This window comes from Rattus norvegicus, chromosome 18, assembly GCF_036323735.1.
Source record: "Rattus norvegicus strain BN/NHsdMcwi chromosome 18, GRCr8, whole genome shotgun sequence".
NCBI lineage: Eukaryota > Metazoa > Chordata > Mammalia > Rodentia > Muridae > Rattus > Rattus norvegicus.
The window spans coordinates 43,095,208-44,248,640 of NC_086036.1; the positions used below are offsets into that span (position 1 = coordinate 43,095,208).

Below are 1,153,433 nucleotides of genomic sequence, written 5' to 3' on the forward strand. Positions count from 1 at the left end.
GTCAAATCTTTGTCTGATTAGCCACTTTGCTGCCACTCGATTACATGTCACTTTCAAAGATGGCTGCTTCCTTCTACAACCTAACTTTACCTTCATTGTTAGGGATTAAAAGTGTGTATTAAGGGCGTGTCTGTATGCCAGGCAGATCATACTGTAATCCAAACTGTGTCTGCATTTCAGCCAGATCACATAACTTAGAAGGTCTTCGGATGTGATCTCTGCCAGAGCAGCCGTGTTGCTGCATTAAAATTTCTTTACAATTAGAACAACTTCTGTGACATTCCTTAATGTTTTTGACCCCCTAAATAACACTACTCCCTGTTCCACTGGTGAATAGCAATGTTACCCAGATGGGTCATGCATGATATGGCCTGAGTTGTGGAACAAGTGAAAGAGAACTCTCTCATGGCCCATTTGCAAATAAAAAGAACTTAGAGCAGACACAATGAGAGGTCTAAAGCTTGGAATGTATCAGATCTGACCTTTAGACATAGTTCCTTTACTTTCTAATTTATGCAGCTTTTTATTTATATCATAAAACCTCCTGGCCTGCCTGTAAACATATATTAAACAGTATTTGATATTCCAATGAAGGCCTCTCCATTCTCAATAATACCAGCACACTAACAATAGTAATAAATAATAACTAATAAGTAATAATAATAACAATAGGACCTACATCTCCCTAGCACATATGAAATAGAAAGGTACTTGATACACTGATAATGATACAAGTTGGAACCACAGGATGCAGAGTGGGAACATCACCATGTAGTTTTAATAAGCAGTCTTATCACTGGATTCTGGTCACAGATATTTCTAGATGTGTTACTAGAGTCCAGAGCTGGATGGGTTCCTCATTTTCAAGATGGGCAAGGGATTAGACAGGTTTACAAATAGAACAGATTTTTCTTTTCATTTAATCTGCAAAGGTGCCACTTCCAGATCAAAGGACAGGATGACACACATGAAAAAGTTACATCAGATGAGAGTAGAGTTAGAGAAAAGCATCTCAATAACTTCACAGGTGTTCCGTTGCTTAAAACACTTGTAGTTTCCTTGCTCACCCACCATGGTGCAGAATTCACAATCTTACACTCAGCGATTTGGCACTCATGAGATCCAGTTGAGGAAGGAACATGAAAAACACAGTGAGGACAGAATCCTTAATATTCCCAGAAACTCTTTTTGAGGCTCAAGGTAAGTGGTGACAGCAAAATCCTTTCTTCCTTGAAAAATTCAAGCCGAAAGATATTTTGAAGTTTTTAAAATGACTGCATGAGCAGTGAACATCAGCATTGTTTCCCCATAATAGGAAAACATACCGAGCAGGTTAGATGCAATTTTGTGTTGAGAACTAGGGAATTTGAGATGAGCGAATGGGGAGTATTTAGCAGGGAAAGTAGCAAAGAGAAAGGGACCTACACGCTTCAGCATCAATTCTGACCCTGCTGAGGCTTTCCAGGCAGAGGAGGGTGGCAGTCCTAGATGACAGCTGTTCCTGCACGTGAATGACCACATGAAGAGTGTTATTATGTCACTCTTATGTTCGTCTTATGTGGGTGACATTGTTTTCTTCACGAACAGAGGGAGGAAAGTGAATAGTCTTTGATGGATTTAGAGAAAGGAGAAAGAGAATTTGACCTGATTTGACATCAGTTGGTAAAATGTTGGTTCAAAGACCATTAATTACACCCATTTTGTGAGCACTACTTAGAGGGTTTTAAGTATTGGTTTCCTAATTACATTAGGCCTTACAGACTTTGATGACAGTATTTAGTTGTGAGTTCTTTTCACCCCACTAGTAACCTAATAAAACAACAAAGATAATGAGAATTTCCCCCTCCCTCCCCCCTCTCTCCCTCTCTGTAGTTCAATTACTACTATATTTTCCTAGGTCCTTGTAGTATTAAAAAATGAAGATGTGAATAGAGAATTGCTATAATTTAAAAGGAATTAGGTGGAATTTACACAACCCAAATCCTTATGTCTAAATTTAGAGCTCAGTAGTAAATATTTATTATGTACTAAATGTTACATGAAAGTGGGCCAATTAACACAAGACTTTGTAACACAAGGCCTTTGGAAACGAAGGTCGGAAGGTATCCTTTCAGATTCATGCAGCTACACTCTGATGCTCCATTTCATTTAACTGTCTGCATGGGGTCTGCTGATTTAGGGATTCATGTAATTTTTTTTAATTGGAATCACATCCATCTTCATTTCCTCTAATGGCTTTCTGTTCCCAACTACTAATTTGATACTAGTTTAGAGTGATTTGCTATTTCTTTCTTTTCCTCATTTGTATAAAGTTCTGTTTTTGCTCCGATTAAAGGGAAATTTTTATGGCTTTAAATGACATGGGTTGCTTCCACTTTCTTTTTCTGTTGAAACTGTGGATATATTTATCATAAAACTCATATCAATCATTGATCACTTCCCATGTGCTGTAGGAGAGACAGTGCTGAGCCCTTATCTTACCTCCATTCATCATCCCACTGACCTTGACTGTGCTATTATGATTGTTCTCATTTTATAGATACAGGAAAGAGCTATGTTAACTTGCAGAACTAGGATTCATTCTGCCACCATCCCTGCCTCCGGGCTAATCTCTAATGTTGAGAAGCTTTCGGTTTCAGTTCTTTCTGCTTCCTGGGTACACATGATCTTTGAAAGGGACACAAAGCTAAGGATTGAACCCAGTGTCTCCAATGTGTTAAGTAAGCACCCCAGGACTGAACCGTATAGAGACCACACCCCAGTCCACGTTTTGGGTTTTTGCTTCAAATACTAATTATATGATTCTGAGCAGTGTTTTGTTGAATGTGAAGTCCCCTGAAACTCCAGCATCACATCTGTATCCTTTTGGTTGATATTTCCATGGCAATGGAGGAAGCATCTCAAACATCACTGGTCAAGACAGAACTGCTGCTTCCTAAGGCTCCATAGTGAATTTCTGTCAGTCTTTCTCCTCCCTGTCAATATCTTAGTATTCCTCCTAGTTCCTCAAAGCAAACTCATTGGACTTTTATAATTACCCCCTTCTCTCTCAGATCCATGGCCAATCAGACAGTCAGTACTACCAGCTTTCCTTGTACAATATAGTTCAAATATCTCTTCTTTTACTCATATCCACATTACCATTTAATATAGGATTTCTTCGTGTTTTCCCAGTTTAAGACAGGAGGCTTCATATACATTTCAGTTCTATTTCTGTCCCTCAAATATGTCAATACAACAATAATAGAGATGTTCTAAAATGATAATTACATTATAAATTTACCCCCACTGTGGCTTTCTGTGATACTTAGGATAGGTCGGAATCTCTCATTCATCATGTTCCTTTCTGTGTTACTCTTATCATCCAGATCTTAGGCTCAGCAGCAATCCTTAGTGACATTGTCACTCATAATTCAATGACAAGCAAATCCCCACATGACCTGTAAAAGCTGGGTCCCTTGATAATTGCTTACATATTTTTGATTTTTTTCTGCAATATGGATTCCACGGAACAAGCATTGACAAGGCAGGACATTTTTGTTGTCTCTTTTCATTCAGCACATGTGCTTCTTGAGAACAGACAAGATAGCAACAGAAAAAGATAACAAAATTATTTTTAAAGACTTATCCCATATGTGATAATGCCAACCTGTAATTCCTGCACTTGGGAAACAGAGGCCAGGTGATGGTGAATTTTAGGTCAGCCTGGATTACAGAAAAACTTTGTCTTGTAGAACAAGTAACAAAGAACCCAAACAAACTTTTTATATGGCACGGAACTTGAGGAACAAAGAGCTAAAATCTTAGATAAGGTCATTTCCTTTTGTGTTCAGGTGTGCTGAAGAATAGGCAAATGTGACTAGATATCCTGTCCCATGATAGGAAGAGGCAGAGAAAGGCTCCCCAGTATGGTCTTTTGTTCAGATTCTCCTTGGACTTTCCCACTCCATCCTCTGAGTTTGGAGCCAGTCCTCTCTGAAATTCAGATCTTTAAGGCAGGATCCTGTGCCTTTCTGTGAAGAAGAGTGATTCTAAATTTTGGGACTTACCTTGAAGAAAAAAAATGTTGTGGTTCTCAGGGGAGAAAGAGGACAGACAGTCACGGCAGAAGAGACTTTGTTTCAGGAGTGTTTCTAATGTCTGCCAGCTGATGAGCCTTTGTATGCCAAGTTTTCATGCTTTGGGAAATAATGACCTGATTTCCAGGACCAGCTTGCTTATTTCTATACTCCAGTACCATACACATGTTAATAAATATAACAAAAATTTATATTTCAAAACATAATCTCTTAACCAGCATTGCCAATTTGAAACATATTTGTTTTCATGCTTTGTTAACAATACGTTTCTAGGCTCAGTTGGGAAGGTGGTTATCTGGGACACATAAAGCCAATGCTGATCTTAGGTATATTAACCACGCATAGTGGTGCATACTTGTAATTCTAGCACTCTGGAGGTATAGGATATAAAGAGGTAAATTTCTGGAAGAGAAATTGCTGGAACAAATGCAAACCACATTTTAGATTTTATTGATATTGTGGAATTTACTTCTAAAAATATAATATTTACCAACAATAGATGAAACTTTCTGTCCTTCTATTTCCTTGACCTGAGTGGATATTTTAAAGTTTTCCCTACTTTTGCTAATCCCCAAAGTGAAACATGGTTTTTTCGTATTCTCTAAATCTGCAATCATTCATTACTGTGGGCTAGAACACAGTTTCAGAATTTAATGCAACCATCTTCCTTTTTTCTATGAATTGCCCTTTACCTCTTTTTATTAACTAATTCTTTTTTTCTCTACTTCTTTTCCCATGGTCTTATAGGCTCATGTGTTTGAATACTAAAATCCTATTTGAACCAGTTTGAGAAGGATTAGGAAGTGTGACCTTATTGGAGGAGTGTGCTACTGTCAGTGGGCACTGAGTTTTCAGAAGACTTCTACCATCCTTAGTTCATTCTCTGCTTTCTATTTGAGGTTGGAGATAAGAGCTCTCACCTGTTCCTGCTGCCATGACTTTTGCTCTAGCATTTTGGACTGTAACCCTCTAGAACTGTAAGCCCAATTAAATATTTTATTTTAAGAATTTCTCTGGTCATGAGATTTTATCATTGTGAAAGAAAAATAGTTAATGTACATGCCATCAAAGATTAAGGTTCATTGGTGTGTGTGTGTGTGTGTGTGTGTGTGTGTGTGTGTGTGTGTGTATCATTTTCAGGTTATGAGAACTCTAATTCTGTTCTCACTGCATAGAAAATTCCACTTTCTTAAGTTAACAGGGAAATTGATTTAATTTTTTTCTGTGCTTCTGTAATAAGGACCCAATTCTATGATTTTAGTTTAGTTTTTCTATTTTATTCCTGTTATTTACCTTTTAAAATCATTGTATTTATTCTTTGTAAGTTTCACATCATACACTCCAATCATACTTATCTCTCCATTTCTTTGTATCTACCCTCTGATCTTGTAACCCCCCCAAGAAAAAACCCAAAACCAAACGCAAAAAAAACCTAAAGCATATAAAATATACCATCATGAAAGCTATAGTGTATCACAGTGCATCCCATAGTATATCCTTTTCTCTATACATTGTTACTTGCAAATGCTTATTGTAATGAATCATTGGTCTAGTTCAAAGCCCCTGGTTTCTTTTACACAATCAATACTGGTTTTGCATTGGGGCTCCTCTTGGGTATCCTGTTGTTGGCCTGTGTCATGGAAATCCTGCAGCTTTGAATATGAAGGATTGGTTCCTTCACATACTCCAGAAATTTACAGATGAGTTAGATTTTCTGGTGGATCAACTGAAGCCCTGGTTTTAGTCCTAGGTGGTAGCTGACTTGGTCAGCCCACCAACTCTTCTGGGCAAATTCTCCAGACCTGCTTTAACAAGCTCACCCAATGCTGCAGCCAGCAGAGGGCAGGGTCAGCTCTCTTGCTCTCATGCCATCAGGACTGGCTTACCTACACCCATACAGTACCAAAGCCAGCTCTTCTGTGCTGCCCAGGTAAGGTTCAGAGCGTGCTCTCCTTAGTGCTGCTGTGGGAAGGGCAGGGTCAGCTCTCCAGCTCTTATGACCTCAGGGACAGCTCTCCCAACTACCACAGATGGATGGGGCCAGGGGCAATGGGCCAGATGAAGAAGACACACTTTTGTGCCTATGCTACTTCACGTCAAATGAGTGGTAGAACCAGTTATCTTGTGCTCTAATTCTCATGGCTGGCCCACCTGCAACCACACCACCAGGACCAGTTCCACTGTGCTGCCCAGGTGAGATGCAAGACCTTCTCTCCTGAGTCCTGCAGCCAGTGAGAGGCAGGGAAAACTCTGCACAACCCTTGGACAGCAACATGATTCCAGAAGGTAATCCAGACTAGGTTTTTTGTTTTGTTTTGTTTTTTTCCAACATATGGCCTCTGGTGATAAGCCAGGAGCATCATTGACACAGACTCCTGATGATGCATGGTCATGGACCATGGTCATGGACCCAAACATGGCTTGCAGTGGCAGCATAGGCTGAGACTTCACCATGATCTCAGGTGGTGGGGCAGGCTCCTCACTATAGGCTATTCATCTTCATCTTTGTTTCTCCAGTTCCATCTCTCTTCCTAACACTCAAATTCACATGCTTACTCTCCCATGTGTGTACCACATACTTGCTCATTGTAGTGTTTAGCACTATGGGTGCTCCCCATGTCTGTTGGGTCTTTGGACATCCTCTTTTGTGCATGACACATGGCAAGGCAGTGAGCAGGACTCTGGATGTCTTCCTAGTCCTATGCTGCATTGCATAATGACAGACAGAACATTGAGTGTCTTCTCCCCACCTGTGCCAAGTAACATAGTGGCAGACAGGTCTCTGGGAGTCCTCTTGTTCAAGTTTTAAAGTAGCAAGTTCTTGGGATAGAGGTAAAGTTGGATAGTGCTTGTTAAGCATGCATGACACTCTGGGTCAAAAACCCAGTACTATATCAACCAGACGTGGTAGCCCACTTCTTTATTCTTACAAGCTTGGAAATAAAGGTAGGAGTATTGAAAGTTCAGGATCATCTTGACAACATACTTATTTGAGACTAGCCTGAGACATATGAGACCTTGTGTCAAGAATAAGTATTATATATTTTCATGAATTCACAAATAAGTAATTAAGAGAGAATCTTGAAAAATGACATTTTTCTAAAAGTTAAATAAGGTAGATCTGAGATTAGCTCAGGTAGTAATTGGGAAAGACAAATAAAATCTACCTTGAAGATGAGACTGGCTAGAATCAGGCATAAGAATACTAAGACAATTTGACTAGCACTGTTCCAAAGAAGTGAAAGTAACACAGTGAGCTTCAAAACTGGATAATCAAAAACTCAGGTGACAGCAAATGCTGGCGAGGATGTGGAGAAAGAGAAACACTCCTCCATTGTTGGTGGGATTGCAGACTGGTACAACAATTCTGGAAATCAGTCTTGAGGTTCCTCAGGAAATTGGACATTGAAGTACCTGAGGACCCAGCTATACCTCTCTTGGGCATATACCCAAAAGATGCCCCAACATATAAAAAAGACACGTGCTCCACTATGTTCATAGCAGCCTTATTTATAATAGCCAGAAGCTGGAAAGAACCCAGATGCCCTTCAACAGAGGAATGGATACAGAAAATGTGGTACATCTACACAATGGAATATTACTCAGCTATCAAAAACAATGACTTTATGAAATTCATAGGCAAATGGATGGAACTGGAAAATATCATCCTGAGTGAGCTAACCCAATCACAGAAAAACACACATGGTGTGCACTCATTGATAAGTGGATATTAGCCCAAATGCTTGAATTACCCTAGATGCATAGAACACATGAAAATCAAGAAGGATGACCAAAATGCAAATGCTTCACTCCTTCTTTAAAAGGGGAGCAAGAATACCCTTGGGAGGGAATAGGGAGGCAAAGTTTAGAACAGAGGCAGAAGGAACACCCACTCAGAGCCTGCCCCACGTGTGACCCATACATATACAGCCACCAAACTAGATAAGATGGATGAAGCAAAGAAGTGTAGGCCGACAGCAACTGGATGTAGATCTTTCCTGAGAGACACAGCCAGAATACAGCAAATACATAGGTGAAAGCCATCATTAAGCCACTGAACTGAGAACGGGACCCCTGTTGAAGGAATCTTAGAAATGACTGAAAGAACTTGAAGGGGCTTGAGACCCCATATGAGCAACTATGCCCACCAAACCAGAGCTTCCAGGGACTAAGCCACTACCCAAAGACTATACATGGACTGGCCCTGGGCTCCAACCACACAGGTAGCAATGAATAGCCTAGTAAGAGCACCAGTGGAAGGGGACGCCCTTGGTCCTGCCAAGACTGAATCCCCAGTGACCATGATTGTTTGGGGGAGGGCGGTAATGGGGGGAGGATGGAGAGGGGAACACCCATAGAGAAGGGGAGGGGCAGGGGCTAGGGGGATGTTGGCCCAGAAACCGGGAAAGGGAATAACAATCGAAATGTAAATAAGAAATACCCAAGTTAATAAAGATGAAAAAAATCAACTGAAATAAATAAATAATAAATCAGGAAAAAAAACTGGATAATAAGTGTTAAAAGTATGGAACAAGTCACAAAGTGTACTTATTAATTTATTTTCTCAAATTCTAGTTATCTTCAAATGTATACAAAACATCAAGCTTTTAAAGGTATGACCTTGATTTAAGAAAAATAAAAAAGACAAGACATTGATACTGAGCTATCAATGTCTTAAGTTAAAGTGCCACTATCAGAGTGCATAGTAAGAAAATGCACCTACAATTGTGGAGCTGTTCTGTGTTGTATAAGACTGGTGCTTCAGACATATGTGGGTGCTTTTCTAATGAATGACTTGTAAACTTGAATCAGAAATATGCAAGTCTTCTTTTCCCAAGCTCTGTGACTTTGTAAATTGCTTAACCTTTCTGACTGTAGAGTGTTGGAGGCCCTGCATTCAGTGATGTTTACATGGGAGCTTGAAGTCGCTATAGCAGATGCTAGCTGCCTGATGGGAAATGCAGATGCAACACACCAGGCTGCTTTTGTCCTCGCTAGCATTATTTTCAGAGGATATGGTAGGATACAACTTTTTAGTAATACACACTGGTTTCAAGGAGTTATTGGGGAAGTAAAACTAATTTAATAACTATTAAGTAACTCTGTTAATAACCTGATTCAACTAAATGCATTGCCTTTAGCCTGATGACTGTCTCTGAATACTCCTTTAAAGGTGAAAACTTAAATGCTATTGAGTTCTATAGAAGGCAGACCTGACATATACAATTGTCCATCATTGTCCTTTGGATAATTTCAGAACTATTTTATTTACTTTCATAGAATAGATATCTTATAGATGATGTTTGAATGTTGAATTTAAAATAGTGAGTGATTAAAATATGGCCTAGTTTCTGTAATTTGTGCATGTACGTATGCACGCCTAAGAACTCAGAAAAGTGACATAGTGTTTTCCAAATATAAATTTAATTCAGTTTAGATTTCACTTTAGTAGTCTATGACCTACAGAATGCCATTTATTTATGATGTAAACATTTTGAGTCCTATTTCTAAGTATTTACTTACTTGATTGTAAATATACCAGTCTAAACTGAATGCCATCTCCAGGGAGAGGAGAATACCATCCAGTGTAGCGAGAATATATTGTGTATTGGATGGATGCATCACCTGTCAGTTAGAAAGTTTATAGCCTATGACTCAGAAATTAAGGTGCAGTGTTTAGGAGAGAGAAAGGATTCTGGGGTAGAGCCAGGTGGGAGATATGCCAGGAAGATGTGATGAGACAGATGCATGGTACCTGAGTACTGGTAACCAGCTACTTTGCAGAATGTAGGCTAGAATAAGGTGGATATTTTTCTTATATCTAGTCAGAGATTTTGAGTCTGGGTCTTATTTCTAGGAGCATGGGGCTGGGAAGAACCAGGGCCTAACTTCAACAGACCAGTCTGATAGACGTTGAATTCAGAGTCAGGAGGCCTAGATTCTAGTCTCTCAGTGATCTTTGTAAGAGGATGGGCATGGAAAGTCATTCTAAGTAGAGATTTGTCTATTTCATTGCCTTCTAATGGGATTTAATGGAATCAATAGGTTAGAAGTGGTTTTCATGAGTTATAATGATAGTGTGGATTGAATGAGAAATTCCCACCCACACCATATATTTGAGTATTTGAAATCTTCATCCCCAAGGGATGGTGCTGTTTGGGTTGCAGGGGAGGGTGGCTTTAGAAGTTTAAGCCCTTCTGGAGGAAGTATGTCATGTGGCGGTGGGCTCTGAAGATTGACATCATTGCCCTGCTTCTCTCCATCTCTGCTTCCTGTGTGTGTGTGTGTGTGGGAGAAACATGATCTCCCTAGAACTATAAGCTAAAATAAACATTTTTTTCCAACGTCACTTTTGGTCATATATTTTATCACAATGTCTTAGTTAGGGTTTTACTGCTGTGAACAGACACCATGACCAAGGCAACTCTTATAAGGACAACATTTAATTGGGGCTGGCTTAGAGGTTCAGAGGTTCAGTCCATTATCATCAAGGCGGGAGCATGGCAGCGTCCAGGCAGGCATGATGCAGGAGCTGAGAGTTCTATATCATCATAGAACTGAAGGCTGCTAGTGGATGACTGACTCCTAGGCAGCTGGGATAAGGTTCTTAAGCCCATACCCAGAGTGGCACACCTACTCCAATAAGACCACAGTGCCACTCCTTAGGCCAAACATATTCAAACCATCATACCACCACCACCACCACCACCACCACCACCACCACCACCACCACCACCACCACCACAACAACAACAACAACAACAACAACAACAAAATAATAAAAGATTTTTCTTCCAAGAAGTTATAGTGTGCTGACATGATCTCTCCAGATTTTGTCCACTAGAGTAAAAACCCTTAATAAGTAGTAAAATCAAGGTTTTTTTCCCCCCTCTTTTGCTAAATCTTTGACTGTGCTTGGTTTTGTGTTGTATCTTGAACTTTAGACAGACTCATACTTTGGTGTAGACAGGCAACATCAGTTACCACTGATGAAAGGAAAGAGGCCCAGGAAAGGCCAACCAAGAAGTGGCTATACTTCAGGAGTCAGCAGGAAAGCAGATGTTAATGATATTGACAGATCTCTAATTAGTCAGGTGACAGAGTTGGCTGTATAATCTTCACCCACTTACTTTGATGAAATGCCACAGTGTTCTTATTAAACACAAGTAACATTTGCTTTGATCTTGGCAGTGGGTAAAGAGTCAGATTTTGAATTAAAATGAGGACTTTGTGAAGATCACACTCACCTTAGGATCCCGATGCTTAGAAATAAAATTTGATTTCATTAAGTTTGGCCTATTTAAAGTTAATTTGACTTAATACTGAAAATCATTACTAGATTTTAATTTGATATTTACAATCAATGGTAAATAATTAAGAAGAACAATGGTCCATTTACTTAACAGCGGTGTTAAAGTCCTTGAACACATCCTACTGGGAATCAGGAAGCAGGGAAATCCAAAAGGATGGCTTGTTTCCGTGAGATTGAAAGCCACAGGGTTTTTGCTGTTGTGTATGTGTTCTGATATTGGAGAGAATATGAAAATTCAACCTTTTACCTAATTTGCTTGTCATAAAGAGACATATTAGGCATTACATTAGTGCCCTTCGTTTTTATAGCTTCCCAGAAAAGGATGCTGCTTAAGTGAGTGAAATGTTATAAGAATATTTCACATTTCCCATACTCGCTGATCCTTCAGTTAAATTCTCATTTAATTTAATTTGAATTTAAATTCAAAAAAGGGAATCCATCTTCTGAATTATTATAGAGCTGTAGTATATTATATTATCTAATATATTATAAACCATAATATAAAAATGTGATACCATTTGTAACCAAATTTTACATCAGCAGTGTAAAACTACTTTGTACATCATAATGACTCTTTTTTTTCTTTTTTTTTATTTATTTATTTTTTTTATTAACTTGAGTATTTCTTATATACATTTCAAGTGTTATTCCCTTTCCCGGTTTCCGGGCAAAATCCCCCTCCCCCCTCCCCTTCCTTATGGGTGTTCCCCTCCCCACCCTCCCCCCATTGCCGCCCTCCCCCCATAGTCTAGTTCACTGGGGGTTCAGTCTTAGCAGGACCCAGGGCTTCCCCTTCCACTGGTGCTCTTACTAGGATATTCATTGCTACCTATGGGGTCAGAGTCCAGTGTCTCTTTTATGAATGGAAAAATACACGAAAAATATATTAGGACATTCTAAAATTATTACACAAACATTTGTAGCAAACTTATTAACACTTCTTAAAATTTTTTAGGAAGGATCTCACTAAGTAGCTCTTGGCTGATCTGCAATTCACTGCATATATCAGATTGGCCTTGAACTCATAGAAAGCCACTGCCTGTTAGGACACAGGTCTGCACTTTTTATGCCCAGCCCAACACATTTTAAAAAAATACCCATTTCTAAAAATATAATAATCTATACATTTTCATTATACACACTTTCAAATACTATACTTTATATATCAGGTACTATAGAACATTCTAGGAATCTAAGGAAAAGTAGTTAAAATTATTCTACATTCTTATTTACATAAGGTAATAAATACTATAACCAGTTGCAACTTCTAAGTAGGGCTGTGAAGGGAAGGAAATAAGCAGAGAAATGGATTATTGGCAGGCAGAGAACTACTTTTCTACTTCATTTTACAGACAAAGGTGTAGAAACAGAAAGTAGTTAACCACATGTTGATGGTCCCTGGCCAGCTGTGATTAACCCAGGATATCAGAACTAAAGCATATGTTACATTACAATATGACGACACTAAAACAATACTCACTGAACACTTTCTTAGTGAATAGTAGGAACAAAATATTTATTCAGGGAATTTATTTTTGTCAAGTTTCATGTTATTATTTAGAAAAACCCATTATTCCTGTGTGCTCATATCAAGAACACAGAAAGAAGAACTCAGAAACAACCCTGTTGTGAGAGTTTGATAGTTACCAGAGTATCCTTCACAAACAGTCACAAAAGCACTAAATATTAAGCAAATAGTGCTGAACAGTTAATTATTCACACAGGGAGAAATAAAAACAGACCCCAAACTGAAATCATATGAAATGACCAGTACCCAACGTTTAAAGGGCATTGTCGCTTGTCTGCAGCTGTGATCAACTGTCTCGACATGAGCAACTCAGGGAAGGATAGTTATGGTAACTTAATTCATAGTTACAGTCCATCATGGTTGGGAAGTCTAGGTGGCAGGGGCATCAAGCAGCTCTGAAGTCAGGGAGAAGTGGACAGGGAGTGTGCTTAGCTCTCTTTCTTCTTCAAAAATAAAGGTTTAATTTTCATGAGAATTTTTCCAAGAGTAGTATATTTATATGTATTTAACATATATAAATATATGAATATTTAAAATATTTGTTATGTTAATATAATTTGTATTGTTTTATATATTTAATATATACATAAATATTTAAGTGAGTACTATATTTATATCACATCTATCCCTCTATGTCCTGTTTTGAATTTTTCTTTTAACTCCCTACTCACTCTCAAATTCCTGACTTTTTCAATTATATGTAGATATATGTGTGTATGTGTATATGCGTCTCTGCCTCTGTCTCTGTCTTTGTCTCATTGTGTGTGTGTGTGTGTGTGTGTGTGTGTGTGTGTGTGTGTGTGTGTGTAGATGCATGGCTATATCTACAACCCACTGAGTCCATTTAGATTTACTCATATGTACATGTGTTTAGAGCTGACCACTTGGGACTGGAGAACCTACCTGGGGACTCATCCATAAAGAAGACTGATTTGCCTTCTCTCAGCACTGATTGCCTATAATTTTTCATCAAGGAGGGGAGCCTTGTGAGATTTTCCCCTATCCAACTTGGCATGCCAATTGGGGTTCTGTTTAGACAGACATATATTTCTGAGATTTCATGGGTACAGCTTCCCTGCTATAAACAGAAGACACACTCCCTCAGGAGATGTTCATGTTCTCTGGCTGTTAGCAATCTTTCAAGCCCACTTTCTATAAACCTAGCTGAGTTATAATTGTAGTGGTCGTGTTATAAATGTATTAATTACGGCCTCTGCTTCGGACCCTGCAGCCACCGCGATGTTGGTGCCAAGAAGAACAGGACTGTCATCTATGAACTCCTTTTTAAGGAAGGGGTGATGGTTGCCAAAAAAAGGTGTCCACATGCCCAGACAGCCCTAGCTGGCAGACAAGAACGTGCCCAACCTTCACGTCATGGAGGCCATGCAGTCTCTCAAGTCTTGAGGCTACGTGAAGGAGCAGTTTGCTTGGAGACATTTCTACTGGTACCTCACAAATGAGGGCATCCAGTTTCTCCAGGATTACCTACACCTACCTCCGGAGATCGTGCCTGCCACCCTGCACCGCAGTCGTCCCGAGACCGGCAGGCCTTGGCCCAAATGTCCAGATGGTGAGAGACCTGCAAGATTCACAAGAGGGGAAGCAGACAGAGACACCGACAGAAGGAGTTCTGTGCCCCCTGGAGCTGACAAGAAAGCTGAGGCTGGGGCTGGCTCAGCAACGGAATTCCAGTTTAGAGGGGCTTCGGTCATGGATATGGTCAGCCACCTCAGTGAAGTTGGAGATTATGTTGTGTTGAATAAACTTTAAAGAAAAACTTGAAAAAAAATAAATGCATTAATTAGATCTGAACACCCCATGGTCACCTGTTCTCAGTTTGGCCTGTTATACCTTTCCACAAAGGCCTTTATCTGCTGCAAAAAGTTAATTTGAGGGGTGAGAGCCCAAGTTATGTGAAGGTACAACGAAAAGTATTAATAATATCATTCGAAATTAGACTGACTTAGGAAAGAGGCAGAGGTAGGTTCTCCTCTATGACCTCACCAGTCACAGGTAGTTGGTTATGTTTAGAGTACCAGTCATAAATCTCACCTTGCTGAGGAGGCTTTACGGTCAATGAAAGAGCTACTTGCTACCAGTAAGGTGAAGGTGCCACTATTGTACAGTTGCCGATTGATGTCTTGCCAGGGTGGTCATTGGTGTGGTTCATTGGCTTTGTGTTAGGTACCTATGTCAACTTAACACAAATGAGTCATTTAGGAAGAGGGATTCTCAGTTTAGAAAATGTCTCCATAAGATTGGCCCAAGTTTGTGAGTCATTTTCTTAAGAAGTGTTTGATGTGGGAAGGCCTAGATCCCTGAGGGGTATCATCCCTGGTCCGGTGCTCCAGAGATTTATAAGAAAAGAGGCCGAGCCAAATATAAGGCACAAGTCACTAAGAAATATTCTTTCATGGCTTCTGATTCAGTTCCAGATTCTAAGATCCTGACTCTGGGATCCGGTGCTCCAGAGATTTATAAGAAAAGAGGCCGAGCCAAATATAAGATTCTAAGATCCTGACTCTGGGTCCGGTGCTCCAGAGATTTATAAGAAAAGAGGCCGAGCCAAATATAAGGCACAAGCCACTAAGAAATATACTTTCCTGGCCTCTGATTCAGTTCCAGATTCTAAGATCCTGACTACCCTGACTTCCCTCAGTGATAGAGTACGAACTGACAGCTACTAACTAAAATAAACCTTTCCCCCAAGTTGCTTTGGTCATGGTGTTTTGTTATAGGAGTAGAAACCCTAGGGCAGTATTCATAGCTGAATAGACCTATTGATTATCTTTCTCCTTAAGCAGCATCCACAGTATCTTTAGATCCTGTGAAACTAGTCCTTTAGGAGGTGGCTTCTTGGTCAGTTCTACTTCGATTCTTTTAAGTTCTGTTAAAAGTGTGTGATGTCTTCAGTGATAGCATCTGCATCTTCTGGGAGCCAATTAAGGACAATAGCAACAACATAAGTTGTTTGGGGTCTTTTTGAGGCTTACCATGCTTGGCACTGGGGATTTTGTTACATAATCTATGGTTCTTGGATGGGACATTAATATTCCTCAACTCTCGAGGCATAACTCCATTTAAACCATCTGTATGTATGTGAGTGTGTGTGTGTGTGTGTGTGTGTGTGTGTGTGTGTGTGAATATATATTCAAGTATGTTATATATGTATTTTTAAGTAAAAATAATACATTTCTCCATGGCTTTTTCAAAGGACCTCAGTGTTAGTTATCCTTTCTTTTGGATCTTCCCTCTATATTACCACCCCTTTCCCTCCCCAGTTATAACCCTCTACATATTTTTGCAATTTCCTTTACTGGTTCCTGTGGTAACTCTAAGTAACCACATCTCTAGCTCTCATCTAAATATCCACAGCCAGAGAAATAAGAAAAACCAAGTTGCATTTGCCTTTCTGGGTCTGAGTGACTCCACTCAGCATAATACTTTCCAATTTCATCACTTATCTGTGTGGGATGGCTTTTCCTGTGTGTCAATTTAACTACATCTAGAATTAACTAAAACTCAAATTGCTAGGCATATTGGTGAGGGATCTTTTTTCTTAATTTGGCAAGACCCATTTCTAATCTGGGTCTTTGAGGAGAGAAGATCCACCTTTAATCTGGCCACAACATTTGTTGGAAGACTATATAGAGAACCTGGAAGAAGGAAGCTTGGTCTCTCTGTTTGCCTGTTTTTCCTTTCTCTAGCAGGTACATTCCTTTTCTAAGATTAGAACTTGCTGTTTTTGAGATTCAGAGTATACTAAAGACCAGATGAAACATCCAGCCTCCTGGACTGGATAGCTTCTGGATTCTTGAAACTTTCAACAGAAGACAGTCATTGTTGGACTAGCTGGACCACAGCCTGTAAGCCATTCTAATATATCCCCCCCCTCTCTCTGTATGCATGTATGTATGTATTTGTTCCTCACTAACGCATTGTACGTTTTATGATTTCATTTTTCTTAACAACTGAATACATTATGTATCATTGTGTATCTGCATCACGTTTTCATTACCCATTCATCAGTTGAGAAACATTCAGGTTTTCCCCACTTCCTAGCTATTATGAAAAGAACAGCAGTGACCATGGCCGAGCAAGTATCTATTGAGTCCGTGGGGTGCATGTGGCAGAGGGGTACAGCTAGTCATGTCCCTTGCTTACTGTTAACATTCTGAGTGTTCTTCAGAGTGGCTGCACTAGTGTGCAATTCTAGCAACAGTGACTGAGGATTCTAATGTCCCAACATATTCACCAGTATTTTGTTTTTACCAGTTATATTCTTGATCTTTCTTAGGAAAGATATTATCTTTGACAAAGAGGGATGAGAAAAGTAAGTGTCTACATATAGAATGTCTTTAGACTGATGTCTATTACCCTGCAGAAAAATCAGCTTCAAATGTAATGACGACACTAATGTAGAACCATATCCTGAAAGTTCTAGAAGAAAGCATAGGCAGTACCCTATTAAGATATAGGTGCAAGAAACGACCTTCTGAGTTAGAGTTAATCTAGTTGTTCACTCAGAAGCTCAGCTCAATAATTGACAAATCAGACCTTACGAAGTGAAAAGACTCTATACAGCAAAAGTAATGTCCAATCAGGTAAAGCAGAAGCCCACAGAATTGGAAAGAGCCTGCTAGCTATAGAGAATTCATTTTTAGACTACTAAAAAAACTCATAAAACAAAGAATCAAGAAAACCAATAAACTAATTAAAATGGGCCATGAATCCATGCAAAAGGAAAGAAAAGAAAAAAAAAACCCAAAACAGAGTACCTTGAGATTTCATCTCATTTCCTTTTTTACTTAATGTAGGATCCAAGCTCTGGTTATCGAACGTGAATGTATCTTTCTTCCTCAATCAACTTTTTAAAGATATTTCCTAGACACCCAGTCGCTCATCTCCCAGGTTCTCATCAACTTCACAGTTTTTCACAAGAATAAATGCCAATTCAAGTGTCAATATTTTATGGAAAAATGTTGGTAACTTTACCTTTAATGGAGTAACACAGGTCTCTTAAGTTATGAGGCCATTCCCCAAATGGTGAATGAATATATATATATATATATATATATACATACATATACATATATGCATATACATATACATTATATATACACACACATATATATATACATATATACACACACACACACACACACACACACACACACACACACACACATACATTGTAGCTGTTTTTAGACATACCAGACGAGGATTGTGAGCCATCATGTGGTTGCAAGGAATTGAACTCAGGACCTTTGGAAGAGTAGTCAGTACTCTTATCCACTGAGCATCTTTCTAGCCCCTGGATCAAGAGATTTTATGTTTATTTATTTATTTGTTTATTTTGTTACACATATGACTATGTGTATTTGTGTATGTATGTGTGTGTGTGTGTGTGTGTGTGTGTTTGTGCACTCTTGTGTGCCATGGGAGGTACACTTTGCAGAAATCAGTTCTCTCTATCCATCACGAGTCCCAATGAGCAAACACATTTTGTAAGGCTTAGTGACCAGTACTTTTATCCACCAAGTCATATCTTGGGCCGTGGATCAATGATTTCAAAAAAACAAGTTATAGACTGGTATTTAATATTTATAATACTTACAAGTGAATTAAGACATTAAGAATCTAAAATTGGTAAACAATTTCACAAATACAGGAAATGTGAAGAGTACACCCTGAGGAAATGGTGACAGGTTGGTGTAACTAAACCTGCTTAACTTCACAACTCAGAGAAATGAAAACTGAAGTCACAGAGAAATAGATTCTTTTTTTTTCTCTTTTTATTTATCTTTATTAACTTGAGTATAACTTATTTACATTTCGATTATTGTTCCCCTTCCCTGTTTCCGAGCCAACATCCCCCTAACCCACCCCTCCCCTTCTATATGGGCTTCCCCTACCCATCCTCCCCCCATTACCGCCCTCCCCCCAACAATCACGTTCACTGGGGGTTCAGTCTTAGCAGGACCAAGGGTTTCCCCTTCCACTGGTGCTCTTACTAGGCTATTCATTGCTACCTATGTGGTTGGAGACCAGGGTCAGTCCATGTATAGTCTTTGGGTACTGGCTCAGTCCCCTGAAGCTCTGGTTGGTTGGCATTGTTGTTCACATGAGGTCTCGAGCCCCTTCAAGCTCTTCCAGACCTTTCTCTGATTCCTTCAACGGGGTCCCAATCTCAGTTCAGTGGTTTGCTGCTGGCATTCACCTCTGTATTTGCTGTATTCTGGGTTTGTCTCTCAGGAGAGATCTATATCCAGGCCCTGTCAGCCTGCACTTCTTTGCTTAATCCATCTTATCTAATTGGGTGGCTGTATATGTATGGGCCACATGTGAGGAAGGATCTGAATGGAGAAATAGATTATTAACCATCACATTGAAAACAAATATGGCAGCATTAAGATATTAGGATTGGACAAGCCACAGAGAAACTAACTTATTGAGATACATTGTTCTACCCATCAGAATAAGCTCGGAAGTATTTTAGAAAGCCATTTGGTGTTATCTTGTAAGACTGACCAAGCATCGAAAACAACAGCAGTTAGACATACAGCCTGATTTTGCAGGGACTTGGAAGCAACAGTCAGACCTTCAGGTTCATTTATGCCAGGGAAGGTCTTCTATCTTCAACATCAGATGAATTCTGGCTCTGAGTGGCATGGGCAGAGGGTAATTTATTATAATTCCTTTGGCACATATGTATCTATATGGATCTTATATAACATTGTATTTCATAATGGGACATTAGAAACAAATCCCATCAATGAAATATCAGGATGGGAGAGATGCTGCAGAAGTGAGGAGACCTCAGATCAAATCCTGTTAATACATGAACTCTCAGAACCCCTACAAGCTAGATAGGTGGTGGAGACAGGAAGATCCCTAGAAGCTTTTAGGCTGGGCCCCTTGCCTGGTATATGCAGGGGCAAACATTGGAAAGATCTTCTAAGGATCCACAAATACCACTCTTGGGAATATACCCCAAGGATGCCCCAACATACCACAGGGGGACATGTGCCACTATGTGCCCCTTAACGGTCTTATTTGTGATAGCCAGAAGCTGTAAACAACCCAGATGTCCCACAACAGAAGACTGGATACAGAACATGTAGTTCATTTACACAATGGAATACTACTCAGCTATTAAGAATGAGGACATTCTGAGTTTTGTAGGCAAATGGATGGAACTAGAAAATTTCATCCTGAGTGAGGTAACTCAGACCCAAAAGGACATGCATGGTATGTTCTTACTAATAAGTGGATATTAGACAAAAAATTAAAACATACAGAAACCCAAGATACTGTCCAAGGAATTCAAAAAGGTCAACAAGCTGAAGGGCCCAAGTGAAGATACCTCAGTCCTGCTTGGGAGGGAGAAGAAATCAACCACTACGGTGGAGGGAAAAGGGTGAGGGTGGAGGGAGAGGGGAACATGATCTTGTATTGGGTGAGGGAAAAGGACCGAAGGGTCAGCAGAGAGAATGGAAAGAGGTGACCTCAGGAGGAAGGAGGTTGAAAAGGCCCTCTAGAATGTACCAGAGAACTGGGAAGTGAGAGACCCTTAGGACTGACTCAAAGGGGGGAGGTAGATGAAAGGCCATACAGTGGGGAGAGGGAACTTATTGAATTCACCTCCAGCAGAAAAACAAGTGAGGGGTGGGGTTGGTTGGTATCCCACAGCCAAAGCTCTGACCCATAATTCTTCCTGTCTGAAAGAAATGCACGGATGGAAATGGCGAAGAGCCTGAGGAAAAAAAGGTCCAGTGACAGGCCCAAAGTGGGTTCCAGCTCAAGGGGAGGCCCTGACACTATTACTGGAGCTACAGGGCATTCACAAACAGGTACCTACCATGACTGCTCTCTAAAAGACCCTACAGGCAGCAGAATGGGTCAGATGCAGATGTGTGCACCCAACCTATGAACAGAAGCTGCACCCTGTGGTTATATTAGAGAAAGCTGGAGGAAGCTGAGGAGGAAAGCAACCCTTTAGGGGGACCAGCAGTCTTAATTAACCTGGATTGATGAGATCTCTTAGACACTGGATCACCAACCAGGCAGCATATACCAGCTGAGATGAGGCCTCTAACACATATACAGCAGAGGACTCCCAGGTCTGGGTTCAGTCAGAGAAGTGCACCTAACCCTCAAGAGACTGGAGGCCTCTGGATGTTTAGAGGTCTGGTAGGGCGGGTGGGGTGGGGACATCCTTGCGGAGATAAGATGTGGGGGATGTGCGGTGGGGGGAGGTATGGGATGTGGAATGATCAGAGGGTGGAATAGGAGGGGAATAAAATCTGGAGTGTAAAAACAAACAAACAGACAAACAAACAAACAAAGAAAAAAGAAAAAAAATTAGCTCCAAAAAGTTAGAAGTTGGAAGCTAACATCCTGTTGTCCTCTGACACCCACACGTGCACACACAAAAGTACACAAACACACATATCACACACATATCACACACATATACATCATACATACTCACAATAGGAAAGAAAAAATGACTAAATTAGAGTTATTTGTAAATGGCTAGTCACAGATGCCAATATGAAAATGAGTCTACCTTTATTCAAATCTATATTCAGATGAAAAAATCTTTCTTTTTATAAATTTTAGTTATTCTTTGTTTATACAAGCACTCATCTAGACCATAATAGGTATGTGTTGTTAAAAGCCAGTAAACTGTTCACATTATTTTCCTAGATAGGCATAGTTTTACTTGGAATTTTTCGGATGCTAATATGATCAAGAGATTTAGGAAAAATGTTGAAAGTTACAATTGTAGCACTACACACAGACATGGGCAACAGATGGAGAAACACCCCTTTACTCTTTCTTTTTTACTATGCCACATGTATTACTCAGTTGGGTAAAATTCATGTCTTTTGAAGTAACTACTAAAGCATTTATACAAGGCACCATGAATAAAAAAACCTTAAACCAAAAGGCTACGCTTTCTCAAACGTTACACATTACACTAAAAGCCATACAGCCATCAATTAAGTGTCCTCAAACTAAAAAAAATATTTTGGAGAAAAACCCTTGTATTGCATTTACAGTAAAAGAGTTAGAGATGTGCTTTTGTGATTCGTGCTTATTAAGTAAGGTACAAGCTGAAGACAGTGCATTTTTGGATAGAATTCTAAAGACCATGACTTTTCCCCAAATATCTTCGAAGTACTGCAATTACATGAGAATGTTACTGAAATGTGATTGTGGCAGTTTTAGATTTCACATAATATTGGACTTGTAGCTTTGATATTCAAGTTTTTTTTCCATTTCTAGTGATGAAGGGGCAGCCAAATGTTTGTTCAGAAATGATTCCAACTAGGCTGTAGGTCATGGCTCTGCCTCCAAGGCTAACACCCCCTTTATCTGAAAAGGGAAGTCTGGCAAAACAATCATGTTCTCCAAGCTGCTAAGGGTTCCAAGCCCTATGCTACTCACTGTCTACTTGGAGAGACCATGTTTATTTCTCAGAGCAAAAAGAATATAAGATGCACACATGGTAAGACATAACAGAGACATAACTAGCTAATTGTTAGCATAAACCAAGGGTAGATTGACCATAGTTCCCAGTCACATGTGATATCACATTGAAAAGGAAGGGCGTGGCACCACTGCTTATCAAAATGCTATGATGACATAAATCAGGGTAAGAGGATCCATAGAAGAATGAAGTCAAGCAGGGCTCCAAGGCTCAAGGATGAGAGATAAAAATGCACGATAGAACTTTAAACAAGACAAAATCTGACAGGACTTTTCAGATTTTGTTTTGCATATAAAAACTTGACTGCTCTGCTCCCAGACCCTGTGAGAGAGAGACCCAACCGCCTGGTCAGGTGGGCACTCCTGAGGCTGCAGAGTGGAAGAGACCACCAACACTGCTCACCCCTGCCCACATCCCTGGCCCAAGAGGAAACTGTATAAGGCCTCTGGGCTCCCGTGGGGGAGGGCCCAGGAGCGGCAGGACCCCTGCCTGAGACACCGCCGGAACCTGAGGGAAACAGACCGGATAAACAGTTCTCTGCACCCAAATCCCGTGGGAGGGAGAGCTAAACCTTCAGAGAGGCAGACAAGCCTGGGAAACCAGAAGAGACTGCTCTCTGTACATACATCTCGGACGCCAGAGGAAAACACCAAAGGCCATCTGGAACCCTGGTGCACTGAAGCTCCCGGAAGGGGCGGCACAGGTATTCCTGGTTGCTGCCACCGCAGAGAGCCCGTGGGCAGCACCCCACGAGCGAACTTGAGCCTCGGGACCACAGGTAAGACCAACTTTTCTGCTGCAAGAAAGCTGCCTGGTGAACTCAAGACACAGGCCCACAGGAACAGCTGAAGACCTGTAGAGAGGAAAAACTACACGCCCGAAAGCAGAACACTCTGTCCCCATAACTGACTGAAAGAGAGGAAAACAGGTCTACAGCACTCCTGACACACAGGCTTATAGGACAGTCTAGCCACTGTCAGAAATAGCAGAACAAAGTAACACTAGAGATAATCTGATGGCGAGAGGCAAGCGCAGGAACCCAAGCAACAGAAACCAAGACTACTTGGCATCATCGGAGCCCAATTCTCCCACCAAAACAAACATGGAATATCCAAACACACCAGAAAAGCAAGATCTAGTTTCAAAATCATATTTGATCATGATGCTGGAGGACTTCAAGAAAGACGTGAAGAACACCCTTAGGGAAACACAGGAAAACATTAATAAACAAGTAGAAGCCTACAGAGAGGAATCCCAAAAATCCCTGAAAGAATTCCAGGAAAACACAATCAAACAGTTGAAGGAATTAAAAATGGAAATAGAAGCAATCAAGAAAGAACACATGGAAACAACCCTGGATATAGAAAACCAAAAGAAGAGACAAGGAGCTGTAGATACAAGCTTCACCAACAGAATACAAGAGATGGAAGAGAGAATCTCAGGAGCAGAAGATTCCATAGAAATCATTGACACAACTGTCAAAGATAATGTAAAGCGGAAAAAGCTACTGGTCCAAAACATACAGGAAATCCAGGACTCAATGAGAAGATCAAACCTAAGGATAATAGGTATAGAAGGGAGTGAAGACTCCCAGCTCAAAGGACCACTAAATATCTTCAACAAAATCATAGAAGAAAACTTCCCTAATCTAAAAAAAGAAATACCCATAGGCATACAAGAAGCCTACAGAACTCCAAATAGATTGGACCAGAAAAGAAACACCTCCCGTCAATAATAGTCAAAATACCAAACGCACAAAATAAAGAAAGAATATTAAAAGCAGTAAGGGAAAAAGATCAAGTAACATATAAAGGCAGACCTATCAGAGTCACACCAGACTTCTCGCCAGAAACTATGAAGGCCAGAAGATCCTGGACTGATGTCATACAGACCCTAAGAGAACACAAATGCCAGCCCAGTTTACTGTATCCTGCAAAACTCTCAATTAACATAGATGGAGAAACCAAGATATTCCATGACAAAACCAAATTTACACAATATCTTTCTACAAATCCAGCACTACAAAGGATAATAAATGGTAAAGCCCAACATAAGGAGGCAAGCTATAACCTAGAAGAAGCAAGAAACTAATCGTCTTGGCAACAAAACAAAGAGAATGAAAGCACACAAACATAACCTCACATCCAAATATGAATATAACGGGAAGCAATAATCACTATTCCTTAATATCTCTCAACATCAATGGCCTCAATTCCCCAATAAAAAGACATAGATTAACAAACTGGATACGCAACGAGGACCCTGCATTCTGCTGCCTACAGGAAACACACCTCAGAGACAAAGACAGACATTACCTCAGAGTGAAAGGCTGGAAAACAACTTTCCAAGCAAATGGTCAGAAGAAGCAAGCTTGAGTAGCCATTCTAATATCAAATAAAATCAATTTTCAATTAAAAGTCATCAAAAAAGATAAGGAAGGACACTTCATATTCATCAAAGGAAAAATCCACCAAGATGAACTCTCAATCCTAAATATCTATGCCCCAAATACAAGGGCACCTACATATGTAAAAGAAACCTTACTAAAGCTCAAAACACACATTGCACCTCACACAATAATAGTGGGAGATTTCAACACCCCACTCTCATCAATGGACAGATCATGGAAACAGAAATTAAACAGAGATGTAGACAGACTAAGAGAAGTCATGAGCCAAATGGACTTAACGGATATTTATGGAACATTCTATCCTAAAGCAAAAGGATATACCTTCTTCTCAGCTCCTCATGGTACTTTCTCCAAAATTGACCATATAATTGGTCAAAAAACGGGCCTCAACAGGTACAGAAAGATAGAAATAATCCCATGCGTGCTATCGGACCACCACGGCCTAAAACTGGTCTTCAATAACAATAAGGGAAGAATGCCCACATATACGTGGAAATTGAACAATGCTCTACTCAATGATAACCTGGTCAAGGAAGAAATAAAGAAAGAAATTAAAAACTTTTTAGAATTTAATGAAAATGAAGGTACAACATACCCAAACTTATGGGACACAATGAAAGCTGTGCTAAGAGGAAAACTCATAGCGCTGAGTGCCTGCAGAAAGAAACAGGAAAGAGCATATGTCAGCAGCTTGACAGCACACCTAAAAGCTCTAGAACAAAAAGAAGCAAATACACCCAGGAGGAGTAGAAGGCAGGAAATAATCAAACTCAGAGCTGAAATCAACCAAGTAGAAACAAAAAGGACCATAGAAAGAATCAACAGAACCAAAAGTTGGTTCTTTGAGAAAATCAACAAGATAGATAAACCCTTAGCCAGACTAACGAGAGGACACAGAGAGTGCATCCAAATTAACAAAATCAGAAATGAAAAGGGAGACATAACAACAGATTCATAGAAAATTCAAAAAATCATCAGATCTTACTATAAAAACCTATATTCAACAAAACTTGAAAATCTTCAGGAAATGGACAATTTCCTAGACAGATACCAGGTACCGAAGTTAAATCAGGAACAGATAAACCAGTTAAACAACCCCATAACTCCTAAGGAAATAGAAGCAGTCATTAAAGGTCTCCCAACCAAAAAGAGCCCAGGTCCAGACGGGTTTAGTGCAGAATTCTACCAAACCTTCAGAGAAGACCTCATACCAATATTATCCAAACTATTCCACAAAATTGAAACAGATGGATCACTACCGAATACCTTCTACGAAGCCACAATTACTCTTATACCTAAACCACACAAAGACACAACAAAGAAAGAGAACTTCAGACCAATTTCCCTTATGAATATCGACGCAAAAATACTCAACAAAATTCTGGCAAACCGAATCCAAGAGCACATCAAAACAATCATCCACCATGACCAAGTAGGCTTCATCCCAGCCATGCAGGGATGGTTTAATATACGGAAAACCATCAACGTGATCCATTATATAAACAAACTGAAAGAACAAAACCACATGATCATTTCATTAGACGCTGAGAAAGCATTTGACAAAATTCAACACCCCTTCATGATAAAAGTCCTGGAAAGAATAGGAATTCAAGGCCCATACCTGAACATAGTAAAAGCCATATACAGCAAACCAGTTGCTAACATTAAACTAAATGGAGAGAAACTCGAAGCAATCCCACTAAAATCAGGGACTAGACAAGGCTGCCCACTCTCTCCCTACTTATTCAATATAGTTCTTGAAGTTCTAGCCAGAGCAATCAGACAACAAAAGGAGGTCAAGGGGATACAGATCGGAAAAGAAGAAGTCATAATATCACTGTTTGCAGATGATATGATAGTATATTTAAGTGATCCCAAAAGTTCCACCAGAGAACTACTAAAGCGGATAAACAACTTCAGCAAAGTGGCTGGGTATAAAATTAACTCAAATAAATCAGTAGCCTTCCTCTACACAAAAGAAAAACAAGCCGAGAAAGAAATTAGGGAAACGACACCCTTCATAATAGACCCAAATAATATAAAGTACCTCGGTGTGACTTTAACCAAGCAAGTAAAAGATCTGTACAATAAGAACTTCAAGACACTGAAGAAGGATATTGAAGAAGACCTCAGAAGATTGAAAGACCTCCCATGCTCATGGATTGGCAGGATTAATATAGTAAAAATGGCCATTTTACCAAAAGTAATCTAGAGATTCAATGCAATCCCCATCAAAATACCAATCCAATTCTTCAAAGAGTTAGACAGAACAATTTGCAAATTCATCTGGAATAACAAAAAACCCAGGACAGCTAAAGCTATCCTCAACAATAAAAGGACTTCAGGGGGAATCACTATCCCTGAACTCAAGCAGTATTACAGAGCAATAGTGATAAAAACTGCATGGTATTGGTACAGAGACAGACAGATAGACCAATGGAATAGAATTGAAGACCCAGAAATGAACTCACACACCTATGGTCACTTGATTTTTGACAAAGGAGCCAAAACCATCCAATGGAAAAAAGATAGCATTTTCAGCAAATGGTGCTGGTTCAACTGGAGGGCAACATGTAGAAGAATGCAGATCGATCCAATCTTATCACCCTGTACAAAGCTTAAGTCCAAGTGGATCAAGGACCTCCACATCAAACCAGACACACTCAAACTAATAGAAGAAAAACTAGGGAAGCATCTGGAACACATGGGCACTGGAAAAAATTTCCTAAACAAAACACCAATGGCTTATGCTCTAAGATCAAGAATTGACAAATGGGATTTCATAAAACTGCAAAGCTTCTGTAAGGCAAAGGACACTGTGGTTAGGACAAAACGGCAACCAACAGATTGGGAAAAGATCTTTACCAATCCTACAACAGATAGAGGCCTTATATCCAAAATATACAAAGAACTGAAGAAGTTAGACCGCAGGGAAACAAATAACCCTATTGAAAAATGGGGTTCAGAGCTAAACAAAGAATTCCCAGCTGAGGAATGCCGAATGGCTGAGAAACACCTAAAGAAATGTTCAACATCTTTAGTCATAAGGGAAATACAAATCAAAACAACCATGAGATTTCACCTCACACCAGTGAGATTGGCTAAGATCAAAAACTCAGGGGACAACAGATGCTGGCGAGGATGTGGAGGAAGAGGAACACTCCTCCATTGTTGGTGGGATTGCAAACTGGTACAACCATTCTGGAAATCAGTCTGGAGGTTCCTCAGAAAATTGGACATTGAAGTGCCTGAGGATCCAGCTATACCTCTCTTGGGCATATACCCAAAAGATGCCCCAACATATAAAAAAGACATGTGCTCCACTATGTTCATTGCAGCCTTATTTATAATAGCCAGAAGCTGGAAAGAACCCAGATGCCCTTCAACAGAGGAATGGATACAGAAAATGTGGTACATCTACACAATGGAATATTACTCAGCTATCAAACACAACGACTTTATGAAATTCGTAGGCAAATGGTTGGAACTGGAAAACATCATCCTGAGTGAGCTAACCCAATCACAGAAAGACATACATGGTATGCAATCATTGATAAGTGGCTATTAGCCCAAATGCTTGAATTACCCTAGATGCCTAGAACAAATGAAACTCAAGACGGATGATCAAAATGTGAATGCTTCACTCCTTCTTTAAAAGGGGAACAAGAATACCCTTGGCAGGGAAGAGAGAGGCAAAGATTAAAACAGAGACTGAAGGAACACCCATTCAGAGTCTGCCCCACATGTCGCCCATACATATATAGCCACCCAATTAGACAAGATGGATGAAGCAAAGAAGTGCAGACCGACAGGAGCCGGATGTAGATCGCTCCTGAGAGACACAGCCAGAATACAGCAAATACAGAGGCGAATGCCAGCAGCAAACCACTGAACTGAGAATAGGACCCCTGTTGAAGGAATCAGAGAAAGAACTGGAAGAGCTTGAAGGGGCTCGAGACCCCATATGTACAACAATGCCAAGCAACCAGAGCTTCCAGGGACTAAGCCCCTACCCAAAGACTATACATGGACTGACCCTGGACTCTGACCTCATAGGTAGCAATGCATATCCTAGTAAGAGGACCAGTGGAAGGGGAAGCCCTGGGTCCTGCTAAGACTGAACCCCCAGTGAACTAGACTGGTGGGGGGAGGGTGGCAATGGGGGGAGGGTTGGGAGGGGAACATCCATAAGGAAGGGGAGGGGGGAGGGGGATGTTTGCCCGGATACCGGGAAAGGGAATAACACTCGAAATGTATATAAGAAATACTCAAGTTAATAAAAAAAAAAACTTGACTGAAAGCATAGACATCAGTAGATGTCCTTTAGTGTCATGCAGTGAATCTGAAATCCTTGGCATGGAATGAGGTCCCTGTACCCCTTTAAAAAATTGACTGCAAGCAGTTCTAATACAAAGAAAACTGTCAAATTTAAATAGGGGTTGGATAGGCAGAGACACGGTTAAGTAGGTAAAGGACTTTGCAGCCAAAACTGGTGCTGTGATTTGATCTCCAGAGTGTATGTGGTAGATAGACAGAACTCGTGCCATAAGTTATCTCCTGTGTCACATACCATGGTCCACATATTCTCACCTTCACATTCAAATACATAAATGTAAAATAATTGGCACAGTTGGATCATCAGAGCTCTCAGTTCTTTTATATTAATAGAGTCTTGATCTAAGAAGTAATCAATACCTTTACCAAATATGTCATAGCGCACAAATAATAAAGTCCTGCTCAGAGGATGCTGGGAGGTATGTAAGTTTATACAGTGGAGTGTACTACAGGTAAAGGAGATAACATCAATTAATTGTCATGCTTTCTTTCGTTGATTAAATCCTGTATTGTTTCCAAGGTTTCCGTTGAACTTAATATGATTGAAAACATGATGTTGAATGTCCTTCTATATTGGGTTTTTTTATTATTATTATGACAGACAAGTCATTTAACAACTTAAGCCTATGTTTTCCCCTCACTTCTGTTAATGGGATAGACCCATTTCCTCCCCTCTTTCTTTTCAGTGGGAGAAATTCCTTTGAAAAACCACAACCGATAGAAGTTTACACTTAAAAACTTAAATCTTTGCAGAAGCAAAAGAAATATATGTAACTGAATTTGGTATTACTTTAAGTTCTCTAGAAATAACCTCTTTCTTGCATTCCAGTCTATTTAGTTGCTCCTGAGTTTTCGTATATTATGTTTTCTATATTTGAATATATAGTCACTTTTTGGAAAATTCTGTGTTGTTCTCTTATCTCTTAACTTCTGAATGTCTTAATAGAAGATGATTCAACAGTGTGGGGTGCTGCTCAGGGGATATCTTCTCTGAGCAACACAGACCATTGGGAATTTACTACTAGGCAGTCTCCTGCATCTCACGGTCTGGACTGGTGACTGCATTGGTTGAGATATAGATTGTCTGACACTGTTGTATTGTACTTGTCCTGATGTAGGCAAGTGTTCCATAAAGCTGTCTCCAGCCTCCTTAGCCTTTGATACCCTGGTGTCCTTTCTGTTAGAGACAGCCAACTCGTGGAGTGTTTTAGATTCAAACCATCCAGAAACTACATTGAAGTTGGGATTTGTGTGTACATTATCTTAGGAAGCACTATGCAAAGAAATTGATAAAGAGTTAGGATATGGGTAATGGTCAAGTGGAGCAAGGGTCCAACATCAGGAAAGTCCATCTCAGTCCATCTTTGCCGGATTTCAGAATTCTGCATCTATACCCCTGAATTTTTGGTTTATGCCATAGAAGTATTCTTTTATTTCTCCATTACTTATTCATTGTGTGTGAGGCAGGGGTTAGGGGAGGATGGTTAGTCATAAAATCCTTTGCATTTGTAGAATCTGTAGATGACTAGTGACCTTCTATAGGAGCCCAAGACTCAGTATCAGTAGAATGTCAGAAGCTAGGGTATAGATGCCAAGGGCTAATGAGACATCACAAGATTTATGCTCTGGCCGTCAGATTTCATGATGCTTCATTTTGTGTTAAATTTTTGTGAACTTCAAAGTTTTTTTCAAAATCTTAATTGTACGTACTTTCCCCAGAAAAATTTCCAAGAAGGTCAATGTGACAAGTTTTAATCCCTGCTGCCAACATATCCTAAGTCCCAAACTTATTCTTACAAATTCCCCTCTCTAATCTTGATTTTAAAGTCACCCTTACCTTGTACTTCTCTGTCTGCTGTTCAGTTAATAATCTGATGGAGAGATGTGGACCACTGTTTAAGGATTGCTCTAAGAGTTCATATTTAGGAAAATTGTTAGGATATATATGGTTAATTTCTACGAATGACATTCGCACAGATATCCAGGATATGCTATTGTCAAGAGACACAATCATTTTATGATTTTAACCCTGAGAAAGGAAATATTTTTTTCTTCTTCAGGATAAAAGGTATCGATTGTAACCTACAAACTAGTGTCTTATTTTCTGAAGAGATGACAGAGTCCTTTATTCTGTTTTCTCTGATGTTTACAGTTAAAGTAACCACCAGAGCTTTCACCCCTAGCACTGTTCCTAAGAAGCCTAGTGCCACACCTTGCTCTGTGTTACTGGTTCCAGGTTTTAGAATACAGCCCTTATAGGATTTTCAATGCTATGGGATCATACCACAGCCCTACCCCCAACCCCCTCACCACCACACACATGCTATTTATTGCCCTCAGGACTAGTGTCCTGTAGACTTTCTCAAGCAGTCAACTAATATTTTGGGTGTACAATGCTTGGTGTTAAATGTCAACCTGACATAACTTAAAATTAGCCAATATGAGGGACTCAGTTGAGGGAGTGTCTTAACTGGCTTACGTGCTAGAGAAGATACATTCTAGGTGAAGGCAGGAACTTCTGTTGGCAGCACAGACAAAAATCACACACACATGCACAAAGATTACTCTCTTTTTACTCTTGTGGCCTTTCCTCTCAAAACCAAGTTAATTTAGCCTCTTGCTGTGGTTGATTCCTTCTTTGGTGTTAAAAAGCCTGGAATTTCCAGGTTTCCAAGATGGACAGAAGGCCAGAGACTCTCCAGGAAACCCTCATCTCTTCCACACCAGATTAGAAATATCGAGGCATCCACCCTTTTAGATTGAGCAACTACTGTGTTATCAGCCTCTCTATTGTAAACAAGTCATTGTGGGGCTACTCCTGATGTGGAGGGACACAGCCTCAAAGACTGCATGATTGCTAGGGTCTTAGCCCCTGAGATTTATAGGAAACAGCTTTGTTACTATTTCAGTGACTTCGTAAAAGCTGATTTAACAAATCCATATATATGAAATGTGAATTTATATATTCACTTGTATTCTTCTAGCAAACCCTGACTAATACAGGGAGATTTCATATTTCTGCTGCACACATGTATCCACTTTCTAAGCCTTATTCTCTCTTCTCCTATTCCGTGCCAAGTCAAGCCCCGTATTTCCACATCACTTCACTTGGATCATTGTTTTTTACAACTGAAAGGCCAAGAACCATTAAAGAAACGTCAAATCCAGTTCAGAGAGCCTTTTCTCGGAAGTTAAGCCCTCAGTCAGAACATTTTATCCTCATATCAGCATATTTTCCCTCAAGATTCATGGCAGTGAACACTCTCTGAGTTTGTAGTATTATGAAATGATCAGGTTCTAAAGGCGGTTTGTTATAGTGGGTTAGCTCCTTCTCATATGGGCCATCTTTACAAGGAAAGGTTGACTATATTCTTGATGGGCCAAAAGGGTTTTTATTGCATCCACCACATATTCATATCTCCAACCACTAGTTCCCATTACTACCCTACTAGGGGGCAAACACAATAGTAAAAGACAAGGAGATTGTAATTTCCTTTTTTGGCCTTTTCCTTAGTCACAGTTTGTGCTTGCCTTGGATGCATATTAGATGCCTTCTTAAGTCCACCTTTTTCTCTAAGTTGATAATGAGATAATTATAAAGACTCATTTTCTATATCAGTGTTACTTAGCAACACTCACATGATTTCAAAATCTCCACAGGTCCTCTTTCTCTGATGTCTCCCAAATACTAAACATTTTATTTACCAAAGTCAGTACATTCCCTTCTAGCTCTTTAACTTCTTGTTAACCACAAATGTTCAGCTCATTGTAACATGACCAGAACCTGTCATGGCTTGCCTGTTCACATACCACTAGGATGTGATATTTACTCCTTTCTGTCCTGCATGCAGTTTCAGATATAAGACCCATTCACAGCCTCTCACACGAAGAACTGCTTCATATATCAACTGTCTTAGTTTTCCCGGAAGTGGACCTCAAGCCAAAGGTTGTACCATAAGTGATTTATTAAGATAGCACTCCTAGGAGAGAGCAATAAGGGAGCAGAATAGTTCTACTGAAGGAGGAGATGAAATAGCCTATAGTTTTCTGGTGATGCTACAGGCTTAGATGATCCTATGGGTCATGGAAATTTCCTCTGGGAATTTGTCACCAGAAACTCTTCTGCTGACTAGAATTGTTGTGTCTTAATGTCTCTAAAGGAACTGTACAGGTCCAGGCACCCTTGCCTCATCATAGATGCAATTCACTGAAGAAGAAAGGGCCACAGACAGCTGCAAAGTACACAGCACATGGAGACTGGGCACAGTGGAATGAGACTGAGAGTATGGGGTGCGGCCTCAAGTGCACCCAGAATGGGGCAGCAGTCAGTGTAACAGAGTAGTAGTGTTCCTGAGCAAGGTGCCTTTGGATTTTGCCAAACCAAACTGGCTGTGCCAGGATTTCTTTACCCTTATGTTCAACCCTGAGTTTACAAAGAAACAAGAATTAGACATCACCATTTCCCAACAAAAGCTTTGCCCTTGTTGTATTTCTCTCTTCTTTACCACATAACCAAATAGGCTCATTTCTTTTTAGAAACCAGTCCCACTATTATCCCATACCATAGAAAGGACCTGTGACCAAAATTTCCCATGGCATAATGCTGTACTTTCAAGATGTCCACCCTTGTATTTAAAACTAATTTCCCTTTCAGGAAACCCCATCTCTAGAAAAAACAAATCCTAAATGCTTATCTCATCCAGATACCTCACATTAACCTAAAATATTTTCTTTTCAAATTCAAGCCAAGTGATGACTTTTCTGAACTTACTGAATATCAGTGCAATATGAAGCAATAATGATATTGGTGAAAAAGTTAGTTTTGCTTGGGACACAGGTGAAATGAACAAAACACTGCTTTTCAAATTAATAAAGTGATCCATGTCGGGCACATTATCATAGTATTGCAGAACATTCTCAATGTGTCTGAGATACGTAGCATTCTTATAAATTTTTCCACACTGTGCATAGTTTCTCTTTCTTGTCCAATCAGGCAGAAAGATTGCCTCTCATTTGCCCACCATCTTCTGTGTGCCTCCAGAATCTCTCCCTAACTCTCCATCCCTACCCAGGTTTCACTTAATTTTCATAGAGCTAAGAGAACATATAGACATGTCAGGTGAGACCACCCTCATTTAAAAACATTGTATTGACAGCACTTTATTAAGATTTTGTGGCTCAATATCTGAGCTTTGTATACATGTATGGTTTGTCCATGTAGTGCAACACACACACACACACACACACGCACACACACACACACCCAGCCAGCACTGAGAGAGAGAGAGAGAGAGAGAGAGAGAGAGAGAGAGAGAGAGAGAGAGATGTGTTAGCTTGGGCCAACTTAATTTATTTTAGATACTCTTTAAAAAGTTTATTATGGGGCTGGAAAGATGGTTCAGTGGTTAAGAGCACTGACAGCTCTTCCAGAGGTCCTTAGTTCAATTCCCTGCAACCACGGGGTGACTCACAACCATCTGTAATGAGATCTGATGCCCTCTTCCTGGTGTGTCTGTAGATAGCTACAGTGTACTCATAGACAATAAATAAATAAATCTTAAAAGATTATTATGTTAAAGTTATCAGAAGTAGAATCCTTTACAAGAGAAACAGTTCTGTTCCCAAGATAATAATGTTATCAAGATTTCTTCATGTTTTACATATTGAAAGGAAAATCCTAGCACTTACCAGGGACATTTTAATGAAAAGATATGTGAGTTCTTTCTTATGGCTCAAAGGTTTCTATGTACTATGAAAAATAAGCTTGGGCAGAGAATTAGGGAATATGAAAGTTACCAGAAATAAGAAGCCATGTTCACATTCACAGGCCACATGTGAAGTTCATTGACTACATGAGGTCTATAGCTTTCAATTAACCAAAGCACACTGGTGCTTCATTGCACGGCTTTGTGACTGGGAAGCTGCTTTTTCTCAGAGATCTCATTGGAAAGATACTTTCAAATCACTAGTAAGATGAACCTTGCCAAAGTTTTATCAGGTTCCATCTAGTTTTCTTCCCCATTCATGTGGGAGAAACTATTCTTTTTACACTTATTTGGTTCTCCCGACTCCTGTGCACATTTAGGTAATACATAGAAAAGAAAATGTTTAGATAGTTCTATGTCTGTAGGAGTCATGGCAGTGGGTGCTGACTGGTAAAGCTGAGGTCTCTTTAAAGATGTCTCTCTCTCTCTCTCTCTCTCTCTCTGTGTGTGTGTGTGAGAGAGAGAGAGAGAGAGAGAGAGAGAGAGAGAGAGAGAGAGAGAGAGAGAAAGAGAAAGAGAGAGATTTCTGGATCGTAGGTAACAATGCTTCATGGTAGTCTCACTTCATTGGTAGCAGGAATGCCTTTAAGAGGAGTGCCTTGGAGTTCTGGCAAGTTCTCACCAATTTTTGATATTTCTGTTGGATGGTTGGTCATGGTTGTCAGGAAACCTTTTTGTGCAGGGAATCGGATCAGTCCCTTCTCTCCTTCCTTCTTTTGTGCTTCTCATCTTTGCTTCTACCTGTGAGCCTGACCAGCTGAAGAAGAGATTTTTTTCCCCACTTGGCCCTTCAACTATTTAAAGATGTCAATGATGTCTTTGCTACAAAGAATTAAAAAATCCAAGACACCAATGAAGGATGCTCCCACGGACCCCTCATCATTTGCTTCTGACATGCCAGCTCATCTTAATCTGTTCTGCAGGTTTGGAGATTAGGCCCTAGAGAGAAGGTGACACGAAGCACAATTTCCCTTTATGTTTTTTCTGGCCAATTATATATGGGATTGAAAGCACAGGGTCAGAAGAATATTGATGTTTCTAGGGAGGCTTTCATGGCTCAGCCCAAAGGCTTGAAAAACAAAGCATGTTTTAATGAGAGATCCGAGCATTTACTATAAGAGATGTTTAAGTCTGGCAGTCTACATTTCTAACAACATGGACATTAAAGCATTTATTTTGGTTGTATTTCAGAATGAAGGGCTGGTTTACCCTTATTTGTTTTTGAAAGTGTACAGGCTTAGGAAATGCTTTTGTCTTCACAGAAGGATCCATGCAGAGATGAAGTACCTACCTGACAGGAAGCAGATTAGTAGAAGTCCATCCCTTTGCAACTTTTGTTTGCTGTAAGGGATCAGCAAAAGCAGATGCATTCCAGGTCCCACCTTCACGCTGAGACCTGAAGGCATTACATGTGAAGGAGACAGCACAACAACACAAGCTTAATGGTGCATCTCTGAGTAAAGTTGAGTAGTGAGTCACAGACCTCAGTCTGCGGAGAGTGGGCTGAGCTGGAGAGGCTGCTGTGAGCAAGTAGGAAATGCTGTAGCATCAGGGATGGTTAGATACACCCTCTGTGAATGACATATATCATTCACTTCACCTAAACTGCAATCCCTCCTGTCTCTTGTCAGATGCATACAGACTAAGGGACAACTCACAAGGTCTTTAAGTGACATCCTTAAGACTTCCTTCAACATCCCACACATAGCATCCCCATCCACAACTACATTTTTCTTCCTCCTTCAATCTATGTTCTCTTTCTTATGTTGCTTCTGTAATTTTCCACTGTGGAGTGCTTAACTCTGTCTTTTTTCTCCCTTCAAGTTTCTTGTTGAGAAACAAGTTTCTATTAGAAGGGGAAGACGATTTAGTTCTTCTAAAGTGATCGGATCAATTTGCTTCATTAGCACAATCACAGGACATGTGTGTAGAGGAAATGACCACCTCTATGGCTGATGATGCACAATCTTGGAAAGCTTTCAGAATTGTGTTTTAGGAGTGAAGCCAGGAGTCCATTATTTTAGCTTTAGTCAGGTATTTTTGGCAAAAAAAAGTTTCCTGAAGTTCACATTGTCTGAAGGAATAAGTCAGGAAGATATCTCTACATCGTCAGCCTGGGTGTGCTTTGCTGGGTGCTGAGGAATAGCCTCTCTTTCATACAGGCCAGTGGCTGTAGCCACAATTATCAGTGGAATACATCCTTTCATCTCTGCACTATTGTTCCAAGATTTTTACTTAATATATTTAAAAGGATTGGTTTCTTTTTGGTTCCATGATGTAAATGGTTAACACTGTGGACTTTAAAAGACTTATTTGTACTCTATGTGTATAAGTGTTTGCCTGCCTGTGTGTATGTGCATTGTATGTGGGCCTGCTGTCCACAGAGGTCTGAAGATGACATTAGATCCTTTCAGACAATTATGAGCCACCATGTGGATGCTGGAAAATAAACTGAATTCTTTTCAACAGCAGCAAGTTGTTGAACTTGCCCTTTGCTCCTGGGCCCACCTCGCCAGCACCAGGTTCAAGCTTTTTAGATCTGTCACTCTCGGGTATACTCTTAGTTCTCTGCTTGAACTGCAGGTCCCACTTTGACCATTTCCCAGACCAGAACCAACTAAACTTTCACTGCTTGGGTTTCTTCAACCTAGAGGAATTTTATTTGGGCAAGTAGAAAAATAAATAAATACAATTAAAACTCCATCATTTTACAATTTTATAATAAGAAAAGTATTTGTTATAGTGGTAATTAGAAATGGAGAGAGGCTCTGGGTGGTAAAAGCAAGTAGACATCCGCTGTGCAATGTTGCTTAATCTTAGAAATGGAAGAAACAGAGGGAGTTTGAAAAGGAGATTGTAGTCTCTGGACATAATCTCTCTTGTTGTAAGTGCATCCCCAGAGCACTAGCTTGTCACAGACACATGGGAAGGAAAAACTCAGCTTGTAAGGACTTTCCAGACTTCACATTTGTAACCTGGACAGCCCTTCTCTCTGGCTCAGGAGGAAGAGGAGATGGACTCAAGCCTGCCAAGATAGTAAAAGCCTTTTCGGGACTGTGATCTGTTAGATAAACAGTTTTCCTTCTGTTCCCCATCCCATAAATTACATGCTGACTCTGACTTATTTTTGTGTGTATCTCAGAATATAAAATCTTTTATTAACCTCAAAGTAATGAGGCCTATTCATCTAATTGATCACCTTTCCACAGGGCAAACACCAGAACATTCAGGTAAGGAAAGGCTGGCAGAACTGAGAGAGGAGGCCCTGGGTTGATTTTATCAGCTAAACACCATTTCATTTACATTTACAAGCAACATCTGCATTGTGATTAAAACCCTAAAATATTAGTAGAAGAACTGATAATTGTTATTTTAAACTCTGGTGTCTAAGAGTACCTTGAATATTTTTGCCCTAAGATAGATAGATGATAGGTAGTTAGGGAGATAGTTAGATGGATAACGAGAGACAGACAGATGATAGATGATTGTTAGATAACAGAAGACAGACAGATGATAGATAGATAGATAGATAGATAGATAGATAGATAGATAGGTAGATAGATAGTAGGCAGACAATAGAGGATAAAGAAATAGGCAAACAGATGATAGATTTTTACTACATATCTCAAAAAATAGGAGGGTGAAACATTTCAGATTTATGCTTTAACCAAGGCATTGCTGTATGAAGCACAGAATGGGTCGGCTGGCTTCCTTCACATTAGAATATGAGTGTTCCCATCCATACATGTCAGATCTTTGGAACTTTCACTTATTCTTGGCCTTAAGAAGATGCTGTTTCATACAGCTTCATAAATCACACGGGAAAATACAGTCAAGCAAAAGGCTTGCATTATGGACTCATTCAATTAGACATTCTGGAGGGCATGATTGCTTTAGGCCTGAAAGTGGAACAGCATCTCAGTAGAAATTAAAAACATAAAGGAATGTGTTCAGGTAATTGCTTATTAAATTTTCAAACCCCAATGACAATAACAAGTTTAAATTGATTGCTCAATATGTTTAAACTACATGATGTGGAATATATAACCAGGCTGCACCGGCGAGGCCTAGAGTAAACCTTATTGAATAGTTAAGTACAGCAATATCTTCCTGCCTCTGGGACTTGGAAAGAATTCAATAAGGCTGGCTGGGATAGTGCAAATTAAATTGTTACTAGCGAGAACAACTCTTTCTAGTTTGTAGTGACCCTAGTTCACAGGGTATCGAATCAGCTTTTGGCTTCAGTAATAGGAAGCAAAAAGTACTGTTCCTGCTTCTGGAGTACAGCGGTATGAGTTGGGAATTTCCCTCAGGAATCTGCCTGGTTTCCCACTTGGTCAACTCACAACTCATGCGTGCCTTGGAAACCAACCCCAGCTTCATTGTGTAATGAAGTTTTCTGGTCTTTGAAAGCCTAATCAGGCACAGGTATTGCCTTCAGGAGAGCTGCAAGATATTATCAGAATTTCTTCCATAAATATTCCACTTAGTTGAAATTTAAGAAATTCTTATGTTGTCTAAAATGCAAGATGTTTTATTTAACTAGAACTTTTAAACATAAAACTCTCCATTTTAAATCATGGATTCGATCAGTGTGCTCTGTAGTCTGTAAGTGATGGAGAGAGTTTAATAACTGAATTTTTAATTTTCACTTTTCTAAGAATGTTAGAAATTAATCGGTCAGAAAATCTCTTACATTGCTTCTCACTGTGCCTGTTCATGTCTTACGCTGTTTAATAGTGTATGGACTTGTGATCTGAAGACTTTTCATCAAATATGTAAACAATGTACTTCAGTACCTATTCACTTGAATCTAGAACATAAAGATGGGAAGTTAAAAATGCATTCGTATCAGCTCTTAAAAAATGCATTCACATCAGCTCTTAAAAATGCATTCATATCAGCTCTTAAAAATGCATTCATATCAGCTCTTAAAAACAAGAGCTGGTAAATATGAAATCTGTGTTCCCAAAGCATTGCTTCCCTTGGTTAACATGGGACTTAGTACTATAGAGTTTTCTCTCTCATTTTTATACCCAGGAGAAGTGGAGATTGAGCTGTGATATATAGGGAAGGCTGCCCTGTATACAGTCTCTGTGATGGGGAAGTTTATTGCACACTCCCAGAGACTCTTAAAACCTGAGCAGTGAAAACACACCACAGGGGAAAAGGAATGAGGGCTGGCCTGGAGAACAGTGATTAGGAGGAAGGGACAATAGAAAAGAAACAACTGGTTCAAATAGGAGACCTGCCCTACATACTAAGCTTTTGAAGGATTTTAAATCAAAACTGTATTTGTTATAGTCTTCTTTTATAACTTCGAATCCTGGCTATAATAAGATACAAGTGAAATTTATACACGTGAAGTTCATAATTTTCTTTACTGTTTGTCATGCAGACTTTTAGGAGTGTTAAACAATAATCAGTGATTTAATTAGGCCTTTATTTGCCCACATGCCCCCTCTCTGGAAGTCGCACATCATAACCTTTATGTATTGGTTAGACGATCTTATTGTGCAGCAGCAATAAACAACTTCCAAAAATAAGCCATGAAGTCACAAAGGTTTGTTTCCTTCTGGGGCATAGGTCAGCTGGTACTCTGCACTGGGAGCCATGCTATTCACACAGCATCTATCTGGACCTTGTTAGTGGACTGCACTCTGAGTCTGTAAGGTGTAGACTTTCCCCAAACCTACCTTTAATAATGCTTTTCAAATGCTCCCCACCTTTCACGTCTACTGTCCAAAGAGATGGGAGATGGTAAATAGGACAAGGCTATGTGGACCTTTTTAGAAATAGTTCTTTGGGATGACTCCAATCTCCATTGTCTAGATACCAGCAGTCTAGATCAGTAGTGTCAGGAAACCAAACATAAATCAGCAGTGGTGGCAAGATCCAGAAGAAACAGCCAGGACTCCACCAAATTGGCACAAATAAACAAGAGCCAGCTGGGACACCAGGAGAAGTTTTCTGCCATGCCCCTCTCCATGAGGTGACGATCAGTGAAGAGTCAAAAATGTGAGACCAACAAAGTGGTGCAAGGATAGCTATGCAAGTGCTACATTGCTTTCCATTGAGTCCTCATTTATGTTCTCTCCAAACATCACATGTCCTGCCACAGGTCTTGCCTCAATGACACAAGCAGAAACTTTCACTTAATGCCTCTTAAAACGAAGCAAGCAAGCAAGCAAATGAACAAAAGCACCTCTTTTCATGCTTCACTGGCCATAGCTCATATATGATCATGTCAAAATAACAGAGATATATTGAGTTGCATGTAGTATTCTTATAGGTCAGAAATATTTGACGGTGAGTAGAATTAACTATCACAGCTGATATGTTACTAAAGGCACTGGGGAAGAATTTCAGCTTTTGAACGGCTTATGACTTTGACTGATGAAAGAAACATATATGAAAACAATAATATGGCAAAGTCAGTAAAATTGAAACATCTCAAAGAAATCCCCAGGAAGAATTGATACAATGAGGTGACTAATGATTTGAACCCACTATGACCGTCCTACTTAATAGTTAGTTGCATGGCAATGTCCATGAGAAACTTACTCACATGGGTGACTCAGGTTTTTCAGGTTTTTCATTCCAAAGAGTGGAGTGACCAATTAATGCTTTCCAAGTAGTTATTCAGTCACATGTATGCAAAATCATATGTGAAACATTCTTAAACAGTAATGTTTTATTAATGAGAGCAAACTATTGATTCATAGAGTTATCACAAAGGATCTTGGGTGACAACAATTTCCAGACTAAGGTGAGTTGACCGTATTTAGCAAATGAGAATTGAGAAGAAAATGAAGAGAGTCTAAGAGCTGCACTGTGATTATAGAGGGGCGGTTGATAAAGAAGAAAACCTGGTGGTGTTATCAGGGGGTTATGGAAAATTTTTCTTTTAGGGCAAGCCAGATCCCATGGAAAATTTTACACATGACGTTTCAAATTGGCGTATAGGAAATCAACTTAACAGAAGTGTGTGTGTGTGAAGCATTGGGAAAGTGACAGTATAGAGAGGGAGCTGTCTGTATAACAAGAGGAAATGGTAGGAGAAAGAACAGCAGATCTAGAAGATGCTTTACCTAATAGGAAAGCATAGAGTCTATTTAACTGTGGTTAACTGGTTGTAAAGAAATTACGAGAAATGCTGACGAGAAAAATACTAGAGCTATCTAGTATTTTATGCTTCAATACTTAAACACAACATGGCATGCTAAAGTTGCCCGGTTACTGTAACTTAATTTCCAATCCTCAGTTGATATTTCACAGCCCCACATAGTGCCCAGATGCAGCTCTCCTTGTACCTTGATGCTATTCTAAAAGTCAGAAGGAGCTTATTAAATCATGTTGACTTGTCTATTCCTTGGAGGAAATACTGAGTAAGTGGCCATTCAATAAATATAACAAAAGCTATGAATGAATTAAAAACTAGTGTATCCAGTGAAGCCTATCAGTTAGGAGTGAAGAGCCAATGTGAATGGAATTTACAGCAGCGTTTACTCCATGCTTATAAACATAACAATAACCGGTCTCACTGGTAGGTAGATGACCTATGGCTGCTGCCAACAACTGTATTTAAAGCTGCTTTCAATTAGAAAGTTGAAGTTTCAATGTGAAGTTTAAACATGGATTTATAGAACATTTTAATGGCAGACCTGTGTAGTCGCAGGATGGCCTTCAACTAAATTATGGATTAACTTAGGGAATGAAATGTTCTAGAGTCTGCTTTGGCCAGCAGTGGACTGAAGACAAAGTCTAGGCACTATGCTTCTAGAAAACTCGTGATGGTTGAATTGTTGAGCATCTAAGTGAACATGAAAGAAGAGGTACACATTTTTGAAGCCTCATACCTATAACAAAAAGAAGACTCTGGTTTGAGGGTTGTGTTGAACACACTATTTAAGAGCCCCAAACAGATTTTCTTGGTGAGAGAAACAAGTTGACATCTCTCTGTTTGATTTCTCTTTGATAAAGGAAGCTCTCTTCAGATATTTTCTTGCTTTGTAGCTGACAAACTGAAGGCCGGTTTGCTAACTCTTCTGTTAAGATTAGCATAAGTAGTCACAGAAAACAGTCTGATATTCCTACGAAGGGTGAGAGTATATACATAATCAATGATCCGCATGGATTGAAGAATATCTAAGTGTGTCTGAAATCATAAGCCCTTCAGCTGGAGAACAGTGGATAATTCTTTAGCATTTACTCGATTTCTGAATGTTTCTGCTTCCTAAGCTTCTGTCATTATTTTCCTTTTTCTTATAAATGCAGTTTTTTTTTATTCTCCATTGAACATTAGAGGTTGGTTGCTTTCTTCTCTCTGATGTATGATCTGGAAAAACAATGATGGTTAGTGTTCTGTCACCTCCCAGACTCCTAGAGTAGTATAGTTTTCTGTTCTTTAAAAATGAAGAGTTCCTTCTCAATGACCTAACCCTGCTTGGATTTCTCTCTCCTGTTCATTCTGTCTTCAAAATCAGGGCTGTCTTCTCTGATAGGTTCCTCATGTTCTCATAGGCACATATTTAAATTTCCAACATACTTCAGGCTCTGGCTTCTATATCCAATTTAAATGAGTGAGCTGCTGTAATTTTTGTGATCTTAAGCTCATTCATTTAGTATAGTCTGTCTTTTTCAGAGTACCTGGGGTAACATGCCTTGACTTCATGGGAACATTCTCGGTCGATCAACACTACCAGTTTAATTGTTTATTGCTAATATAGTCATTTCTCTTTCTCATTCTCTCTCCCTCCCCACTCCCCTCCCTCTTTCTGTTCTTCTCCCACTTTCTCCTCCCTCGCCTTCTCCCTGTTCCTTCCCCCACCCCTGGAGTCTCTCAGAAGAGCATCATACAATCAGGTGACCTTGTAACTCTCATTCTTTTGTGTCAACTCTTCAAGTGCTGGGGTTCTAGGATATGCTGCAATGTCCAGTTTATAGGGAACTGAGGACTTCACGCACCCTAGGCAAGTCCAATACCAATCGAACTGCATCCAAATTCCCTTTATCTTTTAAATGGTGGCACGATATAAGCAAGCATACACATGGGAATACATCGACAGAATACGTGAATATGTGCAGAAAATGAGTAATGTTCTTGAATCATTTAAATACGCAGAGTAGTGACGTGCTGTCATTTTCCAGGTGTGAATGGAAACTTATAGGTTATTAGCCATACTTTGGCTAACACCATTTTTTGGTTTAGCTTTCAGCCAAGCATTGAGCCTAGGCATATTTTTTCTAGTTCTTCAATAGGAAGAAGGACACTTATGGTCCCTACTGTCTGTCTTGCTTCAAGATTTTGTATGGCCAGAATACTTTCTCTCTCTTTTCTTTCTTTCTTTGCTTCTTTCTCTCTTTGCTTCTTTCTTTCTTTCTTTCTTTCTTTCTTTCTTTCTTTCTTTCTTTTTCTGAAATTAAACTATAATTACATCATTTCCCCTTTCTTTTCCTCCCTTCAATCCCCCCATATATCCTTTCTTGTTTCTTTTCAAATTCATGAACTTGTTCATTGTTACCTGCACACCCACATATACAAGTATATATACATATACACACAAACATGCATACAAAATATGTATATATACATATATATGTAATAATATACACATGTGCATGATTAATTGGATTTCTAATATTTAAACCATAACTAAGAAGCCAATGTGGTATAAACCTGTAATTCCATCCACTTGAGAGGATGAGTCAGGTGGATCAAAAGTCAAAGGCAGTCCAGGCGATTTAGTGAGATCTTTTCTCATCCTAAAATGTAAGAAGCAGGGCACATAGTTCAATGATACAGAACTAGATAGTCATGTTCAAGGCCCTAGGTCCAGTCCCCATAAATCGAAAAACAAAGAAAATAAAAACCAACAATATAAAGTAAAGGACAAAATGTATGACTCCAAGAATATTTCAATGGATGGGTAGAGTCAATGGAGGAGTGCAGAGAACGGCCGGAGCTAAGTTTTCCAGGAGAGTGAATAAATGACTCCATAGCAGTCCCAGACTCCAACTTCATTTTCCAGTTCACAGCAGAGAGCAGATTAACCATTGAATCATTCAGTGTTTTCATTATATTATTTGAATGTTAACTACATGTTGCATACCAGATTCATCTGGATATAATGTCTATGTTGTATATGTATATGTAGTACATGTCTATGATATATATGATTATGTATATATGTATACTCAACTAGAGATACACATATAGGTATCAATGAAGTCTCTGTGAGAAAGTAATAGTGCCCATGTCAATGTTCTCCTCATTACTGAGACCCTTCCCTTCATCAACCGAGAAAAGAAAAAGTTAGAAATATATTAAACAAAGTGGGGTATTGCTGTAGTCCTAATGAACTGTCATTTTAGGATAAAATCCAGGGGAGAGTTTGTTTCTTCTACCTATATGTGTGGCATATTCTGTCAATATTTTTGTTTCTTTTGGTTATACTTCTCCTTCTCCTTCTCCTCTTTCTCTTCCTCCTTCTTCTCCCAGAACCATTCTTACAAGTGAAATGTGAAATTTTGGTCCCAATGTGTACAGCAATTGCACAAATATTCTCTGACATCCATCATTCCTAAGAGAAATAACTTTGACAAATACTTGAGCATGAAAACCAATTACAGTGGAAAATGCTTAGTGCAATGGTTGCTTTTGTCTGGATTCCTCCTGGGTCTACATTATGGGTGCAGAAGCAGGGGAGCTTCACAGAACATTCACAGTTAACTTATGTCTTCTTTGCTTATTGCGAAAAATGTTTTCTCAACAGAGAACAAACCTTAAGATGTGGGCCAAAATAAATACCATAAGTATTCCTTAAGCAAAACTAAATTGTATACTGTGGCCTTGTACTTTGGTCTTGATTGGCTTTATTCTTTTCTGACACAACAACAGAAGTCTCCTGTCTGCAAACAGGCTGAGAAGGATGACCAGACCTGCTACACACAGCAGGATCTGGTGAAGGTGCAAGGAGGAGACTTAAGGCAGGGTAGAGAGTAACCCCACTTGCCTGAAGCCTCATGGATGTCAGGTTAGGATAGCATTTCCCAACCTCTTACCAAGATAATTCTGGTCCACAGAGTTCCATCACTGTTCATTACTGTCCGTCATATGATATCATACCAGAAAGCAACCCTGTCCTAAGCAGAGAGGCCTTTTCCCCACAGTCGTCTATGAGATATTATATGGCCCATTTGTTTCTGTCACTCAGAAATGAAAGCATAATTTTCATATCTGCACAGGGAAAAGGGATAGTTAGACTTCCCAATGAATAAAAGGAAGTTTGTTCTCCAGAAGTCCCAGTGACCTATAGTTTCAAGATGGCAGTATATGGTTAAATTAGCTTTAGTTCCAGTTAAAAGCAGAATGAGAAAACTTCCCACCAGGAGTCCCAAAAACTCTCAATTGCCATCCAAGGGTTTCTCATTGCAGGCAGCAGCAGGAGGGTCACCCCATGCCAGGCCTTCCATGAGGAGATGGCTGTCAGAAACAAAGGAGGAAAAAATAGAAACTCTGTTGCCTTTTTGAACAGTATACAGATATTGCTCTTTAGTCTATGTTTGGCTTCCATGATCTAAAGAATCTGTTTTTAAAACTATTATGCATTCTAAAATGTATTTCCATTAGTTTTATTTGAAAAGCTCCACACTCTAGGTTTCATATAAATTTCTGGCTACAGTAGGCAGAGGGCTGAAAATACCTGTTCTGTATCCTGACTGGCCCCATCTGTCCAAGCTTGGCAGGTCGGATGCCATGCTTCTGCTTTGTTATGACCCCACAGGAGGGGGCGATTTGAGAATGGCAGACAGGAGCTGACCACATAGACCACATCCAGCCCTTGCAGTTCTAAGTCACTATTTGTTTACTTCTTCTCACTGTTCATGGTTGTTCTTTTCTCTGTCTGGCAAGAAGAAACTATTTCTTCCGTCTGTCTGTTTGGGACCATTAGAATGTGAAATCCGACTCCCCCAAGGAGGGACCAGACACAGCAGACGGTGTGAACTGTAAGCCCCACCGCAGGCTTAGACAGAATGAGATCAAGTATCGTTGACATATGGTGGGAGGATTTTCTGGTCCTGATATTAGAAGTGTTAGCAAGGGGGTGTGTGGGGGCTGGAAAGAGGAGAAGGATGCAGGAAGGAGGTTTTTTGGTTACAGATAATTTGCTATTTGTGTATCTGAGCTTCAAATTTTCTTTTATGAAATACATTAAAAAGAATATGGCATTTGATTAAGATCCAACGGACAAGGGAAAAAACACGGTCAGAAATTATGATGGCAATTCTGTTGTGTGTTTTAGAACTTAGAAAGTGACAAATGAAGAAAAGAAAACCAGACTGATTAGCTAGAAGAATGAGCAGGGTGGATGGCATGGTCTGCCACTGTGCACCAGGGACTGGGAGGAGACTGACTGAGTAGACATTAGCAACTCTAAGGAGTGGATTTGAAGATGCTGAAAGCCACACGATGTTCACATGATCACTTAGGACTCAATGAGGCACAAAGAGACAGACAGCAAATACCAGTACAGCCACATCAGGACAGAGCCTACAGTGGCTCATTCTACTGAGTGAGTGTGCCTGCACAATTGTCAAGGAATCTCTAAGACGTTACAGAGCACATCCAGCTCCCCCTGTCTCTCCCCAGCTCTGTGCACATGAGAAAATGCACATACACACACACAGACACACATAGACACACACACACACACACACACACACACACACACACACACACACGCACATACCTTTTTTGTTGTGGTTTGGTTTTTTGATTATATTCTAGAAAGAAATACACAAAAAGTAAAGATTTAAGATTTAGGTTCCCCTACTGAAGGAATCAGAGAAAGAACTGGAAGAGCTTGAAGGGGCTCGATACCCCAAAAGTACAACAATGCCAAGCAACCAGAGCTTCCAGGGACTAAGCCACTACCTAAAGACTATACATGGACTGACCCTGGACTCTGACCCCATAGGTAGCAATGAATATCCTAGTAAGATCACCAGTGGAAGGGGAAGCCCTGGGTCCTGCTAAGACTGAACCCCCAGTGAACTAGTCTATGGGGGGAGGGCGGCAATGGGGGGAGGGTTGGGAGGGGAACACCCATAAGGGAGGGGAGGGGGGAGGGGGATGTTTGCCCGGAAACCGGGAAAGGGAATAACACTCGAAATGTATATAAGAAATACTCAAGTTAATAAAAAAAAGATTTAGGTTCCCCGTACCCCACACCTAAGTTTTCCACAAAATTCTTAACACATGTAGAGATAATGAGGTAAAACTATAAATCTGCAAACCCATTTTACAAAATAATTGCACATGAATAGATATCAACAGTTTTCTAAATCCAAGTATCTCACTGAAACTTATAAGAAGTAGTTATTAGAATACACGTGGTGAGTCACAATCACTCATGTGTCCAAGCAAGGCAGCGAATGACTACTAATAGTGTGTTATAGATAACTTTTCTCAAGCTAGTCCCATGGTTTCTGTTGATGACAGTAGTAAATCTTTCCTACTGTTTCCAGTTCTATAGAATTTTTAGCCTTTAATTAAACTAGCTTTATTCTCTCCCAATTTTTATGTTTATGATAAACATACATATTTCCTCCTTTCAGGGTGGGTATTAGGACCCAATAGTTTTAAACTTAAATTGAGGCTTTAAAATCAATTTCTTTGTCTATTTTTATAAACTCTACTGACTTTATGCCTTCTTTCATCAAAATCACTATATTAGTAAGGAAACAGGATCATCTTTCAGTATAACACAACCTCAAGATGACAATTAGATCATTTTCTAGGTTTGACCCTTTCAAGGGTCACGGTTGGTATGGTGCTCACGAGTGCTATTTAAGAGATTTAATAGCCAATTCAGCAAAAGTTCCAACCAGTCAGAACTAAAAACCACCCACTAATGTTGAAGCTGTTGGGTCGCTGATGTAGCAGGTACTAACCGTGAGCTGCGACAATGACTGTGGTATACCAGCCTCTTGAAGAGGCCCTGGCTAGTCAGCCAGGTCACTCAGATATGTGGCTATTTCTCAATCAGTCTCCTTGCATTATTTCAAAATTGAGGTGACCTTGTATACATGTCATCCTTAAGTATATCTCTTAAGATCTTTTCTTTCCTTGGCTGAATTTTGGAACAATAGCAACACAGCATCATTTGGAACTTCTTAGATAGACATAATCTGGGCCCTGCCCCCAACCCACAAAACCAGGGTTCATTTTTACAGAATCTCCTGGTGAGATCTGTGTAATTTTAGTTTAAGAAAGTAGGGTAGCACCTACATCTGTCTCGTCAAGGGGTAGATAGGAGTTTCATTAGAAGTGTTTAGGTCAGACCACAGATTAAAAAGCCCTTTAGAAATATACGAGACTAGGTTTGTCTTAGAAGAAACTACTTTGATCAGTTTGCAGGAGGACTCAGGTAGTTACAGCATCCTTTAGAACATCACTTGGTGACCATTTTATCCCTATAAGGTAAAGAGTAATTTCCATCTCCACCTGTTGTAATCAGAGCAAGTGTATATATTTTTCTCATTACAAATGGGTAGAAACTCATGGAAGATACCTATTAGGAAAGCTGACCACCTAACAGACAGGACACTTATGAAGAGACATTTACATGTTGTGGTTTATGCCAATTTTTACAACCACAAAAGCGAAAGAAATACATTGAAATCTGCTACTGTTTTAGTCTGATAGTTTCAGTAATGATGAAGGGTTTCTTTTACAATGAATATCTGACCTATGTCACACTTTCATCATAGGTCATTCATTCATTCTTCACTCATTAATTTAATATTTCATTCAGTACATGCATGTCTGCTACCATTAGCATGACTGGCAGGAGGGATCTAATTCAATGCCTCCAGTAAAGTCTGTTCTCTGCTGCCTTCCACTCTCAGGAAGAAAATGTGACCAATCCCTTATCTGTTCAAGCTGAAAGTGCAGGCAATACAAATTATAGCACAATATGTATGTATATATTCTTTAATAACAGAGAAACAATTATGTATTAGAGTGAAATTCCTACATAGCATAGATTTTGTCCTGTTTACCCAAGCATGCTCTGTCAGCTTCCTGAGATGAGATACAGAGACAATCTGCCCAGCATGCTGTCGGCCACACTCTATTCTTCTCAGGAACCTTCCACTGTCTGTAGGCGAAGAAAAAAAGGAATGTGTTTTTGCCAACACTAAGGAATCAACCAGCAAAACAAGTCACCTTAGATGTGAATTTCTGAGGCTCTGCAAACAGTGTATGGTCCCCAAAGAGGGAGCTGTCTTGCACTTGCAGATGGTGTCTAACGCTCTGAACTCCATGCAGGCATGCATTCTGCACACTTTTATTGGCAGTTTGCAGTGTGGGCTGAATTTTGAGAAATTCAGTAAAGTCAATTGAGAACTGCTTTTTACTCTCATGGTTTTAGAGCAGAGTACTTCTATTAAAACTTCAATGCACTATATTGTAATTAAACCTTTGTTTCTCTTTATTTCATCAACAAGGTTACAAATCTGAGAGTAAAGATACCTTTACCAAGGATGCCTATCCAAGTTAGTTCTCCAAGTTGGAGTTCCAAAGACCATATCTTTTATACAAATACAGTTGTTATTAGTGACTATGAACTAGTCGAAGATACCTAAAGCCACTACTTGATCTCAGCATATTAATTCACACTGACAACATTTTCTCATATGTAGTGTGGATCTGAAGATACAAAAATCCATCAGTAATCCAGATAAAAGAAAATCCAGCAATTCTATTGTCGAAGATGGGTAAGGGGTGTGAAAGGCGACAGAGTCATGTGACAAATTCCGGTAATCAGACTCTGCAGACCAGATCAGGGTGCAGATCTGAATTTACTGTGCAGTGTATAAACTTATATACAGTGTTTGAGCTAAGTCCAAGCTCCTAAATGCTCGGCCAGTTGTATCTCACCACACTGTTAAACTGGCCCAATGAAAGCCCTGACTGATGAGGTAATCAGAAGGAGGTGGAGGTGGGGGTGTGTGAACATCATCATCTGTTAGGACTTTTGTGAAGATAAGGGAAACAACCACCTCCCTGACTGTGGTTGCTTTTTGCTGTCTCATCAGTATTCCAGACAGGAGCCATCTTAGATTTAATGCCATGAACAGCAGCATGTCAGGACTCTGAGGAGTCATAGGAGCCTGTGGCACCTCGCTCTCCATCCCACTTTTTCTTTCACAAGGTTGACCTCTACATCCCTCATACTGTATTTTCTTGAGGAACAACTAATTTTCTTTCTTATTTATAAAATGACACCCAAATACCAAAAATTCCTATAAAATGACTATGTGATGAACTCACCCAGCCTTCCTCTTTTGTCGTCTCCCGGCATTACATTCTGTTATGATTACACTGGTTGCAATAACAGTTGTGGAACGTTACTTTAACTGCTATTTACTGAGGCCACTGAAGCTATCTGTACATATACAATGAATCCTTAGAATATCTGTAAGGGTTTCCTATATAAATAAGCTCCTGTTTTGCATATGCTTGGAGAATATTGGCACATTCCCAGATACTCTTAAAGAACAGAACTAGGATTCAACTTCTTTGTTGTGGCTGGGTAAGGAACAGTGGGCTCAGCTTTACTCAAAATAATATGGACTTTTAGCCTGCCAGTTTTCCTATCACTTAATTTTCTAGATGGAATATAAAAACTGTAGCCTATTCTTTTCTTCCTATGAGCATAGTTCAAGACATACATACAGAAATGTACAGAATGAAAGGCTATGTGTTTGTGGAAGTAGACTTATCTCAGAAGTCTAGATTTTGTTTTAAATATTCAGATGCTGTAAATGCCAGTTATGTGAAACAGGCTGAACATAGGACCAGAGGGGTTGGGGGTGCATTTTCAGTGCCAGTACTACTCTGTCCATTACTCACTTGTCACTTAGAAACAAATTAGTTCCTTTGTGGGCCTCAGTAGGAATATAGTAAAATGCATCTGAACATGCATTATAAATGTTAATGGCCTATACATCCTAGGACTTTTGCTAAGTTTTTCATGACAGGTAATGTGAATATATATATATATATATATCACACACACATTTATATATATATATATATATATATATATATGTAATGATTCTCTGCAAGCACACTAAGCATCCATTGCAAACTTGCAAAGTTGGTGTAGAAATAAGAGCATCTCCTTCACTTTACCCTCAGTCAGCAGCCCACTCAAACTCGTGCTGATTTTAATCTCTCAGTTCCCCCAGTGTTCTTCGTCTGTACACTCAGTGGCTGCTTCAACCTGTGACCTTTTTTACATAGACTCCAGCATCTTAGGTAACACCCTCCTAACCACTTCTTTCACATTATCTAGGTTCACATTGTAGCCAGAGTGGGATTTTTTCCGAAGGTAAGTGCTGAGATTATCCTTCCTTAATCACCACATAAGATGTCTGAAGGACATGCTGTCACCTTTGAGCTCTGCAGGGCATTTTCCTTATCCGAGATGCTCTACTCTCCCTTGACTCCTTCATGGTCCCTTATGCCTCATCCTTGAAAAGGCTGCACTTCTCATCATAAACCTGTAGCTGTGTGTTCTTCTGGCCTGGAAGATTCTTCTTGCCCTCCTTTGTTGGTTAACTCTCCCATCATGAATCCCTACTTCAAAGTTCTCTCTTGGTCTCAGAGTTGCATCTTAACTTTTTATTCTTTGCTGCACAGCTCCACATCTCTGTATGGGAGTTTTGGCATCTAGTTGAGGCTTTTCGCTTACCTTTGCATTTTCTCACAAAGGTGACTAACTGCTTAAATAAATGCTACTTGGCTAACTGAATGTAGAAATGAATGTAATGGATGTATGCTCCTATTTCACAACAGTCTTTTGATACGTTAACAAAGAAAAGACATAAGTGTAAATAAATACCGAAACTTTAATAATGAAACAGCTATAGGTGACATTTATTTCATATTTACTAAGTTTATAGCATTGTGACAAATATGCCCTTCAGAGCTATCTTAATCTCAGACATAGATATTTTTATGTAACACATTTATTACTGACTAGTATCTTGGCCTTTTTTCTGTTGTTATAACAAAGTGTTAGAAGTTAAATTTTATATATAAAAAGGTGGTCTACTTAGCTTACAGCTTCAGAAGCTGGAAAGCCAATGTCCACATACACATGAAGGTTGTGATGCCAACACACAGAAACTCTGTGTGCCAAACAAGCCATGACTCAAGTGTGCTGTTCTTCAAGCTGCTGGCAACTTCAAGGGCCTCCAGGATGTCAAACTGGGACAAGCTGATTAACAGCTGCCAGAGATTACAGCTGAGAGACAAATGTCTATGCTCAACCTCAACATTGTGGAAGCTTAAAGAATAATGATGTGACACTTGGTGACTTTTCTATAATCCTCCTGAAGGTCTGGCTGTCTTCATGAAAAACCTCTTCTATGGAAGTTCACAGCTGGAAATACCTCTATTTAAGGGCCATCTTCATTAAACAATGGGCCTTTAAAGTTATGTACTGTGCAAACATGAAGAGGGCCTCTTAGGCAAGGTTTTAGGTACCAGATTATCCGAAGGGATTTGTGCAGGGGCAGTTTAATCTTAATGAAGAATAAAAAGATCTTCCTATGCCAGAATATACAAAAGGCTCAACGTCTTCCCACACCTGTAGTTTAGCAGGTGCAGTGAAGCGAATGAGCATAAGTGTACCCTGGGCATGAACTCAGTGGACAAAGAAGTTAATAAATATGTTTCCCAACTCAGATTGAGAAAGCTGTTTTTTTTTCTTTTGAGCAGAGACTGTTCTGACTTTCTTATGTGGGGGAAGTCATCTCCTACTTCTAATAAAGCTTAAAGCCCTAGCCCCAATAAACTATCAACACCACTAGATTTTACGAAAGCAGCAATACAAAGGCTGTTTTCTGACATCTGAATCACACAGCACTTGGAATGTTTCCTAAGTTTAATTTTGCAGTTTGACAGTTGCTAATGTTTCTGGTTACACCCAGCATGGACTCTCTAGGGAACCTGGCTTTTCTTCAGCCTGTGTTTATCTGAATGAACTTTCCTACTTAGTACTCACATCTTTGTCTTTTCTTCCTTTGGTCAGCTCATTAACCTGGGATGGTGCAGAGCCCAGTGATGGAGAAAAAACAAGGAGTAGAAGAAGATGCTTAGACCAGTGATCAAGCAATAAGCAACATTTGTTCTTCCTTGGCTTTAACTACCTTTCAATACCATGCTGTGAGGCAGGTATCAAAGTTATTTGATGTAGAGTTGGGGAAGCTGGGGAACGGGGTGGAAGGCGTCTCCTCCTGACCTGTTATTTCCATCTTGGTCTTAGAATCGTTTCTGAGCCAGGTCAACCTAGGCTTAGAACAAGGACCAGTGCTGCACCTTCTATAAGCCTTGTTCCGGTGCCTGTTTCAAAAGAAGTATCCATGTATGGTAAGTAATAGAGACCTGTACCAGGAGATTGAAGACGATGAATCATATGAGTCATAACTAAAGCTCACAGTTGTTTTTAAACCAGTTCTCAGCTTTATTAATTACCATTACTTCTATACTCACAGTGCATTACTTCCTTTTTTACACTATAGTCATTCCCCTCATGACCCTACGTGGCGATGACTCACTGCTATAATACAGTGCTAGGCTACAGGTGGGAAGAACTGGCTCTAAGGCCAGCTCGCATGCCCTAGATAGTTTCACCGAGCCTCATATTAATCACACTTACATCTCAACAACTTAAGAATCTTGAACGTTTAATACTGACTTGTCCTTTGTCAATTGATACTCATTCTGTTCATAGATGATGTTGTCGAAGATGTATATGTGCATGTGTATATGTATACTGTGTGTGTGCCCCCTAGAACTTGAGTTACAGATGGTTATAGGTTGATACCTGGGTGCTGGGAATCAAATGTGTTGTCCTCTGAAAAGAACAAGTGTTCTAGTCACTGAGCCATCTTTCCTTCTATCCTCAAACTCTAATTTTTTAAGACTTAATTCCTATTTCAGATTGATTTTTAAGTCTGATTGTTCAGCTGTTCCACAGACACAGACTTTTCTTTTTCCAACAACTTATCTTATCCATTCTCCTAGAACCTTTTTACTTACAGCACATTATTTCCCTGTTCATACAGTGGTTATTCACCTTCATGGCTATATATGGTAATGATACAGTGCTATGGTACATTGCTAGGCTACAGGTGGCAAAAACTGGCTCTAAGGCCAGGTCACATACCCTGGATGATTTCATGAAGCCTTATGCCTACAGCCTGCTCACTTATAAAGTAGCAGCATTGGTCATTCAAACCTCTGGAACCTCCCAGCACTAACATTTTATAGGCTTCAGGAAAGAAAACATTTAGTGAGCATTTTCACCTTACAAAGTGGAGTACAAGTCCTTCACATGCTTAATCTTTTAATCCATATAACAAACCTGTGGGGTTGGTATTGTTGCTCCCATTTTTAATTAATGAGCAAGTATGCTCAAAGGGATTATGCTGGCTGCCCTGTAGCATAGAACTAAATAGTTCTGGGCTTTGATCTAAATAAAAGACAGTTGAAGCATTATGCTTTCTAGAAAACCTCACTTGATCTTTTAGTCTGGCCTGAATTCCCAACCCAATGTTATAATAGCATTTAGTTCATTACATTGGAGTTAACCATATACAGTCTGATAGTCTTTCCTAACAATACACTTTCCTCTGGTAAAATGACCATATCTTTCTTCATATTTATAACATCAAAATTCATGAGTGATTCACGGGAGACATATCGAAGTTTTTAACCTGAACTAAGCTCATTATATCTTACTCTAAATTATTTTTATTGAGATGAATATTCCACTTCCACAGAACCTGGCTATTCTAGTCATCAAGTACTTTCAGCGTCTCCTATATTGATATGATTCTTTAGGAAAATACGTGATGCCCGGTTGATTGTTCTTCCTTTTCTGAAGCCAACATCTTCTCTGGGTACTTTTTCTATTGGGCTCCTTCACTCCACTCCTCTCATTTTCTCTACAAGTTATCTGAAACATGCTTGGATATTATATTAAGTTATTTCAGTAAGAAGCAATCTTGCTCTGAGAAAGCAGACAAATTTGGCTCCCAGAATCCCCTTCCCCAGTAAGCATTTCATGCCTGTGGCTATCTTTGCTGCAGCCATGGTGTTAGTGTAAAATTGTTAACTTGGAAGAAGAGAGTCACCTGGGAGATAGGCCTCAGGGCCTGGGTTAGGGAATTAGCTTTATTGTATTAATTGATGTGGGAGGACTTATATTAACTGTGCTTAGGAACATTCCCGGACAGAGGAAACTGGATTGTATACAGTGAGGAAAACAAGCTGAGCTTTAGGATTCATGTACCCTCGGTTCATTTTATGACAGTTGATTAATGTGACCAGATGCTTGCTGTCTTGGCTTCTCCACTGTGATGTTTCATGAACTGTCAACTATAGCACCAACCCTTTCTCCCTTAAGTTGCCTCTGTCAAGTATTTTATCACCACACAGGTAGCCAAGATGGCTCCATCTGATGTTACACCTCCTTCCTGGCATTCTCCATGTGCTTGCTTTTCTTACAGAAAAGAAGCAAACTGTGATGTCTGGCTCTTTGATGCAGGTCCAGTGGACAATTGTAAAGGTTGTGTGTGGGAGTGGAGCTTCAGCTGCATTTCTATGTTTTTTTTCCCTCTACTTAAAGACGGAAGCTTCGCAGAAAGAGAGACTGGCCTTCAAGACAGATAAGATGTCCTAGCTTTGGCTGCATACACAAGCTGAAAGACCACACTGCTGTTTTGCTGACTTCCAAACAATAAAAGCACTGTTCTACAGATTACCTTTCTACAGAGTATTTTAAGTAGCAGTTACTGGAAAAAAAGAAATACTGGTAGACTTTTATAATTTGAAGAAAATAAGCCCGAGGCCATCTTAAATGCTGTCGTGCACAGGGCCTTTACTTGTCAGATCGCTGCCTGATGAGAAGTCTTTCTCAGTTTTTCTAGGTTCGTTATGAAGAAGTTAATCACATTTGTGAACAAATGCCCAGCCTTTAACCAGAAGTGTCACCTCACGGAACTCTTTTGTGGTTGTTTGTTTATAATTAGTCTGAATTTTAATCCTCACATGGAAGGGATATTTTCACACAACAGAATGTGCTGGTGCAGAGGACAATCTTACCCTCCCTCACTCCTCAGTACAGACAACTACACTCATGGGGAATCTAGAACAGTTTTTCTCTCTGAAAAAAGGGAGCATGGAGAACCTGACCTTGCTTCCTGTGCCTCTTTAGTATAGAAATGACTTGAATGATGAGCAACGTGGTTTTGCCAGAAACTAAGTTCTTGGTTAATGAATTTTCATGGAGTTTCACAGCATAGAAGGATGTAGTGTTTTATAAAGGACTAAGAGTTGAATTAAACGATCTACAGCCTCCTTTTAGCCATAGGCTTTGATAAGTCCAAACTCCTAGGCACAAGTCCTTCAACCCCAGCTAAATAAAGCATGGACAAGTGTACAATTACTATTCTAATATTGGCCAAACTCTATTTGCTTGATAGCAGTAGGGCCTTTGTTCACTGATATCAGCAATAGCGAGGTGGATAAGGAAGAAGAACTAGATACTGAAGAGATACATCGCCAGTGATCAGATATGGTCATTTGCATTTGATAATGATTTTTATTTATTTTAATATTTTAGAATATATGTAATAATTAGTCCTTTTAAAGAGATTTGGTACTGAAGGAAGAAACAACTAATATTTTATTTTTATGTTTCTAGTTTCTAATTATTATCTGTAGTAATAATAGCTCCACCAAATAATAGAGAACACTTTATTTAAAGAATGTCATTCCAAATCCAACAATTTGTCATGGATTACTCATTTGCTCTTTTAACAAGATATTTTATTGGCTTTTGTATGACTCACTTTTGTTTTAATTAGTTTTTTTTTGGTTTGTTTAGAAATATCGGGGGTTCAACACTGCTTAGAGCCAATAATGTGACATTTTATCCAATTTAAAACAAACATAGTGAAAGATAAATCTTTAAATATTAGAGTTATATTAGGGATATAGGTCAGTCTTTCTTTTTTTTATTGCTTTTTTTTTATTACTTTTTCTTAACTTGAGTATTTCTTATTTACATTTCGAGTGTTATTCCCTTTCCTGTTTTACAGGACAACATCACCCAACCCCTCCTCCCCCCTTCTTTATGGGTGTTCCCCTCCCTGTCCTCCCCCCCCATTGCTACCCTCCCCCTAACAATCACGTTCACTGGGGGTTCAGTCTTAGCCGGACCAAGGGCTTCCCCTTACACTGGTGATCTTACTAGGATATTCAATGCTACCTATGACCCTCAGAGTCCAGGGTCAGTCCATGTCTTTAGGTAGTGGCTTAGTCCCTGGAAGCTCTGGTTGCTTGGCATTGTTGTTCATATGGGGTCTCGAGCCTCTTCAAGCTTTCCAGTTCTTTCTCTGATTCCTTCAGCAGGGGTCCTGTTCTCAGTTCAGTGGTTTGCTGCTGACATTTGCTTCTGTATTTGCTGTATTCTGACTGTGTCTCTCAGGAGAGATCTACATCCGGCTCCTGTCTGCCTGCACTTCTTTGCTTCATCCATCTTGTCTAATTGGGTGGCTGTATATGTATGGGCCACATGTGGGGCAGGCTCTGAATGGGTGTTCCTTCAGTCTCTGTTTTAATCTTTGCCTCTCTATTCCATGCCAAGGGTATTCTTGTTCCCCTTTTAAAGAAGGAGTGAAGCATTCACATTTTGATCATCCGTCTTGAGTTTCATTTGTTCTAGGCATCTAGGGTAATTCAAGCATTTTGGCTAATAGCCACTTATCAATGTAGCTCAGTCTTTCAAATTGATCAAAAAATGCAAACTGGTGTGGTAAGGTCTATGAACAATACTATGCGTTTATGTACCTGAAAGCAAGGTATCATTCTGGGTTCCCTTCCAATAGTAACTTCTATCATGGGCCCAACACACTCTGGAAAATAAGGTACCATCCACATGGATAATTCCTTTCTTATGTTTGGACTCCTCTGTACCATTTATATCCCTGGACATCCCAAATTCCACTGTTCCAGTTGTTATCTCACCAATGTCCAGCAACATGGTCACAGCTCATGTATGAATCAGAGAAAGAATTTATTTTTAACTAGTCAGTCCCTATATTGAAAGTTTTATTTTATGTCAGAGATTCTAGCAATGGCCTTTTGTATAATTAGTTGCCTCATCACTCAGCACTAATGGGGCAGATTTGAGACCACAGAGAGGTTGTTTATAAGAAATATTTTCTCCCTAGGTCCTTTATCAAAAAGCTATCTTTCCGGTTGGGGTTATTGTGAGGGTAATCTCTTCTCAGTTCTTTCATAGGAAAGAAAATATTAAATGTAATGAGAGAGAACCACCTTGAGTTTTAACAACATTGGCTTCTTTGAAAACGTTCCTTGTGTTATTGGAAAGGAGACAGAGAGGAGGGTGAGGTGAGGATAGAAGAATGCAAATAAAGATGTTCTCCTAATTCTTTTTTAAAAATGTACAATAAATTAATACAGTAGCATAGTGACTGGAAATTGTGTGTAACTGAGCTGAGTGAAGTCTTTGCTAGTCCCACTGAACAAGGCAGCCCTCAATTTCCCATGAGTCCCCTTGCCTGCTTTCTTTCAAATCAGATTCATCTTATTCCTAGAGGCCGCTGTTTATAATGAAGTGGAAACAACCTTCTGAAGCTGATTACTTAAATCAAGCTCAAGTTCTTTAGGTCTTTTCCGTGATTCCCCTTTGATAGTAAATATAATCAGAACTTCAAAGGGTAGCCTAGGGAAGAGAGAAAATTATCTGGGAATGTGTGCGGTGTAAACCAGGGAAGTCACCAGACATCAGTCAATTAAGGTTGAGATACAAAACAAAGGAATCAAAATCTCTTCCTCCTGTGTCTGGTTCTCAAATAAACATACACCTCTCTCTTTAAAAATCTAGACTTTGAAATGTCCTAGCTATGAAATGAGAGTTTTATTTCACAGCACTTCTGCTGCCTGCTTTGCTATTGCTAATCTTTACAGTGATGGCCTTTTCTTAACTCCCATGTGCCTCATGTCAATGGTCCCTTAAAATCCCCCTGGTCTTTCTTTTACTAGTGAGGAAGATTCCACCTTTCTTCTCAGGGAATGTCTGCTTCCCTCAAGATTACTGTCCCTGCAGATGGCTGTCCCTTGGCCTTAAGGGACTGTGTCACATTTTTGCTCTCCTTACTTTAGCTTAAAATCTCTTCATGTGCCCTGGCTCATGGGTAAGTAAATATGTACTATCTGATATTTTTTTTCTTTTCTTTTTTTTTCCTGAGCTGGGGACCGAACCCAGGGCCTTGCGCTTGCTAGGCAAGTGCTCTACCACTGAGGTAAATCCCCAACCCATATCTGATATTCTTGCACTACTCAGAACTCAACTTTCTCTATGGTCTAGCTCTTTTCATGCTGAATGGTGTAGCTCAGGACTTCGCCTGAAAGACACACTAGCGATGCCTTACCTTCTCCTTTGTGATATTGTTCTGAACATCTATAGAACTTGGAATCCCCATCTCTTGACATTTCTTTATATATGTAGCTGTGTTTGTGCCTGGCTATGGTACGAAGTGGCCCTCAGCATTACTTTTGTTTCTCTTTACTTGGGACTTACATTTGGCACTTCAGGACCCCCCAAACAGTCGATTGCTTATGTGCTTCTGCATAGACCTAGTATAGTTCATATGGAGTTTTTCTTCTACAGGCTTTGTGAATAGTAGTCACTATCATGCATTTTGCATGCCCTTTTGATCGATGTGTTTACAAGTGTGCTCATCTTCTGTCTCTATTCTGCAACTATGGCTTTACTTTTTATAATTTGATGAGGAAATCATGTCAGAATGTCAACCAGCACACTGTTTCCTGCATTGAGAAAAGAAAAAAGAAGGAGAAAAAGAAGGAGGAGGAGCAAGAGGGGGGGGGGGAGGAGAAAAATGCAGTGTCAGTGGTAGCATGCAGCTTTAATCCCAGAACTTAAGATGTAGAGTCTGACTGGTCTTTGAGTTTGAAGCCAACTTGGTCTACAGGACAAATTCCAGGACAGTTAAGGCTACACAGAGAAACCCTATCTTGAACCCCTCTGCCTCCAGCCACCAAAGCCAATCAACCTGAGTGAGAATGAAACACAACTAGCATATTTCTGCCTAATGTTGGAATAGTATCAGAGAGCACTAACACCCATCTCAGGGCCTGTAGTTTATGCAGCAGCACAGTGTATACTTCGTTGTCATTTTTATGGGAGATGCTTTTTCCTAGCTAAAGATCCACTTGCATTTTAGGGGCATGAAAGCCCGGTTTTCTTTTCTTCACTAGTCTCAGTAATGCAATATTCCCAGGTCTACGACTCTATAGTAATAACTGAGATTCATAATATTGGTGATGTCCCAGAAATTGCACACAAGCTCTCCCAATAAGAAGTATCTTCTGACATGTGAAATAGGTGCCAGAAGTAAATGTTATTAGGACCAAATTCCATGATGGCATGAAAACAGAAAAATCAAAGTGGATTTTATTTAGTTGTATTTGGTTGTTTTCTATCTGGTGCCTTAAGTCATCTCTAAATAGAATTACTAAATGTAACATCTGCACTGAACATGTGCAGGTTTTTCTTCTCATTATGCAAACAATACAATATAGCAACTATTAACACAGCATCTCCACTAGGTATCATGATGAATCAAGGAATGATCTGAAGTAGATCTGGTGAGGTGGTTCAGCCAGCTTAATCACAAGTCTGAAGCACTGAGTTGGGTCCATAGAACCCTCACAGTTAAGGTGAGGGAATGTGCTTCACAGAGTTGTCTTTTGACCTCCATGTGAGGTCATAAGAATACATCCCCTTATCACCTTATACACATGTTGTATAATAAAATAAACTTCATGAGAGGATGTACAAATTCTAAATCAGTTTATGTAACTGAGTGGCTTGAAGATTGGGGATTTGGGAATCTATGGAGTTCCTGAAATTGTTGACCTTCAGATAGCAAGGGACAACTCCCAGCACAATGGTTTGTATTAATGAATTCATATATTCTTTTCCTTCTCTTTCACATATATTATCACTTACATAGTTGTGATATCTTAAAACTCAATATGAGTTTGTGATCTCAGTTTTAGTTTGCAAACTATAGAGACAGGTGGAATTTATCACTATTGCAAACATGTCGGAATAAAAACAATAACAACAACAAAAACAAGTTAGGAGTGACTTAGTCTTAAGATAAATCTATTCAACATCTAAAGTGATTAAGGAAAAAGAGTAGACTTTGTGTTCTGTGGCTACGTTCATGGAAACTAAAATATGTAGATTTATCTACAGCAGTTTGAAATCTGTCTGCTCCTTGCTTTTAATATCTTGCCATCTTAAGCTTTGTAACAAGTAACAATATGACAGAAATTTGTATATGTCTGAGCATGCATTCAGACATATCAAATTCAATTCATTATTCTGTGCTAAATAAAATTATGGGAGAATTATTCTCCAGTTTACTTTACTGTAAAACATGAAAGCCTAGTAATGTATTAAGCATAAAAATGCATTATTATGGACTGCTATTAAATTTATCATCTAAGTGAGCCCAGCTCTCTCCTGTGACAAGTCAGACCAGCAATTCTGCTTTTGGATGTGCACTGTTGTTTGAAGGAGATGAAATGGATTTTTTTTTATGTGATGTTTTCGTCTGAGTGCTCATTTCTTTCTGTCCTGACATCGTGTAAGTCATAGTAAGAGTACTATCACAGTAAGATGCCGGAGACTAATTTGGGTTGCTAGCAGAAGTCATTTTGTATAATTCTCAAATTATCTAATATTTGAACTGAAAATACCATGTCAAGTCTCTGGATACAAATGACCTACTTTCTCTACCGTTGCCTTTGTGTTTCTAACCCTGCTAGCATGGATGACTGACTCTAAAGGAAAACCACAGATCTTCTAGGCTAGATGTGAGTGAAGAATTCTCCTGTTCTCTACCCTCATTCTTACAACAGTAGATCACACACCTGTCAGCTCGAGGGTGCCCAGCGCAGACCCTGAAACATTCATGCCAGGATAGAAGCATATAGAGGCTACTATTTCTTCCTTTAAAGTCAGGTACCACCCTGAGTGTGGCTGATCACAGAAGCCAAGGAACCCTGGTCCTGGCTGGTACTTGGACGTGACATCATTCTCATTCTTTAGCACTGTTATTCATCTGTATGCTGATGTCTGCTGATACCATTTCCTCTCTCAATCCGTCTGAAGTCACTGCCCAGTTATTGGTTTTTTTTCCTTAGCTACTGTATCTGATTATTTTCTTCCAAACATTACTAGGGTGTTTTATTTTATTTGCTTATTATGTGTCTCTTTCTGGATAAGGTGAACTTGATGAGGTCTTTGTGTTAAGGTGCAGAGACTATCTTGATGCCTGGCACACATTAGATGTTAGCTGATAACCTTGAGAGACTGAGGAGCCATGAGTACTTTCTTTGTCCACGAGTGAGATTGTTCTTCTGGTAGCTGGGTGTTTTAGGAAGAGTTTCAGATGAGTTAGCATGCCTGAAGAAAATAGTGAATGTTTTGAAAATTCTTTTTTATTATGTGTATTATATGATTCAATAGTAGGATCTTCATCTTTTGTGGTTTCAACATATAATACTGACTGAGAAATTAGCTTCAGCTGTGTCTCTGAACTCCTCAAAGCCACACGCTTAATTCTTTAGTGTTCATGATATGATTACTTCTTTTGGAGTACATTCTTTTCACCTCTCTCTAAAATATGACACATGTAAGGCCAATGTCTTACATGTTCTAGCATTGTTAAAGTGTCTGGACGAATCACAAGCCAGAGCTGTTAAGTGCATTACATGAGAATGGACCTTTAAGGGAGGGGAATGCTTGTTGATTGTGGTCTTAGTGATTGAAAATATTCAAAGATCATACAGGAAGGAACAATCAACTCAAAAATTTAAAAAGTATAATTTTGTGATTTCAGATAAAAAATTTTAACTGATTTTGTTACTTCTTATTTTCAGGAAACACTATTGACATCAAATGTTTAGGGGTAAGCAAATCACTGTATGTTATCAGGTATTTTCACAGGTTCTTTAGAACCCTTAACTAAGTGACCTCAAATGAGATTTGGCCTCTGTTATGTCTGACTTACTTCACAGTAGTACTTTGTAAAATAAGGAATAAGAGAAGCTTTGAGCTTTGAAAACTACCAAATAGTTCAAGGTGGAATCCAGGTTGCATCAAAGTAGACTTTTAAGCTCCTTTCAAGCTGGAACACTGAGTGCTAGCATTGCTAACTTATCAGAAGGTACAGAAACATAGCGGTCAAATGTTTGTGATACTTTCCACACTGAGCTGAAGGGTTAATTCAATTACAAGATGCTCTGTGTGCTCGTGCAAAAGTGAGAAATTGACTCTAAAATGTGTGCATAATTCTAAGGACAGAGAATTTGCAAAGTTGCAAAGCATTTTTGAAAAGGAGTAATTGAGAAAAAAAGTTGAAAAGTAATGTTTCTTTAATTCAATATCATAAAGTCATGGTTATCAAGGAGTTGTGCCAACATATTAATAAAGGATGACCCAGATAAATGAATTAGAATATAGAATTCAGAAAGGGACCTACATTCAGCAAGTATGTTTTTAATGAATGCAACAGACAAAAATCAAGTGTTCAAGAAAAGCCTTTTTCACAAAGGATGCTGGTCCCACTAGCCAAAAATAAGGAGTTGTAGCCCTTCATGATCACTACATAGAATAATTTGGTATGAATCATAGGCCTAAAACAAAAGGTGATAATCATATATTAGATAACATATAATTACATAAAATTATATTTAAAAGGTGAAAGTTATAAAAAATAGAGAAATATCATTTAAAATTTTGTGGGGACAATGTTTCTTTAAGCAAATAATAACAAATCTAAGAGAAAAAATGGTGTTTTGAAATCCATTAGAATATAAATGTTTTACCCATCAAAATAATGAAGTGGCAACCTACATACTTAAAGAATGTATTTGTAGAACATACTGCTCTGAAAATGATTGATGTTATGATTAAAACACGTAAACAAAACAAAAGGACAACTGACTTAAAAAAATAAACAAGATGAAATATTTGAATACATACATTACCAAGAAGTGTGGCCAGATATTTAAAATGATATAAAAAGATCAATCTTTGTTAATCTTCAGGGATATTTCAAACCATAATGAAACAATTAAAATTAAAAAGGCGGATTATTTGGACAATATAGGACAAAGAAAAGTGGAATCTCATGTGTTTTTGGTGAGTGAAAATTTACAACAAAGCTCTGTCAAATGGCCGGATAGCATTTTCTTTCCTAAACTATCTCTTCTTGAGTATTTTCCCCAGAGAATGAAAGCTCATCTCCACGAAACAATTGCTCTTAGGATATTTGAGCAACTTTATTCAACACAACCTGATGTTGTTAACAGCCCAGTGGCTTATCACAGGGGTCTGGATAGGCAAGCCTGGCTTATTTATCTGAGAAGACATGGATCAGCAAATGAGAAGAGCGCATTATTGATAGAGAGGGGGAAAATGTCTGAGTTTCACACTTATTGTGATAAGAGAACGCCTAACATAAAATAGGGATGCTACATCATTTCATTTGTGTAGAGCTTTGTTAAAAACCATGCCAATATCAGTGAAGAAAGAGTTGGAGTCGTGACTGCCTCTGCTACTGACACAGAGGGCAAACGTGAGGTTGTCCAGGACTTGGACTCTAGGAGAAATTGTGAGGAAATATTTTCAGGTGACAGTAACATTCTCTTTTGAAAGAAACCATGTTTTACTTATGAGTATGCATTTCTTAAAACTAAAGAAATAATCAGCATATAATTATCAGCATGCAGTGGAAAACCTTATGTGAAACAAATGATCTTTATAAAACATATGAGTTTATATTTTCTGAAGAATAGCTTGCTATAGCACTGCATACTTCTAGCTGGGCTCCATGGAGCAGTAGGTGAGCCCCAGTGCATCTGTGTGTCCTTTGATAGTCTCACATTTTATAAAGGAGAATCCAGAATGTTTAGTTACTTAAGGGAACTCTGATTTCTCTGGCCTCTCAAACAAACGTTAAGAAACTGAGTGTATAATTCTCTTCTAGATAAATAGAATGCTTTGTGACTTAATTATAAACATGAAAGATATTTTATATTGAAATTTATTAAAATGATTTTCCCTACATGTTTTAGGATTTTTAAAAGGTGTAATTCTAATGATTTACAAACCAATACTTGATGAGTACACATTACAATATACTCCCTGATATAAATTACAATGGCTGTGCTATGAGTACATATACCTGGGAATGTGCTTCATGACTTTTGTGTTAAAAATTATTAAAGCTTCACTTAGTATTTGGTAAAGATTAATAGAAAGGAGTTCCAAGTGCTAATAGCTGTTAAAGAACATGATTCTTCCAATTGAAGAATACTAGATTTCCGACAATTCTTCATTAAGCTTACTTACATGCTGGTTTCTATCTCTAAATGACAGTTTGCTGCCTACTTACACTAGGATCAGCTCCACTTAAAATTCAAAGATAGGGCAAAATGTATGTGGCATGTTTTAGTTAAAACAAAACATACAACTAGAGGTGGGAATACTTAGTAACTAATGAAATAATTATTCTTCCTGCATTTTATGAAATAGGTACTCTTAATATTTCAAAGAAATTAAGTAAGCAAGGAAAAATGTATCTATGTCCATTACTGAAAATGGTTACAAGTTTGAAGTATCTTATTCTAGAAAAATATGTATAATCAGGTATGGTTAATGTCCAAACATGCATTGCCTTTTTGTCTGCCTGGCTTTGGGTACCCACTTCAGACAGTATCTAGATAAATTTTGATGCTGATGTTCTATGGTGAGGAGACATAGCCAGATGTATATTGCCTTCGATAAAGGGCCAAATCAGGCAGACTTCATATTCCATTTCCTATTGCATTAAAACTACGGCCATGACTTTCAGTGGAGTACCATATTTGATCTTAATAATAACATGTTCTTTAAGGTCAGTTTTAGCTATGGCTACAAAATGTTGTGAAACCAAACATGGTCTGATTGAGTTCAATTTTCATTTGACTTTCAAAAAGGAATACTTTTTAAATCATGCCAAAACGCATCATTTGTTATTCTTTCTGTCCCCAAAGTTGAGCTCTTAGGAAACTCCAGTTGCCTTTGCAGAGCTGATGCATGGGCCAGTTTTGGTTGACGGTCACCTACAGTGGAATAGTTGAGTAAAATTCAGGCACAGAATTCTGTTGAGAGGGAAAGGCGAGTCCTTAGGCAGTGTGAATTCACAATGGGCCCCGAGTTTTCAAAAGTGTTAATACTCCTGGTGCCTTGCCTTTTAAGATGCTTTTAAAAATTGAATTATTCAACTTTAAACATTAGAATTGTTTGCTTATAATAGCAAATAATGCTATTATCTTTTCTAACCTTCCATGTGAGATCACATGACTTATTTCTTTATGACTCACTGCTCCCTTTCCCAGAATTGAAGGACATCTATGGTCCTTGTCATAGTTTCAGTGCACAGAAATGTGTTAAAAAGCAGTATGGAAAATATGGCCCAAGTAGACATAGGAAACCATTTGTACACAGTATATGCAGAGATAAATGATATCAGCCCGCAGGTACCCCTCCTGCTTCTCATGTCAATGGGAGTTCTGATCCAGACTCAGCAGCACATAGACTGAGGGCTGTGAAATTTGTCAACATCATTCCTCATGGGAAAACTGCACTGTTTGTCTATTAAATAAGTATGGGTCTATCATAGGAACAGCTTGGGCTGGCAACCGGAACTCCTTGGAAATAAGTAGTCATCAGAAGGGGATAGTTTATTTTTGACTGCAGTTATTTTGTATTTTTAGTAGGGTCACAGTACATTTTCAAAGTTCTCCGAATAAGACAGCTGAGATTCTTATGGAGTTTTTGTTGTTTTTAAATACCTCTTTTTATTTTAGATTAATGGACAGTTTTATAGTCTACACAGGGCAGTTCGAAGGGATCTCTGGTATGTGTGTGTTTGGCAGCTGTGTTATGGAGAAAAAAGTGAGCATTGCTTGATTAAACTGGACTGCTGTCATGAAACTTATGAATCAGCTGTAATCCAGTTATCACTACAAAATTAGTCATGTTCATTGGCTGTTTCCTCTAACCTATCTTACTGGAGATATTTTAATGCAATTGACTTTTATGTTTTTCTAGCTATAGAAAAATGCTACCCAGATTCCACCTAGAAAAAAAGTCTAACTGTGCCCTACCCCTTCATTCTTGCTTATTCTCATCCTTCTAAATGTGTCATGGAATGGAATGGGGAGATGGCCTAGCTACTGCTTGTGGTCCACACCTATCTGGGTAATCACTTTGTTCTTACTGACATGGTATTATTGTTAGTGTTTATATCTTAAACCACTAGAGATTTACGGTCAAGACAAAAACTAGTTTAGATGATTTAAATGGCAGAAAAACTTGCAGTTACTGTCCTAATAAGGCAAAAGAGATTGAAAGTGACTTTGGTAAAAACGAGCCTTAGACTTCATCGAGGTTGTTGATTCGTTAGAGGAGCGAGAAAGACAGAGGGGAGTAAAGGACAGCACTTGGGTTTCTCTACTGGATGCCCTTCTAGGTCTCAGGACTGGGGAGCCAGGTGGCTTGAAGGGTAGTTAAGAAACAGAGTTCTTGTGTGTCCGACGTTTTAGGATCATGTAAAACATACATACTTTCTTCAAGAGTGGAGTTTGATTTTCAAAAGAGATTTGTTTGAAAGACATTACTAAAAATACAAAACAGGTTAGGTCATTGAATTTCATTTCTCTCTCTCTCTCTCTCTCTCTCTCTATATATATATATATATATATATATATATACATACATACATATATATATGCTCACATAAAAACATATACACTATACATATAAATATATTTCATATCTACACATATATGTATATGTGAAAAATATGAATGTATAGTTTATTCTTTCCTTTGTTTATCAACAGACATATATACTGAGGGATGTGGAGAGTAAAGGATAGGGAGGGTGAGGTGTGAACAGGAACTAGGTTCCTCCCAGATTATGAGAGGAGAGCCATAGTCCAGTTGTTGAGACATCAGCTCTCTAATCTCTGTTCTGCCAAATATTTACTGCACAGCTTTGAATAATTTGAGATTTCAGGGTTTGTTTTATCTTTAAATCCATGCTGTGCTGTTACTCTCTAAATTCTTCTGGCTGTATTTTCTGATTACAGAAGGGAGGAAAGTGCAGGCTAAATGGGAAAGGCTAATCAAATAGGATACAGGCCAAGAACCCCTGAGCTCAACCCCCATCACGTGGTTCTCATCCCTTCAATGGAAGAACCAAAATATAAGAGTGAAATCATAATTTTGAATCACAAATGGGTTAAGCATGGCAGGCGCCTGGAGTTGGAGTGATTGGGATGATGGTACTGGAGACAGAAGTTGAGAGCAGGGCAGGCAGTAATTGCCTGATTTATTATTTTGCTTACATAAAGTAACTCGAGAGTCCTTGCAGTGATTCAGTCCCTTGAGGTGACATAGGTAACCTTGTAGATGGAAAGAAAATACCTTATAATATTCATCCTTTATTTTCTATTCTTTACAATACAACCCTGTTCCAAGTCACCTTTTCTTCATGTGATTTGCAAGAGCATAATTCTGCTTTAGTGAAGATTAGAAAAAAAAGATATTCTTACTTTTGGGCTGTGAGGAGAAAGAATAGCTAGCACAAAATAGCTTAAATGAGCTAGAAGTGTCCTGAGATTTTTGAATCCATTGTGGAACGTGGTTAGCACACCAGCTGTGGCCTGTCTTCCTTCTCTAATAGGGCATACTACTCGCAGGGCACTCCCACTCCTACACTGCCCCACTCACCCCCACTCCCTGGGCAGAATTTAGTTTCAGACAGCTAGCTCAAACAGAAGTTGACCTATGTAGTGTTTATAGTAGTCATCACATGCTTGCTAAAATGTCTGGATTCTATTAATAAAAGTAAAAAGAAGATAAAGATAGTAAAGACAACTGGCAGTTTCTGTCATGAATCAAATCCCAGTCCTCCAAAATATTCAGGGAGGGCTAAGTGCTTTAAAACTTTACTGCAGCCACTGTGTACGTATATCTTACCAATTAAGCATAATTCTAATTCTTAGTTTGGGTTTTTTAAAATATCATTTTTTCTAAGGATATAATTTTTAAGTCAAAATGAGCAATTAATTTAAAGAAAACAACTAAAGGAAGACCTAGTCTTTATAAGCAGAAACGCCTTTTGCCATTTGTTAAAATATTTAAAAATAATTGGTTCCCAGCATTCATTGATGTATGCCTAAGAGTTTTACATGGCTAATTCTGTGTTTAACTTTTAATGTTCATGTTTTGTAAATCCTAATTCTTCCCACTGAGAGGGTTGCCTTGCAGTCTGGTTATCAGCATCAAGCTCTCTTTTCCTAAACAAAATTTTAGGAACAAAATATTAATCGCTTCTAAGTTAAGGTGTTTATTAATTTCCTAGACAATAGCCACACTTCCTGCAGTGACAGAAAGAGACAATGGCTCTCCCACACACTAGCTGTGCCCACTCTTGCTTAATTGTCTGGTGACTCATGCCCATAAATACATATGAAAGGGTTATGAAAAAAATGACTATTATAGTTGTCCGGCTGTTGTTAATGTAACACCAAATGCCTTAACTGTAAGCATTAAAGATGTTTTATCTGCCCATGTTGCTGAATTGCCTTTGATATACATTTTTTGATATTAAAATTCGTTTTCTATGAAATCACATTGCTTTCAGGGGTTTTGCCTAAGAGGTTTTGACATGGATTGTTCTGTGTCTAATTGTGTTCCTCTGAGTTTTGGTGAGAGGCTTCTGCAGCACAGCATTTCATGCATTCCCTGCACTTTTATGGCCTATGATGCAGTGCTGACTATGAAGCTGTATAGAAGAAACTTATCTTGGTTTTCTATGTTACTCCCTTGATACTGGAATATTGGATACTTGAAATTGGAATCCTGGATACTTGAAACCTTAACTTGCAAGTCAAGGAAGTTAAAGAAAGAACTAATAAAACGAAGAAGATACATATGACAAGGTCCCAGCAAGAGTCTCTAGATTTCAGGCACGGTGAGCACCATTTTTCTAGCAATTGTCTTGTTATTGGCTCTTGTGTCCTGCTAGTTTATTGGGAAAGTTGATAACACATCAAGATGGCCAAACTCCCTTCTCCTTGAACTAACACAGAGACCTCATTCTGAAAGATGATCTTCCTTTGATTGCCATCTTCTACCTAGGATTTTCCCAGCAGGCTGTGGCTCTAATCCTAAATATGTGTGCTGCCTTGTTCAGCCTTGGCTTGTATTATAGCTATTGTAATGGTATAAGTTTCTTTATGCCATAAAAATTCTAAATCCACGTCAGAAAGATAGAATGTGTAGCCTAAGAAAAGTGAATTTGTTCCCCAATCTATTGAAAGATACGCGCAGGGGTAATTCATAGCACTCCTAAAGTGTTGATAGAAAAAGTGATAGCAACCGTTGCTATATTCTCTTGGAACCTGATTTCAAATGGACTCACCTGATTCCAGCTAATTGCATGGGAACAAAGAGAGAGCAAGGCAGCGAGGAGAAAAAATTCTTATCAGTTGTGGTAACCACTTTAAGCAAGGAAATGCAATTTCCTGATTGACAGGAAAGAGCCGGTGTAAATCTAGGTGGTGTATTATTATATATCTCTGCCAAAGAAATGTGGTTTAGCAATCTAGCTGCTGATAACCTGATCATGGCTCCAGCAGTGTCACTGACTCAGAAGGCTCTCTTTGTTCGCAAGTCAAGAAGCTTTGAGAAAGTTAAACTTGCTTCAACTAGTATATGTTTTCTGGTTGAAAATATTTGAGATAGTAGCCATTTTTTTTCCTGGATGCTATCTTAACAGAAGGGAATGTGCTGGGTGGGAGAAAAATGATAAACCCTATTCACCACTGAGTTAAGGGAAAACACTGATCTAGGTTCCGAAAGAAGGATTTCAGAATAGATGCATTTATCACCGAGGAGGCTGCAATGTGTGATGGGAGATCTCAGTTTTGTCACTGCAGGTGTTGGTGCCTGGTTGCTTTTCTCTCCTGTGTTACAGTTGAAAATACACCTCTCTAAATGTCCTTTTCTGTTTGTTTCAGTTGCTTTGACCAGTCTCTGAAGTGTATTGTGAAGATTAAATGGAACACTTCCAGTGAGATCCTTCACGGTAGGCCTTAGAAAATGCTGCCTAGTTACCAAGCACACTTCCCAAATCATGGCATGTGTGTGGTTGTGGCAGTTGGACTTTTATATCTGGCATAATCAGTTATACAACAAACATAATTGGCCATTTGAAATGCAAAGATGCTTGCTTCTAGGGAGAATGTAGAGATTTTTATTTTGAAAGAATTGAGGGAGTGCAATTGCCAGCCCTGATGTATCCAGATTATTTTCTGAAGAAGTCATATGAATGTCATTGCTGTACACAAAACATGCTGGACATCAAAATATCTCCACCCATTCAGTTGGGGATAAGGATGCTGAAAAACCACTGGGCCTTCTTAGACTATCTGTAATATATATATATATATATATATATATATATATATATATTCATTTCAATAGTGTTTGGCTTTGTTCTAAAATATTATTATATACATTTATATATACACACATACATGTGCGCGCGCACACACACACACATATATATATGCATTTGCACTTGATTATTTATTATCATGATGTATATATTGATATTTCTGTGTTTCTAAAAATGACTTTAAACATTTCCTAAATTCAACTCCACTACCTTCTCTCACTGTATTTTAGCATGCTAGTAGATAAGCACTGTTCTTTACAGTCGCTTCCCTAGAATTCTAACCAAGTGCACAGTTGATGCCATCATCATTTCTTGTTCATCTTGTTATTTATATTTCATTTTTTGTTGTTTGTTGTCTATTTTTTCATCTCATCTATGTAACTTGAGAGAGAGTGAGCATAATGATTGATATATGTGTGTATGTTTTATTTTCATCAATGATATTGCACTACAAATCTTATTCTCTGACCAATTTTTTGACTTAATGTAATGTTTTGAACATATATTCTTATTCATAAGTAAAGCTCCTTCACTGTTTAACTGACATATGGGATGCCATATTGTATACATCAATCTCTTCTCAATTTGCTTCTCACTACTCTAGTGAATACCTGAGAAAATCAGCTGCTGATAAAAGGGAAGGTTTGTTTTGTCTCAAGGTTTGTGAGATTTCAGTTCATAGCTGGTGTCGATGCTTATGGTCCTGTGACAAGATAGCACATTATAAGACAGGAAGGGTTGATGGAGGGAGTTTGTTCCCCTTGATATGGGAGCCAGAAAGAGAGCAAGAGAAGATGATATAGTCTAAAGATCCCTCAAAAGTGCATTTTCCCTATCGACTTGAAGACTTCCCACTAGCTCACACTATTTATTTCTACCACATTCCATTTGGGATGAGGTGAGGATTCAGTCCTTGTTACCTGGGCTATTGGGTGTTCACTGTGGCAAGCATAGCAGCCTACATTCGTTAAAACCCAGAAGCAAAAGCGTTACAGTGCTAAGAACATTCTCTCCCCTTTTCTTCAGGAGGAGAATGGGAGAATATGCAGTAGAGAGAGACACAGTTGTACCAGGTTTCACTAAACTGATTCTCAGTGCAGTTTCACCAGTTTGGCCTTTGACAGAATACAGAAATTGTTGGTCTGCATTTCTGCCTCACCTCTGAGACTCCTGGCCACCAACAGCAGAACAGCAAATTTAGAATAGAGTCCCAGTCTGTGTTCTTTTGGATGAGAAACAATCTGTTCAGGTGCTATGGTTCTCCTACTCATGTGTACCCCAACACTGCTGGAGACTGTTGTTGTGGTTTGGTCAAATGCTTGTATTATGTTAATTGCAGGAGAATCTGCATGTAAGAGGGTGAGGGTCCTAACTGCCTGTTGGTAAATAAAGTTGTCAGCAGCCAATAGTTGGGCAGGGAGACAGAGGTGGGACTTTTAGGATTCCTGGGCAAGGAACAGAGAGAGGAGGAAGAAGATAGCCACCAGGCCAGGAAAGGAGTTGCTGCCATATCTGAGATATGCAGGACTGCCAACATGTAAGAACTGGGGACTGTGGCCCAGAGAGCTGTAGGTCTAGGTCAGGGCAGCAAGATGGTATATAGGTTTTAGTCATTAGTTATGATTATTGGAAAGTACATCAGTCATGTGGAGATTAGGAAGTAGCCCAATCATTCAGCTGTTTGAGGCATATTAAAATATAAGTCTCTCTCTCTCTCTCTCTCTCTCTCTCTCTCTCTCTCTCTCTGTGTGTGTGTGTGTGTGTGTGTGTGTGTGTGTGTGTGTGTGTCTTTCATTCGAGAATCCAGAACACTGTGGCAGGTAGCGAGAAATTCCAGTGGTGCCAGCCGATTTATGTAGAGCTGATTAGGTCCAACAACTGGCTGTGAGGAATTGGGAACAGGGTCCTTCAGTGTGCACTGAGCCCGAAACAGGGTGGAATCTAGCTTAGCTCCTAGTGGGTGTCAATTGTATGAACAGACTGGAAGAGGGGCCTTCTACTGGGATATCTAGATGTGGCTCTTTACGACAAAGACCTCCTCCAATGATTATCCTTGATGAAGGAGATGGTCCTTGTTTGTCCAACATGTTTTATTCATGATGATTGAGCATGCATACATTTTACTCAGGGTGATCCATAGATTAATACCTTTTGCAGGAAGGGATGCCCAGGAGAGGAAACTCATTGGCTAAACACTCGGGGCCTATCTAGATACCTCATTAGCATGGAGAGCTCTAGGTTTTTATGCTATATGACTGGTTGTCCAGGTCTTCTTAGTGGGGTGTGCTGGTCACATGTTCCAGGACAGGTTGTCTGGCTGGGAGTTGATTATAACCTATCATTTTCAACTATGAGATTTTAACAGGGTTTTCAAATCTGTTTTGACATTACCAGTTCAGTCTAGTGGCACTGTTCCACTATCCCCAGAAGAAATCTTCATTAAAACCCCTTTTACATTAAAACCTCCTTTACTTTCTGTTTTGGGTAACTGATGGGACAAAGGAAGGTGTGGCCAGTTGACTTTACAATTCTGTTAGAAAAGCACAGACATAGCCATTACTAAATTACTGTAAGCTTTTGTGGTTCCTGGCAACCCAAGTTGATATAAAAATGATATAAAATATTCTCAGAATACAAAACCAATAACATTGAATCTGAGATACAATGTACCAGAAAAGTACTTTTTAAAATTTTATCTTTGAAAATTGCAAACTTTGATATTTATCATTATATAATAACAGTACACTCGAAAGAGAATTTTAGAGACAATTGATCCAAATAAAGGATGATTTCTCCAACTTTGTAAGCAGTTCCAAAAATGGTGTTGTTGTTTTAAGCAAAACCAAACCATTCTGTGAATTCACCAGGTACTTTGAGGGGAAAATGCATGTCCTTTTACTCAATTATTACCAACATAATTAATGCTGTTTTGCTTTTGTGTGTGACTATAATTGCATTGTTACCTGAGTAAAATTAGAGTTCTGTATTCATTTGCATTGGAGATTTGGAATCTGAGATTTCAGGAGGGAATTACAAATGACATCAAAGTAGGGCATGTGGCTTGAGTAAGAATATGGCAGTTTCTAGCTCCTCTTCTGCTTTCAATGTCTTTTCATCTCCATGACACGTTACAGATATCTGGCCTTCATTCTACATCCTTGCCAACTTCTTCTGAACATGTAGAATCCATCTCTCTCCACACCACGAGGCTAAAGCTGCCTTCTTCAAACAAGGTCAGTTCATTTCTAAGCATAAAAGTGTTTCTAAAGCATTCTATTTTTAAAATCTATTACATTTTTATTTTAAGATTAATAGTGTCTTCTATTCTAAAATAGGTATCACATAAGTTTTTTGGTTCTTTCTTATTGAGGGTCTTTTTCTTCATGTTGTCTGCCCATTTACTTTGCTCGTCCTACTTCAGTATTTCTGTGGTGTCTCCCTCCTTTTATTTTCAAACATTTAAGGTACTCAGGGAAGAGGTTTTGGTTATCAGCTTTGTAAAATCTATAGGCTTAAGGGGAACGCTGGACCCCACAGCTTTGGTAGTTGTTATGGTTTGGATGTGGTTTTGACTTTGTCCACATAAGTTCATATTTTGGAAACTTGATTCATGGTGAGGCAGTGTTGAAAGTAGCATGGAACCTTTGTGAGACTGGTCTAGTGGGATGTCATTAGGTCAATAGGAATATGTCCTTTAAAACATTCAAGGTCCTTACTATACATGATACATTCTTTTGTACAAACAAAGCTCTTGGCTCTGATGTTTTCCAGCTTCATAATCTTTCCTCAGTGTCTTAGTCACTTGTATATTTTGACTTTCATACTAGAGGTATATAAACAGCTTTTACTTTATAAAGTTATCCAACTTTAGAAATTTTGTTCCACTGCCAATTTCTGAAATAAACTCCATGCCTCATTTTCTGTTTTTAGTAGTAATGTAACAGAAAGTAGAGTTCTATAATCCAAAATGGCAGCTGCTTTCTTACAAAAATAACCCAACCTATCTCATTCTTTTCTATGAGATGTCTTAAGTAATGAAATAAAACACAGCAATTCAATTGTTTTCCACAATATATCTCATTAATGATCTGAAGAATCAAAGTTTCAGCTGAGACAGAAATGGCACCATGTTGATGCAAAGGCTGACCCTTGTTACTTCTGGGTTCTGTACTTGCGTATACCTTTACTAAAAATTATGTGTAGCCCCATAGTCACTTTTCCTGTTGCAGTCACTCATGGACACATGCAGAATGAGGACTAGTTTGAGTTTCCTCACACATTTCTGCAGATCATTCAAGGCAACGATCTCTTATTTTGAACATTTATGTTATAACTAAATGTTCTTTGTGATCTATTTACTGGCACAGTCTTTGTGTTTTCCTTAGGGATTTCAGTGTATGAAATGGCCTTTATATACAATGTTGAGTGTTATGTAGTGGTCCTAAGCTCACCAAGACTGTGAGCTACCTTGTGGAGGAAATTACTTATGTTAGATAAGGTCTGTGCAATGGCTATAAGTGGAGAAAACCACAAAAAGCAGGGTGGGCCCACAGAGATGGCTCCATATATATGAGTGTCTGCTCCTATTCTTAATAACCTGAGTTCAGTCCCTGGGACCCACATGGTAGATATAGAAAATTCCTAAAAGTTGTCTTCTAACCTCCACACATGTACCATTGTGTCTCTTGTCCCTCACCCCAAGCAAAGTAAAGAAACAAGCAATAATTAAATGCTGAACATTAAAAGAAACAAAAAACCTAACAGGATTATATGCTGATCTGTTGAAAGATATGCTGTAAGCACGGACAAGAAGGCTACTAATCTTGTATTTCTCAGAAACAAGGTTTCAGTATTTTCTGATTCAGCATCTTAGGTAACTTTGTAGAATGTGGTTACTACAGATAGCAAGAATTGATTATATTCTCTAATATATGCCAAATACTTCATAAATATGGGAAGAGGTAATTGTTTGCCCCACTTCTTCCATTAGTAGAAGGTATCATTTGAAGCAAGGGAGTAGGAAATTGAAGGCATACCTCTTTTTAAGTATGTGTGTGTGTGTGTGTGTGTGTGTGTGTGTGTGTGTGTGTGTGTGAAAGAGAGAGAGAGAGAGAGAGAGAGAGAGAGAGAGAGAGGATGCTCTTGCCACAGTGTGCAAGTTGAGTGAGATAATAGCTTTCTAGATGTGGTTCTCAACTTCCACCTCTGTGTTGATCAGGGGGTGTCTCTTGTCCACTGTGTGCTCTGTGTTCCATGCCAGTTGGCTCATGAACTTCCTGGAAGTTTTCTTATTCTTGCTTCTCTTCTCACTGAAGGCATGCTAGAGTCATGTATATATTTCAAACTTCATCCAGCTTTTCATTAGAGTTCCCCGTTTCTGAACTCAGATAATCAGTCTTGAATGACAAACACTTTTACTCACTGAGACATCTTCCAACCCTACCTTGGTTTTTGAGACAGGGTTTCTCATTAGTTCCCAGAACTCACCAATTAGCCTAGTCTGGCTGGCCAATGAGCCCTAGGGAACCTTCTATCTTTGTTTCTGTAGCGGTGGTTAGGTTATACCTGTCTGCCTCCACACCCATCTTTTTAAGTTCGGGTTCTGAGGGGTTGCATTTAAGTCAGGATGCTTGCACAGCAGGTTCTTTGCCTCCTGAGCTGTTTCTCTAGCCCAGTCACCACTGTCTTAACAGTCAAATGTAGTGGTGACAACTGAGAAAACAGGTAATGCACTAAATAATCTGTAACTTATGATAGACCAAGAACTTAACTGGAATTAGCAAGGAAAAAGAAGGGGACAATGGGAGCCTGGAGAAAGAGTAGAGAGGAGGAGAAGAGGAGGGTTTAGTGGAATACGTAGTGAGCCAGTACAGAGGGGGTACAGGAATACAGTTCTATTAATATTTAGAGCCTTGACTGGTCAGACTTAATCAAACACATTCTTGCCTCCACGATGTTTTGGTTTCCAAGAAGCCCCCAGCAATGGAGCAAAGATAACATAGCTTATGTCAAGTTAAGCCCATTAAATCTATCCTACTTTGAAGTTCTCTCATACAGTTTCTATTATAACTCCCTAATAAAGTATTTTAGTTCAGACTCTGTTTCCATCCTTCATATATGCTGAAACTTTCCAGCAACATGCCAGGAAAACAGAAACCTTGGACAATGAGATGCAGAGAGATGGTGGTGGTGGTGGAACTTGACATGGGTGTAGAGGGGCTAAGGTATAGGTGTCTGAATTATCTCTTGACTTTATAGGAAAAGAAAGGACCCATTGAATAAGGACAAGAAGGTACATTTAGGAGAACATGAAGAAGTTAAGTCAACGTGTAAAGTCCTGGGACAATAGCTAGTTGGAATTTTTCTCTTATGTTTTCTTTTCTGAACAACAGCAGTGATATTGGACCAGGAGCTTTAGACCATTGAGAGCTTTCTGTGGGCCTGGAGGAAAATGAGTTAATTTTATATGTGGCCGTATTTGCTTGCTAAGAACAGAAGAGTCTTGGCTCGCCTCTTGCCCACTCCTCCCCCACTCTTTTTCAATCCAACCTTTATCCTATTATATCATTTTGACAATGGAAGCATTGGAGTGTGAAACAGGCCTGTGTAAGGGTGGTCTCCTTTCATAGCACTGTACCCTTGAACCTAAATGGTTTCTATTAAGTTGAACTTGTGGTGTCGGCACCATCTGAAATAAAGGGCCATTGTGATTGTTCAGGTGTGTGAGACTCTTACTTACAGAGAGATTGGCATAACAACTTTTTCATTAATAATTACCTTTCATACAATGGAATGAATGTGGAAAATAATACTTTATGTTCTCTGAATTCTAACATAATGTTGAGAATTAAGATAGGTAGAATGGCCTTGAAAATGTTCATTCTGAGACATTACTAAAGGGGTGAGAGGACTTTACTAGATGAGAGCCTGTTAAACATTTATGCATTCTGTAAGGGGTCTTTGTCCTGCAAAGGCAGGCATTCTGAAGGCTCAGTGAACCACTTTCTACTAAAGAGAATGGGGTCTTAGAGTTAGTTAAGGGTTTCAAAGCCCAGGGCTTTCAAAGCTTCAGGGGTGAAGTGAGGAGCTGGGAGAAATTGAACAGCTCTAACCTTTCAACTTTTAGTTTTTGTGGATATGAATGACATCTAGACTCTCCCCATATGTTTTGTTTCTTTTCTCACCTACTGTTTTCTGAGGCTTGATAAGAAAATGGTCACTTAATATCAGAGTGTTCAACTGATTGTTGATCTTCAAGATTTATTCATATGCAACTTGCAGACTTCTGTGCTTGTCAGCTTGGTGGGAAGTGTTTATGAATGTCTCAAAACTAGTTAACAGTTGGTTAAGGTTTCAAATGGCAATAGCAGGTGTAAGACCAATCCCTCTGCAAGGAAGACAGTGATGTGTCATGTGAGAGGAATGGACCAGAGCACCAACCATGGTTGGTTTATAAATGAAATTAGTAAGGACACAGTGTCTGGAATTGGAGTTCATCAGGAACTCTTTCTTGACCCAATACCTAATACAAAGATAGCAGCTACCATTCTATTTTCAAGTGCCAACTAATTCCTAGAAAGAATGACAGCTGTAAGTATTATTTGAACACACATATCTGGTTTATTTTTTCACTACAGGATGAAAGTTTGTCATATATGATATCAGATATCAGGTGTTAATGACATCCCGCTGTATTAAAAAACACTGTCATTTTCTTTTTGAGAGTTATGAGCTACAATTATTTCTCATAAGGAGCAGTTCCTCAGCGTCTAATTCACTGAGTGTTCTCTTAATTTGCAATTTTGTTTTCTTGATCAGAAGTTATTTTCCAAATGAATCTACTTGAAATGTCACTTTTTTCCCAACCTAGCTACCCAGCTCTTGATAAAAAGTTATTGATGGGTTCTTAAACAGAAAAATAAGAACGAGTAATATGGCTCCAATATCCATGATTGGGTAAAAATCCACTCAGTTCCCAAGAGACCAAGTGTGAAGAAGTTGTAGGAGCTCTGAAAGGCATGACCTCAACCACTAACTTCACTGTCATCGTACAGAGGAATGGAAGGTGTTCTTTTTTGACTGCTGAGGTTTTGTTTGTTTGGCTTTTTTTTTTTTTTTTGCTTTTTTTGTTTGTTTGTTTGAAATTCTGTGTAGATTTAAGCTAGATTTGCTATTGTTTCTTTTTCTTTTTGTAAGAGTAGAATACAGGTACACACACACACACACACACACACACACACACACACACACACACGATTCCAAATAAATGAGTTTCCTGTAACTTTTGTTCTTATTTAACAGGGTTTTTATTCCAACTCCAATATTTGTTTTTAGTCTAATTGGCATATTTAGATACTCATGCCAAGAACATTTTAGTAAGTATTCTTTTGCATGATAAAATTCATTGCAGTTTTACTCTGTTTTGGAGAACTTCTCATTTGCTCAGAAAACTGCCTAGAAATGGGTGATCAATGTTCCTGTCTTAATGAGTATTCTAGGAAGTAAATATAAAATTAAAACTCAATTGTTTGAAACCTTTCCCCTTTCGGAAGTAGTTTTCAGTTTGCCCCTATATAGCTATGCTTCACCCTGAACACTTGAGTTTACAGAATTTTGTTTTCCCTGAGGCATGAAAGTGAGAGTAAGATGACACAGTTGGAAAATTCCTGTCTACCACCACATGATCTAAAAAATAAGCAGCTCTTTAAAAGAACAAATCAACAATTAGAGTAAGATAGATACTAAAACATTTCTTCTTGAGTAGGAACCACAGGGCCTCAGCATGTCTCCATCTCTTGTCTTCCTGCTGTCACTTCCCAAGACTGTCTTGGTAAAGCAAGAGTGTGATGCAGGTAAGGCTTGGTGAAAAATGTCAATTTTTGTTGGCTGCATTTCACAGGAATAAATCCATGAGACCATTCACAGAAAAATATCTGATAGCATCCTATGTGAAAATGAGGCTCACTGTCATGTATACACACACGTTGAATAAAACCTGCACCCACTAGCTTACCTTTCTACTTTGCCTTCCTCTAAGTAAACACAATGGGGACACGGCAGTCTCATTTTTCTCCCCACTCTTCACATGTTGTAAACTTATATTCTCATGGACATGGAGCTGCCTCCCTGGAAAGCCTGCAATCTGCACATTTCATCCTGGGGTGCTAAGAAGGCGATGCTTTAGTGTAATGTTGCCAGCTGTAGAGGAATCAAGTCAATAGCATCCTTTGTTCACGTAACACCCTTGGAAAGATTGGAAAGATTGTTTTTGCTTTTGAAAGAAAACCCACTTATAAAATTAGGCAATAACAACAACAAAACTCAAGCATAGTATGCAGTTAGCACCTTCACTGTTTTTGTGGAAAATAATCGGTTGTATTCAGCTTTAACAAAACAAGAGTTCAAGATTCAAAGCAGAGTAGATAACGACCTGTTAATGCTACTAAGGTCTTTGTACAAGTACTATGCATGGGACAGACATTCTGGGATCTTCTTGTTCATAGTACTCACCAAGAATATATAATCTTTTAAAATCTGCAGTGCTTTTTAAAATATTTTGATGAATGATCATTTTAACTTGCCACACGCTTAAGTCTTACACAAAAGCCTCAAAGCAGAGACCATTTCAAGTCAAAAAAGCATATAGTCTCACTGTCTCTTGTGTTTCTTACATTGTCTGTGAAAGTTATTTTTAAGTACTTAAATATGAATGTGAACATCACCCAAACACCAGCCAACTCAAACATAATCAAACACAGGGAAGGAGGCCGCAGTGATCTCCACCCCAGTTCCAATTGACTGCTCTCTGTTGCTTTTCTATTTTTGGTAGTTACTGCTGAATTTTAAATAGCTGCATTCACACTGAACTTTATTTTCCTATCATTTAAAATTTAGCCTGGTATGATTAACTTGTTGCCTCACAAGGTCCAGAATGCCTGTTTTAGGTGGGCATTTCATCCACTGTGCTCAATGTGATTTCATCACTTACTTATTCAGTCACTGATTTGTCTCTAGCATGGTAGCTATGGATGTGATCACACTATGTCATACTGTTTTTAGTATACTATTTTATTAATGCTTTGAGAATTTCATCAATGTATTTTGATCATATTCATCGTCCAACTCCTCCCACTAACTCCTCCCACTTCCAATCCTACCTCTTCACTCCTCAATAGGACTCATGTCCATTTATTTGATATTATATTTAACAATAGCCCTCTGGCAGATCTTCCTGGTTGCTGCCCCCACGGAGAGCTCATAAGCAACACCCCGTGAGCAAACTTGAGCCTCGGGACCACAGGTAAGACAAACCTTCCTGCTCCAAGCGACCTGCCTGGTGAACTCAAGACACAGACTCTGATAGTGCCATATTGCCTTGGGTTTTGTTGATTGTATTGTCCTTTAGTCATCTGATTTTAATCCCGATGGCAGCAAGGATTGTTGAGTGAACCATGGGCCAAATAATGGAGATCAGGATACCCAACTCTGCTGGCTGTGCCTCAGGCAGACCCCACTTTTCAGGGTGCCATCTAGTAGGACCCAAGTGTCATGGTGGGAATATCTGACTGGATGGGATTGGTGGAGCAGAGTTCCGTGATAGCTAGTGTTGGCATCCTCCAGAAGGTTTCCATGGAGAAGCAGTATGCTCTTGTGGTCCCTCAAGGTTGCTCCAGACCAAAGAGCAAACCCAGACAATAGAGCTCAGGGGACTGCATACAGTTCACCGCTGCAGGTTGTCCCAGATGGACCAACTGGGATGAAGGGCGGTTCTGACTAGGATGAGATTGGTCGGACAGAGTTCCAAGCTGATTAGTTTTAGGTCACCTCAAGGATTCTGTGGGGAAGCAGGACACTTTTGGTGTACAGCAAGTGTCCTTCAGATGAAAGAGGTAGACAATAGGGCTCAGGTGTCCAAATGCAACTCACTATTGTCGGGAGTTTTAAAATATTATTTATTTTTTTCACATGTGTGCATGCTTGTATGTTCCGTGTGCATTCAGGAGGCTACAGAGGCCAGAAGAGGGCATTAAATTATTGGAGCTGGTGGGGCAGATCTTTTTGTGCTCCCATGTGGGTGCTGGAAACTTCCGGGTCCTCTGCAAGAGTAATGATTGCTCTTAACTCTTTAGGCATCTCTACCCTATCAAAGGGTTTCTAAATATTTCTATAAAACCCGATCGGTATGTTTGCTGAGTGTGTTACTGGCTACAGTTCCTTTTAATTGTTAACCTGACAATGTAGAAATACCTGGAAAGAGAGTCTCATTGAGGAATTATTTTAGATCAGGCATTCTTGTAAGCATGTGGATATTACCTACATTTGGTCTGGACTGTATACATGTAAAGTAAAGGCCCTAAGCATGCAAACACTCATTCTCTTTGCTCTTGGCTATGTCCAATGTTGACTTCCTCTTATAGGTGGACCGTAGCCTATAATTGTAAGCCTAATAAACACAAACTCTCTCTCTATCTGCTCTTGTCGGCATATTTTATCACAGCAACAGAAATGAAGCTAGGATAATACTATAATACCCTTGTCTGATGAGGCAATTCTATCTCATCTCTGTTGTTGATGATAATACTTGCAGGAAGTTTGAGATCCCGTTCTAATTTTGCCTTATTAATTCTTTTTATTTTCTATTTAGTTTTATGATAGTGATCCTTCATATGTGTTTATGCACATATATGAGGTTATTTACCATCTTATTTTGAAATAGGAATATGCTGAACTTATCCTAATTGACTAGTGAATGATAGCATAGTTTGTACACATGCATAGTTAAGACAAGTGTCATGGAGCAATGTTTCTGTCAATTATGGGGTACATGCCTGGGTCCCATACAACCCTGAGGGGTACTAATTCGTATTTGTGTGAGTGCCTTTTAGATGTCCTTGAAATAGCAAACCCACCAAGCAGCATATATTTCTGAAATTATTTGTCACTAAGTGGTGCATCATTTCTTTTTTGTAAGAAAGGTGATTAGCAAATTAGGTGGTTTATTTGTGTGGATGTGGGTAAAGAGCCCTTGGGAGAATGCTTAACCACTTAAGAAAAGGGTTCATCTGTGATGAGGTGAGTCATGGCAGATGGTGGCAGGATTGCCTGTCAGGCTTTGTTTTATTGAAAACCATTTTATGTTATTTTGATGTTTGAGCCATGTTAAAACAAAGTAGTAAAAAGCATTGCATTTAAAATAGCAACCACATTGGTTATACAGGAACTGGAATTTGATTTAGTTCTGAACAGTTTGGAGCTGGCTCCATAGTCTGGTTCCTACGCACACATCTTAATGATGGGTTCTCTGGAAATACCATCCATTTTAAGAGCTCGTTCTCCATCAGGAAATCATCAGTGACCACTCTCCACTCACTCTCCACTAAACTCAGTTGTTTCCTCCTGTAGTTTTCTTAACCTCATGGGCTTATGAATCCAATGCAGATTATGTATGTTCTGTGAGGAAATACTAAACGTGAATCATCGTCCCCGTGACTCTGCAGACTCCTTATGCATTTCCAGCCAGTGTCCATTTTCAACTTGGCTCTAGTCTTGTTAACAACCAATAGAATGGATTAGGTGTAGCTCTCAAAAACAAAGTTAGCTCTGTGATGACCCACAGCTGTTTTTAAAATATCTTTCATTTAGAAGAAGGTGGTATATCAGTATTAGGAACACTGAACTTTAGTATTCCAAAATAAACAATAAGGATCATCAAGGATTTACCTGCTAGCTTTATATCTGGAATTACATTTTCTTTCTATGGGAAATAAGGAATCTCACTGGGAGTGAAGATAGATTAAATAAGAATGGGATTTCATCTATGCCATCAAGAATCTTACAATGAATTTAAAGGCAGATATCTTATTTACTTCAAACAATTTAGTAAATATGCTTACTTATCTAAAAATAATATCATTATTCAGAAAAGTATAATATCATCATACTTTTATGAATGGTATAAATAGACATACACGGTCACATTTAATGATTTGGCTTTATATCACTTTCCTTTGTATATTAACTATTACTGAGATAATTCTAAGGTGTTGGGTTGAGTGGTACCCATGCTCAGGGAGGGATATAATACCTTGGGCATCATATGGTCAAAGATGGAGACGCCAAAATGTATGTTTCTAGCCTATTTTCATATTTTTAAAAGACATGGCTATAAATTATTCAATTGTCATTACAATAAATATCCAAACAAATTTATAGGATCTTACCTTATGCTACTTAGTAAAATAAATGGTTATGAGATAAGAAGACAAGGCATGATTTTTAAACATCTTAGTGCCTAATGGTGAGCTAAGAATAGAATGAAATGATTTCTCCAAGTGACTGAAAATCTGTGTGAGTGCTTGGCTCTTGTTTGCTTGGCACACTGATAATTGATTTTACCCAGTGAACTCTTCATGCCTCTAGTGAGTGTAAGATCAATGGAACAATGCCAAACCTTCATTACAAAGACTGTCTTTTTTCTCAATGGCAACAAAAAAGAAGGAGGCATGGTAGTGTTTTTCTTTTGACGTTGAACTGAATTAAAAGAGACTATTCGGAAGGGAATGGACATGAGGTGAAGCTTGGCTAAGGAGTAGCCTTTATGCCTATGATACCTAAGGCATGTTGAATTTTGTAGTTGCAGGTTTCCAGACCTGCTCATGGCCTGCAAGAGGCTCAAGCAAGACCAGTCTTTGTGCCTTAGCAAAACTTCACTGCTGTCAGGAACAACAAAACAATAGCTGAGCTGTCCAAAGAAGAACAAAGGATGCACAGTTTTGAAAAAAGACTGTGGTCTCATATTGATTCAGTGTCCTTCATAATTCCACTGTGGCTTTGATCGAGGCCAGTGACTTGAACACAGAATGGTGCTATTACTCAGACTCTTTGGGTTTCTCCTTAAAGTTGAAGACCTGGAAACCATACCACTACATTAAAAGACCAAGAAGAATCACATCCATTTTCTGAATGAAGTCCTTTGGTTGGAAGCATCATTTCTTTGTGGTGTGTTAGATGTTATGATATGATTCTAGCTGTGGCTTATTGAAGAGGTAAATATCTATTACATATATATATGTGTATATATATATGGTTAAATTCAGTAAACAAGTAAGTTATTTAAGTGGGATTGGGGAATGTGGTGTTTGTGTGTGTGTGTGTGTGTGTGTGTGTGTGTAGTGTTGTGAATGCAGGCATGTACATGCTACATGTATAGAGGTCAGGGAACAGTTTTCAGGAATTGGTTCTCATCTTCCACTTAGCCATGTGGCAGGGTCTTTCTTGATTTTTCTTTCTGCCATTTCATCAAGCACTCCAAGTGGGGTGACTGGAGCTTGTGTTGAGCCCCTTGCTTCTGCCTGCTTCCCTATCTTACCTTATAAATACCTGGATTACTTGTACTAGTTGCATCATAGAGCAACCCGTCATTCTAATCCAGGGTGAATTCCTATGCTGTACTTATGGTGGTACATATGACCCACTCTCTCACCCTCCTCTCAATACATACTTAATCTTCACCTCATTCTTTTAAACAGTCTACAACTGTGAAACACATATACTTGTGCAAAATTTAACTTGACACATCTATAGTTTAATCTTAAAAGTAAAGCCAGGAGACAATAGTTACAATTCTTTAACCATGTGGGTATTAATTACAGAAGCAATTCTGTGAATGTATTGGCATACATTCCTTTGTTATCGATCTACTCTTACTAGTGGAGAATATGATTAATGTAAGTTTTCAGGAGCATCTTTGCCATACAGTATGCTATTTTAGTTAATCTATGACATTGTAACTTTTATTTGCTGATGCATAACATATTTTTATTGTTAATATTAAATTACAATGTAATGGGTTCTTGTCATTTTTCATTTGTTCATGAGACCATTTTCTTTCATTTTAAAATTAATTCCATGTCTTCCTCTTTGGATTGTTTCTTGTTTCTCTGCCCATACTTTTTCAGAAAGATTTTTTTAATTTTTTATATTGGTTATTTTATTTCTTTACATTTCAAATGTTATCCCCATTCCCAGTTTCCCCTCTGCAAACTCCCTATCCCATTCTACCTCCCCACTACTTCTATGAGAGAGCTCATTCACCCACTCACCCACTCCCACCTCACCACCCTAGCATTTCCCCATGTTGGGGCATCAAGTCGCCACAGAACCAAGGACCTCCCTTCCCATTGATACCAGATAAGGCAATCTTCTGCTACATAAGTTGCTGGAGCCATAGATTTCTCCATGTGTACTCTTTAATTGGTGGTTTAGTCCCTGTGAGCTCTGAGGGCTCTGGTTGTTTGATAATGTTGTTCTTCCTATGGGATTACAAACCCCTTCAGCACCTTCAGTCCTTCCCCTAACTCCTCCATTGTGGTCCTCTTGTTCAGTTCAATGGTTGGCTGTGAGCATCCACATCGGTATTGGTCAGGCTCTGGTAGAGCCTCTCAGGAGGCAGCTATATCAGGCTCCTATCAGCAAGCACTTCATGGCATCAGCAACAGTGACTGGGTTTAGTGTCTCCGTATGGGATGGATCACAGGTGTGGCAATCTCTGAATGGTTTTTCCTTCAGTCGCTTCTCCACTCTTTGTCCCAGAATTTTTAAGGTTTTCGAATATTATGTATATATGTATCTATGTATATATACACATACATACATGAATACATACATACATATATACATACATACATACAAACATACATCTAGTAGTTTTTTACCACATAGTAGAATAGATATGAGAGTGAAAGCGGAATTCTAGATGTACATAAGTTTTACAAAAACTCACTTTTTTGTCTTTTCTTCCATCTGACTTTATTACTGGCCTTCCAATTCCAGAACCCCTAAAGATCACTGTCCTTACAGCTAAGGTGACATTCAACTTTTATCACTTTCTCATTTGGTAAATCCAGCCCTGTGGTAACCGTCTCGGATATGGATGTGATGATGTCCTTGTGTGTTGTTGTGGTGATCTCACTTGTCAAGTCCACACTGGATCCTAGAGGCACGAGGAACATGTCAAGTGCTAAAATGAGGAGAGTCTCTCTAAAGTCTCAGAAATGACTTGCTTGCATGGGTGTTGCATTGTCTCCGCATCCAGGATTCCTTGAAAATGGGTGCCACATAAAATAGTTCAGTTTCTGCAAGATGAGAGGGATGAGCTCTCCTTGATTTACAATAAGAAAAATGTGTCTGTCTTCTGGGAAAGGAGCCCTGAGAAATGAATTTTGGAGGAATGGAGTTTTAACAATAAGTTCATTATATAATCAGAAGAAGGGGTTTTTTGAGAGCATTTTGTCTGTCTATTCTGTTATTTCAGCAAAGGCTGTCCTGACACATTTTTCCAAGCTGTCTTTTGGATATACCTATGATTCTAAGTGAAGGGAAGCAAATGGTTTCTTTTGGTAGGTCATTTCATTTAACTTGAACATTCCTCTTTTTATATCCTTTAGAATTCGGTGTAAGGCAATGAATAATAAAAATCTCGGCAAATGAAACTCTCCCAAATTATATGCGTGGAAAAATTCACAGTTAACCAGAGAAAATGAGTATTTAATATTTTGTTGCAGCGAGTCATTTAAATGAGAAAGTCAAATTCAGTTTTGGTTCCTGTGAAAAGAAAATGCTAAGGAGAAAAGCAGGGTGAAAAATGGTAATTTCGGTGGGAAAAATATAAAAAGGGAAGTCCAAACACTAAACCAGACTGTGAAGAAGTAAATGTGATAGTTAGAATCACCACACTGTTACATGTGCACTGTTACATGTGCTGACAAATATCTGTAATTTCTAGTATATCCATGTAGACAGGTGGCAAACATAACTTATATGATATAGAGACAGACAATGAAGGCCCTTACCTCTCAGACCATCTGTGATCATCCGTACCTTACTCTTAGCCCAGACTTTTCTCAGATATTTATTTTGATTCTACCACAAACTTGTGAGTGGGTCAGGGCAGAATACAATTATGACTTTTTAAAGGAGGTTAATTAACTAGCTCAAGGTTAAATAGCTTGTCAGTGAAGACTCATATTAGAAACCTTATGATTCTGAAATTAATTCAGGGTTTTATTGTAATTTTATTGTTGCTGTCCTAACCCTCATCCAATGAGGAGGAAACTGAGAAAACAGTTAAATGAAATAATGACCAGAGAGTTATTATTTCGCTTTATTGCACTATCAACACAATAAATGGGCAGATCATAGGACTGGCTTCTACTGTTGGAGGAAGTGTATAAGGAGAGGCTAGGACTTGCATAGATTGTATCGGTCAGCTTAGAGAATGCCATTATCCTATATGAATTTTGTTGTCACAAGCTCTACAGATTCTCAGAGTGTCTGCTTACTTCTAGTCAGTGGCTTTCTTTGTTGGAGCATTTGATGTTCTTAACATGTATTTTCATATTGTTGTACATTTTAATCACTAACATAGAAATGTGAGAGAGATGTTAAATGGTCACTCTGCTGCATATCTGAGGATAAAGCATTATAATTTTCATCTAGGAAGAATTTTTTAAACCACATAAAAATCATATGAGATAAATTTGAAAAAATAGCATTTTCATACTACAGTATAATCAAGAGACATTTAAACAAATGACAATTGATTTAGAAAACCATTTTTTTGTGGTGGGTATAATGAGAACATGAAAAACATCATAGATGTTTAACAACAATATTGTCGCAAACTGGTTACCTGATTTAGGTGAATGAGTGAAGCTTGTGTAAAACAGCCACTGACAAACACCCCATTCTCCACTCTTACTGTGGAAAGCATCTCCGAAAGGCTTTTGTCACAGTGTTCCTCTTCCTTAAGTATCACTTTGGTTTTTCTTACTCATAACAAATAAGAAGGAAGAGGAGGATGAGGAGGAGGAGGGGAGGGAGGAGGAGAGGGAGGAGGAGGAGGAGGAAGGGAGGAGGAAGTTGAATGAAAGACCGCTTCGGCCATCCTTTTAATCCTGACCATTGCATGCCCTGGGTTTAACTGTGTGATAGAGCACGAAGTGGCATTCACTCACTACCTGGCCACTTGGTGCTCATTTCACACTTCCACCAGAAAGACTCTGAAGAACACACATCCACGAACGAGCACATGGCTGCTCTCAGCAGTGGGTTGACTCTTCCTTATTATTTAGAACTTGTTCTTTGAATTTCTTCATTTTTCAATTTAAGCTTGAATGCCATCTCTCAAACATGACAGTTTGCTTGGGCATAAATCCTAATGCTTTCCTTTGTTACTAACTGCACTGAAGCACCTAAGGTACCAGGCAAGTGAAAGTTTCACTTCACATTTCCATCCAAAACTTAAAGTCACTTCTAGAACAAGGTTCTAAAGTAGCTTTTACTTAGCTTTCTAAGGACATTTATATAAATGAACATAAAAATTACCATGAGCCAAACGAATTCCTCTTGAGAGAGGCAAAATTACCTGGGGATTACTTTGTAGATTCTACACTCGGGCTGTTCAGCTTACCCTGTAACAAATTGTGACACTTTCCACAAGTTGCTTAATCACGTTAAACTTCAATTACCTCAGCTATAAAATGGGGATTATAGTAGGAACTCCCTCAATGAGCTGTTGTGAGAACTGAATGGGTTGTAAGGCAGTTAGTAGTGGTCTAGGCACATGTTATGCATTTAGTTAATGTTAATTATTATTTGTTTGAAGGTTTAAAGAATCTTAGCATAGCATGGCATGGTATGGCCCTGACTGTATTCATGCTCTCGTTCACCGGTTGCAAAGTCACACATTCCAAGTCTAAAACTGACATTGAACAAGGGCCACTTTCATACACCAGAGGGATGAATAACCCTAATGGATGACGTCTCACAATTAAAGCAGCACATCCCATGCAAATCTCTTCCATCAAAAAAAATGCTGAAGCCTAATCATTTTGATTATTTTTTAATAGCAATGTGCAGTTCTGCATTTATTGCCTGATGGAACTCCTGAAATGCATTGTTTAACTCCAAAGGAGCCCTGGGTGCTGAATAGGAACTATAAACCTGATCTCAACAGATTGAAAACAAGATGTGACAAGCAGTTTGACACTGGCCCTCCACTAATTTCCGCTCCTTGCAAAGAGGCACATCTAAATGGAAATAGCTCTGGAGAATGGATCATCACTATGGTTGGGGCCATGTCAGTCCACACATAAAACTGCAGTAAAGGGGAAAATAAGCAGCCATTGATTTCCTGGCAGCCCACCATCACCAAAGGCTGGGGAAAGTGGCCAATATGGGACACCAGCTGCTCTCTGCTGGAATTTCTTTGTGGAGGGCATAAGGAGTGAGAGAAAGCTACCAAAAGCTGAGTATATAAAAGGACACACACACACACACACACACACACACACACACACACACAGACACACACACACACACACACACGCACCCCAGGATAGAAGATGTGGTGTTGAGTGCTGAGATACTCCATTCTCCAAACTAAGCATGCTGCTTTAGCAGAAAATGGAGGAGGTGGGAGGGAAGCTTCAACAAATCTGACCTTTATTTATGCAACACGTTGGGAACGTTTCCAACGGGAATTTCTCATGCTCTTTCCCTCTCTCTGAATTCTGTTGGTGGTGAGACCCTGTTTTCTTTAAACTGCTCTGATCTAATAAGTATTTGCTTCAAAACTGGAACAAATACGCAGTGTGATTGTGAGCCCTCATTTACATAATTGCATTATGACAGCAATTTGGGGAGGATAATAAATGGAGATTATTGTGATGTTTGTTGGCTGTGATGCACAAAATACTCCCAGATTTCTTTCTGAGTACCCCTCTGACAGTTTTGCTGAGTAAATAAGACTTAAAATTCCTTTCAAGTTTGGGTAGTGGGCAGTCATTCTTTGTTTCTGACTGGGCCATTGTGAGCAATGTGTCTGACAGTGGAATCAAATATTCACAAGATCATCCAAGACAGCATGGAACACTCTTTCAGGTTTGGCAGAGTTGCTTCTCCGTGAATGTTAGCTACAAATACTGCTGTAGAAAGAGGTTGAGCAGGATTAAAACACTATTTTTTTTTCCGTTTTCCCAAAACAGCATTGGTTATTGGCCTAAAAATTTGTTGGAAAATATTAAATTTTAACGTGTCATAATTGAAAAAATAAATGCATGTCACTAAAGAAATTAGATGATCTTTAAGTAGATACCTTATAAAAGCATATCCCAGCCCTATTAGCTTTACTTCTTCCTCTCCATTTCTATATTTGTAAGTGTATACAGATAACTTACTTAAAATATTTGACCAGTGAAAGTAAGAACATTGTAGTTTAAACATGTATTTGTGTAACTTAAACGTAGAGTTGTCTAGCATAAGAAAGTGGCCTAAGTAAATGTTCTATAAATCCTTTTATTTTGCTGCTGTTAATTTTTTTTAATGTATGTGAGTGTACATACAGATTCACAGACAGCAGAAGGAGAGAGTCAGTGGGCCTGGTTTGGATTTTTGAAAACCTCCAGGTCTAGCCCCAGTAAGACACTTTCTCCAACAAAGCCACGCCTAATCCAACAAGTAGATATCTCCTAATTCTTTAAAATAGTGCCACTCCCCTAATTCTTTAAAATCTCTTAATTCTTTAAAATAATGTCAGCCATAATGTGACTAAACATTCAAATATATCATCCTATGGGGGCCTATTCTTACTCAAACAACCACATTCCTCTCTTTGGGCCGATTAGGCCTATAGACATATTATAATGCAAAATGCATTCAGTCCAGTTTCAAAAGTCCCCATCTTCTGTCATAGTTTCAACACTGTTCAAAAGCCCAAAGTCTAAAGTCTTGTCTGATACTCAAGGCAATCTCTTAACTGTAACCAATGGTAAAAATCAAGGTTAGAAAAAAAAAACAGAACAGATCACATACTTTTAAAATAAAATGACACAAATATACACTACTGTCAAAGAGGAAGGAAAGGAAGTACAGTGAGGAAATACTGGACCAAAGCAAGACTAAAAATTTGCAGAGCAAACTCCAAATTCTGTATTTCTGTGTCTGACGTCAGAAGACTATTCAGATTTCCAATTCCTTTTGGCTTTGTTGACTGTAACATACTTCATTCACTTGGGCTGGTTCCACACATGATCTGTGGCTTCCCTTGTCAGGTTTCCTACAGTTCTGGTCTCTCTAACATCTTCGGGTCTTCAATACAGTCCAATAAGTCCTTACCTTAACAGCGTCATGAAATAGTAGCTGGCCTCAGCTGCCTTCCTTAGTCTTGGGTGGAGACAATCCTTTTCTTGTATCCTTGACTCTAAAGTCAGAACTACATGACCAAAACTACCAAGTTCTGCTTACTGGGGCCAGAACTCGTCCCTTGGTTCAATTACATCTCCATTAGCTTTCTGTTCTTGACAGTGTCCTTCACTGGTTAAACTTTTCCTTAATTCTTTTGCATGAATTGAAAGCTTAGCTGGGTGGGGTCTTGTCCTGAGGTCACTATTTGCTTTATTCCATTTAGCATTGAGCTTTTCTTTAAACATTTTATCTCCTTGAGCACCAGACTTGACTCCATTACACGTTTAATGCTCATTTTCTCCTCAAAATTTGTACATTTTATATTTTTTCCTTGCTCAGCCTACTCCTTTTCATTATAGTTCTCCATAAGAGTAAACACTAATAACCATACAACTGAGTCAATGCTACGGTGTCGTGAAATCTGCTCTGCCAACACCATTATTCCAAAACTCTTGAATTTTAACTCAAGGGACTTTTTGGAGAAGGGCAGAAAGCAGCCACATTATTTTCTGAAATATTTAGAGAACAATTTGGGGCCACCTACTAATATTCTTCTCTGAAACCTTCTGACCTGGACCATATAATTGATCATAACACCTCTCTCTTCCACATTACTACTCATACGGTCCATTAAGCTCCATTTAATGCCTTCAACACCTTTTCCTATTTCAAAGTCCCAAAGTCCACCTTCCTCAAGAAGCAGCATGGTCAGCCTGTCACAGCAATAGTCCATTCCCTGGTACCAACTTCTGCCTTGGTCTGTGTTCCATTGCTGTGAAGAGACAACATGGCCATAGCAACTTTTATAAAGGAAAGCATTTAGTTTTTGACTTCTTAAACTTTCAGAGTTTTGTTTTTGTTTATTTTTTCCCATTGTTATCATGGTGGGGTACATGAAAGAATACAGGGAAATAAAGTGCGAGAGAAGTAGGAAAGAGTTCTATATCCAGATTTGCAGGCAGTGGGAAGGGAGAATATTTGAGTAATAGCTAGACTTTTGAAAACCTCAGTGTCCATTCCCAGTGAAACATTTTCTCCAATAATGCCACACCTACTCCAGCAAAGCACAAACTCTCATTCCTTTCAAATAATGCCACTTCCTAGTGACCAACCATTCAAATATATGAGCCTAGAGGGCCATGCTTATTTAAAACATCACATTGGTTTTTGACATCTTACATGTTAGCGATGGACTATTTTCTTCACAAATAAGCCTTACCTCTGACAGTTAATTTCATTCTATATTTAGAAAGTAGTCAGGGCACTTCTCTTTTAAAAATTCATAATTTCAAAGTTCCTCAAGATCATGCTTGTTTTCTTATGTAATTTATGCATTAGAGTGATTTATGCCAATGAGTGAGAAGTCTCTCTGGAAATACCTCTAGCACGATCATATAATTCCTTCTTTCTGTCAGATAACTATATTGGTCTCTCATCAATTCTCTAACCCTGTCTTTGAAGTCTTTGTTTTATAATATGGCTACAAGTGGTCCAGGGGTGGGGTTTGTCTTCCATTACGAGTTTTGGCAGACCTGAGCTAGGTAAGCTGTACTTCATGATGTAGGGAAACCATACATTCTGGGAAAAAATGCAGTCTGCTATTGGCTCCCATATTCAGAATATGGAATAGTACTTCAAGGGTAGTACTGAATCATAGAAACCACAGGTTTTAGCTGGTAAGCAGAGATTATATTTGAGCAAATTATACTCTAGCCTAAACAAAATCAAAGCTATCATTTTGTAGTTCTTGAATCATTATACTGTGAATTCTTGTCATTATAATTCTAGTTCTTTACATTATTCTGCTTAAGATCCTCTATGTTTAAGATTAATGTACAGCTTTAGCCTATAGAATATATAATCCACTTAGGAATTCCAATTTTAAGATATTCAAAGACCCTTAGGTTGCACAGAGCAGAAATGTGTGGTTTGTGCTTAACATGTACAAGAAGGAATTAAACAAATCTCATCAATATCCATGGAAAATAAAGTCAGCATCATCCATCCTCATCAGAAATGAACCAATAATGTAATTACCGCACACTTAATGATAAATTCCAAAACTATAGGTGTTGTTTGCCAATTTTCTCAAGAACAACTCCAAATCCACACTTAGCCTACGTTTTTTTTTTTACAGTTCCTATATATATGGTTATTTCACTCTACTGGAAAGTTTTCTTTCAGTATTACCTTTATGTATGTAGGACTCCAGGGCAAGGACTATGTCACACGATTTTGGTTTCAAGTATCATTTCTCTATCTTCATTGCTCATAGAAGTTTGCTCACATAGAAATATAAGATGACAGTTACTTTGTAAGTTCAGGTGCTTATAATATCATTCCATTGTCTTCTGACTTCACTGTTTCTGTAAAGAAATACGACACTTTATTATTAAAAGAATCCTTAATGCTTTTCTAATACTGATACTTTAAAGATTGACTCACTCATGCTGCTAGAAGTTATTCTAGGGTCTAGTTGGCTCTGTGGAGTCATAGAATTTCCTGAATGTGAGAGTAAATCTGACTAGAGTCAGAGAGCTTGGGATATTATCAGCAGATATTCTTGTAAAAAGATAATTTTTGCTACATTCATTCACAGTTTTTCTAGGAGTTAAACTTTACAAATTTTAAATGCCGTAATATCTTTGTCATTCCTCTTGATTTCTCAAGACATTTCAGACTTTCAGCTCTTCAGTCTTTATTCTGAACAGTATATTATGATAATCTTCCAATATCATGATACCCCTTTTAACCACATCTAGTTTACTTGTTAAACTAAATTCATTATGTTTTCAAAAGTTATTTCCAAAGGTTTAAACTTCATTGCTTTTTATTTAAATTTTTTTAGAAATTCTATATAAGAACTATATCTATATCATTCTTATCTTTTAACCCCTTAATCTCTCCCATGTTCCCCTTACCTGTAACTAATTTTTTAAAACCTTATTTTTAGTGGTAGTTCTTAAATGCATTAACCTTCCCTTGAACCCACTACCTACCAGAGTTAGTTGGAAAGCATATGGGGAAAGTGGACCTTTTAGAAAAGTTCTTTGAAGCAATGCTTATATGTGTTACCTAGAAATCAGCAATTCAATTCTCAGGTTAGCAGCAGCAGCTCAATCTACTCTCAAATACTTCACGGATACCACAGCAGTCCAGTTTGGTAGAGATGGGTTAGCAGCAACAGTGGGTGGTTTCAAGACCTAGCAGAGACTGCCAGGCCTCAGCCTCAGCAGGAGTCAGCAGGAGGGACCAGGAGGATTGCCAGGAGAAGTCTCCCAGTGAAGCAAAGATCAGCACAAGCATTGTCCAGCTAGCTCTCTAAGCAAGGCTTGCTCAATCCTCGTCACTTCCATCAAGTCCTATATATACCGTCCAAACATCATGTGTCCTCCATGGATCTAGCCTCAATATGTGTGTCTATCTGTCTCAATTGACATCACTCTGCCAGTTCATGGGAGTAGCAAGAAGCTGCAGACATCACCAGAAGATGTTGGTGAATTTCTCTCTATGAAGCCCCAACAACTATGCAAAGTGAGGTGGGCCAATACATGCATGGTGTTAGCAAAGAATTCTTCATCTCTTGTCTTTTCACATCCTTGCTTTTGCAGAGCTTTCTTTCGCCTGTGTCTGCTTTTGTGAAACTTTCTTCCACTAGTCTGCCTTAGTCTTTTACCTGTGTCCACTTCAGGAAAACACTCCTTCATGTGTTTGCCCCAGCAAAGCACCATCCAACTGACTTTCCAAAGTACCCTTAAGTTTCCACTTAGACTACCAAAATTTATAACTTTTTCTTTTAAAATTATTATTGCTATACATGTATATACCTCCTCATACACATACCCACATATGCCCTGACACATACATACAATCTACTGAGTTCATTACTGATGCTCATATGTACATGTACAAACATCATTTTTTTCTCCATCAGAAGAATAAATTATTTTAACACCTAGCAGCTAATTCTTCAATTTAGAGTTATATGTGGGTTTGTTTTTAACTGCTATTTTTTCCTGGGCTTTTCATTTTCATGTGTGTTTTTGACGTCTCTTGCTACCCACTTTTATTTTTAAATTATATAGAGAAGTAACTTGAGCAATAAGCAATGTCATCTACTATAAAAGTGATTCTATTGTTTTGTTTCTGTGAGTTACATACAAATCTCATGTTCAGGGATTATCCTAATCAAATGAATATTTGTTAAAGACTAGAGTCAGTTAACTTGAGCAAGTGACTGTGTTACTTACACCTACCTGTCTAATGTAGGTTTAATTTCATGTCTGTGAGAAAGAATTTTCTTCTTATTCCTTTTAATTAGTAATTTTTTGCCCTTAGTGGTACTTGACACAACTGTCTTACTTCTTGGCCCTTTATAGCTGTAGTTATAAAAATTGCCATCTAGCATTTTGTTGTATCTCGGAACCAGGGTGAGAGATAACCTTGAAATAACAGTATATGCCATTGGCTGAAATTCTACCTTGTAGCTGGCCAATAATTGTTTGAATTCTTGGCAGCTTTCTCAAACCTTAATGAAGTTATAATTGGTGTCCCCTGCTTCTTTTGAGGTAGAGTCTCATCATATAAAGTAGAATGGCCTTGAACTTGCAGTTCTCAAGCTTCTGCCTCCTACATAGTAGAATTACAGGCATGGTGCCACGATGCCTGGTATACCCAACTTTTACAGTTGCCCACATTGGAAAAGTCATATAATTTTTTAGGGAGTTGAGGAAGAAAGATATAATTCCAAAGGAAATGGTCCATGGACAAAGTTGTGTGAGGAAATTTCTGAGACCTTGTCAGAAAACTCCAAGTAAACAACATGAGAGTCTTGTAATCTCTGTTCCTCCATAACGTGGGTTGTCCTTGGCATGTGCTTGCATGCCCCTCCCAGGTGTAGCAGTTAGGAGTGAGTTTACTTCAGATTATTTATTACAACTGGCTCTTATATTTCTATGGAAAAACATGTTTTTGCCACGTGTGGCTTGTTCTTTTCATTTGTATGCTTTTACTTAAGTGACTCTTCTTAATCCTTGTAATATACATTGTCTGATGTTCTAAATCAGTGGTTCTTAATCTGTGTGTTGAGACCCTCTTAGGGTCTTATATCAGATATCTTATATATCATATATTTATATTACATTGTATGGCAGAGCAAAAGTGCAGTTGTGAAGTAGCAAAAAACACTTTTATGCTTGGACATCATAACAATATGATGAACTGTATTAAAGGGTCACAGTATTAGGAAGGTAGAGAACCACTGCTCTAAATAAAATTGGCTATTGTATGAGCCTTTAGTAATTTTTAGCCCTGCTCTCCCAGGACAGCAATGGGAACAGTAAACATCTCCATTTCATAAAAACAAAGTATTGTCACTAATTCTGATTTTAGTAATACTGTTGCTTATATGCTACTAAATCATTTCTCATTTTTTAAAAATTTTACTCATCACCATTACACTTCAATTTGAATAACTATATTAGAAAAGATTTTACTAACAGCCGTACAAAATACTACTATTGGCAATATTTATCAAAACAGAAAAACTACAAACAATTCAGTTATTATAGTCAGATAAACAAATGATCTATTTCCATAATATAATATTGTAAACAAACCAAAATGACAACACTAACATTACACACATCAAAAAGTCGACTTAAAATATGAGTAGACAATTGATTCAGTGGGCAAAGGGACTTGTCACGAAAACTGACGACCATAGTTTATTCTTGAGACCCACATGTTTGAAGCAAAGAACTGTCTCCTGCTAGACAAGTACACTGTGGTGTGCGTGGGTACATGTGTGTGTGTGTGTGTGTGTATGTGTGTGTGTGTAAGTGTGTGCAACTTGCACACTCACACACATGCATGCATGGACACACACATGCACACACATGCATATATGCATGCATCTACACATGTACACATGCGTATACACATACATAAACACACATGTACATGCACATACTGCAAAAATAAATGAATATTTAAGAAATAAGTTATAAGAGACAGGTATGACAGGAGACCCCAAAAGTTGTCAAGAGGCAGAGACCTCTTACTCTCTGCTACCATGTCATTAGCATGGGATCATTCAGAAAGTGCAAGGGAAATATGATGTGCTATCATGGAACAAGACAAATACAACCTATTGCTCTCTTGGAACTAAGGCAAATATACCTACCCAACTATGTTAACTAGGATTTAGTTTGTAGAGTAAAATCTCTCAAAACTAGCATTAAATAAGTCTGTCCTTTCACCTCACAAGTATCTACAGTATGTCCTGTCATATTAGGAACTCAATTATAAACCTCACTCTAAAATAAATGTAAAAAGTATCCTTTATTGTAAAAATGACCTCTTCATCATACTTGAAATTATATTTTTATGAATTCAGTGCAGTGTACTTGCTACCCAAAGCTCAGCTAATTTGCTAGTTGGGACTGAATCCATGAGCACCTCCATGTCCTCCACATTAGTGCTCAGTCACCGTCATTTGTCTTCCATTAGTTCTCGTCTTAGTCTTCCCTGAATTTCCTTTAGGCATCTGAGACTGTAGTTTTATTATTAGTTATTTTCCAACAGTTCTGTAGAATGGATACCATAATGAAATAGCTGAAATACTATTTAATTATTGTCATTCACATTGAAATTAAACTTTATTTAAAATTTCAGGAGGCTTGACCTCTTAAATGTGAGATTTTAAGTTCAATTCATAAATGAATGAAATTAAATAAACAGGAACAGCAAAATGGCCCAACAGTTACAGGGGCTCGCCTCAGTCATAAGAATGCAGTTTGTACAGACACCGCCGGACCCTGAAGGAAACAGACCGGATAAACAGTTCTCTGCACCCAAATCCCGTGGGAGGGAGAGCTAAACCTTCAGAGAGGCAGACAGGCCTGGGAAACCAGAAGAGACTGCTCCCTGCACACACATCTCGGACGCCAGAGGAAAAAGCCAAAGACCATCTGGAACCCTGGTGCACTGAAGCTCCCGGAAGGGGCAGCACAGGTCTTCCTGGTTGCTGCCGCTGCAGAGAGCCCCTGGGCAGCACCCCACGAGCGAACTTGAGCCTCGGGACCACAGGTAAGACCAAATATTCTGCTGCAAGAAAGCTGCCTGGTGAGCTTGGGACACACGGAAGCAGAATTTCTCTAGAACCGGGCACGTTCTGTGTTTACCGGAAGTCCCACACCCGCGGATCCCGGCCCGCAGCAGCTCTCTGCTCCCAGACCCGGTGAGAGAGAGACCCAACCGCCTGGTCAGGTGGGCACTCCTGAGGCTGCAGAGCGGAAGAGACCACCAACACTGCTCACCTCTGCCCACATCCCTGGCCCAAGAGGAAACTGTATAAGGCCTCTGGGCTCCCGTGGGGGAGGGCCCAGGAGCGGCAGGACCCCTGCCGGAGACACCGCCGGACCCTGAAGGAAACAGACCGGATAAACAGTTCTCTGCACCCAAATCCCGTGGGAGGGAGAGCTAAACCTTCAGAGAGGCAGACAGGCCTGGGAAACCAGAAGAGACTGCTCCCTGCACACACATCTCGGAAGCCAGAGGAAAAAGCCAAAGACCATCTGGAACCCTGGTGCACTGAAGCTCCCGGAAGGGGCGGCACAGGTCTTCCTGGTTGCTGCCGCTGCAGAGAGCCCCTGGACAGCACCCCACGAGCAAACCTGAGCCTCGGGACCACAGGTAAGACCAAATTTTCTGCTGCAAGAAAGCTGCCTGGTGAACTCAAGACACAGGCCCACAGGAACAGCTGAAGACCTGTAGAGAGGAAAAACTACACGCCCGAAAGCAGAAAACTCTGTCCCCATAACTGACTGAAAGAGAGGAAAACAGGTATACAGCACTCCTGACACACAGGCTTATAGGACAGTCTAGCCACTGTCAGAAATAGCAGAACAAAGTAACACTAGAGATAATCTGATGGCGAGAGGCAAGCGCAGGAACCCAAGCAACAGAAACCAAGACTACATGCCATCATCGGAGCCCAATTCTCCCACCAAAACAAACATGGAATATCCAAACACACCAGAAAAGCAAGATCTAGTTTCAAAATCATATTTGATCATGATGCTGGAGGACTTCAGGAAAGACCTGAACACACTTAGGGAAGCACAGGAAAACATTAATAAACAAGTAAAAGCCTACAGAGAGGAATCGCAAAAATCCCTGAAAGAATTCCAGGAAAACACAGTCAAACAGTTGAAGGAATTAAAAATGGAAATAGAAGCAATCAAGAAAGAACACATGGAAACAACCCTGGATATAGAAAACCAAAAGAAGAGACAAGGAGCTGTAGATACAAGCTTCACCAACAGAATACAAGAGATGGAAGAGAGAATCTCAGGAGCAGAAGATTCCATAGAAATCATTGACTCAACTGTCAAAGATAATGTAAAGCGGAAAAAGCTACTGGTCCAAAACATACAGGAAATCCAGGACTCAATGAGAAGATCAAACCTAAGGATAATAGGTATAGAAGAGAGTGAAGACTCCCAGCTCAAAGGACCAGTAAATATCTTCAACAAAATCATAGAAGAAAACTTCCCTAACCTAAAAAAAGAGATACCCATAGACATACAGGAAGCCTACAGAACTCCAAATAGATTGGACCAGAAAAGAAACACCTCCCGTCACATAATTGTCAAAACACCAAACGCACAAAATAAAGAAAGAATATTAAAAGCAGTAAGGGAAAAAGGTCAAGTAACATATAAAGGGAGACCTATCAGAATCACACCAGACTTCTCGCCAGAAACTATGAAGGCCAGAAGATCCTGGACTGATGTTATACAGACCCTAAGAGAACACAAATGCCAGCCCAGATTACTGTATCCAGCAAAACTCTCAATTAACATTGATGGAGAAACCAAGATATTCCATGACAAAACCAAATTTACACAATATCTTTCTACAAATCCAGCACTACAAAGGATAATAAATGGTAAAGCCCAACATAAGGAGGCAAGCTATACCCTAGAAGAAGCAAGAAACTAATCGTCTTGGCAACAAAACAAAGAGAATGAAAGCACACAAACATAACCTCACATCAAATATGAATATAACGGGAAGCAATAATCACTATTCCTTAATATCTCTCAATATCAATGGCCTCAACTCCCCAATAAAAAGACATAGATTAACAAACTGGATACGCAACGAGGACCCTGCATTCTGCTGCCTACAGGAAACACACCTCAGAGACAAAGACAGACACTACCTCAGAGTGAAAGGCTGGAAAACAACTTTCCAAGCAAATGGTCAGAAGAAGCAAGCTGGAGTAGCCATTCTAATATCAAATAAAATCAATTTCCAACTAAAAGTCATCAAAAAAGATAAGGAAGGACACTTCATATTCATCAAAGGAAAAATCCACCAAGATGAACTCTGAATCCTAAATATCTATGCCCCAAATACAAGGGCACCTACATACGTAAAAGAAACCTTACTAAAGCTCAAAACACACATTGCACCTCACACAATAATAGTGGGAGATTTCAACACCCCACTCTCATCAATGGACAGATCATGGAAACAGAAATTAAACAGTGATGTAGACAGACTAAGAGAAGTCATGAGCCAAATGGACTTAACGGATATTTATAGAACATTCTATCCTAAAGCAAAAGGATATACCTTCTTCTCAGCTCCTCATGGTACTTTCTCCAAAATTGACCATATAATTGGTCAAAAAACGGGCCTCAACAGGTACAGAAAGATAGAAATAATCCCATGCGTGCTATCGGACCACCACGGCCTAAAACTGGTCTTCAATAACAATAAGGGAAGAATGCCCACATATACGTGGAAATTGAACAATGCTCTACTCAATGATAACCTGGTCAAGGAAGAAATAAAGAAAGAAATTAAAAACTTTTTAGAATTTAATGAAAATGAAGATACAACATACTCAAACTTATGGGACACAATGAAAGGTGTGCTAAGAGGAAAACTCATAGCGCTGAGTGCCTGCAGAAAGAAACAGGAAAGAGCATATGTCAGCAGCTTGACAGCACACCTAAAAGCTCTAGAACAAAAAGAAGCAAATACACCCAGGAGGAGTAGAAGGCAGGAAATAATCAAACTCAGAGCTGAAATCAACCAAGTAGAAACAAAAAGGACCATAGAAAGAATCAACAGAACCAAAAGTTGGTTCTTTGAGAAAATCAACAAGATAGATAAACCCTTAGCCAGACTAACGAGAGGACACAGAGAGTGTGTCCAAATTAACAAAATCAGAAATGAAAAGGGAGACATAACTACAGATTCGGAGGAAATTCAAAAAATCATCAGATCTTACTATAAAAACCTATATTCAACAAAATTTGAAAATCTTCAGGAAATGGACAATTTCCTAGACAGATACCAGGTATCGAAGTTAAATCAGGAACAGATAAACCAGTTAAACAACCCCATAACTCCTAAGGAAATAGAAGCAGTCATTAAAGGTCTCCCAACCAAAAAGAGCCCAGGTCCAGACGGGTTTAGTGCAGAATTCTATCAAACCTTCATAGAAGACCTCATACCAATATTATCCAAACTATTCCACAAAATTGAAACAGATGGAGCCCTACCGAATTCCTTCTACGAAGCCACAATTACTCTTATACCTAAACCACACAAAGACACAACAAAGAAAGAGAACTTCAGACCAATTTCCCTTATGAATATCGACGCAAAAATACTCAATAAAATTCTGGCAAACCGAATTCAAGAGCACATCAAAACAATCATCCACCATGATCAAGTAGGCTTCATCCCAGGCATGCAGGGATGGTTTAATATACGGAAAACCATCAACGTGATCCATTATATAAACAAACTGAAAGAACAGAACCACATGATCATTTCATTAGATGCTGAGAAAGCATTTGACAAAATTCAACACCCCTTCATGATAAAAGTCCTGGAAAGAATAGGAATTCAAGGCCCATACCTAAACATAGTAAAAGCCATATACAGCAAACCAGTTGCTAACATTAAACTAAACGGAGAGAAACTTGAAGCAATCCCACTAAAATCAGGGACTAGACAAGGCTGCCCACTCTCTCCCTACTTATTCAATATAGTTCTTGAAGTTCTAGCCAGAGCAATCAGACAACAAAAGGAGATCAAAGGGATACAGATCGGAAAAGAAGAGGTCAAAATATCACTATTTGCAGATGACATGATAGTATATTTAAGTGATCCCAAAAGTTCCACCAGAGAACTACTAAAGCTGATAAACAACTTCAGCAAAGTGGCTGGGTATAAAATTAACTCAAATAAATCAGTTGCCTTCCTCTATACAAAAGAGAAACAAGCCGAGAAAGAAATTAGGGAAACGACACCCTTCATAATAGACCCAAATAATATAAAGTACCTCGGTGTGACTTTAACCAAGCAAGTAAAAGATCTGTACAATAAGAACTTCAAGACACTGAGGAAAGAAATTGAAGAAGACCTCAGAAGATGGAAAGATCTCCCATGCTCATGGATTGGCAGGATTAATATGGTAAAAATGGCCATTTTACCAAAAGCAATCTACAGATTCAATGCAATCCCCATCAAAATACCAATCCAATTCTTCAAAGAGTTAGACAGAACAATTTGCAAATTCATCTGGAATAACAAAAAACCCAGGATAGCTAAAGCTATCCTCAACAATAAAAGGACTTCAGGGGGAATCACTATCCCTGAACTCAAGCAGTATTACAGAGCAATAGTGATAAAAACTGCATGGTATTGATACAGAGACAGACAGATAGACCAATGGAATAGAATTGAAGACCCAGAAATGAACCCACACACCTATGGTCACTTGATTTTTGACAAAGGAGCCAAAACCATCCAATGGAAAAAAGATAGTATTTTCAGCAAATGGTGCTGGTTCAACTGGAGGGCAACATGTAGAAGAATGCAGATCGATCCATCCTTATCACCCTGTACAAAGCTTAAGTCCAAGTGGATCAAGGACCTCCACATCAAACCAGACACACTCAAACTAATAGAAGAAAAACTAGGGAAGCATCTGGAACACATGGGCACTGGAAAAAATTTCCTGAACAAAACACCAATGGCTTATGCTCTAAGATCAAGAATCGACAAATGGGATCTCATAAAACTGCAAAGCTTCTGTAAGGCAAAGGACACTGTGGTTAGGACAAAACGGCAACCAACAGATTGGGAATAGATCTTTACCAATCCTACAACAGATAGAGGCCTTATTTCCAAAATATACAAAGAACTCAAGAAGTTAGACCGCAGGGAAACAAATAACCCTATTAAAAAATGGGGTTCAGAGCTAAACAAAGAATTCACAGCTGAGGAATGCCGAATGGCTGAGAAACACCTAAAGAAATGTTCAACATCTTTAGTCATAAGGGAAATGCAAATCAAAACAACCCTGAGATTTCACCTCACACCAGTGCGATTGGCTAAGATCAAAAACTCAGGTGACAGCAGATGCTGGCGAGGATGTGGAGAAAGAGGAACACTCCTCCATTGTTGGTGGGATTGCAGACTGGTAAAACCATTCTGGAAATCAGTCTGGAGGTTCCTCAGAAAATTGGACATTGAACTGCCTGATGATCCAGCTATACCTCTCTTGGGCATATACCCAAAAGATGCCTCAACATATAAAAGAGACACGTGCTCCACTATGTTCATCGCAGCCTTATTTATAATAGCCAGAAGCTGGAAAGAACCCAGATGCCCTTCAACAGAGGAATGGATACAGAAAATGTGGTACATCTACACAATGGAATATTACTCAGCTATCAAAAACAACGAGTTTATGAAATTCGTAGGCAAATGGTTGGAACTGGAAAATATCATCCTGAGTGAGCTAACCCAATCACAGAAAGACATACATGGTATGCACTCATTGATAAGTGGCTATTAGCCCAAATGCTTGAATTACCCTAGATCCCTAGAACAAACGAAACTCAAGAGGGATGATCAAAATGTGAATGCTTCACTCCTTCTTTAAATGAGGAAAAAGAATACCCTTGGCAGGGAAGGGAGAGGCAAAGATTAAAACAAAGACTGAAGGAACACCCATTCAGAGCCTGCCCCACATGTGGCCCATACATATACAGCCACCCAATTAGACAAGATGGATGAAGCAAAGAAGTGCAGACCGACAGGAGCCGGATGTAGATCGCTCCTGAGAGACACAGCCAGAATACAGCAAATATAGAGGCGAATGCCAGCAGCAAACCACTGAACTGAGAATAGGTCCCCTATTGAAGGAATCAGAGAAAGAACTGGAAGAGCTTGAAGGGGCCCGAGACCCCAAAAGTACAACAATGCCAAGCAACCAGAGCTTCCAGGGACTAAGCCACTACCTAAAGACTATACATGGACTGACCCTGGACTCTGACCCCATAGGTAGCAATGAATATCCTAGTAAGAGCACCAGTGGAAGGGGAAGCCCTGGGTCCTGCTAAGACTGAACCCACAGTGAACTAGTCTATGGGGGGAGGGCGGCAATGGGGGGAGGGTTGGGAGGGGAACACCCATAAGGAAGGGGAGGGGGGAGGGGGATGTTTGCCCGGAAACCGGGAAAGGGAATAACACTCGAAATGTATATAAGAAATACTCAAGTTAATAAAAAAAAAAAAAAAAGAATGCAGTTTGTCCCCTTAGATACACTTAATATATGCATTTTGGTTTCAACTTATATTTATAAAATTAGAACATCCTGCTCATGTTAATTGCACTGTGTGTTTCTGTGTGTGTTGTTACCACTGTGGGTGAATGTACCCAAGCTAACATCCAAAGGGGCTAAAGCAGATTAAGTACAAGGTAAACATCCTGATGTCATTGGCACAAAAGTTAATTTGAAAGCAAGAAACGGACTTGTGTGATTGGCTCAGAGAACCTAAACAAAAGGAAACTATGCACTATGTCAGCAATGTCATCCTTACTCATGCTACAGTCTTCACGGTGCAAATAAACTGGGGCTCTGAGTCATTCCTTAAAAGACACATGGAAATCGTTGTCCAGTGTAACAAAAGCCCCAAAGTCTCACATAGTGATTGGATCCCCTATTTTGGCAGACAGCATTGTGGAATATGATTTCTTGGGTGGAATTATGGTGGTCATGTACTTATCCATGTGGTTCTCTTTGACAGTAATATCAGGAGTCATGAGAATTAGCAGAAACTAAGGTTTCTGTGCTTTTTGATTTGCTCAAGAGCAATGATCTTTTGAATTATTACTTCATTAATTTATTTATGTGTATACTTATATTGGCATGCACTTATCATTGGCATGTTGAAAAGAAGAAATATAAAGTGTACATTAATAGAAATCATTTAGTTATACTTAAAATTTAATTCCAAGAAATATAAAATTGAACTTAATCATTAGAAGCCTCTAGAATTTTCTAGACTGGTCGCCTTAAAACCCAAGAAGGTCTACTTTGTTCTCTTTGGGTCATTTGGAGTCAAACAATGATGATAACTAGGGTTGGAGCTTAACCTCAACCTCTAGATGTGGGCTTCAGTCCATTTCCGAAGAGTGAAATTATATCCATTTAGGATCGTAAAACAATAGCAAAATCCCAGTGTAAAACTGGGAGAGAATGACAACTTGAAGAGTTAGAAAAGAAAAATTTTTTAAAGATTATTGTGTTCATTTGTGGCTTATTCTTTTTACAATTGCTCATGAGGAAAGCCAAAAATGGCAATTATGCTAGGAGTCTTGGTGTAGTAAAATTCTAGACCAGTCCCCACCATCCATGGTGAGTATAATCATTAATTATCCCCATACATTGCATTCTTTCCAGAGTGCCCTTTTCAGAGACTTCAAAACTATGCATTGTTTTTTCTTCAAATTTCTCACAGTTAGGACATATTTAGCTTATTTTCTTATTTTCCAGTTGAGGTAAGTGAAATAGAAACCTTATCCCTTCAAACCCAGAGTGGGTACAGCAGGAGTGCCAGCATGCTCTAGTTAAATACTAAGGACACAGTGGCCTTGTGGCATTTTCAGTGAAGAAAAATTGGTCAAATTTCATCAGGTCAGAATAAACTCTTCTCTCCTAAGGCAGATGTTTTGGGGATTGGGATTGTTTTTAAAGTCCTTTTGCCCCTGACATCTACTACTCCTTGGTTTAGGATCTCCCCAAGGATACCAAACCTGAGCATGTTTCATTCATTTAAATAAATGGAGTAATGTTTGCATAGAACATGTGTCCTTTCTACATACTTTACTTGGTGGGCCATTTGCTTTTTCTTCTTTTCTTTTCTATTCTGTTTGATTTTTTGTGAAGGAAGGGCTCTGTGTTCCCAAGGCTCATCTCCTACTCATATGTTCGAGCAACAACCAGTTCCTCCTAAGTGATGGGACTTTGGACCTTACAATATCTAATATAATCTAGATACCATGAAATAATTATCGTACTGTATTGCTAAAGAATAATGAGGAAAAAGTAGTTTGTGTGTGTTCAATTGTCATCTCCTAATTCAGCAACCTGGTAGATGTAGAGATTTTAAACATGTCTTGCCCTCCAGATTCCCAGAGATGGAACAACGGCTTTGTTAAGAGCAAATTTACGTAGCGTAGCTTCTTCCATATTACTATTGTGATACCAGTTTATCCATGAAAATCACTAAACATTTGGTTGATTAGACCCCGAGAATAATTAGAATGAGACTTAAGTTTGCAGCAGCACTAATGCATCTGTCAGTGTTTCTTTATGCTTGAAAAAAATATTTTCATCCATAATCAAGAAATAAATCAATAATTATAATTCCCATTCATTTTTAAATACTGAAGTAATCAACAAATTGTATAATAAGTGTCACCTTTCCAGATAGTCATTGTAAAATATTTAACATGTGGATTAAAATTTTATACCTCATAGAAAAATCGTACAGTTCATAGTTTGTGGTCTAGTTCACTGTTTTAAAATTTAAAGACAAGAACCAGGATGGTTTCAGAGGATTGCACACTCGATTCAGTTCCAAGACACGGTTTTCCTCTTTGGTGCTAATAATTTTATTTAGAATCAGCTGCTGGAATTTGAGACGATGGAGTTGTCTAAGGTTTTGAAAAACTCACTGTAGCCAAAAAGTCTGCAGGTGAGCGACCTTTGATTTGTTGCAAAGTCATCCTCCAGAACACATGTCTACTGGAGTCCAAAATAGATACTGCATCAATACTGAGAAGAGGAATTGTCCCAATTATGTAAAAATTAGACCAATGAATTATTATCAGAAAGACTCCTTATCATTATAGTGTATGCATAGCTAGGTCGGGGTGATAATTGTAAGGCGAAAAGGCTTTGGTTGGTTTGCTCATGTTTGTAAATTGTTTAGATGTGACATGAGCTCTCTGAGTGTTAGCATTCAGATCTATGAATTCGGAAAGAGGTGACCACTGAGTCTCACACTCTGTGGCAGTAGTCATGTAGCCAGGGATAATTTGTTCAGTATGAGAAGCACCATAGTCATAGAGTCATAGTCCCAAAAGAAGTACAAAATAGGTGTCTGCAAACATCCCAAATTTTTCACCACAGAACTGGAATTTTACCTGGAAAATTACTATGTAGTCAATATGCTGGTGTTCTTTTACTCTTTGTCTCAGCCTACTTTGCAAATGAAAAGAATATAGATACATATTCTATATAGTTATATGCACACAAAATGTCCAATAAATAACCAAGCAAAGAGCTGAGACAGCCAGAACACCAAGAAAAAGGTTTATTTTAGAAAAGAAACAACGAAAATCCGCCACAAAAACAAAACAAACAAATAAAGCAGGTCAATAGCTCATTCTAATCTTCATAAGCCCTAGAAATGGAAAGCTCTGTGATTGTGAGGAGTGAGCACAAGGCATCAGAACCGACGTCTAGAATGCACTTGTATGTTGCGTGCACCAACTCTGTATCTTTTAATTGTGTTTCTCAAATGTGTGCGTGCCGGAACATTTGCCCCATAAGAAAACATAATCTGTTTCCTATTTTTCTTCTTGAGATATATTTAAATAGCAGGTTCATATCTTGTAACCTCTAATCAGAAGGGAATTAAGCTGCTTTGTCTATCCACATTCTTTTCTGGGCATTTTACACATAAGGTTGAAAGCTGTACATGTAAAATATTTTTTTATTGGAAAAGATGTCCCGTTTTGATTGCTGTACATGGGCAGTCATAGTCCCAAGAGAAGTGTGCTGACCTGGATGTATAATTTGTCTCCTATGCCCTAAATAGACTCGAAACATTCATAATTCAAACCTGATTAGATAGAATCCTCCAACTGTTTTCCATAACACTTCCTCAGAGAAAACTTCTGAATATGTCTTTTTCCACAACAATTCAATTCTAGGTCCTTATTATACACAACACGAATCCATTAATAATTCCTCTTAATTTCCAAAGTTAACTCACACCCTTTCCTCATGATACCCTATTGAAACAAGACAAACAATTGATTTTTCCAATGTCTTTTCTAATTCTGTCAACATAAGAATAATTTGGGTCCAAACACAACCTATGCGTTTTCAGAATTTGATTTTTATTTGTCTTTTAAAAAGATGTTAAACTTACATTTCTCTTTGTAAATGAAGACACACAATTTAAGTTACAATGGGGGGAGACAGCACAAACATATGGTATTTATGCTCTAGTTGCTCTGCCACCCAATTAAAAGCATACTCTACATTCTTCTAAACAAAAGGTTTGTAGGGTAGTTTTGCAAAATATGTTTTTACTCTATTAAACTTCATCTATTAAACTTAAAGACAAATAAGAAGTAAAAGGAAATTAACAGTAACGACAAAATTAACCTGCAATCTTGGCTAGAATATGCTAATTGCATGGTCATGTTCTTTTATACACTATGTTAATAGAGCAAAATCAAGACATCCACTTTTGGCAGATAATCCCAGTTAGTTAGATTTTAATTAAAGGCTTCAATATCCTATGCAAGTGGAAAGCTAAATCTTCTGGTCTGTCAGTGAGTGGTGTCCTTCAGCATTTGCCTTTCTTTTTGCCCCTCTCTGTGTGTCTCATTGGTTAAGTCATGAGCACAGCAGGTACCATTAAAGTGACAGTTCTCATATGCTTGTGGAGTAGCATGTCTTATATAACGGACTTTTCTGAGTATCTGATGAGAGTGAGGTGTGCAGATATGAATCACTGCACAGGAATTTGAGGAGTTCATATATTATGCTCCAGTGCAGTAGGGAGCCCAGCATCAGTTATGGTGTCTTGGTGAGCATCCAGCATCTCATGTCATAGTTCTGCTTAGATAAGTGAAAGGACTCATTTATGCAAATAGGGTCATATTTTTCTCTACTTGAGATAATGTTTCTTTAGCACAGATTTTCCTGAAACTCATCATGTTTCTTCAAACTATCGAATCTTCTCCTGCCTCAGATTCATGGACACAGTGGTTACAAGTTAAGACACCATGTCCAGTTAATGTATTCTTTTTTCCATTTTATTAAATTGGGTATTTCTTATTTACATTTCAAATGCTATTCCCTTTCCCGGTTTCCAGGCCAACATACCCAAACCGCTTCCCCTTCCCTTAAATATGGGTGTTCCCCTCCCCATCCTCCCCCCATTACTGCCCTCCCCCAACAATCCTGTTCACTGGGGGTCCAGCCTTGGTGGGACCAAGGGCTTCCCCTTCCACTGGTGCCTCTGTATTCGTTTAACTATGGAAGAATGCCCAAGGAAGAAGTTACTAGGAATAACTTATTGTTATTTAGAACATTTTCCATTTAAAATATAAATTATTTTGGAATGGCTTTAAAACACATTTTATTCAAAGCATGGGGTGGGGGGGGGATCACCTGCACTTAATTTGGTTTTGTTCCTTGACAGTTTTATATATTTATATAATAAATCTTAGTTGTTTTAAAACAATCTCCCCTCCCTTTCCCACTAAAACTTTTTTTTCCTAATAGGCCCTTTCTAATCTTCAAGTTGTGTGTGTGTGTGTGTGTGTGTGTGTGTGTGTGTGTGTGTGTGTAAGAACCCCACAGTCACTCTTAACATTTTGATGAGTTAAATGTCTTTGCATTAATTACAATAGAGACATCTGTGAACAAGATAGAGAGCAGCACTAATCTATGGATATAAACACAAACATTTAAAAGGCATTTTCACAACATAGCTGCTTAGTAAAAAAAAGAGGAGGAGGAGGAGGAGAAAGAGAAGCGGAGGAGAAGCATTCCCTTTGTATCCACTGACTTCATAGTTATGGTGATCTTGACCAGGTTTACAGTACCAGGTATATTTCTTCTTTGGAGCAGTTTTGAAATCCAGTCAGAAACTAGCAGGTTACCTCCATAACTGTCATGCTATTATTGCACGAGACTACATGCTGTGCCTGGCAGTTGACATATTTTCCTGATTCTGCACAACCTACATGACTTTGTAAATTTTGAATATTATCAGGACTTTGTCTCCCCCAAGAACATAAAGTCAACAGGGATCACAAAACAAAATCACAACCAAGCATGAAGTTAGCGTTGTGAAATACAAATACTCTTTACCTTCTCACTAAAATCCCAGAGATTTCCCAGAATGCCTGGTATGTAACGACGAGTTAGTTATGAGAGAAGGAAAACCTCATGCTGTAAATGAAGAAGTGTTCAACTTGTACCTAGGTAAACACACCATTGGTTTTCATTTCACTTACTTTGAATCCAAAGTTTTCAAATGTGTCATAAGAAGTGGAAACCACTCTTGTGTACAGAAAAATACATAATTATTCTGTATTTCTGACACTATTTCAGTGTATATGCCAGCTCTTTTTGGAACAGTTCTTTTTACTTAAAACCTGTACCCAGCTACAGTGAAATTGATATGCATGAGTCTTTGGTCTTTTCCTGGTACCCTTTTTCCCCTGTAGCTATAGCTATCAGAATCAGTATACTACATATATTTCTAAAATATTTTTATGACAGTGTACGAGAAACTGTTCTGCCCTTCTCTCATTTAGAAGAATAAACAGAAACACAGAACAATTAAGATGGTAAATTGAGTCAAGGCAGCATTGGGGGCTTAAAGCCAGAGTTCCTAAGCCAGATCTTAAACCCTTCACTACCTCTATTATGTATAACACAAAATGAATTAATTATGTGAATTTATCTAAATATCCTTCCTCCAAAGCTCTTTTCCCACCTTGTTTGCCTAAGGTCTTACTATAAATGATGATAAAGATTGTCTCTGAAAGCTACAAGATCTGATTTCCCTATAATCACTAATTGCCACAGACAGCTAACTTTGTACAAATCTGAAACCAGTTTTGTTAGACTCTTCTGTTGCTTTCCCTTACAAGGTTCTTCTCATCTCAATACCTGAAGATGAACGAGGATTTACCAAAGAGCTAACTAAATGTTAGTTGGTAAGGAGAACATTTTAGAAGGTAAGTGAGTTCAGAGCTGAGTTCAATTCAACAATTCCTCAGTTCACTCGCTTTTATTCATGAGTACAAAGATTTTTTATAATACAATGTAAAATCAATTTATTCATCTTTTTTCTACAATACAATGAGTATAGTAGAATACAAAATAATAAAAAAAATAAAACAACTCATTATCACACCATCTACATACTTTCCAAGACCCTTTCCCAGCTTTTTCAATAGAGGCATATGTATGTATGTATGTATGTATGTATGTATGTATGTATGTATGTATGTATGTATGTATGTATTTATATTAATCATTCCATCTCAAATGATGTCTCCCTTCTCGGTTATCTCTCCAAAAATCCCCATCCCATTTCTGCCCTCTCCCACTTTCTCTTTGCCTCTGTGACAGTGCTCCCTCACCCAACAACCTGCTCCCACCCCACGCCTCCAGCATCCCCCTACACTGGGGCATCAAATCTCCATAGGACCTAGGGCCTCCTGTCTCATTGATGAAAAGGCCATCCTCTGCTACATATGTGTCTGGAGCCATGGATCCCTCCCTGTTTTGACATTGTGGGTTTTGTTGACCCTTAGAACAATTCCAATTATATTTTATTAAAAAACACCTTCCGTTTCTGTTGTTATATTTCCCTTTTCATTTCTTGTTTTGTTACTTTGGATACTGTCTCTGTGCCCACTGTTTAGTCTGGCTAAGGGTTTATCTATCTTGTTGATTTTCTCAAAGAATCAGCTCCTGGTTTTGTTGATTCTTTGTATAGTTCTTTTTGTTTCTACTTGGTTGATTTCAGCCCTGAGTTTGAAATGACTCCGAGATTCCATCTCATAGAAGGCAGAATGGCTAAGATCAAAAATTCAGGTGACAGCAGATGGTGGCGGGATGTGAAAAAGAGGAATACTCCTCCATTGTTGGTGAGATTGTAAGCTGGTACAACAACTCTGGAAATCAGTCTGGTGGTTCCTCAGACAATTGGGCATAGTAAAATACCTAAGAATCCAACTATACCACTCTTGGGCATATACCCAAAAGATAGATGCTCCAATATATAACAAAGACACATGCTCCACTATGTTCATAGCCTTATTTATAATAGCCAGAAGCTCAAAAAAAGCCAGATGCCCTTCAGCAGAGGAATGAACACAGAAAATGTGGTACATCTACACAATGGAGTACTACTCAGCTATTAAAAACAATGGCTTCATGAAATTCTTAGGCAAATGGATGGAATTAGAAAATATAATCCTGAGTGAGGTAACCCAATCACAAAAGCACACATATAGTATACATTCACTGATAAGTGGATATTAGTCCAAAAGCTTTGAACAACCAAGATACAATCCTCAGACCACATGAAGCTCAAGAAGAAGAACAACCAGAGTGTGGATGCTTTAGTCCTTCTTAGAACGGGGAGCAAAAAGTACTCACAGAAGGAAATATGGAGACAAAGGGTGGAGCAGAGACTGAAAGAAGGGCCATTCAGAGACAGCCTCTCCTGGGGATCCAACTCATATACAGCCACCAAATCCAGACATTATTGCAGATATCAAGAAGTGTGTGCTGACAAGAGCCTGTTATAGCTGTCTCCTTTGAGGCTCTGCCAGAGCCTGACAAATAGAGAGGCAGATACTTGCAACCAACCATTAAACTGGGAATGGGTTCCCCAAGAGAGAAGTTAGAGAAAGGACTGAAGGAGCTGAAGGAGTTTGCCACCCCATAAGAGAAACAACAATATCAACCGACCAGAGTCCCCAGAGCTCCCAGGGACTAAACCACCATCCCAAGAGTACACAGGAATGGGCCTATGGCTCTAGCTGAATATGTAGCAGAGGATGGCTTTGTCAAGCATCAATGGGAGGAGAGACCCTTGGTTCTGTCAAGGTTTGATACCCCAGTATAGGGGAATGTCAAGGTGGGGAGGTGGGAGGGAGTGGGTGGTGTGTGGAGGAAAGCACCCTTATACAAGTAGGGGTTGGGGAAACAGGATAGCGGGTTTCTGGAGGGGAAACCGGGAAGGGGGATAACATTTAAAATGTTAATAAAAATATCCAATAAAAGGGAAAAAAGAACAAAAAGAGAAGTAGAAAAAAACCAAATTTGACTTAAACACAGACATGGTTCACTACTCAAAGAAAAAAATCCAACTCATTTGGAAGTCCATTTTTAATAGAATTAGGCAAATTTCTCAGGCCATGGGCCTAAAATACCATATACTTGATTGCAGAAAACTACAGAACTCTACACATTTGAATTTCAAGGACCTTTCCCACTGGAAGGATCTCCAGAATAATCTTTCCTTGCTTCTTCCTTGGCTCTTGACAGTTGCCAACACTTCATTGAGTACTGCTTGCTGACAGATAAATAGAGTAGCAATCTCTGCCTCTACTAGGGCATCTAACAATGATATACTATAACCCATAATCTGTAATAAACCCTTTGTTCCCCCAGTAACTTTTGGTCATGGTGTTCTTCACAGCAACAAAAAGCAAAGTAGACCATGAGAATGGGAGATAGAAAATTAAGGTGAAATAAAGTTATTGGAGCGGCCTCTGGTGTAAGGTAGCAGCATATCTTTACCAGAAGATTTAAGAGGGGTGCAATAAAGCTATGAGATGAAATAAAAAAGAGGGCCACCTACATGGCAGAGAGACAACCTGCCGAGCCCTCCATCTCTAACGTCCAGTGTTCAGAGGTCTGTGGAATACACTGCAGTTGTTTAGCCATCTAGTGTGGGAGACCTTGTTAGAGCAGAGCCAGATAAGGTGAGATTGCTAAAAAAGAAGGGCCAGAAGCCAGTCATGGTGGTGCACCTCTGTAACCTTAGCCTTCAGGAGGCTGAAGAAGAAGGTTGTGAGCTAGCCTGGGAAACATAGAAGGACCATCTTAAAAAGACTTTTTAAAGGTCTCTAGACAGGTCCTGATATTCAGACATCTCTCAGTGACATCCATCCCCAGTCTCTACCTTCTCTTTCTACACTGGTTTCTGTACTTATAGTCCTTGAAATTCCCACCATTATTAGAATAATTCACCTCCTCTTAGTTTCATTTAAATAGTTTTTAATTCCCACAGCTCTCAAGTGCTTTAGTATGCTGACAAAATACGGACTTAATATCTTAATTTGTCACAGGCCTTAATTTTGGCATGATGTTTTAATATCTGTTAGGATTATCGCCCTTTAAGGGTCTTCTTAAAATTGCTTTAGACTGTTTTTTTCATTTGTTCAGGTGTGAATGTGATGACAGTTATCCTGTTATTTAACTACAAACACATTTTACACACACATCGTTTTTGAATGAATTGGTAATTTTATATTGTTCCTACCCAAGAACACATGTCTTTGTGTTTGTCCAACTGTCATTTTTGGTATATTTTCCAGATTTCCTTATATGACTTACACATTGTTCTGTTTATTCTGTCAATTGTTTTCTTAGCACCTTCCCAAATATGACTTCTGCTTCTAGCATGTGTGTGCATCATTCTTACCTATGAATCTAAAACATTTAACAATGCCTGTTATTTCTAATATTTTATGTGTTTGGATGGTTAGAGAGACATTTTCATCATCTCATGCTTCTTGTCCTCCAATGAGTGTCTATTGTTTTAGGATTTTCCATTGTTAATTTGTACTGGGGAGTGGCAAGAGACTTCTTAGGGGAGTAACACTCTTTGGTACTGGTTCTTTTCATCAGAACAGAAATGCATATGATGTGTTAGCTGGAAGACTGGCCAAGGACTATTAGCAAGACACAAATTAAAAGCATCCCAGTACCTCTTTTGGGGATAGGTCTGCTGCTACCACTGTACATAGACCACAGAGCTTGCACCACCAGAACCATTAGGACTTAACCCAGCACTGAATAGCTAGCTTGCTGTCCTTGCCTGCACACCATTAGTTTGAGTGTTCATTCTCCTTGCTTGTGTTGCAAGACCAAGTCAAGTTTAAGTGTCTGCCTTCTCCTTTAAGTGTTCTTCTAACTTTGTCATAGTTAGAACTTATGGCGGGGCTGGGGGTGGAGGTGGAGGGGGTGAGGAGCTCTATATCAGCTGGTGCTTGGAAAAAACCAGCAGTTGCCTATCCCCTTTGTACTTCCAGAACAGGAATATATCAGGATACATCTGTGCTGTAAAAGAGGTTACCTCCCATGTCTCCCTGCACTTTCATCCTTTTAATTCTTCTGCTTCTTAGTTTGTTAACGGTATTAGCTTATTCACTGCAACATTTAAACACACTCACATAAACTTGTTTGATCATGTTCATTCTATTCCCCTCTTAGCACCCCAAATCTCCCTTGTATTCCTAAACAGCATTCTTTGCATATTTTTCTCCTCAAATGGTACATTTGAAAGAGAAAATATGTCATACTTATCTTTTGATGTTTGACCTATTTTTATTAACATTGTGATCTCCAGTTCTATCTCTTTTCCCAAGACACCATCATCAAGTTCTTTTTATGGCTAGCACACCATTGTGTTCATATATTGCATGTTTTATTCATCCATCTATTGACAGGCATCTAGGCTGAGTTCATAACTTACTGTGACTAGCCTTGCAATAAAAAAATAAAAAAAGAGAATGCAGCTGTCACTCTGTATACTGACTTGGGTTCTTCTGAGCACAGCCCTAGGAGTTGAAGCTGAACCACAGTATATAGCTCTAATTTTAGTCTTCTTGAGGGGTCTCTATAGCAATTTCCATGTTACTCTACAGATTTGTATTATCATCATTAGTTCTTCCTTGTCAGGCTATACCCTCTCCAGCATTTGTTTTTCTTGTTTATTTTTTTTATTGTTGTTGTTTTCAGGTTTTTTTTGTTTGTTTGTTTTTGTTTTTCTGATGATAGCCATGACTTGGGTGTGATGGAATCTCAATATGGTTTTGTTTGCATTTCCATGGTGGCCGAAGATATGCTAAGTATTTCTTTCTTCCCCAAGACTGTTATGGGCTTTTGCTTTTGCTTTTTTTTTTTTTTTTTTTTTTTTTTTTTTTTTGAGAACCATCCGCTAAATTAATATACCCATGTAGTTATCGAATTACTTCTTTTGGTATTAACTTTTTTGAGATTTTTTTTTCTATTTCTGGATGTCACTCCTCTGTTGGATAAAAAATTGGCAGAGGTTTTCTTGGAATCTTCTCAGAAGTGTCTTACCCTTGTGGTGTTTTCCCACAATTTATCCAGTAGTTTTAAACTTTCACATCTTGCATTAAGTAAGATGTTTACTCCATCTTGAATTGACTTTTGTGTGAAGTGACAGAGAAGGGATGTAGGTTTAGTCTCCAAAAACGGATATCTAGTTTTCTGTGCAACATTTGTTAAAAGGCTTTATTTTCTCAATGCATTATTTGATTACCTTTATTAAAATTTCTATTACTGACTTCAGTACAGTAACTTTGGGCTCTTATCATGAAAAAATAATGCTACATTCAAGTGAAATCTATATTTATAGTAGGAGACTTGAGAATTTTGTGCAGCATTTCTCTAAATCACAAATACATTTAAAATTTCACAATCGGCACTTGCTTTGAATGTCTGTTTTCATTTGATTTATTACTAGTCTATATATTACATTAACAGAATTCCTATTAGTGGTGAAAAAATACTTCTGCAATGGACTTCTTACGATTGCATTCATCTCTTTGCATGATTCTCTTTTCTTTTTTCCTTCTTGACAATGTATATTAGACATTATTATTCACTGATGAAACTGGTCAGCAGACATCCATGGGACATGTGCTCTATGCAGATTTTGCTGCTTTCTTGGCATGTGCTAGTGTCAGAATTATATTTTATAGTAGATCGTTAAGAGCTTTTGCTGACATACCACTTATTTAGAAGTGGGGATTTACTGATGCTTTACTGGTTAGTTATAATTTACTGTTAGGGAAAGTAATTTAAACGTTAGGATATTTATCAAAAACTTTTAAATAGCTTCATCATGATTCTTTTACTCTGAGTGATTTCCATGGATTTTATTTTTAATAAAAAATTAGATTTTTTAATGCTGGGTTGATTAGTGGGTGAACTTCTGACTTCCTCTTTCTTACAGAATTCAGTGATTTTTTCTGTAGGTAATTTTAAGGTCAACTTCTTGATTTAGATTGTTACTCAATTAATTATAACTTGTGTGGTTTAGTTACTTGTTTCCTTCTGGGATATAGCTTTAACAATACTATGAATGTAGGCTTAATTGATTTCTAGAAAATTTGTAGTTCACTTTGAATTTTTCAGTTTGAAGTTATTTTAAATATATTTTCACAAAATGCTTCATTTTACTTTCTGTCATTTTTTATAATGATGAATAAATATGAATCTTTTGACTTCTTGAGATATATGAAACACATCTAGTCAGAATTTTGGTCAAGTGAGATAAATAAAATATTTTATGAATATTAGAGTTAGAATGGAAATGTAACTTCTTTTTGGGAGACATAATGTTTTATCAGAATGCTAACAAGTGCATCTTAATAAAATATTAGTTTAAAATATTATAAATATACATATTATATAATATACATATTGATATACATTTAACATGCATAATGTACATTTAATCAGTATGTTTATAAAGTTACAACTTTATTGGTTTGTTCATGAATTTCTTTTCACCCTTCATTCTATTAATTGATAGTCTTAATAATTTTTCTGTGTTTTCCCATATTTCATTATTGATATTGCTTTATTGTTTGCTATATAAAGAATTAGTAGAGATATAATCTCACTTTATGTTCTCCTTTTTGTTTATACCTTTGGTAATATATATTATTATTTCTTTAAAATCAATATCACCATTTCCTTATATGTCTTGGTTCACTCCTTTATTTCAAATCTTTCTTACCATTTTGTTTGATTAACTATATTTTATATAGTGCAAAATATACATTTTAAAAGAAATTTGAATATTTTCTATTGTTGGAATATTTTATACTACTTTGTCTTCCCTTTTACATGACTGCCCTTTAGCATATTAATGTTAGTATATATGAACATTTACAAATACTTATTCATCAAAATTTTATTTCCGTGTAAATTAGTCCTCACATATATTCTTTTATTTATTGTTTTCAACCTAATTTTCTTATTTGTCTCTTCCTCTCTTCTTTTACCCACTGTCTTTCCACCTGTATTAGTTTTGAAGAGAACAGTCAATCATGGTGGGGAAAATATGGCAGCAGTAGGAAGCAGCTGCTCATTCGCATCCTATAGAGAAGACAAGTCGGGAGAGAAAAGAGTAAATAAGTGATTGCATTCAGATCATATCCTAGTTTACCCATAAGTTCATAGTATAGTGCCTCTCACGTTCTGCCTTTCCTGCTTAGTTAATCCTCTGTCACGTGCCCTCACAGCCTTGTGCAGTTGCCTAGGTAATTTTAAATATAACCACATTGACAATACTAACTCTCACAGCACCTGTATTTACTAACTCAGTATAGTAGTCTTTTAGGAATATATTTTCTACATTGTATGAACTGGGTATTGGAACAGGTCCTTACTTGAAAGACTTCTACCATTGACAGAGACCCTAGCTCACGTGCCTCTTTTGTTAAGAGTGCATTTGTTAAATTTGAATATCATAGTGCATAGAGTCAGCGCCTTTTATCTTCATGGTGGAACTGACATTGTTGCCACAGAGATGTTTGGGCTATTTTGTTAGATTAGCATCCCCCTGCTTCTCCCAATCTATTGCCCACTGCCAATGGAACAAAAGTCAGAATATTTTTTAATTTAATTATGTATATTTAGTTTTTAGATTATTAATTTGATTACTTTCCTCCTCCCACATAGCCCTCCCCCTTCTCCCTCAGATTAATGGCTTTTAAAACCACTATCTATTTGATGCATATATATATTTGTCTAAATATTCTGTATATATTTCATGTATTTCATATATATTTCATATATTTTATGTGTGTGTGTGTGTGTGTGTGTGTGTGTGTGTGTGTGTGTGTGTTTTCAAGACTAACCATTGGGCAGTAGATAACTAATTGTGCTCTTCCCTGACATCTCCCCCTCTCAGATTTGCTAAATTCCCTATCGTTCTTTGTGTAGAGTAGATGCCTCATGGGCTTTTCTTTATTCAGTTTGGAATGTTCTTTTGATACCATCTTTGTTCAGCTCATACTGGGTACTCACATTGGTGACACTATGTGGTGTAGCTTCTGATATAACTAGGAGTCACAATCTCACAGTAAACTCCCGATCCTGGTTCTTAAACATCTTTCTTCCCTATAGGAAACATGTAGGACCTTATGCTCAGAGATAAGTACCAGGGAAACAAGGAATATTAAACATGTAGGGCTGTCCCTTTGAGGCGAGAGATGCTTTCTGTCCAGAAGGCTGGGAACAGACATGGTTAATAGCCTGGTGATCTTTGTGCTACCTGTTAGGCCACATTGGATTCCCCACCCCCCCAATTGACAAATCCTTATGCTGAGCTCATATTCTTAGTTAATTTATAGAACCTACCATCATGAAAGATGTCACTTGTACTTTACAAAGCATTTCATGTAATCATGTCTTAAGCTTTGCTGTTGTGCATGTGAAGATATGTGAATTATCACCAGGAAACTTTTCCTCCCAAATTTTGATGTGCTTAAATATGCCTAAAATATGATACTCAAGGTCAGACTCTTAAAGTTCAAACCAACACCAGCTACTGAGTCATGTTGAACCAAGCTACATTCTTGCCTACCACAGATCAACACTCTGCTGGCTGGTAGTACATGCAAAGACCACAAACTCTCCCCTTTTCCACAGTGTCCCATTGTCTTTTGCCCTCTAAAAACATCTAGAACTCAAATGTTTAAAACTCAAACAAGGATATGTTTTGTAAATTGTGTGAAATTTATTTCTCCTATTACTTTCAATGTTTTTAGTAACTTTGGATAATTTCTGTAACTTTCTTTTTACTTTATCTTTATGCATATTAATTTTTCCATCTCCATTTACCTCCATTTTCACTAATGATGTCCTTGTGTTACTGATCCCCTTCATTTGGTCTATTTCTATCACTTTCCTATTCTATTCACTCGTTGGGGAGAGGCTAATTTGGAATAAACCAGGGAGAAGTAGATCTTAATTGGTTCGAGTTCTTCAACATCAATGCCACAGTGCTTTGGCTGTCTATGTCAAATGCTTTCACTTTTCAAAGTGGAAATCTGAAGAATTTACCTGGCTGAGCCAAAGGCATACACTTTATTTAAAGGGCATTTTATTTAGATCCCTTTTTAAAGCAATGTTCAGAAACAGTGTACAATGAAAGAAATCAAACCACTTACTTCAGTGTGTATTTACTATTTTTTTACAGCTAACACGGAGGGCGAATGACTTTCTATTTCAAGAGAAAGTCAGAAAACTAGGCCAGAAACATAGTCAGAAAACACATTTCTTTCTCATAACAGAGGCATTCACCTCTGATGAAAGGTTTTCAAAATTTAGATAAAGTCTCTTTTTATTCCCAAACTCTCCTATTTGCACCATAAACAAAAATGTATACATTTGTGACTCATCTTAATTTATCAACTAAAGGGGAATTAAGAAGATTACTCAAATATAGCACTGGTTCTATCCTTTATGGGAAAATAAAATATATACTATTTGGCCAGCGCAAATGATAGTCTACAGTTTTTGTTCTGTTAAAGTTATAACGATGTATATGTGGTGAAGTAGGAGGTTGTATTAGGATATTGATTTGTTAAGGCCCCATGAAATGTTTATTATTAATATGGGATGAAAAACTCCAAAGATGTACTAGCCTTCTGTCTATGACAGCCTGCGCAGCTGGAATTCTCATGTATCACTCACTATTTCTTTACCTTTTGACTGGTCTTGATTAGTATTTATCTAGTTTTTTGTATTAATGATGGCAATTGTTCTGACAAAAACTAAGTCAAGGCATCCCACCCTGAGCATCTGATGCCTCTGTTTCCTAACCAGATCACATTTCTTTCTGGCTAAATGCTACTTGCTGTCTGTTTTCCGCTGTGCTTCATTTCCCTCAAGGCTATTTTAAGTTCACCAAGACCAGAGGCTCAAAATATTAGCCCTGTGTCTGTTGTTTCCCAGTGCACTACAGTGCCTCTTATCAGGAATTTTTTAAACACTGTCAAATACCTGCTGAAAGAAAAGCCAGCTTAGCCCCTTTAGTCCCCTCAGCTTTGGCCTTTTCTGGCTGTACAATGATGAAGCATTGAGTCAGTTGTCACCAGAATGTTGTTAAATGGATAAAATCCTGTGCTCAGCGTTGACACTTGTACAGTAGAGAGTCTTCCTTAAAGGAGCTAAATTGAAGCATCCCTACCCCTCGCCCAAAAGCAAGAAACTAAACAAATAAATAGGAAGACTTTTCTCACTAAAATATGCTCTGTGATCCAAAGACAAAGTCTTTCATAGGGTAAACAATTGTTCCCATCCCCTTTGGGCTGTAAGAATGTTCCTTGGAATAGATTTTTATTTTTTACAGCTTACTTTTAATTTTGAAATGCTTTATATTGCTAACTTATCCATCCCATTTTTGACTCTTCATCTGATTAATAAGGAACCTTGTTGGGATTTGCCTGAATTATGAATAAAGGGCACATCCTATTTGTCATCCTAAAGTTTATCTTCTGTTGGGTTAAAAAAATCCACTCAAGATTGGTTCCAAAAATTTGGCTTTACTTTCTTGGAATTAATAATTCATAGATTTTATCGCATTTGGGGCATTTCCTTAAGTCCATTATACCTCTATTTCTGTACAGTCAGTAAATTTTGTAGCTCTTAAAATCCATGAAATGAAATGTAGGTTTGAGAAGCCATAATACTATCAATACATTAATATTTATGTAGCTCTTTTCATGACAAACATTCTGAAATGCTCTCTGGTAAAAGAAAGTGAAATAGAACATGAAGAGAAAGCCTATGATTACAAGACAAAAGGTCACTTTCAAAGACAAATGAAACGCAATATGTGTAGCAAAGTGATTGACCAGCTCATACCCAAGATAGCATGTCTGGCACAGGGAAATAGAGTTACAGGAGCAGCCTCTCAAAAACGGCCAAGTGTTTTAATTAACTAGTCATGTTTGGCACATTCATTGCCTTTATTCAGAAAACACAGGATTTGATAGTAAACTTACCAGAGTTTTGGCCCATAACCATTTTCACAACTGAATTAATATGATTTTGTAGTTCTAGACATAACAAGGGTTAAACAAGCTGATAAAATACACGCATGATGACCATTTAATTTCTTGAGGGATACTATTTTCTTCAAACCTAATGGGCACAATAGGTGATATAAATTATGCAAATTTATTTTTGCGATGGGGTCATTCATGAATGAATGGTATCTTTGGAGGGAAAATGATCTTCTGTGTAAACCTGCTGCTTCTCTTAGCATGGGTCTCTGCCTAACTTGTCCTTTAGAGTTGATGCCTTTAGAGAAAGATATTTTTACTTGAAAACATTTTTAGTTCTAATTGCAGTAGAAGTGATGAGAAGGCATAAAGAGTGAGATTATAGCAGAAGGCACTGGGGAAGTATAACATCACCATGGGAGGCAGAAATGGAAGTTTCTAGAAGGTCATCTAATCCAGAAAACCCTGAAATACTCTTGTTAGAACATTTTAGCGAACCGCAATTCTTCAGCAACTAGGAAAGCATTTAATATTTCCCAGGTGTGACTCTGTTACTTCACCAAAGCAGTCTAATGAGAGACTGCTGCTTGTTGACACTGTTCCCCCTCCCAATGCCCCAAGTCCAAGTCCAGATCTGAGAGGCCTGGACAAAAAGCTGAACATGCACTATTTGTCTTAACCACACTCATTCATCTTACAAGAAAGGAACATAAATGAGAAAGAACCCAAAATTATTCACATACTTTATGATTCTGTCATATTACACAGAGGATTTTTTTCTGGTATAATTGCACATTGCAGCAATAAAAACTACTGACTTAATTCATATTTTCTCTCTTCCCCTCCATCTCCCCCTTTTCTGCCCATCCCCCTTCTGCCCCCTCACCCTCCCCTCTCTCTCCTAAGTGTAAGATTGTTTGTATATACAAGTCCTACTTTTCTGACTTAAATAAGGTTTGGCTCTCCACATGGTGTCCCTGCTGTGGTTTTATTGGTAGGTCAGTTTACTGGTTCTTCGAAGCTCCATATATTCCATGGTGCAGCAGCCCAGCTCTTGAGTCCTCTGACATTCCAGGTTCTTGTCCTTACCCACAGGCCATGCGCTTGAATGGCTTATACTGCTTTCCTCAACTCATGCATGCCAGATTTTTTCTCCATATTTAAAATCTAATTGAGGCATTGACTTTTCTAGAGATACAATTATAATACCCCTGCCTGCCTAAGAGTCTGAGTTCTTCCCTCTCTTCAGGGATCTTCACACGACTCATTCTCTGTTACCACTCAACTACTTGTAGAGCCAGCCAAGTCTCAAACTAGAGCAGCCACTTCAGTTAACTCATTTTTGCATTCTGAGCACCTGCCAGAGTTTGTGGCGATTTTTAAGAGCACAAAGGATATCTAAATACATAAATGATACCAGTAGGCAAAGAGTTCAATTTCACATAGTTTCTGCTCAGAAAAACTCATGGTACTTAGAGTGTCTTGCAGGAGATCCTCACAAAAATCCTTACCTGGAACTAATGTCAACAAAGCCCTCTGTCTGGCAGCTCAAAGTTGAATGAATTTCAGTCTCTGCTCTGTTAGAATTTACATTAGAGCCATTAGATAATCCCACAAGCTCTCTGAGAATTAAATTAACAAGGGGAACAAAACAAACAGAAGGCAAGTTTACGAAGTCAACCCAGAGGCTTCAATTTTGCTAGAAGGCCTGCTAATGACTTCTTCAGTGTTACCAATCTTGTTCTTGTTTTGTTTTGGTTTTGTTTTGGCGTTTTACAATTCTTGTTTATGGTTCCAGAATGCAGGTAAGATTACTTTCCAGGTGGTTTTGTCTTTCATCGTAATTAGATGCTTCATAGATTAACATCTCTTTCTTCTCAAATGCATTGCTTACTGACTTACACATTTTCCAAGCAAGTGTTTTTCAAACACAGCTTAGATTCCTGGTGCAAGTCTTTTTTTGTTGGTAGTATAGACATGATTATCTGAGGCTTTTCTTTATTTTTTTATTGGATGTTTTCTTTCTTTACACTTCAAATGTTATCCCTTTCACAGATTCCCCTCCAGAAACCTCCCATCCCATCCTGGCCCCATCATCCATGAGGGTGGTCCCCCACTCAACCACCCACTCACTCTAGCCTCACCGCCTTGGCATTCCCCTACACTGGGACATTAAGCCTTCATAGGACCAAGGGCCTCCTCCCGCATTGATGCCTGTACCATCCTCTGCTACATATGTGGTTGGAGCCACAGGTCACTCCATGTGTACTCCTTGGTTGGTGGTTTAGTCCCTGGGAGCTCTAGAAGGTTGATATTGTTCTTCTTATGGGATTGCAAAAAAAAGGACCTCAGTTCTTTCTCTAACTCCTCCATTGGGGATCCTGTTCTCAGACCAATGATTGGCTCCCAGCATCCACCTCTGTATTTGTCAGGCTCTGGCAGAGCCTCTCAGGAGACAGCTATATCAGGCTTCTCTCACCATGCACCTCTCAGCATCCCCAACAGTGACTGGGTTTGGTGACTGCATGTGGGATGGATCCCCATGTATGGCAGTCCCTGGATGGCCTTTCCTTCAGATTCTGCTTCATATTTTGTATCCATGTTTTCTACTGTATTTTGCTACCCCTTCTAAGAAGTACTGAAGCATGGACACTTTTGGCTTTCTTCTTATTGAGATTCATATGGACTATGAGTTGCACCTTGGGAATTGTGAGCTTTTGGGTAAATATCCATTTATCAGTGAGTACATATGTATGTGTTTTGTGATTGGGTTACCTCACTCAGGATATTTTCTAGTTCCATCCATTTGCCTAAGAATTTCATGAACTCATTGTTTTTAATAGCTGAGTAATACTCCATTGTATAAAGGTACCATATTTTCTGTATCCATACCACTGATGAAGGACATCTGGGTTCTTTCCAGTTTCTGAGATTATAAATAAGGCTGCGATAAATAGTGGAGCATGTGTTTTTGTTGGAGCATCTTTTGGGTATATGCCCAGGAGTAGTATAGCTGGTTCCTCAAGTAGTACTAGGAACTGATTTCCAGAATGGTTGTACCAGCTTGCAATTCCACCAAAAATGGAGGAGTGCTGCTCATTGTTCACATCCTGCTGAGCATCTGTTTGTCACCTGAGTTTTTTTCTAACTTTATTAAATTGGGTATTACTTATTTACATTTCAAATGTTATACCCTTTCCCGGTTTCCAGGCCAACATCCCACTAACCCCTCCCCCTCACCTTCTATTTGGGTGTTCCCCTCCCCATCCTCCCGCCCCCATTACTGCCCTCCCCCCAACAATCACATTCACTAGGGGTTCAGTCTTGGCAGGACCAAGGGCTTCCCCTTCCACTGGTGCCCTTACTAGGCTACTCATTGCTACCTATGAGGATGGAGCCCAGGGTCAGTCATGTATAGTCTTTGGGTAGTGGTTTAGTCCCTGGAAGCTCTGGTTGGTTGGCATTATTGTTTATATGGGGTCTCAAGCCCCTTCAAGCTCTTTCAGTACTTTCTTTGAATCCTTCAATGGGGGTCCGGTTCTCAGTTCAGTGCTTTGCTGCTGGCATTCACCTATGTATTTTCCATATTCTGGCTGTGTCACTCAGGAGAGATCTACATCCAGTTCCTGTCAGCGTGCACTTCTTTGCTGCTCTAATGGGTGTTCCTTCTGCCTCTGTTCTAAACTTTTCGTCCCTACGCCCTCCCAAGGGTATTCTTGTTCCCCATTTAAAGAAGGAGTGAAGCATTCGCATTCTCGTCATCCTTCTTGAGTTTCATGTGTTCTGTGCATCTAGGATAATTTGAGCATTTGGGCTAATATCCTCTTATCAATGAGTGCATACCATGTGTGTTTTTCTGTGTTTGGGCTACCTCACTCAGGATGATATTTTCCAGTTCCATTCATCTGCCTATGAATTTCATAAAGTCATTGTTTTTGATAGCTGATAATATTCCATTGTGTAGATGTACCACATTTTCTGTATCCATTCCTCTGTTGAAGGGCATCTGGGTTCTTTCCAGCTTCTGGCTATTTTAAACAAGGCTGCTATGAACATAGTGGAGCATGTGTCTTTGTTATATGTTGGGACATCTTTTGGGTATATGCCCAAGAGAGGTATAGCTGGGTCTTCAGGTAGTGCAATGTCCAATTTTCTGAGGAACCTCCAGACTGATTTCCAGAATGGTTGTACCAGTCTTCAATCCCACCAACAATGGAGGAGTGTTCCACTTTCTCTACATTCTTGCTAGCATTTGTTATCACATGAGTTTTTGATCTTAGCCATTCTCACTGGTGTGAGGTGAAATCTCAGGGTTGTTTTGGTTTGCATTTCCCTTATGACTAAAGGTGTTTGTTGAACATTTCTTTAGGTGTTTCTCAGCCATTCAGCATTCCTCAGCTGTGAATTCTTTGTTTAGCTCTGAACCTCATTTTGTAATAGTGTTATTTGTCTCCTTGCAGTCTAACTTCATGAGTTCTTTGTATATTTTGGATATAAGCCCTCTATCAGTTGCAGGATAGGTAAAGATCTTTTGCCAATCTGTTGGTGGCTGTTTTGTCCTAATGACAGTGTCCTTTGCTTACAGAAGCTTTGTAGCTTTATGAGATCCCATTTGTCGATTCTTGATTGTAGAGCGTAAGCCATTGGCGGTTTTTTTCCGGAAAATTTCACTAGTGTCCATGTGTTCAAGACTCTTCGCCACTTTTTTTTTCTAATAGTTTGAGTGTGTCTGGTTTGATGTCGAGGTACTTGATCCACTTGCACTTAAGCTTTGTACAGGATGATAAGAATGGATCGATCTGCATTCTTCTGCATGCTGACCTCCAGTTGAACCAGCACCATTTGCTGAAAATGCTATCTTTTTTCCATTGGATGGTTTTGGCTCCTTTGTCAAAAATCAAGTGACCATAGGTGTGTGGGTTCATTTCTGGGTCTTCAATTCTATTACACTGGTCTATCTGCCTGTCTTTGTACCAATACCATTTTATTACTATTGCTCTGTAATACTGCTTGAGTTCAGGGATCGTGATTCCCCCTGAAGTCCTTTTATTGTTGAGGATAGTTTTAGCTATCCTGGGTTTTTTGTTATTCCAGATGAATTTGCAAATTCTTCTGTCTAACTCTCTGAAGAATTGGATTGGAATTTTGATGTGGATTGCATTGAATCTGTAGATTGCTTTTGGTACAATGGCCATTTTTACTATATTTATCCTGCCAATCCATGAACATGGGAGATCTTTCCATCTTCTGAGAACTTCTTCAGTTTCTTTCTTCAGAGGCTTGAAGTTCTTATCACACAGATCTTTCACTTGCTTGGCTATAGTCACACCGAGGTATTTTATATTATTTGGGACTATTATGAAGGGCGTTGTTTCCCTAATTTCTTTCTCGGCTTGTTTCTCTTTTGTGTAGAGGAAAGCTACTGATTTATTTGAGTTAATTTTATAGTCAGCCACTTAGTTGAAGGTGTTTATCAGGTTTAGTAGTTCTCTGGTAGAACTTTTGGGATCACTTAAATACACTATCATATCATCTGCAAATAGTGATATTTTGACTTCTTTTTTTTTCCAATCTGTATTCCTTTGATCTCCTTTTGTTTTCTGATTGCTCTGGCTAGGACTTTGAGAACTATATTGACTAGGTAGGGAGAGAGGGCAGCCTTGTCTAGTCCCTGATTTTAGTGGGATTGCTTTAAGTTACTCTCCATTTAGCTTAATATTGTTTACTGGTTTGCTGCATATATTGCTTTTACTATAAACATGCGTGGGCTTTGAATACCTGATCTTTCCAGGACTTTTATCATCAAGGGGCATTGAATTTTTTCAAATGCTTTCCGATTATCTCATTAGATGATCATGTGTTTTTTTTTTCCTTTGAGTTTCTTTATATAGTGAAATTGTTCATGGATTTACATGTATTCAATCATTCCTGTTCCCTGGGATGAAGCCTGCTTGAACATGATGGATGATCTTTTTGATGTGTTCTTGAATTTAGTTTGTGAGAATTTTATTGAGTATTTTTGTGTTGATATTCATAAATGAAATTTGTCTGATGTTCTCTTTCTTTGTAGGCTCTTTATGTGGTTAAGTATAAGCCTAATAGTGGCTTCATAGAACGAATTGCATAGTGTTCCCTCTGTTTCTTTTTATTGCAATAGTTCTGAGAGTATTGATATTAGGTCTTCTTTGAAAGACTGATAAAATTCTGCACTAAACCCATCTGTTCTTGGGCTTTTTTTTTTTTTTTTTTTTGATTTGGAGACTTTTAATGATGGTGTCTACTTCTTTCCGGGTTATGGGACTGTTTAGATGGTTTATCTGATCCCGATTTAACTTTGGTACCCAGTGTCTATCCAGAAAACTGTCTGTTTCCTCCAGATTTTCCAGTTTTGTTGAGTATAGTTTTTTTGTATTAGGATCTGAAAAAATTTTGAATTTTCTAAGTTTCTGTTGTCATGTCTCCCTTTTTATTTCTGATTTTATTAATTTGGATAAGGTTTCTGTGCTCCCTGGTTAGTCTGGCTAAGTGTTTATCTATCTTGTTGATTTTTTTTTCAAAGAAACAGTTCCTGGTTTTGTTGATTCTTTATATAGTTCTTTTTGATTCTACTGGGTTTCAACGCTGAGTTTAATTATTTCTTGCCATCTACTCCTCTGAGGTATATTTGCTTTTTTGTTTGTTTGTTCTAGAACTCTCAGGTGTGTTGTTATGCCACAAGTGTATGCTCTCTCCAGTGTCTTCTTGGAGGCACTCAGAGCTATGCATTTTCCTCTTAGCACTGCTTGTATTGTATCCCTGTTTGGTTATGATGTGTCAACACTTTCATTAAATACCAGGAAGTCTTTTCTTTCTTTCTTTCTTTCTTTCTTTCTTTCTTTCTTTCTTTCTTTCTTTCTTTCTTTCTCTCTCTCTCTCTCCCTTCCTTCCTTCCTTCCTTCCTTCCTTCCTTCCTTCCTTCCTTCCTTCCTTCCTCCTTCCTACCTTTCTTTCTTTACCAACTTAAAGGTGAGTAGAGCGTTGTTCAGCTTCCATGTTTGTATATGTGGGCTTTCTGAGTTTTTTGTTGTTATTGAAGACCACCCCTAATCTGTGGTGATCTGATAGATACAAGGGATTATTTCAATCTTCTTGTATCTGTTCAGGCCTTCTTTCTGACCAAGTATATGGTCAATTTTTGTGAAGGTACCATGATGTGCTGAAAGGAAGGTATATTCTTTTGTTTTAGGATGAAATGTTTTATATATATATATATATATATATATATATATATATATATATATATATGTATATATATATATGTGTGTGTGTGTGTGTGTGTGTGTGTGTGTGTGTGTGTTAAATCCATTTGGTTCATAACTTCTGTTAGTTTCACTGTATCTCTGTTTCCATTATCTGTCCATTGACGAGGGTGGGGTGTTGAAGTCTCCCATTATTATTGTGTGAGATATAATGTGTGCTTTGCACTTTAGTAAAGTTTCTTTTATGAATGTGGGTTTTCTTGCATTTGGAGCATAGATATTCAGAATTGACAGTTCATCTTGGTAGATTCTTCCTTTGATGAATATAAACTGTCATTCCTTGTCTTTTTTGATAAATTTTGGTTGAAAGTCAATTTTATTCAATATTAGAATGGCTACTCCACCTTATTTCTGGGGACCATTTGCTTGCAAAAATATTTTCCAGCCTTTTACTCTGAGGTAGTGTCTGTCTTTGTCACTGAGGTGTGGTCTTTATATACAGCAAAACTCTGGGTCCTGTTTACATATCCAGTCTATGACTTTTTTGGGGGAATTGAATACATTGATGTTGAGAGATATTAGGGAACAATGATTTTTATTTCTTGTTACTCTTGTTGTTAGAGGTGGAATTATGTTTGTTTGGTTATCTTCCTTTGGGCGTATTTAATTTCTTAATTTCTTGTTTTTTTCTAGGGTGTAGTTTCCCTCCTTTTGTTGAAGTTTTCTACCTATTATCCTTTATAGGGCTGCATTTGTGAAAAGATATTGTGCAAGTTTGGTTTTGTCATATTATATCTTGCTTTCTCCAAATTGGGAATTTTGCTGGGTATTGCATTTGTTTTCTCTTAGGGTCTGTATGACATCTGCCCAGGATCTTCTGGCTTTCATAGTCTCTGTTGAGAAGTCTGGTGTAATTCAGATAGGTTTGCCTTTATATGTTACTTGCCCCTTTTTCCTTACTGCTTTAATATTCTTTCTTTGTTTTCTGTATTTGTTGTTTAAATTATGTGATGGAACAACTTTCTTTTCTGGTTCAATCCATTTGAACTTCTGTATGTCTCTTGTATGTTCATGAGCATCTTTCTTTAGCTTAGTAAAGTTTTCTTCTATAATTTTGTTGAAGATATTTACTGTCCCTTAAATTGGGAATCTTTTCTCTCTTTTATACCTATTATTCTTAGGTTTGGTCTTCTCATTGTGTCCTGTTTTTTTCTGGATGTTTTGGGTTAGGAGCTTTTTGCATTTTGGATTTACTTTTAATGTTGTGTTAATGTTTTCTATGGTATCTTCTGCCCCTGAGATTTCTCTTCTATATCTTGTATTATGTTGGTGATGTTTGCATCTATGACTCCTGGTCTCTTTCCTTGTTTTTTATTTCCAGTGTTGTCTCCCTTTGTGATTGTTTCTTTATTGTTTCTATTTCCATTTTTAGATCTTAGATGGGTTTGTTCAATTCCTTCACCTGTTTGATTGTGTTTTCCTGTAATTCTTTAAAGGAATTTTGTGTTTTCTCTTTAAGGGTTTCTGCTTGTTTACCTGTATTGTCCTGTATTTCTTTTTTTTTTTTTTTCTTTTCTTTTTTATTAACTTGAGTATTTCTTATATACATTTCGAGTGTTATTCCCTTTCCCGGTTTCCGGGCAAACATCCCCCTCCCCCCTCCCCTTCCTTTTGGGTGTTCCCCTCCCAACCCTCCCCCCATTGCCGCCCTCCCCCCATAGACTAGTTCACTGGGGGTTCAGTCTTAGCAGGACCCAGGGCTTCCCCTTCCACTGGTGCTCTTACTAGGATATTCATTGCTACCTATGGGGTCAGAGTCCAGGGTCAGTCCATGTATAGTCTTTAGATAGTGGCTTAGTCCCTGGAAGCTCTGGTTGCTTGGCATTGTTGTACTTTTGGGGTCTCGAGCCCCTTCAAGCTGTCCTGTATTTCTTTAAGGGAGTTCTTTATGTCCTTCCTAAAGTCTTCTATCATCATCATGAGATGTAATCTTAAATCTACATATTGCTTTTCTGGTGTGTTTGGGTATCAGGACTTGCTGTAGTGGGAGAACTGGTCTCTGATGATGCCAAATAGCCTTTGTTTATATTGATTATGTTCTTCTGTTTGCCTCTTGTCATCTGGTTATCTCTAGTGTTAACCTTCCCTTGCTGTCTCTGTAGTCTATCCCTCCTGTGATCTTGTCTATGTCAGAACTCCTCAGGGTCTAACTGTCCCTGTGATGCTATGATTCTGGGATCTTGGGATCCTGAGATCTTGATTGTGTCCACGTTCTCCTGGAAGTCACACTTCCTCTGTGATCCTGCAATCCTGTGATCCTGGGTGTTTCAGAGCACCTCTGATCCTGGGCTTGTTAAAGCCCCTGGAAGTCTGCCTTCTTCTGGGTGTTGTGGTACTTGGTACAGAGCCAGTGCCCAAGGTCTGCTTAGGGCACTGGTTCAGAATTGAAGAAACCCAGGCCCCCTGGCTGGGTGAGGGTTCCTGCATCCCTGTATCCCAGGGGTCACAGTGTTGGAGTAGTTGTTGTGGGCCTGGGTGTGGAGCCAGTGCCTATTGTCTGCTCAGTGCACTGGTTCAGACCGGAAGAGCTATCACAGGCTTTTATAAATGCATCATTGTCCCTTGACCTTAGATAGAAAATGGACTGAGCATGGACTGAGCGCTTGAGCTAATGATATTTGTACATAATCTGCATTAATACCTATTACAGTAGATTCATGGCTGTTTGGCTTGTTTGAGACAGGGTCTCTCTGTATAGCCCACACTGGGTTGCTGTGCTTGGCTCACTGTTGTATCTCCAGATTTCTTGCATTCTAATGGTCTGGAATGCCTACAGAAAGACAGGGAACAAAAGTTTCTAGAACCCGAGGTAATCGTAATTTCTGACTGAAAATAATACATCTCCTGTTCTCTCCCTTCTGTTTCCCTCCCTTCCTCATGCTCCTCTATCCTTCTTGCTTTTAACATTTTATTCTATTTTTCTTTCCTTTTTAAAGTATACAGATTTTGGACAAAAGATTTACAAAAACATTTCAATGCTTTAGAAAGGTAGATTCTATATTAAATGTTTCCTTGTGATGAAATAACAGTGTCTTACTTGAGATGTACTTCTCAGTAAATATGTGTTCAAAATTTACTATATGCAGAATACTCAGTAGTGAGGGAATATGAAGGTGAAAAGAAAAAGTAAAAACAATGTTTGGGAGATTGCTGAATAACATATGAAAAACAAGTATTTATCATCAAAGTCTTCCCCCTCCTCTCTTACCTTTCTAAAACATGTTGAAATACTGAAGGCTGAATGATTTTTTTTATGTGCAGATAGGAATGTGGCATGTGGTTAATACTAGGCTAGCATATTAAAGATTGAAGAAAAAAACATATCAACCCTTCCCAAACTTAGATGTTATGCCTGCTTTTTTAATCCACCCTCCATTGAAATTGGTTTATAAATACTAATGCTGCTTACTGCAGGCGGTCTTATCCAGTTGATGCCTAAGAATGAAGCTTGCACTTTCTTTTTTAATCTTTCTAAGGCATAATTGTAAGTCACTTCGCACTATACTTAAAAGGGATGCTTTCTAGAAATTTGATTTATTATCTGCTGGAATGGGGCTGACTGGTTGCTTTCTGTGGCTTTTCACATATTTGAGCTGTAATTCTGTCTGCAGCATAGAAGCTGCCCCGTCTCCAGGCTTCTTATGTGCAGTAAGCTCTCTCTGCAGTAAGACCCTCTGCTTTGGTATGACTTCTCACCCAATTCTTCTCAGAGCATGCACAGCCCAGCAATCGGCACTTAGTCTTCTGAATATACTTTTCATTTAAAAACAACAATTTTTTCCATTGGTTAGCAGCTTGGCAAAAAGTTTCTGGTCACTGAATGGTCACCTTGTGTTTCAGAAAGGCTGTTCATTCAGAACACATATATCGAGGTGTGTACACTAACAATATTCTTAATAATGTAAAAATCTTACTTGGTTTAAACCTGATCATCACATGTTATTCTTGCATTAATTTTTTGTGGAAGGACTTTTTTTTAGGGATTCTTGAATTTAATTGTCTTTATGCAGTTAAATAGCAGGTGAAAAAAAGACACACACACACACACTTAAATGGAAACTCTTTTTTTCTTTTTTCTTTTCAATCTTTATTAACTTGGATATTTCTTATTTACATTTCGATTGTTATTCCCTTTCCCGGTTTCCGGGCCAACATCTTCCTAACCCCTCAGACTCCCCTTCTCTATGGGTGTTCCCCTCCCCATCCTCCCCCCATTACTGCCCTCCCCCAATAATTACATTCTCTGGGGGTTCAGTCTTGGCAGGAACAAGGGATTCCCCTTCCACTGGTGCCCTTACTAGACTATTCATTGCTACCTATGAGGTTAGAGCCCAGGGTCAGTCCATGTATAGTCTTTGGGTAGTGGTTTAGTCCCTGGAAGCTCTGGTTGATTGTCATTGTTGTTCATATGGGGTCTCAAGCCCCTTCAAGCTCTTTCAGTCCTTTCTCTGAATCCTTCAACAGAGGTCCTGTTCTCAGTTCACTGGTTTAATGATGGCATTCGCCTATGTATTTGCTGTATTCTGGCTGTGTCTCTCAGGACAGATCTACATCTGGTTCCTGTCAGCCTGCACTTCTTTGCTTCATCAATCTTATCTAGTTTGGTGGCTGTATATGTATGGGCCACATGTGGGGCAGGCTCTGAATGGGTGTTCCTTCTGTCTCTGTTTTAATCTTTGCCTCTCTATTCCCTGCCAAGGGTATTCTTGTTCCCCCTTTTAAAGAAGGAGTGAAGCATTCACATTTTGATCATCTGTCTTGAGTTTCATGTGTCTGTGCATCTAGGGTAATTCGAGCATTTGGGCTAATAGCCACTTATCAATGAGTACATACCATGTGTGTTTTTCTGTGATTGGGTTACCTCACTCAGGATGTTTAGCTCTGAACCCCATTTTGTAATAGGGTTATTTGTCTCCTTGCAGTCTAACTTCATGAGTTCTTTGTATATTTTGGATATAAGCCCTCTATCAGTTGTAGGATTGGTAAAGATCTTTTCCCAATCTGTTGGTTGCTGTTTTGTCCTAGTGACAGTGTCCTTTGCCTTACAGAAGCTTCGCAGTTTTATGAGAGCCCTTTTGTCGATTCTTCATCTTAGAGCATAAGCCATCGGTTCAGGAAATTTTTTCCAGTGCCCATGTGTTCGAGATTCTTCCCCACTTTTTCTTCTATTAATTTGAGTGTATCTGGTTTGATGTGGAATGGAAGGACTTTTAATACCCCCTTTTTCATGATGACACCAGTTTATCCTGCAGGATGCCATCAGAAACAGTCCTTTGAGGCTCTGTGGTGTATTTACTGTAATGATTCCTTCACTGGTTCAGTTTAACAGAGAGAGATTCATTCCTTCTCATAGGCTCTGACTAGGAAAAAGTTTCCCTTTCTTTGCTAAAGCAATTGCTATATCTTTATCTTGAAAAAACAGTAAATTATATAACTATTCATGCTGCTCTGCCCCTGCTGACTGATCACAACCTGGTGACAGATTTGAGCTCTCTGTGTGTGCCTTGGATTTTCCTGCATAAATTGTTCTGTGTTCATCATCCTGGTTCCAAGCCATGTTTTATTACCCTTAATATTTCATTGCTTTAAATTTCATCCCAACTAAAAACATATTTTATTTTTCTACTCTGTGTTAGTTTATGAGATAAAATGCCTTAAATTATTCCTGGAACAAGGTAGTAGTCTCTCTCTCTCTCTCTCTCTCTCTCTCTCTCTCTCTCTCTCTCATATTAAGATAAGAAGTATTCATTAAACATTAAATTGAAAAGAACTTATAGAATGTTAGTGAGGTAGCGTGTAAAAATGGGATGGGATGGGGAAATGAGAAAAAGAGAAATGAGAAAACTTCAGTAGAAAACCAGATTTGTTAGGTATTTAACATGGAGGGCAAACCACTGAGAAACTCATTTGGATAGCTTGACTGGTTTGTAGAAAGCATGGAAACTTACAGTAAATAGAAATCCATGTAGGGAATGGACTAAAGTTGAGCCACAAGGATGGAGCATGTATTTTTCCACCTTTGTCTTTATTAATCTTTTTTTTTATTAACTTGAGTATTTCTTATATACATTTCGAGTGTTATTCCCTTTCCCCGTTTCCGGGCAAACATCCCCCTAATCCCTCCCCCTCCCCTTCTTTATGGGTGTTCCCCTCCCCATCCTCCCCCCATTGCCGCCCTCCCCCCAACAATCTAGTTCACTGGGGGTTCAGTCTTAGCAGGACCCAGGGCTTCCCCTTCCACTGGTGCTCTTACTAGAATATTCATTGCTACCTATGAGGTCAGAGTCCACAGTCAGTCCATGTATAGTCTTTAGGTAGTGGCTTAGTCCCTGGAAGCTCTGGTTGCTTGGCATTGTTGTACATATGGGGTCTCGAGCCCCTTCAAGCTCTTCCAGTTCTTTCTCTGATTCCTTCAACGGGGGTCCTTTTCTCAGTTCAGTGGTTTGCTGCTGGCATTCGCCTCTGTGTTTGCTGTATTCTGGCTGTGTCTCTCAGGAGCGATCTACATCTGGCTCCTGTCGGGTTGCACTTCTTTGCTTCATCCATCTTGTCTAATTGGATGACTGTATATGTATGGGTCACATGTGGGGCAGGCTCTGATTGGGTGTTCTTTCTGTATCTGCTTTAATCTTTGCCTCTCTATTCCCTACCAAGGGTATTCTTGTTCCCCTTTTAAAGAAGGAGTGAAGCATTCACATTTTGATCATCCGCCTTGAGTTTCGTTTGTTCTAGGCATCTAGGGTAATTCAAGCATTTGGGCTAATAGCCACTTATCAATGAGTACATACCATGTGTGTTTTTCTGTGATTGGGTTACCTCACTCAGGATGATATTTTCCAGTTCCAACCATTTGCCTATGAATTTCATAAAGTCATTGTTTTTGATAGTTGAGTAATATTCATTGTGTAGATTACCACATTTTCTGTATCCATTCCTCTGTTGAAGGACATCTGGGTTCATTCCGGCTTCTGGCTATTATAAATAAGGCTGCTCTGAACATAGCAGAGCATGTGTTCTTGTTACATGTTGGAGCATCTTTTGGGTTCAGGAGTGTATAGCTAGGTTCTCAGGTAGTACTATATCCAATTATCTGAGGAACCTCCAGACTGATTTCCAGAGTGGTTGTACCAGCAAACAATCCCACGAACAATAGAGGAGTGTTCCTCTTTCTCTATACCCTTGCTAGCATCTTCTGTCACCTGAGTTTTTGATCTTAGCCATTCTGAGTGATGTGAGGTAGAATCTCAGGATTGTTTTGATTTGCATTTCCCTGATGACTAAGGATGTTGAAATTTCTTTAGGTATGTCTCAGCCATTTGATATTACTCAGCTGAGAATTCTTTGTTTAGCTCTGTACACCATTTTTTAAATGGAGTTATTTGATTCTCTGGAGTCTAACTTCTTGAGTTCTTTGTATATATTGGATATTAGCTCTCTATCAAATGTAGGACTGGTAAAGACCTTTTCCAAATCTGTTGGTTGCCATTTTGTCCTAGTGATATTGTCTTTTGCCTTATAAGAGCTTTGCAATTTTATGTGGTCCCATTTGTTGATTCTGGATCATGGAGCATAAGCCATAGGTGTTCTGTTCAGGAAAATTTCCCCTGTGCCTATGTGTTCAAGGCTCTTCCCTACTTTCTCTTCTATTAGTTTCAGTGTGTCTGGTTTTATGTGAAGGTCCTTGATCCACTTGGACTTGAGCTTTGTACAAGGAGATAAGAGTGGATTGATTTACATTCTACATGCTGACCTCCAGTTGATACAGCAACATTTGTTGAAAACGCTGTCTTTTCCACTGGATGGATTTAGCTCCTTTGTCAAAGATTAAGTGTGTCAAAGACCATAGGTGTGTGGGTTCATTTCTGGGTCTTTAATTCTACTCCCCTGATCTATCTGCCTGTATCTGTACGAATATCATGCAGTTTTTATCACTATTGTTCTGTAATACAGCTTGAGGTCAGGGATGGAGATTCCCCTAGTTCTTTTACTTCCAAGATAATGTTAACCTGTCACTTGCTCTGCAACTGTTTGTCATAATGTCCTTGGTCAAGACAAATGGGTTTTCTCTTAGAATCTTGTCTTTATACAGCAAAGGAAACCAGATGCACCATAACTCATTTGTGCATTCAGAAAGAATTTTATTAAACCTGGCTATCTTTGCAAATTCAAAAGCATATTTTAGACCTTGGTCTATTTATCTTTGGTACATATTGTTAACAGGGAAATTAGGTTCCTCTCCTTAGGTTCTTAGTCTAGATAATAAAATAACTTAAGAATGGATCCAGAACACAAGAACAAGGGCAATTTTCATAGAGTTTAAGAAAAAACAACAACAACAACAACAACAAAACCGACAGAGCAGGCAAGCTGTGAACTTTAGTAACTATGTATAAGAGGGAGAGGGCACGAGGAAGAGAGGAAACATGCATTTTTAGAGTTAGGCATGGTGACTAGGCAGGTGGTCACATGGGAAAGAGAGATAGCTTGAGAAATTTAAAGAACAAATCCAAAACCCAAACAACAACAAAAACCACCAACCGAACAAAAAACCCCGAAGTGCCAAATGAACCATACATTGGCTCTGGCCAGCATCTAAAGGAAAGAGACAAAAGCAAAGGGAAAAGTCATGCCTTTCTGAATCAGAACTGAGGAAGAAGAACAGAGGGTACAGAGAGCCAAGATGGCTCCCTACTATTGCAGTGAGGGCAGGGAGGTGGTCTTTTAGCTAGGTCATTGACACTCTCAGCTAGAGAAACTTATGTATTGGGTAGTTTGGTTTGTTAGCCTCTACCCAAGGCCACAGGTTAGCTGCATTCTTCTGACGAAAACCAACTCTCTTTTCTTTAAGGGCTCTCAATGTAACATTCCCTTCTTTGAGCCTTAATATCATTTAGGAGACCTGTTGAAATTGGGAAGTTTATATAACCCATTTCACAATGAAAATCATGGGATCCAGGCCCACACCATTCACCTAGTCTCGAATAGTGTCTAGACTAACTTTTCTGTTGCTTCCTCACATTCAGTCTCCAGGCAAGTGGCAGTTAAGAGTCACTAGGAAACAGAGGCCTGGGAACCCAGGGCAATCCTGGAGATCCTGCTTCAGTCCCTGACCTGAACTTCCTGTTCATTTTCTATCTCCTGTTCTTACTACAACTACCTGTCATAAAGGCACAGTATTCATTTCCTAAGAGTTAATCTAATCTAATCTAATCAAATCTCATCTATCTAATCAAATTAATCTCCATGTGACAAACAGAACTTTAGATGTGGCACATGTTAAGGGGCTTGGTGATCCAGTTCTGCAGTCATCATATCACTTTTGTTGGTGGGATGCACAGGCAACATCCTTCTGGATGCCCGGCTGTCTTTATTTTAATAGTCTTTGGCTATTAAAATATTATTTTAATAATATTTGCGAATCAAAAGCAAGGAAAATAAAGGTTCTAAACATTTTTTTTCCAGATCCTAAGTTAAACCATCTAAACTTTTCTTTTTAGAATAAAATCAATTAAGCACAAACACACTGGCAGAGCCTAAAACACCTCTGTGGCTTTATATGTTCCTAACAGAAAAAACTGCATCTACAAAGCAAGGTTTTAAATTTGGGTAGAAAACCCATTATTCTTAAAAAACATTATCACATATAAAATAGACCATGCCACTGAGACTGCACAAGTCACCTTCTGGTTGAGAGAAGAAAAATAACAAGAAGGTTGTGAAAGATTTAATTTTTTTCCTCCGGGTTTCTCATTACTATGTAGATAAGACTGATTTCAAAGGATCTATGCTACTGGAGATATGGCTTAATGTTAGAAATTAATGAGGTAAGTTTTTTCAGTATTTAAATCAGCTCTTGGCATTAAGTTAAAAAGGTGCCAAGGCAAATTAGTTATTTTAGACTTTAGGGGTTTCACTTGGCTTTGGTCAGTAGTATATTAGGTAGGGGAGGATCTCGCTGTATTGGAGTATTTAGGGTTTCTTTTCTTCTTTGTACAGATTTTACCATTAAATCAACTCACGGGGCAAATATACAGTATTTTGAGTCACGGTCTCTTCCCTGAGCAAAAGTGGCTGGTCAGATGGTGACTTTGGGAGGAACTAGGTTTGTTTTTGCAGTCACTTTCTCTACTCTTTCTGGAAATCCAGCTGCCCTTGGGGTACACATGTAAACCCATCATACTCTTCTGACTGTGTAATGGCTGTGAAGACAGGCAGGTAAGTGAAAAAGTATGTCTAGTAATTCAATCTGAACTGTCTCCATGTTCTCAGGGAGAGCAAGGAAAACATTATCAGAGCTTAATGGATTAGAAATGCCTCCCTCCTTACAGAAAACTATAGTGTCTTCACAGAAATGTTCCCAGCAAGAACTTGGCAACTAGCAAACAATTAGACATGCAAATCAGGCAATAGAGATGGATGTGCCCTTGCCCAGGCATGGAGACCTGTTCAGGTTGTAATGCATGGATTCAGCATTGTCAGCTTGCACTGGAAAGCTCAGCAACCCAGGCTCTTGGTTAAGTCTGCAGCCATTACTTAGAGGGATGCAGATTCATTTTCAGACTAAGCACTCAGCACTGCCCCCAGCTCACAGCTCTGGAGATGAAAGGTATCATTTATAAAGGGTTCCATTTGCCTTTGAAGGCTCAAATGCCTTTGCTCAGCCCTTCCCCCCAATTTGCTCTGACATCTGTTCGAGACTAAAAGATTATTCAGCTTACAATGAGATCTTGTAAGTACTTGGGCTGCTTTTTGGATGATACACTTTGTTGCCTTTAAAATAAAAGATGATGAGTTTCTTATAAGAGAAAGGAGCACCTTTGACCTCAGACCTTTGCTTTTTGGAAAATACCATTATTTGTCAATTTGTGGTTCTTGATAAGCTTTTTGCTTTATAAGACCTTGGAAAAGTTTTGAAATATAGTTCAGAATTCAATGTACAATTTTATCAGAAAGTGGAGAATATTATATATTTGGAGTGGGGACAGAGCAGAATGTTGACTATTTTGACACACAGCTTTCTTCACTGCCCTGGTGTTTAGTTAAGAACATGAAACACAGAAATTGCTTTGTATTTTTTCAGAGCACACACAAACTTGTGACCAAAAGCCTTCCTGTAGCTGTAGCCCCTTGGTAGGATAAGTTAATACTACATTGAACGCTTTACCCTACGTGAGATGATTGTTTCATAATAAAAGGCATAAATTGTATAAATATTGATTACTGATTCTTCTCAGATGATGTCACTTTCAGTTTTAAAACTTCTGCTCTGACTTTTATCTTTCGAGTACTTGTCTTCATGTGCTTCCTTTCCTTGTCAACCCTCCAGCATTCCACGATGTAACAAAGGTAAAAACACTCTGGACAACCAGAACGGATGAAGCAGAGACTATGAAGTTAACCACAGTTTCTCCCTGTCAATCATAAAGTCCTTTTTATTTGAGATGAAAGGGTGAACATTTGATCTTTGTCCCTGACTTCCTTTTAGAAGGAAGGCACATCATTTACCTGATTTTTAAAAGAAGATCTTGTTACCCTAGCTATCTCCATCTATGGGGCTGTTTGATCACTGGGTTAGAAATTGCTTCTGCTGCAAGACTTTTGGGGGTGTGGGAGAAGGTAAATTAGCTGAGCTTAGGAATTAGACACATGAGAATGAGCAGACACAAGCGCTGTGAAGTTGAGCTAGTTGTTCCCTCAATTATACTCACAAAGCACCCCCATTCCCCCTGGAAAAATTCCAGGAGGCTGTGGATGTGGTGACCCAGTCTTTCAGGCATGGGTCTGGAGAATGTGACATGATTTTGGTTATGTCTATCTGAGAGACCTCCAGTGCTGACCCTGAAGTTATCAAGTGGAGATCAGGAACAAGGCAGCAGAGTCTGTCACCTTTGGACAAAACGAGATTTGTGAAAACAGTTCCTGAGCTCGGTACTTCAACAGAATCAAGTATGAGGAGAGTCAGGGACTAGAATATAGATGCTGCCTAGCAAAATGGATGGCAGTCTGTGAGCAGCAACTCAGCCTGTATGCCTACTTACTCATGCTTTCATTACTATTAAAATGCAGTCCTGGCTTTTTCACTTTGTAAAAATGATTTTGGTCACAATACATCGGAAATAGAATGGGATGAATAGGAGAAGTTCCCTGCTTGTAGCTCCGCTCTGATTCTGGATTTATTATTTTTAAAGTTAGTATATAAAATTCCCTTTGGAAGAATTTCCTAAATTTCAAGCAGCCTCTTTCTTGAGGAATATCTTCTGAAGTTGAACTTAACTACAATGGAAATGTAACATAGAAACACAGTATAAATTAGACTGGTTCTTCTGTGTATCACGTTGTGTGTTCCTATAGCAACCCCTCCAATTTTACTTGCCCTTTATTGACCAGATATATTTTTAGTGACTCCTCACAAGCTCACTGCAGAATAAAAACAATGAAGACAAAAAAGCACATATATAAGTATATGCACACATATTTGAGATCAGGTGGGAATTAAGGCCATTCCTTGCTCTTTTTTCTATCATGAGTTCACTGATTATAGATGTTCCCATGGATCCAAATAGGTGTCATGGATCTATATTTCCTTAAATTAGTGATTATTTTACCAGCAATCTAGGAATTTTACACACAGAGTCAGACACACATTTTTATCCTCAGAAATTGGCTTCTTAGACAAAAGCTAGCCTGGGACTATATATGCTTGCTAAATCCAGGCTATATTTACCCAACCTATGCTTGCAGCTACTGCACTGTCAAGAGAAGCATAAATATTAATGGAGTATCTTTCTCATGAAGGGAATATTCAGGGAGTGCTCTTTATCTGTCAAAGCTGACTCAATCAGCATACACTTTCTGGACAGATCAAATTTTTATAAAGTCACAAATTGACATTTATCTGACAATTTTTATATTTCAATCAAACAGCTTTCTTTATTAGTCCTCTGTATTTTAATACACCATAGGGTTTTCTGTGGAGAAATTAAACATACAATCTCTTCCTTTTCAAGGGAAGTTGAGTTAGGTAGAAAGTGTAGCTCATGATCCCTTCAAGGGTTATTTGGCTGTGAAATGTAAGCACTTGTCTAAGTAAATAGGTAGTACTCCATCACAGAAGCATCTTTTTAACCCTGTCTGTAAAGACAGAAATCACACTTTGAACGGAAATAGTCTGATGTTGCTTATGACAAAGTCGGTTGAAGATGCATGAAGAGATGCTTTAGTCATAGCTAACAAAAATTAGCATGTGATAATGTTACTTCCTCAATTGTTTCTACCAAAGATATATAAAAAGAAATAAACCAGATGCATTTTGTTTCTTGAAAAATTAAATGTAGGCATTTCCAAAAAATAAAAAATGAAATAAGCATGTGCATGTGTGTGCATATTCATGGACACACACACACACACACACACACACACACACACTTGCCAGAGCAAGAAGAAATGATTTTTATTTGTGGCTAACATTTCACTATTAAATGCCAATAAAACTATGAAGTATGAAGTCAGCCATGCTTATGTTTTATTCTGTGGTAGGAGTTCCTGGTTATCAGAGCCACATGTTTTATAAAAGTTACCATGATTAAAATACTAAAATTACCTCATCATCTTTCCAAAATCATTTTCAGTTTTGAAATTATACTTTGATTATAGATTTTCCCCTTGCCATCCTCCTTCCAAGCCTTGCTGTTTATGCCTTCCCAATCACCTTCAAACTCATGACCTTTTTATCTGAAAATAAAGTCTATTTGCTAATGCATATGTATATACATTATATTATATATTCTTAAATATAACCTGTTCATTGGCTTATTGTGAGGCCTCATGGGCTTTCTCCATCTAGTTTGTGATGATCGTTGGTGTCATCCTTATTCAGCTTGTATTTGATCACTAATGTTGGAGACATTTTATGAGTCTAGCTTCTGATCTTAGGAGACACAATCTCGCAGTAAACCACTGGTCCTCGGGCTTTCACAGCCTTCCTACCCCTCTTCCACAATGATGTCTGCACCTAAGGTGCACAGAGTTTTGTAGATGCATACTGGCTTCCACAACTCTGTATTTTGATGTGTGTGTGTGTGTGTGTGTGTGTGTGTGTGTGTGTGTGTGTGTGATGATTTCTATTTGTTGCAAAGAGAAGTTTCCTTGGTGACCACACTGATCTGTACAAAGGCACATTGCTCTTTGGGATATGCTGGTTTACTAAATTGGTGGTTTTAGTTTCTCCTCCAATAACTGATTTCACTAGGTCTGAGTAGTTAGCTAGGTTTCCAGGACTAGGCAAGATCTCTCTTTTGTTGAGTAGATTTAAGTCCAATTTAAGAATGGTTGGTTACCTCCAAGGTATTCAAAACACAAAATACACAAAAGAAAGAAAGACTATTAAAAGCAGTAAGGGAAAAAGGTCATGTAACATATAAAGGCAGACCTATCAGAATTACACCAGACTTCTCACCAGAGATCATGAAAGCCAGAAGATCCTGTACAGATTTCATACAGACCCTAAGAGAACCCAAATGCCAGCCTAGGTTACTATATCCAACAGAACTAGATGGAGAAACCAAGCTATTCTATGACAAAACCAAATTTACACAATATGTTTCTACAAATCCAGCCCTACAAAGGATAATAAATGGTAAAGCCCAACACAAGGAGGCAAGCTACACCCTAGAAAAAGCAAGAAACTAATCATCTTGAAAAAAAAAACAGGGTTGGGGATTTAGCTCAGTGGTAGAGCACTTACCTAGGAAGCGCAAGGCCCTGGGTTCGATCCCCAGCTCTGAAAAAAAGAACCAAAAAAAAAAAAAAAGAAAAAAAAACAAAGAGAAGACAAACACACAAACATAATCTCACATTCAAATATGAATATAACAGGACACAACAATCACTATTCCTTAATATCTCTCAATATGCATGGAATCAATTCCCCAATAAAAAGACACAGATACAAATAAACTGGATACACAACAAGGACCCAGCATTCTGCTGCCTACAGGAAACACATCTCAGAGACAAAGACAGACACTACCTGAGAGTAAAAGGCTGGAAAACAACTTTCCTGGCAAATGGTCTGAAGAAGCAAGCTGGAGTAGCCATTCTAATATCGAAAAAGATGGATTTTCAACCAAAAGTCATCAAAAAAGATAAGGAAGGGCACTTCATATTCATCAAAGAAAAAATCAACCAAGATGAACTCTCAATACAAAATTTCTATGCTCCAAATACAAGGGCACCTACATAAAGCTCAAAGCACACATTACACCTCACACAATAATAGTAGGAGATTTCAACACCCCACTCTCATCAATGGACAGATCAATGAAACAAATTAAACAGAGACATAGACAGACTAAGGGAAGTCATGAACCAAATGGACTTAACAGATATTTATAGAACATTCTATCCTAAAACAAAAGGATATACCTTCTTCTTACCACCTCATGGTACTTTCTCCAAATTTGACCATGTAATCAGTCATAAAACAGACCTCAACAGGTACAGAAAGATAGAAATAATCCCATGCATCCTATCAGAGCACCACGGGCTAAAACTGGTCTTCAATAACAATAAGGAAAGAATGTCCACATATACATGGAAGTTGAACAATGCTCTACTCAATGATAACCTGGTCAAGGAAGAAATAAAGAAATTAATTCTGACTACTCAGAATTTAATGAAAATGAAGGTATAAACCTAATCTTATGGGACACAATGCGAGCTATGCTAAGGGGAAAACTCATAGCCAAGAGTGCTTGCAGAAAGAAATAGGAGAGAGCATATATCAACAGCTTGACAGCACACCTAAAAGCTCTAGTAAAAAGAAAGCAAATATACCCAGAAGGAGGAGAAGACAGGAAATAATCAAACTCAGAGCTGAAATCAACCAAGTAGAAAAAAAAGGACTATACAAAGAATCAACAGAACCAAAAGCTGGTTCTTTTAGAAAATCAACAAGATAGATAGACCCTTTCCCAGACTAATCAGAGGACACAGAGAGTGTGTTCAAATTAACAAAATCACATATGAAAAGGAGCGCATAACTAAAGAATCAGAGGAAATTCAAAAAAAAATCATCAGATCCTAGTACAAAAGCCTATATTCAACAAAACTTGAAAATCTGGAGGAAATGAATAATTTCCTGCACAGATACCAGGCAACAAAGTTAAATGAGGAATAGATAAATGATTTAAACAACCCCATAACTGCTAAATAAATAGAAGCAGTCATTAAAATTCTCCCAACCAAAAAGAGCCCAGGTCCAGATGAGTTCAGTGCAGAATTCTATCAGACTTTCATAGAAGACCTCATACCAATACTATCCAAACTATTTCTCAAAATTGAAACAGGTGGAGCAATACCGAATTCCTTCTATGAAGCCAAAATTACACTTATACATAAACCACACAAGACCCAAAAGAAAGAGAACTTCAGACCAATTTCCCTTATGAATGTTGACGCAAAAATACTCAATAAAGTTCTTGCAAACTGTATCCAAGAGCATATCAAACAATGATCCATCATGATCAAGTAGGCTTCATCCCAGGGATGCAGGGATGGTTTAATATATGGAAAACCATCAACATAATCCACTATATAAACAAGCTGAAAGATAAAAACCACATGATCATTTCATTAGATGCTGAGAAAGCATTTGACAAAATTCAACACCCCTTCATGATAAAAGTCCTGGAAAGAATAGAAATTCAAGACCCATACCTAAACATAGTAAAATCCATATACAGAAAACCAGTAGCTAATATTAAATTAAATGGAGAGAAACGTGAAGCAAACCCACTAAAATCAGGGACTAGACAAGGCTGCCTACTCTCTCCCTACTTATTCAATATAGTTCTCGAAGTCCTAGCCAGAGCAATCAGATAACAAAAGGAGATCAAAGGGATACAGATTGGAAAGGAAGAAGTCAAAATATCACTATTTGCAGAATATATGACGGTCTATTTAAGTTATCCCAAAAGTTCCACCAGAGAACTACTAAACCTGATAAACACTGTCAGCAAAGTGGCTGGTTATAAAATGAACTCAAAGAAATAAGTAGCCTTCCTCTACACAAAAGAGAAACAAGCCAAGAAAGAAATTAGGGAAATGACACCCTTCATAATAGTCCCAAATAATATAAAATACCTTGGTGTGACTTTAACCAAGCAAGTAAAAGATCTGTACAATAAGAACTTCAAGCCTCTTAAGAAATTAATTGAAAAAGATCTCAGAAGATGGAAAGATCTCCCATGTTCATGGATTGGCAGGATTAATATAGTAAAAATGGCCATTTTGCCAAAAGCGATCCACAGATTAAATGCAATCCCCATCAAAATTCTAATCCAATTCTTAAGAGAGTTAGACAGAACAATTTACAAATTCATCTGGAATAACAACAAACCCAGAATAGCCAAAACTATCCTCAAAAATAAAGGACTTCTGGGGGAATCACTATCCCTGAACTCAAGCAGTATTACAGAGCAATAGTGATAAAACTGTATGGTATTGGTACAGAGACAGGCAGGATACCAGTGGAATAGAATTGAAGACCCGGAAATGAGCCCACACACCTATGGTCACTTGATTTTTGACAGAGGAGCCAAAACTATCCAATAGTTTTTCCATAGATAGCATTTTCAGCAAATGGTGCTGGTTCAACGGGAGGTCAGCATGTAGAAGAATGCAGATCGATCCATTCTTATCACCCTGTACAAAGCATAAGTCCAAGTAAATCAAGAACCTCCACATCAAACCAGATACAATAAAACTAATAGAAGAAAAAGTGGGGAAGAGTCTTGAACACATGGGCACTGGAGAAAATTTCCTGAACCAAACACTAATGGCTTATGCTCTAAGATCAAGAATCAAAATATGGGATCTCATAAAACTACAAAGCTTCTGTAAGGCAAAGGACACTGTTGTTAGGACAAAATGGCAACCAACAGATTGGGAAAAGATCTTTACCAATCCTACAACTGATAGAGGGCTTATATCCAAAATATACAAAAAACTCACGAAGTTAGACTTCAGTGAGACAAATAACCCCATTACAAAATGGGGTTCAGAGCTAAAGAAATGATTCACAGCTGAGGAATGCCAAATGGCTGAGAAACACCTAAAGAAATGTTCAACATCTTTAGTCATAAGGGAAATGCAAATCAAAACAACCCTGAGATTCTTCCTCACATCAGTCAGAATGGCTAAAATCAAAAACTCCAGTGACAGCAGATGCTGCCGAGGATGTGGAGAAAAAGGAACACTCCTCCATTGTTGGTGAGATTGCAGACTGGTATAACCATTTTGGAAATCAGTCTGGACGTTCCTCAGAAAATTGGACACTGCACTACCTGGGGACCCAGCCATTCCTCTCTTGCGTATATACCCAAAAGGTGCTCCAACATATAACAAAGACACGTGCTCCACTATGTTCATAGCAGCCTTATTTGTAGTAGCCAGAAGGTGGAAAGTACCCAGATGTCCTTCAACAGAACATTCTTTTCATACAGAAAATGTGGTACATCTATACAATGGAATACTACTCAGCTATCAAAAACAATGATTCTCTGAAATTCATAGGCAAATGGATGGAACTGGAAAATATCATCCTGAGTGAGGTAACCCAATCACAGAAAAACACATATGGTTTGCACTCATTGATAAGTGGATATTAACCCAAATGCTCGAATAACCCTAGATGCACAGAACACGTGAAATTCAAGAAGGATACCAAAATTCGAATGCTTCATTCCTTCTTCAAAAGAGGAAGAAGAATATCCTTGGCAGGGCATAGGGAGGCAAAGTTTAGAACAGAGGCTGAAGGAATGCCCATTCATAGCCTGCCCCACATGTGGCCCATATACATTACAGCCACCAAACCAGACAAGATGGATGAAGCAAAGAAATGCAGGCCGTCAGGAACCGGATTTACATCTCTCCTGAGAGACACAGCCAGAACATGACAAATACATAGGCAAATGCCAGCAGCAAACCACTGAACTGAGAACGGGACCCCCATTGAAGGATTCAGAGAAAGGACTGAAAGAGCTTGAAGGGAATTGAGACCCATATGAACAACAATGCCAACCAACCAGAGCTTCCAGTGACTAAGCCCCTACCCAAAGACTATACATGGGCTCCAACCTCATAGGTAGCAATGAATAACCTAGTAAGAACACCAGTGTAAGGGGAAGCCCTTTGTCCTGCCAAGACTAAACCCCCAGTGAATGGGAATTTTTGGGAGAGGGTGGTAATGGGAGGAGGATATAGAAAGGGAGAGGGAAGTATTAGGGGGATGTTTGCTTGGAAACCAGGAAAAGTAATAACCATTGAAATATAAATAAGAAATACCCAATTTAATAAAGATGGAGAAAAAAAGAAAATCATTTTGCAGTGTATCTTATTTTTTTTGTGTGTGTAATTTTTTTTGAGAAATAAGTATACTTAATTGAAGAGAGAAAGGTTATACTACAGGCAGAAATTGGCCCCCAAAGAGAATAAAAGCCAATAGTGATCTATTTTAGTCCGGTGATCATCTTCTTTTTCTTTTCCTAGTGGATGAGGCTTACGACTGTAACATCCCTGTGTACTAGGAGTGGTAAAATAACTCATGACAAAGCAATTAGACTTTAGAGTTCTTATTGTTTTGTGGACTTGACAGAAACACCAGAATTTGTGTCTTCTCTTTATAACCGAAGGCCATTGAGGACAATATGTGCTACTACACTGCAGATGACACTGCTGAGAAGACCTACAAAGGAAAATGAGAGTTTAGTGGTGACAAGTAAATTAGGTGGACTTCCTAACTACATCACTCAATTCCTGCTTATACTATATTCCAATTTGAAATTTTCATAGATTTTTACAGGAGGTTGTAGAGGGCCGCTGCCACCACAAGATGGCGCTGGCTTCCACTACACCCCACGTGGAAGGCCAGGATGGCTCCCGCCATTACAAGATGGCGCTGGCCTCCGCCGCGCCAGCTGACTTCCTTTCAGGAAGTTAACTGTGTGCGCATGTGCAAGAGTGCCTTCGTGCCAGGTCTTTGCTCACTCCGGGGCGTGCCTATTAAGATCATGGGTAAGCGACCAATCAGGTGTGGATGCGCCGCGCTAGGGTGTATATAAACCGCGCCATGCCGACGCGCGGGGCTTCTCCTTAAGATTAATAAAAGTTTGGTGGCAGCAAGGATCCATATGTCCCCGCGTGTTTTCTTGCCGGCGAGAGGTCGCTTGTGGGACATTTGGTGCCGAGTACCCGGGACAAACGCCTCATCATTGCCGGCGCCAAGGGGGGCCTCCATTCATGGAAAGGATCCAGAAGCTGCAGAATGCGGGTGAGACTCTGAGAGACGATGTTTAGCTTTGATCTGTTCCACCTCACTCCTCTGCTAGATGCGGCGGAAGTCTCTATGATGGTTGTAGCAGCCCTCGGGTTGTTTCTTTTGACCTTTGAGCTTCTAGCTACCATCAGACGGTGTCAGAGGTCGCGTGGGAGCTGCCCAGCTGTAACAGCAAGGCGGAGAGCGTTGGGGGAAGGGCAAGGCGGCCTGTCAGAAACAGGGTTAGATAAGACATTAAAGAGCTCAAGGAAAGATTACAAGAAGTCAGTCCCCTCTGTGGAGGCGAAAGAGTGGGGAAAAAACGCCCCAGGAGAGAAAAAGGGAGGAGATAAAAAGAACACAGTATTTTGGGAGAAAAACTTTGTCTTTGTGCTTGTAAAAGGTGTGATCAGGCTCTATAAGCTTTGCAGAGTCATACTGATTAGTCTTGATAGAGGCAGACCGCCTGAAAATTTATTCAGGAGAATCAAACAAAAGGACATCTCAATGCCCATGCACAGCTTGATGGAGTTAATGTAATTGGGTTGTGAGTAAAAATATTCAGGATTGTGTTTCACTTCCATACCATTGGTGAATGTCAGTCGTGCTGCTCAGATAACATATCTCAGTATCTTACAGGAATTTGGTTTCAACACGTTGATGGACTAGTCCAGGAATTGAGACAATCCATCGTCCATATCGACTCCACTAGAGTGGATAGTCACCGTGAACACCATCTGGTTTTTTCCCTCTTTGTCTATTGTCTGTCCCTGGTGCACCAGGATGTCCCCATGTCTGTCAGTTTATGTCTGTGGTTCTTGCTTCTCGTTGTTTAAATGTTTTATGTTTCATGTTCAATAGAAAAAATGGTAAAAGCTTTATCTGCTGGTCGTTCACACCTTGATTTGGTTTTAACTCGTTTCAAAAAGGAACAAATGAATAAAAAACCGTTTCAATCAGGCCTTTAGAGCCCTGCACCTGTAGCTAGGAACATAGGTCGGCTGGAGAAGCTGCCCAGAAGCTAAGTGTCTGCACAAGCTGATCTTAAAAGCACCAACAGCTTCTCAGCTTCTTTGGTACAAGAGTTGAGAGCTGTTTCTCTTAGAGAAATTCCTGACTTATTATTTGACTCAACAGGTGACAAGGTGCTTCTCTTAAAATCATAGCTAAAAAGGTAAAAATAGTGTTTGGTCTAAATATTAAAGATATGTGTAGCCACTTCAATTTTGTTTCTCATTGGTTTTAAATGTGTAAATATGCTCTACTAGCCTTGGTCATAGATTGTTGGCTTTTTAGTTATTGGATATGGTTAAAAAGGTATAATATTGGTAACAGAAAGTTGACATAAAACTAGTAATTTGGATGGAGTCATTTCTAGACAACATGTGGCATGAGCCAACCCAGGGAAACAGGTCTAAATTGAGATAATATTTTTATGGAATTCTTATCCTAGAAACCAGGCTTCTAAAAGAATTTAGGACAATGTCTCTTTGTTGAGGTACTAGAGACTACGCCATCATGCTTTCATATATAGGAATTGGCAGTCAAACTTTGTACTAGTTTGTTGGAGGTCGAGTTTTGCTTTCCTAGTTGTGGTTTGCCCTGAGGCTGTCTGTATTTTAATGCTAATTCCACTGCCCCAAGGACAGCTGCCTAGTCATGTACTCAGAACTCAGGTGACCTTGTGGTTGTGCTCTGGTGTTACAAGGAGAACTTAAGGATTTGATTAAGGATTGCCAGTGTTACATTGACTAACTCAAACTTATTTGTAATTGAGAAAAAATCAAACAGGTAAAATCAAACAGGTAGAGATTGTTACAAGATTTACGAAGGATTGATGAGGTTATGGAACTTGTGAGAACATTACAGCCAGTTTACTTACTCCAACTGCCATTTCAAGATAGATTTAGAGGATTGATTCTGAGTTTTCATTTCGTGAGCCTGCTTATTATTTTAGAGAGCCCATAGAGTGATATCATTAAGAATGGCTAATAGCCTTATATTATGTAATTTTGTTGCTTCTTCAATGTAAGAAGTTAGAACTTAAATCTTTCAGTGTATATGGAAATTTTTACTACAAACCTTTGCTCTCAAAATGAGCTTTAATATTTGGGGAGTAGCTGTTACACTACTCCAGAAAAGAATGTTTCAAGCTAATTTTAAGCTTCTAAGGATATGTTAATTGGCTAAGTACCTCACCCTACTAGAGGACTTAGGTCTTTGTTATACACATTGGAGATAAAGCTTCAGCTGTGTTAATACAGAATTGTAGACTTGAGTCATGGAAGTATTTTAAAAAGAAACCTGGTAAAACATATCTTATTCCAAACAACAGTTAATTGGTTATTACAAAATACTGATATTTGGCCTATTACATATACAAATTTTTCAGACAAAATTGATAATTTTACTCTTTACATGCTTTTGTATTTACTATAAATTTGTACATGCAACCCATAGGAAATGCGCTTACTGTATTTATAGGTAGTTCATCTAATGAAAAGGCTACATGTATGATTAGATCACTTGTTTATTCTCTTGAGTTTCTGTTCCTTCAACACAGATTATTAAATTCCGTGGTTTAGCCACTGTTTTTAAATCAAGCTTTCAATTCACATACTGATAGCCAGTGTGTGGCTTGTGGTTTACAATTGATTTCAATTAATTAATGCTTTATTAGAGGCAGGTTTTCTACTTGAAATTAGTGAGTGATGATTTCAGTGTGAATTGTCTGACAACTCACTGTCCTTTCAGTGCTCTGGCTCAGACAACTAAACAAAACCATAGACCCAGCTCTTTGAAAATGGTAATGGAGTTAATATGGAAAGAGGAAGACTCCATTCTTTCAATTCTCAGCCTCGCCCTGCCAGTTCAGGGATTTCTAGTACGACTGAATCTGGACAATATTTACAGGTTTTGACATTTGTAATTAATGCTTATGTTTAGGTAAATAAAGTTTGTGAGGTGCTGGAGAGATGGCTTAGTGGTTAAGAACACTAAATACTGTTACTTTTTAGGACATTAAGAACTCAAACTGGATTGCCTAGACTCCTTAACAAGGGAGGGCAATGATACCAGACAGCTTATAGGCCTTACATAAGAACAATTAGTCAAAAAATCTCATTCTTTATATATCCAAAACAATAATGCTGGAGACAATAATTTGGTATACAAGTCAATTTATAAATACAAGTGCTCCGTGTCCTCAATTTAATCCTCAAGGACTTACCTTAATAAATAATATCTTTACTATATCTTAATAAATAAAAAGGGAGAGTTATCCCTGTATGCTAAATAATGCTCCTTTTATTTCAATTTTAAAATTTGTATGCCAAGGAACACTCTGAGTGTTTATGGCACTCTACAACTAGGCATACTTCTGCCTAGGTGAAATAGAGAGATCCACATATTGACATGATCCTGTCCAGATATTTTATATGAGGAAGAGGGAATGTTTGTGTTTTTTCTACAGGATGCTACAAGAGTGTGCCCGCTGTCTGAGTGGCTGGTGAGACTTGCTGATCCTGGTTGCATAAAGATTCAGCTCTCCTGGTTCGGGTCCCTGGAGTCATTCCTCTGCCCTGAGAGGAAGATAGATGATTCCCCTTCACCTTTTGTCATCACAGAGATTTTGGCGTTGCTGCAGTCAGTGTTACCACTGCGTGTGTCCCGTCCCACTATGGCCCTTTCTCTGACCCTCTGTGCACTGCTGCTTCCTGGAGAAGACTGGACTCCAGCCGTTGCTGCCTCCCTCATTTCCCTGGTGACGCTTGCTGCCTTAACTGGTCATTTTACAGACTGTAGCTTCACAGGAATGCCACCTGCATAAAGCTGCTGTGGACTGGGGAACTCTGCCCTGGTTGTACAGATCTCAGAAATGGTTCCATTGTCTGCCGATTGTCCCAGAGAAAAATGGCTGATCCTGAACTGTCCTAGAAAAGACCTTGACACTTTCGCTGCTATTGTAGCAGCCATTACTACTGCAGACATTGTGTCTGCAGTGTCTGGAGTTATCCTCCCCCAATCTATTGTTAGACAAGCACAGTGGGTAAACTTTCTGGAGTAGTTACTAACAATTGGGAATTCTAAATTCTATTATAGGAGCGGCTTGACTACGGCCCTTGGTGGTAACAGCTGAGGTGAACCAGATGAGGTGCCCGCTACTTATCGGGAGTGGCTCTGTTTGGTGCAGCCCTATGCTGTGGATTAGTGTTCATGCTATGGTTGGTTTGCAAACTCAGATCTCAACAGAAACGTGACAAGGCCATTATCACTCAAGCACTTGTGGCCATTGTACTAGGGGCCTCCCCTGGAATTTGGTTATCTATGCTCAGGAATTAGTCGGTATCTGAGTTCTCTGCTCTTGCACCCCATGGATCTGTGGATCCATTGCACTGGGATGAGAGAGACTCAATGATCCTTTGATCAGCCCTTCCACATCGCTGAGGTTTCCTCATTGCACGTGATAGGGTGATCATGATTTGTTATAATATAAATGATTTGTTATAAAATATAAATAATAAGGGGGAGATGTAGAGGGCCGCTGCCACCACAAGATGGCACTGGCTTCCACTGTGCCCCACGTGGAAGGCCAGGATAGCTTCCGCCATTACAAGATGGCGCTGGCCTCCACCGGGCCAGCCGACTTCCTTTCAGGAAGTTAACTGTGTGCGCATGTGCAAGAGTGCCTTCGTGCCAGGTCTTTGCCCACTCCGGGGCGTGCCTATTGAGATCATGGGTAAGCGACCAATCAGGTGTGGATGCACCGCGCTAGGGTGTATATAAACCGCGCCATGCCGACGCGCGGGGCTTCTCCTTAAGATTAATAAAAGTTTGGTTGCAGCAAGGATCCATATGTCCCCGCATGTTTTCTTGCCGGTGAGAGGTCGCGTGTGGGACAGCAGGTAAATGAATGTCATGCTTATTGTCATTGCTGAACTTGTTTCAGTAGAGTCTCACTGGTAACCTAACAAGTCTTGGCTAATATGTGGGATGTTATGACATTTATAAACCACAGGAACAGAGGAAGCAAGGCTCAGGTGAATGACACAAAGGAGCTAAAGCCAAGGCCATACCTCTTCTCCCTATCGTGGAGCTGTAGCTGCTTCTGCTTCTGCTTCTGCTTCTCCTTCTTCCTCTTCCTCTGCTTCCTCCTCCTCCTCCTCCTCCCCCTCCTCCCCCTCCCCCTCCCCCTCCTCCTCCTCCTCCTCCTCCTCCTCCTCCTCCTCCTCCTCCTCCTCCTCCTCCTCCTCCTCCTCTTCTTCTTCTTCTTCTTCTTCTTCTTCTTCTTCTTCTTCTTCTTCTTCTTCTTCTTCTTCTTCTTCTTCTTCTTCTTCCTCTTCTTCTTGCAGGAGATTTTATTTTCCTCAAAATCTATTCTGTGTCTTTCCTGGTGATTTCAACTTCTCTACTTCTGCCTGGTGGTAGCTTGAATGTTGTACATGACAGAGCACCAGTACTCTGTAGCTCTTTCTTGTTAACTATTACTTTAAGAAGCCACTATAAATATCTTTAGTACTTTTAAAAAATGTAATTCTTATAATTGGCTTATATAGTATTGGGTTTTCATTGGGAGATTTTCATAAATATATAACTGGTTTTCTCCCTACCTGTGTCTGCCCTTCATCTTCCTGTCCCTGCCTCACCACTCTACCAATCAGTTCTTAATGAACCCGATGTCCACTTGGCTCTGTTACCTTCCTAATCTCCTTCCTTCATGCCTCTACTTTTCCAGGTACATGGTACGCTTCCTAAATTGCAGGCCTTTACTCTGTCTCTTCACACATTGATATGTATATTTAACAGTTAATGATTAGATTCTTCTATCCCTCCTTACATTGAAGATAGACCCCTTCACTGATCTTTTTGTAGGATCCTGCTTTTACATTTACTCCTGGTTGAACACACAAAATTAAATCTAGGGTCCATATATAAGAGAGAGCATGTAGCATTTGTCTTTCTGTGCTTGGGTTGACTTCCTCATAATTTATTTCTAGTTTCATTCATTTGCAAATTTTATTATTTCATTGTTTCTTAGAGTTGAATATAATTTCACTTTTCACTAGCTTTTTCTCTATTGATGAACATCTCTGCTGATTCCATTTCCTAGTAACTGTAACTACAGTGTCAATAAACATGAATAAGTAACTACTTCTAATAACAATATATGTCAGGAGTTGTTTGAGTATATGCCCAGGAATGGGATACTTCAGTCATATACTACTTCTAGCTTCTAGAGGAATTTGAACTCTTATTTTAACCATGACTGTACTAGTTTATATTCTAATAAAGAGTAAATGAGTGTTCCTTTTCCCCTACATCCTCACCAACAGTTGTTGTCTTTCCTGTTTTATTATTAATATTAATTATTATTATTGTTATTGTTGTTGTTGTTTTTGATTGTCATTATGCCTAGGATGAGATGGAATCTCAGAGTACTTTAAATTTGCATTTTCCTGATGGCTAACAATATTGAACACTTTTAGAAAGTATATGCCAATTGAACTTTTTATTAGAATCCTCTATTGGGAGGCTACTTTGTGACTTGGTTGTTTGTTTGCTTGTTGATGTTTCATGATTTGTTTGTTTAGACACTGATCCTATATTGACTATGTACTTTGTAAGGATTTTTCCATATCATCCTCTGTACTACCTCTCCACTCAATTCACTGCTTCCTTTGCTGTACAGAAACTTTTGAGTATTGTGAGGTCCCATTTGTTAGTTGTTGGTCTTGTTTCCTAAGTGACAGAATCTTGTTTAGAAAGTTCTTCCCCACACCTATCCATATTGTATAGCACCCTCCATGTTTTCTTTTCAGGCAATTTCAAAGTTCAGATCTTACATTGGGATCTCTGATCTGTGAGCTATTTAGACTTGATTTTTGTGCAGAATGACAGAGAAATATCTAGTTTTGTTTTTCAAAAACTACTACTTTCCTTTTCACAAGTTTTGTTAAAGATGATGATATCTTTTCATCAGTATGCATTTTTTGATGTCTTTGTCAAATATCTTATGGTCATATGTAGTGGCTTGAATAATAAATGTCTCCCACAAACTTGGGTAATTGAACACTTAGTTCCCAGTTGATGATGATGTTTGTGGATCTGTTAGGACATGGGGACTTAATGGAGTATGTCATTGAAGGTGACCTTTGAATTTATATTCTTGCTTCACTTCTAATTAACTCTTTCTCTGTTCCTTGGGGGTCAAAATATAATCATTTAACATCATGCTCTCACCAACTGTTTCTATGACTTCATCAGCATTATGGATCCCCTCTGAAACTATAAACCAAAATAATCTATTTGGTCTGTAAGTATCTTTTGGACATGATGTTTATCATAGCAACAGAAAAGTTGCTAAAAACAAACAAAACAAAACAAAAAACCACCATTACTATGGATTTATTATGTGTTCTATCATATTCTAGTCTATTAAAAATAGGCACTTTCTAATCTAGTACTATGGTGTTTCAATTACTATGTCTTAATTACTTTGTATTGCTGTTATGTGACACTTGGACTAAGGTACATTACAGAAAGCAGAGGTTACTTGGGGCTTATAGTTCAGAAGTATAGGAGTCTATACCCATTATAGAGGGGAATATGGCAGGAGGCAGGCAGGAGGCAGGACCCTAGAGCAGTAGCTACGATCTCAACTCCCACTTCACATGCAGAGGGCAGCGAGCACACTAGAAATGACATGAGTCTCTTGAAACCTTAAACTCATCACAAATTATACACCTTCTCTAACATTTCACACCTAATCCCTCCTAAACCATTCTATGAGATGATAAACAAGTATTCAAACATTTAAGCCTGAGGGGCTCATTTTCATTCAAGCAACCACACTATTGCCCTATTAGTGTACAGCTTGAGATTAACCATGGTAATGACTCCATTATTATATTTTTGCTCAGGATTAGTTTGGCACTTCCTGGTCTTTTATGTTTCCGTATGAATTTTAAGACCATTTTCTTCCATTTATGTAAAGAATGACAGCAGGATTTTATTTTGGATTGCATTGTCTCTGTATTTCGCTTTCTTTAATAGTCTTAACCTTATCTGTCATAATATTTCCAGGAAATCCACACAGTATTACCACCATAAATTTCCAGGGAAAAGAATGCTTCTTTTTGTTCAGACTTCTCCCTGTGTCTCCTACGATTGCTCTTTCTAGCACAGGGTCAAATGGTATATTAGCTTTTCTTGGTTCACTTATAGAGCAAGAACTGGTATACAGCATAGCATAGCTAAAGTTTCTCTTGCTGTGATAAACACCCTGACCAAAAGCAACTTGGGGAGGAAAGCGTTTATCTGGCTTATGTTTTTACATCACAGTCCTTCTTCAGATAGAGCCCTGACAGGGACTCAGGGCAGAAGCTGAAGGAGAAGCTGTGGAATTGTGCTGCTTACTGACTTTTCCCTGAGTTTATATCCTTAAGTCATCTAGGACTACATGTTCAGGGACACCACTGCCAACAAAGGGCTGAGCATACCACATCAATCTTTAACCAAGAAAATGCCCCACATGTCCACCAACTAGTCACTCTTAGGAAAGCATTTTATCAAGTAAGGTTCATTCCTCTCTGATAGCTCTAGTTTGTGTCAAATTGACTAAAACAAAAATAACCAGGAACTATCCAGTACACAGGGCAACTGAAAGAAGGTAGCTTAGATGAAAAGACAACAATTAGAATCCAAGATCTATAAGGTGACGAAAATCATAGCAATGTCCTAGAACCAAGCAGAACTTATGTGCTTTCTCATGTCACCAAGGTCATATTTCCTAACCTTCCCATAGCCAACTTTCCTGTTCATGCTGTGTTCTCTGGAGCACATAGAGCATCCATTGAAAATGTTGTCCCACCAGTGTTATGCTCTGCCACACTCATAACAAGATTAACCGATGGACATTAATACTGTCTGCATTTAACAGAGGAAGATGATGAAGGATTACAGAAGGAGATAGTGACACTTTCAAGGTACAGTAATTTAGAGGTAAAATTCTCAAAGTCACCATTTAAAATTCTGTGAGTGAGCAACATTTAGTAGAAGAACAACAGGGTAGACATTGTTTCTTCCCTCAGACTGACAGGCAGCATTAGGTTTATAGTTTACAAGAGAGAATATTATTTTCATAATTATATTAGATCTGCCACAATTCCTAATAACTGGATTATTTATCCACTAAATATTGTTTGCTTCTCCCTTTAAAACTTCAATTCCATGACTCCCAGAGACAATGGGCATAGAATTAAGCATAGAATTAACATTTTTCAACATAAATTTAAATCTTAAGTTTGTAATTATTTCCCAGATGAATTATACCTTAAAATTAACAACATTAAGCATGGTAGTTTTACGAACAAGTACAATTTTACATAATGCATTCTAATGTCTACATGCCCTAAAACCTTATTTAACTTCTTCATTCTTGGAAATAATACATTAAAATGTATTCTGTATGCTCTTTTTCCTTTGGAGAAGTTTTTTTTTTTCCTATAGGCTTCAATATCCACACCCCTGTCTTATCCTTTCAAACAGATTTGGCCTACAGTTAAATTAATTCTACCTAAGACACTTTGCCTGTAGATTCATTCTTTTTGCACTTCAAGTAATCTTATTTTCACATTTAGTTAAACCGCCAATGTCTGAAAATCCCTTAAAGGGTTTTGTTACCTGAAGCATAGAGTAACACAATATTGCTCCATAGCTTTCTTGAACCCAGTTTTGAAATCCTCATCTTTTACACTACAGCAATTAAAGGACAAACCAGAAGTTGCCTAGTTCTCCTCCCCAACATAAACTAGGCTGAGGTAAATTTATGTTAAGGAATGTGTAGATTTTATATGATTATCCCAAGATACATCTGAATTGCTAACAATTTCAGTATCTTAAAACAGAAGTTCGCCTTTGCGGAACATGCAATTTTTTTCACTTTAAGTAAACAATACCTAAACTAGGAGCTGACTCTTAACAGATGATGTAAATGGTAATTGTTGTGAATTTTACTTTTTATTTTAACAGTTGTGGAAGCTCCATTAAAATGTGTAGTAAATAGTAGTATCTCGATATTCTAAAACTCTAGAACTATAAGCTGAACTGATTTAAGTGGCTTATTTGTATGTGTTGAAAAGGAATTCTGGTGTTTCTTCTTTTTTTCTTTTCTTTTCTTTTTTTCGGAGCTGGGGACAGAACCCAGGGCCTTGTGCTCACTAGACAAGTGCTCTACCGCTGAGCTAAATCCCCAACCCCAATTCTGGTGTTTCTTAAACTAAGAACTTGAGGAAGTGCTCTGCCTGAACTAGAAATTTCTATCAAGCATGTGTTTTTCAAGTGTTACTGATGATTTATTGGACAGTTGTGTTTCAATATACAAAACATGTCTCATATAATTGTAAACATGGAAAAATTTAAAGAGTATTAGTAATTCTATGCAGATAAATAATTTCATTACATTCTGATTATAAACTAATAATCACCCATAAATACAGCACATACTCAGTTAAGATTTGATAAATAACATTGTCAAGTCCAGTCACAATTACTATACAAATTTGTTATGTCTCTTTAAAATGTTTCTCTTGCTCATGCCCCACTCCCTTAATCATATACATCATACATGAAACATTCTTAAACTGAATTAAAATAATTAATCATTTTCTCTTTCCTATTTCTAATCCTTCCCATATGCTTTCTACCTTCTTTACTAAAAGCCTGGTGAAATGACTCTTCCTAAGGAATTAAATTCATCAGTCTGTCTGTCTGTCTATCTACCTATCTATCTATCTATCTATCTATCTATCTATCTATCTACCTACCTATCTACCTACCTACCTATCTACCTACCTATCTATCTACCTACCTATCTATCTACCTACCTATCTATCTACCTACCTATCTATCTGACTAAAAGAATGAATAATATTTAATATAGGAAGAACCATATTATTTGAAAAAATACAGGACTCGTATGCATTCCCGTGTACTAGGCAAAGCATTGGGAATAAGTGACACTGTTTCCTACTTCTTCCTTGCTAGCAATGTGGAATTGCTGCTTGAGGGAAGTCCTACCCAGGGTAAATACTTAACCAGCCTAGGGATTGTACTCCTAGAATCTTTCTGGAATTGTCACACAAAATACTTTCAAGGATCTCAAATTTTTGGACTCCCACCCTTTTTCTTTCATCGTACTAGCACGGGAAGTATTTGAACCCAACAAAAATATAATGAAAATGTGAAAATGAAAGAAACATGGCTTTCACTAGATCCTCCTCAACCACGCTGTTTCTTCTTCTTCAAGATTGTATATATTTCTTTGGAAATAAAGAAAGGATATGGGAGGGATTAGAATTACGAAAGAAAAAATTATTGATTAATATTAATTCAGTTTAAGATTTCAAGTAATATTGAAATCTCTGTTTTTTTTGTTTTTGTTTTTGTTTTTTTTTTTTTTTGTTTTTTTTTTGGTTCTTTTTTTCGGAGCTGGGGACCGAACCCAGGGCCTTGCGCTTCCTAGGCAAGCGCTCTACCACTGAGCTAAATCCCCAACCCCAAAATCTCTGTGTTTTTAATGTAACCATATAGGGCATATTGTTTTCATGACAAATGTTGGCTCTCTCTATATTTCCTCTGAGAAGCAGATAAACTGACTCTGTTTGGTTATAATGTGATGATCAGATGTATTTTTACAAATTGGTATATTTCTTAGCATTTTCTTTTCTTTTAAACTGAAGTCATTTGTGTTTATTCCAACCATTTGCCATTGTAAGGTTCATGGCTAGACTGGGCTTTTTCCACATTGCCTTTTTGAATTTTTCTTTTCTTTATATTTTCTTCTCTTTCTCTCTGAACAGCTTTCAGTGGAATACTAGATTTTTCTAAATAGCCATCTTCTCTTAACCAATGCAAGGCTTTTTGTGTTAGATGTAGCATGTTTAAAAACAACCAATTGGATTTCATTAATTCCCTGCTTGGCTGTTTACATTCACTTCATACCAAATCTAGTCCCCAAGTCATTTCAAGTCTATTAGAGAGCATTCTGTTGTCATTGTTTCTTTGTTTGTCTTAGGTATTTTCTAATATAGAAAGCAATTATTCCAGTCATTTTTATATGTTTCAACAGGTATTTCTATGAAACAGTTAATCGACAGAATTGCAGAACTGATAGATTGCCTAGTGTCATATAGTTGCTTCTTTGGGCTAGCATTATATTAACAGATCTTCTAAGGATCTCGATCTCGATCTCTCTCTCTCTCTCTCTCTCTCTCTCTCTCTCTCTCTCTCTCTGTGTGTGTGTGTGTGTGTGTGTGTGTGTGTGTGTGTGTATGTATGAGAGAGACAGAGACAGAAACACAGGACACAGACACAGAGACAGAAAGACACATAGATGAAAGTGAGAAAAAGATAGACACACAGAGAGCTTTTATTAGGGAAATGATAACTCATAATTGTTGATGGTAAAAATCATGGTTTTATAGCTTTAATGTTCTATGTATTTTAAACCATAACTTTAACTTTCTTTTTAAAAAAAATCCTGGTATCATATATATATATATATATATATATATATATATATATATATATATATATATATATATATATATAATAGATAGATTTAGATTTAGATTTTAGGCATTGTGTTACTTATTATGAATATTCCTGACTCCTTTTTAAACTAAGTTAACTCTCAGACAATTTTATAATTAGATATAATGCATTATGTTTATTCATCCCCCTTCTCTCATCTCTTCTTCCTCCTGTTACACCCCCCCCACACACACACTCCACCTTACATGTCTCTTTCCCAGACATTTGGTTCTGTTTTGTGAACCATGGAACTTAATCAGGACCGTCCAAGCAAACAGTGTTTAAGAACTTTCCTTTGGAGCCTGGTGGAGTCAGCAGTGGGTACAATGACTCTGCTTTTCTTTGAATTCATCAGCAGTGCATGTAGGCTAGCCCACCAATGGAGAGTTGAAGGAATGGTATAAATTTATTGTTTAGGACTGAGAACTCAACTGCCAATTATTCTCAGGACCTAATTCTTGTGCTGCATGAGTCTCTGCTGTGACCAATAACTCACTGGAAAGAAAAGGCTTCTCTGCTTGAGGCTGACGATTGACTATGGACTTAGCTGCATCTACTTAGAAAGCAGTTCAACTATATCAGTGTAGCTAAGCAAAGAAATAAGTTCCTCCCCAGAGACTGTGACTTCCCCCACAATGAGTTTTTGGGTAGCTTTATAGTATCAGTTCAGTATCCTTTATTTTGACAGTGAGGGGTTCATCTGAAAGTAAGTTATCTATTTGATATCTCTGTGATAATTTCACTGTATATTTTGATATGTATACTAGAAACCTATTTTTCCCTCTCAAAACAGATTGATTATACTCACAGCCAACCATTGACTTGAGAATGGGGTTCCCAAGGGAAGAGTTAGGGGAAGGACTGAAGGAGCTGAAGGGGTTTGCAACCCCATAGGAAGAACAATAATATCAACCATCTAGACACTGCAGAGCTCCCAGGAACTAAACCATCAACCAAAGAGTACATATGTTAGGACTCATGCCTCCAGCTGCATATGTAGCAGAGGACTGCCTTCTCTGGCATCAAGGGTTGGGGGAGGCTTTTGATCCTGTGTAGGTGCAATGTTCCAGTATAGGGGAATATTGGGACACTGAGGCAGGACTGGGTGGGAGGGGGAAGTAACCTCATAGAAGAAGGGGGAAGGGGCACGGGATGGGCATTGGTGGAAGGTAAACTGAGAAGGGTGTTAACATTTTTTTTTTGGTTCTTTTTTTCGGAGCTGGGGACCGAACCCAGGGCCTTGCGCTTCCTAGGCAAGCGCTCTACCACTGAGCTAAACGGGTGTTAACATTTAAAGTATAAATAAAATAACCAATAAAAACAAAACAAGCAAAACAAACAAAAAACCAAGCCAAACCAAACCAAAAAACAACAATGAAAGGATTGTTTGAGTTATTTCTGAGTGTCATTCTTTTTCATTGGGAATATTAAAAGTAATAGCATCTAATATATATATATATATATATATATATATATATATATATATATATATATATACAAAACACACAACAATCTGTGGTGATATACTGAACAAAATCTGAATCAACAGTTTATAGAAGATATTGGTAAACTTTTCTGTAGAAACCAAAGCAGGTTAGATTTTTTTAATGTCAATTCTGTCTCTGCTGTAATTACTCAACTTTGATGTTTGATGTTGAAGTATAAAAATATCCAGTCAGTATGTAGACAAATGAGTATGACAGTATTCTAGTAAAAGTTTTCTCTTCTTCCAAAAAAAATTTGTTATTATAATATAATTGCATTTTTCCCTTTTCTTTCCTTCCTCCCAGTGCCCTCATATACCCCTCTATATTCTCCTTCAATGTCATGGCCTTCTTTATCATTGTTATTGTATAAGTCTATATCTATACACACATATTCCTAAATACAACCTATTCAGGCCATATAATGTTACTTGTATATATGTTTTCAGGGCTGATTGTTTGGTACTGGACAAGCATCACTGTGCTCTTCCCTGGGAAGAAGCAACTCTCCAGATCCCAGTTTTTCTCAGTTGTCTATAGTTACTTGTGCATGGGTTGAGGTCACATGGGCTTTTCCCTATCCACTTTGTCCTGACATTGATGTCATCCTTATGTGGGCCATCATGTCGGTTGCTACATTATGGATGTAGCTTCTCACATTACTAGAAGACACAATCTTACATCAAACTCACAGATTCTCAGCTCTTAGTTCCTTCCCACCCCATCTCTATCTTCTGCAATGTTCCATCACCCTATGTTTTACAGATGTATCTGCTGGGACTGGGCTCCATAAAACTTCTTTTATTAGAACAGACTATGGGCTAGATTTAGCGTATGGGTGTTAATTTTAGAGCACCTAATATATTGATTTTGTTTTAAAATTTTATTTTGGTCAACATATAATCTTTTAAAAATTGTAAAATATGTAGTGATATTTGACTCATGTAATCACTTTGTAGTGATCATCTCAGGGTAGTTAGTGTATCTAGCACCTTAAAGTTCTCTGTTGCTTTCAGGTTATATTTTAAATCAACACATAAAGCAAAACACAAAATGTATATGAATGTGTCTGGCATTATGTAAAATTTTGATTTACATGTGTATTGTTTTTATGTGTAATTAAATATATCTACCTCTACAAACATTTATCAATCTGTTGATTGAGACTGCTTTGAAGATCAAATGACCTTTCACAGTGGTTGCCTAAGATGATCAGAAAATAGAGATATTAAATTAGGGTTCCTAACAGTAGAAAAATTACAGGTATGAATAATTTTATAGTTAGGGGTCCCACAACATGAGGAACTGTATTAAAGTGTCTCAGCATTAGGATGGTTGAGAACCACTGATTTAGAATGAAAGCATGCAAATTCCTCCATTGTATTTTTTTATTATTTTTGTCCCATACACTTGTCTGGGTTTCAATATGTTCACTCTCATTGGAAGTCATGATTACAGCTATTATAATTTTGTATCAGTCACATTACCTTCTTTTTATGAATCTGACATTGACTTGCACATCTGAGATTAGATTATTGGCTGGATTTTTCTTAATTCTCACTGAAAATATTTGTAATGTTGTAGAAGACTAAGTTCTAGTACTTTGAGGAATTAGGTATATCTGCTAGACTCCTGGGTAGCATAATAAAGAGACCCTCAGTCCATGTGATTAGGATACCAGACTCAGGCTCTCGGGTACAAAATTCAAAATAGAGTGATTTTTTAAAAACTATCAAATGGTAAAAAATCAATTAGTATACCATTACCTCTTTACCCCTAAATGTTATAGGGTGAATAAAAACAATAGTATTGGAGGTGCTGGAGAGATGGTTCAGCAGTTAAAAGCACTGACTGCTCTCCCAGCAACCACAGAGTGGCTCACAACCATCTGTAATGGGATGCTCTCTTCTGGTGTGTCTCAAGACAACATGTATTGAACTCACATACATAAAATAAATACACCTTTAAAAATAATAATTTCACTTTGTACGTTAAGATATGAATGAGGTTATAGATGAAAAGGAAACAAGCAGGAAGGCTAATCAGTATTATATCGCTGACAGAGGAAAACTCGTGGAGGAAAATAAAAATTGAGAAGGGGAATGGGGTTGAGGTTTGGGGATGAGATTAGGCAGTTCTGGCTAATAGAATGAAAAAAAAATTAGTTTAAAAAAATGAGTCATCAAATAACCAAAACCAATCCCCGCTCTCAGAAGCCTGAGGCTGAGGGAACATGCAAATCAGGCCAACTTGTGTTATTGCAGAAAGCCTGACAAAGGGGAAATGGAAACAATAAAGAATGAGGAGAAGAAGTAAAGAATGAAAACCAGAATGGCAGCAAAGGTTGTCAGCGGCCAGGTTTACTGACACCAGGAGTCAAAGGAAAGAACAAGGTAAAGGGAAGACTTTCAGACGGCTCTGCACAATTTGAACATGGTCTCTCCTTGGTGCTGGATCCAGTTTCCAATCTAGTGTTTCCTTTGAAGACCCATACAGACTTATCACTCCCCTGGGAAGTCATTTAGAGGTCAGATGGTTAACTCTCTTCAAGTCCCAGGGCAATATGGTACTGGTCTGCTTAACAATTTTAGTCACACCTCTGGGTGGTCCTTTCCTGGTTAAGTCACAGCTGTCTTTCCCAGGAGTGGCAGACCTCTCAGATCACACTGCAAATGGTGGTCACATTCTTAGGCAGACTTCATGATGTCTGATTTACACTGTGTATGTTTCACCACAGACTGCTGTTGCTCCGTCCAGATCTTCCCCTCACTGACTAGTACTACTCAAGGTCTCTTCCCTGCTCTCTAGAAGTGTTTTGCTGGACAAGTGTAAAAATTATAGTCCCTTGACACTTGCTGTGGGTCATAAGTCAGAGGCATCTGGTATGGCTAAGAACCAACTCTGCAGAGGTTGTTTTAAAAAAAAAATGGCTTCTTATTCTAGTCAAATACTGAGAAGAGGAATTTTTCCAAGGCCTCCTCTACCTCTGGCTATGCTGCTGTCTCAGGTAATGCTTCTCCCTCTCTGTCTGTCTATTGACTCTTTAAAATGCCTGTAACTTCTAGGCCTGGTGGCACATACCTCTAATCCCAGCACTTGGGAGTCAGAGGGAAGCAGATCTCTATGAGTTGGAGGTCAGTTTGGGCTGTGTAGTGAGACCTTGTCTCAAGCAAGCCAGCAAACAAACAAACAAATAAACAAACAAACACACATAATGTTGGAAGTATACTCAAGATTTTCTAAGGCCCACTGTCAGGTCATAAGTTATGCCTCAGACCAAGCTTCCTGCTGCACTGCTCCCCCTATCTGTGAGAAAACATCTTCTAAATGGTGCCAGTTACCCCTGGATGGACTCTAGACTCATGCCCCTGTCCTACTCTGCACCATTGAAGTTGTCACCCACAGCTTCTGATAGCTATCCTCCACTTGAGCCTATCATATTACAGCAGTCTACCATCTTTAAAGACTACTGTGTACTTTGAATGAATCTCAATCCAATTAAATTTTTCAATGCTGTAAAATAATCATATTTTGTTTCAGTATATTAAATGTATCATATATAAAATACATTTATAACAACTGAATACCTATTACCTACCACCTGATCAAATAATACATAATGCCATATGCTAACTCTTCATAATTGTCTCCCCCTGATTCAATATTCCTCTTCCTAAAGATAAGTGCTCTTTCTATTGTGTAACCACTCCTTTATATAGCTTTAAACTTTTATCAATGTATAAAAGAAGCTATAGTTCTAGAAAATATGGCTTTAGTTTACTATTTGCTGTGACCTGAATATTTTGTCTTTCCAAAATTTATGTGTGGAAATATTATCTCCCAAAAATAAAAGTTCTAAAACATGGAAGTCTTGCGAGGCATTTAGCATTATCATTCTGTCTCTGTGCTTTTCCCCCCTCCTCCGCATATGGAGCTCTAAGTACACATGGAAGTCAGTAATTTGTCTCTCAGAAGAGATATCTTACCCAGTTTTCTCCAAGCCAGAAGTCTGTCTTGGACTTTTAACCTCCTGAATTGGGAGAAATGAATTTTATTATTTAATTCGCCTAGTTTATTGTAATTTGCAATAGGATTCTTAGCTCCTTAAATAGGGCTATGTTGGGGAGACACCAAAACATAAGGATTGTATTAAATGGTTACAGCATTAGGAAGGTTGAGAACTACTGATTTTAGAGATTAGGGTTATGAGAGGTGTATTAATTCATATTTGTCTAGAGTATTGAAATGTATTCACATGTCACAGTATAATATATACTTGCTTCAGTCCACACTTATTTTTCCCACTCATATCTTTCCATTTGACTCTTGAATATTTTCTGTATACCTTCTGCATGTGTGGAGACTTACAATAATGTTTGTATATGACTGCACATGTGTTACTTTTCTCAATAGCTATAACTATCTGTATGAAGAGAGGAATAAATTGCTAAATTATCTTTGTCTCAATATTTTGATAAATAACTCATAAACTGGGTGCAGAGACTTGCATTGTTCTAGTAAGACTTGAGAAATGCAAGCGACATTTTCTTCCGTCAATCTTTTAATGTCTTCCACAGTCTACTGGGCACAAAATGGTATTTTTTAAAACAGTTTTACTTTCTGTATCTATTGGTTCTTCATCGAGTAAAATTCATATTCTGTGGATTTCCTCTACCTCATGAACTTTCAATTGAATGATACCTTTTTCTTATAAATTTAAATGTTATTGTCATATTTCCAAGTGTATTGGTTTTTATTCAACTCAAAAATAATCTTTTTCTATTGGGAATGAGTGACCAAACTTTTTATTTCAGTCTTCTTCCACCACCACCCCTCACACGCACAAGCTGAGGACTCAACCCAGGGCTGTGCACTTGCTAGGCAAGCGCTCTACCTCTGAGCTAAATCCCTAACTCCTGTTTTTTTTTTTTTTTAAATTTACTTATATATATTTTTAACCATGCAGCCACTGCCCAGACCCCTCTCCCATAATTCCTCAGCCAATTCTTCCTCTCGCCTGTCGCTGAGAGGACGCCCCCTCCCCGCTAGCTCCCCTCCCTAGCCCTCCTACCCCTGACCTCCAACCCAGCCCTGGGGCCTCAGTCTCTTGAGGATTAGACATGTCTCCTCCCACTAAGGACAGACCAGTCACTCCTCTGCTGCATATTGTCAGGGGCCTCGGACCAGCTCCTGCATGCTGCCTCATTGGCGGCTCAGTGTCTGGGAGCTCCCAGGGGCCCAAGTTTGTTGAGATTGCTGGTCTTCCTATGGGGTTGCCTGCCCTCTCACCCTCTCATCTTCTTCAATCCTTTCCCTAATTCAACCGTAGAGGTCCAAGATTGGGTAGGTGTAAGTATCTGTATCCATCTCAGTCAGCTTCTGGTTAGGATTCTCAGAGGAGCCATGCTAGGCTTCTGTCTGTAAGCACACCGCAGCATCAGTAATAGTATCAGGCCTTGGTGCTCCCTAACCCCATGAGATAGATCCCAGGTTGGGCTGGTCACTGGAGCACCTTTCCTTCAGTTGCTTCCCCAGTTTTGTCCCTGCAGTTCTTTTATTATGCTTCGATTCTGCTTCCCTAGCCCACTGCCATGTTTCTTACCTGTGTAGCCTCACAGTTGCCTGGAGAATGCACAACAGATTATGTCTTAACAGATTTTGACTTTTGGCCTCTGTAAAAGTTTTTGGCTATTTATTTTTCCTTATAGTATTTTCAAAAGTTTCCTTTAAAAAACCTATGATAAAGAATATTTTGAAATAGGATTAAATTTTTACTTATTTGGGTAATGTTGATTTTATTCTTCTGCTTGATGCCTTACATTCTTGTTGCTGTGGACAATGATTACTTTGGCATTTATGTATGTCCGTAACATAGAAATGAAACTGTTGTAAATTGCTATTATATCCAATAATATTCAATTTACCATATTACTGAGAATTATTTCTTTATTGAGTAGTTCATGCTCTCTATACAATTTTAACAAATGCAACTACTGGTAGTTTATGAGTTTGTGTGTTTGTTTTTATCCCTAACTCTCTTATTATGGAGTTAACATAACATTCCTTCACTATTTGTCTCTAAAAATATAATAAAATACAAACTAAAGTGATATATAAACTCCTGTTTCTTTACATTATTCTCCATTTAGAAGTTGAATACAGTTCCTAATTGTTTCACATTGATAAAGATTAAGATGATGGAGATACAAGACCAAGCCATGGATGGGGTGTTGGCTTATTTGTATGGAAGATTCATGTTGCCACAGACCCAAGCTCACTGTTGGAAGGAGCCAGTTCCACTAAGTGCAGTAAAGAGAAGACTGAAACGAGAGATTTAGACAATACCAAGGTGTTGCAGTGTTTCCAGTCATTTTCAGGCACGGAAGCCACTGTTTCACATTGTTTGACTAAGTTAGTGGAAATTTCAGTATTCAACCTTATGCCCAGAAAAAAATCCTACCTAAGTCATTTCTAGGCACATCTGACTCACTTCCTGTTTTCCCATCTTCCTGTGAGATTTCTCCCTTTTTGGTCCCTCTTGCTTTCCACCGGGCTCCTCCTTGGTCTAGGCTTCTCAGCTTACTCTAGTATCCAACCTAAACATATGATCTATTCCAGGAGACCATCTTTTTGACATCACTGCTGAAGATGTATTATTCAGTCGGAAGAATGGTTACCAGAATTGAGTACTCATCTATCTCTGAAGTGAACAAAAAGGGTTACTTAACTTTGCCTATTATTAAATATATATTTTATTTGTATGTTCTTTACTAATTAAATAGCTAGATAATCTTTTTATTCTCCCATGTCTTAGCTTTATTTGCTGTAGCTCTAGTAAAATAACCTGACAAAAGTACAAGGGAGAAAGGATTTATTAGGCTCACACATCCAGGTGGCAGTTAATCATTGCAGTGGAGTCAAAGCAGCAGGAATTTGAAGCAGCTAGTCATGATATATCCACAGTCAAGAGTGGTGAGCAATGACTTAATTCATGTTTGCTAGTACTCAGCTTGTTCATCACAGGTCCATGATAGGGTATCACCACATTCGATGTGGGCCTTCCTGTCAATATTACCTCAAATAAGAAATGGCTTCACAGGCATATACATAGTTTAACCTAGTCTAGACAATTCCCCATTGAAACTCCCTCCCAGACAATTCTTTGTAGGAAGCAGTCCCAGCCATAATGCTGCTCATGTGTCCTGATACTTCCTCCTGAGCCAACAAGGAATCTACTCGCTAGGCTAGACACTGCTGACACTAGATTAGACAATAAGTGAACCAATGAGAAAGAGACAACACACATCTGGCTACTTCAGAGCCAATGTGATACTGGGAGAGGGGTTTGTCCAGTTCCTGTAATAAAAGAGTCTGCTTTTGCCGCTTGTCTGACCCTTGGAGTCTATGCTGTTCCTTCTTATCCCTGCCCACAAAGGTTTTGGTCAGGATCTCAAGCAATAATTCTTCATCCTGTCAAGTTAGCAATCAAAATTAATCACTATACACTATTCAAATAAAAACTCGCAGTGGTTGGATATGATGTTATCAAAAACTCTGAGGATATGGAACCAAGATAAACACTTTGGTAGGAAAGCTTGACCCTGTATTTACTACTATTAAATACTTTCCTATAAAACATTTAACTTGTACATGAATGATCCATTTTATCCTTACAAGTTTCTACCTGTCAGAAGAAATAAGGAATTTTGAAGGTCATTTTTTTGTCACCAAGAATTGCATGCCTATACTCAAAGTTTTGTGCTAAACTAGTTGAAACTACATCTATAACTTAATTCAATTTCCAAGGGACATTAAGTTACAGCAAGGGTTGGATATATCATACTGTCCCTTTAGGTCCTTGTTTACAGGGAGTAGAATGCTTGTTTAAATTTTGTCTGGAAATTGAATCATTTATTTGCGGACATGTTGTAAGCACAAAAACAAGAATAAAACATTACTAGGAAGATATTTTGTTTCCTCCTGGGTTTTCCATAGACATTTTTCATTGTTGGTTTTCTCCGGAAGACTTAGAGAAATGATAAATTTCTTCCCAGACAATTATCCTCCTTAGTTTATGTACAAAAGGCCTAAGCATTTGGGGTAAGTTTTAGGAGTGGTTATTGAGCTCGTGTCTATGAAGAACCCAAGAATCTGGTTTTAAAACCAGACTCCCCTCCTGTCTTTTTTTCTGATAAAAGCATCTCTAAGGAGAAATAATTTGTTTTGGGTAACAGTTTCATTCTACAGTCTATTTTGGCATCTATGTCATGGGAGCAGAAGACTAAAACAACTGGTCACAGTCACGTAGCAGAGAGTGATGAATATATGCCGCTACTGTTTCTCGCCCCCAGGATCCCAGCCAGGTAGTGATGGGTAGAAGGTAGAGGGTAGAGGGGAGGGAATGATTGATGAACCAATTTTAAGATTGGATAGGATAGGATCACCACAGGAAGGTCAACAGAAGTCAACTAATGTGGTCTCTTGGGGGTTCTCAGAGACTAAACCCCCTGCACATATGTAGCAGATGAGCAGCTTGGTCTTCATGTGGTTCCCCAACAACTGGAGCAGTGGTTGTCACTAAATCTGTTGCCTGTCCATGGATCCCATTCTCCTAACTGGGCTAACTTGTCTGGCATCAGTGGGTGAAGATGCACCGCACCCTCAGAGACTTGATGTGCCAAGATGGGGAGATAGCTGGGGTGGGGGGTTTTACCTTCTTAGCAGAGAAGGGGAGGGAGAATTGGGGTATGTGTGTGTGAGGGGAGAACCTGAAGAAGGTGATTGCAGTGATCTGGTTGTAAAATGAATGAATGAATGAATGAACGAATGAATGAATACGGGAAAAGATTATATTTACAATTCTTAATTTAAGCTAAATAAAATCCTGTTTGTATCTTTCCATATATGTTATAATTCCAGTCTGTATCGTTGTCAATAGACATACTTTGTTTTTAAATAAAAAATATAATTAAAAATAAATAGAAAAGGAAAGTCACTTAGGAAAGGGGGAGGGTTGTGGATGGGGGTGGGAGGTGGGAGGAAGCCACTCATTTCTCTGCCACCACAGAATAGCACTCTGCAGTGATGAATGCTCACAGGCCATCTGTGCACCTCAGAGTGGGATTGCACTCCAGTCAGCATTGTCCCGAGGTAAGAGTGAAAGCACTTAGCCAAACAAGAGGTGCTCCTAGAATTGTGGTGGGGATGGGGGCCATGGCTCCTTTTCCAGCTTTTGCTAGGAGGTAAAGGTGCATTGCTTGGGATGGACGGTAATGGTTCATGCTGAATACCTGTGAGCGAGAATGAACTGCTTAGAGGAGATCCCCTGGAAGGAAAATGAAGGCTGTTAAACATGCCTCCTGCAACTTTTGAAGATGGGAATGATGACTAATGCATCAATTAGGTGCACTATCTTCCACTCCCTTTGTACTAAATAGTACTGAACAATTAACTCTCATCAAACTGTATCTGAAATATCTCTAGTGATAAATAGCACTTACTGGAGCCAACATCCTTTTCTGAAAATGGACTTTTTCCCCATTCAAATAAAACTTTTGAAAGTCAAAGTTTCTGGAGATAATAACATGCATTTAAGTAAATAGAAACAAATGTCTACTTTAGAGAATTATTTTCCCTGCATGTACTAGAGTTTTAAAACTTCTTCATAAGTGTACTTAATCTTTGAAAGTTCTTTTTTTTCTTAGAAAATAGGAAAGTGTTAGGCAGCTTAACCATGTAGTAGATGGAATTTTCTAATGTAAATTTAAATGTAGGGCTGAGAAATAGTCTAAATATGAAATACACCAATATTAAACTCCTGTAAAATGTATGAAGATATTGAATCTGGGCTAATTTTTTTTATTGAAGTACGATAAGGCTATATACAAACACTGAAATTCATATTTCTAGTTCATTCCATTGCATAACATAACTAAAGGTACTTTAGGGGAAGAAAGGGTTATTGACTTTCATTTCTCTCTCGTGGTCTGTAATTAAGTGATATCAGGAGAATTCAGGCAGGCTGCTCAGCACTCCAGGGAGTATTAACTCTAGGAAACCCACAGACTAGGAAGTCCGGGAGAATTCACGAAGGAATGCCGCTTGGTGGCTTGCATGCTGATTGAATCTTGGCTACTTTTCTTATACAGCACAGGACCAGGGCCACCATTCCCAGGAAAAGGTGCTGCCCACAGTGAGCTGGGCCCAGCCCTGCGACAGACATTGAAGAACAATCAAGAGGCTCCCACTCCAAGTGCCCACGGGCCACCCTGATCTAGGCAAATCCTCCTGTGGGTTCTCCTCTGAGATGACTCTAAGCTCTATCAAGTTAACTATTAAAGCTAACAGGGACATCAACTATTTCTCACGAGCTGTGCGAGTATATTTTTTTTCTAATTTCTGTAATTAATGAAAAGAAACTCCATATAAGACACTCTGTAAGATGGAATGATTTGACTTAGTAAAGATTTATCTTCACCAAACACTTTTAGTTGAGCTGGGGGGATGGCTCAGTGGTTAAGAGCATTTTCTGCTTTGGCAGAGGATATAGGTTTGATATTCAAAACCCATATGGTACTAACAATTGTCTGTAACTTCAAATCCAGGGCTTCCACCACCTTCTTCTGATTCATGAGAGCACTGCACATGCACATATGCAGTAAAGACACTCACACACATAAAATAAATTTAAAAACTTAAGGTAGTATACAACTTTAATTCCAACACTCAAGAGGCAGAGACAGGCAGATCTCTGTGAGTTCAAGACCAGCCTCATCTGCATAGCAAGGTCTAGGCCAGCCAGTGCTACATAGTGAGACCTTGTCTCAAAGGGGACAAATAGTTTTATAAACCACCTTAGTCTAGCATTATACAAAAATGATTATTGGGCTGGCAAGACGTAAAAGGCACTTGCTCAAAGCCTGAGACTTGATTTCATCCTTTCAGACACTCAAGGTAGAAAGAGAAAACTAACTCACTCTTGCGATCTCCACAAATATGCACAATATGCAAACACACACATACAAATAAATAAAGGTAATAAATTAGTGAAATTAGAAAACAATTCTTAAAAATAAAGAATTTGCATCACTTTAAAAAATCACTATTATTGTTTATAAAAATGTTTAAATTTTGAGGAAAAAGGACTGGATACAGGAAAAATCTTAAGTAATGATAACTATAATTTTTAGTAAGATTATTCTAGAAGGTCCCTTGTTATGAGGCCAATGGTGTGGCTCATTTTCTCTCCCCTCTCCCCCACATTAATTTCCCTGAACACCACAGAACAGCTAAAGGGATTTGTGTTTGCTTACAATTTCAAAAATGATAGAGGCTTCAAAAAATATGTTTATTTTACATTTTGATAAAAGAAAATTTCCAGTCTTTAGATAGCTTCACTTGTAGGGTGAAGTTTCTCTCTACCAATGAGCTGGAATGAACAAGCCCACTGTGACCACAAGTGCAATTTGACAAGCGATAGGCAATGCGTGTTACCTGATACAGCAACAGATTCGTCCCATCAGTTCTGAAAATGTCTGTGAACTGCCAGGAGTTTAAAATATCTCCTTCCTTTTTTTTTCTTTCTTCCTTCCCTCCTTCCTCCATATTCCTACCCCTTTTTTCTTTTCCAATGAAACATTGCACAGATTTCCTGCTGTTTAAACACCGGAAGCCATGCATCAAATTTCATTAAGGATGTCAAATGCTGCTTCATTGTGAATTCAGTGGTACTGCCAAGTGTAATCTCTAGTTCAGTGCGAAGTCCTTCCAAGTGTAACTCTCTCATTCATTGGTGTGTATGTATGTGGGGGCATAATCAAACACATTATCTATAGTGAGTGGATAATTTCTTTGTCCACACATAATACGCCAGAACAGATTCACCACCTGTGTATCTCTACTGACAGAGTTTTATTACAAGTAATTACTCTGGGTGTTCTCTGTATTTGGCTCATATGGGAAAACCTTTGAGGCCAGGCACAGCTCAGTACAGCACCAGCATATCTTCTACAAGCATGTGTGGCCATATCCAGATCAACTACGCCAGAAGAACAAGGTAAGGAACTGATCTTCAAGGCGATGTGAACCTGCTTTTACACAGATCTCATACAGACAACCCCCAAGCTGGAGTTACTTGGAATATTGTGATAATATGCACAGTGTCGAAAGAAAGAAAAAGAGAGAAAGAAAAGGGATTTAGTAATTTCATTACCGTAGATAATTCAGGATTCAGTGGATTTCATGAGTTTTTGTTTTTAATACTGAGCATTCCACTGTATGTTGAAAATCAGTGGCCACTGATGATCTGATGGGGTTTTCCTCTTCATGCTCTAGAGGGAGGATTGCTTAGAGGAAAATTCTCTGGTTAGATTGCCCATGCCATTGGAATGTAGTTTATGTAAATTATTGCTTCCTAGAAGTCTGTTTGCTCTTCTAGTTTAGCTCATATGGCCAGCATTAATGAGATTAAAATTTACTTATATTTAACTCTTCTCACACTGCTCTTCTTTGTTCAGGATTTCTTCAGCACACAGAGGATATGCATATGTGTATGTGTATATGATGTATATGTTGTATATGTTTTATATGTATGTGAATGTGTATGTGCATGTGCAGATATATATATGCATATGTATATGTATACATATATAGAGAGGAAATAGATCTTCTATAGTATATACTATTAAATATCTGAATATTATATCATATATTAAAATTTACACAACGTAATCAATAACATGATGACATTAACAATTAATATAAGTATTATTATATAATATATAATATATATAATATTTAAGATGTAAGATCCAAGGGAGTTTGTTCAGGAATGTGTGTGTGTTTGTGTGTGTCTGTGTCTGTGTGTTCCTAAGACACATTTTATACAGAAACGTGGAGATGGCAGAGTAACATAGAAATTGCCTGGCAGCCTGAGTATTGAGCAGTTTAAGAACAACACTCATTTCTTAGCCATCCTCTTACTTGGGGCATTTTCTTGAGTCATGTTTGGCCATGGGAGCATAGAAGCTGCTTGGGTATGACTGTTTGGGACTAAAGTTCCTTTTCTGGCATCCGTTTGACAAGCATGGTCCTTACATATGTACTTCCTTTGTTCTGAGTGGCAGAGGTCAAGAGTGTGGACTCAGGGTGAGACTGCATTCCTAGCACCAAGTAGATTAATAAGTGAATCTCACGTATATTATGTATAATGACTTAATAATATGAACTGGAGGCTGCAGAGAGAGAAAGCTATTACTGGATGTGGGTTCCTCAGTAAGGCTGGTTTTAGAAGAGACAATGACTGAATTCTCTCCAGATGGTTACAGTTACTGTGTGATTCTTACTTAAAGCTCCTATTCTCTGTTTCAGCAGAGAGAGAATATTTGTTCTATAGATGAAGGGTTTGTTTCAGACCCTGAAATTCAATTGACTTCCCAGCAAACGCCACCGCTGGAGCTGCCCTGGAGTCTCTGTGGGCCTGGTTCAGACACTCATAAGTTGCAGACTGCCAATCTTAGGTTTTGCATTTGTTGTATTTCCCCACGACAGGTTTCAACTCTGCTTTGCTGTCCATACTGCCCCATTCACAGAAGACAAGCAGTTCCAGGTTCTCTGTTAGCCAAACAAAGATGTTTTTAAAAATTACTTTCTGCCCACTCTTGAGAGTCACAGAACATATTTGACAAAAATCTATAGGTACACCACCTGCAGGTTTTCTGTGGTCAGCCAAACAGGGATGCCCGGCAACTGTCAATTTTTCTATCTCACCCTTTGCACTTCCAATGCACACAATCCCTTGGTATCTTGACTTGGATGTGCCTTAATTGTAAGCACTTTGGATTGGCTTCAGAATACTTTCTGACATGTTTTAAAATATGTGATGATAAAGTCTGATTTTAAAAAAAAAATCCTTCGACCATCCAAGAAAATGAAAACGAGATTTAAGGTTAACACCTCCAAGACTCTGCCCTGAGTTTGGAATGTCCTGATGGTCAAGGCTACTATAAATATGGGTGCTTAGGGAAGGAAGTGGCCAAATAAGTGGATAGGTCTGGGTGGCTAGCTTTAGAAATGCAATCTAATGGTTTTTAGCCAGGATGAGGGAATGAAGAAAGGCCAAGGCCTGCCAGAGCCACGCTCCCTAGAGGCCTTTCAAGAAGGATGTTTGCCTTTGAAAACACTTGGTTATTTCAAAGGCCTTATAATTAATTATGAAGAAGAAAATCTAAATCAAATGGAGTATGCTCTCCTGCATTGGGGAATTTTCACTTTCTTCTTGGATGCTCTAAGGAGGCTGTACTGTGTGGGGTGTGCTGGAGCTCTGTATTGGCCTCCTGTAGATAGAGCACTTGCTGCTAAAAAGTATACTCAAACCTCATTCTCCAAGGACCACAGACCTTGTTCAGGCTGGAGCTGTTCCATTTACTTATAGGAGACGGAATGAGTGCCCTAATTGCTGCTTCTCAAGATGGTGAAAAGTGGCATTGAAAAAAAAAGATTTGGGATTAAAGAGCACTGGCTGCTCTTGCAGAGGATTCTGATGCATTTCCCAGCACCAACACTGTAGCCCATTACCATCTGTAACTCCAGTTCCACAGGATCTGACACCTGCCTCTGGCCTTCACATGCACTAAGCATACATGTGTTACACATACATACACGCAAACAAATATCTATACACATAAAATAAAAGCAAATAAATCCTTTAAGCATAGGTGAAAGATAAACTTATACTTTAACCTTTTTCACTCAAAAACAAAACAAACATAACAAAATGAAAAACTCTTTTCTCAACACAAAATTGGTATCATTACACAGAAAAACAGAACAAAAGAAAACAACAGATCAAAAAAAATCTTGTTGTTCCCTGATCTTTATATAGGTTATTAGCATATGGCCTTTATTAAGTCAGATGAAGCAGCCATGAATACAAAGTACCACAAACTGGGAGGACCCCTTCAATGCTAACAGTCTAAAATCAAGGTGCTAGTAGGGTTAATGTCTTCTTAGGTGTCTCTGATGGATGTCTTACTTCTGTGTATGTTTTCTGCATTCTTCATCTTGTACATATATCAGCCATATCAGGTTAGAGTACAACTGTGTGATTCCTTTTAAGTCAGGTTCCTCATAAAACCCTATCTACACATACAGCCTTTTTATGAAAAAAATGAAAGGCTACTTCAAAAAGTTTATTTTAGGGGAGCACACAGGAGGAATATGAAGATACACTTGAAATAATCACACATAGTTCTCCACAATTCATGGAGTGAACAAGAACTATATTTTGTCCGTTTATTATAAACAAATGAAGAAAAAAGTATAGCTTTGTCCTTTATTGCAGTTAATATTCAAATTCCAGAGAGCAGAAAATAAATCCTTTCACTTTTGCTGGCCATCTGTGACAAATCAGGGTTCTGAAGTTTCAAAGAGAACATTTAACTTTGCGTATCACATCGGAAGATGTTAGAATAGAGAAAATATATAACTTATGTGATGGCCAACTGGGGAAAACTATTCCAATATGTGAGTATATAGAAAGATCGGCAAAGCATGCTCATTCTGTTTGTGCTGAATAAATTTATTTATGATTGATTCAGGTTAATTTAATAAATGATAAATGAAACATTATGGTGATTTTCTTGAAATGAAAGTGCTTATAGTAAGCTTAGTATTTTAGATAATTATTAGGGTCCTAGGCTTAGCTTTCATTTTCTTCTTTTCCTTACATGTCTTATCAGAAGTGCAGCTGTCTGCATGATCAATGTAAAAATCTGAGGGATAGGAATTGTTGTAGTTTAGGCAAAAACATATTCATTGCAATTTCTCTGTTCTGTGTATTTTTGTTTTGTTTTAAGAGGCATTGGATTTCAGATCTAAGTTTTACAATATCAAGCCAGTTGCAAAAATAATTACCTTTAGAGCGTGCATCAAAATTTAAAAAAAAATGAGAAGTTAATAAAGATGCTTCAAGGAACATAGATTTTCTGAATTCTAAGGAAAATTATGTGACCAGTGACCTATACATCACATCATACCAACCCCGAAGTGGCCTATCAGAAAAGCTTCGTCTTGAAATGGATGGAAATTAACCAGAGACCCACATCTGGACAATGTGCAGAGAGTGAGAGAGTATTCAGTCATCAAGAAAATGTCTTAATCAAACCTCTCCCCTCATGACCTACGTAGAAGAGAAGGTGGAAAGAGTGTAAGAGTCAGAGGGAATGGGTGAGTCCAAGGAAATACTTTCTTTCATATACAACAGACAGGTGCACATAAGAACTCACAGATACTAGGGCAACACACGTAAGACCTACAAAGGTTAAAACTAGACTGGCTCCCAGCACTGAGGAGGGGAAGCTGATACAGGGTCCTACCCATAATCAATTAGCTACTTGCAATTGATACCCACTAGCAAACGGAAAAATCAGTTTTCTCCAATGGAGTGTCACTGAGCTCTGGAGGATCTGGTTGGCTGATATTGTTGTTCTTCCTATGGGGTTGCAACCCCCTGCAGTTCCTTCATTCCCCTCTCTAACTCCTCCATCGGAGTTACAAGCGTCCTCATCTGTATCAGAAGGGCTCTGGCAGAGCCTCTCAGAAAGCAACCTTACCAGGCTCCTGTCAACAAGCACTTCTTGGCATCAGCAATAGTGACTGAATTTTGTGGCTGCATATGGAATGGATACCAAGGTGGTGCAGTCTCTGAATGACCTTTTCTTCAGTCCCTGCTCCACTCTTTGTTCCTGTATTTCCTCTTGTGAGTATTTTGTTCACCCTTCTACAAGGACTGATATATTCACATTTTGGTCTTCCTTCTTCTTGAGCTTCTCTTCTTTCAACAAACACAAAAAGGATAGCCACACAAACATAATTATACCTCTAACAACAAAAGTAACAGGAAACAGCGATCGCTATTCTTTAATATCTCTTAACATCAATGAACTCAATTTCCCAATAAAATGACATAGACTAACTCACTGGATACATAAACAGGAACCAGCATTTTGCTGCGTACAAGAAAAACAACTCATTGAAAAAGAAAGACCCCACCTCAGAGTAAAATGCTGGAAAAAAATTGCAAGCACACGTTCCCAAGAAACAAGCTGGAGTAGCAGTTCCAATATTGAATAAAATCTACTTTCAACAAAAAGTTATCAAAAAAAGATAAGAAAGGACACATCACACACATCAAAGGAAAAATCTATCAAGATGAAATCTCAATTCTGAAAAACTATGCTCCAAATGCAAGGCCACGCACATTCATAAAAGAAAGTTTACTAAAGCTTAAAGCATACATTGCAACACGTACAATAATACTGGGAGGATTCAATACCACACTCTCGTAAATGGACAGATCAGGGAAACAGAAACTAAAAGGAGACACAGAGAAACTAATGGAAGTCATGAACCAAATGGAATATATATATGTATATATATGTATATATATGTATAAATATGTATATTTGTATTATATATGTATAAATATGTATATATATATTTCATTCTAAAATAAGAGAATATGCCTTCTTCTCAGCACCTCATAGTATCTTCTCCAAAACTAACCATGTAATCAGTCACAAAAGAGGCCTCAACAGATACAAGAAAATTGAAATAATCCATGCATCCTATCATATCACCATGAACTAAAACTAGTCTTTAATAACAACAAAAACAACAGAAAGCTATATACAGATGGAACCTGAACAATTTTCTACTCAATGATAACTTGGTCAGGAAAGAAATAAAGAAAAAAAATTAAAGACTTTCAAGAATTTAATGAAAATGAAGGTACAACATGCCCAAACTTATGGGATATAGTGAAAGCCATGCTAAGAGGAAAACTCAGAACTCTGGGTGCCTCCAAAAAGCAATTGGAGAGAGCATACACTGACAGTTTAATAGCACACCTGAAAGCTCTAGAAGAAAAAGAAGCAAGTAAACCCAAGGGGAGTAGATGGCAGAAAATAATCAAACTCAGAGCTGAAATCAACTAAATAGAAAAAAAATAAAAAGAACTATACAAAGAATCAACAAAACCAGGAGCTGGTTCTTTGAGAAAATCAACAAGATAGATAAACCCTTTGCCAAACTAACCAGAGGGAACAGAGACAGTATCCAAATTAACAAAATCAGAAATGAAAAGGAAGATATAACAATAGAAACTGAGGAAATTAAAAAAATATATCAGATCCTCCTACAAAAGCCTATACTCAACAAAAATGGAAAATCTGGATAAAATGGACAATTTTATAGACAGATAAGAGGTATCAAAGTTAAATCGGAATTAGATAAACCATCTAAACAGTTCTATAACCCCTAAAGAAATAGAAGCAGTCATTAAAAGTCTCCCACACCCATATAGAAGGGGAGAGGAAGGGCTAGGGGGCTGATGGCCAGGAAACCGGGAAAGGGAATAGCATGTGAAATGTAAATAAAAAATAACCAATTTAATAAAAATGGAAGAAAAAAAGTCTCTCAACCAAAGAAAGTCCAGGACCAGATGGGTTTAGTGCAGAAATCTATCACACCTTCAAAGAAGACCTAATACCAATACTCTTCAAACTATTCCACAAAATAGAAAAAGAAGGAGTACTACCCGATTCCTTCTATGAAACCACAATTACACTTATAACTAAACCTCACAAAGACCCAACAAAGAATGAGAACTTCAGACCAATTTCCCTTACGAATAGCGAGACAAAAATACTTAATAAAATTCTCAAAAACTGAATCTAAGAACACAACAAAATGACCGTCCACCATGATCAAGTATGCCTCATTCCAGGGATGTAGGTATGGATCAATATACCGAAAACCATCAATGTAATCCACTACAAAATCAAACTCAAAGAAAAAAAATGATCATTTCATTAGATGTGAGAAAGCATTTGACAAAATTCAATACTTTCATGATAAAAATACTGGAAATATCAGGAATTAGAGCAATTCCACTAAAATTGGGGAATAAACAAGGCTGCCCACTCTCTCCCTACTTTTTCAATATAGTACTCCAAGTCCTAGCCAGAACAATCAGACAACAAAAGGTCAAAGGATACAAATTGGAAGGGGAAAAATCAAACTATCACTATTGGCACATGATATGATAGTATACTTAAGTGATCCCAAAAGTTCCACCAGAGAACTACTAAAGCTGATAAACAACTTCAGCAAAGTGTCTGGTTATAAAATTAACTCAAACAAATCAGTAGCCTTTCTTTATCTCAAAGGATAAATAAGCTGAGAAAGAAATTAGGGAAATGACACCCTTCACAATAGTCCCAAATAATATAAAATATGTTGGTGTGACTTTAACCAAGCAATGAAAGATCTGGATGATAAGAACTTCAAATCTCTGAAGAAAGAAATTGAAGAAGATCTCAGAAGATGGAAAGATCTCCCATGCTCATGAATTGGCAGGATTAATACAGTAAAAATGTCAATTTGATCAATAGAATCTAAAGATTCAATGCAACCTCCATCAAAATTCCTACTCAATTCTGTAGAAAGAGCAATTTGCAAATTCATTTGCAATAACAAAAAACCCAGGATAGCGAAAACTATCCTCAACAATAAAAGAACTTCTGGGGGAATCACCATCCCTGAAATCAAGCAGTATTACAGAGCAATGGTCAGAAAAACTGTATGGTATTGGTACAGAGACAGGCAGGTAGACAAGTGGAATAGAATTGAAGACCGAGAAATGAACCCACACACCTATCGTCACTTGATCTTTGACAAAGGAGCCAAAGACATCCAATGGAAAAAAGATAGCATCTTCAACAAATGGTGCTGGTTCAACTGGAGGTCAGCATGTAGAAGAATGCAAATCAATCCATTCTTATCACCCTGTACAAAGCTTAAGTCCAAGTGGATCAAGGTCCTCCAAATGAAACCAGATACACTCAAACTATTAGAAAAAAAGTGGGGAAGACTCTCTAACACATGGGCACTGGGAAAAATTCCTGAACAAAACACCAATGACTTATGCTCTAAGATAAAGAATGGACAAATGAGACCTCATAAAACTGCAAAGCTTCTGTAAGTCAAAGGACCTTGTCATTAGGACAAAATAGCAACCAACAGATTGGGAAAAGATTTTTACCAATCCTACATCTGATAGAGGGCTAGTATCCAAAATATACAAAGAGCTCAAGAAGTTAGACACCTATCTGGCACAGAGCTAAACAAAAAATTCTCAGCTGAGAAATATCAAATGACCAAGAAGCACCTAAAGAAATGGTAAATATCCTTAGTCATCAGGGAAATGCAAATCAAAACAGCCCTGAGATTCCACCTCATACCATTCAGAATGGCTAAGGTCAAAGACTCCAGTGATAGTAGAAGCTGGCCAGGATGTGGAGAAAGAAGAACACGCCCCCATTGTTTGCGGGAATGCAAATTAGTACAATCACTCTGGAAATCAGTCTGGAGATTCCTCAGAAAATTGGACATTCTACCAGCTGAGGACCCAGCAATACCATTCCTGGGCATATACCCAAAAGATGCTCCAACACAGAGTGAAGACAAATGCTCCATTATGCTCAGAGCAGCCTTATTTATAATAGCCAGAAGCTGGAAAGAACCCAGATGCCTTTAAACAGAGGAATGGATACAGAAAATGTGGTACATTTACCTTAAGTAGTACTACTCACCAATCAAAAACAGTGACTTCATGAAATTCATAGGGAAATGGAATGAACTAGAAAATATCATCCTGAGTGAGGTAATCCAATCACAGAAAAACACACATTGTACTCACTCATTGATAAGTTGATATTAGCCCAAAAGTTCGAATTACACAAGATGTAATCCACAGAGCACAGGAAGCTTAAGAAGAAGGATGACCAAAATTCCGATGCTCCCACTCCTTCTTAAAAGTGTGAACAAAAATAGTCATGGAAGGGGATATGGAGGGAAAGATTAGACCAGAGACTGAAGGAATGGCCATTCAGAGCCTGTCCCACATGTGGCCCATATACACAGTCACCAAAACTAGATAAGATTGATGAAGGGAATTAGAGGAAGGATTGAAGGAGCTGAAGGGGCTTGCAACCCCATAAAAACAACAATGCCAACCAACCAGAGCTTCCAGGACTAAAACACTACCCAAAGACTATACATGGACTGACCCAGGGCTCCAACTGCACATGTAGGAGAGAATAGCCCTTTTGGGCACCAGTGGAAGGGGAAGTGCTTGGTCCTGCCAATGGTTGATTCCCAGAACAGGGGAATGTCGTGGGGGGAGAGCAGTCGGTAAGGGGGTGTGAATGGGGGGAGCACCTTTATGGGGGTGGCAGAGGGGCTAGGGGACTTGTGTACATGAAACTGGGAAAGGGAATAACATGTGAAATGTAAATAAAGAAATATATCCAATTTAAAAAATTAAATAAAAAAAGAATTCAGTCCATGAGTCTGGATGTCTCAGCTGTTAATTATATGCCAGAATCTCAAAGCTTTCAAGCAAGTGAAGGAATAAGCTTGCCAGTGAGAGTGAGGGCAAGTTGGCAAAGAGAGTAAGTACCCTTCTTCCATGTCCTTTTTATAGCCTACTGGCAGATGTGGCCCAGATTAAAGTTGTATTTTCCTGCCTCAGAAGATCTGGATTAAGTGGGCCTTCCCATTTCAAATGTTTTAATTAAGAAAAATGTCCTTTCAGAGGTTTGCCCAGCTATTTAGGATTTAAGCAATTCTAACTGTAGTCAAATTGGCAACTAATCATTGTCATCATAGAGAGATAATAAATTTGGGTGAGTAGAGAGGAGGTAGAGAGGATCTAGAAGAAGTGGGGGACAGGTGTGATCAAGATATATTGTATAACATTTTTAAAATGAAAATTGTAAAAATAAAAGTCTAATAAAATATTTTGAAATACACACAAGGACAAGAAATACAGACTTTCCTATGTATATTGTTACATAATAAATTCTACCACATAAATGATAAGGTCACTGGGCCATTGGGAATGGTATTTTTTATTGATCTTTAGAAGATTCAAACACAAAAGAGTTTTTATGTTTGAAGTATGCTTTCAGACCTCATATCTGTCTTGATAATAAAAATATTTGCATCTGCATTTCTGAAAAATGATATATTTCTCTCATTGCTTTTCCCAAAAGATTTACTTATTTTTATTTTATGTGATTGATTGCCTACATGTGTGCCTCACGAATGTTTTGTGTGCATGGATGCGAGGAGAGGACATCAGATATCATGGAATTAGGAGGTACATATGGTTGTGAGTCTCTATGTTGGTTCTGGTAACTGCCCTCAGCAAAGGTGCAAGTGCTCTTCACTTCTGAGCCACCTCTCCAATCCCATGTCTTTCACCACTTTTAACACCATTCATAGAATTTTAAAAATCATAAGAAAGTAGAAAAAATCAACTCATTGGTAAATAATTGTTTCTACCAATATGTTTTTTAAATAAGGCACTATGCCTGTGTTTTATACTTTATTTTTTTCTTCATCTTTATTAAATTGGGTATTTCTTATTTACATTTCAATTATTATTACCTTTCCCAGTTTCCAGGCAAACATCCCCCTAACCCCTCCCACTCCCCTTCAACATGAGTGTTCCAATTCCATCCTCCCCGCATTACCACCCTCCCCCAAAAATTCCCATTCACTGGGGGTTCAGTCTTGGCAGGATCAAGGGCTTCCCCTTCCACTGGTGCTCTTACTAGGCTATTCGTTGCTACCTATGAGGTTGGAGCCCAGGGTCAGTCCATGCATAGTCTTTGGGTAGTGGCTTAGTCCATGGAAGCTATGGTTGGTTGGCATTGTTGTTCATATGGGGTCTCAAGCCCCTTCAAGCTCTTCCAGTCCTTTCTAAGATTCCTTCAACGGGGGTCCCGTTCTCAGTTCAGTGCTGTGCTGCTGTCATTCGCCTATGTATTTGCCCTTTTCTGGCTGTGTCTCACAGGAGAGATCTCCATCTGGTTCCTGTCAGCCTGCACTTCTTTGCTTCATCCATCTTATCTAGTTTGGTGGCTGTATATGTATGGGCCACATGTGGGGCAGGCTCTGAATGGGTGCTCCTTCAGACTCTGTTCTAAACTTTGCCTCCTTATTCCCTCCCAAAGGTATTCTTGTTCCCCTTTTAAAGAAGGAATGAAGCATTCACATTTTGGTCATCCTTCTTGAGTTTCACGTTTTCTGTGCATCTAGGGTAAGTCGAGCATTTGGGCTAATATACACTTATCAATGAGTACATACCATTCATGTACCATGAGTACATACCATGAGTACATTTCTGTGATTGGGTTACCTCACTCAGGATGATATTTTCCAGTTCCATCCATTTGCCTATGAATAACATAAAGTCATGGTTCTTGATAGCTAAGTAGTATTCCATTGTGTAGACATACCACATTTTCTGTGTCCATTCCTCTGTTAAAGGGCATCTGGGTTCTTTCCAGCTTCTGGCTATTATAAACAAGGCTGCTATGAACATAGTGGAGCATGTGCCTCTGTTATATGTTAGGGCATCTTTTGGGTATATGCCCAGGAATGGTATTACTGGGAACTCAGCTAGTAGGATGTACAGTTTTCTTAGGAACCTCCAAACAGATTTCCAGAATGGTTGTACCAGTCTGCCATTCCACCAGCAATGGAGGAGCGTTCCTCTTTCCTCACATCCTCACCAGCATCTGCTGTCACCAGAGTTTTGGACCTTAGCCATTCTGAATGGTGTGAGGTGGAATCTCAGGGTTGTTTTGATTTGCACTTCCCTAATGACTAAAGATGTTGAACATTTCTTTAGGTGCTTCTCAGCCTTTCGGCATTCCTCAGCTGTGAATTCTTTGTTTAGCTCTGAACCACATTTTTTAATAGGGTTATTTGTCTCCCTGCAGTCTAACTTCATGAGTTCTTTCTATATTTTGGATATGAGTCCTCTCTCAGTTGGAGGATTGGTAAAGATCTTTTCCCAATCTGTTGGTTGCCATTTTATCCTAACAACAGTGTCCTTTGCCTTACAGAATTTTTGTAGTTTTATGAGATACCATTTGTCGATTCTTGATCTTAGAGCACAAGCCATTGGTGGTTTGTTCAGGAAGTTTTCTCCAGTGCCCATGTGTTCAAGATTCTTCCCCAATTTTTCTTCTATTAGTTTGAGTGTATCTGGTTTGATGTGGAGGTCCTTGATCTACTTGGACTTAAGCTTTTACAGGGTGATAAGCATGGATTGATTTGCATTCTTCTACATGCTGACCTCCAGTTGAACCAGCACCATTTGCTGAAAATGTTATCTACCGAAAAACCATCGGATGGTTTTGGCTCCTTTGTCAAAAATCAAGTGACCATAGGTGTCTGGGTTCATTTTTGGGTCTTCAATTCTTTTCCACTTGTCTAACCTGCCTATCTCTGTACAAATACCATGCAGTTTTTATCACTATTGCTCTGTAATACTGCTTGAGTTCAGGGATAGTGATTCCCCCAGAAGTCCTTTTATTGTTGAGGATAGTTTTAGTGATCCTGGGTTTTTTGTTATTCCAGATGAATTTGCAAATTGTTCTGTCTTTATCTATGAAAAATTGAGTCGGAAATTTGATGGGAATTGCATTGAATCTGTAGATCACTTTTGGTAAAATGACCATTTTTACTATATTAATCCTGCCAATCCATGAGCATCAGAGATTTTTCCATCTTCTGAGAACTTCTTCAGTTTCTTTCTTCAGACGCTTGAAGTTCTTATTGTACAGATCTTTCACTTGCTTGGTTAAAGTCACACCGAGGTATTTTATATCATTTGGGACTATTATGAAACGTGTTGTTTCCCTGATTTCTTTCTTGACTTGTTTCTCTTTTGTGTAGAGGAAGGCTACTGATTTGTTTGAGTTAATTTTATACCCAGCCACTTTGCTGAAGGTGTTTATCAGGTCTAGTAGTTCTCTGGTGGAACTTTTGGGATTACTTAAATACACTATCATATCATCTGCAAATAGTGATATTTTGACTTCTTCCTTTCCAATCTGTATCCCTTTGACCTCCTTTTGTTGTCTGATTGTTCTGGCTAGGACTTAGAGAACTATATTGAATAAGTAGGGAGAGAGTGGGCATCCTTGTCTAGTACCTGATTTTAGTGGGATTGCTTCAAGTTTCTCTCCATTTAGTTTAATGTTAGCTACTGGTTTGCTGTATCTGGCTTTTACTAGGTTTTATTATGGGCCTTGAATTCCTTTTATTTCCAGGATTTTTATCATGAAGGGGCGTTTAACTTTGTCAAATGCTTTCTCAGTATCTGATGAAATGATCATGTAGTTTTTATCTTAGGTGTGATCTTCTCATTGTGTCCTTGATTTCCTTTATGTTTTGTGCCAGTAGCTTTTTCTGCTTTACATTATCTTTGACAGTTGTGTCGATGATTTCTATGAAATCTTCTGCTCCTGAGATTCTCTTTTCTATCTCTTGCATTCTGTTGTCGATGCTTGTATCTTTGGCTCCTTGTCTCTTCCTTTGGTTTTCTATATCCACGGTTGTCTCCCTTTGTGCTTCCTTTATTGCTTCTATTTCCATTTTTAATTCCTTCTCCTGTTTGATTGTGTTTTCCTGGAATTCTTTCAGGGATTTTTGTGATTCCTCTCTATAGGCTTCTACTTGTTTATTTATGTTTTCCTGTGTTTCTCTAAGGGAGTTCTTTATGTCTTTCTTAAAGTCCTCCATCATCATGTTCAAATGTGATTTTAAATCTAGATCTTGCTTTTCTGGTGTGTTTGGATATTCAGTGTTTGCTTTGGTGGGAGAATTGGGCTCCGATGATTCCATGTAGTCTTGGTTTCTGTTGCTTGGGTTCCTGTGCTTGCCTCTCGCCATCAGATTATCTCTAGTGTTACTTTGTTCTGCTATTTCTGACAGTGGCTAGACCGTCCTATAGGCCTGTGTGTCAGGAGTGCTGTAGACCTGTTTTCCTGTTTTCTTTCAGCCAGTTATGGGAACAGAGTGTTCTGCTTTCAGGCATGTAGTCTTTCTGTCTACTGGTCTTCCGCTGTTATTGTCAGTGTGTTTCCTGAGTTCACCAGGCAGGTCACTTGGAGCAGAAAGTTGGTCTTACCTCTGGTTTCAGGACTGAAGTCACTCCTTGGAGCCAGGTTTCAGCTCTCCATGAGGGCAGCAACCAGAAGGGCCTGCCCCTCCTTTCCTCGGGTCCCTGTGCATAGGGGGCTCAGATGGCACGAGGCATTTTCCTCTAGAGTCAGAAATATGGGCAGAGAGTAGTCTCCTCTGGCTTCCCAGGTGTGTCTTCCCCTCTTCAGGTTTAGCTCTCCCTCCCATGGGATTTGGGTGTAGGGAGTTGTTTGACCGGGTCCCTTCGGATCAGGATGGTGTCTGGACCAGAGTGATGAGTTCCCCTATTTTCCTGTTCCCAGAGGCCCTATATAGTTTCCACTTGGGCCAGGGATGTTGGCAATGGTGGGCAGTACTGGCGGTCTTCCTGTCCTGCAGTCTCAGGAGTACCTACCTGTCTGGGCAATTAATTCTCTCTCTCATGGGGTTTGGGAGCAGGGAGCTGTGGTCCAGGATCAGAGAAATTTGGGCCCCAGCTAGAAACCACATTTCTACCAATTTTTAGAAATAATAGTTTTAAGAAAAGTAAAACAAAATAACAGTTTCATTTGTGTGTATCTGAGTGTATGCATGTGTGCATGTGTTTGTGTGCATGTGTGTGTGTGTGCGTGTGTGTGTGTGTGTGTGTGTGTGTATTAAAGCCAAAGAAGTAGGCTAGAAAGAGTGTCCAGTATGTCAAGAGGTTATCAACAAGTCTTATGGCCTGAGTTTTATCCCTGGGTCAAACAGATTAACAAATTCTAATCTACATATGCACCACATCCATGACATTCACTAAATAAATACAGTATAGCAAAAGAGTCAGTAAAACATTTTCTTGATAAAAGTCAGTGTGGTGGAGTACACCTCTAGTCTGACACACAAGAACTGAAGCAGGATCATGAATCTGAGGCCAGCCTGGGTTTCACAGAGATGTCATGTTTCAAGGTTACTAAATGAAGACTGAAGTCAGTGTCATTATTGACTCATAGTTTCCTGTTTATTCCTCTTCATAGTCAATTGACCTGGTCCTCTAGCAGTTTAAGGAACTCAGTGTCATTTCAAGCTTTGCTAGGGATTCCCATTTTGTATCCCACGCCATGCACCATAAAGTCACTCGTATATTCTACTTGTCAGTCACATCAGGTTCAGATATTGTGATCTTAGTCACCATTGTGATGACTTTCAGATAGGTGTCTTTTGGAGTTGATTGGGCACTGGGGCCATTTATCACAGAAAGGAGATTTATGTCTGCATAAGAACCACTGCCCAAACCCTTTTGTCTCTAAGAATGTGGAAGATACAGTTCAAGAATATACTGTCAATAAAACAGAAGAAAGGCCCTCTCCAGACCCCAAAGATGCTTTGATTCTAGACTCAGCAGTCATCCATTCATGAGAAATAAAATTCTGTTATTTATAACCCACTAATTTGAGTCTATGATATATGTTATTGTAGTATGAATAGATTTAGAACAAATCACATATATCTTCTCCTCTTTATATAGGAGCATATTCTGCCATTGAACTCCCTCCAGTAAAATTGGTTAGTTTTAGGAAACGTTTAATAGAGAAACCTGTTTTTGATGTAAAATCATCAATAATTTTTAAAACCTTCACATTATTTCTCCGTTGAATCATAATTCAATTTTGTACCTTAACTTGATCAGTACAGGTAATTCAACTACCTCTGTCTTCCATTGTTTGTATGGGTTGTTGCATTGTGTAGAAAGAAGAATGCAGCTTAGGTGGTATTTTACATATTCTAAGGTCGTGATCATTTTAAGCCTTTAATTAGAGGTAACATGGGAAGGGTAAGGTGGAAGGCAATTAAACCAGATGTCTGTGGAATGAGTTTGAAATTTTAGTTTCTACCTTCATTTATCAAAAATCATTAATTAACATCTTTTTTATTCACAAACTTATTTATTCATTACAGGCATTTACATTTCCTTTATTATCTAGTAGGTGAGGTTCTGGAAACATAATGATCAATAAGATGAACACAGATGTTAAATTTATGTGTGCATTTTAAAGCTCATTACAGAGTAAAGGAAGGTATTCTATCAGAAATGAACAGCGATCATCTGTAGGTTCTTCCTACAGAAGAACTGTATTTATATAATAGCCCTTTACAAAAGTTAGCCAGAAAAACGTCTCAAACTCTAAGACCTTTGAACTATTTGCGAATCAGTCATATAAAATATAACCAGAACATTTTGGGCAGAGGAACAAGCATGTGGAAGTAGATGTGATAGTGCACATCATGAAATAAGATCTTGAGGAGCTGGGCAATAATAGTATCTTTTATGATTCTGCCAACGTGATTGGGTTTAGAGATGTCCAGGCATTAGTGAAGCCGACTTTGGAGTTATTCTCACAGGCTTTTTCAGAACATTTTAATTGCACGGAGAAGAACCACCCTGAATGCATACTAAATTCTTGGGCTGAATAAAAATGTAACAAACAAACAAACAAACAAAAACAAACCACAGAAAGCCAGTTTGCTTAATGCCAACATTCATCTCTCCCTGCCCCTTTACTGGGCGAACAATGTGAGCAGCCACCCTGAGAATTGTGATACCTCAGCCTTCCCTGCTATAGTGGCCTGTTCCTTTAAACTATGAGCAGAAATGAGTCTTTTGTTCTCTCATTGCTTTAGATGAAAGTTTGATACACCGAACAAGGAAAGATACTAATTCACTCTTTCAGGTGTTATGAGTAGATTTGTGTAATCTAGTGTTAGCAGGAATGAAATAGGGTCATAAGAGTAGAAATCAGTTGAAGTAGGGATTTTTGAGAATCGCTAGTAAAGAAAGTGAAGAGGAGTTGAAAAAGTGACAGCAATGATTATGAGCAGAGTCTCCATAGAAACAACAAAGGAAGGGACAGAAATTACAAGAGTCACTGCAGGCAGAGCCACAGCTCTGAAGCTGGAAGAGGGCTGGAGTGGAGAAGCCCCAGGAACATCCCAGAGTAAAAGAATATCTCTTAAGTAACAGTATTGAAATACCTGGGGCATACTGTCCTGCCCTGACGGTGGAGCATGGTTGGGTTTCTGTGATCAAAATCCAGGGAGTAGTAGCCCTCTACATCTCTATACAGACCAATTAGGAGTCTGAACAAAGGCTTAGAAGGGAGACTCTTTCTCTGTTGCATAGGTCAAGGTTGGGGTCAATGGGCCTGGCACCTCAAGAACACCATGTAATTAAGCTTTATAGAAATTAAATCTGAGACAGAGATAGTAGATTTCCCATTTCCTCAGAATCTAAAACTTCCTAGTCAATGAGCAGGGATATTTTTCCAAACTGACTTTGAGGAAACACCAGAGGTTAGAGTACTAGAGAATTCCTATGGTTGCAAGTTACTGATTCAGAGACCACCCAGATCTATGTGTTAAAACCCTCAACAAAGTCCTCAAGCCTTGAATAAGCTGTCCAAAAATCATGAGTTGTTTTTTTTTTAATTTCTTGATAGGACAGTGGCTTTTCTGTCTTCCAAACATTGCAGTTCCTCATGTTCTGATGACCTCCAGGCTAAAATTATTTCATTGTTACCCCATAACTGTAATTCTACTAGTGTTATGAATCATTTTGTAAATATTTTTGATTTCAGATAGTCTTAGGCATCCCCTATGAAAGGGTCATTCAACTCCCAAAGTGGTTGTGACTCCCAGGTTGGGAAACCATTGTGATAGGACTTCAGCTTAGATGAAGTTTAGAAGACAGCAACACTGAGATGAAGAAAAACCATTTGTTGGTTCTAGCTATCAAATAGTTTAGAAACACAAACAAGATCTTATGGTGCCAGGAACCTGTTATAAGAAACCAGTGGAATTTTAGGGTGTGATTCCCATGGACCACGTGACAATATTTTATCATGAAGATTATGACCAAATCTAGAAGAACAAATCAACTTTATCTGAGGTTTGTTGCATATTATTCATGTTTCAATTCCCAGAGACTGGCAGCTATCTTACTGCACTGTACTCTTGAGGAAATAACAAAGGGAAAATGCACTGTGGTGGTTTATGGTGTCAAAGTCTTCAATTCTACTAGTTAACAGCGATAGTTACTTCCCATCCATTAATTTAGCCTATGGGTATTTTGTACTTAAAAAAAAAAAAAGGTCTGTTGTCACATTGAATTCTGTCACACAATGGAACAAAGTAATATGCATATGTGTGTATAGAGACAGAGATACACATATTGTTTAAAAACAAAGAAAAATATAACAACAATTTATCAATAGTCCTTAAGCAATGTTATTTTCTTTCCTTGATAAATATACTGCAATTAAATTTCCAACTCTGGACAGTTTTTTCTGATAATGTAGGATCATAGGTGATTTATGGCTATGATTACAATGCATGGTAAAATATTCCTTTTAATTTCGTCAGTGTAATAAACTATTTTTAGAGGTATATATTGAGCCAAAGATGAGGTGTGCTGGCAATGATCTGACAGCTTTCATACATTACTGGATTAATTGCCCAGTAGAGATAGCTTCCAATATAAAGGAGTATTTTCACAGATTTAGAACTGGAGAAAAAGTTCTGAGTTTTGGAGAGTTCGAGCTATCGGCAACCTCAGAATGGAGTTACAGTACTGTGGTGGTTTGAATGAGACTTCATCGATGCGCTCATATATTTGAATATTAGGTCCTTTATTGGTGGAACTGAGGGAATGATTAGAAGGTGTGCCCTTTTTGAAGAATGTATTTCACTGAGATGGATTTGAGGTTTCAAAAACCCACACTGTTCCCAGTTTGTGCCCTGTCTCTCTCTCTGCTTTGTGGTTATTGACTCAGTATGTGAGGTAGCTGGATCTACTGCTCTAATGCTGTGCCTGCCTGTCTGCTCCCATACTCCCTGCCATGGGGTCATGGACCCTAGTCTTAAACTATGATCTCCCAATGAACTCTTTTTTTCTATAAGTTGCCTTGGTCATGGTATCTTATCATAGCAATTAAAAAGTAACTAAGACATAGGTAACACTGGCCCAAAGTACACAAGTGTCACCTTATTAAGTTCTTTCTTTCTCCTCTTAACATCAAATTGCTTTATTTCCATCTGGTTTATAGGTTAAGACATTGATCTTCAGGGCTTCAATAATGTATCCCACAACACTGCAGCAACAGAAGTAGAATCTATATAGTCTGAGCCAAAAGTCATATGTCTATTCCAAAGAAAAATTAGTAAGTTCTCAAAGAGCCCATCAAACAACTTAGGACCATGCTAGAGGCCCAGCTTGCTAAACAGAGGAACAGGTAAAATCACCACCATCTGTCAGCTGCAGGGCTTCAATATAAAGCACAGTGAGCAGATGCCTAGGGTATCTAGCTAATGAAATGCTATGCAGGTTTATAAGATGAGTAATCAGTGCCTGGGTGTTCTGAGTCTGAACCTTGGGTTTTCCATGAATTAAAACTGATGTGCCAGCTATAAAAATGTACTCTCTAGATCTTCAACTATAGAGGGTGCAGTTCATCAAGCATGGCTAGCTACATAATTTACAGGGACATATTTGAAATGGAAATGTAGTGACCTTTGATGAAAGGGTAGAGGAAAAATGTGTTGTTAATATAACTTTACTTTTTTTCCTGTAGTTCCTTTTTGACGTGTCATGGTGATTTTAAAAATAACAGTTAATGCTCTGAGTACATATAAATTAAAATATTAAATGTTTGGTTTAAATCATATCATTAATTTTTATGCTGTGAAATAGTGGCAATAAATATGAGTATTTTACTTATCTGTAGGACCTCTGAGTTACACAGTTCATACTTGAAAGCTTATGCATGCATATGTACACTGTTCTTGCTAGAAAAATTGAAGTGCTACAAATGTAAGTTACAGTTTTTATTACATCCTCACAACATTCTCTTCCTTCTACTTCTTCAAGGAAAAGAAGTGCCAGAGTAGTAGTAGATATTATGTTTTCTATCCAGGGCATTGTTTTCTGTAAAGAAGATTGGTTAATATACCAAAAAAATACAAAGAAAAAAAAACAAAAACAAAAACCAGCAACAACAAGAACAAAAAACGAAGGGGTGAGGTATTTCTTTGCTACTTTCTATTTCCTAAGATCTATTGCCTTCTTTCATGTGTGTGCATATGTGTAGACATTTCACAATAAGAATTTTGTGATTTGGTTATTCCACTGATATATCAAACAAAAGCCATCAGACTGGTGAAATATTATAGTAATTTAAGTTCTAGTTAGCTGTCTCTTTACCACCTCAGTTGTAGCCAAATCAAACTTACCTGACACAGATGAAATGTGGTAGATTTTAGGTGACGTTTACAGTTGGAATGGTACTATCTCTTGAGTGTGGGATAATAATATTTTTGGTAAAGGCTAGATCACTAACCTGTTTGATGTATGCACTATTTTTTTTTCAAATAGAAAAGTATTGGAAACAATTTGTGCAACTAAAAGTAATATTACTTGGCAAGTTTGATCTAGGGTTTTGTTAATACTAGTTCAGTCTTACAATATGGTTCAAGAAATCTCAGATGCGTGATTATGTCTCCAAAATGTATACGACTTAACACCTTAATGACCCCAGGCCTGTTGGGCAAAATGAGCAAAAGGAATCAGGTAGAAGCATTGGTAAGTAGCATATACAGCAAGACATGTACAATGAGAAAAGTAAAATAAGAAAACTCAAAGAATAACACATGAGGGAAAACATATAGTCTAGAAATTTAGATATGATCAGGACTGCTAGCTTGTCTCAGACTTAAGGCAAGAAAGGGTATTATAGAAATTCTAAGCCAATGTGAAATTGTTTGAATGAGAACTCCTTTTAGGATCATATATTTATTTGAACATTTAGTCACCAGGGAGTGGAACTATGTAGAAAGGATTAGGAGGAGTGGCATCTGTCTTTCTCTGTCTCTGTCTTTGTCTCTGTCTCTGTCTCTCCAGATGTCTCTCTATCACCATGCCTATCCTGCCATGATAATGTATGAAATCTCTAAAATTATAAGCAAATCTCCAATTAAATGCTTTCTTTTATAGGTTTTGCCATGGTCGTCGTATCATGTCTCTTTATAGTAATAGAGCAGGAACTAAGATATTAGGATAGAAGATATTCGTCTATTTGCTTAAGTGATTGAGCAAGTACTGGGTACTGTGATGTTATAAGTGTTATTAGGGGTAAATTGCACAGCATGGAGTTTGAGATATTCCTCTATGGGGCATGCAGGCAATGCTGGGCAATAAATACATAAATATGTGATTTTTGAGAAACAATTCTTGGGTTTTTCCTTTTCCTTTTTCTTTTTTAGAAAGTAGCAAGAAAATAATGAACAAACAAACATAAAACCTCCCCAATGAGTCATCCTGTTCCGTGCTATAGGAATACACTGTGTGATACATTGTGTGTGAAAAAAATAATTGCTTGTAGTGATTAATTTCATGTGTCAACTTGCCTGTTGTAGGGAATATTCAGACTGACATGGCATTATTTTAGTTTACCTGTAAAGCTACAATTGGAAGAACTAATTAGCATTCAAATCACAGACCTAGTAAAGATCGCCCTCACAAATGTGAGATGGTGTCTTCCAATTTGTTGAGAGCCTTCACTGAACAGAAATGTCGTGTAATAGTAAATTTGTTCTCTACTTGAGGTCTGGGATATTATTCTCCTTCCTTTATCCACAGATATTTCTGGTTCACAGGGCTTAACAGTTTCAATTAAGACTCACAACCTTCATTACGACATTTACTTTTTTATTGAAATTTAGCCACTTCTTCCTTGGGAAGGATTGTGGAACTATGTGTTTATGTAGGCTACTCTTTAAAAATTAATGTCTTCCTTCCTTTTTTCATTCCTTCCTCCTTTTTCTCTTTTTTTTGTCTTGTCTGTCTGCCTGCCTATTGCGGCGGTAAATAATAAATTAAAATCATGATACCATTGCACACTATCGCCAGCACCATAGGGCCACATGGCATCCATGGAGTATTTTTATCTAGTCCCCAAGGCAGGTCACCACCACACCAGTTCTATACAGAGACCTCCTATCTCATAGCTCTCTTGTTGTGGACTCTGCTCACATTCCCTGCATCTGCCCCCTGTTGTTAGAGTCACAATTCCCAGTAACCCTTTACAATCAAAACTCAATAAGATTGTAATTTATCAATCAGATTTATATCAGTAAATTTTTCCTCCACAAAACGTTCGCACAATAAACTTACAATCCATTGATAATGATATGAGCTGCCCATCTAGATAACACAAATTGTCCTGTAATAATCCATCCCTTATAGGATTTTCATAGCTACCTGTGGCCATTTAAATCCCACACAGATCTGGGTCATCCTTCTCTGTCTCCATCTTGGTTCTTCTTCCTCTTTCCTTCTCTCCTCTCTTCAAAACTCTGTGTCAGCCTTACTTTTTCACTGCTCAATCACAGGCCTTGTCTTAGCTTGTGCGTACCATCACCTGCATATAGATAACAATCACACCTGTCTGTAACTTTCTATAGACAGACAGTCAGACAGACAGACCCACACTTGTATGTTTCCCCATGTAGAAAATTCAAAAATTGATAAATTGAGGTAAGATTATATATATTCTTGAGGAACAACCAATGGCCTTGTCTTGCTTGTAGGCTTAGAAGATTAATAATGGAAAATGGCAGATAAGTAGCCCTCGAATATGGGTAGACATGTGAAGGTAGATACAACATGTAAAGACTTTTGTTAATATCCTATATAATCGAATACATAGAAATATTCTTCACTCTGGACACATTGGGCAACATCAGCTAGTTGAAATTAGTGTTTGCTGTTGACAGGAATGACATCTACAGAAATAGTGCTTGTTTCTGCTCTCCAGTTTTATTCCTAGGTGAAGGAGTGCATTACAACACCATTCCTCAAGATCAATCAGTCTATACTGAATTGAACAGATTGGGTGTTTCCTATATGAAAAAGGCCAGCAGTCATCCTGAGAGAGGAACATTTTTTTGCAAGTATGCATTTGTTTTTTCTGCATGCATAATCAGTCATCATTGCCATCTAGGTTTATTGGTGTTGGGAACCCACATAGTTGTGGGAACCCACACAGGATTGTATTTAATAAAGAATTGGTGTCACACTGAAGGAGGTCCATGGTACAAGAGTTACTAGAAGTATTATGTAATGTGTTGTACAAAGTAACTGGACTTAGAGAAGAATGAAATGACCTCATGAAGATTATGTGCTTACACGAAATGTTTAAAGTATACTGTTGAGCATATGGGGTACTTCTTGTATTAGGAGCATTTAGAGTACTTCGTGTAACAAATATGAAAGATTCTTTGATCCAGAGCGGAAGTGGTTCTATCCACTGTCATTATCAATGACCTGAATGACCATCATTGATCATCATTCTGAATGAAAATGCTTTGGTTTCCCTTCTCTATGACACAGCTCTTTTCTAAGGAGAGGTCCTGATTCTAAATGAAGCAAAATGCATGAAGAGAAAGGGAGAGAGACAGACAGAATCAGAGAAAGACATACAGAGAGACACAGAAACCTGCTAGCTGTGGAACAAAACGAGGGAGCCCATAAGCTACAACCTAAACATTGTCACCAGTATATTCTGTTCTCTGTGTTCAGAGAGCAGCAAGCTAATAGGAAAGCAATTGTACCAGTAAAGGCAACTAGTCTTTATTAGCAGGAGGAAGATGTAAAACTTTTAAGGGGCAGGCAGGAAAATCGTAAAGCCTAGGTGATCCCCTAGCCAACTTCTGATACTCCTTGGCCTTTACATAATCCAGCAAAAGCCAGCTGCTGTGTTCTGAACCAGTTTTTATGTTCTGACAAAGGTCAGAATCTCTGTGGCCTCTCCCAGGAGGTGACAAATCATAGCAGGGATACTTAGTAAGACCTTTTCTAGGGTAACAGGAGTTTGTCGGACAGCTGATGTGAGTTGTACTCTTTTCTGGTGGCAACCTCCTTAGGCCTCATAACAGTCTAGAATGGCTCCATTCAACATCTCTTTCCTATCTCCCCTCTTCACAATCAGACTGACCTCAAGCCTTGATGTTTTTTCAGACTACCAACGTTCTCCCACGGTCTTTCACGAGTAACATTTTTGTATATTTAGTTCACTCAGCATATGTGGTTTTTCTCTTGCCATAACACAACTGTAAATAAAACTTGCTGACCTGCTATTACTATTCAAAGCAAGGAGATGGTCCCTTCAGCCTCTACCAGGTCTTTGAAGTAGAGCTTTTTCTTCATATTGTGGGTATTCAGTGTCCTCAGATGGTGTCTGATAATATACTGCCTTCCATTTTCTACATTTATCCATTTTGTATAATATTCAGGGAGATGTGTAAATCATAAAACATTCTGCATTCAAAATCGACCACTTGTGTAAGGGGTTTGTTGTATTCATGGGAAATTGTTACAGAAAGCAAGGCAAGAAGGGAAGAAAGTCCTTAATTAAAAAGAACCACTGTCATGAGTAAACAGCCACTGTTTTTCTTTAGCTGTAATCCCTTGGCTATAGATCACACAGACTTCATAGAAAAGCAGCTGCTTCACTAATAATCTTTGGCCATGATACAGCCAATTAATTACTCAGTCATCTCATAAAAGTTCCCATGTTGTCCCTTGAATATTCTTTTTCAAGAATTTTTTAGTATTTCAATATGCTAGATTAAAATATAAATTTACAAAAAAGAATCAGTTTTTCTTGCCCTCTTTCTAAAACCCAATTATGTACATAGCATTTGATAACTCCAGATAATATAGTCTGTGGGCCTGCAGAGTGTATTTGTGGTGCTAATTTAAAATTAGCTCAATGCTGTTTTACTATGGTATGAAAAGTGATAGAAAAATTGCTTGTAAATTCTTCATGTGGTGAGACATTTAGACTTCATAAGACTGACCTTCATGAGGTCCAACTCTTCATAAGATTTGGAATCGTGATTTTCTTTTTAAATTCTATGATCTATATGCAAAACCCAAGTTTACACATTTTTAGAGTATTGTAATTGTATTCTTTTTAATAAGATGATGTTTTTATAAGATCACTATCTTAAGTTGTTGAAGAAAATTTTAATCCTGATCCGTGGTTTCTACCCTGCCTTTGATCATTTAATTCCTGGATAAAATACACACCCCTTTTCATTTACAATAATTTTTAATCAGCCTAAAAACTGGGCAAATATGTACCCTTTATGCTATTAGAATCTACTTTCCTATTGATAAGCCCGAGTTATTACTTACTATATTTAATCTGTGCTACTCTCAACTCCAACTGTCCAGCCTGTAGGGCCAAATTTTCATGACTCACCTAGCCCATGACAGCTTTTCTGTTCTGCTCTGGTTTTTATTTTCCCTGTGGTTCTCCTTTGACTCTCCAGGCTTCAGAACCCTAAAACCCACCTATGTCTTTCTGCAAAGCTATTTGCTGTTGGCATCTTTATTCACCATTCAGAAATAAATTGGGCACAAGGCCATATAGGGACACTAGGGTCTACATGCAGACTTTCTCCTTTCTGAGGCAACAAGATCCTGGGGGCCTGCATTTAACATCACAAAATATGCAAAATATCAAATTTCAACATTAGGTAGAGTTTCTGTTGGTATAATGAATAAGATTGACCAAAAGCAACTTGGGGAAGAAAGGCTTGGTTTCAGTTATAGCTTGTACTCTATCATCCAGAGAAGTCAGGGCAAAAACTCAAGGCAGAAACTTAGAGACAGGTACATGCTGAAGAGGCCATGGAGGGATGCTGCTTACTGGTTTGCTCCTCCTTTTTTTTCCACACAGAATGAGCAACCCAAGGGTGACAGGGACCACAGTGAGTTAGGTTCTCTCATATCAATTATCAATCAAGAAAATATAAAACAGGCTTGCCCCAAAACAATCCTAATTGAGGTGGCTTCTTCCAAAATGACTCTAGCTTATGTCATGTTGAAATAAATCTAGTCAGCACTATTATAGAGTCCATGACTTAGAAAATCTAAATGATGCTATTGAAAAGACCTTTGTGGCTTCTGCTCCAAGTGACCCGCCTGGTGGCCTCAGAAAACACAAAGGAAGAAGTTTTCTGGGACAAAACACTTGAGTGTATGCATGTGCCCGGAGCTGAACCACTCCCACAGCTCTCTGTACCCAAATGCCTTGAGGGAGAGAGATATACTCTCAGAAGTGCAGACAATCCTGAGTGCTCAGGAGAGACCCCCACTTCTGCTCACATTCCTGGTTCAAGAGGAACCTGGTACAGCCCTCCTAGAAACCTAGGAGCAGACAGGGGCAGGACACTTTCGGTTTCTGCCTGAGCCCAAAGCTGAAAGTCAGTCTCCTGGAGCACTGACAAACCTGAAAGCAGAGGTAAGACCAATTCTTCTGCTCCAAACACCCTCTCTGGAGGCTTCAGAACACACAAACTCAGGAGTAGCTCTCTGTTCCCTGATCCAGCTGAATAAAAACAGGTCTACAGGAGTGCTGACACATAGGCTTACAGGAAGGTCAAACCACTGTCAGAAACAGCAAGATAAGCTAACACCAGAGGCAACTTGTTGGTGAGGCAAGAGCAGGAATCTAAGCAACAAAATCTAAGACTACTTGGGATCATCAGAGCCCAGTTCTCCCACCAAAGCAAATACTAGATATCCCAAAACATCAGAAAAGTAAGATTTAGATTTAAAATCACATCTCACAATGATGATGGAGGACTTTAAGAAGGACATAAATAACTTCCTTAAAGAAACACAGGACAACCCGGGTAAACAAGGAGAAGCCCTTGAATGAAAAGAAAACATAAAAATCCCTTAAAGAATTACAGGAAAACACAATCAAACAGGTGAAGGAAATGAACAAAACCACTCAGGATTTAAAAATGGAAATAGAAACAATAAAGAAAGCACAAAACAAAGGGAGGCTACCCTGGAGATAGAAAACCTAGAAAAGAGATCAGGAGTCATAGATGCAAGCATCACCATCAGCATACAAGAGATAGAAGAGAGAATCTCAGGGGCAGATGATACCATAGAAAACATTGACACAACTGTCAAAGATAATGTAAAATGCCAAAAGCTCCTAACCCAAAACATTCAGGAAATCCAGGACACAATTAAAATATCAAACCTAAGGATAATAGGTATAGAAGAGAGCAAAAATCCCCATTTAAAGGGCAAGTAAATACCTTCAACAAAATTATAAAAGAAACTTTCCCTAACCTAAAGAAAGATATGACAGTAAACATACAAAAAGCCTACAGAACTCCAAATAGATTGGACCAGAAGAGAAATTCCATCCAATACATAATAGTCAAAACACCAAATGCACAAAACAAAGAAAGAATATTAAAAGCAGTAAGGGAAAAAGGTCAAGTAACTTATAAAGGCAGATCTATAAGAATTACAACAAACTTCTCACCAGAGACTATGAAAGCCAGAAGATTCTGGCAGATGTCAAACAGACTCAAAGAGAACACAAATGCCAGCCCAGGGTACTATATCCAGCAAAACTCTCAATTAACATAGGTGGAGAAACCAAGACATTCCATGACAAAACCAAATATCTTTCTGCAAATCAGCCCTACAAAGGATAATAGATGAAAAACTCCAATAGCAGAAGGGAATACACCCTAGAAAAAGAAGAAAGAAATCTCCTTGCAAGGAAACCAAAAGGAGAGAGAAAAACAAACATAATTTCACCTCTAACAAGAAAAATAACAGGAAACAACAATCCTGATTCCTTAATAGCTCTCAGCAACAATAGACTTAGTTCTCAAATAAAAAGACATAGACTACCAGACTGGATATGTAAAGAGGACCCAGAATATTGCAGCATACAGGAATCACACCTCAGTGACAAAGACAGACACTACCTCAGAGTACAAGGCTGGAAAACAATTTTCCAAGTAAATGATTCCAAGAAAAAAGCTTGCGTAGCAGTTCTAATATTGAATAAAATCGATTTTCAACCAAAAGTTATAAAAAGGATAAGGAAGTACATTTCATATTCATCAAAGGAAAAATCCACCAAGATGAACTCTCAATCCTGAATATCTATGCTCCAAATGCAAGGGCACATACATTCATAAGAGAAACTTTACTAAAGCTCAAAGCACACATTGAACTTCACACAATAATAGTAGGAGATTTCAACACCCCACTCTCATGGAAACAGACACTAACAGAGACATAGAGAAACTAACAGAAGTTATGAACCAAATGGATTTAATAGATATTTATAGAACATTTCATCCTAAAACAAAAGAATATAACTTCTCAGTGCCTCATGATCCCTTCTCCAAAATCGACCATATAGTTGGTCACAAAACAGGCCTCAACAGATACAGGGAGATAGAAATAATCCATGCATCCTATTAGATCACCACGGACTAAGGCTGCTCTTCAATAAAAATAATGACAGAACACCCACATATAGATGGAAGTTGAACAGTACTCTACTCAATGATAAGTTGGTAAAGGAAAAAATAAAGAAAGAAATTAAAGACACTTTAGAATTTAATGAACATGAAGGCACAACATACCCAAACTTATGGGACACAATGAAAGCAGTGCTAAAAGGAAAACGCATAACTCTGAGTGCTTCCAAAAAGAAACAGGAAAGCATACATTTGCAGCTTGAAAGTACACGTAAATCTCTAGAACAAAAAGAAGCAAATACATCCAAGAGGAGTAGAAGGTAGGAAATAATCAAACTTAGGTGTGATATCAACCAAGTATAAACAAAAAGAACTATACAAAGAATCAACAAAACCCAGAGTTGGTTCTTTGAGAAAATCATCAAGATAGAGAAACCTTAGCCAGACTAATCCGAGAACACAGAGAGAATATCCAAATTAAACAAAATCAAAAATGAAAAGGGAGAGATAACAACAGAATCTGAGGAAATTAAAAAAATCATCATACCCTACTAAAAAAGCCTATACTCAACAAAACTGGAAGATTTGGATGCAACAGACAATTTTCGAGACAAATACCAGGTATCAAAGTTTAATCAGGATCAAATAAACCATCTAAACTGTCCCATAACTCCTAAAGAAATAGAAGCAGTTATTAAAAGTCTCACAACCAAAAATACCCAGTACAAGATGGGTTTAGTACAGAATTCTATCAGAATTTCATAGAAGACCTCATACCAATACTGTCCAAATTATTCCACAAAATAGAATCAGACAGAGCACTACCCAAATCCTTCTATAAGCCACATTTATGCTTATAACTAAACCACACAAAGACCCAACAACAAAAGAGAACTTTAGCCCAATTTCCGTTATGAATATCAATGCAAAAATACTCAATAAAATTCTCACAGACTGAATCCAAGAACATAACAAAAGGACCATCCATCACAATCAAGTAGGCTTCACCCCAGGGATGCAGGGATGGTTCAATATACAGAAATCCAGCAATGTAATACACTATGTAAATAAACTCAAAGGAAAAAAAACACATGATCATCTCATTAGATGGTGAGAAAGCATTTGACAAAATTCAATACTCCTTTATGTTAAAAGTATCGGAAAAATCAGGAATGCAAGGCTCATACCTAAACATAATAAGAGTAATATACAGGAACCCAGTTGCCAGCATCAAACTATATGGATAGAAACTTGAAGCAATCCCTCTAAAATCAGGGACTAGACAAGGCTGCCCACTCTCTCCCTACTTATTCAATATAGTACTCGAAGTTCTAGCCATAGCAGTCAGACAACAAAAGGAAGTCAAAGGGATAAAAATTGGAAAGGAAGAAGTCAAACTATCACTATTTGCAGATGATATGATAGTGTATTTAAATGACCCCAAAAGTTCAACCAGAGAAGTACTAAGCCTGATAAACAACTTCAGCAGAGTGGCTAGATATAAAATTAACTCAAACAAATCAGTAGTCTTCCTCTACTCAAAGGATAAATAGGCTGAGAAAGAAATTAGGGAAATGACACCCTTCACAATAGTCACAAATAACATAAATATCACAGTATTATTCTAACCAAGCAAGTGAAAGATCTGTATGACAAGAACTTCAAGTCTCTGAAGTAAGAAATTGAAGATGATCTCAGAAGATGGAAAGACCTCCCACATTCATGGATTGGCAGGATTAATATAGTAAAAATGGCTATTTTGCCAAAAGCAATTGATGGGATTCAATTCCCATCAAAATTCCAACTCAATTCTTCATAGTGTTAGAAAGATGAAATTTGAAATTTCATTTGGAATAAGAAAAAGCCCAGGATAGCGAAAACTATCCTTAACAATAAAAGAACTTCTGGGGGAATCACCATCCTTGACATCAAGCTGTATTACAAAGCAATAGTGATAAAATCTGTATGGTATTGGTACAGCTATTGACACTTAATCTTGACAAAAAGCTAAAATTATCCAGTGGAAAAAAGATAGCATTTTCAACAACGTGCTGGTTCAACTGGAGGTCAGAATGTAGAAGAATGCAAATTGACCCATTCTTATCTCCCTGTACAAAACTCAAGTCCAAGTGGATCAAAGACCTCCACATCAAACCAGATACATTCAAACTAATAGAAGAAAAAGTGGGGAAGAGCCTCGAACACATGGGCCCTGGAGAAAATTTCCCGAACAAAACAGCAACGGCTTATGCTCTAAAATCAAGAATCGACAAATGGGACCTCATAAAACTGCAAAGCTTTTGTAAGGCAAAGGACACTGTCATTAGCAACCTACAGATTGGGAAAAGATCTTTAGCAATCCTACATCTGATAGAGGGCTAATATCCAAAATATACAAAGAACTCAAGAAGTTAGACTCCAGAGAGCCAAATAACCCTATTAAAAATGGGCTACAGAGCTAAACAAAGATTTCTCAGCTGAGGAATATCAAATGGATGAGAAGTACCTAAAGAAATGTTCAACATCCTTAGTCAACAGGGAAATGCAAATCCAAACAGCCCTGAGATTCCATCTCATACCAGTCAGAATGGCTAAGATAAAAAACTCAGGTGACAGTACATTCTGACAAGGATGTGGAGAAAAAAGAACACTTCTCTATTGTTCGTGGGATTGCATACTGGTACAACCACTCTGGAAATCATTCTGGAGGTTCCTCAGAAACTTTGACATAGTACTACATGAGAACCCAGGTATGTCACTCCTGGAAATTTACCCAAAAGATGCTCCACCATAATAAAGATACATGCATGTTCATAACAGCCTTATAACAGCCAACAACTGGAAAGAATCCAGATGCCCTTAAACAGAGGAATGGATACAGAAAACGTGGTACAAGTGCACAATGGAGTACTACTCACCTATCAAAAACAATGACTTCATGAAATTCTTAGGCAAATGGATGGAACTAGACAATATCATCGTGAATGTGGTAACCCAATCACAAAAAACACACATGGTATGCACTCACTAATAAGTGGATATTAACCCATAAGCTCAAATTACACAAAATAAGCATTCAACAGACCACATGAAGCTCAAGAAGAAGTAAGACCAAAGTGTGAATTCTTCAATACTTCTTAAAAGGGGGAACAAAAAATTCACAGGAGGGGATATGGTGCCAAATGTTGGAACAGATATTAAAAGAATGGCCATTCAGACCCTGCCACACCTGGGGTTCCAGCATGTACATATATATACATAGCCACCAAAACTAGACAATATTGATGAAACCAAGAAGTGCATGCTGACATAGCTGTCTGCTGACAGGTTCATCCAGAGTGTGGAAAATACTGAGGTGAATGTTATCAGCAAAGCTTTGAACTGAGAACAGGGTCCTTGTTGGAGGAACTGAAGGGGTTTGTAACCCCATAAGAACATCAATATAAATCAACCATAGTTCTCAAGGACTAAACCGCTACCCATGGACCTGCCCATGGCTCCAGGTGCATATGTAGCAGAGGATGGCCTTGTTGGGAGGAGAAGCCTTTGGTTTTACCAAGGCTGGATACCACAGTGTAGGGGAATGTCAAGGCAGGTAGGCAGGAAGCGGAGTGGTTGGATAGGGGAACACTCTTATAGAAGAGCGGGATGGGGATGGGATATGTGGCTTATGGACTGGAAACTGGGAAAGGGAATAACATTTGAAATGTAAATAAAAAATATCCAATAAAAAATGAAAAAAAGAAAAGACCTATGTGAAATTTGGTGTAAAACCAGCTCATCTTTTTTTAATTCAATGGAAGAGGAGCATGTGTTTTTTAACTAATAGTCAGGTACTACAGACCATTCTGTGAGTCATAAATTGAATAGTATGATTGGAGATAAATTTTTTGAATCCTGATTAAGGATTTAAGTGTTCATCAAATGGGCATGAGTTTAATTGTGTGTGTGTGTGTGTGTGTGTGTGTGTGAGAGAGAGAGAGAGAGAGAAAGAGAGAGAGAGAGAGAGAGAGAGAGAGAGAGAGAGAGAGAGAGAGAGAGAGAGAGAGAGGAGAGGAAAGACTGGGATCTTCTTATGTTGTCCAGGTTGGCATTTAACTCATGATCCTCTTCTGTCAGTCTATCAAGTGGGTGGATCATGGGCATGCACCACTATGATTGGCTCTTGAGACTTTGAATTTAATTTTTCCTGTTAATTATTTAAATGAAAATAGTACTTCTACAGTTCAAACCAAACACTCTTGAACTCTACGAATGACATGCACTGTGTTACAGTTTATATTCAATCTCGAACCAAGGTTTCTACCCCACTTTTTAATCATGCTGTTCCCAGACTTAAAAAAATAAAGCTCACAATCTTTCTATGTATAAGCCTAAATCAGGAGGCAAGCTGGGCAGATATCTACCCTCTAAGCTATTATGTCTATTTGCCTGCCAATAACACTGAGTTATAACTTGTTATGGTCCATCTGGGCTGCTCTTAATGACAGTTGGCCAGCCCATGGCCATGTTTTGACAATCTTTACCCCATGGCATTTTCTCATCTCTCTACCTTCTCCTCTCTTCCTCCTCTTGTGTTGCCCTTCAGACCCTAACCTTGGGAACCACAAACCTCACTTATGCTCTGCCTGGGTATAGGTTGTAGGCATCTTTACGTAACCAATCATTTAAATTAAAAAGCAAGTTCACATTGTAAGATGCAGATTCCCTCGTACCTGTGGGCAACCTTTGGGGCCAATGTTTAGCATCATCACACATAGCAAAGGAGCAAACCTCAACTGCATATTGTATGAAGGGTATAAATGCTTGTCCTGGTTTGACTTCTATACTTCTCTTTATGGAGAGCTCATTCACTCATGTGAACCTTGTTTTCTTACTGGGAACCCTTCTCTAATGTTCACAGTGATTCAAATTGTGCTGCCTGATGTATTTTCCTCTTCAATTTTTAAAAAATGCATATGGTTTATAGAACAGCAGTGTTTGTAGCACTCAAGAGTTTGGTTAGAAATCTCAGTCTCTGCTTAGTAGTCATTGAATAAAATAAAGAGGAGATTCCCATGCCTGATCTCAAAGGCACTCGTCTTCTTTGAGTCTTTTGAAGATTTACCAGTGGTTTCCTTTGACCCTCTGCTAATAGTTTTTTCCTGCCTGGGCTCCTCATGTGCTCAAATGCTTTTTCATGCTGTGCTTCCTAGACCCTCTTCTGTAGCACTTTCTTCCTTCTTTTTATTTTAGCTAAAAATGGGTAATTAGAATAGTTTTGTAGTTTAAACACTCTGATTTACACAGCCTTTTGATTAGTTGTTGCGTGGTGTTCCTTAAATCATGCCTGAACAGATGGCAATGAACAGGAGATCTTTAGAGTTTGGAACACTCAGTTCTCCATGGAATGATTTCTTCAAGCCCTTCCCTTCAAGGATCAGAAAGTTAGACAGAAGAGGAATAAGAAATACTGTAAGAGTCAGAGGTTACAGATGACTACAAGGATAACAGTATCTTCCAAAAATAATAGAACTGATGTACATATGAGCCCATAGAGTCTGTGTCAACACGCAAGACCAGTACAGGTTCAAGCCCAGACAGGAGAGCAAGCACAGAGAAGGGGATGTGGACATGAGGTCTCATCCCTATCTAGGAAACTATTTGCAACTGAAACTCAATAGCAAAGGGGAAGTCAGTTTTCTCCATTGAACCCTTATTGGGTATATCAATATTGGATATACTATAGCAGAAATCCCATGTCCTAGAGTAGTTGGTCAACACAAAATGAACTCAACCATATTTTTATTTCATTTTGTTTAGTTTTGGCTTTTTTGTCTTATTGGTCTTTTGATTGTTCATTTTCATTTTTGTTTTGTGATTTTTGTATTTCCTGCATGTGTATGTGGGCTTCTTGATTTATTAAAATGTTTATGTTTTTTTTAAGACAGAGAGAAATAACATAAATCTGGATAGGGAGGGAGGTGGAGAGAAACAGGAGAGAGAAAATCATGATCAAAATGTATTGTATGAAAATAATTTTCAACAGAAAAGGAAGTGATTTTTAAGATGTTGGTTCTAGATTTGCTTTTGAGAAGGCTGTCCATTTTGTTTACTTCCACCTGCCTCTATAACTACTAATCATTTTTACCACTAAATGTTTCTTTATTATAAATTGTGTCCACCTTATTTGTAAGCACTAGTAGGCTTTGCAATAGCATTTCTTCACTGGTACATGAAAAGTAAAACAATCAAAACATCATCCAACCAGCCAAACAAACAAACAAACAAACAAAATAATCGAGTTTTGGTTAATGTCCTTGAACATCATCATTAGGGACATGAAAAGTTTAGAGAAAACAATGCTTTATTTTCTCTAATAATTTCGAGTAAATTTTCCATCTTACCTAGTGCATTCTCCCTCCCTACTTACTTCAAATGTAACCTCATTTTGAAATGCATTATTTTCTATTTTTCTCAGTGGTAAGGACATGTCTCTTGGTTCTCACACTAACTTACTTCATAGGCTGTCTTCAGGATGTGAGCCTCTTCATGACTGAGCAGTTCACTCAGGAAGTGGTTTTAGAAGATACAATACCAAAACAAATTGGATGACCAATAAAGGCCACAAGTCCACCAGAAATGTGTGCTGTACCTGATTAAGCCAGAAAGAAGGGTATGCAACACAGGCTTTTTTTTTTTAAAAAAAATGTAATTAGGATATCATCCAGGTGCACTTATATCCGTATTGAAGCAAGAAATTTCAAAGAGTGTTTCAACTAGCAGAGACTGTCAGCTTCCTGTACATGAGAAGTGTCAGGTTGAATTCCATTCTCAGCTATGCAAAGGGTTAGCATGTAGTGTGAGTGACACTCAGTGCTGTGTCCTTAACGGCTACCCATTTTGCTACTTGTGAACAGGCCACTAGGATGTCATAATGAGACTGTGACTGGGAAATGAGAGGAAACTGTAGATGCCGGTGGATATTTTGCCTCACCCATAAATACTCAGAACATGGGAAAAGACATGTTATCCAAATTTCTCTTAGCAAAAGATACAAGTTCCTCTTACTTGTTCTTATGCAGCATTAGCATTGTGCCACAGACCCTATTTTTTCCTTCAAGGAATGCAATGGGCTGGAATTTGGAAAGCAAATTCTCATTAGCAATTTGAATGCATACTGACTTTTCTTCAATATAATTAAAGCTACTGTGTTCATTTGCTTTTGAATACCTTACTAAAATTTCTCTTGGGAAAACTACAGATATGTTAGGTATATTACTATAATGGAAATTGGTATAAAACCATAATTACAATAGAATTTTGTTGGAATATTTTTGGCATTGTTTTTATTAGGAGGCAGAATTGTCAGATGCAGGCCCATCAAAGACACATTTCACCTCCATGCTTTGGAAAAATGCTCATGCTATATAATGCATTGCATTCAGTGGCTGAATTTGGTTTTTGGGTGTTTGTTTTGTTTTTGTCCTTGCTGTCCTTCCACCTGTGGCAGAACTACTGAAATGTGTAAGCTTATGTCAGGTATTAAAGGGTATTTGAATGGAAATTAAGCTTCTGTTGTTCCTGGTTACACATGGCAGTCTCCGAAGTTTGGACAGGCTGATTGGATAACGCCAGCTGAAATGGTCACAAATTTTACCAATGAGACAACACACAAATAAAAATGCTGTGTGAAATTAAAAATGTCGGGGACCTTCTGTTAAGAAGTTAGTGGATGTATATTTCTCCAGAGTTTGAAAAATATAGTTCAAATTTGTCATGATTTTTTTCACCGTACTTTATTTTATCTACTTTAAAATTCATGTCTGTTTATTTACATATTCTGGGGAATGGAAAACAGGACATTTTAGTCCTTCATAATTGGGCGATGTTCGCAGTGGATTTCATGTGGAAGGGTACTCTGCAAGAACTGGTCCAACCAATGGCAAAAATAAGGCACTCCCCAAGAGTGGGCTAGAGTGGGTGGTATAGACAGGAAATTGGACCAAGACTTGATTTAGACTTAGAAAAATGGTAGGTGGGAATTCTATCACTGAACCACCAATATAAGCATGCTAGACTTAAAATAAAGCAAAAGGGCTTGGAATCAGCAGAATCAGTCTTACTATGTTCCATACCTTTTTGAGCTGATGTTTCTTGCCTAACAGAATGCTGAGGCTACAATTTCCTATAAAGTGGATCTGTGTATTTATTAGTTGAATTATCTTTATAAAGTTCTAGAATATTGCCTATGTTCATGTTGAGTGGTGACTGTGATTCAGTTCAGTCCGCAAGGAAGAATTGTAGGAAAGGTAATACACATCTCAAGCCATTGGAGAGGAGTGAGTCTAGATACCTAAGTTATTAGAATGTCTTGTATGAAATACTGCCTAGTCCAGCTACATAATTTAGGGATTCAGTACAAAATGCAAATACTGGGCTTCTGGCTCAGAAAACACGTAAGCTTTCAGGATATCTAGCATAAAATTAAACCAAAATTCAAGTATAGGTTCCTGTGTAGTTAGACAGACCACCTATCTGTGAAGCCAGCATTGATGCTGCCAAAGGTTTTCTGACCATTCTCTCTACATACATTCCAGTTCCTCTATAATGGACTCTCCATACAGCAGAGGAATTTACTTTTCCAAGTCAAAGTGTAGACCCTGTGATCCTGTTTTAATCTTAAATTGAAGATAAATTATAAAAAGCAGAGAGAAACTGTACGGCAGAGTGAGCAAGTGAGTGTGCTCCAAAGCTAGAAATCCCTGGCTGTGCTCTATTATTTTGTTCTAGCTGTGAACTTGAGCATATTTTATAAACTCAGTTATCAGTGCTAAAAAATGGATATGGTAATAGGTATAATACACAATAGCCTACACAGAACATTTGGAATAGATTTTGATAGATTCAATTAATAGATATCATCTAGCACATTTTAAACAGAACCATTCTTGAAGATGAACTTGACATGGTCCTTGGGCTCTGCATCCATCATCTGCGCATGTCCACTCTATACAGGCATATTCTGCTGCTCCTCTTTCAAGACTTCTAGGAGCACTGATGATGTTATGTTTTTTTCTAGCACCTAACATATTATCTTGTAGGTTTACTTTTAAAAAATCGCTGTGCTTAGACACTAGAATCATCCTCTTTTGGATAGTTTGACAATAGTGCTGACATTTTAACATGCCTATTTGACCTTTGATACAAATTACAAATCTAAGAAACTGAAGTGTGCTTATTTTTAATTATTTATCTTTTGAATGCTATCTCATTTGATTTAAGCTATCGTGTCCTTGTTGGAACACTGAAAGTTTAAAATAATTGAAATATAGTATTACACAAATTAATAAATTATGCAGATTAAATATTTCTAAAAGATGTACAGAATTCTGTATTTACCCCAATTATGACACAAGCCATTTCAACAAGCAAAGTTCCTTTCTGACTCTTCAGGAAAAAAATAGTAATTAAATTTAGTCTCTCTCTCTTTTTTTATGGTTTTCCTCTTATTGAAAATGGATTCTTTCTCCATATATTATATTCTGAGTACAGCTTCCCCTCCTACTCCTCCAAGTTCCTCCCCACCTCTCTACCTCCCCTTCCAAACAGATCCACTCCATTTTTATCTTTCATTTGAAAAGAACAGACATGTAAGGAATGATAACCAAACATGACAAAATTAATTATAATGAAACAAAAATCACACTGAAATTGGATAAGATAAACTAACAGAAGGAAAGGAACCCTAAGAGAAGGCACAAGAATCAGAGATCCACTCATTCATATACAACGGAGTATCATAAAAATACTAAATGGAAAGCTGTAACATATATGTTGAAGACATGAGGAAGACCTGTGAAGTCCCAGTGCTTGCTGCTTCAGTTCTGTGAGTTCATATGAGCTTTGCTAGGCTACCTTTTAGAAGGCCCTGTTCTCCTGATGTCCTGTATCCCCTATGGTTTTTACACTTTTTTCTGCCTCTTCTTGCATGGTGTTATCTGATCTCTTATGGGAGGGATGTTTCGCTGTGGACCTCTATATTTGTTCCCATCTACTGAAGGTGGAAGCTTCTCTGATGACGGCTGATTGTATTGCACTATGAGTACAACTGATTATCGTTAAGAATAATTTTACTTTTGTTGATAGTTTTGCATACATACATAATGCACACTGATTACTCTCGTCCTTCCTCTTTCATTTTCCTACTTCTATGGTTTACCCATCCACCTTCCCTTCAAATCTCTTTCTCCTATTCCTCATCTTTTTCTTTTTCTTTTTTTTTTCTTTTTGTGACCTAGTGAGTTCAATCCAGATTGTCTGTGTTACTATGAGTTTGGAACTATCCAGAGGTTAGGCTAGGGTACTTAGCATTAAGCATGTAACTGAAGACAATAACTCTTCATTTCCTGGAATCTATCAGTAGCTAAAAATACAGAAGTAACCAGTAGTATCTTATGAGTATTCTTGCCTACCTATGATTGTAGACAGTGTCAATCTAGTCTTGAGTGCTGGCCTACTGCAGGTAACTGTAGTATTTGTTGTGAGTTCATGATTTCAATGTCATTTGTCCTGAGTCTAAAGCAGTACTTCTTAAACTGTGGGTTTCAACTTCAGGAGTTTTTCAGGAGTTTCATACCTGATATCCTGCATATCAGATATTTGCATTAGACTTCATAACAGTACCAAAATTGCAGTTACAATGTAGCAATAAGATGATTTTATGTATGGGGTAAAGACAACCCGAGGAACTGTATTAAAAGGGTTGCAGCATTAGGAAAGTTGAGAATCACTGATTTGGAGGATGACATATCAGGATTCACTCTGTCTTTGACTTTCAAATGCTTCCTGTTCCCTTTTCCACAGTGTTCGCTGAGCGTTAGATGGGGTGATGTAAATATGGTATTTAGGGCTGCACCCTCAGCCATCACTTACTCTTGTTACCATTTCATCATGAGTCTCTGTAGTAACTGCTCTTCACTGAATAGAGAAGGTTCCCTGACTAAAGATGGTGATGTTTTTTTGTTCTATGAATATAACATATTTAGATATTTAGAATGCAGTTTGATGCTGTGTCTAGTTAGTTAATAACATTAGTGAATTCTTTCCTTGGACCTAAAACCACACCAGTTGTGAGTTTTTATCCTGGGTTACAGTTCCAGGCCTGGGTTCCCTCCAATGAAGCAGGCCTCAAGTTCATTCAGAAGGCAGTTGGCTCCTCCCATATTTTTTCTTTTGTTAATGCTGGCCCCTGCCTATTACTTATCTCCAGTTTGCAGTTAAAATACAAGTAAGACGGAAGGTTTGATCAAACAGCACTCAAGAAACAAACTCTTTGGATTTTTATCCACTGAGGATACAGCATTCCTTTAACTTGCCATAACTATCAACTGCATACGTATGGTACATTTTCATCACACATGCATGAACTGGCAGATGATTTTAGCTCTTTTAGTTTCAGTTGATTTTAGCTCTGGGCTCATGAATTAAGCCGCATGGACTTTGTTATCATGGACTTGATGTGCATCTATAGAGGCTGAAACTCAACAGGGAGCCAAAATATTTTAAAAAGAAGACAGACTTTAATGAGTTCTTTTGAGGAATGGAGGAAGGCCTTTAACCAGGAACTGTTAGTATTTAGTTTTTCATATTTTTGTGTTTCTTCGGATCTAGTAGAAAATTTTACTTTAGCAGAGTTAAAATAGAAATAAATGTCTTTAAATCTAATAATGACTTTAGAAAAATCAATACTTTTCATCTCTTGGTAATTTATTTTTCCTTTCCTTCATCATTTAGTTTTTGGATAAAAGAAGTTACTGCATAGTAATATATTTAAAAATGTTTCTCAGTATTAATGAACAGTCATACTTTAAGTGAATCTGGGCAGGATTTGCAGGTGTGCATTTTGGCTGCCTATTTCTTTAAGTGTAGTGAAAGAAAATACTTTGTAAGCCGAGGTTGTGTGTCCTATGAGCAGGTGCAGATGGGAATGGGGTGACAGGATGGCAGTTCTCTTCCATAATACATGTCCTCTGTGGAGTACTTGTTCCTCCACAACAAGGGATTTTGTCGGATTACAAAGCAATAGAAAGGAAAGGAATTTGTACAATAATCAACAGGAAAATGAAAGATACATGTGTTAGAGAAATTTCACTTCTTCCCAGGGTTACTTTTTCTCTCTAGATGTCAAGATGGGTCTCATTCTCAGTGATGTTTGAAAATTAAGATAGAGCAAAGTTGCCTGTTCTTAAACACAAAAGATGATTTTGTGGCTTACCATTTCCATTTGCTAGAATTTAGCACACTGTACTGTTCATGGATTTTTTTTGAATTTTTAAGAATTATGGCAATCCGTGGGGTTTGAAAATTGACTAGTATTCTCTGTGTACTTTCACATTCTCAAAAAAGGAAGAGAAATGGGAAAGGAGAAAGATAACATTTGAAATGAAAATACATAAAATACCCAATAAAAAGAATTTAAAAAGAAAAAAGAAAGAGAAATGCTGTGTTACCAGTGAATCAGCAGTAGTCTTCTAGTAACAATGAGATATTGTGACAAGGTAGGACATATTAAGAGACTAGCAACAGAAGGGAATTCAAACCCCTAACTCTTAGATATAGTTCTTGGAGCAATGCCTTCTATGAAATTATAATGCTATTTACAACTGCATGGATATATTATTTTACAAGCTAAAAAGAAAGTTAATATCAGATAGTATAGTTTTCATCTTCAATGTCCCTCAAGATCATGCATTGGTCTCAAGGTGGAGTTGTTACAAAGTCCTGGAACCTTAGGGAAATCTGACCTAGGTGGAGATGGTTAGCTTTTTGAAGGATGCTATTCTCAGAGGATTCTCAGATTCGATCCAAATTGCACAATTCATTGTCATACCACATTTCTGAGCATGAGATTCTGCCTTGCAATGGGCCCTGCTGGTGGTAAACTGAAGCCTCAATACTGTGAAGTTAAATAATTGTGGCTTTTGTTGTTTGTTTTATTTTAACTCAAGGAAATCAGGGTTTACTTTGGCTAGAATTTGTTGGTGGGAAAGGCAGAAGAGCAATGAAGCTGCTGGCACATCCCCTCCACAGTCAGGAAGTAGACAGAGATGAATAATCTTTCTTCTTCAAGTTGATTTTTCAGAGGCATTGTTTTGTATGGTGATGGAAAGCAGGTTAACACAGCTTGGAATCTGAACCTACATGGATTTTGAACACACATAAAGCTCATCTCACAAAGATAACTAGATGAATAAGGAACCAATTTGAAATTATTCAAAGTAAAATAGTATTATTGCTAAAGATGGTGATGGATTTTAACAAACCATAAATTCCACATTGTGATGGTTCATATTGGCAGCTCAATTCATGAGAACACAAATTACCCATTAGATAAATCTCTGCCCTCACCAATAAGGGATTACCTAACTAGATTAGGTTAGTCTATGAGCATGGCTGTGAAGAAACTTCTTGAAATGGGAAGACCCTATCCTAAATATTGGTGTTACCACACCATGGGCTTGGTCCTCAGTTAAAAAAAGAGTAAACTACCAGAGCACAAGCATTCATTGCCATGTTTCCTGACTGAAGACACAATTTGACCACCTTTTCTTCCACTCCTTCCACTGGGCCTCTTTTACTCTGACAGGATGATCTCCTCAGACTCTAAGCTAAAGTAGAAATCTTTCCCAACCCCTTAAATCACTTCTTGTCAGGTAATTGCTCACCATGACCGAATTAATAAGGAAACTTGGTACTGAAAAAGTATGACTGTTGCTGCAAGAAATCTGACTGTTAGGAGGTGGAGACTTTGAAAGCATTTGTGTAAAGAATGTGGAAGGGCCTGCAGCTGTTAGATAAAAAACCCCAGAGAGCTTTTTTAATCTCCCAACATAATATTTCTATTCATCATTTGGAAATTTCATATGGTGCACCCTGGTCACACTCACTTCCCATTTCTTCCAGGCCTATGGTTCCTGCCCCCTGCTCCCACAATAATAATAAAAAATCTCACTAAGTCCAATTTCTGTTGCCCATATATTCATTAGAACATGGTCAAACTTTCAATAGCCAGCCCTTTAAAGAAAATAGAATCCTTCCCTGCTCTCTATCCCCGAGCTCCATCAGAAGCCATCAACCATGAAGAGCTATACTTCAGCAACTTTATCACGTGTCTTAAGGACTCTTGTCGATAGCTTCAGGTTGGACTCTTTCTTTTTTTGCAGTATGGGCGGGTGTCATAGATTCCTTTGATGTCTCTAATTCTCAGGTATGACTCAGCAATTATCAATATTACTGCAAAATGAGCATTGTTATCTGTGGCAACTGGCAGCAGCATGAATCGTGGACTCCACATAGTTTTTGGTAGTAGCACTGATTGTGGACATCAACATGCCACAAGGCTTTATAGACATCAGCATGGCCTCCAGTAGCAGCCTGGACCATGAATACCAACAGGGCCTTCAGCTTTTGGTGACAAAACAGACCCACGGACCATAGAAGTTTTTGGAGAAAGCTTAATTCAGAAAATGAACTGTTCTTTATCTCAGATGTGTTGCTCACAGTCAGGTATAATCATGTGTGGACTCACACAATGTCACTCCAGGCTGGTGTTCCAGGCCACTGCACACCTTTCTGCTTTCATGCTTACAGTTGGGCTGTTGGGCTGTTTTCTGACCCCCAAATTTTCCTCCCCCTAGCAGGTCTAGTACTGGCACTGGCCTAGCAGGTGGTAACATGCAGACCCAGTGTAGCCTTAGTATCCAGGTGGCCTGAGAATCAGGCCTACTTAGCATTGTCTGCCATGGTCATACTCCTATACCTGCCACATCTCTACTTCCATTTCTTTCTGCCATATACCACTTTGTTCTGCCATGTTTTTTCCTGATTCTGTGAAAACACTTATTAACAGCATCTTCCCCTAAAATCTGACTTCTTGCTGTTGTTTTTCCCGAGATACTTAAAGGCTCTGCTGGTTTATACTCAGCTTTGGTGTCTCCTGTGAGTCTTTCAGAGTTCTTGGAGTGACCAAAGTACTCCTCCAAACCCCCACCAGACTCACACCACCACCAACAACAACAAAGGATGCTAGTGGCCATCACCATCTGGAATCTCTCCCAAAAGCAGAGCTCAATGGATCACTTTGGTAGGGTCTTACAAAAAATTGTTGAGGGTGTTGAATACACTGGTGGCTCGGCTAATGGATTTCAGAGAGGAGGGCTCTACCATTCATGTGATGTTCTGTCAAGGTGTGGTTGCATTCTACCCATATTCTTTTTTTTTCTTTTTCTTTTTTTCTCCATCTTTATTAACTTGAGTATTTCTTATTTATATTTGGATTGTTATTTCCTTTCCAGGTTTCTGGGGCCAACATCCCCCTAACCCCTCCACCTCCCCTTCTCTATGGGTGTTCCCTTCCCTATCCTACCCCCATTACCATCCTCCCCACAACAATCATGTTCATTGGGGGTCCAGCCTTGGCAGGACCAAGGGCTTCCCCTTCAACTGGTGCTCTTACAAGGCTATTCATTGCTACCTATGAGGTTGGAGTGCAGGGTCAGCCCACGTATAGTCTTTGGGTAGTGGCTTAGTCCCTAAAAGCGCTGGTTGGTTGTCATTGTTGTTCATATGGGGTCTCAAGCCCCTTCAAGCTCTTTCAGTCCTTTCTCTGATTCCTTCAATGGGAGTCCCGTTCTCAGTTCAATGGTTTGCTGCTGGCATTCACCTATGTATTTGCTGTATTCTGGCTGTGTCTCTCAGGAGAGATCTACATCCGATTCCTGTCTGCCTGCACTTCTTTGCTTCATCCATCTTATCTAGTTTGGTGGCTGTATATGTATGGGCCACATGTGGGGCAGGTTCTGAATGGCATTCTACCCATATTCTAAGAACCTGAACAAGGATGTATTTAACAGTATGATCTAATTTATTTGGGTGGTAGGAAATTTCAAGACAGATTAGCATTCAGACTGTGGCATGGGTGCTTCTTACCTCTCTTTTTCAGATCTGTTGTTAAAAAAAAGAGTTGAAAGAAAATATAAAAATATGAAGCTTGGAAAGGAAGACTATGCATATGTTTAATATTCAACCAAGACCAGTGATGAAAAAGAGTCTCTCATTGTCGAAGAAACAATGTTGTTGTTCTGTCTTAACAAAGGTACACTGACAGGATAATCCACACTTCTAAGGCTCTGACATGAGAAAAAGCCAATTTATTTGAAAGGAGAGACTGTAATAGGAGTATAGATGGATGTATATGCTTCTTTAAGACAAATGCTCAAGAAAGCTGTGATCCGAGGAATATAAGGAATGTAAGGAATAGCTCAGTCCTTGATAGTAACATCCAAGTGGAAATAATTTAGGAAGTGTGGAAATCTCACAATTATAAGATTGTGGAGTGTTGTTCCATGCATTTAGAGAAAGTGGCTGAGACTGTAATGGGTCGCAGGTTTGATACTCCTTCAAGGGGATTCTGAGAGGTTGCTTTGTAAAGGTATCAAGGTGAAGCCCAGGTTGTAGTGGGAACTGCAGGATATTGGTGATATCAGGATAATAGAATAGCCAGTGAACTATTATTCTTCAAGGATAGAGTAGAATTAGTCCAAGAAAGTGACCATGCACAATAAAGTTAGGAAAGCTAGGGAGTGGGCCTATTCCAATTCCTCCAGAGTCTGAATGATTCTGGTATGACTCCCAGATGAACACAGAGCTGTAGGATTTGGTGTTTGCCCTGCTGGACTCAGTATTGCTTTATCATCCTTACTACAGCACAATTCTTCTGTTCTGGAATAGGAATGCTTACCTTGAGCTGCAGCATGTTAAATATGTGTAATTAGTGGTAAGTTTTACAAGGGCTCACAGTTAAATGTGTATCTTGATTTGAAGAAGAGATGTTGCTTTTTGAGAACTATTAGAACTTTTAAAGACTATGGGGACTTTGAAATTGGGTTGAATGTACTTCTAATTATGATATTGTTTTGGGTGAACAAAAGAAGTAAATCTATGGCTTAAATTTTATGTTTGGGTGTCAGATCAATGGAGATGAACTTGGTGGTCATACTGCCAGCTTGACAAGATCTTGGATCTTCATGACGCAAGACTCTGAGCACCTATGAAGGATAATGTAGATTAGGTTAGCCTCTGGGTTTATCTGAGAAGTCTTTCCAAGATAAGGTTAATTGAAATGGGAAGACTTGGTCTCCCCTGACTACTGCCATGCTTTCTTCATCATAATGGATGGGGCTCCCTGGGGCCATGAACCAGAACAAACCCTTCTTCCTTTAGATATGTTTTTGTTAGGAATTTGGTTAAGGCCATGAAAAGAGTCATTAATAGTCATATGTTTCTATCAGTTTGTCTTTTAAAACAGAAATGGTCTTGTGTTTCAAAATTACATTTCAGTTGGCTCTTCCCACTAATGAGTCAGGGATGTGCTTGTGGTATAATTGGTACTACAGACTTCCGTTTAGACTGGCCGGGTCAAAGACGGAAGACTTTGAATGTATCAAATGGTGTACATTTGCTTATCATGACGTATGTTAGAAGACTTTGAAGTAGTTCTCCTTCCTGTCGTACTCAGTTGTCATATCTAAATGTCATTCAGAAGTCAGACATTGCCAATATTTTATGTCTACATTCATAATCATTTATTTGTCTCTTAGCATCCATTGTCAACCCTGTCATTTTATAAATATGTGGAGATATTTTTGCTTCTAATCTTAAAACAAATGTGATACCAAATAAGTGATATTTAAATTATTTTAAAATTTGTTATATGAGTGGTCGATAGGAAAGTAAAACCTAAAATGTTTACTTCACTTAAAATTCCTTATTTGACTATGGAGCAGAGCTATGAAGGAGGAGATGAGATGTGGTCTTATTGTTTCTCTTTTATCTTCTTTCCCATTCTCCTGTTCTTAAGGACAGTGTAAGAACAAAGGACAAAGGAAATTCTTGCCACTTGTTAACATCTTGGTCCAACCCTTGGTGCAGTTTTGATAGCTTGACAGGAACCTAGAGGAAACCAATTTGTTTAGATGCACATCCACATTACAGTGCCATCCATCTTTGACATCCATAGCAGGTCTCAGAGCTGTACAATGAGTGCTGGCTAGACTTCATCAGATAAAAAGGAGTTGATTTTGCTCTGGGTAGAAGAGCTAGTGTTCAATTCTCATGCATTGGACTACTCATGTTGACAAATAGGCTACAAGCTCAGTGTGCCTTATACCAAAACAGTCTTAGAATTGAGAAGGCAGGGTGAGCTTGAAGGGCTAGGCTACACAGTACACTGTTCATGGATTCAAAGGGCTGAGCAGTCTCCTGCCCCATCTTCCCCCTTCAAGAGCCATGTCAAGAAATAAAGAGATAGAAGGATGATTTGCCTGTAGACTTCCCCCATTTTCTGCACAATACTATCCTCTAATTTATCCCAAAGATGGTCTTCCATTTTCACTAACCCCATGCAATAGTTCTTCTCTGTGGGGCATTAGTGAGAAAGGAGTTATGGTTTTCACTTGATACTCTAATTTCAGACATTTATATGCTTGGTTGACTGAGCCTGGAGTGGAGCACCACCAACTCTCTATGTATTATTATAGAATCATTTTTTAAATTTTGAGATGAATCATAGTTTAGAAGTATTTATCTGTTCTTACCCTTTTTATTCTTCTAATCACGTGCAAATATTCTAGCAGATTTGATAATAAAACAGATGACTAGACATCAGCCTCACAAAACCCTATAATTTACTCATATTCCATGTTTACCTATCTACAGTCTTACAGAGTACCTAGGCATATTTATGCAATGTTAGAGTTTAACATAATTTCTTCCAGAACATGTTCTGCTATAACAGCTGTCTGTGACAGCAGCCTCAAAAATTAGTTAGATTTCTTTTTAGCCTCAGAGTTTTATACTTGACTTAATTTACATGGCTGCCTATGAGTTTATGGAATACTCAATTATTGTTCACAGCTAATGTATAATACTGCATATATCTTATGTGATATTGGGAATCAATTTCTATTTAAATTTGCTTCAAAATTGCATTTAATACTATATGTAAGTCTTTGGTGATGAAGGGAAAGAAGGATGCTGGAACCAAGTAAGTAGGGCCAGAGAAAATAATTTAAACTTTTCCTTATATCTGAAATTATGTACAGCAGTATGATGTAATCAGATAATTATACAAACTGAACCCGCTCCCCATTTTTTTGCAAAAATATTCACTCAAGTTGAAGCCTTGAAATTGGTGACAAAATGAGTTTTTTATCCATCCTTGTGTGTTACTGAGGCTGGCTGCAACTGCATCCCATTTACTCTCCACTTTTAATCTCTATGTTTCTTTTTGTAGTTGAAACTAATCTTACCCAGTGTGTTATGTTATGTTACTTCCAAAACGCAATTCTGAGTACTTTCTAATTAATAGGGAATTGGAGCCATTTTTATTGAATTAACAAGGTTTTCAAGACCTTGCTTTTTAATTTGGCACTCTTTTTTGTCCTCTGCAATTCCTACCAGAACTTAGTGATCTTAGTGTTTGGGCCCAATGTGCGTGGAGTGATGAGTGAAAGCAAAAGATTCCATTCAAAAGACCTAATTCTATAATTGGAGAAAGCAAGATGTTGATGAAATTGAGTAAATGTAATATTCTACCAGCAGTATGAAATAAGCTAATTTGCAGAAGTGTTACAAGGCTGAAGTGTACACCGTGTGGTGTTCGAATTAGCAAGTAGAGCTGGCAAAGAGAGGGAATCACCTTGAGGGTTAGTACTCTGCCGCTCAGAGGAATAGGTAAGTTGGAACCACCCTGGTATCAGTAAATTATTACAATGTTTTATATCATCTGTTCAATCTGACAGTTCATTTGTTCTTATTAAAGGAAGGTTTGACTGACTGACAGAATCCTGAAGTTCAGAGAAAACGAGGCAGCCATGGAGTTGGGTGAACTGCTGTACAAGTCCGAGTACAGTGAGACGGCATCTGGGAACAATGTTAGTCGCCAGTCTGTTTTGTGTAGAAGCCAGGACGTTGTTCTCAACGGCATGACCATTATAATGAATGACTGTATATACAAGGAGACCTGGTAAATGTAGGAGTTGGATGTCACTGTGTTGTAAAAAACCATAGTGTCATAAGGCCATCATTCAAAAAATTCAGCAACGGTGTTGCATTCTTTTCTCTGCATATTGGGGATCATGCCTTTATTGAGGAAGATTGTGGGGTCAATGCTACCCAGATTGGCTCTTATGTTTGTGTTGGGAAGGGCCATGTGATTGGGCGCTGGTGTGCCTTGAAAGACTGCTGCAACATTCTTGACAAATTATTACCTCCAGAAACTGTGATTCCCTCCATTCACTGTCTTCTCCAGCTGTCCAGGACTTTTCTGAGGAAAGCTCCCAGAGCGTACACAGGAACTGATGATCAATATCACCAAAAGCTACTGCCAGAAGTTTCTATAAAGTCTAATGCCTCTTCATCATATCTTTAATTCTTCTGAACTCTAAGATGAACATGGAAATATAGAGAAGTAGGCGACTACAAGAGCTGTCATGGTTCTCACAACCTCTGCTCTCCATTTTGCTGGTTGGATCTTTGGTTTTGTTTGTTTGTTTGTTTGTTTTTAAATAAGAATTTTTCAATCTTTCATGGCTCTGAGCTGTTGTGTTAAAAATTTAAATGGAACCCTTATTATCAGTTCCTGTGAGCCATATCTGCTAGCTCCGGCTGCTACTCCCGGTGGCTGGCTTTTATCCGTGTGGTCCCCTAGGTGGTAGTTACCATGCCTGGCACAGACAGACAGACAGACAGACAGACAGACAGACAGACACAAACACACACACACATCTCATTCTGTGGGCCCTGTTCATTCTCACTCCGAGGGGACAACAGAACCAGATCCGGACGCTCCAACTGCCTCTCAGCCATTTCTTTCACACACTCTACCCTTTAGCCTGTTAAAATCAAAGTTCCAGAAACTTGTAACTTAGCAGTTAGATTTACATGTTAAATTCTCAATCCACAATTCATACCCACAATAAATTCACTGCCAATTGATATAGATATAAACCACCCACCTAGACAAAATTAAATCAATTGAGTTCACCTAAATCTGAACCAACCTTCTTCATAGACTCCATCTTGATCCCCCTTTTTCCTCCTCTCTCCGACCTTACAAAAACTTTATCCCTGCCCCACTCTCTACTGTCCAATCATGTATTGCCTTGACATCAACCTACACTGAGCATTTAAGAATTTAAGAATTTAAGAATTTAAGAAGGTTGGAGAGATTGCTCAGTGATTAAACATGCTGGTTGCTCTTCCAGAGGACCCGGGTTCAAGTTCTAGCGCCCACATGGCCCTACAACTATCTGTAACTCCAGTTCCAGAAGATGTGATGGGTTTTGACTTCCATGGTCACCAGACATACATGTAGTAAAGACAAATATGCAGCCAAAATATCCCTTCACATGAAATAATGACCTGTTTAAAAAAGAATTTTAATAAGAACATCTGTAAGAATAGTCTTTACATACTGGGTTTACACCTAATCTGTCAACAGCCATCATACCATTGTCTGAGGCAGACAGAAAGGTCTGTTGCTGACAGTCCAGTCCTGTGGTCCTGCAGATGGCTCTAACCTGCCTGGCTTTGGCCTACAGAGCAGTGGTACCCTCCCAACATGGCTTCACAGGGCCCCAGTACTACTCACAACCCTGTCCTATCCCACTACACACTGTCCACACAGGTGACACTCCATATTCACTGCTAATATGGGACCAATAGCCACAATTTCTCATACCCTGGGGAAAGTATAACTTCAGAGTCCTAACTTTGGTGGTTAGAACATGAAGAAAAGAGACAGGCTGTGGTGACTTTTACCCATCATCCTAGTGCCTGGGAGGTGGAGGCAGGAGAAGTAAGACCTACATTGTGAGCCCCACTTGCCAGGTTGTGCCACATGAGACCCTGCTTCAGAAAAACAAAAATAAAGTTAGTAAAAGAAAACGATGTGGGGCAGGTGGTATCTTTTGTTGTTTCAGGGTGGCTTTAGTTGTCCTAAAGTAGTTAATAAAATCAAAACAAAAACAACAAAAAGATAGAAGAAATATCTCTTGGAAATCTGTGACTGGATGTTTTTGGTGACTTCCCTTTGGTCACTCTGTAGCCAGTAGCCATTATCTAAGACATTTTTTAACTCTTTACTGGCTTCTAGTGTTAGACTTGAGTTTGTCCTGTTTCTTTCTCTTTAAAAAATTAATTTATTTTATTTATGAGTACACTGTTGCTCTCTTCAGATACACCAGAAGAGGTCATCAGATTCCATTACAGATGGTTGTGAGCCACCATGTGGTTGCTAGGAATTGAACTGAGGACCTGAGAAGAGCAGGTGCTCTTAATGACTGGGCCATCTCTCCAGCCCATGTTTGTCCTGTTTCATTTGCCGCTAATAACACATTTTAATGTCTTCTCACAGTGTACATCTTTCAGCACACTTTAAAGAAGGATGCATAGCAGATAACATTCCTGAGCCCAGTTGTATCTGATGCTCTTCACGTTGCTTCTTCACTCTCACATCGACTGATGCTTTGGCTGCATATGAGCTGTACGTAATTAATTTTCTCCCCAGAACTTTGATACTTTACAATTAATATCAAGAGAGCAGAATGACAGATAACATTATTAAGCCTCAGCTTTGAACTTTGGTTTCTTCGTAAGTAGCCATTTACCCCTCCTATTTCTTGGCAATATTTTAAGCCCTTTTTTTCTGATTGGAATTCCAAAATTACAAAATTTAGATGGCATGAATTTCAATGAATTCAAGCATCTAGCCCTTTAAAGATTAATATTTTGACTTTACAATTTTAAATTAATGTTATGATGTCTTTATTTGTGTATTCTTGTAGTTTCAGAACTTTTTATTAGATTGCCTGATTAACAGATACTTGTGATCCTGTGCAATTCATCTTTAGTGTCTCTTATATCTTTGTTTTCTACTTCCATTTCATGTTTCCCATCTAGGAACGTATTTGAAACTGTATACTTTCACTTACTGTTTTAGCAATCTTATAATTCTCATCAAAGACTGCTACCATTTGATTTTGAGTATCAGTACCTGCTTATATATGTCTTAAAACTGTAAGGAGAAAAAGGCAGTGCAAGGCAAACACAATTAAGCAAGAAGCTGTATTTGTCACCCATATCTTCATGCCTTTTTTCCTCTGAATGTGAGCTGACTCCACTAGATAACCTTTCTTGACTTGTTTACTCCACTACCTAGCATACCATTGTGTGGGTGGTCTATTATACCATCGAGTTGTCAATCTATTCTGAAGGCATGCACACTGATTTTCATTTTTCACTCTATAAACAATGCAAAGCACATTCAATTCCAGAAACAGAACTGTCAGGCTAAAAATCCAAACCAACCAAACAAACAAGCAAACAACAACAGTTTCAGGACTAGAGATGTAGCTCAGTAGACAGCTTACTTAGCATGCTGGAACACTGGAGTTATGTTCCCACCACTACATAAAACTAGATGTGGTAGTGCACACTCGAAACCCCATATTATAGAAACAGAGGCAGGAGAATCAGGTGTTCAAGGTCATCTTCTGTTTTAAGGCTAGACATGAGACATTGTGTTTAAATAAACGAGTAAACAAACAAACAAAAAAAAAACAAAAAAACATGGAGAGATGGATTGTTATATAAGTGCACTTACTGCTCTGCCAGAGGACCTGGGTTTGGTTCCAAATAACCACGACTGCATATATCTTCAGCCTCAGAGGATTCTGCAGGTACCTACACACACACACACACACACACACACACACACACACACACACACACACACACACACTAAAAATAGTTTTCAAAAAATACTTGTAAGGCTAGAGAGATGACTCAGTGGTTAATAGTACTGGCTACTCTTCCACAGGTCCTGAGTTCAATTCCTAGCTACCACATGGTGCCTCAAAACAATCTCTAATGGAATCTGATGTACTTTTTTGGCATGTAGATGCATGTGCAGATGGAGCACTCATATACATAAAATAAATAAATCTTAACAAAAGAAATATACTTTTATTCTAATGTTTTTAGACAATGTAAAGTGATCTCTAAGAGTTACATTGGTATATAGTATATATTATTGCTTCGAATGACATTCTCTGCAATGGTCTATGCTACCTACTACTGTGTTCTTTGATGACATCTACTGTTTAGATTCCTTGCAATCATGTGACTTCTAGCAATTTCATTCTATTTGATCTGTTCTTGAGTGAGAGTAAATAAAAAGTTTTCAAACTATCAACTGGATTAGGGACTTTTCTTTTATTATTATTGTTTTTAAATTTATTCTTCCCTGTGAGTGAAATACCTGTCATATGCCCTGCAGTGGTTTGCATTGTCTCCTGAGAACTTCAGGAGCTATCAACAGGATGATGCTAGAAGATGGGAACTTGAGATGATTAGCCCCTAATGGCTTCTTCTTGTTAATGGAATTAAGTCCTCATACAAGAGGCTTCATGCACAATTAAATAAGTGTTCCCTTCAGCCTTCTGTTATTCGAGAGCAAAATGTTCTTGCAAGATAATTGAATCTGCCAGTGTCTTGCTTTTGGAGTTCCTAGCATCCTGAACTGTATGAAATAGATTTATTTTTTATGAATTTCCTAGTATCAGCTTCTATTAAATATCCATATAAAACCAAGACACTACTTTTACCCACTTTATTTTCCTAGTGTTTTATATTTACTTTTTTCTTACTGTTTTAGGACCTATTTATATAGCACAGAAATTCTGTGGTTCCTTTGCATTGCCCTCTTCTAGATCATAGCATGCTGATATAATGCTTGAAGCATTTTTCAACCTAGGGTTTCCATTTTTTCTTGAATGCTTCAATCTTGTCTGTCATGGCTTCTCTATTGTATATTCTTTTCTTTTATTACCTTTTTTTTACATTACAGTTGTTGCCCACTCCTGGTCCACACTCCATAGTTTCTCATTCCATTACTCCTCCCTGTCACCAAGAGGATGTATCTCCCCAACCTCTGCCAGGTCTCCCCACTCCGTGGGGCCTCAAGTCTCTCAAGGGTTAGGCACATGTTTTTCCACTGATGCCAGACCAGGCAGTCCTCTGTTGTATATGTGTTAGGCACCTTTGGACAAGCTTGTTCATGCTGTCTGGTTGGTGGCTTAGTGTCTGAAAGATCTCAGGGGTCTAGGTTAGTTGAGACTGCTGGTCTTCCTATGGGGTCACCTTCCTCTATTGTGTATTCTTAAAAATATCATCTCTACTTTAAAGCACAGCTCTACCACTGCTACATTCATGAAATTAACCTTCTTTATTTTTTAAGTTTATTGATTGTATGCATGAATTTTTGCCTGTGGGTACGCATGTGTACCACCTGCATGCCTCATGTATAAGAAAGTCAGAAGATGGTATCAGATCTCCTGGAATTGTGGTTCAAGAGGGTATGTGCTCCTATGTAGATATTTAGAATCAAACAAGAGTCGTCTAGCAAATGCTTGTAACTGCTGACCCATCTCCAGCCTACACAAAACTTCTTGATAACTATGATACTCTCAAGGTTTAAGACTGAACAGCCAATTGAATTTATCTTAAGACTGTGTTATTTAAAATGAGAAGGAAATAATCAATTTGGCTTTAAATTTGCTTTCAATGAAATTCCCTATAAGATTTTTAAATATACATTTTTATACCTATCCTATAAACATAGAGGGATTCATTAATGTGCTTATCAGTGACTCAAGAAGCAACTGATTATTAATATGTACTGTGAAGCCTACTTCTTCAAGATTATGTATCTGAGAATCTTATAGAACTACAAAACACAAAGAGCTACAGAAAGCCATAGCTTAGCCTCTTGACCGGAGACAGGTTTCTTGAGTAGCTCTACTTCATGCCTCTATTAACGAAGTCAAGAATAGAAAGATTTCAATGCCAATCTCTTAAGTGTGAGTTACCTGTTCAGCAGTGTGCTAAGCTCTGTATGTACTGCTTCTGTGTTAAAGCTTATATCAGGTCTTTTAATAAGTTCTATTCTCTTACAGGCAAGTTTAAAAGGGAAGCTTTAGGGTATCATATGATCTTTTAGCAGCACACCTACTCAGTGCCTGCCACACTGAGGACAGATGTTGGGTCTTCTTGATTTCACAGCCCTGTGCACATATTGCCTACTTCATGTGACCTCTGGTGTTTGTCACCCTGGCTATAAATCCTCAATATGGGGGTTCAAAAACAAAGCAGCCAGAGTTAAGTCTTTCCATTATAATTAACTCTACTTTATGTTTCAAAGTTTTTAAGATTAAAGAAATTGTTACTAGTTTGTAGGCAATTCAATTTTTTTAATCAATGAGGTTTTAAATGTAAAGTAATTAACAATTCAAGCTCCATAATTCCACCGACCAGGATTCATAATCTGCCTTTGAACTAAGCTGTTACATGACACCAGGCACATTAATTAACCTTTGCATCCTGTATATTTATCTTCTGTGAACTGAAGTTAATAATAGTAGCAGTTTTTAAGACTGTTAGGTGTGTTAAATGAAAGTTACTTTTTCAAAAACAAGGCACTTATTTATTTCCATATCCTATGTAGCTAAAAGAATGCCTATACTTAGTAACTACACATAAAGGTTTATTGAGTAGGCATAGTCAAAACTTATTGTACCATTGTTAATGTTAAATGACACACTGATAATTATATATTCTTATATAATTTTCTTAAAACACAGAATGTAATTTAAGACACAAAAATAAATAATTTTTTTCATGATACAGTCAGTCAAAATAAAATAAAGTAAAATCACCTAGGTAGGATCCTGTGGTATCTTTACTACCACAGCCTTTACTACCTAAATTTGTTATTTAAAATCTTATGGATGACTAATGATACATCACTTTTGAAACAGTTATTTTAAAGCACTTCAACTTCTTAAAATATACTATAGGCCACAGAGTTGAATGTGCTTTTAAGAGAATAACAGGATGGTGGAGCCTTTGATGACTAAATCATGATCTTATAATGATGCTTCCCATGTTTAAATTCAGATAAAGCCTTGATTATATTAGTTTCAAAGATAGAAAAACTATTTATTGCTGACCTGATGACGACCCCAATGACCCCAGGAAAGAGGTAGAACTAAGCCTCAGCGGTGTTTTAGAGTGATCCACGAGGATTCAGCCACTGGAGTATAACTAAGACTCAGTAAATTTTGTTTAAATTAATCATCATCATCATCATCATCATCATCATCATCATCATCATCATCATCATCATCATATCAGAAATGAGAATTCACAAGCATTGTCCATAGTCTTCATGTGGCAGTTCCTTTTATTTTTTTTTCATTTTTTTTTTATTAACTTGAGTATTTCTTATATACATTTCAAGTGTTATTCCCTTTCCCGGCTTCCGGGCAAACATTCCCCTCCCCCCTCCCCTTCCTTATGGGTGTTCCCCTCCCAACCCTCCCCCCATTGCCGCCCTCCCACCATAGTCTAGTTCACTGGGGGTTCAGTCTTAGCAGGACCCAGGGCTTCCCCTTCCACTGGTGCTCTTACTAGGATATTCATTGCTACCTATGGGGTCAGAGTCCAGGGTCAGTCCATGTATAGTATTTAGGTAGTGGCTTAGTCCCTGGAAGCTCTAGTTGCTTGGCATTGTTGTACTTTTGGGGTCTCGAGCCCCTTCAAGCTCTTCCAGTTCTTTCTCTGATTCCTTCAACGGGGGACCTATTCTCAGTTCAGTGGTTTGCTGCTGGCATTCGCCTCTGTATTTGCTGTATTCTGGCTGTGTCTCTCAGGAGCGATCTACATCCGGCTCCTGTCGGTCTGCACTTCTTTGCTTCATCCATCTTGTCTAATTGGGTGGCTGTATATGTATGGGCCACATGTGGGGCAGGCTCTGAATGGGTGTTCCTTCAGTCTCTGTTTTAATCTTTGCCTCTCCCTTCCCTGCCAAGGGTATTCTTTTTCCTCATTTAAAGAAGGACTGAAGCATTCACATTTTGATCATCCGTCTTGAGTTTCGTTTGTTCTGGGGATCTAGGGTAATTCAAGCATTTGAGCTAATAGCCACTTATCAATGAGTGCATACCATGTATGTCTTTCTGTGATGGGTTAGCTCACTCAGGATCATATTTTCCAGTTCCAACCATTTGCCTACGAATTTCATAAACTCGTTGTTTTTGATAGCTGAGTAATATTCCATTGTGTAGATGTACCACATTTTCTGTATCCATTCCTCTGTTGAAGGCATCTGGGTTCTTTCCATTTTCTGGCTATTATAAATAAGGCTGCGATGAACATAGTGGAGCACGTGTCTCTTTTATATGTTGAGGCATCTTTTGGGTATATGCCCAAGAGAGGTATAGCTGGATACTCAGGCAGTTCAATGTCCAATTTTCTGAGGAACCTCCAGACTGATTTCCAGAATGGTTTTACCAGTCTGCAATCCCACCAACAATGGAGGAGTGTTCCTCTTTCTCCACATCCTCGCCAGCATCTGTTGTCACCTGAGTTTTTGATCTTAGCCATTCTCACTGGTGTGAGGTGAAATCTCAGGGTTGTTTTGATTTGCATTTCCCTTATGACTAAAGATGTTGAACATTTCTTTAGGTGTTTCTCAGCCATTCGGCATTCCTCAGCTGTGAATTCTCTGTTTAGCTCTGAACCCCATTTTTTTGGTTCTTTTTTTCGGAGCTGGGGACCGAATCCAGGGCCTTGCGCTTCCTAGGTAAGCGCTTGAACCCCATTTTTTAATAGGGTTATTTGTTTCCCTGCGGTCTAACTTCTTGAGTTCTTTGTATATTTTGGATATAAGGCCTCTATCTGTTGTAGGATTGGTAAAGATCTTTTCCCAATCTGTTGGTTGCCGTTTTGTCCTAACCACAGTGTCCTTTGCCTTACAGAAGCTTTGCAGTTTTATGAGATCCCATTTGTCAATTCTTGATCTTAGAGCATAAGCCATTGGTGTTTTGTTCATGAAATTTTTTCCAGTGCCCATGTGTTCCAGATGCTTCCCTAGTTTTTCTTCTATTAGTTTGAGTGTGTCTGGTTTGATGTGGAAGGTCCTTGATCCACTTGGACTTAAGCTTTGTACAGGGTGATAAGGATGGATCGATCTGCATTCTTCTACATGTTGCCCTCCAGTTGAACCAGCACCATTTGCTGAAAATGCTATCTTTTTTCCATTGGATGGTTTTGGCTCCTTTGTCAAAAATCAAGTGACCATAGGTTGTGGGTTCATTTCTGGGTCTTCAATTCTATTCCATTGTTCTATCTGTCTGTCTCTGTACCAATACCATGCAGTTTTTATCACTATTGCTCTGTAATACTGCTTGAGTTCAGGGATAGTGATTCCCCCTGAAGGGCTTTTATTGTGGAGGATAGCTTTAGCTATCCTGGGTTTTTTGTTATTCCAGATAAATTTGCAAATTGTTCTGTCTAACTCTTTGAAGAAATGGATTGGTATTATGATGGGGATTGCATTGAATCTGTAGATTGCTTTTGGTAAAATGTCCATTTTTACTAAATTAATCCTGCCAATCCATGAGCATGGGAGATCTTTCCATCTTCTGAGGTCTTCTTCAATTTCTTTCCTCAGTGTCTTGAAGTTCTTATTGTACAGATCTTTTACTTGCTTGGTTAAAGTCACACCGAGGTACTTTATATTATTTGGGTCTATTATGAAGGGTGTTGTTTCCCTAATTTCTCTCTCGGCTTGTTTCTCTTTTGTATAGAGGAAGGCAACTGATTTATTTGAGTTAATTTTATACCCAGCCACTTTGCTGAAGTTGTTTATCAGCTTTAGTAGTTCACTGGTGGAACTTTTGGGATCACTTAAATATACTATCATGTCATCTGCAAATAGTGATATTTTGACCTCTTCTTTTCCGATCTGTATCCCCTTGATCTCCTTTTGTTGTCTGATTGCTCTGGCTAGAACTTCAAGAACTATATTGAATAAGTAGGGAGAGAGTGGGCAGCCTTGTCTAGTCCCTGATTTTAGTGGGATTGCTTCAAGTTTCTCTCCATTTAGTTTAATGTTAGCAACTGGTTTGCTGTATATGGCTTTTACTATGTTTAGGTATGGGCCTTGAATTCCTATTCTTTCCAGGAATTTTATCATGAAGGGGTGTTGAATTTTGTCAAATGCTTTCTCAGCATATAATGAAATAATCATGTGGTTCTGTTCTTTCAGTTTGTTTATATAATGGATCACGTTGATGGTTTTCCGTATATTAAACCATCCCTGCATGCCTGGGATGAAGCCTACTTGATCATGGTGGATGATTGTTTTGATGTGCTCTTGAATTCGGTTTGCCAGAATTTTATTGAGTAGTTTTGCGTCGATATTCATAGGGGAAATTGGTCTGAAGTTCTCTTTCTTTGTTGTGTCTTTGTGTGGTTTAGGTATAAGAGTAATTGTGGCTTCGTAGAAGGAATTCGGTAGTGCTCCATATGTTTCAATTTTGTGGAATAGTTTGGATAATATTGGTATGAGGTCTTCTATGAAGGTTTGATAGAATTCTGCACTAAACCCATCTGGACCTGGGCTCTTTTTGGTTGGGAGACCTTTAATGACTGCTTCTATTTCCTTAGGAGTTATGGGGTTGTTTAACTGGTTTATCTGTTCCTGATTTAACTTCGATACCTGGTATCTGTCTAGGAAATTGTCCATTTCCTGAAGATTTTCAAGTTTTGTTGAATATAGGTTTTTATAGTAAGATCTGATGATTTTTTGAATTTCCCCGAATCTGTAGTGATGTCTCCCTTTTCATTTCTGATTTTGTTAATTTGGACACACTCTCTGTGTCCTCTCGTTAGTCTGGCTAAGGGTTTATCTATCTTGTTGATTTTCTCAAAGAACCAACTTTTGGTTCTGTTGATTCTTTCTATGGTCCTTTTTGTTTCTACTTGGTTGATTTCAGCTCTGAGTTTGATTATTTCCTGCCTTCTACTCCTCCTGGGTGTATTTGCTTCTTTTTGTTCTAGAGCTTTTAGGTGTGCTGTCAAGCTGCTGACATATGCTCTTTCCTGTTTCTTTCTGCAGGCACTCAGCGCTATGAGTTTTCCTCTTAGCACAGCTTTCATTGTGTCCCATAAGTTTGGGTATGTTGTATCTTCATTTTCATTAAATTCTAAAAAGTTTTTAATTTCTTTCTTTATTTCTTCCTTGACCAGGTTATCATTGAGTAGAGCATTGTTCAATTTCAACGTATATGTGGGCATTCTTCCCTTATTGTTATTGAAGACCAGTTTTAGGCCGTGGTGGTCCGATAGCACGCATGGGATTATTTCTACCTTTCTGTACCTGTTGAGGCCCGTTTTTTGACCAATTATATGGTCAATTTTGGAGAAAGTACCATGAGGAGCTGAGAAGAAGGTATATCCTTTTGCTTTAGGATAGAATGTTCTATAAATATCCGTTAAGTCCATTTGGCTCATGACTTCTCTTAGTCTGTCGACATCACTGTTTAATTTCTGTTTCCATGATCTGTCCATTGATGAGAGTGGTGTGTTGAAATCTCCCACTATTATTGTGTGAGGTGCAATGGGTGTTTTGAGCTTTAGTAAGGTTTCTTTTACGTATGTAGGTGCCCTTGTATTTGGGGCATAGATATTTAGGATTGAGAGTTCATCTTGGTGGATTTTTCCTTTGATGAATATGAAGTGTCCTTCCTTATCTTTTTTGATGACTTTTAGTTGAAAATTGATTTTATCTGATATTAGAATGGCAACTCCAGCTTGCTTCTTCCGACCATTTGCTTGGAAAGTTGTTTTCCAGCCTTTCACTCTGAGGTAGTGTCTGTCTTTGTGTCTGAGGTGTGTTTCCTGTAGGCAGCAGAATGCAGGGTCCTCGTTGCGTATCCAGTTTGTTAATCTATGTCTTTTTATTGGGTAGTTGAGGCCATTGATATTGAGAGATATTAAGGAATAGTGATTATTGCTTCCCGTTATATTCATATTTGGATATGAGGTTATGTTTGTGTGCTTTCATTCTCTTGTTTTGTTGCCAAGACGATTAGTTTCTTTCTTCTTCTAGGGTATAGCTTGCCTCCTTATGTTGGGCTTTACCATTTATTATCCTTTGTAGTGCTGGATTTGTAGAAAGATATTGTGTAAATTTGGTTTTGTCATGGAATATCTTGGTTTCTCCATCAATGTTAATTGAGAGTTTTGCTGGATACAGTAACCTGGGCTGGCATTTGTGTTCTCTTAGGGTCTGTATGACATCAGTCCAGGATCTTCTGGCCTTCATAGTTTCTGGCGAGAAGTCTGGTGTGATTCTGATAGGTCTCCCTTCATATGTTACTTGACCTTTTTCCCTTACTGCTTTTAATATTCTTTCTTTATTTTGTGCGTTTGGTGTTTTGACAATTATGTGAGGGGAGGTGTTTCTTTTCTGGTCCAATCTATTTGGAGTTCTGTAGGCTTCTTGTATGTCTATGGGTATCTCTTTTTTTAGGTTAGGGAAGTTTTCTTCTATGATTTTGTTGAAGATATTTACTGGTCCTTTGAGCTGGGAGTCTTCACTCTCTTCTATACCTATTATGCTTAGGTTTGATCTTCTCATTGAGTCCTGTATTTCCTGTATGTTTTGGACCAGTAGCTTTTTCCGCTTTACATTATCTTTGACAGTTGAGTCAATGATTTCTATGGAATCTTCTGCTCCTGAGATTCTCTCTTCCATCTCTTGTATTCTGTTGGTGAAGCTTGTATCTACAGCTCCTTGTCTCTTCTTTTGGTTTTCTATATCCAGGGTTGTTTCCATGTGTTCTTTCTTGATTGCTTCTATTTCCATTTTTAATTCCTTCAACTGTTTGATTGTGTTTTCCTGGAATTCTTTCAGGGATTTTTGTGTCTCCTCTCTATAGGCTTCTACTTGTTTATTTATGTTTTCCTGGAATTCTTTCAGGGATTTTTGTGTCTCCTCTCTATGGGCTTCTACTTGTTTATTTATGTTTTCCTGGAATTCTTTCAGGGATTTTTGCGATTCTTTCAGGCATTTTTGCGATTCCTCTCTGTAGGCTTCTACTTGTTCTCTAAGGGAGTTCTTCACGTCTTTCTTGAAGTCCTCCAGCATCATGATCAAAAATGATTTTGAAACTAGATCTTGCTTTTCTGGTGTGTTTGGATATTCCATGTTTGTTTTGATGGGAGAATTGGGCTCCGATGGTGCCATGTAGTCTTGGTTTCTGTTGCTTGGGTTCCTGCGCTTGCCTCTCGCCATCAGATTATCTCTAGTGTTACTTTGTTCTGCTATTTCTGACAGTGGCTAGACTGTCCTATAAGCCTGTGTGTCAGGAGTGCTGTAGACCTGTTTTCCTCTCTTTCAGTCAGTTATGGGGACAGAGTGTTCTGCTTTCGGGCGTGTAGTTTTTCCTCTCTACAGGTCTTCAGCTGTTCCTGTGGGCCTGTGTCTTGAGTTCACCAGGCAGCTTTCTTGCAGCAGAAAAGTTGGTCTTACCTGTGGTCCCGAGGCTCAAGTTCGCTCGTGGGGTGCTGCCCACGGGCTGTCTGCAGCGGCAGCAACCAGGAAGATATGCGCCGCCCCTTCCGGGAGCTTCAGTGCAGCAGGGTTCCAGATGGTCTTTGGCTTTTTCCTCTGGCGTCCGAGATGTGTGTGCAGAGAGCAGTCTCTTCTGGTTTCCCAGGCTTGTCTGCCTCTCTGAAGGTTCAGCTCTCCCTCCCACCGGCAGTTCCTTTTAAATCACTGTTTATGACTTGTTTACTTTCTTTTTCCTAGGGGAAGCATGTTGATGCCACACATATGTTAGGGTATGTCCTGCAACATATACTTCTTTTATTTATTATTTATTCGACAAATCAGGAGAATTTAAGCAACTTGAGATCCTGAGTTAGTTTCAAATTGAAATAAAAAATGATCATCCCTTAGTCATAGACACATAATAAATCATTAGCAAATGTTATAAATGAAAAACATGGTAAAAACAAACCAAAGCCCTTCGAAAGATAAATGCCCTGTCAACTTGTGTGATCTGTAGCAGGAATTCGGCTCTGAGGATTAATCTCTTAAGTCATATTTTTATAGAAAGTCAATCAAATTTGTTTCAAATTAAAGAGAGAGCAAAGTTGTTTTTCTGTGCTAGCGTTTTGGGATTTTCAATATGGATATTTTCTTTCATGTTTACAAACATAAGAAGACATGGCATACTTTCAGCCATGGGGAGTATTTGGGGTATGTGTCTAAGCATGTGTGTGTAACAACCTCACATCAATGGAAGATAAGTTGCATTTGAGATTTAAATTATTGTTTTGTAAGCTGACAAGATGTTTTGACAGACAGTTAGACTGATGCCATTGTGAAGTACTTCTCTCATTGACTTTCCTTTGCTCAATTACTTGAGCCTCACCCAAAACAGGAATCCATCACCTCTAGAGATATGTCAGAAGATGGTAAGATGTAGATTTGTCTTTTTTATCTTTTCCTTCCAAATAAGATTCAGTTGTCACAATGACAGAAGATTTGAGCAAGGCAAAAGCCCCCAGTGAAATGTCAGAACTTCATCATAGTATGCATTTCAATTGACACATTAGCAAGCGTTCATTTGTGCTGAGTTTGACCTTAAACCAACCATTAGATTTCTGGACAGAAATCATGCAAGAACCAATAAAAAATATGGGCTACATAAATTACAAAGAGTATAATTTAAAGATCAGGAGAAGTTCCTTATGTAAGCCATTGTTTTGTCGTCTTTTAAACTTCTGGAAACTTCTCTATTGTGTAACCATGTGACATGAAAACCAAAAAACACACAAGATGAGTGCTGTTTATGGTGACCTTGTTAGGCCAAGCATTCAGAGACTGAGCAGGCCTTGAGAAATGAAGTTTAATTCGGGAAACATAGTCTAAAATCTTTCAGAACCAGGTTTTCCCATTGTCTAATGTGCCCTTGTGTGCGCATAGGGCTTATCCATTTTCTCACTGACTCTCATGTATTCCAAGAAAAAGCTGTTTTTGTTCACACTGGGTTAACTACACACAGAGACAGACAGATAGACAGACAGACAGACACAAGCATGCACACAAAAGCACACAAGCATGCACAAAAACACACAAAAGTGTGCACACACACACACACACCACGCACACACTTCAGCTCAGAATTTTAGTCTAGACTAGTCTAAATGGGGACTTTAGTCCCATTGTCAACTTTGTTTTGGTTGTATAACCAAGTTCTCACTTAGGAGCAACTGGAGTTTGCAGTCAAAATGAGGTGCAGTTTTCAGAGAAAGCCCAGATGCTCCTTAATTCAGTATGAGTCACTGGGACATGTGGAGGTGACTCTAGAGCACACCCTCCTCCTTGTTTGACTCTGAAAGGTAGCAACAGGGAACCTAAGATGAAGAGACTCAATATACTTGGAGCATTTATATTCTTATTATCCTTAAAACATCTAAACTGAGAAGAACTCTCCAAGAGCATGTTACTGAGTGTATCAGCTATATTCCAGGGTGGACCCCATGCCTAAGAGAAGTTATTTAATACTAAATGAACTCCTTGTTTATTTTTTGTGTATATATTGCTTGGTTTGGTAATTTATTTTGTCTTTTTAATTTTTGTGTTCTTTTGGTTTGTATGGTTTGACTTTGATTTGTTATGTTTTTCTAGATTTATGTATTTAATTATTTTTCAGAGAAAGTGAGAATATATGAAATTGGGTAGTTAAGGAATTGATAAGATTCTGGAAGAAAACGAGAAGTTGAATATTGAATGAAAAAATAAATATTTTTAAAGTCTCATATGAAATGGAAAGTAAAATAATTTATCACATAAAAATAAATCTAGACTGAGATAGATTGCTTGAATCTAAATCTAGTACATTAATTTAATTGTAAGAAGAGCATTATAGGTGATGTCTGGAAATAGCTCCACAATGACGATGATGTTATTTTAATATTTATGAGAACTAGTTTTAAACATTTTATTATCCCACTAGGCTATGATGCTCAGGGAATTTTTCTGGGCTAATCTAGACACTCTGACAAAGTGTCACAGTGGTACACCCTATGTGGGTCTCACTGAGATAGTTGCCTGTGGAGACAGAACACTGTTACAAATATTTTTTGTCATCATTGTCATTGTCTTCATTATCATCATTGCTTTCTCACTAAGGGTTTGCTATTATCCTGAGGTCCTACTGATCTCAATAGTAGGTCTGATCTCTCAACCAACTCTTCTAAGCCCAACGATGCTGGGCCCTATGTGCCTCTTCTTGTGTTCCATGGAAGCTGCATTTCACACAGGACCAGTAATGACACAGTGCACAGGAGGATATTGAAGAAACTCAGTTTCAAGCAATTACACTCTAATTTGGCAAGAAAACTTATACCAAAAAATGTACTAACATAAAGACAAGCATATATAAACCACAAAATACATAAAATCCTTTTTTTTGTCCCATAGATTTTATCAAGTAAGACTTAGAGGTATCATATTTAATGGTGTCACAAAAGCAAAGAAGAGGAAGGGTGTATAGGATGTAGAAGATGTGTCCTGTTCCTGGTAGAGATATAGATGCTTGGCTACAGATGGCGTTATTAGAACAAAGACTACTGGGATGTTTCAAATTAACTTCCTTTACATAGCTATTCTCCTCCCCATAGGAAGAGATAAGGACCTTATGTTTTATGAGCAGCATAAATTCTTTTTTATAAATTCTTTTTTATTAGTTATTTATTTACATTTCAAATGTTATCTCCTTCCTGGTCTCCAGTTGATGGTAGTTTTACCTAGAAGAAAGCAAATGTTTCCAAACACAAAACTAATATATCATATAAGCACACATACAAATTTAGAGAAATATGCAAAAGGTAGGAGGATAAAGAAGAATGGATGTTTCAGAGAATTAGTATACAGAAGTCAGAAGAATGATTCACAACCAAGCAAATATGTTTGTGATTAATGCATATCCTGAATAGTTGATGGGATGAAGATGGAGTGGAGCCGTGACTTCTACAGTTGCTTGAATTCTGTGTGAACAATAACACTAGCCATTTGGTATGTTCATTAAGAAACAGAGAATACTGGATCCAAGAAGAAAAGAATCATTTCTCATGTTTAAACTTAATAAGAAGCAAAGAAAATAAGCATGCAGGTCATCGATGAAAGAAGACCTTGTTAAAAATGGGTGAGATTGATTCATTGCTAATGTTAATCAGTTATAGATTTCCATCCTTTAAATGTAGGCAGTGGGAGGCATGTACATATACTGGTATTTTTATATATTTGTTCTTGGCCACCAATGTGCATAACATTATGGCAATCTAAATGAAATTATGTTAGTGTTATTATATTATGTTAGAAATTATGATACTGTTGGTTGAAATGGTCAAATCAATTGTACAGCACAGCTAAAATAATAGTTTTATTATAAATTGAGTAGATTCATTCTTTTTTAAATGAATTTTTAGGTACATCATAGTAAATTTGGCCTGTCAGAGACATAGAGGATGTTGATATTTGCATATAAACGCTTTGAAAAACACTCAAAGAATAAGACAAAGTAAATTGTCTTAAATAATGAGTAAGCCAATTTATATTCTCATTGAACCTGGAAATGTTAGATAGACAAACAAATATCTTTTGGATTTTAGAATGTCTTTTTGATAGAGCTCCACTGTACTTTTGTAAATATCAGGATATATGCGATGTGCGTTTCATAAAATTAGGTCAGTTTGTAGCTGGTGGAATTACTCTGTAGAGAGCATATTGACTAATGGTTTGCTGCCAACGCAACAAAAAATATTCTCTGATAGCATGCCACAGAACTCTGTCCTTGGCACTGTATGCTTAGTTTGTTAATAAATAACTTGGCTAGAAATCTGAGAAACATAGCTTGCAAACTTTAAAAGGAGCACTGTTCTTTCCACTCTAAGAGTGTCCCGTATTAGAACTCCCTCAGAGAAATGCAGGAAAACAAAACAAAACAAACAAAACAAAACAAAACAAAACAAAACAGCAGAAGACTATAGAGAGGAATCACAAAAATCCCTGAAAGAATTCCAGGAAAACACAATCAAACAGTTGAAGGAATTAAAAATGGAAATAGAAGCAATAAAGAAAAAACACAGGGAAACAACTCTGGATATAGAAAACCAAAGGAAGAGACAAGGAGCCGTAGATACAAGCATCACCATCAGGATACAAGAGATAGAAGAGAGAGTCTCAGGAGCAGAAATTTCCATAGAAATCATCAACACAACTGTCAAAGAAAAGGTAAAACAGAAAAAGCTACTGGTCTAAAACATACAGGAAATCCAGGACTCCATAAGAAGATCAAATCTAAGGATAATAGGTAGAGAAGAGAGTGAAGACTCCCAGCTCAAAGGAGCAGTAAATATCTTCAAGAAAATTGTAGAAGAAAACTTTCCTAACCTAAAGAAAGTGATGCCCATAAACATACAAGAAGCCTAAAGAACTCCAAATAGATTGGGCCAGAAAAGAAACTCCTCCCGTCACATAATAGTCAAAACACCAAATGCACAAAATAAAGAAAAAATATTAAAAGCAGTAAGGGAAAAAGGTCAAGTAACTTATGAAGGCAGACCTATCAGAATCACAACAGACTTCTTGTCAGAGACTATGAAAGCCAGAAGACCCTGGACAGATATCATACAGACCCTAAGAACACAAATGCCATCCCAGGTTACTGTATCCTGCAAAACTCTCAACTAACATAGGTGGAGAAACGAAGATATTCCATGACAAAACCAAATTTACACAATATCTTTCTACAAATCCAGCCTTACAAAGGGTAATAAATGGTAAAGCCCAACATAAGGAGGCGAGCTACACCCTAGAAAAAGCAAGAAACTAATTGTCTTGGCAACAAAACAAAGAGAAAAAAAGTACACAAACAAAACGTCACATCCAAATATGAAAATAACAGGAAGCAATAATCACTATTACTTAATATCTCTCAACATCAATGGTCTCAACTCCCCAATAAAAAGACATAGATTAACAAACTGGATAAGCAATGAGGACCCTGCATTCTGCTGCCTACAAGAAACACACTTCAGAGAAAACCTTGGAGTGAAAGGCTGGAAGACAACTTTCCAAGCAAATGGTCAGAAGAAGCAAGCTTGAGTAGCCATTCTAATATCGAATAAAATCAATTTTCAACTAAAAGTCATCAAAAAAGATAAGGAAGGACACTTCATATTCATCAAAGGAAAAATCCACCAAGATGAACTCTCAATCCTAAATATCTATGCTCCAAATACAAGGGTACCTACATACATAAAAGAAGCTTTGCTGAAGCTCAAAACACATATTGTACCTCACAGAATAATAGTAGGAGATTTCAACACCCTACTCTCATCAATGGACAGGTCATGGAAACAGAAATTAAACAGAGACATAGACAGACTAAGAGAAGTCATGAACCAAATGGACTTAACAGATATTTATAGAACATTCTATTCTAAGGCAAAAGGATATACCTTCTTCTCACCACCTCATGGTACTTTCTCCAAAATTGACCATATAATTGGTCATAAAACAGGCCTCAACAGATACAGAAAGATAGAAATAATCCCCTGCGTCCTATCAGACCACAATGGGCTAAAGCTGGTCTTCAATAACAATAAGGAAAGAACGCCCACATATATATGGAAGTTGAACAATGCTCTACTCAATGATAACCTGGTCGAGGAAGAAATAAAGAAAGGAATTAAAGACTTCTTAGAATTTAATGAAAATGAAGGTACAACATACCCAAACTTATGGGACACAATGAAAGCCGTGCTAAGAGGAAAACTCATAGCCCTGAGTGCCTACAGAAAGAAACAGGAGAGCATATATCAGCAGCTTGACAGCATACCTAAAAGCTCTAAAAGAAAAAGAAGCAAATACACACAGGAGGAGTAGAAGGCAGGAAATAATCAAACTCAGAGCTCAAGTCAACCAAGAAGAAACAAAAAGGACCATAGAAAGAATCAAAAGAACCAAAAGTTGGTTCTTTGAGAAAATAAACAAGATAGATAAACCCTTAGCCAGACTAACGCGAGGACACAGAGAGTGTGTCCAAATTAACAAAATCAGAAATGAAAAAGGAGACATAACTACAGAATCAGAGGTAATTCTAAAAATCATCAGTTCCGAGTTCAAATCTTATATTCGACAAAACATGAAAATCTGGAGGAAATGGACAATTTCCTAGACAGATACCAGGTACCAAAGTTAAATCAGGAACAGATAAACCATTTAAACAACCCCATAACTCCTAACAAAATAGAAGCAGTCATTAAAGGTCTCCCAACCAAAAAGAGTCCAGGTTCAGATGGGTTTAGTGCAGAATTCTATCAGACCTTCATAGAAGACCTCATACCAATATTATCCAAACTATTCCACAAAATTGAAACAGATAGAGCACTACCGAATTCCTTCTATGAAGCCACAATTACTCTAATACCTAAACCACACAAAGACCCAACAAAAGAAAGAGAACTTCAGACCAATTTCCCTCATGGATATCGACGCACAAATATTCAATAAAATTATGGCAAACCGAATTCAAGAGCAAATGAAAACAATCATCCACCATGATCAAGTAGGCTTCATCCCAGGCATGCAGGGATGGTTTAATATACGGAAAACCATCAACATGATCCATTATAAAAACAAACTGAAAGAACAAAACCACATGATCATTTCATTAGATGCTGAGAAAGCATTTGACAAAATTCAACACCCATTCATGATAAAATTCCTGGAAAGAATAGGAATTCAAGGCCCATACCTAAACATAGTAAAAGCCATATACTGCAAACCAGTCACGAACATTAAACTAAATGGAGAGAAACAAAAAGCAATCCCACTAAAATCAGGGACTAGACAAGACTGCCCACTCTCTCTCTACTTATTCAATATAGTTCTTGAAGTCCTAGCCAGAGCAATCAGACTACAAATGGAGATCAAGGGTTACAGATTGGAAATGGAGAAGTGCAAATGTCAGTATTTTCAGATGATATGATAGTATATTTAAGCAATCCCAAAAGTTCCACCAGAGAACTTCTAAGGTTGATAAACAACTTCAGCAAAGTGGCCTGGTATAAAATTAACTCAAATAAATCAGTAGCCTCCTATACACAAAAGAGAAACGAACCATGAAAGAAATTATGGAAACAACTCCCTTCATAATAGTCCCAAATAATATAAAATACCTCGGTGTGACATTAACCAAGCAAGTAAAACATCTGTACAATAAGAACTTCAAGTCTCTGAAGAAAGAAATTGAAGAAGACCTCAGAAGATGGAAAGATATCCCATGGTCATGAATTGGCAGGATTAATATTGTAAAAATGGCCATTTTACCAAAAGCGATCTACAGATTCAATGCAATCCCCATCAAAATACCAATCCAATTCTTCAAAGAGTTAGACAGAACAATTTGCAAATACATCTGGAATAACAAAAATCCCAGGATAGCTAAAGCTATCCTCAACAATGAAAGGACTTCAGGGGGAATCACTATCCCTGAACTCAAGCAGTATTACAGAGCAATAGTGATAAAAACTGCATGGTATTGGTACAGAGACAGACAGATAGACCAGTGGAATAGAATGGAAGACCCAGAAATGAACCCACACACCTATGATCACTTGATTTTTGACAAAGGAGCCAAAACCATCCAATGGAAAAAAGAGCATTTTCAGCATATGGTGCTGGTTCAACTGGAGGTCAATATGTAGAAGAATGCAGATCGATCCATGCTTATCACCCTGTACAAAGCTTAAGTCCAAGTGGATCAAGGACCTCCACATCAAACCAGATACACTCAAACTAATAGAAGAAAAACTAGGGAAGCATCTTGAACACATGGGCACTGGAGAAAATTTCTTGAACAAAACACCAATGGCTTATGGTCTAAGATCAAGAATTGATAAATGGGATCTCATAAAACTTCAAAGCTTCTGTAAGGCAAAGGACACTGTGGTTAGGACAAAACGACAACCAACAGATTGAGAAAAGATCTCTATCAATCCTATATCTGATAGAGCGCTTATATCCAAAATATACAAAGAACTCATGAAGTTAGATGGCAGGGTGACAAATAACCCTACTAAAAATGGAGTTCTGAGCTACACAAAGAATTCACTGCTGAGGAATGCTGAATGGCTGAGAAATACCTAAAGAAATGTTCAACATCTTTAGTCATAAGGGAAATGCAAATCAAAACAACCCTGAGATTTCACCTTACACCAGTGAGAATGACTAAGATCAAAAACTCAGGTGACAGCAGATGCTGGCTAGAATGTGGAGAAAGAGGAACACTCCTCCATTGTTGGTGGGATTGCAGACTGGTACAACCATTCTGGAAATCAGTCTGGAGGTTCCTCAAATAATTGGACATTGAACTACCTGAGGACCCAGCCATACCTCTCTTGGGCATATTCCCAAAAGATGCCCCAACATATAACAAAGACACATGCTCCACTATTTTCATTGCAGCCTTATTTATAATAGCCAGAAGCTGGAAAGAACCCAGATGCCCTTCAACAGAGGAATGGATACAGATAATGTGGTACATCTACACAATGGAATACTACTCAGCTATCAAAAACAATGACTTTATGAAATTCATAGGCAAATGGATGGAACTGGAAAATATCATCCTGAGTGAGGTAACCGAACCACAGAAAAACACACATGGTATGCACTCATTAATAAGTGGCTATTAGCCCAAATGCCTGAATTTCCCTCGATGCACAGAACACATGAAACTCAAGAGGGATGACCAAAATGCCAATGCTTCACTCCTTCTTTAAAAGGGGGATCTGAATACCATTGGCAGGGAATAGGGAGGCAAAGTGAGGAACAGAGGCTGAAGGAACACCCCTTCACAGCCTTCCCCACATGTGACCCATACTTATACAGCCACCCAAGTAGATAAGATGGATGAAACAAAGAAGTGCAGACTGACAGGAACCAGATGTAGATCTCTCCTCAGAGACACAGCCAGAATACAGCAAATACATAGGCGATTGCCAGCAGTAAACCACTGAACTGAGAATGGGAACCCCGTTTAAGGAATCAGAGAAAGGACTGGAAGAACTTGAACGGGCTCCCCGTTTAAGGAATCAGAGAAAGGACTGGAAGAACTTGAACGGGCTCGAGACCCGATATGAACAACAATGCCAACCAACCAGAGCTTCCAGGGACTAAGCCACTACCCAAAGACTATACATGGACTGACCCTGGACTCCAACCTCATAGGTAGCAATGTATAGCCTAGTAAGAGAACTAGTGTAAGGGGAAGCCCTTGGTCCTGCCAAGACTGAACCCCCAGTAAATGTGATTGTTGGGGGGAGGACGGTAATAGGGAGAGGATGGGGAACGGATCACCAATGCAGAAGGGGAGGTGGAGGGGTTAGGGTGATGTTGGCCTGGAAACCGGGAAAGTGAATAACAATCAAAATGTAAATAAGAAATACTCAAGGTAATAAAGATTTAAAAATAAAGGAGAAAATACAGTTTGTCAGACATACTTGAATTCAGTTCCAAGCTTTTCCATGTATTCTTGTTAAATGATTTGGTCTTGCACAGTCTCTGTTTTCTAACAAAAGAAAGCAATTGCTTAAACAAATGAACAACCAAAACAAAACAACAAACAAACAAACTCCAGTAAGTCTGACATTCAAAGTATCCAAAGGATCCAATCATAGAGGAAGAGCCACAGGAAATAAATGGCTGCTGTGAAAAGGAGAGTCAGGTTTTATAGGGACGAGCCCCATAGAGAGTTATGAAATCTCAATGGATCAACATTTAATAAATATACAGGTAAGCCATATTAACTGGACTTTGTAGGTAGGTAGGGGTGTGTGTGTGTGTGTGTGTGTGTGTGTGTGTGTGTGTGTGTGTGTGTACGTGTCTAACAATACTAATTAGAGGAGAAGAGGTTGTAGAGGTCATTAGTATGAGAATAAATTAAAGGCCATGGGATAAATTCAGTGTGGAGAAAGGGAGAGTAAAAATGACATAACCACAGTACCCAGGTATAAACTCTAAAAGAATTAAGTTTAAAAAAAGTTTATTTATTTATTAATGTTTTTACTCAGTGAGTATGATATAGAAAATGCTGTATTAGATTTAAAAGTCAAACTGAATTTTAGGTTATGACAAAAATGAAAGATACATTCTTATGACAAAAAATAAGCCTGCTCCCAAAGCACGTGGGAAAGAGAGCTCACTACCCAGACAGGTGGGCACTCCTGAGACTGCAGAGCTGGAGGGACTGCCAATACTTCACACCCTGCCCACATCCCTGGCCCAAGAGGAAACTGTATAGAGCCTCTGGGAACAGGAAGATAGGGGCACTCAAGTGGCAGGTCCCCTGCAGTCCAGACACTGCCAGATTTGAAGGGACCCGGTCAAAAGTTCCCTGCACCCAAATCCTGTGGGAGGGAGAGCTAAACCTTCAGAGGGGCAGACATGCCTGGGAAGCCAGAAGAGACTACACTCTGTCCACATTTCTGACTCTAGAGGAAAACACCTAATGCTATCTGGGAACCCTGTGCATAGGGGCCTGGGGAAAAGGTGGGGCAGGCCCTTCTGGTTGCTGCCCACATGGAGAGCTCAATAGCAGCCCCAAAGGAGCAACATCAGCCCGGGACTAGAGGTAAGACCAAGTTTTCTGCTCCAACTGACCTACCTGCCTGTTGCACTCAGGAAACACGCCCACAGGAACAGCTGAAGACCAGTAGACAGGAAAGACTACACGCCTGAAACCATAACACTGTGTTCCCATAACTGGCTGAAAGAAAACAGGAAAACAGGTCTACACCACTCTTAACACACAGGCCTATAGGAAGGTCTAGCCACTGTTAGAAATAGCAGACCAAGGTAACACCAGAGAGAACCTGATGGCGAGACGCAAGCACAGGAAACCAAGCAACAGTAACCAAGACTACATGGCATCATCGGAGCCCAATTATCCCACCAAAGCAAACACTGAGTATCCAAACACACCAGAAAAGCAAGATCTTGATTGTAAATCACATTTGATCATGATGCTAGAGGACTTCAAGAAAGACATAAAGAACTCCCTTAGAGAAATGGAGGAAAACATAAATAGACAAGAAGAAGCCTATAGAGAGGAATCACAAAAATCTCTGAAAGAATTCCAGGAAAACACAATCAAACAGGAGAAGGAATTAAAAATGGAAATAGAAGCAATAAAGAAAGCACAAAGGGAGACAACCCTCATCATAGAAAACCAAAGGAAAAGATAAGAAGCCATAGATACAAGCGTCACCAACAGAATACAAGAGATAGAAGAGACAATCTCAGGAGCAGAAGATTCCATAGAAATCATCAACACAAATGTCAAAGATAATGTAAAATGGAAAAAGCTACTGGTCCAAAACATACAGGAAATCCAGAACTCAATGAGAAGATCAAACCAAGGATAATAGGTTTAGAAGAGAGTGAAGAGTCCCAGCTCAAAGGTCCAGTAAATTTATTCAACAAAATCGTAGAAGAAAATTTCCCTAACCTAAAGAAAGAGATGCCCATAAACGTACAAGAAGCCTAAAGAACTCTAAGGAGATTGGACCAGAAAAGAAACTCCTCTCATCACATAATAGTCAAAACCTCAAATGCACAAAACAATGAATGAATATTAAAAGCAGTAAGGGAAAAAGATCGAGTAACATATAAAGGCAGACCTATCAGAATTACACCAGGCTTCTCACCCTAGACTATGAAAGCTAGAAGATCCTGGACAGATGTCATACAGACCCTAAGAGAACACAAATGGCAGCACAGGTTACTGTATCCAGCCAAACCCTCAATTAAGATAGATGGAGAAACCAAGATATTCTATCACAAAACCAAACTTACACAATATCTCTCTACAAATCCAGCCCTACAAGGATAATAAATGACAAAGCACAACCTGAGGAGGCAAGCTACACCCTAGAATAAGCAAGAAGCTAATTATCTTGGCAACAAAACAAAGAGAAGAAAAGCACACAAACATAATCTCCCTTTTAAATACGAATATAACAGGAAGCAACACTCACTATTCCTTAATATCTCTCAACATCAATGAACTCAATTCCCCAATAAAAAGACATAGATTAACAAACTGGATATGCAGTGAGGACCCTACATTCTGCTGCCTACAAGAAAAACACCTCAGAGACAAAGCAGAAACTACCTCACAGTGACAGGCTGGAAAACAACTTTCCAAGCAAATTAAAGACTTCTTAGAATTTAATGAAAATGAAGGTACAGCATACCCAAACTAATGGGACACAATGAAAGCCTTGTTAAGAGGAAAACTCATAGCTCTGAGTGTCTGCAGAAAGAAACAGGAGAGAGCATATATCAGCAGCTTGACAGCACACCTAAAAGCTCTAGAACAAAAAGAAGCAAACACACCCAGGAGGAGTAGAAGGCAGGAAATAATCAAACTCAGAGCTGAAGTCAACCACGTAGAAACAAAAAGGACTATACAAAAAATCAACAGAACCAAGAGCTGGTTCTTTGAGAAAATCAACAAGATAGATAAATCCTTAGCCAGACTAAGGAGAGGACACAGAGAGTGTGTCAAAATTAACAAAATCAGAAATGAAAAGGGAGACATAACTACAGAATCAGAGAAAATTCAGAAAATCATCAGATCCTACTACAAAGCCTATATTCAAAAATACTTGAAAATCTGGAGGAAATGGACAATTTCCTAGACAGATACCAAGTACCGATGTTAAATCACAACAGATAAACCATTTAAACAACCCCATAACTCCTAAAGAATTAGAAGTAGTCATTAAAAGTATCCCGACCAAAAAGAGCCCAGGTCCAGATGAGTTCAGTGCAGAATTCTATCAGACCTTCATAGAAGACCTCATATCAATATTATCCAAACTATTCCACAAAATTGAAACAGATGGAGCTCTACCGAATTCCTTCTATGAAGTCACATTACTCTTATACCTAAACCACACAAAGACCCAACAAAGAAAGAGAACTTCAGACTAATTTCCCTTATGAATATCGACACAAAAATACTCAATAAAATTCTTCCAAACCGAATCCAAGAGCACATCAAAACAGTCATTTACCATGATTAAGTAGGCTTCATTCCAGGCATGCAGGGATGGTTTAATATATGAAAAACCATCACCGTAATCCACTATATAAACAAACTGAAAGATAAAAACCACATGATCATTTCATTAGATGCTGTGAAATCATTTGACAAAATTTAACACCGCTTCATGATAAAAACCTGGAAACATCAGGGATTCAAGATCCATACCTAAACATAGTAAAAGCCATATACAGCAAACAGGTAGCTAATATTAAACTAAATGGAGAGAAACTTGAAGCAATCCTACTAAAATCAGGGACTAGACAAGGCAGCCCACTCTCTTCCTGCTTATTCAATATAATTTTTGAAGTAGTAGCCAGAGAAATCAGACAACAAAAGGAGATCAAAGAGATATAGATTGGAAATGGAGAAGTGCAAATGTCAGTATTTTCAGATGATATGATAGTATATTTAAGCAATCCCAAAAGTTCCACCAGAGAACTTCTAAGGTTGATAAACAACTTCAGCAAAGTGGCCTGGTATAAAATTAACTCAAATAAATCAGTAGCCTCCTATACACAAAAGAGAAACGAACCATGAAAGAAATTATGGAAACAACTCCCTTCATAATAGTCCCAAATAATATAAAATACCTCGGTGTGACATTAACCAAGCAAGTAAAACATCTGTATGTTAAGAACTTCAAGTCTCTGAAGAAAGAAATTGAAGAAGACCTCAGAAGATGGAAAGATATCCCATGGTCATGAATTGGCAGGATTAATATTGTAAAAATGGCCATTTTACCAAAAGCAACCTACAGATTCAATGCAATCCCCATCGAAATACCAATCCAATTCTTCAGAGAGTTAGATAGAACAATTTTCAAATTCATCTGGAATAACAAAAAACCCAGGATAGCTAAAGCTATCCTCAACAATGAAAGGACTTCAGGGGGAATCACTATCCCTGAACTCAAGCAGTATTACAGAGCAATAGTGGTAAGAACTGAATGGTATTGGTACAGAGACAGACAGATAGACCAGTGGAATAGAATGGAAGACCCAGAAATGAACCCATAGACCTATCGTCACGATTTTTAATGAAGGAGTCAAATGATCCATGGAAAAAAAGACAGCATTTTCAGCAAATGATGTTGGATCAACTGGAGGTCATAATGTAGAATGCAGATCGATCCGTTCTTATCACTCTGTACAAAACTTAAGTATAAGTGGATCAAGGACCTCCACATCAAACCATATACACTCAAACTAATAGAAGAAAATCTAGGGCAGCATCTTGAACACATGGGCACTGGAAAAATTTTCTGAACAAAACACCAATGGCTTATGCTCTAAGATCAAGAATCGTAAAATGGGATCTCATAAAACTGTAAAGCTTCTGTAAGGCAAAGGACAATGTTTTTAGGACAAATTGACAACCAACGGATTGGGAAAAGATATTTACCAATCCTACAACTGATAGAGGGCTTATATCCAAAATATACAAAGAACTCAAGAAGATAGACTACAGGAAGACAAATAACTCTATTAAAAATAGGGTTCTGAACTAAACAAAGAATTCACAGCTGAGGAATGCCGAATGGCTGAGAAACACCTAAAGAAATGTTCAACATCTTTAGTCATAAGGGAAATGCAAATCAAAACAACCCTGAGATTTCACCTTACACCAGTGAGAATGGCTAAGATTAAAAACTCAGGTGACAGCAAATGCTGGTGAGGATGTGGAGAAAGAGGTTCCTCCATTGTTGGTGGGATTGCAGACTGGTACAACCACTCTGGAAATCAGTCTGGAGGTTCCTCAGAAAATTGGACATTGAACTACCTGAGGACCCAACTATACCTCTCTTGGGCATATACCCAAAAGATGCCCCAACATATAACAAAGACACATGCTCCACTATGTTCATAGCAGCCTCATTTATAATAGCCAAAGCTGAAAACAACCCAGATGCCCTTTAACCAAGGAATGGATACAGAAAATGTTGTACATCTACACAATGGAATATTACTCAGCTATCAAAAACAACGACTTTATGAAATTCATAGGCAAATGGATGGAACTGGAAAATATCATCCTGAGTGAGGTAACCCAATCACAGAAAAACACAAATGGTATGCACTCATTGATAAGTGGCTATTACCCAAAATGCTCGAATTACCCTAGATTCACAGAACACATGAAACTCAGGAAGGATGTCCAAAATGCCAATACCTCACTCCTTCTTTAAAAGGGGAACAAGAATATCCTTGGTAAGGAGTAGGGAGTCAAAGTGTAGAACAGAGGCAGAAGGAACACCCATTCAGAGCCTGTCCCACATGTGGCCCATACATATACAGCCACCAAACTGGGTAAGATGGATGAAGCAAAGAAGTGCAGACCGACAGGAACCAGATGTAGATCTCTCCTCAGAGACACAGCCAGAATACAGCAAATACATAGCGAATGCCAGCAGGAAACCACTGAACTGAGAATGGGACCCTGTTGATGGAATCAGAGAAAGGACTGAAAGAGCTTGAAGGGGTTCGAGACCCCACATGAACAACAATGCCAACCAACCAGAGCTTCCAGGGACTAAGCCACTACCCAATGACTATACATGGACTGACTCTGAGCTCCAACCTCATAGGTAGCAATGAATATCCTAGTAAGAGCACCTGTGCAACGGGAAGCCCTTGGTCCTGCCAAGACTGAACCCCTATTGAACGTGATTGTTGGGGGTAGGGCGGTAATGGGGGGACGATGGGGAGGGGAACACCCATGGAGAAGGGGAGTGGGACCGGTTAGGGAGATTTTGCTCCGAAAAACCTGGAAAGGGAATAACAATTGAAATGTAAATAAGAAACACCCAAGTTAATAAAGATGGGAAAAAAAGGTATGTTTTAAAGTTTAAGTCTAGAAAGTTGATGTTTCAGTTGGCTTTACAAGTATATGTAAGAAATATTCAACTTCAGAATCTGTTTTTTGTTCTGTACCTTGGATGGTTAGCTGACTTCAAGATACTCAAAATCATGAATATTTTTGCAGCATCTCAGAATTACTCCCATCAAACAATGGCTATAATACCCAGACCAAGAAATGTTTATTTTAATATGTGATTTGAGTTCTATCATATCTGTGTAATTCTGTCTGGTATAAACTCTCCACTGACAAAGTCTATCATATCCCCTCAAGGGCGACTAGCATATTGGACTACCGTACCCAGCATAATGTAAGTAGTATCAATGATTACTGAAGAGGTGTTGAGTATGGCTGTGTGAAGAATTATTGAATGACAGCCTTCAGGAAAGGGAATACATATTTTTGTTCTTTGATCTTCACGGGATCTAAAGATGGTGAAAACTTGTGAAAAGAAACAGAGATGACAGACACAATTATGAGTATCCTTATGCTCAAAGCTGTCAATTCGAATCTTGGTTACAGGAGAATGAGTTGTATTGCTAACAAAAGTCCTGGAACTTCTTGTCCAGAGACAGTGATTTGGAAGGCAAAAGACAGAGATGATTGCCAGACTTTTCTTTTCTTTTTTTTTCAACATGAATCTTCTCAGGCCTGAGGAAGTGAAAACACATGAGGGAAAGAACAAGGAAGAAAACAATTGATCAAGTTTGTCTAACAAATTTGGTTCAAAGGGTGAAAGATTTAATACTGCCCCCAGTTTTATTTACTTTTTTATATTTAATTAAGATACAGTTATATCATTTTCCTCCTTCCCTTTTGTTCCTTCAGCTTCTCTCAGGTCCTTTCCATCCAAATACGTCCACGACTCCTCCTCTACTCTTAAATTGATTGCCTCCTTTAAATTGTTGTCATACACACACACACACACACACACACACACACACACACATACACATGCATGCACACACACTCATATGTATAAAAAAATATAAGCACATGTTTGTGATTGGATATTTTGGGAGCTGGCCACTTAATATTGGTAGTTGTGTTTTATGCTCTTTTATTTGTTTCTATTTTCTTTTTTATAAATCTTTGTCATGCATCTAACATTTTCATGCATACATGTGATGAATAATTTAATGCATAGAGTTAACTATGCCACAAGGTACTCATATGCTTAATCAAGCTTCATTTTGGTGAGTCTGTGAGGGTGTTTGGTTGTGAGCAAGATTAATGGTTGAATCTGTAAACTGAAAAGTGAAGATTATCCTCCAACAATATGTGGGCTTTTTCCTATCTTTGAAGAATTTAATTAGCAGTAAAAGTCTGAGTCAGAAAAGACATTTTATTTTTGCTTGAGTTTATTCTGTCTTCAGTCTCAGCTTGAGACAGAAATGTTACTTGTGGTTCTGCTAGTTCTCAGGGTCATGGAGTATGGCTGAACATTTACTTTTGTGGTCCTAGATATCATATTGTACAAACCATTTTATTATAATGTATGGATGGATAGAAGAACAGATAGATGATAGATGAATAGATAGATGATCAATAGGTAAATAGATAAATAGATGATAGAAATAGATGAGAGATGCTAAATACATAGATGACTGATAATAGACAAAAGATAGATGATAGATTAGTAGGTTGATAGGTACACAGATGGTAGAGAGACAGATTTCAGATACTAGATAGATAGACAGAAGATAGATTATAGGTAGACAGATGATAGAATATATATAGGAGACATACAGACAAATACATAGATGATAAAAAGAGAGTAAAAAATCTTTGCCCTCATCTCTGTTTCCCAGAAAAGTCTTTAATGTTATACCACCCTTTTCATGAGTCAGCCTTCTATTTTTTTGGAGTCTATTTGATACCCAAGAAACTTACAATACTTAAAGCAGCTGAGCATGACTACTATATGTCTATGGCCCATGACTGCTTTGTGAAGTGCTTCCTACATTTCTCTCCCAAAGGATCTGATCTCAGAACTTCTACACAGACCCTTAATGATGACTATCCACTGTGAAGAAAAAGGGAACACAGCTGCCCGGGGCTCTGGTTCCTTAAGTCAGACACCCAGAAACTAAAAGTTCATTCCTTTGGATGGCATTGACTGTGTCTGTCTTTTAATTATACTTTTAAATATTATGCAGAATACTAGAATATTAAAAAGTGAGCAAAGAAAAATTGATAATCATACTTACATTTATTGTGGACTGTGTGATAATAATAAATGAAAAAATTGAAAACCTTCATGATCGTAAACAAATAGTAACAGAAAATAATATAGTCCTCATAAAAACCTATGAGTTAGATAATATGCTGCCCTTCTTTTAAAGGAGTCTCAGAGACTTAATATAATCATAGACAGTAAATGCTAAAGCCAAGATTTGACCTCATAAAATCTAACTCCAGGGTCCTTGTGCTTTGCCACATAGAGTTTTATCGTGAGGAAGTCACTCATAAGGGACAGGAGCCTGGGAGATGATTCAGTAAAATGCTCACTGTGGAAGGAAGAGGACCTGCCTTTGGATCATTGCCACTAGTGCTAACAAAGCCCAGTATGCCGGTATGTGCTTCGAATCTTAGAATTAGGCAGGAAGAGGCAGGGGACTCCAGAAGCTGGGTGACCAGCCAGTCTAACAAAATTGGAAACTCCAGGTTTAGTAGTGGAGCATGTCTTAAATACAACGGAGGAAGACACATGATGTCAACTTCTGGCCTCTGCAATATAATACACCTATGTGCTCATTACCTGCACACACATATGCCCTTGTGCACACATTCAGATTGCACATACAAACACTCGAACACAGATGTATATATAGATAATATCTGCTTGCAAGAAAAGAGGTAGTGCATAGGGTTAAGCAATTTAAGAATAAATGCAGTGCATTCAAGCTTCTCAGTGTCATTATTAATCAGGAAAACACAAGTCTTAAAAACGAACTTTTATGTTGTCTGCCAAAATGCCAAGACTAATTGAAAAATAATAATAGCTAGCACTGGCAAGATTGTGGGAAGTTAACAATGTGTGCGTATTATAAATAGAAGAGAGAACCTTTTCTGTGAGAAATTCAGCACTAGCAACCAAATCACAAAATAGATTTTGGTAGTTTAACACTTCTAAGGCATCATCTTATGAATGTATGAAAAACATATTTATGAGTAGCTGCCTCATTATTTTCAGCAGTGAGGTAAATTGGAAATACTCAGGTATTTTCTGGTGGTAATAATAATAAATATTCATAGAAACACTATTGTGCCATTTCCTAGATCTAACTTGCATGGCTTTTATGTTATTTAATTAAAATGGATATTAACCATCAAGACTATAAATAGGTCTACTTATATACAATATAAAACCAGGCTCCTTACAGAGCTCTTTGCTCTAGATCCTAGAGCAAGAACAGAGTGAGTCAGGGGCCAGCCCCTGAAGCTAGTCTTACAGACAGGCCCATTCCCTCAAGTGATTAGAGGACAAGGTGGCTCTTCCACAAAGAAATCCTTTGGATAGATATGCTGAATGAAGAGTCAGTTGTGCTGTGTGCTCTCATTGGACTTTATTGCTTCTAGTAAAGAATTGAAGCTTGATCAACTTGCCACTCATGGCTCTATATTTGTGTATTTGTAGTGACCTAATCTGAGTGTATATACTATTTTCGACCATGTTCTGCTGCTGTAAATACAGCACCACCAACTATGTAACATGCTGACACATTCCTGATTCACAGAAATAGAAGTTGCGGTACTACTGACAGAAAATGGCAGCTCCTCCATCCTGCATTTGTCAACTTCTATTTCTATATACACATAGAAACTATACTGGTAAGGGAGGGGTGACCTACTACCATTGATTCCATCGTGATCACAAGCCTATCTTCTTCCTTTCAGTCACACCCACCTCCCAACACCTCTGCACAATGAAACATCTATTTCCTCTCTATTCTCAGACATGTATCTGGGAACATAGAGAAACCACAGAAGTTATTTTTAAAATTTCCAGAGTTTCTTGTCTTACTTTTTAAAACACATCATCTACATAAAAATTATTTTTTATATTCTGAACATATTCATTATTTTAATAACAAAGTGATAGGTAGGTGTACCCATTAATAATTATGTATTCTGGATTTCAAACTATATATATATTCAATACCAGGACTTAGACCTTTTATTTTATGTGAATCTGTTTGATTGCTCTCATAACCTTAAAGGTTTGTAGTGGTTTGTTTTCCTTTTAAGTGTTTTGGAGATTGTTTTTCTTATTTAACCAGTCACATTTCCCTTTGTTATTGTATTGAGTTTAAATGCCATGAACACGATTTTTTATTGGATTTTTTATTTACATTTCAAATATTATCCCCTTTCCCCTCTTATACCATCCCCCCTGCTTCTATGAGGTTATTCCTGCATCCACACCCCCACCTCCGCACCCACCCCCAACCCCGATATTCCCCTACACTGGGGAATAAAGCCTTGGCAGGACCAAGGGCTTCTCTTCTCATTGGTGCCCAACAAGGCCATCCTCTGTTACACATGCAGTTGTTGGAGCCATGGGTCTGTCCATATGTATTCATTGAGTAGCGGTTTAGTCCCTGGGAGCTCTGGTTGGTTGATATTGTTGTTCTTATGGGGTTGCAAACCCCTTCAGCTCCTTCAATCCTTTCTCCAATGGGGAACCCTGTTCTCAGGTCAATGGTTTGCTGCTAGCATTCACCTCTGTATTTGTCACACTCTGGCTGAGACTCTCAGGAGACAGCTATATCAGGCATTTACCAGCATGCACTTCTTGGCTTCATCAATATTGTATAGGTTTGGTGGCTGTGTATATATGGGTTGGATCCCCAGGTGGGACAGTTTTTTGATGCCCTTTCCTTCAGTCTCTGCTCCAAACGTTGTCTCTGTATTTCGCCCTGTGAATATTTTTGTTCCACCTTCTAAGGAGGACTGAAGCATCCACACTTTGGAAGTCTTTGTTCATGAGCTTCATGTGGTCTGTGGATTGTGTCTTGGGTAATCCAAGCTATTGGGCTAATATCCACTTGTAGGTGAGTGCATACCATTTGTGGTTTTTCTGTGTGTTTGGGTTACCTTACTCAGGATAATATTTTCTAGTTCTACCCATTTGCCTATGAATTTCATGAAGTCATTGTTTTTAATACTTCAGTAGTACTCCATTGTGTAAATTTACCATATTTTCTGTATCCATTCCTCTATTGAGGGACGTGTAGTTCTTTCTAGCTTCTGGCTATTATGAATAAGGCTGCTATGAACATAGTGGAGCATGTGTCCTTGTCATATGTTGGAGCATCTTTTGGGTATATGTCCAAAATGGTTATAGCTGGGTCCTCAGGTATTACTATGTCCAATTTTCTGAGGAACCTCCAGACTGATTTCCAGAGTGGTTGTACCAGTTTGCAATCCCACCAACAATGGAGGAGTGTTCCTCTTTCTCTACATCTTTCCCAGCATCTGTTGCCACCTGCATTTTTGATCTTAGCCATTCTGACTGGTGTGAGGTGGAATCTAGGGTTGTTTTGATTTGTATTTCCCTGATGACTAAGGATGTCAAACATTTCTTTAGGTGCTTCTCAGCTATTCGCTATTCCTCAGCTGAGAATTCTTTGTTTAGCTCTGTAGCCCATTTTTAAATAGTGTTATTTGGCCCTCTAGAGTCTAACTTCTTGAGTTCTTTGTATATAGTGGATATTAGCCCTCAATCAGATGTAGGATTAGTAAAGACCTTTTCCCAATCTACTGGTTGCTGTTTTGTCCTACTGATAGTGTCCTTTGTCTTACAAAAACTTTGCAATTCTATGAAGTTCCATTTGTCCATTCTTGATCTTAGAGCATAAGCCATTGGTTTTCTGTTCAGGAAATTTTCCCCAGTGCCCGTGTGTTAGAGCCTCTTGCTCACTTTTCTTCTATTAGTTTGAGTGTATCTGGTTTAATGTGGAGGTCCTTGATCCACTTGGACAGGGTGATAAGAATGGATCGATCTGTATTCTTTTACATTCTGACCTCCAGTTGAACCAACACCATTTTTTGAAAATGCTTTTTTCCACTGAATGGTTTTAGTTCCTTTGTCAAAAATCAAGTGTCCATAGGGGTGTCTGTTCATTTCTGGGTCTTCAATTCTGTTCCACTGATCTACCTGCCTGTCTCTGTCAATACCATAGAGTTTTGTGTTTTTTTTTTTAAATCACTATTGCTCTGTAATACAGCTTGAGGTCAGGGATGGTGATTTCCCCCAGAAATTCTTTTATTTTTGAGTGTTTTATGTTATTTTAAATGAATTTGCAAATTGCTTCTTTAGTTGCATAACAGAGAACGAATAAATGTGCACATTTCAGCTTCTAGTCTCCCCACCTTCCCTACTCTCATCACCTCATATTATTGGTTAATTTGTTTGTCTTCTTCACTCTACCTTTACTAACGGTTTCCCCTACCATGTGCTATAGCTTGTCTGCACCTTAGATTCCTCATGAAATCAGATTAACAGTGGCAACATAATACAGTTGTTATAAGCTTTTACTTTAATTAAGGTTATTTTCAAACTCACTATTATCCTAATGGTGCCTTCCATATATTAATCAGTGCAGTTAAACCTGGAATGTGATTTATTATTTTAAACAATATGTGTATAAATTAACATGTGCACATTTTCTTTGTTCTTATTTATTTACTCCTAATATTCTCACCTGTATCTCAATATTAGTGTATTACACATTTGAAAATTTTACACATTTATTCTCTCTCTCTTGCTCTCTCTCTCTCTCTCTCTCTCTCTCTCTCTCTCTCTCTCTCTCCTTCTTTGTGTGTGTGTGTGTGTGGGGGTATCCGCGCGCGTGCGCCTAGATGCATACATACAGAAGTCTGTCCTTCCAAAATGTAGATTTCTGGGATCATACTCAGGTAATTAGGATTGGCAGCAAACAAGCTAACTTACTGAGCTTTCTCACTGGCTTTATATCAGGGTATATTTTTGTTTGTTTGTTTGCGTCTTTCAAAAAAGCAGAATATACTATCCCATTAGGTCACAGTTTTTATTAGTATGATATTGTCTTCTCTGAGAAATAAATATTAAACTATATTTATTTTACAATTTTATTCCTTTTATCATGAGTTATTTAAAGTAATATATTTGAGAATCATGTAGGAAATGGAGAACAAAGCTCTTTCATAATAACAAATTAGCAACTTTTCCTCAGTTCCTGTAAATGGAGATGAGCTAATTGTAAAAGAATGCCTGAATTTGAGCACAGAATGGACACATCTCTTGGGATCTTTTTCAAGTTTATGATATAGGAATAAAGTTGTACAGCCTAGCTGTAAGAACCTACCAGATAACATTCCTCATGCACCCGGTTGTTGGCTTTCTTGCTGTATTATTATAGATCAAAATGTATCACACTTTCAACCATCATAACTTAATGACAAATTTAATGACAAAGCAGAAATTCCCAGTGCTGTATTTTGAAATCTGCCTTTATGGACACATCTTTCTTCAGAAACAAATAAATCTTAATATGTTTTATTTATTGCCAAAATAACTTAAAATATTAATATACATAGCAATATATTATTTATTCCTTTAAGAACTTTGTCATTTTACCAGATTGTTTCCTCTGGTATTCTCTTCTCTGCCTCTATAATTGGGATGTCTTTAAAAATTATTGTTTCCAATGAATAAATGAAACCTTTTAAATGTTTAAAAAATGCACTTTAAGTGCAACTATAACTACATTCTACACAAATTCTGCAATGTTTGTAATTTTATTCATGATATAGTATTTTATCATTTCTTCAACTCCATATGTATACAGAGAATCTATTGTTGAATTTTCACATAATTTTGGATTTTGCTGTAGGTTTTGCTCAAATCTGAATTCCCTATTAAGCCATGGTGCTTTACTTGACCTGTGCTACCTGTGACTTCTAAAATAATGTAACTTCTTCAACTGTTAAATATGGAGTTCTATAAATTTCTGTTAGGGGAGGTTGAAATATAAATCCAGTTCAGATTTGTATAGACTCACTTGTTTGTCTACTGAATCTAGCAAACAGTGGGAGGAATGAATTAAGTATCCTAATAAGACTGTAGGTTTCTCTGCATTTTCACTTTGGAGATGTTATGTTAATTATGCTAATTATTTTCATTTTTTGTTTGAGATATTTTCACAAATTAACATTGCAAATTCCTTTTCAATCTCTGGTGGTATTTCTTGTCCTCCTACATGATATGATGGACATTTACAAACCAGCATTATGCAGCTAGTGTTTATATAATACAATGTATTCTATGCTTGATTCTCAGCCAACCTGTATTCTTCTAGATAAATCTTTTCATTTAAAATGAATTTATTTTAAAACCAATAAAACTTCTAGTTTCCTGAAAATGTGTCTCTAACACTTGCCTCATTTATACTTAATACTAAATGATTATATTGTGTGATATTTTTAACTACCTGTGTTTTCTTTTTTAAAGAAACTTGATTTTATTTCTTTTTCTTTGCTCCTCATTTTTAGATGTTTTTAGATTCATTTCATTTTATGCTTATAAATGTGTTACCTGCATGCATGTATGTGCACCATAGGCATGCCTGGTGTTCACTGAAGTCAGAAGAGTGCATTTCATCCCATGGGACTTGAGTTATAGATGATTATAGCCATCTTGTGGGTACTGGAAATTGAATCCTGGTCCTCTGTCAAAACCATGAGTGCTCTTAACCACTGAGTCATCGCTCCCACCTCTGTTCCTTAGTTCCTGATATGCCTGCTATTATGTATTTTATAATATTTCCAGTGCATACATTTTCATAAGCTTATCTTCCAATATTTTTGTTTCATTTTTCCATTTTTAGTGGTTCTTTTTAGAAATTAGCATATACATGTATCAAATGATCATAATGCATCTTGGAATAATATAATACAACTTAAGGTACAATGTAAATATTTCAACCACTTCTTAACCTACCTTTTGTTGGTTTTTGTAGTATACTTGAAACCATGACTTGAAACTTATGATCCTTTTAACATGATCCTATTATTCTCTGGTTTGAAGACTTATTTTACTGCTTTGTGAGTTTGGAGGGTCTGGTAGCTTTATTTTTTAATTCCAACTGGAATATATAGATAAATATTCACGTGTTTTCACTATCATAAGACAATACTGTTTTTGCATGGATTGATTCAAGATTATGAAATGCTGAGTTCCAAGAAGCAGATTTAAAGGAAAGAAATGGATGGTAGTTGGGCTGTGTAGACCTAGGCCAGCAAGGAAAAAGCAAATTTTAGCAGTGACTGAATGAATATCTTTGTACAGAAGAAAATGGTCTGTTTTAGGAATGGGTTACACTGGAATGTGTGTATCATAAGAACCTTTAGTTCATCATGATGTTTAGGAACATAAGAAGAAATGCAACATTTTCTTTGTTCATTCATTTGTTTGTCTTTTTTTTATCTCACAAACCTTATTTGATTCTCAGACCAACTAACACATGCCAGATTTATCATGGTGATGTCACAAACAGACTACTACAGCCATGTTACTGTCCATGGCTCTGGAAGGTGTGGGCTATTAAATATGAGTGTTAATCAGTGTGGATCAACTCTCAACTAGGAGATAATGTTAACAAACCAGAATGCTAGGGCTACAATTAGAGTAGAAAGCACTGTGATGCAATTGTATATCACCATAGGACACGACACTCGGGATGAGGCTATAATAAAGCCATAGCTCAGTGGTCACATAATTAATTGTGCAGGTTAAGTGTAAACATTGCAAGCCGATTCACATTTTCTTTCATATTATCTACCTTTTTCAGTTCTTTTCTGGCAGCTGAGCACAAACTGGCAACTCTGTGCCTGTAGGATAGGAACACTTAGAATGACCAAATATAATGCTTGAAGCCAAACACACTCAATTACTCCATATTTTAAAGCATGAACAATGTAAATAGAAAATCATCAGTGGATAATTCTTGCCTGAACTCCTGCCCCTTTTCCTGTGATCTCCAAAGACCTCCAAAGAATGTCCGTTGATGTAATGCCTTCAATTGGATAAGTCCTCCTTAGTACTGAAAGTAGAAACTATGTCCTTCTCCTATTCCTTTCCACAAACCAACTCTCACACTTAACTTTGCTATTCTTAGTTATCTTTACCAAAACAGAGAGAATGTGATTCGTACTCATGTTTTTCACTGGTCTTAAGAATTCCTAATCTGTTACAATAAGATCTCCTTCTGATGAGACCCAAAGCTATTGAGAAATATCAAGTAAGGGTCTGTTACAGAAGGAGGTAAGTCACCTCTGAATACCAAGGCCAGAAAAACTAGGACAAAGAACTAGCCAGATTCTGCAGCTGTCCTAGAGGCTTTTCAGTGCTGTGAATCAAGTTTATGAAGTAATTACAAACTTGTAAGTAGTTAAGATATATAGCAATGCAGAGTGAACCCCAGTACTCAATAGATAACCATGTTATTAGATGCAATAGATCAACATTGCAGTTAACTGGACTGAGGAAATGGGCACTCTAAGTCATTTCAGAAGAAAAGAAAGGAGTTGCCAAAGGTCAGCATTGTAAATTCCTTAAAGATTGCATCTTGGTTCTCTGCATAGTGATTCATACCTGGAATCCCAGCACTTTTGGTAACATGCAGGGTACTTTCCAGTACTAAAGATACTAGAAGGTAAGGGTGGAGGCTCTGTGTAGAAACCAGCTCAACCTTTCCACAATCGGTGGGCTGTGTGGGTGTTATATAAGTTTTATTTTCTTTCAAAAGCTATTTCAAATGATGGTTCTTAAATGCTTTAACCTCCCTCTTAGCCCATCACCCACCAGAGGTTGTGGAAAATAAAGGATACGGGGGAAATGGACCTATATAGAAATGTTTCTTTGGAGCTACTCCTGTCTGTGCTGTCTAGAAATCTGCAATTCTATTCATAGGTCAGCAGCAGCAGCATAAGCAGCAGCAGCAGCAGCAGCAGCAGCAGCAGCAGCAGCAGCAGCAGCAGCAGCAGCAGCAGCAGCAGCAGCTTGATCCAGTTTCAAACACCTTACAGAAATATTATCAGCCCAGTTCGATAGAGTTAGGTCAGCAGGAGTGGTTGCATGACCTAGCAAGAACAGTCAGGCCTCAGTCTCAGCACCAGTCAGCAGCAGGAGAAATAAGTAGGAATGCCAGGAAAAGTTCTCAGCTGTGTCTCTCTCAGCAAAGCAAAGATCAGCAAAGAGTCAAAACCAACAAGTATTGCACAGCTAGTTCTATAAGTGAGCCTAGCCCTGCCTCTGTCACTACCCATTGAGGACAATTGATACTCCAAACATCATGTATTCTTTCATGACTTTGCTTTAGCAGAACATCCTTTCACTTTATGTCCACTTCAGAAAATGTTCCATTACATATCTGCTTTAGCCTCTGACATGCGTCCACTTCAGGAAAATACTTTTTGGTAATTTCATTTATATCATGTTCATATACATATATATTTTAGGAAGTATCCAATCTATTACATTTCCATACGACTCTTCAAATATTCTATAATTTACACTGTTGCTACCTGTATTCCCCCAACTTCCGCTTCCTAACCTGTCTCACTTGATTCTCCCATTCCAGCCCCTCATCTCTTCATTTTTATCTATTCGATTTATTTTTTTCTAATAGGATCTATGTGTACATTCTAGTCCTTTACTCTATATCTATACTCTGGTTCTATGTATTACAGCTTGGTTGTCATTGTCTTAAGAGCTAATATATAGACATATAGCCGAATACATACAATATTTCTTTTCCTGTGCCCAAGATACCTCGGAATGATTTTTTTCTAGTTCTACCCATTTGCCTGCAGTTTCTATGATGTTATTTTTTAATGGCTGAATAATATTTTATTGTGTAAATGTACCACATTTTCTTGATTCTTGTCAATTTATGGCTATTATGTTGTCGAGGTAGGGGCTTGCTTTGTAGCCCGTGCTGGCTTCAAACTCATGATCATCCTGCCTCAGCCTCCAGAGTACTGGAATTGTAGCCATGTGATACCATATTTAGGTATCAAATAGATATTTATCATCAAGGTTACATTATTTTGCTTTAGCATGATGTGGGGTTTTGTTATTGTTGATGTTTCCTGAGACAAGTTACAAATTACAAATAATCTTGTCTTTGAATATGTAGTAATAAAACTTACATTATTTAAATATTGCATCTTTGTTCTCACCATATACAAGATGTGTATTTAAAGATTATTCTCAGAGCAGCTGAGGTTAACTTAGAGGTGAAACCATCTCTATAATGTTAAACTCTTTATCTTTTAATGCAGTAGTATACATTAAAATGGGATTGTTTGATTTGATTTTCTTCCCAAAATTTCCTGAGATCAGTAAGTAGAATATTCAGACATTCTTATAGACAGAAAGAGGAATTTCCTGACTAGGACCAAGCCAAAACATTATCTCAATTACAATTTTAATACAATACTATTAATAATTTCCATGATATTCTCACCTACACCCTACTGTCAGGAAAGGCCATGTTTTCAAAGCTTGTATGTCTTGTATTATGATCTAGAAAGTAAGAACAATCAAGGGCCTTCTTAACATTCATAGTCTGGTAATTTGTGTGTTTGAGGTCAGAATTTTTTTTCTTTAAATTTGCATCTGCTTTTGGTAATGGCAGCACCTTGGTTTAGTGTATGGAACATGATACTTTCTTTTATAAGATGTGTAAATAACCAGATCAAAATTTTACTTAACTGAAATATAGTTACCTCATTAGCAAATTTAATCTTTTGCTGTAATATAATACACCACCATAATGTAAAAATAAACCAACCACCCAGGGACAAGACATCTGGTCCTTAATCAAATGTATTCTTGTTTAAATGAGAGATCAGTGTAGAGGTGATGGGGGCATGGAGCAGACTTCACTGAAGTGTCTAAACCATAGTAGAAACAAAGATAAGGTATTCTGGATAAACTCCATAAAGGTTACTGCTTAGTCCTTTGTAAATTGTAGTGGGAAAAATCTTGTGTAAAAATTTAGATGGCTGAAGTCTTTGTATTTAAAAGTCCTCTTATCTCCAAATTTCCACAAAAATCCATGCTGCCAATAAGGCCACTCTATTTCTTTTGTTGCATTTTAACATTTATCTTTTGTGGTGGTCTACATTAGGAGACAAATATACAAAGTTGCTGGCAAGTGAGAAGCTCAGCATTCACTATTCAGATTTATTTCTTTATGCATACATGTCTGTTTGTCTCTACAAGATGTACTCCTTATATCACACACACACACACACACACACACACACACACACACACACAGAGAGAGAGAGAGAGAGTTGAGTTAATTACAATTTATCTAAACTTTTGAATTTATCCTAACCTCAGAGTGACGATACATGGAAAATACCGTCATGACATTTTACCACCTAAACCTATATCTTAATTTTTAGCTTTTCAGTATGCAAGGATCTCTCAGAGATGGTGGTGGTTATTGTAGTCATATTGTGTTGGGGTGGCTGGTGTTTTTGCTATTTAATTTTTGAAGGGAAATAAAAGTTGTAACACACTAAATTAAAATCTGCCAAACCTTTAGTATTTCTGAACTTGCAAACCTGGAAGAACATATTTTGTTTCTCTTGATGAGTTGAGAAATATCAACATAAAGACAATGGACTTGCTATTCCATTATTAAACCAATACGTTTGCACATTCTGTTGCCAACCTGTACCCAGACTCCTTTCTTCCCTGTCTTCCCTCTCCTGTTTTCCCTGCCTCTCTCTTTTTTCCTCATCCCTGTCCTTCCTCCCTTTTTCTTTTCCATTCCTACTTAATCACATCCCCAAATTATTGGTTAATAAAAAAATGTCTCTTTTGAGAAATCTAGTAACATCTGAGTAATCTTAGAAATGATAGACATTTGTAGAGTATTTAGAATTTTTTTATCCCTGAAAGAATAAAATCACAATAAGAGCAAAAGAAATATTTGTAAACTCTAATTTTTATATTCTTTAACTTGAAGTTTCTTGCTTATAATCAGATTGTATCTTGCCTTGGTTTTCTCTAGATAATGGTTTCTCCAATGACATTTTGTATTTATGTTCAGAGATCTATTAGGGAGAAAGTTTGAAAAATGGATTGGTTTAAGAATCCAAATACAATGAATGTTGTGCCCAACCTCGACCAGCAAGGAAGACACGACCAGAGGAGATCTTCTTCAAGCAGTTTATTCAGGAACCTTAATACAATCTTCTACTACCCCGGGGAATGCCCTACATCAGCTTAAGTACCCAATGCCAACCAACCCCAACATGCCACGTGGGTCATGCAGACAGGCTGTCACTATGCGGAACCTAGCAGGCCAGGCAGGCATAGCCAAATAAGGACTTGTTTACTACAAGGAGCACTCACCATCAGGAGGGTGGAAGGCGGAAACCAGCACCATCTTTGAGGCGCGGCACGTCGCAGCTCCCTACAGATGAAACCAAATAAAGCTCTGAGAGAAATTAAGAATGTTCCCCACCAGGCCTTCATACTTGTGCCACAACATATAGCACAACTCAGCTACACTGCCAGTGCCAGATGTGGTTCAACCTTGGCACAGGTGCAAATAGTCTCCAGGATTTATGTACAAAACAGCTGCTTAAGAATAGTTGAAGACCCCTGAGATGGACAGAGTAGGGCTATTTAGAATAAGTATAAAACACCTATTCTTTATTTTCATCAGAATGTGCAGAAAGGTAGCAATAAAGAATGCCATATGCAGTTATTTCTCATCCATGGACCACTTTGGTTATCATACAACCTTAAAGTAAAAACAAGAAGGACCAAGACTAAATGTTAATGGGGCAAAAATAATGAAACCAGGGAATAATTTATTATCAAGAATAGCATGTTACCTGGTCCCACAGCAATATCAAATAATTTATAACTTTGTAATTTTAATGAGTGAGCCTAGAGCCCAAAATGGGAGAGTTGACAGGTTTAAAAATAGCAGATGAAGCACGGAAGGTGTCATGCAATTCAGCTTTATAAATGTACAGTCATCTTGGATTTTTCATGAGAAACCTTAATTTCGTAGAGAACTGTTCTTGTCATAGAAGTGAAAATATAACATTTACAACCTATCCTAAATTTGAAAATGAGCTTCACTCGTTAATTGGATGAATAATTTGATTCTTAATAAAGGATGTCTCGCTTTTAACCTTTGCATTTATTGGAGTCACCAAATTTGAGCAACCCAATTTCCTCCATTTTCTACTGCTTTCTTTGTTATTTGCAGACATGTCACCCTGTACGGTAACTTTTCCACGCAAATAGACAGTCCAATTCTCTGGTCTCATTTCCAGGAGGAGAGGCTTCAGCCATTGCAGAAGGTATAAATAGGAAAATAATCAGATGCTTAGGACTTTCCACAATTAACTAAGAACCATAGGAAGTCCAGTGGGAAAAAGATAAATGTGCCTCCTCTATTGACTTGACATCATCGTATTATAAGAGAGAGAGAGAGAGAGAGAGAGAGAGAGAGAGAGAGAGAATGTATGTTGTTTGTGTATGTCATAAGTATGGAAAATATGCAATATTTGTCTTATAAGTGTTATTTCAATTTTTCTTTTTTTATTTTTGCTTTTGTTTTGTTTTGAGACAGAGTCTTTATACAAATCCCTGGAATTCACCATGTAGACCTGACTGACCTCAAACTCATCAAGATCTGCCTGCCTCTGTATCCTTAGTGCTGGGCTGAAAGTGTGTGCCACTATACCTGGCTTCTTTCACAAGTTTGGCCAGGATAACCTATCCTTTACTTGTTTTACTCTGCGATGCTGGGCTTTTGTTGCTGGTGGTGGTTCTGGTGGGGTTTGTTGTTTATTTCAGAATTCCCAACATTTCATTTTTTCTTCAATCTCAGTTTTCATATAACATATGTCTTCCATGTTGTTATGTTTTAAACCATATTTGTGGGTTTTTCGGTTCTTGTTTTTGCCATTTTGCTCATTTTCCTCTTCAGATCCTCCATTCTGTTCCAATCTTATACTTGTCTACATTCTCCATGAAGCCACTATTCACTTCTACAGGTAAATTTTTAATTCTTCAGTCAGCATTTTATCTATTTCAGTGACATTGAACAGAATTCAGTGTCTAAAAGGGTATTATCTTTTAGGATGTTGTATTGCCTTCCCGATTCTCTTCCTTCCTTCCTTCCTTCCTTCCTTCCTTCCTTCCTTCCTCCCTCCCTTCCTCTTCCCTCCTTTCCGTCCTATTTCTCTTTTTCTTTTTTCTTTTTGATTCTGAGTTGTAATATGCATATCTGTTGCTTGGACATCTCTTCCTATTTAATTTGGAGATATTTTTAGTGAGAAATGTATTTTTGGAAACATAATTCCAAATACTATTCCAAAATGAAAACCAGCTAACTATCTGGAGAGATGCCATGATCAAGGCAAGTTATAAAAGAAAAAATTTAATTAGGGGCTTGCCCACAGTTGAGTCTGTGACCATAATAGTGGCGAATATAGCATCAGACTTTCTCCTTTCCAAACAGTTCCACCAATGTCCAATCAAACACTCAAGTAATCTATGGGAGCCAGTCTCATTCATATAATCACAACAATGAATCAAAAATAAATTGATGGCATATGAAGGAATAGCAAATGAACAAAGTAATGGAAGGGGGCTGTGCTTGAAGATTTTATATCAACTTGACATAAGCTAGAGTTATTTGAAAGGAGGGATTTCTCAATTGAGAAAATGCATATGTATTATACATTTACAATACATTATATCTTATACTATAGATCATATTATAACATGTATTATGTATCATATATTATATATTTATTGTAACATACAAACATACATTATATTTTATAATATATATCAGGAATATTATAAAATCATGATATAGGCAGTGCACTATGCACTGTAGGGCATTTTTGTAATTAGTGATTGATAAGGGAGGGCCCAACTCATTCTGAGTGAGTGCCAGTGAGCAATACTCCTCCATGGCCCCTCTATCAACTCCTGCCACCAAGTCACAACCCTGCTTGATTTTCTGTCTTGAATCCCTTCAATGAAAGACTACAATGTAAAAATGTAATCCAAATAACCCCTTTCTCCCCAACTTTCTTTTGGTCATGATGCATTATTACAGCATTAGTAATCCTAATTTGGACAGTGATAGAGAACAAAAAATAAATGTGAAAATGTTAAATATAAGAAATAAAAGAGAACAGAGGAGCCTAGACTTTATGATGGGAAAAGGACAGAGTAAGAGATTAATAAAAGAAGAAATGGAGATTGCCCAATAATAAAAAGAATCATGAGCAAAATCAAGTAACTTCAAAGAAAATATAAATAAAAATGTTAAGAAAAAAACACAAATAAAGTAATGCAGCATGGTGGCAAACACTTTTAGTCCCAGCACTTGAAAGATAGAGGAGGCTGGATCTTGGTGAATTTGAGACCAGCTTGCTTTACATTTTGAATTCCAGGTGCATAAGGTCTGTAGAGTACAACTATGTCTAAAAGAACAAAGGTGTTCCACATGCCTGTCTGATTCCTGGTCACTCGATGAGGATAGGGGAGAGAAGGCCTACAATCTACAGTCAGGCCCACATTATCCTGCTACCCTGAACTGAGCCCCCAGTTACAGCACCTCAGGAATCATATCCCAGGCTCCCAAAACAAGCCCATAAAAGACTATCTCCAAGGCTCTTGGCTGGGGGTTAAGACTACCTCTCAATAAAAACCATTGGCTAAAATTGGCGTCAGTGCCTGTGAGATGGTGTCCAAGGCCTCATATTCCACATAGTGGCCACATTATGGCCCTCAACAGTGTGAGAGGTCCTAATGGAGGATAAGCTGGAGGGGACTTCCCTTGAGCACAGTTCCTGAGGAGGCTGGCCTTTAACATTCCAGTATTACTGCTTTCTGCTGATTCACCCATCTGTTTTTCTGTTGTGTTGTTGTTATTTTATTTTTGTTTTCTGTTTTGCTGTTGTTGTTATTATTGTTATTGTTGAAGACGTTTCCTGGCCCTTCACATTGGGAATCTTTCTCTCTTCTATTCCTATTATTCTTAGGTTTGGTCTTTTAACTGTGTCCTGAATTTCCTGGATGCTTTAGGTTAGGAGCTTTTTGAACTTTTATTTTTTGACTGTTGTGTCCATATCTTCTATGGTATCTTCTATGCCTGGTATTCTCTCTTCCATCTCTTGTATTCTGTTGGTGATGTGTGTGCATATGTAACTCCTGACCTCTTTCCTGGGATTTCTGTTTCTAGGGTTGCTTCCATTTGTGATTTTTTTAATTTTTTCTACTTCCATTTTTCGGTCTTGGACCTCTTTGTTCAATTTTTCACCTGTTGGATTATGTTTTCCTGTATTTTTCTAAGGGATTTATTTGTTTCCTCTTTAAGGGACTCTACCCATTTACCTATGTTTTCCTTTATTTCCTTCAGTGAGTTATGGTTATCCCTCTTAAAAGACCCTATTATCTTCATGAGATAGGATTTTAGGTCAGCATCATGGTTTTCAGATGTGTTGGAAGTATCCAGGGCTTGTTGTGATGAGAGAACTGGGTTCTTATTGTGCCAAAGTATATTGGCTTCTGTTGCTTATGGTCTTGTGCTTGCCTCTCACCATCTGGTTACCTCTGGTGTAAAATGACCTGGGTGACTCTGTCTAGAGCCTTCCTCCTGTGTCCCTGGGTTGCTGCAGGTCTCCTGGGAGACCTGTAGTCCTGGCTGCAACAAATCTCCTGGGAGGCCTTTAGGCTAAAGGGTCTTCAGAGAGGCACACATACATGTTGATGATCCGCCCCAGTGGAAGGCCACTTATCCCTTTCTTTTATGAATAACCTACAAAGGAAAACCTTTTCCCTGGAATGGTGATAGACAAAGAACATTAACTTGAGCTTGCCTTCATTTGCCTCCAATGTCAGCTCAGGGGTTATTTTCGCTTGCTTTTCTATTTTCCCTAGAGAGTAGAAATAAGTGAGAACACTATTTTATTTACGCATTCAAGAACCAATTGTTAAATAAGCTTGGTGTCTCCTTAGGCCTTTGGAAACCAGTGTCTGTGTTTGTTTGTGGGGTGAGCACAGTATAGAAGAAGCAGGTAGGCAAGATGAATTGCTTAGAGACTTTAAACTAGCTCACAGTGAAGTGGTATAGTGGTGGAAGAATGGTGGAAAGGCTACAAGTGCAGGGGCTTGTACAAATGGCTGGCTGGCTGTTGTGAACTAGGTTGATGCTTGACTGAGGAATACTCTGCTGTAGGTGGAAGGTGGGGCCTTGAGACCGAAACTGAAAGCAAAAAGAAGGAGCTTCCAGCTGGAGGAGTCAGTGATAACCCAGGCTACCCAAGGTGTAGCTGCACAGCTTAAACACATAAATATAATTAAAAAGAATAAAATCAAACTAAGATTTGAAAAGAAACTACTGTTTATTAAAAAAATCATTGAGAGTTCATTTGTCCTTCTTCCTACATGTGACCACCCAGTACTTCCCCCTCCTACCATGTGACAACATGAACAAAGGCTCTCACCTGGTACCAAATGCCTTTTTCTTGTACTTCCAGATTTGGGAGAAATAGATTTGTTTTGTTTATAAATGACCATATGTGGTATTTAGTTAGAATATCACAGCAAGACTAAAATACTACTTCCTAAATGCACCAGGATAACTAAGATATTCCTTGCACTTTAATTGAGTTTCCAGTAGACAATAAGAGGAAGGAGTCACCACTTGGTGACAGCTTACACATTCTTGTTTGGGTTTGGACAGAGTCATGCAGCCCATCATTTCCTCACGTGTAAAACATGCAGTTGGTCAACAGTTCAAAGTATAGCTACTTCTCTATCTGGGTTTGGTAAAAGAAACTTTTAAAATGTATTGATTTTCTAGATAACACAGCACACAACAGTTTAGAAGTCTTTTTTTTTTATTCAATAGAAGTGAAAGGAAAGATGGAGAATACTAGATGTCAAGTAGTAAACCAGGAATGAAGGCTGATGTATTTCCTAAATATCAGAATGAGGAACAAGATACCTTAATGGTGGTCAGAATAGCAACTTCACTCAGTTTCACCTTCCCCTTTCCTAGTCTTCTCTTCCAAGATATATATTGTTTTGAAAACCAAAATCTTTTAAGCAAAGTTCTCCCAGAAACCAGTAGCTAGGTTCTAGAAAACAGTAGTCCACCTAAGAGGATAGGAACACAATACTTAAAGAAAACTTTCAACAGATAATTTCATAGGGAATGTTGGAAAGTATTCACACAGACATGAAAATCTAGAAATGCGCGCGCGCGCGCGCACACACACACACACACACACACACACACAGAGTATGCAATCAGGAAGTGAAGAGTAAAGGAGAATTATGGACTTCCTGGTGGAGCCAGGAGACCTATCTCAACACACACACAGAACACCTTTGGCAAAGAAGAAGAATTCACATTTCCAGAAAGGTGGGGAATTTTCTGTTCACCATCTCTGATCACAAGTAGATCCATCACAGCCAAGCAGCTGAAATCCAAATTCAAAAGCACAACAGGAGGTCTGAAACTTGTTTGTCAGGCAATCAGTAGAAGCATTCAACTGATCTAATTGTATTAATACTAACAGTTCATGAATAGAAGAAACAGATTCAACTTCAAAAAAGCTATGGCTTATGAAACAGATGCAGTATCAAAAGTAAAGCTATGCGTTGTTGAAAGAACATTTAAGTCAGTGCATTGTGACAAACAACATAGCCACTGTGTGTGGGAAGCTTGCAAACATTTAAGAGACCATGCCCATTAATTGACACAGGCAGGCGTCCCTTTTAAGTTGATGTGTCACAAGAAGATGTTGATTAATCAAACCAGTTTATCTTTAAATAAAGTCATTAATCAGGATTTTGTTTGCTAACTGTAACAAATGAATTTACAAGAAAGGAGATATTTAAGAATGTGCATCGTGATGGAAAGTAAAGGTACCTTAGTACTTCCCTTTTTACTAGTTGATACAGGTGACAGAAAGCTCAAGATTAGTGACACAGAGAAGTTTCCTATCTGTCTGGGAATAGTGTCTGAAGATCAGACATCGAGGCACTCTCAGATTTGACTAAAATAAAATAAAACTTAAATTAAAATAAATTAAAACACAAATACTAGGTTTTTCTTTCATATTGAAAAGGATACTAGGGTATCCCTTTCAGCACTGACTATACTAAACAAAAATACATATATGCAGTGACACTTTAAGAATTTTGGCTTCTTTAAAAATATAGAAATATAAAAGTATTTTTGGCTAAAGGCACCCAGTCAAACACCTTCCCGCACCCAAATCCTGTGGGAGGGAGAGCTAGACCGTCAGAGGGGCAGACACTACTGGGAAGCCAGAGGAGACTACCCTCTGCCCACATTTCTGATGCCAAAGGTAAACGCCTAGCACCATCTGGGCACCCCTGTGCACAGGGTCCCAAGCAAAGTCAGTGCAAGCCCTTCTGCTTGCTGCCCTCACGGAGTGCTGAAACTCTGATCTGAGAAGCAACTCCAGGCCCAAGACCAGAGGGAAGACTAAATTTTCTGCTCCATGTGACCTTCCAAGTGAACTCAGTACAAACGCCCACAGGAACAACTGAAGACCAGTAGACAGGAAAGACTACACGCCTAAAAGCAGAACACTCTGTTCCCATAACTGGCTGAAAGAAAACAGGAAAAAAGGTCTACAGCACTCTTGACACACAGGCCTATAGGACAGTCTAACCACTGTCAGAAATAGCAGAACAAGATAACACCAGAGACAACCTGATGGCAAGAGGCAAGCACAGGAACCCAAGCAACAGAAACCAAGACTACATGGCATCATTGGAGCCCAATTCTCCCACCAAAGCAAACACGGAATATCCAAACACACCAGAAAAGCAAGATCTTGATTTTAAATCACATTTGATCATGATGCTGGAGGACTTCAAGAAAGACATAAAGAACTCCCTCAGAGAAATGCAGGAAAACATAAATAAACAAGTAGAAGGCTATAGAGAGGAATCACAAAAATCCCTGAAAGAATTACAGGAAAATGCAATCAAACAGGAGAAGGAATTAAAAATGGAAATAGAAGCAATAAAGAAAGCACAAAGGGAGACAACACTGGATATAGAAAACCAAAGGAAGAGACAAGGAGCCGTAGAAACAAGGATCATCAACAGAATACAAGAGATAGAAGAGAGAATCGCATGAGCAGAAGATTTCAGAGAAATCATCGACACAACCGTCAAAGATAATGTAAAACAGAAAAAAGATACTGGCCCAAAACATACAGGAAATCCAGGACAAAATGAGAAGATCAAACCTAAAGATAATAGTTATAGAAAAGAGTGAAGACTCTAAACTCAAAGAACCAGTAAATATCTTCAACAAAATTATAGACGAAAATGTCCCTAACCTAAAGAAAGAGATGCCCATAAATATACAAGAAGCTTATATAACTCCAAATATATTGGACCAGAAAAGAAACTCCTCCCATCAAATAGTACTCAAAACACCAAATGCACAAAATAAAGAAAGAATATTAAAAGCAGTAAGGGAAAAAGGTCAAGTAACTTATGAAGGCAGACCTATCACAATCACACCAGGCTTCTCACCAGACAATATGAAAGCAAGAAGACCCTGGACAGATGTCATACAGACCCTAAGAGAACACAAATGCCAGCCCAGATTACTATATCCAGCAAAGCTCTCAATTAACATAGATGGAGAAACCAAGATATTCCATATCAAAACCAAATTTACACAATATCTTTCTACAAATCCAGCCCTACAAAAGGCAAGCTACATCCTAGAAAAATCAAGAGACTAATCATTTGGCAACAAAACAAAGAGAAGACAAGCACAAACATATAATCTCACATCCAAACACTAATATAACAGGAAGCAACAATCACTAGCCCTTAATATCTCTCAACATCAATGGTCTCAACTCCCAATAAAAGGCACAGATTAACAAACTGGATACACAATGAGGACACAACATTTTGCTACCTACAGGAAACAGACCTCAGAGACAAAGACAGACACTACCTCAGAGTAAAAGGCTGGAAAACAACTTTCCAAGCAAATGGTTGCAAGAAGCAAGTTGGAGTAGCCATTCTAATATCAAATAAAATCAATTTTCAACTAAAAGTCATCAAAAAAGATAAGGAAGGACACTTCATATTCATCAAAGGAAAAATCCACCAAGAAATGAACCCACACACCTACGGTCACTTGATTTTTGACAAAGGAGCCAAAACCATCAAATGGAAAAAAGATAGCATTTTCAGCAAATGGCGCTGGTTCAACTGGAGGTCAACATGTAGAAGAATGCAGATCGATCCATGCTTATCACCCTGTACAAATCTTAAGTCCAAGTGGATCAAGGACCTCCACATCAAACCAGACACACTCAAACTAATAGAAGAAAAACTAGGGAAGCATCTGGAACACATGGGCACTGGAAAAAATTTCCTAAACAAAACACCAATGGCTTACGCTCTAAGATCAAGAATCGACAAATGGGATCTCATAAAACTGCAAAGCTTCTGTAAGGCAAAGGACACTGTGGTTAGGACAAAACGGCAACCAACAGATTGGGAAAAGATCTTTACCAATCCTACAACAGATAGAGGCCTTATATCCAAAATATACAAAGAACTCAAGAAGTTAGACCGCAGGGAAACAAATAACCCTATTAAAAAATGGGGTTCAGAGCTAAACAAAGAATTCACAGCTGAGGAATGCCAAATGGCTGAGAAACACCTAAAGAAATGTTCAACATCTTTAGTCATAAGGGAAATGCAAATCAAAACAACCCTGAGATTTCACCTCACACCAGTGAGAATGGCTATGATCAAAAACTCAGGGGACAACAGATGCTGGCGAGGATGTGGAGAAAGAGGAACACTCCTCCATTGTTGGTGGAATTGCAAACTGGTACAACCATTCTGGAAATCAGTCTGGAGGATCCTCAGAAAATTGGACATTGAACTGCCTGAGGATCCAGCTATATATACCTCTCTTGGGCATATACCCAAAAGATGTCCCAACATATAAAAAAGACACGTGCTCCACTATGTTCATTGCAGCCTTATTTATAATAGCCAGAAACTGGAAAGAACCCAGATGCCCTTCAACAGAGGAATGGATACAGAAAATGTGGTACATCTACACAATGGAATATTACTCAGCTATCAAAAACAACGACTTTATGAAATTCGTAGGCAAATGGTTGGAACTGGAAAATATCATCCTGAGTGAGCTAACCCAATCACAGAAAGACATACATGGTATGCACTCATTGATAAGTGGCTATTAGCCCAAATGCTTGAATTACCCTAGATACCTAGAACAAACGAAACTCAAGACGGATGATCAAAATGTGAAGGCTTCACTCCTTCTTTAAAAGGGGAACAAGAATACCCTTGGCAGGGAAGAGAGAGGCAAAGATTAAAACAGAGACTGAAGGAACACCCATTCAGAGCCTGCCCCACATGTGGCCCATACATATACAGCCACCCAATTAGACAAGATGGATGAAGCAAAGAAGTGCAGACCGACAGGAGCCGGATGTAGATCACTCCTGAGAGCCACAGCCAGAATACAGCAAATACAGAGGCAAATGCCAGCAGCAAACCACTGAACTGAGAATAGGACCCCCGTTGAAGGAATCAGAGAAAGAACTGGAAGATCTTGAAGGGGCTCGAGACCCCATATGTACAACAATGCTAAGCAACCAGAGCTTCCAGGGACTAAGCCACTACCTAAAGACTATACATGGACTGACCCTGGACTCTGACCTCATAGGTAGCAATGAATATCCTAGTAAGAGCACCAGTGGAAGGAGAAGCCCTGGGTCCTGCTAAGACTGAACCCCCAGTGAACTAGACTGGTGGGGGGAGGGCGGCAATGGGGGGAGGGTTGGGAGGGGAACACCCATAAGGAAGGGGAGGGAGGAGGGGGATGTTTGCCCGGATACCGGGAAAGGGAATCACACTCGAAATGTATATAAGAAATACTCAAGTTAATAAAAAAATAATAAATAATAAAAAAATAAAAAATAAAAAAAATAAGGAAGGACACTTCATATTCATCAAAGGAAAAATCCACCAAGATGAACTCTCAATCCTAAATATATATGCTCCAAATACAAGGGCACCTACATACATAAAAGAAACCTTACTAAAGCTCAAAACACACATTGCACCTCACACAATAATAGTAGGAGATTTCAACACCCCACTCTCATCAATGGACAGGACATGGAAACAGAAATTAAACAGAGACATAGACAAAGAGAAGTCATGAACCAAATGAATTTAACAGATATTTATAGAACATTCTATCCTAAAAAAAGGATATACCTTCTTCTCACCACCTCATGGTACTTTCTCCAAAATTGACCATATAATCGGTCATAAAACAGGCCTCAACAGATACAGAAAAATAGAAATAATCCCATGCGTCCTATCAGTCCAGCACAGGCTAAAGCTGGTCTTCAATAACAATAAGGGAAGAATGCCCACATATACATGGAAGTTGAACAACGCTCTACTCAATGATAACCTGGTCAAGGAAGAAATAAAGAAAGAAATTAAAGACTTCTTAGAATTTAATGAAAATGAAGGTACAACATACCCAAACTTATGAGACACAATGAAAGCTGTGCTAAGAGGAAAACTCAGAGCTCTGAGTGCCTGAAGAAAGAAACAGGAGAGAGCACATATCAGCAGCTTGACAGCACACCTAAAAACTCTAGAACATAAAGAAGCAAATACACTCAGGAGGAGTAGAAGGCAGGAAAGAATCAAACTAGGAGCTGAAATCAACCAAGTAGAAACAAAAAGGACTCTACAAAGAATCAACAGAACCAAGAGCTGGTTCTTTGAGAAAATCAACAAGATAGATAAACCCTTAGCCAGACTAATCAGAGGACACGGAGAGTGTGTCGAAATTAATAAAATCAGAAATGAAAACAGAGATATAACAACAGAGCCAGAGGAAATTCAAAATATCATCAGATCCTACTACAAAGCCTATATTCAACAGAACTTGAAAATCTGGAGGAAATGGACAATTTCCTAGACAGATACAAGGTACCCAAGTTAAATCAGGAACAAATAAACCATTTAAACAACCCCATAACTCCTAAAGAAATAGAAGCTGTCATAAAAAGTCTCCCAACCAAAAAGAGCCCAGGTTCAGAAGGTTTCACTGCAGAGTTCTGTCAGTCCTTCATAGAAGACCTCATACCAATACTATCCAAACTATTCCATGAAATTGAAACAGATGGAGTACTACCAAATTCCTTCTATGAAGCCACAATTATTCTTATACCTAAACCACACAAAGACCCAACAAAGAAAGAGAACTTCAGACCAATCTCCCTTCTGAATACTAAAATACCCAAGTTAATAAAGATGGAGAAAAAAAAGAAAGTATTAAGTATTTTTGTTTTAATCCAAGGTGAGTATGAAATAGCTTCAAGCTGATCACAGTAGCTGACTATAATTTGCCTCATGATTTTCAAAGGTATGTTTTCAACAGTTGCCTATATTTTCTGTAATTGTGTGATGCTTGGAATTCTGGGAACTTTTCAGAGGGTGTATAAATGCTGGAGCTATGCTAGGCAGGGTAGTGATTGGTGGTTATTTAGGTTGGTTGGTTATGGTTTGTTTGTAGTTATCCTTGAAGAAGACACAAAAGAAAAGAAAATTAGACACAGATATCTCCCCCCCTCTCTCTGTCTCCTTATTTTGTGATAGGGGGTGAAACCAGGGGGATAAAGAAAAACCCACAAAGTAGCAAAGAACTGGAGCATATGTGCTTCTTATTTAGGATTAAATTTGAGACATGGGAAGAAAAACATAGTCATCTCTGTTTCAGCTCAACTAGTCACTAGGAAAAAGCTTATTTACGAAGCAAGCAGATTTAAAAGAGCGTAGCAAAAGTAAGTGGAGAAGCTTGTATGCTCTTTCCATTTTCCTCACTTATCGGCATAACTTAGATGTTTCTCAAATCTACTGGAATTGGTGAAAATAATAACAAGAGCTAAAACACTGCCAAATATTTAACTAGGATTAAAACAGAGATTCTTTTTTAAAACCTAATTTTCTTTCAGCTGAATACTGACAGAGTAAAAGCACATAGATAATAGAAGTTAATTAACTTCTGGTGTTAGAGTGGGAATTTTGCAGGCACTGGATCAGCCTTATTGCAAGTATTAAGGAGTTTTGATCACTTCAGTGATTGGGGCAGGAACAGGGGCAACTCTCCTTTGAAATCTCTTTTAGTTTTGTGATCTTACATATCACAGACATGTCTGTTGATTGGTAAGGTTTAGAAAAGTCTGGAGCATGGAAAGCATTTGACTGAGGGTCTTTATGCCAAGTAAACACTGACATAACCTATTAAATATGATATAATTAGTGGATGATCAGTTGTGTTCATAAATTACCATTCCAGAAAAATTGTCCTAATTGGACTTTAGCAGAAGAGAAAAACAGTTTTGTAGTGTATTTGTTCTACCAGATTTCACACATATCTATCTCATTTTAAAATTATGCAATTTTTTTTCTAAAATTAATTTAGGTACAAGTTTTAAAAAAGTAAAAGATGGTTTTAATTTAAAGAAAGCTATTGAAACACAATTTACATATTTTACAATATATCCATTTCTGTATATTTATTACTTTGTGAAAGTTGTTATAAAATACGTATAATCTGAAACTTACCCTTTTTAATAACCCCATAATACACACCTTTTGATGCTGTAGATCAAAATCTAGGACTTTTGACATATAAGTATTCTACCAAAGAGCTCTAATTCTGACATTTTTTAAAAAAAATAAGATTTATTTTTAGACAAGCATGTATGTGTGCATGTGTGTGTGTGCACTTGCATGTGTACATATGTTCCCTGTGTTTTTTCAGTATCTTTTGAGGATAGACAAGGAAGACAGTTACTTTCAAACTGGAGTTATAGACTATTGGGCACCATCTAACATGGATGCTATGAACTGCATTCCCATCCTTTGAAAGATTAACAGGTACTCTAAACCACTAAGCCCTATCTTTAATCCTGGTCATTTAAATGTTTATAATTTTTAGTGGCATTAATTATATCCACATCATTGTAAATGTATGGCTACTGACTATTTCCTAGATGTTTTCTACACTCAAACGGGGATTCTATAATCGTTAAGTAATAAATAAATCCACTTTTCTTTCACGTTTAGCTTCTGATGACATTGAACCTCACTTTTGTCAACCTAAAAGTTTTTAAGTGTAATCAAAGAAATTTACTCTTAAATCAATTTGGTTACTTAACTTAGCATGAAGTTTTTTAAGCATCATCTATGTTTTAACATGTCTCAAAAGCTTAGTGTTTTTATGGCTTTTTAATGTAAAATCAAAATAATAAGACAGAAATGACTGCACATTATTATTTATTTATTCATTGGCTGATATATATTTGGGGGTACAGATCTTTTCCAAGTCCCTGCCTTCTGTGGTAATTTTATACTTAGCCTTTTGAAGATCGTCAAGCCCCTTCACCACAGTTGAACCAAACATTAAATTTATTATACTATAATACATAAAACATGGAAAAGTTTAAGCTGAATGAGTATTGGTTTCACTGCATACCAGGTATTTTTCCAAAAGAAGGGAAAGAAACAGAAAGCCATATGTGTTTTGTTTAAGAACATGTTTATGTGTAAAAAACTATTCTTAAAGTGAATTTTAAAAATCTAAGCCTTCTGGTTATATGTAATCACAGTGTTGCTGTAATATTTTACAGAGCATGATCACTAAAATGACTGTCTTTTCAAATATAACATAATATTAATTCTTTGAGAATTTCATAGAGCTTTTTGATCATATTAGCGCCATACTTCTTCCCCTAACTCTTCCAAGATTTACCCTTACCTTCACATCCCCTCCAATTTCATGAACTCTTTCTTTTTTTTGAAATACCACCTAAGCACGACTTGTGTTGTGCATACACTCATAGATGTGGATCATTCACTGTGCAATAGTCATCTCCCAAGTCAATCAACCCTTAGAAATGTCCTCCTTGCTAGAGTGTTGACTACCTTGATCTTGTGTATGTCATATGCTATGAGATCATGAGTGTAGCCACCCCTCCCATCCTAAAAGAGTGTTGGCCTTCTGTTCTCTCTAACTATGCTCTTTCTATGGCATCCACTATGATGATCTCTGAGTGGTTTGTGGTGTGTGTGTGTGTGTGTGTGTGTGTGTGTGTGTGTGTGTGTGTGTGTGTGAACTCTGTTGGAAGTATCAACCTTTCTGTTTTCAAGATATACCATAGAGCCACAGTTGCAGAAGCAAGATGGTACTAGTATAACATATACATTCATCAATGTCATAAATTAAGAACCTAATATAAGTGATTATACCTACAGTTACCTGATATTATCTTAACAAAAATTCCAAAAATATATATTGGAGAATAGTCAGCATCATTAACAAATAGTGCTAGGAAAAGTGGATAGCTATATGTAGTAAAATGAAAGTTGATCCTTCTTTGTCTGCAAATAAATCAATAGCAACTGGATAAAAAATAATCTTAGTGTTAGAATGTAAACTTCCAGAAGATAGAGTAAAGAGTATAAGTCAGGGTATAAGTTCAGGTGAGACTTTCTAAATAGGACCCTTGTCATCTAGGAAACAAGATCAATGTCAGCAAGTAGGACTTTGTGAAAGGAAAAATCTTCTGTACGACAAAAGAAACTATTAATTATAAAAGTTATTAAAGAAGCAGTGCAAAGAATGGGCAAACATTTTTGATTGCCATACTTCTAATAGAATGTTAGTGTCTAGAATATACAAAGAATTAATAACTAAACATCAATAAAACACAACTCAATTTGAAAGTGCGCTATACAGCTGAACAGAAAATTCACAGAAGAAAAAAATAATCACTCAGAATTCTTAGCCATCAAGTAAATACAAATCAAAACTACACTTGCATTTACTTGTTATAGACCAAAAAGGACTGGAGAAAGGAAGTGTAAGTCTGGTCAAAGATGCAATGTGTTTCACAACAATCTGAGTGCTCTACACTTGGTTATTGTTGGAAGAAGACAGAAGAAGGAGGGGAGGAAAAGGAGGAGGAAGAGGAAGAGGAGGAGGAGAAAGAGGAGGAAATAATGCACTGAAGAAAAACAAGGAGGAGGTTGCACATATATCAAACATTTAGCCAAGAGAATTAAAAAAGCTAAAGGAAAAAAACCCATCAAAATAGTTTGCCAAGAGATGTAGACTGTTCTCACTGAGAGCTTCAACTTCTAAGTTGGAATCCAGTGAAAAATAAGTCTTTACGAGTAAGAAATAAATTATCAGCCCTTGAAAATTTGAAAACAAAGACACCAAATATTGATGATGTTGTGGTTAATGGCATGCCTCCATGCTTGTTGATGGACGTGCAAACTGTTGTCACCAATATGGATATAGCATAGTGATTGCTCAAATCCAAGAAATAGCTCTACCATATGGCCCAGATATACTATTCCTAGATGTATATGAAAGTACTCTGCTTCTTTCCAAGAGACATGTGGTCATTCATATCCATGGCTGCTCCATTAACAATAGCTAGGACATGGGAATGATCTAAATGTCCATCTGATGATATATGGAAAGTTAAATGTGTTACCTATACAAAATGTCATGGAGAATGCAATAATGAAATTTGCAGGTTAGTGGATGGAACTGAAGATTGTTATGCTGAATGAGGTAACCCAGACCAGACAGACAAATGATTCATATTCGGACTCAGACGTGGATCTTTGTGTCAAATCTTTAGATTTGTGTGTTTGACTTGGAATACCTATAGAATTAAAAGAAAGATGGAAGGAACAATTGTGGAGCAAGGGAAGAAAGATATTAAAGGAAGCAGTATAATAATAACACATATTATATGTTGTGGAAAAGGAGAGTAATGTTTAGGTTAGTAGGGTAGAGTGAAGGAAAAGGGAGAGGGAGGATGATAACTAACACTAAGGATGTTTGAAAAAGACTTAAAGAAACCTACTATTTTATAGTTATCAAAACACACATTTAACATATTCATAAAAAGACGTTAATTGGAGTTACCCTCCATAATGGTTTTCCCAGAAACCAAACAAAAATTGCAGTGCCAGATGTGGAATATCACCCCAGGTATTGGTTATGGGTATTTTGGAGAGTTCCAGTGCAAAACAGTCTATTTTCACTGTCCTTGGTGACCCACCAGAACATGATAGTGAAGCCCAATTGCTGAAGATAACATGCACTTTGTCAACAACACATAAAGAAATCAAGTTAGTAGTGACCAGAAGCATCTTCTCCAGAGGGATAATGTTCACAGTACTAGAAGGTACCTTGTAGGCGCTGGAGGAAAAATAGGCATTAATTAGCTGTGAACTCTAATGATCATCATCATGGCAAAATATTTCCAAGGGCTAATAATGAGACAGATGATATGAAGGCAACCAAGTGCTTTCTGGTTCGGAATAAGGCTCACCACACAGAAGGCAATACCTACATGGTACTATAAATCTGGCCAAAAACCTGTATTTGGGGAACTCAGGCGCTCCAACAGTGAGTCAGCTAAATGAACATAGCTTCAAACTACTCTCTAAATTAGTATCTCTTCACCTATTGATTAGTGTATGTCTCAGATCTTATCAGAAATGCTCCTTTGTGAAGTGGATTTAGATATATTCTTACCGAGAAACTCATGAAATGGAAGATGCTGACATTCATACTTATTTCTTATAATGGGGCACAATTCTTCCCATTTTGAAATTTTTACTTTCTTTTTTAAGTATTATTATGTCACTCATTTATATCTAATTGAAAAGTAGTGACAATGTACTTTTAATTAATTAATACTCATTGGTTTTACTTTATTAACAATTTTCTTTTTGGAAATCTGTGTGATGTGGGAGAACACTGTTTCTCTATCACTTTAGAGCTAAATGAGGTATCATCAAGCAAAATGTAGAGATCATTTCACTGTCTTTATAGGAATGTCGAACTCAGGGAGTAGTGATCAATAGGAGACTTTAAAAATAATTTTCTCACAGGTATATATTGTCTATATTGTATGCTAAGAATATCCTTCAAAACTCTGTCCCTCCTGCCATCTTTTCTTTATTTTCTTCCCATCCATTAGTCTCTCATGTTTCCCTAGACAATTTTTACTATAATTTAATGTATACTGTAGGTATGTTTTTATATAACTGTATAAAAGTCTATGAGCCACAGATGATAGAAAATACACGTTTATCTTTTAGAGTATGGCTTTATTTACTTGATATCATTGTCTCCATTTGCATTTATTTTTCTACAAGTTACACAATTTCATCCTTCTTCACGTCTGAAAAGACTTCCATACCACATTTTTCTTACCAATGCCTTATTGTTGAAAAGCTAGGCTGCTTCTATACTTTCTCTAGTATGAATATTGATGTATTGAGCACTGGTGTACAAGTCTTCTGATCAGTTGACTTGGAGTTCATTGCTTAAATGTGGAGTGGTATAGTTGAGTCATATGGTAGGTCTATTTCTAAGTTTTTGAGAAATCTCCATACTGGTTTCCCCACAAGCTGGACTACTTTATAGTCTCACCAGTAGTATACAAGAATCTCTCTTTCACATCCTTGGTTTCATTTACTCTGTTTTCTTACTGTCTGACCTTCTGGTTGGAGTAAAATGGCATGGAGTAAAATCTCAGTGAAGTTGCTTTTCCTCTTTCCTAATGGCTAGTGAGATTGAGCATCTTTTCATATGTTTACTGGTTATTTATAATTCGTCTTTGGGAAGTTGTCTGTTCATTTCATTGTCCCTGTTATTGTTTGGATTGTTTGTGTCTATGATGCACACAGTTGTTGCTGTTGCTGTTGTTGTTGCTGTTGTTGTTGTTTGTTGTTGTTGTTCTTTGTAATCTAGGTATTAATCCTCTGTCAGATGTATAGGTGGTGAGGATTTTCTCCAACTGTTTATTCTATCTCTTCCCTCAATAACTGCTCCCTGTGATTCACAGAAGCTTTTTAATTTCCCGAGTTCCTTTAGGTTGGTCTTATTTCCTAAGTGGCGGGATCTTATGCAAAAAAGTCACTTCCTATGTTTATGTATTAAAGTGTTACCCTGTGTTGTTCTCAAGCAATTTCAGTTTTAAATCTGATATCAAGGTCTTTGACTTATTTGGAGTTGCCATGTGTGCAGGGTGAAGAGGAGAAGGGATTCCACATATTAAAGAAGTATGTTGCCAAGCTGGCAAATATCCAAACTTAGGTCTATTTGATTTTGTAGTCCATATTTTCACTATTTCCCATTTTTTGAATAACACCATAACAGTCAAAATATGGAAAAGCATGTCATCATTTCTGAATGTGGTATTTTATTAACGATCACAATTGTCATATGAAGAATGAATCCTGACTGACAGCAGTTACCCTATATGGCACTATTGGATGAATTCTTAGGATGCCATCTGTTTTTATATAAAATGGTTAAGCTATCACAGAATCTGGAATTCTACTTTGTCCAAATATTTTCCCTATGTGATTATATTAAGTACCTATGTGAGAAACCTCTGACATCCATGTCTCTTAAGCAACTTCTATATGTGCTGCACTGCAGTGGTGCTCAACCCATTTAATTTCTTTTCTTGCACAAAGGAAACCATGTAATTAGGTTGATCCTTTTCATTTTCTTCTTCTGATGCCTAATGGATTGGCACTGTATAGAATATAATAGGAAAACATGTAGAATCCAGGAAACAAGGGATGTATAGGCTCATAAATATAGAGGACAGACACATTTGGGGGTGTGTGTACTCTCCTGTTTGCTTTGAGACAGTGTCTTGAATAGGCAAGATGGATAAGAACATACTGGTTCTTGATTTAGATACTGTGCTCTACCAGAAACCTGCAGGGTTTTTGTACGTTAAGGGTACAATTATAATCTCATATAATTTACTAGACATAGTGGTTATTGATAATGTGGAGAGTGACATATCCATTTGAAGGTGGTCTAAGAAGCAGGCATTTCTATGTAAAATAAAGTGAATGTCTATAATACAAATCACTATTTCTCTGTATGATCATAAATTGTTTATTACTAAGTCTTTCCACTTATGTTGAGTAATGAATAAGAGGAAATGGGCTTATCCTGAAACGTTGTGCGCTTTGGACATAAGAACACAATATTTTTGTGCTAAGACATTCCACTGTGAAAGCATGGAGAAAAGAAGGTATCTAAAGATCTTAGTGAATTCCCCTCTGTCTGAGACGGTTCACTTACAGAGCTACTTTGGAATGGCTGCTCTCCAAAATCCATCCAACTCTAAACTACTTGATCTCTAGACCCTTTATATTAAACTTCTGTTCTTTGCCAAGGTTCATCTTAGTTAATCATAATTAAAACATGCAAGATTATTGTCACAGCTGAGTTCAAGCAAGTGTTGGCAGAATTTACTGCAAATCAAGTCAATAAAATGAACAAGCAGCTGAATTCCTTCCCCAATCACCACCCAAACACTTTAGAGAATATTCTTTCTTGGAGAAGTTTAGAATTCCCCGCTATACCCCAGTCAGAAACTGAACTTCTTAAGTCTTTTGAGACTGTTCTAAAGGAAGATTAAGCATTGCTTGTAAAATGCTAGGAAACTTTAAACTACTCTGTAAATATTAAATCATGGCCAAATTAATTGTGGAAATTCCCAGTAAGAAAAAAATCCCAAATAGTTTATTACTATGGGAAAAGCTGACTAATGTTGGCATTGAATAACACACACACACACACACACACACACACACACACACACACACACACTTAGACTTTCTAATGTTTTCCTTCTCTGTCTACATGCACTATGCCTTTTCTAATGTTCCCAATCAGCCCAAGATAATTGAATAATGGTTGAAAAGTCTATGAATGAGGAAAAATGTTTGTAGTCTACCCTGGAGTTATTGTTTGTTTGTTAAAGTACTTCTTTATGGCTGATGCTCAAAATCCTATATCCTACGGTGCTAAGTTATATGGTACTAATGAAAATGAGAATTAATTAATCACACTTTAATATGAATTAAAGATAAAATAAATGCGTAGTTTCATTAGCTAGCATAATGATCTTCCAGTCATTACTGTTTTGTGTGTTGTCTGCTCTAAATGCAGAGGTGGATAGCATTTCTGCCTTGAAGGATTTGCGATTGGGTTGAACAAGGTCATCTGCCCATGTTCAATGCTCTCCATCAGTGGCTCCACTCTCTGTTCTAGGAGACTCAACAATCCTCTAGAGTCCTTGATATAACATGATAGAGTTGATGTTCCACACACAGACTGGAAACCTCATTTCTCCAAGGGATGCTTGTTGCCAGTGTGTCCAAGTGCTCCAGGCTTTGCATCAGTTTTATTCAATGTCTTCCCAGGGGAGCCTGTCTTAGCAATTTGTTTGTTCAGCTTGCTCTTTGTTAGTGCCTCATTTGGGGATTTTGGACGGTGATGGTGAAGGTGCCAGTGGGCCAGATTTTCCCAGGCAGTTTCTAGCTCATGGTTTTACCACACCTGTTCTATTAGCCCTGCCTTATGGAACGCTGCCCACTGAACTCCAACTCAGAATATATGGAGCCAGCGAAGGTTTTACTGCCCTCTGGCAGCCTTGTTGAATGATTTGTTTTATGATGGAGTTCTGGTAAATGACCTCAGAAGTTTCTATGTGAGATGCAGAAACCCAACTCAGTCTCTGGTTCTCAGTCTGCTGTTCGGTGCAGACTTTGCATGCACATGGTCTTGCAAGGCATGATTTTGTTCTAGGAAGGAGTTCTTAGTGGACCATTCACAAATTTAAATTGGGAGCATAGGGCTCATCTGTGTCACCAAGCAGAACCTGGGCATGCTCACTTACAAATAGACTCTCAAAACCTCCTGACACCCTGCAGGTTGCCCATTTTACATACATTGCCTCCTGCCTTCTTTCTATAGGAATTAACTATTATGAAAATCTTATTTTCTTGGAAAAAACTACGGACTGTTTAGTATTTTAAAGTTCAGTGCAACATGCATTCAACAAGTAAAGGAAATTTCTAGAAATCCTGTCAAGCAAATATTTCAGCAACACTTATTACAAAGGAAGCTTATGCCCACCCTTACCAGAAGAGAAGTACAAACATTTGCTTATGCCCTAAGTGATCTTTTTCTTTCTTTTTTAAGTCTTAAAGAGTGTCGAATTAATATCTTTTTCTTAGGTACGAAATCTTAAGCTGCAGCAGCTACATTCTGATAATATCATCAACGATATGATTTTCACCCTTGGGCTTGAATAAAAAAAGCTTAAACTTGATTTAGTCAGTTTTCCTTTCATACAGCTGGAACTTTTTAAAAAGCTGTGCATTAAATATTGCTTAAAAAGTTAACTTCTACTTGCAGAATATAATAACACACTGTGAGTACAGTTCTGCTATATGGAAGATCTAAAGTACATACAGGTGAGGCAGTCAAAGGGCATGCACAATATAGTCCAGGTGGGCAGCGCTGGGAAGAGAACGGTCATGACAAAACACCTTCAGCTACCCCAGCCCAGGACTGCTCATCCATATCCATTCTCAAATGAAACGACATGAGTAAGTTCTTCTTCAGTAAAATCGCTAACACGAAACTCTTACACACACATTCATGCACATGCACAAGCACAAATACACACACACACACACATACACACACACACACACACACACCACTCACGTACACACACTTCTCATGAGAACATCCTCCCTTTTTCTTCAAAATATGGTTTGAATTTCTTTAGAATTAGATGGTAAAAAGTCTTCTCCCTGCCTTTAAACCCTGGTATGACAGCTATTTTAAAAACTTCCTTCCCTTATTAACATATTTAAACACATACAAATACCACCACCATTTCAAAACTAAGAAATTGGATTATGAATACATACCTTGAAGACAGCAATCTCTCAGGTCAATGACACCTGTCAAATAAAGTATAAAGTGTCTGCTTGCTGTTCTGGAGATAGATAGATTTTCTTTCCTATCCTCGACATCAACCTCACATGCTATTTGCTTATTGGTATGAACTTCACTGTCAGAAAAGAAGACGGCATCTGAATATATCCTGTGTATCATCAGTCCATTCTCTCTTGACTCCCAGCATTTTATTAATGGAAGTAGAAAGTACCACCTATGTGAAGACCTAAGAGCCCAAAGAGGAATGTTAGCAGGATAAAACAGTCCTGTTTTCACTTTTGTGTCTGTGGTTGGAATGACATCATTTACCTTGGTGTGACCAGCTTCCTGATTTTATCTTGTCCCAGCTAAACTTATAGTTTCTGGGAAGTGACGATGTTCATTGTCAAGCCAATTTGAGTTCTTTCTATCTTCAGTGAATTGCCTCGAGGCGGTGCTTTAAAATCTTCAGCAATACTAAATCTATTACAGCTTTTGCATTTGTGGCGTGTGTGTGTGTGTGTGTGTGTGTGTGTGTGTGTGTCTGTGTCTGTGTGTGTGTGTGTGTGTGTGTGTGTCTGTGTGTGTTGAAACTTGCCAACAAAATGAGCACTAAAGAATGAATTCCAGTGTCTTTCTCTGTATCCTCTTTCTCATTCAGGATATCACAGTTATCTGCTTCTGTCTTTCTTGTCATATAAATCTCTATGATTTATTTCACAAGAATGTTTGTGTTGTACCCTGGGTTCCCAGATGTTTGAGGATACTCCAGTCTTCCTCAGCTCTCTACCTCCCATTGACCCACACTCGGTGTTGCATTTTGGGTCACAAATGTATACATTTTTAAAGATGGAAAACATGCTGGAAATAATCTTGGTTATTAGAACTTGTTTTTAATTTTTCCATACTCATAAATAATCATGCAGCATAGAAATCTGTATGGCTATACTTTAATGCATAACAAAACATAACATATGTGACGTATGAATTTAAATGGAAATCTTTGCTCCACATGTCTCCATGGAATAAATCACAGTAAGAAACGGACATTTCCCCTAATTACACTGGAACGCCGCCCTCCAGAATCTCAGCTCTGAACCCAGAGGTGAATTGTCTTCCGGCGTCCACAAGACCAACACAGAAAGATATGTTTCAGCGAATTTTACTCCTCTTCAGCCATTGCCATTGTGGAGAGACACAGTAGTGGGAGAGCTGTGGAAGTTATGTTCTGAAACTTGCTGCATTTCCAGGTTCCTTCATCATGATCCAGGCTCCTGGCTCTCTGCTTTGACCCAACGGCAGCATTTTAATTTTTTATGGAGGAGGGGGAGGAAGGCTTACATTTATAATTCTTCTCTTGAAGCAAGGAAAATGGGAACTTAACTGCTTGGATGCCTAATTTAAAGTGACTTGAGCTGGTGGATGTTAATGATGTGTAAAAACCCTAAAGCCAGAGTAGCTTAAAGCTCCTTTTATTGCACAACGAGAGCTTCAGTTACACCTGAGAGCTTCACTATTTCACAGTGGCTATAACTTTACCCCAATTTCTGTTTTATTTATGTCTAAGGTCGATTATGCATTTGATATGATCTCAACTTCTAACGTAAAATAATGTATATACATGGGCACTCGAATCTCAGAGAAACCTTGAAGTGTAATAGATCCTTAACTGCTAGTTTTGCTGGTTGCTGTAAAATAAACATGAGATTTATTTTTAACATTCATTTACACTTTTGCCTCCTGTGTACTAATGAACCTTGATCTTTCTTAACAGGGCTTATTTAGTCATTCTTCCATAATGTTTGTTATCAGGGAGCAGGTTCTGGCTTCTTTTGACATGTAGCACCATAGAGCTCTCACATAGGATGTCATCATGTACATCCAGCTGCTTCCAATCTTGTACGGGTTTAAGTACATGTTTCCACATGCCTTTCTTCTATCTGAACATACTGCATTGCTACATTTTAAGTCTCAGTCTCTGTGTTATAAGCAGTTACAAATCAAGGGTGTGTGTGTGTGTCGGAAGAGGGGGGGTGATGTCAGCACCCCAGATGGTTTGTTAATGAATGAATTCTCCATTTTTTGCTAAGATAATGAAGTTATATTTCAAAGACTCAAAGTTGTGAATATTTGAAATGCTTTCTCAAACTGCTCTTTTTTAACCAAGAGGAATGTGTCCATCTGTTTTTATTTGTTGAATTTTAATCTCCCTTGATAATACTTGAGATGCTATATAAGTTTCTTTCAAAAGCGTTACTATCTAATCTTGGTCTACTGTCTTCTGTGGCAGTAAGGGCACTGCCACAAACTCTATTTCTTTAGTACTCATAGCTGATAACCCTCAAACCTAACCAGAGCAACTCCATGTCTTAGCCATTCCATTTCCTCTGCTCTTGATACACAGCAAGATGCTGGCATTAAATGAGTCTACCGCTAGATTTCAGTTTGCTACTTTGCTATGGTTTGTTTGTCCCTCTCTAGAACTCATATCAGAGTTTAACTACCATTGTGATCATAGGAAAAGGTTGTCCTTTAGTAATTCAGTCACGAAGGCTGAATTCTGATCAATGTGATTTCAGGAGAGTGCTCTTGATAAATGGTAAAATTTTCTTTCTGGGTCTTGTGTACTCACTTGGAGGGTTTCTTCTTTATGCCAGGTAGCATAGCACATCAACCTTCAACACATGACAGGACAGTGCTCCTGGGTTCCCTGGCCTTCAGAACTGAGAGACATCGCAGCTCCTTATCAGCAACTCACTGCTGCCATTTATTTACAGCAGTGAAAAACTGCCTGTGACAACTTATTTTTATATTTTAAAAATTAAAGTTATTTTAATTATTCTAGTTGCTTCTCTTTCTGCCCTTCTCCCACAGTTCCTTATCCCATTCCTTCTTTCCCTTGCCTCTAAGAGGGTGCTCCTCCTCAACCGGGCCTCCCCCTTCTCTAGGATCTCAAGGTTCTTAAGGATTAAGCACATCTTCTTTCACTAAGACCAGACCATGCTACATATGTTTTAGGGCCCTCAGAACAGGCCTTGTATGCTACTGGTTGGTGATTCAGTCTCTGGGAACTCCCTGGGGTCTGGGTTAGTTGAAACTGCTGGTCTTCCTATGGGGTCACTCTCCCTTTCAGCTTCTTCGATCCTTCCCCTAATTCAACCATAGGGGTCTCTGACTTCAGACCAATGGTTGGGTGTAAGTAAGCATCTGCTTCTGTCACAATCAGCAGCTGGTAGGGTCTCTCAGAGGACAACAATACTAGGGTCCTGTCTGTGAGCACATTATAGTTAGTATCAGTAAAATGTCAGGCATTAGTGTGTGCCCTTCTCTCCAACTGCTCCGTGAGATGGATTTCAAGATGGGATGGTCATTAGACCTTTTTTCCTCAGTCTCTTCTCCACTTTTGTCCCTGCAGTTTTTTAAGATAAGAACAATTCTGGGTCAGTAGGTCAGTAACCCCGTCCCTCCTTTTGAGGCCCTGTCTATCTACTGGAGGTGGACTCTGTAAGTTCCCTTTCCCCAATGTTGTACAATTTGGCCAAGATCACCCACAATGAGTCCCGAGAGTGTTTCATCTCCAGGTGTCTGGTCCTCACTCCCTGAGGCTGGTGATTTCCACTTATTCTCTTGGCCTTCTAGGCTTCTCCTGTCCCCGCAACACCCATGTCTGATCCTGTTCACCCTTTCCTCTCCACCTCCCCTCTCCCACCCAGGTTCCTTTCTCCCTCTGATTCCTGTGATTAATTTCTCCCCCCTTCTAAGTTGGGTTGAAACCTCCTCACTTGGGCTTTTCTGCTGGTTATACTTCTTACAGTCTGTAGGTTGTAGCCTAGGTATTCTGTACTTTTTGACTAATATCAACTTATCAGTTAGTACATATCATGCATATTCTTTTGGTTCTGAGTTACCTCACTCAAGATGATATTTTCTAGTTCCATTCATGTGCCTAAAAAATTCATGATGTCCTCATTTTTAATAGCTGAATAGTATTCCATAGTGTAAATAAACCACATTTTCTGTATCTATTCTTCAGTTGAAGGACATCTGGGTTTTTTCCAGCTTCTGGCTATTACAAATAAAACTACTATGAACATGGTGGAGCATGTTTCCTTTTGGTGTGGTGGAGAACCTTTTGGGTATATGCCCAAGAGTGGAATAGCTGAGTCTTCAGGTAGAAAGAACTATTCCAATTTTCTTCAGGAATTGCCAGGTTGATTTCCAGAGTGGTTGTACCAGTTTGCAATCCCATCAGCAGTGGAGGAGTGTCCCTCTTTTTCCACATCCTCACCAGCATATACTGTCACTTGAGTTTATGACCTTAGCCATTCTGATTGGTGTAAAGTGGAATCTCAGGGTCATTTTGATTTGCATTTCCCTGATCACTAAGGACTTTGAACATTTCTTTAAGTGCTTCTCAGCCATTAGAGATTCTTCTGTTGTGAATTCTGTTTGGTTCTGTACCCCATTTTTTAATTGAATTATTTGGGTTTTTGGAAGTTAACTTTTTGAGTCTTTTATATATTTTGAATATTAGTCTTTGGGATATTGGGTTGACAAAACTTTTGTTTCCCAATCTATAGGTTGCTGATTTGTTCTATTGGCTTCGTCTTTTGCTTTTCAGTTTCATGAGGTCCCAGCTGTATTCTTTTATAAATTTTAACCATTTTATTTATTTATATTCCAGTCACTGCCTCCCCTCCTGGTCCCACTTCCCACAGTTACTCATTCCATTCCTTCTCCCCCTTGCCTCCAAAAACTTTAAAATAATAAAACTTTATTCAAAAGTAGCAAAGAACTGTACTAAATATCTCCATATGTCATTGTATTTAAAATACCAAAACCAAACTAAACTACCTATATTTTAAATAAGTGGTATATTTCTTTGTGGTCATTGATTCAGTTTAGAATAGATTTAGGTTTTTAAAAGAGGAGCACTGTAAAGACAGAAATGTATTCATACCTATCCTGCATGCAGTTTCCTCAGGCATTTGCCTCGTAGTAGGTAGTTTTCACAGACGATGAACACATACAAAGATAAGGTTATGAGTTATAAATAAGACTCCAATCACATCTCATAGACCAACCTGTTACCCCTTTCCCTTTTGTTGCTTGGTCTTATCAAGATTAGGTTTACATTTTTCAAATATGTGCTCTCATCTCCTTCCTCATTGCCCTTTGCTCTTCCAATGTGATATGGATCATAAAAATCATTCTGCTTTTTATCTTTTTTTGTTTTACTTTCTGCTTTTCAGTTTGTAGAAGTCTGACTGACCTGAGATTTCCCAGGCTATCATCAGTGACTGTGTGTGTGTCTGTGTGAGTATATGTATGTGCTTCCACATGGGTGTGCAGGGTGTGAATGCGCATGCCCGTGTGTGTCTGTGTGGCTGTGTGTATGCACTTCAGCATGTATATGTGTTCATGTGTGTGCTTGTGTGTGTATGTGAAATCTTGTTTCCTCCACTGATAAATCCTTCATGATTTAAACTTTATTCTTAGAGCTCCTTTGCTCACATTCATCACTGATTTATTTTTCTGTTGCTGACTTTCCCCATTAACATTCTTAACATAACTAATCTTAGTTACGTCCAGTTCCTTGCCTGATATTTTCTGCATTCGTGCTGTGTCCAAGTGTCTGTGAGCGTGGTTCTGATGACTATACCCAGTTGTATTATTTCTTGCCTTTCCCTGTTGTGTGATATTAGTTGTTTGTTTGTTTGTTCGTTTGTTTTGCTATTAATAGTATATATTGTGCCAGTTAATAGGAACAATGGCAGAGAGACTTTCACTTTCAGAGCTGTATTAATTTAGCTAGGACTTGCTGTAGGTATAGGACACCATCTACAAGATCTTATATAGACCACATCTTGAAGTTCTTTGGGGCATCATCTATTTCAGAGTCTGTGTGTGTAAAGTGCTTTATAGGGAAGCTGTCAGGGACAAAGAAAACTGCAGTTCTCTGGACTCCTAAAGGCATGTCATTTATCCATGTACAACCCAAGGTAAACTATAGAAGAATTTCTGGTAGTTTAAGGTCAGCATTCTTCAGGAACTTCTGAAACTGTTTCCCATTTGCCAAAAGGAGTTATTTTACTAACCTCTGGCAGATGTAAGGGGGTGCTTGCCAGCATATCATAGTCAATGGTGGCCTCCAGGATGCCTAAGTCCCTACCCATAAGTACCTGCTACACATTCAGCATCCACACTAGACTCCGGGCCTTTCCCTCCTCTGAACTACTCATCCTCCTTATAACTTAGGTATCTCTTGCTGTTCCTTTTCTGCAAGGCTTTATTCTCTACCCCTTTGTACCTTACTCTTTCCAGTACTTCCTCTGTCATGTCTGTCACAGATGGGCTGGGCCATGCCAAGTCTCTTTCTCTCTGCTCTGGACTCTTCCAGATGTTCCTGGACATTTTCTCTCTCTTATTTACAAAGAAAACATCCTTCCTAATAATTCAGCAGTCATGTCGGCAGTTTCTTTTCTGTGTCCCTTCACATCCAGAAACACTCTGTGATGGTCACTCTTCTGTATGTCTGTCATCCATGGACCGATTTCAATGCTCTGACTGATTTTTTGAAAGTTTAAATAATAAGAGAACTTTATAACTTGGAGTCCAACCTCCTCCTTTGCTTTAGCATTTCCTATCTACTTACTGGAATTCCCTACCTCTGATCATGCACTTTTTTTTTTAAATTGCACAAAAGAGAAAAGAAAGGGTAGAAGCACAGGGTGTTGTATAAATACTCTTACCAGTGGAATAAGGTTTGGCTCTCTTTTTTCTACAAGGAAAACAATGGCAAAGGCCCTTAATTGTATTCTACAATCATTATTTTCTTCTTTCTGTCAGAACCATGAACAATCTGTCCTTGCTTTGAGAACCTTTCAATTAACCCCATGAAAATTTTGGGCTCTCTTAGCACCATCCCTTCTCAGGTGTTCTCACACTTACACTGGTCCACACTCAGTATCCAGAAATTCACCAAACTCACATTTTGGGCTACGTATCCAGAGGTCAGCTTCCAATGAACATTTGTCAATGTTGCTTAAGGCACATGCATCCTCAAGTGTTAGGAATAATGACTTCTCCTGAGTGTTGTTTCTCTAATGAAGCAACAGAAAAACAATTGCCTTTGCAGCTATTGTATTCCTTCATCTTTTTTTTTCTTGTTTGAAAAACCCTTCAATGCCTGGATAGAATCGTAGTGTCTTCTAAGTGCCCTTGTGACATAGGTTCAACTCAATTGTTGACCTTTGAATTTTCTATGCTGAAGAAACTAATTTTTTTCCTGAAATTTCCCACACATCTGATTTTGCTGATTTTGTCCTTATGTTGGTTTAGTCTGATCTTTGGTCATCATCTGCCTTTGCTCTGTGGAGGGCAGAGGCTTACCACATTCAAATCACATTGTTTTTCGCCAAGACACTTTCACTGGAAACTCTGTGTATTTCAAGAATCCATGAAATTACTTTTCTGAAGCAAATAGGTATTGGTGATTTGTACCTAGTACCATTTATCAATTATAGATTGCAAAGTGGTGATTATCATCTTTCATTATAATTTTTTTGATTAATCTATGCAATGTTTCTGGGAGAGAAATATCTCTCATTAATCAGTTGTTTAGCTGGCTATAACTGTTAAAGAAAAGATGGGATAGATGAGAAATTCCTTTCTCTGATATGCTTTTTTAGTAACAACAACAATAGCAAGCAAAATTCAGCTTTCTAACACCCTTTATACTGGAAATACAAACACACACACACACACACACACATACACACAATTTATGCATTTGAATATAAATGTGGATGCATGATTGTTGTAATTCCAACTCCTTGAGAGACTGGGTCAGGAAGATCGAGAATTTGAGTTGAAATTGAGCTACATAATTAGAACCCATCTTCCCCCTCAAAATAACCTTTTAGTATATTCCATTTTTGACAGGATGTGCCATTTTTTATATTGAAATTTTATTTGCTCCTGGTCAGGAGGACTCTGTGTTTACTGGAGCTCACCAAGAAGCATCTCTTTAGACATTATGATGTTATAACTTCTGTACTACCCGTACTTTTCAGATCTGAAATAAATTGTTGCACTAAAATGCCCTATTTGCTTAGTGGAAAATGATTACACACTATAAAACAGATATGAGGGGCTCATTACTTCTGAACTAGCTATTTCTAGACTTTTCAGCAGATGGTACTAAAAATCTATTGAAAAAAAGATGGACAAATAACCCCACTATATGTTTATATTTGCATGTAAATATAATATGTAAGTATATATGTGTTATAAATATAAATTCATGATCTGAGTAAATTTAACTTCTTTAACCTTAAATTTCTCTACGTTTTTCACTTTCGTGGTGAAAAATCCAATAATAAAAATATTCGAGACCCGGTGAGAGAGAGACCCAACCGCCTGGTCAGGTGGGCACTCCTGAGGCTGCAGAGCGGAAGAGACCACCAACACTGCTCACCCCTGCCCACATCCCTGGCCCAAGAGGAAACTGTATAAGGCCTCTGGGCTCCCGTGGGGGAGGGCCCAGGAGCGGCAGGACTTCTGCGCCTGAGACACCGCCGGAACCTGAAAGAAACAGACCGGATAAACAGTTCTCTGCACCCAAATCCCGTGGGAGGGAGAGCTAAACCTTCAGAGAGGCAGACAAGCCTGGGAAACCAGAAGAGACTGCTCCCTGCACACACATCTCGGACGCCAGAGGAAAAAGCCAAAGACCATCTGGAACCCTGGTGCACTGAAGCTCCCGGAAGGGGCGGCACAGGTCTTCCTGGTTGCTGCCGCTGCAGAGAGCCCCTGGGCAGCACCCCACGAGCGAACCGGAGCCTCGGGACCACAGGTAAGACCAAATTTTCTGCTGCAAGAAAGCTGCCTGGTGAACTCAAGACACAGGCCCACAGGAACAGCTGAAGACCTGTAGAGAGGGAAAACTACACGCCCAAAAGCAGAACACTCTGTCGCCATAATAGGCTGAAAGAAAACAGGAAAACAGGTCTACAGCACTCCTGACACACAGGCTTATAGGGCAGTCTAGCCACTGTCAGAAATAGCAGAACAAAGTAACACTAGAGATAATCTGATGGCGAGAGGCAAGCGCAGGAACCCAAGCAACAGAAACCAAGACTACATGCCATCATCGGAGCCCAATTCTCCCACCAAAACAAACATGGAATATCCAAACACACCAGAAAAGCAAGATCTAGTTTCAAAATCATATTTGATCATGATGCTGGAGGACTTCAAGAAAGACATGAACACACTTAGGGAAACACAGGAAATCATTAATAAACAAGTAGAAGCCTACAGAGAGGAATGGCAAAAATCCCTGAAAGAATTCCAGGAAAACACAATCAAACAGACGAAGGAATTAAAAATGGAAATAGAAGCAATCAAGAAAGAACACATGGAAACAACCCTGGATATAGAAAACCAAAAGAAGAGACAAGGAGCTGTAGATACAAGCTTCACCAACAGAATACAAGAGATGGAAGAGAGAATCTCAGGAGCAGAAGATTCCATAGAAATCATTGACTCAACTGTCAAAGATAATGTAAAGCGGAAAAAGCTACTGGTCCAAAACATACAGGAAATCCAGGACTCAATGAGAAGATCAAACCTAAGGATAATAGGTATAGAAGAGAGTGAAGACTCCCAGCTCAAAGGACCAGTAAATATCTTCAACAAAATCATAGAGGAAAACTTCCCTAACCTAAAAAAAGAGATACCCATAGGCATACAAGAAGCCTACAGAACTCCAAATAGATTGGACCAGAAAAGAAACACCTCCCGTCACATAATTGTCAAAACACCAAACGCACAAAATAAAGAATATTAAAAGCAGTAAGGGAAAAAGGTCAAGTAACATATAAAGGGAGACCTATCAGAATCACACCAGACTTCTCGCCAGAAACTATGAAGGCCAGAAGATCCTGGACTGATGTCATACAGACCCTACGAGAACACAAATGCCAGCCCAGGTTACTGTATCCAGCAAAACTCTCAATTAACATTGATGGAGAAACCAAGATATTCCATGACAAAACCAAATTTACACAATATCTTTCTACAAATCCAGCACTACAAAGGATAATAAATGGTAAAGCCCAACATAAGGAGGCAAGCTATACCCTAGAAGAAGCAAGAAACTAATCGTCTTGGCAACAAAACAAAGAGAATGAAAGCACACAAACATAACCTCACATCCAAATATGAATATAAAGGGAAACAATAATCACTATTCCTTAATATCTCTCAATATCAATGGCCTCAACTCCCCAATAAAAAGACATAGATTAACAAACTGGATACGCAACGAGGACCCTGCATTCTGCTGCCTACAGGAAACACACCTCAGAGACAAAGACAGACACTACCTCAGAGTGAAAGGCTGGAAAACAACTTTCCAAGCAAATGGTCAGAAGAAGCAAGCTGGAGTAGCCATTCTAATATCAAATAAAATCAATTTCCAACTAAAAGTCATCAAAAAAGATAAGGAAGGACACTTCATATTCATCAAAGGAAAAATCCACCAAGATGAACTCTGAATCCTAAATATCTATGCCCCAAATACAAGGGCACCTACATACGTAAAAGAAACCTTACTAAAGCTCAAAACACACATTGCACCTCACACAATAATAGTGGGAGATTTCAACACCCCACTCTCATCAATGGACAGATCATGGAAACAGAAATTAAACAGTGATGTCGACAGACTAAGAGAAGTCATGAGCCAAATGGACTTAACGGATATTTATAGAACATTCTATCCTAAAGCAAAAGGATATACCTTCTTCTCAGCTCCTCATGGTACTTTCTCCAAAATTGACCATATAATTGGTCAAAAAACGGGCCTCAACAGGTACAGAAAGATAGAAATAATCCCATGCGTGCTATCGGACCACCACGGCCTAAAACTGGTCTTCAATAACAATAAGGGAAGAATGCCCACATATATGTGGAAATTGAACAATGCTCTACTCAATGATAACCTGGTCAAGGAAGAAATAAAGAAAGAAATTAAAAACTTTTTAGAATTTAATGAAAATGAAGATACAACATACTCAAACTTATGAGACACAATGAAAGCTGTGCTAAGAGGAAAACTCATAGCGCTGAGTGCCTGCAGAAAGAAACAGGAAAGAGCATATGTCAGCAGCTTGACAGCACACCTAAAAGCTCTAGAACAAAAAGAAGCAAATACACCCAGGAGGAGTAGAAGGCAGGAAGTAATCAAACTCAGAGCTGAAATCAACCAAGTAGAAACAAAAAGGACCATAGAAAGAATCAACAGGACCAAAAGTTGGTTCTTTGAGAAAATCAACAAGATAGATAAACCCTTAGCCAGACTAACGAGAGGACACAGAGAGTGCGTCCAAATTAACAAAATCAGAAATGAAAAGGGAGACATAACTACAGATTCAGAGGAAATTCAAAAAATCATCAGATCTTACTATAAAAACCTATATTCAACAAAATTTGAAAATCTGCAGGAAATGGACAATTTCCTAGACAGATACCAGGTATCAAAGTTAAATCAGGAACAGATAAACCAGTTAAACAACCCCATAACTCCTAAGGAAATAGAAGCAGTCATTAAAGGTCTCCCAACCAAAAAGAGCCCAGGTCCAGATGGGTTTAGTGCAGAATTCTATCAAACCTTCATAGAAGACCTCATACCAATATTATCCAAACTATTCCACAAAATTGAAACAGATGGAGCCCTACCGAATTCCTTCTACGAATCTACAATTACTCTTATACCTAAACCACACAAAGACACAACAAAGAAAGAGAACTTCAGACCAATTTCCCTTATGAATATCGACGCAAAAATACTCAATAAAATTCTGGCAAACCGAATTCAAGAGCACATCAAAACAATCATCCACCATGATCAAGTAGGCTTCATCCCAGGCATGCAGGGATGGTTTAATATACGGAAAACCATCAACGTAATCCATTATATAAACAAACTGAAAGAACAGAACCACATGATTATTTCATTATATGCTGAGAAAGCATTTGACAAAATTCAACACCCCTTCATGATAAAAGTCCTGGAAAGAATAGGAATTCAAGGCCCATACCTAAACATAGTAAAAGCCATATACAGCAAACCAGTTGCTAACATTAAACTAAATGGAGAGAAACTTGAAGCAATCCCACTAAAATCAGGGACTAGACAAGGCTGCCCACTCTCTCCCTACTTATTCAATATAGTTCTTGAAGTTCTAGCCAGAGCAATCAGACAACAAAAGGAGATCAAGGGGATACAGATCGGAAAAGAAGAGGTCAAAATATCACTATTTGCAGATGATATGATAGTATATTTAAGTGATCCCAAAAGTTCCACCAGAGAACTACTAAAGCTGATAAACAACTTCAGCAAAGTGGCTGGGTATAAAATTAACTCAAATAAATCAGTTGCCTTCCTCTATACAAAAGAGAAACAAGCCGAGAAAGAAATTAGGGAAACGACACCCTTCATAATAGACCCAAATAATATAAAGTACCTCGGTGTGACTTTAACCAAGCAAGTAAAAGATCTGTACAATAAGAACTTCAAGACACTGAAGAAAGAAATTGAAGAAGACCTCAGAAGATGGAAAGATCTCCCATGCTCATGGATTGGCAGGATTAATATAGTAAAAATGGCCATTTTACCAAAAGCAATCTACAGATTCAATGCAATCCCCATCAAAATACCAATCCAATTCTTCAAAGAGTTAGACAGAACAATTTGCAAATTCATCTGGAATAACAAAAAACCCAGGATAGCTAAAGCTATCCTCAACAATAAAAGGACTTCAGGGGGAATCACTATCCCTGAACTCAAGCAGTATTACAGAGCAATAGTGATAAAAACTGCATGGTATTGGTACAGAGACAGACAGATAGACCAATGGAATAGAATTGAAGACCCAGAAATGAACCCACACACCTATGGTCACTTGATTTTTGACAAAGGAGCCAAAACCATCCAATGGAAAAAAGATAGCATTTTCAGCAAATGGTGCTGGTTCAACTGGAGGGCAACATGTAGAAGAATGCAGATCGATCCATGCTTATCACCCTGTACAAAGCTTAAGTCCAAGTGGATCAAGGACCTCCACATCAAACCAGACACACTCAAACTAATAGAAGAAAAACTAGGGAAGCATCTGGAACACATGGGCACTGGAAAAAATTTCCTGAACAAAATTCCAATGGCTTATGCTCTAAGATCAAGAATTGACAAATGGGATCTCATAAAACTGCAAAGCTTCTGTAAGGCAAAGGACACTGTGGTTAGGACAAAACGGCAACCAACAGATTGGGAAAAGATCTTTACCAACCCTACAACAGATAGAGGCCTTATATCCAAAATATACAAAGAACTCAAGAAGTTAGACCGCAGGGAAACAAATAACCCTATTAAAAAATGGGGTTCAGAGCTAAACAAAGAATTCACAGCTGAGGAATGCCGAATGGCTGAGAAACACCTAAAGAAATGTTCAACATCTTTAGTCATAAGGGAAATGCAAATCAAAACAACCCTGAGATTTCACCTCACACCAGTGCGATTGGCTAAGATCAAAAACTCAGGTGACAGCAGATGCTGGTGAGGTTGTGGAGAAAGAGGAACACTCCTCCATTGTTGGTGGGATTGCAGACTGGTACAACCATTCTGGAAATCAGTCTGGAGGTTCCTCAGAAAATTGGACATTGAACTGCCTGAGGATCCAGCTATACCTCTCTTGGGCATATACCCAAAAGATGCCTCAACATATAAAAGAGACACGTGCTCCACTATGTTCATCGCAGCCTTATTTATAATAGCCAGAAAATGGAAAGAACCCAGATGCCCTTCAACAGAGGAATGGATACAGAAAATGTGGTACATCTACACAATGGAATACTACTCAGCTATCAAAAACAACGAGTTTATGAAATTCGTAGGCAAATGGTTGGAACTGGAAAATATCATCCTGAGTGAACTAACCCACTCACAGAAAGACATACATGGTATGCATTCATTGATAAGTGGCTATTAGCCCAAATGCTTGAATTACCCTAGATCCCTAGAACAAAGGAAACTCAAGACGGATGATCAAAATGTGAATGCTTCACTCCTTCTTTAAATGAGGAAAAAGAATACCCTTGGCAGGGAAGGGAGAGGCAAAGATTAAAACAGAGACTGAAGGAACACCCATTCAGAGCCTGTCCCACATTTGGCCCATACATATACAGCCACCCAATTGGACTAGATGGATGAAGCAAAGAAGTGCAGACCGACAGGAGCCGGATGTAGATCGCTCCTGAGAGACACAGCCAGAATACAGCAAATACAGAGGCGAATGCCAGCAGCAAACCACTGAACTGAGAATAGGTCCCCTATTGAAGGAATCAGAGAAAGAACTGGAAGAGCTTGAAGGGGCTCGAGACCCCAAAAGTACAACAATGCCAAGCAACCAGAGCTTTCAGGGACTAAGCCACTACCTAAAGACTATACATGGACTGACCCTGGACTCTGACCCCATAGGTAGCAATGAATATCCTAGTAAGAGCACCAGTGGAAGGGGAAGCCCTGGGTCCTGCTAAGACTGAACCCCCAGTGAACTAGTCTATGGGGGGAGGGCGGCAATGGTGGGAGGGTTGGGAGGGGAACACCCACAAGGGAGGGGAGGGGGGAGGGGGATGTTTGCCCGGAAACCGGGAAAGGGAATAACACTCAAAATGTATATAAGAAATACTCAAGTTAATAAAATAAATAAATAAATAAATAAATAAATAAATAAATAAATAAATAAATAAATAAATAAAATAAAAAAAATATTCACCTCCCACTATATGGTTATGTTGTTTACCCAAAGTACGTATATTAATGGTCTCAAAATATCAATACTAACAAAATTATAAGGGTGTAATTCGTGGAAATTATTTACCCATTTCTTAGCTATTTGTACTCCTAAGTCACACATCAAAAGAAAACTATGAAGAGGCTTTTCTACATCTTCATTTTTATTGCAAAAAATTTATTGTGCACAGTATTGGATTTTATGTGGACAATTTCTCTCAAGTATGCCGTGCACATTCATCCTATTCAACCTGGTTATTTTACCTTTCTCTCTCTGATCAGCCACTACATTTCCTTCATGCCCTTCCTCTTTCGAGCCATACACACATAAACATATGTAATTTTATGCATCTAGAAAACATTCTTTACTCAACAGTGAGTGAAACATGTAAGTTTTGTCTCTCAGAATCCGCTTTGTCTCTCCTAGCATGTCTCTTACTCTCTGGTTGCATGCAGTATCTAGGAAATTACATTCTTTAGTTTTGAAATGTTCTCCATTTCTAGATTCCCTCATTTATCTGTGTATGGGCTCAGCGCACAGTAGACAAAGAATAACTCGCAGGGATATGTTCTCTCCTTCTAACTGTGGGTTATTTGAATCAAGCCCAGGCCAGATGGGAAGTGCCTTTGCCCGAACAGTCTTGCTAGCCCCACATCTTTGTTCTTTCTGGCTGACTAAAACTCTGTTGTTTATGTATAAAATATTTCTTTATTCATTTATCCGTTATCAGAATATAGTTCTGTTATATGACTTTGTTATTGAGAATAGTGTTGTTATAAACATGGATATGCAGGTACTTTGTGGGATGGAGGTTTACAGTTCTTTGAGTATATATCCAGGAGTTTTCAAGGAACCTTCATAGTTTGCCATACTGGTAAATCAATTTTTATCTCGTGTAGCAGTGCATAAGGGTTCCACCTTCCCTACACCCTTTACTAGCATTTGTTTTTCCCTAAAAAAGTCATTCAAACCTGGAGAGAGGTAGAATCGTAACATACTTTCAGTTAGCATTTCCACAATTATTAAGAATATTCAGCACTTTTACGAACTTTTATTATCCCTCTATCATTCATATTTTGCAAACTGTTCATTTTGTTAGCTTATTTATTGATTGGGAAATGTATTTATTATTTTATATTTTTGGTGTTTAGTTTTTTAGTTCTTTATATAATCTAGATATTAATTCTCTGCCAAATGTTGAACTAGCAAGGTTTTCATGCTACTATATTGTATCTCTTGCCACACAGAAAACTTTATTTCATACAAGCCAATATCAAGTCAGTTCTTTTGATTATTTCTTATTATTTTGGGTTTGTAGAAAATCTTTAGCTTTTGATCTTGGCATGTCTATGAGTTATTTTTCTGTAATGCTGTGACCAAATATCTGACCAAAAAACAACCCCAGGGAGGAAAACTATATTCTGGCTTACAGTTAGAGTCTATCCTTGTTGTGGATGGCATGGCCTAAGAAATGGGAAGCAGCGGCTCGCATTGCCTCTGTAGGCAGGAAGCAGAGAGTAGACAGAAGGTAAGGACAGTTTCGTCTCAAGGATCCCCTAGTCACTCACTTCATCCACATGACTCCATCATCTAAAGGTTTCAGTCCTTTCTAAAGAACACTGTTAGGTAGGGAAGGAGTTTCAAACGCTGTAGGATTATTCCACATTTAAGCCAGACCTTGTTGCAGATAAATAAATACATACAAAAATACATAAATACTAATACATACATACATACATACATACATACATACATACATACATACTCCCAGAGCTGTTGTTCTGTTGCCGCCAGCTCCCATTCTTTGTTCTAGTCTATTGATCAATGTGTCTGGTTTTGTACAAATGCCCTGCAGTTTTGTTACCAGGGCCTGCATTTATGACCTGATGTTAGATATCATGACACTTATAGTTTTGTTCTTTTCCCTGGTTTTGCTACAAAGAATCACTCCTGGTTCCATGTGGATTTTTAGATTTCTTTTTCTGCTAAGAATGCCATTGAAAATTTATTGGAGGTTGCACTAAATTTTTCAATTACTTGTGGTGGTATGGTCATTTTCAATAGATTATTTCCTCTGATTCATGGTTTTGGGACACCTTTGACCATCTACAACATCTTTTTAATGTTTTGCCCCCCCCCCCCCCATTTCTCTGTAGAAATTGTTCACTACCTTGGTTAGGTTTATTCCTAGGTAAGGTGGGTAATCATGATTGTCAACTTGATTAGATCTAGAATAAATTATAAACACACTTCTGCTTGGATATATGAAGACATTTCCAGGAGGGATTAAACGAGGGAGGAAAGTCCTCCACATGTATTAGCATGGTTTGCCAGGAAGCCAAATGTAAAAAGGTCCTAGTAAAGAACCTTGATGTTTGCTTGACTGCTTCCATTCATGAGTACAGACTGCTCTTGCTGCAGCTACCGTCATCCACTGCAACCAGAACCCAGGTTCATCGGCGTTTCTGTGTGGGTTGAAGGCCAAAGGATTTTTAGAAATCCTTTAGCCTCCATCAGCAGATCAGGTCTGGTAAGACTTCAAGCCATGTAGACTTAGCATCTACACAGTTCTCTGCTTCTCTCATGTCCAGTTAACCATTGTTGGAATAAACACTCATATTGTATAAGCCAATATAATAAATCAGTCCGTATGTATGTATGTATGTATGTATGTATGTATATATATATATATATACGTGTGTGTGTTTGAAATATTAACTACAGCTTATATGTATGCAGTATATATATGTCATAGCTAATAGTTCAAATATAATATTGAGAAAGATTGGAGAAAGCAGAAAACACATACATATGTATATGTGTGTGTTTGCACTATTAACTAAAGCATATATTTGCTTATATATGTAGTAGTTAATTGTTCAAATGCTTTATTGAAAAAGAGTAGAGAAAGTAGACAATACTCTCACATACAACTCTGCTGTAGCTAAGAATTCACAACACTATATTGACAAAGAGTGGAGGAAACAGAAAACATATATATATATATATATATATATATATATAATAGAAAGAATATAACAGTTATGTACCTTGAGACAACCCTAATGCACTAGATGTTTTTTGAAGCTATTATGAGTGAAATTATTTTTCTGATTACTTTCTCAGTTTGCTCTCTACTGCTATATAGGAAAGAGCAATTTTGCATGTTGACTTTGTATGTTTCTCTTTTGCTGAAAGTGTTCATAAATGCTAAGATTTTTTGAGTCTTTAGCATCTCTTTTGTAGGATCATATTGTCTGAACATAGTGATACTTTGATGTTTTTCTTTTCTATTATGTTTCTTTTATTTTGGTTTCATGCCATGCTGAGGTAGCTAAGAGTTCAAACTCTATATTGAAAGAGAACATTTTTGTTTGTTTTGTTTTCCAAGACAGGCTTTTTCTGTATAGAAAAACACAGCTCTGGCTGTCCTGTCCTGGAACTCACTCTGTAGACCAGGTTGGGCTCTAATTCAGAGATCAGCTTGCCTCTGACTCCTTAGTGCTGGGATAAAAGGTGTGCCACTCCCCCTACTTTTCTTTTGTTTCTTACTTAGGTCTATGACCATATCAGCCTGAATGTGGCTGATCTTATATCTTTTCTATTTATTATAATGTTGAGAATATGCTTGTCATATATAGCCTTTTATATATGTATATATGTATATATATTCCATTTTATGCTTTTTATTATGAAAGGAAATTAGACGTTTTAAAAAGGCCTTTTCTGTATAAATTGAGATAAAACATTGAAATAAAAGAAATTTTTCACATGCTGTAAAATTGCTAAATTCTAATTTAGTGTCCAGGTATGTAGTTAAACCTAAATATTATTAGAAGATGGCTATATCATACATCTAAATAAAATGAAGGAAGGCATGTAGAGATATCCAAATATCTTATTATAGAATTATCATTTATGATATCTGTGCTGCTATCTAGGTAGGTGTTTTCTGTATTCTTTTTTTTTTTTACACATTTTTTTTTATTAACTTGAGTATTTCTTACATTTCGAGTGTTATTCCCATTCCCGGTTTCCGGACAAAAATCCCCCTCGCCCCTCCCCCCTCCCCTTCCTTATGGGTATTCCCCTCCCAACCCTCCCCCCATTGCCGCCCTCCCCGCAAGAGTCTAGTTCACTGGGGGTTCAGTCTTAGCAGGACCCAGGGCTTCCCCTTCCACTGGTGCTCTTACTAAGCATTGCTACCTATGAGGTCAGAGTCCAGGGTCAGTCCATGTATAGTCTTTAGGTAGTGGCTTAGTCCCTGGAAGCTCTGGTTGCTTGACATTGTTGTACATATGGTGTCTCGAGCCCCTTCAAGCTCTTCCAGTTCTTTCTCTGATTCCTTCAACGGGGGTTCTATTCTCAGTTCACTGGTTTGCTGCTGGCATTCGATTCTGTATTTGCTGTATTCTGGCTGTGTCTCTCAGGAGCGATCTACATCTGGCTCCTGTCGGTCTGCACTTCTTTGCTTCCTCCATCTTGTCTAATTGGGTGGCTGTACATGTATGGGCCACATGTGGGGCAGGTTCTGAATGGGTGTTACTTCAGTCTCTGTTTTAATCTTTGCCTCTCTCTTCCCTGCCAAGGGTATTCTTGTTCCCCTTTTAAAGAAGGCATGAAACATTCACATTTTGATCATCCGTCTTGAGTTTCATTTGTTCTAGGCATCTAGGGTAATTCAAGCATTTGGGCTAATAGCCACTTATCAATGAATGCATACCATGTATGTCTTTCTGTGATTGGGTTAGCTCACTCAGAATGATATTTTCCAGTTCCAACCATTTGCCTACGAATTTCATAAAGCCGTTGTTTTTGATAGCTGAGTAATATTCCATTGTGTAGATGTACCACATTTTCTGTATCCATTCCTATGTTGAAGGGCATCTGGGTTCTCTCCAGCTTCTGGCTATTATAAATAAGGCTGCGATGAACATAGTGGAGCACGTGTCTTTTTTATATGTTGGGGCATCTTTTGGGTATATGCCCAAGAGAGGTATAGCTGGATCCTCAGGCAGTTCAATGTCCAATTTTCTGAGGAACCTCCAGACTGATTTCCAGAATGGTTGTACCAGTCTGCAATCCCACCAACAATGGAGGAGTGTTCCTCTTTCTCCGCATCCTCGCCAGCATCTGCTGTCACCTGAGTTTTTGATCTTAGCCATTCTCACTGGTGTGAGGTGAAATCTCAGGGTTGTTTTGGTTTGCATTTCCCTTATGACTAAAGATGTTGAACCTTTCTTTAGGTGTTTCTCAGCCATTCGGCATTCCTCAGCTGCAAATTCTTTGTTTAGCTCTGAACCCCATTTTGTAGTAGAGTTATTTGTTTCCCTGCGGTCTAACTTCTTGAGTTCTTTCTATATTTTGGATATAAGGCCTCTATCTGTTGTAGGATTGGTAAAGATCTTTTCCCAATCTGTTGGTTGCCGTTTTGTCCTAACCACAGTGTCCTTTGCCTTACAGAAGCTTTGCAGTTTTATGAGATCCCATTTGTTGATTCTTGATCTTAGAGCATAAGCCATTGGTGTTTTGTTCAGGAAATTTTTTCCAGTGCCCATGTGTTCCAGATGCTTCCCTAGTTTTTCTTCTATTAGTTTGAGTGTGTCTGGTTTGATGTGGAGGTCCTTGATCCACTTGGACTTAAGCTTTGTACAGGGTGTTAAGCATGGATCGATCTGCATTCTTCTACATATTGACCTCCAGTTGAACCAGCACCATTTGCTGAAAATGCTATCTTTTTTCCATTTGATGGTTTTGGCTCCTTTGTCAAAAATCAAGTGATCATAGGTGTGTGGGTTCATTTCTGGGTCTTCAATTCTATTCCATTGGTCTATCTGTCTGTCTCTGTACCAATACCATGCAGTTTTTATCACTATTGCTCTGTAATACTGCTTGAGTTCAGGGATAGTGATTCCCCCTGAAGTCCTTTTATTGTTGAGGATAGTTTTAGCTATCCTGGGTTTTTTGTTATTCCAGATGAATTTGCAAATTGTTCTGTCTAACTCTTTGAAGAATTGGATTGGTATTTTGATGGGGATTGCATTGAATCTGTAGATCACTTTTGGTAAAATGGCCATTTTTACTATATTGATCCTGCCAATCCATGAGCATGGGAGATCTTTCCATCTTCTAAGGTCTTCTTCAATTTCTTTAATCAGTGTCTTGAAGTTCTTACTGTACAGATCTTTTACCTGCTTGGTTAAAGTCACACCGAAGTACTTTATATTATTTGGGTCTATTATGAAGGGTGTCGTTTCCCTAATTTCTTTCTCGACTTGTTTCTCTTTTGTGTAGAGGAAGGCTACTGATTTATTTGAGTTAATTTTATACCCAGCCACTTTGCTGAAGTTGTTTATCAGCTTTAGTAGTTCTCTGGTGGAACTTTTGGGATTACTTAAATATACTATGATATCATCTGCAAATAGTGATATTTTGACTTCTTCTTTTCCGATCTGTATCCCCTTGACCTCCTTTTGTTGTCTGATTGCTCTGGCTAGAACTTCAAGAACTATACTGAATAAGTGGGGAGAGAGTGGGCAGCCTGTCTAACCCTGATTTTAGTGGGATTGCTTCAAGTTTCTCTCCATTTTGTTTAATGTTAGCAACTGGTTTGCTGTATATGGCTTTTACTATGTTTAGGTATGGGCCTTGAATTCCTATTCTTTCCAGGACTTTTATCATGAAGGGGTGTTGAATTTTGTCAAATGCTTTCTCAGCATCTAATGAAATGATCATGTGGTTCTGTTCTTTCAGTTTGTTTATATAATGGATCACGTTGATGGTTTTCCATATATTAAACCATCCCTTCATGCCTGGGATGAAGCCTACTTGATCATGGTGGATGATTGTTTTGATGTGCTCTTGAATTCGGTTTGCCATAATTTTGTTGAGTATTTTTGCATTGATATTCATAAGGGAAATTGGTCTGAAGTTCTCTTTCTTTGTTGTGTCTTTGTGTGGTTTAGGTATAAGAGTAATTGTGGCTTCATAGAAGGAATTCGGTAGTGCTCCATCTGTTTCAATTTTGTGGAATATTTTGGATAATATTGGTATGAGGTCTTCTATGAAGGTCTGATAGAATTCTGCACTAAACCTGTCTGGACCTGGGCTCTTTTTGGTTGGGAGACCTTAAATGACTGCTTCTATTTCCTTAGGAGTTATGGGGTTGTTTAACTGGTTTATCTGTTCCTGATTTAACTTCGGTACCTGTTATCTGTCTAGGAAATTGTCCATTTCCTGCAGATTTTCAAATTTTGTTGAGTATAGGCTTTTATAGTAATATCTGATGATTTTTTGAATTTCCTCTGAATCTGTAGTTATGTCTCCCTTTTCATTTCTGATTTTATTAATTTGGACACACTCTCTGTGTCCTCTCGTTAGTCTGGCTAAGGGTATATCTATCTTGCTGATTTTCTCAAAGAACCAACTTTTGGTTCTGTTGATTCTTTTTTTTTTTAAAGATTTATTAATTTATTATATATAAGTACACTGTAGCTGTCCTTAGACACACCAGAAGAGGGCATCAGATCTCTTTACAGATGGTTGTGAGCCACCATGTGGTTGCTGGGGATTGAACTCAGGACCTCTGGAAGAGCAGCCAGTGCTCTTAACCACTGAGCCATCTCTCCAGCCCCTGTTGATTCTTTCTATGGTCCTTTTTGTTTCTACTTGGTAGATCTCAGCTCTGAGTTTGATTATTTCCTGCCTTCTACTTCTCCTGGGTGTATTTGCTTCTTTTTGTTCTAGAGCTTTTAGGTGTGCTGTCAAGCTGCTGACATATGCTCTTTCCTGTTTCTTTCTGCAGGCACTCAGCGCTATGAATTTTCCTCTTAGCACAGCTTTCATTGTGTCCCATAAGTTTGGGTACGTTGTACCTTCATTTTCGTTAAATTCTAAAAAGTTTTTAATTTCTTTCTTTATTTCTTCCTTGACCAGGTTATCATTGAGTAGAGCATTGTTCAATTTCCACGTATATGTATGCATTCTTCCCTTATTGTTATTGAAGACCAGTTTTAGGCTGTGGTGGTCTGATAGCACGCATGGGATTATTTCTATCTTTCTGTACCTGTTGAGGCCCGTTTTTTGACCAATTGTATGGTCAATTTTGGAGAAAGTACCATGAGGAGCTGAGAAGAAGGTATATCCTTTTGGTTTAGGATAGAATGTTCTATAAATATCCGTTAAGTCCATTTGGCTCATGACTTCTCTTAGTCTGTCTACGTCTCTGTTTAATTTCTGTTTCCATGATCTGTCCATTGATGAGAGTGGGGTGTTGAAATCTCCCACTATTATTGTATGAGTTGCAATGTGTGTTTTGAGCTTTAGTAAGGTTTCTTTTACGTACGTAGGTGCCCTTGTATTTGGGGCATAGATATTTAGGATTGAGAGTTCATCTTGGTGGATTTTTCCTTTGATGAATATGAAGTGTCCTTCCTTTTCTTTTTTGATGACTTTTAGTTGAAAATTGATTTTATCTGATATTAGAATGGCAACTCCAGCTTGCTTCTTCCGACCATTTGCTTGGAAAGTTGTTTTCCAGCCTTTCACTCTGAGGTAGTGTCTGTCTTTGTCTCTGAGGTGTGTTTCCTGTAGGCAGCAGAATGCAGGGTCCTCTTTCCGTATCCAGTTTGTTAATATATGTCTCTTTATTGGGGAGTTGAGGCCATTGATGTTGAGAGATATTATGGAATAGTGATTATTGCTTCCTGTCGCACTCATATTTGGATGTGAGGTTATGTTTGTGTGCTTTTCTTCTCTTTGTTTTGTTGCCAAGAGGATTAGTTTCTTGCTTCTTCTACGGTATAGCTTGCCTCCTTATGTTGGGCTTTACCCTTTATTATCCTTTGTAGTGCTGGATTTGTAGAAAGATATTGTGTAAATTTGTTTTTGTCATGGAATATCTTGGTTTCTCCATCTATGTTAATTGAGAGTTTTGCAGGATACAGTAACCTGGGCTGGCATTTGTGTTCTCTTAGGGTCTGTATGACATCTGTCCAGGATCTTCTGGCCTTCATAGTTTCTGGTGAAAAGTCTGGTGTGATTCTGATAGGTCTGCCTTTATATGTTACTTGACCTTTTTCCCTTACTGCTTTTAATATTCTTTCTTTATTTTGTGCGTTTGGTGTTTTGACTATTATGTGACGGGAGGTGTTTCTTTTCTGGTCCAATCTATTTGGAGTTCTTTAGGCTTCTTGTATGCGTATGGGTATCTCTTTTTTTTGGTTAGGGAAGTTTTCTTCTATGATTTTGTTGAAGATATTTACTGGTCCTTTGAGCTGGGAGTCTTCACTCTCTTCTATACCTATTATCCTTAGGTTTGATCTTCTCATTGAGTCCTGGATTTCCTGTATGTTTTGGACCAGTAGCTTTTTCTGCTTTACATTATCTTTGACAGTTGAGTCAATGATTTCTATGGAATCTTCTGCTCCTGAGATTCTCTCTTCCATCTCCTGTATTCTGTTGGTGAAGCTTGTATCTACAGCTCCTTGTCTCTTCTTTTGGTTTTCTATATCCAGGGTTGTTTCCATGTGTTCTTTCTTGATTGCTTCTATTTCCATTTTTAATTCTTTCAACTGTTTGATTGTGTTTTCCTGGAATTCTTTCAGGGATTTTTGTGACTCCTCTCTATGGGCTTCTACTTGTTTAATTATGTTTTCCTGGAATTCTTTCAGGCATTTTTGTGATTCCTCTCTGTAGGCTTCTACTTGTTCTCTAAGGGAGTTCTTCACGTCTTTCTTGAAGTCCTCCAGCATCATGATCAAATATGATTTTGAAACTACATCTTGCTTTTCTGGTGTGTTTGGATATTCCATGTTTTTTTGGTGGGAGAATTGGGCTCCGATGGTGCCATGTAGTCTTGGTTTCTGTTGCTTGGGTTCCTGCGCTTGCCTCTCGCCATCAGATTATCTCTAGTGTTACTTTGTTCTGCTATTTCTGACAGTGGCTAGACTGCCCTATAAGCCTGTGTGTCAGGAGTGCTGTAGACCTGTTTTCCTGTTTTCTTTCAGCCTATTATGGCGACAGAGTGTTCTGCTTTCGGGCGTGTAGTTTTCCCTCTCTACAGGTCTTCAGCTGTTCCTGTGGGCCTGTGTCTTGAGTTCACCAGACAGGTCACTTGCAGCAGAAAAGTTGGTCTTACCTGTGGTCCCGAGGCTCAAGTTTGCTCGCGGGGTGCTGCCCAAGAGCTCTGTGCGGCAGCAGCAACCAAGAAGATCTGTGCCGCCGTTTCCGGGAGCTTCAGTGCACCAGGGTTCCAGATGGCCTTTGGTGTTTTCCTCTGGCGTCCGAGATGTGTATGCAGAGTGCAGTCCTTTCTGGTTTCCCAGGCGTGTCTGCCTCTCTGATGGTTTAGCTCTCTCTCCCATGGGATTTGGGTGCAGAGAACTGTTTATCCGGTCTGTTTCTCTCAGGTTCAGGAGGTGTCTCAGGCAGGGGTCCTGCAGCTCCTGGGCCCTCCCCCACGGGAGCCCAGAGGCCTTATACAGTTTCTTCTTGGGCCAGGGATGTGGGCAGGGGTGGGCAGTGTTGGTGGTCTCTTCCGCTCTGCAGCCTCAGGAGTGCCCACCTGACCAGGCGGTCGGGTCTCTATCCCACGGGTTCTGGGAGCAGAGAGCTCCTGCGGGCCGGGATCCGCGGGTCGTTTTCTGTATTCTTATGATTTCTATTATTCTGTATTCTGTTTCTTTTCCTTTTTTGATAAAACATATTTTGATTTCAAAAATATTTTTTAAGTTTTACATTCTGTTGTTTTATTGGTTTTGACTTAAAGGCACAAGACCCATAAAAATATATGGAAGGGGAGGAAGACATATCCCAAAGATAAGAGGGACTTTACCTTAGGGTTCCAGAAGGTCCTCCCTACGTCAAACTGTGCTTGAGTGCACAGTATTAAACCAATACATTGGGACAGCTGGTCATTTACCATGCAGAAGAAGGATTATTTTATGTTCAGGGCCCAAACAATGAGTTGTATTTTTAAAAAATCAGTTTTATTTTACAGATATATCCATTTCATTGTTTAAATTCTCAGAGCTGTTGCAGATACATTTGCACACACTCCAGGACAACGTGGTAATTACTTTTCCTGCGTGGGAACTTGGACACGTTTTAAAAATGTGGGGCCCACTCCCAGACAGTCTGATTGAGAGGCTGGAAGTACAGACAGGGTTGTTAATACCTTGATTGATCCCTAGCCACAGAAATGACTAGCTGGGTGGTCTTGAGCCACTCAGTCTCTATAGGGTCTGCTCCATTTTTTAAATATTAAAAATATCAAAAAATATAGCTATTACTTACTCCCTGTAGGGAATTGGTTATCGGATCCCAAATGCTCTCCAAGGATATCAGTATCTATAGATGCTACAGTCAAATATAAAAGAAGGAAGTATATGTATATAATGTAGACATACCCGTCTTTAATTTTCCATTACAGAAGTATTTATACTATGTGGCATACTATAAATGCTATATAAATAGTTGTCAGACTGTCTTGTTCAGGGATCAATGACAAACAAAATGGCTAAAATGAGTTCAACGGAGGTGTAATCTTCTGCAATCGGTTGAATCAATGGATTCAGAGTGCACTGTAGAGTAGCTGTCAGAGGTACCTACCTTGGTGCTTCAGTTGGGTAAGGCATGTGCTTAATGTCGACTAACTGCTTTGCCTAAAACAACTTAAATTGTGAATGTTGACTGAACCAAGGTGTTCATTTGTGGGATATAAAACTCAGAGTACGTCTTGCAGTGCCTTTGGACTCTTCTTGTTCATCTCATCTGCAGAGCTTTACTTAGAAGCAAGTGCAGTTCAGACAGAACTCAATAGCAGGGGAAGCTGATCTTCCTCCTCTTTATCTCCCTAATTATTCAGTATTAATCGAATGGGGGAAGAGTTAGTCAGCCAGTCCTACTGTGACTATTGGTAACCTGAGCAGTGACTCTCAGCGGCAAACAAGTCTCTGCAGAGGGTGAGGGAGGGATCACATCTTAACACAAGAGCAGAGACACAAGTTTTATAGCTTGTGCAATCCTCCTTGTATTTTTGTTAACCATTCCCACTGAGATAGTAAGTATATTTTAAACACTTTCAGTTTCTCCTATTTTCTAAGCAATTATTACAGCAGGAGAGGGAGGGTTATTATAAAGGATAGAAAATCACATAAAGTACTCATTATAAGATTCAATGCTATTTTTATAAATTTCATATAAAGGGAATAAACTGGTCAACTCATAATAAGTTCATGCAATCTAAAACACACCTTTTAAATAGTAAAAGCCAAGTATATCAGGAAACAAAATCAAAATATTTACATATAATGAGTTATATAAAGTCTGTATCAAGTCCATGGATATTAGGACAAGATTTAAAATTAGTGATTATGATTCCTGCACATCAGTAGAACAAACTTGTAGCCATATTAGTGGTCTTCGACAATAAGATTTTCTTATTTTCTTGCTTTTCAGCAATAAATTTATGAAGCAGCTTCACACTTGTGATGGCTCTGCAAAACCATTTACAACTGTGGAAAATATATGGTACATTTTAATTGCATTTCATGTGCCTTTTCTTTAGCATGTGAGCTTTATAAGAAGGAAGGTACCCTTTTCTGTTTTGTACTCTGTTCAGTGCCTGCATAGATACTGACACATAGCAGATCATCAGTAAAAGTCGCTGTGATACTCAGTTCCGTAACAATAATAACAAAAATGACTCAGTGCTATAACAACGGTGTTTAGTCCTACAGTGGTTACTTATAGTATCTGAAGTCTCTATGTTTGGATGGCTCATCACTGAAGAGCTTTTGCTGAAATTGTCCATCTTACTGCTATGCATTTGCTTTATCTCATAAGCACAGCCCTATAGTTTCGTTCCAATATGGAAATAGTTTATTTTAATTGGTTTCTAAAGAAAAATGTAGATAATATTAATGTAGAAATAAATTAGATTTTGAATATTTGCTTTCCCCCACAATAGTGTCATTTTTTTATGTTCTGAACACTTAAGCTTCCAGAAAAAAAGCAAAACCAAAAAATCAGAAAACAAAACAAAGCAATAAAACAAAACAATCGCATTTAAAAATCCACACTTTCTCAGATGGCAGAACTTCTGATATCTTTCTATTTGTGGATGACTTTTCAGAAAAATATTGCCTTGCCTCACTGTTTCATCTTCTAAATTATTTCTATAGTGTGCTTTCAGAGCAGAGCGGTATAAACTACCATCTTTGATTCACACAGCCACGGTCCACCTGCTGAGCTAACTTTTGATTATAGTTGGTTGTGGTTGCTTCTCAGACCCAGCCTTGCCTTTGTCAAAATGTTTAGTGATTTTGAGTGAATCCCGTTATCTTCCCACACCTTTGCTATTTACTTCATGAAGTCCAGGGAATGGCATTGAAGAAATCCTGTAGTGTGATGCCTCATACTGGCTCTGACATGTGAATGGAGGAACAGGAAATGGCTTAATAAATGCCATAAGAAACTGCAAATTATTTTTTTCTTGTCTTTGGGCTAAATTGTACTTCATCATCTCTAAAGAGGAGGGTGGAACTTCTTCCTAAAGACATTTAGTCGTTCCTTTACTTAGTTGAAGATCTTACCCAGCAGTCAGGCCTCCAGGATTGTTGAAAGGCTGATATTCCTCGAGTCCAGCAATCCCTTAAGATTGTTTTCTCACTGACTTGTGTTCCACAGACATAGTGCAGGGACCAGGCTGCTATTGAGATAGCCAGGTAATAAGCCTGCTTTTGCTAAAAGATTTATTCCAGCACAAATGGAAACATAGTTGTTCACTATTAGATAACATTTTTATAGGCAAGGTTGAACTCCCTACCTAATTGTTTTGGGAGGCCATTATGTAAGCCCTTGGTAATTAACATTTTCATCCTATTACATACATCCTATCTCTTGTGATCATTTTGGCCTTCAGTTTCTTTCTGTAATAGTCACAAGTTATTTTATTGATGCTTTAGGCTCTCCAGCTCTCTCAGTGATAGAATCATGCTAGAGAATGTCAGCATTAATGGCAGTGAAACAGTCCCATTATTGTACAAAAACAAACAAAAATACCTCAAGGATTCCTCTGTGGCACAATGCTCCTTAAAGTCGGTGACCTATTAAAGTGGCATCCAGCCCTGCAGTTTATGTTAGTACATTTTTTTACCTTCCTGTAGTTGGTAATATTTCCATAAGAAGAAATCAATAATAATCTCTTCTTATCTCACATGCAACACCTGAGAGGCCCATGCTTGGCTGTGTGTGGATTGTGTTGATACCTGTGAGAGCTCTCAGGGTTTGTGGAGGTATACAGAATATATTACACAGCAAAGTTTCTTATGAAAGGCTCCTCGGTGTTGGTATGCGGCACAAAAGGTTTACACAGTGTTGAAAGATCCCCAGGAAATGTGAGTTTCAGTTCAAGATTGTCAGTCCTTACAAAATCAGAAACTGTGACCCTGTACAACCAAATGCTAGAGATGTAAACAAAAACAGAGGCCCAAGGAGAGTTTGACTTAAAGATGCAAATCACTCTGCTTTTGTCCTCTGATTAGGCAAATAATAGCCCCTGGTGTTGACAAGGCCATTCCAGGGACTGATTCCATAAACACAGGCTTATGCACTATTGCACTGTGCAAACGCAAGTTTAGAGAAAAGACACCATATATATCTCTTCCCTCACTCTGCATTTTAATATTAATCAGAGTAAGATGTGAAATTTTTTAAATAAGGTAAATTTTGATGATCTACAGATACAAACAGAACTGGATTTCCTATGCAGGACCAGCAGTAAACACTGGATTAGGAGTTACTAGTACACAACAGAGAAGCCTTTTCCAGTATTTTTCTCCATCATTTCATTCATTTATTTATTTATTTATTTATTTATTTATTTATTTATTTTTGCTAATTTATTTTTAATTCTTTATTGTATAGTTTTTATTTACATTTCAAATGTTATTCCTTTTCCCAGTTCAACATCCATAAAACCCCTATCTCTTCCCCCACCCCCCACTTCCTGACTCCCTGCCCTGACATTCCTCTACACTGGGAGGTCCAGCCTCGGCAGGACCAAGGACTTCTCCTCCCATTGGTGCCCAGGCATACCATCTTCTGCCACATAGGCAGTTGGAGCGATAGGTCAGTCCATGTGTACTCTACTCCCTGGGAGCTCTAGTTGGTTGGTATTATTGTTCTTATGGGGTTGCAAACTCCTTCAGCTCCTTCAATCCTTTCTCTAACTCCCCCTTTGAGGGCCTCATTCTCAGTTCAATGGTTGGCTGCTAGCATTCACCTCTGTATTTGTCACATTCTGGCTGAGCCTCTCAGGAGACAGATATATCAGGCTCCTTTCAGCATGTACTTCTGGACAATAGCAATATTGTCTGGATTTGGTGGCTATATATGATCTGGATCCCCAGGTGGGGCAGTATTTGGATGGCTTTTCACTCAGTCTCTGCTCTAAACTTGGTCTCTGTATTTCCTTCTGTGAATATTTTTGTTCCTGAGTGCATACCGTCGGTTTTTTTTTAAGAGCCCTATCATTTATCAACTAAATTGCAAAAAATAATAATGTCTCCAACACACACACACACACACACACACACACACACACACACACACACACACCCCTTTGGCAATAAGCAAACATAATCTTATCTGTCACTATTTAAAGTATATGTACAAGCTATTCATGAATCATTGTTACTGGACAGACTACTACAAAGCTTGACTTCTAAGGACCATTTTGCTTTGCAAACTATTGTGGTTTTAGATACATTGTGAAGGAAATAATACTTTTCCTGTTAGAGTTATCAGTCAAAACGGTAGTCATGTCCTCTATAGACTAAGTAATTTGAATATTTGGTAATCATTAATGGTGATATTTGGAAAGCTTAGGAGGTTCACACTTGCTGGAGGAAATCTATCACTGGGAGCAGGCTTTGAGTTGAAAAGCTTCATGCCCTTTCCTGTTCATTCTTTGCTCCATGCTTGGGGGTTCATTCTCTCTCTTCATGCTGCAGTGCCTGCTGTCCCTCTGCTATGTCATGGTGTACTCTGATCCCTTTGCTTTGTATAAATTGCCTTGGTCATGGTACTTACTCATAAAGCCAGGAAGGCAACTGATATACTATGTATGTAAATTAACATGTGGATACCCCAATTCAAGAAACCAAAAAAATAGTTAATTTTACAAATGCTACTATGATATCAAAATGATAGTTAACACGCATTGAAAATTGGAGGTGTGGTTTTATTTTATTGTTGTTATAAGATCCTGTGTGATAATGGGAATTCATCATGTTGGACACTGTTTTGTTTTGTTTTGTTTTGTTTTGTTTTGTTTTGTTTTCCGGTCTTTGATTTATAAGCCCCTTTCACTAAAAAGTCTTTTAATGCATGAAGTGCTTTTACAGGTTGGCACTGGGGGCTTGTGGCTATTTCTTATATGATTTTAACAGTGATATATAGTAATGGGATGCCATCTATGCTTGCTAAGCTATGTAATATGGCTTAGCTGTAGCTTTAAGAAAGGGTTCTATGTAAAGAGGCCACCTTCTGTAGCCAGGAAGGAACCCCAGTGGAGCAATAGGGACACCGAATTTCTGTCTACAAGCAGTGCAAGGATGGGGATGGAGGAAAGACTGAGGGAATTGCCAACCAATAATATGCCCAACTTGAGACCCATCTCATGGGTAAGCACCAATCCCTAATACTATTAATGATGCTCTGTTATGCTTGTAGAGAGGGGTCTAGTATGTTTGTCTTTGAGAGGTTGCACCCAGCAGTTGATTCAGACAGATGTAGACACACATACAGCCAATCAGTGGATGGAGCTTGGGGACTCTTATATAAGAATAATGGGAAAGATTGTGGGCCCTGAAGAGGATAGGAAGACTAACTAAGTAGACTAACCTGGACCCTTAGAAGTCTCAGAGACTGAACCCCCAAGCAAAGAGCATATACTGGTTTGACATGGGCCTCCTCTCACGTATGTAGCAGATGTGTATCTTGGTCTTCATGTGGGTCTGGAACAATTGGAGTAGGGGCTGTCCTAAAAGCTGTTGCCTGTCTGTGGGATATGTTCTTTAAGCTTGGATGTCCTGTGTGGCTTCAGTGAAAGATGATGCACCCAGCCCCATGGAAACTTGATGTGCTAGGGTTGGAGACACCCAGTGGGGTGCCCACCTATTCAGAAGAGAAGAGGGGTTGGGGAGGAGCAGACCCTGGGAGGAGGCAGTCAGTAGGGTGTAAAGTGAAGAATATAAAAGAAAGAAAATAAGGAAGGAAGGAAGGAAGATTCTGAGTGTTTTATTTTCCCCACTGAAGAATTTAAACAAAATTCCTGTAGCTGTGGTCAATCAAACACACTGTACTCTAACAGTGGAGTTGCAATTACTCAGTGTGGCACTTAAGAATAACATTAAACATTTTGCATGACTATTGAATGGAAAAGCAACTTTTAAAAAATTGGGCAGTTAGAAAATAATGTTCAGAACATGAATAGCTTCATTAAGAAAGCCTTCCAGAGTCACAGGCCACATTTGACTTAGTTGCTGTGGGATAGACTGAAAAAATAGAAATCATAGTGATGATGAAACACTACTTTTAAATTTTATTACATTGTTTCTTCTTTCACACAGGTTAAATTTCTTAGAAAATACTATTTCTTTGAGGAAAAAGACTTGGTCTGCTTCTAATCACTATTTAAAAATGGGCAAGTGTTTATACATAGCACACTATTTCAGAGTGAACTAAAAACAGAATAGTTCACAAGAACGAGACAGTAACTTCAAAGCCTTTGTTAGATTTCATCCCACTACAAAGTGACAGAATCCTACCAGAGACAGATGAAGACTAAGGGTGTTGCCTTCATATAAAGGAGATACGATTTTCAGTATTCTGAAATGTATATTTGAAGATGGGGTCTATTTCTTAGATAAGATTCACTTTTAATGAAGTTCCCCCAAGGAGTACCCTGTAGAGGAATTTTAATCTAACAACCATGGCTACTCTGTCAGGGGATCCAAAGATATGATTCTGCCAGAATTTGGAGAAGCCCTCGGTTATAGTATCATCTGGCTGAAATACAGACATGCCCTTAGCACACACCTTTAATTTTTAACAGTGACAGTAAAGTTAATTTGTTTCTACAAAATGGAATCATGTTTAAAATGATGTCTACTTAAGGGGAATACAAAGTGATGAATCAGAGTGTGTAGGGAGCTGTGAGGTCCCGCCCCCGGGGATGGTGCCGGTTTCTGCCTTCAGCTCCTTATTTGGCCGTTCCTGCTTGGCCTGGTCGCTTCCACATAGTACAACCAATCCGCTATCCCCACGTGGCTTGCTGAGATTGGCCAGCACTAGCTATTTAAGTGTGGTGCTATCACTGAACATTCTCTTCACTTCAAGTCATTACAAGGACATAGGACATCTCAGTTAGAGCACAGAAGATTGTATCAAGTTTCCCGAGTAAAACTGCTTGAAGAAGATCTTCGCTGGTCGTGTTTTCCTTGCTGGTCGAGGTTGGGCGCCACAAGAGTGAATGACAGAATGGGTCAAAGACAGTATCTGCCCAAGTCACAGAAGAAAAACGCAGGAAAGGTAAGCTATTGAAGAGGAAAGAGAGAAGGAGAGAGAGAGAGAGAGAGAGAGAGAGAGAGAGAGAGAGAGAGAGAGAGAGAGGTCCTTTGTGGTATGGGTTGTATGTGGTATTTTAACCAGGGCAGTTTTACAGAGATAGGTTACAGAAACAATAAGCTTGACACAGATGAGGCAGAGCAAGCCAGAGAATGAGAAAGAGTCAGAAGAGTCCAGAGTTCTAAATTTGCATCCGAAGGCAGCAGCAGGAAACTATCTCTTGTAGGTAGCCAAAAGGAAAGTCAATTGCACATTTGCTAGAGCTTCAAACCCCCACAATGATGCATTCCTCCTACAAGACCACACCTACTCCAACAAGGACACACCTACTAATAGTCTCACTTCCCATGGACCAAGCATATTCAAACCACCACACTGTTCTTGATAATATTGTCTTCTGTTGCTTGGTTCTTTGGTTATTAGGAGTGCACAAAAGTGCCTTTATCTGCAGAAGATAAACATGTAGCAGAAACCATATATATATCCAGAATTGTAAGCAACTGAAAATTTGGAGTTATCCAATCAGTCACATTTTATCCTGTTAATAAATAGATAAATAAATGTATAAACTTAATAAAGTTTATAAATCATTCCTTTCTAAAAATTGTCTAAAGTTGGAAAACTTAGAATTTAAAAGTTAGCAGAAATTCCAGTAATAAACAATCCATCTAGTAGATCGTGTCTGTTCAATTCTTTACAATGATTGATTTATCTTAGGTATAGAGAAAATACTTAATTCATGTTCTGAAGCCTTTTGGCTAACATTATAAATATGACATTTTTATATTTATATGAATAAAATAATAAGGTCTTGGGTATATATTGGATGGCTGTAGGAACAGAGGGAGATGCAATGCTTGATTCCAAGATTTGGGGTTGAATGACTTCAATTGCAATGAAATGCCTTGCCTTTCATAAGGTAGGAAACATTATCAGGGAGCCAATGTTTTTAGTGAAGACTGTAAATTCATGCTTAGACATTTTGACTTTGAGTCACCTTTGTGATAGCCAATAACCATCCAGATTCTGTTTAGACAAGTTTGTAACTCAGAAATGAGGTCCAGAGTTGTTTGTATTGTTATCTTTGGGATAATTTATATCCTATATGTAGAGGTCTACAGCTGTACATACAGTCTTCTATAGGCTAATTTATATCATATATACATATATATTAATTATGAAGAAGAACAAAAAGTAGCACAAAAAAAGACTTTAGTCAAGGACAGAGTTAAAAATATAAATATTTATTAAGCAAGGTAAATGGTTACAAAGTAGATATTGAAGGAGGACAAGGATTAAATAAGTAAGATTAGGGAATGTTATATAATACTTCAACCTTTCACAAATGCCATGTGAAAGTCATTTCATAAAATATTTTAATTACTGGATATAATATTGTATTCAATGAAAATGATGAACAAATAGGAAATAACAAATTTGATCATTGCTCATTATGCATTGGTGTTTAAATCGCACTACATTAACAGAGAAAAATGAAGTAGTCATACAGATTTGGCTGAAAATTTTTCAAAGTTGATCTATCATTTATTTTTTAGCATCTTCACCCTGCTCCTAGAAATACAAAAATATTTGCAACATTAAAGTGAACTAATTTTTCTTTCCTCCAGATGTTAAATATTATTTTGATACACTAAACTATCTCTTTCAATATTTGTCTTTCATAGTGCTAAAGGAGAAAAACAGTTCTTTGCCTCTAATCAAAGTCTTTTACCAAAACAATGTTATACCTAATTTATTTGTGAGCCTGGGCTGACTTTAACTATAGACAGAAATTTATCTACACAGCAACTGGACGTTGACCTTCACATCCTAAAATAAATGTCCTGTAAAACAATTCAATCACGCTATTTTATCTTTAGATCAATACATCAGACAGAACATTCTTAATGTTCAATTCAACAAAAGGGTAGGAAACTAATAAATATTTAGACCATGGTGAGTGGCTAATCTAAGTCACTGAACAGAAGATCAGATATTCAAACCACAAGTTTGTTGTGATCCACTAAAAACTTGAAAATCTACCATTGGAACACACCATTAAAAGCTAATTGAAAAATTCTCAGTAAAGAATTCAACTAGAAAAATGCATGTGTAAATGACAGAAGACATTAAAAATCTAAGCCAAATCTTTGGGCATGAACCTCATGTGCGTGCTATTCCCCAAATTCTGGTTCTATTATTTTAAGTTATTCTTCACTACTACCCAATACCTTTAGCAATAAAATATGAGAATCCTGTATTTATTTGGATAATGCCAACACAACATTCATGTGGTGAATAACTTCAAAATTACTATTTTAAAACTGTAAAAGAAAAGTCTATTCTAACCTGTTTGCTTTACTTTAGGTTTCGTACATTTTGAATATCAAGCCCCATGATCAGTAAAGCTACTAGTTTCTATAAACAAGGCTGTAGTGGCTGCACAGAGAAGCACACAGGATGAACACTTGACACATTGTGGCAGCCCTGTCACTGTCAGTGAAGACACTGCTACAAGAACTGCAATGAGTCCACTTGTGAAAAAATATCTTAGGATGATTTTAAATTAGCTTTGCTTACATTAGATTATGTCTAAGATATAGTCCGAAACAATTGTGAACCTTTGTCATCTTTTTGTCATCCTTTCTGTATCCAAAGGAGTAAACCAGCATAGAGGAAGTCATAGTTCTTAGCATTTATTCATCCTCACAGAGGACCATTATGGGGGTGCAGACACACTACTCCCTCAGCTGTTCTGCTTGCTAAGGGAACATGGAAGCCTTACCTGCTTTCTCTGACACTGGGGAAGGAAAAGTTAATGTGAATTTTCAACTTTCATAACTGCCATTGGTACGTTTAATCTTCAGTTCAATAAACTTACAAATCTGCAGTAAGGGTTTGGAGAAAATAAGGCAAATTATTAACTTTAAAGTTCAAAATCAGTCTTGGTTTCCTTATAGTTTTAAGATCAAGAGAAGTCACAGGCCTGTGAGCTTCAGGGGCTGGCATAAAACTTTCGCTGAAGCACTTGTGAAGCCAAGGCAAAGGAGTCATCAGTTCAAGGGTCATCTGGACAAAATATCAGGACCTTGTCTTAAAGCATGCAAATTGTAACCAAACATAAAAAGTAAAACAACAAACCCAACATGAGCAGCCCACAGAAAATCAAAAGGCAATGGAGAATGGATTATGTTTAAAAGGACAAATGAAAATTATTCACTAATATAAATTCACTAAAAATGGGTGTAGTTCCATTTATTGACATTTGTAGTAACGTTGTCACTATTAATGTAGAATACTCCAGTTTCACACTGTAGATATTTATAATACATAGAAAGATAGGAAAATCTGGTCAGGCTGGTATCACAGATTGCATAAAGGACACATTGTTGGGATCGTGTGGCATTGCAAGGTTACAACCTCAGTCTGGCAACACTACTAGATACTACACTTCTGGTAAGTCTTAAAGCAAAATAAAGTGACTGGTTAGCCCGTATGACTGGTTAGCCCATAAGACTGGTCAGCCCATATGACTAGTTAGCCATGAAATTAAGGAGACTGGGAAATTCAGCATATTATGTGTTAAATGTTAAATATGTCTGGGGGTCTACAGAGATATTTTGGTATTTTTAGTGTGGTATTAATATATCTTCCTCATTCCTTCATGGGTAAAGTGTCTACAACAGTCCTCTAAATGTAATTTCAATGAGATATGAGTAAGATAATACTTATTAAGTATTTAACAATATGCTTTGCTCTTAATAATTGGTGTTTAAATGATAATAATTAAAGTTATTCTTATTATGCTCATTTACACATTCCAGTTATGGATTTATTATAATTCAAGTTCCAGTTTGCTGTTCTTGTGATACTTTGTGCTATTTGGGGACCTAGAAGCCAGTTCGCTACAACTGGCTCAGTATTAGACATTGTCAATAAGCAGGGGGTGGCTGTTCTTGTGCTCAGTTTAGAAAAATACATTGGGTAGTGCCCATCTGATCGACTTTAGGGGCTAGTTGTGCCCCAGGAGAAGCCCCTGGGAGTCATTTTTTTCTTATGGTGACCACATTCTGCCAGAGTTCTGAATTTCTATCTTAGAAAAAGTTCTTGCAGTTTTTAATTTTTCTCACCATCCCTGTGTCCCAAGGTAGTGGTAGAATCCTGTGTTTGTTACTTCAAACCCTTAGATGCTTTAACTCAGTTTAGGAAGTAGCTAGCTTAGAATTCCTTATCTCCAGTTACTCCTGACTTTTCTGTCTCTGGACTAGACACTATCTGATACAACATACAAAATATCTAAAGCCCAGAAAACAAACTTACATAGTTCACACAGTTGATATCTTGTGGTGTTTAGAATTGCAATCAGTTACGATACACACTGTTGCCCATTTACCTCACTAGATTTACTGTCTATCTTTCTCAGTTATAAGAAGCTTATTTTAAATGCAGTTTATTATCAGCCAATAGGGATCACCAGCAAGGAGCCAGGAGGGAGGCAGTGAAGTGCTATTCTCCCAGCTCTCCTGGTAGAGTTGCTGTAGTTTGCTGTTGATAAATGGCTTCAGTGCCCATTGAAGAACTCTAGGGACTCTACTACAGAAGAGAGTTTTCATTTTCTGATAACACTCTATTCTATTTTAAACTAAAAAAGAATGTTTAGCACTGCCTTTTAAAGCAAAAAAAAGAAAGAAAGAAAGAAAAAAAGAAACATTACTGCACTGCTACATATGGTTTTTCAACCCCTTGCCACACCTTTGCAAAATATCTCCTCATTAGATACTCCTTAAATTTCCCTAACTTTATTGCACCATCTGTTGTCTGCAGGGACCTTGACCAAAACAATAATACTCTATACTCTCTGACTTAACTCATAATGCTTCATTGGTAACCAATTATCATGCTAAGTGCAAAGATTTACAGCCAAGTCTTTAACATTCCACCTATTTTTGTTTGGAACTTAATCATCTACATGGGCTAGAGAGATGGCTCCCTGGATGAAGCCCTTTATCTGAAAATCAGTGTTCAGATCCCCAGAACCCTTGCAAAAGACCAGATGGAGTCGTGAGCTTTTGCAATCCTAGCACATCCCTAGAACACGTTGGCAGAGGAATCATGGAAAACTCAGGTCACCAGTTTAGCATTTGCACTGTAAACACCAATAAAGCCCCTGCTTGAAACAGGTGGTGGGACACAGAAACTATCCTGACCTCTGCACACTGGCTGAAGCACAGATTTCTACTCTGACTGTGTATCTGTTTCTATCTGAAATCATCTACAGAAGAAAAATTCACTTAGAAGGTCAGCAAACTATTTTAAATATATAACACTTATTAGGAAAAATTACTATACTTGGTAATGTCTTCTAAACACGATTTCTCTGGGAGCACACGTCTTTAGACTGCTTTTGCCTTTTCTTCTGTAAAATGACCTTTCATTTACCAAAATGCAATGATATGGATGAATGGCAGATGGAGATTTGGGATGCAGGTAAGTGAGTAGGTAGGCAGATATGCTAGTATTACAACATGTGTCAATGTGTATAATAATACGAGAGGAGTTGTACAGGAAAACTCCTTGAAGCTGTATGCATCCAATTTTTAAGGTATGGGTACATCATGTATTTTCACACAACAGTGTACTTTTATAATTAAAAGGTATACTGGGTACACCTAAAATATTAGTAATACCAAAAATTTCACAAAAGTTGTACTAAGTTCTATTTCTAGTAGGAATAAATTAAAATTTCCCCTTTTCTGTTACAATTTTCATCACAGTCTAATGGATAAGAATGTAACATAGTGACAACTTTACACTTATTTCTCTTGTTCACAACAGTCCCTTTTGTAAATTTTCAGAGTTGCATCTTCTTCTGTTGCAATGTTCCTTTTTCTTAAGGTTGGCCTATACAAATGACTTGATTTTTTTCAGTGAATTCAAGTCCTGATGACTCAGGACGTTGTATATTTACTGTCTCCTCTCTATTGGTCTCTTTCTCTTTTCCTTATCATTCAGACTTTCCCTGGGTTTTAATTTTTCCCCTTAGCACCTTTCTTGGCCTTCCTATTGTAAAGGAGGCAGACTATTGACTGAGGAGTTCATCCCGTTCATACATACCATTATCTTGTGACCAACTTGTTATGTGACAAAGCTCCTTCCACATGACAATCATGTTTATCTTTATTTTCTTTCCTTAGTTCCAAGTAGTTTTTAGTATGTAATAGAGGGTTGGAAAATACTACCATACACATATATTAAATTTATAGTAGAAAGTGTATGTAGCACACTTCAATCATAATCATAAAATTTCTAATTTCTTCTTAAACAATATCTTGTGTACCAAATAAGAATATATCAGCTCCTAATCCTACGTGAGCACAAGCAGCAAAAGAGTTATTTCATGGAATTGGCATTGGTCGTGTATCATTTTAATTTAACACTATTTCTGAAAAGGAAACCTCTGATTTTCTTAAGTGTATGGTAGATTGTCATTTTTCATATAATTATATGACTGGATGTATGTGTTCTCAGTTAATATTTATTTACTAAGAAAAGTATAACTACCCATGTATGTTCAATAGTCAAAGAGTAGAAGGAGCTTGAGGACTCTTAAGGAAGAATAGGAGGAAGGACTACAGGCCCCAAAGGGGATAGGAACTGCACAGGAAGAACAACTAATTCAACTAACTTGGACCCTTGGTGCTCTCAAGATAAAAGAAAAGAAAAGAAAAGAAGAGAAGAGGAAAGAACAAAAAAAACTGAGAAATAATGTAAGTTCAACTCATTTCAAAGAGTTGGACAAAAATTTCTTTAAATGTTTTACCTCATAATTGTAGAAACATAAGTAACAGCTGATAAAAATGTAAAAAAAAATCATATTGTACACTGTAACAATATTTGACCACAATAACCAATAGGCCACAGATACATGACACACCATGTAGGCACCATTGTAAAGTAGACAACTAATTCTCTCTCTCTCTCTCTCTCTCTCTCTCTCTCTCTCTCTCTCTCTCTCTCTCTCTCACACACACACACACACACACACACACACACACACACACACACTGGATAATTCTAGTTACACGATATTGCTGAAAAGTCAAATCCCTAGGAGACAGTGCTTTATTCAGACAAAGGAGCAGGGACTGACTACAAGTGGGCAAAGGGAGATGATTTTAGGATGATGGGATGGGAATGTTTTAATAACGTGATGATACTCAGAACTCCATAAATCTGCAAAAAACCACTGAAGGATAAATGTCACTGGGTGACTTTTATAGCAAATAATTTACACCTCAATAAAGTGCTGTGGAAAATCACAGAATCTCTTCCTGGCAAATTTTCTATTAAAGTATAAATTAGCAAAAGTTTCAGAGGATATTTTGGTAAAAGTATATCAAAAACCTTAAGATTATAATTCTCTCTGATGTAGCGCTTGAACATTGGGAGTGTTTTACTAAGGAAATAACATAAATTATAGACGTATCACACTGAAACATAAAAATGTTCATCTAAAAATATTCTTTGTTTTTAATACTCTCAGATTGTTCGTTGGGCTTATATCTATGTGGCACCTTAATCAAGTATGTAAATTTTGGTCTAGAATGAATATTAACTATAATATAAATTGAAATTAACCCAATTAATATTCAGGGGGATATTAGTACAGTGTTAATTCTCTTCGATTGTTGATTTTGCTCTTTTAAGTTCAGGTAGTTCTTTTCTTCTTTCCTATCCACCAACATTACCCAGCTATATGCCTATACCTACAGAGACTATTTTTCCTAGTATATGGTGGAGGTGGACATATAATGAAGCATTAGGTATTGTTGTGGTCACTTGACACACTGAATATTGATCTGCTCTGTTCATACCACTTGCTATCTAGTTTGTTCTTTATCCTTTGGGTTGATGCCTGTGAGCTATTTTAAAACATGTCAATAAATAGATTATAAGTTGTAAAAGAGAAATAAGGTAAATGGACCCTGGACTTGAGATCATTTGCAGAAACTCTGTTAATGTGAAAGAGAAATGAGTTTGGTTTTATCTGAAACACTACTGACTTGGTATTGCTATGTTATTCACAGTAGAAGTTCCTATTCCAGGATAAAATGTGATATTAAATGGCATTTCACCACTAACAATTTAGAACTGAAAAACTAAAGGTTGTAGACAAAGAGACACTTTTACTTCTTGTGCATAGGTGTATTTGAGCTGTCACTGAAATGTCAAACCATATTATCACTAATCATTTACATAGCACTGAAAGCTTGGGTTTAGGATATTTGAGTGTAAAAGTGTACTAGATACAAATAATTAAACAACCCTCAGATGTGTATTTGTACCTGGCATCATATTCTAAATGATAATGTGTTATTTTTCATTATTGCTAAATATTTTTTACTAAAGAATATACTCATCATTGTCATAGTAAGGGTCAAGAATGGAGTCATATGGGGAAATTTCTGAGTTCTTGTAAGGAAACTTCAAGAAATAGAGTCTTGTGATTACATTTTCTTCAAAAATACAGAGTTATTCTTGAACAATGATTCTGTGCCTCTTCCAGGCATAGAGGATAAGAATGAGTTTATATCAGATTACTCATGTGCTTATATACCTCCATGGAAAAGCATGATTGTCACATGCAGTTCATCACCACACACATACACAAATAACCACATGCATCTTGCCCTTGTGATTGGACACTTTATTCATATGACTCCCCTTAACATTCAGAGTATGAATTGTCTGATGCTCTGAATAAACTTTGCTACTTCATAAGACTGTGGTTTATCCATTTTCGAGGTCCTACTGCCACTAGAAGGGTGGCATATTGCGTTGGAGGACTTTAACTTGTATAATCATGAACATGACTCCAGATCTGTTTCCAGAGCACAAAAAGTATTATACATCTATGACCAAGAGGTGCTCAATGTTACAAGGATTTGTGTCTGTTCACATGAAAATAAATATATCTTTGAATCCATGGGATCTAACCGCTGTGTAGCAGCAACTCTACTGTATAGAAATAAACTCCAGATTGATACTATACCGAACAGTAGAAGCTAGCTCGATACAGGATAAATTATCAGAACCTTTGGAGTTACTTTTAAATAGGCCAGTCAAGTCCTATAGATAGAAAACATGATATGGAGAAAATTAAATGCACGTTTTGACCTAAATAGTCCATTCAGGTTTCTACTTAGTTCAACGTTTACATTTTCTGTTATTGTATAAGTCCAGTAAAGTTTAAAGGTACTGGTAACTTCAAATAAAGTGCTTTGAAATTTTATGTTTCTTACTGTTGAAAATCCTATTGCTTATGAAATGTCAGTTCTGCACTAGCTAGATTTATGCCTATCTTACAATAACAGCTATATTGCCGTTAAGTGACTGTGTGAACAAGGGCACCCGTAAAAGGAAGCATTTAAGTTTCTTATTGTTTGAAAAAGTGTGCCCACATGTCCACGCACATTATATAAGTGAGTGTGTTAGCAGGAAGACAGGTATGGTACCGAAGTAGTGGCTGTGACTTTATATATTTGTTGGAGAAAGAGAGAGAGAGAGAGAAAGAGAGAGAGAGAGAGAGAGACAGAGACAGAGACAGAGACAGAGACAGAGACAGAGAGACAAAGAGACCCTGGACCTGATATGGACTTTTGAAGTTGCAAACTAATCCCCACTGACATACCTCCCACAAGGCCACACCTCCAAATCCTTCAGAAAAGTTCCACCATCTGGAAACCAAACATTCCAATAAATGAGCCTATGTGGGCCTTCCCTATTCAAACTATCACACACAGCTTTGTTTACTAAGTATTCCCTGCTACTGTATGCTATTGTTGAAATTCCTTCTGTTTAGCTGCTTCGGATCTGCCAGTGATAATGTTGAATTTCTGTTGTTTGTCGTTATTGTTGTTGTTGCTGGTGCTGCTGTTTTTAGTTTGTTTTTAATCAGACAAAGTGAAATGCTTCAACAGTGAGCTACACTAAGGATGCAGGCTGAACAATATGTATTTGAGGTCTGGGAATTCATGTAGAAGGCGATAACTGACTCCCAAAAGATGTCCTCTTACCTCTGCACATGTACCATGGTCATACTTGTACACATATCAGACATCTCTCCATATACACAACACCACCACTACTGTCCTCATCGTCATCAGAAATAATTTTAAATGTATACATTCATAAAGGAAAACAAGCAAAGCGCTTTGTAGAATCTGGAAGAGTTTCATGTCTTCCCATCCTTCTCAGCACTCGTTGTCATTTATTTTATGAATGACAGCCTTTACAAGTGGGGTAAGGTGGAAACACAACACATCTTACATTTGTAATAAAGCTAATATAATTGTTAGTCTAAAGGCTTTGTGGCCATTTAAAGATTACTCATGACAGCAAATGCAGATTAAATATATTTTTACAAATATATTTTGCATGCTGGTATCACATACTGTGTAGAGAATATTGACCTAAAATACACAGGAACAAAAATGCATAAATTGTGACATAGAAATAATGGAGTTTTTAATATCTGTCTTCTTAATAAATGATTACAATCTTGGTTTATATAAAAGCCACAGCAGTGTCATGACAAATATGCACTGTTACAATTAGAAATGTTGAGTGTTAAAACTCATCCTTTTCATTTTCTACAGATGGGGAATTTGGTTATGTGGAAAGCAATGTTGACAGACTTAGTCCTTTGGAGAGTGTAAGACAGCCTTCTAGAACTAAAGATTGTGACTCAGAAAACTTGTGACTGAGAAATCCTAAAGGTCACAAACTTCATATTCATCCCAGAGTGGAAACACCATATACATAAATGACGTCAGCAGGATCCTCAGAGACAAAGTATAGATACTGAGCATTTACACACCTTTAGGTCCTGTTCATCTCTCTCAAAGCAAAGCTGCCTTCCGGAAGAACATGCATAGCCATAACTGGTGACTTGAAGGTGACAGAGAAAACGGAGAGGGTTGTATACTTTCTTTACCAACCATTATAACTGTCCTTAAGCCAGTGGGAATTGAATGGCTTGGCCCTATTGTACAGAAGGAAACATGTCCTCTTCAACAGTGCTAAGCTTTTCTTTCTTCCTTCTAAAATGTCACATATCTACAGTTATTTCTTTTAGTCCTCTCCCATGCTTAGATGGAATCAGTCAAAATTCACTAGCTGCACTGCGTTGAAGTAAAAATAAAATGTAGGGGCTGGAGAGATGGCTCAGTGGTTAAGAGAGTAAACTATTCTTCCAGAGATCATGAGTTCAATTCCCAGCAACCAAATGTGGCTCACAACCATCTGTAATGGGGATCTGATGCCCTCTTCTGGTGTCTCTGAAGACTGCTACAGTGTACTTATATAAATTAAATAAATAAATCTTTAAAAAAGTAAATAAAATGTAGTTGAAGTTTCAAAGATGCTTGCTTTTGCATGAGTAATGGCAGCAGCCACTTGCCTCAGCAAAACAACAGCAGGTGAAACCTGGTGAATTGCATGCATTTATAGATGACCCTGCAGGATTTATGCTGTGAGGCTGGAGTCTATATGGTGGACACCAGGCTCTGTGTGACTGTGCCATTGAGGTCAGCTGTAGGCAGCTTCCTGGGTTTCTATGTATGGCCCGGAGAGCAGCTGGCAAGTTTCAAGACTAGAGCATTTAAAATAAGTCTGTGTCTGCTACAGTCTAATAATTAGAATGAGAAATGATAGAACTGAATGTTAGATGTCATGGTCTTGACGTTGGGGAAACATTTCCCAAGAAATGATTTTGTGTCAAGTTGTAGTTATTAAAATGAAAATATTTAATTATTTCTGTGGTCTGAATAACAAGTAGAACAAAAAGATCAATGCAATAAAGTTTATAATTTAGATTATGTGACTGTCTCATTGATTAGTACTTTAGCAGAAACGCAGATGGGCTCTGATTAGGGTTATAAATATAGAAATGTATTGATCATCTGAACAAAACTCCTTGAAACGTTCTCTGCAGGAAGTCACTGCATCTTTCAACAGAGAGAGAGAGAGAGAGAGAGAGAGAGAGAGAGAGATGTTGCTTGTCCTTCCAGGCTCCAACTAAGTTTGCAGAGTTGATGTCTCAATAAATTACAGAATTATATTGACCTAATTCTGGACTGTCCATAAACAAAAAAGATTCTGTTGAATAGCATTGGGAGAATGTACAGAACCCTGTTTTGATCCCGGATGGAGGTAAATGCTGTCAAGGTTAAAGAGTCTGAAGCACAGTAGACAGTTGGATGGTATTTACTTGCAGAAGGAGCTGGATTTTTTTAAAGGAAATTGTGAATATTTTTGGCTACAACCATTTCCGGTCCTTTCCTTCACCTCCCCGTGTTTTAAAAGTGTAGCACATGAGTTGATTTGTACCCTCTGACATTCCCATCTGCTTCTCTCCTTCTGTCTTTGTAGTTCTCACATTCATCCTCTAAATTCTGGCAGCATAGTGATCCTGTAGAGACTCAAACCATCACACCAGTCTCTTCCCAGAATTTGAATATTATCTAGGAACTGTGTTCCTTGCTTTTGTTACAGTGTACTCTTTCCTTGTGACACATAAGGAGGCACATCACTTCTCTTAGAAACAAAAAGCACACATGTAATAAAGTGATAATTGAATGAAACATAGAAAATCTAAAAGAAACCCAAGCAAGTCTATATAAAGTGGTCTCCATGGTCTTGAAGGATTTCTGCTATAATATCCTGTACTGGAAAATGTCTCTACAATGTCTTCATAAAAACAAATTCTAAAAACACTGTAAAGACTCAAGTAGACATCACTTAATAAACTTGAAAACTGTCATAGTTGCCAGATCCACCCAGTCTCTGTGGTAACAGGCTCCTCCTCCTGTCTGCTGGTCATTTCATGCTGGTTAAAAGAGAAGTGAGTCCAAAGTAAGCTGGGATAAATAAACGAAATTCATGCTAGTCTGCTCCTGCCTCTCTCTATTTCTATCTCTTCCTTTCCCACACTTCTGTATCTCTTTTTATATGTATATTTGTATGGCGTAGAAGATACACACACACACACACACACACACACGCACGCACGCACGCACGCACGCACATATATGATACTATATGATAGTATGTACCTTTGTTCATTGGCATGTGGAAACCAGAGATTGGCATCAGTGTCTTCTTTCATCACTCTCCACTTCATACACCGAGGCAGGTCCTCTTGCTGAGGCCATAGGAGGACCATGCAGCTTGTGTAATTAGCCTACCTTGCTCTAGGATTCCCTGCCTCCACTTACAGAGTTCTAGGAGAAGAGGCAGGCATGTACGTGGATGCTGAAAACCATATCTTCACTATTCACTCCCACTAAGCCATTTTCCCAGCCTCACAGACATCTCATGATAAACATGAATATTGAACTTTTAATTCTACTATCTACTTTATTTTTCTATATCTTTCTAGAAGAGGGTTTTGGAGGTACTATTTTGAGAGTTATGGGAAGTGAAGATTTTAATTATACAATGAATCTGGAGGAAACATGGAAAATTAAAAGGTTAAGTCAGAAGTTTCACATACGCTTGTGTTCATTGATAAAAACTAATTATTTTGAATGCTTACTACGTGCTTAGGTATATAGCATGTTAGAGGTTACAAACATAGTTTTAGTATCTCAAGAATCATTTCAGTTTGAGACTTTTGAGGTTACCTGTAAAGGATGCATGATGAAATGAAGACCTTCTTGTTCTTTCTTCTACAGCACTGCTACAAGACATTCTCTCTGGAGATGGACAGCAAGTCAGATTCAGGTCAGATTACTTATCAATGTCATGGCAGAGTAAGAACTGAAACTCTAGTTCCTCGCAGCCACCAACACATTTTTAGTGAATTAAAAATACTCAACTACTTACATTGTTACATAAGAGCAAGAAAAGAATATCTAATACTTTTCTTTATGATTAAGTTTGTAGTATCAAAATCATCTCTTTGTATTTTCCATTAAAATGAGATGGAAAGCCCTTCAAAGTACTCAAAGCAAATGAATCTTTCCCATAGAGCAGTGGTTTACTTCAGTCAAATAATTCAATTCCTTCTCATTTGCTTTGTAGCTGAGTTTATTTTCACGAAACGCAAATGAATGGTTTGTATTAGTGATCAATTATTATTTAATTAATTTTTGCTATCATATTCAGGGATTGGAGAAGAGAAAGATTTAATTTTAGTCTCTATGAGCAGTCTGTACAGTATATATCCGGATGTACTTTGGGCAGAAATGATAGCACTGTAAGAGATTTTCTTACTTTGAGTGTGGGGAATGCAAGAACAGAAACTTGAAAAAAATTCCAAAAGGGAGAAAAATGTGCCCAAGCTACCTACCTACCTATTCATCATCAGGAAATCAGAGATTCACTTCTATGAGATATAACAGAAGACACTGAGAATTCTATGGAAGACACTATTCCAAATGAATGATGGACACTGCATTATCTAGTCTTTCTGTGGTACCCTCCTTTCCTTACACTATCCACCTGTCAAACTCTTTTACCCATAGCAGCAGCCTGGTATCAAACTTAGCCATTTCTCACCTGAGTTTTCCAACACTCAGATGCCCTCAGGAACAATCTGTTATCTAAAAATGTGAACCAAGAAGGGTGACTGATTGACTGAAGAGTACAGGAGATAAAAGGAAGTCATATCACCCACTGAATAAGAGAGTGACTTGAGTAGGGATTGCTTCGGAGTACTGCAACACACTTCTTTGGCTAGTCAATGTTCTCATGAACATGAAATCCCATGACTGTCAACACAAAGTCTGAGTTTTGTTTTGTTTTGTTTTTAACACCCGAAGGTACTCAGTTATGAAAAGGCATTCGTTTACCATATATTCAGTTCTTATGTCTAATGGTGAAATCATCTATACCTTGCAGGTGATTTTAATAATAGCATACTGTCCAGGTGTTAATTGATATCAATTTCTGCTGAATTTTTCTTCTATTCTTCATTCTGGTTCTTTTTGTATGTTGTTACCTATTATGTTTGAAATTTTGCTTGATAATGTCATTTGAGCAAGCAAATTTAGAACCCTGTGTAATGTGTGAGCTATTTATAAAATATATAGATATTAAGTAATATAGATTTCAGAAGTTTAATAATAAATGAAAAGTCACTATCAATTTAATAACACTAAGACCATTTTGTGATCTTGTCACATTTCATTCATAACTTACCTACCACAACTAACCACTACTCTGAATTTCATGTTCATCATTCCGTGTGTGTGTGTGTGTGTGTGTGTGTGTGTGTGTGTATGTGTGTGTGTATTTGAATACATACTTAACTGGAGTTCACTGAATTAACTAGACAAGCTTGTCAGGAAGCCTGTGACATCTTCCAGCTTCTAGCTCTGACACACACACACACACACACACACACACACACGCACACGCACACATACACACACATACACACATACACACATACACACACATTCACATATACACCTTTACACATTCACACACACACAGCCTCACACAGACACACATATGTTCACATATACACCTGCACACACTCACATATTCACACACATAAACATACAAACACACACAAATACTCAGAGCATTTACTGATTTATATGAAGAGAAAAACTTTAAGGTCTGTTAAGCATTTTTACTGCCTTCCAATCCATAAAAATGGTATGCCATTCTACCTAAAGCTTTTGCATATCTTTCATATTGTTACTTATCTTAGCTCCATTAATTCTCTCTATCCTTTCATAAGATATTAAAATTTTTTAATCTAATAAAAAGGCATATTTTTCTAATTTATTTTTAATTAATATTAATTTATATTTGTATATTTTGTATATCTAAAATATGACGTATAACTTCCTAGATCTATTTTCTAATTCTGACTTTATCATCACTAAGACATCAGAATCATTGTTTTATTATCTATCCATGAAATACATTATTTTATAGACAAAGTCTTCCTGTAAAACCTAACCTGATCACCAACTTATGGCAATCCTCCTGTCTTAGACTTCCAAGTAATGGGGTTACAGGGGTGAGCTATCATACCTAGTTTAAAATTTTATTCTAGAATTTAATTCCTTTAAGCTATTTTTATTAATGTGTACATGTGTGCATGATATATGTGTGGCCACATGTACTATAGCATGCATGTAGAGGTCAGAGTTCAGCTTTTAGTGTTGGTTCTCACCGTTGTATGGATTCTGGGGATTAAAGTCAGGTTACCAGAAACATGATCTTTATCTGAGAAGCCATCCTACTGATCCTTACTCTATAATTTCATTTGACTATTTTCCAATTCAGTCTTGTAATGTTATTATTTTTTAAAGAAAAATTTCTCTTGAATCTGTTAATGTTTCATAGCTTTATGATATTTTCATTATCTGATTTAAAAAATGGCTGAAGTTATTACCTTCCTTAATTTCTGCTAGGTCTGCTTTAAGTTATGTTTTGTAAGTGGGTTTTTAACATAGCCATATTTTGCTGAACTTAACTTGTGACTAATTTAGGTAAGACTTACTAATGTTTTCTCCAGAAAACATTTGACTTGCTCATTCTGGACCTAGAACTTCTACTGTTTTGAGCCTGAAAGAAAGATGAAAATATTTGCAGTGAGGAAGCCCTTCTGAGTGTTCTCATTTTAGTTCATCATTATGTTGTAATTTTATTGTTGGCTTGGCATACATTTTATCTTTTAGTGATGTTTCATATATGCCAGGAGCTCATCAATATCTTTTAATTCATATTCAACCCTGTCTTAGTTAGGGTCATATTGCTGTGAACAGACACCATGACCAATGTAATTTTTATAAAGGATAACATTTAATTGGGCCTGGCTTGCAGGTTCAGAGGTTCAGTCCATTATCATCAAGGCAGGAGCATGGCAGCATCCAGCTGGTGTAGGAGGAGCTGCGTTCTACATCTTCACCCGAAGGAAGCCAGGAACAGACTAAGCATCCCCAGGCTGCTAGGAGGAGGGTCTCCAAGCTGACCCCCACAGTGACACACTTCCTCCAACAAGGCCACACCTTCTAATAGTGCCACTCTCTGGACCAAGCATATGCAAAACATCACATACCTTGTTTTAATAGCACACTATTGTGCCACATGACTTTATAGATTGAATCCTTATCTCAGGCTTTCAGTGCTGTGAAGAGACACCATGACTAAGGCAATTCTTTAAAGGCAAATATTAACTTGGAACTGACTTACAGGTTTAGAGGTTCAAACCAATATCATCCTGGTGTGAAGCATGGCATGGTGTAGGCAGACTTGGTGCTGGGGGGAGCCAGGAGTTCTATATCTTGATCCAAAGGCAGACAGAAGGAAACTACTCTGCTTCATACTGGGCATAGCTTGAGCATATATATTACTTCAATCTTCACAGTGACATACCTCCACTAACAATGCTACCACATTGCTATGGTACACCTACTCCAATAAGGCCACATTTCCCAATAATAGTGGCACAAGCCATGGGTCAAGCATTCAAATACATGAGTCTATGGGGGACAAAGCTATTCAAACCGTCACAGACCTGAATCCTGGTTAAGGCAATGAGAAAATGAAGAACTGTTAAATCCACAGGCACACATTTACAAGTACTAGGATCAGATACTCAAGGGTCTCTGATAGAGAATCTCCAAAGTCCCCTGCCCAATCTCAGGGAAGCTTGAGGTATTTATTGTATACAGTCTCACAAGGACATGCTGTCATTGCATACAGTTGAACAGGAGGTAGGTTTGTCTTATGTTGGTAGAAGCAATCTCTGGAGGAAAGCAGTTTTGGGGCCAGCAATCACTGTGGGGTGAACGCTATGGTGGATATTTTCTTTATACACTATCAACATCAGTATTTGTGCCACAGTAAGGCACTGCCATCCTGAGACTCACTTCAGGGAGGCTTTCCTGCTCTATGCAAATGAGACATTGGGGTCCTTGACACAGATGTGACCATGTCATCAATACATTTACTGAGGACCTCACTCACTCTTTACATAATTGTAATCAGAAAGTCTTTCAAAATAACTACTTTGCTTTTGTACTACTAGAACCAAGTCTAAAAAGTGTATATTATTGTCTTTGATACCCATTAACTGAATGACATCCTTGAGTATCAAACTACAACTTGTGAGATATGCAATTCTTGAGGATGTGATTTTTCTATATGTGGTCAATGTAAAATAACCTTACATCTTACTTTAAAATAGTGTTAATCAGTTTTATCTATGTGTTTTCACAGTAAAAGAGGGAGGCAACTTTCTTAAAAAATGGCCTTATACTATAATATACTTCTAAGGCAGTGATTCTCAACCTTTCAAATTAAAGGAACTTTAATATAGTTCCTTAAGTTGTGGCAACCCCCAACCATAAAAATTATTTTGTTATTTTATAATTGTCATTTTGATACCATTATGAGGCATAATGTAAATATTTGAAATGCAGGGTATCTGATATGCAACCCCTATGAGAGGATCTTTCTACCCTCCCAGATTGAGAGCTTCGAAGTCAACCCCCTCCATTTATTTGTTTGTTTGTTTGTTTGTTTTTGGTTATTTTATTTACCTACATTTCAAATGTTATCCCCCTTCCTTGTTTCCCTTTGCAAACCGCAAACCCCCTATCCCATCTCCCCTTTCCACTGCTTCTATGAGGGTGCTCTGCCACCTCCTTACCACCCTAGCATTCCTCTATGCTGGGGCATCGAGCCGTCACAAGACCCTCACACTGATGCTAGACAAGGCCATCCTCTGTTACATATGCATCTGGAGCCATGAGTTCCTTCATGCGTGGTTTAGTTGGTGGTTTAGTCCTTGAGAGCTTTGGTGGGTCTGGTTGGTTGATATTGTTGTTCTTCCTATGGGGTTGCAATCCCCTTTGGCTCCTTCTGTCCTTCCCCTAACTCCTCCACTGGGGTCCCCGTGCTCAAACTAATGGTTGCCTGCAAGCATCTGTATTGATATTTGTCAGGCTCTGACAGAGCCTCTCAGGAGACAGTTATATCAGGCTCCTGTCATCAAGCACTTCTTGGCATCAATAATAGAGTCTGGTTTTGGTATCTGCAGATGGGATGAATTCCCAGATGGGGAAGTCTCTGGATGGCAGCGTTTCCTTCAGTCCTTTCTTCACTCTTTTGTCCCTGTATTTTCTTTAGACAGGAGCAATTCTGGGTTAATATTTTTGAGATGAGTGGATGGCCCCATCCGTCAACAAGGGGCCCTGCCTAACCTCTATATATGGTCTCTGCAGGTTCTTCCTCCCCTTTGCTGGGTATTTCAGCTGGTGTCATCCCTGCTGGATCTTGGGAGCCTCTTGCTTTCCTGGCATCTGGGACTTTCTGGTGACTAACGCCAGTTCCCCATCCCCTACTGTTACACACCGCTGTGCAATTTCCTGACCATCCGTACATCTTCCCTGTCTCCCCCAACACTTGATTCTACCAGCTTATCCCGACCCCTCTCCCTCCCAAGTCTCCCCCTCCCTCTACCTCCCAAGTTTATTTTAAGTATTAAGTCCTTCTAAGTAGGACTTAAACATCCACACTTTGGTCTTACTTCTTCTTGAGCTTCATACGATCTGTGCATTGTATAATATAGATATCTATATAGATATCTATATCTATCTATCTATCTATTTAAATTTTGTTAGATAATATGCATGTATTTTTTGCCAGAATTTTTCTTATAATATGAAAGCAGACAGTCTGGAGTGTTTTAGCATTCAAAGAATACTCTTCTTAGTTTAAACCATTTTAAAGCCTTATAAAATTATTTTTTCCTCTTTTCTATTAATTATTTTATTTATTTTGATTTTAAATATTTCACCCTTAATCTCCTCCATTTTGCCAACTACTTGGGAAGTATAATATGCAGTAGAGTAAATGCCATTTTCCCTTGTCATCTGGGATTTCAATTGTCTGGGAAAAATTCTCTCTGATCATTGTTGTATTTTAAGGAAATACAATAAATTATCCAATTAACCTGAAATTCCTGTGAGCAATTCAGTGCATGTTGCATATATATCACCTTTGGATGGAATCTCCACTGCCTCCAAGAATCTGTCTCACAGCCTTGGCAAGCTTTCTTGTGCATCGGTATGGCTGAGCAGGTTCAAGAAGGGATCCCTTGGGATAGCAGCTGAAACCTCAGGGCTGAGTTTGAGAAAAGTGGATACTACTGAAGCTTAGAGTTGACAGATTACTCCTGTACCTAGATATCCCACATGGAAATGTCTATTCATAAAAGAAGAGAGGAAGAGAAGAGGAGAAGATACATTATCTAGAGCACTCAATTTGAGCAGTCAATGAGGATTCTAAAATATGTTTGCTAAATCAATTTCTTTACAACAAGCATGTTACTTGAATTATTCCTTAGATTGTTCTGCCTCTGCCGTTTTCAAGTTTGAGATTTGGGGAATGATTAGAGCATGTTAAGGAACATGTGAGATTTGACTAAGGACAATGTCTACAGCCTCAAATTTTGGTTGGTCGATATATTCTATGTAGTATGAAATCCAGAAGAATAAAGTGGCTATTATGTTTGTCTTAGGGCAAAAGAGAGTGAAATTATGTTAAACCAGACTGTGTAAGTTAAAGAATAAAAATATGTAAGATCTAATTAAATGTAGAAATATTTAAAGCAGAAGATGAACACTCTAACAGTACAACACTGTAAGTGCTTAAAATAATGAAGCATTGTTAAGTACCTGATCTAAGTACATTTTCTAAAGTGTCTAAAAACAGTTTGCTGTGTTCACTCCTTAGAGACTAGAGCTGCTGATTTAATTATTGCTCTTAATATTATGAGAAATGGAGTCATTTTAAGTGAAGGACTGAGTCACCTCATAAAGTCAAATTTTTCATATGAATTAAACTCAACGGTACATCACTTCATTAAGGTTCAATGTAATGAACTGCAATGGACTTCTTTAATCACAAAAATAGCTCTTATGTAGTATCTTCATAAAACTTTAATTATATTTTATATTTTACCTTACTTTTCATAGCAAATACAGATAACATACTTACTCTTTAATATTTTGTTACAGAAAACGGGAAAATTTTAACTTGCAAACACCTACCAGAACAGAAAGGCTATGATGTAGGGCCTCATTTAAAAATATATTATTTTATTCAGTTTGTTTCAACCATGGGTAAAGATATAGAGACCCAACTGTCCAGTGATCTATTATAGATAATCTAATTGCTTAAGTAACTGCAAATTTTAAAAATTTAACATCTTTAGTGTTGCTTATATAATAATAATTTGAACCTAAAATTATGAACAATATAGTCAAATCTATGCTACTTTAACTTGAAAATCACTGTCTTTCCAACTGTGACAGAAAAAAATGTTAGAATGAAGTTGACTGTATAAGTTAAGCTTTCTCAAGATTACTAATTACTGAAAAATTGGCAGCTAATTTTGTTGTGTTCTGCTTTTGTTGTTGTTATTGTTACTTTTTTCCCCCTCCCCTTCTAACCTAGAGATGAAGATGGTGGGTCAGAGCACACAGGAAAAACCTTTATCTCAAATTGAAATATCGAAAGAGTTGGTTGCTCAGAAAGCCTGCAAGCATAAACAGGAGAGAAAACAACCAAACAAGCATATAAGAGAAGAAGAGACGACTCCATGGTTAAGAGCATTCACTGTTCCTCTAGAGTCCTAGCACCCAAGTCAGTCTCCCACAGGTGCCTCTAACTCTAGCTTCAGGAGGTCAGACACCCTCCTCAGTGTTCTACAGGCACCCTCCACTACACCCCACTGCATGGCATGCCCATACACAGAGATAAGAATAAAAATAAAATATTAAAAAATCAAATAATTAAAAAGATAGCTTGATTCAGGGGCTGGAGATTTAGCTCAGTGGTAGAGCGCTTACCTAGGAAGCCCAAGGCCCTGGGTTCGGTCCCCAGCTCCAAAAAAAAAAGAACCAAAAAAAAAACATAGCTTGAAATAAATGTGGGGGAGAATATTTCTGTTAAAATGAAAGGATGTTGATAAGGGTAAAAGGCAAAACCCGCAAAACATTACCTAGGACGGAACTAATTTGTTTTTTTTTTTTTTTTTTTGTTTTTTTTTTTACGACCGCACGCACACACATACACATTGGATACTCTTTTGCAACTACATTTGTCTAGCTGATTCCCAATAGTGCCACCTTTTTTTTTTTTCTTATTTTTTTTTATTAACTTTAGTATTTCTTATATACATTTCTTTTTTTTTTTATTAACTTGAGTATTTCTTATATACATTTCGAGTGTTATTCCCTTTCCCGGTTTCCGGGCAAACATCCCCCTCCCCCCTCCCCTTCCTTATGGGTGTTCCCCTCCCAACCCTCCCCCCATTGCCGCCCTCCCCCCATAGACTAGTTCACTGGGGGTTCAGTCTTAGCAGGACCCAGGGCTTCCCCTTCCACTGGTGCTCTTACTAGGATATTCATTGCTACCTATGGGGTCAGAGTCCAGGGTCAGTCCATGTATAGTCTTTAGGTAGTGGCTTAGTCCCTGGAAGCTCTGGTTGCTTGACATTGTTGTACTTTTGGGGTCTCGAGCCCCTTCAAGCTCTTCCAGTTCTTTCTCTGATTCCTTCAATAGGGGACCTATTCTCAGTTCAGTGGTTTGCTGCTGGCATTCGCCTCCGTATTTGCTGTATTCTGGCTGTGTCTCTCAGGAGCGATTTACATCCGGCTCCTGTCGGTCTGCACTTCTTTGCTTCATCCATCTTGTCTAATTGGGTGGCTGTATATGTATGGGCCACATGTGGGGCAGGCTCTGAATGGGTGTTCCTTCTGTCTCTGTTTTAATCTTTGCCTCTCCCTTCCCTGCCAAGGGTATTCTTTTTCCTCATTTAAAGAAGGAGTGAAGCATTCACATTTTGATCATCCGTCTTGAGTTTCGTTTGTTCTAGGGATCTAGGGTAATTCAAGCATTTGGGCTAATAGCCACTTATCAATGAGTGCATACCATGTATGTCTTTCTGTGATTGGGTTAGCTCACTCAGGATGATATTTTCCAGTTCCAACCATTTGCCTACGAATTTCATAAACTCGTTGTTTTTGATAGCTGAGTAATATTCCATTGTGTAGATGTACCACATTTTCTGTATCCATTCCTCTGTTGAAGGGCATCTGGGTTCTTTCCATTTTCTGGCTATTATAAATAAGGCTGCGATGAACATAGTGGAGCACGTGTCTCTTTTATATGTTGAGGCATCTTTTGGGTATATGCCCAAGAGAGGTATAGCTGGATCCTCAGGCAGTTCAATGTCCAATTTTCTGAGGAACCTCCAGACTGATTTCCAGAATGGTTTTACCAGTCTGCAATCCCACCAACAATGGAGGAGTGTTCCTCTTTCTCCACATCCTCGCCAGCATCTGCTGTCACCTGAGTTTTTGATCTTAGCCAATCGCACTGGTGTGAGGTGAAATCTCAGGGTTGTTTTGATTTGCATTTCCCTTATGACTAAAGATGTTGAACATTTCTTTAGGTGTTTCTCAGCCATTCGGCATTCCTCAGCTGTGAATTCTTTGTTTAGCTCTGAACCCCATTTTTTAATAGGGTTATTTGTTTCCCTGCGGTCTAACTTCTTGAGTTCTTTGTATATTTTGGAAATAAGGCCTCTATCTGTTGTAGGATTGGTAAAGATCTTTTCCCAATCTGTTGGTTGCCGTTTTGTCCTAACCACAGTGTCCTTTGCCTTACAGAAGCTTTGCAGTTTTATGAGATCCCATTTGTCGATTCTTGATCTTAGAGCATAAGCCATTGGTGTTTTGTTCAGGAAATTTTTTCCAGTGCCCATGTGTTCCAGATGCTTCCCTAGTTTTTCTTCTATTAGTTTGAGTGTGTCTGGTTTGATGTGGAGGTCCTTGATCCACTTGGACTTAAGCTTTGTACAGGGTGATAAGCATGGATCGATCTGCATTCTTCTACATGTTGCCCTCCAGTTGAACCAGCACCATTTGCTGAAAATGCTATCTTTTTTCCATTGGATGGTTTTGGCTCCTTTGTCAAAAATCAAGTGACCATAGGTGTGTGGGTTCATTTCTGGGTCTTCAATTCTATTCCATTGGTCTATCTGTCTGTCTCTGTACCAATACCATGCAGTTTTTATCACTATTGCTCTGTAATACTGCTTGAGTTCAGGGATAGTGATTCCCCCTGAAGTCCTTTTATTGTTGAGGATAGCTTTAGCTATCCTGGGTTTTTTGTTATTCCAGATGAATTTGCAAATTGTTCTGTCTAACTCTTTGAAGAATTGGATTGGTATTTTGATGGGGATTGCATTGAATCTGTAGATTGCTTTTGGTAAAATGGCCATTTTTACCATATTAATCCTGCCAATCCATGAGCATGGGAGATCTTTCCATCTTCTGAGGTCTTCTTCAATTTCTTTCCTCAGTGTCTTGAAGTTCTTATTGTACAGATCTTTTACTTGCTTGGTTAAAGTCACACCGAGGTACTTTATATTATTTGGGTCTATTATGAAGGGTGTCGTTTCCCTAATTTCTTTCTCGGCTTGTTTCTCTTTTGTATAGAGGAAGGCAACTGATTTATTTGAGTTAATTTTATACCCAGCCACTTTGCTGAAGTTGTTTATCAGCTTTAGTAGTTCTCTGGTGGAACTTTTGGGATCACTTAAATATACTATCATGTCATCTGCAAATAGTGATATTTTGACCTCTTCTTTTCCGATCTGTATCCCTTTGATCTCCTTTTGTTGTCTGATTGCTCTGGCTAGAACTTCAAGAACTATATTGAATAAGTAGGGAGAGAGTGGGCAGCCTTGTCTAGTCCCTGATTTTAGTGGGATTGCTTCAAGTTTCTCTCCATTTAGTTTAATGTTAGCAACTGGTTTGCTGTATATGGCTTTTACTATGTTTAGGTATGGGCCTTGAATTCCTATTCTTTCCAGGACTTTTATCATGAAGGGGTGTTGAATTTTGTCAAATGCTTTCTCAGCATCTAATGAAATGATCATGTGGTTCTGTTCTTTCAGTTTGTTTATATAATGGATCACGTTGATGGTTTTCCGTATATTAAACCATCCCTGCATGCCTGGGATGAAGCCTACTTGATCATGGTGGATGATTGTTTTGATGTGCTCTTGAATTCGGTTTGCCAGAATTTTATTGAGTATTTTTGCGTCGATATTCATAAGGGAAATTGGTCTGAAGTTCTCTTTCTTTGTTGTGTCTTTGTGTGGTTTAGGTATAAGAGTAATTGTGGCTTCGTAGAAGGAATTCGGTAGGGCTCCATCTGTTTCAATTTTGTGGAATAGTTTGGATAATATTGGTATGAGGTCTTCTATGAAGGTTTGATAGAATTCTGCACTAAACTCGTCTGGACCTGGGCTCTTTTTGGTTGGGAGACCTTTAATGACTGCTTCTATTTCCTTAGGAGTTATGGGGTTGTTTAACTGGTTTATCTGTTCCTGATTTAACTTCGATACCTGGTATCTGTCTAGGAAATTGTCCATTTCCTGAAGATTTTCAAATTTTGTTGAATATAGGTTTTTATAGTAAGATCTGATGATTTTTTGAATTTCCTCTGAATCTGTAGTTATGTCTCCCTTTTCATTTCTGATTTTGTTAATTTGGACACACTCTCTGTGTCCTCTCGTTAGTCTGGCTAAGGGTTTATCTATCTTGTTGATTTTCTCAAAGAACCAACTTTTGGTTCTGTTGATTCTTTCTATGGTCCTTTTTGTTTCTACTTGGTTGATTTCAGCTCTGAGTTTGATTATTTCCTGCCTTCTACTCCTCCTGGGTGTATTTGCTTCTTTTTGTTCTAGAGCTTTTAGGTGTGCTGTCAAGCTGCTGACATATGCTCTTTCCTCTTTCTTTCTGCAGGCACTCAGCGCTATGAGTTTTCCTCTTAGCACAGCTTTCATTGTGTCCCATAAGTTTGAGTATGTTGTATCTTCATTTTCATTAAATTCTAAAAAGTTTTTAATTTCTTTCTTTATTTCTTCCTTGACCAGGTTATCATTGAGTAGAGCATTGTTCAATTTCCACGTATATGTGGGCATTCTTCCCTTATTGTTATTGAAGACCAGTTTTAGGCCGTGGTGGTCCGATAGCACGCATGGGATTATTTCTATCTTTCTGTACCTGTTGAGGCCCGTTTTTTGACCAATTATATGGTCAATTTTGGAGAAAGTACCATGAGGAGCTGAGAAGAAGGTATATCCTTTTGCTTTAGGATAGAATGTTCTATAAATATCCGTTAAGTCCATTTGGCTCATGACTTCTCTTAGTCTGTCTACATCACTGTTTAATTTCTGTTTCCATGATCTGTCCATTGATGAGAGTGGGGTGTTGAAATCTCCCACTATTATTGTGTGAGGTGCAATGTGTGTTTTGAGCTTTAGTAAGGTTTCTTTTACGTATGTAGGTGCCCTTGTATTTGGGGCATAGATATTTAGGATTGAGAGTTCATCTTGGTTGATTTTTCCTTTGATGAATATGAAGTGTCCTTCCTTATCTTTTTTGATGACTTTTAGTTGGAAATTGATTTTATTTGATATTAGAATGGCTACTCCAGCTTGCTTCTTCTGACCATTTGCTTGGAAAGTTGTTTTCCAGCCTTTCACTCTGAGGTAGTGTCTGTCTTTGTCTCTGAGGTGTGTTTCCTGTAGGCAGCAGAATGCATGGTCCTCGTTGCGTATCCAGTTTGTTAATCTATGTCTTTTTATTGGGGAGTTGAGGCCATTGATATTGAGAGATATTAAGGAATAGTGATTATTGCTTCCCGTTATATTCATATTTGATGTGAAGTTATGTTTGTGTGCTTTCATTCTCTTTGTTTTGTTGCCAAGACGATTAGTTTCTTGCTTCTTCTAGGGTATAGCTTGCCTCCTTATGTTGGGCTTTACCATTTATTATCCTTTGTAGTGCTGGATTTGTAGAAAGATATTGTGTAAATTTGGTTTTGTCATGGAATATCTTGGTTTCTCCATCAATGTTAATTGAGAGTTTTGCTGGATACAGTAATCTGGGCTGGCATTTGTGTTCTCTAGGGTCTGTATAACATCAGTCCAGGATCTTCTGGCCTTCATAGTTTCTGGCGAGAAGTCTGGTGTGATTCTGATAGGTCTCCCTTTATATGTTACTTGACCTTTTTCCCTTACTGCTTTTAATATTCTTTCTTTATTTTGTGCATTTGGTGTTTTGACAATTATGTGACGGGAGGTGTTTCTTTTCTGGTCCAATCTATTTGGAGTTCTGTAGGCTTCCTGTATGTCTATGGGTATCTCTTTTTTTAGGTTAGGGAAGTTTTCTTCTATGATTTTGTTGAAGATATTTACTGGTCCTTTGAGCTGGGAGTCTTCACTCTCTTCTATACCTATTATCCTTAGGTTTGATCTTCTCATTGAGTCCTGGATTTCCTGTATGTTTTGGACCAGTAGCTTTTTCCGCTTTACATTATCTTTGACAGTTGAGTCAATGATTTCTATGGAATCTTCTGCTCCTGAGATTCTCTCTTCCATCTCTTGTATTCTGTTGGTGAAGCTTGTATCTACAGCTCCTTGTCTCTTCTTTTGGTTTTCTATATCCAGGGTTGTTTCCATGTGTTCTTTCTTGATTGCTTCTATTTCCATTTTTAATTCCTTCAACTGTTTGATTGTGTTTTCCTGGAATTCTTTCAGGGATTTTTGCGATTCCTCTCTGTAGGCTTTTACTTGTTTATTAATGTTTTCCTGTGCTTCCCTAAGTGTGTTCAGGTCTTTCCTGAAGTCCTCCAGCATCATGATCAAATATGATTTTGAAACTAGATCTTGCTTTTCTGGTGTGTTTGGATATTCCATGTTTGTTTTGGTGGGAGAATTGGGCTCCGATGATGGCATGTAGTCTTGGTTTCTGTTGCTTGGGTTCCTGCGCTTGCCTCTCGCCATCAGATTATCTCTAGTGTTACTTTGTTCTGCTATTTCTGACAGTGGCTAGACTGTCCTATAAGCCTGTGTGTCAGGAGTGCTGTAGACCTGTTTTCCTCTCTTTCAGTCAGTTATGGGGACAGAGTGTTCTGCTTTCGGGCGTGTAGTTTTTCCTCTCTACAGGTCTTCAGCTGTTCCTGTGGGCCTGTGTCTTGAGTTCACCAGGCAGCTTTCTTGCAGCAGAAAATTTGGTCTTACCTGTGGTCCCGAGGCTCAGGTTTGCTCGTGGGGTGCTGTCCAGGGGCTCTCTGCAGCGGCAGCAACCAGGAAGACCTGTGCCGCCCCTTCCGGGAGCTTCAGTGCACCAGGGTTCCAGATGGTCTTTGGCTTTTTCCTCTGGCGTCCGAGATGTGTGTGCAGGGAGCAGTCTTCTGGTTTCCCAGGCCTGTCTGCCTCTCTGAAGGTTTAGCTCTCCCTCCCACGGGATTTGGGTGCAGAGAACTGTTTATCTGGTCTGTTTCCTTCAGGGTCCGGCGGTGTCTCTGGCAGGGGTCCTGCCGCTCCTGGGCCCTCCCCCACGGGAGCCCAGAGGCCTTATACAGTTTCCTCTTGGGCCAGGGATGTGGGCAGGGGTGAGCAGTGTTGGTGGTCTCTTCCGCTCTGCAGCCTCAGGAGTGCCCACCTGACCAGGCGGTTGGGTCTCTCTCTCACCGGGTCTGGGAGCAGAGAGCTGCTGCGGGCCGGGATCCGCGGGTGGAACTAATTTGTTAATAGGAGAGCTTTTTAACCTCTATCAGTAACAGACTCATCCAACATATGTAAGTATGATCTTTCGGTTGTTTTATTGAGGCAAATGAATCTTGTGCATTTTACGATGCAGAAATTCTCACCAATGTCTGTGAAGTGGTTGACTGCAACAGACAAATACAGAGGCAGATGCTCACAGCCAATCATTGAACTGAGAACAGGGTCCTCAATGGAGGGGTTTGAGAAAGGATTGAAGGAGCAGAAGGGGTTTGCAGCCCCATGAGAACAACAATACCAACTAGAGCTCCCAGGGACTAATCCACCATCCAAAGACTAAACATGGAGAGACCCATGGCTCCAGCTGCATATGTAGCAGAGGATGGCCTTGTTAGGCATCAATGGGAGGAGAAGCTCTTTGTCCTGCCAAGGCTCAAAACTCCAGTGTAGGGAGATGTCAGGGTAGGGACGTGTAAGTGAATGGGGGAAGACCCTCATAGAAGCAGGGAGAAGGAGCATGTGATAGGGTGTTTATTGATGGGAAACAGGGAAGGGGGATTACATTTGAAATGTAAATAAAAAATCCAGTAAGAAAAGAACTATTTAAAAAAAAGAAGTTTAGCTGGTGCTGGGACTTATAGTATCCTTACAGGGAAGTGTGAACAAGTATATATATACCATGGTGAACATTTCATTGGTTTTCAACAGCAAATTAGATGTATGCATGACAACTATGACAGGCCACTTTGTGTTTTAAAGCCAAGTTTATTGAGGAGCAATTTATAGACATTAAAACTTGCCTCTTTAAAATGATCCTGTTTGTGACACTATTGACAGATTTTCTTGTGCTCTTGGTTTAATGTTACGTACCTTCTACTTTGTTACTGTGTCTCTTATACATGTCTTGTAAAGGGTACCTTTTTTAGTCTTGTTTTGTTGTCCAAGTCACTTTCTGTCTTTCAAATGGACTTTCATGTGTCTATGTAGCTGGAGAGGAATCCCAGAAATTAGATCAGACTACTTGCCAAAGAAAGTGAACAGAAAATAATACTGGAAAGATAGGGAAGGATTTTAATTCTATGACCACATTATCACACAAAGATCAGAGAACTTAGTCTGCCTTGCGAATTCTTTCCATAAACCATAGGTTTAATGAAGGATAGATTAAGGTAGGAGATGAGAGGAATGCATGGCTAAATCATTTCTTTCAGCTTGTAGGCTGGTTGATCACTTTTTCAATCCTTTTATTGCAAGTTGATTACAGAGAAGTCCACTGGGTATGATGGACAATACAATCAAGACAGCTTCAGTTCCTCTTATGAGCTATTTTTCCTGTTTGGTAAGGTAATTTCAATCCAGTATGATCCAGTTACAAGACTCTATTGTTTTAGAATCCTTTAGACTGACATCTAAAGGTTTAAGAAAATGACTGGCCTCCTTCAGATCTCTTCTTTGGGTTGTGGAATAAACACTGTAAAGGCTGACAGGAAAATATCTTACTTTCTCTATCTGTGTCAACACCCTTGAAAGGAAGGGGATAATGTAGGTTTGAGATCACTATTTCCTCAAAGGGCAACCTTACTTATGTACTAAGCTGAAGAAGAACTCATATTTTAACAGATGAAAGAGAAACACAGAAGTGGTCAGCTTTGATGCTGAACTTAGTTCCTCATCAGGCACCAGCAGGCACAAGTGAACAGTCAATGTTTTATAACAAAAGTTTGGATGGGGTAGTCATTTTAGACCAACTGCTTTTGGGGCAACCATTGATGTGTTTGTATTGCACATTCCTTCTTGCTTTTTGTTTCTTGTTTGTATCACATGTTCCTGGGTCTGACTTTCTTTTCTATGACCTGTTGTCATTGTTCCTGTCATCCTATTTTTATTTCCGTGAAACTCTTACTAATCATACTATTTTTTATTTCCTTTTTTTTGATTGGGTATTTCTTATTTACATTTCTAATGTTATTCCCTTTCCTAGTTTCCTGTCCATCAGCCCACTAACCCCTCCCCTTCCCCTTCTATATGGGTGTTCCACTCTCCATCCAGCCCCCTTACCTCAACTCCCCACAATCCCCTACACTGGGAGTCCAATCTTGGCAGCACCAAGGGCCTCTACTCCCATTGGTGCCCAGCAAGGCCATCCTCTGCTACATGAGCAGTTGGAGCCCAGGGTCAGTCCATGTAGAGTCTTTGGGTAGTAGTTTAGTCCCTGGAAGCTCTGGTTGGTTGACATTGTTGTCCTTATGGGGTTGCAAGTCCTTTCAACTCTTTCAATCCTTCCTCTAATTCCTCCAATAGGGGTCCCATTCTCAGTTCAGTGGTTTGCCGCTAGCATTTGCCTCTGTATTTGACATGTTCTGGCTGTGTCACTCAGGAGAGATTTGTATCCAGTTCCTGTCATATTAATATTTATTTTTATTGGGGTTTTCTAAATAATCTTTAGCTTATCCTACTTCACGTTCAGTGTAACCCACAGAGTCTTCTTTTATTTTTCCCTTTATTTCATTGTTAAACATTCTACTTCTGCATGTTGTAACATCAACCATATTATTCATACATTTGCTTTTAAAAAGAGATTTAAAATAAAAATATAATTTATCTATTTATTTAAATTTTCCCCAAAACTTCCACTATTAATCTTTATATTGTTATATTTTTCTGGTCTCCTAGATTTTCTACTTAAGCAACTTGCTTTCTCTTTCTGATTAATAAACTTTGTTTTGATGTTTCATTTAGGTGTTTGTATTCTTTTAGGGGTATTTTTGATTTTACTTTCTTTTGTGTTTTATACTTTCTGATGATATACCTGTGGTCATCATTAACTTCTTTATATATAATTCACCTCCAGCTTGGATAACCTTTAATATTTTATTTCCTATTTGGTTCTGTTAAGTTAATTAAAATGTACCCAGTATGTACAATTCTTCACAGTTACCCGAAGTATAGTCTGAGTGTATAAGATTTGTGATCTTTATAGTATTGTTCCATTCTAACCTATTATTGTTTTATTCTCTAATAGTCCATTTTTTCTCTAAAATTAATATTCCTATTATTTATATGTTAGATCACTTATCAATGACATAATGTGTTGCTTCTTTCAATAATTCCCCTTCAGTTTTGAAAGTTATAGATAACATCATCATATTTTCTGACTTGCTTTTATACATTCTATTTGCAAATTAACAAACGTTGGACCTCTTCCCTTTGAAGGAAGATTTCAAATCTGATGTCCGAGTTTTCATCTTTGCATATCATTTCAGTTATTTAATTTTCAGGTCCCTGTTAAGTTCTCCATCTGTACATCTAAGTTGATAGTATTTCCACTAGGTTTATGAAGGTTCTCTCTAAATACTAGGAACAATAAGTTTTAAATCTGAGGAGTAAATAGATTGTTCTCAAATTAGTCACAAAGAATCTCTAAGGAAAAACTCTTTGTCCTACCTTCATTTTTTCATAGTTTCACAATATTGTGGGGATGAAGTATCTCATATATCTGAGTTCTCTCTGTCTTTGACTCTCTGTCTCTCTCTCCATACTAATCTTTCTCTGTACTCTTTCATGATATCAGGGCTTGGGAAAACCCCTAGAGAAAAACAAAATTCATACAGACCATATTTACTTCAAAGTACTACCAATACAAACTAAGTGAAAGGTTTAGTAAACTATTCATAGAGCCCGAGAGAGAGGATGTGGTGCAGAATTCAAGGTTGTTTGAAGCTTTGGCAAGACAGGTGAGTCAGGTGAGTGATTGAGTTCATTCCAAATGATAGTCCTCTGGTATGATCCTCAGAAGTTTTTTTTTTTTTTTATTCTATTAAGGATGCAGGCAAGTTCTATAGCCACTTGTTGGGTCTCTGACTAATCTTTCATCACATTTAAAAGTGTGTACATGGATCTGCCTTTAAATTATTAGTTGCTTAGTTTCCAAGTCATTTGTTTCACATTTCAAAATGAAGTAGAAGTGTTCATTTTCTCTGAAATTAAAACATGTCATGGAAATGGCAGATGGCTTACTGGTAAAGGTATTTGCTATGAAGACAGACAACCTGAGTTCAATCACTGGGTTCCACATGATGGAAAAAAAAATCATCACAGGTGTGCACATTCGTGTGTGTACACATATCCATACAAAAAGGCACATTTAAAAGAATGATGCTAGTTTTTAAAAGTGTCTCCAATCTCTAGGCAATAGACAATTGAACACATGTTCAAGTATCTGTGTTTTCACAAGTTCTCAAACCAAATATCAGGGTGATATTACATTAATTTTGATGTTTGGAAGGAAGAAAACTAAAACTAAAAAGGTTATTTAGGAAATATTCAATAAAAGGAGGTTTAGCAACATGTTTAAGGAAAAAATAATGCATTCGTTATCAATAAGGATATCTGAAATGACCTTGGGAAAATAAATGTTAATGGGAAAACTTGAAATAAATCCACTGAGATTAGATACGTGCCATAATTTTCTAAAAATAAGGTATTCTGCTTAGTGAACATTTCATATATATATATATATTTTTTTTATTAACTTGAGTATTTCTTATATGCATTTCGAGTGTTATTCCCTTTCCCGGTTTCCGGGCAAACATCCCCCTCCCCCCTCCCCTTCCTTATGGGTGTTCCCCTCCCAACCCTCCCCCCATTGCTGCCCTCCCCCCAACAGTCTAGTTCACTGGGGGTTCAGTCTTAGCAGGACCCAGGGCTTCCCCTTCCACTGGTGCTCTTACTAGGAAATTCATTGCTACCTATGGGGTCAGAGTGCAGGGTCAGTCCATGTATAGTCTTTAGGTAGTGGCTTAGTCCCTGGAAGCTCTGGTTGCTTGACATTGTTGTACATATGGGGTCTCGAGCCCCTTCAAGCTCTTCCAGTTCTTTCTCTGATTCCTTCAACGGGGGACCTATTCTCAGTTCAGTGGTTTGCTGCTGGCATTCGCCTCTGTATTTGCTGTATTCTGGCTGTGTCACTCAGGAGCGATCTACATCCGGCTCCTGTCGGGCTGCACTTCTTTGCTTCATCCATCTTGTCTAATTGGGTGGCTGTATATGTATGGGCCACATGTAGGGCAGGCTCTGAATGGGTGTTCCTTCAGTCTCTGTTTTAATCTTTGCCTCTCTATTCCCTGCCAAGGGTATTCTTGTTCCCCTTTTAAAGAAGGAGTGAAGCATTCACATTTTGACCATCCGTCTTGAGTTTCGTTTGTTCTAGGGATCTAGGGTAATTCAAGCATTTGGGCTAATAGCCACTTATCAATGAGTGCATACCATGTATGTCTTTCTGTGATTGGGTTAGCTCACTCAGGATGATATTTTCCAGTTCCAACCATTTGCCTACGAATTTCATAAACTCGTTGTTTTTGATAGCTGAGTAATATTCCATTGTGTAGATGTACCACAATTTCTGTATCCATTCCTCTGTTGAAGGGCATCTGGGTTCTTTCCAGTTTCTGGCTATTATAAATAAGGCTGCAATGAACATAGTGGAGCACGTGTCTCTTTTATATGTTGAGGCATCTTTTGGGTATATGCCCAAGAGAGGTATAGCTGGATCCTCAGGCAGTTCAATGTCCAATTTTCTGAGGAACCTCCAGACTGATTTCCAGAATGGTTGTACCAGTTTGCAATCCCACCAACAATGGAGGAGTGTTCCTCTTTCTCCACATCCTCGCCAGCATCTGTTGTCCCCTGAGTTTTTGATCTTAGCCATTCTCACTGGTGTGAGGTGAAATCTCAGGGTTGTTTTGATTTGCATTTCCCTTATGACTAAAGATGTTGAACCTTTCTTTAGGTGTTTCTCAGCCATTCGGCATTCCTCAGCTGCAAATTCTTTGTTTAGCTCTGAACCCCATTTTGTAGTAGAGTTATTTGTTTCCCTGCGGTCTAACTTCTTGAGTTCTTTGTATATTTTGGATATAAGGCCTCTATCTGTTGTAGGATTGGTAAAGATCTTTTCCCAATCTGTTGGTTGCCGTTTTGTCCTAACCACAGTGTCCTTTGCCTTACAGAAGCTTTGCAGTTTTATGAGATCCCATTTGTCGATTCTTGATCTTAGAGCGTAAGCCATTGGTGTTTTGTTCAGGAAATTTTTTCCAGTGCCCATGTGTTGCAGATGCTTCCCTAGTTTTTCTTCTATTAGTTTGAGTCTGTCTGGTTTGATGTGGAGGTCCTTGATCCACTTGGACTTAAGCTTTGTACAGGGTGATAAGCATGGATCGATCTGCATTCTTTTACATGTTGAACTCCAGTTGAACCAGCACCATTTGCTGAAAATGCTATCTTTTTTCCATTGGATGGTTTTAGCTCCTTTGTCAAAAATCAAGTGACCATAGGTGTGTGGGTTCATTTCTGGGTCTTCAATTCTATTCCATTGGTCTATCTGTCTGTCTCTGTACCAATACCATGCAGTTTTTATCACTATTGCTCTGTAATACTGCTTGAGTTCAGGGATAGTGATTCCCCCTGAAGTCCTTTTATTGTTGAGGATAGTTTTAGCTATCTTGGGTTTTTTGTTATTCCAGATGAATTTGCAAATTGTTCTGTCTAACTCTTTGAAGAATTGGATTGGTATTTTGATGGGGATTGCATTGAATCTGTAGATTGCTTTTCGTAAAATGGCCATTTTTACTAAATTAATCCTGCCAATCCATGAGCATGGGAGATCTTTCCATCTTCTGAGGTCTTCTTCAATTTCTTTCCTCAGTGTCTTGAAGTTCTTATTGTACAGACCTTTTACTTGCTTAGTTAAAGTCACACCGAGGTACTTTATATTATTTGGGTCTATTATGAAGGGTGTCGTTTCCCTAATTTCTTTCTCGGCTTGTTTCTCTTTTGTATAGAGGAAGGCAACTGATTTATTTGAGTTAATTTTATACCCAGCCAGTTTGCTGAAGTTGTTTATCAGCTTTAGTAGTTCTCTGGTGGAACTTTTGGGATCACTTAAATATACTATCATGTCATCTGCAAATAGAGATATTTTGACCTCTTCTTTTCCGATCTGTATCCCCTTGATCTCCTTTTGTTGTCTGATTGCTCTGGCTAGAACTTCAAGAACTATATTGAATAAGTAGGGAGAGAGTGGGCAGCCTTGTCTAGTCCCTGATTTTAGTGGGATTGCTTCAAGTTTCTCTCCATTTAGTTTAATGTTAGCAACTGGTTTGCTGTATATGGCTTTTACTATGTTTACGTATGGGCCTTGAATTCCTATTCTTTCCAGGACTTTTATCATGAAGGGGTGTTGAATTTTGTCAAATGCTTTCTTAGCATCTAATGAAATGATCATGTGGTTCTGTTCTTTCAGTTTGTTTATATAATGGATCACGTTGATGGTTTTCCATATATTAAACCATCCCTTCATGCCTGGGATGAAGCCTACTTGATCATGGTGGATGATTGTTTTGATGTGCTCTTGAATTCGGTTTGCCATAATTTTGTTGAGTATTTTTGCGTTGATATTCATAAGGGAAATTGGTCTGAAGTTCTCTTTCTTTGTTGTGTCTTTGTGTGGTTTAGGTATAAGAGTAATTGTGGCTTCGTAGAAGGTATTCGGTAGTGATCCATTTGTTTCAATTTTGTGGAATAGTTTGGATAATATTGGTATGAGGTCTTCCATGAAGGTTTGATAGAATTCTGCACTAAACCTGTCTGGACCTGGGCTCTTTTCATATATATTTTTATGGTAAAACTATTGCAGTTCTAATTCCTCAAGATTTAAAATATTTGAAAAGTTAAATACAAATATTCTATTACTAGATGTGATACATTTATATCCTTCTTTTATTTAGTTTCATATGTTGATGATCTTTTCATTGCTCCAAAGGATTTTACTTTCTTTCAAAACTATTTACTCTAAACCTTTATTCTTAGTATGAAATAAAATATCATGTCATTATTTTTGGCAGCCCTTTATGAAAAGATTAGTTTATGAAGTAATCAACAAAAGGTAAACCTGACATTTAAATAGCCATCTAACTTTTGGCATTATGTATTGTGAACTTCAAAGGAATGAAAAGATTCCACCCATATCCCACCCATGCCCATCCTTTCCCTGTCTCATAGGAGAAGAAAACACCCGGTTGGGTGGCCAGACTTTGCCAATGTCAAATTCCTGTAGACTTCCACACAGGCAAGTTCCAAGTTTCAATGACTTTTTCCAACTGAAAGAATTTCTAAGCAGTTTTGAACACAAGAGAGTCATTTTTGTAATGGAAATATCATTATTATCAACTAAATAGGATCCAGGATGTATTTACCATAGTTTTTGTATGTACTTAAAAAATAAGAATATTGAGATCATGGCATTATGGCCTCTTTAATTGATTTAGGGATGCTTAAAATGTCTTAAAACAGTCTTGCCATTATAATATCAGAGTTAATTATGAGAAAAACAAAATAGTTAACTTTCTCATGATCAATTTTTAGTTTTTTCCTATTTATTTATTTAAGTTCTTTACTTCTTTCTTTCTTTCTTTATTTGTTTAGGATTCATATTTAAAGTCCTAGTGATGCCTCAGATGGGTGTTACAGGAAAAACTCTTTAATTTTTACCTCACTGATTTTGACTGATATACTGCCTCTTTAATTGTAACAAAGGTTATGAAAGGAATATCTATTCATCAAAAGATTCCAAAGAAGCAACATTTCAGGAAGTATGACAAAGTGCATCCTAGGACGTTGAGTCGGGCTCCATGGGATCTCTGCTCATTGCCACACAAGCTGGTCCACATTGGTCTCATTTTTTATCTGTTCTCTTTCTTTCCTGGGTAATTTTACTTCCTTAAAACTTTTTGTCCTTACGAGTAAAAGATGGGTAACTTCTGACCCAGCATAACAGCTTAGCCCAAAACAATTGGCTGATACTTGATTAAAGCAGCATTCCTTGTACTTAATAAATAAAAAGTTCAGTAGGGAAAGGAAATGCAAAAGAAGAAAAGAAAAGAGGGAGAGGAGAGAAGAGAGAGAGAGAGAGAGAGAGAGAGAGAGAGAGGGCTCTCCTCACAATGTGATAACCATATCAGGTACTATTATTACTATTTCAAGCTTTCTTTTAATATTTTATCTTTTAAAATTGATTAGTTTATCTTTACTTGAAATTAAAGAGGTAGAAGATATAGATCTTAAAATTGTTTTAACTCAATGAACACTGTAAGTAAAATTAATTACCTTCTGGGATCTTATTATTTCTATACATTGCATCTAATTTATTTGTCTTCCTACAGTTCCTATGTAGCTCTGGGCTGATTTACTTTTTTAGGTCAGAAATAGAGGAATCATTTCATAATTTCTACTCTTCTCACCTCACAAACTAGAACCTTCAGAAGAATAAGTGAGTAAATTTCTATTTAATGATATAACAGTACATAATTTTTACTATAGTAAATTCATAATCCCCTCTGTATGGTCCATTTTTACCAACTTTTAAAATGGTCATTCCATACAGTGAACTGATGAGGGGTTCAGTGATCATGAATAGTGTTTCTTAAAGTTACATTTAAGTATAAGTTTCTCTAAAACATTCTGTTATACAAGACAGGAGAATGTTTTGAAAGAAGTTGATTACATTTACTCTCAGATCAAACTTTTAGAATTATTTGCTTAACATTATCCCACACAGTACATAATAAACTTCCAGAAGGCAAAAATAATTTTTGGGTCATTTTGTTCTTTGGTATACCAAGAAAAGTTCTCAGTTCAAGACAGGTGTTCAATAAATATTAAATGATATTTTGAGATTTATGCAATGTTCTCTTTTAGGTAAAAATGTCTTGTCATGTGTTTTTGATGTCTCAGGCTCTGTAATAGTTTTATTACTAACATTTTGATTTGATTAAATAGAGCTACCTTTTGGGGTACAAAGACAGTTGTCTCTAACTTCAAGGTGGGCAAGAACATTACTAGAAAAAAGCTTTAATGGGGTGTGTCTCTTGATATTTCTCTACCTGTAAACCTTGGGTTTATTTTGAGCAGGCGTCTTCCAGAATGAATGATGTGCTCTGACATGAGGATGCACATCTTTATGCTTTCAAAAGAATATAAAACTTCTCCAGAGATCATTTTTTTCCATCTTTATTAACTTGAGTATTTCTTACTTACATTTCGATTGTTATTCCCCTTCCGGGTTTCCAGGACAACATCCCCCTAACCCCTCCACTCCCATTCTATATTGGTGTTCCCTTCCCATTCCTCACCACATTACCACCGTCCCCCCAACAATCACGTTCACTTGGGTTTCAGTCTTGGCAGGACCAAAGGAATCCCCTTGCACTGGTGCTCTTACTAGGCTATTCATTGCTACCTATGAAGTTGAAACCCAGGGTCAGTCCATGTATAGTCTTGGAGTAGTGGCTTAGTCCCTGGAGGCTCTGGTTGGTTGGCATTGTTGTTCATATGGGGTCTCGAGCCCCTTCATGCTCTTCCAGGCCTTTCCTGTTCTCAGTTCAGTGGTTTGCTGCTGGCATTCGCCTATGTATTTGCTGTATTCTGGCTGGGTCTCTCAGGAGATACCTACATTCGGTTCCTGTCGGCCTGTACTTCTTTGCTTCATCCATCTTGTCTAATTGGGTGGCTGTATATGTATGGGGCACATGTAGGACAGGTTGTGAATGGGTGTTCCTTCTGCCTCTGTTCTAAACTTTGCCTCCCTATACCCTCCCAAGGGTATTCGTGTTCCCCTTTTAAAGAAGGAGTGAAGCATTCACATTTTGGTCATCCTTCTTGAGTTTCATTAGTTCTGGGCATCTAGGGTACTTTGAGCATTTGGGCTAATAGCCACTAATCAATGAGTGCATACCATGTGTGTTTTTCTGTGATTGGGTTCCCTCACTCAGGATGATATTTTCCATTTCCACCCATTTGCCTAAAAATTTCACAAAGTCATTGTTTTTAATAGTTGAATAATATTCCATTATGTAGATGTACCACATTTTATGTATCCATTTCTCTGTTGAAGGGATCTGGGTTATTTCCAGCTTCTGGATATTATAAATAAAGGAGATATAAACATAGTGGAGCATGTGTCTTTGTAATATGTTGGGGCATCTTTTGGGTATATGCCCAAAAGAGGTATAGCTGGGTCCTCAGGTAGTTCAATGTCCAATTTCCTGATGAGCCTCCAGACTGATTTCCAGAATGATGGTACCAGTCTGCAATCCCACCAACAATGGAGGAGTGTTCTTCTTTCTCCACATCGCCAACAGCATTTGTTGTCACCTGAGTTTTTTATCTTAGCCATTCTCAATGGTGTGAGGTGGAACCTCAGGGTTGTTTTGATTTGCGTGTCCCTTATGACTAAAGATGTTGAACATTTCTTTACGTGTTTCTCAGCCATTCAGCATTCCTCAGCTGTGAATTCTTTGTTTATCTCTGAACCCCATTTTGTAGTAGAGTTATTTGTCTCCCTGCCATCTAACTTCTTGTGTTCTTTGTATATTTTGGATATAAGTCCTCTATCTGTTGTAGGATTGGTAAAGATCTTTTCCCAATCTGTTGGGTGCCATTTTGTCCTGATCACAGTGTCCTTTGCCTTACAGAAGCTTTGCAGTTTTATGAGATCCCATTTGTCGATTCTTGATCTTAGAGCATCAGCCATTGGTGTTTTGTTCAGGAAATTTTTTCCAGTGCCCATGTGTTCCAGATGCTTCCCCAGTTTTTCTTCTATTAGTCTGAGTGTATCTGGTTTGATGTGGAAGTACCTTGATCCACTTGGACTTAAGCTTTGTACAGGGTGATAAGCATGCATCGATCTGCATTCTTCTACATGTTGACCTCCAGTTGAACCAGCACCATTTGCTGAAAATGCTATCTTTTTTCCATTGGATGGTTTTGGCTCCTTTGTCAAAAATCAAGTGACCATAGGTGTGTGGATTCATTTCTGGGTCTTCAATGGTTTATCTGACTGTCTCTGTACCAATACCTTGCAGTTTTTATCACTATTACTCTGTAATACTGCTTGAGTTCAGAGATAGTGATTCCTTCACAATTCCTTTTAATGTTGAAGATAGTTTTAGCTATCCTGGGTTTTTTGTTATTCCAGATGAATTTGCAAATTGTTCTGTCTAACACTTTGAAGAACTGGATTGGTATTTTAATGGGGATTGCATTGAATCTGTAGATCTCTTTTGGTAAAATGGCCATTTTTACTATATTAAACCTGCCAATCCATGAGCATGGGAGATCTTTCCATCTTCTGAGGTCTTCTTCAATTTCTTTCTTCATAGGCTTGAGGTTCTTATCATACATATCTTTTACTGGCTTGGTTAAAGTCACACCAAGGTATTTTATATTATTTGGGACTATTATGAAGGGTGTCGTTTCCCTAATTTCTTTCCTGGATTGTTTCTCTTTTGTGCAGAGGAAGGCTACTGATTTATTTGAGTTAATTTTATACCCAGCCATTTTGCTGAAGTTGTTTATCAGGTTTAGTAGTTCTCTGGTGGAACTTTTGGGATCACTTATATATACTATCATATTGCCTGCAAATAGTGATATTTTGACTTCTTCCTTTCCAATCTGTATCCCCTTGATCTCCTTTTGTTGTCTGATTGCTCTGGCTAGAAATTCAAGAACTATATTGAATAAGTAGGGAGAGATTGGGCAGTCTTGTCTACTCATTGATTATAGTGGGATTGCTTCATATTTTACTCCATTTAGTTTAATATTAGCGACTGGTTTGCTGTATATGTCTTTTACTATGTTTAGGTATGGGTCTTGAATTCCTATTCTTTCCAGGACTTTTATCATGAAGGGGTGTTGAATTTTGTCAAATGATTTCTCAGCATCTAATGAAATGATCATGTGGTTTTGTTCTTTCAGTTTGTTTATATAATGGATCACGTTGATGGTTTTCCGTATATTAAACCATCCCTGCATGCCTGGGATGAAGCCTAGTTATCATGGTGGATGATTGTTTTGATGTGCTCTTGGATTCGGTTTGCCATAAAATTATTGAGTATTTTTGCATTGATATTCATAAGGGAAATTGGTCTGAAGTTCTCTGTCTTTGTTGGATCTTTGTGTGGTTTATGTATTAGAGTAATTTTGGCTTCATAGAAGGAATTCGGTAGTGCTCCATCTGTTTCAATTTTGTTGAATAGTTTGGATAGTATTGGTATGAGGTCTTCTATGAAGGTCTGATAGAATTCTGCACTAAACCCGTCTGGACCTGGGCTCTTTTTGGTTGGGAGAACTTTAATGACTGCTTCTATTTCATTATGAGTTATTGGGTTGTTTCAATGGTTTATCTGTTCCTGATTTTACTTTGGTACCTTGTATCTGTCTAGGAAATTGTCCATTTCCTGCAGATTATCAAGTTTTTTTGAATATAGGCTTTTGTAGTAGGATCTGATGATTTTTTAAATTTCCTCTATTTCTGTAGTTATGTCTCCCGTTTCATTTCTGATTTTGTTAATTTGTACACACTCTCTGTGTCCTTTCGTTTTTGTGGCTAACGGTTTACCTATCTTGTTGATTTTCTCAAAGAACCAATTTTTGTTTCTGTTGATTCTTTCTATGTTCCTTTTTGTTTCTACTTGTTTGATATCAGCTCTGAGTTTGATTATTTCCAGCCTTCTACTCCTCCTGGGTGCATTTGCTTCTTTTTATTCTAGACCTTTTAGGTGTGCTGTCAAGCTGCTGACATATGCTCTCTCCTGTTTCTTTCTGCAGGCACTCAGAGCTGTGAGATTTCCTCTTAGCACAGCTTTCATTGTGTCCCATAAGTTTGGGTATGTTGTACCTTCATTTTCATTAAATTCTAAGAAGTCTTTAATTTCTTTCTTTATTTCTTCCTTGACGAGGTTATCATTGAGTAGAGCATTGTTCCACTTCCATGTATATGTGGTCGTTCTTCCCTTATTGTTATTGAAGACCAGCTTTAACCTGTGATGGTCTGATAGAATGCATGTGAATATTTCTATCTTTCTGTATCTGTTGAGGCCTGTTTTATGACGAATTATATGGTCGATTTTGGAGAAAGTACCATGAGGTGCTGAGAAGAATGTATATCCTTTTGCTTCAGTAGAGAATGTTCTATAAATATCTGTTAAGTCCATTTGGTTCATGACTTCCCTTAGTCTGTCTACGTCTCTTTTTAATTTCTGTTTCCATGACCTGTCCATTGATGAGAGTGTGGTGTTGAAATCTTCTACTATTATTGTATGAGGTACAATGTGTCTTTTGAACTTTAGTAAGGTTTCTTTTATGTATGTAGGTGCCTTGTATTTGGAACATAGTTTTTTAAGATTGAGGGTTCATCTTGGTGGATTTTTCCTTTGATGAATATGAAGTGTCCTTCCTTATGTTTTTTGAGGACTTTTAGTTGAAAATCAATTTTATTCGACATTAGAATGGCTACTCCAGCTTGCTTCTTCCAACCATTTGCTTGGAAAATGGTTTTTCAGGCTTTCAGTCTGAGGTAGTGTCTGTCTTTGTCTCTGAGGTGTGTTTCCTGTAGGCAGCAGAATGCAGGGTTCTCATTGCATATCCAGTTTGTTAGTCTTTGTGTTTTTATTGGGGAGTTGAGGCCATTTATGTTGAGAGATATTAAGGAATAGTGAGTATTGCTTCCTGTTACATTCATATTTGGATGTGAGGTTATGTTTGTGTGCTCTTCTTCTCTTTGTTTTGTTGCCAAGACAATTAGTTTCTTGCTTTTTTCAGTGTGTAGCTTGCCTCCTTATGTTGGGCTTTACCATTCATCATCCTTTGTAGTGTTGGATTTGTAGAAAGATATTTTGTAAATTTGATTTTGTGATGGAATATCTTGGCTTCTCCATCTATGTTAATTGAGAGTTTTGCAGGATACGGTAACCTGGACTGGCATTTGCGTTCTCTTAGGGTCTGTATGACATCTGTTCAGGATCTTCTGGCTTTCATGGTCTCTGGTGAGAAGTCTGGTGTGATTCTGATAGGTCTGCCTTTATATGTTACTTGACCTTTTTCCCTTACTGCTTTTAATATTCTTTCTTTATTTTGTGCATTTGGTGTTTTGACTATTATGTGACAGGAGGTGTTTCTTTTCTGGTCCAATGTTTTTGGAGTTCTGTAGGCTTCTTGTACATTTATGGGCATCTCTTTCTTTAGGTTAGGGAAGTTTTCTTCTATGATTTTGTTGAAGATATTTACTGGTCCTTTGAGCTGGGAGTCATCACTCTCTTCTATACCTATTATCCTTAGGTTTGATCTTCTCATTGAGTCCTGGATTTCCTGTATGTTTTGGGTGCAGTTGCTTTTTCTGTTTTAAATTATCTTTGACAGTTGTGTCGATGATTTCTATGGAATCTTCTGCTCATGAGATTCTCTCTTCTATCTCTTGTATTCTGTTGGTGATGCTTGTATCTATGGCTCCTTGTCTCTTCCTTTGTTTTTCTATATCCAGAGTTGTTTCCCTGTGTCCTTTCTTTATTGCTTCTATTTCCATTTTTAATTCCTTCAAGTGTTTGATTGTGTTTTCCTGGAATTCTTTCGGGGATTTTTGTGATTCCTCTCTAAAGGCTTCTACTTGTTTATTTATGTTTTTCTGCATTTCTCTAAGGGAGTTCTTCATGTCTTTCTTGAAGTCCTCCAGCATCATGATCAAATATGCTTTTAAATCTAGATCTTGCTTTTCTGGTGTGTTTGCATATTCAGTGTTTGCTTTGGTGGGGTAATTGGGCTCCGATGATGCCATGTAGTCTTGGTTTCTGTTGCTTGGTTTCCTGCACTTGCCTTTCGCCATCAGGTTGTCTCTGATGTCACCTTGTTCTGCTATTTCTGACAGTGGCTAGACTGTTCTATAGGGCTGTGTGTCAGGAGTGCTGTAGACCTGTTTTCCTGTTTTCTTTCAGCCATTTATGGGTACAGTGTGTTCTGCTTTCGGTCATGTAGTCTTTCCTGTCTACTGGTCTTCAGCTGTTCCTGTGTGCCTGTGTCCTGATTCCCCCAGTCAGGTCTCTTGGAGCAGAAAAGTTGGTCTTACCTGTGGTTCAGCATCTCCAGTTGCTTGTGGGGGGGGCTGGTTTTGAGCTCCTTGTGAGGGCAGCAACCAGGAGGGCCTGTGCTGTCTTTTCTGGAGCCCTGATGCACGGTGGTCCCAGATGTCATTAGGTGTTTTCCTCTGGAGTCAGAAATGTGGGCAGAGTGTAGTCTCTTCTGGCTTTCCAGGCGTGTCTGCCCCTCTGAAGGTTTAGCTCTCCCTCCCACGGGATTTGGGTGCAGAGAACTGTTTACCGGGTCACTTCAGGTCTGGATGGTGTCTGGACTACAGAGACCCTGCTGCTCAAGTGCCCCTATTTTCCAGTTCCCAGAAGCCCTGTGCAGTTTCCTTTTGGGCCAGGGATGTGGGCAGGGGTGGGCAGTATTGGTGGTCTCTCCCGCTCTGCAGTCTCAGGAGTGCCCACCTGTCTGGGCGTTGAGCTTTCTCTCCCAAGGGGTTTGGGAGCAGTGAGCTGTAGGTGAGGATCAGCAAGCTTCTGGCTCCAGCTAAAAACTGGAAGTGTCTGGTTTCAGAGGAATTTTGCCTCTGTGTGTCCTGAGTCCACCAGGCAGGTCGCTTGAAACAGAAAAGTTGGTCTTACCCGTGATGCCACAGCTCAAGTTGCTCATGGGGTGCTGCTTTTGAGCTCCCCGTCAGGGCGGCAACCAGAAGGGTCTGCGCTGCCTTTTCCTCAAGCCCCAGTCCACCATGTTCCCAGATGGCATTAAGTGTTTTCCTCTGGAGTCAGAAATGTGGGCAGAGTGCAGTCTCTTCTGGCTTCCCAGGCGCGTCTGCCCCTCTGAAGGTTTAGCTCTCCCTCCCATGGGATTTGTGTGCAGAGAACTTTTGACTGGGTCCCTTCAGGTGCAGGCAATGTCTGGAGTGCAGGGGACCTGCTGCTCGAGTCCAGAGATCATTTTTATAGAATGTGACGAATCATGTTCCTAGACTGCTTTATAAATGTATTCCTATTATTTCTACATCCTATACCAACTTTTCTTAACAGTTCCAGAAAAGTTCCCACACTATGCTCAATAGTTTAGATTATACATAATATAATGGTTTCTGCATAGAGCTTGTTACGTTACAAGTCAAATTTTTTATGTCTACTTTATTCTCCTTGTAAGTGAGTTTCAAGTTTCCTCCCTTGGATCTTCCTTCTTGTTTAGCTCCTTTGGGTCAGTGGATTATAACGTTGTACCTGTATTTTATGGCTAATTATCGCTAATTTGTGAGTACACACCCTACATGTCATTTGGGGACTGGGTTACCTCAGTCAGGGTGATATTCTCGAGTTCCATCCATTTGCCTGGAAAATTCATGTTTTCTGTTTTTTAAATCGGATATTTTATGTATTTACATTTCAAATGCTATCTCCTTTCCTGGTTTCCCCTACAGAATCCCCCTTTTGTCCTCACTCCCACTGCGTCTATAAGGGTGCACCCCGGCCTACCCACTCACTGCCATCTCACTGCCCTGGCATTTCCCTACACTGAGGAAATCAAGCCTTCACAGGACCAAGGGCTTCTCCTCCTATTGATGCCCGACAATATCCTCCTCTGCTACATATGCAGCAAGAGCAAGGGTCCCTCAATGAATACTCTGGTGGTGGTTTGCTCTCTCGGAACTCTGGGGAGACTGATTGGTTGATATTGTGGTTCTTCCTATGGGCTTGCAAACCCTTCAACTCCTTCAATGCTTTCTCTAACTCCTCCATTGGGGCTTTTTGCTATCCTGGATTTTTTTGTTATTCTAAATGAATTTGCAAATTGCTCTTTCTAAGTCTATGAAAAATTGAGCTGGAAGTTTGATGGGGATTGTGTTCAATCTGTAGGTGACTTTTGGCAAGATGGTCATTTTTATAATATTAATCCTGACAATCCATGAGCATGGGGAATCTTTCCATCTTCTTTGATCTTCAATTTCTTTTTTTAGAGACTTGGAAGTTCTTGTCATACAGATCCTTCACATGCTTGGTTAGAGTCACACCAAGGTATTTTCTCTCCATTTAGTTTGATGTTGGCCACTGGTTTGCTGTATACTGTTTTTACTATGCTTAGGTATGGGCCTTGAATTTCTGATATTTCCAAGGCTTTTAACCTGAAGGAGTGTTGAATAATTTTGTCAAATGCTTTCTCAACATCTTTTTTAAAATTATTTATTTGTTTATGTTATGAGTACACTATTGCTGTCTTCAGACACACCAGAAAGGGCATCAAACCCCATTACAGATGGTTGTGAGCCACCATGTGGTTGCTGGAAATTGAACTCAGGACCTTGGGAAGAGCAGTCAGTGCTCCTAACCGCTGAGCCATTTCTCCAGCCCGCTTTCTCAACATCTAATGAGATGGTCATGTGTTTTCTTTTCCCATTGAGTTTATTAATTCAGTGGCTTATGTTGATTGATTTCTGTATATTGAACTATTCCTGCATTCCTGGAATGAAGCCTACCTGATCAAGATGGATGATCTTTTTGGTGTATTTTTGGATTTGGTTTGCATGAATTTTATTGATTATTTTTGCATTGATATTCACAAGTGAAATTGGTCTCTTTCTTTGTGAGGTTTAGGTTTGAGCATAATTGTGACTTAATAGAATGAAGTGGATAGTGATCCTTCTGCTTCTATGTTGGGAATAGTTGTGGAAGAGTATTGGTATTAGTTCTTCTTTATAGGTCTGATAGATTTCTTAATTAAAACCATCTGGTTCTGGGCTTCCTTTGGTTTGGAGACTTTTAATGACTGTTTCTATTTCTTTAGGGGTTATCTGACTGTTTAGATGGTTTATCTGCTACTGATTTAACTTTGATACCTGGTACCTGTCTAGGAAATTGTCCATTTCATACAGATTTTCCACTTTTGTTGAGTACAGTCTTTTGTAGTAGGATCTGATAATTTTTTGAATGTCCTCAGTTTCTATTGTTATTTCTCCCTTTTAATTTCTTTATTTTTTTACACTTCAGATTTTATCCCCTCCCATTCTAACCTCTGAGAGAGTTCCACATCGCATACCTTCTCCCCATTCCCTGCAATCCTCCTCCCTCCACAAGGATATCCCCACCTGCCAGACCTCTAAACTCCTGGACCTCCAATACCAATTCTTTTTCATTTCTGATTTTGTAAATTTGGATATTGTCTCTCTGCCCTCTGGTTAGACTAGCTAAGGGTTTATTTATCTTGTTGACTTTCTCAAAGAACCATATACTGGTTTTGTTGATTCTCTGTACAGTTCTTTTTATTTCTATTTATTTGATTAAAGCCCTGAGTTTGATTATTTCCTGCTGTCTACTCCTTTTTGGTGTGTTTACTTCCTTTTGTTCTATAGTTTTCAGGTCTGTTGTCAAGCTACTAGTGTATGCTATCTCCAGGTTCCTTTTGGAGGTACTTAGAGCTATGAGTTTTCCTCTTAGCACTGCTTTCATTGTGCCCCATAAGTTTGGGAATGTTGTGCCTTTAATTTTCATTAAATTCTAAAAAGTCTTTAATGTCTTTTTTCTTTTTTCTTGACCAAGATATTGAGTAGAGCGTTATTCAGCTCTGGGCTTTCTGTTGTTTTTGTTGTTATTGAAGACCAGCCTCAGTCCTTAGTGATCTGATAGAATGCATGGGATTATTTCAAACTTCTTTTATCTGTTGAGGCCTGTTTTGTTATGTTTCAAACTCAGAGTTCATCTGGGTAAATTTTTTTTGATGTGCATGACTTGTCCTTTCTTATCTTTTTTGTTAACTTTTGGTTGAAAGTCAATTCTATTTAATATTAAAATGGCTACTTCAGCTGTTTTCTTGGAACCATTTGCTTGGAAATTTTTTTCTAGGCTTTTACTCTGAGGTGGTATCTGTCTTTGTCACTAAGATCCCTTTCCTCTATGTAGCAAAATGCTGGGTCCTGTTTACATATCCAGTCTGTTAGTCTATGTCTTTTTTTTTAAAGCAGAAATAAAATTTTCTTCAATGTGTTAACATTATGAAGAGGGACAAAAAGATCAGGTGTATCTTCAGTCCACCATTATGGCACAAATATAAGGATTCAGTTAAAATAGAAGGTAAGAGGCTTGCCTAGCAAATCAGTCCTACTCAAACTAGGCTCCTACCTTCATTAACCCTTTATTTCCTCAGTTTCAGACTCTCCTCCAAAGTTTCCCTTTTTTCCCTCATTTAATTTCTTTTTTCCCTCCATCTTTATTAACTTGGGCATTTCTTATTTATATTTCAATTGTTATTGCCTTTCCTGGTTTCCATGCTAACATCCCACTAACCCGTCTCCCTCCCCATCCTCCTCCCATTACCGCCCTCCCCACATCATGTTCACTGGGGGTTCAGTCTTGGCAGGACCAAGGGCTTCCCTTCCACTGGTGCTCTTACTAGGCTATTCATTGCTACCTATGCAATAGGAGCCCAAGGGCAGTCCATGAATAGACTTTGGGTAGTGGCTTAGTCCCTGGAAGTTCTGGTTGGTTGGAATAGTTGTTCATATGGGGACTCAAGCCCCTTCAAGCTCTTTCAGTCCATTCTCTGAATCTTTCAACAGGGATCCTGTTCGCAGTTCAGTGGTTTGCTGCTGGCATTCGTCTATGTATTTGCGGTATTCTGGCTGTCTCTCAGGAGGGATCTACATTCTGTCCCTGTCAGCCTGCACACCTATGCTTCATCTATCTTATCTAGTTTTGGTGGCTGTATATGTCTGGGCCACATGTGGGGCAGGATCTGAATGGACGTTCCTACAGCCTCGCTTCTAAACTTTGCCTCCCTATTCCCGCCCAAGGGTATTCTTGTCCTCCTTTTAAAGAAGGAATGAAGCATTCACATTTTGGCCATCCTTCTTGAGTTTCATGTGTTCTGTATATTTAGGGTAATTTGAGCATTTGGGCTAATAGCCACTTATCAATGGGTGCATACCATGTGTGTTTTTCTGTGATTGGGTTCCCTTACTCAGGATGATATTTTCCAGTTCCATCCATTTGCCTATGTATTTAATAAAGTCATTGTTTTTGATTGCTGAATTATATTCCATTGTGTTGATGTACCATATTTTCTGTATCCGTTCCTCTGTTGAAGGGCATCTGGGTTCTGTCCAGCTTCTGGCTATTATAAATAAGGCTGCTATGAACATAGTGGAGCATGTGTCTTTGTTATATGTTGGGGCATCTTTTGGGTATATGCACAAGAATGGTATAGCTGGGTCCTCAGGTATTGTAATGTCCAATTTTCTGAGGAACCTCCAGACTGATTTCCAGAATGGTTGTACCAGTCTGCAATCCAACCAACCATGGAGGAGTGCTCTTCTTTCTCCACATCCTCAACGGCATTTGCTGTCACCTGAGTTTTTGATCTTAGCCATTCTCACTGGTGTTTTGATTTGCATGTCCTTATGACTAAAGATGTTGAACATTTCTTTAGGTGTTTCTCAGCCATTTAGCATTCCTCAGCAGTGAATTTTTTGTTTATCTCTGAACCCCATTTTTTAATAGGGTTATTTGTCTCCCTGTGGTCTAACTTCTTGTGTTCTTTGTATATTTTGGATATAAGGCCTCTATCTGTTGTAGGACTGGTAAAGATCTTTTCCCAATCTGTTGGGTGCCATTTTGTCCTGATCACAGTGTCCTTTGCCTTACAGAAGCTTTGCAGTTTTATGAGATCCCATTTGTCGATTCTTGATCTTAGAGCATCAGCCATTGGTGTTTTGTTCAGGAAATTTTATCCCGTGCCCATGTGTTTGAGATGCTTCCCCAGTTTTTCTTCTATTAGTTTGAGTGTATCTGGTTTGATGTGGAGGTCCTTGATCCACTTGGACTTAAGCTTTGTACAGGGTGATAAGAATGAATCGATTTGCATTCTTCCACATGCTGACCTCCAGTTGAACCAGCACCATTTTGCTGAAAGTGCTATCTTTTTTCCATTGGATGGTTTTGTCTCCTTTGTCAAAAATCAAGTGAACATAGGTGTGTGGGTTCATTTCTGAGTTTTCAATTTTATTCCACTGGTCTAATTCTCTGTCTCTGTACCAATAACATACAGTTTTTATCACTATTGCTCTGCAATACTGCTTGACTTCAGGGATAGTGACTCTCCTGGAAGACTTTTTATGATTGAGGATAATTTTAGCTATTCTGCGAGTTTTTTTAAATCCAGATTAATTTGGAAATTATTCTGTCTCACTCTTTGAAGAATTGGGTTGAAATTTTGATGGGGATTGCATTGAATCTGTAGATCACTTTTGGTAAAATGGCCACTTTTACTATATTAATCCTGCCAATCCATGAGCATGGGAGATCTTTCCATCTTCTGAGGTCTTCATTTTCTTTCTTCAGAGACTTGAAGTTCTTATCATACAGATATTTCATTTACTTGGTTAAAGTCACACTGAGGTGTTTTATATTATTTGGGACTATTATGAAGGGTGTCATATTACTAATTTCTTTCTCGGCTTCTTTCTTTTCTGTGTAGAGGAATGCTGCTGATTTATTTGAGTTAATTTTATACCCAGCCACTTTGGTGAACGTGGTTATCAGGTTTAGTACTTCTCTAGTGGAACTTTTAGGATCACTTAAATATACAGTCATATCGCCTGCAAATAGTGATATTTTGACTTCTTCCTTTCCAATCTGTATCCTTTTGATCTCCTTTTGTCGTCTGATTGCTCTGGCTAAAACTTCAAGAACTATATTTAATAAGTAGGGAGAGAGTGGGCAGCCTTGTCTAGTCCCTGATTTTAGTAGGATCACTTTAAGTTTCTCTCCATTTAGTTTAATGTTAGCGACTGGTTTGCTGTATATGGCTTTTACTATGTTTTGGTATGGGCCTTTTGTCATGAAGGGGTGTTCAATTTTGTCAAATGCATTCTCATCATCTAATGAAATGATCATCTGGTTTTTATCTTTCAGTTTGTTTATATAGTGGATTACCTTGATGGTTTTCTGTATATTAACCATCCCTGCATCCCTGGAATGAAGCTGCCTTGATCATGGTGGATGATTGTTTTGATGTGCTCTTGGATTCGGTTTGCAAGAATTATATTGAGTAAATTTGTGTCGATATTCATAAGGGAAATTGGTCTGAAATACTCTTTCTTTGTTGGGTCTTTGTTTGGTTTAGGTATAAGAGTAATTGTGGCCTCATAGAAGGAATTCGGTAGTGCTCCATCAGTTTCAATTTTGTGGAATAGTTTAGATAGTATTGGTATGAGGTCTTCTATGAAGGTCTGATAGAATTCTGCACTGAACCCATCTGGACCTGGGCTCTTTTAATGACTGTTTCTGTTTCTTTAGGTGTTATGGGGTTGTTTAAATGGTTTATTTGTTCCTGATTTAACTTCGGTACCTGGTATCTGTTTAGGAAATTGTCTATTTCCTCAAGATTTTCAAGTTTTGTTGAATATAGGCTTTTGTAATATGATCTGATGATATTTTGAATTTCTTCTGATTCTGTAATTAGGACTCCATTTTCATTTATTATTTTTTTTTAATTTGTAAACACTCTATGTGTCCTCTGGTTAATCTGGCTAAGGGTTTATCTATCATGTTGATTTTCTCAAAGAACCAACTTTTGATTTTGTTGATTATTTGTATGGTCCTTTCTGTTTCTACTTGGTTGATTTCAGTCCTGAATTGATTATTTCCTGCAGTTTACTCCTCCTGGGTGTATTTGTTTCTTTTTGTTCTGGCGGTTTTAGGGATGCTGTGAAGCTGTTTACATATGCTTTCTCCTGTTTCTTTCTGCAGGGACTCAGAGCTATGGGTTTTCCTCTTAGCACAGCTTTCATTGTGTCCCATAAGTTTGGGTATGTTGTACCTTCATTTTCATTAAATTCTAAGAAGTCTTTAATTTCTTTCTTAATTTCTTCCTTCACCAGGTTATCATTGAGTAGAGCATTGTTCAACTTCTATGTATATGTGGGCATTCTTTCCTTATTGATTTTGAAGATCAGTTGTAGGCTTTGCTGGTCAGATAGGACACGTTGGATTATTTCTATCTTTCTGTATTTGTTGAGACTTGTTTTATGACCATTTTTCCGGTAAATTTTGGAGAAAATACCATGTGGTGGTGAGAAGAAGGCATATTCTTTTGTTTTAAGGATAGAATGTTCTATTGGTTCATGACTTCTCTTAGTCTGTCTATGTTTCTGTTTAATTTCTGTTTCCATCATCTGTCCATTGAGAGTGGATGTTGAAATCTCCTACTATTATTGTGTGAGGTATAATTTGTGCTTTGAGCTTTAGTAAGGTTTCATTTTTTGTATGTAGGTTCCCTTGTATTTGGAGCATAGATATTTAGGATTGAGAGTTCATTTTTGTGGATTTTTCCTTTGATGAATATGAATTGTCCTTTCTTATCTTTTTTGATGACTTTTGGGTGAAAATCGATTTTATTTGATATTAGAATGGCTACTCCAGCTTGCTTCTTCAGACCATTTGCTTAGAATGTTTTTTTCCAGCCTTTTTCTCTGAGGTAGTGTCTGTCTTTGTCTCTGAGGTGTATTTCTTTTAGGCAGCAAAATGTTGGGTCCTCATTGTGTCTCCAATTTGTTAATCTGTGTCTTTTTTTGGGAAATTGAGTCCATTGATGTTGAGAAATGTTAAAGAATAGTGATTGTTGATTCCTGTTATATTCGTGTTTGGATGTGAGATTATGTTTCTGTTCTTCTCTTTGTTTTCTTGCAAAACAATTAGTTTCTTGCTTTTTCTAGGGTGTAGCTCTGCCCCTTGTATTGGGCTTTATCATTTATTATCCTTTGTAGGGCTGGATTTGTAGAAAGATATTGTTTCAATTTGGTTTTGTCTTGGAATATCTTGGTATCTCCATCTATGCTAATTGAGAGTTTTGCTGGATACAGTAACCTGGGCTGGCATTTGTGTTCTCTTAGGGTCTGTATGACGTCTGTCCAGGATCTTCTGACTTTCATGGTCTCTGGTGAGAAGTCTGGGGTGATAGGTCTGCCTTTATATGTTACTTGACCTTTTCCCTTACTGCTTTTAATATTCTTTCTTTGTTTTGTGCATTTGGTGTTTTGACTACTATGTGATGGGAGGAGTTTCTTTTCTGGTCAAATCTATTTGGAGTTCTATAGGCTTCTTGTATCTTTATGAGCATCTCTTTCTTTACGTTAGGGAAGTTTTCTTCTATGATTTTGTTGAAGATATTTACTGGTCCTTTGAGCTGGGACTCTTCACTCTCTTCTATACCTATTATCCTTAGGTTTGATCTTCTTATTGTGTCCTGAATTTCCTGTATGTTTTGCGCCAATATCTTTTTCTGTTTTACATTATCTTTGACAGTTTTGTCAATGATTTCTATGGAATCTTCTGCTCATGAGATTCTCTCTTCTATCTCTTTTATTCTGTTGGTGATACTCATATCTATGTCTCCTTGTCTCTTCCTTTGGTTTTCTGTATCCAGGGTTGTCTCCCTTTGTGCTTTCTTTATTGCTCCTATTTCCATTTTTAATTCATTCACCTGTTTGATTTTTTTCCTCGAATTCTTTCAGGAATTTTTTATTTTCTCTCTATAGGCTTCTGCTTGTTTATTTGTGTTTTCCTGCATTTCTCTAAGGCAGCCCTTTATGTCTTTCTTAATGTCCTCCATCATCATGATCAAATGAAGTTTTTAATCTAGATCTTGCTTTTCTGGTGTGCTTTAGTATTCAGTGTTTGCTTTTTTGGGGGAATTGGACTCTGATGATGCCATGTGGTCTGGGTTTCTGTTGCTTGGGTTCCTGTGCTTGCCTCTTGCCATCACGTTGTCTCTAGTGTTATGTCTTTCTGCTATTTCTAACAGTGGTTAGACTATCACCTCTGTTTATAAGCCTCTGTGTCAGAAGTGCTGTAGACCTGTTTTCCTGTTCTCTTTCAGCCAGTTATGGGAACAGAGTGTTCTGCTTTCATGCGTGTAGTCGTTCCTGTCTACTGGTCTTCAGGTATTTTGGTGGGCCTGTGTCCTGAGTCCACCTGGCAGGTCACTTGGAGCAGAAAAGTTGGTCTTACCTCTGGACTTGGGCCTGAATTCGCTTCTCAGAGCCTTGTTCCAGCTCTCCATGAGGGTAGCAACCAGAAGGGCCTGCCCTTCCTTCTCTTGGCACCCTGTGCACAGGGGGCCCAGGTAGCGCTAGGCGTTTTCTTCTAGAGTCAGAAATGTGGACAGAGTGTAGTCTCCTCTGGCTTCCCAGGTGTGTCTGCTCCTCTGAATGTCTTGCTCTCCTTCCCATGGGACTTGGGTGCAAGATGCTCTTTGACCGGGTCCCTTCAGATCTTGGTGGTGTCTGGACCACAGCATTGAGTGCCCCATCTTCCTGTTCCCAGAGGCCCTATACAGTTTCCTCTTGGTCCAGGGATGTGGGCAAGGGTGGGCCCTATTTGTGGTCTTGCCTGCCCTGCAGTCTCAGGAGTGCCCACCTGTCTGGGTGATGAGCTCTCTCTCTCCCATGCAGTTTGTGAGCACGGAGCTTGGGCCAGGATCAGCGAGGTTTGTGCCCCAGCAAGAAACCAGAAGTGCCTGGTCCAGGCAGAATTTTGCCTTTGTGTGTCCTGAGTCCACCAGGCAGATCACTTGGGGCTGAAAAGTTGGTCTTACCTCTGGTCTTGGGCCTGGATTCACTCCTCAGAGCCAGGTTTCAGTTTTCTGCGAGGGCAGCAACCAGAAGGGCCTGCCCCACCTTCCCTAGGGACCCTGTGCACAGGGGGCCCAGATGGCACTAGGCATTTTCCTCCAGAGTCAGAAATGTGGGCAGAATGTAGTCTCCTCTGGCTTCCCAGGCATGTCTGCTTCTCTGAAGGTCTAGCTCTCCCTCCCATGGGATTTGGGTGCAGGGAGCTCTTTGATTAGGTCCTGGCAGTTTCTGGACCGCAACATTGAGTGCCCCTATCTTCCTGTTCCCAGAGGCCCTATACAGTTTTCTCTTGGGCCAGGGATGTGGGCAAGAGTGAGCAGTACTGGTGGTCTCTCCTGTCCTGCAGTCTCAGGAGTCCCCACCTGTCTGTGCAGTGAGCTGGCTCTCCCAAGGAGCAGGGAGCTGTGGGCTTGGATCAGGAGGTTAGTCTGTGTCTTTTTATTGGGGAATTGAGTCCATTGATGTTAAAAAATAGTGATCGTTAATTTTGTTGTTAGAAGTGGAAGTGTTTGTGTGGCTATCTTCTTTTGGGTTGACTAAAAGTAGATTACTTTCTTGCTTTTTGCTAGGGTGTAGTTTTTCTCCTTGTGTTGGAGTTTTCCATATATTATCCTTTGTAGGGCTGGATTTGCAGGAAGATGTTTTGTTTTGGGGTAGGAGCTTTTTGCACTTTGCATTTTCTTTGACTGTTGTGTCAATGTTTCCTATGGTATCTTCTACACCTGAGATTGATTCTTCTTTTTCTTGTAGTCTGTTGGTAATGCTTGCATCTATTACTCCTGATGTCTTTCTTAGATTTTCTATTTCCAGGGTTTTCCCCCTTTGTGCTTTCTTTATTGTTTCTATTACTGTTTTTAAATCCTGGATGGTTTTGATCAATTCCTTCACCTGTTTGTATGTGTTTTCCTGTAATTCTTTAAAAGGTTTTTGTGTTTCCATTTTAAGGGCTTCTATTTGTTTCCCTGTATTTTTTAAGGGAGTTATTTATGTCCTTTATAAAATTCTGTATCATGTTCATGAGATGTGATTTTAAATTCAAATCTTGCTTTTCCCATGTGTTTGGGTATCCAGTGTTTGCTTTGGTAGGAGAACTGGGTTCTGATGATGCCAAGTAGTCTTGGTTTCTGTTGCTTAGGTTCCTGCATTTGCCTCTTGCCATCAGGTTGTCTCTGGTGTTAGTTGGTCTTACTCTTTGCTTGGAGCTTGTCCTTCCTGTGGGCCTGTCAGCCTGTAATCTTAGGAATGAGAGCACTCCTGGGAGACCAGTTCTCTCTGTGTGGAATTTGGCTTCAGAGGGCTGTGGGACAGCCTTAGCTCTGGGTTGCAGATGGAGTCCATAAGAATCCTGATCCTGGCTTCTCAGAGGTTCCTGTTCCCTGTGTGCTCCTGTCAGGTCCCTCTTTGGACAGTTATTAGAGTAAAAACGATGGTCTCCCTTGTGGGTTTAGGAGTGACAACACTCCTTGTAGACCAGCTTTCTCCAGGCAGTTTTTGGGTAAAGAAGGCTGTGGGATGGCCTTAGCTCTGGGGCCCAGATGGAGACCATGATTTCTTGTCCTTAATAGCTTAATAGTATTCCACTGTGTAGATGTACCACATTGTCTTTATCCATTCTTCAGTTGAGGGACATATTGAATGGGTTGTTTTCAAATTCTGGTTATTACGAATAAACCTGCTATGAACATAATTGAGCAAGTGTCTTTGTGGAATGATGGTGCATCTTTTGGGTGTATGGCCAGGACTTGTATATGCTGGGTCTTGAGGTAGAACTATTCCAAGTTTTCTGAGAAAATGCCAAATTGATCTCCATAGTGGATGTACAAGTCTGCATTCCCAACAGCAATGAGGAAGTGTTTTCTTTTCAACACATTCTTGACAGCATGTGCTATCTCTTGAGTTTTTGATGTTAGCCATTCTGTTGGTCAAATTTTTAAAGGGACTTTGACTTTATTTAGATGATTATCCTTATCTCATAAACGTTTCACCTTGTATAATAGAATAAAAGAAAAGAAATCATTCCAGTAAAATGGTTTGGCTTAAGATTCAAGAGTGAGACTGTTGGTCTTCTAGATTCCCTTACATATTGTGGGCTGACAGCAGTCACTCTTGTCCCAAACCTTATTCTCCACATGCAGTCCATACAAAGCACTCCTGGTGCTTATTCTCTACAAAGTTCTATGATCATCTTCTGGCTTCCTTTTGGTAAGTAGTGCAAATTTATAGGCAGCCTACTGTGGAAAGTGCAGTCTGTGTCCTGGAGAATATGGATCATACCAGAAGGAACTGAAAAAAATTGGCTCACGAATCTGGTGAGAATGCAGTGAAATAACTAGAGCTTCTTGCATTGATTCTCAGTGAGATTTCTAGCTACCAGCATCATATCACCTATAAGGTTGATAAAAACTATGCTATAGGGGTTGGGGATTTAGCTCAATGGTAGAGCGCTTGCCTAGGAAGTGCAAGGCCCTGGGTTCGGTCCCCAGCTCTGAAAAAAAAGAACAAAAAAAAAAACCAAAACAACAACAACAACAAAAACTATGCTATAATGGTCCCAAGACAGACATGTTGAGTTAGAAGCTATGGAGTGTCACCCAGCAGTACTTGATGTAATAATCCCTTTCAGGGCTTCATAGCCTGCTACAACATGAGAATACAGGGCTTGACATCTTTGTCTTCTTGTTGTAGTATGTTCCAGCTCCTGCTGGGACCATTTGCTTTGTATACATTTCAACAGGCACAACCTGACAATGTACTGTCCCAAACTTGTGTCCCAGTACTTATATCTTTCTAGAGGGAAACCCAAGGAAATTCAAAGCCAAACTGCCACAGAATTCACTCCACATAATGCTTCTAGAATGTGGAGGGCTGGCCCATTCCAAAGTTCCTGTTAATCTTTCATACATGAGCAATAGGAACTAGGAATGTGTTCTTTTCATTTTCTTCTGCTAAGTTCCTCCAATAATGCATTTGTATGGTGTCTTAGAGATTAAGTAGTCAGTAGCCATTAATTCAACCATTCATTTTTTTTTATACAACTAAAGCAGCTTTTAACACATTTAAACTTGTTTATTGTTTCTGTCACTCTTCACAGGTTTGATCTCATCTGAAATATAAAATCAAGTTGCATTTGGGAAACTCACAAATTACACAGTAATTGCTATATAGTTCTAAATCTTTCCCTTTGTTCCCAGGAAATCTTATGCTGAGGAGACAGCTATTTCCTAAGTCCTCATATAAACCTTGGCTATCAAGAGTTTGTTTTGTGTCACTGTGTATTGCTTATTCTAATATTCCAGACAAATATTCAGTTGATACCTGATGTTCATGTTTGACCTTTATGCCATTTAATACATGATTTTTACAAAAAAAATTGTATAATTGTTTAGTGTATCTGAGAGTATATTGGGCATGCCAAGTCATCCTCTATAAGAAGTCCACTCTTGTCTTCCACCTTATGGTTTCTGGGACTTAAACTCAGAACATCAGGCTGGGCATCATTTCCTCACAGAAAATTTTCACTGATCTAATGTGATGTTCAATGATGCTTCAATTATTTCCTCTTATTTCTGATACTTTTAATTTATAAATTTGTTATATATTAGTACAATATATTAACGATATCAATTAATGGGGTTCATTTTGCCTTGCTCACATCCTCATATCCTCTTATCTAGGACACTTCCCCCACTTATCTCTTAACTGCATCTCCAACCACAAATCTTTTCTTAATTTAAAAGTATCCTTTAATTTGTTTCTAATTCTATTTACCGATTCCCAACCCCTGTACAGACCCCATTCTGTACTTCTATACTCTCGAATTATTGGCTTCTATCCATGGAACTACCTTAGTACTTGTCCTTGTCTGAGTTTCACATTGTATAGATGTTCCCTAGCTCCAGCCATGCTGCTGCAGATAACAGGATTTTATTATTTTTATGGTTGGGGAATATTCAGTTGCATAAATATGCTACATTTTCCTTACTTATTCTTCTGCTGAAAGGCATCTAGATTGGTTCCATATTTTGACCATGTTAAATAGTGTTGCAATAAACATGGGAATGGGAGTATATTTTTTGATATAAAAATTTCATCTCCTTTTAGATATATTTCCACTGGTAGGATTTCTGAATTACTTGGTGGTTCTATTTTTAGTTTTTGAGACATTGCCATACATTTTTTACAATGGCTTTATTATTTCACATTCCCACACAATATATCAGAGTTTCTATTGCCCTGTGTCAGCATGTTCCACCAACATTTGTTATTTATTTACTTTTGATAATAATCAGCCTAACTGGGGAAAAATGAAATTGCATTGTGGTTTTGATGTGTATTTCCAACATGATTAGTGAATTTAGCAATTTTTTATGTGTTTGGTGGTTGGTCTAAGATCTTTTTGTATGTCTGTTTTGATTTCTTTAAAACATTTTAATATATTTTGTATTTTTCATTTGTACTTTCATATTCTGGGCTGATTTTTATTTTTCTTACATGTTCACCAATATGTAAGGATGTGCCATTGTAATGCTTCATTTGTAAGTATATTTTCCCATTTTTCTAAGGTGGCTCTCTACCAAGCAATGACTTCTTAGTATGTGTGTTGCCACTTGTCTAATTTTGCTTGTGTTGTTTCTGTTTTTGGAGACCGATCTAAAAAATCTTTGTCTACATCAGTGCCTTCAAATATTTAATAATGTTTGATTTAATACATTCTTAATGTCATGGTGAAGAATTTTTCAATACAAAAGCTTTTAAATTTTGCAATGTATGTATTGCAGATTGTGTTTCAGAGCCTTTTTTACAATGAAAGAATGTTAAATATAAGTAAGTGTTTCACTGAATGTACTGAAATGATTGTATGCTTTAGATAATTTCATTCTGTTGACAGATTTATTAATGTACATGTTTTTCTTAATATATGTATATGGAACATACTCAGAATGCAACCTCTTGAATATTGAGAATTTGTGCATTTATTAGTTAAGAATACACATCTGCAGTTTTATTTTGTTATTAGTATAGCAGTATTTTGGATTTTACTATGAATGTTGTTATCATAAAACAAGTTTAGCATAATTCCTTCCGGTTTACTTTGGTGAACGGTTTGGAAACACTTTGTGTAATTAAATGTTGGGTAGAGGGACAACAGCGATTGCTGAGAGTGTAGGAGCACCTGCCACTCTTTAGGTTCCCCCCTTTTGTATTCTCTTTAATGTGATCCCTTGAACTATATTACAGGCTTGGAAGCTTCACCTTACTGGCTAGCATCCATGGTGCTTGAAGTTTCTATGTGTGCTACTTCAAAAGGAAAGTAATTAACATTCAATTTAGCTGTGAATCTTGGGAGCTACAATAATGACTATGTTGGAGTACTAGTGGCATGAGTTTTGTGGGTGAAATCAACTATTTCTTGGATTTAGAAAGAAGCTCTACAGGATGGATCTCATGCTTGGCACCATAAACTGGGTCCAAAACTCATGGTCAGCTAGGTCATAGTCTGAGGTAAGGACCTTATACCATTAGTTTGCTAAATGGACATAGTATTGAACTGCCTTATAATTTCTTATTTTATTCCTTAGTGTAGAGGAGTTTTAATCTAGAAACATACCTACATTGGTAAGAGATCACACCTAAAGACCTAAGTCTGTATGATCTGGCTGGAATGCAGACATGCCATACTTCTTAATCCCTCTAGAAAAAATACAGACATGCCCTTAGCATTACCTTTAATCCCCCAAAGTATAGATAATGTTAGTTTGTGGAGAAAAACAGCCATGTTTCAAGGTAACATTTAGCTGTGAGGGCAGACAAAATGAAAAGAAATAATAGAAAGATCTGATGGAATGAGTGAGATATAAGGTACACCCAACTCTCAGGAGAACAACACAGGAAAGAAAGGCATTTAAGAAATCAGCAGCAATAGCAGGGGGGAGAGAGAGAGAGAGAGAGAGAGAGAGAGAGAGAGAGAGAGAGAGAGAGAGAGAGAGGAGAGAGAGAGAGAGAGAGAGAGAGAGAGGAGAACGAGGAGGAGGAAGAGAAGGAGGTGGAGGTAGTTTTACTGGGACAGTTTTACAGAGATAGGTTGCAGAAGACAGAATTAGCCAGTGAATGAGAAGGAGACAGAAAATTATAACAGATTGACAGAGTTAGTTTAAAGATTAAGCAGAGAAATTTAGTCAGAAGGTGAGAGAAGCCAGTTTGAATCAGTCAGCGTGGAGAGGAATTTGAGCCAGAGCAACTGCATTAAACAAGCCAGCCAGAGTTCAAAAAGAACTAGAAAGGGTATAAGCTTATTCAGTCATAAGCCTCTGAGAAGACATTTACATGTAGCAAATGAAAGTTACTTTTATACCTTATGTTTATAGGTTAATATATCTTTTGTTCCTAATCAAGAAAGACCTTTTTTTCAAGATGATAGTTGATGTAGAGATCCACAACTGCTTTGCATGCAATGAATAAGCAACTATTAAATGATCAAGTTTAAATAGATAGTAATATCACACTACTTTCCCACAAAGCTATTGTGTTTTCATAGAACAGGAGATGCCAGAGGTGTTAAATGTATGCAAGGGGAGCAGTATTTGCCAGACAGGTAAAAAACAGTCACATACTCAAAGCCACAGTTTCTGGGATCATATGCACAAGGCATGATAAAATCCCAGCATTGATAAAAGAGAGGTTGATGAAGTCCCACCCCTACTTGAAGAGCTATTGGAAATTGATGACCAATGTCTAAAAGCGATTAAATTTTCTTCAGGTATCATGAAAGGTTGCCTGTGGTCCTTAGACAATCTGACTCCCATGAACATATAGGCAGTACTAAATGGACTAAGTGGGTTTTTTTAAATAATACTTGAAATTTGGAGGGTAAAATAATAGAGGATAGCAGAGAAGTTGGAGAGGAGGGGATTGGAGGGGATTTGATCAAACACACATGCATATAGGAAGTCTTAAATAATTAAACAAGGAGCCAGGCAGGGGTTGCACACACCTTTAATCTCACCACTTGAGAGGGAGAGGCAGGAGGATCTCTGTGAGTTTGAGGCCAGCCTGGTCTACAAAATGAGCTCCTGGAAAGCCAAGACTGTAACACAGAGAAACCCTATCTCACAAACCCAATAAACAAACAAAAAATAAATACATAATTAAAATAAAGAGTTCCTCCTTTTGTATAAATTTTTCAGTATTCTAATTCTATAACTCTTCAGAGCAATTTTAAGAGATTTTACATGTCTGGTTTCAGTTACAATGACTATTCCTCATGTTTGGTTTCATTTATTTTGGTCTTCATTGTTTTTTACTTGCTTACCCAAGCTAAAGTTTTATTTATCCTTTCTATCCTGTTTTTTTGATCCTTAGTATTGTTTTGCCTTTGATTTTATTTATGTCTGTTTTTATCATCATTATAAGTTAATTTGTCCCATTCATTTTGCATTTGGTTAGCTATACATTTTCTAAGCCTTTGACATTCTTTCTCAAATTATGTGAGATTTGACTTCAGAAGTATACTATATGATTTTTATGTGGTGTTCAAGTTTACCTCTTCCTTTATATTTAATTATATTTACTTTCTATACTGACATAAACATATCTCTGTTTAGATCTACATATGTTTACCCTTTGCATATATATTGCTATTTTGATACTTTTTCAAATACACAATGAACTTCTTTGTCTCTTTATAAAGAATTTTTCATTTAAAATGATCTTTGCTTTGTATTACCTTCCTGATTTCCGTTTACTTCACTCATCTTTTTCTAGTCCCTTAATATTTGTGTATTTTTCTTTGTCTTGAAGTTTTGACAGTTGAACTATAATGTATTTAATTACAGTGTGTTTTAGCTGAATTTGGCTGGAGTTCTTTGAGTATCTTGAAAATGGGTGTCCATACCTCTTTAAAAATGAGAAATGTGTTTAGTCATTATTTGAAGAAAGAGAGTTTTAAAACCTTTTCTGCCTATTCATCTTCTGGATGCTCACACTTCATATTTTTGGCCTCTCATTGCAGATTCTATTAGGTTTATTCCTTTAATTTTTAATTTCACTGTAAATTCACAGGGCTGGTCTGTAACTATAAGGTTGTAATCATCAAGTATTCTGTAGAAGCTCTTTATTACATTTCTATACTTTGTTGATTAAAGTTACTACTTTGAAAATTATGGTTCGTTTTATTAATTTTTTGTGTTTTCTGCATTCTTTTGCATGTCACCAAGTTTTACTAAGATTTTTATTTTAAGATATATTTGAGACAACTCATAGATTTTCTTTAAATTTGGGTACATAATTAGGGATTCTTTCCCTTTGCATGTTTTAAATTTCATATTTTTTGGTTTCTTAAATGAGTTTTTGCACATCTGTAGTAGTCTATTATCTTCAATTTTATGGAGTGAACTTGGATATTAAAAACAAAGTTAGGTACTAGACCTAAGTAAGACAAGCATCATGTATCTGGGAATGACAATCACTGGCCAATCCCAGACCCATGAGATTTAATATGAACTTTAGTCAATTATGGCTATGAAGGTCCCCACACTGCAGCACACAGGAAAGTGACTCTCTCATATTATTCCTGCAAAATGCAATCACTGTTACGTCCCGACTCAGACATATTAGTCTCTCAGCTTTGAACTGCATCAGAGAATATTTCTAACATTTTTCTGGTAAAACCAAAGTCACTGGCAGGTGCCAGATCTTCTCGGTTCCATGAGATGATTTCCTAATTTGGGACACAGTTCTACATGCTGAGGATGAAGCAAGAGCCCTCCCTGTGCTGGAGAATTGCTGACACTTTCTGTTCCTGGGCTGTAGTTCTCAGAGAGAACAGTGGTAAGCTCCAGTAGCACAAGTCCCTTAGGTGTGACGAGGACTTGCCTCAATCCATGCTTTGGAATACAGACCATGCAACTTGCCATTTACAAAGAAAACAACTTCTGCTTGCCTTTATCTTATACAAAATTCCTTACAGATGCTTCTTAATTATTTCTCTGCTCTGTATTCTTTCTAGATAGCTGTTCATGGAGGTAGTGTAGAAAAGGGGCCACTAGCATCTGAAGACAGAAGAATGCAGCCTTGATCCTGAGAACAGTAAGCTCAGACAACATAATCCATTTCTTGAAAGGATTCCCAACTAAAACACTATAAGAACATGCTGGCAACTGTGGAGAGCATCTCCAGTACCAGCTTGCTCTGCAGTACCCAGGTTACTTATGTGATTTTATGATGCCCTATTCTGTGTATACAGATTGCCTATGCATATTCTTTTACTTAAAGCTATGCTCAATGGTTTTCCCTCCAAATATCCTTTTGTAAAACCCTCCATGCCATGGTATTGTATGCAAATATCTAGTATGTCTGGATTTTATCTGAACATCCTCTATTTGTAATTTTAGCACTTTCAATAGTCCTCTAATTCAACATGCAACTATGCAGCCGCCGTTTTGATTGAAAAGTTTCAACTAGAGTACAGTAGAAAACTGGACACTCATCATGTGCTATCTTGAGATTCTTCTGAGTTATAGCCTTTGTGTAACGTTTGAGAATAAAAGATTTATTTTATTTTATTTCTGGCACTTGATTTACTTACTTGGTAGTGACTGACGGGTTGTTGCTGTCTTAAATGATCTTGGTTAGGCATTATTTACTTACCGTGTAAACAGCACAATGGAAAACAGGTCCTATCTTGCTTTCTTAGCAATCAGTAGATCTTTGTGGAAATTTAACTCAGACTTGGTTGAAATGTGCATATAGAGTTAACTCTTTTTATTATCCACCTGCAATGAGTCAGTAATGTTCAATGACTCCTCTTTTGTCTGTGCTGAAGTCCCACGAAAAAATATCTCTAGTCCTGAGGGTAATGTTACTTCTGAGGCAGTGCTTTCTTTTGTGTTGTGATTTGAGGGGTGATGCTCTGACAAAAACATCTTATGAAATAAATTATTCCTTTGTATGTTCATGTGAGTATTAAAATTTTCATTAAAGATCATTTTCCTTAGCATAAATGTATGACTCCCAGAAAACTAGTTGTCTTGGTGATTTTTCTATTGTTGTGATAACTCACTGTGACCAAAGCCACTTCTTAAGCATATGCTTAATAGGGCTTATGATTCCAGAAGGTTGCAATAAATGATAGCAGCGCAGAGACATGCCAACAGGAACAGCTGAAAAGTCACATCTCTGATAGTAAAGAAGGCAGAGAGCACACTAGGAGTGACACAAGTCTTTTGACCACTAAAAGTTTGTCATCTTTTAGAACAAGGCCACAAGTGCAACACATTCTGAAACACTTCTACCAACTGGTACCATATCTTCAAACACATGAGCCCGTAGGGGCCATATCATTCTAAGCATACTAGTCTAATTTCACAACCAGTAATATTGTGTTACAGGTTTGTTCATACATTAATAGATATCAGTACCCTAAAATGATAGATTAGGTAATTATGTAAAGGAGAACAAAATGAGGAGTATCAGATGTTGTAGTGACTTTACTTAAATATTCAAATGTATTTTAAATGGTGACAAAAAGAGATTTCTTATTTCTTTTACTAAAACCATTATCACCTCCCAAAAGAAAAATTCAGGTCAATCAGCTTTCTAGGTCTATGCTTAGTAGGGTTTCTATATGTTGCTCATTATAAACCACTGGGACAAAGGTTAAATTGTCTTTTCTTCCATTCTCAACCTTTTTCAAAGTTTCAATGTTTTTGACGAAACCCTACATACTTCATACACTTTCCTGCTGTGTTTAAAATAAAGTATAATACTCCAATGGACAACCTCTAATAATCATAAAAACAGTATTTTGAGATCATTTAGATTATAGTCATTTATTTTGTCACTGCCAGGTCTCATGTAGCTACCTCTTCAGCCCTAATTCGTTGGGTATTACAAGTCATGGTTCTGAGTGAGACGTACCACCAATGAAAGCTTTTCAGAGGTGATGTCACTCTAACCCATAGCCACCAGCATCATGTAAAATGGCAGACATGCATCCAGAAAGAAATAGAAAATTAATCCTGTAGAATCTTTAATGGAGAACATTGACAAAGACCTAAAACAAAACAAAGCAAACAGAAACAGAAACCTAAATCCACCCATTGACATTTAGAAGAAAAACATTGTACCATTCATTCAATTTTCTAAAATCCTATTACATTTTGCTTTTTTGGATTGGTTTCCATGGATTATGTATAATAATTTTTGTGTGGTTTACAAGTATTTACCCACTTTGCAAACACAATACTTGATTTGACCATGTTTCTATATGTGATTATGCTGATTTTTCTCTAATTTCTAAAAGTTAGAAGATATTGCGATGAAAATCTGGTTCTTTACATAAGTAGCCTTCTTCTGAGTAATTATGGTTTCGGTTTGAATATTCCCAAAGGTGGAATTACTGAGTTAAATAAGATGAACATATTGTCTTTCACTATGCATTGTTCATTTCAGAACGAACAGCTGTGTTCAATTATATTTGTTTCACCAAAAGCTTACAAACTTTGAATGTTCCTATTTAAGCGAAATCATTTTACTCACTAATGAAAAATATACTATTGTTTTTGTATTTCTTTTATAACTGACAAAATGTACATTTTCCTGGGTTTTATGACTGAAGCTTATCGAAAACATTTGTTCATAATCTTTACTTTATTTGAAATGAAGAGTAATATTTCAATAAATAACTTTTCATAATTATGAGATAAATACTTACACGTACATTTAGTACAAATATTTGCAAAAGACTTCTTTTATCTTAGATTCTTTCATTTGCAGTTAAAGTTAATTAATTTATATATTTGTGTTTTAAACTATCAATATTTTTCCTTAAAGATTCTTTTCTTCCTCAGTTTTAAGGTTTGGAATGCCTCTGAACTAAGTTCCTTATTCATATTTCATTATTGTTTCTTGTCATTTATTGGAACTTTCTTTTTTTCTTGGTTCTTTGGATTTAAATATCATTTACATGCAAATAGTTATGAATTGCATAGGTATTTACCCTGCTTCTACCCAGACTTTCACACATACATTCAGCTACTTATTTTTTATCTTTCCTTGGGATATGTTTTTTTATTTTATGCCCTAAATTTGTTTCTCCCAAAGTAGAGCTATGCTGTACTTTGAACATAGAACTCCATCAATTCCTTCATCTAAAATGAATCATCAATAAATCCTGATTACCCCTCTTACAGAAATGCCACAGGAATGACACAGTGGTGACTCTGCTTTATATTTTACCATCTCAAAATATACAGACAGACAGCAAAGTCAATCCTTATATTTACTTACATTAGATGTCATATTCGTTGGAATAAAATTTTCCCATAACGTCTTATTAAAATTTGAATACAACCTAAGGATCTTACTATGCACTACAAATACCCACAATTCAAGCAAACAATATGCATGTGCACACAGACAGACACACCAGGAAAAAAATGGAAATATATAGGCTGCTCATTTTTTCTACCAGAATGATGAGGCAGAGATTCATTTTTGAAAGTGTACTGGCTTTGGATGTGAATTCTATGACCAGATGTCTATCAAGAACACAGGATATATAAAATAGCAGAAAAGCCAAGGCAATAGAATTTTTATAAAAAGTTTTAGGAGCATCTTCGTTGACAAGAGTAATGATGTATAGTAATCCTACTGAATAGATTAAAAAGTTAATTTTGCAAATTAAAGAGAAGATTTGAAAGTACAGTCTCTCAGCTATCTGGTACTAGGTCTGACTGAAATACCCCAGCATAATCGTATAAAAATAGAGTTAATATTATATTTCCTAGGGCCATATTTACTAGTTGACAAATACCTATGGTTCAAGCAGAGGAAGTTAACTGAGGTGTTTCCTTAACCTCCTATTTGTTTGTTGTTCCCTGTTACCTCTACATCCTCACCAATAATAATGACATACTTTCTGTTTGAGTTTGAGACCATCACAGTAGAGCTTTTAAAGGAACCTGTTGGCATTTGCTCAATTATATCCTATATACATAGTTAAAGGTCCCGGAAATGACATCTCCATAAATCAGTGACTATCATTCTGCTCTGTACACTCCACATGGAACCATGGGAACTGTATGCTCTGGCTGTCTCACCAGGAACTTTGCTCACATCCCCTGTAGCCCAGTAAGATCAAAGCTCTAGAAACTTGTAGTTTACCAATTAGACTTATATGTTAAATTCCCAGTCCACAATACATCCAAAGAATAAATTCACTGCCAATTAACAAAAATAGAAGTAGCTTACCTAGACAATATAAAATTGACCCAGACCACCTGGTTGGAATCATCTTCCTCTGTTCTCTCCATCTTGATTCTCCCTTTCTCAACTCTTCCTGACCCCCTTCCCTTCCTTCTCATACAGTGATAGGCTATGCCTTATCCTGGACCCACCTTGCTGCTTAATAACATCATCCTACACTGCTCTTCGAGTTGATTCATTCTTATGAATAGCATTCTTTATAAACTCTGTCTACCCTGATATTTACAGATTATTACAGACAAAAACACCACAGGATCCCTCTCTTCCTAAGTCCATAAATATTATGAAGTAAATATATGCCAGCCCATATTTTGTTATTCACTGCAAAGTAATTTAGTAGAAAATCTGGTAAGTTGAATGCTATAAGACATAGTTCTTACTTTGAAGAAAATTATACCTGAAATTTATTCCCATCCTGTAATCCTAGCAACCCACATTTTTTCAGTTATATATGCTTTTCCCTTATACTACAGATATTTTATAAAGCAAGATGTTATCTTCTAAGAAATTGTCTACTAACAGAATTTAATAATAGCTCAAATTATACATGTACAGTAAATAGCATTCTTTTGAAGAGAAAGACCAATAGGGTACTCTTAACTGAAATTTAAAACATAGATCTTTAGAGTACACATGAACAAAGTCTAGTCCACAGATATTCCATTCTCTCAAAAGCAGTCATTAATATTTCAGATGACTTTGCATGCATCAAAATACTATCTGAAGAGTGGTCAAAGAAGGGAATAAATCTGATTTAATATGTCATTGAAAATGAACTGATCTCTATTTGGCGAAGGAATATATGCTACATCTAAATAGTTTGTAGGTGAGATAGACATTACTGAATGGAATGAATGCTTAGAAAAATTTCACTATCACTACTGAATCAAAATTATAAGTTGAAGGCATATATTTTGTGGATAGAATAATAGCTAAATACCTCATGCTTTGAAATAAGAAGACATTGAAACATAAGTGAACACGAACACACACACACACGCGCACACACACACACAATTTTTTGTATGACTTTTTCTGGGTTAATGTTAACAAATGTTTGTTTACCTCAAGTACTGATAACAGATCAAAAAATTGACTTTACCCATTTCTAATTTAGTGAATAAGGAGAATAGGTGAGTCAAAAGCAATTTTTCTTATGTTTCATAAGAAAAATATACAATAGAAACTCAGGTAACTCATAGAAGCTTTAACTTATCCTGTATAATTTTTGGCAGCTAGGTATATTAGAATTCTCTTCCTATAATTGTTACCATGAACATAACCATGAAGAGTGAAGTTTGTGAATCTTGTACATTTCAGGTATTTCCTGAGTCTTGTAAAGTTTGTTACCCTCCTAAAGCCATATTTACCACCCTGTAGGAGGGAATCTTAGAATGTCTCAATTCTGTGGAAATAGCTACAGGACACCTCTGGATTTAAATACTAACTATCTTACTTATATTTGTATATGGCTAGGACTTCCTGCTATCTTATGAATTATTAATTCTTTTAGAATGCCAAATAAAGCTACATGACAAGGAGACTTTTGTACTTCCCTAATTCTACATTTTAACTTCAGTATCTTTGACTCACAAGATTATCTCACAAAATTTTCAGGATGTAAAAAATGAAGCTATATATTATAACACACATTTATCATTATTTCTATCAGTTAGGCCCAATTCCCTGAAATATTTATTGCATTTATTGTATTAGATAAATATTATAAAATTTATCCCAGAAGGTAAAATGGTTTGCATTTCTACTCTCAAACATGTGCTTTGAGATATCTACTTCTGATCTTTTATTAGTACATCTTCTGTCTTCAGGTGTATGTTTTTTAAATCTCCAGTCTTGATGGTCATTGAGTCCCAAATTCATAAAACTGAACTATCACCTAAAATGTGTATTGTTTAAGGTATTTTTTGGCGGGGAGGGTGGTCATACATAGAGTACAAAGCTATTCCATGGCTTTGACTGAAGAATCCTCTGTTACTAAATGGTTGTCATGCAGATCTAAGTTGGCAAAAGCCAAGTATATCTGTAAATAGCAGCACACCCATATAATCCCAATATATGCTTCAAATATGAAATATAAGGTTGGAATTAAAACGCAGTAGCTCACTTGAATGTCTAAAAGGCAACAGCTCTTTTACTTCCAAAAATATAATAAGCAGAAGATAAGTTTTCTCTGTGAAGAAAACCCTTGATACAACTGCATATTGAAGGATGTATGAAAACTGTCTTCCCCAGAACCCACCCCATGTCTATCAGGCTACATGTCTTCTATAGTCCAATTTGTTAAGCAGCTGTGTAGCAACATTAGCCTGCAATGAACTGTGTGCTCCCAGCACTTTTCTAGTAGATCCAGAACTTTTTATTTTATTTTATTATTCAGAGGCACACTGTGTACCTGAACAATTTAGGAGAGATTAGAGACATCTGTATTCTAAAGTACTCACCTATGGCATTTCTTTCATGTGCTTCAACAATGACTAATTTAATGAATGAAAAGTATAACTATAATTTGGTATATAATTTAGTTTACTAATTTTATAGCAGTAGACTTCAAACAGATTGCTTGCAACCTAACACTTACAAAATAGTTTGGATACAAAAGCTATCATCAAATTAAATGTACAAGTGAAAAAAATCTAGACAAATGTTGAAAAATAAAATAACAAACTATTCACAAATTTCTCATTTTAAGAACAGTGACTGTGAATATGAGTATTGTTGTACTGTGGAAGCCCTTATGGAGGAACCACAAAAAAATCCCTTAAAGAATTAACGGATAACAGAAACAAACAGGTGAAGGAGTTGAATAAAACCATCCAGGATCTAAAATTGGAAATGAAAACAATAAATAAATCACAGAGGGAAACAACACTGGAGATAGAAAACCTAGGAAAGGGAACAAAAGTTAAAGACACAAGGATTACAAACAGATACACGAGATAGAAAATAGAATCTCAGGTGAAGAAGATATCATAGAAAACACTGACGTAACCTTCAACAAAAATGCAAAAATGCAAAAAACTCCTAACCCAAAAGATCAAGGAAAGCCAGGACACAATGAAAAGATCAAACCTAAGCATAATTGGTATAGCAGAGAGTAAAGATTCCCATCTTAGAGGGCCAGCAAATATCTTCAACAAAATGATAGAAGAAAAGTTTACTAACCTAAAGAATGAGATGCCCACAAACATACAAGAAGTATACAGAACTCTGAATAAATTGGACCAGAAAAGAAATTCCTCCCATCACATAATAGCAAAAATACCAAATACATAAAGCAAAGAATATTAAAAGCAGTAAGGGAAAAAGGTCAAGACCTATCAGAATTACTCCAGACTTCTCACCAGATACTGTGAAAGCCAGTATATCCTGGGCAGATGTCATACAGACCTTAAGAGAGCACAAATGCCAGTACAGGTTACTGTATCCAGCAAAACTCTAAATTAACATAAATGGGAATACCAGGATATTCCATGACAAAACCAAATTTACACAATATCTTTCCACAAATCCAGCCCTACAAAGGATAACAGATGGAAAAACATGGAGGGAAACCACAACATAGAAAAAGCAGGAGACAGGAGACAGATGTAGATCTCTCCTGAGAGACACAGCCAGAATACAGCAAATACAGAGGCAAATGCCAGCAGCAAACCACTGAACTGAGAACTGGACCCCCGTTGAAGGAATCAGAGAAAGAACTGGAAGAGCTTGAAGGGGCTCGAGACCCCTTATGAACAACAATGCCAAGCAACCAGAGCTTCCAGGGACTAAGCCACTACCTAAAGACTATACATGGACTGACCCTGGACTCTGACCTCATAGGTAGCATTGAATATCCTAGTAAGATCACCAGTGGAAGGGGAAGCCCTGGGTCCTGCTAAGACTGAGCCCTGAGTGAACGTGATTGTTGGGGGGAGGGCGACAATGGGGGGAGGATGGGGAGGGGAACACCAATAAAGAAGGGGAGGGGGAGGGGCTAGGGGGATGTTTGCCCGGAAACCGGGAAAGGGAATAACATTTGAAATGTAAATAAGAAATACTCAAGTTAATAAAAAAAAAAAAAAGAAAAGAAAAAAAAAGCAGGAAAGTAATCATCTTTCAACTAACCCAATAAAAGATACCCTCACAAACATAAATCTACCTCTAACAACAAAAATAACAGGAAACAACAATCATTGGCCCCTAATATCTCTCAACATCAATAGAGTCAATTCCCCAATAAAGAGACATAGACTAACATAATGGATACACTAAGAGGACCCAGCATTTTGCTGCATAAAGGAAACACACCTCAGTGATAAAGACAGACACTAGCTCAGATTAAAAGGCTGGAAAACAATTTTCCAAGCAAATGATCTGAAGAAACAAGCTGGAGTAGACATTCTAATATCCAATAAGATCGACTTTCAACCAAAAGTCATCAAAGAAGATAAGGAAGGACACTTCATATTCATCAAAGGAAAAATTCACCAAGATGAACTCTTAGTCCTAAATATCTATGCTCCAAATGCAAAGGCATCTACATTAAAAAAACAAAAAACCTTACTGAAGCTCAAATCACACATTGTACCTTACACAATAATATTGGGAGATTTCAACACTTCACTCTCAGCAATGGACATATCATGGAATCAGAAACTAAACAAAGACACAGAGAAACTAACAGAAGCTATGAACCAAGTGGATTTAACAGATATCTACAGTACATTTCATCTTAAAACAAAAGAATATACCTTCTTCTCAGCACTTCATGGTACCTTCTCCAAAATTCACCATATAATCAGTCACAAAACAAGCCTCAACAGATACAAGAAGATTGAAATAAGCCCATACATTCTATCAGTTCATCACAGACAAAGTCTGGCTCGTCAATAACAAGAAAAACGACAGAAAGCCCACATAAACATGGAAGCTGAACAACACTCTACTAAATGATACCTTGGTCAAGGAAGAAATAATGGAAGACATTGGAGACTTTTTAGAATTTAATGAAAATGAAGGCATAACATAGCGAAACTTATGAGACACAATGAAAGCAGTGATAAGACGAAAACTCATAGCTCTTAGTTCCTTTAAAAAGAAACTGGAGAGAGCATACACTAGCAGCTTGACAGCACACCTAAAAGAACTAAAACAAAAAGAAGCTAATACACCCAAGAGGAGTAGACAGCAGGAAATAATCAAACTCAGGGCTAATTCAACCAAGTAGAAACAAAAAGAACTATCCAAATAATCAATAACACCAAGAGCTGGTTCTTTGAGAAAATCAGCAAGGTAGATAAACCCTTAGCCAGCCTAACCAGAGGCACAGAGAGATTATCCAAATTAACAAAATCAGAAATGAAAAGGGAGACAGAACAACAGAATCTGAGGAAATTAAAAAAATCATCAGGTCCTACTACAAAAACCTATACTCAACAAAACTGGAAAATCTACATTAAATGGACATTTATCTAGATTGATCTGAGCTATCAAAGTTAAATCAGGATCAGATGAACTATCTAAACAGTCCCATAACTCCTAAATGTTTAGAAGCAGTTATTCAATTTTTTTCTAAACCCCCTCCCCAAAGTAGCCCAGGACCAGACGGGTTTAGTGGAGAATTCTACCAAACCTTCATAGAAGATCAAATACCAATGGTGTCCAAACTATTCCACAAAGTATAAACAGAAGGAACCCTACCCAATTTCTTCTATGAAGCCATAAATAAGCCTATACCTAAACCACAAAATAATACAACAAAGAAAGAGAACTTCATACCAATTTTACTTACGAATATTGACACACAAATACTCAATAAAATTCTTGCAAACTGAATTCAAGAACACATCAAAACAATTGTCCACCATGATCAAGTAGGCTTCATGCCAGTGATGTAGATATGGTTCAGTATAAGGACATCTATCAATGTAATCCACTATATAAACAAACTGAAAGAAAAATAAAACATATGATCATCTCCTTAGACACTGAGGAAGTATTTGAACAATTCTACACCCCTTCATTTTAAATGTCATGGAAAGATCAGGAATTCAAGACCCATAGCTAAACATAGTAAATGTAATATACAGCAAAGCAGTAGCCAATATCAAACTAAATGGAGAGAAACTTGAAACAATCCCACTAATATCAGGGACTAGACAAGGCTGCCCACTCTTTCCCTCCCTATTCAATATATTACTCGAAATCCTAGCCAGAGCAACAACAATCAAGTCAAAGGGATACAAATTGGAAATGAAGAAGTCAAAATATCAGTTTTCTGATGATATGATAGTTTACTTAAGTGCTCCAAGAGTTCCACAAGAGAACTACTAAGCCTGATAAACAACTTCAGAAAAGTTGTTGGCTATAAAATTAACTCAAACAAATCAATCCCCTTCCTCTATTCAAAGGATAAACAGGCTGAGGAAAAAATAAGAAAATAACACCCTTCACAATAGTCACAAATAATATAAAATACTTTGGTGTGACTCTAATCATGCAAGTAAAAGATCTATATGACAAGAACTTCAAGTCTCTGAGGAAAGAAATCAACAAAGATCTCAGAAGATGGAAAGATCTAGCATGCTCATGGATTGCCAGGATTAATATAGTAAAAATGGCTATCTTACTGAAAGCTATCTACAGATTCAATGCAATCCCCATCAAAATTCCAACTCAATTCTTCATAGAGTTAGAAAGAGCAACTTGCAAATTCATTTGAAACAACAAACCTTCCAGGATATCAAAAACTATCCTCCACAGTAGAAGAACAATAAAAGGGACTGGAAATTCATCCCTCACTTTAAGCTGTATTACAGAACAATAGTGATAAAAACTGTATGGTATTGCTACAGAAACAGGCAGGTAGATCAATTGAATAGAATCGAAGACCCGGAAACCAACTCACACAGCTATAGTCACTTGATCTTTGACAAAGGAGCTAAAACTACCCAGTGGAAAAACAATAGCATTTTCAACAAATGGTGCTAGTTCAATTGGTGGTTATTATGTAAAAGAAAGCAAATAGATCCATTCTTATTGCCCTATACAAAACTCAAGTCCAAGCGGATCAAGGACCTCCACATAAAACCAGATACACTCAAACTACTAGAAGAAAAGTGGGGAAGAGCCTCTAACATACAAGCACTGCGGAAAATTTCCTGTCAACATTGACAAATATGATTTGTAAGATTGCAAAGGTTCTGTAAGGTGAAGGACACTGTCATTAGGACAAATGGCAACCAACAGATTGGGAAAAGATTGTTCCCAAACCTGTATCCGATATATACAAAGAAGTCATGAATTTAGATTCCAGAGAATCAAATAATTCTATTAAAAATTGGGTACAGAGCTAAACAAAGAATTCTCACCTGAGGTATGTCAAATAATGAGAAGCATCTAAAGAAATGTTCAACATCCTTAGTCATCAGGGAAATGCAAATCAAAACAACCCTGAGATTCCACCTCACAGCAGTCAGAATAGCTAAGATCAAAAACTCAGGTGACAACAGATGCTGGGCAAGGATGTGGAGAAAGAGGAGCACTCTTCCATTTTAGGTGGGATCGCAAGCTGGTACAACCACTCTAGAAATCATTCTGGAGGTTCCTCAGAAAATTGGACATAATACTATCTGAGGACCCAGTTATACCACTCTTAGACATATAAACAAAAGATATTCCTATGTATAACAAGGACACATGCTCCACTATGTTCATAGCAGGCTTATTTAAAATAGGCAGAAACTGGAAATTACCCAGATGTCCCTCAATAGAGGAATGGATATAGAAAAATGTACATTTACACAATGGAGTACTACTCAGCAATCAAAAACAATGACTTCATGAAATTCCAAATGGATGGAACTGGAAAAGATCATCTTGAGTGAGGTCACCCAACCCCCCCCCCCACAAAACACCCGTGTTATGCACTTACTGATAAGTGAATATCAGCCCAAATCCTGGAATCACCCAAGATATAATCCACAGACCACATGAAGCTCAAGAAGTATCATCAAAGTGTGGATGCTTCAGTCCTTCTTAGAAGGGGGAATAAAAATATTCATTGAAGAAGACACAGAGATTGAAGGAATGGCTATTCAGAGACTGCCCCACCTGCAGATCCAGTCCATATACATACAGCCACCAAATCCAGTCACTATTGAGGATGCCAAGAGGTGCATGCTGACAGGAGCCTGATATAGCTGTCTCCTGAGAGGCTCTGCCAGAGCATGACAAATACAGAGGGGAATGCTAACAGCCAACCATTGAACTGAGAACATGGTCCCTATTGGAGGAGTTAGAGTAAGGATTAAAGAAGTTGAAGGGGTTTGCAACCCTGAAAGAAAAACAATACCAATCAACCAGAGCTCCCAGCGACTAAACCATTGTCCAAAGAGTGCACATGGTCAGACCCATGGCTCCAGCTGCATATGCAGCAGAGGATAGCCTTGTGGGGCACCGATGGGAGGAGAAGCCCTTGGTTCTGCCAAGGCTGGACCCCCTAGTGTAGAGAGGAATGTCAGGGCAGGGAGCTAGGAAGGGATGGGTCGATGGCTGGGGGAACACTCTCATGGAAGAAGGGGGAGGGGGAGGTGATATGGGGTTTATTGATGGGAAACTAGGAAAGCAGATAAGATTTGAAATGTAATTATATAAAAAATCCGCTAAAATTATTTTAAATAAAGGAAAGAAAAGAAGGTAACATATAGTGTGGAATAGTTCTAAGATAGGAAGACTGGAGGAGCACTCTGAAATGCTGTCCTTTGCCACGACATGGCTACTGCACTCACTTTAGCCATGGTTTCCTGCACAAAATCATGTCCCTCAACATTCCAGCAAGGACAGAAGAGAGAATCATGAGGCTCCAACCTTGCCATGAAGCTACTGGCAACTGATGCTGGCTGGACAAGGGGGAATCATTTTTCTGTTTGGGGATTGAAGTGATTAAGTTACCTATGTTCCAGTGGGTCCTGGCTCTACACTGAGGTGTATGCAGACAGCACTAACTGGACCTTGTGAGTCACAAAATAATGAAGACAAAGACCAAGATGAGAGAAAGAATCATCAGAATAGGAGGAGATACGACATATGTATGGGGCTGGAGAGATGACTCAGCAGTTAAGAGCACTGACTGTTCTTCCAGAGGTCCTGAATTCAATTCCCAGCAACCACATGGTGGCTCACAACCATCTGTAATGAGATCTGATGCCTTTTGCTGCTGTGTCTGAAAACAGCTACAGTGTACTCATATAAAGTAAATAAATAAATCTTGAAAAAAAGAAAAAAAATAGGGTCTACAAAGACAAGAAGGGTAAGATCATAAGCATGCGGGACTCTCACACAGGGCCTATAAGGTATTTACAAAAGCTGTTTATTCACAAGAAATCAGGATTTGTTGACCTGAAAAAATTAAGTTTTAGACTAACAAATTATGGAATATGGCTCAAGTGAATCTTTAAGTCTTTTAAAGTTCTAATAAAAAGCATATTTTATTTTTTTGTTTTGAAACCGTACAAAAGTATCAACATGACAAACCTATTATTACAAAGTGTAAAGAAAGGAAAGAGTAGAGCATCAAAAATACTCAATACCTTCATATGGAGAACAAGACACTTCTGACTGAATAGAGAGTAACTATAGATGCCTTCTTCTTGGGTTCAGAATCAATGTATTTAAGCTATTTACCTTCTTTGTATTCGTTCACAATTTCAGTGCAATTGCTTTGTTAACATATTAATTGTATAGTTTAGTGAGGTTCACTGATATTTTTGCATATGCATATGGCATGTATAGATTGTATGCATACATACACACACTCTTATAAGCATGCACACACATATACATGCACACACTCACATCCGTTTGTTCTACTTCTCACCCTGTCTGCTACCCCTTAATAATCACACTTCTACTCTCAGGTATACCCTTCTTTTGACTTCCCCTTCCTTTGGAGTTGCATAACATGCAATCCCCGTTCTTTGTTTGGCTTATTTTGCTTAATATTGTTTTTCCCACACATGACAACATTTTATTCACTGTTCACTGTTTTTTTCCCCATTGTATTTAGGTATGTGTATGTAAGGGGCATATGTGTGGCAGTGATGTGCATAGCTTAGAAGACACTTTCTCTTAGGCCATCTGTAAGTGCATTTCGGGGATAAGATACATGTTCCATGCTGAGCAATCTTACTGGCCCCAATGTTTGTATGCTGACAACAAATGGGGTTCATAGATCATATTATTGTTCTCTGTAAATCCAGGGGAATTCCATGAAGTGGTCTACAATGATTGAACTAATTTCCATTTCTACCAATAGTGTGCCAGTCTTCCTATTTCTTCAGCTCACCAACACTTTTTACATTCATCCTTTGTCTTACAATTCATTATTTTGAATTGAATATTTCAGAGTGATTTTGACTTGCATTTTAGTGATGATTAGTGGTATTAAGGATACTTTTTTACCTGCTAAGCGTATATATAATCTTTTGAAAATTATCTGTTTGAAAGATCTATTGTTCATTTTCTCTTTTTATATTTTCAATTTTTTATTGGATAGTTTATGCATTTACATTTCAAATGTTATCCCCATTCTCCATTGGTCCTCTCCCATACTCTCTCCCCCTACTTCTATGAGGATGCTCCCCCTCCAATCTACCCACTCCCACCTCAACACCCTGGCATTCTCCTACATTGGGAAAGAACCTTTACAGGACAAAGGGTTTCTTCTCTTACTGATGCCAGACAATGCCACCCTTTACTTTATATGCATTTAGAGCCATGGGGTCCCTCCATTTGTACTCTTTGGTTGGTGGTTTAGTCTCCAGAAGCTCTGGGGAATCTGGTTGTTCTTCCTATGGGGTTGCAAACCCCTTCAGTTCCTCAGTCATTTCTCTAACTCCTCCACTGGAGTTCCCATGCTCAGTCTGAGGGAAATGCAAATCAAAACAACCCTGAGAGTCCACCTCACATTAGTCAGAATGGCTACGATCAAAAACTCAGGTGACAACAGATGCTGGTGAGGATGTGGAGAAAGAGGAACATTCCTCCATTGTTAGTGGGATTGCAAGCTGGTACAATCACCATGAAAATCCGCCTTGTGGTTCCTCTGAAAATTGGATATAGTGCTACCTGAGGACCCAGCTATACCACTCCTGGGCAAATACCCAAAATATGCTCCAACATGGATATATGTTCCACTATGTTCATAGCAGCCTTATTTATAATAGCCAGAAGCTGGAAAGAACCCAGAGGTCCTTCAACAGAGAAATGGATACAAAAAATCCATTTTTTGGTACATTTACAAAATGGAATAATACTCAGCTATTAAAAACAATGACTTCATGAAATTTTTAGTCAAATGGAAGGAACTAGAAATTATCATCCTGAGTGAGGTAACTCAGTCATGAAAGAACATACATGGTATGCACTCACTGCTAAGTGGATATTAGCCCAAAACCTTGGAATACCCAAGATACAATTCACAGGCCATAGGAAGCTCAAGAAGAGGAAAACCAAAATGTGAATGCATTAGTTCTTCTTAGGAGAGGGAACAAAATAGTCACCTGAGGAAATACAGGGGCAGTGAATGGAGCAGAGACTGAAGGAAAGGCCATCCAAAGACTGTCCCACCTGGGGATCTATCCCATATGCAGTCACCAAACCCAGTCACTATTGCTGATGCCAAGAAGTGCTTGCTGACAGGAACCTAATATAGCTGTCTCCTGAGAGGATCTGCCAGAGCCTTTGACACAGATTAAGATTCCTGCAGCTACCTATTGTCCATTTTAAATAGTATCAAATATTTGGGTTTCTTATATATTCTAGTCATCAAACCCTTGTCAGAGGTCGGCATTATAAATATTTTCCCTCATTCTGCACACAGTCTCTGCATTCTGTTGATTGCTCATTGTGCAAGATCTTTTAATGCAGCCAATTTGTCTAATTATTTTGGCTTTTGTTTTCTGTGCTTTTATGGTTGTATTCTCTTGAAACCTGTCTCATTGTCTTATAATAGTGTCATAGTTTGGTGCCATGTTTAATAAAATAGTGAGATATAGGAGTAGAATTTCATTTTGTTGCACATACATGTCCTTTTTTCTTAACACAAATTTATTGAAAAGATGGCTTTTTATCTATGAGAATTTGGCTATAGATATGTGGGTGTATTGTTGAATTCTCTATTATGATCTATTGGCGTGTGTGTGTTTCATTCTCATGCCATGTTATTTTGCTGTCAAATAGAGTAATACGTTTTCTTTTTCTCATTTTGCTTAGGGTAAAATTAGCATTTTGGCTCTTTTTTGTATGTGTTTGTGGCTCAATGTGAATATTAGAATGTTTTTCCTGAGTAGTTTCATGAAGAATTCTGCATTTTTATAAAGTTTGCACTGGATATGTAATTTATTTTGGCTACTACGAACACTTAATAATAATGTCTCCTATAAGCTATGGAGTAAACAAATCATACATGTGTGTGTACATGTGCATATGTGTTATACATGTGTGTGTATGGCCATTTGTGTACACACTTGCATGTTCATTACCAATTTCTTATATCAATGTTTTAGAATCTTCTTGGTAGACCCATTTTATTTCATTAATCAACTATATACATATGCATAAAATATTTGCAGATGTTATAAATTAGAGTGATTTCTAATTTTTCTTTTTATTTTATTTATATGGCTGTTTTGCCTTCATGTATATTGGTGTACGTACTGTGTGCATACAGTGCCTGAGGAATCCAGAAGAGAGTGATGGATGCCCTGAAGCTGAAGTTACAAATTGTTGTGCTCTGTCACCCAGGTGTTAGGAATTGAGTCTGGTCCTCTGGTGCAGCAGTCAGTTCTTTCATGCTGAGCTATCTCTCCATACCTGAGGTTGATTACATTATCAATTTCAGCAAACTTGGCATTGTTATATAACACTACTGACTTTCACATTTTACTTTTGTATTCTGAAATTTTACTGAGTTCATTTATTTTAATACATGCTCAGCAAGACTTTATGTGAAGAGGGACTAATTAACATTACACTTTTTATTTTGTTTCTCTATTTCCTCTTATTATTTATATGCTACAGCCAGTACTTCACAGACTATGTCTATCAAAGTTGCAAAAGTGGTTTTTTTGGTCTTGCTCTAAGTCTTAGTAAAATTAACTTTTCTCCGTTAAATATAATATTAGTTTTTCACTTTTATCCATGGTATTTATTATCTTGAAGTATATTTCTGGTATGTTTAATTCATTCAATATTTTTCTAGAACAGAAAATGTTACATCTTTAAAAAATATGTTTAGATGTATTTGTGGCATGGTGTGTGTGTGTGTGTGTGTGTGTGTGTGTGTGTGTGTGTGTGTGTGTGTGTACATTAGGTATCTTCCTCTCTTGCTTTTTAAATTACTTTTTTGAAGCAAGGACTCCCACTGTCTATAGCTTATTGAGTTAGACATGGCTTCTTGTCAACAGTAGTTACACACAAACTCCCATTACAGAACTTTCTACTTAGGGGTGGGTATTCAGATTCAGGTACAGTAGTTCATGATTATGAACATGTATTAAAATGATAGAGTCATCTCATCATCTCAGAACATGATCTTGATGCATGCCTTCTCTGTAAACATTCAGAGGGATATATGATTTACCTCACACACTGTTGATACTCGTTTCACATTTATGACTCCATTGACTCATCTCTGCATCTCTGGAATGAATCTAACTTGATCATGGTGAATAGTCTTTTTAATACACTGATGTACTTGCTTTAGCAGTATTATATTTTAGGATAATTAATTTAAGTTCTTCAATTGTGTGGCCTATTCATTTTCTTTCTTCCCTCCATTCCTTTCTCCTTCTCTCCTTCCTACATTTTTCTTTCTTTACTCTCTAGCCTAGACTGTCCTGGATCTCATTACATAGCCCAGGATTTCCTAGAGAATTTGATGTTCCTCCCCTCTTAACCTCCCACTTGCTGATATTACAGAAGTGTATCAGTTAAACATACAACTTTTGAAATTTACTTTTGTGTCTTTCAACTGGCTTGTGTGTCAGGATAATTCTGGCCTCAGAGAATGTATTTGGAGGAATTCCTCCCTCTTTTATATTTTGGAATAACAAAAAGAGAATGGGTGTCAGTTCTTTAAATGTTTTATAGAATTCAGTAGTGGGTACATCTGTTCCTTCATGGAAAGATTTTTATTACTGATTTTTATTACTTGTTATGAGTCTCTTTGTCTTCTCTATTTCTTCATAATCCATTTTCAGTATAAAGTTTATGTATTGAGAAAATTTTCTGTTTCATTCTCATTTCCAAGTGTATTGGGATATAATTTCCATCATAACTCCCAGTGAAGTTTTTAGTTTGTGTTTTATCAGATATAATATTACCTTCCTAATCTCCAATTTCTCTGTATTTCTTAATTTAGGAGTTCAGTTTACTTTCCCCAAAACAGCTTTCTCTGCTGTACATTTTGTGATGTGTTTTTCATCTTTGTTTTATCTATGTCCTCAAATTCTATTATTTATTTATTTATTACCACTTTGGGTTTAGATGATTGTATTTTTTCTAGTATTTTCTAGAAATGTGGATTGTGTTTTCTTCTCTTTTCTTGAAATGCAGGGTATCTATTTGAGATATTTCTAGTCTTCTGATGTGCGTACTGATGTGTCTAACCTTCCTTTACAACACTGCTTCTGCTGTATTCCATAGGATTGTGTATGTACTTATATTTTTCTGTTCCTTTTGTATCAAGAAATGTTTTAATAATATTCTGTGTTCTTCAATGGCCACTAGATTGCTTAAGAGTAAGTGACTTTATTTCCATATATCAGGGTAGTTTTCAAGCATTTTGTTGATGCCGATTTCTAAATGTATTTTGTTCCCCCAAATACTTTAAATTATTTTAATGTGTATTTTTAAACTTTTAAATTGATTCTGTGTGAATTTCACATCATGTACCCCAAGTCCCACTCATCTCTCTGAACCTTCATATCTGTACTCTACCCTTGCAAAAACAGAAACAAGAATTGTGCTGGGCAATCAGTGTTGTGTCCCCACATATTACACAGTGTACCCTTTTGCCCCAAATAGCTTTACTCACAAACCTTCAGTGTAATGAGTCCTTGGTCTGACTTGAGGCCTTTGGTTTCTGCTACTCTGTCAATACTGGATCCTTACCGGGACTTCTTTCAGATATTCTGTTGTGGCACTGTGTCAAGGAGATGCTTCAGCTTTGGATATATAGGAGTAGACCTTCCACATGCTCCAGCAGTTCATAAATGGAGTGGATTAGGGTGGACCAATTCAGAGTCCTGGATCTGGGTCAGGGTAGTAGCTGAGGTGGTCAGCCTACGGGTACTACTACAACCACATTACCAGGGTCAGCTCTCCCACTTTGTTCAAGGAAAGGGCAGAACCAGCTCTCCTGCTCTCAAGCCCTTTAGTGGACTTTGCTGCTCCCACACAACCAGGGCCAGCTATAGTATCTAGGCTAGATATGGGGCCAGCTCTGCTTAGTGTGAAGGCTGGTCAGGGGCCAGATCAGATCAGCACCGTGCTAGGATATTAACCTGGCTATGGATTGCAGCCCAAACCACTGATGTCCAGATGGCCTTTGGTGGTAGCTTGTTTACAGACATCAACAGAAACCCCTGCTGCAGCAGGACCAAGGACCCTGCCATGGCCCTCAACAGCCATCACCATGATCTCAGGTGAATTTTATTTACTCAGATCAAATTCTCTCCCAATAACTTGCTTTGCCCCAGCCCTCAGCACCTCCCCACTCATGCTGGTGTGACCTCTACCCCCATACCCGAATATTAACATGTCAGTAGCAGCCCAGACCAGTGACATTCAGATGGGCTTCGTTGGCAACACAGGCCACCACGTCATCAGCACAGATCCTGGTTGTGGTAGGGCCTCGGACGTAGAAGTGGCTCTTGTTGACAGCCCGGGCCTAGACATCACAATGACCCTTGGTGATTGCACAGGCTGGTCAGATCTGTCTATTCCTCACTGCCAATGTCTAACCTCTCTTCACAGTGTATTAACGGCTCGACTTTGTTTTCTCTCTCATCTCCCCACCGTGTCCTCCCTTGTTCTGACCTCTCCATCACATATTTGTTCATCATAGTGGCATTCTCCACAGGGCCTGGAGTGGGCACCTAGATGTCTCTCTTCAATATGTTTTCAATTTGTGGAATATTATCTTGTGAGAGACATATCATATATTGTGAATAATATTACATGCTCTGGTGAGAAAAAAATGTGAACCTTCATTAGCTGTTCTTAGGCCAAATGTCCTGTCTGTTCGGTTCAGAGGGCAATGCTACACTCTTTTTTTTTTTTTTTTTGCCAATACTCTGGATCTGTATCCATTGCTGAAAGTGAAATGTTACAAGCTGCCAACTGTTATGGCATTGGAGTTTCTCCACTTACATTATTAATACTGGTTAATTATGATTGTTATATGTACTTACTTTCACTATTAGGATAATCTCAATTTGTATAATTATAGTGATTTTCATGCCTTCATTATATAGCCATACCCATTAACGTGCTTCTCCTTTAGCTTAAATAGCTTCCTTCAGCATTTACCATAGAACACGGATGGTGGAGATATTGTCTCTGCCTTTGTTGTGTAAAGTCTTTATCTGCTCATCATTGTCAAAGGATAACTTAGATATTAATTTTGGCTGATAAAATTTTCCTCCAGTACTCTGAAATTCATAGCATTTTTTGACAACGTTTCTGCCAACATGTTGGCTATCAGGCAAACTGGAGTACCTTAAAGTAGTTTGTACTTCTTCTTGATGAGGGTTTCACCCTTTCACCCGTGAGTGTTTAATGATAAGACATCTTAAGTAGATTTAGTTAAACACCAGTGCTAACCTTTGGTTTTCCCCACTAGATGCCTATTTCCTTCTCTAGGTTGGGAAGTTCCTATTAATAGGTCTGATTTTTCACAATTCTAACATTCTCAAATCTTTCTTGACTCCAAATCACTTAAACTTTTGTTCTTTTAACTACTGTTCAATGTTCCCAGAAGGAGTGTTTATGCCTGTTTAGTTTTGTGTCTTTAAGGACACCATTTTTCCTTTTGTTAGATCTGTCCTGCTACCGATGCCTTCCAATCTAACCAGAGGTCATAACTGAGCTTTGTAATTAGAGATCTTCATGCGCTGAAAGATAAATTGAGGCCCACACCAGAGTCAGTGATGATGCAGATAAACTAGGTGACTATACCACTGAGAACCTTGACTTTTCATGGCACTCTAAGCACTAATATGGTGAGAGGTGTGAGGCCTCATAGTTTGGAGCAGGTTGTAAAGACAGACAAAAACTGCCGGAAATTTGGGTTGTGTTAGATTCTTTTAGTCATTACATTATGTAGAGCCTCATTCAGAAGAATTGATGTTCTGCAATTCACATTTGAGGATTTAAGTTGCCCACACTTCAGGTGTGTCTCAGTGTATGGGGTTCTTTTCAGAAATAATTTTGACTTTCAGATATCCTTACACCATTTCTAAATGGAATAATTTGCCCCTTTTATTTTGAGTTTTAAGAATTCTTCTTGCATTCTAAAAATAAATCCACTTGAGCATATAGAACTTGCAAATGTTTTCTCTAAATTTGTGAATATATTTCAAAATGGTATTGACCAATGTACAAATGGTATACTATTGGTTTAAACAATCATCAATGGCTTTTAAATATTGTGAATGAGTTTTAAAAATGAGCTGATTAAGTTAGAAAAAGCATCGTAGAAGGAATTAGTATAAACTATACGTAGGTAAATGTCAGGTGACAAGAAACCGGAAAATGACCATGTCTGACCTAAGATACATGGAACGTGTGTTTCTATCTGCTTTTATGCATGAAGCTTATATTTGTTTTGCATTGATACTCTTAGACACACATATAAAAGTGTTTAGGGTAATCCAATTAAGCATTCAGCCAATCTTCTTCTTTGTTTATAGATACGATGTTGCTCTTTACTGATTTTTGTTTGTTTGTTTGTTTCTAGTGAGATTTGGTTGTTTAGTGCCCTAGAAAATGAGATGACCTTTTCAGAAATAATCATAAAGATTACAGAAACACAATTTAATTTTAAAGATTTCTGCATAAATGCTTCTTTGCTGAAGATGTCAAGTGTTACTTTGTAAATGAATTTTTTTCATGCAGTGAAATCCAGAATCAATAAGGCTCAGAAGATTCCTAACATCTTTTAAGCTGGCAGAGACAAATTGTTGTCAACAAAAAATAAAAGCATAATCTCAGTGTTAAGGGGCCTATGTTTTATATATCTTTCACAAAAGAATCACATCATAAAGTTATCATAAATAATAATGAAATATATGCTACAGTATTTTATCTCACTTTACTTGATCTATTCATTCAATTACCTAAAATCACCTACAATTTAAACCCTTACATATGAGGATAGAAATGTTGATGATTTCTTAAAGTTCATGACTTCATTTGTAGTATTGATATGAAGGAGGTGAAGGCTTTATGTTCTGTGCAATTTTTACACTGCTCGCAACATTACATCCAGTCTTTAAAGTCACTCAGCAAGCAAAAGACATATATCATGGGTTTATGACATTCTTTTTTATTTAGGGAAATTGTGTGTGAATCCTCACAATGTGAATGTAATCAGTATTTTTTTAATTAAAACCATTGGGCTACTTCTCTGCTTAGAGGAAATGGAGGAAGCCACAACAAAATAGCTTATATTTAAGTAGTTCACTTATATACAATTATGAATTGGACTTCTATTCAAGTAAATTGTGTCTTGTATATTCAATAATTGTAAAGTGAGCTATAAATGTGGCTTTAAAATATTGTAACGTTCTTGACATATTTTTTTCTTCTAGCAATAGTACTTGAAATGATATATTCTAAAGCAGCTCTAAATGAAATGAGAAGAAAGTTCAACTCATCACAAAGTCATGGCACATTCATCCTAGATGAAATTAGAGATGGCATGGAAAGAGTCTTTGTAACAAACATGCATTGTAACAAAATAAATAGATGAGACTCCTATACAGACCTTTTCCCTAGAATGTGGCTTTCTTTAACAGAAGGATCTACTTAACATTAATGTGATTTGAATCATCGTCCTTGGAATGCTTTGTGAATATCATTTTTTATCCCAGTCTCATTCTTTTCTCGGTCAAGTCTAGTGCAGAAGAGTAAAATTTCCTTTTGTATTTTGTATTTTGTATTTTGTTTATACCAAGGTTTTCCCTACCAAGTACTGGGTTCACCAAAATAAAGATTACCTGGGATGCTGGCTGAAGCATATTAACTTCAAGTGAATGTCAACATCATTTATGAATCATAATTGCTCATCTTTGAGGCAAAATTATTTAACATAAAGTCAAGCCATATGTGTGGGTTCTTTATAACAGCTTCCCAAGCCTTCAAAACAATCTCATCATTTTAATTAATTTTACATTATTTTTAACAAGGAGATCTGTCCATATCAACCAATGCCAATCTTCTCTTTGAATGTTGATTTTTAAAGAGAAGGGCATTTATACTTCAATGCTACTTGAAATTTGGCTGAATATTACTCAAGCCTGGGAATAAAACTTAAAAGACCTTTTAGAATTTAATGAAATTGAAGGTACAACATACCCAAACTTATGGGACACAATGAAAGCTGTGCTAAGAGGAAAACTCATAGCTCTGGGTGCTTGCAGAAAGAAACAGGAAAGAGCATATGTCACCAGCTTGACAGCACACCTAAAAGCTCTAGAACAAAAAGAAGCAAATACACCCAGGAGGAGTAGAAGGCAGGAAATAATCAAACTCAGAGCTGAAATCAACCAAGTAGAAACAAAAAGGACCATAGAAAGAATAAACAGAACCAAAAGTTGGTTCTTTGAGAAAATCAACAAGATAGATAAAGCCAGACTAACGGGAGGACAGAGAGAGTGTGTCCAAATTAACAAAATTAGAAATGAAAAGGGAGACATAACTACAGATTCAGAGGAATTTCAAAAAATCATCAGATCTTACTTTATAGTCAACAAAACTTGAAAATCTGCAGGAAATGGACAATTTACTAGACAGATACCAGGTACCGAAGTTAACTCAGGAACAGATAAACCAGTTAAACAACCCCATAACTCCTAAGGAAATAGAAGCAGTCATTAAAGGTCTCCCAACCAAAAAGAGCCCAGGTCCAGATGGGTTTAGTGCAGAATACTATCACACATTCATAGAAGGCCTCATACAAATATTATCCAAACTATTCCACAAAATTGAAACAGATGGAGCACTACCGAATTCCTTCTATGAAGCCACAATTACTCTTATACCTAAACCACACAAAGACACAACAAAGAAAGAGAACTTCAGACCAATTTCCCTTATGAATATCGATGGAAAAATACTCAATAAAATTCTGGCAAACCGAATCCAAGAGCACATCAAAACAATCATCCACCATGATCAAGTAGGTTTCATTCCAGGCATGCAGGGATGGTTTAATATCCAGAAAACCATCAATGTGATCCATTATATAAACAAACTGAAAGAACAAAACCACATGATCATTTCATTAGATGCTGAGAAAGCATTTGACAAAATTCAACACCTTTCATGATAAAAGTCCTGGAAAGAATAGGAATTCAAGGCCCATACCTAAACATAGTGAAAGACATATACAACAAACCAGTTGCTAACATTAAACTAAATGGAGAGAAACTTGAAGCAATCCCACTAAAATCAGGGACTAGACAAGGCTGCCCACTCTCTCCCTACTTATTCAATATAGTTCTTGAAGTTCTAGCCAGAGCAATCAGACAACAAAAGGAGGTCAAGGGGATACAGATCGGAAAAGAAGAAGTCAAAACATCACTATTTGCAGATGACATGATAATATATTTAAGTGATCCAAAAAGTTCCACCAGTGAACTACTAAAGCTGATAAACAACTTCAGGAAAGTGGCTGGGTATAAAATTAACTCAAACAAATCAGTAGCCTTCCTCTACACAAAAGAGAAACAAGCCGAGAAAGAAATTAGGGAAACAACACCCTTCATAATAGACCCAAATAATATAAAGTACCTCGGTGTGACTTTAAACCAGCAAGTAAAAGATCTGTACAATAAGAACTTCAAGACTCTGAAGAAAGAAATTGAAGAAGACCTCAGAAGATGGAAAGATCTCCCATGCTCATGGATTGGCAGGATTAATATAGTAAAAATGGCCATTTTACCAAAAGCGATGTACAGATTCAATGCAATCCCCATCAAAATACCAATCCATTTCTTCAAAGAGTAAGACAGAACAATTTGCAAATTCATCTGGAATAACAAAAAACCCAGGATAGCTAAAACTATCCTCAACAATAAAAGGACTTCAGGGAGAATCACTATCCCTGAACTCAAGCAGTATTACAGAGCAATAGTGATAAAAACTGCATGGTATTGGTACAGAGACAGACAGATAGACCAATGGAACAGAATTGAAGACCCAAAAATGAACCCACACACCTATGGACACTTGATTTTTGACAAAGGTGCCAAAACCATCAAATGGAAAAAAGATAGCATTTTCAGCAAATGTTGCTGTTTCAACTGGATGTCAACATGTAGAAGAATGCATATCGATCCATGCTTATCACCCTGTACAAAGCTTAAGTCCAAGTGGATCAAGGACCTCCACATCAAACCAGATACACTCAAACTAATAGAAGAAAAACTAGGGCAGCATCTCGAACACATGGGCACTGGAAAAAATTTCCTGAACAAAACACCAATGGCTTATGCTCTAAGATCAAGAATCGACAAATGGGATCTCATAAAACTGCAAAGCTTCTGTAAGGCAAAGGACACTGTGGCTAGGACAAAACGGCAACCAACAGATTGGGAAAAGATCTTTACCAATCCTACAACAGAGGCCTTATATCCAAAATATACAAAGAACTCAAGAAGTTAGACCGCAGGGAGACAAATGACCCTATTAAAAATGGGGTTCAGAGCTAAACAAAGAATTCACAGCTGAGGAATGTCGAATGGCTGAGGAACACCTAAGGAAATGTTCAACATCTTAAGTCATAAGGGAAATGCAAACCAAAACAACCCTGAGATTTCACTTCACACCAGTGAGAATGGCTAAGATCAAAAACTCAGGAGACAGCAAATGCTGGCGAGGATGTGGAGAAAGAGGAGCACTCCTCCATTGTTGGTGGGATTGCAGACTGGTACAACCATTCTGAAAATCAGTCTGGAGGTTCCTCAGAAAATTGGACATTGACCTGCCTGAGGATCCAGCTATACCTCTCTTGGGCATACACCTAAAAGATGCCCCAACATATAAAAAAGACACATGCTCCACTATGTTCATAGCAGCCTTATTTATAATAGCCAGAAGCTGGAAAGAACCCAGATGCCCTTCAACAGAGGAATGAATACAGAAAATGTGGTACATCTACACAATGGAATATTACTCAGCTATCAAAAACAATGACTTTATGAAATTCGTAGGCAAATGTTTAGAACTGGAAAATATCATCCTGAGTGAGATAACACAATCACAGAAAAACACACATGTTATGCACTCATTGATAAGTGGCTATTAGCCCAAATGCTTGAATTACCCTAGATGCCTAGAACAAATGAAACTCAAGACGGATGATCAAAATGTGAATGCTTCACTCCTTCTTTAAAAGGGGAACAAGAATACCCTTGGCAGGGAATAGAGAGGCAATGATTAAAACAGACACAGAAGGAATACCCATTCAGAGCCTGCGCCACATGTGGCCCATACATATACAGCCATCCAATTAGACAAGATAGATGAAGCAAAATAGTGCAGGCTGACAGGAGCCTGATGTAGATCTTTCCTGAGAGACACAGCCAGAATACAGCAAATACAGAGGCGAATGCCACCAGCAAACCACTGAACTGAGAACAGGACCCCCATTGAAGGAATCAGAGAAAGAACTGGAAGAGCTTGAAGGGGTCCGAGACCCCATATGAACAACAATGCCAAGCAACCAGAGCTTCCAGGGACTAAGTCACTACCTAAAGACTATACATGGACTGACCCTGGACTCTGACCTCATAGGAAGCAATGAATATCCTAGTAAGATCACCAGTGGAAGGGGAAGCCCTGGGTCCTGCTAAGACTGAACCCCCAGTTATCTAGATTGTTGGGGGAGGGGGGCAATGGCGGGAGGATGGGGAAGGGAACACTCATAAAGAAGGGGAGGGGGAAGGATTAGGTGGATGTTTGCACGAAACCGGGAAAGGGAATAACATTCTAAATGTAAATAAGAAATACTCAAATTAATAAAAAAAACTTATAAGCCTTAGTTTCTATGTATTTGGAGTAAGAAGGTAATCATACCCTGAGGAACATTAAGATATCTGTCTGAGGAAATGGAGCCAGACATAGTGAAAGTCCCAATAAAACCCACAGTGGAAGCTCAGGTTCATACCACTATGCTACTGCCACCATTACTTTTCTGTAAGTCTTTAAATTTAAAAGTAATGAAATGCTTCAGATAGAACCCCATGGTTCAGTGTTTTCTGTAGCTTGTCCGATGCCAACTTTCCAATTGCTTTTCTTCCCTCACTCTCAGAAACCATTTTTCATATTGTATACTATTGTGACATCTAGTAGAAAAGAATTTGAGAAATTAATAAAATCATATCAGTTATAGAGTTTAACAAAACCTTCACTGTTTAATCTTTCAAAATTTAAAACATCATAGTCTTTAGCCAACAAATTTTATTCATTGTTTGGGTTTTGGTGATGTTAGTGATGTCTGTTTAGCAGTGAAAATGATTCATTTCTAGTATCAATGATTGCATGTATAAATTAGATCCCCCTAGTTCTATCTTAACAAAAGTAGAGAACATAGGAAGGATTAGTTAAGGAAGAAAGTGGAAGAAGAGAAAGAATGCTTTTTGGTACTACTCACCTCCAGATAATGACAATAAAGGTTTAGAATAGATTTTCCTTTTGTTTTGCTTTTTGGAGAACTTGGAGTGAACTCTTGAGCTCTGTTCTATACTTCACCCAACAGCAGCTAGTGGGCACATTTAGAAAAAATACAGTAAGATTCATAAAGTGTCATTTTACCATTTTTTAAATAAAATGAAACAAACAAAAAACACTGAAGGGATACACCTTAGAATTTCAATGTGTCAACATTTATTTTTATCTAGCAGAGAACAGGCTAAAGACAGTTCATAAACTTAATTTCTGAAGGAGGTGTTCTGAATCATGAAGCTGGAAAGGTTATCAAATGAACGGGAAAACTGAAGTCATGGAAAGTGATTTTAAAGTGTACTTGTCATGGATTCAGTGTTTGCAGTTGCACTTCATGCTAAGGTTTGAAAGAAAATTTTGGTAGACTTCATTATTCAACTGTGTGGTATATATATACAAGTAATCCTAATCACTTACCAGTGGACAAGGCAAGAGTGGCATTTAACAAAGAGCATTTTAAAAATGTAATCATTCCTTCCACGTTAAACAAAGTAAGCTTTTACTGGAAATATTTATTAACATTATGAGGTCTACAGAAGCATAAAGTGGCTAACATGAAGATAGTTTCTAAGCTATCTACATTTTTAGGAATATTTAAAATATCTGTCTATAAAGAGAAAAATGACTGGCACTATACATCCCTTTTCTCAAATATTCTACCATTTTAGGACAGATCTTAGTATAAATTCCTTTACATTCTATATCTTTCTTTATATTTCCATAGAAGTACCAAGGACCCTGTTTCAAACACGTTGAAAGTCCCTCACGATGCTGAAGATACTTTTGTCATTTCAAAGAGGTCTTCATTTATTTCTTAAGAGATAAAATTGATAACCTAAGGATGCAGGCTAAAATACTTTGACTTATGGAGATTAAAAAAGTAATCTAAAGCACTTTTCCTTTTTTTGTATCCCTGAGCTCAGGTTTCACACAGTAACGCAGCTGGTCTTAATTTTCTATGTGTCTCACTCTGGCTTCAAGTTTGGGATAGTTTTTCTGACTTGATCTCTTGGGTGCTGGGATTTCAGGGTGGGCTACCATCCCTAACTGGTTTTTGTTTTGATGTTTTATGTTTTTTTTAATTCTCAAGTATAAATTTATAAACAGCTATCAGAACTTTTCATGTCAGATCATGAATATACATTCTGAAATATCTAGTCAGAGAATTAAGCAAACTTTCATTAAAAGACAGTTATAGGATGTTCTATACCACTTACTGTATCAAATGAGCTGTCATTTGTCGAAAGAAGGGACCAAATGGAGACAGCAGGTCCTCATCACATTCTTTAATTCACATTGGACCATAGATTTACTCTCACCTCTCTGACAAAAGTCATGTTGCTGTGGGGAAGTAGAAGGTGAAATGAATGTCAATTTTCAAAGTTCTGTAAAACACACTTTGAAAAGTAATTATACGAAGAAAAGAAACTGTCTTTTAAGACTCACCCCAATTTAAGTATTGACCTCACTCATTCTCGTTAAAGAAACTCACCCTGAGATACTAAAGCTCATTTTCTGGGGTGGAAGTCATTATGTTTGTTCTAGAATGTTCTCAATCTCTAAGTGAAATACCAACCACTTACTCTGAGAAACTCAAGCGAAGTATGCGATGAATAGAATATACTGCATAATCAGATAGTGTAGGCCTCAGATATCTTTCCATGTGAGTTGCATTAGGTTTCCCAGAGCGTTCTTATTATCTTGGAGAATTACCTTCTTCTCTGTGGCCAATGTATATACGATACCTTTGTATTACTGCATAGAGCTCTGGTTCACATTAAATTCTCTATATAGTTACTGTACCTTTCCTGTTTCCTTGAACTACCGAATTGGCTGTTACTCATACTTCTTTAATATATTCTTGTTTTAATATGCCACTTACTCTTTTTTAAAATTAATTGCTAACTGTACCTTTAATTATAAATTTTGTTCAACTAAATGAGTTTGGAATGCCTTCCATGTCGAAAGTACTGTTCTGTGTAATTTTGGTGTAAAATTACAATGAATTCATGGTATGATCCGCTCAAAGTGATAAAATTTGTAGCACTAGCCATTTGTTGTTCAGAATTAAAACTTGTGCAATTTCATAATATCTAAGTGTCAACAGAAAAATGCCAATGGTAATTAATTATAAGCTCACTCTTATTTTGGTAATTAAACTTTTTTGATTGTTAATTTTTATTTTTTACTTTGAAATGTCTATTGAAATATATTTTAAGTACAATATTTATAATTAGCATGCAGCGCATGGCACTGAAAATATTCATGTCATACATAGTCAGGAAACAAAATTAATAACAGCACAATCCAAAATACTGAGAATATGTGAAAAGAACTCTTCATAGCTGTATATTAAATTTCAGAGAAGCATTTTTCAATTGAGTTTAGAATTTTGCAATTTTTTTGTCTTTGTTCCCCTTTTTTCCCCTCATCTTTATTAACTTGGGTATTTCTTATTTACATTTCAATTGTTATTCCCTTTCCCGGGTTCCAGGCCAACATGCCCCTAAGACCTCTCTCCCCTTCCTCCCCCCATTACCACCCTCCCCACAACAATCACGCTCAATGGGGGTTGTCTTGGCAGGACCAAGGGCTTCCCCTTCCACTGGTGCTTTTACTAGGCTATTCATTGCTAACTATGCGGTTGGAGCCCAGGGTCAGTCAATGTATAGTCTTTGGGTAGTGGCTTCGTCCCTGGAAGCTCTGGTTGGTTGGCATTGTTGTTCATAGAGTGTCTCAAGCCCCTTCAGACTCTTTCAGTCCTTTCTCTGATTCATTCAATAGGGTCCTATTCTCAGTTCAGTGGTTTGCTGCTGGCATCGCCTTTGTATTTGCTGTATTTTGGCTGTGTCTCTCAGGAGAGATCTACATCCGATTCCAGTCAGCCGGTAATTAAACTTTTAACATTGAAATAAATTTGTCTTATGATTTGTTATAGATTAGAAAAAACAAATATACCAATATATTTGATATTGTGAAAAAAACTAATTTTTAATAATTTCCATTGTTAGTTTGATATCAAGATTTTTTTTTTATTTTAAGCTGAGCATGTTATTACTTGCCTTTAATCCCATCATTTGAAAAACATGGGTAGACAGATCTCTGTGAGTTCTGATGCAGCAAGGAATATATAACGAGACCTTTCTCAATAAAACATAGCAGAATTCTAAAGGTGACGGGGTCCAAGATGGCTTAACAGGGAAATTCATTAGCACATTGACATAGACAAAATACATCTTTTGAAGTTTGGGAATCTTCTAGCAGGGGATGTTGAAAGGCAAAATTTCTTGGTTACCTTTCTATTTCTGTGATGACACATTGACCATGGCAACTTATAGCAGAACATGTTTAATAGGGCCTTGGAGTTGATAGGTCCATGACTATGAAGGCAGAGAACATGGCAGTAGGCAGGCAGGTATAAACGATGGGGCAATAGCTGAGAATTTACATCCCAAGACACAAACATTAGGCAAAGAAAGCTAACAAGGTGTGAAAAAGACTTTTGAAACCTCCGAGCACACTACAGTGACACACATCCTCCCTAAAGGCCTTATCATCTTAAACCCAAAGAAGGAAAGTACCATCTGGGTTCCAGAGCTCCATTAAGGGACCAAGCAGTTCAACAATCACATGTACCAGCTGAAATTGTGCACAGGACCTAAGGACATTTGTCCAATTTCCAGACCATGGTTATACATGATGCAGATTCCATCAGAGCACAATTCTGTAAAGCTGATGGAATTTCTTGTTTTATCCTATGGATCCAGACATTCACAATTCCATGAATAGTCAACATTTATACTCAAAGTCCTAGAGAAGGTTTCTTGAACATCCTATGGCTCGGGGATCACAGCTACTAGAGCCATAGCATTGTGTGTCACATGTAGTTGTACTGAGAGAGGTGAGGAAAATATCCATATTCCATACCATAAGACCATGGCAGCTGCTGTCACAGCACCTAGTGCTATCAGAGCCATATCTTATAGAGACCCAGAATACTGAGAAGTAAGTCTCTCTCTAAAACAAAGTCATATAACAGTCTGTATTGACTGCTACAGACTAGACAATGAAGGCCTTCTTGTGGACATTGAACCAAGATGACAGACCCACCTAGGGACTGTGTATTTTGAATACTTCCTTTAAGAAAGTACAGAATACCCATGATACATGACAGAGACCCAAAGAAATTAAACAAAAAGGAAGGCCCACATGAGGATGCTTGAATCACACTTACAAGAGAGGAACAAAATAGCCATAAGAGGCAGAGAGAGGGAGGGAACTCGACAAGAGATTGGAATGTGGGGAGCAGGATCAAGTGTGGGGAGAGACAAGAGAGAGGCCCAGAGGGACAAGGAGAATAAATGGAAATCTGCATCTGCATGGTGTGTGTGTGTGTGTGTGTGTGTGTGTGTGTGTGTGTGTGTGTGTGTTCTCTAGGAAGTCCCAGAGATCTGGAATGGTGGAGGCTCCTAAGAGTCAATGCAGGTGACCTTAACTGAGATGCCTAACAATGGAGACATGGAATATGAAGAGGCTACCTTCTGTAACTATGCAGGACCCCTAGGGAAAAGATCAGGACACCAACCCACCCACAAAACTTTAGACCCAAAATTTGTCCTGTCTAAAAGAAATGCAGTGTCAAAGATGGAGCAGAGACTGGAAGAATGCCCAACCTATGGCCAGCCCAAATTCAAACACACCCCATGTTCAAGGACCAGTCTCAGACATTAATAATGATACTCTGTTGTGCTTGCAGACAGAAGCCTAGTAAAACTGTCCTCTGACAGGCTCTACCCAGCAGCTGACTGAAATAGACACAGATACCCATAGCCAAACATGGACTAAGGATGAAGACACTTATGGAATAGTTGAGGTAAAGATTTCAAGACCCTAAATGGGTTGGTGGTCCTACAGGAAGACCAACAAAGTCAACTAACCTGGACCCCTGGAACCTCTCAGAGACTGAGCCAAAGAACATATACAAGCTGAATTGAGGCTCCTGACTCAATCTCCCTGTAGAGCAACTAAAAATTGGACCACGATTCTTCCTAAAGTCATAGCCTGACGTGGTATATATTCCACAACATGGCTACATTGTTTGGCCACAGTGGGATAGGATATGCCTAATCTGGCAAAGACTTTATTGTACTAGAGTAGGTGGATACCATGTAGTGCCCACCCTCTCAGAGGAGAAGAGGAGGAATATATATATATATATATATATATATATATATATGAAGAAACACAATATATCCTCATTCCCTATCCTCCCATATAAAATCATAAGAACTGAATAATAAAAGCGAAGGCATCAATGTCAGCAAAATGAAATCTCACACTTCCTAAAGAGAATGAAATAATTTTAAAAGTTCTCTAAGAAAACTCAGCAAGTGAGATTGAGAGAACAAACGACGAAGATGAGACATAAATGAGACATTTAACATAGATATAAGCTATCATAATAAGTCAAACAGAATTTTAAGATAAATCTTCAATTAATAGAATGACAAACAATAGATTCTATAACCCAGAATCTTTTTTCTCCTTCCCCCCCTGTTTCACTTCCTCCCTCTCTTCCTCCCTTAGCTCTTTTCCCTCCTCCACTATTTCAATATATACTGCATATTGTAATAATCAATCAAAAACTACTATAGCCAGCTAGAAGAAAGGAGTTCTGTGCATATCATTTGAATTAATACAAACAAAAAAGGGGAGATTTAAAAGAATAAAGAAAATTGATACTGGAATAGTGTTAATTGAACATACATTCATATTGTAGAAGTTGCAGAAGAAAAGTTAAAAACCCACTGAAAACCTGTTTTGTAAACATCCCTGAAAACTTTCAGAATAATGAGTGATATGCACACGCAGACCTAGGAATCTTAAAGAACCCAAACTAAAAATACCTCTCACAAATACATGTCTTAATCAAAATGCCAGAAGCATAGGACTAGGAAGAATCCTAACAGCAAAACTTTCAAGTTACAGATAATTGGGAGTCATCTCCACTTAGCCAACCAAACCCGTAAAGGTCCAAAGTGAATCGGATGGAATATTCAATTGCTGGTGAACAAAGATTGCCAGCCAAAATCCAACACCCAGCAAAAGGATCATTAAAATCTGGAGGAAAAAAATTTAAAAGAGTTTTTCTCAGATAAGAAGCAAGTGCAGGAAATTCTTCAGGTATCTTCCAGATAAGTCCTATGTGAAATACCAAAGAGAAATAAAATGATAACTTTATGGTTTGGATACGAAAGACTTCGCACTGATCTATAGACTTAAATGGGTCTTGAATGCTTTGAAAGTCTGGGAAAGCTTCAAGATGAAAAAGCATTGCTAGAGCAGCTTGATCCCAGTTAATGTTGGAGAAAAAGTGGTTGTGGGCAAAATGGTTGTAATTTCATGACATGCGTGGAAAATGTGAAGACATACAATACACATTTGTTTCAATGGCAAAGCTCTGGAAAGAGAGAAACCTTCAGTACAGTTGTCTGGAAAATATTTTTAGGCAGTGTCCTGGCTCAGTTCTGAAGATACATAGGAACAGCTTCAAACTTAGATCATTGGACCCTGGCTCTATCTTAATCTAGCAGAGAAACTTCGCATCATTTACATGCAACTTGTTTCACCAAAAAGACACACAGTAGACATGAAGAGTAGGCATGTAATAGACAAGTAGGGAAGGACTAATGAGTTTTGCAACAAAGTTCCAGAAAACATTAGATCAGATAGGATGTAGCATTGTAAAGTCTCTATGTGGAGCTCCCAAGTCCTTTGGGTGTGAAGTTATAGGGACCAAGTTTAAAATGTACCAGATCCTTTAATCAGCAGGGAAATGCAAATTAAAACAACCCTGAGATTCCACCTCATACCAGTGAGAATGGTTAAGATCAAAAACTTAGGTGACAGCAAATGCTGGCAAGGATGTGGAGAAAGAGGAATGCTCCTCCATTGTTGGTGGGATTGCAGACTGGTACAACCATTCTGGAAATCAGTCTGGAGGTTCCTCAGAAAAGTGGACATTGAACTACCTGAGGACCCAGCTATACCTCTCTTGGGCATATACCCAAACATGCCCCAACATATAACAAAGACACGTGCCCCACTATGTTCATAGCAGCCTTATTTATAATAGCCAGAAACTGGAAAGAACCCAGATGCCCTTCAACAGAGGAATGGATACAGAAAATGTGGTACATCTACACAATGGAATATTACTCAGCTATCAAAAACAATGACTCTATGAAATTCATAGGCAAATGGATGGAACTAGAGAATATCATCCTGAGTGAGGTAACCCAATCACGGAAAAACACACATGGTATTCGTTCACTAATAAATGGATATTAGCCCCAAACCTCTGAATACCCAAGATACAATCCACAGAGCACATGAAGCTCAAGAAGAAAGATGACCAAAGTGCGAATGCTTCATTCCTTCTTAAAAGGCAGAACAAAAATATTCATAGGAGGGAATATGGAGGCAAAGCTTGGAGCAGAGACTGAGGGAACAGGTTGGATTCAGAGCCTGTCCCTCATGTGGCCCATACATATACAGCCACCAAAACTAGATAAGATTGATAAAGCTAAGAAGTGCATGCTGACAGGAACCAGATATAGATGGCCTCTGAGAGACACAGCCAGAGCATGTCAAATACAGAAGCAAATGCTAGTAGCAAACCACTGACCTGAGATGGGACCCCTCTTAGAGGAATTAGACAAAGGATTGAAAGAGCTGAAGGGGATTGCAAACATATAAGAACAGCAATACCAACCAACCAGAGCTCTCAGGAACTAAACCACTGTCCAAAGTCTATACATGGACTGACCCATTGCTCCAACTGCATATGTAGCAGAGGATGGCCTTGCTGGGCACCAATGGAAGGAGAAGCCCTTGGTCCTGCCAAGGTTAGACCCCCAGTGTAGGGGAATGTAGAGGGGTGGGAAAGGTGGGTAGATGGGGAGGAGAACACCTTTATAGAAGAAGGGGAGGGGGATGGGATAGGGGGCTTATGTCCGGGAAACGGAATGGGAAAACATTTGAAATGTAAATACAAAAAATATCCAATAAAAAATTGAAGGAGAAAAATAAAATGTACCAGAAAATCCAGAATTTTGTAGTCCCAAGAAGTATAAGATAATCACCAAGAAAAGCTAAACACACTTTGTGGAGTTAGCCCAAGAAAGAGGCTGCACATACCACGAGACTATTCAAGTTTGTTTAACCTTAGCAGTTCAGTTGGAAGCCCAAGGTATGAGTTATGATTCTTCGGACTTTCTGTTTTCCCTATTGGTCTTGCTTTAACTTGTCTTTGCTAGGCCTCCATATTTTCCCCTTTAGGAGTGGAAATGTTTATTTTATACATTACATTTTGAAAGTATATTTTAAAAAACCTATAATTTCACAATTAAGAGTCTCTTGTAAGTCTTACATGAGACTCTGGACTTCTGAACAGTGTTTGACTTTTTAAGACTTTGGAAGATGGATTGAATGCATCTTGTTTTACCAAATAGGTTATGTGTCCACAGTCTAAATGCCAAGTTCTGGGAGGGAAATGTTCCAACATATTCAGATGCCCTTACTGGTATTGTTTTAGGAACCTCTGGAAAGTGGCCTAGATGGAAGAAGTGGGTCACCTGGTGGAAGGCTTTACAGTCTTACAGCTTGGTTCAACTTTTTACTTCTTGAGTCACAGAGATGTGAACACAGCTCCATATTCATGTGAGATACTCCCATTAACTGTGAGTCAAAATAAATCTCCTCTCCCACAATGTTCTGAAAGATATCTTCCCAACGTCATGAGTAAATTACTTAGTACAATTAACATCAAGGGGTAGAAAGAAAAGAAAGCCTTAGCATGATAGAAACTATGAAGGAACAAGAACCATATGTCCATTAAAATATAGTTACTAATGAGACAAGGTGATTCCATGAATGTCAATAACAACTTAAGTAATGACTAAATTCACTAACAAAAAGATATAAACTGAATAAATGATAGAAAAAATAGTTTACAAACTGCCTGGAAGTAACTCACTGTACTGTTAAATAAGCAATGAGATTATGGTAAAATGTTGGAAAAAGTTACATACAATTGGAAACAAGTATAGAATTAAATATCAAAAATTTATGAAATATTATTGAATAAGTTCAACTCCTTTAGAGGTAATTGTGACTATATATTCATATTTCATATACAGATTATTTTATTATTTAATGCAATATTTACAAAAATATTTTTCTATAAAGTAACACATTCAAGAGAATTCCAAAACATATAAAACAAATATTGTTAGACCTAAAAGTAAAAGTAGGACCTAATTTGATAGTGGAGGTCTCAGCATTCTAAAATATTCTTTTTTCAATGAATCAATCATCTGCTCCCCCCCACACACATACACACAGAATACTATTCAGGCAAATGAAAACTGTGGTAACTTTCTGTACCACATATAGCACTGGAGTGCATGGCATTGATAGAATAAAGCTGTGTACAAATGTAAGTGCCACATAATCTTGCTAACTTGCAGAAAGAGCATAGTAGTTACCAGAAAGTGAGGAAGACAGTGGGAAGTTAAATGAGGGAACTGATTATTAATGAATTGTTTCTGCTTCTCTTTAGTGCAGTAAAGTAAGTTGGGACAAAAGAGAGATCATGCTTTTCCAGTTCACTAAGAGTATAAAATTTCTGAGTCAACTTGGTGACTCACACCTATAATCCCAGTACTTTGAAGGCTGAAACACAGAACTAAAAGTTCAAGGATACAATATGAGTCCCCATCTCAATAAATGTGCAAGTGCCTATCACATAAATTGAGTATTATTTGAAATACCTATCATATTAATATTAGGAACCCTCATAGATAGCATATATATATATATATATATATATATATATATATATATAGAGAGAGAGAGAGAGAGAGAGAGAGAGAGCTCCTGTGCCGAAAATAAATAAGAGCCTGTGTACACAAATAAAAATTTATTTTGAGATATAAGAAGGGCACTCTTGTCATTCAACCAGTTACCACAGTTACTATTATTGGCAAACAGTCTCAGGAAATGTAATTATTGCTAGTTGTCAGGCATTTTTCTCCAAGCTTCTGTTGAGGTATACTGTGATGGTAACCCAAGGGGAGACATAGATCAATATAATCTCTTTTTCCTGTAACCTGAAAATAAATGTTCTATGATGGTTCTGACTCTCCTACTTTAGTCCTTACTGACTTTTCTCACAAGGTGATAAGCAAGGTCTGTGCAAAGGAGGATTCCCATTAGTTTCAGGTAATTGAAAGTACTGTAAAGAATTAGGTGATACTGTTTATACATCATTGTAAACTAATTGCTTATTGATGGATACGACAGGAATGACTAATTCATGTCTGTACTTATTAGTACCAGTGCAGTGAGTATCTCTGGTTCACTTGGAAAGACAACCTGAAAGCCTTTTTATTATTTCTTCCAACAACTCCCATATTCATTTGTCCCCCCATCAACTTCACTGTGCCTTCTGCTTATGCCTTTGCAGTGATCTGACTTTGGATTCTGCATCTGGTATACTACCACACGGAAAGTTAAGGAAGCCAAGGGTCCCCCAATCACAGCCAGGTGGGTCAAAGACCATATATTCCTCAACTTGCTGAGAGGACTGAGTTGGCCTGAGCCAGGCTGACTCTATAACAGAATTCAAACTAGCAATTCAGGAGACTAGACCTGAGTTTCTGTTTCCAAAACTGTAGAAGTCCAAAACAAGTCAATTCCAGGAAAAACCACCCCTCTGTGACAGCCAAGTAGGAGTTGCTCCACCACTTATCCTGAGTGAAGTAGAGTTATTCAGAAATGTTTGTGAACATCTCCCAAAATTCCCCAGAGCCTTAACCAATCACAAAGGCATTTATAGCCCTGGTGATAGAATCAATCAATTAAAAGAAAGGTAGGTAAATGTCATCCACTCCTACCCTAACAGACTTTAAACTGAGCCTGCAAAGTTCACACCTCTGCCTTCCATTCCTATGAATGGTAGACCTCTGCATGTTGGATTTCTGCAGGAACAAAACATTTTTGTTTGTTGCTATTTGAATCTGAGGTATCATTCTTTGGTGAATGATGGACCCTTCCAATGCATTTTATGATATTCATGATCAACTTTCTGCCTGTCTTGTATGAAGCCTGTCATCACTCCTCATCCATAATCTCCATAATCAATCATTCTTCAAGCCCACACACCATGTATATTTGTTATTTATCCATTGGAATAATCATTGCCTAGTCATTCTCCTTAGTTGGTTGACTTTGACATATTCTCATGGTCTCATCTATAACTTAATGTCCACATGTTATCACTCCTTCATCCTGAAATCTGGAGTTAGAATAAATCTGGTATAATCACAGAATGCTTTCTTTTTCCTTGGCAAAGTTATTTGATTTAGTGTTTCTGCAGGTTTAATTTTCTAGCTAACTAAACCATAAACCTTATGAAAACAGAGGTGGAGTTTTAGGCTTCACTGAGGTAACTCCAGGTTGTATCTCATTGCCTAGAAAATACAGAATACTTAATAAATAAGCATTGGGTATATGAATATGCATTTAATGTATAAATTAAATTTGATGAGTATAACACATAGAGATATAAATCACTGACAACATCATATTTGTTATTCTTATAGGCTTTTATGCTAGTCCCTATTATTATGAAGTATATTAATGTTTCTATCCACACTGCTCATTTCTTTGGAAGAATGCAGGTCCACTTTAGGAATTGATCTATAAACACATAAAAAATAAATATTTAAAGAAATTTCTATTGATTATTTTTAAGGTGTTAGCAATCAAAGTAAAACAAAAATTCATGACTATTCACAGAAATTAGTCTTTTATACTTTGTTCAATGCCTGGCATAAGTGTTTAAATGACTTTCTATCATTTCTCTGGACTTAAGTATACTATTAAGCAATTTAAGGCAGAAGTGGGTGCCTGATTTTGCCACAAATATTCAGTATGCAAATGGTGCACATAAACTGTTATTCAAAGTCAGATGTGTTTTAATTTTTTACAGCATAGTTTGAAAATTGATAGACACTGACAGGAGTTTTCTAGAACGATAGTCTATGTAAAAGACTGTGAGCTTTGCTCCCAGAGCAGATGACCCAGGAAAGATGAAACTAGAAGAATCAGAATGTGAGTGGGAAAATGTGTCCCCACCTTTCTTTGCCACTGCGGGTGACTGACTATCAGTGATTGCTAAGAATTGCATTGCTGATTGTCGGAAATATCTAGGCAGGTACGTAGTAAGGGGATGGTAATATACTAGTATGGGTATCACAAAGGTCATTACACTGCTCCACTCATATTTGGCTACTGGAACATTCCTTTAAGTATAGTGCACTCAGGGATCAAAAGAGTAAAGGCACAAAAGTCAAACCTTTTCACTGCTGCTTTTCTCTGCATTATATAAGCCCCAAATACATATGTAAGAGAGTAGCATTGCCTTGGGGAAAGAGTATTCCTCAAAGGTAAGTTTTGGTTGTCAGATTACAGTTTTCAATTATACCAATCTTTCAAATTCAGCTGAATTCACACAATAACTGAAATGTTCTTCACTTTGAAAAATGAGATTACTGTCTCCCATAGTTTTGTTGGGCTGACAATTTTGGAAATAACTTATTTTGATAATTTAGCTTCAAGTGATTAAAATGATGGTGATTTCAGAAAACAGTGACTTGGACTTAAGCTTCTCTTCTCAGAGTGAACCATCAGCAGGGCCGATTTCATGTGTACTCAAGGAAGGAAGGAAGCTAGCTGTGTACTGTGCTTGCTCTTTGGGTGTGAACATCGTGCTCTATTATCAAGCTATGCTGATCACTCTTCTAGTGCCTGCCTGCTGTCTCCTGTCACTTTTGGCATGAAGACCAGAGGGCTCTTCACCAAAGAAGATGTCTGACGTGTTTACCCACTCAGAGACATTCTGTCCTACCATGATCCTTGAGCAGCTGATGTGAACAGATTGACTCCCTTGGGCTCCGTTTCCAATGTAGCTCCAGGCATGTGTAGTCATTTGGAGACATTGGCAAGAGATCAAAGGCAAGAGAAAACACTAGTGAGACACTACCCACCTATACCCCAACTCCCTTGCAGTGCCAATGTCTCTTTGGCAAGAGCTGTAGCCATTTATAATCACAGTTCCCCAACCTGTCCCTAGTTTTCCTTAGGCTTTTTTATCTCCTTTTCTCCTTTTAGCTATTACTAGCTTCTGGATAGCTCAATTTTATTTTTGAAGTTCATTTTTTTACATGCCTCTACTACTGTATGTTGTTTCATTAAAATCTTCCCAGTGGACCCATCTGATTTAGATTTAATATTATTAGGGTTGACTAATATAATGAAAACATTTGTGTATCAAGTAGTAGAACTACCCCCCCTTCCCACCCTTCTCACATGAAGACTTTTGTCAAATGTCCTTTCTAATTCAGGGAAAATGAAGTCCAGCTTGTCTGCGCTGCTCAGCCATCACTGTGATCTAGCCTGTTTTCCTGCTGAGCAGACAATGTGCAGTAGTGGAGACCAATCTAGGCCCTGGATACTCTGTCTGATTCACTATGTGCTGCCGGCTCTCACCTGGCAGCAGATGACTTCTGGGCAAGGAAGCTCTTTGCTGAGCCCTCAAGTTACCCTCTATACCTGTTAAGGCTTCTAATGGCTCTAATGAGTTTCCCATGCACCAGCTGAAGCCCAACATGCCTTGTTTGCAGTAAGAAAGTGCAGTTGAATCTATCGTTCTTCCCTCTAAAGCACTGTCCATGGTTTCAACTGTATACTTGGGAACAATCTGTATAAAAAGCCTGCAGAGACAACACTTTTGATCTTGGCACTGTGGGGGAAAGTCTGTAGAAGACAAATACTAGAACTTTTTAGCAAACTGTAACTTTTAATTTTGCCTGGCTTAGCATAATAGAAAACTTTGCATAAATCATTGTCTCATTTTGCAAGAGACATGGGTATTTAGCTGGACATGCATGTGTATAGTTCAGAAGACTTTGTCTGATTGACAGCAAGCCGCACTGGCTCATTTTCCAAATCTGAACTATAATAGTCAAAGACTTTATATTTCCTCTGGAACACAAAACTCAGATGGGATGGAATTGGGCTTAGGCATCTATCTGCTTTACCACTCTGGAAAGGTTACTCAGTATTCATTTATATAGTTATTTTCATCTTTATGATAGGGAAAGGGAAAGATGATGTTATATAAGTTGCTAGTCCAATGTGATGAGTATTCAACCAATGTTAGTTTTGTCAAAAATAAATCATATTTTTTATTCCTATTAATTATAGGATGCTCTCCAATTGCTACCTAATCTTAATGAGGTCTTCCCCAGAGAGAGAAGAGCACAATCAGTGGAGACACTTGTGCTAAGACTGGCTTTCTTTTCCCCCAATTGGTTGGTGATGGGAAAAGCTCTTCCTTCTTCTTCATTATGCGTGTTGAATCTGGAATTCAGTTATCTCCTTCACATTCTGTCTTTATTCTAATGTGAATAGAAAGCTTATATTTGTAGGTGAGTCTCTTATGTATCAGTTTTAAGAGGTGGGAGCCTTAAGAAATAATTAGGTCAGGAGGAATCCCATGTCCTTTACTGAGAGTGTTGGTGCCATATGATGGATGGCTGTGGCTCTGTTATGTCTTACGCATGGGATTCCGCCAACATGTTATGACACAGGAAAAGGTTCCCATCAGTTCTAAATTGCTCGATCAAGGATTTCTTAGCCTTTGCAATTGTGAGGCATGTCTATTTCCTTCAGAAATATTCTGATATAGCAGCATCAAATGAACTAATTACTTTATGAGCTATGTAACTATCAACAATGTTTTTCACTTTTTTGTGCCTATGCTTCCTCACCTCTACTTAGGTCTTAATGGTAAATATTATCTACTTCATTGGTCATTAAAGTAATTAAGTATATAATTCTTCATGTTTAAAATAGGGATTATCAACGGAGGAGAGGCCCTTGGTTCTGTCAAGGCTCGATGTCCCAGTGTAGGGGACTGTCAGGGCGGGGAGGGTGGAGGGAGTGGGTGGGTGAGGGAGCAACATCATAGAAGTAGGGTTGGGGGTGGGATAGTGAGTTTCTGGAGGAGAAACTAGGAAATGGGATAACATTCAAAATGTAAATAAAAATGCAATTAAAAAATAAAACAGGGCTTATATAACAAGTGAAAAATTCTAATTTTAACTCTTCAAGATAAAAGTGGTCTAAAGTTATAGTGAATATTAAATAAATAGTAAAATTGTACAAAACCAGACAGCATTTCTAGTAACTGGTTTTATGGCAATTCTTAGATGTTATATAGCACATAAATCTGGGGTCACAATTCCTGACATAAATAAGCAGTCAATAAATGCTATTTCCAATTTTGCCCTTTCAACATCAACTCTGGCTACAAGAAAGCACACATCATTGTGGGCTTTCTACTATGGATGGTTCAATTATTGACTTTTATTTCTCTATTGCTGTCCAACTTCTGGTACTGTTACTATAGGCAAAAATTACTCCTCTACTTGGATTACACTTCTTTGAGAAAATGAATACGATATTTTTCCATTTCTTGACTGTTATTTTAAAAATTAATTGTCTTTTAATATAGTCTCATGAGGCATCCCCAAGATCTTCTCTGAAAGACATACAAGTGTTCTTTGCTCCCTCCCAAAGGTTTCTGACATTTATTGTAGCCTGGATCACTTCCAGTTCATAGTTAGGATTCTATAGACAATTTTAACTTAGAGTTTTAAACACTCCAGATTCAGTGTCTCTTGATAGTACTTGACCAATAACCCACTTGAAGTGATGGTTATTTTAATAAATAATTGGTGGATTTTGTGTGGTCCAAGGGAGAAACTGGCAAAAACTCTTGGTTCTTTAACTGAGTTCGGCCAAACAAGCACTACCTAAGTACAACATCTGACAGTCCCCTTTCCTGTGGAAAACAATGCATCCTAAAAGAGGTTTTAAAGTTACTTAATTATAGTGAATTTGCAAATCTAAAACATCATTAGATTAATTTTACAAATCAAACAAGCACTTCTCCAGTCTTTGCTCGGTGTGAACTTCTTTGGGGTTGAATGTTTTAAAGGTATGGAGCTTTGCGTAGGATTTTACACTTTCCTTATCCATCACATTTTTGTTCACTTAGCCACCACACACACACACACACACACACACACACACACACACACACACACACAGAGCACAGACATAAACCATTTCATTGCTTGTCCTTTCACATGACACATGTCCTATATCTGTATTTTGTCCTCCTGTGTCACAGTATAGTACCCCTTTCTTGTTCTCCTTTTTACATATCATTTATCATTAGTGTAAACATTTACATAAATACACATATAAATTATATCTAGGATTGCATATGAAGGAAAATATAGGTTTTACTTTTCCTTCTGAGATTGGGTGACTTTAAATCATATTGTACATTCTAATTCCACCTATTTTCTTATAAATTTTGGAATTACCTTATTTACACCTTAATACTAATCTTTTTATATATGTATGATATATTTGTTATTTATTCAACGGCTCCTTTTCCTTGCTCCACTAATAAAGCAGCAATAATTGTGGGGTGCAAATGCCTCCATCGTCAAGGATAGAGCTCTCTAAGTGTATATGCCCCAAAATGAAATGGCTAGGGGATTCAATTTTTGTTTTTTTTCAAGAACACCAAACTGATTCACATGATAGATAGATTAATTTACACTCCAATCAGTAGGGAACAATGTTTCCTTGCTCTTCACTTCCTCTCCAATATTTGTTGTCAGATTTTTTTGATGATAGCCATTCTGACTGGGGTGAGGTTATATTTCAAAATAGTTTTAGTTTGCATTTACCTGGTGGTTAAGCATATTAAAAAATACTTACTGTCTATTTATGCTTCTTTTTTGAAAACAATCTAGTCAAACGATAAGTCCATTTGTTGATTAGCAGTTTTGTGCCAATTGTTTTTTTTTTTTTTTTATTAACTTGAGTATTTCTTATATACATTTCGAGTGTTATTCCCTTTCCTGGTTTCCGGGCAAACATCCCCCTCCCCCCTCCCCTTCCTTATGGGTGTTCCCCTCCCAACCCTCCCCCCATTGCCGCCCTCCCCCATAGACTAGTTCACTGGGGGTTCAGTCTTAGCAGGACCCAGGGCTTCCCCTTCCACTGGTGCTCTTACTAGGATATTCATTGCTACCTATGGGGTCATAGTCCAGGGTCAGTCCATGTATAGTCTTTAGGTAGTGGCTTAGTCCCTGGAAGCTCTGGTTGCTTGGCATTGTTGTACTTTTGGGGTCTCGAGCCCCTTCAAGCTCTTTCAGTTCTTTCTCTGATTCCTTCAATAGGGGACCTATTCTCAGTTCAGTGGTTTGCTGCTGGCATTCGCCTCTGTATTTGCTGTATTCTGGCTGTGTCTCTCAGGAGCGATCTACATCCGGCTCCTGTCGGTCTGCACTTCTTTGCTTCATCCATCTTGTCTAATTGGGTGGCTATATATGTATGGGCCACATGTGGGGCAGGCTCTGAATGGGTGTTCCTTCAGTCTCTGTTTTAATCTTTGCCTCTCCCTTCCCTGCCAAGGGTATTCTTTTTCCTCATTTAAAGAAGGAGTGAAGCATTCACATTTTGATCATCCGTCTTGAGTTTCGTTTGTTCTAGGGATCTAGGGTAATTCAAGCATTTGGGCTAATAGCCACTTATCAATGAGTGCATACCATGTATGTCTTTCTGTGATTGGGTTAGCTCACTCAGGATGATATTTTCCAGTTCCAACCATTTGCCTACGAATTTCATAAAGTCGTTGTTTTTGATAGCTGAGTAATATTCCATTGTGTAGATGTACCACATTTTCTGTATCCATTCCTCTGTTGAAGGGCATCTGGGTTCTTTCCATTTTCTGGCTATTATAAATAAGGCTGCGATGAACATAGTGGAGCACGTGTCTCTTTTATATGTTGAGGCATCTTTTGGGTATATGCCCAAGAGAGGTATAGCTGGATCCTCAGGCAGTTCAATGTCCAATTTTCTGAGGAACCTCCAGACTGATTTCCAGAATGGTTTTACCAGTCTGCAATCCCACCAACAATGGAGGAGTGTTCCTCTTTCTCCACATCCTCGCCAGCATCTGCTGTCACCTGAGTTTTTGATCTTAGCCAATCGCACTGGTGTGAGGTGAAATCTCAGGGTTGTTTTGATTTGCATTTCCCTTATGACTAAAGATGTTGAACATTTCTTTAGGTGTTTCTCAGCCATTCGGCATTCCTCAGCTGTGAATTCTTTGTTTAGCTCTGAACCCCATTTTTTAATAGGGTTATTTGTTTCCCTGCGGTCTAACTTCTTGAGTTCTTTGTATATTTTGGATATAAGGCCTCTATCTGTTGTAGGATTGGTAAAGATCTTTTCCCAATCTGTTGGTTGCCGTTTTGTCCTAACCACAGTGTCCTTTGCCTTACAGAAGCTTTGCAGTTTTATGAGATCCCATTTGTTGATTCTTGATCTTAGAGCATAAGCCATTGGTGTTTTGTTCAGGAAATTTTTTCCAGTGCCCATGTGTTCCAGATGCTTCCCTAGTTTTTCTTCTATTAGTTTGAGTGTGTCTGGTTTGATGTGGAGGTCCTTGATCCATTTGGACTTAAGCTTTGTACAGGTTGATAAGCATGGATCGATCTGCATTCTTCTACATGTTGCCCTCCAGTTGAACCAGCACCATTTGCTGAAAATGCTATCTTTTTTCCATTGGATGGTTTTGGCTCCTTTGTCAAAAATCAAGTGACCATAGGTGTGTGGGTTCATTTCTGGGTCTTCAATTCTATTCCATTGGTCTATCTGTCTGTCTCTGTACCAATACCATGCAGTTTTTATCACTATTGCTCTGTAATACTGCTTGAGTTCAGGGATAGTGATTCCCCCTGAAGTCCTTTTATTGTTGAGGATAGCTTTAGCTATCCTGGGTTTTTTGTTATTCCAGATGCATTTGCAAATTGTTCTGTCTAACTCTTTGAAGAATTGGATTGGTATTTTGATGGGGATTGCATTGAATCTGTAGATTGCTTTTGGTAAAATGGCCATTTTTACTATATTAATCCTCCCAATCCATGAGCATGGGAGATCTTTCCATCTTCTGAGGTCTTCTTCAATTTCTTTCCTCAGTGTCTTGAAGTTCTTATTGTACAGATCTTTTACTTGCTTGGTTAAAGTCACACCGAGGTACTTTATATTATTTGGGTCTATTATGAAGGGTGTCGTTTCCCTAATTTCTTTCTCGGCTTGTTTCTCTTTTGTATAGAGGAAGGCAACTGATTTATTTGAGTTAATTTTATACCCAGCCACTTTGCTGAAGTTGTTTATCAGCTTTAGTAGTTCTCTGGTGGAACTTTTGGGATCACTTAAATATACTATCATGTCATCTGCAAATAGTGATATTTTGACCTCTTCTTTTCCGATCTGTATCCCTTTGATCTCCTTTTGTTGTCTGATTGCTCTGGCTAGAACTTCAAGAACTATATTGAATAAGTAGGGAGAGAGTGGGCAGCCTTGTCTAGTCCCTTATTTTAGTGGGATTGCTTCAAGTTTCTCTCCATTTAGTTTAATGTTAGCAACTGGTTTGCTGTATATGGCTTTTACTATGTTTGGGTATGGGCGTTGAATTCCTATTCTTTCCAGGACTTTTATCATGAAGGGGTGTTGAATTTTGTCAAATGCTTTCTCAGCATCTAATGAAATGATCATGTGGTTCTGTTCTTTCAGTTTGTTTATATAATGGATCACGTTGATTGTTTTCCGTATATTAAACCATCCCTGCATGCCTGGGATGAAGCCTACTTGATCATGGTGGATGATTGTTTTGATGTGCTCTTGAATTCGGTTTGCCAGAATTTTATTGAGTATTTTTGCGTCGATATTCATAAGGGAAATTAGTCTGAAGTTCTCTTTCTTTGTTGTGTCTTTGTGTGGTTTAGGTATAAGAGTAATTGTGGCTTCGTAGAAGGAATTCGGTAGTGCTCCATCTGTTTCAATTTTGTGGAATAGTTTGGATAATATTGGTATGAGGTCTTCTATGAACCCTCCCCTTCCTTATGGGTGTTCCCCTCCCAACCCTCCCCCCATTGCCGCCCTCCTCCCATAGACTAGTTCACTGGGGGTTCAGTCTTAGCAGGACCCAGGGCTTCCCCTTCCACTGGTGCTCTTACTAGGATATTCATTGCTACCTATGGGGTCATAGTCCAGGGTCAGTCCATGTATAGTCTTTAGGTAGTGGCTTAGTCCCTGGAAGCTCTGGTTGCTTGGCATTGTTGTACTTTTGGGGTCTCGAGCCCCTTCAAGCTCTTTCAGTTCTTTCTCTGATTCCTTCAATAGGGGACCTATTCTCAGTTCAGTGGTTTGCTGCTGGCATTCGCCTCTGTATTTGCTGTATTCTGGCTGTGTCTCTCAGGAGCGATCTACATCCGGCTCCTGTCGGTCTGCACTTCTTTGCTTCATCCATCTTGTCTAATTGGGTGGCTATATATGTATGGGCCACATGTGGGGCAGGCTCTGAATGGGTGTTCCTTCAGTCTCTGTTTTAATCTTTGCCTCTCCCTTCCCTGCCAAGGGTATTCTTTTTCCTCATTTAAAGAAGGAGTGAAGCATTCACATTTTGATCATCCGTCTTGAGTTTCGTTTGTTCTAGGGATCTAGGGTAATTCAAGCATTTGGGCTAATAGCCACTTATCAATGAGTGCATACCATGTATGTCTTTCTGTGATTGGGTTAGCTCACTCAGGATGATATTTTCCAGTTCCAACCATTTGCCTACGAATTTCATAAAGTCGTTGTTTTTGATAGCTGAGTAATATTCCATTGTGTAGATGTACCACATTTTCTGTATCCATTCCTCTGTTGAAGGGCATCTGGGTTCTTTCCATTTTCTGGCTATTATAAATAAGGCTGCGATGAACATAGTGGAGCACGTGTCTCTTTTATATGTTGAGGCATCTTTTGGGTATATGCCCAAGAGAGGTATAGCTGGATCCTCAGGCAGTTCAATGTCCAATTTTCTGAGGAACCTCCAGACTGATTTCCAGAATGGTTTTACCAGTCTGCAATCCCACCAACAATGGAGGAGTGTTCCTCTTTCTCCACATCCTCGCCAGCATCTGCTGTCACCTGAGTTTTTGATCTTAGCCAATCGCACTGGTGTGAGGTGAAATCTCAGGGTTGTTTTGATTTGCATTTCCCTTATGACTAAAGATGTTGAACATTTCTTTAGGTGTTTCTCAGCCATTCGGCATTCCTCAGCTGTGAATTCTTTGTTTAGCTCTGAACCCCATTTTTTAATAGGGTTATTTGTTTCCCTGCGGTCTAACTTCTTGAGTTCTTTGTATATTTTGGATATAAGGCCTCTATCTGTTGTAGGATTGGTAAAGATCTTTTCCCAATCTTTGGTTGCCGTTTTGTCCTAACCACAGTGTCCTTTGCCTTACAGAAGCTTTGCAGTTTTATGAGATCCCATTTGTCGATTCTTGATCTTAGAGCATAAGCCATTGGTGTTTTGTTCAGGAAATTTTTTTCCAGTGCCCATGTGTTCCAGATGCTTCCCTAGTTTTTCTTCTATTAGTTTGAGTGTGTCTGGTTTGATGTGGAGGTCCTTGATCCATTTGGACTTAAGCTTTGTACAGGGTGATAAGCATGGATCGATCTGCATTCTTCTACATGTTGCCCTCCAGTTGAACCAGCACCATTTGCTGAAAATGCTATCTTTTTTCCATTGGATGGTTTTGGCTCCTTTGTCAAAAATCAAGTGACCATAGGTGTGTGGGTTCATTTCTGGGTCTTCAATTCTATTCCATTGGTCTATCTGTCTGTCTCTGTACCAATACCATGCAGTTTTTATCACTATTGCTCTGTAATACTGCTTGAGTTCAGGGATAGTGATTCCCCCTGAAGTCCTTTTATTGTTGAGGATAGCTTTAGCTATCCTGGGTTTTTTGTTATTCCAGATGCATTTGCAAATTGTTCTGTCTAACTCTTTGAAGAATTGGATTGGTATTTTGATGGGGATTGCATTGAATCTGTAGATTGCTTTTGGTAAAATGGCCATTTTTACTATATTAATCCTGCCAATCCATGAGCATGGGAGATCTTTCCATCTTCTGAGGTCTTCTTCAATTTCTTTCCTCAGTGTCTTGAAGTTCTTATTGTACAGATCTTTTACTTGCTTGGTTAAAGTCACACCGAGGTACTTTATATTATTTGGGTCTATTATGAAGGGTGTCGTTTCCCTAATTTCTTTCTCGGCTTGTTTCTCTTTTGTATAGAGGAAGGCAACTGATTTATTTGAGTTAATTTTATACCCAGCCACTTTGCTGAAGTTGTTTATCAGCTTTAGTAGTTCTCTGGTGGAACTTTTGGGATCACTTAAATATACTATCATGTCATCTGCAAATAGTGATATTTTGACCTCTTTCTTTCCGATCTGTATCCCTTTGATCTCCTTTTGTTGTCTGATTGCTCTGGCTAGAACTTCAAGAACTATATTGAATAAGTAGGGAGAGAGTGGGCAGCCTTGTCTAGTCCCTGATTTTAGTGGGATTGCTTCAAGTTTCTCTCCATTTAGTTTAATGTTAGCAACTGGTTTGCTGTATATGGCTTTTACTATGTTTAGGTATGGGCCTTGAATTCCTATTCTTTCCAGGACTTTTATCATGAAGGGGTGTTGAATTTTGTCAAATGCTTTCTCAGCATCTTATGAAATGATCATGTGGTTCTGTTCTTTCAGTTTGTTTATATAATGGATCACGTTGATTGTTTTCCGTATATTAAACCATCCCTGCATGCCTGGGATGAAGCCTACTTGATCATGGTGGATGATTGTTTTGATGTGCTCTTGAATTCGGTTTGCCAGAATTTTATTGAGTATTTTTGCGTCGATATTCATAAGGGAAATTGGTCTGAAGTTCTCTTTCTTTGTTGTGTCTTTGTGTGGTTTAGGTATAAGAGTAATTGTGGCTTCGTAGAAGGAATTCGGTAGGGCTCCATCTGTTTCAATTTTGTGGAATAGTTTGGATAATATTGGTATGAGGTCTTCTATGAACCCTCCCCTTCCTTATGGGTGTTCCCCTCCCAACCCTCCCCCCATTGCCGCCCTCCCCCCATAGACTAGTTCACTGGGGGTTCAGTCTTAGCAGGACCCAGGGCTTCCCCTTCCACTGGTGCTCTTACTAGGATATTCATTGCTACCTATGGGGTCATAGTCCAGGGTCAGTCCATGTATAGTCTTTAGGTAGTGGCTTAGTCCCTGGAAGCTCTGGTTGCTTGGCATTGTTGTACTTTTGGGGTCTCGAGCCCCTTCAAGCTCTTTCAGTTCTTTCTCTGATTCCTTCAATAGGGGACCTATTCTCAGTTCAGTGGTTTGCTGCTGGCATTCGCCTCCGTATTTGCTGTATTCTGGCTGTGTCTCTCAGGAGCGATCTACATCCGGCTCCTGTCGGTCTGCACTTCTTTGCTTCATCCATTTTGTCTAAAAAGACATAGATTAACAAACTGGATATGCAACGAGGACCCTGCATTCTGCTGCCTACAGGAAACACACCTCAGAGACAAAGACAGACACTACCTCAGAGTGAAAGGCTGGAAAACAACTTTCCAAGCAAATGGTCAGAAGAAGCAAGCTGGAGTAGCCATTCTAATATCAAATAAAATCAATTTTCAATTAAAAGTCATCAAAAAAGATAAGGAAGGACACTTCATATTCATCAAAGGAAAAATCAACCAATATGAACTCTCAATCCTATATATCTATGCCCCAAATACAAGGGCACCTACATACGTAAAAGAAACCTTACTAAAGCTCAAAACACACATTGTACCTCACACAATAATAGTGGGAGATTTCAACCCCCCACTCTCATCAATGGACAGATCATGGAAACAGAAATTAAACAGTGATGTCAACAGACTAAGAGAAGTCATGAGCCAAATGGACTTAACGGATATTTATAGAACATTCTATCCTAAAGCAAAAGGATATCCCTTCTTCTCAGCTCCTCATGGTACTTTCTCCAAAATTGACCATATAGTTGGTCAAAAAACGGGCCTCAACAGGTACAGAAAGATAGAAATAATCCCATGCGTGCTATCGGACCACCACGGCCTAAAACTGGTCTTCAATAACAATAAGGGAAGAATGCCCACATATACGTGGAAATTGAACAATGCTCTACTCAATGATAACCTGGTCAAGGAAGAAATAAAGAAAGAAATTAAAAACTTTTTAGAATTTAATGAAAATGAAGATACAACATACTCAAACTTATGGGACACAATGAAAGCTGTGCTAAGAGGAAAACTCATAGCGCTGAGTGCCTGCAGAAAGAAACAGGAAAGAGCATATGTCAGCAGCTTGACAGCACACCTAAAAGCTCTAGAAGAAAAAGAAGCAAATACACCCAGGAGGAGTAGAAGGCAGGAAATAATCAAACTCAGAGCTGAAATCAACCAAGTAGAAACAAAAAGGACCATAGAAAGAATCAACAGAACCAAAAGTTGGTTCTTTGAGAAAATCAACAAGATAGATAAACCCTTAGCCAGACTAACGAGAGGACACAGAGAGTGCGTCCAAATTAACAAAATCAGAAATGAAAAGGCAGACATAACAACAGATTCAGAGGAAATTCAAAAAATCATCAGATCTTACTATAAAAGCCTATATTCAACAAAATTTGAAAATCTTCAGGAAATGGACAATTTCCTAGACAGATACCAGGTATCGAAGTTAAATCAGGAACAGATAAAGCAGTTAAACAACCCCATAACTCCTAAGGAAATAGAAGCAGTCATTAAAGGTCTCCCAACCAAAAAGAGCCCAGGTCCAGACGGGTTTAGTGCCAATTGTTTTTAATTTCTTCAGTTCTTTGCTATTTCTGGCTCTAACCCATTTGTCTGATGTATAGCTGTTAAGTTGTAGAATGAAACAAGAATGCTCATTTTGATGTAATTCATCAAGTCTTGGTGTTAGTAATTACACATGAGAAAGATGTAAAAACAATAAAAATAGTAAAGACAAAACTCTGTGGTTCTTTACTATATAGTCCCAGATAATTTACTAGAACAACCGTAAACCTAATAAAGACTTATAATAAAATTGAAGGATGCCAAGTAACATAGAAAAATTTTAGTCAACATTTGTATTCTCATAAATATTAGAAAAACATCCAGTTCCAAATGGTTCTAAGGACTTCAGATGATGAATGATTAAAGAAGAAGATAATGACGCTGCAGTTACAATTCCAGTGTAGTGAAACAGCAAATCAAAGAATGATGGAAGTGTCTTGGCTGGCAAATAATGATGTGACAAGGGCTACACTACAAAAATCAATCTTCAGATTCAACACAAAATCTCTAAAAATTATTTTGAAATAATGTGGAGAATACAAATTTCATAGGGGATCACAAAAGATCATAAATCATCAAAGCAATTTTTTTGGTTCTTTTTTTCGGAGCTGGGGGCCGAACCCAGGGCCTTGCGCTTCCCAGGTAAGCGCTCTACCGCTGAGCTAAATCCCCAGCCCCATCAAAGCAATTTTAAGGAGTAAGAACACAGCTAGAAGTCTCACAATATCTGACCTCAAATTATACAGCAATGATAAAGATAACATAATATTGGCTTAGAAACAGAGAGTGGTCAAACAGAAAACAGAACAGAACAGAACAGAACAGAACAGAACAGAACAGAACAGAACAGAACAGAACAGAACAGAACAGAACAGAACAGAACAGAACAGGAGGACCTGGAACTAAAGCAGCAAAGCTACACTCAACTGTACTGGCTGGTTTTGTGCGTCAACTTGACCCAAGCTGGAGTTAGCACAGAGAAAGGAGTCTCCCTTTAGGAAATGCTTCCATGAGATCCATATGTAAGGCATATTCTCAATTAGTGACCAAGGGGGATGGCTCCTTGTAGGTGGTACCATCAGTGGGCTGGTAGTCTTGGGTTCTATAAGAAAGCAAGCCGAGTATGCTAGGGGAAGCAAGACAGTAAGTAACATCTCTCCATGGCCTCTGCATCAGCTCCTGCTTCCTGCCCTGTGTAAGTTTCAATCCTGACCTCCTTTGGTAATAAGCAGCAATGTGAATGTATAAGCTGAAAAAACCCTTTCCTTTCCAACTTGCTTTTTGGTCATGATGTTTGTGCAGGAATAGAAGCCCTGACTAAGACACCTAATTTTTAACAGGCAAAACACACATCAGGAAAAAGATAGCTTATTCAACAGTTAAGGCAAACTGGTTATTTACTCAGAAGAATGAAATTGAATTCATATTTTATTCTGTACAGAAATCAACTAAAAACGAGTCAAAAGCCTTAATTTTAAATCCAAAATGCTGAAACTATTTAATGGACACACATGGACTACTCTTTAAGACACTGGGGTAGGCAATGATTTTGAAAACAAAATTTCAGCATCATAGGAACCAGACTTATGAGAGAACCATGTGAAATCTATGTCTCTGTACAACAACAACAACAACAACAACAATAACAACAACAACAACAACAACAACCAAAAAACAATCCACAAAGTGCATAGACATCTTACTGATGAGAGAAATCTTCACAAGCCACTCGGAAGCCAGCTTTCTCAAGACTTGTGAGGGTAATAGGAGGGCTAAGAGAGCACATGGACAAGCAGAGCCTCTTATGACAGAACATCAGAACAGTATGACAGGGTTTTAATTAGATATATCATCTCACAACTTTTCACAGAGACCCGTGTAAGTGCTTACATTCATAGGACCCCAAAGCTAAGGAGAGCATGCTATTAGATCTCTCCCTGATTCTAAGGGATCTGGGAAGAAACCCCTGCAGAGGGCATCTTGAATCTCATTTAAAGAAAAGTGACGTGGTGGTGTGATCATGATCAGTTTGGTAAAAATATGTTGGAGAGAACAAGAAAAAGAAATCCTTGCTATAAAATATTTTATTAAATAACTGAAAAAATGGAATGAAACACCTGCAGTTTATAAATCAAAGTTTCCATATGGCATATAACATTTGCTAATAAATTCTTCTAAGCACAGAGTTAGAAATAAGCCTTTAAAAATCCCTTTGCTGTGGTGCAATTCCCCTTCAGCCTGGTTTGGGTTTGCTTCATCCTACTGCACGTTATTTCAAACTCTAAGTCAGTAGGTTATAAAACATCACTTTGAAGTTCATTTCAGACTCTTACTAATGATGAACCCACTGCAGAAAATTGCTCACCCTTGAATGGCAGTCATGAATCCAGACAAGTATTCTTTGGAAGCCTTTGCATAAACATTATACTATTTCTCTGACTTGTATGGATTCTTTGGGATGATGGGAGTAGAAATTAGTCAAGGAAAAGGTGGTCGTCATTCACCTGCTCATTTTCAGACACTCTGCTGTCTCCAGTTCTAATTAATAATTCCTCATCTACTCATTATATTTTTTCAGCACTTACCCATCTCTTGGAAGTGACAAAGCATTACTGCAAATACTTATGATCACTTTCTTAGCTATCTTTAAAGACTATTACCTTTAACCCTGAGAAAAACAGAGTTGTGTTTTAAAAGGGTAAACTGTGTTACTAAGTGTCCCCCATGGACAGGACCAAATATCAATAGCAAATTCTTATCATTCTCTACTTTTTATTTCATGCTAATTACAACTGTCTAATGTAAATAGTAGACATGGTGCTATAGAGATGGATTGATTAAAAATGTATTCTATATACACACTGAGAGAGCACAGCTGTTCTCAGAACACAAAGAATGATGATTGTTTAGAGTTCTAAATCTGTGTTGTACAGCCTTTGTTATCTTCGTCTCTGCTTTTAATAATTTCAGCTCTCTGCCCTCTGATGGTGGATTTCTGTTGCTAATTGTTCAAAGGATCTTGGGAGCCATATCCAGGGCAAAAGGAGCATGGAAAGCTTTTATGGAAATAATCACAATTAGAAAATATCAAGTCCACTTTGTCAGTAAACTCAGGAGTCATTCACAGTGGAATAGAATGTCACTTTTAAAAATTAAAATGTCTACAGAGATTTGTGACATTTGGTGTATGAATTTGACTTGGTGGAAAAACTGAATATTTGTGAAACAGGCCTACAGGATGCCAGGTTCCTACTTTCTGAAAAGGCTGAATTTTAGAGAAATTTTAAGAAGATCATGGCAAGGATTTAGAGTTTAATCTGTAAATAATAATTCATGGTAAATGAAGCAGAGGATAATTCAAGCTAAATTGTTCAGAATGTTATGAAATTCATTCAGTCCCGAGAATGACAATTTGTTATCAGCAGAACTAAGATCACATTCAAACCTTGTAGGAAGTAATAACTTGCACTTAGAATGTGATATATGCCTATAAACATGGTATATATCTTAACTATGTATTTAAATATATATGAAGAAAGAGGAATGGGACAGAAGACCAATGTATTGATGTGCTCAATTTGAGAAGACTTAAACAGTTTATTATGGAAAATGTTTTTTATTAATTACTATATTTTTTGTAAAGAATTTTAAAACAGCGAGACAAGTTTCTACATGCTTTCCTCTGCCTGTTATCTTGCCAAATGGCCACAGATTTGTTTCAGTACACAGTTAGCATTTTATTTACAAATAAGCAAATAGAATTTTATTTTTTCATTATTTGTATGAAAATACTACAAAGTACTTAATAAAACTGAAGTTGGCAAAGATGTTTCTCACTGGTTTATATTCTTTTTAAAATTAATCAGCATATTTTTATTAATGAATTTATTTATTTACTTTATATCTGATCATCAAAACTTCCCTTCTGTAGTGTCCTCCCAATACATCACTTTTCCCTTCCCTCCTCTCAGCCACTCTTCTTTTTTTTCTCCTCAGAAAAGGGAGCCCACCAAGGGATATCAACCTGGCATATTAAGTCGCAGTAATACTAGGCACACCATCTTCTACTGAAACTTGATGAGGAAGCTCAGGTATGCAAAACCAGGTAGTGCAGTCAGAGACAGCCTTGCTCTCATTTTAGGAGTCTCACATGAAGACCCAGCTGCACAACTGTTACACATGTGCAGAAGATCTAGGTCCATCCTATGCATGCTCTCTGCTTGGCACTTCAGTCTCCATGAACATCTATGGGCCTAAGTTACTTGATTCTGTAGGTTTTCTTGGGGTATCTTTGACTTTTCTGACCACTTCAATCCTTTTTCCTCCTCTTCCACAAGATTTTCCAAGCTCCACTTCACGTTTGCCTTTGTGTCTCCACATCAGTTTCTATCACTTACTCGGTGAATCCTCTCTGATAACAGTTATACTAGGCTCCTGACAGCAAGTAGAACAGTATCATTAATAGTTTCAGGGGTGGGCTCCAGCTCCTGCCATGGGTCTCATTCTAGGTCAGTCATTGGTTGTCTCCTTCCCTCAAATTCTGCTCCATCATTTATCCCTGGAAACCTTGGAAATAGGACAAATTGTGTGTGGGTCTAAGGTTTTGTTTGTTTGTTTGTTTGTTTTTTTTTTTTTTTTTTTTTTTTTTTTTGCTGGTGGGTATCTCAGTTCCTCTATTGGAAGGATTGCTTAGTTATATAAAGATGGCCAATTTAGGTTCCCCGATTGCTAGGAGTTAGCTCATAGATCCGTGGGAATTTTCATTGACCTAGCTGTCTAGCTCATCCCAGAGACTCCCCCAAACAATCCAGCTATCTCACCCAGTACTCTCTCCCTCCATCGTCCCGCATGTCATCCCTCCTGTTCCCATCCTTATCTCCTTCCCACAGAGCCCCCTTCCTCCAGTCACCCCTATGACGAATATTTCCCTTTCTCAGTGAGATTCAAGTGGCCCCCACTTGGGTCATTTTTGTTACATAGCTTCTTTGAGTCTGTGGCTTGTAGCATGGTTATCCTGTACTTTATAACTAATATCCACTATAAATGAATACATAACGTGTGTTTTTTTCTGGGTCTGAGTTAATTCACGCAGGATGATATTGTCTAGTTTTATCCATTTACCTGCAAATTTAATTACGGCATTGTTTTTAATGGCTGAGTAATACTCCAATGTGTATCACATTTTTAACCATGCTTCAGATGATTAATATCTAGGTTGTTTCCAGTTTCTAGATATTAAAAATAAAGCTGCTAGGAAAATAATTGAGCAAGTGTCCATTTGGTATAGTGGGACATCTTTTGGGCATAAGTACAGGAGTGTTATAGATGAGGTATAACTATTCCTGATTTTCAGAGAAATTGGTAAATTGATTTCCAAAGTGGTTGTGACAGTTTTCAGTTCCACCAACAATAGAGGAAAGTTCCTCTGTGTCCACAACCTTGCTAGCATGAGTTGTCAATTGAGTTTTTGATCTTAGCTATTCTGAGGGGTGTAAGATAGATCCTCAGAGTTGTTTTGATTTGGATTTCCCTGATGACTAGGTGTGTTGGACATTTCTTCAAGTGCTTCTCGGTCTTTAGAGATTCCTCTGTCAATGATTCTGTTTAGATCTGTAGCCTATTTTCCATTGGTTTTTGTTGTTTGTTGATGTCTAATTTCTTGAGTTCTTTATATATTTTGAATATCAACCTTCTGTCAGATGTGAGGTTAGTGAAAATCTTTTGCACCGTGTAGGCTACCATTTTGTCCTTTTGACAGCGTCACTTGCCTTTCAGAAGCTTTTCAGTTTCATGAAGCTCCATTTATTAATTGTTGATATTAGTGCCCAATTGTTGTTAGTATTCTGTTCAGGAAGATGCCTCTTATGCCAATGAATTAGGTTATTCCCCATTTTCTCTTCTACCAGATTTAGTATATCCAGTTTTACGTTGAAAAATTTGATCCACTTGGACTTAAATTTTGTTCAGGGTGATAAATATGGGTACATTAACATTCTTCTACATGTAGACATTCAGTTAGACCAGGATTATCTGTTAAAGATGCTTAGTTCTTTTGATTGTATATTTTAGGCTTCTTTGTCACAAATAAAGTGTCCATAGGTATGTAGATTCACTTCTGGGTCTTCAGTGAAATTTTATTCATCAGCCTGTTTGCTTTTATTTTAATACCATGTTGGTTTTATTGCAATTGCTCAGTAGTATATCTTGAAATCAGGGATGGTTATACCTCCAGAAGTTCTTTTATAGTACAGGATTGTTTTGAAATCCTGAATTTTTTGTTTAACCATTATTCTTTCAAGTTCTGTGAAGAATTGTGTTGGAATTTTAATGGGAATTGTATTGAAACTATGCTTTTGATAGGATGGTCATTTTGTTTATGATGATGCTATTAATCCACGAGCATGGGCTATCTTTCTATCTTCTGATACCCTTTTCAATTTCATTCTTCAAATACTTGAAGTTCCTTTTTTATACAGGTCATTCACTTGCTTAGCTATACCAAGATATTTTATATTATTTGTGTCTATTGGGGAAAGGTATTGTTTTCTAATTCCTTTCTCAGACATTTATCATTTAGATAAAGGGGGGCTACTGATTTTTTTAAAGTTAATTTTATATCCTGCCACTTTACTGAAGATGTTCATCAGCTGTAGCAGTTTCTTGTAGAATTTTTAGGATCATTTATGTATACTATCTTATCATCTGTAAATAGTGAGACTTTGTCTTCATCCTTTCTAATTTGTAGCCCCTTGATATTCTTGAATTGTCTCATTGCACTAGCTAAAACATCATGCCCTATATTAAATAGATACAGAGAAAGTGGGCAGCCTTTTCTTGTCTCTGATTTTGGTCAATTGCTTTAATTTTCTCTCTTTAATCTAATTTTCATTATTGGCTCACTGTATATTACCTTTATCATGTTTAGGTATGTCCCTAAACACACCTGATATCTCCAAGACTTACTAGGAAGATATGTTGAATTTTATCAAAGGCCTTTTCAGTATATAATGAGATGATCATGAGGTTTTCTTCTTACAGTTTGTTTATATGGTAAGTTTACATTGAGGGATTTTCTTATTTTGTACTATCCCTGTATCTCTGGCATAAAACATACTTGTTCATGCTAGCTGATGTTTTATGGTGTATCCTTTGATTCACATTGTGAGTATTTTCCTGAATATTTTGCACCAATATTTATAAGTGAGATTGGTCTGAAATTCACTTTCTTGGTTGTTTGGGTGGTTTAGCTATCAGGGTGACTGTGGCCTTACAAAATGAATTTGGCAGTATTCCTTCTATTTCTATTTTTGTGGAATAACTTGAGGAGTATTGGTACTAGGTCTTCTTTGAAGGTTTGGGAGAATTGTGTACTAAAACCATATAGCCCTGGCCCTTTTTGTTTGTGATCCTTTTAATGACTATCCTTTAATGACTTTGAATGACTATCCTTTATGACTTTAATATCCTTTTAATGACTAATGGACCATATTTCCTTAGGAGTTATAGGTCTATTAAACTGTGTGATCTTGGTTTTGTTTTGGTAAGTGTTATCTATCAAAGAAATTGTTCAGTTTGTTTAGATTTTCTAGGTTTGTGGAGCGTAGGTTTCTGCAGTGAGAAGAAATGATTCTTTGAATTTCATCTGTGTCTGTTGTTATATTCCCCTCATTTATGATTGTGTTAACTTGAATATTTTCTCTTAGTATTTTATTTAGTTTTGCTGAGGGGTTTTCAATCTTGTTGATTTTCTCAAATAACCAACTATTTGTTTCATTGATTCTTTGTATTTCTCTAATTGTTTCCATTTTATTTATTTAGACACGAGTTTGATTTTTTTCTTGCTATCTACTCTTCTTGGGTGTGTTTGCTTCCTTTTGCTCTTGAGCTTCCAGTGTTCCTATTAAGTTGATAGTATAAGATGTTCCTAATTTCCTTCTGAAAGCATTTTGTGCTATGAAGCTTTTAGCCCTGCTTTTGTTGTGTCCTATATGTTTTGGTGTCTTCATTTTCATTAAATTCTAAAAGGCTTTAATTTCTTTCTTTAGTTCTTCCTTGAGTCAGTAGTCATTGAGTAGAGAGTTGTTCTGTTTTCATGAGTTTGTAGGTTCTCTATTGTGAATGTTGCTGAAGTCCAGCTTTAAATTATGGTGGTCTGATAGGACAATGGGTGTTGTTTCAATTTTCTTTTATCTTGTATCAATTTTCTGACCCAATACATGGTCAGTTTTGCAGAATGTGCTATGAGATGATGATAAGAAGGTAGATTATTTTGTTTTTGGATGGAATGTTCTTTAGATATCTATTAGGTCCATTTGAGTGATAATGTCTATTAGTTTCATTATTTTTCTGTTTAATTTCTCTTTGGATGACCTGACCATCGGTGAGAGTGGGGTGTCTCTCCTAATATTAATTTGTGGGGATAAATGTGTAATTTAAGCTTTAGTAGTGTTTCTTTTTACAAATCTGAGTGCCTTTGCATTTGGGGCATAGATATTCAGATGTCATCTTGGTGGGTTTTTTACCCTGAGGAGTATGAAGTTTTCTTTTCCAGTGCTTTTGGTAGAGGAATTTTAATCCAGCATCATAGCTGCTCTGGCAAGGATCACATACAAAATCCTTGTAGGTCTACTTGAGCTGGCTTGAATGATCCACCTTTAATCCCTCTATATGAAATAGACTTACCCTTAACACACAATCTAATCCCAAACCAAGGAGGTAAATTGGGTTGTAAAAAAGAAACAACCATGTTTGAAGTTGATGTTTAATTGAAGGGCAGACAGAATACAGATCAGAGAACAATTTGGAAAAATGAGTCAGTGATAGGATATACCCAACTCTCAGGAGAACAGTTGGGAAAAAGAGACTACTTAAAAGTAGCATGGAGTGAGGATTGGAGGGAAGCTCAGTTCAGTGCAGTTCAGTTTGGTATCGTTCAGTAGAATGAAGTTGAGTTCAGTTGAATTCATGCAGTTTTGTTTACCTCTGTACATTTCTATTCAATTCTTGATGTCAGTATAGATAGTGCAGTTCAGTTCATGGAAATCAGAGGGAAATTTTTCCTAGCTGAGCAGTTCAGTGAGCAGCTGAGAGAAACCAGTTTGAATCAGTCAGCTTGGAGTTTGCTAGCCTGAATAGCTGTGTTGAACCGATCAGCTACAGTACAGAAAGAACAAGAACTTATTCAGCAGTAAGGCTACAAGACAATTATATCTGGTAAATAAAAGCACATTTACGTCTTTTGATTAATTTTGTTTGGAAGTCTACTTTATTGGCTATTAAAATGTCTTCTTCAGCTTGCTCCTTGAGTTGGTATACTTGAAATATCTTTCATCTGCCCTTTACTCTGAGGTAATGTAGATCTTTGATGTTGAGGTGTGTTTCTTGTTGCTTAGAAAAGATGGATCCTATTTTTGGAATCATTCTGATTGTGTTTTTCTATTGAAGAATTGAGTACATTGATGTTGAAAGATATTTAAAAACATGAGATTGTTAATTCTTGTTATTTTGATGTTCTTGTTATTTTGATGTTGATGGTGCCTGTGTGTGTGTGTGTGTGTGTGTGTGTGTGTGTGTGTGTGTGTGTGTGTGTGTGTTGTCTTGTGTTCTGCTGGTGTGAAATTATTTATTTCCTGTGGTTTCCTTGTTTTAATTAGTCTTCTTGTATTTGAGTTTTCCCTCTAGTATCTTTGGTAGAGCTGGATTTGTAGACTGATCATGTTTAAATTTAGTTTGTAATAGAATATCTTGCTTTCTTCACCTACAGTAATTGAAATTTTGCTATGTATAGTAGTCTGGGTGGGCATCTGTGGTCTCTTAGAGACTGCAGGATATCTACCCCCACATTTCTGGCTTTTAAAGTCTTCTTGAGAAGTAATTCTAATTAATAATATGTCTGCATTCATGTTACATGTCCTTTATCCCTTGCAGCTTTTAATATTCTTAGTTCTGAACATTTAGTATTTTTGTGTGATGGGAGGATTTTTCTTTTGTTATTCAATCTATTTGTTATTTTGTAAGCTTCTTGCATGTTTATACACATCTCTTTCTTTAGGTTAGGGAAATTTTCTTCTACAATTTTGTTGAAAATATTTTCTTGGGAGTGTGGGGTGGAGAAATGGCTCAGAAGTTAAGAGCTCCTGCTCTTCCAGACGTACTGAGTTCAGTTTCTCACAACCACAGATTTGCTCACAGCCATCTATACTAGGATCTGATGCCCTCTTCTGGCATGCAGGAATATATGCAGATAGGGCATATACATAAAATGAATGAATGAACAAACAAATAAGAAAATATTTTTTGGATCTTTGAGCTGTAAAAATTCTCTTTCTTCTCTTATTAGTCTTAGGTTTGATCTTTACAGAGTGTCCCAAATTTTCTGGATATTTTATATCAGAAACCTTTTTGATTTAACATCTGTTAAATTGGTTAACACTGTTCTTTGAACAGTGTATCAATTTTTTCTTTGGTATCTTCTATGCCTGAGATTTTCTTTTCAATCTCTTGTACTCTGTTGGTGACACTTGGATCTGCAGTTTCTGTTATCTTACCTTGGTTTTCCATCTCTAGGATTTCCTCAGCTTTTTTTTTCTCTTTATTGACTACATTTCTATTTCCAATTCTTGATCAGTATCATTTATTCCATTCACCTGTTTGTACTTTCTGGTATTTCATTAAAAGATATATTCAATATATTCATTTCCTTTACAAAGGGTCCTATTGTCTTCGTAAGATTGGTCTTAAGGTCATTTTCTTGTGTGTCAGTTGTGTTAGGATAACCAGGACTTGGTATGGTAGGATTGTTGGGCTCTGATGGTTCCATATTGCCATGGCTCTTATTGATTATGTTCTTATACTAGCCATCTGGGTTAGTGTTTATTATAGGTTTAAATACTGATTTCTAAGTTTATCTTTGTTTGATTGGTGTTTCCCCACCATGGCGTCTGAGGCCTGAGTGGTCTGGGTCATAGCGATTAGTGGGTCTTCACGAATAGAAGACTATTTCTCCTGGGGTTTTATGGCCTGTGTGGCCTCTGGGGTTTTGGAGGCTAACCTTGCCTCTGGGTAGTACCAGTGTAGTCTAGGGTCCTCGGTACCACAGTGGCCTGTGGGAAAACATGCAGGGTTGTAGACCTGAAAATGGAATCTAGAGAATAAGGTGCAGGTTAGTGGCTGTTCTGTGTGTTTTAAGAGTTGGAAGACAAGGGCTTTGGGCAGATTCTTTCCTGGTTGTCCCTGGCTGGTGCTGGCGTGCCTCATCAAAAGCAGAACTGTGGCCTAGAAGAAAGAGTGCAGGGGAAAGGGCAAAGTATATAGCTGTTGGGTATTCTTTAAGCAGAATTGGAAAGCAAAGCATTGAGAAGAGTGGTGTCTTACCTGATTGTCTCTAGTATAGGTGGGCCTCCAGAAATGCAGGCAGAATTGTGGGTAGGAAAATGGAGTGCAGTAAACAGAATGAAGCTTTGTAGTTCATATTCTTTTTTTCCTTTCTTTTTTTTTTAATTTATTTAATACTTAATAATAATTCTTTGGTTTCCGGGCAAACATTACCCTCCCCCCTCCCCTTCCTTATGGGTGTTCCCCTCCCAACCCTCCCCGCATTGCCGCCCTCCCCCCAACAGTCTAGTTCACTGGGGGTTCAGTCTTAGCAGGACCCAGGGCTTCCCCTTCCACTGGTGCTCTTACTAGGATATTCATTGCTACCTATGAGGTCAGAGTCCAGGGTCAGTCCATGTATAGTCTTTAGGTAGTGGCTTAGTCCCTGGAAGCTCTGGTTGCTTGGCATTGTTGTACCTATGGGGTCTCGAGCCCCTTCAAGCTCTTCCAGTTCTTTCTCTGATTCCTTCAACGGGGGTCCTATTCTCAGTTCATGGTTTGCTGGTGGCATTCGCCTCTGTATTTGCTGTATTCTGGCTGTGTCTCTCAGGAGCGATCTACGTCCGGCTCCTGTCGGGCTGCACTTCTTTGCTTCATCCATCTTGTCTAATTGGGTGGCTGTATATGTATGGGCCACATGGGGGGCAGGCTCTGAATGGGTGTTCCTTCAGTCTCTGTTTTAATCTTTGCCTCTCTATTCCCTGCCAAGGGTATTCTTGTTCCCCTTTTAAAGAAGGAGTGAAGCATTCACATTTTGATCATCTGTCTTGAGTTTCATTTGTTCTAGGCATCTAGGGTAATTCAAGCATTTGGGCTAATAGCCACTTATCAGTGAGTGCATATCATGTATGTCTTTCTGTGATTGGGTTAGCTCACTCAGGATGATATTTTCCAGTTCCAACCATTTGCCTACGAATTTCATGAAGCCGTTGTTTTTGATAGCTGAGTAATATTCCATTGTGTAGATGTACCACATTTTCTGTATCCATTCCTCAGTTGAAGGGCATCTGGGTTCTTTCCAGCTTCTGGCTATTATAAATAAGGCTGCGATGAACATAGTGGAGCACCTGTCTTTTTTATATGTTGGGGCATCTTTTGGGTATATGCCCAAGAGAGGTATAGCTGGATCCTCAGGCAGTTCAATGTCCAATTTTCTGAGGAACCTCCAGGCTGATTTCCAGAATGGTTGTACCAGTCTGCAATCCCACCAACAATGGAGGAGTGTTCCTCTTTCTCTGCATCCTCGCCAGCATCTGCTGTCACCTGAGTTTTTGATCTTAGCCATTCTCACTGGTGTGAGGTGAAATCTCATGGTTGTTTTGATTTTCATTTCCCTTATGACTAAAGATGTTGAACATTTCTTTTGGTGTTTCTCAGCCATTCGGCATTCCTCAGCTGTGAATTCTTTGTTTAGCTCTGAACCCCATTTTTAATACGGTTATTTGTCTCCCTTCGGTCTAACTTCTTGAGTTCTTTGTATATTTTGGATATAAGGCCTCTATCTGCTGTAGGATTGGTAAAGATCTTTTCCCAATCTGTTGGTTGCCGTTTTGTCCTAACCACAGTGTCATTTGCCTTACAGAAGCTTTGCAGTTTTATGAGATCCCATTTGTCGATTCTTGATCTTAGAGCATAAGCCATTGGTGTTTTGTTCAGGAAATTTTTTCCAGTGCCCATGTGTTCCAGATGCTTCCCTAGTTTTTCTTCTATTAGTTTGAGTGTATCAGGTTTGATGTGGAGGTCCTTGATCCATTTGGACTTAAGCTTTGTACAGGGTGATAAGCATGGATCAATCTACATTCTTCTACATGTTGACCTCCAGTTAAACCAGCACCATTTGCTGAAAATGCTATCTTTTTTCCATTGGATGGTTTTGGCTCCTTTGTCAAAAATCAAGTGACCATAGGTGTGTGGGTTCATTTCTGGGTCTTCAATTCTATTCCATTGGTCTATCTGTCTGTCTCTGTACCAATACCATGCAGTTTTTATCACTATTGCTCTGTAATACTGCTTGAGTTCAGGGATAGTGATTCCCCCTGAAGTCCTTTTATTGTTGAGGATAGTTTTAGCTATCCTGGGTTTTTTGTTATTCCAGATGCATTTGCAAAATGTTCTGTCTAACTCTTTGAAGAATTGGATTGGTATTTTGATGGGGATTGCATTGAATCTGTAGATAGCTTTTGGTAGAATGGCCATTTTTACTATATTAATCCTGCCAATCCATGAGCATAGGAGATCTTTCCATCTTCTGAGGTCTTCTTCAATTTCTTTCTTCAGTGTCTTGAAGTTCTTATTGTACAGATCTTTTACTTGCTTGGTTAAAGTCACACCGAGGTACTGTATATTATTTGGGTCTATTATGAAGGGTGTCGTTTCCCTAATTTCTTTCTCGGCTTGTTTCTCTTTTGTGTAGAGGAAGGCTACTGATTTATTTGAGTTAATTTTATACCCAGCCTCTTTGCTGAAGTTGTTTATCAGCTTTAGTAGTTCTCTGGTGGAACTTTTGGGATCACTTAAATAAACTATCATATCATCTGCAAATAGTGATATTTTGACTTCTTTTCCGATCTGTATCCCCTTGACCTCCTTTTGTTGTCCTATTGCTCTGGCTAGAACTTCAAGAACTATATTGAATAAGTAGGGAGAGAGTGGGCAGCCTTGTTTAGTCCCTGATTTTAGTGAGATTGTTTCAAGTTTCTCTCCATTTAGTTTAATGTTAGCAACTGGTTTGCTGTATATGGCTTTTACTATGTTTAGGTATGGGCCTTGAATTCCTATTCTTTCCAGGACTTTTATCATGAAGGGGTGTTGAATTTTGTCAAATGCTTTCTCAGCATCTAATGAAATGATCATGTGGTTTTGTTCTTTCAGTTTGTTTATATAATGGATCACATTGATGGTTTTCCGTATATTAAACCATCCCTGCATGCCTGGGATCAAGCCTACTTGATCATGGTGGATGATTGTTTTAATGTGCTCTTGGATTCGGTTTGCCAGAATTTTATTGAGTATTTTTGCGTCGATATTCATAAGGGAAATTGGTCTGAAGTTCTCTTTCTTTGTTGGGTCTTTGTGTGATTTAGGTATAAGAGTAATTGTGGCTTCATAGAAGGAATTCGGGAGTGATCCATCTGTTTCAATTTTGTGGAATAGCTTGGATAATATTGGTACGAGGTCTTCTATGAACGTCTGATAGAATTCTGCACTAAACCCGTCTGGACCTGGGCTCTTTTTGGTTGGGAGACCTTTAATGACTGCTTCTATTTCCTTAGGAGTTATGGGGTTGTTTAACTGGTTTATCTGTTCCTGATTTAACTTCGGTACCTTGTATTTGTCTAGGAAATTGTCCATTTCCTGTAGATTTTCAAGTTTTGTTGAATATAGGCTTTTATAGTAAGATCTGATGATTTTTTGAATTTCCTCTGAATCTGTAGTTATGTCTCCCTTTTCATTTCTGATTTTGTTAATTTGGACACACTCTCTGGGTCTTCTCGTTAGTCTGGGTAAGGGTTTATCTATCTTGTTGATTTTCTCAAAGAAATAACTTTTGGTTCTGTTGATTCTTTCTATGGTCCTTTTTGTTTCTACTTGGTTGATTTCAGCTCTGAGTTTGATTATTTCCTGCCTTCTACTCCTCCTGGGTGTATTTGCTTCTTTTTGCTCTAGAGCTTTTAGGTGTGCTGTCAAGCTGCTGACATATGCTCTTTCCTGTTTCTTTCTGCAGGCACACAGCACTATGAGTTTTCCTCTTAGCACAGCTTTCATTGTGTCCCATAAGTTTGGGTATGTTGTACCTTCATTTTCATTAAATTCTAAAAAGTTTTTAATTTCTTTCTTTATTTGTTCCTTGACTAGGTTATCATTGAGTAGAGCATTGTTCAATTTCCACGTATATGTGGGCATTCTTCCCTTATTGTTATTGAAGACCAGTTTTAGGCTGTGGTGGTCTGATAGCACGCATGGGATTATTTCTATCTTTCTGTACCTGTTGGGGCCCGTTTTTTGACCAACTATATGGTCAATTTTGGAGAAAGTACCATGAGGAGCTGAGAAGAAGGTATATCCTTTTGCTTTAGGATAGAATGTTCTATAAATATCCGTTAAGTCCATTTGGCTCATGACTTCTCTTAGTCTGTCTACGTCTCTGTGTAATTTCTGTTTCCATGTTCTGTCCATTGATGCGAGTGGGGTGTTGAAATCTCCCACTATTATTGTGTGAGATGCAATTTGTGTTTTGAGCTTTAGTACGGTTTCTTTTACGTATGTACATGCCCTTGTATTTGGGGCATAGATATTTAGGATTGAGAGTTCATCTTGGTGGATTTTTCCTTTGATGAATATGAAGTGTCGTTCCTTATCTTTTTTGATGACTTTTAATTGAAAATTGATTTTATTTGATGTTAGAATGGCTACTCCAGCTTGCTTCTTCTGACCATTTGCTTGGAAAGTTGTTTTCCAGCCTTTCACTCTGAGGTAGAGTCTGTCTTTGTCTCTGAGGTGTGTTTCCTGTAGGCAGCAGAATGCAGGGTCCTTGTTGCGTATCCAGTTTGTTAATCTATGTCTTTTTATTGGGGAGTTGAGGCCATTGATGTTGAGAGATATTAAGGAATAGTGATTATTGCTTCCTGTTATATTCATATTTGGATGTGAGTTTATGTTTGTGTGCTTTTCTTCTCTTTGTTTTATTGCCAAGACGATTAGTTTCTTGCTTCTTCTAGGGTATACCTTCCCTCCTTATGTTGGGCTTTACCCTTTATTATCCTTTGTAGTGCTGGATTTGTAGAAAGATATTGTGTAAATTTGGTTTTGTCATGGAATATCTTGGTTTCTCCATCTATGTTAATTGAGAGTTTTGCAGGATACAGTTACCTGGGCTATCATTTGTGTTCTCTTAGGGTCTGTATGACATCAGTCCAGGATCTTCTGGCCTTCATAGTTTCTGGCGAGAAGTCCGGTGTGATTCTGATAGGTCTGCCTTTATATGTTACTTGACCTTTTTCCCTTACTGCTTTTAATATTCTTTCTTTATTTTGTGCGTTTGGTGTTTTGACAATTATGTGAGGGGAGGTGTTTCTTTTCTGGTCCAATCTATTTGGAGTTCTGTAGGCTTCTTGTATGCCTATGGGTATCTCTTTTTTTAGGTTAGGGAAGTTTTCTTCTATGATTTTGTTGAAGATATTTACTGGTCCTTTGATCTGGGAGTCTTCACTCTCTTCTATACCTATTATCCTTAGGTTTGATCTTCTCATTGAGTCCTGGATTTCCTGTATGTTTTGGACCAGTAGCTTTTTCTGCTTTACATTATCTTTGACAGTTAAGTCAATGATTTCTATGGAATCTTCTGCTCCCGAGATTCTCTCTTCCATCTCTTGTATTCTGTTGGTGAAGCTTGTATCTACAGCTCCTTGTCTCTTCTTTTGATTTTCTATATCCAGGGTTGTTTCCATGTGTTCTTTCTTGATTGCTTCTATTTCCATTTTTAATTCCTTCAACTGTTTGATTGTGTTTTCCTGGAATTCTTTCAGGGATTTTTGTGTCGCCTCTCTATGGGTTTCTACTTGTTTATTTATGTTTTCCTGGAATTCTTTCAGGCATTTTTTGCGATTCCTCTCTGTAGGCTTCTACTTGTTCTCTAAGGGAGTTCTTCACGTCTTTCTTGAAGTCCTCCAGTATCATGATCAAATATGATTTTGAAACTAGATCTTGTTTTCTGGTGTGTTTGGATATTCCATGTTTATTTTGGTGGGAGAATTGGGCTCCGATGATGCCATGTAGTCTTGGTTTCTGTTGATTGGGTTCCTGTGCTTGCCTCTCGCCATCAGATTATCTCTAGTGTTACTTTGTTCTGCTATTTCTGACAGTGGCTAAACTGTCCTATAAGCCTGTGTGTCAGGAGTGCTGTAGGCCTGTTTTCCTGTTTTCTTTCAGCCACTTATGGGGATAGAGTGTTCTGCTTTCGGGTGTGTAGATTTCCCTCTCTACAGATCTTCAGCTGTTCCTGTGGGCCTGTGTCTTGAGTTCACCAGGCAGGTTACTTGCTGAAGAAAACTTGGTCTTACCTGTGGTCCCGAGGCTCAAGTTTGCTCGCGGGGTGCTGCCCACGAGCTCTCCGCGGTGGCAGCAACCAGGAAGATCTGTGCCGCTCTTTCCGGGAGGTTTCGTGCACTAGGGTTCCAGATGGCGTTTGGTGTTTTCCTCTGGCGTCCGAGATGTGTGTGCAGAGTGCAGTCTCTTCTGGTTTCCCAGGCGTGTCTGCCTCTCTGAAAGTTTAGCTCTCCCTCCCACGGGATTTGGGGTGGAGAGAACTGTTTATCCGGTCTGTTTCCTTCAGGTTCCAGCGGTGTCTCAGGGGCAGGGGTCCTGCCGCTCCTGGGCCCCCTCTACGGGAACCCAGAGGCCTTATACAGTTTCCTCTTGGGCCAGGGATGTGGGCAGGGGTCGGCAGTGTTGGTGGTCTCCTCTGCTCTGCAGCTACAGGAGTGCCCACCTGACCAGGTGGTGAGGTCTCTCTCCCAGGGGGTTTGGGAGCAGAGAGCTGCTGCGGGCCGGGATCCGCGGGTGTGGGACTTCTGGTAAACACAGGAAGTGCCCGGTCCTAGAGGAATTTTGCCTCCGTGTGTCCTGAGTTCACCAGGAAGGTTTCTTGCAGCGGAAAAGTTGGTCTTACCTGTGGTTCCGAGGCTCAAGTTTGCTCGTGGGGTACTGCCTAAGTCCTCTCTGCGGTGGCAGCAACTGGGAAGATCTGCGCCGCTCTTTCCGGGAGCCTTCGTGCACCAGGGTTTCAGATGGTGTTTGGTGTTTTCCTCTGGCATCTGGATGTGTGCAGAGTGCAGTCTATTCTGGTTTCCCAGGCGTGTCTGCCTCTCTGTAGGTTTAGCTCTCCCTCCCACGGGATTTGGGTGCAGAGAACTGTTTATCCTGTCTGTAGTTCATATTCTTATAATGCATAAAGTATCTTCTTAGCCAGAGCTAACAGTGATTGGATTGAGCTAGCTCTCTGTTGCTATGACAAAACAACTTAGATAGACAACTAAAGAAAAGAAGGACAATGTATGTTGGTCCAGCATTTTAGTACTTCAGGGTTTCTAGTATTTGTTCTCTAATTCTTTATTTTAGTTTACACATTGCATGATGGAAGGGCACGATGGAGTAAAAGCTGCTCATTTCATGTCATCAAGAGAAAAGAGGGAGGAGGTAAAAAGGAAAAGAAGAGAGAATGTAATGCTATCTTGGGATGGGAAGAAGAATCAATTTCTATTGAAAATTCTATTTTCTTACTTAAGCATCCTAATCAGACTCAAGAAACAGTCTATCAAATTTAGTTCTTTGCTACAAACAAGGTATACCCTTCAAATGCCATGCTCCAATGATCTACTTCTTCTGTCCTCTTATTGTCTGTTAAGTATTTAACTTGTCAGTCCATTAATTCACTGTTGAAGTAAATGCTTTCATGAGTCAATCTTGCCTCAACAGTGCTGTGCCATGGGAACCAAGTCTCTGACATCTGCAGATAATATGTATCTAATCCATTTTATGTATGGTCTTAAAGCTTGTCTGCATTTGATTTCTTTATGTTCTCTAATTCTTTTCTTTGTTTCTTTTTTTGATATTTTACATTTATATTTCAAATGTTATTCACTTCCCCAGTTTCCCATCCATAAGACCCTATCCCATCCCACATCCCCTTTCTTTTTTTTTTTTCTTTTTTTTTTTTTTATTAACTTGAGTATTTCTTATATACATTTCGAGTGTTATTCCCTTTCCCGGTTTCCGGGCAAACATCCCCCTCCCCCCTCCCCTTCCTTATGGGTGTTCCCCTCCCAACCCTCCCCCCATAGCCGCCCTCCCCCCATAGACTAGTTCACTGGGGGTTCAGTCTTAGCAGGACCCAGGGCTTCCCCTTCCACTGGTGCTCTTACTAGGATATTCATTGCTACCTATGGGGTCATAGTCCAGGGTCAGTCCATGTATAGTCTTTAGGTAGTGGCTTAGTCCCTGGAAGCTCTGGTTGCTTGGCATTGTTGTACTTTTGGGGTCTCGAGCCCCTTCAAGCTCTTCCAGTTCTTTCTCTGATTCCTTCAATAGGGGACCTATTCTCAGTTCAGTGGTTTGCTGCTGGCATTCGCCTCTGTATTTGCTGTATTCTGGCTGTGTCTCTCAGGAGCGATCTACATCCGGCTCCTGTCGGTCTGCACTTCTTTGCTTCATCCATCTTGTCTAATTGGGTGGCTATATATGTATGGGCCACATGTGGGGCAGGCTCTGAATGGGTGTTCCTTCAGTCTCTGTTTTAATCTTTGCCTCTCCCTTCCCTGCCAAGGGTATTCTTTTTCCTCATTTAAAGAAGGAGTGAAGCATTCACATTTTGATCATCCGTCTTGAGTTTCGTTTGTTCTAGGGATCTAGGGTAATTCAAGCATTTGGGCTAATAGCCACTTATCAATGAGTGCATACCATGTATGTCTTTCTGTGATTGGGTTAGCTCACTCAGGATGATATTTTCCAGTTCCAACCATTTGCCTACGAATTTCATAATGTCGTTGTTTTTGATAGCTGAGTAATATTCCATTGTGTAGATGTACCACATTTTCTGTATCCATTCCTCTGTTGAAGGGCATCTGGGTTCTTTCCATTTTCTGGCTATTATAAATGAGGCTGTACCTCCTCATAGAACAACCCACACCTTCTGTCCTAAGCATCCTGATATTCCCCATACACTAGAAGCCTTGGCAGCAAAAGGGCTTCTCCACCCATTGGTGCACAAAAAGTCTATCCTCTGGTACACATGCAGCTAGAGCCATGGATATGTCCATGTGTACTCTTTGGGTAGTGCTTTAGTCTTTGGGAATTGTGGTTGTTTGATACTGTTGTCCTTATGGGGTTGCAAACTCCTTCACCGCCTTCAGCTCCTTCAATCTTTTCTCTAACTCCTCCAATGGGGACCCCATTCTCAGTTCAATGGTTTGCAGCTAGCATTCATACCGCTTTCTTTGTTTCCCATATATTTTGGTATGTTGTATCTTCATTTTCATTAAATTCTAAGGAGTATTTAATTTATTTCTTTATTTCTTCCTTGACCAAATTATCATTGAGTAGAGCGAATTCAACTTCCATGTGTATGTGGGCATTTTTTCATTTTGTTGATATTGAAGACCAACTTTTGTCCCCGGTGATCTGATAGGATGCATGGGATCATTTCAATCATCTTGGATCTGTTGAGGCCTGTTTTGTGACTGATTACATGGTCAATTTTGGAGAAGATACGATGAGGTGCTGAGAAGAATGAATATTCTTTTGTTTTAAGATGCAATGTTCTATAAATATCTGTTAAATCCATTTGTTTCATAAGTTTTGTTATTTTCTCTGTCTCTGTTTAGGTTCTGTTTCCATGATCTGCCCATTGCTGGGATGGGTTATTGAATTCTTCCACTACTTTTTGTGAGATACAATATGTAATTTGAGCTTTAGTAAGGTCTCTTTTATGAATGTAGGTGCCCTTGAATTTAGAGCATAAATATTCAGGATTGTGAGTTCATTTTGGTGGATTTTTCCTTTGAAGAATATGAAGTGTCCTTTGCTTTTTTGATAACTTTTGGCAGAAAGTCAATTTTATTATATATTAGAATGGCTACTATAGCTTACTTCTTTGGACTATTTGCTTAGAAAACTGTTTTAAATCTGAGGACATGTTTCTCTTTGCACTGAGGTTTCCTGTATGCACCAAAATGCTGGGTCTTATTTATAAATCCAGTCTGTTAATCTATGTCTTTTTATTGGGGAATCGAGTCCATTGATGTTAGGAGATATGAAGGAATAGTGTTTGTTGTTTCCTGTTATTTTTGTTGTTAGAGGTAGAATTATGTTCATGTGGATTTCTTCTTTGGAGTTCGTTGCAAGGAGATTACATTCTTGTCTTTTCTAGGTGTTGTTTCCTTTCTTGTGTTGGAGTTTTCTATCTATTACCCTTTGTAGGACTGGATTTGTGGAATGATAATGTATAAATATGGTTTTGTCATGGAATATCTTTGTTTCTCCATCTATGTTGATTGAGAGTTTTCCTGAATGTAGTAGTTGGGCTGGCATTTGTTTTCTCTTTGGTCTGTATAATGTCTGCTTAGGATCTTCTGCCTTTCAAATGTCTGTTGAAAAGTCTGGTGTAATTTTGTAGGTCTACCTTTATATGTTACTCGATATTTTCCCATTACTGCTCTTAATATTCTTTCTCCGTTTTGTGTGTTTTATGTTTTGACTATTATGTGACAGGTGGAATTTCTTTTCTGGTGCAATCTATTTGGACTTTTGTAGGATTCTTGTGTGTTTGTGGGCATCTCTTTCTTTAGGTTAGGGAAGTTTTCTGTAAATTTGTTTAAGATATTTACTTGCCCTTTAAGTTGGGAATCTTCACTCTCTTCTATACCTATTATCCATAGGTTTGATCTTCTCATTGTGTCTTGGATTTCCTGGATGTTTGGGGGTTGGACCTTTTTGCCTTTTACATTATCTTTGATGGTTGTGTCAATGTTTCCTATGGTATCTTCTGCCCCTGAAATTCTTTCTTCTAACTCTTGTATTCTGTTGGTAATGCTTACATCTCTGATTCTTGACCTCTTTCCTAAGTTTTCTATCTCCAAGGTTGTCTTATTTTGTGATTTCTTTATTGTTTCTATTTCCATTTCTAAATCCTGGATAGTGTAGTTAAATTCCTTCATCTGTTTGTGTTTTCCTGTAATTCTTTAAGGGATTTTTGTGTTTCCTCTCTAAGGACTTCTACTTGTTTACCTGTGTTGCCCTCTATTGCTTCAAGGCAGTTATATATGTCCTTCTAAAACTCCTCTATCCCCGTGCCCATGTTACTGAGACTCTTCCCCCCTTTTTCTTCTATTAGTTTGAGTGTATTTGGTTTGATGTGGAGGTCCTTGATCCAGTTGGACTTAAGCTTTGTACAGGGTGATTAGAATGGATCGATCTGCATTCTTCTACATGCTGACCTCCAGTTGATCCAGCACCATTTGTTGAAAATGCTATATTTTTTTCCATTAGATGTTTTAAGCTACCTTTTCAAAGATCAAGTGACCACAGATGTGTGGGTTCATTTCTGGGTCTTCAATTCTATTCTACTGGTCTACCTGCCTGTCTCTGTACCAATACCATACAGTTTTTTTATCACTATTTTTCTGTAATACAGCTTGAGGTCAGGGATGGTGATTTTCACAGAAGTTCTTTTATTGTTGAGTATAGTTTTCACTATCCTGGGTTTTGTGTTATTCCAAATGAATTTGCAAATTGCTCTTTCTAATGCTATGAAAAATTAAGTTGGAATTTTGATGTAGATTGCATTGAATCTGTAGATTGCTTTTGGCAAAATGGCCATTTTTTACTATATTAATCCTGCCAATTCATGAGCATGGGAGGTCTTTCAATCTTCTGAGGTCATCTTCAATTCCTGAACAAAACACCAATGGCTTATGCTATAAGATCAAGAATCAATGAATGAGACATCATAAAACTGCAAAGCTTCTGTAAGGCAAAGGACACTGTCATTAGGACAAAATGTTAATCAACAGATTGGGAAAGGATCTTTGCCATTCCTTCATCTGATAGAGGGCTATTATCTAAAATGTACAAAGAACCCAGGATAATAGACTCCAGAGAGCCAAATAACCCTATTAAAATGGGTAAACAAAGGAATTTCAACTGAGGAATATTGAATGACTGAGAAGCACCTAAAGAAATGTTCAACATCCTTAGTCATTAGGGAAATGCCAATCAAAACAAACCTGAGATTCCACCTCACATCAGTCAGAATGGTTAAGATCAAAAACTCAGATGACAACAGATGCTGGAAAGGATGCGGAGAAAGAGTCAACTCCTCTATTGTTGGTGGGATTGCAAACTGGTACAACCACTCTGGAAAGCAATCTGGAGGTTCCTCAGAAAATTAAACATTCCACTACCTGAGGACCCAGCTATACCTCTCCTGGACATATGCCCAAAAGATGCTCAATCATATAACAAAGACACATGTTCCACTATGTTTATAGCAACCTTATTTATAATATCCAGAAGCTGAATAAAATCCAGAGGTCCTTTAACAGAGGAATGGATACAGAAAATGTGGTCCATGTACACAATGAAGTACTACTCAGCTATCAAAAACAATGACTTCATGAAATTTGTAGGCAAATGTATTGAACTAGAAAATACCATCCTGAGTGAGATAACCCAATCACAGAAAAACACACTTGGTATGTACTTACTGATAATTGGATATTAGCCCAAAGCTTAAATTACCCAAGATATAATCCATGAAACTCGTCAAGAAGTATGACCAATTTGCAGATGCTTCAGTCCTTCTTAAAAGGAGGAACAAAAATATTCATAGGATAGGATAAGGATGCACAGTTTGGAGCAGAGATTGAAGGAATGGCCATTTAGAGACTGCTCCAACATGTGGCCCAACTATATAAACATGTGTATATATATATCAAAACTAGATAAAATTGATGAAGCTAAGAAGTGCATGTTGACAGGAAACAGATATAGATGTCTCCTGAGAGATGCAGCCAGATCATGTCAAATACAGAGTTGAGTGCTAGCATCAAACCATTGAAATGAGAACAGGACTCCTGTTGGAGCAATTTCAGAAAGGATTGAAAGAGTTGATGGGGATTGAAACCCCATGAGAACAACAATGTCAACCAACCAGAGCTCTCAGGGACTAAAGTACTACACAAAGAATTTACATGGACTGACTCATGGCTCCAGCTGCATATGTATCAGAGGATGGCCTTATTGACCTCCAATGGAAGGAGAAGCCCTTGGTCCTGCCAAGTTTGAACCCCCCATGTAGGGGTAGGTCAGGTGGATGGACTGGAAGGTGAGCACTCGTATCAAAGAAGAGGAGGGGGATGGTATAGGGGTCTTATGCCTGAGAAACCAGGAAAGGGAATAACATTTGAAATGTAAATTTAAAAATCCAATAAAAGAACAAAAATCCTCTATCATCGTCATGAGATGTGACTTAAATCCAAATCTTGCTTTCCTGGTGTGTTTGGATATCTAGTATTTGCTTTGGTGGAAGAACTGGATTCTGATGAGGCCTAGTAGTCTTTGCTTCTGTAGATTAGGTTCCTGAGCTTGTCTCTTGCCATCAGTTGTCTTTGGCGTTAGCTTGTCTTACTCTCTCTGACAGTGGCTTGTTCCTCCTGTAAGCCTGTGTGTCAGCACTCCTTTAGAACTGTTTATTTTTCTTGTTGTTGTTGTTTATTTTCAGCCAGATCTGTGCACAGAGAGTTTTGGTACTGGTTTAGATATTGGTGCAGGCAGAAATTGGAAGGGTCCTGTCCCAAATTGCTCCATGGTTCATGTGCTCTGAGTCCTCCAAGTAGGTAGCTCAGAGCACAAGACTTGGTCTTGCCTCTGCTCTCAGGTGTATGTCAGTGTTCCTATATACTGGCCTTCAGCTCTGGGTGCAGGGAGAAATCAGAAGGATCCTGCCCCTGACAGCTCCTAGGTTCCTGTGCCCAGAGGGCACTAGACAGGTTCCTCTTGGGCCAGGAATGTTAGCAGGAGTAGTTTTTTCCTTTGAACTCTCAGGAATACCTGCCCTTCTGAGAGTCCAGCTCTCTTGCCCATGGGATTTGGGTGCAAGCAGTTGTGGGACAGGTTCAGCTCTGGGCACTGGCAGAAATTAGAAGGCTGTGTTTTCTAATTGTATTGCTACAAAGTAAGCTACATATAAATTCATTAACTTATATCGTTTAACATTTATATTTTGTATTAAGATATTAACAGGGTTGGGGATTTAGCACAGTGGTAGAGCGCTTGCCTAGCAAGCACAAGGCCCTGGGTTCGGTCCCCAGATCCGAAAGAAAAAAGAAAAAAAAGATATTAACAAACACCCCTTTATTATAGGTAGCTATTACCTAACAACACTTAAGGTATACACTGTTTCAAAATTTTAAAACCCAAATAAATCTCTACTAGCCAAAAACATAACAGGAAGCATCTAATCTGTTTGGCAATTCTAATACCAAGGAAGTTATTTCATCACAAAATTGTGCTATGTGCCTAGCTAACACCTGACACCTCTAAATTACTAGACCATTTTCCAAAAAAGAAAGAAAAAAATGATGAGAATGTTTAAGCAACTTACTTTTCATAGAAAATGACAAAACTTTAAATGTCAAAAAAAATAAAGCAACAACATTCTTTTTTATACATTTAAAAAAGAAGAAAACAAACATCATATATATTTATTTTTTCCACATTTATTAAATTGGGTATTTCATATTTACATTTCAAACCTTATTCTCTTTCCCAGTTTCCATGCCAACATCCCCCTAACCCCTCCCCCTCTCATTCTGTATGGGTGTTCCCCTCCACATCCTCCCCCCATTACCGCCCTCCCCGCAACAATCACGTTCACTGGGTGTCCAGCTTTGGCAGGACCAAGGGCTTCCCTTCCACTGGTGCCCTTACTAGGCTATTTATTGCTACCTATGTAGTTGGAGCCCAGGGTCAGTCCATGTATATAGTCTTTGGGTAGTGGTTTAGTCCCTGGAAGCTCTGGTTGGTTGGCATTGTTGTTCATATGGGGTATCAAGCCCCTTCAGCTCTTTTAGTCCTTTCTCTGATTCCTTCAACGGGGGTCCCGTACTCAATTCAGTGGTTTGCTGCTGGCATTCGCCTATGTATTTGCCGTATTCTGGCTGTGTCTCTCAGGAGAGACATACATCCGGTTCCTGTCAGCCAAGCAACAACATTCTTAAGTGGTCCCTCAAATGATACAGCAAAAACTTGACAAGATGTGGTTAAAGCAGCAAATAATATAATGCCCTGATTTTAAATGCATTGGACAGGAGCTCCTGGGTTATCAAAATGAGAAATGTTTTACACATAGAAAAGTACCATTGATCACAGATTGATAGATTTGTATTAGTTTCTTTTGGAGTCACTGTGACAACATTTTTTATATAAATGTCATAAGGACAGAAAAGTTTATAGAGAGTTCCAATCGCACTGAGGACATGATGGGACAAAAAAATTCATGGTAGGGTGGGTAAGAAGTCTTGTAAAAGGTGTTTTAAAAGAGGTTAGAGCAGGATATAACCATCCAGGACACTACTTAGTGACCTACTTCCTCCATTCTGTTCCTCATCTCACAGTTTCACCATCTCCCAATAGTGCATCATATTGCAAGTCCATCAGAGTCACTTTGCTGATTTTTGTCTGAACCCTTGTGTTTTCACTATGTCTAGATATAATTTCACAGACATAATCCAAAGTGCCAGCTGTGCACAGAAGTATGCTTTAACTATCACAGACTCCATATTCCAGTTGGAATGGATCTCCTCAGTGAATTATCCATAGCATTATACAAGATCGTATCACTGTTTAGTGTCTCTCTCTCTCTCTCTCTCTCTTTCTCTCTCTCTCTCTCTCTCTCTCTTTCTCTCTCTCTCTCTCTCTCTCTCTCTCTGTGTGTGTGTGTGTGTCTGTGTGTGTGTGTGTGTCTGTGTGTGTGTGTGTGTGTGTTTAAATTCTTACATGCAAATGCTAAGCATATCACTTGCGCAGCATTATTAAGTATAAAATCTGGGCCTTGGAAAGTCAATGCAGCATCTCTTTAAGAAGGGACTATAGAGACAGTATATTAGAGAAAGTGGTTTTTAAACTGAGAGCTGGCATAGTGGAGGCCCTCTGATGACTTCCAGAATCCCAGAATCCCCAAATGAAGTCACCTGTTAAGTTTCATTTTGATGAACACGAACCTCCCCAAACGTTGACAAGTTTACATATATAATTGAATGGTTTATGACCCTTGACTCAACTTTAACATTTTTCAGTGACTTTGTAATTTTTTCACACATCTTTAAAAACTTATAAAACATATATTTCAGGAAATTTATTTTTGTGCATATCTTCTACGTAATTAAACCTGAAGTTCAGCTGTAATATATATTTTAATATTATATACTACCATAAAAATGTTATACATAGCACCATCTGTTGGCTGAGGCATCTTCAACAGATGAAAAATGTTTTATGCATATTAGACTGGAATATCATTAAGAAGTTTGAACAGAAAAGAGGAAAAGATTTTTTATATTGATCAGAAAATGTTAAGGTCTTTATCATTTTCCATATTCCATATGGCAGAGTGAGACTTAAGTGTAACAATTCAGATTATTTATGCTTCTGTTGACAGTATTGGTCAGTATTCTATTGTTGGAAAAAGACACTATAATCATGGCAATTCCTATAAGAGAAAGCATTTAATTGTGGCTTGGTTATAGTTTCGGAAGTTTAGCACATTATCAGCAGGGTCAGGAGCATGGAGGCAAGCAGGATGACATGGTGCTGAAAAGCAGCTGAGATTCCTACATCCAGACTCACTGGCTGCAGGAAGAGAAAGACAATGGACCTGGCTTGAAACCTCACAGTGCACCCCCCAGTGACACATTTTCTTGAAAAGCCATGTCTACTCCAATGATGACACACCTCCAAATCCTTCTCAAATAGTTTCATTTTTTGATGACTATGAATTCAAATATATGAACCTATGGAGGCTCTTATTCAAATTCAACAAATGGAATCTACTCTACATGTTGGCTTTGTAATAATTTAGTGGAATCTTAGTCAACAAGCCATGTTTGATGAAGCTGTTGAACATAGATGAGAATCTAGGACTTTCACTTTTGTAAACCAGCATAATTTCTTAATGCAGTCTAAATACTTATCCTAATAACCACAGTAGCTCTTCAACAACACTTCTTCTTTTGTAGCAGATAGAGACCATCACAGAAAGCCACAATTGGTCAGAGTGCTGAGAGCGACTGACTATGAAGTCTCCAGCCCCTCTAAATACACATAATACACACAAACCTAACCTTTAAGGTTCAAGGAGCAATATGAAATAGGAGACAAAAACACTGTAAAAGCCAGAGAATCACAAAGATTAATGTAAGATTGTTTCTTAAATAAAAGTGTTCCCATGGAATCTCAATAATATGTCTAACTAAACAAGACCTGTACAATGACAACACCATGTGACATGCCAACATGGATGGCGTAAGTTTTGTTAGGTCCCACACGTAGATGATAAGTTAGAGACAACCAATGTCTTCTAAGAAAAGGGGAATTAGTGTTTCCAAGGATTATGCCCACTGACAGATTATCTAATACGATTAGTCAGCCATAGAATCATATACATAAGACCAATATTACATAAAGTCAGCTCTATCTCTATCTGTCTTTATCTCTGTCTCTATCTCTGTCTCTATCTCTATCTCTATCTATATATGTGTGTCTATCTACATATCTATATGTATATTTAATAAATAAGAAGGAATTTATATATTATATATTATATGTTTATATATATGTGTATATGGATATATATATATATATATATATATATATATATATATATATATGAAATTTCAGTTAAACCCTATAACACTTGATTGATTGACTGAATGATTTGAATTATTGACTTTGAGACAAGTTTTTCTATGTAACCCTGGCTGACCTGGATCTTGCTATATAAATCCATCTGGTCTTGAACTCATAGAGATCCACTGGATTCTGTCTCCTAAGTTCTGGGTTAAAAGCATATGCTACCATACCTAGTCCTAGAAATGCTTTTGAAAAGTCAGATTCATCATGCTTTAGGTATATTAGCATCATCTGGAAGAGTTGTAAATAGTGAATTTAGTCATTCTAAATAAAAGAGAATGTCTTAAAAACTTACAAAATGAGGACAATTTTTACTATTTAGTTAGAAAATAAAATTAAACTAAATTATATATTCTTACATATTCCTCTTTTTTAAATTTAGCTCAGTTATATCAATCTACTGCTAGAAATATATAGATATTTTATAAACAAAGAGGCAAATTTTATTTATTTATATTTATTTGTATTTCTTAAAAATTCAACAAGTGAATTTTTTCTTGATGTTTGTCTCATTGTGACCTTATAGATATTTGCCTAGTTAAGATTTTTTGATATTTTTCCCAGGGTTTGTGTCTCTTATGTGTAAGAAACACCTCCAAGCAAAAACCATCAAACAAAGTTAAAGATAATATCTTTTAATATTGGAATTTCTTGATAGACAGTATCAATATATATGTAGATAAAAATTGGTATCTTACGGTTACTATTTCTGTGATGGAACTCAATAACCAAAGCAACTTGGGGAAGAAAGAGGTTTTTCACTAACAGCTTGATATAAACAAAAGCAGCGAGGAAAAAAACTCAATCAGGACAGGAACTTGGAGGCCGGAACTGATGCAGGCACCATGGATGACTGCTGCTTACTTGCTTGCTCCACTAAGCTTGCTCATGTTGCTTTCTTACAGAACCCAGAACCACTAGCTCAGGGATGCCATCACACACAATGGGCTGGGTCCTCCCACAATGATCACTAATTAAGAAAATTCCCTACAGGCTTGCCTATAGCCTGATGTTATGGAAGCATTTTTTTTCCTGTTGATATTCCTTCCTCTTACATAATGTGTCAAGTTGACATAAAACTAAACAGAAAAATTATGATAGTGCAATGCTAGCAATCTTTCTCTGTCTTTAAAATCCTGTTTTACAATAAAAAGACATTCACATAAGCAATGTGTATGGATAGAAAAGTAAAATTTTAATACACAACAAATATTCAAGATAACTTGTAAAGTTGCACAAATAAAGAACATTTTTAGATATGAAGAAACAAGTAAAGGTTTGTGCTTATATCTCTTGGCCCTTTAATTCTTTTCTGTCAACTGCTAAGCTGCAGTCCACTGGCCTCCTTGCTCCTTGCTAGATATTACATGTTGCTTCTTTGATCCCTGGTGTGTTTGCTCGTCACCACATCTCATCCGCATTTCAACATTACTTTATCATCCCATCCATCTTTTAGCTCTCAGATTAGAAATTATACCTGAACTTTCCATTATGACTGAAAAGATCTTCACATATACTCTTCTAAGCTCCACCATGTTAATATCCACTATGTCTATAATATAAATTCTCAAGTTCTTGATAGGCTACCTTTTCTACATAATTCCTTTAAGACAGATCTCAACTATTCCACTTTCTAATGTATAATGCTGGAGAGATTCATCAATAAATCACTATATGCATGGTATCTTTTGTGAGATGCAGAGTCAATTGCTTCCCTTCCAGATTTTAAAATTGTCTTAAGCTGCTTTCATACCAATTTGCATAACTATTGTTTAAGTGTGTTGCAGTCATGGTCGCAGCAACTCCAAACCCTAGCTCAGAGGATTCCATGGTAAACGTTCAGCAAATATCTGTGGATAACTTAGCATTACAACTAATAGTGGCTCCAAGGTATCAGATATAGAAAACTGATTCTCATTTGGCTTCAAATCACCTGGGACACCAGAGGTATTATCAAGTAATCGACCCTCGATATTTTATATTTCTACATGTTTGCATAGATTTCTATCATTAATTTTCCCCTCTGAGGGCCCTTTGTAAATATGTTTAAAATACATGGTTACAGATTTTTCTATTACTATTTATGCTTTAAAGTTTTAATTTGACTCTGGCAGTGAACTTGAATTTAAGTGCCATTAAATTCATTGACACACAATAAGTTTCCTTTTCAATCAGAATATTGTACATTTTTGATTGTCTTTTACATTCTTTTGTATGTTTGTATGTTCTGAAAAAAGTAGTAGTAATTCTAGGAGATTGCATTTAGTAAGGGCATGCGAACAATTTGAACCATATCAGGTAGATTACACTTATTCAGCATTTACTAGACATTCTTCCAAATGCAGGGATAAACCAGTGAAACAGTCAGATCATGCCCCTGCTCTCATGGGGCCTATATACTTTGAGGGGGGTAGAATTGAAGTAAAACAAGGGTTAAAAAGAAACAAAAAGCAAAACATTATTATTTTTCTTTTTTCCGGAGCTGGGGAACAAAACATTATTTTAAAAAGATAATTTACTTCAACTGAAAAATTACATCAGATGACAATATTTAATGAGAGGTAGTAATTTAAATACACTGGCAAGAAAAACAAAAATGTATAAAACAAAAAAAGCAAAACATGAACAATTAAAATGAAAATATTGGGAAGTGACTACTCTGTTTTCTTGAAGCAAGTATATATGGTCTTAGGGATCTTCAAAGCAAAGTCCTGCAACTTCTACCATTGGGGCAGCCTGGAGCTGGAGGTCAGAACCCAGTTTCTCTTCATAGAATGTAGCTCTTGGTAGAGTCTACACACTCATTAAGATCCCAGGAGGACCTGCTGAGCTGATATGGAGAGATTCTGCTGGGAATTTTTTCCGTTTCTCTTTCATGACAAGAATAGTTTTTAAACAAAACATATTGCCTAACATCAGGACACTAAGACCACAGAGACTATTATGTAAGGCAAGTCCATTTCTAAGGCCAACAACCCTGAAGGTGTCGCTTTGAGCAGGAAATACTATAATAGGAAAAAATAGCTTCATTATTTTTGTTCTTTCTCTAGGATAATAACTGTGCTTTTTAACAAAGCTGTTAGTTCTCTCTCTTGGGATATCATTTGCGTTTTGGAGAAGGAATGTGAGCCTGTTGGTCTGGCTAGAAATGTTTGCATATGGTCATCCAATTCCCTGGAGATACTTGTAAGGTTCTGGCCAAGGCTGCTGCTATTGAAAATGATAAATATGTTTTCAGAAACTTAGAGCAATAGAGAGGGAAATAATTCACCTGTAACCTTTCCATAACGTCTGTTTCCTTTGGGGAGTGAGGATTTAGTCTCTTGCTTCATTGGACTAACAATTTTGACTGCTTCATTAAGACCAGTGGGTCAGGACTAGGTTTCCAGCGGGCAAAAGCATGAAAAATGAGTGGACATGGTTATTTTTAAGGGATGCTCTCCAAGTCCTGAGCTTGGAGTTTCTGGGCATAAAAGTTTGGGCAAAGATGTGTTATCTAAAGTAGCATAGTTCTTCTTCCAAACAAAGCAAAACAAAAATGATCCAAAAGCCAATCAATTTATATGTTAGTAGTAATAAGTACAAAGACATGCTTAAAACTTTGTCTATCTGTGTAGTTTTTAACTGAGGGAAGCACCTGTCCATAGAAGCAATGCTATTGCTTTCAATGTTAGCACTTAAACTATATGCATGTTAGTTGGAACTGACTTAGTGAGGGTTGATATAGCTGTGACACCATGACCCAGGCAACTTGAAGAGAAAGAGCTTATTTCAGCTTCCATGTCCTGACAATAGTCCATCATGAAGGAAAACAAGAAGGAATCTCAAGGCAGAAACCTGGTGCCAGGAACAGAAGGAGAAGAAACAGAGTAACACTTATTACTGATTGGCTCCCTCTGCTTATTCAGTCTTATTGCAACCAGGACCACCAGCCCAAGAGGGACACTGCACACAGTGAGATAGGTCTTTCTATATCCCCCACCAATCAAGAAAATATACCACATGCTTGCCAACAAACAGGCCACTCTACTGGAGGCATATTATCAGACGGGGTTTTTTTCTCTCAAAATGGTTCTACCTCATTTCAAGTTGACAAAAGACTAGCCAAGGGAAGAATGCTGTGACAAACACGATCACTAGTATATGTGAAATCTGTGGTGATTTTAGCACACACACTCTATTCTAGCAGGCAAAGCATCAGTCGCTGTCATTGCTGCTACCATTGCCATGGAGATTTTGAGTTTGTGTGCTTTTGGAACTATTTTAACATGTCACTAAATGTCCTCATTATCCTTACAAGAGGTTTTTCCCAGCAGCTATATTTTAGAAATAAGAAACCATGAGAGTTATAAAATTCAAAAAACCCAAAGATCATGTAAAAATTATATATATTGTATCCATGCAATTTTATATATCTCATAAATAGATATTGAACAGATCTGAATCAAAATGTAAGAAAGCATATGCTCTTGCTTAAATTCTTCCAATATGCATGGGCAATCTTAATTCCCTTGTGTAAACAAAAAATACTCAATGCTTAAAGATGGCTTATTTAAGTAACTGAAGCATTTATGGTTCATACTTTCTTTAATTAGAAGGTGTGTATATGTGTATAGGCTTTCCTCACCAGAAAGCCATTACAAGTGGCAGGTTGCCTCTTTCTTTCTCGTGTCCACATAGGCACTCTACCAAGCACAAAGTGTCAATATGTGACATGAAAATTTTGAAACCTTATATTTATAATGCCAAAGTTAACTGGGGGGGCTCTTAAGTGAAAAAGGAACAGAGAGATCAGTTTGACCCTTGGAACTGTCATTCAAATATATGTTCTCTAAACTAAGATGCACTAGATTGGATCCACTGAAGCCTGCACACATAAGTTATTTAGAAGTGAACAAAGTGGTCAGAAGACCCCTCAGGGTGTCTGTGTAAGGATATAGTGTCATAGATTGGTCCAGGACCACATGGAAAATAGGAATTGGAATGATCTAGAGAACAACATCTGGGTGTATGTCTCCAGAGGGCTCTGAGGTGACCACATTAATAAAAATGTACAACACGAAAGTCATGGCTTTGAAACAATTGGCACCAAAGGTCTCTTCCAGATATGTAAATGTATATTTTACTTATATCCTCTATACTTAGAAAGCATTATGGTGTGGGTAAAGAACTTTTCTGTGTGTAGCTAAGCACCAAGCATTTTAGCTGACCATTGAACTATATTTTCATCATTTAATACTGAAAAATTCATTTATTAGTATGAAAGGAAAAGCCAGATACATTTTTATGTGTAGTATATGTATCATAGCTGCATGGATATACTGCAAAATGTATTGGATAAAGGCACTAGATCACAAGGTAAGGAGAACCTAAGACAGCTAAAAGAAATATCTTCATTAGAATATTTTGTGGTGAGGTGTTAAAGCAGGCAACACTGGTGTATTGTGAAGAAAAACAGTTACAGAGACAGGTCACGACATGAGTTCCTTCACCATTAAGCAAGCTAAAAGGAAAAGAATCAGGTTATTTTTGAAAGTCATTGTGAATGAGATTAATGCTTATGGTCCTAGGGAATCAATACTCGGCTGTTTCTACAGCACATCTTGATTTGTAATTCATAAAGTGTTATGAAATGTTATAAATCTCAAGGAATAAAAGCAGTTCATACCCAAAGAAGTTCATGCAGAAGAAGCTAAATTCAGAGCAAAATGACTCTTCCAGGTTTTCCTACTTGCTTTTTCTCCTTCTATTTAGTAACTTGAACTTCAGGGTAAAAAACCACAGTATTTGTCAAAAAAAATTATCACAGAGCATGAAGCCATACTAACTTTCAGATATTAAAAATTTAATTTAGACATTACATAGAACTCAGAAAAGTTTATATTTGATAAGAATTAAAGAATATAAACAGCTGTATTATATAAAAAATGTCTTGAGATTACTACAAACCAATTCCATTTTGGACCTCAATTTAAGACCAAACTGGCCATATGTTGACCATGGTCACTGGTCACCGTGTGAGGAGTGGAGTGTCATTTAATAACACTGGACAGCACAATGTATTAGTGAGCTTTCTGGTTCCTATGACAAAACAATTTAGGGAAAGAATGGTTTCTTTGGATTCACAGGTAGAGAGTACATCCATCATGAGAGGGTAGTCATGGCAGCGTTACTGCACGATGCAGTTGGTTTCACTGCATCCACAGGCATGAAGCCAAGAAAGATGAGCTCTGGTTCTCACCTCCCTTTCTCTTTTTCAGTCAATCAAGGAACCAGTCCCTGGGATGGCACCACCCATTGAGGAATTTGTTTCCATGACTATTTTAAGTTAAAGCAAATTGGAAATGAAATTTAAACCTAAGATAGATGATTTTTAAGAGCTTAATGAAAACTGTTGTCTATATTGACGACTCTTCTCATTCACCTGCTCTGTTTCTTGATGGTATGGTTCATGTTATACCATATTTAAGATGGCAAGTTGGGACCTTGGCATGGAAATGGCAATGACCCCACACCTATTGTCCTCTTAGCTCCATATCCCAAGAGCTGTGAATAGCGATGTATACCACCAAAACAGACCTTAACATTGATATTTTTCAGAAAAAAGCATGTGTTTTCATTTTGACACTTTATTGTATGTGTTTTCATTTTGACACTTTATTGTACTCAGAGCAAATATCATAAATCGTGTGTGTGTGTGTGTGTGTGTGTGTGTGTGTGTGTGTCTGTCTGTGTGTGTGTGTGTATGTCTGCGTTGTGTCTGACATGTGAAAGTGTGGGCAAACATGTACCAGAGCATCAGTGTGGAGGTCGGGAGATAACTTGCAGACTTACTTCTCTCCTTCCACTGTGGACTCCAAGCACTATCCTCAGATCACCAGATTTGCCTGGAAAGTGATTTTACTCACTCAGCTATCTCAGAAGCCTCATTTTTCTTCAGTGTACTACAAATGATTTTCTCTTCACAACAGTAATAGTACAACACACAGTCATCTTTTTAACCAAGCTTAATACACTTTAATGTATGTACATTCTAACTAACTACCTTCCTAATTGCACCCTCCCTAACAAGCATCCTTTGTTCTTCAGCACATATTGCAAAATCTATTTTGTCAACACATGAGATGAGTTTTGAGTACTTAGAGCCTGTACCAACCATAGTGCACTTTTTAATATTTCATTCTCACTTCATACCAACAGTATGCTGACAACTTGAAATTGACCGTAATAGGAATATTTACACCATATAAATGTACAAATACTATGAATGAAACAGATTTGTTTTTGATGGCCAGTTTTCACAAATGTACCGATTTACCATAGGTATTCCTTTTTATTTTCTTGAAGAATAACCTGGTTCATTCTTAGCTCATTCTTTTTCTGTTGAGGAAAGGTGTAGGTTATTATATCTACATTTATTGTAACTTTATAACCATAAAAGATTCATAGTGTCAGATAAGTATACTGAGAGAGGGAGAGAGGTGTAGACTTATTCTAGAAAAGAAACAAGCCTGTTTCTAGAATTTTTGTACTGAATGAAACGATTCTAAAAAATTCAAGGAGAAATATCATTTTAGTATTCATTATATACTTCATATTTTATATCTACTATATATTTAGTATACTCATATATATACATATATATATATACATATACATACATGCACATATTTCCTGTCTCCCTATTCAATGTCTTACTGTCTACAACTGGTAGTGACTCAAATATATGAAACCTTTTTTCATATCTAGCCCTGTAGGTTTGTCCATTGGGGATTACTATTATTCATACCTTATAAACAGTTATGTTAGAGTTATCTCCACACTGTTATTAATGCAAATCAATGATTAAAAATGTTAAATTGTTGTGTGTTCAGCCATTAGTTTTTAGCCCCTTTACTTCAGTGAGCTTCTATTCCACTTTATTCTCTATGGTGTATCAAAGTTATACTCCCTTTTCTCTCTCCTCCTTAATTTAAATAGAATTATGAAATAAGTCAGTAATTCTCACGGGATTGCTTTCCTTTTGCTCCATTATGCATGTCAGAATACTATGATTTATATTTTTCTCTTTAAGTCAAACAACATTAGCTTTTTTTTTTAAAACATCTGGTTGGCATCTGGAAGATCTACTCCATGCACTATTAATCAGACTATCATTGTGAAGTATGGGTAATGAGAGATGTGAATAGAATGTATTTATATGTAGAAAAGTTGCTTCATTGATTTAATACTACTCAGCATCCTGGATTGCCTCAGTTTTCAACACTGTTTAAACACATTGCCAAAGCTTTATTTATTTAGGACTTACATGATATTTTTCTTTCAAAGTGCTGGTGTTCTATGGTAATGGCAACAAGGCAAGTTTGAAAGGGCAACTTTGTCTTTTGTCTTTGGGAATTTTCCTTGAGTACTTTCCTAGGAGCTAAGGAAAATACTGAAGAGCTGCAAAGTTTAAGGTATAAAATATACTGTCTTGCCACCTCTTCTTCCCTATCTAACCTCTGATAGATTGTTTGTGCAAAGGTATGGGATTGTCCAAGAACTGTTTATGCTGTTTCTTTGTTGCTGTCTCTGTCTCTGTCTCTGACCACCCCTCACCCCCCGCACCCTGTCTGTTCTAAGCCTCTGTAAAAATTTTTAAAAGTACATATAGTATCCAGCTTCTGGCTATCATAGATAAAGCTGCTATGAACATAGTTGAGCACATGCCCCTGTGGTATTGTGGGGCATCTTCTGAGTATATGCCCAAAAGATATAGCTAGGTCTTCAAGTGATAATTTCCAATTTTCTGAGGATCTTCCAGATTGATTTCCAGAGCGGTTGCTCCAGTCTGCAATCCCACCAGCAATGGAGGAGTGTTCCTCTTTCTCCACATTCTTGCCAGCATCTGCTGTCACCAGAGTCTTTGATCTTAGCTATTCTGACTAATGGTATAAGGTGGACTCTCAGGGTCATTTTGATTTGCATTTCCCTGATGACTAAAGACTTTGAACATTTCTTTAAGTGTTTCTCACCCATTAGAGATTCCTCTGTTTTAAATTATCTGCTTTGCTGTATACACCATTTTTGATTTCGTTGTTTGGTTTTTTGAAGGTCAGTTTCTTGAGTTTTTTTATATAGTTTGGATATTAGCCCTCTATCAGATGTAGGGTTAATGAAGAATTTTTCCCTATCTGTAGGTTGCTACTTGCCCTATTGACTATGTCCTTTGCCTTAAGAAGCTTTTCAGTTTCATGGGGTCCCATTTATCAATTCTTGATCTTAGAGCCTGAGCCATTGGAGTTCTGTTTAGGAATCCTCTGCCCCCACCCATGCCAATGAGTTCAAGGTTCTTTCTTACTTTCTCTTCTATTAGATTCATTCATTGTATGTTGTTTTATTTTGAGGTCCTTGATTTACTTAGACTTGAGCTTTGTACAAGGTGAAAAATATGGATGCAAACTCATTTTTCTAAATGTAGACTGACAGACTAGCACCATTTACTGAAGATGCTTTCTCTTTTCCACTGTATATTTTTTGTTTCTATGACAAACATCAAGTGTCTGCAAGTATGTGGTTTTATTTCTGGGTTTTCAATTCTATTCCAATGGTCAACCTATCTGTCTATATACCAATACCATGCAGTTTTTATCACTATTGCTCTGTAGTACAGCTTGAGGTCAGGGATGATGATTCCCCTAGAGGTTATTTTATTGTTAAGCCAGAAGATGGAAACAACTCATATGTCACAGGACAGAAGAATGGATACAGAGAATGTGGTTAATTTACACTGTGGAATACTATTCAGCCATTAAGAACAAGGGCATCATTTAACCCTAACCCGAGTGACCATGACCAGTTTCCCTATGTCCATCAGGTGGCATCCAAGGACACGTGTTTGTCCCATGGCATGGCATCATTGATGCTTCATTTTAAATGGACTTGGATAGGACTGGCCATTACAGATGATGACCAAGGTATTCAGTTTCTCTCAGACTTGAGAGAAGAAATGCAAAGGCATGCGATCTGTTTAGCTTTTGTGAATATGATCCCAGAAAACATGCAGCTAAACATGGCAAGGGTTAAGATTTATGATCAACAACTTATGACATCTATAGCAAAAGTTGTTATCATTTATGGTGAAATGAACTCTACTCTAGAAGTCAGCTTTAGGAAATGGGGAAACTTAGGTGTGCAGAGAATCTGGATCACAACCTCGCAGTGGGATGTTATCACAAATATAGAAGATTTCAGCCTTGTTTTCTTCCATGGGACTCTCACTTTTGTACACTGCTACAGAGAAATTGCTGAATTCAGAAAGTTTATGCAAACAGTAAATACTTCTAAGTAAAAACAAAACAAAACAAAACAAAAAGAACAAGGGCATCATGAGTATTGCAGGCAAATGGATGGAACTATAAAATATCTTGAGTGAGGTAACTCAGACCCCAAAGGACATGCATTGTATGTACACACTAATAAGTGGATACTAGCCAAAAAAAAGTACAGAATACCTAGTATAAAATCCACAGAACTCAAGTTTAACAAGCAGAAGGTCCAAAGTGAAGAATCTTCAGTCTCATTTGAGATGGAGAAGAAAACAATCACAGGATGCAGAGGGAGGCTGGGTCCTGGATGGGAGAGGAGAAGAGGAGGAGAAGGGGGAATATGATCAGGCATGGGGGGGGGGCGAAGCAAATCCCTGAGGGTAAAGAGAAGGAATGAAAATATGCAACCTTGGGGGTGGGAGGTAAGGGGACTCTGTAGAATATACCAGAGACCTGGGAGGTAAGAGACTCTCAGGATTCAAAGGGAGGGACATCAGATGCAATGTCCAACGGTGGGGAGGGGGAATTGTGGAATCTTCCTTCAGTAGAAAGACAAGGCATCAAATGAGGAGATAAAGTTGCCCTCCCACTGTCAAAAGCTCTGTTCCATAATTGTTCCTTTCTAAAAGAACTGAAGGGACAAATATGGTGAGGAGATTGAGAGAAAGGAGGTTCAGTGACAGGCCCTACTTGGGATCCATCTCAAGAGGAGACTTCAAAACCTGACACTATTACGGATGCTATGGGCTGCCCTCTGAGGGGTCTAACAAGCAGATGACTGAGACAAATGCAGATACTAACACTGAACCATTGGACTCAAGTCCAGGACCCCTGTGGATATAGGGAAGAAGCTGAGAAAGAGGGAAAACACATAGGAAGACTAGCAGTCTCAACCAAACCAGACCCTGAGATCTCATATGTATATTGACATCCTGCTCTGGCCTTTTTGGGAGAAAGATGTGCCTAACCCTAGAGAGAGTTGAGGTCCCAGGGTGTGAGTAGGTTTTGGGGGGAATCTGTTAGGAGATAGTGGGAAGGTGGAATGGGATGAAGAACTGTGGGAGGGCAGACCGGTAGTGGGGAAAAGATTGGATTGTAAGAAAACAGAAGTAATAATAAAAAAGAATATATATATATATATATATATATATATATATATATATTTAATGTAAGTCATTCTTTAGCGATAAATTGTTTCAACTTAAGAATGAGAGGACAAAATAATACTAAGAAAGTAGGAATGTATGCAAATTCACATAAAGCTAGTGGTCTTTGGTGTTTAAATTATTTGGTAATTAAATTACTTTTATACTTAAAGGCTCATGTGATTCACCTTAGCACTGAAACAGGAGGAACACTTGACTTTAGGCAACATAGCAAGTCTAGAGCCAAACGAAACACAAACATAACTTATAAAAGCATTCTGAAAAGTGAAATGTTAAGCTTAAAATTGAGAAACATAACTAAACTTTGTATCCTAGGTTTCCATAACTTGCTTTTTTCTTGCTTCTCCCTTTGCTTCTTAGTTATTATTTTCCAAGTGGGCAGGTCAATGTGTACATCAATTCAGAAAAAAAGGCACTGTGCCAAATCGATAATATATGCCTCTGCAATTACTAAAACAAGGATTACATGTTAGTTTTATTATTTTTCTAATTTTACCTAAATTATCAGAAAAGTGAGCATAAACTAGAGAGAATCTCTTGCTTCAGTCACACCTATCTCTATCCCTGAGCCCTAATTCCATTTGTGTGTTTGAAATTCTGACTCCAGCGTTGGAGTCAGTGGTAGGCTCTGCTAGCACACTGACCTCATGTCTGAGTCACCAGTGAGCACTGCTTTCTCTGCACCACATCTTACCTTTAAGATAACAAGAGATCAGTCTACTTCTGATAATAGGATGGCTACTGCTGTTTTAGAAATTACTTTAATCCTGGCCCAGGGATTCTACCCACCTTTGCTTATTGTGTTCCTGGATGAAAGGCACACTCACAGCTTTCATATTTACAGTAAGCCCCAAACCACACAATAACTGGGCAGTTACCTACCCTCCATGCTGTTATAATCTACTTTCCTATTGATCACCCCTAGTTATTACTTTATATTTCCTATTTATTTCCTGGTTTCCTAGTGACTTTGCTCCATGAGGCCCAAGATTGTCTTCATGAATATTTCCCTTCAGATTTCCTTTATAGAGGTCTGAAAAGTACCTGGAAAGTTGGCATAGTAGAAGATATTTACTTCTGTGTTGGCTCTGTATACCAGACTCCAGATTAGCTACAAGAGACCTAATGAGCCAAGAGCAAGTCCTAGAAGAAAACACACTGTGTGCTGTGTCTCCTACACATATCTATAACGAAAGAGAGCAGCTGCAGATTCTGCTGAGTGGAAGCGACCGAGCTTCCAAATTTATAACTTTCTATCATTGTTTTAACAATTGAGTTTAGCACTTACGAGGTCACGAAGCAGTTCTGTAGCTAAAGTTGCCCTCTAGTAAAGTAATTTAAACAGGCAGATCTTCTTTATAAGCAAAAATAAGACAGAGTCATGCAAAGGATTTATCTAACAGACTACAAATAAAGAGATATTTGAAGTCACAAAAAAGGCTGAATTTTTCACCATGGCTCTCTAAGTTCCATAGTGGCTCTTTCCCGGTAGTCACCTAGGTCCTTGTGATGCTTGAGATGATGAGCATCTTATTTAGGGTTCTATTGCTGTGATGAAAGACCATGACCAAAGGCAACTTGGGGATCAACAGGTCACCCTGTACACTTCCCTAGGCTAAAAGCAATGCTGCCCCACTTAGGCTCACTTAGCATGCTTTCTTGTAGCATCCAGAACCAGAAGCCCAGAGATGGCCTCACCCAAAATTAGCCAGGATTTCCCTCATCAATCACCAATTAAGAACATGTAGTACAGAGTTGGCTACAGGCCAGTGTTATGGAGGTTTACCAAATATCTGTAGATTGTGTCAAGTTGACATAAATTGACCAGAATAAAAAGCAACAGGGCTGACAATTTTCTTCTGTATTTCGAGAAACATTTTACCCATATATGTATACTTTTGAATATTTATCTTTTTGACTTTTGTTTTTCTGGAAATTTCTCCTTCAAGGATAAAAATATTAAAAAGAAAGTTTAGAAAGGTAAACAACATGAACTTTTGAAATTTGAAGGAAATATCTGCTCCCATTCTACAAGCATTTCAAACTCAGTTATTTTGGGGAAGGAGGGGTCTTTCACCAATTTACTGATTTAATTAACTTCACAAGCATTTAAATTGAGTTAAAAACAAAGACTGAGCCAATAGAGGAGAGAAAGAAGAAAAAAAAAACCTTAAGTATGTTATGTGATTTTTTTATAACAGAAAGTAAATGGAAGTGGCAAGATACAAAAATATTTGGAAGAAATGGAACCGTATCACTATTCTGCCAATCAAAGTTGGGTCAGGCCCATAGATCTGTGAGAGCCACAGAGCAACACACACAGATAAAAACACAATACCAATGCATGAATGCCAGTCCTCTGTGTATCACTTTTGTCACTAGGATCCCAAATCACTTCTGTGACTCAACATCAGATACTCAAATCAAGGGGAGGGGTTGGAAATCATTGCCAAATCCTGCATTCTTGGTCTGAGTTCACCAACATATTCTTGAATTCCCCAGAGAGCTCACTTGGAAATGGAGCTCCACCACTTCTTGATCCTTTGTAGTGAGCGGTGGACAGTCAGGAACTTTTCATTTTATGGGATCTCACAGTCTCCTGGGAGAGGGAAAGACACACCTGCTTGAGTCACACTAAACTACATTGTTTCAAAACCTCTAAATACATAACAGATGTATCAGTGAATTTCATTCTAAGAGGGATTTACTTATAAATTCAGACATTTAACACTCCCCACCCTCAAACTCCCAGTCATGGTTCTGTCCCTTTGCTACAATTATGGCAGAGACCAGGGAAAGTGGCACTATATGTTCCTCGTAGAAATAAATCCAATATATTTTCTACATACTTGTTAGATATGCTCAATAAAACACACTGCACACAGATTTGAAATATGAGGCAGTTTTATACATGGTCATGGAAATACAACCTAGTTAAACATTTCTGATGGCAGAAACACTGAGCAGGTGAGGATCCACTTGCAAATCTTTCCAGAAATTTCAATGGGGACAACTGTATCCTTCAGAGCAGTCTAAAACTCCACTTCTTGAAGGAAATTTCCCTCAACTGATTAGAGGGAAAATTGTCTCACAAAGAAAATCCACCAGTCTTCAGTCCTAAATGTTCTGTAAATGTATTTGGTCATACAAATGTCTAATTTTTCCATCAATTTTTTTCTGTCTGTTCTCTAGGGGTTCTTAAAGTAATTCTTCTGTACCAGTGCTCCTTTTTGAGTCAGCAGGTTTCTTAATCCAAATTATGTAAGCATCATAGAATAGTATGCTGTCAAAAAAAGGCTCACCCTATACAAATACCAACTGTATGGGGAACTTATGAAATTCACAAAAATGGCTTACTTTCCTATTAAAAGATACTTGACAAAAGGTGTTGTGTTACTACCATAGATGCATTACCATTTTCCTATATAGAAAATAGTTATAATGGTAATAAATAAAGAGAAAATAATGTAATTAAAGTGTTAGTGTCAGAGATTTGGCATTTAATGCTAGTTTGCCGCCAATTTGTTTATTATTAAGGGAAATAAACATACATTCAATACCAAGCATTTAACTGTACCAAGCTGAGACTTATTTCTGATGTAAGCAAGACGAATATAAAAATTAGAAACTTTTGGAAATTATTATTAGAATAAGAATCAAAATTGAGTGCCAGAGGATAATTTAAAAGTGCACTAAAGCACATCAGCTCTTAAACAGTCTTATACACCATCAACGTGATCATTCACACATGCGAGGACAGTGGCTTGTTAATGTCTAATGTTCACTATATGTAAACATGCTGTATGCTATATTGAAAAGTATCTAAACAGTAAAAAACATGAAATTTCCATATCTGTAAACTTAAACATTTAATCCTTGGTGTTAGAAGACAAATTATTGTATAATATGGTAAGGTGCAAATGTCCATGACTTTGCAAAGGTTTCTGGGTGCTGGGAGTGTTAGTAGCTAAACATGTGAGTGTCTTAATAAATAATAAATGATAAATAATAAATAAATAAATAATAAATAAATAAATGAGGTTTATGTATTAAGTATGCACATATTCCAGTACTATTGTGATCTTCAACCAAATGCCAGAGGATACAACATAGATGTCATAGGGCATTTATGAAGAAAGATGGCTTGATAAGAACCTGATTTGAGAGTATTCTAAGATGACTCATACTCATTTGTGAGGTCCACTAGCTAGCTGGAGCTGGTTATTACACAAGCTATTGCTAATCTGATTACCTAAACTTTGTAATTAAATAACAGTCCTTTTAAAATAACAGTAAATCCATAGTTTCCTACTTATCTTGGTATTATCTATATTCTTATAACTATCTGCATTTTAAAACTATTCCACAGTAGAGAGACTAGCTAATTTTGGACTATACTCCATCTCTCTATCTCTTCTAGATTCTTTATTATCCATTATAATTTCCTGACATATTAGCCTGGAAGCATTTATACCACGAAAAAAGCAGCGTATATTATTCACAGACATCCTAACCCTACAAGGACAATTGGTTAAGTATTCATAGTACAGACCTGGCCAGGGTATTAGCACAAAAGATGTTTGAAAGAAACAAGCCTGAAAAATGACTAGGAAAAACACAAAACATCTTTAAATTAATAAGCAATTAATGTCCACATAAAAATATGCAAGTAAGTAGAAGAGACAAAAACAGCTGTATGGCATTTCTAGATCTTGGTATATCTAGAAAATGAAAAAAAGTAATATTGATTTTTAAGAAAAATAACTGAAAAAGAAACATATTTCAGAAGGAAATATAACACTTAAAATTAAAATAAAGAATAAAGGGCAATAACATATTCAGTAAAATTGGAGGAAGATTCTTTGAGAGGATGATAGCTGCAAGACTTGAACTACATAGAGTACAGGGCAAGAAAACAAAAAGATACAAAAAGAAAGGCTCATTAATAGCAGCTTGACTACTGCAAAAGAGAAGCTGCCCATGTATTAAGATGATTCTTTTGTTGGAGAAACCACCATGGATCACAGGTCAGAAGCACCTCTCAGTTTTACCTCTATGGTTCTGCATAGTTTGTCAATGAATCTGTAATATATAAACTTCAGAAATGAGGACACAGTCACCTCAATGATATAAGAGTGCTCTCATTATTGAATAGAAACTTAACTATGAATGTACCAGTGAAATATTGCAGTGACTAGAGGCTCACACTACTGAACCTAAAAACCTGAACATAATTCCCAAGACCCACATGTAGGAAGAAGGGAACTGAGTTCTCCAAATCATCCCTTGACTTCTATTGACATGACCTGGCATATGCATGCCCACACATGCACATACACATGCTCATGCACATACACACTATATAAATAAACAATTAAAACCAGTTTTGTTTTAACATCGAAAGTGAAAGAAATGGTTTTATTATTATTTCCCTTATTTACATTCCAAATGTTGACCCCCTTCCTGGTCCCCCTCCATGAGTTCTGCACCCATCCACCTCTCCTTTGCTTCTGAGAGGGTGCTTCGCCAACCCTTCACACACTCATACCTCACCCTGCTAGCATTTCCCTTTCCTGGGGCATCATGTTTCTACAAGATTAAGCACATCCTTTTCCACAGAAGTCAGACCAGGCAGTTCTCTGCTACACATGTAGTGAGGGCCACTGACCAACCCATGTATGGTCTTTGGTTGGTGACTTAGCCTCTGAGGAGTTCTGGTTAATTGATGCTGTTGTTCTTCCTATGAGGTTGCAATCCCCTTCGGCTCCTTCAGTCCCTCCCCTAACTCTTCTTTCTATAGGGGTTCCCGGTCTCAGTCCAATGGTTGGCTGTAAGTATCTGCATCTATCTCAGTTAGCAAGTACAACATGGCATCAGTAATAGTGTTAGGTGTGGTGCCTACACATGGAATGGATCACAAGTTGGACGGTCTCTGGATTGCCTTTCCTTTTATCTCCACTCCATTTTTGTCATTACATTTCCATTTGACAGAGGCAATTTTGGGTCAAGAATTTTGAAGTTATGTGGGTGGCTCCATGTCTCAAATTGGGAGCCCTGTCTATGTAGTGGAGGTGGTTTCTTCTATTTTTCTTTTATTTATTATATTTTTACATTTCTATTTCAAATGTGATCCCTTTGCTGGTTTCCTGTCCATAAACCCCCTATCCCATGACCCCTCCCCCTTCTATGAGAGTGTTATTCCACCCATTTACCCACCCCTTCCTGCCTCCATCCTCCAACATTTCCCTGCACTGGGGGATCCAGCCTTGGCAAGACCAAGGGCTTCTCCTCCCTCTGGTGTCCAACAAGGCCATCGTCTGCTACATATGCAGCTGGAGCCATGGTTTTGTCCATGTGTACTCTTTGAATGATGGTTTAGTCCCTGGGAGCTCTGGTAGATTGGTATTGTTGTTTTTATGAGGTTGCAAGCCCCTTCAGTTCCTTCCATCCTTTCTATAACTCCTCCAAAGGAGACCCCCCTTAGTTCAATAGTTGGCTATGAGCATTCGCCTCTGTATTTGACATATCTGGCAGAGACTCTCAGGAGACAGCTATATCAGACTCCTGTCAGAATGTACTTTTTGGCATCAGCAATATTGTCTGGATTTGGCAGCTCTATGTATAAGAAATGGATCTCTGGGTGGAGCAGTCTCTGGATGGCCTTTCCTTCAGTCTCTGCTCCAAACTTTGCCTCCATATTTCTTCCTATTAATATTTTTGTTCCCCCTTCTAAGAGTGACTGAAGTATCCACACTTTGATTGCCCTTATTCTTGAGCTTCATGTGGTCTGTGGATTGTATCTTGGGCAATCCAAACTTTTGGGCTAATAATCACTTATCAATGAGTACATACCATGTGTGGGGTTTTTGTGTTTGGGTTACCCTCACTCAAGATGATATTTTCTAGTTCCCTCAATTTGCCTAAGAATTTCAGGAAGTCATTGTTTTTAGTAGCTAAGTAATACTATATTATGTACTCTACCACATTTCTGTATCTATTCTTCTGTTGAGGGACATCTGGCTTCTTTCTAGTTTCTGCCTATTATAAATAAGGCTTTGAAAATAATAGAACATGTGTCTTTGGTGTATGTTGAAGCATCTTTTGGGTTATGCCAAGGAGTGGTATAGCTAGATCCTCAGGTAGTACTATGTCCAATTTTCAGACTGATTTTCAGAGTGGTTATACCAGTTTGCCATCCCGCCAAGAAGGGAGAAGTGTTCCTTTTTTCCATATCCTCACCAGCATCTGTTGTCACCTGACTTTTTAATCTTAGCCATTCTGACAGGTGTGAGGTAGAATCTCAGGGTTGCTTTGATTTGCATTTCCCTGATGACTAAAGATGCTGAACATTTATTTAGGTGCTTCTCAGCCATTTGGTATTCCTCAGTTGAGAATTCTTTGTTTAGCTTTGTATTCCATTTTTAATAGGGTTATTTGACTCTCTGGAGTCTAATTTCTTCAGTTCTTTGTATATATTGGCTATTAGCCCTCTACCAGATGTAGGATTGGTAAAGATCTTTTCCCAATCTGTTAGTTGCCATTTTGTCCTAATGACAGTGTCCTTTGCCTTATAGAAGCTTTGCAATTTGTTGAGATCCCATTTGTCGATTCTTGATCTTACAGCATAAACCATTGGTGTTCTGTTCAGAAAATTTTCGCCAGTGCCCATGTGTTTGAGGCTCTTCTCCACCTTTTCTTCTATTAGTTTTATGTGAAGGTCCTTGATACACTTTGACCTGAGCTTTGTAAAGTGTGATAAGTATGGATCAATTTGCATTCTTCTACATGCTAACCTCCAGTCAAACCAGCACCATTTGTTGAAAATGATATCTTTTTTCCATTGTCATAGATCAAATGACCATAGGTGTGTGGGTTCATTTCTGGGTCTTCAGTTCTATTCCATTGATCTACATGCCTGTCTCTGTACCAATACCATACAATTTTTATCACTATTGCTCTGTAATGACAGTTTGAGGTCAGGGATGGTGATTCCCCAGAAATTTCATAGGTTCAGTCTCCCCACTGTTGGGCATTTCAACTAAGATCATCCCCACTGGGTCCTGTGAGCCTCTCACATTCCTGGTAAATGGGGGGAGTTGCTGATGAAAAGGAAGATGGTGCTCCTGCTGATCTGCCCACCATAGAGTCTCAGACAGGAAGGAAGAGGTTGCTCTGTCAGAGAGGAGTAGTCACTCACTACTTTGCTGGGCTGAGTGTTCCAGCTGGGGCAAGTATTGGGGCAGCGGTCTCATCTGGTTACAGCAGACCTCCTGGGAAATAGGTAGGCTGTGGGTTATGGGAGAGCAGCAGAAATGCCTGATCTGCCCAGAGGTGCAGGGGAGTGCAGACTGGAGAAGGTATTCTAATGGATATCAGATATGAACGAGATAATAAAGACTATTGTGGATCAGAATATACCAACAAATGGGAAAATCTTGAAGCGATGAGCAACCTCCTAGTAGCCAACTATCTACCAATACCAAAAACCCACTATGAGAATGTATGGTAGAATATAGGAAACAAACTAACTATATTAAAGGAATTATTAACATTCCAACAAGACATACCTAAGATATTGTTACTTAATATGCTCTTCCAACAATAAAGATGGCTGCCTTCAATCTTGTTTTTGTTTCTAGAATCATCCTATTTCTAAAGCTAGTTAAAGACAACACAGAGAAAAAGTCAACTGCAAGGTAGCAACTGCCAATGGATCTACATCTTGGCCAGCTGTGTTCACTCGCATGATAGAAAGAAGTTATTGAATGGAATTTCAGACCAAGGCTGTTTGTATATATGAAAAGTAGTCATTCTGATATACCAAATTAACTGACCAAAAGATGAAAAAGCACAGGCAATACAATAGAAGAATAAAAAATATATTTTAAAATTTTAGCTGACTGAAACAGATACAGACCCACAAGCAAACACTGGACAGAGCTCAGTGTGCCCCTAACTTGGCTGCCTTGTCTGGTGTCAGTGAGAGATGATGTGCCTAGTCCTGCAGAGACATGATGTGCCAGGATGGGGGTGTCCCAGGTGGGGTCTTCCACCCTCTCAGAGGAGAAATGGGGGGAGGAACTGTGTGATGAGGAGACTGGGAAGGGGGAACTGATTGGGTTGTAAAATGAATAAAGAAAAAACAATTTATAATTTACAAAAAAGTTTCAATGAATTAGACTTTAAAATGAAATTATAAAGTACTCCAAAAGATATTTAAGAAAGATGTAAGCAACCAGAATTTGTTTCATAATCATTAGATTGAGAAAAATAATGGCGTCTAAATATCTGGTTCTTGAAACACTATCTACAATAAAGAAATAGTGGTCTCTTCAATAAAAAGCACCAAGAAACTAGACAAACACATACAGAAAAAGACTGTGGACCCACAGTAACACATTGTAGGTGAAAATTAACTAAAAATACTTGAAGATAGAGCAGAAAAATAAAAAGATACAGAATGTTCAGAAAAAAAGTAGAGAGAGAGAGAAATTTTGCAGTTACCCTGTAGATGTTTATTTGGGACTGACACCAAGCAAAAGCAAAAAAAAAAAAAGAAAAAGAAAAGAAAAAAAAAGAAAAGAAAAGAAGGGCAAACGTAATTTCAATAAGCTGAAAAGCTTCCATATAACAGAGCAATGCAGAGTTAAAAATATTCAACAGGCTTGATGGGATACTCAGCCCAGAATTGTGGTGAGCACCTACAACCCTCACATTTTAGAGAAGAAAATAGCCAGGCTAGATTCTGTACACCAGTGATAGCTGGGAGACCAGTCTGGTTTCCTTGAGGTACTGTCAGACACACACACACACACATACACGCACACACATATGAAGAGAGAGAGAGACACACAGAGAGAGAGAGAGAGAGAGAGAGAGAGAGAGAGAGAGAGAGGGAGGGAGGGAGAGAGAGAGAGGAAGAGAGAGAATGAAGAAATATTTACTAACTACTTATCTAATCATATATTAATAGCTACAATGCAGGAGCAATATGAAACTAGAGATTCCTCTAAAGAAGAATTTGAGATTGAAATAAGAGACTTAACTTATCATTTGTAATCACTACTAAGGTACAATCATGTCATCCTTGTCACTTCACATGGGTCAGAATGGCTGTTACTAAGGCAACAAAGACACTGTGCAGTGAAAAGGGACTCACATAGTAAGATGGAGAATTAATTAATACAATTGTTTTATGAAAACAGTAGAGTGGTTGCCCAAAAGATGAATAGTCAGACCTTATGATCCATCTATCTCTCCCTTAAATTTATATTCCAAGGAAATATTGTCATTTCCTCAAGGTGACCATGGCATTCCAATGTACTGTAGCTTGATAATGATAATGTAAACAATATAAACTATTTTATGATCAAAAGCATAAAGACACAAAAACAAAAGCGATTGTAAAATTTGCTCCAGCATGGACTGAATTGGAAGATGCTATGCTAAGCTAAGAAAGTAAGATAGAGAACGAAAAATGCTATTTAATCTCAACTGTCTGTGGTATCAAGTACAGTTGAATAGGCTAGAAAGTAGAATTGTGATTTTTCAAAATTAGGGGATGGGAGAAGTGGAGTGTTGTCAGTCAAATGTATGAAGTGTTTACTACTACTACTACTACTACTACTACTACTACTACTACTACATAAATAAATAAGTTACAGCTATCATATGCATACCTATGGGCAGTAATGTAAAATACTACAGTAAATGCTGAAAACTTGTTAAGGTAAGTTTTAAATCTCATTAAAGACACAAATTGCAAATGTAAAAGGGATAGAAATGTTAACTAGCTATACTATAGATATCATTTCATAATATATAAGTATATCAATGAATTAACTTCACAATACTTTTACTGGAACTTCACAAACTATTTTGCAAATTTCAAGTAATTTTAATAACAAAATACGTTGTCAATTTTTAGTGATTAAAATATTGAAGAACAAATACACAACTTGGCACAATAATATAATTGGAAGCTGGCAACCACTTTATAATATATAGGGTTTTATTTAGGAGAAAGAAAATAACACACATGTAGAAATTTTCCTATTTGTTCCTTTAATACAAGCACCAAATGAGCACATGGCTACAACAGACTGATATAGACAACATAAGTGATTCTGGAAAGTTTAACATGAGCAGCCATGCCACAAGCAAGAGATCTTTAAAATCATGATACTGCTTGGGTGCTTTCCAAACAAAACAGGTTACAGTATTTCCTGATTTTTACAGAGGTTACACGTCTGGAAAATTCAATATATATTAAATCTTACCCCAGAAGAAATAAAACTTTCCAATCTCTTCTCTTTATATGCAAAGCAGAGTTAAGCTTGAGGCTTATGAAATTAAAGATAGATATCTTTCTATCATAATTGTTAGGGAGAATGCCAAAAATTACACACAGCACAAGTTGTTTCCACTCTGTGGACTGCTGCCGTATCCAAGCCCCTTCTGGGATTAAAGGGTTAAACTAAACAGTGATTCGAACACTTTTGATAACCAACCATGTCTCCAGAGGATCTTCAGAATACCTCCATAAGGGTTTGTAACAAGCGCATAACTGCATCATAGATTGCTAAGTTGGAAACACCTGGTTCTAATTCCCTCTCCTTCCCTCCATTATTGTGTGACTTATGAGTGTTAATTCATGACAGCAGTTGCCTTTTCCGAAATAAGAGACAATGCTATGTGGTGATATTTATTCACACTTATCTATTTTTTATTTGATATAATTATTACATATGAAACAGATGCTACCTCATCATCGCTGCTTTCTTCCCGCCCTTCATTTTTTCTCCTGCATTCAGAGTGACTTACAAATTACTCTTTATATCATCTTTTTTCCCTAAGACTAGTGCAACAAAGGGGAATCATACATTCAAAAAACACTCAAGTTCAGTGTTGATATCAGCAACAATACAGAAAATGAAAGGATATAGTCAATGGCATTTTGTTTCTTAAAAATGCATAGCTGACTCATTGGTGGTTATCTCTTTTTTTTAGATCCAATTGATAAGATATAATTGCCCACTTAAACATACAAAGGTGGTTATCTCTTAAAATTAAAAACGCCATGCACTCCAACCTGAAAACCATCCAGAAAAACTACATCAGCTATCCATGCTATCTGTAGAATATTTTTGCAGAATGAATTTTGAAAATAATGATGATGAAGTTGTGGAGATGGTTTAGTATCTAAGAGCCTGCTACAAATACATAAGGATTTGAGCTCAAATCTCAGCAGCCAGGTAAACAGGTTAAGGTTATAGCTGTGTACACACCTATAACCTTAGTGGTTAGGTAGATGGAGACAGAAGGATTGGCAGAAATTGCTATCAAAAAACATCATTTCAGTGAGAGCTCTTTTTTTTTATTAACTTGAGTATTTCTTATATACAATTCAAATATTATTCCCTTTCCCAGTTTCTGGGGAAACACCCCCCTCTCCCCTCCCCTTCCTTATGGGTGTTCCCCTCCCCATCCTCCCCCGATTGCCGCCCTCCCCCCAACAGTCTAGTTCACTGGGGGTTCAGTCTTAGCAGGACCCAGGGCTTCCCCTTCCACTGGTGCTCTTACTAGGATATTCATTGCTACTTATGAGGTCAGGGTCCAGGGTCAGTCCATGTATAGTCTTTAGGTAGTGGCTTAGTCCCTGGAAGCTCTGGTTTCTTGGCATTGTTGTACATATGCGGTCTCGAGCCCCTTCAAGCTCTTCCAGTTCTTTCTCTGATTCCTTCAACAGGGGTCCTATTCTCAGTTCAGTGGTTTGCTGCTGGCATTGGCCTCTGTATTTGCTGTATTCTGGCTGTGTCTCTCAGGAGCGATCTACATCCGGCTCCTGTCGGCCTGCACTTCTTTGCTTCATCCATCTTGTCTAATTGGTTGGCTGTATATGTATGGGCCACATGTGGGGCAGGCTCTGAATGGGAGTTCCTTCAGTCTCTGTTTTAATCTTTGCCTCTCTATTCCCTGCCAAGGGTGTTCTTGTTCCCCTTTTAAAGAAGGAGTGAAGCATTCACATTTTGATCATCCGTCTTGAGTTTCATTTGTTCTAGGCATCTAGGGTAATTCAAGCATTTGGGCTAATAGCCACTTACCAATGAGTGCATACTATGTGTGTTTTTCTGTGATTGGGTTACCTCACTCAGGATGATATTTTCCAGTTGCAACCATTTGCCTACGAATTTCATAAAGTCATTGTTTTTGATAGCTGAGTAATATTCCATTGTGTAGATGTACCACATTTTCTGTATCCATTCCTCTGTTGAAGGGCATCTGGGTTCTTTCCAGCTTCTGGCTATTATAAATGAGGCTGCTATGAACATAGTGGAGCACGTGTCTTTTTTATATGTTGGGGCATCTTTTGGGTATATGCCCAAGAGAGGTATAGCTGGATCCTCAGGCAGTTCAATGTCCAATTTTCTGAGGAACCTCCAGACTGATTTCCAGAATGGTTGTACCAGTCTGCAACCCCACCACAATGGAGGAGTGTTCCTCTTTCTCCACATCCTCGCAAGCATCTGCTGTTACCTGAGTTTTTGATCTTAGCCATTCTCACTGGTGTGAGGTGAAATCTCAGGGTTGTTTTGATTTGCATTTCCCTTATGACTAAAGTTGTTGAACATTTCTTTAGGTGTTTCTCAGCCATTCAGAATTCCTCAGCTGTGAATTGTTTGTTTAGCTCTGAACCCCATTTTTTAATAGGGTTATTTGTCTCCCTGCTGTCTAACTTCTTGAGTTCTTTGTATATTTTGGATATAAGGCCTCTATCTGTTGTAGGATTGGTAAAGATCTTTTCCCAATCTGTTGGTTGCCGATTTGTCCTAACCACAGTGTCCTTTGCCTTACAGAAGCTTTGCAGTTTTATGAGATCCCATTTGTCAATTCTTGATCTTAGAGCAAAAGCCATTGGTGTTTTGTTCAGGAAATTTTTTCCAGTGCCCATGTGTTCCAGATGCTTCCCTAATTTTTCTTCTATTAGTTTGAGTGTGTCTGGTTTGATGTGGAGGTCCTTGATCCACTTGGACTTAAGCTTTGTACAGGGTGATAAGCATGGATCGATCTGCATTCTTCTACATGTTGACCTCCAGTTGAACCAGCACCATTTGCTGAAAATGCTATTTTTTTCCATTGGATGATTTTGGCTCCTTTGTCAAAAATCAAGTGACCATAGGTGTGTGGGTTCATTTCTGGGTCTTCAATTCTATTCCATTGGTCTATCTGTCTGTCTCTGTACCAATACCATGCAGTTTTTATCACTATTGCTCTGTAATACTGCTTGAGTTCAGGGATAGTGATTTCCCCTGAAGTCCTTTTATTGTTGAGATAGTTTTAGCTATCCTGGGTTTTTTGTTATTCCAGAAAAATTTGCAAATTGTTCTGTGTAACTCTTTGAAGAATTGGATTGGTATTTTGATGGGGATTGCATTGAATCTGTAGATCGCTTTTGGTAAAATGGCCATTTTTACTATATTAATCCTGCCAATCCATGAGCATGGGAGATCTTTCCATCTTCTGAGGTCTTCTTCAATTCCTTTCTTCAGAGTTTTGAAGTTCTTATTGTACAAATATTTTACTTGCTTGGTAAAAGTCACACTGAGGTACTTTATATTATTTGGGTCTATTATGAAGGGTGTCATTTCCCTAATTTCTTTCTCGGGTTGTTTCTCTTTTGTGTAGAGGAAGGCTACTGATTTATTTGAGTTAATTTTATACCCAGCCACTTTGCTGAAGTTGTTTATCAGCTTTAATATTTCTCTGGTGGAACTTTTGGGATCACTTAAATAAACTATCATATCATCTGCAAATAGTGATATTTTGACTTCTTTTCTAATCTGTATCCCCTTGACCTTCTTTTGTTGTCTGATTGCTCTGGCTAGAACTTCAAGAACTATATTTAATAAGTAGGGAGAGAGTGGACAGCCTTGTCTGGTCCCTTATTTTAGTGGGATTGCTTCAAGTTTCTCTCCATTTAGTTTAATGTTAGCAACTGGTTTGCTGTATATCGCTTTTACTATGTTTAGGTATGGGCCTTGAATTCCTATTCTTTCCAGGACTTTTATCATGAAGGAGTGTTGAATTTTGTCAAATGCTTTCTCAGCATCTAATGAAATGATCATGTGGTTTTGTTCTTTCAGTTTGTTTATATAATGGAGCACGTTGATGGTTTTCCGTATATTAAACCATCCCTGCATGCCTGGATGAAGGCTACTTGATCATGGTGGATGATTGTTTTGATGTGCTCTTGGATTCGGTTTGCCAGAATTTTATTGAGTATTTTTGCATCGATATTCATAAGGGAAATTGGTCTGAAGTTCTCTTTCTTTGTTGCGTCTTTGTGTGGTTTAGGTTTGACAGTAATTGTGGCATCATAGAAGGAATTCGGTAGTGCTCCGTCTGTTTCAATTTTGTGGAATAGTTTGGATAATATTGGTATGAGGTCTTCTATGAAGGTTTGATAGAATTCTGCACTAAACCCACCTGGACCTGGGCTCCTTTTGGTTGGGAGACCTTTAATGACTGCTTCTATTTCCTTAGGAGTTATGGGGTTGTTTAACTGGTTTATCTGTTCCTGATTTAACTTCGGTACCTTGTATCTGTCTAGAAAATTGTCCATTTCCTGCAGATTTTCAAGTTTTGTTGAATATAGGCTTTTATAGTAAGATCTGATGATTTTTTGAATTTCCTCTGAATCTGTAGTTATGTCTCCCTTTTCATTTCTGATTTTGTTAATTTGGACACACTCTCTATGTCCTCTCCTTAGTCTGGCTAAGGGTTTATCTATCTTGTTGATTTTCTCAAAGAACCAACTTTTGGTTCTGTTGATTCTTTCTGTAGTCCTTTTTGTTTCTACTTGGTTGATTTCAGCTCTGAGTTTGATTATTTCCTGCCTTCTACTCCTCCTGGGTGTATTTGCTTCTTTTTGTTCTAGAGCTTTTAGGTGTGCTGTCAAGCTGCTGACATATGCTCTTTACTGTTTCTTTCTGCAGGCACTCAGCGCTATGAGTTTTCCTCTTAGCACAGCTTTCATTGTGTCCCATAAGTTTGGGTATGTTTTACCTTCATTTTCAATAAATTCTAAAAACTCTTTAATTTCTTTCCTTATTTCTTCTTGACCAGGTTATCATTGAGTAGAGCATTGTTCAATTTCCACGTATATGTGGGCATTCTTCCCTTATTGTTATTGAAGACCAGTTTTAGGCCGTGGTGGTCCGATAGCACGCATGGGATTATTTCTATCTTTCTGTACATGTTGAGGCCCATTTTTTGACCAATTATATGGTCAATTTTGGAGAAAGTCCCATGAGGAGCTGAGAAGAAGGTATATCCTTTTGCTTTAGGATAGAATGTTCTATAAATATCTGTTAAGTCCATTTGGCTCATGACTTCTCTTAGTTTGTCTACGTCTCTGTGTAATTTCTGTTTCCATGATCTGTCCATTGATGAGAGTGGGGTGTTGAAATCTCCCACTATTATTGTGTGAGGTGCAATGTGTGTTTTGAGCTTTAGTAAGGTTTCTTTTACGTATGTAGGTGCCCTTGTATTTGGGGCATAGATATTTAGGATTGAGAGTTCATCTTGGTGGATTTTTCCTTTGATGAATATGAAGTGTCGTTCCTTATCTTTTTTGATGACTTTTAGTTGAAAATTGATTTTATTTGATATTAGAATGGCTACTCCAGCTTGCTTCTTCTGACCATTTGCTTGGAAAGTTGTTTTCCAGCCTTTCACTCTGAGGTAGTGTCTGTCTTTGTGTCTGAGGTGTGTTTCCTGTAGGCAGCAGAATGCAGGGTCCTCGTTGCGTATCCAGTTTGTTAATCTATGTCTTTTTATTGGGGAGTTGAGGCCATTGATGTTGAGAGATATTAAGGAATAGTGATTATTGCTTCCTGTTATATTCATATTTGGATATGAGATTATGTTTGTGTGCTTTTCTTCTCTTTGTTTTGTTGCCAAGATGATTAGTTTCTTACTTTTTCTAGGGTGTAGCTTGCCTCCTTATGTTGGGCTTTACCATTTATTATCCTTTGTAGTGCTGGATTTGCAGAAAGATATTGTGTAAATTTGGTTTCGTCATGGAATATCTTGGTTCCTCCATCTATGTTAATTGAGAGTTTTGCAGGATACAGTAACCTGGGCTGACATTTGTGTTCTCTTAGGGTCTGTATGACATCAGTCCAGGATCTTTTGACCTTCATAGTTTCTGGTGAAAAGTCTGGTGTGATTCTGATAGGTCTGCCTTTATATGTTACTTGACCTTTTTCCCTTACTGCTTTTAATATTCTTTCTTTATTTTGTGCGTTTGGTGTTAGGCTATTATGTGACAGGAGGTGTTTCTTTGCTGGTCCAATCTATTTGGAGTTCTGTAGGCTTCTTGTATGCCTATGGGTATCTCTTTTTTTAGGTTAGGGAAGTTTTCTTCTATGATTTTGTTGAAGATATTTACTGGTCCATTGATCTGGGAGTCTTCACTCTCTTCTATACCTATTATCCTTAGGTTTGATCTTCTCATTGAGTCCTGGATTTCCTGTATGTTTTGGACCAGTAGCTTTTTCTGCTTTACATTATCTTTGACAGTTGGGTCAATGATTTTTATGGAATCTTCTGCTCCTGAGATTCTCTCTTCCATCACTTGTATTCTGTTGGTGAAGCTAGTATCTACAGCTCCTTGTCTCTTCTTTTGATTTTCTATATCCAGGGTTGTTTCCATGTGTTCTTTCTTGATTGCTTCTATTTCCATTTTTAATTCCTTCAACTGTTTGATTGTGTTTTCCTGGAATTCTTTCAGGGATTTTTGCGATTCCTCTCTGTAGGCTTCTACTTCTTTATTAATGTTTTCCTGTGTCTAAGGGAGTTCTTCACGTCTTTCGTGAAGTCCTCCAGCATCATGATCAAATATGATTTTGAAACTAGATCTTGCTTTTCTGGTGTGTTTGGATCTTCTGTGTTTGCTTTGGTGGGAGAATTGGGCTCCGATGATGCCATGTAGTCTTGGTTTCTGTTGCTTGGGTTCCTGCTCTTGCCTCTCGCCATCAGATTATCTCTAGTGTTACTTTGTTCTTCTATTTCTGATAGTGGCTAGACTGTCCTGTAAGCCTGTGTGTCAGGAGTGTTGTATACCTGTTTTCCTGTTTTCTTTCAGCCAGTTATGGGGACAGAGTGTTCTGCTTTCGGGCATGTAGTTTTTCCTCTCTACAGATCTTCAGCTGTTCCTGTGGGCCTGTGTCTTGAATTCACCAGGCAGGTCACTTGCAGTAGAAAAGTTGGTCTTACCTGTTTCTCAAGTTTGCTTGTGGGGTGCTTCCTACGAGCTCTCCATGGCAGCAGCAACCAGGAAGATCTGGGCCGCCCTTTCCAGGAGCTTCCATGCACCAGGGTTCCAGATGGCATTTGGTGTTTTCCTCTGGCATCAGAGATGTGTGCAGAGTGCAGTCTTCTCTGGTTTCCCAGGCGTGTATGCCTCTCTGAAGGTTTAGCTCTTCCTCCCACGGGATTTGGGTGTTCATCCAGTAGATCCCTTCAGGTTCTGGCGGTGTCTCAGACGCAGAGGTCCTGCTGCTCTTGGGCCCTCCTCCATGGGAACCTGGGCCCTCCTCTATGGGAACCTTTTTTTTTTATCTTAATTAACTTGAGTATTATTTACATTTCGATTGTTATTCTCCTTCCAGGTTTCCCAACCGCCATCTCCATAACCCCTCCCCCTCCCCTCCTATATGGGCTTCCCCTCCCCATCTTGCCCCCATTACCATCCTCCCCCCAAGAATCACATTCACTGGGGGTTTAGTCTTGGCAGGACCAAGGGCTTCCCCTTCCAATGATCCTCTTACTAGGCTATTCATTGCTACTTATGAGTTTGGAGCCCAGGGCCAGTCCATGTATAGTCTTTGTGTAGTGGCTTAGTCCCTGGAAGATCAGGTTGTTTGGCATTGTTGTTCATATGGGGTCTCGAGCCCTTCAAGCTCTTCCAGTCCTTTCTCTGATTCCTTCAACGGGGTCCCATTCTCAGTTCAGTGGTTTGCTGCTGGCATTTCCTATGTATTTGCTGTATTTTGGTCGTGTCTGTCAGGAGATATTTACATCTGGTTCCTGTCGGCCTGCACTTCTTTATTTCATCCATCTTATCTAATTTGGTGGCTGTATATGTATGGGCCACATGTGGGGCAGGCTCTGAATGGGTGTTCCTTCTGCCTCTGTTCTAAACTTTGCCTCCCTACTCCTTCCCAAGTGTATTCTTGTTCCCCTTTTAAAGAAGGAGTGAAGCATTCACATTTTGGTCATCCTTCTTGATTTTCATGTGTTCTAGGCATCTAGGGCAATTCAAGCATTTGGGCTAATAGCCACTTATCAATGAGTACATACCATGTGTGTTTTTCTGTGATTGTGTTACCTTACTCAGGATGATATTTTCCAGTTCCATCCATTTGCCTATGAATTTCATAAAGTCATTGTTTTTGATAGCTGAGTAATATTCCATTGTGTAGATGTACCACATTTTCTGTATTTATTCCTCTGTTGAAGGACATTGTTTTAAAGAAGCAGTTTCCAAATTGTTGGTCATGACTCCTTTGAGGGTCAAACACCACTTTACCAGATGTTGCATATCAGATATTCTGCATATCAGATATTTACATTACAATTCATAACAGTACCAAAATTACAGTCATGAAATAGCAACATAAATAACCTTATTTTTGGGGTCACCACAACATGAAGAACTGTATTAAAGAGTCTCTGTATTAGGAAGGTTGAGAACCATTGTTTTAAAGGAATACAGATAGACAGAAAAAGGCCCCTTATGTCCTCCTCGTGAATGTTCATAAATTCATGAATCTGTGTGTCACGAGCATAAGCACCACAAACCACACACACAGAAACACACACAGATAAATACAAATGCTAATAATAATATCAAGAAAATTGACTATGATAACTATCCAAAATCTCTTGCAAAAATGACATTGATTATTTCAGTGATTGTACATGGAGGTTGTAAATTAATTCTTGAATTTCCCTTTATTGATAGATGCTGCTTTCAAATAGAGCCAGTGGGAAGATAATACTTATACTCCCTTTTTTTCTATCCATTAATAAAGAAATCAAGATTGGGTAAGATTAATGAGATTCCTCTTTAGAAGAGGTAAGATATTTTGTTTGTTGCAACATGGCAAAGTCATTTGTGATTTATAGCATTTCACTTGGTTCTTTTGCATGGGTGCTTATTACAGTTGCACAGCTAAAAGATGTGAGTGCAGCACACATCTTTTATTAGCAAGTTTTTGAATTCTTGTGGGTATAAATTTTAACAGTATTCATTTCAGAAACATTCTAATTATTTCTTTACTCCCTCAATTATTTTAACTAGCATAATGTCCCCTTATATTTTGTAAACTCCTGCATATAAAACATAGTAATCGTATATTAAAAACATATGGCAACATTTATGAGGACATATTCCTGAGCATAACATTATTAGTACTATCAAAATAAGTATTTCTAATGAATATACTATGCCTAATAATAATGCTAGTCTCACCCATCCAAATGCTCTGAGTTTGTTTCTTTATTTTAATAAAAATCTGCTCATCTGATAGAGTAGTGAATAATCTAATTTTCTTGCTTTCAAGGCTTATTTTAAGTAAAGTGTTTAATTTCAAAACATTCTAATTATATTCATTATGTAAGAGCGCCTCAGTCAATAAAAGAAATTACAACCTGTGCCTCAATACAGAAACCATAGATTCACAGATTTTAGAATTGTATTTGAGTAAAGAAGTTTATTGATATGTTTTAAATTAAAGAACAGTTATCATATTTTAATAGATGGAATGATATTACCAATTCTGTGAATGTTCTAATAATTTTTTTTAGAAATTACCAGATTAGTTTTAAATTTATATGGAAATTTAAATACTTTTAATAGCTAAGAATATATTAAAATCAGAAAGGAACATTGATTTCTACATATCAATTATGCTTACATCTAGATAGCTAAAATGTATTATACTGAAGACAGAAAGATAAGTAAATAAACAATATGGGGCATTTAGAAATGTATTTACTTATAAGATACATGGAAATATAAGAGCAGCCATTGCCAATGATGGCTGAGAAGTTCTATGCCACGAACTTCTGCCTCCTCATCCCTCAGCATCCTCTGGATCCCTAGTTTTAAAAATAAAACTATACACAGTGACTCCTTATAGGTAATCCACATATTTTTGTCAAACATTAATACAGTCTAAATGACCGGACTAATTAAATCAATATATTAGTTTGAACATTTCTTAAAAACAGGGTGTTTATATTATTAAAAAAATGCTCAATAGGAAAACATAGTCACAATACTAGAATTTATGTAATACTCTGAAACAAGCAATCAAACAATAGAGTGTGTGAGGATAGCAAAAAACAAGGGGTTGGGGATTTAGCTCAGTGGTAGAGCGCTTGCCTAGGAAGCGCAAGGCCCTGGGTTTGGTCCCCAGCTCCGAAAAAAAGAACCAAAAAAAAAAAAAAAAACAAGCAAGTGGCCTAGAGGATTTCACTATTTGTTACTTTGGTTGCCTCTTAGAGAAGGAATGAACAAGGCAGGGAAACTGTCACTGGATCCATTGTTTATTTCCTTTCCAAATCAGACTACTATATTCTAGTGACAGTATATATTAATAATATTATGTTTTGAATATCCATTCTTTAATATCTAATAAGCAGAAGTTGGCACTTGTGGGAATCCATTTCAAGCAGCTCTAGTTATCACTATTTTGGTAACAGAATTAAAGTTAAACAGTACCATCTGCAGAATATCAGGTTCAAAGGACACAAAGATAAAAATTGCAAACAGCTGCAGGCCACTCTGTCACTTAGTCCATAGACCAGGATGGAGAGGTTGTGCTCATCTACCTCTGAACTGTGATGCTACCCCTAGGTGTCTGGAGGGTGCGTACTTACAAGTAAATTGCAGAAAGTTCATGATGGCAGTTTAAAACCTCCCTGTAAATTAGAGAATTCACCTCCAGATCTGTTATTTCTCTAAACAAACTTCAATAGTCAGTATTAAGAGTTATATTCTGTAAACTGGTAAACTTTAACATTCCTAGAATCTATTGACCAACCTAGTTTTTCAACCATAAAACTCTTTTCATAATTGCAAATGAACTTACCCAAAGTTAAAATATTGACTTATGTGTCAAAGACTGTACAGATGCCATTGAGCTGACCATCCCCATCACTCACAGACTCAGGTTATGCATTGGCATTCAATTTAACCATGGAAGAATTTTGTTTCATTAGGTTCATTTAAAGAGAAAAAAAAGTTTCATTTTTAGGCTTCTAAATCCTGTAAATCTAAGCAGCATTATGTTGTGAGTCTTCTATATGAAACTTCATTTTTCAAGTTCAAAGGATGTAATACTCCACCTCTGTGCATGATAATTCAAACACAGCATGTTTATGTGCACTTTGCAAAATAATCATGTCACCTAACCTGTCACATTAACTGAATATCAGGGCTACCATGAGTCCCCAACTAAACTTTTGCTTTCTTTACCAAAAGACCTACCAAATGGAGGGAGAGAAGGGCAGCAGAGAGGGGGAAGTGGAAGAGGAGGAGGAAGTGGATAAGGATGAGGAAGAGAAGGAAGGTCTGAACTGGAATAGAACTGAAGACCTGAATGTAAAGCCAAATACCTACCGACATGTAATTTTTGACAAAGAGGCCAAAACCATAAAATGGAGAAAAAGGATGAACACAGTGAAAAGGACCATCACACCAAAAGCAATCTACTGATTCAATGCAATTGCCATCAAAATTCCAACCCAATTCTTTATAGACCTCAAGAGAGCAATTCTCAGCTTCATATGGAAAAACAAAATACACAGGAGATCTAGAACAATCCTGAACAATAAAAGCACTTCTGGAGGTATCACCATCCCTGACCTCAAGCTGTACTACAGACTAACAGTAATAAAAACTGCATGGTATTTGTATAAGAATAGTCAGGTTGATCAATGGAATAGCATCAAAGACTGTGAAATAAACCCACACACATATGGGCACTTGATTTTTGACAAAGAAGGCAAAACTATACAATGAATACAAGAAAGCATCTTACAAATGATGCCTGTTTAACTGGATGTCTGCATGTTGAATGCAAGTTGATCTATCTCTATTACACTGTACAAAACTCAAGTCCATGTGAACCAAAAACCTCAATGTAAAACTGGATCCACTAAATCTAACAGAAAGAGGAGAATTGTCTCAAATTTATTGGTATAGGAGACAAAGATCAATGGCTCAGGACCAATATTTCTAAGACCAATATTTGATAAATGGAACCTCATAGAAATGCAAAGCTTCTATAAGTAGAAGGACACTGTCAATAGGACAAAAAAGCAGCATACAGATTGGGAACAGATTTTCACCAGTTCTATATCTGACAAAGGGTTAATATCAAAAAAAAAAATACAATTAACTCAAGAAATTAGACAAGAACCCAAGAAACTCATTTTTCTTTTTACATTAATTATTTTATTTATTTACACTTCAAATGTCCCCTTCTGGGTCTTCCCTCTGCAAACACCTTCCCCATCTCCCTTTGCCTGTAAGAGGGGCACTCACTCACTTACCCATCCACAGCTGCTTCATCCTTCTAGCACATCCCTTAACTGTGGAAAAAAGTCTCTAAGGGATCAAATGAATTTCCTCCCATTGTCTCCAGATAAGACAGTGCTCTGGTGGTTTCTGCCTGTGTTCCGAACTGACCTGAACCAGTCACACAGCTCCCTGTACCCACATTCCATGGGGGAGAGAGCTGGACCCTCAGATGTGCAGACAATCCTGAGAACTCAGAGGAGACAACTACTTTCTGCCCACATTTATCACCCAACAGGATATGGCCTAATGCTATCTGTGCCCTCTGGGCACAGGAAGTTAGGATCAGTCAGGGGCAGGACCTTTCCAGTTTCTGCCTGTGCAGACAGCTGAAAGTCGAGAGCTCCTACACACTTAAGAGCAGAGGTAAAACCAACTCTTTTGTGCCAAGCAACCTGCTTGAAGGCTTCAGGTCACACAAAGCCAGGAGCAGCTCTCTGTTCCAAGATCTGACTGAAAGAAAACAGGTCTACAGGAGGGCTGACACACAGGCTAACAGGAGGGTCAAGCCACTGTCAGAGATAGCAAGACAAACTAACACCAGAGATAACCTGATGGCGAGAGGCAAGCACAGGAACCTAAGCAACAGAAACCAAGACTTCTTGGTATAATCAGAGCCCAGTTCTCCCACCAAAGGAAAAGCAAAATTTAGATTTAAAATCACACTTTCTGATGATGATGGAGGACTTTAAGAAGGACATAAATAACTCCCTTAAAGAAATACAGGACCACACAAGTAACCAAGTAGAAGCCCTTAAAGAGGAAACACAAAAATCCCTTAAAAGATTAGAGAAAACACCATCAAAAAGGTGAAGGAATTGAACAAAACCATCTAGGATTTAAAAGTAGAAATAGAAACAAAAAAGAAAGCACAAAGGGAGACAACCCTGGAGAGAAAAACCCTAGGGAAGAGAACAGGAGTCATAGATACAAGAATCACAAACTGAATCCAAGAGATAGAAGAGAGAATCTCAGGGGTAGAAGATACCATAGAACACATTGACATAACCTTCAAAGATAATGTAAAACACCACAAGCTCCTAGCCCAAAACATGAGGAAATCCAGGACATAATGAGAAGATTAAAGCTAAGGATAATAGGTATAGAAGAGAGTAAAGATTCCCAACTTAAAGGGCCAGTAAATATCTTCAACAACATTATAGAAGAAAACTTCCCTAACCTGAAGAAAGAGATGCCCATAAACATACAGGAAGCCTACAGAATTCCAAATAGATTGTATGAGAAAAATATTCCTCCTGTCACATAATAGTCAAAACACCAAATACACAAAACAAATAAAGAATATAAAAAACAGTAAGGGAAAAAGGTTAAGTAACATACAAGGGAGAACTATAGGAATTACACCAGACTGTTCTCCAGAGATTATGAAAGCCACGAAGATCCTGGCTAGATGTCATACAGACCCTAAGAGAACACAAATGCCAGCCCAGGCTACTATATCCAGCAAAACTCTCAATTAACATAGATGGAGAAACCAAGACATTCTATGACAAAACCAAATTTACATAACATCTTTCCACAAATCCAGCCCTACAAAACTACAGCACAAGGATGGAAACTACACCCTAGAAAAAGCAAGAAAGTATTCCTCTCGCAACAAAGCCAAAATAAGAGAGACACAAAAACATAATGCTACCTCTAACAACAAAAATAACAAGAAACAATTACGGTCCCTAATATCTCTCAAAATCAATAGACTCAGTTCCCCAATAAAAAGACATAGACTAACAGACTGGATACGTAAAGAGGACCCAGCATTTTGATGCATACAGAGAGGAAATACACCTCAGAGACAAAGACCAAAGGCTGGAAAACAACTTTCTAAGCAAATGGTTCGAAGAAACAAGTTGGAGGTGCCATTTTAATATCGAATAAAATTGACTTTCAATCAAAAGTCATCAAAAATGATAAGAAAGGACACAAAGGAAAAATCCATCAAGATGAACTCTCAATCCTAAATATCTAACCTCCAAATGTAAGGGCACTTACATTCATAAAAGAAACCTTACTAAAGCTCAAATCATACATTGCATCTCACACAATAATAGTAGGAGATTTCAACACCCACTCTCATTAATGGACAGATCATGGAAACAGAAACTAAACAGAGACATAGACAGACAAACATAAGTTATGAACCTAATGGACTTAACAGATATTTATATAGAATATTTCATCCTAAAACAAAAGAATATACCTTCTCAGCACTTCATGGTACCTTCTCCAAAATTGACCTTATAATGAGTCACAAAACAAGCCTCAACAGGTAAAAGAAGTTGGAAATAATCTCATGCATTCTATCAGATCACCACAGACTAGGGCTGGTATTCAATAACAACAAAATGACAGAAAGCCCACATATACATGGAAGGTGAACAATGCTCTATTCAACTTGGTAGAGGAAGAAATAAAGAATTTAAAGACTTTTAAGAATTTAATGAAAATGAAGGCCCAATATACCCAAACTTATGGAACAAAATGAAAGCCATGTCAAGAAGAAAACTCATAGCTCTGAGTGCTTCCTAAAAGAAACAGGAGACAGCATACATCAGCAGCTTGACAACACACCTAAAAGCTCTAGAAAAAAGAAGGAAATACATTCAAGAGGAGTAGAAGGCAGGAAATAATCAAACTCGGGGCTGAAATTGACCAAGTAGAAACAAAAAGGGATTATACAAAGAATCAACAAAAGCAGGATCCGTTTCTCTGAGAAAATAAAACCTTAGCCAGACTAATCAGAGAGAACAAAGAGAATAGTCAAAATAACAAAAACGAAATGAAAAAGGAGACATAACAAGAGAAACTGAGGAAATTCACAAAATTGTCAGATCCTACTACAAAAGCCTATATTCAAAAAAATTGGAAAATCTGGAGGATATGGACCTTTCTAGATAAATACCAGATACCAAAGTTAAATCAGGAACAGATAAACCATCAACCCCATAACTCCTTAAAAATAGAAGCAGTTATTAAAAGTCTTCAAACGAAAAAGAACCTAGATGTGTTTAGTGCAAAATTCTCTCACACCTTCATAGAAGACCTAACACCAATACTGTCCAAATGATTCCATGAAATAGAAACAGACAGAGTACTACCCAATTCCTTCTATGGAGCCATAATTGTGCGTATACCTAAACCACACAAAGACCCAACAAAGAAAGAGAACTTCAGACAAATTTCCCTTATGAATATTGACACAAATGTAGTCAATAAAATTCTTGTAAACCAAATCCAAGAACACAACAAAATGATCAACCATCATGGTCAAGTAGGCTTCATCCCAGGGATTCAGAGATGGTTCAATATATGGAAATCCATCAACATAATCCACTATATAAACAAACACACACAAAAAGAAACTGCATGATCATTTCATTAGATGCTGAGAAAGCATTTGACCAAATTCTACACCCCTTCATGATAAAGTCCTGGAAAGATCAAGAATTCAAGGCCTATACCTACACATAGTAAAAACAATACACAACAAATCAGTAGCCAACAATAAACTAAATGGAGGGAAACTTGAAGCAATCCCACTAAAATTAGGGACTAGACAAGGCTGCCCACTCTCTTACTACTTATTCAATATAGTACTCAAAGTCCTAGCCAGAGAAATCAAACAACATCCAAAAAAGAGGTCAAATTGATACAAATTGGAAAAAATCTCAAAATATCACTATTTGCAGATGATATGATAATATACTTAAGTGATCCCAAAAGATCCACCAAAGAACTATTAAGCCTGTTAAACAACTTCAGCAAAGTGGCTGAGTATAAAATTAACTCACTCAAATTAGTAGTCTTCCCCTACTTAAAGGATAAACAGGCTGAAAAAGGAATTTGGGAAATGACTCCTTTCACAATACTCCCAATAACATAAAATACCTTGGTGTGACTCTAACCAAGCAAGTGAAAGATCTGTTTGACAAGAACTTTCAGTCTCTGAAGAAAGAAACTTTCAGTCTCTGAAGAAAGAAAATGAAGATCTCAGAATATGGAAAGACTTCCCATGTTCATGAATTGGCAGGATTAATATAGAAAAATGGCCATTTGGCCAAAAGCAGTCTACAGATTCAATGCAATCCCCATCAAAATTCCAACTCATTTCTTCATAGAGTTAGAAAGAAAAATTTGCAAATTCATTTGGAATATCTAAAAACCCATGATAGTGAAAACTACACTCAACAATAAAAGAACTTCTGGGGGAATCACCATCCCTGACCTTAAGCAATTTACAGAGCAATAGTGATAAAAGCCATATAGTATTGGATCAGAGACAGGCAGGTAGACCAGTGGAATAAAATTGAAGACCCAGAAATAAACCCACACACCTATGGTCAGTTGATCTTTGACAAAGGTGCTAAAACCATTCAATGGAAAAAAAGAGCATTTTCAACAAATGGCGCTGGTTGAACTGAAGTTCAGCATGTAGAAGAATGCAAATCAATCCATTCTTGGCCCTGTACAAGTGTATCAAGGACCTCCACATAAAACCAGATGCACTCAAACTAATAGAAGAAAAAATGGGGGAGAGTCTCGATCACATGAGCACTTAGGAAAATTTCTTTAACAAAACTCCAGTGGCTTATGCTCTGAGATCAAGTATGGACAAATGGGATCTCATAAAATTGCAAAGCTACAATAAGGCAAAGGCCACTGTCATTGGGACAAAACAGCAACCAATAGATTGGGAAAAGATCTTTATCAATCCTACATCTGAGGGTTAATATCCAAAATATACAAAGAACTAAAGAAGTTACATTCCAGAGAGACAAATAACCCTGTTTGAAAATGGTGTACAGAGCTAAACAAAGAATTCTCAACTGAAGAATATCTACTGGCTGAGAAGTACCTGAAGAAATGTTCAACATCCTTAGTCATCAGGGAAATGTAAAGCAAAACAACCCTGAGGCTCCACCTCACACCGGTCAGAATGGATAAGATCAAATACTCATATGACAGTAGACTCTGACTAGAATGTGGAGAAAGAGGAACACTCCTCCATTGTTGGTGGGATTGCAAGCTGGTGCAACCATTCTGTAAATCAGTCTGGAGTTTCCTCAGGAAATTGGACATTGCAGTACCTGAGGATCCATCTATACCTCTCCTGGGCATATACCCAAAAGATGCTACTACATACAACAAATACACATGCTCCATTATCCTCACAGCAGCCTTATTTATAATGGCCAGAAGCTGGAAAGAACCCAGATGTCCCTCAACAGAGGAATGGATACAGAAAATGTGGTAGATCTACAGAATGGAGTACTACTCAGCTATCAAAAACAATAACTTCATGTAGTTCATAGGCAAATGGACTGAACTAGAAAATATCATCCTGAGTGAGGTAACCCAATCACAGATAAACACACCTCGTATGCACTGATAAGTGGGTGTTACCCAAAAAGTTTGAATTTCCATGATACAATCCACAGACCAATGAAGCTCTAGAAAAAAGACTACTAAAGTGTGAATGCTTCACTCCTTTAACTAGGGAACAAAAATATTCATAGGATGTGATATGGAGGCAATATTTGGAGAAGATACTGAAGGAACAGCCATTCATAGCTGTGGCCCATATATATATCTGTGTGTGTATACATATATATATGTGTGTGTATATATATATGTGTATATATATATATATATATATATATATATATATATATATATACAGTCACCAAAACTTGATAAGATTAATGAAGCTAAGAAGTGCATGCTGACAGGAGCCGGATATAAATGTGTCCTGAGAGGTACAGCCAGAGCATGTCAAATACAGAGACGAATGCTAGCAGCAAACTATTGAACTGAGATCAGGATCCAGGTTGGAGGAAATTAGAGGAAGGATTGAAAAAGCTGATGGGACTTTCACCCCCTTAAGAACAATAATGCCAGCCAACCAGAGCTCTCGGGGACTAACCTGCTCCCCAAAGTCTATACATAGACAGACCTATGGCTCCAGCTGCATATTTAGTAGAGGATGACCTTCTTGGGCACCAAGGGAAGGAGAAGCCCTTTGTCCTGCCAAGGTTGGATCCCCCCAGTGTAGAAGAATGTCAGGGGGGCAGGAAGGGGTGGTAGATGGGGATGGGAACACCCTCATAGAAGAAGGGAAGGAGGATGGGATAGGGGGCTTATGTCTGGGAAACCGCAAAAGGGAACAACATTTGAAATGTAAATAAAAAATATCCAATAAAAGAAAAAAAAAAAGACAGTCCTCTGCTATATATGTAGTGGGAGCCATGGACCCACTCAGATGTACTCTTTGGTTTGTGGTTTCCACCCTGGGCACTCTGAAGCCTCTGCTTGGTTGATACTGTTTTTCTTCCTAAGGGGTTGCAATCCCCTTCACCTCCTTCAGCACTTCCCCTAATTCTTCCATGGGGTCCCCATGATCAGTCCAGTTGTTGGCTGTATCTGTTTCTGTCTTTATTGGGTGCTGTTAGAGCCTCTGAGAGGACAGCCATACCAACCGCCTGTGTGCAAGTACTTCTTGGCATCAGCAATTGTTTCTGGTTTGGTCTATGCAGATGGGATGGATCCTCAAGTTGGGAAGTCTCTGGGTGGCTTTTCCTTCAGTCTCTGCTCCATAGTTTGTCCCTGAATTTCCTTAGACAGGAACAATTCTGGGTTAAAGATTTTGAGATGTGTTTGTGGCCCATCCCTCAACTGGGGACCATATCTCTCTACCTGTGGGTGATCTTTTATGGTTCTATTTCCCTGCTGTTGGCTATTTTGGCTAATGTCATCCACACTGGGTCCTGGGAGCCCCTCCACTAGCATGTGGAACTTTCTAATGGTTTCCCCTGTTCACTACCTATTATTTCTATATATTTCTATTTATTCTTTTGGCCCTCTGGACTTCTCTACTGTCTCTTCACATGCCTGATCCTGTTCCCCCTTTTAACGTACCACTCCCCTCTCCCACCTACCTTGCTCCCTCCCTCTGTCTCCCATGATATTTTATTCCCCCATGTAAGTGTGATTGAAGCATTCACACTTTATCCTTCCTTTTTGTTAAGCTTCATATGGTCTATGAGCTATATCATAGGTCTTCTGAACTTTGGGGTTAATATCTACTTACCAGTGAGTACATACCATCTATGACCTTTTGGTTCTGGATTAACTCACTCAGGATAATATTTTCTAGTTCCATCCATTTGCCTGCAAATTCATGAAGTCATCATGTTTAATGGCTATGTAGTATTCCGTTTTATAAATATACTACATTTAAGTATCCAATCTGCTGACAGACATCTGGGTTTTTTCCAGGTTCTGGCTATTATAAATTAGGTTCCTATGAAGATAGTGACCTTCTTATTGATATAGTTTGGCTGAGGGTTTTCCTGTCTTGTTGATTTTCTCAAAGAACCAGCTCTTAGTTTTGTTGATTCTTTGTGTAGTTCTCTTTGTTCCTAATTGATTGATTTCATTCTTGAGTTTGATTATTTCCTGCCATATACTCCTCTTCGGTGTGCTTGAGTCTTTTAGTTCTAGAAATTACAGGTGTGCTCTTAAGTTGTTAGTGTAGGATTTCTGCAATTTCATTACTAAGGCACTTAGTGCTATGAATTTTTGTCTTATAACTGCTTTAATTGTGTCCCAAAAGATATTTTTAATATTTATTTACTATATTTATCTGAATACACTGTTGCTTGCTGTCTTCAGTCACACCAGAATAGGGCATCAGATCCCATTACAGATGATTGTGAGCCACCATGTGGTTGCTGGGAATTGAACTCAGGACTTTTGGAAGAGTAGTTTGCACTCTTAATCACTGAGCTCCAGTCTGTCTCAAGTTTATGCTGGGTCCTCATTTTCATTAAATTCTAGAAAGTCTTTTATTTATTTATTTATTTATTTATTTATTTATTTATTTCCTGATGAAGTTGCCATTGAGTTAAGAGTTGATAATTTTCCATGACTCTATGGGCTTTCTGTTGTTTTTGTTGTTATTAAAGTTCAATTTTGGAGAAGATAACTTGAGGGACTGAGAGGGTATCTTCTTTTGTTTTATGGTGAAATGTTCTATAGATATCTGTTAAATTCATTTGGTTTAAAACTTTCTCTTAGTTTCACTGTGTCGTTGTTTAGTTTCTATTTCCATAATCTGCCCATTGGGGAGCATAAAGTATTGAGGTTTCCCCCTATTATTGTGTGAAGTTCAATGTGTGTTTTGAGTTTTACTAAGGTTTCTTTTACAAATGTGTATGCCCTTGAATTTGGGGTGTAGATGTTCACAACTGAAAGATCATCTTGGTGGATTTTTCCTTTGATGAGTACGAAGTGTCCTTACCTATCTCTTTTGATAACTTTTGGTTGAAAGACAATTTTACTAGATATGAGAATAGCTACTCCAGCTTGTTTCTTGGGACCATTTGCTTGGAAAAAACATTTCTAGCCTTTTACTTTGAGGTAGTGTCTTTCTTTGTCTCTGAGGTGTGTTTCCTGTATGCAGCAAAATGAAGGATCTTATTTATATGTCTAGTCTATCAGCCTATGTCTTTTTATTGGGGAATTGAGTCCATTTATGTTGAGAAAGGAGCTTATTTCACTTTTTATTTTCTTTGACTATTGTGTCAATATTTTCTATGGTATCTTCTATGCCTGAGAGTGTCTCTTCTGTTTCCTATATTCTTTTGGTGATGCTTGCATCTGCAACTCCTGATCTCTTTCCTAGGTTTTCGATTTCCAGGGTTGTTTCCCTTGGTGATTTCTTTATTGTATCTATTTTTACTTTTAGATCCTGGACAATTTTGTTCAATTTCTTTACCTGTTTTATTGTGTTTTCCTGTATTTCTTTAAGGGGTTTGTCTATTTCTTCTTTAAGAACTATTATCTATTTATCTGTCTTCTGTATTCATTAAGGGAGTTATTCGTGTTTTCTGTAAGGTCCTCTATCATCTTCATAAGATGGGATTTTATGTCAGAATCTTTCTTTACATGCATATTGGGGTATCCAGGGCTTGATATTGTAGAAGATCTGAGTGCTGATGATGCCAGGTTGCATTGGTTTCTGTTGCTTATGTTTTGCACTTTCCTCTAGCTATCTTGTTATCTTTCGTGTTACCTGGCTTTGCTATCTCTGAGTGGAGCCTGTCCTTCCTGTGATCCTGTTGTGACTGACTTCCTGTCAGTCAAGCTGTCACTGGGTGTCTGGGGAATGGGAGTCTAGAGCACCTGGTCTGTCCCCACACTCACAGTTGTATACTAGCCAAATAACCCAATTTAAACTTGTGGTACAGTACTAAAGAAAGAATTCTTGATAGAGAACTCTCAAATGGCTAAGAAGCACTTAAAAATGTTCTAACTTCTTAGTCATCAGAGAAATGAGGACGAAAGCAACTCTGAGATTCTCTCTTACACAGGGAAGATTGGCTGAGATAAAAAACTCAAGAGATAGCACATGCTAGAGAGGAAGTGGAGCAAGGGGAATGCTCCTCCACTGCTGGTGAGTGTGCAAACTTGGACCAACCACTTTGAAAATCAATTTGGTGTTTTCTCAGAAAACTGGGAATAATTGTACTTCAAGACCCAGTTATACCACTCATGGCCAAAAGATGTTCCAACATTCCACAAAGACCCTTGCTGAACTATGTGATACCAGAAACTGTAAACAACCTAGATGTTCCTCAATGGATAAAGAAAATGTGGTACAAATGCACAATGGAATATTTAGGTATTAAAAACAAAGACATCATGAGTTTTACAGGCAAACAGAACTTGAGACTAACATTCTAAGAGATAAACCACAGCCAGAAACACATATATGGAATGTACTGAGCCTTACCAACACAGATGTGGGTGATTGCAAAAACTCATTGGACTGAGCACAGGAACCCTAATGGAGGGTTCAGAGAAAGGACTGAAGGAGCTGAAGAGGTTTCCAATCCCTTAGGATGAACAACAATATCAACCAACTGGTCTGGCCCCCACCCTCACCCCGAGCTCCCAGGTACTAAACCACCAACCAAAGATACATTTAGAGGGACCCATTGATCTAGGTATATATGTAGCATCAATTGAGAGGAGAGGCCCTGGGCTCTGTGAGGACTTGATGTCTCAGCATAGGAAAATGATTGGGCAATGGGGCAGGAGTAGGTGGGTGAGTAGGGGGAGCACCTTTGTGGAGAAAGGGGAAGGTGTGTAGAATTATTATTTTTGGGGGGGGGAGGGAAACTGGGAAGGGAGATAACATTTGAAATGTAAATAAATGAAATAACCAATAAAAAATAAGTGGATATTAGTCATAAAGTAAAGGATATGCATGTTACTATCCACAGACCCAAAGAAATTATGTAATAAGGAGAGCCCAAGGAAGGCTACTTGACTCTCAGTCAGAAGGGGAATCAAAATGGTCATGGAGGTGGATGAAGTAAAGGTATTGTTTGGGAGAGTGAATGAGGAGGAGAAGAGGAGGAGGAGGATCTGGTATGGGGAGAGGGTTAGGGGTGAGAAATGCAATTAATGGGGGGTATCATTAGGAGGCAGTAGTCCTTACAAGGGTGAGTAAGTGAGTATGGGAAACAATGTGTTATACTTCACATGACTTGGAAGGAGACAATGTTCAGAGAACATGTGTTGATTCTCACATCCTTTCTTTCAGAATGTAAGTTTGTCCAAGATCACAGCAGTAGGAACTGAAAACAATATTCAGGCACCATAAACCACAGTTTGTATTTTTGATTCCTGAACCAAGTTGTTACCACCCATTCACCAAAAGCTTATGATTTCACACCAATGTTTTTCTAGAGGAATTTGAAATATTTTATAGCTGTTTTGTTTTCTCACTAATATTTAAAATTTTAGATATGATCTCTCCTTGCCTGTTTTAACAAATGCAACTAGAATTTGTGCATTAAACCTAGAAAACCCTGATTCATTCCATGTTGATACTTTTAAAAGAAATTCCTTTGCTTGATCACTGGCCAAATAACTTACTTTTTAATTAAGAATTTTTGTTAACATATAGAATAATGTTTTCACTATGAAATTTCAATGTATACATATCTTATTTTGCTAATATTTGACAACCCTAACTTTCCACCAGTTTTATGTATGCATGAAGCATGCATGTATATGTGCAAATATATATATATTTGTTTTTATTCTTTGTGAGACAATCTAAAATAGAAAATATATATGCATTTTTGTCTAAATATCAATTACCTCTAATTAAGTTAGTTAGATCTCTCCATTAATAATAGAAATCATATGGTCATTCATACAAGAGATATGAATGCCTGGGTGGAAGAGGAAAACAGAGAGAAAAGCACATGTGGGTATACTCCAGATGTTACAGGGTGGTGCTTGTTCAGGAAGCCCATGAGCAGAATACGGAGGTACACAAGGACAACAAAACACCAGGAGCAGAGTTGCTGTGTGCTATCCCCAAAAGATTCACCATTGTTTTGAAAATTCTGGAATCCATTAGTGGGAGTTCACACGGAGAATGCTGTGAATGGATTAGAATTTTCTGCCAGTTATTGCAACACTAATGCAGAAACTTAGATAGGAGGAGGTTTATTGCAGGAGGCAGTTGCAAGGAACACTAAGCTGAACAGGCTGGCAGATGGGCCTGGAGCCAAAGTGTGTAAGATTCAATGGTTGGATAAAGAATGAATAGCATGAGACATATTTTCACAGGGATTGGAGTAATGAACACATTCATTTCCTATTGCTGCTATCATAAATTACTACAAGTTTACTGGCTTAAGATAATATAAATTTCCATGGTTACAGTTCGGAGATGAGTTTGTAGGGCTGTGCTCCTTCTGTGTGCTTTAGAGAGAATTTGTTCATCTGCCTTTCCCTTTGTTAACTGTCATCTGTAAGCATTGCCGTACAGACCCTTTCTTCATTTCCTAATCTAGCTGCACAGCATCTTCAACTCTATTTTCTTCCTTACGTCTGCTTTTGACCTTGCCTCCCCCTATAATCAACATTATTTATTGTAAAGAACTAAAGTATATAATTCAGAATAATCTTTCCATCTCATGATGCTTATCTTAATGACATCTTCAAATACTTCTTGATCCACAGGAAAGTACATTTAGAGACTCCAGAGACCAGCATATGGCATCAAGGGAAGAGTATTATTCTGCCTACCACAGTGAAGCATGTAAGACTGGGTTGTATTTATTCATGTGGAAATTTAAGTTTAGCTAACTCAAGAGGCATATTATAGGGTAAAGTAATAAAAAGTTGCTTATAATCCTAAAATTACTAAAATCATAGCTGAGAGAATATTATACTAACTAATATATTAACTTCAGGATTGTTAGCATTCAAACAAAGTATTCTACTTTGACTATGAAAGAGTAGCTGGTTCTGAACCTACGTCCAACCTATGAAAATCAAGAAAACTTAACACATAAGCAGGATGGTGTTTCTCAAAAGTATATAATGGAAAGACAAAATCTGTGATCATTGGGCACTGGAAATCTTGCAGTTATCACCAATAATTGCTTTGATACAACATCCTAACAATCTAGCAAAGAGGTCTACCAAAGGCCAAGGATGCTGATCTTACTGAATGAAAATATAGAAGAATACGATTCAAAGACATGCACGACAGGATGTGAATAAGTATGTGAGGTCCTTGAAAGCTATGTGAAGGTTCTTTTTCATTAGCTGTCTATAGGACTGGCTATGTAATTGAAGAGTGAGTTTTCTAGGAAGCCAGAGTTCTTTAGAGTTGAGAGCATATATCAATAGCACTAGGAGGCATGGGGGTCCAAGTTCATCCACAGGAAAATCTTTCTTAAGATGTTTGAGGATCCTCCTTAGAAATAAGAAAGATATTCCTAGTCTATGGAGGGGATGATAGATGGTCATAGAAAAGTATAATGTTCGGAGGGACAACTAACACTGAAGGTCTTTTGAAAAGACAAATGGAAAACAACTATTATAGAGGCTTCCTAAAATATAAACAAATAGTAAGGAAAGTTATGTGGGGTCACCATGTAATGAGGAAGACAATGGCAAAACTAGACATCCTTGGTACCCAAGTACAACATCCAGGGCAAGGATTGGCTTACATTTTGTTCAACCATTGAATAAGGGGTCTCATGAACTCCTAAAGATCACAGCTATGGCTAAGGCTATCAGGTGTTGTCCATAGCCCGAGGGTAAAAGCATATAGAGAAACCGAGCTGGTACTTAACTGGATGTGTCTTCTCTATTGATTAGTGTTCATCATGCTGGAAGATGCAATTCATGCTACCAGAGGACAAAATATTCATCAATATTACCAGGTATAAACTCTGAGACCTACAACAGTAATATATCTACAATCTAAGCTGATGCAATGTTGGCATGAGCTTTATGGGAATAGCCAACAACTTTCTAATGGCACTTCAGGCTAATTCCATGAAAAGGAACCTGGTGAAGAACCTGAGAATAAGTAGGTTATGACCCTAAGGGGGAAAAATCTACCTCAAACACTTATTATGCTAAAGGAACATAGCAATAAAATGATTCCTAAATATATCCTAGTATATCATTACAATAATATTTTATATTCATAGATCAACGCCCTAACCAACCCATATCAGAGAATCTTCTTTCAGCTAATGGGAATTAATACGATGTGACATACGACTGATTAATGTGCAAAGAGTGAGAGACTTTGGAGCTCTCAGTCCTAAAGGAGTCCTAAATCAAACGCTTCCATCAAGGCTCAGAGATCTATGTAGAAGTGGAGGTGAAAAGATTGAAAACAACAGAGAGGGTGTCTCACTCCAAGGCAACTGTGTCTCCTAGACACAGCAAGACTAATAAACATATCAATTCACAAAGAACGTGAAAACATGTACAAAATCTGCACTGATGGTCTTCCAGCCCTGAGAGAAGGAAGTGGACACAGGGTCCTACCGCTAACCCAAAAACTATCTAAAATCGATACCAGCTAAATGAGGAGAAAATATCAGTATTCTCCAATAAGGAATAATTGAGTATATCAACCACACTTCTGAGCAGACCCATGCGAAGGAGGAGTTTGTCAGCACAAAGGAACTCAATGACATTTTTGTGTATTTTTTGTTTCCTTTTGCTTTGTTTTGGCTTTTTGTTTTGTTTTGCTCTATTGGTGTATTAATTGTTTTGATTTTTTGATTTTTGTTTGTGTGAGGTTTTTGTATTTTGCTTTTATTGTTCTGTTTTTTTTAAGAAGGAGAAAAACAAACAGAACAAGAAGTTGTGTGACAGAAAGATGAGGATGTTCTGGAAGAAATTGGGGAAGGTGAAGATATGAGAAAATATAATGCATAAAAATGTTAATGAAAATCAAATTATGACAAATTTAGTATTAATTCAAATAAGAATAAAGAAAATAAAGAATAATATGAAAATACACTAAAAATAACAGTACAGTAGATTAAAGTATGTGCATATATCTAAGGCAATGTGACCATTTTATAACTTACATATTAGTAAGAACAAACTACTTAGTACTAAGTAGTAATAGGAACTGATAACTGTAATAAACTAGGAAGCAAAGATAACAGTGAATGTGAGGCTTACAATTTTGCATCAATCATCTCCTTAGGGAAGACTGAACAAAAACCTGATAAACGTAAAGAAGAAAGCATGCGACTATAGAAAAATGTTAATAGTAAATAAAGGAAGTGTTGATACAGTTCACCTTCTGTGTTCCCACCAGACAAAAGGATCAGGAACAGTAAAATTCAAGTAATAAAACACTTAAACATTGGAGAACAGTACAAAAACTAAAACTAAGAATTAATTGATTGAAAACATACATAAAATTGATAAACCCTAACACCATTCATACTAGGGAGGTAGGTAAAATTGCAACCAACCTAGCCTGTGTTTCATCTTGGTGTTAGAGAGATTGCCTACTATTATTCTTAAGGCCTTGAGTTAGACCATGGCCAAAAATGAAAACCAAATCAAAATATACTAAAATAACCATCAATGAGAACTAAGTAATGATTATTCTATATCTGTTAGACATAGGGATGAAATATAAACAAAATTGAAATTTTAATATTGATATTGTCCTTATCCTGGAAAAAAATCATGAGAATTGAGACAAAATAAAATTGATAATATTTGATTAGAAGGCATTTTAGCCTATATACCCTACACTAATTTTCACATGCAGTAATGTGATCTGTGCTTATATCAGCAGCTTGGGTATATATGCTTATAACATGATAGGATCTCAAAAGTATAAATTTGGATCACATATATCTCTGACCATAGCTTTTCCAACCTTGTCTCTTTAAACTTTTGGTGACTGGCAATTGGTCATTGGCAATTTCCTCCATTCCCAATGCACATCCCTCTAATGACACATTCTCTCCTCATCTATTCTTTGTTGGCTTGGATCCTTCCTTTAACTTCCTCTTATAAAGAAGCAGTTATGTCTTTCTGGGTCTGCCTAGATAACCACAGGCATTTTTCCCATCTCAAGATCCTTAGTTTGTTCACATCTGGGAAATAGATTTTTTGCCAGGTTCAATGGAAATAGTTTCATTGTTGCCAGGAATTCAAATGTGGAAATCATTGAAAGAAATCATTTAATAAATTACTATAAACAGAGGACTGGAGAGATGGTATAGTGATTAAGAGTGATTAGTGCTCTTACAGTGAACCCACATTTGGTTCCCAGCACCTAAATTGGGTATTACACAACTCCATGTAATTCCACTTCTAGGGATACTGCCCTCTTTTGTCCTTTTGAAGGTACCTCCAAGAACCTGATGTGCATATGTACACTCATGCACACATTACATACATGAAGGCAAACAGGCATTCATTTAATGAATGAATAAATAAGTAAACCAATAATGCAGATAAAAAGGCCTAGTGGGAATTACACTCATCATTTACTCCTTAGACTGAGAGTAGAGCAGTGCTCAGTGCTCTGTTCAGAATGCAGTCAGGCATCTTATAGGCACGATCAGGGTCTCCTATAAACTTTTTTGGCCTCTTTTTCTTAACAATAAAAGTCACACAAGCATCACTATGTTTTTAAACATTTCTTACTTTCTCCAGAATGTACCACCCATATCAGGTAAAGGGAAAATACCTTGAACTTTCAAATGAAAACATTTTGAGATAGCTAGATAGATAGCTAGATAGACAGACAAATAGTAGATAAATAAATATATAGACAGATAAAATGTTTCCAAATATAATCTACCTTATTAATCACTCTCCTAAACTTGATAGTTTCAGCATAATTCTACTTTTGCAAAAATTTACACCAGGTATTTGACAATTGTATAGAATCAGCAAAATTATTCTAAAGCTCATTGTGCAAATGCAAAAGTCTTATGATAGCCTAAATGTCTAAAATGTAAAAGAATAAGTTTGGATGACACACATTAACATATTTCAGTGCCTAGAGAAAGCTGTAGTAGAAGACTACAGGGTATTTTAAAATGACACACAGAAATACAGGCTTGTGCTCATATGGCCTATTGGTTTTCAAATGGGGCACTAATATGATGGAGAAAAGTAGTTCTATAAACACATGGTGGTAGAAATGCTGGACAATGGTGCAAACCAAAACAAGAGTCAATCAAAACAAAGAACAGACTAAATAGCAATCCACAAGCATGACCATTCTGAAAGATACAGATCTCTTTCTGACCTTGAGAAAGAAAGAATTTTCTAGAAAAACACAAGGATGGAACATTAGAAAGTAAAAGCAGATTTGACTCATCAAAATTATAATCTACTTCAAGTGCCATTTTAAGACAACTAAACAGTAAAGCATGTGTACCGAGTAAATATTTGAAAGCTATATGCTGCACAATGTATTTGTTCTGAGCATAGAGCTTTCTCAATACAGGATACAATGCAATAAACTTACAGTGTTTGAGTTAACAAGCAACAATGGTTGACCGTTTCTCACTTACGTGAGAAATCTTTCAGATCATGTTGTTTTGGAAAATGCAAATTAAAACTGCAGTGAAATCCAGCTTCCTAGTCATTGGAGTAGAAAAAAATTAGAGAAAATACATTGATACATCATTAAAAATGATAGGATTTTGGAGATTTCCTTTTCCTTTCTGATGAACTCCCACTGATAGGCCAATCCACTGAATTTGTCTCCTAGGAGTTTACAAAGATGGTTGTATGCATCTTTTTTATAGTTGATTTACTCACAACACCTTAAGCATGGGATATCCAACTGATGTCAACTTGATGAATGAACTGAACATGAATTTATTTTTCCAGCTATTTAACAAAAAATAGAAGAAACTGATAAAAGATACAAAATATGAATATTTATCAATAGTGTGTTGAAAATAATGGATATAAGGGAGTATATTTTGTATAAATTCTTATACACGAACCCCTAACATGCAATATGATGGATTATTTAGTCAAATAAACCAAGCTAGTAAACTAAAAAATATTACTATCTCAAATATAATTTAAGTATGAACTACAATAAGGAGGAAACCTCCTTAATAATTAGAAATCAAGCAATACTTTAACCAGTCCATGAGTTAAAAATGGACTCAGGAAACAGTATTCTCAGTGGTGTGATAATGAAACCTAACATTCCTAAACTCATGGAATTAAACATGCTGCTTAGAGGAAAATGCATAGGTTTAAGGCTTCAAAGGGAAAAGTTGTCAATCAAGAGTTATGTTTCCACCTTAAGGAGTTTAAGAAAGAGAATGAAGAAAGAGGACGGGAGAAAGGGGGAAGGAGAAAGGTTGGAGGTGATAGAGGAGGAGCAGGCGAGAAGAAGAGGGAGAGGAAGAGCGGAAAGACCCAAATTAATAGAAAAGAAACAAAATAAACAGGGACACAAATCAATAATTTAGAAAACATGAACAAAGCCTTAATTCCAAAGCTGTTCTCTTCCCATAACTCTTTTTCAGGTGAGACACTCATTCAATTTCATCCTGAAAGAACTTTGTATAATCTGCATATGTCTATGGGTCTTCTGTTTTTAGCTTAGAAGTGCTACTGAATTGCATGGTAATTGAACAACTGTTAATCCATCCCTGTGTTCATGACTGTATCTGGCTGAAACGTGTGAACATTCACATGGGAAGATTTTAAGAAGGACAAAAATGGAGAAGAGGCTGAAGGAAAGGCAATCCAAAGACTGGCCTAATCCTCTAGAAAACACCAGAGACCTGGGAGCTGAGAGACTTTCTGGAGGATTCAATTAGGGTGACCTTATCCAACACTGGGAAGAGGGAACTATAAGAGTCCTCCTCCAGCAGATAGACAGAGCATCAAGTTGGGGCATGGAGTTAACAATCCACACTCAAAATTTCTGACCCAGAATTGAGCCTGTCTAAAAACCTGCTGTGAAAAAAAAATCTGTAGAAGACACTGAAGAAAAGGTTGTCCAGTGACTGGCCCAACTTTGGATCCATCTTACTGGGGGAGGGGCACCATGGCATGACACTGTTACTGATGCTATGATGTGCTTATAGACAGGGGCACCATGGCATGACACTGTTACATATGCTATGATGTGCTTATAGACAGGAGCCTAGTATGGCTGTCCTCTGAGAGGTACAACCAGAAGCTGGTTGATACAGTTGCAATATTTAAACCCAACCTATGTACTGCAGTTGGGGAATCCTATGGTTGAATTAGAGGAAGGATCGATGAAGCTGAAGTGGAGGGCAACCCCACAGAAAAACCAGCAGTCTCAACGAACCCAGATCCCTCGACGCTCCCAAACAGTGAGCCACCAATCAGGCGGCAAACACTGGCTGGTATGAGGCTCCTGACAAATATATAGCAGAGGACTGCCTGGTCTAGCTTCAGTGGGAGAAGAGGAGCCTAATTCTGGAGAGACTTGAGACCCCAGAGAAGAGGGAGGCGTGGTTGAGGAGAGCATTGTCTTAGAGGCAAATGGGAGGAGGAATGGCATAAAGAACTGTGGGAGGGGGGATGAGAAAGGGGGCAATGATTTAGGTATATACTTGAAATTTTCTTTCACATCAGAAAATTAACATTAATAACATGAGATAACGTATTACATTTCAAAACCTCTGCAACTGTTTATGTAGTAAGGACTCAAATGTATTCAGTACAGCAGTTCATTGACAGGCCTGTGTCCATTCTTCAATTGTTTATGTCAGCTCCATCATACCAATGTAGATCATTCACAGGCCTTTGAGAATAAGGCTTACATTCCTAGTGTCTGACAGCTACAGGTTTTTGTTGTTGTTTTGCTGTTGTTGTTTTGTTTTGATTTGGTTTTTTTTTTTTTGTAGATGCAATTTGAAGATGATAAATTTCATAGATATAGAGCCAAAATAAAAATAGCAGAGAAACAACCTCAGTAGATAGTACAGCTTGTTCGGTTGGAATGAAGCTCCTTATGCCAAAAAGTCTTCCTAATTCAGCATCACTTTTACCCTTGCACTTCCATTTGCTTGTAAGGTTTTAGTGAATTCCATACAACAACTTTAAGGGCACATGTCTTCTGACTCCACAAGTGCAAGATGCATAGTGTGGGGTGGGACACTTCTAGTGTTTTATATGTATAACTTTAAATATGATTCAATAAATATAAGAAAAATTAATCCATTATCCCAGGAGATTAGTCAGCTAAGGCAGTAATAGTGTTTTCAACTATAATAACAGGAGAATAGTTATAAAGAGCAGAGTCCTCACAGAGGGGAAACACAGAAAGATGGAGAGGGCAAGAGGAGAGATAACTGGCCAGAGAGAAGATAAAGATAGAAATATAGCACAGGTATAAAGCATAGAATAGATACACATGGAAGGTGATAGATAATCCTGTAAATGAATGAAATACTGATATAACATGGAGAGACAAATTTCTTAAATGCCATTGTAACAATTTATATGTCAATAATAGAGATGAACCAAAACCACATTTTTTTACTTTATCTGTACTTAAACACAATATTTAGAATATAACCGCTTGATTGTATTTAAGAAGCCTTAAAAATATTGACTCACTTTCCAATGGAATGATATGATAAATGATTCTAATAAATATCAGAATATATAACCTTAAGCTGCTTAAACTATTAAAATGCAGAGGAATTTGATGATAATATTTTTATAGTGTTCCAGCTTCTAGTTTATACCATTTTAAAATATATTCAGTATAGCAGACAATAGGATCAGTCTTAAATACTGTTATGTGTGAATAATTTTACTCACAGGATGAGTTCAAAGCAACAATCAAAAATGAAAAGGGAGATATAACAACAGAAACCGAGGAAATTAAAAAACATCAGATCCTATTAGAAAAGCTTGTACTCAACAAAACTGGTAAATGTGGATGACATGGACAATTTTTTAGACAGATTCCAGGTACTGAAGTTAAATCAGGTTCAGATAAACCATCTAAACAGTGCCATAAATCCTAAAGAAATAGAAGCAGTTACTAAAAGTCTCCCAACCAAAAAAGCCCAGGACCAGATGGGTTTAGTTCTATCACATCTTCATACAAGACCTAATACCAATACTGTCCAAATTATTCCACAAAATAGAAACAGAAAGAACACTACTAATTCCTTCTACAAAACCAAAATTATGCTTATACCTAAACCACACAAAGACCCAACAAAGGAGAACTTCATACCAATTTCCCTTATGAATATCAATGCAAAAACACTCAATAAAATTCTTGCAAACACAATCCAAGAAAATATCAAAATGATTACCCATCACGATCAAGTCGACTTCATCCCAGGGATATGGGGATGTTTCAATATATGGAAATTCATCAATGTAATCCATTATATAAACAAACTCAAAGAAGAAAACCACATGATCATCTCATTTGATTCTGAGAAAGCATTTGACAAAATTAACACCCCTTCATGTTAAAAGTCTTGGAAATATCAGGAATTCAAGGCCCATACCTAAACATAGTAAAAGCAATATACAGCAAACCAGTAGCCAACATCAAACAAAATGGAGAGAAACTTGAAGAAATCCCACTAAAGTCAGGGATTAGACAAGGCCGCCCATTCTCTCCCTATTATTCAATATAGTACTCAAAATCCTAGCCAGAGCAATCAGACTACAAAAGGAGGTCAAAGGAATACAAATTGGAAAAAAAGAAGTCAAAATATCACTTTTTGCAGATAATATGATAATATACTTAAGTAATATCAGGAATTCCACCAGAAAAATCCTATAGCTGATAAACAACTTCAGCCACTGGATAAAAATTAACTCAAACAAATCAGTAGCCTTCATCTAATTCAAAGGATAAACAGGCTGAGAAAGATATTAGGGAAATGAGACACTTCACAATAGTCACAAATAACATAAATTACCTCAGTGTGACTCTAACCAAGCAAGTGAAAGATCTGTATGACAAGAACTTCAAGTCTCTGAAGAAAGAAATTGAAGATCTCAGAAGATGGAAAGATCTCCCATGCTCATGGATTGGCAGGATTAATATAGTAAAAATGGTCATCTTGCTGAAATCAATCTATAGATTCAATGCAATCAGCTTCAGAATTGCAACTCAATTCTTCATAGAGTTAAAAAGAGCAATTTGCAAATTCATTTGAAATAACAAAAAATCCAGGATAGTGAAAAATACTGCCAACAATTAAAGAACTTCTGTGGGAATCATTGTCCCTGATATCAAGCTGTATAACATAGCAATTTTCACCAGTCAAAATGGCTAAGATCAAAACCTCAGGTGACAACAGATGCTGGCAGGGTTGTGGAGGAAGAGGAACACTCCTCCATTGTTGATGGGATTGCAAGCTAGTACAATCGCTGTGGAAATCAGTCTGATTCGGTCTGGTGGTTTTTCAAAAATTGGACATAGTGCTACCTGAGGACCCAGCTATACCACTCCTGGGCCTATACCCAAAAGATGCTCCAACATATAACAAGGGCACATGCTCCACTATGTTCACAGCAGCCTTTTTATAATATGCAGAAGGTGAATAGAACCCAGATGTCTTTCAACAGAGAAATGGATACATTTACACAATGGAGTAATGCTCAGCTATTAAAAACTATGACTTCATGAAAATTGTAGGTAAATAAATGGATCTAGAAAATTTCATCTTGAGTAATGTAACTCAATCATAAAAGAACACACTAGATATGCACTCACTGTAAAGTGGATATTAGCTCAAAAGTTCAGAATGCCCAAGTTCACAAACCACATGAAATGCAAGAAGAAGGAAGACAAAAGTATGTTTGCTTCATTTCTTTTCTGAAGGGGAAACAAAATACTCATGGGAGGAAATACAAAGTCAAAGAGTGGAGCAGAGTCTGAAAGAAAGGTTAGCCATAGACTGCCCCATCTGGGTATCCAGCCCATATACATTTACCAAACCCAGACATTACCACGGATGCGAAGAATTGCATCCTGATAGAAGCTTGATATAGGTGTCTCCTGAGAGACTCTGCCAGAGACTCACAAATAGAGGTGGGTGGTCACAGCCAACCATTGGACTGAGAATGGGCAATGGAGGAGTTAGGTAAAGGACTGAAGGAACTAAAGGGGTTTGCAGTCCCATAGGAGGAACAACAATAAAAGCCAGCCAGAACCCCAGAACTCCCAGTGACTAAACCACCAACCAAAGAGTACACATGGAATGACCCATGGCTCCAGCTGCACATGTATCAGAGGATGACCTTGTAAGGCATCAATGGGAAGAGAGGCTATTGGCACTGTGAAGGCTTGATGTTCCAGTGTAGTGGAATACCATGGTGGGTAGGCGTGAGGGAGTGGTTGGTTAGGTAGGGGAGCATTCTCATAGAAGCAGGGGGAGTGGGGATGGGATAGGAGATTTCTGAAGGGGAAACCGGAAAAGGGGATAACATTTGAAATGTAAATAAAGAAAATATTGAATAAAAAAAAAGAACCCTAGAGGAGAGCTCATTTTCCCCAGTATCAATAACTAAGACAACTAGCAAGAGAATGCATTTAGGAACACATACAGAATAGTTGAACTGGTTAGTTTTGTGTGTCAACTTGACACAAGCTGAATTTATCACAGAAAAGGAGCCTTAGTTGTGGAAATGCCTTCATGAGGCTCAGCTATAGGGCATTTTCTCAACTGGTGATCAAGGTGGGAGGACCCAGCCCACTGTGGGTGGTGCTGTCCCTGGGCTTGTGGTCTTGAGTTCTATAAGAAAGCAAGCCGAGCAAGCCAGGGGAAGCAAGCCAGTAAGTAACATCCCTCCATGTATCACCTCTGCATCAGCTCCTGCTCCCTGACCTGCTTGAGTTCCAGTCCTGACTTCCTTTGGTGATGAACAGCAATGTGGAAATAAGCTGAATAAACCCTTTTCTCCACTACTTGCTTCTTGGTCATGATGTTTGTGCAGGAATAGAAACCCTGACTAAGAAAATAGTCTAATCTTGCTTCACAGTTTTGCTTATGATTAGAAAAAATTAACATGAGAACAGCCTGCCACTGTAATCTAAAGAGTAAAGGCTTCTAAATTAACATTGTGGCATAAGATTATATTCTATATTGGTTAGTCTCACTGTTTTGTTGTTTGTTTGCTGTTTATTTGCTTTTGAGGAACACACTTTCCCTTTTGTCTTGAAACCTTCACAATATTTAAAACAAAACCTTGTGGTGATTTCACTTGATTTATCTCATGGGTTTCAGATCATACCAGGGGCCCCAAGCATAATGTAAGCAAGTGAGACCATATTCTCTATTTCTGGACAAAAAAAACAAAACAAACAAACCAACCATCAAAAACCTACACTAAAATCATAGAATGGTAAATTATTCCTCCACTATAGGGGAAATGTTATTTTTCCCTGATCACACCCAGTAATGGATATGATAATATATAGATGAGGACTGTCTATGTACTCAGGTTATTAAAAAGAACACTGACAAACTCTACTCTTTCAATTTTAAGCAGAATGCTAAACTCACCTGTTGTTCTACATGTGCTTACATTCTGAACGAGGCAAAGGAAGTTCACATTTTCACTGTTCTTAAAATGTTGATGTTTTTATACGAAACATTTATACAATAGCCTAACAAATCCTACAATGTAAATACATGATTATTTATCTATTACCGTCTTTCATTCTTACATTGTTTTTATTCATACTTTAAGTTTGGGGTCATTATTTTAATTTTATGAAATACATTGAATTACAGACATGAAAGAGATGTGCACTGTGAATTAGAGAAATATCCATGGTGACTTTATTAAGAATCCTCTTTTAAAGAGAATACTTTGAAATTATGCAATGTTGGAAAGTTCTTAGAGTGAAGTAGGAAATGTTCCATTTATGTATTGGTTCAGCTTTTCTCACTCTTACTGTGGCTTATTAACTCTGTAGGTCATGTTGATAATTAGGAGGGACCACTGTATAAAAGAAGTGGAAGGTAGGAAAAGAGAAAAAAGGATAGAAGAGACATGAGAGGCTCGGGGAAGCAAGAACAAGTATAAAGCGAAACGTATGAGAGGCCAGAAAATGAGCATAAAATGCAAAGTAAAAAGACTAAAATTATTACTTAACTCATAATTTTCTGGCTCCATGATGTAACACAAAGGTATCAACTTCTGTGGTGTTCTCAGTCTAGGATTTGACACATGTCTTATGTCTGCCTGATACCAAATCCTAAGCTACAATTATAGATCAATTATGGGTGTTTTGTTTGATTGTTCATTCTCCTAGAACTAAAACAAATCAATGCTAGGAACTAAATTGAGAAGAAGGAGTAAGTAGAGAACAGGAAAAAGAAAATACCACACTAGAGACTCATCCAGATTTCTCATATGTTTTATTATATATTCGCCAGCATCTTACTTATGATGGTTTCTTCTTTGACTTCACCAAAACTCAATCAGGAAGCAGGAAGATTATTCAAGTTTATCTTTGTATTTCACTGTAACAATATTTTAATATTTATGATCACTGTGAAATAAACTCAGGTTAAAGGTGAAATAAACTCAGGTTAAACTCAGGTTGAAGTTCTGTGGCATGTTTTAAAAATAGGGTGTGGTACATTTTGGAGAATTAACTGTGATCTACATGGAACTATTTCTGGTCTTGAGAATGTCTCAAATATTAGGGCTCTAATAGTTGGAAATATTGGGAACATCAGTAAAATAAGTATCAAGGTAAGAATTTTTGTTGCTTTCAGCACTTTTAGGATGCATCTGAAGAATTAGATGAATCTTTGTCTGAAGGACACATGGAAAAACTACCAACATACAGTAATGCCTCACAACAGATGTATATTATCCTTCTCCATAATACTCATGAGAAATAGCAGCAGAGATCATAGTAAATGACTGAGTAAGGGTAGAGACAAATTCAATGATATGTTTTTGCTTTCTATATGTACACATCTACAAAAAGGATTAATTTAAAAGTCAGTTACAGTAAGTGAATTATACGTATGAATAAAAGTATATGTCATAGTAAAAGTTATGTGACTATGACACCTTTCTTTTACACACACACACACACACACACACACACACACAGAGAGAGAGAGAGAGAGAGAGAGAGAGAGAGAGAGAGAGAGAGAGACTAAGGGTTGCATCAAACACAAGCAATGATCTACCAGAACACTTGTGATAAGTGAGAAGTGAACAATGAGTGAGTGGATAGTGCATGAAATGTGGATAGGCTGGAAAAAACGTGACGTGTGTGCCACTAAGAGAGATTGGCATGGGCTAAGGTGGAGAGAGATGCCACTTTCCTACTTCCTACCTATGCAAGTCAAAACACGATTTTTTAATATTATTTAATAATTTCTAAACTTGGCTGACTCCCTATAGATTAAACCACTGAAGATAAACCATGTATCGCTGACTACCATGCCTATTATACTTATACTGATTCCTTGGGGGAATCAGTTGAAAACTTCTTGATATGAAATTATGACAGAACCATTTAAAAGATTTTTGTTTCTAACTTTATTCCAAACATATGCAAACACGGGACCAAGACATGAAACTAAACCCACAGAACTCAACTAAAATACTTAGAAAACACATTTGTCATTGTTAAGTTTGACAACCTCTTAGAGCTATAATTCAAATTTCAAAACAACATACTCAAAGGTAAGGGCAGTTTTTAGATAAGAGGGAAGATCTTGGAGGATATTCTTTGCACTTGTTGAAATAGTAAGTTTATAGGTTTTATTTTCAAACCATATAGACAGGTGATCAAGGTATTAATAGTAGAAAGTGATTTCTTTACAGTACAAAATCTTGTTAAAAGTTATTCTTGCAGTTCCCCAGAGCAATTGACCATTTGGCTTCTACTTTAGTTAAAAAACAACAGCAAAAAATAAGATTTTTTTTGACATGCATTTTCATTGGTATATAAGAACCGTTATTCAATTTTGGCATGCAGGTTATTCTTAATCATTTTAACATAATTGACGTTAATAAAGAGAATATCTATGAAAAAGTTAGTAATTCTTTCTCCCATTTTGTCTCACAATGCCCTTCCTTTCCAGGCAGAGATCAAGTGAAGGTATTTGGTTGTCTGCTGCTAGCAGTTACGGTTCTAAATGGAAAGGTGACTGCTAACTTGACATGAGACTATGTAGCTTTTGCATTCTTTCTGGTAGTAACAACAGTAATAGTAATGTAATTATGCAATCATATAATAAATGTAAATGTGGTATTCTAATATCTAATAATAGGATTTCTTAATATACTATAAAATCAAGTACTCAAAAATTACTAAGGAAATGAGTAAGTCTAAAAATACAGTGATATATATGTATATATATGAATACATAAATATAAATATAAGTATTTTATCTCCTTAATAAATATTGAGTTTTCTGTTTATAAAGAAGGATAGTTACAGCCTGAGAATATATGACTGACTTGATTTTAAAAGTCTTAGTAAACAATAATCAAAAATAGAATATGCTCAATAAGTCTAGCATTATTTGTGTCATGGAAAAATTATTGAAGGTTGTCAATTGCTTCAACTGATTCTTCCCTGGGAAGTGCAAAGATTCTAAATAATATGCTACATCATTGTTTTGTAATTTTTATTTTATATTTATTTCCTCAACTTCAACTCAAGTCCTCTTGAAATATCTAACTTTTGTGAGCAAAGAAGTCTGCAGGCTGAAAGAACTACTTACTTTGAGCACAGTACAGTGTGGTAAGCACATTTATTGTCCAAATCTTACTATAAGACAGAGATAGCGGGGTTATGAGACACATGCATCTTTCTGTTCTATTTTCCCTAATAAGATTAATTTCCATTTTTATGTTGAGTCAATGCTAAGGATATTCCCCAAAAGGAAAAAAAATAAAGACACAAGAAAACCAACAAATCCTTAATGATGATAATCAAGGGAATGATAAAAAACATAAGCAGGCAAAATTAGAGATAAAAGTGAAAAATTATGATTGTCATCTCAGAAATACAATAAGACCATTAGAAATTATTTAAAGTAACTTTGTGTTAACAAATTTGAAAGCCTAGAAAAATGAATAGAATTCTGGACACACAGAGTTTAGAAAGATTCAATTATGAAAGAAAATGTCTGAAAAGGTTAATCACCAGAATAAAATTCAATCAAGAACAAGGAGAAGACCACCATCAAACAATAATCTAAGACCCAGTGCCTTCATAGCCAAAATACCAAAGATTAAGTCTCTTAAGTCATTAAATTGAATAGGAAAGAATTTCTCCAAACAAGTTCTATAAAACTATTGTTACTGTAATATAAAAAGTACATGCAGACACATATGTATAGAACAAAAAGAAAGAAAAACATGAGGAAAAGGAAGAAAAGGAACAGCAAGCCAGTATTCTGGAGGAACACATACAAAAAATCCCTCAACTAAACATGAGCTATGAACCCTATAGATAATACAAAGATTATTCTCTGTGGTCAAGCAGGATTCATCCCATTGATACAAGGATAGCTTAAGGTTTCAAAATTGACAAATAATAGAATATAATCAATAGCACAAAGGGAAAAAGGCAACATGATCTTCACCATACATAGAGAAGAGACATATCATAGAATTCAACATTCTCTCACAATCATTATATTAAACTTCTTATGCACAAAATAAATAAACCACGATATATTAAATTTCCCTTGAAATAAGGCAATAGCAACCTTAAAACTCAATGGGAAAAAGTTGAATGCAGTGTTTACTAACCAGAGAAAGGAGAAGGTCAAAATATGCAGTTAAAGTGTCAATACCTTCCAATGATGCTCTTACTTGGGAGAAAAGAACTCCAAATATTTCTGCTAAAAATATACTTAATTTGAATTCAGTAAATTTTCAGCATACAAAAGGAAGATACAAAAATCTGTCATCACTGATACTTCAAATCGCAAGTTATTTGAAGTAGAAATCAAGGCCATAAGTTAACACATCCACCATGACTATAAAATATGTTTCAATGAATTATAACAACAGAGGTGGAGAGTCCTAAAATTAGTGTTTTGAATCATGGGTAGAAGAAATTGAAGAGGAACTGAACGTTCTCCTGACTCAAGAATCCATATTCTTTAAATGTTTTTACAACACAAAGTGATTGTGGATCTAATGAGATCATTATTAAAATACCAGTGATACTGTTCACAGAAGGAGAAAAATAACTATAAAATTTATATAGGTCATTAGTAGCCAATGCCATCTTTGTCAATACATTAAAACAAGTCATTATACTACTTGCCCCTAAAACAAACTAAAATACTATTCTAGTCAAAGCAATATAGCAAGAGTACAGCACATAGATTCATAGAATGAAGAAGAGAGCCTGAAAATTACCTGCACATCTATAGCCAACTGATAATTTAGTTTTGAGGTAAGTTCTCAGTATGTGGTCAAGACTGATCTGTAATTCTCTGCGTAGCACAGACTAATATTGAACTTGTGTTACTCCTTGTTCAGTCTCAAATCCGGAGACTACAGCAGTGAGCTACCACACGTACTTTGATTTTTAATAAAAGTGTTAAGACCACGAAATGGAGAAAGAAAATGAGTTCAATCTACAAGTATTTGAAAACTTTTTTATTTGTGTTCTTGGAACATATGTGTGTAGTTGGAACAGCTTTTACTAATTCTTCTCCTCCTGATCTTCCTGTCCTTTCTTCCTTCCTTCCTTCCTTCCTTCATACCTTCCTTCCTCTCCTCCTCTCCTCCTCCGTCCCTACCACCCCCTCTCTCTCCAGGCATATGCAGTTGTCTGCATTGCATTTGTTTTTTAAAGAATCATATGGCTATCTTTGTATTTTTCCTTGATTTCTATGGCCTACCATATTGAAAGATTTGAAACACTGGAAATAGCAAGGACTAACCTTATATGACTGGTGTTACTCTTCAGTCTGTACGTCAAAATACCAAATGACAGTTTCATTTGATTAATACAAGTTTTCATTTCTTCCTTGGCTTCCTGTTTTTAAGATTTTACTTATGGGATTTATTTATTTTGCATGTTTTATGCATTTGCATTTCAAATGTTACCCCCTTTCTCCCTCCCATTTCCCCTACCTCTGCTTCTATTGAAGATGCTCCCACTCCCACCCACCCATTCCTACCTCAACAAACTGGCAATGAGACTTCACAGGACCAAGGCCTTCTCCTCCTATTGGTGTCAGACAGTGCTGTCCTCAGCTACATATGCAGTTGGAGCTATGGGTCCTTCCATGTGTACTCTTTGGTTGGGGATTTAGTCCCCAAAAGCTCTGGGGGATCTAGTTGGTTGATATTGTTGCTTTTCCTATGTGGTTGCAAACCCCTTCAGCTACTTCAGTCCTTTGTTTTACTTCTCCATTTGGGTCCCCATGCTCAGTCTGATGGTTAGCTGCAAGCATCCTCATTTGTATCAGTAAGCAGTAAGGCTCTGGCAGAGCCTCTCAAGAGACATCCATATCAGGCTCCTATCAGCAAACACTTCTTGGCATCAGCAATAGTAACTGGTTTACATGACTGCGTATGAGATGTCCAGGTGGGGCAGTCTCTGGATGCCCTTTCCTTTGGTGTCTGCTCCACTTGTTTGTCCCTGTATTTCCTCCTATTAGTATTTTGTTTGCCCTTCTAAGAAGGACTAAAGAAACCATACTTTGGTCTTCTTTCTTCTTGAGCTTTATGTGGCTGTAAATTGTATCTTGGGCGTTCTGAGCTTTGGGGCTAATATCCACTTATCAGGTAGTATATATCATATGTGTCCTTTTGTGTCTGGGTTACCTCACTCAGGATGATATTTTCTAGTTTCATCCATTTGCCTAAGAATTTCAGGAAGACATTGTTTTTAATAGCTGAGTTGGATTCTATTGTATAGATGTACTACATTTCTGTATCCATTCCTCTGTTGAAGGACATCTGGGTTCTTTCCAGTTTCTGGCTATTATAAATAAGACTGGTATGAATATAGTGGAGCATGTGCCCTTGTTATATGTTGAAGCATCTTTTGGGTGTATGCTCAGGATTGGTATATCTGGGTCCTGAGGTCCAATTCTGTGCATGGCTTCATTTTATATGTGTCTATGTCTGTAAACCACATGCATTCAGTACCATGGGAGGAAAGGAAAGGGTGTCATTTCCCCTGAGACTGAGATTAAAGAAGCTGCCATGTGGGTGCTAAAGACCCTGGGTTTTCTAGAAAATTAGCCAGGGTTCATTACTGAGGAATCTTATCTCAAAACCTCATTTTGCATTCTTGCATATCTTACTATTGAAGGAATATTGAGATGTTTTAAAGAATGATCCCCAAGAATATTCTAAACTATGAAGATAATATCTCATGTGTTAGAGTACATGTATATATCTTCAATAAGCTAGTCCTGACATACATTTCATGAGTCCTCTCCCCTCAATGTAAAAGTCACCAGAAGAAAACTACAGAAAGTGACACATGCCCTGTGATGGACTAATAAATTGTTGTTTTGAGCTACAAAGCTTTTATTTGTAGCATATGTCAATTTTCATGTAAATAAGTATACCACACAAGGATACACGGTTCTCAGTAGTCCTAAATACTTAACAATTTGCACTTGCAGGCTATCACAAACTGGGTTTAGCAGAGGTTTTATAATGATGTATTTCCCAGTTGGGGAGGAAGCTGTCTTCAGTATTACTTCATTTATCTACTGAGATTAAGTGAGCCTAATTACTAAGAGATCAATTATCCTCTTTGTTTAAGGAGAAATTTTACTGGAATTATACCCATCGGTTTAGTCGTGCCAGTAAAGCAAACCTTAAGGATACCTTCAGAGAATCAAATAACCCTATTAAAGAGTGGAGTACAGAGCTAAACAAGGAATTCTTAGTTGAGGAATATCAAGTGGCCGAGAAGCACCTAAAGAAATATTCAACATCCTTAGTCATCAGGGAAATGCAAATCAAAACAACTCTGAGATTCTACCTCTCACCAGTCAGAATGGCTAAGATCAAAAACTCAGGTGAAAATAGATGCTGGCAAGGATGAGGGGAAAGAGGAACACTCATTTTGATGGGATTGCAAGTTGGTACAACCACTGTGGAAATCAGTCTGGAAGTCTCTCAGAAAATTGGACATACTACTACTTGAGGACCCAGCTATACCACTCCTTGACATATACCCAAATGATGCTCCAAAATATAACAAGGACACCTGCTCTACTATGTTCATAGCAGCCTTATTTATACTAGCCAGAAGCTGGAAAGACCTTCAGTAGAGGAATGGATACAGAAAATGTGGTATATTTACACAGTGGAGTACTACTCAGTTATTAAAAACAATGATTTCCTGAAATTCTTAGGGAACTAGAAAATATCGTCCTGAGTGAGGTAACCCAGACACAAAAGAACACACATGGTATGCACTTACTGGTAAGTGGGAATTAGCCCAAAAGCTCAGAATACCCAAAATACAATTCACAGACCACATGAAGCTCAAGAACAAGGGAGACCAAAGTGTAAATGCTTCAGTGTTTCTTAGAAGGGGGAATAAAATACTCATGGGACAAAATACAGAGTCAAAGACTGGAGCAGAGGCTGAAGGAAAGGTCAGCCATAGACTGCCCTACCGTGGGATCCATCTCTTATATAGTCACCAAACCCAGACACTATTGCTAATACCATGGAGTGCATGCTGATTCGAGCCTGATATAGCTGTCTGCTTTGAGGTTCCGCCAGAGCATGACAAATACAGAGGCAGATACTTGCAGCCAACCATTGGACTGGGAAAGGGGTCACCAATGAAGGAGGAGTTACAGAAGGGCTGAATGAGGATTTGCAACCCCATAGGAAGAACAACAGTGTCAACCAACCAGAACCCCCACCAAAAGCACCCAGTGACTAAACCACCAACCAATGAGTACACATGGAGGGACCCATGGCTCCAGTTGCATTAGGTAGCGGAGGATGGCCTTGTGGGGCATCAGTGGGAGAAGAGGCCCTTGGTCCTTTGAAGGCTTGATGCCTCAGTGTAGGGGAATGCCAGGGTATGAGGTGGGAGGGAGTAGGTGGTTGGTGCGGAAGCAGTCTCAAGGAAGCAGGTGGAGGAGATAGGGGCTTTCTGGAGGGGAAACAAGGATAGGGGATAAAATTTGAAATGTAAATAAATACAATATCCAATAAAAGAGAAGAAAGTAAAAAAAAGAACATTTCGCATTTATGTTGTGTGTCATTGTATGCAATTCTGGATTATGCCTGTGCTCTAATTTATTGTTGAGTTTTTATAATTAAGCTACTTGTACCTCAATAGTAAGGCCGATAGGCTGGATTGGGAAGGAACTGGAACCCAAGAGCTATGCTCCACCTTTCTTTCCCTAGAACTCACATACTAATTTGTATGGACTCCACAGGCTGTAAATTCCCTGGGTCCACAACAAAAAATCAAGAGGAGTTTCTCCCAGGAATCACTTGTCCCTGGGTGAAATCATTGTTTCACTTCATCAGAAAATAAATGTAGGCCTTAAAGGATGTTCGGTTCATTTTTGCATCTTCTATGGTTGGATTACTTCCTTTCATCTTGTTGTTAATTATTTAATTACATTTTAATGTTCTATCAAATTGCTGTATTAAATAATAAAACATAGAGTGTCTTATAAAAACAAACAAACAAACAAAAAAAGAGTACACATGGTTTTGACCTTGTGATCTGAACAATGCTGAAGTCAGATGCACAGAGGCCATGTTCCAAGTGAGTTAGCTATAGAAACACAGGAGGTGATGATGGTGTTGAAGCAAGAGGAAATAAGTACTGTTAATAACAATACCCCTTGAAACTCTTAGAATTTGATTCTCTCTTTCAATGTCAATTTTTGTACTTTAGAGCCTGTGTATTGTTGTGGGGTACAGGCTAATCAGTATATAAATGAAAGCACAGATAAAACAATCCCAGCTAGCTGTTGAAGTAACAAAGTAGATTAAGGTAGTGGGACAGAATTAGACTTAATGTGATAACCATAAAGTCAATTATATTTCTGACCCATTTTGCTACTCTGTTACTAAGGTAAAGGTGTTTGTCAAAAGCTACTTGGAGGGAATGGGTTTATTTGACTTACACGTCCCCCTTACAATCAATCATAATGGAAAATTAAAGCAGAAAACTGGAGGCAGGGATTATAGCAGAGGCTATGCACAGCATTATTGATTGGCTGCTTCCCATAGCTAGCTCAGCCTATTTCTCATATAAACTAGGACTCCATGCCCAGGGACAGTGCTGCTCACAGTGGAGGGGACTTTTCCTATTCTTATTCAAGAAATGCTCGGGGTTTGTGACACACCACCCACTCTGCTGGAAGCAATTCCTCAAATGATGTTTCTTCTTCCCACCGTCCTATCAAAAGGCCAGACATTAAACCAGAGCAATAGCAAATGAATTAATAATCATTTTTTGAACTAAGCAAAGATTTACCCTGATTTACAATACACTTATTGTCTTCATTATGTCTCTTTAGGTTCTAAGATTCAGTGATTAGCCCAGGAACGTAAGAAACCAATTTTATTACTCTAAACTTAAAACGTTACAGAGATTCATTTCTCTATAAAAATTTAAAATGATACCTTATGAATTATTTTGTTTTAATTACACAGAGTTCTAAATTAGAGACTGGGGTATGGGTTACATACTAATGTGCCTTCAAATTAATTAATACAATCTCAGTGATGAGCTGCTCTTGCAAGATAATTTGTCTATGTTGAGCATTTGACCTTGTAACTATAATTTTATTATAACCATGCTTAAAGACAGTAGGTACCTTATGACTTTTAAGAACATTTTTCTTATTATCAAATAATTTGTATATACGTTAAAAATTAGATATATGTTGATTTTCTTTGAAGGTAAGTCTAATGTTTGAAGGGTTTTCAAATATATTACCATATGTCAAAATGGTAGTTAATCAATTACATTATATTTATAATCAATAGATGATTAGCTATTGATAATGTGTTCAAAGGAATATATGGAATATGAAAATACAGGTATTGTATGAATATGAAATATCCTAAAATATTATATATAGAGACAGGAACAAGAAGGTTGAAAATGGACTAAGGAAGAGCACAAAGGGATGTAAAAGGGAAAAGGAGGATAAAAGAAAGAAACAAAATATAGGTGATATTGAAACAGACTAGAAGCCAAATAATTGAAAGGAAAAAGATGACGGGGGTGTGCAGATTAGTATAAACATAGTATAATCTCACACACACACATACACACACACACACACACACATGTACATACATGCACACATATGTTGTAACAAAATCTATCATTATAAGCTAGCTTAAAATTTTAATTAATTTTCCTTTAAGTCCTTAAATTATCCCATGAAATATTAAAGAAACTATGACAGCAAAATCAGAATTTTGCTAACAATATCTGCAAACAGAAGACGTTGTGCTCATACCTTTATAAATGCAGAAGGAAGGATCTCATGGAATTTAGTGACGTAAAAACAGGTTACCGGCCCCTCTGCAGGATGACTAGAGTGATGAGCTGCTATGTGAGGGAATTCAAAAGCAGCTGAACAAGCAAAGGGTAAAACTGGTGGAGCTCAAAGTGTCTTCAGTTCAAGAACTATATTAAGAAATGTTTTACTATTTTTATTTTAGATGATGGATGTTTTGTATGAATGTATATTTGTTCTATGTGCATTCAGTGCCCTTGAAGGGTAAAAGAGGGTGCCAGATTCCCTGGGAATCGGGTTACAGACAGCAGTGAAACACCATATAGAAATCAAACTTAGGTCCTCCTGAAGAACCATTGTGTCATCTCCCCAGCCCCTTCACAACCTGTTTGAGTTTATTTATCTGAATCTCCCTCTAATAGAGGTTCTCAACCTGTATGTTGTGACTACTTTGGAGGAAAAATAGTTTCTTTCATAGAGATTATATCATAAACCTGCATTTCAGAAATTTTCATTATGAGTCATAACAGTAGCAAAATTCTGTGTATGAAGTAGCAATAAAATAATGTTATGGTTGGGGTCATCACAACACAAAGAGCTGTATTCCAATGTTGTGACACTGGGAAGGTTGAGAACTATTGCTTTAGGGTGTGTGTGTGTGTGTGTGTGTGTGTGTGTGTGTGTGTGTGTGTGACATGAAAAATATTACAGCTAACTACTTTTGTACTATCATTTTCAAGAGAAAATATTGCTACAAATAGTAGCTTGAAGTACACAACATTTCCATCCCTGCTTTTGCTGTTGATTCCAAACCTATGTCCAGGATCAAACAAGATAAAGTCTGAAAGGGAGGAAGAAGAGTGATTAGTGGAGGAAGAAAGAGGGAGAGATTAGGGGAGGAGGAAAAGGATGTGATCATAAAAAAAGGAAAAGGAACACAAGGAACAGGAACTAAGCAGGGGACAGGAAAGGAACAAAAGAGCAGTGTGTTGTGTTCTCCTTGGCTCATTGGCTGAATCTGGGAAGCAGTCTGACTCCCACTTTGCACACGGTGCACATTCCAACTATGCTGAAAATAAGTCATGGATACTTAGCTTCAAACGTTATGGTTTCCACTGTTTCTAGCAGATCATTTTCTACATGTATGCTGCCAGATTAATTTTAAGTAAGGTGCAATGGGAGCGTTACATTACATAGCCTTATACAGTGCTCTTCTGGTAGATTCATTCAGGGTATCCTAACAACAGAAAATACATTGTGCAGAATATCGGGAATACCTGGGCCAACTCTCAGAAAAGGGGAATAAAAGCCCAGAGCTTGGGATAATGAGGCCATATAATAAACTCCCAGAGTAGGAGACACTCAGGTGAACAGATTGTTTTTGACAACTTATCAGCAGCACAATTTCAGTACTTGCCACCTGTTTCTTTACCACCAATCAACTGGACCTCTTCAATATTCCACTTTAACCCAGTATCTGTTTCCATGATCTGCTTTTCCAGTGAACGTCCATTTTCATTATTTGAGCAAGACTTTGGCACTAAGCATCTGTGAAAGTCACTGTGAAGCTGTTCTTGAGTATCTCCACGAGACTAACCATAGATACCGCTTTTCTCCAGGAAGGCCAGGATAGGGTAATCATACAATGAGGACAACCGATGACCCTCCATGTTGACTATGCATATTGTATTTCATGTCCTTTTAGATTTTATAGTGACCACAGTTTTGAAAAGGAATTAAATTATACCTCTTCTTGCCCCTACTTTCAGAGTCTTAAAAAAAGTCTAAGCAGCAATTCATTGGAAATTAAAGACTATGAAGAATAAAAGCTGTAAGAATTTCTTACAGCAACCTCATCATACTCAAAGATGCAAAATCAAAGAAGCAAATCCCTGGACATTTAAATATATTATTGATGAATGTATAAATATATTATCGATATCCTGTATTTCACAAGCTCATCAAATAGGTCCCCAGCCAGCACTTTGCCCCTGTACCTTTTTTTATAGGTCTTAAGTAAGTTAAAATTAATTTAAAAATGGTCACAGAACTAGAAATGAATTTATATTGTACATTAAATGGTTCGTCTATTCTTAGATATTGAATGAGAGAGGCTTTATTAAGAAGTATATTAAGGGAAGCTGCCTCTGATGTGACGAAAGTTTCTGTGAGAAAAGAGAATGCGGAAGAACTCTCCAGAAAGAAGAGCATCCATCTGTAAGGTCCATCTCTGGTTTCCCTCATGGTGGTGAGAATTAATATGGCAATTTCATCCTTAGCACTGACCCAGCTCATTCTCTACTCATATGGCCTTTACTTTCCAAAGAGTGGGTGGCATTTTCTTCACCCCATTGATCCCTTAGCACCACAGCAATGCATTTCCAGTAAGCCATTTATTGGCTTTCTTGAACTTCTGTAGTTTCGGGATAAAAAAGGAATTGCCACCTGGAGATAATATTTCTGAACAGTGATGGGATAGCACGAACTACGAAATTATACTAACAGCGGCTGAACATGGATCCATCTGGAAACTTTAAACAATGCATCTGGCAGTTTGCAGGTAATAATGTGCCACATTTGACAGAAAAGGTTATAAATAGTTCCAATTATCACCAACAAGACACCTGTGAGCTCAGAGCCAGTGCATATAAATTTAGGGGTTATATTGGCTGGTTGTTCTGAAGAAAACACAAAGTCAGCTAGAATTTCAAATTGGAAAATTTCATAAGCACAGAAAGGAGGCAAATGGTTGTGAATAAAACGGATCCTTGGAGGTTGGGGTTAGTTAGATTGCAGGCTAGCCGGCAAATGGTAAGATTTGTGGTGGCATAACTATAGATCATTATTTTCCAGATTCTGCTGGCTTATGCCAATTAATTGTGGTATTATTTGTGATGCTTGCTTTGGCTCTTGCTTTTGTTCTTGTCCCTAGACGAGCTGAAAGATAGCTCGCTGAAAGATAGCTCGTTTCTCTAGTTTTTCTGCACCTCTCCTCAAATTTTTAGATTTGCAACTGCTATAAGCTGTTAGTGTGGCTGAGGATGTTATGACCTTTGTGTCTCTTACAATATGATTGGTCAGATCTGGCCTTTGAAGGGAATCTCCAATCAGTAAGAGCAGAGGGCATTATGGCATGTGTTACCCGCACCCAGATACACATATAAACATGGATGTTTATTATACACAAACATGAGACATTTCCTTAGACGTCCTTATCTGTGTGATGAAATAAGGCAAACCACTAGCTTTCCCAACTTTACAGCAGTACAGCTATTTCATGGAAGTCAGTAGATTTATTTTTAAACTTATTCTGAAATCCCCACATAAAAAGAGAGAAAACACATTTATAGAAAATGTCAACTCAAGTCTAATTTTCTAAAGAGCAGGGATAACTATATTTAATATAGAAATAACCATATTGAGCATAGAAATCCAAACTTCAGCTAAATGGAATTAACTTAATATGATGAGTGCTGGGAGAGAAGGTCCTCCTCATAGCATCTAACTGGAAATAATATTTTCAAAGGAGAAGCTTTTGAATTAATTCAATTTTGATAATATCTCTTGAGCACATAGCATTTCATTGTGTTAGGAAATAGATTCTTTTAATTATGGTTTACTTTCCCTTTTCCTTTTTTAATGCAGCACTTACCCCATGATTTGAATTTTTGTGTATCAAATAGCAAATTCTACAGAGTAGTTATCATTTTCTACAGAACTGAAATCAAATCATTTGAATCTCAGGATATAATTAGGCCAATAAATTGAATTAGGCCACTGAAAAGAATCAGGTGGAAACTATTCAAAATTAATTTTTTCCTAAAATGGACTGTACAAATTGTCTTGTTAGAAGATTTAGGATAGCTACAAGAAAATTGACAAAGTTTAAAAGTAATCTTTAAGAAAACTAAACATTGTTTGGAATTAATCCAAATGCCTTTTCTTTCAAATATTTTTTCAAATTAGCTATGTGATAAAGATCTCCTCAACTAGAATTTTTATATTAAATAATTTCATTTACACGTTGGAACATATATGCTCAAATTAGAACATTTATCATTATAGACTATAATTTTAAAACACCAAAATACCCTGTTAACTAAATACATAAATACGTTTTGGTTGAAGACTATGCAGGGGCGGAGAGTAGTGAAGACATTCCTAATAAACTGATTATTATTTTGCTACCATTAAATTTACATGTTAATTATGATCACCAGTGTAATTAGCATTCCAAGACAACCATGTAGTAACTGAATTTTACAAGTTTTTCCTTTTTATTCAAATTTGCTTTCAGGGAAATAAGGCTGAATAACATATTAAACTATTCCTAATCTATACTGAAACATTTTTTGAGGTTTTAAACTACTATTTTCCCATGAGAAACAAAAGCAACTTGTGAAACATAGCATTGTTTATTCCCCCTACTAATTCAATGTACAGTGACAACACTTTAAAATCGTTTTGTTTCTATATACACACTTATCTATCTATGGTTCTTTCACTGGTGATATAATTATATCAGACTTCACACATGCATCCTTATTCTACTGTGCTTTTTCAAGTGAGCTTTTTGGGAAAGGTAGTGTCTTTGACAATAAGGGGAAATAACTCCCCAAAATTTGAGTTAAATAAAGGAGTTTGAGTTCTCATCTTGATTATTGACAAGATTTTTTTCAAAATTCATGTTCAATAGAGTGAGAGAAATTCAACTTTGTGTCTGGCATCCGTATGTTTCATGTCCCCAGAAAATGACAGATCTTGGGATCACATTGCACTTAGAAGACCTCTCCTAGACATCTGAGTAGATATTATACGAGTTAACTACAAGAAGCCCCAGTTCTTGTGTCTGCCTTCTTAAAGATAAAGATAGATTCCATCTATCTCTCTAAAATATATTATTAATTGTTCAATATGAAATCCTAAATATCTGCAAACACACCTATTAAAGAATGTAGCCCAGCTCCATGCAACTTTTTCACAGCATATTTGCAATTTTTCTATCCTTTATTACTGTCAAATACGAAGTCCTAAAAATCAGGATTTGACTATAATAGGAATCTTTACAGATATTAGATCCAAATGTTTCCTTCTGTTACAAGCTAGCATATTAATCTGATCTTTATGCACTTTTCTTTTGAAGACAACAGAAAGAGTTTGCCTTTGAAGTCTCAGCAGAATGGCATATTTGTGATTAAAATAGCTCGCTTGATTTTGTAAAATGACTAATTTTTATCCTATATCATCGGTCAAAATATATAATTATAAAAAGTATTCTGAGTCAGTAAAAATTATCCATTGATATAATTTCTTTGATCCATCACTGCCCTCTTTAAAATCTGATAGTTCTGGTATCAATTGATCCTTTTAGAAAACTCACTTGCAATTATCTCTGAAATTACACTTTTGGAAAGAAAATGGCTGGTTGAGTGGAATGTCTAAGGGACATATTCCTCAATGTGAATCTGTGCTTCTGGCTTTGAAATATTAAATAGATATTTTGATCATCTAGTATTAGGTTTACCATCTACAAATGAAACAGTGTGATTGTGTTTTAAACTTCACTAAAACTAGACATCATATGCTAACTAGGAAAATTCTCAGTACCTGTAATAGATAACATATTTTTCAGTTCCCATAGACCACACCAAACATTATACAGTATCAGTAATGCTATTTGTTTCCTCGCACAACTAGACAATAAGATCTTATTGTTGGAGTTGCATAATAATGTCACAGAACATGGAGAAATCTAACTTGTACTAAACCAGAGGCTTCATCCCTGTCAGCTAAAGCCTTCACAGTGCCGGGAGCTGCTAAATAGACTACTACACTATTAAAGGAGAAAAGTAATCAATTATCATTCTGATATTGCCATTAACACTGCTATAATAATGTCCTTTTCACATAATATGCCCATTGGCATAATAGTTGATTGAAGGTTATGGGATTAACCAACCACTTTGTTTTGGATTTAAGGCCTATTCCATGAGATAGGCCAAATATATAACACTATCCATGAGGTCAAGAAACTTGCTCGATAGGTCATGGACCCTAATGGGAAAATATTTACTATTATTCTAATAAATACTATTCCAGAATATCCCCCAAACCATAAAACAATACCAAAGTATAACTTCATAAACATGCCTCCTGATAACATATTGCTATTCCAGTAGATGAGTTTATCACTCAAGACTCATCTAAGAAGGTTCTTCTTACAGTAGATGGTAATTAACATAGAAACTTACAGTTGGCCAATGTATAGTGAACAAGAGACTTTGAAATGCTCAGCTCTAACTACGATGTCTATGTTATTTCTTTCTCTTCAGAATGCCAAGGCTCTAAGATCAAGAACTAATAAATGAGACCTCATGAAACTGAAAAGTTTCTGTTAGGCAAAAGACACAGTAAATAGGACAAATAGACAAGCCACAAAGGTATTTAGGTAAAATACCTTTACTAACTCTACATTTGATAGAAGACTAATATCCAAATTACATAAAGAACTCAGAAAACTAACCTCCAAAAAAATCAAACAACCTGGTCAAAAAATGAGGGATACAGCTAAACAAAAAATTTACAGCAGAGGAATCTGGAATAGCTGAAAAACAATTCAAGAAATGTTCAAAGTCCTTATTGACCAGGGAAATGCATATCAAAACAACAGCGAGATTCTACCTTACACCAATCAGAATAGCTAAGATCAAAATCTCAGGTGAGAGCACATGTTGTTGAGAATGTGGAGAAAAAGAAACATTCTTCCATTGTTGGTAGAATTGCAAGCTGGTACAACCACTCTGGAAATCAATCTGGTAGCTCCTCAGAAAATTAGAAATAGATTTACCTGAAGACACGGCTATATCATTCTTGAGCATATACCCAAAGGATATCCCACCATAACACAGGGACATGGGCTCCACTATGTACACTGCGAGCTTTTCTTATAATAGCTGTAAGCTGGAAACAATGTAGATGTCCCACAATGGAAGAATGGATACAGATAATGGGGTTCACTTATACAATGGGATACTATTCAGCCATTAAAAGCTAGGACATTATGTGTTCTGCAGGCAGATACATGGAACTAGAAAATATTATACTGAGTGATGTAACTAAGAACCAAAAGGGCATGAATGGTATGGACTCACTAATAAGTAGATATTAACCAGAAAATGTACAGAATACCTAGGATATCTACAGAACTCATAAAGGTTAACACACAGAAGTACCTAAGTGAGGATGCTTTAATCCCACTTGGGAAGAAGAAGAAAATAATCACTGGAGGCAGAGGGAGAGAGAATCTGGGTGGGAGAGGGGAGGGGAGGCAAAAGGGCAACATGATCAGGTATTGGGAGTGATACTGGAGAAAGGCCCTGAGGGCCAGCAGAATGAATGGAAATATGCAGCCTCAGGAGGTAGAAGTATGGGGAAACCTTCTAGAAAATATAAGAGATCTTAGGAAAAATGCCCAACAGTAGTGAGAGGGAACTCATAGTCTCCACCTCCAGTAGAAAAACAGGGAATCAAGTGGAGGCATGGGATTGCCATTCCACAGTCAATAACTCTGACCCTGAATTGTTCCTGTCCAAAAGAACTGCAGAGGCAAAAATGGAAAAAAGACTGAGGAAAGGAGGTCCAGTGAGAGTCCTAAATTGGGATCCATCTCAAGGGGAGGCTCCGAAGTCTGACACTTACTGATTCTGTGGTATGCTTACAGACAGTAGCTTGGCATGGATGTCCTCTGAGAGGCCCAAAAAGCAGCACTGAAACAGATGCAGATACTTACACCCAACCATGGACTGAAGTCCAAAGACCCCTGTGGTTGAATTAGGGAAAGGCTGAAAGAAGCTGAGGAGTAGGATGATCCCATAGTAAAACCAGCAATATCTCAGGCATTGAACCACTAACCAGGCAGCATACACTAGCTGGTCTGAGGTCCTTGAACGTATACAGCACAGGACTGCCTGGCCTTACATTAGTGGGAGAATATGTGTCTAACCTCAAGAGACTTGAAATCCTAGGACGTGGTGAGGTCTGGAGGAGGAACATCCTCTTGGAGACAGGGGCAAGGATATTGATAAAGATCTTTTCCAAATCTGTGTGTTGCTGTTTTGTCCTATTGACAGTGTCCTTTGACTTACAGAAGTTTTGCAATTTTATGTGGTTCCATTTGTTGATTTTTTTATCTTAAAGCATAAGTCATTGGTGTTCTGTTCATGGAAATTTCCCCTGTGACCATGTGTTTCAGACTCCTCCCAATTCTCTCTTCAATTAGATTCAGTATATCTGGTTTTATGTGGAAGTCTTTGATCCACTTGAGCTTTGTACCAGGAGATAAGAATAGATCAATTTGCATTTTTCTAAGCTGACTGCCAGTCAAACCAGCACCATTTGTTAAAAATGCTGTCTTTTCCCCACTGGATAGTTTTAGCTCCTTTGTCAAATTTCAAGTGCCATAGGTGTGTGGGTTCATTTCTGGGTCTTCAAGTCTATTCCATTGGTCTACCTGCCTACATCTATAAAATACCATGCAATTTTTATCCCTATTGTTTTATAGTACAGCTTGAGGTCAGGGATGGTGATTCTCCCAGAAGTTACTTTACTGTTGAGAATACTTTTTGCTATTCTGGGATTTTGGTTATTATAAAATAATTTGACAATTTCTCTTTCTAACTCTATGAAGAATTGAGTTGTAATTTTGATGGGATTTCGTTGAATCTGTAGATTGCTTTCAGTAAGACATCCATTTTTACTATATTAATCTTGCCAATCCATGAGCATGGGAGATCGTTCTGTCTTCTGAGGACTTCTGTGATTTCTTTCTTCGGGGATTTAAAGTTCTTGTCATATGGATCTTTCACTTGCTTGGTTGGAGTCACACAGATATTTTATATTATTTGTGACTATTATGAATAGTGTTGTTTTCCTAATTTCTTCCTCAGCTCATTTATCCTTTAAGTAGACGAAGTCTGCTAATTTGCTTGAGTTAATTTTATATGAAGCCACTTTGTTGAAGTTGTTCTTCAGTTATAGGAGCTCTTTGGGGTCATTTATAACAAATAGTGATATCTTGACTTTTTCCTTCCCAATTTATATCCCTTTGATCATTTTCTGTGGTCTAATTGCTGTGGCTAGAATTCTGAGTACTGTGTTGAATAGTTAGGGTGAGATTGAGCAGCCTTGCCACTGATTGATTGAGTTTCTCTCCGTTTAGCTTGATGTTGGCTTTTGGTTTGCTGTATATTGCCTTCACTATGTTAGGTATGGACCTTGAATTCCTGAACTCTCCAATACTTTCACCAAGAAGGGGTGTTGTGTTTTGTCAGCAGTTGGAAAGATCTTTATCAACTCTACATTTGATGGAAGGCTAATATCTAAAATATACACAGAACTCAAGAAGTTCGACTCCAGAGAATCAAATAACCTGATTAAAAATGGGATACACACTAAAGAAATGTTCAACATCTTTAGTCATAAGGGAAATGCAAATCAAAACAACCCTGAGATTTCACCTCACACCAGTGAGAATGGCTAAGATCAAAAACTCAGGTGACAACAAATGCTGGCGAGGATGTGGAGAAAGAGGAACACTCCTCCATTGTTGGTGGGATTGCAGACTGGTAAAACCATTCTGGAAATCAGTCTGGAGGTTCCTCAGAACATTAGACATTGAACTACCTGTGGATCCAGCTATACCTCTCTTGGGCATATACCCAAAAGATGCCCCAACATATAAAAAAGACACGTGCTCCACTATGTTCATAGCAGCCTTATTTATAATAGCCAGAAGCTGGAAAGAACCCAGATGCCCTTCAACAGAGGAATGGATGAAGAAAATGTGGTACATCTACACAATGGAATATTATTCAGCTATCAAAAACAATGCCTTTATGAAATTCATAGACAAATGGTTGGAACTGGAAAATATCATCCTGAGTGAGGTAACCCAATCACAGAAAAACACACATGGTATGCACTCATTGATAAGTGGCTATTAGCCCAAATGCTTGAATTACCCTAGATGCCTAGAACACATGAAACTCAAGACAGATGATCAAAATGTGAATGCTTCACTCCTTCTTTAAAAGGGGGAACAAGAATACCCTTGGCAGGGAATAGAGAGGCAAAGATTAAAACAGAGACAGAAGGAACACCCATTCAGAACCTGCCCCACATGTGGCCCATACATATATAGCCACCCAATTAGACAAGATGGATGAAGCAAAGAAGTGCAGGCCGACAGGAGCCAGATGTAAATCGCTCCTGAGAGACACAGCCAGAATACAGCAAATACAGAGGCCAATGCCAGCAGCAAACTACTGAACTGAGAATAGGACCCCCGTTGAAGGAATCAGAGAAAGAACTGGAAGAGCTTGAAGGGGCTCGAGACCCCTTATGAACAACAATGCCAAGCAACTAGAGCTTCCAGGGACTAAGCCACTACCTAAAGACTATACATGGACTGACCCTGGACTCTGACCTCATAAGTAGCAATGAATATTCTAGTAAGATCACCAGTGGAAGGGGAAGCCCTTGGTCCTGCTAAGACTGAACCTCAGTGAATGTGATTGTTGGGGAAAGGGCGGCAATGGGGGGAGGGTGGGGAGAGGAACACCCATAAAGAAGGGGAGGGGGAGGGATTAGGGGGATGTTTGCCCGGAAACCGGGAAAGGGAATAACACTCGAAATGTAAATAAGAAATACTCAAGTTAATAAAAAAATAAAATAGAAAAAAATGGGATACACAGCTAAACAAAGAATTCTCAACTAAGGAATTATGAATGGTTGAGAAGCACTTAAAGAAATATTCAACATACTTAGTCATCAGGCAAATGCAAATCAAAATGACCCTGAGATTACACCTCACACTGGTCAGAATGGGTAAGATCAAAACTCAGGTAACAGCAGATGCTCAAAGGGATGTGAAGGAGAGGAGCACTCCTCTGATGCTGGTGGGATGACAAGCTCGTAAAACCTCTTTGGAAATCAATCTGGCAGTTCCTGAGAAAATTGGAAATAGTTTTACCTGAAGACTCAGCTGTAACCACTACTGGGCATATATCCAAAAGATGCTCCAACATAAACAAGAACATCTGCTCTACAATATTTATAACAGTCTTATTTATAAAAACCAGAGGCTGGAAACAACCCAGGTCCCTCAACAGAAAAATGGATACAGAAAATGTGGTACATTTACACAATGGAGTACTACTCAGCTATTAAAAACAATGACTTCCTGAAATTCTTAGGCAAATGGATGGGACTAGAAAATATCCTGAGATAACCCGGGCACAAAAGAACATACATGATATGCACTTAATGATAAGTGGATATTAACCCAAAAGGTCACAATGACCGTAATACAACCTACAGACCAGAGGAGCTTAGGACGAAGGAAGACCTGAGTGCGGATGCTTCAGTCCTGCATTAAAGGGGGAATAGGATAATCATGGGAGATGGATGGAGGGAGACCGTGAGTGAGAGAAAATGGAAGGAAATAAGGGGGTGGGCAGTATCAGGTAATGGATGGGATGGAAAAGAGTTACAAGGGTCAGGAAGTCGAATAAAAATATGCAGCAATGGGGGATGAGGAGTTGGGGATAACCATTAGAGGGTCCCAGATGCCAGGGAAATGAGGGGCTCCCAGGACCAAACTGGGGTGACGTTAGCCAAAATGCACATAGAAGGGGAGATAGAACATGTAGAACCCTCCTCCAGTAGATAGACATGGCCCCTGGTCGAGGGATGGGGCCACACACCCATCTCAAAGTTTTTAATCCAGAAATATTCTTGTCCATAGGAAGGACAGGGAGAAAAAATGGAACATAGAGTGAAGGACTAGGGGAAGGACTGGAGGAGCAGAGAGGGACTGCAATCCCATAGGAAGAATATTAGCTGGCTAGACTGTCCAGTGCTCCCAGGCAGTTGACCACCAACCAAAGAGTATACAGGGAGGGATCCATGGCTCCAGATACATATGTGGCAGAGAATGGCCTTAACTGACATCAATGGGAGGGAAGCCCTTGGTCCTGTGGAGGTTTGATGACCCAGCAGAGGGGTATGCTGAAGCAGTGGGGAAGCAGAGAGTGGGTGGATAGGTAAACACCCCTAAAAAGTCAAAGGGGAGGGAGGAGAAGGCAGATGTGTTATGGGGGTTTGGTGGAGGGGTAACCAGGAAGTGGGATATCATTTGAGATGTAAACGAATGCGATGATTAATTCTAATAAAAGAAAAAGTTAGATTGAATATGATCAAAATATATACAATTCTTAAATAATAACAACACTATTAAATATTTATGAAAAATTAAATACTTAAGTTGTTTCTGTGTCTGGCTATGGTAGGTGTTGAATCAGAATTAGTACTTTTATTTCTTCTCCTTCATCAAGCACATATTCATCAAATAATGTAACTGAATCTCTGTCATTGTACTAACAATGAGTTATATTGAGAGCTCCATGCCTTCGTAGTCTCCTAAGAAACATGAAAGTGGCATACCACAAAGGTTAAAATATCTAACATTTTCTATATTTTGAGCACAGTTTAGCCTTACTATTTCATTATCATATAATGTTTGTATATTTATATATTTCATATTTATGTATACATATTTGTGAATTATCGTTTTCAACGTTTGAAATTGTTACTTGCAAAAAATTTTCATAGCTGCATAGCAGTTTCCTTCGTGGTTGTTCAGTCACTCATTTGATGCTCTTGAAACTTAGCACTTTCTTAAATTACAATAATAAGTCATAGTGATATGAAACATTCAGTGTATAAAATCACATCTAGGAAGTATAAGAAGTGAAGTGACTGACCCAGCTTGGGTAATCACTACCTACAAATGGCTTTTAACAGCAGTGTGTGAAATTGCAGTGGGATCTGAGAAAACACCTCTGGCTTTACTCATAAGAATGAAGTTGAAACTGCATTTCAAGAGTCTGGGGAGATAGCTGAGAGGTTAAGATCACTTTCTGATCTTGCAAACAATCTTGATTAAAGTTATAGAATTGACATGGCAGTCATATTTACCTCCATTTCCTGAGGATCTGTTGTCCTCTTATGATCCCTACGGGCACCAGACACATTTATGATATACATGTATTCATAGATCTGGTATACTTATAAAAATTAAGATATGAAATATGATTGAAATGGTTTTCTATTGTCAGCCTTTAGAAGAATGTCTTGGAGTAAGTCAGATCCTTCCAATTCTTGACATATTGCGCCAAGGATAATTAGGATTGTTTACTATGAACTTTCATTGAATTGTGGAACAGATACAGGATTACTCTGCAGGTAGTGGATCTCTATAGACAGAGGAAGATATCTACTGAAACTTCTAGAGAAGCATGGAAGCACCAAGACAGAAAGAAGAAGCAAAGGTTTGGAATTAGGCAATGTAAATAACATAAATTTATGAAAATTTGAAAATGAAACCCACCATTTTGCATAGTGAATATATATAAGTTAACATAAATACATTTTTAATCTAGCAAAAATAACAGTGCTTACGGACATGATCAAGAATGCTCACCTAGGCACTTCCGGTTTCCAGCTGGGGCCGAACCTCACTGATCCAGGCCCACAGTTCCCTGCTCCCAAACTCTGTGGGAGACAGAGCTCAGACAGGTGGGAACGCCTGAGACTGCAGGGCAGGAGAGACCACCAATACTCCCCACCCTTGCCCACATCCCTGGCCCAAGAGGAAACTGTATAGGGCCTCTGGGAACGGGAAGATAGGGGCACTCAAGCTGCAGGAACTCTGTGTATCAGACTTTGCCCAGATCTGAAAGGACCTGATCAAATAACTCCCTGCACCCAAATCCCATGGAAGGGAGAGCTAGACCTTCAGAGGGGCAGACATGCCTGGGAAGCCAGAGGAGACTACACTCTGCTCACATTTCTGACTCTAGAGGAAAAGGCCTAGCACCATCTGAGCCCCCTGTGCACAGGGTCCTGAGAGAAGGCGGGGCAGGAACTTCTGATTGCAGCCCTCATGGAGAGCTGAAACCCGGCTCTGAGGAGCGACTTCAAGAGCAGAGGTAAGACCACGTTTTCTGCCCCAAGTGACCTGCCTGGTGGACTCAGGACACAGGCCCATAGGTACAGCTGAAGACCAGTAGACAGAAACGAATAAGTGCCTGAAAGAAGAACATTCTCTTCCCATATCTGGCTGAAAGAAAGCAGGAAAACAGGTCTACAGCACTCCTGACATACAGGCCTATAGAACAATCTAACCATGGTCAGAAATAGCAGAACAAGGTAACACCAGAGACAAAGTGATTTCAAGAGGCAAGCGCAGGAACCTAAGCAACAGAAACCAAGATTAAATGGCATCATCAGAGCCCAATTCTCCCACCAAAGCAAATGCTGAATATCCAAACACACCAGAAAAGCAAGATCTAGTTTCAAAATCATATTTGATCATGATGATGGAGGACTTCAAGAAAGACATAAAGAACTTCCTTAGAGAAATGCAGGAAAGCACAAAAAAACAAGCAGAAGCCTATAGAGAGGAAATGCAATAATCCTTGAAAGAATTACAGGAAAACACAATCAAACAAGTAAAGGAATTAAAAATGGAAATAGAAGCAACAAAGAAAGCACAGAGGGAGACAACCCTGGATATAGAAAACCAAAGTAAGAGACAAGGAGCCAAAAATACAAGCATCACCAACAGAATACAAGAGATAGAAGAGAGAATCTCAGGAGCAGAAGATTCCATAGAAATCATCTACATAGCTGTCAAAGATAATGTAAAACAGAAAAAGCTACTGGCCCAAAACATATAGGAAATCCAGGACACAATGAGACTATCAATCCTAAGGATTATAGGTATAGAAGAGAGTAAAGACTCCCAACTCAAAGGACCAGTAAATATCTTCAACAAAATTATAGAAGAAAACTTCCCTAACCTAAAGAAAGAGATGCCCATAAAAATATAAGAAGTCTATAGAACTCCTAACAGATTGGACCAGAAAAGAAATTCCTCCCATCACATAATAGTCAAAACAACGAATGCACAAAACAAAAAAAGAATATTAAAAGCAGTAAGGGAAAACGGTCAAGTAACATATAAAGGCAGACCTATCAGAATTACACCAGACTTTTCACCAGAGACTATAAAAGCCAGAAGATCCTGGACAGATGTCATACAGACCCTAAGAGAACACAAATGCCAGCCCAGGTTACTGTATCCAGCAAAACTCTCAATTTACATAGATGGAGAAACCAAGATATTCCAGACAATACCAAATTTACACAATATCTTTCTACAAATCTAGCCTTACAAAGGTTAATAAATGGTAAAGCCCAATACAAGGAGGCAAGCTACACACTAGAGAAAGCAAGAGACTAATCGTTTTGCAACAAACCAAAGAGAAGGCAAGCACACAAACGTAACCTCACATCCAAACATGAATATAACAGGAAGCAACAATCACTATACTTTAACATACATCTCTCAACATCAATGGACTCAATTCCCCAATAAAAAGACACAGATTACCAAACTGGATACTCAATGAGGACCCAACATTTTGCTGCCTACAGGAAACAGACCTCAGAGACAAAGACAGACACTACTCAGAGTAAAAGCCAGGAAAAAAAACTTTCCAAGCAAATGGTTGGAAGAAGCAAGTTGGAGTAGCCATTCTAATAACAAATAAAATCGATTTTCAACGAAAAGTCATCAAAAAAGATAAAGAAGGACACTTCATATTCATCAAAGGAAAAAAGCCACCAAGATGAACTCTCAATCCTAAATATTTAGGCTCCAAACACAAGGGCACCTACAAACAAAAAAGAAAACTTACTAAAGCACAAAGCACACATTGCACCTCACACAATAATAGTAGGAGATTTCAACAGCCCACTCTCATCAATGGACAGATCATGGAAACAGAAATTAAACAGAGACATAGACAGACTAAGAGAAGTCATGAAACAAATGGATTTAACAGATATTTATAAAGCATTCTATCCTAAAACAAAAGGATATACCTTCTTCTCATCACCTCATGGTACTTTCTCCAAAATTGACTATATAATCAGTCATAAAGCAGGCCTCAACAGATACAGAAAGATAGAAATAATCCCATGCACCATATCAGACCACCATAGTCTAAAGCTGATCTTCAATACAATAAGGAAAGAACGCACGCATATACATGGAAGTTGAACAATGTGCTTCTCAATGATAATCTGGTCAGGAAGAAGTAAAGGAAGAAATTGGACTTGTTAGAAATTAATGAAAATGAAGATAAAACATACCCAAACATATGGGACACAATGAAAGCTGTGCTAAGAGGAAACCTCATAGCTCTGAGTGCCTGCAGAAAGAAACAGGAGAGAGCATATATAAGCAGCTGGACAGCACACCTAAAAGCTCTAGAACAAAAAGAAGCAAACACACCCATGAGGAGTAGAAGGCAGGAAATAATAAAACTCAGTGCTGAAATCAACCAAGTAGAAACAAAAAGGACTATAAAAAGAATCAAAAGAACCAAAAGCTGGTTCTGTGAGAAAATCAACAAGATAGATAAACTCGTAGCCAGACTAATCAGAAGAAACAGAGAGTGTTTCCAAATTAACAAAATCGGAAATGAAAAGGGAGACATAACAACAGGATCTGAGGAAATTAAAAAAATCTTCAGATCCTACTACAAAAGGCTATATTCAATAAAACTTGAAAACCTGGAGGAAAAGGACAATTTCCTAAACTGATACCAGGTACCAAAGTTAAACCAGCAACAGATAAACCATTTAAACAACCCCATAACTCCTAAAGAAATAGAAGCAATCATTAAAAGTCTCCCACCAAAAACAGCCCAGGTCTAGATGGGTTCAGTGCAGAATTCTATCGGACCTTCTTAGAAGACCTCATACCAATACTATCCAAACTATTCCACAAAATTGAAACAGATGGAGCACTACCGAATTCCTTCTATGAAGCCACAATTACTCTTATACCTAAACCGCACAAAAACCCAACAAGAAAGAGAACTTCAGATCAAGTTCCCTTATGAATGTCAACACAAAGATACTCAATAAAATTCTTGCAAACTGAATCCAAGTGCACATCAAAAGAATCATCTATCATGATCAAGTAGCCTTCATCCCAGGCATGCAGGGATGGGTTAATATATGGAAAAACATCAATGTAATCCATTGTATAAACAAACTGAAAGATAAAAGCCATATGATCATTTCATTAGATGCTGAGAAACATTTGACAAAATTCAACACCCCTTCATGATAAAAGTCCTGGAATGAACAGGAATTCAAGGCCCATACCTAAACATAGTAAAAGCCATATACAGCAAACCAGTTGCTAACATTAAACTAAATGGAGAGAAACATGAAGCAATCCCACTAAAATCAGGGACTAGACAAGGCTGCCCACTCTCTCCCTACTTATTCAATATAGTTCTTGAAGTTCTAGCCAGAGCAATCAGACAACAAAAGGAGGTCAAGGGGATACAGATTGGAAAGGAAGATGTCAAAATATCACTATTCGCAGAATATATGATAGTCTATTTAAGTTATCCCAAAAGTTCCACCAGAGAACTACTAAACCTGATAAACACATTCAGCAAAGTGGCTGGTTATAAAATTAACTCAAAGAAATCAGTAGCCTTCCTCTACACAAAAGAGAAACAAGCCAAGAAAGAAATTAGGGAAATGACACCCTTCATAATAGTCCCAAATAATATAAAATACTTTGTTGTGCCTTTAAGCAAGCTAGTGAAAGATCTGTATGATAAGAACTTCAAGCCTCTGAAGAAAAATTGAGGAAGACCTCAGAAGATGGAAAGATCTTGCACGCTCATGGATTGGCAGGATTAATATAGTAAAAATGGCCATTTTGCCAAAAGTGATCTACAGATTCAATGCAATCCCCATCAAAATGCCAATCCAATTCTTCAAAGAGTTAGACAGAACAATTTGCAAATACATCTGGAATCAAAAAAAACCAGGATAGCAAAAACTATCCTCAACAATAAAAGGGCTTCCGGGGAATCACTATCCCTGAACTCAAGCAGTATTACAGAGCAATATTGATAAAAACTGTATGGTATTGGCAGACAGGCAGATAGAGCAGTGGAATAGAATTGAAGACCAGGAATGAAACCACACACCTATGGTCACTTGATTTTTGATAAAGGAGCCAAAACCATCAAATGGAAAGGACAGCATTTTCACCAAATGGTGCTTTCTCAACTGGAGGTCAGCATGTAGAAGAATGCAGATCAGTCCATTCCTATCACCCTGTACAAAGCTGAAGTCCAAGTAGATCAAGGACCTCCACATCAACAAATACACTCAAACTAATAGAAGAAACAGTAGGGCAGAACCTCGAACACTTGGGCACTAGAGAATATTTCCTGAACAAAACACCAATGGCTTATGCTCTAAGATCAAGAATCGACAAATGGGATCTCATAAAACTGCAAAGCTTGTGTAAGGCAAAGGACACTGTGGTTAGGACAAAATGACAACCAACAGATTGGGAAAAGATCTTTATCCATCCTACAACTGATAGAGGGCTCATATCCAAAATATATCAACAAGTCATGAACTTAGACTGCAGGGAGAAAAATAACCCTTTTAAAAAATAGGGTTCATAGTTACACAAAGAATCCACAGCTGAGGAATGATGAATGGCTGACAAGTACCTAAAGAAAAGTTCAACATCTTTAGTCATAAGGGAAATGCAAATCAAAACAACCCACCTCACACCAGTCAGAATGGCTAAGATCAAATACTCCAGCGGCAGCAGATGCTGGAGAGGATGTGGAGAAAGAGAAATGCTCCTCCATTGTTGGTGGGATTGCAGACTGGTACAACCATTCTGGAAATCAGTCTGGAGGTTCCTCAGAAAATTGGACATAGAAATACCTGAGGACCCAGCTATACCTCTCTTGGTTATAACATATAACCCCAACATATAACAAAGACACATGCTCTACTATGTTCATAGCCACCTTATTTATAATTGCCAGAAGCTAGAAAGAACCCAGATGCCCTTCAACAGGGGAATGGATGAAGAAAATATGGTACATTTGCACAATAGAATACTACTCAGCTATCAAAAACAATGATTTTATGAAATTCATAGGCAAATGGATGGAACGGAAAATATCATCCTGAGTGAGGTAACCCAATCACAGAAAAACACACATGGTATACACTCATTGACAAGTGGATATTAGCCCAAATGCTCAAATTACCCTAAATGCACAGAACACATGAAACTCAAGAAAGACGACCAAAATGCTAATATTTCACTCCTTCTTTAAAAGGGGAACAAGAATACCCTTGGGAGGGAATTGAGGTCAAGGTTTAGAATAGAGGCTGAAGGAATGCCCATTCAAAGCCTGCCCCACATGTAGCCTATACATATACAGTCACCAAATTAGATAAGATGGATGAAATAAAGAAGTGCAGGCTGACAGGAACTGGATATTGATCTCTCCTGAGAGACACAGCCAGAATACGGCAAATACATAGGCGAACGCCAGAAGCAAACCAAGGAACTGAGAAGGAGACCCCATTTGTAGGAATCAGAGAAAGGACTGAAAGACCTTGACGGGGCTTGAGACCCCATATGAGCAACATTGCCAACCTACCAGAGCTTCCAGGGACTAAGCCACTACCAAAAGACTATACATGGACTGACCCTGGGCTCCAATTGCATATGTAGCAATGAATAGCCTAGTAAGAACACCAGTGGAGGGGAAAGCCCTTGGTCCTGTCAAGATTGAACCCCCAGTGAACGGTATTGTTGGGTGGATGGTAGTAATGGGGGGAGGATGGGGAGGGATACACCCATATAGAAGGTGAGGTGGAGGGTTTAGGGGGATGTTGACCTGGAAACCGGGAAAGGGAATAATATTTGAAATGTAAATAAGAAATACCCAATTTAATAAAGATGGAGGGACAAAATTAAAAAAATAAAATTTTAAAATGTTTAATAAAAAAGAATGCTCACGTAGAAACATAAATTTTAAGGAGATTTCTTAACAGATGCCTTCCCAAGTTAGAAAGAACCCCTTCATTTGCAAATTACTTATGATTCCCATTTAGGATACTGTTAATACCTCCAGTTTTATTTCAAAGCTTTGGAGTTTTCTTAATGATAAGACTTTATACAGAGTTTCAACTCATGAAACAGAGCATTTTTCCTCTAAAAAGATGAATTACCCACTTAATTTACTCATTTCTTTTCCTTGCTGTGGAGTGGCTGTGTTCACCCCTGTTAAGACGTGTTTGACTTATCTCTGTTGATTTATGTCACATTCTTTCCCATCTCTGCAAAGCCCTTTCTCCTTCCAGCCTTTCTAATTCATTTGAAGCTATGAAGGTCTGATGCAGGTGAATTGGTCTCCCTGAAGACAGGAGTCTGACATAGATTTTAGAAACTTTGCTATAAAGGTGTATATCAGAAGAGGAGTTGTTAAAAGAACTAGGTGCCTAGAGCATCTCATTTCATGTTACCCGGAGAAGGAGAATTTGTCAGCAGCTATCATACTGATAGGTGAAAATACACTGCCTAGCACATTCACCCGCAATACATTATAGATGCCACTTCCATGAATAATTTAGGTCATATCCCACAGAGTTCATATTATTAGTATTCAATTGAGTAACATGATAATAAATTCAGAAATATTCACTCTGAATATTTAAAAACACAAGAGTTTTAAGGTGTATCCTTTCATAGTGAGATACTGTGTTTGAAGTCATACAAGGCATGGAGAATACTTGAGCTCACTGTGTCCATTTTGTAATTTAATAAAAGGAAGACCTTGAATCATGAGATATTATTAAAGAATTCCACAAGTGTGACAGTAGAAATCAATAGCATTGTAGATCCTTCTTGGATTCTGCAACAGGAAAATACTAACCTAATCTGTTGGAAAGGGGGAAACTACAAATCTTAAGTTTTTTTTTTTTTTTTAAATTCCTACCAAGGTTCAAAGATCCAAGTATCACGCATATGACTTCTCATTTAAGATGAGAAAGGACACTGGCCTCTTAACTCTCTAAAACTCTAAAAATAACATTGACTAGAGGTTGGAAATAAAAGAATAGTTGAGCAATGGTGGGTTATGGTCAATTTTATTTAATATTCATATGCCGAGGAGTCTATAGACTCATGTGGGCTTGCTGCAGTGTATATTAGTAAGTATCTTATCATTGCCCATTTTGTCTTCAACCTAAATTTGAAGTATTTTGTAACTTGCTATGAAAAATTCAAAGCTGAAAAAAAATTTAAGGAAGGCAGTTTCAGGGCAATAACAACTCCTAATATTGAAAACTAAGGGAGAAACTGAATATCTTTGTTTTAGTCTTTCAAAGAGCAAACTATGTCTGATTTATATCAATGTGAAATACATTTCAAATATGAACATAGGAGATTTTCTCTGAAGTCAGAGTCTACTGAAAAAATGGAATGGATACAAGAAGCAACATTTAGAGGTAAATATGTTCAAAGTATATTGCACTAATGTCAGAAAATGCCATGATAAAATCCACCATTTTGCCCAATCAATATACACCAACAATGAGAGTTTTTAAAATTATCATTTAAAGAAATGTTTTAGTTGATTTGAGGGCTATCATTTTAGCCAAAACTAAAAATATTGGGAGCATAGTCATCTTAAAAAGATCTTACAGTACCGTAAATAAAGCTAACTGCATAGTGCATACATATAGACAATTGCTGGTACATTATTCATAGCATGCATACATATATATATATATATATATATATATAAACAATTTAACTATTAGTCTGGTAGTATTCAATAAAATACTGAGATATTGAATACTGACCACAAAATAAAGGCACTTTGTAAAATTTGTGGTCACAAGTCAAGATTTAAGACAGCACATCAGCACTTCCATACTATTAAGACATAAACTCAAAGTTAAGGAACCTAAAGTTACCAGTTTCCCTGGTATGTTTTAGGACCACTTTCTGAAGGTTTTTGTTTATATTTGCAAAGGTGCGACCCAAGCAGGAAAGTGTTTGAAAACAGGAAACTAAGGGTAACAGAATAAATTTTAGAAATGAGTATAGTATATTGAATGATATATGCAAATCTCAATGATCATTTACTTGATCCCCTCTGTCTCAAAGGTACCAGGATGGCTTACCCAGTGTCACTGATAGAGAACAAATGTGAAATCAGAACTTGGTAGCCTGGCTGCAATTCTCTATTATTTACTTCATTTTAAGGTCTATTTTTATCTCCTTCCCTTCATTGTTGAAAAGGCAATTTGACACTAAACTCAGGTTTTACCACTTTAGTCAAGTCTTCTCTGCACCTTGTTGCAAACTGAACCCCATACGTAAATATTAGGATATTTTAGCATTCCATTCTGTCCAATTGACAAATCATCCAGACAGAAATTAAAGAGAAAACTAACGAATCTAACTAATGATATGAATCAAATGGACATAATAAGTATCTACAGAACATTTCACACAAAGAATATACCTTCTTCTCATTATCTCACAGTACCTTCTATACAATTGATGTTATATTCAGTCACAAAGCAAACACCTACTGATACAAAAAGAAAAATAAAACGATGCCTTGTATCTTATCAGACCACCATATTAAAGCTGGACTTCAACAAAAGAGACACCAGAGAACTTGCACACTCATGGAAACAGAACTACTCTTAGTAATCTATGGGTCAGGGAAGAAATCAAGAAAGAAATCCCTGAAAATGAAGACACAACATACCCAAATGTATGGGACACAATGAAAGCAGTGTTAAGAGGAAAGTTCATAGCACCAACTACCTGAAGAAAAATTAGAAAGTTTGCACACCAACATTTAAAAATACATCTGAAATCTTTAGAGGAGAGAGAGAGAGAGAGAGAGAGAGAGAGAGAGAGAGAGAGAGAGAGAGAGAGAGAGAGAGAGAAGCAAACACATACAAGAGGAGTAGATGGCAGAAATAATCAAAATTTGGGCTGAAGTCAATCAATTAGAAAATAACATAAAAATCAATGCAAACATAGCTTATTCTTTGAGAAAATCAACAAGACACACCCTTAGCCAAACTAAGTAAAATATAAAGAGGCATTATCACAATAAAATCAGAATTGAAAAGGGAGACATAACAATAGACAAGAGATTCAAAGAATCATTAGGTTTTCCTTCAAAAGCCTGTACTCAATAAAATTGTAAAATCTAAATGAAATGAATGATTTTCCACCTGCCAAACTTAAGTATATATCAGGTAAACTATCTAAACAGTCATATAACCCCTAAAAAACAGAAGTAGTCATTAAAATTTTCTCAACCCCCTCCCCCCAAAAAAATCCCAGGGCTAGATGATATAAGCACAAAAATATACTAGATGTTCAAAGAGCTAATACCATACCAATACTCCTGAAACTATTCCCCAAAGTAGAAGGAAATTGCCAAACTGATTTATGGGCCATAGTCACCTTCGTACCTAAACCACAAAAAGACTCAAAAAAAAATGAAAATTTCAGACCAATTTTTCTTATGAACATTGATGCAAAAATACTCAATAAAATACTCACAAACAGAATCCAAAACATAGCAAAAACATTCATCATGATCAAGTAGGCTTCATCCCAGGGATATAAGTTTGGTTCAATATGAAAATCCATCAATGTAATTTACCATATGAACAAACTGAAAGAAAACTGTCATGATCATCTTATTAGATGCTGAAAGAACCCTTGACAAAATCCAACACCCCTTCATGTTAATACAGGAATACAAGGTCCATACCCCAACATAATAGAAGTAATATATAGCATGCCAGTAGCCAATGTCAAATTAAATGGAAAGAAAGCAATTACACTGAAATCAGGGAGAAGACAAGGCTGTCCATTCTCTCCTTATGTAGTCAATATAGTACTTCAAGCTTTAGCAGTAAGACAACTAAAGGAGATAAAGGGGATACAAATAGGAAAGGAGGAAGTCAAATTATCACCAATGATGGATGATAGGATAGTATATAGTGACCCCAAAAATTCTACCAGAGAATTCCTTAAATTGAAAAACACCTTCAGCAAACTACCTGGATATAAAAGTAAATAAGGAGTTGGAGAGATGGTTTAGCGCTTAAGAGAACTGACTGCTCTTTCAGAGGTCCTGAGTTCAAATTCTAGCAACCACATGACTCACAACAATCTGTAATGAGATCTGATGCCCTATTCTGGTGTGTCTGAAGACAGCTACAGTGTACTTATATATAATAAATAAATAAATCTTTAAAGTGATAAAAGTAGATAAAAGAAAGATAAATCAGTAGCCCTCCTTTAATAAATGATAAACTGGGTGAGAGAGAAATTATGTAGACAACACTCTTTAGAATAGCCACAAATAATGTAAGATATCTTGGTGTAACTGTCACCAAGCAAGTGAAAGACCTGTATGACAAGAAGTTGAAGCCTCTGACGAAAGAAATTGAGGAAGATATCAGAAGATGGAAACATCCCCCATACCCATGGATCCATAGGATGAACACAGTGAAACATGGCCATCTTACCAAAAGAAATCTAGATTCAATGCAATTCCCATCAAAATTCCAACACAATATTTACAGACATTGTGAGAGCAATACTCAATTTCACAAATAAAGAAACAAAAAATAAACCTTGGAAAAGCTAAAACACTCCAGGACAATAAAATAACTTCTGGGGGTATCACCATGCCTGACCTCAAGCTGTACTTTAAGCAATAGTAATAAAAACTGCATAGTATTAGTATAGCAACAGACAGGTTGATCAGTGAAATAGAATCAAAGACCCTGAAATAAACCCACACACTTATGGACACTAGATTTTGTTTACAAAGAAGTCAAAGCCATAAAATGAAAAAGAAAAAAAAACTTCAATGAGTGGTGCTGGTTCTACAGGGTGTTTTCATGCAAATAGGTCCATATTTATTACACTGCACAAACCTCAAGTTGAAATGGATCAAAGACCTTAACATAAAACGAGATCCACAAAACTTAATAGAACAGAAAGTGGAACATAGCCTTGAACTCTTTGGTACAGGAGACAACTTCTTGAACAGAATTCTGATGGTTCAGGCTCTAAGATCAACAATTAATAAATGTGATCTCATGAAAATGAAAAGCGTCTGTAAGGTAAAAGACACTATCAATAGGACAAAACAGTTGCCTACAGATTTGAAAAGGATCTTCACAAACTCTATATGCAATGGACAGTTAATATCCAAAATTTGTAAGAATGCAAGAAATTAGACAGCAACAATCCAAATACCCCAATTAAAAATGAATGGAACACTACTCAGCTCTTAAAAACGATGACTTCATGACATCCTTAGGCAAATGAATAGAACTAGAAAATATAATCCTGAGTGAGGTAACCCAGTCACAAAAGAACATACATGGTATGCACTCACTGATAAGTGGATATTAGCCCAAAAGCTCAGAATATCCAAGATACAATTCACAGACCATGTGAAGCTCAAGAAGAAGAAAGACCAAAGCGTGAATGCTTCAGTCCTTCTTAGAAAAAGGGAAACATACTCACCGGAGGTAGAGGGTATGAGGGACTTAGAAGGAATAGAGGATGGGGAGGGAGTTAGGGGGTACAGAATCAGGCATGGGAGGAGACAGGGATGATATACAAAGGTCAGGAATTTGAACAGAGGTGTGAAGCAATGGGGGATGGGGAACTGGGGTAGCCACTAGCAAGTGACTCTCAGGACACAACACAGATGAGATTAGCTATAATGCCCCACAAACAGGAGGGAGAACCTGTAGAGACCATATCCAGACATTAGGCAAGGCCCCTAGTTGCTGGTTGGGGGATGGGGTCACACATTCATCTCCATATTTTTAATCCAGAATAGTTCCTGTCTAAAGGAAGTACAGTGACAAAGTATGGAGCAGAGACTGAAAGGAAGGCCATCCAAAGACTTTCCTACCTGGGGATCCATCCCATAAACAGATACCAAACCCAGACACTGTTGCAGATGCCAAGAAGTGCTTGCTACCAGGAGCCAATTATAGCTGTCACCTGAGAGGCTTTTCCAGGGCCTGACAATACAGAGGCAGATACTTGCAGCCAACCAACGTACTGAGAACAGAAACCCAAATGTAGGAGTTAGAGAAAGGACTGAAGGAGCTGAAGGGTTTTGCAACCCCATAGGAAGGACAATATCAACCAACCAGACACTCCAGAGTCCTCAGGGACTAAACCAACAACCAAAGAGTACACATGGAGAGACCCATGGCTCCAGTCACACATGTATCAGAGATGGAAGAGGAGGCCTATGATCCTATGAAGGCTTGATGCCCCAGTGTAGGGGTATCCAGGGCAGGAGACAGGAGTGGGTAAATGGGTAGGAAAGAAGTAGGGGGAGAGAAGGTGGGATAGGGGGTTTCTGGAAGAGAAAACAGAAAGCGGGATAACATTTGAAATGTAAATAAATAGAAGGTCCAATAAAAATTTCAAAGTTAAAAAAATGAGGTACAGAGCTAAACAGAATTCTCAACAGGAATCTTGAAAAGCTGAGAAGCAATTATAGAAATGTTCAACATCAGGGAAATGTAAATCAAAACAATGCTGAGATTGTGTCTTACACAAGTCAGAATGGCCAAGATCAAAACCTCAAGTGATAGACATTGCTGGAGAGGATGTGGAGCAAGGGGAATACATCTCCATTGCTGGTGGGAGTTGACAACCACTTTGTAAATCAGTTTGGCAGGATCTCAGAAAACTGCAAAAATTACCCCAATGCCCAGTCATACTATTCCTGGGCATATTCCCTAAATATGCCACCCAATACCACAGGGACACTTGCTCAACTAGATTCATAGCAGCTTTATTCATAAGAACCAGAAACTGGAAATAACTTAGATGTTCTTCAACTGAAGAATGTATAAAGAAAATGTGGTACATCTACACAATGGCATACTATCCAGCTATTGAAAACAAAGGCATCATGAATTTTGTAGGCAAACAGATGGAACTCAAGACTGTCATCCTGAGTGAGGTAACCCAAAGCCAGCAAGGCACATATGGTAAGTAATCACTTAAAAGTGAACATTAGATATAAAGTGCAGGCCAAGCATGCTATAATCCACAGACCCCCCCAAAAAAAACTGGGAAATAGGGAGGACCCAAGGATGTGTGAATCTCACTCAGAAGAGGAAACTAAATAGTCATCTGAGGTGAATGAAGAGATGGGTAAGGAGGTAATACAGCAACAGGGATGGGAATCAGGTGGGGAGATTTGGGAAGACTATAGCTGTTAGGGAGAATAGAAATTTTCAGGGGCATCTCTCATGACTAGACAGAGGTCCGGGATTGGGAAGATATGGGGTAACCCTAGCTGAGAATCCTACAAGTGGGTGATATGAAGACTGAAGTGGCCATGTCCTGGATCCAGGAAGGACATACAGATGAGGGAAGCAGACATCATTTCACCCACAAACTCTTCAACCCCAAAATATTCTTGCCTACAAGATGTACAGAGATAAGGATTGAGCAGAGACTGAGGGAAGATCCAACCAATAACTGTGCAACTTGAAACTCATCCCATGTGAGACCCAATCTCTGACACTATTAATGATGCCATGTTATGCTTGTAAGATAGGAACTTAGCATAACTAACTCCTGAGAGGATTCATGCAGTTAGCAAATGGAGGCAGATGCAGAGACTCACACCTGAACATCAAGCTGAACCTGGAAAAGCTTGTGGAAGTGTGGCTGACAGAAGTAAACAAGTTGTGCGGGTCGGGGGTCAAGAACACCAGGAGAAAACCCACAGCATCAACTAACCTGGTACTATGCTGGCTCATAGAGCTTGGGCTACCATCCAGAGGTCACTCAAGAGATGGACCTAACCCCTTTACACATTTGTAGCAAGTGTACAACTTGAACTTCATGTGGGCAACCTAACAAGTGGAGTGGATACTGTTTTGTCTCTATTTCCTGCTATTGGATCAACTTCTCTCTACCTTGACAGCCTACTTGGGCCTCAGTGGGAGAGGATATGCCTACTCCTGCTGGGATTAGATATCCCAGATTTGAGTGGTACCCAAGGAGGCAATAGGGGGAGTGACAAGTAAGAGGAAGAGTGTGAAAAGAGAAGGGAGGAGGGGTGTGAACTTGATATAAAATGAATTAAAAGAAAAGGAAATACAAATATTAACATTATCATTCATAACTGTAGTTTTGCAATGACAAAAATAATTTTATTGTTGGGGATCACCATAATGTAAGGAACTGTATTAAAGAGTCACAGCATTAGAAAAGTTGAGAGCCACTGAAAAGGGTGAAATATGACTTAATGAAATATACAATCAATTTCTTTATTAGAATTTAATGCAGTTTAGCAATACTTTTGGATGAATCCCATGTGAGATGCTATTGTAATAAATTCTAAAGTTAGAGGCAGCTATTGCAAGAAAGGTATGAAGATGACATATATATATGTATATATATATATATATATAGATAGATATTGATACACAGACAGATAGTAGATAAATGACAGATAGAAAGATAATAGATAAATGATAGATAGATGATATATATGTATATATATATAGATATATAGATAGATAGACAGATAGATGATAGATAGATAGACAGACAGACAATAGTGTTTGTGTGTTTTAGATACTTCCCTATCTTTAATATACTACAACATATAAAACTAATTTTTATGGTTCAGAACTAATTTTGAAAGTTAACTTTTGCATGAGTACCAAGGGCTGCGTTCCACTTTCCTCTCTGTAATTACCTTTCCAAATATATGGTAGCTTCCTTTGAACCTAGTAAGAATTCACATGCAGCAGCAATAAACATATAATAATAATTCTTTAGCGTTAACATCAAATACATGTAAAAATTCTTCCACAAAGAATTAAGGAAGCCACCATGCTGGGCTAAAACAAACAAAACACTTCAAAAACGTAACTAGAACTCATATAAGATTTGTATGGGAAAATTGAATACTTGCAATTCTTTATTTCTATACTTATTTAGAGTATGACTAGCTTTGAATATCTTTAATTATAAATCATTGACACACACAAGTTAATTCTGTATTAACTCACTTTTAAAGACAACTGGTGAAACTTTACAGTAAGGATTATTTATATATCTATTATCTTTTAAAGTTGCCAATGCAACATGTAGCATCTCTAAAAATACTTCTTAAATTCTGATTTAAAAAAATACTCTTCAAATCAGAGACCCACAGCCAGATATTATATAGAAAGTGAGAGAGTTTTGAATGTTTAGCCTTAAATGTGATATAACCATCAACCTCCCCGCCCCCAACTCAGGACTTAGGGAACCCTGCAGTAGAGGCAGCTGAAGTGTCAGCTCCAATGTAGATGGAGGACACCAAGACACAAGGCCATCAGAATCAAGAGCATCTGTGCACATATAAAACTAACAGAGACTGAGGCATCAGGCACCGGGCCTGCCCAGGTCTGCACCAGATGCTATCCTAGAGCAGAAAGTAGAAGCAATGCCCTATTTATAACCTCCTACAAATAAAATTTTGATTACCTCTGAGGGAGTCTTACTGGGGAAGCACACTACTCTTAAGGGTAAGCTACCTGTTCATCAGTTCATGGCCAACACAAAACAAACCTTATGGCACCTTTGGAAGTTCCCTGTGTCACAATTTCACATTGGGGATTTTATTTTTAAAATAAAATATCTTATTTTATTTATATTTTTCTTCTTTTACCTTACAGGTTTTTTTTTGTTTTTTGTTTGTTTGTTTGTTTTTTTGGGTTTTTTTGTATACAAATAATGGCTTCTAGTTAGGTGTTTATATGGCTTCCTGATTATGGGAAAAAGTAGGTCTCTGGTAGTTGTGTCTTTCTTGGACTCTTTTTACTTTGTTAGTTTTGTTCAATTCTGATGTGCTAGTTTTTGTTTTATCATATCATATGCTAAGATATTATGTCATACCATTATCCCTTAGAAGTATGTTTCTTTCTAAGGAGACAGAAAGAGGATGTATCCAGAAGGGAGGGGAGATAGAGGGGAACTGGAAGGAATACAGGGAAGAGAAAATCAAGATATGTGAGAAAAAAATTATTTTCTATAAAAGGAATACATATTTTTATTATATAATAAAATATATAAGTTTATATCATATATTGATATATATATGTAGTTTAAAAGTTGTTCATAGTACACATCACACTTCTGAACCAAAACCCCAAATATGGATTATTAGGATGAAAGATAGTCTCTTCATTATTCGCAGAGAGAGCAAGAGCCTGAGGAATCCCAATCAACGATGGAAATGTAAAATGTAATTATAAGTATCATCAGAGTAACACATTTCCTGTCAGCATCAGAGTAAGCAAAGCCAACTGGTGAATGAGGAGTGTGTTCCCCGAGTCATCCCCTATGCAGCAAATCCATCAGAAGTCAGCAGTTTGGCAGGTTGTAGCTAGACTATTGACTGTTTCTCCACAGTGTTGATTTTACATGCTGAGGATTTGACCACAGTCATCATACCCACGAGAAAAATCAATACCATATATCCCTTGTCCAAAGTGTATACACATGCACACACACACACACACATACACATGCACACAAATATATATGTATATGTGTAGGTGTATGTTGTATATGTGTGTATATGAATGCATGTAGATATCTATATATGTGTATATGTGTATTTATGTAAATATATATTTAAAATATGTATATATGTATATAAAATAGTCATATATAAATGCATATACAAATTATAATACATATATATATATTAAATCTAGTGAATTATGACTACTTTCTTTTTCCCTCAGATTGGTCAATTTAAATTTTCAAGTCTTTTCTAAGAAATAAGAAAAAAACTTTTATTTTTGTAGATACATTTGATCATATTATTTTGGAGGGGTCTTTTTCAGTTGCATATTTATTCAACTATATTATCTCAGTAAAAAGAGAATAGACCAGAGCACTGTGATATGTGATTTTCTTATCACTTCTCCATGAGTTTCCATATTGAACATTTATACTGGTATCTTTTTACCTACCACAGTGGACTTTGCTGAGATATGCCCATGTCTACTTATAAGCACTATGAATTTTATTTATACCATATAATAGAATATTTAAATGATTCTATATTTTCTATACTAAGTAATTTTCCTTTCAATTCAGCATCTTCAAAATTTGAAAGCCTCATCGGCAAAGCTATCTGATCATGTATTTTTTGCTCATTTATTATTTAGCATACGCAAGAAAGTAAGTTGAGCCCTTCTTTAGTGTTCAGAACTACTTTGTTGTCTAAGAAATACCTCAGAAGAAAAGGAGGACAATTAGGAAGGAAGGGACTTACTTAATTTTTCCTTGCTTTGAATCCTATGAACATAGCTGTATCGAAACCCAAACACAATAAAGGATTTTAAACTGTTCATCACCCAACCAGATCCAGAGATTTAATTGCCATTTCAGAATAGTTACAATTATGAAAAAAACACAAAATATGAGGCTCCCCTTAAAAATTGAAAGTAAAAATGGCTAAATATAAAATATAATAGTATATTTCTACTGAAAAGTAAATAAAATTTTTAATTAAAGAAATTAAAACATCACAGTAGTCTAAAGAAATACAAAGAGAAAAATGCAAACTCAATAGCATTTTAGTCAGTCACATGTATACACTCTATAATCCATCAGTGCTTGCATGACTAAACATTCATAAAGCTAATAAACTGTCACTCATGGGAAGAATAGAAATTGACTCTCCAGCAGCCTCCTCTGTGCCTAGCCATTATGTTCATATTAATTAGCATTTGGTTTGGCAATTTTTGATTTCAATAGATTTTTTTATCCAGTATGTCAATTATTATACATTCAGGATGCTGGCTTTAAGAGCCATTTATCTTTTGTCATTGGTACAACTTCTTGATACATAGGTATACCAAAGCTTATGCATCCTATCTATTAGATATTTTCTCACTTTTAGGTTATGGGTTATGTCTTTTTCTTTTCTTTTTGAGAGTAAGAAGCATATATATATCTTCTGAGTAAATGTAGGTCCTTCTATTTGATATAAAAACTTATATAAATGCATATTCACATAGGACCATAAGAGCTGAATCATGTTGTACAATGTATCATCCTTTTATCTTGAATTAAAAACATAATTACTTCCTTCTTTATTATCTTGAGTCTCTTAGTCAAAAGTTACTGTTTTATTTGTCTGTTTCTAGACAACAGAGTAGTCCTCTTGCTTCATTCTTTCCCCTTCTCTCTCTATCCTTCCATTATCCTTCCCATAATCCTCACCCCTTTCTTCCTTCCTTCTTTCCATTCTCTTCTTTTCTTCCTCTTTCTTCCTTCTTTCCTTCCTTTTTCTTTCTTTCATTCTTTCTCTCTTCATATTTATCTATGATATATATCATCTACCTATATATATATATATGTATATATATATATCATATATCTGTCTGTCTCTTCATCCATCTATATGTCCATTCATCTATCCGTTTATAAGCTATCAATATGCCACTCGAGCCTAGCATCTCAATCCCCACTCCTCTACAATAAATCAACAAGTATAAATCCTCAAAATAATATTACATTTCTAAAAAAATATGACTCCTTATATGAAATCTGAATTTTGTGTGTTCATTTAGTTTAGAATTAGCCTTACAACTAGTAACTGGAAAATAAATTCTTGGTTAATTTCTAGTTGGTCCCAATGTTTAAAATATAATTTTCTCAATTTCAATTAATGAAGCTTATTTAAGAGGAAGCCTTGACTTCTAACTTTCTCAAGTTACCCAGAACTTAGAAAAGTTCCACAGAGCCTCTTCCAAACCACAGAACTCCGGTAGATCTGCTTACTTCATAGAGCAGCAGGGAAAGCTCTTTCCTTTCTTCTTTGTTGTTTCTCAGTGCCTCTGTGGGCAGTTCTCAATGGATATCTGGTATTATTCTTATATGCCAAAATAAATGGCTGGGTCGATTTAGTAATTGGAGTTACTTATTTTTGTAATTAGAAATATTTCTCTTGTATGCATATTGTATCCAGGTTAATGTCCAGTCCCTAAGAAACATTCAGAAAAGAAAAAAGAAAGAACTTAAAAATTAAATTGGGGTCATGCTAGAAGAAGGGGGAGGGAGGGTGGGATAGAGGGCTTGTGGATGGGAAACCAGGGAAGGGAATAACATTTAAAATGTAAATAAACTAATATCCAATAAAAAAGAAAAATTGACTTAGAATGAATTTTAATGAAAATATAATGTCAGTGCTAATTAATTAGTCAACTATTAAGCACCCATGCATATACTATAGAATATCTCTGATGAATCTGTGTGTGTATGCCAAATGCAGGTACTGAAACCTAGTATAGTCTCCTAGTTCCTTTGAAAGTTATTTGGCATCCCCTTCTTATAGGTAGGTCCATATTCATTTAATACTCAATATATTTCAGGCACACTGAAATATAATTGACATAAAGAATGTCCATAATTATTGCACAGCTTGCTCAAAAGGAGTACATGACTAAACACAACAGACACAATTATGAAATTCATTAGGTAGCATTAAATGGTATGTTAGTTGGAAGAAAATGAAAACTGTTATACGAGTATCGCTGAAAAGAGGTATCTATTTTTAAGTATAAATGTTAAATATATTTAATATTACCACATAGCAGGTATTTAAAATATGTGTTATTATTATAATTTTTAATGTATAGGCCATGTTAAATATTTAATTCTTACAAAATTGAATCAGAATGTGGTTTGGTATGAATAACTAAATTTAATTATTTTTCTTTTTGTCATTTACATAAGATATTGCTATCAAGGGAAACTCCTATAAGGTGATGGAATGATAACTCTCAAGAAATCTTTGACCAAATACTGCTCTCAGAAATATCAGAATAGCTTTCTAACTATACAGAAATCATGGGTAGCTTATAATGTAGCATTATTTCCCCAACCAGTAATGTTTAAAATTAGGTGTGAATTGGAAGTCTGGAAAAATAGTCTTCAAACTATAAATCCTTGTGTATGCCTAAGTAGTTCTTCTCACCAAGGACTTTGCTGAGAGATTGCCTGGGCATTGTAGCTGTCAGGAATGTCTGCCACCTTTAAACAAAGATTTGGATTGTATTCACCTGACACATGTTATATTCCAAGTAGGTGAGGATCAGTTCAATTGTATCTGAGTCACTGGAGGTCTCATTAAATGATAAAATTTCCTGACCTTCTCTTTTCCCATGTTGTAGTGAACCAAGGGGGAATTCATAAACACTGGCAAGGGCTTTTCAGTCTAAACGGAGGTGTCATAGGTCATCAGTTTGGATAGCTATTACTATGTGGAGTACAGAAAGCAGGATAGTCTCTGTTTAGTTATTAAATAACAAGGAAATATTTTCTCATATTATTTATATATTATCCTAGTTCATATACCATGAAAATTAGAGGTCTGTATTGTTTAATCAAAAGGCATGAAGACACCCAGTAGCAACCAATAGCCTTAAGTGGATAATAGCCTGACTTCTAGGTGTTTCTAGACGCCAGCATCAGTCTGGAGCCATACTTTAAGAAGCTCTAAGAACAAAAAACTGAGGAACAATCTTTCTGTGTTATGGTGTTTAGTATGTACTGATAGTTTACAACTGAATTTGACTCTATCCTTATTGCATACTTCTCTTGAACACAGAAAGCTTTCCAGATGTCCACCTTTTATACTTAAATCTTTGGAGACAGTGGTTCCCTATCAGACTTCTCGCAAGTTCCTATTGCTAAACATATCACACTTCGGTCACATGACCTAGAAAATAATCAACCTGGAAATTCGTTGAAAGCATGCTGCCTACTGGTCAACATTTCTTCCTATAGGATTGATTCCATACTGTTAGAAAGTGTCAAGAATTGACAAATGGGATCTCATAAAACTACAAAGTTTCTGTAAGGCAAAGGACATTGTTGTTAGGACAAAATGACAACCAACAGATTGGGAAAAGATCTTTACTAATCCTAAAATTGATAGAGGCCTTATATCCAAAATATAACAAGAACTCATGAAGTTAGACTGCAGGGAGACAAATAACCCTATTAAAAATGGGGTTCAGAGCTAAACAAAGAATACACAGTTGAGGAATGCCGAATGGCTGACAAGCACCTAAAGAAATGTTCAACATCTTTAGTCATAAGGGAAATGCAAATCGAAACAACCCTGAGATTCCACCTCACACCAGTAAGAGTGGCTAAGATCAAAAACTCTGGCGACAGCAGATGCTGGCGAGGATGGGGAGAAAGAGGGACACTTCTCCATTGTTGGTGGGATTGCAGATTGGTACAACCATTCTGGAAATCAGTCTGGAGGTTGAACTACCTGAGGACCCAGCTATACCTCTCTTGGGCATATACCCAAAAGATGCCCCAACATATAACAAGATACATGCTCCACTATGTTCATAACAGCCTCATTTATAATAGCCAGAAACTGGAAAGAACCCAGACGCCCTTCAACAGAAGAACGGATACAGAAAATGTGGTATATCTACACAGTGGAATACTACTCAGCTATCAAAAACAATGACTTTATGAAATTCATAGGTAAATGGAGGGAACTGGAAAATATCATCCTGAGTGAGGTAACCCAATCACAGAAAAACACACATGGTATACATTCATTGATAAGTGGATATTAGCCCAAATGCTTGAATTACCCTAAATGCACAGAACACATGAAACTCAAGAAGGATGACCAAAATGTGGATGCTTTACTCCTTCTTTAAAAGGGGAACAAGAATACCCTTGGGAGGGAATAGGGAGGCAAAGTTTAGAAGAGAGTCTGAAGGAACACCCATTCAGAGCCTGCCCCACATGTGGCCCATACATATACAGCCACCAAACTAGATAAGATGGATGAAGCAAAGAAGTGCAGGCTGACAGGAGCTGGATATAGATCTCTCCTGAGGGACACAGCCAGAATATGGCAAATACATAGGTGAATGCCAGTAGCAAACAACTGAACTGAGAACAGGACCCACGTTGAAGGATTCAGAGAAAGGACTAAAAGAGCCTGAAGGGGCTCGAGACCCCATATGAACAACAATGCCAACCAACCAGAGCTTCCAGGGACTAAGCCACTACCTAAAGACTATACATGGACTGACCCTGGACTCCAACTTCATAGGTAGCAATGAATAGCCTAGTAAGAGCACCAGTGGAAGGGAAAGGCTTTGGTCCTGCCAAGACTGAACCCCCAGTGAACGTGATTGCTGGGGGAGGGCAGTAATGGGGGCAGGATGAGGAGGGGAACACCCATATAGAAGGGGGTTTAAGGGAATGTTGACCTGGAAACCAGGAAAGGGAATAACAATTGAAATGTTAATAAGAAATACCCAATTTAATAAATATGGAGAAAAAAATGAAAAGAAAAAAGAAAAAAATAAGACATGGCATCTGAAACTTATGGGGACAATGAATAAAACATGAAACCTGAAACATAAAAAAAAACATAATTAAGTGAAGTTTTGTATATATAAATGCAGTCAAAACAGAATTTAAAAGTCGGAGAATGGGAGATGAGCAGCAAAATACATCTTTTGTACATGAGGTAGATGTTGCTCGCATGAGCTCACTGAAGCTGTGGTTATCTACCCAAGATTTGTACAAAATTGAGAATGTCAATATTGTATTAAAGATCAAAGAAGACACACATGTGGCCTCCCTTCTTCCCAAGATAATGCTGGCAGTTAACAGTTACTGGAGGAAGAGATATCATTTTCTTCAGTCTTGTAGCAACTGGTAAGTTGCTCATGTTACAGTAAAGAACTTCTTGTCCCTACATCTGCAAACAACTATAGTTAAACTCAGTGGCTTACATACCAAAAGATCACATGGAAGTCAGAGCAATATTTATTGAGAAGAAATGGTTCAGCAGGAGGGAGAGGGGATAAGATAGGAGATGGAAGTTAAAAATTAGTTAAATTCATTATACAAGTATGAAACTGTCCCACTATTTAAAGGGGGAGAAAACAAATGAAAATGATCTTTGACATTAGATAGAAGGATATTTTCCCCAGGAAGTTTTTTATTATTCATAGAACACAATGAAATATTCTTGTCAGTGTCTGTTTCTAAAGAAATCAAGGTCAGTTTACCAGAAATTTTTCTTGTAGAACTTAAACAAAGAAAAACAAAAGAGCAAGTCCTCCTAATAACCACTTTAAAGCATATAAAAGACAGTTCTCAAATGACAAACTTTATGCTGAAAGTCTTCGTACATGGTGAAATTTATTTATATCAATCAGAAACACATGAAAATAAATCTATCTGCATTTCATCTAAGTAAGTCATATCAGGTGGGAGGAGAATTTTCCAGCCAATAACACTCAAGAGTTTTTATGAAGGAAAAAACTCTAAACCCATGAATTAAAAGAAAATTATAAAATGCATATTAGTTGTTTCCAGGTAAGATGGCAGGGATCCAGTCCTCCCCAAGACCTGAAGGAAGGTGTCAGAAACAGAATTGTGGACTTTACTCCAATAAGGACTGAGGGAGCTGCTAAAATCCACAAAGGAAGTTAAAGGGTATAAAGAAAGATTGGGAGTGAAAAGGAGGAAGACAAACACAGCTTTTACCCCACAGGTTCCTGGAAGAAAGGTGAAGCTGCAGCTGCTTCCAAAGGGTAAGGTCTGTGAGACATGGGTGATCCCACCATCGTGCAGGCCCCCATGAGCTGCAAGTTAGTTCAGTTGTAGGTGGTGGTGAGACAATGATTCCTCCTAGAGACAGCAGTGGGTGTGATGCCATTCTGTCATGTTATGTGGCTCAGAGGAAGCAGTTTAGGGAATACTGTGAAAGAAAATCCTCTTTCAAAGTGAAATAAACTGGAAGACTGGGATCAGGAAATATGTCATGAGCTATATTTTGTCCTCCCACAGACCCTGGGTAAGAGAAAGTTCAGTGTAGAAATTAGGAGAGCCAAACCCTGGCAATCCCAAGGAATGTTCATGACATAAGGCTTGACGAAGGCAGGAAAATGCATATAGAAAGACAAACTTGCCCTTGTTCATAGGAGCAAATATCCTCACTTGAGAATAACCTTGGCAATTGATTGCCAAGTATGAATATTCATCTCTAACTATGACATCTATGTCACTCCCTCCAATCCTCAAGGAATATCATCAAAGAGGAGATGGAAAGTACTATAGTCACCTGGGGACATTGTGTGGTTTTGCAGAGTACTGTCTTCTTTGATGACTTAGAGTCTGCTGAAGTCTCAGCCAATGAGGCTATATGAACAAGCTCAGGCACTTCAACACACTGTTGTTGGGGAATGGGTAGCATGAAACATTACTAGTCCTTGAGGGTCTAAAGGAAAAATAAGTGTTTTAAAAATACAATTCAAACAGCTCAGGTATATAGTATGCCTTTATTTCTCTATCTTAAATATTTTTTATAGTGCATTGTTGTTTATTATTTATATGTCATTTATATCGAAAATTACTTATACTCATTTAGAAGGCATTGAAACTTTTGAGCTCAGTTTGATTTCTTTATATGTTACCATACTATAATTTGAAAAGTCTCTGAATACCCTAGAAGAATAACCAGAAATTTGGAGAGTCAAAAACAATAGCATACCAAAAATGGATGGCATAAATTTACTTGCAAGGGAAAAAAGAGACACATGGAAAATCATTCCTCTTGTCTTCAAATATGAAAAAGTGAATGCACAAGTGTGATTACGTACATTTTTATTTTTAAATTAGCACTTAGAGTTACTCAAAAGGAAATTATGAATTCAGGGCCTGAGTGAGCTATACAGTGGGACCATGTCTCAAAAAGCAAAGAAAAGAGGAAAGGAATGATAGAGAGGTATAGGGAGGGAATGAAGCGGGGAGAGAAAAGGGAAGAAACAAGCAGGCAGAGAAAGGAATACACTTATTCAAGGCAGCACAAGACAAACAGAAACATAGAAGGAGGTGACACTTCTGTTCTGCATTAAAGTGAGTTTCCTATAACTGCTGCCATTCAGTTTTGAACTGGCTTCCTCTGAAGCACCTCACACTTTATGAAGAAGAGGATGACTTGAGCCAAGAACATCAATGGAGTTTCTATTAATACAGAGATAGGCTGAGAGAGTTTTCATATCAAAGTAAATTTTGATTCTCCTTGATTCTCCTGTCTCTTTTGAGTTCATTTCAAATATCTAAGTTTAGACAACCAGGCCCCCCAAGAAAGCCATGAAAATTCTTTGGTTTAAGGTAGATGATCAAAGAATGATAGCAAGTAATTTTAGCACCTTGTGAAGAGAATTTAAACTTTCTGGAGATGGAAGCCTTGGGCATTTCCTTTTCACAGAGCAAATAAGAAGAAAAGGCACTTTTTTGTAGTCATATTTCTCTACCATCCAGATTTCAGTACATTTATGCTCAATTTGAAGCAAACAGATTTTATTGTATTAATACAATTTTGGAGTATCTAATGGTTTAGAAATATTTTGAATGGATATCTACAGTGACTTTTACACCTCCCATTGCCTGAGCACTAAAAATAATAAAAGGATATGAAATTCATTTTTGTTGTGTTCACTGATTCTCTCCTCCTCCTCATCTTCTAATTTCTGTTGAAGAGTTTCAGAATATAAATAGAAAAGTAGCAGAGCGGGATAAGGAGACAGATGGCGGGGCTGATGACAAAACCCATTTGATCTGTTTGACTGTCACCACACTGGGAGACAGAGAGCTCGGTTAATAGTTGGTCAGCTGGTAAAAAAATGTGAAAAGAACATGATTTGGCAAAAGGTATCTCAGATGGATATAAATATCTGCTAATTGCTTGCTTTAAATGATTTTTGGGGAATCAACTTTTCAGTATATATACTTGATCATACTCAAACCAGCATAAAAACCAGCCAGCATTAAATAAATAACATGAGCCAATATGAGCCTATTTTAGCCTCATCTGCTGATTAGGTTAAAAAGAAAATTCAATTAAAACTTTCTTCATGTCAAATGGTTGTTATCACATAAATAAAAGACATGAGAAACTCATACCTACACAAATAATTCTGAGAATAACAGAACTTCAGAATTGTGATGAGCTAATAATCTGTATTTCACTGGAAAAATGAACCAGGTCCCATGGCACCACTCTAGAGCCTAAGAGTTGGGTCTCACCACAATGTCTTTCTTCATATTATCCAGTCTGTTATCCTACATGGATCCAGCATCCTACAAATGCTAATGTAGAGACATTTACATTGAATCTACATGTTCTGCCAAATATATGTTAAAGACTTTAATTTCTTGAGTTATAATTTAATTTATAGCATTTAGAGAATGTGCCTTATATTATCTGATTAGAGAATACTTTCTAATTATTTAAGAACATGACAAAATATACATTGAAAATCTATTAGAGTTTTGAAAATAAACCAATGAGATCATTTTAAATGGCTTCAAATCACATCCATGTTAGCATTATAAAGACAAAGGAGGGTCAAACTGTGGGTACCGTTTGTTGATGAGATGCCCTATAATTCTCTTCACTGCATGCTTAAGAACATTGGGAATTAGCTGTATTGCTTCTCCTAACAGGTCCAGGACATGACAACATGACATTTGTGAAAAATTGTGTGTGTGTGTTTGTGTGTGTGTGTGTGTGTGTGTGTATGTCCGTGTGTGTGTGTATGTCTGTGTGTGTATGTGTGTGTGTGTGTGAGAGAGAGTGGGGGGAGAATCACAGAGCCTCCTCTTTTATTTTAGTGGTATTCTTGTTAGCAAACCACAGGTTGCTGTGGTTTCCAATGAGCCAGGTCATCTGGGCCAAAGGAAAGGGTCAAAAGGAGAAACTGAGAGAAAGGTGGGGGGAGAAGAGGAAAATGAAAGGAATGGGAAGGAGGAAGAAGAAAAGTGGAACATGGGAAAAAAGAAGAGAAGAAAGGAGAGGAACCCAGAAATTCTAGAAAAATTAAAATCATTTTTAAGGCTTTCCTTCAGAATTATCTAACTTGTACTGCAAAAGATGGCTGTTGAATTTTGAAAAGTACAGCAATCTGAGTTCTTCAGAATATGTGTTGCTTAAAAATAACTTCCTCAACAGTGGTTCAGGTTCTAAAATCAACAATTGATAAGTGGGACCTCATAACACTGAAAATCTTCTGTAAGGCAAAGGACACTGTCAGTAGGACAAAATGGCAAGATAGGGAAAGGAGCTTTACAAGCCCTACAATGAATAGAGGTCTAATAGCCAAAATGCACAAAGAACCCAAGAAGTTAGACTCCAGAAAAACAAATAACTGAATTTAAATTGGGGTACAGATCTAAACGGTGAATTCTCAACTGGGAATCTTGATTGGCTAAGAAGCACCAAAAGGAATGTTTCAACATCCTTATTCACCAGGGAAATGCACATCACAATGATTCTGAGATTCGACTTACTACCAATCAGAATGGCTAAGATCAAAAACTCAGGCAACAGCCAATGCTGGAGAGAATATGGAAAAAGAGGAAAAATCCACCATTGCTGGTTGAACTGCAAATTGGTACTACCACTCTGGAAATCAATTTATTGGTTCCTCAGAAAATTGGAAATAGTTCTATCTGAAGACCCAGCTATGCCACTCCTGGGCATATACCCAGGATGCTCCATCATATAAGAAGGAAATGTGCTCATAGGAGCCTTATTTATAATAGCCAGAAGCTGGAAACAACTCAGATGTCTTACAGTGGAGGAATGCATACAGAAAATGTGGTACATTTACACAATGAAATACTTCTCTGCTATGAAAAATGAGTACATTACAAATTGTTCAGGCAAATGGATGGAACTAGAAAATATCCTGAGTCAGGTAACCTAGACCCAAAAGGACATGCATGTTATATATTCACTAACAAGTGGAAATTAGCCAGAAAGTTCAGAATACCCATAATGCAATTCACAGACCATATGAAGCTTACCCAGAAGGAAGGCCCAAGTGTGGAAACTTCAATTCCACTTAGGGGAGGGGGGACAAAATAATCACATGAGGCAGAGGGACATGTGTGGGAAAGGGGAGGGGAAGGGAAAAAGGAGGCATAATCAGGTAAGATGGGGAAGACATGAAGCCCAGAGGGCAAAGAAAATGAATAGAAATGGACAGCAGTGGGGCAGGTACACAAGAGAGGGGGGACACTAGAAAGTCAGGATCCAATGGGGATGACCCTAGCCAAAATTCCCAACAGTGGGGAGATGGCACCTGAAAAGACCACCTCCAGCAGATAGACATGACCCTCAGTTGAGGCCACCCACCCATCAAAAACCTTTTGACCCAGAATTGTTCCAGTGTAAAGGAAATACAGGAACAAAAATTGGAGACTGAAGGAAAGGACTTTCAGAGTTTGCCCCACTTTGGGATCCATCTCATACATAGACACCAAACCCAGACACTATTGCTCACCAAACCCTGACACCATTGCTGATGCCAACATATGCTTACAGACAGGAGCCTGCCATGGCTGTCCTCTGAGAGGCTGTAACAACAGCTGACTAAGACAGACACTGAGACAGACACAGATATTTACAGCTAACCACTGGACTAAGCCCAGGGACCCCTGTGGAAGAGTTAGGAGAAGGATTGAAGGAGCTGAAGGAGATTGAAACCCTATAGGAAGAACACCAGTATCTGGACCCCTCAGAGCTCCCAGGGACTAAGCCACCAACCACCACAAAGAGCATATATGGGCTGCTCCGTGACCCCAGCTACAAAAGTATCATGGACTGCCTTAGCTGGCATCAGTAGAAGGGGATATACTTGGTCCTCTGGAAGCTTGATGCCCCAGAGAATGGGGGTGCTAGAGGGGTGAGATGAGAGAGGGTGGATGGGTGGAGGAGTACCCTCTAAGAGGTAAAGGGGACAAGGGACGGGGTAGGGTGCACACAAAGTGAGTACTGGGAAGGGGGACAATGTTTGAAATGTTAATTAATTAATTAATTAATTAACAAAAATCAATACTACTGCTCTGCTGTGGAAACGCACATGTATTGGCCTCTGCCACATACTGTGCTTTCATTCACAACTAAAAACTGTTTCAATCTGGACAACATGGAGAGTGTACTTCACTAGGGTGTAAACATCCTTATTCCCTCTAAATAGCTGTCCATTAGGTGTTCTGTTACTAACTACGGCAGCTGTGAAGAATATCTATGTTGTGGGTTGTGAACACCACTTAACTGTTAAGGTCACTTCTTCTTCAGAGGACCCTAGTTTTTTTCTCAGCACCCACAACTTTTCACAAACTCCAGCTCCACAGATTTCTATGCCCTCTTGTGGACTGCACAGGTACTGGACATACAAGCCAAAAAAATTACCCATCCACATAAAATAAGAATGAACAAATGTTTAAATAACTATCCTATCTCAGGGAGTGCAAGCTAATAGAACCCTCCATTAGTGCTATAAGAGAGAAATAGCCACACCGCTATTCATTTGCAAATGACTCAACTAAACCTACATTTATTACTTTGGAAAATAAAGAATAGAACTTGCTTGCTATATTTAGTATCTAATCCATCTCAAAGAATTGTGTAACTAACATGCCACTAGTTCTGTGTTTACAAGAACTAAATTATTTGCATTAAGAAAACATCAAGAGATAAATGTTTATTGATATATTAGTAGGCTTAATCTTATTTATTCTCAACTCACATTTCTCATTATTCCTGTCCAGATATTTCTCACATACCTTCCTTTACCGTAACATTTGATTTTCTTTGAAATTATCCATTGTCATGTGTTTGTCAAGTATAATATAAAGTGAAAATTATTATTGTGTATTGCTCTTAAATGTTTAGATCATTTAATTATTACCTGGTAGAGGGTATGACAGCTTCTTTACATAAAATAATTAGATGGAATGTAAGAAATAAAGTAATTTTGCAATAACACATGCTATATAAATCTTACAGAGTTTATGCTTACTGGGAAGCTATTTTTTAATTGTATTTTTTAATCTTGAATAAGCTATAAAACAGCCAAAAGATAATGTACTGGATATTAGGTACTATCCATGGATGGTCAATTATTAAGTATATCGTTCAATTTATTATCACAACAGTATGCATTTTACAAAGTAGGAACTGGGGGACAGAGTAATCAAATAACATGTTCATATCATGACTTGTAACTAGGATTGAAACTCAATTTTCTACTGCATTAAAAACAACTTTTTAGTGTCTTCACATCAATGTCTATGAAGAATATGTCATCAGCTCACGGTTTAAAAAGAATTTCATTAATAACTTAGTGGAAACATTACAAACATCATATCACTAACTAATATCTTATACTGAGCTTAAGCTGCTTATCAATTTAAAATCAAAATACAAAGAGAATTGTGTGTTTAGAATGTGTTTGAATATTTAATGCCTTTCATTATAGCACATATCATTCATTCATCTCTATAGCTAACCAGCTTTTGCAGGGTTTCCTGGCCTTCTCAGTCCCTTACTAAATGAGATAACCACACAGTATTTTAAAATGCACAAAGTTATTTGAGAAAAGTCTATGTTTAAATAAATTTAATTGATTAAAATTTTACTAGAATAAAACATTAGTGTATTGAGAGCAGGGGTTGGAGAGATAGGAATCAAAACTTTCGGGAAGTAAATGTACAGTCAGATCACAAAAGTAACCTCTATCAATAATGAGCACAAATTAGCAGATAAGCAGAGAAATGGTGAAATTGATAGTTATTTATGATTTCAATGAAGAAAGGAAGCTTATTACAGAAGCTCGGCAGCAAGGGTTGTAATGACCCTGAGAAGAGCATCCCTAACCACAAATTAGGGGGAAGCAAAGCACCTAGGCAGGGAGGCAGCTGTTGGGAGCGCAGCACAATTTCAGCAGTTTCATCGGAAGCTGTCTGCAGGATTTGTCTTTACTTTGAGTGAAGAGTTAAAGGTTAGCTTCAGAGGAAATGCCTGTAACTAGTTTGTCTGACATTATTAACAAGCCCTCGCACAACTAACTGTGGCTCATGATTCCAGCCAGGGGTTCTGAGAGCGTTGGCCAAGCTCTCCCTCCCCTCTCTTCAGACTTCTCTGAAGTTGGTACAACACATTGGTTTTATGGTGAAGAATTGGTATCAGTTAGCTGAACACTAAAAGGCAGGTGACAACAGTGCCACAAACAGGGGAGAAGAGCTTGATGCAAACCAGAAAGGAGGAGAAACGGAAATAAAGGGGAAAAGAAAACCCTTTCTTCACAGTACTCCCGTTCAATTCACTTGATTTTATAGGTTATCGTCATAAAACATAAATTATACTGACCAAGGAATTTTTTATTGAGATTATAAAACAACAGAGTAGTAGTGTAAAAGAAAAATTAAAATTTCAAATTGGTTTATCATAAGATTAGGGAGAAACAAATAATACAAAATGCTAAAACTACTAAAACTCAAATTATTTATGAAGCAAAGTCTTTGAGTTCATAATACTAGAAGTAGAGAAAAAATACAGATTTTAAGTAACAGAAAACATGAAAGACATGGAAATGGCTGATGACCCTACAGAAAGATAACTAGGGAGTATCTGAGGAAAAATAAAGGAGTTTTAGTATTAAGAAGGAGCGTGTGACTTTATTGGGATGAAACAAGGACCCACTGCCATTCAATGGAGGGTTCTCAATGACGGGGAATGGTTTGGAGACATAAACACAATCTGAGTAAGGTACTGATTTTGAACATCTCTTTTTAAAGACATTTAGATATACCTGCAAAGATAAACAAGTCGTTGTCTTGGTGAAAAATGCAGGCTGGACTCTCCAATGGGACTCAAGTAACATAAAAGCTTAGAGCAAGATGGACAGAGTACAGAGGAGAGGATAAACCTGGACAGGTAGGCAGCTATAATGCTGTTCAATAGGTCTGCAGAAGAGCAATCATCGTCATGCATGGAGACTCAACTTACCTCCGTCCTCTTCTTAGTCATCCCTCTGCTAATGGGCAGATCAACATGAGTTTGTGTGGGAAGATGCTGTGGAGATTTCTAAATACACAGGAACAGCGATGCAGGGACTGGAAATTAAAGTGTTAAGGAAGTTGGAGCAGAACGGTTACTAAAGTGTGCCTGCCTTTTGAGAAGGATCAGCAGGCACCACAGTTCTGAGCGTGACCCCAGGCCCACTGAACTCATAACCTAGGAACGGGGTCCAGAAATATTAACATGTCTTTGGAGCAATTCTAATTACAGCATGTTTTTAAACCACATGCTAGTATACATTCCTTAGAAGCAAAGATGAAAATACTCATGGTAGAGTTGGGGATAGTGGTGAGGGCTTCAGTATGAGCCTACAATGCAAAATATCATAGGCATGGCCTCCATGGCCAGGACCATGTTCTAAGTAATGTCCCGAGTCCTACCATCAACGTTTGACTGAGGCTTAAGACCTGCCTGTGATTGATTAAATAAATGAAATGAAACTGGCAATCTTAAAAACAGCTTGCTATGACCAATTAAGTCCAATGGTTCTGTGAAAACCAATGGAAGAAACAGATGGCTTGTGAATTCAGAAACAGGTAAGGCAGGGGTGTATAAAGAGTAACAGAAAGGCCAAACGAACACAGAGCCACACAGGGATTTTTATGGCTGCTGAGGAGACAAAAACCAGCCTTGAAATAGGCCAGCATTGTGAAAGAAGTCCTTGTTACCAGTGTGATGTGGGCCACTGGTTTCCAGTCAGGGGCTTTCCCTGCAAAGGCACAAAACACAAATGCTGTGTGTACAGGAAGAAAACGTTATGACTTTTATTCCTGTTTTACTTTGTCCATTGAAAATGTATTTTTCAAGTGCATGATTTATAAACTGTAAAGTAGTACACAATACAATATATATTTATAAAAAGAATACAGATTTGAAATAAGCATTGGGGCCTATAAATGCATGAATCGAAGACATTTGTTTGTGATGAAATCTACTTGGCGATGAAATGAATAAAACATAGGATTACAGAAGCCGTTTAAATGAAGAGCTGAGACCAAGTAGCTGGGAGAATTATAGTTGCAAAACAGAAGTGTTATTTATGCAGAAAAAGAAAATATTTACCATCTAACCAACATAGTGAGACGGTGGGAAGAATCATGCTTGTCATAGTACATAACTCCAGCAGGGGCACTTCCTGTGAAAGAGAATGTGCACAGCACTCCCTGGAGCTATAAAATGAAGGAATGCTAGGGCGCAGGGCTGTGGGTGGGAGCGTGGGATGAGTAAGCCTCTTGTTGAATTTCTTCTCAGGTAGTCAACCAATGTTGTTTTCATTGAAACATAAAATTGGAAGTACATGACTCCACACGCAGTGATTTTTGTATTTTTCTTTCACAGTCTTAATTTTTGTGTTCCAGCTCTTGTATCAAAATGATGGAAGTTCATTTAAACACCTTTGGTTTTCATTCAGTTTCAGAATGTTAAGTGAAAAAGAAATTAATATTTTACTAACACTACCATTTGCCATAATTTTCACACCTGAATACTTGTCTGTGGAGAATGACATGAAATATTTCTTATTGTGCTGGAGTTGCTAATACTAAGTACTTAAAAAAGAAAAAAATACCAGCAATTCCTTAAAGATATTTTCCCAGTAACAAAAAGCACAGAAATGTTCTTTTACCAAAGTATGACTGATCCATCTCAAGGTCTCATGCTCATCCTTTACAGTGAAGGCAATTGAATTCTATATCGCCCGTCATTGAACACTTTGTTTTATAACCATGCACTTAATCTCATATTGAGTTATAAACATTGTCTTGCTTTTACCATTTTCTGTTTTAAGTTTACACGAACTTATGTACTAGAAACAAAATAAGCAATAAAAACAATGATTGTATCCATCTTTTAAAATATACCTTACTGGAGGAATTGGTTTTCCATTACACTCTCAACGTATAAAGCTTTTTTGACAGACAGGCTGAGGAAGAACTGCATGTATAAACACAAACACACTTGTTTTGATTCACTATTTTAGAAAAACCATTCACAATGGAGATACTTAAATGAACGGGGAGCTTGAATACTTGGGAATACAAGAGGAAAATAGTATTTCAAGTGTTAGTATCCCATATTAACTCAAAATTTTGCAAGGACAACTTTATAAGGCTGAAACTAATAGGATTTTATTGGAGAAAATTTACAGGAAATTTCAGTGGAAAAATAACAACAACATGGTTGGGGTTATCTTTTTAATTACGAATATCGTATGTCAGTTTTGACAGAAGTAGACCTGGGGATTTGAATACCAGGAACTGTCAGTCCCCTGTGACCAAATGGTTTAAGTACTTGCTCTGCTTTAATATTTACACAATGGTTACGTTATGTCTGCTTTTGTAAAGTGGCTACACTCAATCCAGTGGGGAAGCACAGGGTATCTTGAATCCCAGCAGAACTCTAAGCAGATCTTAAACTCAAACACAAACTCTGGTGCCTTTTCGAAAGACCAGCCTAGAGTGTCTGCATTATTTGTCCTCAACTACAGGGCCATGTTACAATCACACAGGAAGGTTTGTAGAAAGTCAGGGCTCGTAGCACACTCAGAGATTTTAGGTTCAATAATAGATTAGATATTTGGTTTCAATTGGAGTGGCTTAGATATTGGTAATATTAAAAAAAAACAGTATTTCAAGTACTTTCGATAGTAATCAAAATCCAATGCCACATTACCCAGTCTTCTTTCAAGAAAAGTCCCAATGTACTCCAGACCCTGACCCAGTTCCTTGGATACATATAATTTATTACATGACATCCATTAATACTTTCAATTACAAATATAGACCTCATATTGTTTTGTGGTGTATATATGCATCTGTCTCTGTCTCTGTCTCTGTCTCTGTCTCTGTCTCTCTCTCTCTCTCTCTGTAGGTACAGTCCACCACCACCCCCTTTTTTCATCTTGTCATCTTGAGATGAGGTTCCTCACTGTCCTGTATCTTATCAAGTGTGTAGGCAGATACCATGTGACAGGCTTTTTCTGGGGGAAATGCAACATACACATACACTTTTACTCATCCCAGAAAGGAACCTAGGAAGACCAAAGAAACGTTTGCACCAATATCCAATATGGCTAAATTACTGGTTTGTTTGGGGTTACTTGCAAGAAACAGGCATAACGAAGCGCAAGGCCCTGGGTTCGGTCCCCAGCTCCGAAAAAAAAAAAGAACCAAAAAAAAAAAAAGAAACAGGCATAACGTAAAAGTAGCGTATCATGGAGCAGCCCAAGGCAACACAGGTAAAGATCCTTCCTCTTTTTCCCTTTTTGGTTCTCCTGAGCTGATCCTTCTTCCTAGAAGTAAGGTTTCCATTTTAAGGAAATGGCTGTGTAGCAGCTGACTAGCAGGTACGCCTGTCTCTGCTTCCCCACTGCTGGGATTACCAGCATGCACCACCACACTTAGCTCTTTTTACATAGGTTCTGTGAGTCAAGCACTATGCCAACTGAACTATTTTTCTAGCTCCAGATGCTTGAATTTTATTTTGTTGTTGTTGATCCCTCATGTCAAATACATCAATTATTCTGACAAATACTGGAGACCACACACTAGCACAAACCTCTTCTACTCTATTAATATAAACCCCGAATTAAATGCTTTAAAGCTAGATCTGGAATCTGAACAAACCTTTCACTCCTGCCATATGCTAGATGTTTTCAGAGTAGGTGGGAAGTCAATACAGTTGTCAGCTTTCATATTACTAAGGCATTTATTTCTGCATTGATTCACAGCAGCAAAGACTGCAGCAGTTGAGTTGGGGAGGTTTCCAGACTAACAGGAATCAGAAGGAATAGAATAAGGAGGAAAACAGCTTACTGCCTGGAATAGCCTCTAGGTGGTCTTTTCTAGAAGAACCCAGCTTGTAGCTTTTATTGCTGCCCTCATCAACAGCTGTCATTGCAGTGATAATGACCTGGTATGGTTCCTGGCAGAACAAGAGCAAGATACTAACACATAACTCAAAAACACAAGTATAATTTTCTCCCTTGCTTTCTCTATCAGGCACACACACACACACACACACACACACACACACACACACACACACACACACATTGCATGCACACAGGAACACACAAACAGATGTGTAAACATATTCTATCTGGTTTTACATATGAGACCCCTCCTCCCACCTCCTATTCCTTTCTCTCTACTGATTTCTGTAGTATGGAAAAATCACCCTAGGTAAAGTTGGGTAGGCACTAACAATACAGTATACTTATTCCAGCCCTTGAATCTATAGTTTTGGTTTTTATTTCCTATGATTTGATTGGTAAATAAACTTACTTCTCAAAGCTATTATCATTGTAACAAGATATGCAGTAATTTTATATGCATTTTATCTTGACATAGCATAATTACAGAGACTATATTATATTCTACTACACTGAAGGTTTTAAAGACAGGGAAAGTGCATGTTTTTAATGTTTTCTTAATACCGTTCCTTCAAATGCTAATTGTATATGGCCATGAACATATTACAGAATATAATCAAATTGACTTTGAGGAAGTGAGATGGGTTTCATCATTCCTGCAACCTATCATAGTTTCTCTTGAGTTGCTTAGAAATGAACCAAGTATTTTCTGTTTGGGCATATGAACCTCAACCTACTCTAATGTATCACTCAGTTGGGACAAAATCCAATTAAATCAGAAGGAAACAAATAGAGGTGACCTGTTATAACAGAATCAGCCCTTTGTAGGGGGATTGTTCTATTAGCTTTTGGATTGGATCTCTGGGGAGAACAGTCAAAAGGACAACAAACACTATATTGGTAGCCTTTGAAATGGATGTCCAGCATAATTGAGGATGCTATACAGTACTTTGGAACAATTAGAATATATCACTTAAAACTAATGTAGACATAGTCTACTCATTAAGATGGAAACATCTTTTCACATCCTCCAGAAAGTCAAATTCCAGAAGGCAAAGTTTGGACAAAGCAAAGTATAGAGACAGAGCAAGGACCGGAAGTATCAGCTTCAGGATATTGATCACAGAATAGGATGGTCTAGGAGCAGCCTTGAAAAGCAGTTAGACTTCATGGCTAATCAGAAGCAGAAAGACAGAAGAACAATAACAAAATAAATGAGTAGCAGAAAGATTGAACATGAAGAAATGAGGTTTGAGAGGTCTGACAGCACAAAGGCAAGCCTGGTTTTCTACTGCCGGAGCCAGTTGGTGCTTGGCAACCACAATGTAACAGGAAAGATCCCTGGGCTGAGGGGAAGTTGAAGAAGCTGCTGTGGGGAGAGGCTAGCATGCTTCCATAAATGTCAGCCTGGAAGCACAGGCCACCCTCCTTCTTCCTGCCAGCATGGGAGCTGTTTCATGCGGAAAACTCTGAGCCTAAGAAAACCACAGAGGTTTGTGGATATGAGTCATTTCAAGAAACTTTGGTTATTTTTTCATCGCTCAGGATGTGAACTAATTGCTTATGAAAGGATAACTTCCTTGGAATTTGAACTCTTTGACTTTATAACTGAAATAAAATTGTGAGATACACTTCTCAAGGCTGCCAGGTCACAGTGAAATCCAGTGTATGGTAAATTCTCTGTGCTATCTTCCTCAGAGAAGTCATGTATGTACTATTTTTTATCAAGTAACAATTTAAACTCCCCCTTTTTTTCTTGGTCATTCCAACACTACTTAATACAAATATTCCTACATCAGAAAACCAAGCACTTTAAGCCCCTGGCAAGAAGGAGGACAGCACACAGAGGCATCCATTCCTTAGTAAGCACAATGATGAGATGCTTGTATCCAGATGTTTATGTGATGGGAGACACAAATTAGAGTGCCAATGGCACTGCATGTGACATTGAATTTGGAGACATTTTACTATCTCAACAGAGGTACTGAAATTTCAATATCCTGAATTTTTTCAACATATCAAATAATGCTCATTTGCCTCTGACAGCAACTTGGACAGAAAGAGTGCAGTGGTTCTGAAAGGAATGTTACTCTGAATCTTACCAGCAGTCAATATCATTAAGAGACATTACTCAGCTAATTCAATCTCTAGCCATAGCTTGTATTAAATGAAAATAACTCTACACAGAGCTGTAAAGCCAGTCATTTCACTACATATCCTTTAGGCATCGAAGTTTAGTGAATTTTTTTTTCTTTTTAAAAAACAGAGTTTGCAACTCCAACAGAATAGCACCTAGAATTGGTAATGTTTATGTGTATAAATACACACACACACACACACACACACCAAATAGACATACACACAAAAGACAGACACATATCCATAGGCACACATGCACATATACACACACAAAACAAAAGCAAAAACCAGATGACAAACATATACTCACTCAATGACAAATATACAACAGAAACAAATATACAACAAGAAATAGACATAGACACATAAGACAGACATGTACATAGGCACACACACACAGACACCCAATGATATAAAGACAAACACACACACACACACACACACACACACACACACACATACAGAAGCATGAACCAAGAGGCACAATTAACTACAATAAGAACCCTAAATGATCAGGTAGAATTCAACTCATACATTATTGTACTTCAATGTTATAATATATTTCAAACTTTTAAGAGAGAAAACAATAGTATAAATAGTGTAAATGTATGAATTTGCACAGAATTACTTTTGAGTAGCTTGATGGACTCTAAATCTCTAAATTCCTGGTCTTGAAGACCTTGAACAGTGATAACAAAAGCAGTCATAATCTTAAGATGCACTATGTGATCCCAGGAGAAAAAACCTTTCCTTTCATGGGATGACCTAAGAGACTACAGAGTTACACACAATACCACAGTATATTGGCATGGCAGCAAATTCATGATATATAAAAAGAGATACAATTGTCATTTCTAGTCCTGGATCAGAGTCCTGGCTTCAGACCTTCCTAACAGCAATGAATGAATTTTTAACTATGGGGTAATATAACAAAAGTGAACAGACAAGAAAATGAATCACAAAATATAAACACAACTATACATATGTTTGCATGCATATGTATTTGCCATATAAGATTCCTGTAAAAGTTGCATAATATTGGTGAATAAAGAAAAGTGTACTTTGTGTGTATTTTAGGTGCTTTCTTTGGCAACCAATTCAGCATGGATGTGGTTTGGCTTGGCTCTTGTCTTATAGATGTCTTACACTGAGAGAAGTTTGTGGTCAGTTTTGGATGTCATTAGGGAAGTGACATGAGCTGTGGATCTGGCCTTCCTATTCTCAGATCTGGTCCATGCTACTGTACAGCCTCAGCCCTGGCATGGGCCACTTTACCTTCTTAATTCTGAGCTTATAAATTTGCAACGAGATGTGATAACTCCAGTCCTTTGAAGGGTAAATGAGCTAAGAGTATTTGACCTGTGCCTTACACCTTAAGAGTTTTGCTTCATAGTAGCAACTCTGAGTGGTTGCTTCAGAGTTCAAAAGCCAAACCCACATGGACATAAAATCTATGGCTATCTAAGGCATATGGGGTTCAAGTAAAACAAAACCTTCTAAACCACAGAGGATGCCTGAGAAAATTCCTCTAACTTCAATCTCAGCATTTTGTATTTTGCTTACTTTGACATAAGGGAATCTCAACAGCAGCATATGTCTTGGGTCAAAACTTCATTTCATCAGTGATCTGGTGTACAGAGAGGATAGCTAATATATACATGACACTGGTGGAACAGATACTAAAAGTTGTGAACTTACTTTAGTTCATTATGTTTTCTTTCTGGATTATAAGAAAAGTACAACATACATTGTGAATTTTAATGATGACCAAACCAGTTTTTGAAGGAGAGTTGGGGTGATAGAGGGTACTTTAAATACTGGACTGCATCTGTAAACTATGGATTTAGAGAGATGCAGATTTGGTGAGGCAATATCAAGTGACCAATGTTCTAGAAAGAGCTGTATGTGCTTGCATGTGTATAGCATTAGGGAAAGAGGACATTCAGGAAGCTGTAACAGTAGCTTGTGAAAGACCGAATTAAGCACTAGTCTAAGACGGCAGCAATGCAAATAATTAGCACGGAACAGATTTAAGGAATATTAAACACAGGAAGTGACATGGCCTAATGAAAATGAGGGAGTAGGAGATGGTGTTTCTTTTAGGAGGAAAGACAATTGAAGTGTTCTATAAGAGAGGATAGGAGTCACAGCAATCTCACATTTGGATTTCTGACTTCCATCAAACATATTTTCTCTTACTTTCTACACTAGGTTCCAAAGTAACACAATGGGGCAGTCAGACAGATTGTGTATAAAACCTATGTAGACAAGCAGTCCATATGACACTGGTAATGTCTGGTCCATACCTCACTACAGAGAAGGAGTTTCTCAACAATAAATATCAGAGACCAAATATTATCATAGCATTGTTTAATTCAAACACAATTGTATCCATGAATAAACCAGGATATCATACCTTTTGAAGGTATCACCATTCAAAATAAAGGAATTTGAAGGTTGAAAATGTAAACATATATGTTACAGTAATGAAGCAATCTAAGTCATTTGTAATCTTATAGTACTTTCTATTCAATAAATGAAATCAAACCAAAGAGCACCCTGCTGTTCAATCTCAAATCATTGCCTTCTTTATATGTTCATGTTCGGAAACTATTTCTCCTAGAAGACCATGACACCAAATCAAAACAGGAAAAGGAAAGTCATTCTTATAAAAGACAAGAATTGGTTAAACAGAAAGTGAGGAAAGAAAAGACTCCTTAAAGTTGGTTAAATCTATGGATGTGTCTATTTGAACTGGAAGTCTGCCTGGAACTGAGGTCTCCTGACTTTTTAGCTACTTTAAGATACTTCATTTTGACCTGAAAATACCAAGCTGTTTACTCTTTTCAACACAAATTCACTAACAATTCCTACGTACAATGAAGCTGAAACCACACAAGGGTTTTAATTTTAGTCAATGAGCCTCTCTACAGATGATAATGAAAAATGTGAATGGGGTGGGGGCTTAAATAGAATTTTAAATAGTTCCTGGTGTTACAGGACAGTACTGAAGATTTCAAAAGTGAGTGGGAGGTGCCCGGGCAAGTTGACTACCTTCTCTGCATGAAGAAAGATGAGCTTATTTTTTTGACTTTTCAATATTAGTTGCTGTTAACCAAATTAGAAAGACTGTAGTAATAGTCTGAACATTTTGCTCTGGTTGGGATATTTTTCTATTCAGCTCTGTTTCTATTGATTTGAGGCATCTCTGTTTTTGTTTGTTTGTTTGATTAACTGGACCAAGGTTCTGTCCTTTGTTCTGTTCCTTGTAAAGAACCAGTCCTGAGCCAATGATTCTTTCTTACAGTGTTTTGTTTGTTTTTGCTTCATTCATTTCAGCTCCAAAGTTATTGTTTTTCTTCCATCCACTAGATTTGGGTTTGGTTATGGCTTTTTTCAAAGTCTTGAGATGTATCATTAAGTCATTTATTTGCGTTATTTGTGATGTTTTAAAGTTAAGTGCTTACAGCTGTAAATTTCTACCTTGGAACTGCTTCTATTTTCATTCATTAATTAAATAATTAATTAACCTTACATCCTGATTGGAACTTCCCCTCCATCTTCTCCTCCCAGTCCCTTCTCACTTCCCCTTTAGCTATACTCCCTTGCCTTTCTCCTCCATAGATATCAACCTGCTTTGCCATGTAAATTATAGTTGTATCCTCTTTTATTGAGTATAGGACAGGCAACCCAGAGGCAGGCAACAGAGACAGTCAGTCTCTTTGCCTACTGTTTGTACTCTCACATGAAGATCAAGATACATATCTGTTATATGTACGTAGGGGGATTATGGTTATCTCATACATGCTGCCTGGTTGGTGGCTCAGTATCTGTGAGCCCCTATATGCCAAGGTTAGTTGATTCAATAGGTTTTCTTGTGGTATCCTTGACCTCTCTGCCTCCTTCAATCCTTCCTCCTCCTCTTCCACAAGATTCTGCACTCTGCCTAATGTTTGGTTGTGGGTCTAAAAACAATGACATCATGAAATTTGCAGGAAAATGGATGGAATTAGAAAAGAGCATCCTGAATGAGGTAACCAAGAACCCAAAAGAATAATTATGGTATGTACTCATTTATAAGTGCATATTAGCCATAAGTACAGGATAGCCATGCTACAATCCACAGACCCAAAAAAGGTAGGGCCCAAGGGAGGATGCTTGAATCTCACTGAGAAGGAGCAATAGACATCTGGGGTTGATGGAGAGAGTACTCTGGGTGCGAGAGGGTTCAGGAAGGGGAATAGAAGAGAAAAAGTGTTGGGAGGAGGTCAAGAGAGAAAAAAATGAGAGAGAGAATTGAAATTGGTCTGGGGATGTCTCTGGAACAAGGTAGGAATCTAGGGCAATGGAAACTCCAAGGTATCTATGAGAGAGATCATAGCTAAGACTCCTAGCAATAGGGAATATGGGACATTAAAAGTCACCTCCTATAACCAGGATACTTCCAATGAAGGGACTTAAATGCCAACTCAGTCACAAAATCTGGATCAATAATTTTTTCTTGCCTATAAGGAGTGCCGAGTAAAAGAGCAGAAAGTGAGGGAATGGCCTGCCAGTGATTCACTTGAGACACATGGCATGAGAGAGAGTCCACCCCTAACCATTAATAATATTATCCTACACATGAAGACTCAAACTGCTTATAATGTGTTTCAGAGTTTTTGTTGTGTTGCATTTTTATTATATTTAAGTATAGAATTCTTATAAATGTATTTAATATCTGAGTTTATTAAATTACTAGAGATTCACTTACTGTTAATGTTAAGCTTTATTTTATTGTGATCACATAGAATACATGTTGTTATTTCAATTTTCAATTTTCTGAATTACCTCTACTCATATGACAGTGGATTGAAGTATATTGGGCCACTATTCCTTTCTGGAATTTACTTGCTTTAAATTGCAGAATTGCAGTTCATGACTTCCCATTTTAAAATTTCTCTGAGTGGCTGACCTAAGTCAGGATGGGATACAAATTTTAATCATCTGAGGAGACTTCAGGAAAATGTCATCATTTTATAATCCAAAAGTATGATCCCTCTGAGGGTCTCCTAGTCTATTCTTAGAATATCTACAAACTGTAGAAGTAATTATTAAAAAATGTCAAACTATTCTTTGAAAATTCATTTAAAAATAGTCATTCCTGTGTTAATTTTAAAAGTTAAAGTATTTTGAAATAAAATTCCAATAATATTTTAAAGATTTGTTACTGTAAAATAAAATGTCAAGGTTTCATTTTGTAAAGAAAATAGAAAAAGGAGGATTCCAAGTTGTCTTAAGGATTAGATGTCAATTAAAAGTTTTAATATGCCAGATGCCACTAATTATTACTAATTGAGAGTGTATCTTATATGCTTCACTCCTTCTTTAAAAGGGGAACAAAATATCCATAGAAGGACATAGGGAGGCAAAGGCTAGGGCAGAGACTGAAGGAACAGCCATTCAGAGCCTGCCCCACATGTGGCCCATATATATATACAGCCACCAAAACTAGGTAAGATGGATGAAGCTAAGAAGTGCATGCTGAAAGGAGCCAGATATAGATCTCTACTGAGAGACACAGCCAGAACATGTCAAATACATAGGTGAATATTAGCAGCAAACTACTGAACTGAGAATGGGACCCCCGTTGGAGGAATTAGAGAAAGGACTGAAAGAGCTGAAGGGACCTGCAACCCCTTAAGAACAACAATGCCAACCAACCAGAGTTTCCACGGACTAAACCACTACCCAAAGACTATGCATGGACTGACCCTGGGTTCCAACTGCATTTGTAGCAGTGAATAGCCTTGTTGGGGCAACAGTGAAAGGGGAAGCCCTTGGTCCTACAAAGGTTGGACCCCCAGTGTAGGGGATTGTTGGGGGGGAGGTAATGGGGCGTGGATGGGGATGGGAACACCCATATAGAAGGGGAGAGGAAGGGGATGGGGGCTTATGGACAGGAAATCGGGAAAGGGAATATCATTTTAAATGTAAATAAGAAATACACAATTTAATAAAAATGGAAAAATAATATCAAAAAAAGAAAATAAAGATTTCACAATGCCACATACAGAGAATATCAATTATATATGTACATATTTTAATTGAATGACAATTAATAAGGGTCTATATAACTTATAAAACTAAGAATTCTCCCAAGGAAGCAAAACTTGCTTTATTTGTAATGTATGTCTGCCACACCAGGACTTCCTACCCGAACTACCTGCTTTTGTCATTAAATATAAGAATCTATAGAAAAGACTATATCATAAGCAACTGAGAAAGAGAAAACAGAAATTGTTTTCATCAGAACTTGTATTCTTTTTTGGCCACTTAACACTGTGTAGGAAAACAATGAATAAAATCAATCAAGAGAAGAGATTTTTTAAATGAAGAATTTATGATTTAAGTCCTCATGATTTCTGTTTTTTGAAATGCTTTCATAAAGTGTCCATAAATGTGTCCTATTTTCTTATTAGCAATTAAACTATTTAGTATTAGATCCCTTCCAGGACAGCATAGTGTTATAATGTCACATCTTTTGTCTGTGTTATAAAGGTTAGTAGGTAGTAGTTGAAAGACAGAAATGGTGAAGAAAAAGTTAGACAGATGTGTCACCTAAATATTCTGATTTCATCATCTTCACACACACAAACACACACACACACACACACACACACACTGCACCATATTGAATACCATGAACATATGTGTGTGTGTGTGTGTGTGTGTGTGTGTGTGTGTGTGTGTGTGTGTGTGTAAATTAAAAATCCAGAAAATAATGGGTTGGCAACTTGACTGAGTTTTGTAATCATGAGAAAACCAACTCCTTCACATTGTCCTCTGACCTCTACACATGTATGTTGATATAATCTCACCTCCATTCACACACAGACACACACACACACAGACACTATACACACTTATAAAATAAACTATTACAAAGGAAAACATTTAATTTGGGGCTGGCTTAACATTTCAGAGGTTCTATTTTCATCTTGCTGGGAAGCATTCCAGCGTGCAGACAGTCTTCATGCTGGAGGAACGCGAGTTCTACTTCTTGATCCACATGATTTTTGGAGATGAAACACTACATTGTGCATATCTTGAGCATGAGAGACCTCAAAGCCTGAACCTACAGTGACATACTCCCCTCTATAAGGCTACATCTACTCCAACAAAGCCATCCCTATAATACTGCCATTCTGTATTCAAACAAATGAGTTTATAGGGGGTAATATCTATATTCAAATCACCAGAGTAAATAAAATTAAAAATAAATAAATCAATAAAAGATAAAAATGTAAGTAAAAGAGAAAAGAAAGAAATATATTTCTTTTGTCTATATGTGTAAGTAAATTATATTCAGATTTAGCAGCAGAATGGATGAGTCATGTTGATTTTGGTATCTTTTCTTATGATGTAGAACACTGTTCATAGGATAGAAGCCCAGTGTAATGGATACATTGATATGTGAAGAATAAGAGGCATGGAAGAAGGTGCCTTTCAGTCTTATTTAATGGAAATGCAACCTTACTTTATGTAGGCAAGTGTGCAGCTAATCTTGAAATCTGGTTCACTCCACAGTATGGGCACTGGTGTAAGCTACTGGAGTGACAGCTAGGCTCAATACTTCAAATCAATGGAAGCATTAAGGATGAGGTCCCACCTCCTCTGCAGAGAAGTTGTCACAGTAGTTCTCTATCAACTTTCTGTTACTAGGTTCCTGCAGCTAATCCATATTAGCCAATATGAGCCCCATTTGAAAATAGCTGGTAGACACAGTGAAGATTGTCAAGTATAATAAGAAATAAGACTTGCAACTTTGTCCTTGCATGATAATGGTACATTATAGAAATAATCAAAACAGATACAATTGTGGATTGATTTATTCCTACTCTCTTTTTCCACTTAAGAGAAATATAACACATAAGTCTACAAGATTGATGTACATAATTGCTTGCATAATAATACATAACTTATTTTTTAATAATTAATGTTGTTTAAGCTTAAGTATGAGTCTATTCTAATATTAAGTATGAGTCTATTCTAATAAGTTATTCTATGAATTCAAGATAGGGGTTCAATGTATTTTTGAATAACATGCTTTCTTCTAAATGATGTATTCCTTCAGAGATAATGAATAATACACTGACAATAGATATGAGATATTGAAAAATAAATCTGTTCCAAAATAGGATATCAGAAAAGCTGTATTTTGTTTTAAATAGATTTGCCATTATTTAAAATGCTGTATGACTTTCATCACTATTTAAACAACTAGTCAGAGTACTGGGAAAAATCAATAGCCATTATAAATATAATTCACTATAATCATAATTCATCAGCAGCTGCTGTTTCCTACCAAACATTTAATCATGAAAATCATGAATATGGTCACATGAAACTATCCTAATGACTGGATGGGAATTGCTCTTTAGGACTTATAAACAAGGAGTAACTAAATATTAAGTCTGAGAACATGCAGTGGCAGAAAAGTAAAAATGTACTCACTGGAATTTTATGGTGATATTTATTATGAGGGCTACTTAACTTTTTGAGTTTTGATATAACTGGTCTCAAATGACACAGTACCTACTTTCCTTTTATAAATTATTTTTCTTTGAGATTATAATGTAAGTATATCATTTTCCCCTTTCCTTCTTACCCTCAAATTCCTCATATACCTCTTCTTTCTCTCTTTCAAACACATGGCCTTTTCTCTCTGTATATGTGTATGTGACTATGCATATTTAAGAATACATATATTTTAACTATATAAATACAACCAGCTCAGTCTGTGTAATGCTAATTGTATATATGTTTTAAATGTTGAACATTTGGCATTGGATAAACAATTTTTGTGCTCTTCCCTAGTGAAGACTCTTTCTCCTAATCTCAGAATTCTTTACTTGTTTGTAATTCTTTAGGGTCAAAGACTCCTACACATTTATCGTAATATGTCCAAAATTTGCAGTCTGGATACATCTATACACAACTGTCACCTAAGGTTCAGGTATCATTGCCAAATAGGTGGGAAATGATGGTAACAGCTAAAGGATCAGAGAGATTTCTGTGAGACTGTCTCATAAGAATGCTAGAAACTACATCCATAAAGTCTTACCAACATGACTGTTTGCTATTGTAATATAATCATTGGCTCAAACATGTGTCAAAAGACATAAATATAAGGCTGAGGGGCTGATAACAGTTTTTAAATGCTTGCCATGTAAGCATGAAGATTGGAATTGCAATTCCCCATATTGAAGTAAAAACCAGGCATGGTCATGGGCACTGTAAATGCAGTGCTGGAGAGACAAGACAGCAAAGTCTTTGGAGTTCACTGGTCATCCAATCATGCATGAATTGGTGATCTTTGGTTTTAGTGTGTGAACCACATGTTTACATACCTACAGATATGAATGAATTCACACTCATAAATAATGATATAAACATATGCATGCATTTTCTACACAGATGTAGTAACAGAAATTCTAACAAAATAGTTTATTAAGATTCTGATGTTTGCAATATAAGTATGAATTTATAACTAATCTTCAGTACGTTACCCTTAGAGCCCTCTGCTTAAGTTTTTATTTATAACTTAATTGTAACACTTTGATTGATATAAATATAAAGAGTTTCGACCATGGAGACTGGATCCATGAACTCAGGAAAAAACGGACTCATTATTAGTTGTTTAATGCAGCTTATAAATAAAGATCAGTTATAATATAGTCTTAAAATGTCCACACTTTCTTTAGAGGCTAAATTTTGTCATTGTGTGTAGGTTAGAATATGGATTCTTCATCAGAATTAAAACTTTGTATCAACTTTAGAATGAGATTTTTTGGCAGAAATTTGCTAATATATTAAGGATATAATACATGATACAGAGATGTCAGCCAAATACTAAGTGGCAGTATTGAAAACTGTTGAAAATGCTGCGTCTAGGAACTCAGGTTTTAAATTCTGCACAGAAAAATATATTACAGTGAACATATCTAGAACCATCAATACATCCGGAAGTAATAAGCACTTGTGAGAGCATCCTTTGTATATGAAGATGCTATTGATCCAACACCAGTAATGCACACACTTGGAGGTGTCAGGCTGAAAGAAATGGTAGAGCTAAGATGATCTGCTTGAACTTCATTACACAATGACTTAAGATGACTTATTTCAAAGGACTGATACCCATAACTCTGGTATACTACCACAACTATACTAGTTATAAGATAAAATACACAAACAACTTCCAATTGTATACCCAACTTAAATTCTAGTATATTATAGAAACAGTTCATTATTTTTTTTTATTTTTATTTTTTTTTATTTTTTTTTGTCTTTTTTTTTTTTTTATTAACTTGAGTATTTCTTATATACATTTCGAGTGTTATTCCCTTTCCCGGTTTCCGGGCAAACATCCCCCTCCCCCCTCCCCTTCCTTATGGGTGTTCCCCTCCCAACCCTCCCCCCATTGCCGCCCTCCCCCCATAGACTAGTTCACTGTGGGTTCAGTCTTAGCAGGACCCAGGGCTTCCCCTTCCACTGGTGCTCTTACTAGGATATTCATTGCTACCTATGGGGTCAGAGTCCAGGGTCAGTCCATGTATAGTCTTTAGGTAGTGGCTTAGTCCCTGGAAGCTCTGGTTGCTTGGCATTGTTGTACTTTTGGGGTCTCGAGCCCCTTCAAGCTCTTCCACTTCTTTCTCTGATTCCTTCAATAGGGGACCTATTCTCAGTTCAGTGGTTTGCTGCTGGCATTCGCCTCTATATTTGCTGTATTCTGGCTGTGTCTCTCAGGAGCGATCTACATCCGGCTCCTGTCGGTCTGCACTTCTTTGCTTCATCCATCTTGTCTAATTGGGTGGCTGTATATGTATGGGCCACATGTGGGGCAGGCTCTGAATGGGTGTTCCTTCAGTCTCTGTTTTAATCTTTGCCTCTCCCTTCCCTGCCAAGGGTATTCTTTTTCCTCATTTAAAGAAGGAGTGAAGCATTCACATTTTGATCATCCGTCTTGAGTTTCGTTTGTTCTAGGGATCTAGGGTAATTCAAGCATTTGGGCTAATAGCCACTTATCAATGAGTGCATACCATGTATGTCTTTCTGTGATTGGGTTAGCTCACTCAGGATGATATTTTCCAGTTCCAACCATTTGCCTACGAATTTCATAAACTCGTTGTTTTTGATAGCTGAGTAATATTCCATTGTGTAGATGTACCACATTTTCTGTATCCATTCCTCTGTTGAAGGGCATCTGGGTTCTTTCCAGCTTCTGGCTATTATAAATAAGGCTGCGATGAACATAGTGGAGCACGTGTCTCTTTTATATGTTGAGGCATCTTTTGGGTATATGCCCAAGAGAGGTATAGCTGGATCATCAGGCAGTTCAATGTCCAATTTTCTGAGGAACCTCCAGACTGATTTCCAGAATGGTTTTACCAGTCTGCAATCCCACCAACAATGGAGGAGTGTTCCTCTTTCTCCACATCCTCGCCAGCATCTGCTGTCACCTGAGTTTTTGATCTTAGCCAATCGCACTGGTGTGAGGTGAAATCTCAGGGTTGTTTTGATTTGCATTTCCCTTATGACTAAAGATGTTGAACATTTCTTTAGGTGTTTCTCAGCCATTCGGCATTCCTCAGCTGTGAATTCTTTGTTTAGCTCTGAACCCCATTTTTTAATAGGGTTATTTGTTTCCCTGCGGTCTAACTTCTTGAGTTCTTTGTATATTTTGGAAATAAGGCCTCTATCTGTTGTAGGATTGGTAAAGATCTTTTCCCAATCTGTTGGTTGCCGTTTTGTCCTAACCACAGTGTCCTTTGCCTTACAGAAGCTTTGCAGTTTTATGAGATCCCATTTGTCGATTCTTGATCTTAGAGCATAAGCCATTGGTGTTTTGTTCAGGAAATTTTTTCCAGTGCCCATGTGTTCCAGATGCTTCCCTAGTTTTTCTTCTATTAGTTTGAGTGTGTCTGGTTTGATGTGGAGGTCCTTGATCCACTTGGACTTAAGCTTTGTACAGGGTGATAAGGATGGATCGATCTGCATTCTTCTACATGTTGCCCTCCAGTTGAACCAGCACCATTTGCTGAAAATGCTATCTTTTTTCCATTGGATGGTTTTGGCTCCTTTGTCAAAAATCAAGTGACCATAGGTGTGTGGGTTCATTTCTGGGTCTTCAATTCTATTCCATTGGTCTATCTGTCTGTCTCTGTACCAATACCATGCAGTTTTTATCACTATTGCTCTGTAATACTGCTTGAGTTCAGGGATAGTGATTCCCCCTGAAGTCCTTTTATTGTTGAGGATAGCTTTAGCTATCCTGGGTTTTTTGTTATTCCAGATGAATTTGCAAATTGTTCTGTCTAACTCTTTGAAGAATTGGATTGGTATTTTGATGGGGATTGCATTGAATCTGTAGATTGCTTTTGGTAAAATGGCCATTTTTACCATATTAATCCTGCCAATCCATGAGCATGGGAGATCTTTCCATCTTCTGAGGTCTTCTTCAATTTCTTTCCTCAGTGTCTTGAAGTTCTTATTGTACAGATCTTTTACTTTCTTGGTTAAAGTCACACCGAGGTACTTTATATTATTTGGGTCTATTATGAAGGGTGTCGTTTCCCTAATTTCTTTCTCGGCTTGTTTCTCTTTTGTATAGAGGAAGGCAACTGATTTATTTGAGTTAATTTTATACCCAGCCACTTTGCTGAAGTTGTTTATCAGCTTTAGTAGTTCTCTGGTGGAACTTTTGGGATCACTTAAATATACTATCATGTCATCTGCAAATAGTGATATTTTGACCTCTTCTTTTCCGATCTGTATCCCTTTGATCTCCTTTTGTTGTCTGATTGCTCTGGCTAGAACTTCAAGAACTATATTGAATAAGTAGGGAGAGAGTGGGCAGCCTTGTCTAGTCCCTGATTTTAGTGGGATTGCTTCGAGTTTCTCTCCATTTAGTTTAATGTTAGCAACTGGTTTGCTGTATATGGCTTTTACTATGTTTAGGTATGGGCCTTGAATTCCTATTCTTTCCAGGACTTTTATCATGAAGGGGTGTTGAATTTTGTCAAATGCTTTCTCAGCATCTAATGAAATGATCATGTGGTTCTGTTCTTTCAGTTTGTTTATATAATGGACCACGTTGATGGTTTTCCGTATATTAAACCATCCCTGCATGCCTGGGATGAAGCCTACTTGATCATGGTGGATGATTGTTTTGATGTGCTCTTGAATTCGGTTTGCCAGAATTTTATTGAGTATTTTTGCGTCGATATTCATAAGGGAAATTGGTCTGAAGTTCTCTTTCTTTGTTGTGTCTTTGTGTGGTTTAGGTATAAGAGTAATTGTGGCTTCATAGAAGGAATTCGGTAGGGCTCCATCTGTTTCAATTTTGTGGAATAGTTTGGATAATATTGGTATGAGGTCTTCTATGAAGGTTTGATAGAATTCTGCACTAAACCCGTCTGGACCTGGGCTCTTTTTGGTTGGGAGACCTTTAATGACTGCTTCTATTTCCTTAGGAGTTATGGGGTTGTTTAACTGGTTTATCTGTTCCTGATTTAACTTCGATAGCTGGTATCTGTCTAGGAAATTGTCCATTTCCTGAAGATTTTCAAATTTTGTTGAATATAGGTTTTTATAGTAAGATCTGATGATTTTTTGAATTTCCTCCGAATCTGTAGTTATGTCTCCCTTTTCATTTCTGATTTTGTTAATTTGGACACACTCTCTGTGTCCTCTCGTTAGTCTGGCTAAGGGTTTATCTATCTTGTTGATTTTCTCAAAGAACCAACTTTTGGTTCTGTTGATTCTTTCTATGGTCCTTTTTGTTTCTACTTGGTTGATTTCAGCTCTGAGTTTGATTATTTCCTGCCTTCTACTCCTCCTGGGTGTATTTGCTTCTTTTTGTTCTAGAGCTTTTAGGTGTGCTGTCAAGCTGCTGACATATGCTCTTTCCTGTTTCTTTCTGCAGGCACTCAGCGCTATGAGTTTTCCTCTTAGCACAGCTTTCATTGTGTCCCATAAGTTTGGGTATGTTGTACCTTCATTTTCATTAAATTCTAAAAAGTCTTTAATTTCTTTCTTTATTTCTTCCTTGACCAGGTTATCATTGAGTAGAGCATTGTTCAATTTCCACGTATATGTGGGCATTCTTCCCTTATTGTTATTGAAGACCAGTTTTAGGCCGTGGTGGTCCGATAGCACGCATGGGATTATTTCTATCTTTCTGTACCTGTTGAGGCCCGTTTTTTGACCAATTATATGGTCAATTTTGGAGAAAGTACCATGAGGAGCTGAGAAGAAGGTATATCCTTTTGCTTTAGGATAGAATGTTCTATAAATATCCGTTAAGTCCATTTGGCTCATGACTTCTCTTAGTCTGTCTACATCACTGTTTAATTTCTGTTTCCATGATCTGTCCATTGATGAGAGTGGGGTGTTGAAATCTCCCACTATTATTGTGTGAGGTGCAATGTGTGTTTTGAGCTTTAGTAAGGTTTCTTTTACATAAGTAGGTGCCCTTGTATTTGGGGCATAGATATTTAGGATTGAGAGTTCATCTTGGTTGATTTTTCCTTTGATGAATATGAAGTGTCCTTCCTTATCTTTTTTGATGACTTTTAGTTGGAAATTGATTTTATTTGATATTAGAATGGCTACTCCAGCTTGCTTCTTCTGACCATTTGCTTGGAAAGTTGTTTTCCAGCCTTTCACTCTGAGGTAGTGTCTGTCTTTGTCTCTGAGGTGTGTTTCCTGTAGGCAGCAGAATGCAGGGTCCTCGTTGCGTATCCAGTTTGTTAATCTATGTCTTTTTATTGGGGAGTTGAGGCCATTGATATTGAGAGATATTAAGGAATAGTGATTATTGCTTCCCGTTATATTCATATTTGATGTGAGGTTATGTTTGTGTGCTTTCATTCTCTTTGTTTTGTTGCCAAGACGATTAGTTTCTTGCTTCTTCTAGGGTATAGCTTGCCTCCTTATGTTGGGCTTTACCATTTATTATCCTTTGTAGTGCTGGATTTGTGGAAAGATATTGTGTAAATTTGGTTTTGTCATGGAATATCTTGGTTTCTCCATCAATGTTAATTGAGAGTTTTCTGGATACAGTAATCTGGGCTGGCATTTGTGTTCTCTTAGGGTCTGTATAACATCAGTCCAGGATCTTCTGGCCTTCATAGTTTCTGGCGAGAAGTCTGGTGTGATTCTGATAGGTCTCCCTTTATATGTTACTTGACCTTTTTCCCTTACTGCTTTTAATATTCTTTCTTTTTTTTTGTGCGTTTGGTGTTTTGACAATTATGTGACGGGAGGTGTTTCTTTTCTGGTCCAATCTATTTGGAGTTCTGTAGGCTTCCTGTATGTCTATGGGTATCTCTTTTTTTAGGTTAGGGAAGTTTTCTTCTATGATTTTGTTGAAGATATTTACTGGTCCTTTGAGCTGGGAGTCTTCACTCTCTTCTATACCTATTATCCTTAGGTTTGATCTTCTCATTGAGTCCTGGATTTCCTGTATGTTTTGGACCAGTAGCTTTTTCCGCTTTACATTATCTTTGACAGTTGAGTCAATGATTTCTATGGAATCTTCTGCTCCTGAGATTCTCTCTTCCATCTCTTGTATTCTGTTGGTGAAGCTTGTATCTACAGCTCCTTGTCTCTTCTTTTGGTTTTCTATATCCAGGGTTGTTTCCATGTGTTCTTTCTTGATTGCTTCTATTTCCATTTTTAATTCCTTCAACTGTTTGATTGTGTTTTCCTGGAATTCTTTCAGGGATTTTTGCGATTCCTCTCTGTAGGCTTTTACTTGTTTATTAATGTTTTCCTGTGCTTCCCTAAGTGTGTTCAGGTCTTTCCTGAAGTCCTCCAGCATCATGATCAAATATGATTTTGAAACTAGATCTTGCTTTTCTGGTGTGTTTGGATATTCCATGTTTGTTTTGGTGGGAGAATTGGGCTCCGATGATGGCATGTAGTCTTGGTTTCTGTTGCTTGGGTTCCTGCGCTTGCCTCTCGCCATCAGATTATTTCTAGTGTTACTTTGTTCTGCTATTTCTGACAGTGGCTAGACTGTCCTATAAGCCTGTGTGTCAGGAGTGCTGTAGACCTGTTTTCCTCTCTTTCAGTCAGTTATGGGGACAGAGTGTTCTGCTTTCGGGCGTGTAGTTTTTCCTCTCTACAGGTCTTCAGCTGTTCCTGTGGGCCTGTGTCTTGAGTTCACCAGGCAGCTTTCTTGCAGTAGAAAATTTGGTCTTACCTGTGGTCCCGAGGCTCAGGTTTGCTCGTGGGGTGCTGTCCAGGGGCTCTCTGCAGCGGCAGCAACCAGGAAGACCTGTGCCGCCCCTTCCGGGAGCTTCAGTGCACCAGGGTTCCAGATGGTCTTTGGCTTTTTCCTCTGGCGTCCGAGATGTGTGTGCAGGGAGCAGTCTCTTCTGGTTTCCCAGGCCTGTCTGCCTCTCTGAAGGTTTAGCTCTCCCTCCCACGGGATTTGGGTGCAGAGAACTGTTTATCCGGTCTGTTTCCTTCAGGGTCAGGCGGTGTCTCCGGCAGGGGTCCTGCCGCTCCTGGGCCCTCCCCCACGGGAGCCCAGAGGCTTTATACAGTTTCCTCTTGGGCCAGGGATGTGGGCAGGGGTGAGCAGTGTTGGTGGTCTCTTCCGCTCTGCAGCCTCAGGAGTGCCCACCTGACCAGGCGGTTGGGTCTCTCTCTCACCGGGTCTTGGAGCAGAGAGCTGCTGCGGGCCGGGATCCGCGGGTGTGGGACTTCCGGTAAACACAGAACGTGCCCGGTTCTAGAGAAATTCTGCTTCCGTGTGTCCCAAGCTCACCAGGCAGCTTTCTTGCAGCAGAAAATTTGGTCTTACCTGTGGTCCCGAGGCTCAAGTTCGCTCGTGGGGTGCTGCCCAGGGGCTCTCTGCAGCGGCAGCAACCAGGAAGACCTGTGCCGCCCCTTCCGGGAGCTTCAGTGCACCAGGGTTCCAGATGGTCTTTGGCTTTTTCCTCTGGCGTCCGAGATGTGTGTGCAGGGAGCAGTCTCTTCTGGTTTCCCAGGCCTGTCTGCCTCTCTGAAGGTTTAGCTCTCCCTCCCACGGGATTTGGGTGCAGAGAACTGTTTATCCGGTCTGTTTCCTTCAGGGTCCGGCGGTGTCTGTGGCAGGGGTCCTGCCGCTCCTGGGCCCTCCCCCACGGGAGCCCAGAGGCTTTATACAGTTTCCTCTTGGGCCAGGGATGTGGGCAGGGGTGAGCAGTGTTGGTGGTCTCTTCCGCTCTGCAGCCTCAGGAGTGCCCACCTGACCAGGCGGTTGGGTCTCTCTCTCACCGGGTCTTGGAGCAGAGAGCTGCTGCGGGCCGGGGAGTTCATTATTTTAAAGTCAAGGGTTTGTCTTATTCGTAGAGTAGTTTACATTTAGACACCTTAAAATGCCATTAACTCAGTTGTAATAAAGATGGGCAGTCAATCAGTTGTTGCATGACCTGTGCAACATATATATATATATATATATATATATATATATATATATATATATTCATATATATATATCCATATATATGGAGAGAGAGAGAGAGAGAGAGAGAGAGAGAGAGAGAGAGAGAGAGAGAGAGAGATTAAGGTCCAATTTAATTAAAAACTTGGTTTTGATGCACAATATGTTGGGTTATTATAGAAATCATCTTGTTGCTATTTCTTTATATAATTCTTACCACATGCCAAAAAAAATCATTAATAGTTTATATAAACAGGAGTCTTGTCCTCATTTTCTTCAGGATAAGCATGGGATAAGCATCATTGACATCTGTGGATTTCATGTCTCTTAGAAACAAGCTATGCTATTATAATTGCTAAAAAGTAATTGTGAATTATTAGCTAACCTATAACTCATAAACCTTGTTCTTTGTCTTGGAGACAAGCTAATATAAGGACTAATTCTAATTTTGCCACCATAAAAATAATAAAACAAAAGCAGCATGTCAAGCCTTACTGGGGCAACATTAGCTGCCCTTGTATTCTATTGAAGACAACTTTCAATTGCTAAGACAAATCTGCACAGTGTTTTACCCATCTTCTCACCAGCATTCTTAGAGAGGGAGATACTCTGACACACATTTGGCTTTCTGTGCCTTGAGAATGGCAAGTTCCTACCACAAAGCACCCACAGTACAGAATCCAACAATTTATATTCTTATAAAACCTCAAGTTAGTATTTCTAAGTTTCCAAAACATGCTTGTTTCAGACAAAATATAAACAAACACTGGTCCTTTGAACCCAGAACTGATATATGCTAAAAAAAATTAGAAGTTTTGTTTGATTGTACCCTCAGAAGAATTTATGAAGGACCTAAATTCTCATTGCTCATTTAACTATATTTCGTAAGCATTCTCTAGCCATCTCCTCCCTGGGCTGCCCCACTCCAGATTGTTTTTCTTGCCAATACCCAGAAAACACCCGGGCGTCTTCATTCTATTCAGGCTTGCTCAAGATGCCACGTATTCTTGAAAACTTTCTTGACCATTTTATTAAAACCTGTCCCCTCACCTTGCTTTTTCTTAAATGCATTTGACATTAATGTACAGGATGTTCTTTTAATGAATCTTGAACCTCTGTGCTCTCTATGGATGCTCTAGTAAATCAGAACCTGAGAAAATCTGTTGCGAAACATCCTATCCATTGTTCTCAGAGTTCTTCATAGCATTAAGAAAAGCCAGGCAATGTGCTGATGATCAAAACAACCCAAGCCTGACACATTTTAGCACAATTCTTTATAGTGTAGCACTTGAGAGGCAGAGGCAGAGGCAGGTTAGTTTCTGTAGGTTAGAGGCCAGTCTAGTCTACATAGTAATTTCTCTTCCATCTGGGATTATACAGTGAGAGTTTATATCAAGAAGAATCAAACAAACGAACAACAACAAATAAAAAAAATGAAAAAAAAAAACCAAACTACCAACTGGGGACTGGTCAATTCAATTAGATTTTCCAATGTCATGATACCTCGAAATCATTACTAGTATTTTATGTCAGAACTATTTACAAAATGGCATTTAGTCCCTTGGAGTAAGCATATTTTGACCAATTAAATTTGCAAAATGTTATTTAACCCTCTATTTAACCCTTTAAATTAATTATATTTTATTGACACATAACTATTTCCTAAATAAGATACAAACAAAAATATAGAAACATTTCAACCAAATTATCTCATAAATATATGTGTTTTTTACTTGTATGTAAATGTATGTATTACCAGTTTTGAAGGTAATAACATTGCTTGATTTGATCTGCTCATTTGCTAGCCTGCAACTTCGGTTATTCTCCGGTAACACATAGAAACCTAGTAGTATTATTTTCTTTATAAGAATTATTTCTTCTATTTTTTATGTAATTATATTTCTTCTATTTTTTATGTAATTATATCATTTTTCCATTTACTTTCTTCTGCAAACCCTTCTATATAATTTTTTTGCTCTCTTTCATGACCCTTTTTCATCAATTGCTCTCTCTCTCTCTCTCTCTCTCCACACACACACACACACACACACACACACACACACACACACACATGTACATGTGTGTGTGTGTTATAATCAAATAAAATATAATAAAATGAAAATAAGACATGAAATTTGGACAAGACAGATAAACAGAAGGAAAGGCGCCCAAGAAAATTCATACACTCAGGAATCCCATAAAACATTAAACTGGAAGTCATAATATTATAACATATAAATATTGAAATATATAGATGCAACCTACTCAAGTCTGTATAATGTTTACATATGTAGGTTTTTAAGGGCTAAAAATTTTGTATTGGATAATTAACTAGAGTGCTGTCTGTCTCCTTGGAAAGACTATCTCTCCTGCTCTCAGCATCTTTTAGTTGCTTGTAATTCTTTGGGTAGGGCAGAGACCTCTTGATCTTGCCCCTATCCATGGTATCATGTCTATTGTTATTGTCCTTTTTCAGTTCATTTTTTGTTGTCCTCTGGCTTCTTTATGAGTGTGGCTTCTACCACTACTAGTAGATACAACATCACAGCAAACTCCTTGATTCCCTGGCTGTTGCAATCTCTCTTCTTCCTCTTGTTCAATGATCCCTGAGCCTTCGGTGAGGAATGTTGTTTTAAATATGTCCTTTGGGACTGGGTTCAACCTCTCCGTATTTGGTTAATTGTGATTTTTTGTTGTACTGTTCTCCATCTGTTTTCTAAAGTAATTTCCTTTCTGAAGGGTAGGGACCATACTTATCTGTGGGTATAAGGACAAATATTTAGTGTTTATTAGGAATATGCTTGTTAAGCAAAGTGGCAGTTGTGGTTTCTCTTCCATAATGCATGACTTTAGTAACACCGAGTAGCTGTCCAGGTGTGCAATACCAGTCATGAATTTTCTCTTGCTGCGTTGGTCTTATGTCCAATTATGGACCGGTGGCTATGGTCGGGATATGTATGCCAGTACTACACTCTTAGGATTATTGTTACCTGCTAATCATTGTTGTTTTTCCTAGCCATCAGAACTGAGTAGGATTGTTGCTTTCTTTCCTCTTTTAGAAGCTTGCATGGCATTTTCTGGTACTTTGAAAGCTACTCCTCAGGGAGAAGGCTTTCAAATCAGTTCTAGTTCAGGGATCTCTGGACTGTTTGAGTGACTGGTATCTTCACAACAGGGACCTATTTCTGCATCCGAAGAAAAACCAAGAACAATAAAAGTAGTGTATAATGTTCTGAGAGTCACTTGGACAACCCTAAACTAAAATTCAAAAGAGGCTTTCTTATTCATAATATGGGCTTTGTTAGATGGTCATTGGCTCTTGGAGAGAGATGGAAAATTTTTATTTAAAAATATATGTGTATAACACACACACACACACAAAGTGGACAGAGGGGAGATGTATTATAGATGATTCCTTGTGATTTTTCCAGATATCCCGTCTTCTTCTTCTGTTTTATCTTCTATCATCTTTCCCATTATACCATTTGTATACTTTAATTATTCTTTCTACTACTCTCCCAAACCTGCATCCAAGCCACGGTCCATACTTACTTTCCTGGTTTCTTCAATTTCTCTAGGGTGTGTTCAGATCTGAAGATTCAAAGCTAGAAGCCTCAGATGAGGGAAATGTGACATTTTGCTTTCTGGCTCTGGGTTACCTCAAACAATATGATCTTTTCTAATTCTGTCCATTTGCAAAGTTTATGATTTTATTTTTTTGAAACCACATATTTTTCCATAGTATTTATGCACCACATTTTAAAATAATCTACTTCCAGTTGAAGGACATTTAGGTTGTATGTTACAATTGTAATAAAATTAAGATTTCCAGTCTCTTCTAAAATCAAATATCTTGTGTTATAAAAATCATTCTGAGGTGTAAGAAACTAGAATCTATAGGAAAGCAATATTTAATAAATGTGATAGCACCATTGCACATGTGAACACATGTACACATGAATACACAGTGGCTAGATCAGCATGCACAAGACCAGCACAAGATCTTAAAATCTAGTATGTGTAAGGAAGGGGCATAGGAAATTCTATCTGTAGCTGTGAAGCTACTGTCAATTGATAATTGCTGTAGGAGACAGAGTCAATAATCTGCAGGGATGTGCAGGCTGTCATAATCCAGCTGCCCAGAGAGCATCTGGTCCTACATCCACACACATACATATAGCATTAAGTAGAGTCAGTGTATTTGCAAAAGCAGAATTGAACTCGAGGGAGATACAGAGATAGGGAGAAGTTAGAAGGGAAGAAATGGAGGCAGATTTGACCAAAACACATTGTATTCATATATACAATTCTCAAACAATAAAATGAGAGTTGGAAAAAGGATCCCTTTATACAGACTATCTTCCTCTTACCTCAATTCAGCATTGTCAAGACCTGTTCTCCTTTGTTTATGCCAGTAAATATAAACCAAATCTTCATATTCTATGAAAATGAACGTTGTTTATTCTCAGAGGTATAAAATAACGACCAATAGGAAGAATGAACAGAAAAGATAAAAAGAATTGTTTGAATTCTTGCTTGAATTGTATGGTACTCACTGGTTTTCCTGAAGGGAGAGACAGAAGAGGACCTGCAGATGACAGAAGTCATGTTCTGGTACCACTTCCTTAGGAGAAATCATGACATCTCCAAAGTCCAGGCTAATTGCCTATAAAGATAAGAAGGAAAGGAGCTGCTCCCAATAGACTATGGTGTTTTTCAAAGTCCAGCAAAGAATATTCAAGAGTATTGGTTTTATATATCCAATGATCATAATTTTATTTTTTTTGTGCTCTAGATTTTCTATACCCAGTCACATTTGACAGTCTACTGCTAGTACAATAAAGCCTGACTTCCAGTATATTAGACCCTTGACCTGGGGTTTGTTTCTTTAAACCTTGTCAAGGAAACTGCCTCAGCTCTATACCATGCTTGAGTTTATAAATGACTGATATAAGCCTGCCATTTTATTTTCATAAGCCTTCCAAAGCAAGTCACTAGAAAACCATTACAGTGCCATGGACTTTTTTTTTTCAATGGAGGATGAAAAACATTAGCTTTTGCTTGGGATCCATTCTATTTTTCAAACACCACAAGAATATTAGTCATTATTTTCTAATTCCCCAGCACATATTTAGATTAATTATAAAATTTTCTGGCTCTCTGCTCCTCCCTGTTCCAGAGTCAGCTGCATCTTCTCTTGCAGTGCCATCCTCATCTCATAGATAAGATGGTGAATGTCGGTGAGAATGGATTTGGCTGTATTGGGCACCTAGTTACCTGGGCTGCCTTCTCTGCATGTGGCAAAGTGAAGATTTTTGCCATCAACGACCCCTTCATTGATCTCAACTATATGGTCTCCATGTTCCAGTATGACTCTGACCATGTCAAATTCAATGGCACAATCAAGGCTGAAAATGGGAAGCTTCTCATCAACGGGAATCCCATCATCATCTAGGAGCGAGATCTTGCTAACATCAAATGTTGTGGTACTGGTATGTTGTGGAGTCTACTGGTATTTTCACCACCATGGAGAGGGCTGGGGCCCACTTGAAGGGTGGGGCCAAAAGGGTCATCATCTCTGCCCCTTAGGCCTATGCCCCCAATGTTTCTGTTGGGTGTGAACCACAAGAAATATGACAACTCACTCAAGATTGTCAACCATGACCACAGCAGTTCATGCCATCACTGCCACTCAGAGGACTATGGATGGCCCCTCTGGAAAGTTGTGGTGCGATGGCCATGGGGCAGCCTAGAACATCATCCCTGCATCCACTCCTGCTGCCAAGGTTGTGGGCAAGGTCATCCCAGAGATGAACAGGAAGCTCATAGGCATGGCCTTCTGTGTTCCTACCTCCAATATATCTCTTGTGGATCTGACATGCCACCTGGAGAAACCTGCCAAGTATGATGACATCAAGAAGGTGGTGAAATAGGCATCTGAGAGCCCAGTAAAGGGCATCCTGGGCTACACTGAGGACCAGATTGTCTCCTGCGACTTCAACAGTAACTCCCACTCTTCCACCTTTGATGCTGGGGCTGACATTGCTCTCAATGACAACTTTGTAAAGCTCATTTTCTGGTATGATGATGAATATGGCTACAGCAACAGGGTGGTGGACCTCATGGCCTACATCGCCTCCAAGGAGTAAGAAACCCTGGACCACTCACCCCAGCCCAGCAAGGATACTGAGAACAAGAGGCATTCAGTTGCTGAGGAGTCTCCATCCCAACTCAGCCACCAACACTGAGCATCTCCCTCATAATATTGATCCCAACACCCATAGCAACAGGAGGGGTCCAGGGAGTCCTGCCTACTCTCTTGAATACCATCAATAAAGTATGTTCCATCCCCCAAAATTTCTTACTTCTATATAACATACTTGATCATATCGATCCCTCATGACCAGCTTTTACCTACCTCTACTCTTGCTGATTATCTGCCATTGATCTTGCAATGTTCTCATGCTGCCACATAAGCCAATGCCTTACTTTCTACTGCAATTCTTTCTACCTAATCTCTCAATAATGGTGGGCTACAAAAACACAAGTTTTACCACCTATCCATAGAGTGTCAATAAGACTTCCAAATATTTTATTTTTGAATCTAATCTCAGAATACTCCTAGGGTCTGTTTTCTTCCATCTCTAAAGTTAACTTGTGTCTCAAAGTCCTCTCATTTATGTCTAGAAATAAGAACATAAAACATACAATGCAGATACAACAATTCCTTTTTACATTGATTTCAGAGAATCACAGAAAAAAACAAAAACAGAAAGTTTAGGGGTTATTGACTTGGATTCTGCCATAGGCCAGAAAGCTTGTCCTCCCCGAGACTGTCTAATGAAGCTCCATACTACATGTGAATCACTCACCCAAAGGATAAAAGGGACCAGGACTCTTATATTAGCTATTATTATTCCTCTATTGACTATGAGAAGACTCATATATTATCTTCCTTACACTGATAAATTCTCCACATAATTCTCAGTATATAGAACAATCTTACAAATGTTCTATACCTTGTGGTCAACAATTCCCTGGTAAAGGAAACAGAAGATGAATAGATAGTTGATAAACAAGTGATATTTTTGTGACAAGAAATAACATACTTGGGGACCCATTTCCTTCCTCAGAACTTTGCTAACCTTGTTCTGTTGTCTCCTGCTATTTTATGTGCTTCTGGAAAGTGTTGAAGATAGTCTGAGATACCTCCCACTCCATAACTCTATTTTATGTTTCTAGATATTTGAAGAAGCAAACTAAATCCCTGTATTCTGAACGGCATTATGTTTTTCCTGAAATGAAATAAGGCTTTTATACTTGCAATTTCTAAGCTCCTTCAGTTTGATTTTAAAATAAATTTACGTAATTCCAGTAATTTTGATGTAAGCCTTACTATAGCAAACAAATTACCATTAAATTAAATTATTTTCTCTCTTGGTAATTTATTGCCTACCTTCAAATTGTTTTTGTTTTGTGTGATCATTGCCATTCACATTAATTATCTTAAGCACTCCCTTTGTTACCTTATAGCTGAAAATCATGCTTATTTCCTGATTTGATGGTTATTTTATTGTTGAGCTTTGAGCATTCTTTATAGATATCAGAATCTAATCTTTCTATGGAATTATCTAAATATGAGTTTGCAAACACTTTCATTCTATACTGATTTTAGTTCATGTTACCATGAACTAGTTAATTTTTATGAAGTAGTACAAGATCTGAATATTCTATTCCGTATTCATTTAAACATTTCAATTGAAAGCTTTAAATGTTCTAAAATACTACAGGAACAAAGGAAATTTCAGGGGCTAGAGAGGTGATTCAGTGGTTAAGAGCCCTTGTAGATCTTGTAGAGGACCTGGGTTGAATTCCCAGCATGCATTTGCTGGCCCATAACCACCCATAGCTCCAATTCTAGGGTATTTGGTGGCTTCTGCAGAAGCTTGTAGGCACCAAACACACAGGTAATATACAAATACATATGCAGGCAAAAATATGGAATAAAATAAATAAACCTACATTAAAGAATAAGGAAACTGCGGGTACAAGATGACTGGAAAATATATAATTTAAAAATTAAAAACTTATTACGCTAGTTGATGGAATTGGGGCTTGAGTTACATTCGGAGAGAAGTGTGTGATTGTTTTATTGAGTTACTTACCTACTCATCTGGAAAGCCGGGGGTTGAGGCTAATATTCATAAGACTTTTCACTAGAAGTCCTTTTAATAAACTAGTTTATTAATTTAAAAGTAATAACCTGAAATAAAAGCCTCCTGTTTGTTTGCAGTCCTCCATCCTACACAGTCCCTAAAAGCCTTTTGGCCATCCAGTGCTCTTACGTTAGTATTTGATGTCCCTCCTGCACAGTATGAATGTGGAACATGGTCCAAAGTCTGGCCACACTTAAGGCCCTTGACCATAACTGTTTTCTTTTGATATTACAGTGAACAAGAGTTGCCAGTTGGTTAATTCTTGGTAAAAGAGAAGCTCTGCTGTGTTATCCAGACTTGGTTTGGACAGGCTACAGAGACCATGTTTTTTGTAATACTTTTCCTACCGGCTGTTGTCCTCAAAAATGAGTTGGTGACTTACTGGTTGTTTTTAGTAGAGTGCATTGGTGTTTAAAACTTCAATCTCTCATGTATGAATTTTAGTCATTAAATTTGTTCACTATCAATATGCCTGTCAGCTTCTGTTCAAAAGTAGATTGCATACTCAAAGAGCATGGTTAAAACAAGTGTCCACATTCTTTGATATACAAATGAATGCAAAAATAGCAAACTGGCAGATGGTAATTTTTAAAGCCCTTGGGATTAAAGAATAACTCTGAAAAGTATTTGTCAAAAGCTACAGTCTTCAGTAGGAAGATTAATTGACCAAGACCAAAACAGTCCTATAATATCATTAAGTAACACGAGAGAGTTTTTTTTTTGTTTTTGTGTGTGTGTGTGTGTGTGTGTGTGTGTGTGTGTTTATTTATTTTCCAGAAATAGCAGAAGTTATCAGTTTGGTTGCTGCTCTTCTGAACTACATTAATAGTAGCTCTCATGTATAAATGTAAGAGGGTAAGTATTATTCCAGAAAATGACTCCAGCAAAATAACTCATGATACAACCTAAGTATTGACTTGGCTTTTGAAGAAAATACTACAGTAAACTTTGGAGACCACACTTCCATGTCCAGTGGGATGTATGACGGAGCTCCAGTCAGCAGGATGTGATCCAGTTTCGTTTCTAAATTAACATTTCAGAATGATGACTAAAGAGAAGAAATCTCAAGAATTCCTGTTTCAACTCCCTGTGCAATTTGCTTTACCATTTGAATTAAATAGAATTTTAACATTGCCATTATTCTTTGAATACTTGACAATGCATGGAATTTTGAAAAGTATTTAACCATAAAGAGTGATGCTTATACTTAATGACATGGAAGGAAAGTCCTTTAATACCTCTTCAATGCACAGTCAAAATAGTTACTAACTAACTCTCAAAATGTGAAAGCAAAGAGTCTGCCTGTCAGGAGAAATTTTCTGATATTACCTATAAGCCCCAAACAGCTGTGATTTTTACCTGGTTATGACTCACGGGTTTTTACTCCATTATTAATAACTAATTACAGTGACTTACTATATATCTTTTGATTCATTGTCTTGCATGTTTTTGATTCTTAATAATCATTGCAGGTAATTTTGTAAAGAATGGATATATTTGGTTTTGCCTCATTTTAGAAACATGGATAAGAATAATTTAATTATTCTGTCACTCACAGCATGTTTTTGTAAAAAATATGTAATTATGCACGAACTATTTTCTCTTTGTAGAGAACTGATTGTTTGATAGTGTGACTGCATTTATACATTATAGGAGTACTTTTATACATTCCTATTATACAGAAGGTTTAGAGGAGATGGATAATTGTAAGAAAACAGGCAGTGGAACAAACAACACAAAATTTAGTGGTACAAGCATTTTTCTTTCTTCAACCATAATCTGATAAAATAATGAAAAGGTATTTGAGATAAGGGACTAGGATTTTCCAAAGCTGTATTTACATTCTATACCTCTTTGATAATCAGAAAGTTAGAGAAGTCAGAAGAACCAAAGAGGAATTTGAAGGAACAGCAGTAGATGGATGGAACTACATTTGATTCTATTATACATGTACATGAAAATTAATCTGAAAATCCCAAGAATTCTAGTCCAGTGTTTATTGCCTGGCTATTAGTCTCCCTAGTTAAAACTTTTGAATATAGAACATTATAGCATTATGCTTTATAAATCTTTTCTCTACTTGCATGGAGATTTGTTTGTTTGTTTGTTTCATTACTAAGTTGTTATGTTTGGAAAGAATACAAAGTAAAATCAGCTTTGAACACTAGATTTTTTTTAAAGCCCAGGAGGCTAAGAATTGATAGAGAAATAGTTTTTGCTATTAATAATTCTGCTGATCATCCTGATAAGAGCTGATGAGGCAAGTTCTCTGTCTTTGAAATGTAAATGATGATAACAGCTTTAAACTAGGCATGAAATGTTTCAATACACAGTAGCATTTTTGGATTTTAGCATACATTTGATGGAAAGCATATGGAACCTAATGTGTTTGCCACATAATGCTTTATCTATACTCTACTCAGTCATAATTATATTTCTATATTTTAACTTCCCTTTGAAATGGAATTTTATTATGCCAATATACTTTTTATTTATTTCCTTCCATGATACTGCCTACTGATACCTTTATTTTAGGTGTATATACTGTGCTCAAAGAGTACATGAGAGTTAGGTCATCTGATTCCCTATTGCTGAAGTTACAAATGGTTATAAGACACCATGTGGGTGCTGGGAATCCAAGCAAGGTCCTTTGGAAGAGCAGCTAATATCCTTAATCACTGACCACCTAACTAACCCTGACCCATACTGATTTTTATTTTCCTTAAATGAAATAGTCCCCAGAGATATTACAAATGTGAGGAACATATGAAAAGTTAGTATGTTTTTCTTAAGGTTAAAGAAGAAAACAACTAACCAGTTATAATATGTTCATTTGGACAATGAGAATACCACAACTGGGCTGATCTTTGCATGGTCTGTCCATTTATAGATACAGGGAATTAGGAAGTCATTTTGAGAGAGAGGATGAGGAATCTGTTCATTGCATATTTTAGTTTATGATTAGTCCTCATTGAGTATTTAGGAACATTTTAAGTTATGAAGCATCCATAATCATGTATTCTGTAACACAGGTAGATGTGTCATAAGCATCTAAATTGAGAATTATAGGAGTCTGTACTAAAAAAATCATGAAAAATATCCAGAAAGTGATTAGACTCCTTTGAATATTTCCTTAATCAAACAGAAGGCAGTTTATTCAGTATTTCTCTAAACTTAGCAAGTATTACTTCATCTGGTACATTACTAAGATTTTGAGTATGTTCTGAAGAGATTTTCTGTTTGAAGTCTTCTGGATACTTCTTGATAGATGAGTCTCGGCATATTATTTTACCCCCTTCCTCTATGTATCCCAGAAGTAGATGGAGAGATTGCAGTAAACATGAGGGAGAAGAAAATAGCTGGTACTATAATGAAGAAATGATAAAGAATATGCAAAAGAGTAGCCCAGTGCACACATGTACTAAACTCTCAAGAATGAAGACTCAGGGCTTCTCTGGGGGATTAGGTAGCTAACATAGATGCTTGAAGGCTTGTTGCTATCTATTCTGCACACCCTCTAGGTCTCATATTTAGGCCATTAAGGCTCCCAACAATTTTATAAATTCCCCATAAACTTTGAGTTAAACCTCCATCTTAGCTTTGTCCCTGTAGCTCTGATAAAATATCTTGACAAAAATAATAAAGAAGAAAATGTTTATTTGGCACACAATTTCCAGTTACCCTCCATCATAATGGAGAAGTCGAAGTACCAGGAAGTTGAAGCAGCTAGCTGTAGTATACCAGTAAAGATTAGAAAACATGGGTTCATGCATTAAAATGAGTTCTCAGTTTACTTCTTCTATGTTAATACAGTTCAGAATCACCTGTTATGGTTGACGTGTTTCCCCACACAACTGGCAGGTCTTCTTTTTAACCATCTAATCTTTCAAAGACAGGCTTATGGGCCACCTAATCCAGGCAAACCATTATTTAGACTTCCTTTCCAGGTGGTTCTAAGTTGTGTCAAGGTAACAATTAAAACTAACAGTTTCAGTAGCTCCCCGACATTTGCTCATTAATATGACCTGAGGAGGTCACAGAAAAGATCATACAAAGACACAAAGGTTCTTTCTTATCCCCCCCCAAAAAAAGAAGTGATTAGGACCAAAAATACAGAAGTCATCCATTGTGTTTGTACTTAACCTTATACAAATTCTGTGTTATCTATCAGAGGTGTTTTTTTGACAGTTTTGAGAGTATCTTTCTTAAGAAAATAATCTCATTGATAAACTCAAGATGGGAGCTGAAAGCAGGAGCCACATGAGTTCAAGGAATGGTCAAGATGAATCTACAGGGCACTTTAGGAAGGGGCCCTTCAGATTGAGGACATTTCCGTTCAGATCCTTAGCAAATGCAAAGAATGTAATATATTAAATAAACAAAACCCAGCTACAATGTGAGTCAGAAATAGGGAATGGAGAGAAGACTACCCAAGCAAAGACCAACTGGTTCAGGGCAGATATTTTAGGACCTTGTCAATACAGCAAAGGGTTTGAATTTTATTCTAAGAATAGTTGGAAGCTACTGGAGAGTTTTAAGTGAAAACAATAAATGGCACTCAGATTAATTATAAAATGCCATGGTATAAAACTAAATTTTGTAGAAAAGATGGTAAGGGCAAGAAAAGTCTAAAGGAGGTAATTTATTAATGAGTTGATCTGATGATACTTAGTCTGGAAGCAAAATAAAAGATACTTTGGGGAACCAAAATACACAGAACAAATTTGGGGATTTTGGGCAATAATACTTAGTAACACATGTGTGGAAAGTGCTAAAGATGAAACAAGCTAATGCCTAGAGGTAGTGACCAAACAATTTAGAGAACAAATGTGCCTATGACATTTTGAGATATAGACAGATATTTACTGAAACGGGTTGGCACACAATGGAGATTTCCTTTCTGGTCATTTAAAATTTGAACCATGTATTGGTTCTCAAAATGAGGCTGTTGAACAAAAAGCAAATAAAATGGTCTAAAACTCAAAACTCAAGGGAAAATTTAGGACTAAAGCGAAGAAACGTCTGTGTGCAGATGATGCTAAAAGAACACAAAACAAATTAAAAAAACCCAAAAGAATAAATCAGTCAAGCTCAGACCAATAAAGAAAAATACATAAGGAAAGGACCCTGGGTAAACAGTAAAGTTCCTTTTCTGAAGGAAAGGTAAAATATCTTTGCATTAAAAAAAAAAGTTGAGTACTGACAATAAACCTGGAAAAAAAAAAGGTGTTCTGTAAATCAATCTGAGTCTCAGTATGATTAGTTTGCCATATAGTTTTTAAAAAAAGTTTTTAAAATCTATCACAAAAAAAGAAAAAATTGTAACTGGTCACTGCAGGTGTGGACAGATGGTCGACTTCACTAGCAGTCAGAAAAACACAAATTATGACAACTGGGTATCATTTTTCATTTGCCATATTGGCAACAGCTAAGAGTATAAAAGTCCTTGCTGATGAGGGTTTATGGAAATGGAGAATGTCATGCATTGCAAACGGCTTAAGAGTTTCACAGAATTCTGAGAAAGAAATCTGGCCCAATTTATTAAAATGAAATTATATATATTTTTGACTTAGTGATTTTTTTATTTTGCATATCTATCTCAAGTGATAAAGAACATTTTTATCACAATGTTTATTACAACATTCCTTCTAGACTGTCAAAATAAAATGAATGTTTACTGTATTGGGACAAAGCATAATATTTTTATAGTCTGGAACATTTTTCAGTTGTAAACACAAAAATATAAAAATTTATACTAACTGCACTGTTACAAAGGAACTTAAAGTCTGTTTAAAATAAAGCATATATATACATATTAGTATATTTGTTTTAAATATACATGATATAATCTAAACTTTCTAAATATGAGAGATCTGAGACAATGATTGGGTAATTATTTTACTGACCTCTATTATTTTATTTGTCAAAATAACCATATTACAGTTATGTTAAAATTAAACATAACTGACTCATTTTAAAGATATAAAATAGTTTCTTTTTAAGGAGACAGATTATACCCACTGAACTGAGATATTCTCAGTCTTGTTTCAGCATAGTTTGCAGATGTCTATGGAGAGATATACAGCTGTTTAAGGTGCTGAGAATGAGTGACTCAGTACTCAGCCCTAAATGCAATACTGGTATAAGTTTAGAATTTTCAAAAACTACTTTAATAAGGGTTCTCATACACCTTCACCTTGACCTCTCTTTATAGCGCATTATCCAAGTACTCAATCACCATCTGTAAGGTCCTACTTATATTCTCTCTAAACATCACGTCTCTCATGTGTCTTTGTCAAGCAAAATAACATGTAAGTTGCCCACAGCAAAAGACAACATTATACTGCATTACCTGACATTTCCAAAACTTTCCACTTCATATCCTCCTTTTGTTTAAAAATCCCTTTACCCTAACATCATCAATCTACATACAATGAAAATAATTATAAGAACCATAAAACTAGAACTTTACATCATATTGTAAATAAACAGACTATCTAGTCTAAAAAAACTCAAATTTCTATTAATATACAATAATTCAAACAAAACAACTTTAAATTCCTATCCATATACAGTAATAAAACCTTTAGTTCCTATCAGTATTCACAATAAGCAAAACAGTCTACTATCCTAGATAACAACAACAATAACACACCAAACAACCAAAACCATTGGCCACAGCTTAAGGGATTGTGAAGACAGTCTTCCTGTAATTGCTTCCTGATGAACTGGGGCAGAGAGTCCCTGTTTGGTACCATAGGTAAAAATTACTTAACCTGAAAAATCTCTCAGTAGTATTTATTGCTCAGTCTCTATGTTGTTCATGCAGTCTCTGTGTTGTCCATCCAGTCTATCTGTGATTGATCTTTTGGGCTAGTACTTTTGAAGTTGGCATGCATGCATATTACAGAGAAATCAGTAACTGTGTCAGTCTATGAAACTGAATCACTCAGGCCTTAGTCTATAAGAGGTTTTCCCTGGTCAGAGCTAATTTTTATAAGTTTGTTGGTAACCATATTTTTTTGTTCTCTATAGATACATAAGCATACTATGTCCCCCATCTTAAAACTATTTCAGGTTTCTATTCTAATGTCAACATATCCTTATAGTATATTGGTTGGCCTAGTTCCTCAGTTTTTTTAAATAACCCAGTATCACTCAACTACTCTTGTTCATTTTTCACCAACAGTAGTAAAAATTTAGAGTTAACAAAGCATTATTTAGTCTTTCCCTAGGGTTTTTGAAAACTCTTCCTTTTTGCTTAAAAGGCATCTCTTTTAGGTATAATTGGCTCTTCATATAACTACTTGTCTTATGTTAGAAGCCTCAAAATTTCATGAGAAACAGTATTCTAATATAAAACTTTAAAGAAATAAATTTCCATCACTTGGCAACACGCCAAAGAAATAATAATAATAAAAACTGTATTACTTGTTCTCTAGACAACCAAATTCCAGTGCCTTCATGTAATAACACTGGGGTAACAAAAGAAATGATGGCTGGTAGATGAATGCTTTGCAGAATTTGGAAAAAATATACACCATACCATTGACACATACTCATGGTTTCAATGGGCATCTGTTTTAAGTTCTAAAATGAGCTTTTCCCAATCTGTTGGTTGCCTTTTTGTCCTAATGACAGTGTCCTTTACCTTCCAGAAGCTATGCAGTTTTATAAGGTTCCATTTGTCGAATCTTGATCTTAGAGCATAAGCCATTGGTGTTTTGTTCAGGAAGTTTTCTCCAGTGCCCATGTGTTTGAGATGCTTCCCCACTTTTTCTTCTATTAGTTTGAGTGCATCTGGTTTTATGTGGAGATCCACTTGGACTTAAGCTTTGTACAGAGTGATAAGAATTGATCAATATGCATTTTTCTACATGCTGACCTCCAGTTGAACCAGGATTATTTGTTGAAAATGCTATTTTTTTAGCAATGGATGGTGTTAGCTCCTTTGTCAAAGATCAAGTGGCCATGGGTGTGTGGATTCATTTCTGGGTCTTCAACTCTCTTCCATTGATCTACTTGCCTGTCTCTGTAACAATACCATACAATTTTTTTCACTATTGCTCTGTAGTACTGCTTGAGGTCAGGGATGGGGATTCCCCCAGAAGTTCTTTTATTTTTGAGAATAGTTTTTGCTATTCTCAAAAGCAACAGAAATAACTGTTATTTCTGTTGTTGTTGTTGTTGTTGTTGTTGTTGTTGTTGTTGTTGTTGTTGTTATTCCAAATGAACTTGCAAATTGTTCTTTCTAATTCTGTGAAGAATTGAGTTGGAATTTTGATGGGGATTGCCTTGAATCTGTCGATTGCTTTTGGTGAAATGGCCATTTTTACTATATTAATCCTACCAATCCATGAGCATGGGAGTTCTTTCCATCTTCTAAGATCTTCTTTAGCTTCGTTCTTCAGAGACTTGAAGTACTTGTCATACAGATCTTTTACTTGATTGGCTAGAGTCATACCGAGGTATTTTATATTTTTTGGGACTATTGTAAAGGGTGTCATTTCCCTAATTTCTTTCTCAGCCTATTTACCCTTTGAGTCAAGGAAGGTTACTGATTTTATTTGAGTTAATTTTATACCCTGTTACTTTGCTGAAATTGTTTATCAGGTTTAGTAGTTCTCTGGTGGAACTTTTGGCATCACTTAAGTATACTATCACATCATCTGGAAATAGTAATATTTTAACTTCTTCCTTTCCAGTTTGTTTCCCTTTGACCTCCCTTTTGTTGTCTGATTGTTCTGTCTAGGACTTTGAGTACTATATTGAATAAGTAGCGAGGGAGTTGGGCAGCCTTGTCTAGTCCCTGATTTTAGTGGGATTGCTTCAAGTTTTTCTCCACTTAGTTTGATGTTGGTTACTGCTTTGCTCTATGTTTCTAGAAGAACTCTCAAATTCTTCAACTCCCCTTCCTGGCCCACCATCCAAATACAGGGACAAAAAGATGGTAAATATGACAAGAGGATATAGAGACCTGTTTAGAAGTATTTCTTTGGGTCTATTCCAATTTCTGTTGTTAGAAATCCAACAATCCAGTTCAAATTGTGTCACTGACCACTAATAATCAGTGGTGTCATGATTAAGTAGAAATAGCCAGGCCTCTGCTGAATCAGCATGAGTCAGTGGGAGAAACTAGAACCAGCCAAAAAGCCAGGGGAAATTCTTTGCTGTGTCTTATCTCAATGAAGTGATGACCAATGAAGCATTGCATGTGTAGCTATTTAAGTACCTGGTCACTGTCAGTTGGGTCCTACTTATACACTCTCCAAATATCATGTAGCCTCTCTTAGGTCAGTTTCAGTAAAACATCACATAAGTCTGCATCACATGACACAACGAGAAATTCCCACTTCACCAAGTCTCAATGAACTTTGCAATAGGGGAAGAGGAAATAATGTAAAGGCAGAAAGATGTGAACAGAAGGAGATGGAGAGGATAGAGTTGGGAGAGTGCTATAAAATTTTGCTTTCTGGACACAGCATGATTATTAATGTTAGCAATCCCTGTAGGCTCTGTCAAATAGTTACCTAGCAACAGCCACCACCAGGTATGAGGCAAGAGTCAGGCATATAAAAAGGACTGTTCAGTTTCTCTCTGTGCCTCCACCTATTCTCCCCCAACCCCCTTCTCCCTCTCCCTCTTCCCTTTCTCTCTCTCTCTCTCTCTCTCTCTCTCTCTCTCTCTCTCTCTCTCGTGTGTGTGTGTGTGTGTGTGTGTGTGTGTGTGTGTGTGTGTGTGTGTGTGTGTAATATCAGCTAATGAAAAGGGGGCCAAGAATTCGAAAAAGAGCAAAGAGTGGTTTATGAAGGGTTTGAAAGGAGGAAATGGAACAGAGAAATGGTGAAATTATATTATTGCCTCAAAAAGATAAAAGAAATATTTATTGTAAATAGATGGAGTGTATAATATATTTCCAGAAAGATCAGAACAGTGCTATGTTTTGCTGAATGGGTGGAATTATTCATATTGCTCTAAAATATATTACAAAGCCAGAGCCATACTGGAGCTTTTCTGCCTATAAATATTCCTAGAATGGGTTTGTCCTCTACTTTGAAGGCCAGTCATTTGTAATTGTCTAGTTTGGTTAGAAAGGTTATTCTGCCCCTGTCTAACCACCCTTTGAAAACATAAAATTAAAAAGTGACAATTATATAATAGGAACTGGTCTGGAAGTAAACCATTTTATCTCGAGGTGGTGATTATAATAATGAAAATAACATGAACTTGGGAATTGAAAGGGCTTCTAGCTGTCATATTGATGCCCTTCACTTTTACAAATAAAAACAGAGAACCAAATTCTTTGAGGTTCTGTTATACTCTACCCTCCAACAAGAGAGTGTAGAAACAAAGACTGTGAAACCTTTCAGGATCAGTCTGCTTCAACCTCTGCATGCTTCCGATCATAGCAGAAAAGTGAATAAGGGCACTTTCCATGTAAGACCGTTTTATCTCGGGTTCTGGTTCTGCTGTCTCTTAGATATGCAAACATGTATAAGTGGTTGAAAGGCTCCATGCCTCTGATTCTTTGTATTTCTGCATAAACAATAATGTAGAATCTAATTCTCACATTGGATGTCCCAGCCCTCATGTTATAGCAGATGTAGTAATTAATAGTCACTGGTAAGTGTGAAAGCTCTGAGTGTTTTTTTCCTGTTACCAACACTTTAGACATATGACATTTACTAATTCTCATAACATTACCATACAAATGCTTAGAAGAACAGTAATGGTACTATCAGCATTTGTGAACACTAAAATGTTTTATTATGGAAAAACCATATGGAGAGTTAAACAGCTAACATGGTCCACAGTCACTAAACCAAACTGGGCAACATAGAAACAAATTTGCTGATATTTACATTTTCTTTTTTTTTTATTAACTTGAGTATTTCTTATATACATTTCAAGTGTTATTCCCTTTCCCGGTTTCCGGGCAAACATCCCCCTCCCCCCTCCCCTTCCTTATGGGTGTTCCCCTCCCAACCCTCCCCCCATTGCCGCCCTCCCCCCATAGTCTAGTTCACTGGGGGTTCAGTCTTAGCAGGACCCAGGGCTTCCCCTTCCACTGGTGCTCTTACTAGGATATTACATTTTCTTAATAAAAAATGATACAAATTTTGTATAGAATACATGTGGCATACTGAATGTATTATTATTAAATACAAAAAAGTCCAAGTAGAGATTTATTGTTCATAACCTTGTGTCCTCAGCCCAACACTCATACATGATTACCTGCATAATTAAGTACTGTTTGCCATGATTAGTTCATATATATATATATGTATATGTATATATTCATATAGTGTGTGTGTGTGTGTGTGTGTGTGTGTGTGTGTGTGTGTGTGTGTGTGTTTACATTCACAATGGAGCAATGGATTTTCTTACAGAGTAAGTCATTTCAGAGTGTTTGGCTATTGCCAGTGCTAATTAATTGTGAACATACTGCTTACATTCCCATAATTTTCTCTGCTTACAAACTAAACCGTTAACAAAGGTTTTGACTATTCCTCCCAGTAATTCATACCTTTCTAGTCTGTCAACCTCCTTGGCACATTCTGGGTTAGCTTCCAGTAGGGATGCATCATTTATAATTTTCTCAAGACTATCTCCTGTCAAATAATTATCTTTGGTCCTATAGTCTGTTTGAAGTAAGAAAGTTCAGGTTTTATGCTGAATTCAGGAAAAGGATCTCTCCTAATAGACATAGGACGAGAGATCCACTATTGAAGAGTCCACAGAAGCTCCAGCCTATAAGTAATCTTCACCTTGGCATCAGAAGAGATCCGAGGTGACACCTTCGCATCATTGGCATCAGAAGAGATCCGAGGTGACTGGTGTTAAATCTGGGAAAACAAAGGCAGATGGACAGTTTGCACCAAATGGTCTTTGGGAAGAGCCACAAAAATACGTTAGTAAGTGAGAGAAAATGAAAATTTATTCAAGATGTAATTTGTAGTCTGAAGTGGACCCAAACAAACAAACAAACAGAAAACAAAAGCACACTACACAGTGAATGCAGTATTATTTGGTGCTCCCTAATCAGTGATTTTCACTATTTGCCTTTAAAAGTCAAGTCCATTTGGTACTAATACCTAGCCTTTACATGCTATCTTCTCCCTGAACTTTTATTAGTTCAGCAGAAGTCTTATAGACTAGAATATTGCAATAAAGTATTTACTAGACCTATTATTCATGTAAAAGACAGCTAGGCAGGGATAGTGCTGACAAGTCAGTTACTCTGAGGAAGTCAGAAACTCTGTCCACCAAGAGGCATGCACTATTGTCACAGGCATGAAATGGATGTCTGCATGAGTCATATTGATATATATATATATATATATATATATATATATATATATATATATATGGGTAATGACTCGGCATGCTAATACTTTGACTAAGAACTCACACTTAAAACTGAATACAGTAAATGGGAGCTATGACCCATACACTTGTGGATGATCTCTGATGAAAAAATTCTTCTTAATATTTCCACAGTTTCTTGGTTGTTTGTACATGAAGCTGCCATTCCCCAAGTCAGCTCTTTCCCGGATGTTAGTGTAAACACTATTGGCAAGAAGAAATGAGAAAGTCAAGACACACATTTCACAGAGCATATTATTTAGTGGTAATCAAGCAAAAGAGATATCAAGAAATAAATAATATGTTTCAAAGAAATTATGAATAATTAATACAAAATAAATTTAGTTATGAGGAATATGGTACTTGAAATGGGATGGTCACATGAAGGTTTCATCTGTGCAGGTAATTTCTAACTTGAGAAAATAGAGGAAGAAAGAAACCATACATATGATGTGCCACATAGAACTGGGCAATGTGGGTAGGAGGAACTTCACTCTAAAGCCCTGAGTAGGACATCTCCTTGTCAAAGAGAATATCTTTATGGAAACTCCAGAGATATATGCGTGATATTCAGTGTCACTGACATGAGGAGTCAGGTGATAGGCTCAGTGCTATGAGAGGAGCTACCAAGTGAGAGACAAGTCTTAGAGGGACCTCAAGTTGTAGGGAAGTCCCAAAAACACCATATAAAGTAGAATGGATGCTTAGCTGACAATTAGCTGGAGCATATGGAAGAATACCACAAAACAAAAAATAAATAAATAAAAACGTGAAGAAACCTAGAAGAACCACACAGGCATTTTGGCAGCTATTCACCATGGAGAAGGAAGAATTTGGAATTTCAAATTAGCCCCGTCAATAACCCATTAACAGGAAACACAGATATCTTTAAGAAAAGGATAAAAATGTTTAAACTATCTGAAATGTAACTTCCATGAACTAAAAAAAAAACACTACAAAGAAATTTGAAATAATATAAAAATACCACATTATTTTAGTTCATAGTCAAGATTTAAAAAAGAGTCAATTGACACTAGACAAAGATAATGCAAATATCTGAATAAAAAGAAAAAGACTTTAAAAACAATTGTCCTAAATATATCAAAGGCATACTGATAGTGTGATTATGATGACATTTAAGGGGACATAAAATAATTCAAATTACATTTTAAAATTAATCAAGTGCAAATCTTGAGGGATAAAATTAAAACAGTGCATAATCTTCAAGTCAGATTGGGATTGCTAAGGAAGTTAAGTCTTTGAAATTAAAAATACATAAAATTATCTAATTGGAGAAACACACAGAGAAAAGAGAGAATTGTGGAGGCTTCCAAACAGAGAAAGGAAGGGCTAGGTCTGACAACAAGTATGTAAATAGGTAAATATTTCAAGTAGTCTTCCTTTGGCAGAAACAGAAAACTATCAGTGAGAAACCTCTGTGGCCTAAGTCCATGGAATATGTTAACATGCACCCAAGAAACTCATTCTAATCTACAGGGCAAATCAGTCCAAAAAAAGTGATAGTGGGCCTATTACATGGTATACTAAATCTACTGGTGTCTATAAACAAATTAGAGAAACCCCAGTTCTGTATAAGGGATTTATACTCTTATCAGAATCATTACCAGGAGAGAGACATAACAGTTTTATCTTTACCGTATTAGAGCCAGTGTACAATTCTCTTTTCAGAAAACATATCCTTAAAAGGAGGATAAAATAAAGAATTCTCAAAGAGTTGGGAAGCAAATTTACCTCTCTTCAGCAGGTTTCTACTACAAGACACGCTAGCTTGTCTGAGCTTAAATACTTCCTTATACAAAGTGTAAATTTAGAAAAAAAAGTACAAATGGTAAACTTGTAGGTAAATGATAAAAGGCATGTAGTTATATAGTTTTCTTAAGTTCTTTAAAAATTCCAAGCTCTGAAAAGGACAGATTATAAATCTGTAGTGTCAGCTTTATAGTCCGTACTATGGTCTCATAGTTGTGATTCATAGAATACCAACAGCACAACATGCAAAGTAGAAGGTTCAGAGAGAAACACATTGTCACTTGTTCGTTAAGAGACAGTATGTACTACAGTGTGTTCTGCACACAGATTGGTCAAAGACATGTATCTTTTTTTTTTTTTAAATAAGCAAAGGCGAGGTTTATTACGGAGATCTATTATGGGGATCTCCGGGTCGACACATATCCTGCGCGGGTCGACACATATCCTGCGCAGGAGACAGAGGTGTCGACCCTGAAGCTCAAAAGTCAGGGGTTTATATAGGGAAGGCTAGGGGGTTTGGCGCGGTTACACACAATTGGCTAATTTCTGGCACGGCTATAAGTGATTGGCTCATTTAAACATGGCAGTGAGATTACAGCACAGCAGGAGAGTACGTATTGACTGGAGTGTACAGGATTTTAGGAGTTAGGGGCGTATCAGGGTTTGAAGGACATCTGGTTAAGGTGTGACTCTGAGTAAGCTGGGGGAGGTCCCTTTCTCCCAGATGGTTTGGGTCAGTCCTGATAACTCGGGCTGGTTACTGCATTCCTTTTCTTTATCTTTATGGTCTGTTAGTCCTAGCGGCAGGGAGGGGCTGCCTGGACTTGCTTTTCACAATCAAAGACATGTATCTTAATTCCCAAAATAGTCCCATGAAATTAGAACGCTATTAACATGACAAAGATTAAAATGAAAATTTTAATAAAATATTGAACTATTCTAAAAAAGGAGAAAGAAAAAAGAAACTATAAAATTGTATCTTTATATACATTAATTGAAAAGACACCAAGTTAATTATATTGAAATATAAGAGGCACTGGATAAAAAAACAAGATGTTAATATTTAGTAACGATAAAATAATAGACCTTGAAGACTATGGCACAGATTGTCTGAATGATAACCAAGATACATCAGTAGCTCAGGAAATTACATCATTACATTTCTATCCAAAAATGCCAGATTTCAAGAAATGAATGATTTTAAGAAATAAATATAAAGAGAAGTTCTGTTATTTTGTTTTTTGACATTGTGACAAATATCTGAAAGTTTAGAAAGAGAAAGGTTTTATCTGGGTTGTGGTTTCTGAGAATTTGATACAAAGTTAGGTGGATTCCTTGCATTGGATCTGAGGCAGAAAAAAAAATAGTTTGAATGGGCTCCACATATCAGAGGTTGCTCAACTCTGAACAGTAAGTAGAAAGGAACCACCAAGGGGCTAACTATTACGCATACCTTTCCAGAATACAACTCAGTGACTAATTTCTGTCATTCTTGCTCTCCCTCCTAAACTTCCATCACTGTCTAAGTTAGGGACATGATCCAGGGAAGGAGCCTTCAATGCCAGCCTGCTGGGGACACATTTCAGTTCAGCTTGCAGAATGTCTCAAAATAAATGAAGCAGAAATTGAAATAATTATGGGAAAGCAAGAATAAACTGCAAATATTGTTTCAAAGAGATTTGAATGTTTTTGATAAGTATTGAAAGAAAAACATACAAAAGGAGTGTTGTAATGAATATCGAAGATTCATGGAGAAAGTTAAATTCCATCTGACACATTTAATTGCATTTGTGTTTGTTTATATACAACTGAAGGGTGAATAAACCATAATGGGATGTTCACTATACATAAATTACAAAATACAAATGGTTGATATACTACAGAACAAAATCTGAGATCAGGGAAAACAGATTAGAAATCACACATAATCAAGTGTCTCTAAGAGCCTTTGTATTTGAAAACAAAAAACTATGTTTATAAAGAATGTGTGGATTAAAGAACTTGCAAAGAAATTTTAAAAAGCAATTAAACTGAATGATTATAAAAACATACTATGTAGACACTTACACTTTTTCTTTTCTTTTCAACTCTTTAATGATTCTTCGTGTATTTAACACCATACACTCCAATCCCACTCATCCCCCATTTCTTCAGGTTCTTTCTCCACCCTTGTACTCTCCTTCCCAATACAAAACAAATGAAGAATAAAAATAAAATATTTTAAAAAATCTCACTGTGAAAGGGGCAGTGTGTCATGGTGTGTCACACAAAGGATATCCTTTTGTCCACATTTTTACTTGAAATTGTTCACTGCAATGAATCCTTGTTTTGATTCAAGGCCTCTGGCTTCTGGTACACGGTCCACACTGGACTTCTCTCAGTCTGTTGTCATGTGCCATGGAGATTCTGCAGCCTTGAATCAGCAGGATGTGCCCCTTCAAGTGCTAAAGCAGTTCAAAGTGGGGTAGATGTTGGGGTGGACCATCTCAAGGCCCAATGCTGGTCATGAGTGGCAACTCTCCTGCTCCAGTGCCACAAGGGCCAGCTCTGCCCACTTAGCCGAGTCTAAGGGCCGGGCCAGTTCTGCCTGCAGCAGTTGGCAAGGGGGCAGACTTGCCGTCTATCTTCTGGGCCAGCTCAATTGTACTGCCCAGACAACTTGTGAAGTCACTCTCAGAAAAAGATAAAAGAGTTAGGTGTTTATATTAGAAAGACTTTTCTCTCATTACTTTTTTTTGGCAAGATGAGGATCAAAAACATTGTGACGTCTTTGTCTGACAAGATTTAAATATAATTTTCGGGTCTGGGCAAGCTGGGAGGTTAATTTGGAGACAAAGCATAGACCAGATACTGCTCACAAATTCCATCCTGTTCATTTTCTGATTCTATATCATCTGAATATATCTGCTTTATTTTGCTTTTACAGCAAACATTGCTGTGCTATCCCACCCACCGTAGACAGCTCTGCGGCCGATCATGCCAGTACAAAATGATTAGCATCCTTACTGCTCTGGCACATGGAGTTCAAAATGTAGCGGAAAGAGACAGATTTTTCTTGGTCTTGTTTTATAAATGGAATATCCAGGACATTTTAAAGATTCTTTATATTGCCTCACATCCCCCAAAACTAGCCCACCCACTGGACCAAGTGTTCAACTAATCCAGGCCAGTCCTTTTCTAAAGAGAGTCAAATCAGGGAAAATATAGGATTTTTGTTGTAATTGGAAAGACTATGTAGACACTGTCTGTTTATGAAAATACACAATTTCCCTTCCTTTTCTTTGTAGCTATATATAGTCATCACGTGCTTAAGTAAGATGTATGATATTTTCTCCCTAGACATCACACAAGTATTTCTGTCATAAACTCACCCTCTCAGAAACGGAAAGATATCTCTTTTTTTTCTCATCAATAATCAGGATGGGGATCTATAAGCTTCTGTCTTTGGAGTGAATTGGAAGGACTTTACTGATGTTGGAACACATCCTTTCAATGACTTTACATAGGCTAAGTATCCCATAGCAAGGGTAGGAACCTGCATGCCTTTTACCCTGTAACATTATGGATGTTCAGTGGGCTTTAACTCATCATTTGTTAGAGATCTTATTTTCTCTAGAAGATTTTTAATATACTCATTGCCTCTTTTGGATTCTGCTGAGCCATGAGACTGCATTGCTATTATACCAGCCTCATAATCTCACAGAAGCATGATCATCTAGTCCCTCTTATGTCACCAAATCATTGTGCACACTGGAGTCTCCAGCTCTATGCAGCTAACAAGAAATATATTTACTTTCTTCTCAGCACAATCCATATGTTAAGTGTTAACCACACAGTTTCCACACCAGTCAAGTAACTATACAGCAGATTGTGACCTGAGGGTTCTCTTATAAGAGCTGCAGATTGCCTTTCCTTCCAGGTTAAGAATGTGTACCTTACATACAAAGAAAAGCAATCCTCAAATGTAATTAAAACACATATATTACCTCACACAAATTCACTGACACACAGAATGAGTTTTAATGGGCATACAAACTCCAAAAAGCCTGTCAAACACCTAAGAAAAGTAATTTCCTGTAATTATTTGATAGTGATCAGGGCCAAGAAAATTTCATGAAATAGCTTCTATTTTCATGATCAATAGGGTAATCTTCTTTGACACATAAAACATAGCTGGGAATAAGTAAAACAAGCCGTGACATATGACATCAGCGATCTATATTTTAAAGTATATGTTTTGTTCTGTCACAGAGCTTCTGTGATGTGGCTACTGTGCATTAATGGTCTGTCCTGAAGAGGGACACCAATTACTTCATGCCAATTTGTGGATGGATCCTCCATGCACATACTGCAATGAGAGACTTTTGAGGTTATGACTTCCTGTGTTGTCGTTCAATGAGACCTAGTATTCTGAGGTCTCAAAGCTGCCCTTGTGAAACTTCTAAGAAAAGTAACTTTTTTATCCTTTATTTGTTGCCTGGAATTATTATTGGTAATGATCCCAAAGTTGGTAGCTGGTAATTAGAATGACAAAGACCCTTGGCTTAAATTAGATGTTGTGGATACAGGCTCAAAGCTGATGGCTAGGGTCCATAGCAAATTTAATGCAGTGGTTAAGAACGTTTAAGCAGGAATGTCTAGAGAATAGATCCAGAAAATGTGGTTCATTTACAACGTGGAACAATTCAGCTTTTAGAACAAGGAAATCATAGGTTTTGCAGGCAAATGGATGGAACTAGAATATATCATCCTGATTGAGGTAACTTAGACCCAAAAGGACATGCATGGTATGTACTCTTTAATAAGTGGATATTATCCAAAAACGCACAGAATACCTAGGATACAATACACAGAACTCATGAAAGTTAACAAGCAGAAAGGCCCAGGTGAGGCTGTTTCAATCCCACTTGGGAGGGAGAAGAAAACAATCACTGGAGGCAGAGGAAAAGATGGAGGTGGGTGGGAGAGCGGAGGGTAGGGGAAAGGGGAACATGATCAGGTAAGCAGAGGGACAGGAGAGAAGCCTGAGGGCTAGCAGGATGAATGGAAATATGCAACCTCAGGGGATGGGAGGTAGGGGTAGCCTCTAGAAAGTACCACAGACCTGGGTAGTGAGAGACCCTCAGGACTCAAAGGGAAGGACTTTAGATGAAATGTTCAACAGCGGGAAGAGGGAACTAGTAGAGTCTAACTCCAGTAGAAAGACAGGGCATCAACTATAGGGATGGGGTTACCATCTGATAGTCAAAAACTCTGCCCCAGAACTGTTCCTATCTAAAAGAACTGCAGGCACAAAAATGGAGACGAGATAGAGGGAAAGGCAGTCAATTGACCAGCCCAACTTGGGATCCATCTCAAGGGAGGCTCAAAGGCCTGACACTATTACTGCTGCTATGGTGTACTTATAGACAGAAGCCTAGCATTATCACAGAGGCCCAACAAGCAGCCAACTGAGACAGATGCAGATACTTACACCCAATCATTGGACAGAAGTTGCAGATTCCTGTGGTTGAATTAGGGAAAGTTTGGAAAGGAGGGCTATCCCATAGAAGACCAGCAATCTCAACAAACCCAAACCACTGATATCTCTCAGACCCTGAGCAGCCAACCGGGCAGCATACATGAGCTGGTTTGAGACCCCTGACACGTACAGAGCACGTGACTGCCTGGTATGACCTCAGTAGGAAAAGATAGGCCTAACCTTGGAATGACTTGAGGACCCAGTGAGTGGGGAGGCCTCCTGGAGGATGGGGGACATCCTCTTGAAGACAGTGGGGAAGAGGAATGGAATAAGAAACTGTGAGAAAGAGAACCAGGATGAATCAAAGACTGGACTGTAAAAGAAATGTAATTAAAAAACTATAGGCAGAGGGATTCTTTTGAAAATTCAGCTTTGGTAAAGCAAATTCGGATCAAGTGTAGACCTTTATTTGCCTTGCATTTTCATTTGGCTTCTCTATGATTAGAGAATTCTCTATGCCATCTCTTTTATTTACAGTTCATTCTGGATACTCGGAACATTTATATAAAAGGTACCTATAAATAATGATGTTATTTTTTACTAAAAATATCAGCAAACCTAAGATAATATATATCAACTGGATTTTACAAGCCATGTTACATTAACATAACTGTATATTAGATATTAATTATTTTTACTTGCTAGAAATTTGCAAAACTCATGATTGACAGTCTTAAATGACATAAATTTCCATGACCTCAGTACACAGATATAGTTTCTCAATGGGAAATGTTTATTTCCACTCAAACATCAATTATCCACAAAATCACAGGTATGTAGGGCAGATGCGTTCATAGAGACAATTGATTTTTCCAGAAAATGATGTTGAGTACCAAACAGTGATTAGTTTACACAGCATTTTGTTTTAGTAAAAAAGCCACCCACCCCAGCAAGCAAAAAAGTATTATCCAAACTCACTTGTTGATGGGAATAGATATTTATGTTATTCACAAGTAGAAGATTCAATGTTTGAAGTTCCTGAAAAATTATTATGTGTATGGATCTTAGAATTTACACCTGTATGGGTGCCTGTGCTCTGTAACAAATATTTTAATCACGTAGCAAAATGTAAGTCTTAGCTTCATTCCCTTTTGCTGTGTAAATCAGGGTTTTAACCAGATAAAAACAACTTGAGGGAGAAAGAGTTGCTTTGACTCACATTCCAGATTACAGTCCAGCACTTTACGGAAATGAGGCCAACATGCATTGTGAAGTGGAAAGTCACATTACAGCCCTAGGCAAGAGAAGAGAACATCGAATTAATGCATAAATGGTTGTTCTAAGTTTGTTTCCTTTACTTTTATTCAGTTCTGATTCTCTGGCTAGAGGATAGTGCCACCTACAGTGAGCAAGTCTTCCCATCTCAAAGTAAGCAAGATAATCTACTATAGACATGGTCTTTCACCAACCTAATTTAGACTTTTGAGACTCTTTTTCCATCCATTTAGGTTGCTGGCCCATAAGCAATATGTTTAAAACTCCGAGAGTTTTTCCAGTAATAAAATATTTCAGCATGTTACTTCTTTATATTAACAGCTAAAAATGTTACATAAGAATGATCATGAAATAACTAATACTAGCCAAGAACGTAGTAGTCACACCTGCTTTTCAAAAGACCTTTTCTCCTTACAAGTGTGTTCTCTCATGTATTTGTACACTCTATCCTGAAAACCAACTTCCCCACTTCCATTTCTGAAAGCATGCAGCTGCATTTTGCTGTATAAAGTGTTTATTGCAAGTGTAGCTTCCAAGATAACTAATTGAAATTTTTAACAATTGCAGGGGCAATCTCACACAAACAGATAAATATTTTAGGTAAACTTAATCAGATGCAATTGACATAAATTTTATATTTGCTATACTTTATTATTTTTAAAGGTTTATTTTATGTGTGCATTTTGTATATGATCAGCTACTTAAGCGAGAGAAGGTTTTGTATGCCCTAGCTGGAATACAAGAGGTTATGATCTGGGAACTGAAGTTGGGCCCTCTGGAAAGACTACTTGTAGAAACGTTGTAATGGATTTTACACTCACATCCAGGTCAGGCAAGTACTATGCCACCGAGCTATAGTCCCCACATCATTTTGTGCTTTGGATACTTATTTTAGGTTTGCCTTACCCTCAAAATCCAGCCATAGACAAGCCTAAATGTGTCTTCCCTTATGCTCAGTAAGACATAGAAACTTCTATTTTTCCAGTGCTCTAAAATAAATATTTTGAATTAAGTGCCTTTTATCTACTTAGGGGAATTTTTTTCTTAACCTGAAATCATGACTAGACAATTTAAGATCTTATTAAATATATAAGAAGGGGAAATAATTGCTGGTGAGGCAAATATCAAATCCCCATAAAACCAGAACATACAAGTTTGCCATTTGGGCCCAGCCACCTACATTTCTTCGTAAGGATTGTGTAATCTTCAAAAGTCCAAGTCCCTTTCCAAGACACAGCTATATTGCCATAGTGAGAGGCTCTGAGGCCCTTTTTTTCTTCCTCTTCCATACTTAGTAAATTCGGTTGTCCTTACTTCACAACAGAGGTGGTCCTCACAGTATGATAGCCAGCAATACTCAGAACTATTACTGCATTAATCGTGAAACTAGAATCAAAGGTTCCCTCCCAGGTCCGCCTCTCAGCAGCTATAGGATGAGTCATCATTTAAATGCTCCAACATATTGATGTCTTCTCACACTGAGGATAGAACACATTGAATCATGTACTCAGCATACAGAAAGTGTCCAGTAAATTAAATAATGACTCTTCTTACAATAATGTGACCAACCTTAGACTGTCTAGGAAGTTTTTTAAAAATTCTTTCCAGTCAGAATCTTGGTTTCAAATTAACTTTTACATGCAAGCAAAAAATAGAAATAAATGTCCATCCTTAAAAAAGTGCCATGCAATTCACTATTTCCACAGAACTGAATTTTAACTCCTTTGCACTAGAAACCTACCTATCTTTATTTTCTCTCATTCCGTTTAACTCCACCGAGATGGAGTGCTGAGAAGTTGAGCTGACTGAAAGAGCTGACTTCCTCATAGGAATGGATTGACTTAGATGTACTCGTATTGTTGCCTTTAGAGAAAAGAAAACTTAGGTGCAGGGGTACTAGGAATGACCTGGTATTAACAGGGAAATATAATGAGGAGAGAAGTTGAAAGGCTGGATGTGGAGGAGAGCAAGCTATTCCAATTAAAGTTAGGAACAGTTTTTCTGTTGAGGTTCATTGGCCTTCCTACACATTCACTTCCACTGTTTACCTTTCATCAGCAGAAGCTCAAATCAGTCAGATTACTGTTGTGCTCATAACACACTGCAGGTCAGATGTTCTCTGTGGCATCATCTCCTACTGTTACAAAATGGAAATAGACATTTATGGAATTTTTATGATTTACCAATATTACTGCTTCCAATTTCTGTAATGCTACTGTATTAACACCTGTAAATGTTTGGCCTTATCCTTCTCATAAAAACACCCTTCAAGGCCTTCCAAAATATGTGGTGTTTATTGAGGTATAACAATGCTACATCTGCTATGATTTCTAATAAATCTGAACTAGGAGTGTTAAATCCAGAATGTCTGTTGTCAGTAGACTGCGCCACCTCTAGTTGGAACAATCATTTTTTTCTCTCGATTACTTCCAAAATCCTCTTAAAAGCATGTGGGTTAGAATGAAAAAAGAAGATGAAAAGAATATTGTTCAGCAATGAAACAATGTTATGCTGAGAGGTTGGCTAAACAAGATGTGTAAATAAGACATTGGTGAAGGTCTGAAGACAGCTTGAGCTTGAGAGTTTTAAGTGTTGCCATGCTATAAACATGGTTTTCCATGAACTTGTGAAAATTTAAATTTATAGCTCAAAATAAAAGTTTTCTTATAAATACAATTGAAAAAGAGTATAGCACACTGCCCCTTTTCAAGGAACATCTACTATGCTGATAATCTTATTTTTTTCTAGTTGCATCTATATTTCCACTGATCTCTGTTAAAAGTGAAGAATCCAGAACATCTTAATGGTGCCATTTTGCTAATACTCAGCAAATCAAGAATCTTTCTCTCATTCCTGTGGGTACTGAAGAAAAGTTTCAGATTAGGAGACTATTACCATAAAGCTAAACTGATACATATATGTGGAGTAAGGCTTTTTCTTTTAAAATATTAGCTACATTTCTTTTCAAAATTGATTTCTATGTATGTGGGCATATGCACACGTGTGTGTGTGTGTGTGTGTGTGTGTGTGTGTGTGTGTTAGGGGAGGTATGCAAATGTGGAAAATAGATGATAACTTTTCAGGAGCTGGTCCTCTACACCCATCTTGGTTTAGAGACTGAGTCTCTATTGCACTGCCTGTCTAGTTGCTTTCAATGATGAGACAGATCCTCCAGTCTCAGCCTCCATCTCAATACAGAATTGTTGGGATTGCAAATGCCTGCTCTGGATTTCTAATTCTTCCGGGGTTCCAGGGATTATACTCAATGTTACTAGGTTTACACAGTGTGCAATTTTTCACAGTATTTTACACAGTCTTTGGCTTCCCAGATACATTTCTTATAAATTATTTTCCTTCATCTTATTTTATGTCTTTACATCAAACACCTATCATTTCTGGCAATTAGTCGTAGGAGAAGTGGTCCTTAGAGTAAATGCTGAAACCATTATTAAGCTGGGACGGAGATTTTTTTAAGCCTATTTTTTTGGCCAAATTTGTTACATTATTTATGTTTCTAGATGCACTTTGGTTTTGCAGATTGCACCATGATTCAGAGAATAGTTGGAGTTTGGTTTGATCTAAAATAGTACTTTCCCATTGAGGCCCCAGTGATGGCCACAAAGTACATCCTACTGGACAAGCAAATGCTTAATGATTTATGTTTAAATTCTTAAATTCTTATCTTAGTTTATGTTCTAGCAAACTTACAACTGGGACCAAGCATTAAAATATATGGGCCTCTGGGGGCCATTCTCATTCAAACTACCATTCATAGTCACTATAAAATTATCAATATTGGCAATACCAACTGTACTGGAAAGACCAAATGTAATTAAAGCTGTACTCTCAATACTAAAAGTAGTCTAAAGCAAGCATGAGAAAATTCAGAAGTGGGACAGACCTCTAAGACCATCATGGTATGTATGCTTAATACCATGGCAGCCCCAACAGCCATTCCATTTGCTTCCCCAGACAAACATCCAGAGGATATCAAATGAAATACATATGTGACATGGAAAGCAGACAGATGAAAAGAGATCAGGTAGAGGTCACAGTAAAGAATATTTTTTATTTTGATCAACAAAAATTCAGTGAGTTATTAGGAGACATAATAATAATAGTAAATAATGCAGCTGAGAATAAAAATCTAAGCAGAGTTTAGAAATAGTATTTTTACTAAAAGTATAAATATTTCCTGTGGGCTAGAAAGATGGATCAGCAGTTATTACATTGGTCATAGAAGAGTGGGGCCAGAGTTAGGTTGCTCAGAACCGTGTAAAAACCAGTTATTTCAGCTACTCGTATCCCCAGAATTAAGAACATAGACAGAAGGACCACACTCAACTTAGGCAATCTGGCTACCCAGACTAACAGGTATCTGTGAGGTTAAGAATCTGTAAAAGATCCTGGTTGGATAAATAAGTAAAATGCAGAATGACTGTAGAAGGCACAGTGTCAACTTGGATCTACATATACACAGGCAGGCACACCAGTGGACATGTACCCCCATGCACAAGTATTTACACACATACAAACACACATTCATGCACATGTCACATATATATGTACAAGACCATATATGTGAAACTAAATTGTCTTAAAGAATCTGTCCTGTCTTATGAGCACAGTGAACCTGCCAGCACTCCGTGAGAACATCCCAGATCATTTAACTCACTTGGAAGAAGATGCTGCAAATTATAGCAGAAAAAGACGTTGCTTGTAGAAGGCACAACAGGAATCTGTTTTAGACCAGTGTCATTTTGACTACCTGCATTTTAGGACTACTTTTCCAAAATCAAAAATAAATGAAATGGATGACTTCTCTTAAATTACTACTCAATTATAGAATGTGTTTTATAAGTTCCCAATAAAATTTAGAAAAATGAAACTGAAAGACAAACAAAATATAAAAGCATAGTTTAAATATTATGTTTGGCGGTGATGAAAAGCTACACTGACCCACTACTATTAATCTCCTAAGTTTTTTCCAGTTCTACACCTAATTTTCCTGTAACTGTTTGCAGATGCTCCTCAGGTCTTTAGTTAGCACCGATTAATTCTGCTGGCACTGTATGAGTCAAGGTCATATAAGTTTTGTAACAGAGTTTTCTTGCATATACAGGAGCCAAATAATCGAAGTCATTTTCATGCCTTAAGACTATATAAGTTTGGTATTCTCAACGCCAAAATGAGGGGCAATGATTGCTCTGTCTTGTAACTTTATCAGTCTAAATGTATTAAGATGCATTGCACGGACCACATGAAACTCAAGAAGGATGTCTAAAACGTGGATGATTCTCTCCTTCTTTAAAAGGGGAACAAAATATCCATAGGAGGGGATAGGAAGGCAAAGTTTTGGGCAGACACTGAAGGAATGGCCATTCAGAATCTGCCCTAAATGTAGCCACCATGTATCTACCAAAACTAGATAAGATGGATGAAGCTAAGAAGTGCCTGCTGACAGGATCCGGATATAGAGCTCTCCTAAGAGACACAGCCAGAACATGTCACAGAGGTGAATGCTAGCAGCAAAATATTGAACTGAGAATGGGACCCCCACTGGAGGAATTAGAGAAAGGACTAAAAGAGCTGAAGGGGCTTGAGACCCCATATGTACAACAATGCCACCAACCAGAACTTCCAGGAACTAAACCACTACCCAAAGACTATACATGGACTGACCCTGGACTCCAACCTCATAGGTAGCAAGGAATAGTCTAGTAAGAGCACCAGTGGAAGGGGAAGCCCTTGGTCCTGGCAAGGCTAGACCTTCAGTGAACGGGATTGTTGTGGGGAGGGCGGTAATGGGGGAGGATGGGGAGGGAACCACCCATATAGAAGGGGAGGGGTAGGAGGAAGGGGTTAGGGGGATGTTGGCCTGGAAACTGGGGAAGGGACTAACACTTGAAATGTAAATAAGAAATACTCAATTTAATAAAGATGGAGAAAAAATATTAATTAATGTTTAAAAAGAGAAGTAATTCAAGTTAATTTGTGGTATAAAAAAGAAAAAAATTATTTATTCATTTATGTGTATGTGTGTTGATATGTTCACTACATGCATGCAACACACATGATCGCCAGTGGAAGGCAATATATTCCCTGAAACTGGAGTTACAGGACACTGTCCGCAGCCTTGTGTGAATGACCAGAGTCATTCTGTTTAACAGCAAGTTCTCTTCCCTCTTAGCCTATCTCTCCAGGCCCACAAGAGGGCATTTTCATCTGTACTTGAAAAAGAAAGAAAGAATGAAAAATTCTTTATCTAATGCAGCAGTTCTCAAACTGTAGGTAGTAAATCCTTTGGGAATCCCATATCAGATATCCTGAATATTAGGCATTTACATTACAATTTATAAGAATAGAAAATTATAGATATGAAGTAGAAATGAAATAATTTTATGGTTAGGGAGTCACCACAACTTGAAGAACTTTATTAAAGGGTCAAAACATTAGGAAAGTGGAGAATAACCACTGACGTAACAGATCTTGCTGCCCTACTTCAAAACAAACAAACAAAAAACCACTTCTTTACCCATGATTCATAGTCATATGAATAAGCATGATGCAAGTGATCACACAGAGTCAGTGATACAGTTTCTCACTTCTTGGACACATCACAAGAAAAACTCCAATTTTTGAAACTGTGCCCTCTATGTCAAGATGACATCAATGTCACGATTGAAGCTTCCTGAGTATTTGAGCATATAGTTGCATGCTATTACATCTAGTAGAAGAGGAAATGAGATATTTGGTTGGCAGACAGCACTCTGCCTCATCGTATCAAAAACTGATATTTGTTTTGACTTTATTATGAGTAACACTAACAACAAAAGTAGTTATAACAAAGTTAGATAAAATAGTCAGTATCTACTGAGGTTCCTCCATATAATTGTGGAAGTGGGTTCTCTCTAATCATGACTTTATTGTAAAATAACATACCTGCATTTTGGTTTTTGTTAAGGATCACTGAAATTACTCTGCAGTTATTCCTCCAGCTCTGTTAGGAACAGGAATTTCTAGGCTGTTATGAACGATCACTGGACTCTAGAGGAAATCTCTCCTGAAAGAATATCTTCCACTATTTTATTCATTCCTGCTGTGACTATGACAAAGGTTTCACAGAATTTTAGACACATGCCCAAAGAAGATACTCCCGTTTGTGTAGCATTTGAAAATTGGAAAAAATAATTATTTGAAATAGGGTTTTTTTCCTCCTCATTGGATGAAAAATACATGAAGAGCACAATCTGCTTATCAAATATTTTGGCAATCTGTGTCCATGAACAGCTTCCAGGACAGAAAAAGGACAAGCAAACTTTCCATTCACCCATCAAGAGTCCATGGGTCTGACAGAAAAATTGTATCATCTAGTTTCCAAAGAAAATATAAGATGTATTCATAAACAAGGTTTTTCTTTTGTTTCATGAAATAAGTTAACAGGTTCTGAAGTATTTTTGACTTATATGAAAAGAATATGTACATATGTATATATACATATACATATATATGATTAATTTGAGATGATATAGAAACTGGCAAAGGAACAGGTATAATGGGCAAGCATAGTTTCTATAGGAATATGTTGTAATTTTATCCTAAGATAGAGCAAAATCCCACAGATACAGTTCTGTCTGCACTAATGTATTGGCCAACAAATGTGAGTAGTTTATGACATGTTTTGATAGCAATCAAGATATATACTACTTAAAAAAGAGAGAAAAGAAGAAAAATGCTAAGCTCACATGGTAGCAATGAAAAATATAACATGATATAAATATCACCTAATTAAGTTAAATAAATTGTATCATGAATACAATTGGACAAAAAAGTTGTTTTAAAAAGTATCTATATGCTGCCTAAGACACTTAATTTAAATATAAAATGAGTAGGTTAAGTGAATGGAAAAAGTAATCTGATAAACTAGTAAAAAATCAATGAAAGTTAGAATGGGCATATCAATATCAAGATATATAGATTTTAGATAAATCAATGTAACTGAAGAAAAAGTGAATATTGTATAGGGTGACAGAAATTCTGAGCTTATCTGATGCTTCATGATAGAGTCATGACACAAAACAAAAGATTGGATCAAACAAAAATATATACAAATATATCCGTGATTATAAACAATTATATGTCCTCTTTGGAAATATATGTACAAGAGCATAAAAAGTGGCTTAAACAAAAAAGTATGCTATTTACACAAGGATTATTTGACAATTATGGTATAATTCATCAACTTGAACAGGGCACATAACCATCTTCAAATATATGTTCTTATTTCCTGCCATAAACTACAATTCAACATATTTAAAAAGCTTGAACCACAGAAGCTGTTTTCTCTAGTAGAATAGAATTAAGCGAGAAATCAGAGTTGCATAACAATCAATATTCTAGTGAATTAATAGTTCCTTCAGGAGAATCAAGGACAATTAGCAAATATGTTGAATGAAATAAATATGAAACTACTTCAAAATTCTTAAATTAGTAAATATTTTGAATAAATTAATATAAAATATTTTAGAACACATGAACTATAGCAGATCAACTTCTCAAGAAGGAGATCATTGTATTAGTTTAATAATCTAAGTTTATGAGTTATTTTGGAGGTGAAATCTCCCTATAATGCCAAGGTTGTTCTGTGTCTTTAGGCATTCCTGTGTCAGCATGTTCAATAGATGGTGAAAAAAGATGAGAAAAATGATGGACAGCTATAATAAAATATAAGCAGGAAGTATAAAACAAATAAAAGATGAAATAGTGAATAAGACTAATTTTCTAATATCAATAAAATTTTTTGAAAGGTTTAAGTAGATTAATCAGAACAAAGGAAAGAAGAGACAATATAACAAAACAGAAAAACAAGAAGACAGACTAAAGAAATTAGTGGAATAGTTCTGGAATGTTCTGGAGAATGGTATGTAGCAAAATTAAACAACTTAGAAAACTTGACAAATTTAAGCTTAATCAAGAAAAAAAACAGTAACTTGATCATAGCTGTATCTGAAATAGTGATTGAATTTGTAGTTAATAACTTTTCCACCAGAAAGGACTCTCAGGGTAGGCTGTTTCGGTGTTGAATTTGAAACAATTCAATTTCATAAAACCTTCCCAGAATACAGAAACATGGGAAAGACTTCAAATACATTTCATGAGATCAGAATTGTATGGATAACAAATAAGGCAAAATAAAACAAGATTAATATCACATACCCACACAGACAAAATAGTCCTTAACAAAATATCAACACATCTAGTCCCTCAAGTAGGTCTTTGAGTACCAAATACATTGTGATCAAGCTGGGCTTTTCCAAAAGACACAGAGAAATTTCAACATGTGAAGATTGACCAATTATACTGATGATATCAACAGACTAGGAAGGAAAAACATCATCTTAGCAATGAAGTATCAGAAAATTCAAATGCATTCATAAAAATTCTCAGCAGACTCTGAAAGAAGAGAACAACTAGATTGATGATATCAAAAGAACAAGGAACAAGTTGAGGTGTTGGTCAGAGGCAGAGCTCTTGTGTGTGAGGGAAGAGATTTCTCCAGTGCTACAAAGAAAAAATATAAAAACAAACAAACAAAAAACATCAAAGCACTGTGGTATACAAAATAATCAGACTCTGAAAGACACACATTTAATGTTTGCTATCATATTGGGATCTAGAAAATAAAATGTACACAAAAGTCAAAGCAGGATTGTATAATGGACACATACGCAAGACAAGGACATCCATGCAAACCACGCACCTTTAACATGGTAGTTGAGATCCCAAACATTATAAAATTAATACAAAAAAGCTTATGAGAAAAGGTACTATACTATCCTCATGAATGTATAATGCATACATAGAATGAATGGACACATTTAGTAAAGTTTAAAAATAAATTACATATTTTCTTTTCTCTGTAACTTTATCTCTTCAGGAAGTAAACCTGGAGTCTTGTGTACAAAATGTCTGCCATTCAGCCATTGTCTAGCCCAAAAGGTTGTACAAGAAGCACAGTCCTATGGAAACGGTTTAGACAATTGGGTTTGCAGAGGCACGTTTTGAAAGTTCAATGTACACCAAATTTTCTTAAAGAACATAAAATATAGTTTATTCTTAAATAATAAACAAAATTGTTGTGTGTAATAATATTTGTATTTCATAGTATACTAAACATAACAAAGATCTTATAGAGAAGGTATTATACTTACATATTGCATCAATTAAGATTCTTGTATTAAAATATAACACCAAATGACAACATATTAGCTATCTGAATAGTCATTTCACAAAAAGATAGTTGCCATGGTAAAAAAAAAAACACATGAAGCATGTTCAAGAAAATATCATAAAGAAAATGTACAGCAAAAACATAATCAAACACATTTTAGAGTGGCTCATACCAAGGAGACAACAAAATTCAGTGCTTATGCAATGAGCACACAATATGTTAGGCCCAAGTTTAGAAAAAAATTGTTATGCTTTCTTAAAATTTACATAAAGTATTTCTGGAAAAAAAATCTACATTCTCATCACTGTCTAAAAGAAGTCAAGATAGAGGAGCACTCAGAGAAAAGAATACTTGGAGCTCATACCAGCTTCACTATCTGGACTGCCAAACCGCGACCTCCCAGAGTTCTGCTAGCTAGCAAATGGTCAGGCATACATAGTGACATACTATAGGCAGACTATGTGACATTCAGACCATGGGAAAGCGTTAGGCAACAAAGAGGAGCAGATACTATCACCTACAGCAAAATGCTCAAATCTCCACGGCATTATGGTGAGTGAAGAAAAAGGGAGAGGAACTAAAGTCTGCAAGATCCCTTGCTAGCATTCTGCAAAGGCAACGCTGTGCTGTCTGATTGCAATGAGCAGATTTCGGGAATGCAGGTAGAAGTAGGACTCTTTGCAAAGAATGGAGAAAACTTTGTAGGGCTGTGAATATATCTGAAATCATCACTCTTGTAGTATGAAAATAATTAAGTGATTTTCAAATCCTACTTACTATATACAGAAAGATTAATATTATTACAAATTAATTATTAATTAAACCTGTGAAAGAGAATCAATGGGGGCATAACAGTCCTAACAGAAATATTTGAAAAGAAAAGAAGTTTATTCAGTGCACTTGTACATAATTCTTACCTATAATTTTATAGTTCTTAATAGATGCTAGGTTTTGCCATTTCACCAATTTCTTAAAAGGTAGATAAACCAGGAATTTTGGTATAACTCAGAACAAGCCAGTTTGAGAAGAATTGGCATAAAATAGAAATTATGAGGTGACAAACTAGGAAAAGCATTGTCTTAGTTAGGATCTCATCACTGTGAACAGACACCATGACCGATGTAAAGACAACATTTAATTGGGGCTGGTTTACAGGTTCATAGCTTCAGTCCATTATCAGTAAGGTGAGAGCATGGCAGCATCCAGGCAGGTATGGTGCAGGAAGAGCTCAAAGCTTTATAGCTTCAACTGAAAGAAGCCAGGAACTGACTGAGCATCCTCAGGCAGCTAGGAGGGTCTCCAAGCCCATCCCCACAGTGACACACTTTTTCCAACAGGGCCACACCTTCTAATAGTGCCACTCCCTGGGACAAGCATATGAAAACCATCACAAGCATCTTTCCTGTGATAATATATCTCACCTGCTATCATGACAGCAACACAATAGTCTAGGAAAAAAAAATCTGTGTCATTTTCTCTTTAGTTGGCTTCTGACGTATCTCTGAAGAAACAGAATATTTGAAGTCTTCCGGAGTCACTTCAGTTTAATGTGAAGAAAACAGGAAAATGAAAATGAGGAGAATGTGAGTTTGTGAAGCTCTCCAAAGTCTCTCTCTCTCTCTCTCTCTCTCTCTCTCTCTCTCTCTCTCTCTCTCTCTCTGGGTTTTTGTCAGATGGGTTTTTTGACTCTTTTGTTTCTTGGCTTTCACACTGCAGAATAACAAACAAAGAAAAATGAAAATCTTATGAGAACATTCATGGGTAATACTTTGTAAAGAGATTGATGCGTTTTATATATCATGAATTGTTCCAAGTCTATTATGAAAATTATAAATAACATCAATCAATGTTTTTTCTCACTAAAATGATTACAAACACTATATTTTGTGTTTTAAATTTGTTTTCTTTTTTAATTTGAGGTGTGATTTTGTGATGCAGCTTTGGCTGAGCTAGAAATCACTATGGAGCTCTGGGCAGGCTTCAAACTCACAGTAATTCTTTCCCCTTAGCCTCTCATGTGCTTAGATTACAGGGTTAAGTCAGCACACCTGGCAAAGCCTGTTAACACAGAAATTATTGTAGCACAATATTTTGAATTTAAATTGAATTTAAAGGTTCGACAGAACACATAATTAGATGAGAATTTAGATAATAATTACACCAAGACCAACAAACATATGCATCATATAAAAGATAACATTGGATAAAATGACAGATTTCTAAAACTTAGTTTTATTAATATACTCATTACTATTTAACATTTTTCTTTGATGCAAAGGTCAAATGTGCATGAAAATAAGTGATTTAAATCTCCCACTTTAATATTTGATTGTCTCTAGTGTCTTGAGGGGGGATTAGGTAAGGTATGAGGTCCCAGGTCTGGGCTGACACTAGTGTTCTGCAGCAACAAAGTAGGTTTCTATAAAAATAAATAAATAAATAAATAAATAAATAAATAAATAAATAAATAAATAAATATTAAATCTTAGGAGGCAGAAAGACTTTAGAGTCAGTATGTAGTGTGGGGTTACCCATCTATTTATTAAACAATTAGAATTCTCACTGCTATTGCACTCCTACATGATTCTATAACTAACTCCAAAACATCCCATTAAAACAGGAGACCTTTAACATCATATGATTTGGAGTCTAGTTGTGGCTTTGCTGGAAGCTTAGGAATGAAGTACTGTCAGGAAGTCGCATGCCTGGAGCACCAACCTCAGTTTGGGGGAGGGTCCTAAGGAAGAGGTGTTTGACAGTAGAGCAAAGGGAGGATGAATGGTCTGGAGTCAGTTGTGGGTCCAAGGTGACAAATCTGTGTTCTTCTGGAGATAGCTCTCTTTGTAGAACAAAGCACAATGTTTAACGCTGCATGAGCTAGTGCCTTTGGGATATCAACCCTATCATTCAGTCCAGATTCCCTTTAGATTATCCCTTGAAGCGTTTCATGACCGTAGTCACTTAACTTTAAGACAGAGCAACATGGCTAAAGCTGCTTGCTCATTGTTCTATTACAATATCATTAGCTCTCTGTTTTCCAACTCCTTCGCTGCCTGAGATTGATTGTCCTGGAATTTTACCCTTGAACTCAGAATTCTGCATGGCTCAGTCTCCTGAATGTTGGATTTAAAGGCATGTTCCATCATACCTGGACCTAAGCTTTTCTTCACTTGCTATGAAGCTTTTAGAACTTTCTCTGTCTAAGGCTGACCTTGAACTCAGAAATTTGCTTACCATTGTCCCATGGGATTAATGGTGTGTACTACCATACCTGAGTCTAAGATGTTCATGGTCACTAATCCTCACCTTATCTACCTACACAGCAACCAGGGCAAACTTTCCTCATAAAATGTAAATAAAGGAATACTAGACACTGAAATAGACTCATCAGGTACTGTGCTAACAGAATGGACCCACGGAGAAGAGCTATGGATATATATGCCCCACTCCCTTACGTTTTAGTCACAAAGAAAACTATAAATATGCACACCCTGCATATTCCACAGTCCATCTCTCCTAGTTCCTTCACCTTGGCTTACATTTTGAGTTGATAAAAATGTGTGTCATTATAGTCCTGGACAAAATGGTACATCTTTATTTTTTTTTACTTTTTCCCTCTCCTCAGAGAGGGATGTAACGTAAATACTGTCCAAGACAAGAATTTAAACAGCCAAATAAAAACTTTCGACTTTCTAACCAGTAGGTCAACACTAAGATAAGAATACATTGTAAGTCATTGTGCATGTATTAAGACTCAAGGAACTTCCAATATTAGCACATAATTGGGATCAGCGAGAGAAATGAGCAAGTGATCTTCCAATCATCACAGAAAATATGTTGTCTATGTCATATATGGGACACGTTTGTCTTTCATGAGATAATAATATGATGGTTAATTTCCTTTGTCTGCCTCATTGCATTTGCACTCTCCATAGGAAAGCAAACTTTAAGTTAGGGAAGGTATTTCCAGAGCACACTGTCTGAAGGTTCCCTGAACATCCAGCCTCAACACAGTGGCTAGGACCTTGTCTAGGATTGTTTTAAAAGATGAGGTAGAGGGGAAGTACTTAGGTTAACGTTGGCCCTTCCTTCTCTCTTGTGCCTGGCCCACCATGAAGTGAGCAGAGGTGTTTTTAAATGCTACTCTGAAATGAAGGCCAGAACCCTCTGAAAGTGCTACCAAAACAAACCTCTGCTCCCTTAGGTTGTTTTGGGATATGTAAAAAAACAATGAAGCTAACTGACTTCAGTCCGGATCAGATCCTTGTCTGCAAATCTGAGAGTCTTCTGAGTGTTAAGAAGACTTTTCAAATACTTTGCATTGAAATTAATTTTTACATTCTCCAGTGCCAAGGATCTATATAGCAAAGTGACAATCCACCTCATTTAAATGTATGGAGTGAAACAATTGGCCCAGTGTGGTGGCATAATCCCAGCAATGAGGAGGCAGAGGCAGGATGATCTGTGTGACTTTGAAATCTGCCTGGTCTACATAGTTAGTTCCAGGATAGCCAAGGTAGGGTAAAGAGACCCTGTCTCCAAAATAAAAGAGACAAACAAAAATATTCAAGTACCATATTATATAAGAAAAGATAAATGATAAGTGTAGAAAGCAACCGGTATTAGCTTAAGATCTTGACTAAAGATATTACTACTTGTGTTCACAATGGAGATTGCATGGGATACCCAAAAAGGAGACATTATATTCATTATAAATTCAGTATAAATTCATGATACAAATTCATGAAACTACCAAAATAAAAATAAATTTTAAAAAATCAACTATTTATAGATATGAGTGCTTCTGTTCAGTTGAATTTCTATAATTTAGGCTTGGAATTGGCCATGTAGGTTGGGATGGGCAAAGTGAGAAGGTTCAAACTTATTTGTTCAATACTTTATTTAAGTTTTTTTAAAATGTCTTCTGTATTGAAGAGTATGAAGGGCAATTTTGAGACATATAAGGGTATTCTGTAGTTTTATGGGGTCAGTGTCTGTCATTCTCTAGATTGTTCTATCACCTGCCATTTCTTGGTGTCCTTTCATAGTAACATGACTGACTGTTTTACATTCCCAAGATGGCAAGCAAAGTTTAAGTTCATCCAAGTACAGTACAACTATTTGTGGCTTTAAATTCCAGTCAATTTTTAGTCACTTCTTTCCCATTCAACAGCAAGCAAACATTCTAGCAAAAATTTTCACGAGAATAATATAATTGGTCAGCTGTGACACTAGATAACCACAGTCAAAGCTATAATGCTACATTTAAAATAAATAGCCACATTAAAATTAAATATCAAGTTTAATTGTTTGTAAGTATCAAAAAGACACATTACAGCTTCTCTCTCTCTCTCTCTCTCTCTCTCTCTCTCTCTCTCTCTCTCTCTCCCTCACGCACACACACACACACACACACACACACACACACACACACATACACATATGCAAATATATGAAAATGAGCATTTGTTTGTACAAATGAATTTTACCAAATTGATTTGGTCTCTTTCATCAATACCATGCACTTTGAAAATGCCATTTCTAGAATTATAAAATAAATAACTTCTCATTAAGACAGTGAAAACTACTGATTCTGCTGAGTGTGTAAAAACAAATAAACTTTTAACAATATTGCAAATGTTCATAGTGCTTCACATGTGCCTATGACTACAGATTAATGTTTTTGATGCCATACTACTATCCAATATTTTAATGAGAAAATGAAGTACGGATAGCCTGAGAAATTTATTCAGGATAATATGTAAGAACTGAAGCCATAATTTGAACCTTGACATTTTTATGCTCATGGCCTATATTCCTGTTTGCTATAACTCCATATTTTAGTTTTGCTTGAACATTTCTCTACTTCAGCTACTAAAGGTACTTTGAAATTATCTGGTATAGTCATGTCCCAATTTTTTAACTCTCCCTTGCTCCTGGAAGTCATAGATATATTATTTATGAAACAATGAATGAGTGAGAGGTGTGTAGAATGTTACTGAGGGGTCACTATAATAGGCCTTTTTCAGACACAGTCATAAAGCATACACATATATAGTATCTGGTATACAGAATATGTCTCTCTCTCTCTCTCTCTCTCTCTCTCTCTCTCTCTTTCTCTCATGTGTGTGTGCGTGCGTGCCTGCGTGCATGTGTGTGTGTGTGTGTGTGTGTGTGTGTGTGTGTGTGTATTAAGGTAAACCTAATTACAACAACATTTCCAACACAAACATCCAAACCTTTCAATATCTCTTTTACCTCACTTTAATAGTGAGACATTTACCTGATACCATTATCTATCCCAATTGTTTATTATAATAAGTAGTTATCATAATAGTTTGCACCTTGTATAATGTTAACCATCACGGTATAATGCTTACATATTCATGTTTTGTTAGTTTTATAGTCTTCATTCATTTCCCAGGTACCTTAAGTTAATACTTTTCCCACATGTTTTGGTGTGATAATATATTAATAGCATAGCTCACTTTTGTTGGCAAAGCATTTATTTAATGCCACAATGATCTGACCTCTTAAAGATTTTATTTTCTATTAAAACCCATTTTATACCATGATCTTATGGATTTTTAACATTTTATAGTAAATATATTTACTATTTCAGTATCCAGCTGGAGAGTTTCATTAATAAATGAGTAAAAATAGGCCACTCCCTCATGTAAGAGAATTCCAAATATATTACATAGTTACTATATTATACTATATCTTCAAGGAGCTAGAACACACTTTTTATCTCTAAAGTGTGTACTACACATAGCACCTTATTTTACTCAATAGTATGGACTAAAAAGAGAAATAGAGTGAAGTGATCCAACAGTAGCTTATGAGTCTGGCGACATAACAATTATGGCTTCAGGTTGGTGATCAAAGTGAACATTAGATGAGCCTCCATGACAATATGTACTCTTGACCAGATGGAGTGGAAATGGACATTTGTCTCTGTGATCTTTGTTCATATGTACAGAAACACAATCAAACTATAAGGAAAACACACAAACAAAGAGAAAAGGCCCAGCTTAGGGATATAGGACAGAATATATGAGCAATATTTCTACAAACTGTTAATCACAAAATCTGATTTGAAAAACCATTATTGGCCAGAGGATCTTATAAAGACAGGATGACCAAATGTAAGATAATTCCTTAAATGAAAGACCTATACAGAAATAGGACTCTGGGCAAATTTAAACACCTAGCTTATTTCTAAAAGAAATTTACAAGAGACAACTTTGAATAAGAAGTGTAACCATGGCACAGATTATCTTCATTTATACCAAGTACATGCTAAACTCAAAATGAAAAAGGTCAAGGGAAAAAAATCAGTTTTTAAAACCCCACATTAGAACTTGGAGAAGGGCAGCATGCAGCATGATCAATTTACAGACAATAATGACTCCCAATTGCAGGTGACTTACAGGAAACTGATTTGTATGTAATTTTAAAATTCACTGAGATATTAAATGATTATGAGGAGGATAAGGCATTTCATGAATATCTATCTTTTAAAGAATGTGCAAGTATTTGAACTATGTGATAGACAAATAAGGTTTGAGAAACCCAAACTTCAAACGTTTCTGGGAAGAGGTGATGACATTATTCAGTGGCAGTTTTCAAGAATCTTTGACTCTTATGGTATCTCCCTGAAGGAGACCTTACAATCAGCTCAGGAGATTTCTCTTCTCCTATTTGAGATATCTTCCTGGATTCTAAGTAGTTTATTCAATTGTGCTCTGGTTTTGCCCCTTCAAAACCTAGAAATTTCTTAAACTACCAAAGATTATTTTTCTCTTTTAAGAGTTAAGTTTTACATTTCTTTGTTCAACAATGAATGAGTTGGATATCTTATTTTATGTCTTTATTAGTCATGATTAGTCTGAAGTAGTTTGACTGATAATAGGAAGCCAATAGGGTCTCTAATGATGAGTCAATAGTCTCATATTTCACCTGGCTGAATTTCTTCCTATGCATTACATTTTTTGTTCCTATCAGCATGAAGATACTGATAACATAAGATGTGCCCAATCTGAACTTCAGTGTTTTCAATGTCTTTTCTTTCCTAACTGGTGTGAATTTCCTGTTGTGAATCCCTTTTCGGCTAAAAACATCAAATACAGCAATCTTTTTCCTAAAGAGAACAATGGTGCCTTGCTACCATCTATGAAAAACTTAACTTCCAATACCATCCTGCTTTTATCTAGTTTCCAGACAATCATAGCTCAATCTGGAAGAAGAGACTCTTGGCAACCATTACAGCCAGATCTCTAAAATGGTCGCTAATCTTCCATCTCCTCTTGACAAATTCTTACAAAGATTTTTTTTTTGCTTAAATATAGCACCCTGAATGCACAGCTGCAGAGGATGTGCAAAACGGCCAAAATTGTACACATTGCAATCTGTGAGGGACTTTGCTTTCTTTTTATATCTGGGGTGTTGTTTCAAACAACCATGTGGATGCTGCCACTGGCACCCTGCCATTTTTCTGGCACATTCATAAAACAATTAGAATGGCAGAGTCTAGGTACTGTTCCCAGAGATGTGAATGTGATGCAATTTTTTTTTCTTTCACTGAAATCTGCCTAAGAGAGGACATGGCAAAAATTCAGGGATCATCCATGAATAATGACAAATACATTTGAGAAGAAATGCTAGAAATTCCTCTGTGTGCCTGTGTTTTCACATAGGAATTATTCTTTAGGGTGGATAGGACCTTAAATATCACATGGGAACCTTGTCACATTCACTCCAGCACAGCATGTAAAGGCATGCCCTCGTTAAGCATAATATTGTGGTGTAAGCTTAAAGGCACCATAGTCCTTAAAGGGCTTGAGAGTTTCCATGACACATTTAGCATATGCTGTAGTAAATATTCATATATCCAACATGTATCATCTCTCTATATATACCAGAAAAGAAGTTACAGTAAATAAATCATGGCTATCCCTGTGCATATGGTGTTTACTTTCAAAAGTAAAGATGTAGTATTCCTTAGCAATGTGACCAAGTTATAAGAGACCCATGAACAGAGTTCAGTTTTTCCTTTTATTCTTCCAAAATACTTAAATTGTTCAGATGATACAAGTCTCAAACAGCTCAAAGTACATCTAAGTTGCTTCCTAAGAAATCATTTGATTGCTGTAGTTGAGCAAATTGGATGGAAGTGTGGGGAGAAATGGAAAGAATGTTTTTGCAGTTAGTTATAGAATCTGCCAAAGAGGAACTTTGCCAATAGAAGTAACTTAAACCTGAGCTTGACACTGACATTTAGGAGTTCCTAGCAGATGTTGCATATGTGTTCTAAGAAGTTGAGCAGAAACATTGGGAAGTACCACCTCTGTGTTCCTCTGATATCATTAATAAAAAGACTTGGTTTAATAAAACATCATTGGTAAACAAATGTGCTGGCAAAACAGAGAGGAGTGCTCCCATCTTAGAGATCCCCAGTGCGCATTAAAATAAAAGGCTTCACAATATAATTGGGCATTAGCTAGACAATAAAAAGGCTAAAAGCAATGAAGTGCACAAAGTACACAAATATGCTTTGTGTTTCAGTAAGATATCCAAAGAATTAAGTAAAATACAAAAAGCTTGGAGAAGAGACAGGCATCTACAAAACTATAGGAAATTCAGAGGAAAAGTGGCAAGAGGGAAGAGAAATGCTTCTCAGGAGGAACAGAATCTGAACTTAAGAATAAGAGAAATGTCAACCTGGCAGTGATGTTGCTACTGGACCACAAAGTTCACATGAACCTAAAAATCATCATATATCTGTTTCACAGTGAGCTATCATTTTGCACAATACTAGGGACAATATGTGAGAACTAGGCATGAATCACAGAAGGTGTCAAACGACCAAAAGTAGAGGCAGATAGATTCAGGACACACAGACGAAAGTTTATCATAGACTTACAGACACAAGCATGTCACAATCAGAAGCAAAAATGTAGCCCTCCTCCACCATGTAGAGAGGGCTCATATCCTAAAGTGACAAAAGAGATGGGGGATGGACCTGGGTTCTTTCAAAATCTATTAATCTTTCAAATGTTAGTTAAGATGTATTCTGGTTATTGTTGACTGGGACAACATGCTCATCTATCATAAGGACTTTGTCCTAAGGTGTTTGGGTGCCGGTCAGAATCACCTGGCAATGAAATGATCAGTTATGACCAAGAAGCATAGTCAAGTTGTAGCTCTAAAGATAAATACTTAAGAAAAGATTGTTTCATTTTTCTTCACTGTTATTGGTAAAGCTGGTAATCTTGACAGAAATGATCCATACATTAGCTCATGATATATGCTTAACAACTAACTGAAATATAATATGGTTATGATGTCCTAACTTCAGGGACTGTAGTTATGCTGTTATCAAAAGTAGGCAACAGGTAATACTTACAAAGAGAGGTTTCCCTCAGAGTGGTACAGAAAAATTGTTCCAATAATCCTGCCTAGAGAGGGGGATTCAACATTCATAAAGTGACTCTTTAATGACTAGGCAATAAATAGCAACAAATCACACTAAAAGTGTTTATAACATACAGTTTTCTAATTGTATACAACGATGTCCTTCTCTTGAGGAAGGAAGGAAGAAAGGTACCCATTCATTTCACTTCCTCAATTATTTTACAAAATTTAGGATGAGGATATCCCTCTTTACTGAAACTGAATACAAAGAAGTCTTTTCTTTTGTACAAGATGGCACAAGCATTCAGGTACATACATTACTTACTAGAAGATATTTTGATTATCACCAATGATATATTTTAATTCATTTCAATCCTAATTCTTAAACAAATTTACAATCAAATCCTTTGGGCTACAACAGAAGTGATGAATATGGGTACAGCCTCCAGATAGTTCACAGGAGGTACAAAGGATGCATATAAGGGAGGAAAGTCCTGTGAAAGGGTCCAATTCTTATAATAAAGATTACAAGGTGCCCTTATCTATTCATTGATGAAACCTTCCAAGTACTATATGTGCAGAAGTGGCAAAGATGTATAGATGCAGACATAGTATATCCTACTATGTCCACAAATGTGTAATGATGGGATTAGACTGGGGCTTAGAGAATGCCTCAGTTTAAAATTCTACCAGTTGGATTTTATTTTTATAGTATTCAGTGACTGCTGGGTGACTATTTGACAGTTAGCAAGACACTTTTGAATACTTAATTGATTGAATTTCATTACCCCAGAAGTACTGTCACTTATTCTAAGATTGGAACACTATTTTCTGCATTCCACTTGGATGTGAGAGGAACTAACAGAAGTGGAATGAGGGAGTGAGGAGTTGTCTCCAGAGATGGTTATAACTAGGTGAAAACAAAGAAAGATAGGAGATATTGAAAATTTGGAAAAAACCTATATTTTTCAATGATAAATTCTTAAGTAAAAAATACTATGAATTGTATAAAAGATGATAGTGTAGAAATGCCTGTAATTATACTTTTTTACTGCAGGACACCTGCACAGAGAGTAAAATCTAGAAATGGAAGTCAGACCATCGTGTGTGTGTGTGTGTGTGTGTGTGTGTGTGTGTGTGTGTGTGTATGCGCTCACGTGCATGCATGGATGTAAAGATTAACAATGACATAAAACTGTAGCTAAATTGTAGCAGCATATCAAACATGTGTCTTTGTCCAAAGAAATTGCATTCATGTTCTTGTGCATGGTGGATTTAAGGGTCCTTCAGTGAAGGAATTCACTGGATCTGGGTTTTGGCACACAGCTGATATAAGGGATCCCCCTGTGTAGGAATTAATTGATTCTGGTTTCCAGTCCTCATTCATGCATGTGAGCTCCTCTAAAAAGCAATACACATGCACATTACTCTCCTTGGTCCATCTATCTCATTTTTGTCATACTGATAATAGCTATAATTTTTATAGATGAGGGAAGCTCACCTGAGAAAATGCCCCACAGACTAGCCTAAGGGGAATATGTGTAGAGTACTTTATTAATGATTGATATGGGCCCATCCATGAAAGACAGTGCTATCCCTCAGGATAAGATGATGTCATTATGTAGCTGAAGGCAGGTACAGGATAGAACAAAGCCTGTCATAGGACGAGAAGGAAAGATGGGTGGGGGAAAAGTTTTAGAGGAGAAGGAGACTGGAGGAGAGAGAGGCAGCCAAGAGAGAACATGGCAGCAGATGTTAAGATTTCTCTCTGCATATCTACAGATTGTTATGACTATTCTTAAGGGGTGGATGAGTACAGGGCTTTGTGTGCCTAGATGAGCAAAATATATCTTATTTAGGTGGGCAATTATATCTTATCAATTGGATCAGAGGTTATTGTGTTGTGTGTTCTTTCATGTGGCAAATTAATTGAGTTCGAGAGAGTGTGTGTTGGTTAGACACACTGGGCCGCCACAGAATTGGGGTACCTGGCATGGTGGCAACCTGCTTTGGGAATTAGATAGGTAGAGAGATTGTTGCCTTTGCTGGCTCAGAGAGTAGCCACTGGCAATGTGATATGGGATGGAGGCTAGCAGCTGAGACACTTTGTTGAATGAGATGAAAATATCCCACAGATGCCATGTGGCCCTACAGTGCCAGATCTAGCATGGGATAAAAGAAAGCATTTTTAGTTTTACCAGAATACCTCAGCAGCCAATTTCGAGTTTTATAAGAAAGAAGGTGGAGCAAGTCACAGGGAGCAAACCAGTAAGCAGCATTTCTCCAGGGCCTTTGCTTCAGTTCTGGCCTCAGATTCCTATCCTGACTTCCCTATGTGATCTGAGAGTTGTAAGTAGAAATAAACCCTTTCCCAGAAAGTTGCTGTTCATCGTGGTGTTTTATTACAATAGAAACCCTAAGTCAGTTTTACTCCAGTAATTTCATTTTGAGCATAAATTCCTTAATAAAGAGAGTCCTAGAAAGGTTTTTATATGCTCTAGAGATCCACAGCATACTGCTTGAACTTTAAGTAATGTTGTGGTTTAAGTAAGACTGGCCCCCATATACACATAGATTTGGTTATCAGGGAGTAACACTACTTGAGAAGAATTAGGAGGCAACAACTTGTTGTAAGATGTTTGCCACTGGGTGTGGATTTAGAGGTTTCAAAAGTCCAAGCCAGACCCAGTTCAGTGGCTCACTCTTCTGGCTACCTTTGGATCTGGATGTAGAGCTCTGAACTACTTCTCTACCACTATGTCTTCTTGCATGCTACTGTGAATACCACCATTAAAATAATGGACTAAAACTCTGAAACTATAAACAAGCTCTAATTAAATGCACCCTTTCATAACAGTTGCATGGTCATGTTTTCTCTTCATAGCAATAGAACATTGACTAAGGCAGACACTGATACCAGGAGGGGGTTATTTATTGATGTGACAGGCACAACTATGCTTCTTGTCAGGAGAATGTGAAATTTCTGACTTTGGATGAGGAAAGCAGTTGAATGCATTAAAAGGGCCTTTGCTGACCATACTAACTGGAGTTTGGAAGACAGTTCTTAGGGTAATTTGAACTATGGGGGCCTACTTCAAGAAGTATAAGAAGAGAAGAGAATATTAGTAATTGGCCTAGAGATCATTCTTGTGATGTTTTGGCAAAAATGTGGTTTCTTCCTATCCTTGTCCAAAAATATATATCTGAGGCTAAACTGAAGATTTTTGATTTAATGGTTTTGGCAGAGGAGATTTCAAGACAGCCAGGTATTGACTCTGCCATGTAGTTATTAGCAGTCATTCTTATATAGATCTATAATAAAAAGGGAGAAACCTGAACAAGGAAAAATATAAAATGTATAGTTTGAAGAAAAAAGAGCACCAGGAAGTATAATGGATTAAACCCAGTACTCAAGGAAATAAAAATTGTAAATAAAATTCTGATCCTAAGTTGAATAAAGGGAGTAGTGATCTCAGGACAAGTATTCATACAACCAAACTTCCGATTTGTAAAAAGAAATTCAATAAAAGCTTAAGCAGTAAGTTTTGTCAAAACTACAAGGCTGATAAAAATGTATTTGAACAAGGGAGTAAATTCAAGATACCACAAGCAGAAAAACTTGGTAGCTGTAGCCACATGATTATTGTTTTAAAGTCAAGGACACAAGAAAGGGGTTGTGAATTTCCTTGCAAAGCTAGAAGGCCATTGTGTGAAGCCATGAAAATGAAGCATAACTTTGTTATAGACCCCCAAAATGCTGAAGATCCCACAGTCATGGATAATTGCCAAGGATAGTTACTAACAGCATGGAACCAGTCCAAAAGAGAGAAGTGTATTGCAGTCAACCAAGATGAATGAGTTGGAGATCTGAAAAGTGATTTGACATTAGACATCAAGATGCAGACTTTGGAGTTTTCTCTGCTGGGTTTTGGTTTTACTATGGTGCAATAGTTCCTCTCAATGCTTCCTATCATCCCTTTTGGAATGATACTACATATTTTGTGCCATTGTATGCTGTAAGTGTGTGATCTTGTTTTTTATTTTTTTTACTTTACCGGGATTTACAGTTAAGAGATTACCATGAGTCTAAAAAGAGACTTTGAACTTTGGACTTTTAGACAGTCTTGAGACAATTTTAGAATATCAGGACTTTTGAAGATGGACTGAATGTATTTTTGCATTATGAGATGGCTACAAGCCTATTGCAGTCAGGAGTAGTTTATGGTGATTTAAATAAGAATGTCCCAATAGGCTCATAGATTTAAATGCTTAGTTATATGATAGCACACTATAAAAAGGATTAAGAGTTGTAGAAAAAGTGGGTGAGTGGGGGAGGTTTAGAGGATTTTAAAAGCCCAAACCAGACCCAGTGGCTCTCTCTTACCAATGCCTGTATATCTGGATATAGAGCTCTTAGCTACTTCTCCAGCACCATGTCTGCCTGGATGCCACCAGGCTTTCTATCACAAAGATAATGGACTAAGCTACTGAAACTATAAGCAAGCCTCAATTAAATGCTTTCTTCTGAAAGAGTTGCCATGGCCATGTTGTCTTATTATACAAATAGAACAATAACTCAGACAAATTACTACTTATACTTCCTTTCATGACCAACCATGTGGAAAAAAGGATGTTTTTAAGTATAGGGGACACAGAGAGAGAGAGAGAGAGAGAGAGAGAGAGAGAGAGAGAGAGAGAGAGAGAGACAGAGAACAAAGAGATAGAAAGAAAGGAAGATAAGTTAGTCACAGGGACTGCCTAATATACAGTTTGCTTCATTCCCTTATTGCTAATATTTAATAAAAGGGCTAAGCTAAAATTGTAACAAAAAAAAAAGATTTTCTCTTCTTCCTCCACACTCCTGTTTACTGATTACAGCTTGTTCCCTTAGGACATAGTAATACTGATTATATTCAGTAAATCTAAAGTTATGTATACTCAAAACCTTTGAAAAACACACATTTTTAATGAATGTCTGAAAGAATATCAGGAAACAAAACTAATTATCCAACTTCCTTGTTTTTAGTCCTTGAAAGTGATTAGACTGCATATTAGTCATCTTTTCAAATGCAAAACAAGGAATAAGAAACCGGTTGTCTCATTTTGAAGACTCATTCATGATAATACCTTTTAATCTTTTTATTACTCTCAAGTACTATATATTTTTAAATATACTTAATATATTTAAAACTCATGGCAAATATCAAATTTATTTTAACTATAAGTAAAAATAAAGAAATCCTTCATAGATGTGCTACTTTCTCTGCATTAAAAATATCAGCTGGTATTACTTTATGCAGAACAAAGTAACACCAGAGATAATCTGATGGCGAGAGGCAAGCTCAGGTACCCAAGCAAAAGAAACCAAGACTACATGGCATCATCGGAACCCAATTCTCCCACCAAAGCAAACACTGAATATCCAAACACACCAGAAAAGCAAGATCTAGATTTAAAATCATATTTGATCATGATGCTAGAGGACTTCAAGAAAGACATGAAGAACTCCCTTAGAGAAATGCAGGAAAACATAAATAAACAAGTAGAAGCCTATAGAGAGGAATCACAAATTCCCTGAAAGAATTCCAGGAAAACACAATCAAACAGTTGAAGGAATTAAAAATGGAAATAAAAGCAATCAAGAAAGAACACAGGGAAACAACCCTGGATATAGAAAACCAAAGGAAGAGACAAGGAGCCGTAGATACAAACATCACCAACAGAATACAAGAGATAGAGGAGCGAATCTCAGGAGCAGAAGATTCCAAAGAAATCATGGACACAACTGTGAAAGATAATGTAAGGCAGAAAATGCTACTGGTCCAAAACATACAGGAAATCCAGGACTCAATGAAAAGATCAAACCTAAGGATAGTAGGTATAGAAGAGAGTGAAGACTCCCAGATAAATGGACCAGTAAATATCTTCAACAAAATCACAGAAGAAAACTTCCCTAACCTAAAGAAAGAGATGCCCATAAACATACAAAAAGCCTACAGAACTTCAAAGAGATTGGATCAAAAAAAAAAAAAAAAAAAAAAAAAAAACTCCTCCCGTCACATAATAGTCAAAACACCAAATGCACAAAACAAAGAAAGAATATTAAAAGCATTAAGGGAAAAAGGTCAAGTAACATATAAAGGCAGACATATCAGAATCACACCAGACTTCTCGCCAGAGACTATGAAAGCCAGGAGGTCCAGGACAGATGTCATACTGACCCTAAGAGAACACAAATGCCAGCCCAGGTTACTGTATCCTGCAAAACTCTCAATTAACATAGGTGGAGAAATCAAGATATTCCATGACAAAACCAAATTTACACAATATCTTTCTACAAATCCAGCACTACAAAGGATAATAAATGGTAAAGCCCAACATAAGGAGGCAAGCTATACCCTCGAAGAAGCAAGAAACTAATCGTCTTGGCAACAAAACAAAGAGAAGAAAAGCACACAAACATAACCTCACATCCAAATATGAATATAACAGGAAGCAATAATCATTATTCCTTAATATCTCTCAACATCAATGGTCTCAACTCCACAATAAAAAGTCATAGATTAACAAACTGGATATGCAATGAGGACCCTGCATTCTGCTGCCTATAGGAAACACAGCTCAGAGACAAAGGTAGACACTACCTCAGAGTAAAAGGCTGGAAAACAACATTCCAAGCAAATGGTTGGAAGAAGCAAGCTGGAGTAGCCATTCTAATATCAAATAAAATCAATTGTCAACTAAAAAATCATCAAAAAAGATAAGGAAGGACACTTCATATTCATCAAAGGAAAAATCCACCAAGATGAACCCTCAATCTTAAAAAACTATGTTCCAAATAAAAGGGCAACTACATATGTAAAAGAAACCTTACTAAAGTTCAAAAGACACATTGCACCTCACACAATAATAGTAGAAGATTTCAACACCCCACTCTCATTAATGGACAGGTCATGGAAACAGAAATTAAACAGAGACATAGACAGACTAAGAGAAGTCGTGAACCAAATGAACTTAACAGATATTTATAGAACATTCTATCCTAAAGCAAAAGGATATACATTCTTCTCCGCACCTCATGGTACTTTCTACAAAATTGACCATGTAATTGCTCATAAAACAGGCCTCATCAGATACAGAAATATAGAAATAATCCCATGCGTGCTATCAGACCACCACAGCCTAAAGCTGGTCTTCAATAAAAATAAGGGAAGAATTCCCACATATACATGGAAGTTGAACAATGCTCTACTCAACGATAACTTGGTCAAGGAAGAAATAAAGAAAGAAATTAAATACTTCTTAGAATTTAATGAAAATGAAGGTACAACATACCCAAACTTATGGGACACAATGAAAGCTGTGCTAAGAGGAAAACACATAGCTCTGAGTGCCTGCAGAAAGAAACAGGAGAGAGCATATGCCACCAGCTTGACAGCACACCTAAAAGCTCTAGAACAAAAAGAAGCAAATACACCCAGGAGGAATAGAAGGCAGGAAATAAACTCAGAGCTGAAATCAACCAAAGTAGAAACAAAAAGGACCATAGATAGAATAAACAGAGCCAAAAGTTGGTTCTTTGAGAAAAATCAACAAGATAGATTAACCCTTAGCCAGACTAACGAGAGGACACAGAGAGTGTGTTCAAATTAACAAAATCAGTAATGAAAAGGGAGACATAACTAGAGAATCAGAGGAAATTCAGAAAATCATCAGATCTTACTATAAAAGCCTATATTCAACAAAACTTGAAAATCAGCAGGAATTGGACAATTTCCTAGACAGATAGCAGGTACTGAAGTTAAGTGAGGAACAGATAAACCATTTAAACAACCCCATAACTCCTAACGAAATAGAAGCAGTCATTAAAGATCTCCCAACCAAAAAGAGCTCAAGTCCAGACGGGTTTAGTGCAGAATTCTATCAGACCTTCATAAAAGACCTCATACCAATACAATCCAAACTATTCCACAAATTTGAGACAGATGGAGCACTACCGAATTCCTTCCATGAAACCACAATTACTCTTATACCTAAATGACACAAAGACCCAACAAAGAAAGAGAACTTCAGACCAATTTCCCTTATGAATATCGACGCAAAAATACTCAATAAAATTCTGGCAAACCGAATCCAAGAGCACATCAAAACATTCATCCACCGTGATCAAGTAGGCTTCATCCCAGGTGTGCAGGGATATTTTAATATAAGGAAAACCATCAACATGATCCATTATATAAACATACTGAAAGAACAAAACCACATGATCATTTCTTTAGATGCTGAGAAAGCATTTGACAAAATTCAACAACCCTTCATGGTAAAATTCCTGGAAAGAATAGGAATTCAACAAACAAAGAGTCAACAAGGAATTCAACAAATTCAAGGCCCATACCTAAACATAGTAAAAGCCATATACAGCAAACCAGTCACTAACATTAAACTAAATGGTGAGAAACTTGAAGAAATCCCACGAAAATCAGGGACTAGACAAGGCTGCCCACTCTCTCCCTACTTATTCAATATAGTTCTTGAAGTTCTAGCCAGAGCAATCAGACAACAAAAGGAGATCAAGTGGATACAGATTGGAAACAAGAAGTCAAAATATCACTATTTGCAGATGATATGACAGTATATTTAAGTGATCCCAAAAGTTCCACCAAAGAACTACCAAAGCTGATAAACAACTTCCGCAAAGTGGCTGGGTATAAAATTAACTCAAATAAATCAATAGCCTTCCTCTACACAAAAGAGAAACAAGCCGAAAAAGAAATTAGGGAAACAACACCCTTCATAATAGACCCAAATAATATAAAGTACCTCGCTGTGACTTTAACCAAGCAAGTAAAAGATGTGTACAATAATAACTTCAAGCCTCTGAAGAAAGAAACTGAAGAAGACCTCTGAAGATGGAAAGATCTCCCATGCTCATGGATTGGCAGGATTAATATAGTAAAAATGGCCATTTTACCAAAAGCGATCTACAGAGTCAATGCAATCCCCATCAAAATACCAATCCAATTCTTCAAAAAGACAGAACAATTTGCAAATTTATCTGGAATAACAAAAAACCCAGGATAGCTAAAACTATCCTCAACAATCAAAGAACTTCAGGGGGAATCACTATCTCTGAACTCAAGCAGTATTACAGAGCAATAGTGATAAAAACTGCATGGTATTGGTACAGAGACAGACAGATAGACCAATGGAATAGAATTGAAGACCCAGAAATTAACCCACATACCTATGGGCACTTGATTTTTGACAAAGGAGCCAAAACCATCCAATGGAAAAAAGAGCATTTTCAGCAAATGGTGCTGGTTCAACTGGAATCAACATGTAGAAGAATGCAGATTGATCCATGCTTATCACCCTGTACAAAGCTTAAGTCCAAATGGATCAAGGACCTCCACATCAAACCAGATACACTCAAACTAATAGAAGATTAGTGGGAAAGCATCTTGAGCACATGGGCACTGGAAAAAATTTCCTGAAGAAAGCACCAATGGCTTATGCTCTAAGATCAAGAATCAACAAATGGGATCTCATAAAGCTGCAAAGCTTCTGTAAGGCAAAGGACACTGTGGTTAGGACAAAACGGCAACCAGTAGATTGGGAAAACATCTTTACCAATCCTACAACACATAGAGGGCTTATATCCAAAATATACAAAGAACTCAAGAAGTTAGACTTCAGGGAGACAAATAACCCTATTAAAAAACGAGGTTCACCCCAGTGAACTAGACTGGCGGGGGGAGGGCGGCAATGGGGGGAGGGGAACACCCATAAGGAAGAGGAGGGGGGAGGGGGATGTTTGCCCGGATACCGGGAAAGGGAATAACACTCGAAATGTATATAAGAAATACTCAAGTTAATAAAAAAAAAAAAGAGGACAACAAAAAAAATTTGGAAATAAAAAAAAAAACTGGGTTCAGAGCTAAACAAAGAATTCACAGCTGAGGAATGCTGAATGGCTGAGAAACACCTAAAGGAATGTTGAACATCTTTAGTCATAAGGAAAATGCAAATCAAAACAACCCTGAGATTTCACCTCACACCAGTGCGATTGGCTAAGATCAAAAACTCAGGTGACAGCAAATGCTGGAGAGGATGTGGAGAAAGAGGAACACTCCTCCATTGTTGGTGGGATTGCAGACTGGTACAACCATTCTGGAAATCAGTCTGGAGGTTCCTCAGAAAATTGGACATTGAAATACCTGAGGACCCAGTTATACCTCTCTTGGGCATATACCCAAAAGACGCCCCAACATATAAAAAAGACATGTGTTCCACTGTGTTCATAGCAGCCTTATTTATAATAGCCAGAAGCTGGAAAGAACCCAGACGCCCTTCAACAGAGGAATGGATAGAGAAATGTGGTACATCTACACAATGAATTTTTAATCAGCTATCAAAAACAATGACTTTATGAAATGCATAGGCAAATGGAGGGAACTGGAAAATATCATCCTGAATGAGGGAACTCAATCACAGAAAAACACACATGATATGTATTCATTGATAAGTGGCTATTATCCCAAATGCTTGAATTACCCTATATGCACAGAATACATGAAACTCAAGACGGATGATCAAAATGGGAATGCTTCACTCCTTCTTTAAAAGGGGAACAAGAATAGCCTTGGCAGGGAATAGGGAGGCAAAGATTAAAACAGAGGCAGAAGGAACACCCATTCAGAACCTGCCCCACATGTGGCCCATACATATATAGCCACCCATTTATACAAGATGGATGAAGCAAGAAGTGCAGGCCGACAGCAACCGGATAAAGATCTCTCTTGAGAGACACAGCTAGAATACACCAAATACAGAGGCGAATGCCAGCAGCAAACCACTGACCTGAGAACAGGACCCCCGTTGAAGGAATCAGAGAAAGGACTGGAAGAGCTTGAAGGGGCTCGAGACCCCATATGAACGACAATGCCAACCAACCAGAGCTTCCAGGGACTAAGCCACTACCCAAAGACTATACATGGACTGACCCTGGGCTCCAACCTCATAGATAGCAATGAATAGCCTAGTAAGGGCACCAGTGGTAGGGGAAGCCCTTGGTCCTGCCATGACTGAACACCTAGTGAAAGTGATTGTTTGGGGGGAGGGCGGTAATGGGGGGAGGTTGGGGAGGGGAACACCAATATAGAAGGGAAGGGGGGAAGGGTTAGGGGGATGTTCGCTTGGAAACCTGGAAAGGGAATAACAATGGAAATGTAAATAAGAAATACTCAAGTTAATAAAGATTAAAAAAAAATGATGTCAAATCAACCTGCAACTCACTCAGTGTTTCCGTCTGAATTGTCTTCAAGGGAAGGGAGACCCAAGATCTGATGAGGACACTGCCAAACCAGGATTTTGCCTGGAATTGTATATTCTATTAGTACTCTAGTAACCAAAAGAATGTTTGTCTTAGTCTGCACTTCCAGATCACTAAGACAGAATACAGATTCCAGTACCACAAATATTCCTCAGCTCATCTCTCTGTGTCATATAGATCTTTGACTCTTTTCTTCGGAGATGGTGTTTTAGAAGCTGTTTGCCTCTGGACTTAGAAGTCCAGTAGCAATGAAAAGAAGGAAATGTTCCCTTTACAGCTCCTTAGCACATCCCATGGGAAGTTTATTCAGTTTACTCTGTATCACTGAAGGAGGGATTCTTACTTTACCTATTATTTGAAATGAAACATTCTTGATGCCTGCAACTTTTTTGTGAGATCATTGTAGCCCATGACCAATGACAAGTTTTGGAGTCTTGGCTTTTACATCTATTCACGGGCAAAACTAGTTCAACTTTTAAAGAAATAGCTTGTGGATATTTCAGGTGGAGGTAGGTGAAAAGTACCTGACCTCATAATTAGTATCAATTTGACATTTTATATCTTTAATTAAAAATGATGTCTATATCTTCATCTTGCCAGGGTCTCCATGTACTCTGTGCCATCAAAACTTCTTCCTCAGCTTAAGAACTTTCTGGGTTTTAAGATGAAAGATGTCTCTCTCCCCAGATCCATCTATTAATTTTTCTCACTCCTTGCTGGAAAAACAGTCTCCATTCAAAAAATAGCAGATCTTCTGGAGTTGGGCATAGAACTGCTTACCCATGGGTTCTGTATTCATACCTATTATTTAATGCCCTTGTTCTTCCTTACAGAAGGGAAATTGTCAGTGACAAATAAATACTTTAGTCCTCTACAGAGAGCTAAAACTTCTCTGCCTGAAAGATTTCCCTGGCATCTGAAACAGATGCATGTGGCTTCTTTGTTCCCAGAGTCTCCCCTGAGAGTATGTTTATCGTCTTTAAAACAAAGAAGCTGCTAGCTGCTGTGCCCATTCTACCACTGGAGCCATAGAGAACAGCACTATAAAATTGCTTACAGACCACAGTATTTTAAGCAACAATTTAAAAGTCTGGTGCCAGCAGCCAGATCCAATTGCTATTAAGCAGCTTAAACAATTCTGCACAGACATGCCCACCTTCCTATTAACCAACAACCATTTCTGGTTCTCTGTGCTTCACTGAAATTGGGGTCTGCCAGGCTAGGCCAACCCAATTTTCTGCCACTTTTCAAGCCTCCAAATTACCAAGTATTATGGATTTTCACTGAAAACGTACCAAACATAGTATAATGTTTTCTTTGAGTCCAGCAGTCCACCATCCATTTGTTGCTTTTTAATGGCCAGAATTTAGATGTGAGCTGCACTTTACCTACAGTGAGGAACATCTCTACTCCTGCTTCCTGCTCATTCCCTAGCCTGTCATGGTCTCTCTTACTCAGGCTGTGACACCGAACACTAACAGAAAAAAATATTTTCTTCTCTCTATTCATTCTTTCAATTTCCCACATTTGGGGGTTTATTTTCAGTCTAATGCATTTCAAGATTTAAAATGTTTGTTGGCTGTAAACTTCAAAGTGCTTTGTAAATCTTACAATAAATATACAATCTGATATCAGGTAACACTTTAGCTTTGTGTTTGTCAAGCCTAAATATGGAATCACATATATTCAGATAATTATACCATTGGCAGAGCTAGTATAACTTTGCTAACTTGGTTAGTGAGGCTCTTTCAATTGTAAAGAGCCATTCAGATCTTGACATGATTGGCATGGTTTCTAACAAGGTCCCTTGCAAAGAGTATTAATTTTCTAAACTTGATTTTTAAGTTCAGCATTGTCTGTGCCAATTAGATGGGAATGATTGCTTATATGGTTGAACTAATACCTTGAATTGAGTTCTTTTCAATCACAGAGTAATTACAAAGGCCAATTTCAACAGACTTTACCAAGAATTCTGTTAATATAAGTATTGAAATGAAAAGCAGTTAGTATGTATTTATTTTTAAATTCTGTAGTTAATTATAAAGCAATAATATTGCTTAATGCAAGCAATATTGCTTAATCTTCTTCTATGAAAAGTATCTCAGGATGTGACAAAACCAAGATGGTTAATAGTACCAAGACTTTAGGGTTGGCAGTATATTGAGAGGTCTTAAAAATCAAATTAATTTTCTACATTGTCTCAAGTATCACACATGTTTTTTGTGTTTTATCAAGGGCAAATACTATAAGAGGGTCAAGTCTTATATAATTGGAGTCAGGTCACTAAGGAAATCTTAATTCCACCTTTTAAAATGTGCAATATGTTTTCCAAATGATTCCTTCAGTGAATATGAAGATTATTCAAAACCTAGACTTTTCAATCTAGTTTCCACAACTGTAATAAAATGCACAGAGAAAGAGAAGAGATATACGTTGGAATTTTAGAAAGAAAATTGTCACTTCTCACTGAGGCAGGGGTGGGTGCCGAATGCATTACTTGGTATTTGCCTTAGAAAATAGCTCTTTAATCAAAAAAGGAAGGGAGAGGAGTCTTGTAATTGCTGAACCTAGAGTCCAGCCTGACATGCATATCTGACCCTCCACAGGTTAATGCACTTCATTTTACAAAGCAGGATTTATTATTGCTAATAAATAAATCATTTCACAAGGAAATGCCCAAAGAAGAAGGTATTCCTTCCTGCCAACTCAGTGTTCTTTTAGCGCGAGCCAAGACTCTGTGCTGAGCATAGCAGCTATGCAAATGCTTCCATTTAACTCGGAGCTCTCAGTGCAGTAGACTGGATCTACTCGGGGCCAAGATACGTATATACTTCGTCTTTCTGGGTTATCACGATTGGGCTAACTGTAAGAGTGAATGAGATTTAATCACGCAGTTTGTTATTTAAAACATCGCAAAGCTTCTTCGTGAAATGCCTGAGTGCTGCAGGCTCTACAAGGTGCATACAGGCAGGAGTCAAGAAACAAATTTTCTCATTAGGGGCATTTGAACAAATTTTATACACTCCTCACAAACCTAAAGTGATTTGAATGGAGCTACTAAACATTTAAAAATATCTCCAGCAGAGATTTCCTATACTACACCCAGAATCTGGCAGTTACCTTCCTTAAATTCTTTGCCTGAAGCAATTTAAAGGATAGTTGGTACCTTTAGTCTGGTTGCTACCATTTTAGAAATAAAAATATCTCACATTCTTACTCCTCAGAAAACCATATATATATACATATATATATGTGTGTGTATATGTTTAGATGCAGATATATATATATAGATAGATAGATGTGTGTGTGTAAAACAATACAGATATAAATAAAATATTAAAAATACAAGGTAATCCACAAGAAAGTAACAAATAGCCAAACTCCTTTAACTCTTATTAAATAATAATCCAATGAACTGAATAGTTTGCACATTTTATATTCTATATTGGTTTTATGTTAAATTTTAATAGTTAATTTTAGAGTAAATATTTTTAACAACGTATCACATATAAACTGAGCATAGTAAAATTCCTCATGCCTGTTTTGCATATTATATGCTCTTGGCATTGAAGTGCAGAATATTGATCTCAAAATAAATGTCAGAATATTGATCCATTGATAATTAAAATGAAATTCATAAGGTATTCCAGAGTCTTACCTTTGAAAGTATCATACATATCAGATTACATGTAGTAGAGCTAATTTAAAATCCTTCGATTGTCTACAAAAGAATACTAGTCACCATCAGCTAAATTGGATGTGTTAAAAGGAGAACTTGAGATGAATTAAATTCAGTACCGTGAACTGATAGATCTCCATGCAGCAGCACAGGGAGGGAGTATTTATGAACAGCAAAGGGAGAAAGTGACATGCTGAAGCATCTTGAGTGGTTAGAGCTAATCAATTTTTTCCCATTGGGCATAGCTTGATGAAGCAGTTTGCTTATGTGGAATGATCAATCAGCAGTCCAAGAGTGCAGACAAAGCAATTGATTTTGAGTTGGTATCATTTCCAAGAGCACGTGCTTCTAGGCTGCAGTTTGTTTACTTGTAACGTGATATCACAAATGACTATGCATGCAGGCAGCTTCAGATCAAGTTTTATGTAGCAGATCAATAATGGAGCAAAACTTGTGTCATTACATTACAGATAGGTGAAGATAAATATAGGTACAGACATAAATAATGTTTTTGACACTGACCTCTTAGTCTTTTGCTTCCTATCCTCTATGGATGAAGTTGCTGTTCCTTAAGAGATATGTACTAATCACACAAGTTTTGCTTTCAGACTAAGTAGGCAGTGATTCTTATTTGGAACAAATCCTGAACCGAGGGAGTACTATGAACGAGAGTCACTGAAGACTGTGATGGCTCGGCAGAGCAGTCGTTATTGTCATCATTATCTTAGGTCATTATCCCAGAAAATAACTCAATTTAGACTTATAAAATCAAACCATGAGGACAGATGCTTTTCAATGCTCAGAATGTCAAAACTAGAATTAATTTTTAAATTAAATTTTAACATATAGCAAAGTATATTGCTAAATGAACAATGATCATTATTGGATAGGCTGAGCTCTCTGATGTGGCCTCATGAAGTTGTTTATGTTCAGAAAATTTTTTATAGAGACAACTGTTTAAAGAAGAGAGGTTTGAGTATTTTTCTGAGTATGACCAACATGAAAACAGGATATTAATATGATTTACAATATTACAGTCCTTACTGTTTAAAACTGATAAAGTGAGAAATCCCTAATCAAAAGGAGATCTGAATATATCATACATGAAGAGATATCAAACAGATGAAAAATGGCCAAATTATGTAGAAAATGGAAGGAAAAATTAATTTTATTTGGGAATTAGAACATAATTTCTATGACTTTCTGTAATGGCCTTAAAAATAATTCAGTCATTTCATGCTGAGTATTTGTGTAGAGATGGTTATAAAAACATCAATCAAATCAAAGTCTACTGAACACTCTCTATGTCCTTTAGTATCAAATACTTGGTCAAGGTTTAAGTTTTTATGTAAAAATAAACAAGTGTTTCTTTTTCACTAGTGTATGAATTTAGTTTTGTATTTAGTATATTGCAACACTACAATATATACCAAAGATTTGTTTAAATAAATTTAAGATATTTTTATCAATAAATATTTGATCTGCACATTTCTTTATATATGTGTATATTTGAAGTTGTATAACTAATCAAGCATAAAGTGTTGTGAGTTGAAAATATTTGAGACTGTGGTACATGCTGCTCTGAAAGACATAATCATTGCTGACATCATCAATACTGGGAATGCTGCCCAGAGAATGAGATTCAATATTAATTATTATTAATTATTGAATATTGACTCTGTACTTTTGATTACCCAAAGCACAGAAGACACGGTCTCTGGCCTGAGGGTTGCAGGAAGCTTAGATTCACTGAGACAGGCTGTAGCGAATGCATAGACAGGAGAGCTGGATTGTGTTCTCTCTGTTCTTTTCCCAGCCATCTTCACAATAATGGAAGTCAACAAGGCAACCATCAGTCCTGTAAAAGATCTTCTGAAAGAGGTACAGTCTTCGCTACTGTTCATTTCCCTCTCATTGCGTCTGGCTTTCTGCCTCTTTACACAAAACAGCCTTTAAGTTGTTTTATTTCAGAAGTGCTGAATTATTAAAATGATCAATGAGATTAACATAAAACAAATAAGCAAGCAGAATTGATAATATTTCTTTCTGGCTGTATTGCTGATAATAATATGCTTAGTTTTTTACATGTATTATTTTATTTAATGAAAAAATATTCTTGAAGATTAAAACCATACAAAAAGTTTGAAATGTCAGAGTAGGATAAAACCCTGGTCCTTTGGTAAAGAGATGTATATTATTTTGCTAACAAACTTGGTTACTCATGAAAAGCCTCTTTTTCTTTTTTACTTAATCTAGAACTCTAAGAATTGTCTCCAAGAATCATTAATAGCATTCCCTCCCTGCTTGTAAAAGAGAAAGCTCAAAATTTTTGGTCAGAAATATTAAAGTCTAAGGACTGGGGTGACTTAAACAAGGAAACAAAAAGAAACATTAAACACGATAAAATGAAGTAAAATCAGACATATCCATTGGAACTCTAAAGCTGAACCAGTTGAATGACACAAACACAAAGAATATCACTGTCCCAGAAAGTTCACAAGGCCCCATCCTAACATGAAAAGCTACAGGTAATGAATGGTCATTGAAAGAGAGAAATTAGATTTCTCTAGAGAAGCTCCGCATAAAAGGTTCTTAGGCATTACACTTAATACATATGATCAACAGTAAATGGACTTAGGGGAGGGGCAATACTACTTAACAAAGGAAAGATCTTGATTTGAAAGAGAGAGAACACATGGCAGAAAATGGAAAGAGAGGGGGATGTATAGAAGTTATGAAAATAAAGTACTCATGTACAAGATTCTACAAAATTGTAAACAAGCATACACTAATAACGTAATAGTGAAATTCCACCCCTTGTCAACTGGCCACCAAATCATGCCTGGTTATATCACATTTAATTGAAAATGTTCACATCTTCCCACAGAATACAATGTGTTGCATGAAGTGTTTATTGCAACTTAAACATGATTATATAGACTCAACAATAATTATCTACTATATTATCTCAGCCATTGCTATATTGCATGATAAATAAATAGAGAAAATAAAGCATACATATCTATATATTGCAATCTTAAAGAACACTCATGGTGACAAAAATCAGGAATTCTAGTCTCATGCCTTAGATGGTATTTATTAGTACTCCCCATCTTTTTTTTTCTGCTCATTCTGTATTTTCTCCTCCCCTAGTTAGGCTTTCAGCAGGGTCTTGATTCCATACTTTTATCCTAGAATAGTCAGTCTTCCTGTAACAGTGTTTGTAGTTTCTACTGACCTTAATTACAAAGCATGGTAACTCTACATGGTTTCCTAAAGATCTTCTGCCCTCCAGATATACTCCTCCTTATTTCTTCTGAGCAGAAACAGCTAATTTTCTTCCTTGTCACATGGATCAATCATCCTAGCTTACACTGTAATAAATGGTTTAGCCTGTTGACTCAACGGCATCCAGAGCCAAACAATGGCCAGGGAAATTCTTAGCTTTAGCTTCCATTTCTTGTGACTCTGGGCAGAAGTCTTCTAGAATGAAGACTTCCAACTACCCAAGGTTGTATGAACAGGGAAGAAATTTTTTTGTTAATGAATCACTACAGGTTATGGTAACCTATACCATTCCCACTTGCAACCTTTGATTCTGAACTTGGGAGTATTGCATATACAAGAAATAGCCCCATATATTGGATGCTGATTCATAACTCACATATCCTTCTGGAGAAACCTCTCTCAGCCTTTTGGGATACATCTATTCAGGAGGATCAGTAATTATAACTTTAAAAGCCCATTCCACCCTTATACACTAACTGCTTCAGGATGGTGGCAATATGACAATATCAGTGAATTCCAGGAGCTTGACACCAAAGCCATATTTATATATATGCAAAGCTATTTCCTTCTTCAGAAGAAATGCTGTATTGAATGCAATGACAATGGATAAAGTATTTTATGTGTCTGATTTTGATATAAATTTATGTAGGGAAGGCAAGACCATAACAGAATAAGTATTTATTATAGCAAGGACACGATTTTTTTCATGATAGAAGTATTCAAAGTAGTCAATCTTTCACCTGGTCATGTGCTCAATCCAGTGAAAGGTATCATAATAAATATCACAGTATTTGTCTCTGTCATTGGTATACTTTAACTCAACTTTGATAATTGGAAGCTAATATTTTAAGCCCATATATAATGAGCATTTCTGCTACCATGACCACTTTGTTCACATATACATTGGAGAATGGCAAGTATGATATAGAAAGAGGTTGGCTTTTATTTACAGAACATACCATGCTATGTTCTCTTCTGTTACTAGATTCTTTCTCTGATGTGGTGATCAAATACACAAGATAAAAGCATCTGTATAATTGACCATTTTGAGAGATACATACACATAGATATTAACCAAATATAGTTTTTAGTAAATGTCCAGTTATACGCCTTTTAAATCTCTGGTCAGCCAAAACATTTCTACATCTTATCAGTCAGTATATTAACACACCAGACAATCTTTCTTTCTACTGCATCATATACTTGTAAGATTAATTTCTACATATTTACCAGACTTCTGATTATATTAATTAGACAACACACATGTTCATTTGTCTTGGAAGCCCAGAATTAGCTATTTCCCCAAATACATTTCTCTGATCTCTCCTTTTACTTGAGATTTTTCACTTGTCTCAAATTCCTGATTTTTTTTTAATATTTCTATTTTGGCTTGAATGAAATTCATTGTAAGGCAATTGTCTAGAACACTTAAGTCTCTCGGCTTAATAACCTACCCTCTCCCCCAAAAGTCCTTTCCTTTCCTTTCTATAACAACAAACATTTAAATGCTCTTCACAACCAAGGGTCACAGTAGATAACTTAATAAACTCTTACTCTTTAAATTCCTTGAGAACTAAATTTGATATCTCTCATAGAATTTCCTCTCAAAAACTTACTACACAAAAGCATTGGTCATTAGGAAACTATTTAAGAGGGTGAATATGTAAACCAAGATGCTTTTAAAACTTGTTTTTAATAAATTTAATTTGTTGTTTCCATTAAACCACAATTAAATATTATGAGCGCAAATGAGATCACTAACACATGTAAGAATCATTTGACATTACCAGCTATAGGAAAGTAATTATTTATATTTGATTTTCACAGCTGTATAAATTTGCATTACTCAAATTCTATATTTGAAAACTACATTTACACATAAATATTCTCATATTTTCTATAATTATCACAATGGAGTGCTTATTTGAACCCACACACAGCTAACCATAAGAAAATAAATTATTTGATACGACTTTGATTTATTGCTTCAGCATCTCAGCAAACCTTTGTTCCCAAATTAGGGGGAGGGAGAAGCAGTTTTCATTAGTAAAAGAGGACTTTGTCAAGGGCAGGGTGTTATTGAATCTCAGAGTCAGGCCATTAAATCTAAATGACTAGGATGGCTATGAATTTGGAGGGTCTTTTCTTCTTTTTAAGTTGAATGAAACAGAGTTTCGTCTCATGGACATTTGCTTTTCTTCTTGGTTTAATAGTTTAAATATCAGGTAATAAGGAATTGATGAAATAGCTGATATTCAATAAAATGACTGAAATTTAAGTCTTGTAATAGAGTAAAAATTAACAAGTAATTAACAAACAAACAAAAAACAAACAACAACAACAACAAAAAAAACAACTGACAGTATAATACATGATAGTTAGAAGACCTAACATCATGTATCATTTTATCCAGGAGGAGAGCAACATAAACAGTCCCTTTACTTCCTCAGTCTGTCTTTCCATTTAACCTCCAAGGGGGGTTGCTTTTGTTCTGCATTCCTGAGCTCTAAAAGTATGAATGATATTCTCATCAAGGCAACTAAAGTGCCACTGCTGTGTAGTACTCTAATGGAATTGCCAGGTTTCATTAATAATGAGAGTGTATCACTTGCAATCAATCAGCTATTCATTGATTAAAATAATGAGGAAATTTAATCTTATAAATATCCTCTAGATAGGTTATAGTCTTCCCCCATTTTTATAATTATTCTACAACCCTCTTAAAATCAGTCATTTTTTTTTCATCTTTTTAGCGAAGAAGATCATTTCTGTCATGTCTTTGTGCCTGTAACGTAATTTAGTCTAATAGACATAGTTTGAATGACTAAAAATGGTTTTGGCCTCTTAAAACTTACTAGATCAGGTGATGATGCCATAACTGGAGCTCGGATATATTTTGCATCACTCAACATATGTGTACATTGAAGAATAAAAGTGAACTACTTTGAAGGTAATATTCATGTGGACAGAGGCAGACACATGTTGAGTTTCAGGTGAATTTCTCCTTTGAAAGCTTCAGTTGACTCCTTAGAATGCCTACACCAGGAGAATGATTGATCTAGTCTACCTGTTTCTCACAACTTCTAGAGATATTAGCTTGCCTTAAATGTTCATCTCTCAAATTAGGAAACAAAAAAAATGTCAAGAATAAAATGCAATGTTGAGAACGCAAAGGACAATTGGTTTGCTATCATCATTATTATTTTGAACAGTGTTTTAAACTTAAAGATTATTGATACTATTCAGAATTTATTTTATAAGTAAAGTTTTATATAGTCTCAATTTCGTTATGCAAAGTGGTAATAATCTTAGAATTCATGTTGACAACATCTATTTACACACAGTGGAAATGATTATCATACAGCTGAGTCATGTTATTTATTGTATTCAGGCAAATTTACATTATAATTTTCAGGCATATTTTACTAACTTTTTGCAATATACTAATAAAAAGATACAAGTAATGTTTACTGATGGTTTCTTAAAATTATACAGAAAATGAACCCACATATCACCCAGTCAGATCAAGAACTAGAACAAACAGCTACCCCCAAAGTACACTTGTATCACTACCAGAAACTGTCATCCAAGAAATACTATCTTAAATCTTAAATATGGGTTTTCTCTATTTTATAAAACACAGTATGCATCTATTGGTTGGTTTTTAATATATCCCTCATGTTCTTTAATCAAAGCAAATTGTTGCCTAAAGCAATAACTGTTCCTTTTAACAATGAACTATAATACCAAATATTCAGTTTGCTTGTCCTCTGAGATAAATACCAATAGTCATAATATAATAAAACATGCCTTTGCACTAAGCACACTCCCAGAACTGGACTCACAGGATCAAGTGACAGTCATATATCGCTGGTAAACATTGCTAATAGTTTTCCAATTTATAATCATACTGATATAAAAATTCTATCTCATCTACAAAGTTGCCAATGCTTGTCATTTTCTGCATTTTTTATCCCACCTTTTCTGGTGGGGGTATGGTAGCACTGTGCAGTGATTTACTTCGCATTTCTATAATGACTACATTAAGGGACTTTTTATTTCCTTTACTGTTTTGTATTCTATGAGTTAGAAAAGATTCAAATGTCTTCCAAACTGATCATTTACATTAGGGACCACACTTTTTTTTTATATATTTCATTTTTTTATTAACTTGAGTATTTCTTATTTACATTTTGAATGTTATTCCCTTTCCTGGTTTCCGGGCAAAAATCCCCCTAATCCCTCCCCCTCCCCTTCTTTATGGGTGTTCTCCTCCCCACCCTCCCCCCATTGCGCCCTCCCCCCAACAATCACGTTCACTGGGGTTCAGTCTTAGCTGCTAGGGACCACACTTTTATTTTGAGATTAAAATTATATGTATAGGAACAAAGCCATTTATGAAAATGACTCCTATAGGCTCTCTGTAGGAGTTTATCATTTCTATCTTTAAACTCTTTTTTTATCTTTATTAACTTGAGTATTTCCTATTTACATTTTGAATGATATTCCCTTTCCCGGTATCCGGGCCAACATCCCCCTAACCCCTCCCCGTTCCCTTCTATATGGGCTTCCCCTCCCCATCCTCCCCCCTATTACCACCCTCCCCCCAACAATTACTTTCACTAGGTGTTCAATCTTGGCAGGACCAAGGGCTTCCCCTTCCACTGGTGCTCTTACTAGGCTATTCATTGCTACCTATGAGGTTGGAGACCAGGTCAGTCCATGTATAGTCTTTGGGTAGTGGCTTAGTCTCTGGAAGCTCTGGTTGGTTGGCATTGTTGTTCATATGGGGTCTCAAGCCCCTTCAAGCTCTTCCAGTCCTTTCTCTGATTCCTTCAATGGGGGTCCCGTTCTCAGTTCAGTGGTTTGCTGCTGGCATTCGCCTATGTATTTGTTGTAATCTGGGTGTGTTTCTCAGGAGAGATCTACATCCAGTTCCTGTCAGCCTGCACTTCTTTGCTTCATCCATCTCATCTAGTTTGGTGGCTGTATATGTATGGGCCACATGTGGGGCCAGCTCTGAATGGGGGGCTTTAAACTCTTATGAAAGGAGATTAGGCTAGAATAATGGATGTTGAGTGGCTATCAAAGAGATGTTTAGTGAAATTGAGAAAATAACATCATGACATCGGTGGTATCTCTACTTTGTGAAATGCTTCTAATATCAAAAATTCCAATTAGAGAGAGTTTAAAAGAAGGAACACTAATCACATCATAATATAGACCATCCAACACAAGGCAAAAGAGGAAGGAATAAAGGAGGAAGAAGGAAGAGGAGGAAGAGGAGGGGGAGGGGAGGAGGTGGAGGGGGAGTGGGGAGAAGAAGGAGGAGAAGGAGCAGGAGGATGAGAAAGAGGAGGAACAGAAGGAGGAGGAGGAGGATGAGGAGGAGGAGGGGGAGGAGGAGGAGGGGGAGGAGGAGGAGAAGCAGAAGCTGACACCATTCCACCAAAATAAAACTATTTGCATTTTTTGCCCATATAGAACTTCTATGAACTAACTGTGAACAGATATTACTTCCTTATCATATGTTTGTATAGGTACCCAAAGTCATTGAGTATATAGTACTCAGAATTTTGAAATAGTAAGGAATTACAGGGAAACACCATAGTTTATTTGGTTTATCTGTTTAAAGAGGTTTAGAAGAGTGTTGACTAATGAGAGAGAAAAAGAAAGAATATGGATTTGAGTGGAAGGGGAGGTAGGATGAAATCCAATTAAGAGTTGGAGGAGGAGAAGGAACTTTAGTCATAATATAAATATCACAATGGTAAAATAGTGAGGGAGGGAGGGAGAGAGAGAGAGAGAGAGAGAGAGAGAGAGAGAGAGAGAGAGAGAGAGAGAGAGAATATAGTAGGTCTCATAAGTCAATTGTGTTATTGATCCCTCTCTGTCCTCTGTTTACCACCCCAAGTTTATGTTCAATAAATAGTGTCTAGATGACTTTTTGGAGCAGAGTTTGCATGTGTTTACCTTATGAATGGGAGGACCTCATCCATAGGAAAAAAATCTAGAGAAATTTCATTCTTTAGGAAAATTGTATTTGTACCAGAAATTAATTACAAATAAATATGAATTACCCAAATTAAGATATAAACTAGGAAGGATTACGTTAAGAAACAATGAAATGGAAGTCATTTTTTGGACCAAGTATTTTGCAAAATTCAAGAGAAAGAATGAGGGGCTGGGGAGATGGCTTTGTTGGTAAAGTCCAGTCCAATAGCATAATGATAGGAATTGGAATCCCCAGTATCCATATGAAAACCAGTGCTGGCATTCAGCTGTAATCCTAGTACAGAGCAAAGGGAATAAATAAAGCTAGGCTCATTCCCTGTGGTTGCTGGTCAGATGGTCCTATTTTTTTAGTAAGCTCTGTGCTTGGAACAAGATCCTGTCTCAAAGCCTAAGACAGAGAGTGAATAATAAAGACACCCAACATCAACCTCTGGACTCTATATGCATGTGCAGAAACATGTGTCCACACAAGCATTTACACACACACACACACACACACACACACACACACTAGAGTTATTAAACCAAAATATATAAAGTACCTTATATATTGAGAACTTAGGACTGAAAGACCTGTATGAGACATAGGTAAGCATGGACAGCAAAGTCAGTCTGGTGATGATGGTTCCATGGACTAATTTCCCAGAGGTTTCCTGCAGTAGTGAGAGCCATGAAAACATCATGTAAATACTAACACTAGATACTCCTCAATCATCTATGATTAATCCCCAGAATTCTCTATGATTAATATAAACAGGCAATGCAAATGTAAATCCTTTAGTCTCATGGTTTTAAAATCTTACTATAAAGCTGTATTACATACCATGTGACTTATAAATGCCTCTCCCCTTTATTGACCTTGTCAAGTATGTTCTTCCCATAGCCATCTTTGGTGTCTCATTACTTCTCTCTGCTGATGAATTTTCTGTTCTGCTCTGTAGAGAGGAATGCCTCTATCCATTTACTTTATGGAGAAATCTAGTTGCCTGGAAGGAAGAGATGAGTTTCCTAGTGATGTGTTTTGGGGCATTGTAGAATGCTGTATTTCTAAGATGGCTGACTTTTAAATTGTTTATCAGTCTCATTTTACATAGTTTCTGCATAAAATGGCCCATTCAAATATATAAATTTATATATTTCATTTTATGGCTGGAAAATAAAGGTCTTTCAGCTTTAAAAACTAACAATTGACAAGATCCGGCTGCATCTTCCCTGCTGAATGGTTTACTAAAAGCATAGTTAAATTAACAAGAACCTTGTCATAATACTTTAATTTATCTTTGGGACAGGATTCATGAGATTTGGCTGGTATTTATTTTTCTTATCCCACTGTTAAATGTATTTTTATTCTATTTAGTCCAGACCAGTTTTAGCTCAGACAGTTCCTTGGATGTGACACAGAACCTCATTTTTTATTCATATGACATCAGTTTTGAGAATCAAATTACAGATCTCATGCAATATTGCACAATACTAGATTTGTTAATTTTCTCAATACATTGCATAAAATGAAAGGACTTTCATGTTCTCTTGGTCTGTGAAGAACTGGAATGAAAGGACACTTGGTGTTATCAAGTAGCAAAATTCATACTCCAATCTCATCTGGGTCCTGGAGACATTATAGCAATTTTGTACTTTCTCAGAAGGGAAAATAAAATGGAGGAACCGAAAAGATAAATTACTTGGGGTCTCAGAGTGATGTCATGTGCAGGTTAGTATTTATTGGGTTATTTGATGTATCTTACTGGTATTCTATACTATACTACTATTATTTATTTTGATCCATATAAATCACCAATATGTGAACATCTATCAACAAGTTCTGCTTTCTCTGCAGATTTTTATGATCAGGTTTTATTCCATTCCTCTTCCTCTCAACTCAGTCTTCCACTTTTTCACTTTTTAAGAAAAAGCTTCTGGGATAATTTATCAGTTGAAGATGTTTTTGAGACTTGGAGACTAATGGGGCAATATTAAGGGGAAAAAATCCTGGTTTCATGACTAAATTTTCCCAACCATGAAATTCAAATATGTTTGTCTGGACACCACACAGATAGCCAGACTCTGAAGCCTCCCAAATAAAATTTCAGTGGGCAGCTTCAGCAGAAAAATAATGATCTGGCAGACACTGCTCTCCATGAGGGGTAAGTTACAGAATCAAGAAGCTAGGATCAGAACTCATTATAGGAACGCTGAGCATTGCCTCAGATAATACCACCCCAGGACCCCAGGTTCCCTGAGGGAAAGAGTCCAAATGAATACATCTGGGACATAATAAGCTGAGCCACATAGATCTCACACCGGAGATAGAAAACAGCAATACTGGAACTGAGCCAGAGGTTACAGAAAGGCATGATCATATCATATAATATGGATGTCCAAGATGAAATATGGATGTGCCCATATGATGAATGGCAGGCAGCCAACACAGAAAACATACCTGCCCTTTGACATTAAGTTCCAGGCATCAGCAATGTGAGACATTTGTATAAAGGGAGGATGATCAGAGCTAGAAAAAATAGTAATTGAAAAATGGACTTTGATGGAAAGGTGAAATGAGTTTAATGGGCCTCAGTTGTCTTTATAAATAAAAGACAAATGGTTATACAGGATTTTGAAGAATTTGTTCACTTAGTCTTTAATATGTAGAAGAGTTCTTGCTTGGCACATGTTTAGTGCTCAATAAATATCTATTAAAGGGATGAATGAATTTAAGGTATAAACATTACTATAAAAACCATTGTTCACGCAGCAGCAAGATATTTTTAGGGTTCCTTTTAGAATAACAATAAATAATCTAAAGATAGAATAATCATATATTGATTTTAGCTCAAGGAAGAGCTAGTATACAGAGAAATGTATACTTCTTGTAGAACTGCACCGTTTTAGATATGGGGCTTTACAGATCTGGGCACAGTCCCAACATTGTTCTAAATTTACAGGCAGAAACAGGAGCTTCATATGTATAAGAAATCATAGATTCTATTGAAAAAACTTTCCAATTCTAAAGGCTGTCCCAAAATCCCACTCATGCTGAAATTTGAATATCTACTTGAAGCTTACTAAGTCATGTTTTGCTACAGATGAGGATTTGTCTGAGCTTAGCCTTGAATAATTTCAGCTGCAAAATTATGCTGTCAATCTTTCTTGATTTTTAAATAGTAAAAGTATTCACCATAGAGCTGCAAATATGGAGGTATGCACTTGATTACAGCTTTTAAGAAGTTATTAGAAATAATGTTTATCTCCTACCTGGGAGGTCAGAAACAAAAGAATAATGCTTATGCCTCACCATTGCTGTGTTTAAATAGTAGTTTATGAAAAAAATTAATACAAAATCTAGCCCTATCAAGGAGGGAAAAGAAAAGGGCAAAAGAAAGAGGAGAAACATGATCATCTTTGGAAGATCATCTACAACTAAAATGAAAAAGGGACTTATCTGAGTGACCAAGATTTCTGAGCATGGAGTATTGTGAAGAATCTACCATGGGTGCATATTTTGTCAGGTTTAAATGGTGTTAGGTGATTCATATTGTTTATTGAGCTCTGGTACACAGAAATAGAGTCTATTTAATGACCACTCTGATTTTCTATCTACCATTGACAACATACAAAATAACAAATAAGTGTTAGGAGATGCAAAATAGAGAACTGCAAACATGTTGTTTACCAACACAAAGGTCATCTGTGCTTCAATACCATTGCTCAGAAACAATCTTCCATGATGAACTATTAGCTTCTAAAACCTGAGGTGATGCTTAAATTCAAAATGAGGTTTCAGTGCAGTCTTTCCCAGAATTGACTGCTCCTTTGTACCAGGCTATTTTCAGGAAGCAGCTCCATGTCACGTGGGATTATTAACTCATTGAGATAATGCAGAGAAACGGAACAAAGAAAGAGTGACATAAAGTATGTCACTGAAAGATGACAAAGAGAAAGGACGCGATGCTGGCTCTGTAGCTTAGTTTTCGTATCCATCCTTGTTCAATGATGGACAGAAGAGCTTCGCATCATGCTGCACTTAATATTCTCCATATCCTTTTCAGAGTTATTAGTGAATTTCTGGGCACATACCTTATGCACACAACCCTTTTCTTGTCTGAGGATTAACTGAAATCACTCTTATTTGTACCTTCTCTTTAAGACTAACTTGAGTGCCTCCTGTTCCTTTACTTTTTAATACAAATTTGTTGCAAAATTCTACTGGCTTCCTCTTTTCCTTCTCATTTCCTAAAGTTAATGCCTATTTCATTTCTTCCATCAAATTACTGCTGATCAATAATCTTGCAATCTCCACTCACATGGGACAATAGCACATATCACAATAATTGTTTGGTCTGTATCTTGTTTGGCATTCTTGTAACCAATTATTTTCCTTATTCCTGAGTTCTCTTCTTTTTCTCATGGTAATCATAGTTGGCAGAAGGTACTGTCCCAGTGACAAGACTGGCAGCTTACCTAGAATCTGTCTGTGCTACAAGCTTAATGCTAATCTTTACAGAAACTAAAGGAATAAATTAAACCTGATTTTTGCTGGGTTTTTTTTTTGGTATCCTTTTCATTTCAATTAATACTACTAATAATCTAGCTGAAAGTACTCTTTGGTTCTTGAGAATGATATTAAAGAACTATGTGTGCTATGGCTGTGCCTTTCTTGGGTCCACTTATAAACATCATAAATAACTTTACCAATGTAATTGCCATTATACAAGACATGATATGAAAAGTTATTGGTGATGTAGAAATCTACTCAATTGTTTTACTGTAAAAGCTCAATAGCTTCCAAACACTTTCTCAGTAAGGTACAGGAAATACAAACCAAAAATAATTAACTGCGATTCAAGACTGCACTTGGTTAGATAAGAACAGACAGGAGCCTAGCATCACTGCAACTGAAAGAGTCACATGCAGATATTTACACCCAACCAATGTAAAGAAGCTGAGGATCCCTGTGGTTGAATTAGGGAGAAGCTGGAAGAAGCTGAGGAGGAGGGAAACCCCATAGGAAGACCAGCAGTCTCAACTAACCTTGACTCCCGAGATCTCTCAGATACTGTGCGACCTACCAGGCAGTATATAGTAGCTGATATGAGGCCCCACCATACGGCAGAAGACTGCTTGATCTGGCCTCAGTGAGAGAAGACGCATGTAATGTTTGAGAGACTTAGGTCCCAGGGAGTGGGGAGGTCTAGAAGGGTCAGAATGATGTATATCCTCTTGGAGTCATGGGAGCAGGAATGGAATGAAGGGCTATTGGAGGATGAAACAGGAGGGGGCTAAAAACTGGACTGTAAAAAAGATTAAAGAAAAATAATAAAAAAGAAGAAGAATACAGTGGAAGGTGAATTAAAAGTATATAGCAAATTTTTCTCATGAAAATAAACTGAAAGACTCTGGATATATGGTAAGGTAATACTATCTCATGTAAAGAACTTTATCTTTGGCCCAAATCTTACTCTTAGGCAGCTTCCTTAGATGTACCTCTTCATATCATTCTATAGTTAGGTCAGTGAATTTTGTCATTATTCTTGGAGAGACATGAACCAATGTATCCTCAGCCCAGATGGGATCAGCCAACAGACATAAGTACATATAAAACCATAATCTAACTTGATGAATCAATGGATCTTAATAGGGTTGCCTACAGGTATAAGGTTGAGGGGCTATATACAGAAGCAGAAATGAATAAAAAGACAGTTGCATCATTCAAAACCTACCTCAGCATATGAAAATAACTCATGGAAGCTGGAAACATAAAGTTCACTCCACAATTTTCAGTTAGCTCAACAGGTAAAGACAGTTTCTTTCTTCCAGGTAGTTTGGATGGAGTCTGCTTTTTATGTGGCTCTCCTGGTCTAACCACATCTAGGAAACTCATCTTGTCTCAGAATCTTGTAGGAATATCTGCTTGTTTCTGTCACATTCAGATAGCTTGACTGGTCTGAAAGTCTCTCTCAGAAGTACTAACTACTCGTGGAGGGAGGGTCTTAGTGAATCTGGTCACTTCCAGTGGCTTCCTGAAATCTTTGAGTTGGTTATGTCCTGAGCTGTAAGGATGTTTCCTGCAAGGCAGAATATTTCACCTCACTTTAGAACATCCTATCTCTTCAAAAGAAGCCATTGGTAAAGAATTGTCACATAACAGCCTGTAAAAGGACAATTAAAACTCAACAATACACTACATAGAGCAATTAATTTTGTTTTTGTGGTCTAGGGACTCTCGAGATAAATGGTTAGACTGTGTCATGACAAAGCTTGGAGTGTCTTCTGAAACAATTTATTTGCAGGGCTAGATCAAGAGGGATGGGATGATGGCTCTGTCCTATCCCTAACTATCATTAGGCCTCTTTTGTATTAATGGCTAGTTGAGGCAAACACAAGAGTAAGGACATCATTAAGCAACAGCAGTTCTTCATCTGTACCAATCAGATTTACAGTAAGACCCATCAAAGAACAAGAAAATTACTCTTTCCCTCTGAGAGACTCCATTATACCTAACACTGAAAACCGCAAATAATCCTTCATATCCAAATAACAATATACTTTCCCTGAATGTTTATAAACCATTAGAAAAAATGTTGTTCCTCTGTATTCTATAGCAATTTCTTTGAACTTCAGTTGAAATTTATATCAGCTGTCCAATACATCATAAATTTCATGTTTTACATTTTAATGTGCTTCACATTTCTTAATGCTAGGCTGAGACCTTTGTATTCTGTCAGAAATAAAGGGGGATGTGGAATCAAAAGAATTGTGTTTACAATCATGTCTTACACGTATGAGTTTTATGAGGGACTTTGAATAATATGTTACCATTTTGAGACTTACTATCTTAATCTATACAATAGCAATAATAATTATATCCCTTAAATAAGTGGCTGTGAGAACTTCCCTATTGATTAGGAAGCCCTTTGAAATCATATATTTTATAGATATTACTTATTATGTGTAGTCATTTCTATACCTAATCAGAGTCTAATATATGAGGCACTCAATAAATGCTTTTGGAATCAAATTAAATCTCAAGCCTTTAAGGTGAAAGAACTGTTTGTTAAAACCTAATTTATAATAGACACTTCATATAGATTGATCTCATTGATAAATGATTTCCAGATGAATATCAACTAATAGGAAATTGTATTAGCAGTAATTCGGAATGTTATGATTTGAACAATAGTATATCTTTATCATTTTTATTTGTAGTTATCATGGTAATAGAATGTAGTCAGGCTTGATAGTATTGCCTTAGGATCTAAGATATGGGAAGAACACATTCAAAATAAATAGACAAATAGAAGGTGAATGAGGAAGAGAGGCATTGGGCACTAGAAAGAACAACAGTGCTATTTCATTTCAGCTCAATATTTATGGCATTTGCACTTGATTTTTTTTTCACATTACTAGAGTGAGTGAATATCCAGAGTAAGAAGGAACTGTTTTGTTTTAGAGAAGTGATGGTCTTAATATGTGATTTCTTTAAATGTGATCAGATCAACTTCTTTGTTCAGTTTGAGGAGAGAAATGGGCTTTTTCCTGTGCATTATTATAACATTCTTCTTCCCTTTTATTCTTATAATATGGTACACACATACACACAGATATATATATATATATATATATGCATGGACACATACACACACACTCATATACAATTTATTTGTACATGATAATGCCTTTATAGAAAAGCAGTAAGAAAAGAACTAAAAGAAAAATATCAAAATTTTACAATGGAAAAAATAAATTTGTTGAGAATTATCAATGGAGGTTTAAAAAATATATCAAAACAGAAATATATATATATATATACTATGTCTCTCTGCTCCCAGGGAAAACCTCCAAGCTTGATGCATGAGTAACTTTCAAAATAACTTTAACTTCAACTGTACTTTGATTTGAAGATATTGAATTCTAGGACATCTCTGGAATACTCTGCCATAAACTATACTTTGACTTTTTATATCTTCATTGCTTATTCATATAATCCCCCTAATATCACACCACAGGACTTATGATTTCCAAAGGTAGTGATACTCTTGGTACTGCTGTTAACATTATTGTGCATATTACAGGCATCAAAAATTAAAGGGAATGCTAAATTTCATTTAGAAAGAGGCAAAATAGTTCATGTAATTGTTTTCAATATTTGGTTAGATATTTGGAGCTTCCTTAGGCCTACATTTCAGGATTAAGTGTTCTATCAAAGATTCTGCTGCTGAGGTTTAAATTTGCTAGTGATAAACTATTGAATCTCCAATGTTAGTAATTTAGTGAGAGAGGACTTTGGCAGATCATCAGATTGTTTTCTTCCTACTCCTATAATCAGAGTCTATATTGGAATATACAATACATTCACAAATGTCCATGAATTTCCCTTAGTTCTGACCTTTTTGCATCAAGAGGCAGCAAAATTTCACTTTCCAATGTTAGTAGAGGAATACAATTAGCAAAAGTATGATTAAGATAATATTTAATGATCTGTGCAGTCACATGCCTAGAGTATGAAGATATCAAAGGCCAGGCAACTGTCATGTAGCTACATCTATCTATGCTGAGAACTGTGACGAGGATGCCACAACGTCAAAACGCAGCTTTAGTTATTAAATATAAAATCATTATATCCTTTAATTTCATCCACAACCAGTTTATTTCCCACATGTAGATGTATTAGTAGGTGGCTATCTTTTCACATATATTCTGTCATGGAAGAATGTTATTCATAAGTTTATTTTAAATTATACAATAATGATGTATGCAGACTTTGAAGTTTTCTTGATCATATTATTTTGATGTAATTCTACAGTAGCTCACATGTTCCAATCTTCCTAACTATTATTATAACAATATGTCAATGAGCAACTTTTGTAAACCTTGTTGAGCATATGTATTAAAGTTTCTATAACATGAAAGCTATAGTTTAATATTTGCATGTATGTATGTTCACTAGTAGATCATCGAACATATGTGAGTGTATCTATATAGCTATGCCAAGATATGATATGTATAAAATGTACAGATAATCATACATGTATATTAAGCTATAGAAAAGTCTACCAAAGTATTTTCTAAAATATATATGTATATGTTCCCCCGAGAAAGAGATAAGTCTAACTCCCTGTAGTATTTCTGACCTGTGGTTATGATGGAAAATGTCACTAACCTTATCATGTCATCAATAATAATTGAAAGAAACTTTTAATAGATGATTATTGAGGTTCCAAAATAAGAATTGTGGGATGCTGCTATTCTAGAAATTCTCAAAATTCCTCAATGATTAGGAAAACCAGTTCCTCTAACTACAATTTAAGTATAGTACCAAAACTCAAGCATAAAACTCTAGTCTTTACTTTTCAGCCATTGGCAGAAATGAGAAGACACTATAAGAAGGAATGAAGGAAATGAGTGGTAAGGATGCATGTCAACAATCCCTTTGGAGATAGGACAATGAAGTAGACATTGGCAGGTAAAATGGGCTTTTCCAGAGAAGATGCCAAATTAGGGAGGGAGAAAAATAATGTCCTTATATTGAAACATTGCAAGTGTTAGGAAAGATGTATTGTGGAACACATGGTCCTATGACAAGGAATCATAAGCCAAGGAACTGCAGTAATTGCTAATGCAGCTATACCATGGGCCTTTTATGTTTAAAATGAAATATAGATTTAGCATAATAAAGAGGCTGCTCTCATCACCCATTAATAAAATAGCCTGAAAATCCAGACAACGTCTTAATGAGTTCCTTTGGGATATGGAAGAGATTCAACATGGCCCTGGCTCTTAATATTCTGTATACTCCGGTGTCTGAGAAGGGGAGGGAGGGAGGGAGGGAGGGAGGGAGAGAGAGAGAGAGAGAGATAATGCACATATATTTAAAATATTGCAAAAAGCTGGATCTTATAAATAAGTACTACAATGGCAAAAAGGGTGAATAGCATTTAAAAGTTCTTTCTTTCTGCCTTAGTGTATGTTAAATTAATTCTTAGAGCATGCAAAGAATGGAATGTGTGTAACTTCTGTGGCCGTGCTATATATGGAAATAGACTGGAAAACAAAACTTTCTTGCTATGAAATATGACAGGAGAGCAACAGGATGGATGTGTTTGTGTTTATGTATCTTCATGTTTATACAAAGCATCTGCCCACTGACAAATCTCTGGGTACATTTGCATAATTAAAAACAGGAACATAATCAGTATGCTGGAACAACAGCAATGAGTAGATATTGTCCATGCATAAAGTACTCTGAATAGTCTCTAGGAATACACATTCCTCGTGAACTTTGCAGACAGCAAGTAAAGCAAACAGTTGAGGCGTATTCAATGTGCTGAAGGTCATAGAATTGAATTTTTGAGAGCTTTGACCATGAATATCTTTTCATACAGGGAATTTTCTTCTAACGATCTCAAAACTCAACATGGTTCTTATGAAAATAAGTGGGGTTTTTTTTCGGTTCTCAGAACAAAACAATACCTTCTAATTGTACCCAGCAACACTCAGAGAGCATAGTTGTTTGGTACTGCTGTTTGTGTGTCATTCATGGCCAGAGAAATTTCAAAGTGCCAGCTGCTACTACAGACAGCTGGAGTCACCTCTATAGTCTCTTAGCTCTTTTCCAGCTATCTTTCTCCCTTTCCTCTCTCTCCACCCTTTAGCTTTCGTCTTTCAGAGAGTCTGGTGGGATACAGTATCTGCCATGTTCTCTTCCTTAACTCCATGCTATTTACTGATGATTCTTTCCGTTCTCTACACTGTACACAATAATAAAATTCTATTATAGCTATCTGACATGTTAAAAGACTTGAACTCCTTAAAGGCTTCATGACTGCTTTCGAACAGAGTTGCTGGTAAGCCTAATGAAAGAATGGCTATTCAAGAGTCAGAAGGGATGAAGTAGCCTCCTCTCTTCTCCATTTACATACCCCATCAAAGGCAGCTTGAAGATTAGCAAGGTTCAGCTATTTCTTAGGTTGATTGAAGTAGTAAGGACTCTTGAAGCAGTGTGGGAAAAAATGAACAATTCTACTTGTTCAATCTCTGTGTGGTTCTTGCTTCATTAATTAACATATAAGGAATTCAAAGAATTTTATGTGGTGGATATAGTGTGCTTGTTATACATTAAAAGCATTGATTTCCCCAAAGAGACATGTTGATCCCTTGTTGGAACTTTTTCCCAAGGGTGTCCTGGAGTTGGAAATATTTATTGAATTTGGACTTTCAGTGTCTGTCCTTATTCTACCTTTCTAATATATATCATACATACTGTATATCCTAACAGTGTTTTAGAGCATTCATAATCCATGACAATACAAACTTTCTTCCCCCAAATGGGCAATATAGCATGATTTTTACAAAGCAAATAAATTAATCTTGTTCTCTTAATAATGTGATTTGAAACTCATTATTTAAAAAAAATCTCATAAAAGCAAAGGAGAGGTGGAAGGGCAGATGTGGGATGTGGGAGTGGGGGTGGGGGTGGTGGAGGGGTAACCAGGAAGTGGGATATCATGGGATGGGGGATTGGTGGAAGGGGGTAACCAAGCAGGGACTGGGCTATCATTTGAGATGTAAGCAAAGGGAATGATTAATAGAAAATTCACATACTTTATCATACCTATAACCTTAATATTTTATGACAAGTTGAAAATACAGAGGAAAGTTGAACAAAATATTAAAAAATATTAACAATATCAAACCCTGAGGTCAGTTATAGGTACATATGACAAAAGTTTTGCCTGATATGTATGAAAAGCTGTGATGACATAAGGGTATTCAGGGTTATAACAAATTGGTGTGTGTAATCAGTGCATATCAGAGGGAAAGGCCAAAATGCTCAGGCTAATTTTAGTGTAGGAACAGAATGTAGGACTCAAGTAATATTTGGAATTAGGGTATTTAGTTACTCTAAATATTTCCTTTTTTGTGAAGAAAAGTAGCTGATTGAACTAAACTGGGTCATGCATAGTGTACTTGCAAGTTCAAACTGCTTTCTTAGGGCTCACTTACACTTTAAATGGTCATTTTATTACATTGCTGCTGTATTTTTACCCCAAATAGTCCCTCTTTTCTTACTCTAGTGTTATACTGAATGGTACTGATCTGCTTTCTGCCCATGACAATATGATCACTCTCTTTACTACATGGGCCAGAATGTTAAGATAACTTAATTTGGAACTCCAGCAAGTCAGATTTTATCTCTTCTCTTTCCCTGTTAGTAAATTCACACAAGTCTTCACGCCCCTGAAAGCAAGAGCTCGTCATAAATTTTAACCAGCAAAACCCAGGTTTTAGCTAATAATTTTCTCTTTGTAAATAAAATGTATTACATACATATCTATTAAGGACCCTTATAACATGAGCACTTCAGCTCTTCTTCATCAAAAATGACAAATTAATAATGCTTTGCTAGTTTAAAAATAGCAAGATGGTCTAATCGATGCTTATGGTAAATATTAATGAATTTCATATTTGTGGGTTTTACAATCATAGACCATAGATTCAAACAATAAGGAGTCAAAACCTGTTGAATGTATTGAGTTTGTACTAAACATATGTAGAATATTTTTACTTATCTTCATTCTATAAGCAACACAAAGAGAAAATGGTATTTTCCATGACATTCATCTTGTTTTTGTATTACAATTGATCTGGAGATGATTTACAGTATTAGGAAGGATATGCAAAGATTATATGCAAACACCACACATTTAGAACAAGGGATTCAGGCATCCTTTAGATTATTTGTGAAGTCCTGGAACCAACCTCCCACCAATACCAAAGGATAACTCTATCTACAGAGGTGTGCCATTGGGAAACCATCAAAAAATAATTGAAATCTCACAACACATTTTCTTTTCTAGTCTATTTTCCTTCCTAATACAATATTCCTATTCACTTGTTCTTCTATGTATAGTTTTTAAGCTATGGGAGTGTTTGAATTAAACTACATAAAATTCTTATATTTTAATTTTTCTCTGCATTAGCTTCCTTAATACATCAGTCTGAAATCCATTATTAGAGATGATTAAAAAAGTTACTTATGCTACATTTTGAGGTTTCTTTAAACCATAAAATGAATAGAAAATTCTACTTCATTCCTTGCATAAAACAGCATGAATTAGAACAGTAATGTAATTGGTGAAGTGACATTTGAGACTGGCCTCTGAAGAACGGCAATTGAGGATCTCAGTGGGACATTAATTCAGTTGAAATTGTTGTGCTCCCTGGTCAGACCCTAACATCCTAATTTTTCTTTGGTGATACAGCATAATACCAGGGAAGTATATGTGCACAATTAAATTTACTTCCTTTAGCAGATGATACAGCACATCTTTTATTCACCTAGGTCAGCCCACATGATTTAAGCAGAAATGCCTTATTAGATAAAGTGGCCCCCATTACTCAATGAATTAATACAAATCTGTTTATCTGAATCTGCAGCTGGCAGTATGAACCCTTCTCTTAGTTCACTGCTAACTCTCTGGAAAAGAAGGTCACATTGTAGAAGGAAGGAAGGAAAAGAGAGAAAGAGAGAGGAGAAAAAAATAATCAATGCAGTTCTTTTTGAACAATGTGGCACACTTTCGAACAACCTGAAAAGGCATTCAACTAGAGACCCAGAGACCCTTCCTCCCAAAGGATGGCTAGGAAATCATCAGGACATCACTGCAAATATTATCTCTTGAATCAAAAATATTACCTCTTGCTATAAAAGCTGCAGCCTGGCAATTTGGGATACACAGACATTTCTATGTATTTTCTCAATTGTCTACTTCAGTCCAACAACCAAAGCATAGTCACAAAGTAAACATGCTTAGACTATACCATAAAATTCCTCTTACATTGGACAGCATTACAGCTGTGTGTTCTTACTGTATATACTAAAGAGTCATTTCTCAGTCCTTTTTTAAGGACCAAGAGCTGAATTTGCTAAATGTATGACTAAGTTCTTATAAGGCAAAATTTCAGGGAGACATTGGGAATCAAGGAAACTAAGCACTTTGTATTAAAACCAGAGAACAGCATAAATAAGGTGGATAAACTGAGTTTTGTTTTGTTTTGTTTTATGAGAACAGAGATTGAATCAAAGGATTCAGGCATCGTGAAGGAGTGCTTTCCCACTGGTCGCTATTTCCAGCCCACATTTTATTTTTGAGATTAAGATATGGCCTCAGTATATTGTCTAGAATTGTCTCGAGTTCATTCTGTAGCTCAGGAAAGTCTTGAAATTGCGGTTCTCCTGCCTTGTCTAGGATTGCAGATTTGCATCAGCAAGCCTATTGATAAACCGGAATTTTTGTAGACTAGCATTAGTCTAAGTTTTCCACTCTCAATGTTGTACCGTGTTTCTCAAAAATACCTTGTAGTGCCAATAAAATTCAAATTTTAGTAAACAAAAAGAAGTAGAACTTAATCAATTTCATTCAGTTCTAACTAGTGAATTTGGAGTCTTTGGAAATTATCAATTCTAAAGCACATAGGATTTCACATGCTACCTGGCAGCATTAGAGGAACTGTGAGAATTAAAACCTCAGCTAGTGGTTCTGGGGAAGTTTATGTGACTATAGAATAAGGGAAGATTCATTTATGAGCAGGAAACATATCAGAGCTTCTCACACTGCTGTGTGTAAACATGAATTTTAACATATCAATTCTGACTCAGAAGATCTTTGGATGCAGCCTGACTTCCTGTATTTCTACTAAATTCTAGATGATGCCAGTGTTGGCAGTCTGGGAACCTTGCTTTAGTGATTAGGCATCTTTGAAAAAAACAATAACAACATCAACTTTTCAAGTGACATCTGGAAACTATAGCAGCTGTCTCTACTGTGCAGTAACTAAGGACGGTTGAGGCTTTGTCTGGGTTTCCTAGTCCTAGAAATCAGCAAAATGACTCAAAAGAAAAAAAAATTAGGAACTGCATTTGGAGCAAGAGTCACCATACCACTCGTACTGGCTTGCATCATTACTGGAAGTCTCTTCCAGGTCTGTGTAGGGAGGAGAATCAACTTAAAGTAATGTTAACATCTTAGATAAATGCCACCAATTTCTAAATAGTTCATAATAGTTGTAAGCAATACAGAAAAATTAAGCAAATGAATTAGTTCATGAAATTCTACTCGCAGTTAAATTAGCCAAACAAATGAATTAGTTAGTAATCTTAAAGAGCTACGTTATTTATTTGGTTATTAAGGCGCTGCGAAAATTTAGATAAACCATAATTGCTTTATGAAGACTATATATTATTACTTGGCTTATCTTTGCTGAATAGGAAACCAACTTGAAAATCAATTGCTTAAAATAATACATATTTAATGTTGCTAGAAGTTAATTAGGATATCTGTGCTGGGTCACCTGGGTCTCTGTGTGAGTGGTATAAATCAGCCTCCCTCAAAGGCCCAAGACCTCAACTGAGGTTTCTCGGTAATTTCAATAGCTGAGATTCCTCTATACAGAGTAGGTAAATTGATTTGGGGTTCATCATATGGCAGTTCTTGAGTTTCCTACAGGAAAAAGTAGGAGGGCACTAGTGTGTTAGTTTATCTGATCCCTGTTGGATCACATCAAAGAAAAACACCAGGCCACACTAACATTCAAGGAGAGGACTTTAAAATTTGTGAGGAGGAGCTTTATCACAGCTAGGAAGCATTTCAACCTACCATAGCTGTGACTCAGGCTATAATTAGTTCCAATCAACCAACCAATAAAATGTGTTTATACTAAAGTCAGGACCTCCAAAGGTCTCAATCAACAATGTCATCAGGATATGATACAGACTCAACCCCTGGGCTGAGTTCTTCTTGATGCAAACATCTGTTAATAGACAATCCAAGCCTCCTCTTTAGCACATATCATGTTGAGATAGAGTCTGAATTGTGATAGCTCCTTCTGTTCAGAAAGAAGAAACCAGAAGAGCACCTGAGAGTCTCGTCTGCAGGGCTCACTTCTGGTTCTCAGGAGTGGCTTCCCAGTACTACGGTTCCATTCAGCTTGGGATTCCGTCAGCAACTTTCTACTTTCCCTGTTGATACACTAAAATGCTGTGTTTACAGCTCATGATTAAAAAGCCATATATACACATATATTTATTCATTATACGTTGCGTGTGTTTTTGTACGATGTCTGCACAGGCATGTATGCCTGTCATGTGGGTGAAGCACCTATAGGACTTCATTCTCTCCTTCCATTATGGCAGCAAGTGACATGTGGAGTTATCTCACATGTCCTATGCACTACTCTGACTTCACTTCTTGCTGGTTCACAATTCAACAGCTCCATAAAACCCCACCCCAATATTAGTGTCACTTTTATTTTTTGCATCTATTGAAAATAGATTTTTTTCTCATGTAATATGTCCTGATTATTGTTTCCCCCTCTACCTCTCCTCCCTACCTGATTCAACCTATTTCTGTCTCTTATTTAAAAAGACTTGCTTCTAATGGATAATAATAAAATATAATAAAATAGGACCAAAAAACTTATACATTGGAATTGGGTAAATCAAAGAAATAAAAGAAAGAACCCAAGAAGGCACAAAAACAGATATAGATTCATTAATTCACACATTCAGAAATCCCATAAAACACTATACGGGAAGCAAATATATATATATATATATATATATATATATATATATATATACACACACACACAAAGGAATTGTACTGTAAAAAGAGAAGAAAGAGATACACAAATAAAATTAAATATAATTAGATTAAAACAAAGCAAATAAGCAAACAAACAAAAACAAAACAAAGAAATGAAAAAAAAAACCAAGAAAATCCCTGGCATGACATTGTGACATAAGAAACTTCCCACAATGCCTTTGAGTTCATTTCTCATTGGGCATGCACCCTACCCTCAAGGATATTTTGTTTCCCCACTGAGACTCCTTCGAAGGAAACTAAATTTTCACTTACAACAGGATATCCGTTGGAGATGGTGTCTGTGCTAGGGATGGAGACATGGGTCCACTTCTTTCAGCTCAAGGTCCCAACTGCTACAGAGCCATTCGGACACTATGTATGCTGCCTCAGTCTCTGTGCACTCGTGTCTTGAACATGTTGACTTCGAGGGCTTTATTTTCTTGGTGTCTTCTATCCCCTCTACTTGCTTCCTCTACCAGTGGTCCCTGAGCTCTAAAAGGAGAAAATTGATGGAGAAATCCAGTTTAAGGCTGAATGTTCCAAGGTCTCGCCATCCTCATAATGTCTAACGTGTGGATCTCTGTATCTGTTTCCATTTCCTGCAGAGGGAGGCGCCTCTGGCAATGACTGAATCACTAATTTATGAGTAGAGTTGACTATCACTAGGATTCATTTTATCAGTTCATCGTTTTATTTCTTTATTTTTTAAGACCAGTTTAATTTGGTTTTACCCTAAGTGCCTGGACTAGACTCTAGTTCTTGGTCACCCAAGCAGTATTGACTCTGGGTTCCATCTTGTGGAGTAGGCTTTAAGTAAAGTCAGATGTTTGATGGCTACAATCATTGCAATAGCATATCTTACAGGGAGAATACCATTGTAGATTGGAGGTTTTGAGCTTTAGCTGTTGTTTACTTTTCTCCTTTGGTAGTGTGCAGAGTGGACTGCCTTCCTGTACAAAAGATGCTAGAACCTAGGGGTACAGGCTGTATGTAGGCACCAGCTATTCTATTCAGTGTTCTGTACATTGTGTAGATGTTGATTCCAGCAATGGGGCTTGCCATCAGTTTGTAGAAAGCTACGTATAGTCTCACCAATAATCTGGGTTGTTTTCGATTCCCACAAGAATCCTTCGTTCAAAAACCCAATTAGAAAATCCAATCACAGTACCAGAAGCTTTAAAGAGATTCAGGCATGGCTCAACATGTGTAAATCAAAAAATGTAACCTACCACATAAGACCAAAACCACATAATCACCTCTTTTGATACAGAAAAGGCCTCTGATAAAATCCAATATCACTTTATGGAAAAAGCCCTGTAGAGATTAGACATAGATAGGAGTACTTCAACATACCGAGGGCACTTTAGCAACCCCATAGCCAACATACTGATTTTCACTAAAATTAGGGACAAGTCAAGGTTGTATACTGTCTCCATACTTATTCAAAAGAGTACTTGAAATCTTAAGTAGAACGGTAAGACAATTGGTGATCACGGGGTTACAATATTGAACAAAAGAATTCAAGCTTTATTTACAGATGATATGTTAGTATATGTAAGTGACCCTAAAAGTTCCACCCAGAAATGCCTACAGCTGATAAACACTTTCAGCAAGGTAGTTAGAGGCAAAATCAACTCCCAGAAGTCAATAGCCCTTTTATAATCTTCATCAGCTACTTGGAAATCCAAGACCAATTTCGATGATGAGATTTATGTTGAGTCCATTTCCTGAAAGCCATATTCTCAGTTCCTTCTCAGGCAGCTTCTTTCCTTTTAGGTCATATGTCAAACTGGAATATAGCCTACCATTAGGATCCTAGAATTTTAATAAAGCAGAATTTCCCAAAGTCTACTCGGGAGATTTAATAGTCACATCTTTCCTTTATTTTTAGTTTTATGCTATATGGAAAACAGAAAGTTCTTTATAAGCGAGGGGGATAAATTTATTAGCCGACCATTTGAATCCTGACATATCTCTAAATTGAGATTGCAAACTAGATAGGTTCTTATATAGACTAAAGCTATTTTTCTTTTTTACCAAATATAGCCATAATTTTCAGTAGCAATTCTTCTAACATTGTCTTTGGAAGGTAAATATGATGGTGTGTACATAGATGTATCAACACTTGAGATTCATGGCTAGCTTGCACTATATAGTGATACCTGGCATGTGTGAAAGCACCCACCCACCCACCCACATAATAAGGGGGACAAAGGAGGGAGAGAGGAGGAGGGGGAGAGGGAGAATGGGAGAGGGAGAAGGAGAGGGAGATGGAGAGGGAGAGGGAGAGGGAGAGGGAGAGGGAGAGGGAAAGGGACATACAATCTGGAGAATTCCCTAACCTAAAAGCTGATGAGGTGACACTCTCTGCCTTTAACTTTTTCATAGAGTACAGTTCTGTCATTTGCTTTTCTGAGCTTTTGCATGAGTTGCTGTTCTTATAATATGCTATAAGTATTTGCATAACAGTTTCCTTTACTTCATTGGGTATTTCCCTTCATTTCCTTCATTTTTTCCTTCATTTGGAAGAACTTCTTTGCTTTGCTAATTTCATCTTCCTTCTTGTTTCAAATACATGGCACACATTTTATTCCTTTCCATGAGTGTCACCCCATTTCTGATACCAATTTATATCTTAGCTTGTGAGTTTTCCTGTATAACCAGTTGCCCTAACATCTAGAAATTGAATTTGTTTACATTTTTTATTTTAAATATGAAAGGTATGGGTTAGGACTTTTTAATGCTCTCTCATTTGAAGTGGTCTATAAACCATGGATTTTTGGGAATTTTTTCATATAATTTATCATTTGGAGATGGGTGTGTTTGTCTATATGTGTGATGACCTCAGAGTTCCTAGTAGCATGAGGTCAAGAGATACCATTTGTTAAAATGTTGTTAAAAGTACTATGCATGAATCTTATCTAATATGTATAAGACTCTGTGTTCAATTCTCAGCACTACAAAATGAAATAAATAAAATTTTAAAAATGCCTGTAACATATTTGCTATGGTCACTTAACAAATTAAGTTCACATGCTGAAGAGAGATGCAAGGAGAGAAACAGATTTCTTTTCCCGTATTTGTCCTTACTTAGGTTTACCATAAATAAATATATATATATATATATATTCTTTGTTTATTAGAATCTACGTGCATAGGGGCTGGAGAGATGGCTCAGTGGTTAAGAGCACTGACTGTTCTTCCAGAGTTCTAGAGTTCAATTCCCAGCAACCACATGGTGGCTCACAACTATTTATAATGGTATTTGATGCTCTCTTCTGGTGTGTTTGACAGTTACAGTGTACTCATATACATAAAATTTTAAAAAAATTAAAAAAAAAAGAATCTAATGTATAAAATGGTCTTAATATGTAATAAGATTTGTATTTTATTAAAGATATGGGTATATACTGCAAAGAATAATAATACAAGTATGAACATATATGTAATGAATATGCTCATTTTTAATATTAACTCAAATTATCCTATTCTCTATAAAAACATGAAGTTCTTATATTCTCTTGTAAATCCTACTTCATTCAATTTCATAGCCATTTATACATGCTTAACTTTTATTTATGGCATTTGTCATAAGACATTTTTAAGATGTGAGTGTAGTTATAATCATACAACTTGTTTATATGTGTACTGTACCACAGGTCAGAGTCTCGGTTTCTGGACTATATGGTCACTGAATGTTCTCCAATGTTTAAAATGCTCTTTTAGGGTCATAATTCATTTAATTAGTGCTATTGAAATGTCCAATTCTCCATGGAAATTTGTTAGGTAGAATGATGATAAATGCAAAATTGAATTTGTTACCTTCATTTTAAAGAATTGATTTTGAGTATTTTAATTTAAATTGCACATTTAAGTCTTTCCAAGTAAAACAAATGGTAATTTTACATAATTGAAATTTTCACCCAAGAAATGTAGGGAATTGCTTCAAAATCTAATTTTTCTTTGAAAGTGCAGTGTTCATATAGCACAAGGGCTGTCCATCACTCTACCAGCACCTGGACTTCTTGAATATAAAGGTATTTTGACAGCATAATTGGAAAGCAGTACTGTGATTTTCATTATCCCATGACCGCTCAAAGCACAATTTTCTTTAATAATAACACTACAAGTAATTCAGAACTTATATAATAAATATGGTCATTTTATTATAATAAAAATCTGGATAATTAAAAGAGTTGAATATGAAAAACATCATCAGAACCTGTACCCAAACCTCAAAACTCTCTTTAGAACACAGTTACTCTTTGTTACCATAAATTTATTCCACAAATAAGCTTTCAAAATTCAAATTATATTTCAGTAGTACTGAGGGCAGCATCGTGGAGGCATCAGATACAACCTTGTCTATGTGGTTTTAGAACAAGGAGATGAACAGGCATGGTGAAAATAATCTCAGTACTGAATGTCTGCAGTCAGATGACCTAGAGGGTGTGTCCTGGGTAGAACAACATTTAAATACCAGCCAGTACTGCAAATGTAGAAAACTTCAAGAAGTAGTTTCTATGTTGAAATCCAGAGAATGAATCTAAACTCATTAAGCTAAGTACGGTAGAGAATAAGAAATCAGGTAGATCATTCAGATAGACAACATGTTCCAAGTTTGAGAATTACTCGTGGTTCCATTTAACATTGTATAAACCACGTACAAACCCATTCTGCCAATATCCTATGCTGCCATCACTGTGAATGGAGGCAACTTGTGGCAATCTTCCCCAGGTAAAACACTCTTGCACACACTAGGCTTTCCCTCTATCATGCTTGCACAAATGCACCAAATATACTAAGATAAGTTTTGCAATTGTCTGTTTATTCCCTTAGGTTCATATCCCTCCAAAGCAAAATCTATGTTTATTTTTGAACCAAAGTCATGCCATGTTATTCAGACTAACCACAGACTTCCAGACACAAATGACTCTTTTATTTTAGCCTCACAGTTAGCTATGACTACAGACATTTAGAACCTCCTTAACTGGGTCTATGCCCCTCTCCTTTTTTTATTGGATATGTTTTTATTTACATTATAAATTTCAAATGCCAAGAAGTGCATACTGACAGGAGCCTGATTAGCTGTCTCCTGAGAGGTTCTGCCAAAGCATGACAAATACAGAGGCAAATGCTCACAGTCAACCATTGAATTGAGAAGGGGGTCCCCATTAGAGGAGTTAGAGAAAGGAAGGAGCTGAGGGGGCTTACAACCCCATAAGAACAACAATACCAACCAACCAGAGCTCCAAGGGACTAAACAGCCATCCAAAGGGTACACGTGGACAGACCCATGGTTCCAGTTGCATATGTAGCAGACAAAGGCTGTATTGGGCACCAATGGGAGGAGAAGCCCTTGGTCCTGCCAAGGCTGGGGCCATGCCCCAGTGTAGGAGAATGTCAGGATGACAAGGCAGGAAGGGATGTGGGGGGAATACCCTTATAGAAGAAGGAGAAAGGGGATGGGATAGGGGGTTGAAATGTAAATAAAAAATATCCAATAAAAAAGTACATTACATGTATCTGTGAATAGATCATGATGTTCAATATCAATAACCCAGGAAGGGATGTGTTCATGAATTTCCTGACTACACTTTCCTCATCTTAAAACCTATTTCTTCCTATAGAAGATGACTACCATCAAAAGCTATGCCTTGGAATCCCAGTGGAGCAATAAGAATGCCAATCCAGTCACAAAACCTTCAACCTCAAATTTTTCCTATCTACACAAAATGCAGGGATGGAGAATGGAGCAGAGACTGAGGGAATGGCCAACCAATAACCATTTGAGACCCATCCCATGGGTAAACACTGATCCGTGACACTATTAATAACACTATTAATGCTTGCAGCCAGGAGTCTAGCATGGCTATCATCTGAGAGTCTCTGCTAGAGGAACGGCAGCAGCATTGATTCAATAACGACTTGGAGTCAGCGGTGGATGTGAGCTGTCAGTTCAAGTGTTCTCTCTTTACCCAAGGATCCTCATCATTTTTCCGTCTTTTCCTTTTTTCCTTCTTCTTTCTTCTCTTCCTTTTCCTTCTTCTGACCAGAGAGCCTGAACCAATGGTCCCCAAAGGCCAAACAGAAGGTCTGTTCCTCGGCCTCCACAGCTTCAGGACCACCTCCTCCATTCCTCATTCCTGAGAACCACATTTTGCTTTGTTTATTATAGAGTGATTAGCTCTGATTAATGGGGAAAGTATATTCCCCAGAAAGAGAGGTTGAAAGTAAAACAAAAGAAGAGACAACACATCAGCTTCAGGGCAACAGAAACCATTAGCACACGTGGAGATCAACAGTCTGGTGATGCTCTGGTGGTGGAAACTGTGGCAAAATGCCCCTTAAACAACCAGGCTGGAATGACTAGGCTCCACTCAGCAGCTAATTCAGATAGATAGATGCAGACACCCACAGCCACAGTGGATGGGATAGATGCAGACACTCACCCACAGTGGATGGGTCTTTCAGAAACTTATGGAAGAAGTGGGGGAAGGATTGTGGAGCCCCAAAGGGAATAGGAACTCCACAGGAATACCAACAGAGTTGATTAACCTGGATCACTCATGGTTCTCAAGTCTAAACCACCAGCCAAAGAGCATACCGCAGCTAGAGTTAGTCCTCCCTGCATATTTGTAGCAGATGTGCAGCTTGGCCTTCATGTGGATCCTGATAAAACTGGAATACGGTCTATCCCAAAAGCTGTTGCTTGTCTATGGGATATGTTCTTCTAGCTTGGCTGCCTTATCTGGCTTCAGTGGGAAAGGATGTGCCTAGCCCTGCAGAGACTTGATGTGCTAGGGTGAGGGGAGGGGTGGGCAAGGCTCTACTCTCAAAAAGAAGGGGGAAAGAATTGTGGAAGAGGGAATCAGGAAGTGGGCAGTGAACAGGATATAAATTGAATGAATAAAAATAAAATAAAATAAAGATTTTTATTGGACATTTTTAAATTTACATTTCAAATGTTACTTCCTTTCCCAGTTTCCCATCTTTAAACCCCCTATCGAGTGCCCCCTCCCGCTGCTTCTATGAGTGTGTTCCCCTACCCAACTACATACCGTTTTCCGCCTCCCCAACCTGGTATTCCCCTACACTGGGGGTCCAGCCTTGGCAGGACCAAGGGCCCAATATGCCATCCTCTGCTACATATGCAGCTGGAGCCATGGGTCTGTCTCTCCAGCTCTATGCCTTTTTAAAATAACTTTCACTTACTCAGAGTACTTAACATAATGGATACTTTATAACTCTTATTAGATAAATGGATGAACAAAAAGACCCTCACAATGTTATTATTATTGTTTATTGCTTGAAACATTTAGCGTTGGCATGGACACTGTTGAGTATATTAAATGCTATTGCTTGCAGTAAGATGTAAAAATAAAGAAAACGTCATCTGAAAAAATATAAAATATTAGAAACCAGTTGTTGATAATGGAATTTTCCAAGGATTTAAAACCAAAAGTAAGAATGAACTGAATACATTGGTATAAATAGAAACTATGTGTGGTTAATCTGACTAAACTTCAGGACATGAATTTTTAAAAACTGACAGAAAATAAACCAGGAATATAGAATAAGTCACTGAGAAATTTGTACTGAATTCTTCTTGGTATTTCCATGTTAGGACCTCCCAGTAGTATGCATTTGGATTTCAACTTTAACAGAGTGCATTCAATTTGTACGTGCAATTAATAGATTCTATGAACACATGTAATAAACATATGCAGTAAATACATACAATAGCTAGAGTGAGGCACAGAACAAAAAGTCCTATGTGCACTCATTTACACAAAAACTCCAAAACAGTGATTACACAGAAGCGAAGAAATTGAGCAAGGCAACCACAGCCTAGTGAACAGGTAATAAATTATAGAAAATAGAAAAATCCCAGTATGTTACTGAACCCACAATGACTAAATTAATGATACTGAACTCGATAGATGATAGAAAGATAGGTAGATGATAGATAGATAGATAGATAGATAGATAGATAGATAGATAGATAGATAGGCAGACAGATAGATAGACAAATGGTAAATATAATGATAATTTGCTAGAAATTGATGGATGGATGGATGGATGGATGGATGGATGGATGGATGGATGGATAGACATACAGTCAGATAAGCAGATAGACAGATAGGGATGCTTTTTAAGAACAGGGATAAAGGGGCAGGAAAGATGGTTCAGTTATTAAGAAAAGCACTAGCTGTTCTTCCAGATTTCCCACATTCAGTTCATAACTCCCACATGTTAATTCACAACCCTCTGTAACTCCAATTTCAGGGAATTTGACACGCCACCCTTATGGCCTCTGAGAGCTCAGGAACACATGGTACTCAGGCATACGTTCAGACGAATTTCTTAGATGCATATAATAAGTAAATAAAATAAACATTTTTGAAAACTGAAAGAGGTTTGACTATTTTTACCACAAGCATGTGATAAATTTCAAGAGACAGATATGCTTAGAACAATTAGAATATTATAGAATATATACATTTATCAAATTTTTGCATGGTGTTTTCTGCATATGTATAGTTTTATGAGTCAGACATGAAATTCACCTTCCTGAGACCTGTGTCATAGTGCCATAAGATGCTACACAGGCTGGTAAACAGGAAGCAAGTAATAGTCCTACCCAGTTGTAATGCATATGAACCAGCGTGGCAGGATATCCTTGAAGGTTCAATAGTGGCACTTACGTATTGGTGGCAACAAATGGTTATTTAAATGGATGCATGAGTTGCTGAAGAGGAGGGAAATCATGTCTTCTACTGTAAAATAATCAACTAACTGGTGGCAGTGAGAAGGTAAACCTGAGAGGAGAACCTAATGTAGTCACTTTCCTAAGACAGCATAAATATCAATATGGATGTTCACAGATGGGTGTGTGTAAATCCTCACACCCATCAAAGAAACTTCTTTGTGGTTGAAGGATACCATTACAGAAGGCCACAATGAGACAAAGTGAGAAAAAGAATTTACCATGTAGTACCATCTCTGATTGATATATTTGTATCTGGGAACAATCTGAAAGAGGAATTTCAAGGATTTTAAGAGCCACAGGACAAGAAACTGTGATGTGTTATTGAGCATATTAACTAAGATAGGGAAGCTATGCTCTTGAAATCTCAAAAGCATAGCTACCTAAAGAAGACCTGAACAGTTCAACATTCATTTACTTCTCAATATTAATGCTTGAATTTTCAAGAAACCCCATTCTTTAAAAAGCTATAAGCAATTAACAATTGCTAAAACAAAAAAAAAGGAGAATTAGTCCCAGACCCGGTGAGAGAGAGACCCAACCGCCTGGTCAGGTGGGCACTCCTGAGGCTGCAGAGCGGAAGAGACCACCAACACTGCTCACCCCTGCCCACATCCCTGGCCCAAGAGGAAACTGTATAAGGCCTCTGGGCTCCCGTGGGGGAGGGCCCAGGAGCGGCAGGACTTCTGCGCCTGAGACACCGCCGGAACCTGAAAGAAACAGACCGGATAAACAGTTCTCTGCACCCAAATCCCGTGGGAGGGAGAGCTAAACCTTCAGAGAGGCAGACAAGCCTGGGAAACCAGAAGAGACTGCTCCCTGCACACACATCTCGGACGCCAGAAGAAAAAGCCAAAGACCATCTGGAACCCTGGTGCACTGAAGCTCCCGGAAGGGGCGGCACAGGTCTCCCTGGTTGCTGCCGCTGCAGAGAGCCCCTGGGCAGCACCCCACGAGCGAACCTGAGCCTCGGGACCACAGGTAAGACCAAATTTTCTGCTGCAAGAAAGCTGCCTGGTGAACTCAAGACACAGGCCCACAGGAACAGCTGAAGACCTGTAGAGAGGAAAAACTACACGCCGGAAAGCAGAACACACTGTCCCCATAACTGACTGAAAGAGAGGAAAACAGGTCTACAGCACTCCTGACACACAGGCTTATAGGTCAGTCTAGCCACTGTCAGAAATAGCAGAACAAAGTAACACTAGAGATAATCTGATGGCGAGAGGCAAGCGCAGGAACCCAAGCAACAGAAACCAAGACTGCATGCCATCATCGGAGCCCAATTCTCCCGCCAAAACAAACATGGAATATCCAAACACACCAGAAAAGCAAGATCTAGTTTCAAAATCATATTTGATCATGATGCTGGAGGACTTCAAGAAAGACATGAACACACTTAGGGAAACACAGGAAATCATTAATAAACAAGTAGAGGCCTACAGAGAGGAATGGCAAAAATCCCTGAAAGAATTCCAGGAAAACACAATCAAACAGATGAAGGAATTAAAAATGGAAATAGAAGCAATCAAGAAAGAACACATGGAAACAACCCTGGATATAGAAAACCAAAAGAAGAGACAAGGAGCTGTAGATACAAGCTTCACCAACAGAATACAAGAGATGGAAGAGAGAATCTCAGGAGCAGAAGATTCCATAGAAATCATTGACTCAACTGTCAAAGATAATGTAAAGCGGAAAAAGCTACTGGTCCAAAACATACAGGAAATCCAGGACTCAATGAGAAGATCAAACCTAAGGATAATAGGTATAGAAGAGAGTGAAGACTCCCAGCTCAAAGGACCAGTAAATATCTTCAACAAAATCATAGAAGAAAACTTCCCTAACCTAAAAAAAGAGATACCCATAGGCATACAAGAAGCCTACAGAACTCCAAATAGATTGGACCAGAAAAGAAACACCTCCCGTCACATAATTGTCAAAACACCAAACGCACAAAATAAAGAAAGAATATTAAAAGCAGTAAGGGAAAAAGGTCAAGTAACATATAAAGGGAGACCTATCAGAATCACACCAGACTTCTCGCCAGAAACTATGAAGGCCAGAAGATCCTGGACTGATGTCATACAGACCCTAAGAGAACACAAATGCCAGCCCAGGTTACTGTATCCAGCAAAACTCTCAATTAACATTGATGGAGAAACCAAGATATTCCATGACAAAACCAAATTTACACAATATCTTTCTACAAATCCAGCACTACAAAGGATAATAAATGGTAAAGCCCAACATAAGGAGGCAAGCTATACCCTAGAAGAAGCAAGAAACTAATCGTCTTGGCAACAAAACAAAGAGAATGAAAGCACACAAACATAACCTCACATCCAAATATGAATATAAAGGGAAACAATAATCACTATTCCTTAATATCTCTCAATATCAATGGCCTCAACTCCCCAATAAAAAGACATAGATTAACAAACTGGATACGCAACGAGGACCCTGCATTCTGCTGCCTACAGGAAACACACCTCAGAGACAAAGACAGACACTACCTCAGAGTGAAAGGCTGGAAAACAACTTTCCAAGCAAATGGTCAGAAGAAGCAAGCTGGAGTAGCCATTCTAATATCAAATAAAATCAATTTCCAACTAAAAGTCATCAAAAAAGATAAGGAAGGACACTTCATATTCATCAAAGGAAAAATCCACCAAGATGAACTCTCAATCCTAAATATCTATGCCCCAAATACAAGGGCACCTACATACGTAAAAGAAACCTTACTAAAGCTCAAAACACACATTGCACCTCACACAATAATAGTGGGAGATTTCAACACCCCACTCTCATCAATGGACAGATCATGGAAACAGAAATTAAACAGTGATGTCGACAGACTAAGAGAAGTCATGAGCCAAATGGACTTAACGGATATTTATAGAACATTCTATCCTAAAGCAAAAGGATATACCTTCTTCTCAGCTCCTCATGGTACTTTCTCCAAAATTGACCATATAATTGGTCAAAAAACGGGCCTCAACAGGTACAGAAAGATAGAAATAATCCCATGCGTGCTATCGGACCACCACGGCCTAAAACTGGTCTTCAATAACAATAAGGGAAGAACGCCCACATATACGTGGAAATTGAACAATGCTCTACTCAATGATAACCTGGTCAAGGAAGAAATAAAGAAAGAAATTAAAAACTTTTTAGAATTTAATGAAAATGAAGATACAACATACTCAAACTTATGGGACACAATGAAAGCTGTGCTAAGAGGAAAACTCATAGCGCTGAGTGCCTGCAGAAAGAAACAGGAAAGAGCATATGTCAGCAGCTTGACAGCACACCTAAAAGCTCTAGAACAAAAAGAAGCAAATACACCCAGGAGGAGTAGAAGGCAGGAAATAATCAAACTCAGAGCTGAAATCAACCAAGTAGAAACAAAAAGGACCATAGAAAGAATCAACAGGACCAAAAGTTGGTTCTTTGAGAAAATCAACAAGATAGATAAACCCTTAGCCAGACTAACGAGAGGACACAGAGAGTGCGTCCAAATTAACAAAATCAGAAATGAAAAGGGAGACATAACTACAGATTCAGAGGAAATTCAAAAAATCATCAGATCTTACTATAAAAACCTATATTCAACAAAATTTGAAAATCTTCAGGAAATGGACAATTTCCTAGACAGATACCAGGTATCAAAGTTAAATCAGGAACAGATAAACCAGTTAAACAACCCCATAACTCCTAAGGAAATAGAAGCAGTCATTAAAGGTCTCCCAACCAAAAAGAGCCCAGGTCCAGATGGGTTTAGTGCAGAATTCTATCAAACCTTCATAGAAGACCTCATACCAATATTATCCAAACTATTCCACAAAATTGAAACAGATGGAGCCCTACCGAATTCCTTCTACGAATCTACAATTACTCTTATACCTAAACCACACAAAGACACAACAAAGAAAGAGAACTTCAGACCAATTTCCCTTATGAATATCGACGCAAAAATACTCAATAAAATTCTGGCAAACCGAATTCAAGAGCACATCAAAACAATCATCCACCATGATCAAGTAGGCTTCATCCCAGGCATGCAGGGATGGTTTAATATACGGAAAACCATCAACGTGATCCATTATATAAACAAACTGAAAGAACAGAACCACATGATCATTTCATTAGATGCTGAGAAAGCATTTGACAAAATTCAACACCCCTTCATGATAAAAGTCCTGGAAAGAATAGGAATTCAAGGCCCATACCTAAACATAGTAAAAGCCATATACAGCAAACCAGTTGCTAACATTAAACTAAATGGAGAGAAACTTGAAGCAATCCCACTAAAATCAGGGACTAGACAAGGCTGCCCACTCTCTCCCTACTTATTCAATATAGTTCTTGAAGTTCTAGCCAGAGCAATCAGACAACAAAAGGAGATCAAAGGGATACAGATCGGAAAAGAAGAGGTCAAAATATCACTATTTGCAGATGATATGATAGTATATTTAAGTGATCCCAAAAGTTCCACCAGAGAACTACTAAAGCTGATAAACAACTTCAGCAAAGTGGCTGGGTATAAAATTAACTCAAATAAATCAGTTGCCTTCCTCTATACAAAAGAGAAACAAGCCGAGAAAGAAATTAGGGAAACGACACCCTTCATAATAGACCCAAATAATATAAAGTACCTCGGAGTGACTTTAACCAAGCAAGTAAAAGATCTGTACAATAAGAACTTCAAGACACTGAAGAAAGAAATTGAAGAAGACCTCAGAAGATGGAAAGATCTCCCATGCTCATGGATTGGCAGGATTAATATAGTAAAAATGGCCATTTTACTAAAAGCAATCTACAGATTCAATGCAATCCCCATCAAAATACCAATCCAATTCTTCAAAGAGTTAGACAGAACAATTTGCAAATTCATCTGGAATAACAAAAAACCCAGGATAGCTAAAGCTATCCTCAACAATAAAAGGACTTCAGGGGGAATCACTATCCCTGAACTCAAGCAGTATTACAGAGCAATAGTGATAAAAACTGCATGGTATTGGTACAGAGACAGACAGATAGACCAATGGAATAGAATTGAAGACCCAGAAATGAACCCACACACCTATGGTCACTTGATTTTTGACAAAGGAGCCAAAACCATCCAATGGAAAAAAGATAGCATTTTCAGCAAATGGTGCTGGTTCAACTGGAGGGCAACATGTAGAAGAATGCAGATCGATCCATGCTTATCACCCTGTACAAAGCTTAAGTCGAAGTGGATCAAGGACCTCCACATCAAACCAGACACACTCAAACTAATAGAAGAAAAACTAGGAAAGCATCTGGAACACATGGGCACTGGAAAAAATTTCCTGAACAAAACACCAATGGCTTATGCTCTAAGATCAAGAATTGACAAATGGGATCTCATAAAACTGCAAAGCTTCTGTAAGGCAAAGGACACTGTGGTTAGGACAAAACGGCAACCAACAGATTGGGAAAAGATCTTTACCAACCCTACAACAGATAGAGGCCTTATATCCAAAATATACAAAGAACTCAAGAAGTTAGACCGCAGGGAAACAAATAACCCTATTTAAAAATGGGGTTCAGAGCTAAACAAAGAATTCACAGCTGAGGAATGCCGAATGGCTGAGAAACACCTAAAGAAATGTTCAACATCTTTAGTCATAAGGGAAATGCAAATCAAAACAACCCTGAGATTTCACCTCACACCAGTGAGAATGGCTAAGATCAAAAACTCAGGTGACAGCAGATGCTGGCGAGGTTGTGGAGAAAGAGGAACACTCCTCCATTGTTGGTGGGATTGCAGACTGGTAAAACCATTCTGGAAATCAGTCTGGAGGTTCCTCAGAAAATTGGACATTGAACTGCCTGAGGATCCAGCTATACCTCTCTTGGGCATATACCCAAAAGATGCCTCAACATATAAAAGAGACACGTGCTCCACTATGTTCATCGCAGCCTTATTTATAATAGCCAGAAAATGGAAAGAACCCAGATGCCCTTCAACAGAGGAATGGATACAGAAAATGTGGTACATCTACACAATGGAATACTACTCAGCTATCAAAAACAACGAGTTTATGAAATTCGTAGGCAAATGGTTGGAACTGGAAAATATCATCCTGAGTGAACTAACCCAATCACAGAAAGACATACATGGTATGCACTCATTGATAAGTGGCTATTAGCCCAAATGCTTGAATTACCCTAGATCCCTAGAACAAACGAAACTCAAGACGGATGATCAAAATGTGAATGCTTCACTCCTTCTTTAAATGAGGAAAAAGAATACCCTTGGCAGGGAAGGGAGAGGCAAAGATTAAAACAGAGACTGAAGGAACACCCATTCAGAGCCTGTCCCACATTTGGCCCATACATATACAGCCACCCAATTGGACTAGATGGATGAAGCAAAGAAGTGCAGACCGACAGGAGCCGGATGTAGATCGCTCCTGAGAGACACAGCCAGAATACAGCAAATACAGAGGCGAATGCCAGCAGCAAACCACTGAACTGAGAATAGGTCCCCTATTGAAGGAATCAGAGAAAGAACTGGAAGAGCTTGAAGGGGCTCGAGACCCCAAAAGTACAACAATGCCAAGCAACCAGAGCTTCCAGGGACTAAGCCACTACCTAAAGACTATACATGGACTGACCCTGGACTCTGACCCCATAGGTAGCAATGAATATCCTAGTAAGAGCACCAATGGAAGGGGAAGCCCTGGGTCCTGCTAAGACTGAACCCCCAGTGAACTAGTCTATGGGGGGAGGGCGGCAATGGTGGGAGGGTTGGGAGGGGAACACCCATAAGGAAGGGGAGGGGGGAGGGGGATGTTTGCCCGGAAACCGGGAAAGGGAATAACACTCGAAATGTATATAAGAAATACTCAAGTTAATAAAAAAAATAAAAAATAAAAAAAAAAAGGAGAATTAACCAGTTTTTCCCTGGGATAAGCCCCCAAGTGATTAGCCCTAGAAACACATTTGCAGGCAACACTGACTCGGCCAGCTTTATCTCTATATATAAATAAATAAATGTGTATATACAAAAATTATATATAATATGTAAAAATTATATTATATATTTATGTACCATATATCATATATTTATTGTGAATAATACATTTTATATATAATATTTACATTATATTGTACATTATATTGAATGCTATATATCATGTGATATATAAACATAACATATTTGTTATATTATACTATTATATATAATTACATATATACAAATATGTAACAACAAAGGTTAAAGTAGAGGGTCCTTTGAAATTGGGAGAGGTGTAAGTTAGCAAAATAGCACAATGCCCTTCTGGGAAACCTCACATGTCTGTTCTCAGCAAAATATCCTCCCACATGTCTGCATCAGCAAAATATCCTCTCATAAGACAGTCTCATAAACATCACATGACACAACCGAGTCTCCAAAGCAATCAGAAATTTCCACATCAAGGTCGCCTCCTCTCACCTTTTCTTGAGGTCTGAGGAGAAACCTCATTTCATCTGGCTCATGTCGCAAGCAACTTTACCCACTGATTTATCCTTCCTGGCCTTTTATTTACTTCCAAACTGTCTATTAAATAATGTCTGGGGGCAAACACATATCTAAAATCTAAAACCACAGATTTTATAACATGTTTAGGTTTGACATAGGTCAATTTTCATTGGAGTTTATTTCTTTTCATAACTTTGAAGACTTGCTTGTTTTATATTTTCTCACTTTACTGTTTCTAAAGGCCCTAAGCCATTTACATACTTTGGTTTCAGTGGCACTCCACAACCTCTGTCCTTCTCGATTCTGGTGGGAGCCTGCGAGCTTGTAACATACATACATAATTCTCTAATGATTTACTGTAATGTCACATGTGTGGTCCGTGGCAAGCATATAAGTAGATAGGTAATACAACCTTTCACTGTGATAATGTATTTGTGTAATATTTTGAAATCTTTAGCAGAGAATTTTTTCACTAGTCTTTCTCTTGTTTTGTTCTGGAAGTGATGATATTTATTAGATAATTAACATTTTATTTGATCATGTCTTTCCATAGTTAAGATTTGTCATTGCCCCAATTTTATAATTTTATTTTATTTAACATATTTTCAGCTTTTAAGTCCCCATTTGTTTGACTTATTATCCCACCTTTCCTTCACTTTCACTTTTTGATGGCTCCATGGCTTCTCTGAGTTTTTAAAATAATAGTAATTGATTCTTGTTTCATTGATTTAACATCTATCCTTTCCCAGAAAACATTAAGGATGATTAATTTGAAGAATAATCAGAATGCTTATATTTGCATGCTGTGATCTCGTTATGTTGATTTTCCTTTCTGTCTGTCTGTATAAATGCTAAAGTGGTTTCAAAAACATTGATTTAAAATTATTTGTGAATTTGATTTTAATTAAAAGCTTTCTTCTGATATCAATTCATAATCGTATACTTACAGTTAAGAGTAGAATAATACTGACTAGATTCCATTATTAAATTATTCTTTTGATAGAAATTGCATGCCCACACTATAATATGTTTCATTTGCCAAGTCATACTCACCAGAAAAGGATGCTGAAGTCTTCTGCCAGAGTTTTAAATCCATTAGGCAGAAAGTTCAGAGTCTATATGAACCCTGTTTAATTCATTTGGAGCTGGGAGATAAATATATCCCAGGTTATCGCCCCAAATATATATATGCATGAATGTAGATATACATATATGCAGGTATATATGCATATTTGAATGTATGTATGTGTATATTGTTAGATATAAGTATTTAATTTCATTCTATGTCTGGATACTCAGTTCTTTAAAAACCACTTATTAAGGAGACTGTACTTTATCCATGCTATAAGTGTGCTGAAAATTAAGCCACAAATACCTGATGTATTTGTCAATATTTTAATCACTGTATAAAATAGTTGGCATAAAACAGTTTATAAAGAAAAATTAATTTTTGCTCATATGATCGAAAGGTTTCAATATGCAGTTCGTTTCCACTGTTGCTTTTATGTTGAGGATGACCCAGACACATCACAGCACAAAAATGGCAAATGAACACTGATCAGCCTAAGACAGGCAAGACACAACGAGAACAAGAGGGCAGAGCCAATCTTTGCCCTGTAAACGTATACACCCAATGACCCCCTTTCTCCAACTAGACTCACACTCCAATAGTATATTCAGCTACAAAGTCACCAGTAGGTAGTGTAATATGCTGATTGCATTAGCATCTCTATCTCTCTGCTCCTCTCTGCTCCATCCATTTACTCTCCAGGTCTGCTGACAATTCAACCTCTGATTCTTCTTCCGGTCACTTCTCTACCTGGCAGATCTCCCTTCCACTCCCTGTCCATCTATTGGCCATCAGATATTTATTGCAGCCAATTAGACAAAATTCTAGATTGCTTTACACAGGTAAGGAAGAAAGAATATTTATAGAATATGAGACCTTTGACGGGCCACAGAAATAACAATACCAATATCCTGCTAGCATTTAGCTCTCAGCCAATGCAGAATTAACAATTAATTATACAGAGACACACCTTCACACAGTGTACCGCATCTCCCCCTGTTAGTCAAGTAAGTGGCTTTTTCTCTACCATCAGTAAACTACTTACAATAAGAACAATTATGAGAACCACCAGGTACAAATTGTATTCACAGCATTCAGGCCATTTGTTTCGGCAAACTTGGAGAAAGTACTCCACATTCTACCTTATCTCGGTGAGTCCAAAGTTTTCTACCTAAATCACTTTCTATTATCATTTAAGCTTTTAGATTTTAGATAAGACATCTTCCTAGACCATAAAGCATTTTAGATCCTAAATAACTTAAGCTTTTATGTATTTATAAACTTACATCATTGTAAGTTTTCTTTTCTGAATCTGGTAACAAGGAAAACTATAAGAATATAACTATCTAAGCTTCAACCCCATCAGAGACCTCAGAAGGATAAATATTACATTAGAAAAGAGGAAGTGCAGAGAAAGTAGCTTCCAAATCTAGAGAAATGACAGAGACTGCTGGCTAACTGGACAGTCACCCAAGGTTCCTCTGAATCCTTAGGGCATACATCTTCAGGCATAAGGCACAACAGATTTATTAGTGAAGCTGGAATTTTGAAGCACAGTCCTCCCTTGACTCTGCAAAGTGGATCAGTTGACTTCTCAGCGTCCTGCTTGTCCACAGTTTGGACAACATCCAGTCAGCATTTGAGGTAGGGGCAGTTTTTTTCTCAGTGGCCATCTTTGCGGCAAATTAAGCAAACACCAGGTGGAGGTTCTTCAGTGCCCATCATCTTCCTCAAAGTAGAATGGAGAAGCTTTCAGGAGCTCACATGTGTCTCTGTCAGAAAAACCTTCTATTATTAATCACATCTGAAATGCCATATTCTGCAAATCTCTGCAGGGCTTGATGACCACCTATCTATCTAACGTATATCTAAATGGACAAACATTACTTGCTTCTAGCTATTCATTTTTGACCTAGTTTTTAAATATATGCAGGAGCCTAAATAAAGCTTATTTGGTAATTAACTAAACTAGTACCTAACATGACCACATGTTTGGTTATTTATAGCTGACTAATTACTAATTACCAACTTGCATTTCTTAATTATCCTAAATAGTTTAAAATAGTAGCTTTAAAAGGACTATACATTACATGTTTAATTAGGCTGAACTACTTACCTTTTCTTTATTGGTGTCTGGTTCTTTTACTCTAAGACATACAAACATGTAAAAGTAATATTATAGGATCATTTCTGCATTAACACATGTATGGAATGTATGGGATGCACAAGTCAGCTAATGATGATTCTCTGCTCTATGTTTGAGCAGGTGAAAGGCATCTGACAATTTTAAAAGTCTCTTTGGACTGCATATCCAAACTGTAATATAAATATCCAACCATGCCATATGATGGCAAGAAATAACAAGTCATGATGACTGGTTAGCCAACAAGATTCATTGGCTACTGCAGAGACATTCATTTCTCAGCCATTCTCTGAGCTATTTCCAAGTAAAGGGATCACCTTTCTTGTTGTTCTTCTGGGTCTCTTCCATGATTTTCAGGAGGTGTCCCCTGGTCAAACATAATCTTAATTAACTTTGCAGAATCCAAAGCGTTTTGCTTCCTGTTGAAATAACAGGAAAATCCTCTTCTCCAGTGCAACACATTTCCTGACTTTCATTCAGAGGTTAACACATTCAGAAAATATATAAGCTGATTTAATTCAGCAATGAATATTTGTAATCCTATCTTAGATCTTAGATAATTAATATAACATAATGGGAACTTTAATATTGAGTTGTTCCTACTATTAGGATAAACAAACAAACAAACAAAGCATTCAAACAAAACTCAAGCAAAGAAATAATAAATTTCTAAGCTCTGGGCCAGCTGTGCTATCAGACGCAGCTGCTGCAAACCCTGTCAGTCATTCTGTGGAATTCAGGAGTTGCCACTCTGCAGTGGTGGGCCTTTAGCAGAAAGAGCTTGCAGGCACCTTGAGCCAAAGAGCTCTGAGTTCTGGCTACCATCAGTTTCCTTCTTTTCTATTGGGAAAAGCCTTATTCCTTTCTCTATATCTATAGCTTGTAATTTAGTATTCCGTCTTTCAGGCCTTTCCTTATCTAAGTCTGCTTTAATTTGATCTTTCTTAGAGAGGATAAGTAAAACTGTGATCATTACTGAACATGTAGTTAATTCCATGATTATAGCAACTGCATCAAACCTATATGGGGTCCAATTGTTCTCTTTCATAGTGTTTTCCATTTTTTTAAATGAAGAATATTGTCTTTTTAATTTTGTTAATTCTCTCCTTCCTTTGGAGATGTCACTTTCTATGCATATCTATTTAACATATATTTGTTTAATTTCTTTCTCCTTCCTTTGGAGATTTGATTCTATTATAGTTAAACTTAACATTTATATTCTATGATTGTATGACTGTCTATAAGTGGTTTCTTTTTCACTCTTTACGCATGTGTGTGTTCGTATGTATGTATGTATGTATGCATAATACATTTACAAATTTTTCATTCTCTCTCCTCCCTTTAGTGAGTTTATCTTGTTTTTAAACTAATATTTCTTTATATGATGGTTTACATTCACTTACTTCCTTTACTGTAGTGTACACACACACATACACACACACACAATTTTTCATTATTGCTCCTTTAGAAACTTTTAATATTTTCAAACTTATTTGTTTCTCTGACTATCTATATTCAATTTCTTTTGTGTGTGTGTATACATTTACATTTTTATTTATTTATTTATTTGTTTTACTGCTCTCAAACCTCATGTTTATCTCTGAATTTAAGCTTCTGTAACTCTGTTTTCTGGAGACTGGTAGTTCCAAGCAAACATTATTGACTCCAGATGTTAGTGACTTCAACTTCTCAGTCATTCTGCTGCTCTGTGAAAGTGCTCTTTTTGCAGAGACAGGTGCTGTACAGGCTAGTGTGTGCTCCTGTGCACCAACACACAGGTACTGTGGCAGTGGACAGGCAGGCTGGCTGGAAGGGTCAGCTGCACTTCTGATCTACATAAGTGCTTACAGTAGTCAGCCTGGAGGACTGTGGTTTGGCTCAGGCAACTGCCCAATGAATCAGCTGCTCAGCCTGCAGCTCAAGTGACTGACTGATGGCCTCAATGTGCAGTGGGAGTTCTTACAGGGACTGAGTCTCTCTATGCTTTGAGTGCCAAACCTCATAAGCTCCATTATCCCATGAGTATCAGTTGGCAGCTACCCTGAAGCCTCCTCTCTTCAGGAGCCACCAGCAGTTCATAGAGCAGTGTGCTACCACTACAGAGTAGATTGTGTTGCTTCCCCGCTACTTCCAAAGCTTCCATGCCTGGCTGCTGTGGTCTGGCTCCTTTGTCCAGAACTTTTAGCCTAATGCCTGAATCTATTGTCCTAAGATTGTATTTCTGCTATATGTTGGTATGACAAATATAGTGGAATAGCTTGTAACTGTCAGCAATATAAATGATGCCACAGAGAATTTTAAATGCTTTTATCCTGAGGAATTTTTCTTGGTGTACCTCCCAGTTACTCTAACCCAACTAATGCTGCCACTAACTCTTACCATCTGACCAGTTCTACCTCTGCTCTACTCTGGTCTGTCTGTTCTCCTCCTTACCCAATGATAAATCTCCTGACCTCATTTCTTCTCCCAGAGCCCCACCCTCTACCAGGGAGATCTTCATTTTACTTCTTGCTCAACTACTGGTCATTATTTCAACCAATCAGATACAATTTTGGATTGCCTTAGGCAGGTGAGGAAGGAACAATATTTACAAAATATAAAACCAGTGATGGTCCAGGAAAATAACAATACCAAGAACCAGCTAGTTTTTAGTTTTCTGCCAGTACAGAATTAATAAATGAATATACAGAGAAACAACTTCACATAATGTACCCCAACATTTTCTTTACATTTTTACCACATATTTTATTACATTTTGAATGCAGATAGTAATGCATCTGGCTTGGCTTTATTCATTTTTCTCAGAACTGTATTGGCTACTAATGATCATCTGAGGTTTTAGCTAAACTTTAAAGAGTTAACAAAGCCCTTTCTATGTTTAATTCTGTCAGGAATAGTGTTGATGTTTCTTTAAAGACTGTGTTGATTATGTAATTTGCTTTAGATCACTAAAATGTTATTTTGAAGTCATGAGGAACAAGTACTTGATATCATTTTGGATTGTAACTTTATAACCCGCCAATTTGGATTAACTTTAGGATGAATATTTTATCTATCAAGACTCAATACTGCTATTTATTTTCTTGCCTTATTATTTTTAACAAAAATATCTTTGGAAAAATATCTCCTTTTTATTGGATATTTTATTTACATTTCAAATGTTATCCCTTTCTCTAAAAAGTATCTCATTCTGTACCCCTGAGCTAGCCTGGGACCTGCTATCCCAAGCTCATCTAGAACTCAGAAAAATCTTCCTATCTCAACCTCAGAGTGCTGATCATAATCATGAGAGAAGGATAGTTAACTTTTCACCCCTCAAATATCAGTTCTTTATACTGAGAACCTTCAAACTATTCCTATTCTCTATTTGGAAAAGATCTTTACCAATCCTAAAACAGATAGAGGCCTTATATCCAAAATATACAAAGAACTCAAGAAGTTAGACCGCAGGGAGACAAATAACCCTATTAAAAATGGGGTTCAGAGCTAAACAAAGAATTCACAGCTGAGGAATGCCGAATGGCTGAGAAACACCGAAAGAAATGTTCAACATCTTTAGTCATAAGGGAATTGCAAATCAAAAAAACCCTGAGATTTCACCTCACACCAGTGAGAATGGCTAAGATCAAAAACTCAGGGGACAGCAGATGCTGGCGAGGATGTGGAGAAAGAGGAACACTCCTCCATTGTTGGTGGGATTGTTGTTTCAGTGGGTACTACATAACTTGGACTACTTAAATATACTCTAAAATGCAGTTAGGGACAGAAGAGTAGATTTCATGTTATATAACCTTTGTAACATCTGTGGTACATAGCAAACAGACAGACATTTCTTTTTTTTTTTTTTATCCAAAGACATCTTTTTTTTTTTGGTTCTTTTTTTCGGAGCTAGGGACCGAACCCAGGGCCTTGCGCTTCCTAGGTAAGCGCTCTACCACTGAGCTAAATCCCCAGCCCCATCTTTTTTTTTTTTAACTTGAGTATTTCTTATATACATTTTGAGTGTTATTCCCTTTCCCGGTTTCCGGGCAAACATCCCCCTAATCCCTCCCTCTCCCCTTCTTTATGGGTGTTCCCCTCCCCATCCTCCGCCCATTGCCGCCCTCCCCCCAACAATCTAGTTCACTGGGGGTTCAGTCTTAGCAGGACCCAGGGCTTCCCCTTCCACTGGTGCTCTTACTAGGATATTCATTGCTACCTATGAGGTCAGAGTCCAGGGTCAGTCCACATCCAAAGTCTGACCCCTTCACTGCTTTGAGGATATGGAACATAGTAGTGCATGCTGGGAAGGGCAGGGGTGAATCTGGTTGTTAGAAGGTACTTCTAGTAATGATGCTCTAACAGTGATAAGCACATGAAGTGAAGCTACTCAGTTCTGTCAATGGTGTGGACATATATCAAAGGCCAAGCCACAACATGTGTCAGTGGGTAGTTGGCCACAGGAAGCAGAGGTACTGTCAATTAAAGGAGATGGAGCTTAGGGTCAAAGGGTATAAGCTCCCTGGTCTCTCAGGTCATGGACATCTTTTCCTTCTTTGCTGATGTCAAGTACTTGTTTCACATAGCCTTGTGTAGGCATGGGTGTTGTTTTCACAATTATATTTCTCAGATTATAAGACTGAACACCCTTGTTGGGATAACCTTTTCTTCACATTGTGTGAAAGTATATCTCTGTATTTCCACTTTAATTCTGGACCTTCAAAGAGCTAAATATTGGGAGGATATTGGTATGGTTATTTCTGTGGCTATTCATCAGTCTTAGATTTATAAATGCTCATCCTTCCTAACCTGCTCAGTCATTTGAAGGTCAGACCACCCTCTAATCTAGAGGCTATCTAGAATAGTATCAGAGCTTGTCTCACTGGTAATTGCTTGTAATAAAGATCTGATAGGCTCCAATATATATTCAAGCTCTAGGTTTCATACTATAAACGGGATAGTTCCATGCCATTTTAATGCTCAGAATACATATTCTTACTGTGTTCCTATTTCTACTAAAGAAAAGATAAAGATACCTGAGATATGCATTTTTTCTTGCTAATACTGTAAGCTAAAGTTAATATAAGTTCCCTGTGTCTATTTTTTCTCAGACCTATGTCACTGCCTAAGATTGTCTCTTTTACTTCTGATTAAAATCCTACTGACTCTTCAACACCAAGACCAAAGGAATCTCTGAAACACTTTACGTATCTCTCTAGGCCAATGACCCTGAACATTCCTTGAATGCCTACAGTATGTTTCTTTCCCTGGTGCCTAATAATTCCTTGTTTACAGAGCTGTCTTTCCCATTAGAATGAGTCTCAAGACCAGAGAAAAAGAGAGAAAGACAGAGACAGAAAGACAGAGAAAGGGAGAGTGAGAGAAGAAAGCAGACATAGGAGAGAGACATATGTGGCATCTCACACACTAGATAGTTGGGTCAAGATAGATGAGCTAGCTTAGAGACTGCCAAGCAAAAGGCCTAAGCTTTAAACTATGTAGAAAACTCGGTGTTGTTATTTATAGTGTGGACAGGTCCACGAAAGTCCTGTTATAGCCCTTGTGCTGGCAAAGAGTTGTAACTATGGAGTCTGAGTGACGTGGACATGAGAGGCTTCTGTCCACAGACATTATAAATTCTCAAGTTGTGGGGCAGTCTCTGTTTCCAAATTGTCATCAATCTGCAGTGTTCTGGATTCTGCTGCCTGAATTAGAACAGTATTAATTCCGTCTCTAAATAAAGCTAGCATGCAAACTCTGAACAGATCCCCTCGCTGAATTTGTGGTGACTGGATCATTTATGGGGGTAGAATGCATAAAGCCTGCACAAATGGGGCTTGCTGGCACTCTACCACTTGTTTATACCCACAATACAGAGCACACCTGAGCAATGGAACCCTGGCCAAAGTTACTGCTGTACTGCTTCCTCTCTGTCATTCCCAGTTCTGATCCAATGGGCCTTATGAGTCCATTCTCTCCCTTGCTTAATCTCAGACCTTCTCTCAGCAACTAGTCTTGAAATGCAGCCATTTTACTGTCAGCTTGGACCGTCTTTGTAGAGGAGGCTGTAGAGGATACTTTAGTTTGATTGGTTTAGTTGACGATTTGGTCTTTTTCTTTATTTTTTTTCCAATTTAAAAGTACTGTTATATGTAAGCGCAAATGTAAACATTAACATTTTGACTGTGGGTGGGAGAAAGGGACTTCTCTGAATGAGTTGTCTGCTTTTAGGACCCTTTTCCCCCACTGGACTGCCTCACCTAGACTCAGTCAGAGAACATTCACTTATTCATGCTACAACTAGATATGTCAAGGCTGTTTGATACCTGTGGGTTGTCTCCCATTTTCTGAAGAGAAAGGAAGATTGTATGAGGGGAAAGGAAAGGTAGAAAAATGATTGGGACAAGAGGATGGAGGGAAAACTGTGCTTGAGATGTAAAATAAATTAATGTTATTTTTATTAATAATTAACACTATATTCTAACCTAAACGGAAGAGTGAAAATGAGAGATTTATCTAAAGTAGGCCTGGAAATGGCACCTAATGCTACATATAGTCTGCTTCTAAATCCAAGGCAAACTCAGTACCTATTTGAAAAGAAGAGAGGCTGAGGAATGAAGACTGGCTGTCTACCCAGTGCAACCAGGGAACACAGCTTTTGTTGTGTAACTAAACACAGTTAGCTTTTGAAAACATTTGTACCGATGACATAAAAATGTATCTTACAACCTGAGAATGTAATGAGTAATGGCTAAAGAGATTATTTAAAACATCCATTTCCTTAAAAATGTCAAGCCATAGTAAGAGCACCAGTGGAAGGGGAAGCCCTTGGTCCTGCCAAGACTGAACCCCCAGTGAACGTGATTGTTGGGGGGAGGGTGGTAATGGGGAGAGGATGGGGAGGGGAACACCCATACAGAAAAGGAGAGGGAGGGATTAGGGGGATGTTGGCCAGGAAACTGGGAAGGGGAATAACAATTGAAATGTAAATAAATACTCAAGTTAATAAAGATGAAAAAAAACTTACAAAAGTTAAAAAAAAAGTCAGGACAATGAAACACTGGGAAACTAGTGGCAATAATATCAGAGTCTTTCCATTATGATCCCGATGCCTCTCCAATAGCGGCTTGCATGGATGCACAAATATAGACTGCTTGGCTACATAATGTATTTCTTGAGAGTCCTTTAGGCCATTTGCCTTCATGGTAAGTGAAATGTTGGTCATTTTTACAGTATTTTTTAAAAGAATTACCATGACTTATTTACACATGCACACACACACACAAATACACATATTATAATATAAATATTAGATATACTATATTGTGTTGTCTATTATTATTTATATACAAAGAAATGTAATATGTATAAATATATCTTTCATTCAGATATCACTATTGTATTCAATGTTACATGAACCCAAATTGTCATGTAACTGTGAATGCTTCATTTTATAAGATCAAAAATATCATCAATTTTGGGAGTAAGAAGATCCAGTTTATTGGAATGTTTTGGCTACCTGGCCTGCTGCTGACAAGCCCTACTCTTTTTACTTTTCTTTTTTTTTTTAATTTTTTAATTTATTTTTACACTCCAGATTTTATTCCCCTCCTGGTCCATCCCCTGAGGTTTCCACATCCCATAGCTTCCACCCCCCCCAATCCTCCCCTCCTGTCTCCACAAGGATGTCTCCACCCCACCCACCCCACGAAGACCTCTAAACTTTCTGGAACCTCCAGTCTCCTTTTACTTTTCTAAATAGAACGTGGAGGCTGCAAAGGAAATGCAATGTTTGTTTAAAAAATACACTTATGGCAGTAAAGTGATGATCAGAAGACCTACTTGCTTATAAATAAAATTAAATCATAAATTAGGTGCTGTTCCCACAGCTTATACATGTAAATCTTCAGGTCTGCCTTTAATGTCACTCCAGCAGTATACATCTATGACACTATCTTTTATTTTACTGGTAATGGTTAAGTAATGACTTTTTGTTTTTTGAAAAAAAAATGGCTTCACAAAGTAGGGGATGAAAATAAAGCAAACTCCCATTTGTCAGACTGTTTCCATTCGTTCACATCTCTCTGCAACATAATCCCTTTGATCTTTCAGGATCTAGCAGAAGATGAAAGTTTCCGTGGTACAGGAGCCAAACTCGAATGGCTGTTTTCAAGCCACACAGGGATTAAGGGAAAATGCTGTCTCTACTCTTTGATTATTTTTGCATATGGGTAAGTTAGAAGCTGACTGTAAAACCTGAAACTTTCCATCAGCACAGTTTACAAAGGAAGCATCCTACAGCTGATTTAGAAGAATAAACATTCACTTTCGGGGTGTTTGAGGAATGACTGAAGGCTGTTTGTGAGGTGTCTCAAACACTCCATTTGCCTTCATTAGCAGCTGCCTGACCAGTGCCAAGGGGAGTCACACAGGCAGTGTGGGTGTGACTAATTCTCTATAGTGGTGGAGATCACCAGATCCAGATAGGCCTCTGAGTTTCAATCCTATGGCATTGAACAATGTATGGGTGCATGTGTAACACATGGAAATTACTTACACTTCAGAAATGAGAACACAGTCAGAAAGGAGACTGAGTCCGTCCTTAAATTAGGCTTCCTACACTGTGTGAGATGAAAATATACATTTGCTGCAACACTAAAATGATCTGAAAATAGATTTTTTTACCTCTGCTCATAAACACAAACTGCTCACATATTTACTCTTGTTTTGGGGGACATGGAATAAAGTAGTAATGATGAATTAGCTGTCAGAGCCTGATAAACAAAATGATTCCAAATGAAATAAAACATCAGAATCAGTACTAAAATTACAACCTGGGGCCAGACTGCTGGTGGGCACCTGTTGCATTAGATGAGAGTTCCGAGCTCAATCCTTGGAACTCACATAAAGGAAGAAGTTGATAAATGACACTACAAAGTTGTCCTCTAATGTTTGTATTGTGTAGGCAAGCACACACACACACACGCATACACACACACACACACACACACACATACAAAATACTGATTACATTTTTTTAAAAAAATATGGAATTAAAAATGACTGCATGATTACATGAGTTTTATAAGTGTCATCTTACTAATTGCTGAAATAAAAAGAAAAGGAGATTCTCATCTGAACATGAGAAAGACAACCGGTTTCTCTGAGAGCAGTGTGACACGAGCTGGGATTTGATGGGTGAGTGGTTACTGATGAGTTTTTAGCACTATACCCTGGCAAGCACACAACCTGAATGACATTTTTCTAGAACTGCAAGAAGAACAGCAGCAGACCTAGACTTCCTCCCATTTTAGGATTATGTATCTCCAAATACTTTTTCTTCTACATTATACCGAGTCTCCTTGATGTGACAAATCTTTGATAAATATATCAGAGGATCACTCGGAGCTTCCTTACGAGTCAAGGTGACCCAGGAACATGCCACTCAAAAGACTAGGCTTCACATTTTAAAAGTTGCATAAACACCTTATCCAAATATTCTACATAAACTACTCACTAAGAGATACTATTCACTAAGTGCCTCTTCAGATGGGCTTCGTACCACCTACTACGTGCTACTGTTAGACATCAGTACGGTGTCTGTCACGTGCTTTTCCTCCATTCTCACTGATTTCCTCATCACTCACACACCTTTTTCAGGATCTTCATACATATCCTACCAGATTTCTTTTACACAATTGTCAGTGTCATCTACAGAATACAATCCAGGCTGCATCATCTTGTCTTCTCCTCCTTAATCCATGCACTTAGTGGTTTTACCATGTTCTAAGAAAACTTCCAGAATTTTTTTTCAGAATCACCCTGGGAGCTCTGGGGGTGAGAGGGAGGTAGTGGTCTGGTATCTAAATTATCATTCACTCCTGTCTCCCAAACAGAGTGTACTTTGAATGAAAGGTAAATTTCTGAGTGTATAAGCCAACAAAGACCCTATCGCAGTGAGTTTTCAGTTAGTACCCACTGTTTTATTGGTCTCTTACTGGAGTCCTGGAGCCTCAAAACCACTGAACACACCATCTCTCTATAGTACAATAGACACATTCAGGACATGATCACCCTCAGGCAGTTACAGGGTAAAAGCAGATCAAATATTCCACTTGGCAGTTGACTGATGGTGTCGCTAACTGCTACTCAAGTGACTTAAGTGTTACCATAAAAGTATATCGGCTTAAATAGGAGGAAGGCAAAACTCTGTGTCACTCTATCCCAGTCATACATTCTCGTTACCATTGAAGAAAGGATTTGCATTTGGCAGACCATGTCACTTACACACTATAAAAGAGAAAATGTTTTGTTCATTCTGGCAGGAACGATATTTTCCCTTTTAGATTTATTTTTTTTCAAATAATTTTCTGATTAAAAAGTTACCCAGGTAAATCATTTTCCTCAGAACTAATGACATTCCCAGGCTAGTAGGCTTCAGTCCAAACTGCTAAACAAAACGTTCTCTGGAATATTACCCTCCAACTGGATGCCAACAGGATCAAACTCTGGCATGCTCCGTCTACATTTTAATAGGTAACACACATTGAAAGTAGAACTGGAAACTGAAATTTCTTTAGATATCTGACCTTTGTTCTCTCTGCAACACACTTAAGGTTAACTTTAATATGCAAAATGTCAACATCCAACTGAATTATAATAATGTTAGGAAGTGACATTTGATAATTAGAAAAAGCAGCACAAAAAGTACCCAGAAGTCAAGTTTGTGCCCTAAGTACATATCAGAAGACCTGAAAACGTCCATTCCCATCTTTCTATTCCATATTTTGCTTTAATTAACCTCACTAAGGTTTTCCTGAAGAAGACATTTACTACTCAACATTGTGCCCCTTTGAATCTCCTGGATGCATCTTAACTTCTTTGTGTAAAAGGAAATAAGTGTCTTTTCCATGTCTTTTATGGCTTCTATCACTTTTGTGTTCATTCAGGCATATTGACTGCCTGCTGTTCTCCAAACAGCAAAACTGAAGTTTGCAAACATGAACCAGCATTCTCTGTTCTTGAGACTTTCATTCTAATGGGAAAGAGGGCTATGTAAACAAGGAATTATAATGCACCACAGAAAGAAGCACACTGTTGGCATGCAAAGGATGTTCACGGACATTGCCAAGAGAGATATGTAAAGGTTTTCAGAGATTTCTTTGGTCTTGGTACTAAAGAGTCAGTAGGATTTAAATCAGAAGAAAGGAGACCATGCTAGTCAGGGACAGAAGTCTGAATCCAAATAGAGAAAGTGAATGTATAATAGCTCTTGCTCACAGAGCTAATTTTTAACTTTTGTTTTCTTTTAACAAAAAGAAAATATACATCTCAGGTATCTTTATATAGCCAAGTGATTTCTGTAGTAGAAATAGGTATACACTAAGACTATGTATTCCAAGCAATAAAATTTCATGGAAGTATGCCGTTTATAGTATGAAACCTAGAGTTTGAGTATATATCAGAGCCTGAACACATAGGCACCATGTAACCCTCAGCAAATTATTCTCAGCTTCAACACTTTGTGAAATGAGTATTTTACTAGCAAACACTTCACATAAGCTATTGTCTAGATTAAATAAAATCCTGTAAAAATATTGGAAAACTCATGGCATAAGGGTACTACCCATAAATGTTATATATAAATGTATAAATTGCACAATCTTTAGGATTTTTAATGAATTCTAATTCACATACAATAAAATTCATAGAATTTAATTGTATGAAAATTTTTGTTGTTGTTGTCATTGATTTTGTTGTTGTTGTTGTTATTGTTTTAGTAAATTTTTAGGCTTCTTGCTGAAATAGCTTCAGTCGAAGTCTAGATATTTATTTCCTTCAAAAAGAATATTTGTTTTAACTCACCTATCTCCTGAGTCTAAATGAACCCAAATATTTATAGAATTGCCTCTGCTCTTGTTCAGATACAAGTTTTTGTATGGACTCACATTCCCTGAGAGAGAGAAGGAGGAAGGGAGGGATGGAGGGAGGGAGGGAGAGAGAGAGAGAGAGAGAGAGAGAGAGAGAGAGAGAGAGAGAGAGAGAGAAGCACTTTAATGAAAAAGGAATTTTCTTTTGTATTCTTCATCATTTACTCTAGCAGATGAACTCTTCTCATCTGGACATATGCAGTGATATCTTAGTGGTTTCCTGTTGGTTTTGGGTGTTATCAAGTACAGACATTTGCAGCTTTGCCATGTGAGGTGTGTTCCATAGTCCTTCATCATAAAAGCATAGGAATAAATAACAAACAGAAGGCACACTGACATCATAGATGTTCTCAACAGCAAATATATTGCCAACAATAAACTAAATGGGGGAAAACTGAGGGGACTTTCTCTAAAATCTAGAATAAGACCAGAGTGCCCACTTTTTCTATTCAAATTTTATACAACACTTGCAATCATAGATAAAACAATAAAACTAAAAAGGAGCTACTGACAGAAAAATTCAAATTATATATGTACAAATATATATGTGCATATGACATGATCCTTTAAAATAATATAAAATTCATTTTTAAAAAGCTACAAATCTGAAAACTCTTTAAAAATAGTAGCAGAATACAAAGTCAGCACACTGAAAGCAATGGCTTTCCAGAATACTAATTCTAACATGACAAGAAAAAAATAATAACCTAGGAGAAATGTATCAGTAACTTAAAATACATAAAAAGAAGCAAAACTAACCAAAGAAATGTAAAATAAAAGCCCTCTACAATGAAAATTTAAATATGCCAAAAATTTATCAAAGATATTAGAATATAAAAAGACCTTGCATGCATGCAGAGCAGCAGAACTGGTATTAGAGAAATTGCTGCTGTATCAGAAATAGTTTATGGCATCAACACAATCCTCATGAAAATGCTACTCTTCACAGACCTAGAGAAAAATTAAAGTTCCCTTAGAAGCAGAAAAAAAAAACATTAAATAGACAAGACAGTCCTTCTAAGGAAGAAAAATGCAGCAGGTACCACAATACCTAATGTCAAACAGAGCTATGGCAACAAAAACAGCATAGGCAGTTGGCACTAGGACAAAATAGGGTACAGAGAAGTGGAATAGAATGGTGGACTCAAATAAACCATCCCAATTGCAGTCAGTTAATTTCTGATGAAGGTGTCACAAAGTATGTTAGAGAAAAGTATTTTCAACAGATGCTGCTGGAAAGACCGAATTTCCTATGTCCTAGAATGACACTAACTCTGTGCTGTTTACTGTGCATAAATATCAGGTTAAAAAACTCCTAAGAACAGAGAAGTGGGGATACATGATATTAAAAAGCTTCTGAACACAAAGCCCCCCCCCCCAAAATCACCAGAGTCAGGAGAGAGCCTTCAGAATGAGGAAATAAAATTGTGCTAATTACACTACTAATGGGATTAATATGCATGGTTTGTAAAGAGTTTAAACCATTAAACACAAATGTCAAATCATCCAGTCAAGAAATAGACTAATGAATTCAAGGAATAATTTTTAAAAGTAGAAAATGAAATAGCCAATAGATATTTGAAAATGTGTCCAATATCCTTAAACGTTCAAATATCTCTGAGAATCTACCTCACTTCATTCAGAAGAACTATTAGAAAACACATGACAACTAGTGTTGAGAATGTGGGGAAAGAAGAACACATTGCAGGTGACCTGGAAGCTTGTGCAGACACTCTATAAATCAATATAGAGGTTCCTCCGAAAACTATTCTTAACCCACTCAGGTATATACTAAGGCAGGATTCTAAGTCAGTGTATCACTGAGACACTAGCACATACATGTTAATTGCTGCACTACCAACATTTGGCAGTAGAATTTAAAACCAACTTTCATTTCATTTATGATGCTTGCTGCTGAATAACCTCACCATGTCTAGTTCATTCTGAGCACTGGTTGACTGATTCAACTGAGTCGTTGTGGCTCAAAACTCCTTTGCCAGCTGGCTGAATCAAACTGGCTTCTCTTGGCTACTCATTGAATTGCTCTTCTTGGAAAAAATGCCTCTGAAGTCCATGAACTGAACCACACAAACTGCACTGACTGCATAAACTGAACAGAACTGAATGAAATTGCATAAACTCTCCTGAACTCTATGGCATTCAACTGAACTACAACAAACTGATCTCACTGCACTGAACTCAACTAAATTCAACTGCACTGCCAGAGTTTAACTGACCTGCATTCACTGAACACTGCCCTCCACCTTGAATCCTTAAGTGCTGTTCTTTTTTTTTAATTGGATTTTCATTATTTAAATTTTAAATGTTATCCCCTATCCTGGTTTCCCATCCATAACCCCCCTATCCCATGACCCCCTCCCCTTCTTCTACAAGGATGCTCCCCCACCCACGGACCCCTTTCTCCTTCCCCATCCTGACATTTCCTTAAAGTGTGGGGTGGGTGTTGAGCCTTGGCAGGACCAAGGGTTTCTCCTCCGATTGGTACCCAACAAGGCCATCCTCTGCTACATAGGCAATTGGAACCATTGGTCTATGGATGAGTACTCTTTGGATAACGGTTTAGTCCCTGAGAGTACTGGTTGATTGTTATTGTTGTTTTTATGGAGTTGCAAAACCCTTCAGCTCCTTCAATCCTTTCTCTAACTCCTTGAATGAGGACCCCATTCTCAGTTCAATGGCGAGCATTCATCTCTGTGTATATAATGCTCTAGCAGAGCCTCTCAGGAGACAGCTATATCAACAGGCACTTCTTGGCTTCATCAATATTGCCTACACTTGGTGGCTGTGTATACATGGGCTGGATCCCCAAGTGAGGCAGGCTCTGAATGACTATTCAGTTCTTCAGTCCTTTAGTTCCCGCTCCAAGCTTTGTCTCTATATCCCCTCCTATGAATGTTTTTGTTCCCCCTATTAAGAAGGACTGAAGTATCTACATTTTGATCAACCATCTTCTTGAGCTTCATGTGGTCTGTGGATTGTAGCTTGGGTAATTCAAGTTTTGGGCTGATATCCACTTATCAGTGAGTGCATACCATATGTGTTTTTTGTGATTGGGTTATTTAATTCAGAATGATATTTTCTAGTTCAATCCATTTACCTATGAATTTCATGAAGTCATTGTTTTTGATGGCTGAGTAGTACTCCACTGTTTAGATGTTCCACATTTGCTTAATCCATTCCTCTGTTGAGGGGCATCTGGGTTCTCTACAGCTTCTGGCTGTTATAAATAAGGCTGTTATGGACTCAGTGGAGCATGTGTCCTATATATATGTTGGAATATCTTTGGGTATATGCTCAGGAATGGTATAGCTGGGTAATGGGGGAGGCTGGGTAGGGGAACACCCATAAAGAAGGGGTGGGGGAGGGATTAGGGGGATGTTTGCCCAGAAACAGGGAAAGGGAGTAACATTCGAAATGTAAATAAGAAATACTCAAGTTAATAAAAAAATGGAAATTCACAAAGAAAAAAAAAAGAATTAGATGAAATGGTCCAGGTTGAGAGTTTGGGTTAGTGCTTGGCATATGATAAGTACAGTGTAGTTATTAGTGTTATCAATCCTCTCATCCTGTTCCTCCTTGATAATAAATGATAATGGTTATTAGGTCAAGATGGAAACAGTTTTCTCAATATGAAATATGAATGGGAGATAGTAGGTGATTATTTTTTCCTTGCATTTCGAGCACTGGCTAGGAACACTTTAGCCAATCAGATGCAAGTACGACTATTAAGTACTTCAGAAGTCAAATAATTCCAGTACTCAGAACTGGCAGTTCAAGCTAGAATTAAGCAACAAAAAGCTAAAATTATAATCTCTTTTATAATAAAGAAGAAATGGTAGAGGCACGATAGCTGGTTACAGAGGACCAGCATATCAGTTGTCCCCAGACAGCAGAAGCCAGAGTGAAGGCAGAAATGCCAAGTTACTATTGAACTCTTGTTTTATCAAGCCTGAGATGCTTTGTCAACTGAGTGAATGTATGAACTGGTAGATGTGGAGGTCATTCCCATCTTACGCAAACCCTCTGAGCATGCTAATTAGGACAGACACATAGACTGTGTTACCTAGCAAATCATCAACTTCCTTTTCAATGAGTCCTTTTGTTCTGCAGAGAATGGAAAATGAATAGTTTTATATTACAGTTTGTAAAACCACTGCGTTACAGATAGCAATTTGGCCAGCTCTCTAATGCATCATCTGTGGAAAGGTATGTGTTCTGTAAAAACAGTGATGTACCAACTAGTCAACTTTTCAAGCGTCTAAATGAGCACACCAATACTTTTAGAACAGTAACTGGCAGTTTACAAGCTTTTATTTATAAAAAATTGCTGAAAGTTAACATAAAAAGCTTTCATATCTGTTTACTTAAGCAAGTCCCTATGGGCTATGAAAATGCAGCCATTAGATGAATTTTAGGCATTGTACTCTTTGAAAGAAAATGCAGTTGAAATAGGATTATGCATGCCCCCAAACTCAGTGAAAACTATTCCTCTAATTACCTTTGCTTCATGCCCGATTTTCATACTTTTATCTAAGACATTAATGCCTCTTCTGTATTGATTACACTAAACGAGCTTTATTCTTAAATATTCTTAGCTTCTCAGCACTTTCTTTTCTCCTTTGCACATTTTACCCTTCCATGTATCCAACATCCATCACATCAAAATTTCTTTGAATGTGACCTTTTAAGATGAGCAACTTTTAAAACGTGACTTTTTTACTCTGGAAACCAGTCTTGGCTCTTTCCAGAACACAGAGGCCTGAACTCTTATCTAACACTTTTCACAACACAATTCTGTGTAAAAGGCAGAAAGCTTTGGCACACTGGTGATGTGATGCTCTATTTTTGATGGACCTGAGTCTGTAAATCATGACAGAGAAGTGTCCACTGACTTTCAAAGGCTGACACTAGTATAATGACACCCATCTACCTCATACATGCTCTAAGACTTTTTATTATTCCAAGTGTATGTCTGCCATTTGTAATGAGACCTGAGGGAACACCTATGGGTAAAATCAGTTGGTCACTCTAATACAAACTTACAAAATGAGAATATTGCATCTGCCGACTGGATAACAGGAACTTTCCACCATATTTGTAGGAGATGCTCAGCTCCATTAGCAGTCAATAGTGCATTGTACTCTAAAGTCAAATCTCCAAAATGGAGACTCATTTTTAGTTCTCAAGAACAAGCATTAATGTAAGGAACAAGACTAAGTTATGCTTACATGTTGAATGTTTGCATTATAAGTAGGCATTTAGAACCTGGGAAGAAGGAGTTTTGACATTTAACTTGATGTGCTTTCCATATATTGTAGTTATTTTAAGGTTTTTGCTGGAAACTTCTTTCTGGGAATCCTTTCATAGTTATTGAACAATGATTTATTTAGTTTTTCTGTGTAAATTAAAGCTTGAGAAATGCTTCTTGCCTATATATTTTTCTATATTAGTGCCAAGTCTTTTTTTTCTCAAAAAAAAGCAGCTCTAAAATATGGGTAATCTTATTTACCAAGTGACTAATGCAGTCATCAATGTGAGCAGAAGTTTCCACATGCTCCTTGCACCCAGGGAACTGCATGGACTGGGGTGTGAGAGGCTCTTTGGGTATTTTTCCTTTCTTTTGTGCAGCCTTTATTGAATTTATAGAAAAGAAATAAATGCTACCAATTTTCCATCTTACCTGATTTCAAATAAAATCCCAATACACTGATGAGTCCTTTGTCACACTATATGATGACAGGCATCACACAAAGGAGATTTTGTTATTCACACAGTGAAAATAAGAAAAAAAATAAGCCATCTTGAAATTGCTTCTAAGCTTCAATTAAGACAGTATCTGTAAAGAACTCTTGGCATTGGAAAATGTTGGCAACTTTCTCCTGCTCAGTGAAGCTGACAAAGATTCTTCCATACTCATTAGACATAAATAAAGAGATAGATAATAAGTCATTAGTTCTGAAGGACTTTGTATAAGTAGTACAGAGCTCGAAGAGGATCAATGCTTAATTCATATTTTAAAGTATAAAAGATATATCATCCCATATATTTTTACTATTTTCTTTGTTTCTAATAGAACATGTCTCATACTCATTATGTCTACACTGTTTTAGCTTTTATACATATATACATGCACATATATGTACATACACATTTTACACACACCATTCCTCCAAGAAGCCACTTGTTATTGTATATGTTCAGCTATACTTCCTGTTAGTGAATAGTTTTCTTCTTAGACATTTCTTGTACTAGAATTCAGCAATTTTTGCATAATCTATACAAAAATCACCTTAACACATAAATATACATAAACTCTGTGGGTTGGGGGGGTTGTGTGAATGGGGATATCTGCCTACATATATTTATTTTAGGAAATATGAGCTATAAGGACATATGCCTACAAATATTCATTTTAGGAAATATAAGTTGTGAGGTTGCCCAATCTGTAATCCATATGATCCTTTCAAGATACCTACTTATATGGTGAATTCAATAAGAAATGTTAAGTGGGACCTTGAGAAATTGTTAAGTGGTTAAGAGCATTGGCTGCTCTTCCAAAGGACCAGGGTTCAATTCCCAGCAGCCACAAGGCAACTCACAACTGTCTCCAACTCCAGTTTCAGAGGATCCAGCACCCTCATATAAAAATATATATAAAGGCAAAGCAGCAATGCACATAAAATTAAAAATATAAAGTTAAATAAAAATAACTAAAAATATGAAAAGTTTAAAAAGTCTTACACCTTGGTTATGAATTTTGAAATCTATCTGAATTTGTACTAATTCTTCCCCATAAAGTACCTACCCCTATTACCCAAGAAAGGTGAGGTCTAGTGAAACATTATGAAAGTAAGTCATCTGGATAATGAAAACTTCTCACAGTCTTGGATCTGATGCCCACATCTTCTTCCTTTCTTTTCTCTCTTTTCCCTATACTATTTCTAAGTTCAGCATGGCTATGTTTATCTCTTTCAGGATAGACTTTCAATGGGATTACAAAATATGTTGGTTAAAATTATGCCATAAAAATTTTCAAGTAGACAATATGGAAAAAAAAGATGTCAGACACACTAGCTGTTAAAAGTGCAAAGCAAAATCATTTCACACCTGTTCCTCTCACCACCTTCAAAAGCACAGCCAGAGCATGACAAATACAGAGATGAATGCTAGCTGCAAATCACTGAATTGAAAGCGGGATCCTCATTGGAGGAAATAGAGAAGGATTGAAAGAGCAGAAGAGGTTTGCAACCCCATAAGAACAACAATGCTAACCTACCAGAACTTCCAGGGACAAAACCACAACCCAAAGAGTACACATGGGGGGCTGGGGATTTAGCTCAGTGGTAGAGCACTTACCTAGGAAGCGCAAGGCCCTGGGTTCGGTCCCCAGCTCCGAAAAAAAGAACCAAAAAAAAAAAAAAAAGAGTACACATGGACAGACCCATGGCTCCAGCTGAATATATAGCGAGCGGAGGATAGCCTTGTTGGGCACCAATGGAAGGAGAAGCCCGTGGTCATGCCAAGGCTGGACACCCCCCACCCAGTGTAGAGGAATGTCGGGGGCCGGGAAGGTAAGATGGATGGGGATGGGGACACCCTTATAGAGGAAGAAGGGACGGGATAGGAAGCTTATGTCTGGGAAACCGGGAAATAGAATAACATTCGAAATATAAATAAAAAATTCCAATAAAAGAAAAAAAGAAGGATCTCTGGAAGCAGCATTGGCAAGAACATGCGGACACTGGGCTCTTGGTACCCTAGGACACAAAAAGGTTACTTCTTTACAATATGTCGGGTTTAAACTTTGTTTTCCCCTTTGGGTTCCTGCTTTCCATCATCATCAATTCACTTTTGTGTTTTGAACTTGAAAATCACTAACACTTTTGACTTCAAATACACAAATAAGAATGCAGAGAAGTGTCATTTTCACCAACTTGCTTTCAGTATTTCTCCTAACGTCGCTCTGTTTGTGCTTCTGGCATTTCTTTTTGAAAATTTTCTCACTGCAAATATTAGCTCCTTTAACTTTCTTAATTTATAAATGTCTACTGAAATCATGTTTGTCCACGGAGAGAGCTCACCCCCACTGTGTTCTTCTGCCGCACCACATTCCTCTTGTTCAACGTTGCTGTCAGTATTTCCGTGCTGTATGCCGATTTCGCTGCTTACCAGTGTTTTCTGACTGGGAGCAGATCAACACGGACCTGGTTGTGCATTTGTATTTCTGTGTATGTTGGTACGTAGCTTCAGGACATTTTGTTAATTAGATTGATAGTATTTGAGAGACTTTTCCCCTTTTATTTAAAGTATTTTTCCTCAAATAATATATCCCAATTATGGTTTCCCTTTCTTTTTTCCTCCTCACCTAGGTCCAGCTATTTTGTCTCTCCTAAGGAGAAAGGCAGGCTGCTAAGGGACAGCAATAAAAGATAAAAAGCAGGATTATTGTTAAAGGGTAAGTATGATGTATCACTGTGTCAACAGTGTCCACTCTGTCTCTATTGCAAACATAGGGAATGTCTTCTAGCTGAGAAGAAACTGCTCTCCTCTCCACCAATGCTGAAATATGGCAAATCCTGGGCTTTCACATCGTAAAAAATACTTAAGTTCTTTATTTTTTCAAAATTACAATGGGAGGAATTTTCCTCTCATAATCATTCTGTGTATAGAGAAATGAAAATACTCTCTCTCTCTCCCCCTTCCTCCCTCCCTCCCTCCCTCCCGCCCTCCCTCCCTCCCGCCCTCTCTCTCTCCCTCCTGAGCTTGTATAAATGCACTGAAGGAAGGGCTGGCTACACTGGGAAACAACAACCCTTTGAGGTAACACTGGACAGTGTCCTCTTTGAAAGCTGAATATCTTGTAATTTGGCTTCCTAACTTAAGATGAAGCAAAGTGAAAACACATACACACACACACACACACACACACACACACACACACACACACACACACACACCAAACTGATAAGCAAAACTGCACCTGTGAGCACTCCTCTGATATAACTGTGAAGGCATGCTTTGATAAGGCATACATTTAATTCACATCTTTTGTATAGAACCATTAAACTTATTCAGCTCATGGTATTATCAAGAAAAGAACCATTTACTAAGGGCTTTTATATTATTATGACTACTAACATGCTATTCCTGATATGTTCTATAGAAGACACGCAGCATTTGAACACTAACAAACATGTGTTAGATGAAAAGTTACTGAAAGCATCTTTTGTAATTAGAAAACCTATTTATAAAAACAAAGTAGAAAATACAATGAGAAAATATTCTGTTATTTCTATATCTGCTCAGCTGATTGTATTGGGGAAAAAAACCCTAATAAAAGATTGCCTTAATTATAATATTCTCTCCTACACATTGTGCTTTTTAATTTCACTTTACCCAAAACACAGCAGTGATAATCTGCCTCCCCTGTGCTTAGTAAGACATGATTTATTTTATGGTAACTTATTTGACAAGGCTGTCGCCTGTCTAGAACCTTCAAAGTATATTGGATGATGAACATTTTCAAATTACATGGTCTGCAATTCCTGGTTCCACTACATTTCCACCCTGCTTTCAGACCCAGTGAACTGCATTTGATGAGGCTGCATTTGGTACAAAATCTTCCTTTGGGTACATAATTGAAACTGTTCTACCAAATCTGTTGTACTTACACAGCATATAGTGTTATCACTCTCTCAGCCACTGAGAAATATCTGATGCTACCATCGATGTTGAGCACTTGGATTAAAGTGACATTTAACTCTCTTCTGGCATAGAGATAACATCAATCTAACTTTTCAGGTAGACTGCATGACCACTGCTTCTAATGTAAATAGTAATAATAATAATAATAATAATAATAATAATAATAATTCAAAGGTATTTTGAATCTGGATTCAAACACAAGTTCATAAAAATGATATTGACCAATGGTCTTTTCATTCTAAAACCAGAGATTTAAGAGACTGACGATGAACACTCGCACCTTGCCAGTCAGGCATAGGGCTCATCTCTCGGGCCCTGTGTTCTGTCAACAGGAACATCTGAAAGCGTTAGTGGGTAGAGACTTGTAGGGCAAAGATACTACATACAGTTTTTTTTCAATCACATCTAAAAATTTTTTCACATGCTTGAAAATTGGTCAATTCCTCTTGCCAGGCGTATGGTAACAGCCGCCAGCTTCTCTGTTTATTGCAATTTTATACCAGAAGAAAACATGCCTCTGGGCCTTCCTCAGAAGTACACATTTACACAGAACAGAAAAATAAGTAGGCAAGGTTTGTTCACTACAAAATTTACAGCATAGCGTTTGCTGGCCTGTGGGAAGGAACATTAGTTTTATCGAGGTTAATGTCAAAGTGCATTTCAGGAAACGTTCACTCTCATGATAAAGTAAGTCCAAACTAAGTGCAAAGAAAACTGGTAAAAGTGGGCCAATCTTTAGGTTACACCTACAAATGGTGCTGAAGAGAGTTTTGAGCAGAGCCCTTTAGGGAAGCTACTGAGTCTCAGACAATCTCTACCTTCTGTCTGTTATCTCCAAATGTGAGAGTGCTGGAGACTCCACAAACAGAAGAATGAGTTGTTTCTAAAAAAAAAAGACAGAAAAGTTTTGTACTTGCACCCAGACATACCAGAACAAAGCATCCCTGCCCTACTCTAATCTAGGATATCAAAAATGTTTCATACTCTTGCTTTCCCAAGTGCAAGAACCAACATTAAAAAAGAGTCTCCATGACACAAACACTTTCAATATGACGAAATGAGAGTATATTTTGACAGCTGTAAACTTTTGCAAAACTTGTACTTGAGAGGAAGTGGTACATTGCCTGATCAGAGAAGGTCACTTCGGGCTCTGGGTTCTGATATTTGTCTAGTCTAGTCTGCATCCTCTCAATGACTCAGTCTGTATATTATTTTTGTTTAAGAATATAGTTCTTGAAGTTCTAGATAATAAAAAAAATGTGAATGCTTCACTCCTTCTCTAAAAGGGGAACAAGAATACCCTTGGCAGGGAAGAGAGAGGCAAAGATTAAAACAGAGACTGAAGGAACTCCCATTCAGAGCCTGCCCCACATGTGGCCCATACATATACAGCCACCCAATTAGACAAGATGGATGAAGCAAAGAAGTGCAGTCCGACAGGAGCCGGATGTAGATCGCTCCTGAGAGACACAGCCAGAATACAGCAAATACAGAGGTGAATGCCAGCAGCAAACCACTGAACTGAGAATAGGACCCCCGTTGAAGGAATCAGAGAAAGAACTGGAAGAGCTTGAAGGGGCTCGAGACCCCATATGTACAACAATGCCAAGCAACCAGAGCTTCCAGGGACTAAGCCACTACCTAAAGTCTATACATGGACTGACCCTGGACTCTGACCCCATAGGTAGCAATGAATATCCTAGTAAGAGCACCAGTGGAAGGGGAAGCCCTGGGTCCTGCTAAGACTGAACCCCCAGTGAACTAGACTGTTGGGGGGAGGGCGGCAATGGGGGGAGGGTTGGGAGGGGAACACCCATAAGGAAGGGGAGGGGGGAGGGGGATGTTTGCCCGGAAACCAAAGAATTATTATTAAGTATTAAATAAATTAAAAAAAAGAATAAAAGAAACAGCAAAAAAAATAAATAAATTATTTGTTTATAAAAAAAAAGAAAAAAAAAGAAAAAAAAGAAAAAAAAAGAAAAAAAAAGAAAAAAAAGAAAAAAAGAAAAAAAAAGAAAAAAAAAGAAAAAAAAAAGAAAAAAAAAAGAATATAGTTCTTGAAGTTCTAGCCAGAGCAATCAGACAACAAAAGGATGTCAAGGGGATACAGATCGGAAAAGAAGAAGTCAAAATATCACTATTTGCAGATGATATGATAGTATATTTAAGTGATCCCAAAAGTTCCACCAGAGAACTACTAAAGCTGATAAACAACTTCAGCAAAGTGGCTGGGTATAAAATTAACTCAAATAAATCAGTTGCCTTCCTCTATACAAAAGAGAAACAAGCCGAGAAAGAAATTAGGGAAACGACACCCTTCATAATAGACCCAAATAATATAAAGTACCTCGGAGTGACTTTAACAAAGCAAGTAAAAGATCTGTACAATAAGAACTTCAAGACACTGAAGAAGGAAATTGAAGAAGACCTCAGAAGATGGAAAGATCTCCCATGCTCATGGATTGGCAGGATTAATATAGTAAAAATGGCCATTTTACCAAAAGCAATCTACAGATTCAATGCAATCCCCATCAAAATACCAATCCAATTCTTCAAAGAGTTAGACAGAACAATTTGCAAATTCATCTGGAATAACAAAAAACCCAGGATAGCTAAAGCTATCCTCAACAATAAAAGGACTTCAGGGGTAATCACTATCCCTGAACTCAAGCAGTATTACAAAGCAATAGTGATAAAAACTGCATGGTATTGGTACAGAGACAGACAGATAGACCAATGGAATAGAATTGAAGACCCAGAAATGAACCCACACACCTATGGTCACTTGATTTTTGACAAAGGAGCCAAAACCATCCAATGGAAAAAAGATAGCATTTTCAGCAAATGGTGCTGGTTCAACTGGAGGGCAACATGTAGAAGAATGCAGATCGATCCATGCTTATCACCCTGTACAAAGCTTAAGTCCCAGTGGATCAAGGACCTCCACATCAAAGCAGACACACTCAAACTAATAGAAGAAAAACTAGGGAAGCATCTGGAACACATGGGCACTAGAAAAAATTTCCTGAACAAAACACCAATGGCTTACGCTCTAAGATCAAGAATTGACAAATGGGATCTCATAAAACTGCAAAGCTTCTGTAAGGCAAAGGACACTGTGGTTAGGACAAAACGGCAACCAACAGATTGGGAAAAGATCTTTACCAATCCTACAACAGATAGAGGCCTTATATCCAAAATATACAAAGAACTCAAGATGTTAGACCACAGGGAAACAAATAACCCTATTAAAAAATGGGGCTCAGAGGTAAACAAAGAATTCACAGCTGAGGAATGCCGAATGGCGGAGAAACACCTAAAGAAATGTTCAACATCTTTAGTCATAAGGGAAATGCAAATCAAAACAACCCTGAGATTTCACCTCACACCAGTGAGAATGGCTAAGATCAAAAACTCAGGGGACAACAGATGCTGGAGAGGATGTGGAGAAAGAGGAACACTCCTCCATTGTTGGTGGGATTGCAAACTGGTACAACCATTCTGGAAATCAGTCTGGAGGATTCTCAGAAAATTGGACATTGAACTGCCTGAGGATCCAGCTATACCTCTCTTGGGCATATACCCAAAAGATGCCCCAACATATAAAAAAGACACGTGCTCCACTATGTTCATTGCAGCCTTATTTATAATAGCCAGAAGCTGGAAAGAACCCAGATGCCCTTCAACAGAGGAATGGATGAAGAAAATGTGGTACATCTACACAATGGAATATTACTCAGCTATCAAAAACAACGACTTTATGAAATTCGTAGGCAAATGGCTGGAACTGGAAAATATCATCCTGAGTGAGCTAACCCAAACACAGAAAGACATCATGGTGTGCACTCACTGATAAGTGGCTATTAGCCCAAATGCTTGAATTACCCTAAATGCCTAGAACAAATGAAACTCAAGACAGATGATCAAAATGTGAATGGTTCACTCCTTCTTTAAAAGGGGAACAAAAATACCCTTGGCAGGGAAGAGAGAGGCAAAGATTAAAACAGAGACTGAAGGAACACCCATTCAAAGTCTGCCCCACATGTGGCCCCTGCATATACAGCCATCCAATTAGACAAGATGGATGAAGTAAAGAAGTGCAGACCGACAGGAGCCGGATGTAGATCGCTCCTGAGAGACACAGCCAGAATACAGCAAATACAGAGGCGAATACCAGCAGCAAACCACTGAACTGAGAATAGGACCCCCGTTGAAGGAATCAGAGAAAGAACTGGAAGAGCTTGAAGGGGCTCGAGACCCCATATGTACAACAATGCCAAGCAACCAGAGCTTCCAGGGACTAAGCCACTACCTAAAGACTATACATGGACTGACCCTGGACTCTGACCTCATAGGTAGCAATGAATATCCTAGTAAGAGCACCAGTGGAAGGGGAAGCCCTGGGTCCTGCTAAGACTGAACCCCCAGTGAACTAGACTGTTGGGGGGAGGGGGACAGTGGGGGGAGGGTGCGGAGGGGAACACCGATAAGAAAGGGGAGGGGGGAGGGGGATGTTTGCCCGGAAACTGGGAAAGGGAATAACACTCGAAATGTATATAAGAAATAAGTTAATAAAAAAAAAAGAAAATAAGATAATTTTTAATTGATCTTTTAAAATTGTATATATGTATAAAATATATTTTACCATCTTAATCTTTTATCATGTGTCTTCTTATGGGATTCTATGCTTACATGTGACTTTTGACAATTGTCTATGACACATGCACAAAAGAACCTAACGTGATAGGTCTTCTAGATTAGAGCATTATGTCTTAATGAGATAATGAAGGGAACTGATGCACAACATTTTTAAACTTTAGTATCTCAAGGAGCACACATGTCATTGTGTGCTTCATTACAACAGACTAAATTGCTATGTTGCCAAGTGCAATTAGTTTAGAATAAAATAAAATACCTTTTTTATTGGTTATTTTAGAATAAAATAAAACACCTTTTCATTGGTTATTTATTTATTTACATTTGAAATGTTATTCCCCTTCACAATTTCCCATTCTCAACACCCCTATCCCATTCCCCCTCCCCCTGCTTCTATGAGGGTTCTCCCCCACCTACCCACTCCCACCTCACCTCTTCTTAGCATTCATCTACACTAGGGCATCAAGCCTCCATAGGACCAAGGGCTTCCCCTCCCATTGGTGCCAGATAATGCAGCTGGAGCCATGGGTCCCTCCTTGTGTACTCTTTGGTTAGTAGTTTAGTCCCTGGGAGCTCTGGGGAGTTTGGTTAGTTAATAGTGTTGGCCTTCCTATGGCGACGCAAACCCCTTCAGCTCCTTCAGTCCTTCTTCTAACTCCTCCATTGGGAACCCTATGCTCAGTCTGATAGTTGGCTGTGAGTCTCCACCTATGTATTGGTCAGGCTCTGGCAGAGGCTCTAAGGGACCTACTATGCCAGACTCCTGTCTAAAATCAGGGACTAGACAAGGTTGCCTACTCTCCTACTCTTTCCTTATCTATTCAACGTAATACTTGAACTCCCAGCCAAAGCAATCAGACAGTATAAGGTCAAAGGATACAAATTGGAAATGAAGAAGTCAAAATATCACTATTTGCAGATGATATGATAATATACTTATGTGACCCCAAAAAATTCCACCAGAGAACTTCTAAACCAGATAAACAAGTTCAGTAAAGTGGTTGGATACAAAATTAACTCAAAAAAAAAAAATCAGTAACCTTCCTCTACTCAAAGAGAAATGGCCCAAGAAAGAAATTAGAGAAATTATATCCTTCACAATAATCACAAATAACATAAAAGATCTTGGTGTGATTCTAACTAAGCAAATGAAAGAACAGCAGAATTAACATAGCAAAATGGTCATCTTACCAAAAGCAATCTACAGATTCAGTGCAATCCCCATCAAAATTCCAACTGAGGTCTTCACAGAGATAGAAAGAGCAACTTTCAAACTCATCTGGAATAACAAAAATATCAGGATAGTGAAAACAATTCTCAACAATAAGAGAACTTGTGGGGGAATCATTATCCCTGACCTCAAGTCCTACTACAAAGCAATAGTGATAAAAAACCACATGGTATTGGTATATAGACAGGCAGGTAGATCAAGGGAATAGAAGTGAAGACCCAGAATTAAACCCTTACACCCTCGGTCACTTGATCTTTGACAAAGAAACCAAAATCATGCAGTAGAAAAAAAGACAGTATATTCAATAAATGCTCCTGGCTCATGTGATGGTTGGCATATAGTACATTTTTATAGCACATACACTGCCAAATATGCTGGACAAAAGTTAAACAAAGTGACTTCAGGATTGTTGCAACCTCCCTCATCACAATCAAAACTAGTTATCAATGTTATAGAACAATAAAAATTCAAAACTTTGATTAATTACAATAAGGCATGAAAATGTAACAAGGGCTCCTTCAACCCACAGGAAAAGAGAGCTAGAAAACCTAGTTATTCTTTTGCCACCAAAAGAGAGGTTAAGGATAAAGGAGTAAGGCAGTACAGTAATAGCCAAAAAAAATCTATAATTGATTCAAAATACAAAAGCTGTTTCTTTCACCTCGTTGCTTTAAGTCTTAATCTGGTGAATACATTTTTTCCACAATATTTTACTTATTCCACGTTCTCAGGTATGACATGACTTCCAATAAAATGGTCCAACAATTAACAGATAGGAATAGCTTCTTAGATTGATGCCCTGAAAGAACTGATGGACTTATAGTATCCAGCATTGTGCACTTATTCAATATTTCATTCAGATAACTTAAAGTAAACTATGCCCACAAAGAAAGCATTGGCACAGTGCCTGTTGAACATTTCCGGGTGTCTCAGCAGCACAGGCATATGCCATCAAGGTAGTTTTCCATCAAGTATACTTTCTAGGGACCTTCAAGAAGGAAACAGAGATTTCTGTATTATTCATATTTCAAATGGAATTATCTTCCAGGTAATTTTCAATAACCTATGGCAATGATTACTATTTCTCTTAGGATACTGTTTTTTTCCTTGAGGGCTAAATTATTTATTTCCTCAATCAAAGTATATTTATTTGCTGCTTTCTTAATTCCACTTTATTAATTCTACTAACTTTGAACACAGGCAAGGGATTTAGAACTTTCAAATATTCCTGATAATGTTTGAAACTTATTGGTACTCAGTTAATTAAGTATTTGGGCTCCTTCAATTTGTCCTCTTGTATAAATTTCACTATTTATTAGTATGAAACTTTCTTTGAGGTTTTTTTTTCAGATTTTGACATGTCTTCTTCAGATTTCTGTCTTGTCTTCTAAAACTTTATACTTTATTAAATATATGTGATGGTTTGTATACGCTTGGCCCATGGAGTGGCACTAGTAGATGTAGGCTTGTTGGAGTCGGTGTGTCACTGTGAGCATGGGCTTTAATACCCTCATCCTAGCTGCCTGGAAGCCAGTCTTCTCCAACAGCCTTCAGATGAAGATGTTGAATTACCAATTCCTCTTGCACCATGCCAGCCTGGATGCTACCAAGTTTTTGCCTTGATGAAAATGGACTGAACCTCTGAACCTGTAAGCCAGCCCCAATTAAATGTCCTTGTAAGAGTTGCCTTTGTCATGGTGTTTGTCCAAAACAGTAAAATTGTAACTAGGACTATATGTATTGTAGTACATATAAAACTACATACATTTGTAATAGCTAATAAACCCAACCAATACATCATGAAATGATAGAGCTTTTGTTTTCTTTGAACAAAGGAAAAGAGTGAGAAAAATTCTTATGTAATAGACACTAGTATCCCTAAGCCATACCAACATTCATACATGAATTTCTAAGGCTTGTGAGTGACATGAGCTGGAGGAAATGAGCCTTGAGTTTGGCCTTCTTTTATTTAATTTCTATGTTTTTGGATGTTTGCCTGAATGTGTATCTGTGAATCACATGACCCTGGAAGCCAGAAAAGGGAGCTGGATACCTTGGGACTGGAAATGTAGATGGTTGTGAGCCACCTTGTGGGTGCTAAAAATTAACCTGAGATTTCTGGAAGAACAGACAGTGCTTAGCCAATGTTAAATCATCTATACAGTGCCTGAATTAAATCTTGAATGGGCAGAGAGATGGTTTGATTGTTAAGGGCACTTACTCCTAAAGAGGACTCAGTTTCTTTAGCAGCACCCTGTTGGGTTCTCAAAACCTATAACTCTGACTGCGAGAATTCTTATGGCCTCCACAGGTGCCTGTAAGCAACACACACAATTAAAAATAAACATCTTTTTAAAAATTCCTTCAGCCTTAGAGGCTCTAAGAAATATGACCATAACCAACTTAGAGATTTCATTTAGCTATATCAAAAGCAGAATGTTATTAGTGCTTTAAAATGTGTCTCCCAGTTGTGGAAAGATCAAAAAAAAAAGACGCTGGTGATAAACAGTCATGGGGATTGTAGACTCTATAGTGTATTAAAATTATAAAGTAGAATTAGTCCTTCATGCTCTGCACATCAGCTCATAAAAATGGTAACACTGCTACTTTGTCATGCCATCATCACTTATAACTGAGCTTAAGTCAGTGACCATGAATTCTCATAAAACTGTAAGGCTCAAATGAGGAAGTATTTCATAGGCGACATCTCATTCTACTACTAGGCAGAAGGTGGGAAAGGTTACCAATAGCCACATTAAAGTGAGGGGATGACTAAGCATTTGTAAAGTAGTGGGGAACATGATTATTTTATTAGAGAGAAGGTGAGGGGTCAGAAATGGAAAATAATAATAATGGTTAAGAAAAACAGGAAGCCATGAAATGGAGAAAGAAGTGTCATGGGGTGTAGATGGGCTATAGAAAGCTGCTACAGATGGCCAACAGAAGCGTGGGAGAGGGATTTTCAGGAACAGACTCACACAGTTGCTACAGAGTCAGAGGATTATAAATCAGATACTGTCTTCCTTTGTTGAGGAAAAACAACATCCATAGAAACATTTCCCTCTTCCTCACATGATATGCTCATTTCACTCTTTCCTATTAGGATGTGCTTCTAAGATTTTTCCAAACACTACATTTTTATTACAACAGAAAGGCTTTCATGACAACTGCATTCATATAACTTTCTGATTAAATACGATTATAAAATGTTAAAATTGACATTATTTGAAAACTATTGTTACACATAGAAAATTTGTCATCATGTATCTACATTTCTTAACTCTAATATTTCATAAGTTTAGCTGCTCCATGAACAATATTTTTAGGCTCAATAAAATCACTTAAGAATAAAGAACAATATAATAAATAAAATTATATCATTTTATCTCATCATGATTATTTACTTAAGAGTCTGGCTTTCTTGTCAGACATGGGTCTATAACATGGTTCAGTGTATAAAATTTTTTATGCCAGCTTGATGACCTGAGTTCAATTCCTAGAACACACCAAATAATCTGGATGTTATAATATGCACTTGTAATTAATTCCAGCACTCATTCCTGTGGCAAGGTGGGAAGTGAGACAGGAGAATTACTCAACTCGTATGCCAGCTAGTCTGGAATAGACAGCACAACAGGAGAAGCAAGAGGCAATTTGTGTGGTTAAGAGGAATATGAGAACTGACTTACCAAACACTGTCCTCAAACCACTACATGTATCGTTGTGTTAGACACACATACTATTGGCTAGAGAATAGATTAGATACATAGATAGATAGATAGATAGATAGATAGATAGATAGATAGATAGATAGATAGACAGACAGACAGATAATAGATAGATGATAGATAGATAGATAGATAGATAGATAGATAGATAGATAGATAATAGACAGACATGTAGTTAATACAAATATGAAGGGAACAAAGGAAGGAAAGAAGGAAGAAAGAAAGGAAAGAAGAGATAGATAGATAGATAGATAGATAGATAGATAGATAGATAGATAGATAGATAGACAGACAGACAGACAGACAGACACGGAGACAGACAGGGAGACAGACAGGGAGACAGAGAGACAATCTGGCAATACTACTGCATTTTTTCCAACTGAATCCATATAAAGTCTCCCATTCTGGTTTCTTCACTGTTGCAAAACCAACTAAGTAAACAATCTTCTGTCCTGCTAAGACAGTGTTATGGAATCCTTTTACTATTACACATACAGTTCATTCTATTCCTGTGACCATATTTTCAGTGATTCTTAAACACTGACATCTAGTACACCCAACAGTTCAAAAAAGGATAAAAATCCCTCCAAAATCGTTTTTGTGTGTTTCATCTGCATGTATTTATTATCTGGTAGGTCTTCGCTAGGCTGTTACCATGCTAACTTGACCTTGAACACATCAGAAACTTTATACCAGTTAGCAAATCAATGAAAATGTGCAAAGTTTCATCGTGCTTGGAGTTTACTGAAGGTACTACAGTTGAAATAGAATATAGCTTGAAGAATAGTTGAAACATTTAAAAATATTCACAATAGAAGAAGACAACAGAATGTTTACACATTCTGCCTCTAGTCTGTGGAAATGTGTTACCGCATTGCAGCTTATAAGGAAAAAACAGGCTCAGAAGATACAGATGGAGAAAAGGAACAAGTGACATATTACTTAAATGATAATTATGAATACTCTTGATATAACAAATCTCAAAGAGGAAAAGTTTTAGATATTCGATTCAGTAAGGATTTTAAAAGTATATTAATCTACAAATGTTTTATATTGAAGAATATTAATTTAAGGTGAATTTTAATGTTTTGCCTATTTTAATGGTCTTTTTAAAAATATTGGCTTATTAAATTATACAGTTCTTCCAATGTGATTAATAGTTTATTATAATTTTCTCAGAAACAATAATTATTAATACCACCAAAATCTTCAGGAAAGACTTGTAAAAAGCCACTCATGCCTCCAAAACAGGTTTTCAATGTGCTTTTTTTAAACTTACCCAAGCGTTTTAATGTGAAGTACTTTCTATATTCTTTCCTTGAAGTGACACACTCACTTCTTTCATTTTTCTGGCCGTGTCTACCAAGACCCAAGTCAAAAGAGCCACCCAGTGCCCACTAGCTCCTTTGTCAAGTCAAACTGCCATCTACAAAAAAGTTCAGCTTGACATTTCAACAAAAAGCACTCCACCCCCTCAGTCAGCTATCACATAAATAAAAGTGTTTTATGTGTACTTCTTATCTCCCTACCCATAGTATTAAAAAGACATGCTCACAAGTTATTTTTAATAAAATAATTAGTAATTGCATTTCATCAATAGCATTCTTGAGCAAAATCAGTACCTTATAATTGAGAGAAAACTGCAGTAAAGAAAATAGAAACCATTGAGGAAAATCAGTACCCCAATTTCACTTCTTATTGACCAAGTCGCTAGTTTCATATCAGCACCATAGATTGCAACCCAATTGAAAGACACAGCATTAGATTAATATAAAAAATAATTTGACCCTTTCACATTTTCTGAATGTGATCATAATTTGAGAACCACTCTTCAAATACTTTCTCTATTTTAGAGAATTCCTCTTTTGTCCTGCTACCAATCAAATGAACTTGTTGCTGTAATGAACTTTTACTGTCCAAGACCTATTAGTCTTTATGCTCTTAAGAGAGGGTGGCTCCTGCAGGAAAGGCATTTTCTGTTCCTTGGGCTCTAACCTGACTGCTGTGCTTCTGAGTATCTTTCACTTTCATAAAAATTTCAGATTTGCCTATTTGCCTAAAAGTGTTCTCGTTACCTTCTAGGGTCTACTTGAAATATTGCAAAATTACTGCCAGCTTCCTTAATCCTTCCACTCTGAACTTGCTATCCTTCTTGGATACATTTATTTTCCTTGAGTACTTTATTCAATACTCTACCTACCTCTGGCAGCCCCTGACAGAAAATAGAACTCACCTCAGATAGTCTGGCTTCTTTTAAGAAAACAATTTGGAAGCTAAAAAGTTCAGAGAAATAGAAAGGCTTACTCATCTCCGAGTTCAATAGCAAGGAAAAAGTTTCAGGAGTAAGTCATAGAGCCTGGACTCCCGTCAGACAGTCAGCAAAGGTCAGCATATGGTTGAACTAAACAGTGTAGAGGAGCATGAAGAAAGGATTTGGCAGACAAAATGGGAAATAACAGAACCTTGCCTTAATCAGATCAGGCTGTCACAACAAATACCACAGGCAGGGTGTCTTAAACAACAGAAATGTATTCTTTCTCAGAGACTGCACTCCTGGACCACAGTTTTAAAAGCATCAGCAGGACTTTTGTCCTGTGACTTTTAAAAGCCTGTTCCCATCATGCAGGTGGCTTCCTTCTCTGATGACTTTGTGAGCTCACATTCCTGGTGTATTTGTGTGTTCGACTGGATTAGAGCCCAATCTAGCGGTCTCATTTAACTCAAAGCACTCTTCAGAGATCCTCTCATTAAATGGACACACTCAGACACTATGGATTAAGGTTTCTATGTTCAAGTTTCGGGTAAAAGTGAACACAAGGCAATGCTCAGTGTAAGTGCATTAGTTGCCTACAATTTTTATTCACAGGTTTGGTTTTGTTTGTTTACAAACAACTATGTGCCCACTTCAGGGTCCACCCTTGATTCCATTCAAGACTCATTTACTACTGATCTTTCCAGATGTCCCTTAAACAGCTGCTAATTTATAAATACCTTACAGTTTGAAATATAGTTGTTAATATTTTTTATTTCACCCCACTTAACACTTATTGATCCTGTGATGGTAATGTTATTGTTTCATAGCAAGTTTCTAATGGAATAAATTATAAAATAGATCTGTAAGTTGTCAAAGACAAAAGAGATTTTAATTGGTGATACTGAGATGCAAAACCTAGAAGTCTAATTTCAGAGCCTGGATTCTAGTCACTAACAATGTAGCTTGACCTCTTAATCATGTCTAACTGCTTCCCAGACCCTAACTCTAACTGCCGATCTAAACCATACTATCATTCTCTTTTCATAGAAAGTTAAGTTGAAAACAGAAACTTCAAAGACACTTCAAAAGTAAACTGTTAGAAAAGGTGGCACACACACATACAGACACACACAGACACATGCATGCACACTCACTATACATATATATATTCACTATATATATACATATATATAGAGAGAGAGTGCGTGTGTGTGTGTGTGTGTGTGTGTGTGTGTGTGTGTGTGTTGTATATAGCAAGCTATACAAATTTATCATCTCATAGTTAGTCTTTCAGGGTTGGTAACCAGGTTATCTATTCAAAGCATCTGCCAGGGTATTGTCTCACCTAGGGTCTGGCTGCCCCTCAATTTAAGATATCTGTAGGACTCGGAACTCCATATTCTTGGTAGGCATGCATAGCCCCCTGTGTTTACTCTCAGAGTCTGCTTATATGTTCAGTTTCGGGCATGGAACTAACTCTTTAAAGCCTCTGGATAAACTGTAATATAGCTCTCTGGAAGCTTAGTAGGAACTTTTTATAGTTAAAGTCATCATTGTCATTAGACAACTACTTGGTACTTTGTCATATAGTGTAACCTAATCAAGAAGGACCTCCTATGATCATAGTCTTGTCTGCACTCAAGGGAGGATATTAGATAGTGAAAAATATTGAGAAAGGGCAAACATTACAATATTCTTAGAATTCTCCCTACAACATGTATTCTATCAGCCACCATATTTTCCTCTTGTTGACTCTGTATCTTGATCTGATTGACCCTATGAATTCCTGAAACTCTTGATTCCTGTAAGCCATTAAATTGATTATTTACTTAGCTCATTAAGTCCCTTTATAAGAAACTTTCTTCCTACTATACCTTTATGTCCTATTAAGATATAAATAGAAAGAAGATCAAATCAGATGGCATTCTTTACAAATGGTCCTGAGGTTTTCTGCCTTAGGACTTCTCTGAGTCCAAGAAAAACAAAACTGTAGTAGGTCCCTGGAGACACTGCCTATGTCACAAGTCCCTTGTGAACAATGCAGATCAAAGGCAAATGTGATCCTTGGGGTAATTTCTTCTAAATCCCGGGCAAACATATCTGACACTGCTCTCAGTATTTTTCAGAGCTCTATCTCAGTTGCTATAGTAGTAACCTACTGAGTATCCATTTGTTTTCCATCTCTGTTCATTCCATCATGGTTAAAGACTCTAGTTTCTAAGAATGAACTATCTGCTTGTCTGTTGGGAAGAGAAATACCAATATGAGGAACCCTGTAAATTGTCAGCTTTTCGCTTACCTCAGGCACCATAAACTAGGATCATTTGCCACAATCCAGGCAGCTGATGCCATGCTCTATGACCATTTCTCATTAGAATTCTGCCTCAGTAGCTGAAGCATAGATATCTGGGACTGAATCGTAAGCTGCTGTAGTTGTAATTGCATGTTACAGGTCTAGAGATCAAGACGATGCTACTCAGCCCTTTTCTCTGACTCTGACGGATCACTATCTCTATATGGTGTATTATACTGCTCTCATACTACCAGATTCAAGGTCAAAGTTTCACATAGCCTATCTTTCTCTTAAGATATTGTGTACAGTGCATTTTATATGTCTACCTGCTTTTATCTGGGGAGGCTTACTCTAATTGTGCATTTAAAAAAAGTAAGTGGCAAAATTTTAGACCTTTTGCTTTGTATTCTTTTAGTCTGAAGATTCATGATTTATGAAACCATAATAGAATGCCTCTGCCTGAACCATGCAATCATAGAAGACACCTTTAAGCAATACAGGGAAAGGTCAAGGCAAAGTCCTGTTGAATATTAAATGCATGCAGAACTTAAAATGCTGTTTCTCTACTCACTGGCACAACTCACACTGGCTCACTGGGGCTATGTTCACAGTGACTCAAACCCTACATTCTCCATGAAGTAGTAAAGCTGACTTATACTTGATATACAAATCAATCAGCTAAACTCACATGTGGATTACCAGCACCATACCATTTTGTGAAGAGACTAGTAGAATATAATAAGGACTTATCATCTAAATATGGAAATGTGGAAGAACAGACTGGTGGACACACACACACACACACACACACACACGCACACCTAATTAGTGTTTTTAAAAAAATAATCAAGGGAAGTGAGCCTCAATGAAATGAAGGTGAGTAAGATTTGTGAAGGTGGGGTTCTGTAGAGGTGGCTCAACAGTTAAGGGGTCCAGAGTTCAGTGTCCAGCATCCACATCAGGTGGTTCACAACCACCTCTGAACCTAGGTCTAGAGGATTCACTGCCCTCTTCTGGCCTCTGAGCATCAAAACACACACACACACACACACACACACACACACACACACACACACACACACACGGGAAGGGGGGGAGAGAGAGAGAGAGAGAGAGAGAGAGAGAGAGAGAGAGAGAGAGAGAGAGAGAGAGAGAGAACTTTAAAAGTATTTAAAAACTGGAGGACATTGGACATTTTAAAAAAAGTCAAAAGCTAAGATTATTGTGATTTGGCTAGTAGTGACGAGAGCTGTGTAGAGAAAGAGTAACCTGGGTAATAACATGACTTCTGGTTTCACAAAATCTTCAAACATCACTTGCCATTTGTCTACATTCCCAAAAGCACGATAAAATAGATTCGATGAAATAATTACCTAAGTTCTTCAAAAAGGTCATTATTTTCAGGATGCAAAATAAAACAGTTGGGCAGAAGTAATCACTTTTCTGGCATCCTTATTTCAAATATTTTTGTAACTTTGCAACAATATCATTCGTTGTTCTTCCAGGAGATATTTTACATGAAGTGAAAAAAAGGGTTATCAAATAACTTCAAAGGAAAAAAACTCTTGCACCCTAAATTTGGTATGAATCCCAAAGGCTTTTATTCTGAACATGCATCTGTACATGGAGAGAAACAGAAGTAAATGATCTCACAATAAGAACACTATTAACTTTAATTCCAGGAGACTAAACACCATCTTATAGAACATAATACCATATGGGGGACAGGTAATAGATAGAGTTGATGCATTTACATCCATGAAGGCAAAATACTCATAATACATAAAATAAAATGTACATTATTTCAGTGATCAATAGAGTATGCAGACTACTCTTATCAACTAGTTGTATGCACTTAAAATGTCCTGATAAATTTAAGATGCAAATTACAACCTTTGAAATATTTTGAAGATAAAAATAAAAACTGTGATTGAAACAAAGCATATTTTACAATGACATGTTTCCCATTTTGATAAAATTATGTAGGAGTTGTTATATTATTTGATCAGATATAACAATCTCATTTTGGAGGAAGTTTTACTTTTTTTCCCTAACTCCTCTTTCTCATTCTTATATTAAAAATAATAAAAAAAAACTAAGGATATTTTCTCTCAGGAAAGCACATTTCAATGACTGCACTTGCTAAGAAGAAATTCTTAGCATTCCATACTGAATTGTAACCAGCTCAAATGTGCACTAGTAGATTCTTACAATTCTCCGTCACTCTCTATGAAGTAGTCCAGCTAAACCACACAGTTGTAGTATGCAAGGTGCTACTGCACTGCAGGGCTTAGAAAGGATTTTCTTATCTTAACAATGTTGCCTTCACTTGCTCTCCTGATTTTGATCCCTGGAATCCCCTTGGGAAAGATTCCAAACACGTTTATTTTTGTCTTCATTTTTTCTTATGAGTTTAAAATAGAATCTTGACTCTGAGAGTTTCTTGTGTATATAATAAAGAGACTTGGAAACATTTCCCTCCAAGGTTGTAGTTGATTTATAATTTTTAAGGGGAGCTTTAAAAAAAAACTTACCTTGATATTATTAAATTCATACCCATTTCTTGTATCTAAAATGAAAAGCATCTGTTGATCTCATTCTTTAGCAATCTTGAGTTATCATATGCAGTCAATTTAATAATTTATAGACATAATTTTGATTCATAGCATATGCATCATAATGCTTTTATATTATAATCAATTACTGAGGCAGTATAAAGGTATCTTATTATTCTTTCAGCTTTCTAAATAATTTCAATTCAACCCACACAAGAAAACATAACACACAGAATGTGAGCTTGACAGCTGAGTTCTGGTTACTTTTGCTTTAGTTGTCAGATTTCTGCATTGTCTCTCTGTCTCAAGATAAATTTTTCTAAAGTGTCAAAAGAGGTTGAGACCCTATACCGTGTTTCAATAAACTGCCTGATACATCTTACTGTGTGGTGAATAACATTACAGCCTGCTCTGGGCTGGAAGACACTGCAATTGGACACAGTGACCTCTTTTACAAAAAGGAAATGAAAACAAGGCCCAGCACATCCTCAGCAGGAAGCCTCTGATGGATTTAGTTATCCAGGGTTATTGCTGTCAACTGGAAATGCCTGGCCGACCTCAATGCAAATCACTGATTCCATTCTTTTAAAAGAAATTAAACAACAACAAGATTTATTCAAGAAAAAAAGCATGTGGAAAGGAAAACTGGAAAATGCACATTCATTTTAAGGCATTTCTTTAGCCATACATACTTGCTTGAATTCTATAACCGTAAAAAAATCATACTATGAAATTCCAAGTAAAAGAAGGTTTTTGATTTGTTCCAGGAAAGGAAAAGATATAATTTTGTAATCTGTGGATTTAAAATCCTAAAATGAGGACTGGAGCTAACTGGAAAAATTAAAATTGTCTACAATTAAATTTTACTTTATTTTTTTGTTGTTGCAGTTTCAGTTTTGAGGAGACCAGATTTTGTTCTATGGTGCTGCTTGGTATTGGGATGACAATTTGTATAGCAGATCGGCTTCATATTGGTCATCCTCCTGCCTGAGATTATAGGACTCTGGAACTACAGCTATCTTAGAGTTTAATACTGATGTTAAACTTTGTGTGCAGGCATAGGAGTTATATCTTCACTTACTGTGTGTATATGTGATTTTTTTCTTTTATGGTTAGAGAAAAGGGTTCAGAAAAAGGCAGATAACAGAGTCACAGACAGTCCCTTCTCTCACTGTTAAAAGTCCTATAAGAAAACCAAGATACACAACCAAAACAGATATGCAGAGTGCCTCAGACCCATGTAGTCTCTGTGGTTGGCAGTTCCCATGAGCCCAGGTTAGCTGATTCAGGGTGTTTCCTGAAGTGTCCTTGCCACCTCTGGTTCCTACATTCCATCTTCCTCGCTTCAGCGCAAACGCCTGAGCTCTGCCTAATGCTTGCCTGTGGATCTCTGCATCCGCCAGCTCTGATGACGTTAATGCTAGGCTCCTGTCTAAGAGGATAGCAGAATAGCATTAGAAATCATTTTATTACCTCTTCCTTCCTTCATTTCTTCCTTCCTCCCTCCTTCCTTCCCTCTCTTCATTTATTCACTCCTTCACTAGTTTGTTTGTTTGTTTTTTAACTTCTGATCATGCTGGGAACTATCCCTAAGTGTCTGGGTTCTCAAGCCTCTGGTTCCTGGCCTTTCAAGTAGTGTCAGGGGTGGGATCCCTCTAGACCAAAACTAGTCATTCGTTGGCCACTTCACCAATTTCAGGGCCACCTTTGCCCCAGCATATCTTGCAGGCAGGCAGGAAAAATTGGAATCCAAAGGTTCTGTGACTGGGTTGATGTCCCAATCCCTCCACTGGAAGTCTGACTTAATTATGGAGATGACTGGTTCAGACTCTTTAAACTCACACTTACTAGGAGTCTTAGCTAGAGTAACCCTTGTAGACTTCATTGATTTTCTATTGCACTGGGTTTTTATCTCATTCGCAAAATACACCCCTCAATTCCCATCACCGGCCCCTTCATTCATTGACAACCCTGCCCGTACCCACCCAGCCTCAGTCATCCACTATCTCTATGTTATTTCCCTTCCTAGGAAGATTCATATGTTCCCAACTTGAGTCATCCTTGTTAATTAAACTCTCCAGGTGTGGATTGTACTTGACTATCCTTTAGTTTACTTATAAGTAGATAGATACATAACATGTTTGCTCTTCTGGGTCTAGATTACGTCACTCAGGATAATTTTTTTCTTGACTGCAAATTTTATGATGTTATTTTTTTAAGAGCTGAGTAATGCTCCCTGGTGCTAAAATGTAGCACATTTTCTTTAACCATCCCTTGCTCAAGGGACATCCAGATGTTTCCAGTTTTTGGCTATTGTGAATCAATCCTCTTATGAACTTACTTGAGCCAGTGTCCTTGTGATAGGATTGTCTTTCGGGATTAGTATAGCTGGGTCTTGATGTAGATATATTTATTTCTGAGAAGCCACCACATTGATTTCAAAAGTGGTTATACAAGTTTTCATTACCAACAGTGGGGAGCATTCCTCTTGTTGCTTATCTTCACCAGCACGAACTATCACTTGTGTTTTTGATCTTAGTCATTCTGACAGGTATAAACCATATTGATTTGCATATCCCTGATAACCATGGACCTGAATATTTGTTTAAGTGCTTCTTGATCATTTGAAATTCTTCTGTTGAGAATTCTTTCTTTAAATTTTTACCACATTCTTTTTAAAAGTTAGTTTATTTGGTTTCTTGATGTCTAGTTTCTGGAATTCTTCAAATGTTTTAGAAATCAACCTTCTGTCAGATGTGGAGTAGATGAATGTTTTTTCCCATTCTAAGGCTACCTTTTTGTCTTATTGAATGGTGTGCTAGACCACTGAGGAGCTTTTCAGTTTTTATGAGGCCTTGCTTATTAATTGTCCATCTTTGTTCCTGCACTATTAGTGTTCTGTTCAGGAAGTTGTTTCTTTTGTAAAGGTGCTCAAGGTGATTTCTCATTTTAATTTCTATTAGAATCAGTGTATTTTATATTGAGTTCTTTGATCCACTTGGACATTAGTTTTGTGAAGGGTGATTTATTGATCTGAATATATTACTATTCTTCTGCATACTAAAATACAGTTTGACCAACACCATTTTTTGAAGATGTTTCTTTTCTTCTACTGTGTAATTCTAGATTTGTTTTCAAAAATCAGGTGTCCATCAATGTGAAGATTTATATATGGAACTTTTATTCAAGTTCATTAATCAAATGTTCTGTTTTTATACAAATACCATGCAGTTTTTATTAGTACAGCTCTTAGTAATGCTTGAAATAAGTGAATAAGATTGATTTTAGCTAGCCAGAGATTTTGGTTTTCTTTTTTTTTCTCCATTTTTATTAAATTGGGTATATCTTATTTACATTTCAATTGTTATTCCCTTTCCCGGTTTCCAGGCCAACATCCCCCTAAACCCCCCAACTACCCTTCTATATTGGTGTTCCCCTCCCTATTCTCCTCCCATTACTGCCCTCCCCCCAACAAACACATTCACTGGGGGTTCACTCTTGGCAGGACGAAGGGCTTCCCCTACCACTGGTGCTCTTACTAGGCTATTCATTGCTACCTATGCAGTTGGAGCCCAGGGGCAGTCCATGTATAGTCTTTGGGTAGTGGCTTAGTCCCTGGAAGCTCTGGTTGTTTGGCTTTGTTGTTCATATGGAGTTTCAAGCCACTTCAAGTTCTTTCAGTCCTTTCTCTGAATTCTTCAACGAGGGTCCCGTTCTCAGTTCAGTGGATTGCTACTGGCATTCGCCTATGTATTTGCTGTATTCCGGCTGTGTCTGTCAGGAGATATCTACATCCGGTTCCTGTCAGCCTGCACTTCTTTGCTTCATCCATCTTATCTAGTTTGGTGGCTGTATATGTATGGACCACATGTGGGGCAGGCTCTGAATGGGTGTTCCTTCAGCCTCTGTTCTAAACATTGCCACCCAATTCCCTCCCAAGGGTATTCTTCATCCCCTTTTAAAAAAGGAATGAAGCATTCACATTTTGGTCATCCTTCTTGAGTTTCATGTGTTCTGTGCATCTAGGGTAATTCAAGAATTTGGGCTAATATCCACTTATCAGTGAGTGCATACCATGTGTGTTTTCCTTTGGTTGTGTTACCTCACTCAGGATGATATTTGCCAGTTTCCTCCATTTGCCTATGGATTTCATAAAGTCATTGTTTTTGATAGCTGAGTAGTATTCCATTGTGTATATGTACCACATTTTCTGTATCCATTCCTCTGTTGAAGGACATCTGGGTTCTTTCCAGCTTCTGGCTATTATAAATAAGGCCGCTATGAACATAGTGGAGCATATGTCTTTGATACTTGTTGGGTATGTTTTGGGTATATGCCAAGGAGAGGTATATCTGGGTCCTTAGGTAATGCAATGTCCAATTTTCTGAGGAACCTGCAGAATGATTTCCAAAATGGTTGTACCAGTCTGCAATCTCACCAAAAATGGAGTAGTGTTGCTCTTTCTCCATATCCTTGCCAGCATCTGTTTTCACCAGAGTTTTTAATCTTAGCCATTCTGAATGGTGTGATGTGGAATCTCAGGGTTGTTTTGATTTGCATTTCCCTTATGACTAAAGATGTTGAACATTTCTTTAGGTGTTTCTCAGCCATTTGGCATTCCTCAGCTGTGAATTCTTTCTTTAGCTCTGAACCCCAATTTTAAATAGGGTTATTTGACTCCCTTCAGTCTGACTTCATGAGTTCTTTGTATATTTTTGATAAAAGCCATCTATCAGTTATAGGATTGGCAAAGATATTTTCCCAATATGTTGGTTGCTGTACTGTCCTAACAAAAGTATCCTTTGCCTTACAGAAGCTTTGTAGTTTATGAGATCCCATTTGACGATTCTTGATCTTAGAGCATAAGCCATTGGTGTTTTGTTCAGGAAATTTTCTCCAGTGCTCATGTGCTCGATATTCTCTCCCACCTTTTCTTCTATTAGCTTGAGTGTATCTGGTTTGATGTGGAGGTCGTTGATCCACTTGGACTTAAGCTTTGTACAGGGTGATAAGAATGGTTCGATCTTCATTCTTCTACATGCTGACCTCCAGTTGAACCAGCACCATTTACTGAAAATGATATCTTTTTTCCATTGAATGGTTTTGGCTCCTTTGTCAAAATCAAGTGACCATAGGTGTGTGGGTTCATTTCTGGGTCTTCAATTCTATTCCACTGGTCTATCTTTCAGTCTATGTACCAATACCATATGGTTTTTATCACTATCACTCTGCATTACTACTTGAGTTCAGGGATATTGATTCCCCAGACGTCCTTTTATAGTTGAGGATAATTTAAGCCATTCTGGTGGGTTTTCTGTTATTCCAGATGAATTTGCAAATTGTTCTGTCAAACTCTATGAAGAATTGTTTTGGAATTTTGATGTGGATTTTATTGAATCTGTTAATCGCTTTTGGTAAAAAGGCCATTTTTACTATATTAATCCTGCCAATCCGTGAGCATGGGAGATTTTTCCATCTTCTCAGGTCTTCTTCAATTTATTTCTTCAGGGGCTTGAAGTTCCTATCATACAGATCTTTCACTTGCTTGGTTAAAGTCACACCCAGGCATTTTATATCATTTGGGACTCTTATGAAGGGTGTCATTTCCCTAATTTCTTTCTTGGCTGTTTTCTTTTTTGTGTAGAGGAAGGTTAGTGATTTATTTGAGTTAATTTTCTACCCAGCCACTTTGCTGAAGGTGTTTATCAGGTTTAGTAGTTCTCTGGTGGAACTTTGGGGATCACTTAAACATACTATCATATCATCTGCAAATAGTGATATTTTGACTTCTTCCTTTCCAATCTGTATCCCTTTGATCTCCTTTTGTTGTCTGATTGCTCTGGCTAGGACTTCGAGAACTGTATTGAATAAGTAGGGAGAGATTGGGCAGCCTTGTCTAGTCCCTGATTTTAGTAGGATTGCTTCAAGTTTCTATCCATTTAGTTTAATATTGTCTTCTGGTTTGCTCTATATGGCTTTTACTATGTTAAGGTATGGGCCTTGAATTCCTTTTTATTCCAGGACTTTTATCATGAAGGGGTGTTGGTCAAATGCTTTCTCAGCATCTAGTGAAATGATCATGTGGTTTTTATCTTTCAGTTTGTTTATGTAGTGGATTACATTGATAGTTTTCCATATATTAAACCATCCCTGCATACCTGGAATGAAGCTTACTTGACCATGATGGGTGATGGTTTTGATGTGCTCTTGGAATCGGTTTGCAAGAATTTTATTGAGTATTTTTGCATCGATAGTCATAAGGGAAATTGGTCTGAAGTTCTCTTTCTTTGTTGGGTCTTTGTGTGGTTAAAGTATAAGAGTAATTGTCACTTCATGGAAGGAATTCGGTAGTGCTCCATCTGTTTCAATTTTGTGGAATAGTTTGGATTGTATTGGTATGAGGTCTTCTATGAAGGTCTGACAGAATTCTGCACTGAACCCATCTGGACCTGAGCTCTTTTTGGTTGGGAGATTTTTAATGACTGCTTCTATTTCTTTAGGAGTTATGGGATGTTTAATTGGTTTATCTGTTCCTGATTTAACTTCGGTATCTGGTATCTGTCTAGGAAATTGTCCATTTCCTCCAGATTTTCAAGTTTTGTTGAATATAGGCTTTTGTAGTATGATCTGATGACTTTTTAAATTTCCTCTGACTCTGTTGTTATGTCTCCCTTTTCATTTCTGATTTTGTCAATTTGAACACACTCTCTGTGTCCTCTGGTTAGTCTGGCTAAGGGTTTATCTATCTTGTTGATCTATCTTTCTCACAGAACAAGCTTTTGGTTCTGTTGATTCTTTCTATGGTCCTTTTTGTTTCTACTTGGTTGATTTCAGCTCTGAGTTTGATTATTTCCTGCCTTCTACTCCTCCTGGGTGTATTTGCTTCTTTTTGTTCTAGAGCTTTTAGGTGTGCTGTCAAGCTGCTACATATGCTCTCTCCTGTTTCTTTCTGCAGGCACTCAGAGCTATGAGTTTTCCTCTCACAGCTTTCATTGTGTCCCATAAGTTTGACCAGGTTATCATTGAGTAGAGCATTGTTCAACTTCCATGTGTATGTGGGCATTCTTTCCTTATTGTTATTGAAGACCAGCTTTAGCCATGATGGTCTGAAAGGACGCATGGGATTATTTCTATCTTTCTGTTGAGGCCTGTTTTATGACCGATTATACGGTCAATTTGGGAGAAAGTACCAAGAGGTGGTGAGAAAAAGGTATATCCTTTTGTCTTAGGATAAAATGTTCTATAAATATCTGTTCAATCCATTTGGTTCATGACTTCTCAGAGTCTCTCTATGTCTCTGTTTAATTTCTGTTTCCATGATCTGTCCACTGATGAGAGTGGGGTGTTGAAGTCTCCTACTATTATTGTGTGAGGTGCAATGTGTGTTTTGAGCTTTAGTAAGGTTTCTTTTACGTTTGTAGGTGCCCTTTTATTTGGGGCATAGATATTTAGGATTGAGAGTTCATCTTGGTGGATTTTTCCTTTGATGAATATGATATATACTTCCTTATTGTTCTTGATGACTTTTAGTTGAAAATCGATTTTATTCAATATTAGAATGGCTACTCCAGCTTTCTTCTTCCGACCATTTGCTTGGAAAGTTGTTTTCTAGTCTTTTACTCTGAGGTAGTGTCTGTCTTTGTCTCTGAGGTGTGTTTCCGGTAGACAACAAAAGCTGGGATCTCATTACTTATCCAGTTTGTTAATCTGTGTCTTTCTTTTGGTAAATTGGGTCCATTGTTGTTGAGAGATATTAAGGAATAGTGATTGTTGTTTCCTGTTATATTCGTATTTGGATGTGAGATTATGTTTGTGTGCTTGTCTTCTCTTTTGTTTTGTTGCAAAACGATTCGTTTCTGGCTTTTTCTAGGGTGTAGCTTGCCTCCTTGTGTTGGGCTTTACCATTTATTATCCTTTGTAGTGCTGGATTTGTAGAAAGATATTGTGTAAATTTGGTTTTGTCATGGAATATCTTGGTTTCTTCATCTATGTTAATTGAGGGTTTTACTGGATACAGTAACCTGGGCTGGCATTTGTGTTCTCTTAGGGTCTGTATGACATCTGTCCAGGATTGTCTGGCTTTCATAGTCTCTGGTGAGAAGTCTAGTGCAATTCTGATCTGCCTTTATATGTTACTTGACCTTTTTCCCTTACTGCTTTTAATATTCTTTCTTTGTTTTGTGCATTTGGTGTTTTGACTATTATGTGACGGGAGGTGTTTCTTTTCTGGTCCAATCTGTTTGGAGTTCTGTAGGCTTCCTGTATGTTTATGGGCATCTCTTTCTTTAGGTTAGGGAAGCTTTCTTCTATGATTTTTTTGGAGATATTTACTGGTCCTTTGAGCTGGGTGTCTTCACTCTCTTCTATACCTATTATCCTTAGGTTTGATCTTCTCATTGTGTCCTGGATTTCCTGTATGTTTTGAACCAGTAGCTTTTTCCGTTTTACATTATCTTTAACAGTTGAGTCGATGATTTCTTTGGAATCTTCTGCTCCTGAAATTCTCTCTTCTATCTCGTGCATTCTGTGATGATGCTTGTATCTACAGCTCTTTGTCTCTTCCTTTGGTTTTCTATATCCAGGGTTGTCTCCCTTTGTTCTTCCTTTATTGCTTCTATTTCCATTTTTAATTCTTTCACCTGTTTGATTGTATTTTCCTGTAATTCTTTCAGGAATTTTTGCATTTCCTCTCTATAGGCTTCTGCTCATTTATTTATGTTTTCTTGCATTTCTCTAAGGGAGATCTTTATGTCTTTCTGGAAGTCCTCCATCATCATGATCAAATGTGATTTTAAATCTAGATTTTTCTTTTCTGGTGTGTTTGGATATTGAGTGTTTGCTTTGGTGGGAGGATTGTCCTCCGATGATGCCATGTAGTGTTGGTTTCTGTTGCTTGGGTTCCTGTGCTTGCCTCTTGCCATCAGGTTTTCTCTGGTGTTACCTTATTCTGCTATTTTTCATAGTGGTTAGACTGTCCTATAGGCCTGTGCGTCAGGAGTGCTGTAGATATGTTTTCCTGTTGTCTTTCAGCCAGTTATGGGAAAAGAGTGTTCTGCTTTCAGGCATGTAGTTATTCCTGTCTACTGGTCTTCAGCTGTTCCTATGGGCATGTATCCTGAGTCCACTAGGCAGGTCACTTGGAGCAGAAAAGTTGGTCTTTCCTCTGGTCTCGGGCTTGAAGTCCCTCCTCTGAGCCGTATTTCAGCTCTCCGTGAGTGCAGCAACCAGAAGGTCCTGCCTAGCCTTCTCTGGGGACCCTGTGCACAGCGGGCCCAGATGGCACTATTTGTTTTCCTCTACAGTCAGAAATGTGGACAGAGAGTATTCTCCTCTGGCTTCCCAGGCGTGTCTGCCCCCTGAAGGTCTAGCTCTCCTTTGCATGGGTCTTGGGTGCAGGGAGCTGTTTGACCAGGTCCTTCAGATCTGGGCGGTGTTTGGACCCCAGCATTGAGTGTCCCTATCTTCTTGTTCCCAGAGGCAGGAACAGTTTCCTCTTGGGCCAGGGATGTGGGCAAGGGTGGGCATTACTGGCCGTCTCTCCTGCCCTGCAAACTCAGGTGTGCCCACCCCTCTGGGTGATGAACTGTCTCTCCCACGGGTTTTGGGAGCAGGGAGCGTGGGCCAGGATTAGTGAGGTTCGGGCCCCAGCTAGTACTTTTTCTTTTAATTAACTAATTTATTTATTTTTATACTCCAGACACCCCCTGACAGTTCTACATCCCATACCTCCTCCCTGTTCCTTCCCACCATGTCTCCCCAACCCAAGCACCCCACCAGACCTCTAAACTACCTGGGGCCTCCAGTCTCTTGAGGGTTAGGTTCATCTTCTCTGACTGAACCCAGACCCGGAAGTCCTTTGCTGGATATGTGTTGGAGCCCTCATCTCAGCAGGTGTATGCTGCCTGTTGGTGATCATTCTCCTCTATTCCAATTATTCTTAGATTTGGTCTTTTCATTGTGTCCTGAATTTTCTGGATGTTTTGGGTTAGGAGTTTTTTATGTTTTGAATTTTCCTTGACCATTGTGTCAAGCTCTTCTACAGTATCTTCTATGCCTGTGATTCTCTCTTCAATCTCTTGTATTCTATTTTTGATACCAACAGATCTGTAATTCCTGTCCTCTTTCCTAGGTTTCCCATTTCCTGGTTTGCCTCCATTTGTGTTTTCTTCATTGTTTCTACTTCCACTTTTCGGTCTTAGATTGCTTTATGCAATTCCTTCACCTGTTTGATTGTGTTTCTCAGTTATTTCGTTCTTATCAAATGCTAAGTACAGTGGATCCTCTGGTATGTCTCAGGATATAGCCTCCAAGATTTTGGTTTTCTTTGTGAAATCAAGCATTGTTCTTTCAAGTCTGTAAAGAATTTTATTAAAATTTTAATGAAGATAGAGTTGAATCAAGATTGCTCTTGATAAGATGACCATTTTTACAATGTTAATCCTAATGATCCATGAGCATGGAAAATCCAACTTTTCCATTTCACTCTTCAAAGATTTTGTTTTTGTTGTTGTTTTTGTGTTGTGGTTGTTAAAGACTTCTTTCAGTTGCTTGGTTACAAAAAAAATATTTTACATGATGTGTGGCTATTGTGAAGATGTTGCCATATCTCTGATTTCTTTTTCTCCTGACTGTTTGTATATAGGATGGCCTCTGATCTTTTTTCAGTTAATCTTGTATCCTGACACTTTTAGAAAGGTGTTTATCAGCCATAGAAATTCCCTGGTAGAATTTTTGGGGTCATTTATATATACTATTATATTACCTGCAAATAATGATACTTTGACTTCTTCCTTTCCATTTTTTCTGATTTGTATCCCCTTGATCTCCTTTAGTTGTGGTATTGCTAGAACTTCATGTGCTACATTGAGTAAATATGGTGAAAGTGGCCATCCTGTTCTTGTTATGAATTTCAGTGGAATTGCTATGGTTTTCTCTTTATTTAATTTGATATTGGCTACATGCTTGCTGTAAATTGCCTTAATTATATTTAAGTATGGTCCTTTTATCCCTGACTTCTCCAAAACACTTATCATGAAGAGTGTGGATTTGGTCAAAGAATTTTTCGTTATCTAATGAGATAAAGGCCATATGAAAAACTATATGAAAACCTCTTACTTTTGAAGTAAAATATATACAACTATACAATGGATTTAAATGCACTCACTAAATAATAGGTATGTCAATACTTCAACTAGACATTTCATGCCACTTTGTAATAATACCTCCAGTGTCAGGCAAGAGAGTCTTTGTTGAATCACTGGACAAAGAAGTCACATGGAAATTTCCAAACATCACAGACTGATAACAATAGTTTTGATTTCTACAACCAGATAGTGACATGTTTCTGCTGAAGATAAATTGCATTTACTTATGTTACCCAACACAGAGAAATCAAGCTGCTGCCAGGTAGAAGTTTCATCCTTACTAATTAACAGTCATTGTATTGGAAGGTATATTCCATGCTATTGAAGGAACTATGTATTCATCAATATCTCTCAGCTATTAATCTTGTAACCTACAATAGCAACCTACCTGGAATGCATATTGGTGCCACTGTGGCACAAATGTGGGAGTGACCAATAACTCTATAATTAGATTTAACATCTGCTATGTGAGATAGGACCGATGCCTAATACTGCTAAAATCATCAAGGATGTTTAAGAATGGATAGGTCATGGACCTAAAGGAAAATCTACTAATATTATTCTGCTAAGGGGACATAGCAATAAAATAACTCCTAATGATATATCTTCAGTCACTCAATCAACTCATATCAGAAAAACTTCTGATAAATGCACATTAATATGGAGCCCAAAAACTGGACCATGTACAGAGGGATGGACTTTGCATTAGTCTGCATTAAATGGGACTTAGTTAAATTCCTATTATTAAGGCTCCGGAATCTATGTGGAATAGGAGCTATGAAGATTGGAAGAGCAATAAATGGTACAGGACTCTAAGAAAACAGTATCTTACACATACACAGACCATTACACAGAGAATCACAAGACTGGCTCAGGTTCAAGACAAATAGACTACTAGCATTGAGATGAGAAATTGGATATGGGCTTATAGTCCTAACCAAAAAGTTATGTGTAGAGTGAAAAGGGATAATCAGTGGAGTGGCACTGGGTATATCAACCACAGTCCACAGCAAGCTCCAAACCTCAGAAAGGTTGGCCAACTCAACACAAAATGGGTGTTCTTTTTCATGGCCCTTTTTGATGGTTTTCTTTTGTTTCAGTACCATTTGTTTTATTGTCTTTGCTTGTTAGTTTTGATTTTCATATGTAGTGAGGGAGATTTACTTTTGTTGCTTTTGTTGTTTTAGAGAGAGAAAATATAAGGTTGAGTGGGAAATAAATGGGAAGCACTTGAGGAGCAGAAAGATATGATCAGAATATATTGCCAGAAAGCTTTAATTAATAATACCAATCAAAATAATTTAAAAAATAAAAATGAAATGTTATGTAACTCAGCTCTAGAGACATATTGCCAGATTAGTGCTGGGTGACAGGCAGGGACCTGCAGCTTTCTTAGGGATCGATCCCCATACACCATTCAAACAGCACTGTCTAGGAGTGTTTGATAATTTAGTGTATATAATTTGTATTCTCACAGTAATGGGAATGTGGTCCATTGTTTCACCTAAAGTTTTATGCTTGCATCAATAAACCATTCATAATAAAACTACTGATGTGGAGTAAGGAAATAACTTAAACTAGAGAATTCTGTGACCAATCTCAGGAACTAAAAGGGCAAACGTTCACTGTGTTCTGCCAGAACTAGTTTCAACCTCTAATAATTTGACAAGAAAAAAATCATTCACCTTCAGTTTTCTTTCTTTCTTTCTTTTCATAGTACATCATGGCATGAAATGTCTTCTACAAACAACATAATGGATTCTCACAGGAGCACTCTAACAAGCCTAAGTGATTTGGATCTAGGGTAGACTATGTAATTTGATTGGACACATTAGTAGAACACAAACACTTCTTCCCTGAATTGGATTGTTAATTTTATAGGCTGACTTGAGGAGAGTTTGCTGTGTGCTTTGTATATACTTTGTACTTCAGGAAAAATTAAACGAGCAAGTTTCATTTCACTGGCATTAGCCAAAGGTCAGACGTCATGCTACTTTTAAGAAGTGAATTGCACACATCCATTTATTCTCACACATCATCCTGTGTTTTGCCAGGGATCCAGAATGATGGCCTTAGGGCATTAGAATTCACATGAAACAAAAAATGAAAGGAGCTAAAATATATGTTTTATGTCGAATCAAAATTGATCAAGACAAATTAGGTAACTCTCCAAATTCCTGTAACAAAATCTGTTTCCACACTTTAGATCATCTTCTGTGTTTCATTAGATGTTTATGAGGTTTGGAGGTGTTTAATCTGCTGCTATTGTACCACTACTGAACACGATGTCTGGCCAGTGGAGGTCTGAGATAAATATCGCTTGTCCCATTTTCATGCCACACTGAGGCAGCTTGTTCTTAGTGTCACTAAGTGACCCCTGTGTTGGGACCTCATGCAACAGTAATTGCCTCAGGAGTTCTAATTGGAAACCAACTACTACTTTTTTTCAATTTCTTTCTTGTCACTGCAGTAAGGTATTCTACCACTTGAATATAACAGTTTAAATTTTCACATCACATCAGCAACTTGCATAGTTTTTCTAGTGACATCTGTGGTGCTGAAGGAATTGAGAGCAAGGTTCTAATCTCTTTCGAGGCTTGGCTGTTCCTGTTATGGAGTGATTCTTGTTTTGTCTAGTGACGTTTACTCCAGTTTGTTGTAAGCATCATCATCTTATCTGTGCACATCTAACTGTATTTTCATATCTATACAATAACAGCTCCCTCTCTCCCCCTTCCCCCTCCCTCCCCCTCCCCCTCTCTGTCTCTGTCTCTCTGTCTCTTTCTGCTCTGTCTCTCTCTGTGTGTCTCTGTCTCTGTCTCTGTCTCTGTCTCTCTCTCTCTCTCTCTCTCTCTCCCTCTCTCTCTCTCTCGTACTGTTTTACTGCTTTCTCTCATTCCCCAGGAAAGAGAAGAATATTTAATAGCATGCAAGCCATAAACTTACAAATAAATACATAAAAGGCATCACAGTCCTCCAAATTGCTACTAATGAGTATTACTAAGGGCTACAACATCCTGGAAGCTTCATCAAGCTGGATTAACTGACAAACCTCAACCCAACTTTTAAGGCCCTGGGCTGATTATCTTTACTTTGTTATGTATATAAAATGAAACCACTTACCTAGTAAACTTTGTTAATGAGCTTCGTAAGAAACAGGGTAAAGAAATTCTAGCTATTTGCTGATAAATATGTTATTCAGAATACCTATCTCAACAAAATAATTTAAAGCAATATGTGGAACATTTCAAAATGTTTTCTTAAATGAAAAATTACTGTGATATGGTAGTAATGGATCACTAGGATTAAAAATTTAAGAACAATGTGCGATTTCTTATTAAATCTCTTTTCAACTGAATGGCACTTGCTGCTCCTACAAAAAAAAAAAAACAAAAAAAAAACAAAAAAACAAAAAACCCCTCAGATTTGTTTGGGGAAAAAATGAGATCAGAAAGAATTGAAATTAGCAATGGTACATTCTAATAAAAACAAGTGAGTTAAGTTCCCAAGCTAGGTCCTCCTCGTGTGATATTAGAAGCTCACAGTCAGGCTGCAATCTTAGCTAGTCTCAGATTTAAGTGTCCTAAATTTGTAGTCACAGACATTAAATGACAGACACAAACATCCCTCCACCCCTTGCCAACATTCTCCTAGTTGTTTAATGAATATTCTCTTCATACAGAATGACCTAATATGGAGCAAGCAGACCATCATGGCAGCATAAAGGAACAACTCAAACAACTGAGGCATGTCTAAGATGTCAGATCCTTCCACATAGAGATAAGAAGTTAAAAATGACTGCTTTGACGTGAAAGAAAACAAAACCTAAATGATATGACCTGCAGGAAATTATACAGCAGAATTATGGTAGTAATAATGAATCCTAAAGACGATGGGAACATTATAGTAATCAAAACTAAGAAATCACTGAATGAATTTAAAAGACATATTAAGGTAAGTATATCTGGATGACTATTCAGACAGGGTTGGTGAGCAGGCAGTATAAATGAGCAAAAAGAGTAAAAGCATATAGCTCTACATAAATGGAATAAAAGCTACTTTGAAATGTCGGATGTAATATTAATCTGAATCCAAGAAAGGAAAGAAGATATAAGAATTGGCTGTTATTTGAAGAATATAATAAAATATCCATAGTTACATATTGAAAATGAATCTCCAAATAAGTAGAAAAAACAGTTTATTCATGTATCATAATTGGATAGCAAAAACAAAAGTTTGGGATCACATTTAAAATGATCTGAGGAAAAAAAAGTAGATTATTTTTGAGAGAAAGACATTGGAAGGAGTATACAATGGTAAATTATTATCTTAAAGTTATAGGAAGAAAGGATCTGAGAATATGTAAGTTTATACCCAGTTGAGCCATCCTTTAAGTATGACAGTAAGATATTACTTTTTAACAAAAAACTGAAATATTTTACAACTTGGAAAAGAAAATGGAAATGATTTATAGTATATTTAAAGAACGAAATGTAAACCCACAAGAGAGTATGACATGTAAAAGACTATGAGAAAGTTAGGTTCAAATGTGGACAAAGGCATTAGAAAATAAAATGAAAATGATAATTTGGGGGGTTTTAATTATTTGTGTCATTGAGGGTTTCTTTTTGTAATTAATTTTTCATAATAAAATATTCTAATATGATTCAAGTGCCTTGGGAATAGGTAGACCAGATAGATCAAGCTATTGATAGCACAGTCTAGTAATATTTAACAGCTTCATGGATAAAGATGCTTCTTCTCAAGAAAAGTTGTCTTTTAAAAGCCTGTTGTGTATACAAAATACCATGAAAGAGGTTCCTGAACAATCTTCCTGATCCTGTTGACTGGCACCAAGGAAGCTATGTCCCCATTTTCACTTAAGACAGCCAAAGTCAAGTAGATATTTACTTTCCCTCAACTGTAATGAGACATGACAGTGAAATACAGCTTAAAACCTAGCAGAATCAGACAATTCCAGCATGGATCTGTTGAGAAGGAGAGCCAAGACTCCCTAATTTGAAGCCAGTCAAACGCAGATCCAATTTCTGGTGATTTGTCGGGATGCAATTTTTTACTCTCAAGACCCTTTTATACTGAAGAAAGTTGCTTTAGCATTTTCTCTCTTATTTGCAGTTTCTCTCTTGCTTCTCCTTATTTACAGTGTCTTTTCTTGGGGACTTACATTTCCAAAGGGTTAAGAGTTCTTGACCATCATAATGGGTTGCATGGCCTCAGGCAATCACTCCTGACCATGAGGTAAAGAGCTAACTGGGAAGGCTACAGGATCTGGAATCCTCAAATTCCACCTCCACTGACAGACTTCTTCCAACAAAGCTGTGTTTTGTAACCCTTCCCAAACAAGTCTACAATCCGGCAACTAGTTGTTCAAACACATCAGCCAATTAAAACCACCATCAATTAAACGTTATATGTGACAGCCTGCTATAAAGCAACATGGAACAAACAAAAATATGTATATAAATGTTTATAAAATAAAAAATTTACTGATAAACTATAAAGAAAATTATTATAAAACAATTCAGTTATATACATATAATTTTACTATTTATTAAAGATGAAATCAAATTCCATTATCAATGAGATGGATTGTTTTACATAAAGTATTAAACCTTGGCTGAGTATTTAATGGTATATGTTGTAAATCATCTTCTGTATTCCTCTTAGTTGATCAATATTTTAAATTTGCAACTGCCAATGCTGAGAATGTCACTATGGATAAAGACATAGTACAAAATGGCACAATTATGTTTAGAATTACCTCAGAAACTGCCTTAATCTCACATCAAAGTTCATTTGACTGTTGGTTTTTGATAACATTTGCACCCTAAGTAGCCATTTTTAAAGACAAATATTCTTACAAATCATAATGCAAAGGCACACTAATTTTGTACACACATGGTTAGGAACTATGGTAGAAAAAAATTGAAAGTCTGTCTTCTATAACAAAATATTATATATCTGTAAGAGCAGAAATGATAAATGTATGGGAAGAACACTGCAATTAATAACATATAAAACTCTCAAATATTAGCTGAGTTTCTTTTAGGCAGATTTCATTGAAGTTGTAAACCTTGAGAGCCTGTACCATGTAAAGCACTTAACACACGTTGTGAGTTTAGAACTGAAGATATGGTGAAGTTACATGATGCAACATGGGGCAGCACTGGCAGAAACAATTGGGTTCATTCGTTGCATACTTGATTTGAATTAAGCTTGGTCACTATATTCAGAAACTTTTTAGTGTTTCCAAACCTTTCTGAAACCTCGTTTTCAGTTAGGATCTGATATTTAGCACAGTGTAAGATCTAGCTGAAGTGATAAGTACATGATTATATGCATGAGACAGAGCAAGACACTCCCTAAAAATATATCTTCACTTGATAATCTGCAAATATAAGGAGAAGGAAAAACATAGATGTACATCAATAAATAAAAGATACAAAATAAAATTATATATTCCAATATTCTAGTTATGGTGTTATATAAAATGCTTTACTGAAAGACAGTTTTAAAATGCATACATGTGCATACTGAACATGAGAATTGTATCCATAAAACCACAAAGCTTAAAAGCAAGAGAGTACAAATATCCTACATACATATTAGTCAAAAGAAATGGATTACATGTACGCAAAAGAGATAAAATGGACTTCCAGGTTATAAATGTATTATGACAAAGAACTTGACTGAGTAACAACATATTTTATATTCACTCTGGGTTATATGTTGAGGGCCAGCTCTGGTTCTTTGTTCCCCTACCTTCGACAGGATTTCCAGGTTCCACACTGGTATGGAAGGGTGAAGCAGAGGCCAGGGTGGGGGTGGGGTATCCAAGATTCAGCTCCAGCTGGGAGTGAGTGCTGGAATGACAGGGAGGAGAGGATCAAAGGGTAGGGAAGAAGATCTTCTCTGTGGTTTTAATAAGACAGCTCTCCTAGAGGATCTTCAGTGAAACATCATATGCACATATACTTTACTAAAACTGGACAAAGGCTATATATGATCCTTGGAGAGTGAGCAGGTGTTTTCAGAGTGAATGGAAAATCATTAGCTGGAGTTTAAAGTTCTGTGAATGCCTCATTTGTATGGAGAGGCATTCTAGGAATCCCAGGTACTTGCTGGGGAGAAGAAATTCAACTTGGATGTCTGCCAAGGACAGTGTGGTCTTCCTCAGTAGAATATTGGAGTCTAAACAAGGGCAGGCACTGCTGGAAAAGGAAGTCCTCCATTTTGCTCAGAGCTAAGAGGAGCTATTCAGACACGACAGACTGTGACCTTAAGTGCCCACCCACTACTGCTTCAGCACCCTAGCATCCCTCTACCCTGGGTCATCTTGTGTTGCCCAATAAGGCAATCCTCTGCTACATATCAAGCTGGAGCCATGGATCTCCCCTGTGTATTTTTTGGTTGTTGGTTTAGTCCATGGGATGGTTGTTATCGTTGGTTAACCTATACCCAACATAAGGTATACAGCCTGAATATGATCTTCTTGGTGTACCTTCACCCTCAAGTTTCTTTCCTTCTTAAAAATACAATGAACTGAAGGTTATGACTCATAAGGCGAGAGGGTTAGATGTCAGTCCGTTTGCATAAGATGAATCGATCTATATGACTTGCTTTTAAATGATGGTTTTCTAAGTGCACTGCACAAAATGTGTGAAGTTATCACCTACCTTAAGGAATTAAAAAGCAATTTTGGGACCTGACACTGATGAAAGGGTTTATGAAGCTGGCTCCGATTGAATTTCATTGTATCATACTAAATAGCATTATCACATTGGAGTGAGAACCAGATAGGATTGGGAATATCAGTGTTCTTGATAACATAAAAAGAGACATACTTTGCTGTTTCAAAGAGTGCTGCCGGGGCTGGGGATTTAGCTCAGTGGTAGAGCGCTTACCTAGGAAGCGCAAGGCCCTGGGTTCGGTCCCCAGCTCCGAAAAAAAGAACCAAAAAAAAAAAGTGCTGCCTAGCAAGCCTATATCCGGTGAGCCATCTATAACTTCCTCAATTTTTACTTATACAAGGTAGAAGGAAAATTATAATAATAAGGTTCAACCTCATGAAATAATTGGAAAAGAACATAGAAATGTTTAAAACTCTCTGGGCTTAGATGGACTGATAAATAGAGGAATATGTTAGAACAGAATGGAATGAAATTTCCAGAAGTTTAGAAGTAGATAGAAGAAGCAGCTTACAGAGGAAACATTTGAGACCGTCCATGTTGACATCTGTATTCTAGCCTTTGGACAGATGAGACAAAAGGTCTCAAATTCACAGAGCTTACTAAGTTATTGTCACTATTCCTAAATGATGAGGTGTAAGATGTTAATAAAAGAAACTTCAGAGAATCAGGTCAAAGACCAAAGATGTTGAAAACATTTGAAAGAGAGATAAAATAGGGGGGAAAAGGTATGCCATTTAATCTGGCAAGGAAAGCCAGGCAGAAATACTTAGTCTGATACTGGACTACCTTTGATGGCCCCAAAAGAGAGCATTGTTAGAGTAGATCAATCACTTCATAGAGAGTAGTTATCGGTAGTTGTTTGCATAGCAATCATATTATAATCAAAAAATAAAGTCAAGAAAAGGCAAATTAAGCATAACTTTTGAAAGAAACATAGCAATGCAAGTTTTTGAGTTGTCTCTCAAGAAAAAAGAAAACACCCACTCTAATGAAAGGCAGTAATTCTTTTTTAAATTTTAATTTAAATTTTTTTTATTTATTCATCTTACATCCCATTCACTGCTACCCTCCAGATCACACCCTACTACAATCCTTCCCCCAACTTCCCTCCCTTCTTCTCCAAGTGGGGAGTCACCTAGGTAACCTCCACCCTGGCACTTCAAATCTCTGCGAGGCCAGACAATGTAGCCCAGCTAGAAGAACATATCCCCATATAGACAACAGCTTTTGGGATAACCACTGTTCAGGTTGTTCTGGACTCACATGAAGACCTAGCTGCACATCTGCTACATATGTGTAGGGAGACCTTGGTCTAGCTCTGTTTTTTTTTTTTTTTCTTTTTTGGTTGGTGGTTGAGTCTCTGAGAGTCCCAAAGGTCCAGCTTAGTTAACTCTGTTGGTGTTCCTATAGAGTTCCTATCCCCTTTGGGGTTTGAAATCCTTCCTGCTTTTCTTTCATAAATGTCCCCAAGCCCCATCCACTGTTTGTCTGTATCTGTCTGAGTCAGCCGCTGTACAGCCTCTCAGAGAACAACTTGCTCCTGTCTGAAAGAATAACAAATGTTCTTAATACACTTAAGGATTGGTGCTTGACCATGGGACGGGTCTCAATTTGGGCCTGTTATTGGTTGACTATTCTACTCAGTCTCTGCACCATTCTCCTTGCCAGCGTTTCTTGTAGACATGATAAATTTTGGGTTGAAAGTTTTGTGGGTGGATTGGTGTCCCTATTACTTCACTGTGGTTGCTGCCTAGCTACAGGAGGTAGCCTCTTCCACTTCTATTTCCCCAGTGCAGTGAGTCACAGGCAAGGTCATCTCACTGATTCTTGGGTGCCTCACTTATCCCAGGTCTCTGCCTCATCCTGGAGATGCCTCTCTCTCCTCACTCCTGTCAGTTTCAGATTTCAATTAATTTTCATGGCCATCTAGCCATTTCTCCTGTTCTTCCCCACACCTGATTCTGAAACCCCCATTTACCTCTTCATATCCCCTACTTTCCATTTCCCTCCCTCCATCTGAAAGGTAGTAATTCTTATTGCCTATGATAAATCTAGACAGAAGCAATTATAAAAGTTACCACTAATCCAATTTGTTAAATTTCTAAGTAAATATTGTGACATTAAAATAACGTAAAACCCCAAAATGTATAAAATTGGTTTGTATGATCTTACAACCTGGAATAGTTAGAAAGAAAATTAATTATTTTCTGTTACTACATATGCCTACTAATACAGTAGCAGGAAAGAAATCATCATATTGAATATGAAGAAGCAAGAGAAATAATAGCATAAAAATGAATGATAAAGATAAAGGCAAATATAAATGCTAGGAATTTACTATATGTGTATATGCTATATAATATATACTAATTACATATAAACATTACATACTATATGGGTTTATTAAAGAGATTATAAGAAAGGATACTATAAATTCAGTTTTAGACTCCTAACAAAGCCAACCAAACAGAAAGGCATATCAAGGATAGACATTCAAAAATTTAAAAAAACAAGGAAATCAATAAAAATAGAGATAAAAATATTGATATCATTTTAAACTTTAACATAGGTATTTGAAAATAATGGTTCCAACTGCATTTTGATAGCTTAATAAATATTGATAGTATTTATAAATCCTCAGGTACCTAATTATATAGCTTCATAGTGCATGAAAGAAAACATCAGTAGTATCTTATGTAAAAATCAACAAAATTATTCTCAAATTCAAATATTTACCATAATTTTTCAATATTTGGAGAAGAATAGATAATAGCTAATAGTGCATAAAACACTGGAACAACACTATTACTGAAGTCAGGCTGGTGGAATAAAGATGACTTAGGAAAATGACTGTACCCTGTCTGTGGTCAGAATTTGCCTAACACACCTTTTTGCTGCCCTTATATTTTAGTTCAACTCTGATAAATCATTCAAAATTAATTTTTGAAAGAGAACAATTATACCATTTCTGTATTTACACTGAAAAAATTTATATTGTGCATAATGCTTTTGCTAGGCTTTAGAAAGCATCATATATATGATATATTAAATATATTTGATATGTTGTAGATCAAATATAATAGAACATATATCATTCTTCTTATACTGTAAATGCTACATTGTACATAATACACATCATATACCATTTATATTATATATACTTTATTATTTATATGTTATGTATTGCATTATACATTATACATGATGTTTCATGTTACATGTTGTATGTTGTATATTATTCCATATGCAATACATCATATAATATAAATTACATGTGTATATATATACAACATTATGACTTTCTCTTCTTCCTTTACTTCTCCATTTCTTTTCTCCTTTTATTTCTTTTGAAAGGATAGTTTCGTCTCTTTTTGTTTTAATTTATTTTTTATTTGATAATTTTTATTTACATTACAAATGAAATTCACTTTCCCAGTTCCCTGTCCATAAGGCCCCTATCCCATCCTCCTCCCCCTTCTTCTACAAGGGTGTTCTCCCTCCATATCCTCCACCCCATTCCAGACTCCCTGCCCTGACATTCCGCTACAAAGGAGAGTCCAGCCTTTGCTGAACCAAGGGCTTCTCCTCCCACTAGTGACAAACAAGGCCTTCCTCTGCATATGTAGCTGGAGCCATGGGACTTCCATATGTAGTCTTTGGGTAGTGGTTTAATCCCTGGGAGCTTAGGTTAGTTGGTGCTGTTGTTCTTATGGGGTCTTCAATCTTTTCTCCTTCAATCTTTTCTCTAATTCCTCCAATAGGAAACTCCATTTGCAGTTTGATGGTTTGTTGGTAGCATTTGCTTCTGTGTGTGTCACACTCTAGCTGAGTCTCTCAGGAGACAGCTATATCAGGCTCCTGTCAGCATGTACTTCTTGGCTTCATCAATATCATCTAGGATTGGTGGCTGTGTATATATGGGCTAGATTCCTAGGTGGAGCAGGCTCTGAATGGCCATTCCTTCAGTCTCTGCCCCAAACTTTGTCTCCATATCTCCTCCTATGAATATTTTTCCCCTTTTTAAGAAGGACTGGAGTAGCCACACTCTTCTTGAGCTTCATGTGGTCTGTGGATTGCATCTTGGGTAATTCTAGTTTTTGGGCTAATATCTACTTATCAGTGAGTGCATATCATGTTTGTTCTTTTGTGATTGGGTTACCTCACTCAGGAAGGTAGTTTCTAGTTCCATCCATTTGCCTATGAATTTCACGAAGTCATTGTTGTTGATAGCTGAGTAGTACTCCATTGTGTAGATGTACCACATTTTCTGTATCCATTCCTCTGTTGAAGGGCATCTGGGTTCTTTCCAGCTCCTGACTATTACAAATAAGGCTGCTATGAATACAGTGGAGTATGTAGCTTTATTATATGTTCGAATATCATTTGGGTATATGCTCAGGAGTGGTATAGCTGGGTCCTCCAGTAGTACAATGTGTAATTTTCTGAAGAACCTCCCAACTTGACTTCCAGAGGTGGCTATACCAGCCTGCAGTCCCACCAACAATGGAGGAGTGTTCCTCTTTCTCCACATCCTTGCCAGCATCTGTTGTCACCTGTGTTTTTGACCTTAGTCATTCTGGCTGGTGTGAGGTGGAAACTCAGGGCTATTTTGATTCGCATTTCCCTGATGACTAAATATTGAACATTTCTTTAGGTACTTCTTAGCCACTCGAGATTCCTCAGCTGAGAATTCCTTCTTTAGCTCTATCCTCCATTTTTAATAGGGTTATTTGGCTTTCTGGAGTCTAATATCATATATATATATATGTATATATATATATATATGATATTAGCCCTCTATCAGATGTAGGATTGGTAAAGACCTTTTCCCAATCTGTTGGTTGCGGTTTTGTCCTATGACACTGTCCTTTGCCTTACAGAAGCTTTGAGGTCCCATTTGTGGATTCTTGATCATAGAGCATAAGCCTTTGGTGTTTTCTTCAGGAAATTTTCCCCAGTGCCCTTGTATTCTGGGCTCTTCCCCACTTTTTTTCTATTAATTTGAGTGTATCTGGTTTAATGTGGACATCTTGATCCACTTGGACTTAAGCTTTGTCCAAGATAGGAATGAATTGATTTGCATTCTTCTACATGCTGACCTCGAGTTGAAACAGCACCATTTGTTGAAAATGCAATCTTTTTCCCATCGAATGGAAAAAGGGAACATAGGTGTGGGCGTTCATTTCTGGGTCTTCAATTCTATTCCATTGATCTACTTACTTGTCTCTGTACTAATACTGTACATTTTTATGACTATTGCTCTGTAATACTGCTTGAGGTCAGGGATGGTAATTCTCCCAGAAGTTCTTTTATTGTTGAGGATAGTTTTCACTACCCTGTGTTTTCTGTTATTCCAAATGGATTTGCAAATTCTTTCTAACTCTCTGAAGAATTGAGTTGGAATTTTGATGGGGATTGCATTGAACCTGTAGATTGCTTTTGGCAAAATGGCCATCTTTACTATATTAATCCTACCAATCCATCAGCATGGGAGGTCTTTCCATCTTCTGAGATCTTCTTCAATTTCTTTCTTCAGAGACTTGAAGTTCTTGTCATACAGATCTTTCACTTGCTTGGTTAGAGTCACACTTAGGTATTTTATGTTATTTGTGACTATTGTGAAGGATGTCTTTTCTCTTATTTCTTTCTCAGCCAGTTTATCCTTTGAGTAGAGGAAGTATTGTTTGAGTTAATTTTTATACCCAGCCTCTTTGCTGAAGTTGTTTATCAGGCTTAGTAGTCTTCTGTTGGAAATTTTGGGGTCACTTAAGTATAATATATCATCTGCAAATAGTGATATTTTGAATTCTTCCTTTCCAATTTGTATCCAAAAGGGTAGTTTTATAATAATATACAAATAATGGGTTTGGCATCATCATCCACAGATTATTATGCTTTTTTCATTTATTTCATTCCACAACTACTTGCTGCACATACCTCTCCCTTTAGCTTGTTCTCTTTCTGTCCCCAGAGAGTTTTCCCCTCTTCTTTTCTAATGTGTGTGTGTGTGTGAGTGTGTGTATTCTTCATATTTTCAACCTCCCTTAACATTTATTTCTCCTGTCTTATAATCTTATTCCCAGTGCACAGTTGCCTAACATTTCACCATCTGTACAGACTTCATTTTTGTTGTCAATTTGTTTGTTGGAGAACATTTATTTTGTTTCTAATTTCTAACCCTTATTGTAATTAAATTCATTTGTAATCTCGGTGTTTCCACCTGTCCACTTTGCTCTAACTAAAGATTCTGAGACTTCTTATATATGAATTAATGCTTAGGCCAATAAATTTGGTTCTGTTTTCCAACCTGCTCTTATCTCAATAATCCAGTTTATTCTAAGTATGACACATGGCTGGATACCTTCCTCTCAGTTTCATGTATCTTTCTTATCCCAGAGTTCAGAATGCATCTCTGGGGCCTGACTATTTTCCAAGAATTCTTGACCAGTTGTCCCACCTTCTACTTTTGCCTCAGCTCTTTGACCATTCAGCCTGTTATTAACAGGTAGTGCTTCTATACAGTACAATAAATTATCTCTTCACCTTATGCTGAATAAGGCAACTATAAGCATGTAAATGCAGTACTCTCTTGGGTCTTCCTATTTTCTTATTTCTTCCCTTCAACCCTTTCTTTCTCTTATTCCTTTCCTTTTCCCCTGCTTTGTTTTTCGTTTTCTTCTCTTTTTTTTATCTCATGGGTATTTTCCCATTAAGTATTTTCTATGTTACACACACACACACACACACACACACACACACACACACACACACATACTCACATATATTTTTGATGAATATTCTGTTTGTTTCTTTCTTCCCTTCAAGAAGCTTTTCACTTGATTATTTTGTTCCTCCTTCTAAGTAGGACTGAAGCATCCACTCTTTGGGTATAACATTTGAAATAATATTTGAAATATAAATAACTAAAATGACCAATAATTTTTTTAAAAAAGTTTAAGAGAAAGTTCAAGCAGTGCTAATATCTGTTTTTCAGAAGTAGCCAATTTGGGAGAAATTTCCTAGTGGCTCAGAATCGTTACTGTTCTTGCATTAGACATGAACCTGGATTCCAGCAACCCCAACAGCCAATATTCTACTTTCAAGGCATTTAAGAACATCTGGCCTCTATGGGCACCAGTCACATAGGTAGTCACATATAGATTCACTCAAATCTCACTCACATAAAATAAAAATTGCTTAAGTGACAGGCTTTCACTACAACTTTTAAGAATGGAAAAGCATATATTTCATATGAAATATTTTGTAAATAATTTTTGTTTTGTTTTATAACTTTTTCATTTTTATTGGTTATTTTATTTATTTAGCTTTCAAATGTTATATCTCTTCTCAGTTTCCTCTTCACAAGTCCCCTATCCTCTCCCCCTGCCTCTATGAGGATGCTCCCCCACCTGTCCACCCACTCCTGCCTCAGTACCCTAGGATTCCCCTGCACTGAAGCATCAGGCCTTCACAGAACCAAAGTGCTCCCCTCCCGGTGAGGTTAGAAAAGGCAATCCTCTGCTACCTAGCCAAGTGGAACCTTGGGTGCCCTATGTGTACTCTTTAGTTGTTGGTTTAGTTCATGGGATATTTAGGTGGTCTGGTTGGTAAATATTTTTAAACAAAAAATTAGATTTTATTGTTTTGAACATTCTTAGTTTAGCTGACTATGTACTATGAGATTTTACATATACTTTTAGTAAATCTTCCTAACACCACCCCACTCTGATCAAAAGATAAAAGTTAATAATTGTCTCTTTATTAAGTTTAGCTATTTCTTTACAGTTATCATGTGACCCGTCCAGCAGGTCCAGTTTTTCAGGGTCCCAAAGAGGCGCTACCTGAGGGTCAAAAGGAGGAGAAAAGAAGGAGACCAAGCAAGGTTCTGTTGTCAAGGTCTTGTTTATTGAGAGGAATGTACAGCATTTAAAGCTCTGAGGCAGGAATTGAAGCTTAGGGTGGGGGAATATTGGGAAGTGCCCAAGGATATAAGGTGAATCACTAAACTGCAATATATCCTCCTTAAACAAAGAGGCAACAGTCTTCCAGGGACATGTTCTTTGAAAAGGTCAAACCCTTCTCAGGAATCTGCTCAGGGACATCCGGTGTTTGCTCAGGCTGAAACATCCTGTGATTGCTCCCGGAATCTTCTTGGAAGAGGCTTTTGTCCAACAATCTCATAATCTTACAGCAGCCACCTTAGGGGTGAGCATCTGTAGCCATACAGCCCAGAGTCACGTAGCCACCTTAAGCTATACAGTCACAAAGCAGCCAGGCCCAAATCCAATAGGGCTCCCTACAATCACGTAGTATACTATTGATAAGCAAAATGAGTCATGGTGAGTGTCATATTCAAATGCCTGAAAGCTGGTTCAATCGAGCATAAAAAAAAAACCCAACCATCCTCAACAGAGATAAATAAAATATGTGGTTGTTTGATTTTCTCCTCAAGAGAATCTTTTGTCATGATATACAATATAAAGCCAGTACTACAACATGCTCTACTGGGTAGAATGACAAGTGGTAGCATCCCCAGAGTCACAGTAGAAGACAGATTTAGTGAATCTTGTGCTATGATGGAGGATTCATGCACCAGGGCTATAGATTTACTTCTGCTAGTTGAAGTAAGAGAGCTTTCATGTGTGAGCTCAGGAGACCTTTCATCAAGTGGCGATAGTAATTGGAACTTGGAAGTCTGCCTCTGATGCACTCACACCTACAGTACCTTGAAGAGGGCAGCACAATCCAATGAAAATCCTAAGCAACAGCAATAGGAGGGTCACTTAGGTTTCTAGACAAGAAAGAAGGAAAGAATAAGAAAGAGAGAGAGAGAGAAAGAGAGAGAGAGAGAGGGAGGGAGAGAGAGGGAGGGAGAGAGAGAGAGAGAGAGAGAGAGAAAATTGGTGTGTCATTGAGAAAACTGTGATTGTATTATTCATACCTTCTCCATCTAAGTGATGTATGATCAAAGGAAAAGACATCAATTTCTATGCCCAGTTATGGCAATTACAAAACAGAAATAATGTGCATAGTTTCTAAACAAGACCTATGCTAAGTCACTCCTTAAATTTTCAATCTATTTTATAATTCAAATGAGATAAAAGTTCTATATATTCATATAAGTGATTCCCACTAAATATATAGAAAACAAAAATCTAGATTACATAATACTGAATATAGACAAAGACGCTATTTTAGCAATGTAGAGGAAAAATTTTAAGACCAAAGAAGCAGTGGCTGACTTCTTTTGTGAATACAAAATAAAAGTCTTAGATGACACATTTCACAAGGTCTCAAAGAACACAAACACATCCAACAAGCCTTGGAACAATTCATTTTGAATGCAAAGATATTTTATATCTTTAACATACTAAAGAAATTTCACTTGTTATCCAACAAAAGGAGAATGCTACCCTCTCATTTCTATAACTACAGAAGGTAGCTCATAATAATAAACAACAATTATCACTAAGGAAGGATTAAAATAGAACTTTATCAGCTCAATAAAGTTCAAAACCCGATTCAAACTTGCAACATTCTAAGGCCAAGTTGAGCATTAAAATGTTTTACTAAAACTATACCAAAACATAGTTGAGTATCAAATTTTTCATAGAGAGAAAAGCAGAGAGAGAGAGAGAGAGAGAGAGAGAGAGAGAGAGAGAGAGAGAGAGAGAGGTGGACAGACAGACAGACAGACAGACAGACAGACAGACAGACATACCAAAGTTCAGAACTGCACCAGAGACCAAAGTCCACCTTGGTGACCAAAGAGTGTCTATAGGGGTTATATTAGGAATATGGATAAGGGGTTCCTTACAGTAGTAGGGATGACTCAAGAGAGCATCTGCATCACCATAAAGCTTACTCTAAGACAGAAGTGATCACTTGTGAGAGCTGCAACCCTGAAGTAAATGCACAAATCAGAGGCAGCTTAACAAGATTCAGAAATTTCTTCTCTGTAGCACTGGCCAGGTCAGAGCCTCTTCTCTTAGTTGTTTACCTCTTTTGGGGGCCTTCTAGAATTCTCCAACTTTCCACATTTGCTGACCTGGAATTTTCTTTTTACCTATCAAGTCTCATAAGCTCCCCCTTCCTCTTATATAGAGTATTTCAATTCAGAGGAAATGGACACAAAAGATACCATTACATATATGTTTAACAAATACAGGACTAGAATATGGATTAAGGTAGGAAAAACTGCCAAGCAAAAGTATTAAACAGAAGAAGATGCCTGGACGACACAGGATATTTTTTGATATGCTTATCCAACTAGAATAAGTTTCCAATCTTATGGGTGGAATCTTAGAGATATTTGAGAGTATGAACAAGATGAATATACAAAGCTCAAATGAATTTCTTGTACTGTCATGTATAATCAGAAAGCTTAATGGTTAAGAAGGCATGGTGTCAAAAAATATAAGCCAAATAACCAATAATATATCCAAATATATTCAAACACTATTTTAAAACAATCAAAAGGCTGTGGATACTGAAAAAGTTTGTAAGATAAAATAAATGCTAGGACACGTGCACACCATGCAATGGTCCTAGATGCAAATGTCCTATGAAGGTATCAGTTTGGTCTCTAAATTAAAGTATAACTTCATTGCAGTCTACAGCCAAAACCCAAATACACTACAGATGAGTGTTTACTTATTTATAGCCCAGGCTGGCTTTAAACTCAGTATCTTCCTGTATCAGTCTACAGGATGATGAATTGTAGAAATAGACCATAAAAATAGGAGATATTATATTACTATTCCTTAGTCCTGGTGTTTGATCTAAGCTCTCTGTCTCTTGTCCCCCTCTCTCTGTCTCTCTATCTTTATGTGTGTATGTGTGTGAACACATGCACATGTGTGTGCTACTCAAGAGACTTCTGTAAAGAAAAATGACATTGTTAAAAATAGTGAAAAGACAGTCTACAGGATTAGTGAAAACATACACAACCTATTTATTTGTCAAGGCATTTGACATCCAGAATATTTTTGAAAAAATTTGGAAAGTTTAACAAAACAAGTAATTATCCTTTTAAAACTATGCAAAGAGCCAATAAACAGTACACATTTCTTCAAAGAAGACATACTAATGGTCAAAGGATTTAGGAAAGATACTCGTTCTGTCTCCTCACAGCGGAAATACGAAGTGTAACAAAATGGAGATATGATCTCACCCCAGTTTAAACAGGCATCACAAAAAATACAAAGAAGATGCTAGAAGTAATGTAGATAGAATTGAACTCATGAATTTTTCATAGGAATTTAAATTAAGACAGGCATTTTTAAAACAGTTGCAGATTCTTCAGATACCTAAATCTACCACATGATTTAACACTTCTACAACTGTGTGTATAGCCAAAGAAGACAATGTCATACCAAAGATGACTTGTGACCCATGATTACTGATTAAAAATTATGAGATACTTCCAAATGGCTAGTTATTATCTAATAAATAGTTATCATCTAAATCTGATGCCTGTTGAAGAGAAGAGAGTAGTTTTGATCTGATCCTGTCCACATGTAGTGAATCAGCACAGTGTACTCCCTATAAAATATAAACAGAGTTAGGCATCCTGACATATGTCTGTAATATTAATTCTGGAGACCTGGAAGCAGAACATCAAAAGTTTGAGGCCACCTTGGCTAAACAGCAAACATAATGGAATATTATAGCTTAATAAAAAATCATAAGAGATAAAATAATATTTCTTTAAACTTGTTGATATATTGATACTATGCAAAGTATGTTGCAAAGTTACTTCATAAGTTCTACTCTAAGATCAAAATTACATATTTTATTTCCCTCTAGAAAAATATTATTTCCAGATGAAAGAAGAAATATTACTTTATCTTAGGATATTGTGCATGTTGGTGAGTAAACCAGTCTAGTGAAAAGACTATAATTAAGGATGATGTAGGACGTTGAGAAAGAAGCATATTAAATTATATAAAGCATATTTAACTAAATCACAGTTCAATCCTTGATTTTAATTATTTAATGACCTTGGTAAAGCATTTGGTTTCTATTTGAGTTTCGGTTTTCATTATCTGAAGGGGAGTGAACTGGCTGGTTTTGTGTGTCAACTTGACACAAACTGGAGTTATCACAGAGAAAGGACTCTCTTGAGAAAATGCCTCCATTAGATCCAGCTGTAAAGCGTTTCTCAACTGGCAATCAAGGGGGAAGGCCCCTTGTGAGTGGTACTATCCCTGGGCTAGTAGTTGTGGGTTCTATAAGAAAGCAAGCTGAGCAAGTAAGAGTCAAGCCAGCATCCTGCATCAGCTCCTACATCCTGACCTGCTTGAGTTCCAGTCTTGACTTCCTTTGGTAATGAACAACAATGTTGAAGTGGAAGCTGAATAAACCCTTTTCTCCTCAACTTACTTCTTGGTCAGGTTTGTGGAGTAATAGAAATTCTGACTAAGACAGGGAGGATACATCTAATGATCCCAAGTAAATCCTAAACTTAGCATTTTAAGATTTTATTCAATTTGAATAATTTATTAATAACAAGTGTGATATTTATGAAGAATCTGTCAAGTCTAAGGTATCTTCTAAGTGATTTATAATCCCAGTACACATCACTTCCATAAGGCACAATTAATAACTTCTTGGAGAGGACCCAAAAGCCTTGCAAGATTGAGCTAGCTTGCAGGATACCTGGTTAATTGACTGACTGAGCTGGCTTGCAGGATACCTGGTTAATTGACTGACTGAGCTAGCTTGCAGGATACCTGGTTTAAAGAAGGAAGAGGAAGAGAAGAAAGAGATGGAGGGAGAGGACGAGCAGGAATGGGGAGGAGGAGGAAGAGGAAGTGATGTAAGAGCAGTTGAAGGACAAAATGGATAGCAAACACCAGGAGATAAAGGGTGTATTGTCAAAGTATTTTTCAATATTGAGAATCATTTGTATAATATCATTTAAAAAATAAATAACAAAAACAAGCAATCCCTACAAAGCTGTCAGGAAGTTAATTGGTTCTGAAACCACTTGCTGAGAAAGGTGCAACTTCGTTCCTTATTTCTGTTTGTTTGGGGCCAAAAAAAAAGGCATGTTGTTCTGTACGGACTTCTGTACTTGGTCGAAAGTCCATTCCTCCCTGTGTGAATTCACTGCCACGTGGTTGCCTTCCATGATGGCTTAACTCACAGGGCATGACTTTTCTTCTTTTCTTTTTCTTCATCTCTACTTCCCTCCTCCAGGAAGCTGCAGAGACTTATAGCTCAATTATCATGAAGTTAGGCGTTATTCTTTTAAGTTTATAACATTGTTGTCAAGTTTAATAATAATAAAAAGTAATTTTGAGAACTTTTTTCTTATGATCATCACTTTAGCCATACCACATTAATGAGAACAACATCTCAGAAAATAGAAATAATGCTTTTTCATTCATCAGGAAAACAAAGCAGCTGAAACACACAGTTTGTGTGGGGCTCAGTAGGAAAATGTACGCACCCCTGGTTTAATTCACACATCCAGTGGGTTTAAACACCTATATATCCTTTCTCAGTTTCACTCTTTCACCTCTTCTCACATTTAGCCATTTACTACTTGACTATGCATTTCTGATAGCTCCAGGATAAATATTTCTTCTCACCTAATTTGCTCTTTCTTGTTGAGTTTCAGGGCACAATGAAGCCAGAAGAAGAGGAAAGGAGAATGATGAAAAATCAAACATAGGTAAGATAAAGGCTCTCAGCTCCTCTCTTATCTCCCCCTCCTTCCTTAGAATAGCAGTTCATTCTGAGGTTTGAGAACACTTATCAGCACAGGGATTTCAGAGTTGAGCCTCCTAACGAGTGTGCTGTTCCTTCACTGACAATATTTAGTAAACACTGTCAGAGAGAGGAATGGCAGGATTCAATGTCCTGTTCTCTTGATTTATTTATTTTCCTTTTCTCTTCCTTGATCAAAGTTTGTGTCTATAGACAGAACTGATAGGATCAATAACATTATTTCTTAAGTTTGGCTTCCTATGAAATACTACCCAATACACAGAGAAAAAAATATAACACATTAAATGCATACATACTTACATATATACACACACGTACATATAGCAAATATTTATATGTGAAACTTTAAAAATCTAGGTGTTTGTCTTCCTTTAATTAAAAAAATGGACACATAATGTAAGATATCAGATATTCAACTCAAAGATATGGATTTGAACTAAAAAAAGATAATTTACTTTATGTAAACTGACAATTTAGTTACAGTCAAAATGACTGTGATGGGCATGTTTAAATGAGGAGAGGATCATTTGTTTTGTATTTCTGCATCATTTGCATCCATCCACTTCTTTGTTAGCAAGATCTCAAATTCAATTGGGTGCAAGTGTTATTCCACTTCTGATTATTATTTCCAACCATGCCTCACATAAATGGCCCAGTAGAAAGATGTAATAAAGCCGTGCCTGATAATACTGAGTCCACTCATGCCATTACAGAAAGCACAGTGTCAGCGCTTTCATTTCCATTATACAACCTATTTGTCCAGACATTATATACACAGCCATAAAAATCTGCTTGGCTGGGAAGTATTAGTTCAATCCTTGAATAAACAATTAGATAAAAACTATAAAATGAGTAAGACAACTGATTAAGAGTGATGTTTAAGCCAACTCTGCCTATGACCTGGCTCAATGTCACTAAATAGGGCTCTTCCTACCACCACAGGAAAAAAAAACCAAAAAACAAAAAACAAAAACAAAAACAAAAACCCCTCCTAAACAGAGACTCTCAGGCAAGACACAAATGTCTGGTCTGGCTATTTGTTTGGTAATTTGCCTGCTTCTTTTATTTAGTTGAGCATTTTCAACAAATAGTGCTGGTTCGACTGGCTGACAGTGTGTAGAAGAATGCAACCAGATCCCCCAAAGATCCCAGGGACTAAACCACCAACCAAAGACTACACCTGGAGGGACCCATGGCTCAAGCTGCATGTGTCACAGAGGATGGCATTGTCTGGGATCAATAGGAGAAGCCTTGTAAAGGCTCAATTTCCCAGGGGAATGCCAAGGTGGAGAGGTGAGAAGGAGTGGGTAAGTAGGAGGGGAACATCCTCATAGAAGCAGGGGAAGGGGAATGGGAGAGGGGAAAACCAGGAAAGGGGATAATATTTGAAATGTAAATACATAAAATATCCAATAAAAAAAGAAACACCAAAATAAAACCAATTATAACAAGGATATAATTTATATTTTCATGATATTTTGAGGTAACCAAAGAAATTTTGACTGAAAACAAGAGACATTGTTGTGACAGACTCCTAAACAAACATAAAGGACTACTCATAAACAAAAGAATAAAATGTTCAAAATTTAAAAAAAAAATAACATGTCACAAAGGAGTTGCCAAACCTAAGAAGATACAAGGAGAGACAAAGTTTAGAACACATTATAAGTAGATGATAGATATCAGTTATTTGGAATAGGATGGAGCCATCTAAATAGAAACCTTTCAATTCTAGAAATACTTTAAGAAATTTAAAACTTTTGTTAACTGAAAAATCTATAGAAAATAAATTAATGATAAGTTGATAAACCCTACTTCTCTTACAGTGGAATTCAAAAAGTTAAGAGAAAATCCCAAAGGGATGCGATAGAAATATTACAAACATTTGAAGTCACTCAAAGAATCCAAGAATGCAGAAGTCAAGTAGAAGAGCAAACAGTAAACACATAAAGGCTATAAGAAAGTGTATCTGTATCATCGGGTATTATTGACCAGCTGCCAAACTGCAGGAAGACAGAGAAGAACTTTGACAACATGTTAGAGGGAAAAAAACTGATCTAGAGATGGTACAAAATCCTGCAAAATTTTAATGATGCAGCATTCTAGAAAAAGTTAGGAAATATGGGGTTTGAGGAAAAATCAGTGAGGGTGAACAGGCAACAAACAGGATATTGAAATATTTTGTATGATACTAAACTAATAAGTCAATCAAATTATACACTGGCCTTTTCCTACAGAAGCACAAGGGGAAAGGTAAACTTTAAACTAAACTTTGATCACTTATAAATCTGACAAACAGAAAGCAAAAACAAACAAAAATCGAGTAATAAACTAATGTAAGACAGTTGTGGTTAGAGAAGAAGTAGACTATGGAAACTGTAATTCTTAAAAATCTTTTCTGTATTCCTTAATTTTGTTATCAATACATTTCAAGGAAGCAAAGCAGATTTTCATAATAAAAGAACGTTAAGAAAAACTTAATAATAAATACTTTACCAAACACTTGAAAAAACCTATTTATTAATGGTAGAGAGAATAGCACCATTGTGATGACTGAGGGTTTAGTAATAGTCAGCTAATATAGAAACTGAAAGGCTTAGGGAGGGTCAGTAAGCATAGGTGACTATAGTCACTTAAAGTAAAGGTCCTATCCCAATGGTAAAAGAGCGCAGACCAACTTTGCAAGAACACATAGCCAATGCCGAAATAAAAGACAATGAGCAACAAAGCTTTCCATGTGATGTTCTGAATGACGCAAACAGACATTTGATATCAGGGAATATAAATGCATATGATAATCCAGTCATTTTAACAGGACAATAGCGTGATTAGACTGGACAGAGGTGTAATGAAGAGAGCTGCTAAGTGAAATACACAAATACAAACTGTAGAAATAAGTATTCCTATGAACGGTTCATTCCCACTGCTTGGCTGAGTTGTTGTGTGCCACAACAAACTGTTCACACTCGACATCATTCTGCTTCTTAAATAATCTCTTTTATTGAGGTAGAATGCCATTCTCTCTCTCTCTCTCATGCTACTTTATTTTCTTTTATTTATTTATTCAATTTATCTTTGCATTTATGTATTTTGTGTGTATGGATACACATACAGAATGAATACACAGATTTATAATGAACTTATTGAAATAAGTTCTTTCCTGCCACATTGTGTGGATCTGTGGGATAGAGCACAGTGCCTCACCCTTTGGGGCAAGCATATTTATTTCTTAGTCATCTTTCCAGCTCTCTCTACTCTCTACTTGGTCAAAACATATACCTTAATGGCAGACTTTGCAACATATAATCATTCATTTATTTCTTTATTTTAGGACCATTAGTCTACCAGACTTTGAGTGCTTTGCTTAATGTTTACTTTTGTTGCTCTTGGTGTTTTCTACTACAAATTCAGCATCTGAGACACTGAAAAAAATACGGAAGAATCGAACACACTTCCCATATTTAAAATAAAATCTTGAAAGAAATAAAATGAGGAATATAAGAAAAACATAGGTGATAGGAAGACTATAGTCACCTTTTTTTCTAATAAAATATCCAAACCAGAGTGAAAATTTCTCCAGAAAATCTGGGCAGAAAGACAGTACCAATCTTCCCAGTAGCAACTAGTTGATAGGCTACAGTAAAAGGGTCCCCATGAGTCCAAGACTGGCCTGGATGACAAGACCCGGTTTCAAACAAAAGTGAGAAAATACTTATTTAATAGTCCCTTTTCCTATTTTCTCTCTCAGAGAATGCATGATTGACATATTTCCATTCAATAATGAGAGAAAAATTTTGTATACAGAGGAAGAAAACACATAATCCCTCTGAAAATAGAAAAAGCAAATGCATTTATTAATTTAGTTTTTATTGCATATATTAATTAATAATTGAATCCAGTATAGAAAAAAATTTGCTTTTTCTTGGATGTGTGGTCATTTCTGTCAAAAAAAAGAAAGAAAAATACTTTGACCGTCAGTCCTCTGTTCTTAATGTGAACTTACACAGGTCAACAACTCCACCAAAGCCATAAACAGAATATGCCCTAATTAAATGAATGAATTATACTTTATCACAAGATTTAAGTAGGAAATAAGCAATTAAATTTCCTAGCAACTGTTTCAGGTTTATGTACACTAAGCCAATTTGAATAGATATAACATTAATTTTTAATAATTTCCAGTTATTTCTAAAAATGAAAAATAAGTAAGTAGTCCTGCACAAATTTTATCTTCAACACAGTAATAGCAGCCCAAAGAGTGTGAGTAGAGTTTGTTCTTTAGTTTGACTATATGGTCAGAAAAAAGGAAATTAGAGCTAGCTCAAAGAGTGTTGATTTGAATGTTGAAATAACCAGACAGTTACTTTGCTGACTTTCTAACTTAGAAAATGTACCAAGCCATAGCTCACAATGTCAGGAGCAACTCTGATCTCTTAACATCACTTTGCATGTTTTATCCACCGATAACTTATTCATGATCGTTCTCCAGTGATGTGACTACACTGAATGATACCTAGTAAGGCTGTAAAGAATAGTAACTGATAAATTGACCAGTGCAAATGTGATAATCAGACATGCAATAAATAAAGCATAGGAGTTTGAGTAAATCACCAGTCCTTGCTCAATTGGCTATGGTCAAAGGGATAAGTCACAGTATAAACCTGTCCAGATTAAAAATCTGTCCAGACTAGAAAGTAATCTATAATGTATCACTTCACTTTAAGATCTGCCCACATACTTGTGACTAGTAATCCAACAATCTCTTTCTCTCTTTTAGGATGAAGGGTATCCTGAACTGATTATGTTGCTGTCTTCCTGCCCATAATAGTAATCTGACTCATCTCCATGTAGCTTATTGTGTTTGTGCTGAGGTCTCAGAAAAGAGAAGTAGTATGTCTGCTGAAAACTACATTAAAAAGTATTTGGGATAAATCCTCTTAGTATTCCAAAGACCATTTGCATGTGTCTCAATCAACAAAGCATTTCCCCGTGAGGCCTAAATGAGTTCATTGAGAGCTTTTCTTACTGTCTTAATTATATGGTACGTTTATAGTGTGTCAATTATATGAACACACAGGTATTTCTGACTCCTAACATGGATAGTTCCTGATAAACTCATTGTAATTTGAAATTGCTTTGAGCAGAAACTGTTATTAAGGCACTGAAACACTAGCACCTTAGTTTGACAACACTGCATACTATGCAGCTAATGGAGCTGAGCTGAGCCATGACTGGTCACGTATTACTATTCCCAGAAGAAGTCAATTTTAAATTTGATGACATTTCTTCTGAGAATTGTGTGTAGAATATGCACCGTTTTAGTAACTCTGTATAACTAGCAAGTTGCTTCAATTCCTTTAACATTATTAATGCAAAATTACAAATCCCAATGCTTATAAATAAGATTTAAAGCATATACTGCAATGCATAACAGAGTTTATCAGGAGGTGTCTCATAGGCCTCCATGAAGTTCAGGAAACAGGCTTCATCCTTCCACGAAGGATGACAGTCTGATTTTGGCATTTCACATTTTAGGGAAGACTGTGTATAGTACCTCAGTGCTCAATTACCTATGAAAAAGTGATGTCAAAAAATTCACAATACATTCTTCCTATTTTCAATTTATAGCCAATGAAGATGATTAGAAAATACTGATAACTATACAACGAATTTCTCTCTCTCTCTCTCTCTCTCTCTCTCTCTCTCTCTCTCTCTCTCTCTCTCTCCTATAGCTATATCACTAAAAAGTAATCTAAGCCTCAGTAGATAATTGACAATCAGAATCACAAACATGGCCTTTGTGAAAATTAATGAATGGAGAAACTAATCCCTAACAAATACAAAGTCATAACCATTGACACACTGTGATTTTATTTCAGGTGAGGTGGAAGACTCAGTCAGCTCACCCTAGGCAGCTGACTGACAGACACCCTTTATAATGAATAGAAAAGACTGGCTTTCTTTGCTATTCCCAAACATTGCCCCAAATACACACAGGTCCCAAACTTTATGCTGCAATTTCATTTTATAAAAATAATTGACTCTAAGGAATTTTAAAGCATTTTCTTAATAGATGAATTCATGCCTTGTAACTCAGCTTGCTTTATTCATCTGCTCGGGCACTCCTTCATACTTTCTAGACAAAACGAAAAGCTACTTGAATTATTCCTACTTAATAAGGTGTCCTACAAATTCTGACTGCCTGCGGCTCTGAGAGAAATAATGAGTAGTGAGGAAATGGGCAGCTTTAAATTACCAGCTATGGACACGTGCTTCCCATTCAAATTCCAAAACTTAAAAAATTCCCAGAAGTGATTTGCTGTGTACATTTTTGTACTCCAATAACCTGACAATTTGTGAAGGATACTTTTCAGAGTATTCTAATTATAAAATGGGTTTGAATCCTATAAAAAGGCACAGGAACAAAGCAGACATAAGCGAAAACAAACGTCATCTCCTTACAAGATTATAATTTTCCGGATCACTAGACTTTCTCAGATAGAATAACTTTTACACACACAGGCTTGGGAGGAAGAATAACTCTCAGATAAAAGAACATCCTTGTGGGCCAGTGAGATTATCCAGCAGGTAAAAACACTTGCTGCTAAGCCTGACTATCTGAGTTCCAGTTCCTACATCCACAGGGTGGAAGCTGGGAAACTTAATTCTACAAGTTGTCTTTTGACATCCAAATAAAACATACATGTCAAGGTACAAAGATCTTATGAATGTGTGTACATGTGCCCAGGTGCATGCATACACACGCACATACACATACAAACACACACACACACACATATACACTCACAAATACATAAATAAATCCCAGAAATTTTTTAATCTTAAAGATATCCATGATCTAACGTTACATCTTTCATAATTGAATAAATTTCAAAATGAATTTACTTTTACAATTTTATATAAGTATGTGTATCCATTTCTGCATATGTCACTATTGTGTGAGTACTCAGAGAGGTCAAAAGAGGATATCTGATCCCCAGGAGTGGATGTAAGCCACCTGACACAGGGGTTGGAACTGAACTCAAGGCATCTGGTAGAGTAGAAAGCCCTTGTAACTACTGAGCCATATCTCTAGCTTTATTAATATTAATAAATCTTAAATAATTCACACAATAGTTCGTGAAATATAAGAGAATTAAAGTTTCAGCACAAATCATAAAGTTCTCCTTTAAAAGGTGTGAAGGAAGAACAAATACATTCTGATTTGTGTGAATTTTTTATAACACTTTGTAAAGATACTGCGTATTCTAATTAGCCAGCAAACCATAAATGTGTCATGCCCTTTAAGATCTTTAAGAGATCATGTTCATAAAGAATTATATTTATTGAAAAGGGTTTAATTATGTTTTAGTTAGGTTATATAGCTAAAAATTTCTATGTATATTATAAGTGTTTTATAGAGGTAGGTAGGTGGATACAGATAGATAGAGAAATAGAGATAGATGATAGACAGATAGTTACATACATACATACATATATACATACATACATAATATATAAATCATACATAGGTACATGGATACACAGATACATAGATATATAGATGAGACAGTAGATAGATGAAAGAGAGAGCTACTGTTGAGGTTTTATTTATGAGATGATTAAGGAGAATCTTCATGTCAGCTCTCTATAAACTGTTCATTAATAAGAGACATATCAAAATGGGGGCAGGTTGGGGATTATAAAATGATGAGCAATGAGGAAAGGTCTCAAATACGCAAGGGAGAGGGATTTGCACTGCTAGTAACATCTCTGGACATGAATGACAGGCTGATTGTAGCAAAGAAGAAAGAGTGGTGGAATTTCTCCACTGCTGCTCTTTTCTCAACAAACATTCTAAAAAGCTGAGTGCTGTTACTATTACAAAATTAAAGCATTTAAACCCCTAAATATGTTGCTAAACTTTTTGTGTGCACACTTGCACACACATAAAAACCAGAGACAGATCTCAACATTTCTATTTATTATTTCCGGATTCCAGATTTATATTTTATGGCAGACTATATTTGATAACAGACTAGTTAAATTAGCTTTCCTATCTGTTATGCTGAAAACATAAACTTTTTGAAAGTGAAATATTCTCACTACCCAATAAGGAAGCCACTTCTCAAAATGTGTAAGAGTAACAAAATGTTTGACATCATAGATAAAGAATTATTACCAATTTTGATTTTGAATCCAACAGAAAAAGGATTATGAAATGTCTAAAACTTTTGGAAAATTACGACTGGTTGTCTGGGATTGGAATCATAGGAATACTATTATTACAAGGTCCAGAGATCTACATGTGGCACTGTTGGGCTGAAGTCACGTGTCAGAAGTTCAGTCTTCTTAGAGTGACATGGACTAGATGGGAGTCAGAAAATAGTAAGTAGTTTGCTTTTATGATGGGTTTTGGATCAAGTCTTCTGAGAAGTTACATGTTTGTATAACCATTAATGACACCATGATGACATCATTGCCTTGTGGCCTATGTTTCATAGACAGTGCACCTCAAAGAGTAGAGGATACCAAATAAGCACAGAAACTTCGAAGCAACCAATGTAGGAATCTGGAAAAATAGGATGGAATTAGAATCAAATCTGGTTCTGCCATGCCTTTAATGGTAAATGTTTAGTCGACCTACCCAAGAAACACTTCCTTCACGCAAATCTCAATACCTGGTCTGAGAATACTGAACTCCTGTCTGTCAACTGATTTCTGTGTTATTGGAGTTAGGAGCTAGTTGTCTGTTGCATACCAGAGACTATAACACACTCAAACCCCTATACAAAATGATATAGCTTTCATGTATATCATACACACTCCCTTGTACTTTACAATATCTTCAGATTAACTTGAAATTCCTGGTACAACTTTAATGTTATATACTTGTTGCTATACAAAATGTTTAGAGAAGAAGACAAAAGTTATCTGTATATATTCAATAAATACAAATGCATTTTCATTAAACAATGTTTATCTATAACTGTTTTTTAAATTCTTTATTAGATATATTTCTTTACTAACATTTCAAATGTTATTCACTTTCCTGATTTCCTGTCCATAAGCCCCCATCTCCTCCACTTCCCCTTCCCCATATGGGTATTTCCCCCATACATCCCCTTACTGCCACCCCTTGGGGGTGGGGAATTAGAGGAAGTATTGAAAGAGTTGAAGGAGCTTGTAACCCCATAAGAACAACAATGCCAACCAACGAGAGCTTCCATGGACTAAACCACCACCGAAAGTCTATACATGACTGACCCAGGGCTCTAACTGCATATGTAGCAGAGAATAGCCTTGTTGGAGTACCAGTAGAAGGGGAAGTCCTTTGTCCTGCCAAGGTTGTATACATGTTTGTATATATGCCAGTATGAGTTTATGCACACGTGTGTACATGGAGGCCAGGAAAGGGTGTTGGGTATCATCTTCCAGCATTGCCCATTCAATTCTCTTAGGCTCATATCTCACTTAGACTGGAAGTCAGCAAGTTCCAGCAATACATTGTTTCCTGATCCTACAAAGATGGGGTTCCAGGCATTTTAAGGTGACCTGAGGCTTGGTACATAGGTCATGGGACCTGAACTCTGGCCCGTATGACTGCTGAGCAGTTCTCTCAACAACTGAGCAATTCTTCCAGCCTCACAAACTTACTTAAAAGTGTTCTGGCCTGAGGTTGAGAAACCCACAGATCACAAAACTGATTATTTATATAAGACATACACTAAATATTCTAGATTATTAGTAATGTTAGACCCGACTAGCATTGTTTATATCACCTTAGCATCTGCAATTATGCTTGTTTGATTGTCCATTCTCTGCTTCCTTCCACTAGAAATAATCACCATGAAAACAGGAATTCGTTCCTCATTTACTGCTGCTTTCTGGGGATTGAGAATGCAGAGTAGGCATTATATTTGTCCAGATGAACAAATGATATAAATTGATATTAATAGGGCACTGGGTCACCATGATTATTATACAACTCTCCTCTTATGGCGAGCTCAAACTTTTCTATTTCATGGTTATAAAAATCACATAAATGGCACTTGTGGAAAAATGACGTTTCTGTTCTTCTCTTCATGTAGGCTAGTAAAGTTAGTTGGGTCCTTCAGTATTTACATTTCTATTTTTTGTTCTTTAAACATCCTCAAATAATATAATACTATTATTATATCCCTTAGAGATCTTCTCTGATACTTCCTAATACCCTCGATATTATACCCTAATACTCTAAATTTAAAAACATGTACTATGTTTTATAAATGATCAACATAAAATTATCTTTTAAAAGAACAACTATACTGGTTACTTATTTTAGGAAAACATTCTTAATTCCTTTTGTTTTTGCTTCTGTGGAATTCAAAGGCTAATTTAAACTCTCTCACGGTAAAGTGTTACTATAATTTGTATTTGCAAAGTCAATGCAAACATGAATACTATCAATGAGGGCATATTTTCAGGTGTGGTGCTAAGCAACAATTCCCTGTAAGATGATCTCCCATAATGCCATAATGAATGGAAACTTGATAGTGTACAAGGAATAAGCTTGTTTTTCTCATGGGAGAGATAAGAAATGCCAAATTATTTGGACATGTTCATGTAGATTGTATACAGAAAGCTAAAACTCAAATTTTAATCTCAGTAATCCCCATATGTGCCTAAAATCTGCTTCCCTTAACTTTCTCAATACCGTGTATATTGGTATTGGTTCTGACTATTATTTCTCTTTAATTCAAACTCTGCTACATATGTTTTCCTTTAACTGGTCTAGATCTTCCACACTGTGATATGGGAAACAAATATGTACTAAATATCAAAGTAACAGTGTGAACCTAAACTATGAAGCAGAAGGAGAAATGACCAGGCAGGAAAATCATGTTGCATGTATAGACATCTTCTTTGTCTCTGTAGTGGAAAAATTGCAAACCACCAAAACCCAAAAAGAAAACAAAAGAATATGTAACCTCAAGTATTCAGCATGTAACCTTATTTGAATATAGGTTTGTCTTAAATGTTGTTAGTTAAGGTAATATGAGATTATAGGGTTGTAATCCAATAAAATGAATGTCGTTAAAAAGGCATAGGGACCAGTAAAAGAAAGGTGATATGAACATAGGATGCTATGTGTTAAGAGAGGTAAAGATAAGATAAATTTGAAGCCAGGGGTTCATCAACAGCAGAAGCTCAGCAGAAGCAGATTCTCCCTAAATTCAGATTCAAGGGAGCACAGGTTCTGCTATACCTGGCTAGCTTTCTGACTCTCTTCCCCCGGAGCTGGATACAAATGAGTTTCTGTTGTTTTTTGCCATCCAGCCAACAGTTCTTTATTATGGAAACCCTGGGAAACTAATACAGTCCAGAATTGCTGTTGGAAGGAAGATCAAACTTCTAACATGAAGAAGACCAACTAAAGGCTTTCTGACAGTTAGGGAGACTTGAGACTCTGCTTACACATATGGTTAACATTTCTGCAGTTGCTCACCAATATTGAATGAGACAAAAAAGAAAGGGTGAAAGAGAGATAAGAGAAGGAAGGAGGGTACAGAAAGGGAAGAAAAGGAAAAGGAAAAGGGAAGAAAAGGAAAAGGAAAAGGAAAAGGGAAGGGAAGGGAAGGGAAGGGAAGGGAAGGGAAGGGAAGGGAAGGGAAGGGAAAAAGAACATCTAGAGTTAGGCATGGATAAGTGCCTCATGAAGCCTTGTCTCTAGAGAGAAGCCGAGAGGCTCCAGTATCTGTTATTTAGATTGGGCACAAATAACAGAAGAATCCTCGTGAATATCATGTTGATTCATTTCAGCACCAGTCTGCAGTTATTGGGTTTTAAAGGAAGTTTGAATTAACCCAATGAAGTAACAAGTGCATGAGACAGTAGAATTAATCACCCCCATTTTCAGTTTAAAAACGTATCAGTGGACTTTTTTTTTACCACCGTAGGCTGTAAATCATACTAACCACACACTGCCTTTCTCAGCCTTTAACTTCAACCACTTTTCTCCCAAGCACAGCATCTAACATTACAGTAATATTTTGCTAAATGTCCTGCAAATTGCACATGTGTGGAGAAACTTGATGGAGTCTGAAAGATAACCAGAAACTTCCAAATCTTAAACAGCCTCAATCAAAGATTCACTACACAGGACTCCTTAAATGTATGAGGCAAAAGGAAGCGTTAAGTTGTAAAGATGACAGGAGAGCAAATGATAATCCAGTCATATATATCTAAAGAAACTCGTATTATGAAACTTATACACAGATTCCAAATACTATATCCGTATTTTATTAAGACACAGATCACACTGAACTATCACTTCTTTTCAGTGATATATAAATATATGGTACCAGATGGTGAATAAGAAAGTACCTTAAGGAACTAGATATGGGGACACATACATGTAAGCAAGAAATCATTCATATGTTCAAGGCTATCCTGAGGGATACTGTCTCAAGAGAAAAACACATGAGAAACATTTTTACACCAGAACAAGATACTTGATGAAGAAGCAGCCTGATCTATTTTTTTAAACAATTTTATTATTTGAAAGTTTTATAAATGTGTATAATATGTTTTGATCAAATTCACTCTTCATTCTCTCTCCTGTAATTACTCTCTAGCTTCCACCCTCAAGCCCCACTTTACTTCTCCCCCCGACTTCATAGGCTCTTTTTCTATAAACCAGTATACCAGGATGTTTATTGGCACAGGATTGTATACCAGAGCAGGTTTTGTCCCTGAGCGTCTCCATACCTGAAGAAAACTAACTTTCCCAAGCATCCATCAATTAAGCATACTCAGTTAAGGGTGAGGTTTTGCAAGCCCCTCCACTATTTATTCTAGGGTTTTGGTAATCTCCATCTTGGGCAGACCTTGAAATGCAGTCAGAACCACTGTGAGTTTGTGTGCATAACCATGCTATCATGTCTGCCAAATTACAGTTTCTCTGCAGATGTTGATGGTCTTTGACTCTCACAGTCCTTTCTGTTCTTCCAAGACAGTCCCTGAGCATTGATGGGAGATTCTGTATAGATATCCTTCTTAGAACTGAGCACTCTACATTCTTATTTTCTGCATGATGAGCTGTAGCAGATCTCAATATTAATAACTTTCTAAGGCAAGAAGACACTTCTCTGATGAACATTAAGAAATGTATTAATCTGTGGATATAATGATAAAAACATAGAAGGGAGTCAAATACTATGACTAATTATCCAATTACTCGTATGAGATTCTTTCCTAGATATCAATGAGGTTTTGGCTCAGTTATTGATACCAAGCACTAGCTAGCTACATATTGTGGAAATGACTTTAAGCACAATCAGGAAGCAGGCTATTCTCATAAAGTTTATGCCATAATTGTATCAGCAGCCCAATTCTGCAATGCCAATCTTTATAATAGCTCCCAGGATTCACAGATAGGTAAGACTGTTGATTGCTTTTCTCTCCTGGGTAGCACACATGGGAACTTCATCCCTATGAAAGCAAGTCAGAAGAAAGAAACTTCCAAGAAAGTAGCAGTTCTACATATCCTATGACACAAACATGTGGTATATTCAGTAAGATGCTCTTCCATCAAGTTCTGGAAGATAACCAAGAGAACTATAATTGCATGTAATTTGGGGTCCTGATAACCTGAAAGAAGGCTTTTATTTGAACGTTTATTATAGTGTTTGAAAGAGGCATATTCTACAATATTCATTATGTGGTAACTTTACTTAAATCACAAGCATACATACATACATGCATACATAACATATATCTATCAGACAATGTATAACTACATCTGATAGATATATATATTTCCCCTTCTGTTGCTCTCTCTTCACACCAATGTTTATATTCTTTGTTATACACAGGCTTCATAGTTTCATGAGATCCCATTTGCCAATCATTGGTCTTTATGCCTGCAGCAAGAGAACCCTAATTTGAATGTCTACTGTTATTTCATTAAGATTGAATATAAGTATGTTTAGCTTGTAGCTATTTGAGTTCAGATTCCTCACTTCACCTGTAATGACTCTAATGGTTATTCTTGCCCATGGTTGAGGTCAGAATACAGAGAATATAGTGCTTTCCATGTGTATGTATCTTTTGATATGTCCTTTTTCACTTGTATTGTTTCTTAAGTATTTATATGCTATTTTTTAATTTTTAGGCATTTAACCTACACAAAGAAATAATATTTACTTCTATAAAATGTTTCAATATCTGCATACCCTGAGCAATAGACATCTAGGCAAAAACTGAAGCATAAAAATTCATAAATTTATTTTTCCTCCCTATTATTTCATAAACCTACTAGTATTCACATGGTGTGGGACCCACCCTAATGATGACAATTCACCCACATTGTCACCCCAAGGCTCTCCTTTCAAGCAAGGGTTAGGTAAATTCAAAGATGCATCACAGAGGAGAAGAAACATCAACACCGCTACCCTAGCAGGACACTTGCAAACTTGATCTAGACAGTACCAGTGTGATTTCCTACCACAAGTCAAATTGCTCTATAGCTCCTTCAAATAAAAGTTGGAACATTTATGTAATACCACTGTCTTTGTTGCTTCATTATGTGTAGGTAGCTTTAATTAACAGTCAAGTATCTAAAACCTATATTTATTTATTCTTTACATAAGTCAATAATTACTTTTATAACCTTTTTGAAACAGAGAATATTTCCAATTTTAATTTTTATTTGAATTTCAGTGTCAATGACCAGAATTTCTTTAAAGTAGTGTTCAAAGTTGGAGGTTACTAGAATTTCTTTTCCATAAATAACGAAGTATATTTGCAAATATAATTTTGAATGACTATCTTTTCTTTCATTAGAAAAGTTGACATTTTATAGGAGTCTGAAAAAGTTATAATTTCTAAATTCCGTATTTCTGCAAAGATGATATCACATAAGCTATGTCATATAATTATACTAAAAGTTAACGATTTTATAACTATAAAAATGATGTTCATAAATGCTTGTTAACTGGACTTTAAAAGATATGTACAAAGGATAGAAATATATATATTAAGCATGAATAGGAGTTAGGTTTTTTTCTTGAATCTTACTGTGTACAACTGATTCTGCAACATGTGATTTTAGCTGTTAAAAATATAGCTGCTATATGTCCATTGTGCTGTGAATTTTGTAGGAAGAAATTAATGGGTCTCTTCGAGTCCTAGAGCACAACGTCCATGTTGTACTGAAGAGCAAGGCGAAGCTCACTGCAACACCTTTGTTCTTAATTAGGTCTTAAATAGGTCTTTCCTCAGTCAGTGTTCAGTTTCAACAGTCAGATGTGCTGGCAGTGCCCTTGATCACAGAATTAAATAGAATTCTTATTTTTCATGTGTTTTCATCCCTTAATATATTTGCTCCAAGAACCTATGAGGAGAAGGGGCTAGTGAGTTATTATCTACATTCTCATTAGTTCTTCTCATAATATGCTGGCATCTACTTATGACAAGCCACATGAAGATATTAGAGATTAAAAAATACATAACTCACATGCCGATGGAAGAAATTTAGTTTCTTTCACAAATATTTAAAACTGTTACTGCACGTAATGCTTTGTTACTAGAACAAATCCATTATCTGTAGCCTAGGACACCCTCGCTATAAGTTTAATTATCATATTTGCTCCAGGGCTATGTTTACAGGTAAATGGAAAACATTTTTACACTACATGTTTACTCATTATAAATTATGCATTTCCTTCTTAACTATTTTTAATGTCTTAAGTTCCTATGTAGAGTAGCATGTTTTGTTATGACATTGTTGTACACACACCATTTACCTTGCTCAGATATGCCCTACTGTCTAGACTTCCTGCACCTTTCTGACTCTTGCTGGTATCACTCTCCATTTCATGCTTTTGTGTTTCAAACAAATGAAAGTCTAGAGTCTGCATGTGAGTCTACTTATAGTAGCACATGGTTAATACAACTGAGAAAAAAGAGGACTGCATGTGAAGGGTATTATGTAGACTTTACAACATATGCTATATGTATATAACATTATATACATATATATAACATAATATATATAACATATAACAACATATATACAATAACATATATTATATACTATGATATAACATGGTATATAATATGTTATTCAGAATACATCTGAGGAAACAGTTATTAGAAGTTAATTAACAAAGATAATCAACTAATATATGGAAAGAGGAAAAGGAGAGTGTATTTGTGTACATTCATTCCAAACTTTCTCCTGTGGCTACTATTCCATCATGTTTTCATCAACAAATCAATTAACTGAAAATTTTAAAAGAAGTCTACAAACCTACCATTTTTTTAGTAACAGGAGGCCAAGGTTGATTTATTTTTTATTGTTATTCTTATATTTATTATTATTATTATTATTATTATTATTATTATTATTATTAGTTAGACTTCCTAGAAAGAAAGTTTTTCACACAGCAATTTTAAAGTTACTGTAGAGCTTATTAAAGACCATCAGAAAATAACAAGAGAGGTGGTTTCTTGGGAATTTACTGTAGCATGGGCAGAAGCACCATTACTAACAAGTTGAGTGCCAAGAGAGAAAGGGTCAGAAGGTTACTTTCTTAATGAAAGTGTTAGAGGTCTTGAGGAGCACTATGACTAAAGGTTGTAGACCCAAGGAAACATGAGTGAAACCCAACTGGTCTTAGTATGTATTCATTTGATTTTCTACTGTTGGTCTTGAGGTGGAAGTTGAGAAGGGGCACCAGACAGAGGCTCCATCAGCTCCTTCCCAAATGCTGTTTTGCAGAGGGAGTAGATTGGCATTCTGGGCTCTTGACTAAAGAAGCTACTGGTCAGCTATCTATTGTCAGACATGCCCTGGTCTTTATTTGTCTATATACTTAATCTCTCAATGAAAATTAATCGAAGTATTATTTCTTAGTTTAAAAGGAGGTGTGCAGTACTGTAAATGGAGAAGGTGAATTTAATATGTGCATGCATATTAGCATGCATTCATTGATAGCTTCTCACTCACTTTATTATCCTCTGTCCTCATGGTAAAATTTCCTAACTTCTTGCAAATTTCCAGTTCTGATTATAGGGCCAGCAGTGCTCAACAACTGGGAAAAGTTTCTATATTTCCTTTTCTTTGGTGGGTTGTTATTTTAAAATTCTTTTATTAAGGCAAATGTTTGGAACTGGAAAATATCATCCTGAGTGAGCTAACCCAATCACAGAAAGACATACATGGTATGCACTCATTGATAAGTGGCTATTAGCCCAAATGCTTGAATTACCCTAGATCCCTAGAACAAACGAAACTCAAAACGGATGATCAAAATGTGAATGCTTCACTCCTTCTTTAAATGAGGAAAAAAAATACCCTTGGCAGGGAAGGGAGAGGCAAAGATTAAAACAGAGACTGAAGGAACACCCATTCAGAGCCTGCCCCACATGTGGCCCATACATATACAGCCACCCAATTAGACAAGATGGATGAAGCAAAGAAGTGCAGACCGACAGGAGCCGGATGTAGATCTCTCCTGAGAGACACAGCCAGAATACAGCAAATACAGAGGTGAATGCCAGCAGCAAACCACTGAACTGAGAATAGGTCCCCTATTGAAGGAATCAGAGAAAGAACTGGAAGAGCTTGAAGGGGCTCGAGACCCCAAAGTACAACAATGCCAAGCAATCAGAGCTTCCAGGGACTAAGCCACTACCTAAAGACTATACATGGACTGACCCTGGACTCTGACCCCATAGGTAGCAATGAATATCCTAGTAAGAGCACCAGTGGAAGGGGAAGCCCTGGGTCCTGCTAAGACTGAACCCCCAGTGAACTAGTCTATGGGGGGAGGGCGGCAATGGGGGGAGGGTTGGGAGGGGAACACCCATAAGGAAGGGGAGGGGGGAGGGGGATGTTTGCCCGGAAACCGGGAAAGGGAATAACACTCGAAATGTATATAAGAAATACTCAAGTTAATAAAAAAAAAAAAAGAAAAAAAAAGAAATAAAAAAAAATTCTTTTATTTTAATTTTTAGCTTTTTTTAATCTTTGGGATTATTGTTTAATTATAATATTTCTCCAGTTCCTTTTCATCCTTTAAACTCTCCCACATTCCAATCCCTACTCTCCTTCAAATCCATGACTTGTTTCTTACTCTCATAATTGCAGGCATATATGCATAGGTATGCATGCCCCCATATGTTCTTATATATAACCTGCTCAGATTGTACATGGCTACCTGGACTATGTTCTCAAGGCTGACTGTTTGGTACTTGGCAACCAATTGGTATGCTCTTCTCTGAGGAATACCACCTCTTTAATTCCCAGCTTTTCTCAGTTGCCTATAGCTCTTTTGGAGGGTTGAAGCCTCGTGGGCTTTTCCCTGTTCTCTTTGATACATTCATTGGTGGCCTACTTGTCCAGCTCACATTTTCTCGGACACATTTGTGAGATTTTGTTACTAGCAGAAGACACGATCTCACAGAAAACTCCCTGACCTTTCTGACTCATCTTAGCCTCTTCCCACTCTTCACCCTGGATGTGAGGTCTTCGTTAGACCTCATATCCATTTTCATTCTAAGCTCCCTTGTGTTGCAAAATTACACGTCATTGTTTTCAAAAGTTTACAATCCATACTTTCATGAGGCTGTTTGATTATTGCTAATGTATGTTAATTTCCTGAAATTAAATGGTCCATAGATGAATATATGTTCAATATAGAGGTAATATAAGATGGATTTTTTTGGTCGATTCTGCTATATGAATGTAAGCTGTAAAAATCCTACAAGCCAAGAGGTATTAAAATATTACTCATTTTGAATATATTTTATCTCATCCATTAATTCACTGTGTTTTTAGTATATGTGATATTAAATATTCTAATGTTGCTGATATATACTGAAGGACTTTGCAGTTTAAAAAGGGCTTCATCTCAATTTCTGCTTCATTCCCCATTCCTGCATTTCTGGTAGTCAGCATAAATTTAAGGTTGAAAGTTTTGTGAGTGGGTTGCTGTCCCTATTCCTGTATTGGGGTTCCTGCCTGGCTGCAGGAGGTAGCTTATTCAGATTCCATATCCCCAGTTCAGGGAGTCACAGCTAAGGATACCCCCACTAATTCTTGGGTGCCTCCCTTATCCCAGGTCTCTGTACCTTCCTGAAGATGCCCTCTACCTTCCCACATCCATCAATTGAAGATTTCCATTCATTCTCATGGCCATTTGGCCATCCCTCCTGTCCTGTCCCAACCTAATCCTGAACCACCCTCATCCTCCTCCTGAATCCCCCTTTGCTCCCAATTCCATCCCTCCATCTTCCTCTTATGATTATTTTATTTCCCCTTCCTAGTGAGATTCAAGCATCCTTGCTTGTGTCTTCCTTCCTGCCTCTTTGGGTCTGTGATGTGTAGCATGTTTATTCTGTATTCAGTGGCTAATGGCTAATATCTATCAGTGAATATATCCCATGCATGTCCTTTTGGGACTAAGTTACCTCACTCAGAATGATATTCTCAAGATCTACGCATTTTTCTGAAAAATTCATGATATCTTTGTTTTGAATAGTAGAAGAGTATTCAATTATGTATTGGTACCATGATTTCTTTATTCATTCTTCAGTCGAGGGGCATCTAGGTTGTTTCCAGTTTACGGGTATGACAAATAAGGCTGCTTGGCAAGTAACTGGAGACCCATCACATGGCAAGCACCAATCCCTGACACTAGTAATGATGTTCTATCATTTCTGGACAAGAGACTAGCATTACTGTCCTCTGAAAGGCTCCACCCAGCAGCTGAGTCAGACAGATGTAGATACCCATGGCAAAACAGTGGATGGAATTTAGGAACACTTATGGAAGAACAGGAAGATGGATTGTGGCCCCTAAGGGGATAAAGATTCCACAGGAAGACCAACAGTCAACTAACCCAGACCCTTGGGGCTCTCAGAGACTGAACTACCAAAGAAAATACAAAGGCTGGACCTAGGCCTCCCTGCTCATATGTAGTGGAAGTGCAGCTTGGTCTTCATGTGGGTCCTGAACAACTGGAGCAGGGCCTACCCCAAAAGCTGTTGCCTCTACATGGAATATAGTCTTCTATCTGGCTGCCTTGTCTGGCTTCAGTGGGAGAAGATGAGCCCAGTCTTGCAGAGATTAGATGTGCTAGAGTAGGGGGCTACCCAGGAGCCCTAACCACTCAGAAGAGAAGGGGAGGGGTGACTGGGGGAGCAGTGAGTGGCATGTAAAATAAATAAGTAAAAAAAATATTTAAACACACACATACAGAAGGCTTCCTCTAAAATACGAGGGCTATTTCTGATAAATATCCTAGGGAAGCAGTAATGCATGAGAAAACATCCCAAGTGTACTACAAGTAAAAATTTATTATATTCCCTAAGGCTTGACATATTATTATGGTAAGTTTTCCATATAAATGAGCTTTCAAAAAGTTAAACTATATAAGATAATTGTTATTCATTAAAACCCTCGAAGATTTTATCTTTATGGTTCTCCAATTACACTATCCCCCAAGACTTACTGATATACATATATATTTACATATATGAATATATGAATTTTTAGTATTTATATATGTGTATAGGAAATGATTCAAGTGTTTTACAATTGAAAGGAAATCATTGTGGTAGTTAAAACATACATTTCTGTAGAAAAATTGGAAAGCGTACCCTATCAATTCACTGGAACCCATCCATTTTTACTAAGTCTTGCACTGCATACCTAGAACCTAATCATTCCCTTGGTTCATTTTGTGGAATTTTGCGTTTTCCAGAAGTCCTTACTGTTAGATTCATATAGCATCTAGGTTCTTTAGTAGTTTCTTTAAGTTATTACAGTGTTCCTAAATTTCTTTCACAGTTTTCAGTTCAAAAACTCATTTCTTTCAAAAACTCATTTCTCTTCATTGCTGTATAATATGTCACGATGATAAAATAGTGAAATTCAATTATTGACTTATTGAAAGGCTTCTTGGCTGCTTCTAGGTTTTGAAACTTAGGATGAAAGCTGCTATAAACATTGATGGGCAAGTTTTTGTTTGAATGACAGGTTATTAATCACTTGACTGAACATCCACTGCTTTACTTAAGGACCTCAGTGACAGAACATGCCGTTTGTAAGAAAATGCCCAACTTGTCTACCAAGATCATTGTGCTGATTCAAGTGAGAATATTATCCCAAAGCCTCATATGCTTAAATCTTGTCCCTAATTGGTATCACTTTTTGAGAAGGCTTAAGAGGTGTGACCTAGTCAGACAAGGTGTGTTGCTGAGGATGGGGCCAGACATCCCCAGTGTTCTCTCTCCCACTGCCTTAGGCTTGTGGATGGGGTGTAAGTTCTGAGGTAGCTCCTATGCCATGACTGGCTGGCTGTTGCCATGTTCCCTGCAATGATGGCTATAGATTCTAACCTTCTGAACCTGTAAGCTGCCTTGGTCATGGTGTTTTATCACAGCAATTGAAAACTAACTAACCAGTCATGGTATCAGCCTTTATTCTCATGGTCAGGGAAGGATATTCTTGTTCTTCTGACTTACCAGAACCTAACATTGTAACCGCTTCCACATAATACTGGGTTTGCAGTATAATCCCCTTGTTGCTTGAATTTGTAGTTCCCTTATTATATGATGTCACACATCCTTACATGCTCACCCTGTTAATGTTTAACTAGCTTTTATGAGTCACGGCTACAATGAAAGACTAAATATTGAATTGTCAAACTACAGATTTGTTTTCCCAAATTCTCTTTTCTTTCTATTTTCCTTTTCTGTTTAAAAAATAACTTTATTTATGAGCACTGTATCTACATCATCCTGGCCCATCCTTCTGTCTGTAAATCTTTCTTTGTTCCCTCCTCTCCCCCCTAAATCTAGGAACTCTTAACTATTATTGTTACATAAAGATGTGCATATAGGTATATATGTGCACACGTAAATATGAAACATAAGTCTGTTTAAATTTGTACATACTCTTACCCACTTTGGAATGAAAAATCTGTATGGGAGCTTTTTACTAGAAATAAAAACCTGATTCTCCTCTCTCGCCAGCCACTGACTATCTGTAGCTCTTCATCTATATCTACGGGTGGGACATTGTATAATTTCATCTTGTTTTCTCCTCCCTTCCATTCATATATCTTTTTGGTAACATACACTTTTGATGAGTATTAACTACTTACATAGCACTGTCTGAATAACCTGGGACCATTTCTCAATACCACAATGTGGAAAATAGTAATGACATTCATTTTCTGAGGTAGCTTATGTTAAATCTTTTTCTATATGTGCAATAATTGTAGAACCACTGTTCTTAACTTTAATTAAATCAGTACAGGTTTAAAAGAACCCATTGTAGTTTTCCTTCTGATCAGGTTTCTATACTGAAAAATCTGTATAGTTGCTTCCCATTTAAGAGAGGTTAACTGCATCCAAGTCAACACATCAATCATATGACACTGGTATTTTGCTCTCAGAATATGATGACTAAAAATGAAGATATAACTGAGGGACATGTAAAATGATGTTCAAAACATCAGTACTGCTCAGTTATCAAAAACAATGACTTCATGAAATTAACAGGCAAATAGATTGAACTAGAAAATATCATCCTGAGTGAGGTAATCCAATCTCAGTAAAACACACATGGTATGCACTCACTGATAAGTGGATATTAGCCCAAAAGCTTGAATTGCCCAAGATACGATCCACAGACCACATGAAGTTCAAGAACGACCAAATTGTGAATGCTTCACTTCTTCTTAAATGGAGAACAAAAATATTCACAGGAGGGGGTATGGAGTCAAAGTTTGGAGCAGAGACTGAAGGAATGGTCATTCAGAGCCTGCCCCACATGGGTACACAACCCATATATATTTACAGTCACTAAAACTAGAAAAGATTGGTGAAGCTAAGAAGTGCATGCTTACAGGAGCCAATATAGCTGTTTCCTGAGAGGCACAGCCAAAGCATGTCAAATACAGAGGCGAATGCTAGCAACAAACCATTGAACTGAGAACAGCATCCCCGTTGGAGGAATTAAAGAAAAGATTGAAAGAGCTGAAGGGGCTTGCAACCCCTTAAGAAGAACAATGTCAACAACCAGAGCTCCCAGGGACTAAACCACTACCAAAAGACTGTGCATGGAAAGACCCATGGCTCCAACTGAATAGCCTTGCTGAGCACCGATGGATGGAAGGAGAAGCCCTTAGTCCTGCCAAGGCTGGAACCCCTAGTGCAGAGGAACCCCTAGTCAGGGGGGGGAGGCAGGGACAGGAAGGGGGTGATTGGGGAGAGGAAAACCCTTATAGAAGAAGGAGAGGGGAATGGGATAGGGGGCTTATGTTCGGGAAACCGGGAAAGGGAATAACATTTGAAATGTAAATAAAAAAATCCAATAAAAAATAAGAAATTACCACATAAAACCTGACAACAAGGATAGGCTCTTACCAAAAGAGTGAATGAGTACATTGTTACACACTCACTCAAACAGTGAAATATTTTTAAATGGCAATGTAAATGAACAAGTTGTTGCTTTAACCAAAAGAATGGATCACCTTGATAACATGATGCTTAAAAGTAGAGTTCAGCACTAAACCCTTGAGCACAAACTACACTGTTCAATAGTGTGCATTTGAAAACAGAGTAAAAGACTGTCTAAAGTAGCTTAAGTCGTGGCCTAGAAGGTTCTTCCAACCCGGCTTCTTGTTTGAGGAGCTGATCATATATTTCTGTTCACTGTGTTAAAAATGTTGAGTTCTGTACTTTTACTCGTGCCTTTTTCTATACATGCATATAAATATTCTAAAAACATATGGACTCTATTAATATTTTAACTGTATTCAGCTTTGACGCTATTTGTACTTTAAATAAAAATTATCATGAGGTTAAAATTACAATTACAAAGGAGTAATTCTGAATTGGAGTACTTTTATAAAATCTATACTGCTAAAACAAAGAAAAAATGTGTGCAACTATATAGTGTACATGAGCAATATGCTCACTTTTTCTTCATATTGATAAATTATTTTCTTGCTTCTTTTTTTTTTTTCCGGAGCTGGGGACCGAACCCAGGGCCTTGCGCTCGCTAGGCAAGCGCTCTACCGCTGAGCTAAATCCCCAAACCCTTTCTTGCTTCTTTTTATCTCTGTAATAATATGTAGGAAGTCTTTCATAATAATTGCTTTTTTGTTTTGTTTTCTTTCTTGTGGATATATTCTAAAGTGCCAGTAACTTATCCTCCTAAACTTACTGAGAGAAATGCAGCACAATTGGAAGACAAAGTATTCAAGCAAGTACATAAACTGTGACTCCAGAATTACCACAGCTGTCACAGGAATCTAGAGCCATTCTTCCTTTTGTATTTTCATATTTTAAGAGATAATTATTTTAAGACTCCATTTCCATCACAAGTTCATTTTAATCTTAGTTTATGAATGACTTCTGTCCTTTTAGTCACTTTCACTGCCTTGTATAGCTCTTCATGCCATTGGCCTCTAAAAGGCAACTGATATGTTCTTCCAGACCCTAGGAAAAAGGAAATAAAGGCAACCATTTGATTTGTTCAACACAAAAAGCAGAAGGAAGAGACCAGGTCAGGAGGTGGAGTCTCAGGCCATCTGGTGATAATTAAACATTAAGAGTTAATGCAAATGAAATGAGGGTAAAGGTCAATTGTACTCATCAGGAAGGATAGCTGCCAACATGTTCCTGTTAATCTAATAACCATTGATCACAGCCACTTAAGTAAAAGGCCTGCTTGAAAGCTCCTTTAATGATGAGTTTAGATTACACTCCAGAGTAAGGGTGCTAACATCTGTATCAATATGCTTCCAAATATTACCAGGACACAAAGTTATAAAAATCAAAGTATTTCTCATGCAACCCTTAAACCACAGGCTAAGCTTTCTAACATCAATTGATATGCTAATTAGTTGTATAGATATTTAAAATATCTATACAACTTTTAAAAATGCACTTAGTCACCAAAAATCTTTGATAAGATTTTCTCCACAGATTTTCTCATTGTACTCATCATATTATACCCAAACAACATTTAGGAATTCATATGTGTGTGCATATACAAACACATCATATTCAGATCTTCTATGATATATGCACTTCTTCAAAGATACATCATTTTTCTGTGGAATCCAGTGAAACAGACCATTAATTAGATCTTCAAAGGCCTCTTATCATCCTTATTGAATATAATTGTTTTGGTATTTAATTATCTGCTTCACCTTTTTTTGAACTTATAATAATAAAGAGGAAGGAGGGACACTGCTGATACAGAATGTCTTATGGTATATTGTGTTGCAATTGTCAGTTTTCTCACATGTAGTATGGTAATTAATTTTCTCAGGTATTTTAAGAATGCTTCCTTTTATCCTACAGAAGAAGAAAATGAAATATAGAAAACTTAAATGGTATATAAATTCACACAGCTGGCAAATAGGCACATCTGATTAACCGTGTACCCTTTGGTATTATAAATATTTGTGAAATAAATGAATACTGGTGAATGAATAAAGTATGATGTGTGTCTTAGTTAAGTTTTCCATTAGTATGAAGAAACCATGACCAAAGCAACTCTTATAAAGGACAACATTTAATTGGGGCTGACTTACAGTTTCAGAGCTTCAGTCCATTATCACCATACCAGGAAGCATGGCAGCATGCATGCAGACTTGGCACTAGAGAAAAAGCTGAGAGTTCCGCATCTTGATCAAAAGGTAGCCAAGAGAAGAGAGACATCCTTAGGCAGCTGAAAGGAAGCTCTTCAAAGTCCATCCCCACAACGACACTTCCTCCAACAAAACCACACCTGCTCTAACAAGGCCAAATCCCTTAGGCCAAGCATATTCAAACCACTACAATATGTATAGCTGAGCATCATAGTAGTAAAATAATAACTCTCTACACAATATTTACCTGAAGTTGCTCAAAGCAGATCGAGATTCTAGAATGTTCTAATGATGCTCAGGTTTGTTTGCTAAATCTGGCTCAGCTTACTCTCAATATCATAAACACATCGACATATTTTGTAGTCTACTTAATGCTTCTAATTGCATGTTTTGCATAAGTTCAGTATTTTTAAAATATTTATGAATATATCAAATCAGATTTAGAAACTCACTGAGAAGCGCCTTGGGCTAAAGCTGAGTAAATTTATGAACAGGGATGAAAGAGCCTATGAGCATTTTGATCCTATAGATGCTGCAAGTGAAACTCGTGACCCAGATACATTAGAAGAACAGAAGTTGCAGGTTTCATCTCTAATGTGATTTATAGAAAAATAGTTAAACAAATTGGTTAGCACAGAACACCACAGAGTGCATTTCAGAAAGCCTTGTCTAACAAGTGAGTAGTATAGAAAACATATGAGGTATGAGTGCCTTCACTTCCAATATCTATGATTTTATGATCCACAGTCACTTTTTCTCCAGCAGTCCAAGAAAATGAATAGAGAAACCAGTAAGTCTCAAGCTTCTGGATGGAAAACACAGATCTATAAGGGTTTTGAAGGTAATACCCTCTACCTATAATTGAGCAAAGACAATATTTATTTCCCTTTGTTTACCTTTTCCACTGCTATGTATTTCAAAAGCAACCCCCCAAAATGTGTGATAATTACAGAGCAATATTTGTTTGTGTGTCTGAATTAATTGGAAACAGTTTGCAGCTTGTCCACTGTAGTGACTCAGAAGAGAGACAGTTTGCTTTTGGTGTAATTTTTATTATATGTTATTGCTGCTGTACAACAGTCTAATCTCTTGACAATACAGGATTACTAAAGTTTTAACACACAGCACTGTTTTGTAAAATGAGAGTTATAATGTAGTGTAAGACAGAGAAACCTTAGAACTAGCACTCACAGCATGTACCTTATAACTAGAAGAAGACCAAAAATATGCCTGCATTCTACTGAAAAGTATTTTATTATCTATTGAGAGATACTTTTTGTGTTAACTGACTGGAAATTCCAATTTCTAAGAATTTTGAGCAGAAAAATTTTTTCAATGACTTTACTCCAAAGCAAGTCTAACATCAATGTTATTTTACCAAATTAAATATCTGTGTCTTTTGATTAGAAAATATGTTATATATTAATATCAATGCACAAAAAGATAGAAAAAACTCATTAGTTTCACCATGGATTTGTCTATTTTTGATGCTATATGATAACTCAATAGGTGATAATTTTTTCTTTTATTACTGAATATTATTTTGAAAGTATGGACTAATTATTGAGAGAGACAGAGAGACAGAAACCGAAATATCAAAAATTTCAAAGATAGAAACAAATAAGTTAGAATTTTTAGAGAAGGAAATTTGTCAGATGAGACAAAAGATCAAATTATGTGAGAAATATGTAATGAAATATGTGGAGATTATTCAGTGTTAGTTTTGAAATGTCTTTCACAGTAAACTACCCAAGGCCAGGTGATATAGTTTTACTATAAATAAAATTAAAAGTATAAGTAATAGCTCATGAAACTTGATTTTCTCCATATATTTTAGCCTGAGAATTCCAGACCTCACTCATTTCCCTTCTCAATGATTAGGAGAAGCAGAAAGACCTTTGTAAATATCTTCCTTAAACAGGATGTAGTACCCCTGATTATGAATCTACTTCACAAATAATCTGTCCTATATATCTACTGTCTAGAAAATATTCAACCCACATTAAATCCTATTTCATGCCTCATTTCTTAAGTACAAGTACAGAATATTTAGGAAACAGAGAAACTCACATAATCATTAAAAAAAAAAAAAAAAAAAAAAACTCCTGGAATTTCCAAAGGTAGAATGTGTCTGCTTTCTTTATAGGATGCTTAAGTTAAAGAACACAAAAAGAGAAATAATGTTGGGAGTACAAAATGTCATACTGATGTGCTGATATAGCATGCACAAATATGGGTACCACCATTATCACACAGACAATTAGAGTTAAAAAAACATATATGAAGTTGGAGCCTGAATCTCGCTGATCTTGGCCCACAGCTCCCTGCTCCCAAACCCCGTGGGAGAGAAAGCTCATCTCCCAGACATGTGGGCATTCCGGAGACTGCAGGGCAGGAGAGACTACCAGTACTCCCCACCTTTGCTGACATCCCTGGCCCAAGAGGAAACTGTATAGGGCCTCCAGGAACAGGAAGATAGGGGCACTCAAGCTGTAGGAGCACAGCAGTCCAGACTGTGCCTGAATCTGAAGGGACCCAGTCAAACAGCTCCCAACACCCAAATCCCGTGGGAGGGAGAGCTAGACCTTCAGAGGGGCAGACATTTCTGGGAAGCCAGAGGAGACTACTCTCTACCCACATTTCTGACTCTAGAGGAAAACGCCTAGCACAATCTGGGCCCCCTGTGCACAGGAACCTGAGAGAAGGCAGGGCAGGTCCTTCTGGTTGCTGCCCTCACAGAGAGCTCAAACACAGACCCAAGGAGCAATTTCACACCCAAGACTAGAAGTAAGACCAACTTTTCTGCTCCAAGTGACCTGCCTGGTGGACTCAGGACACACAAAGGCAAAATTCCTCTGGGACTGGACACTTCTGGTTCTAGCTGGAGCCGGAACCTCGCTGATCCCAGCCCACAGCTCCCTACTCCCAAACCTCGTGGGAGAGACAGCTCATTGACCAGGCAGTTGGGCACTCCTGAGACTGTAAGGCAGGAGAGACCTCTAGTATTTCCCACCCTTGCCCACATCCCTGGCAAAAGAGGAAACTGTATAGGGCCTCTGGGAACAGGAAGATAGGGGCACTCAAGCTGTAGGAGCTCAGCGGTCAAGACTGTGCCCAGATCTGAAGGAACCCAGTCAAACAGCTCCCAACACACAAATCCCATGGGAGGGAGAGCTAAACCTATGAGGGACAGACATGCCAGTGAAGCCAGAGGAGATTACACTCCCCCAAATTTCTGAATCTCATGGAAAACACCTAGTGCCATCTGGGCCCCCAGTGCACATGGACCTGAGAGAAGGTAGGGCAGAGCCTTCTGGTTGCTGCCCTCACGGAAAGCTGAAAGCCAGCCCCGAGGACTGACTTCAGGCCCAAGACCAGAGGTAAGACAAACTTTTCTACTCCAAGTGGACTCACTTGGACTCAGGACACATGCCCACAGGTACAGCTGAAGACCAATAGGAAAAAAAAAAACAACTACATGCATGGAAGCAAAACACTCTGTTCCCATAACTGGCTGAAAGAAAACAGGAAAACAGGTCTACAGCACTCCTAACACACAGGCCTATATGACAGTCTAACCACTGTCAGAAATGGCAGAACAAGGTAACGCCAGAGAAAACCTTATGGCAAGAGGCAATTACAGTAACACAAGCAACAGAAACAAAGACTACATGGCAACATCTGAGCACAACCCTCCCACCAAAGCAAACACTGAATATCCAAACACACCAGAAAACCAAGATCTAGATTTAAAATCACATTTGATCATGATGATGAAGGACTTCAAGAAAGACATAAAGAATTCCCTTAGAGAAATGCAGGAAAACATGAATAAACAAGCAGAAGCCTATAGAGAGGAAACACAAAAATACCTGAAAGAATTACAGGAAAACACAATAAAACAGGTGGTGGAATTAAAAATCGAAATAGAAGCAATAAAGAAAGCACAAAGGGAGACAACCCTGGATATAGAAAAGCAAAGGAAGAGACAAGTAGCCATACATACAAGAATCACCAATAGAATACAAGAGATAGAAGAGTGTATCTCAGGAGCAGAGGATTTCATAGAAATCATTGACACAACTGTCAAAGATAATGGAAAACAGAAAAAGGTACTGGCCCAAAACATACAAAAAATCCAACACACAATAAGAAGATCAAACCTAAGGATAATAGGTATAGAAGAGTGAAGATTCCCAACTCAAAGGACCAGTAAATATCTTCAACAAAATCATAGAAGAAAACTTCCCTAACCTAAAGAAAGAGAAGCCCATAAAGATACAAGAAGCCTACAGAACTCCAAATAGATTGGACCAGAAAAGAAACTCTTCCCATCACATAATAGTCAAAACACAAAATGAACACAACAAAGAAAGAATATTAAAAGCAGTAAGGGAAAAAGGTCAAGTAACATATAAAGACAGACCTATCAGAATTACACCAGACTTCTCACCAGAGACTATGAAAGCCAGAAGATCGTGGACAGATGTCATACAGACCCTAAGAGAAAACAAATGCCAGCCCAGGTTATTGTACCCAGCAAAACTCTCAATTAACATACATGGAGAAACCAAGATATTCCATGACAAAACCAAATTTACACAATACCTTTCTACAAATCCAGCACTACAAAGGATAATAAATGGTAAAGCCGAACAAAAGGAGGCAAGCTACACCCTAGAAAAAGCAAGGAACTAGTCGTCTTGTAACAAAACAAGAGAAGACAATCACACAAATGTAATCTCACCACCAAATACAAATATAGTAGGAAACAACAATCACTATTCCTTAATATCTCTCAACATCAATGGACTCAATTCCCCAATAAAAAGACACAGATTAACAAAGTGGATATGTAATGAGGACCCAGAATTTTGCTGCCTACAGGAAACACACCTCAGAGACACAGACAGACACTACCTCAGAGTAAAAGGCTAGAAAACAACTTTCCAAGCAAATGGTCTGAAGAAGCAAGCTGGAGTAGCTATTCTAATATTGAATAAAATCGATTTCCACCCAAAAGTCATCAAGAAAGATAAGGAAGGACACATCATATTCATCAAAGGAAAATACCACCAAGATGAACTCTCAATACTAAATATGTATGCAACAAATACAAGGGCACCTACATACATAAAAGAAACCTTAATAAAGCTGAAAGCACACATTGCACCTTACACAATAATAGTAGATTTCAACACCCCACTCTCATTAATGGACAGATCATGGAAATAGAAATTAAACAGAGACATAAAGAGACTAAGAGAAGTCATGAACCAAATGGATTTAACAGATATTTATAGAACATTGTATCCTAAAACAAAAGGATATACCTTCTTCTCATCACCTCATGGTACTTTCTCCAAAACTGACCATATAATCGGTCATAAAACAGGCCTCAACAGATTCAGAAAGACAGAAATAATCCCATGCATCCTATCAGACCACCACGGCCTAAAGCTGGTCTTCAATAACAATAAGGAAAGAACACCCACATATACATGGAGGTTGAAGAATGCTCTCCTCCATGATAACCTGGTCAAGGAAGAAGTAAAAAAAGAAATAAAAGACTTCTTAGAATTTAATGAAAATTAAGGTACAAAATGCCCAAACTTATGGGACACAAAGAAAGCTGTGCAAAGAGGAAAACTCATAACTCTGAGTGCCTGCAGAAAGAAACAGGAGAGCATATATTTGAAGCTTGACATAACACCTAAAAGCTCTAGAACAAAAAGAAGCAAATACACCCAGAAGGAGTAGAAGGCAGGAAATAATCAAACTCAGTGCTGAAATCAACCAAGTAGAAGCAAAAAGGACTATACAAAGAATCAACAAAACCAAGCACTGGTTTTTTGAGAAAATCAACATGATACATAAACCCTTTCCCAGACTAACCAGAGGACACAGAGAGTGTGTCCAAATTAACAAAATCAGAAATGAAAAGGGGAAAAATAACAAAATCAGAGGAAATTCAAGAAATCATCATATCCTAATACAAAAGCCTATATTCAACAAAACTTGAAAATATGAAGGAAATGGACAATTTCCAAAACAGATACCAGGTACCAAAGTTGAATCAGGAACAGATAAACCATTTAAACAACCCCATAACTCCTAAAGGAGTAGAAGCAGTCTTGAAAAGTCTCCCAACCAAAAAGAACCAAGGTTCAGATGGGTTCAGTGCAGAATTTATCAGACCTTCATAGAAGACCTCATACCAATACTATCCAAACTATTCCACAATATTGAAACAGACGGAGCACTACCGAATTCCTTTTATGAAGTCACAATTACTCTTATACCTAAACAACACAAAGACCCAACAGAGAAAGAGAACTTCAGACCAGTTTCCCTTATGAATATCTATGCCAAAATACTCAATAAAATTCTTGCAAACCGATTTCAAGAGCACATCAAAACAATCATCCATCATGATCAAGTAGGCTCATTCCAGGGATGCAGGGATGGTTTAATATATGAAAAACCATCAACATAATCCACTATATAAACAAACTGAAAGATAAAAACCACATGATTATTTCATTAGATGCTGAGAAAGCATTTGACAAAATTCAACTCCCCTTCATGATAGAAGTCTTAGAAAGAACCAGAATTCAAGACTCATACATAAATATAGTAAAAGCCATATACTGCAAACCACCAGCTAATATTAAACTAAATGGAGAGAAACTTGAAGCAATCCCACTAAAATCAGGGGCTAGACAAGTCTGCCCACTCTCCCCCTACTCATTCAATATAGTTCCTAAAGTCCTAGCCAGAGCAATCAGAAAACAAAAGGAGATCAAAGGGATACAGATTGGAAAGGAAGAGTCAAAATATCACTATTTGCAGATGATATGATAGTATATTTAAGTGATCACAAATGTACCACCAGAGAACTAGAAACCTGATAAACAACTTCAGCAAAGTGGCTGGGTATAAAATTAACTCAAATAAATCAGTAGCCTTCCTCTACACAAAAGAGAAACAAGCCGAGAAAGAAATTAGGGAAACGACACCCTTCATATAGTCCCAAATAATATAAAAATACCGCAATGTGACTTTTACCTAAGCAAGCAAAAGATCTGTAAGATAAGAACTTCAAGCCCCTGAAGAAAGAAATTGAAGATCTCAGAGGATGGAAAGATCTCCGATGCTCATGGATTGGCATGATTAGTATAGTAAAAATGGTCATTTTACCAAAAGCGATCTACAGATTCAATGTAATCCCCATCAAAATTCCAACCCAATTCTTCATAGAGTTAGACAGAACATTTTGCAAATTCATCTGGAATAACAAAAACCCAGGATAGCTAAAACTGTCGTCAACAATTAAAGGACTTCTTGGGGAAACACTATCATGAACTAAAACAGTATTACAGAGTATTAGTGATAAAAACTGTATGGTATTGGTACAGAGACAGGCAGATAGACCAGTGGAATAGAATTGAAGACCCAGAAATGAACCCACATACCTATGGTAACTTGATTTTTGACAAAGGAGCCAAAACAATCGAATGGAAAAAGATAGGATTTTCAGCAAATTTTGCTGGTTCAATTGGAGGTCAGCATGTAGAAGAATTCAGAACAATCCATTCTTATCATCCTGTACAAAGCTTAAGTCCAAGTGGATCCAGGACCTCCATATCAAACCAGATACACTCAAACTAATAGAAGAAAAAGTGGGGAAGAATCTCAAACACATGGGCACTGGAGATAATTTACTGAACAAAACACCAATGGCTTATGCTCTAAGATCAAGAATCGACAAAGGGATCTCATAAAACTACAAAGCTTCTGTTAGACAAAAGATACTGTTACTAGGAAAAAATGGCAACCAACAGACTGGGAAAAGATATTTACCAATCCTACAACTGGTAGAGGGCTCATATCCAAAATATACAAAGAACTCAAGAAGTTAGATCGCAGGGAGACAAATAACCCTATTAAAAAATGAGGTTCAGAGCTAAACAAAGAATTCACTGCTGAGGAATGCCAAATGGCAGAGAAACACCTAAAGAAATGTTCAACATCTTTAGTCATAAGGGAATTGCCAATCAAAAGAACCCTGAGATTCCACCTCACACCAGTCAGAATGGTTAAGATCAAAAACTCCAGGGATAGCAGATGCTGGAAAGAATGTGGAGAAAGAGGAACACTCCTCCATTGTTGGTGGGATTGCAGACTGGTACAAACATTCTGGAAATCAGTCTGGAGAATCCTCAGAAAATTGGACATTGCACTACCTGAGGATCCAGCTATACCTCTCTTGGGCATATACCCAAAAGATGCTCCAACATATAACAAAGACACATGCTCCACTATGTTCAGAGCAGCCTTATTTATAATAGCCAGAAGCTGAAAAGAACCCAGATGCCCTTCAACAGAGGAATGGATGCAGAAAATGTGGTACATCTACACAATGGAATATTACTCAGCTATCAAAAACAATGACTTTATGAAATTCATAGGCAAATGGATGGAACTGGAAAATATCATCTTGAGTGAGGTAACCCAATCACAGAAAAACACCCATGGTATGCACTCATTGATAAGTGCCTATTAGCCCAAATGCTTGAATTACTCTAAGTGCACAGAACACATGATACTCAAAGATGACCAAAATGTGAATGCTTCACTCCTTCTTTAAAAGGGGAACAAGAATACACTTGGGAGGGGATAGGGAGGCAAAGTTTAGAATAGAGACTGAAGGAACGCCCATTCAGAGCCTGCCCCACATGTGGCCGTACATATACAGCCACCAAACTAGATAAGATGGATGAAGCAAAGAAGTTCAGGCCGACAGGAAAGGGATGTAGATCTCTTCTGGGAGACACAACCAGAATACAGCCAATACATAGGCGAATGCCAGCAGCAAAACACTGAACTGAGATCGGGACCCCCGTTGAAGGATTCAGAAAAAGGACTGAAAGAGCTCAAAAGGGCTGGAGACCTCATATGAACAACATTGGCAAACAACCACATCTTCCAGGGACTAAGCCACTACCCAAAGACTATACAGGGACTGACCCAGGGCTCCAACTGCATAGGTAGCAATGCGTAGCCTAGTAAGAGCACCAGTGGAAGGGTAAGCCCTTGGTCCTGCCAAGACTGAACCACCAGTGAACGGAATTGTTAGGGGGACGGCGATAATGTGAGGAGGATGGGGAGTGGAACACCCATATAGAAGGGGAGTGGCGGGGGTTAGGGAGATGTTGTTCTGCAAACTCGGAAAGGTAATAACAATTGAAATGTAAATAAGAAATACCCAATTTAATAAAGATGGAGAAAAAAAAGGCCATTAAAAAAAAACGTGAGATAGTGTTTTTACCTAGCCCAATCAAAAGATTAGGTATAAAATAGACAGCCCATAATATTATAGAATTATCTTTAGATATTTCCAATGTTTTTGTAGTTTCTAACAAGTTTTTTATTACTTAAGTAAGCAGTATGCATAATATTTTTCTTTTTATTCTATAATTATTTTATCAGTTCTTAAGTCTTGTAATGGGTTGATGGTAACTACATATTCCCCTTTGAATATTTGGGACATTTGTAATAAGAAAACAAATGTTATGGAAAAGGGAATGGCTAAGAAAGTGAAATTGTACTTTTCTAACCCCAACCAATTATCAGGCATTCAAATTATGAAAATCCCTAATCTACAGAACAATAATGTAGTATAAAATTAATATCACCTTGTTACATGTTGATTTTGACACAAAGGATATATTTTAGTAGTGATTTTGCTTTATGTAACCACTGCCTTGTCTCATGGGGAAGTTTTAGGATAAAAAAAAAAGACAGCAACAGAAAAAAAAAGAAAAGAAAAGAAGCAAGTGGGGGAGAGAGATAAGTCCCTCCCTACATTAACTACAGTTAAATTTTCACTTCTTCTAGTATAGAACATTCCCTCAGAGAGTACAGAATAATGTATATGCTAGCATCCAAAGTGGTAACACTTCTGTGAAAGGTGAGAGTTTTCCAATTGATGATCTCAGGGACTTCCCAGAGACATGTCAATCCTAGGCAATCCATCACAGCACTGTTCGTGATATACTTCACCAGATGCTGTTTTTGGTGGCTGTCGCTGCTCTCAGGCACCATTAATTATTGATTTTATTTTTAAATTATGTGTTAAATAAAATTGAGCAGACAAATTTAACTGAACATTTACAAACTATTTAATATACTATACAATATATTGCTTTTCCAACTTCCCTCAGAATTAAGCCTTCTGTTTTTAAAATTAAACACAAGGAAATTAGTCTGTGAAATGGTTCACGAAGCTTGCCTAAGGTATTCTGGCTTCTCCCCTCCTACACAATATATAAGCATATAATCAGTATAGACACAAAAGAAAAACAAGTATAGTCTTGCTTGAAGGTCAGTGTATTTGGGAGAACAAAGTCCAATGTATAAAGGAAGGAAAACAGGCATTGGTGCTTGTGAGAGTGAACCACTGATAAAGGATGATCTGAATTTATCTCTGCCATTAGCAATTGAAGCAAAGGATTCTCACGAACTTCCAAAGACCTTAAAAAGTATTTCTAAATTGCACTGAGAGACTTAAGTAGGAAATATTTATGAATTCTGTGAATCCCCCCACCCCAATTAATTGAAGGCTGATTGGTAAGTTAAACCCTCCTACTTGCAAGTTTATGTCTAAATTAGACTAGTTTCTGAAAGTTCTGGTGTTATCGCACCTAAGGCAACATCAGCAAGTTCTTGCTTCAAAGGTGAAACAAAGCTCACAGTATGTAGGGAGTCATTCTGAGCTATGCAATCACAGGGCGCTCAGCCCTAAGGTGGCTGCTGTAAGATTATGAGATTGTTGGACAAAAGCCTTTCCCAGGAAGATTCAGGGAGCAGTCACAGAATGTTTCAGCCTGAGCAAACACCGGATGTCCCTGAGCAGATTCCTGAGAAGGGTTCGACCTTTTCAAAGAACATGTCCCCGGAAGACTGTTGTCTCTTTGTTTAAGCAGGATATCTTGCAGTTTAGTGATTCACCTTATATCTTTGGGCACTTCCCAGTACTCCCCCACCCTAAGCTTCAGTTCCTGCTTCAATTCCTGCCTCAGAGCTTTAAATGCTGTACATTCCTCTCAATAAACGAGACCTTGACAACAGAACCTTGCTTGGTTTCCTTCTTTTCTCCCCCCCCCCTTGACCCTCAGGTAGCACCTCTTTGGAACCCTGAATAACTGGACCTGCTAGACGGGTCAACAGTAGATACTAGTAGGGAAGTGACAGTGACACAGAAGAGTACACAAAATAAGAGATATCAATGGAGTGCAGAGAGCAGCCTATAAAGGGAAGAGAGGGGCCAATCCTCCTTTCCAGTTGTGCCAAGGACCTTAATTAAACAACAGAAAAATGGGCCAGGCAGTGGTAGCATAGACCTTTAATCCCAGCACACAGGAGGCAGAGGCAGGCTGATTTCTGTGGGTTTGAGGCCAGCCTGGTCTAAAGAGTTTGTTCTAGTACAGCATCTTGCTCCAGGAAAAATGTCTGAAATAAAAAAACCACCAACAACAAATAAACAACCAACCAAAGAAACCCAAAGAGGAAAATCAAGCAAATTCTTAATAACAATAAGGTATCTTTGAAGAAAGATGAGAAAATATGAACCTGTTGACTGAGCCCATAAAACCTTATTAGAAAGAACACCAAGTCCTCTTCCTGCTCCTGTGGAAATACATGCTTGTTCCCCCAAGCCTGTAATAAAGGGATCCCATTCTAATGACTATTCTTAAAGCACTGAGACAACAGACATGTGTAAAACAAAACTGTAACCAATAATTAAGTGAATGGATGGCCCTCAAAGAGAAAGCGCATAGCAGCTGTGGAACTGGTGTCACTACGCAATCTATTTCCAGTGTCCTGGGAAGAGCAAGGCATCCAGTCCTCCTAATGATCTCTTTCATCATGCTGTCTCATCACTGGCATCCAAGACTGCAGGTCCACTGTCTGCTAATGGTGTTTCCTACCACCCAGCAGCAGGCTCCTGCTTCCCCTTGGCATCTTGCTCAGCCCTCATCCTCGCTATTGACAGACTTTCTGAGTTTACTTTTGAAGTCACATGTCCAGATCTTGGCTGGGACTTGTCATATAATCTCAGCCCTCATCCTCGCTATTGACAGACTTTCTGAGTTTACTTTTGAAGTCACATGTCCAGATCTTGGCTGGGACTTGTCATATAATCACAAACTCTGCTGGGACAAGAAATGAAAAACATTAAATATGTTCAAAGAATTTACATCCATGAGGGTGAATAACTCAAGTTATGATCTGGATAAATGGCTAGTTTGTACTAGTAATGCTGCAGCCCTGCACCTCCAAAAGACCAAAGGAAGAGTAACAATGTATTTCAGTCTCATAGTGTTTCTGGAGGGATAAACTAATCAGACAGCTCTTAGTTACTTTTATTTCTACTCTTCATCTTCCAAGCCTCACTCCAAGATCACAAAGGACTGGTGGTATTTTGATATGATAGAAGAGAATCTATGGATATAAACTTCAAATTAGTTGCTGATGAAAGCATATTTTCCCCATCTGCATTTCATTCAGCAGGTAAAAACTGAATTTTTAAATTGAGTTTATTCAAGCTTAAACTAGAGTGGAGCTTGAGAAACTCACAGGGTTTGGTTTTGCTTATAGTGTCTGACACATTCCAAATTCAATTATCTTCAGTTCTTAAAAGTCATATTATGAGTGAAACCTGGGTCTATGTACCACTCTCAAAATGGCAAAAGTATGGTTTAGAATATGAAATTTTATTTTTACTTTATCTCTTAAAGTAAAAACTAAATTGTGACTGCACTTCAGAAGAGATAGATTAGTTCATTTTTATCTTGAATATACATTATTGAAAAGTGGATGGATTTTGTGTGATCTCTTTTCAAAATTTGTACTCATTAATAAAGTTGGACATACTGTATCTTAGGAACAGTTTTGCAGCTGTTGTTGATATAATATTCAGGAGATGCCTTGGTAAATATTTCTGCATCTGGCAAATACCTGTAAAAATTTTTCTCTTATGCACTTAAACTTTTATCTTAGAGATGGACTAAGGTGTTTCAGAGGACCATGGTAACCAAACATTTCATCGCATACTAGTCTAAAGCCATGATTTGAGCATCTCATTACTTGTAAAGTGCTATTTTTCAAATGTGCCTTTTACACAAAACAAGTTGATTATCTGTAGATGACTCTGACTGTAATCAGTGTTAAATGAAAAGAGCAAAATGAAGAACAGTAAAAAGAAATAACTCATCAATTTCTAAAGATGGAGAAAGATGTTGAGTAGTTACCCAACATGGCAGCCTACTCCTGTAAGCCACAACATGAGAGGTAGATTGTGAGCTTAAAGGCAATCTTGACAACACAGCCAGACACTATCTCATTAAAACAAAGCAAAACGAAGAAAACTCACTGATATGCCATCACAAACAGGAAAAGCAACATAGCTACAGTCAAGAGGACACAGAGAATTCTACCATTCAACCATCCATAAAGTGTGGATGCTTCAGTCCTTCTTAGAAGGTAGAATAAAAATACTCACAGGAGGAAATATGGAGACAAAGTGTGGAGCAGACACTGAAGGAAATGCCACCCAGAGACTGCACCACCTGGGGATCCATCCCATATACAGCCACCAAACCCAGAAAATATTGCAGATGCAGAGAAGTGCAGGCTGACAGGACCCTGATATAGCTGTCTTCTGAGAGGGTCTGCTAGAGCCTAACCTCTACAGAGGAGGATGCTCACAGTCAACCATTGAACTGAGAACAGAGTCCCCAATGGAGGAGTTAGAGAAAGGACTGAAGTAGCTGAAGGGGTTTGCAACCCCATAAGGAGAACAACATGTCAACCAACCAGAGCTCCCAGGGACTAAACCACTATCCAAAGTGTACATAGGGATAGACCTGGTTGCATATGTAGCAGAGAAAGGCCATGCCAGGCATCAGTGGGAGAGAAGTCCTTGGTCCTGTCAAGGCTAGATGCTCCAGTATAGGGACAGATCAGGGCTGGGAAGCCGGAGGGAGTGGATGGGTGAGAGGGGAAGCACCCTCATAAAAGCAGGAAGTGGAGGGATACAATAGCATGTTTCTAGGGGGGAAACAAGGAAAGGGAACATTTGGAATGTAAATAAAAAATTTCCAATAAAAGAAAAAAAAGAGCACATAGAGTTTATATTCTGGAGTCGGTGAATTCAAACACAACATGTTGACTATGTCAACCTCTCCATTCTCTTTCTGTCATGAGTAATGCTTACCTCCACACTTTCCGTCACTTATGTAAGCAGCCAGGAAAAAAAGTCCATGTACAAAATGTTGACTTACAAATCTTCTTTTGTATGTGGACAAAATAAATTATATGTGGACTTGGGTCTATCATCAGCATCTGAGTTAACTTAGATAAGATGTATTTGGAAAATAATCTTCCACTTCATCTCTTCTCTTTAGATAAAATTAATACCTATTAGCTTCCTTGCCATGCGTTCTTGATGATAAAAGGAAGCCCTCATTTATTATTGGTAAATTGCATTCTATGCAAGTTATACTCCTACTAGTGCTGTTTATCCTAGCTGTGGATAAACACCATGGCTTCATTTTTAATCACATCCTATGTCATAAACTAGCCTTCTGTCACTACTGAAAACACAATCATACAATATGCGTAAATGGTCATCACACTCTCTGGAAGAGAAAGGAAACACAAATCAAGGAAGGACACTTTTTACAGAGTATGAGCAACAAGAAGAGAAGGAAAGGAAAGGTTCAGTTGCTGAGGTAGGAATTTCCTTATAAGCACTTTGGATGACTTCTTAGCAATGACTGCTAGTACCAAGTGGGCAAACATCGCAGAGATTTAAACTCAGAAAGAGAAAGCTTTATGGATAAGAAGCATTTATCAAGGAAGAACATGTATATTTTGGGGAAATAATAAAGTCAGCTGACCCTGCTAGATTTCTCTGTATATCAGTGTAGGAGAAAGATGTTTTTGCCTTTTACCAGATCATTAAACACAAGAAGATATAAGTTCAGTTGATAAGTGGCTAAGAGAAGAGGTTTCCAGTTTCAGGGACTACATACCCAAGTAATCCTCATGTAAGCTGAATTTTAAGATGTAGGTATTGAGAAAGTGGTCTAAAATAGATTAGAAGCAAATCAGCAAAGGTATTTGAGAACTCCATAGAGAAGAAATGAAGATGCATGGATACCTCAATGAGGCCAAAATTACAACAGACAGGACTAAATGACTGCAAGGACTATAGAAACATGAGAGAACAAATATATAATATACATATACATATACATATACATATACATATACATATACATATATATTGTTATTTACTATGAGTACAATCATTCTATTTTAAAATCTAACAAGCTAGAACATCTTGAAGAATTTGTAATTTGAAAGTCCAAGCTCAGTACAAGTAACAGCCTGGCTTTCCTCCTCTCCAATTCTGTGGCTGCTGCCACTAAGTCCAACAACCACCCTCATTAAGTTAATTTCACCACTGTCTTTATGCAGTATTAACCTTTCATCATGGCATGAATGAAATGCCCATAAAACTCCTAATGCAACAGTGTTCTGAGATGAGACTTTGCAGGGAAATAACTGGAATATGAAGGCTTCCACCACTCTGCCTTACATTGGGCCCAAAAGTACCACTACCAAGAACTATTAACTGCCACCTCTAAAAATATAATCCAATATGAAAGTTTCTCTCTTTAACATGGTTTTCTCAGTGTTTTCATCACAGTTAAAGATGACTAAAAGAAATATACACATACATATACAATACACATATGTATATGTGAATTTGAGCAGTGAGGTATCGTTTCTCCTCATTCCCATGGATCTTATCTCATAAAGCAGTAGAATCAGACTCACTCCAGAATATAGAGTTTTGAAGCTTGGAAACACGGTACTGTTACAACTTATGAAAGTAAGGCAGAAGTAAAGAGGATGTAGTCTTGACAAGGAACTGTCTTCCTGTGAATGGCCCTAAAAGTCAGCAGAATTCTGCTTGGTATGTTTAGGCAACCTGGGAAAAGAGCCCGACAACATTCATCTTAGTTTACTATGTAGCAGTGTGTCCATAGTTCACCTTTAGTGTATAGAAGCAGCTGTGACAAAATATTGGAGATGGTAGCTAGAAAAATATATTTGATTTCTGGTTTCTCAACTGGAGCAATCCACAGCTTGGGGTGTAATGAGATACAGCCTGCAAACCGTGCAAAACAAATGCTCTATTGTGTAGTCACAGCTTATATATCTAAAATCCTCCAGGACTTTCTGGCTGATGATATGGAGAAATAGCATTATTATTTGTTTAAAGTGTTGTATGGCAAAATGTATTTGCTCTAAGAAGTAGGTATAATCTTGACAGTAAAAACTGCTTTTGGGTTGTAATACAGAACTAAAATTTATCTTAAAAGTAGTCTGAGTATTCTGTTCTACTAAAAGTCTATCTATAATGTGACTCGAAAAATTCTTAATGCTTGTACACCTACGCACACACACACACACACACACACACACACACACACAAACACACACCATTGAAATAATATCTTAGAAACAGAGAAAAGGAAATCACTGACATTTGAATTTCATGAGGACAAAATAGTCTGTCATGTGTCACAGATTAGGAAATAATAGCCTAATATACAGAAACAATATACTTTCCTTAAATATTTCTTTTCCATTGTAATGACAACACAATTTTATGTTAGAATGTTTTTCAAAATAAATAGTTAAAACTATACAAGAATAAATAATGCACCTTTACAAATATAACGTACTGTGCGTGGCAGTCTGACCAAGGATGTCCTCACACTCAGGACCCTTCTGCATCTGTTTGTTTTAAGATCATAGGCACACATCATGTAACACTAAATATACTCATATAAAATTAAGATGAGGCACTTATAGACAAATTGTATTGATACTTTTGTGCATACTCCTTATGGATTTAATTCATATGAGATAGAATGTAGAAAAACTGTTAAAATAGTGTTAGCAGTTTTCTCGGCTTTTACTGCTATATTCAATCCTTCATATTGGGTTAGACTACTCATGAATTATATCATTTTTTATTTATTGCTGATCTACTATGTTTTAGAAACTATCTTCAGAATTAGAAAAATGTGGTCAAGATTCCTAGTCTTCCAGAGATTTACATTTAATTTAATTACATTTACATTTAAATGTAATAAATGATATTACGCTCTGTATTTATTTGATTTTAATGTCTATCTCTTTGTTTCTTTCTGTCTCTGTCTCTCTCTGTGTCTCTCTGTCTTCCACTGGGTGTGTGTTTGACTGCAATTAGATGTTTCTGCTACTACTATTGACAGATGGGAGAGAGGAACGAGGGTTGAGGGTACATGTTCTGGGAACCCTAAATCATTCAGTTTGAAGAGCTTTGGTGACTACTCTGCTGAGAAGGGTGACAAAAAAAGATGGATGCAGCAGTAGAAAAGGGTTGGGTTCAGTGCGTTAGGAAGTGAGTTAGGAGCAGGAAGAATCAGCTTTAGAGGAGGATTTTATGAAGTCTTTCTTATCATAGACAATTTGATTTCATACATAGTCTGACAATCACAGATTGGATGATCAAATACCTATGTTGCCTGTGACAATCCTGTGTCCAATGCCTCTGTGTGATAATATTTCATTGTCAAAAGATCTCTAAGTTTAGAATATGTGGCATGGCAACCAAGGCATCCTGAAATCTGTTTTAATAGATTTATGGGAAGCTGTGGCAAAAACCATGGTACAAATGAGATTAAGTGATAACTGAAGTAGAAACAGGTGGACTGAAGGAATCTTGTGTGAATCAGGTTCAAACAAACGAGAGAGCTAATGGGTAATGAAGAGAGTGCTTCTACAAAACAGGGCTTGTCTTGGTATTGATTCCTAATATGCAAGAATGAATAACAATTTTGCTGAACTAGGAGAAAGGAACTGATGAAGAGGGAGTAACAGGAGGTAGAAAAGAATGGAGAAGGCCAGGATGAGGTGGGAGCATGCATGGTGTGAGTGGAGTGTTACTGTCTAATCAGAACAGAAAAAGAAGCCAAACTAAATGGGGAAAATAGGAGAACACACAGATGCAGGCAGGAAGGTGCTGATGGGAGGTAGAATACATAAGGCGGTCATTTGCTTTTCTACGTTTCTATCTGTAAAGATATGTTTTAAGAAAAGTTATTTGATCAGGAAGATTGATGAGACCCTAAGTATGAAAACCTATGGAAATAGAGAGAAAGTGGAGAAGTACAGAAAGATGAGAACCAAGCCATCAAAGCTCACTGAAGTTTAAAAATCATTTCTATGGAAACTTAGTATGTAAATCTATTATTTGTTAGCAAATTCAAAAATTAAAAAGGCAACAAAAGCATCAAAAATATCAATAATCATGAATTGCAAATGACATAACACTAGATTATTTGAAATCATTATCTCTATAGATTCTTGTATTTAAATTTAGGGGAAAAATCCTTGATTGACAAGTAAAATGAAAGCAATATGGGTAAAATTTTGTAGTTTTATTTTTTTTGCAAGAATATGATTGTAATGGAAAAACATGATTAAACCATCCAAGGAAAAGAGTAAATAGGTAGATTATATTTATTGTTCTAATTGGAGACATGGATTTAATGCAATAAAGCATGTTATCTGGGGGAATTCAGGAGCATCAGGAAGAGATGGATGCATAAAAATGTTGAATGGTTCTGTGGGGAAAAACTGCCAAACTTGAGGAACTGAGTTTAATTCCTGGGTTCCATACGGTAGAAGAAGAGAAGATTCTTCAGCAAACCATCTGCTGTCTAATACAGAGGAAGGCGTGGGGCAGCAAAAGAGAAAGAAAAGAAGAGTGAAATAAAAAATTTAAAATTACAGCTATAGAATAATCTCATCTATATGGCTTATTTTTATATTGTTTAGATTAGACTGATAAAGAAATAGAATTAGAGATATATGTGAATCAATCAGGATCTGAAATCATTGATTGGTAGATTACTGAGAGTCACTGGGTTGTACAAGCTAGTAATATGATTTAAATATAAAAATGATTGGGCAAGAAAGAAAAGAAGACAATCTGAAATAGTAAGGGGGAACAAAAGGATATCTCTTCAGCTTTAGAAGTATAAATGTTGATAGAATCCCAGAAAACATAGTACTATTGAGACTTGAGAAGTAAATGTGTTAGGAAAAAGATTAAGTGCTCTTAGACAAATCTATATTATAAACTAATGTCCAGGTCACTAACTATACTATGACATCATCATACAAAATTAATAGTCGACTGTACTGATGGCATCATCATAATCATAATGGATGAAAAGGATCAATTTTATTGAATACATACAAAGTCATTTCATTAGTTAATTCACCAACCATTTGTTGAGTGCCAAACAGGTGTTAGTCATTATGCTAAGTGCTAGAACAAAGGTCAACACCTCCAATATGGTCTCTGGCTTTCCTGAGCTCAAATACAACAGGAAAGAAATTGAACATAGAATGAAGAAGAGAATTCATATCTAAACCACTATGGTTGCCTAAGATTGTTAGAACAAGATAGTGTGCTGTTAGATTGAAAAGGATGGAAGGTATATTATGTCAACAATAGCAATGGTGTACTGACTGATAAAGTACATGCCTGTTGGAAACCCTTTATGGCTATGGCAGTAGTTGAGAGGACTAGTTTAAAGGGTTTAATTTATTTTCCATATTAGTCCCTTATGTTTTACTATTTTTTTTCTTATTTTTTCCTGTACTGACTTTTATAGTATGTTTCAGTACATTAAAATGAAACCATTTTCTCTATTTGCATCATCTTAAATAGTTATAGTTGATTTTTTATACTGTTCTGTTTAGTTAATTAAATATTAAATTAACAGAATACATTTCTTATTGGTCTAGTTTCTGTTCTTCTTGTTTTCTTTTATCTTTGTTAATATATTTACACCACCCACCAACCCAACCCTCCTTACATAATACACAACTACAGAAAGGAATACAGCTAAGACCTATTCTATAAACCCACCATACAAATAGGTTTTCAGAGAGATCTTTCATATTTCAGGGAAGCATTGCTGTAAATAATAAGGAAACAATTTCTTCCATGATTAGTGTAAAAAATAATGGGAATATATCCCCAAAAGTGCCAGCATCACACCATGACTTTCTAAATGTAAGCTGTGTTTAAAGTGACTGGTTCTGAGTGGAAAAGTAAAAGAGAGAGACAGAGAGTCGGAGACAGAGAGAGAAAAAGAAAGAGAGAGTCAGAGACAGAAACAGATACAAAGAGATAAGACACAGACACACAGAGAGACAAATGGGGATTAGAATTCATAAAACTTTTCACAAAGGACATGAATTGTGAATTGTCGTTATTAAGTTATTAATTCATATCCAAATTTTCTGTCTTGACTTTGGAACATTCTTGTTCCTTGTTTTTCACAAGTCATGAAATCAAAGATGAGGACAATGTATGTACAATTTACATCCTAAGTTAATGGGATTCCCACATTTCACAACAATAATCTATTAAAACCTGTGTAAAAAACTTAAGTGCTTCATTAAGCATTGCCATTAATATTTTATTGAAAGAGGCTTTGAAATGTCCTTTCTATCCTTGAGTTCATTAAGGCCCCAGAGAAGTTTCACAGATTCATTATCTTACTTCAGATTAGACCTTTCATCTATGAATCTCAAAGACAGAAATATGAGTCTTAATGTCTTTTGAGGTCAGGGTGCTTTTCCCACCTACAGTTTATGCAAATGACCTTCATTCACTTGACTTTCACCTGCAATTTTTTTCCCGAACTTGTAAGGCTTAAATTCCACATTCCTTTCTCACTGAAGTAGAATGTGAATACAAAGACACACAAATGATAAGCACAATTTTAAGTATGTAATTATAAACCCAACATATCTGCAGAATCTTACCCAGTTCATGAACTGAAACATTACCACCACTGCAATGATCAATGTTTTAGCATGAACAATCTTACCTATCATCTTTCTTCCAAGGTAAATCTCAAACTGTATATCATTCAAATTGCTTCAACCTAGGCATACACTTAAGTCTTAGAGAATGGCATCCTGAAATATTAGACTTAGGCAACCTACTCATTTCTATTTCACACGAGATTATAGAGAGTAACTTCAAATATTAGACACCGCAGATTGCTTCTTAACAGATATAAATAAAAATTGTTATTACTGTATTTCCAAACAGAAATATTCCTAATCACTAGGCAGTTTATCTGTGAGCTCATAATTCTCTTGATCATTTCTGATACACAATTCTAATAAAATTTTGAACACCAGAGAAATACTTAATTTGCATTACAATAGTGCCTATTTAGACTTTTATATGAGTTTGAAGTGTAAAATGACATCATTATTAACACGCAGGTCAGTTCGGAGTTCTTTGGCACATCCTGCGTAAGGGCTATGTTATTCTGAGCTCACCACAGGGCCAACTCACTTATCTCCTCAATTCAGATCCCTTTCTTTATAAATACTTAAACATATCCCCAGGTAGTTTTATATTATACAGTAATATTTCTTTATCTCTAGTTGACATTAGTTAATGTTTCCACTGTCCTCTGAATAAAGGTCAAACAACATAGTTAGAAGCTATGTGTTTGTCTGTTTAACACTATATTTAATTTACACAAATACCTTTTCTTCATCATATTTGTTATTTTATTTTTTGACATTTCAAAAATTATCCCCCCTACCCAGTTTCCCTTCCCCAAGCCTGCTGCTGTCCTCTACCCCCTCCCCTGCCTGTATGAGGATGCTCTCCCACTCACCCACTCCTGACTCAGTGCCCTAGCATTCCCCTACCATGGATTACCGAGACTCCACAGGACCAAGGGGCTCCCCTTCTAGTGATGCCTGACAAGGCAATCCTCTGCTACATATTCAGCTGGAGCCGTGGGTCCCCCCCATGTGTACTCTTTGGTTGGTGGTTTAGTCCCTGGAAGCTTTGGGAGCTCTGTTTGGTTGATGTTGTTGTTCTTCCTGTGGGGTTGCAAACCCCTTTAGCTCCTTTAGCACTTGCCCTAACTTCTCCATTGAGGACCCTGTGCTCATGCCCAATGTTTGGCTGCATGCATCCACATCTATATTGGTCAGGTTCTGGCACAGCATCTCAGAGGACAGCTATATCAGTCTGCTGTCAGCAAGCAATTCTTGGCATCAGCAATAGTGTCTGGGTTTGGTGTCTGCAGATGGGATGGATCCCTAGGTGGGGCAGTCTCTGGATGGCCTTTCTTTCAGTTCCTACTCCACAATTTGTGCCTGCACTTCCTTTTGACAGGAGGAATTCTGGATTCATACTTTTGAGGTGGGTGGGTGGCTCCATTCCTCAACCAGGGGCCGTGCCTATCCACTGGATATGGTTTCTATAGGTTCTATCTCCCCTTTGTTAATACCTCTTTAAAAAATCTTTAAAATGAGAGATGCTCCTGAAAGAGCTGGAATCTTCACATTTGCCTTCTCCCATACAATTGTCAGGACCTCTGCACCTTAAGGTCTACTTTACAATCTCCACATTTGGCGACTTTTCAATAAATATTTATTTCAATAAACTATAAATATTATTGATGATGCATTATACATTGCTGAAACTTAATTCTTTGCTTAAATTTTATATCTGTATCCATATGACTTTTTTAGGAATATGTAATACAGTAAGTGAGTACTCTTTCACTTATCTGTTGTGAAGAAACTTTTCTTTTTCTACTATTTCACTCATTCCTGCATCTATTTCCAATTTCTCTTCCCAGAGAACTACCAAAATAAACATGTGTTTGCTAATTTTTTTTTGTACTCAGAAGAAATTATTTTGGGTAGACTTCAGAAGCATTGTTTTGAGGTTTAGTCAGAATTCTGAATCATTCTTTAGAGTGATTGAATTAACGTCACAAAATTATAATACCCCAGAAGCCTGGTTCCATTTATCCATTAATGTTTTGATTATGCTATTCACTAAACTTTGATATCTCATTTTAAAACTCACCATTATTTAATGATTGGTGTGTGTGTGTGTGTGTGTGTGTGTGTGTGTGTCACAATTTTCTATGAGATAAAACTATTCGTCTTGAAGGGAAGGTCTTTAACATGTGGTATGTTCTGAAGGGCCATTCTTCCCTGCAATAAAGCTCTCTAAGATTAGGAAGTAAAAAGTAAAGGCTTCAGAAAGTTCCTAAAGTGTTTGGATTCATGAGATTCCTCCTTCTCCAAGCATTAATGAACAGTGAGGACTTCTGTGTGATGCTATCAGATAAGCTGAGGTACCTCCAGGACACTCATACTATCTGAGATGCTCTGAAGAAGTAGTCTCCAGCTTGTTGCTCTGCCTGCAAATTGTGTAAAGAGTTCCAGGAACCCAGCTTCTGTGTGAGCTGTTACCCACCCTAAGGAGGCCCTTTCTTGATGCAGCAGTCTGTATTATTTCTGATCCTATAAAAGACCCCTCCCCAATTTTTCTGTAAGTAACTACTATAATCTCCCTGGTTCACCAAGATGGACTTGGTATACTGTCTTAGTTTGCTATCATCAGTTCCCTATATGTAGTGAAAACACATTTGTTCATCAGCTCTCAAAAAAACAGTATTATACAACAACGTTACATTAACAAGTTGATCCAAAATGAACATTTCACAGTCATTTTTAGTCATAAATAGAACTGAAAATAACATGTGCAAATAAATCCCCGGAAATATCTCTGATTAATAGGGAAGTCATCTAGCAATAAATTCCTGAGTTGAACAATGAAAGCTTTGAGATAATTAATAAATGTTTTATAATTGTTTTTTAATTTAATTAATTTTCCTTTAGTTTACAGTTATAAAGTACTAAAAGAGATCAAGAATAAAACCATTTTTATTTAAATTTTTTGAATGCTTAAGATTTTATAAAATAATAAAGTATACTGTAAACACTTATTTCTCATCAGATATTACATATAAAGACAAGTCAAACATTGACTACATTATATTTAATATTTTTGAAAAATGACATTTTACTTGGCAAATACTATTTTTTTTCATGTTATGCAACAAAGCTGGTCTTTCCTCATTCACAGACCATTTTAACTAGTTTATTTTAAATTTTCAAATTTTATTTCCACTGAGTTCTTTTTTCACACCAACATATATTTTGTCATATAAACTGAAAACTAATAAAGAATTAGGATCGTTTTTATATTAACATGTTAATATAATTTGCAGTTTGGAAATATTAATATGATGACAAATACCTAGCCTGACAACAAAATACCTTTTAAAGCCAAGACTTGATTTCTAGACTAAAAAATAAATTACCATGTGTGTTTCCTGAGAATGAAAGGTAGCGCTGGCTCTAACCAATAAGAGCTCTGTCACTTGAAGCAAGTGACACCTAGGAAATCCTCAACTCACCTAGACTCCAAAGGGGTATGGTAGAATACTACAATTAATTAAAATTGTGTTCCAAAGAAAAGTAACAAGAATCCTTGTGAAAGTAGAAGTGAGAAAACATAGTCTATAAGCAACTCTTAGATGAGGGAGCTTTCAACTCAAGATTTTAGGGGTTCTGTATTTGCTGCTTTATATTTTGTTCGTCAAAGTAGACATCCCATAGCAACTACTGGTTAGCTTAGACGGAAGGACATGAGACAGTATTAACTCTTTTTTTTTATTTTATTTTTTTTTATTATTAACTTGAGTATTTCTTATATACATTTCGAGTGTTATTCCCTTTCCCAGTTTCCGGGCAAACATCCCCCTCCCCCCTCCCCCCTCCCCCCTCCCCTTTCTTATCGGTGTTCCCCTCCCCACCGTCCCCCCATTGTCCCCCTCCCCCCAACAGTCTAGTTCACTGGGGGTTCAGTCTTAGCAGGACCCAGGGCTTCCCCTTCCACTGGTGCTCTTACTAGGATATTCATTGCTACCTATGAGGTCAGAGTCCAGGGTCAGTCCATGTATAGTCTTTAGGTAGTGGCTTAGTCCCTGGAAGCTCTGGTTGCTTGGCATTGTTGTACATATGGGGTCTCGAGCCCCTTCAAGCTCTTCCAGTTCTTTCTCTGATTCCTTCAACGGGGGTCCTATTCTCAGTTCAGTGGTTTGCTGCTGGTATTCGCCTCTGTATTTGCTGTATTCTGGCTGTGTCTCTCAGGAGCGATCTACATCCGGCTCCTGTCGGTCTGCACTTCTTTGCTTCATCCATCGACAGTATTAACTCTTACACTCAAATTACAAAAGTAGGGGTAGGGCTTCTCATCCCACTACAAAGTGCTTTTCTGCATGCTAAGGAACACATGAATCACATAATATCTAGTTACCTACAAAAGAACTCAAAGATCATAGAGAAAGGAAGAGCATCGGAAGTCCCACCTGTGAGGAGCTGTTGTCAGTTTTTCTATGTTGATGGAGGAGAAGCTACATTCTTGGGTAGGGAGGTGTAGACATTAGTTGATTATCCAGGTCAGAACAGATGATGCCACACTCGGGCACATAATAGGCAACTTTAATTGGACTTGGTGCATGTTTGAAACAAATTTTTAAATAGCATCTGATGTTGGAAGGAAAATATGAGCTTAAGATGTTTGAAAGTAGGTCATGGATGTGGATGTGTTCAAGATACACTATATACATGTATGATATTTTTAAAGAATGAAAAAATATCCTAAAATTTAGAATAACATCTGTATATTTTCTTTATTGTATTATCTTTTTAACTTTCACATTCCTCATTTGACCTGCTCAAGTTATACAGGCTACTTTACCCTTGAACCTACTGCTAGCATAATATTTGTCTTTTCCCATGAGGCACAAAGTATGTTGTTAAATTGATTTATAAACTACTCAGCCAAATAGATAATTTAATGAATTTTTCCTTAATGATAATGATAGTTTAAAAACACTACTATTGAGAAGCTTACAGATTTGCCTCCTCTGGTCCTGATGGCCATTGCATTGATTGTGATGAACAGATGGTGAGAGGAGAATCGTAAGCTATTTCCCACTGACATTGTACTCTTTTTTTTAAGCTTACCTCAATCTCAAATATCACTTAACCGTATGTTTTTTCTAAATAATACATATTACCAAGCACTCCATCAGCTTAAAAAAATCTTATCAGCAAAATGTAAGCAATCAAGAACAAAATGTTAAAGTATAAGTATGATATAAATTTCCAGTAATCATGTGACAAAATTGCTTAACTTATAGGCAGTGGACTAAATAATAGAAAGAGAAAGAGCATCAAAGATTAAGCCAAAGAAAACAACTGTATAAAGTAGCAAGGTAGATAGTCTAGCTTCTTAAAAAAATTAATACAATCATTATCTGTATAGTTTTACCCTTATAAGAAACAAATAAATCATGTTACTATTATAAAGAAATACCTTTGCTTCAAGTTCATTCAAACTTTGTATAAATCTAGTTTCTAATCACAAGAAAATGCAAAATGAAATGTCTTTTCCTATTGTGTCCTTGGCCTTGTTGAAAGGCTCTGTGTTGCTCCAAGACATAAAAGTTTCATGTCTTATATTGAATATATTAATTTCATGAGTTTTAAATTGACTTTTACCTTAAATGCAATAAGTAATATTAAGAAAATAATTCTATGAGTCACAATTCCTATAAATACTCTTGAAAAGTAAATCCCAATTTAAAGTGTCATTTTTTAAAATACATTTTAAAGTTTTATTATACTAAGAATCAGACATGTCAGATATAGATCAGTGGCATAATTTGAATATATACTTTTATATCTTCTATACATATATGTTTGTACATATATGCTTTTACACATGCAATCAATCACATCCGAAGATACACCTAACTTTCTATTTCCATGTCATACTATCAACTTAATCTAGGCAAACAAATTAAACAGGAAAAGCAAATGTGACAGTAATGTCTTATGAATATTTACTTGATGGTTTAATATATTCTATGTGATGCATGGAGGAATCTAAATTATTTCCAACTTTAATCCTCAGAAGTATTGAAAATTTGATATTTATATTTCATCTATATTTTTATTATGCATGTTCATCCAATGTGGTTCTGCATCCTGATTGTATTTTAATTATTTGCATGTAATTATTTTTAAATCAAAAACTCACAATTACCTTTTATATTTCTTTTTCATTTTTATTTGTTATTTTATTTATTCACATTTCAAATGTTACCCCCCTTCCTACTTTCCCCTCCACAAATCTCCTATCTCCTCCCTCTTCCCCTTCCCCTCGCCTGCCCACTACCTCTATGAGGGTGCTCACTGACCTACCCATTCTTGACTCAGCACAAAAGCATTCCCCCACCCTGTATCATCAAGCATCAACAGCAACAAGGGACTCCCCTCCCAATGATGCCTGATAAAGCCATCCTCTATTACATATCCAGCTGAAGCCATGTGGCCCCTCATGTGTACTCTTTGGTTGGTGGTTTAGTCCCTGGGGGATTTTAGGATTCTGTTTGGATGATATTGTTGTTCTTCCTATGGGGTTGCAAACCCCTTCAGCTCCTACAGTCCTTGTCCTAACTTCTCCATTAGGATCCCCGTACTCAGTCCAATGTTTGGCTGCATGTATTCCCATCTGTATTGGTGAGGCTCTGGCAGAGCCTCTCAGAGGACAGCTATATCAGTCTCCTGTTAGTAAGCACTTTTTTTGCATCAGCAATAGTGTCTGGGCTTGGTGTCTGCAGATGGGATGAATCCCTATGTGAGGCAGTCTCTAGATGGTCTTTCCTTCAGTCTTTGCTCCACTTTTTGTTCCTGCATTTCCTTTTGACAGAAGGAATAGATGAAAAGATCTTCCATGTTCATGAATCAATGGAATAGAATTGAAGACCCAGAAATGAGCCCATACACCTTTGGTCACTTGATCTTTGATTAAGGAGCCAAACACATCCAGTAGAAAAAGGCAGCATTTTCAACAAATGGTGCTGGTTCAATTAGCTCTCAGCATGTAGAAGAGTGCAAATTATCCCATTCTTATCTCCTTGTACAAAGCTCAAGTCCAAGTGGATCAAGGACCTCCACATAAAACCAGATATGATGAATCTAATAGAAGAGAATGTGGAAAAGAACCTTGAACACATGGGCACAGGAAAAATTTTCCCGAATAGAACACCAATGACTTATGCTCTAAGATCAAGAACTGACAAGTGGGACCTCATAAAATTGAAAAGCTTCTGTAAGGCAAAGGACACTTTAAATAGGACAAAAGAGCAATCTATAAATTGGGAAAAGATCCTCATCAACACTACATCCAATAGAAGGTTAGCATCCTGCCTATGAGGTCAGAGTCCAGGGTCAGTCCATGTGTGGTCTTTGGGTAGTGGCTTAGTCCCTGGAAGCTCTGGTTGCTTGGCATTCTTTGGCCTTTTTAACCATCTCATACAAACCAACTACTTATAGTACATACACAAAAACGTTACTGGAATGCTCGGAATAGGACTGGTTTTTTTGTTTGTTTGTTTTTAAAGGTTTTCATTTTTCTCCCATGAGATTATAATGAACATGGTCACACCACAAGTAAAGTCTGAAGTAGGACAGAAAACGCTCTGAATGCTGGGTCGGTCACCTGTTATAATTAAAAATGGCTAATCCCTAACAATATGTACAAAAATATAAAATGTAAATAAAAATACTAAAACATTTTTCCTTTTAAAATGTTTTTAAGGAAAAAAAAAGAAGGTTAGCATCCAAAATATACAAAGGACTCAAGAAGTTAGACTCCAGAGAACCAAATAACCTTTTCTAAAAATGGGGTACAGAGCTAAACAAAGCATTCTCAGCTGAGGAATATCGAATGACCACAAAACAACTAAAGAAATGTTCAACATCCTTAGTCATCAGGGAAATGCCAATCAAAACAGCCCTGAGATTCCACCTCACACCAGTCAGAAAGGCTAAGATCAAAACTCAGGTGACAGCAAATTCTAGCGACGATGTGGAAAAAAAGGAATACTCTTCTGTTACTAGTGGGATTGCAAGCTGGAAAGCAGCTGGCTGTTCCTAGAAAATCAAAATAGTTCTACCTGATGACCCAGCTATACCACTCCTGGATTTATACCCAAAAGATGCTCCAACATATAACAAGGACACATGCTCCACTATATTCATAGCAGCCTTATTTAGTACAGCCAAAGACTGGAAAGAACCCAGATGTCTTTCAACAGAGATACAGAAAACGTGGTACATTTACACAATGAAGTACTTACTACTCAGCTATTAAAAACAATGGCTTCATGAAATTTGCAGGAAAATGGATGGATCTTGTAAATATTGTTCTCAGTGAACTTACCCAATCCCAAAAGAACAGACATGGTTGTACTCACTGATTAGTGGATATTAGCCAAAAGAAAGCTTGGTATACCAATGATACCACTCACATACTACATGCAACCCAAGAAGAAGGGAGACCACACCAAAGTGTGGATGCTACACTCCTACTCAGAAGGGGGATGAAAATGATCTCAGGAAGTAGAGGGAGGGAGGGATGTTGGAGGGAGAGAGGAAGGGAGGAAAAAGGGGGAGCAGTTAGATATAGGATGGGAAGTGTGAGAAGTACAGAAAGTCAGGAATGTGAAAGGAGGTGTGTAGCAATGAGGAAGGAGGAACTTGGTATAGTCACTAGAAAGTCCCAGATACCAGGAACCCAAGAGCTTCGCAGGATCGAACAGGGAGGACATTAGCTTTTTATATTTCTAAGGTGCTATCCTTATCTTAGTCTTTTTACATTGTTGGAGTTTATGTTGAGAATTTCTGTGACTGGATATACATGTATTCTCTCAAATCTGTGGATTTATTGGTTATGAAAGAAGCTTCACTCATGGGTCACCAGCAGAGATTTGGTTCACTTGTTTCCTTGACAGGTTCAGCGGAGATTTGTGGTATTTGAAAGAGAACACATGGTGCTGAATTCTCACCACCTCTCTGGTATTCCTACTTGATGCGGTCTTCCAATCTTCCCATGTCTTCCTCAGTGTTATCCCTGAGCCTTGGCTAAGGAACTTAGTTGTGTTGTAAACATACCAGTCAGAACTGGGTTCCATAATTCTGAATTTGACTAGTTGTTAACTATGGGCAAATTAATAATACTATCATTTTCCCATATAAGATTCAGGTCTTTTTTAAAAATACAGATTATACAATTGAATGACAATTACAAATCTTTGCTCACATTTCTCTGAGCCTTTCCATTCAGGAAAATACTATGGTTAGGTTGATATATCTTCTCTCCATTATTTCAGCTTTTGTGAGGGCATGGTTATGAAAAGTTTAGTGCTTAAATATATGCAATCCTATTATACAAAGTCATTTTAGACGTGTGTTGTAAACACCTAGAGTAATACATTTCAAAGTTTTAGTTCTAAATGAGTACCTCTTTACTGTTTATAGCCCTAAAGCATCAAATTATATTTAAAACAAGGAGATGATTTTACTGTCTTTCTGAATTCATTAAAGATTAAGTTAAAGAAGAAAATTGCATTCTTTTGTGACAGCATTTTCTAAAACATAATTTTACTAACTTCACAGATAAATAAACAATGGCTGTCAATTCTACTTTCAGGATAATTGATCCAAATTATCTATGCCAGATTTACTCTTTGAAAAATGTAAGCTGCAATCAGCCTTTAGAAGTATAACTGATTAAGGATATAAAAGGTTATATGCTGATTCAAATGCTACATATTTAAACCAGACCATGAGTACATCATTTACAAATGAGCAGAGTTTTCCTTTGTGAGTCTCATTCTTCAATTAGAGCAAGAAGAGGGCACTCACTGGGCACTTTTAGTGGCAGTTTTTTGGGGGAGGAAACAAACTCTGTTCTTTTAAGGTCTATCTACAACATACTGGGTGATGGAATAAAGCAATTGAAATGCTGGTGAACACGTCTGACCTTGTGCAATTAAATATAGAACAGTTTTATGCAAACTATAATCCTATTGGATTTTCAAGCAAAGGAAGATCAATGAAGATTGAAAATAGCCAAAGAATATATAATGAGAAGCAGTGATTAGAAGAATGGGTAGAATTTGCATAAGTTAGGGCAGGGAAAGAATGGCTGGCCGTGGGATACATAATTGGCATAAATGGTGCACACTGAGAGATAGGAGAAATATTAAACAGAGAGAGAATGAAAGACTAATAGAATTTGATGTGAACATAATTAGTTCCTTATTTATGTTCCTTTCATTCTGAACATGCATAATCCTGAGAAAAATGGGCATATCTTAGTGTATCTTTGTTTTTGTTTTGTTTTTCCTCTTCAAGAAAAAACTCATAGAAGTTAGAGGAGCATTTTAAATGTCAAGTGATATAACTTTCACAGTACAAGACTGCAGGTTAAAATAATTTGTTAGCATGGGTGTCATTAACAACTACTCCACGAAATCTGTTAGAGGAACAGTAAGAAATTTATCAGGACAAGAAATGAAGTGTAGAAAAATAAAGTGGTTCAGCCATCAGCAAGCAGTGCTTCTGAGACAAGTTGAAGAGAATTCTAAGGTTGGAAAGAACATTCATAGATCATCAATTGCTACTCTCATTGGGGCTCAGGCTTTGTACTATTTAATGCCTTCTGGAAAAAAATGTTTATACCCTTTTCACCAGCTTCTCAAAACACTATCGGTCTCCATTAGTTAGCTCTACTCAAATTGTATTTGACTCTCCAAAACCATTTAAACAGAATGAATATTACCCCAGAAAATGGGAATTTGGAGTTAACTGCATATAAAAAGAATAACACTTAATGGTTATATTTTTATGTCATTTTAGAATCAAACTGGCTACAAAGCAAAGAGATTTGTACTAATAACTATGGTTGTCATACACTGTATTTGATTATAAACATATATGTGATAAGCTTTTTCTATTCAGTGTGATATTCAGTTTATCTAAGTATGCCAAAATGCAGTTGAGGTGACAATAAAAAATATATACCATGTAATTAGGAAACATTTATTGAAACATTTTATTGCTGAAGTCTAAATTTCCGTGTCATATGAGATCCATTCCTAAAGGGTTCCTATCAGATGGTAAATGGGAAAACAATATAATTCTAGAGCCCCAAAGTTCATGAGGCTTTTGGAGTCAAATTTCACAAACATTGCCAATAAAATCTACCACCATTCAAACTCATTATCCAATGAAATGTTGGTTTTAAAGACCAGAACAGCAGAATACTTACATATCTCTATTAATAATCATTAAAGAGGAGATGTGTAAAATAAAAGGTCTTTGTATTCACTCACAAATGAATGGACTTTACAGGTTGAGTAGGAACAACAATCCTATGAATCTCTCTTATGATATACCCTCTCAGAAACAGCATTAAATAACTGACATGAAGAATCGAAGTCATATATGTACACGGTGATCATTTCAATGTCACATATCTTAGTCAGGGTTTACTGCTGTGAACAGACACCATGACCAAGGCAACACATAAAAAAATCACTTAATTCAGGCTGGCTTACAGGTTCAGAGGTTCAGTCTGTTATCATCAAGGCAGAAACATGGCAGCGTCCAGGCAGACATGGTACAGGAGAAGTTGAGAGTTCTACATCTTCATCTGAAGACTGCTAGCAGAGTACTGGCTTCCGGGCAGCTAGGATGAGAGTCTTATACCCCCCCCCCCACACACACACAGTGACACATATTTCAACAGGACCAAACCTTCTAATGGTGCCACTCCCTGGGCTGAGCATAGACAATCCTTCACAGCCTACTGCTCTTTAGCCATCCCTAGAGCTTTCTCATTTTCCTTTAGTCTGAATCCTCGTGAAAGTATACATCAGTGCTTGGGATTTCAGGAATACTCATACAATAACTGATACCTAAGTTGTTGAAAATCAGATATTTAAGCTCAGTTTGGGAACTGTATAAGGGTTTTTTGAGCCTTTATCACACTTCTTTTTTTTTTCTTTTCTTCTGGTTTCTCCTTCTCCTCTCTCACAAGTAATGATTCCTAACAAATATTCAGTATGTCAAGATCTGTGCCAAATGTCTGCTTTTGCAAAATGCCACCAGAGATGTCATTCTTGTGGAGGGCATCATTGCTATCTTATTTTATTTTTTTAAATGTTATCAATGGCCAGTTTTTAGTTCCCATCATACTTGGATTGACAACTGGAACTTCTGACATCCTTTTACACCATTTCTTTCTATACATTTTAGAATATCAATGAGCAGCCAGCACATTCTCTAAAGATGTAACTCACAGCCTTCCTCAAAACCCTCCACTACTTGCCTTGTTGACTTTAGTAGAAGCCAGTGTGACTGCAATGTCGGTCAAAGTTCATGCAGCAACTCCATTCCACCATTTGACCCAATTCTGGTAGTTTCCCACTCTTCTCTCTGCTTCACTCTTTACTCTAAATGCAGCCTCATCAGTGTGGCAGCCATACTCCTGTCAGTATACTTTGAATTAATTTCCTTCATTGCCTTTGCAGAGAGGCTTATGTAACAATATACCACCTCTTCCAGCTTTGCATGCATTCCCGAGTCTTAGACATAAGCTTTCTACTTTTGTCACAGCTCATTTCACCACCTGACATACTTTCTTTCCTTTACCCACTGAAGTAACAGTCTCATAAGGAGAATGGTCTGCTGGTCACTTACTAAACTTACAGAATTTAGAATACTGCTGGAAGAAATGATTAATTATTGAATAAATGTTAAGTAAGTCAACCGCCAACAATATAACATACCTTCTTTGGAAGTGATAATAGAGCTATGTCAGGATTTAAATATATAGTGGCCTAATAGTTTATGATATGCTAAAATTCTATAAACTGTGTAGTGTTAACGTAAATATATCTATAGCACTTACATAGCCATCATACGCTACCCTTCAATTACAAGTTCTTTGCAAAAGGTGTGGAAATTGGTAGCTGCATCCAGTTCCTTTTCATTGTAGTCTTTTATAAATTGCATGATTGTTCTGAAAGCTGTTATTACATTCAGAAATGAAAATGAAGTTCTAAAACTTATAATTTAGTTAAAGCAAAGGTTAGGAGGCTCAGTCATGATGAAAATAATTAAGATACATATTAATTTGCAAACAGGATGGATATTGATAGAATTTTTCTTTACAAAAGTAATCTAATATAGAGGAAATGTTTCAAACAACAACAACAACAACAACAAAGATCTCATGACAACTTTATGCTAAACCCATTTAAACAAACCATTTTATCTACTGTATTCTGAAACAGAGGGACCTGACCTGACCAAAGATATTAAGCATCTTGGACTGTTTGCCCAACTGAATCATTGCTAAATAATTAATAAATTTGAAATAACAAAAGGGACAACAAAAGCAAATTGTGGTATAAATATAAATAAAAATACACATAAAGTTTATTGTGTTAGGAGAGAGGGAGGTGGAGAGAGAGAGAGAGAATATTTTATCTCCACCCAAGAAGCACTTAAGACAATCAATGTAGACCTTCACTGCAATACAAAGTCCTCATCTATGCACTTGTTAATGGGATAAACAAGGTTTTATTAGTGGTAATGAGTTAAGCACTAACAATGATTGATTTGAAGAAAAGCTATGCCAATAATACTATGGGTGGCATTTGCATATCAATTAGAGAAGTCATCTTTTCCTCAATAAGTGGTTTGTTCTTGATGCATAAAACTTTGTTACCCTTTAGAACAATAATACAAGGTGTACTATAAAAATATAAATTTTCCATTTAAGCATATTTATATAAAAGTATGCCTTTAAGAAACTATTTGATGTGTTAAATCAAACAAATTGTCTTGATTCAAAGTAGAATTAAATTAGAATAAAAAACAAATGGCTAGAGGGATGCCTTAACTGTTAAGAGCACTGGATACTCTTGCAGAGGCCAAGGTTCAGTTCCCAGAACTTACCTAGTTGGTCACAGCCATTCAGAATTCCAGTCCCAGAGGATCTCACATCTTTTTTTTATCTCCCACACATACTGAACACATGTGGCACACAAACATATATACAGTGAAACTCCCATACACATAAAATTATAATAAAGGGCAAATAAAAATATTTCTATCAGAATTCTATATGGAAATTAATAGAACTGTTAGTAATAATAACAGAGAAACGAAAACAGCTAAGTTATGCCAAGCACCACTTACAAGTTAGTACACTAAGGGTTTCCCACATCTTTTTCTTTATTTTTTCTTTTTTTTTTCTTTGTTCGGAGCTGGGGACCAAACCCAGGGCCTTGTGCTTGCTAGGCAAGCGCTCTACCACTGAGCTAAATCCCCAACCCCCCCCACACACATCTTTTTCTACTCTGTGTTTGCAAACCTTTTCCCCATGCTCTTCTGTTCCACCTTAGAGATGGGGAAGGTGAGTTTCAGTGCAGTTTAGGCATAGGCATAGAAATAAACACTGGTGGGACAGAGTCAGGTTTCGGTGCTTTGACTTCAGAACCTATGATTTCCATACCTGCCATCTCATACTAACAATCAACTTGGGAAATGACAATTTGAAATAGTTTTCTAGCAGTGACTCTGTATCTTTGTATAAGCAGAAAAATATGAAGAGTGGAGTCTAGGAATTCTTTGGGTCATTTTCTCTGCCCAACATTAATAAATGGCCAGACTAGTACTTTTGACAAATCACCGATTGATGTGACTATAGCAAGCAAAGCTGTCATCTAGCTCCCATATTCTATAGGGAGGCTCTTGGCCAGAGTCCTCGTCCACATTGTTTTGAAACACTGTTAATCATGTACTCCCAACAGAGGTTCAAACCACAGCAAAGTACATTAGACACAATTTCTACAGCTCAGAAGGGTTGGGGAAAATTTATAGGATGGCACCAAGTTCTTTATATTATGTTGTCACCATAGCAAAAGAAAAGCACTTGGGCATTATTTTAACAACTTGACTATACAATGGAAATCTTAAGTATTCTGGCGAAAGCAGAGAGATGGTAATTTTCTAAAGTTAAGATTGCAAATTTGTGTTGCAAATTGGTCTAACATGTCAGTAAATATTATAGAGTGGCTAATTGACCAAGAGACTCTTTGTATGCTCTCATTGGATAAGAAAATGCATTTTAAAAGATCCAGTATTTCTTCATGACATAATCTTTTAATAAATCTGGTATTTGGTAAAAACCAGGAACATATTTTATGTAAGACATGTATATGTGTGTGTGTGTGTGTGTGTGTGTGTGTGTGTGAGAGAGAGAGAGAGAGAGAGAGAGAGTTAGAGAGAGAGAGAGTCACATTTTTATAGGGAAAAGCTGGAGAATTTTCTATAAGATCCAGAAAAAGAAATGCATGTCTTTCTTTATAAATTTTCTTTATTACTGTGTTGAAAGTCTTAGCAAGAGTAATCAGGAAAGAGAAAAAAATGATCTCCACACTGGCAAGAAATAAGTTATTTTTCTTTTAATAATTTTATATATACAAAAATCATAGCTTTCACCTAAAAATGCAGTTTCAATACATAAATAAATTCAGTGAGATACAGCATACAGAATGAGCATGTAAAGAAAATAGCTGCAATTTTAATACCAATAATAAACACAGTATCATAAAGAAAATATGAATTAAATCTATGTGACAATACCTAGAAACAGAATGTTTAATATATTTAACCAAGGAAGTATGTATCTCTATGATAAAAGTTATAAAACACAACTAAAATATAAAATGAATTGAACATAAACTCTGCCATTGAGATTGAAAAAATTAATATGGGTCAAAAGACTTGATCACATAAAGCTACCTATAATGTCAATATTGCACCATCAAAATATCCATTGTTCCTTTACAACTTCAGAAAAATAAATAAATGTCTCAAGGACTTAAATAGACAAAGCAATTCTTTTTTTTTTTTATTAACTTGAGTATTTCTTATATACATTTCGAGTGTTATTCCCTTTCCCGGTTTCCGGGCAAACATCCCCCACCCCCCTCCCCTTCCTTATGGGTGTTCCCCTCCCAACCCTCCCCCCATTGCCGCCCTCCCCCCATAGACTAGTTCACTGGGGGTTCAGTCTTAGCAGGACCCAGGGCTTCCCCTTCCACTGGTGCTCTTACTAGGATATTCATTGCTACCTATGGGGTCAGAGTCCAGGGTCAGTCCATGTATAGTCTTTAGGTAGTGGCTTAGTCCCTGGAAGCTCTGGTTGCTTGGCATTGCTGTACTTTTGGGGTCTCGAGCCCCTTCAAGCTCTTCCAGTTCTTTCTCTGATTCCTTCAATAGGGGACCTATTCTCAGTTCAGTGGTTTGCTGCTGGCATTCGCCTCTGTATTTGCTGTATTCTGGCTGTGTCTCTCAGGAGCGATCTACATCCGGCTCCTGTCGGTCTGCACTTCTTTGCTTCATCCATCTTGTCTAATTGGGTGGCTGTAGACAAAGCAATTCTTAATGATGGTAGAGCTGTAAAGTTCATGAAGGGGAAAATAAAAGATAAAATAAAATCAAGTGCTAATAGGGAAGCAGAAGAAAGTTGATTCATACACACTATTGATGGAATATAAATTAATGCAGCCATTATTAAAAAATGACATGGCAAATTCTTAAAAGGAAAACAAGATGAACAAACAAAATAGAATAGAAAAAAAACCTAAAATTCTACTTGCCATATGATACAACAATTCTACTACCGAGTGCCCAACCAAGGTATAGAAATCATAAAACCAGAGAGATACTTTGAGTGCCCCTCCTTTTTTTCATTGTTATCCACAATAATTGAAATATGAGATCAATACAGATGTTTATTAGTTGAGGAACAGTAAAGAATATATGGATTCTATATACAATAGAGTATTATGTAGTCCTAGAAAGGAATGAAATCCTAAAATTCACAACATAGATGTTGGGTGAAATACAAAGACATCAAAAGCACTTGTTCTCAATCATTTGTGGAAATTAACAAGTCAATCTAATGAAATAGGCTATGGATTAGATAAATTTAAACATACTTTTAAAAAGATTTCTCAAGCCTGCCCCACACGTGACCCCTACATATACAGCCACCAAAGTAGATAAGATGGATGAAGCAAAGAAGTGCAGGCCGACAGGAACCGATGTAGATCTCTCCTGAGAGACACAGCCAGAATACAGCAAATACAGAGGCGAATGCCAGCAGCAAACCACTGAACTGAGAACGGGACCCCCGTTGAAGGAATCAGAGAAAGGACTGAAAGAGCTTGAAGGGGCTTGAGACCCCATATGAACAACAATGCCAAGCAACCAGAGCTTCCAGGGACTAAGCCCCTACCTAAGGACTATACATGGACTGACCCTGTGCTCCAACCTCATAGGTAGCAATGAATAGCCTAGTAAGAGCACCAGTGGAAGGAGAAGCCCTTGGTCCTGCTAAGACTGAACACCCAATGAACGTGACTGTTGCAGGGAGGGGTGGTAATGGGGGGAGGATGGGGAGGGGAAGCCCATATAGAAGGGGAGAGGGAGGGGTTAGAGGGATGTTGGCCCGGAAACCAGGAAGGGGAATAACAATCGAAATGTAAATAAGAAATACTCAAGTTAATAAAGATTAAAAAAAAGGTTTCTCAAACACTTTGGCCCATCTTCTAGCCTACCCCCCAAAGGTAGGGGAGGAAAGATGGTAAATAGGACAAGGGGATATGGATCTGTTTAGAAATAGTTCCTTAGGGCAGTTCCAATCTCTGTCAGGATAGTAGCAGTCCAGGTCAGTAGTGTCAGTATATAAAACATGAATCAGCAGCAGTTGCATTACCCAGCAGAAACCACCAGGTTTCGGCTGAACTGGCAGGAATCAGTGGGAGGTACTAGGACCAGCAGAACACAGGGAGAATTTCTCTGCTGTGCCTCTCTCAATGAAGTGAAGATCAGCAAAGATGAAGACATGAGAGCAACAAAGTGAAGCATTGCAAAGCCAGCTATACAACCACACCATCGCGGTCCACTGAATCCTATTTATACTTTCTCCTAATATCACATGTCCTCCCACGGGTCTTGCCTTAGCAACATACCATATCTTAGCAAAATACCATATAAATTTGTCTGAGCAAAACACCATGTGGGTCTATATCATCTGACATATCCAGAAACTTCCACTTCAGGGGTAGGATAGTGATCAAATGAGACCATGAAAGGTAAGAAAATGGGAAAAGTAGAGAAGTTCAGAAACACACACAAAACAGTGTTTCTTTGCATTTTCCAGTGTGCATTAGGGAGGTTTTGGTTAAAAAAATCTATGACATGTCACTAATTATATGAGTATAAAATGCCAGTTCAAAACTAACTACTGTAGAAAGACATGGAAATACTTACTACACTGGTTTAATTAGTACACATTGTACACTTGTATTGAACTGTCATAAGGTACCCCACAAAGTATACATAATATTGTTTAACTAAAAACAACAAGGACAAGAGGTGAAAGTAAATGGGAGTATGTTTTCACATTCATTACTTTCATAAGTTTTCCTCCCATGTACAGGTTCCCTTTTTATTACTCCTGTTAAAAGGTTTGATTGTGAGTTATATAGAACCATTAGCTTATTTTTGCTTTTGTTACTTGTATTTTTATTGAAATTTTATTTATTACATCTATTTAAATATTTTTCCAGTGTGTATGTAAGTATAGTACATAAATAAAATGCCTATGGAGGTTGGAAGAAAGTGTCAAATCCCCTGGAATTAGAGTTACACGTAGATGTGAGCTGCTATGTGTGTGCTGGGAACCAAACCTAGGTCCATTGCAACAAGTGTGCTTAACTACTGAACCACCCTGTATCTGCTTCTGTAGCTTATCCAGCATGCACCACCACAGCTGGGTATACCACACACAGCATCCTGCCCATGATCATTTTCATAGTATTCTTCATAGCTTCTTCCAGGGGCTTCACTATATGAAGCTCTATGTTTAAATTTTATATTCTGTTGCTTTCTTTCTGTATGCTATAAAAGATGAAGTTCCATCTGTTTTGCATGTGGCTACATGGTTTCCCAGTCATTTAGTGAGCAAACCATCTTTCCTGAATATTCTTGGTACTCTTGTTGAACACTCTTTATATATGTGAAGTTTTGGTTCTATTCAGTTATGGTGTTCTGTGAGTCTGTTTTTATACATGTAGCATATTTTTTGATATTAGCAATTTGATAATTCAATTTCAAATTATAAAATGGAATACTTCTACCACTGTTCTGTTTGAATATGCTTATTTTAGGTATTAGTTTGACACTATCAATGCCTAGACATAGAAAAATGCCACTAAAGTGTTGTTAGAAACTGTACTGAAACCTAAAATCCGTACCTAGTGTATGGAAACTTGGATGCTGTGTTTTCAACATAAATTTAAATTATCTTTTTATTTATTTGTTTTCTTTTGGAAATTACAGCCATCACATTTTAAAAAAAAATTGTGTTCCAGTCATTGCCTGCCCACCCCTGGACATGGACCCCTCTCCCATAGTTTCCCATCCCATTCCTCCTCCCTCTTGCCTTTGAAATGGTGCCCCCACCAGCCTCCTCCTTCCCTGGGGCTTCAAGTCTCTTAAAAATTAAGTGCAACTTCTCCCACTAAGGCTTGACCAGGAAGATCTCTGCTATATTTGGTCCAGGGGCCTTGGACTGGCCCATGTATGCTCCTAGTTGGTGGCTGAGTTTCTGGGAGCTCCCTAGTAAATCAAGGTTCTTGGACTTTCTATGGGGTCACTTTCTCCATAAGCCTCTTCAATCCTTCCCCAAATTCAACCATGTTTTAATTGGTTGGGCCTCTCAGAAGACAGCAATGCCAGGCTGCTGTCTGTAAGCACATCATAGCATCAGTAATAGTGACAGTCCTTGATGCCCTTCCATGAGATGGATTCCGAGTTGGGCCAGCCATTGGACCACCTTTTTTTCAGTCTTTTCTCCATTTTTGTCCCTGCAGTTCTTTCAGGCAGGAACCTTTCTGGGCCAGAAATTATGACTTTGGTTAGTGACCTTGTCTGTCCCTTTGAGCCTGTCTATCTACTGGAGATGGATTCTTCAAGTTTCCTCTCCTCCATCTTGGCAATTTTGGCTAAGGTTGCTCCCATTGAGTCCTTAGAGTCTGTCACATCCCATGTCTCTGGTATTTATAGAGCCCCACCCCCATATCCCACCGTCTAAGCTGCTTATGACTAGAGATTCATTTTTTGGCCCTCTGGGCTTCACTCCTGCCTCCCTACCTGATCCTGATCTCTCTTTCCCCTCTTTCTCTCCTTTCCCACCCAGATCCCTCTGACTGACTCCTGCGATTCTTTCCTTCTGCCTTCTCAGTAGAATTGAAATATCCTCATGTTATACTTCTTATAGTCTGTGGATTGTATCCTGGGTATTCTGTACTTTTTGGCTAACATCTACTTATTAGTGAGTACATACCAGGCATGTCCTTTTGGGTCTGAATTACCTCACTCAGGATGATATTTTCTAGTTGCAACCATTTGCCTAAAAAATTTATGATGTCTTCATTTTAATAGCTAAATAGTATTCCATTGTGTAAATGAAAAACATTTTCTGTACCATCCTTCGTTTGAGGGATATCTGAGTTGGTTCCAGCTTCTGGCTATTGCAAATAAGGCTGCTATGAACATGGTGGAGCTCATGATAATGTGGTCACCATCGTGATATTGTGGCACATCTTTTAGGTATATGCCCAAGCGTGATATAGCTGGGTCTTCAGGTAGAACTGATTCCAATTTTCTGAACAACTGCCAGACTGATTTCCAGAGTGATTGTACCAGCTTACAATGCCACCAGCAATGGAGGAGTGTTCCTTTTTTCCCCATCCTAGCCAGCATGTGCTGTAACTTGTATATTTGATCTTAGCCATTCTGACTGGTGTCAGGTAGAATCTCAGGGTTTTTTGATTTGCATTTCTCTGATGACTAAGGATTTTGAGAATTTCTTTAAGTGTTTCTATGCCATTCAGGATTCTTCTTTTATGAATTCTCTGTACCTCATTTTTAAATTAGATTAGTTGGTTTTTTTGGAGGGTAACTTCTTGAGTTCTTTATATATTTTGGATATTAGCCCTCTAGCAGATGTAGGGTTAAAAAAGATTAATTTTTACCAATCTGTAGGCTGACAATTTGTCCTATTGATGGTGTCTTTTGCCTTACAGAAGCTTTTCAACTTCATTAGCCATTGGTGTTCTATTCAGGAAATTTCCCCCTGTGCCAATGGTTTGAGGCTCTTTGCCACTTTCTCTTCTATTTAATTCTGGTTTTATGTTGAGGTTCTTGATCTACTTGTACTTGATCATTGTGTAGGATGATAATATGGATCTATTTTCATTCTCCTACATACAGACTGCCAATCAGACCAGGCTTTTATTCTCCGCTGTATGTTTTTGGCTTCCTTTTCAAAGATGAAGTGCCCATAGGTACGTAGGTTTATTTCTGGGTCTTTACTACCTGTGGTTTTGATTATTGCAGACTCCTGGGAGGCATGCAGGCTGCAGGTTTGGGTGGCCAGCCATCACATTTTTATATTTAAGGTTTCAGTATAGTTAAAATGATTCCCAAGTAATTTATTATTTCTGGTAGTATTGCAAATCAGATTTTTTCCTTCAACATTGGTAGCATGTCTATATACTGTTCATTGTCATATGGTATTTTTAATCCTTTAAGTTCACTGAATGGTGTAATTTTTATCTTGGCATTCTTCAGACATGCATGTTGTGTTGTTTCTCTAATATTCTGCATAGGCTGGACATGTTTTTTTCTCTTAAGCCATTGCTAGTATTAGGTTTGGAATTTGGAATATGTTGTTATTTCATGTGATTTTTCTGATTAATTTGTTTTCAATTAATTTTTAATTGAAATAGAATTACATTAGTTTCTCCTTTTCCCTTTCATTTCTTAAGGTTTCCCAGCTGCCCTCCTTGAACCACTCCTATGTTCTTCTCACACATTCAACATGATAGCCTCTTTTTATTTCATTGATTTTTGCATACACACATGTATACAGACACACACAACACACACACACAGACACACACAACACACACACACATACATACATACACACAAACACACACCTGAGACATATCCCTAGGAAAGGCTAATTCTCCTTCTCCCAGCAGTCCTTAGTTGCTTGTAGTTTGCTGGGAGTGATGCCCTTGAAACCCTCCTTTATTGATGTTAATATTATGGTTAGAGTTAAGTATGACTGGGTTCATGGAAAATCCCCAGCCAGCTGCAGAAGACTAATACAAATCTGGTGGTCAGGTTGAATAATAATATGATAAAGTTCTGACCTTGCTGAGAAATACATCTGAGGTCAAGATGCCCAATGTGATGACCTGTAACCTTTCTGAAAAACCAACATCCTGCTGACTAATAGATATGACAAACCTGTGACCTTTCTGACATCCAGTTGACATCAGCTGACCACACGAATACTGTGTCCTTGGCTTGTGAAAATATTTCACACCTCCCCCCTCCCTCTGTTACCCCTGTTTTGGTATAAATTCTGCCTTTGGAAAAAATAAAATTGTCACCTTGATCAGACTCTTGTCTTGGCATCCTTCTTCGAGTCTCTTGTCCTCCATTCTCTTCCAGGTACTTTCAGCACCCTTGTTGACAGTAGTGCTTATCTATAAACCTCATGAAATCTTTATCCTACCATGTTATCATATCCACTGATATTACCATAGTCTTTTTACTGCAGCTATTTCCAACAGAGACTGGTTTACAAAAGTCCCTAGTCTTAGGAATCTAATGATCTTTCTGCCACCTTCCTTCTTCCATGATGTTCCCTGATCCACAAGTGAAGGAGCTGAGATGCATATAGATTTGTTGGGGCCTGGACTCTCTACAACCTTACAACCAATTGATCTCTGCCTTATGTACTGTTGTGGCTTTCTTAGCTAACCTCTCTTTGTTGTAAAAAATGACTTCTTTTATGGGGAAATATATACATATATATATCACATGTTGGTGGTGTTTTGTAAGTTTTAGTCTTCTACCACAATTTCAGAAAAGTCATGAGGATAAACATTGTCAAATTTTAATCAATTCTCCTGAAACTGCAGTTTTCACTGTGGTCCTCTCTTTTCATGGAACAGATTTTTAGGATGACTTTTTTTTAGGGAGACAATACATTACTTTGGTTAATATGCCTCCAAGAATTATTCTGTGTACTATAAAAATTCTTTCCTCAGAAAAAGACTTTTATGCCTTACGCTCACATTGTAATGAGGCATTGCAGCCTGCACATACTATTTTCTTCACAGTAAAGCAGGGTTTACAGATTCCAGTAACTACAGTGATTTTCTTTGGAGGTACACAGAAGTAAAATTAGGTTTCAGAGAGAGCATAGATCCAGCAAAAAAATGACATAATTTTCTAAGTCTAAGTAGCCACACCACTGAATGTAAATTTTGGCTTAGCTAATTTTGATGTAATGCTGTATAGTATAAATCATTACATTATCAAATAATATTTGATCATATGTGACTATGCAGCATCATTTGATTAAAAAATTAATTCACATTTGGATAACTCTTCTATTTAGCTAATATTTTATATTGACTGAAAGGAGTGTTTATATGACAGTCATTACCAAGCTATTCGGTAAACAGTGGTTAATATGTGTGCTTTTAAAAGTAAATGCTCTTGATTGGATTGGATTTTCTATTCGCAGACAAACCTTGAGTTGTGTAACCATTAACTTCAGTCTTGATTTTCATCTTCTGTCTTCCATGTCATTTTCTCATTTTTAAGCTTTTCAACCTTATCATGTATTCAATTTTTGGCCATGCCAAGTATGTTCACCAACCATTGTGAGGAGTCTTTATTCAACTTTTAAAATTTTCCAGTCTCCATTTTGCAAATCATATTACTTAACTAGTTTTGCTAATAGAAATCCATATATTCGAATATTTAAATAAAAATTTACATATAAAACCCTTTTTGGGAATATTCAAGAACACACCTCCTCAGTGTGCTTAAATGTGCTTAAATGCTTCCTTAAATGGTCATTTAATGACATTTTGCTAATTCACTTAAAGTGTATTATTAGTTAAATGAACTAAACCCCTTTAATTTGACTTACTACTTGCAATTAGTCAAGAAGAAAATATCTTTCTATTCTGATTCTAATGAAGACTAATCTGAGACCTCAGTAGTGGGGTGGGATTCCTAGGCAGGGTTCTCGGCCTAATGACTACTTTTCCATGGAAATTCTTTGTCCGTGTTCACTAGAAACAGGGAGAGAATAGGGAAGCATCAAAATGGAACCATCTGGAGTTCCAATTGCTCCCAGACTTCATTCAGGCTTCAATCTACAAGTCTTATTTTTGTTCCTTACATTTATGAGCACTATAGTCCAGATGACAGAATGTGCTGCTAAAGCCTCAAGCCCATCAGCTTCCTATTCCCTCTCACATGCCCAGTTATATACTCTGAGAAGAACCTGAAAGACCATACACTAAAACAAGGTCTGGTTTGGCTTTTGATCTCCACAGTCTCCATACTAAACCATAACAACACATCAGAATTCATCAGATCAGATTTCAGCTAGCTTTTTGTTCTTGAGTAATTCTACTTATAAGTATTAAGATGTAATGATTTTTATAAATGTGTGACAGCATTCCCAGAATTTAGGAGACATAATTAAGCCAGTTTAACATGGTTATCATTATGTAGGTACATTGAGATCTATATATCTAAACCACATTATGGAACTTTAGTGATCTTATTTTCCTTGTGTTCTGATATATTTGTTATTATCCTAGAGATCAATTTCTGATTAATCTTTATTATTAATCAACTGTCACTAATTATATTTAAAATAACTACTAAAATATATATTTTAACATATACAATTGTACCGTGAAGGAATAGCTTAGGTAAATGTTTTATTATTTCCTGATTTTTTTTTTTTAGTGATTTGTGCAAGACCTTTTAAGAGATTTCAAAAGGACCATGAAATAGGCGTAATCTTTGTATCATTATTGTATTGTTTTTCACTTTTAATAAACATAGTTGATAACCCAGAATTTTCCTGCACCATTTAAAATATAAAACCTGGAGAAAACTGACAGGGAATGATGTTTGGTAAGTCAGAGTACATTTTAGTCATGAGAATGAGGGTAAAATTATTCATGTGAGTTTCTAGATTCATTTCTGTCAAAATGTGTGACTAATGACTGAAGAATTCACTTCTATGAACAAAAGAAAATCTATATTCCTAGCCAGTTTGTCAAAAGCATGAAGGATCTAACCAGGCAATATTTACAAGAAACCTGCATCACCTCACTTTGCTAATAGTGCAGATGACAGTAACTTTCTGTTTTACTATGAGACTTTTTTCACTAAATTTATTTATTTATTCACTTTACAAACCATTATCAGCTCTTTCCCTCTCTCACAGGACCCCCTCATACAAGTCAAAATTCCCCTTCCCTGTCTTCAAAGACACCCTCTTGTGTGTTCAACACCCCTCCCCCCATGCACACATCAAGAAGCTGCAGGTCAGAGCCCTGGGTCAGTCCATGTATAGTCTTTCCATAGTGGTTTAGTCCCTGGAAGCTCTGGTTGGTTGGCATTGTTGTTCTTATGGGGTTGCAAGCCCCTTCAACTCTCCAACTGCTTAAGTAGCAGAGAATAGCCTTGTTGGGGCACCAGTGGAAGAGGGAGCCCTTGGTCCTGCCAAGGTTGGACCCGTAGTGCAGGAGAATATGAGGTGGGGGGTAAGGTGGATGGAGGAGGGAGAGGAAATGGGAGCTTATAGACAGGAAACTGGGAAAGTGAATCGCATTTGACCTTTTTTCTCTTGTTGCTTTTTAAAATTCTTTTTTGTTATGTATATTTGGTGTTATGATTATTATGTGGCAGGAGGATATTCTCTTCTTCTCCAATCTGTTGGTGAGGGGGAGCCATGGGCAAGACAGTGATAGTCAGGGTACCCTACTCTATTGGCTGTGCCTCAGGGAGAACAGTGTTCAGTGCCACTTTAAGTCAATTATATGAAATTATATGATAGAAAAATATAGAATTAGATCTTCAAAGGTTAGAAAGATAATAAAACCATTCAAAATATTCTATGACCCATGTGTTTATCAGCCACACATTTTCCTAGCAGCACAACTGTGCTGAACTGTGCTAGGAAATCAAAGATAAAACCAGTCATCCAATGATTCATCATGAAGTAACCAAAGTTAGGCAATAAACATACTTTCTAATTTTTTACAGTGTGTCTCCAACTCTCTAAGAGATGTCCTGAACTGGCATATGGTAAAATTGTATCATTTCTCAAGGAAATATATTAGTCTTTTTAAAAAATAGAAATATACATACTAAACATTATATAATTATAGAACTTTTAAAAATGTATAGGTTAATATAATTTATTACATAATATATAAGTAAATATATAATACTTATATTATGCAAGAATATATAATTATGTATAATATATTACATGCTATAAATACATTCTATATGTGAAAATTATTTTGTATAATATGTAATATTATATAATAGTTATATATTTTATATTATATAATAGATTAATGTAATATAATAAATTATAGATATTTAAATATATCATATATCCTTATAGAAAAACTGTTACAAAGAAAAAAGTAATCATCATGCTTGCTCGAGGTCTTATGGGTTTTATAGTCAAGTAGATCCTTTTAACAGTTGATTAAAGAATAATAATTTTTAGAAAAAAGTCCCCCAGGAATATTGACATAGAAAGGACACACTAAAGAGTAAAATGTACACTTTTTACTAGCTAACAGAAACCTGTGTTAACAAACAGGGGTATTGCCATTCTTCAAATCTCAATTCTATTACTTACAAAAGGAAAGTACATTAGAAGTTTTCTATAACTTATTTTACTGTGTTTTAAATTCCTTATTGTTTATGGCAGAGAATTAAAAATATTAGGTAGGTAAACTACCTACAAACAATTATAAGTGGAATTTTTTTCCACTTGACATTATTTCAACTAAGATCAAAGCTTGAATTAAAAATTAAGACCACCTCTTTCTTCTCAACATATTTTCTGTTCTTCTCTTCCCTTCCTTAAGACATTTCTCATATAAATAAAAAGACTCAATATTTTTTAAAAACCTAGACTCTCTCCACATAGGCTTCATTCTTGAAGACTAAAATGGTTACTAGTTTCTAAAGCTCTGACTTCAAGATAACTTATTCACTAAAAACTTAAGTAATATAATATAGAATGTGTGATACACTATATATACACATGTACATATGTATATATTGCATATATACGTATAGTAGAAAGTAAAATAAACATTATATATAAAATTCCTCCACGCCACCCCCTAACCCCCTGCTTAAATATATATTTAAAGAATATAATCTTATAGTATACTAGCTTATTTTATCAATATTTGACAAGCTCATACATGTACATGTATGTGCTATATTCTATAAGTTGATGTCCTTATGCAGGTGAAGGCAGGTACAGGATAGAACAAGCCCTGTAATTGGACAAGAAGGAAGGATGGGCAGGAGAAAAGTTTGAGAGAGGCCGAGAAGACAGGAGCAACGGGAAGGGAGATGAGAGAATGTGGCAGTGGATGTTAAGATTCCTCTCTCACATATTCTGGTTGTTTTGACTATTCTTAAGGGATGGTTGTGTACAGGATTTGGTGTTGTCTAGATTGGCAAATTATATCTTTTCAACTGGATCAAAGGATATTGTATGATGTGTTCTTTCATATGGCGACTTAATTGAGTTCAAGAGAGTATATGGTGGCTGGCTGCACTTGGCCTGCCTCGAAATTGAGATGCGTGTGCCTGGCTTGGTAGAAACTAGCCAAGAGAGCTGTGAGTGAGGGCAGGTCAGCCTGACAGGGTGCCTTGTTGGAATGACTCATGGACAGAAAGGTCAGAGGTCAGAAAGAAAATGGGTGCAGCATGTAGCTGCTGAGAGAAATTAGTGCTAGTTCCAATGGGTCGGAGCCAGAACTATCAAGAGAGTTGAGCTGCCAGAGTATGCACGAAAACCGGTTCCACTGCTTTTTTTATTTTTACCACAACAATATTCTCTACCTCTCTTCCTCTACCTTTCACTTACCTTTACTCAGTCTCCATCAAGCATTACTATCCACACTAGTCTGCATTATTTTCCCAGATTCCTGAATCTTGGCCTTATTTTCTCATTCATTTTGTATAACCAGGACATCTATGCAACACTGAATTGAAACCACTCACTGGACCCTGATAGTGTTACCAGTGTACAACCAAGAACAATGATCCTTCCTCTTACTTAATCTTTCAGAGGAAATCATTGAGTAGTAGGTTGTAGGGCTTCTGATAACCCTTCTGCTCATGCCTGAGTGTCGAATGGCTCATTCTCATGAAGTCTCTATGCAGGCACCCACAATTCTTTCAAGACCGTAATTGCAATGGTCCAAAAGATGGCATTTCTCAGCCTTTCTCTATTTCAGCTCTTAAATTCTTATTGCCTCTTCTTCTTCAATATTCCTTACAGCCTTAGAGAGCATTAATAAACCTTATGTAGATGTCTCATTCAGGGTTGAGTTTGACACTGTATTGATTTAGTCAAACAACAGTATTCAGACCACCACTAGGGTTTAAAGTCCTTTTCTTACCACAGCTGGGATGCCCTTCATGTTACTTCAGTGTACTAACACGCAATCAAATCAGAGAGTCATTGGTTTCCTCCATAACATCAGTACCATTAATATACCGGTGGATACATCATGCCTGGCAGGTTGATCCTTTAACTCATAGAATTTACAGTTGGTTAAACTTTTCTCTTTCACCATCCCCCACAGTACCATCTGAAAATATTAAACCTATGCAGACAAATCACTGGTTGAAAGGTATCCCACACCAATATAATATTTTAATGGAAAAAGATTTCCAAAATTTTATAATATGAGAAGCATTCATTTGTGTTCTTCAAATTTCCTTATTGTCTAGATATCTAGCTTAACGGAAGAAATCAAGATTACAGTGATTTCTCCATTCATTGAAATATGTCGTTTTACTTGAAATATTTAATTACAAAAGTAACTAATCCAAGAGCATTTTCAGATTATTGTGGTATTTTTTACACCACTGAACTTAAAGACCAATAACTTCGTAAAGCTAAAATGTACAAGAATGAACTGAAACCAAGTCAATACACTATTTTTGTTATTGTTTTAACTTGTTTATTTTACAGTTTTGAAAAACTAGTATCTTGTGTTCTCGACTTCAAACATCTTGTAGAAAGTGTAGATTGAATTAGTTACGCAGATCTTCCACATGCACATCCAGTTCAAACATGTTAATATCACCCCTTGTCTCATGAGAATTGTCTGTCAAGATTAAAGTAGCAAGTTCATATTTCAAACATTCATTTTCTACTGTTACCATAGCAATATACTTAAACCTCTCAAACTTCACAGATTTATGGTCTTGTAGTTTTATAATTTCAAATTGTACCTGGACTCAGTTTCTTCAGTCTGAGGGTCAAAAAGTTAAAGTCAAGTTCATGGCTAGCTGTAGAAAAGAATTTGCTTAATTATATTTGTGAAAGCCCAAAAGATCATGTTTGTGATTGTAGACATAAATATTATTAAAGAAGACAAAGTATTTCTTTGCTTATTGAAACAAAGTTAGTGTTTTTTTTTTTATTTTCCCTTAAAACTGGAAGAGAGGGGTTGGGGATTTAGCTCAGTGGTAGAGCGCTTGCCTAACAAGTGCAAGGCCCTGGGTTCGGTCCCCAGCACAGGAAAAAAAAACTGGGAAGAGGTATTTTTTCTGAATGATATGCTAATTTTCTCAGCTTTTCATCCTGGCTTCACTTTGATAATAGAATGTTTTTCCACCTATATCCTAGTGATGTCCGTAACAGAAGTAGAATCATCTAGATTACCTAGATAGTATTTTTATTATAAGAGCAGATTATTAGAGAACTTATATCCCATTCACAGCTTTAACTCTCCTGCATTATGTAATCTATTCACTGGGTTCCAGTATATGGATGTAGATATCTTTTGACTATTACAGCTTCTTAATGGTTTCATATTAACCACAGAGTCCCTTTTATTTTGAATCCTGGCTTTAATCAGTTAGTAATTGAAGGGTTTCTTTTAAGTGTCCATCACTAAGTAAATACGCTGGCTTTAGGGTATTTTTTTCTAACTTTACAAAGGAGCGAGATTTAGTGTTTGCTTTCAAGGAGATGAAATATGCTTAGTAGATGTACTTTGATATTTATTTTCCCGCTTTTATTTTTATTCTTGAATCAGAATTTAAATTTTTTTTTACAGTTTGCCCTAGTTATCATGTTTTCTTTCATTTTATATGGTTTCTGTCACCCAGTCTTGTTCCTGAATATTTGTTCCTTTTTCATAATTCTAAGCATTCTCTCCTTTATTAACATTTATAGTGTGTCCTACAAAGGCTTATGGCTTTCATGTGTACCATTAAAGAACCCTCTGATTCACCAATTAATTACACCTGCCCAATGAATTTGTTTTTCTGTACTTTCTTTTTTTAAAAATGTGCATATGGGCCACAAACATTTTATCTCTTTGATGGTTTCCTGTGTTTGAATACTTGTTACAGCAAGTTGTTCTTTACATATGGCTAAAAGAGTTGGAAACGTACTCTTTTGTCCTAATTCTTTGTTAAAAAGTCCATAAGAGTTTTTTTTCTTCCTATGGGCTTGAAATTCCCTTTAGCTCCTTCAGTCCTTCTGCTAGTTCTTCCATTGGGGTCCCTGTGCTCAGTCGGTTGATTGGGTGTGAGTATCTGCATCTGTATTGGTCAGGTACTGGTAGAACCTCTCAGGGAACAGCCACATCATGCTTCTGTCAGCAAGCTTTTCTTGGTATCGGCAATAGTGTGGAGGTTTGGAGTCTGCAGATGGAATGAATCCCTAGCTGAGGAGGTCTCTGGATGGTCTTTCCTTCAGTCTCTGTTCCATTTTTGTCCCTGTCTTCCTTTGGACAGGAACATTTCTGGGTTAATAATTTTGAGAAGGGTGGGTATCCCCATCCTCAACTGAGGGCCGTGCCTATCTAGGAAGAACTATATCCACTAATTGGACCTCTCAGAGCTCCCAGAGCTAAACCAACAATCAAAGAGTATACATTCATGGAGAGATCCATGTTCTAGATACATAAGTAGCAGAGGATGGTCTTATCTGACATTGGTGGGAGGGGAAGCTCTTAGTCTTGTGGAGGTTTGATGTTCCAGCATAGAGGAATGCTAGAGCAGTCAGGCAGAATTGGATTAGTGGGTGGAGGAGCACCCTCATATAGGCAAAGGAGATGAGATGGGGTAGAGGGTTGATAGGACGGGGGTTTGTGAAGGTGTAGGTAACCAGGAAGGAAGATATCATTTGAAATGTATGAATAAAATGATTAATAAAAAATAAAAAGAAAGAAAAAAGAAAGTCAATAAAGAGAAAAAGAAGAAGTGATGAAGATTTAAGAAGATAGGTATCCTACGAGTTGACTTTTGTTCAATAAAAACAAAACACAAACATCAAAAAAATTAAAAATCTGGAAGACCCCAAAAAGTCAAGTTTTTTTCAAACATTCAAATGTACTGTGGTGGCTTATCTGAGAATGGCAGCAACAGGCTCATGTATTTGAGCACTTGGTTTCCATTTTTAGGAACTCTCTGAGAAAGGTTAAGAGGTATGGCATTGTTGGAGAAGTTGTGTCACTGGGGGCATATTTTGAAGTTTCAAAAGCTCACACCATTTCCAGTTAGTTTTCTCTGCCTTGTACTTTCTGATCAAGATTTGTGCTCTCAGCTATCCCCGATGCCATATCTTTGAAGACCACAATGACTTGACTCTCTGAAATTCTTAGCCCAAATCAACTGGTTTTTGCTTGTTTGTTTGTTTGCTAGGGTTTTTGGGTTTTGTTGTTGTTGCTGCTGTTGTTTTTTGGTTTTTGTTTTTTGTTTTGCATAAGTTTCCTCTGTCACAGTGTTATATCACAACATTAAGAAAATAATTAAGATACATACCTATTATTCAAAACCAAGGGTGTAACTTAAGATTAACTCCATTATTAGATTCACTTGGCTTATGATTTATATCTTTGTGGCTTGGTTGCTTTCTCCCACATATAAATCATAACCACATTATGATTAAATAAAGTTCATTTCAATGCATCAAGATTTGTTTCTGCTCTGCAACCTATACTGGATCTATGACTATTCTATTCAATTCTTGTGACAATCACTCAGGACTAATTCTTGGACAAAATCTATAGCCAAACATTCCCAGAGTATGCCCTATACAGTTAGATGTTTTCACTACTTAATAACATGGTTTCACTTGGCTTTATTATTCACTGGCCTGTTATTATCATCCAGGATGCCACTTGGTATTATCAAACTATACATTTAAAGTCAGTATGACAACTTTTATAGAAATAGGAAGGATAGGAAGACAACTTGCCTTTCCACATGCCCAAGAGGTACTAATTACAACCATCAGAAAATGTGAAAAATATTAAAATCAGCAAATGCAATGTTTAGTAACTAGTTTACTCTCTAATATTTACTTCTTTAATGATTAAGGATTTTGTTAAATGTTAGGTATATCAATTGTGTACCTGGCTTTGACTTTCCTAAAGTTATATTCCAATGTCTTATTCCTACATGAAATCTGGAATTTTATGTTAGGCCTATATAAATTGCCAACAAAACACTCAGTTGGATAAAACATTTTATACTAAGAGTTTAAAATCTTTAGCACATAGTGATAGAACAACATTTTCTAAATTAATGTAAAACTCATGCTTCTGCCAAATCATTTCCAAACAATATTTATGTCCCTAAGCAAATTTTACTGATGAGCCAAATTCCAGCCACAATTAATTTGCATCCTAATGTACTGTTTACTGATGAGATAATTAAAAACTCTAATATAATTTTGCCACCTTAGAACTAAACAAGGCACCAATAAAAAGAGTCAGCAAATTGAACGAACATAGCAAATGCTTACTTTAATAAACTGGCAAGCAAAATGGACAGAAAGAAGTGTTCACTTGAAGATCTAAATTAGGGTATGTTGGCAGAAGAACTTTCACTCTTCTTCACTAGTTTAAATTCCATTTCCACCGAGTCTGTCATATTTAGTTTCTTCAGAAGAGTCAAGAAATATCACATGTTTTAATCTCAGAACAGAGTGACCCAAAAACCCTTCGACATCTGAGCTCATAGACCACTGATGATCTTTCTGAACCTTGCCTTTAAAGAAGAGTCACCTAAGGGAGAAAGAAGTGGGAACTGCACTCACTTTCATGTTGTTTCTTTTGAGCACTAACACAGCAGACATTTGTTGGGAGTGATGCTCTTAAAACCCTCCATTATTGATGTTAATGTTATGGTTAGAGTTAAATATTACTGGGTTTATGGAAAATCCCCAGCCAGCTGCAGAAGACTAATACAAATCTGATGGTCACAGTTGTGACCTTGCTGAGAAATACATCTGACATCAGGATGCCCAATGATATGACCTGTAACTTTTCTGAAAAACCAACATCCTGTCGACATCAGTTGACCACAGGAGTACTGTGTCCTTGGCGTGCATAAATGTTTCCCACTTCCCCCCTTTTTCTGTTACCCCTGTTATGATATAAATTCAGCCTTAGGAAAAAATAAAATTGTCGCCTTGATCAGACTCTTGTCTTGGTGTCCTTCTTCACATCTTTTGTCCGCCATTCTTTTCCAGGTATCCTCTGGACCCTTGTTGACTGTCCTGCAGGATGGAACAACTGGACGGAACAGACATTAAGCATTGGTAGCTTGATCTGGACTAATACACTCTCTGGAACAAATAAATTAATGTTCCACCATGTGATCAAAAGGAAGCACACCACAATGCTTGATATTGCAGAGCTAGTAAGTCATTGAGAAACAGAAACAACATTTTTCTAAACAACTTTTACATCCTGAAACAAAGTGAAAAAAGACAAAAAAATAGGAAGGCAGAAGCTTGACAAAAGGTGTTTTGCATAAAAATACAAGAGAGGATGTATATGACCCATACAGATATGAAGAGCAACAAATGTGTCATCTTGAGGTACATAAGAATTCTTTGATTCTGTACATTCCAGAAGTACCAAAATTAGTACATATGCACAAATGTCATGTGTTACACAAAACATGAGCTCATATATGTATAATATGATTGGAATTATTTTGTGAAATATATGTACATATGATAAATTTTACTATTTGAGATGAAAATATAAAATTAAAAGAATGGTAAAGAGTTTCCAGATGTGTGGTACCTTGTGTGTACAATGTCAGCACCTGGGGGCTGAGGCAGGAAGAGGAATGCTATGAATTTACAATAAGCCAGAGCTACAAGGTGGAATCCAGGCACAGCAGAAACACAGAGTGAGAACCTATCTTAAAAACAGACTAGGAGACCCAACCGCCTGGTCAGGTGGGCACTCCTGAGGCTGCAGAGCAGAAGAGACCACCAACACTGCTCACCCCTGCCCACATCCCTGGCCCAAGAGGAAACTGTATAAGGCCTCTGGGCTCCCGTGGGGGAGGGCCCAGGAGCGACAGGACCCCTGTGCCTGAGACACCACCAGAACCAGAAGGAAACAGACCGGATAAACAGTTCTCTGCACCCAAATCCCGTGGGAGGGAGAGCTGAACCTTCAGAGAGGCAGACAAGCCTGGGAAACCAGAAGAGACTGCTCTCTGCACACACATCTCGGACACCAGAGGAAAAAGCCAAAGACCATCTGGAACCCTGGAGCACTGAAGCTCCCGGAAACGGCGGCACAGGTCTTCCTGGTTGCTGCCGCTGCAGAGAGCCTGTGGGTAGCACCCCACGAGCGAACTTGAGCCTTGGGACCACAGGTAAGACCAACTTTTCTGCTGCAAGAAAGCTGCCTGGTGAACTCAAGACACAGGCCCACAGGAACAGCTGAAGACCTGTAGAGAGGAAAAACCACACGCCGGAAAGCAGAACACTCTGTCCCCATAACTGGCTGAAAGAGAGGAAAACAGGTCTACAGCACTCCTGACACACAGGCTTATAGGACAGTCTAGCCACTGTCAGAAATAGCAGAACAAAGTAACACTAGAGATAATCTGATGGCGAGAGGCAAGCGCAGGAACCCAAGCAACAGAAACCAAGACTACATGGTACCATCGGAGCCCAATTCTCCCATCAAAACAAACATGGAATATCCAAACACACCAGAAAAGCAAGATCTAGTTCCAAAATCATTTTGATCAAAATCATTTGATGCTGGAGGACTTCAAGAAAGACGTGAAGAACTCCCTTAGAGAACAAGTAGAAGCCTACAGAGAGGAATCGCAAAAATGCCTGAAAGAATCGCAAAAATCCCTGAAAGAATTCCAGGAAAACATAAATAAACAAGTAGAAGCCCATAGAGAGGAGACACAAATATCCCTGAAAGAATTCCAGGAAAACATAAATAAACAAGTAGAAGCCCATAGAGAGGAGACACAAAAATCCCTGAAAGAATTCCAGGAAAACACAATCAAACAGTTGAAGGAATTAAAAATGGAAATAGAAGCAATCAAGAAAGAACACATGGAAACAACCCTGGATATAGAAAACCAAAAGAAGAGACAAGGAGCTGTAGATACAAGCTTCACCAACAGAATACAAGAGATGGAAGAGAGAATCTCAGGAGCAGAAGATTCCATAGAAATCATTGATTCAACTGTCAAAGATAATGTAAAGCAGAAAAAGCTACTGGTCCAAAACATACAGGAAATCCAGGACTCAATGTGAAGATCAAACCTAAGGATAATAGGTATAGAAGAGAGTGAAGACTCCCAGATCAAAGGACCAGTAAATATCTTAAACAAAATCATAGAAGAAAACTTCCCTAAGTTAAAAAAGGAGATACCCATAGACATACAAGAAGCCTACAGAACTCCAAATAGATTGGACCAGAAAAGAAACACCTCCCATCACATAATTGTCAAAATACCAAACGCACAAAATAAAGAAAGAATATTAAAAGCAGTAAGGGAAAAAGGTCAAGTAACATATAAAGGGAGACCTATCAGAATCACACCAGACTTCTCGCCAGAAACTATGAAGGCCAAAAGATCCTGGACTGATGTTATACAGACCCTAAGAGAACACAAATGCCAGCCCAGGTTACTGTATCCAGCAAAACTCTCAATTAACATTGATGGAGAAACCAAGATGTTCCATGACAAAACCAAATTTACACAATATCTTTCTACAAATCCAGCACTACAAAGGATAATAAATGGTAAAGCCCAACATAAGGAGGCAAGCTACACCCTAGAAAAAGCAAGAAACTAATCGTCTTGGCAACAAAACAAAGAGAATGAAAGCACACAAACATAACCTCACATCCAAATATGAATATAACAGGAAGAAATAATCACTATTCCTTAATATCTCTCAATATCAATGGCCTCAACTCCCCAATAAAAAGACATAGATTAACAAACTGGATACACAACGAGGACCCTGCATTCTGCTGCCTACAGGAAACACACCTCAGAGACAAAGACAGACACTACCTCAGAGTGAAAGGCTGTAAAACAACTTTCCAAGCAAATGGTCAGAAGAAGCAAGCTGGAGTAGCCATTCTAATATCAAATAAAATCAATTTCCAACTAAAAGTCATCAAAAAAGATAAGGAAGGACACTTCATTTTCATCAAAGGAAAAATCCACCAAGATGAACTCTCAATACTAAATATCTATGCCCCAAATACAAGGGCACCTACATACGTAAAAGAAACCTCACTAAAGCTCAAAGCACACATTGCACCTCACACAATAATAGTGGGAGATTTCAACACACCACTCTCATCAATGGACAGATCATGGAAACAGAAATTAAACAGTGATGTAGACAGACTAAGAGAAGTCATGAGCCAAATGGACTTAACGGATATTTATAGAACATTCTATCCTAAAGCAAAAGGATATACCTTCTTCTCAGCTCCTCATGGTACTTTCTCCAAAATTGACCATATAATTGGTCAAAACACGGGCCTCAACAGGTACAGAAAGATAGAAATAATCCCATGCATGCTATCGGACCACCACGTTCTAAAACTGGTCTTCAATAACAATAAGGGAAGAATGCCCACATATACGTGGAAATTGAACTATGCTCTACTCAATGATAACCTGGTCAAGGAAGAAATAAAGAAAGAAATTAAAAACTTTTTAGAATTTAGTGAAATGAAGATACAACATACCCAAACTTATGGGACACAATGAAAGCTGTGCTAAGAGGAAAACTCATAGCGCTGAGTGCCTGCAGAAAGAAACAGGAAAGAGCATATGTCAGCAGCTTGACAGCACACCTAAAAGCTCTAGAACAAAAAGAAGCAAATACACCCAGGAGGAGTAGAAGGCAGGAAATAATCAAACTCAGAGCTGAAATCAACCAAGTAGAAACAAAAAGGACCATAGAAAGAATCAACAGAACCAAAAGTTGGTTCTTTGAGAAAATCAACAAGATAGATAAACCCTTAGCCAGACTAACGAGAGGACACAGAGAGTGCGTCCAAATTAACAAAATCAGAAATGAAAAGGGAGACATAACTACAGATTCAGAGGAAATTCAAAAAATCATCAGATCTTACTATGAAAACCTATATTCAACAAAACTTGAAAATCTTCAGGAAATGGACAATTTCCTAGACAGATACCAGGTATCGAAGTTAAATCAGGAACAGATAAACCAGTTAAACAACCCCATAACTCCTAAAGAAATAGAAGCAGTCATTAAAGGTCTCCCAACCAAAAAGAGCCCAGGTCCAGACGGGTTTAGTGCAGAATTCTATCAAACCTTCTTAGAAGACCTCATACCAATATTATCCAAACTATTCCACAAAATTGAAACAGATGGAGCACTACCGAATTCCTTCTACGAAGCCACAATTACTCTTATACCTAAACCACACAAAGACACAACAAAGAAAGAGAACTTCAGACCAATTTCCCTTATGAATATCGATGCAAAAATACTCAATAAAATTCTGGCAAACCGAATTCAAGAGCACATCAAAACAATCACTCACCATGATCAAGTAGGCTTCATCCCAGGCATGCAGGGATGGTTTAATATACGGAAAACCATCAACGTGATCCATTATATAAACAAACTGAAAAAACAGAACCACATGATCATTTCATTAGATGCTGAGAAAGCATTTGACAAAATTCAACACCCCTTCATGATAAAAGCCCTGGAAAGAATAGGAATTCAAGGCCCATACCTAAACAGTAAAAGCCATATACAGCAAACCAGTTGCTAACATTAAACTAAATGGAGAGAAACTTGAAGCAATCCCACTAAAATCAGGGACTAGACAAGACTGCCCACTCTCTCCCTACTTATTCAATATAGTTCTTGAAGTTCTAGCCAGAGCAATCAGACAACAAAAGGAGATCAAGGTGATACAGATCGGAAAAGAAGAGGTCAAAATATCACTATTTGCAGATGACATGATAGTATATTTAAGTGATTCCAAAAGTTCCACCAGAGAACTACTAAAGCTGATAAACAACTTCAGCAAAGTGGCTGGGTATAAAATTAACTCAAATAAATCAGTTGCCTTCCTCTATACAAAAGAGAAACAAGCCGAGAAAGAAATTAGGGAAACGACACCCTTCATAATAGACCCAAATAATATAAAGTACCTCGGTGTGACTTTAACCAAGCAAGTAAAAGATCTGTACAATAAGAACTTCAAGACACTGAGGAAAGAAATTGAAGAAGACCTCAGAAGATGGAAAGATCTCCCATGCTCATGGATTGGCAGGATTAATTTAGTAAAAATGGCCATTTTACCAAAAGCAATCTACAGATTCAATGCAATCCCCATCAAAATACCAATCCAATTCTTCAAAGAGTTAGACAGAACAATTTGCAAATTCATCTGGAATAACAAAAAACCCAGGATAGCTAAAGCTATCCTCAACAATAAAAGGACTTCAGGGGGAATCACTATCCCTGAACTCAAGCAGTATTACAGAGCAATAGTGATAAAAACTGCATGGTATTGGTACAGAGACAGACAGATAGACCAATGGAATAGAATTGAAGACTCAGAAATGAACCCACACACCTATGGTCACTTGATTTTTGACAAAGGAGCCAAAACCATCCAATGGAAAAAAGATAGCATTTTCAGCAAATGGTGCTGGTTCAACTGGAAGGCAACATGTAGAAGAATGCAGATCGATCCATCCTTATCACCCTGTACAAAGCTTAAGTCCAAGTGGATCAAGGACCTCCACATCAAACCAGACACACTCAAACTAATAGAAGAAAAACTAGGGAAGCATCTGGAACACATGGGCACTGGAGAAAATTTCCTGAACAGAACACCAATAGCTTATGCTCTAAGATCAAGAATCGACAAATGGGATCTCATAAAACTGCAAAGCTTCTGTAAGGCAAAGGACACTGTGGTTAGGACAAAACGGCAACCAACAGATTGGGAAAAGATCTTTACCAATCCTACAACAGATATAGGCCTTATATCCAAAATATACAAAGAACTCAAGAAGTTAGACCGCAGGGAAACAAATAACCCTATTAAAAAATGGGGTTCAGAGCTAAACAAAGAATTCACAGCTGAGGAATGCCGAATGGCTGAGAAACACCTAAAGAAATGTTCAACATCTTTAGTCATAAGGGAAATGCAAATCAAAACAACCCTGAGATTTCACCTCACACCAGTGAGAATGGCTAAGATCAAAAACTCAGGTGACAGCAGATGCTGGCGAGGATGTGGAGAAAGAGGAACACTCCTCCATTGTTGGTGGGATTGCAGACTGGTAAAACCATTCTGGAAATCAGTCTGGAGGTTCCTCAGAAAATTGGACATTGAACTGCCTGAGGATCCAGCTATACCTCTCTAGGGCATATACCCAAAAGATGCCTCAACATATAAAAGAGACACGTGCTCCACTATGTTCATCGCAGCCTTATTTATAATAGCCAGAAAATGGAAAGAACCCAGATGCCCTTCAACAGAGGAATGGATACAGAAAATGTGGTACATCTACACAATGGAATATTACTCAGCTATCAAAAACAACGAGTTTATGAAATTCGTAGGCAAATGGTTGGAACTGGAAAATATCATCCTGAGTGAGCTAACCCAATCACAGAAAGACATACATGGTATGCACTCATTGATAAGTGGCTATTAGCCCAAATGCTTGAATTACCCTAGATCCCTAGAACAAACGAAACTCAAGACGGATGATCAAAATGTGAATGCTTCACTCCTTCTTTAAATGAGGAAAAAGAATACCCTTGGCAGGGAAGGGAGAGGCAAAGATTAAAACAGAGACTGAAGGAACACCCATTCAGAGCCTGCCCTACAGGTGGCCCATACATATACAGCCACCCAATTGGACAAGATGGATGAAGCAAAGAAGTGCAGACTGACAGGAGCCGGATGTAGATGGCTCCTGGGAGACACAGCCAGAATACAGCAAATACAGAGGCGAATGCCAGCAGCAAACCACTGAACTGAGAATAGGTCCCCCATTGAAGGAATCAGAGAAAGAACTGGAAGAGCTTGAAGGGGCTTGAGACCCCAAAAGTACAACAATGTCAAGCAACCAGAGCTTCCAGGAACTAAGCCACTACCTAAATACTATACATGGACTGACCCTGGGCTCTGACCCCATAGGTAGCAATGAATATCCTAGTAAGAGCACCAGTGGAAGGGGAAGCCCTGGGTCCTGCTAAGACTGAACCCCCAGTGAACTAGACTATGGGGGGAGGGCGGCAATGGGGGGAGGGTTGGGAGGGGGACACCCATAAGGAAGGGGAGGGGGGAGGGGGATGTTTGCCCGGAAACCGGGAAAGGGAATAACACTTGAAATGTATATAAGAAATACTCAAGTCAATAAAAAAATAAAAATAAAAAAAATTAAAAAAAATAATAAAAAAAAGAAATTAGTTGAAAAAGACAATTATTTCTTTAAAAGCGTAATCTGGATAGTAATGGAGTTCAGGGCCTACTTGCAATACTAAACACATGTGAATCATTTAGCACTGACACAGTGCCCTGCCAAGGTTGGACTGAGAGCCAGCTGACTGGAGATAATCTACCTGAAGGCAGTTTGGGCTTTTGTTTTTAAAGAATTCATATGTTGCCTCGTTCATTGATAGCTAATAAAACTACATCCCCAGATGCAAAATGAACTTGAATTATAAATTAAATACTTCAAGCAAACTACTTTTGTGTCTATGGCTCTAAGTAGAGGTAGTTTAGAATGAGATCCAGTTTTTCCCCAGTTACCTCTGTAATATTGGTGATATCAAGGTCGGTCTGATTTGCCATGCCACCACTTTACGTAAGCAACACTGAAAAAGGAAAAAAAACATATAAAAAATAAAAGCATATATATATACATATATATACATATATATATATATTCTAAGTGAAGCAATGCATAACAATTTTGCCTGCATAAGAAAAAGTGTTTCCCTGTGCATAATATACTAGCAGCAGTAACTCTTCCTTGAAATGTATTTAAGAAATACTCAAGTTAATAAAAATAATAATAATAATAAAAAAAACAGACTAGTATTTCTAGCATAATAGCTTCAGGAAAATGTCAAAACTATTCATAAAGGACTTGGTCCTTTGGCAATAGTTTCATATTCTACATGTAATGAATGGATCAATCCAGCAAGAAGCACAACAATGTTTTAAGTAGCCAAATCATGATGTAGATATTTTATCTGTAGTACTGTGTCAACATTATACTTGAACTTTTTCCCAATGGAAAGCCTTTCAAAGCATATAAGGGTCTTAAAAGTTAAATAGAATGAAGGCAACATATGTAAAATTGGAAGTTCTACTGAAAGTCATGCTTTGAGACACATCTGATGTCATCACTCCACCTTCTGCAAAAAATCTTCTTGTATAAAACAAGATCTCTCTGAAGCCCGTTTTTAGTGCAATCAACCTACTGAGGATCTCATATCTCGTTAATCAAAACCAAACATGGTATCAGGCACAGATTATTGAAGAAAAAGGCAGAAGAAAAGAAAAAAACCTGTGTAAGGATCACCTGCAAAGCTTATGAGACCTGTTAGTATGTGGAGCTTGATCTTCTACCATGTTATAATCATGGCAGTTTAGATATGACCCTTCAATATGAGATTGCTGAAAATAATTTGGGGGCATGATGTAAGACATAAATCTGCAAAAACCCTCTACTTATGTCTCCTCTCTAAAACCAAATTCTTGCTTCTTTGATTTAACCTAGTCACATTGACTTCCCCAACTAAGTCAAATATGCTAAAAACAAATATAATTGAGTATGCCAAAAGGATTCAAGAGGATTTAAAGGATTTAATATATATTATTTACTCTGGGTGTTATTGAAGAAAACACACACACACACACACACACACACTCACATGAATGCACAGACACACATATGTATCCAGGAAATTGGTTTTACTCCAGTTCTCTGGAGAAGTGAAAAGAAAGGAAATGCTCTACATTAACGTTGATTCAGAAAGAGTATCTTAGACATCCAAACCTTTGTGAATGTTGTTTAGTTCCTTTTGTGTTCATTTGTCACTCATAGAAAGAAAAAAGGAAACAGAAAGAAGAAAGGAGGGATGGAAAAAAGAACAGGAAGGAAGAGAGGGAGGACCAAGAATACTGAGAGATAGAGGGTGTCTATATGTGGGAAATACAAGAGTACAGCTCAAGGGCAAACACCAGAATAAAATGCTTATGATGTGATGTCTCATGATCAATGAAATACAGTAACCATACCGAACTCAGTTGTATATTTGTGTTCATCAGTATAACATTCAAAATTATTATGTACAATGAATTATACATCTTAAAATTTTAAATTAGAGCAGATAATTATTTTAATAATACATGCTTGAATAACAGGAAGTAAAGAACCTTAAGTGCTCTATGAAAATAACTTTCCTGGGGAGACAAAACACATCTACTCACTCCACACAGGGAAGCCATGGAAGATCAAAGTCCACATTGGTGAAACAATGGGTTTTACTGGGTTACTTACAGAAATGTGGGGGAGAAGTTCTTATTTTAAATGGATATTTTATTTATTTACTTTTCAAAGTTATCCCCTATCCCAGTTTCCTCTCTGGAAATCTATCCCATCTCCCCTCCCCCTGCTTCTATAAGAGTGCTCCCCCACCAATCTACTCACTCCTGCCTCCTTTCCCTGGTATTCCCCTACACTGGGGCATCTAGCCTTCACAGGACCAAGGACCTTTCCTCACATTGATGACCATCAAGGCCCATCCTCTGCTACATATGTGGCTAGAGCCATGGGTTGTTCCCTCTTCTAAGAGGACTGAAACATCCACACTTTGGTCTTCCTCCTTCTTGAGTTTCATATGGTCTGTGAATTGTGTCTTAGGTATTCTGAGATTTTGGCCTAATATTTCCTTATCAGTGATTGGGTTACCTCACTCAGGATGATGTTTTCTAGTTCAATCCATTTGCCTAAGAATTCATCCAGTCATTGTTTTCAATAGCTGAGTGCTACTCCATTGTATAGATGCACCACATTTTCTATACCCATTCCTCGGTTGAAGGACATCTAGGTTGTTTCCAGTTTCTGGCTATTATAAAAAAGGCTGATATGAACATAATGAAGCATGTGTCCTCATTATATGTTGGGGCATCATTTGAGTACATGCCCAGGAATGGTGTAGCTGGGTCCTCAGGTAGTGTTATGTCCAAATGTCTGAGGAATCGCCAGACTGATTTCCAAAGTGGTTGTACCAGCTTGCAATCCCAACATCAATGGAGGAGGGTTCCTCTTACTCCATATCCTCACCAGCTTCTGCTGTCTCCTAAGTTTTTGATCTTAGCCATTCTGACTGGTGTGAGGTGGAATTTCAGGGTTGTTTTGATTTGTGTTTCCCTGATAACTAAGGATGTTGAATATTTCTTTAGGTGAAGGGGTTCTTATAGTAACACAAATGACTCAAAGACACCTACATCTCCAAGGTCGACCCCAGCATGGGTGACAGTCCAGAAATCTGGTATATCGGAGCTCACTGCACAGCCTGCAGGCAGCTCATCTAGTTGTAAACTCTTCTTTCCAGGTGCTTTAGTTACTCTAAATCATTTCCAGGAATCACTGGTGGCTTCTACTTCTACCAGGAAGCTGGGCTTTTCTCACCATCTTCTTTGCAGTCATTCTCCCCTGAGAGACATCTTTGAAGCTCAACTTTCTTTTGTCTGAGAGTGACTCTCAGCAGTTTTTATAGCTTACTCTGAGAGGGAGGCTTAAGGTGAATCTGGCCAGTTTCAGGGATTTCCTGAAACTGTTTTGAGTTGTCACCTTCCTGTTTAAAAAGCTTCACTGCAGGAGGAAATGTTTCAATCTCTTAGGAAACTGTAAAATTACAATAAGGAGTATTATCTTTTGCCCAGAATATTAAAAGTTTTTAGTTGAATGTCTGAAAAATTCTATTAGACTTTATAACATCTTACAATTTTTTTTATTAACTTGAGTATTTCTTATATACATTTCGAGTGTTATTCCCTTTCCCGGTTTCCGGGCAAACATCCCCCTCCCCCCTCCCCTTCCTTATGGGTGTTCCCCTCCCAACCCTTCCCCCATTGCCGCCCTCCCCCCATAGACTAGTTCACTGGGGGTTCAGTCTTAGCAGGACCCAGGGCTTCCCCTTCCACTGGTGCTCTTACTAGGATATTCATTGCTACCTATGATTTTTGAGGAAATAATTAGACCCTAAAAGATTCATTCAGACTTTAAATTTTTGATAATGACTGCACAATCTATGCCTTCCTTGTCCTCTGACTAAGATGCTCTTAACATTCTTAAGCTAGCTAGAATTTTAGATAGGTTTCTAAAACCTGTAAAAGCCTATATCTCTCTATTCCTCCTCTTTCTCTCTTTCCTACCCCTTCCCAGTCCCCCCCCTCTCTCTCGTGTGTGTGTGTGTGTGTGTGTGTGTGTAAAATTCTTTGTCTGTAATCTGAAAATTAGAAGCTATCTCTTTGAAATATATTCATCAAAAGAGATACCGCTTCTGTCTACTACAGTCAATGGGAAAGCAAAAGCCCAATTTTTCTAAGAACCACTAAATACTAGTAGCATAATAGTACTGTCTGGTGTCTATAACTTCCCCCAATACTTTCCAATATCCGCTGAGGTGTTTTAAAGCCTCTATCTCTGGATTTTATGCAGAGTTGAATTCAGTCTTCTCCTCTGGCAATAGTGCTAACAAAATGGATACAATCTAGAATGAGATAATTTCTTGTCCATTTATATCTACAATGTTCAAATGGGTTTTTTCCTCTTATACCATTTCTTTTAGGAATTTATAGAATCTGCACATGTTTAAAACATCACACATTCTGAAAATAATTTAACACTGAGAAGCTTTGTTCTACAAATGCAGATTCCCCAAACATTGCTTTTTCTCTTTCCCCCTTTCCATCTATTATTGTGTTGATTTGAGCACTCTTGGCCCTGTGAGAAGCAACACTCATAGGAGGTGTGGCCTTGTTGGGGGAGGTATACCCTTGTTAGTGGAAGTGATCATTCTGGAGGCAGAGCTTTGAAGTCTTATATAAATGCTCAAGTCTGGCTTTTGTGATCCAGAACCTTCCTCTGGATGCCTGCAGAAGATAGTCTCTTGACTCACTTCAGATCAAGATGTAGAGTTCTTGTCTCCTCAAGCACCATGTTTGCCTGCATGTTGTCATCCTTCCCACCATGATGAGGTTGGACTGAACCTCTGAAACTATAAGCTAGCTCCAATTAAACAATTGCCTTTATAAGAGTTGCCTTGGTCATGGTGTCTCTTTACAGCAATGAAACCCTGACCAAGACAATATCTATTAACTTAGATGTAAGTTCCTTGAGACATGAGCTCAATTCTTAATTTAGACAATCAAATGACATGGAATGAAGGAATGCTGAATGGTATCAGAGTTATCCTTTCAGCTCAAAATCTTTGCATGAGGTAAGAAAGAAATGAGATCCACGTGATTTTCTTTTCATGTTCAAACAACACAAAAGTCCAGAAAGGCTTATAAATCCAGAGAGAAGAAAAGCCTTCCTTCTTTCTTTGCTTCTCTCATTAAATTCTTTCCTTTATAATCTGCTATTTGAGTTAGGACTACATGAACAAATTATCAAAACAAACCAGATGAAATTAATGTTATAATTAAAATATATTCCAATGTTAATAAGCTGAACAGTACCAAGCAAAAGCTAATGTTCTTTGGTAATTAAGGAACGCTGAGCTATAGAATTTTATCTCTATGGTTAAATTTAATGTCCTTAAATACAAACAGCTCTTAACCTGAATCTGTTTACAAAATGCATTTTCTTAAAAATCACCCCCCTCTTCTCCCTCCTCAGAAAGAAGTGGTAATATTTGGTCTGTTTATATCTCAGTATGTTCTTCTTCATTTAATACATTCTGTGATTCAAATATTTTCCTATTTAATTTTGGTACCATGTATTTTTCAAAACTAGATATAGTAAGTTTAATGTAGTCATATTTTTTACTATATAAAACACTCTTTGATCAGCAAAAAGCAATATGGAAAGAAGAATAGCTGTCAAGTTTGAAACACTGACATGCTGATTACAGAACAGTGTTTATTTTGGGAAAGCGAATGCTCAGCTTTTCATAGGTATGTTACTTTTGCAAGAGCCTTTCCTGTTCTGCAGTGAAAAAAATGTCTCCCCAAAGAAGACTTTAATCTAATTCCTTTCTTGCATACTCCCAAATAAAAAGGCAATTAGAAATGGGTAGTGTCTGTGTCTAGGTAGACAAAGAATAGCACTGTTAGGGTGTTAAAAATGACTATGCAGATTTTTGAGGATATCATATTCACAGGAGTTAAGCAAACAGAAGACTAGTACATATATTCAACTATAAACTGTGAGGATGGCTGTAAGTGAAAAGAAAATTTTCTGGAACTTCAATTTCCACTGCTCTTCTGATGACCAGAATTGTATACTGCCAATGGGTCCATTGGGCTTGGTTCTCAAAGCCACATACTCAGTATAATTCCTTTTGACAAATGTACTCAATAACACATACCTAACAAGGGTCACAAATACATTTTCAAAGAGTCCACTTCCAAAGGATTCTAAAGCTTTGATTGTAGGATTCTTAAACATACAACCAAGGCAGTGAGTGTGGATGATGACTTTTTTTTTCCAGATTTCATCAAGTCAGTGGCATTCTTTTAACTATTCAGAAAGCTCTTATGAACATATTCTTTTTATCAGGTGGCTGCACTGGCATCACAATGAATGGAAGAAGTCTCTGCCTTGGCTGGACCACAGGTTCACAATGAAGACAGACGTTGGACTAATACACAGTACATTGAACAGTTTGGGACCCAAAGAGCAAGGTAATACTTTGGTAGACTCCAGTAAATTGAGACAATTGAAATTTTATCACAAGGAGCAAATGTAGAAATCTTACCAGAATTCTGTACAAGAGAAATTCTGCCTGAAGTTATGATCAATCTCTATTCCTGCTGTTCTGCTACAATGGAGGCAACATAGCAGTTTTCAAAAAAAATCGGACATTCTCCCAACATCCTCAGTATATAGACTATTGCACACAGCAGCAATTTTTACTTTCTTTTCTGTCTAAGATTGACTTGGATTCATTCCTGGGAATTCTATTGTCCTTCTGATCTTTCTTCCTTCACTTTTCTATCTCTAATTTTCTGCACTCTGTTGTATCGATTCAGGTTTATCATCTTTTTGCTACTCTACAGATTTATAAATTGTGTACTGTATCGTATCTGCAATTAACTTTAAATTTCAACATTCAAAACTGACTTCAACATGAAGTTACATCAATATCTCTACTCTTATTCCAAGCCAATAACATAAAATTTTACTCTACAATAATGTTGACCATATGTAAACTCTTTCTCTCTTATATAAACTCTTTCTCTTTAATTTTAAAACTGTTTAATATATAATTTTATTACCATATAATTTTAAGGAATAAATCAGTAAAAGCATGTGGGGAAGAGGATTTCCTACTTCACATATACAACTAGAACTCTTCATGGGTTCTAAGGCAGTACCAATGTACTTTCATATTATGTTAGGTATAGAGAAAAAGGTAGAGAGAAAAGAAAAAAGGCATTACATAGAAAATTCATCTAATATTGGCTTCAACATGTATAATTATGTGCCATTTAAGTAGCAACTAAACATTTCTATTTTCAGTTGTTGTGTCTAAAATTGTATCAGTCTTTCACTTAACATATAAATAATGAGGAAGCAAAAGTGACAACGTTTATGAATAAAATTCTCAGTCAGTCACTGTCTGGCATAAAGCAGAGAAAAATCAGTTAATCCCAGTTCATTGTCATTACATAAAAAGTAACATTATGTAAAACCATAACATCTATTCTAGCAAGCTCTCAGGACATAACATTCAAAGGAGTTACTGAGAAAGGCTCTATGAATGCTAATGGTTCTATTCAGGACAACTTTCAGCCAGCTAGTAACCAAATAAGCTCTGTTAAATGATATTGGAAATTTTTTAAATATTTATTTTTATTTTAATTACATGTATATATGAGTGTGTATGAGTCTCTCTGTGTGTATGTGTGTGTTTGTGTGTGTGAGAGAGAGAGAGAGAGAGGAGGAGAGAGAGAGAGAGAGGGAGAAATGGAGAGAGAGAGTATGTGAGTATATTCATGAGTATAGATATCCTTAGGTACCAGAAGAGGATATTAGACACCCTGAAGCCAAAGTTACAGGAGTATCTGATGATGTGGGTGCTGGAAATTGAACTTTGGTTCAAGAGCACCAAGTGTTATTAACTGCTTGAGTCATATCTTAAGGCCTGGAAGAAATTTTTAAACTGAAAGACTTACCTTGACACATCAAAGACATAACTAAATTTTGTAAAAGCTACAACTAATTATGGGATAATTTGTGCAAATAAATATATAGATTGCATATTAGTATTGTTTTAAGAATTATTTTATGATAAATATAAATAACTAAGCTTTAAGCAGAAGTAGTAAACATTTAAACACATCAGTTATACATTTAGCTACTATGTGAGAAAGTAGACATCCAAATAATATTCAACTGGTCAGATGTGATGAGTGATGTAAAAGGAAGGGTTTCATTTAACTGAACTTAAAATGGAGATGGCAGAGGATAAATTAGCATATAATGAGTGATGAAATATGCTATTTAAGATGCTTGAACACCACTGAGGAAAATCTCAATTCATGATTCGTTCCATGTATGAATGAGAATCAATCATTTACAGTATTTACCAAGATTTTATAAAACAAACCACATTCCAGTCTTTGAAAGCCATCAAAGAGGCAGAGAGTTTATAGGATGAAGGTTATTTTTATATCTGAAGTTACTTATTATAAAAAAATCATTTAGCTGTCTAGCAAGAGGGATTTTCATTTTATTTAATTTATTAGATGACCTTATGATATGAAAATACAGTTATCCTGCATATATGCTTCTAATCTGTTCATAGCCATCTGTTGGGTTCCTCTTTTCTACTAAAGATACATAATCACTTGGCAGATAATGCAATATAAATGAAAACTTTAATATATGAGGAATATAAAAAATTTAAATTTCCTTGAGTTAATGATATATTCTACTTTCTATAAAAAGAAAAATAAATAAGATTTTTGGTATTTATAAATAGTCAAGTATATCTACTATATATATACTGCCATATATATCTACTATAAGGTGACTTAGAGATGCCCCAGAGAAGCAGTATCCTGTGCTTTGTTTACAAGATCAGATACTAAGGAGGAAATTGATATGCAAGCCAAATCCTTTTGAGCTTTTCCTTGGGCTTGATTATTGCACTGAAGTGTAACTAGAGTTTGCTTCAAACATTGATGTAAAATGCCCAATTTTAAGAATAAACAAAAATCAGTGTCCAAGATGTATTGTAGCCTGCTACCACATGAAATGAACTGGAACTATATAAACATGAAAAAACAAACAGAGATTTATATTCTGAAGATCAGATGGCGCTGAAAATATGGGCACCGTCTGGTGATACTCATTGCAAATGAGAATCCATTCATTCTGACCAAAGACTAAAGAGGGAAAATGAAAAAATGTATTCAGATTATAACAGAGGCTTCAATGGCCAATGGACATTCAGGTAAACTCAACTAGTAAACAACAACAACTAGTAAAGCTTTGGTAAGATAACTTAGCAGAGGAAAATTTAGCATATCATCTAATGCTATGATTTAGCAAAATTTAGTCAGGGACTACCTCATAAAGAATAACAGAAGGTTATATGTTCAAAAGAGACACTCACTCAAAGTAAATGGTCTTCTATAAAGTTAACTATAAAGTTAACTTCTATAAAGTTAAGAGATGTTTGTCAATGTTCAATGATTTGGGTTTGATTTTAACTGCCGTGCACCTTGAGTTTAGCCCAGCATACCATGCAAAAGCACTATAAGAGGAACAACAATCTATCCCACTGCCATTTGTCACAGCAATTATTACTGTGAGCTGGTGTTCAGTGGTGACTGAGAAATGAAGTTGAATGGCATCTGAGCAGAGTTCACCCTCACCAAAAAGAGATCCAGAGAAGAAGTACTGGGGATAGAAAACTTAAAAGATTGTGTCCAAATATTGCATGGATGTAAAGGATTTTTTTCAATGGGAGGATAGCATGTTCAGATTGGTTTTTAAGAAAAATTTAATTAAAAATAATGTTGTGGTGAACCAAGGTCGGAAATACTCAATTGTGGATTGTGGCTGCCAAAACTTGTAAGGTAGAGCAATTGCAAAGAAGCAATAGACCAGGAAAGAGGACCGGCCTAGGGAGCATTTTTTCTCCCCAGGAGTATGAAACAGTGATCTGCAGAGTTAGGAAAGGTGTGATGGAAAAGAAAGGCATATGTTGTATCACATAATAAAATGCACTAGGGAAAAACAGAGTCATCAATATGAATGGGTATTACATTAAGGAAATAAATCAGTGATCTTAGCTTGGAGTAGCTTAGCCAAGAGTAAGCCAAAGTGTAAATTTTCTACTTTCCCCCCTTGTGTCTTCTGTCTGTGCTGTCTATGGTTCCTGGACTCTCTGTAATATTTGTTGTCTGAGACTCCTTATGTGTCCCTGTGCCTGCCTGAATGCTACCTGTCTGTGTGCCCCTGTGTTCGTGTTCCTAACAAAAGGCTTTTGTTCTGCATTTATTGGACATCACAGAAAGCATCACATGGGGAAGGGATGAAGGGTGCACTAGAGAAATCTTTAACAGAATTTTAATAGAGAGTGAACTTTACTAACTCCAACTGACCCAAATGGACCAAGTAATTAACGCTGCTATCAAGCAATATCTATATGCTGCTTTCAAAGTTTATAATAGATATTTGCTTTATAAGGTTGCTTTCAACCTGTTTTTTGTTTTCAGAATTTAACACCAAATCATGCATACATGTGCAGAGAGAGAGAGAGAGAGAGAGAGAGAGAGAGAGAGAGAGAGAGAGAGGAATGCATGTAAGTTTGGTTGGAACATATATCTCTTAAAAACAACTTAAATAAACAGACCTAGTATACTGTAGGATAATGGTCTTAAGGATTCTTGATATATATTATTAACTCTAGCTGTTACATCAGCAAAAGATCTAAGCTCTTAGAATGTAAGAAACACTTTAGCAATAATATACCACTATCTCTAACAACAGGAGTTCCATTCATGGGACCCAAAAGATGGGAGAAAATAGACTCATGTAAATTTTCTCTGGCTTCCATAGATCACACAAAGTAAATCTTTTAAAAATAAATAGTGGAGGGGTTGGGGATTTAGCTCAGTGGTAGAGCGCTTGCCTAAGAAGCGCAAGGCCCTGGGTTCGGTCCCCAGCTCCGAAAAAAAGAACAAAATAAATAAATAAATAAATAAATAAATAAATAGTGGAAACAATGCAGAAAATGAAATAAACCTACCCTCCTGGAATTATTGCTACACTGAGAGTAATATTTGAAAACTTGAGAATGTCGAGGTATACATAGACAAAGTTATAATTCATGCTGTCCTTCTAAATAGAATGAGAGAACTCGGTGCTAGTACAGTGATAAGTCCTATTAGCTTACAGTGTAATTGTGGTAAAAATTTATACAGGTAGTGATGGGTAGTATAAAATGCACTGTCTTTTTTATACATCTTCAATAATATATCAATTAAGTGGTTATATAGCAAGGGGCTTTGCCTCTTACGAAAAGCTGCTTTTATCCCCCACATTGAGATGACTAGGCAAGACTTCCAGAATGTGAAGGCACTGTCAGGAGTCCTTTTTCCTAGGAGATTATCTGCAAACACAAAAAAGGATCTGTATCTACAGAGCACAAATGAACAGCGACAACTAGATCTGAGGTCTAACAAGCTCAGAGTCAAGTTATACATATAGAATGCAGTCTACAAATTAGGGACATAGACTTAGAGAAAACAGTATCTGTGTATTTTGTTGAGGGAAATTTGTTTTCAAATCAAGAAAGAATAGGCTTCCTGGAGACAGTATCTCAGAGCTGGTGTTTTCTTGCCTACTGATGAATCTTTGAGTTACTTGTTACTGCTCTCACGGATGACCCTGTAAATTAGGGGCTCGAAAGAACTGAACTCTCTAAAACACAGAGAGCAGACAGAGCTTTCAGAGCAGTTCACTTCTGCTCTAAAAGGATCTTTTGGGTAAGTTGAACTAGGGTCAAGGGATAAATTCAGGGGTAATTTTGTACTGGTGGTTATTGGCAATCTCCTTGCTAACTGTTACTTTGTTCTGTGTATACTTGTCTATATAGGTGCTATGGGTTTTCTCTTGTCCAGTTTACAAATTCAAGTGTTCAAAGAGAGGAACTAGAAATCAACTCTCTCTGTGGTCTGGAAAGAGATATACCACTCATCAGTATTTTATTGGCCAGTATAGCTAAATACAAGGAGCACGAAACTGAGGCTTCATAATGGGAGGTATCCCAAAGCACCATGATCTTTTTCAACCAAGCAGTGTTTAGATTTATTTAGACATTTCTTTAACAATAATAGATAAATGTCTTTATATGTATCAATACTTTTCACAAATTTATTATTCTTTTGGGGATGAAAATATTGATTTCTTTGATCAGCCATCACTATACTCCCATCTATCCATGCCTTAAGTATATGTGTGTTCTTTTCAGATGAAGAAGGGGTGAATTTTAGAAAAAAGTCTACCAAATATTATTAAAGAGTTAGAAATTTCTGAAGAGATCTACCAGTTGTCCAGTTGAATTAGTATTCCCCCAAGAAGTCCCAATGGGCTGAGGAGCTGTGCATCTGGCTTCATTTGCAGCATTGTCCCCAACATATTTGCCAACTTTAGTGAAGCTGACCAAGGAGCTCATGTCTGCTGAAGCCATTCAATCGCATTACTTTGGTAATTGTATTAGAATATTTAAGCAAACAGAGCAAGCAACTTGGTGTTTTGATAGATCGGGCTGCATAAATAAAAGGTTTTATTCGAAGTGGCAAATTTGTTTCCAGATTTTCTTTAGAGTTGGCAGTTAGCATATGACCCTCTGCTATTGTATTTTAGGATCTGCACTCTGCATTTTCTAAATGCACTTGAAGTCTTAAATCAGGAAACAACAAATTCTTTGCCAAGAATTTCTTCTTTAGCAGAATCAGCGAATCCACCTCTTTCAAGTAGCAGGACGCGGCCTCTCCTGGTCCTGTTTTTATTATTCTACTCTAATGAACTGATTCCAAATTTGCAAAATGTGAGTTCCGTGCTTTCAGTTGTAGACGCTGAGATTTGTAACCCTAAACTCATGCCAGGGATTCTGTTTTGCTATCAGCAAATGCGGGCAGGCAGACACATTTGCAAATTCTTCAAGTTTTTCCAAGCCAATCTGCTAGAAGAATGAGAATCATCATTACGGGGACTTAGCCTGCAATTTATGTGCCATGCCACAGAAATCTCCTTATTTATTCTGATTGAAGGCAATCACAGTTCTGTTTAATATTTGGAGTTGGTGGAAGTGAGCCAAACCTAGACTAAATGTGGAGGACAGAAAGTCAGGCACCAGGGAGGCTTCAGGGCAAATGTCTGTGTCTGCCGGTTAAGCAAATCCTCCACAAGTATTCACAACCTAAAACTTCATTCTACCCAGCTGAGTGAGCTTTCTCTTAATCCAGTGTAGGAAGCAAAGTTTATTCGACACTTTCAAAATAATAGTGTGGCCAGATTATAAAATTGTAATGGGGCAAGGAATACTTTCCATGTTTTTTTGTCTTCAATTCCATATTCCTTATTCCTAGAAACTAAAGAATCTGCTCTCCTCTGAATGAAGTTAGGGAATTTTTATAAATGGATATAAATTAGTGATTTATATTTATATTTATTTTTTATTTATTTATATTTATTTTTATTTTATTTATATTTATCAAAACAGATTTGTTTTCTAACAGTATATTGATTAAGTCTGTCAAAAATTATAAATATTTAATAATTTTCTTTATTTGATTCAAATTTTGGCAAAATCAGATGGTCATACCTTTGACTTATTTAACATCACTTTAAATAATGTTATGATGACATAAGAATGTATCTAGAATTTCATGTTATTAGTGGAGGCTACCGCAAACCTGACATACTAACGCCCTTGAACAAATTGGTACTTAGCACAAATAATGATACTTAGTTGAGGATATTATGAATAAAGAAAAATTTCATCCTCATATAATCTACATATGTACATGCTATCATTTGATCTTGTAGTTTATATAAATATTATTTTTCTTTAGAAAGCTATGTCCTTTAATATGGACACAAATGCCTCTGCAATAAAGGCAGCTCTCTCTTGTCAAGAATCGGGGAAAATACTGAAAAGATATAGCCAGAGAGAGACCCTTGGCTAGTGAATTTGTCAGAATTGGAGATACGTTAGTTGAGAAAATATTTTCATAGGGACCTTTAAAATTCTTGTCTTTTTATTACCTTGTATATTTGAAAGTTGTCCCTTGTGTTCTGGGTAAATGATTTCAAAAAGGCATCTAGTGACGTAAATTGTCTTGTTTACATTTGACAGAGTCAACAAAAAATAGAATAAATTTATTACAACTTCTTCCCTTTTTTACATATATTTCCTTTACTTTATACATTGTAATTAAGCATTAGGTATAAGATATCAGATACCACACTCTCTATGTAATATTTCTTATTTTAACTGAAACCATCTTGCTTACCAACCAACTACAGCTATTTTAAGAATCATACAATTTAACCCCACACTACCTATGCTGAGCTTGTTTGGAGAACATTGTGACATGCATGCTTTGATAAAAATTCAATTCTTTGAATGTGTAATTGAGGAGTAATAACAGAAAATGCCAGAGGTTTGTATTCTGTATCCCTGATAGCCTTTTAATAACCACTGACTGAAACTACCTTTAACTTTTCACCTCGACAGGGTAGAAGACACTGGGCACTATCCTTGACTCCAAAGAGACTAAATTTCTGTAGAGTTTAAAATTTTTGAAACGTGGTCTTGTCATCTAATGACTCAGATACTCATGATCTGGAAGGATCAGCTTCATAAAAGATAATATTCAAAGGATTCTAGTCAGATAATACTACTAAAGAGGAGCTCCCAGGTCAGGAAGCCTAAGGCAAAGTTGAATTCTGTAACTGTTTTAAAAATAAGAAAAAGTACACCACACACACACACACACACACACACCACAACCACCACCACCACCACCACCACCACCACTACAACAACAGCAAACAAAAGAAATTGCTTAAGGATCTAGAAAGCAAAGAAACACTTTCCAAATTCATAAAAAGAATGACAGTATGGTAGGATTTTTAAAGTTAGCTCTTATGCTCTAAGATTGTCAGGAGTGAGTATGCATGCTTTACAGTAGTATGAGACACAGAAGTATGATCACTGTGCTGGTTCTCATACCTTCTCTTTCTCCTTCATTGCTTAAGCAACCAGTCTATTCATCAGACTTGAGAACTGACAACTACCATTTTCACAGACTAACATACATCCTAACTGCATTCTAAATATTTGTCTTTATACCCACAGGAAGTCCATCATTAAAGAAATTTCTCTTTGCAACAGACTATTATAGGAAACCAGGATCCATCAAAATAATACAGAGCTGTGGAGATATCTGTATTTATGTATATATTAATATATATATTATATATATAGATATATAGATATATATATTATTACTGCCATACCTAAGGCTCAGAGATCTTTGTGGGAAAAGGGGTAAAATGAGCCAATCAGGGAGTTTGCTCTGAGATCATGTCTACTAGTACAATCAAAAGTTATACCCTTAAAGTCTTGCCAACATGAGTGACTAACCATAAGCTTAACTGGCTGACATCATTAGACCTGTTAAAGTGAATGGGAAACGTCTACAAGGCCTCACCATATATAAAGAACTACATGTAACTAAGCAGTGCTTACAGTGGGAGAAATAGTCATCTCTAAGGGAAAGTCACCACTTAGTTATCCAATACCAATAATCAACCACAAAAGCATGCATGCAAGTGATATTATACAGATGAAGCAGGCTATACCCACATAACTATAGATATGTAAACAATATTTAATGAAAAAAGGTGTCATGAATTTGATAGAGAGCAAAGACATATATGGAAGGGTTGAGGAGAGTAATGTGAGGAGGTATATGATTTAATTATTCTATTACTTTAAAAATAAATAATTTTAAAGATTATTTCATATTTATAAAATAAAAATGATCTGAATTTTAAATATCTGCAGTGCTCCAATCCACTTGCTTACAAGACACTGGCTTCCTTAACTTGAGCTTCTTGATATTTAGTCTTGAAACACTCATATTCTTTTTTTTTTCTTTTCATCTTTATTAACTTGGGTATTTCTTATTTACATTTCAATTGTTATTCCCTTTCCCGGTTTCCAGGCCAACATCCCCTAACCTCTCCCCCTCCCCTTCTCTCTGGGTGTTCCCCTCCCCATCCTCCCCCCATTACCACCCTCCTCCTCAACAATCAAGTTCACTGGGGTTCAGTCTTGGCAGGACCAAGGGCTTCCCCTTCCACTGGTGATCTTACTAGGATATTCATTGCTACCTATGAGGTCAGAGTCCAGGGTCAGTCCATGTATAGTCTTTAGGTAGTGGCTTAGTCCCTGGAAGCTCTGGTTGGTTGGCATTGTTGTACATATGGGGTCTTGAGCCCCTTCAAGCTCTTCCAGTTCTTTCTCTGATTCCTTCAACGGGGGTCCCATTCTCGGTTCAGTGGTTTAATGATGGCATTTGCCTATATATTTGCTGTATTCTGTCTGTGCCTCTCGGGAGAGATCTACATTCATATTCTTAATTCATTTTTAATGAGAAAATCCTGTTTGTCTGAAACTACAGTCTGAACCACAGCAATGGCAGCAACAGTTCCCAAGTCTCTTTTTTTATTCTTTTCCATGCCTCCTTCCCAGCTCTGTACTGCAGAGATTACAAGAATAGTTTCCCCAGGACAGAGAAACAGGGAGTCATGGCTTCCCTACTCAGTATCCTCTTCTGTTGTTGAGCTGCCCCAGCCTGCGGGGTTCAGCAGAGATCTGGAATGGGGCGAAAGAATGGGTGACAGGAGGTGTGAAGAAGGAGAGCTCTCAAATTTTATTTTTGTGCAGTGCCTTGTAGAGAAAAGAAAGCGGGAAGGCCACACAGGGCCCAAGACCAATTTCACTATGGTCACCACACTCCCATTGTTCTTTTGGTTCCTGTAATCCTAAACCTCAAATTGCAGGTGTGTTGGTTGATAAGAACAAATAACTGGCCAGGTTTCTCAGAGGGTGTAAGTGGGCTTGACACTTATTCTCTCTCTCTCTCTCTCTCTCTCTCTCTCTCTCTCTCTCTCTCTGTCTCTCTCTCTCTGTCTCTCTCTCTCTGTCTCTCTCTCTCTGTCTCTCTGTCTCTGTGTGTGTGTGTATGTGTGTGTGTGTGTGTGTGTGTGTGTGTGTGTGTGTACTTTGACCTGCATACTCAACCCATTTTTGACCTTTTCCATATTTGGCCTCTAGATACTACACACTGATGGTACAAACACTCTGGATGGAGCTCCACAATGACATAGCTTCCTAGAAGACTCAGAATAGGAACAGAGCATGAAAGTGTCTCTAGAGATGTTTTCTGGACTCCATTTCAAACAATATTTGCTCTATTAATTTTCAAGGCTATTGATTTACCAGAAAAATTTTGGGAAGCCTAAAACACATATGCATGTCAATATATTGTTTGGGGTTAAATGATGGCTATTTTAAAACAACCAGTTTTTCCTTCTTCCTACAGAAGGAAAGATATAAATGATCACTCAGTATATCACTCAAGAGATAAATAGAGTCAAGGAAAAACATTTAGTGAATGCTGTTTATACATAGAAACATACAGAACCTCCTAATGGGTGAAGAGTTTGAAGAGAGCTATGGTTGAATTGCTTTATTCCAAAAGATCAGAAATTGCCATGATCCACGAAAGAGGACAATTTCTGTGGAAAGCGAGGGCATGCATGAATAGCCTGGCTATGTTTCCTGAGTATTTAAAATTAGGTCATCACATTAAATAAATGGTTAGCATAGCAGATGAGTATCACATGGACAACACATAAACTGTGCATACTTTTAAAAATCTAAAAGGGGGAAACATGCAAAACTTAAAAGTTCTTCCAATCATATGTCTACAAAAATGTCTGATGGTGGAGGTTTCCCAAAGCAAAAGAAAAACAAAGAAAAGTAAACAAAAACATCGGAGATTGCATGGAAATTCTCTAGACTGAAAATAATGGAGTCAACTGCGTGAGATGCCCACTGGCCATTGACTAGTGCACACACTGCCCTCAAATAAACACAAACAGGGCAGAAGACTTTACAAAGATTGCTTCACTGGTGTTGAAAACAAGCCAGTCTTTTGTCTTTTTATAATATACACTTGCTAATGAAAGGTAAGCTACCATTTGGTATCCTTTACAGTAAATTCTTTAAAATTAAGAGGGTACAATGAGGATTAAGCTTCACTTGTATGGGTAGTGAACCTTATTCTCTAAAATGGTCCTTAATTATGCCATGGAGGTCCACAGATACCGCTCCCATCAGTTGAGCTGGTTACATTGTTACATGGCACTGCTCTGTATCTTTAACCTCACACATCACTGTGGCAAATGTAGCTATGTGGGGAGAAAATAAAAGAAAATAAAGTCTAAGCTGGTTTGACTGCAGTCCAAGTTTGCATGCGCATAGATAAGATAATATCACAAAGTTTTTTTTGTGATACAAAATCCTTGGAGCAAAGTTTTATTTCCCTGGCTTCTATCCATTTCTCCTATTTTGTGATAAGTGGAGGAGTGGAGGCACCTTCTATTGATTCTAGTTAAAGAAGCCAGTATCATTAATGGAAACAATTTCCTATTGTCAGAGTTGTAAGTATAAACATTGTGGAAATGTTCAACCTATTTTGAAACAAATGTCCCTCCTACTCTTTGCCGTCAGCTTAAGGAAAAATGGCCTTTGAATGAATTGCTTAAGACATGCTATCTATTGCTGAAATTAGAAGAAAGGGACTGCTTCAAGACTCATCTAAATCATCTCTTTAACTGCCACAGAACATTCAGAGCAATGTATTATGCCTTTTTCTTTCTAAACAAATAAAGCCTATGATAAGACTATTCCATTTTGCCATGCAAAGCCTTCCTATCAGATCTTTATTAATCAGTATGCAAATGTCAAGCTCACAGAAGATCTTCATCTGCAATCTAATATTTTCATTTAAAATGAACTTGCTAGAAGTTCTCAGGGTTCATTATCCCTATGTCTCTATCATCATTCAAATTATTGTGTTAGCATTACCCTATTTATTAGAATACCATCCATCTGAGAATATTAAAGATCTCTGATACAAAAACCTTTAATCTCTCTGCAAAAGCAGATTGGTCCAAGCTAGCCTAGAATGCTGTGCCAAGAAGACAAAAACAATGTAGACACTAAGCTCCCAGTCTCCAGATCAAACAACAGAATGGTCCCGCTCTCTTTTGAACACCTTAACTATTTTCAAAGTAAAGATTCAAGGAACCACATAACATTATTAAGACGAGGTGTTTTCTATAACACACTTTGAAGTAAGGACAAATAGCCTTAAACTGAAGACTTCTTTGCAACAACTGTCAATAGCATTCATTATATGAACTCAGCTAACAAATTTGCCAGTCAAATGTGAGTTTTTAAGATTGTGGCACATGATGCAAAATGCAGACTCCCCAGTGTGTCTGCTGTAATTGTTCCGGCCTCTGTAGGTAAGGAATCATACAGAAGTCAGTGCCTCTCAACTTCATGAGAGGATGAATCCATGAAATCATGGATCCACGACATTCTTGCTTATTCCGGTGTAGTGTGCTTAGTATGTGTCTAACACTGAAGAAAGATGTATATCAGAGTGTAGCATAATATACAATTATTTCCTTCTACTGAATATAGCAAATACATTCAATGTACCCTTAAGCTTTGATGACAGAAAGTCAGTATATGAATAGGGAAAATGTTCTATAACACATTGACATTTGAAATGTTCTACACTACCTGAATACCTGAAGATACTAGGCAAAAATGCTAGGTAAGTGTATGCTCACAAAAATGATACTTATCAATGTGTATTTCATATTTTAGACATTTGTAGAACATCATAATGTCATGGTTTTATTAAGGAAAAGGCCAATCCCACATGTGCATGCACACATAACACATACACACACTGTGTCAGGCTAAGTAAAGGTGCAAGGCTGCAAGTAAAGACGAAAAAAGATGCAGGAATTTATTATAGGTGAGTGTGTTGCTCTGCTTGGTTTCTGAAGTAAAAAGGAGTCCAGTGTCATAGAAGAAAACCTGTAAGGACCCACAATGATAATGCTTCACTGCTGTTCCTCAAAATCCTACAATTTTGTCTCTTTCTGGTTTTGCAATAACCTGCAAACGCTCAATCATGCTGCATTCAGTTGACAGATTTAACTCATTTCATACTAAGGAAGAAGAGGATTTACACAGAGCCATATAAACATATGGTCTACAACCATAACACCAATTAATATTTCCATGAGTTTAAAAAAACGTTCAAGAATATAAACCTACTGATGTTCCCAAAGGCCAACACAAGGCTAAAACAGTGAGGAATCTCAAAGTATAGTGTCCATAATAACAAAAAGTAACAGATTTTCTATATTGTTGCTTTAGGTTCTAGAAGAATTCGCTAATTCACTGTATTGGTGTTCTGTCTCTGCTCATAACTATTCTAATGCAGCTTACTTTGTGAGTGACAATCAATTGCAATCTAACCAAACATGTCTTGCTCTGACATTTATAAACACACAGCTGCAGGAACAGATAAATATGGCACAATGTCTATTATCTGCAAATGTGAAAGGAATGGGCACTTGTGCTTACTAAAGCTCATATAGTATTAAAATTTTTAAACAGTATTACAGAACTATCCCTGAGAGAAAAAGAGTAACAATATAATGTATAATGGCCACAGTATCATCTCATGTTAGGCTTTATTATGACCACATGCGACATGATTTATAGCAAGTGAGAATCCGGTGACACTGAATTACATTTTCTTCAGCTCACATATTTGGAAAATGAGGGAAATGCTGATAATGCAGGAATAACATTGCAAATGTCTATTTACAATCCAGATGCAGATGAAATGATTGAGCTCCTATCAAGTGGTCTAAGAAATTCCCCATTATTAGTCATCAGAGTGCCTTTTTAACATGTCAGTATTAGGTATTTCCAGATGGGCCATCCTTTGAACAGCTTTGAGGACCAGAGGATAATATTAGACAGACAAATGTCTCTCATCATTGTTTCCATTTATTCTATATCTGATTTTAGATTTCACCAATTTGTTTTGTTTTACTCAAGAGGCCTTGACTTCCTTAGAGAAGTATGCATTGTGTACAAGATATACATTGAGGGGACACAGGACACCAGTGCCACCAAAACAAAGACAAGGCTTTTCAAGTCCTGAGCAGGAAAATAAAGAAGGCACCTAATCACCTCCTCTCTCTTTCTCTCTCTCTCTCTCTCTCTCTCTCTCTCTCTCTCTCTCTCTCTCTCTCTCTCCCTTTCTCTCTCTCTCTCTTTCTCTTTCTCTCTCTCTCTCTCTGAGTGTTTCACTTACAGATGATACTTTCAGGAATATAACCACAGCTAGGAGATTAGGAAGATGGATAGAACTTGGACTTTCAGTGGACATCTGGCAATGTATATTCAATTGTTATTATCCAAGAGCAGGGCTTGACCCTGTATCTCACAAGCACAGTCCAAGAACATCATCAAGGCATATGAGAAATAGAATTACCTAGCACAAACTCAGAGTGTTGGGCTTTAAAAGACTTTATCAACATTAACATCTCAGCAGTAAATGATCCCCAACCAGTTTCTGCTCTTCTGTCCTTCCTGTAGATTTTTTCTGACTTCAATGAAGCTTTCTTCAAATGCAGTGGTTGTCCAAGTTTATGTCAATGGCATCCATTATCTGAGTTTCTATAAGTCTCCATTACCTTCACAATCTGCCCATATGGCATCTTGTGTAGGCAGTTTGAAGCCACTGACCTAGATGTACATTTGATGACCTTAGGTAGCTAGGGAAGCTATAACAAAATAGCAGATTGTGCAGCTTCCACAAAAATATCTTTTCTCTTACATTTCTCACAGGACAGAAATCAAAGGTTAAGGCATTAGACAACTCCTTTTCTGTAGATCACACTATTTCTGGCTTGGAAGCAAACCCATCTCCTAGAAGAGCATGGTTTACAACCTCTAGGTCATGACCTCTTGGAGGGCAGTTAAATGATCCTTTTCGTAGGTGCCACATATCAGTTATCTTATATATTATATATTTACATTTCAATTCATGACAACAAAATTATAGTTATGAAGAAGCAATGCAAATGTTTTATGGTTGGGGGTCACTACAACACAAGGAATCACATGAAAGCATCACAGCATTAGTAAAGTTGAGACCACTGCTCTGGGTCTTTCTGCTCTGCGATAAGGAAAAGAACTGGAGAATCACCCTAATGCCTCCTGCTTTTATAAAGATCCCAGTACTCCTGAATGAAGGCCTCTCGTTGGTGACCTCATTTAATCACCAATACAAAGATCTGGGCTCCAGATATAGTCACCTTGGAAGCTCAGTCTTTAATATAGAACCTTTTCTGGGAATCACAATTCAGTTATTTTGTGGGCTACAGCAGCTGATCTCTTACTGGAAGTTTTCTGTAACAAGATCTGTGTAAAGTGATGTTGACTTTGGCTGTCACTGACTGGAATGGCTTGACAATATCATCTGTGTGTTTGAAAGCTACTGAGCAGGTTTGCTCTTTGGACCCTCAGCCAAGATTCATAACACCTTTGTGGAAGGACACTACCTCTTCTTGTTTGAGGAGGTTCACCTACATTTATCTGGAAGGAGAAAGAACAAATGACTACTTGTAGTTCTAAACCTGTCTCTATGACTAGCTACTCCACTTACCTATTTGAATACTGTGCCACGCCACCGAATAACCCTTGGGTCTGTCAGTGTTTTTAGCCCAGAATTCAGTACCCAAGGTCTTGTACCAGCTCAATGGCTGTCCCCTTGATCCATGTGAGTGCCCCTCCTTTGACAAGCCTCTATCCCATGACAGATGCAGGACATAGGGGGTCTCACCCTGGGATTTTACTTGGACGATACACTTAAATCCTTAGTTAGGCTGTGGCCTTGGCATTAATGTTTCAGAAGGCAACATTAGTTTTCATGCGATTCAAGATTGTTCCTTCCCTAGAGTAATCTCTAGGAAACATTTTCCATGCAAATCTTTATGTCAGGGCCCTAGTCTCTAGGAGCTAACCTGCAGCTTTGGATTTGCTAGATAACCACATACTTACATTGCAAAGAACATGTATTTTACTTGACAATGATACCTATTATATATAAAAATAGGTAGTTTTCATGACAGTGAAGATGAAATTGGGATTTAGACTTTCATTGTTAAATGAAATGTGTTCAACCCAAATGAGTGCTTTCTTTTCCTTGTATGTGCAAAGGGTTTTAATAGCAGGCTATATTTACTCTCCTTCCTCTCACAGATTCAGTGTACTGATGATTATTTGCTTACTGGAGGCAAGCATAGAAGGGTGTAATTTTGCTAACAGTCTTTTCTGTTTCTGTTTTTTTCCTCTTTCTCTCAATTTTTTTTTGACAAAGCCTAGATTGATGGTCTCCAAAACTAACTCATAGGCCCTGTAATGTGATATAGGCTTCCATTTGATTATCAGCACTATCTCAAGTGGAGGAAGCAAAATCATCATGTATTCAATTAGTTATTGATTCTTAACACAGCAGGTTCAGGGGTCACTCCAGAGAGTGGTTGCTTGTGAGTAAGGAAACACAGTGAGCAAGGGGTTTTAAGAAGCTTGGCACTGTTGAGACACCCTGTGATAGATCACCCAAAATGGTTCATGTCCAACATCAGAACTGGGCTGTTTTGACAGGAGGTCATGATAAACCAATGTATTTCGCAGTGGCATAAACAAATCATTTTTTAAAGAAAGAAACCAAATGAGTTTTTGAGAAAGTCTTAAAAGTACTCTGTGGATTTGAATAACAGAGACTCTGTATTTTCCCCCATGGTCTTCCAGATTAAGAGACAGAAAAAAACAATTTAGGATAATACCCCCACACACATTATCCATGTCTTATCATTGATACCGCGTCTGCTCATTAGTAATAACATAACTGGAGGATACACAAAAGAACCACAAACATTTTATGATTCAAGCTCTAACTAACATGAAATATAAGTCCCAAGTGGTAGTCAATGTAACAGTGGGAGGGGGTTATCATTCTGCCAATTTTGCTAACTGTTACTAGGGACAACAACCACTATTAAGTGCCAAGGAGACAAACTACAATTAAATCTCAGCCAATGTCCCAGTCCTTCTGTTTCAAGTCCACACACTACAGTGCCACCCACCCACTCCTGCAGTGCCCCAGAGCACTACGGTCTCTTAAGTCTATTGTCTATTAATAGAGTCTATTACGGTCTGCATGAAAGGTTGGAAAACTCAACTTACCATCTAACAGAAGTCCTGCTAACTTCTCAGAAATCCACAAACCATAATTTTGTTACAGGCATTGCTCCCTTTTCTGTGGCTGCTGCCTGTGTTTAGCATTCTGTATGAAAGTATAGAAGAGGGCACGAAGGAAGGGTATCTACAGTTGCTGCCCATCCACACCCCTAGGCTCTAGGCATCTTGAAAGCAGGTGAGCAGTGAGGTCACTTGTTGATTCCAGAAACTCAGCTGCCACCCTGCATGCCTGCTTGCCAAAGCAGCTCAATCAAGACCTCAGTGCGGTGTGAAGGCCTCCTTCCAGGGACCACTCTTTAAGGAGGGCTTGCTCCTCTGACTGTGCAGCCACTGTGCATTTGCTAAGTGATTGATCTCCTCAACTCTTCCCTTTCTCTATCAAAGAAGAAAAATTAGGTTTGAGATTATTTTCAAAGCCTACAAATCACTCCTGAGAAAAATTATCAGATCATGTCCACACTGAAGCTGAACATTTGAATTTAGGCCTAAATCTATGATGTTTCATGCTTGCAAGGTCAAATTATTTCGTTTTGGAGGTATAATTTTGTGTAAATGTCCTAGCAGGTAAGATCAGATACACTATTCCAGCACGAGCATTGATTGTTTGAAGAGAAGGCTTCTTAAATTTTTCATTAATATAAGTAAAAGTTCAAATAGTAACAAAATGTGTGACACATAGAATTCTGACTGGAAACCAGAAGTTTGGATCAAGTGTGCTTTTGAAAAAGATGACTACCAGCCCCAGTAACCCCATGGTCATGTTGGTGCAAAAGACTGAAAATTTCATAACCCAGGAACACTTTAGCTATACAAAACATCTGAGATCTATCTCAATAAAATATGCTGTGTGATTTCATTATCCAAAAATATTTGTAGTTCTAAAGGTCTCAGACTTCAATGTAGAAATTCAGTGAATTTTAAGTTTTCTACGGAATAGATGGTACTTTAGCCAGTGGCATGTATGTTGTTCATGTAAGGTAGGAAGAAAGGCTTTCCTAAACTACAAATTCAAGCCATGGTATAGGTTTAAACAGTTATGTGAAGAAAAATGACTATGGCATTTGTGTTCTCACTGAAATTAACAACAGTTCTTTTCTTTTTTTTTTTTCTTTTTTTTTTCTTTTTTCTTTTTTTTTTTTTCGGAGCTGGGGACCGAACCCAGGGCCTTGCACTTGCTAGGCAAGCGCTCTACCACTGAGCTAAATCCCCAATCCCCAACAATAGTTCTTAAATTGAAACTGTTTTGTCATGTGAATGTTTGGTGCATGCTAAGTCCACATTACATCTCAGAAATGACACACCTTGGACATTTCTGGAGTTAGCATTTTTACTAAGACCATAACCTGGGTTCGTTTGACGTTTTGATAGCAGAAATACTCCTTTGCATAAAGGACATGAAATCATGCCTGACATGGAATGAGATATCCAGGATGTGGGAGGTAGAAGCAGTGGAATATACAACTTAGAGAGAAGATAACAAGGCCAGTTTCCAACAAAGCTACTCATAACTTACTTGGAGCTCACACCAAGACTAGCCATTGGAGATGTGCTCTTGTTGCTTGGTAACATTGTCCAACAGTCTTCCTAAGGGTACCCTAGAGTATCTTCCTGATAACTTTCTAACTGAATGTTTTGTGGATTTTTCAATTTTCTCAATTTTTTTAATAGTCTCAGCCATCTTACTTACCAGACAAATTGACTTTCTAATTTAGAAAATATGGAAATTCCAATGAAGTCTGTATATTTTCCACCTGATTTATTATGATTGTCTGTCCTTGTCCTGCATCTGGTTGTCTTGTGCATCATCCTCTTTCATAATGAAGGATCCCCTCTTCTTTCTAAGCCAGAGAACTCAACAAAATATAGGAGACCTGTCACCTCTCTACCTCCGTGGGGATGTAAACTATTCATATACATTTCCTCTTTCAGTTAGTTGCCATTCCTTCTGAAGTTAGCCTCAAAGTTAGCAAAAACTTCAACTCAACTCACATAAGTTCTTCTTCATTATTTAAGATTAAAGGTTTTGCATGCAAACTAAAAAGATCTTGACAATAAAATGTTTTTTCTCATCTTCTAATTTGGAAATTAAATAAGAAAAAAATGTAAAGGAACGACATGACACTTAACCTAAAAATTTGGAAACAACACAAACACACACACACACATATACATGTGTAACCAGAATGGAGGCAGATGACAAAATTTAAGAAAGACTAGAAAAAGTCTTTCTTTTGTATTCTTACTTCAGATCCTTTTCTTTCCATATGCTCTTTAGAGTAGACCTTTCATCATTTCCTTCCAGAATGACACCCGTTTTGTTTGTCCAATAGATATTGATGGTTCCTCTTCCTTATTCTAATAAGTCTGAAAGTTTCCTTTTGTTCTGATTGCTTTTTCTTTTGTTAGTGGCTTTCCTCTATTGTATTAGTTGACTTTAGTTTTTGATTGGCATCTGTTTACCTTTATGTATAAGGTACAATAGAAGGCATTGTACTTCATGACTTCAAGATGTTTTAGAAAAATATAGTAGCTAAAAAACACCATGATGATATTATAAAAGCAGATATAGAAGAGCCGAAGAGATCTCAATGGTTAAGAGCATTGGCTTCCCTTGTAGACAGATGCCCCTGGTTCACTTCCCAGATATGACCCCGCTTCTGACTTCCTTAGACACTGCATGCACACGGCACATCTATATACATGCAGTAAAATGTTCACATACATTTACAAATAAATTATATTAAAAATTAAGAAAGACAATCCTAGAAACCAAAGGAACAGAACAATCAAAAGTGGCTCTACAAATTTATATCCAGCTGATTCTGACAAGGGCCAACAGGGCACAAAAAGGTAAGTGGATTTCTGATAAAGGAAGTGAGGGTACACAAAGATGAGTGGACACTTCCAACAATAAGTATTACAGTAAATCAAAATACACAAATGTAACATGAACTAACCTTTACACAAGAATCAACTAGTATAAGAACTGAAGGTATGATCATGGTACAAAGACACGGGAACCCTTCAGAACTTAGTTTACTGGTTTTCAACCACATATAATTCCATTCTTGAATATTTCAGAATGTCTAAAGATATTTTGCTTTGCCACATCTTGGGTGCTACAGAAATCTAGAGAACAGGACCAAGAATTTCATTAAACACCATGCATTCTATAGGAGAGTGTCACACAACAAATCCCTGTCCTTACAAAATGTCAGCAGTATCAAAGTTGAAAAACTCTGATCCATGGCCTCTGCCTAAAATATCACATGGGCTGACTGCTGACAAATTTAGCAATAAATTAAAAAAAATTTACAATCGGTATAAAAGACAAATATGTTCTTTATCTCTCATTTTACAGCTTTGGTAAGATTCACCATTCATTTTCTACAGTTGTAATAAAGACATGTTACATAATTATCTTTTTAAATAATTAGGCAAATCCACTGCTTCTTCTATGGAGATTTGTTCCAGACCCAGAAACAGTTGCCAACGCACCTTCTGTGGTCATTGTTGGCCTGCCTCTTCACACTGTGAGCTTCTTCCTGTCTAAGAGTCTAGGAAGTTTCATTAGAATGAATTCAAGTGGATCAAGTAGATAGGCAAACACATTAGATATAGAAGCGAAGCAGCCTCTATTGCAGCTATTGTAGGGGAAGCCACGATGCTCCCAAACTAATACCTTCCTAGCTCACTGCTAAGGCATTTCCAACAGTCTTCAATGTTGGTCTTACACTTTTGATAGTCCTTCACCATCAGTGTGGAGTATTACTTGTACTTTTCCACTTATTTGAAATGCAACTTTATCTTAAAAAAAAAACTTGATATTTCTTAAATCAGAAAAAAAGGCAATTGTGCCCTGTGCCTTCGCTCTTTTTGATCTTTTTCTGAGAGAAGAAACTACTGTAACCGCGTCAGCAGCAGGAAGTAAAAATTGTGAAAGGGCATAGAAAATGAATCGTTTTCTCATGGGTACTTTGACTATAATTCTGGAAATTGTCCTTGTAAAACCAACTGGCAAGTATTGGAAAGAAGGGATTCAGAAACCACGAGCAGATAAACTTGCATCTTCTTTCATTTGCCTCACTCTGTGCAGTTGCATGTACAGTAATATTTGAGTCATTCTTTCATTCCAGCCATGAACCTTAAGTGCCCATGCCATAATGGTCTATTATACTTGCATATTAAATGCAATTTACAGACACAGGCATTCCTTGTTATCTCAGTCTAGCCCAATAATGAAGTCAGGTTGAAAATCAATTTTTTTGAATAACTGAACACTTTGTTTTATTGTTTTATATGTGAAAAATGATGCCTTCTCAGCCCAGTCCAAAGTCCTAATTTTGCCCCAATACCACTAGACACCCTTAATCATGGTCATAACTCAGTCAGAATCTTTTCATCTTATTCAACGCATCAATTATCTGATTACTCAATATTTAAACACATGAAAGGGGGCATTTGTATCTGATATGAATCAAAGTCCTATGTCAGAGTGCAACAATAGGACATTATATACTAATTACAATTGAGTTATACTAATTTCCTTGAGTTCTACTAATTTCCTTGAGTTAACAAGGAAAAAGAAAGACTCTGAGACTTCTGGAAGCTCACCTGAGTTTAATGTCTGGTAGAGAAAAACCATCTACGAAGAGAAGTTACACCATGTGAGATATAATTTTAATGAAAAGGAATTAGTACAGGATTTTTTTCAAACCAAAATCTAACTGAGTTTCAAGTCAAACCATACCATACATCAGTAATAATTTGATTTCTGGACTTCAGCCATGTCAGCAACATTGCCCTGCAAAGTAGTAACAATGCTAGCTTCCAACATTCTTCTTGTGTCCTGTGCATCACTTTCTCCTGCTGAGGTCTGACCTACTTCCTGTCTTGTAGTTTAAGAGAATCCCATGCCGTAGTCTCTAGACAACACTAATTCCAGGCAGGTTTTATACCTGATAATTATCTAAACACCCCTAACAACAGAACCATAGGTGTGTATACACTATAGAAATAGTTCCATGGATTAGGTCCTGCACCTTTGTCAAAAAGTCCAGGGACCCATGTCAGACAGATAATTTGTTTTGGCAATTTAAAATGTGTACAAACAGAAGCCTGATTTCCTAAGCATTTCCATCCCACCCAAAAACTGAGGACTTTAACAGGGTTATTAGGAAAGACTCACAACATCACATTGATATCATATACAGAGAATCATAAGATAACAGTTTTAAAATCTATCCCAATTGATTCCATTTCATCCTCTGTTAACACAGTGAGACTGGGTCAATGTTAAATAGCCACGGGATTTTCATTTACAGTGCAAAAAAGTTTCATACTATAGTATACAGATTATCTTTGTTACACAAATTAAACGTCACTTGCTGTCCCTTTCAGAAACACTTCATATATTCTCATAGTTTTAATTTTTCCCTTCTCATTTGTTTATGAAATTCCTTCCTATCTCTAATTTTCTTTTCAAGATATATCAAGCTAGGGAGTGATGCTTAGTAGAAGGGTCTCAGTATGCATTTGTATATGGAGGTCTAACACCCTTCAGAACTAAGGCACTGAGCTTTGTTTGACAATAGCATAGTTTACTGCCTTCCCTATGCATACCTGATCCCACTGTCCGGAGGGTACAAAGCTCAGCAGAACCTGTTACTGGCTTGATCCTTGAACCATACACTCGGAGAGATGGAAAAGCCACAGGTAAAAACAATTGTGAATCCATTTCTAATGTTAAGTTGTTTTTTTTCATTTTTTATTTATTATTTTGGTAAATTAGCCTCAGTGGGTCAAATATTCTGGATATGATAGTCTAAAAATGCAGAGACATTTACAGACAGTGATAATAAAAAGAGTGAGAAATTTCAAAGAAGCATGGTATATTTTAATCTACTTAGAAAGAAAGAAATATAAGGTGCAGGGAAATTAACAGGTGGCTGCGTATTATTCGTAAAGGAACTTTCAAGTGGGGGTGGATTGAATCCAGAACTCTCTATGGGAGTATGGGCTTCAGAGTCCTGGCTGCTAATGTGACCTGGTGTTGGTTTATACAATGAAATATGTTCTCTGTCATGTAATTTGCATACATGTTTTTCTTAATCTTTAAAACTTTGTGACTACTGGTCTGTATTATTTTGATCACATGAAACTTGGACTTAAAGATGAATTAGCAAATGGGCAGGCAGTAACATGACCCAGAGGGTTATGTGCTTGCTGCCCTGGGGAATGCCTAAGGTTGATCCTCGGGATCAAAATGGTGGAATTGGACAATCAACTTTGCAAGTTGTCCTCTGACCTCCACATGAGCTTTGTAGCATATGAACATGAGTGTGTACACATGCACACACAAAACTGTACATGCAATAATAAATAAAAATATGTTGTTTATAAATAATTAGCAAGTATGTTATAGTTAGGAGAGATAAGCCACTATGGAGTGAGCTGACTCAAACTAATTCATAGTATGACTCCTTATCCTCTGTAAGCAATCATGAAACAAAGTTTATCTTTTGATATTGTTTTATTTCACTTATATTACAATTCATTGGTATTGTCTTATTTCATTTATGCTACTTTTAGAACATATGAATCACACTATGGATTAGATTTATGAATATGTGTAATTTCTATATACGTGCGAGTTTAGCATATAAAGATCATAAAATATCACCTGTTTACCTAAATGCAGAACCGTTTCTGAGTACAGGCTTCAGCTACTGTGTGCTGAGTCTTTTTTGCCAATATGTCATTTCAAGTTGCCTGCCACTCACAGGCTGGAAAGAGTCAAAGAATGGCCAGGGTGTGAACTGTGAGGTTGGTACAGTTTCACTGAGATCGATCCCTTTGCTGTTCATATTAAATTTTCAGGAAGAAAAAATAATGCTCTTTGCCATGACTTTGTTCTTCATTGTGTACTTGTGAAGTTTTTGTATACTCCAGACTCACACAGAAAATCAGTCTCAGGAACTGTAGCTGTGCCTGCCTTTCACTGGGCACTGCCACTTCCTTGGGTGCTTTAAACACAAAAGTTCAGCTTCTTACAGTACCTGGAATAAATATGAAAATATTTCTAAATAAATAACTTGACTTGATACAGCTAGTCAGTCAAGGTTATGTGCATTTAAAAACACCACATCAGGTCTGTGGACCTCAATATAAATGTCTGTCTTTATGCCAAACTGTATGTTATATACTCATTATGGTTTATTTTCTGCTTTCAAAAGAAAATCATATATATTTAGACAGAGATAATAAAGTTAATTTTTTCATAAGAACCAATAGAAACACACCAAGGGAAAAATAGTTTCAAAATGTATAATGTTACTATCATCATTATCGATGGTCTATAAAATACCAATTGAACTTTAGCATCAATATTAATAAAACATTGAGCATGATTTAGGTAATGCTTCTGGGTTTTGAGCTCATTTGGAGTTCTCCAATTATTTCTGCAATAAGTCAGGTGTCTTAGTCACACTTCTGTCACTGTGACTTATTTGCTCACAGATTCAATCCACCATTGCATGGCCTTCCCAAGCACCTGTGTTGGGGCTTCACATGATGCTCCAGGAGAGCAGGGTTCTTTATCTCATGGCAACAAGGAAGCAGCAATGGATAAGAAGGAGTAGGCAACAGGGAACACTTGCTGCTGTCTGATCCAAATGATTGGCTTCTTCCAACTAGTTCACCATCTCCCAACAATACTAACTCTATGAAGCTAGCAAAAAATCACCCATATGGGGTAGGATGGAATCTCTGTGATCAAATAACCTTTTGTTGCCCAACCCCTTTGGATAGCTGGTGACTAAATTCTCAAAGCGTGAGACTTTGAGAGGATATTTCATACCCAAACCCTAATACCAGGTGACAATAATACATCTTTTTGTAATTGCCGGTTTATAGATAAAAATACTGTGTTAATTCATAACCTTGGGCACTATTCACCTGTAAGTCAGCTTATTTTATTGCTCTTTCACAACACCAGGTAATCAAACCTCTATTAATATCAAGGATTTGATGTTTGAATATAAGATTTAGGTTCAATAATCACAGTTTTAACTTTGGATCTTCTGCATTATAACTAAAGGAACACTGGAAAATCTTTTAATTTTCTGAAGACGTGTCTAACTGTGTAATCTGGAGGACTATAACAACTATAAAATAGTACCACTTGCATGTGTCGTGGGAAGATTTTATTGTTGGTGGTGAAGAGAAACAAAATTTCACCAGTAGTCTTTTGGATCCTAAATTTATAAGAAACCTTTTTGGTGAGAAGCAAATAAAGTGTATATTTAATGGTAATATTACTGTATTATCAAAAAGTTAATATGTATTATTTCCATGCATCAGTTTCTTAAATCTTATAATCTTCTCATTAACACATTTATTCCTTATCTTTGTTTTTGTTCCCATCAATTTTGCTCACTTGCAATTGTTTCTATTTTATTTTTTAATACACAACTGTTTATGCTGAATTCACATTAGTTTTTACTTATTTTTATGTCTATATTTAAAATAATAAAATTCTTAGCCAGGAAGTAGAATGATGTAGGAAAGATGGGGAGATAGATGTCCAGTTATAGCCTGGTCAGATCCTCGGCTATCTTTTGTTTTCCTCTTTTTTTATTGGATATTTTCTTTATTTACATTTCAAATGTCACCCGCTTTCCCAGTTTCCCCTCTGGAAACTGCCTATACCATTCCTCTTCCCCCTGCTTCTATGAGGGTGCTCCCATACCCACCCACCTATTCCTTCCAGCCTACCTGCACTGGCGTTCCCCTACACTGGGGCTTCTATTTTAGCTGTCAGAATACACAATATACTGTATACACATCCTGTGTTCCTCATTTCTGATCTTCATCTTGATCACACCCCAATTTGAAATACAGAGGTAATTCTTGCTAGAACATTCTCATAATCAACTTTGATAAATACACATTTATGTCATTGTGTTGATGAAGGCGGAAACAGATTTTAATCCTAAAATTTAGTAGATATGATACTGAGATTGCATGGAAAATAGACTTATATAGTGTCTGAAGATTATTTAATCTCATTTCCTGACATATCAACAAGAGAGAAGAGGTTTACAGCCACAGATTATTCTGACTTTCTTTCTTGGATTTTCATTAATCTTTGTACAAAATTCACATTTATCATGACATGCTCGGGAAGCTACATTCTGATATGCCACTTTTCTATGTCAAAACCTCCATGGCTTTTCCATTTCCAGTAGAAGAAAAACTAATTCTAATGCGAACACGATTTCCTGTGATCTGATTCTAAAATGTTCCCCTTATCCATCATTGCTGAATATACAACTTATATTGAGGCCAAACTTGAGTGGTGCTATTGCCAGGTTTTGTCTTGAATTTATGTGATTATACTCAGATGCACAGCAAACTTCCTCTGGTTTGCCTACTAGAGTTTCCTCTGGTCTTCATGAAGAGCATCAGCAGCACTGTTTTAAAGCAGGACCAACCGAGTAATGAACATTCTGCCTTCGTGACACCAGCAATAGGCACTTCATAACGCTGATCTCTCATGCACATTGGACTTTCGGGACATGCAAAGAGCTTTACAGAGCACCAGCTGCCCTTTTTACAGGTCACCTTACATGTTCCCCAAAGTCACATGGCAGTACATTAACTGTTGTTAGCTTTAGTTCTAAGGAACTTAATGCTTGATTTTGGCTTCTACAAACATCAGGCATGCACATTATAGTCATACACTTCAGTACAGGCAAAGTTATATATTCTCAAAATAAAAATAAATCATTATGGATACTTTTAAGAAAACATAAGGCATAACCTTCATCCTTTCTGGTACTGATATTTCTTTGGACAGATTGCTTCTGACAACACTGGCATGATAGACCGTGCATGAGAGCCTGGGGTGCGAGAGATGTCCTGTTTTTCCATCCCTGCTTGTCTCATTTCTCCATGCATGCTTCTTTTCTGCTTGACAGTATTCATGTCACCAAGCATGGCTGCTGACATTGGCCCTGCTACAGGTGAAGGCTAAATCTTACCCATGCTTTTTTTTCCCCAGTACTCTAACTTATTCAAAGACACCTTGGTGGACGTGATAATGCTGCTTATCCTTTGAGAGTCTGAGTTCCTCATAATGTAACAAATCTTGAGGGTGTGGACAAGCCCTGGCTATTCTCTTTGAAGGTAATGGGTTCCTAAGATGACAAACTGTATTTGTTGCCTTTTAGAATATGCTTGTGTTTACTCTCCTTATGGTATTGACTTTAAAATGTGAGCATTTTTCAAACATTTGTAATTCGAGGATCAATTTCAGGAGCAACCAGATACCAAAGGAAATTAAAAAGTGTGCCTAGAGACCAAAAATCCTTTTCTCCTGTTATTTAACTAACTGGAACTTTTAGATTCCAGCCTACCCTGCAGTCATTTCTAGAGTCTGACAACGTAAGCAAATGGAATTATCTGGTGATGTTTCCTGTGTCCCTTTCACAACATATTATTGCTAAAATAAGGATAAAACTACATTATTTTCAAGCATTTACCCTGTTGTAGGTTCTTCCAAGTTATCCTCATAACTACCCTTTGGTATAACTTTATTATTATCCCCATCTCAAAAATTAGGAAACTATAGGAGCTGCTGAGTTGTCCAGATTTGCACTGGCTTGTATCAGGATGCCTTGTCTGACTCCAGGGAGGGTGAGGAGTGTTCTAAAGCCCTTCTACTCCACATTTTGTCTACAAACCAGAACCATCAACATCACAACAGAACTTACTGCAATTAAAGTTTCTTTCCATGCTCCTAGACCTTACTCCCAGTAAGTGATTTCTAAATGAAGCAAAGATGCGGAAATACTGGGAGTGGGGTTGTGGGGGCACCATGATAGGAGCTCGGTTTCTTCATGTCGATCTGCCAGCCAGAAGAATAATGTGCAAAGAATCAGTAACAAGAATAAGGTCTTAGCTGAACCCCCAGTGAACTAGTCTATGGGGGGAGGGCAGCAATGGGGGGAGGGTTGGGAGGGGAACACCCATAAGGAAGGGGAGGGGGGAGGGGGATGTTTGCCCGGAAACCGGGAAAGGGAATAACACTCGAAATGTATATAAGAAATACTCAAGTTAATAAAAAAAAAATAAAATAAAAAAAAAAGAAAAAAGAAAAAAAAAGAATAAGGTCTTAGGTTTGAAAGATACATTAAAATTATGTACCACCTTAAAATCAAAGTCAGTCTTTCACACTGAGTTTACTAAATAAGACAAAAAAAAATGGAAACAAACTACTGACTCTAATTCTACTGACAGGTAATTAATGACTAGTATTTTTCAGACTTGCCATGACTAGAGCTATCCTCGGGATTTTGCAGAGGGAAAACTGGGAAAGGGAATGTAAATAAATAAAATATCCAATAAAAAAATCAGGAGTCCAGTGAAGTCTCTCCATATCATCTGACATTAATGTTTTCTACTTCACATGCATCAATTCAAAGATGTGTTTTGTTTTCCATAAAATAAAATGCAGTTTAAAGTATGAGTTCTTATAAAGAAAATTGATTTTCTTCACTTTTGCATTATTAAAATGTAAGTAGTCTCTATGAAATATTGAAAATAAAGTGGATAACACAACTTGTTGCTATGCAACATCCTTCTGAAATTGTTATCTATTTTGTGATTTAATTTCTTTAACACACTCTAAGGGATTATCTCAACAAAGAACTTATACATCGATAGTGTAAATGCACATCCCTGAAATTATTGCTCTTAACAACAAGTTAAAAGAAACTCATCTATAATAAATCAGAAGTATCTCCAGGTACAGAGAGAGCCATAAATCATTTTCATTTAATTTATTCTAAGAAGTTAAAACCACTGTGTACATGGATTTTCTTAAAAAAAGGGAGGTAAATTAATCAGTTGGAAAATGTCTCTAACACCACTGCTCTGCACATCACCTACCTCAGGCTGTATCTCTTCCAAGATGTTTTAACCTCTCACTATGTTTTGTGTAAGTATTTTCTGATCAAGGCAACTCTTACTGTAATTCTCATTTTAAATTGGTCTCTGCCAAATATACAATTATTCATAACTTTGAAGCTTTTTGTATAATGCTTTTATAAGATGGTTTATCACTCTGGATAATATTTATAGACACACTCTTTCATTACCTTGGAAATAATTTATACTGCTTAATATTTTCCTGGAGAAATGTGTGTAATGCCCCATTTAAAACAAGCATAATGGTTTTTACTGAAAGTTGCTAATTGCCCTGGATTAACTACTTTAACAAACCTGAATGAGGTGAAAAGCTACTTTGGAGGACAAGTACCTAAGACTGGTCGAACTAAGGATGATATATTCAAATACTCAGAGGTCACAAGCCCAATCATTATCTTTAAATACGTTTTGCTGTGTTTTGCTGATCTTGTCTATTTACCAGGGAAACCAAATATACGAAAGGAAAGAATAAAAGTCCAAACAACCAAACATAAAATATTCTCTCCTTGTGACACACATCCTACTAAGCACAGAAGGAAATCCAACTTTATTATCTTCTAAAAGTCTACTAAGTGAATGAGATATAAATTTCCTGGCATACCTGACCCAACATTCGGTAGTAAATCTTTACTCAGTGACTGCTTGTCTGTCCTTCTGATTCTTATATTTTCCCTAGAAACTGAATCTTTAAAACAGTATTGGTAAAACTACATTTCATATATTAAAGAATCTATAGACCTTTAATGACCATAGACTACTGAGATAAGTGACTACAAAATTTTTTAAACAGATTAGGAAGATGAAAAGACCACACACACATACACACACACCCACAATACTTTGACATATTATAACTTTAAAAACATAGTCTAATTTATAACAAGTGAGCCAATGTAGACTAAAAATAGTGATGTTTTAAAGAATATTAAAAAGGCTGGCATAGCCAGTGTTGGTAAATATGAACAAATATGAAACTGTTCACACATTTTGGATTTGAGAGAGATTGGTAGTATCTTTGTGCAAAACACTTTGGTGTTATTTAATGAAATACATACTCTACATATTAGTTGAGTCAGTAACTTCAGTTTTAAAATTGTATTATTACTTAAAACACTGAAAATATATAAAGCACTATTTTCTAAAATCACTGATCTTTATTGGTAGTGTGAAAACTACCAATGAGGAATATCTAAGTATGAAGATATCTAAACAACTTTCCAAGATATTTCACTGAGCAGAAGAATCAAAGTACATGGAAAAGAATAATTCACTCAGCTATACCTCTCCTGGGCATAAACCCAAAAGATGCTCCAACACCTAATAAGGACACATGCTCCACTATGCTCATAGCAGCCTTATTTATAATAGCCAGAAGCTGGAAAGAATCCAGATGTCCTTCATCACAGGAATGGCTACAGAAAATGTGGTACATTTACACAATGGAGTACTAATCAGCTATTAAAAACAATGACTGCATGAAATTCTTAGAATTTCATGAATGAATGGAGCTAGAAAATATCATCCTGGATAAACTAATCCAATCACAAAAGAACACACATGGTATGCACTCACTGATAAGTGGATATTAGCCCAAAAGCTTGAATTATCCAAGATAACAATCTACAGTCCACATGAAGGTCAAGAAGAAGGATTACCAAAGTGTAGATACTTCAGTCCTTCTTAGATGGTGGAACAAAAATATTCATAGGAGGAAATACAAAGACAAAGTTTGGAGCAAAGACTGAAGGAAAGGCCATCCAGAGACTGCCCCACCTGAGAATCCAGTCATGAAACCCAGCCAAACCCTGATGCTAAGAAGTGCGAGCTGACAGGAGCCTGATATAGCTGTCTCCTGAGAGGATCTACCAGATCATGACAAATACAGAAGCAGATACTCACAGCCAAACATTAAACTGAGAATGTGGTCCCCATTGGAGAAGTTGGAGAAAAGATTGAAGGAGCTTAAAGGGTTTGCAACCCCATAAGAACAACAATACCAACCAAGGAGAGTTCCCAGTGTCTAAACCACCACCCAAAGAGTATACACGGACAGACTCATGACTCCAGCTGCATATGTAGCAGAGGATAGCCTTGTTGGGCACCCATGGGAGGAGAAGCCCTTGGTCCTGCCAAGACTAGATCCTCCCCCGCCCCAGTGTAGGGGAATATCAGGACGGTGAGGTGGAAAGGTGTGGGTAGATGGCTGGGGGAGCACCCTCATAGAAGAAGCTGGAGGGGGAATGGGATAGGGGATTTATGGATGGAAAACCAGGAAAGAGGATAATATTTGAAATGTAAATAAATTTTTAAAAATCCAGTAAAAAGAAAAGAATAATTCTAAAGTTATTAAACATCATTATTCAGTTTTATATAATTTTGCATATGGGGGCATATTGATATAGACAAATAGGGATAATTTATATATATAATGTATATATCTAAAATTGAAAAAAATGCAAAAATGCTAAAAGTGTTTGCACCACAGTTTGTACTCCTAGATTGCACAACGGGATGTTTTTCCATTTTCTTAGGGTTGCTGGGCTCATTGGAATGAGATAGGGTCTTAGAATGTAACCTAAAGAAGCCTTTAACTCACTGTGTATCTCAGTCTGGCCTTGAATTCGCAATCATCCTGTCTCTTGCTCTGGCTCTCCAATACTGGCATTTAAGGCTTATGCAATCACACCTAGCTGGATATTTTAATTTTCTTACATTATTTCTCCATAATTTATTGCAATATGTTAAGATATATTTATTTTTAACTTGTGTGTTTATGAGTATTGGACCTGCATATATTTCTCTCCATCACATGCATTCCTGGTACCCATGGGGGTCAGAAATGGGATTCTCTGAAACTGGATCTAAAGAGGTAATCAGCTGTCATGCCTGCTGAGAACTGAACTCAGGTCCTCTTTAAGAATAGAAAATGATTTGCCACTGAGCCATCAATCCAGCCTCTCACTTCATTTTGAAGATTCTACTTTGTTAGATAAGGAAAGCCTAACATACTGATGATTTTAGAAGAAGCATGCCAGCACATAAATCCTTGTATATCCTCTTTATTAAAATCCTTTAGTAATTTTGCAAAAGAATCAAGACATAGCACTTCCATAACTCAACAGAAAATAAAGGGGACATAGCAATGACTGCTAGTTAATAGAGTTTAAATTTAGAAGGATGGTGGAAGCAAAAGTTCTTTCATAATCACTCATATACCAAATGCAAATGAAAAAAATCAGCAGTTAGCCTCAGCATAGCCTAGAGGGCATGTCTCTCACCCTGGTGCTCTACCTGCCACCAGGACATCAAACTCAGGTAGCTGGTCATTCGTCTTTGGCTCTAGACATTGAAAATTAATTAAACTCATAGGCCAGCTTATGTTTTGCTTAGCTTAAAGGCATCTCCTTGAATATCTAACTGTATGGCATGTGACACATTGCATTTGAATCATCAGTCCATAGCAACTATACTTTCCTCACAGACCTATACAATATCAAGAAACTCAACATTGCAGCAAGATGTCCTAACAAAGCCCCTACCTGTACCTGAAATGCTAATGAAAGTTATTAGCTTCTGCGATGGGAAGAATCATAATTTTTCAAGTCCATGGTCAGTGGTTAGTCAAATATTCTTTAGTGGGTGTTCTTACAGCCAAGAGTATATAGGTAGCAAATTTGGACTCCATGTGTTGAGTTTGGGGGTATAGAGGTGAGGAGTTGAGAATAGTGAGGAAGTAAATATTCTTTTTTTTTATTAATTTAAGTATTTCTTATTTACATTACGAATGTTATTCCCTTTCCCGGTTTCCAGGCAAATATCCCCCTAATCCCTCCCCCTCCTCTTCTTTATGGGTGTTCCCCTCCCCACCCTCCCCCCATTGCAGCCCTCCCCCCAACAATCACGATCACTGGGGGTTCAGTCTTCGCAGGACCGAGGGCTTTCACTTACACTGGTGCTCTTACTAGGATATTCATTGCTACCTATGAGGTCCGAGTCCAGGGTCAGTCCATGTATAGTCTTTAGGTAGTGGCTTAGTCCCTGGAAGCTCTAGTTGCTTGGCATTGTTGTTCATAAGGGGTCTCGAGCCCCTTAAAGCTCTTCCAGTTCTTTCTCTGATTCCTTCAACGGGGGTCCTATTCTCAGTTCAGTGGTTTGCTGCTGGCATTCACCTCTATATTTGCTGTATTCTAGCTGTGTCTCTCAGGAGATATCTACATCTGGCTCCTGTCTGCCTCCACTTCTTTGTTTCATCCATCTTGTCTAATTGGGTGGCTGTATATGTATGGGCCACATGTGGGGCAGGCTATGAATGGGTGTTCCTTCTGTCTCTGTTTTAATCTTTGTTCTCTATTCCCTGCCAAGGGTATTCTTGTTCCCCCTTTTAAAGAAGGAGTGAAGCATTCACATTTTGATCATCCGTCTTGACTTTCATGTGTTCTATGAATCTAGGGTAATTCAAGCATTTGGGATAATAGCCACTTATCAATGAGTGCATACCATGTGTGTTTTTCTGTGATTGGGTTCCCTCACTCAGGATGATATTTTCCAGTTCCAACCATTTGCCTATGCATTTCATAAAGGCATTGTTTTTGATAGCAGAGTACTATTCCATTGTGTAGACATACCACATTTTCTGTATTCATTCCTCTGTTGAAGGGCATCTGGGTTCTTTCCAGCTTCTGGCTGTTATAAATAAGTCTGCTATGAACAGAGTGGAGCACGTGTCTTTTTTATATGTTGGGGAACCTTGAGGGTATATGCCCAAGAGAGGTATAGCTGGATTCTCAGGTAGTTCAATGTACAATTTTCTGAGGAACCTCCAGACTGATTTCCAGAATGGTTATACCAGTCTGCAATCCCACCAACAATGGAGGATTGTTCCTCTTTCTCCACATCCTCGCCAGCATTTGTTGTCACCTGAGTTCTTGATCTTAGCCATTCTCATTGCTGTGAGGTGAAATCTCAGGGTTGTTTTGATTTGCATTTCCCTTATGACTAAAGATGTTGAACATTTCTTTAGGTGTTTCTCAGCCATTCGGCATTCCTCAGCTGTGAATTCTTCGTTTAGTTCTGAACCCCATTTTTTAATAGGGTTATTTGATTCCCTGCGGCCTAACTTCTTGAGGTCTTTGTACATTTTGGATATAAGCCCTCTATCTGTTGTAGGATTGGTAAAGATCTTTTCCCAATCTGTTGGTTGCCATTTTGTCCTAGCCACAGTGTCCTTTGCCTTACAGAAGCTTTGCAGTTTTATGAGATCCCATTTGTCGATTCTTTATCTTAGAGCATAAGCCATTGGTGTTTTGTTCAAGAAATTATTTCCAGTGCCTATGTGTTCGAGATGCTGCCCTAGTTTTTCTTCTATTAGTTTGAGTGTATCTGGTTTGATGTGGAGGTCCTTGATGCACTTGGAACTTAAGCTTTGTACAGGGTGATAAGCATGGATCGATTTGCATTCTTCTACATGTTGACTTCCAGTTGAACCAGCACCATTTGCTGAAAATGCTATCTTTTTTCCATTGAATGGTTTTGGCCCATAAATCAGGTGCCCATAGGTGTGTGGGTTCATTTCTGGGTCTTCAATTCTGTTCCATTGGTCTATCTGTCTGTTTCTATACAAATACCATGCAGTTTTTATCACTATTGCTCTGTAATATTACTTGAGTTCAGGGATAGTGATTCTCCCTGAAGTCCTTTTATTGTTGAGAATAGTTTTAGCTATCCTGGGTTTTTTGTTATTCCAGATGAATTTGCAAATTGTTCTGTCTAACTCTTTGAAGAATTGGATTGGTATTTTGATGGGGATTGCATTGAATCTGTAGATCGCTTTTGGTAAAATGGCCATTTTTATTACGTTAATCCTGCCAATCCATGAGCATGGGAGATCTTTCCATCTTCTTAGGTCTTCTTCAATTTCTTTCCTCAGAGTCTTGAAGTTCTTATTGTACAGATCTTTTACTTGCTTGGTTAAAGTCACATCGAGGTACATCATATTGTTTGAGTCTATTATGAAGGGTGTCATTTCCCTAATTTCTTTCTCGGCTTTTTCCTCTTTTGTGTAGAGGAAGACTACTGATTTATTTGAGTTAATTTTATACCCAGCCACTTTGCTGAAGTTCCTTATCAGCTTTAGTAGTTCTCTGATGGAACTCTTCGGATCACTTAAATGTACTATCATATCATCTGCAAATAGTGATGTTTTGACTTCTTCTTTACTAATCTGTATCCCCTTGATTTCCTTTTGTTGTCTGATTGTTCTGGCTAGAACTACAGGAACTATATTGAATAAGCAGGGAGAGAGTGGGCAGCCTTGTTTAGTCCATGATTTTAGTGGGATTGCTTCAAGTTTCTCTCCATTTAGTTTAATGTTAGCAACTGGTTTGCTGTATATGGCTTTTACTATGTTTAGGTATGGGCCTTGAATTCCTATTCTTTCCAGGACTTTTATCATGAAGGGGTGTTGAATTTTGTCAAATGCTTTCTCAGCATCTAATGAAATGATCATGTGGTTTTGTTCTTTCAGTTTGTTTATATAATGGATCACGTTGATGGTTTTCCGTATATTAAACCATCCCTGCATGCCTGGGATGAGGCCTACTTGATCATGGTGGATGATTGTTTTGATGTGCTCTTGTATTCGGTTTGCCAGAATTTTATTGAGTATTTTAGCATTGATATTCATAAGGGAAACTGGTCTGAAGTTCTCTTTCTTTGTTGGGTCTTTGTGTGGTTTAGGTATAAGAGTAATTGTGGCTTCATAGAAGGAGTTCGGTAGTGCTCCATCTGTTTCAATATTGTGGAATAGTTTGGATAGTATTGGTATGATGTCTTCAATGAAGGTCTGATAGAATTCTGCACTAAACCTGTCCGGACGTGAGCTCTTTTTTGTTGGGAGACCTTTAATGACTGCTTCTATTTCCTTAGGAGTTATGGGATGTTTAATTGGTTTATCTGTTCCTGATTTAACTTCGGTACCTGGTATCTGTCTAGGAAGTTGTCCATTTCCTGCAGATTTTCAAGTTTTGTTGAATATAGGCTTTTATAGTAAGATCTGATGATTTTTTGAATTTCCTCTGAATCTGTAGTTATGTCTCCCTTTTCATTTCTGATTTTGTTAATTTGGAAACACTCTCTGTGTCCTCTCATTAGTCTGGCTAAGGGTTTATCTATCTTGTTGATTTTCTCAAAGAACCAACTTTTGGTTCTGTTGATTCTTTCTATGGTCCTTTTTGTTTCTACCTGGCTGATTTCAGCTCTGAGTTTGATTATTTCCTGCCTTCTACTCCTCCTGGGTGTATTTGCTTCTTTTTGTTCTAGAGTTTTTAAGTGTGCTGTCAAGCTGGTGTCATATGTACTTTCCTGTTTCTTTCTGCAGGCACTCAGCGCTATGAGTTTTCCTCTTAGGACAGTTTTCATGTCCCATAAGTTTGGGTATGTTGTACCTTCATTTTCATTAAATTCTAAAAAGTCTTTAATTTCTTTCTTTCTTTCTTCCTTTACCAGGTTATCATTGAGTAGAGCATTGTTCAATTTCCACGTATATGTGGGCATTCTTCCCTTATTGTTATTGAAGACCAGCTTTAGGCTGTGGTGGTCTGATAGCACGCATGGGATTATTTCTATCTTTCTGTACCTGTTGAGGCCCATTTTTTGACCAATTATATGGTCAATTTTGGAGAAAGTACCATGAGGAGCTGAGAAGAAGGTATATCCTTTTGCTTTTGAATAGAATGTTCTATAAATATCTGTTAAGTCCATTTGGCTCATGACCTCTCTTAGTCTGTCTACATCTCTGTTTAATTTCTGTTTCCATGATCTGTCCATTGATGAGAGTGGGGTGTTGAAATCTCCTACTATTATTGTGTAAGGTGCAATGTGTGTTTTGAGCTTTAGTAAGGTTTCTTTTACGTATGTAGGTGCCCTTGTATTTGGGGCATAGATATTTAGTATTGAGAGTTCATCTTGGTGGATTTTTCCTTTGAAGAATATGAAGTGTCCTTCCCTATCGTTTTGATGACTTTTAGTTGAAAATTGATTTTATTTGATATTAGAATGGCTACTCCAGCTTGCTTCTTCCAACCATTTGCTTGGAGAGTTGTTTTCCAAGGCAGCAGAATGCAGGGTCCTCGTTGCGTATCCAGTCTGTTAATCTATGTCTTGATATTAAGGAATAGTGATTATTGCTTCCTGTTATATTCATATTTGGATGTGAGGTTATGTTTGTGTGCTTTTCTTCTCTTTGTTTTGTTGCTAAGATGATTAGTTTCTTGCTTTTTCTAGGGTGTAGCTTGCCTCCTTATGTTGGGCTTTACCATTTATTATCCTTTGTAGCGCTGGATTTGTAGAAAGATATTGTGTAAATTTGGTTTTGTCATGGAATATCTTGGTTTCTCCATCTATGTTAATTGAGAGTTTTGCAGGATACAGTAACCTGGGCTGGCATTTGTGTTCTCTTAGGGTCTGTATGACATCTGTCCAGGGTCTTCTGGCTTTCATAGTCTCTGGCGAAAAGTCTGGTGTGATTCTGATAGGTCTGCCTTTTTATGTTACTTGACCTTTTTCCCTTACTGCTTTTAATATTCTTTCTTTATTTTGTGCATTTGATGTTTTGACTATTATGTGTCGGGCACATGTTTCTTTTCTAGTCCAATCTATTTGGAGTTCTGTAGGCTTCTTGTATGCCTATGGGTATCTCTTTTTTTAGGCTAGGGAAGTTTTCTTCTATGATTTTGTTGAAGATATTTACTGGTCCTTTGAGCTGGGAGTCTTCACTCTCTTCTATACCTATTATCCTTAGGTTTGATCTTCTCATTGAGTCCTGGATTTCCTGTATGTTTTGGACCAGTAGCTTTTTCCGCTTTACATTATCTTTGACAGTTGAGTCGATGATTTCTATGGAATCTTCTGCTCCTGAGATTCTCTCTTCCATCTCTTGTATTCTGTTGGTGAAGCTCGTATCTACAGCTCCTTGTCTCTTCCTTTGGTTTTCTATATCCAGGGTTGTTTCCATGTGATCTTTCTTGATTGCTTCTATTTCCATTTTTAATTCCTTCAATGGTTTATTGTGTTTTCCTGGAATTCTTTCAGGGATTTTTGTGATTCTTCTCTCTAGGCTGCTACTTGTTTATTTATGTTTTCCTCGAATTCTTTCAGGGATTTTTGTGATTCCTCTCTGAAGGCTTCTACTTGTTTATTTATGTTTTCCTGTGTTTCTCTAAGGGAGTTTTTCATGTCTTTCTTGAAGTCCTTCAGCATCATGATCAAATATGATTTTGAAACTAGATCTTGCTTTTCTGGTGTGTTTGGATCTTCTGTGTTTGCTTTGGTGAGAGAATTGGGCTCCGATGATGCCATGTAGTCTTGGTTTCTGTTGCTTGGGTTCCTGCGCTTGCCTCTCGCCATCAGATTATCTCTAGTGTTACTTTGTTCTGCTATTTCTGACAGTGGCTAGACTGTCCTATAAGCCTGTGTGTCCAGAGTGTTGTAGACTTGTTTTCCTGTTTTCTTTCAGCCAGTTATGGGGACTGAGTGTTCTGATTTCGGGCCTGTAGTTTTTCCTATCTACAGGTCTTCAGCTGTTCCTGTGGGCCTGTGTCTTGAGTTCACCAGGCAGGTCGCTTGGAGCTGGAAGATTTGTCTTACCTGTGGTCCCAAGGCTCAAGTTTGCTCGTGGGGTGTTGCTTATGAGCTCTCCGCGGCGGCCACAACCAAGAAGATCTGTGCTGCCCTTTCCTGAAGCTTCCGTGCACCAGGGTTCCAGATGGCGTTTGATGTTTTCCTGTGTAGTCAGAGATGTGGGCCGAGTGTGCACTCTTCTGGTTTCCCTGGCGTGTCTGCCTCTCTGAATGTTTAGCTCTCCCTCCCTCGGGATTTTGGTGCAGAGAACTGTTTATCCGGTCGGTCCCTTCAGGTTCTGGTGGTGTCTCAGACGCAGCAGATTTCCTGCTCCTGTGCCCTTACCCAAGGGAACCCAGAGGCCGTATACAGTTTCCTCTTGGGTCAGGGATGTGGGCAGGGGTGGGCAGTGTTGGTGGTCTCTTCTGCTCTGCAGTCTCAGGAGTGCCCACCTGTCTTGGCAGTGAGCTCTCTCTCCCACGGAGTTTGGGAGCAGGGAGCTGCTGGGGGCAGGGATCTGCGGATTTGGGACTCCTGTTAGAAACCGGAAGTGTCTGGTCCTAGAGGTATATTGCCTCTGTGTGTCCCAAGGCCACCAGTCAGGTCGCTTGCAGCAGGAAAGTTGGTCTTACCTGCAGCCCGAGGCTCAAGTTTGCTCGTGGGGTGTTGCTTATGAGCTCTCTGTGGCGGCAGCAACCAGGAAGACCTGCACCGTCCTTTCTGGCAGCTTCCAGGCACCAGGGTTCCAGATGGCCGTAAATATTCTTTAGAAATGTGTGTGACACATTTCTAAAGAATTAGTAAACAGTTTACAGTTTAATTAAAATGAAATAAAATATCTGAGCGCTTTTGAAAAGCTCTATAGTACCTAGGACACAGCATATAGCAGAAACTATGAATTTACTGGGGTGTGACAAAGGTCAGATGTTTCCTGGCCCTGTAGTGATTCCAGCACTTTTCTCACTGTGCCAGAAGTTCAGGGGGCGGGGAACCTTCATCTCTCCTGTTTATTTTGTTGTTCATTGATAAGACCCAAATCCCTATAATAATGCCCAGAAATCAATAAAGTATCTGCTGACAAATATTTTATTTAATAACTTTATTCATTGATAACAAAATTACAATAACATCAAAACTCATATTTTGAAGAAAACAAATATGTAGAAAACACAGTTATCATTTCATAGATTTACAGAAGATTTTAATTTGTTCAGAATGTAACTTCATTGTTAGACAGAAATTTCACATTGTACTAAGTAGAAAAAGTAAATCTTGATTTATGTCAACCCCATGACTTCAAAGAACATAAAATGTCTTCATAAAGCCCTATGACCAAAGCCTGATACCCACCCATTGTAAGTGGACACAACAATCCAATAGATATTGCTTGCCCTCTTCTGCCTTCTTTTTATGTCTCTCGTTATTTTTATTTACTTCTTAGTTCTTTTGGTGTGATGCTGTTTTTCACAGGCTCCTACAGCATCCAAACTCAGTTCAGAAAAGGACAAAGGAACTAAATGTAAAAAAAACAGTACACTGAATGTTACTTAAATTTGAAGGGTTATTTTAAGAGATCACTGAACCTTGCCCTGTATTATATTTCATATTCAACCTAAAGTAGTAAGAATGCCTAATTCCCCCCAAATAGTCATGTTCTCTAGTTTCACACTAAGGAGACCTTCCTTTTGACCATGCTTGAAGTTCTGGCTACAGCCTAGGTAAGAAAAATAGAAGGGAGACTGTGAGAACAGATGATGCAATGACGCATGGAGACTAAGCAGATGCTTAGTTGGCAGAATATTCACTCTGTATGTTCCCTTTAAGGGTAAGATATTCTCCCAAGACCTTTTCCTTTCCCTGGCTGTCATTTGGATTTGATGGCAGCAACATACATACATACATACATACATATATATATATATATATATATATATGTGTGTGTATATGTATCCATGATATATATAGAAAGATATAGATATAGATATAGATACAGATACAGATACAGATACAGATACAGATACAGATACAGATACAGATACAGATACAGATATAGATATAGATATAGATATAGATATAGATATAGATATATGAACTGTCTTCAGTTCACATACCTGGATAAAACATTAAAGGTTTTTTCCATTTGCATGTAAAAGGACTAAAAGAAAAAAAAAGAAGTCACTTTAAAATAGTAGCTCAAGTCTAATGCTATTCAAATTCAAGTATCCAGCTGTAAGTAGTATACTGTTATATTAACTGCAATAGTGTTGTTTCAGAAATGCTAAGCATTTGCATTCGGATGGTAACCAGTGGCCACCTGTCCTGTTCTCCCCACAGCAATTAGCTGAGACTAACAGCCCTACCTGCTGGCCAACTTCTGACTCAGACATAAGGATAGGATCAGTTCCTGAGCAGCAGAAGCCAGCACAGTAGCTTAAAAGGCAGCATGACTACTGCCCAGTCTAGCTCTAAGCCCAGAGCTGGGGCCAAGATTTTCCTTCAAAACAAGAGCAAGTCACTCATCCTAGGCTGTAGTCACCCCCTACAATTTCCAAGTTGCGCTCAAACAGAGGACTACCCCTTTGTCATGATTTGAGGGGTCTTCTGAACCCACAATTTCATCTTTAGGTTGACAACCACCTCCAAGCTGTAACTTCACCTAACTGAGCTTTGCCAGATTTACCTACAATAGACTTTCAAATACACCATTGATGATTTCACAAACATCGCAACTTCCACTGTTTTCATTTCTCTATTTTATTGCACCAGAAAACAACTGACTACATCAGATAAATTCAGTTAACTGTTCAAATGGTTGTGGATTTTTTTCTCATCTTTTCACCTTCTTTCTAGAGTGATATTTAAATTCCTGGACCTTAGACAATGATCTAGACTAGAAACTTTGAGGACAGCAGTGACTTGTACCACTTTACATTTTAGAAAGTGGCTGATAAGATTAGAGGAGAGGTAGATGTGAAAAGCACAGGTGTCCCTTCTGATGCCTGATGGTGTATAAAGAGACTTTTTTCTTAACTTCATTGTTACTTAGTAAATCTCATTTGAGCAGAATCCTCACACCATACCTTTTAAATTCCTTTCCCACAATCCTCACTTTCCATATGAATGATTCGCTTTCCTATCCAGAAATGCTCAGAAATGAATCTGCCCACAGTTCTTTGTCTCCTTCCTGAGAAGAAAGCTGTCCTTGACAGGGAAGAGTGAGTTGCCTCACTCCCATCAGTACAAGTTTAATGAGAATAGTTAACAAGTGGGGGGTGGGGGCTGCTTTTGTGCCTTTCTGCCACATCATCTCTGGCTTACCATAGGCATAAGAATGAGAGAATCTTTAATTCAAGATACTTACTTTTAACCGGGTTCTCCTTAGCTTGGAGGGAATTATGTCTATGTTAGTTAATGTTGATATAATTGATACAAATGAACAACCAAACCTTATAGAATAAAGAGTTTCTTGAGGACTTACAGTTTCACGGTAGGAAGTCCATGACTATCATTCTGGGAAGCATGGCAGCATGAAGGCAGGCATAGTCCTGGAGCAATAATTGAGAAAGCTCACATGTTATGGGGCTGCAAGAGCTAGTTGGGGCTTCTGTGGCTTTTTAAACCTCATACCCCATGCCAGTGATATGCCTCTACTAAGTCCTCATCTCCTAATCATTTCCAAATATTTTCAAAAATTGGGGATCAAGCATTGAAGGAGATGAGCCTATAGAGGTCATTCTCATTCAAACCACCACAGCATCTAAGAAAGCAAGATCTGTTCAAAGTACTTCAAACTATACTTATTAATAGTTGTGATGTAGGTTTGCAACTCCTAAATGCACATGCAATGAGATAGTCAGACCTTTGATGTGTCTTAAAGGACATTTTTTAGTTACTGGGAACATAAGTTTGAAGTGAAGTCCCTTCTTTCTCTCCTTCACTTAAAGTCAGAAGGTAAGGGCCTTCAGCACACCCATTCCCACAAAAACATGCTTTCTAAGTACAGGCCAACTGACTATGGAGTAATATTTCCAAACTGTGAGCCAAAATAAACTTCTGGTGAACTGATTGGCTCATGTATTTTGTTCCACTGATGGAGAAATAACTCACACAAAAATCCATCTTGCCACCAATAACTAAGGTATATCTCAACTCTAGGTTTGAATTAGTCCCATTGTTTTGATTTGTAACTGTGATATGTCACTCCAAATTCTCTATATTACTGTGAGCTTATTGCTGCTATGTTTACTAATATCTTCATGATACTACAGGAAGTGAATTGCTTACTTAAAGGGTAGAAGTAAAGGAGAAAGAGAAAAGCATACAACACAAACACTGAACTTGTATTTTCTACTAAAGATGCCATGGGCTGCCTTCTGTGAAAAGATGAAGTGCATTTCTAATTCTACAACGTGTCAAAGTTCTAAGATAAGTCAGGCTGTTCCTGTCCAAAATTGCAGTAAGGGAAATTTATAGTCTGGCTAGTTTATCGGGGAACAGATTTCAGATAAACTCTCATGAACAAAGACAACAGAAAAGAAAATTATGGTGGTTGGAAAATGGATGTTAGAGGCTCGGAGTCAGGGATGTACATGTGACATAGATGGTGAATGGCAGCCACAAAGAGTCAATAGAGCTCAATAATGAGTCTAGTGTGGACAACAAAGGAATCATAGTCCCAAGAACCAGTCCCAGAGAAAAGAGAAGGTCTGGGATTGTGGTAAGTGAACTTAAGAATAGTGGAAGCTAATTAAAGGTCCCCCAAAGACAGGGAAGACAGAAGAGTAAAGAAGAATTAAAGGAGGGGATTGGACTATGCATTCTGGGACCTAAGACTCTGCCATGCTTTTGATGCTCATGAGTTCCGTCTGTGTGTGGGTCATCATTTCCTCATCCTTGACATTGAATAACATTGGTTCAAATCTGTTTCCATTTATATCTTCCAACATTTTCATTTCTACAGTGATGGAATCCGTAGTTTTAAATCTAAATTATTACTTTTGGCAATTGGGCAAAAGAGTCTTCGAGTCTCAATCAACTACTTTAGTGAAATAGAAAGAATTAAATATACTTTCATGTGGCTTTGTAATCCCTTTCTATTTATGTCAGACAATGGCTATGAACACAGGCCATGCCTGTGAGTTGGAATGCCATAAAATGTAATGAATAGAATAGATTGCCCATTCAAAAAGAGAGAAAAGTAATGCATATCAAAATGGTTTATAAAATAATAAGCATATATTATCAAAATAAAATATTCTTGAAGAAAGGGATTCTAGACTTTCTATACAAAGAACATGAACAAGAAAAGGGAAGAGGAGGAAGAACAGAAGGCAGAAGCACTGTGCTTGTCAGCCACGCAATACAAAAATGCTCCTGAAAAATCTGTATGAGTTCTGTACATGATTATGCAAAATGCAAAAGAGCTGCATTATTGGAATTAGTCAGGTGGGTTAAAATAAACTTTCACCTTCCGATCATCTCACAGTCTATAAAACTTTTCACCTGGTCCCACTATGTTACAAACTCCTCCATAACTCAAGCACCTCCCTTTTTTGAAGAGAGATGTAGATACCTCTGAAGATTTTTTTGTTTTGTAACTTTCTGTAATATGACAGATATCTTTAGTGAACATATCCATAAAGGCCTATTTTGGAGTTCTGTTAGCAATATTTAGACTTAGCAGTTTTCCATAACAAATAAAAATAAACAAAATCTTTTTATTCATTAAATGTTTTCTTTGATAATCCTACGCATGTGTGTAACACATTCTGATTATTCTTACTCTCTACACTTTTTGATCTTATTCCAACTTCCTCCTCACTACAAGTTACTTTCCCAAATTCATGGCTATTTGTTTCATGGCCCATTGATTTTTAACAAGAACCATATGTGTCCAGTGTCAGGAAAATCCTGTTGCTAAGGTCGAAATTCGACATTAACAGACAGTCCTGAGCTCAGGGCAAAATGGAGGACTTCCTTTGTCATCAGGGCATTCTCTTCTCTAGGTGATCCAGGATCCCACATCAACTACCTGAGGATCACATGTAATCCTGCATGTCAGATTCCTGGAATCCTCCCCATGCTAATGAGGCATCTCAGTATCTTAGCCTTCAGCCAAAGACCTTTACCTATCCTGGGTATTCTCACCCCTTCTCCCAAAACTATATGACCCTTGGTTCATCCCAATTAAATTGTATCCACACAAGTTGTTTCATTGAATACTCTCTAAGCAAGCTGTTTCCTTCAACACCCTCTGAAGAGCTGAAATATTAAAGAGATGTAACACTGATATCTCCACAGGAAACTACCTCCCATTCACTGCCAGACCAAGGTCCCTCTGATCCAACCATTCTGGACTAAGCTTCATCCTTTCCTACCCGATATGTATACCAGAGTCCAGAATCACCTGGGCCTAATGAGAAGTGGACTGCAGACCTCAATTCTGCTCCATCCCTCCCAGTTCAGTTCCCAGCAGCACAGCAGCAACACAAGGGAAGAAGCATAAAACTGGAACTACAATCCACAGCTTTAGAAATATTCTTTAGTGTGTAGTAGGCTGATGCTTGGGCAAAAAAAATTAGAAAAGAACTACTTACCTTCTAATGCATTGATAACGAACAACTCAGCAAGAAAGGAAGTAGGTAAAACTGGGAAGGCCAATGCATGACTGACTATTGACTGCTCTGAGATTATGTTGGTACAGAGCAGCGAACCACAGATGCTATGAGATGCTGTTAGCAATGGTTACATCATGACCTGGAGAAAGCATTTTTGGCTCCACCTTATCATCTACCTTACATGCTTTCCATTTCTTCTGTCATGATATTCCTGAACAGAGGTAATAAAAATTCTCTGTTTATGGATAAACACTGAGCCATCACCTATTGTTAATCATGAGTCTTTGCCTTCAAGTTTGGTCATTACAAAGAAAAGCTCCTCTTATTAAAGCTGAGAGTAATTAATATGTCTATGGATATAATTATAAATATTTTGAAGGCACTTACTTCTATTGCTTAACTAAGTTGATATTGTGTTAGTTTCTCTTAGGGCCTATAACCTCATCAGTCTTGGTCTTTGATCATGTTTTCAGTACCAGGCTTAATGAATTCCCTTCTTTGCAGCAGAGTCCAACCTGAATATGGTTGATTACAACCACTGTCACATGACAAATGTGCCACAATATAATGAGTTATCTAGCAAAGATAACTCATGTTAGTAAAGAGGCCGCCTACAAAATAGAAACAAATTTTGTCACCTATATGACTAACAGAGGATTAATATCTAGAATATATGAAGAAATAAAAAGTCTAGACATTAAGAAAAAAATAAAACCCAACTTAAAAAAAATGGACTTTGGAACTAAACAGGTTTCAAAATAAGAATTGCTAATGCCTAATAAACACTTGTAAAGGCAGTAGTCTCCATCATTTATCACAGAAATTTAAATTAAACTACGTTACAATTAATGTCTCCTTAGTCAGATGAAAACAGATACAGTTGAAGTAGATAAAGGAGCCTAATCGACTGAACTATCTTTCCTCTGTGGAAATCAGTATGAAGATTCCTTAAACACTAGAGAAAGAATTTCCAATAGATCCAGCTATAGTACTCGTGGGCATATACCTTAAGAAAGCTTTCTAGAATTTCCTTCAAGAAAAGCATAGGAGATTATAGTCATCTTTAACATGCTCTTCAGTGGCAGCATGGGCCCATTCATCAATACAGACCCTCTTGCAGTAGGCCCATGAACCTGTTGAGGTCTGTGAGCCATGCTGCTGTTGAGGCCAAACTTATGTTCATGACCTAGCCTACCACCTAAAGCTATGCTGATGTTCAGGTCCATGCTGCCACCAAGGGCCATGACTGGGTCTAAAGTCTTGATATATTTAGGGTCTTTATTGATATCTGTGGTCCATGTTCTTCACTGACGGACACTCAGCTGTTCAAGGTCTATGCTGTAGCCTGAAGCCATGTTTATTTCTGCCTATAGGCTATGTTACCACCAGGAGTCATACTGACGTGAGTGGCTTTTGCTGCTTCCTGAGGCCATGGTGATGTGTGTGTTACATACTATCTACAAGGGTCTTGTCTGGGTCTGTGATCCTAAATTTGCTAGGGAATGAGCTTGTGGTCTGTGCTGTCTCCAGAAATTATGAGGAAACCCATGATCTGAGCTACAGTTGACTGTGAAGAGCAAGAAAGCATGGCAGTAGTGTCCATGACTACAGATACACAATTGAAAAATAGGAAAATGGAAGGCTTCTGTAATAACCTCTAACCTATACACCAATCCCTCTTCTAAAAAGCCTAAAAAGGAAGCCATCGAAGAGAACTCTTAAAAATTGTGATATGGTGACTGAAGCTCTTCATAGACGATGGCTTCTGTTTGGGGTACAGGTAAGGAAGGATTGTTTTTGTTGGGGTAGGTGGAGTCACAAGGAGGGGATATGGAAGGAATGAGAGGTGCATGTGATAGGGAATACCAGGAGAAATTTCTAAAGTACCAATGAAAATGTTTTGAAAAAAAATTTCACATTTCCTTGCTTTATGTAAATGTTACATTTGTCATAAGGACTCAGTAGCTATGTATTTAAAATTTAAAAGTCCTGGTTTTACTAGATTGAGGTTTTTCTTCTTATATAAGAGAGTTAATGACATGCATATATTATGGACATCCTTTTTTTTTGAAGTACATAATATTTTTTTCCAGAGCTGAGAACTGAACCTAGGGCCTTGCACTTACTAGACGAGAGCTCTACCACTGAGCTAATTCCCCAACCCCAATGAAGTACATAATTTTATTCTGTGTCTTTCTCTGTCACAAACTACTTTATTGCAAAGCTGGAAGGGGAGGGGAGTAAATTGAAAAAAAGTATTTCATTCTGGGGCATGAGATTACATTTCTATGGCCAAAATCTCTTCAACTATACTACCTTTTATGCATGAATGTAAAACTAAACATTTTAATTTTTTAGAAATAAACTACAAGGTTGGGAAAATATATATTCAGCATAGATGAGGTACTCCACACATTTGCAAAGGTTCATCTTTGCTATCCATGGTGAAGGTCAAGCTGAATGAACAGAGATCTTGACCCTCCCATTTAGGTGCCTTCCTTGCTCTGAAGTACCTTTCCAAAAATTCGTACGAGAACAAACTGCCATATTTAACTTGATTAAGGGTAGATGATTTTTATGATTATTATTTCTGAGTCCATCTCCAACTTGCACAAACACACTAATTTTCCAGACATAATTAGGTGTGATTTTCTCCTCTAATGAAAGATAAATAATGTGGCAGTCTTCCTTCAGTATTTTTCTATTTCAACACAGCTCATTGTTTGATGGGGTGTCCTTTTTTCTTGTATGAGCTGGCATGCCGAATGGAAGAGCTTTCTTTAGATCAATTGTGCTGCTTTTCTGTATAGCCCAGCTATTCACACCACAGGCTAATAAAAGAGCATTAAAACCAGATATTACATTAGTTTCTGCTCACAGAGATGTAGCCTTTTGTTTATGACCTTCATAACATGCTGAAGTAGCAAAGCTTCATCAAAATGGTACAAAAGAAATACAAAGTGCATTTATGAGAATCTAAGCAGCACGGACAAGCTTTGACCAGATCAACTTTTCATTACATTTCTTTTGAATTTATGCAGAAGTCATATTTTCAAACCCCGTGTAGGAGGAACGGTGGCTTGTGTCACTATGGGAGACAATATGTAAGTACCCTGAAGCTGTAAAAGCTACGTAGAAGAAATTCAGAGCCATATGGCTCCAATTATCCAGTGATTTCTACCAGAACTTGACATGTAGATTTAGAGTGGATTCTTCACAGTAAATAATGTTCGCATCTTGTCTCAGTAGAGATTGAATAAAAGACAGAAATTCATTCATAGTCTATCTCTGCATATGTCAGATCTGCCCAAAAGAATTTCCTGTTTCATTAGAAAGTATATACATGCCTCACTCAAATATGCAGTTAGCACTTGAAGTACATCTACCTCTAGTCCATCTCCTTTAATTTTGTTATTTAAATTTAAATAGTCATGTGTTTGGCATCTCTTGAACTGGACACTGTCACTTTAGGCTATTGGGTAGTAGGCTAATCAATCAGGCCAACTTCAGGAAGCAGCACCTGGCTCTCAGCACACATCATTCCTGAGGTGCAAGCTGCACTGTGTTCTGCTCTGTGGAAGTGCTAGGGAATGTCTTCTCTCCCAACAGGACCAGTTTCGTTTGGCAGATAAAAAACATCTTTGGAAATATTTAAGTCCTCCCACCCTACAACACTATGAAACTCAAGTTATATTCATAATGTGTTCTGTCACTCACAATTTCTTTACATAATCTCCTATATATTTAAATCTCACTTGATGACAGTCTCATTTCCAAGACAAGAGAGTAGAAATAAGAGTTCTTTCCCAGTAGATGCTACTATATCAAATGCATGGAGAGCTTTTTGATATGTGAAAAATACTCTATTCAACTACTTAATTATGTCTTTATTTGGCCAACTATAAAGCATACCAAGTTGTACGTCTTAATCTATAGATATCCTGAATACACTATTATAGAATTTCTAATTTCTCCTCAAACCTAAACAAAATTTCTTTTGTCTCAGGCTCAGAAAAGACAGCATTAGACACACAGATAATAGCCAAACAAGGTGAGATTTCCTCTCTGTCTTCCTCTCACTGACCTTCTATTATATCCCATAAGTCTCAACAGATCTACCTTAAAATGTTTCTGGAATCTTGTCTCTACTCCTTTTATTGATGATCAATGACAATAGCTTTCTGACTCTTCATCTCAACTAATAACTTCTACTCTCTCCTAAGTGCTTCACCTTATTTAATTGTGGGAAAGCACTAATACCAATAGCAAGTAATACATCCAGGCTTACTTTAATCTGAGTTAAGTGGCATTTCATAAGGCCTTTGGCACATCCACCATGCTGTCCTGGAGATACATGCTTATGTGTGCCTTAAACCTTTTATAAATTCTTTTTTTTCCCTACATCTTTATTAAATTGGGTATTTCCTATTTACATTTCAATTGTTATTCCCTTTCCTGGCTTCCAGGCCAATATCCCTCTAACTCCTTCCCCATCCTTTCTATATGGGTGTTTCCTCCCCATTCCCCCCCATACCACCCTCCCCCCAACAATCACGTTCACGGGGGGTTCAGTCATGGCAGGAACAAGGGCTTCCCCTTCCACTGGTGCTCTTACTAGGCTATTCATTGCTGCCTATGAGGTTGGAGCCCAGGGTCAGTCCATGTATAGTCTTTAGGTAGTAGCTTAGTCCCTGGAAGCTCTGGTTGGTTGGCATTGTTGTTCATATGGGGTCTCGAGCCCCTTCAAGCTCTTTCAGTCCTTTCTCTGAATCCTTCAACGGGGGTCTCGTTTTCAGTTGAGTGGTTTACTTCTGGCATTGTGTTGTGGTTTGCCCTGAAGTTACTGTATTTTGATGCTAATTCCACTGCCCCAAGAACAGTTGCCTAGTCCTGTACTTAAGACTCAGGTGACTTCACCAGAACCACCTCTCCATTGAATTTGTAAAATACAGGTGAGGGGCAGATACAGGATAGAAGGAGGCCTGTCATTGGAGGAGAAGGAAGGATGGGCTGGAGAGAAGTTTGAAGGAAGAGGAGGAGACTGGGGCTAGAGAAGAGGGGACTGAGAGAAGGGAGAACCATGGCAGGTGATGTTAAGATTCTGCTCTATGTACTTACAGGTTGTTATTAATGTTCTCAAGGAATGGATGGTACTGGGCTTTGTATGTTTAAGTGGGCAATTATATCTTATCAATTGGATCTAAGATTACTGTATTGTGTGTTCTTTTATGTGAGGGTTTGAGTGTAGGAAAGTGTGCGGTTGGATGTGTTTCCGCCCAGATATCTAGCAGATATCTGGGGCACTGTGGTGAGGACCTAGTGGGTAAAAAGACCACAATACATTTTTATTTTTATATTTTTACAACAACAGCATTGTCCTATGTATTTGAGGTATTCTGGCTGTGTCTCTCAGGAAAGATCTACATCCAGTACCTGTCAGCCTGTACTTCTTTCCTTCATCCATCTTATCTAGTTTGGTGCCTGTATATGCATGGGCCACATGTGGGGCAGGCTATGAATGGGCGTTCCTTCAGCCTCTGTTCTAAACTTTGTCTCCCTATTCCCTCCCAAGGGTATTCTTGCTCCCGTTTTAAAGAAGGAGTGAAACATTCGCATTTTGATCATCCTTCCTGAGTTTTATGTGTTCTGTGCATTTAGGTTAATTTGAGAATTTGGGCTAATATCCACTTATCAATGAGTGCATACCTTGTATGTATTTCGGTGATTGGGTTACCTCACTCAGGATGATACTTTTCCAGTTCCATTCATTTGCCTATGAATTTCAAAAAGTCATTGTTTTTTGATAGCTGAATAGTATTCCATTGTGTAGATGTATCACATTTTCTGTATCCATTCCTCTGTTGAAGGGCATCTGGGTTCTTTCCAGCTTCTGGCTATTATAAATAAGGCTCGTATGAACATAGTGGTGCATCTGTCATTGTTATATGTTGGGACATTTTTTGGGTATATGCCCAAGAGAGGTATAGCTGGGTCCTCAGGTAGTTCAATGTCCAATTTTCTGAGGAATCTCCTGACTGATTTCCAGAATGGTTTACCAGTTTGCAATCCACCAACAATGAAGTGTTCCTCTTTCTCTACATTGTCGGCACCGTCTGCTGTCACCTGAGATTTTGATCTTAGCCATTCTGACTGGTATAGGTGGAATCTCAGGGTTGTGTTGATTTGCATTTCCATTATGACTAAAGATGTTGAACATTTCTTTAGGTGCTTCTCAGCCTTTCGGCATTCTTCAGCTGTGAATTTTTGTTTAGCTCTGAACCCCATTTTTCATAGGGATATTTGTTTCCCTGCAGTCTAACTTTGTGAGTTCTTTGTATATTTTGGAAATAAGCCCTCTATCAGCTGTAGGATTGGTAAAAATATTTTCCCAATCTGTTGGTTGACGTTTTGTCCTAACAACAGTGTCCTTTGTCTTACAGAAGGTTTGAAGTTTTATGAGATCCCATTTGCCGATTCTGGATCTTAGAGCAGCCACTTTGCTGAAGGTGTTTACCAGATTTAGTAGGTCTCTGGTGGAACTTTTGGGATCACTTAAATATACTATCATATCTCCTGCAAATAGTAATATTTTGACTTCTTCCTTTCCAATCTGTATCTTTGATCTCCTTTTGTTGTCTGATTGCTCTTGCTAGGTCTTTGAGAACTATATTAAATAAGTAGGGAGACATTGGGCAGCATTGTATAGTCCCTGATTTTAGTGAGACTGCTTCAACTTTCTCTTGATTTAGTTTAATATTAGCTGTGCATTTGCTTTTACTATGTTTAGGTATGGGCCTTGAATTTCTGTTCTTTCCAGGACTTTTATCATGAAGGGGTATTGTATTTTGTCAAATGCTTTCTTAGCATCTAATGAAATGATCATGTTTTTTCTTTCAGTTTGTTTATATAGTGGATTACATTGATGGTTTTCCATATATTAAACCATACCTGCATCCCTGGAATGAATCCTACTTGATCATGATGGATGTTTGTTTTGATGTGCACTTGGATTCAGTTTGCCAAAATTTTATTGAGTATCTTTCTGTTGCTATTCATAAGGGAAATTGGTCTGAAGTTCTCTTTCTTTGTTGGGTCTTTGTGTGGTTTAGGAATCAGAGCAATTGTCGCTTAATAGAAGGAATTCTGTAGCGATCCATCTGTTTCAATTTTGTGGAATAGTTTGGAAAGTATTGGTATGAGGTCTTCTATGAAGATCTCATAGAATTCTACATTGAACCCATCTGGACCTGGATTATTTTTGGTTGGGAGACTTTTAATGACTGCTTCTATTACTTTAGGAGTTATGGGGTTGTTTAAATGGTTTATTTTTTCCTGATTTAACTTCAGTACTTGATATCTGTTTAGGAAATTGGCCATTTCCTCCAGATTTTCGAGGTTTGTTGAATATGGGCCTTTGTAGTAGGATCTGATGATTTTTTGAATTGCCTCTGACTCTGTTGCTATGTCTCCCTTTTCATTTCTGATTTTGTTAATTTGGACATACTCTCTGTGTCCTCTCATTAGTCTGGCTAAGGGTTTATCTATCTTGTTGATTTTTCTCAAAGAACCAGCTTTTGGTTCTGTTGATTCTTCGTGTAGTCCTTTTTGTTTCTACTTGGTTGATTTCAGCTCTCAGTTTGATTATTTCCTGCTTTTTATTCCTCCTGGGTGTGTTTGCTTCTTTTTGTTCTAGAGCTTTTAGGTGTGCTGTCAAGCTGCTAATATATGCTCTCTCCTGTTTCTTTCTGAGGCACTCAGAGTTATGAGCTTTGCCCTTAGAACAGCTTTCATTGTGTCTCATAAGTTTGGGTATGTTGTACTTTCATTTTCATTAAATTCTAAGAAGTCTTTAATTTCTTTCTTTATTTCTTCATTGACCAGTATATCATGGAGTAGAGCATTGTTCAACTTCCATGTATATGTGGGCATTCCTTCCTTATTTTTATTGAATACCAGCTTTAGACGTGATGGTCTGATAGGACGCATGTGATTATTTCTATCTTTCTGTATCTATTGAGGCCTGTTTTATAACCGATCATATGGTCAATTTTGGAGAAAGTACCATGAGGTGGTGAGAAGAAGGTATATCATTTTTTAAAGGATAGAATGCTCTATAAACATCTCTTAAATCCATTTCGTTCACGACTTCCCTTAGTCTGTCTATGTCTCTGTTTAATTTCTGTTTCCATGATCTATCCATTGATGAGAGTGGGGTGTTGAAATCTCCTACTATTATTGTGTGAGGTTCAATGTGTGCTTTGAACTTTAGTAAGGTTTCTTTATGTATGTAGGTGCCCTTGTATTTGGAGCATAGATATTTAGTATTGAGAGTTCATCCTGGTGGATTTTTCCTTTGATGAATATGAAGTTTCCTTCCTTATCTTTTTTGATGCCTTTGGTGGAAAATCAATTTTATTCGATATTAAAATGACTACTCCGGCTTGCTTCTTCAGACCATTTGCTTGGAAAGTTGTTTTCCAGCTTTTTGCTCTGAGGTAGTGTCTTTGGCTCTGAGTTGTGTTTCCTGTAGGCAGCAAAATGCTAGGTCCTCATTATGTATCCAGTTTATTAATCTGTGTCTCTTTATTGGGGAATTGAGTCCATTGATGTTAACAAATATTAAGGAATAGTGATCATTGCTTCCTGTTATTTTCATATTTGGTGGTGAGATTATGTTTGTTTGCTTGTCTTTGTTTTGTTGCAAAATGATTAGTTTCTTGCTTTTTCTAGGGTGTAGCTGGCCTCCTTGTGTTGGGCTTTACCATTTATTATCCTTTGTATGGCTGGATTTGGAGAAAGATATCGTATAAGTTTGGTTTTGTCATGGAATATCTTGGTTTCTCCATCTATGTTAATTGAGAGTTTTGCTGGATACAGTAACTTGGGCTAGCATTTGTGTTCTCTTAGGGTCTATATGGCATCATCTGTCCACAATCTTCTGGCTTTCATAGTCTCTGGTGAGAAGTCTGGTGTGATTCTGATAGGTCTGCCTTTATATGTTACTTGACCTTTTTCCCTTACTGCTTTTAATATTCTTTCTTTGTTTTGTGCATTTGGTGTTTTGACATTTATCTGACAGGAGGTGGTTCTTTTCTGGTTCAATCTATTTGGAGTTCTGTAGGCTTCTTGTATGTTTATATGTGCATCTCTGTCTTTAGGTTAGGGAAGTTTTCTTCTATGATTTTGTTGAAGATATTTACTGGTCCTTTGAGTTGGGAGTCTTCACTCTCTTCTATACGTATTATCCTTAGTTTTGATCTTCTCATTGAGTCCTCCATTTCCTGTATGTTTTGGATCAGTATCTTTTTCTGTTTTACATTCTCTTTGACAGTTGTTTTGATGATTTGTATGGAATCTTCTGCTCCTGAGATTCTCTCTTCTATCTCTTGCATTCTGTTGGTGATGCTTGTATCTATGGCTCTTTGTCTTTTCCTTTGTTTTTCTATATCCAGGGTTTTCTCCCTTTGTGCTTTCTTTATTGCTTCTATTTCCATTTTTAATTCCTTCACCTGTCTGATTGTGTTTTCCTGGAATTCTTTCAGGTATTTTTGCATTTCCTCTCTATAGGCTTCTCTTGTTTATTTGTGTTTTCCTCCATTTCTCTAAGGGACTTCTTTATCTCTTCTTTTAAGTCCTCCATCATCATAATCAACTGTGATTTTAAATCTAGATCTTGCTTTTCTGATGTGTGTGGATATTCAGTGTCTGCTTTGGTGGGAGAATTGGGCTCCAATGATGTCATGTAGTCTTGCTTTCTGTTGCTTGGGTTCCTGTGCTTGCTTCTTACCATCAAGTTATTATCTCTGGTGTTACCTTGTTCTTGTGACAGTGTTTTACATCGTCCTATAGGCCTGTGTGTCAGGAATGCTGTAGACCTGTTTTCCTGTTCTCTTTCAGCCAGTTATGGGAACAGTGTGTTCTGCTTTCAAGTGTGTAGTCGTTCCTGCTACTGGTTTTCAGATGTTCCTGTGGGCATGTGTCCTGAGTCCACCAGGCAGGTCACTTAGAGCAGAAAAGTTAGTCTTACCTCTGGTCTCGGACCTGGAGTCGTTCCTCAGAGCCGGGTTTCAACTTTCCATGAGGGCACGAACCAGAAGGGCCTGCCCAGCCTTCTCTCAGGACCCTGTGCACAGGGGGTCCAGATGTCACTAGGCATTTTCCTCTAGAGTCAGAAATGTGGGCAGAGAGTAGTCTGCTCTGGCTTCTCTGGCATGTCTGCCCCTCTGAAGGTCTAACTCTCCCTCCCCCTTTTATAAATTCTTATAGGGTAAAATCTTTCCAAAATCCATTTTCTTCATTTTGGTTTTCACTGATTATTCTCATCTTATTCTGTCTTCATAGTTCATGCCAATACATACAATTATATTATTTTACTATTTGACTTAGGTTCTTTTTTTTGGTTGGATATTTTTTCCATAAGAATATTCTTATGAAATTATGGTTTTCATATACTTCAAACCAATCTACTTCCAGCATTTACTATCTATGTGGGAAAATTGTTTGAGAAGATCAGTACAATTGGACTGTATCACTCATATACACACATGCACATAGCAAGACAAAGGCAGAGACCCAGATACTCACAGTTAAAGATTCTATATTGATACTCAAACACATATGCATCATGTAATGGGATACATATACTATTCTTATAAAACCCTTTGGGATTTTTGTTTTGCTTAAAAAACTAATAAGCCTTTAACATAACAATATTTTATACATTATAGTTTTACCTTGTTTCCTTGAGATCATTCCAAATCACACCCAAATTCAGGTTTACCCTATTTCTCTTTGTTCTGCTTCCTGTACTTGGTAGGCCCCTTCATACTAAAAAGTTTTTGTTATTTTTTCCTCCTCTGAAAGAATTCCTTCTTTTATACAGCTTAATTTCTATAAACCATACCTGTGCCAACATAAAGTCCTTTCCCCACATAAGATTTTTGTGACCTCCCTAAACAGGTTAAACTTCCCATTTAAGCATGATGCTCCTATGCCTGAATAAATGGATGGATGGATGCTGATGGCCTTGCTAATGATTATTGGACCTCTGAGAGCATCTGAGTACTGAAACTTTATCTTTTCTTCTGGCTGTGGCATTTCAGAGTAATTAAAACTCACATGTAGTTACACATTAGTCACAGTCCCCAACTGCTAGGGATACCGTCCTGGAGATAGATTTAGCTAGCAAGCTTTGATGTTCTTCATCATCATAATGGTGACCAAGATGATGATGACATTGTAGAAGTAACAAGAGTTTCTATTTATCTACTTGTATTCACTGTGTTCCTTAAGACAACAAAAACCCATTTGTTTCAGATAATATAGGCTTGATAATGCACTGAACATTAAAATAAGTACCTGGATAGAATGAAAACCTACTGTGTCCCAGCAAGGGAAGAGATATATGTGCTATATAAATCTGGGTTCACCAAGAATCCAGAATTATGATTACAACAGAGATCGACATTGGACTATTCTATTTCACGTTCATTTGGCATATCTTCTAAAATCATTTACAAAAAGATAATAATGAATGCAACTGGCAAAGGCACTGACAAAATGGTATACAGAAATTTAAGAATTCAAATCTCAGGGAGGGAGAGATAAACTTTCAGCGGGGCAGACATGCCTGGGAAACCAGAAGAGACTACACTCTGACCACATTTCTGACTCCAGAGGAAAACACCTAATGCCATCTGGGACCCCGGTACATGGGGGCCCTGGAAAAGGTGGCGCAGGCCCCATGGTTGCCGCCCTCACTGAGAGCTCAAAAGCAGCCCCCCAGAAGCAACTTCAGCCACAGGACCACAGGTAAGATCAACTTTTCTGCTCCAAGCAACCTGCCTGGTAGACTCAGGACACATGCCCACAGAAACAGCTGACGACCAGTAGACAGGAAAGACTACATACCCGAAAGCAGAACACTCTGTTCCAATAACTGGCTGAAAGAAAACAGAAAAACAAGTCTACAGCACTCCTGACACACAGGCCTATAGAACAGTCCAGCCACTGTCAGAAATAGCAGAACACAGACAACCTGCTGGCGATAGGCAAGCGCACAAACCCAAGCAACAGAAACCAAGACTACATGGCATCATCGGAGCCCAATTTTCCCACCAAAGCAAACCGTGAATATCCAAACACACCGGAAAAGCAAGATCTAGATTTAAAATTACATTTGATCATGATGGAGAACTTCAAGAAAGACATAAAGAACTCCCTTAGAGGAATGCAGGAAAACATGATTAAACAAATAGAAGACTACAGAGAGGAATCACAAAAATACCTAAGAGAATTCCAGGAAAACACAATCAGACAGTTGAAGGAATTAAAAATGGAAATAGAAGCAACAAAGAAAGCACAAAGGGAGACAACCCTGGATATAGAAAAACAAAGGAAGAGAAACGGAGCCATAGATAAAAGAATCACCAACAGAATACAAGAGATAGAGGAGAGAATCTCAGGAGCAGAAAATTCCATAGAAATCATCGACATAACTGTGGAAGATAATGTAAAATGAAAAAAAACAACTGATCCAATACATACAGGAAATACAGGACTCAATGAGAAGATTAAACCTAAGGATAATAGGTATAGAAGAGAGTGAAGACTCAAAGGACCAGTAAATATCTTCAACAAAATCATAGAAGAAAACTTCCCTAACATAAAGAAAGAGATGCCCATAAACATACAAGAAGCCTACAGAACTCCAAATAGATTGGACCAGAAAAGAACCACCTCCTGTCAGATAAATGTCAAAACACCAAATGCACAAAACAAAGAAAGAATATTAAAAGCAGTAAGGGAAAAAGGTTAAGTAACATATAAAGGCAGACCTATCAGAATCACACCAGACTTCTCACCAGAGACTATGAAAGCCAGAAGATTGTGGACAGATGTCATACAGACTCTAAGAGAACACAAATGCCAGCCCAGGTTACTGTATCCAGCAAAACTATCAATTCACATAGATGGAGAAACCAAGATATTCCATGACAAAACCGATATCTTTCTCCAAATACAGCCATACAAAGGATAAGAAGTAGTAAAGCCCAACATAAGGAGACAAGCTACACCATAAAAAAAGCAAGAAACTAATCGTCTTGGCAACAAAACAAAGAGAAGAAAAGCACACAAACATAATCTCACTTCCAAATATGAATATAACAAGAAGCAAAAAAATCACTATTCCTTAATATTTGTTAACATCAATGGATTCAACTCCCCAATAAAAAGACATAGATTAACAAACTGGATACACAATGAGGACCCTGCATTCTGTTGCCTACAGAAAACACACCTCAGAAACAAAGACAGACACTACCTCAGAGTGAAAGGCTAGAAAACAACTTTCCAAGCACATGGTCTGAAGAAGCAAGCTGAAATAGCCATTCTAATAGTGAATAAAATAGATTTTAAACCAAAAGTCAACAAAAAAGATGAGGAAGGACACTTCATATTTATCAAAAGAAAAATCCAGCAAGATGAACTCTTAATCCTAAATATTATGCTCCAAATACAAGGGCACTTACATACATAAAAGAAACCCTACTAAAGTTCAAAGCACACATTGCACCTCACACAACAATAGTAGGAGATTTCAACACCCCACTCTCATCAGTGGACAGATCATGGAAACAGAAATTAAACAGAGACATAGACAGACTAAGAGAACTCATGAACAAAGTGGACTTAACAGATATTTGTAGAACATTCTATCCTGAAACAAAAGGATATACCTTCTTCTCACCACCTCATGTATTTTCTCCAAAATTGACCCCATAATTGGACATAAAAACAGGACTCAATTGATACAGAAAGATAGAAATAATCGCATGGGTCCTATCAGACCAACACAGGCTAAAGCTGGTCTTCAAATACAATAAGGGAAGAACGCCCACATACACATGGAAATTGAACAATGCTCTGCTCAATGATGACCAGTCAAGGAAGAAATAAAGAAATTAAAGACTTCTTAGAATTTCATGAAAATGAAGGTACAACATGCCCAAACATATGGGACAAAATGAAAGCTGTGCTAAGAGGAAAACTCATAGCTCTGAGTGCCTGCAGAAAGAAACAGGAGAGAGCATATATCAGCAGCTTGACAGCACACCTAAAAGCTCTAGAACAAAAAGAAACAAATACACCCAGGAAGAGTAGAACGCAGGAAATAGTCAAACTGGGAGCTAAAATCAACCAAGTAGAAACAAAAAGAACTATACAAATAATCAATAGAACCAAAAGTTGGTTCATTGAGAAAATCAACAAGCTAGATAAACCCTTAGCCAGACTAACAAGAGGATACAGAGAGTGTGTTCAAATTAACAAAAGCAGAAATGAAAAGGGAGACATAACTACAGAATCAGAGGAAATTCAAAAAATCTTCAGATCCTACTACAAAAGCCTATATTCAACAAAACTTGAAAATCTGCAGGAAATGGACAATTTCCTAGATAGATACCAGGTACCAAAGTTAAATCAGGAACAGATAAACCATTTAAACAACCCCATAACTCCTAAAGAAATAGAAGAATTCATTAAAGGTCTCCCAACCAAAAAGAGCCCAGGTCCAGATGGGTTCAATGCAGAATTCTATCAGTCCTTCATAGAAGACCTCATACCAATACTAACCAAACTATTTCACATAATAGAAACAGATGGAGGGCTATTGAATTCCTTCTATGAAGCCACAATTCCTCTTATACCTAAACCACACAAAGACCCAATAAAGAAAGAGAACTTCAAACCAATATCCCTTATGAATATCGATGTAAAAATACTCAATAAAATTCAGGCAAACCAAATCCAAAAGCACATCAAAACAATCATCCATCATAATCAAGTACACTTCATCCCAGGAATTCAGGGATGGTTTAATATACAGAAAACCACAAACGTACTCCACTGTATAAACAAACTGAAAAGTAAAAACCACATGATCATTTCATTAGATGCCGAGAAAGCTTTTGACAAAATTCAACACCCCTTCATAAAAGTCCTGGAAAGAATATGAATTCAAGGGCCATACCTAAACATAGTAAAAGCCATATACAGCAAACCAGTAGCTAACATTAAACTAAATGGAGAGAAACTTGAAGCGATTCCACTAAAATCAGGGACTAGACAAGGCTGCCCACTCTCTCCGTACTTATTCAGTATAGTTCTTGAAGTTCCAGCCAGAGCACTCAGACAAGAAAAGGAGATCAAAGGGATACAGACTGGAAAAGAATAAGACAAAATATCACTATTTGCAGATAATATGATAGTATATTTAAATGATCCCAAAAGTTCCACCATAGAACTACTAAACTTGATAAAAAAAATTCAGGAAAATGGCGGGGTATAAAATTAACTCAAATCAGTAGCCTTCCTCTACACAAAAGAGAAACAAGCTGAGAAAGAAATTAGGGAAATGACACCCATCATAAGAGTCCCAAATGATATAAAATGCCTCGGTGTGACTTTAACCAAGCAAGTAAAAGATCTGTATGATAAGAACTTCAAGCCCCTGAAGAAATAAATTGAAGAAGAATTGAGAAAATGGAAAAATCTCCCATGCTCATGGATTGGCAGGATTAATATAGTAAAAATGGCCATTTTACGAAAAGTGATCTGCAGATTCAATGCAATCCCCATCAAAATACCAATCCAATTCTTCAGAGAGTTGGACAGAACAATTTCCAAATTCATCTGGAATAACAAAAAACCCAGAATAGCTAAACCGATCTTCAACAATAAAAGGACTTCCGGGAGAATCACTATCCCTGAACTCAAGCAGTATTACAGAGCAATAGTGATAAAAACTGCATGGTATTGGTACAGAGACAGACAGATCGATCAGTGGGATAGAATTGAAGACCCAGAAATGAACCCACACACCTATGGTCACTTGATTTTTGACAAAGGGGCTGAAACCATCCAGTGGAAAAAAGATAACATTTTCAGCAAATGGTGCTGGTTCAACTGGATGTCAGTATGTAGAAGAATTCAGATCGATCCATTCTTATCACCTTGTACAAAGCTTGAGTCCAAGTGGATCAAGGACCTCCACATCAAACCACATACACTCAAACTAATAGAAGAAGAACTAGGGCAGCATCTCGAACACATGGACACTGGAGAAAATTTCTTGAACAAAACTCCAATGGCTAATGTTCTAAGATCAAGAATCGACAAATGGAATCTCATAAAACTGCAAAGCTTCTGTAAGGAAAGGACACTGCTGTTAGCACAAAACAGCAAACAACAAATAGGGAAAAAATCTTTACCAATCTTACAACTGATAGAGGATTTTTTTCCAAAATATACAAAGAACTCAAGAAGTTAGACCGCAGGGAGACAAATATCCCTACTAAAAAATGGGGTTCAGAGCTAAACAAAGAATTCACAGCTGAGGAATGCCAAATGGCTGAGAAACACGTAAAGAAATGTTCAACATCTTTAGTCATAAGGAAAATGCAAATCAAAAAAGCCCTGAGATTTCACCTCACACAGTGACAATGGCTAAGATCAAAAACTCAGGTGACAGCAAATTCTGGCGAGGATGTGGAGAAAGAGGAATACTTTTCCATTGTTGGTGGGATTGCAGACTGATACAACCATTCTGGAAATCAGTCTGGAGGTTCCTCAGAAAATTGGACGTTGAACTACATGAGGACCCAGTTATACCTCTCTTGGGCATATACCCAAAAGATGCCCCAAAATATAACAAAGACACATGCTCCACTATGTTCATAGCATCCTTATTTATAATAGCCAGAAGCTGGAAAGAACCCACATTCCCTTCAGCAGAGGTATGGATACAGAAAATGTGGTACATCTACACAATGGAATATTACTCACCTATCAAAAGCAATGACTTTATGAAATTCTTAGGCAAATGGATGGCACTTGAAAATACCATCCTGAGTGAGGTAACCCAATCATAGAAAAACACACATGCTATGTACTCATTGATAAGTGGATATTAGCCCAAATGGTTGAATTACCCTAGATGCACAGAACAAATGAAACTCAAGAAGGATGACCAAAATATGAATGCTTCACTCCTTCTTTAAAAGGGGAACAAGAATACCCTTGGCAGGGAATAGGGAGTCAAAGTTTAGAATAGAGGCAGAAGGAACACCCATTCAGAGCCTGCCCCACATGGGGCCCATACTTATACAGCCACCCAATTAGATAAGATGGATGAAGCAAAGAAGTGGAGGCTGACAGGAACCGGATGTAGATCTCTCCTGAGAGACACCTCCAGAATAGAGCAAATACAGAGGCAAATGCCATCATTAAACCACTGAACTGAGCACGGGACGCCCATGGAAGGAATCTTAGAAAGGACTGAAAGAGCTTGAAGGGGCTTGAGACCCCATATGAACAACAATGCCAACCAACCAGAGCTTCCAGGGACTAAGCCACTACCCAAAGACTATACATGGACTGACCCTGGGGCTCCAACCTCATAGGTGGCAATGAATAGCCTAGTAAGAGCACCAGTGGAAGGGGAAGTCCTTGGTCCTGCCAAGACTGAAACCTCAGTGAATGTGACTTTTGGGAAGAGGGTGGTAATGGGGAGAGGATGGGGAGGGGAACCCCCGTAGAGAAGGGGAAGGGAAGGGGTTACGGGAATGTTGGCCCAGAAACTGGGAGAGGGAATAACAATTGAAGTGTAATAAGAAATACCCAAGTTAATAATGATGAAAAAATAAAATAAAAAAATAAAAGAATTCAAATCTCCCTTACTATCAATTAGTTAAGTGAGTGAATATTTTCTAACACAAAAAATATTCCTTTGAATTTGAGAAATTACCAACAGATGATTAAGAAAATTGCAATATGTCATTAAACAAAACTTGGGCTCCATCTAGTTATTAGTGCATGAGACAGACTCAGAACTCATAGAGACATCAGTACATGGGGTAAATGTGGGGATATCTGACTTATTAATGGGATTAACCTGTACTCAGATCTACTGTTTATTAATCGTTCAAGACCTTTTATACATAACAAAAATGTGAATTGCCCTGAAATAAAAGGGTGCGGATAGTCGAGATTATCTGCCATACAGCTGGATTGATTCTGTCCTCTTTTGTTGATTGGGATTAATTCTATCTCAGAGAAAAGAGGACTCATTTTTACTTCTGTCATCATCTCTACTTGCAAAGTCTCCTGTCATGATAGTGCTTCTGTCCATTCCCTAGCCAGATGGTCTCCAGTCCAGTCAGATATGCCTTTCCCTTGAGCATGGCTGTCTTCACTTACAGGTGCCAGTGCTTGGTACCACATCACTATAATGGCACTGATGTTCCCTGAGCATCAATTGGATTGGGTACTATGGAGAATCTCTATCCCCAAACAGACAGTACTGAAGATTCACAGCAGGAAAAGGCAACATGCCGTGTGTCCTATGAAAGGTAAGAAAATAATATGGATTGGATTTGAATTCCCAACAGACTTGCTTGCATTTGAGTAGTAAACTGCCAACTCCAAGATTCGCTTTGGAAGGACTCAGCTGTATTTATTTCCATGTCTATTTTTAAAAGGATATTCCAGGATGATGAATTTCAGTTGTAAAGTGTAAATATTTTAATTATTTGATAAATATTTCTTGTAACTCATTTATTCCATATATTAATTGTGAGTCAAAGAAACTCTCAGTACAACAATTTCAGAGCTCAGCATTAAACACAGCACTGTAGCTATGCCATGTTACAGAGGAATACTGATTATGTGGAGATGGAACATAGGGCTTATATAAATGATAAAAGTCAGTAGAAGCCAGTATAGATAAATGTAAGAAGTATAAAAACAGTATTAACTGAGACAGGCAACTAGAGAGACTCTGTAGACAGAGAGAATGAGATGGAAAAGATTTGGTCAGAGAGAATATGTCGCCTGACTTGGACTATCAATATTATACAATGCTCTGAAAACTTGAGAATCAGTCTGGTAAAAAGTAGATTAAAGAGGAACCACATTATGATTTCCACATGGAACCAACATAAATGTGTACTTATTTTCTTCATTGGTTTAAATGGCAGGTAGGTGAGATGTGCAGCAAGCTGTGGTCTTGTGACAGATCACAGTATATTTAGATTGCCCTTTGAAGGAATGTCAACATTGTTAGAGAAATTTTAACATAAATACATTTTTGTAATCATATTTATTTAATTAATGTAAAATTTTAATGTGAGGTAGACCAGGATAAATATATTTTATGTATAGAACTTGAACTCTAACACTTTTAAGAAGGGCATAAAATCACAACATACTTATCAAATGAAATGAAATGATTTTCCTCCAGACTCGAGTAGTTTAGCAAGCAAATAGGGACTCCATCGAAGATAATCGAGGTAAACGAATGTTAGTAGGTCAGTCCGCTCTACCCTTTCTTCTTTCTACCTGTAAATACTTATTTTTAAAATCTATGTTTGTTTCCTACAAGACACTTGGATAACCACAAATAATATTTTTTTGAGGAAGCAAAACAAAGTAATTTTCTTAAGAGAAGGCAGATCAGAAAAAAATAATGTTAATGCCTTGTAATAACTTCTGCATTACGACAGGGCATAGGGGATATATACAAACAATGTCTAAGGTAATAAATCCCTTTTTAAAAGTTGCTTGAAAGCTTCTGGGCAGAGCGTTCATTTAATTCCAAAATGCTTGTGAATTTCAAGAGTCTAGCAGGTGACTCTACTCTGGCCAAAAGGCATGAGAACGTAATTTCGAGAATTTCTCTAGTGTCCTAGAAGATGTCGAAAAGATTATATAGATATCGAATGAAAATGCAATGTCAGGGCTAGAGAGATGGCTCAATGGTTAAGAGCAGTGACCGCTCTTCCAGAGGTCCTGAGTTCAAATCTTACCATCCACGTGGTAGCTCACAACCATCTGTAATGAGATCCAGTGCCCTCTTCTGATGTGTCTGAAGACAACTACAGTGTACTTAGATATAATGAATAAATAAATTGTAAAAAAAGAAAAAAAGAAGAAAAAATGCCACTTCAGACCTCTACTTTTCTGCTTCAGGTTATTTCACTCTCTTTCTAAGGCAATCATAAATTGTCAGGAAACAGTCACGTATTGTTTAGAAGAACGAATTAACACAATTGTTGAAAAGGGAAATAATGTAAATAACCTCCCCACTTACAACTCAGAATTCACCTTCTCTCATAAGTGCGATGTATACTTTATAGGAAATTAAAATAATCTATTAAAATATCCAATACATAATTATTATAAATTTACTGTGGACTTGAATAAACTTTACTATGTGGTATTACTTCTCTTTGAGGAACTAAGAGAGAGTGTACAAGAAAGCAAAACACACACACATACATACAATCACACACACACACATACAGAGAGAGAGACAGAGAGAGAGAGAGAGAGAAAGACAGAGAGACAGAGAGACAGACAGAGACAGACAGAGAGACAGAAAGACACAAAGACAAAGAGATAGAGACAGACAGAAGGAGATCAGCACAAGATAGATGATAAAGAATGCTTAGTCCTTTAAATTTCTCAATTAGTTACAGGTATCTTCAAAGCACCTCCCTATACAATACTAAAAATATTATAATTAGAACGTTTTCTAATAACTTATAGGAACATTCTAAAAAATACAAAGAAATGCAGACAGAGAAAACTGCTTAAAATAAGTAAAAGTTCATCCAACACTCTCTGCTCAGTAACTTCTGATGAAGGTTACAAATGCTGTGTAGTAATAAGGGCCAGAAACTTAGCATTTCTGTCAGGCAAAAAGCAAGAATTCAGAAAGAAACAGTGATTGATATGCAGCTAAATAAACAAGCAGACAGAAACACTTCTGTGCAAACACTTCTCATACAGCTAAAGCAGGCTGGGTGCTTCAGAGGAGGAGAGAGAAATGCTAAATATGAAATAGCCTGAGGCCTAGCTGAGTCCAAATAATAGTTATTTCAGAGTAGGTCAAGCAAGAGTCAATAAAAATGAAAGCAGGAGTAGCTATTGGGTTCATGGCAGGCTAATAATGCCCTTCTGGGACAAACTCATTTTTGAATGGAGAGAATCAAATACTTTATTGTAGACTACTGGTTCTAGAAAGATCAATTTAATAGATTAAAAACTGATAAAATCAGCAAATTTAAATTATCTTTAATCCATAGACCAGTGTTTTTCAACACTGGTTGGAAGACTTATTGCTAACAGAGAACTTATAGGAAACAGGAATGGAATAAACAACAAGAATGCTTGATAAATATATATTCCTGCATACCATCTCCTGCCTATGAAGTAATGTGTATACATGTATAAACATATGAAAACTAAGATCTCTCTCTCTCTCTCTATCTATCTATCTATCTATCTATCCATCTATCATCTATCTTTCTACCTATTGACCAACCAATCAATAGATACCAATATGTCAGAAACCGAGGAAGAGAGAGAAGGGAGAGAGAGACAGCAAAGTAAAACATGACACATTAATTTCAGGCCAAATTTTACTTTGGTTTTAACTAAAGCCTCATGAATAACAAAATTAATCTCTCTCTCTCTCTCTCTCTCTCTCTCTCTCTCTCTCTCTCTCTTTCTCTCTCTCTCATTTTTTAAATTGAGTCAGTCCTTGTAACCCAGGCTGTCTGGGAACTAGTTCTGTAGACCAGGCTGACCTTTAACTCAACGTTCACCTGCCTCTGCCTCTGCCTCTGCCTCCTGCCTCCTGCCTCCTGCCTCCTGCCTCCAGCCTCCTGCCTCCTGCCTCCTGCCTCCTGCCTCTGCAGTGCTTGGATTAAAGATGTACCTGCCTACACAAACTCATTATAAAGCAGGGTATGTATGATAGAAAACAAGCACTGATGTAACAATTAGAAAGCATGAGTTGAAGCAGTAATTCTATAACATAAATATAAGTGAATCATAATTAGTAAAACTTCTAAAAAATTATACAAATAAAATATTTGTTGGAGTATTTTATAGCTTGTCTTGAAACAGAATATAGTCTGTTGGCAAAAAGGCAAGGCAACACTGCATGTACTCAGTAGAAGGTAGTAACAAACCATCTTCAAGGACGCAAAATTTGCTTTCTCAAAACAACTGAGTCTTTTGAGTGAAAAGAGAGGACATGCCTAAAACCACCCAATGCACCCCTATGATCCCATCCCACAATACACACACACACACACACACACACACACACACACACACACACACACGTTAAGTTTCCTCTAAGGAGCACAGATGAATAAGGACAAATATGTAGAGTGAGGGCAATTGGCACTAAGCAGATAATTGTGCAAGCCCATGAATATGTGTATATATGCCAACCCTGAAAAAACACACTTGCCTACATATTGTAAAATCTATCTCTGCAGACTACATATCGAGAGTAGAATTGAGCCTGTATATTTACAAGAATAGAACAAAAACCAAAAAGACCTGGAAGTAAGTTAGTAAAGACATACAAACTTTTTACCAGTGTATTTTAACTTAGAACAGCAAATCCTTTCCTTCTGATTGGTAATACATGGAGTAAGATGAATGAAATGAGTTTTCCCTCAAAACCTGCCATTATAGACATATCAACATATAGCAAGGTTGTTATCAGTGTTAATAGTTTTGTCTCCAGTAGGATGAGCGCTTTGGATTTAGATGCTTGTGAAGTGTTATTGGAAATGACAAAATCACAAAATTTCAACTGAAAATATCCTTCAGAAAATAAAATATCAAACACGTCTTATAAACACAGTTGCTTCTAGATCCCAAACGCTCACTGACAAATCAATCTCGTTCTTAACAGGTGGGCACAGAGGGTGGTAAGAGAAAGATTCACCTTGCTGTTTTACAATATCCGTCCAACTTGGCACCTAATGGACATAATAAGCATCAGCTCTTTCTGTTGTAGACCTGGGACAAACATATTTCTCTGCCAGAGCTGACCAGCCCCTTGAAAAGAATAGAAGCAGCTGATCTTACAGAAGAGCTACAAGTGAGGAAGTAAGGAAATGGGAAGACTCTAGGACGGATCTAGGATCCAATGCTTCTGTAAGAACTTTCTTAAATATAGAAGATTGTGCTGAGCATTTTTATTAAAAACTTCAGTGTGTGTGCATATGTGTGTATTGTTGGCTGAAGAGTCCGCAAGATGGTGTTCTGGAGCTAGAGTAACAATCAGTGTGCGTCATTTGATGGAGTCCTCTCTGAGAACAGTGCTTATTCTTAACCCTGGCCTATCTCTCCAGCACAAAGAGCACCCTCCTTTGAGTGAATAGGCAGTGTTCAGAATTGGAAAGAAACCTTTACTATCTATTAAGCTGACAGAAAGTTAGTGTCCAGAATATACAAAAACTACAAAATCAAGAAAAGAAGCTACCCAATTAAAAGCTAGGCCAAGGAACTTATTTGAGAACTCTCAAAAGCTAAAATGAAAAGAGCTGAGAGATATTTTAAAATATGTAGTATTTTTAGCCATTAGGGGAATACTAATAATAATAAAATAAGACTTTATTTCTGAAGACATTACATAATTCAGTAATACATTTTGAGGTGTCAGGTTGGCCTGGAGTCTGAATACCTACCGGCTAGCTTTTAGAGTGTTAGTAAGTGCTACACATACTACTAAAGGACCTCAAATACTTATAATTACTCTCCCCCAGATTGGAATCCTGTGAGCATCAATCATTACTGTCCTGACCAGATATGCTCACTGATACACTAGTAACATAAACATTATAAGAATACCCAAACATATTCTGACTTCATTTAGGGCCAAATTCATGAAAGGACATACTATTAAAATAACTCCTGATGACCTCTTCTTATACTAATGGATCAACATATTTCCCCATCCTTATCAGAGGAGCTTCTTTTTATCCTGGATGACAATTAATACAGTAGCCTTTAGTTAGTGAATATAAAGAGAATAAGAGACTGTGAAGTTCTCAGTCATAAATGGGGCATCTGCACCACACCCCTTCTTCAAAGGCTCAGGGGTTAGAAACCAGGTGCCCCCCAAAGCCTACCTTCAGAAACTCATCACCAGCAGCCACATCATCACTAGCCAGCCACCCAGTGGGTTACTGTGGCCATGAGTTCCATGGTCTTCCTAAGTGCATGCATTATATAGCCCTTTAAATGATCCCTCCATCACTGCAAACTCTGTCTTTTGCTCTGTCTCTGTTTATCTGCATGTCTCTGCCTCCCTCACTCTTCCCGCTCCCTCTGTCCCTCCCTCTGTCCCTCCCTGTTGTGTCAGTTTGCTTTTTGCTTTTTTTTTTTAAATTATGTGTTATCTGGGAACTTGACAACTCTTAAGGTCAAGCTCAAAACCTGAGTACTGAGTATCTGGGCAGGAAAAACGGGGGTGTGGCAGAGAGAGGCAGGAAGAAGAAAGAAAAAAGAAAGGAAGGAAGGGAGGAAGACATAGAAAATAGGTAAGAACAGAAGAAGGAGGGAGCGAGAAATGGAGAAAGGAAAGGAAGGAGGGAGAAAGAGATGAAAGAACACAAAAAAGCAGAGAGGGAGAAATAAAGAAATTCAGAAAGAAATACTGGCAGAAAAGAAAATAAGCAAAAAGGAAGGCAGGCAGAAAGGAAGGGAGGCAGGAAGCGAAAAATGGAAATTGGGTGGGTGAAGAGGTAAGGCTAGATGAGGAAGATGTCAGGTGATATAAATGATCAAAATGTATTTTATGAAAATTGCACAGAATTATTAAAACATTAATTTAAATCTCCAGAAAAGAACTATTAAATTAAATTTAATATTTGGATATGGTGTTGCATGGCTATAATAAAAGAATTTGGGAGGAAAAGGACTTTTTGTCACATGTTTAAGCTTAGCCAGGTATACCTAATGAGTTCTAGGCAAGCCAGAGCTACATTACAAGTCTGTCATAAACAATTGTGAAAATCATATATCATCATCATAAGCCTACATTGAATTCTTACTGTTTTGTGTTCATAATGTGATTAATTTCATTGGAAATTTGAACGAGGCATTATTATTTCATTTTATAGATAAACAAATTAAAGAATAAATTAGTTAATTGAGTTTCCATAGCTGAGTCACTAATGAAGATATAGAATATTGTTCCTACTATTGTATTTATGATTTCAAGTAGAATAAACTAGCGAATAGAGAACAAAAATCTTTAAAAGGATTAATGACTTAGGAAATACTTTCACTCATACCACCCTCATCAATTTGATTAAATATTTCATAATATTATTACTCTTGAACCCATCAGAAAATTCCATATGTACCTACAAGTTGGGCAAGTCCATTGCAGTGGCACCTCCTATCTGGTCTTTTACCATGACATAGGCACAAGACATTACTGGGAGTTTTCTCTTTTACAATTGTTGTTTCTTCATTCGTTTGTTTGCTTTTCCTTCCTTTCTTTGGACTTCTAAAAGAACACAGTACATTTACAGAGTAGTATATGAACCCAGAACATGCTAGAGAAAAAATTCTCTCCTCTTTCCACATGGTTACAGGAAAGCATTCATTACAAGTACATCAATTGTCACCACTGGTTACTGTTTTAGTTTGGGCTTTATTGCTGTGAAGAGACACCATGACAAGGGAAACTCAAAAAGAAAAACAATTAATTTTGTGGGAAGTATGACATCATGCAGGCATGTTGCTTGAGAAGCAGCTGAGAGTTCAATGTTCTGATGCACAAACATCCACAGAAGGAGAATTTTCAATGGATGTAGCTTAAGCATAGTAGACCTGACAATCTGCTGAGTGACACACTTTCTCCAGCAAGACCACATCTATTCCAACAAGACTATGCATCCTAATAGTGCTAAGTTTTCAAACTCTTGTGTCTCTGAGGGCCATTCCTACTCAAACCACCAGCTATCTGGGCAGGTTTTCAGCTTTCTGTATTGCTTTCCCTCCTCCATCTGTCAGCCATCTGGTATCCATCAGTTTTAAAGACATTTTCCCATGCCCTACAGTGGGGAGAGGGAACGTGTAGAGCACACCTACAGTAGAGAGACAGGGCATCAAGTGGAGGGATGGGGTTGCTATCCCACAGTCAACTCTGACCCATAATTCTTGCTGTCTGAATGAACTGCAGGAATGGAAATCAAAAAAAGCCTTAGGAAAAGAAGGTCCAGTGACAGGCCCAAAGTGGGATGGATCCAGCTCAAGGTGAGGCCCAAGCCCTCACACCATTACTGAGGCTATGGCGCGTTCACAAAAAGGGATTTACCATGACTGCCCTCCAAAAGACCCCAACAAGCAGCTGAAAAAGTCAGATTCAGATATGTGTACTGAAGCTGCTGACCCCTCTGGTTGAATTAGGGAAAAGCTGGAGGAAGCTGAGAAAGAGGGCAACCATGTAGGAGGACCAGCAGTCTCTATTAACCTGGACCCCTGAGATTTCTTAGACACTGGATCACTAACCAGGAAGCATACACAGCTGAAATGAGGCCTCTAACACATATACAGCAGAGGATTCCCAGGTCTGGGTTCAGTCAGAGAAGATGCACTTAACCCTCAAGAGACTGGAAGTCCCAGGGAGTTTAGAGTTCTGGTAGGGTTGGTGGGGTGATGACATCCTCATAGAGGGAGGGTGGGGGTTGGGAGAGGAGTAAGTAAGGAATGCGGAACAGTCAGAGGGTGGACCAGAAGGGGAATAAAATCTGTAGTGTAATAAAGAAAAGAACAACAACAACAACAAAAGAAACAACAACACTACAAATATTTTCCCAGCCACATCCCAAAGTCTGTTTGTTCTAGAATATTATCCTTCAACTTACAAAGGCAGGGCCCAATCAATGGCTAATATGTTTTGCTCACTCTTAGTATATATTTTTAAGTAATAATGGAGATCTAGAGCATTCAGATCCAGCTCTTGCCAAGATAGATTGAGTTTGAGGCAGGTGTTAGATTCACACCTGTGCCCTATGTGTGATCCAAAATAGAGACACTTTATACCTACTTATGGTAGCCTTTTAATCATGTACTTTTGAAGCTAAGAAGGTATATGGTATTTTAAAAGCCAGTGTGTGTTGAAGCAGGTTATCCCTGCAGCTATTTATAATAATTAAATATATGCTTCTACACACTTAGATTTATCTATTCAGCTAATAAATAAGCATTGCTAAAATCTCAGACATTTCACAATCTCTGTACAAATGTGCTTGAATTTCATTAAGTCACTATATAAAGTCAACTAGTGTGTGTGTGTGTGTGTGTGTGTGTGTGTGTGTGTATGTCTTCATATCTGTGTGTTTTTGGGTCAAAATTTTATTCTATAGCACAGGATAATCAGGAATTTACTATATAGTTCTCGATGGCCTCAAACTCATGGCTAATCTTCTGTTTAGCCTCCCAAGTATTAGAGTTTTGCATATGAGTCACCATGATTCATGGCAACTGGATTTTTCTAATAGATTTTTAAATTAAATCATAAATAAAATTCATAAACTGCTACGTTATTAATTTTAAATATGAATTTTCAAATATTTACTTGTAAAACTAGTAAGAACAATAAAGCTATATACACATATATGTATGTAAAATATGGCTAGCATCACAAGTCCTTACTAATGATGTTTGTTCTTCTCATATATTTTTAAGAATTCATTTATTAATGAAGTATTTATAAAGATTAGAAGTAATGTAGTATTTCTGCCAACTGAGGATGCTTTTTATTAAAAGACATGAAAATCAAATTTTTATTCAAATGTGTATGGAAATAATCTGGTCAATTATGTTCCAATATAATATATAACATAATGATGTATAATATGAAAAACATAATATATGATATGTGATTGATATATTATCTATAATAAATCAATAATATGTAACATATAAGATATATGTATTTGTATATTTATACAGAATTATATATAACATATCATTATTCATTACCAATTTCTTTCAGAAAACCCTCTCATTTTATGTCCTTTGGTCTCAACTATTCTGTTTCTCTAGTTCTTTTTATCCTACAGTCTTTCTCCACTGTCTCTATAATGTTTGCAAAGCCTTAAATATAGGGGCTGTTTTGTAGACATAGCCATTTGTGATAGGCACCACACAATCAATTATCTGTTCATTTTGACCACTTGTAGTCTTTTAGTGCTATTAAATATTTCAGATGTATAACACATATAATCATATATTCTGCTATTTAAATTTTTATTTGGAAATAATTACAGATATAAAGCTATACAACTAATATAATTCCATACATAATGTTCTTTTATTATCAAATATATATATGATATACAAATACACATATAAATAGATAGATAGATAGATAGATAGATAGATAGATAGATAGATAGAGTCACTTCCTACATTGTCTTTTATAGTTTTGACATATTTGACAATTTCAGGAAAATTATTTTCTCAGATGTATCTCAGTTTGAATTTGTTTGACTGTTTTAACTGTTAGAACAAGGTTATGAAATGAATTATCTTGTTGGTGTCAATTTCAGTTACAGCTCTGCTTGTGACATACTCTATCTCAGCCGATTATGATAAATTTGGCCACATTTATTCTCAGATGTGTCCTTTGCTGCACCCCTGAAACCCACTGATATGTGAATACTATCTCAGGCATTTTCCACAGATATTTATGCCTTTTTTCTTTTACTTCTAGTTTTGTTTTATTTTCCCATGCTTTAGATTATTGTCCACATACCTATCTACCATGTTAATCTGTTTGTTTAAAACCAGCTCTCATTGTGTAGTTCAGACTGGACCTAACCTTTCGGTCCTACTGCCTCAGCTACGCCAGTGCCATTGTCATTGGAAAGCTACAGAATTTATTCTTCCTGTAGATTTAATGAGTTGTTCTAAAAGTTATTAAGTCTTTTGCTTTTAAAAAGTATTTGAATAGATTATAGTTCAAGTTTCTATACTGTCATCTGTGTGATCGTATAATCATAGTTACTTGCTTGTGCATCATCTGTATCAGATCATGGCCTCATCTCTACTATATGCAAATATCTGGCTTTGGGTTGATTATAATAACACTTCAGCTTTTTTGTAACCTTTCCAATCGGATGCTGTATAACGTATGGAAGCTCAAGATACTAAAGAGGCCTCAAAGTCCAGCACTAGTGTATTACTCTAAGGAGAGTCAATTTCTGTAGATGTGAAGACAATGTAGGAAGATCAGCTATGTTAAGCTTGGACTCTGTTTCACAACTCATGGCAGCTGATCTATCCCCGGATTATGCTTTACTCCAAATGTAGTGAACCATCAGGAATTTCTACTAAAAGTTGTCATATTTACCACATCTTCACCTCTAATAAAGCTTAAAAATATATTCTCAGTCTTGATAGTATATGAGATAGCATGAATCTATGGCTACTATTTTTAATATTTTTAGTAGATTTTTTGAATTTTTTAGTTCCCAGTGTCTCTCTCATGCACAGCTATTTAGTACAATATAATTGACTGTTAACTGATTTCTTTTCTTTTGAACCTTCAAAATACTGTTGGTTTTGTTTTCATTTTCCCCAGTCCTGTGGTACTAAGGATGCTCCCAGTTCTTGATTTGAGTCTACTCAAACAAATACATTTAAATTCCAAATAAAAGGTACCATCACTTAGTTGACAACTGAAATTCTTGTGTTTCTCTTTTCCTTTCAGACAAGGCCTCCCTGTGTGAACCATAGAGTTTCAAATCAATGGCTTTTCTTTTACTTCACCCCACATGCTCATATTACAGATATGTCTTAGTACACTCTGCCTGAGTCTTTTTAAAGTACTTTTATTTTATTATTTTATTTTATTAAGTATTTTATTTACTTAAAAGTTGGATTCCATATTCCCATAAGAGAATAATTCACATCCTATACTAAAGATCTTCCTCTGTGTCTGCATGGTGTTATCCTTGGAAAACCTTGCTGATATCAATATAAAAGCAAAGCTCAAAGTAAGAAATGGCAGCTTTCTTCAGTCACTTTCAATACTGCATACCTGGTCACATGCTACCTTCTTCTAATCATACATGACATCAACATTACTTTTGCTATGGTAAGCCCCCTCCCACATTTGCACTTTGATGTTCGAGAGTCTACTTTCTGGATTTGGAACCTATCATATATATTAATCTTTCTTCCCTCATTATTTTTACCTGCCTTGCATAAGCCTAAATTAAAGTATTCTTTCATTTTTCACCATCTGCTGAAAACCCAAGTTGACATGTTCTTGTATCTACTTTGAATTCGTTATTCACTCATATTTCTTTATTCTCTGTAATGCTTTATTAAGAAAGTGATACTGAAGTCTATATGTCTGTAGTTAGTAAAGAAATTTTTTCTCACAAATCCCATGGTATATGGTAATACTAGTATCTTTTCTCAAATGTTTGAATCTTAAATTTCTTTTCATCATCTAATACTGAAGATGTCAAGCAATACACTAAAATAATTATATTCATTTACCTTGCTCTTTGTTTGACAAATTATACTTTCATCAATGACTTTCATTTTTTGCCTTCATTGTATATTAAACATATCATTTAATATATTAAAATAGGGCTTATTGGGGATTAAAATAATGCTGCATTTCAATATTAATTATGTTAACTATGTAATCTGTAGTATAAGATTTAATTGTAATACACATTAATTTCAACAGTTTCAGAAGAAAACATTTTGTGTTGACATTTATATAAGGACCAAACACAAACGATATTTTAAAGTTTCCAATGTAATGCTCACAATGAATTATCAGCTTAGACTTCTAAACCTACTTTAATAAGGGTTCTCAAATGCTTGAACCCCCACTCTTTCTAGCCCACCATCCAAAGGTAAGAGAGAAAATAAGGCAAATAAGATGATGGATGTGAACCAGTTTAGAAGTAGTTCTCTGGAATGATTCTAATCTCCATTGTCAGGATACCAACAGTACAGTTCAAAAGTGCCACCAAATATGAATCAGCAATGCAGTATCAGCCAGCAAAAACAAACAGGCCTCTGTTGAATTGGCATAAGTCAGTAAGGGCAGTCTGGACCAGCCAGACTGCCAGGAGGTCTCTGGTGTGCCTCTCTCAAGAAAGTGAGTATCAGTGAAGATGCGATACAAGTGAAGCATTGAGTCTTAATTATACCATCTCCAAACATCACGTGTCCTCTCATGGGTCTTGCTTCAGCAAAACCTCATATGAATAGGCATCGCATAACACAACCAGAAATTTCTAACTCACTGACTGCACATCTTTTACAGCATATTTCCTTCTTATAATTTAACGTTAAATTATGCAGTTAATTAAGTGAACATCTTCCTAAACTTTGAATAATCCTTGAGTAACTATGTGAGCCTCAGAAAAGACGTCCACTAATAAAGACAAGTTCGTGGGAAGTCTTCATTTTCCTCATATACGAAGGACCTGCTTGCTTTAGTTAGTTCACTTCAGAGATTAATGATAATAGATGAAATCTGTGCCTCACATGTAGCTCACTAGTGTTATCTATTTCCAGATCCTTACGTGGTGGTAGTTACTACAGGTCATGTTCATATAAATGTCCTGATATCAACATCCTCTATACAGCAAGTATAATGACATCATCAAACGTTTTGCGAAGAAGACTAATAGTTTGGAGAAAATATAAACCAGTGGCCCTGTTTTAAATATAAGGATGGATTTATGTTAACTATCTTCAGAAAATCACAGTGACTTCACATAGTGCCAAGAAACTGGAGCTAGTCAAGATATATAAGTCCGTTAGCTTTGCGTGCATAATGACTCTAAGTCCAAAGGGAAGAATGATACAGAAGCCTCAGAGCTGAGAGATATATAGAAAATATTAGGAGAGCCCAGTGGGAATACTAGTGTGAGTGATGCACAAAAACTTCACAATAAATATTCCTATTCACAGAATAGTCCTCTCTACAATATATCCCCCGAAGTATAATAAATAAAAAAATACTTCAAAAGTCATAGTTTCCCATCTAATCAGACATCTAAATATTTGGCTATGAAATATAAATATAATTAATGATGATGCCGATACTAAACTCACAACCTGTAGTTAGATGTGCTATTTATTCTAACATTGCACCTTCAGGAACTCGATAGACAACTTAATACTACTTATTCTCCATCCTTTCTGATTTACATTAGAATATGTCTCAAAAAAGGTAATAAGAAAGGCATCGACTTGAGGAAATTAAATAATCTTCACTGGACGATAATGAAAATGTAAACGAAGGTGGTCCTACAATAGATTCAAACCACAATTTCTTAAATGAAAACAGGGCTAATGAACTAAAAACCATGACAACTCAAAACTCTATTTACATTATTGATCCCAACACTCATTGGTTACATCCAAATCTGAAAGCAACAAAGGTGAAATAGATCCTAAAAATAATAGAGGCCAAAAATAAATGGTAATAAAAGATGAATTCACTACAAAGTAAAATTTATTTAATTCTTTGGAAGAAAGTGGTTTAGAGGGTTGCTTCTGACTTTTATTGACTTAATAACAAATATACTGGAAGGTCTTAACGATCTTCTTTTGTTTGACTTTACATTATACCTCCTAGATTAATAGTAAAAATTAATTTAAAATGATTAATTTATCATAAATTAGATGCTAAATTTAAACGATAAACACATCCCTGTTTATTCTCAAGATTCTGTTCTCTGGTTATCTTCTCTCTACAAATCTGTTTACTCAAAAGTGATAGTTTTATATGGGTGGGTAGATGGTTTAGGAAAGATGGGTATCCTGGAAGCTGTAGGAGTTTTAGGAATCTATATTTTAAATGTTTGAACCACTACCCTGTCCTGAGGCAAATCTTCTTGCCCTTTGCTAGTTACAGCCTGTTTGTGCCTAGTGTTTTCCTGACACCTAACATCTGCCTGAGCTGCTTCCTTATGAATTCAGTGAGAGAACATTGGCTCCCACTGTCTCTGACTCTCATTACTTTCTCAACTCCTATGAACACAATGCCTTTTAGAACTAGACTTGCTAAACATCTCATATTTACATAAAAACAGAGTAAACTCAAGCTATCTCCATTCACAATAACAATGAGGTGATCCCCAGGCTCTTTAAGTGTTTTCTTCAATGGTAGTAGGTATGAATGGAGCTTAAACTTACCTCTGGGTATAATCCTGCCCTCTCAAGTGTACACAGGAGGGCTGGAGTTCACTGTGTGGAATATTTCTCTGTCTATAAACCTATGGTCCCTCATGCTGACCATCAAAAACACCATCTTCTTCTCTTTGCCACATGGGCAGCCTCATCTATTTCTCTACCAATACAAGGTAGGAGAAAAATAATTAAAGTAAATTAAATTTGTGGTATATATGAGATCAGAAATTACTGCTCACCCTATCCTAATGCATTTCTACCTGTAGTTTAGAAGTGTAGCGTCAAATGTGTTGAGCGCATAAATATTTACTCAGGTCTCCTTCAAGGTTTGAGAGTAACACAGCTAGGAATCACTGTCCATATGCCAACCTTGTTCACATTTGTATCACTAGAGTTCTGGCTTTATCAAGCTCCAAGTGCCTCCTCTGTGTGCTTTCTTCATGACGGAGGAACAATAGACAGTTTACAGTAGCAATGTCACCAGAGAGATCCAGACATATACTATGACAGTACTTGGAAAGAGCAAGATTAAAGAAAGGGTCTACCTCCCACCACATTATTTATCTTCTAATTCTTGTCCTTTCTGATTCATCGTCCTCTGTTTTATCTAGATTCAGAGGACAGGATAAATTCTTGTTCTCAGTGGGATGCCAATTAGTTACTAATAACAAAAATGTTAGTCAATAAGGACTTATCTCTCCTCCGTGCAGTTGCATACTTATCAACAAAGGGGGATGGTCTTGACAGTCCAGAGGATTAAGGCAGGAGCTGGCATTTTGCAAAGCAGTACCTGCCTAGCCTTCTCCATGGTTCTTCTACTTCAAGTCTCTCATCAACTGAAAGCATCTAAGAATGCAAACCCAAATCTGTGTTTTCAGAAACTCTGCTTCTGCCCGAGGTGCAGGGCAGTCAGCCTAAGCATATCACCACCATCACAGCTACAGGAGATCGAAAGGAAATCATTAATCCTGGGCCACAGCACAGCTCTGTACTATTCCTGCATACATCCCAGCAGCTCTACTCATCTAGAATTAGACTAAATATCTGTTCAACTGTGTAGGTCATGTAGTCAAACTATACCTCGATTTATTTCTCATTGTGTAGAAAATAGCATTACCACAGAGGTTGAATATAACAAATAGATAAAAATAATATATTTTGAGGCAGGATATCATGTAAATTACATAGTCCTTATGGTAGGGAGGACCTTCCTGCTGTCACCCTCCAAGAACTGGAACTACAAGTATATATTATAGTTGTTGTTGCTATTGATGATGATGATGATGATGATGATATTTATTTATTTATTTTGTCAAAGGAAGAGTGTGTGTCAAGGGTAGTCACAGGAAAGCTTGTGCCAACTTCTCTTCTTCCACCAATTGATTTCCAAGGATTCAACACAGGCTGTCAGGCTTGGTGACAAACACCTTTACCCACTGAACCTTCTTGCCTGCACCATAGATAATATTCTTAGGTGTACCTCCAAACCATTCTGTAAGTTTTCCACAGGACCTTCGACCAACAATTGTGCTGGGGGAATTTCTAGAATCAAAGGCTAAGAGACTCCTTTTTATGACAAATACAAAGAGGTAGTTTTAAAGCCTCATGTAAGTGCAGCGCTCACTCCTCCTCCACAGAGGAGTTTCTTTTTGCAACAGATGGATATTCTTTTAAAAAAACTCCAACTGGCCCAAATGACTGGTTGTGGTAGCCACCCCCAAATGATACATCTACAATGCAATCCCATACATGTGAGGATTCAAGTACATTCTAGAATAGGGGGAGCAGAAAGGTGAGAGACAGAGCACCAGGACATCTGCTGTGAGGTAGTCTCTTCTAGTAATGAAATTAACCAAAAGAAAAAAAAAGGATTGAAGAAAGGGTAAAAAGTATGGGAAAAAGGTAGATCAGGGAAGAGGTCAATGAGGAAGTAGATGTATAAATGAACAAAATACGTTACATGAAATTCTCAAGGAACTCATAAGATATAGTTAAAAAGAAAATAAAACCATGTCTGAATATTCAAATACCAAGGCCACAGTTTATAATCTACACCCTCAGATCTTCAGATGAAGGGAAGTCCTTGAGTCATTTCCTTCAAACAGTTAATACAAAGTGCCAAGACATTGTCCCTGTCATCTGTAGGACGATGAAGGATCTGAGAGAAAAATGTATCGCTCCTCAACCCCCTTAGTAAACAGGTGATGTCAGAAATCTAAAGACCTTAAGCATTGCTCACTACTCCAACTGTGAACTTAGCTGTTGCTTTTCTATATGCAAAATGTACATGTTCATTTAACTAAATGTGGTCTAATGAAGAAAATCTCTGAAACTTTGGAAACACTGTAATATTCCCCAGAAATATGTCTTAATGTCACAATCCTAAATCTTTATTCAATAAACATCACAAAAGGAACAGAGTTGTAGATTTCAAAACTAGAAAACAGATTCAGACTTCTGTTTTAATAGAATTGAACAGGTTGTCAAAACTCTACGAATCTCAAGTTCTCCGCTACTTAATTATGATATTATTAGCTACTACATAGGCAGTACCATTTATTAGTGATAAGAATATAACAGTGATAAGAATATAAAAACTAACAAATAGTTTAGTGTATATAATAACCAATAGATATTAGTTCATTTATGAACATCTGAGAAGATAGTGAAAATACAATAGAAAGGATGTGTATGTGTGTCTGTGATGCACATACAAAAGTAACACATACTTGTTCACTTTGATGTATATTTTCTCAAAATTCTGGACAGTGCATAAGTTCCTCTTAGGTCAGAAAAGGAACCACAATATACATAGCTTGTCAAGGATTTCCCTTTGGGAAACTGAGGCATTCTGCTTAGAATGTGGAGTCCTGCTAGACCTCTCTGTATAAACCGAAAAGAGCCATGGTCCATGCTAGAACAAACTTGCTTTTCTCTGTAGTAAATCAGCAATAGTCATCTCCATTCTGATCCATGGAGTTGCTGTGCCAAAATGACATGCTGAGATTTTGCAAGCACTGAACCAAAAAGGTTATTCTCGGCTAGTTGTACTCAGGGAATCTGAGGAGAGTTAAAGTAATAAAATCAAGACTCTGCCAACAAAATTACCCCCTTACTCCCTGCCATTAAGATAGTTCTGCTTTACTCTGCAGGACATAAAGAGGATTGAGTTGGATAAATCCTATTATTTATTACAACCACCATTTACAACAGAAATAGTCTCTTGCCCACCTGCCTAGGAAAATGGGCAAATTATGAGATCATCACTTATGGTCATAGAAACATCAGTTTCCTGGCTGGCTGTGAACCTTGAATAGCAAGCAGATTTGAAAGGTGAAAGATGATGGAGACTTGGAAATTGATAGAACAAAGTATGGCAGCTCAAACTTTCTAGCTTTTATGTTGAAAGTCCTACAAAGATGTGTGTGTGTGTGTGTGTGTGTGTGTGTGTGTGTGAGTGTGCACACATGTGTGTAGTATGTACATTAACAGAGATGTCGGGTGCACACACAGAAGTTCTAGCTACAAATAACACACAAGAAATTTAACTCAAAGAGCAAGGATTCTTATCACAGTTCACTGAAAGTATAAATTTCTTAATTTCACACGAAGTCATTGAAAATCAGAATAAATATTGTCCTTTTAAATACACATAACCACATACTTCATTCTCATTCAATTGTGTGTATCCAGTGATACTTGAATGCATGTATGTCTGATGATAGCTAAATGAATTTGTACTGTTGTTGATAAAGAAAATTATGTGTTGCAATATCATAAAATATGATAGGCCTATATTTCCTGCCACATTTGAAATGTTGTAGCTATAATTTTCCCTTTTTTTTTTTATTAACTTGAGTATTTCTTATATACATTTCTAGTGTTATTCCCTTTCCCGGTTTCCGGGCAAACATCCCCCTCCCCCCTCCCCTTCCTTATGGGTGTTCCCCTCCCAACCCTCCCCCCATTGCCGCCCTCCCCCCATAGACTAGTTCACTGGGGGTTCAGTCTTAGCAGGACCCAGGGCTTCCCCTTCCACTGGTGCTCTTACTAGGATATTCATTGCTACCTATGGGGTCAGAGTCCAGGGTCAGTCCATGTATAGTCTTTAGGTAGTGGCTTAGTCTCTGGAAGATCTGGTTGCTTGGCATTGTTGTACTTTTGGGGTCTCGAGCCCCTTAAAGCTCTTCCAGTTCTTTCTCTGATTCCTTCAATAGGGGACCTATTCTCAGTTCAGTGGTTTGCTGCTGGCATTCGCCTCTGTATTTGCTGTATTCTGGCTGTGTCTCTCAGGAGCGATCTACATCCGGCTCCTGTCGGTCTGCACTTCTTTGCTTCATCCATCTTGTCTAATTGGGTGGCTGTATATGTATGGGCCACATGTGGGGCAGGCTCTGAATGGGTGTTCCTTCAGTCTCTGTTTTAATCTTTGCCTCTCCCTTCCCTGCCAAGGGTATTCTTTTTCCTCATTTAAAGAAGGAGTGAAGCATTCACATTTTGATCATCCGTCTTGAGTTTCGTTTGTTCTAGGGATCTAGGGTAATTCAAGCATTTGGGCTAATAGCCACTTATCAATGAGTGCATACCATGTATGTCTTTCTGTGATTGGGTTAGCTCACTCAGGATGATATTTTCCAGTTCCATCCATTTGCCTACGAATTTCATAAACTCGTTGTTTTTGATAGCTGAGTAATATTCCATTGTGTAGATGTACCACATTTTCTGTATCCATTCCTCTGTTGAAGGGCATCTGGGTTCTTTCCATTTTCTGGCTATTATAAATAAGGCTGCGATGAACATAGTGGAACACGTGTCTCTTTTATATGTTGTGGCATCTTTTGGGTATATGCCCTAGAGAGGTATAGCTGGATCCTCAGGCAGTTCAATGTCCAATTTTCTGAGGAACCTCCAGACTGATTTCCAGAATGGTTTTACCAGTCTGCAACCCCACCAACAATGGAGGAGTGTTTCTCTTTCTCCACATCCTCGCCAGCATCTGCTGTCACCTGAGTTTTTGATCTTGGCCAATCACACTGGTGTGAGGTGAAATCTCAGGGTTGTTTTGATTTGCATTTCCCTTATGACTAAAGATGTTGAACATTTCTTTAGGTGTTTCTCAGCCATTCGGCATTCCTCAGCGGTGAATTCTTTGTTTAGCTCTGAGCCCCATTTTTTAATAGGGTTATTTGTTTCCCTGCGGTCTAACTTCTTGAGTTCTTTGTATATTTTGGATATAAGGCCTCTATCTGTTGTAGGATTGGTAAAGATCTTTTCCCAATCTGTTGGTTGCCGTTTTGTCCTAACCACAGTGTCCTTTGCCTTACAGAAGCTTTGCAGTTTTATGAGATCCCATTTGTCGATTCTTGATCTTAGAGCATAAGCCATTGGTGTTTTGTTCAGGAAATTTTTTCCAGTGCCCATGTGTTCCAGATGTTTCCCTAGTTTTTCTTCTATTAGTTTGAGTGTGTCTGGTTTGATGTGGAGGTCCTTGATCCACTTGGACTTAAGCTTTGTACAGGGTGATAAGCATGGATCGATCTGCATTCTTCTACATGTTGCTCTCCAGTTGAACCAGCACCATTTGCTGAAAATGCTATCTTTTTTCCATTGGATGGTTTTGGCTCCTTAGTCAAAAATCAAGTGACCATAGGTGTGTGGGTTCATTTCTGGGTCTTCAATTCTATTCCATTGGTCTATCTGTCTGTCTCTGTACCAATACCATGCAGTTTTTATCACTCTTGTGCTGTAATACTGCTTGAGTTCAGGGATAGTGATTCCCCCTGAAGTCCTTTTATTGTTGAGGATAGCTTTAGCTATCCTGGGTTTTTTGTTATTCCAGATGAATTTGCAAATTGTTCTGTCTAACTCTTTGAAGAATTGGATTGGTATTTTGATGGGGATTGCATTGAATCTGTAGATTGCTTTTGGTAAAATGGCCATTTTTACTATATTAATCCTGCCAATCCATGAGCATGGGAGATCTTTCCATCTTCTGAGGTCTTCTTCAATTTCTTTCCTCAGTGTCTTGAAGTTCTTATTGTACAGATCTTTTACTTGCTTGGTTAAAGTCACACCGAGGTACTTTATATTATTTGGGTCTATTATGAAGGGTGTCGTTTCCCTAATTTCTTTCTCGGCTTGTTTCTCTTTTGTATAGAGGAAGGCAACTGATTTATTTGAGTTAATTTTATACCCAGCCACTTTGCTGAAGTTGTTTATTAGCTTTAGTAGTTCTCTGGTGGAACTTTTGGGATCACTTAAATATACTATCATGTCATCTGCAAATAGTGATATTTTGACCTCTTCTTTTCCGATCTGTATCCCTTTGATCTCCTTTTGTTGTCTGATTGCTCTGGCTAGAACTTCAAGAACTATATTGAATAAGTAGGGAGAGAGTGGGCAGCCTTGTCTAGTCCCTGATTTTAGTGGGATTGCTTCAAGTTTCTCTCCATTTAGTTTAATGTTAGCAACTGGTTTGCTGTATATGGCTTTTACTATGTTTAGGTATGGGCCTTGAATTCCTATTCTTTCCAGGACTTTTATCATGAAGGGGTGTTGAATTTTGTCAAATGCTTTCTCAGCATCTAATGAAATGATCATGTGGTTCTGTTCTTTCAGTTTGTTTATATAATGGATCACGTTGATGGTTTTCCGTATATTAAACCATCCCTGCATGCCTGGGATGAAGCCTACTTGATCATGGTGGATGATTGTTTTGATGTGCTCTTGAATTCGGTTTGCCAGAATTTTATTGAGTATTTTTGCGTCGATATTCATAAGGGAAATTGGTCTGAAGTTCTCTTTCTTTGTTGTGTCTTTGTGTGGTTTAGGTATAAGAGTAATTGTGGCTTCGTAGAAGGAATTCGGTAGTGCTCCATCTGTTTCAATTTTGTGGAATAGTTTGGATAATATTGGTATGAGGTCTTCTATGAAGGTTTGATAGAATTCTGCACTAAACCCGTCTGGACCTGGGCTCTTTTTGGTTGGGAGACCTTTAATGACTGCTTCTATTTCCTTAGGAGTTATGGGGTTGTTTAACTGGTTTATCTGTTCCTGATTTAACTTCGATACCTGGTATCTGTCTAGGAAATTGTCCATTTCCTGAAGATTTTCAAATTTTGTTGAATATAGGTTTTTATAGTAAGATCTGATGATTTTTTGAATTTCCTCCGAATCTGTAGTTATGTCTCCCTTTTCATTTCTGATTTTGTTAATTTGGACGCACTCTCTGTGTCCTCTCGTTAGTCTGGCTAAGGGTTTATCTATCTTGTTGATTTTCTCAAAGAACCAACTTTTGGTTCTGTTGATTCTTTCTATGGTCCTTTTTGTTTCTACTTGGTTGATTTCAGCTCTGAGTTTGATTATTTCCTGCCTTCTACTCCTCCTGGGTGTATTTGCTTCTTTTTGTTCTAGAGCTTTTAGGTGTGCTGTCAAGCTGCTGACATATGCTCTTTCCTGTTTCTTTCTGCAGGCACTCAGCGCTATGAGTTTTCCTCTTAGCACAGCTTTCATTGTGTCCCATAAGTTTGAGTATGTTGTATCTTCATTTTCATTAAATTCTAAAAAGTTTTTAATTTCTTTCTTTATTTCTTCCTTGACCAGGTTATCATTGAGTAGAGCATTGTTCAATTTCCACGTATATGTGGGCATTCTTCCCTTATTGTTATTGAAGACCAGTTTTAGGCCGTGGTGGTCCGATAGCACGCATGGGATTATTTCTATCTTTCTGTACCTGTTGAGGCCCGTTTTTTGACCAATTATATGGTCAATTTTGGAGAAAGTACCATGAGGAGCTGAGAAGAAGGTATATCCTTTGGCTTTAGGATGGAATGTTCTATAAATATCCGTTAAGTCCATTTGGCTCATGACTTCTCTTAGTCTGTCTACATCACTGTTTAATTTCTGTTTCCATGATCTGTCCATTGATGAGAGTGGGGTGTTGAAATCTCCCACTATTATTGTGTGAGGTGCAATGTGTGTTTTGAGCTTTAGTAAGGTTTCTTTTACGTATGTAGGTGCCCTTGTATTTGGGGCATAGATATTTAGGATTGAGAGTTCATCTTGGTTGATTTTTCCTTTGATGAATATGAAGTGTCCTTCCTTATCTTTTTTGATGACTTTTAGTTGGAAATTGATTTTATTTGATACTAGAATGGCTACTCCAGCTTCCTTCTTCTGACCATTTGCTTGGAAATTTGTTTTCCAGCCTTTCACTCTGAGGTAGTGTCTGTCTTTGTCTCTGAGGTGTGTTTCCTGTAGGCAGCAGAATGCAGGGTCCTCGTTGCGTATCCAGTTTGTTAATCTATGTCTTTTTATTGGGGAGTTGAGGCCATTGATATTGAGAGATATTAAGGAATAGTGATTATTGCTTCCCGTTATATTCATATTTGGATGTGAGGTTATGTTTGTGTGCTTTCATTCTCTTTGTTTTGTTGCCAAGACGATTAGTTTCTTGCTTCTTCTAGGGTATAGCTTGCCTCCTTATGTTGGGCTTTACCATTTATTATCCTTTGTAGTGCTGGATTTGTAGAAGGATATTGTGTAAATTTGGTTTTGTCATGGAATATCTTGGTTTCTCCATCTATGTTAATTGAGACTTTTGCTGGATACAGTAACCTGGGCTGGCATTTGTGTTCTCTTAGGGTCTGTATAACATCAGTCCAGGATCTTCTGGCCTTCATAGTTTCTGGCGAGAAGTCTGGTGTGATTCTGATAGGTCTCCCTTTATATGTTACTTGACCTTTTTCCCTTACTGCTTTTAATATTCTTTCTTTATTTTGTGCGTTTGGTGTTTTGACAATTATGTGACGGGAGGTGTTTCTTTTCTGGTCCAATCTATTTGGAGTTCTGTAGGCTTCTTGTATGTCTATGGGTATCTCTTTTTTTAGGTTAGGGAAGTTTTCTTCTATGATTTTGTTGAAGATATTTACTGGTCCTTTGAGCTGGGAGTCTTCACTCTCTTCTATACCTATTATCCTTAGGTTTGATCTTCTCATGGAGTCCTGGATTTCCTGTATGTTTTGGACCAGTAGCTTTTTCCGCTTTACATTATCTTTGACAGTTGAGTCAATGATTTCTATGGAATCTTCTGCTCCTGAGATTCTCTCTTCCATCTCTTGTATTCTGTTGGTGAAGCTTGTATCTACAGCTCCTTGTCTCTTCTTTTGTTTTTCTATATCCAGGGTTGTTTCCATGTGTTCTTTCTTGATTGCTTCTATTTCCATTTTTAATTCCTTCAACTGTTTGATTGTGTTTTCCTGGAATTCTTTCAGGGATTTTTGCGATTCCTCTCTGTAGGCTTTTACTTGATTGTTAATGTTTTCCTGTGCTTCCCTAAGTGTGTTCATGTCTTTCTTGAAGTCCTCCAGCATCATGATCAAATATGATTTTGAAACTAGATCTTGCTTTTCTGGTGTGTTTGGATATTCCATGTTTGTTTTGGTGGGAGAATTGGGCTCCGATGATGGCATGTAGTCTTGGTTTCTGTTGCTTGGGTTCCTGCGCTTGCCTCTCGCCATCAGATTATGTCTAGTGTTACTTTGTTCTGCTATTTCTGACAGTGGCTAGACTGTCCTATAAGCCTGTGTGTCAGGAGTGCTGTAGACCTGTTTTCCTCTCTTTCAGTCAGTTATGGGGACAGAGTGTTCTGCTTTCGGGCGTGTAGTTTTTCCTCTCTACAGGTCTTCAGCTGTTCCTGTGGGCCTGTGTCTTGAGTTCACCAGGCAGCTTTCTTGCAGCAGAAAATTTGGTCTTACCTGTGGTCCCGAGGCTCAGGTTTGCTCCTGGGGTGCTGCCCAGGGGCTCTCTGCAGCGGCAGCAACCAGGAAGACCTGTGCCGCCCCTTCCGGGAGCTTCAGTGCACCAGGGTTCCAGATGGTCTTTGGCTTTTTCCTCTGGCGTCCGAGATGTGTGTGCAGGGAGCAGTCTCTTCTGGTTTCCCAGGCTTGTCTGCCTCTCTGAAGGTTTAGCTCTCCCTCCCACGGGATTTGGGTGCAGAGAACTGTTTATCCGGTCTGTTTCCTTCAGGGTCCGGAGGTGTCTCTGGCAGGGGTCCTGCCGCTCCTGGGCCCTCCCCCACGGGAGCCCAGAGGCCTTATACAGTTTCCTCTTGGGCCAGGGATGTGGGCACGGGTGAGCAGTGTTGGTGGTCTCTTCCGCTCTGCAGCCTCAGGAGTGCCCCATAATTTTCCCTTTTAAGTCTTGAGGTTGTTCTGACCACAAATGTCAAGTGAAAAAAATAATAAAAAATGACTTTTTAAAAGTATAACATATCACCCGCGGATCCCGGCCCGCAGCAGCTCTCTGCTCCCAAACCCCGTGGGAGAGAGACCTCACCGCCAGATCAGGTGGGCACTCCTGAGGCTGCAGAGCGGAGGAGACCACCAACACTGCCCACCCCTGCCCACATCCCTGGCCCAAGAGGCAACTGTATAAGGCCTCTGGGTTCCCGTAGGGGAGGGCCCAGGAGCGGCAGGACCCCTGCGCCTGAGACACCGCCGGAACCTGAAGGAAACAGACCGGATAAACAGTTCTCTGCACCCAAATCCCGTGGGAGGGAGAGCTAAACCTTCAGAGAGGCAGACAAGCCTGGGAAACCAGAAGAGACTGCACTCTGTGCACATCCAGACGCCAGAGGAAAACACCAAACGTCATCTGGAACCCTGGTGCACGGAGGCTCCCGGAAAGAGCTGCGCAGATCTTCCCGGTTGCTGCCGCCGCGGAGAGGACTTAGGCAGTACCCCACAAGCAAACTTGAGCCTTGGAACCACAGGTAGGACCAACTTTTCCCCTGCAAGAAACCTACCTGGTGAACTCAAGACACAGGCCCACAGGAACAGCTGAAGACCTGTAGAGAGGAAAAACTACACGCCCGAAAGAAGAACACTCTGTCCCCATAACTGGCTGAAAGAAAACAGGAAAACAGGTCTACAGCACTCCTGACACACAGGCTTATAGGACAGTCTAGCCACGGTCAGAAATAGCAGAACAAAGTAACACTGGAGATAATCTGATGGCGAGAGGCAAGCGCAGGAACCCAAGCAACAGAGACCAAGACTACATGGCATCATCGGAGCCCAATTCTCCCACCAAAGCAAACACGGAATATCCAAACACACCAGAAAAGCAAGATCTTGTTTCAAAATCATATTTGATCATGATGCTGGAGGACTTCAAGAAAGACATAAAGAACTCCCTTAGAGAACAAGTAGAAGCCTACAGAGAGGAATCGCAAAAATCCCTGAAAGAATTCCAGGAAAACACAACCAAACAGTTGAAGGAATTAAAAATGGAAACAAAAGCAATCAAGAAAGAACACATGGAAACAACCCTGGACATAGAAAATCAAAAGAAAAGACAAGGAGCTGTAGATACAAGCTTCACAAACAGAATACAAGAGATGGAAGAGAGAATCTCGGGAGCAGAAGATTCCATAGAAATCATTGACTCAACTGTCAAAGATAATGTAAAGCAGAAAAAGCTACTGGTCCAAAACATACAGGAAATCCAGGACTCAATGAGAAGATCAAACCTAAGGATAATAGGTATAGAAGAGAGTGAAGACTCCCAGCTCAAAGGATCAGTAAATATCTTCAACAAAATCATAGAAGAAAACTTCCCTTACCTAAAAAAAGAGATACCCATAGGCATACAAGAAGCCTACAGAACTCCAAATAGATTGGACCAGAAAAGAAACACCTCCCGTCACATAATAGTCAAAACACCAAACACACAAAATAAAGAAAGAATATTAAAAGCAGTAAGGGAAAAAGGTCAAGTAACATATAAAGGCAGACCTATCAGAATCACACCAGACTTTTCGCCAGAAACTATGAAGGCCAGAAGATCCTGGACAGATGTCATACAGACCCTAAGAGAACACAAATGCCAGCCCAGGTTACTGTATCCTGCAAAACTCTCAATTAACATGGATGGAGAAACCAAGATATTCCATGACAAAACCAAATTTACACAATATCTTTCTACAAATCCAGCACTACAAAGGATAATAAAGGGTAAAGCCCAACATAAGGAGGCAAGCTATACCCTAGAAGAAGCAAGAAACTAATCGTCTTGGCAACAAAACAAAGAGAAGAACAGCACACAAACATAACCTCACATCCAAATATGAATATAACAGGAAGCAATAATCACTATTCCTTAATATCTCTCAACATCAATGGCCTCAACTCCCCAATAAAAAGACATAGATTAACAAACTGGATACGCAATGAGGACCCTGCATTCTGCTGCCTACAGGAAACACACCTCAGAGACAAAGACAGACACTACCTCAGAGTGAAAGGCTGGAAAACAACTTTCCAAGCAAATGGTCAGAAGAAGCAAGCTGGAGTAGCCATTCTAATATCAAATAAAATCAATTTTCAATTAAAAGTCATCAAAAAAGATAAGGAAGGACACTTCATATTCATCAAAGGAAAAATCCACCAAGATGAACTCTCAATCCTCATCTTCGGTTGGTTTATACACACGTGTGCAATTTCTAGGCTTGAAAGTAAAATGATGCTATCTGGTGCTGGATAGAGGAGCCTTATTTTTTATTATGGCAGCTTGCTATTTTGTAACATAGTGATTTGGTTGAACACAATAAAGTACAGTAGTAACTGATCTCCCCTTCTTCCTGGATGAGTGAGGAGATGATTAAATGTTGATGTCAGCATCCTTGAGCATATTCAGATGAGCTTCTGCTTCTGTTGAAAAGGATGCTGTGTTTGATTGTGGTCCGAAGCTTTGAAGCACTACTTGGCATCTCCTTCCTTGGAGGTCTCACTGTTTAAACATAACAGATTTGATAGCTTGTTGGTAAGGTGAGGTCCAGCTTGTCTCCACTAGGTCATCTTCATGTGAATCCGGTGGTTATACGGTTTTGTTCTAGGGATATTTCATTTTTTTAATAACGGTTTTAGCTGACATTCATGGAGAGAATGAATCCTTAGAACTGTGCCACTAGTGAAAGGAAATCCTGTCTAGAGTATATTTCTTTACAAAGCTGTGTCACACCATCATTTGGGCCCTCTGCTGGAAAAGTAGAATCAAGTCTCAAATAATGCCTTTTAAATTGTATCCTCTAGTATTATAGATGTAGGACAGTACTGTATCATACCTCTGTGGATATAAAATAGCTTGTACCTGCTTTATGATACGTAGCAGTGACCGTGCTTTATCAGAGTTGTTTTTAATGATGTTGCTCAGAATGTTTTCTTTCCAGATGATGATTGAGAAGCTAATTTAAAAAAAAAGTGGTGCCAGGTACCACAAGAGTAACAGAACTGTGCTGTTTTCTCGGGTTTTGTTTTTTTACTTTTTTTTTTAATGGAGTGTGCTGGATGTCTCTACAGTTTTGTTCAGATGACTGCAGAACCTGGAAAAGCGGTTGCTGCTGTTGATGCATAACACACTGCTATTATTGGTCTTTTTATATAAATATAAATATATATATACAGATATATAATTTGAATTTTTTGAAACTTTAGCTGTGCTGTCAACTTTGGAAAAAAGTATCCCCGTTTACTGTGTTGAGTTGGCACTGTACAGAAATTAACAGCCATATTGGTCTAGAAATGTTGAACTTAAGTTTTTTCCATTTGTACAGGGGTAACACACTGTATTAAATATGTAAGGTCTTATCTACGTGGGTTTGATTACAAAAACTAATAAAGTATTCTCTAAATTTAAAAAAAAAGAAATGTTCAACATCTTTAGTCATAAGGGAAATGCAAATCAAAACAACCCTGAGATTTCACCTCACACCAGTGAGATTGGCTAAGATCAAAAACTCAGGTGACAGCAGATGCTGGCGAGGATGCGGAGAAAGAGGAACATTCCTCCATTGTTGGTGGGATTGTAGACTGGTAAAACTATTCTGGAAATCAGTATGGAGGTTCCTCAGAAAATTGGACATTGAACTACCTGAGGATCCAGCTATACCTCTCTTGGGCATATACCCACAAGGTGCCCCAACATATAAAAAAGACACATGCTCCACTATGTTCATCGCAGCCTTATTTATAATAGCCAGAAGATGGAAAGAACCCAGATGCCCTTCAATAGAGGAATGGATATAGAAAATGTGGTACATCTACACAATGGAATATTACTCAGCTTTCAAAAACAATGCCTTTATGAAATTCATAGCCAAATGGTTGGAACTGGAAAATATCATCCTGAGTGAGGTAACCCAATCACAGAAAAACACACATGGTATGCACTCATTGATAAGTGGTTATTAGCCCAAATGCTGGAATTACCCTAAATGCATAGAACACATGAAATTCAAGACAGATGATCAAAATGTGAATGCTTCACTCCTTCTTTAAAAGGGGGAAGAAGAATACCCTTGGTAGGTAATAGAGAAGCAAAGATTAAAACAGAGACAGAAGGAACACCCATCCAGAGCCTGCCCCACATGTGGCCTATACATATACAGCCATCCAATTAGACAAGATGGATGAAGCAAAGAAGTGCAGACCGACAGGAGCCGGATGTAGATCTCTCCTGAGAGACACAGCCAGAATACAGCAAATACAGAGGCGAATGCCAGCAGCAAACCACTGAACTGAGAATGGGACCCCCGTTGAAGGAATCAGAGAAAGAACTGGAAGAGCTTGAAGAGGCTTGAGACCCCTTATGAACAACAATGCCAAGCAACTAGAGCTTCCAGGGACTAAGCCACTACCTTAAGACTATACATGAACTGACCCTGGACTCTGACCTCATAGGTAGCAATAAATATCCTAGTAAGATCACCAGTGTAAGTGAAAGCCCTTGGTCCTGCTAAGACTGAACCCCCAGTGAACGTGATTGTTGGGGGGAGGGCGGCAATGGGGGGAGGGTCGGGAGGGGAACACACACACACAAAAAAAGAGTGTAAGCAGAAGGTCTGCATCCTAGCAGCTTTTAAAGACATAAAAATGCAGAGATCCTAGAAGAAAAGTTATTGATTCAAAAGTAAGGAGTAATAAAATACTTTGCAGATGAAAAAAAAAAGTATAACATAAACATACTGAGACCTTTGTACAGAGTAATAACCTTTAGTTGCTTTCCACTTCAAAATTGCTATGTAAATGTGGACAATATAGTATACAAAATAATAATTTGGAATGTAAATAGCCAATGACAATATCCTTTATGCTTTATCATCTCTTTACCCATAGCTGCAAAAGTCAACAAGGACTTAGAGACAGTTCTTACTTGTAAAGGAACAAGCAGCCTTGAGTTCTCACTCACATATAGACACAGAGAGATACATTTCAACAAGGTACAAGTTCAGGAGCCCAAATATTTGACTTTGGATTTTGGCCATACAATCTCTGGTGAATATTTATTTGGTTTGGACCAGTGATTTAGTTTCATAAAATCTAATGTAAGAATCTTCTCACATTAAACTGAACGAAAGAAAAATGTGGTATTTGGAAGGAAAAATATATAATAAATAAAAATATTTATTTTTTATGGATGAAAAGAAAAAGGAGCATTTAAAAATATATTTTATATTGTGAAATTTCTCTCACTCTTTTTTGAGTACAGATAATGAATTCACAAATTGTGATTCTTATATTGAGTACATTATTAATATGTTCATTTTCCTTTTGAACAAATATTGGATCTTAACGTATATACTGTGGGGCAACTCTTGTTTTGCTCTGTAAAGTTATGTGAATAATATGGGATTATCTCATTCTGAATTATACACCAGTGATAGCTACTTGTGCTGCTTCACATTTCTCGATATTCTCAACGATGCCTGAATTAATATTCACCTGTAAATGTTTCTGTAGACATAGCCATATACACATCAGATGTGCACAAATATACACACTCACATCCCACCTAGAAGTTCTCAGATTGGCCAGTGGGGGATCAAATATTGATATTTTTCCAATTCTTATAGATTTTTCTATGTATCCTGAAAATAATGAACTAATGTGCAGTCACTATTTTTTTTAATGTTTTATTCTGAACCCTTTTATTCTGCATAACACAGTTTTCAACACATAGTGTACTGGTTTTTCTAGGATGAATTGATAAAAGCATTAGTGTGGAGTGAATAAGTAATTTAAGCAGTTATCAAGTATGTATGGGCATATGGATATGTGCTTTTGTAAACAGCATATCAAATACCTCAGATTCAATGCACCCCATCAACTCCATTTAGTACATGAGATACGACGTTCCCATGCCTGGGTAAATTGTATTTAATTCCATTGAACTGTAAGGGTTTTGAGCAGAAATGACTAAGTCAATTTGTTTTTTTAAATCTTGAGTTCAACTGATTATGCTTTTTCTTGAAGCTCTGAGCTTCACCCAATTCAGTCATTACACCTTCTGATGGCCATTCTTTGTTGTCAACTTGACTACATCTAGAATTCACTAAAACCCCAGGCTGGAGGGCACATTTGTGATGGATTCAGTTTCATTTGAAATGGGAAGATCTACTTCCAATCAGGATCTTTGAGGTAGGAAGACACATCTTACATCCAGATATAAAAGTTGGCCACAACTTTTGCTGGGAGCCTACATACAAGGACAGGGGAGAAGAGAGCTCTCACTATTTGTCCATTTATACTGACCTCGCTAACAGGTCCATTCATCCTTCACCAGAATTAGAGCCGCCTTCTTCTTCTTCTTTTCTTCTTCTTCTTCTTCTTCTTCTTCTTCTTCTTCTTCTTCTTCTTCTTCTTCTTCTTCTTCTTCTTCTTCTTCTTCTTCTTCTTCTTCTTCTTCTCCTTCTCCTTCTCCTTCTCCTTCTCCTTCTCCTTCTCCTTCTCCTCCTCCTCCTCCTCCTCCTCCTCCTCCTCCTCCTCCTCCTCCTCCTTCTTCTTCTTCTTCTTCTTCTTCTTGATTCTAAGGTATATTGAAGACCATCTGAGACATCCAGCCTTACAGACTGAACCACTATTGAATTCTTGGACTTCCCCTTTGTAGGTAGCAATTGTTGGATTAACAATTAGAACGGCCTGTAAGCCATTCTAATAAAACACACACACACACACACACATACACACACACACACACACACACGCATGTATATGTGTGCATATGCATATGTGTATATGTTATATGATGTATATAAGCTTATGTGCATGTATTTATGTATATACATTTATATTCATTTCATTTTATAAGTTTTGTTATTATAGAGAACCCTGACTAATGCAAACCTCTAAATTTTGGAATGTAAATTTTCTTTTAGGATTAAGAATTCAGCTTCCCTGTTCCCCAAGTACTCCTTACAATCACAATTCCTTTAGAAGCTTCTTGAAACAGAGATAACAAGCCTCAGGAATGTTCTTTATTAGCTTGGAAAAGCACTAACTTGGACTTCAGAGAAACTGAAAAGAGGAAAATGTAGACAAAATAGTTGCTTGTCATTTTACTCAGAGGAAACTTTTGATTAGTTTTCTCTCCAAAAGAAAATTATTTTTCCATTTATATAATTTCTCAGAGGAGAAGGTACCACACAGAAAAGTTTAAGACCATGTGGAATATAATACCAAGGAAATCAATTGATTGCACACAAACAAATAATATCTTACTTATGGTTTGGGAAGGGGGGGTCATCATTTCACTTTAAGGTTTTGTAATTGACAGAATAGTCTTATTGCTAAATATAGATCTCGGCTTCAGAATTCCACCAGAGAGCAATGCAATGATGTCAATCCTATTAGCTCAATGGACAAAACAATGTGAAGATTCTAAACCTAACAGCCAAGGTCACGATGGGCAAGAGAGCAAGGCAAAGAAGTGTCTTAAATCCGAGTAGATATCGCAGAGGCAGAGGTCATGAAGTCACCGAGACTGGAGACAGATAAGTGGCAGAAATGTGGCAGATAAATGGGGAAAGAACTAACATATATTGATTTTTCAAGATATACCAGGCACTATGGCAACATCTTTTCAACAGCTCTTATTTCTCTTAATCCTCTCAACAGCCTCCAACAGTCATTTATAGTGTTATTTATAGAAAAGGAACTAAGGCTCTGAGGCCCGAAGTAGAGTTCCAGAGGGCTACCCACCTGCTAAAAGTCAAGGTTAGCCTAACAAAGAGGATGCTTTTCACGTCACCCCCTGCTATGGTTCAGGGCATAGACCCAAGTCAGAGTCATCAGTCTAAAAATAGAAAGGGCACCTGTCTCTAGAGTAAGTTTCTGAAAGTCACCCTAGAAGAAGAGGAAGTGATAGATGGTTCCCTAATATGCACTAATTTTATTTTTATAATTTTTCTAAATAACATTCAAGACTTCATCCACATATCTTGCCTGGATTTCATTGCAAAGCAAATCCCTAGGATCAGCCCAGCTTTCTGAAAGCCAGTGTCATAAACTATAGTTTGAGCAAACATCTCACGCAGCTTTTAAATGCACTAATGCTTTAGGAATTGAGATTTAAAACCTCAAGGTTAATAGTAACCTTATAAACCTTGACCTCTTGTAGAATCTCGCACTTAAAATTTACAGGACACATATCTATTTCGTCCAGTTTCTGAATAACACTAAAAATAATTATGGCACAAAGAAACAACTCATCTCCTCCTTCACTGGAAAATTAAATAAAATCAGAGGAAAAGCAATATATATATAATATGCATTACAAAATAATTTTAAGAATAATTAAATAAATATGTCAGAATTGATCAAACACTAACAAAAATGTAGCTTATTTGACAATAAGTCAAAAGACTCGGAATAGGAACAGGTTAGCTGTCTTTCCAGGTAAAGGTGTTTGCCACCAAGCCAAGTGACTTGAGTGTATTGTTTTGTTTTATTTTGTTCATATATAAAACAGCAATCTTTTAATATGAAAGTTTTAGAATATAAATTTCAACACATGCAAATTATCTATGTATGATAATCCAATATATTAGATATAGATAATCTTTTTATTGGATATTTTATGTATTTACATTTCAAATGTTATCCCCTTTCCCCCCTCCCACCTCCCCACCACCCTCCCCCTGCTTCTATGAAGATGCTCTCATTCCCACCCACCCACTCCCACCTCAACACCTTGCCATTCCCCTACAAGGGGGAAATAAACCTTCACAAGACCAAGGGCTTCTCCTCCTATTGATGCCAGACAATGCCATCCTCTCCTACATATGCAGCTGGAGCCATGGGTCCCTCCATGTGTACTCATTGGTCAGTGGTTTAGTCTCTGGGAGCTCTTTGGGGGGGGGTTGATATCATTGTTCTTCTTATGGGGTTGCAAACCTGTTCAGTTCCTTCAGTCCTTTCTGTAACTGCTCCATTGCAGTCCCCCTGCTCAATCAGATGCCTAGCTGCAAGCATCAGTGACCCAGAGAGTAGGAGAAAACTGACCCCTGAAGTTTGTTCTCTGACCTTGACATGCATGTTATGTTTTATCTATATATACCCACTTGCAATCGTGTATGCCCACACAGGTAAGTAAATAAATAATAAAACATTTAAACATTTTTGATGAGTACAGGAGAATTCTTAATAGGACAATTGCCTTTAAGTACTTAGGATGGGCTCTAATAGAAAAGAGAAGAAAACAGCCCTTAGAAGATATCTTTTCTTTACATTTATTCTACAAGTATTTCAAAAATACGATCCCATTAGTTTGTAGAGTTTTGAATTCCAAATACAAATCATTACCACTCTAATTTTTATCTCATCTCAATATTGTATTATTCATAACTTACAGGTCCATTATTCAAGTAAAAGGAGATATGCAACCCATGAACAAGTTTTGTGGTCAGTCAAGTGAGTAAGGTTAATTCTTTATTTTCAATATGTTTCTAGTATTACTCAAATTGTTTAAACGATTTAATTCTGTTGTGGTTCTGTGAGATGAAATACTATCAACATACACAGCCTACAAAAAATAATCGGGTTTAGGGAATGTAGGATAAGAGCCCTGGTTAAAGGATTTAAGATCTAGAACCAGGTCCTAGTAATCGCCTCAGGAGCCCAAATACTACCCACAGTGCTCTCAGCAGCTCTAGGCAGAAAGGTCAAGATATCTAGTACCTAGTAACAGAAATGTCACCAACCCAAGTACATAATTCTTTGAAGAAAATAAATTTAAAATTCATTTCTTAAAGTGCCTGCAGCCAAGATTTCCTCTCCAGGAACTTCCTCCACATAGTATGAAATTAAGGTTGACCTTACTTAGCTGATCATTCAGCATCTATCACTTTAATGATAGGGATAAAATTGATCCTGAGAAAGCTGATTCTTGAGTTCACTTTAAAAGGAAGGACAAAAGATAACTTGGAAAGATTTTCGTGTGGCTTAATTAACATGCTCATCAATTATTTAAAAATTGAAAATTTGCATTTGTCTTTCAACAGAGTAGACTGAGCTCAGAATGAGGTACAGTCAAGTGTAAGCTCGTCAAAATGCTGCAGTAGGCTCCACTTGTTATTCTCACATTGCATGAGATGGATGTAGAACAGTCACTGTCCCCATCTCCTCATGTTCCATCTACAGAAGAGTGCTATGATGTGCAGGCTCCATGCTGGAATCAAAACCCAGCGCCACCATGCAGCACGCTAAACCTAGGAACGCAAACACTTCAAGTATATACCTTCTTTATACAGAATGGCAGCTTACATTTTTAAAGAAATAGTATTTTGCCAGTAAAAGAGTTGATAATAACTAATAAGGATCCTATAAAATATTGCAAAATTACAAGCAAGAAATTACTTGGGAGGCTTTTAGAATGTTTCTCTTTAGCTAGATATAGCTTCATATGATATTAAGCCTACATTTAAAATATAGTTCCTTTACATCATTCTGTTTCTCTAAAATGGCAATTATATGTAAAATAATCAGCAATAGATACCTAGGTATTTAAAGTGGTGGATGCACATTAAATATACTGTTAATAACTGTAGAAAGTGTTGCCTGGAAATGGCTATTTATAAAAAGCTAATTTATTCTTGTCTATAATTTTTTTACTTCAATTAACAGTGACCTTAAACCCCAGGTGCCAAAAGGTTTCTGGAATACCTTCCTCAATTCCAAAGAAAATGTCTTGGATCTTCTTTTGTTCCCTAAATTAAATCACAACTATGTGTTCAACTCTGCCAATATATTTCCTATTATTATGTGTTAACATAGTTAGAATGGAATGGTTTTCTGCATCCCATGCAGGGGTTAGTGAAGATAACAACTCTTACTGTTTTCTTCATGATTTGCAGCCAACCACAGAAAACTGCTTAAGTAGCCTCATGCAGAGAACACGTAGTAGAATAGGACATCATGGAAGAGACGCCAGTCAAAAACCTCACAAAACCGAAGAACTCAAAGGGCCATCCTTAGTTTTCACAGTAAAAAAAGTGAGGCAGTTGAGTCCTTAGAGGACAAAGACTTTTCTTAAAGTCAAGAGCTATATATAAACTCATCACAACTTCTCGCCTAGAGAGGTCAAGATCATGTCTGCAGGATTACTACAGAATTAGAATCAGAATGGACTCCATAGGCTCGTACATCATATATGTGGTTCAGAATTTCTTGAACTGTTTTGGAAGGATTAGGAGGTGTGGCATCATAGAGGAGGTATGTCACGAGAGGCAGGGTTGGAGGTTGTAAAAGCCCACACCATTACCACTTAGTTCGCTTTTCCTATGCCTCATGGCTGTGGATCAGATGTAAACCCTCAGCTACTATCCTAGTGCCTAGTGCCTTGCCTGCCTGCCTACTCTCATGCTCCCTGCCACACTGACCATGAATTCTAAGCCTCTAGAACTTTAAGTCCAAAATAATATGCTTTCTTTTATAAGTTACCCTGACCATGGTATTTTGCCACAGCAATTGAAAAGCAGCTAAGACAATTGTTTTTTACTTTCTTCTCAGCTTGCTTCTCATTGACCCAGAATTCTAAATAACCAAGCAGGTGTACGGAAGACTCCTAAACAGCAGTGGTGAGTGAACATGCCCCTTGACTCAGCGTCTTTAATGTAAGTGACATGAGAAGAAGAATAGAGCTCATGATACATAGACAAGCCACTAAACCAGTTAAAGGCATATGTTCAAACTAACAATTCAGAATCTTGGGGACTCTCTTTTTTTCTCTATCTTCCAACACTTATAAATTAACCTACTTAGTTGGCCGTCAACAGATACTATAACAAATTCTTAAGTGACCATTAAAGATAGATGTGATGACAATCCCATATCAAAAAGAAAATGAAACATTTTACTTCTTTTTCTTTTTTAAAAATGTGGTGCTTATTGTTATAATAAAATAGTTAATTGAAAATTGTGAATTTTAGGCAACTGTAAGTTTTGTCTGAAATAGTTAAGTTCTGACTCTTTATCAATCCTATATATACACACAAATATAATAATATATGTTATACATACATTAAACATATGCCTATTTTTCTTTATCTTTGGCTGCACTTTTAATGGAATAGTTAGATATTTTGGTTTTATGTTTTCACAGCCAACTATGCGGTAATTAAAAACATCATTTCAAGTGGTATTTACATTTAGCAACATGTACCAACTTCACCATATGTTCCCTACCCTTGTCAACTTGTTCACATGGCATTTTGTCTGCAGGCAGCAGCTTTGTTCCTCATGGCTGGAGTCGCATTCTGTGAAAACAAACACTTTGAGAAGTAAAGAGAAACTTCTCAGTGAACTCAAGTATGCCGAAAAGACGACACCTCGCATCCAGATGCTAGTGAATTAACTCCGAAACCACTAACACTGAGGGCTCTTTTATAATCCCATTTCTTGGGTTCTGAGTTCATTACCTGCGAAGACTAGTGAAAGTTAGCTGCAAGGGACTTCTACACGTGTGGTATACGCTAGTGAACTCACACCACCATGAGTATGTCTGTACCCGTGAAAGAAGCTCCCCACGCGCCACCTCCACTGCCACCGCCACCGCCACTGCCACCGCCACCGCCTCCACCTCCACCACCACCTCCACTACCACCTCCACCTCCACCTCTTCCACCTCCACCACCACCTCCCCCTCCACCCCCACCTCCAACACCACCACCTCCACCCCCACCACCACCACCTCCACCACCACCACCTCCACCTCCACCACCTCCACCTCCACCTCCACCTCCACCTCCACCGCCACCACCACCACCACCTCCACCACCACCACGTCCACCTTCACTGTATATTGTTTGAAGGACTAGTGAGATAGAAATAGAAATTAACTCTTCATTTTCTGCTCATTGGTTGCATATTTTTCATACTCTGTGATCATTTTAAGAATAAATATTAAAACAAAATCAATATCCAAGGTCTCTTGAATTAGTCAGTCATAATTCTAGTACTAGTTTTGAAATGATACACTCCTAAATGAGTAGAAATTTTATGAGAAAAAAAGATTCAAAATTTTTACAAACACTTAAGCATCATTTATCTCTATGCTGTGTCTTCCAATGAAAAGGAGAGAGGCTTATTAACGTAATGAGAGTTTTTATCTCCTCTACTCCAGTTTCTTGAGCTGATAAAGAAGGGCTACTTTGCCCTCTTGGGTTCTTGTTTTCCCTAGTCAGTGGGGGAATTACTCTTCTTTCTGGAAGTCTTTAGTGTATATAATACAAGGTTACCCAAGTATATGCCTTATTGTCATATTCTGTCCCAAAAATATGATTGTAGAGTACTCTCCTTTAAAAAACCATTGACAAATATTTAAGTGAAGATGTCATGTATGTCCAAATAATGTTACTTCTAGTAGCCACTTTTTTTAATTAATTAAAATCTAAATGTCACTGTGGGATAGCACTTTATGAGTGGTTCCAGGAAGGACCATAGAGCTCCTTAACTATATGGGCTCTTTTTATTACTTCCAATAGCTCACCAGAATTAGGCATTAAGTCCCTATTATTGAAGAAACCACAACAACTTTTAACTTCAGCTCTTGTGGTTCAATGCCTCTGGACTTCACATGCAGTCCTTTCACGTATACATATCTACATAAAGACACAAATGTATTAATAAATACAAAAAGTAAAATTAAAAATGCTTTCATTTAATAGGATGTGATATATGAAATTTTCTGATTTTCCATTTGTCTCAAAGAATATTTTTATATTGAAGTGAAGAACCACTTTCTTTGCTTTGAAAAATATTTCTCTGCATGTGTCTAAAAAAAGTATTTACATTATTTTCATAAGAATCTGCTCACATATTTTCTACAGTAGAATTTAGGCTACTATAAAGACAAGAATCTTTTATGAAGTCAACCGTTTATTAGGGAAGAGTATGTAATTAAGGGCAGATGATTCTTAAGGATTTTTTGTTATGTTTGTACATGTACATACTTACACATATGTGTGTATATATATTTCCTTTGTGAACACAGAACACAGCATGTTTATCAAGGGTAAAGAAATAGTCAGAATACAGGTATAATTAAATGGCTCAAGATACTGATAAAATGCTCTAGCAAAAGCAACTTCATAGGAAGAGGGCTTCTTTTGCCTCAGAGTTCCTTGATATAGCCATGACAACTGGGAAGTCACAGTGGCAGGAGACTGAGGATCATGACACATCCATTATCAGGAACAGTCAGCAATGGATGCAGACCTGCTAGCACTCAGCTCACCTTCCTCACTTAGATAACTTGGACTCTTCCCACAATTAAGATGTGCCTTCCCACATCAATTAACATAATCAAAACAAGTCCTCAAGTGCATGCTTGGAGAATATATCCCAGGTGGTTCTAGATCTGTCAAGTTGATAATTAATAAACAATAAACCATGATATCTCCAACCGTCATCAACATGATACCTAAACTCATTAGTTTTAAGTTATCTTCTTCCAACCCTTGATGCCAAAGTTCTATGCACACGTGTTACTGCATGTAATTTTAAACGTTCCCTTGCTGTAAGTTTTTCATAGTTATTAATTGTGAGTAGCTTTAAAATAAAAAAAAACAACAAAAGACAACAACAAAAATGTTCACTTACTTGAAACACATAATAAATCACAGAATAAATGTTCTTTTTTTAAAAGCAAAGACTTGGGGCATAGCAGGGCACCATCATACCTAAGTAAAACCAAAATATACCATGAAAGGACCAAATCCTTTAGATCAGTGTTTACATATGGGTCTCATAATGCAATGTTCTGAGCTTAAATAACTCCAGGGTCCTCACTCCCCCATCTCTGCTATCTGCTGCACACGCGCGCACACACACACACACACACACACACACACACACACACACACACACACACACACATATTTTCCTCCTGGGACATATCTTCTCCATGTCTATAGCTCTCTGAGGCAGACATCTAGACTATACTGAAGTGCTAGCATCTAGACTATACTGAAGTGCTAGCATCTTGAGTATCCTGGGAATTTGATGGCAAGTTAAGTTTTGCCTTCACAACATGACACAGGGACCTCTCAGGGCAGGTTCTCTCTAAGGGAATCAAACTGTGACACACATTGCCTGACTCTATGACCCCCAACAACCCTGCATCTCTTGTCCTTTCAAAACCAATTCCATATGAATGATGCTTCAAAGCTCTGCTGCCAGCTGAGATAAACCCTGATTTTCACTCACAGATCTCAGCACCATCAGATTTTCTTTGCTGATGATGGAGAATTTTTTTTTCTAGGCAGCTTGCCTTGGAGGAGCAGGGAATCTCCCCAGCTTAAGGTTTCTTCCTTCAAATGAATTTGGATTTTCAGAAGATGAGGTCTCCAGAGGAGTGGAGTCTCACCCTCTCTATGCTTTCCCCCTTCTCTCACTAAAGTCCATGAGGCTTTTCTTCAGTGGTCTGGACTTGTTTAGCAATTACATCTATTTCCATCGCACCAGCCTGCCTTGACATTTGCACAACCAAACCACTTACTTCATTATTATTAAATTGATCTTCATTCAGATTCTTAGGATGTTACACACACACAAAATATATATAAATGGTCCATTGCTCAATGTCAGCTACAACCACTTACCCCTTCTGCATATCCCTCAACATCATTAACTCCAAGTTCCCACAAGAATGGCCCATTAAGCTCTGCTTTCAACATTCAAGGGGTCTTCTGGCCTAATCTTCCCAACACTTCAACGTTTTTCCAAGAAACCAGTTCCAAAAGCTCAAGAACCACTGGGTCACATTGATCACAATCATGGCTCTATTTCCTATTACCAACTTTGTCTTAGATTCTTTCCCTTGACTAATAGAAGGTTACATGACAAAAGCAATTGAAGGGTGAAAAGGAATATTTTGATCCACAGTCATACTACAGCATAGAGAGAAAGTACCAGAGGCAGAAGCTGGAGAGAACAATTCACATTATGTAGAGTATTTGTTCTTGGTTCCTAACTGAATGTCATGTGACCAGCTATTTTAAGCCCAAGACGCCTTTATTTTCTGATCATGATGACCTTTAACTTGAACTATAGTTAAAATAAACCCATTTCTTCCTTAAGTAAGTTGGTCTATGAATTTTATAACAACCATAGAAGTTAAGACAGTGCTCTAACATTCCATTTAATGTCAGTATACTAAAAGTTTAATAAAGTACCAGGCAAGCAGAATAGCCTAGCCACCGGTTAGCTTTGTGTAGCTGGACTCTAAGAGACTGATTTTAGTTCTGTAAAAAGAGCATCTTAGTAAATAACCCTGTGGTGATTAATTTTCATTGTCATCTTGCCTCCTTTTAAATTCAGCATGGAGATACACTTGGCACCTATAAGAGTGTTTCCTGAGAAGCATACCTGAATAGAAAATATCCACCTAGAGTGTGGGAAGTATGAAACACCAAGCTTTGGTTTTAGGCCAAATAAAAGAAACCAAAAGATAGGATGAAATCTGAGCAGCAACATTCATCTCTTTCTGCTTCTTGACTACTGAACTGATATGACCTGCTGTCCCAGGGTTCTAACAACATACCTTCCTCACCAGGTAGACTATAGTCTTAAACCACATTCCAAACAACTTTCTTAAGTTGCTTTTGCACCAGCAGTTGGTCACACACAGAAAAGCAACTAATAGAATCCTTTTATTCCAACAGTGTTGTTGAGAGTCTCTGGTTCCAAAGGCATCTAGCTGAGAAGGATGGCCCTGAGTTCAATGTTCTCTGAAACAGGTTCAATTAATGAAATAATGGCGGATAAAGACCAGTGATCTGCAAATGTTCCCTAACTTTACAGCTCTATAATGCTAAGAAAGAATCACAGTCACGCCTAGTCAATGGTAGATGAAATACAAAAAGAAAATAAGCATCTCTGATAAAGTGGACTATAAATAATTGTCTCTCAGAATCAATACTTCAGTTACTAAGTGATGGGTAGCAAAGAAACTGTCCAGGGACTTTCTCACCTCTCCCAGGAAGGTCAGCTTTTCTGATATGTGTAAAACTCTATTTTAAGCCTTTTAAACACAACTATCACCGGGCTTCTTTATAACTCTTTTATTTAACTGGAATAAAACAAAGCACATACAAAAATGGATTGTGTCAGTATAAATTTAACTTACTCACTGAAGCAGCTTCCAAGGAGCATATTCTCCATTATCCCTATGTATACTGGCACTATTAATGTCCTGACTACAATGTTGCTAATTTTATAGGGTGGCTTGAGGTAACATTTTAACATACATATCCTCGGGATCATTATGCTAAATTATATGAGGATTATCTCTTTAAGTAAAAGTTAGGCTTCTGCTAGTTCATTTCCTGTGGCTCCACAGTGCATGTTTCTTGATGAGTATGTGATTTATCTTTCTATATTTTTTTTCTTCGTTGTTTATTTTTCATACTGAATTTATTAGGAGAGAGAAATCAAGAATGTTATGGGTCTAGTATAATATTATCACACCAGACAGCCAATATCGACCTCTCCCTCCAAACCAGTAACCAGAAGTGAGAGTACAGCAAAGTCAGCTATTGAGCCCTGAGACTTACCCAGTACTGACTGTTGCTTGAGTAGGAGTTACAAAACGCGTGCTTAGTCACAACATTCAAAACATTCCCTCTTCCATTTTAGATCCTAATTTTTAATCTTTTATCAGTGGTTCAATTTTTTCCTGTTCATTAAGCAACATTTTCCAAGACCATTTCCATGTAATTTATACCTCATTTAACATTATCATCACTTGAAATTGCACGAGAATACGGTTAGTTCCAAAGATTTTCCGCAAAAATAATGTGTTTCACTGCTCAATTCAAGGCACAGAACATCTTAAAGGAACAGGCATTGTAACCTGACCTTCAGAATAATGCATATTGAAATGTAAGTATACCCAAGGCAGATCAGAATTTTACCACCAGGTTGTCTACATTGTCAAGTGAATGCTAGTGAAAATATTTTCTCATCAACAGAATAAGAACAAATGGTTTCCCCTCTCAGTCTTTTGACAAACTGTTGCATGGTTTTGCACTTCTAAGCTGCCTTGAAATGTTGTTCCAGTGGCTGTTAGTTATTAGTACTCCATGAATTTCTTTGACATTGTTCATATGACGTTAACTACAATTGTAGTGACTTCAATCTTTGTTTAAAATTTTAAATTGTTAAGTGAAGGTTAATTCTTTTGTCTAGACAAATTAAGAGAATCTAAATTAATAAAGTTGAAGTATAGATATTAGCATTATGGTCAGTGAAAAGTTACAAATGGAAATAATTGAGAAATGTTAAATTGTGTGCAAGACAAGATATTAGACATAGTGTCACTGGGTTGCTTCTAGCTGAGATTTTGGAAGTTGTAATAAGTAGAAAAATAGATGGAAAATGGAAGATGGAGTGGATAAGATGCATACTGTACTCAGAACATGACAGAAAGAAGTTTTCAAGGATTACTTTTTTATTCATTATTAATTATTTTATTCCTTTACATTTCAAATGCTATCTCCTTTCTCTGTTACCCCTCCACACACACCTTATCATATACCCCTCGCTGCCCTCCCCTTTGTTGCTATGAGGGTGGTCCATTACCCACTCAACCACTCTAGCATGCCTTTATGCTGGGACATTGAGCTTTCACAGACCCAAAGGCCTCCCCTCCCATTTATGTCAGATAAGGCCATCCTCTGCAACATATGTATCTGGAGCCATGCATCCCTCCATGTATAATCTTTGGAAGATGATTTAATCTCTGTGAGCTCTGGATAGTCCTGTTAGTTGATACTGTTTAGAGTAAGCTTGTGTTTATTTGAATCACTTGGCACTCCCCCTTTGGATGTTAAAGGGGCATCTTCACAGCTGTGCATCCATTCTGTGCACATCTCTTCTGCACATGGTCATCTCTCATTGGCACCTTGACCTTCTCATTGGTGAAAAAGAGTACGGTATCATATATATATATGATATATATAAATTTGATATATATATATCAAATTTAGCCTCAATTTTGCCAAATCTGCAATTCTTATTTTTATTTAGTCACAGGTACATAAACATTTATCATAAAAATAAATGTGTGTCTGAGTATAGGCTTCAGAAACATCCCAATCTCTTCTCATACTCATTAGCATCAGCAACATCAGCAGTGACAATTGCCTTTGTATTCCTTTGCCATCTATAATATTTTTCATGTTCTGTTCTTGCAAATACCGTATGAGTTTTATTCATTTACTTTTACAAAAACACCAATGTCTTGATAGATTTCTGCACCAATGAAGTATTTAAGATAACTGGATGAGGTTTGTTAAAAATAGAAGATAATATGTCTAAAATTAATGGAATTTTTACTAGAGAATTAATTGAAAAGTAAAACCAAGATTTATTTTGATAAAGTAATGTTATGTTATCATAATACATTATCCCCCTCTGAAGACATAGTCTTACTTTCACTGGTTTTCTTGTGATATATTACTCACGACTCTTTAATGGTTTTAATGAATTATGTCATCAGCAGGTTGTGTGATCATACCTATCAATGAGAGCTCACATGGTACTTATTTAAAGCACAATAGAAAAAAGTAGAATTTAAGTTAAATATATGTTTGAAACGAAATGCCACAGGCTATTATGAAGTGGTTGTTGATTTGTTCATTGATTCTCATGCTTCAGCCTTGTTTTCATGAAGCCCATGTCACAAGAATCTTACACTTTGCAACTCCAGACAAATGTGTATCTGTTGAAGTTATATTTTGCACAGAGGTCTTCCTCTGTGTTTTACCCCTGTTCTGACTAATTATGACTACTTTTGTTATACTAGAACTTTAAACCAACAAATCCCTCCCCTACTTATTAGAAATACAAACATACACAGAAAGATTTTTATTGGTCTTGACAGTTTCTGTAGTTAATATATTGACCTATAACATCAATACACTGTAGAAGCCACTTGGAAATTCATTAGAAGTTCACCTGGGGTCACAGGTTTTGAATCAATCTCTTTAGAGTCTAATCTAGTGACCATGCTATGGAATTTCACAGAATGAATCTGTGAATTATACTCTACTGAAAAAGTCAAGAGAGAACTTTATGGTATACCCATTTGTAATTGCTAAGGGTAAGAAGCAATCAAGGCATCGCTCAACTGATAAATGGGTAAAAAAATGATGACACATACATGCAATGTAGCACTATAACAAGAAGTGAATTGATAAGCTACAAAATCTTATGAACAAGTCATAAATGACAATAGCTAAGTAAGAGAAGCCAATCTGAAAGACAATCATAAAACTCTAAGCATATGGCTAGGTAAAAAATGAAAAGCTAGAGAGATAATAAAGCTACCAATTGCAACCAGAGGTTGAGAATATGAGAGCATTGAAACCATTGTTTTCATCATTCTTCAGTAATAGGTATATAGAATCATACATATGTCATAGTCCAGAGTCTGAAAAACTCAGAAGGAACTCTATTAAAAAAATCCTCAAATTTGTTAAATTTCATGAGCCACCAGTTGTAATAAGTAAAGTCAACTAAAGCAAATTACTAATGTAAGAGGTTAATTAAGGGTTAAATCTAGGAGTAGATGGAAAATTTTGTAATTTCTGGCAAAGATTTTGTTAACAAAATAATTTTTACTTACTTATTTTAAAATCAGGAGGTAAACAGAATAAATGGGGAACAGAAGAAAGATATGAAAAATGACCAATGAAAAAGATGGAAAGAGGAACTTACAAACATTTTTCCAGGAGTCCTGAGCTTCAAAGGAAATGCAGAGTCATGTGTAAGTAATATGAATAATTTTCTAACAATTCTAGTAAAACTAATTAAATCTCACCATTTCTCTGTTAGAAGCCTGAAAATTGGAAATTATTTTGAGCATATTAACAGCTTTGGAGTGCAAAATCTTGCAATTATCATAATTGCTAGGACACTGAAATGTGTTTGCCTATTTCCTGTGAATAGGAACTGATAAGACTTTTCTCCTCTTTAAAACTATAGAAAAAATCATCAATTAAGGACAATTTCCAGTGAAAATATGCAAATATTACATAGTAATAAAATTAGGGGGGAACATAAATACATTTTACATTGAAATGGGCCACTCATTTCACTAGCAGAATAAAATGAGTAAAACTAAAAAGAAATACTAGTTAGAGAGGATTTAGTCTCCCACATAGGTCAGTGACTTTGAAAGGAAGTACAAGCACATAAAAGTATGCAAGATTACAAAAGCATTAATTAAATGGAAAATGACATTTTAAGCAAAGGTTATAAAGCTAAAAAGACCTGAATACACTAAAGAAAATCCATAGTCAATTTTGGCTGGCACCTCCTTAATACTATTATTAAAATCTTTAAATTTAAAATAGAAAGAAGAGCAGTCAGAGGAGTGATAGTCAGAGACGAAGAAAGCAGATAGATATCATTATCTTTGGGAAAAGATATCTAAAAGCCCATGATAAACAGGAATTATAATTTCTCTGAATATTGAAAGAAACATCTCAGAGTTTATTTAAGGAAAGCCTTTCAAAACACCGAGTCAAGAAAAGTAATGCCAAGTAGGAAATGAGAAATGCTCAGAAAACATAATAAGAAAAAAATTTAGAAGAGAATACAAAATTGGGTATTGTGAACTTATGCACAAAATCTTCAGCCAAAAATGTGCCGTGTTTACAAAATGTGCAGGGAGAAAGGTGGAGCAGAGACTGAAGAATGACCAACCAACTTGAGACCCATTCCATGTATAAGAGCCAACCATTGGCATTATTCATGATACTCTACTATGCTTGCAGACAGTAGCTTAGCTTAAGACAGTAGCCTAGTCTCTTAAGAGGTTTTATCCAGCAGCAGATGGAAACAGAAGCAAAGACCCACCACCAATTATCAAGAGGTCTTGTGAAAGAGTTACGGGAAGACTTGAAGGAGCCGGAGGGGTCAAGGACGCCACAAGATCTACAGCGTCAACTAACCTGGGCTCATGAGGGCTCACAGAGACTGAGCCACCAATCAAAAAACATGCAGAGGCTGGACCTAGGACCCCTACATATTTGTATTAGATATGCATCTTGATCTTCACCTGGGTTCTCTAACAGTTGGAGCAGGGGTTGTTTTGGACTCTGTTGCCTGCCTTTGAATCTATTTCCCTTTCCTGGACTACCTGGTTGGGCCTCGGTGGAAAAGGATGTGCTTAGGATGTCCCAGGCCAAGTTGGTACCCAAAGTGGGCTGTTGGAGATTGGTGCTAATGCTCTGAATCCATGTGTCTAGATGCTGACGGTCCTTGTCTCCAAGTGGTTTTTAATTATCAATAAAGATGCCAGGGGCCAATGACTGAGTACTGGGCAGGACACTGAGAGGTGAGAGGTTAGTATGAAGGGAGACTCAGGAAGACTGGGAAAGAAGAGAACACAGTAGCAGCAAGAGATAAAAGCAACAAGCATGTGAGTTTTCTGGTAAATGGCCAAATGTGAGTTTTTTGGTACACTGGCCAGTTCCCTGATTGGGCTGGCATAGCAAGGGAAAGTTTAGGTATGCCACGTCATTGAGTGAGAGAAAGAGAGAGAGAGAGAGAGAGAGAGAGAGAGAGAGAGAGAGAGAGAGAGAGAGAGAGATTTCCTAGCTCTGAGAGAGCTCCTGGGCAGGTGAGAGCATGGGACAGGCCAGGAGCACATGGTGGTGCAGCCAAAAAATCCACTGATACTGTGAGCACTTTCCCTTCTCTGAGGAAACAGGAAGTTGCAATACTGGGAGGGATTTGTAAGGGTGGAACTGGGAGGAGAAGTACGGGGGGGGGGAGGGGGTACTGTGATCTGGATGTGAAGTGAATAAATAAATTAATTAATGAAAAAAATGTGTTTTGTAAACCCAAAGATGGAAGGAATAGATGTAGAAAAGGACAAAACATCAGATAGATCTTCTCGCTTCCAAAAGACAGGACCCTAAACCTGCCAGCACTCGGACATTTAAGGGTGTGCAGTTAAAAGAAAAAAAGAAACCTCCTAACTTTATGAATGTCTCTGTGCTCAGAAGGCAAACTAAGGACCCTTGCTGACAGCCTATTTGCATATCAGCAAAGACTAAACCTCAGGCACCACACAGGAGATCCAAACTCTGTAAAGTTTGGGAAACAGCAAATAGATATCCAAACAAAGGAGACACAGTTATCCACACCAAGAGTCACGGTACATAACCTAACTCCAGATGTACAGCTCCCATCAAAACACACTGCATGACAATCAAGACAGTATGTCTCCTGAACAATTTAGTGCTCCTGTACTAATGTGCCCTGGGGAAAGCAACTTAGACGACACACAGAAGAGGAATAAGAAATGATATTTATAAATATATTCAGGGAACTCAAAGAACATATGAATAAATTCCAGAATACAAACCAAGAAAACACAAAGAGGGAATGAAATAGGAGTACAATTCAGGTTATGAAAATAGAATTAAATAAAGATAGAATATCTGAGAAGATCCCAGACATAAAACTTAAAACGAATCACTCAGTAAGTCAAACAGAATCGTCAGTGGCATGTGTCAGCAGCTGCATGAATCAAGTCAAGGGGAAATATCAGATATGGAAAACAAAGGAGAAAAAATGAATCAGTCAGAGAAAATAGTAAATCTAAAAACAACAACAAAAAGAAAGAAAAAGAACACCCGCAAAACAAGAACAAAAAACAACAGCAAAAATCTCTTCACAGAACATGCAAAAACTCTATGAAAATCTTAAGCATTAATGCTATTCATCTATTCATTTATTAAATAAAGATTCATAATGTAGGATGCATTCATTATTCTATACCCAAACAAAGAGTGATTGCTTTGTCCCTGCCCAGCATCAGGGATTAGCCTGCCTAGGACAATGATGTTAAAAGACAGAGATGCACAGGATAGCTGGGGTCAAGTGGACAGAGCTCTCTGGTGGAGAAACTACAGCACCAAGGAGGGTGAACAAGCAGGCAGAGTTAGCAATTACAGGGGAAAACGAAGGATGACTTACCTGAGCTCGGTTGGAACAATCTGTCTGGGAGCAGTCTTCAAGCTGAAAACATCCACAGATGCTTTCTTCGCGCACTCTCACATTTAGTCATAGACTAGGACAGAAGTTGTTGCCATTTGCATGAGCTTACCCTGGTGAAGGATATGCTATTTCTGTGAGCATAGTCCACGTACAAATTTCATTTCCCATGGGACTGAGATTGGGAAATTTGATGTGTGTGTGCACGTGTATGCATATGTGTGTGTGTGTGTGTGTGTGTGTGTGTGTGTGTGTGTGTGTGTGTGAAGCAATACACATTCACTAAGGTTTTACTAGCTCCCTACAAAGAATAAAGCAAAAATCAAGTCTTATCCACCTTGTGTTCCTTTTGAGAAATAGTTGCCTCTCTTGAAATTCCCTTGCCATCCTCCCTGAACTTCAATCCTGCTAGCTTCAGTCTCGATACTTGTTCTTACAGGATAGGAAGTCCTCGCCTGGAAGGCCACCACTGCATACCTACCCACACTTCAGCTTTGTTTTGTTCTGGAATCTGACCAAAGGCACTAAGAGCATGAGTCCTGCTGCAATGACATCATCATGAAAAAGCTGCTAACCTGTTGGAAAAAAAAAGACAATCCATGAAGGACAAAGAGAAAAGAATGACTCTAAGATTAACGATTCCTTTCACAAGTACAAACACCTTTACTAAGTTCCAGTTACCTGATAATATTCATAATCAACAGCTTTCTTAAAAATATTCCTTAGAAATGGACACTGTGTGGTTTTATGAAGTGGACTCCAGAGTCCAGAGCCTACCAATGAATCTGGTCTTCCAAAAGCTCACTGGTCAAGCCTTTACCAAAAGGCAGATGATATTTAGGTTTCTTCAATGCACTATCCTGACTCTTGGCATGGGAGTCTCTTATTCATTGTTTCAATGGTACTACTGCTGGTATTTGTCTCTATTCTACCCTGTAGTCCTTTAATCAAATCATCTTTGATCTATTTCATGAGTTGCCATGTGATTAAAAATTTAAAGCATGTGTAGCATGTTTCATATATTGGTTCAGTAGTTTAAAATTTTAATGTCAATGTTCCTGTCACTAGACATTCCACACAATATAATCTTATTAGAAACAAATATAGCTCACAGTCTGTATCATAATCCTAGATCGGTACTTAAATAAATGTCACCATAAACCTCTTAGTAAATTACATATCAGAATATTTCATTTTCACTTTAGGCCCCTTGCAATTGAATCTAAGGGAGAAGAATGATCAAAGCCACTCATCTTTCTGAAATAAGGAAGGCTGAGTTCAAGGAAGGACACATCTATCACATACCTGTGGGGTGATCTTATACAAGGCAGTTCACCTTTCCGAGTTTCATGTAACTGATCGAAGTAGGCTTGATATTGAAAATATGTGACTATATTATAAACTATAAAGTATTATAGTACTTTAATGTTTCCATCTCTTTATTCAGTGATATGTTTTGAGCATGCCTATACTCAGTCAATAGACAAACCATTAAATATTTAGACAAAAGTGCTGGCAATGAGTCCACTGGAGCATAAAAATACAGGGAAATGAAAATTCAAAGAAATAATGTGGAAAATGTCTTCACAGAGTATAAAATAGAACACTATTTATTGATTTGTTTTTTAAGGTCTGTTTATTCTAACATGATGCACAGCTAGACCATATTCCCAAGCCTTATTCGCAGACATGGTGTATACTAATAGAATATGGGAGCACACAAGGAAGTGATTTGCATACCTCTCCCAGGCCTAATAAAAGAGTAGATAGGTTCTCTCCCATAATTGTTCTACTTTTGACTCTTAAATGCAGACAGTGATGGTGGGGAGAATGGCAGGATCAGTTAGACCTAGAGGGACCTTGAATAGCTCACTTGTAACATGAAACACTGGTGCCTTTTCCTTTGGAAAATGTGTCTCAAAAAGATTAGCGAGGGAGAAAAACTATCTGTTTTGCTGAAACCATTAAATATTTGTTCAAAGCTTCTTTCTTCTTAACTGGTAATTCTTTCTTAGTCTCTTTCCTGGTGCCTTTAAAACCTTAACTCTTAAATTTAAAATCATTCTTGAATTTTCTCAGCACATGTCTTCACTCTTTGTATCCTATTGAATTTTTATTTCACTCTGAGTGAGAAACTAAGTCATTTTATCTCATGGATTTAAATGCCATCCTTATCGATGATGATTCTATAAAAATATTTTTAAAGATTAATTTAGTCTATGTGTCTGTGTGAGTGCCTGCATGCATCCGTGTGCACCATGTTCATGCCTTGTATCTATGGAAGCCAGAAGATGACATTAGATAGCTACACTTGTACTTATAGGTGACCATAAGCCACTATGTGAGTGTGAACTGAATGCAAGAATAGCAAATGTTCTTAGCTGTGGAACTCTCTCTCTCTCTCCAGCTCCTAATGATATTTGTAAACCAATGTAGAAAATCACAAAGGGTTTACAGATTAATGCAGCACCATGAGTTGCTTCAATACCTGTATACATAATATATCTATCTCCTCAAATATTTCTCACTAATTTCTGGTGCAAAACACACATGGGAAAGTATTTTCTTGCTTTTAAAATAACAATCTATTTTCATTGGTCAATATTTCTCTACCATGCCATATATCCATGAACTCTCTGGTACCCTCAATTCTACTCAAATTCATACTTATAAATGTCAATCTCTGGCAAAGATTTTTCCTCAAGGAGTCCAGACTAATTAACCCAACTGCTAATTTGCATGAAAATCTGAATAATTCTTAGTTATCTCACACCTAACCTATCTGAGACTCCACTCCTTCCCAAACATGTTCCTGTGTTTCCATTTTAATTGCTTGTGGCAACATTCCTTACCTATCTAAATCGACACCTGTATAAGGTGTGTCCTCAGAATGTGTGCAGCTTTCACTACTGTGTGGCACTTCTGCTATGCCAGGGAGCCGCTGGAATCACACACTGGACTATTAAAATGCCACCCTAGCTTCCTCCAGGCCTTGTTCCTGTGTTCTGCCCTCAGCATCACAGCCTTAGCCATGTTATGCTTTCTGCTTAAGTTTCATCAATAGCTTCCTTTATGCTCAAAGGAGAAAAACAATAAGTCAGATATCTGTACACTATTCTCTGACAGCCTGTTCTGTTTTTAACTTACTTTCTCACCCTTTGCCTCTGTCCCCAGTTTGCCCCGGCTTTTTTTTTTTTTTAATTCATAGGCAATCCAGGTACCTTTTTAGCCCAAGTTACTTTATAATTTCCACTTACTTTCTTGCATCAGGTCTTCTTTTCCTAAGCATTTCTCACAGGATAATCTAGTATCTTTTCCAAGTCTTTACTAAGAAATAATCTCACTGGCAGGATCTTCCTAGTTCACTTCACCTAAAATTACAACCTCAAACAATTCTAAATTATCTCCTTGTTTAATTTGCCTCCTTTTTATTTCTCACTTGACAGGATTTTTTGTATATTAGCATTTATACATTTCATTTATGCTGTCTGTTCCCTACCTTCTCAGTAGGAGTATTATAGGAATATACATAGTTTTGTTACAATTAACTGCTGCTTCTTCCAACCATTAAAAAATAGCCTGATAACTGAATGAATATTAGTTGAATAAATAAATGAATCACAAAATATTTTATTGGGTTTTCTTTTTATTTGGTCTAGTGAATTAGTTCATATCGTGATAAAGATTAGGAGGCAGATTGCTGAATTTTATGAATGAAACCAGCAGTATTAGTGGTCATATGATGATCACTGAGAAATGACAAGAGACAATGTGTTATATGTGGAAACAAAGGCCAGATTCAGAGGACGTTTTGCTCTGTGGTAATAATGGGGTTTTACTAGAACTAACAGAGAGACAGTGAAAGTGTTTGCACAGTACAGGGAAGCAACCAGATTTTTACCTTTGAAGAGATCATCTGACATGTGATTTAGAATATAGCAGAGACAAGCAAGATGAGATAAGGAGACTAAGAAATATTTCAATGACCTTACAACTTCATGAAATAAGAGGAGATATGAGATATACTATGAGATATAATGATATATGCTAATGGATCCAGTGTGAACATTTGAGACTCAGGAATCAGTCTGGAAAAATGGATTAGGATGTAATGACACTTCTGTCATTCTCACATTTCCTGAGTCATTTACTTCATTCTACCCTAACAGTGGAATTTAACCTGGAAGAAGGTATCCTACCTTCTTAATTGACTATCAGGAGCCCAGATTACATAACCTAAACACTCTTTCCTTGTTGGTACAAAAGAAAGGAACCAAATTTATGATTATAAATAGGGAAATTATTTCTTTTTCCATTTGTTTTTTCTGCAGACTATTTAAAGCCATTGTTTCAGATTCTAGCATGGTTACAGAAGGAATTCATGCTCAGGAAAGACAAGCCATGAAAGAGTTTCTGCTCCTTTACAGCCTGTTGTAAAAGCTGGAACCAACAAGGATCACACCACAGAGTTACATATTGCCTTGATTCATATGTCATTGCTGCTGTTCCTCGGGAGGCTACTCTTTCATTTCTCTGATAAAATGTTATTACTTGAATCTGTTTTTGCAGGATAAAGCACAGTCAGGTCAGGATACACAATTTTGATGTTTTAACTTGGAGGCTGGGTGAATAGTGATTCCATTCAGTCCCATGGGGAAGATGAATCAGTTTAATATCAATACTGTAAGACACAAAGTACTAAAGCAGCACAAGAGTATATGTTGTATAGTCTTATGCCGTTTAAGAAAGATTCTGCATGACAGATACTCACTTAGAAGTTACTAGTCTAAGGACTTCGGTAGAATATTGAGGAGAGAAAGAGAAAATGTCTATGGAACATAACGCTATAGATACTATAGAGTGATTTAGAACTATCTAACATAAAAAATAAAAGGTTCAATGAAGTTAAGTTCAATGAGATACTTGTAACAGGGGCAGATATGGCTGAGATGAGAAATATAAGAAGTAAAGCCTAAGAGCTTCTGTGACTTCTGTTACAGCTGATATTGTGTGGATTTCTTTCTCTGGAATGGCGGTGACACAAAGCATGTTACAGTGGGTTAGGCAGTGTCAGTGAGGTTGCAAAGCAGAAAGGATTATAAATTCCTTTTATAAAAGCCATTACTCAGAAAGGAGCAAGGTCACTGGCATTTTTACCCTAAGGAGAAATATCACTGCAGCATGTTTTTCCAAATGGCATGAAACAGCAGTGGTATTTAAAAATTATGCAAAGCTTATTAGAGATATCATCCTCTGTCTCCATTGCTAATATTCAAACTGGCAATTTTAGTAGCTGGAAGACATCACAAATCACATATGAGCATTACACTGGCATTATCGGATATGTTCACACTCTTGCGATGAAGTAAAATGGAAATAAGCTTCCCCTTTTGCACCCCAAGACAACAATCATCCTAGAAGACAATCTGCCCAGGTTACATTTAATAATATTCCACAGAGTTTCTTCTGCTGTCTTCAAGCAAAAAGACCACTCAAGTTGAACTATAATCAATTTTTACAGAATAGAAGAGTCACCAGAAATCCCACAAGCAGAGAGACTTATACGAGAACAGACTTCGCTCTAATGGTGACTGTAAACAGTCTGACCCGTGAGTACTTGCTGAAAGGGATTTTAGAATGCCTGATCTTACTGAAAGTTTTCCAAGTCAGGAAGTTGCTGATCTCAAACCTGATAAGAAAAAGAGAGCGATGTAAACAAATTACCTGATGGACCCCCTCCAAAGGGCAACAAGGGAACTGAATGTATTGAGAGCAAAAAAATTCTTTCACCACAACTGATTTTAACAATACATTAAGTAGAGAGAACTACTGAATTCATGCCTGAACCCATGTTACTTATAGTTTGGTAGCTATGCCAATAGAAATGTGTATGCCCTATAGGTCTGTGGTCATTTCCCCTTAGTGTCTAATTAAAAAAACAATATAACCCTCACAATACCTGAGCTCAGCAAGTCCAACTTTATTAGAATTGCCTCTCCACATAGCTGAGAATCCTCGTAGAAGTTACACAGCAATGCATACAGGAAGTGGGCTTTCTTTCATCAGCTCATCCTCTTGTGTCATTGGAGACACCGATGCAGACTGTTTTCTGTTGCTCACCTACAAGTCCTCTCAGGTTCCTACCACTTACCCAAATGGGTAGACTCTTTCCTCTGAGCCTTCTCACAGAAGAAAGGCATTTATTCTATAAAATTAAGTCACCCAAAGACATAACACACAAACCTTTCTACAACATCACTCTCTTGAAATTGCCAATTTTGCGGCTTCAATTTGCATACTGAAAGGTCTTTCGATTTTTTTTTCTTTTCTAAAGTAAGGAAGTAGATGCTCTTAGGTGAACCCAATCCTATCTCTAGTTTAATTGTTATCAAAATTGGGATTTTAAGGTCAATTTGAGTTGGACATGCATAATATTTGTTTTTTTAAATAGTATCAAAAACTAGGAGCCAACATATCAGACATCAAACAGGAAGCAATGATGAAAGGTGGGAGACAGATAAAAGATGGGATGCTCTCTCTAACTTTTAGAGATTTTTTTTAATGCATGAAAGGTATATTTCTAGAATACCACACAAAGGCTAGGTAAAGAGTCCAATAATCCTTATTGAATTAGTTATAGAGTCAATGAAAGCCGTAATTACTACAGTTCACAGGGAAACATCCTGTATCTTGGCAAGTAAAGATCATTATGGCTTCATCTTACCTCTAGTTTCATTGTTTTGCAAATCTCCCCTGGTATTATTTTTAAGTCATGTCAAACTAATTCCTATTTTCTAAGCATTCTACTATGAAAAAATTTCCATCACTTGTCTTTGGAGGAGCATCATGTCCTCCTGTCAAAACTCAGTGGCCAAATTGAAACTGCCTTTTTGGATGTCCTGATTCTAGTTACAATCACAATTGATCATGATCATCTGGCCAGTACCATGGCTCTTGTGAGCTGAGTGCTAATTCCAATATGGTAATCTCAATGTTTCTTCACATCATTAAGCAAAGAGACCCTTTACAGTTTTCTGGTGTAGGAAAATTATTCTTGATTGACAAGATGGTCCCGATAGAGTTAGCATCAGATTAAGGAAAGATATACATGGAAAATAATTAAATAATCCTTGGAAAATGAATTTTGAAGCATTTTTAGGAACTAGAGAAAACAGTAACACTGAATTTGTTTCATGAAACATCAGAGAGAGTCCATGATGGACGTGACTGAGCAATGAGTTCTCGGAATTTAAGATGCTGCTATGCAGGCTGAAACAACCAGTAATCCTACAAGCTATAAAGCCTATGAAACACAGCACTGGACACCATGGCTACACATTCCCAAGGGTATAATAGGAGCACTTGTATCTAACCAACATTCATGTAACTGTACCGAAATCCTTCTTAATAGTAGGGAACCCATGCCTGGTACTGTAGTTCAGCCAATTACCCTTGGCTGGGAAGATCAAGAACTCTAGAAGAAAACCTACTATACTGCTGCCTTCCAAAAACCAAAATAATATCTATGTGTATTCTAAAGGTCTGTACTTATAGCCATAGGAAAGTTTTAACTGTCACTCTTCATTTAAGCATTCTCCTTCTGTCTGTTTCTGTCTGTCCCTGTCTGTCTCTGCCCCCCCCTGTGAGTGTGTATGTGTGTTTGTGTGTGTCTGTCTGTCTGTCTGTCTTTCAGCAGGCAGAGACCATTATGGTAATCATAAACTAATCAAAATACAAAGAACATATTATGAAGTACAGACAGACATTTAATAAATTATATTAACCCTTCAAGAAACATCACAGAAGAGAGGACAGAAAAAGTCCAAGAACAGAGGACCAGGGTGTCTGCTCTGAGATAGTGACTCCTAAATGAGATAGTGACCCCTAAATGAGACAGGGGAGATATAATAATGAAATCTAAAAATTATAATCACATAATCAAGACCTGAACATGAAATTGTTGACATGATAATTAGGATTGGAGAAACCTTGAAAGTCCTACTTGCAGATGAAATGGTAAATGAAATAATGGAATTTGAGGGAAGATATTTTTCTTCTCCTGGGATGAGCCTGATATGTTATCCAATCCCAAGAAGTCAGCCCTAAACACATTCATGCAAGATCAACATTATTGAACTCTGTAGATGGTAGAGAGGTTCAAAAGATTGGTAGGTAGGTAGGTGGGTAAGTACATAGGTAGGTAGATAGATGGTAGACAATAGACAGACAGACAGACAGACAGACAGACAGACAGACAGATAGATAGATAGATAGATAGATAGATAGATAGATAAGTAAATGATAGGCAGATAAAATAGACAAATATAATATGCAGTTTTAAAAGGTTATGAATTTGTGGAAAATGGGGGGGGGGACAAAAGTTAGAGGCAAAGTCAAAGAGGTAGTAATAATAAAAATGTAGTACTGATATATGAAATTCCCCAAAATTAAAAATTAAATTAAAAAAATCTATGCCAACACAGTCTGAGTAGTCAGTATCTGAAAAACAGAACTTGGGGGTTGAAGTAGTGGCTGGGTTGGTCACCCAGTATTGCTCAGCCTTAGATGCATTGTTCTTAGAAAGAGTCTACTACTCGAATTTATGTGAATGAACTGTGCCCTGTAGGTGAAAGTCACCATCCTTTCCCTAGAGAGTCATTCCCCCCATCCTCATGGCCTTACCAGACTCATTCCTGTCAGTCTGGAAGTATGAATGCGCTTGAATAAATAGAACATTGCAATCAGTGTTAAGACATAATTAACATAGTCTGTCTATTATATGGTTTTGAGTAGTATTTTTTGTGGGTTGTTCTGTGAATTTTATCATCATGGAAAACATTTTGATGAGAAATGAATTAGGGTTCTCAACACAGTACTAAAATATGCTGTATATATCTCAAGTCTTAATTTCTAAGAAAATAAATATACTTAATATGCCAAGTAAACAACTTTGTGAAGTGCATCTGTTTTTAATTAATCAGTGTTGAGAATCTGAGTAGAATAGAATTTAATTCTGATTTTCTTTTACAACTTAAAAATGTGGTCATGACTTTGGGGTCCTAAAATGTAGGCACTTCATACTTTTTGCTGGCAGTAATGCCAAATCACAATATTTCAAGGTTACAAGGAGATAAAACTTTCTTTTCCAACAACAGGAAGAAAGCAGCTTGCATAAGATTGTTCTCCTAGCATATCTCGTTTAGCAGCAGCCTCTGTCTTCCTGATAGTTCCAGGCAGCATAAATGACCAGAGCCTCTGCCGGCCAATGAAATTCAAGGAACCTGGTTTAAATATTTAACTAAGATGGATGCTAATGGAAGGAAAACTGAAAGCCATTGAACCCCTAGGTTGAGCTTATGATTCATGTGCTATGTCCTCCAGAAGCACATGAGATAGTTCTTAAAATATGCAGTCTACAGGCAGCACAAGCACTTGGCTCAGACATTTAAACAAGAATGGTACAACTGGGCCTTTGGATCTGCAGTGCTTGTCACTGGGGATGGTTTTCCTATCATACACATTTTTCTTTTGTGACCTAGCAAAGAACTTAGAGACAAGGTTTAGAAGTAAACTTATCCTGCAGATCTTGGCTCAAGATAATCAAAACTGAATTCCATGACACATGAAGTAAATGCTACAGATATGTGAATATAAAATAATATAGCCTGATCTTTCAAGACACCCTGTAGTTCTCATGCAACGAAGAGAAAAAAAACAGGGGTGGGGGAGCCCAGGTCATTCTTTTATTAGATGATGCATGTGTAGATGGTTTAACTCTTTCCCTGCTGAAGGAGAGAAAGAGGGAAAGGGAAAAGAGAGAGAGAGAAAAGAGAAGGAGGGAGAGAGGAAGGAGAGGAAGAGAAAAGTAGGGAGAGAAAGAGAGAGTGAGGGGGAATGAGAGAAGGAGAGATTTTAAATACTATCCCAAAATGATTACTCCATTAATTTTAGTTACAAAAATCAAATTTTCTTTTCCATCTTTTAATTTTACTTTATGCCTCTTTGATTTACTTTATACCTCACTGTGACAAATAAGACTCATGTTTTTTCATGATTTTCTGATTGTCAACTGAAGCCACTAACAGATAAAAGATTTCTCCATGATCTGTTCTACATCCCCCTGATTAAAGCAGATAAAAATGGCAATCAGGCTGACTTCCATCTGAGATCTGAGATAATTATCGTTTCATGTTATAGAGTGATCACACTTCTGCTTGTGCAAAGAGATATTCGGCCATTTCAATACACTTAAGATAAAATCAACTTTTAGAAAGGCAAACCTACTTCTTTCTCCTTAAACACTACCACACACCCAGCACAGTGTGGATCCCAACCATCTGACCCTTGTTTTCCCTCAAGGGATGCGCATAAGATACTATGCTTAGACCAGAAGACAATGACCCTACAGAAGATAAGAAAGCCTGCTAGAAATGAAGTCATCTTCCTTCCTGAGGCTCTGACCTCTTCTCTTCCTCCTTCCATATCACTGTGTAGCTGAGAGCTGAGACGAGAGCTCTGACAATATTTTATGAAAAGATGCAGGTGGCAAGAAGTCCTCATTCCGCACAGTGTCCCAGCACCATGAAGTCACACAAGGCAAATGCGCAAGCTGTAATACCATTGGGGAGTCTCACCTCAGCTCCTCCATAGCGTATGCTAGTCTCCATAGCTTGCAAAGAGCACGTGATGGCTTTGACGTATTTAGAAACAAGAAGGACATAGACGGAACTTGCCTTTTGGGTGGCGGGTGAAGTCTATTTCCCCACTCTCCCTCTTGATTCTCCATCCCGCCCTCCTGCTCCGCACACACACATACTCTGAGAATACTTCATTGTTCCCTCCTATCTTTATCTTAACATACCTTGTATTTTTGAACTATACAGATAAAAATAAGTGCCTTTTTAGAAAATTCAGATCTAAAGGGCTGATAAACTCTAAGAATCTTTAGTTACAAATATTTTTAGATTTTTCTGGTATTCCTTATTAAACTGTATCACAACATGAATACCCCAAAGACCGAATTAATCGAATAACTAATAGTTACAGAAAATAAGCACTGATCAAGCACAGATTTCATTAGCTGGTGGGCCACTATTTGAATTCTATCGAATACACAGATATTACTAAAAACACTTTGCTTCCATCCTAGTATCTCTAAGTATGTGATCTTTTTTGCATTATGTCAGTGTTATTATCTGTTGTTCATAACCCATTGTTTTATGTCTGCTGTGATCTATGAGTGAATTCTAAGTATATACTATGACCTATGCAAAAAAGTATTTTCACTTTAAATAGAATTATAGCAAAGCTATGTTTTATATTTAAGAAACCATTAGTTAGATATGATATATTATATCAATATTTGTAAATATTGTAAAATTTAAATACATATATTTATTATATAGTCTATATATAAAACTTATATGTATATATGTATATTTATCATATACACATATGTATATATATATATGTGTGTGTGTGTGTGTATGTATGTATACAATATCATATATAAAATTTACTCCAGGAGTGGGTACTTTAGCTCTGTTTGTTTCATTGTGTTAGATTTTGATAGATTATTTGATCCAGAAGTTATTGGATTTTTTGTGCATAAGTCTCTACCATCTAAGCATTATTTTTTTTTCTATTTTCTTTGGAGACACAGACTTACAGTGCAGCCATTTGGGCCTGGCTATATAGACCAGACCTCTCACATTAAGTGCTGGATTGAATTGATGGCTGGCTTCATCTCTACTCCTGTTTTCTTTTCTTACTAGTCTTCCCTTCCTCTTCTTTATCTACTTTTTTTAAAATATAACTTTCTTGCTATTGAATTTTCTAGTTAAAAATAAAAATTCATTTAACTGTAAATTAGAAACTGGTTAGTTAGTACAGGTTTTGGAAATTTTTACATGAACAATTATTTTCTATTTTGTGTAAACAGAATTTGCTTCTTTCTTCCCAAGCTTGTATTCATTGATCTTATTTGGCTAGGCTATCTGATGCAATTCAACACAAAGGTGATTGGAAAAGCACTAAATCCCATGTAGGTGACAGCTAATCTCCAAATTAAATAGATGGGAGTGCTGGGCAGAAGAGAAGTGGCGATGAAGGTAGATACCAAGGAAGTATACAAACAGACAACTTTCCTGCCTTTGTTCCACTTGATTCTAAAATGGGAGCCTTTAATGTCCCTTTTCCTTACTGATATAAGGTGGTCAGACTACTCCAAAAGTTCGCAAAGTATTTGCTAAATGATCACTTCCCAAACAAGTCAAATAAGTCTGTGCAACCATGGTAATTTGCCATTGGAATTAAACTGTTTGTCATGACAGTCGATCTCTTTTCTTGGGAATTTCCTTACTCACGTTCCTAACCATTCTGTGCTATCCATTTTCTCATCTACACAAACGGAATTCCTGTCTCACCTCTCCTAGTACGTAACTGTCAAGGTTTACTGGAGCAGCACACATGAGACAGCCTACTTAGTGCCCAGTATACTTGTTGCCTTCATTTATGATTTTACTTTCATTTCTGAATTAAAATGTCACTTGTAATTAAATTAAACCTCATAGTATATTTTATGCTATTTATATGGGAAACATCAGTTCTGAATTCCACAATGTAACATAGGCCCCCAATTAACAGATACAGTGGTAAATTCAATGGTAGCAGGTGAGGGCGATGATGGAAAAGGTTTTATCCATCACGCATTTTCTGGGGCTGTCCTTCACAATACTTCATAAGCATTCACTTGTAGTATTTTGTATGAGTCCACTGAAATACTAGATGATAACATTAGAAAGAATCTTCAAGAGACGCAAAAAAGAGTTCCAACAATTGGTGATCTCTTCTGTTAATATTCTATATGTGTGCATGCTAAAAAAAAAGGCAAACTCCATCAGACTGTCAAGATCCAAGAGTGGACTCCATGCCTTAACCATAACCTGGAAGATAAAGAATGGCTTCACTCTAAAAAGAGTTCTTCTAAAGCAAGCATACGCATGCAGTGTGACTGTTGAGTCTCTCTCTCTCTCTCTCTCTCTCTCTCTCTCTCTCTCTCACGCACGCACGCACACACACACACACAAACACACACTTTACTTTTTAAAAGTTTTATTTGTACTTCAACTTCTAGGGGCAACAAAGCTATATTCAAAATACCAGAAGTGTTAGAATTTCTACAAAGAACAGCTGTTACCTCAGATGTAGTTTTTAAAACTATACCACATATGCCACATGGATCGGAGGGTAGAAAAAAAGGGAAAAAAAGGAAAAGAATATACTTCTATTATAGGAAACCTATTAAGTAATTTTAATAATTGCAGTATCCAAACATAAACATGCTTCTCTATGCTGTATGTCCAAAGATAGTATACACAATAAGAATATCAATGAACCTTAGATATATTTATAGTATTGAACTAAATAAATCACATCCTTTAAAATGACTTGATGTTTAAATTGTAAAATATATTTTTATAAAAATGTTATAAGGACATTTTCAGTGTAGAAAACAAAAAGTAAAAGAGTAGAAACTTCCATAAAGATGACATTTATTATATAAGAACACCCGATGCAATCCTAATGGACTTGGGGCATGACTGAGTCTCATGCCATATAACTGGGATAAATATTAAATCTTAGCCCTCAGTTTTCTAATACAAATCTCATTTCAAACTTAATTGCATTTCCTCTCTTGACACCACAAGTATAAAAATTCAAGGTGAAAATATTTAAGAACAGGTTATTATTCATGGGATGTTCCATTGCCTGTGGAATAAGTCCTGTGGCTCAATGTGACAAGCACAGTGACTACTGTTCATTGGTTCACAGAGTGAGAAGTCTCAGAATCCCTACCTTGTCTTCATCCGATAAAACAGCTGTAAAGAGTTTTCATTCTGCCTATTCTTGTAAGGTAGCTTCATGTTGCTTTAGTTCTTGTTCTCTTTAGATATTGCCTATAAAATTCCATTTAAACTTTAGAAAGCAAGTCAAGCCTTGTCTCTTTCCACAAAAATTAATATATATTATCATTTTTGTTTGTGAGTTTTTATTTATCTCCTTTTCTTCTTCTTCCTCTCCCTCCTTCCCTCCTCACTCCATTCCTCCCTCTCTCTCTCTCTCTCTCTCTCTCTCTCTCTCTCTCTCTCTCTGTGTGTGTGTGTGTGTGTGAGAGAGAGAGAGATAGAGAGAGAGAGAGAGAGAGAGAGAGAAGAGGGGAGAGTGTATGTATAAATAAGAAAGTCAAAAAGTCAAATCTGTACACAAACATTGCTGCCATAAATTAAAAACTCTATTGTCATTTCCAACAGTAAACACAATGTTATCTATTAACAAATGAATAACTGATGGCCACAATCTAGGAAGGAGGGCTTTACTGACATACTGGCAGAGAGTAGAATAATATCCAGAGTAGGCATTGAAGTTCTTCATGTTTGCTAAACAAGCTGACACACTCTATCACTGGATAGACAGAAGCTTGTAAACCGGTGGCCGTAGAGCTTTTGCGTTGCTTGAGCATGATGGAGACCAGGAAAGCTATCCTGCTCCCTCTCTTTTGTCCCTTTTGCCTGGATTCCCTGCCCATTGCATTCTTTATCGTTATACAGCCCTACCTTCTAAAACTCTATTTAACACAGTAAGTCTCATGTGCTCGGTTCTTCACATTCTGCAGAGAGAAGTGCTTAGAAGACAAGATGGCATTGCTTTTACACAAAAGACTCTCCTTTACAATATCATCAAAATATTCATTTTCCCTGGAAAAAGATAGGAATGGGAGAGAATGGCCTCCTGCATTACTGATAAAGATGAAATGGAGAAAACTTAAAGAAGATACTCAGGAGCAGGGAACATCCATTCTGACACACAATTAGAACCTACTCGGCAGCGGTTGATCCCTGAAAACAAAGCTAAAAGAAACTGTGCAGCACAGTTCCTTGTGGTCCAAGAGTCTTTCACAACTCATTGCATCTCATCACAGTGCTGGAGTTGTGTTCAAAATTTTCTGTCATAATTTGTTGATAGCTTTGCATGTGTAAGTCTTGTGATGCAGAAGTACCGGATCCTCACATTCTTTCTAAATAAAAAGATTGTCGTGCAGTATGAAGTTTGTGTTTTTTCAGGTGATTAATAGGTTTTTAAAATACATTGTGTAAGAGTGTCTTTAAATACAACATTTTTAATAAACAGAATGATTTGAAAATAATGTGTACAGAGATATTCAATCATGAAAGTTCACCTCTTTGATGATTCAGGGATTATTCCCTGTCTTATCCACATTTTCTAAAGCCACATATCACCTTCAGGATCTTATTGAATTCTAGAACAAATATATTCCTCTATGAATGTCCACTTTATTGAACCATTCTCCCACTGAGTTTTGTTACTTAGGTAAAATTATGACTACTTAATATTTTCCAGGTACAGCAGCTACTATAGAGTTCTTAAGGCAATGGAATAAGATCCTATTAACAGCTTTCAAAGCAAAGCAACTTCCACTTAGGAATTTAAGTCTGGACTATGTACTCATTAGCAATCTTTTCCCACTTGCAGCTTCTCTTGGGAATTCCCTGCTAGCCTTTACCTTGCACAAATGGAGAATAAATGCCTTGTAAGAGATGCATTGGGCAATAGGGTAGAAGATCAGCAAATATATTTTGTAGTGTTATTTGTTTGACCTAGTCTTCCTTTTTCATGATAAAAACAGTGTTTTGTAAGCAGTGGTAATATTGTTCTGTTATTTTGAGTCCTCTTAAAAATAGATAATTTCAATATTTATTTTCCAATGAAGCATGAACACACTCTAAAACAAAGGTGGTTGTTGTATGCTCATTTGAACTATGTGATTTCTTTTCAAGAGATTTTATTTTTAGCACCGAAGAAAGTACTCGGTAAAAACCTACTTGATGGTTGTGAGAATAATGCAATGAATAGTACCCACCCATAAGACTACATCAAAGTACCATAGAAAAGAAATTGGCTGAGGGAAAGTTGCTTAGATGATGCAAATAAGCTGAAGAATAAGAAAAAAAGGATTAGCAATCAGTGAGTCAGTTTTTAATTAAAAATAAAAATTCATGAGATCCTGTGCAAGCATTAAAGTACAGAAAGCTAATATTTGTTCATAAAATCATCTCAATGAAAGTTGAATGAGGAATATTAAACTACTAAACTACTTATGAGATAGAGCAAAAGAGTTCATTTAATTCCTTAATAAATGAAAGTGGAAAAAGTTCTGTGAAAGGCACAAATGGACAATAAATCCCTTGTAAAAAAACATTGGTGGACAATGTGGTAGAAGATCAATAAATATATTTTGTAACATAAATATCATTAGAATAAGTATGGTTTTGTTTGCAGTTGTCATCTTTGAAAGAATATGACCTTTCTTTTTCTTTTCTTAAATTGGTTATTTTATTTATTTGAATTTCAGATGTTGTTCTCCTTCCCAGTCTTCCCTCCACAATACCCCCATAACACCCTTCCTCTTCACTCTAAGAGGGTGCTCCCCCACCCACCTACTCCTACCAATCCTCTCTAGCATCCCCCTATGCTGCCTCCACTGGACCAAGGGCCTCCTCTCCATTGATGCCAAATAAGACAACCCTCTGCAACATATGCAGCTGGAGCCATTGACACATCCATATATAATCGTTGGTCCCTGGGATATATAATCAAAGAGTCCCTGGGAGCTCTGGAGAGTGGTCCAAATAATTGATATTGTTTTTCTTCCTATGGGGTTGCAATCCCCTTTAGCTCCTTCAATCCTTCCCCTAACTCTTCCATTGGGGTCCCCAGGCTCAGTCTGATGGTTGGCTATGAGTATCCTCACCTGTCTTAGTTAGATGCTGGTGGGGCCTCTCAAAGGACAGCCATACCAGACCACTGCCTGGTAGCACTTCTTGGTATCAGCTATAGTAGCAGGGTTTGGTGTCTACACACTCCCGTATCCCAAGGTGGGACAGTGTCTGAATGGCCTTTCCTTTACTATCTGCTGTATTCAATAGCCATGAAAAACATTGGTCTTTCAGAGTTGTGATTTAAGTGTAAAATGTCCTCCAAAGAGTTGCATCTTTCAACAGATGATCACCAGCTGATGATGTTTGGAAAAGTTAAGAAACCTTTAAGAATTAGAGCATTCAGGAACACGTGGATCACAGGATGCTGAGGCTTTATAGTCCTGCCCAATTTCCCATTCACTCTTTGCTTCCTAAGAATGGGTACAGTGTGAATAACCAAGCTATTGATACTTCTACCATGTCTCCCCTGACAGCTGTCATGTGTTCCCACCTTGATGAACTATATCCCTCTGGAACTTGAAGTCAAAATACATCTCTTATTTCCTTATGGTGCTGTTGGCAGAATTGTTTTGTACTCTTTATTAAATATATCCTTTGATGCTTCTGTGAATGTATATGGTACATTCTGATTACTACTCCCCACAAATCAACCTCAAATCCTTTACTATTATTCTCTTCTGTACAAGCTCCTTTCTGTCTTCCATTGTTTTTGTTTCGTTTTGACTAGCTGTCTGGTGACCATGGATTTGGACACCCTTGGGAGCCCCATAGGACAGGCTACAGTGTCTATTGTCTACAAAATTGTAGACAATTTCTACCCCTCCTCTGTAATGTTATCAGTTACCCAGTGATTCCTTCCTGGGCCGTTAATTGACTGCTGACTATCCCAGTCATAAACAGGTCCACTGCTGGTAACCATAGCTATGATGATATCATGATCATATTCTGTGCCCGTTTTAGAAGAAATTCCCTATCTTCCAGGTCTTCCTTTCTCTCATCTTTGTCTATCTTGTTTCCTGGGCCTTGTGGGGATGGTGTAAATGTCCTGTTATGGATGACCACTCAACCGTTGCTTGTGCTCAGCACCTTGAGCAGCTTGTGTCTTGGTGTCTTCTACCCTTCAGTAACTCATTGCAAAAAGAAGTTTCTCTGACTAAGGCCAAGAATAATGTGCAACTGGACTATGAATACAGATATTAAAAGCCAGCTTGAAAACACAATACAGTAATCAGTAATAACAGTAATATCTTCTTTCTGGGATAAGGCCTCCTCAGCTATGGGTTTGGCTGTATTTATATTCCTGAATGTGAATAGTCTCTTGTGACACTTGTCTCTTATCCAATTAGAGAGTTGTTGGCCAACTTCATAATAATTTGCTACATATATACCAGTGATAAAGTCTTGCCTTAGAGGTAAGCATTATAGTTTTTGTCTTTCAAAGCTAGATAAAATCCTTGGTGCCTTTTCACCCAAAACAATTTGCATAGCATCTATCAACACCAAGCTAGCCAGTAGAAAGGAAGCCCAAGCTTAGTTGAAACTTGCTTTTTCTGAATCTTTCAATCAAGGTGTGTGTTTTCTTAAGCAAGAGAGACTGTTCAACAATCTTTGCAACAGAGGGAATAGCATAGGCCTGTATTTATGGCTTCTCTAACCAATGGCTCATAAGGAGTTAATATATCATAGACTGAGCTTTTTATTCAATAGTCCCAAAATATGATTCAGCTATTGTACTGCTCAGTATTTAAATGAAGGAAATGAAGTCAGAGTGAAACACAGCTTCTGTGGCAATATTCACTCATTGAAGATGTGAACCACCTAGGTAAACATCAACACCCAAATGGAAAACGGAAATGAAGTTTGGATACACAATGGACTACAGTTAAACAATAAGGAACAATAAACTTACTTCATTTTTAAGACAATGTGCAGAATAGAGGGTGTTAATGTTGAGTGAAATAAGCTCGAAGCAAACAAATATAATTATATAGGATGGCCTAAAAGTAAAAGACGAACAAGAGAGAAATAAGGAGAAGAAACCAAAGGAAAGAAAATGAGAAATGAGGGTGGACTTGACCAAAGCACAACATATCCATGAATCTGATGATTTCATGCCATTAGAAAATCTGAATGAGTATGGAAGAAGCCATTTGATGGATACATATTAGATTTGATAAGAATCATAGGGCAGATTGTCTTGTTTAGAGAGAGTTTGTGATCTAAAATTTTTCCTGAATGAGGAGCCATATCTGGTAATTTATGAGCTACCTGAGAAGTTAAGGTTCAAACCTATCCATCTCTCCATTCTCTTCACATGCCCCTGATTATTTTCCCTATTCTAATTATTCTTGTTTTATTTCTGAATGTCAGACTTTTCTGAGTTGGTATGGTGATGGAAGACTCAAAGTTCCTCTGTGCCAAGTTGAAATAAGCCCCTTGAGAAAGCTTTGTCTTAATAACATTTCCCAAGGCTAATATTATTTTTCAGTAAAAATTATAGCTTCCCATTGTTGAATAAGCTAACTGTTTCCTGAATCCCCAAATTCCATTATTGTAAATTTTATAACTTTGAAGAAGTAAAACTTTTCCTCTGGAGTTAACTTCCTATAAAGTAAAGAAACAGCAACAGGGAGGGAAACAAAAAAGTCAGCCTGTCAGGAATAGAACAGACTTCAAAGACAACAGTGATTGTGGGTGGTGGAGCAGTTTCCCTTCCCTATGATGCTGGCTGGGAGAACTGAGCTCTATCTATTTCAGGACCTGAGGTTGAAGAGTCAATGACCTTACCCTGTTTGAATGGGCAATGGTTAGTAATGGAACACTGAAATTTCATACTGGTTTTGGTTAGTTGCACTAGTTTATAATCATCCAACCAACACCCATTATCAAATGAGTAAACATCATCTTTTCCCATTAGAAATATGTAATGAGGTACTTCAGTCTAGAGTTTCCCTGTCCTGAGAAAGTTACCTGTCAAATGTCTCCTTGAGATGGTTACTTAAAGGGAGCAGGTAATATTACCCCTCAGCTTTATTGGTTCTAAAACGTTAGTGTGCAAACTAGACATTTCTTCAAATAGGTTATAAAGATCCTCAACAGGGACATAAAAGATGATTTAACAAGTCATCAGGGAAATGAAAATTAAAACCAAACGATTAGTAACTTCACATAGGTTGGGTATCTATTATCAGTGAGACAGTATTGCTAGAAAGAACATAGAGAAAGAAAAACCATGTCCACTGTTGTTTGGTGGAAACAAAAGATAGAACAGGCATTATGGAAAATATTATAGAAGTTTCTTCTCATTCTTCTCCCAAATAAGAGTGACATATGACCTAGCAATTCCTCTTCTGAGTGTATATGAAAGAAAATGAAGTCAATGCCTCATACAACTATTGACATTCTTGTCAGACACATAACACACAATGTAGAGGTACAACATGATTATACACAAGATAGTGAACAGGAAAACTTGTGGTGTTTTTATTACATTCTACATAGAGTATATTTTGATAGTTTATAAACCATGTATTCTATTTAAAATGAAATATTGTATATAAAAGTATGGAATTTGTACAGTAAAATATTATATAGTTCTATAAAACCCAAAAGAACCTCTGACTTTGTTTATATTTCTTTGTTTATATTTATATTGTTGTGATTAAAAAGACTATGACCAATTTGGAAAGTACAGGATTAATTCGGCTGGCATATCTTTTTCACAGTCTACTAAAGAGAAGCCAGGGCAGGAACTAGAGGCAGGAATTAAAGCAGAGACCATATTAGAGTGCTGTTTTTTGGGTTGCTTGGCCATTGCTTGCTCACTCTGCTTTCTTATACCACCCAGGGCCATCTAGCCGTGAGTAAAATTGCCCAAAGTTGGCTTTGCTTTTCAACATCAACCATAAATCAAGAAAATGAACCACAGAGTTGCCTTGAGGCAATCTGATAAAGGCAAATTTGTAATTGATGTTTACCCTTCCCAGATGTTTCTAGCTGCATCACACTGACAAAACAAACAAACAAACAACTAACCATGGTACATTCCTATTTGTATATGGAATCTGGGGTGAAATATGAATAAATATATAAGATTGATTTAGAACCATAGCGTCCATGTCTGTGGTTTCAGAGAGTTTCAGAGAGTTGGTGCAAAGTGTACACAATACAGCTGTACTTATGCGGGGCAAACATGTCTAGAGATTTAAAGCACAGCATATAGAGTTAATAATATTTATTATTTGCATGAAATTTGCAATACATTTATCATAGAAAAGGACTAGGTAAGCATTTAAAATGGAGGATATATTAATTGATCTGACTATATAATTATTCTACTAAATATGTCCATGGAAACATTGTGTTATACACATTAAGTATATACAACAAAGATATATTACAAACAGACATTATCTACTGCAAAACTATTGTTTGTTCAGTGTCCAAATTGTCCCTGCAACTCCCCTACTCCCTGAAAGTATATACTGTTTTGAAAGTATGTTTGAAAGTTCTTTTGTAATTTAGTAAATTGTCTTTTCTCTAATGCTAACTGAAAAATAGTGGCAATTTTATATGAGATATTTCTCATATAAGATTTATATAAAACGTGATAGCTTTTCTATATACAAGTAAGAAATAATTTACATGAATCCTGTTCCTAAAAATCAAAATAGATTTTATAGAATACATCCTAGTATGCAAAATCAAACTGCAAAAGTAACAGAAGAAAATTATAAAACTTTACAAAAATGTAAACTTTATTAAAATACTATACTATGTTTTCGAATGCAATGACAAAATATGTTAATTGCTCACATTTTGTAATACAAAACACCATGCTTACGCAATCCAAGATGAAATGCCATTAAATGCTGTTTAAATGAGTTAAGCTTAAAATATCATACAAGCAAAAATATCTGACAGTACAGCCAAAAATGAAAAATATAAAATAAAAAATAAAATGACATTTGAAATGCCAAGAAACATTTATGTGTGTGTGTGTGTGTGTGTGTGTGTGTGTGTGTGTGTGTGTGTTTGTGTGTGTGTGTGTGCACGTGTATTGGGACCTTTAAGATTGGTTGGGTGTTAAAATCTGTATATATTAGACTTGGGAGAAAGAGAAGAGGGGGAGAGAAAAACGGGTGCAGGATCAGGTGTGGGAGGAGACAGGGGAGATGTTCAGAGGGTCAGGAAATTGGATGTGTGTAGCAGTGGGGGATGGGGAACTGGACAGTCCCAGACACCCGAAAAGCAAGTCTCTGGAAGCAACAGAGATGACATCAGCTGAAATAACCCAACAAAGGGGTGAGAGAATCTGTAGAGACCTTATCAAGAGGTTAGGCATGGCGCCTGATTGAGGGATGGGACTACCACCCTTCTCAAAATTTTAACCCTGAATTGCTCCTCTCTAAAGGAAATATAGAACAAAGTGTGGAGCAGAGACTAAAGGAAAGGCCATCCAGAGACTGTCCTATCTGGGAACCCATCCCATATGCAGCCACCAAACCAGACATCATTGCTAGTGCCAAGAAGTGCTTGCTGACAGGAGCCTGGTATACTTATCTTCTGAGAGGCTTTGCCAGAGCCTGACTAGTATAGATGCGGATACTTGGAGCCAACCATCAGACTGAGCAGGGGTACCCCAATGGATGAGTTAGGGGAAGGATTGAAGGAACTGAGGGGATTTGCAACACCGTAGGAATAACAACAATATCAACCAACCAGATCCTTCAGAGCTCCCAGGGACAAAACCAACAACTGAAGAATACCCCTGGCTCCAGGTTGCATGTGTAGCAGAGGATGGCCTTGTCTGACATCAAAGAGAGGCCCTAGGTCCTGTGAAGGCTCGGGGCCCCAGTGTAAGGGAATGCTAGGGCAGTGGGGTAAAAGTGCATCCTTGTGGAGGCAGAAGGAGGGGGTGGAATTGGGAGGGTTTCAGAGAGGAAACGGGGAAGGGGAATAACATTTGAAATGTAAATAAACAAAATAACCATTAAAAATTTTTAAAAAAGAAATAGTATATCAAGGCTGGCATGTATATATTCCTCAGTTAATTTTGTGACATGTGTAGCATATCGAGGTAGGGAAATGAAGAGTTTCCACGGGAGGTTTTATAAAATTGAAGAAACAAGTCACAAGCCTGAGAACACACACCTCAGACAGAAGTGGCAGCTACAACCTGTAATCTACCAGTTTTAGTCTAGTGGGGCGGCTTTAGAGTTTAAGGCCAGCCTATGATAATTAGTGAGGCCTTGTCTCAAAAGTGAGTCCTAATTTAGAGTACATTAGAGTTTCAAGATTGCAAGAAAAATTTAAAACTTTAATATTTAACAGGGAAGGAGATGTTTATGGTATTTGTAGAAAAGCACTCTCATACATCAGATCAAACAAATACAACTAAAATCCCACACCCTTACAATCTCAAGTTCGAAAGACTGGGAGGATTTTGGGATTTTTACCATATATATATATATATATATATATATATATATATATATATATATATATATATTTAAATTACATCAAAAAGAAACATGCATCACAAGCAAAATAAAGACCTACCTTGAAATGATACTTTGAAACAGACCAAGAGAATGAATGCCAAACTGAGAGCAGTAAATTTTCATCTTGCAAGCAACGGAGAATCATAAAAGGTTTTTGACAGGGAGAGCAAAATGATCAAAGATGCTTTTTAACAATGGAATGTGATCAGTCACATACAGAGTGAATTAGAGTGTCAGTGTTAAGCCAGAGAGGGAGGAGGGGCTGTACACACAGCTGCTCAGTAAGAGACAAGATCATGTAGGAAGGAAGCAGTTACAATATCCAGGGAACTAAGAGCAATAGGCACTTTGGCAACCAAAGGAAAATAAAAAATCCAATCTTAGAATCTGAGACTCAGAGTAGGGAGAATGATAGAATTTATTGAATGCCAATATTTATTATCAATTCTGACTTTCCTGTGGGCACAGGAAATGTGAGATCTGCCCCTTGGATGCTGCCTGCATACTTGCTTGATCCTCCTGTATCTTCTGAGTTACCTCATACATAGCTAGGTAGGGGATGGGGTATGTCCTCCATTTGTCCAGTCACATATAATCAGTGCATAGGATAGACATGTCTGTGTGAGTCAAATGCAGAAAAATATTTCAGTAATCTGAGTTGACCAGACTCTGCATAACATTGGAAATCCCATCTTTATGACTGGATTATGCTAGGTCCAAGTGGGGCTTTTTATTGTGGTTGTTTATTGTCTTTTGTTTGGTTTGTTGGAATTTTGTTTGTTTTAGAGCTTGATTGTGTAAACTATTAGATACTAATTCGACCAAATATTTTATACTAATATGGCTACTTATGTGTGCTTTCACTTTGGCAGCTAAAATCTAGGCCGATGAGGTCAGATATGACTGTCCTTCAACGAATGCTCTGGACACCATGACATCAGTGAATTTTCTGGCTAACAATAGGTTGAACATGTTTTCATACATTTCTGTCATGAGAAAGCAATTTTTATGAGACTCCACTGATGGTCTTTTGCCCATCAAAACTTAGAGTTGGCTTCTCTTGAACTTCGTCCCCATGATCCCTGCTTATTGTATTCTGGGAGCTATCTCAGGGATAATCTATAAATGTAATTTAAGTGTTTTGCTGAGCCCTGAGAATCTTTTCAGTGAATCACTGAGATTGAGAGTAATCTTGGGTACCCTTGACACAGAACAGCTCTGCTGATTAAGGACTACTCTCTGATAGATATTCATTCTGTAGCATCACTAGTCAAGAAACTTAGTCAGAAACCAAACACAGAAGAAAGGGCACACATGTTAAAAATCTAAAGGGATAGATGGTGAACAGACAGGCACTGAGGTAGAGAGATCAATGAGTGGGAAGGGATAGTTTCACAAATTAAAATGAAAAATTAAAATTAAAATTTGGGGTTACATTAAGGCATCTGAAAACTGGTGGTAACTAGAAGAAAATAGTTTCACTAAATGATGAAAAACTTTTAAAAGATTTAATAATCAATAGCATATGACCCCTGTAGGAGTATACAATCTGCACAATTTATAGGTAGACAGAGAAATGTCCAGAGTCTATACTTGATCTTAGCCAAAAGGCCAAGAAGCGATGTCCAGAGTCTAAATGAGAATTGTGAAGTGTTAATTTTTGTTTGTAATGGAAGGTTAATATGATGTATATTCACCCACAGGATTTCTGTTCAACTGCTGCTCTATAGTAATTCACAAGATTTTTATGATCCCAGAAAGTACACTGGAAGACAAAAGCCTCAACTTATTTTTGTATGTTTTTCTGTAGGGTTGCTGTCAGAAAAGAATGATAATTTATGAAGATTTTTTGAAATATAAATTATTGCATATTTATATTGAGTTATTTTCCTTCCAATATATGTATAAATAAATGCAATGAAGCAAAATAATAAAAAAATCTGAAAATACAATTTTATCATCTTAATTAATAAACATTTGATGTATGCAAGTAATGTTCAAAGGACATAAATACATTTGTTTTCTATCATTTTAATTGATAAACATTTTATGTCATGTGCAAAGGACATATCCTTAGAGTATATAGCTGTCTCTCCCATTGTTTGTAAATTCTTGGAGTTATTGAGGGAACTTGATTTTTTATCTTGTATCATTATATTAGAAAATAAAAGAATCATTTTAAGTAGGTTAAAATTAACTTCAAGTACCAGTCATCCCCTCTCAGACAGTTCTTAGGCAAGCACCTAGTCAACACTGTAGCAACAAAAGAAATTGATCTTAATCATTTTCTTCTGAGGAATTGAAAACATGAATATATTTCCCTTTTATATCAATGTATTTTATAAAATCTGAACCATGTCATTATATGAAATTCGTAGGCAAATGGTTGGAACTGGAAAATATCATCCTGAGTGAGCTAACCCAATCACAGAAAGACATACATGGTATGCACCCATTGATAAGTGGCTATTAGCCCAAATGCTTGAATTACCCTAGATCCCTAGAACAAACGAAACTCAAGACGGATGATCAAAATGTGAATGCTTCACTCCTTCTTTAAATGAGGAAAAAGAATACCCTTGGCAGGGAAGGGAGAGGCAAAGATTAAAACAGAGACTGAAGGAACACCCATTCAGAGCCTGCCCCACATGTGGCCCATACATATACAGCCACCCAATTAGACAAGATGGATGAAGCAAAGAAGTGCAGACCGACAGGAGCCGGATGTAGATCGCTCCTGAGAGACACAGCCAGAATACAGCAAATATAGAGGCGAATGCCAGCAGCAAACCACTGAACTGAGAATAGGTCCCCTATTGAAGGAATCAGAGAAAGAACTGGAAGAGCTTGAAGGGGCTCGAGACCCCATATGAACAACAATGCCAAGCAACCAGAGCTTCCAGGGACTAAGCCACTACCTAAAGACTATACATGGACTGACCCTGGACTCTGACCCCATAGGTAGCAATGAATATCCTAGTAAGAGCACCAGTGGAAGGGGAAGCCCTGGGTCCTGCTAAGACTGAACCCCCAGTGAACTAGTCTATGGGGGGAGGGCGGCAATGGGGGGAGGGTTGGGAGGGGAACACCCATAAGGAAGGGGAGGGGGGAGGGGGATGTTTGCCCGGAAACCGGGAAAGGGAATAACACTCGAAATGTATATAAGAAATACTCAAGTTAATAAAAAAAAAAAAATAAAAAAAAAAAATAAGTGATAGCACATGTAAGAAACTTTAATACTTGTGCCAAGTTCAAAATATTTGGATAGACAAAGAAGCAGGTGATCAGGATTATAGTTCATTTTCCTTTTAATTTTTGATAGTCTTCTTATACTGAAGTGAAATTTACCAGCTCTGAGAGTCATAGCCCTTTAACTGGAACCCTGTTGCCTCCAGAGCCATGGTTGAAAATGTTCCAGGCAATAGAAATAAATGAGCAGAGTCAGGAGCCATCTTGTGAAGTCAAGGTGAAAACTCTGAACACTCAAAAGTTCCTTGCTCCCAAGTACTTCCGTAAGACACACTGGCCCATTTCAGATTAGACTCATTTGCAGTAACATCACTTCAGTTTGAAACACAAGAGTGAAAACTCTCTGTCAATTGTTTTTAAAAGGAATAGTGAAACTGCCAAGTTGTACAAAGTAGAAAAACCGGTAAACAAATACATGTAGACAGAAGCAAATTAAAGCACCTTGCTATGAATCAGGGTGGAGCTTTCTCTGCTATACATGTTGATACAGTCTTAAAGTTCAGTGGGCCTAGAAGGGACAAGTGTGAAAGGCATATGGCCATAAAAGCAAGTAAATCTACCTGTGTTTACAGTATCAAGAATCAGTTATAACTCAAGAAGAAGTGTGTCAACAAATATTTCATGTGACAGCTACAGGTTAGAGGGGTTTTTTTTGTGTTGTTGTTGCTGTTTTTTGTGTTTTTTTTCTGAGAAAAGAAATACTGCACACCTTTAAAAGTTTCTTCTTTGCCATCAAAGACAAGGTCTGCAAATAATTAGACCACTTATCTCTTTAAAATATGTAGAGTGTTATATATTTGACATTAATAACCATCTATTAAAAATGTTCCACAGATTAAAATTTGTAATGCTTAAGTGTAGAATTGGTTTGGAGAATCAAAAATTATTCATTTCATAATGGCTTTTATTTATGAGAACCAGTTACTCTGACGACCTGAGACAACTTTGCTATGTATTATTGCTGTTAAACTTGCAAGTACTAATTAGTGAATTCTTCTTATAGATACTTAAGATTTGCTAGTGTCACACACTGAACTTCAGCTCAAGTAGCCTAAGAGAGAAAGGAAAAATAGGAAACAGCAGGTATCAGCTTGGAGAAAGTCTCAGCGGGAGAAATCTCTGCTGCTGAAACATGAGGGAGTGATTTTAGAACTCCCTCAATCAGGTAAAGGCCATGTAGTGGCACAAGTTTGTAATCATAGCACCAGAGGGTTGGGATCTATGACAAGAAGATCTCTAGAGCTCTTGACTACACAATCCAGCTATAATGCTTATTGCTAGGTTCAAGAAGATGGTTTTCTAAAATTTAATAATGTAGAGGGCAATGGATTAGAAAGATTATAGTAATAATAATGATGATAATGATAATAATAATAATAATAAACATAAAAGCAATGTTAGAGGAAGACACCTGACACCAATGACAGGTATCCATTTGCATAAAAATCCCCATTACACATGAGTACATGCTTACTTAAACATGTACATACGTGCGTATAACACAAAGGAACAATTACACACCTATAACTTTCCCCATACTAAACAAAGCAAACAAACCTGAAAGCAAAATATACATTTTAGCATCCTGAATGGAATTTTGGCATAAACCAGGAGAAACCATACACTCTAAAATGAGCCCAGCATTTGTCTAAAGCTGAATGTTTCTTAGAAAATCGTGAGCATGTAGAAAACTAATTGCTACCTTGATACTGAGTAGCTGGTGTGATCATGAAATTTTACAACATAGGGATCTATCCTGAATTTGTCTTCTCCTCCTTCCCTCTTAGGTTGTAGTTTCACAATCCTTCAAACGAGATGCAGAAATACATTAAGTGAGAAAAATATGTGTATGTATGTATGTATGTATGTATGTATGTATTTTACATCTCAACCACAGTTACCTTTCCTCCTCTCCTCTCAGTCTTTTCTTCCACCTCCCATCGTAGCCCCTCATCTACTATTCCTCCTTTTCTCTTCAGAAAAGTCAACTCTCCCATGGATACCAAATAGCCCTAGCGTATCATGTTGCCTTAGGACCAGGCTTCCTCTGTTATTAAGGCTGGTTGAGGCAGCCCAGTGGAGTAAAGCATCACAGAGCCAAGCAACAGAGTCAGAGATAGCCCTGATCCCACTGTTAGGAGTCCCACATGAAGACTGACAACTGTAACATCTGTGTGAAGCATCTAAATCAGTCCCATGTGAAAATTTGATATTAGAGAATAGGTTAAAATTAATATTAAAATAGCTTATTAGTACCCCATTGGCCATGTATAAAGATAACTCTGAGGGTTTGATAGTCTTGCTGTTTATAGTAATAGTAAACAAACGTAGGGTGTTGATCAAACTAACACCATTGTTCTACCACTGAGCCCAACATTCTTTGTGAAGAATAGTATTACTGTCATCATATTTCAAGAGTCTGACAGACAATTCAATATATACTTGGAATATCTTTTAGAGACAAGGATTTATTTAAATGTATTTATAAATAACCTCCATTAATTTAATCAACTGATGAAAAAATTGGCATATGTTCTGAGCCAGGTTTTCAGAAATTTAGGGCACTTATTATGCCTTTCTGATAAGATACCTACTAAAACTAAGTCAGTAAATATTGCCTTTCATTTTAGGGACATCTCTCTGTTCCTGTCAAAACAAAACCTAAATTACTATGCACATAAGGAGAATAGCAATGAGAGTACACAGGAATGATTGCATTTTGAAGTCTGTAATTATTTTCCCTTCCTCTTCTCACCACCCTCTAACAGAAACAATATGACAGAAAGCTAGTTATTTGCCTTTTGTCAATTAAATCATACTAGATTCTTTTGCTTTCAGAACCTTTACTTTCTGGATGATACAAAAATGTGGTTCTCAAGCCTCTGGTCTGAGGACCCATGAAGTGTTGCAGGAGGTCCTGTGATAATAGTCAATGATTATAACACCTCACCGAGGACAGAGTTGTTCCCAATTACCACTGGTTCCAAGAAGTCGTTGCTTGTATTACTGGATAGCCAATTAGTTCCTGAAGTAGATAATGAAAAATGCATTCAATTAAAACTGACAGAACTTGTTCCAGCAAATGTGAAAAGTACTACTAAATGGTATCCAGGAGTTCTTGACCTGACACTTCTTAGTAACTGTCATTTCTGGAAAATTACTGCCTACAATGAGATGACAGTTTAGCTGCCCTTTCAGCTAGGTGTGGTCATGTAACCAGTTGTCATATGGGAATGGGAGAACCAGTTGTTTTCACACCGGAATTAAACCATTAAAAAAGTGGTGTCATGTCCTCAGCTTATCTCCCATCCTTTGGCTCATTAGCACAGTTATGAGGAAAGTAACTTTGGAGATGGTCGGAGATGTCCAAGACACTAAGATGGGTCCTTCAGTGACTAGGAACAATTCCACTTAGCTATCAATTGATGAAGTAATTTCTGGATATTCCAGATATGTTTTAGCTACAGTAACCTACGTTGCATTCATTACTATTGCAGAACAAGAAATCACTAAAAGGAATCTACCCAGGAACAAGCACTAGATGCCGGAAACCATACAAACCAACAGATGATCTCATCCTTGTTTATGAAATATACAAGGCTACAGATAGATTAGAGGTAATTTATCAGTTACTTACAAAGAAAAAATGCTCATAGCATTTATTCAATAATTTTACTTATTTTCTTTTACTTAAGTAAATTTAAAAATACATCTATGCAACACCCACATATAGAATTTATAGAAACTTTAGCCATAATAGACAAAATTGGAAACTACCACAATTCTCTTAAGTAAGTGAGTATACTTTACACATTCACCTACTGTACTCTATATTGACATTGTCAATTTGTACTGTATTCTAATGCATTTATAAAGTCTACCCAATAAAAAGAAATGATTTATCGTTACACAAAGGAACATGAAAAAGAATAAGGGCATACTGATAAGTTAATGAAGTCAATATGTAAAATGGATATTATTTTCTAATGTCATGTATAAAACATTCTGGGAAAACAAAATTTTGAGGCAGCCTAAGAGAAAGTCCTCACTAGGAAGCTTGGATGGGGAAGAACAATAAAAAGATCAGAACTAAGTATGTTTATGATGGTGAAAATATTCCACATGACTCTAAAATAGTGATTATCAGTATTTATAGATCTTTCCTAACCCATAGACTTGCCCACCCCAGAATGCATTTTATATAAATATCATGGAAATTAATAATAAAGTAAGAATTTTGGCTCCTCAATTGTAATACTGAGAATTTCTTAGTAAAAGATGTCAAAGGAAACTGTGCATCTAGAGTAGAAAATCGGGGGGGAGGCATGGAGTTCTTATACTTTCTGGTATATGTTTCTATAAAGATAATTGGCCAGAAAGGCTCTCTTAAAGGCTTTCATTGCACTCATCTATAATAATATATACACACAATACACACACACACACACACACACACACACACACACACACACACACACACACAGAGTCCACATGCCCTGAGGACTGGCTCTGAAGATAAAAAGTTACATACTTATGTTTAAATTAACAGTGAGAAATGATTAAGTAAAGAAAACATGGAGAGAATCTAAGCATAGGGAGGAAACACAGTGAGACACACATCACTGAGGCTTAGGCAAGAGAGTAGATGCAAAATAAATTGTACTGGGTGGCCCTCTCACCAACTTTTAATGCCTCTCATTTGCAAAAATAACCAACCCCTTAGGGCTGCTAGATGCTCAAAGGTAGTTAATTCTTTTGAACTTTTGTTTAACTGGAATCATTTAACCCCACCCCCAATTCTTTTCATATAGTATTCAAAAATATTCATAATGATTGGTTTTTTAGAAACATTGTCTCAATTATACAATTTTCTTATCCATGTTGTAAAGATGAGAGAGCTTGCCTGAGTGTGTCTGTGAGTAGTATAGCTTGAATTTAAACTAGGGGGATCTCATACTAGACTTTACTCTTGATATATATTTGTTGCCACCAGCAATTACTGAGCTTTTAGGAAAAAACTTGGTTATTGTAGTTGTTAATCTTGATTGTCAACTGGACTGGATCTAGAGTCAACCAAAAGATGTGCCTCTGGACGGGTCTGTGAGGGTTTCTTTAGTAAATATCAAACGGAGTGGGAAGACTCCCCAGTGGTACCTTTGGGTGGATTACCCAGACACAGTTCTAGGACAACTCAGGGTTGCTTGCTTGCTATTTGCTGGTCACTGTATCTGTTTTTGCATTTCCGTGGTATCTGACTTTTGATGACATCAGACTTCAGCTTCCTTGCAGAACTGAAAACTAGTGATGGTCACAGCAACTGTCAGACCTTCCAGCCAGATTGAGACTGTGGATGTGTATAGCCTTACAGACTAATTGGCTACCATATTCTTATCTCACCAGCATACTATGGCCATTGTTAGACTACTCATCATCCTAGCAGTTGTAAGGCATTCCAGTAAACCACCTTTTATAATACATAGTGTACAGAAAGGCTAAATATTGAATGTGTTCTGTTCCTCTAGATAACTCTGCCTAATAGATTCAACAACCTAATACTTGCTCTATATTTAACAACCTGGAACCTTCATTGTTTCTTTCTGTGATGTATCCAGTTCTCCTCTTATAAAGTAATCACATTGATTCTTTCTCCAAGAGACTTATTTTTTAGTTCTATACCTTTGCTGCCTTTGTGGTTTACCTTTGAATGTTATAAACATTAGCCAGAGAAGTTGAGTTTCAATTATATCCTTAAATTAAGTTTAAATTACTTCATAAACACTATCCATGGGAGACACTTGAATAGATGGGTCATGGTCTCTATATTATAGCTATTGCTCCAGAATTTCTTATAGCTATAACTATTTTATCTGAAAATGGATAATTTGGAATCCATTGTAATGTGTGAAAGACAAGCAGTTCAGAGGAAGTATAGTCAGGATTTTTACATCCTGTGGAATTTGATGGTTTTACAATTGAAGATGAAACATTATCAGAAAAGTATTTGGGGTCTTCAATGAGGTTCTGAATGTCAAGACTGTATGTGAAAGACAAAAGGAGTTTACTTCTGTTGACTGGGCAGCTGGCACAAATTAACAGATGCATGGAGTCTGTGGGCTCTGTGATTTGTTCGCCCTTGCCTAGAGCAGCAAGATTGGTTCTCGGTGATTTGTGTGGCTGCTGCTTTCTTTGCAGAGCAGTTGTTTATGTTCAATTTCTCTGCAATCTTAATACATGAATTTTGTAGGGTTTTTTAATAATTCTTTTTTTAAGGTGTACAGAGTACTTTGAACAGGTAGATTGCCTTCCCTGCTGTGTGTCAACCAAATTATTCCCTGATAAGACATCAAAAATACACTGCTTTGAGCATGAAGACCTAAAAGAAGCTAAGGCTATTAGATTTTCAAAACCATACAAAGATGTTGTTAGAAGGAAAGAACAAAAGGCAGACAGACAGACAGACAGACAGACAGACAGAAAGGAAGGAGATGTGTAAAGAGGAACTCATGACATCAATGCTTAATTCAGGGCTTAAACTCCAAATGAAATTTGAATTATTCTCAAAGATTCTAATTGCAAAGATATCTAGCTTCCAAGCCTTTGGAAACTAATAGGTTGTCTGCTCGTGCTCCTCATAAGTACTGATGCAATTACTCTATTCATATTGATATGAACAGGATATTTCAATCTGCTGGTACCTACCTGAGAGGAAGACTTGAAAGAGTATGAGTGGAAAGAAACCATGAGCATAAATGGTCAAAGAACTAGTGACACAGAAAAGTCAGAAAGATAATTCTAGTTCAATAAAATAAGATGAATAGGTAATATTTAATATTTCAGCAAACCACTCCATCTATTGTAGAATTTCTTCTAAAACAAGTAAAAATAGGAGAAATCATATTGGTTATAAAGCTACAAGGGCAGGTCTTCAAGTCACTTTGTTGCCAATGGTGTACAGAAATATACTTTCTATATCTGCTCATTATCCCATTGGATAACTCACACAGTGAGTCCTTAGCGCTGGCTCCCTGAGTTACTGTTGAACTTATAGTGCCATTCCTAAATGACACATAGGTTTAAAATCTGCAATTGAGAAAGGTCTTTGCTTCATAGGGTTTCACATTCTCACCATCAATGACATGTTTTTCTTATTTATTGTGGTGTTTGCTATTTCAATACCCAGAAAGTTAAATACACTTATCCATCATGGAAAGAGAAGAAAGAAAAACGATGGTTGAGTTCAAACAATAAAAACAACAGCTTTGTAAACTTTCATGACTTATATGTCCTTTTGCCAACAGCCATTCTTCCTCTTCACTATTATTATTGTCTCTTGGCCACACCCATTTGCATATATACATGTATACATTTTACTATAGGCTCCACATATGAGGGAGAATGTATATGTTCTTTTTGTTCCTGCTGAGTTTGAGTCAGCTTGCCTAATCTTCTACTTACAAATTCCATCTGGTGTCCTTCACATTTTCCCTTCGTAGGGCTAAGTCATTAATAAATGCTACAGAGTCAAGAAAACTAGAGAGAAACACATAGGCATGGATCAGGGTTTCTATCCAGATGCAAGTTAATGGATTTAATGACTGGAGAACATACAGGATACACGATTATAGAAAATGAATGTGACTTTCACAATTATGTGAGATTCCTAAAATTGAGAGACTTGAAGCTCATTTCTTCTTTAAGTTAAGGGAATCATATCTTTCCTTAAAAAGAATTGCAAAGCTACTTCAGTTGCGAAAAAAAAGGAAACTTCTCAGTGATTTACATATGGCTATAAATTTTGAGTTGATTTCTAACATAACAAATGTTAGCTCAAAATTTTTAACAGAATTTTCAATAGAAGTATAAATTTCATACCAGCACTTGTGCACACATGAAAATATTATGGATGATGTATAAACTATGGCTCTTCTTTCAATATTTACTAGTAGTCTGGTATTGCTTATTAATAACAGAACTTTCCACTCATAATTTGTAATAGCAGCACCTTGAAGAATCATAATAAAGGCATAATTTCTACACCAGTGCACAGATATTCTAAGAAGGCATACATAGCATGCATAATTTCTGTGTAAATTGTATATCTGTGGCACTGCAGACATGGTTGAGACCCAGGTTACCAATTCCCTGCTTCACTTCACTGCATTAAATGTAAGATATCTACCAAAGTAATGAGGGAGGTGACAGAGAATTTAATATTACTTTTGCACGGCCCACTCAGATCTTTTGCTCATAAAAATGTTTTTGTGGTTTCGCTTTAACTAATACCACCATTGCACAGAAAAAGCAAAACCTGCACTCCATAATGCTAGCCTTAGCTTAGACAAATAGTTCCCATCCTTCGCCATGTTCGGGTGACCTCCAACCATAAATTACTTTCCATGCTAACTTATAAGTGTAATTTTGCTACTGTCACACATAACAATGTAAAGATCTGTACATAGTTCCATAGTCTGATGGACTTAGGTGACTTCATGAAAGGATCCTTTGACTCCAAAGGGATCCTGACCCACAAGGATGAGAACCACTGGTCTAGAGCAAAACAGTGAAGTGTCCGCCTGGGAAATTAGGCTACTTGTATCAAATGCAGCAATTGAATTTGTTCTCAACAAATGATTTTCATGGTACTCCATAATCAAGGGTTCTCAGTAAATTTAAAGACTGTCTGCAATATGTATTGTAGGAGAAATTAGAATCATAGATAAGTGATTTTGAAACTGTATTAACCGCCAGCTTAATACAAACAGGGAAGAGAATTCTCTGCATTTCTCCTGCCTATCATAGCTGAAGAATTAGAATGATAAAGACGGCTTCAATACCAGCATGAATACAGCCATTGTGATGGAAATGTGGAGATGGAATTAGTTATCAGATCAGAAAACAACATTTTTTTCTTTCAGAATTGTGCCTGTGCCCTTGACTCCTCTTTTGTTTGCCAACTGCCTTCCGTTTGTTCGTGCCACACTTCATTCCCCATCATTTCCCCCTTGTGGATAAATCAGGAAGAGGGACGTGATACTCCAAAGGAAACCCTGGTTCTCACTCTTAAATTGCCAACTTTAAATCGTGTCCATTCCGGCTTACACACAGAAACCATAACGAACTGTCTATCCTCCAGAAGGCAACATCTGCCGTGCTGAAGTTTCAGAAAACACCATTCAGTGCCAAAGCGCATCTTCAACCAGAACTAGAAAAGCACATTTGTGAAAATGACCTGCCTGGGTAAGGCTCCAGGGACCATTATTAGCCAAGGAAGCTTCGATTGGTGCAGCTTCTATGTCCTCTCCTACTTGTCTGTCACTCATTATTTTCGAGGAAAAATTGATGGAAAATAAAATTGGTTTGTATAAAATCCCACTGTTAATTAGATAATATAGGAGTGTTATTATTCCTGCCCGGAATATAATCCAGTACCATGCCATTCCCCAAGTTACTGCAGTTCATTAGCTGAATCAAGGCAGCTCTGCTGAGGCTGTGGAGGTTTTTAGAGTTCACCTTTCTCAAGGAGCAAATGAAAAGGGCAACACTTGACAATTTCTCATTTCATAATGGGAAATTTATTCAAGACTTTTTCCCTCAATTTATCACTAAAGACATATTACAATTAAATGCCTTCATTTGCACACAAGTAGCCTATAAACTCTTTTCTTTAATTCCCTGGGTATTTACAGTATGTTTCTTCCTAGTGATTTTATATTTGATTTTACTCTCTGTTCACCTATTAGGCAGTCTGACTCAGAAACTGAATACCGTGAGTAGTGACAAAGGACTAGCAGGGAACAAATTTCATCCTGCTCAGGTCAGCAAAAACAGGATGAGAAACGAGCCCATCATCCTAAGGATCCTCTTTCCTGACTCCAGACGTGGATTATCCAGATCCTGATTAAGGACTACTTCCAAATGGTCCATCCTGCCTTTAGCAGGAAACATGTTCATTTCCTCTGAACTAAAATATCCCATGTGGAAACCTATTCACCTACGCCCCATTACATTACACCCCATTTCAGCATGCTACATTGTATGTACTTTTCATGCTTAGGAGTAATTACATTTGTTCTTAGAATTAAAAGAAAATTGTCATAATATATTTCCTTTTTCTAATGGTCATTATATTTACAGTTGTTCCACAAAGACCTACCACAGAAATCCATTTTATTTAGATCTATTTAACTTCATAGCATAAACATTTCTAGAATTCAGTCTTCCAAATCCAACCTCAGGTACAAATTATTGTCCATTATAAATATAAAGGAACTTGGCCATGCTATAGTATGTCTCTTCAGACTTGAAAACCACTCACAATTTACAGTTACCACATTCAAAATCTGTTTAAATATTGGTAGTATAGTTGTAATTACATATTTGCCTAAAATGATATATGGTTGATTTAAATGATCTGTGAGATTATTTCCATCCTAAAACCAATGAACATACATCCAAACATATATATAATTTCCAAATTCATAAGGAATCATATTAATTTTCATTTACCTAAAATGTCATGTAATACATATACAAATATGTATACGAATATATGACATTTACACACAATACACATACACAAAACACACACATGCACACACATGCACATGCACACACATACATATATATATGTGATAGATAGATAGATAGATAGATAGATAGATAGATAGATAGATAGATAGATAGATATTTCTTAGGAGCCATAGACTGACAAAATATCCCTATACTAGTCATAAGATTTGACATTTCATTATATTGGTCATGGAAATTCAAGAGACTCAAAAACAATATAGGTTTGGTTGCCTACTAGAAATTGAAGATAAATCTTTATTGTCGAAGATACTATGCACTTTAGATATGACTCAGAGAATTTGAGCTGCTCTGTCTTGAAATCCTCCTCCTGAAGACTAGCTTTAACAGCACCAGAAGGTGCTATACAAGCTGCCAAGAGAGGGAAGAAACTGCTAGCCCTACCCAGGTATAACATCTATGCCAACAACTGCCAATGTGGCAAGATATCTTTCAAAGTAAATAGTGGCACTCATATCTTAGTGGTAATGAATAGCTATCTGGTAGGGCTTAAGGCTTGCTCATCAGGAGGGAAATCACTTATTATACTGAAAACACATCCTCCTACCCAAAGTTACTGAGGTCATGGACCTTACAGGAGAAACTAATATCTTCAATTTACTAAGCCATCATTATTTCTAAGGGAAATCTAATATTTATACATATAGATAAATATATCTCTTAGTCCTCATTAAGGAATATTCTCTTAGCAGCAAATGTAAAGCATTTCATAACCACAACTGTTTGAAATGCAGAGAACAACTGATATTGGAAGGCTCACCCCCCAATAGATACAACTACAACATATCTTCTCCACCCAAGGCTCAGGGAACATCATGGTAGAGGAGGATAAAAAGGTCGTAAGGTCCAGGGGGCCAGGAGGTCTGTAATAAACCTAATGGATAAGCCACACATATGATAGATACCTCACAATATGGCTGCCTAAACAAGAATCAAATAATGACAACAGTAATAGGCATACTAGATTCTAAGGCATGTACCAAAGGGATGCGGAGAGATGGCAAATTAGTGTTCTTTCAAGATGAGTTCCCTAATTGCATTTTTAATACAAAATGGTCAGCCCTATGAATAAAATCTATATATAAAATCTATGTATATTAGAAAGATATCTAGATATTCATGTAGAATACATATTTATGATATATAGAGATTAGATAGATATACATATAGATTTAGATATTTATTTATATTTAATATTATTATTAAACAATAATATTCAGACACAGATAATGATATTTACACATTATGTTATATATCTAGTTATATAATGCATTTATGCATATAATAATAACAACTAAAGAGCAAGTCATGAATTTGAGAGAGAACAAGGAGGTAATTTTTTTTAAGTTTTCAGTTACTAAATTAGTTTTACTAGTGGTTTGAATCATCACTTAACTGAAGAAACTGAGTAGAAAACAAATTTTTTAAAGAAGCTATTTCTTATTTATGCAGATGAATTTTTCTTATTGTTTGCATATATTTCTTACTTAAATTTGGCTCTGGTCATTGGATTGCAAACAGTTAAGATGATGAAAGCCTCTTAAAGATACAAATTCAAGAAAAAGGTATTTTAGCTAGATGTGACATAGACTAATATGACAAATGTGAAATCTGGTGTTGAGAGAATCCTCCTAAGGATCATGCATTCATAAAAAATGTATACATAGAACTGTGTAAAATATAAAGTGTATAGATTGAGCTACGCAAAGTATATGGTACTTTTGAAACTGAAAAATGAGAATGTTTTCAGAGAAAATGCACATAAACTAATGGGAATTTCATTTGTAATATATTGCCTACATTATCCCTGTCTATGTAGGATATGAAGGAAATGCAACATCCCTGCTCACATTAAAAGACAAGTATTGAAGTCTGCCCTGGAACTATTTAGAGAGGTTCATCTGTGTTTTCTGAATATTTCAGTCTTATAGAAACCAATATTTGAGAAGCTAAGGCTAATAAGAATCTGCATTTGGGTTGCAATGAAATGTAATGAGCAAGAGAAGAGATAAGGAAGATCTTTCATGGTAGATCAAGCCTTAGTAGTCAACGTTCACATCTATGTACTTCTACTTTGACGTCAGTTGGCATCTAAGGGATGAATGGAATTTTTTACTTAAAAGAAGAATATAGGAAAGGTAAAACAGAAAGGGACCTCAGCAGTAACCACTACAATGTTTCCCACCACACAGCAAGAGATGAGAAAATAACCAGAAGATATATCATAAATACAACTAAACTCGGCAGTACCTTCTAGCCAATTCTCCTGGAACAAACCTATGGGAAATTTGTATAATGAGCCAAAGACACAATAAGGCTTAATTTTTTGAGGGGATCCCGATCAGAAATGCCCACTTTAAAAAATGTGAGTGTTTTCTTACATATAAACATTTTAAAACTCGAAATAGTACTAGTAACATAAAAAGGAGTCATGACTTGTTTATTACGGGAGCGATGACTGGTTTATTTTCTAGAAGATTACAAAGAGTCAAGCAGGAGTTTCCATCTTGAGGTGAGGGAAGGTGATTATTTAGCTAAGCTAATTTTAAAAATAATATTAAATGAAAAGAACATTACATTTGACTAACTTATCAGTGTGCTTGCCCAAGGCTGTTAACTACAGCTGGCTTCCAAACCTTGTCATCTCCATATACTAGCAAAAGAAGTCCACTTTCTTACCACAGAAGATTGAAAATCATATCTTTACTAAAACTACAAAAAGAAGATGTTCTAAATATCTATGGTTAATTATTAAGTCCTTCTTGATGTCAATGGGTTACTATGTAAAATGTCAGTGTTGTATAATTGTTGACACTAATAAAAATCAATGGTTAAATTTCTAGTGTTTATTCATTATACCTTGATTTGTTTTAGATACTCTTATGGCCTAAAGCCAGTCAACTTTTCCAGGACTTGAATATATAAGATAATATCCCCAAATCAATATATAAATATGTATATATAATGCATATTTATAGATGTGAGCTCAAGTATAAATGAATGTTTACATGTGTATCAAAATGAAAAATGGCAATCTCCTTACAGAACAAGGATTATAAAGTAAAAAATACAGATTTAGGATGAGAGGATCAATCTATATTATATCCCTGAAAAGGCGAAGAAAAGTATGTTTCAGAAACAAAACAAAATCAAGCCAAGATATTTTCAGAGATTACTTACGATCTAGAATGTCTGTAAACTGGAAAAATGAAATTATCTTTACTAATTAAACTGTGACATAATTAGTTCTGTTTGATGAAGATCATAACTTGGCACCAAGGACTATTTAAAGAATAAGACAGAATCTAGAGAGAAAACCATCATAAATCCCAGCTTATTTTCTGATTCCCAGAAAAGGTTTAGAAACACTGTGGAGTAAGATCTAGGAGGAGGGGGTTGGGTATTTAGCTCAATGGTAGAGCCCTTGCCTAGAAAGCTCAAGGCCCTGGGTTCAGTCCCCAGCTCGGGAGGAAAAAATAGAACTATTGAATTGTACTTTCTCAAACATACTCTCTGAAACATCACATTTTAATGGGGTTGGGGATTTAGCTCAGTGGTAGAGCGCTTGCCTAACAAGCGCAAGGCCCTGAGTTCGTACCCAGCTCCGAAAAAAAAAGAAAAAAAAAAGATCTTGGGTGAGTAGAAGCAATATAATTAAAATATAGTTCATGACTCCTTCAGATTTAAAAAACATTTGTTTAGGATGGACACAAATGAGGTTTGTTATTTAGTATTTATTAAATAAAAATATTAAAATTTTCCCTAGGAACTATCAGTTGCATAGATTTTTTCTAATGGTACTAGAGTCAAAGAAATTAAAGGAATATAACAATAAATAAATCAATAAATAAATACAGACTTTTCTCTGTATGCAAAACAAAGTAAATATATTCTCAGTTGAATTTACAGAGCAAATACTTGAGATGTATGTGTACAATGGAATATTTTATAATAAAGCAAATTTCTGGAACTTTAAAATTTTCCTGAAATCTTAATCTGATTGTCCAATTCCCCAAGGAATATTTTGTAAATTTAAAAAAGCAGAAGAGGGACAAAAAAATCCAAAACACTGGGTAAAAATGGAAGAAGTAATTTGGAAATACATTCATTGAAAAAAATGATTTTCATAGAGTTAAGAAAGATATAACCAAGAACTGATTAACATTCAAAAGTGTACAGCAGCAAAGTTTGAGGTCAATGTTACACTAATTACTTACGTGTAAGCTTAGACCCCCTTAGATGTTATCTAGTTTACAAGTTCAGAGAAGACAAACAAAGCAAAGAGCAGAGCCTAATAAAATGTTAAGTGCATAAATGTTACAAAAAACAATTACTGAAATTGATTTAACCCCACTTACTAGGTAAGTTTCTGCATATACAATGTTCAACACACACACACACACACACACACACACACTATATATATATATATATATATATATATATATATATATATATATATATATCCTGTTCTATGCGTATAACATAGACATTCACATACTAGCTGGCATATTGATTTAGAACCATTACTGAAGTTATCTACACAAAAGTTTCCTTCAATATTCAAATGTTTAAACTCATTTCATTTAATATTGATCTGCATTTATTTTAATTCCATAGTATTTGAAGGAAGTCATCCATGTGTGGATTCAATGCATAGACTCTTTTTTTTAAAGCCTTCATTTCTTTATTCTTTGTACACAAAGAAAAATATGGAACACTACACAAAAAATGCATAGATTCTTATCTAATCAAGGTGTTATTGTAGGTCAACTTCCAGATATTAAAAACAGAATTTGCTCCAAATCTTTATTGGTTTTTTTCTATAATTGAAAATGATTGTTTCTTATATGCAAACAAACTTAAATATTGAAGTATTGAACTGGTCTTCACTATTCAATATGATAGTCAAATTAAATATACATTATAGAGCTCTATATTGGTTAGATACCTATTTTCCACGGTTACACAAGAATAATGAACACTTTTAAAAGGTTGGAACAGACATTGCAACCATAGATTTACTGGCTTTGCAAAGATGTAACCATCTCGTTTGTAAATAATGTGCACTTTTAATTGGTAAATTGGGATGGTGCACACTGAGGAGACTGCAGCCCTGTGGAGACAATCTGTTGTGTGACATTGCTTTGATATTTGCAGAGATTTTTGTCTCCTTTAAAAAAGGTGTTAATTTTATAAGCTCAAAGAGCCCTAAAACCAAACACTAAGTACATAAAAACAATGATCTTGTTTACAACTTTTACCCATGAATTTCTAAATAAAATTCAAACACATCTGTTTCCTAAAGGATATGATGATGTTCCCATTATTTGATGCTTATTAAGTTAGAACTGCAACCATCAAATGCTGTGGGGGAACAGCATAGATGATTATGCTAAGTCATTAACTCATTATTTCCAGCAAAGTATAGATAAAAGACAAATTTCCTACCACACATGTAATTTATCTTTCAGAATGGGTGAACTCTGAAGTCACCTTGTATGTTGAACTGAATCTAATGTCTATTCTAATATTTGTGTTCTGTGTCCTCAGTGGCAAAAGAAAACCAGTTGTTTGGCTGCCAGGATTTTAAATTAAGCAGATTTTTCACTGAAAACTTATATTTAAAACCATTTTTAGTAATTACAGTTCAATTTCAATTTTTAGTAATTTACATTTCAATTGTTATTACCTTTCCCTGTTTCCAAGAAAGATATAGCTGGGTCCTCAGGTAGTGCAATGTCCAATTTTCTGAGGAAGCTCCAGACTGATTTCCAGAATGGTTGTACCAGTCTACAATCCCACCAACAATGAAGGAGTGTTGCTCTTTCTCCACATCCTCGCCAGCATATACTGTTGCTGGAGTTTTTGATCTTAGCCATTCTGACTGGTGTAAGGTGGACTCTCAGGGTTGTTTTGATTTGCATTTGTTATGACTAAAGATGTTGAACATTTCTTTAGGTGTTTCTCAACCATTCAGCATTCCTCAGCTGTGAATTCTTTGTTTAGCTCTGAACCCCGTTTTTAATAGGGTTATTTGTCTCCCTGCAGTCTAACTTCTTGAGTTCTTTGTATATTTTGGATATAAGCCCTCTATCACTTGTAGGATTGGTAAAGATATTTTCCCAATCTGTTGGTTGCCATTTTTGTCCTAACAACAGTGTCCTTTGCCTTACAGAAGCTTTGTAGTTTTATGAGATCCTATTTGTCAATTCTTGATCTTAGAGCATAAGCCATTGGTGTTTTGTTCAGGAAATTTTCTCCAGTGCCCATGTGCTTGAGACTTTTACCCACTTTTTCTTCTATTAGTTTGAGTGTATCTGGTTTGATGTGGAGGTTCTTGATTTACTTGGACTTAAGCTTTGTACAGGGTGATAAGAATGGATCAATCTGCATTCTTCTACATACTGACCTCCAGTTGAAACATCACCATTTGCTGAAAATGCTATCTTTTTTCCATTGGATGGTTTCAGCTCCTTTGTCAAAAATCAAGTGACCATAGGTGTGTGGGTTCATTTCTGGGTCTTCAATTCTATTCCACTGGTCTATCTGCCTGTCCCTGACCAATACCATACAATTTTTTATCACTATTGCTCTGTAATACTGCTTGAGTTCAGGGATAGTGATTCCCCCTGAAGTCCTTTTATTGTTGAGGATAGTTTTAGCTATTTTAGGTTTTGTTATTCCAGATGAATTTGCAAATTGTTCTGTCTAACTCTCTGAAGAATTGGATTGGTATTTTGATGGGGATTGCATTGAATTCGTAGATTGCGTTTGGTAAGATGGCCATTTTTACTATATTAATTCTGCCAATCCATGAGCATGGGAGATCATTCCATCTTCCAAGGTCTTCTTCAATTTCTTTGTTGAGAGGCTTGAAGTTCTCATCATACAGATCTTTCACTTGCTTGGTTAATGTCACACCGAGGTATTTTATATTATTTTGGATTATTTTGAACGGTGTCGTTTCCTTAATATCTTTCTCGGTTTGTTTCTCTTTTATGTAGAGGAAGGCTACCGATTTATTTGAGTTTATCTTATACCCAGCCACTTTGCTGAAGCTGTTTATCAGCTTTAGTAGTTCTCTGACGGAACTTTTGGGATCACTTAAATATACTATCATATCATCTGCAAATAGTGATATTTTGACTTCTTCCTTCCCAATCTGTATCCAGGGTTTGGTGCTCACCCAAGGGAACCATTCCAAGTTGGGCTGGTAATTGGATGTTCTTCCCTTCAATCTATGCTTCATTTTTGCCCTTGCATTTCTTTTAGACGGGGACAGTTCTGGGTCAAAAATTTTGAAGATGGATTGGTGTCCCTATCCTTTCACTGGGTGCCCTGTCTAACTGAGGTTATCTTTTCAGTTTCTATCTCCTTATTTTTGGGCATTTGGCTAAGATCACCTCCACCGAATCCTGGGAGTCTTTGACACCCCAGGTCTCTGGGACTTTATAGAGATCCCACCTCTACCACCAACACTCACCTCCAGCAGCTGCATATTTCCATTCATTCTCCTGGAACTCTGGGCTTCTTTTCTGTCTTCCTCTACACCTGATTCCCCATCCCCCCTTTTTTCTCACCCTCCTTTCCCTGACCTAGGTCCTTCCCTCATTTTGACTCACGTGATTACTTTGTTCACCCTTCTAAATGAGATTGAAGCATCCTCACTTGGGCCTTCCTTTTTGTTAAACTTCTTATGATCTGTGAGTTGTATCATGGGTATTTTGAAATTTTTGATTAATATCCTCTTATCAATGATGTTCTTTGGGGTCTGGGTTATTTCACTCAGGATAATATTTTCTAGTTCCATTCATTTGCCTGCAAAATTAATGATATCCTCATTTTTAATAGCTAAATAGTATTCTATTGTATACATGAACTTTTCTATTGTGTTTTCTTTGGTGTGTGTGTGTGTGTGTGTGTGTGTGTGTTGTTTGATTGCATGTATGTATTTGCCACAGGCTTGCTTCATGCCCACTGAGTTCAGGAACAGGAGTCTGTTCCCATGGGACTGAAATCATGGGTAGCTATGAAATACATGTTGTTGCTAAAAATCAAACCTTGGTTCTTTGCAAGAACAGGATGTTCTCTTAACCACTCAGCTATCTCCCTAGTACTAAAAGAAATTTTAAAAATCTTGAAATATGTAAAATGGAGAGTATTTTGATAGGCAAGTTTTGATAATAATAACCTACAATTTAATCCAACTTGAGATTTATACTCAGAACAACTGCTAATATAGACCAACAAGATTTTTGCAAAAATCAAGATTAAATTCTAAAATAAATAAAGGACTCAAAAATTATCAAAAATTTTTATGTGAAAAGACTTGAATTCAGGTGTATAATTTTGTAAGAAGAGATTTGATGGAATGGGAAAAAGAATAGGTAATGATAAATCAAAATCTTTGATCATGAACATTATATTAATGAACAAAATTGTAAAAGAATAAATACATTAAATATTTTTGAAGCATAGGAATTAGAAGGCCTATATTAATTTCCAAATGATCAGAAAGCTATATTATTTAAGACCATTCAGTATTTCCTTGGGAATACTGGTAAAAATCCAGAGAAAGAAATAACAGACCTCATAAATAGAACCTATGTTGGTTCTAATGCTTTGAATTAATTGACAGTCTGTATGTCCAAATGTGGAAGGTCCTTGTCCCCAGTTAGTTTTTGATCAACCAATAAAAAGACAAGAGCTAATGGCTGGGTGGAGAGAGAGGTGGAATTTTTAAATTTTGTGGTCTAGGAAATGAAAGAAGGGAAGAGAGAGAGTTCACCATGGTGAGGAAGAAGAAAGATCAAATCTAAAGGTCCTTCCCTGATTGGGCCTGGACTAGCAGAAATAAAATATAGATTTTAAAAGATGTTAACTAAGGAGTACCAGAGAGGAGTATTTGCTAACCAGGGACAGTTTAGGGATGCCAAGCCTTAGAGCTAGTCATGGCACATTAAAACTAAGCTAAGGACCCGCGGATCCCGGCCCGCAGCAGCTCTCTGCTCCCAGACCCTGTGAGAGAGAGACCCAACCGCCTGGTCAGGTGGGCACTCCTGAGGCTGCAGAGCGGAAGAGACCACCAACACTGCTCACCCCTGCCCACATCCCTGGCCCAAGAGGAAACTGTATAAGGCCTCTGGGCTCCCGTGGGGGAGGGCCCAGGAGTGGCAGGACCCCTGCCAGAGACACCGCCGGACCCTGAAGGAAACAGACCGGATAAACAGTTCTCTGCACCCAAATCCCGTGGGAAGGAGAGCTAAACCTTCAGAGAGGCAGACAAGCCTGGGAAACCAGAAGAGACTGCTCCCTGCACACACATCTCGGACGCCAGAGGAAAAAGCCAAAGACCATCTGGAACCCTGGTGCACTGAAGCTCCCGGAAGGGGCGGCACAGGTCTTCCTGGTTGCTGCCGCTGCAGAGAGCCCCTGGGCAGCACCCCACGAGCAAACCTGAGCCTCGGGACCACAGGTAAGACCAAATTTTCTGCTGCAAGAAAGCTGCCTGGTGAACTCGACACAGGCCCACAGGAACAGCTGAAGACCTGTAGAGAGGAAAAACTACACGCCCGAAAGCAGAACACTCTGTCCCCATAACTGACTGAAAGAGAGGAAAACAGGTCTACAGCACTCCTGACACATAGGCTTATAGGACAGTCTAGCCAATGTCAGAAATAGCAGAACGAAGTAACACTAGAGATAATCTGATGGCGAGAGGCAAGCGCAGGAACCCAAGCAACAGAAACCAAGACTACATGCCATCATCGGAGCCCAATTCTCCCACCAAAACAAACATGGAATATCCAAACACACCAGAAAAGCAAGATCTAGTTTCAAAATCATATTTGATCATGATGCTGGAGGACTTCAAGAAAGACATGAACACACTTAGGGAAGCACAGGAAAACATTAATAAACAAGTAAAAGCCTACAGAGAGGAATCACAAAAATCCCTGAAAGAATTCCAGGAAAACACAATCCAACAGTTGAAGGAATTAAAAATGGAAATAGAAGCAATCAAGAAAGAACACATGGAAACAACCCTGGATATAGAAAACCAAAAGAAGAGACAAGGAGCTGTAGATACAAGCTTCACCAACAGAATACAAGAGATGGAAGAGAGAATCCCAGGAGCAGAAGATTCCATAGAAATCATTGACTCAACTGTCAAAGATAATGTAAAGCGGAAAAAGCTACTGGTCCAAAACATACAGGAAATCCAGGACTCAATGAGAAGATCAAACCTAAGGATAATAGGTATAGAAGAGAGTGAAGACTCCCAGCTCAAAGGACCAGTAAATATCTTCAACAAAATCATAGAAGAAAACTTCCCTAACCTAAAAAAAGAGATACCCATAGACATACAAGAAGCCTACAGAACTCCAAATAGATTGGACCAGAAAAGAAACACCTCCCGTCACATAATTGTCAAAACACCAAACGCACAAAATAAAGAAAGAATATTAAAAGCAGTAAGGGAAAAAGGTCAAGTAACATATAAAGGGAGACCTATCAGAATCACACCAGACTTCTCGCCAGAAACTATGAAGGCCAGAAGATCCTGGACTGATGTTATACAGACCCTAAGAGAACACAAATGCCAGCCCAGGTTACTGTATCCAGCAAAAGTCTCAATTAACATAGATGGAGAAACCAAGATATTCCATGACAAAACCAAATTTACACAATATCTTTCTACAAATCCAGCACTACAAAGGATAATAAATGGTAAAGCCCAACATAAGGAGGCAAGCTATACCCTAGAAGAAGCAAGAAACTAATCGTCTTGGCAACAAAACAAAGAGAATGAAAGCACACAAACATAACCTCACATCCAAATATGAATATAACGGGAAGCAATAATCACTATTCCTTAATATCTCTCAATATCAATGGCCTCAACTCCCCAATAAAAAGACATAGATTAACAAACTGGATACGCAACGAGGACCCTGCATTCTGCTGCCTACAGGAAACACACCTCAGAGACAAAGACAGACACTACCTCAGAGTGAAAGGCTGGAAAACAACTTTCCAAGCAAATGGTCAGAAGAAGCAAGCTGGAGTAGCCATTCTAATATCAAATAAAATCAATTTCCAACTAAAAGTCATCAAAAAAGATAAGGAAGGACACTTCATATTCATCAAAGGAAAAATCAACCAAGATGAACTCTCAATCCTAAATATCTATGCCCCAAATACAAGGGCACCTACATACGTAAAAGAAACCTTACTAAAGCTCAAAACACACATTGCACCTCACACAATAATAGTGGGAGATTTCAACACCCCACTCTCATCAATGGACAGATCATGGAAACAGAAATTAAACAGTGATGTAGACAGACTAAGAGAAGTCATGAGCCAAATGGACTTAACGGATATTTATAGAACATTCTATCCTAAAGCAAAAGGATATACCTTCTTCTCAGCTCCTCATGGTACTTTCTCCAAAATTGACCATATAATTGGTCAAAAAACGGGCCTCAACAGGTACAGAAAGATAGAAATAATCCCATGCGTGCTATCGGACCACCACGGCCTAAAACTGGTCTTCAATAACAATAAGGGAAGAATGCCCACATATACGTGGAAATTGAACAATGCTCTACTCAATGATAACCTGGTCAAGGAAGAAATAAAGAAAGAAATTAAAAACTTTTTAGAATTTAATGAAAATGAAGATACAACATACTCAAACTTATGGGACACAATGAAAGCTGTGCTAAGAGGAAAACTCATAGCGCTGAGTGCCTGCAGAAAGAAACAGGAAAGAGCATATGTCAGCAGCTTGACAGCACACCTAAAAGCTCTAGAACAAAAAGAAGCAAATACACCCAGGAGGAGTAGAAGGCAGGAAATAATCAAACTCAGAGCTGAAATCAACCAAGTAGAAACAAAAGGGACCATAGAAAGAATCAACAGAACCAAAAGTTGGTTCTTTGAGAAAATCAACAAGATAGATAAACCCTTAGCCAGACTAACGAGAGGACACAGAGAGTGTGTCCAAATTAACAAAATCAGAAATGAAAAGGGAGACATAACTACAGATTCGGAGGAAATTCAAAGAATCATCAGATCTTACTATAAAAACCTATATTCAACAAAATTTGAAAATCTTCAGGAAATGGACAATTTCCTAGACAGATACCAGGTACCGAAGTTAAATCAGGAACAGATAAACCAGTTAAACAACCCCATAACTCCTAAGGAAATAGAGGCAGTCATTAAAGGTCTCCCAACCAAAAAGAGCCCAGGTCCAGATGGGTTCAGTGCAGAATTCTATCAGACCTTCATAGAAGACCTCATACTCATACTATCCAAACTATTCCACAAAATTGAAACACATGGAGCACTACTGGATTCCTTCTAGGAAACCACAATTACTCTTATGCCTAAATAACACAAAGACCCAACAAAGAAAGAGAACTTCAGAACAATTTCCCTTATGAATATCAACACAAAAATACTCAATAAAATTCTTGCAAAACGAATCCAAGAGCACATCAAAACAATCATCCACCATGATCAAGTAGGCTTCATCCCAGGCATGCAGGGATGGTTTAATATATACAGAACCATCAATGTAATCCATTACATAAACAAACTGAAAGATAAAAACCACATGATCATTTCATTAGATGCTGAGAAAGCATTTGACAAAATTCAACACCCCTTCATGATAAAAGTCCTGGAAAGAATAGGAATTCAAGGCCCATACCTAAACATAGTAAAAGCCATATACAGCAAACCAGTTGCTAACATTAAACTAAATGGAGAGAAACTTGAAGCAATCTCACTAAAATCAGGGACTAGACAAGGCTGCCCACTCTCTCCCTACTTATTCAATATAGTTCTTGAAGTTCTAGCCAGAGCAATCAGACAACAAAAGGAGGTCAAAGGGATACAGATCGGAAAAGAAGAGGTCAAAATATCACTATTTGCAGATGACATGATAGTATATTTAAGTGATCCCAAAAGTTCCACCAGAGAACTACTAAAGCTGATAAACAACTTCAGCAAAGTGGCTGGGTATAAAATTAACTCAAATAAATCAGTTGCCTTCCTCTATACAAAAGAGAAACAAGCCGAGAAAGAAATTAGGGAAATGACACCCTTCATAATAGACCCAAATAATATAAAGTACCTCGGTGTGACTTTAACCAAGCAAGTAAAAGATCTGTACAATAAGAACTTCAAGACACTGAGGAAAGAAATTGAAGAAGACCTCAGAAGATGGAAAGATCTCCCATGCTCATGGATTGGCAGGACTACTATAGTAAAAATGGCCACTTTACCAAAAACAATCTACAGATTCAATGCAATCCCCATCAAAATACCAATCCAATTCTTCAAAGAGTTAGACAGAACAATTTGCAAATTAATCTTGAATAAAAAAAACCCAGGATAGCTAAAACTATCCTCAACAATAAAAGGACTTCAGGGGGAATCACTATCCCTGAACTCAAGCAATATTACAGAGCAATTGTGATAAAAACTGTATGGTATTGGTATAGAGACAGACAGATAGACCAATGGAATAGAATTGAAGACCCAGAAATGAACCCGCACACCTATGGTCACTTGATTTTTGACAAAGGAGCCAAAACCATCCAATGGAAAAAAGATAGCATTTTCAGCAATGGTGCTGGTTCAACTGGAGGTCAACATGTAGAAGAATGCAGATCGATCCATGCTTATCACCCTGTACAAAGCTTAAGTCCAAGTGGATCAAGGACCTCCACATCAAACCAGACACACTCAAACTAATAGAAGAAAAACTAGGGAAGCATCTGGAACACATGGGCACTGGAAAAAATTTCCTGAACAAAACACCAATGGCTTATGCTCTAAGATCAAGAATCGACAAATGGGATCTCATAAAACTGCAAAGCTTCTGTAAGGCAAAGGACACTGTGGTTAGGACAAAACGGCAACCAACAGATTGGGAAAAGATCTTTACCAATCCTACAACAGATAGAGGCCTTATATCCAAAATATACAAAGAACTCAAGAAGTTAGACCGCAGGGAAACAAATAACCCTATTAAAAAATGGGGTTCAGAGCTAACCAAAGAATTCACAGCTGAGGAATGCCGAATGGCTGAGAAACACCTAAAGAAATGTCCAACATCTTTAGTCATAAGGGAAATGCAAATCAAAACAACCCTGAGATTTCACCTCACACCAGTGCAATTGGCTAAGATCAAAAACTCAGGTGACAGCAGATGCTGGCGAGGATGTGGAGAAAGAGGAACACTCCTCCATTGTTGGTGGGATTGCAGACTGGTAAAACCATCCTGGAAATCAGTCTGGAGGTTCCTCAGAAAATTGGACATTGAACTGCCTGAGGATCCAGCTATACCTCTCTTGGGCATATACCCAAAAGATGCCTCAACATATAAAAGAGACACGTGCTCCACTATGTTCATCGCAGCCTTATTTATAATAGCCAGAAAATGGAAAGAACCCAGATGCCCTTCAACAGAGGAATGGATACAGAAAATGTGGTACATCTACACAATGGAATATTACTCAGCTATCAAAAACAACGAGTTTATGAAATTCGTAGGCAAATGGTTGGAACTGGAAAATATCATCCTGAGTGAGCTAACCCAATCACAGAAAGACATACATGGTATGCACTCATTGATAAGTGGCTATTAGCCCAAATGCTTGAATTACCCTAGATCCCTAGAACAAACGAAACTCAAGACGGATGATCAAAATGTGAATGCTTCACTCCTTCTTTAAATGAGGAAAAAGAATACCCTTGGCAGGGAAGGGAGAGGCAAAGATTAAAACAGAGACTGAAGGAACACCCATTCAGAGCCTGCCCCACATGTGGCCCATACATATACAGCCACCCAATTAGACAAGATGGATGAAGCAAAGAAGTGCAGACCGACAGGAGCCGGATGTAGATCGCTCCTGAGAGACACAGCCAGAATACAGCAAATACAGAGGCGAATGCCAGCAGCAAACCACTGAACTGAGAATAGGTCCCCTATTGAAGGAATCAGAGAAAGAACTGGAAGAGCTTGAAGGGGCTCGAGACCCCAAAAGTACAACAATGCCAAGCAACCAGAGCTTCCAGGGACTAAGCCACTACCTAAAGACTATACATGGACTGACCCTGGACTCTGACCCCATAGGTAGCAATGAATATCCTAGTAAGAGCACCAGTGGAAGGGGAAGCCCTGGGTCCTGCTAAGACTGAACCCCCAGTGAACTAGTCTATGGGGGGAGGGCGGCAATGGGGGGAGGGTTGGGAGGGGAACACCCATAAGGAAGGGGAGGGGGGAGGGGGATGTTTGCCCGGAAACCGGGAAAGGGAATAACACTCGAAATGTATATAAGAAATACTCAAGTTAATAAAAAAAATAAAATAAAAAAAAATTAAAAAAAAGTACAAATAGATAGGTGCAGAGAGATAACAATAAATGAACATTAACTATGAAAAAAAATTAAGCTAAGGTGTGTCTGTGCCTTTCTTTAGAGAATCCAAAGAGCTCCTGAGCAGTACAAGCACACATGACCCTCTGGAAGCCAAAGCAGTTAGCTAAATTTGCTACTACAGACCCACATGTGTATGGACAATTCTTGAGTCATCTAAATATAAAAAATGTAATTGTAGAAAACAGGTACTTATTATCACACACACACACACACACACACACACACACACACACAATTTGCTTAAAGAAGTTCATATACATGAACATTGGGTTTGTCAGAATTCTAGGAAAACCGTACCAAGCTTAATTACTAAAGGAACTTTAGGAAGCAGACCATTGAAATATGTCAAAGAGCTCTGAAACAGAATCAAACATCCCTACCTTGGAACAGTAAGAACCATCCCCATATCAAGGATGGTAGGTTCAAGAAAAGTGAGAAATTATCAAAGTTGCTAGAGAAGAGAGTGTGTGGTGACCATGGACAGTTTAAAGAACGAGGGTCTTTATTGCAGCCATGGACAACACAGCAGGGAAGAAGGCAGTAACAGAAGGGTCAAACATCAGAACCTGGCTACATTTGCTTCATCCTTTTCCACAGACACTAAAGCATGATTCGTTTTGCCTGACTTACTGAAATCAGAGAATACAAGTGTTCATGATGGGCAAACTTTCTTTCCAGGACATATAGTACAGAGTAGATGTTGAGCCATGAACATTAGACAAGCTGCCGGGGCTTGTTGGGTGATAACCCACATCTTTTAATAATTTAACACAGTACATCAGGGAATTCAATTCTTCTTGATTTACTATTCCTATTTTTATTAATTTATCCTAAAGAAAGACTTAAAACATTTACATCAAGATGGATACCATTCTGCTTAATGATTATTTCTTATTTAATATTTCATGTTCTACACTTTATTTTTTTTTCCGGAGCTGAGGACCGAACCCAGGGCCTTGCACTTGCTAGGCAAGCGTTCTACCACTGAGCTAAATCCCAACCCCATGTTTTATACTTTAATACAAACAAAAATACTTAGGATGAAATATCAAAAATATATATGCTCTATTAAAAATGTATAATGCCATGTAAATGCTTATAAATTTGATACAATAAAAATGGAAAGAAATTATTCAGAATATCAACAACATGTGGACTGGACTTTTGACTTTTACTCTCATAACTGGAGCTGTTAGGATCAAAGGGAGAACCCTGGCAGTCCAAACAGATCTAAACTACTAGTGGGAAATAAAGACATCTAAAGAGACAAAGTAATACAGAAAAGCAGAAAAAGATTTATTCAGCGTGGGAAGATTTGGAGGAAGTAACAAAGAAGTCCAGAGGAGCCCCACCTCAAGAAGTTCACCATGACGCATCTTCCCCAGGATACCTGGAAGACTAAATATATGTGTAACAACCAATCCTAACCAAGGTGTGGTCTCTCTCACGCACATCATCTTTGTCCCCTCATGTCCCTCTCCAAAGCAGCCTGACAAGATATCAGACCTATGTAAAAATCTTACTCCAGGGGACAATCCTAGCTGGCACCAGGATTTTGTTGGTCCTTTGTCCAACAGAAGATGACCGCAGAAGTTCTTTCTTTCTTGGGGCCCCTTGTACTAGTGGTGATATCCAAAGGGAAGAATTTAACTATCTCTAAAATTTTCATTCTTGCACGGAAATTTATCTCCTTTTATGTTCAACCTCCAAAAAAAATTCAGAATTCCTGATTTTAAAGCTTGTATTAAAGTGATGATATGGCCAGCCTCTTCTTGGTTGGCAGGCTTGAGGATGAAGTCTGTTGCTTTATGCTTTTTAATGTTTAAATCTTCTTCTTTTATGACAAATGTCATTTTAAAATTACTTCTAATTGTTAAAGCTTAATTATAGGGAGTCCATAAATGTCTGCCAAATTATAAGAAGTCTGAGCTTTCATCCTACAGAGATCAATCACCATTGGTGAAAAGTCCCCAGGGAAGTCTAGAAATAAGATTAAAGTCTCAGGATATTTAAAAACTCACTCATACTTCTGTAGGCATTGGAAGCTACTATAAGATTTTCACTCCTTTGATAATCATAATTTCATATATTTCCTGGAACTGTGGTTAGTTATCTCCTGTGATGATAGCAGCCTTAGCATTAAGAATCTTTCTGGTTAAAAATTGATGATGATGATGATGATGATGATGATGATGATGATGATGATGACGACGACGACGACAATGATGATAAATATGAAATAGCTTCCAATAATTGAGTGAAGTATCTTTTAGAGCAATCAGGTTCTTAATGGAATCATTATAAACACTTTCAAAGATAAAGATTAATTCCTCAAAGTGACTGTAAAAACAAAGTAATTTTTTTGGTTCTCTTATAGAAAAGATTCAATAACAGTATTCAGTAATTTGATCTGTTCTGTTTGTGAAAAGAGGAAAAAAACACCTGCTGAGACCTGAGTTATATAAATAAGCATGAACTTTTATGAAACTGTTCAAATCTTCAACAGTGCCTCTCTTACTAAAATAAAAGAACTACTTATGCAACATTGCAAAACATTAAATAAATTGAACATTTAAAGTTTGCTCTATGCATATGGCCTAATTCAATCTAGTTGGAATAGTTTTCAGATTACCCATTACAGACTGTTTCAAAAACATGTTTTATAATACATGTAAAGAACTAGTAAGGGTAGCAATCTAGGTGTGAGCAGGATGTAGAACTTATATAGTAATCTCAACAAGAGGTTTTTAATGTAACAAATAATAGTACATGACTAAGAATAACTGGAATTGAAAGTGTACTATATAGCAGAGAAACGGGATCTATGTAAGAACAGTCCTGGTATGGTGATTTGAATACAAATGGCCACACATAAACTCATGTGTTTGAATGCTTGGTCAAGAGGGAAATGATACTTTTAGGACATATGGCTTTGTTGAAGTAAATGTGACCTTGTCTGAGAAAGCGTGTTACTGTGTGGGTGGGCTTCAAGGTCTTATATGCTCAACTGCACCCAGTGTGCCTTCAGTCACTCGGTCTACTTCTGTTGCCTGGGGATCAAGATGTAGAGTTCTCTACTCTTTCTGTAACATCGTGTCTGCCTACATGCTGCTATATTTCCCACCATAATGATAATGGACTAAACCTCTGACCCTGTAGGACAGCCCCAATAAAATGTTTTCCTTTATAAGAGATAATGTAGTCTCTTCACGGCAATAGAACACTAGGACACCTGGGAAGATGCCATCTTTTCTAAAGCTAAGGTTCAGTGGCAATTCGTGATTGATAGTGACACTCACTAGCATGCCCAGGTCATATACCCTACTGTCAAAAGCAACCCACAGAAGTCAAGCTGCACTTGTGGAAACATGCACTAATAGTGGAAAAGCTGTTGCAGCCAGCAAGAGAAATCTTTCCTCTCATAGCATCCTAAAGGAATTCTAACTATGAATTCATGGTAAGGATGACATAAGGAAATCTAATCAACCTGAAAGACAGCAAATAGATGTGGGAAAGGAGGCCCATAACACAAGTATTTGAGTCCCTAATTCAGAGAACTTCAGTTTTTCCCTGTTTAAAAAATGGTAGCTACACATATAATTTATTTGAAAGACAGTGCGTGAGAATAAAATAAAGCAGCATAAAACTTTTTAATTTAACCAGAAAATGTCAATAACAAATTATAACATTGACTGGAATTTCTTTTTTTTTTACTTATCTAAATTTTTTTCATACAATATATTTTAATCATATTTTTCTCTTCCCTAACCCTCACCAGATCCTTCCCACCTCCTTCCAGACCCTCTCTATCCAATCAACATATTGTTCTTTTTTGCTTTCTTAAAAAATAACCCAAAACATAAGAGCCAAACCAACCCATCCAACCAACCAACAAAAAGAAAACAAAACAAAACAACAAAAATACTGAAACAAAACCAATGGCCAACGAAAACCATGGAGTCCATTTGGTGTTGGTCAACTCTTCCTATTCATAGGGCCTACCATAGGAATGTTTGATATACCAGCAACACTTCACTGGACAAATTCAAACTTTCCCCTCCACAAGCAATCTACTGTAAAGAACTTCTTTATTTAAAAAATGGACACTATGTTTACTTCCTGTTTTCAGTGCTGAGACTTTGTCTGATCTGAACATGTGTAGGTCTTGTGTGAACCATCACAGTCTCTGTGAGTTCACAAATTCATCAGCCCTGTTGTGTCTAGAAGGAGCTGTTTCCTTGGCGACATCTATTTATTACCTCTGCTTCTTACAGCCTTCCTGCCTCTTCTTTAGCATAGGTCTCTGCGTATCAAGATGAGACATTCAATAAAGACATCCTTTTGGGGGCTGATTGCTCCAAAATCTCTCAGCCTCTGCTCACTATTCAGTTATGGGTAGAGTCTTAAAAGAAGGTTCAAGGACACAAACAGCAAAAGTGGTAAGTTATCCATGTGAAGGATTTAAGAAAACAAAAAACAACCTATCCCAAAACAAAATTCAAAAGCATCAATTGCTCATGACGAGGTTTTTTTGCTTTTTACTTCTTCCTCCTCTTGCTTTTCTTTTCCTAATCAAGAAATGTTTCACTATGAATTAAATACTGTCCTCGGAAATTCTTACATAGATTAAGCAGCTTTTATTACTTATTTTGAGAATTTCTTGCAAAAGATCAGTTATAACATAGCAACTTCTGATATATGAGGTTAGTCAGTTTTCAAGTAGAAGCCTTCCCAGCCAGTTCCAGATCAATTTTTCTAAGTTCTGTATATAAAATATGTGGTATCTTTGGCAATAGGTTCTTATCACTTACTTCTGGGAGGCAACCAAGGGCAATAATATATGTTGTTTTTTGATGGTCTTGGACCTTGCTGACCAACAATATGAAAAGATGATTCCCTTAAATGGAACTGGGGCTTTTGTTTCCTAGTTCTTGTGGGAGACATTACCAGCGTTAGTGGTTTAACTTTATTTAAATTATTTATATACATATAGAATATACTTGCATATGTATTATTAAAGAAACAAAAAATATAGGCTATACTACCTACAAATTCATTGCATTGTTCAGACTGACTCAAATTCATAATTTTCTTGTTTGATTTGCTCTTGTTCTTGTATTATAGGCATGTGCAATTATGCCAGGGTAATTAACTTACATCTTCCAGTTGTGGAAAAAACATTTATAATAAACAAAATAAACACTAATTAGGATAAAATAGTGCAAATAATCAGTTAACGAGGAAATGCAAAATCTATCAATAAAATCTTGTCGAGCTACCTAGAAGGCATATTATCTGAGACCCAAAACCAGAAAAATTCAACACTTGTATATTCTTTTAATTTGATTAAAATTTTGGATACAAATACCAAATATTGTAAGAAAATAACAAATATTTCAAATGCTCCTAGGAGTAGAACCAAAGGTAAAATTTTCCCACTGTGAGAAATAATTTTAGATTTGCTCAATTTGTGTTTATACACAGACTTGAACTCGATCAAATGTTAAAGCATAGTAAAACTATTACAAGAAAGAACACCAAAGTTCCACAGCCATTAAACTGCTCTTTTATTCCTTCCAAACTTTCTAAACTATCATCGGAAAAAAATTGTCCAGTGTTCAATGTTCAATGTGAGCAGATAGTGAAGTGAAGTCATGAAATATATTTGGAGGGAAGAAATGAAAATTAAAATGATGCATTAGTGGTACCAGGATAGCAATAATTACTAAGTGACCAGTATAAGGTCAGCTGTTGCAATAGTAAACAAAAAAAAAAGAAGAAGAAAAAAAATTGCCCATTCCTTTGAGGCACTTAAATTTAAATGGAAGAAAATATAGGCTACAGAATAAAACTGAGATATTATGGTTCGTTTTAACGGCAAATGAAATAAAAGTAATTAAAAAGTTCAGCTGACAGGAAATTTAGAGATCCAATAATAACTGAAATTTAGTTGAAAATAAAAACAAACACTTCTTTACTCCTGTTCCAACTAATTAAACTTATATATAGCTATCATGTAAAACTATGACGATTATTACCAACTCGCAAAGGATGTTATTCAGTTACCAAAATGAAGCATTAAACCGGCCTTGGAGCAGAGGGTTCATCCTGTGTATTCTTTGAACATCTAGTGATTCCGATGCCAAGGCTAATTGTCTTTCACTCTTTCATGGCATTTCCCACTGGCTCAGAATAGTTTTCTGATATCAAATCATAGAATATTATGTCCGCCTTTTAACATCAACCTCAGATGGGACTCAGACCACATGCTAATGAAGCTTAAAGGTCAAAGTCTTTCCGTGTGCGTGTCTTTTTTAGCAACATGCTCTATTCTTTTGTAAGATGTATAAAAGTAGGGCACTTTAACCAAAATTAATAAAGACTGCTGTCTCTTCTGCTCCATTTCAGCCTTTAACACACTTTTTGTGTAGAACAATATTTGTAGCAGTGCAGTGGTTCAAGTGAAATGCCCCTCTTGATACTCAGCTGACATTTTTTCTCCTTAGCAAGGTAATGAAACTTTTTGTAGTAAAGTCTCACTGGAAGATTGGGTCGTTAGGGGCAGGCCTAGATACTTTCTTTTGTCTTTTTCTTTTTTTTTAAATTGTTTTATTCATTTACATTCTAGGCATTGTTCCCTCTCTCAGTCTCCCTTCCCTCATTTCCTCATCCCATTTCTCCTACCCCTTACTTCTGAGAGGCTATCCCCACATACACACCAGGCAACCCCCCCCCACTTCCCTGAGGCTTCAAGTCTCTTGAGGATTTGGCACATCTTTCCCCTCTGGAGACCAGATAGTCATCTGCTATACATGTGCCTGGGGCTTCTAACCAGTCTATGTATCCTATCTGGTTGGTGGCTCAGTCTCTGGGAGCTTCTAGAGGTCCAGGTTAATTGAGATTGGTTGTTTTCCTATGGAGTTGCCCTCTCCTTTAGCCTCTTCAATCCTTCCCCTAATTCAACCATAGGCATCCCAGACTTCAGTCCAATGGTTGGATGTAAATATCTGCATCTGGCTCAGTCAGCTGCTGGTAAGGCCTCTCAGAGGACAGCCATGCCAAGCTCCTGTCATGAGTGTACTTTGGGGTCTTCACTCAGGATGATACTTTCTAGTTCCATCCATTTGCCTGCAAAATTTAGGAGGTCCTTGTTTTTAATAGCTGAATAGTATCCCATTATGTAAATGAACCACATTTTCTGTATCTAATCTTCTGTTGAGGGACATCTGGGTTCTTTCCAGATTCTGGCTATTATAGGGCTGCTATGAACATAGTGGAGCCTGTGATCTGGTGGAATCTGGACATTTTTTAGGTATAGGCCCTGGAGTGGTATAGCTGGGTCTTCAGGTAGAACTATTTCCAATTTTCTGAGGAACCATGAGATTGATTTCCAGAGGAGTTGTACCATTTTATAATCACACCAGTTATGCAGTAGTTGTCCTCTTTTTCCACATCCTTGCCAGAATGTGATGTTGCTTGAGTTGGAGATGAAGGAGGTTAAATGGGATGAGGAACAATCAGAGGGCAGACTGGGAGGGGGATTAAAAACTGGACTATAAAATGATTACATAATAATTACTGCTACTGCTACCACTACTATTACTACTACTGATACTAATACTACTAATACTACTACTAATAATAAAAAAACTCAAGCCTAGACAGTTTGCCATGTCTTACTTCTTGTTTGCTCCTGTTTTTTAAGTATGAAGGACCACAGGCCCCCAAGCCTGTCCTGCCCTGACTTCTGCCATCCCTTCCTCTCACAATGAACTATATCTCTCTGCTACTCTAAGGCAGAAAACATTTCTCTCTTTAGTTGTTCTATTGTTTAGTTCTTTATTTTATCACAGCAAGAGGAAAAGAAAATTAAGACTAAGCAGGAGTTGGGTTGGAAGCAATTGTGGTTGATTTAGTTAGGCCTATGGACTTAGACCAGACATGTCTGCCTCTGCCTCTGCCTCTGCCTCTGCCTCTGCCTCTGCCTCTGCCTCTGCCTCTGCCTCTGCCTCTGCCTCTGCCTCTGCCTCTGCCTCTGCCTCTGCCTCTGCCTCTGCCTCTGCCTCTGCCTCTGCCTCTGCCTCTGCCTCTGCCTCTGCCTCTGCCTCTGCCTCTGCCTCTGCCTCTGCCATCTTTATCTTTGTTTTTATCATTGTCTTTCTCTTTATCTAATCTCTACATATATATGAGTTGTTGCTAGATGCCCTGGTGTAGGGATGGATGCCAGAGGATTAATGACTAAGCTAACTGAATTATCATTTTTTTTGTTGAGACAGAAAATCTTGAAGTTGAAATGCCACAAATTATAGTAAATTTTAGCTTTATCTTACTAAAGCTGACCTGGAAGAATGAGGGTAACAAAGGAACCAATTGAATTGCAAACCGTAAGAAACAATGCAGTAAGAGATTCCACCAGTGAGGATTTCTTTTGATAAGAGAAACTTTTTGTGGCACTTTTCATTATTTGATAGCAATAATACATTTACCTGTCATTAGAATAGGGAATTATGAAGCTGAAAAAATTTAAACAATATAAAGGCAAAATTTAATAAAAACTGTATTGTCTCTTTAAACCTGCAAAAATTATTAAATAATATTCACTTAAAGTGGCAGTCAAGTTTGAAGCGAAACAAGGAGAAACTAGAATATAGACAATTACTTGGTTGAAATACGATAGCTTTATTTTGTTTTTATCATTGCTTTAAAAGTTTTTTTTAAAGATGTGTGTGTTTGTGTGTGTGTGTGTGTGTGTGTGTGTATGTGAATGCATGCACATGTATGTGGATGGTAGCAGAAGCCAGACAAGGCAGCCCCTGAAGCTGTAGTTAGAAGTGGTTATGAGCTACCTGACAGGGGTGCTGGAAGTAGAACTCAGTCCTCTGCAAGGTAACTAAGTGCTTCCTAGCCCGTTTGCTGTATATCCAGACTCCTTATAGAATTTGTAGTTTTCTTTGTATCAGTAAGCTCTTCAACATTTGTAATTCATTATAAATAGTTTTATTATCTTTAACACATGCTCTTTTACATTTAAGTGTATTTGTAATTTTTAACAGAAGCTTTTTATTTTATATACAATTGAGACATCATAAACTTGAGGATATCCTAGATTCTTTTATTACTTAAAAACTTTCATTATGTCATGTTTCATAATTTCATAAGACTAATTTTAAGCAAGTGATCTTTGTGTAAATCAGTTTCTTATAGGCTTAACAGACTTATTTCATTTGGGTCTGGGTGCAAGGAATTCTGAATCTCAGAAAATCAAAAAAAATTATTCAAGAAACTGACAAACTTCAGGTAAAAGATCAAAGCAAACAATAGAACAGAGTAAAAATTCTCTACACATAAAGCTTAGATGGAAATTTCCACAGTTCCTGTTCCTCTGATTCCATTAAGTACCCTTCAAAAGAAGGGTAGAATAAAGTGTCATTTCTGAAGCTTCATTTCTGATGTGCCCAATTAACAACATTTACCCATCCAGTCCCTACCAACATTACCTACAGCCTCAACCACTGGCTGCCAACATTCTCATTTCTGCCTCTAGAGTTGGCATTTTTATAATCAACATGTGGTATGAAATCATGCAGCATTTATTTTTAATACCTGTTTTATTTGCCTAGCATAGTCCCCCAGTTTGATCTATGTTGTCACAATTGGCACATTTACTTTCTTTCTGTGGCTGAGTAGTTTCTACTGTGACAACAGACTCTGTGTCCTTTATTCATTCATCTGATTTAGACATTTAGATTGTTTTCATGACTTGGCTTCTGTGAATAATGCTGTAGCTGATAGGGTAGTGTTCATGTCTCTGTTCATGTCATCCTATTTTGGACATATATTGAGAAACAAGGTTACACAATCATGTAGTAGAACTACTTTTAATATTTTAGAAACATTCATGGTGTGAAAAGGCTTTGGGCATTTACATACCCACCAACATTTTCTTCTTTTCTCCCATTCCTTGTTAACAAGAAGCATATTATTCTTTTGCTAATGACATGTTAATAAAATTCCAATGTAGCCATTTGCATTTTACTGAGAATTGGTAATTTTGAGTAATCATAATAGCCTGTAGTTCATTTGATATAGTATTTTGAAAAAAAAATGTATACTAGATACTTTTGTCTGTTTATAACCAGTTCATTTGTGTCTCCTATTAATATGGGTTCCATATATATTCTGGATATTAACCTCAAATAACCTGATTAGGTGACAAATACATTTTTCCATTTTGTAGGATGAATTTAGCACTCTAATATATTCTTTACTCTTCCTAGAAAATATCTCATTTTGATAATGCTGATTGCTGAAAAGTGAAAATTGGAAATAAATACTTTCTATTTTTTGCTTTACCAGAGTCATACTACAAAACCAATAAATATTTATCATAAAATTAACTGTAGACTTAAAAAAACTTATTTATTTCAAGGTAAGGTATAAAATAGTCAAGAAATAATATTTTAATCATTTTATAATTACATGAAACAAGAATATGAACAGTAAATGCTAATTGTGGAATTCAATGGTCTATGTCAATATTCAGTATTACCAATAATTTAAACCACATAATGTTTTATAGATCACTTTCAAGGCAAGTATAATTAACTGCATTACAAAAAAATTACATAGGGGCTGCAGAGATGGCTCAGAGGTTAAGAGCACTGACTGTTCTTCCGGAGGTCCTGAGTTCAACTTCCAGCAACCACATGGTGGTTCACATCAAATGGAATCTGATGCCCTATTCTGATGTGTGTGTGTGAAGACATCTATAGTGTACTCATATACATAAATAAATCTTTAAAAACTTACATAAACTTCAAAAAACTTTTTTTTCTGAAAGGATCAAATAGTACATTGCCTGAAGAAAAAGGCTAACTTAAACATCAGAAACCTTTTTAACAAGCAACAAGTTTTGTACCACATTTTCTGTATCCATTCTTCTGTTGAAGAACATTTTATTATTAACAAAGCAAATATTATACAGAAAATGTGGCACATTTATTAATACAATGGAGTACTACTCAGCTATTAAAAACAATGATTTCATGAAATTCTTAGGCAAATGGAAGGAACTAGGAATTATCATCCTGAGTGAGGTAACCCAAACACAAAGAGCACACATGGTATGCACTCACTGATAAGTTTTTAGTAGCCCAAAAGCTCAGATTAACCAAGAAACTATTCATAGACCATGTGACGCTCAAAAGAAGAAAGACTGTGTGGATGTTTCCAGCCTTCTTAGAAGGGGAAACAAAAAACTCATGGGAGGAAATAGAGGGAAAAAGAATGGAGCAGGGACTGAAAGAAAGTTCATCCAGAGACTGCCCCTCCTGGGGATCCATCCCATATGCAACCACCATACCAAGACACTATTGCTGATACCAAGAAGTGCTTGCTGAGAAGAACCTTGAACACATGGGCACAGGGGGAAATTTCCTGAACAGAAGACCAATGGCTTATGCTCTAAGGTCAAGAATCAACAAATGGGACCTCATAAAATTGCAAAACTTCTGTAAGGCAATGGACACTGTCAATAGGACAAAACAGCAACCCATAGATTGGGAAAAGATCTTTATCAATCCTACATCTGTTAGAAGGCTAATATCTAATATATACAAAGAACTCAAGAAGTTAGACTACAGAAAATCCAATAACCCTTTTAAAAATGGGGTACAGATCTAAACAAAGAATTCTCCCCTGAGGAATATTGAGTGGCCACAAAGCACCTAAACAAATGTTCAACATCCTTAGTCATCAGGGAAATACAAATCAAAACAGCCCTGAGATTCCACCTCAGACCAGTCAGAAAGGCTAAAGTCAAAACCGCAGGTGATAGCAGATGCTGGCAAGGATGTGGAGAAAGAGGAACATTCCTCCATTGTTGGTGGGGTTTTAAGCTGATACAACCACTCTGGAAATCAGTCTGGCAGTTCCTCCGAAAATTGGACCTGAGGACCAAGCTATACCACCCCTGAGCATAAACTCAAAAGATGTTCTAACATTTAACAAAGACACATGCTCCACTATGTTCGTAGCAGCCTTATTTATAATAGCCAGAAGCTAGTAAGAACCCAGATGTCTTTCAACAGAGGAATGGACACAGAAAATGTGTTAGTTACACAATGGAATACTATTCAGCTATTAAAAACAATGATTTCATGAAATTCTTAGGCAAATGGATGGAACTCGAAAATAGCATCCTGAGTGAGGTAACCCAGTCACAAAAGAATATACAAGGTATGCCCTCACTGAAAGGTGGTTATTAGCCCAAAAGCTCAGGTTACCCAAGATATAATCCACAGACTACATGAAGCTCAAGTAGAAAGACAACCAAAGTGTGGATCCTTCAGTCCTTTTTAGGAGGGGGAGCAAAAATACTCACAGGAGGAAATATGGAAACATCTAGAGACTGCCCCACCTGGGGGAATCTATCCCATATACCGACACCAAACCCAGTCAATATTGCTGATGCCAAAATGTGCATGCTGACAGGAGCCTGATTGAGAAGCTCTGCCAGAACTTGAAAAATTCAGAGGCAGATTCTCTCAGCCAACCATTGAACTGAAAACGGTTTCCCAATGGAGGAGTTAGAGAAAAGACTGAAGGAGCTGAAGGGGTTTGCAACCCAATAAGAATAAGATATCAACCAACCAGGACCCCCAGAGCTCCCAGGGACTAAATCATTATCCCAAGAGAACATAGGGATTGACTTATGGCTCTATCTGCATATATAGCGGAGAATGGCCCTGTTAGGCATCAATGGAAGGAGAAGCCCTTTGTCCTGTCAAGGTTTGATGCCCCAGTGTAGGTGAATGTCTGAGTGGAGAGTTTGGAGGTAATGGGTGGGTGGGTGAGGGAGCACCCTCATCGAAGCAGTGTGCAAGCATCTGATAGCAGAGTTTCTGGAGGGGAAACTGGGAAAGGGGATAATATTTAAAATGTAAATTTAAAAAATCCAATGAGAGAGAGAGAGAGAGAGAGAGAGAGAGAGAGAGAAGAAACAAACTGATATAACCATTAAATAGCTCCTCAAATAAAATCCTGTTCAGAAAACAGAAATAAAGTGCTTGCTGACAGGAGCCTGAAATGGATGTTTCCTGAGAGGCTCTGCCAGAGTCTTAGTGGTACAGATGAGGATGCTTACTGCTAACTATCGACCTGAGCATGGGGACCCCAATGATGGAGTTAAAGAAAAGACAGAAGGAGCTGAAGTTGCAACCCAATAGGAAGAACAACAACATCAACCAACCAGACCCCCCAGAGCTCCTTGGGACTAAACCACCAACCAAAGAGTACACATGGATGAGCCAATGTCTCCAGTCGCATGTGTAGCAGAGGATGCTATTGTCTGGCATCAATAGGGAGGAAATCGCTTGGTCTTGTAAAGGCTCATTTTCCTCATGTAAGGGAATGTCAAGGTGTTTAGGTGGGAGTGGTTTGGTGGGAGTGAGAGAATCTTCATAGAAGCAGGAGAGAGAATAGGGGATCCCGGGGGGGGGGCGTGAGGGGATAACAGTTGAAATGTTAATACATAAAATATCCAATATAAAAATAAAATAAAGAAAAAGAGAGTAAAAGAGACTAGTGCTGGCTAATAGAACAAAATAAAAAGAAAAATTAAATATTAACTTTCCCTCTTGTTAATCTGTATCCCTCAATTATCACATCAAATATCATTTCTTCTTAAGAGAGCTCTGTGTTTGTCCAACTGGATGAGTCTCTTGGTTCCTTGTCTATTGCCTGTTTTATTCATTACCCTGTTTATCAGAAATTACTCTGTAGGCTAGGATTCTCAAAGTGTAGTTCATGGTCAAGAATTGTTAGTTTAGAAAATCATGTCTTCAGGATTAACTCTAGACATACTAAAGCAGGATCAATGCACATGCATCTTGGGTAGCTCCGCGTTAAGTAACCTTCCAAGTAACTGTTACAAGCTTAGCTCAAAAGTCCAGGGCTCCTGTGTTTAATGTAGAAGTTAAACTAAGTAAAGACTGGAAACTACTCAGTTTGTTGCTGTATTCCAGAATCTGAATATCATATCTGGGATACATTACGTGTTTCTCAAACTGTCATGCTTACAGAGACACAGCCTGCAAATAATGAAAATGAAGCCAAACCCCACTGTGTCCTTGTCGTTTCATTTTCTAAGCATTGCAGATTTACTTATTTCTCAATACACACAATATTCTCATGGAACAATTTAGAGTCTCCTTTAGTAGAGACGAAGAAAGAGGCCCAGAAATACTAGGAACCAAAACAGTCAGTTGTCAGTAGAACCAAAGAATACTCATCTATAAGATAGATATTCAGAGTGTAGCCTTTAACCATGAAATCACATAGAATTAGGATGCATGGAAATAATCAGAATAACAACTTAAGTAATACATCTTCCTTAGCTATTAGTATGTATTGTGCCCTATGTAAAATATATGGCAAATTAAGGACATTTTGGCCCTATAAAATATGTTACATGAGGTTTCATTGACAATAGTCTTCTAGTATTCATATCCTCTGAAGTATCTGCATGAATCTACAGATGCTGTGGAAAAAAAGCAGCACAGGAATCCCATGGGTATCACCTTATAGAATGAGTCAAGGGGTCCCACAGTAAATGGATAAATAAAGAAAATGAGTCTGAGCATTGTTCAGCTAAGAAAAGGAATAAAACTAAGACATATGAGGGTAAAATGAGACTTATAAAATAAGCCACAGGTGAAATTAAATACATCTTTTTGTATTGTCTGATATATGAAGCCCAGATGTTAATGCAATCAAATAGTAAAGTAGAACAGGGTTACAGGACATGAGTTTGATTCCATGAAAACGTGAGGATAAGGGAATATGACCAAAAGATAGACCTGAGAAACATTTGTGAAAATGCCCGTAAACACATTGTTTAAGTAATAGACACCAATACTCACTAACGCCCAGGCATTCCTCATCCTACATTAACTATTTTATCAAAAAATTTGCAAATGAAGATCCAGCTCAATGTTCTGAAGTATTAAGCCCATATGGATTTGAATTCATTTTAAAATTTAAAGGTTCTAAGAAATTTTTTTGAATTACTTTGAGGTGCCTGCCAGTTTCTATTTGATGAGTTAGAACTTAGGTCACCAGTGTACCAATGGAAGTGCCCCTCAACAGCTCTCTTAACACTAACTCCTCAAGTGACAAAATGGGTGTGCTCTATAAATGCTCCCATTTGAAAGTTCGGCTATCAATTAAAAGTTTTGAATAATATTTAAGCAAACAACCACGCATTATCAGAATTGAAGAGGGCCATTTTTGACAAAGCCAACTCTCTGTAATGTCCATGTAAACACACTAAGTCTCCTTCCTAAAGGGAAACTAGAGTTTAAATGTGTTCAGTCAGTGATGGGGTTCATCATTGTATTGAACTTTATTTGGGGATGTGCCTAATACACAGGTTCTACACACGCTGAAATGTCTGTGTGTAAAATTACATCAATTTGTTTTCATTTGGGAAAAAAAAATCTTTACTACCTTTCACTTCTTAAAATGACAAAACTCCCGCAGATTAAACAGCTTAAAGTCTATTGCTAGAACATCTCAGCACAACAAAGATTTAGTCGGCTAATTCAAATTACCACCGGGGTAATTATCATTTTTATCTTCATTATGTGAGCTGACTACAGCACTCTTTAATTCCATCATTCCTTTAGGTGTTCAGGCAAAGCAGCCAGCCCGCAGGTGCTCTGACTCTCACTCCTGGAAAACTGCCTGATCTCATCTTTGCAAGTTGACATTGCAGGCAGGAAGCAGATTAGATTATGATAATGTTGAGTTGTGGAGACACCATGCAGTTTGGTTAGCCAGGAACAATATAAAATGCCTCTCACAGCGTGGAAACTGAGGGTTTGACATATAAGTTTTGGTCATCACATTATGAAGTGTTGGCCACAGCAAGAAATTAGTCAAGTGAAAGAGAATGTGAAAAAAAGATGAACAAGAAGTGATACAAATTGACCGTGTCATGTAGAAGGAGTGGTCAACATGGACAAAAGGTGGGTGTGCACCCTGTTGATAGCCTATCTTGAATGAATAATGGAAAGGGAGAAAGGGATTTCTAAAGTCCCATTACCATGTTTATATATCGCTATCCATCCCAGGAAAGAATGAAAGGCTAAGGAAAGAAGATTTGACAGGAGATTTCTGTGGAGACATGCATGTAAAAGTCATTCTGTTCTGATTTCTGCTGTCTTTTCCCTGTGGATCACAGATCTTCAATTATAGGGGGAAAGGCAGAAACAGGTTATATACTGGTTAACTCAAAGAATGAGTTCACTAGTTAGCATGTGGTAAACACAGACCTGAGCTGGTTACAGAGTTTCTAATCACACTCCGAGGAAACAAGCATTCAGAGAAAATGTTTTGATATTATCTGTGGTTCATGGATAATGTGCCAGGCAGATCAGGAGAATCTAAACTGAAACTTACCAATCAGATGCAAAGTTCATTGCCTTGAGTGAAAACAGTCAAGGCAGTGATTAGATGACAACCAAAAAGCTTAGAATTCCAAATAATTCACTTTTGACTTACCTCATCACTTTTTTTCATCTTTTATTACTATTTTTATTTTTTTTACAGTCTAGTCATTACCCCAACCTGGTCTACCCTTCCACTTTTAAAGCAGTCACTTTGGGAGAAAAATTATTTCAAATAGTATGATATGCAGAATTCTAACATCTTCCATCCCATGGTGCATACATCCTCTGTAACACTTTGCTTAGAATATGGGCAGGACTTGGAAATGTGACAGGGTACTATTTCCATGATTAAGTCACTAATGAGTTAGGATCTAATTAATCCAAAGAGAAATTATTGCAGGTAAGGCTGACCTAACCAGGCAAACCCTTGAAAAGAATGTGAAGTGTAACTTCGTGCTGGCCTTGGAGACACAGCCTACATGAATGCAGCAGCTGCAAGGAAATGAATTCTGCCAACAACAATGTGAGTTTCTGAAAGGCTCCTGGCCAGAAGTCCAGATGTCTCCTAGCACTGGCTGACAACTTGAGAACTTAAGTGCAAGACCCAACCAATCTGGCACAAATGTCTGACCTTTATAAACGTGAACTAATATAGTTGAGTTGGCTCAAGCCCTAAATCTATTGCAATTTGTTATAAATAGGAAAAAATAGTTAATAGAGGGGACTTGAAAAATTAAACTCTTTAAATATTGTTATTCACATGTGTTATTGTTATCTATTTGGATAGTTAAGTTCATCTTTGTGCATAGCAAGCAAATACTATAGCATTAAACACACCCATGTCTGTATCTTCAAATTTAATATTTCTGCATATGGGGTAATTTCCCTTATACCAATATTATTACTGAGAACTATGTTGCTAAATACCTAACTAGACTAAACTTTCTTTTTAATCAACTCTGTTCAATTCTTTATAATCCAAGTAATACTACTGAGTAGACTAGTGGTGTAAGTGGAGTCAATGTCTCTTTAGAAATGGAAACCCACAGGTCATTCTTTCTTTCTTGACAGCTAGACATTCCCTAAGATACATGTAGGCAATTATTTTAGTAAAAGGAAAAGAAATATTTAGGCTGTTTTGAAACTCTTTGGAAGCTTAAGCAAAAGATTGATATATAACCTACACAGTGGATGGTCTTTCTCTTATAATGTAATATATGACCTTTGTCATTATACTCTGTCAAACTTCAAATGTGCTACAAATGAAGGAGATAACAAAGAGGCATGTCCATCCCTGTAGGGAAGAAAACAATCTTTCAGAATATTTTCAGGATGTATTTTATGAGGTAGGTACCAGACAGCTTGAAATATGCCCTGTTACATTAGAGGGTTATAAGCCAGGATAAACTTCAACCATGGAAAAAAGCATGAGTTACACCTGTGAAGAGCAACAGCTAAAAAAAGATTTACAAATGCTCAGTTATAGAGAACCATATTTCCCAAGATAGCCAGTTTCTCTAGGGTTGCTTCCCAGTTAGATGGCCTGGCCAAGCTTCCTCCTACCTTTCTCACATTGCTCAGTGAAGGTTCTGAGAATAAGATACATAGAGTCAGCTGCCATGAACACTGAGATCTACTACAGAGCACTTCCAAAAAAGCCACAGAGAAGATTTCTACCCTTGCCACCTCTTCATAAGAGATCTGGGAATGGTTTAGAATTCAGGCTTTTGGGTTGTTCATGGCCCCTCTATGGTTCCTCATCAGTAAGCATTCATAAAATTATTTCTAGTTAGGCAGTCATCAAACTTACTTTACTCTGATCTGGAAACATGGAAGCAAAAAAGTCAATTACATTATTTCAGAAAGTTCTAGAGTAAGAACTATGGCATATATTATCTGTAGACCTGTTTACAAATACCATAAATTGTTCTATTGCAATATTAAAGCAAAAAGGCAAAACATTAAAAAAATATGCTTCTTGTGATAGTAATAAAAATGTATTCACTATTTTAATACCACAGGAATAAACAGGAAAATCAGTCAGTAAATTATCCAACTCTGCTTAATCAGCTACCAAATGATAGACAAAGTACAGATGAATGTACCCAGAATATTGATTGTTCTAAATTTGAAATACCATTGGCCTACCCCAAGAACAAAACTGGTACAGTGAATATATATAAAAATTGTATTACTAGTGAAAAATCAACAATGGGGAAAAAGTACAAATATATCATCATCAAATCCTTAGACCCTGTCTACGTATTACTGGAATGTAGTCTGTCCTCTAATAATGTTCATTTGTGAAAAGCTGACTGTATTCTGTTATTATGTAGGTTTATAAGTAAAAGTAAGTGGACTAGTTTCTCAGGTACTGTTTTCTGCATGAGTTAAGCATAGCTTATCTGCTCCCATTTCGTTATATTCTACATCAGATGAGTTGGTGCTGTCATGGGACAAGGATACTGTATGCATGCATGAGTTTAGGATAACATTGAATGAATGCTAGCTTAAATCATCTACACGAGATGAGAGATTTACTCACTGTTAACAAGTGCACTGTATAGTAAATTTCCAGTGAGTAACTACTAGTCCACACGAGAGGCAGGTTTTCAATGAACTAAACCTTTACTAATAATCCTGAAAATGGTCTTCGAATAGAGATTATGAAATAGGAACTAGCTGATGGTTGTACATGATGAAAGAGAGGTATAGATAAAGGAGAAAATGAGAAATTAGAAAAATCATGAGAACGTGAGCTAGAAAGACCTTCAGGTGGATCTTGTCAAAAGTGGGTTGACATAAAAACATTAGCAGGGTACGAGGGCATGAGGAAAGAATGACCTATACATTGCCTAAGTTGGATAAAAAGAAATTCTCCCTGAGCAGAAAAGGTAAGCCTTACATGGACTATAGGAACTGGATAGAATCGCAAGATGTAACTGCTTCAGAATTATATCAGCAGTTCAGGCCTGAATCTGGATTTTGAAATACACACACAGGAGAATATTTGTACAAGGAATTATGCAATAATTATGATAGCTCAAAGTAGGCAATTACTCAATGTTAGTGTGAATTTGGTCAGATATCTGCATATTGTGTTCAGAAGTTCATAGAATATTATTCCAAATGTGGCCATAGTTTCAGCCATGGAAATATCTAAACACACAAATTTTAAATGACTTTTTTTGCTTTATTCAATTAAACTAGTATGAGCAAACATAAGTAAATAAAAAAAAGGTACAGAACTAATAAACCAGACTGAAAATTACACTTTAGAAAAAGTAATATACAATTGAAGAAATTAAGGAAAAAGCTAAAATTTTCCAATGAAAATGAAAACATATAGTAATCAATGCACGATGATAAATGTAATGAGGGTTTCTACCTCTAAGTCCATAAAGAATAAAGCAGAGCTAAAACAAATAACTGATTCAACTCTTGGTCATAATAAAGAAGAAACAAACCAGAAAAACTCTAAACCAGAGTTTAGAAATAATAACTATAATAACAGTAATAAATTAAGTTGTAATTAAAAATCCAATAAGTAGATCAAAGAAACAAGAACCCAGTTATGTAGAAATATAAAAATGTTAATAAATCCTTTGCCAAACTAACTGAAGAAACAGGAAAAAAGTCTAGGATTGGAGACCAAAAAAGCAGATGTTTTACAACAGAACTAAATTCAGAGACCTAAGTTAGAACCAAGCACAACTGGCAAAAAATAAAATAAATCAATAGAAAAAATATTCCTACTGATATTCTGCTATACTCATAGATCAGTGCCTTGTCTAGTTGTCAGAGAGGCTTCCTCTGGCAGCAGATATAAGTGGGTGCAGAGAACCACAACCAGATACTATGCAGAGATAGTCTAAATGGAAGGTCTCCATTGGTTCCATACCGTAGGTGTCAGGAACCCTGCAGAAGAAGGGGAGAAAAGATTGTAGTAGACAGGAGAAAAAGGACACCAGGAGAAAATGACTGACTGAATAGATTAACGAGGGTACTTACGCATTCACAAAGACTGAATCAGCAAGCAAGAGCTTGCATGGGTCTGCACCAGGTCCTCAGTATATATGTTAGGGCTGTTAGCTTGCTGATTTTGTGGGACTCCAAAGAGTGGAAAGAAATGTGTCTCTGACTCTTTTGCTTGCACTTGGAACTCTTTTCCTCCTATTAGATTGTGTTGTCCAGCTGTTGCCTTGTCTTATTGTATCTTGCATTGTATTATTCAGCTGTTGTCTCTCAGAGGCCTGCTCTTTTCTGACATGGAGGGTAAGTGGATCAAAGATAAAGGGGAGATGGGAAGGTCTAGGGAGATCTGGGGGCCTGGGAAGAATGGAGGAAGGGGGGACTGATTAGGAGGTATTGTGTGAGATAATAATCTAATTCATTTTTTAAAAGAAAAAGAAGAAAAGGGACTTGAAATATCCCAAAGTAGATCTAAAATAAAAAGCTCACTATAATAAAGGCTAATAATGACAAACTTGTAGCCAATAACATGCTGTGAGGTCAGAGGGCAGTGTATTGCCTTTAACTAAGAAGTAAGAAAAAGATGTTTTATTTAATACAGTACTTGAAATCTTGGCTGAAGGATTCTGCAGCAGGAAGAAATAAAACAGATATAGACTGTAAAGCAGAAATTGATATAAGCCCTGTTTGTAAGTGACATGATTTTATATAGAGAATAAATTACAGGGTCCATAAAATGCAGAACTAAAGAATTTAGCAGAATTAGCCAGATATTAAATCAGTGTGCAGAACAACCATTTCTTTTTATGTAAGTAAAATATTCAGACAGAGAAATTATGAAAAAAAATCTCATAAACAATAAATCACTAAGAATGACTATAATAATCATCAAAATTCCAGTGGTATTCTTTTTTAAGAATTTGCTTCTTTTATAATTGAGATTATAATATAATTATATCATTTCACCCTTTCCTCCCTCAAACCCTTGCATTGATCTCTTTCAAATTCATGGTCTCTTTTTATATTACTTGTTATATGCATTATAAGTACATATTTACACATATTCCTGAATATAGCTTGCTTAGTATGTATAATATTACTTGTATTTATGTACTCAGGTCTGACCATGTATTAAACATTCATATGGAAATGCAAAAAGTCCCAGGTAACAAAACATTCTAAGCTAAAAGAACTATGCTGAAGGACTTTAAGTCACACCACAGAATCATAATATCAGAACATTACAACACCATCACAAAAACTTATGTGCAGATAAAACAGAACAGCATACACAGAATGAAGGAAACGGTGTGTGTGTGTGTGTGTGTGTGTGTGTGTGTGTGTGTGTGTGTGTGTGTGTAAGCAAGAGAGGGGAGGTGGAGGTGGGAGGGAAAAGGGAGAGGGTAAGAAGAGAGGAAAGGAGGGAAAGAGGGAGGAAGGGAGAAGGGAGGGAGGTAGAGACCCGCAAAAGCACAGGGAGACCAATATGAGAGAAGAGATTGTTTGGAGGGGAGATGATGTATGGGAAACAAGATGGAGAGAATGAAGAATATGACTGAAGTAACAATGTATTTGGAAAGAAATGGCCTATTTGAAATTCAAAAGTATATGCACTGAATATATGCTAATAGAACACACAAGACTCTGGCTTTTTGACTGCATGCATATGACAGTTCAATACAGTAACACATAATCTAATATGTGAACTGATGTGTTTCCTTTGGTATTCTGTTTTTTTTTATTTTATATGGCTAATTTCATAGTTGTAATTCTTATATACAATGCATTTTTATAAATATAGTAAGTATATGTATTTAAAATATCATGTTGTAACTGGAAAATAGCAGCAAATAGAATTTTGCCGATTACTCATTTACACAGCACTGTGAGAGATGAGGATGACATGAGAAATTAGGCAGTGATACTTCAAGGTAAAAGCCTCAGCTCTGATCCCCAGGAACTCAGATGACTCAGTGATACAGTTCAACAGCAAAGCAACAGGTAATCCAGAAAACCCACCGGAGTAGAAGACTTTTCAGCTCTCCAATACTTTGGATAGAGCATGTCCTGTGGGCATGAAGATGTATTCTTATTAGCCCACTAAGCAACTACATGGATATAGCCAAAATAACTGACCATGTTTTGAAAAGTGTTTAACATAGAGAAGCTGAGAGTGCATTTAAAGATTGAATGAGCCATGTTTCAATATGTTTTTACCAATAAATAATTGTTTTACATCAGATTTGCTTCAGGCAGGATATGGTAGTATGATGAACCTTAGAAGGCAAAAGTAAGGTCAGTCAGTACACTGGGCATACAGGCTGCAAGAGTTGTGGTCTTTGCTGCTTTCTCAGCAAGGGTTGAATATTATATAGTACTAATGGACTTCTCAATATAAAGATTTAAGAAGTCCGGTGGCAGCTAAATCAGCTAGACTGCACCTTTGGAGCAGAACTGCCTCTGTATTGGACAGATTGGTTACATATGCCCATGCCTTTTTAGAGGTATTAATGAATCCAGATTAAAATGTTTTAAAATGTTCCAAAAACTATTACAAAGTTTAGCAAAGGGAACTGGGACAGAGTCCACATGAGAAAGGGAGAAAGTGTACTGCAATTCTAAAACCTGCATTTTCATCCGTATAAACCATGGCCTCGTCCGTGCATTTCACTTAGTGATTTGCCATTCTAACTAGCAATGAAAACCAGATGCATAAAGTCTAGCTCATGCTCTTGTTTATGGTTAAAAACATTGCTGACTGGGGGAGTACAGTGTCTTCAACATTATTCATTCTTGATATAAGCAGTGGATGTTTGTCAAGCCTATAGAGTACTGGAAACTAAATATTAGGGTAGGAATTAAGTTAGTTATTTGTACGTTCGAGGGAAAACTAATGATGATGAGAGTAGTGAGAGGATCTTGTTCTGATGTAGTTGTGTACGTGTGTATATGCATCACTGTGAAGTTTCTTTGAAGGATTTAGTAGCTGCGCCAAGATGAGCATAAGGTGGAGGGAAAATGTTTTTACATATTTGATTGCTGAACAATACATAATTGTGTAACTATGCACTGTCTTCCAGAGATGCTCTTAGAAATTTTTAAACATACATAAACCATGTGAAGTGATAAATGAAAAGCAAACTACTTAAAAGATAATTTCTATCATTGTGTATACCAACGTCATTCTAAATGTAATGAATTCTGTTTTCCTTATTTAAATATAGTAAGTTATACAGCAGAAATTGTAGGTTTGCTGCAAAAAGCTGCAGAAGCTTTTGATTTCAAAAGTAAAAATCAGGGGCTGGAGAGATGGCTCAGTGGTTAAGAGCACTGACTGCTCTTCCAGAGGTCCTGAGTTAAAATCACAGCAACCACATGGTGGCTCACAACCATCTGTAATGAGATCTGATGCCCTCTTCTGGTGTGTCTGAAGACAGCTACAGCGTACTTATATAATAAATAAATACATCTTAAAAAATAAATAAAAATCAAAATGTTCTATTATCGTTCAGTTACTTCAAATTATATCAAAACATTTTCCTCATTTTTAGAATAGTGGTCCTTAACACGGACTATACATTGAAATTACATGCATATTTAAGAATACATGAAGAGTTTACTATTCTCTCAATTTTCATTATTTCCTCTACATTCCTGTTCATGTTGTTAGTTGACATGTATTTTTTTCATATTGATTTTCCTGAATTTTCCTGAAGCATGTAGTAAAATTTTCTTAAGCATATATATATATATATATATATATATATATATATATATATATATATATATATATATATCTGCCAAAACGTCACAGAAAGAAAAAATTACTTTGTAGATATGCAAGAATGTCCAGACTGTTCCGTAAAACATCTGGTGGCTATGAATAGTTAAAATGCAAACAACACAAATTCTAAACTTAAAATATCATGAATTTTTGTTTAATTTGTATTAAAACTTGATTGTATGAATCTCTTGCATGAACTTGTAAAATAACAGGGTTGCATTCCCTGGTTGTAGCCCTAGTCCTGTTGATCAGTTAACCTCCTTTAAAAATGTCATTCATTCTTACTGAGGAATGAATTTCCCTACTAAGTAGAAACAGGATTGTACACTGCAGAGTAAGTGTAGACTGGACTGGGATAGAGGCTCAGTCTCTAGCACCTACATAGTCTTTCTCTAATTTCAGGGTTCAGCTTCATTCTACCCCCATCTGAACCCATCTCTGGGATGATCTGGGTGCTGCAAGTGGAGATCATATGTCTACATTCTCTGTTTTACCCTCAGGTATTCTGACCTGAAACTCCCTCTTCTCCACTTATTTGTTAAAATACTCCCAATAGAATGTTCCTTTCTAAAAAATTTTGCTGAAATCTGTCATCTACTAATAACCTTTCTGCATATTACTATCTATAATGGTATGGATTTATTCTTTTTAAAAATTCTTTACATGCATTATTATATTAATTAGATCTCAGATGAAGGGAGACCAATCAGTATAGTCCCGGTGACATCTGGAGTCAGAGATGTGGAGTATTCCACTTGTTTCACCTCATAATTTTAACCTAACTTGAAGAAAGTCTCCACATCTTTGGCTTTTACTATCAAAAGCAAAAGATAAGTTTTAGATGAATCATTTCAAGTTCTACCCACCCCATATAGTTTGTATCCAATTAATTGTATCAAGTCTAGATTTTTTCTTATATTAGGAACAAATTAGGTCTGTTTATATTAAACAGGCAAGTGTCAGCCTATGGACTAATGTTTGTAGAAAGTGTGAACAAAATATGTCTCTGAAAACTGCAAGCTAGATTTTAGCTGTAGACAGAGCCACCTGAACTCCTCTCAAATATCAGCTTTACTTAGTACTGACAAATACTAATTATGATAGTGAGAAATTCAAAGCAGAGAAAATAACAATGCTGAAAGTCTGTGTAGCACATATTCAAATAACTGTCTGGTTTTCAGTAGCACTTAAAAGCTAAGCAGTTCTTAATCATAAACATCAAGTTTCCTCCCTAAAAGTGGCAAACAAAAAAATTGAAGACAGAAAAAGAAAATGACCAATAAAAAAACTAAAACAGAATTAATATGGTATTGATTGTGAAATGAGGTCTCACTAGTTGCCTAGAGAGTTGTTACTACCAGCACGTGTACACTGATGCTGGTCACTAGGCAACTGTGTTTCATATTCTGTACCAGCAGATTCACCATAGTTGCTGACTAGGACTCACATAGTTTTAAAATTAACCCCTTTGCTATTTTATCCAGATATGTGTAGTGGTCACTCTTAACACCTTTTCCTTTCAGTGTGATATTCAGAACATGGGAGAATCTCTAGAAAAAGGAAAGTGGGCGTCCACTGGCAGGTAGCAGCATTTTGACACTAGAATACACATCTGGCTGCTATGTAACAAAGTGGGAGGGATTCCTTTCCAAGAAAGCACAATCCTATTTGAGAAATATCATCCCTACTCTCTTTGTGTTTCCCAATGGATCTGTTCCCCCAAAATATTTATGATTTTTATAGACATACAGTTGACTTAGTTATGATCCCTGATAAGTTTTTCTCAATCTGCCGACTCTTATCCTCAACAGAAATGAAATAAGCAGGAAAACTAGTGAAATCCAACCCATTTTCTGTTCACTGTGTTCCTTTGTGGAGATGTTTCTCTTCAGTTAGTAGAGAGGGGGAAACTGTAATGGGGGAAGGGAACATTTTCTATATTCTAGACTTCCTGAGTAAAAATTCTTTCTATCTTGGGGGCCTATTGCTCAATCTTTATATTTTCTTTGTGATATAACTTGATTTGAATGATCACCTTTCAGATACTTAACTGAGCATAAAAGCTAAGGTTGGAATTAATCTTAAAATTTGAGAATCTTTATTTTACTGATAACAAAGACTGAGAAAGAATACTCTTGTGATACACATCTTACTGAAGGATCGAGAAGAAGATTTTTGGTTGGTCATCCTGTCCTAGAAAAAGAAAATATCTCAAACTTAGTCTTTCCCTGTATATGTACTGTTTAGTATATAATTCTGTAATATAATACTGTATATATACCAGTTTAATCACCAGCACTTAAGCAAACAAACTATCCTCCTAATTGCTAAATAGGACTTGATTTCATCACTGGAAGCATCTTCATTTAGGGTAGGCTCTTTGTATTTAGAAATCATCCTAAACTCACAACACACATAGTTTTCAATAGGTTTTTTTAATCAAAGTAACTATATAAGTAAGGATATACCATCTGTATTCATTATCCACAGCTACCTGACATATTACCTCAAAGCATGGTAGCTTAAAAACAGTATCCATTATGTCACAGTTTGGTCAAAACCAGAACAAGATTGGTTGTCTGCTTTAGTTCTCATCTTTTCTCTCATAAGTCTCCAACCACGTTTCATGATAAAGATGTCATCTCAGATCCAGGTGAGCCAAGATTCACATAGATATTGATCATCTGAAAAGTGTCAATACTCAATACTTTGTAAATGGTTAGACTGAAGACCTTGCTTTCTCACCAGATACTAGCTAAGAGCACCTCCTTTCATTCCTTGCCATTGAGATCTCCCAGAGCAGTTAAAAACATGATAATTGGTTGTAACATACATATCATTGAGATGGAAGACGTTTCTTCTCCAAGCTAATCTCAGAAGTAGAGATACACTTTTACCTTTCACCAGTGTTATAAGCAAGTTTCCATGTGCAGCTTATATGTCAGATGAAATTACATAGGGTTGGAACATCAGGAGTTAGCCATTATTAGGTACTACCCCAAATGTCAGACTTATGACAATGTCCTGAAGAATCAAACTGCCAAAGGGGATTAAAGATGAATTTACTCACTACAGTGACAGAAGCTGCCAAATGCTATCAAAGGCTTCTCTCTTCTGGTCATGGCAGCTACCTCACACTTATCCTTTATATTCAATGCATCACCGTCAGCCTCCTATTCACTTCCTCCCTGTCAGAGGCATGGTTCCTCACAGGAAAAATGAAAGCAATCAAATAAGAGTTCCCAAATTGCATAGACCCTACTGAAAAAGAGGAAACTATTTTTCTTCACTTGTTCTTTTGTAGTCTGATCTCAGAGAAGAGACTCCAGTCTGGGAGAAATATCTTTGCCACTAAGCTGCTGTCTTCTCAAGGATTTCGCTGTTCATTGCTCTTATGTTGTGTGCCTTCAACGCAGCACCTCTGATGGCTTCTGTCATGACATGTCAATTGCCTCTTTCTCTTCTATTTGCTCTTTGTCCCCTTTAGACACTCTCCCATTGCTCTCCAAATGGATTTTCTCCATAATGTACTTGAATGTGGTGAATGTCTCCAAAAGGCTGCAAACACTTGACAATGTGTCAGAATTACGTAAAAATGCATTTGCTCTTTGCATAATATGCTAAAGGCAGTGCTTAGAAGGAAGTTTAAATCATTGGTTGTAAAGAATAAAATTCTAAAGTTGATAATTTAATTTAAATTTAGAAAATAGATGTTAATACTCATGTATACAGAGGAAAAATAAGAAATAGAGCAGATATCAGTTCATTTGTAAACAGAAACCTGAAACATAAAATTGATAACATTTGAAGAAATGGTTCCTTAAAGATCAATACATGCAAGGACAAGAAAGTTGGTTCAGTGAATAAGAACTTGTTGCACACAGGAAAAACAAAAAGGAAAGCATAGAGACCCATAGCCAGACATTACACAGAGTGTGAGAGACGTTGGAACATTCACCCCTAATGAGACATCTACAGTGCATTCCTACAGTGAATAGTATATATCTATATATACTATTAGGAGGGGTAGCCTTGTTGAAGAAGATGTGGACATGTTGCATGAAGTGTATCACACTGTGGCAGGCTTTGAGGTCTCCTATGCTCAAGCTATGGCCAATGACACTATCTCCTGCTGCTTCTGATCAAGATGTAGAACTCTTAGGTCCATCTCTATCAACATTCCAGTCTGTATGCTACCATGCTTTCCTTATGATTATAATAGACTAAACCTCTGAAATTGTAGGCCTGCCCCAATTAAATGTTTTCCTTTACAAGAGTTGTCTCTTCACAGCAATGGAACAGTAAGACAATACCTATGAAAAAGCAAAAAAGTATGATAAAAGTATGATTTATATGTGTGTACACTACTTGAGCAACATGATATAGTTGATTCTAATAAGCTTCCTTTTCTGTGGTGATATTTTCTACTGCAAAAATTATACTGTGTATTTTAATATGTTTTGTTGCAAAATCTATGTATACAGTAGTTGTGTTACAGAAAAATAGCCTTGTTTTTCTATTTACAATTCCTCATCATTCAATAGAATGTGCTTATAATTAGTGCATTTCAAATCTACATGAGAGAAACATTACTTCATTTCAATACCATAGAAAGTGGTCCTTTTCTCCTCTTCAGAAAATGATGACATCCTATTTTCAAACATGGAGATGACAATAAAGTTGAAAATACTACCAAAAATGGACTCAGTACATAATGGTTTATCAAACAAGCACTATTCTCACGTTTTATAATAAAAACCATTTCTCATCCATTACAAAGACAAAGAAAGTGGAAGAAAGCTCAAGAAATTTGATTATAATATCAGGCAAACTAATATTTGAGAGGCTATTCTCTTTTTGGTAAATTAGCAATATTGAACAGATATCAAAAGCTCAATACAATCAAAATAGCCTTGAAATATTTAGGAGCAGTAAAAGTAAAAGGATACTCATAAGTGAATGAATGCAAAATGATCAGTTTTAAATACTAATAATAACATTTGAATTTGTTCAAGTCTAGTTTTGTTGTTGTTTCGTTTTGCTTTTAAATTCATGAAGCATCTAATTTCAAAGAGTTTTGGAAATGCTCATTGGCTGGATGTCTTCACTAGTTAGGGACTCTCAAATATGACAAAACATTAGAAGAGAACATGTTTGAATTGGAAAACTAAAAGTATTTTCACTGCAATAAATGTCCCAATATACTCCAACAGCCTTTTGGAATGGGGACAAAGAGCATTTATGTCCACTCAGAAGGAGTGATTGATAAATTGCACAAACTGCTTTACTGGTTTTATGTCACTTTTTGAAGAGCAGAAATTAGTCTTTTCTCCACAGAAAGAGGTCACATATATTCAAGCACCAGTTAGTTTACTAATCATTATGTCATTTTTCACACTGTCTTCTGTTAAGTAAATTAAGTTCAAGGCTGAGACAGTAGGTGATGTTCTCCATTGTCTGAAATGGCAAGACAGTGTATTTAAGTGATACAGTCTACATTTGCTAAAGATATTATCAAGTTTGGGGTAAGAGTAGCATTTACTTTTTAACATTGAAAGAGACATCCGAGTTTTTATTCTGATGTCAAAACCTAATTCAGTGCTGGTGATAATATTTACAGTCAGCAACATACATTTTCATATCCCTATAGAAACAAAGAATGATCATTTTTGTATGTAAATACATTTAGTATAACTACCTGAGAGACTGCAGTAGCTTCTATAGTCATTAATGAAGCTGCGTTTATTTTGATGCTCAGCCAAATTACATGATAGGAAAAAAAATCAAATACCAGAACATGATTTGAGCCCAAAATACTATACTTTACATGTTTGGTAAACAGCCACATTGTGTAAAATTATTTAGATGTTAAAATAGGGTTTACTTTTCCTAGTGTGTTACATATATAATGCTATTGTTTTGTTCTGGTTGCCAATTTCTCTAATATTATACATTTTTCTAATATATACATATATTAATATATTATATTATTCCAATATATATGCTTAGAGAGTTGTAGTTTATACCTACAATTAAGTTACTGCAACATTAATCCAAATTTTTTTAATCTTTATCTCAGAAAAGTTCCCAATACTATTGAAACTTCTAGGATTTTCATATATGCTGCCTTTGATTTCTGATTAAGATAAGTAAGAATTCAAAAGCTTGATTATATATCAAGAAAAATTAACTTTCCCTAAAACAAAAACAAAACAATGAAACACAAAACAAAACCAAATACTTCATGATATGGATTGGGGTTTCCCTTTTCTCAACCTTCTCTTACTTATCAAAATGTTCAACATTTTGTTTCATTAGGAATTGGGTCATAAAAATTCAAAACCAATGAAATTTCTCTACTAGAAATATGAAATATACTTTCAATTTTGAAGAATTCTAAATTTTATGAGTTGAGTGATTTTATCTCATGCTTTTGGAAAAGAAGATCCTACACACCTGTGATAATTGTTCCATGCTTGGATTTTTAATCTGGTAGAATGCTTTGGAATTTGCATAAATTTCAAGTAAAAACACTGAGGTAGATGCTTCTCACAGAATATGATTATCATCCCTTCATTCATCAGTATGTAGATCCCAGTCAGACTGCACACTAAAATCATCATGACACCTTATTTGCATTTACATTTTGACAAGAAATTTTATCCATCAAGAACGTTGTAATTTTCTTAGTTTAGATCATAAGAGATCCATTGGAATGTTTTAATGCATATCCTTTTTAAATGGAGCTGCAACATAATAAGGGAATTCCTTTTAATTCTATAGACTTCCTTTTTTTTTCCTCCTCCTCTCCCTCCCTGACCTCCTTCCTCCTCCCCTCCTTCTCTCCCTCCCTCCCTTCCTCCTCCTCTTCCTCCTCCCCCTTCTCCTCCCCTTTTTTCTCCCCCTCCTCCTCTTCTTCCTCCTCCTCTTCCTCTTTTTTCTTCCTTCCTGAAATAGGGTCTTACTATTATGTATCCATGATTGGCCTAAAACTCATAGAGATCTGCCTGCCTCTGTGCCAGGCTTCTATAACATCAGTTTGTATAATACCTAGTCACCTATTTCTGCCTTCTGTATTTATTAGGAAATTAAAAATTTATGCTTGTATCATAAAGTATAATTAAACTCTATTCCTATTGTTATATCCTAAAATATACTCTCAGGTTCACTACAATAATACACATTAGCAAAGGATAGCAAAAATCCTATCCTTTCTATAAAATTTCATTTTATCTTTAGTTTTTTCATATAATATTTTTTGGTCATATTCTACCTCCATTCACTCCTCCCAGATTCTTCTCTCTCTCTCTCTCTCTCTCTCTCTCTCTCTCTCTCTCTCTCTCTGTCACACACACACACACACACACACACACACACACACACACACACACATGGTTAATATCTCCATTGCTTCAGGCCTGCCCTGGACTGTGGTTGAAATACCTAATGATATTCCATTGAAGAAAACTGGCTGGAAACAACCCAGATGTCTCTCAACTGAAGAATGGATACAGAAAATGTGGTATATCTACACAATGGAATACTACTCAGTTATTAAAAACAAGATCATCATAAACGTTGAAAGAAAATGGATGGGATTAGGAAACATCCTGAGTGAGGTAACTCAACTACAAAGGACATTCATGATATGTATTCACTTATAAGTGGCTATTAGCCATAAAGTTCAAGATAGATAGATAGATAGATAGATAGATAGATAGATAGATAGATAGATAGATGTGTATATATATATATATCTTTATATGTATATTGTAATGTAATCCACAGACCCAAAGAAGCTCAGTAACAAGGAGGGCCCAAGAAGGGCTTGTATTTCACTCTGAAGGGGAAATAAAATAGTCATTGGAGTTGGATGAAGGGAACTGGATGGCCAAGGCAATTGGAAAGAGGCATCCCTAGGACACGCCAGAGATGGGATGAGGAAGGCTGAGGATGGCCCTAGGCGAAACTTCAAGCAGCTGAGGCTATAGAGCCTGAAATCGCCACCTCCTGTAGCCAGACAGGACTTTCAGTGGTAGGAGAGAGACACCAACCCACCCATAAAACCTTCAACCCAAAATTTGTCCTGCCAACCAGAAATGAAGGGACAAAGATGGAGCCGAGTCTGGGGGAATAGCCAACCAATACCTGATCCAATTTGAGATCTATCCTATGCACAAGAACTAATTTCTGAAGCTATTAATGATACTCTGTTATGCTTAGAGACAGGAGCCTAGCATAACAGTCCTCTGAGAGACACCACCCAGCAGCTGACCAAAACTGATGCAGAGAATCACATCCAGACATTAAACAGAACTTAGGGAGTCTTACAGAAGAGCTGAGGGGATTGAGGACCCCAAAAAGACCAATCGAATCAATTGACCTGGACCCTTGGGAGCTCCCAGAAACTGAACCACCAACCAAAAAGAATACATGGGCTGGGTTGAACCCCCCACAAATATGTAGCAGATGCTCTGCTTGATCTTCATGTAGGTCCTCCAACAAATGGAAGAGGTATCTCTGACTATGTTTTCTGCCTGTAGATCCTGCTCCCCTAACTAGGCTGCCTTGTCTGGCATCTGTGAGAGCCTAGTCTACAGTAGGTTTGCAACCAGGGGGCCTACCCCTTCTCAGAGTAGTAGGGAAGGGAGATAGGGAGCAGGAAGGACTATGTGAGGGGGGACTAAGAAGAGAGGGGAGGGCTACAATCAGGATGTAAAATGAATAAGTTATTTTAAGAAAGCATGCAGTTCTTGTAGGACACCAAACAGTGGGAGCTGGTGTGTCTCTGACTCTAGACTGCCCTTTGGTCTCTTCCTCCTGTGAGCTTACTTTGTCCAGCATTGACATGAGAGCTTTTGCCTTGTATTATTGAATCTTGCTTTGTCCTGTTTGGTTGTTATCTCTTGGAGGTCTTCCTTTCTGAAGAGGAAGTGGATCTTGGGAAAAGAGAAAGTGGTGGGAAGTCTAGGTGGAACGCACAGGGAGGGGAAACTGGGGTTGGGATGTATTGCATGAGAGAAGAATATATTTTCAATTAGAAAACAAATTCTCTTTGTTACTTGACAAATATGAATGTCTCTATTACGTGTAATCGAACTTGATTATCAAATGGTATTATCAATGACTTCTAATTAAAACCAGAGATTTTGAAAATTCAGCACAGCCTCTGATGCATATGTCTGGGGGTGTCGCTGAGATCTATGATTTAGTGATTTCTTTTTTGTTCTTTATCAAAATATATGCCTCAGTACATTAAACATGATTTAGAGTTATGCAGTTTTTACAATTTTACATCATTTGATCACTATCTGTAATGAAATGTACTGTAATTTAAAGCAGAAGACACAATTAATCTCTAAAACAATGACTACTGACATCTAGTAAAAATGTGTCACATGAAAACCATGGCTTAACCATGCTTCCAATATTTTCTGTCACATCTATTCTTCTACTCTCTTATATGTACCACTTTGTAAAATCAAAGAGCCAATTATTGTTCTTTAGCTGGTCCATGAGACTAGTGGTGCAATTTCTATTGTATTTTTTAAGGTTTTTTTTATCCTTTTTCTTGACTTCCTTTATATCTGATTTTTATATCTGTTATCTTTGCCTTCCAGTTCTCTTCATGTGTTTTCAATATTTATGTATATTGATATATACATGTATATATTTACATACAAAGAAAGATAATGTATAATACATAACATAAATATACACATTCTAATATCTACTTTGAAATATGTTGATCTTACTTTAAATCATTCATTTGGTCATTTCCAATTGTCATCTCTCTAGTCTTTGTTCTGTTAACACTGGTCTCAACCTGAAGTATTCATAACCTGTAGGCTTAGACTTTTTTTAAATCTACTTTTAGTATGGGTTTTGAATGCTTTGACTCACCTTCTAGTCCAGCATCCAAACGTAGGGGAGAAAATATGGTAAATAGGACAAGGGAATGCGGACTTGTTTAGCAATAGTTCATTGGGGTGATTCTAATCTCCATTTGTCAGGATACCAGCCATCAAGTTTATTAGTGTCAGGGTAGCAAACCAAATCAGCAGCAGTGGCACAAGATAGCAGAAACTACCAGATCTCCACCAAATTAGCAGGAGTCAGGGGGACCAACCAGGACAAGTTCTCTGCCATGCTTTTCTCAACAAAGTGAATATTAGTGAAGACAAACATGGGAGACCAAGAAGCATTGCAAAGCTAGCTGTGCAAGCACAGTCACAGTTCATGGAGTTTTATTTAGACTCTCTTCAAACATTGTGTCCTCCCATGGGTCTTGCCTTAGCAAAATGCTGTGCAAATCTGTATCACCTGACATCCAGAACCGTCTACTTTTCTTCTCAATAAAACTCACATTAGCTTTCCTCTGTTTTCAAGACTATAATGGTCACCAATAAACGTCAACCAGACCCCCAAGGAGGTGAGGTTCTAGGCACACTAGTGAGGAATTAAGATTAGTCTATGAGAATGTCTGTGAGGAATTCTCTTGGTTATGTTAAGCAATGTAGGAGACCACTGAATTGTGGGCAGGACCATTGCCTGGTTGAGGGACCATGGACTGTGAGAGATGGAAATTGCAAGGGAACACTAGCGTGCACTCACATTGCTCCCTGTCATTGATTCTGGATTAGTATAACTTATTGCATTAATTTCTGCTGCCCCAACTTCTCTATAGAGATCGACTGAAACTGCTTATTGAAAGCCAAATGAACCCTTTCTTTATTAAGATGCTTCTATTAGGGTATTTTATCATATCAATAGCAAACAGGACTCTGATGCTGCATATCCCTATTGCTTAAGAACAAAACCCACATTTACTGATTGTATTGGCTGGTTTTTGTGTCAACTTGACACAAGCTAGATCTATCAGAGATGAAGGAACCTCAGTTGAAAAAACATCTTTATGAAATCCAGCAAAGCAAAGCATTTTCTCAGTAAGTTATCAGTGGAGAAGGGCCAAGAGTATTGTGGCTGATGCCACCTATGGGTCAGTGGTCCTGGGTTCTACAAGAGAGCAGGCTGAACAAACCATGTGAAGCAAGCCAGTAAGCAATACTTCCATGACCTCTGTATCAGCTCCATCTTTCAGGATTCTGCCCTGTTTGAGTTCCTGTCCTGGTTTCTTTCAATAGTGAACAGTGTTATCGAAGTGTAAGTTGAATAAACCCTTTCCCCTCAAGTTTCTTTTTGGTCATGGTATTTTTGTCTCAGCAATAGAAACTCTAAGACACTGAACTAATACTCAAAGCTCTATGTAATCTGACCCAAACACCTCAGAGTTTTTAGGATGTGACTTATAATGGTATCAGTTTTCTTCTTTTCTGCTTGTATCCTCTATAATTCTGTTCTCTGCCCTTCTTTTATAAGCTCTTCGGTCGTAGTATAAATCTGTTTTCCTATCTCCTAGCAGTCTATCCCTTTAATTTTCAAGCATCATGCTTGTCTTCATGACTGTAGCCTTTCCCAAACTTTCATCTTGAACAAAGCCATTCACATTATAAAACATTGCAAATTTATAATAGTTTAATGGTGTACATATTTATATGTATATAAATAACCTGAATAAAGCTAAACTTTATCAAACTACTGTGTTCTCATAAGTATTTACTGGGACACATACACATCTACTTGTTTATATGTTGCCTGTGGCTGTTTTTGTGCTTCAATAACAGTGTTGACAAATGTAGTACTATATGGTCTACAGGTCCTAATTTATCTACAGGGATAAGATTGCTGAGGTGAGATAGACTACATGGAAAAAAAGTATGGAAAAAATAAACTTTGTTTAGATGCCTGGAGGGACTCCAAAACACATTTCAATCTGGCATTCTGCTCCCATTCTGTCCCTGCCCTCATGGCTAGCACAAGCACCAGGTCTGCAAGGGAAAGGACATTTGGCTAAGTCATTGGAATCAATGATGGTGTGAAGTGTTTCTCAGAATAATGCCTGTTTAAAGGCATGTATATTCAGATCCCTTAGGTAACATTTTGTGGTAGATAGTTAGGACATCTGATCCTCTCAAAGAGCCAATGAGAAGATGCAGCTGCCATCAATCAGAGCAAATGGATCGCCATAGTAATGCAGAGAGACTGGAGTCCATCCTAATGGTAATGTGAACTCTTCTCCCATAGAGTGTTAGAAGACATTTCAATATGAAAACATTCCCTATATGTGACAAAAGAGTTCATCTAGCTGACTCATTTTGCTAAAATCAAGTGAATTCAGATAATTTAAAGATTCAAAAAAATCTGCTCCAAGAAAGTACTTTTAACATGAGAATTGAAATAATTATGTTTATATTACTCTATTCATAATTCTTTGAGTATCTTCATATACATATTTATATAGCTATCTAGTTAAGTATTCTCATTTTCAAATCTAAAATTTCTGAGGCTTAGATATATTTAAATTTGAATTCTGGGTGAGAATGGAATAGATTATTTTGAGTTATTCTAGTCACATATAATTTTATATTCATGAATTAAACATTAAGGTTTACTTAGCAGTCACCATATACTAAGCATGGCAAAAATAGTATATAGTAAAGATATATATGATAGAACAATGTACTGTAATGAGCCTTAGATTTCTAGCAGTCAGAACCAGGTTTGAATTTGCCTTCCCATATTGATTAAGCTTATTTGGTGTCTTTGGAGTGTAATTTCGCCTTTAAAAAGCAAAGCACTGCTATGTTTTCTTCAGTAAAGTCCCTACCAGAATTCCATACAATAACTCTTTTGGTCTGCCTGGCATTTTTAGTTCCCTCTGCTAGGAGCAGAGGATGTCCTCTGACCATGCATTTGATGGCTAGAACCAATAAGGACCAATTATATTGATTGCATGTACCTGGTAAATTTCCTCTAGGACCTAAGTTAGAACTTCAGAGTTGTTTCCAAGCTATTTTACTAAGGTGAATATCTCTTTGCCCATTAGTTCATGGAGCAAATCTAGGGATGCTGATAAAAACATCCTTTCAAGTATAAAAAGGCTACTTATTTTAAGAGAGACCAAAAGCGAAGCCAAGGATAATTGGAGAAAAACTATAATTCTGAACCTCTACTTCTTAAATCACTAGATATATTTTAGAACATAGTCCTTCCGATACCTGCTAAGACTACATTCCTGGGAGCTAGGATCCTACTATATTATGAAAGCTGAGCTAAAGTGCAAAGGGTATATACAACAGATGCCAGTGACCTGCTTCTACCTCTGGGTATAGGAAATACGATGAGTCATTTGGTGTCCCTGCCCTCATCATGCAACTGCTTTGGTGCCTTCTGTTGCTGCAAAGTGGCTCCTTTTTAAATTCTTATCTATTCCTAACATTTGGCACAGTATATCATATGTACTAAGTAAACAGTAAATGCATACGCTCACGTGCAACAGCTGAGGTTGTTGCCAAGGCCTGAGATACTGAGTTCATTCCCTGAGACTGGCATGGTAGAAGAGAAGCCATTCCCAGAGCTGTCTTCCGACCTCCATCTGAGTGCTCCGGCACTAGAATGCTCATGTTTCAATGAATAAATAAGTAAATAAGAAATAAGTAGATAGATAGATAGATAGATAGATAGATAGATAGATAGATAGATAGATAGATTCACTGAATGAAGAAATACCTGATTATCTATAACACCAACACGAATATCATGACTGTCATTCATCCCATATTCCTAAAGACTATAGATGAAAATATAAATAAATATAAGCACATAAGAAAAGGATACGTGTATTGTTGCTGTTGCAAATTTTTAAAGGACTACTTGTCCACAAATACAAGAGATTAAAGGTGGCAATGCTATATTTTTTCGTTATAGTAGTAAAGCAAATTCTACTATAACCACCTCATTACCAACGGTTGCAAAGTTCTGGCAATAAAACCACACGGATGGGGTTGGGGATTTAGCTCAGTGGTAGAGCGCTTGCCTAGGAAGCGCAAGGCCCTGGGTTCGATCCCCAGCTCCGAAAAAAAAGAACCAAAAAAAAAAAAAAAACCACACAGATGCTTGGCTTTTTCACTGAACCACAGGAGTACTGGAACACCAACACCACCAGTTTTTTTGTTTTTTGTTTTTTTTATTAACTTGAGTATTTCTTTTCTTTTTTCTTTTTTTTTTTTTTATTAACTTGAGTATTTCTTATATACATTTCGAGTGTTATTCCCTTTCCCGGTTTCCGGGCAAACATCCCCCTCCCCTCTCCCCTTCCTTATGGGTGTTCCCTTCCCCACTCTCCCCCTATTGCCGCCCTCCCCCCAACAGTCTAGTTCACTGGGGGTTCAGTCTTAGCAGGACCCAGGGCTTCCCCTTCCACTGGTGCTCTTACTAGGATATTCATTGCTACCTATGAGGTCAGAGTCCAGGGTCAGTCCATGTATAGTCTTTAGGTAGTGGCTTAGTCCCTGGAAGCTCTGGTTGCTTGGCATTGTTGTACATATGGGGTCTCGAGCCCCTTCAAGCTCTTCCAGTTCTTTCTCTGACCTTCAGCGGGGGTCCTATTCTCAGTTCAGTGGTTTGCTGCTGGCATTCGCCTCTGTATTTGCTGTATTCTGGCTGTGTCTCTCAGGAGAGATCTACATCCGGCTCCTGTCAGCCTGCACTTCTTTGCTTCATCCATCTTGTCTACTTGGGTGTCTGTATATGTATGGGCCACATGTGGGGCAGGCTCTGAATGGGTGTTCCTTCAGTCTCTGTTTTAATCTTTGCCTCTCTCTTCCCTGCCAAGGGTATTCTTGTTCCCCCTTTTAAAGAAGGAGTGAAGCATTCACATTTTGATCATCCGTCTTGAGTTTCATTTGTTCTAGGCATCTAGGGTAATTCAAGCATTTGGGCTAATAGCCACTTATCAATGAGTACATACCATGTATGTCTTTCTGTGATTGGGTTAGCTCACTCAGGATGATATTTTCCAGTTCCAACCATTTGCCTACGAATTTCATAAACTCGTTGTTTTTGATAGCTGAGTAATATTCCATTGTGTAGATGTACCACATTTTCTGTATCCATTCCTCTGTTGAAGGGCATCTGGGTTCTTTCCAGTTTCTGGCTATTATAAATAAGGCTGCGATGAACATAGTGGAGCACGTGTCTTTTTTATATGTTGGGGCATCTTTTGGGTATATGCCCAAGAGAGATATAGCTGGATCCTCAGGCAGTTCAATGTCCAATTTTCTGAGGAACCTCCAGACTGATTTCCAGAATGGTTGTACCAGTCTGCAACCCCACCAACAATGGAGGAGTGTTCCTCTTTCTCCGCATCCTCACCAGCATTTGCTGTCACCTGAGTTTTTGATCTTAGCCATTCTCACTGGTGTGAGGTGAACACCACCAGTTTAAAAGAACAGGGCTATGTCAACAGTCCCTTATGCCAATAAATTCCTTGAGACCCTGCTGTGCTGATGGCCTCTCTCACTTCCTTATCCATAATCATCTCTTAGATGTCGTTATTCTGGAGTTGTTTTTATAAAGCCTACTTATTAATAACTTTCAAGTCAGAGTAAGACTACTTTTGGCCTTGTGCCTAAAAAAAAATGTATTGCTTTATATCTAGGTCTCCCTACAGACTAGTGTGCATATCTGGTCATGCCTCTCCTAGGTTCAGCATAATTCTGGATATATTATCTAGTTAACCACACAAAATATTGCTCTTTCTATACTTGATAGAGACTATCTCCATATAGGAAAATTACCTATCAATTTTCTTTCAGTTCTTGGAAATCACAAAAACTTCCTGTTCAGCTATACCATCATACATATTTGCATCATCTGTACCCAGAACATGAAGCCATTATGGAAGGGAAGTCTATTTTAAAGAAATGCTTATGGACAGAAGCCTGGTATAGCTGTCTTCTGAGAGGCTCTGCTAGCTCCTGACTAATACAGATACAGAAACTCACAGCCAACCATCAGACTTGGCCTGCGGAACCCGATGCAAGAGTTAGGAGAAGCACTGAAGGAGCTGAAGGGGTTTGCAACCCATAAAAAGAACAACAATCACAACTAACCAGACCTCTCAGAGCTCCCAGGGACTAAACCACTAACCAAAGAGTATACAGGAATAGGTCCATGGCTCCAACTACATGTGTAACAGAAGATTGCCTTATCTGGCATCAATGAGATGGGAGGTCCTTAGTCCTCTGGAGGCTTGATGCTCCAACATAGGGGGAAGCTAGAGTGGTGAGGCAGGAGTCGGGGTTTGGGGGAGCACCCTCATAGGGTCAGGGGAGGGAGGATAGGATGAGTGGATTGCAGAGGGGAGACCTGGAAGGGGGACAACATTTGAAACGTAAATAAAAAAATTAATGACTTTAAAAATAATGTTTAAATAATTAAATTTTAAAATTAAAAATGACATAATCATTTGTATCACTATGATGATATAAGGGTGCTATTGGTAAAATACGCATGGGGTGGTTGGGGATGGAGCACTATATTAAAGCAATTATCTAGCATCTGAGAGGCAAAGGAGGAGAAAAGAGGGTAAAGGGATGAGCAAAGGAAAAAGAAGAAAGCCAGAGAAGCTCAACATAAATATCATTGTAGTGTGAGTTAGTTGAATATTTATTTGGAAGAAAATATACCCCGTTTTATGTGTTTCCTGAAGGGAAATGTTTTAGAGAGTTATAATAATTACCAATTGAAGGTCAGTATAGCAAGAATATTCTTGATATATACAAATATAAGATAAATGTGGATCTACTTTATTCGATTACACAAAAGCATTGTTAGTCTAAACCTTCACAATTAGAAGGGAAGGTGGCTTGAACCCATCACAGTGAGAGTCTTATGCACAGAAAGCATTTTATAGAGACCCAGAGATAGTCTATGTGGTTTTGTTCATTCCTGGTTTGACATAGCTGAATGCTAGCAGGTGTCATCCTGTTTTAATACTTCCCACAAATGCTTCTTTTGCTGGAGGCTCAACTGACAACCACTGTCAGTCCATTTATTTTCATGTCAGGTAGTGATGAGCAATTACTGATACATTAATCTGGTGTCCCTCCCTCAGCCCAGGCCTTTCACTGAGTTTCAATAGCATGAGGTGAGCAAGATACATGACAGGTGTGATAAAGAAACTGAAGAACTAGAATTCACCAAAGGAGATTCTAGCCTTTTGTTCCATAATTTATTAGCATCATAAAAATATTAGCATTAGCAGATTTGATGCCTATTCTAAGAGAAATATATTTGTGACAAAGCAGGTTTGGTTTACTGTGTTGCTCTTTTCTTAGGGACAGGCAAAGACATCTTTTCCTAATAAGAAACACTGTCAGTTGACTTGCTTATAAATGTAGATAATCTACCAACAAAATTATGTTTTCTCCATTGTGTTGCCTACAGAAATTTCTTTTGAAATAGAAACAAATATCATGCCTAGATACACAGAAAGTCCCTAAACAAACCATGTGACAAATAATATTCCCAATGATCTTTATTTTCCATTAGTTTCTATAAAAATGAAGTTTAAATTCTTAGTTCACAAAGTTATGCATTATGTCTGAAATTGTCTGAAGCTTAAAGTGATATCCCTCATACCACCCTAATGTCGCATTTACACATTCTATTCTAGTTACCAGTTTATGTGATCAGATTTGTCTTAAATAATTTTTAATTCTTTTGCAACATAACAAGTCACCAGAGAAATAAATGTGTCATTTTCCTTATATGAAATGGCATTTGATAGTAATGTTGTCCATTAAAATTTAAATAATTTGACTTGTTAATGATAAAAATTATTATCATAGCTCAATACTCATTTGTAATACATAAAAACATATGAGGAGACGTGTTTCATTGAATATACATGCTATTACATGTCATCCTGTTCTTGTCTCAGAAGTGGCAATGAAGAAATGAAGGGATAGAACTGCTCTGTCCCTAACACAAGATTGCAATAATCTTAAAATCATGCAAATTTAGCACATTTTCCTAAAACTTGCAAAACAAGTTTGAAAACAAAAATACTAATCTGCAAAAATTATACTAAAATTTTCTAGCTTTCTAGATGATGATCACAGCAATATCTATTTTGAGAGTGTTTCCTTAAGAGCAAAAAGCTATGAAATCTATGAGCCATGCAACTTCCTACTTGGTAATTTCTGGCATAACAGAAAGTGTATTATTAACAACTGCGCATGCTATTGCACTTTAGACTTCTAATCATTTTCAATATTCAATATGAAATTCGGCTACAATTTACTTGATGACAATAGAAAATAATGAGAAATGTCTTACTTCAATCCTGTGCATGTCTTAAGACTACAACCTGTATCTTTAAATAAAAATCTGTTTAAAGCACATCTGTTGGCCAAAGCTGAATATTTGCTTAGCTAACATTTCCACAGACTTCTGATGGTTGCTAAACTTTGAGTTTCACTTACACAACTGCCTGGAAAAGGGCAGAGACATACATTTATTTATTTATTTATTTATTTATTTATTTATTTATTTTTATTTTTATTTTTTTTACACTCCAGACTTTATTCCCATCCTGGTCCTTTCCCTGACTGTTCCTCATCTCATACCTCCTCTCCACCCCCCAAGTCTCCACAAGGATGTCCCCAACCGCCCCACCAGACCTCTGAACTTCCTGGGACCTCCAGTCTCTTGAGGATTAGGTGCATTTTCTCTGACTAAGCCCAGACCTAGGACTCCTCTGCTGTATATGTGTTGGAGGTCCCATGTCAGCTGGTGTATGTTGCCTGGTTGGTGGTCCAGTGTCTGGGACATCTCAGGAGTCCAGGTTAATTGAGACTGCTGGTCCTCCTACAGGTGTGCTCTCCTCCTCAGCTTCCTCCAGCTTTTCCCTAATTCAACCAGAGGGATCAGCAGCTTCTCTTCATTGGTTGGGTGCACATATCTGCATCTGACTCTTTCAGCTGCTTGTTGGGTCTTTTGAAGGTGAGTCGTGGTAGGTCCCTTTTTGTGAGCACTCCATAGCTTCAGTAATGGTGTCAGGGCTTGGTGCCTCCCCTTGAGCTGAACCCCACTTTGGGTCTGTCGCTGGACCCTCTTTTCCTCAGGCTCTTTAAAAAAATATTATTTGCCGTATGTGTTTGACTCAAGAGGTTAGAAATGTAGACGCTTCTATACGTCTACATTTGTGATATGCATTTTGCTTGTCGCTAGAAACACAGTCTTTGTGTCTTACTTTAGTCCAATTTTAATGCATTAAAGGGAGAGTGTTCTTGTAAAATGTATGTCTGGTCATAATGAATTTTTTTTACTTATCTGTTTTAAAATAAAATTTAGCTTAATCTGGTTTCAGGAGGACTCTTTCATAACTGAAACTCTGAAAGCTTCAGAACCAGAATTGAGGTTGAACCTAATAATTTCCCTATGGACACCTGTTTGGTAGTGCTTCACTGTTTTCCAGTGAGATGTGCTGAAGGTCCTAGAGAAAACTGAAGCAGAAGTATCTGCCCCATTACAAAACTTCATTCTCCTGTATTTTCTGTATCAAGAAAGTCCTATTTGCTTAGGAGGGTCTTGAGCAGAAGCCCAAACTGTTAAAGCACAGCCCTTAAACCACATACAAGAGTGAGATCACAGACCACTGAGTAAAAACTTATCTTCACAGATCATGACTAGATGTGCGGTGGTTTATACAACTCTTTAGTGTACACTTGGAAAAAGCATCAGCTCACCCACAAATGAGGCCAAACTTGAGCATTATTAGGTTCAGACAAAATAATATTAAGGCAAACTGATGACTTCTCGGTCAATGGATCATGTTAATTTTTCTTCCTCTAGCTACTGGCTCAAGTAATAATTTCTATTATAATCTCAGCATATCAAGAATAAAATATAAAGCATCAAGCACTCAAATATGTTAAAGAATTAAGAAGCGAAGAAAGGAAGAGTTTTAGCAAATAGCATTCTGATAACTGTCCACTAGCCACCAGAAGTTATTAGATTTAGGAGAAATAGGGCAAACATCTATAAGTGTTTCATGCACAACATAATAAATGGGAATGAAGCTCTTAGTTCAGGACTCATGAGGAACACCAAGCCCAACTGATGCATTATGATAAATTCATTTATCATGTTCCTTCAGTAAAGAAAAAAATTAGAAGAATTCCATGGCTCCCAAGTGACATGTCTAGAAACTAAACATACCAACTCCCATTCTTGTCTTCTAATTTAGTCTCAAAGTCTTTCTTCTGGTTCTTTTTCACTGTCCTCTGACAAAAACATGCAAGACCTTTAATACATTGGATACTCCTGGACCAGGAACAGGGTCAGTCAGGAATACTAATATTTAACTTCTTAATTTTAGGTCAGAAAAAAAGAATGTAATAGTTGATACAATACCCTTTTGATTCAGACAAATCACAATTTCCAATGTAATATGGCAAGGCCCCTTAATATCTTTCTATTTCAAGAAATGAAAAATAACTTTCTCAAATTTAATAAAAGAAATATGTTCACATTCAATCATTTCATCATTTGGCACTTATATCCAAATTAGTTGTCTACTGATATATTAACAAATGGATTTGTGAACTTAGTGATGGGTGACTTGGCTCACTCAGTATCTCAGGGTTAGGGAAGTGCTTGCTTCCTAAAGACTCTACTAAATAAAGTCTTCAATTGACACTGAGGCCCTGGCCAATATCTTGACTGTGGCCTTATGATGGTGCTCATAACCATTACTGCCAGCATGATCTCATACCCACTTGAGATTTTCCATGGGATAGCATTTGGCTTTCCTCATAGTGAACAATCCAAAAAGAATCATAAAAGAATGCATGAAGTGAGAGCAGTATATTTTATATTCTTGAATATATTCTCAAATATGTGATCTTATTATAATATGAGATCAAAGTTCAGAATTATATAAAGGAAGTTTAAGTATAAAAGAGGCCCCTAGGATAAAGATCCTTAAGTATAATTCTTAGTCATTGAATTAGAAAACTAAAGAAGAGACCAGATGTCTACACATATATACATAATAAATATAGAGGTATAAGTATAGGATAAATGCTATAAATATAAATGTTCCAGATGAGAGAATGAGAGCATAGGGTTTATGAATTTCACTACTCAATAGGAATTCATAAGCATAGTGAGGCAGTGATAGGGTGTTCTTAGGTTAAAGTTCAAACCTAGGAAAAATTCTATATGTCTCATAGCTCCGCCCTCCATGAACTAAGTTATTCCCTCTAGGATATCTCTCATTAATCATGGCAAGTATCTGGCAAATGATCCAATTTCTGAGCATGCTTACTGCCAGAAGAAATTTAAATCCAAAGTTATATACTCACGTTTTACATGTTTTCTCCTCCTCATTCTAAACTTGCTATATTTCTTCAGTATGTCTAAAGCAATACTGTAGGACTATGAATTTTCTTAGAATTCATATCAGTTTTAAAGGTCACAACCACCAACAAAATAAAAAGAATAGGAACACACACACACACACACACACACACACACACACACCCCAAAACAATAACAACAAAAAGAAACAACAACAAAATGACAATCAAGAATCTTTGGATAATGTTATCTCTCAAAATCAATGGTCTCAATCTCCCAATAAAAAGACACAGACTAAGAGAATGGATGTTAAAACAGGACCCATCCTTATGCTGTATCCAAGAACCACTCCTTAACATCAAGGAAAAACATTACTAAAGAGTGAAGGGCTGGCAAAATATATTCCAAGAAAATGGACAAAAGAACCAAGCTGGTATAGCCATTTTAATATCCAACAAAATAGACTTCACCCCAAAACTAGTCAAGAGAGATAGAGAAGGATAGTTACAAACTTATCAAAAGTTCACCAAGATACCATTTCAATTTTTAACATTTATATCCAAAACAAAAGGGCACCTAAGTTTGAAATATAAACATTACATAGCCAAAATCACATATTGATTCCTAAACACTGATTGTGGGAAACTTCAATATCCCCCTCTCAACAATAGTAAGTCATTCAGAAAACAATTTGAACAGGGAAATACTGCAGCTAAGAAGTGTGACAAATGAAATAGACCTGACAGATATTCACAGAACATTTTACCCAAACACAAAAGTGTATACATTCTTTTTACTACCTCATGAAACTTTCTCTAAAATTGATCACATACTCAGACATAAATTAAGTCTCCAGAGATAAATTGAAATAACTCCTTGCATTCAATCAGATTACTACAGATTAAAAACTAAATATCAAAAAAACAGAAACAACAGAAAGTTCACAAAATCCTGGAACTGAACAACTCTCCATTCAATGAAAATGAGTCAATATAGAAATTAATCAAATTAAAAAATGAGAGACTTTCTAGAATTCAATGAAAATAAATACACTGTATATCAAACTTACATGATACAACTTTCTAAGTAGAAAGTTCATAGAGTTAAGTGTCTACACAAAAAAAATTGAAGAGATTTTATGCCAGCAAATTAACAGCATGTCTGATAGCTCTAGAACAAAAAGAAGTAATCACACCCAAGAGGAATAGATAGCAAGATATTATCAAACTGAGATCTGAAATCAATAATATAGAAACAAAGAATCAATGAAACAAGGAGTTCTTTGAGAAAGTTAACAAATAAACAAACCCTTATACAAACTAATGAAAATCAGAAATGAAAAGAGGGACGTAACAGATACAGAGAAAAATCTAGAGAATAATAAGAAATAATAATATCAAAAAGACACAAAACAAACAAACAAAAAGACAAAAACAACCCAACACTAAGCTAGTTTATTTTAATATCCAACAAAGTAGACTTCACAGCAAAACTAATCTAAGGGATGGGGAAGGATAGTACAAACTCATCAAAAAAACCACCAAGATATCATTTCAATGTTTATCGTTTATACCTAAAACAGAAGGGTATCCAAGTTTTTAAAAGAAACACTTTTACAACTGAAATCACAGATTGATCCCTAAACACTGATTATGGGAGGTATCAGTTTCAAAATGGGTACAGATCTAAACAGAATTCTCAATAGAGGAAATTCAAATGGCTGAGAAACATATAAAAAGTTCAACATCCTCAGTTATCAGCGATGTGAAAATCAAAATTCTTTGAGTTTCCATCTTATACCTGTCAGAAAGGCTAAGATCAGTAACACAAGTGACAACTCATGTTGGCAAAGATATAGAACAAGGAGAACACGTAGTCATTTCTGGTAAAATTGCCAACTTGTACAACCACTATTGAAATCAATATGTCAGTTCTGCTGAAAGTTGGGAATTGATCTACGTCAAGACCCAACAATATCACTCTTAGGCATAGACCCAAAGGATGTTCTATCTTACCATTAGGATATTTGACCAACCATGTCATTGAGGCTTTAATCATCATAGCCAGAAACTAGAAACAACATCAATGTTCCTCAATTGAAGAATAAAGAAAATAGGGTTTATTTACAAAATGGAGGTATTATTCAGCTGTTAAAAAATGACATCACGAAATTTGCAACCAAGTGGATATTACTTGTTCTGAGTGAGGTAACCCAGACCCAAAAAGATAAATATGATATATATTGTCTTATAAGTGAATATTAGCTGTAAGTAAATGACAGCTAACCTACAATCCAAACTCCTGAAGCAAAGAGGAGGGGTCTAGGAAGTATCCTTGAAAAGGGGACAAGAATACATTTTATCAGGCCTGAGAGTGGGTAGGGGCAGGAGTCAGGGTATTAGGTTTTGGGGGGAGGGAGACAGTAGAGGCAGATGGTTAGAACTGGTAGGCTTTTGGACAAGTACAAAAACATAGTACAGGGGATTCTGCCTGGAATAAGCACTCTAGTAATGGAGGATACAGAGTCTCAACTGGCCGTGCATTTCTTGTTGCTTGGCTGTGTTCTAGTGGTGCAACTCTGACACACTCGATTGGGTTCTTGGCCAAAAAGTTCCCATGGAAGTCCCCAAACAACACAAGCTGTTGGCAAAACAATAAATTGCTATCTGCAAACTGGCATCAGGTCCCACTGCCAAGGACAACATCCACACAATTCATTGAACATGGAGAAGTCAACCTGGTACCAACATATTGCCTTCACCCATAAGTTCCTGTGTCTTCATGCAAGGAGAAGGTACTCTGCAGGCTACCAAAACGGAACCACAAACATCATCCCAGCCACAAAAACCTTCGATCTACAATGTGTGCTGCCTTCAAAATAGTCTAGAGCAAAAGTGGCAAAGTACTTGTGGCAGTAGTCATTCAATATCTGGTTACACTTAAGACCCACTTCATGAGAAAGTTTTCATATCTGACACTATAGAGTAACACAGAACTAGAGACTAGATAACCCAGATATCTTTGTAAAACTATACACCACTGGTTTCAAAAATATCAATAAAATGACTCCAACAATATTCTACTATATGCATGCACCAGTGCCTTATCCGTTCACCATCAGAGAGGCTTTCTTTGCCAGCAGATGGGAACAGATGGAGTGACCAATCATCAAACATAAGTGGAGAGTGAGTCTAAAAGGACAGTCTCTCCCCTCAAAGCTTAGGGAATCCTATCAAAAAGAAGGTGGAAATGTTGCAAAAGTCAGAATGGGTGGAGGACAGCAGGAGAACAAAGACCTGAATACTCCATTAAGAGATGGAATGAGAAAAAACTCAAAACCATTCTAAGCTTTTCTTACTATATTTTAGCATCTTATGTAGAACTTTTGAGATTATGAGCTACAATATAAAGTGTTGCTTCGTGTATCATGATTATCCGGCAATTTATGGCTAATATCTACTTATAAGTGAGTACATACAATGAGTGTCATTTTAGATATGAGTTACCTCACTCAGGATAATATTATCTAGTTCCATCCATATGCCTGCAACATTGATGGTGTCCCTGGTTTTGATAGCTGAGTAGAATACAACTGTGTAAAATGAACTGCCCTTTTACCTCCATTCTTCGGGTGATGGACATATGATTTATTTTTTTTTATTAACTTGAGTATTTCTTATATACATTTCGAGTGTTATTCCCTTTCCCGGTTTCCGGGCAAACATACCCCTCCCCCCTCCCCTTCCTTATGGGTGTTCCCCTCCAAACCCTCCCCCCATTGCCGCCCTCCCCCCATAGACTAGTTCACTGGGGGTTCAGTCTTAGCAGGAACCAGGGCTTCCCCTTCCACTGGTGCTCTTACTACGATATTCATTGCTACCTATGGGGTCAGAGTCCAGGGTCAGTCCATGTATAGTCTTTAGGTAATGGCTTAGTCCCTGGAAGCTCTGGTTGCTTGGCATTGTTGTACTTTTGGGGTCTCGAGCCCCTTCAAGCTCTTCCAGTTCTTTCTCTGATTCCTTCAATAGGGGACCTATTCTCAGTTCAGTGGTTTGCTGCTGGCATTCGCCTCTGTATTTGCTGTATTCTGGCTGTGTCTCTCAGGAGCGATCTACATCCGGCTCCTGTCGGTCTGCACTTCTTTGCTTCATCCATCTTGTCTAATTGGGTGTCTGTATATGTATGGGCCACATGTGGGGCAGGCTCTGAATGGGTGTTCCTTCAGTCTCTGTTTTAATCTTTGCCTCTCCCTTCCCTGCCAAGGGTAATCTTTTTCCTCATTTAAAGAAGGAGTGAAGCATTCACATTTTGATCATCTGTCTTGAGTTTCGTTTGTTCTAGGGATCTAGGGTAATTCAAGCATTTGGGCTAATAGCCACTTATCAATGAGTGCATACCATGTATGTCTTTCTGTGATTGGGTTAGCTCACTCAGGATGATATTTTCCAGTTCCAACCATTTGCCTACGAATTTCATAAACTCGTTGTTTTTGATAGCTGAGTAATATTCCATTGTGTAGATGTACCACATTTTCTGTATCCATTCCTCTGTTGAAGGGCATCTGGGTTCTTTCCAGCTTCTGGCTATTATAAATAAGGCTGCGATGAACATAGTAGAGCACGTGTCTCTTTTATATGTGGAGGCATCTTTTGGGTTTATGCCCAAGAGAGGTATAGCTGGATCCTCAGGCAGTTCAATGTCCAATTTTCTGAGGAACCTCCAGACTGATTTCCAGAATGGTTTTACCAGTCTGCAATCCCACCAACAATGGAGGAGTGTTCCTCTTTCTCCACATCCTCGCCAGCATCTGCTGTCACCTGAGTTTTTGATCTTAGCCAATCGCACTGGTGTGAGGTGAAATCACAGGGTTGTTTTGCTTTGCATTTCCCTTATGACTAAAGATGTTGAACATTTCTTTATGTGTTTCTCAGCCATTCGGCATTCCTCAGCTGTGAATTCTTTGTTTAGCTCTGAACCCCATTTTTTAATAGGGTTATTTGTTTCCCTGCGGTCTAACTTCTTGAGTTCTTTGTATATTTTGGATATAAGGCCTCTATCTGTTGTAGGATTGGTAAAGATCTTTTCCCAATCTGTTGGTTGCCGTTTTGTCCTAACCACAGTGTCCTTTGCCTTACAGAAGCTTTGCAGTTTTATGAGATCCCATTTGTCGATTCTTGATCTTAGAGCATAAGCCATTGGTGTTTTGTTTAGGAAATTTTTTCCAGTGCCCATGTGTTCCAGATGCTTCCCTAGTTTTTCTTCTATTAGTTTGAGTGTGTCTGGTTTGATGTGGAGGTCCATGATCCACTTGGACTTAAGCTTTGTACAGGGTGATAGGCATGGATCGATCTGCATTCTTCTACATGTTGACCTCCAGTTGAACCAGCACCATTTGCTGAAAATGCTATCTTTTTTCCATTGGATGGTTTTGGCTCCTTTGTCAAAAATCAAGTGACCATAGGTGTGTGGGTTCATTTCTGGGTCTTCAGTTCTATTCCATTGGTCTATCTGTCTGTCTCTGTACCAATACCATGCAGTTTTTATCACTATTGCTCTGTAATACTGCTTGAGTTCAGGGATAGTGATTCCCCCTGAAGTCCTTTTATTGTTGAGGATAGTTTTAGCTATCCTGGGTTTTTTGTTATTCCAGATGAATTTGCAAATTGTTCTGTCTAACTCTTTGAAGAATTGGATTGGTATTTTGATGGGGATTGCATTGAATCTGTAGATTGCTTTTGGTAAAATGGCCATTTTTACTATATTAATCCTGCCAATCCATGAGCATGGGAGATCTTTCCATCTTCTGAGGTCTTCTTCAATTTCTTTCCTCAGTGTCTTGAAGTTCTTATTGTACAGATCTTTTACTTGCTTGGTTAAAGTCACACCGAGGTACTTTATATTATTTGGGTCTATTATGAAGGGTGTCGTTTCCCTAATTTCTTTCTCGGCTTGTTTCTCTTTTGTATAGAGGAAGGCAACTGATTTATTTGAGTTAATTTTATACCCAGCCACTTTGCTGAAGTTGTTTATCAGCTTTAGTAGTTCTCTGGTGGAACTTTTGGGATCACTTAAATATACTATCATGTCATCTGCAAATAGTGATATTTTGACCTCTTCTTTTCCGATCTGTATCCCTTTGATCTCCTTTTGTTGTCTGATTGCTCTGGCTAGAACTTCAAGAACTATATTGAATAAGTAGGGAGAGAGTGGGCAGCCTTGTCTAGTCCCTGATTTTAGTGGGATTGCTTCAAGTTTCTCTCCATTTAGTTTAATGTTAGCAACTGGTTTGCTGTATATGGCTTTTACTATGTTTAGGTATGGGCCTTGAATTCCTATTCTTTCCAGGACTTTTATCATGAAGGGGTGTTGAATTTTGTCAAATGCTTTCTCAGCATCTAATGAAATGATCATGTGGTTCTGTTCTTTCAGTTTGTTTATATAATGGATCACGTTGATGGTTTTCCGTATATTAAACCATCCCTGCATGCCTGGGATGAAGCCTACTTGATCATGGTGGATGATTGTTTTGATGTGCTCTTGAATTCGGTTTGCCAGAATTTTATTGAGTATTTTTGCGTCGATATTCATAAGGGAAATTGGTCTGAAGTTCTCTTTCTTTGTTGTGTCTTTGTGTGGTTTAGGTATAAGAGTAATTGTGGCTTCGTAGAAGGAATTCGGTAGGGCTCCATCTGTTTCAATTTTGTGGAATAGTTTGGATAATATTGGTATGAGGTCTTCTATGAAGGTTTGATAGAATTCTGCACTAAACCCGTCTTGACCTGGGCTCTTTTTGGTTGGGAGACCTTTAATGACTGCCTCTATTTCCTTAGGAATTATGGGGTTGTTTAACTGGTTTATCTGTTCCTGATTTAACTTCGATACCTGGTATCTGTCTAGGAAATTGTCCATTTCCTGAAGATTTTCAAATTTTGTTGAATATAGGTTTTTATAGTAAGATCTGATGATTTTTTTAATTTCCTCTGAATCTGTAGTTATGTCTCCCTTTTCATTTCTGATTTTGTTAATTTGGACGCACTCTCTGTGTCCTCTCGTTAGTCTGGCTAAGGGTTTATCTATCTTGTTGATTTTCTCAAAGAACCAACTTTTGGTTCTGTTGATTCTTTCCATGGTCCTTTTTGTTTCTACTTGGTTGATTTCAGCTCTGAGTTTGATTATTTCCTGCCTTCTACTCCTCCTGGGTGTATTTGCTTCTTTTTGTTCTAGAGCTTTTAGGTGTGCTGTCAAGCTGCTGACATATGCTCTTTCCTGTTTCTTTCTGCAGGCACTCAGCGCTATGAGTTTTCCTCTTAGCACAGCTTTCATTGTGTCCCATAAGTTTGGGTATGTTGTATCTTCATTTTCATTAAATTCTAGAAAGTTTTTAATTTCTTTCTTTATTTCTTCCTTGACCAGGTTATCATTGAGTAGAGCATTGTTCAATTTCCACGTATATGTGGGCATTCTTCCCTTACTGTTATTGAAGACCAGTTTTAGGCCGTGGTGGTCCGATAGCACGCATGGGATTATTTCTATCTTTCTGTACCTGTTGAGGCCTGTTTTTTGACCAATTATATGGTCAATTTTGGAGAAAGTACCATGAGGAGCTGAGAAGAAGTTATATCCTTTTGCTTTAGGATAGAATGTTCTATAAACATCCGTTAAGTCCATTTGGCTCATGACTCTTCTTAGTCTGTTGACATCACTGTTTAATTTCTGTTTCCATGATCTGTCCATTGATGAGAGTGGGGTGTTGAAATCTCCCACTATTATTGTGTGAGGTGCAATGTGTGTTTTGAGCTTTAGTAAGGTTTCTTTTACGTATGTAGGTGCCCTTGTATTTGGGGCATAGATATTTAGGATTGAGAGTTCATCTTGGTGGATTTTTCCTTTGATGAATATGAAGAGTCCTTCCCTATCTTTTTTGATGACTTTTAGTTGGAAATTGATTTTATTTGATATTAGAATGGCTACTCCAGCTTGCTTCTTCTGACCATTTGCTTGGAAAGTTGTTTTCCAGCCTTTCACTCTGAGGTAGTGTCTGTCTTTGTCTCTGAGGTGTGTTTCCTGTAGGCAGCAGAATGCAGGGTCCTCGTTGCGTATCCAGTTTGTTAATCTATGTCTTTTTATTGGGGAGTTGAGGCCATTGATATTGAGAGATATTAAGGAATAGTGATTATTGTTTCCCTTTATATTCATATTTGGATGTGAGGTTATGTTTGTGTGCTTTCATTCTCTTTGTTTTGTTGCCAAGACGATTAGTTTCTTGCTTCTTCTAGGGTATAGCTTGCCTCCTTATGTTGGGCTTTACCATTTATTATCCTTTGTAGTGCTGGATTTGTAGAAAGATATTGTGTAAATTTGGTTTTGTCATGGAATATCTTGGTTTCTCCATCAATGTTAATTGAGAGTTTTGCTGGATACAGTAACCTGGGCTGGCATTTGTGTTCTCTTAGGGTCTGTATGACATCAGTCCAGGATCTTCTGGCCTTCATAGTTTCTGGCGAGAAGTCTGGTGTGATTCTGATAGGTCTCACTTTATATGTTACTTGACCTTTTTCCCTTACTGCTTTTAATATTCTTTCTTTATTTTGTGCGTTTGGTGTTTTGACAATTATGTGACAGGAGGTGTTTCTTTTCTGGTCCAATCTATTTGGAGTTCTGTAGGCTTCTTGTATGTCTATGGGTATCTCTTTTTTTAGGTTAGGGAAGTTTTCTTCTATGATTTTGTTGAAGATATTTACTGGTCCTTTGAGCTGGGAGTCTTCACTCTCTTCTATACCTATTATCCTTAGGTTTGATCTTCTCATTGAGTCCTGGATTTCCTGTATGTTTTGGACCAGTAGCTTTTTCCGCTTTACATTATTTTTGACAGTTGAGTCAATGATTTCTATGGAATCTTCTGCTCCTGAGATTCTCTCTTCCATCTCTTGTATTCTGTTGGTGAAGCTTGTATCTACAGCTCCTTGTCTCTTCTTTGGGTTTTCTATATCCAGGGTTGTTTCCATGTGTTCTTTCTTGATTGCTTCTATTTCCATTTTTAATTCCTTCAACTGTTTGGTTGTGTTTTCCTGGAATTCTTTCAGGGATTTTTGCGATTCCTCTCTGTAGGCTTCTACTTGTTTATTAATGTTTTCCTGTGTTTCCCTAAGTGTGTTCATGTCTTTCTTGAAGTCCTCCAGCATCATGATCAAATATGATTTTGAAACTAGATCTTGCTTTTCTGGTGTGTTTGGATATTCCATGTTTGTTTTGGTGGGAGAATTGGGCTCCGATGATGGCATGTAGACTTGGTTTCTGTTGCTTGGGTTCCTGCTCTTGCCTCTCGCCATCAGATTATCTCTAGTGTTACTTTGTTCTGCTATTTCTGACAGTGGCTAGACTGTCCTATAAGCCTGTGTGTCAGGAGTGCTGTAGACCTGTTTTCCTCTCTTTCATTCAGTTATGGGGACAGAGTGTTCTGCTCTCCGGCGTGTAGGTTTTCCTCTCTACAGGTCTTCAGCTGTTCCTGTGGGCCTGTGTCTTGAGTTCACCAGGCAGCTTTCTTGCAGCAGAAAATTTGGTCTTACCTGTGGTCCTGAGGCTCAAGTTCGCTCGTGGGGTGCTGCCCAGGGGCTCTCTGCAGCGGCAGCAACCAGGAAGACCTGTGCCGCCCCTTCCGGGAGCTTCAGTGCACCAGGGTTCCAGATGGTCTTTGGCTTTTTCCTCTGGCGTCGGAGATGTGTGTGCAGGGAGCAGTCTCTTCTGGTTTCCCAGGCTTGTCTGCCTCTCTGGAGGTTTAGCTCTCCCTCCCACGGGATTTGGGTGCAGAGAACTGTTTATCCGGTCTGTTTCTTTCAGGTTCCGGTGGTGTCTCAGGCAGGTGTCCTGCCGCTCCTGGGCCCTCCCCCACGGGAGCCCAGAGGCCTTATACAGTTTCCTCTTGGGCCAGGGATGTGGGCAGGGGTGAGCAGTGTTGGTGGTCTCTTCCGCTCTGCAGCCTCAGGAGTGCCCACCTGACCAGGCGGTTGGGTCTCTCTCTCACCGGGTCTGGGAGCAGAGAGCTCACATATGATTTATTTTAAGAGTGTTAGCACCTTGCTATTGAACACTTCAACATAATTCCAGGGTCATGGCCTACTTCAAGGTATTCCAAACTGAGTAATTTCTAGGTATCTCCAAGAAATATTCCTCAAATTTCTCCTGGTTAGAAGTACATTCCTTGGTATATTTAATCATGATTTCTATAAATATTTGTTAGCACCAAATGTGTATGTGACACACATTTTAAAAAATGAAATTGGACAATAAAAACTGCATGGTATTGGTACAGAGACAGACGGATAGACCAATGGAATAGAATTGAAGACCCAGAAATGAACCCACACACCTATGGTCACTTGATTTTTGACAAAGGAGCCAAAACCATCAAATGGAAAAAAGATAGCATTTTCAGCAAATGGTGCTGGTTCAACTGGAGGTCAACATGTAGAAGAATGCAGATCGATCCATGCTTATCACCCTGTACAAAGCTTAAGTCCAAGTGGATCAAGGACCTCCACATCAAACCAGACACACTCAAACTAATAGAAGAAAAACTAGGGAAGCATCTGGAACACATGGGCACTGGAAAAAATTTCCTAAACAAAACACCAATGGCTTATGCTCTAAGATCAAGAATCGACAAATGGGATCTCATAAAACTACAAAGCTTCTGTAAGGCAAAGGACATGGTGGTTAGGAAAAAACGGCAACCAACAGATTGGGAAAAGATCTTTACCAATCCTACAACAGATAGAGGCCTTATATCCAAAATATACAAAGAACTCAAGAAGTTAGACCGCAGGGAAACAAATAACCCTATTAAAAAATGGGGTTCAGAGCTAAACAAAGAATTCACAGCTGAGGAATGCCGAATGGCTGAGAAACACCTAAAGACATGTTCAACATCTTTAGTCATAAGGGAAATGCAAATCAAAATAACCCTGAGATTTCACCTCACACCAGTGAGAATGGCTAAGATCAAAAACTCAGGGGACAACAGATGCTGGCGAGGATGTGGAGGAAGAGGAACACTCCTCCATTGTTGGTGGGATTGCAAACTGGTACAACCATTCTGGAAATCAGTCTGAAGAATCCTCAGAAAATTGGACATTGAACTGCCTGAGGATCCAGCTATACCTCTCTTGGGCATATACCCAAAAGATGCCCCAACATATAAAAAAGACACGTGCTCCACTATGTTCATTGCAGCCTTATTTATAATAGCCAGAAGCTGGAAAGAACCCAGATGCCCTTCAACAGAGGAATGGATACAGAAAATGTGGTACATCTACACAATGGAATATTACTCAGCTATCAAAAACAACGAGTTTATGAAATTCGTAGGCAAATGGTTGGAACTGGAAAACATCATCCTGAGTGAGCTAACCCAATCACAGAAAGACATACATGGTATGCACTCATTGATAAGTGGCTATTAGCCCAAATGCTTGAATTACCCTAGATGCCTAGAGCAAATAAAACTCAAGACGGATGATCAAAATGTGAATGCTTCACTCCTTCTTTAAAAGGGGAACAAGAATACCCTTGGCAGGGAAGAGAGAGGCAAAGATTAAAACAGAGACTGAAGGAACACCCATTCAGCGTCTGCCCCACATGTGGCCCATACATATACAGCCACCCAATTAGACAAGATGGATGAAGCAAAGAAGTGCAGACCGACAGGAGCCGGATGTAGATCGCTCCTAAGAGACACAGCCAGAATACCGCAAATACAGAGGCGAATGCCAACAGCAAACCACTGAACTGAGAATAGGACCCCCGTTGAAGGAATCAGAGAAAAAACTGGAAGAGCTTGAAGGGGCTCAAGACTCCATATGTACAACAATGCCAAGCAACCAGAGCTTCCAGGGACTAAGCCATTACCTAAAGACTATACATGGACTGACCCTGGACTCTGACCTCATAGGTCGCAATGCATATCCTAGTAAGAGCACCAGTGGAAGGGGAAGCCCTGGGTCCTGCTAAGACTAAACCCCCAGTGAACTAGACTGGTGGGGGGAGGGTGGCAATGGGGGGAGGGTTGGGAGGGGAACACCCATAACGAAGGGGAGCGGGGAGGGGGATGTTTGCCCGGATACCGGGAAAGGGAATAACACTTGAAATGTATATAAGAAATACTCGGGGGTTGGGGATTTAGCTCAGTGGTAGAGCGCTTGCCTAGCAAGCACAAGGCCCTGGGTTCGGTCCCCAGCTCCGAAAAAAACAAAAACAAACAAACAAAAAAAAAAAAACAAGAAAAGAAATACTCAAGTTAATAAAAAAATATAGAAATAAACAAAAAAAATGAAATTGGAGATACAACCATGTCATCTTGTAATGAATAAGAAGATTCCAAAAAGTTACTTGCAAATTAATACTTACAACACAACAGCATGAAAACTCAAGTGGCATATATGACACAGTTTAGGTGACTGGAAGATTACTAAAGCAATAAAGTATTAGCATTCATAGTCTGTAGTCTATTATGGTATAAAATATGATATTAAAATATACAAGAATTTTTTTGAAATGTTGGCCATAGTCAAGCTATTTACCATATTCATCTCACATAGTTACCTTTCATTTTAAAATGTCTTTTAAGTTAATTTGGACAAAATCTCAGTATTTCTTCCAGATGTAGAGATTTCTTTGGCCTTTTTCATCTCTGTGCTGTGACTCTTGACATACTCCTCCAGCATGGAATGCTTTTAGGTGTATTTACCTGCGTCCTCACTCGCATTATTTGACATCCTTTGTCCAGACTATCACATTAACCTCTGCAGCAACTTTCTGCTTACATATTATTTTCACTTCAGGCAATCATGCATAGCATTGTGAGCCATGATTCTGAAAGAAACAAATTACATCATTTTCCCAATTAAAAACTTTTTGAGGAGTTAGATATTGTGGTATGTTCTTGTAATCCAAGTCCTTCAGAAGCTAAGGCAAGGGGGTTGCAAATTTGTGATCAACATGTATGATAAAGGGAGAACCTATCACTGGATCAAGCAATGATGATGAGGAGGAGGAGGGGGGGAGAGGAAGAGAAGGAGGAGGAGGAGGAGGAGGAGGAGGAGGATGAGGAGGAGGAGGAGGAGAAGGAGAAGAAGATAATACATAAAGAAAAAAACAGCTTCAAGTTTCTCTCCATTTAGTTTAATGTTAGCAACTGGTTTGCTGTATATGGCTTTTACTATGTTTAGGTATGGGCCTTGAATTCCTATTCTTTCCAGGAGGAGGAGAAGGAGAAGAAGATAATACATAAAGAAAAAAACAGCTAAAAACTTTTGTAGTACCAACTAGTCAAGGACACATAATAAAAATTTTATCCAATGCATCTTTCTTTTAACTAAATATAGTTAATATTCATACATCTTCTTATTTTCTATTTGTCTATTGCAAAAGCATGAATGTAGGTGTTTTGGTGCCCTGTTAGACAGTAACAGTTTAAATATAATATACCTATAATATAATGAATCTGTCTTGCAGGTGTTCTTCAGTTGTCAAATTTAAACTACTTTTTCATCTTCATTTCATTTTTTTCGCTATCTTTATTAACATGGGTATTTTTATTCACATTTCTATTGTTATTCCCTTACACGGTTTCCTGGCCAACATCCCCTTAACCCCTCCCTCTTCCCTTCTATATCAGCTTCCCCTTCCCATCCTCCCCCCATTACCATCCTCCCCCCAACAATCACGTTCACTGGGGGTTCAGTCTTAGAAGGACCCAGGGCTTCCCCTTCCACTGGTTTTTTCTCTTACTAGGATATTCATTGCTACCTATGAGGTCAGAGTCCAGGGTCAGTACATGTAGTCTTTGGGTAGTGGCTTAGTCCCTGGAAGCTCTGGTTGCTTGGCATTGTTGTTCATATGGGGTCTCAAGTCCCTTCAAGCTCTTCCAGTTCTTTCTCTGATTCCTTCAACGGGGGTCCTGGTCTCAGTTCAGTGTCTTGCTGCTGGCATTCGCCTATGTATTTTCTGTATTCTGGCTGTGTCTCTCAGGAGAGGTCTACATCCGGTTCCTGTCAGCCTGCACTTCTTTGCTTCATCCATCTTATCTAGTTTGGTGGCTGTATATGTATGGGCCACATGTGGGGCAGGCTCTGAGTGGGTGTTCCTTCTGCCTCTGTTCTAAACTTTGCCTTCCTATTCCCTAGCAGGGTATTCTTGTTCCCCTTTTAAAGAAGGAGTGAAGCATTGCATTTTGGTCATTCTTCTTGAGTTTCATGTGTTCTGTGCATCTAGGGTAAATCGGACATTTGGGCTAATAACCATTAGCAATGAGTGCATACCATGTGTGTTTTCCTGTGATTAGGTTACCTCACTCAGGATAATATTTTCCAGTCTCATGCATTTGCCTATGAATTTCATAAAGTCATTCTTTTTGATAGCAGAGTAGTATTCCATTGTGTAGATGTACCACATTTTCTGTTTCCATTCCTCTGCTGAAGGGCATCTGGGTTATTTCCAGCTTCTAGATATTATAAATAAGGCTGCTATGAACAGAGTGGAGCATGTGTGTTTGTTATATGTTGGGGCATCTTTTGGGAATATGCCCAAGAGAGATATAGCTGGGTCCTCAGGGAGTGGAATGTCCAATTCTCTGAGGAACCTCCTGACTGATGTCCAGAATGGTTGTACCAGTCTGCAATCCCACAAACAATGGAGGAGTGTTCCTCTTTCTCCACATCCTTCCCAGCATTTGCTGTTACTTGAGTTTTTTATCTTAGCCACTCTGCCATTCTGAATGGTGTGGGGTGGAATCTCAGGGTTGTTTTGATTTGCATTTCCCTTATGACTAAAGATGTTGAACATTTCTTTAGGTGTTTCTCAGCCATTAGGCATTCCTCAGCTGTGAATTCTTTGTTTAGTTCTGAACCCCATTTATTTTTTGGTTCTTTTTTTTGGAGCTGGGGACTGAACCCAGGGCCTTGCGCTTCCTAGGTAAGCGCTCTACCATTGAGCTAAATCCCCAGCCCCCCTCAGCCCCATTTTTAATAGGGTTATTTGTCTCCCTGTGGTCTAACTTCCTGAGCTCTTTTTATATTTTGGATGTAAGCCCTCTATCAGTTGAAGGATTGATAGAGATCTTTTCCCAATCGATTGGTTGCCATTTTGTCCTAACAACAGTGTCCTTTGTCTTGCAGAAGCTTTGCAGTTATATGAGATCCCATTTGTCGATCCTTGATCTTAGAGCATGGTGTTTTGTTCAGGAAATTTTCTCTAGTACCCATGTGTTCGAGGTTCTTCCCCACTTTTTCTTCTATTAGTTTGAATGTATCTAGTTTGATGTGGAGGTCCTTGATCCACTTGGACTTAAGCTTTGTACAGGGTGATAAGAATGGATCGATCTGCATTCTTCTACATGCTGACCTCCAGTTGAAACAGCACCATTTGCTGAAAATGCTATCTTTTTTTCCATTGGGTAGTTTTGGCTCCATTGTCAAAAATCAAGTGACTATAGGTGTGTGGGTTCATTTCTGGGTCTTCAATTCTATTCCACTGGTCTATCTGTCTGTCTCTGTACCAATACCAGGCAGTTTTTATCACTATTGCTCTGTAATACTGCTTGAGTTCAGGGATAGTGATTCCCCTGGAAGTCCTTTTATTGTTGAGGATAGTTTTAGCTACTTGGGTTTTTTTTTTTGTTATACCAGATGAATCTGCAAATTGTTCTGTATAACTCTATGAAGAACTGGGTTGGAAATTTGATGGTGATTGCATTGAATCTGTAAATTGCTTTTGGTAAAATGGCCATTTTTTACTATATTAATCCTGCCAATCCATGAGCATGGGAGATCTTTCCATCTTCTGAGGTCTTCTTCAATTTCTTTCTTCAGAGGCTTGAAGTTCTTATTGTACAGATCTTTTACTTTCTTAGTTAAAGTCACACCGAGGTACTTTATATTATTTGGGTCTATTATGAAGGGTGTCGTTTCCCTAATTTCTTTCTCAGCTTGTTTCTCTTTTTGTAGAGGAAGGCTACTGATTTATTTGAGTTAATTTTATACCAAGCCACTTTGCTGAAGTTGTTTATCAGCTTTAGTAGTTCTCTGGTGGAACTTTTGGGATCACTTAAATATACTATCATGTCATCTGCAAATAGTGATATTTTGACTTCTTCTTTACCAATCTGAATCCCCTTGATTTCCTTTTGTTGTCTGATTGCTCTGGCTGGGACTTCAAGAACTATACTGAATAAGTAGGGAGAGAGTGGGCAGCCTTGTCTAGTCCCTGATTTTAGTGGGATTGCTTCAAGTTTCTCTCCATTTAGTTTAATGTTAGCAACTGGTTTGCTGTATATGGCTTTTACTATGTTTAGGTATGGGCCTTGAATTCCTGTTCTTTCCAGGACTTTTATCATGAAGGGGTGTTGAATTTTGTCAAATGCTTTCTCAGCATCTAATGAAATGATCCTGTGGTTTTTATCTTTCAGTTTGTTTATATAGTGGATTACGTTGTTGGTTTTCCATATGTTAATCAATCCCTGTATCCCTGGAAAGAAGCCTACTTGATCATGATGGATGATTGTTTTGATGTGCTCTTGGATTTGGTCTGCAAGACTGTTATTGAGTATCTTTGCATTGATTTTCATAAGGGAAACTGGTCTAAAGTCTTCTTTCTTTGATGGGTCTTTGTGCGGTTTAGGTATAAGAGTAATTGTGCCTTCACAGAAGGAATTCGGTAGTGCTCCATCTGTTTCAATTTGATGGAATACATTGGATAGTATTGGTATGAGGTCTTCTATGAAGATCTAATAGAATTCTGCACTGAAACCATCTGGACCTGGGCTCTTTTTGGTTGGGAGACTTGTAATGACTGCTTCTATTTCTTTAGGAGTTATGGGGTTGTTTAAATGGTTTATCTGTTCCTGATTTAACTTCGTTACCTGGTATCTGTCTAGGAAATTGTCAATTTCCTGCAGACTTTCAAGTTTTGTTGAATATAGGCTTTTGTAGTAGGATATTATGATTTTTTTGAATTTCCTCTGTCTCTGTTGTTATGTCTCCCTTTTCATTTCTGATTTTGTTAATTTGAACACATTCTCTGTGTCCTCTGGCTAGTCTGGCTAAGGGTTTATCTATCTTGTTGATTTTCTCTAAGAACCAGCTTTTGGTTCTGTTGATTGTTTGTATAGTCCTTTTTGTTTCTCCTGGGATGATTTCAGCTCTGAGTTTGAGTATTTCATGCCTTCTACTCCTCCTGGGTGTGTTTGCTTCTTTTTGTTCTAGAGCTTTTAGGTGTGCTGTCAAGCTACTGATATATGCTCTCTCCTGTTTCTTTCTGCAGTGACTCAGAGCTATGAGTTTTCCTCTTGGCACAGCTTTCATTGTGTCCCATAAGTTTGGGTATGTTGTACCTTCATTTTCATTAAATTCTAAGAAGTCTTTAATTTCTTTCTTTATTTCTTCCTTGACCAGCTCATCATTGAGTAGAGCATTATTCAACTTCCATGTATATGTGAGCATTCTTTCCTAATTGTTATTTAAGACCAGCTTTAGCCCATGGTGGTCTGATAGGACACATGGGATTATTTCTATCTTTCTGTATCTGTTGAGGCCTGTTTTATTACCAATTATATGGTCAATTTTGGATAAGTACCATGAGGTGATGAGAAGAAGGTATATCCTTTTGTTTTAGGATAGAATGTTCTATAAATATCTGTTAAGTCCATTTGTTTCATGTCTTATCTTATTCTGTCTATGTCTGTGTTTAATTTCTGTTTCCATGATCTGTCCATTGATGAGAGTGGGGTGTTGAAATCTCTTACTACTATTATGTGAGGTGCAATGTGTGCTTTGTGCTTTAGTAAGGTTTCTCTTATGGATGTAGGTCCCCTTTTATTTGGAACATAGATATTTAGGATTGAGAGTTCATCTTGGTGGATTTTTCCTTTGATCAATATGTGTCCTTCCTCATCTTTTTTGATGACTTTTGGTTGAAAATCTATTTTATTAGATATTAGAATGGCTACTCCAGCTTGCCTTTTCTGACCATTTGGAAAATTGTTTTCCAGCCTTTTACTCTGAGGTAGTATCAGTCTTTGTCTCTGAGGTGTGTTTCCTGTAGGCAGCAGAATGCTGGGTCCTCATTGTGTTTCCAGTTTGTTAACCTGTGTCTTTTTATTGGGGAATTGAGTCCATTGATGTTGAGAGATATTAAGGAATAATGATTGTTGCTTCCTGTCATATTCGTGTTTGGATGTGTGATTATGTTTGCGCTTGTCTTCTCTTTGTTTTGTTGCAAAACGATTAGTTTTTTGCTTTGTCTAGGGTGTAGCTTTCCTACTTGTGTTGGGCTTTACCATTTATTATCCTTTGTAGTGATGGATTTGTAGAAAGATATTGTGTAAATTTGGTTTTGTCATGGAATATCTTGGTTTCTCCATCTATGTTAATTGAGAGCATTACTGGATACAGTAACTGGGCTGGCATTTGTGCTCTCTTAGTGTCTGTATGACCTCTGTCCAGGATCTTCTGGCTTTCATAGTCTCTGCTGAGAAGTCTGGTATGTTTCTGATAGGTCTGCCTTTATATGTTTCTTGACCTTTTTTCCCTTACTGCTTTTAATATTCTTTCTTTGTTTTGTGCATTCGGTGTTTTGAGTATTATGTGAGGGAGGAGTTTCTTTTCTGGTCCAATCTATTTGGAGTTCTGTAGGCTTCTTGTATATTTATGGGCATCTCTTTCTTTAGGTTAGGGAAGTTTTCTTCTATGATTTTGGTGAAGATATTTACTGGTCCTTTGAGTTGGGAGTCTTCACTCTCTTCTATACTTATTATCCTTAGGTTTGATCTTCTTATTGTGTCCTAGATTTCCTATATGTTTGGGGCCAGTATCTTTTTCCGTTTTACATTATCTTTGACAGTTGTGTCAATAATTTCTATGGAATCTTTTACTCCTGAAATTCTCTCTTCTATCTCTTGTATTCTGTTGGTGATGCTTGTATCTACGGCTCCTTGTCTCTTCCTTTGGTTTTCTATATCCAGTGTAGTCTCCCTTTGTGCTTTGTTTATTGCTTCTATTTCCATTTTTAACTCCTTCATCTGTTTGTTTTCCTGTAATTCTTTCAGGAATTTTTGCATTTCCACTCTATAGGCTTCTGCTTGTTTAATTGTGTTTTCCTGCATTTCTCTAAGGGAGTTCTTTATGTCTTTCTACAAGTCCTCCATCATCATGATCAAATGTGATTTTAAATCTAGATCTTCCTTTTCTGGTGTGTTTGGATATTCAGTGTTTGCTTTGGTGGAAGAATTGGGCTCCGATGATGCCATGTAGTCTTGGTTTCTGTTGCTTGGGTTCCTGCACTTCCTCTTGCCATCACTTTGTCTCCGGTGTTACCTTGTTCTGCTATTTCTGACAGTGGTTAGACTGTCCTACAGGCCTGTGTGTCAGGAGTGCTGTAGACCTGTTTTCCTGTTCTCTTTCAGCCAGTTATGGGAACAGAGTGTTCTGCTTTCAGGCGTGTAGTTGTTCCTGTCTACTGGTCTTCAGGTGTTCCTGTGGGTGTGTGTACTGAGTCCACCAGGAAGGTCACTTGGAGCAGAAAAGTTTATCTTGCCTCCTGTCTCAGGCCTGGAGTCGCTTCTCAGTTCCAGGTTTCAGCTTTCAGTGAGGGCAGCAACTAGAAGGGTCTGCCCAGCTTTCGCTTGGTACCCTGTGCACAGGGGGCCCAGATGGTGCTTGGGGTTTTCCTCTAGTGTCAGAAGTGTGGGTAGAGAGCTGTCTCCTCTGGCTTCCCAGGCATGTCTGCCCCTCTGACGGTCTAGCTCTCCCTCCCACAGGATTTGGATGCAGGGAGCTGTTTGACTAGGTCCCTTCACATCCGGGCGGTATCTGGACTGCAGTGATGAGTGCCCCTATCTTCCTGTTCCCAGACGCCCTATAAGGTTTCCTATTGGGCCAGGGATGTGGGCAGGGGTGGGCAGTACTAGCGGTCTCTCCTTCCCTGCAGTCTTAGGAATTCCCACCTGTCTGTGGGCTGAGCTCTCTCTCCCATGGGGTTTGGGAGCAGGGAGCTGTGGGCCAGGATCAGGGAGGTTCGGGCTCCAGCTAGAAACCAGAAGTGCCAGGTCCCAGAGGAATTTTGCCTATGTGAGTCCTGAATCCACCAGGCAGGTCACTTGGAGCAGAAAAGTTGGTCCAACCCCTCGTCTCAGGCCTTGAGTTGCTTCTTAGATCTGGGTTTCAGCTTTCAGTGAGGGCAGCAACCAGAAGGGCCTGCCCTGCCCTAGCTCGGGACCCTGTGCACAGGGGGCCCAGATGGCATTAGGCATTTTCCTCTAGTATCAGAAGTGTGGGCAGAGGGTAGTCTCCTCTAGCTTCCCAGGCGTGTCTGGAGCTGTTTGACTGGGTCCCTTCAGATCCAGGCAGTGTCTCTCAACTACTCTTTAACAGTAAAACCAGTGGGCAAAGTTGTGAAATAACTAGCAGCCTATCTGCCCCTCAGCCAAGGATCTGAGAGTGTGCCTCATCTTCATTTCTTATAACAGCCTTTGTCAACCTCCACTGATAGAATTCAGCACAAACAATCCATTCAGTGTCATGTCAATTTACTTTCTCCATCTCTCTCATACTCTTTTATGATTCTGCAGATTTTTCTCTCTTGTTTTAGTTCTCCAGTTATCTATATTCCATCCCACTACTTATGGAATCACCTTTAAAGGTGGATTATGTGTGAGTTGTAAAAATATAATTCAAATACAACCTTCTTAGGATTTTTTAGGTCAATCTCATGAATTAGATTTTAGATATTGGGGTTGGGGCAATGTTACAGACTGATTAATGGAGATCCAGAAGTTCAGGGCTGAAAAACTCATCTGGGAGAGCCAGAATGCCAGAATTTAAGCTCTCCCAGACAGACTTTTAGCCTACCCTTTGCATCCTTGAGTGTACCATTCCTCTGCACCCCTCACGAATTTCTATTTCCTCAAATTTCACAGGTAACTTTGCAGAAAGTCACTAGATGGCTTTAGTTTATTGGAGAAAACTGTTTCTACTGCAATAAATAGTGGTCAGCATAGAGAGACAGTTGTTTGCCCCTATGCCCTTAGAACATTCCTCAACGACATGAAGATTTCTTCTCATATCTGTTTACTGTCTCTCAAATGCATAGGGACATCACTGTCACTGGGCAGCCAGACAGTTATTTGTAGTTCTGGGTGTTTTCTCCCACTATGACTCATCCAGTAAATTCATGTGTACACACAGAGCCCCATCTTGACCACCCAGGGCTCTCCTTCTTCCTGCTAGCATCCCCTCCATCAAGAATCTATCAGAAGACTCAACAGGTAATGTGCTTTCTGTGAGCATATATCAACTGACTGAATTGAGATTGTAAGTTTTCAAAAGAAATTTGTTACTCTATCCTGTGATAAATATGAGAAGATTTTCTGCCTTTGACTTCAAATACAACACCATGTTGTGAAAAAATACAAAAGAAACAGAGATGGGTCTGACACTTTTCATAGAAAACACTAAATTCCTGTGTATACATAAGTTTCTAGATAAGGGCTTCAATTTTGAATTTAAGTTTTTTAGTCTGACTTTATTATTCTGTATTTTGCTACCTGGTGGAGGTTTTCATTTCACTATTCAATTTACCTGGTTGAATAGCAATAAAAATTTACATATGTAAAAAGGATTACTCTGAAGAGAAGGACGATTTAGAAAGCTATGATTTGATTTTATACACCACCACTGACTGCTTGAGGGAAACTCATCAAATTGTGCTTTAACTTTTCTAAGAGATTTTGCTTTGAAAACAATTAATTTTATCAATAATTAAAATTTTTATCCTTAGTGGAAGCTGTCTATTGCTTCTCCTATTGCTTCTGATAGAGTTTTTCATGGTGATAGATATGTTCTGTATCTGTACTGTCTGATGTTTATGTACAAAGTACATTGGGCTATTGGCATATAAGATGAGACCAATGTGACAGCTAAACTGAATGTTAGTGTTGCTTAGTTTAATCACGTTACTCTGTATTTTTATTTCTGTGAAATATCTGATCGGGAATAGTTGACAAAAAGTGTTGCTATGAAACAAGTAGGTGACCCACATTTTTAATCCATCATTAGAAGGCAGAGGTAATTGATTCCTGTGAATTTGGTAGACATCCTGGAGTCCATCGCAGCTTCTAAGCTAACCATGTCCAGCTCTTGTAGAAATGTACCTCAACATGCAGAAGGCTAACTATGACAAACCCACTGCCAACATTAACATTTTCTTAACGAATGAATAATATTCCACATGTGTCTGTACCACATTTTTATTCTTCACTAATCACTTGAAGGACATTGTGGTTGTTTACATTTCCGATTATTATCTAGATGCAGAAAAATGGAAACAATCCCAATATAATCAGGAACCAGAGAGACCTGTACAACATCAATATCATTTCAAAGCACTCTCCAATAATGCACTGCAACAAAATTAAAGATAAAAATCCAATTCTTTACATTTGTGGATGTCATGACATCTGTTTGTAGTTATTATACATTATACATAGGAGGTGCCAGACAGTATACCAGAAAACATCTAGAAAAGATCAACAAGTTTGGCAAAGTAATAGGATATAAATTAAAATAAAAAAAATGTGTCCTTCCTACATCCTTTGACAAAGGACAGATGGAAGGATGGAAGGAAGAAAGGAAGTTATAAAGAAAGGAAGGATGGAATGAAGGAAAGAAAAAAGAAAGAAAGAAAGAAAGAAAGAAAGAAAGAAAGAAGGAAGGGAGGGAGGGAGGGAGGGAGGGAGGGAGGAAGGAAGGAAGGAAGGAAGGAAGGAAGGAAGGAAGGAAGGAAGAACAATGCTGGTAAGGATTTGGGGAAAGATAAATTCTCATTCACTGTAGGTATGATTGCAAACTGGTCCAGCCATTCTAGAAATCAGCATGGAGAATTCTCAAAAATTAAAAATAAATCTACTATGTGACCCAGTTATAACAGTCCATGGCACCTGTTCAATGACACAGACATACCGCAGATATTTGCTTAGCAATGTCCATTACCACTATATTCACAATAGCTAAAATAAATAAATAAATAAATAAATAAATAAATAAATAAATAAATGGAAGCAAATTAAAGGTTCTTCAATAGATTAATGGGTAATGAAAATGTGGCATGGACACACAATAGAATACCCTTCGATTGTAAATAAAAATGAAACCATGAATTCTCAGGCAAATGGATGGAGTTAGAAAATACTAGAATAAGTGAGGTAACTCAGATTCAGAAAGACACATGCCACATGTTCTGTTATCTGTGGTTCCTTTTCTACAAATGGTCAGATGTTAGTATCTAACCTGAAGTAATTGCAGAAATCAAGAAAGTAAGAAGGGACGATCATGGTGCAGCAGACACTCTAGAGAGAGAGCAGCAGGATACAGGTGATAGGAAAGGTAAAATGAGAAAAGTGAGGGAGAGGCTTTCATTGAGAGGAGGGAGAGAAAAAAACAGAAGAAAATGTGGAAAGAGGGACAAGAAACACTAACGTTTGATAAAGCCTTAAGAAGTTACATTGTTTTGTTTTTACCTAAAATTATATTTAATACATAAAGCATATGCATATATACTTTTATATGAGGTTATGCCAATAAGGATGGCAATGATTCCCAAAATGCACAAACTATTTTAGAAAAACCCAGTACAAAGACTGAGAAACTCAATTTCAAGTTGTTGGGGAATGAAATATTAGACACTTTCATACATTTACGTAGGATATTGCTGTTGCCCTTGTTTGCCTTCTAGAACTTGAAGGTAAACTCGAGTACTCAAAATAAAACACACTTTACACAAAGAACTCAGAGGATTTAATCTGTATCTGAATCCATAGCCTCATCCCTGTGGCCTAGAGTTCATAGTACCAGAAAGTTCTATGCAAGTATCCAAAAAAAGAAAAGCATTAACAAGTCAATAATCCTAGGCAGCTGTAAGGTTTATGACCAGCAATGACCTTCCTGGTCAGATATTCATAAAAGTACAATAATGTCAGCTACTTAGTTTCAACTGATAAATCTACATGAAAACCCTACACCTAATGCTCAGGAAACATTGCAGATAAGAAGACATAGGACTGTGAAAGCTGAAGAACCAGGAAGTCAGCTGCAAGACTGATGCTTCTAGATGAAACAGGGAAGCTAAACCCATAAAATTTCAACAATATGTCTGTCTAAGGAAGCCATAAATAATGTCAATAACTGTTTATATGACATGCCCACTTATATAAAGAACTACAGACTAGTAGAGTGTTGAAAGAAAGAGCTCGCCTTCCCTAGGAGGAGGCTCCTAAATCCAGTCACCCACACCCCAGAATGATTAAGCTTCCAACCTCATAGGGGTGAGTAAATCTTAACACACGTAAGTGTTTAGATATAAACAATATGCAAAATATGACAAATCATGTTTCCTCAAAAACCTCTCAGGCCTAGGCAGATGTTGTGTTTGGATAATAGTTTTCAACAGGAGAAACCAGAATCCTTACATATGAGAATATAAACTTACTATATATTTCCCTTGAGTTCCCCCATTTATTTCATGTCTATGTCTGTTAATTAAAAGAATGAATGAGATAAGTATACTTAATAAGTAATTTATACTGAGCCATAGAAAACATAAAACAGACAAAACTAATTTGTCCCTAGTTTTCTCATAAATTCAGAAGACACTCTGTTATATTATTATTTATCTTCTATAAATGCTTTCTGAAGTGCAGCACACTTCAATGTAAGAACGTTTTGTTTTCCCAACTTGCCTGTTCCTCTCTTCTCCAAGCCCTGTAATTATTTCCCATCAGCCTTACAACATATACTAGCACAGGGGATTCGGCTGCATCTGATCCTACACGGGCTCAAATGATCTTTCTAATGTAAATGCTCTCAGTGAAAATCTTCCAATATTTCCTCAGGAGACAGATCAGGTGAGATTTAATGGCCTATCTCAGCAAGGAAGATGTTATGTCATAGACAAAACTAAGGACAGCCCCGGTACTAGGGAGGATTGCTTTAGTAACATCTCCTTAGGTTATAGTCCTTTGTAAAGTGTAGAAAGCAATGAAGTTGGCTATAGTTTGAGGACTTAATAATTATCTATGAGAGAGAGAGAGAGAGAGAGAGAGAGAGAGAGAGAGAGAGAGAGAGAGAGAGAAATTGAGCAGAGTTAATAATTTATGAAAGCATAGCCTCATTGTTATATGAGGTGGAGATGGGGTAGGTTGGCCATTTTTTTAAATTTATTTTTCTGTTTGTCCTGTAATACTATTAACTGAACCCAGGTCCTCTCAAATGCTAGGCAAGCACTCTAACTCCGAGCGACATTTCAGTCTGGAGTTTATGCTTTTTGACTTTGCTTAAGTGTTGTCATAGAGTTTAGGCACATTGGTATAGAAAACTAGGATTCAACTCGCATGGACTATGCTCTTAACAACACATAAAGCAAAGGTTTCAAAATCTGGAACGGAACCTCTCACCTTCCTCAGAATGCATGATAGACCAGACTCAGTGCAGGGAAGTAAGTCACTCCTCTCGGCAGCCCATTGGTTACAGTCTGTTTCTAATCAAATATTTTGAAGAACACATCCTGTAACCTTGAGCGATGAGCTGATTTGGTCTGAACTGCTTTGGATTGTATGCCCTGTAAGATAACTCATGTCCCCCATATGAACTTTTAGAGATAATCCCCTACTCAGCCTCATAATGGGAATAATACATAATTCAGGATACATAGAATTAAAATCAGATGCTTTGTGGGGAAAATGTGTGGTAAGCAAAGAGTTACATATAGAACTTTCTCAAAGCAGAGATCCATGATGCTATCTATGCCTCTTAGCAACAAATCTACTCTCAGTATGCATAAAAGGAAGCCGTAAACCGAAATCATAACCCTGGGTGGCCCTCACTCATGTGGACTGATGTCAGTCTTGACAGAGCATTTTTGATCTGTTCTATCACTTTCTTTGAATCATTTTCTTATTTTTTAATTTGTTTGAGTTTTTCCTTCATTATTTAAAAAGAGGTCAAAAACCTGGAAACATTCAGCTCAGGTCCAGCATCAGTATCAAAGTAATCTTACTTACTAAAGTGTTACATGAGACGGCCTAGATGTCAACAAGAGAACACAGGGAGTAGGGGATAGGAACACACATGGTTAGTTCACCAGTAAACAGAGGAAGGCTTTTGAAAAAATGTTTACTACAGTCTGGTTATCTCAATTTATTAGCTTTTCCATAAAGTTTTCAGACACCCAGAGAGTTCCCTAGAAAGTTTACTCTTGATTACCATTCAGTTACTCTTCTTCCACTTTTTTTATTATTTGAATATTTATGTCTATATGCATAAAACACCTGAGTATTAATATTCATTTAAGAATATATACTGGGGTTGTCCTAAATTTTACCATTGTGTTAAGTAATGGGAATATAAAGAGGAAAAAGAAAAATGTAACAAACAAAATTTTAACATCTAGTTGGTTTGTTTGCTTTTTCACAGGGAGCAAAACACTAAACTAACTTTTGGGGAAGGAAAGCATTTATTTTAGCTCACAGGGTATAAAAAATTTATTAATCAGAATTCTCTAGAGTAACAGAATTTACACAATGAATATATATAATATATTATAAATTATATATTATAAATATATCAATATTATATAGAGCTTTGGAGAACTATCATTTATTTATTATGTGTTAATATACCAATATGCTATATATTATGTATTACATTATATATAATAAATATATATAATAAATCATATATACATATATGATTTATTGACATGACTTACAAGCTTCAGTCCAGCTAATCTACAATGGCTCACTGTGAATGGGAATTTCAAGAATACAGTAACTGCTCAGTCCACAAGACTGGATGTCTCAGCTGGTCTTCAGTATCTCCTGGAATTCCAAATAAGTAGGCGCCAATGCCATAAAGGAATGTGTTAGCAAATAAAAGACAAGCAAGTAAAATGCAAAAGCTTCCTTCTCCTTTATCCTTGTATAGACTTGCAAAAGAAGGTATGGCCAAGATTAAAGTTATGTCTTCACATCTCAAGATTTGGATGAAAAAATGTGTGACTTCTTACCTCAAAGATATGGACTAAAAGTAGATACACCTACTTTGAATCAAGGGAAAAAAATCTCCCACATGTGTGCCCTTAATCTCTGGATGTAGTTCATTCCATATTTAGTCAAATTGATAGCCATCAAGTAATAGCCATCACCAGTGAGCAAGGGAAATCAAGGCAGGAACTTGAAGAAGCAACTTGAAGCAGAAACCACAGAACACTGCTTACTAGCTTGCTCCACTACTATTCTTATATACACAGGATGATACTCCTTACAGTAGGTAGATTCCTCAATCATTAATCAACAAAAATCCGCCATATATGCCCACCATCCAATCTGATAGAGGAAATCCCTCAATTGAGGTTTCTTCTTCCCAGGTGATTCCAGTTGGTGTCAAGTTGGCAAAAACTAGCCACCTTATCTAGTGAAATAGGAAATTAATATAAATTAAAATTATAGCCATGACATTTGTTATGACTCACATGGCAAACTAGAACGGAGAATTTGACCTGGACAGGAGAAACATAAACCATGAGACACATTTATACAAAGCCAAGAAAACAAATGAAAACAGGAAAGAGCATCTGAGAATGGTACAAGGTGAGCAGAACCATGATCAAAACAAAACAAACATTTAGTAACAGAGAATTTAGTGGCTCTCAAGTCCAGAGACTGAAAAAATAATTGAAAATCATTTTAAAGAGATGTCTGTCCTCATCAGCAATAGTTCTAGAAAGCACTCAAAGTTCTGTCTAGTGGCACATGCCTGTGACCCCAGAACTTAGGAGGGTGAGTCAAGAAAACTAGCTAAAGGTCAGTCTGTGCAATATGTCTAGAACTATAACAACCAGAACTCTCAGAGAGTATCCATATCTCAAACAAACAAAGAAAGATGGTAGAAAAATAAAAGATAAGCCACTTAAAGTCTCTTATTTTCATCACTAAAATGGTCACTTTGGGACTCATGGATTAGAAATGGGTAACAGAGCCTGTATTTTAGTGTGAAGGATATTCAAGATAAAAGAAGAAATGTATGCCTAAAAGCTAGACTTCTGGTGAGGGATTAAGAACATAAAACAGTTTTGCATTCACACAGAGACCAACCTAGTCTATCCCCTAAGGAAAGAACCAGGCAGGCTGGACGTCCAATGATGCTGAGAAACTGCATAAACCAGAAATGGCACATCACTTGTATTCCATTCATGTAAAGGAATGTAAATAATGAGCTAAGTGCTTAAGATCCACAGTGAAATGTCTAGGAGACTGAGCATGGCAGCTTCATACTCAGAAGGGATAAGCTAGTGCCAACAAGGTGTGAATCAGCTGGGTTATTCCTTTTATATCCATTTCCACACTAAGATGTCTTATGATGTGTATGTGTGTTTGCACAATGAAATATTATTCATCATAAAAAAGGATGCAATTATGTTATTTGCAGGATAGGTGGAACTTGGGTCATGCTAAGTGAAATAAGCCATAATCAGAAGGCAAGTATCTCATGTTTTCTTTCACATGACAGTCTAGATTTTAGAAAAGACTTGGAAGTAGAAGAGGCTATTTAAGGAAAGGATGGAGACCATCAGAACAGATGAGAAACAAGAGAGAAAAACAAGAATGTCTGAAAATGAGCAAAGTGCCCTACAGGCATGTAAGAAAATACAATGAAAACATTTTGATAAATTAACATATGACAACTAAAATTTTAAGCTAGACATATTCAGAAGCATAATGAAATCAGGTAACTTGAAATCTTAAGGATTAAATATTAAATTATGAAGCTACAAAGCACCCAAGAAGCCTACTCTAACTGAACTATTAACAGTCTCTCCCCTTTAGGTTTACCCTCCTAAAGCCTGTTGTAACTGGTGATGTATGTGGGAAACATTTTGCAATTCTTTGGCCAGGTCTTGAAACACTGTAACCATATTTATCTCTTTTATTTTTGGCAGCATAATATTAATAATTTTTCCAATCATGAGACAGAATTTCTATTGTTGTTTGTTTTCAAATCTTCAAAGTAAGAATATTTCCCTTTTATATTTGACTCTTAACTTGTTTTCAAATTTCATCAGTAATAACATTCTCCAGCTGTGGCTTAAAGTGGAATCCTATATATGAATTTTCCAGCAGTGATGGAAATGAGACACTTTCTCACCTATCTGATGTTCTGTAGTGCTTCTCTTCCGGACAAACACAATAGAGGTTCTTTTGTTATAAAGCATGTAAGCTTCTATCTTAATTTGATTTTTCCTATTGAATGTCTCATACCAGTACTGTTTCACTTTAAAAGACAGCTAATAACTCTGAAAAGTGGAAAATATACTTTAAATCCTACATGAAATATAACTTGTATTCTCATTAAAGTAAACACAAGAAATGTGTTATCCCCTTCATAGCCATTTCCTCCCAGGCCCTCATAGCATCATTTGATGATGCTTTGTAGATACAATGATACAAATGATCTGTGAACTATTTATAAATTTTATGTAATTTCAAAAACCTTTACAGAATCAATTCTTTTTTTAACTAATGTTACCTATGTTTTCAAGAGACCTTACAACAAACAATATAAGCTTCAAATTATCCTGAAAATGTCAAATAGTCTTAGGAAAGTCATTGTCTATCTAGAATTTTATAAGTAAGGAGACTTTTCATACATACTAGTAGGTATGCCAAATAATTTATATTATAACCCCACAGCATGTCTGTTTCTTACAAAAAATCTTCTATAGAAAAGTGCCTTCCTAATCTGCAAACAAACGTCCTCACTAAAATACACTTTGGAAAACAAGCACACATTGTTTACAGTACCTTTCTTAAGATTTTAGAACTATTCTTTAAATGTGCTTTCCATAAGTTTTCCATTAGGACAATGATTGACTTAGAATGGATCCCCAGAGAGCTAAGGTACAGGAGCAGGACTGGTTGTGCACATGTGCCAGAAATGAGCGTGGCCGTGTGCTACGGAGCTGTTCTGCTTGCTGAAGAAAGTGCTCCCTAAAGCTGTTAACGTTGCCTCATTATCAGTAGTAAACAAAATCCATTGTCTTTATGTTAATACTATGAAAACTATTTTTTCTGAAAATAGTTAGAAGAAAAGTCTGACTTCAACACTGCCTATCTCAGATACAGGCAAAGGAACACATGCACCTCTCATACCCTTTGCTCCATAGTGACTAAGAGAAACCACTTTACACGGAGAAAACGTTAACAAGCTCCTGCTTGCCATGATCAACCTGTTCACCATTTCTCACTCTCCAGGAAGTACTGGATATTATACTTATCCCCATGATCACAATCCTGCTGTGTACTATTTAATGGACATTACATGAACTTAATGTGCAAGATTTTTATGCTCACAAAAATATATTGAGACAGAAAATCCATTCATTCTTTGTTCATATTCTTTATCAGTATAATGGCTTGATGGAAGGTATACCTACAATTGTTTTTTATCCAAGCTAAAAAACATATGCTAATGGTAACATGCCAGAAGGTTACAGTCAATATAAATCCAAAATCTTTACATTTTGTAAACAAATAGAATTGTCTTTATTATATCATAATTATAGTATGATGTCAGTATATATGTATGTACATATGTGTTTATATGTGGTATGTATATGTGGATTTTCAATGTGTATGTATATATAAACATACTTATATTTATTAAGATTCACAGATTATTAAAGTTATCTCTAGTTAAATAATACATCTACTCACAATCATAACCAATATTTGTAGCGGATGGAAGAACATAACTAAGACTTTAAACCATCATTGATCGTTTCATACTATGTTTAGTCTTTTTATGTTCTGAACCTAAACAGCAATGTCGCTAAACAATTCCTTTCTTAGGCCTCTAGGTCTCTTTCCTGTCCCCCTCCCCACACATATCTGATCCTGCCTGCCTTTTTTCCTCCTGCCCGACTATCCCAAACAGGTCAGCCCCTCCCTCTGCCTCCCATGATTAATTTCCCCCATTCTAAGTGGGATTGAAAGCGTCACTGGGTATATTTTCTAGATCCATCCATTTGCCTAAGAATTTCATAGACATTGTTTTAAATAGCTGAGTAGTACTTCATTCTATAACTGTACCACATTTTCTGTATCCATTCCTCTATTGAAAGACATCTAGGTTCTTCCCAGCTTCTGGCTATTACAAATAAGGCTGCTATGAACATAGTGGAATATGTGTCCTTGTTATATGTTGGAGCATCTTTTGGTTATATTCCCAGGAACAGCATAGCTAGGTCTTCAGGTAGAACTATTTCCAATTTTCTGAGGAACTACCAGATTGATTTCCAGAGTTGATACCAGTTTGCAATCCTACCAGTAATAGAGGAGTGTTCCTCTTTCTCCACATTCTCCCCAGCATCTGCCGTCACTTGAGTTTTTAATTTTAGCCATTCTGACTGTCGCAAGGTGTAATTTAAAGGCCATTTTGACTTGTATCAGAAGAATGGATAGAATTATGCAGGTGTGGGAGTTGGGGGGTAAACCTCTAGAAAGTTCCAGAGACATGGGATATGAGAGGCTCCCAGGATTCAATGGAGATGGCCTTAGTTGAGATGGAACCTGAAAAGACAACCTCCAGCAGATAGATAGAGACCCAGTCAGAGGGATGGTGTCATCAACCTAGGATTAAAATTTTTGACCCCAAATTTTTCCTGTCTAAAGAAATGCAGTAACAAAAATGGAGCAGAGACTGAAGGAAAGGCCATCCAGTGACCAGCTCAACTTGGGATCTATCCCATGGACATTCACCAAACCCTGACACTATTAATGATGCCATGTTGTGCTTGCAGACAGGAGTCTAGCGTGGCTGTCCAAAAAGAAAGCCTCATACCTATGGACACTTGATCTTTGACAAAGAAGCCAAAAACATACAGCGGAAAAGAGAATCCATCTTCAATAAATGGTACTGGCCTAACTGGTGATCTGTATGTAGGAGAATGAAAATAGATCCATATTTATCACCTTGTACAAAGCTCAAGTCCAAGTGGATCAAGGACCTCAATACAATAATTTTTAAAACTCCATAAACAAAATATGTTGCTTAATGTTTAAAAATACAGAAAGTAAGGCAGATATTTTCTGAAGATGGATAAATATTAGGACTAATTAAAGCTATTGATCCTTACTATAGGGATAATATTAGCTTATTCTTCAGATAATCAATAGTATTTTATTATATTAATCTTGGCCCCCTATAGGATATTTCTTTTTCTGCATTTGTTACAATGATCAATAACTCATGGATACCTAAACAACTAGGAGAAAAAAGATTTCAAACACAATAAGTGTAGAAATTATGTGATATAAGCCAAATGCAATCGTTTTCCTACAAGTCTATACTGTACTGGTAAAATCATGATACATTTTTCATTTCAGGCTAATAGTAAAACAATTAAAATTTTAACATTATACTGTTTAATTTTGTTCTCCTTTCCTAAGATCTTCTATTTATGAAGGTTTGCTAGATAATATTTCCTTTGTTTGCTCAGTGATTTTGTGTGCAGAGTAATGGCTACTTCAACACAAAGGATGTTATTTCCTCACCCAGATCCTTGAGCATTTCAGTTGAAGAATAATACAATTCTGAATCTACTCAGGCATGTAAAGAAATAAACAATAATTTCTGACAACCAGAAAAGTACAGCAAAGTCATGCTGCTAAAGTTTGAAGTAACGTTTATTTCCCTTTGAAAGAAAACACTAGAAAAGATTACATAAAATTAATTTAACATGCTGAATTTATATTGAATAAAAATATATTAGCAATTCATGACCGTTTTGTTTTTATTTCAATTAAATAGTAATAAATTTATATGGTCTATTGGAAAGACCATAGTATATATTTTAATGTAGATTTGGTCTAAATTTCAAATTAATCTTTATCATGGTTGCCTTTAATTGTCAATTTCGCATGCTCTAAAATCACTTGGGAAAAGACCCTTAGTGGGAAATTATTCACAGTAGGTTGGCCCATGGCACATCTGTGAAGCATTGTCTTGATTGTCTTAACATACATAGAATGGTCCACCTTAATTATCTACTCATATTTGGACCATTCCCTAGTCAGACCCGATAGTTGATGAACTTTAGAAAATGGAGAAAGCAGTCTATGGATGTGATACAACCACTTGTTTCCAGTTTCTGTCTTTGACTTCCTTGCAATTATGGATCTTAAGTTGGAAATTTGAGTCAAATAAACTTTCTCTCTGCTTTTGTCCGAGTATGGCAAAACATACCACCTGTATAAAATTATATAGCTAAATAATCGGATTCTTGTTTTCAGTTAAGAGTGCAGTCATGGTGATACAATATTATGAAAATATCATATGTTCTAAAAGATTGGGACTTTTGTTCGATCTCATAGCCTAGTTAAAAATACATGCTATGGATACTTAAGACATAAGACTGATATCCTACTGTGGACTGAGCCTATCTTTTTAATGCCCCCTTAAAAGAACAATGTAAGGCACAACCTTACTTTCCTTAAATTCCCCATGTAATCAACTTTTAGAACCTAAGCTAATGCACTGCTGTAATCTTATGTAGTCATCCATGCCCCTGACCCAAAATACTACATCTTTTGCTGAAAACAGCAAATAACAAGCTTAAAACAACCTTCTAAAAATAAATATCAACTTATAAATACGGGTTGATAATAATGATGTTTACAGTACTGCTTGTTTCCTGGGTCAGTTGGGATCAAGTGGAGTCAGTGACTTATTCCTTGTAAAACTGCACTAAAGATTTCTGTAAAGCATCCCATTTCTTCTCCATGTGATGCTTTCTGCACCATCCCATCAATACAGAGTGAAACCCTTTATTAAAGACACAGTCTCAGAGGGAAAGACAGATACATATGGAGCAGAACACAGTGACACACAGTTACACAACAGATAGATACACTTGGGCACACATAGGACAGTTTTCAGGCAGGCACAGATTTAGATGCACAGAACAGACAAATGGAAGATGGAGAAGACAGGAAGAGGAAGTAGAAAATTCAATCTTGATTTTCTCTTTGAAAAAAATCACTCCAAGGGGAGTGTTTTATTTCTTCCCTTAATGCCACACCAATGCATTGTTGGTGACTTAAAGTTAATCACTGAATAGATAGGAGTATCCAACTTTCCATGCTTAAAAAAAAGTTTCATAGGATTGACTATACTCACTCATGTCTATTGCAGAATACAAACACAAGACATCTTCCTATACTTTCTTTAAACGTAGAACAATATAATAAAAGTAAGCATGAGAAAACCCACACATACACTACACACTGAAATTAAGTTATTCCACCTTAGGGCAACAATTTTCTCTATTAGATACTAGAAACTAATAAATAAAAGTCCCAGCAACTAAATTCTTTGGGAATTAATAGCCAGTTAGGTCCCAGAGAACCTCAAACACTACAAGCTTTTGTCATTGCTCCTGGATACCCTCCAGAAGTTGTTGGTAAGGCTCCATTGCTAAAGACACCACATACCTGAGTCATACATATAGAGAAATCAATTTTATACTCTCTTGAAAGATTTGATTCTTCTTGTCAGATATCATATCATTAAAGGTCCTAAATATGCTATCAAGTAAGAAAAGTATATATCAATCTTGCCCAACTTTGGTGTAAATGACAATGACCAGTCTGGTAAGCTGTGTCCATAGACATAATAATGCCATAAGCATTGTAAAAAGAACCAACTATTTTCTGATTAGATTTCACTTGAGCTCTACCAGATGAAACTATACCTGATAACATTGTTGGAGTAAATGCCTAGATGAGTTACAAGTAATAGGCCCTAGGGGAGAACTTACTACTACTATTTTGCTTAATAGTCTCAGTATTAAATGGACTACTAATGAGTTCATTATCATACCCATAGATCAATACATCTTCATCAGAGAAGCTTCTATTTGCAATAGAGTGTGTTTGACACAGAAATCCACAATTAGCCAAGGTACAAAAATATACCACCTATAGAGTGCCTTTGCCTCATTCCTTATCTCAGAGAAAATCTTTTGAGTTTTTCTCTATTAAGTGTCATGTTGGATATGAAGTCATCTGTAAATAACTACTATATTGAGCTACATTCCTTTTATTCCTTGTTTCTTATAATTTTTATTAAAAACCTAGTGGACGTTGTGAAAAACAAAAACAAAAAAAACAAAACAAAACAAAACACTTAGTCCCGTTCTGCTGCCTGCAGATCAAAATGGAGAACTTTTCAGCTCCTTCACCAATACCATACCTGCCTAGATGCTTCCCATTTTGATGATAATGGGCTAAATCTCTCAAAGTGTAAGCCATCACTAGTTAAATGTTTTCCCTTATAAGAGTTGCCTTGGTCCTGATCTCTCTTCACAACCATAGAAACCCTTTCTAAGACACTTAGGTTAGTTTTATTTTTGTTCTGTGTCATTACTAGTATAACAATGGCTTTACAAAAAGAGTCTGGTAGCGTTCTTTCCCTATTGTAAGCAGTAGTGTGAGGAAGATCAGGGTTAAATCTTTGAAAGCCTTGTTCTACTGAGCAACGAATCTGTCTTGTCCTGAAGTTGTATTACTTTTTTTTTAATGTTGGTGACTTTGGAAGTTGTTTATATTTTTAGACTTCTGTGATAACATAATTATTACTGGCCTATATATTTGTGTAGAGTGTATGCATTTATCTTCCCTGGATGCATTTTCAAGACACCAGTAAGCTGATTTCTGACGTTGTGATGTTTTACAATCCTACTAACAGATTTTTGGAGAGCTCTGATCACTTCATGTTCTTAAAAATAAATGCTTAGGCTGCTTATCTAATTTTACCAATGGCAGTGAATATTCAAAGTTCTTACACCATGGTGGCTTTTAAAAATACACACAGTTATAGCTTATTGTGATTTGCTGGCATTTTCCTTAAAGATGAATGATATTGAATATTTTATGTATATTTATGTTTTATAAATGTCAAACCGCTTTTGAATTTTTGACTTTGTATTATTATTAACAAGTTACAGCAGTTATGTATATCTTCTATATACAGCTTCTTTGTTAGATATGCTCTTGCCAATATTTTCTGCTAGACTATGTTGAGCCTTTTCACTTTCCAAATGGTATCTTTTAGAAATGACTTTAATTTTGGTAATATCCAAAATAGATGTTTTCTTCACTTAATCATGTTTTCAAGATTTAATGTTCCTTATATTGGCAAAAATCTGGGAGAATTTACAGTATGATAGAATCATACGACACTTCATGGAATACCTAAATGATACAACTCTGAAATATCAAGGCCTGGCACAGGGAGAAGACTACCACATGAACTTTGTAATGACTTAAGCCACAGCTCACAACAGACTCTGCACATCAGCAGCCACTCCTAGAAACTCTAATAACACAATACAGTCCATACTTCATCTCAAAGGCACCTTCAGTCCTAATAAGAGCATCTGCTTCATGTTCAATATCCAGATAAAATCACCATTTTATGATGCTTTTCCTTTTTTATTAATTTACTTATTCTATTATTATTTTGACGCAGAATCTTATCAAGATAGCCAAAGTGGTCTTAAACTCATGCCGTAACCAGGTTGGCCTTGATTTATGATCATTCCTGAGCTTCTCCTGTAGCTAAAACCATAAGCATGCACCAATGACTACTGTCTTCTTTCTACAGAACAGTAAGCCTTATGAATTCAGGATAACAGGAACTCTAACAGAACTCACCAAGTGTGTGACAGATGACAACATCTACAGTTGCCCATTCAGGGTTCCTCCCAGTATTTGTTGGCCTTTTATCCAGTAGGTTCGAGCAGTGTGCTATAGGTGGCCAGCATCCATCCACTTGAAAGAAAGAAAGTGCCTGCTTTCCATCTCTGCATCCATTTTCTCTCAGGCCACTGGGCTTATATTCTGCTTCTCCTCACTCATGTGCAGAGCTCTGTGGTACCAGAACTGTGTCAAGCTCAATGACACAGATATATATTAGCCACCATCCTTGTCCCTGCGGGACTTCCAGATTGGAGAAGCAGAAAGAAAAAGAAACATAAAAATCATCAACTATCCAACATATAACAAGGACACATGCTCCACTATGTTCATAGCAGCCTTATTTATAATAACCAGAAACTGGAAAGAACCCAGATGCGCTTCAACAGAGGAATGGAGTCAAAAAATGTAGTACATCTACACAATGGAGTTCTACTCAGCTATCAAAAACAAAGACTTCATAAAATTCATAGCCAAATGGAATGAACTAGAAAATATCCTGAGTGAGGTAACTCAATCATAGAAAATCACACTTGGTATGCACTCATTGATAAGTGGATATTAGCCCAAAAGCTTGAATTACCCAAGATGCAATCCACAGACCACAAGAAGCTCAAGAAGGAAGTTGACCAAAATGCGGATGCTCCCACTCCTTTTTAAAAGGGGGAAAATATCCATAGGAGGGGATATGGAAGCAAATTTAGAGCAGCAACTCAAGGAATTCAGAGCCTGCCCCACATGTGGCCCATATATATACAGCCACAAAAACTAGATAAGATTGATGAAGCTAGAAAATGCATGCTGAAAGGGACCAGATAAAGATCTCTCCTGAGAGACACATTCAGAGCATGTCCAATACAGAGGTCAATGCTAGCAGCAAACCACTGAACTAAGAACAGGACCCCCTTGGGGTGAATTAGAGGAAGGATTGAAAGAATTGAAGGAGCTTGCAACCCCAGAAAAACAATGCCAACCAACCAGAGCTTCCAGGGACTAAACCACTACCGAAAGACTATACATGGACTGACCCAGGGCTCCAACTGCATATGAAACAGAGAATAGCCTTATTGGGGCACCAGTGGAAGGGGAAGCTCTTGGTCCTGCCAAGGTCAGACTCCCCAGTGCAGGGGAATATGGTGGGGGGCAATAAGGGGGATGTATAGGGGGAATACTTGTATGAGGGAAGGGGAGGGGAAGGAATGGGGGCTTATGGACAGGAAACCAGGAAGGGGAATAACATTTGAAATGTAAGTAAAGAAATATATCTAATAAAATTTTTAAAAAATTATCAACTAATAGGCAATTTTGGCAGAGACAGTGTAATTATTCAAGCTAAACTGAAAAAATAAACACAACTGATCATGTTAACTCAGTGTTTAGACAGCTGACCTGTTGGGAAACATGCTCAAGTTTTAGTTTTTATTATTAATTTTAATATAATTTTTTACTTTTAATTCGTAACATGTATAGGTATGACTGCCATGTATGTAGGGTATCCATAAAGGCCAGAGGGTCTTTGGTGTAGGTTCTGGGAACTAAACTCAGATCTTCAGACATAACAGCAACGTCTCTTAACTGCTGGTCTGTCTCTCTGGCCCTATTACTGTTTCTGTAATTTGAGAAAACTTTTCTTGTCCTAGGTTGCTATGATTTTCTTCCTTTTGTTATCATCTCCCCCCACCTCCTTCTCCCTTTTCGTCTTTCTTACTATTTCTTCTTTTGTGGAAGCTTTTGAATTCCTCTCTTCTTGTGTATTCCATTTCAAATTACTCCTAATATAAGATGTCAAGTAAGAATCAAAGTTAACTTTATGCATACAAATATTTGGCTCTTCTAGTGTCACTCCTAGCAGGGCCTATCTTTCTTACTTTGAATGTCTTTGATGTATCCTTATGGAAAAGCGCGCCTGCTCAATTTCTATACTCTGGTTCTTTCCAGTCATCTGAAAATTGATTTTATGTAAATACTAAGATGCTTAAATGGCTGTAGCTTTGTAATAGCACACACATCTGAAGCCAACGGTTTTCATCAACTTCTCTTTTTCAAAATTGTTATGGAATTTTTCATTCTCATACAATATAAATTTTATAACCTCCTTATCAGGTATCTAGTTTAAAAATCCAGTATTCAAGAGATTTTGGATTAAGTATGTAGATCATTTTAAGAGAAATTGTTATAGTATTATTAATTTTTCAAATCAATAAGCACGGTAAAATTAAGATTTGAAGGATTTTTTAAAAGGCAGAGCTAGCATATTTTTGATAAATTAATGGCATTTCCTATTTAAATATCATTGTAAATGTTACTTAAAAATCTCAAATTATGAGAAGGGACTGACCAGATAAACAGTTCTCTGCACCCAAATCCTATGGGAGGGAGAGCTAAACCTTCAGAGAGGTAGACACGCCTGGGAAACCAGAAGAGTCTACACTCGGCCCACATCTCTGACTCCAGAGGAAAACACCAAATGCCATCTGGAACCCTGGTGCACAGAAGCTCCCGGAAAGGGCAGCAAAGATCTTCCTGGTTGCTGCCGCCGAGGAGAGCTCATAAGCAACACCCCACGAGCAAACTTGAGCCTCGGGACCGCAGGTAAGACCAACATTTCTGCTGCAAGTGACCTGCCTGGTGAACTCAAGACACAGGCCCACAGGAACAGCTGAAGACCTGTAGAGAGGAAAAACTACACGCCCGAAAGCAGAACACTCTGTCCCCATAACAGGCTGAAAGAAAACAGGAAAACAGGTCTACAGCACTCCTGACACACAGGCTTATAGGACAGTCTAGCCACTGTCAGAAATAGCAGAAAAAAAGTAACACTAGAGATAATCTGATGGCGAGAAGCAAGCACAGGAACCCAAGCAACAGAAACCAAGACTACATGGCATCATCGGAGCCCAATTCTCCCACCAAAGCAAACACGGAATATCCAAACACACCAGAAAAGCAAGATCTAGTTTCAAAATCATATTTGATCATGATGCTGGAGGACTTCAAGAAAGACATGAAGAACTCCCTTAGAGAAACACAGGAAAACATAAATAAACAGGTAGAAGCCTACAGAGAGGAATCACAAAAATCCCTGAAAGAATTCCAGGAAAACATAAATAAACAAATAGAAGCCTATAGAGAGGAATCACAAAAATACCTGAGAGAATTCCAGGAAAACACAATCAAACAAATGAAGGAATTAAAAACGGAAATAGAAGCAATCAAGAAAGAACACATAGAAACAACCCTGGATATAGAAAACCAAAGGAAGAGACAAGAAGCCATAGATAAAAGCATCACCGACAGAATACAAGAGATAGAAGAGGGAATCTCAGGAGCGGAAGATTCCATAGAAATCATCGACTCAGCAGTCAAAGATAATGTAAAGCAGAATAAGCTACTGGTCCAAAACATACAGGAAATGCAGGACTCAATGAGAAGATTAAAAATAAGGATAATAGGTATAGAAGACAGTGAAGACTCCCAGCTCAAAGGACCAGTAAATATCTTCAACAAAATCATAGAAGAAAACTTCCCTAACCTAAAGAAAGAGATACCCATAGGCATACAAGAAGCCTACAGAACTCCAAATAGATTGGTCCAGAAAAGAAACACCTCCTGACATATAATATTCAAAACACCAAATGCACAAAATAAAGAAAGAATATTAAAAGCAGTGAGGGAAAAAGGTCAAGTAACATATAAAGGCAGACCTATCAGAATCACACCAGACTTTCTGCCAGAGACTATGAAAGCCAGAAGATCCTGGACACATGTCATACAGACCCTAAGAGAACACAAATGCCAGCCTAGGTTACTGTATCCTGCAAAACTCTCAAATAACATAGATGGAGAAACCAAGATATTTCAAGACAAAACCAAATTTACACAAAATCTTTCTACAAATCCAGCACTACAAAGAAAAATAATTGGTAAAGCCCAATATAAGGACGCAAGCTACACCCTAGAAAAAGCAAGAAACTAATCATCTTGGCAACAAAACTAAGAGAAGAAAAGCACACAAACATAACCTCACATCCAAATATGAATATAACAGGAAGTAATAATCACTATTCCGTAATATCTCTCAACATCAATGGTCTAAACTCCCCAATAAAAAGACATAGATTAACAACCTGGATACGCAACAAGGACCCTGCATTCTGCTGCCTACAGGAAACACACCTCAGAGACAAAGACAGACACTACCTCAGAGTGAAAGGCTGGAAAACAACTTTCCAAGCAAATGGTCGGAAAAAGCAAGCTGGAGTAGCCATTCTAATATCAAATAAAATCAATTTTCAACTAAAAGTCATCAAAAAAGATAAGGAAGGACACTTCATATTCAGCAAATGAAAAATCCAACAAGATGAACTCTCAATCCTAAATATCTATGCCCCAAATACAAGGGCACCTACATATGTAAAAGAAGCCTTACTAAAGCTCAAAACAAACATTGCACCTCACACATTAATAGTAAGAGATTTCAACACCCCACTCTCATCAATGGACAGATCATGGAAACAGAAATTAAACAGAGACGTAGACAGACTAAGAGAAATCATGAACCAAATGGACTTAACAGATATTTATAGAACATTCTATCCTAAAGCAAAAGGATATACATTCTTCTCAGGTCCTCATGGTACTTTCTCCAAAATTAACCATATAATTGGTCAAAAAACAGGCCTTAACAATTACAGAAAGATAGAAATAATCCCATGCGTGCTATCAGACCACCACGGCCTAAAGCTGGTCTTCAATAACAATAAGGGAAGAACACACACATATACGTGGAAGTTGAACAATGCTCTACTCAACGATAATCTGGTCAAGGAAGAAATAAAGGAAGAAATTAAAGACTTCTTAGAATTTAATGAAAATGAAGGTACAACATACCCAAACTTATGGGACACAATGAAAGCTGTGCTAAGAGGAAAACTCATAGCTCTGAGTCACTGCAGAAAGAAACAGGAGAGAGCATATGTCAGCAGCTTGACAGCACACGTAAAAGCTCTAGAACAAAAAGAAGCAAATATACCCAGGAGTAGTAGAAGACGGGAAATAATCAAACTCAGAGCTGAAATCAGCGACGTAGAAACAAAAAGGACCATAGAAAGAATCAACAGAACCAAATGTTGGTTCTTTGAGAAAATCAACAAGATAGATAAACCCTTAGCCAGTCTAACGAGAGGACACAGAGAGAGTTTCCAACTTAACAAAATCAGAAATGAAAAGGGAGACGTAAGTACAGATTCAGAGGAAATTCAAAAAATCATCAGATCTTACTATAAAAGCCTATATTCAACAAAACTTGAAAATCTGCAGGAAATGGCAATTTCCTAGACAGATAACAGGTACGAAAGTTAAATCAGGAACAGATAAACCAGTTAAACAACCCCATAACTCCTAAGGAAATAGAGGCAGTCATTAAAGGTCTCCCAACCAAAAAGAGCCCAGGTCCAGACAGGTTTAGTGCAGAATTCTATCAGACCTCCATAGAAGACCTTATACCAATACTATCCAAACTATTCCACAAAATTGAAACAGATTGCGGCACTACCGAATTCCTTCTATGAAGCCACAATTACTCTTATACCTAAACCACACAAAGACCCAACAAAGAAAGAGAACTTCAGACCAATTTCCCTTATGAATATCGACGCAAAAATACTCAATAAAATTCTGGCAAACCGAATCCAAGACCACATCAAAACAATCATCCACCATGATCGAGTAGGCTTCATCCCAGGCATGCAGGGATGGTTTAATAAACGAAAAACCATCAACGTGATCCATTATATAAACAAACTGAAAGAACAAAACCACTTGATCATTTCATTAGATGCTGAGAAAGCATTTGACAAAATTCAATACCCCTTCTTGATAAAAGTCCTGGAAAGAATAGGAATTCAAGGCCCATACCTAAACATAGTAAAAGCCATATACAGCAAACCAATTGCTAACATTAAACTAAATGGAGAGAAACTTGAAGGAATCCCACAAAAATCAGGGACTAGACAAGGCTGCCCACTCTCTCCCTACTTATTCAATATAGTTCTTGAAGTTCTAGCCAGAGCAATCAGACAACAAAAGGAAATCAAGGGGATTCAGATTGGTAAAGAAAAAGTCAAAATATCACTACTTGCAGATGATATGACAGTATATTTAAGTGATCCCAAAAGTTCCACCAGAGAACTACTAAAGCTGATAAACAACTTCAGCAATGTGGCTGCGTATAAAATTAACTCAAATAAATCAGTAGCCTTCCTCTACACAAAAGAGAAACAAGCCGAGAAAGAAATTAGGGAAACGACACCCTTCATAATAGACCCAAACAATATAAAGTACCTCGGTGTGACTTTAACCAAGCAAGTAAAAGATTTGTACAATAAGAACTTCAAGCCTCTGAAGAAAGAAATTGAAGAAGACCTCAGAAGATGGAAAGCTCTCCCATGCTCATGGATTGGCAGGATTAATATAGTAAAAATGGCCATTTTGCCAAAAGCGATCTACAGATTCAATGCAATCCCCATCAAAATACCAATCCAATTCTTCAAAGAGTTAGACAGAACAATTTGCAAATTCATCTGGAATAAAAAAAACCCAGGATAGCTAAAACTATCCTCAACAATAAAGGGACTTCAGGGGGAATCACTATCCCTGAACTCAAGCAGTATTACAGAGCAATAGTGATAAAAACTGCATGGTATTGGTACAGAAACAGACAGATAGACCAATAGAACAGAATTGAAGACCCAGAAATGAACCCACACACCTATGGTCACTTGATTTTTGACAAAGGAGCCAAAACCATTCAATGGAAAAAAGATGGCATTTTCAGCAAATGGTGCTGGTTCAACTGGAGGTCAACATGTAGAAGAATGCAAATCGATCCATGCTTATCACCCTGTACAAAGCTTAAATCCAAGTGGATCAGGGACCTCCACATCAAACCAGATACACTCAAACTAATAGAAGAAAAACTAGGGCAGCATCTCAAACACATGGGCACTGGAAAAAATTTCCTGAACAAAACACCAATGATTTATGCTCTAAGATCAAGAATCGACAAATGGGATCTCATAAAACTGCAAAGCTTCTGTAAGGCAAAGGACACTGTGATTAGGACAAAATGGCAACCAACAGATTGGGAAAAGATCTTTACCAATCCTATAACAGATAGAGGCCTTATATCCAAAATATACAAAGAACTCAAGAAGTTAGACCGCAGGGAGACAAATAACCCTATTAAAAAATGGGGTACAGAACTAAACAAAGAATTCACAGCTGAGGAATGCTGAATGGCTGAGAAACACCTAAAGAAATGTTCAACAACCTTAGTCATCAGCTAAATGCAAATCAAAACAACCCTGAGATTCCACCTCACATCAGTCAGAATGGCTAAGATCAAAAACTCAGATGCCAGCAGATGCTGGTGAGGATGTGGAGAAAGAGGAACACTCCTCCATTGTCGGTGGGATTGCAGACTGGTACAACCATTCTGGAAATCAGTCTGGAGGTTCCTCAGAAAATTGGACATTGAACTACCCGAGGATCCAGCTATACCTCTCTTGGGCATATACCCAAAAGATGCCCCAACATATAAAAAAGACACGTGCTCCACTATGTTCATACCAGCCTTATTTATAATAGCCAGAAGCTGGAAAGAACCCAGATGCCCTTCAACAGAGGAATGGATACAGAAAATGTGTTACATCTACACAATGGAATATTACTCAGCTATCAAAAACAATGCCTTTATGAAATTCATAGACAAATGGATGGAACTGGAAAATATCATCCTGAGTGAGGTAACCCAACCACAGAAAAACACACATGGTATGCACTCATTGATAAGTGGCTACTAGCCCAAATGCTTGAATTACCCTAGATGCCTAGAACACATGAAACTCAAGACGGATGATCAAAATGTGAATGTTTCACTCCTTCTTTAAAAGGGGGAACAAGAATACCCTCGGCAGGAAATAGAGAGGCAAAGATTAAAACAGAGACAGAAGGAACACCCATTCAGAGCCTGCCCCACATGTGGCCCATACATATACAGCCACCCAATTAGACAAGATGGATGAAGCAAAGAAGTGCAGGCCGACAGGAGCCGGATGTAGATCTCTCCTGAGAGACACAGCTAGAATACAGCAAATACAGAGGGGAATGCCAGCAGCAAACCACTTAACTGAGAATAGGACCCCCGCTGAAGGAATCAGAGAAAGAACTGGAAGAGCTTGAAGGGGCTCGAGACCCCATATGTACAACAATGCCAAGCAACTAGAGCTTCCAGGGACTAAGCCACTACCTAAATACTATGCATGGACTGACCCTGGACTCTGACCTCATAGGTAGCATTGAATATCCTAGTAAGAGCACCAGTGGAAGGGGAAGCCCTTGGTCCTGGTAAGACTGAACCCCCAGTGAACATAATTGTTGGGGTAGGGGAACACCCATACAGAAGAGGAGGGGGGGATTAGGGGGATGTTTGCCTGGAAACCGGGAAAGGGAATAACATTCGAAATGTAAATAAGAAATACTCAAGTTAATAATAAAAATATATATATATAAAAATCTCAAATTATGTTGGATCTTTAATATAGTTGCAACTTTCCGTTTATTGATACTCATGAAACCTTATTAATCTCACTTTTAATTCTTATAACTTATTTATTAATTTCTCAAGATTTTCCTATAATGGTTTATGATATCTGTATAAAATGGCAACTCTTCCTCCTCCCCCATTGTTGTAATTTACTTACTTTTGAAGTTGGTACGTTTTAAATTGTTGTACAGAAATGGTAAAAGATAGCCTTACATTTTCACATTTAAACATTGTTGTTAGTAAATAAAAAGTTGTCACAGTTTTTGTAGAGATCCTTTACTGTATGCTGCCTGATTTGTAGATGAGTGTCTGAGAGCTTTCAGGGGTCTGGGTTAGTTGTGAATGCTGGTCTTCTCGCTTCTCAGCTTCTTCCAGCCTTTCTCTAATTCAACTGCAGAGGTCACCGATATTTATGAAATTTTGCCATAAATTTTTCTTTAACACATTTCAAAAATAAACTATTTTTGTCTTGACTTTGAAATTTACATATGTTGATTTATGTTATTTTTTCCATGGTTTAACAGAGACTGTGGGATGACAAGAAAGCAAGAAGAAGACAAAGTAAAAAAGAGAAGATAAAAATAAAGAAAAGAGCCTTTTAATCCTTGAGGGACTGGAGGCCCCAGGGAAGGAGGAAGCCTGAGGGGTGGGGAGTACCCTCTAGGAGGCAAGTGGGAGGAATGCCTGAGATGAGGAACTGTGGGCTGCCCTGGCTGGGGGCGGGGGCAGGAAGGGAGAGATGACTGAAATGTAAATAAATAAAACACATTTTAAAAAAATTAAAACTACAAACAAAAGAGTCTTTAAGATAAATCCACGTTTTGCCTAATGCTTGCCTTTTTCTTCTGGGTAGACAGTCACAGAGTATTTCTAGCAAGCACCTCGTAGCCTGTCAACACTCTAATACTTCATAATTTATAAAAGAGCTTTTCTCGCCACAAAGCTCAATATACTTCACAGATACATCATTGATGCTCACAATATTCCTCCAGGGAACATGGGCGACAGGAATTATTGTGTGTTTTACTAGGGGAAGGAAAGAAGGAAACACCAAGAATCCATTATCACCAGTGAGCTAGAGTCCTGCATTGGGCCTTTCTGCCTGAGCAGGTTCTGAAGTCTGTCTGAAATGCCTATGCTTACCCAGGAGGCAGGAACTGTACAGTCAAGGGAAGTATGGAAGTCGCAGGAAATGGCTCCTGACTCCTCCACTTGGATGCCCACTTAGGGGTTGACTTCAACTGAGCATGATAGCTAAAGCAAAAGGTTTACTTTGCTTTTAAATCTCTTCATGACGATTCTCAGCTCAGTGATAAGCATGAGATCTATCTCGTTAATAAAACTCCCAAAAGAAACCTAAATCAAATGGAAACTCCCAAAATTCCATGAGGGTAATCCTAGCTAAGATCCCTAGCAATGAGGGATATGGCCCAAACTGGCCATCTCCTAACAAGGCAAGATTTCCAATGGAGAGACTGGGAACACCAACCCAGCCAAACTTTCCTTCTCCTTCTCCTTCTCCTTCTCCTTCTCCTTCTCCTTCTCCTTCTCCTTCTCCTTCTCCTTCTCCTTCTCCTTCTCCTTCTCCTTCTCCTTCTCCTTCTCCTTCTCCTTCTCCACCTTCTCCTCTTCCTCCTCCTCCTTCTTTTTTGTTTGTTTTCACTTAATTTTATTTTTTATTTTTAACTTTTTAAAATTTTTATTAGATACGTTTCTTTACTTACATTTCAAATGTTATTCCCTTTTCTGGTTTCCTGTCCATAAGCCCCCATCCCCTTTACCTCCCTGTCCCGCATACGAGTAATCGCCCCATTCATTCCCCTTACTGCACCCCATATTCCTCTGCACTGGGGGTCTGACCTTGGCAGGACCAAGGGCTTCCCCTTCCACTGGTGCCCCAATAAGGCTATTCTCTCCTACATATGCAGTTGGAGCCCTGGGTCAGTCCATGTATAGTTTTTGGGTAGCGGCTTAGTCCCTGGAAGTTCTGGTTGGTTGGCATTGTTGTTCTTATGGGGTTGCAAGCTCCTTCAATTCTTTCAATCCTTCCTCTAATTCCCCCAAAGGGGGTCCTGTTCTTAGTTCAGTGGTTTGCTGCTAGCATTGACCTCTGTATTGGACATGCTCTGGATGTGTCTCTCAGGAGAGATCTATATCCAGTCCCTTTCAGAATGCATTTTTTTTAGCTTCATCAATCTCACCAGTTTTGGTGGCTGTATACATATGGGCCACATACGGAGCAGGCTCTGAATGGCTGTTCCTTCAGTCGCTGCTCTAAATTTTGCTTTTATATACCCTCCTATGGATATTTTCCCCTTTAAGAAGGAATTGGAGCATCCACATTTTGGTCATCCTTCTTGAGCTTCCTGTGGTCTGTGGATTGCATCTTGGGTAATTCGAGTTTTGGGCTAATATCCACTTATCAATGAGTGCATACCAAGTGTGTTTTTATGTGATTGAGTTACCTCACTCAGGATATTTTCTAGTTCATTCCATTTGGCTATGAATTTCATGAAGTCTTTGTTTTTGATAGCTGAGTAGAACTCCATTGTGTAGATGTACCACATTTTTTGACTCCATTCCTCTGTTGAAGGGCATCTGGGTTCTTTCCAGCTTCTGGTTATTATAGATAAGGCTGCTATGAACATAGTAGAGTATGTGTCTTTGTGTATGTTGGAGCATCTTTTGGGTATATGCCCAGAAGAGGTATAGCTGGGTCCTCAGGTAGTGGAATGTCCAATTTTCTGAGGAACCTCCAGACTGATTTCCAGAATGGTTGTACCAGTTTGTAATCCCACCAACAATGGAGAAGTGTTCCTTTCTCCACATCCTCGCCAGCATTTGCTGTCATCTGAGTTTTTGATCTTAGCCATTCTCACTGGTGTGACGTGAACTCTCAGGGTTGTTTTGATTTGCTTTTCCCTGAAGACTGAGGATCTTGGACATTTCTTTAGGTTCTTTTTGGCCATTCAATAATTCTTAGCTGAGAACATTTTGTTTATCTCTGTATCCCATTTTTAATAGGGTTATTTGTCTCCCTGCAGTCTAACTTCTTGAGTTCTTTGTATATTTTGGATATTAGCCCTCTATCAGATGTGGAATTGGTAAAGATCTTTTCCCAATCCGTTGGTTGTCATTTTGTCCTAACAACAGTGTCCTTGCCTTACAGAAGCTTTGTAGTTTTATGAGAACCCATTTGTTGATTCTTGATCTTAGAGCATAAGCCATTGGTGTTTTGTTCAGGAAATTTTCCCTAGTGCCCTTGTGTTCGAGACTTTTCCCCACTGTTTCTTCTATTAGTTTGAGTGTATGTGGTTTGATGTGGAGGTCCTTGGATATTTTATGTTTTTACATTTCAAATGTTATCCCCTTTCCTGGTTCCCCCTTCTCCCATCACCCTCCCCTGCTTCAGGTAACCAGACAGGAAAAAAAACCCACCACCACTTCCAATATCCACTCCCCTGGTGCTCTGCTTTTTTGTTTTTGTTTTTTGTTTGTTTGCTGGCCTGTTTTGTTGTTGTTGTTGTTGTTGTTGTTGTTGTGGGTTTTTTGTTTTTGTGTGTTTCTTTTAAATGATTTATTTTTTAGAATAAATGTCCTCATCTTGCCCTGGTGATTGCAAAGCTTACCTTTTTGTTACATTCTACATTCTCTGAATCCCAACCCACCATAAAGAAAACAGCAGAACAGGAAGAATAATTTGAAAATAATACTTGTAACTTTAGCATCATCATCATCATCATCATCATCATCATCATCATCATCATTATTATTTTACCTTGTACCCATGAATTAGCTAAAAACAACGTAAGTTATCCAATTTCACTTTGAAAGAAGCTCCATTTTTAAGAAACACATATAAGATAATTTTGATTTTATATATTATATTCCTCTGATGTGTGTGTGCTGAGGAAACATGTTACATTTAATCAGCATACTGTTGCTTAGTTCTTTCTTATTCCGAGGCTTTATTCATTGTCTGCTGTTCAGAAAAGAAGGGGACTTGCCTCTTTCCTAGTCCTCTATAGGCCACATTATTTTCTGTCTCCAGCCTTCCAACATGTTTTTACTATCGTATTATTTATGTGAGTATGTGGTATATGTATTTTTATGTCTGCCCTCATGCTGCATATATCTGAGACATGCATATGCAATTATTCTAGATACTTCCAATAAATTTAGCTTCTACTCTGCTTTCCATAACATATGGTATTCTCCCTTCAAAATATCCAATTACATAATTTCTAGGTTTCACCTCTTTAAGGAACTTTCTACAAAAGCCTCCTACCCTATTGGGTTTGGATGTTTGAAAATCTCATACACAGCTGTCATTCTGCCTTCCTTTCATCTTTCTGCACCTCACTCTGAAGATTCTGCTGCTTGCATTTGAAGTGTGTACCCTGTGTAGCATCTCAGTCCACCCCCTGCCACTCCACCCTCCACTCCTTCATTCTTTTTTTATTTATTAACTATGGTTATTTACTCACTTTATAACCCAATCTTTATACCCCAATTGCAGCTATTTCTCCTTCCACTCTTCCCAGTTCCCACCTCTCCCCTCCCCCCATCCCCCTTCGTTCCCTTCCTCATAGATCTCCCTTGGATATCAAGCAGCCCTAGCATATAAGTAACAGCAGGACTAGGTACATCTTTTCCACCAAGGCTAGACAAGGCAGCTCAGTTAGAGGATCAAAGGCAGGTGGTGTAGACAGAAGCAGCTCCTGCTCCTGCTTTAGAGGTCCCACAGGAAGAACCAGCTGCACAACTGCTCCATACACAGGACCTAGGTTCTTCCCTTCCATGCTCTCTGGTTGGCCGTCTCACTCAGACCCCATGGGCCCAGGTTAGTTGATTGTTTTCCAATAGCCTACCAAGAAAGGGGAAGTGAGGGAAGTCTAGGTGGACAGTGTGGATCTTAAAAGCTTCATTAGCATTTGCTCTTAGTCACCAATTTAAGCATGCACAATATTCTGTATTTTAGACTGAAAAACATTTACTGAGACCATTTAAGACACAGCTTCATTGCTCTCAGCTTCTGATACTGCTGCTAAGTAATTTAAATCTGCTGTGATTCTATCAGTCTACAAAAAATGAAATGTAATTTTTTGAGACAATTTTCTAAACTATTTTGAAAAAGATGTGTTTTACCATAGCAAGCCAGGACTTAGGAGATGCCTGGTGACTGTGCTGGTTACTGAAGACTCCTGGAGTTTGCAAATTAAGAATCCCAGTTACTGAGATTATCTTCCTGATAACCTCCACACTTTTCTGTTCTCCTGTGCCTATAGCAGGGAGGGGATTCTAATAAAATGAACCCACTTTTTCTCCTACTTCTTACTTTAAACCTCTTCTTTTTGTGATGTTTTCTATAGGATTCCCTTACCTTGATCATCCAGTACTTTACTTGGTAGTCTATTCCACTACCATACTTTAGTACCATAAGATCTGTGTTTCATGGGTCCAATACATTTTATATTGTAACTGTAGCTATCAATTTTATGTTTTCTTTCATTGCATAATGTCAGGCACTATCGGTCCACCATTTTTAACTCCCAAGCGCTGCCACATACAATGTGCCTTTTTGTGTTGAATCCTTAAAGTAGCAAATCATCCTGCTGCACTTAGACAAAAGCATAGACATGTTATGGGCTAAAGAGTTAAAAATCTGTTTTCCATGGATTAATTTCTGTAGTCCACCAGGCTTCTATTTCTAAAGAACTGATTTATACATGGTACTGCGCAGAGATGATTCAGATGGTGAGAGCACTCGCTGCTCTTGCAGAGCGCCTGGGTTCAGTTTCCGCATCTACACCCAAGTTTGTAATCAGGCACATACACCTTACATACACCTTACATACCTATGTGCAAAAGTCAAATATACACCAAGTGGCATTTAAAGGAGAAAATTTATTCCTTGCATACTGACCACCCCCAAAATACTAAGGACCCTGCAACGTGCTGTGTACCTGGTGAGGGCCTGCTCCGTAAGTAGATTGTAAGTAGATGCGATACAAGGAGGAAGGAAACTTTGAAAGGTCCCTTTACAAAGACTTCATAAAGTCTCTAGCAAAGTTTTATCATTATGATCAAAAGTATCCTGATTAAAATCTCCCGCACTAAGGAGCATGTTTCAAAGAACATAAATATACTATAATACTGCCCAAATTCCACTAATCTCATTCTTATCAGACAGGTAGTGAGCACTCAACTATTAACAGCTACAGTCATGATGCAAATACACATTTATGTAGTCTTCACCATAGATTTTCTATTCCCAATGCTATTTCTCTTTATTGTACTTGCAGGCTACCTCCAGATCACATCATATAAGGTTCATGACACAATAGTAAGGCATTTGCACAAATTGAAGAGTGAAGGTATCCATCTGGTAATTAAATCTCTCCCAAATATGACCAAAACATGTCTTACCCATCTTGCATGCACAATTGGATCCTGCTAAAAACAATATGCGTTAAATAACCTCATTACAAATTCAGTAAGTAAACTGAAATGATTTAATTAGCTTAACTTTGGAAACACTACAAGAAAAATTCTGGGTTTTTGTTTTGTTTTCATTCATTTTGTAAAAAAGCCATGTTTTTAAAGTGCTGGGGTCAAACTGTACATCCATTCGAAACTTTTAGTATATCAGGAGATATACTTAAGATATTTCCAGAAGCTCTTAGAAGGGCAAGAAGTAAGGATATGAAGTGTGAAGGGAAGTGACACTATGTGGAGGTTTAAAGTTGATTTTATAATCGAGAGCACAATGTGGGCATTAGAGAGGTGAGCTTGGACAGCTGATATAACAGAGGGACACTGGAGAGAAAGGAGGAGAGAAGGATGGAGGAAGGCAAGACAAGGAAGAAAAGGGGAAGCAAAGAAGAAAGGAAGGAAGACTAAAAGGAGAAGAAAATGAAAGAGACATGGCTGTGATTTACCTACCATTCCAACAGCTAGTCCTAGGCAGTCTCTGGTGCTTTAAGCAGAATCTCCTTTCCCTGGGCCTCCCGTTCATTTAGACATCACTGTCTCCCAGAGCTAGCACATGGCCTCTGAATTAATATCTAAACACAAAACCTTGTCTAGTTCTAATCTGTTCTCTACTTACCACTTAGAGGAATCTTAAAATTTAAATGTGACCATGTCACCCTCCTGCCTAAATCCTTTAAATGTCTCCAGTTGCTACGCAGATCAACCCTGAGCCATTAACTGGTTCTGCGTCTCCCGGCCTGAGCTAAGCCTGCAGTGGTTTATCTTAGTAGTTTTCACCTCGTGTTCTTCCATCTGCTAATCCCAGTTCACCTTTCAAAAGTCGGGCTTAAATGTCTCTTCCACAAAGGCACTTTCCCAGAATTAAAGATTATCTGAATTCCCCCAGCTTACTTTCTCAAGACCTCCCATGTTTCTTGGCAGCATATTTTACTTCTACAATGTTTAATTTAGTATTTTCTATCAATTAAAATGCAATTCTATCCTTTAAAGATACACTACCATCACTTAAATAAGATACTTAGCCTCATATCAGAAATATACTCTGTATTAATAGTTGTAATTATTATAATCGCATCAATTGCTAGTTCTTAAAATATTATTATGTGATGCCATTTTATTATATATTTAATATTTATTTTAAATTTGAGGATACCGAGGAACAGACTGTTTTCAGAGACTCAGAGGTCAAGGCAAAAGGCAAGTAGAACA

The 1,153,433-nt window shown here is 37.6% G+C and overlaps 2 pseudogenes; both read left to right on the forward strand.

Annotated features, from left to right (window-relative positions):
• The first annotated feature begins 11,545 nt into the window (after window positions 1-11,545).
• LOC108353180 (40S ribosomal protein S10 pseudogene) lies at window positions 11,546-14,731 on the forward strand (annotated as a pseudogene).
• A 212,647-nt stretch (window positions 14,732-227,378) lies between these two features.
• Dctn5-ps2 (dynactin subunit 5, pseudogene 2) lies at window positions 227,379-227,906 on the forward strand (annotated as a pseudogene).
• The last annotated feature ends 925,527 nt before the right edge of the window (window positions 227,907-1,153,433 follow it).